The following is a 1144014-nucleotide window of genomic DNA, read 5'->3' as shown; positions in this document are numbered from 1 at the left end:
TGGGGAGCGATCCCTGCAGGCACTGGGGACAGCACACAACCCACATGGCTCACCCCAAACACCTCTGTTCTGCTGGCAGGAATGCAGAGGGCTGTTTTTCTGCTCTCCAGCAAAGCTTCAGCCCATTTGGTTTTGTTTTCTTTTGCTTACTGGCAGCAAATTGTTCCACTTCTCTTTCTCAGCAAACACTTTTCTTTATATTGGTTCAACTTTTGTTTGCCCATTTGTTGTGACAGGAGCAATGAAAGAACCTCTCTGGGTTCACCAGGTCATGCACCAAAACTGATGGAAGGGGATTTAGTAGGTCCAGGATCTGGAGGAGGAGGATCTTTCCTTTTGCTTGTGCTCATCAATGAGCACACACTCAGGAGCAGCACTCAGCCCCTCCAGTCCTTGCCCCACTGAGCTGCTGCCCTGCAGCACCTGGGCTTCTCTGCCCATCTCTCCTTCAAATATCTTGTGGAGTTGGGCAATTTCTGTGATCAGCATCATCATGCCATTTGCAACAGTCAGTGCCCTTTGGAAACTCCTGGCTGACAAAGCAGAGCTCAGCGTGTCCTGCCAGAAATGAGTTTAAATCCTCAGAGCTGGAGTTTGCTTTTCCTGCTAATTGGGTCTTTGAGCTCCAATGATGCTTTTCCTTTGATTTAATTAAGGGAAGCAGTTTCCAAGGAATCAGACATACACCTCACATCAAAGGCTTCAAGAGCAGCAATGCACCCCGAGATGCAGCGGATGTGATTCAGGCTGACTCATGGGTTGTGTCCATCTGCCAAGTGAGTCAGTATTGCAGTAACCTCATCACAGCCCATGGGCCAACATTAAGAACTTGAGACATCGCATCCACGCCAGGTGGAAGGAGATGGGCTCCAGCTGTCCCCATTGCCCCTCGGATCTCAGTCACAGCAGCATTCCATTCCCGTCCCCAGGATGAGGTCCTGCAGGCTCTCCACCATTGCAGACAATCTCCCTGGGGAGGAATTCAGCTTCTTGCCTCGGTCATGTCTCTGCTTCCCTCATATGAAGCACAGCAAAAAAAAAAAAAGCTGAATTTCTGGTGAATGTTAAGCCTGGGTGCAGAAGACCTCAAGTCTTCTCAGCTCATTAAGAGCCAGACTGGAGCCAGCTCCAAAGGAGCTTGTAGCCAAATGAAGTGCTGAAGCGAGTTATTTGTGCTACGACTTCTGCAGGAGCCACACTCCTGGCACTGCAGCCCAAAGGGAAGGTTCTCTGTGCTGGACCAGGTGCCCACTCCCCTCCAGCATCTGCCAAACAGCAGCAAATAGCAGATATTTTTCTCCCCTCTGCAGAAAGTGAAAGCCGAATTCTTGTCAAATCTCGTACAGCGGGAAAGCTGAGCACGTCTGGATTTCCCACACACCCTCAGGAGCACACACCCGTGTAATTCGTGGTGCATCCCCACAGATGCAGGGGGAAGACAGCAACCATCTGTTTTTCCAGATGGGAGAGGGAAGGAGCTGGGAGCTGAGCCGGCTCAGTGCAGGGCCGTGATTTATAGCTGCTAATACAACAAATCCCCTCCAACTGCCCTGGCGCTGCTCAGGAGCCAGCACCCAGCCAACAGCACCCAGCCAACAGAGCAAGAGGAGTTCAGGAGAGTTGAATGAGGATCAATTAGACCAGGAAAGCAAGGGAAAGGCTGGGCACCTCGCTGCTCCCAGGGATTCCACTGCCTCCCTGCTCTCAGCCCCACTGAGCAGCAGCAGCTAAGACTGGGGAGATGCAGCCCCTTCCACAGTGACAGGGACCTGTGGGCATTCGCCAGCCCCAACATCCCCACCAGAACCCCTCGCCTTCCCCAGTCCCTCTTAGCTCTGACTAAATCACTGCGGACTTTCCTCTTCTCCTTCTTTCAATTACAAGTAACAAAGAGGCTTCTTGAGAAGCATTAAGGTTTCATTTTTGGTTTCTTTTCTGATGTTTCTTTTCCATGTCCTACAGGATGGCAGTTAAGCACAAAACCATGATTTGCCATTTAAACCCCAAGGGAGCACTTTTGTGTTTCTGCTACTAATGAAAGATAGAGCAGCCACTTGAAATAAATGAACAGCATTATCACTCCTATGGAAGCCTGTAAGAATCCTGGAGATTAACGAATGAGCTGAAAAGCTCAATTTCTCTTCATTATGAGATGGAACCACATGCACACAACCAGCCCTTGTCACCTCAGCTTATCCCTGCCATGGTTCCCTCTCGTCACTGCTCAGTGATGAGCAAAAAACTCTGAAAGTCTAAACAAAAGCTTCAGCAAACACGACATAGGCTCAGAAAACATCTCAGTGTCACCAAAACTGCACTATTCAGCGGGAAAAGCTATTTGATAACCATTTGCCTGCATCTGCTGAAAGCTGATGGGAACAGACTGGGTGCTGCTGCCCCAGTGAGGCCCCCCAGGCTGGGGACACCCATGTCTGCAACACCCATCCCTGGGGGCACTGAGCAGCTGCAGTGATGCCCTGGGGAATGGGACCAGAGCACAGCACTAAATCCCTGGGAGAGGGCAGCCCCGTGCCCTGCAGATGAGCCCTGCTCTGGCATTATTTAATTCTGAGTGCCCGGCCCCATGGGGCAGACAGGCACAGGGTAATCTCAGACAGGATATCCTCCAGGGATAAGCCTCTGTGCAGCCTACAAACAATAGAGCAGGGTGGGCTGGGTCCCACATCTGTGCCTTGGGAAGCTGCAGGGTTCACATGTTATTTGGGAGCGAGCTGACGTTTAGCATCTCTCCATCAGCAATCCTTGTGCCATAGAGAAACCCATGCTGTGTTTTACAGAAAGACTTCGAGGGCGCAGGTTTTTCACAAAGCACTGTGCGAGTTGTTGGCCATGGCCTCCCTGCTTAGTTGTGTTATGCTGAGCAAATTCAATTGCCGCGCCCTGTTCTGCTCCCAGTGATGTCAGTGCAAGTTTGGAACTCCTCCACTGCCTTCATTCACCTCATTCAGCAGAGAGCAGAGCTTGGTGTGCCTTCTGGATCCACACGGTGTAACAGGGAACAGACCCATACCTCCGGCTTTTAGTGAGGGAACACTGCAGTGAAGGTGTGCTGCACACAGCCATGGCTGTTAGGAGAGATCTCAGCACAGCAGGCTCTGAAATCCCCACAACCATACAAGTAATGTGAGCATGTATTTCTCAGCCCCTGCCCAGCACCCTGGTGCTGCTGGTCCACAGCCATTCCCACCTGCAGTTTCTCTTCTGGGTGCTTTTCTTTCATTCCTCACCCCTAAGCCACTGCTGGATTTGCAAACACTTAAGAATTCCAAGAAGAGGTGCATTAATGTCTCTGAGCAAGGGGAAAGCCCTTTTCCTGCCAAGGAGGCACATAATTGTCAATACCCCATTGTTGTGCTCGAGCTCGCCACCCCTTAAAGCCATTAATGGAGAAATCAGGGGTTTTTCTTTGGCATTTCTGTGGGTGGAGTTTATTCCCATCCTTATCTGAGCGGCGGATCTTTCCCACCACTAACCTGGTGCCAGGGTGTCCCACAGCCCGGCCGCCCAGCGCCCAGCAGAACAAACAAACCCAATGGAGGGAGGATATTTACAATTGCTGACCAAACTCTCAGTTTCCTCGGCGAGCTCCTCCAGACAATATGCTCCGGGCGCTGGCCTCCAATTGTACTGTCAGAAATTGATGCGGGCCCAAGAATGAGAAAATATTGTGTTTAGATGTGTGATAGGCAAGCAAAACAAGCCCGTGACGTTACTGCAGGGCTTCCCCCCAAGCTCTGTGTGTTTGTTTGTTCTCGGAGGGCTGAGCAGGGCACACCCTGCCCTCCGTGCTGCAGCACGGCTCTGCTTCCCCCTGGGCTGCTTACAGATGCTGTGGTGCAGGTGAGCTCCTCCTGCTCAGCCTTTAGCTTTGCCCTGTGGAAGCACCCAGGCTTGCAGCTGCACATATCCAATAACAGAGGCAAACTCTGCACAGGTCGATGGTTCAATCTTTGGACTGATTCTCCTCTTCTTATTACGCCAAGAGCAAATCCTGAGTGACGACACTGGGAGTAGCATGTTCCAGATTCACACCAGTTTAATGAGAACCAGAATTTGGCTCTACATCTTAGGAGATAATGCTCTCTGTGCTCATGGCCAATATGTTAATGCCTTCCTCCTGCCTTTCCCCAAAGGCTGTGTGAGCCCTTCCTTGCAGGTTATCCAACATCCAAGGCCTGAAAACGCACAAAGCAGAGAGGCTGCACAGCTTTCACATTTAACACAGAGTTTCTTCTCACTACATTCATTTGACTGAGAACATCCATTTGTTATTGAGGGGATTAGGAACATTCGACAGGAAAAGAGAAGAGGACAGCTCTGCTAGCAGCAGGACTTCAGTCAAATAAGTCATTAAGGGGATTTCTCCAGATTTATACCACACTACCACCAAGCTCCGGGCCAGAGAATAAATATAAATTAATTAATGAGAACGGGATTCCAACCAGCTGCTCTGCTATCCCCTCATATTCATGTATTCTACTCTTCTCCCCTTGCTCCTTTAATTGACTGCAGACCACCCAGGGTAAGAAGGATGTATGACAGAAACAGAGCATGTATTTATGTTGGCTCCTCTTGCTGTAACCTCCTTCGGGGTATGACCCAGCTTTAATAACTCAGACTTACCCTATCACTTTCTGGCTTATTTCCTTGTGGGTTTATAACGTAAACTGAAAAGCACTGTATATTCTTTTGGTACATCTTAAGGGGAGGAGAGGAAGTGGAGAAGGAGAGATTCATTACAGTCAGTTTGAGGCTCATTGCTTAAGGGCTCCTCCAAATACTTCTTAGCACAGATCACCTCCTGCCATCGTTTCCCCATGGCCAGGAACAGCAGCTTCAGAGAACCGCCAGGCACTGAGAGCATCCCACCTCCATGCCCTGAGAAGCACACACATCTCTCGGGTGGGAAGCTCATCACTTTGATCATTCCAGAAGATCATACAAAGAGGCAGGAGTTGAAGTAAAATCAGGTTTATGGTGGGAGGAAATCCGATTGTAAAGGCATACAAAGATGTGTTCAAATAGATCAGCTTTCCTAATAGCTCGCACATCCAGTTCTCTGCAGCAGAGGCTGTTGAAATCAAACTATAACTGCTTATTCACAGTTGTATCTGTACTTGAAATACTATGAAGTGTGAGGTAACACTGTTACAGCCATACTGCTTGAGTAGGCTCCATATTTAATAGCAATTTCCAATTTGCCACGAGGGTTAAGGAGGAAGGAAACCTTCTGACAGAAGACACTGAGGAATTGAGGAGCAGACTGGAGCAGCTGGGTTATTGGGGTTAAAGCCCATAATCTCAGGTTTTAAGTTAAGGCCCCCAAACAGCAGCTGCCCAGTTGGTTCCTGCAGACCTCCATCCCACCCCATTAGCTCCCACAGCATTGAACCAGGCAGTTCCTGAAGAAAGACTGGAAGTGGCAGGTGTATGAAGGTAATTCAGGACTAACAGGAGGCTGATCCCGGCTAAAAGGACAAGAACTGCCAGGCAAAGAGGAAAAAGCAGCTGCAGGCAGGCTGAAGGGTGACCCATGAGCACAGTTGTACCTTTAGGATACAATGGATTCTAAGGAGGCAAACACCTTGAGGAAGGAGAACAAAATAATTGGCCTCGTGCAAACTTCAGTTTTGGCCAGAAATTCCACCCTGATTCTAAGAATTACAGTGAAAGCTTTGTGGGTAAAAACATTTTCACGCACAAAAGTTCAGCTTCAGCAAGTTGGAAACTTTTCCCCGTCGTGGAAAGCAAATTCTGTTGAACTCCTGGCCCTGCTCCAGCATAAGTTCAGCACAAAGACATACATGGAGAAAAGCCAAGCACAGGACCCCAGCACACCTGCAGAAGAAGAGAGGGAGCACTGAGCAGAAGGCACCTCCTGCATGGCCCAGCAATCCCCTGCGGTGCTGTGATCACCGGCAGCCCGCGAGCTGCAGCCCATCACCTGATGGGACCTTACAGCTCGGACATGTAACAGCTCTAAGCAAGAACCACCTGTATAGAACCGCATTTACTTTGAGGACTATGATTCTATGATAAAGCTGGAGACTTCATTATTTGGTTAGGGAGATGAGATGTGAGAGAGATTACTTTCTCCCTACAGTTTATTAGCTATTGAGATGATTTTCTTTGCAAATCCCAGTTTCCAATGGCTTGTTACTTCTAGCGTTGGAAAAGGGAAGCCCAGAAGGATGCCAGCTAGCTCTGCTGGCAGTTCTTCTCATCACTTTTCTGCTCATACCCTCAGCTGATCTGAATAGATTCAAGAAGCCATTGGAAATCCAAAGTCTTTTCTCTAAAGCTGGAATCATAACCACTTGTGTTCTCAAGGAACTGCACAGGAACTCTTCTTTACAGAAATAAACTGAAACAGATTGACAAAAATCTGCCCTTATCTTTTCATATAGGAATCCAGCTCAGGAAGGGATGTGCAGAACAGCAGTTGTGCCAATTGCCTACACACTGACAAAGCTTTATTTTAGGAAGAAACAACAAACAAACACCAGTTTCTTTCCCACACTCCTTTAACCAAAAGAAATTCTCTTTTCTGATGGAGGGAGATCTTCTAAATTTCAACCCAAGTGTATTTATGTCCAGCTTACTCTCATTTGTTCTTGTGCCAACATTGTCCTGTTTAAATAGCTCTTCTTCCTCCCTGGTGCTTACCCCTCTGATGTATTTATTACCCTCATGATATAGTTAAATGAGGACTGTTTGTATTCAGAAAGCTTTGGTATCTTTCCATTAGTTACTTATCGACAGAAGCTCCCAGTGCTTGTCTCAAGCCACACAACCAGAAATAAAAGGCCAACACCACACTTACCACACCTGGTAAGTCAACAGCACAAACAACAACTGCTGTTCAGCATTAACTGAAAGAGCCCCCAGTCAGCAACAGGCACTACTCATTCACCATCATATCTCTGCAACAGGGATATTGGAGCGTAACACAATGTAGCACAACAAGATCTGCAAGATCCCAGGCTGCAGCAAGTAAGGATCTGCTCAGAAACAACAGCAGTGGGCACGGAAATAAGACAAAGGAACTGCTTACCTCCAGAAGCCTGCAAGGTCCTCAGGTACACAGGGATCTCCAGCAGAGATGCTTCCACCTCCACAGCCAACTCTTAAACGAGGGCTGGGAAGCGGTGCATCCTGATTGCACCCCTTCTACACTGCATGCACCTGAGCTCCACTGGGCTGGCCCTGCCTTTCACCAGGTGCTCCATCACATAGCATTTCCACTACAAGGAGGCTGAATTTTAATCATAAACCTACCACAGGGTCATTGAAACCCCAACATTTGTTAAAAGCACAGGCAGTAGACATCAGTGCTTCCTTGACAACTGTACCATCTTGGAAAGAAGTCCATAGAGATGTAAGCTGTGACTGTTAATGAGGTTTGGGTAGAGATATACATTCTTACACATTCAAACTTCAACCACCACTGGAGATAGGACATGGAATCAGTATCTTCACCCACATTGTCCCTTCTGAGCGCTGTGGGCATTGGGTGCTCACAGTGCTTGAGCTCCAGCACGCCCCACAGCACTTCAGGAGAGCAGAAACACGATGTGCCATCCTTGCAGGAATTAGGGTACGGGTGTACTGAAAGCCAATAAGGATCACACCACGCAGACGTGAGCACTGATTTTGACCACCTCAATACGTGAGGATGTTGGTTCCTGAGTGTTTTTGCTCAAGCTGTGACTGGAAAGGAATCAGTCTGGCACGTTCACACTTGGTGTCTTTCTTCTGCAGTCATCCTATTGTTCCAAAACATAATAGGGCAGAACTTTCTATAGTCCCGGTGGGACTGTATCAAAAGTGACATCAGCACTGAAAAGCATGCTGTGTAATGCTGCCTTCTGCTCTTTGCACCACAGCCTCAGCCAAGAAACAGCGAGTTATTCACACTGACTTGCAGTGAAATGGAAGGCCTTTTAGTCAGGCTCCACACAACGTTTCAGCTGCCCCAAAGGCTCTCATTCTTATTCAGGTCAGCACTTTTGGCTCCAGGCTTGCAGAGTTCCCAGGGCAGCTCAGCCTGCAGCAGCTCTGAGCTCTGTTCTCTGTGCTGTTGCTACCCGATAGTGTGGTTATTTAAGGCACTGGTAATACAGAGTCCTTCAATCCACATCCAATCAAGGAGCAAGGTAAGCAAACAGTCAGATGTGTTTTCTTTTCCCAATTCTGAACACTTGTCCACATCCTTACCTCTGTAGGTCTGTACACTAAGTTAGAGCTTAGTATAAAGAGAATATAGTATATAGAGCTTGATATAAAGAGGAGTACATACCCTCACCCCAACACCAAAATACTGATGTAGGACTGAGGAAAGCCTTGCAGGAAGCTAAAGAGCTGCACAGACTGATAAAGACAACCTGCACGTTGTCAAGCATGAACCTCCTGATGGAGCCTAACCGTGCAGATTAACCTTTAGAAAAGTCACCAAAGAATTTCTTCCTGCCCCCTCTTTTGGTAACAGCTGCAGTGAGCTCCAACGGAACTGAGGCTGAGCTCAGGGGCCAGCAGGGAGGCACTGGGGGAGCAGTGGAACTGAGGCTGCGGCTCTGCAGGAGCACAAAGATGGGCTCTGGGAAGGCAGTGCAAGGCAGGGAGCAGCGGGGAGGAGGTGGGTGAATCCTTCCAGCTTGGCCAGGAAGGGCTGTCAGACCAGGGCAGACACATTTCTGTGCACCACAGAGCACATACCTGATCTCTCCACTCCCCAGGTTGGGGAGCTGCAAACCCCCCAAGATAAAGGCATAGGGGAATTTTGGGACCTGGGGACATGTCAGCACCTGTTGGTAAACGCAACGAATCCAAAATTAGCCAGGAGAAGTGGAAGAATCATTTGTCAGCTCCTGGTCTCCTCAGCCATCTTTAAAAAGATGTCACAGATACGCTGACACTTCTGCTGTTGATTTAAATAGCAGCCCCAGGCCGGGGTCGGCTGCAGGGCCAGGGGTGACGCACCTCCCATCCCAGCTCCTCCTGGATCGGGTGACTCAACAACGCGCCCGAGAAACTCCCTTCGGCCACAGCCTCCAGTAGCAACCCCACAACAAACACATGGATGGGGCTCGCGGGCATCCTGCAGGGTTTGGACGTGACCCGGCTGCACTGGGGAGTGCTGTGGGGTGCAGCGCTCCGGGGCTCACTGCTCACAGCCTCGCTGTAGGGCTGAAGTGAAAACCTCCATTTTGCCATAGTGTCCTCCCCCCCCCCCCCCCCGATAAACCTTTCAGGGTTTTGGTGCTGGCTATATGCAAGTCAGATGGCCATAGCAAAACACTCTCCATGCTTTTTTAATGGGCTCCTTGAAGGAAGGGATGAGAGGCACACATGCCGTAGAACTGAGCACGGTGCCCTATCCTGGGCAGTGTGTGCTGCTCTGGACCACAACAGTTTTTGCTGAGCGCCTCCAGAGCACCTTGATGCACAGGTGCATTCTCACAACACTCAGTTCCTTCACAAGAAGTCATACCTTCCATCAGCAATACACACTCAGAGGAGTTTCTGCTCCAGCCAACACCGCTACGCTGTCTTTTTAACATGAAAACAGAGCTCTAGAAGGAACTTGGGAAATCACTTCCCCTCCGCCTCTTCTATCAAGCCCAGGGCTGAAGCTGTGATTGCGATGCTCCCAGCCCTACCCCAGGAGAATTACAGATTGCATTTTGGAGGTAGAGCTGAGCGTATGACCGCACTGCTGCCCAGCTCTGGGAGGACACTCCTACATAAACACTGCTCTCATCTGGACCCAGAGAAGCCGCAGAGCTTCCTCTGACCTCACTGAGCCCCACTCCGGGACCCTGCACAGCTGCAGCAGACACCTTCAGCCCCAGGGCTCACATGGAGCTCCTGCAGTGCTGTGCTGGGGTCAGCAGGGCTGCACCTGAGCACAGGGAGCGCTCACCCATGGGCTCTGCAGGAACAGGCGCTCCGTTATCACAGCTCTCACAGCACACTGAGTATTTCTCCACATCTGTCAGGAGGAGCTGAGCAGCACGCAGGGATTTCTCAGCAACACTGGGAAAAAGCTGAGCTGCAGATGACGGAGTTTTCAATATGACAATGAAACCATTACACAACCGGCTCCAAAGCCAACAAAAATCAATAATGAGGTTTTCATACCTCTTCCAAATGAGATTTTGCTCTGGCCATGCTAGTATTTCTTTCACTAACTAGCTACAGCAAGAGAGTACCTGTGTTCTAATGAGAAACAAATCATTGTGATAGAAAGCCAACTGCTGGAATAAACACTGGCAATTTCTGTAGTATAACCAATAGGCCAAGTAGTTCATAATGAGAAGAGGTTATCACACATCAATAGCCTTTGTTTTGTACATCTTTCTATTCTGGATCTCCATCCCTCCTGCTCTGGCCTTCCAGTTCTCAAATACCAACAACTCAAGTTAATAAAGTTAGAATTTTACTCTGTGGAAGTTTTTAACTCTTTGAAAAAAGATGTGTTTATAGCTAAAGCTCCCTCTTCATTTGGAATGCAATTCTTTAAGCACTTAACTATGTGAATAGCCCTTGCTCTGGGAAGAGAAGCTTTCAGACCCATAAGCTGTGAGCCGAGGTGCCCAGTCTGACAGAACCCACATCCTCACTGCCATAGGTTCCAATTGGTACCACCAGCCCCATGCCATGGAGCCAACCCTGCTGCTCAGAGCATTGTTCTCACATACCAACCAGAGCCCAGGGGCTGTCCATACATTGGGATGGAACCACAACCCTTCCCCATGGCTATCTAGCACAGAGTGTTTATCAGGGCCTACAGACCACTTCCTTTTTAAAACCCTTATTGAAATTTGCACAATAAACAATTTACCCAATTTGTTGTAGGAAGCCCTCAGCCCTTTTCCTCTCAAAGGGAAAACAAAACAGATGTATTTATTATACAGAAGCGGCCTGAGAGGCAATCAAAGGCTCAGGATGAGAGCATGGATGCTCGGATGGAGGCACATACTGCCCTGTGAGTAGCACACATGGGAGGCAACAGGAGACTCCTTCTGAACAGAGGACTGTCTTCAACATTCCTACTAAAAAAGAGGGTGAGAGGAGCAAGCTGGTAGGGCCCATTCACAGTCAGGTTTCAGAAAGCCACGCAGCTGAGGGAGGGACTCAGACATGATGGTTTCAGTTGCAGGGGATCCCATGGTTCCTGGCCAAGGGAAGAGTGAATATCAGCAAGCACAGCTTCCAAAAGAGAAGCAGGGGAGCTCTGAGAGGATGAATCCCAGAGCTTCATGGGCTCAGTGCCTCTGCAGGAAGCCAGCGGGGGTGCAGGTTGGTACCAGAATTATAGGGCACAGAGGGGAAAAGCAACCATCACCCTAGAAGAATAGCTTTAATAGCAAGACAGAACCAACCTTTCTGCATACAGCAACTCATGGCAATGCCTCCAACGTGAAAAACACCACAACAGCTCAGTGAGAGATGACATGTTAACGATATACTCAACGTCAGCAATTTCTTATTAAGTTGCTCCACACATTTATTTTAAAATGAACTCCACACTTGCAGATCTTGCATGAAATGCAGCCACAGCTGGAGATGAAGGAGTTAAGCAGCCCTTACCGGACACACTGCAGACAAGGGGAGAAGCCAGGGACAGACGCAGTGGCAACAGGCATCCATCAAGCACAAACTCATTAGTGCTTTCAGAAGGAGGGCAGAGGATGGATTTTCACTGGAGTGTTTGGGGTAGGAAGCATCACAGCTGGAGCTGGGAGAGTTCAGTCTTGCAAAATGCTGTTTGTATTATCTCAAGGCAATGAATACTTGCTGGGCAAGCCAAATACAATTAATTCATGGTAGGAGTTGGCAAGTACAACTCCATCCCCAGATTTCCACCCTTCCCCTCCATCCTGACACACACATTCTGCCTCCAAAAAACATACACTCATCTGGAAAGAAAGTAAGGAGGAGTGCTGTGTGCTGGGCTGCAGCACCGCCTCCAACATTTGCACTTTCCCAGGGCCACTCATTTGTTCTCTTTGACTGTGGTTAGCTTCTCTCTGGGAAGGAGTAGCAATTAAATTCACAATTAATCAGTTTTAAAGCATCTTCATAGCATGGAGATCTTACATACAGGGACGTGTTAGAAGTGAGCAGTGGAACGCTGTGATTGAGTACCTGAAGGTCATAGCAGTCCTCTGCAGAGAGGACAAACTTCTTCCCCCCTGTCCTTCTTGATAGCACAAGTTGAAAACAAAGCCAGCTGTTCTGTCTGGAGCGCCTTCGGTCGGAGCCTTCGCCTTGCTCAATAGCCTTTTCATTATGAGCTTCCTGCTGGGAACACCGAGGAGCCAAATTGTGCTACTGGGCTCACAACACGCTGCCTGCAGGGACAGGCACACAGCAACCTTCATCCCTCCACGGCCCCATGAATTGTTACCATTTCTGTAGCTGATGGGGCAAATCAGAGGGCGTTGCTTTAAAAAAAAGTTTTTTAAAAAATTAAGAAACAAGCTATGCTCTGTGAGAAACCAGTGTATCATGTGCTGAAGGATCTCCAGAAGCTTGCAGAGGAGGCAAGAGCAGAAGGAAGCAGCTCAGCTGTTTGTGTGTGACAGGGCAGAGCCGCTCCTTCTCTGCATGGGTTGTGTCCATAGCTCAGAGTAACTGAAGGGATTTCTTCACCTCTGAACTAGCTTCCAAGTCCTGCTGGGTCTGCAGGAAATTCCCAAGATCCTAGATGGGCTTTTGCTCAAGTTCTCTGTTGCTTGCATGGAGCGAAGATACGGATATTGCCATGAACCCAGTAATTTGGGAGGACCTGGACAAGTACTTGTGGAGGATGGAGAGAAATAAAACAGTCAGAGAGCTGCTGTGGTCCCCTGGATGTGTACATCTGCTCTACGGCTCTAAGCCTGGGATGTTTAAGCCCCTTGTACCTGGCTTGTAAATTGCAAAACCCAGCAGCGTCCCATGGTGCCTCTAACTTCATGCTTCAGAGAAGGCATTTATCAGTCCCTCACTCAGGGGCTGGGTGATGTGATGTGACTTGGTGCGTGCATGGCAAACAGCGCTGTTCTGTGCTGCCTGCTCATCTCCAGAGCCTCAGAGGTGGTTGTGGGGCACAGAGCCCACACAAAGCCTTACGGGCTGTGATCAGAGGGATGTGTGCTCGAGGTGAGGCTGAAGCCCACATCACCTCCAGGCCAAGAACACAGAGCTCTGCTCCTTTCAGGCATCTCAAGCTCAGTTTTCACTTCTGCTGAACCACAATTAAGTCAGTGACCTCCAGTAAACTTCAGAGCAGTCCACGCAAGCCGTGTTTATACAGACTTGTCAGCAACTTCAGAAACCGTACTTAATTGGGCTGACTACACCCCAGTGAGAACACAGGCCTCATTCTTTTCTCTTCCAACACTCCCAACACACTGCAGGAACCAGAAAGCCCAGCCAGCCCTCCCAGCACTGAGGGTCACTGCTCCCACTGCAGCCCTGGAGCTCTCACTGCCCCCTGCACATCCCCAGGCACTGGGATCTGCTGGCAGCAGCACCCCATGGCTCAGCACAGCCTGACCTCCCAGGCACTGTGCTCTTCACCACTGATCCATCTTTCAGAGAGCAGCTGACAGGCTCTTTTTAACACAAGGGTCTGAACAAAACAGCCCTACTTCTCTCGTGCTGCAAGAACAGAGGGAAACATGAACCCAAGAGCTGTTTCAAATGATAGAAAACATAAATGTTATGATTTCAGAATTTAGCATTCAAGTGGAAGAGGATATTGCCTTCAACCTCGCTAAGATTCCATGTGCAGCTACAAAAACATGCTGGGAAGGTCTGGCTGATGCCAAGCCCTAATGACTTTCAGCAGCACAGAGCTCCCCTTCCACAGCCCTGCACAGAGGTTATCACAGCCCACACCTGAGCCTCTCTGCCTGAGCACATCGCCAGCAGCCCATGCTAGAATATAACTTTTGAGACAAATCTCACCTACAGAAATATCAGAGCAACAGAGCATTCTGCTTAATCTCACGTCCTAAGGACAAGCAGCCATTAAACCATGTGCTCATTCATAGAATATCCTTTTTCCAAAAGGCTGACAATAGAGAACAGCATGACTGAATACTACCACAAAAACAATCCAGTTGTCTCCCAGTTCAGCAGCACCCATGGTGATGCTCCTGCTGAGATGTGCTGTCCTCGTGCAGCTCACTCAGATGGAATCAGAGCTCTCACAGAGCAGCTGTGTTTTTTGGAAGTGACTTCATGTATTTGGACGTTGCCTACCACATGGAATCTAACATCTCCAGCAGCATATAAAGCTCTTCCTTTCATCCCATGCCACATTTCCTCCATGTAATAAAGGTGGTAGATGATTGTTTAACTCTACAATGACTTCTTGCTGTTTTCCCTTAGAACACAGCAGCTGTGCCCCTGTAAGTGCCCTTTTAAGTTTCTTAAGCTTCCAACTCAATTTAAGCAGAATTTTTATATAGGACTGGAAGGACTTTTTCCCTCTCACTTGCCCGTCATCTGCACAGATGTGGATCTACTGACTCATGCCAAAGCAGTCACTTTGCAAGGAAGTCCCTATCCCAAAGTGACCTGCTTCGTAATGACAGCATCTGTCTGGCATGAGGGCTGTTGGCCACCAACCCCTCAGCGCTCTGACAGCTGGCACAGCTACCTCCTCATGGTGTGGAGCATTTGGAACAGCCACCACCCACCATTCTGCCTCACCATCAGCTGCTCACCCCAGGAAGCATCCAGACCTTGAGCACCAAACACAGCCATGGAGCACAGGGCATCTTGTGGGTGGGAGCTGCCCCACCTCCCATCCCAGAAGCTGTGAGAGCCACCCTCAAACCCAGGGGCTGCAGCTCTCCAGATCTCCATTAAATGCAAAAGCGAAATTAAATTTTGCTTTCTAATTTCCGTTATACAGAAAACACAGCTCCAGACCAATGGAAACCCATCCAAGTTATGAAGTTCTGCATACAAGTAGTGCTTTTTTTTTTTTTTTTTTTTAAATATCTGGCTTTAAATCCAAGGCAGCAGAAAGAAAACTTCTTACAAGAAAGTAAAAAGGTAACATACAAGTACCTAACTGAGGTGATTTGTCTCAGATATGCTTTCCTCCTCCTGACCCTGCAGCCTGATGGGGTTCCTATTGCAGCACAGGGAACTGCCCATGTCCTCAGCAAGTTAGGCTGTGCAGCCCCAGCAATAGCTATTGCTTAAGAGATCACACTGAAAACACACTGCTATCCTTCCCATATCTATAGGATGTTTATAATATCCACAACAGAGGTTACTAGAAGCATGACTGAAGCAGTGAGGAAACTTTCTGAACAAGGTTATCCCTATTTATCTAGAAGGGTGTGTCAGATCTGTAGAGATATTTGCTCTCACTCTTCCTATTTCTTTATTACTGACCAACAAGCTGAAGAAAAGCCCAAGCAAAGAAAGTTTTTGTGATGTCCAGATGACACCTGTGAGTCAGCGGGTCCAGTCAGCAGGAACAAAGCTGCCATGGCTCCACACCTCTGAGTACAGAGGCCAATGTCAATAAGAGGATCTTTAACCTTGACCAAGCACTACATGTCCTGTGGGGAGAGCCCCAGAAGCATCATGAGAAGCTCGGACAACCAGGGACTCACCAGGTGAGCCAGCAGAAAGCTCAAAACATGGGATGCTCTTCTCCACCCAAGGACCACAACCCGTGGGACCCTGCAGACAAGGAGCAGAAATCCAAGCAGGGAAGTTCCTCCAGATGCAGCGATCCAGGACGAAGGAAGAGATACTGCTCCTGTTTGCATAAAGACTTCACTAACAGTAGGACCACAGCCCCACAGAGCACACCGTTCAGCACAGAAGAACCTCTTGTTTTGGTATGCACATTACAGTCAGGCAAAAAAAAACCCAACTCACTGTGGCCTCACACCTCTCTTGCTGATCTGCCCCCAGCCCACACACCACCAGGCAACCCTGTAGGGCAGAACACAGAGAGTGTCCTGGGGATGGACAGATGGAGGCTTCAGCCCTATCATGAATCCAACCCTGTGGTGTCTTATAGAGATACCTGAATTGTCCCATTTTCTTGGGTAGTACCTGTCTAGAATTGGACATTTGGATCCATGTTGAAATATACATGCAAGTTGCTGCTGGCAAGAGGAGTAAACAAGGAAGTAGTCAGGAATTGGGAATAGCAGGGTGCCTTTTAGTTATTTAAGGTATTAGCTGAGCCAATGGGCATGCTTTTCCTGTTTTACATAGACACAATAAGATAAAGGTCAGCAGGGGAATTGGTTACATTTCTCTTTCCCACATGTAGGTGTGCTGTTGTGGAGGATGTAATCCTGCCCAGAAAGCTTTAAAGTCACAGAAAAACTTGGAAACTTTACCCCATCCGCCCTGAGCACGTTATAGGTACTGATTCCCTGTGAAAACCAGAATTTGGGCAGTGGTACTGAAACAATAAAATGGAATCCTACACAGCTAAAGGATCCTAGAGGAAAACCTTTAGGTATCAATCCTGACTGCCCTGTGTGCTTATTATGGTGAGAGAAATTCTTACACTACAGGGAAAGCACATTTTCTAATTAACAGCCTTAAACTTCAGCAAACAAATGAAATGGAAAATAAAACACAGCCAGAGGCTCAACAGCACTGAATGTAAGAGCTGCTTAGGCCAGGCAGTGAGATACTCAGCTCTGCCAGACCTGTTAGCACACCAACTTAATACAGGCAGTGCATCACACACAGAACCCACAGTTATTTTACTGAAAATTGAAATTAAAACCACATAACCTGAGTATATTGGACAGCTACAGAAGTAGCCCTTCTAAGCAAAGGAAAAATAGGCACCAGCCTGCACATCCTACTGGGATCAGTGAGAGCCTCCAGGTTACTCAGAGCTCCAAGTGAATAGCAATAGCATTTCTAAAGCATTCTGATTCATTAGAAACCAATTAAGATCACTGACAGCTGTAAATAATTTAGTTAATCATTGCTACTTCAAGCACTTTCGTTCAATGTGCAAAGCAGGTGTTGTTCTGACTATAAAGGTACTTCCAAAGATACTGTGTTGTGTTTATATGCATGCATGTTTGTTTGTATGCAAGCTGAAGAGGTTTAAATTTATGGAGAAATATAGAAGGAGCATTACTTGAGGCATGTCCTGGCTGCAGCTTCCTTAGCCTTAAACACAAAGTCACAGTGCATGCAGCTCTGTGAGTTCCCTGTATCCGTATGCAGGCCCAGTGTTCCATTCCCATACTGCCTCCAGAAGCATTGCTCTGCTGGTTGTGCTGTTAGCTCAGCAAAAGTCAGAGCTCTGCTGTCAATATTTCAGGGAAAAGCAATTACCAGAGGCAAATCATAAGGTCAATTGATGATGTTCTTGGAATATTCCTCAATAAAGAGCTTAAAGCAATTGAGTTGTATTGCTTTTGTTTTGGAAAGAGCGTCATGAAAAGTTATTCTGAAGATCCAAGATGAACAAGAGATCCGTTCCCTCCCTTTGTTGTAAAAAACCACATCTTGCAAAATCTGTTTCATTGGCTTATTTCTGGTCCAGTGATTTCAAATGTACGTGGCTGCCCTCCAAACCTTCCTTGAAAGACGCAGAATATGCCTGTGCTATGCTTTAACTTAGAAAAAATGTTCTCATTGTATGCAAATTCCTCCCCTGGTCTATGGGAAAAAAGCATAGCAGTGTTGTACCACAGGAGTAGTGGCTGTGGGTTGTGCAGCCCTCATTGCAGAGCTGCACTGTGCACTTTGGGGCTCATCTCACCTTTCTGCCAGACTACTTGAGCGTGGAACATCAGCATCCTGGTTTAGCATTAAGCACCTCTGGTTTGTTTGCTGAGTTTGCAACGAGAGCAGAAAATCACCCAAAGTGCATCTTCCCAGCAGCTTTTAGCTGAACAAAATGTATTCAGAGTTTTCCAGAGAAAACACATAGAAAAGGGACTAGGGGACTTGATGTTGCCTTTCATTGCCGCTCTCTGGATGCATTTGATGAGAGTGGCTTTGGAGAGGCTGACAAATAATGCACTTCGAGCGACCGAAGCTCTGAGCTGTGCTGTTCTGTTGGCAGTCGCAGCAGAGGAAGTTTGTTTAGGACCCAGGCCCAAGGTTCCCTGTAAACAGGGTGGAAGTTGACTTTCCTGTTGGTGAGAGAAAGACTGACAGCTCACCGCAGCCCTTTGTGCAGCCACGACAGCCGGAATCACTTGGCAGTGTGATTAGGTTGTAATTAGGTTGTGGCTCCACTGCCTTTTTGGATTGCTTAATTGATGGCTCCAAACCAAATTACTTTCCCTATTGAAAAAAAAACCCAACACCCTGAAACTTGAATTCCATCTGCTGGATTGGTTTAACGCATTCAAGTGCAGTTTCCTTGGAGCAAAGGAACCTTCCTTCCTTGTGCGCTGCGGATGGAACCTGCAGTAAGGAGGGGAGGACCCCCAGTCAGGTGCAGGTTGGATGCTGGGCAGCTCTGCCAGAGGCTCCTGAGAACTAAAAGTTCATCAGATTTGGCTGAGAGAAAACCATTTTTCTATTTTGATTCAGGAGGTGATACGTGCATGCGTTTCTTCTGCTCCATAAACTGTCACAAAGATGAAGCTCCTTCCAAAATGAAAATGGAGATGTCAGCAGAGACACCTGTGGGCAAAACCTTGGCTTTATGAGAGTCAGAAGGCTTTGTTAATCTCCTATGTGAGATGAAGGTATCAGAGGAATAACAGAAGCACTGCAGTTTCCTTATGTCACACATTCTTATAGCTGTGCTGACCAGGGCACGTTTCTCCACTCAAAAAATGAAGGTTTTCCCGTCATCTACTTCAGTAAAAGTAGAGCATAACACGGTGAGATCTGTACACAAAAGGACAGTATACGTTTTACTGAACAGCTGTTGAACAGACAGCAAAGCATAGTATCTGAAATAAAAATAACACTGGGAAATCAAATAGGAATCATTTCCATCAATTAGGAGGGTGCCCAATGGGGAGTGCAGCTGATGAGCTGGAAACATTTTGGACATATCCAGAAACAAGAGGCAAAACTTCTATTTGGCAAACACTGTCCAAATGGTCCAACAGCAAAGGACAGCGCTGGGTGATCCAAGCACAGCCCATGCAGGAGAAAGTTCCCTATTTATTCCTCATATTTCAAACCAGAGGATGGAAACACACAATATTAAGAAAGAGTGTGTAAAAAGTAGAGACTTTTCTTTCCCACCTCCAACACAGCGATACATCTGGGGAAGGTGAGCACGGCAGCTGGGTTCTGCTCTCCAGCCCATCACCAAGGCCTCCCTTCAAAAAGCACCCGGCTGTTTGTTCCTTGTCTCGGGCAGGTGTGCTCACTGATCACACAGAAGAGGCTGCTTTGGAGATGTGTTCATTGACAAATGCTATTAAATGACACAGTGCTGCAGAAGAGGTTCTCCTCCATGAGGAGCCCTGCTGTGCCCCTGCAGTGCAGCCAGCTCTGCTCCGCCCAGCTCCCATCACTCAGCCCATCATCCAGTGGATACTGGTAGCACTGCTCAGGGCTTTGACCCAAAACTTCCCAGGGCAGCTGTCAGATGGCCATGAGGTCTGGCCGCAATATAACTCACATGTTGAGGAACACAATTTCATGCTATTGGTGTTGCTGAACTGCAAGCTTTTAGTTTTGACTTCACGGTACTTAATCCCTTCCATGCCAAAAATTGCTTCAATAGCATCTTTTATGTTCAGATGAACTGCTGCACCAGCCCAGGGGAAAACTTTGTTTCAAGGTGGATTTAATTTTTGCTGGAAAAAGCAATAATCTGATCAGAGCAGCTCATGCTGTTTTCAGCTCCTTCTGCCCACGATGTGCCGGGGCTGCAGAGCGCTCTGCCCACCTCTGCTCTCCCATGGGCTGTGCTGGGAGCCAGGATGCCTCCCCCTCCCCTCCATGTCACCGGTTCTGTGTCTCATTCACTGCCAAACTCTCCTTGTGTTGCTGTCAGCAGGGCTGGCTGCCCGAGCTCATGACGTGCAGGGCACGATGCAGGGGAGGGCTGAGCAGCTTCGCCCCTTTCAATTGGCGGATCTGTGCAAACAACTGCAAGCACTCTGCAGAGCTGATGCCAGTCACATTCGCAGAGTTCCAGTGTTGAACAAAGGCTTCACTCTGGGGACAGAGCATTGTCCAGCAGAGGAGACGGCAGAGACGTCAAATCTATATGCCAGATGTCGGTGTTGTAACTTGTCCTGAGACTCCTTTCTCTTTGTGCTTTTGGCCCCACCGCCCGCAGTGTGCATTTCCCAGCTGGAAAGGCCTAACACTGGGAAACAGAAAATTGCCCAAAGGGAAAAAGTACAAAAGCTTTGCCTCTGCTACAGGAAACCAAACCTGCCAACAGTCTGCTGCGCCGAGCTGAGTGCATCGGCAGAGCCGGCTCACAGAGAGGTATCAGCAGGGTGTGCACGGGCACGCAGACAGCAAGGATCCCCCAAGTCAGGTTGTTTTCTCTCAAAACAACAGGGAAAGCCGCACAGAGAAACAAAGCTCCGGGATTCAGAGCTCTCTGCTGCCTGGAGCCTCAGTGCAGGAGGAGTTTGTCCCTCGTTTTGTTGCCTTCTCAAACTGGGAGCACAAATGTCAGTCTCAGGAGTTTATCTGTGCTTACATTTAGGTGCACAGCCTTCATCTGCATGAAGGCTGAACAACACCTCAGCAAGATGCAGTGTTTTGTGTCATCCTTTTCCTATTGATTTTTTTAAGAACAACACGGTTGAAAACCGAATCTCTTAACGTGGCCACAACCTCCATTAAAAACGAACGAGCAATGAAACTGTGACTCTTCTATAAAATGTTTTGAGTCGATCGCGTCATCATTTCCCAGTGTGGGATGTGCCTGTTTGGGGATTTTGGAGCATTTGTAACTCCAGCCTTTGGAAATGGTTCAGCTCAGGAAATTAAAGAAAAAAAAATCAACACTAAAACCTCGGATTGTGGCAAAGTGGTGGTTGGAGCAGCGAGGGCTGCCTGCCAGCCCTGGGCACCGGTGGGATGAAGCCTCACTTTCTCATTCTTCTCAGTTTGGAATCTTTCATCCCTCTTAACAGACTAAATTTCACGTACATAATGTGTGCAAACAATTAGAAAACAGATAAAACTCCAGTAGATGGCGCTCAAAAATACCCAAAATTTGTGTCCCGGCGTGGCTCTGCCAGGAGGACCCGGGGCAGCCCTGCAGCCCTGCAGCCCTGCTGTGCCATGGGAACACGGGGCCCCACACGGCCCGGTTTCCCCCAGCCCACCGTGCACTGCCATCAGTGGGACCTACCGGGCACCGTCTCAGAGTAAAGCTAAGAGAAAGGACACAGAAAGGTGATGGATGAAGAGATCTTGGAGTCTGTTGGTGCTGTTATAATCCCTCATTTTGCAAGAGCAGTGATGTAAGCAACAGCCCAACTGCCCTTCTGATCTTTGCACAGCAATGATGTCGTTCAGCACTTTTTACCTTTGGGCAAAAAGGGAACGGGGTGACAGGTTGGTTCACTTCTAGCCTGAATTTCAGTTCATTTCAGCTGTACCCGTTTTGTTTCCAGGTCAGGAGACAATTGATCTAGTCATTGGGTTTTCCTACGAAAATGGTTTAATTATAGGGAAGTGCCTATGGGAGCAGGACTTATTTTACGAGTTGGACTGATGGGTGAAAAGCCCTTTGGTTGTGTGACAGCAGAGGTCATCCCCCGAAGCCATCAGTCAGTGGGCAAAGAACGGCACTTTCATTGTCTCAGTCTGCACAGAAAGAGGAGCAGAGCAGAAGTGGCACACAGATGGTCACACACAACATACTGCTGCAGCACCCACCCCAGTCACACTGACTGTACCCAACCCTGCAGTTGAGGGTGAGAAGCACGGTAGGATTTCAGCTCTTCCATGACATGGGAGACGTGGAAGGATGATGGTGGTTTGATTCAGAAGGCTTTGTGTGATCAGATGTTTCCCAACCACCAGGCTGCAAAGGCAGCGTGGAGGTGGTTCACAACCTGCTGTCTGCAGGACCCTCCTGGCAGTGATGTGGGCTGCGGCCATCAGTTCTGGGAAGGCACTTCCAATGGGGAGTGCATGTCTATGTGGGTGTTAGAGGTATCCCTGCCTCACGTCCCATTCTCCTGCGTGGGTCAGAGAAGCGCATGAGTGTGTGTATGTGACCTCTCCCTTCTCTCAGTTTGATGTGGGCTCCCTAAGTCACCATTTAACCCCAAGAGTCCGTCCTGCTCAAACCTTTCCCATTGACAGCAGGGCAGTACCAGGTGGAAGCTCACTGCAAACTGCGTCAGGCCAGCAGCGCGTTTTCCCTCGATGGAGCAATTCCCTAGAGGAGTGGCGACAGCCGCTCAGTGAATCTCTTGTGCTGTGTGGGGGGATCTCAGCTAACTCACAAACACCGACACTTCGTGCTTTTTGTTCAGCCACTGCTCTGCACCGCCGGCAGCACCGCGAGAGAGCGGGTGGGGGAACAAAGAGCAGCAGCAGCTGCAGGAGCGCAGCGCCGGCCCTTCCCATGTAGCACGGCCGCCTGGATGTTATTGCTGTGCACCCACCCAAGTGTTTCTGCGGGCCCAGGAGCCACGCGGCTGTGACGCCGTGTGAGCTCGGAGCTTATTCATGTTCAGGAATGGGAGGGTCAGGGCCATCGGCACACACCAGCATCCTGCTGCCTATTATTTCCTGCCCGCGTTGGCGTCGCACCAAGCCCTAACATGACAGGTGGATGGAGTTCACAAGGAAATAATGTCATGGGCCAGTTTTCCAGGAAAGCTGTTAACTCTATTCACAAAGTCGGGCCCTCAGATTGAAGGGGAATGGGGCTGAGGAGAGGCTGAGGAGGGCTTCTCCACTGCTATTTACTTCAATATGTTGTTCACCGACATCTCTTGTTGTGGTCCTAAAGTTTTCACCTCTCAGTAGGGCCCTCTGCTTTGAGAACAGACTGCGGCTGAATGCTGGGAGCAGACAGTGGGAAGAAGGGCGAGGTGACACCCAGGGCTGATGTTGGTGTGGGGACTTCAGACATGAAGGATGTATCAGCAACCAGAGCTGCACAGTTTGTAGCAGGCTGTGCCTTTCGGCAAGGAGCTCAGGGAAACTCCTGCGCTCCCTGCAGCACTGCATACACTGCACTACATTTGCTGTCATGTATTCTCCTCCTTCTGTCCTCTTTTCCTCTCCATTTTTGAAGTTTAATACTATTTTCTCTCCATCTAGAGAGCACAGAAGAGTTACGAAGTGAAAATAATTAATCCAAATGAAGCGTTTTCCAAAAATGCTGTGTTTGTCACGAATGCAAATCTTTGGATGCACAGTTGGAACAATAGGACTCCAAATGCTGCTGCGGGAGGAAGGATCAGGTCCTCCACCAACCTGAATGACAGCCAGAAGTCAGTTCTGCAGCTTGAGACCATTGTTCTCCATGTATTTTAGCCTGCAACATTTAATCTGCTGCAGAATTTAAGCAGGATCTCCATTGCATTTCACATTATTCTTTGTTTGTCAAGGTACTTTCACCTAGAAAAGCCCTTTATAACTGGCAGAGGCTAACACCCCCTGCAAAGGCATCAGAGTAATGGGCAGATGCACAGAATGGCTGGCAGCGCTGCTGTGCTCCTCTTTTGAAGCCATTGTAAGAGTGAGATGTGGTGGATCCCCATCCCCCCGGAGACTGTCAAGAAGAAATTGGGTGAAACTGATGGCTGTGTGAGCGCCTCCAGGCAGGCAGCAGCAGCCCTGGGCTCGGGCTCCAGGTGAGCAAAGCTGAGGCAGGAACATGGGGCAAACACTGAGCCTCATTACACCAAACCAACTCTTATGGTAAAACTGTGTCCCAGGCTATGAGCGGCTCTGTACAATAGCAACACAGGGTGTAGTTACAGACACAATTTCCTGTGCTTAAGTTTGGAAATTATTTTTTAAGATCCCCGTAACATTTGCCCAGCGCTCTGCTGCAATTCCCCTATTAGATAATTTTCTATCCTTGTGAGGGCAGTTTTTCTTACGCAATGCTGCCAGAGCTTTCAGGAAGGGAGCGACAAGCAATTGTGGCCATAAACTTTGCATCAGCTCCCACCCAACCTCTCCCAGAACCAAAATACCATTTGTCGCACTCAAAGCCTTTTCACACCAGAAGGGAATGCGTTTCGGAGCCGGAAAGTCATTGTGATCTCTGCAGGACTGCGTCCTCCCAGCCAACTTTTGCCTTGTGGGTTCCCACCGGGCAGCGCTCATGGAGATCCAAAGGGCTCTGCATCACTGAGCTGCACAGCCCCCGTCCACCGTGAAAGCCCCAGTCTGGGTGATGGAGCTCCAAGTCTGGAGCAGAACCTTTCTGCTTGTAGGTAAGCTGTTTGGAGGAGCTGGCCCTTGTGAAAGAATTGTTTTGTTTTTTTTTCCCTTTTGAAAATAGTTCAGATCATAGGGTATCACCACCCCCTGGTAAGAAGAAGATGCTATGCCTGACACACGGCGTTTATGGAGCACGTCCCCGACTACAAGTGGTCAGTAAGTGCTCAAAGGAACGTGCCTTGCTGTGTAGCAACCTGGACAAAGGGTGCAGGGAAAGAGATGATGAGAATGAAAAAGCCTGCAATCCATAGATACATGGGAAGAGAAGGTAGAACTTGTGGGACTCGTCTTGGATGTCACCATTGGCTGTCAAGATGTCAGTAGCTACTTCAAATTGTCCCCAGTTATCTGTGTTCCCTTTCTTTTGACCCGCACCTTGCACCACCACCTCCCTTCTACATGCTGCACATTGCAGGCAAGCTCACAGAATTGCAGCAATGGAGAAGGGAAGGGCTGCTGAAGAGGACTGCTCTGCTCCAGCCCAGCCTGGGGGCTGAGCATGTGCCACGGGTCACTGCATCCCTGAAGACCCAGCAGCTCACTGCTCTGCAGCCAGAAGAAAAAGAAATGGGGAAGGGGAAGGAGGAATCAGAAAAACTATTGTGTTCCCAGGGGAAAAAAAATCAACGGCCCCATTTAGCTTGTCCAGCTTTGCTAATGTCAATCACTTGTCTCATTTTAAACAGGAAAGACACCGCTTTAGTCCACCTGTTCCATTATTTATCACGCTGTGCATTTCCTATGAATTGTCGCTCATGCAAAACCTGTACATCGTAAGGAGACACCCTAATATTTTTAATGACCTTAAGCAAAGTGATTGACATCAGACACCGGTGTCAGATGTTCTGGTGACGCAACATGTTCTCCCAGCAGCAGGAGAGCTTCCTGCCGCGATTAAGATAGAGCTCTGGAAGTGCTAAAATGTGTTGTCAGCTTTCCTCTGATGCAAGTGATTTTATTATAGCGTCTGGTAACCACGGAGTGTGGCAACGCAAATACTGACTCCAAACATCCCCTCCAGTACTTATAGCTTGCTCTATTTAAAACACAAAGTGCACTCTGCAAACGCGGGGTTAAGTTATGGATGTAATGAGCTCAAACCAGGCTGGGCAGAGGACAAGGTGCCACCTCACCCAGCCAGCCTGGGCGGCTGCAGCATAGAGCTCAGGGCTGACCTGCAGGAGGCAATGGGATGGATGCGGCACTGCTCAGCAGCTGAGGTGGCAGAAACTGCTCCCAGCCCTTCTGAGTTGGGGGAAAATGAGAAAAAGAGGAGTCCAAGCAGCCCCTCCGCTGCCCGGCACCCCATTCACACCAGTTTGGCTCAGCGCCACTCATCCTTTGTGATACGGAAATGGAAATAATGTTCTGTTTGGCTGCAGTTTGGGGCCAGCCAAGAAACCCAAGGGTTTCCTGGGACACTGCCCAAGAAAAGTTGGAAGACCTCTGGAACACAGCATTTACAGAATGAAACACCTCATGCATATGGGGGCACCTGACAGCTGTGCTTTCTTACAGACAAGTAACCCCACGGCCCACCCAACAACACCACAGGACAGCACTGCTCCCACCACTGACTGCTGAGAGCTGGGAGTGATGTGAGCTGTGCTGGGCCTGTTCTGCAGAACAGTGCAGCTGCTCAGCGACTGTGGCTGGTCGGACTGTGGGAGAAATGGGCTCTCAGACCCAACCCTCATTCTGCAGGGAGCTCTGCAAGAGATCAGCATTCTGTACTGCCAAAGGTGCTGCTCCACAAACACAACAAGGATCGTGAAGCACTCAAAGCAGAAGACATGAGCTGTCTTGTAATAATACAAAAATCTTAATATCTAGCAGCACTGAATATTATTTTAATGAAATTTACTTTTTAATTTTATAGCAAAATAATCAAAAGTGCTAAACCCGACCACTTTAATTTACAAAAAAAGAGTTCTGTGTTTTAAGCTATAACCATACCTCGTTACTTAGGTTAGACAATATAATGACACATTTCTACCTATTTGTATTCAATAATAGGACAAAATTAATATTAGTTGGTTTAAAAAGGGGGGAAAGTACCACGGATATTGGGGGGGGAAAGAGTTACATAAAAGATACGAATCAGCTTATTGAGCAATCTGCAGTTTGCTTGGTTGCTATTGCTTTTTTTTTTTTTTTTTTTTTTTTTTGCTCTTTTTGTTGAGTATCAGTGTCAGCTGCAGAATCTGGCCGTAACCCACTGCAAATGCGACGAGTTCTCCTTTGGTCAAATGTCACAGTGTGGATTTGAGGAGACCTCCGGCATTTCCAGTCAGTTCAAATTATGGTCTTGGGTCTCAGAGTCCCCTTTCCAACACGAGCAGCACATTGGAGAATGCACTTCTGGCAACTGCAGTTATGAAAACAGTTTTCTGTGCAGGAAAATTGTTTTTTTCCTCCGTCTTGGAAAGGATCACTATTACATCTGCGGTGAGAAAAATAATAAGAGCATTTGCAGACTTGTTAAGAGCCTTTGTTAATCCATTCCGTTTCCGTGTCAGCTCATTCCCAATGTTAAATTAAAAGCTGCAGTCTGTCCTATGGCAAACAGGAGGGCTGCTGGTGAGGCTCTGCTGCTGCCCACGCCTGGCTGCTGCCTTCAGCCAAACAGGGTTCGCTGGTTTGCCACAAGCGCCGTCTGGCTCTCGCGCCTCTTTGCTTTCTTGTTTTGCTGCCTGATCTTCCAGCACACGGCACTGGAGGCCAGCAGGAGGAGTCCTGATGACAAGAGGACCAATCCGAACACGGAGATGATCGATCCATGGGAATTGAAGCTGTACGCCACAGCAGTGACCACGATGCCGGCGATGAGGATGACCACTCCGAAGGGAACGGTGCAGCGGTAGCAGGAGAGCTCTGCCCCCCCCGTGGCGGCCGTCAGCTGGCATTCGCTGACCAGGGGGATGGTGGTTATCACACAGTCATTGTTATTACTCTTCTCTGTGGTTGTGGGGTCGGTGTGCTTTGGGGTGCTCAGGATCTCTTTGATAGGTTCGGTTGTCATCTTGACTCTCTGCAGACCGTCCGCTCTCAGGCTAGAGCAGGCACTGCTCAACACTCAGCACACTGCAGAGAGAAGAGCCCGAGTCAACAACACCAACGTGGCAAATGGAGACAGAGAGGCACCCACCTGGGGCAGCAGACAAGCAGGGACCCCGAACTCACAAGCTCAGTTGTCACTGATTGCAGTGGGTCTGAATCAGCTCTCCCCTCACTTGTACACAGTGCTGACAGACCCAGAGCAACACTGACTGAAAGTGTTGCGGGATGACCTGACTGTAAGCTGCGCACTGCAGTCAGGAGTTCTGGATGCAGTGCACTGCCATAGGCTCACAGTGTGCTGAATGCGTGTAACGTAACCAGGGATGCAGACGGTACCACTTCTTGTCATCACTTGCTCCCTCTCTACAAAAGGGCTTAACCATTCCAACAGAAAGGTTTCAAGCTTCCCACGCAATGATTCTTTTTTAAAAATTAAATGATATTCAAATTACTTTCTTATTGATCTGTTGATGTCAGTATCAAGGACAGTGGGAACTACTCCCTCGAGCACAGATATTGATGCCTGTATGAAAGCTTGCATGCCCAGGGACTCATAACCATTGATCTGAGTTTTCCAAAGAGCTGAAGGAGATGGCACGTGGGAGAGCTCAGCTCTGGGGCACTGCACACTGCTGCCTGACAACAGCACAGCATGCAGCCTGGGGAGCAAGGAAGAGTGCTGTAATGCTTTTATCACTTTATCACCTTCACATCTGTGGCTAGGAAGTTAATTGCCAGACACTTGTGTTCTCCTTTTCCTTTCCCACCACTCCCACCCTTGTTGCTAAGATATATCCCTCCATAGCGGAGAGCTCTTGGTTTGGATCTCTGTACCTAGTGTGAGTGACCGTGTGTTTTGTGAGAAAGGATTCCACTATTTTTAATACACCCACACCCAGCCTGTGCCCAGACCTCATCAGAAAGTTTGTCATTGAGTTTCCTTGAACTCTAACAAGAGAAAGTTCAGCTCTGGTTGGACAAAGCTTTTGTTCTACAGCAGTAAGGGCGAGTGCTCCGCAGAATTTCTGCTGCACACGGCTGCAATGGTGCTCAGCCCCACGAGATGCTCTGCAGCTCCCAGCCGGGCAGTGCTCCCTTCCCCAGGGCACCACTCGGTGTCTCTGGGGCTAACAGGGGATCCAGGCAGCACCCAGCAATGCAAATACATTGTGCTGGCATTGTGTGTGTCCAAGGTTCTCCTGGGCACTGGGCTTTGTCCTCTGAAGCACGACACACAACTCAGCATCCCTCGTACCCATGGGGAGAGAGCCAAGCCATGGATTTGTGCTAGAATGCCACTGACGTCCCCAGATGGATCTAAGCCCAAGTTCTGCATTTTCTGTGATAACTTGCACAACAGACCCACCCTGGTGCCATTACACTGCTGCACTTCTTGTCCACAGAGGATTACAGAAGTTCAGCACAGTGGCCTCCAAGGCAGACCCCCAAATTGATTCTAAGCAAGAATCAATTTGTTCAACGACTTATTCCTAAATCTGAGGGGGACCTCCTTGCATCATCCTTGTCTGTTTGCTTCAGATACATCCTCAGTGAGCTCTGTCTTTTTTTATATCTTGTAGAAATTTATGAAGAAGAAGAGATACTCATGCAGTTAAAACTAACATGGATTTTTTAAAAAAAGAATAATCCTAAACTACCACAACTCCATCAATGGCAAAACATCTGCAGACCTCTGAGGCACACAGCTGACACTGGGAGGTAAGCTGACAGGCACTTATACAAAACAAACAAACAAACCTCTATTGAAATGCTGTGAGTTAAATAAACAACAGAACCCAGCAGAAGTAAGAGTAAAGGTATTCATCCCAGAAAGCAGCACAAGATCCTCATTGCCAGCAGAGTCACTTCTGACTTACGCCGACAGGTGACTTGGTTCGGGTTTCAGGGTAAGAGATTTCGGCAAAGATCCCCAGCAGCACAGCATCCCCTCGCTGGCCAGGCCAGAATTCTTGCTTAAGGAGCTATTTTGACTTCCAGTAAGAATGCACTGATGTGGCAATCTGTGGCTAACATTGGATGAGGGGGAGAGGAATCTGACCGCAGGGCACGCACTGCTCGCTAATAGGTATAAACTGAGATGTGGGCAAAGGCACAAAGCACAGCAGCACGCAAACCTACCGGGGCCACGAGAAATCCATCGCCGCACACTCAGCGAGCAGAGGGGGACTGCTGGAGATGTCTCCAGTGCCAGATGTCCCAGACCCAGGCAGAGCTGGGCAGTGGAAAGAGTGTGTCAGGCTTTGAGGCGTCAGATGTTGCCGTGTGATGAACCAGAGGTGACAAAGTTCTAGCATGGAGGTTTCCTATAAGAAAAGAAGTTGGATATTTATCAGCTTCCTACAAACCAACTCCTGAATGGAAAAGCTCCCGGTGCGTGCAGCGTTTGTAGCCATGGGGAGCAGAGGGGTGTTCTCCCCCCACCTCTTTCCTTGTGCCCACGGCTGTGCAACACTCAATGTGGCTGATGCAACGGGAGCTGCAGCCCAGGCAAGTTGCCCGAACAGAGCTATGGGCAGGAAAGGGGAACGCAGACAAGTTATTACAGCTACACATCTCTAAATCCATTTCTATTGCCGCTGCCATCTGAACCAAAGAACCCAATCACAGCCCAGAACATTCAGGCCTTTGTCCCTTCTGTGCTTCCCAATGCTTTGAGCAAAGCCTTCCATCTCCTCTCCTGGTGCCTCACGAGTCCCACTTGCAAGCTGGCTGTGACATCTCCTGCCAGAGCTGCCTTTTAAATCTATTCTGTTATACAGATAACTAATAGAATGCCCCAAACTCCTCTTGAATAAACACAATAAAAGGCAAACCAAGCCCAAGAACACAGTGTGATAAATGTAATTTCCTTGTGTTTAATATCCTTCATTTCTATTATGTGACCATTCAGAACAAGGCAGGGGCTGCAGCAATGCTGTGCAACAACTGCAGAAAGCAGTGATGGAAACCGTTCTCAGCTGCAGAAACTGCAGTGAATCCACCAAGCAATGGGGCAAAACTCACAGCAGCAGCAGAGTTCTGTTGCTAATCTTAGTGAGCATTCCCTTCCTACATGTGCGTGGTCATTTCAACACTGAGGGTCATCTCAACACTGAAGCAGGAGCTCCTATGTGGGGATGAGAATAAACACGAGATCGTACGGTGATTTTATTTTCTTTGCTTTTTCTCTTTTTAATTCCTGCAGACTATGGTAGCATTTCACAAACACGGGCGTTTACGGCCCATATTCTTCTCCAGAGGCTCCTAAGAAATAATCCTCCCAGCATTGCTCTGAGATGCAGCGCTGCCGGCCTTTACAGTTTTAAAATAAGCCTTTATAAAACAAAACTCCATCAGAGCGACTTTTGGAGACAAGATTTCTTCCCTTGCTCTTCTCTCCCTCTCCACAAAGCTGAGAAGCAGAAATACATGGAATGCACACCTTACAGTCCCAGTATTGGAACACTGCTCGTGGCAGTGCTGTGCTCCTAGGAGCAGATACCTGTGTGACTGCACTGCGCTGCCATTCTGCAGCCACTGCAACTCCTTCCCTTTCTGCGTTTGACTACAAGCCTATGGGACACATTCAGGTTTTCATGCATTCTGGCACAGACCTGACTCCCCATACCCAGCATATTTCAGACCCCACGATGTCCGCGTGTCACAGTGGACTTTGCATGAGAGTGACTATGGAAAACTGCAACAAAGAGTGCGTCTGTACCGAGAGGAGAGCCAGAACTGGGGTCCAACACACCAAAGTGAACCTAAACACAACCCCACAGCAACTCCTCACGGGAACGCTGCACAACGAGAACTCAGAACCAGGGGCTGCAGACTCTCAATAACAAGGCAGGAGAAAAGCGCACTGAGCCCTTACTAACTGCGTGAGGCTCGGGATGCACGCCGGCTCCTCACCAAGCCCGTCGGGAAAATCACTGCCGGATCAGAGCGTCCTTCAGGAGCGGTTGGGGCTCGGGGAGGAGCAGCCGAATCCTCTTGCACACACTTTGCGAGTCTCAGAACTTTCGTATGCATCAGTAAAACGCCACAAATGCAGCGCGAGTCCCATCTATTGCCACGGAAATCGGCCCGTCCGCTGCACGGCACGGCAGCAGCTCCGCCTGCGGAACCCCGAAGGCTTCGAGTAGCGGTGCTGTCCCCGATGTGCCCGCACACACAGCCCCGCGCAGAGCCGGGATCCGCCGCAGCCGCACCGGAGCGCGGAGAGCAACGAGAGGGGTCCGGCGCGCTGCGCTGCGAGCCGAGCTGTGCCGTACTGTGCCGTGCTGTAGCACGCCCTGCTGTGCCATGCTATAGCATGCTGTGCCGTGCCATGCTGTGTTGCAGCACGCCGTGCTGCGCCGTGTTGTGCCCTGCTCTAACATGCCGTGCCATGCCGTGCCATAGCGCCGTGCCATGCCGTACTACCCGACGCTCCACTGCACGCTCCGCTCCGCACCGCCCCGCGCCGAGCCGTGCCTTACCTCCCGACTGCCGGGCGCGACTGCGGCGGCCACGAGCCCGCAGCAGCGTAAGAAGGGGATGCAGCTCGCGGCACAAGGGACTGTAAACAAAGTTCTCGGAGAGAGCGAACCAACCAAGGGACCGGAGCAAATTCAGCTGCGGGAGCTGCCGGGGAGGGGCGGCCGCTCACACCGGGCAGGTCCGCTCGGCGCTGGGCAGGAGGAGGGCTGGCCCCGGGGGCAGGGCTGGCCTTGGGGGCCGGGCCGGCGAGCGGCGGGCGCTGCGCGGGGTGCGGGGCCGGGACGCGTGGTCGGGTGCCGGAGTCGGGTCCCAGGAAGGCTTTGGCCGGGCAGAGCCCTCCGGCCGCAGCCACGCGTGTCGGGATGCACTGCTGGCGGTCACGAAGCGCAGATTCTTGGGGCTGGAAGGGATCCGCGGAGGTTCTGGGGCTGGAGGAACTGCAGCTCCTGCACCGCGTCTGACCGCGCTGACTTTCATGGGGAGGAAGGGCACTTGGGATGACATCCGTAGAGGATGGAGTGTCAGGTGTCACCTACAAACATTTTAATAGGTTTTTTTATGCTTTAATGGCTCGTTGAAGTGGAACGTCAAACGCTACAGAGGTTTGAAGTGGAGGAGTGAGAGTGTGATGCATTTTGGGCTGTAATTTCCTTTGTTTTTAGACAAAAAACAAAGCAATTTTGTTTTTAAATCTTGTAAACGGGCATGTTTGCATTTTGTGGTTTAGTTTACCAGAAGTTTATGTTTTAAAAGCCCCATTTTATCAATGATAGATAAAAGAGCAAGGCACCAGATGTATTCAATCAGCTGCTCTGTCTCTGAAAGCACGCATGCACTTCTGACTCCCTTTCCAGTCCCAGCCCCAGTGAAGCTGGTGACAATTTTGCTATTCACTTCTGCAGGGCTAGGATTTCACCTCTGTGTGTTATGAAGGCCTTTGCAGTGATGGAGATCCCGCCAGGGCATCTGCCGAGCATTCTGGCAGAGCTCCACAGTTCTGTGCAACAAACTGGCAGCTTTTCCCCATTTGCTGCATTCCCTCCAAGTGCACATTTTGCAGAGATGAGAAGCAACCAGACCTGAGGGGAACTTTTAGTACAGAGCATCTCCTGGGCCGCCACGTTTGGTCCTTCCTACACAAAGAGCCATAGCAGGTATCAGCTTTATTAAACTTGCCGAGTTCCACCTCCAGTCAGCAGGGTTTCCTGTTTCTCCCATTGGAAGGCTATGAGCATTATTCTGCTGATACATAGGGGCCTCTATGCTGTTTGTAGCTGAATATCCTCAGTTAGGCATGGGTGAACAAGCCTTTGGCTGAAATCGATCTTCTGACTTTTGGCAATTAGCCCTCTAATGTATTAAGATTTAGAAATCACTTTCAGTCTTATTTGCAGTCATCAGTTTTCAAGATGAGCTTTCATCTGTGTTTTGCATGGAAGTGCAAGTGTTCTGTCTCTAGTAGAAACACTAACATTGCAGAATCATCCCGTGGTAGTTCAGTGTATTTGGATTTCTCTGCAGTATTGGCTCCATGTATCATCTTGTATCAGAAATTACTGCTGTTAGCACACGTGTGCATGACCTACATTTCACCCCATCCCTGTTACATCAATTTCTCTCTAGTCCTTCCAGTGTGTTACATGGTCCTCTTGTGTTGATATTAGACCTCCCTCCCATGCTTATTCCACCAACGGTTTCATTATTACATTTTCACTTTTCCATGCCAAGTTTATTGCTGAAAGTGTTACATAAAGATACTGAAAGCTTTACACAAAAGAACTCCCAGTAGTGATTTTTGAGGAACTAATCTGAAACACACATAAGCCTTAAAGCTGGCCTTAGGATCTCCACGTCTCTCTGTGAAGGACAGCAGTAAAACTAGAGCTAGAAATTCTCTCCTGTGCTCAGGGCAATTGTCTCCTTTCTGTGATGGAAAGCAGTAGGAATGATCCCCTCTGCGGATGAGGGATAGTGGGCTCTTCTTCAGAGGGGTGGCTTTGTAGCTGTGGGGTACAGAAGGGCTGCAGACAAGAGGGCAGCCACTCCTCTGGCCCTTAAAAAACAGATGACTGACTGCCTCTGCTTCTTAAGGTCCTGCTGTCCTCAGCACGTCTGTCCCTCCAAGCATACAGGGACAGAACCAAACGTGCCCTAAGCAGCTAGGTTGGCACCTGAAAGGAATTCAGTGCAAACAGCTGAGGAAGCTGCAGGACTAAGCAACAGCTGCGGCAAGGTCTCACAGGTTCACAGCTTTGGCTGGCCACATCTAACTGCTGCACAGTTCCCCTTTAGGACCTGTCCCAAATGACAAAATCTCCTCTCTGGCTTCCACACAGCTGCTTTGTAGGAGGTGCAGCTCGGACAAAAGGGAGAAGAGCGTGTGATTCTGGAACACCCGCAGCCTGTTCAGACAGCAGAGCTTTACTCCTACATTGAGCAATGCTCTGCCTACCGAGACACACTTGCAGTGCTTCATGGCTTCCTTTGAGTTTTCAGCAGTCTCCTGGGCCTTAACAGCACAGCAACAGTGACTCATTCCTCTGGCAAAGTGCACCCAGTGTGGGCTCCCTGTTCAATGTGTTTTTCTTGCCTTTTTCCTAACTCTCCACTGAGTTTTCCTTTATTTCAACCCTAAGCCCACACACGGACACAACTCACCAGTTCAGAGTGCTCCCTGGAACTTAAAGAAAGCAACCTTTCAACATGTTTAACGCATTGGAAAAAATTGTCCTTATCATGTCATGTGGTTCAAGATTGGGAAAAGAGTCCTTAACAAAGCCAGCATGGCCGGAGAACCAAACATCCAGCTCACACAGTGCTTTAGCTCTCCTCTTCCTGAAAGCTTCCAGCACCTCGGTGCGGCTCAGCACTGCTGACTGGTAGCTGTGCACAGCACGTCTCTGTGCTTGGATGTGCTATTGCTGATGGTCTCTGGTGATCAGGAATATAGAAAGGAATGCTCTCTGAATTTCATCAGATCCTACCAGTGCTTTGGTTAACATCAGTTATCCCGCAGAGCACTGGAGCTCTTTTATTGCCCTGACTTCAATCTTCCTGCAATGCTGAAGAAGGCAGACATCCGGGACTGAAAACAATTATTCTCATCTCCTGCTGATTTCATAATTACACGAAGCTCACAGCTGAAGAGCTGCAATCCTTGTATGGAAGATGTGCCTTTCATTAACCGAGGGCTGTGCCACACCACCAGAAGCCAAATCCTGAATTTGCAGTCAGTTACAGAACCTCTGGATCCTCAGCCAAGACACAGCTTTCTGGCTGAGCTGGGAGGAAGCATGATACCAAACATGAGATGATGCAGTGTCACCATAGCTGCTCTTAGAGAGCACTGCAGTGGGATCCTGCATTCAGATTCAGTTGGGATCTAAGTAGCTCCAATCTCTTCCCACAGCTCTGCAGAGGGCTTTTCTTTTTTACTTTCTCTTTTTTCTGAGCACCCCAAAGAAGTCACAGGGCACACAGACGGAAATGCAGATAAAGAGCTGAAAAAGTGCCTTGTCGTTGGTTACCTAGCAGGTAATGCTATGGAGATGTTTTCCATCTCCTGTCCCTTCTCTGCCTGTAATTATAACATAAAGAGCACACTGTTCCCTCTCCAGATGGTCAAGTGAACGGATGCAGAGCATTTCAGTGGGGGGTAATTGACTCTCCAGCAGTAGGAAGGGAATTGTGAGCTTTCAGCTGACCTAGACAGACCGTCAGTTGAATTACTTTGCTCAAAACAAGTCTGTCTGTAGGCTCCAGACAGCCTGGGGGAATCTCTGAAGAGGGAAGGAGAAAGTTATGGGGAAAGAACCACTTGCCATCTATTAGCTCCTACCAAGCTCCATCAACATCTTTCTGTCAGCAAATTCATTAACTCCCCCATCCCAATTCAGTGTGGATGAGCATGCACACAGCCACACAGGGCTGCCACAATTCACACAGGTGACATTTCTCTGTATATCAAAGGTTTACTGTCCTGGGGTCCACATCTGTCTTCAGACACAAAATGTACTGCGTACATAGCTTCCATTTTGGCACCATGCTTCCTTCCATTAAACTCCATGTAAACTATTTGAAGCCTTCTGTGCTCATGATGGAAGGCCAGACCACAGTAGGAGGAATGGGAGCAGTCTCCCCAACAGAGAGTAACAGCCTATGATTTAGCCTCTACATGGAGTCTTCATCTTTAAAAGCACTTCATACCTGTTAAGTGATTGAACAGAATCTGTTTTAGCAAAAGGTGCTTAGGGAAAGACAAAGACAATCACACACACAGATGTTTGTCCAGGTGCAGCTGGGTATAAGCAGATTATGCCTGGGCACTGCTCTGAGAGCTGCAGCCCTTCCTTGCCTCCTCCGAGCTCACCATGCTACTGCTGTGAGCCAGCAGCTGTCCTCCAAGGTTTAGAAGCAGCAATGGCTGTTGCTTGGGAAGGAAACATGTCTTTGGCCCCTCTACTGTTACATCCATGGCCACAGATTAATGCAGAAGTTCAGACCTGAATCCTGACTATTGTCACAAAAAGACATATTTCTATCTATATTATTTGACTTAGCATCTCTTGCTAAGGCAATGATTAGGAATGTTTTCTACATCCATGCAAACAGGTTAGGAGAGTGGAGGGTGTGGTAGCGGGAATCATGTGCCAAACCAAGATCTAAATTGCCTTGTTTATCTTCTGAATGAGTCATTTCAGGTCATGCAGATAACAGTGCAATCCCTTCTTTCCTTCAGCTGTATTTTAAATTTACTCCTTTTTACTCAAAGACAGACACATAGGTTGCATTTCACTATCTCCAGTTTATTTGCACTGGAAGAGCATTACTTTCTTTTCTCTGGAGGTATTTAAGATCTACTGGGACACTTTCCTGTGTACCCTTCTCCAGGGAGCTGCTTTAGCAGGGGATGCACTGGGGGATTCCACAGGTCCCTCCAACTCCCATGGTTCTGTGTCTCTCTGAAAAGCTGTGGCTAAAAATCCTAACCAAACACCACAAAATGAAAGAGATGGATTTGAACATCAGGAGTCCCTACTAAAAGAGGCAAAAATAGATTGCCTAACTCACCTATGTCTGTGGTGGAAGATGCTGCTGTTACCTTACAGCTTTTTGGGTGAGGAACTTGCTTAGCACAAGCTGCAATTTCACTGTGCAGTCAATAGAACAACAGCAGCAGAAGAATGTAATTGGTTTGGCTGTGTATAACAGGAACATGAACGTGCATACCGTACAAATGGGGTGGCAGGACGACTCAGCACCTCTGCAGAGTTTCTGAATGCACTGAATAAAATGAAATGACAAAGGTATGTAAATGTCTGCACAGCAGTCGAGTCCATCAAAATCCCACATCTTTATTCCATCTCTGAGAACGTCTCAAAGTGCACCAGTGCCACACTGAGACAGAAGCAGGAAAGCACAGTATGTATGGCTGGTAGCACTCTCTCACATATGGATACTCAGATCCAAAACAAACACTGAAATCCATCCGGGGCCTGAAAATATCAATGCAGCATTCACTGCTGCTGTCGTAGCTGGCTGTGTACGATTTCCTGGTGGAGGGAGGAGTTCCCTAATTTACTGGTGAGATTCCACACAGTCCAGTTCAATGGTGAGACTCCACACAGGTCAGCTCAATGGATTACTCAATGTTGATTTTGGTAGCAGAAAGGTTAAGTACTAGGGTGGAATTAAGACAGATTTATCTCACTGTAAAAAGCAGATGGACATTTTAGGTGCACTAATCCCACTGACAGTCCAGATTGGCAATCTTCCTTCAATATATTGTTTCCCCCTGGAAGCAGCAGCACCTACATACCTAAGGAACACTGAGCATTTGAGTCAAGTCATCTGTGCATTCTCCAAACTCCCCCTCATTGACCTAGGATAGTACCCCTCTATTTCCATTCTCTTAGCACTCAGGTCCTGGTTCCTGTATGGGCCAGGACTGTGCTGTACCCGGGCTGCCCTGGGTAGCAGTGTGCAGGTTGGCTTCGTGCTCCCACCATCAGCTGCACTGAAGCAGTCACTGTCCCACTGTCCATCGAAGCAGAGCTCTAGGAAACATCTCTGCTGTGTCAAAACTCTCCCCAGACCTCAGCCACTCTTCCTAGCACTGCAGATATCAGAGGATTTGGGATCACTTATTAGCTTCTGTCCCTAGGCTAAGGGCAAATACACGGCCACACAAGCGATAAAGAGTAAAACTTACATAAGCAGGAAAATGGAAAATAAAGTCTCTTTTCAGAACGGTTTGTGCTTTCTTAGTAAGCACCACTCCTTATTTACCAAGAAAAAAGGTCATGTATTCATTCCTTTTTCAAAACTTCAGTCCCTAGAGCAGTCCTGTGAAATAAATCCTTTTCCACAAGGACTGGGGGGGAGGCGGGAGCTCCAATGTCATGCAGTCAACCATCTCAGGCAGAACATCCAATGCATGACAACAATAACACAGAGCTGTGGTCAGTTCTGTTGCACAAAAATCCTTAAGAAATCATGCAATTTCTCACACTCATTTACAGATACTCAAAGAAATATTTCTGAAAAGTAAAGTAAATTGGTGCCATCACCCCCTGTTCCAATGCAAACATCAGAACCTCCACTGGGCGAGCTGCGCTCAGCCAACTCAGTACTCGTAGGGGTTGCTCCATAAGGAGCATATTGTCATTGTGTTTTGGAAAGCCAGCTGACAGTGCCTCACTGTAACTCACAGAGAACAACAACAAGTGAAAGTATTTTATATGTATTGTATAAATGTTTATAATAAAAGGTCATAATACATGTAACTGCTACATGTTACGGAATACTGTTATGGAAACAAAAGGACTGGAATGTTTGCATAACAGTTTCATGGAGGAGGTGAGAGCAGGTACTGAGATACAGGACTGCCAACACTAGTGCTGTTATTTCAGAAAGAAGGCTAAATTGTGGCACCCAGCCGGGGGGGGGGGGAGGGGACTCGTAGTGAGGACCATCGTGCCCTCTGCCACCAGCCCTTCTCCAGCAGCTCTCTGGAGCTCCCAGGGTCCGGCCGTGTGACGCTCAGCTCAGGCTGGCAGCCAGGAATCCCCACGCTCTGCTTGCAAACCAATTGAGCGGAACTGGAAGGGACAGCTGACAGAAGTGGACTCTTTGTCAAAAGAAGGCAGCTCTTTGGCAGGAGCTAGAAAAAGCGACACGTTGCCAGGTGCACAGCAGTTACCAGCACAGGGCTCCTGCAGCAGGCAGGCTATTCGTGGGTTTACCGAAGCCCCATAGCTCAGAACCCACTTACAGCTCCGGGGAGAAGACGTGCCTACCATCAGCACCCCCGGGGAGAGGAGCCCCGAGGCAGCAACACAGAACGCCCAGCCATCAGCCGCCGCCCCCCGCTCTATGATGGCGGCGCGGGACGGGGGGCGGGCGGCCCCGCGGGAGGGACGGCGGCGGCCATCGGCGGCCATTGGCTGGGCTCGAGCCGCCGCAGCGCCCCGCACGGGGTCGCCGCCTCCTCCTCCTCCCCCTCCTCCTCCTCCCGGTGCGGAGAATGGAGGCGCCGCCGCAGCGGGGTTTCTCCGAGGAGCAGTTTCGGGCCGCCTGCAGAGAGCTCGGCCAGACGGCGCCGGGGCCGCCCTGGCAGCTCCTGGTGGAGAGCATGGGCGTCAGCATCTACCGGCTGTACGACGAGGTGGGCGGGCAGCGCGGCTCCCCATAGCCGAACCCTGCGGGCCGGGATTGCGGTCAGGCAGAGTTCCGCCGCCCCGGCTCGGTTTCTCCCGGCTCTCAGAAAGCGGCTTGCAGCGTAATGCTATTAACTGCTGATGGAGAAAGCCGCTCTGTTGCTGCTGCTGTAAACACCGCTCTCCCGAACGGCGGCGGGGCGCACGAAGCTGTTAGCAGCACAGAGCGCACTGCCCCGGGCTGCTGCCACTGCGGCTTTGGGTCGGCATCGCCTTTCGGCTGAGAGCTCCCTGAAACGGCTGACACGTTACAGTTTTCTTACTGTAAACGACTCTCTTACTCGCTGCGGGATGTGCTGCTTTGCTTTTCAGATCATGATTCGTTATTTCATTCTCCATTAAAATGCTACTGCTAAAACCAAAAGGTTTTTAGAAAAAGTTATTTAATGATGTAGGCCGTGATTTGTCCAGCAATGGAACAAATATGTTGATAGAGAAGCACGGCATCATTTCTACAACTGTAGTTCTTCTGGAGCTGTGGTTCAAGAGCTGAAGGCAGCAAAGCGACTGTGAGCCCTTGAGCCATCCTGCAGCTGCCTTCACTTGTAAGGTGGAATCAGTCTGTGTTAATTCAGGAGGTCAGGTAGCGGAGCAGTTGTACTTTGTAGCAGCTCCTGAGCTCTGCGACAGTAAATTACATTGCTACCAGCTCTGTGCTGAACAGTTCAACATTGAAGCAAGGGATTGATGCTTCACTGGTGCTACAGCAAAGATGAATAGCTTAAGATTCTTGGGCCCGTTGTTATCTTCTGCTACATTAGAACTTCATTTTTTACAGTTGAATTGTAGAGCATGAAGAGGGGAAGAGAAGATCGATCATTCACCAACAGAATGCTGTTATAATCCGTCCTTCTCTCTCCCCAGGATTGCTTGAATTTGATTCCTACACTGTATTCTTAAAATACTCTCATTGTTTTAGTGTAGTTGTGAGCTGGTACTAACAATAGTACAACGTTGCCCTATAGGCACAGATGTCGTTCCCATATGTTAAGAGAAACATCAGTTAGTGCTGGAGATATCCTGCACCCCACCCCTTCAGTGCAGGCAGCTTTCACAAAGAAAACAGCTAACAAGTAATACTCGAGGCAAAAATGTGTAGTGTGTTATATATAAGCATGAATATTGTAAAGCCTTCTTGTGACACAGCCTCCAGTATGAGCGTAGCAAACTTGCAGGAAGGGTTCTTCCAGGTCATGTACTGCTGGGTAACCTCCTGGAAATGAATGAGATCCTTATGCTCATTTCATAGGGCCTGGAGACTGCCCTAACAATTAAATGCTCATCTTCTGATGTGCCTCAGTGTTGTCAGGAGTTAGTCTGGCTGCCCTGGCTACTGGAGATGAGAAGGGGTGAGTGTGTGAAGAAATGCCCCTTTGGAACTACTTATGAAGTAAAAGAGTACCGTGTCAGGGAAAGCACAACCATTGTGCTAGGCAGGTCAGCCTGTCTGGATTTATACTTTCATGTATAGATCAAAATGTCAAGAGGTTAAAGACTGAATCTTGCATTGTTTTTTTCAACACTTGCTTTCACAGCTCCTGAGCATTTTTGTAGTATGTGCCCCACCTAATTTCCTTCAGCTGTTCTCTCTGCTGCAGAATATTTCCCTTTCCTGTGTGACTTTTCCTCTCCCTATTCTGTTTCCACAGCAATCAGGACTTTATGAGTATAAAATCTTTGGTGGTCTTGCTGACTGTCCCCCAAAACTCTGTGCAGATGTCTATATGGATTTAGAGTTCAGAAAACAGTGGGATCAGTATGTTAAAGGTAAGCTGATTTAGGTGGTATAAAAGTCGACTTCGTGTCCACGCTGACTCTTCCCACTAAAACTTTCTTCAAAGGTATTTTGAAGTTTGGTGTAGTATTAAACGTGGAGGTTGGTGGCCCTGCATGTGGCAGGGGGGTTGGAGATTCTTGATCTTCGAGGTCCCTTCCAACCCTGGCCATTCTGTGATTCTGTAAAGCTGTATTATTGAAAGACTTCAGTACTGACACAATGTATTTTGGGATAAGATTTTATACACGAGTAAACACTGACATGAAACAGCTAACATGTCACTGCCACATAGCTTCCTTTTGGAACAAATTCTTTCCATGTTGATTAAAGCGCGTAATTAGCACTGCCTGCTATGCTGGAGCACCTACCAGCTTCGACTGCTGTGATTGTTGTGACTCCTTAGTTAAATTTTAGCAGGCGTTCAGTACCTTCTGTGCATCTTTGCACATTGTAACAGTGGCTGAAAGGGTGCAACAGAGTTGCTTCCACTTCTTTTTCCAGAAAGCACTGGTTGTTTTTGGCACCTCTTACAATCAGAAATGGGTGAATCCAGAGAATAGTAATCTGCTGCTTTTGCAGAGGAAGGAATAACTAACTTAGTTTTGTCTGTTCAATGTTTTTGAAAGAAGGGAGTTGTTGCTGGATATCTGTGCAGCGTTAAAACATGAAGTTGGTAGGGATGTGGCAATGATTGAACTGATGCAGGTCTCCAGTAACCAATTTATTTTAAAGATATCCCATTTTAATTCTGTTCCTAAAATGAGCTCATGCCAATAAAACTGCAACACGTGTCTTGCCAAACGAATAATAGTGTTATGTACCAAGTAAATGTTAATTGTTATACGTGTTAAACCTATAGCAGCTCAATTGGAATGATTACTGTAATGCCTTTGGCTGTACTTGTATAGAGAGACACTTATGTGGCACACGTCAGTACGTGGGCACAATTCAGAAGCTGCCTCTAAATTAGTAAAGGTGTTATTTGCCTAAATGGACAATAGCTTTCTTGTAGCAAAGGCTGCTTTTCCAGTAATGAAACAAAACAATATGGAGGTGGACTCCAAATATACAAATGCCATTAAACTGGATATCAGATGTGTTACCTAAAGTCACTTCAGCAGTCTTTAAATGCATTTGGTAACGCCTTCTTTGAGAAAAGAAAGGAAGCAGTAGGGGGAAGCTACACCCTTAAACTAAAAACTAGATAATGTTTGCAGAGCTGGCGTTTTTATCCTTGCTGCCCTTGATACGTTTGTCTGCAAATTCATACTTGTGTTGGTACTTCCAAGTACAACGTTGCACAGCAGTTAACTCTGTAAGGGCATAAATGTAATGTTAAAGCTTTCCTGTTAGCTTAGAATTTGACACAAGCTTACCCATTCCTTAGAACTGTGAAACAGTGCTAGTCGATATTTTCAAAGTAAATTATTTAAGATCTTTTTTTTTTTTTCTGCTTTCCCACAAAGGGTGAACAATGTGAAAGCTTCCATTCAGAGTCTCCTTGCTCTTTGTTTTACTGTTTGTATTCCTCGTTGCTCTTACAACTACACAGTGATGGCAGTCCAAGGAAGAGTTCTCTGCTCAACTACTGGCTGGCACTGAAATAAAAATGAGTCCAAAATAACAGTAGCTGACATTTTAGTTGAAAAGGTAACTGCTCCTGCACCAAGCGTGAGAGGAGCTAATCTCTATCCTCTGGTTCTGTTCAGCAAAACCTGAGCGGAGGCAGATACGAACAGGATTCCCGTGATTACTTTAGAAGCTCATACCTTGATCTCATTTTACCTAGAGTTTGCCCTTAGCCTCTGAAATGTCCCCATCAGTCTGCTACTGCTGTTGCATTGCAGTTAGCACCCTGGCTATTTCCAAAGCAGTTTCTTGGATATCACAGAGATAACCACAAGAGCAGCACCTCTGAGCTGTGATGTGGATATCTGGGCCTCTGCTGAAGCTGTTGATTCAGAAGGGAAGCTGTGACTGAACTGTAGAAAAGCAATGGAAGCACCACAGGCTCCTGTGGTATGAAACAAAATGGTTGGGCCTGAGCAGTACTGAAACTTACTGCTCCTATTGGAACACTGCGCTGACCAACAATTTAATGGTAGCAGTTGACTGCTAAAGTAGGAAATATTGATTATGAAGAAGTCAGACCTGTGATGTACTGTAGGTGGATCAGTCATTAGCTAACAGTTACATCAAGGTCTTTAAATCTGTGTTTTAGCTTCTTTGCAAAAGGAAAACTCTACAGTTAAAAATGAAAGAAAAGCTAATAAGCCAGTACTCCAGTGACCTCTGCTGGAAAGCAGAACACTGTAGCTTATTACAGCATTGGGAGTTTTAGGCAGCTGCTATTGCTCCACTCTGGAGAAGAGGAGATGCTGTTTTTGTGGATGACAGCTGACTTGCAGAGTATAATAATGGAAGTCCAGTTGGGAGCATGTTATTTAGGGGAAGAATCTGCCACTTGTGGCACTCTTCTTGCCTTAGTAATGAGGTTATTTGACTTTTCTAGCCTTATTTTGAAAAATATATGAAGTGATATGGCAGACTTGTGTTAGTCCTGAAGGATATGTAGTACCTCAAAGTAGGTCTATCCTAATGGAGAAGAGTGTTCTGTTGTTGTGAATTACCCGTTCTGGATTATACTTTTTATAGCTGAAGCTATGAAATGATCAGTCCCTGAACAGGCAAAAACTCACTCGGCTCAGGTCTGTGAATTGTCAGATCCTTACCCCGAGGATGCCAGTTAGTGCCTGAAGAGAAGATGCTGTGTAGTAGAGTTCTTTAACCTCAGTTTTATTGTTTGAACTATTTTTCTCTTCTATACCACACTACTTCTATGAGTCACTGCCATGTTTTAGGGACTATTCTTAGCTATTTTTTCCCCATTCAGCTGCCTTCTGGTTGAGTTGCAAGGCAGACTGAAGGTGATATAATGAAAGCTCATAAACTGTTCAAGTTTTGTGTTCACTGTTGTCTTCACATACCACCGTGAGCTTCCTAATAGCTTTTCTAAACTTCACTAATCTGTCAAGTAAGACCTTTTCAGGTGTTAGAAACCAGCACTTATCCTAGCTTCCTGCTAATCATTTACAAAATAATGACGTGCTTGTGAAAAAGCATGTTCTGCATGGTGGTAATACAGAATTTGCAGAGGTGAGGAGAAAACTTTGAGATGGAAAGGCTTTGAATGAGATAACTGTCTGAAAAGGAATTTGTGTCCTCCTCCCAGAATTATTGTCCTTTTTTTTTTTTCTTTTAGCATCAATGAAAACCAGGCAGAAAACCCAGGCCACCTATGTTTGTGTGTTTGGTTCCTGAACAATCCTGCTACAGATTTATTTTGTTAAGTCTTCTACAATTTTACATACATGTCAATTTTGCACTGGAAGGGGAAAATATCTAACAATCTTTTTCAACTCTAGAACTGTATGAGCAAACGTATGATGGTGAAAAGATAATCTACTGGGAAGTGAAGTACCCTTTTCCTCTATCGAACAGAGATGTATCCTTTCAAACTTCTTGCTTTTTGTGGCTTTTATCACCCTGTCATCCAGGAATCCTGTGTACTGAGTACTGCTCTCCTGCACTTGATCTAACACCATAAATGTGTCCTCACGCTATATCAGTATGTATAGCATGAAGAAGAGTGTAGGTTCTTCTTCCCACATACAACTAAATCTCACATAGTCAAATTATTACTCTGTGGGATTGAGTCATGCAGAAGGGTGAGAAATAACTGGTATTTGCAATGGAATTCACCTGTCAATTCATCAGACGTCAAACTGACACTGTTTTGACATGCCTCCTCAACTTGGAACACAGTATGTCTATATTCGTGAATGTCAAGAGATGGATGTTGATGGGCGGAAGATCTGGGTTGTGTTAGCTCAAAGTGTGTCTGTTCCTCAGTGCCCTGAAAAGCCTGGGATTATCAGAGTTAAAAGTTATAAACAAAGTCTAGCAATTGAAAGTGATGGCAAGACTGGATCTAAAGGTAAGAAGTCAAAAAAGTGTGATCATGTTGCCTAAGAATGTGTGCATTAAGAAAAAAATGCATGAAGAGGGAGAGTGGAGATTTTAAGCTAAAAGCAGTTACTAAAAATTGTATGTACTGAGCTCTCGGAGTGTTAAAATGAATGAACAAAGACATACCTATTTTCCTATCAGTCAGTTCAGCTGAGTACAGTTTGATGCTAAATGGAAATTGCTTATTTCAGCAATGATTTAAGTATCATGTTTGGTAGATCTATAGAAGACAGGGCTTTCCTAGAGAGTGGCTCCTGACTGAGATTAGTCCTTTAAAGACAAACTTAGAAAATAAAACAGGCTGCCTAAACTAGTTTGGAATATATAATATAACATAATATATAATATAACATAAATTCATATTATCGCTCTCTGAGCTCCCCAGAGATTAACTGTTATACAGCTTCACATTCCAATTCAATACAAGTTTGAGGGTTTTTTTGGCAAAGGACTTGGATCAAAACTGTTGAATGCAGTGCTTCAGTCATGTGCCTTGGCAGCCCCTATCACATGGTGTTAGAGCTAATACTCAAACTGTATCTGGATAACCTTCTGATGACTTCTCTCTCATCTCTAGTCTATATGTATTACTTTGATAATCCTGGTGGCATGATTCCCTCATGGCTGGTCAACTGGGCTGCCAAGGTAAGTAAAGCTTGATGGTGCAATTACCTTTGGCTACTCTGCTTTGAACAATCTATTTGCTGCATCCAAACCTGTCTTCTGCAAGCTGAGTAGAATATATATATGTAAATAAGTGTATGTATGATATATATGTGCATATATACATTTTTTTTCTGAAATGGGTGCATTCATATTCCTAGCTCTGAGACAATTCCTTTTAGAGACATGCTGTTGTCTGCTCTCCTCAGAGCAGCTGTCTTAATATATTTTAATTCCTATCTTATAAACTGGGCAGGTAAATTTGTACAAGAAAACAAAAAATCAATATTCCAGACCATACGTGAATAGTCTTAATGTTTGCAAACTTCAGTAATGCAGTCTAGTCATGTAGTATTAAATGAACGTCTGCTGCTTTGTACCAGATCTTAGAATTGCCCTGGATTTGTCTGAAGGTCTTGATCTATACAGTGGGAACAGTGATCTTAATAGAGGGCTTTTTTTTGTTTTTGTTTTGTTTTTTGTTTTTTTTGCATTATACAAAAGTGACTTATCTACTTCTCTCTTTACAGAGTGGTGTGCCTGCTTTCTTGAAGGATATACAAAAAGCTTGTTGTAACTATTCTAAACGAACATAGTTCACGTTTGATCTGAATTATTTAATTCCCAAAGTTCTGCACTTACAGAATGGCTATTACGTAACACACTGGATAAAATCTACCTCTAATATTGGAAAGAATTTTTGTTGTTGGTTTATGCCTTGAATCTTATTAGACCTTTGTTCCTTCTGCAACAGAAGTTAGTTGCCGACATGGTAATACCATCATCAGCTGCCTCCTTTTCATAGCACTTATATTCTGTCATGTCACCCATGCTCTGTTTGTGCTGACTGTCATAGGCCAGCTAGAGTTTATTGATTAAAGCATCACATCTTTGGGCAAGAGATAATAGCCTTTACTAGGCAAAAATGTCTGAATTTATGCTGAAAATTCTCTACATGTGTTAAGTCTGGGTCTCTCTTTGTGGCCTTGCAGGGTGACTTCTTATTGAAACTGAATAATACAACTTGCATTGCTTAGGAGGAAATGCTTCTGCTACCTGAATTTATCATACTTAAAATGATCCTCTCTACTAAAAAATAAAAATAAAAATAAAAATTAGCATATAAAGGTAAATTACCTGGAGCCCACAGTAGGGACTGGAACGCTTACTAAGCTTCCTTGTGATGGCTTTAAGTTCAGATATAAAAGGATGTGTATGTAAAGCCTTGCATTCACTTCTCAGGATGCCTATATGGAAAGCATAAAGCATTTGCTGTGTCTAGCTAGCAAAAAAAGAAGTTTGCTTCCATGGTTAATTTAATGGAAGCAGCTTGGACACCAGCTCTACACTGGAAATAATTTCAAACTGGATACTTGTAACTGCTTTAGAGATGCTTGTTTCCTTGTTTGTGAATTAACTTGGTATGAAAGTCTTGGTGGTTTTACATTTTTAATGCTGATGTAAAGAATGAACTTGTTCATTTTGGATGGCAATCCACTAGAAGCACAACCAAGCAGGAAATTACATTTGCAGCACTTTTGCAGGGGAAGGACAGAGTTCAGCAAAGTTGAGAGATAATCTCAGGGATTGAAAATATTTTGCATCTTTACTAAATCTAATCTTATTGCTGAACAAATCTTGTGATGGAGTAAGTTTATATTGTTAAAGAAGAAATGGTTGAAGTTGTTGCCTTTATACTTTGTGTGTTTCCAATAAATCATTACTGTATCTGTACTGTTTTTTCTTTTTTTCTCTTTTCAGTTTCTCCTGTTTAAGACTGGCTGTGCTGGGCAGGTCACAATGACAGGCTGATGTCCTGTGCTGTTTTATTTCTAAAGACTTCTGAAGAATAAGTTGGATTCATGAGAATTAAGTGGGATTCCATGTGTTCTGACAGCAAACTTCTTAGCAGTTCAGGTTTCTTTTTAAGAGTCTGACTTGGAGACTGGTACTGAATTGGACATTACAGTACAAGACCACTCTCAGTCTACTCTGAATTCAGCTGTCACAACCTTTTTATTTTTTTCCAGCAGACAAAGAACAGACACCAAGGGAGGATAGTAATGAAACATCATTCTCCTTAACTTTCCATTGTTTTCATACCCATACACTTACTGGAGCTCCAGAAATGAATTATTTGTCAAAAATACAGTGTTTTACTTGAGCATTATCAATTGTCAAATTTCCTTTTCTGGCAGCATTACCAAAAATTATCTTGAACTTCAGAAGGCATTTTTAACAGTCTTAAATATGTAGGAATTCAAAGCAGTAACAGCAGTACCAGAGTTGCTTTTGAACAGGATTGGGATATATCTGAAGCAAAGCAGGAGCTGGGTTGGTTGTTCAAGAAGACTGAAAAGCAAAACAAACTGTTGTGAACTTGAAGATACCTTGAAATGTAGAGTTCCAACGTTTGCAGAGAATACGTGCCTAGCGAGCTGAGTAACTGCACAGAGATGAATCATATACAGATGAGCCAATTTTCTTCATTTTCTCCAACTATTCCATACTTTGTTTCTTCTTTAATAGAAGAGGAAGTGTTTTGTATTTATAAATACCTGATTGCTTCCTTGTCATTGTTACAGCTACTTATCAGCAAGATATACATGCATTTGTCTGCATTGGGCTGCAACATTAAGACCAAGCATTCATGGGGCTGAATGGTTCCATTGTCAGTCTTGCTGAAAACTTCATTTCCTACAGACCTCACACTGAGACTGTAGAATACATGGCATTTGCTCACGTACCCTTATTAGAAGCCATTGCACAGGCAGTTTCTTGTGCTGTACACAACTTTCCAGATTAAAATTCATATTCAATTAAACTGTAGCTACTGGAAACAGCTTTTCTTTTATTCACGCTAAGCAGTGAAGTGAGATGAACATGACATCAGATTTTCTGTTAAATTTATGTCCCTGTTGTCTTTCATAGTGATATAAATATGTAGTGGCACTTCATTCATTTCATTCAAGCATTAGTTATTTCACCTATCTTGTATTGCCAGGGAAGGAAAAGCTGTTGCAGCTTTGTGTGCTGTGACTTCTTGTCCAAATGACCAGGAAAAAAAAGTGTCGGTATTGTGAAGTCTTCAGATGCAGAAGACATATTCCAAAAACATTATATAGCTTTATTCATAACTGATTAAGTTTTGATTTTGTATAAATTATACATACATTATGAAGAAAAAATAAGTTCATGTTTGACATTACTGCTCACCCACCTCCTGTTTCCATGAGGATTGATACTGGGCAACATGCAGCACTTTGTCCTGCCAAAATGTGTATGAGAAAATGGATAGCCCTCCACCCTTCAAGTTATTATTTCATGACTGTGACAGCAAATGGCTTTGTTGTAGCAGAGTGAATACAAACAATTCTTCCACATCATATTCTAGTCATTCAAATCCATTCTTTCCATATGATCTCTGTAAACTATTGTATTTGAGTTGGAAAGTTAAGTAGAGGAAAGATTCTGGGTAACCCAAAGTCAACACAGTGAATGATGTCAGATGTGCAGTCACTAGTTCTGCCTCTCAGAAGATGATGTGTAAAGGGAAACACAAGTTGTCTTTGCTCAGGAAACATCTGGTTGATATTTTATTTCTCAAGCAGGTCATTGGCTTTTTATAATTGAGTGGAACAGTAAAATGTGGGAAGACAGGGGGGTAGATGTAGACTTCTGGTATTAATGCTCACCAGTAGGCCACTTACTTACCTTCCCACCAGGAATTTTGCTTTCTGTGTTTTAGCCTTCTGTGTATAAAGAACATTTTCAAATGAGATCTAATTGTATTTAGATTTCAATTAGCTGAGAGTAATGTCATTTTCTTACGCATGGATTTGCCTTCCTCCAGACAGGAGGATAATTCATAACTACATTTACTGCCCCACTGTAGTATTCTGATAGAGGAAAGTACCAGACTTCCAGACAGTGTTTCTTCCTTTTTCACTCATTTCCTCAAGCTCAAAAGGCACTGGAAACCTCCATGCAAAAACAGAGAGGAAGACTTATAACAGGAGGTAAGTTGTTATAAATCTAGATGGACTACATTGAAGATAAACGTTGAGAAGAAATAAGAACAACAAATCTCTGATAAGTTGTGTTTAAATGATTTCATAACACTTTGGCTTGGTATTATATCCTGACCAAAATGGTAAATCAAGTTATTGTTTAAGCACTTCTAATATTTTTCTTCAGCTGCCAATTAACATACTAATTAGGACTGCATATGAACACATATGCACTAATAAGACAGAACATCATATTTCCCTATTGATTTAGTATTTCCTGTTCTTTGAGAACTTGACTGTAACCCATTATTCTCTAAAACACAAAAGTAGCCTTTAGTAAGACAGGAACATGATAAAGGGGAACAGCTCTTCACAGGAAACCTTAATTTCCAAAGTAGGGAGAACTGCATACTGTGAGTGTTTCACAGAACATACCATAATAAAAAAGGAATTCTGTTGAATGGCCTTGAGCATAGGTATTAATATTATCCATGAGAAAAACTGCCTCTGGCCCAACTGTGCAACTAGTTGAACCATAAGATGTTCCTACGGTTTAAATACAAGTAACCATAGCATAAAGATTTAAGTGATTTTGTTTCTGTCCCTTTGTCTGTCTTCCTTAGATAGACATTGTGATGCTGGAAGATCTAGTTTTTGCCCCAAATTTAATTCTCTTACAGAGTTTCTCTACAGAAAAACCTTGAGAATGAATCATTTTCATAGACTGTGTTGTTCAAGTTTTGGATTGCTGCAGTTCTTCCAAGAGATTCTATAACACATGAAGCCAAAGGTTACACCTACGTGCTGTACGTATTTCAAACAGATGCCTGCTGTTAAGTTACAAGGCTCACTGCATTTCTGTCTAAGCATACCTTGAAAGGTTTTAAGCCTTTCCCTTTTTCACCTAGAGCTGTGGGGGTTTTGATTTTTAATATCCCTAGTGCACATACATATCTTCCAAAGCATGACAGAAATTGTGTGTAATTGTTTGTAAGAGGATGTTTCATGTTCAGCTACAACTTGGAGTTATGGTTTAAGAGTGGGTTTTAAACATTTTTATTAAGACCAGACTGCTGCTGTGCATTTTAAAAGTTAAAGTATTTTCTCAGTATGGAAGTCATATAATTGAGTTGTATATTTGAATGGAGAGCATGATCCTAGAAGAAGCCAAAATTGCCCGTCCAACCCATTTATCCTGTGAAAGGCTCATATGATGTTGTTCACCTATTGAAATAAAAACAAACAGTAGGAACATTTCTTCAGTAGGAAATTACATCGACACTGAAAGGGTCTATTGTCTGAGAGTATGAGGTGGGCATGTGAGAAAGTACATTGCCTTCCAATGTTTTGTTGGGTTTCTTTGTAACACAAGGATAAACTGACCCTTGATAACACTGAAGATACAGTTCTAGGAACCATGAAGTGGAGAGCATTGTCACTGAAAAATGAGCTTGATGAATGCACTACAATGAGAGACAAACATGTCAGTAATTTAGAAAAAGGACTTTTATTCTCTACCTTGCTCCAAGTGGATTTCAGAGCTAAAAAGTTCTGGGGACCCTTAAAAATTCTTTCAGCAAAAACAAGCCTAGAAATACCTGCCAGAACACCAGATACAATTACAGGCATCATAGAATACAAATGCTTCCTCTTCATGTACATTTCACAAGTACATGTATTTAACCTATCTTTTTCAGAGTAGTAGTTTGGTCTTTTTTTAAACACTGAATTTCTTTGCTTTTGAGTTTATTTTGAAAATATGATTTGAGAACTAACACTTTCCTCTGAATCTTTTTATGGTGTCTAGATATCAGGATGTTTTACAACAAAATAAGGAAAGGTTTTTTTCAACAACAATGATAATCAGTAATGAAACAAGTTGCTCAGAGAGATACTCAAAGCTCAGCCAGTCAAGGCCCTAGGAAATTTATCTCACTTTGAAATTAGAGCTAACTTAAAATCTGGTGCTGCACTGAACTGTGGGTGGGAGCAGATGATGACACAACCCCCACGCTTCATTTCCTGTTGCATCCAGCAGCTGTAGATCATATGTGAAAGGTTAAAGCTGGGAAAAAAACCTCGACTGAGCAAAACTGTGATGTAATAAAAAAAACAAGATGAAGTGCAGTATCTAAGCATCCCAGAAGATTTTGCAGTTTTATCTCTACTACTCTGCACACAGCTTTTCAAGGGAAAATACTGAGCCCAATTGCACTCACAAAATTATAGTCTTAGGCTCTCTGGTTGTTTTTGTTTGTTTGTTTGTTTTTGTTTTTGTGTTTTTGTTTTTTCAGATGGGAGCATATACAGAATCATATTTAATTAAAATTAAACTAATTGAGGGTATATTTTTAGGGTTGGTGAGTGGAGTCTTCTTCATTAGACCTGATTCTCATTACCAGCCTAATTCAATATTTAGCAACAGAAGAAACACTGTATGGATTCCATAGTGGAGTTTCCAAGACCTGGTCAAATGGTTGATATTTCCAGTCAATATTTCTGGTGAATACGACATCTTTTATTCTTACATGCTTTTTCCTTTCCCTTCCCCCTCCAGTATTGTGTCAACGTTTGGGATGAGCCCAAATCCTAATGTGTGATCTGACCTTCTGACATCTTAACCAGTGAGCTACCAACTTAGACTTGCTTCCTGCTCTGGAAAGTAAAGCATAAACATAATACTTAAGGACCTTAGTCTGCTTACCTATTATTTTTGAGCCTGTCAGTTCTAGTACATTTTACTGTATTATAAAACTCCTGGATGCATTTTTATTCTGCACAAGTAATAAGAGTTTATTTAATAGACTTAAGAGAGCAGATACTGATTACATGAGGACACTGAGAAACAAAACCCACATGTTCTGATCCAGCAGATGATACTGCTAAATTGGCATCCTCATTGTCTTACACAACGACCTTGCATGCACAGCCTGGTCAGCTGGCAGAGGCTGCAAGCATAGGATTATAGTCTGAAATGTGGCAGAAGGGTAGGAAAACAAAAATATCTACACTCAGAAATATATGCACGTGAAGTAAATGAGAGCAAAGCAGCACCTGGAAAAGGGCAATAAATACAGCTTGGTAGTGAGGAAAGACTACAGGAAACTGAGTACCCGAACACAGTAGAACCAGGAAGGCATATCAAAGCATTAGGAAAGGGCCACAGGTACAGCATAACAAACAAGGGCACCACTGGGCACACACAGCTTACTGATCTGTGCAGACTACAATAGCAGGGATCTGGGGAAATAGAAGCAATGTGGATGCAGTATCTTTTTTTTTTTTTTCTTTTTTTTTTTTTTTGTATCTGAGAAGTCACATCAGCATTTCGTTTCCTTTTCCTGATACTTTCCTGATGTTTCACTGGAGGTTGGAAAATAACCAGAAAAAATGGAAAAAAAAGTGATTTGGTTTAAAAAGTATTTTGCTAATTCATGCTATTCAGAGGCTAACATACAGTTCTAATAAAAAGTAGCATGTAACCATTCTACTCTAGACTTGGAGACGAGGCACGTACTGAGTTGGGTGTGTTAGGAAGGACATTCCCTCAGGTCTACAAGAGGATTCGGACACTCACATACAGATGTAAATTCTTCTGTGGGTGTTATATGGAAACTTAACCAAGAGTTTCACTGAATTCAGTGAATCAAAAACCTCAATGCAATACCTTCAAAACTATCAGTAGTTTGGCCATGAGTCAGCAGAATGTTCTTGTGGCCAAGAAGGCCAATAGTATCCTAAGGTGCATTAAAAAGAGAGTGGCCAGTAGGTTGAGGGAGGTGATTATCCCTCTCTACTCTCTCTCTCAAATATATATATGTAAGTCCCTTTATATACCAGCACATAGTTCATGGTAAAAATGTTAAAAAGTTCGCTTTTAAAGAGATTTATATTGTAAGGACTCTTTTAATGAAAAAAATGAGAGAAAAAGAAGCATAAAAGTAAAGTGACTTACTCGTTCTGTTCATAAAGGATCTGTCCTGCCTGAAGGATCACGGAGTAAAAATGGGATGGAATCCTCATTGAAGCTGAAATGAAACAAGTGGATATGACTTAATATTTAGTAGTAGTCATAACTAACCCTTGATTTCATTTGTTCATCTCAAAGTTCTTTCATAAACAGTTAAATATCATTATTTGACAGAACACAAGACAAGGTGTACTCGTTCAACAGCAGAAAAAGAAGTGAAACTCAAATGTTCTCAATCAGTAGGCTTATCCACTACAAAGCCCTGCAATACCAACAGACTACTGTCGAATCTACTGCCTTCCTTCGAGTGAACATTCACGTAGGATGCTTCAACCAAGTTTTTCACATAAACCCTTATTTGACAAAATCTTTGGCACTGCAAATAAGAGAAATCTTTGTAGTCCACCACGAGGAGGTGTTTTGGTGAAAAATCCATGTTTGATGAGGGCTTATATATTCATTAAATCAATGTACCGTAAACACATCTATCATATCCATATCAGCGTGTCACTGACAAAAGCCTCTGCGTCAAAAACATGCAAGTATTTAATATTTTACTGTTTCATGTCTGTTTTGGACAATAAGAACATTGAATCATGTATGGGTATGTTAGGTTACATCTAATGAAAATCTCCATGCAATACTAACTGAAACTACAATTTATTACACTATAGCAATGACATAAATCATATTTATCTAGTTTTTAATGCAATTGCATGGTGCCAGATTTGGCTAAATGTCATATTCATAGAGCTGCTTGATTTTGCCGATGTCTGAACTAACAATACAGTTTTCTTGGCAGACACAGAAAGAGTACAATAGGCTTACCCTTGCAGGAAAGTATGCTGTATTCAGCACAAAAATGTGTTTGTGGTCATCTTTGATCAATTCAGACTGTAGACCAGAAAAGACTCAGAAAAAAAAAATCTAGTTCTATTTTGTGCTTGGTTTACATTTCTCAACAAAGATAACTAATGACACAGTGAATCGATCATTTCTCAGGGAAGTGTAATAGGTTACTGCCATCTAGTGCCATGAAGTAGACTCAGCCTCTGTCAGACAACTACAATACCTTAATATGACATGTGGGAACATTAGGTAAAAGGGTTTCTTATCAACTGATGTCTGAAGCCAAGGATACAGGTGAGTGGCATGGTGACCCTTGGTCTGCTCCTGTGTTCTATCATTGGTTTATATGGAGTAAGATTGAAACATTGCAAAAGCTCCAGAATCAGAAGCAAAGCAGGGTAGAAATTGTTTTGAGAATGTCTAAGATTATTGGTTTCAGAGACAAGATTAGAAGAGCAGTGTGGCTCAATAAGCCAGAACTCTCTAGCCAGGATGGGGCTTTCTTTCCTTTTATTGAATAAAAAATAGCAGGACTCTCAGATGGCCTACAGCTGGTTTCCTATAAAGATTTTCTTAAGACCATATGGTAAAAATTTGTCAAGGTTTGAGACTATGGCAATTTCTACATCAACATTCAGAACTCTGACTTCCAATGAAAAGAATATAATTAAAATTTTTGTGTTTGCTCAATGAGAGCAGCTTCTGGATCCTGATAAGATACTTGGGTGGAAATGATGGATTTTAAAGGAAAGGCTGCCAAAGGGAAAACATATTGAAACTGTATGGACTCTGAGCACTGTTAGGTAGTACGCAATTGAAAGCATTTCAGTTGTCAGCTCTGAGTACTTCATATTCACTGACAGCCGTAATTTTAACTTGTGCAGTAGTAGAAAAGTTGAAAGTAAGAAAAGAACATTAGCATGGAAATAGTTCAAAACTTGATCCAAAACTTGTCAAAGTTTTGGAGGCTCTTGATTTGAACTTTGGGCCAGCACTTTGAATTGTAAAAGAAGAACTTCAAGTTTGGCTTATGAGCAGCATAAAACAATGCAGAGTTAAATTATTTGCAGAAGACTGATGGTGGAGGCTTCTCTGCATTCTGTCGTTTAAAAATCACCACTATGATCTCAAATAGAGGTGCTACTCAGGAACTGGAAAAGTTGAAATAACTACTTACTAACTATGGAAATGTTTGGAAAAATTCCCTCAGCTATACCCTTCTTTTCTATAATGTATTTCATATCCTATAACGTACAAATTTAAATAAAAATCTGAAGTTTTAAAAAGGTGCAAATATTATCTTTTTTCAAATGTAGTTCAAAGTAAAAATGAAAAAAAGTATCATTTCTCAAATCTTTCTTTTGGATTAAACCTATGAATTCTTACCTATGCTTTCCTATTTACTGAAGCAACAGAAGAATATCTTCATGTTTTGTCCTACTGAGATTTAGTTTAATAAATTATATAGCATATCAAAGCTTATCTTAAAATCCCTTTCTTCCATTGACAAAGGATGAAATCTCATGCCAGGTTGTTACAAATATGACAGCTTCTTGATATAAGCAATTTTACATTTTTTACATGGCTGTCTTGATTTCTCAGTTGGGTGAATGTCTTCCATAAGAAGTCATTTGTTCCTAGTTAGTAGTACACAACTTTCAACTAGATTCTTTTGTGATAGTTCAAAGCGAATCTTTTCTATTTCTAACCACTTCTACTTGCGATGTGCAATAACCCCACAATCACAACTAGCTTGATACACTTCAGTCCAACTCCGTCCTATAGTGAATGGAATGCTAAAAACAGTAAGATCCAAGTCAAATTTGTAACATTTGTTTCTTGAGTTTAATAAAAATACCAAACAGGAGTGCTGGTGAGATCTGCAATAGCCCTCTGGCATTATAAGAAGCAGATTACAGATGAAATGTTCATTTCCTTTCACCTTGCATTGGAGAACCCTCTTATATCCTTTATAAAACAACAAAAACAGTGGAATGCTGTGGGTCATTTTGCACTGCTGACTGTGAGAACAACACAAAATGAGTTCCAAAGTGGTATGCTTTGTAAAAATGGAATTGGGCTTGCTGTTTGGGGTATCTTTTAGTCTTTCCCTACCTATGCCTTTATTATCCAGCTTGCAAATCATCATCACTGTTACTATAATTTCAGGAGCTAATCATTACCTCTTCAATTTATTATCAAAGGGCATAGCAATGATGTATCTATGAACGATCCTCTGTAAAGACAGGTCTCTTCCTCCCTTTTCTGGTCTCTCTCCCATCTTTTAGTACATTCAAGATGTCATTGATGCTCATCAAAGACAAAGCTTACCCCCTTCTAGGATCAGTATCCACTCACGTCTTCTAGCGTCTGCCAAAGATGTACAACCAACAGTGTAGGCTAAGAATGAGGTTTATTACTGGAATTCCTTGTACAGTACAAACCCACACAGTCAGAAACTCAAAGCAGGCTTACAAATCTCCTGGCACTGCACAAAATACATCTCACCCCAGGCTACCAAAGAGTGAAGAAAGTACTGAAAAACCTGCTCATTAGCTTTTTATTTTCTTTGCTATGTACACAACCACTTCCCAAATAAAGTGAAATGTAGATATTTCCCACTGAAGAGAAACTATTTATTTTTCCTAAGTTATGATCAAAATAGGCTTGATGTGCATTAATAGAAGGGTGCTGCTTTCAAGTCAAACAATTTCCTTTCACTGCAACCACAGCAACAGAATAAGAAGCTCAGTAACTAAAGCAGCAAAGTTGGGAGCTGTTAATGATGAATCTGAAACTGCCTTTGTTCTGTGACATTAATGTAATGACAGGTATGATCCCAAAAGAGAGGCTGCTGTAGCACGTAGGAAACAGCTCTCTTCACAGGTCAGACTTAGTTACTAAATCAGCTTCTAGAAGGGACTGATGGCTTCATAAGATTAAAGGAAAGGCCATTCCATCAAGGAAACAGAAAACAACTCTTTTATTCCTGAAGAAACAGCAACACTGTATGGATCCATGGCACCTTTTTCTACTTCCTTTTTGCAAAGATGAACATCCTTCTCCTAGAGTGTGAATGATGCAATATAAACAATGGTAACTGGAAAAGGCGATCCAAAAGAAGACAGCAGCATGAACAGATTAAGCTTGAGAAGACAATTAAGCAAGGATCTAACTACAGAAATGAAATTGCTGGCCTAAAGTCTGAAAAAGCAAACAGAAAATCATAACCGCTGGCTCCAAACTCTGTAAATCCTTCCAACCAAATATGAAGAAATATTCCTATCTGAGGCTGAAAAGATGGGGCACATTACAATGGTAGGGTGGTTTTCCTTCAGATTATATCAAAATAATTGATGGGAATGATTTGTGGCATGGGAAAGTTTGCTCTTGTCACAAGGGAAAGAACTACTAAAAAGGCAGCCTTGGATTGTCTCAGGGGTAAAGGTTTTCCTGATTGAGATTATTTATAGAGAATTAGTTTTTATGGTGGGCGTTTTATTTTTTTTTCTCTCGAAAATTCCATCGGTTCCTTGTTATTCATTTCAGATGTTCCATATGAATGAAGCACAAGAAGGTGTCCTTCGCAGGAAAATTCCAGCAGGATCTCAGTAAACTCACCATCACTGTAAGTAAATTCAGAATTTAGAAAATCACAGAAATTTATCAATACTATTTTGTCTTTTCCCTACCAGTCACCTAAGGCATGGGAATGAATGGCGTATGTTGAAGTGAATCCTCTGCAGCATAGAATGTATGTGTAATATGTATGGTGTAATGAATTTATCTCCAACCAGATCAGAACTCTTGAGAGCAGCCTGCAGATTTAAAATATTTCCTTGTTGCATCTGCCAGGACTGCATGGGAAGCGGATTGCTACTGAGTTTTTATTGCATTTGCAGAACTAGATTTTTGCAGCAGCTGATAAACATTGTTATATTTCACCAAGATTATTACACCACACTGTCTTCTACTCTTATTAACAGCTCTATTATGTTCAGCATGATTACAACAACAGTTTCATTCTCTGAAGTTTTCTATGCTTTTATTTTTCTCAGCGATCCTAAGGAAAATCACACTCTCCTTGTTTAATAAGACATCCTTTTTTTCATACTTTCTTGGACAGCGAAAGACGTTTTAAATCAACATTTAAAACCATATTCATGTAAGAAAGCCCATTTTATAAAAAAATAAGCTACTTTAGGATGATGACTTAAAATTCAGACACAAAAGAATACATTCACATATTAACAGCCCAGCGTGCCATTAAAACATCAAGTCTTAGAAGGCAATACTGATAGATTATGTCCTTGTCCATCTTCCAAGCTGTTGCTCAGATCACACTGGATCTCTGATGCTCTTCTCCCCAGAAAAACTGCAGGTAACTGGTAAAATGGTACACCACAACATGCTTTGTATTTCCAGTGTCATGTTGTCCTATGGCCATTTTGTGCACTCAGAGGCTTCTACATGTAACACACCCAGGCTATTAGGATACGTAAGAGCTATGGGCAGTGTTTTTTGTATGCAGATCATCTGGATGCAAGTTATGTTACAGTGGTAGTTTCCTTCAATCTCTCTCTTCCCATGGGGAAAAAAGGAGGGAATTTAAGGGTAATTTTCATTTCTGTTCTTCTTTTTTATTGAAAGACAATTTTCATTTTCCACCAAAATCCCCCCAAAACTGAAGATGGAACTCTTTCTAGAGAAAATATAATTAGAAATCAATTTTTTTTCATGAGAGTTGATTCAATAAATAACATTCATCCATATGAAGGTATGGGATCTTTTAGCATAATTAGAATGGGATCGTTTTACAGCTGAGCACTCAGTGGAGTTGAAATTAGCTTCTAGATGCAGTCTGGCTTTACATGAGTCTGATGTTTCCATATGTAAAACACACGGAATGAACACCGCTGCTATGGTCTCCGTCCCAGAGAATAATAGTGTTATAATTGATAAAGGCTGAGAATGTGTTTAGAAGTGCCTACAGGAATGAAAAATTACAAAGCATATTTATCAAACTTTATGGAAACAGAGGAAGCAGGGAATTATATTAAAGTAGCACTTTTCTTACACGAGAAACTGAACACCCATTTGGGTCTCGGTGGTGTTTTAGAGTTATATCCCTTCCTACTTCATGGCTTACTTTTTCTTCCGGAGCTGTACATGAAACAGTACATGATTTCTGTGGCAGCAGTTCCAGTTCATGTTGTCCTTGTAAAACAAATAGGGAATTTCTTGTCACAATATTCATCAAGAACATGATTCTTGGCATCAAGGTGGGCTTATGGTCTGTACATTTATGAAAATCTGTTTTCCTTCCTCTCCTTCCACTCAGTGTTCCATCTGCAACAGTCGGAACCTCTCAGTTCAGCCCATCTCATTTTTCATTATGTTTTTATTGTTTTCTGTCCATCAAACTGAATAGAAATGGCTGCCAAGGGATTTTAATCTGTTCCGGTGAAGCTTACACTTTTCAAATAGTAGCTGCTAATGCTGTATGAGCAGGAGTTCAAAGAATCCACTTGCCCCATAAAAAGACTGTTATGTTCGCTTTTCTATTTTAAAAAATGGAAACTCAGGTTATTTGGTGTCAAAAAGTCCCCTACACTGAAAGATTCCCAGACTTCACCAAGGCTACAAACAGCTAATGTGGCTCTAGCTGCTAAGTTTAATAGCTAACATATGGGGGCACTACAGTTAAGGATATCAGACTTTCAGTACTTTTCTCCTGATGTCATTTCAGACAAAAACTTTAAGATCTTGGTTCCTTGTCTGTGAAATGAAAATATTCTTTTCTTATTTCCTGGAATGGGAAATGCTACATGAGCCAATAAGTTTATACTCTATTAAAGCACTACCAGCACTAACAGTTGTGCTGCAAGAGGAACAGTCTGTCTGTTTCACAGTAAGCTGGGAAGCTACTCACCTTGTCTTTGTTCACTGTTTTAGAAGTTTCAGAAGTTTTAGAAATGGATTCTGGTCTGCTCTCTGCCCCATAAGACATAAAGGTTAGGGCTGGCACAAACAAAAGGCTGAAGACACAATGCGCTGTGAGACTGCAGGAGCCCCACATGGTTGGACATTTATCAGAGTTCACCACTGAAAGGCTTTTTTTGTACGCAGTAAGTTTAAGTGAGTAGGAAAAACTAATGGCTTTGACTTCAGGAGGCCAGAAAGTCTGTAGGCGAGCACTGTGCAGACCTTCAGACCGGCCTGCAAAGGATCCTCCGTTCTTGTCCTCAACACTCCTATTATTGCCTTGCAATTGCTGCCAGTTGGCTTGGTAACCATGGGCATATTTGAACAGCTGAATTCTTCCCTCAGTTACACTTGGCACCACTACCAACTACAGGGGAGCTACAGGGTGTAATTGAGGGCAGAACCAGCATCCACTACAAACCAGGTCAAGGCCACCAAACGAATTTTTATCCTTATGTTTTAATCCATACCATTAGCAGGAAGAACCCACAGCATTACCTGTACCATCTCGCTTGAGAAAGCCAGGCTCCTGCACAGGATTATGCTGTGCACCAAGCTCTGTCAGCACGCCAGCCGGGTGGAAGCAGGGCATTTCTTGCAGCCGAAGTGCAGCCTCAGTGTCAGTCCCACCGCCGCTGCCCATCGCACCGAGCTAAGCCAGCTAGCTGCAGCTGAAGCAGTGCTTTGTTTTTACCACATATTTTCATTTCATAAAACAGAGCTAAGTACTCTGAAACTAAAGGAGTACTTTTTCATGCTGCTATAACTTGTGAAATAATGAGACATTTTGGTCTGTTAACTCCTCTTAAGTCTCACCGCAACGTTATGATTTCTCTTCATTTGCGGTTGTGAAATATTTACTTTTCTATTTAGCAGATTACATGAAGCTGTATATTTTGTCTTGGGAGATACGTACATATCTATATATGCACATATAAATATAAAATCTTAGTGGAAGCTGTTAGTGAAGCTATTTCTGTGCTTTCCATCTCATTCTGGATCCTCCTCAAAACAATTACCACAAATATTAATAGACTAATGTGAATTTATTTGCTGATGCCACCTTTCCTCAAAAATAATAAGTTTTTATTTTTCACTGTGAAGGTGATATGCCCACAATGCAGTCTTCATTTGTATGTTGAATGTATTCCTCAAACAATTATTTAGTAAATTTAAACCATCCCTCATTAGAGGTTATTAATACAAGGTAGTTTTCCTGAAACTGCCAGAAGGAGTTAGAATCTTAAACGTCCTAAGAAGCCAGCATGAGCAGACACTGAAGCACTAAAGCAAACAGTATTGCCTGCTTATTATTTAAATAACAGGACACCAGGTCTTCCTTTCCATACTTAGCTCCCAGCACATGCAAGCTTGTGTCACCAAAAATCAGACTTTCCCCCATTTATCAAGCGAGTTGCTATCCAAGAAAGTTCAGAGAGTAAAGGTCCAATGCAAAACCAGACATCTTCTGCTCCTACATCTGAGCCAACTGCTTTACAGTGCTGCCTGTACAAAGCGATGACGAAGTAACTAAGAATTTCATTTAGTGTTTGTAAGAGGTTATGATATCCTTTAAAAAAATAAGTTGGTATCTATTCATAATTGTCTCCCCTCAGCCCTCCAGTGAGAATTCAAATATGATTCCCTTATTGTCTGAGAATGTCCCCATGTCATTTTTTTCTCCTTTAATCAGAGTCCATCTTAACTAGCACCCTTCTCTCTTCATTCCCTCTCAACTAAATACCTGATGTCTGCTCTGCTGTCAGTATCTCGGGGACCTCCCTGTTTTCCCTGAATCCAGTAGCTACTGAGACTTTTAGGGATAAGCTGGCTTCAAGGGACAAAGGAACGTACAAAGGAATTCACTGCTCTTGAAGACTCCAGCACTGCATTATTCCTACAAGCTAAAGAAGTTCAAGTAATCATTTTAACCATTCCTGTGGCAATAATGTAAGTCTGAGCAGACTCTCAGCAATTTTTAAGATGTATGGCTCTTGAACCTCGCTAAGATTTCCAGAGCCAAGTACAAAGACAATATAATCCCTCTACATTTGTTAATCATTTCCTTTTTCTTATCACAGGATTTGCATTCACTGTGTTGGCCAAGAGATTCTAGAAGAGAAAACTCATCTTTAGTTGAGCTTTCAGCAGAATTAGATGTGTTGTACAGTCCCTAAGAATATTTCTGAAGTTGGAAAATTTGCTTTTTACTTGTGCATTGTTTCCTATTATAGAAGCAGAGAAAGGACCAACAAACGAACATTAAAAACACTTTAAAAGTTTCTTTGTATTCAGGAACAGGATGAAGGGGTGGTTTGTGGTACTTCATACTTGTGGGCATGTGCTATCCTTTTTCCATGCATCCAGCTATATGCAATCTGCATCTGGGACTCTTTGTGCTAAGTGTCTATATAAAGTGTAAGATTAACACACATATTTCATAATTACTCAAACTGGCCATAACTGCATTTTTTTTCCCCATTTCAAAACTTTAAGAGAACAAATTCCTAGCTTTCATTGCTTTCATTCCTTTATGGTATTGAAGAATTTAGTGAGGGAGATAGGAGGAAAAGGGAGTGAAGGGAATTTCTCATTTTTCCATAAGACAAATCTTGGTAAAAGATGAATTAATTTAAGAAATAACAGATGCATATGGCTTCCAAATATTTCAAATCTTTCAGATTTTGTGAGGAAAAATGATGTGTTTTGCTGTTGTCTTTGATACCCAGCACAGTCCTACTTCTCACAGAATAGCCCCAGGATTTCTGAGGCTTGGGTTACACAGGAGCCACAAAAGGCTGATTGATGGAGAGAGGCTGACATTGGTCTCGGAGCCCAGAACAACAAGATTCAGTTTTCCCTAGAAATCTCAAGCTGCTGCTCCTAAAGCAAACACTAAAAGCTACACTAAAGAATTTCAAAACAAGCACTGAGGTGCTATTACAACAATCACATCTATCTTAATCTCAGAGGCACTTTTGTGTCTAGTCAGGGATGAAAGCCTTCACAGTAATATGCAGCTAGTGAGGAGAGGAGCCATCCCAAAAAAACCTTGGGCTAAGTGAAGTGAAACACTGCACTCTCATTCTCCCTTTCAAAAAGCTTAGCCAAGGCCTCTCCTTGTCCAATGCTGATTTTCGTGGATGCAAACGCTTATGAAACTTCTGTCATGTGCATGTTTTGTCACTGTACTCCAGAGGGCAGTATGGCAATACCTATGAGATTTGTCTATCAAAATGCAAGACTCCTCCAAATGTACATATTAAATAACTACTAAATTATTTATGAAGGTTTTTTTTTTTTTGCAGATGGCATAGCATATATGAAATCAACATCTGAGGAAATACTAATCAACATGCCTGCATAGACATCTATATTAAAGCAGTTTATAAGGAGATGAGATTTAAATTGAATATATCAATCTTTGCATACACTTTTATTAGTTTTATAAAATTATTTCACAGACCCAAACTAAATCCAAACAACAGAAAACAAAAGTAACTTCCATTACTTAAAATAAAAATAATAAATTTCTCACCACTCTCCTGCTAAACCTCAATTTTGAGTGACAAAAGTGTTAACATATTAACTGCAAGTGCAACATATCCTGAATTCACTGCTTTTTCCATCATCAGTTATATAGAAACGAGTTGCTTGGTACTCATTCTCATAATTTTTAATGCAAAAGTGCTAGAGAGAAGGAAAAAAGTCAAACTTCTAAATCCTTCAGAAAACATTAGCTGCTTCTCTGTAACTCTTCTCTTTGTGCAACCTAAGAAATAACTTGTACACTTAACTTGTATTTAAGACAGATCTGCATGAAACTCTAGACAACCAAAAACTTCTGGATCTAAAATGTGCAAGTTTGAGTCAGTTTTCCCTAAAGTAGTAAGCTCTTTCCTGGTTGTAAGGGCAATGCAAAACTGAATAGCAGAAAAACCTAGTGGACAGATTAGGTTATCCAGGCTTCACAATAAGGAAAACATTTGCCACCATGTAATAAAAAAATGTCTGCAAAGCGAAAAACTGAATCTTTTGTTTGAGAAGCTAATTCTGCTGAACAAATGGAGAAAGGAAATATTACATTTATTTACAAGTTTGAAATTAGAGAAATTAGCTAAAATGACAAGAATTACAGTATTTGCAACTCTGCAGCAGGTATCTAACTCTGAACTCACCTCTGCCTCTGGCACACACAAAGAAGTAATGGCAGCTCTCTGGGCAGAGGGCTGTATTTGGCTCCATACCCACACCAGCAGTTATGGTATTTCAGTGCCCCAAGAAACACTGGGTTGGACTTTCTACAGAGGCTTCAAAATTGCCTACTGGTGCCATGAGCTATGGCTTAACGTGTTTCCCAAAGGCCTGAGGTCAAAGGGTTGATGACATTATTCGACTAAATTATACTGTAGGAGTAAAATTTACTCCCATTATCAATATCTTAGTATGCTAAGCTGGCAAGTAGCCGAACCCAAATTAAAAGTGTGCATATGTAAGTATATATGCCAGAATGCCAAGCAACAGCCACCCTACAGTAACAGCAGAACACCGTTCCTCAAGTTCATTATATAAAATTACAATGGGATCATATTCCAATTGTTTTAATACAATGACTACAATATGGAGCATTGTTTACACAGGGAAGGCCATAAAATTCAGAAATTAAGCCCTAACCTGTATGTAGCCGAAGGTTTCATATAAATAATGCCAGCAAGACAAATGGGAATCCCCATATACTGCAACAATAAAAAAGCTTATGGAGTGTTGCTTTGCTTATTATGGGTTTTATCAGGGTCTTGTTGAGTGAAGCAGCAATTAAACTAAATACGCTGTCCCAGAAAACATTTATGACTCTTCTGTCTACACAGAGCAAACTATACTGAAAGAGACTATGACTTACACTCAAAACATGCTCATGCTTTCTTTTCAGTGGTTGAAAAGAACCTTGTATGGGTCTCTTCACAAGGGATCTGATGAAATCGAAAATCCATGGGGTCAAATATTTTTAATCCTCATTCCTATAGCACTTGCTTAACCCAATAGCCACCTTTTCCAAATGAACTTTAGGCTATATATGATGAAATACCAAGGCCTATACAGACCTAAACAATACTGGGGCTGTACTAACACTGTGTCCTTAAAGATGCTGAAAGCCCACCCCGCCCCTCAGAAGAAGGATTTATATAAGAAGGCATCAGCATGGGAAAGCATGGGAAAATCAGTAATTAGAATCTGTAAACAGTTAGTTTCGAGAGATTGGCTAAAAATAGTGTATTTCAAAGGAAAATGCATTTTCTCTGGTCTGAAAAGACATAGATGCTGCCACAGTATGATTTTGACAGTTCATTAACTTTATCTGACAGCACTGCCCACAGAAAAGGGGATTTTTGGCCGAGTTCTGCTTCACTGTTTATCTGTTTCTTGCAAGTCAGGCAAACCTGCTTTCATTTCCGTTTGTCCACTCACTTTTTATGAAAATAGATTTTAATAGTTCAGCTAGGAATTTTAATATATGAAACTCAAACTGTGTACAACATTTGCTGTCCAGGTTCAAACGTGCCCCAGTTTAGTTAGCAACACCATTGTTTAGTTCTGTGACAACCAAGTGTAATTTTACCATTGACATATATAATTATGGCAGTGGACTCATAGGCAAAAATGGATAGAGACAAATTGTGAAAAAATAAAAAACAAAATACAGTAAATGTTTATTTAACTGAATTCTTCAGTGAAACTAAATTATTTGTATTACACAATAAAAGTAACAATATGGATTGTCACAAAAGTGATAAGGAAAAATGCTCCTGTACCTGAAGTGTACTCTTCAGACTTGAAATTTCTATTCAGATCTTCTCCCATAGACACTTTGTTACATGAGAGAGAAATTGCTTTCTCTATGCTATATTTCTCAATGTGTAGAACTCACCCTCTGTTGCACTAAAACAGCAAGATGTTTGGGAAAGAAGCTATGTAATTATGCTTTTTGTACAATCTTGTAGCAGTACTGGCTGATCTCAGCCAGGGCTGCTAAGTGCTGTTTTTAAAACAAACATTCTTGTATATAGCTTTATTTCACTGCCAACAATTTATGTCAGCCCCTAAGCTGCTCTAATATTTAATTAAAATACATCAATATTATGCTTTGAATGCCAGTATCTTGTTGCTTCCAACCACACACTAATTATGCTGTCCTCATTCACACAGCATTTAATTGTCTGGTTGTTATCTGGAGATATTCCCTAGTATTTTTCAGAGCTGTGGGTATGCTGGCTTTTTCCAAAAGACACCTGTGCTGCGTGTAGGAAGTTTTTATGAAGGAAAATCAGACTCCGTCACCTTCTTTGTTACCTCAGTCCCCCCATGATTTCCGCATGGCAAGAGTATCAACCACTGGCCTGTAATTATCTTCAGGTCACTAGTGCTTGAACAGAACTGGCTGTGTGAGGGACTGAAACTGGTACAATGAGAAGACTGAAGCAGATACCTAAATGCATGCATCATTTAGCCACAGTACAATTATAATTCTTGCTCTACAGAAGTTATATCCAAGGCCCTGACTCTGCAAGCCTTAAGAGCTTCAGTGACTCAAAACCAGATACTGAGAATCTTAAAATGCATGACATCTGCCTAAAATCCCAGTTCTAAAAGTCATAAACCTGCAGGAGAATTCATTTTGGGGGGGAAAAAAAAAGTTTCTAGTGCTGTCATTGCACAAAAAAAAGACTGGAAAACATGACACAGATGTTTCCTCAAGGCTCGGTAAACAGAAAGCAAATTAAAAAATACCCTTTTTAAAAAAAGAAAACTTTCTCTGGTAAAGACCACATCTTTTAAGTCCTACAGGCCAGCCTGATGATGTTTTAATACCTCCGGCTGACAGAACGATCACTGCGACTATTCACAGCGCATAAAGATAAAAATGTGCAAAAGATCTTTGTCAGATCTGGGCCCGCAGCCAGCCCCACTCCCCAGGAGCATGTCATATGGCACTACTTCTAAATTTGGCTCAGACCTGTTTTGGTGAGTGCAAAACTTGCCTGGATCCAACGCTGGTTCTGCTTCTGCCATTTAAAGCTTTTCCATCACATGTATAAAGCTCTAAATAAAACTTACAAGGAAGCTTTTATCTGGATGTAGATGTGTTTGTAAGAAAGTAAGAGGGGTGAAAGAAAACCACACTGGGGATGGAATCAGAGGCTGATTTCTGAGCCATAAATTATCACTGATTACAGAAACCTCTTCCTCAGTTTCCCTGCCTGCAGCCAGATGTCCACCTGCCTTTCATTGCCCAGTGCATTTGTCCCTGTGAAGCCCCAGGAAAACAGCTTAAAAGCAACGCCAGAAAAAAACCTAAACACGGTGATTTCCTTCATCTCCAGCATCATCCCATGTGGTGTTGGCAACTAAGTCTGCAAAGCAACAGTTCAGCAAAGGAAATCTTGGGTGATGACTGCACGTCTCCCACCACAGCCCCTTTCTCCCCACTAGCGGTGCATGCTGAATCACCGATGAAGGCCCCTGTACAAAACCAGGACACGCCATGCCTGTAACTCTGTAACCTGCCTCTGTAACCCCATCCGAACTACAGAAATGTCAGAAAGACGGGTAGAGTTTGCTCTTCCCCCATTAAAAGCATAAACGGAGCGCAAAGCTTGCAGCAGCCACAGCTCAGCCAGGCTGCTCGAGGTACGGCTGCCCCGGCAGCCCTGAGAAGTGAAGGAGTCCGTTACAACCGCCCCACCTCGCCCTCAGCACAACGACAGCAGGCGCTGAGCCTGGCGCGCGCAGGGCTGCTCCTGTCCTGTCAGCACAGCGACGGCTCCTGGCTCGTCACCTGAGGGAAAGCTCCTCTCACCTGAACGAAAGCTCTTCTCCTGCCACCTGAGGGACGGCTTCTTTTTTCCTCAGCTGAGGGAAGGCTGTCCAGCCGTGCCCAAAAACTGCATTCACACTCATGCACCCCGCTGGCCCTGAAGCACCTTCTGGAAGTTTCCCGCCCGCCCGGCTCTCCTCAGCACCGCGCGGCTGCTTTCCTGGAGCCGGGCCGAGCCGAGCCCTACGGCCGGGCGGGGAAACAGCCAGTCCTCGTCCCGGCTTCTTCCCGGCCCTAAAGCAGAGGATGTGTGGCTCTCAGGCAGAGCGAATGCAGCGGGAAGAGCGCAGTCGGTTGGGTTCTGCAGGCGGTGTGGTGCACCGGGACCTTCTGGGTGGAATGTCAGAAATGAAGCGGTGTTCTGAAGGCGGAAACCTACAATGCAGGCTTGAAATTGTCATCGTGGTTGTGAGGAGGTCTGGGCTTCACCTCAGACGCTTGGGACAGGATCTGGCTTCAAGATGCAAAATGTCTGGTTTAGATTCAGTGTAGGAAGTGACTTTCTGAGCTTACAGCATACGTCCCATCCACTGAGGGCATTAAGTAATGAAGCTAAGTCTGTATCTAATCTCCATCTGATGAATTTGACTTTTCTGCGTCTTAGAGCATCGAAAACCAGCATCCCTTGGTGAGGCTTATGGTAATTAAAATGCTAGATGATGGTGAGTAATATAACAGACATCCAGACTTTGATGTGTCTGAGGTGATGCTCCGTTTAAAGCAAGCAAGCCATGACTTTTAGAGCACTTTGGTAGCACACAGGTGAATTTGCAGAAGGCTTCTGGGCAACAGCGGTCTCATGAAAATTCACAACGACCTATGAAATGAAACACTCAAAGGGAAACTAAGGGCTAATTTGGGCTGTTTCAGAAGCTGCTTTTTGCAGCCCGGTATGATACAAAGCCAGCTCCTTTTCCTGACTTTTTCTGTTTGGCTCCTTGTATATGAAATGCTGAGCTGTTTATTGTTCATTCCTAATTTTGAATCTGTTTGAAACTACTCAATAAAACCTAAAATGACCTAGCTTTGCTTTGGCCACCAGGAGTTTCATATGGTTCTAGTAGTCGCTCATGTTGAAAAATGAACCAAAAAAAAAAAGTCATGCTGCATTTATTACCAATCTTTGCTTTTCTTTTTCATTTCTTTTCTTTCTTTCCTCATCCTCCAGTGTGGCTGTGGCATTGAATACAACTGAGACAGAGTGGGTTCCAAGTTCTGGTACTTATTCTTGGCTCATTAATTTTTGGCAAAGAAGAGACATTTAAAAGGTCTGACGTTCCTAGGGTAGGTGGTGATTGATCAAAAGTCAGCACAGTCAGTGTTTCTATTTTTTCGGACTCATAGTAATGTTATCCCCTAAGAACCCACAAAAACAAAGCAATTAGGCTGGCCTTGATTGGAGGAATGGTGGTGGCTGAACCATCCTCAATACTGAAGATAGCAGATTTCCATGAGACTAACTTTTCTCTACTTATTTCTTAAGTCTGCCAAAGTCTATTTTATAAAAAGACAGGGTAATGCTGTTGTGCTTAAAGTGTGTTATCTGGATTATGCCAACTGTGCTCTTCAGGAATGTGACACTGTGAAATGAGATTTCCACACACCCACAGGAATGAGCAGACACTGTATTTATTAGCCTAGTAAGAATACAATCTTATATCAATAACATTCAGGCTCTCTCTCCATTTCTTCCTGTTTGTATTGTGTGTCTGAGTTAGACTTGTTCTAAGCCAGCGTTATCAGGTGTACTCACCAGAGTCTACTCATTGGAGCTGTAAATAGCAGCCAAAAATAGCTAGCCGTGTTTGGATGCTCCAGCAGAGGTAATAACTGAGAGCCAGTGGGAGTGTATGCAAAGGATACGTACAGATCTTGGTTGCTGGAGCTTTGAACTTGTTTGCTGAAGATGAAGGTATGACATCACAATGTGGAGGACTATTAGCGGTCTGAACAGGATGGTTTAGGAAGACACTGAGTGCTAACTTCAGGAATTTAAGTTCAGTTCATGCCTTAAGATGTGACTATTGGGTATGTTTGCTTAGCCAGTACCTTTCTTGTGACTTGGTTTCCCTGTCTCTGGAGCAGAACTGTTTTGTTAATGAAACTGAAAGATTAGAAATTTTGAAAATGGAAGACTTTATTTTGCTTAGGAATATAGTTGGATGACAAAGGCACAAAAGCCAGAAATGAAGAATTTCTGTCAGACTCTTCCTAGAAAATAAAGATTGCGGAAGAAGATTCCTTTCTTTGAATATCAGTGTTTGATTCATTCTTCTCTGAAACCCAGTAAAACTGAATTGTTGGTACTTCAGGAGAGCCAGATAGCTGCAAAGAGTCTGCTGAAGAGCCTGAAAGAAGTGAATGGCTGTCTGTGTTATTTGATCTTTAGGAAGGAATGAAGAAAATGTTATCTAACTACAGTGCTGAGTCATTTTAGCCTTAGAAGCTGCTTTGGTCAGCTGAAAGATTGGGAAAGAAAATACTGAATCAAGTATTTTATTGTGTCAGCAGAGGGTCCCTGCTGCAGTGTGGGCTGAAACTTGGAAGTGGAGATGTAAAAGGAAACATTATCAACAGCAGCTGCTTGAAAAGTAGTGTAATTCCTTTGTTTCTGAGGATTGTCTAAAGTCCTAGGAAATCCTGACTTGTTTAAAACTTCTAATATTTCAATAAGGAATGCTTGTATTTTTGTTAATTCTATTCTAGCTTGGTTATACAATCTTTCCACGTATTAGCTTCACCTTGAGCAAAATTTTCAGGTGCATCTACCTGAGTTAGAAGCCCCGTCTCCTAGAGCACCAGTCACTCCTCAAAGTGACATTTGTTATGTATGAGTGTTACAGTGTTACCAGTGCCCTATTGCCAAAAGATATAATGGAATTTTTTCCCTAACCTCTTTCAACTGAAGGTCTCAATCTCCTTGTGAACTTCTGAATGAATAATTTCATTCTATTTGCAAAATATTTATTGACTCTCTCCCCATATGATGATGCCTGTATAATTTGCCCTTGATAATTGGACCAGTTTGAGAATTTTCGGACAATGTGGTATGTTGCTGGCAAACACTTCAGCTGGGGCTCTCAGGGTTTCTTTTATTCGTAGGAATTCTACTGTAATTCCTATGAGCTCCAGTGGTCAACACCTTTACTCTGAGCTTTTGCCATTTTTGTGTGTGCCTCAAAACCTTGTTTCATTCTGCATATGAAAAGATCTCAAAATATTAGTAATAATGTCTCCAACTTTTTCCTTACTTTTTGCTCTCCTCCTGAACTAGAATTCTATTCCAAGCCATTGTTTTTTTCCTGCTATACATGTTGCAGCATCTCTAGCTGCAAGATCTGTTCTGGTAGCAGTTGTAAATAGCTCAACTGTGGGAGGGGTTTCTGTACAGAAATTGTGAAACTGTTTGTCTTCTATTAGTTCTTTACAGTAAGTAAAAGAAACAAAGCTTTTACAGCTAAATAGGTTCTCTTAAGAGTGCACGAAGAGCTGATATAATCTGTTTTACTATAATGTATCCAATTAACATGTTTAGTCCCGAGCATCTGATGAGATGGGTTAAGTAGAACAGCTCCCACTTTTCAAATCAAATGTACAAATGAATGGTACTCCTCTTGTGGATCTAATAATGTTGGTCCACTAAGTGTCTTGACTAATCAGATTTTCTGATGTTTTTTCTTCACTAGTGCTACTTCACATGACTCTAGAGTTCCATTTTCTCCTGTGATCACTGAGTTGTTTTAGTACATTAACTCTTTATGCTAAAGTATATTCTGTTGAAATAGGTGCAAAATCTGACTGAAATGCAGACATAAATTGAAGAAGGAGGTGATGACATGATTAAGATCCTCTTGCCTTCTATGTGTGTTTCCAAAAGGAACCTACAAGGCCATAGCATTCATAGATCTTTCAGGAGATAGAGTAAAAGGAAAATTCCACCAAATTCCTTTCTCCTCACTTTTTCTTCAGCTTACTATCCACCCAAAAGGGTAAGAATGCCATCTCACTGGTAGGCTTGTTCGTAGAAGGTTGTGCTTAAAATTATGTAGTCATAATTATTTTATCTTGCTCTCCAACACAGCCATATGAACGAGATCATAGTAAGAAGTGGTTGCAGTCTGGCTCCTTGATACCTTTGCTTGCAACCTTAAGGATTTCTAGTATTTGAACACAATTTTGGGGGAAGAACTTTGAAAGAATTTTTTCTTTAAAATGTAATGGTATTGTCAGATTCATATCCTGTGTTTTCAGTCTTTAAATGATTATTTCATCCCTATAATGAGTATGCTTTGAATATCAAGATTCAGCTCCTATGCATTCTGCAGAGGGGTGCAGGTAGAAATTTCAGATTATCAATTGTGATTCAAAACATCATTGCCTCTTTCTTAAAGCTGTGTTATCTGATGTATTAGTATAACATTTGGATTTGGGAAAATGGATCAAAACACTAAAACTTTTTGTTCCACCATAGTCTAACATTTTTTTCTTTTTTCACCTACTGTCAGGAAGTGGTGCTATGTTGGCAGCAGCATATACCGCCCCTGAGGAGGCTGAATGTAAGTGTTAAAAATGTTTGGGCCTGTATTAAAAAATAAATTTTACTGAACTCTAGAAAAAGACAGTGATGGAACTGCCTCTTTCAGCAGTTTTTTATTTATTAATGGATGTTGGTGAGTTGATTATTTTCTAATGGATATTTAAATCCTTACCTGAATTAATAGATATAATATCATTTTAAGGGAACATATGACTTTTGAATACCATGATATTCATGTTACTGATTGATTAAAAATCCTTTTACAGTGCAGGTATGCCCTCATGAGCTTCCTAGCAATATTTGGTAGTTTTCTGGGGGTTCAAAATGCCACTGGAGGACAGATGACATGCAATAGGATATCATTACAGTCTAATGTGTTACTTCGTGGTTTCAAGTTGCTTTTCTTTGAGTAGCTGGATACTATCAGCTGTCTGTTTCTCATCTATTGTTTCTTTTCCTCAGCAGCTGAGTAAGTGGGAGATGACAGAGCCAACGCACTGCCTGTGTTAGGAGAGCAACAAAACCCTGATAGCGATATAAATTATTGGAACAGTGCTCATCTGGGGAACTGCAGACAGACAAAGCAGCTCTGAGGAAATGCATCCCTGTCAACAAACGTTTGTTTCAGCTGAGGCTTGAATAGCAGCAGAAATGAAAAGCAGAGTAATCTGGTGAGGGGAAAATGAACTGCAGTCACTGTAAGTATTTTTTAATAATTTGTTACAAAGTTCATGGATCTGATGAGCAGATTACTATATGCATTTGTGGACATAATTTTTTGTCTTTGAAGAATGAAAATTGCTTTTCCTTTAATGTGATGCATGGGCAGATTATTTCTTTTCTGTTCTCTTAATATGTGGAATGGATATTTTATATGAAGAAAGGAATTTCAAATATTTGTAGGGGAGAAAACTCTCTTATTTTGCCTTCCAAATATATACTGACATTTTGATATAAGTATATACTGATACTTTGGCTGTGTGGTCAATGTCTTTCAATGGAACGTTCTTTTAAGCAGCTAATTGTGGTATTTAAGACTGATGATTTCATTTCAATTTATGAAATGAGTTACATTTCTACTGTTTTCTTCAAGAGTCAATCTATGGGACTATGTTGATATTAGTTGCATACCTGCATTCATGCATGAGCAAACTCAGTGCTAAAGCTGGCAGCCTGTAATGAGTATACATATATTTTTATCACAGTCTGAAACAAACTTTTTTATGAGCAGTTTTTCTTTAGTTTGATTTTCAACAAAAAGGTGTTGGTGTGTGGTTCTGATAGCTAAGAAGTAAACTTTGCCATTGACATACACTTCATGGGACCAGTTTTGAAGGGGACAAATTAACTCCAGCCTGTGGAAGATTAAGGAGCTCTGAATTGTGCAACCAAACTCAGACTGCCATGACAAATAAGTTAAGAAAGGTTCATTTGGATTTTCTGAAATTAGCCTGCCATGATTTCTCACTGTGTTTTCCAAACAATACACTTTAGCAATGAATTGAAAGCTCCCAGCCTGCTATAGCAACGGTTTTTAGAACTGTTTTCAGAATCTCTGCGGGGAACTGCAGCACTGTGCCAGCCTAGAATATTGCATGTTTCATTAACTTATTAAGAAACCTTTCTAAAGTGAAAGACAGTGGTGTAACTTAGCATGGTTGTATCTCCTCTGAGAGACTTTGATTTGACTGTATCTTGTCAGAGGCTCTAGATAAATTCTGTACATAAATGGTCTCATGGAGGCTGCGATTTCTAACAGAAGAAGCTTGCTCTGCAGATGTGCATTTCAATTTGATTGACTGTCATAGAAGTAGCATGACGTTCTAAAATGAATTCTACTGCTTCTGAGGCCTAAGGTAGTCTACAAGCAGTATATTTGTGCTGCCCTGGAGTAGGAACTTGAGTGAGAAAATTAAACTCAAAACATGGGCTGGACAAAGTGGATGTGGCATATGACTCCTACACCTGACTGCATGTTGAAGGGGCTTAATTAGCACTTTGCTTTCTCTGGCATTTTTAAAAATCTCACATTATTTAAACTTTACAAACTTACAATCAGCCTAAAATGGATGGCTAACATGAGTTGACTAAGTAATGTTATTTGAATAACAGAAGAACCAAGAGTCATTAGCCAGGATTATGACCCATGTTTAAGTTGCTATTCACTGCAGCAACTTCTGTCAGGGAAGATTTACTATACTTCAACTTATCGGTATTAGTTTAGCTAGAGCTGTAAAGAGCACAGTGCAGACTACTTTGTTTTCTGGCTCAGTATTCAATTGCAGAACCCAGCTACACAAAAACATACTTTTCTGGATTCAGCTCACTAGAGGCTGCTGGTCACTGGTTTCCCCAGCATCTTCACCCTCTCACCCATCACCTTGTCATTGCCACCTTACTGGTAAAATCACACAATACATAAACGATGTATTTTGTATATTGTGGTACAATGACAGCTAAGAATAAACGAAACAAGTATATACATTCATTGCTTTTACAGCCTCAGATATTTTGCACTTTTCATGTAAAGCTTCCAAAAACTTTAGTGAGATACTCCCAATTAGAGGGAGGACACAGTCCTGCAACTGCATGCTGCTCAAATGTTTTCTAGCACAGATGTGAAAGCAGTTGGCACTCCAGTGTCTTTCATTAAAGGTAAAGAGGTAAAATAAAAGCACAGAATTGATTGTTGAGATTCAGAGCACAGGTTCATGCCCTTTATATGTAGAAAATATGCCCTGTAAAATTCAGATCGAAATTTTCTGAAAGGATGCATGAAATTTCTCCTGCTCTTATCCTCATATGCCATTTTCAGTGACTATAAAATAAAAACTGTGGTTATTAAATATAGAATGTATATTTTGCTGTGGCATTCCTCTTCCATATATAGTTATCAAGATAGCTACAGATTATTTAAAGACAACTTTTTGATGCAATTAATGTGTCAGTAAAGCAAACCAAGTGTTTCTCTTTATAAAATGTCTTTCAACTATCCTTGAGGACACATTAAAGAAGTCATATTTAGTAAGCTAATTAGCATGATCAGAGTATGCATTCCTTCCTTATGATTAACACTGGCACTGAAAGGAAAATTCTAGGTAGAACTCGTATAGTGACACTAAATACGTAGATTCTTATATTCTGTACTGGAATGCATGACACATTGGCTACAGTTTAAGTAACTGTTTAAAGCAGCGAAGACATAATTCACCTAAAAGTCTGACTTTTTCTCAACAGAAATACACAAGGCATTAAACAGCTTGGACAAACAGTCTGGAAAGTTACATTATGGCTCATCTTGTTACACTTTGTTCTATTTATGTAATGGTGAATTTTACTGAGTTCTGCTCTGTACTGCTGGGCCTTCAGCTTTTTTTTGAAAACATAACAATTTATGGTTTCTATTTACCATAAAGTAAAGATAATCTATGCATAGATTAGAATCACTTTCATCACTTTCTTTGTTAGATATTTAAGAGAGAAAGAATATTACAAAAATACTAATAGTGGCTATTTTTGAGTATCAATAAAAACTTTGCTCTGTAGCACTGTGCTCAAGGAATAAGATCAGTACTGATGCTCAAGAATGCTATTTCATACAAACTGATGTTACTGTACAATCTCCATTTAACTGACTGAGCTATGCTTCATTTATGGGAGAAACAACAGTTTTTGGTGATATAATTGTGGACTGATGGAGTACCAAATGCTTTATTCCTTGGAGTCTGATCCTGAAACAGGTGAATGGCATGGTGTTGTGCATACACAGCTTAAACGATGAGTTCTTCAACAGAATTGTGTAACTTAAATTCTGATTTGCTTGTGCACTTAATGTGGTCTACTGTCAGCTTTCCTTGTTTACTTAAAGAAAAGTCTTATTTCAGCTATGATGTGATATGTCATTGTAGCTTCAAGAAAAGCTCTAATTTCAATTTTATTGCTGTCTATCAGTCTTTCAATTTCTCTCCATTCAGGAATCTTCTCATGCATTTGATTGTCAGAAGTCCATCCAATTACTTGATAAGTTATTTCTAGTTGAAGGCACAATATACATCTTTAGATTAAACTCTTGGTTTTAAGCCAAAAGTTTTGTTTTAAAATGAGTGGTATTTGTAACGTAACTAGCTTTAAAAGCATCAATCTTGGGAAATAAGTATTGTTCTAAACTTTGTTGGCCTTGGGAATATGTTCTCTCGTGAGTTTTATGACTGCATGCTCATACCTGGGAGATAAGTATGTCTAAATTAACAGGCTGCAGTACGTTATTGTGAAAGTGCTGAAAAGTACCATATCTTCAAAGCCGGGGAGTTCACACTGCTCTGCTTCAGGACAGAAGCAGATCTTATGATTTCAGTCACACATAGATAAGTAAGTAATGCTGATCTAGGGCCATGCTTCCAAAGTTATGTGAGACAAACTCTGAACTGAAACAAGTTTTCAGATTATCTCTCAGTTTTGAAATAAAGTAGGAATGTGCCATATAATGTAATTTGAAAATATTAACTTTCAAAAATTAGATGCCACAAGAAGATACTGTTCAAGGAACAGATTAATGATGTTTCATTATTAAAATATTTCTGATTAGTAAGTGCTTATAAGGAATAAATTACACTGCTTTCAGTAATAAATTCTAATTGATATAGTTGGGACTCTGGCAATGTGAAAAAACAAGGTCATGAAAATACAGACTTCAATCCAGCCTCCTGATTACTGCGTGTTTTCTGATTTTCCAATACAATCATCCTACAGAAGAGAGAAAGGGAGAACTAAGTCATATGTTCCATCTTTACTACTACATTCCTTAGAGGGTTCCATATGTTTACCTTTAGCTGACTTTAGGTTCTGTGTTTTTGTGGTTGCTGGCAAGAACTGTTGAATTCTTTCATTGCCTATTGCTTTAATAAGGAATGTAAAGCCACATAAAGAATAACATTAGAACACAACAGTATGAAACACAAATAATCTGCGATGAGATGCATATCTTGAGTACAGATAAGGAATGCTTTGCACCCAATTCTTTATTTGGACTGCTAGATTTCAAAGTTCCAAAAGGGGGCAATCTTACCCTCTGCCTGAAAACATACAAATATAATTAAATTGAATTAAATTGAGGAAATCCAGTATAGTACTTTTAAGGTTCTCATTTACCTTACAAAGCTGAAGGGTAGTGTGTAAACGATAAGAACAATTCTTAGCCATTTTTTATTTTTTGAATTAAATTTCAAAAGCATTACTAGACCTTAAACTTTATTATTTGCAATACTGTGAATACATGAGGTCACCCTCAGAGTTGAATGGTCAAAATTATCTGATGCGTTTATGTGATACATTTAACTGTAGAGATCAATCCTGCTGTTGAGTGAGAGAACCACACACACACACACACACAAAGCACTTAAATTGTTCTTGGACATAAAAGAAATCTGAGATTGAGATTTAGGAAAAAAATAGAATCTCTAAAAGCAGAAGCTCATCTCTTTCTCCAGCTGATTGCACCTTATGAATTTAAGAGAAGAAAAGCGTTCTTTCTTGGAGAAATGACAATTAGCTTAGGAAAGCTAAATTGGTGCAAGTGGAGTTCTACAATTTTTTATCATTCTATTGTTTAAGTGAGAGAAATAATTTTTTGAAAAAAAAACTTTCAGGAAATGTATTTGCCATTCATTTTTAGTAACTTTTTTACTGTATATATATTTTTCAATAAGAAGTGTACAAACTTCCTTTCTATATGCTTTCTAAATAGCATGCTGCAGACTCATCCTTTATAATTTGATGGCAACAATAATTCAACTATAAGAAAAGAAAATGTTTCAGGTATATGATATATATACATGTGCAAGCTGCCAAAAATATTACTTCTGTAGGTATCTGAAAGCCAATACCAAGCAGTGTGGAAATGCCTTAGGAGGAAAAAGCCATGAACATAAAGTGAGGGTAAGTTGCAGAAAGGCGTCTGCAAGAGTTTGGAAAAGTGCTGTGGTAGTGGGAAGAAGTGGAAAGCAGCACACGTAAAATGGAGAGAGCAGACATGTCCTGGTCACTGGGGGAAAGTGGATAGTTTGCAGGCAAGATGCCATCCACATTCCTTCCACTTCCAGTGTGTGCCCCTGATGTAATGCAATAAAGTCCATTGTGTAGCCAAGTCTGTATCCCTGCCTATCCCTGTAGTGCCATGTCATATGAAGGAAAAGATGGGGTGTTTGATTAGACCAACAGATACAGTTTGAGCAGAAGAAATAAGACAAATTTTCAGATATAAAAGACATTTGTTACATCTGAAACTGAAAAGGTGATTTTCAAGATGAAAAAGGATCGACAGTGTTTATTCTGAATGAAACTTAATGTTGCTGATGACATAAACAGCCCATGATAGAAGAGGGACTGGCAGCTGTGCAGTACAGGAAGATACAGGCGCTGAGAAAACTGTTACTGTTGGTAGCTCCTGTGGGGTTGATCAAGAGAGACAGGTAACTATGTAGATTGTGTAAAGTTAACTTGCAGTTAACCCATGACTTAAGGGGAAAGTTGTGAAGCGTCATAAAATCAGAGCTTCTGTGAAGTCCTTTATTTGTGGATATTAGTGTTTTAATTTCCCGAATGAAATGCTAAAGATATTTTGAAGGTTATTTTGAAGATAAATAGTAAATCTGAGATAAGTCTGGGAGGGAGAGGATATAATGCAAAGAACATTTCAGCTTCCTTTGATTGAATCAAACTGGCATTGAAAAAGAAGTCTGCAAGGAACTAATGAGAAGCATTCTTGCTCTTGACTGCATACCTCAGCGTGCTAGAATCATACCCTTTCAGTTTTCTCCAGATAACACCTTTCCGAATATCCTGCCCTGCTTTAAGACTGAATGCCTGCTACACAGTGATAATTCTGGCATCTTGCAGATAACCCCCTACCTCAGAAACCAATACCTCAACTGAAATAGTCCCAGCATGCTGAAATGAAATGTCTGGAACCTTAGATGTGCTTATTCTTATAGGGCAGATGAGAGCTGTGCTGTTTGGAAAGAAACAGGGAGATACAACTGAAAGGTCTGTTCCAATCTTGGCTCAATCTTAGATTTAGTGAGAGAACATTTCTAATGTTTAAAAGATTTTAAAGTTTTCAGATAGTTATGAATTAAAACATAATTGATCATTATTTTCTCTTTTTCTTGCCGTTCATCCCAATAACTGTGGGGCAGCATATTTTCCCATGATAAGGACAAACCCTACAATTTGTCATTACTACATGGAATCTATTTAAAGCTGATAGATTACTTGTAGTAAGAAGAGCTGCAGCTTGTGATTTTTGCAAGCCTGAGCTCCAGTCCATCCAGTATGAATAAAGAGGCACAGATTGCCCAGTTGTATATGCTGAAGTTGCTCTGACCCCTGATTCACAGCCAAGAATATGGCTGGTACAGTAACAGTTCAATAAAGCATTATGGTTAAGTATGTATTCATAAAATGTAAATGAAACTAAAATAAATTATAGTACCACTTTATTTTTGTTGTGATAAGCAGTATACCTAAGAAATTAATGATTTTTTTTTTTTTTTTTTTTTTTTTTGCCTTGCTTTACATTCATATGATGTAGACTGTTTTAAACCCAGCTGTACTTTTTCTGCTCTAGAGAAGATGACCATCCCCATTGCCTCACTATCTATTTACATTCTGGAAAGAGTCATTTGGGATTTTGTCTTTCTGAAATAAACATTTGCTTATGGATTTTTTTTTATTGTCACATCCATGGCATTTTTAAAGTAAATAGGAGTACAAGGTTTATATTATTTTAAATGTATATTGTATTTGTCTTCCCAACACTGTGGTTTCTAGTACTGTGAATAACGTAGTATGGAGCCAGCCTATTAAACAGCCTGTTTTTGTAAGGAAACTGTTAGTCCACCTACAATATTCTATTGCTTACTGTGTTCTTCCAATATGCTTAGCATTCCACAACCTAAATGATCATTTGTTGAACAAATTCATGCTTTTATTAGTCAAAATACAGAGAAAACAGAGCCCCCCTGTTTCAAGATATTTGCTAATGCACGGTTAATTATCACATATAGCTTACTATAATTCATTTTACAGGGAGACCTCCTGCAGGTAACATACTAGCAGTTTATGAAGCAAAATAACCTCACTATAGATTAGAACTGTTTCACTACTGGTCAGACAGTTGCTGCTTCTAGGCCTTCTCACTTCACATTGCTAATTTGAACAAGGCTTTATTTTTATATTTGTCAGCAGCAAGACTGTAGCATGGTTGTTAAACCTCTCCCAGGCCTAATTAGAGTAGCAATGCTAGCATTCATAATGAATCTCGTGTCCTGGGTTGGAGGAGGTAGCCGTGGTGCTACAGTAGCTTCCTGGCAGACAGTTGCTGGCAGGTTTAAGGTAGCTTGTGGCTTGCAATATTAAGTGACTGTTGAAATTCATTGACTCCACTGCGGCTTATGTGTCTAGATGACAACAAGTTTACACGGTTCTTTTATAGTTACAGCAAATGGGTCCATTTAAATATTTATTAGGTGATTATGGTGATGTGAAATGGAAAAAAATTGCAAAGTACAGTATTGCATGTATAACTGTCTTAACCGTATTTTTAACAAAATATGCCTGTGGTATCATTTGAAATTACAGCATCTTTTTTTTTTTTTTTTTCCTCATAAATATTTATAGTGTATCAGTAGCTAGGAATGCTAATTTATTTGCATTTTGTTTCTTATTTAATTTGACAGGCATTTGGGTAGCCATTAAAGGCACTCACTCTGATTTGAATGAAGGATATTTCAATCAGCAGCTGAGTGACATTTTGATGGGTGTGGATGAAGTTCAGTTTTAGGAGTTCTTGCCTTTGCGAGACACAGAAAGGAGGAGTATGTCCTGTGTGTTCTCGATGATGGGAGCACCCAAAGAAAGTTTCCTTCTCTAAAGCTTTTACATTTGAATGATCCATCATAGTTTTTGGATGAAGTGTAGTCAACTTGTTTCGTTTTATTCTTTACCTGGCTTAATGAAATTGAAGAGAATACAAAAGCCAGGTATAGATTTTCGTAAAAATGAACCAGGAGTTGTCAGAAATTATTAATATGAGTAGGATGCCAAAAAAGAGCTATCTCATATACATAGATAAAAAGATTAAGTGTGTCTGGAAGAAAATGAAATCCAATTCATTGACAGCTTTGTAACTACTGTTAACTTTCTCATAGTAACAGGAGGAATTGGAGCAAGTCAGTCTCATCCAAGGGATTAGGAGAACCTGAAAATGATATCCATAGGTGTCAGAGGAAATATGTACATTGATGGAACATAGGCATAGTGAGGAGAAATCTTGCATAATGCAGTAAATCTTCTCTGAATATAAGTTTGAGTTTATATACTTAAAGGTAGTATTAGAAACTTCCTCTTTGTAAAAGGAATAGGTAAATAATAGTACCATTTCACTCACAGTGTTATCACTGATTTTGTTGTTATTTATGCATATAAGGCTGCTACAAGTGGCTGAAGTAATTCAAGTGCATTTTCAGGCATTGCTTGATATGTATCCACAGGTCTGATCTGTGCCTTTGCAATTCAGTGTAAATAGTTTTTTTGTAGACTTTCATCAGATTCAGCAGGCTTGTAATACATTTATTCTTCTTGTATTAAAAACAAGTGGAAATTAATGTAGTTTAACTGGGCCTTCCCTACTTGGGTGTTCCTTTTGTTCTGCATTTTATGCATCTTCTTCAGTTTTGCCATAGTGTCTCCCATAAGCCACCTCTGCTTTCTAAGAAACTGCACACTATTCTGTATTAAGTATTATATCAGAACACAGTCACAATTTCCATTTATTTTTCACTTGAGCTGTCAAGCTGTCACTATAGAGGGAAAGTTACTTATTCCTTCTCAGAGTTGCAAGAATAAGTAAGATTATGCCAGAGTGTATACTCATTTCAGAACACCCAGTACCACAATAAACAGCTCAGCACTGCTGTGGGTGTTGGTCTGTGCCTTGTGAACATTAACAGAGAGGTTAGACACTGTGTGAAGTTGAAGGCTGTCATTCTTGCTCATTCCTCTGGTGATTTCATGGAGTCTCTGTTAAATTTTTCTTATGTAACCTAATATGAATGCACTTGCTGTAGCTAACATAGTCAAACTGCAAATCCAGTTCAGAACCTTACAGAAGGTTGTTATCAAACATGATTTCCTTTACTTCATTGTTTTTTCTTGGATCTATGTGCAGCTTTCTGTAGAGTCCAGGTTTTCTGGGTGATTTTTGTACAAGGAAATTAGACAGCAGCCACAGGATCCTGAAGCACCTATCACTTCTTCAGACTCCCTACAGTCTATACGATAAGCGGTTCATAATTTCTTACCTGCAGGCTTCAAAAGTCCTATTGGTAAGTTTAACTTACCAGCTACCAAGACAGTAAGTTAAACTTTCAACACAGGCTGAATATACATAAGTGTCAGGACACTGAAAATGGCTGGGTTCTTGTGCATGCACAGTAACCCTCAGTCTTTAGGGTTGTCGATCTGATTCACAAGCACTAAATTCATTTAAAAGAAGACGAAGGGGGAAAAAAGAACATTCTTTAGTTTTTTGAGTCAGAAAGTTCTGTACTACTGTTTGCTCAGATTTTCCAGCGAGATCACTTCCTGAATGGGACTTAGTATGAATAAATGTTCTGAGAAGCAGGTTCAAAAGCTAAGCATGCAGAGACTGTATAGTCTTGTGGAATCCAATCAGTGGCAAAGCTGACTTTGGTTCTAGTTTTCTAGTAAGCTCAGAAAATTTCACACTTGTGACTCAGAACAAGTTTTTTGATATCTTACTTGATAATTTTGACTAATTTTTTAATCCTAACATTTCTGTTCAGCTTTAAAAGGACCTTATTGTATTTATCCACCTTGTGATTTCAGTAAAATAACTTGATTTGAAGAGAAAAAGATCAGAATTTCATTCTAAAAGAATCTGTCACATTACATGGCTTTATCTGTTTGCAAAACATCTAAAGAAGTGTGATTATCATCAGTTATTTTAATAGAAGAATTACCTTCTCATTAAAGACTAGATTCTGTCCAAACAGTACAAAAGGTGTTCTCTTCCCCATAAATACCTCAATGCAAACCTAACTGGTAAGGAAAGGTCAGATAAAATATGAAGTTATAGACAGCTGCTGGTTTATCCTGGGGCAAAACATTGCATCGCTTGTCTGGCCTTCCCCAGGTTTAAGAATCTTGATCAATATCTGGCTGTGTTTAGGGGACTGCATAAAAGCATACAGGGATGGTATGACTGATCAGCACTTGCTGATCTAAAAAAATGGCTACTTTTACAATATCAGGACAAATAATTGTAGACAATCAGAAGCACAATAAACTGTATTCTATCTCTATCCTGTCACTGAAAATGTAGAAATACATATTTTTTTCGACTGAATAAAAAAATAGGAGGTCCAAGTGTCAAGACCTCAGTACTATAACAAGTTGGATAGTTTCCAGTGGAACATTTTTCTCTCAGCTAATGCCAGTTCACCAAAACCTAACACGTTGCGTGAAAATGTCTATTCCAATGAAATTTTTGATGGAAATGTGCTTGGTTTGCTGCCAGCTCACCCGTTTTCCCAGCTCTCAGCTCCCCGGCATCTCACCTGGAATGGTGCCAGAAAGTCAAGTTTCTTCACGTTCCTGGCCTGTTTGGCAGTCTGCCACAAAGGATGGGAGTCTGGGCTCCCGAAAGTGGACAAGAAACCTTATACATGCACATACAACCATACACATACTCTCACAGGTCATTTAAATCCATGTCAGTTCATTCAAAGTAAAGATTTTTTTTTTCTTTTACATAGAGGTTCTTTTAAATATGACTGTCCTATGGAAAATTTTTCATGTTGGAATTTTCATTCCAAGTTGTAAATGAAAAAATGAGGAATATGAAAAATTTTTCTTCCAAGGGAAATACTGGTTCCTGAGAATCTGCATGTTATGCTATTGTCACTGAGGCTATCAGCAGCTTCATCTACATCTCTTTTGCTGCATAACAAGATGCATATTTGTAACAGGTAAGGTGTCCACAAGCTTAGCAAAACAAGATGATGCTTTTAGTGTTCTGTGGATATATTTTTTTTAAATGTCCTCTTCAGCCACATTAAATGAGGAATGCAATCTTGTCTTGGTCACTAAGTTTAGTTTGTGCAATGTCTAGTCAAGCAATGAGTTTTGTAGTTGTTTGCTGAAGAATAAACTGAAATTAAGCATATATTCTGAAATTCCAACTGAGTGGCTGCTGAAGCAGGAGCACTGCAGTGTACTTTTCCATGGCCTCATTTCATGCACTGCAAACTGTTCAGTTGCTTGTTATACATAAGTACATAAATAAACTTCAGTCACACTGTGTTAGCTAATTTTTGTCTGGGGGGATGTGTTCATGTTTGAGGCAAAACACAGTTGATTCAAATAGCCATTAATGAATTCCTTTTCTGATTGTTCTTAATGCCTTGGATTAGCATAACAATGTCAGACTCTTTACAAGATCAGTACTTGAAGCAGCTAATTTTTCAATTGAGCTTTTGAGTATCTGGGATTTGTAGTAATAGATAAAGTTCTTACTACTTCATTAAAGAAAGGTCCCTGAGTGGAATTCTACTTCTGCATGAAGTGACATTGTGGTTATCAAGTCTGAGATGCACTACCAGTCCATCAAAAACTGCTGCTTCTGTAATGAAAGAAAATGTTAATTATTCTTAAAAGCAAAAAAACATATTTCCTGTATAAGATACTAAACAGGTAAAATCTATTTCTGTGCCGAAGGAAGGGGGTGTTGTATAACAGAGCTGGACTGATGCTGTCCTTGTCTCTCTCATTGCATTTTGTTGTGATATTTTTCCCAGTGCCATTTTATTCTGAAAATGGGAATGATCAGCAAAGTACTCAAGTATTAATAGTAGTATTATGTACATAAATATTTGTAAATGGCTTAGATAAAATATACTTTAGAATCACTAAGGATTAATTTGGGATACTGAAGATTTTTATTATGCTTTGAGTTAACTTCAAATGTCCAAAATGTGCACACTTTTGCCCCTGTCATTTTAATAATGCTCATAAAGGCTCTATGAGGTGCAACCAGCAGAAAAAAGTGAGCACGGAGTGTGTTGGCAGAAACTTTAGTTTAGTCCTAAAAACTGTCATCTCCCAAACTGTGGCTGCAAAGAATCTCGATACCCTTTCCTTGCATTAGGCTTGGCCTCAGCCTAGTGATAAGGAGGCGGGGAAACAGGAAATGTGTTTATACAAATAGGACTGAGCAATTCAAATTAATACTCTGAAATTTTAAGATTAATAAAATTATAAGCTTTTTACTTGGTTTCACTTTAACTGTTAGAAATTATATAACAGAAAGCTGTGTACTCCTAGGTACTTTCTGATGTCCCTAAATTGAACTCTTAGTTGCCCTCTCTAATCTCCTAATCTTTTTGCAAAAGAGGGCAGAAAGGCCCCTCTACAAAGAAATCTTGACTGCTTTATTTGACTCGTTGGGGTGAGAGGAAAAAGGGAGGGGGAAGCAACACATATCATGCTGTAAATACAATTCAACATGTGCAATGAAGTGACAGCTGAATTCTTGTGGCCTTTATGTCAAAGAATCACTGCTGGAGTGCAATGTATAAGCAAAGTCGTCTCATACTGTTATCTGACTAGTGTTCTGTAAGAGCAACAGTCTGGATGAGGGGAAAAAGCAGCTATACTCTTCTGAAAATAGGAGAACACTGGCACTGATATTCCTCAACTACCTTACATAAAGTCAAGCTCAACTCTACAGTAAAACTGAACTAGTTCTGACCTCTTTCCACTGTCACAAGCACTCACAACTGCTCTCTGGTGGAATAAGAAAAAATTGATTTCCATCCAGAAGTGCATTATTTATGATTTTGAACTTTAGTCTACTCATTCAGACACGATCTTACATTTTTTTCTGCTTGTTCTCTGAACACATTATGGGCTTAATCTATGTTTGAAATTTTGGATCTGGATTCAGGTCTTTGACCATTTCTACCCTGTAATATTAAGGTAGAAACAAGTAATTGTACAGAAAAAAAGACCATCACAGAATTTTGGGATATTGTTTTTCATGTCACCTCATATTGAGAGGGAGATATTGTTTTTTGCAGCGCATGTTTTACCATATATATTCCTACAGAAGCTGATTTTCTTATTATGTACAGAAAGTTTGAAGTTAGATTCAAGGTGTTACTGTTCCTGATGCACTAACATTCATGACAGTTTCTTAATGTTATATGACAACAAACTCACAGATAAATCACCCTTATCCAGAAGCACACATCCCAGTATATTTCTTAAAACCAGGGATGGACACAGACATGAAGTAGAGGTTCCTAACTCCACATGCTATACTGGACTGATACAAATGGGTCTGTACAGAATGTAGCTTCTCAAATATTTGGGGTTGAGGAACAATGCTATTGCAGTGCTGGTGCTGGGGAAAGTGAGGCAGCAGAAAACAGTCGCCAAGAACAGCATTAGAGATTTTGGCTTGGGGTTTTATAGGAGCCTATGGAAGTAATGGCTTAGCAGAGATGCTATAGCCTAGTCTGTACTGACTACAGGTCGAAAGCTTATATTTGTTGCTATTGAACTCTCTCCATTTGCAGTAATAAACTGGATCTGGTTTCTTGATATATCTTGCTGTAATCAGCTACTCTAATCCCTATAGCTGCTTACAATAACTAAATTAAACTGTGTGCAGTGGTGTATCATCCCATCAGATGGCACAGATGAGTTCTACAGCCTCCCTGGAGTCACCCAAATCAACTATTAATAGCTGTTTTTAATGTAAGAGTTCCTAGTATCTTCATTTTTTTCTTTGGTCATAAGATACTCTGGAGGGTTTTTTTCTTCCTGAAATTGTTGTGCTGTTTTCAGTACTTAAGAGAAAGATTCCAAACGAAGCAGCCATTCTTAACCTATGCAGACAAAGGGAGTGGTTCCCTTAGCAACAGGAACCATGTGGAGGTTCTCAGAGAGCTCTCTTTTCCCCCTACTCGTGTTTTCTTTTAACTCAACATTTTGCACAGCATCTTGCATGGAGACTCCGACAGCTGGGCTGGAGGCAAAACAGTTCTTCCGGCTCTAGCTAACCAGTGCTCGAAAGGCAATTGTTCTACACTCATCAGACAGAAAAAATGATAATCATGGGTAAGTGAACTGGCACACAATCAGAGTTCATGCTGTGGAGGGGGAAAGTTTACTGGCTGGCTACCAGAAGTGTCCAGCACTTACCAGTAGGCACGTATATTTGAAACTGGGTTGCTAATGTGATGCTTAACTTGCTTACTGTTAAGATTGTATGTCTGCATTTAGCAAATCAGGGCTTTAAAACATCAGCACAACAGAGTTCTAGTCCTTGGTATGCTACTGACTTTCTCTATAGCCCTGGACATGTCACCTAACCTATTTGTTTTCCTCCCCCATTGACTAAATGGAGATTGTATACCACGAGCATGTTGAAAAGGCTGTAAATTATTGCAGAATTATACCATATTGCTTGCCAAAATTATATCTGCTTCTGAAGTTAATGATAACATAAAGAATTTGGGATGAAATATCAATCTTTCATTGAAGATGTAACTCAACTTTTCTGTAGATTGATCAAGTTTCTTTTCTTTATGGTACAATATTACAGACTTGAAATATGTGCATATGCAGTTGAGTATGATGATGAATAAATAACAGAAATAAAGCAGTTGATTTCCCTCAAAATAGCTATAGCACTGGTAAAGTTGCAGCTGTGTTTCTGTGAAACCCAGCCTATAGTAATGTAATGGATTTTAATCTTTGTGTGTACTGAAGTAAACACTTGTTCAGCTGTACCCTAGGTGTTACATATTTCAATATATCTTGCCAACCTCAGCTGAAAACCTTAATGCATAATCTCTGTAAGTTTTATCATTTTATCTACAAAGGAAATCCAAATTTGTCCAATTTAAATCTGTTACTTTGTGGGGGAGTTGCATAAGGGATGAATTTATCTCTCCTTTCCTCCTAATTTAAGGTAAGGAGTTTCTTTGATCACAATTTTGTTTCATATTTGAATTAAAATTCAGGCACTAGAGTTCATATTTGACAAATAGTACTGCATACATTTGGATGCAGACTTCCTTTTTTTCCACAGCTACAGATGGGTTTCCTGATGTCGCAGTGAATGCATTCAGCAGTACGGGCAACTTAGTTGCTCTTATTTCAAATGTGATTACTGCAGAAAGAAACAATCATTGCAACTAAGTGTGCAGAGTAGCTGCAGAGGTGCCATACATCAGTCATGTCAATAACGTACTGCTAATCCTCTTCCTATTCCTTGGCAATGCTAATCATCAGTGTATCACTTTCTATGTGCTCTTAAGGCACCCAATATAACTGAGTTTTTCCTACATGATCACAGGTTCAAACAGCCATAATGCTCCCTTTTGCATGGTCATTTACAATTTGTGTCTTAACTCCAATTTAACGTAGGAAAAATTGCTGTATTTGTACCCTTATGAATAGTGTTAGATTTTGTGATTTATGATGAAGGCAATTATGTATTATAATTGAAACAAATTGTTCCTCTTTTCTCTCTGTGCTTTTATTTCCCTGCTTTTATGTTCCACTTCAAATAGTACTTCTGCAGGAGTCATTTAAACCAGGTAAAGTACAAAATTAAAATATTTAGCATTTGGGAAGCAGTGTCTGAATTCCAAATTACAATTCATTATACATATTGTGTAACAGATGAAGAACCTCCTTTGTATCATTCTTCTTCTATTTTCTTTTTTAAGACAAAAAATTAATTAATTATAGATTAATGTTCTCAATTGTTTCTCCTGTCTCCTTTTGATGTCTAGTTCTATGATATTCCCTCATTGGTCATTTACCCAATCTTTTTGAGCAGATGATTTTCATTCCAGTAAACAAAAATGTCAGTCCTTTTGCCAGGCCCACTATTAGTGATTTTGTATGAATAACCCACTGAGAGGCACTTTATGTTACTTAGAAGAAATGTTTGTACTGCTATTAGCAGTAGTTATACTGTGCCTTTCATCCAAGCATTTGAAGTGCACTGCAAACGTACATGAAGGCTCCCCAGAAAGCTGGAGACAAGGAAGTAATACTAAGGGATCACTTCTCCCAGAAACTAAGTAAATAACAAGAACTCTAATAATCTACAAAAGTGCTGTATATCTTACAGCAGGAAGTAAGGATTTGATGTAGAAGTGGATTACATTGCTACCAACACCTATGTCAATGTCTTGATGCTTCACACATAGGATACATATATAAAGTAAGCTGAAACTGAAGAAAAAGTGGATGTTAGTTTAAAAGATTAAATGAATGAATGATGATTGGCCCATAGGAAGAGTTAAGAGAAGCTTATTTATGCAGCTGGCAGCCAAGAAGTTGGATAAGTTTCATGCTGTTAGTAAGATGGATAATCACACACAGATTCAGTTTCAGGATTTTACCAGTTTTATATGCTGTATGATTTTTCAACACCAAGTAAAAGGCAAGGCTTACAATATAAGTACTTCCCTTTTTCAGTCTGATTTATTCATTAAAAGAGCAACAGGCATATCTTCCTTGAAGGTACCTCTGGGTAAGAAGTAAATCATACATTAGTTCATGCATGCATCATGGCTTTTTGTATTCTAGTACCAAAACAAGGATTGGTGTGATAGTCTGGTGTGATACTGCCCCTAGCAATTAATTAACATTCATCTGATCCATTGCTGAAATACGTTGCTATTGCATGAAGGTAGGCAGGGGGCATCCTGTTCTGTAAAAACTTATCAGCATCTTTCCTAGGGAAAGCTAAAAAAAAAGGTAGGAATTGTATTGTGTAAGTACTGATTCTGGGAACACCTACTTGGCAAACATTGCACCATACCTAGAGAGGTGCTTGTGAATCAAATGCAGATTAGTCTACAGAAGTAATGTACCAGCATGTATTGATAGAGGTCCCAAATCTTTCATTGCACTGCCATCCTTTTTAGTCATGTTGTATCACTGAGCCAAATACAATTATTGTTGTAGCGTATGCTTACATGCTCCTATTGGCTTAGGTTATGGCTGTTGTGAAAAGACCTAAGCAATGAGTTTAGATTGTTCCAGGTTGGTGAAGACCCACAGGAGCACTCTAGTTTTTAAGATGTGGCAAATGTAGCACCTTCATGCCCTCAGATTTGTAACGAAGCCCTTTATGTCTCAGGTTTTTTTTCAATTTCACAAATACCATGCATATGAGAAGACTTCAACAAAAGTTTCTCGTCTCTACTTCAGTGTTATCAAAAGTGGCTTAACAGATGGCCCTATGGAGAACAAGTATTAATTCCTAATGCCCTCATTTCTGATCAATTGCTTCTATTAATTTTCTAGTTTTTGGGCTTGTGTAGTTGTTTTTTTCCCTTTCTATGAAAAGTTGATTTCACTTCTTTGTTTTTGTTTGTAGATATTGCCTCCTCATATGGAACCTTCCCTTATTCTTGCACACAGTACATAGACTTCTTTTTCTTTTCCCTTCTCTCTCTAGTGTTCCAGCACAATTATGAAAAAGTACATAAATGGGTGTTTATAGAGTCTACTATATGGAAGCTGTTCTGAATTTTAATATATGTATTCATGGGCTCATCCATAAGTCTCTAGTCTATTACTTGGGAACAGTTGCAGAAAAAAATAAGTGGCATGGTCTTTAAAATAAATGTTCTATAGTTCCACTGTCCATTCTTCTCTATCTCTAAAAAAAATTCTCTTTGATCTAAAATGATAAAGCCAAGGTCTGAAAAAAGGACTGATTTTGTATCATCTAGTTTGATTCACATTGATCTCGTTCTGCAGTAGTAAACCCTGATTGTTTGGAGTGCATTTTGAAGAAATGTCTAGAAGTTCCGTATGAGCTTAAAGGTGACATCTAAACTTGCTTTCCCCAGAAACTTATCAGAAATGCATATAAAATGGCTCTGAGTCAGAAATTAGATTCCTGCCAAAATGCAGATGGTAAGCAGAGAAAGATAGAAATCTGTGGAAGGATTCTAAAACACCTTTATCTAAACCCTTTAAGGCTAATGTCTCCTTTTCCTTTTGCATCCTGACAATATCGAAATTAATGATCTTTGGATTTAAATTTCACATGGAGTCAAGCAGAGAAAATGTACCTGAATCCAAGTTTCTTCTAAATACAAAGTTGCTACAGCTTTTGTTCAGAGCTAATCCTTCCCTGAATCATATGGCAACGCTCAGCATGCCTGCTCTCCTGAAGATGTTCCTTTGAGGTCAGCAATTGTCTCAAGCAAATATTTGCCACATCATAAATCTCTACTTGTATAGGCTGGATTCTATAGCCTCTTCTTTGGGCACTGCAAGATTATACTACAGCTATCAGGCATCACCATGGAAGTAGCAAATTCTTTTGGAAAAGGGCACTAGATATTCAGACTGAAACACAATGTTTTTTGTAGCCAAACTAAGTTTTAGATCATTGTCACTTGAAATGGATAGGGATTTCAAGTCCTACACTTGGCCTAAAACAATGTTGTGGAAGCTGACATATGTAGTCAGAGCACTTTTGAAAAGCAGAGGAAAAAGTTTGAAATGCTTCACTGAATGTGTGATTATAGTGCTTAAAGAAGTTTCTGTAATAATATTTAAAATTGTAACTGTATTTCAAAAATTATTATAATGAAGCATATCAAATTTGTCCAGAAGTTAGTGTTGAGCTAGAATTGCCATTTAGCCATTTGTACCTCTTGGAAAGTATATATAACAGGAGGCATTTTATATATGGAAAATTTGATGTATGGTCATTGAAAAAAGGATGTGGAAAAGTGCTGGCCATTTTTATTGGATTCTGTCTTGTATGACATTACTTTTTGGCTCACAAGGGAAGGTAATCATTCAATTTTTTATTTAATAAGTAGCCAGAAAGTTATTCTTTAAAAATAATCAACATAGCATTTTACTTTGTTTGTGCTGGAATTTAAACCAGATGATTGGTTGTCAGGAGCTTTTTCAAACCAAATGGGCTAACATATTATAAAATAAAATATCCCATGTCTAATTAGACAATGTTGATTAATTTAAATATGACCACAATTTAATAATTCCTTATATATATATATATATATATATATATGTATAATCCTATTGCTCTTCACAGAGATACTGGGTACAAAGAAGCTCTGTAAGCAGCATCTCTGCTGGGCAGCTGAATGTCTCTGTGCAGTCTTTAAAGGATTCCTGAGTTTTCAACACAGTGTTGTAAGGCTTAGACCAATGCTATCTGAAATTGACTGCTGTGGTCAAATTTAGGATTGAAAACAAATGTCATAATAGCTATATATTCACTGCTTTCCGGGATGTTCTCATGAAAGGTATGGTTTGTATCCCATTATTTCTGCCTGTTTTGAGTATTCTTCCATGGTCACATTTTGAACAAAGTGTGCAGTTTTCATGTTTACGTGATTAAGTGTGGAGCCTCACCTTGGACTTGTTTAAGCACTACCAAAGTCCACTGAACTACTCCAGTTTACATTAGTTAAAGAAGTGTTCTTTGCAGCAGTACATTAAAAAATAACTTGGTTTAGATTTAGATAATACATAAGAGGCTGAGAGTTGCAACCTTTGACAGCTTACACTGAGCTGTAAATTTTTATATGATGTCACACTGTAGGCATGATGTTTTAGGCATTTCAAAAACTCTGTAAGATGATAGGAAAATGGTTTTGGAGAGCATACCAGATTCTGAGTAATGTAAGAGAAAAACAGGATGGAGGGAAAAAGTAGTTGTAAGAGCTGAAATTTCATTAATTTTGACACTGGTATTCCACAGTTTGGTGATAACTACTGTTCCAGACAGCTCCCATCATTATTATCATCTCCATTTAACAGCAGCAGTTCTTTTCTCTATTTAAGGGACCAAAACAGAATGGCAAAAGAGTTTGTCTAAATGATTTCTGCTGTTGTATTCATATGACTATTTACACACAAGGTATGCAAAAGTAGAGCTGTGAAAATGCCATTTACATGAGCACTGCCAATACTCACAGTCTGGTAACAGTGTCTTAAAATTAGAGTTAGGATGGTGTTTAGGTATTTCAAGAAACAAAGAAAGAATTGAGTTAGAGAGAGAGCATAATAGTATGGCTAAAGTAGAAGTATTTTAGCCTATTACCTCCTAGTCTATCTGGCTACTTGGTCACAGAAAACAGTTTACTTTTGCATTCAGAGATGGCTAAATGGGAGATAAATGTATGGGCTCTCTCCTCCATTTGTGTTTTGCATCTAAATATTATTCACTGATATTGATTTGCTCAAGCACAAGACAGCTTATTCCACTTGGTAAGGATTAGCATTATGGGGAGTGGATTAACACAGGGAATTGCTGCAAAGTAATCGATATGTTGTAAATTCATTTCCCGGTGTAATTTGCAGTTATTTTCTACATAGGCAAATGCAACTTTTATTAAAAGGAAACGGAAATAAACAAACAGACAGAAGCAGAGGAAACCCATTTGCAATCCAGACTGCAAAATGAAAAAAACCAAGTTTCCATCTGTCTATATGTAAAGGATATCCAATCCATAAAAGGGGATGCTGAGGATCTCCTACAAGTTCAAATGAGGACAGTGATGCATCCTTAGAGAAGTCATGACCAAACTTGTGTGGGTAGGAATACAAAAATAGACTGTCACCAGCTTTGTGCTTTTGTTTTCAAGGTCTGAACGAATCATTGGTGGCAGACAGACCACCCAGTTAGCATCTGACAAATCTGTATAGGAGGTTTAAAAAATGAGATTCTGTTTTTACCTATTTTTTCCTAGTCTAGAAGATGGCTTTTATGTGGCACATCTGGTCAGACATTTCAGGAAGAAGTGATAAAATTAAAGTATTTGCTAACCACCATGAAAATTAAATGATTACTATGTAGGAGAAGGTGGGAAGACTTTTTATGTCATTCCGTCTTAGTATAATGAAATATTGTCCCTCAACAAGGTGTAGTTGATACATTCGGTGATTCCTAAAGGCTACAAGAAACACATGATCTCACAAACATGCCCTGGTCACAGACATACCAGGGATTACCAGTGCTGCTTGGGTTTATATGAATTCACTACTTCAGTGAATAGAAGCAAAAGTCGTCTTATTCACCTGCATCTGCTTTTGCACCAGGCAAGCTTGTTTCAAGCAAAAGGTTATTCTAGCAAAGAGCAAAGGAAAGCTTTTCATTACCAAACTGGAAACATGGAGACAAATGTGAAGAAGGAAATAACAAAACAAATCCTTTCTAGGCAGCGTTCAAAACTACACTAGAGTGTATGCAGCGAATGCTTTATTTGCACTTTCCTTCTTAAGTGCACTTTTAAAAAACTTTTATTCTTATTCACACTGCCATACTACTAATATTATAAATTGGGCCCCTTTCTATTCCTTGTACCATGTTTTAGCTAAATATGTCTTATGCCCTAACTGTTTTTCATCTTGTATAGAACATTTTGGAGCCTATGACTGTACAGGATCAGTTGTACTTCTGCAGCTCTTGACGTTTCTATCTAGCCTGTTCTTTAATATCTTCAGTATTGCAGTGCAAAATTCACACTGTACCTGGCTGATGTGCCTTTACAAATGTACAACCTGAACCTCTCTGAATGCTACTTAAAACTCTAGTTCTTATTTGAATCACTGTGAATAAGATTAGATTGTTGTCTTTCAAGCCCTTAAGTAATTTTTCGTTCTTCCCAATCTTTATGTATAGCTTATGTTTTCTAATGCTGGCCTAGATTTTTCTTGTCTGTGCAACTTCTCCCATAATTCCAGAACTTAACTGAAGTGCAGTGCCCAAATGGGGCTCAGTATTTCAAGTGAGTCCTCTAAGTGAAGGAAAGACAAGGTGTCCATAGTAACATCTACACAGCGTATCAACCTGAGCCTCCCTGCAGTCATCCCCAGCTCCAGCTCCTTGGAATTCACTTTGCAGCACTTCATGTTGAAGAAGGGAAGCTAACTTGGAGTTAACTCCATTCACCATAGGGTAGTGCCCCTTATTTAGGTCATGCAACAAACTGCTGAAAAAATAAAAATAAATCTGATTTCATTCTTAGTTTATTCCAGACAATTTCTTTTGTATAAATGAGTATTGTGGCTCTTTTCTCAAAAATTATGTGGCTTGATGGGATGGAAGATGGTATCTATTTAGTTTACATGGAAATTGCCAAGAAAAAGACAAAAAAAGAAATTAATTTTCTTAATTTAGCTGTCACAGCAGGAGGGTGATTTCTCAAGTGCATAAACCTCTGCCACATCATTTTATTTTTGCTTTTCACAACTGATTAGAGAAAACAATGTCAGAGAAATGAAAATGAGAAAAGCTTAAAGTCATGAGCTAGACTAAGACTGAAAGCTTAACTGTCATCTGGAAATGACCTGTCTGAATAGGAGAGTGTTCCTACCAGCCTTTTGTCTTCCAGGGCAAAAAATAATTCTACATATTTGTTTTCCTAGTTTTTTCCCATGGAAAGTTGGGCTTTAAATCCAGCAATTACCAAAAGAAAACTTAAAATGATATCTCTGCTGTTGTATTCGAAGCTCTTCTGTGTTCTTGGGTAACAGTTGCCCAAGATGTTTCAGCCCATGCTTAAATATAAGCAGACCAATTAAGACTGTGGAAATTTCCACATGGAAATATGCAAACTTTTAAGTTCCTTACTTAGCTGCATCTAAAATCTTCAGATATTATCACAAAATCTGCATTTTATAAAATATATTGAAAGATAAAAACATTGTAACTGATTTGTTTTCAGATATGCCTATGAATTTATGGTTCCATCCTCTGGATTGTAATTGACTCTCAGGATGTATTTGCACCACTTAGCTTAGGTGGCAAAATGAGGGGCTCAGGCTCACCTTAGTGCAGGTAGGTGACCCCCACATTTAGCTGATCTCACTCTTTGGTGATGCTTGCTGGGCTCTCTGACAACGAAGCAAGCATTTCCTACCAATTTCGGTACCAAAGATGAAGGAAGAGTTCATCTTCTCCTCAGTCTGTGCTCTAACAGTGCTAACAGCATGGCATTTCCATTACAGGGTTATCTGCCTCTCTGATAAGTATTTGTTGCATTTTAAACTTTTTATGTTATTTTCTTTCACTTTTCACAGTTTACAAAGGGTGGAAATCTGTTGCTCTGAAACTTCTAGCTTGTTTCTCAGGTTGTCAAAGCTCAGAAGCTCAGAGAGACATTTGGCTGAGAATCCAAACTTTGAAACTTTCACCCAATTGCTAAATTAGTTGAGTTTTACTTGACTCCGTGTATCATTCTGATGCTGATGTTCACAGAAAATAACCCTTTTTCCTAGCTGGAATTTCAAAGCTTTAAAATAAGATTCTTTAGTTTTAATCTTGTGATATCTCTGAACTTCTAACAATTTCAAATAGCAAAATCATTGGTTCTCTGTGAATAAATACTACAGTGCATGCAGCACTTTAGACTTCAGAAATTTCCATCTTCCCAGTTACCATTAATGAGGAATTCTTCACTCCCACTAGATATATGCTTTTTTTACATTTTGTTCACATCAGTGGATGCTGTTTGTGAAACTGTGCTGATATAGAAGAGAAATGTACTGAAGAGCAAGGATAATTTTATGGTAACTGGGCTTGCAAATAGAGTAGTGGAGAATTTGCATGGTTACACACGTTGTAGAAGATTAAATATAAAGGCACTGTTACCTGCAGGAATGAAATCCATCTTGTCAGCTAGTTGGAAGACTCGTGAGAAGGAATTTCCTGTTGTGGCCAATTTCTTCTCTCCTTCCTCTGCCCCCATTACGTCTTTGCTGTGCTTGCTTCTTCAGCTCTACCCGAACATATTTTCACTACGGCACATTTAGTTATCAATCAACGGGAATCTCAGCTGCTGTTGTGCTTAGTGCACAAACTGTTCTTTCTTTGCACTAACAAGGAATGCCTGAAATAGCCAGACACACAGTACTGATTGATGCAGCTACAGTTTATACACCTAGCTTCAGACAGTCTGAAACTGCCAGAATTAATAGCTTATTATTAGCAAAATACTTCTGCTAGACTTATAATTTAGAACCATTTAAATGTCTGAGGCATAATCACTGAAGTTAAAGTTCTAACTTGTTGCTTGATGGTATGAATTAGATACGTCTTCCTGTCTCAGGTGCATTTTCTCTTAATTTTTTTGCTATTTTAAGGTTTTCTTGTGTGTGATGTGTTAATGTGTAAAACCAGGGATGATTAAGATTGTTGCACAACTATCTATGGATTACATTATGACCATACGTTTTTGCTTACAACCTTGAATCAGTTGTCTCGCCCAACCTGGTGAGTATCCACTGCTCAAATAAAACACCAGGAGTCTGTTCCTGGAAAGGGAATCTGCTTTTGAAGGGGTGTTGGCAAAAGAGGCAACTGCTTTTTGTCCTGGATTTATTCTATGGCATACGCCAGAGTTAAGGGCTTTGTAGAGAATATGTTCTAAAGGAAGAGAAGGTATAAAGTGAGATGTGAGAGGAGTAAAATTCTGCACAAATGGGGGCTATGGAACAAACTGCACCAACTTGCCACATGCATTCTTACTGCCTTTCAGTGTGACTCCCAACATAATGGGTAGCCTCTCTATTTGTTTATGAGGGTTTAATTTTGTGACTGACTTTCATCTTGAAAATGAATCTTGAGTTAAAAGCTCCAGCAGCAGAAAATGCAGAAAATTGAGCTATGGGAAACAGAGTGTTCAATAATAAAGCATGTGCTGACCAGTTAGGTATAATCAGAAAACATGAGAGGAACTAAAAGATTGAATTGCATCAGTGTATGCATCTGAAATTCAAAGCATAAAGGCTGGGTGTTGTCTAAGCAACGGTCTGCACTCAGAAAAAGATATCAGATGGACCCGGATGCTTGCATGATTGAGTAGGCTTTGTAACATTCAGTACACAGCACCAGGATGCCTGAGCAAGAACATCAGTTTTTTATATTTTGCTGAACTGTAAATGGCTACAGCTCTGCCACTAGCGTTAATATAATGCTCTCACTTCGCATTACTGTCTAAAATTGTATGTTTTTGCACTCAGAGGCTGCCCAGAGACATTGTGAATGCTGCATCCCTAGAGGCTCTCAAGGCCATGATGGATGGGCCTTGAGCAACCTGATCTGTGCTGGGAAGCTCTGCCCGTGGGGGGTGGATGGAACTACATGATCTTAAGGTCCCTGCTAGTCTAAGCCACTCTGTGATTCTGCGATAAAAGTTATCAATGCATTTCAGGAAGGTTTTAACTGATGGAATCCTTCTGTAAATTAACAAAAAAAAAAATTTTTCTGGCAATAGTCAGCATTTCAAAATGTTTATGAATGTTACTGCAAATGTTTTTTGTTTTTTGTTTTTTTATATATATCACTTAGTAGATGAGAACATCCAGTGCTTGAATCAGGCCAAGCTTTCTGTGATCTGATAAGCTGAAAGAGATGGTATACTGAACAACATCAGGTTTTTATAGAAAGTTAATGCTTTAGAAATCATCAGTGCTGTTTTATCAGTCTATTTTTAAAGAAAATCTTTTTCCTGGGCCACTGTCCCATTCCTGAAGTCATCAGTAAAAAAAGTTTTCAACATTGTTAATTTTTCCTTTTTGAACTCAAAGTGTTGTATCTACTGAAGAGAAACAAATGTCTTGAGACAGAGAAGCTACCGAGGGAGTCAGAAGGCTGCTGAGTAACCTCGGAGCGCTTGGGGACGTATCCGGAGCTGCCTGTGTATTGAGGTCACACAGCATCAGTCTGCCAGACTGGTTGGAAAAGAATTTTTTTTCCTTGCTCTTGCAAAGGGCATCATTTCTTTTCCAAGCTAGAATCCTCAGAGCAGAACTCGATGTGTTCATCTGCAGTGCACGGCAGCAGTCTTTGAATACTGTCTGTTTTGCCAGACCATTGTTCCTTGGATTGTTGAGCTCTGCTACCCCGTGAATATCCATGGGTGTTAAGCATGTCCATGCTCTTTCTGTGAAAGCTGCTTCTGAAAAGGTTTTTTATCTTGATCAGGGGCAGCAGAAACATGGTTAGTATTGATTTTGCAGGTTATCTGAAGCAAAGTGTTGTTTTGCTTTCTCTGGGTAATTTGAGGCATCCTTTATAACTATGACTTTCAGACATCCCTCAGAAAAGAAAGAATTTTAAAGCTTTTTTGTCCTTGTTTGTTTTTTTTTAAACCAAACCAAATATAAGTCTTTTATGTTAATCCCTTCTTACCAGTTACCATAAAGTCTCAATACAACTGCTGTATGTAAGTAAAATATGTCTTTCTTTTCTATTTATTTTCATTTCATTTGTTTCAGGAATAAATTCATAATACAATCAGTTGCAATACACAGGTTTTTGTTTTTTAACTGGCTCCGAATTCATAATATGGTTTTATACAATCTAGGGCTAAATTCGTGACATGGTTGACATTCTCACTGAGCTAGAAGTTCATTCAAGGACACATTTCTTATTTTTATTTAATATCCCAAGTTTTATTGACGTGGAGACTTAAGGTTAATAGGCGTATTTATAAATACATCCACATCAATCTATATTGTGGCTCTCAGTAAGTGCTAGAGAGGAGTTGTTTGCACAGGAAGTTAAGACAAATTAACTAAAGATATGATTTTAAAGTATATTAGTTAAAGTGCATTAAAGCTTGGTGTGAATGTTCTCATTGAGAAATAAAGTGACTGTAGTTCACTTTAGTTTAATGCACTTTAAATTCACACCTTTCAGCTAATTTAGCTTAACTTCCTGTGTGGACAAGCCTTAAGATTGTTCCCATTAAATGGCTGTGCTGAGCTTTATTTTCTACTTCTTAAATGCAAACATGTAAAATAGCCTTATGTTCTAAAGAGGCCATGTTTAAAAAGAGATTTTGTTATGGGTTTTCCAGTCACGACATTTGCTTGAATGAGGTCTTAAGTAGTAAATTTAGGATCAATTATACTATTTTTTTTTTTTTAATTTCAGGTATGAAATTAGTAAGTTCTATAATATAGTTATCCAAACAAAAACCATAAGGCACGATGGGCAGTAGTGTGAAACTATGCTGACATTTACCAATGAGTTTGCATTATTTTCACTTTGGAATTTTTTAGAGACGTATAAACAGAATTTGAACTATTTTATTTTCAGGATTTCTGAACTTTCAAAGCCCTGGAAGAAAGGTGCTGTGCATTTACAGGTTGACTCAGCAATATGTCTGTAGTGCCACTGCTGCATTGACGTTGTGTTGGACTCACTGAGAGGGGAGACCTACACACACACACACAGCTCTCCCCAGGACACCCTGCTGCAGACATGACAAAAACCCTCTATATTGTCTATTTGTAGCAGTAGTTTTAATACATTTATTCCATCTTGATGAGGAAGATGGATGGTTGATAATTATTTATTACAGTCTATGTACATAGAGACATTTAATATATAAAATCTCCTTATTACTCAGCATAGATCTGACATTCGTTTAGGTTTGTATCCTTTCATTCTCACATTTATCATCAGATAAAAGATAATTGTTCTTCTCAGTTCAGTTCAAAGCTGTACATTTTGAGAAATAGAGCTCTTCACAAAAGTATTTATTTTATAAATTAGTCTAACATAACATATTAAAATTATATTAACATTGCATAACATCAGAGATGTGGTCTAAAATTAACCTTATTTTTACCAACTCGAGTCTGTTATGTGAGTTTATCCAGTCCTCTTGCAGTGCATTTACCCCTCCCAGAACTACTCCTTTTGCGGTTCCCTGTAGCATGCTGTAGCAGGCACTGTACAGAGCTTGGTGATCTGAGTGCATTCAACTGAAAACAAGGATGTGAATTAGGGGCTGGATCTGCAAAGTGCGCTGCTCCCATCCCAGCAACCTACCTGAGTTTGCACTTAATTTTTAGTATTTAAGTAGTCTGGTTGTTTTAAATGGAACTACTTAGACTTCTGAGAGGTTAAGGAAAATCATGTGCTTAATGCTTTCCAGGGTTAAGACCAGAATGCTAAACACATTTTAGGGTTTAGCACTATGCATTTTACTCTGCTGATGACATGAACTTTAACCAGGGAGTGTGTGTTACATTTGCCAGCTGTTATCCGTGGTGTTCTACGGTTTGATCAGAGCTGGCATGTAGCTCGAAAAAGGCTGCATGGCAGCTGATACTTATGTGTTCCTGTAATAAAAGTTGTATTTTTGGTCTTCAGATAATGGTTAAAAAGCTCTTTCATATTCTTTTCTCCGTCTTTCTTATTGTGCAGAATTCGTAGGAAGTGGTAATAAAAATTTTAAGTCAGTCTTTATTCGCTTTTCTTTGAGCATAACTTCTGTTCCCTTTTGGCATTGTTAATAAACGTTACAAATTGTTTGAGAAAATTAAACACTCAATTCCTGATGGTCTTTTCAATAAAAATCAAAGCCTATGTGAAAAAAAAAAGAAAAAAAAGAAAAAAAGAGAAAGGAATAATACTTATGGTATAAGAAATTGTGCATTTCAAAATGTGTATAAAGAAGAGTACAGTTCACATTCTTTAATAAAAAAGTAAGTCAAGGTACAGTAATTAATGTTTGAAATTATCTTTGTATCACATACATCCTAGAAGCTTTAAAGGGTACAGAGGAAACAAAATGCCTTTGGAATCATTAATAGTTCACATATCTGTAAGAATGTTTTGCCTCTGGGAATTATGACTGTGATGTGTTTTGTAGGTTAGATGGTTATACATTGCCATTTCTTGAATCGTAAACATAGGCAAGAAGTCTCAATAAATACAGGCAAGAAGTATTGTACAGATATGTTTCTGTGTTACAGGATCAGCTAAAGGCCCTATTTTATTAGATACAGCAAGTAAGAAAGAAAACTTGCCGTATGCTGTGCAGACAGATGATGGATGAGGGTGGAGGGGTCAGAGAAACAGGAAGCGACTTGGTCATGGTCATATAACAAGAATAGAAACGAAGTCTCCTCACTCCGAAACCCAGCATGTTATCCAGTGTTCCACACTGCTTCTCCATCTGTATGCTTAGCTTTTTCTTAAGCACAACCATTGCTTGAAATCTGAGCCCACCTACCTGGTTATGACAATATGCACCACCAAAGTTTTAAATAAGGACATTAAATGTGCAGATACAGTGAATTATGTAGCAAGTCTAGTGTCAGCTTTCTAATTGGATCTGCAAAGAGCATTTTTCAATGTCAAAATAGTACATTAGACAAAAAGACTTCGGCACAAATAATGGGTTTATCATCTCTTTGTTTCCTGTATACATATAATAGGTTGAAAGTTGCATTCTTAGTTGCTTCACAGAGAAAAGGGAAGTGCTTGGGAGACTGATGGTCTCTGCAGCTGAGCTTTTAGATTTAGAAATAATTGTGAAAGGAAAACTCTTTTTGGGATGTTTCAGCTTAGAGATGAATAATTTGCTTCTTTTATCAGCTTTTAAGCTAAAGCTTAACAATTGTATCCAACACAGTAGCTCTGACATAATGTTTTCAAGGTGCTGAGCTGGCTGTGTGGGTGTTGCATAGCACTAGAGCAAATACTCCAATCTGGACTTCTTATAGGAATCCAGGAAGGCTATGTCTCATGTTTAGCTGATGCAGTTGCAATCACAAACAGTTGGTGTGGCAAAACACAGGGCACTGAGTGGTTACTGTCATGGATTAGGTCCCTTCCAACCTAAGCCATTCGATGATTATACTTGGATGTAGTTATTTTATATTCATTGCTTAAAACTTCATTTTCTGCTCTTCCAAGAATTCATTTGCATTAAAAATAACACATTTGTGCAAGCAGTTGGCAGATAATAATTACAGATTAAACTATCAGCCAAAATATGCCAGAACTATGGCTCCTGTAGTTGCATTCTGTATTTCTACACTGTCCACCAAAGCAAATTAATTAAACCATTATCTTTTGCAAGTCAGCAGGAGGTAAATTGGAATGGTTGAAATGAAAGGGAAGAATCTAAAAGAAAATTGTCAACCAATCGTAAAGCTTTCATTTCTCTTTGCTGCATTGTTTTGCAGTATCAAAACTGGGAAATGGAATGGCTGTCATTGCTTTGGGCACTGCCCTAGCCCTGCTGGCACAGGAACTGGTAGTAATAAGTGAAAATATCAGGGGGCAATTCAGTATTTGAATTGTAGCTAAAGGGCACAGTGATGAGGACTTTAAAAATCTGTTACCGTTCATTTCCAATGGGCTTTTGCATTCATTACTAAGAGATGTAGAATAATAGTTTACTTTCTGAGGCTTCTGGTATCTTGGCGTTGCATATGGGGAAGACTCTATCTTACTTTCTCCTAGAAAATGAAATCCTCTCTTTTGTGGTCTGTACTCCATAGAAGTAATATGGGACATCTTCCATTATATTCACTGGACTTAACAAGGCTGCAGAAAGAGCAGTGTTTGTGTATTACTTCTACCCTTTACATCTATGTTCACATCAAAGAAGCTGAAGAACCTCATTGATGAAAGGTGAGGAAGAAGTGCGTTATTCATATACTGAGTGTGATCCAGTCCCCCCCAGTTCGTAATTTATTACAGCCCTCTTTGTTTACTTAGTTATAATTTACCAGGGTGCACAAATCTGTGGTCATTCATGTTATCTGTAGTGCAATTCCTGTCCCAGCTATATTTCCTGTTAAGATCCTACCAGTGCTTCTATCTCTAGAAGTTAACTTGGAAATCAAGTTTTGTGCACCACTAACCAGTCTGACTGGGAGCTCTTGTTAATAAAATTCAAGTGACCACATTTTTTTTATTTTGAGTTACATGGTCACTAGACTCAGTGAGAAAATAAGAATAATGGCATCTCCTATTATTAGTTATACAGCAATTGCACTTGCTTCATAATTCTTGGAGTAACACAAGCAACACCTCATCTTGAATACTATAAGAATTCTTAGAGCTCAGTAATAGGTTTTCAATTGAATCTTGTTATCTAATGTAGAATGAAAACTTTCCAAACTGGAAGATCTCAGAATTTCAAGAACATATTGGTCCAAAATTGCTAAACTTGAAAGTTAGATGGAAATTTTTTTTTTTTCCCAACTCATTGAGTAACAAATAAAACAGTAAATAAATTTTATAAGAACTGTCATTGAAATTTGTGATGTTAAAGAGAAAAAAGATTAAAATCATGAGTCCAACTAAACATTTTTCTATGCTTCAAAGTGACTTCTAAAAGTAACACTGAGAACCAACTATTTGAATCTCTATAATGCTGATTTTCAATTATGTGATTTCAGTTTGCTCAGCAGATGGTGTGCAGTAACATACAGAGAGTAACATAGAGTTGAAAGGAGCTGCAAATATTAGAAAAGCTTTTTTTTTTTTTTAGGGTAAGTCTGGAGAGTTCACAAATGTCAAGCATGTTGGTTCCCTTGTATGCAATAATTCCAGTTCCTTCATTGAAGGGGTTAAAGATCTGACTCTGATCTGAACCTTCAATACAAGTGCAAATTGAGAGATGTAAATCTGGTCTCACAAGTCTAGACATAACTGTCAGCTACTTTTAGCCATTGTTCTGTGCTGGTTTTTATGCTGTTGGTTTTATTTAATGAAAGGGTTATTTTTCCTTTCCTCTGTAATTCCAATCTTATTTGGTAGAATCTCACTTGGCAACTCCACTTTAGCTTTCAAAAAATATCTTCTATAACAGGTTCAGAAAGCAGTTTCCTGTGAATTTTTATGAGGATGTTATGAAAATTAGGGTTGCATTTTTGACCCCATTTAATCTCCAAGCATCTGGCTTGCACTGCTCTGTTTGGTGATGTTTCTTTCCTCCAATCTGACTTTGATAAATACTTTTGGTAGGCTGCTTACCCTTTGCAATTCAAAGCATTAGAGTTATTTACTACACTCCTGCAAACTTTCCTATTGTCTCCACTGTCCTTTGTATCAAATGAGTTGGAGACCAGCACCAGCTTTGCAGCAGATTGATTATGTGGCTGCTGATGGCTGCTTCTTTTGGTAGTTTTGAATTTCAGTTCAGAGTAAGAAGAACTGTGCGAGTACTATAAAATTATATCTTTCTTGCTTTTATTTTCCCTTTGCACATGATGCTTTTATTAAGATGATATACTATTTTTATTTGCCATGAAATTTTAGTTCTACAAAACTAATTTAGTTCAGATGGTAATACTTGACATATGAATTTTTAAGAACTTTGATGTCGTACAGGACAAAATTCTTTTCATGCACCTTTAGTCGATGAGCTGTATTTCTGCTGTCAGTACCATTTACCCTTTTGTGTAGCAGTACTAGCAGAAGTGGTATAGTAGTACCCCAATGAGAGGAGATACCCATAGTAGTAGGCACTAAACCAACATTTATTAACACAGTTCTTACCCTAAGGAATTTACAGTCTGAACTTGGTCAAAGAGAAAAGGAAGAACTGTTTATTCTTCTTTTACAAAGGGAAAAACCTAAATGGAGGAACCTGAAGGCTCAGATCCACAAAGACATTTGAGTGCTGTTGAAATCATCTAAAAACTGATTCAAAGTCTCAGACTCCCTGTATAAGTATCAAGAGGGAAGAACCAAAGTTGGAGCTTCCAAATAAAAATACTGGAACAAAATCAAAATAATATTAACAAGCCACAAATAACTGCATATGGTAAATCAGGATGTTTCCAACTATCAGCTAGAAAGGAATCTTCCAGTAAGAGGATTGGCAGCAAGAAGCCCATATATGTTCTTAGAAATGTATTGCACATTGCTCTGATGATCAGAGAAAATGAAGAGTGGTCTCAGATATCTGGTCAAGACACTCTTGGAGTTCTGACTTTGACCTTGGAAAGAAACATTAGAGGCCTCAAAATTCATTGATCGGGACACAGGATTGTGTGGAGGTTTCATTTGTTCTACAATCAGAGTTATAAATACTGACTTATATCTATGCCTATATATCCTACAGTCATATATATATATATATATTAGAAGCTGAATGACCTGTAAGTGTGTGCAACAAATGGTCTCACTGGGCTTCTGATCTACTCAGTGGATGCTCCAAAAGTAGAAGATAACCCACAGGCATACAAAAAAATCAATTTCTGAAGTTTATCTAGGGACTTGTATGAAAAGTGACTAATCTTAGAAGAAGGCTGAAAATAGAAATAGATAGAAAATGTGAATGTTTCATAATTTGTGAGAAACTTCATTATTCTCTTGATATGAATTACGGCATAAAAATAATTTGATAATTTGAAGATTTGTCGATTTTTTTCTGAATAGCAATCCATTTAAGATGTATCTCTATAGTTACCTTTCAGATTGTGCTGTATCCAAGTTGGGGGGGGGAAATGTTTTTACACCATCTCACTGGATAGCAGAAAATCCCCATAATTAATGCCAGACTTCTAGCTTTTAGCTTCGTTGAAACCATCAGATCTACGCCAGTTTACATCAGTTGAAGATCTGAACCAGCAGGAATAAAAATGAAAATGGCAAGGTAAAAAAATATGAGCAATTTGATATCAATAGATGTGTGCATGAGGTCAGTCAGGACAGAGTTTTTCAAGTTTCCCTTTGACTTTTTACCCTTAAGAAGGACTGGTTTCGGTCATTGAGCAAGGTAAGACACAGCAAATGATACATTACAAAAGAAATCAATCTGTTGTAATAAAACCTGGGCAGAGCCCCAAGCATTTGTTCCTAAAATATTTATTTTTCCCCAGCTGTATTTGTGCCTGAATATACTGATGTTTTATTTGAAGTATTTGAAAATGTAACACATTTTGAGTAAGAAGGCAGTTTAAGTTACACACAGTTAAAAAAATGTTTTTCCTTTTTCAAATTTCAAACTTCAGTCCTCACATTCACAATTGAGAAATCCCAGCTGCTTTATTTGAAAATATTTGCAGAAAGAGAAATTTCCATTCACAATTCTGACTCTTAGCAGATTTCTGACACTGAAGGGTACTCGGCTGTCAAGAAAAGAAACTGCAATAGATGAGAGGATGATTTGGTCTCTCGATTTGGATAGCAAACAAAAACTTTAAGTATTTTTTATTTAAATAGTGAAGTTACCAGGAAAAAAGCAAGCTCAGACCTAACACCTTAATGTAGAAAACAAAAAGTTTTAATTTTATTGAGCTACAGGGAGAGAATATTGTATTTTAAGAACTGGGTGTGTAGCCCCAGATGTGATTAATTAGCTGCACCCAGGTGGTGAGATAAAAGAACAACAAGCAGCTTAGCTGGGAGAGAGTGATGGGGAATAGGAGCTACTGGAGGAGTGCTGGGTCAGGGAAAGGGGCTTGCTCTACCAGCAAGATGAAAGGCCATGCTGGGTACACCTGCTGTGTAGACAGCAGCAGAAGTCCTTGGAAACAGAGGTCTTAAGAGAGGCCAGGCAGTGGGGTTTGGTTTGTCTGTTTGGATTGTTTTGTGTTTTTTTTTTAATTTATTGATGATCTCTGCTTAAAAAGAAAATGTAGAGGAGAACACACTGATGTTAAAGAAGATTCATTAAGAATCACAGAATGGCCCTGGTTGGAAGGAACCTCAAGGATCACGAATCTCCAACCCCCAGCCACACTCAGGGCCGCCAATCTCCCCATTTAATACAAGACCAGGCTGCCCAAGGCCCCATCCAACCTGGCCTTGAACACCTCCAGGGATGGGGCATCCACAGCCTCTCTGGGCAGCCTGTGCCAGCATCTCATTGTAAAGAACTTCCCCCGACATCCAACCTAAATCTTCCCTCCCTCAACTTCAAACCATTTCCCCTTGTCCTGCAGTTATCTACCCTTTCAAAGAGTTGATTCCCCTCCTGTTTGTAGGCTCCCTTTAGGTACTGAAAGCCTGCAACGAGCTCACCCCACAGCCTTCTTTTCTCCAGGCTGAACAAGCCCAGCTCCCTCAGCCTGTCTTCATAGCAGAGGTGCTCCAGCCCCCTGAACATCTTTGTGGCTCTCCTCTGGACCCTCTCCAACAGCTCCCTGTTTAAGCAGTGTGACTGGTTTGTATCAGACTGGGGCAGCTGAGGTGTAGATGTTGAAGGTGGTGTGCCTGTGTTGCAGTGAAGTACTGTACTTCTCTTTCGCCTTTATTGAGTGTTCTCTCCAACTGTGCTTTGCTTTTGACCTGTGTTGTGGGCACAGGAGCAGCCTGGAATGTACTTTGGATCTCTCACTGAATGTGACCCATAACAATAATGTTGCTCAGCAGAGAGCACTGCACAGAGGATGTGGGAGTGAAGAGTGAAATGAGTGGATCCTATGGAAGAGAAGCAGCTTGTCTGGAGCTGTTTGTGTGCTGGGGCTGAGCCTCATTATAAGGAATGGAATAATATGGAATCAAAGTGAAATTCTATATGGGACAAGAAATGGGGTGGTCTTTATAGCAGGGTGGTCTTAAACTAAGGTTTAATGTATGTACAATATACAAACATTTTTGACAGACCATTAACACCTATAATCTTGTAAATATTTGCAATTTTCTAGATCATAAATATAGCTGCATAAGCAGTTCTTTCAGGACATCATTTATACTCCATTAAAGGTTAATTTACAAGTTAGTACCTTATAGAAAGAAGATATGTGTACTTTTATGTTAACTTTCTGTAAAGGGAGACTGGTGTCTCCAGCAGCAATTTGTAATTCTCCTGTGACACTCCCAGTGGCACTATTCAAAGCACTATTTGAATTCTTTTCATCAGCTCATGTTCACAGCAAATTTAATCTTCTGTTTTGAAGGCGGAGGGAGAAAGCAAAAGAAAAAAGAGCGAGATCTTGGGTCTTCTGTCTGTGTTTCCAAGCATCCAACTGTTTGTTTAAACAGTCTCCCCTGACACAGATTCTCGTTTGTCACAGCACTGATGATACCTGCTGCTGTATCTAAGCCTGGCTGAGCTCGAGTCTTGGCTGTGCAGGGGGGCAGGGAGGAAGGAGGTAAATAGCAGGGGATTGACTCTGTGGGGCTATGACTTTATTCACTGTAATGGCATTTGTGCTTTCTAAAGATCAAAGGCCAGAAAAGGGATGGGGGCAGGGGGGAAGAAGGAAAAGTGTTCGCTGCAGACCAAGGCAGGAGCTTTCAGAAGTGCCTGTGAGAAATTAGGTGCCTCTCCACGCATTTGGTCATCTAACTTTGAAATCCTGATGAGAGGGCTTAGCAAATGATCTGAAGAGAGGCAAGAATAACCACTCCTAAGTTAGAACTGTTGTGGGAGAATGAACGAGGAAAGTGACAAATTTAACTGTTTTCTATTTATTTTATTCTTCCAAATGACAGCTTTCCCTGCTGAACCTGATAAACAACTGAGTGGCTTAAAATGCCACGGTTAGCTGCAGGAAAACCTTTTCTAAACACATACACTTCATTTGTCCATTATAGGGATAAAAGAAAGCTTTCTCAAATGATATGGGATGAGTTCCTCTGTCTTACGAATTTATTCCCCTTCCATAGGATTTCCCAGGAAGAGAAATGAAAGGTTTATGCTTCTGGATCACTATGTAGTACATGTAGATCTTTGTTCCTCACATCTGAATAGCGTAAAAATGTCAGCAGTGTTTTTCTCTATTTCAAACTTCTTTAAATGCTGCAGTGTACTCCAAGCTTCTTTTTCATTCGAGATGCCCTCAGTGTAGCATCGTCAAATGGTGCACTCACTGCTATCACCAGTAAGAGCTGGACAGGGACAGTCACCCTTTTTCACTTTTGCACTTCTACCTTTTTCACTTTTTATAAACATGGAAGACTTTTCTCAAAGTGATCTACCAATGCTGTTTAGTTTTCTCAGACTGAGTAGTTCTACTTTGGCTTTAGGAAAAGCAAATTCCTATTTATTTGTCAAAAGGATATGACAACAGTGAGGGTGTACTATTTTCTTCAGCTGTTTACAACATACTCTGTGATTAGAATTATTAGAAGTTCCATGCATCTTTTTTTCTTTTTCAGACAGCATCACAAAGATGTGTTGATTTGCTCACTTCTTTTTAAAGTTTTTGCACTGAATGATTCAGACGCACATACTGGGACTCTCAAAAAAATACTTGCGCAAATTGTGGATAGTTTTCTTATACTTACTGAAATTGTACCAATTTAAGCTGGTGAGAGTTATCCGAACTAGAGAAGCCTGTATGACATGGGATTATTCCATCACTGAAGTGACTTTTTCAGCTATTTTAGTTTTGCTCTAATCTGTCCTTTGATGAATTATCGTCCTTCGGTGCTAAGTTGCCTTATGACATGTTCTTCTGCCTTGGGCTTTGAACAATGCTACAGATTCAGTATAAATTTCCTACTTGATTTCTGCAATTTTTAAACCGAAAGTACTTCAAAACTTAAAATTAAAATAACTTTTTAAAGTTATTTTAAGCCATTTCCAAAACAGTAATGAGTGGATGCTGCACATCTTGCTTGCCTGACAGCTGCTTACTGTTGCTAGGACGGTTCCTGTGGAAGAAAAAGAAGCTTCCAGTTTTGGTGTTACGATTCCATGAAAGATGGCAATAATAGGTGGATGAGCTGTGGATAATAGGAACAATTTGCAGAACATTCAATGTGTGGTTAAGAAAAGACTTCCATGTCTGTGCAGTCCAGCAAAAGAATTAAACCAATCAAAACACACTCTTGAAGCAATTGATCGGCTCAAATATTATTGCAGTTAATAATGATCAGCAGCTTTGGATTCCGATTTCTGATTGTGATTGGTCATCTTCATTTGTCATTAATTGAGGTTTCTAGATGATTTTTTTTTCCTTCATCATTCTATCTCAACATAGCACTTATTTCTGAAACTACACAGAGGATGGAAGTGTTTTTTTATTTTTCCTTACCTTTTAATCATGGCTTGCCAATTGTAAGATTTCTTTGTTTTGGATTCTTTTCTGTTTCCATTTGCTTGTGTATTAATAACAGCATAAAATCCTGTGCTCTTTGAAATGCAAGCTGTGTTGCTGTCTTAAAGCCTGAGGTGAAAACTAGAGAATATCTTTTTATATAGATCTGATGGAATGAAGTGCTCAAGTAGGTTAGCAGCAGCGTGCCTGTTGTCATTTAGCTGTTTTAACAGATGAATCGAAAATGGAAAGCTTGCACCTCCATTATGGAGTGAGGGGAATATTGCTTAGAGCTGGGGAACTTAGAGAAGATTCATCTCACTTTAAAGTTTCAACTCACTTTTCATGAGGGCTGTATAAATGATTCCAAGTAGAAGTAACCAGTTGGAAAAATTATCAGAAGTTCTGGTTTTAATGCTGCATAACTACATGAGTACGTTATTTTTTGAGAACATATTAGAACTATTTGGAAGTCTATAAAAACATAAGGCTTTTTTTTTTCTATTACTTTCTTGTATTAGAATTTCTCTTCTTAAATATAAATAGAGGCAAAATGAGGCAGTCTTTCTATGGGCTGGTCTGTGAAGTTTATGCCTGTCTTTCCCCCACTACTAGAACACTAGAACTACCACAGTAATTCCACCCAGGACAGAAGACCGTGCTAGTACTGACGTGAGTGTGAAAGCGTGTACAAATTCTCCCATGCATATTGTACAAGGGGTTATTTCAGTCTGGAATGCTGCTTTTAAAAATAAATAATAGTGATTTCTTTTACTTTCCATGATTGCCTATTATCTGTGATTCAAAGTTGAAGTAGTTCTTATCAGCCTGAGTTTTGTTCTCTGTAGTTCAATATTTCTTTCAAGAAAACCCACTTTATTTGCACTGAACAGTGCACAGTAACACAATCCATGCTAGCAATTCTAAGGAGGATTCTTACATGATTCTCATTTAATGCTGCCGGAATAATCAGTTCTACCTTTTGTTTTTCAGCAAAGTTCTTTTCAGAAGAGACAAATTCATCCTTCGTACCAATAGTGGATATTTTTCAGTCTGTTTTGAGTTGATCCTTAATGTAAAAATGTATGCATGTAGTTTTACTATAGGGACACTCAAATAGATCATATTCATCCAGAGTATTAGAATACAAGATTTTCTGTTAGAGGACTGAATAAAACTCTTCCTTCAAAGAATCTACTAGAAGTTCACTAATAGTGATGATCTAAGTGTCACAATTACCACTGGGTTATATGTAGTGCAGATCCATAGCTGAGAGAAGGACACTGGGAGATACCTAGCAGTGAGGTGGCTGTAGTGATTTGAAACTGGTGCTGCTGTTTGGGTTTCTTGAACCTTCTGCTTGCTCCTGACTTCCTCCTATGCAACAGCACTAGCTGTTGTATAGAGCCTGATTCATCAGAGCCTATTTGTAAATGTGAATAGAGACCCAGTGCAGGTACTGGGCCAGAATCCTATCTTCAGAGATACCAACTGTATTTTCAGCTGCAGTCGTTCTAAACATCTACATTGTATGGACTGCAGAATTCTCTTGTCTGCTATTTAATATTTCATTTGAACTTGGGCATGTGCCTGTAGGAGAGGCTGACTACATCACTATACGAGAGATTATCTGTGCGGGTTTGTATGTCTCTTGTGTACATGGTCAGTGTATGTGCATTTATTTCATAGATAACATGGTCCTGGTTTTATAAAAAATAATGCAGAGAAAAGGTACTCACTGAGTGTTCACATTGTGTGCATTCAGTTAATTTCTCCTTGTAACACCTCATAATTTTTCTGAACAGAGGTTCATTAATCATTCCAAATTGTATAGGAGTTTGTGTGATAGCTGTAAGACCACCAAACTCTGACCCTGGAGGAAATGAATTCCTAAAGGTGAAAAGCAAGTGTTTTCATAATTAAGCCAGCTAAGCTGCCTGCTTTTGCAAATATTTATTAACTCTATTCAGATGAAGTCAGATTAGCACTTCTGGCTGCAGAGAATGTTGTTTCATTGGATCACAAGTGCTTGTTTTCAAATCAATATTCAGTCCTTTAGCACAACGGTGAATTATTCTCCCCATCTGTCTCCTGTGACAACGCTAACTAATGTAATATCTGGATGGTGATGTACTTTTATAAGTGAAGTACTTCACTTATAATAAAAAAGCTGTTATTTATAGCAGCTTGTTGTTTTTTCTATACTTTCTGAAGTCAATTTCTAATGTTCTTTTCTACTTGCTCAATGTATCTGGGATGTTAGTGAACACATAGCTGACAAAACTTTCCTGGTACTGTAAATTTGTAGGATAAGTGAGGTTGGAATCACAAAGGCTTTCCAAAACTATGTCTCTGTACTCTGGGGCATCACATTTTAATGAGTTGAAGAATGAAAGTACATTGAAGTGAGATCCAGCGGGGGACTGTACCAGCTCAAAGTGGGACTTGGAGCAGGCTGTGCTGGCTCTGTTACATGGAGTGTATCCCTGCACTTGTGAGAGTTAGCAGAGCAAAATGCTTTTCTGCCCCCACGTTAGCCAGCATTGTTCTTTCTCATGGGATGATGAAGGAGAATGTGGATAATAAACCCAAGAATCTTATGGGCTGAATCAGATTTTTGTTTGCACCACTAGAAAATAGAGTAATGGCTTGCTGCAACCTGCCACAGAGGGTGAAAAGTAGGATTTTATTTCAGATTCATTTCTCCCATTTGTTGCTGATGGATGCATTCACTAGGACATGAGGAAGATGGAGGAATGGAAGGGGAAGCTGTGAACCAAATGCATCCTAATAGTATGTGGTCACTGGAAAGCGATGATCGCTTCTGTTCTGGTTTGTGATAGCAGAGGTTTGATTCATGTGGGAATGGAGTGATGGAGTGAGGACTAGTAATAATATGTATTGCTTACTGAGAGGCTGACATAAATAACTGAAAGGAAACAGATTGGTTGGTTTTAGGTCTTAAGAAAAGCGATGAGAGGATATTTTCATGAACTGCTATGCTAACTGCTACATATTCCAAAAGCCACCACTGCAATAAAAAAGTAATGATATTTGGCAGAATATGTTACAGATCTCCTAAATTCTATACAGAAAAGATTTGGTTGTGTTTCCTGTATTTTTATTTTACTTTTACTGAGCTGCTGGACTTCAGGAAAGAACAGTCACGTACTCTGAGCTCTGTCACTTATTTTGCTGTGCCTTGTACCCCACGTGAAGTAAACATAATAGCATGTCCTTGTTCTGTAAATTCTAGAAAATGTTTAACAAGTACTCTTTTATGTGCATGTAAATTGCCTCTGTAGTAAACCTTAAATCTTCATGATTTGAAAGCCAGCATAAATGCTCAGCAAAAAATGAATGTTTTAAATGTTCATTTCAACTCAATGTGAAATAGAATTGCGTGGGGAAGCTTGGAGTTACTTCACAGCAATCATTTCTATTCTGTTTAGGTTTTTGTATTGCTCCTGTGAGACGCTGGTTTGGAACTCCAGAGTTATTTTCATTTTAGCTAAAATGAACAGTCACATCAGACCAAATGATTGCGGTACGAATTCTGGCCTGTGCAAAACTATTACAGCCAGTGAGTGCAAAGTTTCTGTTGCAGAGATGACCCAAGAGGGTATTCACAAAAGCTGGCCCAGTGAGGCAGATCTGCTTGTGGTTCACTGTCTGATAGTACAGAGAAATAGGCTCTTATTTTGGATTGTTATCTGGAATAGTCTGTCACAACCGAGAAAGATTGTTCTCCCTAGGTAAATGTTCAGCTTTGAGAACAGTCCTGCTGTGCCTTTTCTTCATCCTCTGTGTCAAAGGCTTTTCTGAAATGGTACTTTATTGTTGTTTTGAAATGTCCAATTCTGTCACTATAAAATGCTTGTTAGAGATCATTGCCCCTAAACAGATTTGTGCTTTCATCAGGACAAACAAGCTGCTCTTCATCTGTTTGGGGTAATAAACAGCGTTTGGGGTTCACAGAGTAGTAGGAGGTTGTTCTGTTATCAAAGTTGCTTGTTTGCTCAGTGTGAAAAATAATGGCACTTCTATAGTGTGTGTCAGACACAACATTTAGCTTCATAATAAATGCTCTTATACATCAAGATTTGAAGAACAAGGAGACAGAGCTAATTCTGAGGGTGCATGTTAATTATTATATTGTTAATCATTGTAATCACATGAAAGTTAAAAGGAAACTTGTCTGTATATTTTAAATACCTTTTGGTCTCTCCAGTGGCAGTATCACAACCCTAAACTTGTTCTGGTCCTTGGAAGGAGTGCCTTTTCATAATTGGGGAAAAAAATTCTCAGGAACTGTGTGTGTCTGCCTCTGTTCAGCTTTGCTCTATGCTCAGTTTTGGTGAATCCTACTCTTTCTTTATCCATTCCTAATCTAGAAATTGCTGGCTATGAAAAGCTTGTTAATTTCTGTTTGTGAAGTGTTCTGCTATAACTTGAATTAAATGCAGTGCAGCTGGGAGTAGTTATGGCCAAACAATACATGGCATAAATTATCTCTATATGGAGTGATAGCATAATCAACTGGAGACTGACAAAGCATCAGTTGTGCTGTTGTTGCTGACATCTTCATTATTTCTGTGATATTCAGCTGGTAATTTATTTCCAAAGAACAGCAGTATCTTCAAAGAACAGTATCTTCAGCTATGCCTAATGGCCTGTGTGTACTTTTATAAGCTTTCTGAAGACTGAATGTTAGTTTTTTTCCTAATATGGAGAACAATTGCAGGAACCATCAGCAAAAGGAGCTCTGGTCTATACTGGTTTTGCAATAGGACAGCAGCTCCCTTAAGCCATGTTAGAGAGCAGCTCTTAGATGTGTGTGGATCCTTCAGGCAACAGCAGCTGCTCTTTGAGCCCTGGTCTCAAGTAGGTACATCTCTAAGGATCTGATGGACTCTTTATGCTAATGTATCTTTGTTTATGTTAACTTACACTCAAATGATCATGGTTGACTTAAATGCTTTGTAGCTCAAAAACCTCAAGCCTCATTCTGCAGCCAGGATGGAAGTGTTTCAGAAATTTTCCAGTTAAAGAGACCAGAGAAAAAACCAACACTGTGACATCTTTAAAGAATCCTGACCAACTGGTTCTGGTTTCTTTCTAATTCAGCTGAAAAACAAGCAATCCAGCTCCTCATTTCCAAGGTGCTGCTGCCATGCTGGCTGCCCCAAAGCTGGAGAACTCCTGGCCTCCACAGCCCTTCCTGTAGAAGCTGGAGTCTGCAGGGCTCGGCCTGTTGGATCTGCCAGGAGCAGCCCTGCAACAGAGCTCAGCTGTGCTGAAATCCAGGTTGGGTTGCAAGGGCTCTAGATCAGGAACCACGGCTGAGGCAGGAAGCCTGGAGGAGCTGGGGCTGCCAAGCTCCGCTGCTTTCAGTCGCTTACATCATGGGTGTCTCAAATATTTCAAAACGCTGGGGGAAAATTATTTCATTGGGAAATTTTCTAAGGTTAGTCCAAACACAATTATTTTTTCTTCACTCACAATTTCAGAATTTCTTGAGTTTGATCACATCTGTGACTGATGAACTGGGAAATATTTGTCTTCTTTATGAATATACTGAATACTTCTGTGTCTCTGTGGATGATGGGTTATTTGCTATGGATTTGGATCAAGAACGTTGGCTAAAGAAACTAGTGAAAAAGTAAGACTCAGATCAATGTCCTTGAGGAAACACAAGAAACCAGGGAATAGGACAGAGAATTAACAAATTGGCAAAAGAGTAAGTGTGAAAGATGATAGGTAAACATGGAGCCAGGGAGGCAGAAATTGCCAAAACCAGAGCTGGAATTTACTACAGTAGTTTATATATATATGAAAGTTTGAAGGAAAGAATAAGTGAAGAAGCAGAGCAAGATGCATTTATTGGCCTGTTTGGAGGATGGGAGGTTATCCTTCCCACTGTATTCCTTTGGTTTCATGGAGGAGGGATGCAGATATTCTCAGTATTTAATTTCAGGAGCACCTTAGCCACCTTCCTTGTCACAGATCTCTGACAGGAGAGGGCAGACAGATGCCAGGCAGAGCAGGCCTGGCTGCACTGCATGCGGAGGGAGGAGGTGATGATCCCCTTCCCAGGCAGCCGGCCTGCCCGGCTCTAATGCATGACCCCATATGGAGATGTGTGGGAGCCAGAACTGATGACGGAGGTTTATTAACAGCCTAAAATACAGTTTTGTCTTTAAAGATGATGACAGTTTTTCCATTGAGTGACTGGAACTAAAATCAAGCTTCATGCAAAGCTTTAAAATTCCAAAAGTTTGAGTGTGTTTGTCAGCTCCAAACTTCCCACATGGCTGCTGGATCTGCTGGGCGTCTCTCAGCAGCTCCGTGGAGCAGAAGCACAAGGTGACAAGAAGGGAGAGACGTTGTGTGCTGTGCAGGGAGGATGAGCTTCCGACTGAAATACCGCCTGCAGCGAAACGCTGGGCAGTGTTTGCTTGGGACAATGCGATACCGTGCGTGGCTACTGTGGACCACATCAGGCGTCGGAAGAACTGGGTGAATGCTGCCACCTATTGATTGACGCCATGCAAAGGAGCGCCTCCCAGCCGCCCTGAGCCTTTGTACACAACTGGCTGCGGTTTTATCATCTTCCACGGGAAAACATCCTCCCTCATTCCAGAAGTGTCACCTGGACCCAGAAGAAACAAACAACTCGCTAAATGGAATTATTGGCCAATAAAACGTACTGCTGCTAAAAATATCTATTGTGCGTAAAGCTGAGATTAATCCAGAGTAAATATTTTGGTAAATGTGTCAGTTAAGAAGCCACCCAAACTGGCTGATTTACACAAAACGTATTTCTAAACTCGCATCTTTGTAATAATATGCAGACTTTATGATGTAATAATAATAAAAGCTCCTGGAATCGGCTTCTGCTGTGTGCTGCAGGTAGGTGAACTTCTAGAGATCAAACATGGAATGGAAGTTGGTCACAACAGGTTGTTCAAAGAAGTAGTTTTAGTACAACAAACAAAATTTTCTGCTCAGCTGTAAATATTCAGTATTTACATATGAAATACAGATAAGTGGAATAATAGATGGCTGACATCTGAGTCATCTCACGGACTCACTGAAGGCTGTGATCACGTGGGTTTCTGTACAGGATCAGACAAACAGGTCTGCTTGCGTGTGTTTTATCACAAGCACAGCGTTTTGTTCTCTGTTAGTCTTTGAGTCTTTTCCATTTCCAGAACGAAGTGTAGGTGTGCACTGGACTTGCACACCATCATCGCTTTGGGTAATTAGATTCATGTTTCATCATTTAGTAGACTTATGTTTACCTCCCTTACCTTACTGAGTGTTTTTTGCCTTTTATCTTTTGAACAGCTTAAGAGTGAACCTAAGTTTCTATAACAAGAAGATTAGTGGTAATGTTTACTTGGTATAAACAAACTAATTATCTTTTAAAGAACTAGCTGGGGCAAGAAAACGTGTTTTTTGTCGTTTTTGTTTTGTTTTGTTTTGTTTGTTAAAAAAATGCTGTTCTATTAAACAGTATTTGAGTAGCAATTGAGAAGTACTAAGAGCCTTAAAAATAGAAAAGGCAATTGCAAAAGGTCTGCTTTCCATGAAGCTGGAAGTAGAAAGCACAGGAGAGAAAGGGAGGAGTGTTGGTATACAATGAGAAACTGCTATAAAGACTTCAAGAATATATTAGTTCTAGTAAAATAACTTCAGCTTTTTGTACTGAAAACAGCTGGAAAGTGAGAATTCCCTCATGAGAATATTCCATAAATGGGTCTATAGGGACCTAAAAACTTTATCACAGATTTTGCCACAGAAGGCAAACAGGACAGTGTTGAAAACAGAATTTTTCTGCTTGTGTTAAAGTAATTTTACTTAGTGCTCATAAATTTTGGATTTTCAGCATGGTTTTTCCTTATAGAATCCCAGTGTTAAAGAGGTATTCGGTGGTTTTCGAAAGATTTCCAATCTTTCTCCTGTTGGCAAGGAGCAGTGAGCTCAGTCAGCTGTCTGCAGCCTGCTGACTAACGATCCTCCACAACTGCAGGGTGAGAGGGAATCCTGTGCATGTACAGCTTGGGATTTCCACAGCATAGAAAAGAAATGCTGCACGATGTGTATTTTCAGAGTGCTCTATAAGTCTCAGTTGCAACAAAGCGTTCAGGTGTTTGAATTTGATATTCATGTCGGAAGTCTTTGAAGTGCATGTATGCATGTTTACATATACTTACAAAGAGAGAGAAAATATATCCCTCAAAAAAAAAAAAAAAAAAGAGGGTTGGAGCATATCCACACTAATTTTTAAAGTATAGAATAGAAAGTATATTATAGAACAGCGTAGAATAAAAAGTATATAAGTTCAAGTCTCGTGACAGATCAATGCCAGGCCGAGGGCTAGGCTTTATCTTCAGTTATTTCTGCAGAAGGATGCTGTTTGGAATGAAGTTCAGAACCTTTATCACAGAATCACTCAGAATCACAGAATCGTAGGGGTTGGAAGGGACCTGCAGAGATCATCCAGTCCAACCCCCTGCCAAAGCAGGTTCCTACAGCAGGTCGCACAGGTCAGTGTCCAGGCGGGTCTTGAATATCTCCAGAGAAGGAGACTCCACAACCCCCTGGGCAGCCTTTATCTGAGCTTTTGAAGTGTGGGAGAATGCTTCCAACATTTTCCAAAATCAAGCACCACGTCTGAATAAAATCAGTGATTTTTTTTTTAATGTAACAGTGGCTCTGGTACCCCTTTAAAAGCAATTTGAAAAAGTAACTAATAGTAACAACCACAACAAAAAAAACCCACTGACTCCTCCCCACACCTCTCCTGTAGATATAAACAATTATTTGCTATGACAGACCCAGAAATGAGTATCTCATTTTTTTCTCATGCCAGATGTTAAACAGGAATGTTCTATTAATGAGCCCAGTGCACTGTTCAGGAAGACTAATGATTTCATAAACTGTTGTTTAGTTTTGTTCGTCACTTCCATTATTATTAGATTTCTATGGCTGTTGTTATTCCTTATTCTGCGTTATGGATTTCTATGGGACCCAGTGTTAATCCTATTTGCCCTTTAGTAAAAAAAAAAAAAATAATAATAATACATGCGTATTTTGAAATATCGCTGTTCTCCTATTTTGGAAGATATTAAAGCAGATATTAACATTACAGGATCTCTTTTAGCTGAAATGAAGGCATCAGTAAAATATGTTTTTTCTTATTCATCTAGAATTCATTTTTAAACATAACCTGCTTAGGCTGGGAGCTTTCAAATGATCTTGTAGATGTCCCATAGCTATGGATATGGCTGCTGCTGTTGTTGCTATTAATGCAGACAGCTGTAATGGTAGCCTACCTGAAGACAGAAGAAACAATACATCACATGCAACATGCGTTACTGGACAGAGTGTAGGACTGGGGTTCTTTTTTTCTCCTTTTATTGTTTGAACATAAAGCTAACTGCTTTCCAATGGCTGTATTAATGCCTTTTTGGTCATATCTTATGGCAACTTAATGACAACTGCAGTTTTGTTTACTCTGGCAGTAATTACTTGTTGTCCTTGCATGCTGTGCTGCTGATCAATTTCAAGGAATTCAACAAGCTAAAAGCATAGAGAAGTCATGGCATCTTTGACTGGTAGCAAAAGCTTTAGGTGTTCATCATAGAGTCGAGGCACCAAATGTGATATTACCTGTGATACAACACTATTTGCTTTAAATCCTGTTTTAGCCTGAGATCTTACCAGTCAATTTGGATTTTAGTAATAGCTATTAATAATCTTTTCATTTCTGATCATTCATGAAGTGTAAGGAAGAGGTTTGCTCATTCTGCCCAGAGGCTGAACCAGCAAAGACAGCAAAGCCAATGTGATTCATTCAGTGAAGATAGTGGACAATTACCACCAACTTGATCACGTTTTGCCTTGAACAGCTGGTAAGTCAAGTTTAATTTTCAACATATATATTCTTAATTATTAGTTCAAGTATAAAATTGTTTAATGAACATATTTAAGAGCATGTAAAGTGCAGAATGGCATCTTAGCTTTTGCTTTCCTAAGATATGAAATTAATTCTTTTACAGCTATGCTGTGTCCTAGCTTACCTGTAGATACAGTGCAGCATGTTTGTGCCACATAAAATATGATGTATAATTTAGATTTTTTTTTTTCGCTCTGAAATATGGTTTTGAAAGGACATGGATGTTCTAAGAGGACATTATGTCAGTATTTACCAATCCCCCTCAAAATGCTTTTACAAGGACAACATTTTTATTTGACCTTTGAAGCACCCTGCTGTTAGGAAATAAAAGATTACTTCATGCTTTGATGTGAAAGCAGAAATCAGATCACAAAGAACAAACTACAGTATGTGCAGTGAGAATGTGTGTATGAAGACTTCTGCCACTGGTCTGGTTAATGCTATTCCAGAGTTGTAGTCACAAAGATGAGGTGTGTGTTAGTGGTTAGTTCCAGGGTAGTTTCCCCAGAGATTCAGGTTATTTATTATTGGAACCATTGCCATAAACTTTTTTTTTTTTTAATTCTTGGAAATGCAAAAATCACACTTAGGGTCTGCTGCTGTTTTTACCCTGGTCAATTCTGCCCTTTACCAAGAAACAGTGCAATGTGCTTGTTGTGGTTTGTGACTTGCTATAAGAATGTTAGTAAGATCACTCAGGGATGCTCAGAACCATGCTGAGATCTCCTTACTTGTTTAATTTTGACATATGCTGGCTGTGTGCAGAGGTGTCCGTACGTAAAAATCTCCAATGGCTCCATTCTGGAGATCACCTGTTTCTAAGCTTTTAGTCTGGGATATGCTGTAACAATATTAGTTGTCACAATGACATATCAGGTCTAGCATCATTCAGTGCAGAGTTTGTTACTTCAGTCTGCACAGTGTGAAATCCAAAAACACACCTGATGGGTGATGTGAGGACAGTGTCCTCATACTGGAGCAGGGGGCACAAATGACTTGAAATTAGAGCCTTAACTTACTCTTACAAAATGGCTTACATCTATAAAAATGAAATGCTGGTGTTCAGTGAATAAGCAACAGAATTATGTAAGTTGATCTTTGTTTTAGTTATTACTTATTTTTGCCTGATCCTATTTCCATTGGTCCCTTAGGAGTCATTTTAACAGCTTACTAAGATCCCCTTACAGGTTTTCTAGACTATGCAGCTTGCATTTACCTTTCATTTTTTTCATTCCATGCCTTATATGTGACTTGAAAATATGTAAAGTATGATGATCTTCAGTAGTGTCTTGCATCTCAGTGGTCAAAAATACAGATAATTTGCTTTAGATTTCCAGCAGTTGCTTTGTTTCCCTGTATTTATTCCACACACTGCTACAGTGTTCTGGTGGTGTCAGCATACAGGAAACACACATTTGTCTTTTTCGAGTCATTTCTGATGCACTGATTCTGTGTGGATAGCAAAGATACCATCTGTTGTATTGTTGAATAGCTGCATTTTTTACAGAATTTAGTTTCTCCTTAGATTTGCTGGTTCCTAATGGAAGAAAAACTTGAGATTTTACAGAGGACTGATAAAGGCATAAGTTATGTTGACTTTTATAACAGGCATTTTTTGTTTGGTTTTAGTAATACCACAGTAGGTTTGAGAAGTCCTATTAAGTGGATAAACCTAATTTATTTAATGTAAATTTTCTAACGGTCTACACAGCTTCTCAGTAAGTTTCCCATTTGGCCTACAGGCTTAACGAAGCTTGGAACCTCTCCATAATGTAATGTCATGACAGTTGGAGGTACTGAATCTGCTGCTTTTGGTATAAAAACAAAATCCCAAAGCAAACACAGTGGAATATGCTAAGCTAGGATTGAATTAAGTGTTGGTTGGATCTACTTGTGTTTTTCTTGTCCTCTTCTTTATTATATTAGGGTTTGTACAGTGAATGCAAATTGTTCTCTCTCATGAGTTTACTATTACCTGAGTGGTATTTCGAGTTAAATGGCTTTGGAATACTGAAACTTTCTTTATAAACATTAAAACTGTGCACAAAAGGGATTTTTTGCCATAGAAGTCTTGCAGTATATTCCAGTGATACAGTTCTGATCAATGATGTTAATGTAAGAAAATCTTGTTGAACAGCTGTTGTTTTTCTTCTAGAAACTACTAGGTGAAAATGACACAGCAAATGCATAATTTAAGTCTCCTCCAGAGTAAAAAGAACAGTATGCCATCTTCTCCAAATGCTGCAAAGCGATTGTATCGGAACCTGTCAGAGAAGCTGAAGGGGAGCCATACATCCTTTGATGAAGCATATTTCCGAGCGCGCTCAGACCGGCTCAGTCTCCGTAAAACCTCGATGGTAAATACTTGACATTTTTGTCAAGTTCCCTTCCTATAAATCTGTATACTTTTCATCATCACAATTCATCTGTTTCCTGACCAATATTCCCTGCTGTATATTCTTCTCAAGCTTAAACCTGTTTTTGATCCTATGTCAAAATATAGTCTGACCTTCTTGAAGGCCAAAGCAACTTAAAGTGATGTTGCTTTATTTAAGGAGTAAGATCTTAACTTAACATTAAGGTTGGTCAGAGACTGTGATGATGGTCACTAGATAAGACTGTGAAAAAGATTACATAGGAAGCAGTATAGCCTGTGTGCTCTACACTAGTACAGAACAGAGCCAGGCATTCTAGTGCTAGTACAGGAAAGCATGTTTGTCTCCACTAGACTTAATACCCACAAGTGCTCCTACTTGTGCCAGAGATGGTAAAGCTGTACAACCTACAGCATATACATTTTGAAGAATGGGATGTCTGTGAAGTAATAACAGTGTAAGCTCAGTGCATAACAGAATCTTTTATATTTGCTGGAGGAAAATAAATCTACTGTTGATATTGCCATTTTAAAAAGAAAGTAAATTCTCTTTTCCATAAGTAGGAAAACGCATTTTTCAACTTCTCTTCTGAAATATTTTGAGGGAGATCCTCTCCACTTATGAATAGTAGCGACTTAAGACAGTGTGTGCAAATGTGCCAGAAGTCACATCTTGGAGCCATTACTCTGATGTACTACAGCAGATGCTTTATCTTCTGACCAGTGCTTCTCTAAATATATATTTCTAATTACATGTTTCTTCAAATATGTATTCTTCTGTCACATTTAGGTGATGAGAAATGGCAAATGGAGATAGCCCAAAGTCTGAGGAGCAATGCACTGTTGAGGCTTCAATCCTCTGCTATCCACAGAGCTATGTACTTGTAATCCCACTTACCTCCTTTTCAGTGAAGATCTATCAGGCTGTGAATAGTTACTATTCAATCAGTTTAATGAGGAGAATCAATTTTACATTGTTATATTGGTGCTTTAATGCAACAGATGCTTCAGCTAACTTTTTCACCTCAACCACTGCACTACTGTGTGAGTGATGCAGCTTCTGTCACTGCAGACCTACAATGAGTGTAAGCATCTCTGAATATTACCAGTCTAGGGTCTGAGCTGGTGTCCACAAGAGTCAGTGAATAGATTCCCACTGAACTTAAAAGGCTCTGGGACCCTTTCTGTCTGTTATGCCTGGCTTTTTTCACAGTTTTCCCTAGAAACAAATGGCAAGCAAACCACCAGTTAAGGGCTGGAAATATTCCAGGTAGCTAGCTGATGTATTTTCTAATCATTGGATTTCTGTGGTACAGAGGTAAGTCAGTGACTAAAAGCATGTCTCCAGACAAGTGAATAACATTTGTTAGAATTTGATGATTTTTTTTTCCCCAGTTTTGGCTGGTGAAGAGTTTTCTTTCCATTCTCTCTTACTGTGCAATACTTTCCATTCAGTAAATTGTTGTCTTGCTGCAGACATAGCAATGTCCCAAAATAGCTTTATTCTTGAACTCATGTTTATCAAAACAAGTCTTTGCAGAAACTACTTTAATGTTTTTTTCCAACTCCAGTAGCACATAGTAGACTTTTTCAGGCTAACCTAGAGCAAATATCTTGAAAGGGGCACTTCATTTTAATTAAGCTACATAAGATTGCATTTCTAAACACTAACAGCCCTGAATCACTTACTGGAACATGGTTATTACTTACTGCAAAGCAATACTGTAGTTCTTTTCAGTATATATATTTGTGCACTGGTGTAACACCTAAATAAATTAATCACATAGCACAGCTGCCTAGCTAACGATTAGAGGCTGCAAGACAGCATCAAGGAAAAAGACATGTTCCTAAACTTTACCTGATCCCTTGTAAATGGGATTGAGTTTCTCTTTGAATTCAGTGACTTTGTCTAATCAGAGAGGAATAGAATTATCTAGCAAATGTAGATGAAGGCAGAAATCAGAAGGGTCTTGTTAATATTAGTGACAATACCTGCTGGATTGAAACTGAACATGTGCTTCTGAAGACAGTACATCTTACCCCATATGAATTTCTTAGCCCTGAAATCTTGAACTGCAAAGATCTGAACAATGCTGCGATTCTAGAGTCACTTATATAAGAATATAATCAGCTTTATTGCAGCAGAGAACAATATAATATTCAAGTATATTCCTATTTTCTATGTGAAAGCAAATAGTTGTGGAAAAGTTGGTCAGGAGCACAGAACATTTTCTGGGCTTGGAAGGCTGGGCTCAGTGCAGGCTTTCAAATGGGACAATTATTAGCATGGCTGAAAATGTGGTAGCTATTTCACTGTCTCACCAGGGTGTTTTTTGAGTGAAATAAGTCTATTATGGTTAGATGCACACTACTGTGTGGATGAGGGATACATATATGCCTATTTGGAAACGTCATATCATAGTTCCATGTTTTTACAATCTCTGAAGTTACGAGAAGTGCCAGCATATTTCAGACTAATGGTTGTGTCTGAATTGTTCATTTGGAAGACCTGATATTTGCAATTTGGTCTGAAAATTATTTGGATTGGAAGAAGTAGGTTATAAACTTAATGCTCTGTTTCTTGTTTAAATGAGTGCAACTTTTTCAATTAGATTTCTAATGAAATGAAGAAATAGTAATTTGGTTGTATTTTTGTGTGTTTGGTGGAATGTTTGTGCCAGTAGATTCCCTGGCCAGAGTATTTATAAGGAACTAACTTAAGCATGTGCTTATATTCTGTACGGCAAATTACTTCAGGAGAAAACTTCAGAAATACTTTAGGTATTTGGGTTGGCAAGTAAAAATCTGAGGATGCCTTTTTAAAGACATCTATGCAGGTTTAAATCTTGACAATGAATCCAAAAATAATAAGTCAAATCAAAGTTTGGAAAATAATTCTACAGGAATTGTTCAGGTAGGTAAAATCTTTTGTCGAAGTATGTATCTGTATTTGGAAAAGGGCCAAATGCTTCTGTCAGCCACATCACAGAGTTAATTTCAGCTGCAATACTGAATTCAGGCATCTTCATTATTATGTAACAGGGTTTTTTTGTTTGTTCTTATATAATGCAAGAAATTTCTGCTGTGTAGTACAGATTTATTGAGTTTCACGCAGAATTGGAATTAAAGCTAAATAATGGTCTCCAGTGCTTTCAGTGACATTCTACAGATGATAACTCACTGAACCTTTCTGCACAATCACAAGGCCAATGAAAAGAGGGTGACTGTTTTGATTTTAAAAAGAAATGGAAACAGTGCACGTACCCAGAGCTACAAAGTGAAAATCTGAATAGAGAAATACCTAGTTTCCTGTTCTGAATCCGTACCACAAGTCTGTCACTGATTAATATAACCAGCTCTACCTTTCTTTTCTGCTCCCCGAGTGATTGCCAGTGTTTCTTCAAATGAACTTAAGGAATAGAAATGAGTTCTAATGTAGTCATTCTGTTTACTTCAACTAATCGCCTTTGTAATAAGCTCTTTATGAATTAACTATTAAGTAAGTTCATTTCCTGTGATCACTTACAAGAGTAATTTGTTCTTGTTTATTTTCTGGTTGCATGAACATGGAGATGCTTCTGAAGCATAATTCCCAATTATTTCCTTAAATAACAGCACAGAGGAAGTTCCAAAGTAAGTAGGAAAAGAATTTGAAATGAGTTTAAGATGAGATGAAATTAATGTCTTTTATAAAGTAGATAAAATATATTAAACATTTCACCAAAAATATCTACTTTTCTAATCAGTCATATGAAAAACATCTTCCATTTCACAGTTACTCGATTGAAATAATGAAATTTCAAAAATTTAAAGAGCATGGCCTTTTTACTTCAATCAGTGCTCTATTTATGGTAATTTTGAGTACACAACACAGTGATGTGCAGCTGTTAAATGTAGAGAATTGACTTGAGTGGGAGTCGATGCCATTTAGCATGTGTAGAATAACACAATTAACTAAAATATTTTGTAATTAAATTAAACTAAGCCTCTTTTGATTTCTAGCTAATGCACCTCATCTCTTTGGACTGGGGGGAAAACACCAGCATAAGGCTAAGATCTGTCATCTTGATACAGGAGCAGATTTGTGGACTACTGGAATGAAAGAAAACATGGCTGCACTGCAATAAAAATTTGTCATTTTTAACTTAAAATAATAGACATCTGGCCTCCTTTCCAAACTTCACTGGAGATGTGCCCTCTGTAATGGTGGTTTACTTCCTGAAGGACAATTTTTTTTCCCTTGAACAGAGGCATAAATAGAGAATGATAAATTTAGCTGCTCACCATTTAGTTTATTCTCAGATTTTTCTCTTCCACCTGAAACTGAAGTAGGATCCTGAGTACTTGACAGTAAAGTGACATATGAGTCCCAGAATCTAGAGAAGAATCTGAAAACAAGAACTTGATAGATACTCATTTTTTATGAAACACTTGTTTAAGTATTGTCTTTTATTCTGCTTGGAAATCTACATATAAACTATTTCTCCAGAGTGATTTATCTTTTCTATTCAATAGTCTGAAAGGTTTATTTCCAAGTCAGCACTACTGTCCTGGATTTACTTTCTTGTTGCTCAGTTCATGTCATCCACAGATAATCATCAAACTGAAGTATCTCATTTCTCTGTACTGAAAATCTGGGGTAACCTTTTGGTTCTGCTGATTCCTAATATTCAGCATATTAAAACTTCAAAGGTAACATAATCTTTGCAGTTTCTTAGTGCGATATGAATACTTTACATCTAAAGCAGTAGACAAAAAGATCTCTGTCAGGTCATAGAATATCTGAAGAGATTTCTAAGTTTAAGCACAACTGAAAAAACCAAATCAAGTTCCAGCTTGTAGTTGTGTACTCAAGAACCACTTGTAAACCCTTAGTCTATATATTTTGGGAGGAAATGAAAGATGTTCCAGCAGATCAGTGCTGTCAGAAAGTGTTGTTTCACTGAAAACTTAGGCTAGAGTATTCCAAATTAAAAATGCATCCATTAAGAAAGGAAAAATAATTTTTCTTATTTGGGTGAAATGTTGATGTTAATCACAATAGACAACAGCTTCAATTCACTCTTTAATTCATACAATAACAAAAAAGTTACTGTTCAATAGTCAGTGTGTTTCTTCTATTGTGGGTTCTGGGATGCAGGAAACCAGTTTACATGTATCTGGATCACTTGATCTCTTATGTAAGCATTTTTTAGTATGTCCGTTGGCACAGTATTTTTACATAGATCTCAGTTCCATTATGAGACCACAAGCTGAGCCCTCCTTGCTTAGCTGGGCCTCTTGCTTCTACTAATTCATTCTTAAGAGGAAAAAAAAAAATAATAATTATGGCAAGAGGACACTGGGAAAGAATTTAAAGAATCCTGGCAAATCACATAATTACTGTAGGCTCTGGAAGGATGTTCTCATAACAGAAACCTTCAAACCATCCTCCTGCACCTCCTTCTCCCCAGCTCTATTAAGAAATGAAAGGTGTTTGGGTTCTTGTTTCTTTGTTTGTTTTGTATTACACAGTTCTTTTATCTCCATGACTTCGGTAAACAGAAAGTTTAGTGGCTCCTCCTGCTTGAGAGTTGGCATCATGTGTTCCTCATTTTTCTTACTTGCTTTTGAGCTTATGTTCTCTGCTGTTCAGACATGTCTTTTTCTGATCAAGCACACTGGAGGATCAGTGCATTCAGTCTTATTTCTACATCTTTATTTAAGGGCTGTATATTTCAGAGCTTCTTCTAGCTACAAGCAAAATACAAAAATGTGAGCACCTAGAAATGACTGAAATGTTGGAGTGAGCACTAGATCACACCGCACCTGTGAAAGTTTCCCCCAGAACTGTTTCATTTGACTTTTGATTAGTTGAGTTTGTACACCTTAGGTTTTTACTTTAAATTTAGAGAATGAAAAAGTAAGTAGTACAAGAACCTGTCAAAATCATAGTCTTTCATCCAGCTTCACATACATTGTTGCCCATACGGTCAATTTCAGGTCCAAAAAAGAATGATGGGTTTGAATCTTACCTGAAAGAAGCTCAAGCACACAGGTCTAGAAGTAGAGCAAGCTCAGTTTTGCTGCAAACATCTTCCATGTTTCTAGCTGAACTTAGGATGGGAACGTTCAATATTTTATAGTAATGTCACAAAAGTCATTTTCCATAATTTATTTCCTAAAGTTGAAACATTTTCAAGTTCTACTGAATTTCTGTTTTTGTTGGTACACAGAATTTCCAATGCAATGAAGCTATGTTTGAGGCCGTAGAACAGCAAGATCTGGATGCTGTTCAGATTCTTCTCTATCAATACACACCAGAGGAACTGGACCTGAATACTCCCAACAGTGAAGGACTTACTCCTTTGGATATTGCCATCTTAACTAACAACATCCCTATTGCTAGGACTCTTCTACATGTTGGGGCAAAAGAAAGCCCACACTGTAAGTATTCATTTTGAATTTGTTTAGATAATTCTGTAAAAATTAGGTTTGCTCTTGTTTGGGAAAATTAATTGTGTTACAAAATCTGACTTTTTTTTATCACGGAGTTGATTATACCTGAAATAGTAGCACGGTGCTGGAAGGATATTTGCAGAAATATCTTCTTGTTGAACGTGTGCTCAGCAAATAGTTTTTGTTCCCTATATCAGGTAGATTAACTATAAATCTGATGGAACTTCTAACCTAATAAACAGTGAGGCAGCTGAGTTAATATCAATACTGAAAATAAACCTTCAAAAATATGGAGACAGGAATGGAGTGATCATGGTCTGAAACAGAGGTTGTCATTAAAAATGAAAAGATTATGGGTTATCTTGGCTATGGTGTGTTCTGATTATTTTGATCTTGGTTATGCTGCCTTCAGAAGGCTGGTTGTGTTGAAATCTATCATTTCCATTACTTCAGACTCCTGCTCTTATCTCCTCAACCCTTCTCTTCAAATAGCCTCAATGAGAGTTTCCAAACTCTAGAGAACCAGAGGATATCTGAACACAAAACAGACCTTCACACTTCACTGGAATACTATCATTGCTTATAACTACATATTGTAGTTATAGAACTATCCTTTGTATTCCTTCACGGGCATTTAAATGCACAATTTGTGGGCTGCAGGGTGACTTACCAAACCAATTAATCAACCGTAAACCATGACACAAACTCTGACGCCTTACTTATGTCTAAAAATACACCAATGTATGTGAATTTGTTTTAAACTGTCAATGCCTATATTTAGGACATTCCCAGCAAGGCTATAATGAGACTGTGTTTGAGGGGTTCGGCCACTGCAGACTCTGCCATTAATTTGAAGTTAGTTAAATTAACAACATTTAGTGCTGGCATGTCAATCTCAGTGCTCCAGGAAATTGCACCTTGAGGCTACTAACATTGCCAGTTTTTTCACTGGAGAGCGTGTGTGCATGTGTGTGTGTGCATGTTGAGTTTTTTTGCCAGACCCTCAGTGTTGGTACACCTTTATTGCTTTTCTATGTCCACAGCACTTATATTATCATTTATTCTGGCCTCCTTTAACCTTCCCTGGAGATTTTTGCATAGTGTAGCTGCTCAGTGAAAAGATTTTTTTAGCTTTATATTTATTTGTTTATTTTTCTGTCATGGTTCATGACTGAGGCTTTAAAAAAAAGTGTGACAGCATTTAGAGTACATGATTGACTGCTGAAGCAACATTCATTAACCATGACAAATCTAGAGGAAAACACAGTCTTGAGTGTTCTAAACAGCAGTAAAAAAGACTAAACTAATTTTTCATTGACCTCATCTGTAAATAAATGCAGTCTGATGGCGAGCAGGGGCAATCATAAATTAGTATTCATTTCCTGTAATTAATGCAAACATGCCTATGAACACAGAGAATATGAATATATAACCACCTCATTTCCATTTCAAAATATACCCACCAAATTTCCACTTCACTTATCTTGATTTTTAGCTTTTCTGATTGAAATAATGGTCAAAATGTCCTCAATAAAAAGCAGAGGACTGTTTTGGTGTGTTTTATTTTTTAATTTTCAGCTTAATGGTTTACGGTTGCTACTTAGGAACAAATTGCAAAAAGTTGTTTTCAGCACTTAAAACAAAGGTCTGCAGCAGTTGCCTATGTGGCTTTAATCCTGGGGAACAGACAGCAGCCACTTTATTTTTTCCTCTCCCTTTACTGTTTCTGCTTTCTTTTCTGTACCTAACCAAGCCTTTTAGAATTAAACCCATTCTGCATGATATTAGGCCTGCAAGGATATGATTAGAACCCAGCAGGAGCATTTTCATTTCACTATGGTGATCAATTGAGCAAGACTTTGCCAGGCTAAGTGGGAGGGGTGGGATTTCAAGGTAAGATTCTGACTCATACCAATTTTGGGACAGGACACAAACATCTTTTAATCTGATTGTAAGCTGGTGCATAGCACAAATGCACACACTTAAGAGATTGAGAGGTAAATGATTTCCCCACTGCAAGTGCACACAGGAAGCTTCTCAAAGAGAGAACTGTTGTTCTTCTACTATATTAGACACAGAGATCAAGTTGAAATTTCACTATAGTGCTGTAGGAGAGAGGATCTGAAGGACAGATAGCTTGCAGCTGCCTGGAATAGGCAGAACAGCAGATAAAAGAACAGAAAGTAAAACTCTGATCTTCTTTTCCACATGGACCTCAGGCTGTATAAATCTTAACAGGAGCCCAGCATTTCTTAAACACAAAGCAGGATCAGAAAATGCAGCATCTAGAATATTAATTTAGTGGGGAGGAAGCAAGGCATTTGCTCTTGTCAAAGCCCACTGCATTATTAGTCTTTTCAGTTACTTTTGTTCGCATATTTGTGGTCTGGCTAGGTTTGTTCATGTGAACCTAAATATAAATAAGATTAAAATTTCCAACGACTGATTTGATACATTTCCAAGACCAGACAATTGTGGATCTGAATCTTAATGAAAGAGAGAGAGCCAGATCCTCAGTGAAATCTTGAACCAATGCCAATCTACAATCACCTGAAGTTCTGGCACATAAAATCTCCTTTCTCGGTCCTGTTTTGCTATCAGATGTGTTGCACGCTTATTGTAGGCATGGAGCCAGGAAACTGTCACCTTTGGCCTCTCAGTAAACAGCCAGTTGTGAGGATACCAGCAGATTCCAGTAAGCCTGGCCTCTTGATGTCCATACAAAGAATGATCAAACTGCAAGAGGGATGGCTACAGGCCAGCTTCTGAAAGCGAGGTCTTAGAAACAGCCATTCTTCAAAAGCAACCTTTGGATGTCAGAGGTGCTGGGTAATTCTTCAGTCTCCTCCTGTGGTTTTAAAGATTCCTTGTCAGTTTTCACATTATTGTGCAGCATTATACTTAGACTATGATAAATTCCAATTGTTATACGGTTACACGAGACAAATGGTAAAATTAAAATGAGATTCAAACTGGATAAAACAAACACCTTTTTCAATTGCAGGATAGAAAAGCAGTTGTACATATTGCCCGGAGAGCTTGTAAAGCTCCATCTCAAGAAGTTTTCCAGGCCAGATGGCTAATGTCCTCAGAAACTTGGCCTGAACTTGCAGCTGATCTTGTTTTCAGCAAGAAGCTTGAACATCAAATTTTGAACAAAATAATTAGAAAGGCCCTTCCAATTCAATTTATCCTGTAATCCTATGATTCCAGTTTAGGAATTATACATTCATATGTGCAGATATCGTTACTCATATGGTACTATGATGTCAAAAGCCAGTCAGCCTTGGTCCCTTACGTCAGCTTCATGTTGTCAGAAATATTGCTCCTAGCTTATGCAAGTAAATGGGTGGTGAAGCAACACTGCTGCTGTTCCTATAAAAAACACAGGAAGACTAACAGGCTGGCTGTCCCTACACAGCAACACTCCATTATTGTTAAGAGTAGCATCCTGTGCCAATTCTAAGTAAATGTGAATCCTTGTGAAGTGTTTTAAATAAATAAGGGGTTTTGTTTAGAACTGTCTCAAAGCTCTTCTGCAAAATTACCAGGCACCAAAGAAAAGCTGCTTTCTGTGACTTCAGAATTCTTTTTCTTGTGTGTTATTTCCTGCGGATTGAACATCAGATAAGTTCTTGCACTTCTCAAATTAAACAGCTTTACAAGTCCTATTTTCTAAACTGTTAATAGTTTGAACAATTTCAGGCTAAAAGCAGTTCTGAAGAATAGCATTTGATTCACTACATTTTTCTGTATCATCAAGGGGCTGGAGTAGGGCAGTCTTGTGGACTTGGGCTAAGACATTTTAGTTTATATCCAATGTGATTGTCATTTTTCACCTTCATATAGCACACAGTAGTTCATACAGGCAATTCATACTAATTAATGTTGAATTAAAATCATTCTGAGCACTTGAGAATAACAAAATCTCCACACGTCCAACAGCTCACTATCCATCAAATCTGACAGAGAACTAATTACATGGGCAACACTGAGGCACAAAGATAACCTGGAAAGAGAATCACTGTACTTCAGCTGTGGCCCTTAAACACAAAACCCTCATTCTTAACTTTGCCAATTAGATCTCTCTTCACTTGCAGAGATTTATATATTGTATATTGTTTTCAGCTATAACCAATACCAATTTCTTTCTTCCAGAGAAAACATATGATATTATGGCAAAGTAAGAGTTAGAGACCAAATTCTTTATTATTTTTCTTCTTTTAAAGTATTCTATCAACCTAAAACATGTAAGCAATTTCAGGCTAATTAAGACATTGTTAAGCATTTGAGAAACACCAGAAGATAAAATCTACTGTTTATTCATGTCATTAGTCCCATTTAAGTGGCCAGATTCTTAAGTGTGGTACAAATTGGTGTGGCTCTAATCAAGTTGATGACAAGGTATCTGTTGGAAGGCACAGTGTTCAAGGATCTGGCCTTATGTGGGTTATGTTGGAATGCGTAAGGCCAGAATTTTGTCACATGAGTCTATCAAGCAATTATTTACTTTTCCCTTTTCTTGGTAGTTGTTAACATGGAAAGCAGGTCAGTGCATCTGTGTACATTGGTCCAGGAAGCACAGCAGCGAGTTACTGAATTGTCTGCACAAGTGATGAATGAAGGCCTTGGTACAGACAACACAGAAAAAGAGAAGCAACTAAAAGCATGGGAATGGAGATACAGGCTATACAAGCGCATGAAGGCAGGCTACGAGCATGCTAGTAAGTAGAAGAAAGTAGCTGCAAAGTTTAAGACAAGAACTCTTACGGTGGCAAACGCTGCCTTTGTTGAGCAAAGATGATCCTCACAGCGCTGCTGTGAAGCAGATGAATGTTAGGGGGGTAAAAATAAGGCACTCAGTTAAATGGTCTTCCCAAAAGTGAGAAGGAAATTTGATACTAGTTCCAGAAAGGACCAAATATCTGAGGGCAACAAGAGCACTGCTCATCAGTGTAAAACTGATCAGATGAGATTCTTAGTTCAGGATCTAATGATTCTGTCTTGTCTCTTCGCATTTACTTCTGGATGTTATTTCATATGATCAGAATTTAAAATAAGACAAGTAAAATATATGAATATGGAGGAAGTAATAGAGGAACACTGGTCTTTTTCTGTTGTTGTACTCTATTTTTTAAAATAGTTCTGACTTAAAGTAATTGAGTTTTTCTTAATATTTGGTTAAAAGTGAACTTAGATTAGATTTTTCATATAAAAATCATCAATACTTATTTTTATTGTTGGCATCTACATGCAACATTTCATCAGCATAGTTACAAATTGGGCTACTTGGGGTACAGACTCAGATACAGAACTGTTTAAAGAAAATGGGAATTTGAACCCATAGAAAGGAATAAACAGGACTGAACTCTTTCATATTTGGATCTTTTAGCTGTACCCTTCCTCTTCAATAAAATACAATCATTGCCATTAACGTTTTTACAGCCACCTTTATATATGTATATACTTGGAAAAATTTTCTTAATTTTATTGTATTCTAAGATTGTTTCTTCAAGACAGAGGTAATGCTCCTTGTATTAGATATTAAATACAGCCAATACAGCAGTGAGTTAATATAATGATTTTTTTAATCGGTTCCAGCAGTAAGTCATGACATTTTAGGTTTGATTTCTGAGTTGAGTCTAATTGATACTCTGTGAATTCAGCTTCTTTTAAAAACAAACAAACAAACAAACAACAACAAAAAACTAACAAAACAAAACAATAATAGTAAAAAAAATTAGGCCTCAACTAACAAATGTGTTTTGGAACTACTGCACTGAAACATTTGTGGAATCTGCAATTTCTGGATCACAATAATGTAAAAAGGTTTTCTGTCATTTAATAAATTTGAATTTGTTAGTGAAACTATAAAGGTTTAATTAGCTCTTTGTGGTTTTGTCCTTTCTCTCCTTCCTATCCACCCCAAGAGATTTATAGGGGCTTTTCATTGACATAATTAGCATGAATCTGTTTTATTAGGTTACATATATGCAGGAAGATATTTTTAACTGAAAGGAGCCAAAAACCATGATAGAAACAAATGGTGTCTGCAGGATATTGTTAGCAGGGCACTAATTAAAATTCTCAAAAGGCAGAGAACACAAACACCTACAACCCAAAGCTCACAATTGCAGGGTGATTTTCAGGGGGTTCTTTGAAGACTCAGAAACATTGTTTGAATAGGATTTGTTGTGCTGAAGAGCTGATGTTTTCTCTTCTCTCCCAGGAGCCCCTGAGGCGCCAACCAACGTCTGTCTCATGGTAACAAGCAGTACATCACTCACTGTCACCTTCCAAGAACCTCTGAGTGTCAACTCAGCTGTGGTGACCAAGTATAAAGGTATTGGATTTAGATATCTTTCATTTGCCTTAACAATCTGTAAACATTGGATGGCCAAGTGAAAAAGGTGTTTTCACTAGAAATGTCTGAATGTAATTATTTTCATAATAAATAGCTGTACAAATTGAATATTCTTTTAAGATTCCTTAAAGACAAAGTTTTACTTAAAAAAAAAAAAAAAAAAAAAACAACCAACAAACAGAAGCTTTCTTCTTGAGGAGTTTGCTTGACTTACTGTAGTTAAGCTCAGTGACTGGGTTGACATGAGTCAGCTGTGCAACGCAGACTAACTTTTGGTGCCTGTGGGCTTCTGAAACTGTATGTATCCTTGTAAATGCCAAACCCACACCACAGTTCCTTAAAGGAATGCCTCTGGAAGCTGAAATTTCTGGCAGAGCTATCATACAGCCCAACTCTAATTAGGTATTCCAGGGCTGCCACATCATTCTTGGAAGAGCTGTACATATGGAGTGGCACCAGTTAGTTGCAAAGTGGAATGAATAGGAAAATGCTTCCATGTGAATAGCTCTGTTGAGTAGAAAATAATTTCTATTCCATAGGAAATTCCAACTTAAAAAAAAAAAAAAAAGTTTTATCAAAGATTGAAATTAAAATTTTCCAGTTTAAGGGAACTTGCTGGTTCTCTAAAATGATTGGAACAGTGAGTTCCTCAATGTTTCATGGAGCGATCTGCAACCTCCATTTTTAACTAGGAACGTGGGTCCTTCCACAGGTAAAGGGACTTAAAAGCACTGTCCTGAAGATCTGAGGACTTCTTCTTCTTTGACTACTCCAGGGAATATTTGAGAGTGGAGACATGGAAAGTCCTCTTAGAGTGGGTCTTGATACATATAGGAGGAACTATAATAGCTGGGTCTGGGGCAGTATCTTTCAGATTTCTGTGTATAGGTGCCACAGTGATTGCTTCAACAGGAAATAGAGACTGCAGAGAGCTGCAGTAGAGCAAGTGCGCAGTAGTTCATGAAGTTCCTCTAGAAGTGGGACACGCCAGTGCACAGCCTTCAGTGGCATCACAAGCACCCAAAGGACTAAATGAGATTATTTTGAAAAAGGCATGTTTTCTTGCCTCTCTACTTCTGATTTGAGATGCCGGCCATCACTGGCTATGCTCAGTACATTTTTTTTCATAGTGCACGGAAAAACACTCCCAGACATCACTAAAACAATCAAAGTGATTCCATTCCTGATAGCCTCGGTAGAAGGGTAAATGACTGTATTACACCTAGTCAGCCTTGCAGTGCTGCAGGAAGTGTTATTTGCAAAAACATCAAAGACCTTTAGGAGCCTAAATCGAATTTTAAACAATGGGTTGGGTTGCCAGGAAACTTAATTTCATTTAAAGGCTTCCTACTGCCTGATTTACTTGTGAAAATGATACTTGGGCTCCTGAAAGACTTAACTCTCTTGAAAATATTAACCTGCTCTTTTTAGTATGCAGATTTTAAACAAATCTGAAACGTTGTCCAGATTCTCATTATAACAAATGTTGATATTTTCACAGTAAAGACAATTCCCAAATAGAGCTGATTTTTAAATCAGAATACTATTCCTAGTTTCTAAAGATTGCAGTATTTTTATCTTGCTAACTCGACTGTGTTGAGTATGGTTTGCACCTATCAGTTCTGTCCCATTTTGGTAAGTACACCATTAAGAGAAATTTGATCCAACTTGACCTAACTTTCTAATCAGACGAGGTAGCATTGCTGTCATATTTTGAATTACTCTCATTGGTGATCATTTTATGCTACATCAAGTTGACAGTTCTGGCAGAAAGTTCTTTTTAAATCCTCTGTCCCATGAGAATTGAATATTTATGGTTAGATAAAAAGAAAGATAATTAATAGCTTCTTTTGGTGACTTCTGGGAATTAATTAAGCACTGGTTGTAGAACTGCTTATTACATTATGGAGTGAGATTCTTCGTGCTAGTTTTAGAGGCTGTAAAAAAGAAACAACCATTCAAATGATCACTTGTAACAATGATTCGAACCAACTAGCAATTAGCCTGAAAGATCTTGATAACATTGTCTGAGCATCTTTTCAGTTGAAGTATTAATCACCTATGCAAAAAGCCATCTAAGTATTTTACTGACTCAGGGACGAAAGCAAGCTGTTAGGCTTTATTTCCCTTAATACTTTACCATTTCTTCTTCTAATAAAAGATCAGGAGCATTTGTAGCAGTGTATAGGGAATACCTGCTCATTTACAGAAGCTAATAATGTTCTTTTATATGGATCTGAATTGCAGAGGATAAAACTGACATCACTTTTGCTCAGTCTAGTTTTGTTCCCTAAAAACACTCAGAAGCTGCCAATTCCTTTTCTTCTGTGTCATCCTTTTTTTATTTTTTTATTTTTTTATTTTTTAACATATTTTTCCAAAGCTTTACTTGCTCAAATGTCATATAGAAACTAGGCTTGGAACCTTATCTAACTGTCTGCTATTTTCCTGTGTATGACTTTTCCCTTGTTAGCTGTATAACTTACAAATAATAATACAGGAGAATAATACTTTGCACTCACTCTCTAACCACTAAAACCATCTCACTTCATTAGGAGATTTAATTTTAACCACACATGGTGAATGAGTATTGACTTTGGTGTCCCAGCTGGATGGCAGTTCAGCGACTGCATTCTGTTGAGCCATTGCTTTAAGGAGCCAGAGTATTCTCTACTTCCTCTCCTGGATTGTTGTTTAATGTTGCAGGCACCATCCTAATGGCTTCCTTCAGTTTCCCTCCAGAGAAGGCTACAACGTGGTGGTGGCTGATGTGAAATGATTCCTATGTATATTGTAACTTAGTAAAGTGTTTTGAGGCTGGAAGCAGACAGGCATGCCATAAATCAATAATAATAGTAATAATCTGCTCTGTGCTAGAGAAAGATTCAAAGCCAGAGACACCTCACCACAGCCAGTTTTAGGAAGGATGTGAAGCATCACGATAATTTGGGAAGAAAAACCCATACCCTTGGCTAATCATGCCCTAAAGCCAAACTTCACATCCCATCATGGAAGCACTTACGACCTACTTTTGTTTTACATCTCTGTAAACGCAATCAAAATGTTCTGTGCTATTATACAAAATAACACCACAGTTTGAAGCTAGAGTGAACCTTTCTATATGTTTTAGACCTACTCTACAGTCCCCATCTTGTTGCAGAAAGTCCCAGCAACAACAAAATCCACATGGGCACTACTTGACTCCTAGGAACACACAAGTGGAGCCCTGGGTCTTATAAGACCTGTTGTCTTTCGCTAATTAGCATTTCTATGTTTCACAAATTCCACACAATGCATGGACACAGAGAAATCTGCTTAAAAGAAGAAAGAGTGTTGACAAGCAATTTTATTGTACTTATTTTCCATGCACTTTAACCCTGATACTTATTTTGCTTTTGCAGTGAATAAGTACACATTAACTCTGTCTTTTTGCATATTATTTTTTCATGAACTTTCCATCAGAAGTTGACATAGTTGTGCACTTATACCCAGAAGAGGGAAGGAAAATGGACACAGTGCTGGACATCACCTACTTGGAAGGACCACTATGCAATGGAAAATCTCCATTTATATTTTACTTACAATTTTTGAACAAACATCTATATCCCTCTTTGGAGGAAAAAAAAAAAAGAAAAAAAAGAAAGAGCTTGTATAACCAAAGCTGAACTAATTTATTTAAGAGATGGGAACTATTTATATTTGAAAAGAGATGAAGAGAGAAAAAATCTGATCCATGTTTGATGTGGCAAACAGAGCTGATCTTCTCCCTGGATGTAGCTGGGGACTTGGATGCCAAGTTATTTTCCAGATAGGGATGCTAAGCTGTCTAGCCCACTTCAGCCTTTTGTTACCTCTTTATTTAGTTACTTTAACAGAATATTTCATTTTAGTCAGGATTGCCCAGCTGCCTTCTAGGATTTCTGTTGGATGGAACAATCTTTATATTTTCTATGTCAGTGTAGCTCTTTAAAAAAGCAAGAGGCGGGCAACTAGATCAGGAAAGAAGGAGTTATGCCTTACTTAAATTTTGACAAGAAATATCTCCCTGCCTCCTTTCCTGCAAGGCACTTTGTGGCTCATTTCAGATTTTTTTTTACTGGAGCAATTCATGTAAATTGCCTTTAAATCACTGGTTCAGTCCTAGAGATATGCTATAGCCTCAGTGTGTTAGGATGGCCACATGAAGCATGTTGGTTATGGGCAAGTACCTTTATCCAGGAGAAGCTGTCACAATTTACTGTTCTCACTGGAAGTCTCAACTAACAGATTTACTGAGCCACCTTTCATTACGGGTCAGCATCTGAGATCATGAGATGAAGCATTTTGCCAAGTTAGGCCCATAGGATATATGTTGTGTATTTCAAAAAAAACACCACAGCATTTGAGATTCTCTGATATCTCACTATGTCAGTGGAAGTCTTTCACCACAAACTTTTGTGTGAAAAGCCTCAAAGACTGTACAGAAAACCAGCTGTGATTTTTGTGTGATTCCGTTTGTTTTTCTTTCAAGAATAATGCCTTCACAACCAAACGATCTGATCAGTTTGTGTGGGCCTCTGCCCCTGTAAACACTTACAAACACAAACATTGTCTGTTTTGTGATTTGTCCATCTAGTTGAATTGCAGTGTTTGATCAGGTTTGGTATTGTTCCATAGCAGGCTTCCTGCATTGATCCATCCAGTACTGCTCTGTGCATTTGGCTCCAGACAGGATTGACTGGTCTAATAGATAGAGCTTATATGAAAACTGAAGTGCATATATACATACAAAATCTCCAACTTTTTCCCTCTTTGGTGGCAACTGACCATTGACATAGCAGTATCAGAGCAGAAAGCAGTAAGCTTGTGCTTTGTTTGATTTCTAGAAGAATCCTGGTTATGGAAAAGAATACCTGTAGAAGTGAATCTTAGGTATGAAAATGGTGCTTTAACATTAATGCCTATTGATCTTTGTACAGTAGATGGTACATCACTGCTTCATTCTGTTCCAGTTTAAAGTGGAATTAAGTAGTATTCTGCATTTGATTTGCTCTTGAAACCCTTTTCACTTATTATTCAAAGTTTCTTTGTATATTTTGAAACTCCTTGTTTCTTTCCCTGGAATGGTTCTTGCTCCATAAAATGGAGAGAGAGAATACTTTCCTTTGTAAGATATTTGAATTTATCCTGCTGAATAGGTGTGGTCTGATATTTTTTACAGTACTTCATTTATGGCATTTTATTAGGTCTCCTGGGCACTTTATTTGCACATTACATTTTGGTAGCTAACAGAACTGTGCAATTCAACTTCTATTTTTATGCCTTGCATGTATAGAAATGTATAAATGTTGGAACAAACCTTTCTATTTCTAGCTCCTGTTAAGGTCTGTAGTATGTGTTGGACTGGGAAAAAAAAAAAAAAAAAAAGAAGTTCTTTTATGTTAAGTTTGCTAGGCATTTAAAAGCACCTTTGAACATGAATTACATATTAAGTGATGATGTATTTAACTGATGTAGCTGATCAGACATCAATTACTCAGTTTAAGCATTCTTTCTGCTTTCTGTTTCATAAAGATTTTGAGCAACAGCCCAAGCTGAAGGGCTATGAGAAAACTCAGACATACAGGCTCTGGTTTTGTCCATCTTTGGTGTCCAAGAAAAAGACTCATATCATGATGTTGCTGACTTTTAGACATTGCTTTATTTTTTATACTTGCTTTGGTTTACTAGCATTAATAAGTAATTTTAACAATGATTTGCTCATGGCTAAGAGTTTGAGCTTCCAGTTTAGATGTTGGGCAAAGAAGAGGTGAATTTCCTGTAGCGTGACAGGACTGGAACTCCAGACCTTCAGTTTCTTTCTTGAAGGAGGTTCCCACATCTTTTGATCCAGGGGTTTGGAAATACTCCTTGCTAGAGACTTGCTGGCATCAACTACTAATAAGATAGATAATTAAAAGTAATGTATTCACAAGGTTGTGACTTTGTGCCTTTGCTCACTATTTATCTGAAATCTTCTCTGGTCCTTCATGGACTTTTTTGATTCATTTACAAGGATTGAAAACATAGTCATTTTGCCACTCCAACAAGAATTTGATAATACTCTAGTGATTAAATTGGACCCACAGAACTGATAAACAAATATAAATTTGTAATAGGGTCTTTGGATCTGCTTCAAGCTCTTATCTTGTGTGCTGAACATAAATTACAGGGTATAGAGTTTTCATGCATGAGTGCTCTGTTAGTTCACACATGAACACACAATCAATTTATGCTTGAGCACTCTATTATCTCACATCTCAGCACCCAATTAGCTCACACACGAGCGCTCACTTAGCTCCTTCCTGAGTACTGTGTTGGCATATATTGGCAGGTTACTCAGCCAGGGCCCACAGCTGGGAGGAGGCCTGGGGCTGGGAGGTTCTGGTCACAGCTGGCCCATCCAGGTCCAAAACCAACAGAGAACCTCAATGCTGAGAGTAACCCCTGCTAGAAACAAGGGAAGTTGAGACTAGGAAAGGAGAAGGGTATGTGTTAAGTGTTTAATTGTTTATGTTTTCTCTCTTCTCAATCTGAATTGGTGATTACATTAATTGGCAATAAATTAAATTAAGTAAAAACAAGACTGTTTTGCCAGTGACACCTGGCTTTAGTGCTAGGGAGAGGTGAATGATCTTTAAATTAGTGTACAGATTGTTTATAAAGAAACAAAAGCCATAAATATGAGTAATTAACATCTATCCAACAATGTCCCCCTTTAAAAATATGTTACAGGAGGACCAGAAGAAAAGCAGTGCAATCCCATTAAGCAGATTAATTGAATTAGGGGTTGTGTATTTACCTTCTTTGTTAACAGTGCTATGCAGTGTTCTAGTATGTCTTGTACATTTTGATAGATTACTTTTTTGTTTGCATTTGCCCAACCAGTCATTATTAATTAGATTTTAATGTATTATGGTTTGGGAAGAAGCTGAGCCTAAGCCATGCATGCTTCACACAAATGAGTTGTCCTTACTTTCATAAACCTCCCCACTGGCTTTGGTTACACAGATTACATGAGTGGAACGAATCCACTGGGAGTGGAAATTCATAAGATCAGAGCCAAGCCTGCTATACCTTCCTAGGACATGAAGCCTTTGCATAAGAACCCCATTTATTCTCCAGTCCCTTTTCACAGCTCTAGTGTGTGTTTTCTCTCACTTTCCACAGCCACAGTGGGCTGTGTTGTCATAGGAAGGCTCAGGCACAAATCTTGGTTGTTACCACAGTGCCAGTTTGCATTGTAGCTTTCTAACCAACACTGTCCTGCCTACATTCTAACCAAACAGAATTCTCCTTATTTCAGACGGTGTAATTGAATGTGCACAAATGAATGGCTTACACCCTTCATGCAGAAAACCAGATCCATGGGAACACAAAGTGACTCCTCAGTGCCAAACTTTTTTTTTTCCTAATGGAAGTGCTATGAGATCTCTGTGAGCACCATATACAGTTGGTATAACTCGTCTTTTTGCTCTCATTCTTTGCAGAATTTCAAAACATGAGAGACATAACGAAAGCCTGAACCCAAGTCTGCAAAAATTGGTTTCTTTTTGCAATTAAACCTGGAAAGGCTAGCTCAATGCAGCTAGGAGGAACTGACTAAACAGACAAAATGTGAAAAAAAAATCAAGAATATCGTTGTCTATTTGAGCTGGTAACACTGTGTGCACCAATAAGCTGGTGCCTTGTTGGCTCAACTTGCTAAGACATTGTAAGTGTAAATTGTTACAATTATTTCATAAAGATAGCAGGCAGCAAAAGATGGCGTGAAGGGATTTCTGGCATTAGGACTCTGCTTCAGTTTTACATTTCAAAGGAAGCTGTTGAACAATGCAGTTATTTGTTTGGAGGCCCTTGGGAACACAAGCTAAGATCACAGTGTCCTTCAGCCTGGGCCCTGGACGTGGGGATGAAGGGAAGGAAAAAGAATCCTTGCTGCGTTAAGAGTCTGGGTTAAAAGTCCTAGTGACACAATGCTTTCCCCAAAGTCACAGCAAGTTAGTAGTAAATGCAAGAGTAAAACCCAGAATTGCAGCTCAGTACATTCAGTAGATGCTATCAACTTAACAGCCTAAGTCATGTCCCTGGGTCTAATTAATCTACTCAGCAATTCAGTGAATAATTTAAGTGCAAGCAAAATAAATGCCAAGAGAAGTGACAAATTCTACAGTGGCTTGAGCTATTTACTTTAGCAGGGAGAAGGTGTTTTCCTGAATGACTCCGCAAAAGAGCTGGGAGGTGTTTTGCACCTTCACTTTTTCCCTTATCTGTCTGTCAGTCTTTGGTGAGCTGTTTAAGGTACACCCAGTAGAACAGGAATATACTGAATAGAAAAGAAACAGGTGAAAACAAACTTGCTTCTTTATTTTAAAGTGTATGAATTGAGTATTAAAAAGGAAAAAAAAAAAAGCGCACACACAACTTGGCCACAAGTAGGTTACATAACTTAAGCCAGTCTAAAATTATGTGCCAGCAATTTACATGAGTTTTATGTAACTGTTTATACTGCTGTTTATTTAAAAATTACTACTTATCTTGGCGACCGCAGCAACACATCGTGCATTCGCTAGCTCTGGAATACAGGGCACCTTCATTAAAACACATAGTCACCAATATATTAAACACACAAAAAACCCTGCTCTGACATAACGTGAAGTGTCAGATGGAAAGCCGCAACAGCGAAGACATTCAGCGTTCACGACAAAGCAGGCCTGTGGGGTGTTCAGAACAGGACTGGAACATGCTCCATCCTTAATTCACCCAACAGCTTTCAGGTCCTTTACAGCACAGTTGGTACAGTCTACAAGACCAGCTCTTGTTCCTGGGCTCTTATAAAGGACCCTCTTCATCTTCAGGTTTTTATACTTGCGTATTTTTATATTGAACTTTTAAAGTGCTGAGGGTAGCCAGCCTTTTGTTCCTCCTTAAAGTACCAAGTACTTCAGTTACGCAGATAGTTGTTGCTACTTGTTTACTTCCAGAACAGCCTCTTCCAGCACTTTCTCTCTTGGAAAGTAGGCAAGGCTTTAGCAGTGTTTCCATGCTGGGTTGCTCATGCTCAAAGTTGCATAGTTTTTAGATCCTGGTCCGTTGCAAGGGTGAATAGCTCTGCATTATTCTGCATAACCAGAAAATGCAAGAAACAGTAGCCAATATGGTGGTATCATGAGTCAGAGAATGATGTGCTGTCAAAAATAACAATGCTTCAAATGTGTCCAGAGAACTAGGTTATGTCTGAATACTCTTCAGTCCATAGAACAGCTAAAAACTTAGAAACTCCAAGGGAATTTAAAGCTGCTTATTTCACCCTTGGCTTTTGTTTTGTGCTAAAGCACAACCTTAGCCCTGCCCCTCATGCTGAGAAACACACTGTCATGCCTAGGATTTCAGTGAAGACAGGATTTGCTGGCAGAATCTGTCTTGAGTGACACTGTTTGATTTACACGACCCTTCAAAGACAAGAATGGCATCTGAAGTGACTGCACGTCTGTTAGTAACATGTTCAGCAATTCAGGAGGGGTTTCTCTCATTTATCCTTCTGGAAAATAGAGAATGCCTTAGTCTGCAGCATGTACACAATGTCCTCAATGATTTAATAGAGCAGAGTTATAAACCCTGAAAAATCATGGTTTATAATGGAAACTCTGACAGGCCATCAAGTTTAATGGCACTTATAAGCACTGCTATAATTAAATTGTCAACAAAAACCTACATCATGGTACAGTAACAGTCTCTACATTTTCATACTAATGTACAGAGATAGCTCCCATTAAGGTTGGCAGTAATTAGATATTTAAAACCCAAGGAGAGTAAGAAAAATATACACTATAAAGTGCAGGTACAGTAGACAAAATCAATATCCTTTTCATTTCAGCAAATGCAAAAACGTTGCTGAACATGCTGTGCATTCACAAATGGCAGTCGAAGGAAAGGACTGGCTTGGAAGAGAAAGGAAAAATTTGTTGTGCTATTGATACTTGGCTAATCTAGGAAGAACTTGTCAATTAATTGTTGTATGTGCTGAGCAAAACTATCTGTTCTTTTAATGTGAAAATGCCAATATGACACGGTGAGAAGATAAAGCATCCACATGCTGAAATCAAAGTACCTACACTTTCTGATCATCTTTAAATTGTTGAATCCAACTCTGATAAATATGCAAATGAAGCATCTATGAGATCGTTTTTGAATCTACCTGTTTTGAATTGGTAGATTTTCTGCTTAGTTGTAAATCCAGAAAATTGGTGGGATTTTCCCCTGTTATTATGTGTAATAAATTTCACTGTTTTTGGTAAGTTTTCCTGAAAGTTTGAGTCTGGAGATACGAAAGCCCAGAGGTGCGACTCTGGGATGAACCTTAACTCTAACCACGGTACTTGGCATTACTAACATGTAATTCAAAGGGTGGTTTTCTTATCTTCAGCCATCAGTTCCCCTTTTGCACGTATCCTTTTTCTAAAACCATGTGGTAGTTTTTCATGGTCAGCGTCCATTTTCATTTCTTGCATTGATTTTTGCAAGGAATAAGGAAGAATACAACAAGATGTTGAGTTCATACCCCTTAAGTAGGAATACGAGCAGTTGGTCCAAACTGATGGGAATGCTTTGGTGAAGGCACACTTTGTGATTCAGGCTGTAGGACAGGTTGGGAGGGATGTGCCAGCCCAGCACCACTTAATTCACTTCAAAAATGGATAAAATTTAATAGGTCCTTGTGGAGCTCTGTAATTTCAATGACCACAGCAGAACCAGGCTCGGACAAGGGAGCCAGAGCCCACTGAAATCAATAAAGAGCCTCTTGTGAGTCTGGATCTGGTCCAAGGAGGATATTTCTGTACAGAGCTGCCAGGACTATGTGATTGGAGTTTTGTGGTCCTGTGGAGCCCAAAAGACTCCCTTCCTATGCCTACATATGCAGACACAATTGCAAAACAGTGCTTTTGTTGGTTTGGATATATAAACTGCCTAATGGAATTAGCAGGTCCAAATCTTTTACCTACTCTTTTCCACTGCTTCCCTTTCTTTAAAAGGAAATTGTTTAACTGAGAGCAAATGTTGATTGAATGTAATTTGTATTGCAGGGTACTTTTAAGCATTCTTTCCTGAAAAGCTTTTGAGCAATATTTTGCTTTTCTCTCTCATACACAGAGTTATAATTTAATTACTGTGTAAAGTTTTCCTAAACATTATTGCTAAACATGACTTTTAGTATCCACGTGGAATGGTAAACTGCTAGGAGAAAAGTTAACCTGTGAAGTACTTTTATTCCTTTTGTGGGACTGTTATCTGATTCAGTTTGCTTCTGCTGTTTGTTTCCTAGTGGAATGGAGTTGTTCAGAAGACTTTTCTCCTTTGGTTGGAGAAATAATTGTGGATAATCTTCAGTCTTTGAGATGCACCATCACAGGTCTCAGAACAGTAAGTGCCAAATGATTCGTTTAGATCTTGATGCCCCCTGCTGCCCCAGTGATAAAAAGACACTGATAATTTGCATCCTTGGCTGTTGGTAACAACTGCAGAGTGCCTTTCTTCTAACAAGTTCCAGTCATTAAGCATAATATGTCTGGTATCCATGATCAGAAATTCACAAAGGAACAGACAGACAGCATGAACTGTTTTATATGTTGGCATGCTTAGGATGGAGCCAAAAAGACTGGAATGAAAGCCGCTGTTTTCTGGATCACAGGGTAATCTTAGTGCAGATCAAAGGCTCGTGAAAGTTCTAGTCCTGACTCTGATGACAGATAACTAAAATAACTGCTCTTTCTCTTCTACTTATTTCAGGAACACGTAGTTAATGGCAATCATTTTCATTTTTGTTTTATTTTCATATACATGTTTTACATTGCTAAGAACTGGGTCAGCAATTGAGAAAATTGGTAAATATTCACATGTATTCTTAAGCAGAATAGTTTTGACCATGTGTCTGAACACCTTCTTCCTACTGGCAGTTCTGCACTGTTTGTGCAAACAAATTTGGATTCACGAAGAGCCACGGTATGCATTTCCTCTGTTCTTCATTTTCCAGCAACAAAACAAAGTAACTGATCTTAAGTTAAAATTGAGCAAGCTTGCACAATCCATTTCTTAGGCACACATTAAGAGCAGTGATTAGGGTGTGTTTGTCCATAATCTCTAAAGTATATAACATCTGTAAACAAAAAGCTAAACTTTCAGAAGCACTTTTCATTGGCCTAGATTTACGCATCAAAATGCTTGCTAAAGGTCTGATTGATGTCAGTGATGGCCAAGCAGAGCTTCTTCAGTTACTGTGCTCATAGCAAGACAAATAATACAGCAGAAATGGGACTTTATTCTTAAAGTCTGATTCTAAGAGCATTGTTTAGTAGGAGAGATCACAATTTGTCAATCATAATTGATGTGTTCTGTTGACCCTCTCCAAAACATCTGCCCTGTAATCATTGTGCAATTTTTCAGTAGTTCATGGTGCATCATTTGACATCCCTGAAAGCTACGCAAGAGATTCTCAAAGAAAGTAGTTTTGAAAGGGCTACTCTCCAGTTATTACAGCCATGATTTCAAGCGAAGTTTTGATTCCAGTTGTTTCCTTTTGTAGGGCCAGAGGTATTACATTCATGTTTCAGCATACAATATGAGAGGATGGGGACCTCCACGAAGATCTACTCCTGCATATGCTTCTCCTTCAAGTAGGTTGAGCTTGTTTGCACTCCCAGTTTGATTATTCATGTTGCTTTTTCAGAATTTCTCTCTTTTCAAAGAAGAGAAGAAGACAAGTTTGCTGGAGTTCATGATTTAATTACTGTGTCATTTAGAAGGGAAATAAATAAAACTCAACTTCTTCTCCCCAACAAAAAAAGACATATAATATCATATTTGAGTATTTATTTTTCTCATCTTTTGATCTTCATTTTTTTTAATAGAGTTCTGCTATATGGAGCTTCATTTTTCAGCACATGAATGGATAAAAACTGATCTGCCAGAACCAAAATACTTACATATATCATATGTAATTTTCTATTCTGACTGTATTGTTCTAGATTACATTCACTGAACCATTCTCAAAGTTTTCAGTTCTGAAGTTGGTGGAGTTATGGGATACATGCAGTATGTAGAATACTGTAGTATGTCACAGATGTTGGTTGGATCTAGCCCACAAGCACTGAAATGTTGCAGACATATCCAAAAGCCTTTCTTCTGTTTCAGACTTACATCAGGTTTTCTCAGGCTCAGTGCAAATTTGCACTTGTGGTTATTAATCTACTATAGCCACATTCTATTGTTAGTCACTTTTCCAGACTTAGTATTTGTTGCTGAACTGGCTCAGTATATTACAGCTTCTCTTGTATTGATTAGTGCAGTAAAGTGGGACTTTTCATTTTATTGCATTAGCACTTGTTTTTATTAGACTAATGTAACAATTTAATAACCTTGAATGCTAATGTGAGAAAGTTAAGCAATGGTGGTAATAGAGAGTGTGGAATAATCAAAGCTGTTGCAGTATCACTATCCTATTTTGCTACAGTTTTGCTCTTGTTTACTATAGAATAAAGCCAGGGTCTAGTCTAGGCTAAAGAAATATTCTGTTTGCAAACAAAAATGTGCTACAATAATGGCAGAAAGTTCTACTCTTGGCTCTGTGGATAACTCACTACTATGGAGTTGCATTGAATAATTTAGTGACATGCAATTACCTTGACTGTACTCAGGGGTAAGTACACAGGATTTGGCCCCACAAAACCAGAATTTATGTAAGTTGAGAAGCAAGACTATTCTGCAGTAGCTGGCAGTTATTCAGCTCAATATCCCCTAAGAATAGGGCACTTCTGGCAACACTGGTTGTATCTCAAGCTGTAGCTGTGTGTGATACAAACATTTGTTTTGAATGCATTGCATTGTCTTCCCTGTCTATTTCTTGTCCATTGTTATTGACCTTCTGGCAGCTCCAAAGCTTTGGGCTGTGAGGAAAGTTTTGCTTCAGATTTCAGTGGCTGTGGCTATGTATGTATGTTTTCCTTGCTGGTGAACATGGAAGCATTAGACAGGCTCAGCTCACTGCATATAGATAGCCAGCAAGAGTATGACATTTCCATCGAGTACCCTTAGTGACACATGCTCAAGCTTTCCAACAAGTGAGGTGCTCACAGTCTGAGTATGAAATCTTTTTGCTAAGCAATATTAAGTCAGAATTTTAGCTTGAGAGACAAGATACTGGTTCAGGTACCAAGGGCAGAACCTTGTCCATGCAGATACCTTCACCATTAGTTTTGAAAGCTAGCAGACTTGTGCTTGGCAAGACAGCAGCAATGCGAAATTACAGCGGTGTTATATTAAGGAACATGGCCCTAAGGTAAAAATTCAATGTGAATACATTAAGTACAAAGTTGTTTGTGATGGCAGCTAGAATATGCTAGGTAAATGAAAGCTCCAGGGCTAATCTGGATCCAGTCCAATCCCAGAGCATCAAAAGTCAGTGATGTCCTCGGAGAATCATGCTTGCAGGATGAGTGAGTGCTTGCCACTGTCCTGTTTCCCTCTCACAAACAGTAACTACCTGGAAAGCTGTGGCTGGCGTTCTGCAGCTGCTCTGTAAAGCCACAGTGGATAGTAACATTTCTAGGCTTATTGACAGACATGTGATTCATGGACAGTGTGGGAAGCTGATCTGATTTCCATGTCATTTTGAAGGCAGTCAGCAGACTGGAGAGTCTAAAAGTTTGGGAACCACCTAGACAGAGAAACCACGAGGTTGTTCTAAACCTCCCTGGTCTGATGACCCAGAGCATTTTGGTATTGCTGAATTCCATTTGGTTCCTTTTGGCTGCCGAAGGAGATCTGAGAACTGACCTCCCAACATGAGTTATAAATGCAATTGGCTCTTGATCTCTGCAAAAGCATACATCATGCAGGATAGCCAGCCTGCAGCTGTTACAACTACCCACAGGCTATCAGGATAGCAATTGTCTTCTCTTCTCACCCTTTATGGGACTTACCACCAATCTAGACACTATACTAAATGGTAGCAAACATTTATTTATATCCCTGGCATAGTGAGTCCTTTGGAAGGAATGCTTAACTGAACTTGCACTAGAAAGTAGAACTGTACATTCAGTGAGTGAGCACACTGTTTGCTGGTGGCTCTGAATATGTATGTGGCTGCTGTGCCTGCAAGATGGAAGCGTGTCTCCTTTGGAGGCAGATCTCTTAATAACCTGATCCATCATTACTTTCTTTCAGGAAACTGTGGTGTAATAATTTTTTATTATAATGATGTGAGAAAGGGCCAAATCTGGAATCAAATAGCTCCTCTCTGACAGTTTCATCCTCTTTTTTTTTTTGTGAAAGGGTTGTCTGCTTTTTAAAATCAAGACTGAGATTTTAGCTAATGGCAAATAAGGTTCAGAGGATGTGGGACAGAAATCACAGCTTCTTGCCTCATGAGTGCAGTGCTGAGCAGACTGATGATGCCGGGGCAGGAATTGCCAGCCTTCCTTCAGGCCTCAGTGCTGGGAGGTTTTCAGAAGTGTTTTTACTCAGAGCGTTTCTGAGGCTACTAACAAAACCCTGCTTCTTGGAAGACATCGATTCTCTGCTTTGCGATCAGTTTCCTACATAACTGTAGGAAAGTCATTTAGCCTCATGGTGCCTTAATAAAATACGGGAGGAGCAGGGCTGTGATTTTAGTGAGGTGCAGAGGGTCAGGACGGAACAGGCTGAGTGCAGCACTGATGCTACAGCAACAGGAGCTATTTATGTACCAAAGAGAAAAAGCCATTGTCTAGTCAGTCACTAGAGGAGCTTCTGGGAGCTGATTGTGAGCTCTTTGTTAATCATCATTATGATTAATTATGCAGCTGGCACAAAGCAAAGGAAGCTTATTGTACAAGCAACAACTGCAGACTTGAAACAACTGACATTTTTCCTGCGTGCCCTGATGTAAGCCTCCGCTACAGCCAAGAAACATCAGAAGCAAGAAAATATTTTAAAACCTTCTCCTACTACTTTGTGTTTCATTTCTGTTTATTTCCTTTGTTCAATAGACTGGAAAGACTGCAGTGGAAGAGAGCCTCGACACAGGGGACATAGTGAGGCCCTGGAACGTCTCCTTCAGCAGGTCCGAGCAGCTCATCAGCATTATAATTGCAGAGGTAAGGATAAATATCTATGTGGTAGGGCACCAGCTGAAGCCTCTGTGGCGCCTGTAATTTTAGCAGTTTTCTAACTAGGTCATACCTTCTCATTCATCAGGAAAAGAAAGATATTAATATTGGCCCATCTGGAATCACTTTAGCTTACTATCTTGCTCTTAACCCTTGAAATTAGTTGGATGGAAACATCTGAAAGCTAGAATGTACACAAGCACAGACACACCCTTTCTCCCTCTGTACCCTGTGCAGTTATTGATGTGTTTTTTCCTACAAGTAAGTTTTACGCAGGATTCTGCTAAAATGTTTCAAGGATCTCTCTTTTATTTTTTTAATATAAAGAAATACTTTAGAGAGTTAACAACTGTTTTGGATCAAGAAAGGGACTTGGCTGCTTCCAAATGGAAGACACTAAGTACTCTACTGGATGTGATGCCAATCTATAATGAAAAATAGTTGCACAATGCAGTGGGAAGATAAGATTGCTACATTTTCAAATAGAATGGTTCAAAACTGGGAGAGAGTTCGAATCTCAGCCAGCTCTTTGCTCTTCATTCATGAGAAACAGACTGTGCCTTTAATAGCTCAAGAGCCAAGGCAACAGCTTGGCATTCTTTTTAAAGAATATATAAAAACTCCTGCTCTATACGGGTTGTTGAAAAGTGCTATTTATTTTCCTAAAATAAACTTCTAACTGGAATAATGCTTCATTGCAAAGGAACTTATTTTAAACTGAAAAGTCGAACTACCATGAAGTTTTCATTTTTCATCACTTACTATGACTGTTATTTCAAACTGCATCAACTGATTTAAAATCACAGAAATACTTAGGGCTCAAATCATCTGGATAAAATGGAAAGATGCAACCTTTGTTCTTTATGTGCAAATACATCACAATCATGAGGATCCACAGTTTGCCACAAGCCATTGTAACCATAGCAACTACAACTATTCCACTATGTTTCTTGGAAAGGAAAAGGAGATATTGCAAGAAAATGTTGTTTCCCTAATTAAAATTCATGCAAACATTATCACTTGCAGGTGGCCATGGTAGTAAAAATACAGACGATGTATTCCATCTCTTACGTCGCTTTTCATGATTCAAGAAGTCATTATCCATGCTACAGTTTTTTCTCTTCCAAAGTTGGTACATTTCTCAGATCTTTCAGGCCACCTTCCTACTGAACAGGGAATAAGTGATGGAACATCTGAGAATATTCTTAGAATCAATTGTTTTACTGACATACCAGCCCAGTGAATAAGCAGTTATAAACATGCAGAAAATCCCTTCTTTTAAGAATTTGACACCAGTACCTGGTTCTCATAAAATTCCACCGCTTCAGAAATTAACTCCAGTCTCAAAGCAAAGCACAGACAACTCTGGTACTGATTTCCAAGCTCCTTATGCTCAAATAATAAATAACAACAATATAGGAAATCTGTTTAGCTCAGAACATTTTCTTGTATGTCGGAAAGAGGATGTGGGAACATACATATGGCAGTGCTACACTGTGGAATCAGCAAGAGCAACGCCCTTGATCCAATTAAATCAGAATCTTAGAACTGCTTGTAATGTTAACATTACACAGAACTGTATTTTGGATAAATCAGATCTATATAACATAAGAGAAGAGTCTTTGGAACTTATCTTAAATATATGACTTAATGTCAATCCCTTGTATTTCAGGAATTTGATTATAAAAATCAAGACAACGTAATTGCAGAAAAATTAAGAATTATGACATCACTTTGACTGTTATTTGTCAATCTCAGTGACATCTGAGAAGTTTGATCAAGGATCTAAGATAAGCTATTGGTAATGACTGAAAAGCCCCAATGAACTTTTCCACTTGGTGCACATTAGACAGAAGCCTCCTTCAACCGTCATGAACAGAAATCAGAATGGACGTGCTTTTATATCTAAGCCAAGGACCTGGCCTGACATTTAAGCAGCCTTTACCATGTTTCTCTTTACCAGATTCCTTTCATTCTAAGAGCACATTATAGCTTCTGTTTTCCTCATTTGTTTTAGAGGTGTCGGTAAATAGTTTGAAACTGTTTGAAGAATACCATTGAATCTACTTGCAGCCACTAATTCACAGTGAATTAAAGTGAGGTGAAGACAGAGACAAATTCAAACCTGAAGCCTTGTCCCCTTGGCTTTCCTGGAAGTGATCCCCCTGCGGGACTGCCCAGGTGTGCTGCTCAGGCTGGCTGAAGGAGAGCAGAGGAGGAGTGCAAAGGAGATGAAAAAAGTGGAAAGGGCAATCGATCTAAAATGGCTGAGTTTATCTGGCTGATATGAGTAAAAGCTTCGGAATATAAAGGAGATATAAGAACAAGGTCCAGTGCTAGTGATCTGGAGGGTTAAATTGCCTAGATTCCACACATCTCTTGCTCATGTCTGTTCATTCAGGCTTTGCACCAAAGCCTGCGTTTTGCCCCATGCTTTGTATTTCTGGGCCTGAAGAAAACAAGCTTACAAAAATACCAGGAAGAATACATTGGAACGTACAGTGAGTTTAAGAGCTTTTGGAATTAGATCAGCTGTTGCTTTTGAACCTGCTCTGTGATATGTTGAAATCTCTTAGGGAATTACTTAGGAAGCTTTGCTTTCATATGTTTAATCTTCTGGAAAATCCTGATGATTACAAACAACAGTCATCCATTTGTCTTCATAATACCGTGCTACAGACTATCATAACCTAATTACTACAATTGTGTGTTCTGGCAACACTTCAAATGTATTTTTTAAGTATTTTTTTTTTCCTGAAGATCATTCTTCCTTTACATTTCTGAGTGGATTAAGCAATTGTGTGATGCTTCATTAAGAAAGAAACCCAACTCTTCAGTAAAATGCTTACTGGATATTTTCTTTCAAATTTGGTTGAAATGTATTTTACTAGAGATTGACTGAAATACAAATGTTCTAATCATAATTTGATTCACAACCTGGGATCACATTTTCACTGCTTTTAACAAGGAGAATGATCTCTTATTCCATGGGGTGTTTTAAAAGTTTAGATTTTATTTCAGTGAGAATACACAAAAACAGGCTGGAGAGCCTGGCCATGGGCTGAGAAGTTTGGGTAGGAAATTTAAGAAGTTACAATCTCAACTGCTGAGCCTGACTTTGTACTCCAAAATACACCACCCAATAAAAAAACGAGACTGACATGACTGTAGCTTCTCCATGAGATAGTTTTTTCTTTTGAATGACATCCCATGCTGAGTTGAGGTAATACACAGTCTGCAAAGACCTTAAGCTACTGAAGTATCTGCAGGCTATGTATGCCTTTAACTTCTGCATGGTATTCTGCCTCTGTGCATGTTATTTCAGTGTCAGTTGTTTGCACTGCTAAAATTATGGTAATTGAAAGTGAGTATGATTTGCTTCTGGAAGTTTCCAGTTATTTGATGTATTTTCATCCATTGTTAGTAAAAACTCTAAACCCCACTTTATGCCTTCTGCTAGGATTTCAATAGGATTTAGCTCCTCTTCTACTAATTTGCTTCATTATTCAGTGTTACCATTAGTGATATTTAGTTGTTCCACAGACTGTCTGATCTGTGGGGCTAAGATTTCTCCTCAGATAATTTTGCACTGAGGTAATTCCATTTACTTCACATCTGCCCCACTTGAGAAGAGGCACCCGCTTGTCTAGTGATAGGACAAAGAATTCCAGATGATCTTCCTCCTCTGAGAAATGGCATGGCATAACAGACATTCCTCTAGAGCAGAAACCCCAGATGCATGCCAGCAGTGGGAGCATGCAACTTTCTTATTTCTCACAACAACTTACGTTACTTTCAAGTATCTGTTGTATTTAAGTGAACTGCAAAGACACACATATATATCCCACCTAAGAAGAGAAAAACTGCTAATGTGGTAAATAGAGTTAATTGCCTGGTTCAGTCCAAGTGTAAATGCTTCTGAGCTAAATCCATCTACTGGAAATTCTCTGATCTTGGCCAATATATGTTTGCTCCTGAGCTATTAACAGAGCTCATAGCTCTATTGTATCGTTCCTTAGTATCCACTTATTTTGTTCTTACTGCCATTGTTGTAAAAAAGTTACTCTTGTTATTTATTAGTTAATTAAATAACAGATTGTTAAAGTTCCATTTCCTGTAGGTCCAAAGTGTCCTCTAATCTCAGTTCCATGTTTTTTGGCTTCTAGACATACTGTAACGTAAAACAAAAGCAAACAGAAACATTGGAGAATTTACAGTTTCCATCTAGTTTTACATTATGTCTTTTTCTTTGGGCTTTGAAAAATCTGTGGAGCAAACCCAAACCACTGAATAGCCCAATAATATATGTTTCCTTTGTAATGTGCCCTCTGATTGTAGTGCTGCAGTCTCTGGGTGTTCTGTACAGAATTATGTTACATCGCTTTTAGCAATTTCTGCTTCCATTTCTTCCATTGCAAGTATAGAAGAAAACAAGAATTTCATAATTAGGATGAAATTTATATTTCTAAGACAAGAGTTTTCATGTCACATTTGGTTTACATTACTGTGATATACTGAAAAAAAAAAAAAAAAAAAGCACAGAGTAAAATAAAAGTGATCTGAGGAGATGTGGGCAGGAAAACAAATGAGTTTTTCCAAATGGAAAAGAAATCAAAGATCAGTGGCATCAAAGGAGCAGCCATGGATTAAGATGAGTCTATTTAAACTAAACTGAACACTGCAATGAAGAATATGCCATGCAGAGTAAGTTAGCACTGGGAAGACAACATATTTGGTGATCTAATAAGTCTCATACTTCTACATTGCATGATTTCACCCCCAGTAGAACCTTGTTCTCTTTGTACTTGCTGTTCAGCAAAGTGGTAATTATGCTAACAATGTGTCTTCTCTTTGTAGTTTTCTATGTGCAAATTACAGTGCAAATTTATTCATCATTTAAAAATATGTTGAGTGCTTTCACAGATGGGGTTTTGACAAGAGCAAATTTAGATGTTCTTTAAATGTTCAAACTTAGAACTTGCTAGGGAGACACAGATAGACACCTATTTTGCACTGGAGGTAAGTAGAAAATATGTTACTCTGAAAACACTTAGCCAGGCAGATTAGCAGCAAATAGTTCTTTTTTAAAATCTTTCATGAGTCACATTTTTCCCCACTGGAGAGGATTGTTCCTCAAAATGTTTGGTAATTGAGTCTGGATGGGGATCCGTAGTTCATTTAAATAACGAGAAAACAGTCAGATCCTGGAAGGCTGAGATGTAATTTCACAGAGACATTTTTCTTTCTGTCTTTCTCTTCAGATCACAGTAAACACCTGAAGAATTTTTTTCCCTAAAGTTTTAAACATCCATTCCCTTAACAAGCCATATGTAAACAGCAACTTCTGACAATACCAAAATCAATACACAATCCTGCTGACCACTATGTATTAGCTTACCTTCTAAAAACTGCTTGCATTATACAAGTAGACACAGTTGCTTCCTAGAGCCTGAGAGCTTCAGTTCCTACTGGAAGGGTTTTCTCTTACTTGAAAGAAATCTCAGACCACGTACCGAGGGGGAATCATGCACTGTATAAAATGTAACCCCCCCCCCCCCTTTTTTTAAGAATTTTGGGCAAATACTTGAATTCCGAGGCAGCTCTTCTGGTGTGAGAGCTGGCCCAGAAATCCTTGTAAGCACAAAGCAGGACTCGTGGACATATGTTGAAGGATTACATCATCCTAAAATGTTGACAGGTGCTTTGATTCTCCTCTTGTGTTTTTGAGACCACGTGTAAAATTCATATCCTCCCTCAACACGTGGTTCAAGCTATACTTGTCCTAGGTGCAAAACAACAGTTCCACCAAGTCTGAGTTTGATGCACTTAAAGAAATCATTTGATGAAGAGTATTGTTAAGGGAAAGAAAATATAAGCAAATGTTGTAAATCAGCATGGTTCTGAATGTTGTTTGTTGGAAGGAGTAAGGTGGGCACTGAATTATCAGTGTGATTCAGCAAACAAAGGTTCTTCATGATTTATAATCTGAAATTGAAGTGCTGCATTTAGTTTTGTTTCTATTTTCCATTTTAGAAAGTTCCAAATTACAGAACACTGGTCGCAAGCAGTCAGTCTCTAGAAGCCTGAAGCACCTTTTTCATTCATCAAACAAGTTTGTGAAGACTCTGAAACGGTCTGTCATTCATTTTATCTCCCAAACATTCCAAGTGATTGCTTTTATGTAATAGTGAACAGCACCTTAAAAATAGATGTATGCAAATTGTACTTCCAATGAAATGGCAATGTCTGAATAAACCTGATAAAGTTATATATGTGTGAGACTGATGCATCTGATAGGAAAAAAATGCTGCAGTTCCTACTGAAATCATTAGTAATCTGTGGTTGTTACTACTGAAAATGGATTTGAGTTGTAATGGAAAAATACCATGTGCAAACACAAAGGTACAGTCACTGAGGAATTGCTAAGTGAAGCCTCCGTTGCTGCTCAATAAGGAAACTGGAATTTATTTCATTCATAATGAAAAATGCAGAGCTCAGATGACGTGTTCTATAGATACTAATATCTCATTGGCACGAAGCAGCACATCAAGAACTTTCTAATGTTTTTAGCTAGGTTTGCAGCCCAGCACAACCCAAACAACCCTTTGCCTTGATAGTTTATTATTTTTAGCAAATGAAAGTTTCTTAGGCTGGATTATTTCTTCTTCCATTGCCAGGAGCATTCAGTTTGCTTTTTCTTCTTTGTATTTTGATAAGAGTTTGATTCTTTCAGAAGAGTTCTCCAGAGTCTTTAAATTCCCTAAGGCAACTACTTAATGTATGCAACTAATTGCAAGGGTAAATATTGAAAGGAATGATCTCTATAAACAGTTTTGCAGATATGCTGGCCAAACTACACTCAATTACACTAATGTAAATCCATAATAACCCTACTGATTTCAATTGAGTTATTTCAGATTTGCTCTGAAGTAAATGAGGGCAAAACTAAGCCCATTAATGATAAAAAGTTTTGGTAGAATTTTTGATTTCTAGAGAGCATAAACCCTCCATTGTATACTATTTACTCTGGCAAAACTCTTACTAAAGTTGATGTCAGTGGCTTGCACAGATTCATAATTCCTTAAATTCTTGTAGTCTCACATCATCTGAAGAGAGAGCCTTCCCACATATTTTTCAGAATTCACTACCTGAAGTTGCATGATCTATATAACACAAAAGTTAAGATCAGTTAATTTGTTTTGCCTCCTCAGAACTGATAATCTATGATTCAGCAGCAAAAATTTGGCTTAGATATTAATAGGCATGAAAGCTGTTTGACAATGATTCTTTTTTTTTCTCTAGGGGACTCTACTTATCTGTTATATTTTTTTACAAAGACAATCTATTAGTAACCAATGAAGATCAGATCCCAATTGTGGAAATTGATGACTCTCACAGTAGTTCAATTATGCAGGATTTCCTGTGGTTCACAAAGGTAACGGGAACCTAATTTCATATATTGCTTCTAAAAATGCATTGCTAGCCATGCAGAAATCTTAGCTTCTGAGTGCATTAAAATGCTAAGTGATGAAGTGCTTCATCTTTTACTCATGTTGAAATGTAATTTTCAAACAGCATTTATATGGGTTAAATTCTGATTGAGTCGCTGACCACAATCAACTCTTTTAAATGTATGATCCTACATCAGTTGACTGCTGACTAGGAACAGAAGGGTTTTATGAACATTTAGAGGAAGAGCCTAAAAAAAGCCATTAGATGTTTTTAAGTTGGTATAATGGTTATGCCATCATTAAAGATATCTTCACACTATTTTTTATTCCCTAGGAAACAGTAAATCAGTTTTACTCAGTAGTCTAAAAAATGGTTGAAATAGGTGCACGGTGTTTACAGAATTATTTCTGTGTGATTTTATGTCTGTTTTATGCTTATCTAGGCAACTGTTGCCACCCACAGAAACTCAAGATGAACATCTACTTATTTTTCAAAGTCTGTAATGCTTTTAGTTTCATTTCTGCTTTTGTAAAAGCTGAGAACAAAAACTGACTGAACTAACATATTTTTGCAGTTGTCTTGTATGTGGGATGATATCAGATGGCTGAGGCAGAATATGTCTGTATCCATCTCCTCATCAACAACACTTCAAGCCAGGCAAAAGATGCTTTCTGCAGCAGCACAGCTACAGGTTGGTTGCACTGCCTGTTTCCAGCTATTAGCTCCATGACCTTCCAACCTCCAATAGTAATTGTACTTTATTACAGCATTTCTCTAGGAGAATGTTTTGACACTAAAACTTGTGAAGAATGTGTTCACAGTAATGTGAAATTTCTAGCAGGACGACAACTGCTTTCATTAAATATTTACTTTTGTGGAAAAGAAAGAAATTCACAAAGGTGTGGGCACGATCCTTATAGAAGAAGTATATGCAGAACTCACTCTCCTACCTTTTGTTTGAATGAAGTCACCAAAAATGCCCAAAAAACTGTGGTACAGTCACAGCATTAATGGAGATCTTCACATTGCTTGGCTCATGCATTAGCAATATGGCCATCCCTCTTCTTATTGCCAGTCCATGCAATAAGCTAGCTTTTATAGCAGCTGTGAGAGCCAGATACTTTGTGGCCATTATTAAGAATATCTGTGTGGGGTTTGTTTTACATCTTTTGGCAAAGCAAGCTGTACAGAAGAATAGCCTTCCTGGGCAACCACCTGTCTTGATTGATTTCCCCAAAGTATCCCGAAATATATGGAATGCCAGCCTGCTGCACCTTTATTGGAGACCACCTGTGTTAAGCAGCAGCTGCTTGCCAGTGCTTTGAGTTCTCACTAGAGACAGTTTTAACTGTATCTGCTGAAAGGTCCCTCTGGTGTGGTTAGCTCAGCCTAGGTAGCACATACTCCTTTGGTTAGCTCAGTTTCATTCCCTCCCTAAGAGAGCACTGTTAGTATGCACAGGCTGCAGTTTGAGATAACCAAGATTACATTGTGTTAATTGCTACCAGAGATGGTAAGAACAGAACTTGAAGCATGGAGATATGGCAAATATGCCCAGAAGGTACGTTCCTCTGTTCAATTTTTTGGCAGCTTTACTGTTCTCATCGTTTGTTCTGTTAGTTTGGTCCCCTGATGAGCACAGGAATTGTCACAGGTCTGCCAGCCTTTAACAGTGTGTGGCCTAATGGGATCCACCAATAGAAGGATCTCAATAAAGTTTATACGGTTGAATACATTTTAGTGAGGCAGTTAACAGTCTGACTCCACAGGAATTTAGGACAGAATGGAAAAGATCAGTGATAACACAGCTGCTGAGGGACTGGATCAGTGGATTCAGAGGCAACGGAGACTGTAATTTTGCCTGCTGTTACCACTAGACTAAGCAAACAAATCACAAGTGAGGGGATGCCAGGCAAAGCAGATGCAAAACTTTTTTTAGTGCATGAAATGGCCATAATTCCCGTTAGTAGGTGCCCCCATCCTCTGTGCTGGAATGTCATTCACAACATACAGCCATCAGTGACAATAATGATCTATCTGCTTCCATCTAGGCACATTCTTATATTGCACTCAGTTTAACATCACGACGAGATGGCTAAACATCTCCTTGTAATAATCTGCCCCATCTGTGGACACACAAATTCAAACAAAATGCCAGTGTTAATCAGTGATGGAGGCTAACCTCAACAGGTAGAACAGTGAAGAAAAAGGATGTGGTATACAGACGCCAACAGCATGCTCTGAGGGGGATGCTTAAAGCAAAAACTGCTAAGTTTTGTCACCAAAAGGTCAGCCACCATCTCGAGTTTACAAACAATTCAATAATAACGTTTATAAGTAAATATTGTGTGCTACATACAGATAAAAAAAAAGTCAGGACAGTCTATGTCTTTGCAATGCCATTATGTTACAGCACTTCCTTAAACATACAGTGTGCTAGATTGTGAATTTGAATTGTCGTTTTAAACAACCCCCATCCCTACCCTGCTTACTGTAGAACTCTTGAAAAGTCCTGAAGTAATGAGCATATTTTAAATGTTAGGCATTTTTCTTTAAGACATCTGGGAATCTCTTCAGTGGCTGGTGACTGGACTGAGTATGTTTGCACCTATAAGCAGATGCCTTTCTGTGTGAGGAAAGGGATTTTGACCAAAATATGTATTTTATGTGGAGTCTTTTAAAATTACTTTTCTTTAATCCTCACATATTTTCCTGGAGAGCTTTGCTTTGGTAGTTTGTTAGTTTCTGCTGGTTTGTCTAGCACATTCTTGGTATCTGAAGTAAAAGAAAAAGGGTCCGTGTCTTTTCAAATTCCTTTGTGGTCCTTCATAAACACAGCCCGCAGTTCAACTCCAGAACTATTTACATTCAGTGCAGATATGAGGGCCTCTTGCTTTTGTTGCTGAAAATAATCAGCATCATTTTGAAATGGAGAACAATAAATTGAGGTTATAGTTAATGATCTTAACAGAAAACATTTGAAGTCTCCAGTATGAATTCGGTATCACTGATACGTGCTGCATCTCTCATTTAGGTACGCATCTAGCTCTTGGGTAAGTTCTAAGCAGAAGGACTTCACTGATACCAAAGGAATCACCTCTAGACCAACACCGAGTGCTTTTGAAAACAGTATCCTTTACCTTTGCATAACTGGGTACGATCAGGATGTGGAAGTGAATTTGCAGCCTGTCCTTTTACAAAGGCATTGGTTTGTAACAACCTGACGTTCTCTGGTAAACACTAAACTGAACACTACTGGACCAAATACTAAAGTAACTTCTCTTTTTGCCACTGCATGATGTGACTGCAGGGCAAGGATGTAAGAAGGGCTGTGTGACTGGTTTTTACTGAAGTCAATAGGTCTGACATCAAGAAACATAAAGTAAACTTTCAAAAAATGCACCTTCCTGATATGCAATAAATAACTTTCATTTTATAATTTTCTTCTTTTCTAGAATTTGCTGGGAACTCACAACTTAGGCAGAGTTTTTTATGAGCCAATCAAGGATCGGCATGGCAATATATTGATTGTTACTGTAAGAGAAGTGGAGAGTCTTTATTCATTTTTTAATGGCAAATGGATGCAGGTATCCAAACTACAAAGCCAGAGGAAATCCCTTTCAACGCCAGAGGAGCCAACAGCATTAGACATTTTGCTTATAACAATCCAGGTAGTGCTTTGCTTCTCTTAACTGTATGTTATTTGCTTTTGTAAAGCCTGTGCCAGAGCCCTGATTTTGGAAGATTCTTGTAGAATTTTAGGCCTTAGTCCAATGCCCAATAAAACTAGTGGCAAGGCTCCCACTGAAAGAAAAGACTTATATTACTTCCAGTGGGGCTGGGATCAGATCCTTAATATGTAAAATATCCATGAGATTAGAAAGAAATTACTTCAAAGTCCTAGCAGAGAATGGTGCTGTTTCTATCAGTTTTGGGAAGCCATGCTATAGCATTCCTTAGCAAGGGCTATAAACATTTAAAACTCTCTAGGATGTTCTTAAGCACCCATACAGACACTTAAAATTTCTATGCCCCGTAAGATTTTTCCACATAAGACTGCATTTAAGTATATCATCTACTGTTCTACTTAATAAAGTTGTTCTTTGGGGCTCAGAGTTCCTTGGTGCCTGGTATAGTTGCTACAGAATTCTTTATTGACCATAATCCTTCTTTAATTCTTCATAGCACACTCCTAGACTTCATAGTTAGAAAAATTCCAAGGTAAGGATTGATCCCAGAAGGTGCTGGAGTTGTCAGTTCAGTTGACATAATGGACGGCCAGGGGTTTTTAGCCCTTCAAGACTCAGTAAATTCTTGTTAAGTCTCTGTAGTTAAAAGATGAATACATGTTTTCTGTAGGTAACAGCTTATTGCTGAGAAAGTGTCTGTAGCCAATCTCTCTCTTCAAATGAGTGGCAAAGTTACCTGAAATACTACACGACAAATATCTCAGTCCCTTCTTCTGTCACTTCAGCTAGACAATGATTGTCATTGTTCATTTTCACATTTGAGGAACTTTCTAGGGCAGAGACTGTGCTTTTGGTACCAGAAACTGACAGGGAATCAAAATATACGTTACCAGCTTTTAGGAACATTAAAAAATTTCCAAAAGACAATAAAACCTACCTGATCTATGTTAGATTTACAGTATTAAAATGTGTTAAAGGTGTAGAAAAATGTCAATCTGGGCAAAAGTTTTATATTAGGAAACCCAAAATACAGGCCTGATCAAATTTCCACAGAGATCCTAGTGGAAAAAATGTTCCCCTAATGGTTTACACATTCCTATCTAATGCCCACCCTTTCTTGTATTACTTGTTTAATCATCGAATGGGTATTTTGTTCATGAAGTGCTTGTGAAAATGAGGGTCTAATTGTGTTGGTCAGAGCCAAGCAAAGCACTGGAAGATAATTTGATGGTTCCAAGAGTAAAGGCGTAAGGCCAGGTGTCTTAATCCTCACCCACTGCAGAGGCACACGTTTCTCAGGATGGCAGCAGATATCCTTTTTAGAATAGCTCCTGGGGAGCTATAGGTAGCCTTAAAAACGTCTCCTAGCTTCAGTAAATATGCCATCAGTACTCATTCTTCCTGAGCTCTATTTGTTGATAAAGATATTTGCTCAGAAAACACAGTCATTAATTAATCTTTGCAAGCCACCAACTCCCATACTTAGAGAGATCTTCCTGCTGATAGCAGGGGATAACAGAAGGAGGTTTTCAAGAGATCTACATGCATTTATCTGGTGCCAGTACTGGTTTGTGCAGCCTCTCTGTCCTCCCTTCCCCAGCTGAGCTTTTTCCTCATGCCACCCGTCTCTATCTGTGTATCTACACACCAGAAATGAAACAGGGAATTTGCCTGGCTAAAAAACAGCTGCTTTTTTGCTGAGTTGTTTATCATCTGACACAGTTCTCTGCCCCAGCTTGCTGCTGAAGACATCAGACGAGTGCAGGGGTGGGTGCTATTGAAGTTAATTTAAATACAACAGTTGTAGAAGGTTGAAATCACAGTTTTTTAGTGCCAGTACATGCATGATGTGGAGAGCTCTGAGAACCTGTATATAACTTTAAGTAGGAAGTTGTCCAAGGGCATCCAAAATACCAGAGATTATTTGTATGCTTTAGCATGTGCTCAAATACTGGGAATTGGGAATACTGATGACACAGAAAGACAGCTATAAAAAGATGTGTTGCTTTTTGATCCCAAATTTGTGACTTATGTGGAAAAAAAAAATAAAAGGCTTTTTATGTAGGACTGTTTCTCTCAAAACAGGACATATTTTCCTATCACAAAAGAAGTCAGCAACGCCTCCCTCCTGGATTGTATCTGGGTTACCTTAAACTCTGCAGTTCTGTGGATCAAATCAAAGTCCTTGTGTTGCAGAAGTTGCCGAATGTTCTCTGTCATGTCAAAATCCGAGACAACAGCAATGTCTCCAGGTAAGTCAATACACATGAGTTTACATACACACATACAGAGAGAGAACTTTTCTTTTAAGTCTAATGCAATTTTGTCATTGAAGAATTGTAGCTGCCTGCAAAGTCTGGCTCAGGTGTGTACCATAGAGATCAGTGCTGAACTAAACAGGTGCACCAGTGCGATTCCAGCAACTCTGAAGTTCTATCCAAAACAAATACACATGAGCCCATGAGTTTCTACGGATAGTATTCTCTGGTCACTCACATTCACCATGGTGGGAACAGTCTTCCATGCATCTTTTGTAAAGATGACAGTCTGCAGCCCATGATTCGGCTGCCAGTAAATTCAGTGTTCTCCTTTCTATTGACCACAGGGTGTTTGTGATTTTTCAGTGTATTCTCTTGTGCATTATCTATTTTTTCACTCTAATCCATAGCAAACATACAGACATGCTATCAGCTGTTGAACTGCTGAGTACTGGAAAAGATGTTTCCCCTTTGTAAGGATTTATAACACTTTCTGACTCTTGAGGTTTAAAATCAGGCCTTTACCTGGGAGCAGATCCTTCCACATTTATTATCCATCTCTTTTTTTTTCTTTACCATTTGATGCTGGATGCTTTCAAGACTGAAAAATGGACAAAGTGAACTAAGGATTTGATCTAGAAAGATGATTTGCATGCTTACCAGGTCTAGAACAGATATATGTCAATCAAAACCAAACCAGGAAGTTCTTTAGCTCCAGTAAGTACAAGAGAGCCTGTTGCAGAAATTAAACCTTCTGTTGATTGTCACTGCTGTCATTTCCTCTGCATGCTTTTTAAAAGATTGTGGTAGATTACTGTAATACGATGGAACGTGCATCAATGGCAGCAGAGCAGCAAGATCCCAGGCTGTAGCAAGTGAGGATTTGCTCAAACACAACAGCAGTGGGTCAGAAATAAAGGCAAAAAGCTGCCTGCCTTCAGGTACACAGGGCTCTCCAGATGAGATGCTCTTGCCTCCACTGCCAACCCTTAAATGAGGTCTGGGAAGGGGAGGATCCTGGATCCACCCCTTCTGATCACTCATAGAATCATAGAATCATAGAATCATAGAATCATAGGATGGCTTGGGTTGGAAGAGACCTCAAGGATCATCAAGCTCCAACCCCCCTGCCATTGCATGCACCTGAGCTCCCCTGGGTTGGTCCTGCCTTCCTGCCAAGTGCTCAGTCACTCATTCAAGCTGTGACTTCGCATTTCCACCACAGATATGGAATTAGATATCATAGAATCACAGAATCCTTAAAGTTGGAAGGGACCTTGACAGGTCATCTTGTCCAACTCCCCTGCAAAGAACAGAGACATGCACAGCTAGATCAGGTTACCCAGAGCCTGATCCAGCCTGGCCTTGAAAGTCTCCAGGGATGAGGCATCAATCACATCTCTAGGCAACCTGTTCCAGAGCCTCACCACCCTCAATGTAAAAGATTTTTTCCTTATATCCTACCTAAATCTATACTTATAAAGCTTGAAGCCATTTCCCCTTGTTCCACAGTCCCTACTAAAGAGTCTGTCCCCTTCTTTCCTGTAGCTCCCCTTTAGATAATGACAGGCTGCTCTCAGGTTACCTCGCAGCCTTCTCTTCTCCAGGCTGCACAGCCCCAGCTCTCTCAGACTGTCCTCATAGGAGAAGTTTTTCACCCCTTGGATCATTTTTGTGGCCTTCCTCTGGACACACTTCAACAGGTCCACATCCCTCCTGTGCTGAGGACTCCACATGTGAACACAGTGCTCCAGGCGAGGCCTCACCAGCACAGAGCAGAGGGACAGGATCACCTCCCTCACCCTGCTGGCCACACTGCTTTTGATGCAGCCCAGGATACGGTTGGCTTTCTGGGCTGCCAGGGCACATTCATATATGGAAAATAAATAAATATGTGAAAAAGAAAACCTTAGTTAAATATTTCAAAGGCAGTCGGACTTTAAGACGTTAGCAAGGAATGCTCAGCCTGATGTACTCGTGCTAGAAAAATTAAGTTTTTCTATGTTAGATTTTCAACCGCAAACAATCAGAATTGCACAATTTTAGAATGTTTTGCTATATGAGGATTAAACTATCAACAGATCCTGAATGCACATACGCTGAATTCCTTCTTGTGCACTGAACTTTTGTTATATTTCTAATTTTAACTCAACTCAACATACAGAGATGAGTGGGAATGGATCCAAACACTTTCTGGCTCAGAATCTGTGGAAAGTATGGATCATACTTCAGACTGCCCTACTCAATTGTTCTTGTATGAGCTCCAGATGGCAGTGAAAGCTCTCCTTAAACAGATCAATCTACCTCTGCATCAGGTATTTTCCTTTGTGGTATTTATCACCCTTTTTAAAACTGATTCTTAAGAACACGACTAAAGCTAAAATGCAACTTTAGAGTAGGAATTAAATGTAAATGTTCTAAGGAAAGAAAAGCAGAGAACCTTTCTATTCAGTTATTCTAGCTGAGGGGGGAAACACCTTCAAGTAAGTTAGTTATTTTCCTGGATATTTGAACATAAAAGGTTTTAGAGACTAATATTCAAAGGCTTCTATTTTTGCATCTATTAGCATACAACTTTGGGCAGGTGCAAATAAGCACTTTTGCATGAAACTCAAGTAGCTGTGAGCATCTTTACCCAGCTGGCAAAGGAAAACAGGTACGTTAGCAGGGAAGAGGAGCAAATGATGATCCTTTTGGAGGTAACACTGAGGGTTACAAAAGGCTACTGAAGACTCAGCACTGTGCAGTTCTTTCACACAAATAAAGACTCCTAAAACACATAGGTTCAGACCTCTAGATTGCTGTGGGTGAGGAGAGGTATCAGCTTCTGGCTTTACATTTACAAACAGATGTGTATTTGAATAAATAAAGAAGTCAGAGAGGATAATCTGTGATGTGAAAGATGCATGGAAAAACAAGCTAAGGAGTTTGTTTCTTGTTTACACAAATTCCACTTTATTTTGGTCTACAAGGGTAAAGAGGGCTTACAGTAGAAGTAAATCATCTTTATATTCACTTCAAGATCTGTTTGTGCAGCTAAAAAGATGTGGCCTTAAAATGAATTAATCTGGGTCAACAATTCTTGTTTTTGAAAGGTTCAGGCTTTATTTTAAAGGGGAATCCATCAGTGCTGCACCTTCTAGCCTAGGAAGAGCTACATAAGGCTCAAGTAAATCCAGAATGAAGACAGGCGGTGTGCTACCTTGTGGTCAGCCTCTAATCCAACAGGGCTTTGTACAGGTCCCTGTACCAATGTATTTTCTTGGAGGTTATAGCTTTTGTGCCTTTGTTGGGGTTTTTTTGAGCAAGGGAATAAAATATTGAAAGCAATTTGCAATTTGTTCTATAGGCTGCAGCTCAGCAAAGCGTTTAAGCTCATCTGCTGTGCACAAGGGACAGACATAAACCTGACCTTGCAGTTAAGCGCAGTTATAAATGTTTCGATGACTCAGGATTGAGCTTCTGTGTTACCAAATCGAATTTTTTTTTCAACAGATGTAGTTATGTATTTTTGTTGGTTTTGGTAGGCAGAATCATGGGCAGTGACAGCGCTGCACTCCCCGAGAGAAGTGCAGCACTGCACACAGCAGCTGTGCAGCAGCCTCAGGCCAAACGCTGTGTGTGCCATTTGCTCCTGCTGCAGCACTTGTTAAAGCTTTTCAGTGCTATGTTGAGGGAGAGCTGCATATTTCTCTTAACCAACCCTAAATTGAATCTTAAAGGTTTTTAATTGAATCCATTTTCATGTTTTCACATAATTATGCAATCATAATCTTGAAAAGCACATGGCATGTGATCATTTTCTGCCTAATAAGAAACATAAATGTTGTTTTCAGGGGGGCTGTGCCTGTGTGTGTTGTTTTAGCGTGGAACATTGCAGCTTTAAATCTTTATTTTATGTAGTGACATGAACCCACATTTAGAGTCCCTCCTCCCCCCCCAAATATTTATGTTTTATAAAAATTCCAAGCTTGATGTTGTGCAAATTTTCTTTAATGTTTTATATCATTTGGGGTGTTGTTTATATAAGTGCCATGTTGTAATTCTCTCCTATTTCTTCCCCCGCGCGTGTCCCTCTACAGGCTAAGCACTTCCGTCTGTATACACAGGAGGTGTTGGAACTGGGTCACAATGTCTCCTTTCTTCTCCTGCTCCCCGCCTCAGACGACGTCTGCACTGCCCCAGGACAGAATAATCCTTACACCCCACACTCAGGATTTCTTAACCTCCCTCTTCAGATGTTTGAACTCGGTATAGTAGCTTGCTTCACCTAGAAATATTAACCCAGTCTCCTTATAATAAAATCACAAAGTTGTATCTGTTTTCCCCCTTGTCCCAGTGGAGAGTCAATAAATCACATGATGGCTTTGGCAACAACACTACCTATAACTGTGTACAAGTTACAGAGGGAGCAGAGCGGTTAAAGCATATACTGTAGCAATCGTTATTGAAATGCAAAGCATAGAGCAAAGCCCACAGTTATCCAGTATGTATCTTCACACTTCTTTGGAAGTTGATGTTCTTTAAAAATCAGCATTAAAAAAAAATACGGCATGGCAATGCTGGAGTGTCAAAGCAGATGCAATAGAAAGCACACCTCTAAATTGCCACAGGAATAACCAGTTTTGAAGAGGATGATTTTTGCAGCTCCTACCTTTACATATAGATACCTTTGTTAAAGGTCATCTTTTTCTTTCTGATTCTTGAAAGAATGTGGGATGCTCAGTCCTACTGCTGCAGCAGGAAAAGTCTGTTATCTTGAGAAATGCTGAAGTCCTTCATAGAAGGAATATGATGAGTAAGGGGACTGCTGAGCCTTACACACTAGGCTCTTCTGTTTCCTTTTGGCCTGTAAAATTGCTTGTTATTATTTCTTGCCTCTACCTTAGAGAGAGAAAGAGCCACAACTGATGGAGGCAGTACACAGGGAGCCACCTCACAATATCACTATCACCATCCTGTTTCCCATATGCCATCTCTGGGTGTTGGCAGTCACTGGTGGAGGAGAACAGTAACTGGATGTTAATGGAAGGTCTTTTAGCTGAGGTTGGGGTTCTGCAGGCACAATGAATTCGTGACTTCCCATCATCCAGCAGCACAAATCTTGTTTGAATCAGGCAGGAGCATACGATTGTGTTTATGTTACATCTGCCAGGGCACACAGCTTGGTGCCCATGACAGCTCTGGGTTTTATGCTGGCTGTGGGAGGACAGATGACAGTGGAGCTGCCATAAAATTATGGAGTGCTACAAACAGACAATACGTGAGCTGCTCTATATTCTGCCAAGGCAGAGTTACTCCTTCAACAGAGAACCAACGTAATTGAACTAGAAGTGACAGTTCAGAGCTTTGGGTCACATGGCTCTGGCATTTGATGTGACAGTAGTGCCCTCAAACCAGATTTACAGTCTTCTTGACGTGCAGCCTTGAGGTCTACAGTTAGACTCTGTGTATTCAGCATATTATTTCTCCCTATGAACGGTGACTACTGCATTCACTGTGCAAATTAATGCATGAAGTATATTCATCTCTGGTGAAATTCGTCTCTGTACTACAGGTCTTGCAAACTATTTAACTCTCATCATGTGGTACATAGACCATGGGTGAGAGCTATGCTCGCTTCTGGAATGCAGTTTGCATTGGGCTGATAAATGGATGGACAGAGTGGAATGATGTGGTGCAGATAAACATGCACCATAGCAGTCTGTGTGCAAACCTCAGCTTAGCAATGTTGCTGCAGTGGGTAGGAAGCTCATATCAGAATGGAAAGCTGAATTTTACTTTTTCTTTCTTTCTTTCTTTCTTTCTTTCTTTCTTTCTTTCTTTCTTTCTTTCTTTCTTTCTTTCTTTCTTTCTTTCTTTCTTTCTTTCTTTCTTTTTTAATTAAAGTAAGCAATCATCTAGCCATGGCAGATGACATTTTCTACATGACTTGTTATATATGTATCCCTGATGTTCTGTGAAGTGACTGTGATTCACATCTCAAATATTAGAAGCTTCCATTCCCCATTAGGTGGTGGCTACCAACTATATAATTGCATAACCACAAAAGACTACGTTGAAGTAACATTTGTTAAAGTAACATTAAAGGGTCTGACTTAAAACCACAAAGGCCAGAAACTTCAGCACTGAAGCTGAAACCGCGGCTGTAATTCACTCAAGAGTCCATCACATATGGCATATATACTGTGAGACCACACACTATTCAGACTAGATCCCTGCAGTATCTAGGCATCATTGGGAAACCAGAAGGCAGAATTCTTTTTCACTCCCCTTTTTTGGTGGGATTTCTGTTTCAAATTCAGCTTTCATTGTTATGTTAGTGATGTTTCTGGGATCGGATTTTTCATTTTGAGAAATTATTACTTTTCCTAATCATGTTGGTTGCAAGGGATAAATAGATCTATGCCAGTTTTTGTTTTTATATTTATGATAAGAAGAAATTATGCACTTTGCACACAAAACACCTACGAAACATCATGCCTCCACCCAGAAATGTGGCAGTATTAAGCCAGCTGCCATTCACTGCACTAGCAAGATCACACTGTGTGCTTGCAATGATGGGGAAGTATTTCTGAAAACTTGCTCTCCCTCAGCAACTTTCATATGTCTGTACTGCAACTTGCAGAGATCACTGGCAAGTTCTGCCTGAGCACACGAGGTTCTGGAAGAACATGGCATTAAGAGGCCAGGCAAATTAATGTCTGTGAAGCTCCATGTAGCTGTTCCATTCATTGGCAGCTCACACAGCTCTGTGCTACTGCATCCGGCTGCACAAAGATGTCAGTTTGAGCTTTCTGCATTACCTTCTGCACAACAGTTCAGAGGGGAACACATGATAACAACTAACAATGTTTTAATTGTTTCACCTGACCTGTGATGTCACTGAAATGCTTTTAATGCTGCCATTTACATCTGAGTTACTGATCTATGTGAGACTAGGCCAAAAGAAAGTTATCATCCTTCAAAATGGTACTTTTCCTCTGAAACACCCAATTAAAAAGAAGAAAGAGGGTTCAGTTCTCCAGTCATGTCACTACTTGCTTGATAAAAGAAATGATGAGCCTCAGAAAAGAGCCTTCTGATTAAAGCTATCGAGGGCAAAAGAGCCTCAGGAGTTGCATACTGAGGGCCTGATTATCCCTTACATAGATATAAATTAGAAATGACTCTTGAAATTGATGAAGTAACAGAGTAAATCCAGTGTAAATGAGAGGAGAACTAGAGCCTGTATTATTTATTTCCAGCTTTAAGTAACCCATCCAGAGAGTTAATAATTACATTTAATAAAATTTGTGTTCTGAGAGCTAAGGATTTCATATTTCATAACCAGAGTATAACAGTGTTTCCTTTGCACTTGGTCTTTTCACAGTTCATTTTTGCTGTTACAAGGAAAAATTTATAAGCCTGTATTGCCGCCTTTCTGCTGTCATAGAGCTGGACTCTCTGAAAACCCAGCAGTCCCTGAGGGAAGCAATTTCAGACAGTGAAGTCGCTGCAGCCAAACAAAGACACCAGCAAGTTATAGACTACATACAGGTAATAGTCTGTTTCTGACTATTCCAAGGAGATTTTAAGGTGGCTTTCTTAAAAACTGCATAAGGCTGTAATTTGAAATCTAAATGGAGAATTATTCACAGACGTCATAAAAAGAGAAGTTGTATCAAAAGCGCAATTCTGCTTTTATGAAATTCTAACCCAGAACATGATTTCCTTAGTTGTTGCTTTTATACAAGGATTTTTATGGGTAAAATCAAATGACGGTCATGCTAGGCTGTTACACAGAAATGTGTCAGCCTGCTTGTAAAACTCGCTCCCATCGAATGTGAGGTAAGCTATTGCCATGCATGGGCATTCTGTTCAGTAACAGTTTTTCTCTGCTCTTTTGCAAACCATTTTGGTAATTGATTACTCACAGACGAAACCCTTGACCTTTACAGAGGACATCTATGCACCTGGTTGATCTGTCTTTCTACAAGTGAAGTGCAGATCAGTTTACAGCTCCATGCTTTTAATACTGTAGACATCTTCTGCCGGAACAGGGGCCAATACAATCACTTATCTCATTAATAACATATTTGGCCCTTCATAATTAGATGATAATATTTCTGTTTTTCCTTGCTCTGAATTAGATCCCCTTTGCATGGTCTACTTCAGAGCCGTTAGAAACCCGCAGAGGAGCAGAGAGGAATATAGCACTGTGCTTTCACATCTCCACTATCTCCTTCCTCCTCACCTCCCCATTCTCACACTCAGGTTTTCTCCCAGTGTGCAGGAGCATCTGAGAAATGTTTACCTTTCACATCAAAAATGAATATAGGTATATGAATACATACACACTGTATAGACAATTCTATGTTCCTTTTCTCCAGAGTCTTTAAGTCGCATGTAAATCACAGAATCATGCTGGGAAATATAGGAGAATATTTTAAACTTCCGTGTTTTGTGCTGAGTTATTGTGACAGTATATTAGCCTTGTCAGGTTTCCTCTTAAATGAAAACCAGCTGTATTCCACCTATTGGCAAAAATATCTCAGCCCACCACATACCACAATCTTCAGCGGTGACCACAAAACCGCGAGAGCAGTTGTGTGATCCTAGATCTAAGACAGTGTTGAAGTTACTACACAAACCAAACATTGTAAAGAGCAAGGGAGTCTACATGAATGCAGTTCTGAAAAAGAGTCGGGGCAGCTAAAATGTAAAAATATTTCTCAACAACAACAACACAGCAGATAAGGTACTCAGCATCTTTCCCAGAATGTTAGACAGAAAGACAAAATATCTACAGTCACTGAAACTAAAATTGAAGTTAAGCTGTAATTTATATAGCACAGTGCTTCAAGCATTCCTAAATAATTTAAGAACTATAGTTCATTAAAATGACTGATTCACTGTCCTGTGAGATGCTGTAGAATGGCATCACAGAGAAAACTCACAAGATTTGCATTTCCACAAACTGGAAGTGTGATTTTTGTTGAGGGCTGAAGGAGGATTGCAGAAAGAAAATATCAGATCTCCAAAATCAAACAGATGAGAAGTTCACTAACTGGTCAAGTAATTGTATTCTTTTTGTGGAGCTACAATTAAGTCTTGAAATGAAGTTGGATTGTGAACAAACGCCTGAACCGTTTGTGGTTGTTATCAGAATTAACTCACTGGCAAGACACTGACGGTGTTCTGTTATCAAAAGACTCACAGGACCCACATTAAATTGTATCTTTTCTCTGCTTAAATGCTTGAAGCCATATCCTGCAATTGATTTTGGTACTTGTCTCTTATTGCCATCAACAGGCATGAATTAGAACTGTCCTGTGTGGATTTATACTGTTAAAATGCATACAGACCAGAATAGCAAGGGAGAAAAAATGCAGTTTGTCTCACAGATTTGCTGTGATACCTCGTGTGCATACACATGCACATATATTCTTCTACTGTTCAAAAACTGGGTTTGATCTGAGCACTTTGCTTTTCAGTGTCATTGTGGGTTCACAAGAATCCTTGAGACAACCTGATTTCATCCCAACGCAGAATGAAACCAACTTTCAAGCGTGCTACAAAATTGATTAAACTTTATCCTCCATCAAAAGACAGTTTTCATTTATTTCCACGTCAGAGCTTAGACCTAGATTCATCCCTCCTACCTACAGATTCTCCATTGAGATACCTAATTTAAAATTTAGGCCCTAAGCAGAAAAAAAAAAAAAAAAAAAAAAAAAAAAAGCACTTAACTAAAGGCAGTTCAGACTAAAATCTGCTTCTCTCTGATGTCAGTGGCTGCTCACCTAGTTAGGTACTCAAAAGTACACTGAGGTAGAATTATTGTGCAGACAGAATTGTAGTTTTTCACTATTTTTTTTCTCAAAAGCAAGTTGATGAGATCTGGAGGGAAATGAGATGGATCACAGAAGCACTGCAGTACGCAAGATACAAGCAGCCTGCAGCTGGCCTGCCAATAAAGAAACTTGTGAATCTTTCAGAAGAACACTCTCAAAAGAAAGTCAGTTCGACATCTTCACATCTAGATTGTCTTCCCTCACCTCCTTCCTCACCTGAGGCTAGAAGTCAGAGGAGAAAAGCTGTAAGCGGTAAGAGAACCGTTTGTTCATCATGCAAAGTCTTTCAATTCACTTTTAATTAAAACAGTTCTTGAATTTCATTTTATAAAAGGAGTAAATGTTTCCCGTTCCTGCCAAGGTACTTTAACAGTCATTTTCCCAATCATTTACCACTCAGTATCCCAAGATCCTTCTACAATCTTTACAATAATGTTTTTACTTTAAATTACTCAGAATACTTGCTTATCAGCAGCCAACTTTGTCACCTCACCGCTCCTGATCATTTAATGAACAGGTTAGAAGGGACAAGTCATACCACTGACTTCTCCATGACCTCCAGAATTACTAAAGTACAGTGATGTTCTTTCTCAGCGCCTCTCCCTCAGCTAAATTTTCCCTGCTCTACAGAGCATGCATGCAGAATAATCCTTAGCTCTGACACCACGTAACCTAGAGCATTATCTTGCCCTGCGTGGGCTGACTTCATTACTATTGCACTATACTGTAATTTACACTAGGTTAAAGTGAATAGCCAGCATGGTATAAAATCTCCACTTTTTTTCCTTCTGGTATAAACTATATATAACATATAAACTGCACAGTCAAGGAACATCAATCCATTCTATCTGTTATGGATCCTTCAAGAACCAAAAGACAGCAGTGATTTCAGTGCCATTGCGCATTTTGGTCAACGAATTTGAATCTGAATTAAGTATATTAAGTGTATCTGTTTTGGATTTGAACACAGTAATGCAGCCAATAAGGAAAAGGGTTGTTTTGCTCATCTGCCTCCATGCCTCACCTCAAGCTCTGGTATACACACACAGTTGCACCCTGCTCACAGTTACAGGGGTATCTGTTTGTAGTAACTCAGCTAACATCTTTAATAAAAAACAGAACGTGGATTAGATTTTCTCTTTCTCCCAAATCTTCATCTCTGTGAAATTTGGTGAAAGCGAAGTAAAAGAAAACAGGTACTTTCAGAACTTAATCCCAATTCCAGTTCAAATTCTTCCCTGTATTTAACTGAATAGTGAATCCTCTTTGCTTTTCCTAACTGCACCACCACCTCTTTAACACATCTGCAAATCTTCTCTGACTACTGTCTTTGCTGTCACCTAGGCCTGTGGAAAATTCCACAGAGGAAACAAAGGTATATTTTCAGAATTGCAGATATTATTCTAATTAAGACAAAAAAAAAAAAAAAAAAAAAAGGAAATAATTGTTAAGCAGTTTTTGTGTTGCACTTGTCTCTTGTCTTCTTGCTATTAATCAGTTCTCCTTGCAGATTCCCAGCCCTGCTCAGATGAAGAAGGCTGTTCGGAGGTATTCCTTCCAACTGACAGTGACTATGATTCCAGTGATGCATTAAGCCCCAGAGAATTAGACTTGATTTACTCCTCCCCACATGACATCTCCCAGCAGGCAGGCAGTGGCCTGGGCGGTAGTGCACCTGATGTTCTCCAAGTTCACGACGTGAAGCCTTGCCTAACACTGAAAGAAGGCCTGACAGAGTGTAGTGCCTTTGATACTAATGCTGAATATTGCACAGAGTATATGAGCAATCTAACAATGTCAGGGATTACATCAAAAAGCATAGACAAGTCCTCTAGCTCCAAGCAGCCATTGAGCTTTCTAGGGAAAAAGAGACTAGGGAAACATCAACATTACAGCTACTTCAGCAGGCATCATCGTTGGCTGCGCGTGCACAGTGAGACACAGTCTGCCTCTCTGTCTGAAGGTGTGTACACTCAGCATCTCATGCGATCTCCAGATTTATCTCAAGAACCTACCTCCAGTGAGCAGTTACAGATTCCCATCGATGAGTCACGGAGCACCTTCTTACCTCATGCATCCAGCCTTCCAGAAGATGGAAAAGGCAAGTATGAGGAATCAAGGCAAAACGTCCATAGGATACACATGGAACCTTATAAAACAACATTTCTGAGTGAAGAGGGCAAATCCTGGGCAATGAGCATGCAGTCTGTAGGAAATGAGGATGCGCACAATGCTATGCAACAGAAAATGCTTTCAGATGATCCTGTGGGTTCTGCTGTCTCAGAAGTATTCAGCAGCACACTGTAACTCCAGACTTCTGCATTGCTTCCCATTGCTCCACAAGGAGGTAGTGAGCATTATGCATATAGGGCCATACTTTCAAAACTACTTTTAGAAGTCCAGCTCCTGAAATGACAACTTGTGTCATTCAGAAGAATCCTAATCATTTGACTCCATCACCAGACTCCCAGTCTTATAGCAGTATCTGCCATGATGCAAGTAGTATTACTTGTATCAGCAGTTTTGCAAGTAGGCTCGCACATAACAGGACGCTTTGTGGCTGCAAATCCAGTGATCAGTCTTTGCAGTTGTCTTAATTTCCAGATATCTCTAAGCATGCAAAATTTTAAGCATGAGTGGTTCTGACTGCAATGTAGCAGAAATTGTAACATCCTTGGTGTCCTCATGTTAGGACTGTGTCCTAAACCTCTATGAACCTGTTTTCCAGCATCTCCTATGCATTTTTCTTCTCCTCGGCACTTTTGAATATCTTGAGGTTGCATGTAACTGAAGTGCTAACTGGTTTAGTAACAGTTATCCCACAGTAGCTAGCCACTATAGAGAACTGAGCATTCTTTCAGTATCTAAAAAATCCAGTCATCGTTAACACTGCATGCACAACCTCTGAATGTTGCCAGAGCCTGACAAAATTATCACAACGTTTGAAGGTTTTTTCAGAAGCTCAGATTTCAAATGACATAAGTAGCAGGTTATTTTAAAGGCTTAGACAGGAGTCAACCTTTGAGGTCACAAGCAGACAGAATGAGTCCAGTCTCTCCAGAGTGAATATACACAGGGTCTAAGTAGGAGTGAATAGAAGCTTGGTCCTCTACCCACCACACAAGTGTGCATTTCTTTATGTTGCAGAGACTCTCAAACATCCACTGGAAGGAAATGCACCTACTTTTGTTCCTGATTTTTCAGTGTATATTCAGGAGTATCTGATCACTATGTCTGAAATTGGGATATTCTGGCAATTCCCATTAGGGAAATTTGGGGTGCAGTTTAAAGCTACAATTTTTTGTTTGTTTCACCGATAAACATTGGTATCCTCAGAAGAGTGCAAAACGGCGTGTTAGCATGCTGTATTTGTCAAAGGCAGATCACAGTTTTGTCATTTGCAACCAGAATAAGACTTAGAGTACTACAGAAGATGATCTCAACAAAGAAATCTATATTAATGAGAACCATAACATCTGAGTCACTGAGAAATGAACTAATGTGAAGAGAAACCCCAGCTGTTGCACGAGCTTTAATTTTTCTTATACAGTTCTTGAAGTTTAATTTTATGGGCCACATTCCTGCTGGTTAAATTCCCTCACTCCATGTTTGCGCAGCCTTCTACCCTTCAATTTTTCAGCCTCCAGGTGGATACATTCTAAGGCCTCCAATAAAGAGATTTGAGTTAAATAGTTGAGTTTACAAGTCCTTGAGGTGAAGGTAAGGATTTGGGCCCATGATCTGTGGTCCTTATTAAAATAGCACTTCCATAACCCCAGTGCTATTAAAATCCCTGTGAACTCAATCCATAAATTCAAAAATAAATGTTATTCACTATTTCATGCTTGGTCAGTATGCAGAAGCCAAGAAGAGCCTAAGCAGTGATATAAGGGCAGAAACTTTCTATAAGGTATTTACATTTGTAATTTCTCTTTTCTGGAGGAGAGGAAAGTGAACTTTTTGTACCGATGATATTCATAATGTGATCCAATCCTCAGTGAGGATGGAAACATTTCCATTCACTTCCAAAGGCTCCAAACAAGACCCATACAGAAAATTCCTGTGGGTGAGAAGATGGGGGAGCAAAAGTCTCAGTGCCAATTTGCAGCTAGAAGGACATGCATTGTATGTTGTATGCCACATGAAATTGCATGGGGAAAACCTGACTCACACACCATAGAACCAAACAGTGATGTTTTACCATTGCTGAAGGCAGCAACAGCTTGGTACATGAGATTATGTTTGTTAGCAGAAGGCTGTTTGTCAGGGACAAATGATTTGCTAGAATACAGCATCTAGCCCGGGCTCCCCTGACCTTTTCAGCCTCTGAGCAAAGCTGCCATGTAACTGCTTACTGAAGTATAAAAACAACAGTATGCTGAGACTGAGTTGTTGTAAAATGTGATGATACAATACGAGATGATATTCCTAAAATGAAACCCACCTTGCTTTGCTTTGGCTTTTCAGGACAAACAGAACAGTGAGGGCACGAAGTAGCAAAACCTCCAGCAGAAGAACAGGTACACACTGCTGGATAGATGAGGATGTAAAATCTCTTTTATTCACTCCTTCTGATGGGCTTTTCCAGAAGTAGTCATGTATCTAATAAAGAACTGAGGAAAAGGTTGACTTTTCCCTAATTTTGCCTGCCTGTGTGTGCTAAGGCAGAATTTGATTCTGGGAGTGCAAATGCCAGCCAGAATCTACTGCACGTTGATTTTAACTTTGCTATATGGAAGTGGTGTTCACGTGACATCCTGCAGGGCATTCCTCCTTGATCCCATTGCCTCTAGGCTGAGGTTCTTTCCCAACTGTAACAGTCAAAATAGTTCTAACTTTAAATAACTTTGTTTATAAAGCACTTAGTTATCTTTTGAAAGAAATATCTGTTCTTTGTTCTAAATTGATAACCCAGAGATAAATAAATAGTAGAAAGAGATGCCTTTCAAGCATAGTGGTAACACTAATCATAAAATTCTGTGGTTCTCGTAGGAAGATCACTCACACGTTTCCCAAGCAACTACTGCAATTCGGAAGAATCCTGTGAAATACAGCACTGTTACCCTCACCTCATAGAAGCACAGAAGGATTGAGTGACTGTTCCAAGTAGACCTTAGAGTAAAGGCTCACAGTAAGAAATCAAATAAAAATTAAGAACCCAGACGGTTGCTTTAATCACTGGGAACCCTTACTCCAGCTGGAGATAGGGTCCTTCTCAGAGGATTCATACACAGACACAGGAAATACTGAGTTTCACAGCCCAGCACATACTAGAATCTCTTGAGTCATCTCATTCAAATGAGTCTGTACCCACCTACATGAGCTGAAGCTCAAATCTGAAGTGGGTACTTTGGCTCTGCAAACTTCTGGATAGCTGTCTTTCTTAGCTAACAGCTTGGCACAGAACTTCTGTGTTTATCAGGGAGTTTATTTTCACCTGGGCTGTACCCAGCTTCTTCTAATTTCTAGGCATTACTTGGACTGGCCAGAAAAAAAACATGCTACTCTAACATTATGACCCCACAAAAAAACAGTGGACCCTGTGGTCTAAAACATTCCTGTTTCTGCTAGTAGAGTGCTAGATATAGGTAAACTGCAAGGTTTACACTAATAATTCTTTGCATCTGCAAGATGGACAGTTTGCTTGAAGAAACCTGTGGCTCAAAAGCATTTATCTCCTATGCTTGCACATGTTTTGCTTTGCCTAGATATTAATAGATAAGTAGATTTTCTACACAGTAAGGGCACATGCAGAGAAATATATAATCAATAATTCACTGATGAAGCATAAATATTTTTAAATACAAACATTAAAGGGAGAGGAGGAGGATGTAATATTATGTCCTGAACATTTTATAGTGTATTGGAAAGACACGATGTATCTTTACATTTCTTACAGAACAAAGAAATGCATTAAGTTGCTGGTCAACTCTTTTAAGGTGTTTAAACTCATGGCTCATGACTGTTACGTAAAACTTCAATGGAGCCTTACTAACAACAAGGGTATAGTGTATTTGAAAATACGGTACACAACTTGGAAACTTACTCTGAATTTCTCTGAGGTGTTGAACTTTGCCATCAGCAAGAAGTATTTTTAGAAAAGAGACCGTGAATTTTCAGGCAACAGAGACTTCATCAAGGTGGGTCTCTAATTTTTCCACTACAGCAGAACATTAAATAGCGAGAATACTTTATTTGTAAGTATAATTTATCTTTTGATTCCGTGAAGGAGAATTCATAAGGCTAAATCATGTCAGAGAAGTATGAAACAGAGCTGTTGGCCAGAAAATTCTCTGCAAAAAAGGGCACCATTCCCCAAGGTGAGCTGAGAGCTGTACTCTGGAAAGGTGCTTTGGACAGTAGTCTCACCCCCTTTGTGCAGGCACAAACTACAGTTGTCTCTGCTGTAAGTGTTCGCAAAGTCAATAGGAGCTTTTTTGTTGATTTGACGAGGCTTTGGAGCAGACCCCATATGCTGCTGAAAGCTGTATAGATCCTACTAGCACAGAGATCATCTCCTCTCCATATTGATGTTTATGAGCTCTTACCCAGCTGGCTGTCTCTCACACTGTGCTTTTGGGATGAAATAAGAGCCACGCTAGAATATCTTCCTCAGCCTTTTTGTAACAAATCTTGGGCAAGATTTAGCCTTTAAAACAGTCATCCCATAGTAGGGTAAAGTGTCATTAAGCTTGTCTGTCAGTAGGCTACAGAAAGCCTCCTATTTTTGCTAGTCAAATAATAGGAAGAGATTTCTTAGGGTTGTTTTTTGTTTCTTTCTTTCTTTCTTTCTTTCCTTTTTTTTTTTTTTTTTTTTTTTTTGATAAAGTTCTATGAAATTGATTTTTTAGAAAAGGAAGTTATTGGTGTAGCACTAATTACCTTTCAAACTGTGAACTGTAGTAATTTATGTTTTAAGCTAAACGCACAGACTTTTTTTGTGTTTTACTTTACATAAAGGTCAGTCTGGGCCCAATCCTGCTTTCCTTGGCCCTCATTCCCGGGTCTTTTGCACCAATGTAAATCAGGAGTAGTTCCACTGCAGCTGAGCCAGGAACCCAGCCAGCCGTAAGGTGGGACAGCGCCCCGCGCCCTCCAAGGGCCTGGATCGTGCGGTCAGCCTGAAAGCAACACAGCTAGCTGGCGTAAAAAACAAAACGTGTAAGGAAGACAAAAGGGTTTTCATCTCATGGAATGTTCCCCTAGATGCCAAAGGGACTGCTGTCTAAGCAAGGTTCAGAGAGCGAGCCCACCCTGCTGCTGTGTGCTACTGGGAGGGAAAATACGGCAGAACGCATTGCTGCATTTTATAATAGGGACCTAATTTCTCTCCCACATTATGCAAATGAAGTCATGTTTACTGAATGCTATGGGAGTTCCAGTTATTTCACTGAAAAAATGAAGACTGTTCAGGGTTACTGGGGAGCTGAGGGAGGGCAGGAGGGGTTGTTTGCTTTTTTCCCCTCAGAGAAAAAGTAATTTAAGTGAAATGTGCAAGGCAGTGTTTAATTGCTTCCTGCCTCGTTTGTACATAGCAATTTGGCTGTTTATTGGTTGTCTTTGTTCAGATTTTTATTGTAACTTGTTGCTATATATGCGACCAAGCGTATGTTAAAGTTTAAACTTCGGTATATAATAATGCACAATTTTATGTGCTTTAAAACTTTGTAAATATATAGAGGAACAATGTATGCTGCGCTAACTGTGATCTTGGGACTTGACACAACAATATTTTCATGCATATGTACCTACAAATGGTTTGAAAATAGCAAAATATATATTGAGGATGGCAATGAGCCAAGAGTAAATGAGTGCCGTATGACTCATGCTTCTTTAATAATTCCTGAAAGAGGCATGTATAGTACATAAAATAGACAATAAAAATAATTTTCAAGACTACAAATATTTTTTATAACTTCAGATATTAAATACTATTTTAGAAAAAAAAAGATTGGTTGGTAAAAGAAGTCTTAGATTTATTCAAGTGAATCATTGTCATAAAAATGTTCTTAACAGAATTTTTTGTTTGATCTACTATCATAGAAACCTGGCTCTTTTAAACTTCAGAAGACCTGAAGTGCTCTTGTATTCTTACCGCTCCTACGATCTTCTGAAATCATGTCCTTCAAGTCTGCTCCCTCAATAACCAAAAAAGATGCTATCCTGTGCATTCACACCACCCTACCCGCCGTGAGAGCTCGTGTCCCTTTTGCAATAGGTTCCATGTGCCCATCATCAGTATCCACGTATGTCAGCTTTACAGTCAGTGGAGATCCCACTGCAGTTTGTGTTCTTCTCTCAATTCTTTTATTTTTATTGGAAAGGGAATTTTTCTAAGGCCAATCTTTCAAATACAGTCTCCAAATTTTAATTTTGGTCTGTATAGTCAGAGATCTACCAGACAGGGGCATGGTTTCCACAGTCTGTATATGAGAGTAGTCTCCCAGCAAAAACAACAACATTGAAAATCATTTTGCATAAATGTGCAAGCCTTAACACAGGCGTGATATCTGGGCAGTCAGATCTGTAGTGGCACCTTTCCCATTGGTGCGTTACACCTGCAGAAATTGCTGCCATACAAGCACACGTCTGTGCATCAGAGCAGTGTCAGCACAGCCACCCCATGGCTGCACGCCGGGCACATCTACAATGACAGCCAGGCAGAATCCGCTGTGCATTCCTTGTGTGAATCTGTGCTTTCAGACCACGTTGTAAACACGCTGCGTTGAGAGCATATATAATCTGGTTGTAGTCGAGAAACACCCCAGATATTACCTACTGAAGGAATTACCTTATAAAGAGAAACACACTCTTCTGTTATTATTCTGTTTTTCACATATCCTTATATGAGGGAAAGAAAAGCACCACAAAATTTCTCATTGAGGATAAATCTGGGTTCGTGTATTTAAGCAGGAGAAATAAGAACAAGCCTGTTTCGAATGCTGAAGGGAAATTGGAGGGATTCTGCTTTGGTAACAGTGTACCTTGTTTCAAACACGCACAGGTTGCTGAATGTATTTAGCTGCCATTCTGCCCGAGCCTCCTGACGCCTCATGCACTCTCTCCCTTCTGTACAGATAATGGCAGAATTGGAATAAGTGACATGGCCAAGGTCACAGAGAGCTTGTGACAGAGCAGGGACACCATGTTCTGCCTAGCATCCACATCATCAGTGCACAGGTACACATGGGAATGTAAGTGCGGGCGGATGTTTGCATTTCAGCCATGGCATGCCGAGTCAGTGCATCCAACTGGAATATCTGTGGGTACTTTCACACGTGGAAAATATTTTAACCAAAACGCAGCCAAAGTGGAGTTAAATAAGGGAGCAAAGTAACTCTTACAATGTTGGTCACTTCTGCTTCCTTGATTTTTAATTTCAAAACATTGTTACCACATTTGCTAAGTTAGGGAAGAACAACCAACACACAGGTGTTCAGTCACCTGCAGTAACACTGAGAAATTAAACAGGAGAAACAGCACAAGGCAAAGAAGGATTTCTTGTGTGCATGTACTCACTTTGATGCACTCTGCATGTACCACACATTTTTCAGGCCTGGTTGTTGACATGTTTTCCTTGCCCAGAGCTGAGTTGTTCTTTACATGAGATACGTAGGTGAACAGCTAATTCCTACAGAGCTTTGTAACAAGTTTGCCATGGGTTCCTGAAGGACAGTGCTGTTTTATAACTGCCTCTGCATTATACACTGCTTTACTGAAATGCTTATAAGCCGACTGGAAAGAAGGCAGCAAACTCTTGCAGGCATGTTTTTCACTTGTTCTTCTGACAACAAAAGATCACCATCTTGTTCCATTCCAGTGTATTAACTTATATGAACTGCCATCTCTCTGAACAAACTATTAATGTATTTTTAAATTCTGCCTTTAAATAAATATTTGGGGTTTGATTTGTGTTTGTTTGTTTGTTTGTTTAGCAAATACACAAAAAAACCTTTATAAATAACCTTCTCCAATCTCTTTCCCTAACTGCTGTTTTCAAACTCTCCTTTCAAACCAAATATCCTCGTTTCAAAAAGAGTTGCTTAAAATACTTATTTTGTCTTAGTTTCTATTTTATTGATAAGTATTAGTTAATTAGCTCTATTTAATCAGCAGGACTTTTGCTTCTTATCTGTGCAAATACATGTAATTATTGTGATTTTCAAGTCTGTTTTTATTATAGCAAACGTGCAGGACAAAAATCAAGTTGAATTCTCCCCTCTGCTACTCACCTGCTGCTACTTACAGGGAAAAAAGCACTGAACCGAACAGCAACTTTTGAGCTTTATAAACTAATATTAAAGTACATTTAAAGACAAGACAGCCTTTTTCTACCAGTAAATGTTAACGCTTTCTCTTGGAAATATCCAAATAAAATCTTTGAATTTGGTGAGGTGGGCATTCTTGTGACTGAAACAATGTGATATTTCCAACATGATTTATTTCAGCCAAATTTGACTTCTAAAAACAAACAAACAAACAACAAAAAAAGGCAATGCCAAAATGGTGTTTGGCAGTGCTGTCTGTAATCACGTCATGAAAATACGAGAGCACAACATCTCCAGTGTGGATGCCTTCATTAACAGACCCGCAATAGGACGGCCTGAATCCCATCTGTCAGACATGCTGACTTCTGCCACTGCTGCTGCTTCACGGGCGCCTGGAGCACTCCTGACTTCAGTGCCTGCATCAGTCAGTCACACACGTACGGCTGTGGCTCTGCTTCCCCTCAGCTGCGACCATTGCTGGTGATTTTGCCACTTACATGGAGGCTCTTCACGAGAACCTGCATGGCCTTTACCTTTTCCCATACTGCTCTAAAAATGCTTGAGAAATGAAAATGTTGCCTTTTTGCTTGCCACTTTTTTCCCTCTGAAGTGGTGACAGAAAGGAGCTAAACCAGGACCTGGGCTCGAATAGTTGAATATGTATTCTCGTGGCAATGCAGGCTTTGAACCCAGCCCCAGATCCAGGCTGTTTCCACCTTTCTGCGGGGCACTCGCTCCTTCCCTGCCGTGTGCCCTGTGGGCTCGCTCTCATCCCCCCTCTCTCTCGGCTCCATCCTGATCCCTCTCTTCCTCCGCTCTGAGTCACAAGAGCAACAGCCCTGCCTGCTTCGACCCAGTCAGTGCCTCAGCTGTTCGGGTAAAGCCCACGCTCCCGCGGGACTCACGTTTGAGTACAACCCCAGGATTGTCAGGGCTCTGGCTGGCAGTGCTGCCGAGGGGACAGTCTAAGGCTCTATTTTAATCTTCTGGAGCCCAGCCAAGCACTGGAACGGAGCTGCCAGCACGAGGGGGGCCCTCCTGCTCACTGCGCCTGACCTCCCATCAGGAGAGGTGCTGCTGTGTTCCTTCTCAAACTACTAGGGCCCTTTCATTGCGCTGACCTCCCATCACGAGTGCTACCAAGGATCCAGTTTTGACTACTGGGGCTCAACCCTGGCTCCGCTCCAGCCCACGAGCCGCACGCTGCTCGTCTCCAGACGTACGAGCACCACAGGGTTCTGCTGCTGGACCTGCACGACTCTCAGCTGTGACATGTCATTTTATTTGGGTGGAAGCGTGCGACGAGCACTCCTGTATGGGTTTGGTCCCAGCCTGAATGCACAGCGCTGGCGTCAGCTCGACAAGCGCTACGCGCTCGGGGCTTTGCGCCCACGGGCAGTAATAAGGCAAAGATGGCACTGCGGTGTGCTGGGCGTGGAGGAGGTCCGAGTACACCTCACCCTGCCCTGGCTGCTCGGCGCCGCACAGCGCTCTGCAGTCAAGCCCGCTCTGCCGCTCAGGCAGCACGCAGCGGCACCTCGCGTCGAGAGCGGCCTCAGAGAGGCTGACACGTGCAGCGCGCGCAACCAACGGCAGCACTGCGCGCGTGCACGGCTCGGCAGCGCGTGCCCGCAGCTTCGCTTCCCGCCGTTTCGCTTCCCGCCTCTTCGCTTCCCGCCTCTGAGCCTCGCGCGCGCAACATGGCCGCCCTCTGGAGTCACGCCGCGCCCCCTGCCGGGCACCGTGAGGTGATGGCGGGGCCGGGCCGTGCCCGAGACGCCCCGCGGTTGCCTTTAGGCACCGATGTGCCCCACGGGCTTCACAAGATTACTGACGCGAGTGTCCGTAAGCGAGTGCGACGGACGGAACCCGGAGGTGCTTTCCCAGCCCCGGGGCCCTCAGCTGCGGTGTCCCAGAGGGCCGCGCTGTGTGGGGCCGCACCGCAGGAGCTCGGCTGTGCGTCGCTGCCTCCCAGGTAAGCGCTGCGGAACGGCGGTGGCTGTGAGGTGCGGCGGGCCGCACGCACCGTGCCGGCACCCCGGCCTTCCTGGGAGAAGGGATGCGGGTTTCCCAATACAAAGAGGTTGAAAAACGCCACTTTGCAGCCCCACGAGCTCCAGGCGGCGTGCGATGCGGGCACGAGGCTCCGCAGCAGCGCCTGGCCTGCAGTGCCCGCACAGCCCGCCGGTGGGACGGCTGTGTGCTGGTGGCTGTGTGCTGATGGGACGGCTGTGTTTGAGGGATTGCATCACCGTGGGCTTCTGAGCGGCTCCGATCTCAAGATGCATATTTTAAATCTCCCCTGCTGTTGCCGATAATTTGTTCCATATTTACCGTGTTACTTAGTATTTGCAAATGGGTTGGGCTTTTTTAGAATGTAAATGTTAATTAAATTACGGAGCTGTGGGCACGGCAGGTCGGACTCACGGCTGACCCTTCGTGCTGCTGCAGTCTGTGCCCTCAGCATTCGGTGCTGTTGACTTCCCTCCACATCCAGCCGTTGCACCTGAAAAAAGCCGGTGCTCTCTTTGCTGTGTGAACTCAGACAGAACTGGTGCTGCGCTGTGTTTCGTGCCGCCATTGACTCCTGGAGGCTTTCAAAGGATGGGGCTATGAAACTGCATTGTTTGTTAAAATGTAAATAGCTGATATGTAGAATGTGCTGTTCTGGACTTAATCAAAGAGCACAGTCCTTATGATATCCGTGTCTGTGAGGAGAGGATTGGGTAAGAGTTTAGGTAAAATAAAGTAAGATAAAAGGTTTAATACCACGGGCTTTTAAAACCACATTTACTCAGCAGGAGTCTGAACGGTAATATTGTTCCTTAAGTAAATCTTAGCAAACTTGCACTATATCAGAAAAAGGAGCGTTTCAGAAGAAAGCTGTCTCAAGCACACATCTCCTGTGTTCTGTGGCACTTTCATCCAGTGTCCAGTATTGTATTTTTAAAATCAACTGGAGAAAGCAATAGTAGAACTAGAATAGACTGTCCTTTATGCACTCGATGATAACTTTCACTTTGGAGCGAGTATGAAACCAATGCATTTCATGCTCATGGGCCTGCTAATGAGCAAGCTGGTGAGAGCTCCATTGTTTTTATGGCAGATAGATTTATTATTTTACTTTCAACATATTATATATTATTTGTTAAATCCGTTTACAAAAAATCAGTTGAACCAATGCTGAGAAAAAATATTTTCCTTTTGGCAACTAATTTTAAAAACAAACTGAGGCTTCACTTCAGCGTCCACTGAAGCCACAAAAGTAGAGACAGGTCAGCTGTCTCGAGCGTCAGATCCCTGATTGCTGTCCACGTTGGCAGTAAGTTTTCAGCTTAACAATCTCATTTGAAGTAGCAAATTCTGCCCGTGGAAGATTCTTTTTGTACTGGGGCAGTTTTTAAATTTAAAAGTACTTTTTGAATGCTTTTTCACACTGGATGATACTGTGTAGGTGTTTCTACTTCAGTATGAAATCTGTGGGAAAAGAACCAGTTGTCCCCATTCCCTTGTAAGTTCACCACATCTGCATTTGGTATGTTCAGCATAGGTTGTTCTAGTCTTGATGACGTAACAGGTGTCTCCTCTGCTTTAATGCATTTAGAAAGTATTTCAGCAGACACTGTTACGTGGTCTTAATAGCCTGCATGTTGGCAGCCACTGAAACGAGGCATAATTCACCCTTAATAGTTATGGAGTCCACAAATTCTGCCACGTGATGCTCAACAGTTTACTACCAACATTGTATTTTCTGGACTTTCATAACACATAGTAACTGCCCTTTTGAGATAAAAATCAACAGCTGTGGGAAGACTGGTGCAGCTGGGCTGTGTGTGTTCTGTCATTTCTGTCCCAGTCTCAGTCTGCTGAGTTCTGCTGGAAAAGGCTGTGTGACCTCACCACCCCACGCTCACCTGCTGTGCCTGGAGCAAACCTCCATCCCTGGTGCTGTGCACTGCAGCCAGCAACCAGGGGACACCTGTGGGAAGGATGTGAGAAAGCTATCGGCAGTCTGAGTGATCTTGACTTAAATGGTGCAGCTTGAGCAAATACACAGCTCCGGCTCTGTCTGTACTCTCTTCCTGGTGAGAAGGCACAGGCTGAAAGTGCAAATAAGCAGAGTTTGATGATACTTTGGTGTGAAATGATGGGGGACAGGCAAAAACACTTAGAGGAGCTCTAAGGCTACAGAATAAACGGAACCTCATGTTTGGAAATGAAGTTGAGACAGCACATCACTTTCTGAAAGAAGTGAAGGGCGCTGGAATTTGGATGGCCCCGGTAAGAGCAGTGCACAGATAAGAGCTCTTCTGGGATTGCGTTTGGCAGGGCCAGATGTTGGCAGAACTCAGCTGGCGTCGAGTGCTTTAAAAATCCCACCCTGGCCCTTTTAGTTCTCTGGGAGTGCATTGCCCCAGGCTGCGTGACTTCACACAGCAGCACACTTTTAAGCACTTCCATGCTGGTTTGCAGTATTGTTTGGTGCTCTCCTCACATGCTCTTCCTTTTTCATCTGTAGGAAGGTTCATAAATTATCAGTTCGTGTTTGTTTTGCTTAGGTGATTTCTTTAAACATTCATAGACTTAGGCATTTAGTCAGTGTCTTTGTCTCTTTAAAGACATTTGCTCTTGTATACTCTCACTATTAGCCTTTGGCTAATGGTATGGCACTACTTGCCATAAGGACTGCCTGCTTGCTACGCTTGCTGGCCACGTAGGTGCCTCTTCTTCCCCATTTCAGGTTCTCCTACAGAACTTTGTTGGCCACAGTGAACAGTTAAGTAGCTAAATGCCTATTCAACGAGTGCCTTGCCAAGTTAGCAGTGCAGGCATATTTTTGTAAAGAAATATGCAGCTCGACTTGTGGTGGCCATTGAGAAGCTGAGCTGCAAAAACATCAACACCACAAGGACACAATATTTTTCTCCTGATTACAACACGCTCATTTATTTTGGAATTCTTATGCCAGCTGAGGACTACAGGGCAGTGACAGTACAAGAGTTGTCCAGATGCCAAGGAAAAGAGAGAGCTGTATATGTACTCCTGTTCTGAAATGGTGGAGGGAAGGGAGAAAGGCTGTGTGAGGATTTGAAAGAATACATTTCCATAAACGTTTTCAAGGGATCCCACAGACTGCTCCTGCAGCAGATACCTGCCGTGCTTGGAAGCTGTGTGTGAGATCTGACTGATGCTGAATTCTCAACTAGTGTTCACTTGAAGAGAATGCAGAGATCTGCAGGTTCAGAACAACTGTTCTTTTTTTTTTTTTCCCCTTTCTTTTAAAATTAAGAGAAGTGCTTACATTTCAAATGAGCTGTGAAAGCCATCGCAGAAGGTTCTTGTGGGAGCAGTCCACAGCTGGGGAGACAGTAGTTCTACTGCCCCACTGGGTTGTTTGGGAGCAATGCAAAGAATAAACAAACAGCTGGAGGCTTGGCTTTGTTTCATGTGGAAAACGCAAATCATGCCTTTCTGTGGTACATGTAAGACAGTGAGTGGTTTTGCCCCTTAATATATGATCCTCTCTGTTTGAAGGCCTCTCTATCATTCAGTGTCCTTTGAAGCCTTTCAATTCCCTGGCAGCTCTCAGCAGTGACTTTTTGAAAGAGACTGCGTCCATCGGAACGCACAGCATCAGGCGTGGGCTGGGCAGGCTGCAGGACCTCACCACAGCACCTTTATCTGCAAAACACTTGAGCCAAGCACAGGTGTGCTGCAGCAGTCCAGCACAGCATGTCTTCTGTTGTGCTCCCTCTTGGTTTTAGATCAGACTGTGCACTTTTGTAGGGGCAGGGACTGCCTTTTTTCTTATGCATTGGTACAATACCAAACATGGCTGCTCCATGTCTGAGCTCTGAGATACGACAACAAATCTTTGAGAGGATATATATGCTATCTTAATGGCATCATCATGGGTGTGATGTCACTGTTGTGGTTGGAGAAGAAAGACATAGATGGTCTACAGACAAAATTACTGAGTATCCCCTGATTGTGGGTGTGCTTATCCAAGCCACCTAAGAGCTGATATTTCATATCAGTACTTTATATGTTCAAAGCACAGTTCCAGCTGGCTTGAATTGCAGCTGTTCTGAACGCACTCCCTGCTATGAACAGAGACTCAACTGAGGCTGCATAGCTTAAGCATTGTAGAAAATGAGGCATATCCATCAAGTGGCCACCTGTGAAAAGCTTTCAGTGCTGTGCATGCTGCCACACTGGGATTCTTTGGCAGAACACGGGGAGAGAATTTGTTTTGCTGGAATGATGTTCAGTTCCTGCACTGCTTTGCTCAGAGTCTCCCTTTGCACTGTACCACTGTCAGGTGCGTGAGCAGCAAGCTCTGGGGCACAAAGCAAGTCCACCCAGTCACAAAGACATCCACAGCCTTGGCTCAGGTGTGAGAGCAGTCCTGGGAGTGTTTCTCAGACACTAAGGGACCTGGTACAGCGTGATTTATTGCCACGGGTGTGTTTGTTCCATGCTCTCACATAGGCCCTTCAGGCTCTCTGCTCTGCATAGCGCTCTCTGCCCTGCTCAGGGGGCTGCACAGGAACCGCTCCCCAGTGCTGGTGTGGAGGAACAGCAGCAATTCAGATGCAAAGTAGGAAATTCTACCAACGGTTACGTTAAATTTAGAAAGCTGCTTCTAAACTAATTTTTGTCTGTGTGGTGTTTCCTTTCTGTGAGGATTACTTTGAGTACTTGTGCAGAGAGTAATCAGTATTCCTCCCTGCACAACTGTTCCCTGTAGCTGCATTCTTAGTCCTTTGCACTCACCACCAGTCAGCAGGTCCACTGCCAGCAGCAGCACGTCTGCCACTGCCTTCTGTGTGGCTGGGATCAGCCCTTCTCACTGACAGATAACTCCACTGCAATGAAATCAGGAGATGCCGTGAGGCTCTGCAGCCTCTCTGCCAGTATTTCACTGTGATAAAAGACATGAATTGTCCTAAGTGAGGACTGCTCAGTTTTGCTGTTTTCTGACCTTGTGGTGGCCAGTTCTGTACTCTGTGTGCCTGTGTGCTTTCATCTGCCTTTTCCCTCTTTTTTATCTCTGTTGTCCACTGAGATGGTCCAGAATGTGGGGCCTGAAGTGCCTTCAGCACATACACAATGCCTGCTGCAAAGCAATCCTGCTTACAGGGCACCAGTGTTCACCGATATCTTTAGCTGAGAAAGCAAAGTGAGCGACTGAAAGAAGCTGAACTCAACAACAGTCACTGAGCACGTGTCAAGTGCACATATCACAACGCAGAAAATGAGCACCAGTTTGTATGAAATCTGTTGGATTGCCTTTCTGCAGTCTGTGATAAATCTCCATATGAAATCACAGCTATCCTTGCGTACCCCTCCACATGTTCACACAAGGTTTCGAGAGCAGCCTTTCAACAAGGAGCTGCTATTTTCCTGTGTTCTTAGTCCATAATACAAGCTGTTACCTCCTTTTACAAATGTTTGTTTGCCCACTGAATGAGCCAATCAGACCAAAGTCAGCTTCCATTATGAGCACTGTCTGGCAGTGTTCTGGGTTCTACCTAGGATCTCAGAACCGTGAATTCAGTTTTGGGGCCTGAGCAAGCACACACAGTTGCATCTAGCTCCTGCTGGTACGTGACTGTGCCAAGGTGGTGATGTGGTGACAGGGACCTGGACAGAAGCTGCTCCCTGAGCTGTTCCCCAGGGCACTGGCAGCGCTCAGCAGCAGTGCTGCTGCTCTGGGCATCCGCTGCCTTCGGGTGTGCATTCTTAGCAACTGAACATACATGGGCACGAGGGAATTGAGGCCTGCCTGCTCTTTGCCACTGTCTTTTGGGAGGCTCTGCTGCCCACTAAAGTCCATGTGGACTTTTTCTGTCCCTTCACGGGCTTCTGGAATGAAGCCCTCTCCAGTGTCAGGATCTGAGCTGCGGGATCTGGCTTTTACCTTGAGGATCTGTGCACTGAGTGCCTCCTGTCTTGTCTGCGTAGCTGCTGAACTAATCAACAGACACTTGGCTCATTACATTTATCCTCCCAAGCTGAGGGATCACGCACCAGTGGCATTGAAAAGGCTGAATGATTTGCCCTGGTTCATGCTTTTGAATAAAATTGACAGCTATGAGATGGAAATGTTCAGCTCTTTTTTTTTTTTTTTTTTTAATTTGCTGAAGGAAAGATTTATCAGACAGAGGTGACATCTTTGACCCAGTTTTGTCCTGCCGGGGTTTCTCTGAACACCTCCACGAGCTGCAGAGGGAGAGGAGTTGTCCCAGCACCAGTGTGTTCAGGTATCTCTTTCTCTTCCTGCCACAGCCACACTACCCTTCTGGCTCTGGGATGCTCACTGGCTCTGTGCTGGCAGCCGGGCCTGGGGCAGCCGGGCACCCCAAGGTGCTGCATCCCCGTGCAGAGAGCTGGAGGGACAGGGAGCCCTGGGGAGCTGGGGGCTGGCCGGGGGCTGTGTGCCTCGCAGGGTGCCGGCGGCCCGCGGGCCTGGGGGCAGGGCGGCTGTCTATTTTTAGTGAGGGTTTTATAGAGTGGATCCCTGCGGTCTGGCTCCACACTGAAATATTGTCCTAGTCTCAATGACATAAACACAGGGCCAGCCTGTGATCCTGGCGCCAGCTTCAGCTTAGGGAATGTGAATGAAAGTACCAGTGGGGTCCAGGCAAGAAGGAGAAGAAAAAAAATCCCGACTGTAATTACAAATAAATCCCAAACCCTTTCGCTCTCATGGCTCACTTAGTACAGCAAATAGCCTCTGATTCTCTACAAATAAGACCCAGCTTAGTTACTGACAGATCTACCAAGAGGCAGTTAATGGAATAATGACTAAGGGAAGCTTAGGGTAATTTACAAACGGTCCCGGTGTTGGAGGGCGATCGCCCCCACCTCACCCCCACCCTGCTCCTGCAGCCCTGAGCTGCTGGGCAGGACCAAAGCCTCGGCACACAAGGGCTGCAGAAAGGCTGTGTATTTATTTGCTTATTTAAGAGATCTAACATGGGAGGATGACAGGCAAACACCAGTATCAGGAGCTGAATTGTGCCCCTGGAGTGAGAGACTGAGGTGACAGTCTGCAGAGCAGAGTTATTCTTGCCTTCTGTTCTGATGAGAAAAGTGAGGAAATCTTAAGTGAGAGTGGGGTAGAAAGCCAGCTCTGCCATGAGACTCTACTAAAGCAGCAGTGTGGCTTGTTGTGTCACAAAGGTAGGTCTCTTTGAATCACTTGTGCAAACTGATACCTAATATTTGAGGTTAAGTGCTCAGTGTACTTAAAAAGTTGTGCTGAAGCTGACCTTCATGTTCAGAGTATGGGGAACTCTTGTGAATCTCCTACTGTGGTCATGGCAATTATGGTTTTTGTTTGGTTTTGATCTTATTCTGAATAAAAACACAATAGTATTCCAAAAACTCTTTATTCTATCAAGAATGGGAACAACAGGAACGCTGTTCCTGCATGGGAAGCAATTGCACATGTGCACACACTCATGCAGATGTGTGCAGAGAACGAATCCAAATAATGGTTAAAGGATACTCCTTTGTGTCTGGCATCTTACTGATGTGTTTATTATGAAAACAAGTACTTTAAAAGTTGATGTGACTTGAGAAGGCATGCTGAACAGCAAGGTCTTCCATTCAGTGCCATTATTTCAGTCTTGCTTGAAAGAAAATGATCTTAAGACCATGGTATAGGTGTGAAAATCTGGCTGATTGTTAGTCCTGGGATGGGTGCTTTCTTCATATGGTCCCACCTTAGACTTTACAAGTGTCTGTGCTAGAAGGAGGAAAGTATTAGTCACTTGTGAATGTTTTTGAATGAAAAGAAAGCAAAACTCCTAACTGATGGTTTCTGAAGGAAGTTGACTGTATGTAAGAGATGCTTTGCTCTGAGCTGAGCACAAGTGATTTGTGACCCCTCTTTCTTTGCTGCAGACGTGTTTGTCTCATGTTCCTACTGCAGCCTGTGTCAGTTCTCCTTTAGAGATGGTGGTGCTGTGGGATGTTGCACTATGCCCAAAAATGGCTCTAAAAGTTTTAACTCTATCCTGTAATTGATGTGTTGTGTAAACTGCAATAAAGGAAGGATATTAAAAAGGATGGTGGGGGACACATATTTAATGAGGATGAGTAAACACACCCAAGATGTAACTGTAGATATAAGAAAAATAAAAGCAGCTGGGGGGCTTCTGAGACATTGTTTGTCTTGAAAGTGATGAGAAGAGGCACCATCAAAAGACTTGTTTTACTACAGTCATGCTTCATTATGGGGAAGGAGAGCATGGGGAAGGGGAGGGGTGGGGGTTCCCTACGTGACCAGGTTGCCAGAAGAGAGAACCTAACTCGTTTGCATGGCCTAATTAATCCCTGAACCCAGTCAAAGCCCGAGTCAGAGGGAGAGAGCAAATGTCAAATCTGTGTCTGGGAAGCCTAGATTCATTACTTGACTTGCCTGGGTCCCTTTGCCCTCACAAGCAAAGACTTGAAACTCCCAAGCCAAATGAACATGTCCCAGAGGTTCATGCTGAACATTGGCAGGTTTGGAATATGTCTCTTTTGTGTCTGTTTCTGATTCTGAATTAATCAGATAACCCCATGTGTATGTCTGTCTCGTCATTTGGGAGAGAAAATGGAAAGCTTTCTGTTTGCCACTGAAGGTACAAGTTTCTTTGAAAATGACTCAGTTCAATATTGAGCTTTTCACAGCCAACCCTGTCACTGTGCATTTGGATTTCATGTCATTTTGTGGTGGCTGTGAAGATAATGTTATGCACACGACTCTGGCTGATCATGCTGATCTTTTTGAAGAGATCAGATTCCCTAAAGGGAAAAAGCGTAAGATGCAGGAAAGGAGTGATAAATACAGATGCTGAGGAAAAACACACAGTTTATTCTTTTTCAAGTTATTAAATCTCCTTCATCCTTGCAGATCTTCCAACCAGAGAAGATTTAAAGAATAGCTAATAGCGCAGAAATTCCCAGTTGGACCTTCCCCTCTTGCCTTTACTCTGGAGGCAGGGCTGTAGTCAGAAGTTGTTTTGTGTTAGGTTAAAGCATGCTCTTTAATTACTCTGTAGCCAAAATATTTCTTGTGATCACAAATGCAGCCATCTAGATTTGGCTGGGGGCTGCTTCCCCTGATAGCTCAGTGATCCGCTCCCCTGAGCAGACTTTGGAACATTTTGCCCCAGTATCTGAGGCAGCATTTACTGAGTGCAAGGGACTGTGGGCTAAGGACATCGTTGACAGAAGTACTTTTAAATTAAGTTTAATCTTCCTTCATTCATAACCAAGAGGCTAAATATGATGTAATCGGATTTATTTTTTCCTCTTCACCCCCACTGGAGCCAGGAAAATGAAGTAGTTGAGAGAAAAGGGGTTGTCATTTTCAGTCAAGCAGCCATTCATCACGGAGCATTAGACAATTAGCAATAAAACATTCCAAGGGCTCCATTGGTGCTAAAAGGGTGAGAGGGTCTTTCTAAATATCAGAGGTGGGAAATGTTATGTGTCGGGGTTGTTCGGTAGCTGGCATCAATGAATCACTCACACATGCAGGTCTCCACTGGGGGGTTGCTGTATTTCTTGTTTTGTTGAATCTCTGTCACTCAGTTGTCTGTGGTGTTCTATAAAGAAGTGAATAGGAAAAAATTGGTTTATCTCAGTAGATGTTTATCTTAATAAGCTGGCAAAAAAAAAAAAAAAAAAAAAAAGAGGATAAATACATTCCTGCTTGTCATGTGTGTATATATGTAATATATGCTGCTACAGGGAGTTTGTTTGGATAAACAGTGTTGCCTGTGTGGAAAATGAAATCCCCTTCAGGAGCCATTGCTTATAAATATAAGTGTCATTTTTTAACATAAAAAATGTCCCGGTTTCTGTTTCATCTTTGCCAGTTCTCCCACTGGCCTCTCTGTAATGAATTGGTCTGCAAACTGCGAGGCACTCTGCCTGCTCTGCTCTCTTTTCTTGACTGCAGAGATGTTAATATTTGGCACAGAAAGCAGGATGGTTAGGTGGGGCGGGGGGGAGGTGGGGAGGGTATTAGAAAAGCTCTGGCTTTCCTCTGTCGCAGACCTTTTGCAGCAATGAATAAATAAGTAAATAAAATGTTTAATTCCTGCAAGCGGGGTTGCAGCCAAGAAAACTGTTCTGAGAGATTCAGATTTATGGCACAAAACACTGCTGAGAGAAAAAGCAAGAGACAGAGACAGTGGAGTTCCACCTCCCATGATATATAGAGCCAAGGGGAGGTATAAATACCCGCCACTTCCCGGACCCTCTTTTAAAAAAAAGACAAACACCCAGGATCCTGTCTCTGGCTGGCTTGCAGCAAGGCGCCCTCATAAAAGCTAAGATAAACAGTTTATCAGCAGATGAATGCACAAGCCCTGTTCTAAAGACAAGAGTCTATAGCATAGGAAAAATGCAGGAGCGAGAGGAGAGCGGGCTGAGAATCAGGGAGGTGCAGTATTTGAAGAGCAAGAACGACGTGAAGGGAGAGAAATAGAGCAGTTCTTTAAGGACCTTGCAAGACTTTCTTCTCTTCTTTGGCAGTCTTTGCTCTCTTTTTTTAAGGATATGTTTGGCAAGTGTCAAGTCTGCTCTTTCCATATAGCTGTACTTATTGTGGACTAAAACCTTAATTTTTATTGGGGAGGGGGTGTCTTTTTTCTTTTTTCTTCTTTTTATTGCTTTAACACATCAGTCATCCTAGGATTTACTCCACCATAAAACATTCATCCCAGAGCTTAGTTTCAAAATACATTATTTATATATCATTTGTCACTGCAGATGCAGCTTCTTGGCCAAATGCATCCATCCGTTTCCATTCTCTTGGGATTTCAAGGCAGAACTTTGCTCTCTCAAAAAATTGTTTACCTTCCAAAGTATGTGATTCATAACTGTTTTCTTTCAGAGTAGCTGATCACCTACTAACATTGTGTAGTCCATTAAAACACTCTTCATTCTGTGTTTGAATTTGGAAAGGGAAATGGATGAGGTACCATGAGATGCAGCACTGTTTCTGAGATCTGGCTGGAGCTTCCCAAACCATGCCAGCCTAAAGGACGTTGTTTGCAAGCTGTGGAACATTTAAGTCCACCTGCAGTGCCTGGAGTCCCGGGTGAGCTCACACGTGGCCTATGAGAGCTAGAAGGTCAACTGGGAAGTTTGCCATGGGGCATATGAGAACTATGTAAAATGTGCATCTGCTTTAGAAATCTTTTAGGGATTCACAGTTTAAAAGAAAACAAGTTGAAAATGAATTCTAGAGTTTCTTACAGAATGTATAGGATTGTGATCAAGGAACAGGGAGTTGGTCCAGGAGCTAACTAGGAGATAAGACTGCACCTGAAGTGACTTCGGTTCACTTTTCTGCTCTTTCAGTCAGAAATTTCCTCTGTAATTTTAGCAAGACTTTGGACTTTTTCCTCTGTATTGATACAGGTTTACTCTAATTGTGCTTTGCAGTATCGGTGTGAAAGAGCAAGGACCAGCATTCCTGCTGTTTAGATAGGAAAGCACAAAACTCTGAAACGTATTGCATGAAGCCTGATGGGCACAGGACTTCTCTGGTTGTGCTGTCGGTTTTGCTTCATTTAACAAACAGTCATTGTCTAATCTGCAGGCACATTCTTGAAAATAAGAAGCAAGAGGCAATGAGTTCCTGACCTACATTAAAATAATCTGTAAGGGAAACAAGAACAGTTGTGAGGAAGCCTCCTCTGCTAAGGAGGACACAGCTTCACTGAGCACACCTGGCACGGTTTCTCCTCTCCCAGCTTTGGGTGCTTTATTCCTTTCTGTGAGATTCACTCTGCTGTAGAGGTGGCTCAGCCCCTGCACTGCATTCAGCACGAAGGCCCTGAGCCCTGGGGTGGCTCAGCAAACACGGTCAGTTTCTCTGGGCAGATTTAACAGGAAGCAAATCGCTCTGGAATTCTCTCTGTGAATCCTTTTGGGCTGCGATCAGATCCTTAACATAATGTGTTTTCAGAGCTGTGCCTCCAGAGTCCCAGCAGGGCAGCTGCATGCTTCTTCTCTCCTCATCAGCGCTGTGACCCTGCAGGAGCAGCATCTCCAGCAAGCCCACATTGGCTTCCTTGTGCCTTGAAAGTTGTATTTGCTTTGTCTACTGAAAAAACACATTTTTACTACTGTCAGCACTCCAGAACCAATAAATTTGAGGCAAAGGGAGTTGTTTCCTCCTCTGCACCAGGCACCATTGCCAGTAGAGTGACCAGCTCGGTCCTGCCTGAGCTGCTGGCCTCTGTCCCTATCCCAGGCAGGGCTGGCATCATGCACCAGCTCTGGATCAGGCCCTTTACCTCTGGGTTTCATTTATTGCTGTTTTCAGCAAACCCTGAACTAAACCAATTTGATGGGGATCCAAATCTCTTTTCCCTCTGACCCAGAGGCTTCTGGCAGAGCTGTTACTGGCAGCTCTCCCCATCCTGCTATCAGCCATTCCACCGAGAAATTCTTGGGCCGTGAGTGACTTCTGTCACTTCTGCTTTCCTCGAGCTCGTGCGGCCTCGCCAGCAGCGCGGTGCTCCTTGCAGACACCTGGCCTGGCGCAGGCACAGCACGGAGCAACCCGCTCTTCCTGCAGCCCCACAGCTGCAGTGCGGCACGGGAGGGTCAGGGCTCCCCGTGGTTTTGAGTGTAGAACCTGAAGCACACAGCTGGCATGAACAGGCAGGACACAGGCTTCGTAGGCTTTATTTTTAGACTCTGAGACTGGTCGTTAAAAAAACTGTTTTCAAGTACCAACAGAGTAAAACTGAATTTGTTATGAAAGCAGAAATACAGGATGTCAGGAAGTAACTTCAGAATTTTTGCTTTCCCTTCAAAGGAGTTATTTTAACCTGTTGTTGTTTTTGTGTCTTTGTGTTTAAACAAGGTGGCTTGAAAGCAAATTCAGAAATATTTGCAGTGACTTACAGGTTGCTTTCCCTGTCTGCTCCTTGGCAGCATTGCGGTACACAATGAGGAGGAACTGGCCCACACCAGTGGCCACTTTCCCAGCAGTTTCATTGGGGAAAAATCTGATCTAACCTAATATTTGACTGCTTTCATAAAAATCCTTTACAAAGAAGTATGGCAACGAAGACTCCCTGAAAAGAAGGAGAAGGGAGGTTGGGATCCAAGGAGGAGCGGTTTCGCTCTTCCTCATCCACTTAATACCGCACATTTCTAACTGTAGAACTCACAGCCTGAATGCAATCCCTCCCAAAAGAGCTCCACAGCGAAACGAGGCCGGCTTCAGGTGGGAAGGCAGTGAGGGCGGAGAGCACAGCACCTAGTTCACTGTCAGCCTCCTTTTCTGGCACATGGCTTGGGTCAGTTTTCCACCTTCTTCATGTCATTGTGTTGAGTTCAGCCTAGGGAGTGAAAATAGATGTTAAAATACAGTTAATTTTTAGAAAAGCAGCTGAACGTGGGTAATACAATCAACGTATTACATTCATTAAGATCCTAAATGTGAAGAGCAGCGTTTTAACAAATGCATGAATAATTTAAAAGTGGCTGAGCTTCAGTCCGTTAAACTCAGGCTCCTAAGTGTCTACACAGCCCGTAGGATTCCAGCACTGTAGGACGTTTTACTCCCGTCCTCACGGAGCGCTCACTGACCCTGCCTGCATGCCGACCGTGCCTCGCGATGCTTTTTGTGACACAGCACTTCTGCAGTAGAAACGGCGTTTGGTGTCAGTCTGTAAAACCGCTCCACGTGCGTAACGTCGAGGCAGCGTTTTGGCAACGCGACGGTGTTTCCGACGGAGCAGCCCCGAGCGCGGCCGTGGGGCCGCAGGGTGCGCTCCGGGCAGCGCTGCAGGAGGGCCGCCGCCGCGCTCCGCCGGGATGTCCGCGGGGCGGCCCCCGCTCGGCTCGGCTCGGCTCGGCTCGGCTCGGCCCGGCGCCGCCAGCAGAGGGCCCGCTATGCCCGGCCGGGGCCGGGGCGTCTGCTCTGCCGCGTCCCCGCGGGCGGGCGGGCGGCCAGCCGGGCGCGTAGTGGGAATTACATCACGGGCCCATGTGCGGAGCCGGGCAAACCTTCCGCCCGCGGCCAGGTAGCGCCGCGCGGCGCCGGGGAGCGGCGCGGATAGCGTGGGGCCGCGCTCCGCTCCCGGGCCGCGCTCCGCCGCCCCGCCGCTCCGCCGCCCCGCCGCCCCGCCGCCGCGCCCATGGGGTGAGCGCCGTGCCGAGCCGCCGCTGCCGGCGGGAGGAGCGGAACGGAGCGCTGCCCCGCGCCGAGCATCTCCCGGGGAGCGGCGGGAGGCGGGGGGAGGCGGCGGGCTGCAGCCTTCCCCAGCAGAGGGTGTGTGCGGGGTGGCAAGGGGGAAGCCGCGCTCTCCCGGACTTTTGTGGGAGTGGGGGTTGCGTTGTGCGTGTGGTTTTTTTTAAGGGGGGTGGGGTGGGTTAGAAGAGAGTCTGTGGTTTCCATGGAGATGAAGCTGAAAGTGCAGGAAATTTAAAGGCTTTGGGTCCTCGCGAAGCAGACAAACTGGTGCCAACGTGCACGGCTGCCGTTGCTGCTGAGGAGGCGGCTTTGCAAACGGCGGAGAGGAGCGGGGAGGAAGAGCCGGCGGCGACTTCTCGCACACGCACGGGCGGACGGCGAGGAGCGGCATCGGGGAGCGCGACTCGCAACAAAAAGAGGCGTCTGTCTCCTCGTCGCGGGGAGCGCGAAAAGAAGCGGCGGCTGCGGCAGAATTTTGGAGCGGCTCCACCGGGAGAGCTTTTCTCGAGCGGCTCGCGAGGAGCGGGGCCGGCTCTGCCCGCGGCCGGGGGCTGCGTGCGCCGGTGCGGGAGCGGAGCGGAGCCCCGCACGGACAGGCGGTCCGGGATATCCGCGTCCGAGTTTTCTGATGCATTTGCTCGCACCTTCTTCCCCCGCTGCTTGGTGAACCCAGCCCCCCTCCCCCCCCCCCGGCGGTCTCCCAAGGATGGATCATTCCCAGTGCCTTGTGACTATATACGCCGCGGCGGTGCTGCTGGGGCTCCGGCTGCAGCAGGGCTCCTGCCAGCACTACCTGCACATTCGCCCGGCTCCCAGCGACAACCTGCCTCTGGTGGATCTAATCGAGCACCCGGACCCTATCTTTGACCCCAAGGAGAAGGATCTTAACGAGACCTTGCTAAGGAGCCTCATGGGAGGACACTTCGACCCTAACTTTATGGCTATTTCCCTGCCCGAGGATCGGCTCGGGGTAGACGATCTGGCCGAGCTGGACTTGCTGCTGCGGCAGAGACCCTCGGGAGCGATGCCCGGCGAAATCAAGGGGCTGGAGTTCTACGACGGGCTGCAGCCGGGCAAGAAGCACAGGCTGAGCAAGAAGCTGCGCAGGAAGCTGCAGATGTGGCTCTGGTCCCAGACCTTCTGCCCGGTCCTATACACGTGGAACGATCTCGGCAGCCGCTTTTGGCCCCGGTACGTCAAAGTGGGCAGCTGCTACAGTAAAAGGTCTTGCTCGGTCCCAGAAGGCATGGTCTGCAAACCTGCCAAGTCCGTGCATTTAACGATCCTGAGGTGGCGGTGCCAGCGGCGGGGCGGGCAGCGGTGCACGTGGATCCCCATCCAGTACCCCATCATCGCGGAGTGCAAGTGCTCCTGCTAGGGCTGCGTGCCCGCCGGGCTGCCGGGGACCTTTGCTGCAACACAAACAAGAGACACTGCTTTCTGGTTAACGTTGTAATGCACTGTAATGTGTAGGAGAATGTATATTGTGTGTATATATGGCACCGTTTTAATATACTATTAAAAGGTCAGTATTATACGTGAAATAATCAGCGTCTACTGTATTTTTAAGACTATTACCCTGATCGTTGCTAATGTATCTTTTTTTTTTTTTTTTTTTTTTTGTATTTATATTCCAGAGAGGAGTTGCTTCGCTTTGGCGAAGTCGGTTTGTTGTTGTTGTTGTTGTTTTTTAATAAAAGGATTAAAAAATACAAACCAAACTTTTTGATAAGAAAACCTTTTAAAGCTATTTTCCATTATTTGGAAAGCGTGCTGGTGTGTTTGTTTGTTTTTTCTTCTTACGGACTTTAGGTTAAAAAGAAAACGCCTCGAGCACAATGTTATTGTAAATAGAACGGTTTGAATGACTTAATTCTATGTAAATGAAGAGTATCTGCTATTTATTCTTTATATCCCTGTAGTAAAAGCGCAGAGCAGAATTAAAGTCAACCACTAAAACGTGCGCCGTGCGGATGCTGTTTGCTGTTCGGTGCGGCCGCCCCGCGCTGCTCCGCTCCGCTCCGCGGGTTCCGCAGCCCGCGCAGCTCCAGCGCCGCACGCGGGGAAACCGCGGGGCTCCGGGGCGCTGCTCTGGGCTTTTGTAGCCGCTTGACATTTCATTTACAACGGGACACGTGTCTTTCACACCTACCATTGTGGTGGGACGCTGCTGAAACTTGACCCTTGGGCTTCAGGGGTTTGCAGCGCAGACGCGTTATTAGCCCGATCCTGTGACAGCGTCGCACGCCCTCCCCGACCGGCGACAATCGCCCTCACAGCCCATTAACTCTGGGCACCCGCCGGTCCCCGGGTGATCCGTCGCCGGCAGCGCCTGGGTTGGGCACGGACCCGCTCGTTTCGGCGGGCCCCGCGGTGCGGTGCGGTACGGGTGTAGCACGGCACGGCGCTGTCCGCGTCCCGCCGCCCCCCCAGCCCGGCTCCGGCCGCCCCGCGCCGCTCTCCGGCTCCGCGGACGCGGAAATACCCCGCGGCTCCGTCAGGACCCGCCGCCGGCAGCGGAGCGCTGGGCCGCGCCGTGCTGGGACGGCCGGCGGTTGTATCTCATAGGTACCGACTGCAAAAACAAACGCTCCACGTGTTCCTCAGAGGCGCCCTGACAGTGCAGAAAGCCTTTTCCTTATTTATCTTGGAATCAAAAAACTTTTTTTTTTTTTTTTTTTTTTTTTAGCTCAGGGAATCTATGCTAATCATTCTGCAGCCGCGTGTCTCTCGCTGGCAGAGCCCAGCCCTGCTTTCCTCGGCGCTCAGCTCGCCTATCTCCCACTGCATATTCATTCTCCCTCTCGCTCTCTCGGTGCGTTTTACCGTCCGTCTCTTTGCTTTTAATTTCAGTACTTTAGGAAAAAAAATCAGATCTTGGGACATTTAGGGTATTCATTAACCTAGTGAAGAGGAACAGAGGCATTATTACTCACATAGAAGGCACCCTGCCCCCATGTCTATCTAAGGGTTCATTGTAAAAGGATTAAAAGTTAAAGACCTTCATCTTATGATTCTTTCATTTAATCTTCGTGGCGCCTGAAAGACATGCTGGATGGATGATCACATTTAAAATATTCCTAATGTCGGCTACCTTAGGACTCCAGGCAGGGCAAACAAACGTAATTTATTTCTAGAAGAAAGGGGATATTGAGATGTTTAAGTTTATGAACCACCATTACCATGTATATTTGTTAGGTTCTGACAAATACCCAAATAACATTAAAATCAGCCATTCATCACATATGAATTTATGCAAAACCTTCTATGCCTGGGGCCAATATTTTTTTAGACAGAGTTTCACTTGCAAAAAAAAAAAAAGTTTATTTAAAAAAAAAAGCCAAAAGCAAGAGTTTTTCATGACTGGTAAACACGAGAATTATGTGAACAGAAACTATTTCATGCTGGGATGGCAGCCAGCGACGCGGGAATGTCAACAAAAGTTCTCCGAAGGTTGAAAATGTCACTGGATTACAATACAAGGTCCTTTGCCCCATTAGCAGACGTTACTACGGTAATATTCCCACCGGCAGTGAGGGACTCGCCCCCGATTCATCCCTCGGTGATCCCGCAGTGGGGCAAACAGAGATGTTGTCTGCAAACCGCCTCTGCCTGTCTGCAGATCTGAGTGCTGCTGTGTGCGTTGCTGTGCGTGTGTCTGCTCAGCACCACAGCTGGCTCCTGCCTCCAGCTGATGGGCACTGCAGTCAGTACAGCACGGCTCCGTGCGTCCCTCCTCAGCTAACAGTGCCCCAGTGCTGAGAAATACGGTCACAGTTTGGGTCAAAAAAATCAACTTTCACCCTCCACAAGGCACGTGATTTTTATTATTTTTCTTTAAGAACTAACTAAATTTTGTCAGCTGGTGGAGTAAAAATAAACTAGTTGTTTCCACTGTTGTTTCTGGTCAGGTTCACTTTCTGGTCCTCCTGCCCCAGTGTTGAAATGTTTGGCTTGTAGTGGAAGTGTTTCAAGCCAAACAAATAAAATAGCTTTCTGGTGAATGTTTCTATGCAAATCTTTTTAATATTAGATTTTGTAATATGTTTTTAGAACAGAATTGAATTATGGCTCTTTCAAATTGAAATCAATTCCTAACACGGCCAATTTTTGTTTGCTCATCTTTGTAGTGGCATCATAAGACCTCACAGAGACCACTGTGGGGAAGAAATAAGAAGGGAAAGGTTGAAGTTGAGCTTGTAGTTACTCTTCAGTTTCTTCTTTTGCAATTTTAGTGCCTTAAAGTGTAACGTTGGAAATTTAAATTCGTATTCACCTCTAGCACAGAATGCAACCTCAGGTGAGTCTTTTCACCGATGCACACAGCCCTTTGTGAGAAGTGCAGCTCTTTGCCTTCCCTGTTGGCACTGTTAGCTTCCACCCAGCACCGTCTGCCCTCGCTCACCACCTGTCTATTCAGAACATGGGGAGTAAGGCCCAGCGTTCAAGGTGATCCCTCGATGGCCTTGGATGCAACATCCAGAGCATGATCTCTGCCAGTGCAGAACAGTATCTTATGCAGTATTCTGTTTATCAGAAGTACGTGATGTTTAAAGAAGAGTACGGTGCTGTACTCTAATTCAGAAGAGCCGAGTGATACTGTTGATGAAGAAAATAAAGACCAGAATTAAGTTGTCCAAGAGTTTGTAATAAGTTCAAAATCGAAAGTGTGAAGAAAAAGAACCAGTGAGGAAGATGTGTTACACGTACCACCAAAGCATGCGGCCCTCACACTTCTACTTGTGTGAAAAAAATGCATTTGAGTTCTTTTATCCTTTACAAAATACCACCACAAAGATACATTCTTGAGATTGCACGAGTGCATGGTGCATCACAAAAATAACCACAGCTAGAAATTAGAGCAGTGCTGTTTGTATAAATACTGGGCAAGTTTTTCCTTGTCCATAATTTTAATAGAGAAATAATCTTAGTTTAGTAATGTCAACAGCTGTTAAAAAATTCTTTGCAGTCCACCTTACTTGTTATATAAATGTAATCTGCACCGCGTTGGTTGGATCTTGGATCCATTAAAAAGAAGATATTCCAGGTCAGAGATTTGTCAGGAAATCTTCATTGGAAGTTGAAATAAATATAATGACGTCATCACATAATGTAGCATCACTGCTTTCAAGGTGCGCCAAACCAGAGGTATGTTGGCAGGGGAGCGCTGCCACCTGGTAGAGCCATGCTAGGAATAGATACGATACTCTCATCGCGTGGGGAGGAGAATAGCCACACTCTTCCTGGAGTGCCCACAAGGATCCTGCAGTCTTTCTGTGTGTGTAACTCCTCCGGGAGTCATGCTGCACACAAGAGCTGCAAAATCCATGTCAATGCTCTCTTTTGAGGGAGCAGCTACGGCGGATTTGAAGAGACCCTTTCATTCCCTCTTCCACGCTCCCAGGCCAAGCAAGAAACTCCAATGGTTAAAAGGAAGGGGATGAATACATTCACTTGAAACAACCGTTGGAATGGTTCAGAAAGAAACAGAAACATTCAGCAATCAACATTAAAGACTGTAAATCTGTAGACGTGTTTTGAAGGATCAGCCACTTGCAGCTGTCTTTTGGGAAGGCTGAGTACCAGTGTGTTACTGTTAAGACTCTGCAGGGAAGAGCTGCTGTGTATGTGATGTGCTTTCTGAAGAGTGGGAGAGCAAAGAAACTGGAAGAGAAATCTGCACGGGTGCCATTTTACAGCGAGTTGCAGTGCTGAGAGGCAGGATGGGAGCTGCAGAGGTGGCACCATTCGCCTGCAGCTCTCGGTGGTTACTTCAGATGGAAAGCAGCTGCAAGCAGATATTCTGGGGGCTCACTGGCTTTGCCTTCTGCCTTGTCTGGGATGTATTTATGCTGCCATTATGCATGGGTCAGGATCAGACCGACCTGTGTGTGATTCAGCCCAGCCAGGCTGCAGCTATCCAGGAAAGCCTGTCAGTTGTCCCTGTAAGGGAACCCAGCATCGGATGCGCCAATGCAAGAGCCATCACTGAGCTAAAGCCAGCAGCACTGACCGAGTGCACACAGGTCTCAGCTCTGCACTGAGACAGACATTCCCCAGGACTCACATCTCTCCCTTAGAGAACCCAGGAGCAGGAGCTGCATCAGATAATCAAAACAGAGTTTGAAAATAGGTTTCACACTCCCTTCTTGGTTTTTTTTTTTTCCCCTCCTGAGAGGGGGAGTGGCAAGACTCCCATCACAAAGAACGTTACTCAGAACCAGAACAGATCTTAAGGCACAACACTAAAAACCTGTATGCAATGCAGAAGGACTGGGTGGCTCGAGGGATTGGTAATGGTATAAAGAGCTTTTCACCACTAGGCTTCTGGCTTCGGTCCAGAGGTAGTAACTGAAAGCCACAGTCATCTGATGCCTGCATCGTGGGTTGTGCAAAATGAGTTGTTGGTCTCTGCATAGATCCTACCAAGCAGGATCCAGATCACAAAGCCACCACCAGAACTGACATTCTTGCTAGGTCTCTCAATCAGTAGAGCAAAATGAAACAGGAATGGGAACATTTGATCTGTATTCATGATTTAGTAGTAATAAGGGTGTATTGTTGGGGGGGTTGTTTGTTTGCTTGGTCAGTGTGTTTAACACAGGAGAATGTAAGCAGTATAGCCCCTTGTATGGATACAACACTAATAGTATGTAGCATTTTCCCTCTGGCACAGTAGTATCTTTATACTTGACCTACACCTGGCATCCTTTTACCTGGCTTGGATGCAAAACCCAGCTCCAGAGGAAGATGCAGCTCTCAATGCAAGGGCCTGCTCTGCTGTTACACTGATCAGGAGCGGCCGCTGCATAGTGTGATACAAACAATTTTCCAGTAAATTAACCTTACTTTTAATCTGTGTGATGCATTCTGCTCACTGGGTTAGTCTGCTTTAGTCAGGGCAGTCCCAGAGCTGAGCTTAGAAGTCTCCCTTTTATGGTACCCCAGTCATGCAGCTCTTTGAACACTCCTTTCACCAAACGAAGGATGGAGCAGGCTGTGGTTCAGGACATGCTTGCCAAGCTGCTGTGTAGTACCTGTTTGTGCAGTAAAAGAATCCAGCACCTTTTCTCAGCAGTATATAAACTGATGTTAATTTTAAGTATTAGGAAAATGTACATGAAACCAACACATATTTACACAATGACTGTTGTAAACATCACTCCTCTGTTTCAAAATGAACTTTCTGGTATTCCAAGCACTTCACAATATTGTCTGTGAGTGAAAAATGCCCTGAAAATAATTTTCCTTCACTCCCACTCCTATTTTGTTTGGACCTTTAGAGATACCACATATCTAGTCAGTTTCAGTTTGCCCTTTGCATGGATTTGTTCCTCCCAGGGTGCTGATTTCTTTCATACAGCAACAGAATACTGGAAAATATTCCTTAAATTGGATTTCAAACATGCATAAAGTAGCTGAGGGACTTCACAGAGCAGTGAGGACAACTGAAATTGTATCTGTCAGAACGGAGTGGATTTCCAAGTTCATCATGTCCCTTTGGAATAAGTGGCTAACGTTTTGGATGTAGTGCTTGCACAATAAGTGAGATCACTGACTCATTGAAGCTCTTGTAAATAAGCCTTACTATGTTAGTAATAATCAAACCCTAAATTAAGTGCTTTGTTGCAAATCTTGTGCCCTTAGGAACTCGAAGGTACAGGCCTTCCGACTGTATCTGCTCGCAGGCTGTTGGCTTCAGGGAAGACGTGTCCCTTTCACTGAATAGCTTACTGGGCCCAGATCTTACACTGTATGTGGACATGGTGGAGAATTCTCCCCGTTAGCTGAACAGACAGCTGGTTCACCAGGAGCTGTGCAAAGAAGGCAGTGCTGCGAGACCACCAGGCCAGGGGCAGTTACGCTGTGCTTAAACTGTCTGCAGAAGTGCAGGGCACGTTGGTCTGAGCCAGCAAAATACTACATGTGCACTCAGGCCAGACCTCAGCAGTCCTCCAGTGACAGATCTCCTCCTGGCTGGGCAAACCTCGTTCATGTGCTCCTCTGTGGTGCAGGCTGATGCTGAGCACCCACAGCAGAGCATCCCGGGGGAGCCGAGAGCAGCCTGGGTGTTCAGGGGAGGGCTGTTCTACCTAACCAGGAACAGCTGAGTGTTGTGGTTTGTATAAACTGTTTGCCATGTATGTGTGGCATGTGGCAGTAAATGAAACACTTACTTTAAAACTTATTGAAGTTCTTTCAGCAAAAAAATTAATGTGGGGTCGGCTTTTATGCTTTGTTTCAAATGAAGCAGAGATTTATACACCTTATTATCCTAATTTTTTTCCAGACACTGCTCTGAATATCTTTCATATCTTATGGGAAATTAAATATCAGAGTTTTTAGAGAGATCATTTTTAATTTCCCATCTATGGTATGAACAAAAAAAAGGGTAAGTCTAATGAAGTGGCATGTAGTCAAATGTTCAGACTGTAATCATCCACAAAATATTTAAAGCAATCTGAATGAAACTTTTCAGACAGCCAGACTGGGTTCCTCTGACTTTGCAGCTTCTGAGAGATGCCAACAGACTTTAAGGCTAACATTCTCAGGTCCGGGCGCCTAAGATGAGGCATCGTATTCACAAACAGACACCTACAGCTATGGTTTGAGTTTTGATGCTGAAACTCACACGTTCCAGTAGGATACAATGATTATATTCCACACAGCGAGGAAGAGCAGACATAGCCTACTGCTTCGGTTTGTGCTGGATACTGTGAATGTTACAGTTGATAATAATGTTGTTTTTTTTTTTCCCAGCAAGAGCTAACGCAGATAGATGCACACTGAAAAGGTGGGATTAGGGTATATAGCTTTCCTAGGAGCTGCAGGTAATCCCATTTTTGTACCTGCTCACTCTGAAGTTATGAGAAGAAGGACTTAGATCTTCTCACAGGCAAGAGGAATCCTCAAGCAAAGTGATTAGATTCTAAGCCATGTCTTCTGAAAAGGTGGATTTATAAGGGAGAAGGGAGGATGAGACAAGCATAGTGAAGGCAGCATTCCTCTCCCTTCACTTTTTCCTCTCCTGCTGCCTTCCACTGGGGGGGATGCTGTCATGTGCTGAATGCCCTCCCTTCACTCCAGTTCTCAGCAGAGGCAGTAGATAAATGTATTGACTTCAGTACCACTATTTTATGCCAATCAAATATCTCAGTCTGCTTATAAAACAAATGAAGTATTTTCAGAAGTCTCATTTTCTATTTATTTTTGCCAAAAATCTTTCTGCCTTAAGCATGGTAAGCAGCTGTCACTGAAGTTTCTCTTTGTTAGTGCATCTTTCCTAAAGGTGGTCATAATATTGTGATGAAAATATTTTTTGACCGAATAGCAGAGATGCTATGAAATTGCAGGCTTTCCGTGGTGAGTTTAAAAGTAAAAGCAAATCGTGGCATTTTTTGTCACCCATTTTTAATTATGTAAATAAATTCTAAAGCTATACTGTCCATTCTTGAGCTGAAGAGAAACTTCCAGTATAGCCTTTGCAGTTTTGCTGGAGTTAACATAGAAGTCTGTGATTAAAAACGCTCCTTTGGTCACCTCATGGTTTAAAGCAGTGGTGTTGAGGGGCAGAACATAAAAGTAATTTCACTGCTAATTACAATCTCCGGAATATTAATCCCTGTCAGTATTTTGCAGCAGGGCATTCAGTGTCTGTGCAGAAGATGCTTCCACTTGATCTGCCATCTGCTCTTAGCTGGCAGCTGCAGGAGGCTCCCACTTTCTGCACACTTCTCATCAGAGCAGAGTACAAGATATGTACTTTACAAGTCTTCTAGATATCTTCTTCATTCAGGTTTGGGACAGCTATTGCTGTAACCTCTAGTGACCTGCTGTGCTGCTCATTGGAAACAATAATTTGAACACTGAGGGGAAATTGCAATATTTATAATATATTAAGCCATGGAACATGTGAAACCTGGTTTCCTGTGGATTTATGTCTTGAAAGTGAATTTCTGGAGCTCATTTGCCAAATCTATCTGGAGCCAAACCTGGACAGCACTACCCTGACCCTCCCATTTCTGGGGAGTGTTGTCTGGCCTGGACACTGCAAGCCAGGTGACATCAACTTTGAACAAGCCGAGCTCTGAGAGACATGTCCCGAATCCTGGACTGTCCGTCTGTCCCGCTGGGCGAGGCCCTGTCTTAGTGTCCTCATGTGTCAGAACAGCTGAGCTTATGCTTCAGCTCACATTAGTGATTGGAGCTACTAGATCTCTCTTCCCAGTATAACTATTGTTTTTTTTATTAGTCAGAAATTTAATATTCATAGCTGAGAGAGAATACACATAGGCAGCTCAGTCCCATCAATCTCATTTCCTTTCAAAATAAACAAACAAAAAAATTGCCATAGCACTGAGTAAGAGATGTGAACCTGTTGAACAGCCCCACTGCTAGCATTGAAGAGACCTATTGCAAATATCCCAAACTTCCTCCTGCCTCAGGCACTCTTGAGCATCATTCTTGCTATACTACTTGCAATTTGCAAATCCAGTATTTATGTCAAATGAATACGCTGCCTTCTACCCCTGCTGAGCACTTCTGTAGTCAGTTCTGTAACCCTTGTCCCTCTTCTTAGTATGTTGACTTCCCTGCATTGTACTGCGAGTGAAATTAGATTGAAGGTCGCTTTGAGAAAATGTCTCTGCTTCTATATCTGCTGTAAATTCTCGGAATGCTTCAGGTTAAAACAGTAAACACTTCTGGTCCTCTCTGTGCAAATTGTCTTCCTGAGCTCTGTGCATTTATCTCCCCGTACAGCTGAGAACAATATTTTAGCAGCTTTATTTTGGGCAAAAATGGTGACTCAGTGGCAACATAACATCTTACAGATTCACATAAGCTGAAAAATGTGACTGCTTTCCAGTTAGGAAAATACTAAACAATTTTTTAAAAATCCAAATATTTTTATGTTTTCAGAATAAGGTTGGTTGTGTTGGGTTTGTTAATAATTTTAAATGGTTTTCCATTTTGAAAGTTGGTATTCAGTTCTATGACCAAAAAAACCATTCCTTTTAAATGTACTTAAGTAAAAAATCCCATCCCAATCAAAATTAAACTCTGTAAGACTGAACAGAGCATTTTTTCTAGTTCTAAGCCAGCATTTCTTCCTTTACAGTTCACCAGAAATTTTGAAAATATATTATTTTTGGTGATCTCCAAGCATTTATTTAAATTATTCACCAGAGCTGTGAGGAATGGAAAAACTAGATTGTCTTAACAGCTCAAATCAGATGTCAGATCCATAGCTGCTGTAAATCAGCACAGCTTTGCTGGTGCCAGGCAAACTGCTCGGCTTTATGCACGCACCGAGCCCAGCCCCGCGGAAGTGTTTGGCCCAGTGGGACTGAGCAGAGGAGCTCTTCAGGTGGGTATGGCTTGTAGCTGAGATCCTGGAAAGCAGAGGCTTGTAAGACAGAAATATTGTCTGATTCATCTGTGGCATTAACATTTGATGCCTGTGTTTTCGGTACTAAGGATTAGTATAAATCCTGTGTGCATAGCCATGCGCTACATGAATTTACTTTTATACTCCTTCACTAGGCATATTAAAAGTTGCATGACTTCCAAATCTTTCTATGTGCTGTTGATTAGCATTCCACCAGGATCACTAACCTATTAGAGTGCCTGTCACTATTGGTGGAAAAGAGTCTTTTATTTCCTTCTCAAATGATTTTGCTTTTCTTCAATGGTGTCCATAGCAACACATACTGGTAGTGATGAGTCCCTGATTCTGTTGCAGGCTTTCCACAGCAGTGTCTTGCCAGTAACAACAGTTGACCCGACATTGAGAGGCTGCTCAGAGGCACGTAGCCACACTGGTTCTCCTGATGAATGGGAGGTATCTTTCCCTCTGTGGCAGGTCAGTTCTGGTACATGACGTGGCTGGTTTGTGATCAGACTGGCCCCTTCCGTAATTCTGGACACAGTTATGGGGATCTGACTTGGAAGGCCTTTTGTCTGAAAGTCATTTTCTAAGTGTGTGTGCATACTAGCTTTCCTGTGAGCGTGTACAAGTATTTCTAGGGGTACAAGCTGCTACTCACGGCTGAAAATGAGCCTTAAAAGCAAGTAGTCTGCAGAATGGCTCTCCCAGAATGTAGCCACAGGACAAAGAAAGTCATTTGTCCATAATCTTCAGTCCTCTCAGTCTTCTTTCCCTGTTCTTAACCTTTTTGTATAGGTAAAATACATTTCAAGGAAATGAGTAATCTGCAGTACAGAGTATCTGTGCTGGAGACTTTAAATTAGAACCAACAATCTAACCTGGAGCTCAAATAAAAATGACTTCATTACCTAGACTGAGGCTGGCAAAGAAGACAAAATGCGCTGCTGTGTGGTCTCCTGTGCCTTAACCTAATATTCAGAACTAACAGGAATGGATCTTGGACTTAGTAAGAGTTGGCTTTTTATCGCAGGGACCAGATCCAGTAACCTTGCTCCATGCAAGTAATTCTTACTCACATCTGTAATCAATGGGACAATTTGCTTAGGTAGAGATCCTCAGCATGTGTAGAAGTGGAAAGGACCTGGACAAAACCCTGCAATTTTTCTTTCTCTGACTCATACTTGTTTCTGGATTTGCTTTGTGTATGCATTGGCACTGCGGTTGCCTTCAGGCCCCAAGTACATATCTGCAGTTCTTTATGTTGTGTTTTGAATGCCAGATAGACATCCCGAGTTCTCCTGCACCCATTGAAGAATCTGCATTTTGCAAGCAAGAAGTCTTGAATAAATGCGTATAGAATCGTAAATGAGAATGATTCATGCTGACTGCAACTGCCTGACATCTTCACTTGTGCACATCCTGTGCCAGTTCTGTTTGGTGTTGTTTCTTCCAGGGACACCTTCCTCCTGCTGTCTTGGTTTCTGGGTCCCATCTGACCTGGAGCCAGACATAATGGGTGTTATGTTAACAGATGGACGTGGTTGCAGTCAGTCAAGAGACCATGCTTAAGTGTGAGTGTTGAGGGCAGAACTCGCAGGTGGGAATGGCCAAATGTCTGTCTGTGCTGTGGTCAGGGGGACATACCATTGCTAATTCTGCTGCGGGCTGACTTAACTGAAAAAAGAAATTCTTCCTTCACCACATGAGGAGAGGTTTTGGCCTGTAGGAATTGCCTGGGTGGTGCAAAGGAAGGCGGGGTGTAGAGAGACATTCTAATTAAGTCTCTATCCCCTTTTGTTCATATCTTTTTAGGAAGGCCCCCACGGAATAGACCAAAATAAGCTCCTACCCCTAGCTGAATAGGTTGTCAGGGTGCAGAACTATATTCTGCAGACTTGTGCATGTGTAAGGGGTGTGTAACATTTTTGTCTGAATGGAGCCCTATGTTCTCATAATTTATAGTAAGTAATCTTATTTGCAAAGCATGCCCTTACAGTTTTAAAAAACAAGTTAATTGACTTGCATAAAAATCAAACATGTCAAAGTTTTCCATCTCGACACAAACACCACATTGAGCAGCACAGTGCTACAATAGCCGTGATGCAGTCTGGGCTATACCTATTGAGATGTTTCATAAACCAAAATGGAATCTTAAAAAGTGTGTCAGTTTTGCATACCTCCGTGTTGCTGAATTTAGGAGTCCTTTTTTCAACTAATTATACAATGTTTTATTTTTTTCCTTGTGTAAATAAACAAACTTGTGTCTGAATTTTGGCAAGGGGCACTAGAAGCCAATTAGGAGGTGTTCCCAATGTATTACAGTATTACAAACAAGATGCCTTTTCTTAGAAAGGCGAACACACCGTGTTTCTTTTAATGAGTGTGAAAATATACCAGTTGCTTAATCACTAACAACTTATAGTTATAAGCATAAGCGAGTCCTTTCTCAGGAATGGAAAACATAGCTTAGCTTCTTTACTAACAGATGACGTTTTAATTTAAAAGTCCCCTTCTTGTCTGGAAGGGCCAAAACATCTGAATTATCCAGGTGAAAAATAAGAAACAGAGGGGAAGGAGGAGTGACTGGGAGAGATTTTCTTATCCAAGTGGACTTCATCCACTGCTGATGAGTGGTGCAAGGACAGTGTGTCCCCCTGCCTTGTGTCTGCAGTGCCATCCAACATCCCCTGTCCTTTCCAGGAGAGTTCATTCGCCCAGTCTTGCTGCACTTCAGAACATCACCCAGACTGCACCAAAACTAGAACGCAGTTAAGTCATGGATGTTAAGTCGTAGGTTATGCTTGCTGCATGTGTAGCTATGGGCCGGAGCACAGCGGTCTCTGGAGGAGCAGGACCGGGGGACCACAGTGACTCAGCTGCAGTTTCTTCCCATAGTCGTCTGCTGGGACCAAATAGGGATGTGGCACTCACTTATTTTGAAAAGATAAAGCTTCCTTCTATCTAGACAGCCTTGACAGATCGCAGTGTGCAGACTTGTTGTGGAGCAATAAAAATATTAAGCTGGAGAAGAAACTGGATGAAACTAACAGCTCCTTATAGAGATCCTTTATCCTTGTATTTCTTGAAATGTTTGTCTAGAAACGTAAAGATCACTTGATTTATGGCTTGTTCAGCAATCTCCAAATCAGATGGCATTGCATTCTGCGCAGTGAATCTGTCAGCCTGGTATTATTCCCCTGCAGCCAGTGGAGGGGTGTAAGTTAGGCACAGTGACACATCAGCGGCTGCTGGTCCCAGGCTGACAGCAGAACGTTACTTGTCAGCAGATAGAGGCCTGGAAGAATCTGGCCCATCGTGATTTTTAATCCTCCTCATAAAAATAAAGTAAGCCTTGGGAAAGCTCTCCAATGTTATTTAAAAATAGAAGAATGAGTGTTAGTGGTTTTATATGGATTACATAAATTACTGGTTTATTAGAAAAAGGGATAATTTTAAAAAGGGAGAATTTCCCTCAAAGGGAACATTTAATTTCTTCAGGTTACTTTGTGGATATTTTATTTTACATTTAAAATAATTAAATCTTTTAAAGGATAATTTTTCTTACTTTTTTTCTTTCTTTTTTGTAAAATAATGCTTTTCTTGCTTCAGAGCTACCCAGCCCCATACAAACCAGCCTCCCCCTGCTCAGCACCAGGGCATGTGTCCTACAGCCACAGCTCAGCAGGTTGTGCTGAGCTTTGGTCAAAAGGTGGAGGGAAACAGAAAATCTCCCTTTGCTTTGATTTTTAATGGAAGGTTGGTCTTCAAAAATTGCTTTTTCTTTTTTTCTTTCAGCAATACATCTGAAAATGTTCAGGTTCAGATTCAGAGAATATTGTGAGGCTCTGATTGGGTAGCATACTTTCTGCTAAAACCAGGGCAAAAATCACATTTTCTTGTAAAAATTCTTTGGTTTTTCGGTACCCAAAAGCGGAGAGGAAGAACTTCGCTCAAAACGAAAACATTTCAGCTTTCTGTCACTGAAAACCAAAAAGTTGTCATTGAATTTTTTGTGGTGAAAGTAATAGTTTCTAATCTAGTCCTGAGATTTTCCAGGACATTTAGGGAATAGCAGGCTGTGCTCTGGATGGGGACACAGGAGGCCAGAGCTCAGTCCTCTGGTTTATCAGAGGGCTTTGATGCTCTGATGGGGTACAGCCGCTGCCCTGACAGAGGTGGCCGAGGGCTCTGCTGGAGTCAGTGTTGATAGAATGGTTTGGGTTGGAAGGGACCATGAAACCCGTCTGGTTCCAAGCCCTGCCACAGCTGGGGATGCCCCTATCCGAATCCGGCTGCCCCATCCAGCCTGGGGCCATCCTTGAACACCTTCCTTGAGCTCTCCTCCTCCTGCCCACACCTGTAGGCCCCACTGGCAGTGCTGTGGGTGGCCAGCTCTACAGGCAGTTCTGCAGACACAGGGCCAGCCATGCCATGCCCAGCTGTGCTGTGCTGTGCAGGCCATCAGGCTCAGGGACACTGTTTGCACCAGTTGTTCACACGCAGTCTCCAGGCTGTCCACGAGGCGGCCGTGTGGTCAGTAGGCAGCCACATCCTTTGAGACACTCTCACAGTCATACATCAACTGCTTCTCTTCTGTAGAATGGGAACCATACCCTTGGCTTGTTTGCTGTCTGTAGGTCATCAGGTCTCTGTGACAGGCTGTGCATGTGCTCCCTTGGCAAATCAGGTCTGTTGCGGAGCTGCAGAGACACGACTGTTAAGGGCTCCCTGTTACTACCGCTAAAGAAAGAATGCATACAGCCAAATGCTCCCTTTTGTTCAGGTTTTTGTAAGCATGTTACTGGGAAAGATCCTCAACTGCTGTAGAGTTGGCAGACCTCCACCAAAATGAGAGCAGCTCTACCAGCTTACACCAACAGAGCAACTTGGAGGGGAAAAAAAAAGCTTGTGTAGGAATCCCTTTGTTAACAGTTAGCATATTTTGAAAGTTCTGTTAAAAATAAATCCCTGAAGTTCTGGATAAATAAATAGTTGTACAGAAGAGTCCTCTGTAGCCACGAAGTTGCCAAAAATTATCAGTAATCCTCAGTCAGATGGAATGTACAGTTGGCAAGGGGATGGCAGGAAAAAGTCCTCACCAGTTCTGCCTCATATTCCCATACAATGAGAGGTGATGCCAAGATTTTCCATTAGTGTCTATGATGCAGTTGAAGATGGGAGTGTTTGTCATTAAGGAGACCTTGTTTTAGTTAAATAACTAGTGAAGGGCTTAGTTCAGTTGCATCTTTTTCCATCACTAGACATTGATTTCACACAAGTTGCTTTATTTTGTTAACGAAATTTCACTCTCTGCATTTAACTAAATTTAGGTCAAAACATAGAATATGCAAATGAAGAACCACAAGTCCAGCCCACTACTGATGTGGTTTTGAAGTCCTGAATAAAAATAAAAACTATTTACAGACTAGTCTGGGGCAATCTAGGCCCTTAAAACTGACATCCAGTGTCCTGGCAGCTGACGTATGTATTTAGTTAGGCTTTGACACTGCTAGGATTGATAATCTGGGGAGTTTGGGACAGTGACTACTGATTTTAAGAGCCTTTATTCTGAGTGATGAAATTCAGACAAATGAAGCTGGTATGTGCTCCCTGCTGTCTGGAGTGCTGCTCTGTTTAAGACCTTTGTAGCAAAGCTTCATGCTCTTGGGGAACCCCCAGTCTCGTTGATTCTGTGTATCTTGGCCCTCAGGCATAGTGCATGTAAGTGGATAATGGGCCAAGAGCTGGTTTTATTTAAAACTGTGGAATTCCTGCTTGGTTAAGCAGCAATTCCACCTGTTGAGCCAAGAGCCAACTTTGGCCCAGGAGCTGAAATCCAAAGATCAGGACATCCAGAATGCTCACGCCATGAGTCGCAGTCTGGCCTCCCAGCTTAGTTTCAGAAGCACTGAAGCCATACGAGGCACACCATGAAGATGAAGTCAGAGTGGTAAGAAAAGGGAATGCTGCTGAATTGGTGGTTCTCCACTCTGTTTTACTGGATTCAGCTCTAATAAATATACCTGCTAAGTTCCACAGGTGGGTTTAGCCCTGAAGGCAGACGCCTCAGAACAGGAAAATGAAAACACTGGAAAAATTTGCCAGCATTAAGCTCTATTCATTCTCAATTTTTCAGTGCTTTCCTGGCCATCAAGACATAAAGGCAATTCTGAACTATTCAAGCAGTAATACAGCTCCAAATTAAATTAATATTTACATTATAGCAGCTACTTACTGTGGCTGTCAAAAGTTAGTTTTGCCCCAGAGAGAAGGTACAAAGAAAACAATGGAGGGTCTTCAGTGTGAAATCGGATACTAACAGTCAGGCAGAGCTGTGGAGATGAAATACAATCTAACCTTTTCATGTTTAGACTAAAACCTTTTCGTTTAACATTATACTTAACGGAACAGCTTTAAACCAGCCACAAAGAGTGACCTGACATGTTTTGACTATAATAAGCACTGATTCCATGCCTATAAATTTTATAGTTGAATCAATTATACTCTTCCTTTATAGGATTAGAGAAAACGTTTCATTTTGAATGGATTTTTTTTTTATTCTTATGACTGAAAGGAACTGAAGAGAAAAATGAGGGAGCCGTGCTAAAACTCTTAAGAAAATGCCTGAAGTATTTTCTTCTAGAAGAATAGCCATGTAGATAGAATATCTCAGCCTGTAGAAAGTTCCATGAGCACTATGAAAAGATTTTTTATTTCCCATAAACTGAGAAAGGAAAGCTATGGTCTTTCACTTTGCAGCGCAGAAAGGAGATGGCTCTTGCTACAGGCGGATGAAGGCCATCACACTCAGTGCTGGACGGAAAGTCCTTGCTTTTCTTTCAAAAAGAGTGCATCAGCCTCTTGGGGGAGCTCAGTTAAGTCTGCAGCTCTGCCTCAAGCATCCTCGGGCAACTTGCTCTTCATCTGACACCACAACATGTTCAGGTCCAGTACTGTGCTTTTCTAAAGTGCCCATCAAATGGGGTTTTTAGTCTTTGGTAAGACTGTTTGAACACAAATCCTAATTATCATCAACAGATGCAATTACGTGATGTCCACAAAATGTGATATTCTCAGTGGTTTTGTTTTCTAAATGGTTTATATCCTGAAGTTTAGAGTATATGCTACAATGCATGTTTCTGTGTATCCACACAAAATTTTGCTTCAAGGCATCCCGGCGGTTGCACGGCACGTTTGCAGTCACTGCTCTCAGAACAGCACCAGTACAGAGGAAAGCAAAATGTCCTTGCTCTGACCAGCTCGCCCCACCTGTAAGAGATCCTCTGAATCAGTGAAAAACCATCCAGAGAGAATAGAGCACAGGAGCCACTGGCTGCTCCTTTGCAGCTCCCGAAGGCCAAAGCAAAGATTGCCTGGGGCAAATGTCATCATTTTGAGTAATTGAGTGCAGTAGCTGATCAAGGTGGACTAATTTATGATGTTTGATTTTATAGGTCTCGATTAATTGTAGGTTTTTTCCCCTCCCAATTACCCAAAGTACCTGACCAGTGTCCACGAAATTTCCATAAAATGAGACAAGCAACTTGTTTAGAAGGACATGCTGGGAGTCTTACATCAGTAAGTCAGACATCCTTGAAACTTCTACAAACTGCTGATAAAGACTTTTCCACTGCATGCAGTTAGTTGGGCTATGTTTTACATTAGATGAGATTTTAAAAACTCTCTTCTGGCTTAAAATCTATAAAAAAATACTGCTCTGTCTTTGTTTCCTTTGTTGGAAACGTAGCACAGTGCAGAGTGTTGGCAGCATTGTACTGATAGCATGGAGCAGGAGAGCTGGGAGGGTGTGGGGATTTCCTGAACTCAGGCTGTTAACTGTGGTAAGGTACCTCTGTCCAGGTAAAGATGGTGACAATGGATTCCTTCTGCAAGGAGTTTTATCTGACCCACAAATAGCACACCCTGCTCTGCTATCAATAGCCCAGTATGTGGAGCGATAACGTAACGTTTCCTTGATGGCTTTGTTTTGCTTTTATTTTTAGAATAGTAGCATTTACATAACAGTCTTGGTAGAGATTTAGGGTACAAAAAAACCTATCGGAGGCTACAGCTATAAACCTCATGTGCTGTGTTTATAAAAGCTACTTTGATTCGGTGTTGTATAAAGTATGTATAAAAAGAGAAATCCATTACAACCAAGGGGATTTTCAATGAAGTATTAGCCTGGTAAGAGGGTTAACAAGATTCATACTTTTTTTTCCCTTTCTATTTTTTAAACCATGGCACAATTCAGTATAAGCAGTTAAAGCACAGTTTTGGTGACACAGATTAAATTGTGCGGGCAAAAGTACTGCAGGGTTTCTGTAAAGACACAGATGCAGTTCATTGATACATGTAAATAAGATTATACCCTTTCTCCTGTATTTGCATTAGCCAAGACAAGTATTAGACATTGTAATACAGAATGGTTATTCAGAGTTCACTAATTATGGCTTCGTATCTTTAAATGAGATTATAATATGGCCAGCTCTGGGTCCTGGTACAGCCTGACTGCGTTATGCTGTGACACTTGGAGGCAGTGGAAAAATAGTTGGAAAAAACTTCACAGAATATTTCCATATTGAGTCGGTCAGTGCTTGCGTGTGTGCCCTGGGCAGGGGTGAAAATGGCTCTCATCATCCCAGTTATAAAGGGCTGCAGCAGAGCGGGGCTTGCAGGCCGTGCCAGCTGGCCCTGCAGGTGCTGGAGGTTGCCTGTATGATGTCTGCACTTCAGTAGGCCTTCCCAGCTCTGTGCTGCCTGTGGCAGCCTTCACATGCCTGGGCAGACAAAGCTCCATCAAGGAGAGAGTGCAGGCTGGGCTGACTTTTTACTTTGTGCTTGGGTTTTGCAGGGTGATGGCTAGCTGTCATTATCCTAGGAGCCTTCCGAGCCCCTGCTGCTCTTTCTCTTCTGCACTTATGACAGGTTTTGAATGCAGTGGCATTTCTGGGTTCATGGCGGGGCAGGGGAACAGAAGGGAGGTGGTTGAGCTTTCCTTCTATTCCGTGTTGAGCTGCAGCCTGCTCAGTGACACCGCCACAGAAATCCCTTCGCTGCATTGCAGTCCAGGACAGGCACATGAGGCACTCTGCACTCCCTGCTCCAGAGCGCTGCTCGGAGCTGTTCTACCAACCAATTTCACCCCAGAGCTGGCTGCATTTCAGCCATGAATGAAGCCACCCTTGTGCCCGATGCGTCTGTTTTGTTTTAATTCTGCAGAGCTCTTCGGAATCTTCTAGGATGAAAGGCGCTGTATGAGTGCAAGATTGTTGTTTTTATTTGGATTTGGAAATAGCCTTTCTGAAAATAGTAACTAGTAGATTAAATGCCAGGCCAGGATGAGGCAATACTGCTTTGTACACAGAGAGGATTATTAGAAATATTTCTTTAGAATGATACCCAGAATGTGAATTACTCAACTTGCCAGGTTACTTATGAAACAGAAAAAGTTACAGAAGGGCTTATGTAACATTGTTTTTCCAGAAAAATAGTTGGTGGTTTTTCCCAACAGTTCCATCTGCTAAGTGGCCTAACGTCTTGCAAAACCCCCTCGGCCACTTTTCCTCCCAGAACTTCTGTAAGTGGACATGAACAAAGCCATATCCATGCGTAACAAAGAGCAATCTCAGATGTTTTAAGTAGGCAATCGGATACAAGAACAAGCTTGGACTGTTTGATGGATGAGAAAGGTCAGTTTGTTTTTAACTTCCCTGCATATAAATCATCTATGAAAAAGTTTATTTTGCAGATGTCTTGAGCAGTACAAACAAGCGATACAAAGGTTAGTGATCTTTTCAGGGGCTGGGAGGAGAGGCAAGTGTGCCGGGGAGTCCTCTAACTGCTGGTGGCCGCATCCTGCAGCAGAGCCCCACTACAGCACTCTGCTGCAAGGCAGCAAAAGGAGCCTGCATCAACATGGAGCAGCTCTTGCAGCATCTCCTGGATATGGCAGTGCTCGTAGCACAGCAAACACCACTCTGCTTTCAGAGAGACTGCCTGGCACATTTAGTATTTGGGGCTGAGTTCTTCTAAGAATGTAGTATTATTTATAACACAGAAGGGAAAAGGCTTGGTCACTTCTGCCTGTTAGCTTCTAGGCAAATAAAAGGTCTCTAGTGATACAAAGTAATGCTTGCTACTATTTAGTCTGCCTAATAGCGTGTTCAGTTTTGGATACTGAGCTGACAGACCTCTTTCAGAGAGTGTATAATTCACCCCTTCAAAACAATGCTTCTTCATGCTTTTTTTAATGGTGTTTTAAAACACACTACAGAACAACGACAACAAAGAAATTGTCCTCTCTTGGCCACCCAGCAGAGCTCTGAGTGGGTGTTTTATGTCACTCCTTTAATGGCCATTTGTATTTTATGCCTTATTTTAAAAATGCATTTACAGATTTCTTTTTAATTAAATTTTATGGGTGAATTTACTGCTCATGAAAGTGAGTGATTAATCACACTGGCTGGAGTCAGGCGTAGTGGGGTAGGCGTTACGCAAACTTCTCTGCGTGGCTCTGCCAGGGCATCGCAGTCTTGACCTCTTTTACCCCGGAGAGCAGGCTGACCAGTCTTGTGACCGTCGTGGCACATGGCATAACTTTTTTGTCACGTGCTACTGAGGAAGAAATTTCCTTTGGAGTGCGAGTGCCTGTCATGGCTCTGTTGTTTCTGTTGCTGACATACATGGTGCTGTGCTGGCACTGGGAGCCACAGGAGAACCCAGCCAGGGGCCTTGTGCTTGGCTCCCAAGAAAACAAAGAGTAGGCTAACCTTACTGTCACGTGGAGAGGGTCTCAGGCTTCAGAACCTGAGTAGCTTCAAGGCTGAAAACAAATTTACTGCCTTTAGGAGAGCCATCTTCTTGAAGTCACTTGTTGGTTGTGAAAGTCAAAAAGTTAAGAAACAGTGAGACAAGAAAGGTGACTGTGGCAAAGACTCAAATCAAGTAATTAGAAACTAGAAATCAGTATATCACTAATCTGCCTATATTAAAGTATACATTAGAATGCTAATTAATAAAAAAGATGCCCTCATCAATCTTTACCTGCTGTTCCTTGCAAATCCCATACTTCTGTGTGTTCAGAAGGATTCCTGACAAGTACTAGGCTGTTGATGACAACATGACCTGGAGCGATGATGGGAGTAGCTCCATTTCCAAAAGCCTATAATGCCATCATAGGTCCCAGTGATGCCCTTTCAGGAGGCGATGCACCTCCACTCTCACAGCTGGAACACAGTTCTGTGGCACATTCAGAATCTTGCCCCAGCCCCACACTCTGCTCCACCTTCATAGCCTTTTTCCAAGCAGGTTCCAAAACTACCAATACCACAACGATGGAATTATACTAGCTCTGAAAGATGCATGTCTGAGCTTTACCCAGTATGAGTTTTGAAACCATAAAACTGAGTGCCAATTGTTCCTCGGCATTTTCTCTCACAGGCATCCCAAACACTTTTACTCTCTGGTAAGGAATCTAATCTTTGCAGTGACTGTCATAACAGAGCATTTCTAGAAAGCAAAATGCCCAGTGACAGCTGTTCCAGTCCTTCTCTTCCTATTTTTAGACAGCGGACACATTCCTCAGCTGATATAATCTCAAGTGGCATTATTAGTTAAATTTAAATTTTTGATAGCTGGAGTTTGGCCACAGCCCTATCACCAGCATATTTCATTCCAGTGTCTGTTACATTTTTCTACACTAGGCCCTACACCTTCTATTAGCAGCTTTGTCAGCCCTCTTATATAAAGGCTTAGCTTTGGGATGAAGACATTAGAACACTTATTTTCAGTTTTTGTGCTTAAAAATATATTTATTACTACTGTTTACAGTTACAAAGTTTAGACACATTGCTTAGGAGAAGGCAAACTGAGGTCAATAAATATTTGTAAACTGTTAGAAGAGCTTGTTTTTTTCTAAAAGAAATTATAATTCTGAGTCTGCTACATCATCTCCTCAAATGTATTGCTGTAATAGATATAAATTACCATCCGAAGTCAGAAAGGTTTCTTACTGCTCTGGACAGAATGAAATGATGCTACAAGAGATGTTAACTGTGGTATATAAATAATGCCTGTGCTGCTTGTCCAGAATTAGCCAAGCCTCACCCAGTTCATCTGACAATGCTATTTGTTGTTTATTTTTTCTCCTGGAAAAAAGTCTAATGAAAAGTCTGATGAAATGTCTAATGAAAAGACTAATGAGAGTCAATGTAGATTAAACGTAATGTTGCTTAATACTCTAGGGTCAGACTAATGAATGATGGTTGCTGAGAGATGTTTAGAAAATGAAAGCTAATCCTGTAACATCAGTATAATTGATAGGTGTTCTCCAGACAGCAGAGTCCATGCTGGTACAGCAGTAGGTTGCACATGGAGTCAGCTTCTGCAGGGTGATAGTCTGTAATGGGAATTGAAGTATGGACTAGACCTGCACTTCAAACCTGAGCTGATACACTGAATAGAGTATCTTGAATTGCAATGGTACCCACTGGGATGCACTTACTACCTTGTTTTCAGCACAGATTTTAGGCCCCTGCATAGAGAAGTGGCTATTTACATGTGGAAAATGCAGCAGCATCTTTCTGACCACAAATAGGATTTCCAGTTAATGTTAGGCAGAGTAGGCATCTACAGTAAATAGCAGTGTGGTTACTGTAAGTACATATTTCATTACTATTTATGTATTGTACCCACACTTCCCTTTTAAAAATCCAGTCTTAAAACCCCTGATTACTAGACAATATCTTCATTTCTAGGGTCTTATGTAATTGGCTTTCATATATTGCTTTGAATATGTCTATCCTGCAATGGTGAAGCTATAATCCATTTCATTCCATGCATTGCCTTTATTCATATCATGTTTTGCAAAAGACAATTGCTATGAAAATTGCTTATAAAGAATGTTCCACAGGCAAATGAAATGCAGGTTTAGTATGTTAAGGAAAGCTTTGATTAAGTAAAAATAAAAGATTGATCACGTCATAGATTTTGTATGTTCTCTGCATGGAATTGCTAGGAGTTCTTACAACCATTCGTTGCAGAGCTCCGTAAAGATTCCTCCACCTTCCGCTCCTCCTCCAGGCTGTCTCTGGTGTAAGCTCAGCGTACAATCTGGGAAGTGAGGAAGAATCTTCAGGAAAAAAAATTAACATGTGCTCCTTGGGAAAGAGTAAAGATAGGAAAATATTTACCTGCAATAGCACTAATGTCAAACACAAGTGGCCCAATAGCTATTTCAAGTCAGCAGGTTTTGTTGACCCACAGACCTAATTATTTACACTCTCCAGGTATTTTGACCTATTTGAAGTAAATGGATCAGATTGAAGTAAATGGATCTGTGCCAGTATACACCAGCTGCAGAACCAGGCATTAGTTTTACACTCTGTTCTTAAGCAATGTGATTCAAAACTGAAGTACAAGGATTCATGGAATTCAAGTAATTTCTGGATCCACATCCAAGAAAGCTTGGCCTCGTCCCTTCCCTAGCTTGCCCATCCATCATTATGATCTTCAGCAGATGTCTTCAGAAAAAAATAGTTTGCGCCTTCAGAAAGGCAGTCATTGCAGTTTTGCTCTTTCCTGTCTACATAAAACATTGCTTATTGTGGCCCAGTCCTCTGCTGACTGACACTGGTGGCAACCTGCTGGAATGTCGCTCATCTGCTAAAAGGATCTTAGCTGTTGTGCAAAAAAAAATGGTCTTTAGCTTTTGCTAAGAAAGGAGAAGGAGGGAGCAAGAAACAAGCAGCAAAGGGTAGGTAGACAATACAGCTAGAAATAGTGCTTACATTTTCTGACATTCTCTTAGTACCCCATCCACTGCAGTGCACAGCTGTAATGAGGAGGCTGAGTGGAGCTGCAAGCTAAATCCATGGGAACTCAGCAGAAAGGAGCTAGCCAGACGATCAGGAACAAAACTGCTGGTGGAATCTGAAGAGCCCCGTTGCCAGGTTCTCAGTGCCTTTCTGGATTCCTTTTTTCTTTTTTTTTTTAAACTTAACTGCAAAGCTGGCTCCAACAACAGCTAGATACCATTTTTGTTTAACCCCTTGAGCAATAGTACAGCTACAGAGATTGAGTCAGGAGACATGTATCAGTATTAGTGCAAAGAACTGCAGCTATTCAACACACATCAATGGGCAACATTGCAAAGCAGAGAGCACTGGATGGCTTGTTGCAGGAAATCTATCAAGTTTTGGTCATCATGATTAGATGCATTTTCTTCCAAGTAATCACAGCAGGGCATGTCAGAGCATGAGTGATCTGCTGATTTAAAAACACATTTCTGGAGTCCACTCTTATTTTGCCCATGCATTGCTAAGCGTAAGCATAGCTGGGGACACCTGAGAACATCAGTCTGAACTGTACAGTTCAGCCCATAAGAAAAGGGCTCAGCACGAAGTGATCAACAGTCAGGGGTTCCTGACTCAGTGTGTGACATGGGTGCTTTAAAAAAAGCAACTACCACTCACTGCAACTGTCTGAAGTGTTATTTTTTTCCATAGAGAAACACCAGTTTATCAAAACAGATTCCTGAGATGGAAATACTTAATTTTAATTCAACGCTCTGATATTTAGAAAAGAATTTCAGGTCAAAAACTGAGAAACACAAAGAGTGAAAGAAATTGTTCCTTTTACCCACTTCAAAATAGTGAGTTGGTAGCTGGGATGTTGCTGGGAACGTGAGATAACTGGCTTCTAATCCCACTGATTCAGAGATTTAAAGCTTATCCAGCAGCTTTACACTAATTGTTGCTCTAGAATTGTTAGCTTTTTGTTTTCTTCTCTGATTTTCACACATAGAAATTCAGAGGGACTTAGTTTTGCTCTGCAAGCAATGCTTAAGAGTAGGTGCTAATATTTAACAGCTCCCATGAAATACAGTTCTTATTTTTCTAGCCTGAATTTGTTTCTGAAGTGCTCCACAAAACTTTCAGGAAAAGTTTCTGCAGCCTTCCATCCCAGTTAGAGCTTTCATTATGTGTAGATCCAAAGTGCACTGAGATTTCTTCCAAAAGCAGAAGTAATTTCGATATGCTATGCAGGAAGAGCTAGAAACTAAGACTAGAGACTATAAAATAATTATATTATTTCAGAGTTATACTTTTATTTGTTGGCTTTCAACTTACAGCCATGTATATGAAGAATTGGGTGTGCCAATCCCATTAGCAATAATGGGAGCAGAGTGCTTAATTCTCCACATGCTATGCTGAAAATGTGCCCCCTTAAGAACACTGTGTGTGTAATTGATTTGGGCTATTTGTTTGAACTTGCCAAATGGATTTCTTGAATATTTGTAGCTAGTTTTGAAAGCACTCCCATCCTCAACCAGACACACACATTATTAAAGGATTTGATTTGACATTTAACAATTTTGTATATTAATATTCTCCTCTTTTTCCTAAATCAACATAATCCTCCTAAATCCTGCCATCGTCATTACACCAAAAGAACAAGATGTTGCTGGTGTCGCTGTGTTCCAGCACTGAATTTTGTATGAGCGTGGCTGATTGGGACAGATTTATATCCTGCTATTTCCTGAGCTGCAAGCAGGACCTTGCAGGTTCAGTTCTTTGAAAACATTCCCACAAATAATCTCACTTCATTACTTTGAAGGAAATGAATGCGGTGGCATCTGCTAGAGTGGTGATAGTCCACAACACAGAAAGATATCTTTGGCCTCTCAGTACTGGCTAAATCAAACTCAACCCTGGTTCTCTAGTGATGGATCTCAGAGATAGTGAAGATTCATGTTGTTGTGAGCTATCCTGAATTTCAGTTGCTTCTGGTGAGAATGAGAGCAAGAAATTTAGTGTCAACTGATGCAATGATTGATTGTTCTTCCCATAGCGGGTGTGAGCTGCAAACCAGAGAGCCCAATGTTTTGGGTTTTTTTCTATTTTTTCCTAGGACTTTTTTATAAGTGTTCATTCTATCTTGCAACTCTGGAGTGCGAAGTGTTTCTCTTGTAATCTCATTCTGTGATCATAAGCTATAAACTATGTTTTGCCATCCCGCCTCAGACTGAGTATTGCATCACTCAGCAGATCATCTCATTGCAATGAATTTGACTGCTCGGAAAATTAACCCTACGGCTTCAGATCTGGGTGTGATGAAGTGAACTCATCAGCTGACTTCCTTATTCCAGTAGGCAGACTGAAGAATGAATGGTGGCTTTAATTTTAGAGTCACTAGCCAAAATGGCAAGGTCAGCATAACAGGAGGATGTTGTAATTTGCTGCTGGCATAAACTAGCGGTAAGTTTCTACCCCAGAGGAGCAAGAGGAAGTAATGAAAGAATAGTGACTCAGAGGTGCGTCTCTGAGTCATGAACGCCCTGGGGATTATCTTCAAAACAGTGAGATTAACACTCAACCCCTTGTTTGAGGCTGTGCCTAAAATGATGAAGATTGATCTAACCATTCTGAGTCGTAATTGCTGTTGTACTGACTGAGATGAATGCTAATCCCAAAGTGCAAACGTTGAATGTAAGTGGTACAACTCAGTCAGCCTTTACCAGAGACATCTTTTGAGAGCTGAGAATACCAGAAATTTTCCACAGGAGGTATATGACTCTCTCCAACTCTTGTCAGACACACTTCCAACCCAGGCTGAGGAGCTTGGAATGGGTTAATTTATGTGTTGTTCAGCATTGTTTGTAGTGTAATTCCCTGGCAAGTGAAAGAAATGCTAAACTGTATTTAGCTCCATCTGTATTTCTGAAGCATTTCATTCCAGTGTATCTACTCTTATGTTGTTAAGATAACAATGTTGTTAAGATAACTTATGTTGTTAAGACCCAATTACATCTCTGCAGGTTGCTTTCTATTGACAAATGACAGAATTATCAGGGAACCATAGAATGGCTTGGGTTGGAAATGGAATAGAATATCGGATGTTCTAGAGAAAAACCTGTCTTTTCATTTCCTTCCTTAGCCATACTGCTCTGAGCTGTGTATATCTCACCAAGCACATGGGGAGTTCTTTCTTCTTTTGCCTTAGTGTGTTCAGGCTTGAGATATCTTGCTCATCATATAAAAACAGCAGAAATGACCACCATGCATATATCTGTGTGTGTGTGTGAAATATACCATACCACTCTTCACATTTTTGTTATGATTCATGGAAAGACCTTGGGTCTATGATTCACATACTTTAAAAATCACTTCTGTTATGACCTTTATTTCCCTAATACTCTGACAGAACTTGCGGTCTCGGTAGTGTTTTGTAGTTTCCTCCTATTAAAATGTCTTTAGGGAAGTTGTGGTTGAAGTTGCTGTATAGAAAAGGACTCTCAGTTACAATGACTAACAGTGTCGCTTTTTTTACTGCACTCAGCAAGGCTGAGAAGGACCACATTAGCAGCCCAAGTGTTATTAAGGCTAGTGAGGATGAGCAGTCCAAAACTCAGTAGCATCATCTTAGCTGTCTTTGTTTCCAAAGCACATGAATTAAGAATAAGAGAAGAATGAGGTACTAGCTTAAAGTAGGTCTTTAACCGATCAAGAACATGCTGTACTTTTAATAAACAGAGATTTTTTGTGTTCTTGCTGATAGTGTCAGGCACTAGCTGTTAATGTTGGATCCTAAAAGAATGAACGTGACCATAAAATTCACTCTTGGGGTAACACAGCCTGGCTGGCCTGCCTGCTGGCCTCTATCCTCCTCCACCTTCATGCGCCTCCTGCCATATCTCAGCATAAACGTGACACTGGCAGCTTGAGGAGTGAGACAGCTAACGACACCGGTGTTGTGCTTATGTTGCTCCCTGCCCCTACTTTTATCAGCTGCTCGGTCTCTGCTAGGGGGAAAGCAGGTTTCCCTTGCAAGCTAATCCTCCCGAGCCAAAACATTTTTGTGACCCTGCTGGTATGTGAAAGAGGGACAGAAATACAAACAGGATTCAAACGTTACTGAAGAGTGTCTGGGGGTTCCTGTTCTATAACTGCTGGAGAGATGGCACTTCTTGGGAGGTGACGCTCAGTTACATTTGTCATACTCCATTCCACCCTCTCCAGGTTAAAATGCTGTATTGCAGTCTGTAAATGATTTTTGCTCTACAGTCTCACAGTTTTTTTATTAGCTTGCAAGTTTCACTTCCAAAAAGTTTGAATTAGGGAGGAAAAAAGAGAATTCAGCATGATGGAAGCACACAGAGAGAACCTCTCTCTTGTATTTGAGCCGAGCACGGTGCCTCCGGCAGCAGCAGCACTGCAGAGCTGCCCCTGCACCAGGGCAGCCCAGAGACCTCCCAGCCACCTCTGCTGGGCCGGGCTGGGCTGCTGGTTCCAGGCTGTGCAGGGAGCAGGCCTGGCTGGGCACATCAGAACAGCACATGGACAGACAGGGTCTGGTCCGCTGTGTGAGGGGCAGTGGGGCCAGCAGCAGTGGCTGTGTTGTTGTTTTAGATCAGCGTGGTCACGTTAAGATTTTAGTGTCCATAAGAAGAGTTATTATATGTCTGCAGGTCAGCTCCAGTAAGTGGCTTCTGTGCAGATCCCATAAATGTGATTCGGACAGTGCACTTATGAAAAAAATGGCTGAATTATGCTTATTTATTCTGTGCAACTACAAACATCTGTGTAGAAAATAAATACGGACGCTGAAGAAAAAGCACACTTCGTCCTTTTTCACCCCTCCCCCCTTATTTTTAAAGGCAGGCCATGTGGTCAACATCTGGAATGTCTGTGGGAAATATTCAAATGAGCCCTAGTGGTGGCTGCCTCGTGCCAGGCTCCTGAAGTGGCAAGGAGGAGTGACAGCCAGCCTCGGCCACACGCACCACATCCACATTCCGCTCGGCTTGTGCTGGGCTCGCCGCTGCTGTCCCGCAGGCCTGCGGCACGGCCTGCCCCGCTCTCACGTCAGGGATGCTCTGCATGCCTGCGGTCACGTCTGTTCAAGGATCTCCACACCCAAGACCACCCCATCTTTGGGAGTAGGGAATGGCCGTTGTTTCTGGCTTGGGCTTGGAAGCGTGACACCGAACAACCTCAGCAGGATGCCATTTGTGACGGAAAGCGAGGAGCGTCACCCCAACTAGGTGTGAGCAAACACCCGCTCCTTGGCAGGGTGAAGCCCTTCCCAGAGCACTCCCTGTGTTTCCATCACTGAGGCAAGTCAGCGCTGTTTGCAGCACGAGGACTTGGCCCACAGCAGGGCACGATTCCAGCACCTGGGAGGCCGCGGCCCTGGAGGTGAGCTGCTGGCTGACAGAGCCTGCGGCACTCAAGCTCGGGCTGCTGCTTTCTCCCTGGGCTCGGCGTGCCAGCAGCACGGAGCACAGACTCCGGTTTGCCTTTCAGCAATGCAGCCAGCTTGTAACACCCAGCCACGCTCTGCACCAAGCCAATTCAGTGGTTCCAGGCCCAAACTGATCATCACAAAAATTTGAGAATCTATATGAAAAGCTAAGAGCTAACTTGCAAATTTAAATACAAAGCCTATACACTGAGCCTGAGCTTGAGGAAAAGCAGTAGAAAAATGTTGCAAGGGAGAAGAATGTATTTATTTGCTGTTTTCTTGCCGTTAGCAGGAAGTCCTTCATTAAGAGATGCACCTCAGCTGGGTGGGGGCTGCAGTTGGTGTCAGGCAGCTTTGGTTGGTTGTTGTGCCCCATCACCGTCAGCCAACACGCAGTGTTGAACTTCTGGAAGACTTTGGCAGAATATTTCTGTCTTCTTTGCTAGACCCCAAAATGCAGTGAAACTCAACAGCCACTCCCTCCTGACCTGACAGACCTCATTTCTTTTCTTCCCAAGTAGCCAGGCATCTCGTAATTAGAGGCTGGATCGTGGCTGCCTTACTCACATTGGCGATTCATTACATCAGTCATCCCATTTGCGTTCATGCTGGGCTAATACTCTCCTATTAACTTCAATGGGAATAAGCGTGTGAGCGACTTACCATCGTGAGCTACAGCCTGGCAAGCCAGCCCTGAGCACGTAGCGGTTTGTTCTGCAAGAGCCAGAGACCGAAGCGGCTGCGCGGCCGTCAGCTGAGCTCAGCGAGGTGGGAAGAGCCGCCCAGCGCTGTGCGCCGCGCAGCCGCGAGGTGTGCGCAGGGAGCCGCGCTCCCAGCCTCTCTGGCGCTCCGGGCTTGGCTCACAAACACACGCACAGTTTTGGGGAAGGAAAAAAAAAAAAAAGGTCCCTTACAGAATGAGGTTTTTCAGCAGCTCTATTGGCTCCTCTCCTTGGAGCAGTTTGAAACTTTTTGACAGCTTAGCAGCTCAGCGGCACGACCCTCCAGGGCCGGCGAGCAGCGCGCTGCGGCTGCACGGGGACCGGGGCTCCCGGCCCACAAAGGCCCCTTGTGACTCGGGGACGCGGGCACCCCGCGCGGCCGCCGGCGCCCTCTAGCGGCCGTGCACCGCCTGCACGGAGCCGCGCTGCGCGTGGTGCGAAGCAGCGTTGCGCCCTCGGCTTTCCTGCTAATTGACTCCAGCTGAGGATCTGGCCCGGCTTGTTCAAACAAATTAAAAACGATGCAAATCAGCCGCAAGTACTTGATGATTTCACTGTGCTAAGGGGAATACAACTATTTGGCACGGGGTGTGCTGTCAATGGGAGGATTGCGAAGCATTTTGCAAGCGCAGCACTTTGGAGGCGCAAAATGGCTCGCTTATGTTTGGGCTGATCAAAAATATTTTGTCAAAAACTGTTTTTCAGTGGAAAATCGATTGTCCAAAAAAGTCCATTTTTTCACAATGGAGATCTGCCTGTCAGGGAGAAACGCATTTCCCTCAAGAGCAGTTCAGCCAAAACCTTAAGCTTCTGTTTACAAACTTGTAGTTTCTGGTGAAATGATTCTCTTCATTTTTGGTTTTTTAAATAAAAAAGTTTACATTTCTGCACCAGAGGAGGAATCATTTTCCATACAGGTCTATGAATTAACTCTCATAAAACCCCAGCCAGCAACACAAGCATAGTTTTCTTTTTATGGATGAGAAGCTGAGAAGCAAAGAGGTTAAGTGATTTGGCTTCAATCCCTACAGGCACCATTAAAAGCTCCTGGCTCCCAGTTCTGTGCTCAGAATGTTAGATCGCATGACATATCTTTGTGAGGCAGTTAAATGCTTTCAGGCTCCCTTGGATTTCAACGGGAGAATCAGTCAGTCTACCGAGAACAAAAAGAAAGATAGAGTAGCATTGCCTCGGCTCACACAGCGAGTCCTCAGCAGTCAGAGCTGGCGATTTTGGTTCTCCCTTCTTCGCAGTGCTCATCTTGCAGCCTTGCTTCACATGCAAAAGCTGGCATGTCCTTCAGGGCCATCCGGACAAATTGATGCCTTGGGATCTAGCAGCAGTGGCTGTCCCATAGACAGTGCTGTCTGCTCTGGGTTCAGAATCTTGTTGGTACTTGTAACTGACAGATGGAACAGTTCTGTCTTACTGTGTGATTAACAGGACAGCTTTACGCTATGGTGGTCAGAGGATTGTGTAGGCTGATAAGATGATGACAGTGTCAGTTGTCTCTGGGTTGAGCATGTGATTAGTAGATGAAGCTCTTTGGCCGATTCTGATACTTTCAGGCTGTCTAAAAATGGTTAAATCATAACATTTCCTTGTACCTCAGTTTTCATACATCCTTGGAAAGTGTTTCCAAACATCGTGAGAGAGCAAGTTCTTACTAATATGTATGGTATTTAGCTGGCCTTAGAAACTTAGGTTGACCACATCGTTTTTTTTTTCATGTACTCTCCAGCATTACAAAGGGAGAGATTGGGAACCTGTACTCTGTGCTTGCACCTCCAGCTTCAGAGGCCGCCACTGAAGGGTAGGAGCTCACTGTCATTGGGCATCAGAATTGGTAGCAACCTGTTTTAGTGATTGCTGGGATTTCCACAAGGATGCATGTCCTCTGAGATATTTTGGAAACTGGGTCACTTTGAATGCTTACTGAGTATCTCACTGTGAGCAGCCAAGATGGAAAATGTTACTTATGTCCTTTTGTACATCGGAAAACACAGCATTTGTTCCTGGGTGGTGCAGATCCTCCCACTCAAGCAGTTGTGAATGTTAATATTCTTACATTGAGCCATTATTGTCTCTATTCACATCAGTTTAGTTTAGGACATGTCATCCCTCCCCTTGACATTTTTCTTTCTGGACCAGAATCTGGATCTACCCGGTTGAGGAACCAGGTTAAACCAGACTGTTACTCTGTGTTACACTGAATTACCAGGTTGTATTTCTAATAAATCTTCCCACTTTGCCACTCAAGTTGTTTGCAAACTATCTAGAGCAAGGGGATTTCTCTGCAAATAGCTGGCGTAATGATGGTGCTGACCAGTTGTACTCACGTGGTTATCACATCTGGATCTGCCTGTTAGGCAGGAGCTGTGCAAGAAGCCCTGCATCCAGTTCAGAGGCCAGTGATCAGAGCACACCTTTTATCACACGAGCCAGTATAAAGGAGCCACGATTTTTTTTTTTTTCCTTTTCCACTTCAACCAAGGATTGTTTTAAAAATGCAGTTCTAAAAATGTGATTTTTTTGTAAATCTCAGAATAAAGAGTTTAAGGAGTGCTTGCATCCTGCCCCACTTGCCTCACACAGGTGCTGAGGCCAGGGTCGGGAGCCCACTGGCCTTGGTGTCACTTCCAGCCCCTCATCCCTCATGGAGCAGCTGGCCCAGTTAACTCAAATGCTTGGGAGACCAGCAAGTGTTGTTCTGGCAGCTTTTCTGTTTGCTTCCTTTTCTATGATAGTGTGAGATAAAAAGGGTAGGCCACTAATGCTAGTCTTTTCTTTCCACTGTTGTCTGAAATATAGCCATGTTGATGGCCAAGTTGCAATCTAAATAAATGGATTTATTTTTGAGAGACAAAGGGAAAGTAGCTTGACAAAAAGGCTGGAAATGGAGCTCATCTGCTGAACCACTGATCCCTCACCTACTGAGCTAGACTGAAAAATGTATAATACATATTCACCTCTCTTGGACGTGGGAGCTTCAGAGTCTTTGTATTTAATTCAAACAGATTTTATGTCTTTCTGTACTGTGTTAATGGGTAGCTAGACGAATATATGCTTCTAATTCCTGGTATTTCTTGTTATTGTAAGCAGTGGTCCTCCTGTTGGTACCACCTAGTTTGTCCCCTACATTATAGGCTCGAATGATTTATTGTACTCAAGTTACTTTGTCAAGTCAACACACATTTGGTAATTTCCAGCTGGAGCTGATCTACTTCCCAGCTTGGACAGCAAGCAAGGGAACATTTTGATCTGAATATGCTTGCAGACGAATCTGGGATTGGTATCTAACCATGCCAATAGCACAGCACAGGCAATGTAAGACATATCTTACAGGTTACAGAATAATTCTTTAAAAAGCCAATGCCATTGTTTTCATTTAGTCTTTTAAAAAGTAAAATAGTCAAGATACATTTTGTTTTTCCTGAGACGAAGGACATGCAGACACTTTGAGTTACAGCAATATGAAGTAATTAGTTGGTAGTCATTAGCAGGAAAGTAACGTAACACATAGTAGTGTCCATCACTAAAATAATCTGCAAACATCAACCCTCATAATCCCTCTTTCAAAGACACGTGGAGGCAGAATTAGTTTAAAATAGACTATGCTGTGTCTTGTCCAAGAGCCTGCAATAAGTCAGTGACAAATGCAACATGAACCCAGGCTCTCAGCCCTCTTACTGTGCACCCAGTTCCCCTCTTTGGTACAGTGGCTTTGTTCTGGGCTTCCTGTCCTGGCCAGGTGCTGCCAGGTAGCACTGGTAACCTGGACTGGGAAGAGCTGGGAATTGCTGAGACCTATGTTGTGAGCTGGTAGCCTTGATTCTTTCCATTTTTTGCCATTCTTCTGTCTCTACAAAGAGGGGCCTCACCATCTCACAATAAGACAAATGCAAGAAGAAAAAAAGAGCATTTGAAAAGAGAAGATATGAGGAACACCACCCACAAACCGCATTGCAAAAGTTTGGAGCTTTAGAGTCAGGAGCAGGAAATGCATCTACGTTTCCAGTCTCTTTTTTTTCAGTATCCTTTGTAATTGTTACTGCTTGTATCTAAAAAGAAGCTGTGTAAGTGGCCAGAGTTCTTGTGAAAAGAGTTCCCTGAGACTTGAGTGGTCTCACAGTGCTTGGCATTGCCTGAGCATGGATTCCCAGGAATTCAGTGAAGTTCACTTGCATCAAAAGCAGTTTGGGTCCCAGATGCACTCTGATTTGTTTAAGGTGCTTGGCAACATCGTAATGAGCAGCTTTATAAATAACTCAGTATTATTATCTTTATGTCTTAGTAGTAATATTGTTGTTTTTATGGTACTGTAATGTTTATTATGGCTATTTTATGGTGTAATTTGATTAGAGTGTTACCCTAATGTCACATAGAAAAGGGGAGGGCATTCCTGTCATACTTCTGAACACTAACTCTTCTGTTTTCATCTGAGGAACCCAAAGGCCTTTGGCGATCATTAATTGTCCCACACCATATAAGTAAACTCAAGCACAGAGAACTTAAATGATTCCCCCAAGCCCACACAACAAGCCAGTGGCAAAGCTGAGAGTTGGACCTGACTCCCTGACGTCTGCGTTAACCACTAGAAAACATTCCCGTCACAGCAACAGCAGGTATAATAGAAATGAAGATTGCCACTTTGGAGATTTTTAGGTCAGTTGTAATGAGAACACTCAATGTTTTATAAACCCTTTAGGTTTCCTGTTTAGGACTTGATCAAACCATAAACTGCTCGTTTAAATAAGCTCCAAAAACAAAATGTACTAGAAAGCTGAGGAGTAAGGAGACAACATCCAACAGCAAACTTATGTTTATTGCTCATTTGCTTTCCTTGCTGGGATGATGCCGTGTACTTAGATTAAATATGCAGAGCCAAATTTATCCCTGGGGTGTAATTTTTTTGGACTCTGTATGACACCAGGGTGAATTTGGCACATTTACACTCAAAATTAATATGGGTTTTACGAATATTTGGAACGGTGTCAAAATGTTGTGGGTTAAATTCTGTTCTCAGTTCCACCAGTGCTAACCCAGGCTAACTCCGTTCTGATCTCACACTGGATTTACAGCAATGTAATTCCACTGGGTCGGCGTTCAGCTGGTGTGAATTAGTTTATCTGCACTGGAATGCAGGCAGCTCAGCTGCTTTACACCAGCTAAGAATCTGACCCATATTTAAGTAGAATTACTCCTAAAATACACGATGGCAAATGCAACAGGAGTTGGGTCCACTGTGCTCTTAATTTACACTGAGGAAATGCGACTGAAACTGTTCCTGCAGCTCTGCCACGCACGCTGCTGTCACAAACCTGAACCTGACCCCGCTCAGCCTTCGGATGGGTGCTTTGTAAGTTTTCAAATAATGCTGCAGTAAGTGTTACACATGCTGTGTGTGAGTAAATCATCCCAAACTGCTGCAAATCATCGTCTGTTCTCTTGTTTCAAAGCAGAGATTGGGAAGTGCTTGGTGATATTTGGGTTCAGTTCAGATATTCCAAAGCTTGGATGGATGGATTGTTTCGATTCTTTCTTTGAACTCCTTTCCCACCCCTGCTAAAAGAAACAGATCTGCTCAGCTAAGCGACAGACAAGTTGGAGACAATGCGGCACTGCCCTCCCAGTACCACCCCCCACATGCCAAATTTGCAGACATCTGCTAGCTGGAGCACAACTCCGCGGTAATAAAGAAGTGCTGGCATTCATGTGATGTACTGCCTTTAGCATTCACAAATGACTGAAATTAACCTCTGTTCTATGGGCCTTAACTTGGTTTACGACTGGGGGTCTTTTGTTTTATACCACCATACAGAGGTGCCTTTGCCATGCTAAAGATTTAACTAAATTATAATGAATGATCCTCACCAGCACTGTGCCCCTAATTAGAACAAGTTGCACAGACATATTGTCTCCTTGATTTCCTCTGTTACATTTCTCTCACTCTCTTTCTCTGCCTGAGACACATGGGTCCCATTAAACATTTTAGCATTTAATGTGGTTCCCTTAAATGACTTCTCAAGTTTTCAAGTTCCATTTAGAATTGTATGTTACTCTCCTGACTGTGGTTTTGATTTTGTTATGTTTCATGAGTTCAGCCAAAGCTGTTGCTCTTCTTCCCCCTCTAGTGGGGAGTGCCTCAGGTCTGGGTAAGCCTGCATGGAAGTGCAGCATAACATCAGGTTACACATTTTGTAACGTTCACACAAATCTCTACACTTGTGTATGAAATAAGGGCTGGAGAAACAGCTCCTCGTGGCTGATTTCTGCATGGTGAAGTGTGGTGTTTCTTCAGTACAGTACAGTTGATCTGTTAAAGAAGACAAAGCATCTGTTGAGTTAGTTTATTAACAGTCCATTTTATCTATTATGAATGTTCCTGTAAGGCATAAAGCTTCTTATTCAGTCTTTAGGTATTTCCAACCTAAAGGGAAATGACTGACAAAAAGCCTTCATTTCATATATGTATAGTATGCATTATCCCCATTGCATGTACCTTCTGTACGGACGGAGTGCTGAAGGACAGAGACTTTGTTGTGGATCACATTGTCTGTAATGCACTTCCTCAGCAACGGCTGCAATGAGAATACCAAATTGTCCTTTGGTCTCTGCCCCAGCTTTCCAAGAGTATCAAGTCAAGTTCAAGGTCTGGACCTTAATCCTCGAGGTATTTTGTGGCCTGGGCCCAAGGTGTCTTATAAAGCTTGTCTGCCTGATTCAAAGCTTGTCTGTGCCACTGTAGTTATCCCATTTCAGATCTGTCTGGATAATTCTTTTGGAATCAGAATGCCTTGTTTCCCACTCTTTCCTACTTAGCATGTGCACTTTTGATTTGGCATATACCTATTTAACAGAAAAGGCATTTTTATACCAAAACAAGCACCTCTTCCTAATGTCATAACACTAAAAAATATGAAAATAAAATGACTTCAATAGCATTTTAAAATTTATGTTTTCTGTCTGAGGCAAGGCCTTTCCATAGTCACCAAGGAAATCTATTACAAAAGCAAGCTGTAAACTTGGATTTCCCAGCTCCTCATTACCCAAGCAGCTTCATCTCAAGGACATGCATCTTTAAAGTTATTTACTTTTTCAGTACCAGATTGATTCTGGTCACTAAAATACAGCAAGAACTGTACATCTGGAAGCTTGTTCTGTCCTGCTGGAGGAATGCATACTGTGGTCCGGATGCTACTGCCGGAGTATTTCAATGGTGGATTCTGACATGCCTTCACAGAAACACTAGGACTAATTCCACTGGCAATGCACTGGCTTCTTAGACCCTCCAGACATGAAATCAAGATTTCCTTAAGGCAGCTGACCAACATTATTTGTTCTTTAGGTAATCCTTAAAAGTTTCCGTGGTGTGTTGTCTTCCAGGTTTAACAAGAAGCTTGACATTTATCTCTGGAGCTGAGCTTTTGGTTTCATTTGTAGTTAAGCCTTCGTCTGGAGTTCTGCAGTGTCCTGCAGTGGGTAACTCCACTCGTTAGTAACATTAGCAGATTTGGGAGTCCTCAAATACGTCTGTGGATAATTGTGTTTCAACCTTGTGTTCTTTATTATAATCCGCTGTCTGATAACGGGTGACAGGGGGAAATGCGCCAGGAAGATTTCATTCCATCTTATGCAGCCTACCCGCTGCTGCTGTTTCCTCTTAGGTGCTGGCTGACTTGGCATCCTTTGCTTTAAAACAGAGAAAGCCACGATTGATGGCAGGCTGTTGTAATGCTTTCTTACCAGCCATTCACAAAGACTTTCAGATTGCTGTAAAGAGATATCACAGCTCTAGGAGCTGCTTTCTGGAATCATTCTTCTTGCAGTAGTGCAAATGGACAGCTTTTGTTTCTATCACAGCAGCAATCACTGTTTAAATTAGAGAGCTCTTTGAAATTTCTTTTGACAGAGCAGTTTTCTGCTGATAAATGCAGTTTTGCTAACATCAAAATGCTTCTCCAGGGAGGGCACCGCTTTAGCCGAATTTTCCATGAGAAAGAAAAAGAAGCATCTCAGCTTTATTGAGGAGAAATTTCATCAAGATGAGATACTGGCTCGAATTTATAATTTTTATTAATTGTTAGATTTTATTTTTTCTACAAAAGTTGGATATTTAGTTACACATAGCTGCAGTGAGCATGATGCTTCAGTGTTCCTACGTAATGGTAATGGAACTGGTTTTGTCTTGCTGAAAATGAAATGATTTGACTTGATGCCAGATATTTAGCAAATTCTGAATATTGGAAACCTCAGGAATCTTGATTCCCAGGAAAAATTCATCATTTCCACTTACAATTAAAATATTTGAAGTATTGGGAATTCCTAAAGAAGAAATTTCAGGCTTCTGACCACTTCTGTGTCAAATGGAGACATTTTTCCTTTTTCCAGTTGATGAGCCATCTGAAAAACAGCTTGTGTTGCATGGGAGCTGCTCCCTAGAAAAGATTATTGTGACAATATTGGCTTTCCTCAGCCATATGGTAGCATTTGTACATCTTCCACCACCTCACTGTCTGTTTGTCACAGTGCTGATCACCTCACTTATGTTAAGCAAAGCTTTACTATGAGTGCTGTTGCCTCCTCCACAAATAATGTCAGCACTGCTCTTGAGATAAAGATTAATTTTATGAATTAAAAAAAAAAAAAAAAGATGTCAGTAACTGAAATGCAGACTCTCATAGACTGAGACATCCTTGATGCTTTGGTTCCAGGCAATGTATCCAAGGCCATGCGAGGTCTGTGGCTGCCAAAAGTGCACCTTCCTGTCCCTGACTGCCTGGGCACGAGCTGTAGCAGCAGCTGTTCCTGCTGCTGGCTGCAGCCCATTCTGAAAAACCCTGACTTGTGACCAAAAGAGTTAAAAGCCAAGGAGACACAGCACTACCAACACCATGCCATGCCTTTGGCTTAATAAAGAGATAATCCTCTTTCTATTAGCTACGATGATAATGACTCACCAGTAGTAAATGAAGGAATATACACAGAATGACATCATGTGAACAGCACAGTGTCTGCGGGACTTAAAATGAAGAGGATTATTCCAATATATCAGTTCTGAGCCCAAAACTGGCAAGGAAGAATCTGGAATAAAATTTAACATGAGAAATGTTTATTGAAGCACTAACATGAGAGAGGAATTATATAACTGAAGTTATTAAAAACCACAGCTCCTATTTCAAAAGCTTTAATTTCGGTAGAATAATATACACCCAGATTGACGGCCGGCCGCAGTTGCGTTGAGTCACAGCAGTGCCGTCGTGCAGCGCAGGCAGGGACGTGCCATGGGTTATCAGTCTGAGAACCACACCTCAGCCCCACGTGCATCTGCACTGGTGACCAATGCTTCCTCTGTGTCCTGCTGCAGGACAGGGCCCTGAGCTCAGCGCAGGGAGGAAGGGAGGAGGAGGCACTGACCTCTCACCCTCACAGTGTGCTGCAGCAATGCGGGCCTAAGGACGCCTCTCTGGAGCCCTGGTGGCCCCATGAGAAGTGAGCACAGCCCTGTAGGATGCACAGCTGAGCTCATGCATTCCTGTCAGCACAGACAGTGTTTGTTTGTTGTATGGATAGCCAGGCTGGGTACCTGCAGTGTTTCACTCACGCTAGGTTTGGATTTAACCGTTACTGTAACAAGGAAATGCAATCTAGATCTAACAGACCAAGCCTCCTCCTATTTACTAATCTTAAGTGTAGATACTAAATCTAAACACTATTTCTGGTTAACTGGATTCCAGGGCTGCACACAAGAATAACTCAGGAGGTCACTGAGCTGTGCAGAGGTGCCACTGAGGACGGAGGCAGTGAGCATTGCTTCAGTGCAGGGCATCCACCCTGCTCTGTTCTTCACTGGGTGCTGGCAGAGTCTCTTGTGAGGAGTCTGAGGTACTCTGCCATCTGCTTCCTACTCTTGTCCAAATGGTTCTACGCTGCTGAATTGATGTCTAATGTAATCACTTTGCCTATGTTGACACACCTACCTACAGCCTGGGGGTAAAACAAGTGCTTACGCTTCCCTTGGAAAGAAGGAATTGTTTATAAAAGGACTGTCTCACAACTTCTGGGAGTCCTCAGCAGGTCTGTATTTCCCCTGTGTTGCTCTTGTCTTCTCCACACACCTCCTCTTCTCATTGAATGATAAATGTAGAAGTCTTATTCATCATTCAGTGATGTGGTCTCTTGTTTTGGATGTTGGTCCTTGACAATGTAAATTGCTAAATCCCTGATGGAATTTACTCTGATGCAGATTGTGTTAGGTGGTTGCTAGATGAAGGCACATCACTAAAAAGGTGGATGAATTTTGGATTAGAACTCTAAAACTTCTGAGCAGGGTCATTTTCCTAATTACAGGATGGTGAAGCTGAAGACTCCAATGCCCAGGGAAAGGATGAAAAAAACTATCCAACTGAATAAATAAATCTCTTAAAGAAAAAGATAGTTGTCTGCCAAGAAACTGAATATGAGATGTTGAGAGTGCAGTTCTGAAAAAGATTTAATTGGAGATATACTCCTAAGAATATGTAAATAGTCTTTCAGTTTCTTAACTAAAAGGAGAAACAGATGCCAGCTCAAGATCTGAGAGCAAATATGAAAACTACTGAGGCCTCTAAACGTAATTTTAAACATATAATATGATTCTTATCTGAAGAGGTTGGCCAGTGCTTTCTCCAGTGAAAGGTATGAACTTTGTAGATACATTATACAGCAGACAGTTCGATTGTCTACTTTAAATGCAGTAAGATTCAAACATCTGGATTTTAAATTGTAGTTTAAAATTTTAGGTGGCCTTAAGACAAAGCAGTGAGTTGCCCGTTTTGACCAGCAGGCATCTTGGCTCTCATTACTTTGGGACCTACTGATCAGGGTACAGCGCCTGTTCAGTTTTTGCATGCCCCAAGAGTAAAGGTGTCAGTGATGACAAGTGGAGTTGACTGTTACTTCAGTAATAAGACTTGTTAGATTAATTGAGACAAATAAGTAAATCCATTTTTACTCACTTAATGGCCCAGTAGTGGATGGAATCTTAATCCTTACAGATGAGGGATGACATTTCCATGGGGCTGGGGGTCAGCCATTATTTTGGCATATCTTTTGGCCCTTCTTGACTTTGTTAGGAACCATCAGGAAAGTACTGAATCATGCAGTAGAAATTCATGTTGACAGAAGGGATAGCTCAGTCACTGCCTGACACTGCAATCTTTCATTTACATGAGGACATGAGATAATTCAACAAAAATTGGTGTACTGCACTATTCCTTCATCATCTGCCAACAGACTGACTCAGGATTTTGTCTCGAGCAACAGCTTCATCTCCAGTTTTACTGAAAACCAAGACATAAATGATTGTGATGTTTCTGATCCAGTAGGAATGTGTAAGTACCAGAGAATGCAGGCAGCTTTCACTCCATGAGTCACAGGTTCAGGTAGGAGGCTCAGGCTTGGGCTGATTTTGTTCAGTTTTGGTTACAGCAGTAAATCTGAAATTAAACCAAGCTCCCCAGCACGGAGTTTCCAATGATGCCAGGCTAGATTTATGGTTCTGGGAACAAACCATACAGTTTTGCAGAGATTGTGATGTTGCCATAGAATCATAGACCCAACGAGTCCTACTTCAGTACCTCTGCCTGCTCTGAAACTGGGCTGCAGAAAGCCTTTGGACACTTGTCTGGTCTGTGCCTAGGGACCAGGAATGGTGATTCTTCCTCAGCATCCATTGAAAAGCATTAAGAAAATGAAAATAGAAAGGACAGTCTCCTTTGGTGCACCCAGAAACAGCCCAGTTGCACTCAGTGTAATGTGGTTATGGTGCCCATACAATGAAACCAGGTCTTGTACTAAATGTTTCCATTCCGCTGCAGAAAAAAATCACTTCAAAGAACAAGTCTGTACTAAACGATGGGGAAAGGATGAAATCAGTCTATTTATCTCATCTTGGGGAAAAGTCTTGGTTTAAAGCTCAGAAAAATTGTTACTTCCTTGATTTTCCAAATAAATTTTCTGATGTTATGAAATTGTAACAAAATGCCAAACTGAAGTTCTCTAAGCATCCTCACAGACATTCGGCACAGTGACAGGAACAGGGTTTTTTCCTGTTTTTCTTCAAACCCTGGGTCTGGTGTCCCCACTTAAAAGCTGCTTTAAAAAAGCATGGAAAGAGATGGCAAGAGGATGTCATTGCCCGTAAACCTAATAGGAAACCTTTCCTTTGTCTTCTGTGGACATTCTGAACAGTCCTTACCACAACACCAGGGAAGGATAAGGGCAGTCTGCTTCTCTTGGGTTCTTTTGTGTGGCCTTGTGTTGTCCCCAGACAAACTGCAACCTTTCTGAGAAGCACTCCTGCTTCCCCTCACTGACACCTGTGCCAGACCTCTGTGGTGCTGAACACCATAATCCCAGCGTGCTGCTCCATGCTGCACCGGCCATCATGCCTGGCCAGGAGGGTGCCTGGGAGGGATTTACTTTTGTGGGGACGGTAGCACTGACCCCGGTGTGGGCTGTGACTGGCCAGCACAGACGGACCGGCACCTCTATGGCAGCTGAAAGCATCGCTCTGCCTCTGCTGTCTGCCTCAGTGCTCGGATCTCCCACACGGCCCTGGAATGTGCCTCTTGTCTGCTACCCGGCCGGCTAGGGAAGTTTTGAAAAGGTTTAATTTAGCTCTCATTTGAGTCCCTTTGCGCTGCCAAAAAATCTGAACTTTGGTTCCAAGCTGAGCTCAGGAATCCTGGTTCCCAAGAGAAAAGAGGAGGGGAAGCCAGGGGAGAAAAAGTCGGGCGTTTTAAAGGAAAGCCAAAGAGATGATACCAGATAAATGTACATATTTCTCTGTTTAAAGGGCAGTTTTTGCTCTCATGTGCCCGATGCTACCAGCTCCAAAATTTGGGGTCACAGCGACACTCTGTGGCCGCCATCACCACCAGCCTTCTGCCTTCATCTCCACACGTGTAGGTGTCCCTGGGCCCAGGCTGTGCTCTAGGAGCACCAGCACAGGCCTGCAGTGGGTGCTGGGCAGAATCAAGGCCAAAGCTTCCCAGACAACCCATGGACCACCATCCTGCATGGTGTAAATCACCATCAGTCAGCTGAAATCAGTACAGCATTGGTAGATGTTGTGTTATTGGATGACATACATAGAGCTCCAAGTCCTGTCTCACATGGATGCACAAGAACCTCTGTTCTCATTTGGAAAAGCTCTTGTACTTATGGGGAAAACACCTTGACAGCCCGATCTAAGCTTCCGTTAAGAACTCAAACATCAGGAAGCAAATGGGAAGGGAATAAAATTCAGTGAATTTTCTGTTGCATGTTAAGGCTTTTAAAATAGCTTCATTATTCTGGAGCTCCTAGTGGCTGCTCTGCTAGTTGGGTTGAAATGAAATTGAACAATTTGTGGTGTCTCGGAGTTTGGTCTAAATAGCCTGAATTCAGGAGCATTGATACAGAAATAAGTTCTTTCTTTTATAAGAAGGATATATATTAAAAGCTACATATGCCATTTCCTGGTAATTTTCCCTCTTTTCAGTGGCATTGCTATATCTAGCCACCTAAGTAGAACTTGGAGAAGCTTTGATCTTCTCATTAGATCCAATCAGTAGTCCAAGTTCTTGAATTTATACCTATTAGTAGAGTTTTTGGTGCCATTCCAATAATTAGACAAAGCAAGACACTTTGTGTGTACAGGTAAGAAGCAGTTGTACGAAGCAGCAGCCACAGAGACCACACGTGCAGAAGGGTTCCATCTGGCTGTGCCATCTCTCATGGGCAGTTTGAGAGCCAGACATCACGGAGACGTCTGAGAAGATCAGCAATGGGATGTTTCCAGTGATCTTGCTGACCTCAGATGTCAAACATAGTCGGGTTAACACACCAAGCAGTGTCAGCTTTTTCCAAAACTAATACCCTAAGGGCTCAGTTCATCATTTGCTCAGCAGTCACTGGGACTGCTGGCAGAGGGAGAGTCTGCAGAAGTGGCCACTGAAAGTGTAAAAAGGGTGATTTCTCCAAAAGGATTTCTGTATGAAATATAGGATGCAGTTCAAGAATTCTAGAAATATCGTTTATAAACTTTTAATATTGCTATAATATACCAAGTTTTGAGTTTACACTTTAGCTGAGAATTATGAGCATCACAATATCCTGCCTTCCTATCCAGTGTGCTAACCATAGTGTTGCCCAACACTGAAAACCCACTGTGTGGAAATAGCATCCCACACGACTTGGAGATCTACTGCTGTTTCTGTGTATACACTGTGCATAAAGCTAATAATGAATTTAATTTTCCAAGACAAGTGTGGCAAATGATGCATAAGGAGGCTGAGGTAGCTGTATTGGTAAACTTGGCTACCGTACATTAGCAGTGCTCTACAGTATACAGTGCCTCCATATACATGACCTCAAATAATGCTTTATTAAAAGGAGACCAGGGAAAGTAATTTCCAAGAGGTGGGTTCAAAGTTATCACAGTTACAGTTCTCTATAGCCCAGATGCTACAGAAATAGCACTCACATTTCATGTTTCATTAAATTCTTTTCTAGATTAATCTATGTTTGCACAGAATGCTTTAAACATATCTGCACTAGTTCCATGTATTCACTGCATGCCTTGCAGCTGAGGGCCGCTTGGTCTCCCCCTATTTGGACTTCTCTGAGCCATGGGATACAAGCAGGTACGTGCACAAAGCACAGTGACTCCTCCCTTGCCTTACTCCCCATTGATTCATTTCTGCAAAGTCGTAAATCGCCATCATTCTGATCTGTCTCAACCTCCCATTTCATTCACACTGCCTTGCACATCTTGACTAAAAGTGCTGTCACAACTGATTAAAGCTAGGTGGGTGAGAAGAGAGTTGGGTTCAAGTGTAGCTGAACATCTGAAACACATGCAGCGGGCCAGATCCTGAGCATTTCAGCAAGGGTGTTACTCTATATCTGCTGAAGACATAGCTTCTGTGTTTTGATTAGCTTCTGAAAGGCCTGGGAATATAATATGCTGGGAATTCTTCACAGGCTGTTTTTCCATTAGAACTGGCTGCCGCCTGCTTACGAGGCTGTCTGACATCAGGTATATCTTTCCTAGGAAGTCTCCATTATCTGATACTGGTATTATTTTTGTGCCAGTGATTGAATTAAACTGTTCTGTTCTTATTTCAAAATGAAACTTTTCTAATGTAAAAGCCATGCATGGAGAATATCCCATATTTCAGGTGGCTAAAGACACTTCCTTTTGTTTTAACCAAATCAACCTAAAAATTGAAATAGTTTCCACAGTTGAGATCTATTCCAGAAGAGCTCACAACTTACCCGACAGCAAGCCAATCGGGCGGCCATCAGGGGCAGTGGCAGCAAGTACTGAACTCAGCCACACTGATCTAAACTTGGAGTTACACAGTAAGAGGTGAAGAAAGCACTTCAGTCACCTCTGGTGCAGGTCACAGCCCACAGCTGCCCAGCAGCAGCGCTGGTCGCAGGCAGATGAAATTCCCCATGTCTGTCAGCTGGCACCTCGCACAGCTCCAGCTGTGACTTCAGCAGCAAGACTGCTGGGGAGGTTTTCTGCCACTGGCTAGAGCTGGGGAGAGACTGATGAGGTGTTATGCTGAGACACCTCGAAAGAGCTGATTTTTGGAAATCCTCTAACTACCAGGCTGTTCTTAGGGCTGGCTCAAATCAGGGAGCCCAGAACAGGCACGCAACATCACCAGTCCCTTTTAAAAAACATCAGTCTTCATCTGTCTAGCAGACGTGCTGGGAAATCAGGCTAATGCAGAAATACTAGCTGTGAAAAGCCTCGAAAGTTCTACAAGCCTAAAAAATGTACTTATTGGTCTGTGAAATCTGTATGCGTTTTGCAGGATTTCTTCTTCCTCGGAGCAGTAGAACATGCTGTACTGCAGCTATCATCCCCAAGAAACTGCTAACGATGCTCTACTTACGAAGAGTTATTAGGAAAAGCCAACTATCTTTTGCAGCTGTGGTACTCAGCCAGCCTGCCTAGTCATCTCAACAGAACTGCTGCTGGCTGTGATGTGCTGCTTTTAAGGATGAGAGGGAAAATATTTTTGATAGCGGTGCAAACTTTGAAAATGGTTCTGTTCAGTTTGAAAGAACTGAGCTTCGGGTTGTTTGGGATCCAGCCCAAATCAGTTTAAGCCGCTCGCAAGAATTAGTTTCAGGCATTGCTCTCAATGTTATCTCCTAACAGGACTAATTAACATCAGTGAGATAGTTTATCAACTCTGACATCACCTTGCAGTTACAGACCGTGCAAACAGAGGCTCCTGTGGCAGCACACTGAGAGCGGCTGCGGACATTAGTAGGGCTGAGACGCACTGATAGTCCGCCGCTGGGAACTGAACACACTGTGATACATTTATTCAGGAGCTGAATTTTTTTTCATTTCTCTCACCTCCTCCCGCTGGTCCTACCCATGAATAGCAGCACGAGAGTCTGATGAGGACTGTAAAAATGAATGTCCTGGCTTTGAGAGGCAGAATCATTCTACCCATCTGTGATGATAGTAACATTCGCTCAGAACGGCGGCAATGGGCGGCATTATGATGTCAGGGGGATCCGAGCCAAGGGTGGTTTTCTGAACGGAGACTCTGCATGAATCTCCCCAGACTGCCCAGCAGTCAAGGAGATTATATTCTCAACTGTTAAAGCTGTTTACACATACCAGCCAGCACTGACTGCCTCTTTGTGGCAAGTTGTTTACATGAATTTATTTTGGGAAAATTCCATTAGACGGGACCAAGATTTCTTCATAAATCATTGAATTTAGCTTGTGTACTGATAAAATCTGGTAGTCGTTTATTCTTCTAAGCAGTGCTTAGTTTTGAGTGTTCGTTACTTGTGAGGGGCAACTTACATGGGTAATATAAAAAATAATGGATCGCCTATGGCTGTTTTCAGCGGTGGATATTTTACTCTGCTGGGAAAAAGCGTATTCCAAAAGGAGCCTCCTTCCCCATTCATCTAATAAAACAAAGGGCTCATTAACTGGAGTCACAGACCTAATGTATGCTCTGAACTTTGCTAATTTAGCCAGCAAAAATCTCCCAGTGAGACACTGAAACCACTTTGAAAATGGTCCCACAGCTCTGTTTGCAGAAGGCTGTGTTAGCCGCGTCCTCCATAGCAGCGGGGATCTGGCGTGAGATATTAGTGCTACTGCAGTGCTCAGCTCTTAATCAAAAGAGAATCGATGCTGCTGGACTGCAGCTCCCAATTTCATGCTCTACAGAGTGAGTTTGCACAATGTACCATTTACAGAACCATGGGAGGGATTCAGCTAGAGTCTGAGAGAACATGAAATCAATTCCTTAGCATGGAAGAAAAACTTATTCTTTCTTTAGATAATAATAGGTGCTCACTTTGCAGTCTCAGGTGGGTGTACAAAACATTCACCTGAAAAAATCTTACTCTTAAAATTCTGTAATTTATAAAACATCTTCTGACTGGTGACTTTTCTCTACTACCATTTGTTGCAGGGCCATTCGTATGACAATAGATGATTGCTATAAAAAACCCCACTTTATAAAAGGCCCCAAAAGACAAAGCTGTCAATTTTAGTACAAAGTTCTGACACACTCAGACTTGGAGGTTGCATTGTTTCATTACAGGCAAACGGACCAAGGTCAGATTATTTGTCAGTAGAACTTTGTTATAATTAACTGCCTGCCTCAGTTTACACGAAGATGGAATTTGACACCTTGCCATCAAATGGAAGGTGGCTTTTCATCCTCTGCATCCACACAGACATATTAATCCAACACTGAGGTTTGGCATAATCTCTGATTTTATATAGCACATTTCTTCTCCAAGTGCCTCACAAATATCACTCAAATGCAGCCGTGTCTGTCTGGGAGGGAAGTTAGAAACATTCCACAATGAGCACCAAAGAAGGCAACTCAACGCCTCCTTTTATTAAAAATAACATTAATTCAGAGAACCACAGTTTCAATTGTGTTGGAAATATTCAGTCACTCAGACCAAATGGTATGAAACTCAGTTAATGAGGTGTTTAGTTGCTCCTTCCAGAATCTCTACCTCTGCTTCAGGCAGTCTCCATGTCTCAGGGATGGTTCTGGATCTTAACCCTGAATTAATAATTTGCACAGAAGAGATAATCCTCAGAAGATTTCTTATTGCAGTGTCTTGTTCCCATGAAGACAAACTGATGATGCCTCGTGAAAAGGAGGCTCTTTCCACTGACGTTAAATGACAAACTGTTGGCAGCAGTGCTCAAGGATGGGGAATGTTTCTTTATAGAATACACTGGACGTATTTGGTGTTGCTGAATTTCTTGTTCCACCAGGTGCTGCCTTCACCGTCACCAAAAAAGTTCTTGTATATCTCTGTTGGGAAGCAGGTAACCGATGTAGATCTGAGATGTAAAGGTAAAGGAGGAAACACAAAAACCTGCCTTCTAATAATAAGAAAGGCTACGGTGACACAGGTGGTTCGTAAGTTGGTCTCTGGGTTAATTCAGTCTTCACTGCAAAAGGATGTGAAGTTAACAAGGGGAAGCAAGTTCTATTTGTGCAGGTCCTGGTGGAGGCATTCCCCTTGCCGGACTGCAAGCTGCCTCACCACTGCTGGTGTTCAGAGTGCCTCCCTGTGTGCACAGCAGCTTTATCTTCCAGCCTGAGTCCTGAAGGACTCAGCAGCGAAATGCACAGAAACAGGCTGCTTCCCAGCCAGCTCCCCCTGAGAAATGCTTGTTCATCCCAAGCAGCTTTAAGAGCTCATCAGCCACATCTAAGCTTCTGAACCTTCCCAAAAGAACAGATGCTGCTGAGGCCAAGAGCTGGGTGCAAACTGAGCCCCAAAAGAGCACACTTCCTGCTTTGCCTTCTCTTAACACGATGTGGGAAGCTCCTGAGTAGCAACAAACTTGGGCCCAAGCAGTTTCTTCATTTTTTTCTCTCCTTTTATTGATTGTTTGCTTTTGAAAAAGAAAAAAGAAAAAAAAAAAAAAGATTGGCAAATCCAGTGATCATGAAAGCCCTGGATGGATCCAGATGTAGTGTGGGCAGGATTTGCGTGAGTGCCTCCACAGAGCTCTGCCAATGCACTTTTGTCCCAGCCAATTCCTTCTTTCTGTTCCAAACCTTGGCCTCTCCCATGCAGACAGTACCAAGTCAGGAAGAACTGAGACGTATTATTAGGTGGTTTTGAGCTGTGGATTCTTGCCTACAGAAAATGCTTTGCTTGCTTTCTCCCCTGACCAGATGCAGAGCTTATGCTAGGCTTCCAGAGGCGGAAAGCGGAGCAGGACTAAATGTGACTAATATGGAAAGGAAATGGTGAAGAAGGGCCATATTCACACCACTCACCCAAATATGCCCTGTGGTGAGGGCCGTGCCGTGGGAGTTCCAGGAGGTGATGTGCTTTCTAAAACATTATGCAATGATGTGGCTCCAGTCTGTCTTGGGAATAGGATTCCCCTTGCTGGCAGAATGTGGAGACCGCTGCCTTTATTTAGGCTGCTGAGCTGCGTCCATCTCCGTGGTGCCCAGACCCTTGGCTATGGGCAGAGCGTGCCGTGTGCTCCTGCGTGCAGAGGACGATGCTGCTGGCTGTAGCCTGCCCCAGCAGGTGGGGGCTGCTCTGAGCCCAGCAGCTCCCCGTGCCCAGTGCTGGGTTGCCCCATCAGGAGCTGGGAATCCACAGAGCAGGGCACAAAGCTGGAGGTTGGACAGTCTGGGTTCTGCCCGGCTCTGCCGGGTTTTCTGTGCGACTTTGGGAAAACCTCTTGGCATGTCTGTTTCTCTTCACCTCCTTTGCTTTCTATGTGATCCTTAGGGTAACTGCATGGACGGGAGGGGGATACTGTGTTATAAATGATGAGGCACTAAAGATGCTGTCCTCCGTGGTGGGAAATCTCCCACTGAAATGAGTAAGTGCAGAGACTGGGAGGGCTTTGATGTTTAGCCCAATAGACAGCAAATTTTAACTGATCAAAATTACAAGATTAGGGAAAACTTGAGCTTCCTAAAAACAACCAAAGTAAAGATAAATAATTAGAGGAAAGCTATCCATCAAGTGAAATACAGAACTCACAGAAAACAGCTTCCCCCATGGCTAACAGCATGGGCTATAAAATAGATTTTTTTTTTCCCTTCACAAATCATTTAAACATAAGTAAGAAATCAGTAGCTCCCTCTTCAGAAGCACCCTAAGGAATAAAAATGCAGTGAATCATGGGTACTTTATTACTGGCCTGTGTGTCTATCTGATGGCAAGCATCAATGGCTTCCCTTACACAGGGTGCCCAGGGGGATAGAAGAATGCGGGGAATAGCTTACTAGGTTCTGTGTCTGTCTAGTGGCAGAAGTCCATGTTTTCTTATAGAAGACACTGCGGTAATGCATGGGCAGCATTTCAGTGTGTGCCTGGATTTCTGGTGGCAAATCATAAAGTGGGATTGAAACGTTCCCACTCCCAAGGCTTCTGCTTCGCCAGCTCGATGTGGCTCCCGAGCTCAGACCTGTGCACAGAGGCAGAAGCTGTGTCATGCAGGCCTGTAAGGGTAGCCAAGGACAAGCGCTGAAAGAGGAAGAATGTTGGGGAGGATGGGAGGAATATCCAGAGCTTATTAATGAAAATAGGTACTGCAATAGGATTCTATACTGCCTTATGGGGAAGGCACACAGGCAGTGGCTAGGGATGGAGGTTGGTAAGGCATGAAGCACAGATGCTGCCTTCCACGTGCATCTGACCCCAGCCAGGCAGTGGTATGGGCTCCCTGCATCACCCGAGGCTCTCAGCTTCAATGCTTCCTATAGGAAGAGCTACATCTGCACCACAGACCCGAGGGAGGAGTAAAGACACTCAGGTTAGCTTTAAATGCGCTGCTGAGGACTGAGCAGTCTGGAGTAACTTACCCTAGCAACAGGCTGGATAAATTGGCCTAATTAATTTGTGCTAATTCTGCCTGTCTCCTGCTGGACTCACGTCAGTGTGAGCGAGGTGGGCTGAGGATGGCTCTCATGTCTCTGCTTTGCATCGCGGCGTGACACGCAGACATGCACCAAGCCTTGATTTAAAGGCTGTCACGAGAATCTTGTTCATCCCTAGATAAGATACTGTGGTGATTAATTGCCCTCATTGTTAAAATTGTGCGTGCTATTTATTAGTAGATGCAGTCTCTAATGTTGACATTCTGTTCTTAAAGGGAAAGGGTTTCTAACGACCATGGCTGGTGCTGCTGAACCTCTTGGCTGCTTCTGAATATTGCTTTCTTCTGATAATAACAGTGCTCCGAGATCTAAGCAGGAATAGCTGTTTGCTCCTTGGTTTGGTTCACACTTCTGTTCATCATTTCCTTATAGAAAAAAACACGATTTAAAAAACAAGCCATATAAAATTTTGTTTCTCTAGTGATTTATTTTATTTTCATGGTGTCTGGAGACATGATGTACTCCCATGCTCTGAGTGCTTATTACCGTTTTGCCTGGCTGTTTCTTGTGGAAAATCATAAAAATATTTGGTGAGCAGAAAAGAGAAGCTAAGTGCTTTGGTGGTCTGATCAGGGAGGGTATTTTGAAAGACTGCAAGTTTTGTTTTGAATGAAGTGACTAGCTGTATCTTTTATTGATGGCAGAGACGCGCTGAATTGCAGCAGAGCTCTGTATTTTTCTTCTAAATCATTCTTTTCATTTAGACTGTTTGAATGTTTTGCATGAAACTCCTAACTGGTATGTTTTCAGTTTAAACTACTTCTGGTGTTTTGGTGAAGGTAAATAAGCATCCTGACAAGGCAACCCTCGGAGCAGGCCAGTAGCCAAGACCAGCTGAAATTTAATAGGACAGTTAAGGTTGAATAATTTCCACTGTCACAGAAGTCTGGGAGACATGGGCAGTGGGGCTGAGTCAGAGGGTGGAAGTCAGGGAAGTCAGCCCCAAAAGGCCTTGGCTCGGGCTGGTGGGAGAGCTGGTCAGCACAGAGAGAGCAGCTGCCCCAGGAAGCCTGTGAGTAACTGCTGGGGGATGAAAGGCTGGAGTCAAATCAGGGCAGAAGTGGTTCTCTGCATGTCATAGTGAGCATTCAGCTTATAGGAATTAAGGGTAACTCTTCAGTGAAAATGTGTTCGCTTAACTCAGGATTAACAAGTATGTCCTCTTAGAAAACCAAATTGTATTTGATTTTTAGTGCTTTCAGCCTGCACTACTACTGAAAAAAATAACAGTTCAAAGCATCAATAAGTATTTTGTGATCAATACAAGAAACTTGAGAAGAGCTTTCAGTGATATTAAGACAATTATACTGGAACAAACTGAGCTGAAAATATTCAGCTGCTCAAAATCAAATGAACACCTACAAGACTAAAAGCAGGATTCAATGGCAAAAAAATAATATTCACTATGAACACTCAGAACCATGGCTGCTTTCACACTGGATGATAGAACATTTTTAAAGATGGCAGTTTTATAGTCTGAAGTCTCTTGCAGACCAGGCATGGAATTATTTTTGTTACCAGCATTGGCACTGCTGTCATTACTGCAGGGACCTAAAATAGCTTTGTGCTGCTTCTTGAAGACCTGTAGGAGTCCTTGCACCTCAACACATCCTGATTTATTCTGCTTTTATGATTTCTGCAGAAGTATTGCCTAACTTGTAACTGAGTGCCTGGAGAGCTCAGCTGCTGCCGCCCAGGGAGTGGAGCTGGGAGTGAAATCTGCCCTTTCCCAAAGCATCAGCAATGTCATCTGCAGGGCAGCCATTACCACAGTTCTAGGGTCAGACAGCACGGTGCAGTGATGCTGTGGAACAAGTGGTCAGAATCATCATTCTCCAAGGAATTCTGCTTGGGGAATATTTTGCCCTCCTTATGTTAAAGTGAATGGGTGCAGGAAAGGTTGGTTTGGTGCCTTCCTATTGGAAATGGCAAAGGTATAATGATAGAGCAGCTAAGTGAGTCCCTTACAAAAATCCATTTTATTTCTTCTAAGGGATCTAAGTGAGTGCAGATGTAGATGAATTTTTTCTAGTAACTTTGATTTCACAGTGGGTCGTGGTATCAGGCCAGAATTTCTACTGGAAAGAATGATGGTGGCAGTCAGAACAGTATTCTTTTCCTAAGTCTTTATGCACAGGTTTGGAATTAGCCTTTGCTTCATTATAGCTCTATTATCAGCACTAATTAACGACATAGGTTTATGAGAAGAGTCATTTCTCAGTTGTAGATGCATTGGGGAGCCAATGAAGGCCTGAATTACCAGCATTAACCCCTCAGCACTTACCCTTGTGCAGCGCTGCATTCCCATGTCTTCCCATCAGCCCCACACACTTATATCAGGGCTGAATTCTGGGTCAACAGCTGTGTCTTTTTTCCTGACTTTGCTTTCAGAGCCAGTTCTGTTTGCATCAGACATTACAAATAAACACTGCTCTGAACCAATTATTTATGCATATATGTTCTTATCAGCCATGAACTAGTCACACTGGTGATATGTATAGGAATTGTTCAACCCTAGGCTTTGACCTAGTCTAGCATCAGAATGAATTTACCTGTTCTTTCCTTAGACCTTGCATTGCAGACTGTCAGCTGCTTCAGGGAAGCAGTGGTCTAAACTCTTTCCACAAAGTGATTTGAAGAGAATTGCATAAGGAAACTGAAATTCCAGGCTGGAAGCTCAAACCTTCATATATCTGCCAGCTCTAGCTCAGAAAGAAGATATCTTGGGTAAGGCAGAAAATCTGCAAAACACAGACAATATTCTGGATGGGTCAGTATTGTCCATCAGCACCTTTTTCCTGAAGTCCACACTTCGTATCTCTAATTAATGTATATGCATGCACATATACACACATGTTTTGATTTACTACTTCATTTAACTTCTCTGTGCTAAGAAAAATACTAACGTTTAATTCGGAACACCATAAAGCTTTTTTTTGCTGCAATGTCTGCCTTCTGATTCCAGGAGAACACTGTCATGTGAAAGAACCTATTCAAAATCCATTGCATTCCCGTCCTTTTAATTTATGCAGTCAGACTCACGCTGTAACTTCACATATCAGTTCTTGTCTGCTCTTGAGTTCATTTGCTTTCATAGCAGACAGAGCTGCTGAAGTGCTGCATACATGCTGGCTTCCTTACACTGGAATGATATTGTCCCTAGGTGTGTTTCCTTGTAATTGCCACAGATCCTTCCAAAAATTCTGGCAGAGCACGAAGCACATCACAGGTTTAGCAAATGTGAGACTATCAGATGATAAAAGCCTGTTTGTGCTGCTCGCTCAGCAGCAGCAATAGCCGATTCTTCACGTGCCCAAAGTGAAATTAAGGGGGCTCTCAGAGAGGCTGTGGTTACACGGCCGCTTTCATCTGGCGTAAATCTGGCTGCAGCTGGAGGGGCAGGGCTGGGCTCTCTCCTCCTTCCTCTGCACCCAGCCATCTTTCTCGCCCGCTTTTGTCCAGCACTGCTGTTTGCATGGCTGTACAATGAGCAGGACCACAGACCTGAGCCAACTGAATATCAACTAAGAAAAAAAACAACAAAAAAAGTACAAGTAATTAGTTTCTTGGAGTAATACAGCCACATGAATGCTTGTGCTGGTGTAAGAAAGTGCAGAAATGAGCATCTGTGGGAAGAGGAATGGAAGAACTGCTTTTTCAGTAGCAGCCCAAAGGGCCATTGAAGGATACTCTGATAGACCAGCAGCATCCGAGCCACACAGATGAGGCTATCCGAGCCAGGCAGCAAACTTCTCGCATTGCTGAGTAACTCCTCTGCTTCAGCTTAAGCTCCTTCGCATTCCTCAGCACCTTGTTCTGGGAATCCTCTGTGCACCTCCTCAGTGTCTGAAGTTATCTGTGCTGCCTTCTTTCTCATTAACTAATTTCTACCATCCCCCAGTAGTACTACTCCCAGCATGTCAAATTCATTCAAATCCCTTGTTTGTTCTCATTTTTTCCTCTTTACCACAATATGCATGCCATCCTAAACGTTCCAGACACCAGTCAACCAAAGAATAACAAGGTATTTTTCCAAATTACCTAAACAATGAGTATTTCAGTTCTTTAGCATAGCCCAAAGATCATTTCCCAATTCAGTGAAATATTGTCTTAGTTCTACGGGACCAACCTGGGGCAACACGCAGCGTACGGCTGAGTTATCCAGGCAGCAAAGCAGCGCTTCAGTTGTGGCTCCTGGGTTTCCTTCTTTCCAAAAGAAGCAATCCATGTTCACATTGTGCTTGGCTCCAACTGCTTTCCCCTCCTTGCCGCCTGGCTGCCTCGGTGCACAAGGGATGCCAAACCAGAATTCCTCTGCTCCCCTTCCCAGCCCACCCGATCCCCACCCGTCTGTGTGGGAACAGGGAGCGCCAGGGCCGACCTGCTGCACCAGCAGCCACGGGAAGAAGAGAAAAGTCCTGCTCCCAAACACCCCTGTGATGGGAACAATCTCCTACCCGCTAAGACTGGGCAGGTCCAAGCCCATGACAGTAACAACTTTTGTAGCATCAGTAACTTTTTCTTTAATATTATATATAACTGTAAAAATCCTTGTGTGTGGCACATTAGCACAAGACCGGAGATGTGCTGACGAAGAGGAGCTTTGAATCCAGTAACAGGACAGAAAAATGCAGACTGGTCCTGGAAAGACATCAGTCTTCCAGGCCAGTGTTTTGCACCTTTTCTCATCTTGTTTTGGTTTTAGCACAGAGCTTATGACAACAAGTGCTGCTTCAGTGCACCAGTTGTCTGGTACAAAGCAGTCCAACAAAACGCAGGTTTCAGCATCCTGGCCTAATTCCCAGAAACCTACAATCTAATGAAAAACAATCCCAAAAGGGGCATGTGAGGTATCTGTGAATTAGAATTTGGGACTGGAAGCATTACATTGATCTATCTCAAGGTCCAGTATCTCTGTTGGTAGCTGCTGGTGTGAGTGAGCTCTCACTGCCTCTAGGACAGCCTCGCATGCCTGCTTTCAGATACCATCAGCTCCCACTGCCTGAAACAAACAGAACAAACAGCTCTAAAGCTCCACAGAACACAGAGTGACCACTTTCAAACCCTTCTGTTTGAATTGTAATAGAATTGTCTGTGACACCTGCTGGCAGTCACTATGACTGAGTTCAGCGTTACACACACTGGTCATGTTTTACCTTGTCACAATGGAGACTAACAGCAATTGATATCCATGGCATCAGTGATCTATCCAGGTTTATAACAAATGAGGGTCTGGCCATTCAACCAAAAATTCCCCGGAGGAAAAAATTATCCTGAAATGAGGTTTTATCTTCAGATGCGACCTCTGAAATCAATTTGCTAGGACTTGCCTTAGGAGTAGAGAATCCTGTTACTAAAATCTGGTCTCATGCAAGATGCTTGCACTGTTAGGATAACAGTCAAGGTGACAAAAGGCGATAGGCTGGTTGTAACTATGCTCTGAGATAAATCGTACATAAAGTTTAACAAGACATTAAAAGAAACAAACTGTAGGTACTTCAGAGAATTATCTTCGTAGTTTTAATCAAAACTTGGGGAAAGATTCTTGGCTCTTTTATTTTACACAATTTTAGAAAAAAATATTCTTTTTTCCTTCTCATTTCGGTCGCTTGAAATTATTTATTGTTCTCTAAACTGCTTTATCTGAAACATTTCCTCCCTGCTTTTGGAGCTAATTTCCATTTCTTTGTCTCAAAAACGGGTTGTGTTTGTACCATCTCCAGCCAGGTCACAGGCGGTGCACTCAGTGCACACTGGCTGTGTTACACATCTGGTTTATATCCCCCTGCACTGAGCCACCTCACATCCCAGAATGCCATATTTCTGTATTGTTGCCATATATCAAAACAGAAAAAAGATGCGCAGTGGAGCTAAGCAGGCACAGCTACAAAAGCCAATTAGAACTCAGTTAATTTAAAATAGCCACTTCTATTTTAAGCTCAGCTCCTGAATCTTGAAAAAATGATACCAAACTAAAGAATTATGTAACACAATGTAGATAGAGTACATGGGGCAAAAATTGTCAACAAACTCAATATTCTGGGTTTTCCTCTGGAGGAAATTTGGAAGGACTGAAGCCAACACAGTCCCTGGGGCACTGCTGGGTGTGCCAGGAGATCCTCAGAGCACAGGAGGAGAAGATAAGGGCACGTACTTAGGCTTCTCCATCAGGCAGTCTCACTGTGAACGTCTTTTGTCCCAAGACAGGTTTGGTTTGGCCTGGTACAGCAATGGGATGTTTCTTTGGGGTCACCTGTCACTTTGCACTGGTCTTTACCCACATCTGCTCAGTGTTTCGGACAGGCGCAGTGTCACAGGCCGGGCAGCCTTACAGCATCTGTGGGCCTCACATGGCAGTGTGGCGTGATGTTGTTTGTGAGGTGGGCAGGCAATGATGACCCAGGTTTGAAAAGAAAAAGTCCCTCTGTGTGTCAGACCTGAGCCCTGGCAAGGTTGACCACCATGGAATGGGAGGTGCTGGGAAATGGGCAGCAATTGCCCTTTGTGTCTGTCTTTCCATCCAACCATCCATCCCCCACACATACGTGCACACCTGCACACACACACACACCCAGTTTCACTCTGATTTGCCCCTGGATTGAATTAAATCAAAAGAACAAAGAGCAAAGGCAGGAGGCTGATTCCACACAGGGCATGGGCCGGCACTCAGCCCACTCAGAAGCCAGCCTGTTTGTCCCTGCTGGCCTCACCTGATTCAATCACAGCACAACCAAAGGTCTTCTGTTTCCAGCCCTAACATCCTAACTCCTGCCAGAAAGCGTAATTCCTTTTTTTTCTGCCCTTGAATAGGCACTGAAGCTGGAAGCAAAGACATTTCTGTCTCGTCAGAGCAGGAAAGAATATCTGTTCCAAAATACTTTTGAAATAGGCACACATTTTGAAATGCACATCAAACTTTGTGACACTTCTTTTAGAATAGTGGACTCTATTTTTCTTACATAAACTTTGGTGGAGCAATTTTCCACGTCCGCACACACGCAGACTGCCTTCTTCCTGGGTTTGGGGAGACTGGGTGTCCATTAATTGAGTGGCACACACACTTCTTTAATGTGAGCTTGCATTTTTGGATGTATTGCATCTTCAATTTTAGCTTAAGGTCCTTTTGAAATTGTAACTCTAAATAAGAACATACTGTTTATGGAGCTTTTCAGTTAAATGCAAACTCTTAGTGCTAATTTAAGCAAAATTAAGGTACTTTATTTATGCTCAGATCACGCAGTTCCTTATTCCACCCTAAAAATTTAAGGAGATTAGAGGTGATGTATTTATAGTTCCTGAGTACCTCAGGCCAATAACAATCAAAGTGAGCAGCGGCACGCAGTGTTTGTGTGATAGCAAAGGGGATCAGAAGGAGAGGTTTGTGGGCAGTGACATCTGGTCATGATGCAAATGCAGCAGACGATGTCAGAATGCTAACGTTAGGGTAAATGCTGATCTAGATTTTCAGTAACCACGACAATAGTTTGCAACCTAACCCAGTCACAGCTGGGTGAGTACAGCCACTGCAATCTAAAATCAGTCCGTTTGCCTGCAGAATGTGTCACCACGTTGTGTGGGGAGATGTTTGAACTCTGCTTGCCATAGTAGGACTTGAGTTTTAGCAGAGTATCTTAGGCATTTCAGGAAATGAATTTAAAAAAAAAAAAAAGGGAAATTAACAGAAACAGCATAAGCTGATACACAGCTAGGATCTTTGTGGTCCTTTTCCACCGATAATGTTCTGTAACCATCCCTTTCAAAACAGAGTTAGCAGAAGAGCAAAGATGAAAATAAATGAGAGACATATGGGCTTAAATTTGAGCAACAGATGAGTAAAAAGTACCCCTGGTGTCATTTCATTTATTTCCTTGTCTTGTTTAATTTAAAGAGTCATGTTCTAGAAGAGCTGAGATAATCCAATTCAATCTTAAAGCTTCAGGTGGAAACAGGAAGGTGTTTCTGACTCTAGAGATCATTGTAAACTGTTGTACATATGAGCTGTTCTTTACTCAGAAAGCTGTATCTGTTGCAGCCACACACAATGAGTTCTGCAGGCACCCACCAACAAATAAATACATTGGCTTACTGGAGGGATTTGGGTTGTTGACTCTATTTTTGTGGCTGTTCACTTTGCTGAGAGTCATTGTATTGAAGTGCCTCTTAAGAAATACTTTTAGCCCCAAAGCCATATTAATATTTAAACTGTTTTCCTCCAGCAGTGTAACAGCTGTGCAGTATGAAATAGAAAACATTTTTCTCCCTTTCCCTGAGCAGCTCTAAAGCATCAAATGGTACATAGGGAAGAAGGAGGGGAAAAAATAAAAAAGAAAGATTTTGCTTCTGCTATGGCTCTTATCTAAACCAGCAGATATTAACCCTCTGCCAAATCCCCTCCAGAGCTATAGATTTGGTGTTAGCAAAACTTTCTGTAATGCTGAAATGGACCAAATATTCAGGGCTCAAAAACAAATTACTCCGGGCAGGAAATGTTCTCAAAAACTTCAGATTCTGCAGCTGGAGTGTTGAAATGCAGTTTAGATCCATTCACAGTTTAAGTGTAAGCTTAATTTCTATAACTTAAACTGCATAAAAAAATCTGTGTACATACGTATTTGTATAAACAAGCACAGATATAAATCTACTTCATTTATTACTTTCTTTTGCTTTTGCTTTGATATGAAGTTTGTTGTAGGTGTGTTGTCTATGAGACTGCAGTTATGGTTTTCACAACTGAAAAATGTGTGCTCAGCAGGGCTGCATGCATCCAGCCACAGCCTGCCATGCTGTCCCACTGCCTGTAGCCCAGCCCTCCTTCAAAGCGCCCAGAAATATCAGAACTGGAAAAAACAGGGAATGTCACAAGTCTTGGAAGTAGGAGATGGCTGGTAGCAGTTCAATCCATCCCAGACAGTACCCTTAATGACAGCCTGCTGGCCCCTTCCGTGTCAGCAAGGAAGTGAGTATATTTACGAGTTACCAAAACTGTATTTAGTGACAACAGAAGAAAATATTTGAGTACTATGTACCGTAGCAACTTCACTCCTGTGGAAGGTTGGAATTCACTGGATGACTTCCATGGGTGAGATGTATTCATGATTTACAGAATGAAGCCCTGAATATTTATTTTCTAATTATATCTTCAACAATTTATTTTTCAAGCTTAAGGTCTCTGATTATTTTGAATTGTGGTATTTTTGCTGTCTGAGAGTTTCCTCTGCTTTGACCTACTTGAAATGTGATTCATACAGTGTTGCAGTATGGCTGTAGTCTAAAATAGTAGTAAATAGTATAGAATAATGCAGCGATTGCAGTGTAAAGGAACACAGTACTCGACCAGAAACAAACCAAATTTACAGCTGCACAGTACTGTCATGAACAGTATTCCTTACACAGCAGTTGGCCACAGGTCTAGCTGGAATGTGAATGAGAATGAATCCTGAAACCCTTTCTTTGCTTGCAGATATCCATCCTTTTTTAACCTTGAATACCTGTCAGTTGATTTTAGGAAGATTCTGCTTTGTGAACGTAACATTTTGAAAGATATTTTTTAAGTCATGACAGTTGTAGAAAGGCAAGGATTCCAACACATCTGACTTGGAGTAGTGCTCTTTGATGGTTTGGGATGCTGCATGAATGGTAAATATATCTGCAGGCTCAGAGTAAATACTCAGTGGCATGTAACTAAGGTATAAAGGAGTAAATTTTATACAGGTTGGCCACAGATGCCTTGTCATTTCCTAGTAAAGTAAAGAGTCTTCCATTGGACCTATAAATTTATCATAATAGTATCCTTCCACGACTATGGAAATAGAGCTAATCTGCGTGTGCCATGGCACTAATAAACTGAGGATAAGACTATTTTTGCTGCTGCTCTTGTTGCTGTTGCATAGTGTTAGTTTTCCTCCTGCACAGTTGTTTTTTCCAGAACCTTTATCATATTCTCTGTGAGTAAAAAAAAAGTGCCCTGCTAATTACATATAGGTTTGTAAAGCATGTCTTGATAATGGGAGCATAGCAGTAGGATGTAAACCCTTCTTCTCCCATTGTGAGTCACCTGGTACATCACCAACATTGCTCCAAAAGCCTCATTGCTTCGCAGCACAGTCTGATATGAAGTAATGGAGTTGAAGGCCATGCTGTTGGACTGAATTTCAAAGTCTTTGTGCATCTCTGTGCATCTTTGTGCATCTCTGCCAGAAAAAGGAGGGAGAGCTCTGCTCTTCTGCCAGAAAAGGTGAGGCCAAACCATGTGCTGCAAATGTTCTGCAATATCCCATACAGGATTTATTTGTACAGGAAAGTTTTGCTAATGCTCTGTGATGAGAGCATGAAGATTTTCCCTCCCTAGAGTTCCAGGGACACCACCTGGCTCCCAAGGTATTTATGAGCAAAGATGCTGCAGAACTTCATTGGGGTTGGGTGTTCTTCACCCGTTGATGTTCACTATGAATAAGTGCCTCAGCATAAAAAATCATGCTAGTGCTACACAATTACTGCTCTAGCATAACTGTTGAAGATCATATTTTGATAAAATGCAGTTACAATTCTTTAGGCTTTAGGGCCATCCATAATCAGTGAAAAGAAATGGGCACCAGTAGAATGCCTGTTCTGAGAACCCACTTCAGGATGACGTGAATCCTGACCTAGAACAAGCAGATCAGTCCTATCCTTGCTCATTATAAATTTAAGCATGCTTTATTTGTACTTCATCCATTTCTATTACTGCTAAGACTGTTAGCTTTCATGCTTGCCTCTTTTTCTACACAGGTATGCAGCAAGCCCTGATTGAGTAAATCACCTGTGACTGATTACCCCTCAGATCCTGGTGAGATAAATGAGCTCTGTTATAGCCATCTTATGGATACTGCTTGCTGCATTTTCTTCTGAACAGGGAGGGGCAAACCCGTTGTTCTGTAGTTGAAGCTGTGCCTCATTCTACAGCTGATCAATAGAGGCTGTGAGAACCCTCAGGAATAGGGCTTTCTCTCTTAGGCTTGTTTTTGGCCAAGAGTGAAACTGTCCCACCAAAATATGAACAGTCTGCTAGCTGAATTGAATAAATCATCTGTACTAGGCCTATAGATCTCAAATAACCAGGACAGACTCTTATCCTGCAAGTAATTGTGTTTCAGTAATTCTTCTCATCTGCTTAAGGTATACTGCTGACCATGAAACTATTCCTATACAGTCTACAGGAAGCATACAGAGGCACGTCCTGATTGCACTGGGCTCTGTTGGTGTCTGGGCTGATCATCCAGGCATTCTGTGGGCTGGGTTCTGGTCTCATTTTTATCGGCAGATATTCTGAGTCCCACTGAAACAGCTCAAGGGCAAAGCTCTAAGCCAAGTATATTCTGAACATTTGGAGCATGTTGCTGAATACATTTTTTGGAGCCGCTCACTGGTTTCTCTTTATTCTGAAAAATCCAAAATTAAGCAACATTATGCCCCTCTTACTCTGTCTTTGGTCAAAGATCTCCTGTGTTTAAGGTTGGCTCACTCAGATTAATAGTTATATGTAGGATTCTCATGTTATATTATTGTGCAAAAAGATTGATGTCTAAATGAATCCTTAGATCCAAATGCCCCCAAATCTGGAAAAACTGTATTTCAGCTGACCAACAGTCATTGAAATGTCCTAGAACAAAAAAAAAAGAAAAACAAAAACAAAAGCAGGAAGTACTGAGATGAGCTTAGGATTTGAAGTAGCAGTGATGATTCAGGCTTTTGGTTTCACGTTGAGCCTGCGCTGCACTGGGTTGCCTATTTGCTAGAATAAGGGTAGTTGTATGAGCTCCAAGTTCATTAAAGCTTTTCTGCTTTTTACTGTTTTTCACTTTAGTACACATCTTTCCTCCCAGACCTGAAAAAGGATTAAAATGCCAGAAAGGAGACATATCGCTCAGCAATTCTAATCACATACCAGAAATCTCAAGACACACGGTTCTCACAAGATTTTCTACCCTTTGTAGGCCATAAAAGGCTCTGATAAGTTTCTGAAGTCCAATCTGATCTCTTTAGTCATTTAAAAATTGTTTTTTTACTGAGAAACTAAGCTAGACTCCTACTACAGTGAACACATTTGATCAGTTCAATTTCCCTCCACAGTTTCCGAATTTGTTTTTGTATTCATTCATTAAGACAGAGAAACAGAAGCCTTTATTCAAAACCAGATTCTAATATCCAAAACAAGTCTCTAGTTAGTTATAAAACAAAAAGAAAAAAAGAAAAAAAGAAGGTTTTGCAGGGAAACTTTCATACACGTGATTTGATTTGAGATTGTCATCTGCATTTGCTGTCCTTCACTCCTGCATGTTCACTTTTCAGAAATAGTGCAGGGAAGCAGTTCTGTCATTGTAGATAGAAGAGTATACTGACCTGTTTGGCTTCCGTGAGAAGCAGGCAGATACTGTATCATCTAAACTACAAATAGACAAATTGCGTTTTGCATTTTCTGTTACTTTCACCACTGTGAAAGTGGATTTCAAGTGAAGGAAATGATTGATTTGCTTTCAGTGGCATTTCTGAGAATTCCAGTCTTAGTAATTAAGTACCCCGGTGCATGTTATTCGGAAAGGTAAGGCACTCTGCTAGAAATAAACCTTTAGTTGAACTGCCAAATTGTTATTGGCAATATTATAGCTACTTCATGTAGTATTGATCAGGTTTTGAATAAGTCTTTCCATCTTGGAAATTGATGCATTCCAAACTCACAGCCTTTGTCTCTTCTCCCTGAATTGCTGCATACTTAAATTACAGTTGATATTATTTATCCACCCTGTTTCAGGCACAGACTGTAGGCACAGGCTGATTTTTCATTACTGGTTTGTACAGCACCTAACATTTCGTCTCCTAAGCTACTAAAGATAATAAATGTTGCAAGACAATATCATGCCACAAAGGGAGATGCTGTTACCATGCAGTGAGTCTGCAGCTTACAGTCTGGGGCTACTCAAGACAAATCAAATGGGATCCACTCTGTGAGGGAAGAACTGCCAATGCACAGAACCCATTCCTACTGTCTGTGTTTGAATGAGTCCCACACCTCTACATGTGCTGTGTAGAAACTTTCAACCATTTCCTTCTATGATGTAACAGGGTGCACCCACTTAAGCAGGCAGATATTGCATTAAAATCCACTTTCACTGCAATTTTGGATCCAAAGGGGAAAAATAATAGCCATTTTCTAAAGGTCTTCTTTTCTCCTATTTAGGGGTGACTTTTAATTTCAGTCATCTGAGCTGAGTATTTTGAGAAAAGGAGTTAAAAAAAAACACAAAAGGAGAGGAGAAGGAGGGATGCAAAAGTATTTTGAGACAAATGTCCATTGTGGGCTGTGGTGCAGTTTGTATGCAGAAACACTGGCATCTAGTGGACAGTTCTTCACATGAGAGGTGACAATGTTATCAGGCACAGTGAATATAAAACAGGCAGTGATTAAGCTAATGATACCTCTATATCTTTCTTAGGTGAAAGATCTTCCCAAGTCTGTTGTAGTTCTTCTCTGTAAAAGCATTTGAAAATCGGCTGTTCTGCCACCTTTCCCATCTCCAGCATACAGCTTGCAGAACACTTCTTTATTTTTCTTTATAGTAAGCCTTCTTGTGGCTTTCCTGTGTCAGTTCTAATGGCCTACTGTTCTACAGATTATCAAAAATCTTCACCCAGTGGGAAAGCTAATGGTTTGCATGCATGTATGGTTTGCATGCATGTACTGAAGTCTATCATTTTCCTATAGATTTTAGACATGGGCAAAAATAAACCCCTGACTGCTCCCAGAATGTGATTATTTTGTTCAACCTCAGATGTTTGTGAGCAGAGCGTGGCTTTAAAGGAAATATCTGTATAGAGGAAGAGAACAAAATCAAAGTGGAGCAGCCATGCTGAAGGACTTTGGAAAAAGCTTAATTACATCATTTCTGTAGATAGAACTAAATGTAATGTTTCTGCAGTGTTAACCTTTTATGCTAAAAGAAGTATGAGTTTTTTCAGGGTCTGAAAAGCCTGAAATACTCATATTCTTGCCTTCTCTCTCTTTAGACTGCAGTGTTTGCCAGTGCTGAGCAAACCTCCAATACTCTGCTGTACTCTGCTGGCCCTCCTCTTCTTTGGCACTCTCTCAGCTGGGTTGAAGGGTGCTTCTCTGTTTTACTTGCAGGGCACAAATAAGTTTGTATGAATGGAAGACTTGGCTTCTTGAATCAGTTTGCATTAGGATTAGCTTAGTGTTACTGAGGTAGACCTAGCAGCTCCCACTTAACCCCACTAATTATCTAACCTGTGACTGGATATAACTAATAGGAGTTCTGTTATTTCAGAGATGTACTTAACTTTCAGTGGGGGGAAATTGGCACAACTGTGATTGCTGTGATTTTTTTCATTAAGCAAGAGAAAACAGAGCCAAGGTTTCATCCAGTGACATTAAGAGTATTATGAATGGAGACAATAGCAACCTCATTATACTTTTTCACACTCCCAGATTTAATCTATGATTCTATCTTGACTGCTGGGGAAAGTAAGCCTTTGATGCTTTGAGATTTAAATTATTTCCATGGAGTCATCCAAGGGAGTCATCTTACTGGAAGGAAAGTATACTAGCACTGTTGTGCTATTTGAGCCTAATAAATGCTCTGATGATGCAGTAATGTTATCTTCATCAGATTACTTTTAATTTAGCCACCCGTCAGTAGGGTCGCAGTGTGACTGCAGTGAAACTAAGCTATTAGCTGAGTCTGTCCATAACTAATTCTATTGCTGGTACAAATCATAACTATTAGGTAAGAGCAATTGAGACTTTTCTCATGGTGTTCAGCAGATATCATCTGTTTACCATCTAATTGTACAAGATATTCTGTACCAAGGCATAAGTTAGAAAGGCACACAGGCAGAAGAGGGATGGCTGGAAACATGTGGCTGATCTGAGAATGAAAAGGAGTGGGAAAAGATTTGCTGTGAAACCACAAAGTGATTAGACTGCCCCTTCCCTCCCACCTGCTGAACGTAGAAAGTCCTCACTTTGAAATGCTTGCAATACAAAAAGAAATCACTTTGAAATCCTGAGCCTCACTTCCAGTAATCTTTTTTAGCATATATTGTAAAAGTATAACACAATTGTCTGAAGATGGATTTGAATTAAGCATTTATTATGAAACAATACACGAAATACTCATCAAGTGATTGAACGTAGATCAGTGTTGCATAAATGTTGTGTCTTCATATAATGTTATTTAAGCTAGAAAAGTATAATTAACATTTCCTCCAAAGTCCATTTAAGTTCCATTTACTTCAGACAGTCTAAAGCTGTCCTCTTAGCATCCTCTAGACTCATTAGTGATTTACTCTTGCCTGTAGCTCAGAACTTGGAGGAAAGCCTTTATTTATTTATTCATGCATGCAATCATTATTTCCTTTACAGGTGGAAAATGTATATTGGTCTATAATATGGCTAGCTACCTATGTTTGGAAGTTTTGCCATAGCACAAGGATTATAATTATTGCAAAGAGATTCAGCTCTGCAATGAGCGCATAGCCAATGCAGTAATAATCTTGTCCTTAGCACAGTCACAGTGTGTATCTTCTTCCACACCCATGAAGAGATCTACAGAAAAAAAAAAGGAAAATATACTTAAAACACATGGAGAAATTGGCCATACTAATAACATACAAAAGGCTTCAAATCTTTTAAGCACTCTTCTAACATTAATTCTTCACCTCACTGTGAGCAGGATAGAAGTGAGCCAGCTTTCAGCTGTGTCTCAGCTGGACAGGCTTTTTGAAATCTGCCCACTTACCTCCCAGGGCTCAGGTCTGGGAATCCTGTGGTTTTGTTTTTAAATAAGTTGCAGACCTTTGGCTTACTGTGGATTACCATAGCTCCATTGAAGTCTGCCCCAATATCCAGGTTTTCAAAGGCATTTAGATGCATACAGGTACAGATAGATGCCTAGCATAATTTTAAGCAGATGAACTTTCTAACTTTCAAATCACATCAGCCCTGACAGATATCATCTTCATATTTTAGTGCTTAAATGCTTTTGAAAGTATGCTCCTGAATCTGCAGTTTTTATGTTAAGAAGTTGACTGCGAGTGATACAGCATTGCCATTATGGTGAGAATTCAAGCTTATCCCGGCTGACAAATCTCATGTCTGTTTAAAGAATGTAAGCTGGAAGGCTTATCCTGTTATAAAGATATACAAATGTAGGTATGTCTTTTCTTTCAGTATCACAAACAGCCATTAAGAATTAGAAAAGTTTAGGGTTAATCCTTATATTTTACAAGTTTATATCTGCCTTCCCCCAAAACATCACAGTTTCTGAAGTTTGTATAACTTCAGATAAAACACAGAAGGAAAAAGAAAAGGATGACTGTATCATAAACCCAGTGTTCTATTGGGATGTGGCATATTGTTACCAATTGGTTTATGAGTAATGCCTAGTTTCTGGGCTGTGCTTTAGACTTTATTTTCCCATTGAACATTATGATGTATATGATAAGCAGAGGCAAGAAAGAAAATATTCTATTACACTGATGTTGAAAATCATAAACAGAACTAATAACCCATGAAAATGCTCTGTGTTAATGCTTACCAGCACGTGTACTAAACAGAAAGTTCCATTAAAAAAATCAGCACTTAGCAAATTGTTGCAGCTGAGATACTGCAGAACAGACTCCACTCCTAGCAGGTCAGACTGGATCTCAAATACCTCAGGGTGAAGCCTGAGGCTCATCCTGCCACATCCCTTACTGAAAGTTAAGTGAACAAATATAAGACTTTAAAAAGACGCACTGGAAACAGAGCACAAGCAGACAGGAAAGAAACAGGAGCAATATCAAGCAAAGTTGATAAGCATGTTATCCAGTTACCAACTTATATCCATACAGCAGAGAAATGTATAATCAAATGGTTTATTAACTTGAACAGAACTACAGTGACACAGTTGGTGCCATTGTCCTGTTCCACTGCCAGACACGTTTCAGTATAAGGTGCCTCTCAAGCACTAGTTTTTCTCTCCTCTTCTGGTTTGCGGCTCTACTTTTTATTTTAAAAAAGGAAATATGCACTGTAAAAGAAATAGATATATACCAATCACAGGGTAGGCAAGACCATTAGATTGGATGGACTAAATCCCGGTTGCAGTGTGGCAAGCAGTGTGGATTCAACCAGTGTTCCAGGAACTGCTCTTCCGATCTCTGCTCCAAGCGCTGGAGGTAAAGCATGTGCTCCTACTTAAAGACAAGATGTCATTTAATTATGTAACCACTCAGACCTGATGTCAGGCCAATGAACCAGGTCAATTTTACGGCTTATACAAGGACAATTAACTTACCTCTGAAAATTATCAAATGTAATAAAATGGGATTTCTCCTCAGTTCGCTGTAACATAGCAACGCTTAATGATTGATATCAGCCAGACTAGTAAAGGTGTTGGGCAAGAATTTTGTAAAAATATGCATAAATTAAGAATTCTGCATACATGTATTTTATTGGCATATCCACACAGAAGCCTCTGTTGGTCCTTGGGTTACAAAAGGAATCTCACAGACAGGTTTGTTGTAGCCTCTTTTGATAATCGATTCCTGCATTAAACTTTGATCAGATGTGTGGCAGTACTCCGATGGGTTCCAGTAAACACTTTGCATTACTGCTGACTGATGTTGTGTAAAATATAAATAGTATGAATTAGAAGGTTTTGGTGTATGCAACAAGTTGTCAAACTAAGTGAGTCATGTGCCAAAAACTTGACCTCCATCAGGAAGAAAATTTGCTTTTAAAAAGTTATGATGCTAATGCATGTGGACTAGTGAGAGAGAGAGATTTTTTCAGAAATATAGCCCATTGCTCAGCACACTGGGTAATGCAGCAACTGAAGCTGTAGCATACATAAACCCTTTGCACAAGCCAAGTATTCCTGCTGTTATCCAGCTCTCTGCTTTCTGAGCTGCCCAGAGGGCTGGTGCAGGATGGCAGCAGGAAGCAGGAGCATCCTGCCCCTCACTGTGCTCTGTGCTCCTCACAGTGCAAAGTGCCTTGGCTCCAGTCCCTCAGTGGGGCTGCGTAATGGACTTGCAGAGAACAGGACTATATGACTGAAAAGATTCTACATGATAAAAAGCAGGGCCTTGGTTAAAGTAAGATTAAAATATGTTGATAACATAAACGACATTTTAAAATAATCAGAGATGGCAGATCTTGCTGTCTGTAACTGAATGGGCTTTTTTTAGTGAAACAGCACTGTGGAAGTCAAACTGTGTCACAAAGAATTGCAAATTAAATTCCTCAACTCAGCATGAGCTGGCCTCGACAAACAGCTTTTGCTTAAAAAAGCTGAACAGAGGCAGGTTCATCTCAGCATTAATTTCATTCCGCTACAAAGAATCCATACAAAATCAATTTTTCTCTTTGAGTCTGTGGTAGAATTGTGCACAGGGATACAGCAGCCATGCCCCTTCATTCACAACTGAAAATCTCCATGTTCCACTTGGGAGGAGGGATGGATTTTTTTATTGAAGGATATTTTCTTTTCTACTGAAAACCCTGACTTTCAGTGAGAAAAGCAAATACTCATGTTTGGGTTTTCTTACAGAGAAGCATTTGCAGAGTGGCCAGGGCAGAGCAGCAGAGATCAGTAATCAAATGCTTCTCTAGCCCTAGCTCATTTAACTTCTGGTAACACAGAGTTTAACTTGATCTCTCTCTACTGTTTGATTTTATATTTAAGATATTTACTATATAACGTATGTATAATCATGGTGCTGTATTGAGCATTAGCATGGTTGGGATGTATTCCCACCAGTTGTCAACAGCTACAAAGCATATTGAACAACAGCATGGAAACCAACCCAACTCTGAAGCACAGACTATTGCTTTCTTGGTGCTGTCGTACAGTCTTAATTGTTCAAGATTGTTAACAAGCATGGTGTAGTATTTTTGTGACAGCTTTGGTTTGTTGTGGCTATCACAGTTGACAAATAAGTGTGTATGTCGGAAGTGGTGTATGGTCAGGACTGCCAGGTGGATTCTTTTTGGCTGGTATACAATAACCATTGGAAAGAGAAAACCACTAGCTGTCTCCACAAGCCTGGCACGCATTGAGCTCAGCCTTACAAGGTAGGGAGTGCTCTTTGTGCCCTATGGAGTTCAGAAGCGTTCAGCACCTTGCTAAACCGAGCCCTGAGCCCCTGTACTCCTCATACGTGCACAATCTATTGTGTCCTTTCTGGATTCTGTGGCTTTTGCCTCTTCAGAGCCATATAATTTTAGCTTGGTTTATTTACCTTGGAACAAAATAGGTACTAATTTTAAAATACCTTAAGTAATACTCAAGAAGTGCAGAATTATATGTTAGATCTTCTTGAAGCATGTAAAACAGAAGGTTCCTAAATTCTTTCATGTTCCTTTTGTTGTAATTTGGGTTAGAGATCAATAAATGTAAATTTATTTAAAAAGAATTTTAAAAGAATGCTGCTGCATTAAGCTAGCAGCTAAAAATCTCCACAATGTCATATACTGCTGTAGCAGTCATAAAAAAGCAAATGAAAGTAAGTGACTTAAAAGCTGGTGTAGAGCTACCTCAACCTCCACACTGACCACTGACACCTGCACCTCCTTTCTGCCTTGAGTGCAGAATGTACTGTAAGCAGAAGATATTTCCTGTTATTTCGTTTCTCAGAAACAACCAGATGAACTCCACATTTCTATAAATGAAAAGCCACTTTCTTCTCAATAATCTAACTGGCATTTTTTGAACTGTGATACATAATTTCTGCGCCATACATGTCCTGAGCAATGTTCAGCACTTACAGAATGCTACCTGACACTAACTGAAAGAATGCAACGGAGTTTTTTAATATTTCACAGAAGAACTCAGCTTTTTAAGTAGGTGATATTCATAACTTACTCTCTGGAATTTTACCTATACAAATCTATATTCCCCCCCCCCCCCCCCCCCGCTTTTTTTTTTAATAAGTGCAATTTAAAAGTAAATGCCAGAAATCACCCTCATTGGCTCATCGGGGAAACCAGCTTTTCTTTGTCTGTCTTCGCGACGAGTTCTCAGAATCTGTTTGGCTTCTTTCTCAGTCAGAATTGGTGAAGTGTCTACAGATGGAAAAGCAGCAGCTAGTTATGAAATTACCATGAAGTTAATGTTTTATCTGTCAGTTGTAAAACGAAATGTCTCCAAACTTTATTTTTGTCTATATACAAAGTGTTCTTTCATTACAGCCCCTTCCCAGGGGATTCTGCATTCCAGAAGATACGAGTGGAATTTTAAACCATTTTTATACTTGTGCTTTCTATAGTCTGGTCCTACCAGCATGTAACAAATCCTACATATTAATGGTACTGCCCAAATTGAAAAAATATAACAGCACCACCTAATCACTGAAGTTAGTAACTCTTCCGATTCTTTTCCCTTCTGTTTTGCTTTACTTTCAAGATTATTTTTCTAAGTAAAGCAAAGGAGAGTTTGGTGAAATAATATTAAAATTATAAGCTCATAAAATAGTGTTTTGGTTTTAGAATAAATGACCACAGTGTGCACACAGAGAGTAAAATATCTGATACAATAGCTCCCTTGTTCAAAATCAGATCATGGAACGCCTGCAATGTATGAAAAGTTAAGTATTAAAAGTGAAATATGAAGATCCTAAAATACAAAGCACTGATATTATGACAATATGTTCTGCATCTCTTGCTCCGTAATCACATCCATACACGGGTTTGTTTTCTATAGACTCCTACCTGTAAAGGCGGTCATGAGGGCCAGGAGGAAGATAAACACAAGCAACTGCTTCATTCTGATTCTGCTTTCTCTCAGCCTGTTCCAGTCTGAGCAGAGCTGACGGAGGCACGAGCCTATTTGAAGTAGCTACGTCAGTCACAAATGTTTGTTGATGCTTTAACTAATGTGACTTACAGGACGATTTTGAGGACATCTGGTGTGAAGGTTTGAATGTGGCTATTATCTGCTTGAACATTCTCAGCATAGCTCTGCTCCTGAGGGGAAGAAAACAAAAGACCATTTTTCCACTCGAGCCTTCTGAGCTTCGCAAGGTGTTTTAACTGTGTGAAAATAGGAGCCCTGCTTTCCGCCCAGCACAGTGATGGGCTCAGCTGCCTGAAAGGCAAACTGAATTGTTAAAAACTCCTGTCTCTAACACAGAGGAATGCATTAACCTGGTTTAACTCTCAGCAGGACAAACACACAGCAGAAATGTGTATCGAGTTCATGGAATCACACAGCTGAAAGCACCGAAACTCTTCTCTTCCTCGGACAGCTTGGTTGAAAACGGGATGGTAAACGACTTCATCATTTAGCAGAGTGGGAAGTGAGGACAGGACTTTAAGAAACGTGTTTCGCTCATAGGTGTCACGGGCCAAACACCCCCAGCAGCGCTGAGCCGGCCTGCAGCCGGTCCGTGTGGACGCGCTGCACAGCCTGGGCTCACAGCTGGACGTTTTGTTCTTGACTCACAAAGAACTGCGGCTTCTAATAGCGCCGACTGTCGCTGTGTTTTGAGAACTGCTACAGGGGAACCTTCACAGCACCGCACCGCCCCGCACCGCCCCGCACCGCACCAACGTTTCCGCTCCGCGCGCGGCCGCGGGGCTTCGAAGCTCCGGGCACCAATCACACCTCGGCCCCGGCGGCGGCAGCCACTTCCGGGCGGCGCCCGTTGCCCGGCAACCGCCGCTGCCACTTCCGCTTCCGCCTCGCGCCCCCCCACGGCTGCTGCGGGCCGGGCCGAACGGGCTGGCGGCACGGAGATCCTCGTCCCTGCCGGCGCCGAGGCCCCGCAGCCGGGAGGATCGGATCGGATCGGAAGCGCTTAGAGCCGGCGAGGGGTTGGAAGATGCTTCCTGAAGCCGCCCGTCGTTTTCTCGCGGCGGGCAGCCGGCCCCGGGTTCGCCGTGCCGTCTCCTCGGGCGACGTGAGGGGGTAGGCGGGAAGGCCGCGCCGGAGGGGATGGCGGGAGCAGAGAGCGGGAGCGGAGCCTTCTCCATGTCCTCGGTCGTCGCGGACCGGAGCTTGGTGTTCTGGACGCTGTGCTCGGTCATCCTGCCCGTGCTGATCACTCTGTGGTGCAGCTTCCACCGCTCCCGGCGGCAGATGCTGATACGTGACATCTTTTACAAGAGCAAGCACGACTGGCACTACACGGACCTCTTCGGGCAGCCCTCCTACTGCTGCGTGTGCGCTCAGCACGTCCTCAGAGGCACTTTCTGCAGCTGCTGCGGGCTGCGCGTCTGCGAGGGATGCCTGAAGAAGGCCGACCAGCATTTCCTCTGCAAGGAAATCGTGATGAGGAGCGAAGCTGGAGCCCGCGGCTCTATGCCGCACCATTGGATCAGGGGCAACGTCCCGCTCTGCAGCCACTGCGTGGTGTGCAAGCAGCAGTGCGGCACGCAGCCCAAGCTCTGCGATTACAGGTACTGCGGTGGAGGTTGGCTTTCTGTGAGAAATTGCGCTGCCGTTTCTGTGCTGTATTTACCCCGGTATTGCTGGAACACGTTGCCACAAAAACAGTTGTGAAAGAGTCTTATGAGAAAATGAGTTCTGGTCAGTAATTTCACTCATAGGTTAAGACATTGCCTCTCATGTCTACTTGTTCTCTTTATTGCATTTCTCCATCATGATATGCTAGCTGCTATATAATTACATCTAGAAGACTAAGCCCAAGAAAGCTTGTATTTTGAGGACAGGCATAAGTGAGTTCTGACATGCTTGTTTGTACAGTGTGATCATAGCAATGGCACAGCACGTGTTTCAGATTGCCAAAAATGCACATGTAACTTTGCAAAATTGGCATCTGATCAGTGCAGCTGGAACAAGCAACTCTACCATAACTGTTTTGTTTTTCCCGTGTAGTAACACCCAGAATAAGCTAATAGGAAGGTTTTAAAAGCTGGTGTAATATAATCCATTGTTACAGTTTGTGGTAATAATGATAAAGAAATTATAAGAAAACATTCAAGGGCTCATACTGCCATCAGTAAGGGTGCTTTTAAAGTTATCAGCATGAGATGTTGGGCACATTGGGCCAGAATAGAGAGCTGATAGTCCTCATCCTGTGAGCAGTGTGAAGTGTGACCTCTGCCTTCTCATAGGATGTCTGCTTTTCTTTACTCCTGTGTTATACTGCCAGTTTGTCAGTAAGTCAGCAGAATTCCAGTTTAAACGGGCTGTCAGAAATGAAATCTTGAGAGTGTGCCTAGCAGGGTAGGAAAGGGGTGGGATTTAGGATGCAAAAGTGGGAGAGGAAGAAAACGCAGTGAATTGATATTCACTGTCTACAGTACAGGCAAATATCACTGCTGCTCTAGTTGTGTGCTGGATTAACCAGAAAGACTCCAAAAATAGCTTTCACAGCTGCTTAAACTAAGGCTTTGGATGTGGCAAGTGAGGATTAATGTTTTGCAGAGGCTGGTAGGAGGTATTGCAGTATTCCCTCTTGTTCTACTCTGTTTTTCAGGATGGCTTTCATGATAGGCCAAAAAAGCTGAGCAGTTTTGCATAACAAAATCCAATGGGCCTTGCACAGTACTGTGCAGTGTTTTGGGTTTCAGACTTGGGAATATTACCACTGTTAAGAAGTATACTAAAAAAGGCATTTAATGTAGTAGTAACATTTTAAGTTAATGAGCTGTACTGTTGTGTATGCTCAGCAAGGATGGGTAGGAGTTCAATTTTACATATGAGCTCTGAGTGTGACTGTTTATGTTACATACACTGCAAGTGAATAGTTATAGCATCTGACTTTTGGAGTTAAAAGCATATAATTAATTTTAAAGTAATTTAGTTTACAGAATTGAAACATTTTTCTGAATGTTCAGGGACGTGATCAAGTTCTGTATTTTTCTTTGTAGCCAATAGATTGTCATTTGAAATTCTATAGACTGCACAGTGTTCTCTGTAATGTGCTTAGAATATTACATGTAGCAGTGCATGTGAGTGAGTACTTTCCAGAGTTATGTCTCTCTAAAATAAATATACAAAATCTATATGCCAGTTACTTGAGGATGAATTCTCTTGATTTTTTGGTCTTTTTCGCCAGATGCGTGTGGTGTCAGTGCACTGTCCATGATGAATGCATGTTGGATTGTTTAAAGATTGAGGAGTGCACGTTTGGAGAATTCAGAGACTTAATTATTCCACCCTACTACTTGTCTACAATCGACCAGATGCGTAAAGACAAAAGAACTGATTATGAAAAGGTAATTGTCTATTGCTTCCTTTTTAAAATATATTGTTTGGCTTCTGCTTTTCAATAAAATCTGAAAATTTGGTAAAGATGTGGGAACAAGTGTTGTTCTTACATCACAGGAATTGTTGCATACCAAAACCATGTGTGAAAAACATCGCTCTTGAACAGTTCTGTAATGTTTTGTTACTTACTAATCCTGGAGTGTTTGTTGTCCTGGACACCACAGAATGGAAATGTTCGGCCTTGGTGTGCTGAAAATAATTGTTTATTTTGATGACTTCCAGCTAATCAGCACTTAAACGGGACAGGTTTTGGAGCAAGACTTGAGACATTTTCAGACAGGCAGAATTAGTGCAAGTTACTTACTGTTGCCTTTTTGCAGGTGGTCCCTTATTGCAGAGAGCACTGGATCCCAGTAATCGTGCTGGCAAACACTCGTAGTGGGAACAACATGGGTGAAACTTTACTAGGAGAATTTAAAATTCTGCTGAACCCTGTTCAGGTAATTGCAATGAAAAGCCACTATAGTAAAATAAAAATTTAAATTAGAATCAACATCACTGTGCTTCCATAATGGCAATAAGATCTTGAGGAAGAATAAAGGAAAACGAATTCATGCAGTTTGTTCTGTTAGAAAGAACGGGTTTACAGGAAGACTAAAATGTGGAGGTCTTCCCACCTTTGTGTTTGTTCTGGTTCTTCTATTAGTTGTGCGTTTTTTGTGTATAGTAATACATGTAGTCATTCTGATAATGAGTGTCTGGCTCTCGAAGTAGTCTGCTAGTTCTTAGAAAATGAAATATTTAAATCTTCTTAATTTGAAATGTGTTTGTTAATCCCCACTTTCCTTGTGAAAATGGTGGTGTTGGCCGTTGTTGCTCTGTGCTGATACTTTCCCCTTAAAGCACAGGATGTTGACGTAACGGCAGTGAGTTGTTCCTTGGATTTCCTGGCTGCACCTTAATATTCCTCTTTTGAAGTTCAAAACAGTGCTTTAGTATACAGACTAATAGAAAAAACTAGAAAACTAATAAAACTACGCCTTTGTTTCAAATGCATCCCAGTGAGGCTTTAAAAAACAGACCTCTTAGTATCTTGAATATCTTAAAATAACTTTCAACTGAAGTCTTTCATCTTTAGAAAATTCCTTGTAGTGTTTTTGGATACAGGATTTTCTTAGGACGTGGTCAGCTTGATTTATCAATGGCATTTATTGCTAGTGAAGCATCTGGAGCTATTTTGTGACCTTGGGAGACTGAATCCAGGTCATAAAAAGTCAAAACAGCTCATTTGCTTATGTAATATGATGGAGAATGTTCATTTTGTATTAGAATGAACATCTTGAAGTTGTTTATCTGTGAGGCAAATCCTGAGTCCCATTCTGTGAACTTACAGAACTTATTTTCTTTGTTCTAGGTTTTTGATCTAAGCAAAATTACACCTGCTAAAGCACTCCAACTCTGTTCCTTGCTGCCTTGCAATGCTGTCAGGGTTCTTGTCTGTGGTGGGGATGGTACAGTAGGCTGGGTCCTGGATGCAGTCGATGAAATGAAAATAAAGGTATTGTACTTCAAATAAAAAGCTGTCTTATGGTGAAAGGAGTTTTGGAGCTGCTGAAGTGCTACAGCCTAATCTCTTACCTGCCTTTATCATGGTCATTTTCCTGAATAGGCCTATAGAGAAATATTTGCAGAACTGCTTATGAGTACTGAGGACAAAAATGCATTGTGTTATGAATCCCTGTAGCTCAAGAAACGTATATAAAACTTTGGATTTTAAAAGCTTATTTGAAAATTGCTACAGGATATTTTATACGTTGTTCTTTCCTCTTTGCCTGAAGAAATTATGATCTCTGCATCTGGTCAGGACAGTTGTGTGTGTATGTGACACTGCTGAACGTTGTCTAGTGGCTTTGTTTCTTGGGGCATGTAAATTGCTGTCCATATATGTGAAGGTTTTTAGAACTGCCATCACTTCAATCTTGTAAGTCTTTTTGTTTCATTGTGGTTGGCAGCCTTTGTATTCTTTATGTCACTCTCTGCATGCATAGCAGAGCACTTCCCCAGAGGTGCACACAGTAACAGCATTAGTGACTTACCCACGGCTGCAGCAGGTGGAAGATCAGGAAATGAGACAAGTAGTTCAGGCTTCCCTTTTTCCAGAACCAGCATCATTTCTCTGAGGGATTGTTCTGTTCACTATTAATAATGCACTGTTTCTCTACCATGTTTGCATTTTCTTTTCTCCCTGCAATGGCTTAACATTGCCTTTATTTGCATTATCCTTACTGTAAGTGCTTCAGCTGGCCATCTGCTGTGCTAATAGTGGCAGCTGTGTCACTAAGCACTGGGTAATAAGCTGCTCTGAAGGTTAATGGTGTTTGTGTAACTCAAACGTTTGGGGAGAGAAGGTGGAAAACGAATGCTGAAAAGGTAGCTAATGTGCATTGCTTCTGTATCCTAGGGGCAAGAACGCTTTATTCCGCAAGTCGCAATTTTACCTCTAGGAACAGGTAATGACCTGTCCAATACACTGGGCTGGGGTGCAGGTTATGCTGGAGAAGTCCCTGTGGAACAAATCTTACGAAATGTGATGGAGGCAGATGGAATTGTGCTGGACAGGTGAGTAACAGTGGAAAGGTAAATTCTGTAGAGCCAAATATAACTATAGGTCCACTCAATTAAAGCAGTGTATGTAAAGTTCCTAAGTGGGTTAGGAAACTGCAGAATAACTGAGGTCCAAAATTAGTCTATATTTAGTTATTCTACAATGCTTAACTCCTTCATGATGCAATTAAATTAATTAATTTTGAGTCTTTTGAGATCCTTAGCTGCCACTCTGATACTGAGAATAGTTTCTTTGTCACAAGTCTAAATAATAGCTGTTGTTTTTCAGATGGAAAGTTCAAGTGACAAGCAAAGGATACTACAACTTAAGGAAGCCAAAGGTATGGCTTGCAATTATAAGCATGGATTCTATGGAATACCTGTATGGTTATATTTTCTGGTTACCTACTTCCCATTAATTGTGGTGGCTTTTAATTCTTACTTCTTAATACCTGATAGGATCATAAATAGAAATCTTCTCTTACAGGTATTCACAATGAACAACTACTTTTCTATAGGACCTGATGCTCTTATGGCTTTAAATTTCCATGCCCATCGTGAGAAGACTCCCTCTTTGTTTTCCAGCAGAATTATTAACAAGGTGTGTTGAGTAAAATGACACTTTCCCCTTGTAGTTGCTGACTTGACTTACACGTGATTTTTCCCTCTACTGTGACATAAGTTCTTCTAATTAAATATTATATATGAATTTCTGTTTAGCTTATTTTCAGCCTTTAGAGCTCTTTTTCAGACTACATTATTCTGAAAGAAAACGTGTCTTCAGGCATTAGTGAATCATAGTGATACAGTCTCTGCACAGCTGTCCTGTTGTGCAAGTGTGTTACGTATGCATGTTAGATGATAAGGTTTGCTCCTGGCTACACATGAGCATTTACAGTAGGCTTCATATGTGTTGTCTTTTTCTAAGAGTGTTTTCTGTTTCCCCTTGTTTTTTGTAGGCCGTTTATTTTTTTTATGGAACCAAAGACTGCTTAGTACAAGAATGTAAAGATCTTAACAAGAAAGTTGAGGTAAGTTTTTTAACTTCCTTATTTACTGGACAAATAGTGGAGTATAAAAATTTACCTTATGAAAGGAAAGGGAAAAAAGTTTTGCAATTTACTCTGTAAGGATACTTGTGTAAGGATAGCTCTGGACTACGTGGAGTTTTTCTGATGTTCAGGTTCCTTTGCCATCTGCAGCTTGCATCACAGAACTCATGCCTTTGACTTTACAGAGAATTCCTGAAATTTTTTCATGTCTTGGCTCAGGTTTCAGTTTAACTACAGAGACTGAGTTAAAATCTGCACCAGAGACTTACATAAATAAGGGTTTATTTGTGTGTGTTCTCGTTTTGTTTGTTTTATATTTTGTATTAACAGAAATCGATTACAAGCTATGAAAGCACAACATATTGATCTTGTTGTAAAATCAGAAGTTTTTTTTTTTTTAAGTATGAAAAGAAAACACATTCTATTTCTACAGGGTCAGCTTAGCTCACAGGCTGGTTTTGTGTTGGTTTTTTTTCTTTCTTCAAGCATAAGTCTGTTAAATGGATAAAGAGAATAATTAGCTTTTCTTGCAGTTCTGAATTCACTATGTGATAATTAACTTCTGTTTCTCTTTTAAAGCTAGAGTTGGATGGTGAGAGAATCGAGTTACCCAGTTTGGAAGGCATCATTGTTCTGAACATTGGATACTGGGGAGGTGGCTGTAGGCTCTGGGAAGGAATGGGTGATGAACCTTATCCCTTGGCAAGGTACACATTAATACATTTCATAGTTCCCTTAAAATGCTTATGAGGCTAAGCTTCCAAAAATTATTTGGTCAAAGTTCTTTAGCAAAAAAAAGCCTTTTTTTTTTTTTTCCTCTGGATTTCCTCTGGACTAAAATGACTGAAAGACAGAAAACTTAAAAAATTCTAGAACAGAAATCCACTAAGGGCTTTAAACATGCACTGTAAGTCTCAGAATGCAATATACCTGTAATTGCCAGTAGCCAGGTAGAGAATACCAGCTGGAGTATTGCTCAGTATTAGACCTGTTTTTGTACAGTTTCCCTTGCTATTCAACGCGGCCTACTGTTCAGGAGAAATAAATAATTTTAATGTTTATCTTCTCTATGGTAACAACAATGGAAGACTGTAATGTTTGGATGCGTGCTCTAGGGCTCATAAGCCTCCCTAAAAAAGAGCCTGCTTTCTTAATTCATAGACATGATGATGGACTTCTGGAAGTTGTTGGAGTTCATGGTTCCTTCCACTGTGCTCAGATTCAGGTGAAACTAGCAAATCCTGTTCGTCTAGGGCAGGCACATACAGTGAGGGTAAGTAGTATTTATGAACGTGTTTCCCTAAGTCTTTTTCAGTACGCAGCATACAGCTTCAAGCACTCATCTGTATGGCCTAAGGTTTCAGTCTGCAGTTGAGCTGAATGTTTCTTTACTTAGTAAAAGCTGATGTGCATAATTAACAACCTCTGCTGCTGTGGTCAGTGGCCTGTGAGTACAACGAATTATGTACTGAGTTTCTCTCCTGCAAGTCTCAAACTGTGCAACATCAGTATATTGTAGTTTAAAAAGGTATCTTCAGAGCTACACTGAACTGCTGTGATTGTGTCTTCTTCTGTTTAACACTAGCTGATCTTGAAGAGTTCAAAGATGCCAATGCAGGTGGACGGAGAGCCATGGGCTCAGGGGCCATGCACTGTTACCATAACTCATAAGACACATGCACTGATGTTGTATCATTCGGGTGAACAAACAGACGACGACGCATCCAGCGTGTCTGAGCAGGAGCACGTGAGAGAACAGACAGATGAAGATGTATAAATTTTGTGGGACGCAACATAATGCAGTGAAGAACTTCAACCCATTAAAAACACTGAGAATGCTTAATCTAGCTTAAGGATTATGCTGTAAGGTTCATACTTGTGAATTAATTAGGGTTGAGGAAACCATGATTTCACATTCATGAACATTTTCTCAGCTGAATTACCACAACTGTTTTGCCTTTTAGACTGGCAGTGGTACCCAGCCTCTCCAGCTGGACAAGTTACTGTAATGGGAGGGAAGGGCCAGGTGCTGCAGTTCTTCCTTGCTCTAGAATCGCATCTTCTGCACATATGCAGCATTGCATGCAAAAGGCATATACCCTTGGAAGGGAGAACAACTGGGAGTTCAGCCTGCTTCCACCTCTTCTTTTTCCCAGGAACAGTTCCATAGCAGAAAACCAGAATAAGTAGAATATGAACTGTTTTCTGAGGACAGCCTGCCCATGGCTGCCATCTCTTGAGAGCAGGATAAATTCCTTTTGGTATACCTGCTTGTGCAGTACATATCTTACAGGTTTGACTGGGAAAGTGGAGGATGTGGGGGCTCTTGGCAAGGCACTTTGCAAGTAAGATGTTTTTGGACCAAAGGTTTCTGAGAAGGGTATGTTAGCAAATGATTCTGTTAATGGCTTTGTAAGCCCAAGTACCCAAAACTTGGGCAGCTTGAAAATAGTTGTACCATGATTTGCACTGAATGATCCTCTGACTGACTGCTTCAGTTCAGTGAGAGATTAATCCTAGTTTTTCTAACTAGCAATGCATTTTAGTTCTTAAGGAGGCTTGCTGAAGGAAAACTTGACAAAGGAGCTGTTTAAAATATATATTGGATGGTTTTAAATAATGATGGCTGGCAAACCATCATTCTTAGGGATCTTTAAGAGGCTTTTAAAGGTCTTGCTTTGCAATTACCTGAAAACAATTGGTAGCAAGTCCATCTGTTAACTGTTTCAATCTGAGGAGGAGGGCTAGGTTTGCAGAGGTTAGAGGGTTCAGTCGCATGTATTATTGGGTTGGACGGGGAATTAAACATTTGATTTCTGACTGGCCCTTAAGGAATCAGAGATCTCTCTTGACCCTCAGTCATCATTCCTCATGTGAGTATAGGGCCAGAAAACTGTAAGTGGTTTATACTCATATTAAAGGTTAAGTACACATACACTAGTGCATGGGCACTGTCAGTTTGACACATCTGAAGCTTGTCAGGTGAAAACACCTTCAGTTAACAGAAGTGAAAACCTGCTTCCTATTTTTTTTCCTCTGATAGGTAAACCTGCAGCAGATGAGAGCTATGAGTTAAGATCAGGGACCTGAACTTCCAAGTGTTGCTGCTTTTGTTAAATTTCCCCCATCATTTTTCATTTTTCTTTATGCTGACTATGAGAGATACCATTAGGTAAGGTAGGTTGTCTCTGGGTTTTGCAAGAAGAAACTGTTTTTCAACAATCTATGAAACGAAGTTTGCATTAGCAAACTATTTAAAAATTGAACTATTTATATTTTAAAATAATTTATTAAAGTCTTGGTAAAGTTAGTATTTTTAAAACCTTTAATTGTAGTTCTATCTGGAGGACGTTTTTAAATTGATAGTTTTCATTCTAGGAAGTGTACGTGCTAGATCTGAAAATACTACTGATTATCTGGAAATGTGATCAGAGTAGGGTAAACTGTAAGGCAGACACCATTTGTAAATGTTTCACTCATCAGCCTCCCACACTTCATCTTAATTGTTTTATAGTATGTAAATACAGGGAAGTCTATGTAAAAAGTATTTAAAATATGCAAACACATGCAATTTTAGATAAACCTGTTACCCTAACTTTTTAGTTTTGTTACAGAGTTTCAATTTGTAGCTTCAGAAGCCTTCTAGTGGAAAGTTGTTTTTATTTGTTAACTTGCAGACATTAGCATCCAACAAATATTTAAGTTCTGTGTTGTGGTTCTCAGGTAACTCTCATTTACAAACAAATGACTCCGGAAAAGCAGAGTATGTGCTCTGAAGGGCAGTATTTCCTCACAGGAAGTCGCACCCACTGGCTGCTTGATCTGAACTGTTCAGAGTGCAATTTAAAGAGCTCCCTGACATTGATCAGATGATTTTTCACATTATTCTGTAGCTTAAGAATCTTCAGTCGTTCAAAAACTTCCTTCTTTGAACTCCCAACACGTAGAAAAATGACTTGGAAAGCTTTGCTTTTCTTTTCCTTCCTCTTTGCCAGTAGTTAAGCTGGTTTTCCACATCTGTTCAAGTTCCAGTGATGCTGTGCTGTGTTTGTGCACACTGGGTCCTCACGCTTAGTGCACTTTGCCAGGAATCCAGTCCTGAATGTGAAATACTCTTTGGGAAATGGAAATCTATCAGTACCTTTGCAGAAAGCAAGGAGGATGAGAATTGAAAGTAACATGTAAGTGTGCGTTTGTTGGCAGAGCCCCTGGTAAATTGTCTTGTCTGTATTGAACAGATCGTTCCATTGGTGGGTGTGGGAGTGAAGAAGTTTGTTTCACAAACTGACTGTTGGTGATTGCAGGAAGCAACAGGTAGCAAGTCTAGCTGTTACAGACATGGAAAGCTTCTTGTAAATTTGCACTTATCCTGTGGAGGATATGCTGTATGTGTCCAGTTTCCAACCAGGCATGTGGTCATCCTCCTATTGCAACTGTATGTAGTTGTCATATGCATGACAACAAAAGCTTTTTAAGCAGATGTTAGCACTAGAATCTGTTGGGAAGTCTTGCTGCTTCCTACACTCCATCCTTTCATTTAAATGTGTCCTCTTTTCCGCTGTGTTGCAAATAGAGTTGGTTATTTTGAGTTTCTTTTATGGGACTGTTTAAATTTTTGTCCGACTTCTAAAAGTGAATATGAGCAATGGGCTCCCAGATTGTAATGCTGACATAAATTACTTTCTGTAGCCTGTAATATAGCTGCAGTTGTTTAATGTTGACGTGTGTTACGGCTTTAAAACTGCTACATGTTTTTGTTTTAATGTTGTTGGCACAGAAAGCACTGGTACAGATAGCTGCTGTACAGATAGCTCCCCGAAAGCACTGCAAACTTCAAAATACTGCAGTATATCATTTACCCAGAAGAGGGTATTCTGCAGCTGGGTCTCATGGCCTGCAAAGAAGGATTCTCCCTTGCCCTCTAACTGATTAATATTGAGGAAAAATAAAGACAAATAATGAGTAGTTTATTCTGGCAGTCTTCATACAGTGTAACCTTATGTAAAATGTGGAGAGTGAATACTAACAAAAATTGTCAAGCACTCAAAAGTGGTTGTTGAGAGTTGATTTTGAAGTTTGATGGCAGCACACGCTGGCGTTACAGAAGCTTGGTCAGATTCTGTAGCATCCTTTGCTGTAGGCTCCCAGTCCTGTGAAATGCAAACAGCAAACTGAAGGAGAGCCTTCCTGTGCATAGCTTCCTGCCTGGCTCCAACCTAGTTTGTCTGTGTGTGCATTGAGAGGAGGGTGTATGTGTGCATTTCCAAACGCACAGAGCTTTTTGTCTTAGGCTTTGTTTGACTTCTTTATTTATGCATTTCTCCACTTCAAGCTTTCTCTGTGATGCTTTATGCTGGCTAACTTGTCAGCAAAGCACGCTGAATGGTTTCACACAGCATCCCACCTTGTTCAGTCACCTCAGTCACTGATTTATTCAGATAATACCTGGAAAATATTAGAATGGGCACCTCATGTGTAGCATTCCTAGCCCCCAGGCCTGTTCTCACAGTGCAGTTTTTGCTCTCTGCTGCTGGGGAGAATGTCCTCATTCTTCACAGGTTCTCAGAACCAGGAGTTGAAGTTCTTGTTTCAGTTCCTTCTGCCTCTGCATTACATGCACTGATGCTCACAGCTTTTTTTTTTTTTAGTGTATATTATTGTATCTACTGGTTAAAGCAAACCAACTTAAAGCACTGTACCTTAGCTGTAAACAGCATAACAGTATGAATGTTACGATACTTAGGAACACTTTTTGGAAGAGCAGCACTGCAACATAGCTAATTATTTTGTGGGTAGGAGTAGGACATTTAGGAGCCTTCACATTTTCTAACTGAAAATCCTTTTTTGTTCTGTATCTCATACTTAGCAGTATTTGCAGTTTTCTTAAAAAAGAAGCAAGATTGTACTCAGTTAGGAGTAGATTAGGATGTTCTTAAATTTAAAAACAGTTGTAGCATCGCTAATCCTGTTGAATGTGAACCACTTACTTAAAAATGCTCTGATTTTTGCTCTGAGACACTATAGCTGCACCTGGAAAGTTGGGAAGAAACAACAGAGGGCATTTAGTAATTAGATGTACTGAGAGAATTTACAGGTTCTGTATTGCAGCGTTGTTTAGGCCACTGTTCTAAAGGCACAGCAGGATCAAAGAGTGCTGAATACTCAGTGCAGGTTTTGGGCATCTCAGGGACAGACTTCAGCTGGAGTAAAGCCACATGCCTCCATTAAACCTAGTAATGTTATGCTGTCATGCTTTAGCTGAGGATCTGGCCTTTACTGCTTGAAAGTATGAATGTATTTAAAATTTTACTTCTCATTAATTCTACCCTGTTTACTGTGCTGTAAACTCTTATTATTGTATATAATTGTTGCACTGCTTCATTTGCCACTTGTTTACAGGTTTCAGCATAAATCCTTTTCTCCTAAGGGTAAGTGGGAGCTCATATTGTGAGTTTGTTGCATTCTGAGTCCTTGAAGTTTACATCCCTCAGAAGCCATTTTGTCACCTACCAATGTTGTAATCCTTGAGTACCTACAGCCATCTTCTCTTTATAGGATTTTTATAGTTAAACAGAATGGATTTTTATTTTTGTAGCTTGTAACTTCAACTGTATAGTAGTTATTCCTATTTAGTAATGAGTGGTCAGAATACTGTACAAACGTGACTCTGAAAAGCTGTAACTGTAATAATAACTATTTGCAAGAAAATACCAGCATGTTAAAAGTTTAAAAAACAAAAGTTATTCTTTAGCTTGGAAATACTGTGATACTGTGATTTGGAATTTGTATTGGATGTGTGTGCATATTCTGAAGTTGCTTTAAATAAGGAAAGAAAAAAAAACCAACCTGAGCTTAGCATGCAAATAATAGACTAAAAGGGGAAATTGTAAACAGTTTTATCAACCAGGAAAGACACTTAGGACTGGGTGGGTTTTATGTTTCTCTTACAGAGGACTGAAACAGGAATGGTCATAAAACATTTGTTTCCTTATGGTGCAGTTTAAGTGTCCAACCTCAACAAAAGCCATCTGCACCATTCTCTCTGCATTCCCAGAAACAGATCTCAGAGCAAAACTGAATGCTCGTTGCTGTAAACTGCGTGAGATCTTACAGCATAACATTGAACCTCCGATGCAGATTCTGAAGGCAAGTGGTTATGTGGTTCTTGACATGACAATGCTCTTAAATGCCACATTCTTCTTCCTTTGGTGTTCAGGAGTGGGTAAGGAGTGGGACTGCAGCCCTCGCTGCCAGCAGCTGGGCTGTCCCCAGCGTGATTCTGGAGCTTTCCATGCAGCTCTGCTTTGTTCGCGATTCTCGCTGGCTTAATCCAGTGTTTCTGAAGCAGGTGATGCTGGCACTGACCTGTGGGCTGGTGCCAGGTTCACTGCAGTCATACATGAGGGTAATGATATGTGTTATTTGCCTGGGCGAGGCTCTGCCTATAAAAAGCTGCACCTCAGTGCAGTCACAGCACGCTGTCAGGGCTGAACCCCGCCTTAACAGCAGTGAAACCGAAACCTTTGTCTGTAGTCAGTTGTACTGCAGCCTGTTGTTGTGGCTGAGCTCCCCAAGGCTCTTGGGAGGAAGGCCAGCCCCCTGTTCCTCACAGAGCCTTGCAACTGCAGGTTTTCAAAGGACTGACTCTGCTGCCGAGTTTCCTGACGAGCCGTTTTGTTGTCCTGTTGTTTGTACTGTATTTATCTGTGGTCTAAAGTGTGTGGATTAAAGTATTTAAACTCAGTTTTTTCCTGTTTCTCACTATGCACGGAAGCAAGAGGTGAGTTCTGGGAGCTGCACGGGCCTGGTGGTGAAGATGGCCAGTGCTCAGGGCTGTCAGACGTGCAGGGCGGGATCGAGTTCCTGAGGGCACTGTGGCTGCTGCTCCTGGGCTGTGGGAGAGCCGTGTGCCTGTGCGAGGCTGAGCTGAGCATCTCCACAGCCCATCTCGCCATCACCGCGCTGCTGCTGCGCGGTTGATTTTTTCATAAGAGGTATGATTAAAATGAACCGCATCAAGGGTGGTGGAATTGCAAAGCCCTGAGCGAAAAGCTCGGCCGGCTTTAATTAGAAACGTTTTCTTGATTGAGTCTTACAGTCAACGTTTAAAAATGTTAGAAACGTGGGGTTTTACGCCCAGTTCCCAGCCCTGACCTCGCGCCTGGTTCTCTCCCCGCCCGCACTGCCTGTGAGGATCACCGCCTATTGCTGCTTCCTGGCTTAACTTTGGCTCCTGGATGCTGAAGGTCAATCTGCATTGCTTTTAAACAACCCCGCCATTCGGTTCTCCATCGACGTGGCAGTGCAGGCCCCACCTCAGCCCACGGCTTTTCTTCTCTCCCCACTTTGGTGCATCTCACCGCATCACACAGTAAGACAGCAGTCATTTGAACACAACAGCAGCTTTATTTCTGCTTTCCGTGCTGCTTCCTTCAAGTCTGAGTACAGAAGAAAACCTTTAGAGTTTGGGTTTACAATTAATATTTCTTGAATTAAAAAAATCAGTTCACTGAGATCAAAACTGAAACAGTCAACAACATCTAAAAGATGATAGGCATGACAATAAAACAGAGGGCATAAAAATCAGTGTCTGCTGCCCTGAGAAGCACACCTAGCTGAAACTGCTCCAGCACAGAGCAGCTCACTGAAGCACATGGCTCATACCAGCACAATTGGCACATTTAGACATGCACGAGCATTTACTTTTCTAATTGTAGTACTTTACAACTACTTTTCATTGAAGAAAAATTAATACAGATTAAGGCATTCAGTGGTGAGGATCTCACCAGTTACTCTCATTTGTACATCAGCGTGCAAATCATTTAACACATCATGGCTTTATTAAGACCAGGATTCATTTTCTTTCTAGACTGATTAAGTCAGCTTCTTCAGAAAAGTGTAACTGAAATCCATGTTTATATCTATGTTTTATTTAAAACCATTGTAGCTTTGATGGTACTACTGGCTGAGTAAAACCACTCTAGTTTTCCTGAGCCATTAGCTATCGTGCTGTAACTAAGTCAGTCCTGCACATAGCAGGGTGGTTGAAACTCAATGATCATTGTGGTCTTTTTCAACCCAGGCCATTCTATGATTCTATGAACTAATATTTTACTCTGTTGTATCAGCCCCAATGTTTTGATAAATCTGGAGATATCTGAAATACCACTTTTCAGAAGTGTGGCAACTCAGCTGTTACGTTTCTCTCTTTGTTCCAAATGAACAGACCTTCGTTCTACCATTCTGGTTCATTTCTGGCACAAAAACAAACCAAAAACAAGAACCTCCTATAGTACAGTGGCAGGCTTGTTTCAGTGCTCATGGTAAACCAGAACATGTATGACATGATACATGCTGATGTCACATTTAAAGAATCTACCCTTGTCCATCGTGGCAGAATAAGAGCTCTTCTATCCTTAGCTTGAGTGTCACTCCATGCTATGGCTAAAGGAAGCCCAAAGACTTAGAGGTTAATGTTGACACCCCTTTGAAACCCAAAGACCAAGAGGATAACAGAAGAGCTGGACTTTCTCCACTGCACAAGCCCCTGGAGTACCTTTTTTCCCCATAAAAAGGGGACAGGGTACTCCTCCAGCACCCCACTGGGTGAATCTGCAGCCCTATGCCATGGCTGAGCAGCTCACTGGACAGGATTTCTCAGATGAAACTGCTCGTGTCCCCACAGCTGGAAAGCTGGAAATGCAGGAAAAAGAAGTTCTGACTGCACTCCTGGTTCCTAACAGGACCCATCCTCCTTCCTCACCTTTCAAAATGTTTCAGTGCAACCGTGCATTGGAATGGTGGGACTCTTGAAATAGGACAACCATTCCAAAGACAGCAATCACACTTTTAGATCCAGCATCAATTCCGTATACCATTCTGGACCAAGGAATGGAAGTATTGGAATGATGCTATCCTTTGCAAAGTACTATGAGCTTTCAAACCAAGTAACCAAAGACAACAAAGCTGAAGTTCCTACAAGTTGCCCTCTAAAACTCTTTCACTAACATGAAATGTAGTCAGAGGTTATTTTGAGCATTCCAACAGTTCCCTTTCAAACTGTCAGCAGTAGCTTTGTGTTTTATTTCTCAGCACGTGCTAAATCCCACTAGACTCCAAGAATTCCATCATACGAGCTTCCTTGTTCTTCACAGGGTACTCCAAGACATAGAGCTAGCATAGTAAGTCCAGAGTCATCACCAAGGTACAGGCTCAATAACTAGGAAATCCAAATACCTCAATTGCCTACTGATTGTTTTAAAGTTATAATTAAGAAAAGCTGAGGTACAGATTCCTCTGCACATGATGAGGACTTCTGGAAACATACCACAACCCAAAGAAGACCAGGACAATTAAAGATCCATTTCAGAGGAGATGGAAATGTATTCCATTTTGTGCTGATTTCCTGTATGCTTCAAAGGACGTACCTCCCTGCCAGCAGGCTTCACACAAGGAGGAAACATCATTCTCTATGCACTGTGCTCCTCAAATCAGAGTCACAGTAACATATTCACCCCACGGGAAATCCAGCCTCTACCAACTAAGCAAGTGAAAATATGCCAACAGAGGGCATCCTGCCTTCCAAAGAGGAAAAGTTTTATGACAGGAGACTCTGCTTTAAGCGAACAGCACATTTATGCTCCTTATACAAACCAAACATACACTCCCTGAACTCCTCAACACACAGCAAATACTCCAGAGCCTTCACTGTGAGGATGTGAAGCATATTCCGGGTCAGAACATGACTCAGAATGCTTCAACTCACAGACAGTTGTTACAGATCCACATGCTACACAGGATATCTTCCTGAAGACTCTGTGATATATTCACTGTTATTTATTTCCTGGTGATTCTGATGCCATGTCTTATCCATCAGCTCTGAAAGTTCTAATGAGATCATAACGATTTTTACAACTGAGTGTCACAAGACCTGAATTTACCTCTTTCAACAGTTCATTCCGTTCCATCTCAGTGGCAGTCACACACTGAGAACATACACTCTAAATCCTGGCTGTAGACAACAGTCTGAATATAGAGAAAAAATTAATGCAAGACGGAGACCAACCTCAAAGCCTGAAACACTTTTTCAGGAAATCTCTTTTATTTCCTTCTCAAACAGTCATATTCTACCTGTGAAACACAGGCCTGAAAACTGGAGATCCTTTACAATGACTGCAGAATCTACAGCAGCTATTGAACAACTCATTTGTTAATGGGTTGTATCATAACTTTGCTTTTGGAAGGACAGTGAAGTCTTTGCAAATCCTTTCTCTGTGGTTTTTACTGTCATTGTTTTACTCAATCACTGTCTAAAGGCTGTAGCAACGCAGGCCATAGAATCATCCGACATCCTAAACTACCTAAAAGAGTCATTAATTTTCATCCAAAGAAAAAAACAAAACAGAAAAACACCAAAACCCACCAAAAAAAAAATCAACCCAGAATCTTTGACATTGCTTAGACTAAGACAAGCAAGTAAATATTTATGAATTCAGTGTACATTTTATAGTTACAAAGATGAGACACTGCAAAGAATGATTATCTGTATGTCAGAAGGCAAACTACATGAAGGTACCAGACCTTTCATTTCATTTGGCAGAGAGAGAGAACAGTGCCACTGGAAAATAACCAAAAGGCAGGGTACACAGCTTCAGTAAACTGGGCTTTGAATTTATAGATCAAGTTAAGCTTTTCCTCAACAGTCAAGAAAAGCACAAACCCTCCATCACAGTGAAGCAGCACACCGATCTTAGTAGCCTTTGTATTGGGTAAGCACTTTTCAATATCATTATGCCAGGCTGAAATTTTGGAATTAAACCACTCGATACACCAAGAACTGCTGTTCCTACCCAGGCGGCTGTCCGGCCCCTGCCGCTCCATGCTGCCATAGCAGACACCAATGCCACAGAAGTTGTTCTGCTGCAGTTCCACTTCCCAGTAGTGGATGCCTCTCCTGAAGCTCTGGAACCCCAGCACCTGGGGACAGTCGGTGAAACGCTGAGGGTGATGGTTGTAGTTCAGTAGGATGTCTGAAACAGACATCTTGGTGTATCTCTCAGACAGAGCCACTTTGTTGTGAGCTGTGTTTAAATCCAGTGTGACATTAGCAGCATCTACAAAGACATGAATCAACAGAAGGTAATAAAGATCAACGCACTTTTGTTTATTCACTCCCATGTAGGCAGCAGATTTCGACATCTCTATGTCTGCTCAGCATTACTCCACAGTGCAGGCAGTTCTGTAATAGCTGCTGGCTGACCTGCAGCCCTGTGTCACTGAGCAGGCAGGCAGCAGTGGGTAAGCATCCTTCCTTCCTACAGGCCCACAGGTTTCCCTCACCAACCAGACGTATGCCAGCAGCAGAGGGAGACTGCTGATCTGGCAGTGAAAGGATATCACTGCCTCTGTGGGCTCACTTAAAGCCTACATTTAATTCCAAAGAAAAATGCAGTAGGTTTCATTGCATTTCTAGACTTCCCCTAATGCAGTCATCTGGGAGAACTCAAAAGATGTTACTGATAAAATTTAATTTACTCTCTGACAAATACCAGGATGCTGGAGATTAATTTGATTCATCTGGCAAAAGAATCACTTAAAATAAGTTAAACTTCCCACATTATGCTTCAGAACTCGTAACAACTATTTTATAACCTACTAAAGGTCACCTACCTAGCCAAACCCTTCATAACTCTTTTTGTCGGGTGACCACAAAAGTCACATGGCACCAGTGCAATAAGCACAGAAAGTTCATCTTTAAATAGTGTTATGTTTTGTGTCTTACACTGCAAAAGCTCCACTCTGGGTTTTTTCAGGAAGCTGCTAATAAGTTCTTTCACCATAGCAGCAGTTGAAGCATTCGGTGCTCCCGTGATTGGTGCTCCCACGTTTGGTGCTCCCACGTTTGGTGCTGTGTTGACAGAAGAAAAGAGAATTTGGTCAGTTGGAAAGAAACTCCACATGCTTATCAGAACCAAAAAGGTTCAGGTTGAAGTAGATCTCCAGAGTTATCTGGTCTAGCTGTTAGCTGCAAGGAGGGCTCATTTCAGTATCAGCTCAGGTTGCTCACTGTCTGGTCAAGCTTTGTACTCTTTATAATATACCACCATTAGCAATCATCTGCTTACTACTTTAAGAGCAGTCAGTGAAAAATCAGAGCAAGTATCCTGAACGTCTGAACTTACCGAGTTTAAGGGGATTCTTTTTGTCCTCTGAAAAAAAAAAAAAAAAAAGTTAACTGTTAGTTTACTCTCTGCCAACTGTAATGCCATCATCATGGCTCTTCTGGAACTGCAGCAGTAGATAAAGCTGACAGTCTAGCACATTGAAGCCACCCATACTGGAACGCTACACAAGAAACACAACCTACTATTTGCCTCCCATTTCAGAGGGTCATCAACACGGAAAGAGCTTAATCTCTACTCTGGGCTGGAACACGTCAGGGGAAGTGGCAGCCTTAGAGTGTAAGCAGTCTGCCCATCAAGATGTTGGAGACTGCCTCTCATCACTACTTACGGGCATCTGTCTCCTCCAGCAGAGTGGTTCTAGTTGGGTGAGGGATTTTCTCTTTGTGGGTACGCACTTAGAGGAGGAAAAAAACAGAACATGATTAGCTCATAAGCAGAATTCATTTCATATAAGTCGATGGAAGAAGCAAGCAAGATGTTTAGTACAAGTATAAAAAAAAGAAATATTCCAATGCATTGCAAGGCAGAAGAGCAGTGGGGTACCAGAGGATGAGGAGGCTTGGCTTCACTTTGCCATCCACACTGACACTACTGCAAGCACACATGCATGCTGAAGCTGATGCACTGAATCTGTGCAGAGTGCAGCTCACACAGTATCCATCACTAAATAGCACAAAACATCCTGCCCATCCCATGCCCAAGTGCTCATTATACATAATTGCTGCATCACCACCAGAGCAGAAAGCCCTGGGGTATGTGCTTGAACTCTTCTTTAATGGTAAAGCCATGGTTAGGAGAGGATGATGTTCTTCAATACTCACAGTCTGCAGCAAGCTTTTTTTTAACAACAGGTTTGTTTGGGGAAGGCATTGAAGGTGGCTTTGTTTTCCCAGGTGGTGGTTTTGCTGCAAGAGCAATATTTCACATTATGTTCTGTATTGCCAAGAAGAGTAATGCATGAACAACCTTCTTTTTCAGGTGTGCAATTAGAACTTAAGTGACATTTGGCAGAAGTGGAACTGCACAGAAGTTACCCGTGCCCCAGACAGGAGATATTTCTGCTTAACTCGGTAAGTAGGGCTTTATTCTACAAAATGACACCATTAGTACCTTTACAATTGTTTAACCATACTCCTGTCAGTCTTAAGGCATTTTATGTCTCCCTCTTAAATCTATATCCTGACTGCATCCAACCCTACTACATAATAAAAATGTAAATTACTTCAAAAAAAATAAAGGACAGGCTGTGCCAGAGGTGCATAGTATCACAATACTCATAATTTATCCAAGTACAGATAAAAGTAAGAGTAACCAGCACGTTCTGTTCTCATATAGTTTAGCCCAGACTACACATTTCTGTTTGGAAGTTGGAAGACACAAGGTGTATTGATGGGCTCTATTTGCTGCACTAGTTTTTATATTTGTATTGGAGGGGGAATCTCTCTCATTTGAACTCAAAGCTGAGGCACAAAATGCCAGTTCCCACAGTGATACAATACCATCTGTTCTTTTATCCATGGGCACATTCACTGCAAGTTTGACAACGTCTTTAAGGTTAATGGCAGACTGATAAACAGCATGTATCATGTTGTGGTCCATTTCAATTACTGGGACAAAAGCCTCTTTTATTGATGTTCGTTGCAATGCTGCTGCTCTCTGAAATGAGAAACGGAAAATCTCATGCAGACCATCTTGTGTGAGAAACAGAACCAGGTTACTTTAAATGGGTTGGGTTTTGTCCATTTTTCTCAAATGCAAAAGAGCACAGGTGACAATCAGACAGGGCTTTGGCAAAATTTCAGCAGCAACTCAGCAGCCCATAAGCATTACTTCCTGATACCTGAAGCAATAAGAAAGCTCTGCTTCACAGCACGGAGATGTAACACCTCGCAGAGGTGAGTTCTCTTCCTCAGAGGCCTTTCTGCACACAGTACAAATAGTAGGGGCTGAACTGGGGAGAGGTAGAATTGCAGACAGCATTTTGTTCCAGTGTTCTTTCACTCGTGTTTGTGTACTTATCGGTACATCTTGTTATAGAAGGTTCTTGCATGTGACTGCATTATCATTTGACTAAAGGAATTGGAAAGCAGGACTACCAGGGCAGTTTTTTGTGATTCTGCATTCTAAAAACCTGAAGAATTAGATTTGTATCTAAAGGACACGTTACCTTTAAAAAGAGAACATCATCACTTTCGGTCAGTGCCATCTCAATCTGGTCTCTCAGAGACTGAATTTCATTCTTCTTACTTCCCAGAATTTTATATATGTAATCAAACTTATTGCAAACTCTTTTTTCTTCTTCCATAACTACTTTTAGGGTCTGGTTTTCTTTTTCTTCAATTAAAGCTTTAATTTCCAAGAACTCAGCTCTCAGCAAATCTCGCTTTCTGGCAGCTGTCTCCTGGAGCAGACAGAAACAGGCAGAAACTGGTTTCAAACCAACAGATAGGGGAAAAGTGCTGCTACTACTGCAAGAAAAAAAAAGTATTTGGGGAGCATGTAAACTCCAATTACTCGCAACTGGCAATAGAAAAGCTATGTATTTCTATATGGTTTGAAAGAAAAGTCATTTACTCCTAAGAAATTAAGACAGTTCTGTGTCAAAACATCTGTTCTGCGGGGCTGGGCCAGCCAGGCCATCTCACAGTTAGAAAAGCTGGAAGCAGACTGTGCAGTCTATCAGCAGCTCTGACAGTACTGGCACAACTGCAGTTCTTTCTGCCTCAGATGTGTGCTTGGTTGCATTTCAGATTAACACAAAGTTAATCCTGATCCTCCAGGTGTTCCAGAGGAGCACAGAAGGGCTGCTCCCCCGGTGGCTTTGCAGCCTCCACCAGGTGGTTCAGAAGGGGTGGTACAAGGGAGAAGCTCCCAGCACAGCACTCAGCACACACACCAACCCGCCGTTGGGTGAGAGCAGGGCTGGGCTGTGCTAGTTCATGGAAAAGAGCTCTCCCAGATTTCTGCTGTAGTGCAGCCATTGCTGCTCACTAATGCTTTAGCTTGGCTGCACAGATGCATGCTTTCTGGTGTAATGGGAATGGATGGGTTCATCCCAGTTACGGCTCAGGTAACTTCTGTGTGGGTGAGAACCACCCCTGTAAGGAGGTTGTGTTTGCTCCCATCTGCCACGGAGCTGCCTGGCTCTGCCAAAATGGCTCTCTTCTGATCCTTCTTGGTGAGGTTTTTTCCTGACAAGGCAATCTGAGTACAACTACTGCCACAAGAGTAGCAACAGCATTCAGGAGCCAACACACACCAAGCAAACAGTGTTGTCACTTACAGCAGCTTGACTTTGGATTGTTTTCACAGAGTTCATTGCTTGCACAGATCTTTCACTCTGATTGTGCAGCTCTGCCAGCCTCTTCTTCAGTGCTGACTGCAAGAGAAGAGATCAGAGAGCAGTTTAGAAAAGGCGTTGCTGTGCTGTTGGTCAGGTCATGGTTACTGAAGTAAGAATCACAGTTGAAAGCTCTAGATAACCACTGCAAGCAGTTAGTACTACTCATTTAAAACCCATAAGCCCGCTCCTGATGCTCTCCTGCATGCACGCAGTTTGTGGGGCCAGCACCCCCACAGCCACACCTTTTCCAAAAGCAAGATAGGTGTCCTTGAGTCATTCTTCCGATAAGGGAGAATGCTTTCATCAGCAGAGCAGCTCCCAGTACTGAAAATAAACTTTGCTTTAGCTTTTAGCCTGGACTTTGGGCACTAGGTAAATACTGCTGCTCACCTCTCATTTTAACACAGTATTTTATTTCTCAGATGTGGTTGGATCACTTCTGAGAAATGCTGCTAAGCAAAGTCAGAGAGGCTGTTTTCAGTAAAGCTCTGTACGCTGGCACTGAGCAGATAGGAGTTCGACCACCTACACTTCCCAGACGTGCTGTAGCCAACTGCTGGCTGATTTTCAGCCGTGCTGTGTGATGCACTGGCCAGCTTTCCTTCCCTGCTGCCCCACGGAGAACAGCTCCTGGCTCATTTTGCTCGTGCTACAGATCTCCCCAAGCTACTTTTATGATTCTTTGCTTTGTTAGAACACACCCTGTGCAGCGTGTGCCTGCAGCCTCTCAGGCCGCACAGCAGACCCTGTGCAGAGGGACGGGCGCTGTGCTGCAGGCCAGCAGTGCTGGGGCCTCTGAGGCACAGAGCAGGGACTGCCCTCAGCTCTGCTTTGTGCTCAGCACCATCACAGCACTGCCCTGTCCTGGGGGCAGGAGCACAGCCTTAGAGAGAAGGAAAACACGCGCGATGGAGGCATCCTCAGGCCAAGTGTAGGAGAGCAGACAGCTGTCTGCCAAAGCACGTACAGGACTGCAGCCCAGGTGTGGCTCCTAGCACTCCGCCACCCGTGGCCCCACACACAGCAGGCAGTTCTGCCATCGCCCGGGGAGCGTCTGCGCAGAGCTCTGCTCCAAGCCGCCCCGTTCTCACCTCGGTTTTGTCTTTGGCCTGCTGCAGCGGGCTGGTGTGGCACAGCTTGTGGTTCAGCAGGCAGAGCGAGCAGATGCAGCAGCTGTGCTCGCTGCAGAAGAACTCAAAGAGCTTGTTGTGCTGCGGGCACTTCCTCTGCTGCAGGTCCCGCACGGGCGGGCACAGCTGATGGTCGCGGAAGGCCGGGCTGTCGCGGTGCGGCCGCAGGTGCTCGGGGCAGAAGGAGGCCATGCAGGTGAGGCAGGTCTGCGTGGCGGCCGCCTGCAGGCAGCTGTCGCAGTAGATGGGGGCTGCCGCCTCCTGCTCTTCCTCCTCGCGCTCATCGTCCTCCTTCCCGTCCCCGGCCCCGCAGCCCTGCAGCTGCTCCACCACCCGGCACAGCACCGTGTTCTTGCGGAGCTGCGGGCGGCCCGGGAAGGTGGTGCGGCACTGCGGGCAGCTGAAGTCCCGCACCTGGTCGGCCCAGGTGAGCTCCAGGCAGGAGGCGCAGAAGTTGTGCCCGCAGGGCACCGTCACGGGGACGCTGAAGATGGAGAGGCAGATGGAGCACGTCAGCTCCTCCTCCAGCGCCAACAGGTTCGGCTCCGACTGAGCTCTGGTCAACGCCGCCATCCTCCCGCTGCTGCCTCCCGGCCTCGAAGAAACGAAACTCACGCTGCGGTTTTCCGGAGTATTGCGTGGCGTTTCCCCGCCTCCAGAGGGGCGCGGCGGATCCGCCCCGAGCTGCGCCCAGCGGGAGCGGCGGGCGGGGCGGGCGCGGGGGGCAGCGATGTCCCGGGGAGGTGCGATGCGCGCCGGGACGGAACGAGGCCGCCCCGAGCCGCGTCCCGCCGGGGGATCGCGAGTGCGGGGCGGCGGCTGCGGCGTCACCGCGGGCAGCGAAGTACCTGTTTGTTACCGTTACTGACGCTGCTGCGCGCGGGCAGAAGCCACCCAAGGTGTTTCCTCTTCTGTTTTGTTTTCCTGGGCGGCTTTGCTTTTCCTCAAGCCCACAAAGTGAGTCAGGAGCAAAGCCCGGGTTCACGGCCGAGCAGGAAGCTCAAAGGGCAGCGGCCGCAGCCCGGGCCGCCCGCTCTGCTCGGGGCTCGGGAGAAGCGGGGCGGAGGCGCAGGAGCGGCGCGGGGCTGCGCGCACAGCAGTTTTCCTCGGCACGGACGGCAGCAGAAGCACGCCGTGCGGCTGCACAGCCGGTTGTTGCAGCCGGGTCCGGTTTTCTTGCTCTGAGCAAAGGCAGCGCAGACACTTCAGCACTGAAAGGGCAGAAAGGTTCGGCTACAAAAGTTTACAGAGCCCGCTCGACTTAACGCGCTGGGACGTCGTTTTGTCTGGGATTCATTTGCATTGCACTGGTTCTAGGCACAGTTCTGTCACCAACGCTGTTTTTCTTCCTCTCTAAATTACGGAAGCTTAAAATCCTTAAGTTTTTCTTGATGTTTTCAGGTGAACCCTGTATAGAACTGTAAGGTCTGGGCATTTGTGTTATGCTCTGCAGCAAAGGAACACTCATGAATGTCCATATATATTTTTTATCAATGGTGATTTTTAATTATCCTTACAGCAAGCTCTGTACAGCAGTTACACTGCTCTAGACAAAACAGGACATAGCAGCAGAGCCACCAACACAGCACAAGGTCATATTTTATATTTTCTATCAAACCATTCCAGTTTTGCAGCTCACAGAAGTAGAATATAAAAACTAAAATTCTATTTTTAAAAAAATCAAATCTATATTAAATCTATAATAAACAAAGCATTCTCGTATTAACACAAAACCGTATCTCAAGAAAACAGTGTTTATTTTGAAACCATTTACGAAAAATAACCACCAGTGCACCTGCTGCCCTCAGACCTGGAAGGCAGCTTCTCATGAAACAAGTCCACACAAGTATTTACATGTGTTCACATCTCAGACTGCTCCGTTTTCAATGCCTGATCCATTAATTGGAGGCTCAACAATTAATCTGGGCTCAATCAGCGAATCCCAACTTTCAGTTATCTGGAAGCAAAATACAGACAATATTAGCAATACAAGGTGTACAGACAGGTGCAATTTCTTCTGCATCAAACTTTGTTTGGATGTGAGCAGCAGCACTACAGAACAAAGGCCACGGATCAGTCCTCCAATTCAGTGATCTTCTTCATCAGCCTTGACCTGCTGATGTGCAGGCAGGAAAAGCAGAACCTCATGGATAACTGAGCCAAGAAGTTACACACACTGGTGACTTTCTAAATCTAATTAATTGAAATAAAACAAGAATTTATTATCTCACGATAATTCACAGTCTTGTTAGAAAGGATTATTTTCGCTTTCATTTACTTTAATGAAATGCACCATTATACAAGGACAGAAATGAACAGTGTTGTAAAGCAGGGAAATGTGTCAGCAAAACCACGGGGCCGCCTTCAGAACAAGGCAGGCACGTACCTTTGTGTCCTGAGGAACAGCGTACTCGATCAGCTCAGCCCCATCTGCAGACTGATAAACCAGATCAAACTTCCCAGGCTCTTTAGCAACTTTTTAAAACAAAGCAAAAAAAAAACAACGTAGTTAACTATAAACAAAAAGCAAAAGGTTTACATTTTTACCATAGTTATAAAGCGAGGCAAGCACAGTTGGATGCATGGGTTTTTTTAGTTTGTTTGTTTGGTAGGATGTGGTTTTTTGTTTAAACTATTACTCCAAGCAGCTGCAATAATTGAGGCTCCATTCCTTCAGGCAATCACCGCATTTGTAAGAATGTCACTCTACTTATCCTTTATCACAGCACAGCAACAGCACCTCACCTTATCAGCCTGTGTGGGATGAGCTCTCTCAGCATCTTTTGAATTGCAAGCATATCAGCAATGTTTAGAACTCTAACAAAATCTGGTAAGAATTGAATTCTACACACCAAAAGTGAGGTGGTTATCTAATAAAACAGTGTGCCTGAGAACATTCACCAAAATATGCTGCCTAAATTTGAGGAAATGCTGTGATGATGACTCATTCCCACCAGTATAAAGGTCAGGTGCCACACACAGCCTTGCTGCCAGGTCATTGCATGGCCTCCTTCCACACTCAGTGAAAGACTTTTTAAGGAAAGAATGGGGACAGAAGGAGGAGGTTAAGAAAGAAGCTGAGGAGATTATATATGCTCCCAAGTGCCTCACACTGGCTGCTCCCCAGTGATGCACAAAAAGCAACAAGCATTCAGTGTCCCAAGGTACGTACTTTGGCTTGCTGATGAGGAAAGGATCTCAAGCTCGATCTGTTTTTTATCAGCATTCCAACTGATTATTCTCCCCTCCTTCACAAAGGAACAAGAAAAGAATCAGATAGGATATACTTCAGCACTGGGTAACTATTCCATGTTACAACCACTGTGATACTTGATTACAATTACAGGAAGTATGTGTTTGTTAATTCTCTCTCTCTCTCTCTCTCTCTCTCTCTGTATATATATATATATATATATATATATACACACACAAAATCTGCAAGCTATTAAAATTAAGCAATCTGCAGTTTCTGGCATAGATAAACTCATGATCCTGTCACTGACAGTAGTTTAAATCATGACCTTTCTAGAAACCAAGTTATTTCAAGTAGGTGTAGAATTACTTACACCAGCATTAGGAATTCGTCTTGACTTTGAAGAGCAATGTACTCAAATACAGCTACAGTTTTCTCCTTGAAGGCCTGCATTTGTCATCTCTAAAACAATGATGATCATTAATACTCTAATACTCTTTGTTTTCTTTTTTAAGTAACTGCTACACCTTTCATATTTTCAATTAGTTTCAGGTTTTAGAGTTTTGATTTTACTGCTTCACCAGGAACAGTTTGCAGAGTGACATGAGAGTTGGTATATAACCTCAAAATATTGAAATCCTACCCCACATAATAGTTTTTTCAATGAATTAAGGAGAGAGAAAAAATAATACCTTATATGATGAAACTTCAGGACTGTAGTTTTCATTTAGTTCCAAGCGCTGTTGAAAGAAACACAAATCAGTGACAGCTTCTCCTGATCCTCTCCCCAGACATGGCTCCCTCATCAATGGGAAGCACAGGAACCAAGGCACCCAGCTCCCAGCTCCCAGTGCCTATCACAGTCTGCCAGGACTCACTGCTCTGAGGGATTCTGGTTCAGGTAAGGCTGTGAAAGGAGATCATGGAGAAGGATCCAGTCTCCTCAGCAGCAATTATTTCATTTTTCTTTACTTCTTTCAAAAAAAAAATCATTTTATTTTGCAGTGAAGTGTAGCTATTTGTATGGTAAATTTTGTAATAATACTGTAGAAACACTGTAGAGAGAAAGACGAACATGGGGATGCTAACACCAAGCCGTGGTGTTTTCTATTCTGTGGAAAAGTGTTAGGTTAGAAAGACAGCAAGAGAGGAGCGAATGCCTTCAGAGCTGCCTACAAAGATTTGGACAGTTGGACATTCTGAACCACTCACTGAAGTTTAAAACAGATTTTTGACTAATGAACAAGCAAGTGAGATTAGAATAATTTATGGATTCCCAATTCTTTTACTTCCAAGGTAACAGTGCCAGAACTAAATCTAAAATACAAGCTTTTGGTTGGCAGGACTATGTATGGTTCCCTGCAGAACTTACAGGGCCCAAATGAAACAACACTGACCTACTGATGTTCAGAACTTCCAAAGATCTTTACCTTAAAGGCAATTCTTTCTCCCACTTGTGGTGGGGCAGCTAGAAGTGGTAGAACGCTGTAGTCTCTCTTGGGGATATCCACAGCATTCTGCAAAACAAACAGCTGCTGATAAATTCACCCTCTGCAAAGAACTAAGAATAATACAGCCTGGCCACATGTGTGCTAGGTTATAAACAACTCCACAGAGATTTCTGAGTTTCCCAGGGAAGCACTCAGTGTAACCAAGTGTGTGAATCTCACCTGGGGGGTGGGGGAAGGAGAGTTTTTCAAGGTGTAGGCTAAAGAATTCCAGAGCAGTGCTCAGTGAGGGGAGGTCGTGCCTTGAGGTGGGCATCTTTTGGAATGGAGGTGTGCTTTGGTATTATAACGAGTGCATAATGAGCAAAGTTCACCCAAAGGATGGCAGTTTGTCTAAAAATGACAGACTGGCAGCCCAGGGTAGCACATATACAGCTTACTATCACCAAATTCCCATCCCAGCATTGCAATTAGAGTCAGTAACATCAGTTCTCCAGATGTTGCCAACACCACTACTATGGCTGCCCAGGGAGCTGCTGTAGAACAGAACCTGGCTGTAGTCCCACCCACAGTGCCATCTGCTGGCATATCAGCACATCAGCTGCACTCTGCTTTGCAGCCCCGTGAACAACGCTGTGCCTTCATTTTCCAAGTTGCCCTTAGTAATTATTCCACCAAAAAATCACTTAAGTATTGTTTCATAAACACTTCTGCAGGATATATACTGCGAACATCAGACTTACTGTTCAGATCTATCGGCCTTTACCCTACTTACCTTTTTCAGTTTTTCTGAATTACTCTCATGCTGTACTTTATTTGTACAGTTAAAGCTGTGAGAGAGAGCTGGTCAATGACTCCATAAGTCACTCACCTGGACAGGAACAGAAGTATTTGTCACAGCTTCGTGTAACTGCCTCTGTTTCTGGCCTTCGCTGCTGTAGCTATAGAAGAACCCAGGGCTTTCTCCTCTGCCCCGGCCCCTCACCATCCCCCGGAACCCCCGGCCCCTCGGTCCTCTCCAGAAGTTCCCCTCTCCTGCTGCACGCCCTCTCCCACGCCCCGGCCCAGCAGTCGGCCCTTGGATTCCCGCTGGTGACTGTTTGGAACCATTTGTTGCTATGGAATTACTCAGTCCAGCATTGGCTGCAGGTTTTTTAATGACAAGTGTTTCTGAATCAGAACTGTCAGACTCAGAGGAGGAGCTTCTGGCTTTGGGAGCAGCAGTGGTCCCAGTCTGTGCTGCTGCTGCACTGTTGGGCAGCGCCTGCTTTGCAGTACTGCCTTGTGCTGCTGCTGCTGCTCTTTCATCTTCGGAGCTTGAGTCAGAATCAGAACTGGAGGACTGCGATTTCTTAGCGTTTTTACTAACTGCAGTCTTACTGCAATGTTCAGCATGAGACATTTGATTACGAGCAACAGCAGTCACTGCAGTGTGTGCTTTGTCTCTGGGAAGCGCTGCTGCTGCAGGTCTGTGGGAAGATTTACTGTGCTTTACATCTGATTCACTGCTGTCGCTGTCGGACGACGTGCTGGAGGACTCCGACGTTCCCACCCTCTGCTTCTGGGCCTCCGGTGTCAGATTTTTGGAGGTGCTTTTACCAGCCATCAGAGCAGCACTGCCATCCGCCCGCCCACGGGCCGCCTTTGCTGCAAGGAGAGCTGCCCGCTGCCCGTCCTTCGCTCTGGCTGCCGGCCGCTCCTCCCTCTGTGCCTTCTGGAGCTTTGGGGGTCTGTCAGCACCGCCCTTCTTCCCTTCGGAAGATCTGGGAACCATCCCACTGTTTTCTTCCCTTCTCTTTCTCTTCTTGGATTTTTTCCGAGTGTCGGAAACATCCCCAGCACTGTCCTCTCTACCAGAGGAACACTCCGGGTTACATTTACTCTTTTTCTTTTCCTTTTGATGTCCCTCTTCTCCGCTTCTGGACATCCCTTGCGCCTTCTGCCTTCGCTTGCGCCTTTTTCTATCATCTTTCGGTGCGCAGAAATCATCGCCCGCCTCTTCACACCCCTCCGCCGCGATCTCCTCCAGCGTAACTCTGCACAGACCCAAACAAACGGCGCTCAGCGGCGCTCAGCACCGCCCCCACCCACCTCCCACCTCCCACCTCCCACCGCCCATCCATCCACCTCCCACCCGCCCATCCCGCCGTACCGCAGCGCGTCGTTGTCCCGCACGAGGCGGGCGCTCTCTGTGGGCGGCAGCAGCGCTCCGTCTAAGAAGAGGCTGAGGCGGGCGCGGCGGCTGAAGCCGAAGCGGTGGCGGATGATGCTGAGCAGGTCGGTGACCAGGCGCGCCTGGCCAGGCTCCAGCAGCAACCAGCACAGCGCGCAGCCCGGGCTGCCCGGCGGCGGGAAATCGAACTGCAGTCGCAGCCGCACCGGGGCGCCGCCGGCAGCCGCCATCTTGGGGGCAGGGGGAGGGGCGGGGAGGGGCGGGGGGACGGCGCGCCGCGCGGGACAAAAAGGGCGGGCGGGGGAGGCGGAGCCGGAGCTGCGGGAGAGCTGCGGGCGGGATGGGCGCGTTGCGTGCTGCCTTGGGGCTGGCGCTGTTCGCGGCGCTGGCGGCAGGTACGGGCGGGGGGCGGATCGGTTCAGTTCGGGGCCGTGTCCCGGGCAGCCCCTGGAGTCCGCAGGCACGGCGCTTCTCGTGCCCCGCCGGGAGGAGCGGGGCGATCCCCGCGGCCTCGGCGCGGCGTTGCGGGGCGTTGCGGGGCCGTGCCGCAGCACAGCGGTGCCGGGCGCTGCCGCCCCGCGTTCTTTGTTCGCTGCCGGTAACTCAGCCGTGGGTGTAGCTGCGGTTGTGACTACAGGCGTAATTTGGGGTAATTTTTTTAATTGAAGCGCTTCTAATTATCACACCCAAGGCTGAAACGCGACGTTCCGGGGCGGCTCCGGTGGGCCGCCTGTTGCTCCCCCCGCTGACGGCCGCTCTGCCCGCAGGTGCGGCTCTGCAGCCCCCCCGGGAGCTGTGGGGCTACGTGCAGGTCCGCAGCCAGGCGCACATCTTCTGGTGGCTGTACTACGCCGACAGCCGCACCGCGGGATTCGCCGAACTGCCGCTCGTCCTCTGGCTGCAGGTGAGCGGAGCACAGCGCGGTGCCGCGCTGCCGGCTGTCCCGTGTCTCTTAAGAGAGTTATGGGCAGGAGTGCTGGTGACTGAAGGCGCATCGCGGCTCCCTGTAGCGCCTCCCGGTCACATCGCAGAAGCAGGCGCTGCTGGGAGCTGTGATGCCGTAGCGGTGCCCTGCGCCGTGCCGTGCCGCGGCTTGGCGGCTCCGCGCTGCCTGCAGCCCGAGCGCTGCTGTGAGAGGGGGGAAAAGCGGTCAGAGATCCGCGGTGAGCTCCGTAAGGAGCAACCGAGAGAGGCTGATTGTCACCGTGATTGGTTCCGTTCAGTCACAACTGATAACAGTCATCAGTGTGTGCTCTGCATTCACCTCCAGAGATGCGTTTCAGAAATGAACGTTGGATGTGGCCTCTTGGTGACTTGGACCTTTCCCTTCTGTGTTATTAAAGAGTACAATGTGTGTGCTGTATGTGACGGTTAAAAAAGTGAACACCTAATGACTGACAAACTTCTGTACTTTGGCTAATTTCTGTACTTAGGATTAAGGGAATAAGGGCAGAAGTTCTCAAACTGCACCCAGCGTGCAGCCCATCAGATGCTTTCACACGTGGGTGGTTACTTCTCTCATCAGAAGCCTTGTGTGCGTGTAGTGGAGGACAATGAGGAACAGAGCCCTCTTTGCAAGATGCTGAGGAGTGCAGAGGGACTTTGGACTTCCTGTGTGATGATGTGCTTACTGTGTTGTTTTGTTCTGCTCCTGTCTCCCACATCTGTGGCGTGCTGCCTTCTAACCCAGTTATTTGCTCTTTCCCCTCAGGGAGGTCCAGGATCTTCGGGCTGTGGATTTGGGAACTTTGAAGAGATTGGTCCGTTAGACAAGGAACTGAAACCAAGAAATACGACCTGGGTATAGCTGAGAGTTCAGCTTCTAATTGTTCACTGCAGAACTTATTGCCTGTATAAGCAAGTGCTTGCCAGGTTAAAATGCACACAGAACAGTTTTCATTTAAAATTCAATAGAGCTATGGTGCTTTATCTTAAAATAGTCAGACTAATAACAATGGCTTATATTAATAGCCTTGTTAAGAACTGAAGAGTAGACCTGTTAATTTGTTTTGATGGAATATGTAGGCCTCCATTAATGTGTGTTGGGGGGAAACAGAGTAAGTGAGGAAGTTCTAGGAAAATGTTACTTCTGATCATAGCTTTGTTGCTTACAGTCTTGAGGGCTTTTCTAGGTGGCTGGCAACATATTACCGTGGCTGGTAATTACAAGCCTCGTATGACCTTCAAGGGAAACCAGCTGTAATTACAGCTGCCTGTGGAAGTAGAGGTTTGTTCACTGAGCTGTGAGCAACTAAGAGTCTTAACTATTTGGGAGGTCCCTGGTTCACATGGGTGAGCTGCCCTTGGATGGCTAGGAGTTCTGGGTGCCTTTCCTGTTGCACACTGGGCAAATGGAAAGGCATTGCATTGTACCCCTTTTTTTAAAATAAACCTCATTGCTTTGAGCCATCCTAGCTATCTCTGTGTGGATCCCTTGATTTTTGTTTGTGCACTTGTAACTATACAGCTTAGCATCATCTGATAGTTTTTGCTGCATTCTGACAGACAGAAGGCCCACCTGTACCATTCTGTGTTGGACTTGTACCCAGTTTTTCTCCAGCTTCTTTCAGGGTTGGGGATGCAGTGGCTGTTAGATCTTTGTGCCATCAAAACTTTTTTTTGCACTGGTGCTCTGCTAGTTCTGTTAGCTGAACTAATGTTTCACAGAAACCTTTCTGCTTGTGCAGTTGCAGGCAGCCAGTATCTTGTTTGTGGACAATCCTGTGGGCACTGGATTCAGCTACGTAGATGACTGCAGCTTGTTTGCCAAAAACCTAACCACAGTAGTCTCTGATATGATGGTTTTTCTTAACGAATTCTTCACACACAGAACAGAATTTCAGGTAGGTGATTTGAATTATTGGTTATGATCCTATTTTTCTTTGCAATTGAACAGATCTCAAAAGGAATTGGTGAGCAGCCTTCTAGGTGAGGCAGTAGTGTGCAGGGGAAGCACTGCAGGTATAACCACTGTCTCATTTTCTGCTGTTCAGAGGTGGTATCATGAATTGCTGGTTTTGGCACCAGTTAGATAATGAGAAGGCCGTGTTACTGTCAGTTGTGATCTGAGAAGCACATAGGGTCTTGGCTGTTTCCAGTTCCAAAATACCGAAAGGCTCACTTCAGAGTTTGCCTTAGTAATTACCCCAGGATGTTATGGCATCTTAGAATCAAAAATCCCCAGGGTTTGGTAGTGAAGGGTGGTGAGCCTACCCCTGGGTCCTGGGGGATGTGGGAGATGGCTGGGGGTGTGCTCTGTCCTCTGTCTAACAGCTTCATTGTGTGGTTTCTCTCACCAGAGCGTCCCATTCTACATATTTTCTGAATCTTATGGAGGCAAAATGGCTGCTGGCATTGCTTTAGAGCTGCATAAGGTAAGTAGTTTGAGGATGTAGTTCACTTTAGAAGGTGATGTTCTGCATGTACTTGTGTTTCCTGGAGCATGCTGTCTCTGCTGCCTCAGTCAGACCAATAACTGATTGATTTTTGTGTCGTTCGGGTTTTTTCTGTGTAAAGAAAACTGGTTCTAAGGTCCCAGCTAAAAGCAGGCTTGTTTTTGTTCTTCCTCTTATCACCAAGGCTGTACAAAAAGGAAGCATAAAGTGCAATTTTGCTGGGGTCGCTCTTGGGGACTCATGGATTTCTCCACTGGGTATGTTTAAAATTCTCAGACTGTCTTGATTTTTACTTTTTATTTTTTTAGATTATTTAATGGATACCTACAGTCAAAAATGCCAGCCTTGCCTTAAGCAAATGCCATCTCTATTGAGTCTGGTATATCAAATCACTGAAAATGCTTCAATATGTCAAGTGGTGATTGAAGTGTCTGCCTTTGGAACGTCTCTAAATCTTGAGCAATCTGAGAGCCAGTGAGGAGCATAGCTGCATCTGAAGTGGAGTGGTGGTGAAAAGTCTGTGCAAATCTCTACAGCCATTCTGGTGATTTGCATTTAGTGATGTCACCACATGGTTCACAAGGTTGCAAGTGAAGTTTTCTTACTGTTGTCACAAGGAGACCTTGTGCTGGGGACCTGATGTCCTCGCTGACCTGAAAAAGACAGGGTGTGTGTCTGGTGAAGGACAAAAAAACTAGTTTGTTTTTTTTTTTTTTTTCCCTCAGTAATATTTGCTAATAGTTCAGGCTGTGCCTGTTCCTTTGGGAGTTCTCTCCCCATCCTGTATCAGTGTGTCACAGTTCTGGGGTGAGAGCACTTCAGCAAGAGCATGAAGTTTCTTTAAGTAAATTTCAGTGACTAATGTTTAGGAGGCTTATGGTGTTGAAGTAATTTTATTGGTTCTCAGGATTCATAAAGAACTTACTCTGTGCTGTGTAAACTTCTGGCAAAATAAGCTGGCTGTACCTTTTTACTGAACAACTCTTGTACTTCTTTTTGTCACAACTGTTTCTGCTACAGAAAATTAAAAGGAAATCCTGTGGCAAAAAACTAAATGTTTGGGATCTATTCTGTTTTTCATTTTATTATTGTTTTTAGATTCTGTGCTGTCTTGGGGACCCTACCTCTATAGCACTGTGAGTACCTTCTTAAACTCTTGGCCTTCTCCTGGGAACTTGTACTGCTATGTAGTATAAATGGAGGTTGTTTTTTTTTTTTTGACATTAACTCTTGGTATGAGATCTCTAATGCATGAAGCCTGTTACTGAGAAATGAATGTGAAACTATCATTAAAGCTGTTCTCATATGTGTTTGTCTTTCAGTCTCTCCTTGATGATCAGGGTCTAGAAGAGGTGACTGCTGTTGCTAAAGAAATAATGGATGCAATAAATAAAAATGACTATGGACTGGCCACTGAGCTCTGGAGTAAGGCTGAAGGTATCATTGAAGAGGTGAGATCTTTGAGCAGCATTAATAAGAAGTCAGTGTTTGTGGGAGCACACAGCTTCTTCTAATGAAGCTGGGCTAGTGTGCATCCTCCAGCATCCTGCCCAGTCATTTTCACCTGTTTGTGCTTCATGATGTTGATGTAAGAGAGCTGTTTGCTGTGCATCACTTGATTGCAAGAGGCCGTGGGAAGGGCAACCCATGTGAGCCTTAGTGTGGTTTAGTACAAGTAAAATTCTGGCTTCCTCAAACTGAAAGACTCATCTGGAGCTGCTTTGTTTTCTCTCTGGTAACCTCCACATCGTTGGTGTCAGTTCTTGTTCTTTGGCAGGAACTTGTGGTTCCCATTTTATCTTTCTCTTCAAGCCTGCTTGTTTTTCTATTCCAGCTGTGATATCAACATAAGGGTTCAGGTACTTCTTCCTGTAGTGTGACTCTTGTGTGCTGATTCATTACCAGTGCCTCTCATCTTCTATGACTCAACAGTTAAAGGAGAGCTAGCTCTGCAAAACTTGAGTAACTTTTCTGCTGGCAACATTAACTGCACTTGTCCTATGGATGCAGTGTGCTGTCTGCATTATCATTCAGTGATTCTTTGACTTTTCCAAATGTCATCAATTCCAGAAGAGGGGTGAGGGTGACAGCTGTCTGTCCCACTGTTTTAGAGCAGGCATCTGAGGATGTTCAAGGATTGTAGGTTGGGTGGATGTTGAGCAAGAGGCAGCATTGGGCTAGACTGGATCTAGCAGAACTGCATTTGAAAGCATCGCCTGGCATTGCAGCTGACTCTGTCATGAGTAATAACACTCTGCAGTCACACTTGCAGGCTTCCTGTAGTTTCACACCCTTTTCAGAGAAGAGCACAAACCACATGGTCTTGAGAAAGCTCTTTATAAACTGTAGAACCCAAGTTTCTCTATGAATACCTTCCTGATCTGTAGAAAGTTTAGAACTTCCTAATCTCTCTGTTTTGGAAGGGAATCTGTTTGCAGAAACTTTCAGTTATGAGGAACAGTGCTAAACATCTTATCTTTTCAGAACACAGACAATGTGAACTTCTATAACATCATGACTAAGGAAGTGCCAGAAGTGAAAGCAAATGAACAAGAAAATTTTCATCTGGGTAAGTCATATTTAAGTATTTGAACTTCTGAGGCTCTGTTTGCATTCACATACTATCAGCTCTGATCATAGGATGTGCTGACCCAAGGCTGTTCCTTAAAATGGACCTTTGGATCCAAAGGATAGTAATAGTCTCTTGAGATGAACTTGATTGCTCTTGCGTAAATGGGGATTAATAGGAATGTGGAGCAACCCCTCTATAGATTACACCTCCACCTATACGTTCTACACAATTACTCCAAGGAAGTAGTTAATGTTATAAAACTATGTCACAATGACCTAAGTTACATCCTCTTTAATTTCTTTTGCTTGTCTTCAAGCTAGGACACGAAAATGTCCCATCTATATAAATAGTCTGAGTCTAGTTCCATGGTGCTTATGCATCTAAACAAATACTTAGTTTCTTTCAAGCACTTTCTCTTTATTACCTTCCTCGGGGGGAGGGAATAGCACAACTGATTCCCAGAAGTAAAACATTACAGCTCAAAAACAATTGTTTTGAGATGTACCTGTGCCAAGTGGCTGGAGCAGAAGCTTCTCCTGGAGAAGTGCTGTGAGAGCCAGAAGTGAAAATGGGTGGTTGGGCTCTTCCCATATTATCTCTTAACTTACATGAAGGTTGGCATCAGGGATTTATAGTAAAAGTCTACAGACTGTTCTCTGTGGTGGTGCATTTTCACTAGAAGAGTTTAGCTGTGACTGTAGCACTGAAAATTGTTATTTACACAGGATGGCTGTCTTAAATGTGCAACTAATCCAAGTGTTTTGTCTCTTTCAGTTAGGCTTTACCAACGTCATGTGAAAGTTATGCATAAGAACAACCTAAGTGAATTGATGAATGGACCTATCAGAAAGAAACTAAAAGTTATTCCTGACTGTGTAAAATGGGGAGGTACTTTCCTGTCTGCTAGTGTGGATCTAATGAGTGTATTATGGTCTTCCACTATATTGCAGTCTGAAGGGAGATATTTTATTGTAGTAAGCAGTCACATTAAATTTTCATTATCCTACATCATAAAAAGAGAACTTATTTTCACAGATGAAAATGTAACAGGGCAAGCCAGTGATAGACAGTTCTGGTTCTTTTATCTGTCATTAGCCAAGCAGCTAAAAGTACAGGGGCCAAAGATCCTCAGTGTCTCAGCAACTGATTTATGTCCTTGCAGTCTTACTGAGAGAATTTGTCAGTCTTTCTCTGCCAGAGTGCTGTGTTGTGCAGGGTGGTGTGAAGGGGAAGGTATAAAACAGACAGGAAGGTTTAAAAGGACTGATGCCAGCACTGTATGTGTGTGTAATAGGAGCCAGAAGCAACAGTGCTGTGTGAGCTCTGGTGTGAGTGTGGCTGCTTTCTGGTTCTTAGCTCTTTTAACTGGCTGGCTGATATTTTGTGTGAAGCCCTGCTCTTACACAGCCATGAGCTGTATTTTGAGACCCCTGTCTGGTTGCTTCTGTCCCAGCTTAGGAGTGACATCTCCATCAGTTAAAATCTGTCTCCTTTCTGGTTCCATCAGGTCAGTCCACAAAAGTCTTTGAGAACATGGCTGAGGACTTCATGCGACCTGTCATTGACATTGTTGATCAGCTCTTAGCAGCCAATGTCAATGTCACAGTCTATAATGGGCAGCTGGATCTCATTGTTGACACCATGGGTAAGAGGCTTTTTGACTGGGTTTGGGAGCAGAACAGGTAACGAGTAGAATGTGCAGTCACTAATAACATTGGTAGCTAGATCTCTCTTCTGCAAATCTCCTTTGTAACTGGCAATACAGTTATAAGTGAGCAGCTCTTAATGTTTTGTTAACACCCTTGTGTGAGAGACAGCTTTCTCTTTGTTGGTTTATTTCTATTTGTACTAAACTATTTGCAGCTTTTCTAGGCATAGCAACATTGTTTTTAGAATCTGAGCATGTAGAAATCTAACTTCTCTTTCTAACAGGCCAGGAGGCATGGATCCGAAAACTGAAGTGGCCTGGCTTGAAGGAGTTCAGCCAGCAGAGGTGGAAGGCGCTTTATGTGTCTCCAGAATCCACTGATACAGCTGCTTTCCACAAGGCCTATGAGAACTTTGCTTTCTTCTGGATTCTTAAGGCTGGGCACATGGTAAATAATATACCTACTGGGGTAGGTAGGGTGCATCATTACCAACAAGAAAACTTGAGCATGCATATGTTCTTGCTGTCGTCTTCTCTACAGCAGCTGCTTACTGTGTACTTCATCTTCATGCTAGGTACCATCTGATCAAGGAGAGATGGCCCTGAAAATGGTCAGGATGGTGACCCAACAGAAGCACTAGGGAAAGGAAGGCCAGCTGGTATGGCCTCCTGCTGAGTGCCAGTGTTCTTGTGGAATGTGAGCTGGAGAACAAAAGCTGCAGGAGGAACAACTGGTATTTGGACACAGCCTCTCTGCTCTTCCTGATGTGTGAAAGCATTTATGAAAAGGCATATTTCTCCTTGAATAAGCTCTTGCTTTTGAATTTCTAAGATGTGATTTGCTGCCTTAATACTTTTCTTAATGACTCTTCCAAGATAATTCCTGTGTCATAAACAACAAGCTGTAAGCCTCTGCCTTTGTCTTGGAAGAATTTTGTGCTTTTGTAGAAAAGCTGTCCTCCCCATCTTGTTTGTTTGAATATCAAGACTAAAATGGACTTTTGTTCCGATAGATTAGCTGCTTGTTCCTCTCTAAGAGCAAACCTGCTTTATGAGGTTTTGGAGTATTTCCTTTCCTTGTCCTTGGGCCTTTGTCCTTGAGTTACCTGGCTGGATTAGAAGCTGCGGATTTGAAGATGTCAGGATAGAAGACCTGCACAAGAGGGTCCATCTCAGTGAGATGAGGTACCTGAATTAGGATCCACAATTCCTCAGGCTTTCTCCACAACCTCCCTCCAGGGAAGGACTTAATCTCTTATAACCTGCCTGTTTCTTCATTTTCATTCACCCAAATTTTGTCTTTAGCCTTAACACCTGAAGCACATCCAGCAGCAATTCCTGCTTCCCTTTATGCCAAAGAGGAGCCCTGCTAATACCCTCTTCTTGTGTAGAAGAGAATCTTTATGAACTGAAGTCTCCAAGCTTCTGAGCATAGGCTGGAGAGTGGAAAGCAGAATGTTACTGAAACAATAGTAGCATAATTCTGGAAGTTAATAGCAGTATCTAAAACAAGGATTAACAAAGAGACAATATTTGCACTACTTTTTCTAGATCTCTTAAGTCTTAAAGAGACTTCCTGTTTTTGGAAGCAACACTTTTCATATAGAGTACTGTCAAAAGGAGACTTGATCAGACATCATTTGACTTGTGCTATGGAGTATAAGGTGACTGTTCTTTATCACTGGTGGGAAGCATAACAGCTCATTCTAGCTGTCGGAATACCAAATGAATAGCAACCAGCCAATTCCTCCTGCAGCTGAAACTATCATAAAATGTCTGATGTCATTGGCTTAGCAAAGACTGAGGCATAATGATATGTAAACACACATGCAGTCTCCCAGCAGATGGAGTATTGGCACCTACTAATTGCTTTCCTTCTTGTTCTGTGCTTCAGCTGTGTTCATGAGAACTTTAGCAATGCAAATCCAGACTTTTCAAACATATCTTAATAAATGCAAGAGGTTCAACGTAATTTCTCTCGAGCATTGTACTGACTTTGCTGCTTGAAAATCTCTTCTGCTTTGGCTTTTCAGTGTAAAGCCTCTGCAAGTGGGAACAGATGCAGTCATACTTGAGAGGGAAGTATACGTGGCTGTGTGCACAGTGAGAACATGCTGGGTCTGCAGTCTCTCCCTCCCTTCCTCAGGATGTGTTCCATAAGAGCATGAAGATCCACCTGAAATTGCTAAGCAGGATCAAATCGGAAATTGTTTCTGCTCTCTTTCTGGGTGAATATTAGAGGAACATAAGAGGATGCTTCTAGAGGTGTGTAAATCTACACATCAGCGTTTGTGGAATACTTCAAAATAACTCCAAGCAAGCATGTTTGTGTTGGTCTGTAGTCCTGAATCCTGCTATACACAATACTTAGGGTTATGCCTAACCAGCCAGCACTACAGGCCTTGTGGTAGAGGGGAAGAACTGAGAACATGTTATCTCCACATTGCAGCATTTACTGCTGTTATCTTTTTTCTATCTAATAGGATATTCATTCATATTGCCTCCAGCTTCAGCTCTTTGAGTGCCCTGAGATACCCGTTTCCTGCCCTACCTTTCTTAGTTTCTATAGGTTTTTCCACTGTCAAAGAGATGGGGGAGGGGAGGTGGGAGGTGGTTTCAAGGTTTGTTGGTTTTAGGGGCTATGCAGACATAAACATGATGGCTGCTGGAGACAGGCTCTTAAATTTGGCCATTTAAGTGCAACCAACTAATAAGCAGCAGTCCTTTAATATCAGGGGAGTTTGGTTCCATCTACTTTGCCAAAGACTCTGTAACTGGTGTCACAGCATACACTGTGCCTTAACCAGTGTGCTCTGCTCTGCTGCACTACAGTTGCTAGCACACAGAATACTGGAAAGATGCACCTTTGGTCTGGGTTTTATTGCTCTTTGTGCAAGAGGCCAAGACTGTTATGAACAAACGAATGTGGGACGCAAGAGATGTCTCACTTGTGACCATGGCTGTGCAGGGGCAATATCTGTAATCATCTGGCATGAGAGTTTTGCTGTAGGAAGAGTGAATCACTTAGCTTCTCCTAAAGGGAATTTGGTACATAATGCTCATTGACTTCATGTCTAAAGCGTGAGGCTTAAGGGGGTGAACATGCAGATATGTGCCTGAGCTGTCTCTTTGAGAAGATGAACATTTTGAAATGTTGCAACATCTGCTTATCTCATGATTCAAAGCTGCAGCAAAAGAACATCTGTGTACCAAAACAAGATGGGAATCTTGGAGCACTTCTTCACTGTCACGTTATATCTGTTATCCTGTAAACATTCTGCTGTATGGCAGCACAATCTGTATGTGTCACTTCTGAACTCTGGGGTATGCTCATGTTTTTCCAGAAGAGATTCAGGAAAGAAATAACAATTTATCTGACTGGCAGGCAGTGGCAAAGGAATCATCATAATTTGAGTAGTGTGGTTCACCCTCGTGAGGTTTCTTTGAACACTGTTTTTTTTTTTTTGTGGGGCTTTGGTTTGCTTTTGTAGTTGCTATATAATAGATTTTGTAGTGAAAAGAGCAGCTTATCTGTACCATCCTGGTTGCTGTTAGGCGTGGGGAGATGTTCTTTATTTCTTACTGTGGCTGATGATTGAGGTAGGAGGAAGCTATGTTGGATATATCTGCAGGTGTGGAGATATGCCAGATGAATGGTTTAATGCTGTGCTTGTCAACCTATCCCACTTTACAGACTGCCCACCTAAAATACTTCCAAGAAAAGCAAATCACCCTTAAATATTCCATGTATTGGCTGTTAATTTCATTGGTGTGATAATCAGGTGAGGTAGTTCAGTAGCTAGCATTATTAGAGCATTTACAACGTTGATGTGCCAGTGCTCTAAACAAGATGGGAATATTAACAGACCCATAAGGGACCTCAGAATTTCCAGCTTTGGGTTAAAATAGTCTTAGAAATAGACATGCTGCAAAGCATGCTAGGATTCCTCCCATCTCTCCCAGCCCACTAGGAGTAACTGTAAGGCAAGGAGGCAAAAATTATACTTCAGCTGAAGCTAATTCGGATCCATGAGTTCATCTCTGTTCTCTCCCCCAGTTTTTATCCTCAGTATCAATACCAAAATTCCTACATGGCTACAAGGATAAATAGGGCTGTATTGGTTTCTTAAATGCTGTGAATCATCTAATTGTTACAAACAGCTGGAATAATTGCATCTGCAGCCTGTAGATTTGATAATGCCTGCTTCAGTCATTTTGTGAAGGCAATTAGAAAAGCTGCTAGAAGCAGCCTTGTTAAGCTGCTTTCCTAATTGTTTTGCTGTTCCTAAAAATGTATTTTTCAGGACTGTTTCTCTACAAGCAAGCTGCTGCAGCCTCTCATTGGAACGGTCAGACTGCTCACACCATTAACCCAACAGCCAATTTGGTCCAGTACTGGTCACAGCAGTAACAATGCTGTGCCTGCATTGTCTTACAGAAGTATTTTTGTTCTGTCCTTTATGTCATTAGTCAGCTGGGTTGGACTCAGCTCCCACAGTCTGTTTTGAGATGCGAGTAATCACTGTTTGGCTCTAGCATCACTATGGTATAGCATGTTCTAATTTTATTATTCTGACCCAGATCTTGTTGCTAAATGCAGCAGCGTATGGAAATTGCACTTGTTGTTCAGCTATAATAAAATCAGAGATGGAAAATGCTTTTAGGGCTGTATAGCCCTGTCGAGGATAGGGCAAGAAAGCAGGACTTCAGAAAGCTTTATTTAGAGCTGTGAGGGTCAACTTAGCGAGCAGTCCGTGCACTGTGTGCTGAGGGTGAGGCTTAGGGAAATACACGGGCTGGTGTGCCCTCAGGCATTCCAGCTGCTAGCTGATTTGCAAAGTAGCAGCCTTTGTTTTAATAAATGCAGGGTATGTGCACAAGTTCAGGTGCTTTCAAGCACCCTTAAGGCTTTCAGGAGGCTGCCAGGTGCCGCTGCATGTTATAATCGGAGGCAAACGGAAGCTCTCCCAACTGCCTGCAGCTCCGCAGTGGGAAGTCAGCAGGTGCTGTCCGTTCCCTAAAGGAAGGCAGCGCGGTGGCTCTCTCCTTACTGGTTACGGCACGGTTTTTCGCACCAGCCGCAGTAACTGCGCGCCTCGCTGCTCTGCGCGGTGCCCCCGAGGCTGCAGTGCGGGGTCTGACCGCTGGGGGGCGCGAGCGGACCTGCGGGCACGGCGGGGAGCGGCGTTTGGCGCTGGGAGCCCAGCGGGGGGCCGGTGTGGAACTGCGGGAGATGAACGGAGCGTAGTGTCGTCTTTTGGGTGCATCCCGCATTGCAATGACGCTACCGCTGTAAGCTAAAGAGGGAGAAAACTTCCTTACCTCCTGAGTAACGGTGCTAAGTTTTCAGGCGGGATAGGAGTAGGAATAAGCTGCTTTTTTGCTGCCTGTTATTTGTGGCACTTTAATGGAAGATGTAACTGATGGGAAGTAATAGTGATAAAATTTAAAAAGGAACGATTAAAAGACCGGAGTGCAGCTGTTACCTTGCTAATCCTTGCAGCAGCGAGGGGCTCTGCTGGGAAGCAGGACTTGGCTCAGGCTGCGGGTGACGCGCTGTGCTGCCGGGGCTCGAGCATCGCTGCGTGCTGGAGCACAGCCCGAGCTGCAGCCCTGCCGAATGCGATCCTTAAACGCTCGTCCTGACACCGATTTGCTAAATAAGTGGGAGCGACATCGATGGAAGGGTGGCTGAGTGGAACGAAATGCCGCACGCGACCCCCGCAGCCGGTGCGGTGCGATGCCCCGTTCGTTACCCGGAGCCGTTTCTCCCCGCGGTGCTGCTTCCCTCGCGGTCCCGCTCCGCGCGGCGCGCGCTCCCTCAGCCCCGCGCGCTCCCGACGCGCACCTGCCGCCCCGCCGCTCGTCCCGCAGCGCCCCCTGGCGGCCGCCCGCCCCTCGCCGCCCCTCCCTCTCCATCCCCGGGCTCTGCCCTATTGTTCTCCCTTCCCTCGCTCCCTCCCTCCGCCCGCAGCTCTCGTTCCTCTCCTCCTTCCTTCCCTCCCTCTCTTCTCCCGCGCTCGCCGTCCCCTCCCGCCCCGCTCCTCGGAGCTGATGTCACGCGCCCGCTGAAGGCGATGATGGCTGCTGCGGCCGCGCCGCCGGCCTCCAGCTAACGGCCGCGATGGAGCCGGCCGGCCTGCTGCGGTTCCTGCGGAAGCTCAAGGAGGTTTTCGACGTGTGCGACGAGGATGCGGACGGCTTCATCCGGGTGGAGCACTTCGTCGCCCTGGGGCTGCAGTTCGGCCAAGGCGATGAGGTGAGCGGATCGCCCCTCGACGCGGCTCGGTCCTCCCCGACCCCCGCGGAGCCCTCAGCGGGTCCCGGAGCCGCATCCCCGCGATGCAGGGCCGGGCAGAGCCCCTTCCCGAGGGTCCCGGAGCCCCTCCGAGCCCCCCGGCCCTCGTCGTATCCCGGTCCGGTTCCGGTACAGCCGCTCCGTCGGTGGCACCGCTGTAAATCCGCGCATCGCGGAGCGGGATGCGGACCCGTCGAGGTGTCGACTGCCTCGGGCTCGGCACAATTCCCAATTTGCAATAAACGGCCGTGAACGGTTTCCCTAAAAAACCTCGCGGACGTCGCGCTCAGCGGCTGCTGCTGCCGCCCCGCTCGGCCCGGCTGCGCTGCGCGGATCGGGGCGGCTGTGGGAGCGCGGCGCGGTGCGGGCGCTCTGCTGGCGGCCGCTGAGCGGGGACAGCAGCCCAAGGTTTGATTGCCTGCACGGAGCCACAGGTCCGCTAAACGGCTGCTGAATGAGAAGCCTTACTTTCTTGTTTTTATCCACCAAAACAAGGCGGGGTGGGGGGGGGGGAGTGAATAATAGCAGAGAGCCGCGATCTGTGGGTTTATTTGCCTCTCGGTAAGTTGTTTAGTTTTACACAAACTAATAGAACTATTTCTTAGACCCTTGTTGCCAGATGCGTTGTGTTAGAATTGCTCCTGCTGTGTAAATTTGGAGGCAGATCGCTGGCAGCACAGAGGAAGCTCGGTCCCAAGGCTGTCACAGAACGGCAAGGATCGTAGCAATCCATTGTGGTCTTGGAAAGAAATGTACGAGGCTGTGAGAGACAAGCAGGGTCTGCAGGGTGTGGAGGAGGATTCGGGTGGTCCCATAGGCCTGGGGTGAATTGGAGCTCATTGGGTGGGGAATATTTAAATAAAACAAAGAAAAGAGTGAAACTGATAATCTCAACAGAGGTGGCAGTAGAAAAGCATCAGTTGTCAGTGCTGACATCCTGCAGGTTTCAGGGGAGGCTGCGTAGCCTGAAGAGGCACTGCTGGAGCGCGCTTTGCTGGAGCGCATCGGGATGTATTTACTGGCACTGAAAATCAGTTATGCATTTGAGGATGTTGCACTTCTTGGGCACAATCCGCCTTGTCTCCTTTTGCATTCAAAAGAAACCTTTCATTGGTATCGCTGGAAGATCGGCTGACCCTGGGGCTGTTATTTGCTCCTTCTATAAACGTAATTCACCTGGCCACAGAAGGGCCCTGCAGCCCGAATAATTCTGACTCTTAGCAATGGTCACATTCTGTCCTTTAAGCTGTGCCAACCTGATACACACAGCTTTCCATGTCTCTACCTTCCCAAACCCTCCAAAGTTTGCAGTCTATAAATTCTCAGTGCCCGCTTCCCTGCGGCTCGTGGCTCAGGCATTCAGCCTGTCTTTTTCTTTTTCTTTTTCTTTCCATGTCCTTTTTACTTCTTACTTTTTATTCTGGATGTGTGTGCAGGCAACGTGCTGAAATTTATTATTCCTGAATGATCTACAGCTCTCTGAGAACTGCCCTAAGGCAAAACACTGCAGCAAGGCAGCAACTTTCTCTTCAAGTAAAGGGACTCATACCTGCTCGGTCAAAATAATATATTTTAGAATTTCTAATTATAATTTTTTTTTTTTTTTTACTATTTTACTTCAGAGGCCTTCACCTCTAATAGTGTGATGCTTTTCTTTTTTAACACCACACCACTGCTGCTCCCCCACACAGCAGTCCTTGTGCTTGCAGTCACTGAGCCCAGCACAGCAGAGCGGTGTTTGTGCTGAGCAGCTGCTCAGGCAAAGCGCTCCAGCTGTGGAAGCACTCCTAGCAAGTTTGCTTTTACGCTGCAATACTTTGTTGTTATTGCTGCTTTTTAGCTCTAAGGACCAGCTCTAAGTGGTTCTGGCTGTTTTCCTGCTGTTGCTGTGGTGTGCAGAGCTGTGGCCATCCCACATGTCCAGGACTCGGTGCTTGGCTGAGCCTGTATGAACATGGAATGGAAGCAAACCCCTGACCTACAGGCGCGTGTTTCAGTTGGATTAAGAAATGCCTAGGCCATGTTAATTTGGCCATGAGCAAAATCATCTCTCTGTGGTGCCTGAACTATCAGCATGTTACCAACACAGCCGTTGAGCCCTGCTTGCCCGTAGAAACAGCTGTGAAGCTTCTCACTCTTCTCAGCAATTCAGTTAGCATTCTGGTCTCCATTCTCCTTATCTGACCTCCATGGTCATTAATGAGCAATTGAACACTCTGAGGTAACAGGTCCCAGGGATGAAATTCATCCTTCAGAGGTGTTTCTTTCTCTCTCCTGACAACAGAAACTCCGAGTGTGAGACATTCTGTTCAGTGCTTAAAAATAACAGGCTTGGGCCTTGCTTTCCTGTTGAAGGATCTGTTTGTGGAAAGATCTGCAGAGGGATGTGCAGGGCTGTTTCCAAAGCAGTGTGGCTGGGTGGTGTACACACAAGTTGAAGAAACACTTCACGTAACACTGAAGGATGCCAGGAGTCTCTTGCCATCTGGTTCCCTCTCTCTGGGTCGCACTCACAGCTGAGCGTCTGGGAGCTCGGAGTGCCGCGTTCAGCAAGCCCCGGTCTGGCAGAGGATTGTGTGAATGTGTATTTCAGGGTAGTGCCAGCTGATGTTTCGTTCTGCCAGGCTCTATTTAAGCTCTACGTTCAGTTTTCTGCAACAAGTGAAACATGCTGAATACGTGGACTGTTTCTTTTTGAGAGGTGGAGTCATCTTTGGAGGTGTGCGAGCTGTGCGGATGCTGAGACAGTAACCTCGTCATGGTAAGATCAGCAAATGCTTATTGACTTGGGAGGGAAGCTGAGCAGCTAATGAAGTCTGTTAGCCACAATCAATTATTCTGGTGATTGGACAGTAACTTGAAGTCAGTGGTTTGATGAATATCACCATCCTGGGCTGACAGTAAAGGCATCAGCCTTGCGTGGTACCCAGCTAGCAGGCAGTGGCTGCTGGCTGAGTTTGCACTGACAGTCCTGGCAGACACCAGAAGCTCCATTCCGACTTGCCATGGACACGTGCAGAGCCCTGCCCTGAGCACAGCCCCCCCCATGCCCACATCCATGAGAAAAGAGGCTTTGGCTCTGAGACATTAAAATGCAAGTGTTAAAGTGTGCTACTGCCATTCTCTGAATGAAGGCAGAATGGAGTTATGACTTTTCTTCTCTGCTATTCCTGGAAATAATTACTGAAAGTGCAGATCAGCTTGCCTAGATGTCACAGGATGCAAAGAGCTCTCCTGTGTGACAGTGTTCTCTCAAGAACAGCAAAGCTGCCACACATACAGACCCCTTAAAAATCTGTTTACTAATAACCCAGATACTTCATATCATTTGGAGTTAACTTGGAAAATGTGTAGTTATGGGATGGTGCGATGGGGCATTTGGCTTGTGGATTAATCCTATTGCTGTAGTTTTATTAATTCAATGCAGACTCTCAGAGCACTATGTTTAAAATTGCCTTTTGGAGTACATTGAGCATGGATTTCCAAACAGCTGACAGAGCCAGCTTAGCACTTGCTGTTAATCAAACGTCTTCTGAGGCGCTGTTATGAAGAGGAAGCTGTAGGTTTGCTGTGCACTCAGGAGTTTAATTTGTTATGTAATATGTTTGCATTTCATAGGTATTGCTGTGTGATTTTTTCTCTCCCCTTCTGCCATCCTCCTCCCCACACCTCATTCACTCCGCGCTGCTGAGCTGTAAAATTGCCATGCTTTGTCTGCGACACGTCTGCCAGTTCTCTAGAAATTTACTCTTGCACATCCAAGGGATGGTTTGGAGTTTTTAACACACGCTGATTTTCTTCCTGTAACACGATTAAGCTTTGCAAAGTGAGTTATAAGCAATTGCTGCAAGCAGAGGTAAATCTGGGAGGGGGGACAAGCAGTGCCATGCAGCCTGGGGCTGATCCCCAGCTCGGAGCTTTTGGTGCTGATCTGTTTGTTACCTGCAATTTTGTATGATTGACTCATGCACTGCAGCAGTGCTTTTATAGCAACATAGCGGGGAAGAAATCATTTGCCTTAAAACGTTTGGATACATAAACGTGTTTTTTTATTATTATTGTGTAGTTTACAATATCATTTCCTGTTCATTTTATCTACAAACATTTTGCAGTCCCGGAGTGTGGCTTTGTAATATAGCTGAACCGAATTGGGCTGCCTGCTTGGGAGCTGGGAATGGAGTTCTGAGAGTTCCTCGGGTCTGCAGTGCTGTGTGTCAGACTGAGGAACCTGAATGGCTGCTGGTGAGCAGCCGGCCGTGTGTGGGGCTCCTTGTGGGGCTCCTTGTGGGGCAGTGATAAGAAGGTGAACGGTCAAGGAAGCATCAGGCTCCATCTGTGGTACTGAAACACGTGGTTTTACAGCAGCACTGCCAATGTAAAAAAGCAGTCTGTAATACGTCTCAGCTCCTTCTTACTAAAGCTGCAACTAAAGGGCGTCGCTTCGAGAGAAGGTGAGTGGTTCCTTCTGGCCGTGAGCATTGCCTTCACATTCTGTGAAACCAAAGTCAGCAGGGCTCTTTCCTAAGCCCTGCGTCCTGTTCAGCATCGTGGTGTGCTCTGCTCCAGCAGGACTGACCAGAATGAGCTGCGGGGGCAAAATGGATTACAGGAGGGACAATGACTGCGCAGCACATGGGCCTGGGAGAAGTGCACTGGAAGAAGTGCTGTTCAGACTGCAGAGCTGCTGCAGTATTTACTTTGGGGTTAGCATTGCAGTTTTGGATTTGTTTCTTCATTAAGTGGAAAGCTTGGAGATGTCTGAGACTTCTTCTGTCAGGTTTTCTGAAATCAGAGGTGCAGGTGGTGGGATTGCTATGGAGCACATGTGCTGTTGGCTTAGAGGAACAAGAGGTACCAACCAACCCCGTTTCTCTCTTCAGAACGGTCTCAGTTTATCTACATTGGGATGCTCAAATACATCTTCACAAGTGTAATGTTGCACTTACACCTGCATTATCACACTTCTTTTTTTGCCCTCAGCTCAGGGCTGCCCTTGGGGTTGCCCCATGGCAGGCTGTGCCACGCTGCATCCAGCAGCAAGCTCAGGGCATGGCTCAGTGCTGCAGCAGCCCTCTGTTTTAGGAGGTCTTTGGCTTGTGGCAGTGTTTGGTGATGTTCTGAATGGGAGGACGTTTTGGGGCATCTGCTCCAAGTTTGCTGACACAGCGTTCTTTGCATCTGGAGCACCTGATGGAAGGCAGGGCCAAGCCAGGGGAGCTCAGCTGCGTGCAGTGTACCTGAGTGACCAGAAGGGATGGAGCCAGGATCCACCCCTTCCCAGCCCTCATTTAAGGGTTGGCAGTGGAGGTGAGGGTATCTTTGCTTGGAGATCTCTGTCTACCTCAGGCTTTTCAAAGGCAAGTGGCTCTTTTCCTGTTACTGCATTTGGGCTCGTTCTCATTTGCTGTAGTCAGACTTTGCCCCTCTGCTATTATCGTGGTGTTTTCCATCCCATCATAGCATTACAGCATCTTTTCCTGATGCGTGGGCACTGTGGATGTTCTCACTGCCTGGTTTATTGTTTTTGCAATGGGCTGAAGACATTCTGGTGTGGTCCTGATGAACCAGTCCTCCCCCATGGGATCCAGATGGTTTCTGGAATACGGGGGTATTCTTTTCCAATGACACTTCTGTTGTTATGATTAAAAAAACAAAACAAATGAGCAGATAAAACAGCTTTATCCATATGTTTGTGTGGTATTAATAGATTTGAGAAACTGTCCCCAAATATTGGTGATTTCACTGTTTTTGTAGTAAGTGTTTATAGGATCAGTTGAACATATTTTACCTAATTGAAACATATGATGTTTATGTTAGGATGAGTAGCTAGTAGAAGTTCAGAAAGTGAAATGCAAGTGTAATCTGTCACCCTGAAGTAGTACAGAATCCTTCAGCAAAGGCAGGAGGGCTATATTTCTCACTGCTGTTAGCTATTGGGAAAAGTAGGGCTGTCATTAGGAGGCTCTTGCATGCGTGGTATTGTGTCAGAATACAATAGAGTCTGCTTGGGAAGAGAGATAAAGGCAGCAGCGTGCTCCTAAGGGAGGTGTGCTGCTAATGAAGGGAGAAGGGATGTAGGAAGAGAGATGTTACTGCTGTTATGGGGCGACAAGCAGCATCGGTGGGAGTTGGGAATCCTGATCCCATCAAAACCAGGGCTGTGACCAGTGTACATTGCAAGGAAATAAGTGCTGATCATAGGATTTGCAGCCCTGCAGTAAAACCTGCCTTTGTTGTCGTTTCCTTTGCTGCTGCTCTATTTGCTTTTGATGTCCATCGTGCCACAGGCCAGGCACAGCCTTGTGGTCAGTGGTATGGCAGAAGTCAGGATCCTGCTGTTTCTGTGCCGAGCTGTTGTGGATGCTCCCCTTGTTGAGACCTCTGCTTCAGCTGCTGGTTGCTGCTGGGGGTGGCCTCAGCGTGGCCCAGTGCTGCAGTGGGCACACGATGTGCTGCAGGCTGACCTGGCCAAGCAGGGATGGCCTCAGCTTCCCAGGCTGACCTGTCTGAGCTGTGAGGGGCATGGGAGTAGACGTGCTGGAATAGGAGCAAAGCAGTTTGGCCTCATACAAAGATGTATTTTATGGGAGCATAATTCTTGTACAGCGTGATTCCAGGCTCTGTGCAGACTCTCTCATGTAGCTTTGTGCTTTCCACTGGATCCATGCACTGCTGGTCCAGTTGTGCCTGGCAGAGTGCTGGTTTGCTGGATGCAGTCCAGAGGGGAGTTCTGCTCTGTAAAAAGAGGGACAGCCCTGAGCGGCAGCTTGGAGGCAGTGCCCTTGACTTGAGAGGCTGTTTGAAGTGCTGTGCTGAGTGAGGGCATCGATCTGGGAATTCAGGCTGAGGCGAGTGTGTAATAGCACTCAGATCCTGGACTTAACTGTTCTTCAGGTGTGTGCACAGCAGCTTAAAGTAGAGATGTTCTCGTGGTGCAGTAATGCTTCTCAGTAGAGCCAGCAGTTTGGATAGCTTTGTAGAACAGAAAGGAGTTTTGCATTTGTTGTTAGAGGGAAATCTCAGGGAAAAAGATTGCTGAAGAGTTGCTATAGGAGCCTGATTTCACTGGTGCAGATGGGAAGGCTGAAGATAATGCATTGTGAGTGACACAGCGTGGTTGCCCCAGTCTAAAGAGAACTTCCAATTTAGTTTTTTTTCCTTTCTTTTTTTGGCCTGACTTCAGGACTTTTCCATCTCTTTCATAATGAAAACTCATCAGATACTGAACCATTCCAAATGGCAAGCAAAAAGTGAAAATTCAGCACAAGCAATTCTTTTTTCCCTATGAAACAGGAAAAAGGGAAAAAAAAAAAAAAAAAAAAGCTTTTGATTTCTTTTACTTGTGTTGCAAGCTGAAAGAATCAATTATTTACCATGTTATGTATCAAGTACATACAGAGAGTCTGCAGACTGCGGGAGGGAGAGAAATAAGCCATCAGTACGTCTCTCTGCTGCCTGATTGGAGCTGCGTTCAGCACCCAGGTATCCTTGGAGTGGGGAAATAGAGCAATAGGTAAAGCCTTGGAAAATGTCAAGCAGTCGAAAAGAGACTAGAAGCATGTCATCTTTAGTGAGAAATGTCGTGGGTTTTTGCAGGAAGATGGAGCAGCTCTAAAGCAGGATGGTACAGGAGAACATAAGATCCCAGTTTTTCACTGCTGTGTTGGTCGTTGCCTGATCGTTCCCTCAGTCTCTGTTTTTGAGCATTTGAAGCCTCACTTCACTTGCTGCAGTTGGACATTGGTGAAACTCGTGTATTTTGGATTGAAGTGTGAAGGATGAATTGCATTTTTTTGTTCTTCAGTTCTCTGTAAGATTGCTTGACAGTAAAGAATGGAGGTGTGGTTTGGGACACGTGCTGAAAGGAGGTACAATAACATCTGTTTTGCTCTTCTCACTGAGCAGTTACAAGGCATGGAAGCTTGCACTGAGGAAAGCTGCATCTTGCCTTTTCCCCTGGGAATGGTTTGCCCCCAACCAAGCCCAGGCTCTTCTGCCCAGCTGGGAACATTTGCTGGGCAGTGCTGTGCTGTTGCTCCCTGTCACACAGTACAGAGTCACCTGTAGAGAATGAAAGGGGTTTGAACAGACTGCTGTTGGAAACTATTATTTGTGGAAGTCTAAATTTGCTTTTTGCCTCTTGCAGGCAGTGGAAAGCAGTGTATGTCATAAATAATGTATGTCAGGCATTAGGATACAACGTCTTCCTCTTACAGCTGAGACAATGGGAAGATGTAACCAGAAAAATAATTAATGAACGACAAAATGATATTCGTCAAGGAGGACAAATTTCAGAGGGAATTAAATATCCGTTGAAGCACAGTTTTTTAATTAGCTTTTAACAGAGCTAAGCTGTGTTGTTGCTGTTGGAGTGTGGGAATCCTGCCATCCATTGGGCACACAAAGGGAAGTTTGCATTGCTTGCCTTCAGCTCCACTGGAGTCAGCTCCTGAGCCCACCAGAGCCTTTGTTTCCCTTTCCTCACTATGTAACACTCACTGTTTTAGGAGTTTATGTCATTCACCAAGCAGTGGGTTTTATTCCCAAATACTGTGGGAGTTCTGTGTCAGCCCTGGAAGGAGAGGGGATGTAGTAGACACAATAACACATCGTTCTCATCAAAGCAGTTTTGCCCACTATGGGAAACTGCTGTTGTGTGCTCTGTGAGCAGTGAGGGAGTGCTCGTTCCCTGTAGGTGATGTTTCCATGGTGTCTGCTGCTTGGTACTGTACAGACCCTCGTTAAGGACAAGATATGATTCCTGTAAAGGTCTCCTCCAAGTGGGTCACTACATAGCAGATCAGGTGAGCATGGATCAGAGGCTGTAAGTGAGCGTGATGTCTGTGTGACTAAATCAGTTTGCTTGCTTGCGTGATGCTTTTACACTTCCAAAGCTTTTAATAGACCATGAATATTCAGGATCTGCCACGTGATAGGAGACCTAAAATGGAGGCTTGGATTCCTACAGCCAGGCATTGCTCAGGAGCGTGGTGAGGAAGGAGTGCCTTGGATGGAGCAGTGCTGCTTGATCCCTCCTTTTTCTCTTTGGTGCTGCTGGTAGGAATGCAGTGGTGCCATACACTCATTAACTAGTGGCCTAGAAGACAGGTTTTATCATGCTGTATTACTGCTTAGAGCACGTTATCCTCTTAGCACTATTTGTAGACATCAAATGGAGTTGCATGGGTATCAGAAGGGGAGCAGAAGCCTCTCTGTGGCTTTTAGAAGCGAGTAGGAGCAGCTTCTCACTGCAGCCCTGCAGGCAGAGCTGGGCTCCCCTCCTGCTTTTAAGGTAAAACACTCCGCTCTCTTGAAGCTTAGGTGTCTTCTTCAGCACACCAAAATTGCAAACGACTGCTGAGAAACTCAGTTTCCTCTTGGGTGTGGAGCTCCTTAGATGAGTCAGGTTGTGGATTTGTCGGGGTGTCAGGAGTTTTGTTGGTGATTGCAGGGTCTGGGCTGCACTCTGCAGATCCCTGGGTTCTCACGGCTGGGTCACACCAGCCTTGTTGGGCAGTAAGTGGGCAGATTTATCAGACCTTCCTGAGCACTGCTGAGTGCCTTGAAAGCCTGTATTAATTCCTAACGTGTTATTTTTTAAAGTAACAAAAGTAGCAGGGAAGGGAAATAAAGATGCTAGTGTGAAGTTGGCCAAGTGTTTAAAATTTGTTAGCTTATTTTTGCTTGCAGTAGAGATTTCTTGCCAAAACTTTCAGTGGAATTAATTTTAAAATCTGAGTTCAAGGTAGCTGGATAAGGGAAAAGGATTTGGCAGCACCATGCGAGCCTTTAATCAAATAGGGTCTGTACAGCACCCTGGCAGAGTTCTTGACAGAAAATGGAGAGCCAGAAACTTGGGATGACAGAGGATTTGAATCTGCAAAGTCTGGCATTTAAGCACATGCTTGGCTTTGAGCATCAGTGCCCTGACTTCAGAAAATTGTCCTATTGGGCAGCTGGGAGCAGAAATAAACACGCACCCTGCAGCTGTGCTGGGTTGGGATTGGACTGCTTGGCTGCCCCACAAGGTGAGCTCCAGAATTGCAAAGCAGACTGGGGAGGGGAATTAGCTTGCTAATCCAGGTGTGCTACAGTGTGCCTTCAAGGCAGATCCGAGTCAAAGACTTGAGATAATGCTGCCAGGTTAAATGATAATACAGCATATTCTAACAAGCTGCTTGGTCTGGAGGCAGACACTATCAGGAATTTCTGCCAACAAGCAGATAAATTGGGAGCTCCAGTTACAACAGCCCAGTGCCAGCCTCAAGCCACTGACTACTTGTTTGGCATAGAACATGGAAGTATGTAAATTAGGTAAATTCAAGTGAAAGTTGGGAATAACTGTGGTGTGTTCTAATGGGAGAGGTGGGGACCATAAGGAAAAATACACCACTTCCACTTATGTATCTCTGAGATTTGCCTTAGTTGCAGGCAGCAGTGAGAAAGCCTGCATGCACATGCCACAAAATAAAATATTAGAGAAGATCTCTGATATCAGTCTGCTTCATTTACAGTTCACAATTATTTCTGACCTTTTGAAATTACCCAGGTGCAGAAAAGGTTCTTGAATCGCACCCAAGATGAGCTTTGCACACACTTCCCAGTTTCCTGAGAGCTGTGCTCTTCACAGCCAGGAGCAATCAGTTTAATGAAAATAACTGAGAAAAAGGAAAATGCGTGCAGGAAATCTTTGCTGGCTTATCCAAGCACACACATTGTCTGAGTGACCTTCCATAGTGAAACCTTGCAGGCTTTAAGGGCAGACACCTAAGGCACAGAGCAGTCTTACTGATGTCTGTGCTGCTGTCATGCATGCTAATGTGTAATGAAAGCTGCTAATTAGCACTATACATGCTCATGCATAATGAAAAACGTATTCTAAACATTTTGCTTTTTCTTTTTCTTCATGTTTTGTTTTCTCTCAGGTCTATCTTCTATTCCTCTGTCAGCTTCCCTTTCTTTTGCTGCCTGCAGCACTACTTTGAGGCCCTTGGCAGGGCTGATTCAGGAACAGCAGTCTTTCCAGTTGTCATATTCCTTTCTGCTGTTAAATCTTTCATATCTAGTGTCCTAAAAATATGTGCTATTCCCTCTCTGTGCTAAAGACAAGCTGCAAGAATCTAAGTAAGAAAAGGAACATGGCAGTGGTATCGGAGCTGTATTTTATACGCCAACATTTTGGGTGGCAGAAGGATGTTCTTCCTATTAGCATAGGTTTCATTTAAAAAAAAAAAAAAAGACAAAACCAAAACAAAACTAGTGTCTGTATGCCAAAATGCTGTAGTGATGGGTGTGGTTCAGGTTAGGTAAGTTTAATCTGAGAGAAAATTGCCCCCCAGAAATTGTAATGCAGTAATTTGCCTGCTGCCCACTGATGTCAGACTTGATGAAGATGATAGTAAAATTTAGTAATTAAAAAGAATCTCATGACGAAAGAAAAACTTTGTCCTTGTCATATAATGAGTTTGTTAGACTGCAGGCAATGTGAGCAGCACTGTGATTGTCAGTAAAAGCAGCGGAGCTCAGTGTAAATGCTGTGAGGTCGTCTCCCATCTGCCTGCTCTTGTTCCTGGAGCACAGTTAAATACCACAGTTGTTCCTGGTCTGAAAGTCAGAGCTCCTCTGGGTGCCTTCAGCTAGAGAGGAACTGACAGGATTCATTCACATGATTCATCCAGGATTCTGCATCCTTGGGGAACTGCTTGGCATGTAGGGGATTTCAGAGTGCTCAGACCCTGCGATTCTAAAGTGTCAACAGCACTGTTTATCCAGACCAAATATCCAAATATCCAGACCATTTATTTATCCAAATAAACGTTGAACCATCTCCACGGTATCCTCTAAGTGAGGCCTTATCTGCACACTAGATAATCTGTGTACTGGGAGCAAAAAGACACGTGCAATTCCATCAGGTGGGATTACAGTCAGACGATAAGCAATAAAATAGGTTCCTATCACTACTTGAAGGTCTGTCAACATATTTTGACAGCGTGTTGCAGCAATGCATTAGTCAGCATGAGAGTGCATGATGTGCAGGAGCTGGATCTGTATCTGGCAGCAGTCTGGCTGAGCTACCTGGAACTCTCGGGATTCTTGTTGTGTCTTTTCCTGAGGCTGACCACCTTTTGTCTTCAGTGCTGAAAATCCCAAAGGCTTCATGCTCTTTTTTTTTATTGGCATAAGGGATAACAACAGAGTGAATGTCTGTCCTCTGTTCTTGAGAACACTGGAAGTACAAATAAAGAAAACAGGCTTCGGTGGCCCAATGGGAAACCACATGGGGAAAAAAAAAATCAGTTTCTCTGCTGGTGTTATTGGATGAACAAATTCTGCTTAGCATTTTAGCACTTAGCTTTGCCCTTCAAGGGTGTAACTGTTCTCCATTACTCTAGCATTGGTGTAACTGTCTGAGCTGTAATGAAATTCTGATTGATGTCACTCTGAGATTGGAACAGGGCCTGTAGTGCTTCTATTAGAGTAAAAGGAGCTGTACCGGTTTATGCTTAAAAACTGGGGAGCTCTGTTCCCAAAGCAGTTACGTAACGCGCTCAAGAAACAAGAGTCAATTAATAAGCACCATTTAAAATATTAGCAGGTCTCTGGCTTGCTCCAGTGACGGAGGTACGGAGAGCTGTGTGCAAATTGTGCCCAAGCTCCCTGCCAGCTGCTGCGGGCTGCAAGGAGCCGGGGTGCAGGAGAGGGCAGTGAGTGCTGGCTGTCCTTGGGAAGCCTGTAGTCACCAGCACTGGATTGGTCTCCTCCTTCCTGCATGTCCAGAGCTTTGCTTCATTCATGCTCTTGCTTTTCTGGAGAATTTGGGCTGGGAGAGGGAGGCTGATGACTGCCATATGAGCATCACCTCTGAAGGAGCTTGTTTGTGAAACTGCAGCTTACTGGCTGTGCAAAGACTGCTAGGATTAAAATCAGAGTGTATTTCCTTGGGCTGCAGTGCAGGGTGGGAGCACTCATGTGGTCAGCTTTTTCCATGTGTAGCAGGGAGCAGAGGCCTCTGGTAAAGGGTCTGTGATGGTAGGTATGGCCTGCCCTTGCTCCTGTAGTATTCACACTGCATCAGCAGCCTTAAGAATACACGGCACTTCAAGAGCTGTGTCCATTTCTTCCATTTCTGTAGCTATTTTATATCAGTTCCACAATTTTTTGTTGAGCCCTGTTTGTGCTCAGCTTCACAGTGACCCACGCTTACAGTCTTTTCCTCATTTCAAATCTGTACTGCTGAGTTATTTGCACAGGATTTGCTGGTGCTGCTGACAGGACTGGAAGGTGCTGGCTGCATGCTATGTGCTGATTCCCAGAGCATGTTTCCTTTCTTCTTGTGGCTTATCTCAAGTTTGGTCCATTCTGCTTAATCAGTGAATTAAAACAAAGCTAAGCAGAATTTGCTTCTTCTTACTTAATCAGAGCTTTATCTCAACATTGTCTAGTGTGTACGTTTTGTCCTTTTGAAGACCAGCAGTAGGTGATGTATGGTACCATTGTCACTGGGCTGTGTTGGCTGCAGATATCTGTCAGCTTAGCAGTTGGTATGAAGTGCAAGCTTATGTCTTGGGTGGGAAAAAGGAGCCTGTATTACAATATCCTAGGAGTATCTGATGGGTTGTTCTGTGCAATGGTTGTGTGAAACGTGGTGTTTTATTGTTGCCACCTGACCCTCTGAATATTCCATTCTCAGGTTTTTATGCTTCAGCCTTCATTGTTTCCTCCAAATCACCCATGGGTTTGCAGTATCTTGCTTGTCTGTGCTATTTCTAAAAGCTGTAAAGGGCAAAATTCCCATCAGGGTTGAGCCCATACACAGCACAGCTTGCACTGCACGGCCCCGGTGCTGCCTGTGAGTGCTGAGTGCCACGGACAGGCTGAGGCAAAGCCAAAAGCAGTTAGCACTATTCCTGTTTGAACAGAGAGCGCAGCATTGCTGGTGTTTGGAGGAAAGTAGAGCCCCCACTTCCTTTCACTTGTGCAATGTCCTTGCTAGAGAAGAACAAGTGATGTGTACATCAGACCCAGCAGGAGCCTTTCTGGATTGCCTATCGTATGAGGTGACAACTAGTAATTATATGAAAGAGCTTCAGTCTGCCTGTGCTCTGTTATCCCAGCACAACTCTCAGTGCATTCACTAGCAGAAAAATGGCGCAGGGAATCTGAGAAAACCTTTGATTACAGGGGAGAATTTTTTTCCTGCTTGCTTTTACCCTAACCAGCCAACTGTTAAATCTTGCATCTGCTGCAGTGCAGTGTTGAGTGTTGCAGTTGTTTCAGCTCTGGCTGGAGGAGATCCTCGCACTGAGGCACACCTCTCTGTGCTGTGCTGCTCCACCTCCATTTGGGAGTGTAGGATTTGGGATGCAGAACATCTGTGTCAGCTTTAGTGGTGTCTTGTGCCTCATTACCTGCTCTTGCCTTATCCGCCCATTTCTCAGCAATAACCTGAAGTCGATGTCAGCATTACTAAACAGAGTAGTTGAAAGCATTAGGTAAAGCCTGGGTGTTGTGTCTGCTTGCAAATCGTTTCCAGGTACTCTATAAACTGATGTGATATAATAAAATGTGCTGAGACCATTGATCTACATAGGCATAATTGCTTTCATGACCTCTCCTGGTGCTTTTCGGGAAGCCTTTTTCCACTTGTGCAACACCTGTGCAAGCATTACAGCACGCTGCAGTTACATGGCAGTGGTGTGGGAAGGAGTGAGGAGCAGCATTTCTGCTGGTGTGCCATGAGGTTGTGACAGGACCCTGTGACTCAGACCTTAACCCTGGGATAACAGACCAGCAGAGGAGGAAAGCTTGCACACAAGAATGTGATTTTGCATTGGCTTCAGCAGAAAGGCTTGCTCTGGGGAAGCACAGGGCAGTGTGCAAGTGTGGTTATTTTTATTTTTAAGTGTAGTTTTACAGCTCATAAAGAGACCTCTAGCTAAGTAGGCTGGAAACTGAATTCCTGTTACTGACTTAGCAGCTACGTATATTTATCTTAATGGCAGGGTGATGTCCTGCATCGATTCACTGACAGCTAGCTTTTGTCTTGTCTGAGCTCTGTTTTGGCTGATTTGTCTGTCCTCAGACAGACCCCAAATCCTTTCTTGCATGTCTTCTGCACATATTTAGGTCGTGTTAGGCTTCCAGAAATGATCTTCCACTGAGCCATTAGGGAGTGCAGGCATGCTAGCAGAGCAGAACTGGAACGGAGAGTTCCTTGGGAGTTGTGAGCTGCTGCCCAATCTATTGGCTGAGTGAAGAAACAATTTCTTCCCTATTCCTCTCCTCTTTTCCTGTAGGGGTTATTTTTAGAATCTCCATCTCTGAATATCACTTGTGAGAGCTGTGTTGCAGTAAATGAGGGTGCAGGCCAAACAGTTTCAAACTAGCTAGTCTTGGTGTTTCTAATGAGTTTTATATAAGATTGCATAAGGCATTTGCTCCTTTTTGTACATCTGTGATACGTGCCAGTTACCCACTGTAATACAGTACTGTAGTGTTGTTCCAGTGCATGCCCATAATCAAAACATTGGTTCTGTGACAGAGCTGCTAATTTAACACAGCTCTCCTGAGAGCTGAGCTACTCCTTCAATAACAGAGGCTTATTTTTGTATGGCAGGAGGTGCTGGGATGAGTGAGTGTGAATGTATATGTGTACAGCATCCAGACCACTTCAGCATGGAATTAGCCTTACTAATTACTTGCCCTCCTTTCTTAATAGAGAATTTACTTAACATTTGACCTCCTTTAACATACTCTAGCAGCTGAAGTTGGCTTTCCCTAGGAGATCAGGGGCAGAATTCCCTTTATGCCAGTTACACTCACGCTGAAGCAGGGTCAGCAGCTCCTACTCAGGGTAAGCCTTGGCCTTCTAGACAGGAGCAGACTTCCCATCCTTGTCATTGAGTGTTTTATATGCACTGCAAGAATTCTGCTTTAGTGAGGACAGCAGTATGTATGAGATATTGAGGGACTGTTCGTCACTGCAAAAAAAAAAAAGCATTATAAGTGGATGGAAAAGCAGCTAGGAAATGTAACACCCACCTTCAGGCATCGGATGCTGTTAAAGACAAGGCCTCCTAGACGGATAGTCAGGAGAGAGAAAGGCTCTCAAAACTGTCAAGCTTGAGAGCAGAGTCTGGTTCTGGAAGGACTTGTTTCTCTACAGCAGCAATAGTAAATAGTTGGAAGTACTGACTTCCTTCCATCCAAATACCCACAGCCCTTGCTGCTCTCTTTCCTGATCCCTGTGCTCTTAAAGCTTCAGTCTCACCTTCCCTCCAGGGCAGCTTCCTGGCATGTTGGACCCAGCAGTGCTCCATGCTGTTGTCTGTCCTGAAAGAAGTTGCTGGTGTTGCTGTGGTTTTGAAGGAGGAAGACCCTGGGGCAGTCAATGCCACAGCTATGTTTGCAAAATCCCATGAATGAGCAGTCAGTATATGCAGCGTAAGCTGTCATGAAAGGACAGCATGGTCTGTTTTTTGAGAATAGCATCACATTATGTTCTTCTTCAAGCAGGTAATTTATTCGAGCAGTGACAGATTGTCTGGTCTGTCTCAGGTGCTGGCCTGCAACTCAGACCTAGATATGGCTGCCACAGGTTCCCTTTGCTGTCAATGTGTGGAGTATCCAAGCATAAAGTGAGCTCTCAGACCACATCTTAGTGGTGCTGTGTTCGGTTTGAACGGCAGGGTGAGAAACCTTGAGAGGCAGCAGCCTGTACCTGCTGCTATACAGCTGTTCTTAAGGCTTTAGTCTGCAATTTTAGTTGTTAAATTAAAAGTCTATATAATATATGAGAGTGTAAAATAGAAAGCTTCTTAGAAAGCTTCCTTCTTTCAGACTTTCAGCATCCCACCTTGCATTTCATACACAGAGCTTTGCTGAGCCTTGTCAAAAGCAAACCACATCCCTGTTACTGAACTGTCTTAGGAGAGCTTGCAGATACCATGTGAAAGAAATGGTGTCCCAGGAGATGCACACAGGGCAGCCTGTGGTTTCCTGGGGCTGGTGTGCATTTAGGTGTTAGAGGTGGAAAGGCTCCTCAGATCCAAAACTGTGCAGTGAAATGCAGCTGGGTGAGCGCTGTAAATCTCCTGTGCTTTCTGCATGCTCTCACCTCTTGATTGTAACTCCTATAAGACATCTTTGTGTTGGAGAAAAATTGATACAGGCACTTTTTTTTTTTTTTAGCAGTTTGAGAGAAGGCAGCAGCAGCTGCTCTGAGTCTGAGAGAAAAACTGCACTGTAGAAGATCGAGCAAATGCACAGCAGTCAGCTTTTGCCTATTTAGGGATTTCACAAGGGATCAATAAATTGTCAAAAGCTTTTAAACTGATAACTGTGAAACAAAGAAGAGTCCAGGAGACGGTGTGTTTGTTGTCTTTTTTTAAAGGGATTTGGTTAGCTTAGAAATAATGATTTACTCTACCTGTTATATCTGGTTGATACTATAGGTATAAGGATGGAGAGTATAGGATGTACTGTAACATGAAGCTCCACTGTACAGCTTCTAAGGCAGAGAAGAATATGGATTTCATATGCATACAGGCTTCACATTTCGTCTACACAAGTTCTGGCTAATTATTCCTTTTAATGTCTTTCTCAGTGTACATCAAAGGACAGTGTAGATTTGTGTCATTTTATACGGTGAGAACTTGCTCCTTTGCCATTTTAATGATGCATTCCTATATGGGGGAATGGCTCGTGAGGTGGGAGAGGGAAGTATGAGGGGGCTTCTGAGCTGCTGCATTGCTCAGTGTTATCCTCTGGCCATTAGCAGTCCTAGCTCTGTGCTCCAGCACTGCCTGCTCAGCTGTGCTTCCCTCATCTTGACGTCAGCGCAGTCAGCTGCTGAGCAGACCTGTCAGCCTCATGTCATACTTAGTAATTATCCCCCATCAGGTGGTACTTGCTGCACATTCCTCCTCTGTTTTGCTGGGGAAGGATGCTTCCTCCTAGCCACGCTTTTCAGAAAGGTGAAGCATCTTTCTCTTCAGCTAAGTGGAAGATTGTTCCTTTAATCATACCTTTCAGCCTGATGTTTGTCATCTTAACTAATGTGTCTTCCTGTGCCAGATTCATCCAATACTCGGTCCTCCTGGGATTTCTGTCAAAGCATTAATTTGCTGTGAAATTTCTTTCATTCAGTTTAATTTCAGGACTGCTGCTCAGGCTTTTGCATTTGAGATCAGATCTCATGACCTAGATTTCATCTTCTCTGTCTGTGAGCATGCAAAAGGCCAAGTGACTTTGGCCTTTTGTGTTTCAAAAATGATTTTGGGAGAGTGGGCTGAGCACTGAGGATGTCCCAGTTGTGCTGTGTGGGGCAGCCCTCTGCTGGCTCTGCAATCTCTCCTGTTTGAAAGTTGGGTGTGAAACACACCAGTGTGTTCTGGCTGCATGTGTGTGGATAGTTTTATGCACCGAGGACAGAAAGCAATAATGGAAGCACGTGGTCAAGGGAAGAGACCAAGTGTAATGCCTGCTTTCTGTCTTTGAGGCTGCATATCCAACCTGTAAGGATTCTGCTGTCAAAACTGGGTGATACTGCATCTTGGGAGTCTGTGGTTGCACTTGACCACGTTCCTGATAGAGTGCCAGAATACAGCTGACAGAAAGGGGCCTTGTTCTGATCTTGCAGTTTGTCCATCCTGTTGTGATGCAGCAGCTGACACTGCGCAGGCGCTGGAGGCACAAGACCAACGTATCTACAGACTCTTCTGCCATCCATCAGCCCATATGTGAGAAGCTCTCACTTCAGATCACTCTTGCACAGCCTGGAGAGTTACCTGTGGCAGTGGCGTTAGCTTCAGATTCTGGTTTGGTCTATTTTCTGTAGCTTCGTTTTGGCTTTGGGTGCTGTTTTCTCATAAGAAAGAGGAGCTGGGGTGTGTGAGGTGTGTGCTGTGACCTGCGGGGACAGCTTAGCCTTGCTCAGTTCTCCCATCCCTCTGCAGCCCCTTCCTGCTGCTCTCCCTGGTATCATGCTGCCCTTTGCATGTGGTTGCACCTCAATTGAAGTGTGACTGCAGATGTGCCAGCAAGGAAGGCGCTGAGAAAGTGTTGGCTCAGGAGCCGATGCTGTTTGCCCCACCTCTCCCCAGTTTTACTTTAAAGTGACAATTATTCCTGGAGCAGATCCCGTTTGGCTGATGTCTCACAACTGGAGGCCATGAAAACTGTTATTTTGTGGAAGTTCCCTTTATGTTCTGATGGGAATGATCACACACACCACAAGCTGCAGGGAGGGAGAATAATTTTTTTTCTGATAATGAATCTATGCTGCATCACTTGTAGATAAGGCAGCTGCAACCCAAACATCTTCCTTCTCATTTAAAGGCAAAGCTTGCTGCACCCACATGACCAACTGCATCTCTTGAGATCAGACTGTTTTGTGCTATGTTTGACATGTGCTAATGGATGAGACAATTCGTTTCAGCTTGTCACAGCTTTTGCTAACAGCCTTATTTTTACAGGAAGACGTGATTTCAGTTCTGGTAGAAGTGGAGGAGAAGGTGTTAATGCAGCCCTGTTTATTTTAGCAAGTGAGTGAATCAGTGGTTTTAGGAGAACGGTTCAGCACATTAACTCTTTGTTTCCAGAACAACACCAGAAAATCACTGAAAAGCCAACAGATGGCTCTGGCATATTTTTAGCCTTGCTCTCTGTTCCCATGGTATTCCAGACTGTGTGGGATTCCCCATAGACTGTTGTACCATCGGTGGGCACAGCCAAACGTTTTGTTTTGCAACACAGCATCAGAGGGAAGGAGGCGAATGGCCTTCTGCTCACATTAGCTCTCTTTGAAGTAACTTTGAGTCAGAGTTTCTCACACATGGGCTGATGGATGGTGCAAGAGTCTGTAGAGATGCTGGTCTGGTGCTCCTGATGCCTGCTCACTGTCAGCTGCTGCACTGCAGTAGGATGGACAAACAACATGAGAAATAGAGTTGTAGTATTGCCTGTAGCAGCAGGTGGTGCAGTTACCTCTGCCTGCAGTTTGTATTTGGAAGAAGATACAATTCTGCGTCCTTGACCCAGGAAAGCCTGAGAATGGACTCTTGAATTTAGCCACTTTTTGCACTGTAGCCACAATAGATGGATTTGGCAAGATTAGGAATTTACTCAAAGTCAAGGCAAGACTTCAGCAAATTTGCTTACGTCATTTAGGACATTGTCCCAGGATCTTCCTTCTAGCTGGTAAATGGGGTGTTCCAGGATAAAGCAGGAACTGTAACAAGAGCTGCTGTTTGCACAAAACTTACTGACAAGTCAACTTTCAGGCTCGAAGCCCGCTGGTAAAGCACTGAGGGACTGATGCCTGAAAACAAAATTCAAAACAAACTCAAAGCCATTGTTTCCAGCAGTGATGCATGTTCCTGCATGTGTTGGGATCAGACAGCAGCTGACGGAAATTCATGATGCTGTTTGGAGTGGCATGAATAATTTATGAGACACAGTCTGCTGGTACTGATGGGCAAGGGCAGGCTGTTTGTGGGACCTGTGGTTCCTAAATGCAGGCCCTCCACAGCTCCCCTGTGTGACATGGGGACACACTTCATGGGCATGAAGGCCAGGTTCGGAGGGAGCACCAGGTTGCCTAGCATGGTGTCCTTAAATGGCAGCAGCACAGCTTTCAGCCCTCTTGCACTGAGTAAGGGAAACAGGGTTGGTGTATCTTGTTACCTTCTCAAAAAATCTCAGATAAGAGGGAATGTACTGCTTCCTTTTTGTAGTTCTCATAGGTAAACAGCCACGCTGATGGAAATGTGTGCCTAGTTTCCATTTTGAGCTTTTAGTTTGTAGTTAATGGCTCTTTGTTTTCCATCTACTGGACCAGTGTCCTTTACAACCTGCAATTTTCTGCTTGCACAAATCCCTATGCCTAGTAACAAACCAGCTCCTGCTCTCCCTTTTACAGAGAAAGCTCTCAGCCTGGCTGTACGATGCATTTCCACAGCCCTTGAATGTTATGTCTGTTCTCTAATCTTTCTAGGTTTTCGCATCTCTTATGAAAACATTAATAACACAACTGTCCTACTATGGTCTCTGTACTGCAAGGTAAAACAGTTTTACTCATCTCACCCTCCTTCCCAGAATTGCCAGAATTTAACAGAGAATCCTCATTCCTTTTGGAATCTGTAAATCCCAGATTGTCAGAACGCAGCCCTCCTCTCTGTAGATGTGAACAGTTATTTCTTTTCCTTCACTTACATATATTTTTCTGTTTGTGCCCTTGCATAGCAGTGCTTAAAACATGTTCTGTCTGTGTGGACTTCACTTACAAAGCTAACCAAAGGAGTGTGAGGCTGTCTGCATTGCTGTTATTTATCAGCCCCAGGGTAGGAACTGGCAGTGAAGATGCTGCTATTCCACAGCAGTGTGTTCCCATTGCCCAGGAGAGGTTCAGACAAGGTATTGGGGAAAAAACTTCTTTGCTGTGAGGATGGCCAAACGTGGAACAGATTTCTTAGGCAGGTGATGGGTGCCACTGCCCCACACGTCAGTTTCAAGAGGCATTTGGATAATACCTTTAATAATACGCCCTAGCTTTTGGTTAGCCCTGAAGTGGTTGTTTGGACTAGATGTTAATTGGCCCCTTCTGCCTGAACTGTTCTGCTCTGTCAGCCTGTGCAGCTCAGATATGGCAGGCTGGTTTTAGTAGCAGCCCTTTCAATGGAACTCATTCCTAGCTAGATTCATCATGCTGGGGCTTTGTATAAGCAAGAAAACAGCAAAGCCTGTAACTAACATTTCCTCTACAGATAATAGGCTGTGACTTGCTGGAGGCTGGGTGTCTGCAGCTGGCACAGGGCAGAGTAACAGAGGAATGAGAACTGCTGTGCAGAGGGGGAGCAGGCTGCATCCCTGAGCTGTGCCCCTTGGCAGTGATGGTGAAACAAACAGCCCTGTGCAGCGGTCCCTGGTGGGAGAGGACTCTGAAGTCCGTTAAAATTGGAGTGAGTGCAGTTCTGCTGCTCACTCTGTAAATTGCGTGGCAACCTCTAATTCCTCCCTGCAGCATTTACATATGTAATCTCCTTTTGCTGGAAGTGTCTGTAGGCTTTGAACAAACGCTTCTGCTTCAGGAGATGCTGCCCAAATGTCACCGCTGCAGCACGCTCTGACCTTTCCTGCAAGCCCTTGTCTTGCCAATCCTGCTGCTCCCAGGTGCTCCCTGTGCACTACAGAGTGAGACGTGCTCACAGACTCCTGCAGTATGAAGGCAGGCTGCCGAGTTATCTATTTCAAATGGCCTCTTCTAGCTGTGACTTGGATCCTGCTGGAAGGTTTTAGTGGATGAAGCCATTGTGGGGGTCCTGAGAAGTAAATTGCAGCTAAATCTAACAGATTTTCTTGGTGTGAATAAATCTCCTCTGTGCTAGCTAGTTCTTGAAGAAAATTAGGGAGGTCAGTAGAGGTCTGAGCTGCTTCTTGCCTGGAGATGGCAGCAGGATTGAGGTTCTTGTAGGAAAGCCTTTGCTGCAAAATAATGCCTCTCTGCTTTGGCAGCATAGGTAAAAGAGCTGGGCAGGAGTCCTGAGCAGGGCTCCTTGGAAGGGAGGTGCCCATACATGAGGCTCTTACCCACAAAGTGAGTGCCAAAGCACCTTGCCATTCATCCATCAAGCACCATCAAGCACCATCCATCATACCATCTGTGGCAGCCAGAGCTTTTGAACTGTTAATGTGCATCTCTGCTATGGTGTGTTCTAATTACAACACTTTTCCTTCACTTTGAGCTCTGTCCCTTTTCTTACAGATTTTTTCCTTCGTCATAGAGACTCCTTAAGTCGTTCCTAGGCTGTTCATGTGTATCAGAAGGCAACAGGGAAAACATCACATTGCAGTGCGCTCAGAATAGCTGGGAAATCTAATGGAGAGAAGGCAAATGCTTTGGCTGATTACACAGAAAGGATAATCATCCATTCATCCAAGCAAGCCAAACAATAGTGACAAAGGGTATGATTTTCCCCAATTGTTTCCCAAGGCAGAAAATGATTTATTTCTTCTCTTTGAGACTACTGGATGTCTACCGAGGAGCTCATTAGAGACCCTTGCAGCTGCCAGAAGAGCTTGGATAGGCTGTTGAGCCTTCAGCTAATTTCTGTCCCCATTCTTCTCTTTATACAATGAAGAAAGAATTTGCAATCCAGGCCTTGCTTGTGCTGACCCCCACGGTGGGGGATTGCTCTGTGTTGTGGTGCAGAGCAGAGTGTCTGTCCCCAGCCCAAAGCTTTGGCTCCAGCTCATCTCAGTGGTCTATGATGCTCAGCTCTGGAGTGCATGGCATGTTCCTTATAGGCATTGCAGCAATCACATGGTCGTTTCAGCACTGAATTTTGGCAGCAGTTGGTGTTGCAGTCCTTTGTCCTTTGCAGAGGGATCTGCACAGGAGGCAGAGCCCAGCACTGCCTGAAGGTGCAGGAGCTCAGGACTGACTGCATCCAGGGCTGGCACGTCCCGTTCCACTACCAGGGCTGAAACACTGCTGCTTCTGTTTGCTATCAGAGTGCTGTATCTGTGAGCCCACGGGGCTGTTGGCTGCAAAAAAGGTTTTAGTGTTGTGCAGCCCAGCTGTTGGACTGACAAACTCTTAACACTTCTCAGGGCAATAAATAAGTGATAGCACTTATTTATAACTTCTGATTAATTGCTAGGGGCCAACCCCTTCTGAGAAGGGTAGAACATTATTTTTCCACAAAGTGGAACAGAAGGATGGTTGGCACAATATGGACTGTAGAGATTTAAAGGTAGCTGTGATGGTGTTGCTTATTTGGCCACAGCTTGAAACTGCTTAATTTTAATGCTTTCAGTCTGAAATTAACTGGAAATTGCTGCTTAAACCAAGTAGTGGATTTTGCTTTTGTTCTGAGCCCAACAAGAAGCTCTGCCTGATGGTCCCTTTTAGGTGTTGCAGATGAGATGGTCCCTGCAGCAAAGAATCTCAGAAAACAGCTGTTAAATCTGCTTGATCAAGTGCACTAGGGTCTCAAAGCTGCACAGCTACACAGGGCTTTATGCACTGTGCACGTGTGTGCATTAGTGCTCTGACTGTATGCAACTATCTACCTAAATAGAATCCTAGCTGATGAAAATCCTCATATCCCTCGGCCTCTGCTGGGAGCTGTGTTGGTTAGTGCTGGCTGAAGATGTGAGCAGTACTGGCATTGATTCCATGGGCTGTTTTGTAAGTTCTTCATCTCCCCTGAACTGATGTCAGTTATTTGCATCACAGAATCTAATTGAAAACCTGCCAAATTGGATTTGGGGGAAACTGGAGACTGAAGCACTTTGCTTAGGTGATAATTTCATTTACTGCTAAGGCAGTGCTCAAACCTAAAAATGAATACATTCTCTGTTCCTCCATAACAAACACATCTGGGCATATAGTATCTCCTTTCATTTGATTAGAAAATGTAATTGCATGCAACTGAGAAACGAGTGGACTGACATCACTGGATCAACTCTCAGAAAAGCACTTAGCATACCAGGCTTACTGGGAACACCCAGTGACACTGCTGTGCTATGGCACAATATTAAATTGTGCAGAGGCTTCCCAGCTGCCTGTGGGGATCTATATTAAAACGTAAAACACAATTTGTTGCCTCTTAGCAAGAGACCTACAGGAAATAGGATTCTCCAGAGCAACCCTGCAAGCATCTGAAATGCTATTTACTTACATAGCAATGATGGGAGCTTGCCATTTGTCAGAGAGAGTTATGGGCTGGTCTGTAGCCCAGAGTACAGGTGTCTGATCATCTTCTGCTGCTGTGTCTGCGAGGAGATGGATGCTCAGCTGGTGGCCACTCCGAGGTCCTCATCATTGTCCCTGGGATGGGGCTGTTACAACTGACACATCTGCTGCGTGTGGTGCTCAGGAAGATTTTCAGCTCTAAAATCTTGCTGCTGCCAGCCTCAATGGCTGGTGCGATTATGCTGCTTTCAGTGCATCCAAAAATAGTCTGAAGAAAGGAAATTCTGCTGCTGCTGCTTCATCTTTCTGTAACGTTTATGCTGTCTGTGAAGGTGAGCAGGATAACAGTGACCCTGCTTTCCAGTATTGAGCCTGTATCTGTTTAATTGGATTCAGGAAGGATTTTCAGCTGGTCTTGTATGCATTAAACCCACCCTGTGGTTTCTGGTGAGGTGCCCACGTTCTGGAAGGTTTTGCTGCTGATGGGAACTGCAGGAGCCCTACGTGCGTGTTGTCTCTCGAGGGATGAGCGAGGTGTTCATTAGGACAGGTGTGTTTGTGCTTACGGGACCTGCAGCCTGAATGTCTGCATCTGCAGGGAACTGTGCCAGGTCTTTGTTATACATGGATTCTGGTTGATGTCTTGTCTGCCTGTATTGTATATTGAGCCGTATTTATGTGTACACAAAATGAGAGATCAGTGGGAAAATCCCTCTTGTCCCATCCAGAGAGGAGCCAGACCTCACAGGGCACGAGTCTGGGCTTTGTCTGAATGCCTCCAAAATGAGAGCAGACAGTCTGAATTAGCCAGGAGATTGGTGGGAAGGAAGGTCTCATGGCCCTATGAATGTAAGATGTGAATCTTTTTGACGATCCAGAATAAAACATCATGACAGAATTTATGGGTCGAGAGGATGATGTCTAAAATCTGTGTCTGAATGGAGATCAAAGTTGCTCATCTGGGATATCTTGTGGTTCAGCCCTCCTGGCTAGAATAAAATGTCTCAAGCAAAGACTTGGAGGGAATGTACTCTTTTATCTTCCACACCTGCCATCCTCTGTACAGTTAATTTACTGCCGTGTCAGTGATGGTACCAGCCTTCATCCTGAGCAAGCAAAGCCACTGGGATTGTCTCCTATTGCTCTATTTGGGTGTGTATGTTATTAATGTAAAGCAATTGTCTGATTGCTGATATTTTTGTGACATTGGTTTCTGATAGTGACCGTGTGTGCACAGTTTTTCATTGCCTGTTATCTGTGTGACAGCATCACTGTTCATTCCATGCACAGCAGCCAGCAGAGGTGTGGGGTGGATGAAGAGCACCAGGCAGCAGAGCTGGGGAGATGATCTGCAGTGCTGCTGGGACCCAAGGAGGGACAGGAAACATCCTGCAGGGAGCAGGAGCTGTTGTGTTTCAGGGAGTTGCATCTCACTGTCCCAACACCTTTGTTTGCTGTAGATTTGCTTGTCTTAAATGAGGCTTTTGGCTAATTGAAGCATATAGAGAAACAGAGAATCTGAAGGAATGAAGAGGCATTATGTGCACACATTGCTGCTTTATCTGCAGGGTTTTAAGAAGCTGCTAGGTTTCTGCTAGCGTGTTTAAAAAACAACACCACAGAACATTGAGAAATTAGGTCACCTGGATTCATTTGTTGCATATCTTTCCAGCTGGGCTTTTGTTGTGCAGGCTGACATCTCTGAGCTCATGCTGGAGTTACCAGCATGGTGCTGCACCCCACATGCCTGTTGTTCTCACCTGCTCCTCTCATCTGGGCTGCGCTCTGTGCTGCTGCAGTCCAACCAAGGTCTCAGCAGTGCTGCTGGTTGGGCAGCGAGAGGCTGCTGGTGTGAGATGTGAAGGCACAGGAATAAGAGGGACGTGTACAGTGCCATCAGCAGATTCGTGATGGGAGAGCAGCCAGCTGGGTGTCCCAGCACTGACCCACCTGTCTGGGCTGCTCTGCCTCTCCTGGTTTTCCCTCTTCAGCTCCGTTTCTGTGGAAAGCCTCGCTTCCTTTATTCTGGACAGCACAGCACAACAGCCCCTCCTGTCAGACTGCTTTTCTCCCTCTTCATCAACATCCCCAGAAGAAATCTGCCAGACCTTCTTTGGGGCAAATGCCCATTTGGTGGCTGTGTTTGAATTCAAAGAGTCTCACTTTACAGTGAGTAGTGATCTGAACTGCTAAACTGTGAAGCTGAGATGATAAGCAATAACTACATTGCTTGGCTGTATAGAGTACTGAACACATCACAACTTTTTTTTTTTTAATGTTCATGTATTTTCCTGTTCAAACTTGTGTTCTCTGCTATGGCAAGGGAATTTTGGTTTGATTCCAAACGGCCAAAGAATGTTGACTGGATTCTTCAGGGAATGAATGAGGCTCCTATGGGCTGTGCACATCCTTTCTCCTTCCACTGTAACTTTTGATGAAGATGGAGTGGAGCTAAGAAAGGTTTTAACTTGTTAACTACATAAGCAACAAGGGCCCCAAGGGGAGCAGAGCTATTAGCACCGTTCTTTACAGATGACAGGTGAGGTCACAGATCTGCCCCTGTTATACTCTCCAGGTCCGTGTGAAGGAATACTGATGTATCCCACATGTAGGAACTTTGGTCAGCGCATTCTTGACACGGATTATCCAATTGTAAGACCTGATTTCCACTTGCAGAGCAGTTTGAATGATTCAAGCAAACACTGCAGTTATTCTTCTGCCAGCAATCTTCTGTGGAAGTTACAGACCAGTTGGACAGAAGGTGGTTCACCAATATCAATGTGCGTTTTTATAATCTTTTCTTTTAGGTGGAAAAACTGGCAAAGTACTTGGATCCAAACGATTTGGGAAGAATCAATTTTAAGGACTTCTGCCATGGAGTTTTTGCTATCAAAGGTACGTGCATGTTTCTTAAAAATAACCCACTTCAGTGCTACCAATGTTTCTCTGGTTGCAGGAAGTGTAATGATCAAAGCCAGTGCATCAGCTAGGGAGCAGCAGGATGCTTTCCTGTTTAATGCAGGCATAAACAGTTATAATCCCCAGCGGTCCATCTTGGCTTTCTTTTTTCTGTCTTTTAGGACTTAAAAAATAAAAACCCAGAGCTGGGTGTGTTTCTGAGCTCTGTGTTTGTGAGGATTGCTGGGTGACCCCTTTGGTGAGAGCTGAGTGTTCCTGGCCACGTCGCTCATGGTGTAGCTGGTGCTGCTTGGTGTAGCACTGCAATTATGCCTTATCTGAGGCTGGCTGATGTTTATGCAGCATAAAGCAGGATGGCTGGACTGGCTGCTGCTTCTCTCTTGACTGTGATTATTTGTAGTGACAGTAGGGCAGCTCTGGGAACAGAGCCAGTATATTTTTGCTTCTTGAGCAATTCATGCATCACTGGTGAGCAGTGTTAGAGTTCCTGCATGCACAGATGCTTGTGTGTTGGTTTACTGTTAATTTTTCAAAGCGAATGTGATGTGGTTTAAAGCAAAGCATAGCAGGAGAAAACAGCAGAAGGAGTAGGCTTGTGGTTGGCAGGAAGCACCCAAGTCTGATGCTCTCAGGTTCTGGTTCTGCTGTTGATTTACTTAAGGAAGTTAGGAATCCCTTGAGCATTAATTTCTCTCCTAGAAAATTTAAGACTATTGTGCTTTTCTTATCTGGAAGGTACAGTTGCTTCGTGTTTTCAGACTACCGTGAATTGGAATTAAGAGTTAATTACAGGCTGGACATGTTAAGGAGCTCGGAAGGCAGAGAGCATTTAGATCAAACCATCTCACTTGCTCAGAAGGCACAGACACTACTGAGCATTTATAGCATTGCCAAAGGACAGTGGAGCAAACAGCAGAGAGACTTCAGTTGCTTCTAGCTTCCCATAGCAAAACAACTCAGCCTGTCCTTTTCCACACACCTGGTATGTGAAGTGCCAGAACGCCATCACAGCCCCCAGGCTTCGCTTCGGGGCAAAGGGAATGTCACAGCAACTGCAGCCTGACTGGGGGGGAGTCCTCTGGGCAGTCTGCTACAATGAAACTATTGTGAAGCCATAATGATGCAAGAATGCAGCACCATAGCCACGTTAATTGATGTTTATGGCAACAGAGGATAGTGTGTAATTATGTGAAGTTACAGTGAGAAATTGCTCATAGTCCATGTGCATGGAGGCCCCTTCCAAGGCGATGTGGATGTATTTGACAGAAGGCACTGGAAAGTCCTAAAGGAAAGTTAGTGCATTGATGTATAAACTCTATAGCCTGCACTTGACATTCTCCTTCTCTAAAAGCAAACCGGGTTCTAGTTTAAGGAATACACAAGCTCTGTGCATCTGTTAATCCTCTGTAATTCACAGTCTAAAGATGTGCTCAAATGCAGGAGGGGAGAAGCGTGAACCAGGAGCACATCTGTTCTGTAACAGAAGTGCTCTTGTTCACAATAAATAGGAGCCAGTGGGCATTAGTCTCAGTAAAGGAGTGGGCATCTGCATTTCCTTTACTGAGAGGTGGACAGCATGGGCACACTGTGAGTTATCAGACCTCCCCCCCTGCCCACCTTGTGGGAATGGGACTCACATTAAGGTCTAGCCCTGCAAAAATATGGCTGAATCAAACACTGTGGAATATGCTGTACTCACATGGTGAGTGCCTTAAAGCTCTCGTGTGGAATATCTTACGATATGCTTGGTGGCTATTAGTGTGTGAACAGATACAGAGAAATCTTCCAGTTCTGCAGCATCACGTGGAGCTGTCTTAGCACACCGTTAGCTTTGCAGCACTCAGTGTCAGTGCCAAGTGCATATATTGGCAGGAGCAGTTGCATCTATTTCTGATAAGACGTTGTTACGTGTGCTTTCACAGCATCTCTTAAGATGTGGCTCTATTTTCACCTCACAGTATGAGCGAGTTGTGTTGGTGTTTAGTTACCAGTTACGCTTTCCTTAATAACAAAGTGGTTGTGTTGAAGTTGGAACAAAAGGTATTTCTGCCTTTCAGGATGGGAAGCTTCCACCTCTTGCTTTTCAGTGCAGCCACATCCCAGCGATAGCAGCAGACTTGTTACTGAACAAAAGCAATTAGTCTTGGCAGCAGCAGGGTATGACTATGATTCTTCCCAGCCTATTGCAATCGCTTGGGGTAATCAGACTAATAGAACAAAATTAGATGCTACTATAAATCAGTGTTTTTTTTTTCAGTGATGGAGTATGAAGCTGTGTTATTCTTAGTGCTTGAAGCCAAATGTCTAAAATTAAACTTTACTATCCTAATGCCTTGCCATATTTCTCATTTATGAGACTTCAGATTATCTCACATATACTTGCCTTAATAGTGCACTGAAGAACCTTTTTGCAAAATAGAGTTAAGTTTTTTTGGTAGTCCAGTTTGTCTTGAATTGGTGTTTAAAACATCAGGCTTGAAGCATCTAGAATAAATTCAAATCCCATTCAGATCCAGGTCAAAAGCTAAATGTTGGAGCCTGAAAAAAGTATCCAAACATCAGATTGCTCAGTGTCTGCTCTGTAACTGAGTGGTAGCAACTCATGCAAGAAGAAACATCAAGCCCTGTGTCCAAAAACTGCAGCTCTCCTGCGTAAACCAGGGCACTGTTCTGTCTTGCGAGGTAAAAATGCCAAGTGTTGTGGTGCTTTACAAGTGGACATCTGGCCTTGCCTTCTCTTCAGTGCTCCTGAGCTGGATAAACCTCATGATGTGAGTTATGTACCTCCACAGCAGCTGCTGGGATTCTCACGTGGAAGAAACCACCTTCTTCAGCTGCTAAATAGCAGGAACCATGGGGAAGGATGTGCTGAGGAGTCCCACTAACAGCAGGCATCTCCAGAAGTGATGGAGAGAAGTGTTCCAAGTGGAGGTGTCAGTGTTAGGGGGCAGAGGTGTGCTGGAGGAGCTCACTCCTGCTGTGCCTCTGGTTGGAATACTACTCAGGCAGGAGCGTGTTCTATTTATGGAAAAGCTTTGCTTCTTTTTGCTTGTCCTTTGTGGGTTAAAGCACTTTGCCTCAGCATTTGAGTGGAGCCCCTACTGTCTAGGCTATTTTCCCCACGCGATTAGGCTCTGCCAGGGACAGGCTTGCCATCAAATTTGAAGCTTTGCAGCAGTTTCACTGGAATACCAGAATATGGCAGTTTTACTACTGCCTTTGCTACCTGCTCACTGCACGACTTTATTTCTAATAATTGCAGTAGTCTGGAGAGCAATTGCCATTAAATAACACCCATACCCTCTTACCTAGCAGCTGTGTCAAAGCCAGAACAGTGTCTGAAGTGGCACTGTGCAGGGATGTCGAGAGCAGCCAGAACATCACCCTCAGCCTGAATTTCCATTGATTTCAGCAGGGTCAGCATGGGATCCATTACAGTGTGCTCAGCAATGACTGTTTTCGCTGTACTGAATTTATTGTACCATTCCAGTAAATATTTTCAGCACTTGTAATGCTTGAAGGTTTGAGTGGAACTATTATCTCTAATATGCTTGAAAGGCTGCTAGGTTCTGCAGCCAGACGTGTTTGCAGGACCAGGTTCTTGGTCTGTGTAGCAGGATCTAATTTGGTTTGATCTGGCTTTCTATTTTAAGATTTCTGTTGTCTTTCCGGCGGTCCCTCCGCTTTGATACTTGACTTAAAAAAAAACAAAAACAAAAACAGCACTGTGACAAATGAAGGGCGAGCTCCCCCTGCTGCCCCTGGTGTTGCAGCTCAGAGATGAGAGGGTACAATGTGAATACAAATTAATGCAGAATCAGAAGAAAAAAGGCAAATATGTTCCAACTTAATAGCTTATTTTAACCATAAAGCAGCAGTGACAGCTGTGCAGGACGCTGACTTTAATAAGGGGAGAGGCTGGGCCACATGCACTGGTAATGGGCTGGCTTTGGGGAGGGCTGTCATGGGAATGGGTGAAGAGCTGAGCTCTGCTATTGTGATTAATGCCATCACTCTTTAATGAAGTGATGGTGTTTGTTCTTAAAAATATCACAGTTTTCTGAGGCTCAATCTGAAACCATAAATGAGCCTCACACACTGCTAAGGATACAGGGTAGGTGAAGTGAGAAGCTTAGGAAAAATGCCTGAAACCAACTTCATTCAATTAGGTAATCAGATTTTATTTCCTATAGTATTAAAATTGCTTAATTGCCTGTGAAAATTGCCTGACACGGGATGGGTTAATTCTCCTTCTAGCTTTTGCAGGAAATCAGTTTGCTGCAATTGCATTTATTTGTGGCCAGAATGTCTGTTTGCAAATTCCATGTTAGAGCATGAAAAACTTTTTTCTTTTCAAATGAAACTGAAGGCAAATTTGTAAAAATTATGTGGGAAGGAAAATCATGTCTGGCATCCTGAGCAAACTGAAAATGTTAAAGGTTCTTCCCCTTCAGTGACTTGGAAAACATTTGCATAATCTTTGCTTAGGGCTAAGGATGATCTTGTCCTTTCTCTGGGATGGGCAGCACTGTGTTTGAGAGTTTGCTAATCTTAGCTGGGTATTTTCAAGGAATATTTGTGATTTCACAAGAAGAAAGGATAAATGATGCAGTGGTTATGGTATGACATAGAATTCTTGTTCTGCAGCAGAATTCCCCTCACCAGAGACAAGTCATGTGTCATTTTACTTCACTTTGCCTCTGCAAAGTGCAAATAATTCCCACATCACGTGTTTCTCCCTAATCCATCGATGGCCAAAGGAGCTGTGCTTACTTCTGCATTTTTAACACTGTTGAATGGTTGGTTTTTTTTGTTTGTTTTATTTGTGTTAAACTCCAGTAATTCAGACAGAACTGGATTAGAGAGGAACTCGGTGTTCTGTTGGGTGGGAGCTGACACGCAGTGGTGGGTCAGTGCTGGCTCAGCTCGCACCTGCCTGGCCAGAGAAGGAAATTGAGCAGCCCCACCTCTGTCCTTTTGTGACCCGGTATTTGTGCTCTGCCTCCAGAGGTGAGGCTGTTCCGGATCTGTGTCACCCTTTATGCGATGTGCAGCCCTTCCGCAGGGTGCTCTCCACAGAGGGCAGCCCTTTGCAGAGCTGTGCTGATAAATACGGGAGGACTTGAAGCTATTCTTGGGTTTGCTCTGTGCTTCTTCTACTGCCTGAGTGCAGCGGAGCTAGATCTGTTTGCCAAGTGCTGCCCAGAAATGTGCACGAGGAAATTTTCCCAGCCACAGCAAGGCAGACAGAATATGAAGCATGTTAAAATCTTGTGATGTAAGTAGGCATTCAAATAGCTCCAAACAGCCATACAAGTGGCTTTCAGTTTTATTGTTTCCTGGAAAATGAAATTATAGCAATAATAGATATTTCAGTGCAGGAGATCCTTGAACTAGCCAGAAAGTATTCCTTCATTTATTTGCAGTGGGTTATTTACAGACAGATTGTAGCCTTAAGTGCATAGAGCTGCATGGCTTGAGATATCCATCGTGGCAGTTCTGCAAGCCGAGCCAAAATTTTGTTTTTCCTCAAGAGATGGTAGCAGCAGGAAGCACCCTGTGTGCCAGGCCAGAGCACTCCCTGAGCAAACTGCTGTCCAGTGCCTTCATGTTTCCACACTGAGATTTTCCATACTAAACCTTGATTTTTATTTTTTAATTTCCTTTCTGTCTCTGACACTTGAATTTAGCTCACTGCTGTATGCCAGCCTGCAAGCCAAAATATGTTCAGGTAATAAGATGACACATAGGCTGAATTTGAGACACTGCAGACTAATAGTGTCCCCTCCTTATATTATGCCCCTTTGAGTACTTGCAAAATTATCATTCAGATAAGGGAAGCAAAAACTGAGATATTTTAGCACCGTTGCAGAAAAACACCGAGTAAGAACACTGATTATTGACTGACAGTGTGCCAAAACCCACCTTCCTGGTGCTAAGGGGTGGGCCTTCCAGGGTTAAGGGATTCCAGCTTGTGTCTTGGCAGGGGGAAAGAGCAACAGAGAATTAATTCTTTAAATACAGTTCTAAACAGGAATAAAAACAGTGGCACAATCCTAAGCTTCTTGATGCCAATGGGCATCTTTCCATTGATCTGATGGTTGCTGGATCAGGTCCAGATGACTGCAAGAGCGCAGTGATGTATTTTAGTAATCCCAAAGGAAAAGGACCTCTCAGCATTTTTCTTTTCCCTTTTTTACCAGGTATAATAACATGCTGATCTTCCCAGCAGGATAAGGAGACCCAGGCTGTGATGCCAGCATGCCAACCATGCTAAGCAAACATCTCTCATGGGGGAACATCAGTTGCTGTACCCTCAAATATCTTCCTAACAAAAAGTCACCTTTACAGAGATTGTCTCAGATGAACCTACATCCTGAGCCTGTCAGTGTCAATAGAAATTCTGTCTGTGATTTCAATGCAAGCAAGATTTGTCTCCATTTGCCAAACTGAACTATGCCAAATTGGATTAAATGCCTGGTGATGTTCTGGAAATGGATCAAAAGCTTGATTGGCTTCTGTGGTCCTGGACAGGACACAAAGGCCGTGCCAGGTGGCTGTCATGAGGAAGTGCAGAGGGCAACGCCATGCTCGTTAGGTATAAAGGAGATGGTGCTTTTTGTGCTTTTTCTTCCTAGTGTTTTTACTGAGTAAATCATAGGCTTGAATTTAAATGATCCAGAACTATAAAGAAGGCATCAGCCTTAATGGACAAGGAAAATCAAAGATTGTGGTCAGGAAAAAAAAGAAGAACCAGACAGCAAAAAGTAAACACACGACCGTGCAGCTTAACTCTAGATTTGAGTCCCAGGGGATCTGGAGGCTGTTGGTTCCTGGCTCTAACAGGCCAGTCTGGCTGGTGTGCAAAAGGACACAAGGCAGAAAGCTTTTGATGCCCCTTGGTTTTGGTAGTTAAATCCCTCTTGCACCTTTAAAAACCCACAGTCTTTGTGACTTCCCCACCACAGGAGAAGGCTGAGGGAGGTGACACGTTTCTTATCTAGCAGGCTGAAGTAAAGATTGACTGATTAGAGGTCTTCAGCTAAAGCGCTGTTAGTACAATTTCATTAGGAAAATAAGGCTTAAATTCATGGCAGAAGGTATAACTGGGAATGTTTAGAATTGTGTAAACACATCTTCATTGCAGCAGTGTACATCCACTGCTATGTAGTTCTTGGCATTTATTTTATTTCTTTCCTTCTTTCCTTTTGTGGAGATGATTTGATGGGTACATGCCCTGTATCATGCAGAGGCCGCTTAGCAGAGCCAGCTGTTCATATGTGTAAAGACTGCCACAGTGAATGCTGGCACAAAGCAATTTGAGTAATAAGCTTTTGATATTAATATCAAAATGCACAAAAGAAAATCTTCTTCTGGAAAAGAAGCAGAAAGTAACCTCAGTCAAGCACATGCCGACATACAAAATACTAAAACCAGGGGAAACAAACAGCACATACGTGAGTCCGAAATGTTTCGAGACAGGCAAGGCAAGTCAGGTAGAAAGATGTCTTCTCAAGGCAAAGTGTTTCATATTGTCTCTTTTCAGAAGGTCACAGCCAAAGGTATTGCACTGCATAACTGCAGCTTCCAGGCGTGTGTGCACACTGAGGTTTCACGCAGTTTAGGCCCAAGGCTGTAAACTGGTTACTGTAAAATAACCTGGCCTGACATTACTTCCTTCTGCAGCTCAACATGCCGAGTGCAGTCACTGGTAATTAATGTGGAATGAGACATCTGGTGATTTCAGTGTTTCTATATTTGTCTCGGGTTTTCAGATGGGAGAAGGACTGAGGGAAATGCAGGCATTGATTTTTCCAGCTGTTCGTGGGGTTACCGAAAGCAAACACGAAAGCTGAAAGCCTTTGATGGCAGTGCGTAAATGTTTGCTTGCCAAACACTGTGTGCTCTGAGACAGAGCTCTTTTTGAAGGGGAAATTGTGACACGTTGCCCAGTCCATCCCTTAGGCAGGAGAGAATCAGAAGCAGCTCTGCTGACACTAACATCAGGTGGATGCCCAGCTAGCACCAGGTCTGTGAATCTTGAGCTTGGCGTTGGTCAGGGGTGGTCTTGATGCTGCAAAACAGGGCCAAATAATGTCCAGCTTTCTGTTTCCTTGTAGCTCAGAGTATTTGTGGTGAGTCAACATTAATGTGATAGCACTAATTGAGCTCTGCCTCCAGCATGAGGCACTGTCTTTCAGCTATTTATATATATTCCAGAGTTAACTTTCAAATTTCATGCATAAAGATCAGCTGCGACTCTGTTTCCTCCTTTATCATGCATGTAATCTCTAGGAAGACAAACTCTCATCCTGATCATTTGCTTTTGTTCCGATTTTCCAGGCTGTGAAGAGTTACTGAATGATGTTCTGTCACCTGAAAACTCCGGGCCTGGGCACTATGAGCTGCAGTATGATGATTACTATTACCAGGTAAGAGGAGCATTAACTTTGTCTCACTGCGCTGAGAAAGTCTCAGGAGTGCTGTGTAGCTGGGTTGTTACAAACGCTGTTGTTGTTTATGATCCGCAGAAGGTCTCTGAGGACTTGTTCACCTGTGAAGTTTGACTGATTTAATTAGATACAATCAGAGTTTTTCACTTGTGTGGTGCCAGCAAGCTCGTACGTGATGACTGCCTTCATAGCTGAGCAAACAGTGAGGCCTGTAACAGCAATGCTAATCAAATCCTAAATTCTCTTAGGCCTGCTGACAGTTACCCTGTGTGAAATGCAGCTTAAATCAGTAGGGAAGACCTTTAATAGTCATGAATCTAGGAAGTAAAAGTCAACAGGCCAAGAGCTGCCCAGCCACTGAGCTGAGAAGCTCAGCAGAGGAAGCGCCAGTCACCACTGCAGCTCTGACACAGCTGGCTGCAAATTCAGACTACAAAAAAGAGTTTCTCACTGACAAAGGTGTGGAGAGGAGATCCTCCCGTTACAGACAGACTTTGTGCGATGAAAACTTGAGTGAGTCGGTGTGGAAGAGATTAGGAACTGAGGCCAAGCAACAAGCCTGAGATCCAAATGTGTCCTGCTGGTGCCTTGGTTAGAGGCGTTAACAGTTGGACTGTGGGCAGTGCCATGGCTGTGCATGCCTTCCCACAGCATGCATAGGAGAAATCGCTCATCTCTACCAAGATCCTGATTTCCCATTTTCCTTGTACTCCTTTGTGAACAGCTGGGTTCAGCACTTAATTGCTGGAGCACGTGGTGAGAGGTGTAAATGCCGTGGACCTTGTCCTTGGTCCATCTTATCTGCACTGTTTCATGGCAATACGCAAAATAGTTTCCATTTTTTGGGCAGAAGGTAGAGAAATTGCCTCACCTCAGTGCAGATAATGTCTGTCACAGGACAGAAGGACCCTTCTGTGACTGCAAACAAAAGGGCAGAATTTGGCCATAAACTTTTTTCATGGAGACGAGTTGCCTGAGTTTGCTGTCTCTTTTCACTCAGTGAAGATGACAGGTTGGCTGTAGAACCTGCATGGTAGGAGGCTGACAACACTATCACTGCTTGTTTCTGAAACAGTATTGTTTTGTAACTGGCAACATGGATACCCGCAATGCTGTTGCTTGGTAACCTTAATAGATACCATAAACCAAATTCCCTGTTTTGCAAGAGATGATAGAGACTATAAAATGCAAAGCAGTCTCTCTGCAAACACTAGATATTTTCCTATTGCTATGCAGATGTTGCTGGCTCGTTAGAGGGCAGGTGGCATGGTTGTTGGGTCTCTATTCCTCCGGGAGTTGCTATTAACCAAGGACACACTGCAGAGAAGGTGCTTGAAGATGAGCTAAGAGATGTGGCTGCAAAGCTTCCCAGCAGCCAGAAGAGGTGGGAGCTGTGTTTGCTGCTAATGCTGAGAGCAGCTGCTGGCATTCCTTCTTGCATTCTAGATTTGTGCCTCTGGGAGAGGAACAGCTATCTGTCTGTCCACTTTGGGTCAATGCAGCGTTTGCGTGGCCTCTGAGAAGTGGTGGTGAGAGGACAGGAAATGATGCACAATGTACGCTCCACACTTATCTCACAGCTCCTCTGCACAGCCCTGCCTTCCAGGAAGAGCATCTTGGTTACCTGCACTTTCCAGGTATTTCAGGTGCAGTTCAGAAACTGTTCACTAGATGTCAGTTAAGGGCTGGGAGAAGGCTGAGAACAGGCTGCGTTAAGGAGCCTCCCCTATGGGGAGGGAAGATGAACTTTTCCATCAGATGAAATAGAGGAGGACTTCTGAGGCCTGGGTGGATTTGAGGTTATCTCTGAGTTTTGTGCTCAGCTCCCAAGGAAGCACCTGCTGAGAATGTGAGCTCGCTCTGTGTTTCCCAGACCTTACTGAGTGTGAATTCCTGGTGGTGTAGTCGAGTTTATGGGCAGCTCCCAGCGGCACAAACAGCATTTGCCTGTTAATCTGGTGTTCATCCCAGTGTACCCTTTGCACGTCTGTCTAATTCTCAGGTGCAGCCAGGAGAGGCAGCAGAAGGACCATCTGCTGTGGTGGCACAAGTAGGTACTTTAAAGGCAATGCATCTCTTTTATTGCACCCTATGGGTTGTGCTTAGACAAAGGCAGATAGATACTGTGCTGGTTTGTTGTTATGCTGTTTCTGCATTCATGATGTGATTTAGGAGTGAGAAAAGGAAGAGGAGACATATCCTCGTCTTACATTATTTCTCTCTCCTCTGCTGTCACTTTGACTTTCTCTCCCATGGGCTTATTGCCTGTCCTGTAGCTTTTTGAAGCCCAAAGTGAAGCAGAAACCTGATGAGGTGAAGGTAATGCCAAGAAGTGGGATGAGGCAGGAGCCACAGCAAGGTGCTGAACTCATCAGCCTGTTTGTGTATTTTGAGTCAGTGGGTAAAGATGAAACTTGCAAACCTCAAGCCTTTAATTGAAACCAACTGAATGCAATTAATTTAAATTGATATGCAAGATCCTCAGATACCAGGAGGCTAAGACATTTCATTTGACATTTTTTAATGATCTGTTTTTACTTATTTTTTTCTTTAGTGTAAACAAAAACTGATGAACTTTTAATGTCTAAAACCTTTGCCCAAAACAGAGGGGAAACTATATACTGTGTATGCAATTTAAACTGCAAAGGTCATTGCATGGAAGGTTTTTAATGGCCTATAATGAGAGGCTGTGTCAGGATGGTATTTCAGGCCAACACAGAACTCATCCATTGAGCTCAGGTCTGTTGGGGTGTGATGCATAAATAGCAAAGAGCAGCTCTTGGGTGTTACAGGACTCTCATATCAAAGGGAAGTGTCTCTCTGACTCAGCCCTGAGTCAGACTGCACACAATATGTGAATGCATGCAGAGAATAGGGAACTCCTGTCAGAATTGAACCAAAATGTTTGAGTCCCTGCTCTGCCGTACATCCTTGGTGGCTCTTTCACAGAGGTAGAGAAAGAGTTTGTGAGATGCTGCTGCGCTGGGAGAGGTGGGTTAGGAGGGGCTGGGAGCTTCTGCTGAGCTTTTCCTTGTGTTTCAGTGTCAGGAGATGAGGTGATCTGAGTTAGCACCTGTTTGTGCCCCTGCCAACCTTATACTTACACCACGGGGTTCTGGCACTATGCAGGAGAAGCTCATGTTACTACTGCTACTGAAAGTCCTCTAGGGTGTTAAGGAAGTGGTTATAAACACTGGGGAAGCAGGTCTCTTCTGCAACAAGCTACACAAGTTAGCAGCTGTAGAGCCTCTCAGCTCCAGGACCTGTGAAAACACACGCGTTTCTGTGTGTGAATTGAGTCTGTTGATTTGGTAGATCGGGTCTGTATCCTGGTCTGTTTGAGGTACTGCATCAGCGAAGTGCTGTCAGTATAATTTCTGTCTCTTACAGTCCTTAGAGGGAAAATAGAAATGCCCAGAATATGGCAGAAGCCAGTCTATCCACCCTGAACTCTTCCCACTGTTTGCTTTTGTAGCCAAATCCAAAAGTTGTGCAGGATTTGCTCTGTAGCAAGCTTTTGCAAGCACCTCCGAGCCCTGTACAGCCTTTGGAGATGAGAACCAACAGAAAGTCCACTGCTGAAGTATCTGAGTGAAAACCCAGACCCAGATTCAGGCAGCTCAAACAAAGCAAAGTGCCTGTGTCTCGCATTTCTGAACAGCTGGCTCCTGGCCCTGCTGGGCACCTGGCCAGCTTGGAGCAGGGAACTGGGCTGGGTACATCCGCATCTCTCTGGCCAAGGTTTGTATTGCAGGCTCAGGGAAAGAGTTGCCTGGCTTCAAGTGCTCTTCTGTCTCAGCTCCTAAGTCAGAGGAAAAGGGAATTGGCAAAAGAAGTTGGATTTCTCAGCAATTCACACGGCACGTTTTGGCTGTTCAGATTTGAGTGGCCATCCCCTGATTTGGTAACAAGAGGAGGTTGAATGAAAGATTTGAGAGCTGCCTCCCAGTGAGACCAGGTATCAGCATACCTCACCAGCTGCTTGTGAAGAGCAGGCTAGGTGTTCTCATAGATGAGAAATTCCTTCATCTGATATCCATGCCCAAATGCTGTATGTGCAAACCAGTGGAAGAGCCTTTGTAAGATGCAATGATACCAGGGTCTTCATTTTAAACAAGGCCATTTGTTTCCTAGTCACTGGTCCTGTATTGAGTTGCTGTTTCCTTTTTCTTTTTTTGCTGCTCTCATCTGTCAATAAGAGTGACTCTGCCTCTTAACAAGGTGCAGAATGATTGCTGCATGTCAAAGAATGAGCTCCCTTCTCTGTCCTGCACGTGTTTGCTGCCTGCCAAGTGATTAATTACACTGTATGAACAGCAGAAAAATTGCTGAAACATGACAAATAAATTTTGCCTTTGGGATGGATTTGGGATTACTAACTGATCCACTTCTTTGAAAATATTTTCAGTAGCAATTAGGAGTCCCCCACTGGCTTCAGAAAAGCCAGAAGTCTGTTCTGCCCGGTTTGGGTGTTATCCACCATGAAAATAGCAGTCAAGGAATTGTGCTAGCTTGACACCTCAAGTTAAACCAGATCTTTCCCAAAGAAAGCACCACACATCCTCCACAGCTTAACTGTTGATAAGGTTTTGTTTTGTCTTTGGTGCAGACTTGGCAGGGCTGAGCTCCCAAGAAAATGTCTTTCCACATGGATAACAAAGGGTCCGTGTGTGCTGGATGTACTGACCTCACTGTGCTTCCTTCTGGAAGCTGAAGCAGTTTGAGTGAAGGATATCAGATCTCCCATCTTAGCAGAAGCATGAAGCTAAGATGTTAAGTTGGAAATGTCTTCCAACTGATAGCAAATTGAAAAACACCACCTACGTGGTAAGGAGAAGCAGTGTTAAATACAGCAAATTGAAGCTTAATTTTTTTTTTTTCTGTTTCTTATCAGCCTCCAGTTCTCTCCACCACCCACATGCTCTCAGTCATTCTTGGCTCCCATTGTGCTTTTGGCATCGCAGATGCTCAGTGTCTGCCTCCTTGTGCTGGGGGTTCTTGAGCTGTTCATGCTGTGCAGCCATCAGCACAGAGCATGTTTGTAATTTGCTTCCCTTTCCAAGGTGCTGGTGGGCTCTCCTGTCCTGTTGTCACTGTGGGACCCATGCTGTGATTAGGGACAACCCATTCAAATGTCTCTCCTCCAAAAGCTGGAGGCTGCATCTTCATTCCTGCAATAATCAAAACAGTACTGCTCTGTCTCGAGCATCTCCCTTGGATGTGTACAGCTGATGTAGAAATCGAGCTTATGTTTGATGCTCCTGAATCTGCCAGATTCTCCTTCTCCTCAGTTTTTATTGCATCCCATGGGACATGAGTGCAGTCAGCATCTTCAGGGATGGCCTTTTGAGGGGCCCAGCCCAGGGACTGATCCCAGCCTCTGCTTCTCAGTTGCTGGTGAATCCAGGCCCACACCATGGCGTTCTTTCTGAGGTGTTTGTTGCCTGAATTTCCTACTGGAAGAGGTTTCTAAGCTCAGCTCTGTTTGAAATCTTCGTAAAACAGAGCCATGCGGTTACAGGCAAAAAACTCCATGTTTCTAGGTAGGCTTGTACATAAGCAATGGTGTGTCTTCGCAGATTAGAGTTTTATTATAACCTCTACGGGCAACACTCAGCAGCTCTTTTTTCTCCCGAGCATCAGAAAGCAATATTAACTACAACTGCCGAGAAACCCCCAGTGAACAATTACCAAGAGCAATGAAAAGCACAGCATGCCTCTATTTGGGACTAATTTACATGGAAATTGCCTGCTTTCACCTGGCAGTGTTCTGAATTATATTTTATATGCTTGTGCATACATACAAAGTGTCCTTGGTACAAAACACCTGCATAGAAACGTGTCTCTCTGGCTGCTCAGACTGACTACAAAGGCTGTCCTGGTGAGCTGCTGTTCAGAGGAGGAGCAGAGCTGCACTCAGGGTAAGGGAGATATCCTCCAACAAAACAAATGCTGACTCCTCCAAAAGCAGCCTTAAAGGAGATAGTTTGAGAGGTGTTTTCTGTTTCAAAAGCAGTTTGAATTCTGTGATTTGGTGGAACATCACACACTGACACTTTTAGAGGAGAAATTACTTTTCCCTGGATTTGTTTCTGCTTGGTTGTTGTATTAAAAAACAACCTTAAGGTTTGACCTTCTCATCCTGAGCTGGGACAAGAAAATATTTGGAAATCTGGGTGCTCTCAGGCTGGGAGGAATGCTTTCCAATCTGTTCTTGCTGTGCTCCTCCAGATTCAGTCCCATGGTCTGAGGCTGAAGGACATTGCCTGGGCTGGGGAGCTCAAATCAGCAAGGGAGCACAACGTCACAATGTTGTTCCTGGCCCCAACAGGGTTGTTACCTTGCACATCTGCACTTCCTGTTATCCACAGCTATCTTTTGTGTCGTCAGTTCTGTTCTTAGCCCAGGTAGGGTTTTGTATTCCAAAGCTTTACCATTTGAAAGCCTGTCACATTTCTCTCTGACAGAACCTATGTTTAAGAGACATTTTCCATCTCATCTGTTCTTTCTTTCCAAGGTATTATCTTCAAGCTTTTCCTCTGCCCATTTGCTGGCTGAGCACAGTTTTGGGGGTGTTTTTTTGTCTGGAATTGTCAGTTGCCATGGCAAAATATTCCTCCCAGCTGTGTTTCTCTATGGATAAACCAAGCTGGGCTCTTTGGGTAGAGGCTGGATAACAGCTGAGATCTGAAAGTTGGTCTCTTTCTATCGGGAAAGTTGCATCCTATTGATTTAATCCTTCAGGCAAGCATGGATTTGGTTCAGTCCTTTTCTTTTATTTTCTGTGCTGAAAATCCATTCACGTTAATTACCTGTATTGAATACACCATTATTAATAATGTAAGCAAGAGAAATACTGTGACAGCACACAGTGTGTTCTGCTCTCCTGTGAAGAAATACAGCTGCTCAAGTCAGAGTGGTGAAGCTGTCCTGATACTGAAATATGGCCTTCTGGGGAATGCCAACATGTCTATAATAAAAGTAGCCAAATGAGAAGTGGTGTACACAGTATTTGGGGTTCTTGGCACTCGTGTGACAGGATGAGGGTATCTTTGCCGTGAGCTTGAAGCTTACTCGCTCTTTATTTACTTCCCGTTCCACCTCATATCTTTTCTTTTTGCTGCTGGGGAGATTTGTGCTGTGTTTATGGAAGATACAGGACTACACAGTGTTCTTTGCATATATTTGAGTGGGAAGGCCGTGCAATGGAAATGTTAAGGTCTTCTGTGGACTAAGAATCATGATCTAAAGTAGGTTTGGATTTGTTTTATGTTTTGTCGGTAGTTAGGAGAAAAGTGTGCAGATATGTGAAAGCTGTCTGATAAAGCCAAGGTTCCAGGTGGTTATGAAAGAGCAGAGAAAGTCAACCACAAAGAAATGTTCTAGCTAAACAAAGCCAGTGGAATCCCTCCTTGCATGAGCAAACAGAGAGAATTTCCCTGCTTCTTTTCTGCTTTTTAGCCTCTCTGATCAGACTGAGAGCAGTGCGTTTTATTGGAGGAAGCTTCTCTCATTTCTTCAAAGCAAAAGTGCTTCTCCCATTTATATTTGAAGAAAAATATATATAAAAATCCTCCCAGAGTGAAATCTTACAGACAACATTTCTGTCACACAATTACTGCTATGCTGCCTGCAGTGCTTTACGGTTCAAATACTCCATTTCCATAGCTTGAAGAATTGCCACCAAAATTACCAATGAAGTTAAGGAAATTTCTCGACGCTTTCCTAGCTGTGAAAGCTTTGGGATGCCTTTCCAGGTTCCTTGTCCTCGCATTTCACACCCAGCCCTTAAAATGCCTCGGACCCCCGCAGAGCTGTGGGCTTTGGCATCCCCAGCTCCATGTCCACTGCTGGTGCTGCCCAGGGCTAAAATGGCAGCGTCTGCTTCAGGTGTGAACTGAGCTGATTAGAATTGCACTGTGGCACTCAGCTGGGCTCACAGAGCTAAAAATTAGATCTTGATTATATTCTATTTTTAGAAATTGGAGGAGGATCAAAATACTTTTTTTTTTTTTTTTTTTTTTACATGGTACGGTGGGGAATTTATTAGATGGGGTAGAGGTGTGCATTTCCAGTGCTGCCACACATCTGGGCTGTGATAAGCAATTTGTAACTGAAGAGGGACGTAAAGTAGGCCAGACTACAAGAGAGTATCCGCAACTGCTCCTGAGGGATGTGTGCTGCACTGCCTCCAGCCGCTGCAATAACAGCATGAAATTGCCATTAAAAATTAAAAAGAGATACGGGCTACTTGACCTTCTTCGAATCAGGGACACAGAGGCCATGTCTGGAACAGAGGTGCAGAGAAATGCAGCTTTGGTCAGGGATGCCATGCCAGGATGAGGCTGCTGAGGTTCGGAGGCAGAGCAGCAGATGTGGGCACTGCCTGCCCTGTGCTGCAAAGCCGAGCTGGGCGTGCTGCTAGAGTTTGGCCAAACAGAAGAAAAACGAAGAAAAAATTGTCAACTGTTACATTTCCTAAGTTTGCAGAAATCCAGGCAAGGCTAATCAGGCCCTTGAGAGGCTTTTTTAATCGGGAGCTTTGCTGTTTGGCTCGCTGTTTTGCACAGGCTGATGCTGTGATTCCCCAGCTGACTGTGGTGTCAGCTGGGGAGCGGGCTGTGAGAAACTGCAGCTGCTTTGGGTGAGTGTGAGCCCTGCAGCTCAGGCTTGTTTTGGTACGTGGCGTTATGGTAAGCTGCTGGCAAGGTTAAAGTGGAATAATAATGTAGCCATGGCAGTGTTGATACAGGGTTGATGCAAATAATGAGTGTTTGGGGCTGACAGCACGAACTTGGCAGCCTGCTCTCCAACCAGCAGGGCTGGGAAGTGTTTGGAAAGGAAATGCATCGGTAGGTACAGTAAGGTTATAAAAAGGTGCGTTGAAAAGGTTGATTGGAGCTTTTCCCAGCCTTTGTCAATAGGGCTGTGATAACAAGCAGTTCGTCTTTGCAAAGGAGTTTGTTTTGTTCTTGGTTGTCAGAGGGCAGCTAACCCATGTATTGTACAGCTTTATCCAGCTATTTGGTAGAACAGTGCTGTATTTAGGTAAAAACTTTCTTGCCCATTGTAGAAATATGTTCATAACACTGTATACAAATCCTAACCTTATTTAAAACTGGAGGAACTTTTAAATTGATACAAACTGAATGTGCTGCCATCATCTCCCAGCTGCAGAACAAGAGACAGAACCTCAAGTGTTTTTGCCTAGCCCCCACAAGAAGCTTCCTTTAACAATAACTGTTCCATATTTCTTGCTGGCACGTGCGAGTTCAAAGGCTTATTGCAATTTGTTGCTCCCATCAGTTTTTCATTACCAAGCCCTTGAAGGTTAACCTCATTGAGGAAGATTTGTTAGGCTAACTGGGGCTCGTGCCTTCTGTCTCAGGATGGACCACATGGCTGCAGTGCCCCAAGGAGTGCTCACAGGAGGCCAGGGAAGGGTTATGTTTAGGAACCACTAAGAACTGTTGGTCAGATACTTCGATGCTCCTGTATTTTTTAAATGAACTTTAGAGATGTTTTCAAAAAAAGATCTGTGAGTTGCTTTTAATCCTGTGGAAAAGGGAGGAAGGAGACTTAAATAATGAATGCAGTCAGGATTTCACTGCGTCTGTGAGGTCTGATATGAGTAATGCATGGCATTGTGTGAGACTAATAGATAAAGCTGGCTTTCATAAACATTTGTTTACCTCTGAACTCTCCAGCATGAAGATAGCAGCCTTTCTGAGTCACCTGGCAGGGTTGATCTGGCTCTGGGAGCTGCCACAGGTTTCTCATCTGTGAAGCTGTCAGTAAGTGAAAGAGTAAATTGCTGTGTTCTATTTCTGCAGTCTTTGGAAACTTCACATGAAACCTTTCTGACTGTCCTATCACAAAGCCAACAGCGAGATATTACCGAGGCATCATCAAAGGGAGTGTTGTGCAGTGAATTCAGAGCTCTCACCTGTTGTCTGATAAATCTCCTCACCTATAAAGAAATTCTGAGTAAGATTTCTCAGATTACTGCACAAAAGCAAAATGTTGCTGCCAGGAAACATCCCATGTCATGCTGTAGTATTTGAAGGGGAAAGTCTTTGGACTGAGTACCACAGGACGTGCCCTGCCAAGCAGGGAGGTGTGTGCTGGCAGCACTGATCTGGGCTTTGTGAAACAAATCTTAGGGCTGGGGAAAGTCCTGGGTCACTTTCTTTACAATTAGTAAAAATGACTGTTTTTTCCCCAAGAACAAAGTTCTCAGATGTTTCCTGACTTAAAGCAAGGGCATTGCTTGCTGTGCTGCTGGGTGGCACGCGTTTCCTCTAGCTCAGATCAAAAACCTGTACAGGAAGAGATGTGTCCTTGGATTGCATTTGTACAGTGCCATTCATATGGGAAGTTGCTTCTCATGTAGGAGAACAGGGCCACTTCATCTTAGAACGAAGAGATAAGAAAGGGGAGAAACTCTTCTTATCAATACTTACAAGATCAAAATGTTCGTGTTTGGTTTGACTCCAGCAGTCTGGGGCTGCCTTCACACTCACACCACTTCCCCAAGAGCTGGTGGTAACAAGAACCACATGAACCCACAGGCATTTCTGTTTCCTATGGTAATTTGCCATCTGTAGCTGCTTCACAGATGACGTGGGGTCCCAGAGCTTCCCCCCTGCTGATAGCTCTGCCTCACAGGAGCTCTTTTCTGATGGCATCTGAGTGCTTCCGTATTAAATGTAATTAATAAGAAGGGAGAACTGAGCACTGAGGGCAGGGATCAATGTTTAAGAGCTCTTCAGTATTTTAATTTGACTGGATTACAGAAATAGAAGTTGAAAGGTAACTAGAGGTAGTTTACTGTGTCCTGAAGTGGTAAGGAAGCCACGCTGCATACAGCACAGGAAGGGGCCTCCTGGTGGGGGTGAAATCTGTCACAGATCTGTGCAGAAATGTAGAATTGTGGTGTTGCAGGCTATGTGTCAGTGCCTGACCTATCCCACCTGCATCAGTGTAGAGCTACTGCAGAGCCCAGGCCTTCTGCCAGCACTACAATCGTAGAATCATAGAATCACCAAGGCTGGAAAAGACTTCCAAGATCATCCAGTCCAACCTCCTACCACCAGTATTGCCCGCTGAACCCTGACCCTCAGTACTGTGTCTGAACGATTCTTGAATGCCTCCAGGTACTTGGCCACCTCCCTGGGCAGCCTATTCCAGCACCTGACCACTCTTTTGAAGAACTGTTTCCTAATTTCCAATCTCAACCTCCCCTGGCACAGCTGGAGGCCATTCCCTCCAGTCCTACTGACAGGGTCTGGGTTCATTCCTATCTTTGCATGTGTGATGCTTACAAGCCCCTACAGGTGGCTAGGGCAGCTTTAATGGCAGCATGGTGTCAGTCCTTCCACAGAAGAGCACCAGGACAACATTCCCCTTGAGCAGAGCAGCATTGCTCCTCCAGCCATTTTAAATCTCCCACCTCTCTTCACTGTGCAAGCTGCTGGGACTTGAATTGCGGCTGTTCTGCATCCCAAGAGGTTCTCCCTGGGTCAGTGCAGCTCCACCTGTGTTGCAGGGGTGTTTCTGCCTACACAGCTGGTCCTGCTGCAGCTGCTGGGGGGAAATCTGGCTTTGTTTCCTTTGAATGTTGTGTATTCAAAAGTGTCTGTGCAGCACCAGAGCCACTGACAATGCCGCTGATTACTTCACATCACTGTTTAATTAGGATGAAAGATAGAGGATGAGCAGATGAGATTTTTTCACTTGGGAGAGAAATGCATGTATGGAACAATCAGGCTGTTGGCTCAGGCAAGCTTTTTTTTTTTTAAAAAAGCAATTGTTTAAAAAAGGGGGAGAAGTATTCCTGTCGCTTTAGTTGAGGTAAATCAAGGGGCTTGTGCAAAAATATTCTTCTCTACCTATGCTTGCAGAGATCTAACAATGGGGCAAAAATTGATCACTGCTAACTTCTGAGCAGCACCCTGGGTCTGAGGCAGGGGGCCTGGAGCAGCACTGAGGGCTCTGTGCCTGCTGCTCCCCGTCACTCACTCACAGGCTGCTCCTGCCATGGCAATGCACTTCTGGTGCACGTTGGAGAAGGCATCCTGCCTTCTAAGCAGATCTGCCCCTGTCATTCCCTCTCCATATCAGGCCCAGCAGCCCATATGTGATAGCTTACCTCTGTCACCTGAGGCAGAATGTGGTTCAGATCCTCCTCACAGATAGGCTGAACCAGAGGTTGTGCTTTTCCTGGTATGTCTGCACCTGTCAAGGAGATTTCTCAAGGATTGTATTTACACTCTTGTCCCCGAAAGAACTGTGAGATAAATGAAAGGCTGTTTTTTGCAACTCAGCCTGCTGCATTGTTTGTTGGCCAGGGAAGTCCAAGTTCAGCCCAGTTATACCTGTGGGTGAACTACCAGTTCTGGCTGTTGGGGTGGCAGGCAGGCTGGCAGTGCTCTCCTGCCTAGAAGTGCCAAGCAGAACAGCCCCTTCTTCTCATCCCTCCTACCCAGCTCCAGGATCAGTCTGCATTAATGCCTTGTGCCTGAGAGCCACAGACATGTCTTCAGAACGGGAGTTCTGTGAAGTTTGCTAGCCCTTCCACTCTGCTGGCATCATTCATTGTGGGTGTTCAAGTTTCCAGCCTAATGGGCATTTTTGAGACAGCATTAACTCAGGAAAAGTGTCAGCAAAACCACAGGTCAGACAAGGACATATTATTATGCACCTTTGAAAACATAGGCAGACATCACATATCAGCTTAGCATGCGGCAATCATTAGTCACTCTGCATAATCACCTCGACCTATTTCTTTTTTTTCCTTTCATAGTGGTCACATTTGAAAATACTGTCTAGAGCCAGTTGGGCCCTCACAGACTCATTAACCAGGAGCTGTCTGGCAGAGGGGTAGCACAGAGGCAAAGTTCATTGCGGGGTGCTCAGCATCAGAGCTGTAAGGCTGTGTTCCCAGGGAGGTGATGGCTGGAGGCTCTGCGTACCAACATGGACAGGGTCAGTTCCTGCTGCTTCCAAAGGTGTTGGGCAGCTGAGCACTTTGCTTCATCTGGAATTAAGGATTTGATAGGACCTGGCCCAGCAGAAGAGCCCTAATGACTTCTCCATGCAGAAGGAGGGAAACAGCCAAGAAACCCACACATCTCCATCCCAGAGATGTGGTCAGCATGGTCTTTGTCGCTGGGTGATTTTTAAGAGTGCAAAACATGTGCAAAGCAGCGGAATTTGTGGGCTCTGTGCACTGGTTTTCCATCATCTTATGGGAGGCTGCTCTCAGTAGTCCCAGAGGGACAGCTGTAGGGTGACCGTACACCAGTGGTAAGATGTGCAGGTGATCTGCAGACTTTGTACAGAGGCTTGTTACTTCTGAGGTGCTTATTCTGCATGCCATGTATCTGTTAAATTCCTGGAGGAGACAGCCACAGATATGTAGATGAAGGAATTAGCATAGAAACTATCTACAATACCTATTCTATTATTATACTATCAAAGCGCTTCATGGGCTCTAATGAATTCAACTCATGGCTTCTCTGGGAGCTGGAAAATTGTTATTCATCCCAAGTTTGCAGATCATGAATTGAGCTATGCAGTGCTAAGGCCTGGGTCAGAGGTAGGAGAGTCAGGGTGCTTTGCAGAGGAGCCAGGTGACTGCATGCCACTGAGGTCATGGGAGACACGGTCACCAAGCGGGGACCTGTACCTTTGTCTCAGCTGGTGCTTTGTCTGCTGGCCCAGCTTTTCTATCTGAGCATGTAAAATTCAGCAGTGCACTTATGCACGTAGGTGGAGCTGAATACTAAATTTCATGGGCTGATAACTTTCTAGAATGCTTTTTCTTGTTCACCAGCTCTGCAGAGCCTGCCTGAACGAAAGGCAAAGTGCAAAGCAGGACGCTGTGCCTCCACAAGGAGAAGAGCAGAGTTCTGGTGCTGCTGAAGGCTGATTCCTTTCTTGCTCACCTACACTTGTTTGTGAAGCCTAGAAAGATTTGTAGGTCTCAAATCTACCTCTACTTTATAAAAGCAGTTAAGGGAGCCATTACAAATTTTCTACACCTTTGTACAAACAGTTCTGTTCAAGTAACAAGGTCAGGCTGTATGCTGTTAGGAGCTAGCACTGTACATCTTGCCTCTCCCCCCCGTATCAGCCTTCCTGTTTTTTACTGGTGTCTAAGGAGCCAGAGGTACATGTGCTGTTATCCTCCAGTCAGGCTTCTATGCCTTATTGCAATGCTTGATGTGGAGCTGATGGTCACAACGTGCGTGCTTATGCTGCAATGCATGGGCTGCCAGAAACTGCTTCTCTCCCCCCATAAGGCTGTGAGTTCGTGGTTGAGTGGTTCCTTTGGTGTATTTGAGGACAGTGTGGGTAGGATCTCACTTGGTTCTTGCTGTTCGTGAGGCTGTTTCGTCGTCTGGTTTTGACCTGTCACCTCAGGACTGGGCTGTGTCAGTCTGCCCTGCATTTTTCTGCCTTCGTTAGATCCCTGGGCACTGAGCACTGCTGTCTGTGCTCTTTTGCTGTTCCTTTCTGTGGGGATTTGGGGCAGAAGTGCTTTATGCTGCTGTCATCATCTTGTAAGGAGCAAAGAAGAAATGCAGTGTATTCCCTAGATGCCAGGATAATCGTATCTTGACGGAATACTAATGAATCATCTTGTAATCAGGTAATTATTTCCCATGTAGCTGTCTAATCGCCATTCAGTAGCCCAGAATTCAGCCTGCAAGTAGCTAATACTTCCAAAGGAGAGCTTCAAGGAAAGAAACACTGTGGGCCATGACTCTTGGTGTAACTCCTCTGTCTTCCTTGAATTACTCCTGGGATTAATTTGGTCTGCCAGTTCTTTTAGGCTGCCGAACCACACCGCAGCCCTAATTATTGCAGGATTGGCAACAGGAAAAGAGTACGGCTCCACTGCTCAGTGTAATGGACTTAGTTGCTCTACTAGAGCTGTTAATGTGCTCCTAAGTACACCCATATGTTGGCTCCCTAGGAGCTCTTACTAACCTGGCACATTATGAGCCAACAAGCTTGGGCCATACTTGTGGAATCTTAAAAGGCAGTGTTAGATACTGGAGCATGCTGAACCTCTCCTTGGTAAGGCCAGGGAAGAATGCACAGATAAAAACTGCAATTTTTCTTCAAAGAAAGCTTACTTATTATTTGCACCTTAAGCGTGCTTTCACCTCTTTTGCCAGCTCATTTGCTTCTGTTTTAGTTAGGTATCCCAATGTCTGTGCTGTGTGCATGCACTGGATGTGTGTATGAGTCCCAGTCTACAGATTTAGACTTGTTAGAAAAGTTTGGAAGAGAGGCAAGAACCTCAACACTGCTAAACTCTTATGGTTCATAACAATAGGCTTTTGTGTGGGTATAGTTAAAGCAAGACAGGCCCTAATTTCTGTGGCTTTATTATTTATATTTATAGTGACACTATTCCCATATGTGAAAGAAAGCAGCGTAGCCTGACACAAAGCACTTTGCTGCTCGTGGGGCTGGTAATGTTATGTAGGTGTTTGGGGCTGTTGTTAACTGTGTCCCACAGGATCTGTGTTAAAGCTGTAAAACTAATCCTCAGAGCCAGGGTACATACACCTACCTCAATGCTGCCCATGGACATACAGTCAAGTTAATTCCTCCCATTTTTTAAAGCTGGGAAAGCGGTGTGACCCTAACTTCACATCTTGGGGTCAGATTTACCCCAGAATTGCAGCGATTTTCTCATGCTTTTCAGTGCTCAGCTGCACCCAGCTGCCTTGTATGTATTTACAGCCTGTCTGCACGTCAGCTTCACGTTATCTATTGAGATGTGTGCAGACCATCAGACCTTCACCCATCCCAAATAGCCCTGCAAACACTCTGAGGACCTGGAGTATGTTTGCTTTCCCTTAGCTTGTTTTCTTTCCACTGCCTATCTTAGTGGTGACAGAGGCTGCTGCTTGTGACCTCAGGGGGCTGAGATGGGCTTCCTTGTGCACTGTGCACAGCAGGAAAGGCGTGCAAGCCCTCAGCACCCAGCTGCATGGAGCTGCTCTGCAGGGGAGCCATGAGGAGGGAAGCAGAGACCACATAAATAGCAGAGGCTCTCCAATAATATGTGCCGAAAGAAAAGCAGCTAAAAATAGTCAGTAAGGGTAAATGCAAATCATCTGGAGAATAACTTGCAAAAAGTTTCTGCAAGAAAACCCTGCAAGAGGGAAGCCAGGATTGCCTCCTTCTGCTTCCCACCTTCCTTTACAACACTGCTGTTTGAGATCAGGAACAGAAGCCCTGCTGGGAAAATGCATTTAACTGGCTTACTCTAGCCACATTACACATGATGCACACATGGATTTGTATGAGGAGTTCATTTTAAATTACTTACAGGCACAGAATGGTAACTCTGGGAGGAAAGAAGATTAAAGTACATCCCTGCTGAAAACACACATCTTTGAACTGTTCAACCTCTCCCACTTTGAGAAGCGCTCGTCAACAAAATTAAGGGTCTGTGCATTTCCCTGGTGGCAGATCTGAATGTTAGAAGTTCCAGAGTTAGACAGGGTTCAGTTATTCTACGTGTCATGTCATCTGCAGCAGCTCTAGATAAAGCTGTTGCAGGACTGACCATGCTGAGGCAGTCTGATGGTACACCTCTATCATGACTGAGGATGCCCAAATGTAGGCATCCTAAGGGATGCACACTGTGATGGGAACTCACGTTGTTTGAAGATAAACTTCAGCTGGTTTATAATTAACTAAGAGAAAAGGGCAGGGAATGTTTTTAAGTCAAAAGATATTGAAAAGCACTGTCTACACTAACTTGACATGAGAAGTCATTACCAAAGTGTTTGTGATTCACAGGGGAGAAAAAAATGTGTATCTATATATATATAAAATTTGTTAAACCAGTCTGACTGCCAGAATGTAATCATTTTTATTCTCATCAATTTACCTGTAGAGACTAAGATTAGTGTTGAGTGAGAAAGGTAGAGTGTATTCAGCATCGGCTGTAACATACGAGCAATGGAAAAGGGGATCCTTAGATGCCAGCCCATTTCTTCTGGTTTGGTGCAGGATGCCACGAGCTGAGTTTTACCACCACTAAGATTTGGAATAACCATTGCCACAGTAAGAGCTTTCTGAAGGAAACAGTAAATTCAAATGAGTAGGACCCTGAGATGTCACCTGTGTGACTGGTTTGAGATGTGCAGAAAGATATTATGTTTTCAGAGTGGAGGTTTGGCTTCGGCTGTGTTTTAGGCTTGTGACTTCCTTTCTTCCAGTTATTTCTTGCTCTCCACAGAGAGGGTTTGGACTGTGAGATCTTTGGGATAGGGCCTGGGGACTTGTGTGTGGCACCTGGCACTGCACGACCTGACTGTCCAGGATCTGTTCCATAATGCAAAAGACGATTCATATGCACTGCTGCATCGCATGCAGCAGCAGGTTGTATGAATTCTCTGTATTTCTAGATGGCAGGAATTGTGCAACTGCAGGTCATGAAATTTTGGCATGACAGATTCTTTGAGTTGTTCAAAAATAACTGATTCTACTGCAGACTTGGGCAGCAAAGCTGAAGGCACACTTCAGTCCTGCCATCGCTTCTGCGATCTGCTCTGTCTGCCTAAAAGCGGGGTAGGAGGAATCTCATTTGCTTTGTTTCAAAAGTAAGACTAAAGTAGCTAGTTCCAGTTCCAGACAGAAAACGATTTGCTACATAAGCAGCATTTCAAACTGGAAGCACTGCGTGTACCTGCACCAAGGGGAGCGGTGCTGTTCCCAGCCCTGCTGTGCCCGCCGCGTTGGCTGCTCTGGCTGGAAGCTCCAGGAGGAATGCCTGAGCCCGGCGAGAGCAGAGGTTTTGCAGTCTGCCCCGGGTTTCTTGGCAACGATGCACAGTGAGAGCCTCATCGGCACCGCACACTGCAGTCCCAGCTCCAGCTTCACGTCCCTCTGAGCTAAGGCGAGGGAGAAACGTGGCTGCTGCTCACAGACTGGAGACCCTGCAGTATCCTACGGAGATTTCCACAGCCCTTCTCAGTAAGTATAACTTTAAGGAATGATTAATTGTCTTCCCCAGAGGTTGTTTTTTTTTTGTTAAGGAAGTTGTAGATCAGGGCAGTAAATCATGCTAAAAACCAAAGCTAAAATACACAGAATTCTGCTTTCAGTCAGCGTGAAACTGCTCCAACCAGCCATTAAAGGAACGGGGGGAGATCGAAGGAGATGAGTCTTAGAAAATCTTGCAGAGTGGGAAAGCTGAGCCCAGCCCTTCTCCCTTTGTCAGCTTTTTCTTTTCATTGTGTGTGTGTGCTGCCTACAGCAGAGCTGCCTGCAGAAGGGGCTGGGGCAGCCTCCCAGAGCCATCCCTGCCTTTGCTGGGCTCTGCACATCCCTTCCTGCACTGCTGATGCAACAGGGCAGCCCGGCACTGCGGTGGGCACTGAGCTGTTCCTGCCTCTTGTGCACCCAGGACAGAAATCGTAGTACAGTGGTGTTGTTTCAAACATGAGATCCCAGCTGGGCTAGGCTGTACTTCCTAATTTCTTATGCAGAACTCAAACAAGCAGTGCACTCTGTTCCCCCTGAACTTTTCTGCTTTCTGAAGCGTTTGTGCTTGCTTTTAATGGAAGTAAAGTGGCTGCAGAAACACCAGCCCTGCAGAGGTTACCTCAACCCAGAAGAAAGATGACTTCTGTGGTTGTACTGTTGATTGAGTCGCCTGCCTTTCTATGACATCAGGGAAAAAGCTGGTTTTCCTGTGCAGTGTAGCTGCAAAGGGAGTGCCCAGCCTTCAGCAGTGCCATGCTCTGCTTGTGGTTGGAGCACGGGCCTTTCTGCTTGTTGGCTCAGGCAGCTCTCACTGCAGGTATGCACGCACTCCTGGCTGAAACATTTCTTGGCGGAGACGTGCACAGACTGCAGCACATCTTCAATAGAAGCATGCTTGTAGGAGTATGTGCTCACTGCGGGGCTTGCAGGCACAGCAGAGGGCTGGGCTGGCCATTCTCCCAGCTGTGAGATGCAGATGACATCCTTACGGTATTTTGCCATAGTTTGCTGCCATACTTGTTCCCCAAAGGCTGATTAGGGTTTCCTAACCCACTTTTCCCACTTAGAGAAAAATGTTATATTTTAGTAATGGAGGAGGCTGTGCACAAGCACGGGGCAATGGGGCAAGACTCTCCTTGTCTGTGCCCTGCTGGGTGCACTTGTGTTCATTCACTGAGCATCACCTTGGGCAGCTCTTGGCTGGGCTGCCAGCTGCATGTTTGGGCTTCTGTGTCTCCTCCCCTTTATCTCCTCATCCTTCCTTTCTGTTCCTTCCTGTATTCTCCAGTAACAGTGCCACCTAATTAGGTCATGGATTGTTTCAGACTCAAAACCATTCAGGAGGTTTTCCAATGGCTGCAGGTTTTGTTACTCAAAGCCACTTGTTCTGCTCGCCTGGCTTTCCTGCTTTGTGCCTCTCTTAACTGCTCCTCACACTGAAATATTTCTTATTCATGTGGCTGCGGCCGTAAAAGACATGTTAGCTCCGTAACAAGCTGCTTCTGCCTCCTCAGGGAGCTCCAAAAGAAACCTTTTGCTCTGAGATAACTCTGCATTTCTACATTCCCTACTGTTTTATTAATAGAGATATTTTCAAGAAAAGACATCTCTCACGTGCAGCCTTCTGCAGCTTGGGCTGCTCCCCTGGCAGCGCTGTGTCTCTGAGCTCAGTGTCCTGCTGCCAGCAGGCAATGGGAGCTGCGGCTGGGGCACAGTGCCCACCTTCTGTGAGCCCAGCCAAGTGAGGCCAGCAGTGTGCTGACACCTCAGAATACTGCAGGTTGCATGAAACAAGCCTAATCTGTGGCCTGGTTGTCCCAGATTTTGCTGTTGCTAGGCTGGCGGATCTCATTGAGTTGCCATAAGGTGTTATTTTTCCCTATAAACAAGTTCAGTTAGACCCTTGGGAGTAATTCCATAAGAGGTGCTTGGTCACTGTAAGCAAGAACTGGATTTCTCATATCTGTAACCAAGACGTGGGAAATGGCAGATGTCCCGATTCCATCTGCAGGCAGAAGGCAGGGCTGGCAGGTGGGGTGGGCTGGCTCTGGGGGACACTTTGCATGGCTGTTTGTGGCAGAATCCCGGCCCATGGCAGGCATTGGAACTCAGTGATCTTTAAGGTCTCTTCCAACCAAGGCCATTCTATGATTGTATGAAAGACAACAGAAAGGCTGATGCAGAATGTCTCCTAAGTCAAAGGAAGGTCTGTTATTGATGTCAGTAGGTTTGAGCCAGGGCTTTGGCAGAAGCGCTCACTGATTTATTGCAGGGTGCTGCCTGTATCTGCTGAAGCATATTTGGATATCAAAGGATCATTGCTTTTCCTAGAAGCAGCAGATAAAAAATAAGTTTCAGCTGAGGAGTTCTGTGATGTACCTTATTATGATTTAATGATAAAAAGCTGCAATCACTCAGGAGGGAAAGACAGGCGGTTCTGGCAGAGCAGTGCTGCACTGCTGCAGATCACTGCCCACTGCTCAGTCATTTGTCTGAGCACCAGTGAGCAAAAACACAGCCGAAGAACAGAGCGCATCCTCTCTGCCACAGCAGAAAATTAATCATGTGAAATGCTCTCTCCCCATAGCGCCCATTGCCCGGGGAAGAGGAAGGAGCAAAACCAAACACACAACGACAATATTTCCTGGTTGCAAACAATTCTAGTGCTGTGCAGCATCTATCCTAGCACAGCCCCAGGGGTGGCTGACTTGGTAAATCAAAGTGCCCTATCTGAAAACAAAGAAAACCCAACGAAACCTCTCCAGAAATCCTTAACAAGCAAAATGCACCATCCAGTCTGTAACAGAATTAGTTGTTTCTCTGCTGAGACCCACTTCTTGGAGAGAATCCCGTGTCAATGTATTAGCAAAGCAAATTGTCCTATGAATAGTAATGAAGCCTGGTTTATGTTCTTTGTGACATGCAAGTGCAATAACCCAGGTCTCCCCACGTCCCTTCTGGTGCTCTCAGTCTCAAAAAAGAGCCTTTATTGGAATAAACTTGTAATATATGCAAGAACTACTGCAAAGATCGCAGAAGAAACCACAAACTGCAGGATGAAATCCTGACTGCTTCCAGTTAAGTACAAACAATAGCCCCATTTTACATCAGTTGTTATCACAGTTTATATTTACCACAGTGTTCTTTTGGGAATTGGTTAAGACTGCATTTGTAACCTAGTGAAATGGCCATGAGAATCAGATTCAAAATCCTCGTGTTTCTTGCTGCCAGGATGCACAGCGAGGTCGCTCTGGGGTGTAGATGGATTCATGTAGCGACATCTTCCCCCCTTGCTGCTGCCCACTTTGACTTTGAAAAATAACTGCAGAAGAAATGATTTTAGTAAAGACATCTCCATTCGTAATGTGTTTGTGGCTATGGAGCCAGACTTCCCTATCTCACCAAACCTTGGACTAACCCATCCATTTCAGTGCTAAGGCCCAATTCAGAGTTGAATTACACTATGAGTAATTCCAGATTAGCTAAACTGCAGTCTTTAAACTGTTCCAGTTAGAAGAATATTCGCATGTGCTGGGAGAGGAGTGGAGCAAGGCGGTAGGACAGGCACCGTGCAGGTGGTCAGGCAGGGCATGGTGCTTCTGTGCCAAAGCAGGGAGTCTGAGCGAAAGGGCTGGAGGAGCCCACGCTAATATCCCAGCAGAGACTAAAAATAAATTGCATTTGTCATTGTGAGCATTTGCACTTATTAATAGCCGTAATTAAAAAAAGCCCTCTGAGTCCATCTGTTACAGTTTCTGATTCAGGCACTGGATGTTCAGTGTACTTTGTAAGATTTAAACACCTCTGCCTTGGAAGAGGTGTTCCAGCTGATTTAAAATGGTGACAGAGTTTCTCTGGATTTTCTTAAAATAATTTCACAGCCCAGGTCAGTAACTCGGGACCAAATTCTCTTTGCTACAGCACTGTCTGAGCAACAAATATTAGCAACAAATCAGGCTGTACATCACCACGTTAGGAGTACAGCCCCCCGTTGTCTGGAGTGGGGGCACGAAGTAGAGATTGCATACGCAGTGGGTGATTGGTAACTCACAGCTCCTGGATTGCTGCTTTTGCAGGGGGCTAGCGAGCAGAGACAAGAATTATGCACTGGAGGATCTGTAAGGAAATCAGTCTTTAGGTTTTTCAGTCTGACCACAAGATACCACAGTCGTGGGACACAAATCTAAATGATCGTGTGAACATCCAGCTGCTCAGCACCTCCCCCCAAATAAGTGGCAGTTTGGACACCAGGCTGAGGGAAGCTCTCTGTGCCCCATCCGAGTGCTGGAGGAGGAGGCAGAGCACAGTGCTGCCAGGACCTGCCTTGTTGCAGACAGCAGAAGCATTCGAGGGCGAGCACCTCTTATCAGTAGTTCCCATGCTAGTGGCTGGCTTGTCCCAGTGACTGACAGCTGTGATAATGAGGTTATTGTGAGGAGGCAATCAGTGCACAGAAATGTTTTTATGTCTTGTGGTCTGGGATCTTTGTGTCCCCAGTGAGGCTCTGGCTCTAGTTAGCTGAGCCTGAGCAAAGGGCAGAGCACGGAATCCCTGTACAAGGACAACCTGGGTTGCTTTCTTGTCTCTGTATTAGATGACCTGTTTCCCACAGCACTTGTGGAGCAGCTTAATGTGGTATCCAGACTGAGTTTTCTGACTGTTCTTATGTACCTGTGCTGTGGAAATACCCCACTAGTCCCATTCACCTGGGCAATACATTCAGGAGGCTTTAGATTCCAAATCTTGGTAGAACAGGTAACGGTGTGTCTGTCTGGTAAGGTAAAGCAGCTGGAAGAATGAGGAAAACGAACTGTTCTGAGATGCTGGGTTTCCAAATAAACTCCTTTGCTGCTCACTCTCTCGGTGATCACTGACCTGCAGTGACTTAGCTCCTGGTTTCCTGCTGCTCCATGTCACAGTACTGTGCTGTGCTCTCATAGAGCCTCAGCTCTGGGCAAGGCCTTGGTTTATTTTGGAATAAAGTAGTGAGGATGGGGTCTGAGGTCTGGTGGCTGAGCAAGCATGGCACAGAGGAAGAGGACACTGCTCTAGTTGCAGCGTTTGGCACGGGAGGTTTGTCTGTGTGTTTTTGTGTTTGAAAGCACTACTTTCACCATGGCAAAAATCTTGTTTTCTTTCCCTCTTGCTACTGTTCCTCTCCTTACTCTGTGAGTTGAGAAGAACCAAACAAAAAAACAACACAGCATTGGCTCTAAGCTCCATCTCTTAGGGAAACCATGAGATCATCATCTTACTCCATCTCATCTTACTATGAGATGAAAATTCACCAGAATGAAATGCCATGGAAAGTATTGAGTTGTCACCTTCTGGTGCTGCAGAAAATTGGTTTCCTGTCTGTTCCTGCTATGGAGCAGAGCTGAGGAGAGTTGGTGCCTTGCTGGATATCAATATGAATGCCAACAGAGGTGAATGGGAACACAAATGGCAGAGATAGAGCGATGTGCTGGGGGCCCAGGCTGGAAATTGGATTGTTTTGATGTCTGTATTGAGTCGTTCAGGTTGGAATACAATTCATGTTTCAGCTGATAAGACTGTCCATGTGTGACTTTCAAATTAAAATCTGTATGTTCTTACCGAGATTGGACTTGTGTACGTAATATCCAACCGAGCCTCTGAAATGCTTAGTAGGCATTACATGGAGAAAGCAAATTTTTTCCCATCCGTTTGTTAATATGCTGGTGGTTGCTATTTTTTAGCCTTATCAGAAAATGACATTTCTGTTTCTGGATAGTGTGGCTGAGGCCATTCCTGGCTTACCCTATGAACCAAGATACTAAAACTAAGGACATGATTTAGCAGAGGGTTGTTAGAGTTGGGTAGTGTGGTTAGTTTGCAATTGGACTCGATGATCTTTAAGGTCTTTTCCAACCTGAGCAGTTCTGTGATTCTGTGAAGCAGACATATCAGGTTTGCAGCAGCCATAACTTGGAGATTTTATTAACATTAATTACTGAAGCACACTTATCCTGACAAGCCAGCTCCTCTGCTTCCAAGTGTTGCTGTACTTCTCGGACAGAGGGAACTAAAAACATCTGGTTCCTCATTTGGTGAACCAAAGAGCTGGGAATGTAGCAAGAACGGAAAGACAAGGGCTGCAGTGAGAGCCACAGCTCACAGAAGGGCCAAGTAATAGGAAATGGAGCAATTCACATCTCATACGTTGCATGGTCATGTTATCAGTCTAAACACTGTCCTGGATTTGAAAATGTCCATAAGCACAGATGTGCTCTGGGCACAGTGGGCTCATTGTCCCAAGAAAAATCGAAGGGAGGTCTTGAATGATGTCTTGTTTTATAGATGTTGCTGCTAAAAGCAAATTCTCCCAGCAAGTAAGTGCAGATTGTTTCTGTTATTGATTGCCACAGTCTTCACTTCATTGAGACCACATGGCCCACTTTGTTTTTGTAGCTGCCTTTTATTAAAACTGACAAAGAGGTATCAGCGTTTGTAAAGATGAGTCTTGAGAGTCCCCTGGGCAGTATTTTCATGGTGTAAAGTGATAGTGGCACATTTGATCCACAGATGCTTTTAAGGCACTAATAAAACAAAAGCCTCACTTCCAGGGTGGTCTCCTGCACTACAAAGCTTTCTGTCTTTGTCCATGCTTGGCCAGACCCCAAGAAATGCAGAGAACCTGCAGTTCTCTTACCTTAAGCTGTGCTCTGGGGATTCAGTCCTGCGTTACAAACTGCAGAGAAAAATCCCTGTGTGTATAGTTTTACATGAAACGTTTTGCTGCTTTCCTGAAGGCTCATAAAGTCGTCTATATTCACATGGGTTGTCTGCACTGGCTTCCAGTGTTTCTGGGAGTGACGTTTGGAAAGCTTTTGTCCTTCTTGCTGGTGGCCAGCATGTAGAGCTCCCACACATCTCCCCTCCTCGCACTGCCGGGCTTCACAAGAAGTCAGCCACAAATCCAGTTTAACATACAAACAGGAGATTTCTGTTTTGGTGTTATATTTGAAGATATCTTAAAAAGATTAGATCTGAGACATTTCATATTAGGACCGATCATGAGTGGATGTGTGTGACCTCAATCTGTCTGTGCAGCAGCTCCTGAGCTGCAAAATGGGAATACCAGCTTCTCTCATTTTGAAGAGGCTTTATGAAGATGAATTAATCTTTGCAAAGCACTCAGATGTCAGAGTGATGAACACCACAGAAAGAGCTTGGGGGGAAATAAAGAGTTCTGTCTGCAGAGCAGGCTGTTAGTAGTAGCCGTAAATAAGACATGAAGCTACACTTTGATCGAGAAGACTAAAGCAGATATTGAATAGTTGCAGATAAATTGAACGCCATCCAGGCTGTGTCCTGAATGAATCCAGACCAGTGGGAAACGGCATCACACGGTTGTGTGATTGAAGGGATGCATTACTGCAAACAAGCACTAGCACCGAAGGGCAGTTGCACCCATGAGCTCAGTCCAGGTGTTGCATGGCTTTAGGTTGCTCTGTTCTGCAGCCTTGCTGTTAGCCGTGTGCCTTGTGAGGCGTGCTAGCCACTAGCAAGCATGAATTATTCTTGTCCTGGCCACCTGATTCTTTTCTCTTAGTGGTTATATTACGCAAAGTAGGGGCCAGAAACTTAAAAGCATGTCACTAAGACCTGCTTAGAGCTGAAACTACTGAAAGCTGTGCACTTTGTCCAGCAGCCTGTGTTGCACAGGCCTTGAGGAGCAGAAGCACCACGTCCCAGGGGTGTCCGAACCCCCTGCCTTCCATGTGGCCAGGGCTCAGCCAGTGAACCTACAGTCACTCCAGCCTCAGAGGAGCAGTTGTTTTCCCACTTTAGAAACAGCTCTCTAACTGTGATTACACTTTTTTGGTGCAACGGGGCTGCTTGGCTCCACCTCGGTTTTAGCTCAGAGGTACTTACATCCTGCTCACACTTTCCTCTCTGTCTTCTGAGTGAGGTGCACAAATCCATGCCTTTGTTCTGCACACTTCTGGCTCATTTCTAAAGCACAGAGTACGTTTTTTCCCTTCAATCTTACAGCTTGTTGTTTTATTTCATTTTTTATTACTGGGCCTTTTAACAAAAGCTGAATGGAACAGATTGTGTGCCTGGCGTATTTTGTAATGCTTTTGACAAAGGTGCTTTAATGTGGATTAACAGCTGCAGACAGCAACAATCCCCATTTTGGAGGGGTTACCTCTGCAGCTCTGCTATCTGGCCTCCTCTTGACTTCTTATCCACAGGCTTTTGCAGAGAACCAGAACCTCTCCAAGCACAGCTTCATTAGGCAGCCACAGTGCAGCCTACCGATGGCAAAGAGGTTGCAAGCAGCTCATCTCTAGAGAGACCAATGGAATACCTCCGAAACATCCTTATACTATAATTACATGCAGTAGTTATGTCCAACTTTGTTACAGGCCCAAGGAATTGATGCTAATGGGCCCTCAGCCAGCCCTGTCCTGCCTCCAGTGCTCTCCCCGCTGCTGTGAGCCCTCAGCACGACCCGTGCTGTTTGATCTGCAGCCTGCCTGCCGCAGCCGGGGCGGCAGCACACCAGCAAGAACTCTGCTCTTATTAACGTTAATGGGGATCACAGGGAGAGCAGCCCCCCGTGGGCTGACCCACAGTGTACAGCCTAAAGAGCTGCTTCCTGACTTGCCGGAGCAAGGCTGTGCAGGCACTTAGGGCTTTGTTTTTGGGAGCGGGAGCAGGGCTGGAGCTGAGCCTGCTGTGTGCAGCATCCGTGCTGGAGCTGTGCACCGACCTCACCGTGCCAGGTGTGCAGCATGGGGAGGGCAGGGAGCTGTGCCTGCAGCCTGCACCCAGCTGCTTCTCCTCTGTGTCCCAACTGCATTACCCCTGTGACCTCCCCACACACCATGGGAACAGCCTGCCCGCAGGACAGCATTCCTGCTGCACTTGCACTGTCACCTCTTCTCTTTCTCGGAGCCTTCGCCCGTTCTGACCGAGATCTCTGGGACAGGGACTGTGCATTCCTGCAGCGATTGGCCTAATGAGGGCTTGTTTTTGGTCGGTGCTGCATTAGTAGATGTGATTCATCATAACGCCGCAGTAATTCACACCGCTCTGGTTGCGTTCGCTTCAAGGGAAGCACTGCAAAATCAGATGAGAGGAGATGAGGTGAAGATCAGAGCAAGTGTGATGTGCAGGAGGGTCTGTGCGAAATACCGACACAGAGAGCGGGGCGGGCGGCCCCGAGGCTGCAGATGCCGGTTCTCAGGAGATAATTGAGGCGTGGGTTTCAGTCCGCGCATCCCGGCGATGCCATTATCTTCATTATTAATCAGCCTCACTTCTGCACGTTTCAGCTCCAGCTTCTTGCGGCAGGGCGCTGGGGAACAAATTCGAGACCGATTCGTCACGGGAGAAGTCAACCGCGGAAATGGAAAGGAAAAAAAAAAAAAAAAACCAGAAAAGGAAAAAAAAAAAAGAGTGAAAAAAGGCGAGAACGGCGCGGCCCCCGCTGTGACGTCACGCAGCCCGGTGCCGCGCGGTGACGCCGGACCCCCCGCGTCGCTTAGCAACCGCGGGGCGGGGCGCCCGCCGCCAACTGTTGCCGCGGAGCGGAGCGGGGCCGCCCTGCGCGGGGTGGGCGGCGCTACGGCGCCTCACCTCGGTACCTCCGTGCGGCACGGACAGATGCGGGCGGCGGCGGCGGCTCGGATCGGGCGGGTGAGGAGACGGCGGTGCCGCGGGGCCGCCTCAAGCCCCGTGTCGGCTCCGTGGGGGGCAGGGGGGAGGCCGTCCTCGGGAGAGGCGTTGCGGGAGGGGAGCGCCCGCGCGGGGCTCGTGGTTATTTATCTGCCGTGTCCTTGGTGCGGTGGTGCTGAGCGCGAGCGGAGCGTTCGTAACGCCGGGCTGCCGGCGGTACGGCCGGGAAAACAGCCGCCCGCGGTTGGTAGGCTGCCGGCAGCCCGCGCGGTCCGGAGCCGCAGCCCTCGTGTGCGAACCCCGCGGCCGCCTTCCCGGCGCTGCTGGGCGGAGCCGCGCGGTGCCGCGCCGCGGGGTCCCCGCGATGGGCGGCCCTGCGGGTGCCGGCGGTGTCAGCGGTGCCGGCGCTGGGCTCGGGGTGGCGGCTCTGCGGTGCCGATAGCGATCGTTCCTCCGGCAGGTGTACGAGGTTAGAGGCTCTGCGGGCACCGGCAGCTTTATCGGGGAGAAGCCTCGCGCTGCGGGCTTTGTGCTGCCTGTGTTCGAGCCGCTGTGCCAGCACAACGTGGGTCTTGCAGTCCCATTTGGTGTATCGCTGTTGTTGCTCCCGTTAAGTATGGTCCTCCTCCTGCCGGGTGTGGGGTTGCTCTGCCAGTGGGGCCGGGTTGCCTTTCCCTAACGATTTCTTGGCTGTCAACGAGAAGAAGTGAAGTGTGGTCTCATCAGCAACGCGAAGGACTTCCTGCCAACGGTCCTTCAGGTTCCTGGGCTGGGGGGAGCAGTGTGGTGTTGCCACCAGACGTTTGGTACCGTGAAATGTTATTCATGCAATGGGAGGAGATACTGGAATTTCTCATAGCTGTTTGGTAGCGCCTGCCCCGACGAAGAGGAGCCTGAGCTGTTCCCATTGCTGGATGTGGTAGGCTTTAAGCAGCCTTATAACCCCTTTCAGTTGGTGTCCTTTAACTTTGCCACTGGAAGGGTTGCAGCGGATGGCAGCTGCCCCTGGGAAGCCGTGCAGATGGCCCTGCTTGTGGGGGGATCTCAGCCGTATGCGGAAGCTGCAGAGCAGCACACTTCCAACACAGGAGAGGAACAGAATAGCTTTGCGTTAGTTATTCATTAACCAGCACGGTTCCCTCTGGGAGCACACCTTTATCCAGTGTTTTGGATGTAGTGTTCCAGTGAAATGTTCTAAGTTGACAGTAAGACTCACGGGGGGCTGCTGTGCTGTTAGCTGGGCTTCAGGGTCCAAGTGCTCACTCGCTGTGTTTGGGTAGCTGACCCCCTAAATTCTGAAGTGTAGCATAACAATTGAATTGCTGCTGGTCTTCCTACAGTCTTTCAGGTTTAAGACTGCACCGAACATGAGATGCACTCTGTAAGCACTTCCTGCCAGCATAACCATGCCTGGGGCACAGTGCTGCAGCTGTAGGGCTGTGTAGTAGCAGGGCGTCTTTGGATGCGACTTTGGAATCTCAGTTTTGGTGTGCAGATGAATGTTGTTAAAAACATTTTCTGCTCATTCCCTGTTTGTTTTGTCTGTGCGGATTCAAGGATCGAAATATCTCCTGCTTGTGCGTGGCTGCAAACTCCACAGTAAACCATGGTGGGTTGTTTTTTATTTTATCATACAAGTGAAAAAGCAGCCTGCAGAATGTGCCCAAGTTCACTGGGATCTTAACTTGTCTTTGTCATGTTTTGAGCACTGTGATGTGCTTGGCAGACATAAAGAACTTCAAAAGGGAAGCCTATCTACAAATACAGTTTATTCACTTTGAAAGACTCAAATTCTTACAACAATAACAATACAACAAACCAGTCCTTTTAGACACAGATGGGGAGGCTGAAAACTTTCCAAGTTCAGTACTCGCGAGCTCTGCTGTGTGAAGGCTGCAATTCCTGTTCTTCCTGCAGCTCCTCAGCCTTTGGTTTGCTCAGCCGCCTGCTGAAGGGCTGCTGGAGCCCTTCCTGCTCACAAAGATGTGCACTTCAGCACTACTCAGTGTTTCCTAAGCATAAAGAGAACTCGTTTTTTAGGTTTGTCTGTTTCCAGACTGACCAATGAGCTCTGGGAAATGCTTCCTTATAAACTAGAGCAAAGCCACATCCTTTAATGCTTTCCCTCTGTTTGCCAGCATAAACTACTTATTATCAAGTGTGGCTGGATTTCTCTGTGCTATGGAAGCTTGGGATGTTTCTCCACCCCTTGGGATCTGAAATCGCTCCTGTTCCTCATCTTTATAGTCTGTAGTGTAATCTATCCCTCTTGGGTAGGAAGGCAAAAATACATGGTATGAGGCAGAAATCTTGTTTCCTTTATTTATCTTTAGATGCTTTTATTTCCTGGAGGTCACACTTACAGTAATATAGGAGTACCTACTAAAGTTCCCCAACTCCCTGTGGAAAAGGAGCTTGACCAGAGCTGCTGTTAAGAGCTTAGACGTGGGCAGAATTGTCACTGTGTGACAGCATGCTTCGTGCTGCTCCTCACTCTGCCTGCTGCTGCTCCTGGACAACTTTTCCCTCCCCACTGTGTGCAGAGCTCTGTGCCCGCAGCACCTTGCAGGCATGATGCAAGGTTTTGCTGCTTATCCAGCACCCAGTAGGTGACCTTGAGGCTTGTCAAGGAAAACAAGCTATGACATAGGCTCACCTGCCTCCTCAGCTGCAAACAGTGGCTGGGAAGGGTATCCTGTAACTCACGGCCGTGGGTAATTAAACTGAAGTACAAAGTGAATGCTTGGGCTGTGCTTGTATTGAGAGGCTTAAAATAAGGACGCTTCTTTGTGAGCAGCCTCCTGCTCTCTTTGACACAGTACAAGTGTTCACTTGCAGAGCTGTTTCAAAACAACACAGGCAGAACTCTGCTCACAGCCCTGGTCTGCAGGCTGGTCTGTACTGTGCGTCCAGGCTGGGAGCTGCAGCTCTGTGCTTCCTGCATGTCAGGGAGGGCTGTTGTGACACTGGCCTGTGGTTGGCCATGTGGTGCTCAGGGCACAGCAGCCTCTGTAATTTTGTCACTGGCTGTCCCTGCTAATGTGCTGGTAAATGCTGCTGTTGGCTGTGTCCTGCTGGTAGCTGCACTGGCACTAAAACAGCATGTGGAACGGGGCAGACCCAAGTGTCAGTCCCAGGACACGGTCCCACATCAAAGCGTGACATTCTCTGTCTTCTCATCATTGCTTTGTGATGAGATCATCTTGTCTCAAGGCTGTCACACCTTACCTGCTATGCAGAGCTTTTGGGGCAGGTACCACAAAGCACCCATGTTTGCTGTGTACCCGTGCCCTTCAAACCAAGGGCTGGCGCAGCTTTGTGCAGAGCTGAGTGTGTTGCAGCTCCTGCTGCCTCTCTCGGGCACCCTGCCCCAGGTGGGTGGGTGCAGGAGCACTGCTGCAGGCTGTGCTGGGTGGCTTTGGCAGCAGGGGGCTGGCAGCTTGCACAGCCAACAGCATTTTGTGCCCGAGATGTTACAGATGCTTCTTCAGGTGATTAGGTTTAGTTCCTGTACTTGGAGGAGTGATTACCTTAGGAGTTTTTAATTGATACTTGTGACATCCTTAACAGCAAGTCAGCATGAGGCCACTTGGCACTTCTTTTGATGCATATGTGAAAGGGAATGGAAGCTGTCCCACAGTCCAGGCTAGGAGTGGCCCTGATGAGTACTGGAACAGGGTGCCAAATGGCTGGGTGGGTTTTATCCTGAACTCTGGCTGATGTGCTGACCCCATCCTAACGCTGCAGGCTGGGACGTTTTCTTCTGGTGCTTTGAGCCTGCAGTGACAACTGGTGAGCATACAATAGCTCAGCAATGGGAAGCAGCCCGGGGAGTGATGAGATGCAGCTTCAAAGTGCTGGGAAAGAGCCTTTCTTTTTATTGGTTTCTTTAGAGGATCAAATTAGCTGTCTGCTAAAGTCTTTTAATGTTAAAGCTTCCAGAGCATAAGCGATGACCTGTGAAAAGGAGTGTTTGAATCTAGCCCCTGTGCGTGATGAGGTCTGGCATGTCCATTACGGCCAATTACAGTGACAGGTAGCGGACTGTAAACATTCCTGCTCCTGCTGCTCCCTGGCTGGCTCCAGCCTGAGATTCCTCCTTGGAAAAGGCACATCAGCTCCCTGCCAGCACACAGAGCAGCCTTTCAGAACCTCTGCTCGAGTGGTTCAGCAGCAGCAGCCCAGAGGCTGAGACTTGGGCACTTTATCCGAACCTGCTGTCCTTGAATCTTACATTTGTGTGAGGTGCAAACATTATGTATGGAGCATCTGCTTGCAGCATGCTGCAGCGCATCCAGAATTTGTCCCTGCCTTGGGGCTCTCCAGCACGCTGCCCTGGTGGCAACATTTGGATCTCAGGGATAAACTTGCCCCCAAAGTGGCTGCAGCAGGGCTGTGCGAGGCTTTGCCTTAAATGGAGCTTCAAGAGTTAGACTTGAGTAACTGCACAATCGGAGGAAGCTATTGCACTGAGCAACCTAATTTGTGGCCCTGAAATAGCTTCTTATTTGAATAGCTTAGTAAAAACACTCAGCACAGTCATCTTGAACCCTTGGAGATTTTAAATTCTCAGCTATTTGGAGAAACATGGTGCCCTTCCCGTGCTGCAGCAGGAGATGGAAGCAGTTTGCACCGCTTCTCCCCTACATGCTGCCCTGGGAAGCTGTCTGAAGGCTGCAAAGCATGGCAGGAGCTGCAGCCGTGTGTTCCTTCCTCTGACAGCTTCCTCCTGTTCGGTCAGATCAAAGGATTGGTGGACATCTCCATATCTGTCTGATAACTGGAAAAGAAATATGTTGAGGGAAGAATGTGTGCTTTAAAAAGTTTATAGCTCACATGGTGTAAACGTATGGGTGTTTATATGGGAGTGGTGTTTCTAGAACGCATCGGTTAGAAATGCTTCACGCCCTTCTTCATCACCCAGTAATTAGGAGACAGCTTGAGTGCAGTGGCTGCTTGAAGAAAGGTGGGTGCCTGCATTTCCTCCATGGTGGCTGCACAACAGTAAGTACTATTTTATCTGAGACCCCCCAGGCCTGGCATGCTGCCGTGTGCACCTCTTCCCTTCCCACTTCTGCTGGGAAGGAATGGAAGGGCAGGGTGCAGGGACCCCAGGCTTGCATCTCTCCTGCTGCTGATGGGTTCAGATTTCTAATGGCACAGGTCAGGGGCAGGATCCTTCTGAGGGACCTTGTTCAGATGACATATGTGGTGGTGCTGGCTCCTGCTGATTGTTGTGTGATGGTGAGACTCAGATCATCTTGCCTTCCTTGCTCCCTCTGGAATAGTTTGAAGCTGTGGAAGAGCAGGAGATTAGGCTGTGGTGGGAGTGAATTTTAAGTTGGACTGCTCTTCAGCATGAACGTATTGATGTGAGTGTGTCACACAGCCTGTCAGCCGAGTTACAGCTCCCAGCTGCGCTGTGTGCCTGCTTTATGGATTGCTTCCAACCTGGGAAAGCCCAGCCGGGTTGCTGCAGGCAAAGCTGAGCTGCCTCGCCGTGCCCACTGGGCACTGGTGCCTCCTCCTGCCCCACAGATCAGAAGCAGTGCATGGGAATCGCTGGCTCCTGCTTCTGTTTGGGGTGGCTGTGGAGGCAGGCCGTGCCTGCTCATCTGTCTGCAATGCAGCCGCACAGTTGCCTCTCTCAAGGAAGGGAATTCATTAGTTCCCGTGAAGTGGCCTCGGATCTCCGGGCAGCAGGTGCTCCTATAGAGCAAACTGTTGCTGAATATTCAACAGTTGCTACACAAGCCTGGCCCGCTGCCTGTGAAGCACTTGAAGATCTCTTAAGCAGCCGGTTAGGTAAAGTGCAAAGTGCTCAGTGCTTCCTGCTAACTACATTGTGTCGCTATGGTTTAAACTCAGTATATTTTGAATGTGAATATTCGAGGACCGTGAGCAGCAGTTCCACCTCTCTCAACTCAGCCCGCACAGAAGGAGCAGCGGCGATTCGCAGTCAGGGCATCAGGACCCTTTTCTTTCTATTCTGGTTTTGGGTCATGCATGTGCACTGAGAACGAGTGACTCAGGACAGCAGTGTCTCCTAGTCTATAACATAATGCTTGGGGTTCAGCTTGCTCTTTTAAGACTGCCTGAATAATGCTTGTTCTTGCCAAGCTCTAAATTGGTACAGTAGGTACCTAATTGTGGAGGAGTAAATGCAGAGCAGTGCACTCAGCCTTTTTTCTTTTTTTTCCTTCTGGAGTTCAGTTCCCTTAGGTGTGGCCTATAAAGCAGCACTGAAACCGGGGTGCTGTGAGAAGCTGTGATCACTGAACAATTACACAGATATAAATATCTCCCAGCATTACTCAGCAACACGCGGGTGCTATTGCTGAGAAGCAACGTGCTCCAGTCCCCACTTCTTGTTGTGGCAGCTGTCTGAACTCGTGCTCTTTGCTTTCAAGGTGTTTCATCTCTGTTCTTCTAAAGGTTATCGAGGAAAGCTTCCCATATCAGCAGTGTGGTGGTGGCTGCATTGAAGGGCAGTGTGATGGAGGGAGCTGGAGAGGCCGTGCTGGAGTTACTGCAGCACATGGCACAGTCTGTGCTGCAGCTGGGGGCCTGAACACCAATACAAGTACATCGGGTTGCCAGGAAGTAATAGGGAGGAGAAGTGAGCCCTTAGTCTTTATAGACAACACTGCACATTTAATTGCTTATGGACTTTTTTTTTTTTTTTGAAGAGCATCTAGGATGCTGTTATTAGAAAAAAGCGTGTTGTTATCTACACAGAACTCTCCTTGGCCTTTACTCCTTTACTTCCTTGTGAGAGCTTCTTTAATACCGGTGAGATTTGTCTGCTGCAAAGACTTCCTTAAGCAGAGACCTCTCAAAAGAGATGCTAATTGGGAGGTAGGGCTGTGCAGAGCTCTTTTCTTCTTTCCTGCCCTGATTTGCAAGCTCATGCTTCACAGATCCACTGCGTGCTGGGTGTCTCTTTTCCCAGCTTGGATCCGGCTTTTGCCAGCTGGTGCAATTCTATAATGGCAGTCAGAGCCTAATTGCATTAAATGTTTTAAGAGAAATGGGAGCTCTACGCCTGTGGGGCACAAAGAAGAAATGTTAGAGTAAACAAACACTCCTGGATACTGCTGAAATATTGTAAACGTGAGTTTACAACGGGATTTTCAGGCATGTGAATATTTCAGGAGAAAGTGGAAAGCGAGGCCTGCATTTCTAATAGCAGTTGGTGCAAATCTGAGAGAGCTGCAGCTTCTGGCTGACTCCTATATTGAGATGGGAAAGCCACTAAGGAGGAATTGCTCTCATTGGCACATGGTTCTGAAAAAGGAGATTTAGTCCTCCGTGGCAGTAGCAGAGGAGCGTCCTGGGCAGCAGAAGATGCCTGGAAGGCAGGTGAGTGCTGAAGGAGCAGCTGGGGCACACAGCAGTGCGGGGCTCTGGGCAGGAGGGCTGAGTGTTCCTGGATGAAATGTTTTGTTTTGTGTGCCAGTAAACTGTGCTTTAAGGGTGTGCTTGTGTTGGCTTGCTGGCAGCAGTTCAGAGGTGAAGCTGCCTGCGTGGCTTGCAGGTGAGCGTGAAAGCAGAGCTCTGGATCAGAGCAGTGCTTTGGGAGCTCAGGTAGCTTTAGTCTCACTGGATGGGAGCTGCCAAGGCAATATTGTGTTCCTGCGTGGCAACAAAAGGACAGTGAAATCTTAGGCTTTATTTTTTCATCAAAGAATCTTTTTGTTTGTTTGTCTCTCAAGGATAAGAAAACAGAAAGCAGCTTGCCTTGATTATTGTGAATGTTCATGGGGCAAGAATGAGAGGGAGGGGATGAGCAACAACAGGGAAGTGTTGCAGAGATGAGAATGACGCCTTAGTTTAGTTGATACTTGATGAGGATGTGGTTCCAGGAAGCAGGAACAGATGGCTTTGAAGCTTTTTGTTTTCTCTCTGGCTCTCTGAAATCTCTGATTGCCACCAGGGCTTACCATAATTTTTTTTTTAACACCTGTCATATAAATTTTTGCCTAGCCACAAAGACAGAGTAAGCTGTTGTGCTTACCTGGTTTGCTCCTGTTCATTGATCATATTAATACATGGAGTGGCTGGCAGTCAGTCCTGTGATAATCTTCTTACAAAGGATACCTCTTTCTAGATTAAAAAACATTTGAGGATATTTACTACTCTGATTGCGTTTTGGCAGTAAATTGGGGCAAAACTGACTGCATTTTATAACATTCTTGTAATAACTCTCCTATAGAATAGAGACAGTAGGTCAGGGATGATATTCAAGCTGTATGGGAGGAGCAAGCTACCCTGCAGGTTTGTAGGACCTGGTCTTTTGTTTTATAGCTTTAATTCAGTACCATTCTTGCTTACCAGGCTCTCTGAAGAGTGGGTTATTGCTTCCTCTGAATCCTCTTAGCTGCCTTGGAGGATGATACGAATTGACTTCTCATTCTTCTTTTGCTAGGGTGGTGAAATCCAGGACTGCGCCTACCTGGACAGCGAAGGCATCTACAGCGAGTCGGAGCTCTTCCCTGATGAGGACGCAATGACTCTAGCACAGCAGGAGCTTCACCATGAGTCTGACATGGACAGTGCTATTGAGAGTGCCCAGAGCTCAGAGGCCTCCGACGTGTGTCGGAGCGAGGAGAAGGATGGCATGCTTGGTGTCCTGTTTCTGCCCGGTGACAAGTGAGTGGTGGCTTTGCCCTGTGGCAGCCCTGTTTTCTGAGTTGCATATAAAAGCACCAAGGAGGAAGGAGCTCTTATTTGGCTGATTCCTGCTTGGAGAAGCTGGGGATGCCTGAAGGATTTAGAAATTGGATATCAATTTAAAATATAGGGGAGGCCCAGGTCCTCTAAGTGCTCAGACAGTCTCATGGCTTCTGACATGTTCTGTGGACACCTGTGGGAATTATGTTTTGTGTGTTGAAATGAAAATTTTGAGTTGTCCCTTTTCAGAAAGGATCCCTTTATTGGCTTCTCCCAAAACTTAGAACCTTCTGTGTTCCTGTGCCCTTTGTATGCTGGAGTTAAAATACTTTCCACAGGGCAGCACAATATGGGGGAATATTGCTTTAGCTTTCTGAATGTGTAATTATCTGAAGATCTGGGCACTGCTGATTTGCTTTGCAGCTCCATGTACCAAGTTAATTCTGCGTGTTTCTAATTTTATGTGACCATTAGTGTGCAGCAGTAATTTGTGTTTAACATACAGGGTGTCCTGGCATGTGTGTCTATAACCATAGTTTGCTATTAACACAGGAGTGTCTCAGTAACCCTAACTTGACTCTTTACAGGTGCGTATCTGGAGAATGCTGGTAAAAGCTGAGCTGTAGGGGAAGGGACTCAATCTGATTTAATCTTGCTTTGCTGTGTTAATGCAGTAGAGCAGGACAGAGCACAGCTGGGCCTGCTTTGTAAGCCTCTGCGCTTTCTTCCTTACTTTTGGCTTGTCATCTTGGTTTGCTCCTCTTGAGTTTTCCTCACTTGTCTTCTTTTCTGGTCACTTCAGGTGCTCTCTGTGCAGCCTCATTCCTGCTCTCCTGAGTTTTTCAGCTAGCTGAGATCTGGCCTTCTCCCACTTGCCTTAGCAGTTTCAGATACTTTATCAAGCTAATTCCAGTTTTTTGTCAGTTCTTCATCAAGCTTTTCTCCTTGCCTTGTGACTCCTGGCTCTTCTAAACACCTGTCCTCATAGTGACAGACTTTAGCTGTATTACTTTTGAAATAAGTGTATTGCCTTCAAACTGTATAATTCAGGCTCTTATGAATGGGGATGGGATGTTGTGCATCCTGACCCCTTCATCTAGGGGGTTTGGGAGCTCCTGAAAGTTATTATGTGGCTACTAAAATCTTAGTTTATCCTCTGAGGTTGTCACAGATAAGGTTATGTGTCACCATAAGAGAGAAGAAGCAAAACTTACATGACTTAGGATTTGTGATGGCAAAGTCACAGATAATAGAGAACAGGGTCAGACAAAACTGTTAAGAAGACTTTCCCATTGAGTCATGAGGTTTAGAATGGACCTGCTGGCTGACAGTTTGTCTGAAATATTTTATGTACAATTAGTCCTTTATATCACTCAAATCATATAGCAAGTTAGCAAGCCATTAGCAGATAAAAAGTCTCTTAGTCTTGCAGAAGTTTTGTGAGGCTGGCTAGTGGTCACTGAGTATCTGCTGCAGGTAAGGAATTTCATCCTTGAGGAGTAAGCCTGACAGGCAGCCCTGCTCCAGGGGCAGATCCTGTTGTGCAGCCTGCTGCTGTGCAAGGAGGCTCCAGGCTGTTTGTTTATGGACCAAAATGACTGACTGCTGGTCATGTTTGTATCAGCCATGTTTGGTGCATGCTATCTCCCTCAAATCCACCTGGAGCCTGGCTCAGCTACCACAGGCAGTTGCATGCATCAGGGCTGCCATGTGCCTGGCTCTGCTGAGCTGTGTACCTTCATTTGCTCCTGCTCTCAGGTTGTAGGACTGTTCCCTGCCTGTTTGGCACAATATTAGATACCAGTGGTCATAAAGTAGCTTTCTCTTGTGGTCCATATCTCCTTTGAAAGACACGTTTTGTCATGATGGGAGGAAGGGCTGGGAAATATCCTCAGATCACATCTGTGGTCTTAGAGACTGTCATATCCCAGCTCATCTGGCACGTGGTGAGCTGAAGTTTGGCTCTTGACAAAAGAGGGGTGGCTGGAGCTCATGGGCTGTGGGAGAGGGCTTGTGGGGGTATCTGGGAAACTGGTTAGGGAATGCAGTGACTGCCTCAGTCTTGTACACATCCCTATTGCTAGCCTGTGCATTTTGGAGATGTTTGCATAGTTCCTGCCTTCAGCTAAAGTCCTATAAGCAGAGTCTTCACCACCACATGGAAGTAATGGCTGAGAATTGCTGAGCTGTGCTAGTCAAAGTGCAGTGGTTGGTGTTGATCCAAACCCATCTCACTGGTGGCTTGTTTGTAGATTCTCAGTGCATATCAGATGTGTTTGTCATTTGAATTTATAAACCGTTTGAAAACTGGAGTGAGAGGACGAGCTGAAAAGGTGCAACGTTCCATGTGAGGTGAGATGCTGTCAAAGATGGCCTTCCAGATGTATCGACCTCTTGTTTCAGGGCAAGTCCTCACAACCCTTCTGCAGCATCTGACCTCTCCACTTATTCCACCGCCTCTCTGATCAGTAATGAAGAGCAGTTTGAAGACTATGGGGAAGGAGATGATGTGGATTTTACTCCCAGTAGCCCCTGTCCTGATGATGAGACCAGAACCAACGCCTACTCTGACCTTGGCTCATCTGTGTCTTCCAGGTTGCTCCTTGTTCCTTAACAAACATTTCTTAAATTTTTCTATTCTCCTTTTGAGCCTGAGTGACCATACTAGAATTTCCAGTGGTTACGTAGACTTGGCTCAAAAGGAAAATATTATCAGCTCCTTTTCTGCCCTCCAGATAACAGATTACACTTGATAATCAGAGCTGTGGCAAATAAATTTGTATCTGATAGTTACTATTGGGTTCTTCTAAAAAAAACCTGTGCTTTTCTGCTTGTGTAGTTTTCTTTCTATTGCAGGCAGGAGGTATCACAGTTAAGGGTTAGTATTGGAAGTTACTTGCTGTAAGTCAGAAACAAGCTTAATGCTTTGAACTAGCCCTGCTGCAGTGGAGAAATCTGCATGAGAGCTGTTTCTTGTTAGAGTTCTAATACTGCAAATCTTTCATGTTATCCTGTAAGATGAAGTTCCACATACAGACAGGTTGATTTTGAAACAAGACTTTAAAAGACTTAAAAATCCTTCTCCATGCAACGAATTGGGTGAACAGAGTTGGTGAAGAACCAAGCACGAAGACTTTCCAGGATTTGTCTGCTTGAATCAAAAACATATCAAGATCTCGTGCTTCATTGCTGACACAGAACAAGCTCACTCCATCCCTCTGTTCCACATGCAACCCTTGCATGCTACCCTCTGTTTCAAGGAATTCTGCAACCCAACCTCACTACCTTGGTCATGCATGCAGAGCCAGCACCCCCTCTGCTGCACTTTCATGGTGATGACTTACATCCTTCATCTCTCAGGTTTATGCAGTCCTTTCCATTCTCATTCCTGAGGCTCTATGCATTTTATGTCATGATTGCTTGCTTTTAATTTGAGTTTATTTTCCTCTTTTTATCTATGTCTGCTTCTCCCTTCTTCCTTTGTGTCACTTCTTCCTGACCAACTGCTGTTTTTCATCTTCCTGCCTTTCTCTTGGAGAAAGGACTCTTCAGGTTGCATGCCAGACAGGGGGAAAATGGGCAGGATGAGAGAGGGGATATTGCTGAGGTGGAACATAAATGTAGCTGCTTTTGCTATGTGCATTGCATGGACTCTGTGCGTCTTGTGCTATTCTTCCCATTGCCCAAACTGATTCTCTGCACTGATGCCCAGAACATGAACTATGTAGAGACTCAGCTCAGGCAGGTAGGCTTACCCTTAAACTAGCATTCCTCACTGTTACCTCTAAGGTAAACGAGCTGTAGTGAGAGGTGGCTCCCCACGTCCCTTGTCTGTGATTCTGACACACAGTCAGGAGAAAAACCTGTTGTGAGTTGGTTACTATAGCCAGTAATCTCTCTCCTTTCCTGCAAACAGTGCTGGCCAAACACCCCGAAAAATGAGGCATGTTTATAACAGCGAGTTACTGGATGTTTACTGCTCACAGTGCTGCAAAAAGATAAATCTACTCAACGATTTGGAAGCCAGGCTGAAAAACTTGAAAGCAAACAGGTAAGCAGCCTACTGCAGTGCTTCTAGCAGTGCTCCCTTGAAACAGAACTAGTTAGTGGCAGGAAGAAAGGAAGAAAGAGCCCCTTCTTTCCTTGTGTTCCATTCTTACATGTTTTCTTGTTCTTACAAAGCAGTGAGAAATTCAGACCTTGACATCTAGCCTCAACTTAAGTGCAGCTCCTCATTATCAATAAGTGTTTTTCTGATTTGAGTTTATTAAAGCTGTCTACATGTTAAATACATAAACTAATGGGCTGTTTGATCTCAGAGTAAGAGTGATATGTCTGGGATTTTTTCTCTGGAAGTGGGGTCTGTGTGCTTCTTAGTGCAGATCTGCAGTTAGCTGCCTGTTTCTCCAGGTGGGAAGGGGTGATGTGATACTGTTAGCTAATGTGCATAACTTCACATACAGCTCTCACAAAGCTATTGGTCAATGGAGGTACTTCATTCCTGTGCACGTTTTTCTTTTTTTTTTTTCCTAGTGAGAACTTGGGGGAAAAAAAGATGAATCATAGGGCAGAAGTGACTTCTGGGGTTCCTTGTAAATTCAGCTATCCTTACATTTCTATCCCTGTCACTCCAACCAACTCTCAGCTGTGCTGAGCACACAGAACTACCATCAGTTAGGCTTTTTGAAGGAAATCGTTTGATGGGCTTCTAGCTCCCCCTAGAAACTAAATGTAAATCCTGCCTGTCTGTGTGGCACAGTGCACTGCTGCTTCTCTTGACACAGCAGCACAGTACTTGATCAGAACAGTGTTCCTGCCCTAACAAGTGCTCTGCTCAAACACACACCGTGCCTGGCTAGATCTGTGGTAGTTTTATGAGCAGAGCTGCATGCACGTGGCTGGAAGAGAGTGGTGCTCTGATACAGCTGTGTGCCTGAGTGTGCCCTGCCATCTTGTCGAGAGGCAGCTAGATATTTGCCTCTCCCAACTGGATTCATGTGGTCTGGAGTGCAGTCCCTCCTTTGGATAATAACTGATCTTTGGTTGTAAAAGGAAACTGCAAAAATTGGAAGCATCTCTGTCCCAGTGCTGAACTGGGAAGTATTACAGTGAAGGATAAGCTATCTGTTTATAAAATCAGCTGAAATGTGGGAATCCTGAATAAATGTCCACCACTAACTAACTCAGTGTCCCTGTTTTGATATTTCTAATGTTCATTTCATTCTGATTTGCACTCACAAATCTCTGCTAAATATAACAGTACTCGCAAATTGACTTATTAACGATTGCAGTAACTTGTGGCTCCACTCATCTTCATGTTGTTAGTAACTTAATTAAGGTGCTTGAGGATATTGTTCACAGAATCTTTTTTTTTTTTTTTTTATTTCACAAAAATAGTCAATGTTATGTTTCATTGTGCCATTTGGTTAGAGGTTAAACTGAGATTTATTTGATGGCTGTTGAATTCAGTGTTTAATTCCTGTATCATTGCTTCTGTATCTTTGTAGCCCTAACAGGAAAATATCAAGCACAGCTTTTGGAAGGTAAGCATCTTCAACTTTTTTCTGAGTACTTCTGGGATCAACTTAACAATTCCATAAGTAGCAGTGGAGGGAGAGAGGAGAAATAAATTTAGGAAAACAAAAATATGCCAAGATGGATTTTCAAGAAAAGAGGCTTGTAGTGATATTACGGAATGCAGAAGTCTCTGTTAGTTCTGGAGCAGGCCCCTGAACTGGGAAGAGCTCTATTAAGAACACTGATGGTCTCTTCCTTTAAACTGCTGTTCCATCAGTCCAGCTATTGCTTCTGTCCCCCATCGTAGGGTGGGCATTTTCACTGGTATCATTGCTAAAATGCAAAGGATAGCAAGGGCGTGCTTTTGAAAAGGAACTGTGGAATGTCTTTGGCTGAATAAATCAGCCCTGGACTGAGGAGAGCTCTAAGTTTCAAGAAATACTGCAGATAATCTGTAATATATGTATTATGATGTGGTTCTATGGTGGGAACTGAGATTGAGATTTCTTTTGTTCCTGTTTATAAAGAAGCTCTTACTTATGAAATTTATTCTAGATTAGCCACACCAACCAGCATACAGTGGCAACCTTTGAATTTCTAACAAAGCAAATACACCTTGGTATGTAGTATGAATAAACCTAAGTAATTTTAAAACCATGCTAATGCTGCTGATGGATCCTATTGAAATCAGTAGAGACCTCACACCCTGGCACTAATGTGCTCTGTATGACTTTGTTTAGTTACCAGTCCTTTGTAAGGCTTAAGCAGAGGTAATTGTCACTGAGATGACTGAACATCTGGTGCTAAAATCTGTGCAAAGTTCAAAACCAGGCTGTAAGGCAGCACCTGGACTCTTTTCCTTGTCTCCTCACCAAGTAAAATAATTATCCTTGTGGTCTTTCAGGCAGCTCTTCCACAATAGCAACTTCAGCAGCAGTAATGGCAGCACAGAAGACCTGTTCAGAGATAGTATAGACTCCTGTGATAATGATATAACTGAAAAGGTAAGAAGCTGTGTGCACTGCAATTAGATATACCTAAAGCAAATCCTGCTCAAGACACACATCAACTGATGCAGCTCTGCTCACAGGTCTGAAGTCGTTCATTTGAAGTGTCTAAGATATTCCATTAATAGTAAAACTCTGCTTCACAAAAATGCAAGAACTGTGAAAGTAGAGATCTGGAGTCATTGTATTTGTACTTCTTTACTGTGTCGTTGCATTGATTCAGGCTTAATTTTGCCACCATCTTTGCAGGAAAATATGGTCTCTTCCAAGAGGCTACCATAGCAAAATGTTCATTAGAAACAGTGAAGGGATGTGTGAAGAGAGATTCAGGCTCTCAGTTCTTCTTTTCTACTTCCTCCTTTTCCAGGTAACATACCTAGAAAAAAAGGTTACAGAATTGGAAAATGATAACCTGACTAATGGTGACCTAAAGAGCAAACTGAAACAAGAGAACACGCAGTTAGTTCACAGGTAATGAATCATGGAACCAGTTCTGTTCGTGTCACAGCAGAGCCAGAACAAAGTTGAGGGTAAAGAACATCTCTGTGAAATATGACCAAGTTTTCTGCCTTAGAACTGACAGAACAAAACAAGATAAGGCTTCATGTGAGAAGTCCAAGTGGAACAGGACTGCCTTGCTAAATTTTCAGCGAGCAGATACCTTCTAAGCAAATTTCTTAGTACTGTAACTGTACTGAGAACTTAGAATTTTTGTTATAAAAGGGATTACTGTGCTTGCTTTTGTTTTTTTGTTTGTTTGTTTTGTTTTGTTTTTTAACCCACTTAGAATGGAAGTCTGGTTATTGCTTCAGGTTTCTTGAGAATGAGGGGATGGGTGAGTTCTGCTATAAACTCTGCATGTGTTGGGAAGATTGAATACCAAGAGAACTTTTGGGAGAGGTCAAGTGGAGAGAGAGAGAGAGAAAGATAGGAATAAAATGGAACAAAAGAGTGAGAAGGAAAGCAGGCAATGAAGTTGCACACATTATTTTATTAAAAAAATGTGTGAAACTTACTGAAATGAGATCTGGCTTCCTTAGAGTTCATGAGCTGGAAGAGCTATTGAAAGACCAAGAGACATCAGCAGAACAAACCCTGGAAGAAGAGATAAAGAGACATCGAGAAGCTTATAGCAAGTATGAAAAAGAGAAAGGCACCGAAATTGAACTGCTAAATACAAGGTAAAAAAAAAGTCTTGATGCCTCCCAGGACAATGTACAAATTTTTGTTCTCTTCTGCTGCATGTGAATGTAGGCTGTTCACGCTCAGACAGTGCACAGATGGTTACAGGTTCAAAGTTCCACAGAGTAGCTGTGCAGTTGCATGTCTAATGCCCAAAAGCATGGAGGATGTTTTACATTAATGCTTTAATCCACATGGCCCATGTAGACAGCTTAGCTGGTTATTTGGCGTGGATTCAAGGAGAGAATTGTGGCCAGCTGTACCAGGCACTTGTCACTGTATTCATTTCTTCATACTTGATTTTTTTTTTTTTTTTTTAGACAACAGTTGTGATTGAATATAAGAATCTGAGAATCAGTGTATTGTTCTTGGCTTTAAAAACAAACAAAAAAGCACACAACAATGATTGAAAATGCTAAGATTAGGCAGAATTTCTCTGTAATCACAGAATCACAGAATCACAGAATTGCCAGGGTTGGAAGGGACCTCAAGGATCATGAATCTCCAACCCCCCTGCCACATGCAGGGCCACCACCATTCCACCTAATGCTAGACCAGACTGCCCAGGGCCCCATCCAATCTGGCTTTGAACACCTCCAGGGACGGGGCATCCACAACCTCCCTGGGCAGCCTGTTCCAGTACCTCACCACTCTCTCCGTAAAGAATTTCCCCCTGACATCCAACCTATATCTCCCTTCCCTCAGCTTAAAACCATTTCCCCTTGTCCTGCTGTCACTCACCCTTTCAAAGAGTTGATTCCCCTCCTCTTTGTAGGCTCCCTTTAGGTACTGAAAGGCTGCAATGAGGTCACCCCGCAGCCTTCTTTTCTCCAGGCTGAACAAGCCCAGCTCCCTCAGCCTGTCCTCATAGGGGAGGTGCTCCAGTCCCCTGATCATCTTTGTGGCCCTCCTCTGGACCCTCTCCAACAGCTCCCTGTCTTTCTTGTACTGGGGGCTCCAGACCTGGACGCAGTATTCCAGATGGGGCCTCACAAGAGCAGAGTAGAGGGGAACAATCACCTCTCTGTCCCTGCTGGCCACCCCTCTTCTGATGGAGCCCAGGATCCCATTTGCCTTCCGAGCCGCAAGGGCACACTGCTGGCTCATGTTAAGTTTTTCGTCTACCAAGACCCCCAGGTCCTTCTCCACAGGGCTGCTCTCAAGGACTGCTCCTTCCAGTCTGTAGGGATGCCTGGGATTCCTCCGGCCCAAGTGCAAAACTCTGCACTTTGCAGTGTTGAACCTCATCAGGTTCACCCGGGCCCACCTTTCTAGCCTCTCGAGGTCCCTCTGAATGGCATCCCGTCCTTCAACTGTGTCAACCACACCACTCAGCTTGGTGTCGTCAGCAAACTTGCTGAGGGTGCACTCAATTCCGTCGTCAATGTCATTGATAAAGATGTTAAAGAGCACCGGTCCCAAGACAGATCCCTGGGGGACGCCGCTCGTTACCAGCCTCCACCTGGACATAGAGCCATTGATGATCACCCTCTGTCTGCGGCCTTTCAACCAGTTTCTTATCCATCGAGTGGTCCACCCATCAAATCCACATCCCTCCAGTTTGGAGAGAAGGATGTGGTGGGGGACCATGTCAAAGGCCTTGCTCAAGTCCAGGTAAATGACATCGGTCGCCTTTCCCTTGTCCACCGATGCCGTCACTCCATCATAAAAGGCCACCAGATTGGTCAAGCATGACCTTCCTCTGGTGAAGCCGTGCTGGCTTTCTATCAAGTGCAAGTGAAATGGCTTTTTAGAGCACGCTGCTTTGCATGTCTGCATTCTTGAAAAGACATTTTTCTCTAAGACTTTTGTTATTGACACAGGGTTCAGCAACTGGAAGAAGAAAATGGTGAGCTGAAAACCACTGTCATGCGACTGAAATCACAAACGGAGAGATTAGATGAGGTAACAAAAATCCTGAGTGTTGATCTTGTCTTGGGTGTCAAGTGCAATTTGACAGCAGCTTGATTTGTGTAAAGGCAAACTCATACAGTGGGTGGCTCAGGTTTTATAACTGGCCTTTCCTGAGCAAGAATGTAATTGGAATTAGAGCACTGGTCACCTTTAGTATTAGAGGTGCTCCGAGATGCATGGCAGTTTATCTAGGTGTGGCAGAGATGTGTTTGTAGACTTAAGTTGAAAAGCTGAGGATGGCTCGTGCACTTGCAAACTAGGTGTAAAATACCCAATTTATTCCAGGAAAGGCAACGCATGTCAGATAGGTTGGAGGACACCAGTCTGCGACTGAAGGATGAGATGGATTTGTACAAGAGAATGATGGACAAACTGCGACAGAACAGGCTGGAATTTAACAAAGAGAGGGAAGCCACACAGGAGGTAGGTATGAGGAAGGTTGTAAGACCAGGCAATCACGTCTTATCTCATGAAAACTCATCTGAAAAAGTATAGGTGTACAGGATGAACACTGAAAATACAACATCTGGTGAATGTATTGTAGGATTGTGTATCTCTGACAGGGATATCCACAGGGCGATGAGTGTTGCAAGAATACCTAATAAATGATGATCTCAAAGGGTTTACTACTCTTTGAGATCTGGAAGCCTTGAATGCATGCCATGAGATTTGCTGTACTAAGCTTGAAAGGAGAATTATGCCTCTCAGACACCAAACTTGGACATCAAAGCTTTTTCCACCTCTGGAGCAGGGGAGGTGTCTTGCCCTTCCACAGAAGGCAAGAGGCTCTGTTGTATGAGGGTCTGTCCTTTGTCACAGTGCAAAGGTGCAGCACAGAGATGGCTGCTGCCAGGGAGGGCTGGTTATGCTGAGGCCGGAGAGACACGTTTCCTTGCCTGTCTGCAGCTTATTGAGGACTTACGAAAGGAACTGGAGCACTTGCAGCTCTACAAGCTGGAATGCGAGCGTCCTGGACGTGGGAGAAGTTCCTCATCCAGTGTGAGTGAATTCAATGCTAAAACCAGAGAGGTGGAAATGGAGCATGAAATAAAACGTCTGAAGCAGGTGAGCAGGGAGGGGCCTCACAGTCTGTGGGTGAGTCCAAATGAACTGTGCAGGACTGCTCGGAAAAATCCTTATGGCTGCATGTGCCAGTGTGCTGTCTTAAAGTTTCTGCACCCCCACTCACTTCCACTTTAATTTAAGATGTGCATTACATTTGTCTAGAACTTATAAGTAAGTTGTAAATTGTGTACCTAGGAAACACCTGCAGTTCAGGTGGGGATGACTCCCATTGGTAAAAGAGTTGTTTGCTAACTTGTAGCCTTACTGTATTTCATCCACGCTAGCTAATTTTTTATTTTTTTCTAATGAATCCATGTAGAAAGAACTTAAAAGCAGTTTTTTCATCCTTAAACAGGAGAACCAGAAACTTCGTGACCAAAACGATGATCTTAATGGACAGATTCTTAGTCTGAGTATCTATGAAGCTAAAAATCTCTTTGCAACACAAACAAAAGCCCAGTCACTGGCTGCTGAGATTGACTCTGCATCAAGAGATGAGGTAATATGCTTTCTTCATCAAGCACTGCATCCAAAAATCTGGATTTTTTCAATGTAATTAATTGTCAAGGTTGATTTAACTGAAGCTGACAAATGAAAATCTGCTTTGCTAAGAGTTCAAGAATATTAGAAAATTAATTTAAATGTAACAGTGGTTCTGGGTATTCCTTTTAACCTAACTTTCCCACTTTTATCTCAAAACTGGAAATAGAATCTCAGTGAACTATTTTACAGTGGATTTATTTTAACATCTATCTTGCAGGGTATTGTGCTAATACAGCATTAATTCCATATAGAAATTGCCATAGCTATTTAATTAAATTTTTACTTTCTGTTCTGGGTTTAGTTCTAAGATACTTCAGTAACAGGCTTTCACTCAAATCTAAATTTGCCCTGTAGCAGAGCTGGATTCTTGCAGAAGGCAATGTGCAAGTGATAATCTGGTAATGCTTTGAAAGGTGTTGTAGGGAACCATTTGCATGTGGGCTGCATCAAGCTGGTACGACTTCCTTTAAGCTGCAGGTCATGAGATCAGATATGTGATAGTTCCCAAAGACAGACAAGGGATGAAAGATTTTTAAAAAAAAATAAAAAAAAATTGTTTACTTCTATGCATTGCTGCTTCTGGACAGAACTTTCTCTTATCTTCTTCAAGAGGAGTTTTGAGACAAACCTTTTTATTCACTGTGTATTTGAATGGCCCTGTTAGTCTCTGACAGTCTCTTGAAGTGAATTACATACTCAAATTTCTTGCTGAACAAGGGCAGTGTGATGAAAGGCTGTTTAATTGTAGAGCTCTACTTGAATGAAAGCACATTGGGGTTTTTGCTGTCGTTGAGATGGATCTTTGTTTTTCCTTTGAAATTTCCTGTTTTTGGCTCGTGCAGAGAATCCCAGCACCACCCTCTAGAGGAGCAGTGTGCCTTGCAGCTGTGACCCAGGCTTAGTAAACCTCACAGACCAGTGTAAATCTTTCTAATTTTTCTCTTTTTCCTATATAGCTGAAATGAAGGTAAGAGGAGGTTGCAGGTTGAGGGTGAGACTTCTCTGAAGGCTTATGGAAATAGCACTCAAATCACATCAGCTTTAGGAGGATCTGGGGCTTTGACACTTCTGGGCAACAGAGCAATCTGCCTTCATCTTTGGAGGGATTAAAGGGTTTTTCACAGCTCAGAAGTTTAGTGGACAACAGTACGTTTTGAATGCAGAATATAGAACATCCCATGGATTTTTCTTGAGTCTACACAGCTAGGGTGTTTGTTGTTTTGTTTTTTTTTTTAAGAGAATTGCCATATGATACAGAGGGAATATCTGTATTGTTTTCAGTATGTAACACGTGTTCTGTTCAGCAAGCTTGCGTGCAAATCTACTGAAATCTAAAGAGTTTTGTAGGAATTGAGCACCATGAAGTTCTTTCACTGAGATGAGGAGGTTCCACCATGGTGTGGGTGCAGGATGGATCTCTGTGTTAGGTGTGGAATTTCTATTTGAAACGACCTGCCAAAAGATTCCTGATGGTGACCATTCACCATCTTCCTAAATAATAAAGATCTTTAACGTGCAGATCATTTCTAACAGAGATAAAGAGAGGAGGCTGGGGTAGAAAACTGCGTGAGGTAATTGGTGATCTTGGCAGGTGATTGTCTCTTACCTCAGTCTGAATTCGTGCTGTTTGGTTAAATGTTCTGCAAGAGTAAATCTGAAATGTTGTGTTTCAGCTCATGGAAGCCCTTAAAGAACAGGAAGAGATCAATTACAGATTGCGGCAGTATATGGACAAGATCATTCTGGCAATCCTAGACCACAACCCATCTATCTTGGAAATAAAGAATTGAATACAAAAAAGAAAAGCAGCAACTGCCCTATATTTCTGCACACGCCACTGGATCTAAACAACACTCTGATACTGTAAATTAGTCTATAAATATATATATATACACTACATGTGAGTGTGGGTGCGCGGGTGTGTTTATATGACCTTTGGTACACTGTTATTTGTCACTGAATTGGCTTGGTTAGACTTCCTTGCACTTTCAATACCTGTGTCAAGATAGATACTGTATATTAATGTAATAACAATATAACTGGATTATGCTGTTTTAGATACTGGACAAAATGACTCTACCTCTAGTTGTAAAGGTGGAAGAAAGACAATGGAAACATATGGATGTGACCCTAACTTTAGGAGCGAGATTTGTTCTTCTGTTCTTCCTGGAATTTGGGTACCACAAAACAAACATTATACCCAGGTTCAGTCCCTAACTGGTGCTGACTCTGTAACTTCCTGTTCAATTGAGCTTTATTACGTAAGCAACATCCAGGAAAATAAAATTTGTGGGGAAGGAAGGAAAGAGACAAAGTAAAAAGAAAAGTGGAAGACGTGGCTGAATTGTTGCTGTCTGTAAAATCACCATCCATCTGTTTGCCATTGTCAGCACCAAGTGCTTTCTATAGAAGATCACTCTGCTTTGGGATGCTTTGAGCCAACCCACTCTTCAGTGTGTGCGTGCACATGTGTATATTTTATGCCAGGGTTCCTGTAGCACTGAGGCTAGGAATCTCTTCAACTCTATTCCCCTATTTTCAGGGGTTCATTGTAGAATGGCATGGGTTGGAAGGGACCTTAAAGCTTGTACAGATCACACCACCTGCTCTAGGCAGGATTGCCAGCCTGGCCTTGAATGCCTCCAGGGATGGGGCAGCCAGGGATGGGGCCTGTTCTACTGCCTCTCCACCCTCTAGGTAAAGAATTTCCTCTGAACTGATAACTTGAATCTCCCTCCCCTGCTTTCAAAACCATTTCCCCTTGTCCTCTTACTATCAGATTGTGTAAAAATTGATCTCTCTCTTGCTTATAAGCTCCTTTTCAATACTGAAAGGCTGATGTGAGGTTTCCCTGGAACCTTCTCTTCTCCAAGCTGCACAAGCTCAGCTCCTTTAGTGCTCCTTCACAGGAGAGGAAATTCGGCCCTCTCATCTTCGTGGCCTTCTCTGGACCCACTCTTAACATCTTGTGCTGGTCACCATATGCCAGGTTGGGCCTCAAGAGCAGAGGGGGACAATCACCTCCCTCACCTTGCTGGCCACCCCTCTTTGCATTGGCCTACCCACAGTTTTTGTCCATCAGGACCCCTCCCAAGTTCTTCTCCACAGAGCTGCTGTCAATGAGTTGTTCTCACAGTCTGTGCTCATGTCTGGTATTGCTCTGGCTGAGGTGCAGCACCTTGAGCTTGGCCTTACTCCACCTCATTTGGTTCATGGGAGCCCACTTCCTGAGCCTGTCCTTCTCAAGTCCTCCTGCAGCATGTGGGCCACTCAAATGAATTCTGCAATCCTGTATCTTCGTAATTTTAAATATTTCACAGAAGGAGCATATTTCAGTTCTAAAAAATAATCATAAAATGTGTTGAGTTGCTTTCCCACCATCAGACACTGCATTCTTTGGAGAGTGGCATTTTGTGGATGAGCTGTGGGAAGGGCCACCTGGGTCCTAACGTGGTGATAGGGGAGGCCTCATGTGAAGTGGCTTTTACTTATAGGGCAGTAAAAGATAGAAGAGCTTGGTCTTGTGTAAGTTGTCAACCCAGGCTGAGTACACACGTGCTTGTCTGAAGCTCTGAACAGGGAATGCATTCTGGCTTACGTGAGCAGTTGTGTGAGTGCTTAACTTTAAATGCATGCTATGGCTGCTCATAGAAGTCAGTGGGACAGGACATAAAGCTTTAAAACTGAGCGTGTGCTTAATTGCTGCCTTAAGTAGAGATGGACTTCAGCATGTGCCTGTGTTTTCCTGGGCTGGATCTCTGTGCTGTAGTGCTAGGACCTTTTTAATTAATAATGTAGCTCATGGAATTGTCTGATAATTGAATGCTTAAACAATTTTTATTCCATGCACTTTTTTTTTTTTTAACTAAAAATTTTACACTTCAAAATTCCTTTTGATTGATGCCAACTGGCACTGAAAAATAGGCCCTTCCTAACGGTGATGTGGCTCTTCCCAATGCCCAGAGCTGTTCCCTCTATTGAATGCACTCCCCAGGAGGATGTTACATAGCCGTGACTGTGCTTTTCTGTGTATATCTTGCTGTTGGCAGCCTTGCCCCTAGTATTCTCTTGATGTATCTTGGTGTGTATGTGTGATACATTCTTCCTCGATTTGAATACATATCTGTATTCAGTTATGGGTGTAAATATATATATATATTTTTCTGCAGTTTTTGTGCTCTTGCCTTCAGTGACATGTTACTGGAGTGTTGGGAAGGGGAGGGGGAGAGAGACTGAAATTAGGCTTTCTTGAAGGCAAGAAAATAAAAACAATTTGTTTCTATGTATCTGCAATAGGCAGGTGTAAAGTAACTGGAAAGCCAGCGGGACCAGAGGAATAATGATGGGATGCAACATCCTAGAAGCAAAGAAGTCAGTGGGACTTCAGTGCACTGGGAGAAACGTTACAGTCTCGATCAAACAGTGATGTCTCAGGGCTGGATTCCTGAGGCTACAGGGTAATCTGAAGGAAGGGATTTAAAGACTGTCCCTCTACCAGCTGGGAATGGTGTAAAATGTTCTGTGCTAAATTGCAGCAGCTTCTGTTTGTGGAGAAACAGGTGGATCAGCCCACAGTACGCCCTGTTCCCACCACTGCTGCTTCTGGATGTGCCACCCAGCAGGTAGGAGAGAAACAGTTAAACCAGCTTGGTGCTACCTGCAGATACCTGCCAGGAGGACTCCTCACCTGTGATTCAGTGATGATGTCTCCATCTGCGTGGTGCTGTTAGTGAATTGTGCCAAGGACTTTGCTCTTCTTGCAGGCCACGGAGAACTGTTTCAATTGTTGGGTGGCTGTTGCTAACGTCCTGTGTCGTGCAGGGCTGGGTGAGCCAGCAGCCCTGCTAATGGGGCTTCCTGCTCGGTGAGTTACACTTCTGTCCCACTCTCCTGCTCTGGATTTACGTGTAAGTGAAGCTGTTGCAGGTCAGACTGGTGACTGAATGTTTTTCCCCTGAATATTTTGAAGTAAACTGGACTCAATTTTAACATTTTAATAACCTAAAACCCGTTCTTGTTAGGGTAGAACATCAGCAAATATTGAGGACTAGGACTAGTTTGCAGAAAACTGTGCTGAGCACTTGGGAAGCAATGCGCACAGCTGGCTTCACTGAACCTGCAGAGCTGAAGGACACGAGTGGAAGAAATGAATGTGGTAATATCCAAGCTTCCGTGCAGGTAAACATGTAAAAAGTTAATGGTTACTGATAGCGACTCACTGCTGAGTGGCTGAAATCCTGGAAATGGCACGTTAGCTGAGAGTGCACAGCAGTGAATTTCCTACAGATCTGCAGGACTTCTTGTTTAGCTCTGCACCCAGCAGCTTCAGCATTTAAAAGGTGTTCATTGCTTGCTCCACGGTGTTGGCATTTGAAGAGTTTTCTTACCACCACGTTGGTGCTGTTTGTAGCTTTGTTGTACTGCATAAAGAAGTTTCAATTCCATAGCTGTGGGGCTGTTGGCATGGTACTGCTTTCCATTAGTTCTCAAATAGGGATCCAGACACTTCCTGTGTTTTACAAGTAATGTGAGTTGGAGGTGGGAGATCCATTTCTATGGCAGATCTGCTTTCCTCTACAATGTCCACCTCTAAAAATAATTAGTTGGCAATTGCATTTTTAAGCTGTCTGATAGCAGCTTCCCAGTGACTACAGGCACTAGAACAAACCTGGGAGAACCCTTCTATCCTGCAAAATCAGTCATCACATTTTATGACATAAAGGTAACTTGGCAGTAAGGGAGATCATCTTTGGTGGGTCACTGGGGCAGTGGGAAGAGTAATTGGGTACCAGTTTTCCAGAGAATGTATATTTCAGTCAATATTTCAAACAGAAATATGGTATAATCTCAGTCTAGCAATACTCAAATGCAGTAAACGTTCTTGCGTTAAAATCATGATTCTTGTTTAACCCTCAGGGATGCAAACACAACCCATGGTACTGTCTCTTGATCTGCTCTTTAGCTCTTTATACTGTAGGATCCGAAAAGCGAAGCGATATTCTGGTCAAACTAATTGCAAACCACTGCAGGTATTTTTGTATGGTGGAAAAAAGAAAACGAGTTGCTCCTGGCTAGAAGCAGTCCTTCGCCAGGCTGATGGCACACACAGGCTGCTGTGGAAAAATACCTCTTCCAAAAGTTGCACTTAGAGTTTCTGAAATGTAGTCTTTCAAGATTTGCTGATATTGGCTGCTTCACTCCAAATACCAGCCTTCAGCTTCTGGTTTCAGAGCACGGTGCTGATTCAAAACAAGACTGACAGAAGAGCATTTTTCAGCCTTTTTAGTAACTTGTAATAAAGACTCAAGTTGTTTGCTGCGTTTTGAAGTGTGACAGTGACAAACTATCACCACCCAATCTATTTCTAAAGGAGTCTTCAATACATGCATTTGGAGCAAGTCTCAAAAAAAAAATCCATACAGTTTTGCTGCTAAAACTTTCCTTTTATGGTCTTGGGTGAAATTCAGATGTTTCTCAGCCAGCTCTGTAGGCATTTGAGTGCAGTGTCATTAATTAATGGGTGTATCAGCAAACACCTTGCTGTCTGACTGCAGCAAGACTCTGTTCTACTCTCCAGAAGGGATTTTGGCCTACTGTATTTAGACTGCCTAATCTGTTTGGTAATGGAGTGCTTGGAAGGTGTATGTAAACCTTGATCATGGCCTGCATCAGTCATTGTGCAGCAGTCTCCAGGTCACAGTGCTAATGCATGGGATGGCTCTAAGAACCAGAATTTACAAGTAAATACTTCTTTTTAGTGGCAGTGAATATACAGTGTTCTTTTCTTAAGTACTGCATGGTGTGTTCTGCAGGATGTTTCCCAAGGAAGGAAGGAGGCAGCAGCTGATGTGACACTTGCCAGATCAGTGGCTGATGCTGATTTCAGTGAAAACCAACTCCAACTTTAACTAAGCAACTGCATTGGTTCTGGCATAAGCAGTAATATTCATGCTCTCGTTAGGTCGTTTGTTACTTAAGGAACATATTTAAGAAAGCAGGACTGCTTATGTAGCCAGCAGCTGATCTTAAAGGAAAGGAACTGTTCAGCAGCTGCTGGCACGTTGTTCCTTGGCAGCACCTTGGGATTGTTTTCTCAGTATTTCTCAATCCAAATTATTGATCCCAGGGCAGTTTGCCATTGAAGTGTGTAGCGTGTGTCAGTTTCTTCTCATTTATTGAAGCTTTGCACACACGTTGATTGGAATCCTATAATCCTTGCGAGGCTTCTGTTCTGCACAGAGGGAGGCTTCGCTGGGGCTTCTGTGGTTATTCTCTGTTTTAGGAGACAGTGTTGGTTCAGCTGAGCACTACAAACAAAATCTTTCAGTAATTTAACCAAAGGCTTGTGTGTTAGCACACAATAATGCGGAACTTGAGCTGTGGATTATATTTATTAGGGTTTTTTATTATATAGTGAGTAGAAGAGGTGTGAAGTCCCCATTGTGAGTAGTTTGTTGTCCTTTTAAAAAGATTTAGAGAAAATTCTCACCTACTGCCTCTCACCCTTTGTTTTCTACAACCACTACAGAAAGAAGAAAGAGAGAAGGGAAGAGTTGTGTTATGCTTGGGGAAAAAAATAAAAAGAAATTAAAAAGGAAGAACTGATGGCTCCACAGAGGAACCTCTCGTGGCTGCCCTTAGCACTGAGAAATGTTTCACGTGCTATTTTTTTTTTTTCTTTCACCTGAGATCTCATTTGTGGTCATTCAGTCTTCTGTATCAAAAAACAGCAGTTGCTGGTTGAACACTGAAGGACAAAGTTGAGGTTTACTGAGGGTTAAAATATGGGTGAGTCCTTTGCACAGACTGCTCAGTTATCCATGATTTGTGCACGTCAGTGGTGATCTGTCTGGGGGGGACCTAATGCTGAAGTGATGCTCTCAGAAAAGACTCTGAGGCTGGCTGGAAGCTCCTTGAGGCTGGGCTTTGTTCATGTACTCCTTGTGCTTGCATCCCCTCGGTGTGACAGGTTGTCTGCAGAGCCAAGGGCCGTGCCCTTATTTGCAGGGGAGGACGAAGCAAACTGTTCCTGCTCCTGCTTTGTCTGCAGCATGCCAAGGAGCAGCCACTGCTGAGGTTCAGAGGGAAAAACCACCTCAGTCTCACTGTTAGGTTGAAGTCCATCCCTGTCAGGGATGCTGGGGCATCCCTGTAAGCTTTACCTCGATTCTGAATAGCTATCCAATGGCATGCTGTAATTGTACCCTCAGTTTGCAAGGCACAAACCTACTGGCTTAGCCTAGCAAGCGTAACTTACAGATGATGGCAGCTGCCCATTCAGACTGAAACATCAGCAGGTTGGGTGAGTGCAGGCAGTTTGTTACATTGCCTTCCTTATGCATTTTTCTTTTTCTTTTTTTTCCTTTGGTTTACTGGCTTCAGTCTTGAATTTTTTTTCAACTGTGAGAGCAGTACACATTGAAGCATATAATTAGGGAGAGAATATTTTTAACTTAAACTTTAGCCTAGTGAAGAAAGCATTAATAACCATGGACTTCCTTGGTATATTTTGGCTACCTACCCCTAGGATCTGTGTTTGTTTCTTATTGTTAGTGGTGCAACTGTGACATTGGAGCTGTCAGCTTTCACATCACTGCTCTCAGCAGAGTGAAATTCACCCTGGCAAACCCCTGCAAAGCCCACTGTGCCCTGGCCAGGGGCAGGGATTGTTCTGGTAGATGCACATTCCATGCACAGTAAGTAATGGATGCAGAAGGGCTGCAGTTACTCTTCCACCTTACACCCCCTTACATCAGCTCCATTTGATTTAACACTTTATCCTTAGCTAAATTATTCTGGCTTTGGAGAAAGGAAATTGGAAGGGAGAATTTGGTATGGTGTGAACACTTCACTGTGCTACGGGACAGTAAATGTTGCACTTACAGTATGTTTCAATACTGTGATACTCTGAGAATTACTGTAAAACCACTTGTGGGAGCCGTTCGTTTTGCTTTGTTGCACAGGTTGTACTTACATTTTTTGCATGGTTATACATTTTAGTATTTGTGCCTTTTACTTCTCTGTTGTGAGAATGCATTGTATTTTCACATTTCGTCTGCTGTTTTGGGTACTTTTTATAAAAGCTTTTTTTTTTTCCATTTGATCTTCATCTCAGATTTTCATGTGATGTAAATGTCTGTATATATAAAATAGCTCAGATTTGTATTCATGTGCCTGAGATGTAAAAAATACTCATTTTATACAGGTTTTTTTAGAAGCACTAGGTCATGTTGGAAATTCCTTAGCAAATGAAATGTAATTTGATCAGCAGTTCTTTGTCTTGTTTTAGCAATGTGCTGTCAGGTGGCTGGTCTCTTTATGGCAGTATCTCACACACTCCCTGGATCTGTTCTGGTGTCACTATGAGACCAATTTTATCTGCTTGTTAGTTTTGGTTAATTGGAAATAAAACACCCAGCTGTGCGTTAAGGTCCTGCCTCAATGGTTGTAGTTTTTATTCACGTCAGAAACTGTTTGCTTCCATCTGTACTTGAAATGGACTTCAGACAAAAACCTCCTTTGAACGCGTTGCCCGTTTTAGGTTTATTTCAGTCCTGGAGTTATTTTTGTGGAAGTGGGTGAGTGATTTACTTTGACTATTGGAATCAAAAAGGAAACAGCAGTGCCCATTCATAGATCCTCCTCCTTAGGGTAAACCCCATTGGATTTCTGCTTCTCTTCCCTTCCTGCCTTCTGTGACCTCTTTTCCTAAGGAAGAATCCTGGCTCTGCACAGCTGAAAGTGCATGAAGAGCACGAAGGTAACGGGAGCAGAATTTCTTACCTAGATGCAAACTGTTCCTTACGCCCTTCTTGCAGAGCTGGGAAATGGAGCGCCTTGCTTTTCACATTTAGCAGCTGCAGGGAAAACTCCTGGGTTTGTAGCACAGCAAAACGTCGCTGCGTTCATTGAGTGCTGACCCCCTCGCCTGGTCAGATGCTTGAATTGTTCCCTCTTGTGTCTCACGGAGCACCGATAGGCACCGCAGATACGGTGAGATAAGAAATGGTGAGGCGTACAAAAAGTAGCACCTACTAAAAGCTCCAAAGCCCAAAGTTTTGATCTATAAAATGCAACGTTCCCTCCTCAGAGAGCTGAAATCTCTAAATTGAATCTGGCATCCGCTTCTCAGCCCATGAAGCTGCCTTGGAAGCAAGGAGGTGGTTTTATTTTTGACTTCAAGGGCGGCTTGGTTGGAAACTGAGCAAAGTCCATTCGCTTCATTGCTACAGAAAAAAAAGCAGCCAGCAAAAGCAGCATACAATTATTTGCAACTTCATTCTGTAATTTCCACCACCCGTGAAGCCACCTTGTCAGTCCTGTCACACCTTGCCGTTACAGTTTTCTCTGTACGGGGACAATAAAGCTATCTTTGCTCACGTGAATCCTCTCACCTCTCTGTGACGTACAACGCACGGCAACTGTTTGCAGTGCGAGTCCCTCCGTTCCCGCACGGTTTGAAGGCAGCGCGCGGCGATGCGGTGCCGGCACGCGGCTGTGCGAGCTCCTCGTGCAGCGCTGCGAGCAAATCGAGCTCCAGCTGCGAGCTGTCGGCAGCCCCGCGGCCAGCTGCAATTAACTAATTGCTGAGCGGCACCTGCGGTTCTGCCGGGGATCCGTTTGAGCTCCGCGGGGCCGCACTCGCACTTGCGGAGCGGCGTTTCCAGCAGCCCCGGGAGCTGCGGGAGGCGGGACCTCGGTTGGGACCTGGACCCTCCGTTGGGACCCGGACCCTCCGTAGAACCTCGCCCATCCTTCCCCGTGGATGCCCGCACCCTCCGGACCAGAACGCTGAGGTAAATTTTTTATCTTTATTTTGTAACTTTCTCCTTTCTTGAGCCTCTTCTCCGGGTTTTGCTTTAATGGCTGGAGTAAAGCAAAAAGAAACGTGGTTCCGGCTGTGGAAATGCCAGGAGGAGTTCTGGAAGGTTCTGTGCGGAGCCTCGGTGCCCCTCAGTGCCGCCCCGCGTGCCCGCACTGTGCGCTCATAGCGGCGCTTCCACGGGGTTACGGTTCTCCTCACGAGGAGCCGCCCACCCCCGCTGGGGGCTCAGCTGTGCCCGTGGGAGGGGGACCCGCAGCCCCCCGGCACCCCTGGGGCCGGTGCTGTGCGGAGATCCGTGCTCGTGGTGCGTTATTCAACGTGGAGGCTGTGGTGAGCTCTTTAAGGGAGAGGGGAGGAGGGGGACGCTCATTAGTGATGCATATTCTCTTTTCTGAATCTGAGCTTATTTATTGTAGCAGTGGATTCCAGAGGCTGGTTTTGTGTTACTGTATAAAAGGAGCGCAGTGATTAGCCTTCCTTTACCGTGCGGTTTGGTCCTCCTCAGCAATCGCAGCACTTGGCTTTGCAGCTGATGGTTCCTGCAGCCGCTGTCTGTGCTGCCCATGTCTGCACTGCCCGCTGTTGGCTGGAGCTGCTCCTGGCAGTACAGCACTGAACAGAGGGCACCCACAGTGCCTGACCTCTCAGCCTTCCCCTTTTCCACATTCCTTATGGCAGTGAGGTGTTGGATATTCAGATTTGTAACAGCAGGCCTTACCAATGCCCCTCTGTGTCTGTTAAACGGCTGCACCGAGGAAATGCAAAGCAGTTATGCCCCAAAATCTCAATAGCAGCTCTGGCTGATGCGCTGCACTACTGACCTGTTTCAGTCCGCTACACGCTGGCTCACAAGGGAGGTGCACTGGGGAGATGGACCAGCTGGTGCTGGGGGAGAGGTGCATGTCAGCACTGTGTGTCACACAGGTGGAACAGCTGTAACAATGGTGCCATTCTGTGCTCAGAGCCCCGCATCATTGTGCAAACAGCACTGAGATGTCTGAGCTCCCCATGGTGATGGTTACCCTGCTCTTATCTTTTGGGGGAAAGGGAGAAAGGAAAGGAGTCTTGAAACGAGGAAGAGGTTCAGTGGGGCAGTAGCAGAGCAGGAATTAGATTGCAGGAGTTCTGACTCCTGGAACTTTGGCTGGGGGCAAGGAGAGCCTTTGTAGACAGAAAATCCATCCTGTGCACACCAAGGGAGCGCACCGGCCTGGCATCAAGCACTGCTCTCATCCTGGCAGATAAGCGTTCAATGTGTGAGTCTCAAAGCCGTGGCTGGAGGATGGTTCTGGGATGTGTTGCTCCCTTCTGAATCTCTCTTGACCCACACACTGCAGCAGGGACTCTGCTTGCAGTTCTGCTCTTGGAGCTGGCTGCTTTCTGGAGGCAGGAAAGGGGCCGGAGCACATGAGCAGAGCATTGAACGTTGTCCCAGGTGCACGATGATTAAGAATTTGGGTTAACGGTAACTTTGTAGCATTGATGTGTAAGTACTGTGACAGGAGACGTGCTTACACCCTTACTCCGTCACACTCAGACCTGTGTGCCTTAGCTAACAGACCTGTATGAAGCAGGTGATTAATGGTGCCATAACACAAGGCTTATAAATCACAGCGCAGACTTCCAAACAGAAGGAAGGGCAGGTAGCAGGGATGTGGCACCGCACGACGGCCGACTTCAGCACCAGCTGAAAGAGTGCCTCTCTCCCCGTAGTGCTGTAACACAGGCTGCCAAAACGCGGCCGGAATTGCGTTCAGCGCTTCGGCGGGGGGCGGAGCGGATCGGGGCCGCAGAGCGGGGAGCGGCTCCGTCCGTGCGCTGTGCCGGCGGGGCGCTGCGGGGCTGAGCGCTGAGCGCTGGCGTTGCCCGGCTGCAGCCAGCCTCAGCCAGAAGTCCTGGCGTGTGGAGGCTGGGAGCCCCGAGGAGGAAACACGAATAGCTGCTGAAATCATAAACGCTGCGCTGTGGTGTGACAGCGAAAGCAGAGGGTGGTGGGATAGGCGTAAAATGTGAAAATTCAGGCGGAGCAGCGGGAGACGCTTCCAGACCGGAGCCGAGAGGGGAGCGGGCTGCGTCCCGCGCGCGGGGAGCCGAGGAAGGCGGAGGTCCGGGGAAGCTCCGAGCGAGGGCCGTTCCCGCCGCGCCGGGCGCGTTCCCGCGGTCGCCGCCCGTTTCCGTGGCGCCGCCTCGCGCCGGGACCGCCCGGCTCGGCCGCCCCTCCCTTCCCCCCCGCCCCGCCGCCGCCCGGGTCGCTCCGCGCGGGGCGGGAGGCCGCCGCCTTCCACTGGCTGCGCGCGGCTGCTGCTAGCCCGTCAGGCGCGGTGGCCAAGTGGTAAGGCGTCGGTCTCGTAAACCGAAGATCGCGGGTTCGAACCCCGTCCGTGCCTGCTCGAGGGAGCGCGGCTCGCGGTGAGCCCCGCGGCGTGGAAGCCGCCTGAGGCCGGGTTTGCGGCCGCTTTTTGTTCCCGGCCGCGGGGCTTCGGAGCGGAACGGCCGCCGCGTGCCGTGGGGCGGGCTGGCTGCGGCGGCGGAGCAGCGGCGAGGTGGGCCCGGCTGTGTGTCCGTGTCAGATCCACCTCCGGGCTGTGGGAGAGGCAGCAGCGAGCGGAGTCCGAGGTTTTGCTGGAGGACAGCGGTGCGGTGCAGTAAATCACGGCTAGGCTACAAGCGACGTTCGGTGAGCTCGGAAGCACTGAGTCCTCCTCGCCGTTACTCTGCAGGCGCGGGTTTTGGTGTCCCGGGATGGTGGAAGGAGGCTGAATCCAGGAATAAAGCGATGCAGCCACGGAAGGGTCCATGCAGTTGTACCATTTACACCAACCTGAGCTCAATTCTTGGTGCATAAAGCTGTGCAGAACTTTGCACGCATCCAAGAGGCATTTCTGCCAGCTCTGTATGGCAGCGCTTCAATTACTGCTGCTTTCAGGCGGCTCCCAGGATGTAAAGAGCCGCTTTGTTGCAGGATCGCCGCAGCCAGGTGTTTGGGAAGAGCTGGGCAGCCTCTTCCAGGGGAGCTGCTCAGCCCCACGCCGACTGCTGGAGGCTGCTGTCCTCCACAGGTACAGCGGGTGTGGGTGCATGGGGGGTGCGGGGTGTTATTAACGAGCCATAAAACACGCCGGGGTACATTTGATAGGAAAAACAGGAAATGCAGTTTAGAACTTAGAAAAATACAGGCAGCGTTTTAGCAGGAAAATGCGGTGCTGTCAAAACTTTGCTGCGGGCTTCTGAGGATGAAAGCTTCAGCTTTGAAACACTTTTTATCTTTTAAATTCTGTAGCGTCTCGCATCAGAATGTCAAACCAGAATGTTTGTAAGGACTCAAAACCCGTCTCACGGCTTCTGCAGAGAATTTCAGAGCTCTGTGGGTTTGCTTCCAGTTGCAAGCAGTTGCGAAAACGAGGTGCTCCTTGAAGGACGTTTGCCATCAGTAAATCCGAGCAGCTGAGTCCTGCCCAAAAGTGCCGTGAGCACAGGGCAGGGAGCTGGGTGTGTCAGTGAGGCTGTGGCACTGCTGCTCTCTGTGGCTGTAACACAGGTGGTTCACCAGCTGCTCCACTTCAGTCTCTGCAGAACAGGAATATTTGCTTGTAACTCACAGGTGAGTGCAGCTCTTTGCTGTGGGAAGGGCTGGCTGGATTTGCTGCTGTGCATCTCTGCTGCTGCACAGATTCACCTGCCTGGATCCCTTCTGTTCAGTGATGCTGGGTTCTCTGTGCATCCTGCTCGCTTTGTCACCTTCAAGGCTCCCCAGCTCCTCACAGACAGCAGCTGTAGTGCACGGGGATCATAATCTGTACAGAAAGGAACAGGTGGAGGCTTCACAATAAGCACACATCCCAACAGGTAGAGCTTCTAGGGCAGAGTGTGTCGCCCCTGGGAAGTTCTGCCTGGCTTATTGGCAGGGCTGGGCTGGTGTGTTACATCAGGGCAGATGCTGTGCTGAGCCTCCTGGCGGGGGCTGCCAGCAGCCCTGGCTGAGCAGCAGAGGCTGCAGGTTCCCAGAGAGCTGAGTGACTTCTTGCAGCAGCAGCTCAGGCTGTGAGCAGCTGGCTCCATACGTGTCCCTGTCACCTGTACATGCGTTGTGCTTGGCCTGCCTTGGACAGGAGCACTGTCCAGTGTGTTAGCACAGCTGGAAAACAACAGACACCAGTGGATGAAAAGTAGCAGAGATCTGTTCAAGCTAGCAAGTTTGCATCAGCTTGTATGGGAGCAAAGTCCAGCCTAAATGTTGAATAAGAGTAGCTGCTCATCGCATCTCGCTGTGCCCTCAGCCCCAACTCGCCAGCACTGCTGGGGCTCTGCTCAGTGCTGCCTCTGCACTGCTGTGTTCTGTGGGAGCTCCTGGCACTGCAGGGCTGTGTTGAGGCAGATCTCTGCCTTCCCACCTCCCAAATGCCCATTCCTTCCTTCTTACGTGGGAAAGAAATTTGAGTTGGGCTTTAATGTATTATTTAATGTCCTGAAGGTCGGTGAACTTTAATGAAGACGATTACGCACTGATGGTAGCTGTGCTGAGTGGGCAGGAGAGCCTTGTTTGTTTTGGACACAAAGCCTGACCAAATACAAACCAAAATGTTTGGATCTCATTTGAGTTGCTCTTTGATTTTGTTCAAAAAATACACTGAGGAGTCTCCTTCTGAATGTGGCACTAAATGAGGATTAAAATGAGGCTCCTTTTAATTACATTAATCGTAATGTGTTTTTATTAAGTACTTAAATTGTGTATTGCTGCTGGAAATCTTTAGCTGTGTTCAGGTATGGAACTTCCTGACCTTCTGTGCTGATGGGCTCCTTCACAGCCCAGGCGTCTTCATGACCCCTTTACAACTCCTCTTAAAAATAAGTATTAAAACAAATCACTCATAGCAGCAGTCTTTTCTGACTCTGTATTACGTGTGCTTTTGAGAGGCTGACAGAAAATGCTGGCTTTAGGAAAGCAAGATGTGAATGGGAACTAAAAGCATTGCGTTCTTTGGATTATAATAACATTTACAGCACTTTGCAACTCTCCTGAGCATCTGTCGCGTCCTCCCTGGGGTCAGACTTCAGCAACTGAAAAGCAGTGTTAGCAATGCAGGGGAAGCTGTGTGTTGGATTCAGGAATAGTGGTGAGATCACTCCTGAGCTGTGTGAGCACCTCGTGGTGCACGGCCAGGGCTGTCACAGGGGCTGCAGTTGGGGATGTATGGAGCTGTCGTCTTGATGCTTGTGCTTTTTGGGTATCCTTCCACAGGACAGCTGGCATCTCTCAGGTTGTTGTCGTTTTTGTTTGTTTGTTTTTAATTTAAAAAGTGGGGAAAGAAAAAGCACCCAATCCCTGAAGCCCTGAGCTTGGAGAGAAAACCCAGATGCCAGCTGTGTGCCAGGGTGAGCAGCTGGGTGCTGCGTGCTGCTGGGAGCAAAGGGGAACTGCTCACTGTGTGCTGCGTGGGGCTGTGCAGGGGTTCCCTGCAGGTTAGGCAAGGAGGGCTGGGAGCATGTTATAAAGGTACAGCTGGCTGCTGGGGCTGCCAGCAAACAACGGGGGGACGGCGGTGGGTTTGGGTGAGGCAGGAGAACAGCACAGCACTGTTGTCTGAATGGCAAACATGTGGTTGAGTAAATGAACTCCTGAGTAAATAAACCCCAAACTGTGGAAATCTTCACATGGCCACAGCAATGCGAGTCCCGTTTCCATTATGCCTGGAATTTAATGGACTGCTGAAGTTTGACCAAAAGGCATTTCTTGTGTCAGAATGAAAAATTACAGATCAGAAGGGTGACTCTGCAGACAAACATATCGATCTGAAGCCTGGGTGACACAGACTTCCTGGAAGAGAGCCCAGAAGCATGTCTGTGTTTAAAGTCAAATGGCTGCAGCCTTTTATCACTGATGAATAAAAAATGTTTTTGTCTGCATGCCGAAGGCTGAAGCAGAAATGACTTGATTTGTTCTGCGGGAGGAGCAGGAAGGTGTTTGCAAATAGAAATCCATTGAGTGCTGCAGTATTCAGTAAAATAAAGAAGTAATGAACAGCATGTAGGAAATAATGAATTGTTCAGCTTTTTTTTTTTTTTTTTTTTTTCCTTTGAAAACTGTTTTATGGCAGCTGTGGGAAAGGCAAACTGAGTCTCCTCGTTCTGTTTTGGAGGTTCTGGGTTACAGTGTTCCCTTCCATGGTGATGTGGGCAGAGGTTTAGTTGTGATGTTTCTTCATTGGGAACCAGGACATTGCATTTCTGCTGTGACAGAGGCTTGGTGCTGAGGATGCTGCTGCTGCCTGCAGTTAGATGCTAACAGTGAGGTGTGGGTTTGCCCAGACCAGCGTGCAGCCCCTGGGTGAGGCATAGCGTGGTGCTGGTGGCAGCTCAGGTTTGTGAATGAGCTGTGTGGCACCTGGAGTCCTTTCTCCCATGGTGGGGAATTCAGTGGCTGCCATCGCAGCGCTTGGTGCCTCAGTTCCACCAGGGAACGTGTGAAAGCAGAATGAAGTGGAAGAAGTGGTGCTGAATGGCAGTGACTGCCAGCAGGTGCCAGCTGACGTTCCGGGCAGCGTGCCTCAGCCAAGCTGCAGTCGTGCAGGGGAAGGAGGAGCAGGGAGGGGGAGTGGATGGGAGATTTACAATCTCATCATCTCCTCCCCTATCACAGCAGCGAGGGATCTGCTGGTCTCAGAAACCCGTGCCTCTCCCTCATTCTCTCCCAGGTGCTTACTCATGCTCCTGGCTGTAAAGTGCATGAAAGAAACAGAGGCCCAGAGCCCAGCCCTGTAAGGTTTGTGCACCAGGATTCTGTCTCTGCGAGCACTGATGTGTACCACTGAGAGGTTACTGCAGGATGAAGGCCAGTGACATGAGTGCAGTTTTTGCTGCTGGGTGTAGGCTGGAAAAAATTATACTGGAGCTGATGAAATTGTCTGTTTGCAACGGCAGTGCCATGGGAGCAGTCAGACCTCGGATTAATGTAGCTTCCAAACTATTAGTCCTCCTATTTGAACGGCGAATTACTTCTTTTGCGTTCAGCACAATAGGGTTCCATGGGCCTGGAGGTGATGTGGGACATAGCCTGCCCTGTTGTGCCTTCTTGTGGGCGATGCTCAGCGTGGCTATGGCCTGCTGGATTGGTTGTAGCAGTGATAACTGAAACAGGAGTGCTGGGTTCAAACAATCAGCTAAACTAAAGAATTCAAACTGTATATGGAGGCAAGGAGGCCAAAGATAAGGTTTAGTGTTTGCTGTCTTTGAAGTGACTGTAATGAACTTACTTGGGAAGCTCAAGAATGAGACCGAATGATCAGCTAGTGCTGCAGATCTGTCAGAGGGCTCCTGGGACCCCAGCCTGCTGCTTCTGTACGTCATCGTTGGGGTGCCACAAATGGGCACAAAAGCATGGTGTGACTGTGCAGAGCATTACTCTGTGAGGACTGTGAACTGGTTGAATCCTTGTCACTCACTTCATGGCTGTTGCACCCAGGTTCAAACATGTATCGCATCACAGGAGAAGGAAAGCAGAAGGCAAGTGAGGCTTTACTGGCAGAACTGGGTTCAAACACCTCATTTTGTACCCTCAGGGTATATAGATGGTGGGAGGATTAGTACCATGGCAACATCTTCCATTTTGGAAGTGTCTTGTATAGCCCCGCCAGCACTGTCCCCTCTCCGCAGTCGCTGCAATGCTTGGTGCCCCTGGAGAGCCCTGCAGAGAGAAGTGAGCTCCCACGCTGAGCCTCTGCTGCGGCTGAATTCCTGACTCCTGTCCTTTCATCACTCTGGGCCCAACTTAAAGAGTACTTGCAAAGCTACCAAATATAGAACGCTCGCAGCATATTTCACAACTGAAACTTGCAAATGCTGGAGTGGATTTCATGGACTGAAGCCCCCCATGGAGGGAGCGTTACAGTAAATAACGTTAGTGCATTTGTTTAATCCCTGGGGATTGTGGAATGAAGGATTAAAGCAGGCTAAGGGGATTTCCCAATTGACAGCTGCTCCTCTGTGCACAAACACAATTTTTTTTTATAAGTAACGTGTTCAGCCACAAAGAATTCAAACTGCATATGGCACTGTGTGTAACATAACCGTTGTTTCCACATCTGGCTGCACAGATCTGTCTCCCGTGGTAATTGTCTTTAATAGACACAATTGGGGATGAGGTAGTTGTACTAAAAGACATAGTTCTGTGTTTGAACAGGAAACCATTATTTCTGAGCTTAATCATTGCTTGTTAGTGCTTTGATTTTTCTCCTCTCTCCTGCAGACACACGTGCTTTAAATATGAAGGCCCTGTTTCTGGTGGGACATTCATCACATATTGACAACTGGCCTGGGGTTCTCAGGCTGGGCCTTGGCCAGCAAGCAGAGTGTGAGCTGTGCTGGTCTGTGAGCTCAGGCTGCAGCTCTGCAGTGACACAGGGCTGCCCAGAGCTGGGCAGAGCTCATGGAAAGCAGCTCAGCTGGGCTGTGCTTCCATTCGTCCTGAAGGGCTGCTGGTGCTGTGCAGAGGTGCGTGGGTCAGGCCTGATCCTTGCAGTGCACCATGTTGGAATGGTTCAGGAGTTTTCAATCACGAGCTTGCTATTTATTTTATTAATTTATTTATTTTAAAGGGCTGGCTCTGGGTCTCTAGCATGGATTTCGGGTGAAGGTCTGCAAGTTTCATCCTGTGCCAGCAGTGGACTTTCGGTTATTTCTCTTGCTAATCATTGTGTTCAACTTCTTTGATGATCCAGTTTCTTTGTCACCAAGGGGTGATGCTGAAATACCAAGCTGTTGGCTGCGAGCCGTGCTTGCTCACATGCTGCTTCGTACCACATGCTGGAGAGTTAACAAATCGATGGCTGTGCTTGCAGAGAAAGGCATTGCATGAGAGTAGGCAGAATTGTGAAAGAAGAACTCAGATTAATGCATGCGTTCAGCAGGACCAAACTGCATCCCCAGGGTCCGGGTCCCAGTCAGTGATGTGCAGCCCAGCCTCCCACCCACTGTGTACATTGCAGCAGTTCTCTCTGGACCTCAGAGGTGGCACATCAGCCTTCCGCGTGCTGAAGCCTTTGTGAAGACCCATAAAGAAGCTACTGCTGGGTTATGGGTCTTGTGGAAATGTTTTCTTTTTTCCAAACAGGGCTATTTTCAGAAGCAATAGGATCTGTTGTTCCATAGTTATTGTTCTGGGCTGCTGTTGGTCTCGTGTTATTAATATGTTAGCCCTTCGGCTGCCAAAACGCTTCAACCAAACTGCTGCTGTTTATTTTTAGAATTGTGGAAGTTGTGATGCTTTACAACGTGATATGCTTGTGATGACATCTGAAGTGAATGCGGGGCTAATCCTGCTCCCACCTCTCGGCCAGGCAGGGGCTGCAGTCACGTTCCCAGCACACGGGTTCTGCACGCCACGGAGAGCAGCCAGCAGGTGTTTGTGGGAGGAGCTGCAGTCCAGAGACCTGACCTCAGGTACAGATGTATCCCCTCGTGTATCCCCTGCTGAGGGGGGGCTTGTTTGCCACGTGCCTGATCCGGTTACCACCAAAGCACCGCCGGTGCCCCCAGTGGAAGCAGAGCAGGCTGTCGGCAGCTGAGCAGCGACTCACAGGACAAGGCTCCCTGCAGAAGGCCTCCTGCTGGGCCAAAGCTCTGTGTGAAAGTCTTTCCCTGATCTCATAGGATGTGTTTGACATCCTGTACTGCTGGTGACAAGAGGAAGACAAGAGGCAACATTGTATGAGGCTACTGAAAATAGCAAATCAAACAGTTGGTCAGGAAACCAGCTGAGGACTGTGCCATCCACTGAACTGGGAAGAGTCTCCATTCCCTGGCTCTCACTCGTCCTTCCATACATGGAGGTAAGACACTTGCTGTGATTTTTGTGCTGGGTGTCGGTCTGTGCTGTTGCCAGTGGTTCTTCGTTACAGCTGAAGAGCAAGAGTAGCAAAAGTGAGAATCAGTAGTTGGTGGATGTGACTTGCACTCCCTGCAACAGTATCAATCTCTTCATTTCTAAAGGCTGTTGAGGGCTTTCCTTTTCAAACCTAAGGGTTTTTACAGCACCCTGTGCCCTTCTTAGGAGGAGAGGTCAGTGTCCTGCACACAGCTTTTGAAGTCTTTATTTCTACCAGTACTTACTGAGCACTGCTCAGAACAAATTCCTGAGCATCATTTTTCCAGATGACAACAAATTATCACTTCCGTACCTTCCTTTGCTAAATCTTGTTCACAAAGTCCTCATACAACTTCTCTCTTTCAAACCTTTTTTTTTCCATGATTCTACTATTGCTTTTAAGCAACATGTTCCTTGGCTCTAAATGTTCATCAGGCTTCCGGCCAAGGAACGTTTCCTTCTGTGCAAAGGATGACTTTGCAGCATTGCTCAAGCATCGCAGTTACAGTACAGACCAGTTCAAGTTCTCTTCATCCCATTCTGCTCACACAAACCTGGTGGTCACTTGCTACAGCCATAATAATGCTGGTGCCAAAGCTCTGAGCACGCAAAGGTTTCTGGTGCAGCCTGCATGCACATGGCTGTGGTACGTGGTGTCTGTAGATGCAGGAAGAAGTCCTGTACAGACACCAGGGATGCACGTTTGTGTTCTACTGAACCCAAATGCTTGGAAGATGAGTGCTGTGGGCGCTGGCTGTGATTTTTGTTAGCTTTAGCACCTGGAGCCTAGTTTGGAGCTTCTTACTCAGCTGATGTTTTCCCACCAGGTACAGAAGAGATGATGAAAGCATTCTTGTGCGCTGGGATTCCTATTCTCCTATGGGAGCTCATTCTAGTCTGCATTCTTGTGGCTGTGCTGCTCAACTTGATGTAGCTGTTCCTGCTGTGATCTTCAGTGAACATCACTGTGATTGCTGACAGCTTGCAGAAATAGTAAGTGTTGTCCTCTATCTTTGCATCTCGCTGCTTTTCTATCATAAAGTGTCCGTGGGTGCGGTCATGCGAAGGAACCGGAGTGCTCTGCAGTGTGTGTGGGCTTTGTCCCCTGTTCCTCACAGCTTGTCACTGGGAGGATCTGCAGCATTAGATTAACAGGGGGTGCGGAAACCAGCAGCCCCTGTGAGCTGCAGGCAGGACTCACGTGTGGCCTCACACCTGAAGTGTATGAAGGTATCTTTCCAAAATGTCTCTGAGCTCAACCACACAAAGCAGGTGAGGTTGTGCCGAGGAATAACTTCAAGACTAATAAGCAGGAAGGAAGGATGTTCTCTTTTCTTGTGGTGTTTCAGTTGACCCTTCTGACTTAACCTTACATTACAGCAGGCCTGGCAGTACTTTCTCATAGTACTTTTTAAAATGTGTGTGCATGTGTGTCTGTGGCTTTACGGAGGCCTTACAGCTATAGGTTGTACACGTGGTCCAGCTGTGCTTCGTGCGCAGGTTTTCCCAGCAGTGCAGACGCACCACCCAGCTGTACCGCATGGAAGCGAAAAGGTGCTGGACGTACTGGAGGGCAGAGTATGTCCTCTGACATCGCTGCAGCACACAGCACATTTACATAGGGGAGGACATGTGAGGGAAGGAGGGGGAAGGCTGAGCACGTAGGGACACGTACGGGACGCACAGAGCGAGCAGCTGTGTGCAGGCACTGCGCTCGGGACGTGTAACGAGGAGGTGCTGCCGGTAGCGATCCTCCGTGGGGTTCCTCCCGGGGCGACCTCCGCGACGGGGCGCGGAGCCGAGGGGCTTCCAGGAGCGGCTCGGAGCGGCAGCGCTGCGGGCACCGAGCGGCCGCCAGGGGGCGCCCTCCGCCCTCCGTGGGCCGCGGGGCGCGCAGGTCGGAGCGGCGCGGCTCGGCACGGCGCGGCTGCCCCGGCGGAGCGACACCGGGAGGAGCGCGGGGCGGCCGCGGGACGGCCGCGGACAGCGACGGCCGCTTCCTGCCGCGTGCGGGGCCGGATGGACCGGCGGAGCTGCGGGGAGGGCAGGGGGTGGAGAGGGCAGCCTGGGAGAGCCTCCAAATCCGCCGAGCCGGGTTGCAGCGGGAGCTGCCCGGCGCAGGGGTGGGGACTGCCCGCTTCCTTAAACGGAGCGGGAGCGGCGGAGCGGCCCCGTGTGCCGCCCCGGTGTGCCGGGCCGCTCCGACCCTACCGGGACGCGGCCGCAACACGTGGAGCAAACTTTCGAGGGATGTGACTGCAGCCGGACGGAAACTCCGCCGCATCGGGATTGCGCCGTCACGTTGCACGGAGCAGCTCGCCTCTTTCTGGTTTGATGTTTTTGGGTGTTTCGTCGTTGTTGTTATTTTTTTCCCCTTCTTTTTAAATGGCTGCTTTGGGCTGTTTTTTCTTTTTCTTTTTTTTTTCTTTTTTCTTTTTTTTCTTTTTTTTCCCCTCTTCTTTGCCCTACTTCTCCTCCGTGTTGGGTCGGGACTTTGAAAGCACGCCGGGGCAAACGCAGCACTTGAGAAGCCGACAGAAATGTTGCAACGTCCCTGGTGGCAACGAATTTATTATTTGTTTCTTTTGCCTTTTGCGAGGGCAAAGAGGAAGGGTGGAAAAAAATCTCGATGTGATCAATACCGGCTTAAATATCCGCCTGCGAGCGGCCGGGGAGGCGCGGTTGGGGGCCCGCAGTCGCCCGCCGCTTCTCCGCACGGACTTCAGCCGAGCCCGAGCCCTTCCCGGGCGTAACCCCGCGGACCGGCGGCCCTGGGGAAGGGAGGAGGCCGCGGGGGTCCCCTTCAGCCCGTTCCCCCGCTCCGTCTCCCACGGCTGGCGGAGGGCTCGGGCTCTTTGGGCGTTGGAAGCTCTCGGCGTTTTCGCTCTCCGCGCACGGAGTTCCCCCGCGCCGTGCGGTGCCGAGTCACGGCGCGCTGCGGGCCCGGCCCGGGCTGCGGGGAGCCGACAACGGGGGCGGCGCGGGGCTCTGCTGCGGGCCGGGGCGGCGGCTGCTGCCGGCGGGGTCCCCCGTGGCCGCGGGGCGGGGACCGGGGCTCGGCGATAGGCGCCGGCCGGGGAAGGGAATTAAATCAAAAGAATAGTTTAATTAGAAAAATCGCGATCCCCGCCCGATCGGGCGAGCTGAGGGCTGGGTCTTTGCGGGCGAGATGAGAGGTTCGTGTCTTCAACTGGCCTACAAAGTCCCAGTTCTCGGCTCCCAGGACCTGCCGGGCTCGCAGCGGGCGAAGACGGAGCGGTTGGGGCCGCCGCCCCCGGGACACGGCGCGGCCCGGCCCGGCTCGGGGCGCCTCAGCCGCTGCGCTGCCCTTCCCGGCTCCCCGCGGGCCGTAGCGATGGGACGGAGTTCGTTCTCCGCGCACCGTAAGTGCGTCGCGTTCCTTCCAGCGCCGGGAGGGCCGCGGCCGGGCGCGTCGGGTCGGTGCCGTCGGTGGTTGTGCAGGATGCCGCGCCGTGCGGGCGGCCTTCCTCACCGCTTTCACTTTCAGAAAACACAGCTCTTCTTTATTTTCTCTCTCGTTTTCCTTTTTTTTACCCCTTTTTCCCCCTTTTAATAGAAGTAGTCACACAAGCACGGAGCAGCCTGGTTCTGCTGCTCCTCGTGTTTATGTCACTGCTTTCTCCCCTCGCCCTTCGGGTGCTCCTTATTATTTGCCTTTGGTTTTGATTCTGCATGCTGCGCTTCTGTGGATGATAGTTTGTGCTCCTTTTTGGGTGTCATCCCCATGTAATGCCATGGGGATGGCTGTTTGCTCATCTAGCATGTATTTATTGCTTCCACGTCCTTCTGTATTATGTTACATTTTAGGTTCTTAGATTAGAATTATTTTGCGGCTCCTCGTGATTGCTTGTTTGTCATAGATGTCTTTCCTTCTCTCTTGTCAAGTCGAGAACAGTGATCTAGAATTAGGAGCAAGGCCAACTGGCAGCAGTGTTCCTGTGGCCACGTTCTATGAAAGCAAATGGAAGTTGGGGTGGCTCAGAAAACACACAGGAAGGTTTTAACCAGAATTATTTCTTTGCTGTCGTGCTGCCCTCAGCGTGCACACAGACACCTACACAACTTTTACCCTCAGCTCCTAGGAGAGTTTTGGAAACAAAACCCATTTTCAGTGCCGCATTCCGTACGCTTTACCCATGGAAAACATTCGCTTTGTGTTTTGCAATTAGTAACAGTTTGTAAATGGCATTTGAGATCACTGCTCAGTTTTTTTCACTTTTGCTCAGCCCTGTGTATCCAGCACAGCACACACAAGGTGTATTAATAGCCGCCCTGACGCGTGTCTGTGCACACAGATGGGTGTACAGCACTGATCTGTGCGCAGTGTTACAGCTGCTGTGGGCACAGTTGGGCTGCTTTGGGCCCGTTCTCCTCTTGGTGCTGATTGGGAGCTTTCTTTGAAACCAGAACTTGAAGGAATTTATTTTTGCACATTTCTTTTCCCTGTACGCCCCTTTTCCCAGAGAACTCAGCCTAGCAGCCACAAAAAGGAAAAGTATGCGAAAGTAGGGAGGAAAGGCAGAAATACTGCTCCCCTTTTTGGAGAGAACGCTGCCAGGGAGGGTCTGCAGGTCTGCCCGTAGCCCTTCCTCCCCGCGGATCTTCAGCTCTTAACAAAATTAATCTGCAGTGAAATCACAGAAATCTGATTCTAATCATCCGCCCTGGAAGGAGAGAGCTACAGGACGGCAAGCATGGTGTAAAAATACTTAAAGCATGCGGAGCCATATCATTAACATTAAAACCTGCTGGTGTGAAAGGGGGGAGCAGGGGGGAAGGTTTCTGTGCCTCCTTAGCACTCTCCTTGCAACTTCTTGTGCAGCTTCTCAGGTATCACTGCCCAGCAGTGATTGCTGCTGCAGCTGTTCGTGTTGCTGCTCAGTCTGTGTACTGTTGGGCTGAACTGGAGTTTTCTCTTTCATAGGAGACTTTCTTAATTGTGGTTTGTTCTGGAAAGCCGGGTAAACTGCTGGGTTTAGCTTTTGCCAGATTTAGCATAATCTGGATTTTTTTTTTTTTTTTTTTCCAGCAGTAATTGTTTTCTTCCTGCATTTAAGCAACTCTGTTGAGTTCGGCCCCCAGAGCCCTGTGCTGCAGCGCGGCGTTGCTGAGGTGCTGCCTTTGGGTTTGCTCCTTCATTCAAGGTCCAGTCAAAGCGTGGTGCTCATAGAGCTCAGTGCCAACATCAGGATGTGTTAAATCTGTTTGTTTGAGCTTCTGCCTCCTCAGTTGCCTCTGGGAATCTTTTTTTTTTCTCGTGATGGTATTTGTCAAGGTGAAAGGACACGTTTTTGTCCCAGCAATATTCATCCATTTGAGCTGACATGGATGCGGTTGTCCGTGGCTGCCAGAACTCTGCTGGTGGACTTTCTGATGTGAAGGATGTAATTTTTCTCCATTCATTTGCAGCTATTGTAGCCATACGTGCTACACTGATAAGTGCTCCTCAACTTCTGTTTGTGCCCCAAAGAACACGCAGTGCCAATGTATTTCTCAGCATCTGTTTCACACTGTTCAGTTCAAACATTCCCTCTGAATTAAAGCTCGGGCTGGAGTAGAGCATTCCCTCATGCCCCAAATGATTTTTTGTGGGTCAGATTACAAAGCAAAACTATTTTATTTTATTTTTGCATAGTATTGCTCCGAAGGCTGGACTGGGGGTAGGCCACACTTCAGCACTTTCCAAATGCTAAATAAGATGGTTTGAGCTTCTGCTGCAAGTTGTGGACAAGCTCTTAAATTACTGCTTTTTGCTCAGGAGCTTTCAGTAACGTGCCTTGCTCACTGGGATGCAGGCTCTATTATTTCCCCCCCCACACCCCAGTTAATAATAATGGGGCTTTGTTTTATTTTTTCTTCTAAACTTTATGCCTCTCTTACTAATGTTTCTGTGTGTACAAATGTGCTTTCTTCATCCGTCAGACTTGGCAATTCTTAAGCCACAATAAGCTAGTTCTGGCCAGTACAGCAAGGCTCTCTATTTATCAGGGCCTTTCTGGGGAAGTTTATTACACTGCAAGAGTGACATTTTCAGCCTGCTGAAAGAGTTGGTAAATATTTGGCAAGTCCTACTCCTTCAACAAAAAAGGGGCCATATTTTATCTGTGATAAGGCCTGAAAGAAAACTGTCTAGGCATTAAGGGCCTGAGTTGTTGTGCAGAGGGGTGGGGTTCGTGCAGGATATTCTTTGAATTGGACCAAGAGAAGTCAAATGTTTGCCTGCAATTTAGGAACCGCTGGTCCTCTGTGTTTGCAAATAGAGACCTTCAGGCCAGGGTTGTATTTGGAGTTGCAGAAGGGCACTGAGCATGGCAAGTGCAGTATCTGCATTACAGGTTTATGTGATCAAGGAGGGAAGGTTAGATGGAGGCTGTGCCTGCTATCAGCCCTGTTGTTTGGTCTGACCTTTCGCAGAGGCCTGGCTGTGTGTTGCAGCCTTGCACTCTGGGTGTGCAGACTTCTGTAGGCCTGAAGCACCCACCTCATAGGTCTCTCCTTTCTCCTCGTTCTTGGCACTGTCCTCACATGGCAAAGCCTCGTGCTCCGTGCCAGCCCTATTGCAGGCTGGTCCTTCCTCACGCTGGGGCAAGCCAGCTGAACAGATTGCACTTTTCCCTTCCCACTGCTGGCCTGATTGAGAAAAGCCTTCCAGCGCCTGCTGGCTTCATCGCTTCCCTTCCTGGGGATCCAAAAGTGATGTCCCACAGGGGAGAGGAGAGACAGGAGTGCCTCCAGGGGCTGCAGGCACAGCATTCCGAGGCCTCAGCCACTTCCTGCAGTCTGTGGGCCTTCCCTGTAAGGGACAGAGATGGGTGGCATCTCCCTTTGCCAGGTGTTATTTTTGCTTGGTAGAGAGATTTCACCTTTCCGCCTGGGTTCAGTTGCTTTAAGGAGAGGGAGTGAAAAGTGTGTGTGCACATGGTGGTACTGACGGGGGGATCACAGCTGCTCAGATCCCAGAGAGGGGGGTATCAATGTGGGACTGGAAACCCATCCTTGCTGGGGGCACAGCAGGGCTCTGAAATCCCATCACCAGTCTGTATGTTTGCATGAAGCTTACCGTGAGCCAGCAACAGTGTGGAAAAGGAATAATGAGGCTTGAAACTGTAGGAAATGACCCAGGGGTGATGCTGGTCCAGCAACAGCTTCTGCTTCCCTGCCTACCCAATGGACTAAAGGTTAATGGTGTATTGCTTTAGCACTAAATAATCAAAGTATTTCTGAGGCATTGCTCAGTAGCTACGATTTTGTGTTGATTGCGTGGATCCTGGTGGCCTGTCAGCTCAGGAGGATTAAGTTGTTGTTTTTTTTCCCATCTGTAGCAGCAGTGGACCTTTGTTCTTCCTCTCTTCAGACAGAAAGTTTTTCCCAGCGTCCTGCAAGTCCATGCAGCTGCGTGGTGTGCTCACATTGCATGGCATCGTGCAGGACTGGAATATTTTTCCAGTGTAGATTAGTGACACCGCTTACAGATCTGGGATTGGGGTCTTGACCATGCCTGCTAGTGTTGCCATTCATTAACATTACCTTAACCGTATGACATCCCATCTGACCGAGGTTCTGCAGTCTTGGTCTGGCAGCCCATGGCACGCTGCTGTCTGCCCTCACTTAGTTGCACAAATGCTCCCATCACACTGGAATCTCCGTGCAGTGAAGTGGTGTCACTGCTTTTTACTGCTGTTTCCAGTATCTCAATGTGCACTTTGCGCTTTTTTTTTTTTTTTTTTTTTTTTTTTTTTGCAATTGTAGGCATAGAATTTCCTCAAACTGTAAAATTAGAAAGCAGATTTCATTCGGCAATCTCTCTTTGCGTGGTAACTCATAAAATACTGTGAAAAATGTGGTTCGAAGCGCTAAAATTAAATTCAACCAGCAGCTTGCAGAAGCTGATAGACGCTGGCCTGGTGCTGTGCTGAAGTTAGCTGTGCTTTTGTGCTCCTGAGAAGAAATGTAGAGGTCTTTAGGAGCGCCTCTGTGCGGTGCAGGGCTTGGTGTGCCCTGCTGCCAGGGGGGTTACGTTCCCATACAGCAGCACAAGAGTTGAAGAAATAAAACCCAGAAGCTGTTTGATGCTGAGCTTTGTGACAGAGCACTGACCAGGCTGGGTTCTGTAGAGCAGCTGTAGCTGAAACATCTGGAATAATATCACATTTCCCCAAAAAGGAGTTCTCTTTAAGAGCAGCAGCAATTGCTGATATTTGAGAGGGTGGAGCGAGCAGCAACCTACCAGTGCTGGAAAATGAATTAAGAGCTTATAGAGTGAAATGCTGAGAGTTGGTCAGGAATTCATTCTGATTAAAAGATGAACAAACTGGGGGCAGTGGGAGCAAGAGGGCAGTCAGCACTGCGGGACGGGTTGTAGCAAACTGATCTGTGAGTCTGGAGCCAGAATCTGCATGAAAAGCCTTGCATGAAAAGAGAGATTGTTTCATAAGGAAGAACTTGAATGTAATTCAGTTAAAATGTGCTAGATTTTAAACTATTCGTGCTGTTTTGTTATTTTGTGAAAGATAGAGATGGCTGTGGGTGTGTTTTACACTTGAAGGATACTTATAAAAGTAGATTCAAAGTATTGGTTGCATTTAAAATGCTTTGCATCAAAGCAGATTTTGCGATTTAGTGATATTTTGTATAATTGTGACTTCATTTGTTAATTTTGAAAGAAATGTTTCTGGAGGAGGAGAATATTCCTATGCAAATAAAGCCGTTCTGCAGAGCAAGAAGCAGCGAGGAAGGAACTTAATCACGAGTGAGCTTGCCCGGTTCAGTTTAATTTGCCTTTGACCATCGAGCCAAACAAATAATGCCATGACTGGAAAAATGTAATCAGATATTTATGATATACAGGGTGGGTTTTTTTCGGTGTCGTGGATTATTCAGCAATACAGTTAAAGGTATTTTAATGTATTAGGAGTGTCTGTTTCACAGGAGTTACATGGGCCCCAAACCAGTTTGAGTCTGCATTTTAAAAGCAACTTAGATTGACTTGGCTTTGAAACAATGGCACTGAAAACAAAATTCAGCTGAATAAATCAAAGTGAAATTCTTAAATCTGAGTTAGTGGGGAGCTTCAGAAACACCATCCAGAACAGTGTACCAAAGGAGAGAACTCCAGCACAGCTCTGCCCGTGTGAGTGCAGCATTAGCTGCAATGCTGAGCTCTGTTGAGATGAGAGCTGTGTTAAATTTAGCTCCAGGATTCACATACTGCACTCACTTCATTGGAAGGGTTTGGTTTGCATGTAGCATATTTCAGCTAGCTGTGCATCCCCTTGGGGAGTAAATCACAGCCTGAATGAGAACATTCACACACATTTATGATATTAATGCTGTGTGCCATTGGAGGCTCTGCATGCATTCAGACTTTAAAGCTAGCACTATCTCTGCCCTGCTTCCCGGGCTCCTAGTTTCTGTAACTGACCACTAAGAGCAGTGAGACACAATGAGAGAATGCTTTTTCTGTGTCTTGCAAACTTCTTTATGCAGTAAGAAGCTTCTCCTTTTAAGATTTCCATGCAGTGAGCTCTTCTCCCTCGCTCCCTCCAAACACGGCCCGTGTGAGTAACTGCACTTGTATAACTCGTTGTCTCACATGCCCCAAATAAAAGTGTATGAACTCCAAAGAGTAAGGAAAATGCTTAAGAGCCAGTTTGAGGTGTTATGTAATGGTCGTTACATAAAGTTTTGGATGTCTTTATGGTTTAAGGCATTACTGCCTTAAAAAAAAAAAAAAAAAAAAAAAAAAAAAACAACCCACAAACTGCGGTTTTGTTTCAAAACATCTGATAGGAATTTAAACTTATAATATAAATTGGGATTGGGGGTTGTTTGCGTCGCAGAATGAGTGAACAGATCTCCAAAGGCACAGCAGGTATGCCCTGAAACACCTCCTGGGAGCTGTGGGTACCAGCAGGGTTTGCCCCGTGCTGGGTCAGTTCGGTGGCTGGCAGTGATTGCGGATGAGCAGCCGTCAGTGCTTTCATCATTTTACAGCAGTGCCTTCAGAAATGAGCCTTTGCGAAGTCTGCAACTTTTTGAACTTCACCCCTTTTTGAACTTCAAAGTGCATTTTCCGAATAGAAATACGTTGTAAGTAGCTACCACCCTTGTTAGACATCAGTGCTGAGTTATGGGCAATTGCATGCAGGCAGCAGGCACACGTTTGAGTGCTTAAAAATACGTATAGGGAGGCTGCTGTGAGCACAGTGGGCTGTGCAGGATGGAGGTTGGCTGCAGCCATAGTTGGTGTTGCACTGCAGGGCAGTGATAAGTTCTTCCTCTCCTCCATCATCTCCTCCTTGAGTAAACCTACATGTGGAAGGAAGCACTTCAGTTTGGATGAAAGAAATGGAATATATCCCAATTCAGCTTCCAGAAATGATCTCCCACCAGAATGACTTCTGGTCAATGAAGGTATGGCCAAATACTTGGTGTTTTGGTTTTTTTTTTAAGGTGAAATTCCCCTCAACTTCACTATTCTAGGCACAGCTTTGAGTGTAAGCAGCACTGCTGAGCTGATGGCCAGGAAGGAAAAGAGCTGAAAATAAAAATGAGTGCACTGATAAGGTGTCTGACCTGGCAGCTAACGAAGAGCAGCAGGGAGCAGTCAGAGGGAGGCACAGGGTTTCTACACTCAGCACTTTGCTGCCAGCCAGTTCTGGTGCCCCTACTTGCAAATATGCAATGTCCCCCAGTCTGTGGGGCCTAAGGGAAAATACCAACCTCAGGCTGTCCATGGAAAGGACCCTAAAACTGGTGTTTGTGAAGCTGCTCCTCCAATAAGGCAGCACTCAGCAGGCACCAAACGGTGCAGTTCTGCTCTTCTGGATGTTGCTGTGACTTTCAAGTCTGTGGCGAGTGAATTTGGGTTTCTTTAACCTGTTCTTATGGCTCTAAAGCATCAGTGATGTTAAGAACACGAGCTCAGCTTCATGTTGCCAAGTCCTGTCTGGCTGAATTACTGGAATGTAGCAAATGAGGAGGAAGGTCCTGTTATTGCTCTGAGGAGGCTTCTGCAAACACAGGGCTGGACTCAAAACCAGACGGTATTCCCAATGTATCTAGCAATCTGTAGGGAAGCATTTTGAAGTTTGCCATTGTGAAGTAAAGCTGAAATGAAAGAACAGATTGTGCCAATTCTCCCAGAGCAGCATTACAGCTTAGCTGGGGGGTCCCTAATGATGCACTTTTTCCCCCACATGGAAGATGTTGCTGCGTGTTGTCCAACGACCAGCATGGTGAGCAGAGAGCTGCACAGCTCAGTAAGCGAGGTCAGTGTATTGGTGCTGTGAGAAGAGCAACTGGGCTCAGTGAGCTGCTCTCTCTGGGGAATGGTTTTCTTTGCTCTGCATGCCCTGGCAGCCAAAACGAGCACTTTTTTGTGAATGTACTGGCAGCAAACAAGGTGAGATGAGATTAGTTATGAGGAGGGGCCAAAATGTGCATCCACTGTTGTATCTGTTCTCTTTCTCAAAGGAGAGCTCCGTTGCTGGTCGGAAATCGATTTGCATGTGCTGTGCTTTAATTGGAATCTCCTGGCTGGTCAGTGTTAAATGGTTTTATGGGGTGAATGTGGGCGTAGTGCTCCCTGCTGTGGGGCTGTGGCACTCACACGCCTGCCTTGGGATGCTGCTCTTGTCCATCCCTCCATGTCCCTGTGCAGTGGTTTCCTCGCTCACTGAGGAGGCTCTCAGCTGTGCCTTAGGAAAGGGAGCTGCCTGCTCCCCTGCTCCTCTGCTTGCACCTCCCTGGGGACTGGAGACAGTATGACCTCCCTGAAATTGTTATGAGCTAGGAATAAGTCTTTGCTAGGTGGACAAGTGCAGTGAGAAAAATGGCCGGGGTGGTGTACACTGCAGCTAATGAAACATGAATTTACATGGCCACCCATAGCTGATGTGTGTTTTATGGTTGAGTTCTTCCATGAGGTGAGTGCTGCTAGCAGTGCAGCAGCTCTAATAATGTGCTTCATATTTCTTTTGAGGACTTTGTACACTCCTCAGACGTAAAATATTATAGAATCATTATGGTTAGAAAAGATGACCAAGATCATCTAGTCCAACTGAGTGAAGATGTTTGTGATAATTGCCTCATGTTTTAACGCTGATAAATAATATCCATACTGCTGTAATACCCATAATTGGTACTGGGGAGGGTGTGGGGAGCATTGCAACAAAAATTGCAATTAAAAAAAAAAAGTCTGAAACCAGAGTTTGGATGAATTCTTAGGAGTGCACAACCACGGGGATATTCTTACAACCTTTCCACTTATTGAGCCTCAAAGAACTGGAAAATGGGGAGCAGTACAATACCAGTTAGATCCAATTCAACCTCCAGCTCGGTAGCATGCTTAAGCACATGCTTAACTTCAAGCATATCATTAATCACATCCCTGGTCCACGGTGTAATTAAATGTGTGCTTAAGTGCTTTGTACAGCACAGTACCAGCCTGCAGGCGTACTCTGCATACTGGTGTGCCTGAGAAAGTGGTGAATCAGAAAGTGATTTTTGGCTGGAGTTTGGAAACCAGCTTGAAAGAGCTGGTTAGGCACCCAGGTCTCATATTTGAATAGCTATGGAAAAGCTAGTCTTGTTGGCAGAACAGTGTAAGTAGCAAGGTGTGGCCATTTATTTTATGGTAATTCCCTAGTTTTGTTTAAAATGAAGTTATTTAAAAATCCCTTTTGCTTAGCAATTTCCTGCTGTTCTCCTGTAACGCTTTGCTTTCCTTAATGCCAGCCAGACTTGATTCTGTTCCAGCAAAGCTTGCCTGGCTGCTTCTCTCCTAACTTACTGGTCCAAGTGCAGGTAGATTCCGAATTGGAGGCAGCGCTAGTGGGTCGATGACAACAGCACACCTGCCTCTCCTTAGATGATCAGTGCAGATGCAGATCTGCAGTAATGCAGCTGGGACCCAGCAGGTAGGTGTGCAGTGCTGCAGTGAGACGCCTGCACTGCTGTGCTGCATGGCTGCACCCGTGGGCAACTGCAGAGCTGATGGCTGCGTGCTTGGCGTGGTGCTGGGCAGAGCTTTGGCCTGGGACTTTTCCAGCCAGCCATGGATATGATGTGAAAGTCTGTGTGGGCCAGGGACCATTATTAACAGGCTGTTTGGATGTGGCTGCCCGGTGTTGGTGGCTAGCTGATTTCAGACTGGACTGGCTGGCCCCTGCACTGTTTAATTTACTAGCAGTCATGTAGCCTCTTTTAGCCAGAGCTCCTCCCCTGGCGTTTTTTCCTAGCGTTCTCCCTTCCTGTCCCTTCCCTTGTGCCAGCCACTTTAATGCATTCGCCTTCTCACCAGCAGCTCCTTCCCCGTTGCTCTGGGATTGTTTTGCCAACAGGTCTGTTTGACCATGCAATTTGACCGGGCATTGCTGTCATCCTCTTCTGTGCCAGGCTGAGCTGGATAATGGTCTTTTGCTGCTTGAGGTGGGTATAATGTGGAGATTCTGGAAGACGTTTTGGTGACTAATTGTTCTATTTTATATACTTAAAGCCAGTTAGGTGCCATAATTTCCGTGTTCTGGGAGGTCTCTGCATATAAATGCTAGTGAGGTCATGGCAATGAGGCAAGTCAGTGCAGTATTAAATGCTATTATCTGAACTATTGGCTCCTCCATTGCTGAAAGGTGGGAGGATAGTTTTCCAAGTCGGCTCCACGGAAACTCTGTGTAATGTGTTTGATTACCCAACGTTGTCATTTTCAAAGGGACCAGTCAAGATTAACAGGGCCTAAATGTACCATCCCCTAAAAATAACTCTGGCTTTCCAGCTCCTGCTGATGGTGGCAGAGGTGTGAGAGCAGAGAGATGATGCTCCAAATGAAAGAATTCAAAGGAAGTGAATTGTAAAATCTTGTGGCCAAAGTCACCCCTTGTCAGCCCTGGGAGATGGGTGCTCCTCTACCAGTACAAGGTGTGTGTTAATTTGAGTGTCTCAGCACAGCGAAGACAGAGAGCTTGATGTTCTGCATGGAAGCTGGGCTGCCACTGAAGACAGCAGCAGTCAGTCTGTTTTCTGATGATGGGCAAAGTGAGAAACTTCCTGAATTTAACTAACGTGTGTGCTTTTGTTTTCTTTTGGATGAGAGAACTGATGAGCCCAGTTAGTGTGGTGACTTGTAGAGCACGCTTGGGCTTGGACGAAGGGCTGCCCAATCAGAGCCAGATTGTGGTGGCAGGACCCAAAGCTAATTAATGTCCTATTAGTAACTCATTTGTGGCTGAAGGGAAATCCCAAATGCCAGGCATGGTTATGCTGTGCCAGTCTCTCTTCAGGCAGGTCTTGTTTGGCATAGATTGGCCCGCATTCAGGCATGCGTTCGTCCTCTTGCGCCGCAGTTAATATTTTCTTGGGGACCTCTTTTAATTTTCAAGATGACGATCAGCTCAGTGTTGGTTTTGAAAGAAAAATCCGAGAAGTGCTTCTTTTCAGAGAGCAGATCCCATAAATAACTGGATTCTGGAAGCCTGCTTTGCCAGTATTTCTCCACAGCAGCTCATTACTTTCAGGGCCTTGTTGGTATCGCCTGTTTTCTCGGTGCTGCGTCCTCTGGCTCTCACCTGGAGCCAGCCCCTCTTTTGGAAAGCACAGTGCACGCAGGGTCCCTGAAGCACTGTGCTCAGCATTGCTCAGCAGCTCTGAAGGCTGCTCTTTGTCTCCTTCAGGCTACCTGGAGTCAGCTCTGCGGCCAGCTGAAACCAGAGGCTGAGCTGTTGGCTGGGCAGAGCAGGATGGCAGCAGGCAGCCGCTGTCACAAGGGCCAGAGCCTCTGCTGTGAGCGGGTGTTACTCATTTGGTAATACCAGTCTATTCCAGCTGAGGATCTGCCCCTTTGTTTTGTCTATAGGACAATTTGTTTTCAATTTTTGTTTCTGAAATGAAACTGTCAAGATGAAATTCACACTTAAAAAATTGAGGGAAACGGCCCTTTGTGCGTTTCTAACAATCCTCTCCAATGACTAAAGCCAGAAGAATTTTAGAAACTGCATTCGCTTCCTACCTTTGGTTTCTTTCTGTGCTGTTCTCGTGCTTTATGAATTTCAAATCTAACAGGCCAAAAAGCCATCAATCCCAAATCTTCCTCCTGACCTCAGTGTAACCTAGGGACATGTGCTCTGATACTGGAGTCTGGCTGTGCCTTCTGCAGCAGCAGGAGCAGCACGTCCCTGTGTGGCACACACAGCCGTGGGCTGCCTTTCCAGCTCAAGAAGGAACACATAGACCCTCCATGAAGGGGGTTTCCCCAGGGCAGGATGCATCCATCCTCCGGGATGCCAGCTATCCTGTGCAAGTAAAACAAAATCAAGGTGAGAGAGCCTACCCAGGCTGAAATCTGCAGTGAGTCCAGCTGCCTGCTGTGCTCTGCCCTGGTGAGCTCCATCTGCTTGTGCTGCTGGGGAGGCTCCCTGCAGGGTCTCACGGGGTTGTCTTCTGAGCAGTGCTGCAGGGACCTGGTCCTTACCTGGGGCTCCTTCCAAATACAAAGAGCTATTTATTGTCATTCCAAGAGGAAAAAAGAAAAGAAGAACTTTTTGAAAATAATAACAGTATGCATCTCGTTTTAATTCTAGTCCTAGAAACTACTTGGTGCTCATTACAAAGGAATTGATTCCTTAAACGAATGAAGCAGCAGTGCTGCTTGCAGTGTGGGACTGCTGACGCTCTGACTCATGCTTTGCATCTCACAGGATCTGGCTTTTATGCTTCATTTAGGACACCAACGTCATTAGCATTCAGAGGGCTCCTGCTTTTTTTTTTTTTTTTTTTAAATTACGATACTGCTGTTACATTTTTATTTTTTTTTAAAGATGCAAATAATATTTGGATCAGAATCACAGCTCATGTTTTATTACCAAATCAAGGCATAATGGTTGCTTTCATTTAACTTTCAAGCGTTAGAAGAAATTCTAAATGAAAATAAGGTGTGGCTTTGTACAGCATTGAGAGGAGCTGAGGCATTTGCCGGGTGCCAGGCTGGCTGCTGCCACGGAGCATCATTTGCTGGTGAGAGAGGTGAGGATATTCATCTTGTGCTGCATGTGGCTGGGACCTTGGGCTGCCCGAACCTCAGCATTCCCATTGCATGCAGAACAGCTGTGCCAGCCCTGCCCGTGTCTCTGGAGATGGCATGTTTGAATGGCAGCAACTCCAAACACGGCACAGCTCTGCAGCTCAGCCCCGTTGTTCTCAGGCTGGATGTGACACAGCAGCGTGCAAGTGAGCCCTGCAGAGCGCCTGGGCCTGCCCAGGATGGCACCCAAGCTGTGTGAGATTGCTGCTTGTAGGGGGTTATGGAGACAGTGTTGTGTCTGTCCTAACCTGTAACTGCTGGGACTGGGGAAAGAGTGTCCTTTGCAGAGGGGTGGGGCATTTTTAATGCAATAGGGGGAGAAAAAAATAGCGCTGCGAGTCCTCAGTGCTTCCCTGCTCTGCTCCAAAGGCCCTGGGAGTCCTGGAGTAGCTCCCAGAGCTCTGTCCTCATAGGCAAGCAGTGCTTGCCCGGCTCACAGGGCTTCCCACAGCGTGCATGGGATGGTGTGCTCATCCAGCACCCTGCAGTGAGCTCAGGGAAACAGCAGGGTGGGGGCATGCATGGGAATCTGCCTATGGATTCTGTTGAGTCCACTGCCATCAAGATTCAAATTAGCAATGAGTTAAAAGAAAAGTGCTACTCCTTGCCCTACGAATATGCAGGGTTGGGCTGGGAATTCCAAGAGGATTTGTAAATGAGGGTTGAAAATTCCCAGCCAACCACTTGGCACCTTTTTTAGTAGGAAAAGTATAGCTCTTAAAAATCACATAAACTGAAAGCGGTTGAGAAATCAGTGGCAATTACCTAATTGAACTCCCAGCTTTATTAATAAATCAAGAAGAGCTGCTCGTGCAGCTGGGCGGAGCTGCAGGCACAGCGCACACAGCAGGTGCCCACCGGCGCTGGGATCTCTGTGTTTGATGGACAAAGTGCGGTGCTTCCAGTGCTTGCAGGGCTGGCCATTGCTTCGTTTTGCCCCGGTGATTTGGGGGGCACGTGAGGGTTGCTTACAGTGAGGTGTGCTTTGTCTGATGGCATTTCTGCTGAGCGACAGACGAGCCATCTGGCGTGATGCTGAAGCGCAGCGTTTGCTTAGGAGGGAGCCTGCAGCGATGACACAGCAGTTCCACACCTCCGCTGCCTGTGTCACGGCTGGTCAGCACGGCTGGGCTGCTGCTGGCAGATCAGCAAAGCCAGCATGAGATGGCAGAGCCGTGCTGGAGCGGAAGGAGTCCATCAGACCTCTGCCCTCCTAGGGACGTGGAGGGGACTGAGCGGCAGCAAGAAAAATGAGGGACTTTCAGGGGCAGCTGTGTTTTACTAACCCAGTCATAATGCCCCTAAAAATCCTTATTGTTCTTGCAATGGTCAACTGTGACCTCCGGCACGGGGAGGCCTGGAAGGTAAGCACGAGTGCTGGGTGCAGAGCGAGCACGGTAGGGCAGGTCTGCCTTTGGGAAGGATTGCTTGCAAGGAGTGGTGTTACAGGCTGGGGAAAGAGTTTCCATCAGAGTGGATTGGAAAAGCTTCACTGTTAATTGTGGTATGGAGAGTGCATTGTTGTATGAATCTCAGGGCATGAGAGCACAAAGTGGGAGAAATGAAAGAAACCAAGCACTTTCCCTCCCTGTTTTATCTGTCTCTCATTTCTGGCTATCAGACCAAAACGCTGCCAGGGATGTTCTCAAACCAACCCCAGAGACACACAGCCCTGACCACAGCACTCCAGCAGGAGCGTGGCTGGTTAACAGCAAGGCACTGGGGAGCAGGGGGTGCACCCTGAGCCACAGAGATTTCCTGGTCCTTTACTGAGCATTATCAATTACTCCACTGGTTGCAGGACAGTCACAGGACGTGGGAAGGTGGCCATGCAGCATCACCAGCGTGCCTGGGCAGCAGGGAGCACCGACTGCTCCACTGATGGGCTGGGCAGTGCCTGCCTGTGTCACTGTGCCCCTATTCTGCACAGCTGTTTGCTTGCTGATGGAAGGACTCCGTCCTGCAACGTTCCTGCTCATGTCCTTCCTGTAACATCACAGGGCTGTGCTGCCATAAATGATTGCAGTCGGAAGTATTTCAAAAAACTGTTTTTTCAGATTCCAGGACAGTGATGTGTGTTAGCTTATTGCATTATTACAGCTGCATTTCTTCCTTTTTTTTTTTTTTTTTTTTCTTTCGGTATTCAATTTATTCTTTTCATGTTTGGGAAAGTGTTGGTGGTTTTAGACTTAATGCCTTTCATTACTTTGGGAACTGCCCTCTCCTTGCTAACTCCTGCTTTCCTCCTTTTTCTACTGAATTGCTCTCAGCCATGGCAGATCTCTGCTCATTCTCATCATCTTATTCTGAGCTTCACTCCTGCTTAGGGCAGAGATGCAGTAATTGTACAAAGAGAAGCAATTTGTTAAACAGAACTGTAATATTCAATTATTCTCCATCATTCTAACACCTTGTTTGCATTTCTGAGAGCTTGTATGTGTTAAGTTTTTGTTTTCATTGAACTCTACAACAATGTTCAAAGCTTTTCTCCTTTAATAACTTTAGGGAGATGGATAGTCAAATTAATCTGGCTCCACAACAATACCTGTCCCTTTTCCAGCGTCTGGTTGTTTTAGTCATTACCTTTTTGGAAAGGCTTTCTTTATCAATTAATTGATATTTTTACCAATGAATTCCGCTTCATATGACTGTGACAATAGATAGAAATGCATGCTTGTTTTTATTTTTTTCCCTTCTCTCTACACGGACTGCACAGACTTGCCTTTACACATCACTTACCTATTTTTAATTGGGCTGTGTGGCTCCACAGCAAGCATTACTCATTTGTTATTTGTCATTCTCAGGAACATTTCAACTGCTTTTCTTAAAGCTGAACTCTATGTAAAGGAGAAGTGACTAGAAACCCCAAACTGGGTCTTGCTTAACTTTGTAAAGCACACTGACTTGCTGACACGACTCCAGTTAAGGTATGGTATGAATCAGGAACTCCAGCAGCCGCTGTGGAATGAGTGCGTTCACATGAAGTCATCCTGCAGCAGCTATTGCAGAATAGTCAACTGCTCTGTGTAAGCAAGCCCTAAAAGACAATCCTGGTCCCAGCAGTTGTGTGACTAGGTAAGAGAGGTAATGGGCACGAGAAAGGCACACTCCTGTCTGCTAAGGATGGGCTGGGAGCAAAGGAACCTGTGCTGCTCAGGGCTGCCTTGCAGGTCGCTGCCTTTGGAGTTGTTTGCTTCAGGACTTTCTGCTTTGATGCCTTTGATTTCTGAGACTGGTCCAGCATACGAAGCCACAGACTGTTTCCTCATGTAGCTGATGCAGTGTCTTCACCTGATACCAAAACAAGATGGAAGGAATTGAACGTTTCCCCTGGTGAGATGTGTGGATGAAATTGAGCTGCTTTTAATCCAGTATCTACTGATCAAATAAACAGAAGCACCTCCACTACTAACAAGATGGAGCACAACAACCAACGCTTAGTACTGGAAACAGGAAGATCCAGAAGGGGTTTCTCTTCCTATGTTACAATTTTTATCTTTAGTATTCACATCTTACTCAAAGTAAGAATATTTATATGTTAAAATAACCCCCTTTTTGCTTTGTAATACCGGATTGAGCCTGCCCAGCTTCTTCCCATCACAGCTCTGCCCCATGGAGAGAACCCAGTGGTGGATGTGGAGGTCAGAAGAGCCCCTCCAAACGCAGTGGATGCACACAGGGCAGTCCTGCAGCTTCTCCTGAAGCTGGTGCATGGATGAATGGATCATTTTCTCATGTGCTATGGGAACTCTGCCTATATAAATGTCTGACAAACTCTTCCAGTGCTTTATAACCGTGTTTCTTCTACCTTCTGGTAAGCCACAATTTCCTGCTTATGCATCTCTGTGGAAGAAACCCTTCCTATATGTGACTGCATGTGGTGAATAGGAGAGCAAGAAGAGTTGGTGTTATTTTTATCCTATCTCTTCTCAAAACAGCTCTCCCAGTCATACACCCCTCCAATAGCCTCTCGCAGTGGAGGGCAGGTGCAGAGCCCTGTGGGGACACTTGGTATTTGGCCAGGGGCTGGCAGGCAGGAGGGCTCCTGCATGCCCTGCAGGTGGGAACCTGCTCTGTTTCACTGCAGGACATTCTGAGCAAACCTGTGAGTCCACTTCTCTGTGCCCAGCCAAAGCACTAAGATTTCAAGGACAGATTTGGCTGGTCTTTTTGAAACTTCACTGTCATTTAGCATCTCCAGCCTGACTTGGAAAATGCAGAAATTCCTAAAATAAATGTGTTTTGGAAAGTATACACAGGTAATCATGATTTGTTCAGTCAGTCTCGATGATGCCATCCACTTCTACTCTCCTTAAGTGCTGCCCTAGACTTCTTGAAGTTACCATCCCTAGAGCATGCTAAGTAGTATGAACATTAAAATAGACCCTGCCAAAATAAAGCATTCCCTACTTGCATGCAAATAATTCTGCATGGATAGCAGAAGATGTACAAAGCTTGAGCCACCATTCATATTTCTTTGCACATCAAAGCAATTGCACCAGCATCTTTCAAGCACCAGTGTTCCAGGCTGCAGGCAGTCTCTGGCTGCACAGGATCTTTCTGAACTGCCCTGTGATGTTATCAACTGCTTTCAGTGCACAACATCTGCCTGGAATTTAATCTGGTACATTCAGTCAAATAGAAATTGTATGTCAGCCACATGATCTGAATTAGACCAGTGCAGGAAATAACATTTTGCAGGCAAATTCGGTGCTTTCTGTCACTGGAGCCCTTTGGTACTTTGCTGTAGTTTTTGATGAATAGCTGTTTCATGGAGGAAATATGGTTATTAAGGCAAACTTTCTCCATGATTTAAACTACTTTCAGCAAAACTGAAGAAATCCAAGCTGCCAAGCAACCTTTAGTTTTAGCAGATTACTGCTGGGCTTTGTCTTTTTAATTAGGCCAGTGTTGATCAAGTTTAATTAAGTGAACTGGTAAGACAGCCAGGACAGCCTTCCTAAGATCTGGACTCTGTTCTGGGGCCCAGCTGATATTGGTTGAGATTTGCTTCTCTATAAAGAGAAAAAAAAATAAACCCTTAACAAAATGAATAGATGCCTTGAGTCTCAAGCACACAAACTCATCAGCTGGTGCAGGATAGTGGGACTTCTCTACCTACCTTTCTGTGCAGCATCAAGTTTTAAAGCTGGTAACAGATGTGACTTCTGAACCTGACAGCCATGCAGACAGAAATTCCTCATTACTAAGGATGACACTGCCTGATATGCAACTTAAAAAAAAAGAAAAGAACATACTTTTACTTGTCTTTTAAAGATACAAGAGAAAGATCCATGGTTTTCTATATAAATAACGCTGTCAGAAGAGATGAGTTAAATTCCACATTTGAATTCTTGACAGTCCCCTATTTGTCATTGTGCCTTTGAGCTGACATGCTGTAATTATCCCTGGAGGGCTCCCTCATGACCAGTGCACCTGCTAACATTACCTCTTAGGCTTTTACACCTATAAACTTCACCTGCTCCCTCCCTCTATGCAAAACCAGACTGGTGCTTTCTATGAGCTCAAAAGGAACCTGTTCACATATGAAGAGTAAAAGCAGAGAATTCAGAGTTGTAGCAATCGAGTTTATAAATCAGGTACGCCCAGGGAGAGGGGAACAATGCATTTATTAGTCTGCAATTAAGGGAGGGCAGGGAAGTTTTCTCTGGACAGCTTAGACTCCTCAGGCTGCTCATCTGCCTTGTGAGAGAAGCAATGCACACAGTTTTACTGTGATCCTGAGTCTGAGGCTGAGCAGTTTGTTTTGCCCTTCAGCTTCCTGTGACTTCAGTGCAGCATTTTTAAAGCGAAAACTGAACAAAGATTTATGGGTTGCCACAGCCTGCAGTTTTCAAACATACTGCTAGTTCATCCACTTCTCCCACAGTGGACTAACATGCCCTAATTATTGCCAGCATATACAAAAAGCATTTTTAATCATTATATCATAAAGCGGAACAGAACTGGACTAATGATACAGAAGGGACCAAATTTTCAGAGCTCCAGTACACAGGACAGGGTTTGACCATCAGTCTGTAGGCAGGGCTGTCACAGGCAGCCAGTCACAATACGTTCTGCTCTTTTGGTGAGCACAGATATTACCTGCAGTTCCAAGCTTTGGCTCCATGACAGATGAGAAGCAAACCTATGGATTCCAGTGCTTGCACTTCCAAGTTGTTATGGCTTGCTATTAAATGGGGAAAGGAAGCCAAAGGAAATCATGTGCATTGGAGTCAAATACCATTTTTAGGAGTGGGAACTGCATGAGTATTTCACCAGTGATTAAAATAGCCAGGGACCATGGCACACTAATGATTAATGATCTCTTTCTGCAAGCTGAGGACATGGCCTGCAGGATCTGGCCCTCCTGAGAGATAGTCATGAAGTACAGTTTGGCGGAGCGTATTTTAAAAGCATGAGCAAAAATTGGTAAGTTAGTTTTGTTTCTTTCATGCTGTGGATCTGCTATGTCATTCGGCTTCAATTAATGGCCAGTACTTTCAGAAGCACACAGTACATGGAAGAAGCCCTTACCCAGCCTGGTGCAGCCACGCTGCCGTCCCACTCCCAGCACAGGAGTGCAGACTGAGAAGTTACACTAAGCTCACTGCTGCAGGTAGAACAAGTCCATCTACACAGTTATTCTAAAGCCACTTTTTTTTTTTTTTTTCCCTCTTACCTTGTTCACCTTCTGTGAAGGCAGCTCTCCTTAGCAGGACCACAATACTCTCCTGAGGGTGCATCCTGCATGCTGCATTATGGGGAACTCGGAGGCCTGGACTGCACTGTGTCCCCATGGCAGCACAGAGCTGGGCAGCTCAGGGCCCAGCCCCACTCGTGGGGCCCCACCAGCCATCCTCCATCCTTGCACTGTGTGGCAAAGAGCACTGCAGGAAGGAGGTCAAGCAAGAAGCTGTGTGATCCCTATTAACATACCTGCCCTCTTCCAGCATCATGCAGACACCTGATTTGTCCATTAGAGATGTCATTTTCCTGCACAGTACAAGGCATTACTACAAGAAAACTTTGGTTTCAAGTAAGGAGCTTCTTGGAGTTCCTCTTTTTTTTTTTTTCCAGCTGCAGGGAAGGGTGAAAACTATCAGCTATAAAAATATTACAGTTTATGCTGTTAAACAAATCATAATTTGTCAACAGGTAGTTGAATTATGTCCAACTCCACTGAGAGCCAAAACTGATCTTTTTTCCCAATGCTGCTGTATAGTAACAGCTGGCAGAACACTGTCAAGCAGAGCTGTGCTGGGCTGATAAATAAACCAATGAGTCTCAGTGCAGGAGACAAACCATCTCATGGAGAGACTGCAGCTCATGCTGGGATGTGTTGGACAAATGCTTGTTAACAATCTGCACACAGGCAGAGAGTTGCTTTATGAAAAGGTGCTTGAAAAATGTTATTTGAATAAAACACAGCATTCCTAGGGTTATCAAAAGAACCACCCAAGTTTTAGGACTCAGAGTACTAAAGCACAGCAGCAAAACAGCCAACATTAGCATTTCTTGTTCATTCAAGTGGAGACTCTGGTAACTGGATTCTGGATGAGTGAAAAGACCCAACAAGTTCTAAGACACAGCAAGGCAAGCCAGAAAACCAACAGAGTGAAATCTGTTTCTGTTTCACAGCTCCCAAATTCTGCTGGAGAATTTTCCACTCTTCAGTTGTTTCTGAGGCAGGAGAATTCCTCTGATTGCAGAGGCTGTGTTGCCTCTAAGCCAATCAGACCATACAGTCCCATGTGGGAGAAGGAAGGGTGACAAGTGAAAATGCCCCATCAGGAGATACAGCTTCATGCTGGAGCTCAGATCCTCGTGCAGCCAGCATATTATGCTCTGTGTTTTGTACTTAACACCTCTCTGGTTTTGTCCTTGCTTTGCAGGCATTTTATTTTTATCATGGGTAAGAACAGGAATGTGTGCATTTCTGTGAAAGAACGAGCACAGGGCTGCGAGCTCCATCTCAGTGCAAATAATATTTTGGCAGGAAACCTGCAGGAGATTAAATTAGGGACCTAAAGACTGAATGTTAAAACATTTCAAACTTTTGAGTTCTTTTAAATAAGCAGCAACAAAGTGAAGCAGTCTGACAAAATTAACAGGCCCAAAGTGCTAAAGGAATCCGCTAAGGTTCATTTATTTATTGATGCAGATTTAAGATAACTTTTTAAGTTATTTGTATTAGTAGCTGTATATGTCAACATGCTATTTCCTCAATGCATTTTGAGTCCAGATTAGCTAAAGTTTTAGGTGTTGGCAGACTTGCTACAATAGAAGGGAAATGCCACTGGAATAACTTTAAACATGATCCAATCCCTGATGATTCACTGGATGTGTTAAAATTTCCTTTGAGACCATGTAAGTAATGCAGGGACTGGAGTGCAGAGTGCCTGTGACTCAGCTCTCTGCGAGGCAAAGGGAGGATGTCAGAATTACTCACTGGGACAGGAGGAATCTCATTTATCTATTTATAGGCAAGGCTGAGATGAGCTCGTGCCATTGAAGAGCTGAATTTGCCAGTTCTCCTGGGGGGGAGAGGGGGAAAAGGAAGGCCCTACCTTTAGCCAGTGGAGCTGCTTCCAAACCCAAGGACTCTGGCCAGCTGCATTTTCTTGCCTTCGGATGAGCAGCATGGGGCACCTGGTGCAGAGCTGTTGGAGAGCAGAGCAGCCCCAGCCCCTGGCACCAGCTGCTGCTCAGCCCCTGCTCCAGAGGGGCTGCAGGACAGAGAGGTCCCGTGCCCTGAGGTCAGGGGACTCTTCCCACTGCAGGAGCATCACTGCAGCATGTGTGTATGTCAGCCAGCTTCATTTAAGAGGTGCCAGTTAGATGCCAGTACCCACTTTGCCAAAAGTGTTTACTGCTTCTCTTCAAAGAGGTACAACATTATTCCCCGTGCGGGCATTTTGCCTAACAGAGCATCAGAAAAGGAGAGCTCCAAGGGACAGAGCAGGGAGCTGAGCACACTGCCTGCTTCCAGCCTCTGCACAGCCTGCAAGGCACTGACAGTGTTGAGACAGCAATTCCTGAAGGTGTGCTTTCAGCAACGTATATTTTGGTTTGGGAGGTGAAAGACGGTCACATTTTGGGTAAAAAGCAAGAGCTCAAACCCAGAGCAGAATGTTTTAGTGACACTGCTTTTCTGATACAGCCAGCACTTAGCAACACAAACTGCAGCCTTGTTTTCTTACTAAGAAAGAAGCCACTCCATGGTACGCACCGCACACCGCACTGCTCATCACTGGAACACCTCTGTGGTGCTGGTCTGGGCTGTTCTTTCCATTCCCTTCATTTAGCTGCTGTGGCTAATTCCCTTCCCAAAAAAGAAGTTATCTAGGAACACAGGGCTCTGGTTTACTGATCCTACAGCCTCCTAGTGTTACATTCAATTACATCATATTGTGCTTTTTGGCAGGCTGTCCCAGCACTTCATTTAAAATTTTCAGCTTTAATATCATTTGTTCTTGTGCCAGCATCATAATTCAGTTTAAACAATTCTCTTTTTTCTCTGATCTTTACCTATCAGATATATTTACTGAAAACAATCCTATCTCCTCTAGCCTTTGTTTTGAAAAACTAAACAAATGAAACTCTTCTAGTCTCCTCTTGTTCTAAACCCTCTGATCATCCTTAGTGCCCTTCTCTGTACCTGCTAATCTTCCTCAAACATGAGTGAACCTGTACCTTCTAGCATTGTGTTTGCCTCTCCATATCAGATTGGTGGCTCACAGTTATTCCTGGGAGCAAGTAATTCTCTGCGGTTTTTTTTCCACCCCCCTGCCTTTGTCATCTTCAAGTGAGTAATATGATATTCTAGTTATTAATTTCTAAATGCACGTCTTAATACTTTGTCTATTCTATTCCAGATGAATTCTGTCATTCACTCATTGCTGATTGATGTTCCGATCATCCTCTGTATTAAGAAAGCCCGTGTCCTCAGCAGATTTCTTTACTGCATTCCTACTGCTGTGCCAGACTCGTTAATGAAACAAGCAGGACTGAGCTCAACACTGACTCCTGAGGAGTTCCACTTACTGACTGCCTCTGTCTGGCATTTCTTCTCTTCTCACAGCTCCCCTTTCCTCTGCACTTTAACAGTTTTGCATTCACCATCCACACTAATCCCCATCGTCTCAACTTCAACTAGTAATTTCCCCTGTGGTATAATATCAGATTCTTCACTCAAGTCTGGATAGAGTAAATCACCTGTATTTCATTTGCCTAAAAAAAAAAAAATCAGTCATCAAAGAGAAATATCAGGTTAAGCTGAACTCATTTAATGTGCCAAATCCTGGGATGGAAATCTGCCAGTGCACCTTTACCTGAGCACACTGAATTCTTCATGCTTTTCTTTCCACCTTACATGCGATAATTTTCATTCCCTTACGTATATTCCCACTAGAAATCCTGTCTTTGTCCCACTGCTCAATATGATCATCTTTACTGAAATGTGGACAAGGTGTTTCTAATTCATTTTCAGACTATATGTAGATGGGTCTAATCTCAACCCCATTCTCACTCCATAATGACCATATTTCTCCTCTTTATTTCTCTTGTTGAAACCCTCTGCTATCTGTTCTAATTTCCTTTTCAAGTCCAATTCACAAGCTCACTTTTGTCATATCTCATTCTGTATCTACCTTTCCCATCCCAGCAACTTCAAATTGGATGACTGAGGCAAATGCTGCCCCCAGTCTTCTGCTCCGCCACTTTTCTCCAATGCCACCCTTGTGGCAGTATCTCACAAGGCAGGTCCAGAACTGCTGTCCTGAACGCATCACTGGAGTGGTGGCTGTGCAGGACCTGCAGGGTAAGCTGCTTTGTCAGCCCTGTGTTAAGAGTGATGGACTCCATCAAAGAGCAGAGCAGAGCATCGTACCCTTAGCAGTTCCTCTCCAGACATCTGATTTCAATCCCTAGCTGCATGCCAGCAGAATACCCTCGTGCCAATCAGAACTTCTGCATGTCAGTTAATGCTCCCCATGTGTTTGGGGCTGGTTATTTATCCCACTGGGGTTGGAGCATTTCCTGTCAGGGTTAATTTTCCTGCATGCTTCAACTAGTTTTGGAATCCAAGTTCCATCACATTCAATTCCTCAACTCTGCAGTGCAGCTGATTCCACTAATTAGCTCCCTTGATTTCTCAACATTTGCCCTCTTTGAGATGAGTATGTTTTGGTGTCTCACTACAGACAGTGCTGAAGATTCAGTCCTAACGAGGTGCCTTTAAAAGCTCATGTTTCTTACCCAGAGTCCTCAGAGGCTTTGGCTGACTCAGAGACAGTGAAAGAACTGCACTTCCCTTTGTGCATGAGACAGACTCTGTATAATCTCATCATTGCTCAGTATTACTCAGCATTTTCATTCTGTCTCCAACTGAGACAATAAAGAGCCTAAAAGGCCACATTTCAAAAGACACTGCACTGGATGGAGAATCAGTTAAGTCCCTAAAGTGAAGAACAAAGCTTCCTACCCCCACTGAGATCACTGCAGCACTCTGCTAACCAACTTTGCTTACCAGAACGCAAGATGCCCAAACCTAGCTATCTGCTTTGAATTCTGCCTATTTCCTGCAGAAGCAAAGCCCATCCAAACTGCAGCTGACCAGTCTGATACATGCAGACAGGTAGCAGAGGCCCAGCTTAGACTGCCCGTACAGCACCAGCACAAGAAAAGAGAGCTGCGTCCACAAGGGACTTTTGAAAAATGCAAAGCAGCTTTAAAAATCCAGGCCTTACTGCTGTTACTGTGCATGTGACACATACCCTCTCTTTACCTGCTTCCTCAGCTGCAGAATGGCAGCAGCACGGCCCTCTTCCCAAGCCAGCATGCAGGTGATACAGCCACAGTGCTGGGGCCACGTTCTGACATAGATGGAAGCTGTCTTCTGCTATCAAACTGGTGCATGTTCAAACCCTGTGGAAAGAGCTGAAATGGCAGAGCAAAGTAAATTTCTCTCCTCCTCTCTCCTCTCTTTCAAGGGGAGCAAATATTCCCCTTTCCCAAAACATGTCTGCCTTGAATGCTCCCTGCTCTGCTGGGCACCTACTGACCTTGGCAGTGTCACAGGACTCGTGTTTTTCTGAAAGAGTAACCTCCTTGTGAAGAGGCTTATTGCTTTGGGAAACACAAAGCAGTCTTGTCCTCCAAGTGTCCAAGCCTTCTTTTCACGTCTGTTTATTCCTTCACTAGCATTTATTTTTGGCCCTGAAAAAAAAAATAAAAAAACACAACTCCACATTAAAGGGATGGCGTCCAGTTAAAACCCACATGCTGCACCACCCCTTCACACCCCTTTGCAGGGGAAGGCAGCAGAGACCAACAAAAAAACTCAAGAAAAACTGTCTCCTCTCGGGCACAAAACTGCCTTTGCTTTCTAGTGAAAAAGCAGCAGAGCATCCTCAGAAGCTCAGAGCACGTTGGTCAAATAGGCCAAATCCTGCATGCCTGAGGCTTGTTTGTATATATAATCACAAATTTAAGGGCCAGATTTCCATTTGTCCTGGAAAATCTTTTTAGTTGGTATTATAAAAGGAGCCCAGGAGAGCAAGATACCAATGTTCCACAATGTCATACTGAGTTTGTGGTGTGTGTAACTCTTGGGTAATCCAGCTTTTGCAACACAGCTTATCAAAGATATGAAATCAGAAGGGCAGTTTCATGTTGCTCCTGTGCTGACTCCACAGCTGTTTGGGCTACTAGAGCAAGAGCATGGCTTCTTATGCAGTATAGAAAAGCTTAAGAGGAGCAGCAGGTGATTGTTGCCTCCTGAGGCCAGTGCCAGCTGTGCTTAACTGCTGCTCAAGGCCAGTGTTAAGGCAAACAAAAGCACTTAGGCCACCAGCAGAGTATGCTCACCTGTTTGACTTTGCAGAGAAATAATCACAGAGCCAGTGCCAGCTTTGTGCCTGTCACCTCCCAGCTGAGAGCTGTAACTGTGTGTGGCCTGATGCAGCTGCAGAAGGGCTGTCTAAGGGCTCACAAAGCTGAAGTCCGAGGCATAAAGTTCAAGTCCGAGGTCCTGTATTGACAGTGTGTGTGGTCAAGACCTGCGTTCCTGTTGGAAGATGGAGAGAAGGAAAGCAGGACTGCATCTTGAGCTCTTTGTACTGGCTCTGCAAGAGCAATTGCGCTCACTGGCATTATCTATATCTTGGACCACCCAGCAGCATCCAGCATCCCAGGTCATGTAGCTGTACTCCATTCCTGTAGCACCATGACTGAGTTGGGCACCTGAGGACAAAATTAAAGCAGTCTGCTCTCAGACCTATGTGACAGCAACTGCATCGCTGTCTGCTTTCACTGAAGTCAATGGGACTCTGGCCACAGGCCTGATTCATTAATCTCCTACATCAATAGATTATCTTTCAAGTCCATTGGTTCCTATGAAATTAGAGCTGTCAATCCCTGGATGTACACTATGGCATGGTTCAGCCAAAAGAAATGGGAGACATGATGGAATTGAAACCTCTGGAAAGACTTGGCCTATCTTGTATGCTTATCAAGTCAGTAGATTATTAATGCTGATCCATCACTCAGAGTTAAGTGCTTCTGGATGCTTGGCTGACTTTGGTAAGGGGCACTTTGAGAAGGATAAAACTGCATTTTCATTGCTGAGAATCTTTCTACAACATACAATGTGGCCCAGGGGATGCTGACAACCTACTGGTATTGTCTTCAGAGACTACACAGGGGCTAACACTGCTAAACTGTATAAACAATTGCTTACCCCAGAATGTCATTTTACTCCAGACAGGATTTACAAAAGCAAAGACGGCCAGAGGTGGGCTGTCCTTCCATCAGTCTGTGAATCTACAAAGAAAAAAGAAGATGATTTTGTATTCTTTCAGTTACATATAGAACATAATTAAAGTAATCACAAAAACAGATGCATTATATCAGTAACTGGCAAATTAAGAATTCGGTCACGGCTGTCCAGGAACTTGTAGCCTCCGTGCAATACCAATAATAATTATTTATAGCCTACTATGCAAGGAAATTAGTCCAGGAAAACTGACTGATTATAATATAAAAGAGTCACCCCAAGGGAGAAGTTTAGCGCAATGTGAAGGGAGCAAGACATCACACCATTTTCTTGTCTTGTATTATAAACTTTACTGCAAGTAGCGTTTGTGTATTTTGTACAGAATGTCTCAGTTCCCCTTGTAACAAAAACCTATTGTATTCCTGCTGAATTTCATTGAATTTACTCCTGATTTATCCTTAAGATCAGAGGCAGATCCACACTGCTGCTTTCTATATAAATCCCTGAGCTGCCTATTCACAAGGATGTGCAACTTTGCAAAAGAACGAGTTGAGAGAATGAGCTGGGTGGCAGACTGACTATTAGTTGTGATGGCAGTACCATAGCATCTGGAGAAGCTAAATGCAGTGCTAACTCAAGGTACAAGAAAGCTTCAGCCCTTGAAAAGAGCTAACAAAGACGATGCACAGAAAGTGGGAGGTAGCAAAGAGGTAGGAGAAGAGAAGCGCCGTGCAGTGTCACACAGCAGGGAGCCTGGAGGGGCAGGAGCAGGGCTCTGTCTCTCAGCACCCTCCAGCTTCACACTGCCTTTTGGTCCTTTCTGCATGTGCACCTCATGCATCTTTAATTAAAAGCACAATCCAAAAATAGAAAATCTTTTCTTGTCAAGAGAACTCCTGCTCTGCGAGTTGTGAAAACACATTATTTCCTGTGATTAATACCTGCCTCCTCTGCTGAAGACGTCCATCTCTGTGTGGATCAGGTTCTAGTAAAGCAAAGCTCACTTCTTAGGAAAGAAAGCTTTCCATTCTGTTTCTGCTAACATTCCTCCTCACCATTGCCCCTGCTTGGCCCAACATAACTCATGGTACTTCCATTACTGTGTGCCACCAGTGTTAGCAGAGCCCTTTTTGTGGTAGAGAGCAGCCTTCAGACACCCCACGTTTCCTGCTCAACTGGAGCCAATCATACACTGTTTGTATGAAACAGTGGTATTAAGTCCCTAATTAATTTATACACAACGAGGCCATTGTAACGATAACGTAATAGAGATCAGTCCATTAGCAAGAAGTGTGGATAAATTATTTTCTTTTAATGCTTCTATCAATATTAAGACCCATTAATCATATTTTAAAAAACAACTTCAAATATACACACTATTTGTAGGCATTTCTGATGGGATACTTGGCCAGCCCTGCTGTTCAGCAAGGAAATCTCTGCCATGCACTGAGCAGAACTGGATTTTTACCACACAGAAGATTGCACAACTGGTCCAACTCCTCTGATATTCTCTTTATAAAGTGAGAATATAACAGTTTTAACGAAAAGGAAATCAACATTAAATTCTGAAGAAGGGAAAAATTCCTAGCAGCTGCTGAAAGTGAAATTCATAAATGCCTCTTTCATCTTTATCAAATTACTATTCAGTACAGTTACATTTATTAATAACAACATCCCTTAAACCACATTGTGAAAATCCATTAGCAAGAAATGCTTTAAAATGTACAACAGGCTGCAACAGATGGTTTATCAAAGGCTGAAACAATTCAGCAGTATAAGCAGAGTGGGCATTTTTATGGGCTGCTGAGTGTGCCAGAGTATCATTGTGACACATTCACAAGTGGGCTGTTTGTGTTGTGTAACTAAAACTTTCTCTTGGATTCAGTAATCCACGTAACCAAGAGGTAATGCAGACTCACACTGTGCTTTGGATTTCCCCATACGTACCTGTGTCTGGAAATGCTGCTGGCAGTTTCAGAGCTGAGTGCAGCACTGAGCAGAGGGAACGCACACTGACTTCTCCATCACAAACCCTAATGAGAAGAACCCACAGAGAGGTCATAACTATTCCCATGAGAGTCAATCCTTGCAGGACCAGCCTGGAGCCAACCACTGTATCACTCTCTAATTTTTCAACACAATTTGCCCTGGAAGTTTACATATTTCCTTCTCCTTTCTTTACTTGATCTTTTAAAAGCCAACAATGTCAATCACTGCGAAATCCAGAGGAGGGATTTTGTCATCATCCTCGTGGCAGAAGCTGCCAGCCATGCCCATTGTGCACATCCTGCACCACTGGAGATGTGTGTGCATCCCGGGGGGGCTGTTACAGAAGGGCTGCTGCCTTGCCCTGCTCTCAGTCGCTTCCAGTTTGCAGCAGAGAACAATAATGGCACAGACAGCGCAGCACTGCTGTGCGCTCATTCCCCAGCAGTGACTGAATCTGTCACAGCCTCCTACTGTATCAGGGCAACGATGCTTCTGAAGGCATTTTCTTTGTTGCTGAACAAGGCGAAGTCTGAGTCGGGGAACACAGGAGGAGAAGGGACAGAGCAAGGGATGTGACTGCAGCTGGCTACACGTGGACGGCAGCGCTGGCAGATCAGCCCATGCACATTCTCCTTCCATATCTGATAATTCCCTACTTCTGTAAAAACACACCCAAGGCAGGGGTCACAAGGTGCCTAAGGCAAATCTGCAGACTGCAGCTAAATGCATCCCAGTTCCCTGGAGGGAAAAGTCCCTTCACATCCATAAGCTGTACACGTACCTCACCCCAGCAGGACGGGCAGGCTGTGCCACCACCAACTGCTCACTGGCTTCATCCGTCCCCACGGTGTGTTCTACTTAGGAGGGCAAAAGGGTGGCAGAACAAATCAGTGGCAGAATGTATCTTCTGTAATCGCACACGAGTCAACTTGTTAAACTGATTGATTTCTGTCCCAACTGAGGTTGTAACTCCATGATTACTTTTGACCGAGCACAGCTAGAAAACACATAATTACACGGGCAAAGCACAGAGAATGGTGCCCACTGCTTTGCTGGTAAAGTGCAGCACACGAGGGGAAAAGAACCACTTGGAAATGAAGTGTACATTCACACCTCACCACATCCTCACTACAGAGTTTATGGCTTTCAGGCTTGGGCAGCATAAAAGGCGAAAATTTCTCAGGAGCAACGATGGATTGCGTGGCATGAAACATTGCAAATGGTGTCAGTGCTGGGGATGGGGGTTCCACCATCCAGCCAGATGAAAGCAGTCCAGGCGAACGCTGGTGAGACAACACTTGGCATCTTGCAGGAATGATCTTTCCTGGCTGTAATCTCCCCATCCTGGGGCATTTTCTGTTTTCTCTGTTGTTGACCTGCAGTGGTGGAGGAAAGGGGTTGGACATACATGGTGTTCTGAGCAGGAGTGGGGTCTGCCGGAGTGAGAACAGCTGTAGGGCTGGAGGGAAACAGAGATGGGAATGAGACAGATACACTTCCCCTCTGGGAGGATGGGCTCAGGCAGCCTGAGGAAAATAAGTTTAAAATGAAAGGGAGGAAACCAGGGAAGAGAAGATGGAACAAGGGAGAACACAGAGAACAACAGGAAGCAGTGCTGAGATGTCGGGCATGAAGGCTGGGCTTGTAGGAGAAAAGCAAACAGAGAGTAAAAAAAAATCAGGAATAGTGTGCAAAAGACAGAAAAAAATTTTTAAAAGTCCTATGAAAGTGCCAACTACCCAGCTGCTGTAAGTAAAACTCCAGTACACTTACGTCAACACCACACCACAGATCAGCACCAGGGGAGGAGGTCTGGGGTTGTTTTTTAATTGCTTGGAAAGGCTTTCAGTGATGCAGAACGTGAACTCCGTCTTCCACTGATGTCAAAGGGATTTAAAGGTGCTCACAGTCTCTCAAAACCAAGACCCAACTTGTCAAAGTGCATGAGACAAGATGCTGCGTTAATCCCTTGAGAAAAGCCAGCTTTGCACGTTGCCAGATCTGCACCTCGGCGCCGACACACCTCGATGGCACACATGTGGCAGGGACACAGGGACACAGCCCAGCTCTGCCAGGCTTTTACTTTGCTCTCCCTGATGAGCAACGAGGTCCTTGGTTTGCACAGCCGGGCCTGAGTAGGGATAAGAGGCATCCGCTTTGCTGGTTGAAGTGAAATGTTTGGCTTATTGGCACAGCTTGTTTAGATTGGCTCCTTGCACTCAGTCGATGTTATTAGAGAAAGCAATAAAAATGCATTAAATACTAGGAACTACATTAAAACAACATGGAGCATGCAACACAAACCAAGAAAAGCAAGAAGCAAGGGGCTGAGTGTGGAGACTGCCATTCCATCAGTCATGAGTATGAATATGGTGGAGCCATGTCACAACGACATTTGAAGAGGTAGAGCTGGTGAGTTCCTGCATGCTGCAACATGGAAGATTTCATCCCCTTTTCCTCTCCAAACCACAGCTTCTAGAAAGACTTTGAAATGCTGCAGTCAGCTCCTATGCCTCCCTGCTGAGCTCCTTCCAGACTGAGCTCTTAAATTTGCTATGTTTTTGCCAAGACCTAATTTTCTTTTGACCACATATTAAAGGGCAGATTCCCATACCACAGGGAGGGACTGTGAGATGTCATAATGGACACATCTGTCACCTGTCTGGCTGGAGCTCACTGCTCTACCCCACTTCTGCAGCTCCATCAGACTTCTTAGTTTCTTCTTTGGCCTTGAGGTAGGACTGCAGGGGCTCTGGGATCCCTAACTTATCTGTTTTGTTAACTGACTTCAGCCACAGCCAGATCCTCACTTTTCTACTGTGCTATGAAAATCACAACTGCACGTTATACCTGGTTGAACAGCAAGGTGATTACTGTAAAGCCTGGATTTCCCAAGGGAATAAAGGTTTACATGGAGCACTGTGTGAGCCCAATGTGTGCAAGTAGTTCTTGATCATGTCAGACTATTTCAAGACATAGAGGAGACTATTAGAGGACTATTTCGAGACAGAGAGGAGGATTTCTCAGAGCCCTGGAGGTCCCAGACAGGCGCTGCAGATGACAGATGAAGGACACAGACACCATTAGTATCCCCTGAGGAAAGGACAGCAGTGGATGCTCCCCCTACACCAGATAGCAGCGATGCCACAAAGGTGAGCAGTGTTCACTCAACTCGCTGATCATGAAATTACTCATTAACAACCTCTTTGTATGATCACCTTCTAATGCCACTCACCTGCCCCATCTGCCTAGGGCTGCACCCTGCACAGCTGTCCAGTAACCACCTTCCTCACCCATCATCTCCAAGGCCTCCAGCAGTGAACCATCCACGTGTTGCTGCAGCAGCACAGCAGAGAAACCAGAGAGAGGATCAACGCACAAGGCAACGGGAGCTGCAGCAGGGCAACAGCTGTCCCTCAGCACATCCATTGTTCTTGTGCAGAGAAGCAGCTTTAAGAAAGTGGTGTAAATTACAGGAACTGGATCACTGGCTTGAACAATGTCAGCACGTCCCTTCGAGGGCATTCACTCCCCCCACGCCATGAAATGACAAGTTATTATTTAACAGCAGACCTCACACAGAGGAATGTTTTTCTGTATTCATGACCTCTAACAAGTATAGCAATTGTTTACTATACTCTGAGTGATCCAGAAGGAGCTATAATGTGATAATTATAGAGAAACCTTCCTAAAAATATATTTCTGATGCATCAGCAAAAACTCAGCAGGCCCCTCCAGCTGGCACTGTACATATGAGTTAAGCCCAATTTGAGAATCAGATCATACACTACGTTTTGTGCAGCTGTGCAAAGACTCCAACCAGAAGCTCCGGAGCAGATGTCTCGTAGCAATGGAGGGAAGGCATGAAGAAGAGAAACAGAAGAGGCCAAAGCCACGTTTCTCGACTGAGTGGTCAGTGACATAGGAAAGCATCAGTTCAATTTTCAAGTCGGATAAACTGAGGCTCTGAAAATCAGAACGCCATTTTCTAATCTGCTCACTTACTGGTTGGTATCTGATGTTAGAGGTCCAGCTTGACTCCAGGCTGTGCCTGCTTCCTCACAACTACTGAGCCTCTGCATTGTTCGTGCAGGGATACGATTCATTACGATGACTTTCTATATTTGTACACCTGCTCTGTGCTCAGTGTTTCCAAACCCCAGCTTGCGCTCTTTGAAGAAACACGTCGAAAGGCTTCAGGACGTTCCTGCCTCGTAGCCAAAGCCACTGAAAAGCCAATCTGATGCTGCTGCTGCCCAGAGCCCTGAGGCTGACCTAACCCCTCTGCTGCTGTTTCCGCTGATCAGACTGTGAAGGGAAGCCAGGGCACAGGTGTTTGTTTGCTTTGCCCAGCACAGCACTTCCCTGGAGACAAGCTGCTCCTTGGCAGCATCTACGTTCTTCTGTGCCTCAGTTTCCTCACCTACAGAAAAGCCCAGATGACAAACCCTGAACCTAGGGCTGTGTTAAAGTTTGGAAAACACGCAGCACCTTGAAAGAGGGCTTCTGTGGAAGCACAAACAGTCATTTATTGCTTCAATTAAAAAGCTGTGTTTTACAATCCACGGTCTGTTTATACTTGCACTTCTCGCAGATATCTCTCCGAAAAGAACCCAGCCTCAGTAGCTCTTGCATTTGGCACAGCACACCAAATAATAAGCAGGCTCACCAACCCTTCTACAACACACAGTGCTTCTGTGTAACTTTGCAGGCTGTGTTTGACTTGTCTGAACTTGAACAGTCACCACTGATTGATTGGCTTCTAAAAATACACGTATGCCATGGTTCGGAGTCCAGAGAGCTCCTGTCGGTTTAGATGGAGACCTTGCTGGGAAGAGGCTAAGACAGACACCTGACACCAGGGCGCTGCCATCCCGGCCACTTGCTGCCTCCTGCGCAGGGTGCTCTGAACGCGGAGCTCCACCGTGTTCAACAGCCCTCCAGACCTCTGAGTGGAGAAAAAAGCAGGAAGAAAGCAGCCCTACGGATCCCTTCCCTTCCCGCGACTCCATTTCCAGGCTGCCCTGCAGCTGTTGGTGATAAGCGGGGTGAACCTGCACGTATCCTGCTGAGCACCTGCGGTTCCCAGGGGTCGAGGCGGTGCTCAGTGCCCTGCTGAGCTGGGATGGCTCCCAGAGGCAGGGATGCTGCAAGGGAGATGCATTGCACTGTACCCTGGAAGAGGTTGCAAGCACATGATTATTGCAACAGAAGCCGCTCGGAGAAAAACCAGATTACCATTTCCATTGGAGGTAATAGGTGCCTTGTTGATTTATAACCCTGTCACTGTTGGCCATTAAGCAAACGGTGTTGCAGCTCCTAGATCCCATTCCGCAGCACACTGAGTAAGCTGCAGTCTCTGGCGCAATGTCTTGGAGAGCTCTGCTGTAGGGCATAGGGCCACAGCTTTCCCCTTTAGCCACCATAACGTTAGCACTCCCACTTACACGCACCCAGATCACCACAGCTGAAGCTTCAAAATGCATTTTGGAAAGGGAAGGAGGTTTGGGGCTGCAGGGAGCCACAGCACGGAGCCCAGGAGCTCAAGCCCAGCAGCTTGCCACAAGAAAACCACAAAAAGGCAGGAGCAAAGCAGTGTCTGTGCATTTTGGGTGTGATGCATTGACAGCAGTGTCCTGAGCACTGGTGAAGAACACAACAGCACCAGGTTTGTTAAAGATGTGTGAAACTGAGACAGTTTCCAACACTTTGCCCCACACTGGCAGGTCTCAGGGCCACTCTGCTCACTTACCTGCTGACATCGGAGCTAACAAAAGACAAACCAGAGTGCAGTCAAATATATACACTGGATGTTGCCATGCTACTGAATGCAGCTTAGCACAGCAGGACTTTTTCTAAATGATGTATTGTAGCTGAGCTAAAACCTAAATAATAAAGCTTACTTTGGCTCTCCGGAAGATCACAGCTAGACAGCTGCCTGTGGAATAGCAAGGCCAGTGGAAGAAATTATTGGTATTCTAGGAGCACATGGGACTGGAGATGATCACTGCAGCCAGAGTCCGCTTTCACAGCATCACATGCCAACCTGTTCGTGTGTGGGTTATGCAACAGGACCTGGCTCTGCTCTCCTGATGCAAAATCTTGCAGAACCTGGTTGCTCCAAAGCCCAGAACCCTCATTTCCAGCGTCAGTGTATTCCGTGCCAGTTTACAGTCACTCTGTTGTCCAGAGATTTATTGTCATTTATGTAATGTTCTTCCTCTGCTGTATCTACAGAAACCAGTGCCCTCTCTTCAGCTCTGTCACACCGAACATCCCACACGGTCGCTTCTGTGTCCCTCACTGTCCCAGTCGTCTTCTGAGTCCTGCTTTGGATTTCTCCTTCCCAAAGACAGATGATGGGAACTGGCTGTGACTTTCCAGACGGAGGCTGAGCAGTTCCTTGTATGGTGGCAGGAGTGCTTCCCCATCTTTACTGGAAATATCTTGCCTAATAAACCCGATGATCTCACTTGGCTTTTGTGTTCGGTTTTAAAAGGGGTATAAAGCAGGCTCTCCAATATTTCACTTCATTTTATTTTAGTGTTTGTTATCTGGAAAAAAGAGGGTAGTTAAACTGCCTTTTTAATTAAATTCCTTTAAATCTCTGAAAACAAGAAAGAAAGAAAGATAGTAAACAAAGTAAGACAGAAGAATTACCATGTGTATGAGCAGAGGTATTTTTTCCCGTAACACATTTATACATAAATCTCTTTTTCAAAAACTTGCAGAATGTCTCAGTTGCTCAGTCTGTCTCCTGGGCAACGTGACACCTCACAAGAGGAGCCTTGTGGGACATCAGTCCTGGGAATTCTATTGAAATTCTCGTCCAAATAAAAAGTATTCCTAATTTCTTGAAGGTGAGAAGAGCTTGCAGCTCTGCATCCTTCTGTCTTTGCTCGTCTTCACTGTCACACAGCTTACGAAAATAAAAGGCCATGAGCAGCAATAGCTTCATTAAACCAGCGGTGTTCCATCGAGTCCCTTTAGGCACACAGCCTCTTTCTAAAGGTCTGCAAAACGCACCAAAGAATTTACATGAGCAGCAAGACAGTAAATAAGCATAGTTTCTTGTAAAAAGACTTCAGGCCCCCAGTGTGAAACATTCAGATCTCCGTAACAAGAAGAAAAAAAGTCTGGAAATCACTGGTTTAGCTAAAATAACCTGAGGAAGGCCTGCCTTCACCTCTGCCACCAGCACAGCCTCTACAGGATGAGACCTCACTATGAATGCTGGGTGTGGGAGAAAGTGGAGAAAGCGTGTTTGAAGGCTCAAAGCTGCTGTTCATGTACAAGAGAACTGACCTTACCAAAGGCACTTGAGTTCAGAGCTGGCTCCTATTAAACCCCAAATGTCAGCACGGCAGAAAGTCAGGGCAGCTGGAAGCATCAGCATGGCAAAGCTGGCAACTGACGTCTGCCTCAGCTACTGCTGGCGACAAGAAGCATGGAGTGGATGTCAAACACTACAGGTTGTTGCCATTTGAGCTCAGAGGGCGTTTAGAAAATCACAGTGCAGTTGCTGTATTCATTGGAAGCTGGTGTGCAAGTTGCTCCAAGGGAGCTGCGCAGCCCCAGGCACTGCTGCAGCCAGCTCTGATCTGCAGGAAGCCTGCACAGCTCCCTCCGGAGCTGCAGCTCTGTGGTGGTTGGGGCTGTGTGAGCACCGAGCTCCACCAGTGCTCCTCCAGCCTGTTCAATGCACACATTTCAGAACTAAGACCACAGGGTATCAAGGGCCACTTCACTGCCTATCAGATGGCTCTGAAACGTTGCCCGGTGCTTGCTTTTAGTCATATTTACTCTATCTTCTCTACAACTTGCCAAATATATATATATTTTTTGTCTCCTGCTGCTTTACTCCATTTTTTAAATAAGGAGACAATGCTTTCTGTGTCTCCCTCCTCAGATACCAGCACTCTCCCAGGGACTCTCAAACACTGAGGCCAGAAACCAACTCCAGGAATTGTAGGTTGCAATTAATCTAAAATTGGTGACTTGTCAATTTTAGTAGTTTTAATTTCCCAGCTGTCCGCTTGGGTTACACACATAAAACTTCTCAATAATACGCCTTCTCTCTCTCTGCACACAGAAGAACAGTTTCCCTGTCCTCCTTGCAGTATGTGACCTTCAGCTGCTCTCCCCTGCTTCCCAACTCAAGGAATTCGTTCGGCAGCCCCACTCACTCACCACCTTCCACTCGCATCCCTCTGAGGGCTCCAGCAGCTCCTTGCTCAGCTCAGAAAGATTTATACTTCTGTGCCCCTTCGTATCCTTCCTCTTTAGGCTTTGATTTACCATTCCAGCTTCCTTATCGCTCCGTAGCACTTCCTACATGTTTGTCTTTATCGCTCCTCGTTTTCCCTCTTTGGAGTCACCAATGAGTTTTGTTTCCTTAATTGCAGTGGGAAAAATTCACCCAGCAAAGAGATCTTTAGAGGGAACTGTGCAAGCCCAGGCTCCGGTGGAACATAAATGGCATTTTGCTTCGGAGGCAGTCTCTCAGCACAGGAAGAACTTTCAACCCATATCAAACTTCCTCGCGCAGTTCTCAGACCCTTCCCTGCTTTACATTTCCTGTGCATTCATTAAAGGAAAGCTCTGTGCCCTCCACAAGGAAACACGACCTTGTTCACCTATTTTCTTAGTGCCTCTCTCTGCAGAGAGCTGCTCCAACTCACTGCCAACTCCTCCAGCAGCCATTGCTACAGCTGAACGTCCTGCTCTTCATTTTTTTCCTGTCCTTCAGTTTGTGATCAGTGGGCTGCCCGGGGTCATCAGCACCCTAAGGACCTCTCATGGGGACACACTGACCTGGAGCACCATGCTGGATCAAAGGAACCACGGAGCCCTCTCTGCCCTCACTGCTTCATGGTGGGACCTGAGGTTTGTGTTCCTCATCTTCTAACTCAGCCTTTGAAGTTACTTTCACATTTGTTCTCCTACCCCTCAATATTCCTCTCTGCAGGGATTAAAGCTGGTGGTAAAATATCCTGTGAATGTTTACGATCACAGTTACACCTGTTCCTAGAAGGATTTCACAGTCGATTGAGTCTCATTATTCTTTTCATATTGGTCTTTCCCACCCTGGTATCCAGATTTCCCAAACACACAAACCAAGTTGAGAGCCATACAGGTTATGATTTCAGAGCATTTTTAACACAGATCCTGCCCAAATACAGATGTGCAAGTCTGGCAGGTAATGAAATACATTTAGCTGGGGGAAAAAAGAAAAAGAAGGAAAAGGAAAAGGAAAAGGAAAAGGAAAAGGAAAAGGAAAAGGAAAAGGAAAAGGAAAAGGAAAAGGAAAAGGAAAAGGAAAAGGAAAAGGAAAAGGAAAAGGAAAAGGAAAAGGAAAAGGAAAAGGAAAAGGAAAAGGAAAAGGAAAAGGAAAAGGAAAAGGAAAAGGAAAAGGAAAAGGAAAAGGAAGGCAGAGGGGAATGTTTTCTATAAAAATTGCTTCTATAAAGGACTGGGATGTGCATGACCAAGTAGCCCAGCCAGCTGCTATAAATGCTGCAGAATTCCAAGTGAGATCAATTCTACACAAACTAAGGCATTCCTGCTTCAGATCACACAACTCTGATCCCTTGAGGGGAAATTTCAGTTACCAGCATTAGTTAATGCTGATCTGGGTATGACCAGTACTCGAGCATGCAAGATGCTGGGCAAAAAAACAGGGGAAATTTTTAAGCTTGCTTTGGCATTAATTCAGGCTGAATTTCCCAATAGAAAAACAAAAGATCGGCACTTATGGGTGCAGTTCCCCCACAGCACAATAAGGCTTGCCTCTTAAATGGGAGTTAAGGCACGCACAGCCAGGCCGCTTGGAAATAAACTCTAAAAAGTCACATCAGAAGCAGGAATGGGAACCAGAGCTGCACTCCTTCACAGGAGGCTGTCAAGAATCCACTGCTCCCACCAAAATCACCTGGAAATCCCAGGTGTGTAAGGAGAGGAAAGACCTGACTCGTAAAATATTCCTCCTGGACGGAGTTCAACTTTACAAAAGATCACTGCCTTTCAGCTCCTCTTCCCTCATAACCTCCTTTAGCTGTTAGTGCCAAGCAGCAATAAAACGACATTCATGTCCATTCAGAAATCATCTTGAAATGTCTTTGTGCAAAGGGAAACAGTTTCATATTCTGCACTTCTTCAGATTTCACATGGCAATTTCTTTCAATTTCCAGCCTAGAACAATTTTTCCAACAGGAAAAACCAAGTCCTACAGCAAAGGCAAATCTAATTCAATGTCTGTATTCACAGGGACTGTCCCCACCTGTGAATGACCATGAAATAGATGAGGCTGGTAAAAGACTGTGGTTCAACTGCATGAAAGAGCTAACAGACAGCAGTGGCACTGAAACTCCAACATCTGCCACAGAGATGGGGACAGCACAATTACATTGCCCTGCAGTTAAAAGGAGAACATTGCTCCTCTCTTCCATCGTGATATGGTAACTTTCAGCAAAACGTTCAGTAGTCACAGCTCTGTCCTTAAACTAATTGCACAGCATGGTAAAAAATAGGTGCTACACTTTAAAAAAATGCACTACAATGTCAAACACCACTACCAGAAAACACAGTGGCAGGCCTCAGCCCTGCAAAGCCTCACATCTAGGAATTCTGCTTTTTCACACATTTGGAATAACTTTTCTAAAATCAGTGAAACTATTCAGAAAACAGGCAAGGGCTTTGGCAGGACCAGGGGACTCCTTTACCTGCATTGCCAGTGGAAAATTAGATCTGTTCGCTCCTATATAACCTATTTCAAACCATACTGAATTACCTACAAGTTACTAAAATTAGACTAACAAATACATTACTCTGTAGCTGAGCTGATAAAACGTGACTGTTTACATATGAGTTAATACTGGAGCTAAGATTAAAGACTACTTCAAACACAGCCTTTGCCCAACGTGTAGCCCAATATAAAATTCTGTTTGGTTTTGGCAGAGCTAAGAACAACTTTAACAACCTTGTTAATCACAGATTAAGAATGGAAAAGATCCTATTTGGCACCAGGCGTGCCATTAATAACATGGGGGGATGCAGAAGTGACCTCGCTTAGTGCCAAGGAGAGGAGCTGCACCAGGTCTGGGTGCAGCCAGCAGCAGCCAGGCACAGCACTGGGAGGTCTGCTTCGAGCCCTTCACATCTCCTTTGTGTTCTGATGCTCCTCAGTCTGTACTGGATCTGTTTAAAAAGCCAGCAAATATCCCTAGGAATCCAAAACTGCCTAGTAGATGTTTTCTAGTCCTAATGAAGCCCACTCTCTTTCTGAAGGTTTCCGTCCTTGATGAAACAAGGCATGAGGCTGATGTTCTTCACACCAGCTTTCTCTCTGCAATGCACAACGTGCATTTCTTTAACACAAAGCTTGGTCCCTGTCCATCCCCAGGCTGTGCACACAGTGGAGCTCTGTGTGCTCACTGCCACCAACACCCAGCCCTGTGCTCCCCATGGCCAGGCTCTGGGCCCAGCACCTGGGCACGTCCCACACGCAGCATCTCACTTGGACTTCTCTGCACCTTCTGTACACTTTTTCTGCACTCCCAGCACATGCACAGCCTCTTGCTGTCCTCTGGCTCTCCTTCCCTAAAAGGCTTTTCTGCTAGGGTGGGAAATCAGCTCTTCTTGGTATATGCAGCATCTGTTTCTCAGACACTTGCAGGCACTGTCACCAAATTCAACGTGATGAAGGTTTAATATTGCTCCAGGATTGCATGACCCAGTGCTAATGATTTAAACCCTGCATGGTCTTTCCTGCTCTCTCAAGGCCAACACACTGCATGGGGCAGAAAAGAAAATGTGTTCCATGTTAAATCTAGCAGTCATTTTTATGCATAACCCTAAAGACTTTACCCAAGCAGCATTCATCCTTGCTTCCCATTCAACCCCAAGGTTCCCCAGAACAGTTAAGAAGGACTTTGCACATCAGAACAGTCCAGTTGTGACAAACACCCCAAGGATAAGCACTGGACATGACAAGCTTTCCCACCACATTTCTCCAGAGTAACCTTACAAGCCCATCTTTCACTTTCTAGTCCTTGCTCTGCACAAACAAGGTCCAAGCAACCACTTGGCACCACCAGCCACAGCCCATTTCCAGCATGCACACATCCCAGAAGGCAGCACAGCCAACCTGACCACAAACCACTCCCAGTTCTTGAAGGAAAGGCCGAAAAGATAAGGAGGGATCGACCTTTCTTTCCCTGTGATCATTTTAGAAGTTTTTTACTGTGAATCTCTTAAAAGGTAAAAAGAAGATCTGGTATCCTCCTTTGTACTTTGCAGAAGATAAGCTGTGATTAAGCATGGAAGTCCTTCTGAGTTTTGCCTAGTTCCCATTACCACAGTGCCCAAATATCCCATTGTGAAACGAAATCCCCCCCTCCTTCCATGCACAAGAAACATCAGGGGGTTTTCAAAAGAGAAGAGCAATCCTGGCGCCACATATTCTGAAAATGCTGTGTAGCCGACCTTTGAAAAGCAATTCTGAAATTCTTCTCATCAAAACAGAGACTCCTAAAATCACTTCTTCTATTTACTAATGTCGGTCACATCTCTGCCCTGATGGTTTTGCAATGGAATTCAAGTTTATGGTCTGTACTCTATAGCCTTTAGTTGCTGCAATTTAATGCATACTTAAGACCCAAACAATTGCAAAGATCATGCACAGAATCCTCTTGCTGCTTAGACTACACGTGTTTTACATTGCTCGGTTTTTATGGTATATTCCATGCTATTCATGCCTTGTGTTTCTATAGCATCTCCCACGTGAAGGGCTCAATACACTTCAGAAATGTAAATGGAACTGAAGCATCCCAGCAGGACTGGCAGAACCCCCTGCTCTTTAACTACCGAGTGGTGCCTTTCTGCTCCCCTGTGAAGCCCATGATCTTCCATGGAAAGCTGCCAAACCGGTGCAGGACCAGACTAGTTCATCCCTGCAGTTCCTTTGGCAGGCACTGGTAAGTGACTGAGGTCTGTGTCCCTCCCAAAGCACAGAGCCTGCATGCACCCAGTTCTGTGCAGCTCTGGAAAAGGGCAGAGCTGAAAACTCCGCTGCTGTGCAGCCAGCCCCAATCCAGCCCTTCTTCCCCTGAAGCCCACAGCACTTCAATGACAGACACCCTCCTTCCCCACCCAGGGGGCTCTACCAGCACTTCACTGCTGTCACTACCAGAAAAGCAGGACATTCTGCTGAAACTGCTCAGAAAGAGTCAGGGAACAAGGAATGAATGTACTAACAGTGGTATTTCTTTTGCACAGAGCTGCCATGTGTTCAGGCTTTCCTGGATACGGTTTTTTTTCTCCTACCAGTTTTGCCTGGCAGATGTAGAGGGCTCTGAACACCCTGGATGTCCAGCAGCCAGCCTGCAAGCAGCAACTGTTGGACTTTGGAAATACTTGCTTTACATACACAGGGATCGATCCTACACTGTGTGTGTGACCCTGGGAGACCTGAGCCTGCTCTGTGCTACAATAAACCCAACTGACTGCACACACACGTTGGGTGCTTCCTGCAAACGCCACGCTCACCTCCCCAATAAACAGATTTCTGCAAGTCTCACCACCTCAACCTGACTTTTAGCAAGTTGTCTTGTGCCACGGTGTATCTGTGGGATGCTGTCGTAAATCTGCAAAGTTCAGCAAAAGCCCAAAAGGAAAGGTATGGTTTCAGCTGAATGAAAAAGGTCAGCCAAGAGCAGCACAGTAACACAACCACGCCGATCACACGAGGCATTCGTCAGATCTTGTTCCTGTGTGCTGCTCCCAGGTCTCTCTCTCTGGGCTCCCACTGGGCCATCATGCCTCTAACCATGCCCACATACAGAGACATATGCTCTGCTTTAGTTAAAATTGACTTCTTGTCATGTTATGCAACTGAGCTCTCCTCAGTGTTATCTTTTGATTGACTCCTCCACTATTCCCCTCCCAATGCATTTATCTGAGGCCACTGACAGCCAGCAAATACTGACTACATCTCTGCTCTTTGGCAGCTCATTCTGGCAGTGTTTTCAGACAGTTTGAGAAGTGGGTGTCACTTACATTAGCTCACTCTAAAATGCATATAATCCCTCCTGCAAATTCTAGGCCATGGATTTTAACACAGTTTCCAAAGTAGGTGTGAGGACTGCTCTAGCTGTGCTAATTTAGTTCCTATTGATTTATCTCGTCTCCTTTCACGGCAGCAAATTGTAAATACTTCCTTTGCTTCACTCAGTGTTTGCTCCCCACGTGACAACTCTCTAGCATTGACAGAATGTGTTAGTGAAAAGCACCTTGATGTCTGTTTTCAATATCACAGAGATGGAGCCATCATCTACTGCCAGTCCTGCTCCAGGAGAGCTGCCTCATCCAACCCATCCCTGCTTAGGAGAGCTGGGCCACGGATGCAAAGGCTCCATAGTGAGACACAAGCCAATCCCCACAAGAGGTGAAACAGACCTGTCTTTGGGACGAGATGCAGAACTAAACTACTGACCCACTGTGGCCTTTTTTATTCCCTATGGCAGATGCTAAACCAGTTACAACCATGAATTTATTTCCCTGAAGTCAGAATCAGTTGGTGCTGTCTTCTTCGGTCAGCAGCAGACTGCACCCTGCAGCCAGTCTCCTGCTGCACTTAGTTCTTTATGGGTCCTACTTTAATGTCTGAAATCTAATTTTGTTCTCATTTAGATGTGGCTAAAAACTCTAGCAGCTCTTGTTTTCTCTCTAGATGAGCCCCTGTTTCTATAAATGGAACAGACGTTCTTTTGAAGTTGTTTCAGTTTAGAGATGTAAAAGGAAAGCCTGATGCTCAGCCTCACCTTCTCCCACCACCTTCCTCCAGGGCTTTGCACAAGGCTTTCCAGGTAACACTCCTGATTAGTCAGTGCTAGTACCTGCAGCCTTATTTCCTGTACAACTCTGTGGCACCTGGAAGCAACTCTGAGACTGTGCACAAAGGAAGAAGTGGTATCAGGAAAGCACGTGCTGCACTGTGCTCAGCAGCCAAGGTGTCCATGCAGAAGCTGAAGGCTTTACATCAGAACCCGCACAGCTGGGAGCTGGGAGGCAGATGGAAGAACACGATCTTCCTCTTCCAGCAGCAGAAAACGATAATGCAAGTCAAACCACATCAAGAAATCATGCCTGAATTCCTATTCTCAGGAGTCATTTAGTCACCAACCCCCAAAGCTGCTTAGGGAAGCAGAGAAAACCAGGTCTGTAACTTGCTCTCAGTATTGAGGCAAAGAAGTGGAAGTCTGTGGTGTACCAGCGTGATTCAGAAAGACTGACACTTCATTAGTGAGAGTAAAGGCACCACCACCTAGTCTTTACTATGCATGTTTAGCTAGGTCCTGATCCAGTCATGAGATCCCTGCCCATGAGAAAGGCCTGTGTTCCAGCTGCTTTTAGTCCTCACTCATGATACTTTTTGCAAGCATAACATGAAGCTCCCTTTAGGGAGGGGAAAGTTTAGATGTACCCTATAAAAATCATACGTTTTCTCTTCAGTTGTAACTACACGTTGCACTAGTCTTGTTTCTTAATTAACAGAACAAGCAACTTAATCTTTATAATTACACACCTTGGGAAAAAAGATTGCTATAGAAGCATTTTGCAGCGAGGTTCCTCGCCACCTCCACTGGGAATTCCAGCATTTGCCTCTGAAACAGAGAGATGTTGGGACTGGCATTTACCACACTCCAATCCACAAACCTCTGGTTGTGTCAGTTCCTGAATTACAGACCTGATGTCTGCAAATGATTGGTTTTCAAAGCGAGGGCAGCCATCCTTCCGAAGGCTGAGAAATAAATATATCATAAATCTGCATATGTGGCTTTCATTTATAAAGATCTAATTAAATTTTGTTCTGTAATTTCTCTATGGGGTATATACACGCAGTATATATTTTTTGCCTTTTCTTTTGGCCATAAATACAAGCAATACGTCATATAATTTTCTTCCTCTGTAACGTGCCTGGTTTTTGTGCTGGTAAAGTGACATCTTATCCTTTTGCAGTCTGTTACAGTGCACTATAGAATTTTTATTGTATGTTACAGTCTGGTTTGGAGATCATCCAGCAGAGCTATCTGCTTCCTTTTAAAAATAAAATAAAATACTGTATTTTTCATAAAGTGTGTAAAGCCATGCAGAAATCCAAGCATGGAAAATAAACACAGTATTGCCAATACCAAGCATTTACCAGGCCTGTTCTGGGCCACAAAATCATGAGTTTGCCTTACAAATCTTTAGAATTCAAAGACAAGTAATTTCAGGTTTCCTCAACTTGCCTCTTTTTCTTTCAAAACTTCTTGGTTGTTTTCAGGCTATTCTATACAATCAAAGAGTTGACAATTTACCTTCAATTTTAAAGAACGCTGAAACTTGCACATAATTACAGGATTTGGAGAACCAGAGCTTTCAAAAACAACTGTAACAAAATCTGTGGTAAAGCTGCCAAAGCTGGTGCTGCTGTAGGCTGAAATCTGGTACCTGGCATAGGGCTGACACATCCTCATCCCCATTAACCCTCAGCACTGAGATGCAGACAAATAAGTGGTGCTGTGACCGACTCCAACGCGTACAGCTGCTTCTCTATACTGCCTGTTAGAAACTCCAACTTTCTGCCTTACTGTGCCTGAGGTCAGTGCACACCCACCCACTGCTTTCAGAGCCCTCTGCAAAGCGCCCTTACCTTGCAAGTGTCTCCTAACAGAGTCCCAAAGAGCCCTTCCAGCCCAAGTTCCCAGGGCTCAGCACGCCCTGCAGTGCAGTTACTGCTGTGCGAGGATCAGGACTCCAGCATCCTCTCACAGACCCTCATCCCAGGGGCAAGGTGTGACAACAGACCACCAGGATGGGATTTACAGCGTTGGCTCTGGTTTAAAAAAAAAAAAGGGGGGGGGGGGAATTATCAAGACGTTGAGCTATTTTGCTCTGACATTTGCAAAACAAAACATTTCGATTTTCTGTGTCAAAATGAAACTTTGTTTTGACTTTTCAAATAAAAAAGGCTGAAAACTAAAAGAGCATTCCAAAATAACATGAAATTTTGCTTCAAACTAAAATATGATTTCCTTTAGCAGGGTCTGAGGTTTTTTTGGCTTTTTTTTCCTCTTCCAGAAAACACTGAAATAAAAGATGGTTCTGATCAATCTCAAACAAACACTGCTTTCCCCCAGTTTTTCTGCAGAATTCTTATACTGAAATTACCTGTTCTCTCTGTGTTGTGGTACTTCCAGTCCCCAATGGCAACTCACAGCCTATGGATCCATGTGCTGGTCCAGTTCTCATGGGCATGGTCACACCTGTACCTGCTGAAAGGAACGGCAATGACAGCAGTGAGTGCTGAGTGAGGCATTCTACTGGGCTCACCATGGGATAGGAGCTGCACAAGGGGATTTGGGGCTGCTTTATGCACGGGAGTCATATGGAGTTATCACACGTGTACAGCAGAGCTCTCAGTTATGATGTTTGTCAAAGAACAGAAAGGGGCAACGTACCCTCTGAGGTGCACAGGGAGTGCTCCTGTGGGGACTGCAGCTGGGGATCCTGCAATGCATTCCCATCAGTGCCGACATCCTCAGGGGTCGTGGGATTGGCCTGTGCATGAAACACTCCGGCTTCCCTGGCAAAACAAAAGCATTTCACTGCAGTCAGCAGAGCTGGACAAACAAGCAGGAGATGATGGATCATCTGTTTTCTACAGCCCAGCCCCAGGCAGGACTCAGGGTAACAGCACTGACAAACACGGGTGCCAAGTACTGTGCCTTGGCTCTGCCCGAGGCGCATGCAGCCAGATTTCACTGGTGCTAAGAGAAGCACTAAATCCTGTGCAGAGCAAGGCACGTCGCTCACCACTCCAGGCAAGGCTGTTTTCAGTTTCCTGAGACAGTCGTGAATTCATTTTAACCCCAGATCTGAGCACAAGATCATTTTTCCCTTCTCTCATGATGGGAAAGGAGCTCAAGTTCACCTCACCCGCTCATCGCTGTCAGTGCAGTTCTTGCACACTTCCATGCTGGGATCATGGGAATCATGCAGCAGTGTGTCAGCTCACATCCAAGCCCAGCCAGCATCATTCTGCAGCTCAGATATTCTCAGAAACATCTTTGGTGTGCAAGGCACCAGTTCCTTCACATCTGATACACGATCTGAGACTGCATATCCAGAAACCAACTTTTGTCATCCCGACACAAATGCTCAGGATCCAACCCAGCAAATGATGCACAAAAGGAGCCTCGCTCACACAGGCAGCCCCACAGCACATACAGGAGTGCCTGGCCCCAAATACAAATCCATCTTCAGATGATTTGTTATGGAGTGCATTAATTAAAGGGCATCTTTCACTGTGGCATTTGTTGCCAGTAAATGGGCTGTGTGTGGCAGTGATACGTTTCAGTGTTGACGTGTAAGGGTAGCATCGTTTCAGCAGTGATAGGGAGGTGTTGCTGGGATAAAGCCCACCCTCCGGTACCTCCATTTCTGCAGCTGCAGCCATGCCAGCCAGTTGAGTTTCTCTGTTCCACAGTCCCAGGGTTAATGCTTAGCAAGTGCCTAATGATTCCAGTGAGAGTGCAGAGACCCCACTTTGTGCTGGGTGCTGAATGAAATAAAAGGCAAACCTTGTATAAAAGCAAAACAGAAAAAGGCAGGTGGGAAAAGGGAGATGCAGGGTCAGATCCAGTTTAGATGCCCCATTCCTAGCAATAAATCACCCAGATTTTGAAGGGTGAGGCATGGGGGCAAGTGAGGAGTGCTCCAGCAGCTACTGGCACAGCTTCCACAGCCATCATGAGGGTCCCCGTGTGCCCTGCAGGGCACTGTGCCCCGTTCCATCAGCTGCCAAGGGCCCTTTGCTCCAAGAAAAGAAAAGTAACACCATTCTCTGTAAATTTCAGTTGTTAAATACACCCTTACATTTACATCGGGTCACACTGTGAGTCAGTGTGACACATAAAAGAGCCATTTTGCAGCACGGTGCTATGTGCCATAAAGATGTGATCAATCACACAAAGCAAATAACCAGCTCCTACAGCTCCCAGCTCCAGCAAGGGCAAATGTCAGCCCCATGCCAGGAACGAGCCCATGAGCTTTCCCACCCACATGGGGCAGAGGCTTCAAAGCAGCCCACGGGATCTTGAGGGAGATGGGCCCTAGGAAAGAGATGGGTTCAGCAGCTTCCAGTGCCTTGAAAAAGCAAAGCAAGTCCTGCCCAACCTTCAGGCCAAGGCAGGTCAGCCAGGCTGCAGGACTTCGGAAGCTGTCCTAATATTCCCCTGTGCTCAGGGCACTCACAGAGTCACCGTGTTCAGTCACACATGGTGGCTAATGAGCCTGGGATGCTGCGAGTCTGGCAGCCCAGCCCAGGCTCACACCGTAGCATAAAGAGTGGTGAGGAATCACGGAGAGCCAATATGCAGTGGAGAACCGTTTGGGAATGACTTGCTGAAAACAGCCCCTGAACTCCATGAAGATTTTGTAAGCAGCACCGTAAACAGTTTTTTTCTAGGCTTTAGCTCTCGCCTGGTAAAGGAAAACTCACAGCTTAAACAGACTGCAAAAACAGGGAAAACAGCAACACAAAGTGCCGCAACCCCCGAGAGGAAAAAAAATCTTTATCCTGTGTCCAGGCAAAGACTGAACTCGGATTTAATAGCAGAAGCCTCTGCAGCTGCTCGGGCAAGGTTTGCTCCCGGGTCCTCGGGGGAAGGAGGCAATGCGTGGAAGCCGCCTGCAGGGAGCGCAGCGTCGGGCAGCGGGGCCGGCACGGATGACTCGCAGGCAGCAGTGCGGGCTGCGCTCGGGCCCCGCTGGCTGCTGCCTGCCCGGACCGGGCTGAGCGCCGCTGGGTTGGCACACAGACCGCCCGGGGTTCGCCGGGGTTACGACAGGCCGCAGCCACCCCGCTTCCCAGCGTGCGAGAGGTTCGACTTGTATCCTCATAACCTCTGCTCTAAACAAAGCGGCAGCGCCATTAAGCAAGACAAAAGCCAATAAAAAATCTGGATGGTGAAAGAGCCCATGTGTGGGGAAAACGCGCTATTGACCCAACAGGGCAGGGAGCAAAATTGCAGTTAAGATCTTATCCTGAGACAGTATGGATTGCCCCGATTTGTGGCAACACACTTAAACCTCTCTGCCGCAAAAGCTGCTTTTCTGCAAGACACCGCAGCGCAATATTGCAGCAGGAGACGGCAATACCCAGCTCGAGGATTGCAGGGGTAAACCCTCTCTGGGGAGAAGCCAGCGCTCCAGGAGCACTTAGCGATGCCAAGACAGAGCTACAGAGCTCTACAAAGAGCTTTCCTGCTAATTGAGCAAGTGAAGGCTTTTTGGAAGAAAAACAAATATATTTGCAGACAGGCTAAAACAATAAAGGGAAATTTTAAAAGCTGAAGAAAGGGACCGGAAAATCAACAATAGGAATTAAAATCTCAGAAGCTGTTGCCTGCAAACAGGCTGCAGAGGGTTTGCTGCCAGAGGGAACTCACAGCCTCCGACCCTTCCTCTGTGCTGCTGTGCGTTACCTGCATGGGAGAGGAGGTGGCTCTGCGAGAGCCTGCAGGAATCAACGTGGTGCTTCAGAGAGCAATAAATCAGCAAGCATCAAAGCCAGAATCTATATTGAGGATTTAAAGATCAGAAGTGTTGAAATTAAGAACTTTCCTTGGGGAGGAGCCAAACGCCAGGGAAAGGCAGAGCTGGTGGGGTCTGAGCTGTGGGGAGGCACAGGGCTTGAACAGGAGGTGGCTGTGCAGCACAGCATGCAGCTGGAGCCCCACTGCCCCTGGGAACACTACAGGTTATGGAGCTACAGCAGAAGCTCTTCCTAACAGGAGAATGCCAAATTCATTCAATGATTCAACCATCTCAATCAGCCACAATTCCACCGAGCTACAGGGTTGGGATGTGAAGGCCCAGGTTTTGTTGTGCTGCTGGGGATGGGAGCACTGCTCACAGCCACGCCAGCACGAAAAACCCCACGCTCCATTGTGCACTGACATCCAAACTCACACAATGTAGGAATCAGTCCTCAAGAACAGAGCAGAGAAAATCACATTCTTACAGAAGAGATCCATCTAGCAGTTGGCCATTTTCTCCAGCACAAACCACAGACTTTTGAGGGATTTCCAAGGAGGATTAAACCGTTTCTCAGTTTTGAGAAAAAATTAGGGTATGCCTAAAGTCATTTGCAATGCCCACGTTTAAGCAAGATGCCTGAGTGTATGCTCATATCCCTGCATTTCCTTTAATGTCAGAAGAAGACACGAGCTCCCCGTGCCACTCACAGCACCCAGTCCTCAGCTGCCCCTGGGATGGAGCCTGCATTGCCCAGCCACAAAGAAGCTCAAGGAGCTGGGTGCCAACCTCGTGGAAGACAGTGAGCAGCACCAACCTTCCCAGCCTCCAGAAGCAATTCCTTAATGCAAGAACACATCTAGATCCTGCTCCAGCTGCTAAATTAGATGCTAATCATTGCTGTGATGCTCAGTTCTTCCTGACACTGCAGTGAGAGCTGCTGCTCACTGCAATGCTGCCAAAGATGCTGCAGTTGAGGGGTGATTCAGTCTGCTTAACTCAGACCTCCTCACACACTGTGGGCCAGGTTCACACGATAAAATCCAGAGCCATTCCTTTGAAATGACTCTAGTTTTAGCTATTGCTGAAAACTACTGGCTTATTTCATCAGTGTTATTCTGGATTTACAGCAATGAAAATGAAAGAAAAAACTGAAATTGCCTATCATTGTCAGTTAACTGGGGTTAACACAGGGTGTGAATTTAAAGCAGAACTGTCACTGAATTCCTTCCCAGATTACAGCAGAACTGGAACAAAGACACGATTGGTTCTGGATTAAAATAGCAGGATTTGGGAATGTGCACTGCAGAGCAGCATCCTCTTCTGATTTTGTAACTCTGGAACAGCAAGAGAACTGTGCAGGCTCAGCAGGATGGCCCTTCTGCTCTGACCTTCTGGGCATCAGGGAAACTGCTTCCCACCTCCTTTCTTTTCCAAACCCAACTGACTCTCCTGAAAAGGTTTTCTGTTCACGCATACAGTGTGAAATTTTATAGGGCCCCCCTGCACCATTTCCTTTCAGCATTAGCTTTTATCGCTAAACTCTTAATTTAATTAAAATGGAAAAAAAAAATAAATCTCACAGAAAAGCAGAACAAGGATTTGTAGGAGAACAGCAGCGTTTTCCAAACATGCTTTCCCCATGAGTCAGGGTCCATCCTGTGCACTGACACATCCTGCAGACTTGCACTAACCTGTGGGCAAAGCTGGAGGGGAGCACAGCCCAGACACATGAAAGACACCAAGAGAAACCAGAGGGAAAACTTTGCATCGCAGGAACAGCCCTACAGGACACGTTTTCCCAACAATTTGTATTCCCAGGATATCAGCACACTGCTAATTCTGCTCCACGCTATGACAGCTGCGTCCCTGCTGCTGGACTCACAGGGTTTTGGAGGAGCTCTGATGTCTCTGCAGAATTATAATAATCACAATCACCACTGCCCTGTGCTGCCCTCACTGCACTCCTGCTGATGCTGGGAAGCACAGACATGTCCAAGCCTGAGGGGTGATTCCTACAGACAGGTTGTGCACTCACGCACAACAGTCACTCCTGTAAAATGCCACACCTGGACATACTTATTCTGAAATAAAATGTGACTTGATATTATTATTCCTTTGAACAGTTTGGTTGCTTTCTTTTAAGGTGGATTAGGTTAACACAAACCAATGCCATTCATCCCAAGAACTGTACTGTTGTTACACCAACAACTTACACAGGAGTGATGTTATTCCTTAGTTTTAAACACAGCAAAGCACACATTTAATTGCGTATGTTAATAACCAGTATATATCCCTTCAAAATCCCAAGGACCAAAGAGCCTTCCTGATGAGGACAGCTTGGGTGAGTCCCTGTGAGTAAGGCTCCCTCCCCCAAAGCATCACCATCTGATCTGGAAGGCAGGCAGTGATTTTCCAACATCTTGGGCTGTGATTATAGGACGGCGTATCAGCCCAAACATCCTGAATGCTCTTAATTAAACTCTGAGGGTGAAAAATTAATCACCACAGGTATTTTATTATGCATGACCAGTAAAAAAAAAAAAAAAATCACTTAAAATTTACATAATGTTGAACTGAAAATTATTTAGCAGTCACACTGAGACTTAGATAATTATTAATTATTTAACCTGCCTTTCTATCACCAGGGAGGAGCAGGCGGTGCTTTGCCATCACTTTGCTGCATGGGGGATCTCAGGAAGAGGCTGCACTGCTGCATTCCTGCCCTCCTGCAGCAGCCGTGCTGCACACCCTGCAACAGCCCTGAGCTCATGGGACTGCTTCTACTGCCCTCCCCACAAACAGCTCTTTATCTGACTCCAAAAATATTTTTGCTGGTAATATATATCACATGCTATATGCTACTAATTAATTTCCAAGACAGACTTGTGTGGAAAACACTGTTCAGAGTGCTGGGCAGGATTATGGGCAGGTTTCTCAAGCAGGCAGAGAACGTGATGGGACAGGAGCTGCCATGCAGTTACTTGCCCTGCAGTGCTCCCAGGACAGCCCCGCTCAGCAGCACTGCCATTGCTCTGGGGTATCCCCAACACTTGTCTTGTTTCTGTGGGGACACACCAGACCTGTGCTGCTGGGAATGGGCCCCTGCCTTGCTGCTAGACTAAAATAACCCCTCTCAGCTCTGCATGTATTGTCCTGAATTCTCCCAAAGGGAAACTTATCCAGGATGCCCACATGGACCTCTGCAGCATCACCCAGTTGCTCTCCCTCATAGGAGCTCCCACCAGTGCCTGTGAGGAGGCAGGGGATGCTGCCACCAAGGGGCTTCTCAGAAGCCTTCCCAACCTTTCCCCCTGCCCCAGCCTTTTCCCAGGACACTCCCTGGAGGCCCCTGCCAAGCACACACAAGGTGCTGGGGCTGGCAGGCTGTGCACAAGGTGGGCACCCATCCACTGCGGCATGGGATGTGCTGCAGCACTCACTGACAGCAGCAGTGTATCCACTGCTCTGTCCACAACGCCAATAAATCAGCCCAGGAGAGATCCCTCAAGGTAAAGACAATAACCCCTCTTATCAAATCACCACTTTAATGAGCCAAGATTGCAAATAAGAGACAATCGTGTGCGATAACGCCTCGGTACGAAACCAGATAAAACAGAATACGGACTGCCATGATCTCTGCAAAACACAGGAGGCGATTTATACAGATTTTCCTTAACGGTAATTATAGCAAACATCAAAATTCACCTCAACATTTTGAAACTAGGCCCCAAAATTAGCCTGCTAAGAAAGTCCAAGAGCATCCAGTACTGAGTAAATGATTCCCCACTGCACTGCATTTCAAAGATAACAATAGCGACCGTGGCAAATTAGTGCACTATGAGAAATTCTGCTACACATTTCATCAACTGCAAGAAAATCTTGGCCCATGATAACATCAGCAGAGATCAGCCTGGATGCTCCTTCCTCATCCTAAGCAGCTGCCAGCCACACACTGCATGAGTGACTCCGCTCTCCTTTCCTACTGACACCACACTAAGAAGCCAGTCATAGATTCTGAGCTACTGTGCTGCTCAGAGCCCTTAAGAACTTGAGCAGACAACCTAAGGAACGTGAAAGGCTTTACCATTAGTGGCATCTACCTGCTTGGGTGATTCAACACACAGGAAGTTTCACTTCTAAGTAATTCTCGTTTCTGGTCTGTAAGTCCAATTTTGTCCAATATTGCACCAAAGCAATAGCATGCACAGGGACTGCATTCTGACACAGCTGGAACCTCCCCTGCTGCGGGATGAGCATCTCTGAGCTCTTCCAAGTAGAACCAAAAATGGCAAGGTAACACCATGAGGTGACTTACACATAATTAAATCTCCTCATCTGATAGCCCAAAAGATAATCTAATTCATAACTCGCTGTGTGCCCGTGCAAAAATGTGACTGGGCCAAGGCTCAAACGGGAGGAAAAAAGAAAAAAAAAGATGTGAAAGCTAAGACTTCATTGGACCTGAGACAGGGAAGAGATGGCATTAGTCTGTCCAGTATGTATTTATATATCAGCCTTCAGAGAACAGCAATGCTCAGTTGTCCTCATATGTTTGTCTGCCTGGGGAGAGGTTTCCAGTTACACAAATTTATGGCGGGGTGATATTAACAGATCTGATTTCTTGAGAAAGATAATGAAGTCCAGGCAAGGAGCAGAAATGTCAGTACGACAAGCTGATCGCTTACTACACCATAACTTAATACATCCTGTGCATGTTTGGGAGGATGTTTTTGATGAACTAGCAACCTAAATTAGCAAGGAATTTTTAGCATTTGCCTGGTCTTCTCATACGTCAGGTATCAGGATTCACCTTCAGAGGGGAGATCATTCCCTAAGCATGACTCCATTTGCTCCAGCATTGTGATTTATGACTACAAGGTGCTTGGAGGGATGAGTGGAGAAGTGGAAACATCCACAATTATTCAGGGAAAGCAGATGCTATTGGACAAGAGTGCACCATCAGTTTCCAGATAACACAGCTCTCTTCTGAACAGGACAGGAGAAACCACAGCCAGAGCTGTCTGCCTCTCAATGACCAGAATAACAAAACACAGACAGAAATGTCCTGTTCTCCAAAATGCAGAGGACAGGTGTGGAGTGATTTGTAACACTCCTGATCCCAGACAACTAAGTCCTCCTTTTGTACATCCCTGCAATAACAAGGAGTGAGACTGGTGACTTTCCTCCTCCAGCAAAGCAAAAGACTGTGCAGGGCAATGGAAACATTGCAATGGTGGATCACAGTAGGATGAAACAGAATGGCTGACATGAGCCTATTGGCAGTTTGTAACAAAACTGTGATAGAAGACAGGTTTAGGCCTCCTGCTTTGTTACCTTACTGTAGTCAGATCCTATTTACAAGACCAGTGAATACAACAGCTAGAGAAGTGAAACTGTTTACTTGTAGTAAACTGCTGATGCTCATAGCTTTTGCTCCATGTGCCTCTCGTGTTGCTTTCCCATCCTTCCAAATATAGTCTCCTGTGATAGCCAAGATCTGGAAGGCTTTTAAGCAGGAGTCTGTTCCCAAAGGGCAGCGCTATGCAATTTGGCCTTTGCATATCACTGGCACTCAGGATAGAGAAAGAAATAATCTTCCTGGAGATTAGACAGAAATCTGTACAAACTCAGAAACAGGGAGATTAATTGCTGGAATTATTACCAAACCTGTGTACCATGTGAGGGACATGCTCGTGCAGGGTGTTACGTGTGTGTGTATCTTTATATAGCAGCATGGTGGGCGTATGTACATACAGTCTGCCCAGAATTTCACAACTTAACTGGGTGGAGGGCAAAGAAAGCTGTTGTGTGGAGGGAACAGAAGGATCCTTCCATTTCTTCTGTTAGCTGTATAATTTGTTAATTCTCAGTGACCTGCTAGCTCAGAACGAGTGCTGGCCTATAGCTTTCAACTCTGACCCAATCTATGAATTCAAATCCCAGTCCTCTTTTGTAGCCATGGGAAAGTCCACAGACATCCTTCAGATCCAGAGCTAGAAGGAAGCAAAATAATGTCCAAGAGCCATAGAGAAGGCAGAGGCCTGAAGATGGAAAATAGTGACAGAAGTGACAAAGACTGAACTGCACTTTATCAGCACAGGAAAAGTACCTCAGGTATTGCCAGAGCCACAAAGCTGCCCATGCAACAGTGTGCTTTGAGCTCCTTGTATAAAGCACTGAGTAAAATGCTGGTCCACTGAAGTCTGTGGGAGCTTTGCCATTGACTTTAATGGTAGTTAATCCTGCTCTTTTATTTCTTCTGCTGATAACACTGTAAAGAGCCTCAACAAGTCAGGAAGTGGAAACACACCCAAGGCACTGTGAGTGATGAGCTGCATGTCTGTAGATGGTCACTAAACTGTAAATAAAGCTGTAAGTCTTTGGACTTTGCCCACAGAAATGTGTTGTTTTTTTTTCCCCAACTGAAAATTCAGGCTTGATAGAGAGCAGGGAGAGCACACTGACTCCAAAAACCTCCCGGGGCAGACTGACATGGAAGACCAAGCTGATGCCAGGAACACAAGTAACTGACCTCTCTGTCTTAGAAAGTCATTTGTGCTAGCAAAAATACAGGGTATGAAATGTGAATTAGCAAATGATTACAACTTCTGAAAGCAGCTGACAGAAGGACATGCCAGAGAACAGCTCTGTGGCCCTCAGCTTTTTGCTCCTTTCCATACATATTTTTGCTTGGTTTTGGAGTTAGCTCCTGAGCCCACACCTCCCAAATCACTGAGCTCTCCAGGAACCTTCCAAATTCCCATCAGTTTTACAGAGAAGGCATCACATCTCTTAATTTTCAAGGGGGAGCTGGAGCTCATCAGACTGATAACTATAAAACATTCCTCACAGTCTGGGCTTTCTGGTGGCTGACTCTGCCTTCCCTTCCAGGCAGCAGTGGCAGAGCAGTGCAGCAGCTGAGCAAACACAGGCCGGTGTGCTGAGCTGGGAGAGCTGGTGAAAAGCACAGCTACAGCCCAAAGCCATGGAGCACAGGGAGAGAGGAGGGAGTACTGCACACCTGTATAAGAAGTTTGGTTTCGAGTTTTAAACAAGGCATCAGTAATCACAGGATTTTGATAATTTCTAAGAGCTAGCAGAAAAATGCAGAATAACGAGGTTTGACATAACTCCTAAAATGAGTCTTCCTTCTCTGGTCCATACTGCGAATGCATCCGTTACTAGGCTGTCACTCAGAAAAGCAAGCAGTGTGGCTTCATGAGACAGCTCACGCTGACCACAAACACCCCCAGAGCTCTCTGAGAGAACCCTTCAGTATAATGCTACTGTACGCAAACCTGCAAGACACACAGGTGTTTAGATCTCCTAATCTGAGCTCCAAATCTCACTCAGAGCCATCTTTTGGTTCTTAGCGCATCTTTTGATCTAATCCTTGTCCTGACTTGTATGGGTGATAATGCCACTGGCAACAGGTGAAGTCAGGAATGTGAGAACAAAGAAACGTAGAACAGAGACCATCCAGGCCATAAAGCCCAGCTTCCTGAAAAACACAGGAGCCTGGAAACTCTTCTAGTTCTACCCACTTCTATTTCATCAAATAAAAGGTTTTAAATCACCCTATAAACAGACATGTATCGACATTTTCCATCCAACGAATGAACGGCTGTTCATTTAAGACCAAAAATCATTTTCACATAAATGAGCCTAAAATTAATGTTCATCTTCTAGATTAACAAAAACTAAGATGTCGTTAAAAAGTTAGCAAGTGTCAGAGTAGCTGACACCTCACTACCATGCCTGGAACAAATGCAGAGCTCCTCTGACCCCCAGCCTTGCACAGCAGCCCTGCTCCTGCCCCTCAGTCACCCCTTGCAGAGAGCACCCAACTCCCTGCACGCATCTGCTCAACAAACAGCAGAGATGCACACTGAGCTGTACAATGGAAGGTGAAATAAGAAAGGACGCGCTCTGTCGATACCGTGAGACTCAAGACACGAGAGCAATAGGTGCCAGAAAAGCAGACAGAAAGAGCAGCATCTATTACCATTTACTGGGTACGCTGTTTTTTGCACATAAAACACTTGTTCCTGTTCCCACCAAAGTTAAAAGCAGAATTCCCACTGGCTGGCCTAAGAATCGGGCCCACTACGTATTTTAAAAAGTTAGATCAGCAGCTTTCAAAGTCTCTGGAAGGTTTTCATAACACTGCCTAATTAATTCACAGGCAAATAGATTATTTCTCAGGAGGTGAAAAGCAAGAATTATTTAAAAGCAGCCTTTAGGCAAACTACCAGGGAATAAGAAAAATATAACTACTGGTTATGTCAGATTTCATTTTCCAGATCAAAAATTATTCTATCAGCTCCTGTCTGTGAGTCTTAAAAGGCGTAATGAGAACCTGCAGGAGCAGGAAAAGAAGCTCCATGCAGCTCCAGATACCCATGATCCACGTTGTAATGCACTTCTGCTAACAAACATCTCCTAAATGGGACCACACCAAGGCATGGCAAGGAGACACAAAGGTGGAAGTGCTTTCCCCTCATCTCCAAGTCTCTTCTGCATGGGGCAGAAAGGCTTTTTTCATATCAAATTATGCAATGCAAGTGACATTACAGGTCGCAGCTTGACATAAGTAGCACAACTGTAACCCCTTAGCCTAATATCTGCATAAAATAATAATAAAAGACCTTATCCACAGGTCTTATTTTCTAAGAGCCACGAGTTGGTGTTGGTGGAAAAGCACAGCTGCTGGTAGAGTCCCACAGAGGGTTGGTGACAGTGCTGGGATGAGTCAAGGTCTTCTCACTGCCCTGCTGACAGAAGCCGCCTCCAGATTTGCAATCGCTGTAGTTTGGCACAGATCTGCTGAAGCAACTGAAACTACACCTGCTTACACCAGCACTGGTTTTGGATTGAAAGGGTGGTAAATGTTTTTCGAAATTATGCGTGGAACATCAGAAGACCAAAAAGGCATTAAAGTCTCAGGTCCTAGTGGAAGTCAATACAACCAAATTCTATATCTCTTCAAAGAAGCCAGCTCAGATGAGACTGATAGGAGAGCTCTCATGTTAATACATCACTTAGCCGACAATTTAGAAAAGCTTACTTAGTATCAGCTCTATGCATAAGAGGTTTGTGCTTCTTAATCCCACCTAAGCCTTTTAAGACACTGCGATTTTTAATTCAAGGTTTTACGAAGGAGAGGGCGTTAAACTCTGTCCTACACAAAGAAGAAAATGGTGAGCAAAGGACCCTGTGAAAAGCACAGCAAGTCAAAGATGTAGCAAACCCTTTGGGCCAGCTTTGTGGCACCCCCATGGCCTGTGTGGGCAGTGGGAAGGAGGGGAGGGCACAGCACGGGCTGGTCGGACCCTGCCAGGGTGAGCAGAGATGCTGCAGCCAGCATGAAGGGAGGCTGCTGTCAGGGCAGAACTCCAAGTGGGGGAAAGGCCAGGATATTCCCCCAGAAAGTTCTGTGAGATAACTGCAAGAGCAAATCGAGCAGATATTAGATGACCAATAGCCAGATGATTGGCCAGAAAAGCATCTCGCTAAAACTCTTCTATAAGTAGCAATATTATTTCTAATTTGGTGCAGTACTGCTGCAGTGGCTCTTCAAAGCTGATTCTCTCTGCTTTGCCTTCAGGATGTGGGAATCATTCCTATGCAACAGGAGTGGTAAAGGGCTCTGCATTATTCAGCCCTGCTATCCCATCAGCCTTACTCCTTTTCCCCACACACAGAACAAATTTCCCCCACAGCAAAACCAGCTTCTGGAAACTCCCATGTTGGGATAACAGCGTGTCTTTGCTCTTGGCACAGCGGAGGTGATGGCTGCTGCTCCCCTGCCAAAGTCTTGGTTTGGGGGAACTCTGCTGCTGAGCTGTTTTTCTTTTCGGGGTGTTAAACAGCAGTTTTGAAAATCTTTAAATATTCGAACTTGGGCTTAGCCAGTCAGATCCAGAAAGCACTCAGAAAACACCAGCATCTGAGCAGGCTGGCGCAACCTCCTGTTTTTCTGGGATGCCCTCCAGGTACCTGAGGTCCGTAAAGCAGAGAAGAGGGGAGAGTCAATAATTCACGCTTTTACGGGACAAGATTCAGATAAGCCTGAGCAAACCATGTGCTCTGCTGGGGCTTAGCTGCTCCAGTCCTTACATATTTTTGGCTGACAGCTCCTTTGAATTCTAAAGGAAAATTAAGAAGCTTGCTGTTTTAAGAGGTTTTGCAAATCTCCTTCCTTTAATTCTCCTCATGTACTCTATATGGGTGTGTTCTCATTACAGCTAGGAAAGACCTGAAGATCTTGTTTCCAGGCTCTTCAGAATGGGGCAGATTTGAATTCAAGTCACGGGAACGTGAAAACAAAAAAGGTAACACTGAAGGATTTCCTTACTCACCATCCTTCCCCAGACTTGACTTAGATCTTGGGGTTTCACTGATTTCTATATCTTTTCACAGCTGCAGTGCCAAAATTGTATTTGATGTTAATGTACTACAGACAAGATATTTACATTTCTTCATGGAGTCATCTCCATTTGAATGCATTTGCTACCTTAGGTGGCCCAAAAAAAACCTAGGATCTGCCTTACCATCACGGCTGGTCTATACAATAAGGCAGGTATTGTGGCAGTCAGTCAGAACTGTGCGGAGCAGTCTAAGGGAGAGTCTGATGAGGACACTTACTTACGATTATTTTATAGTTTTCACAATGTGCACAGCAAACATAATGCAAGCAAGGACTCATTTCTGTTGCATTCAAGAAAATGTTTACGTTGGCAGAAAATATATCTCTTCAAAGCCTATTAATGCAGCATTACAAAAGGCAGAACAGTCAGTTCCTCAAAGTGGAGCTCAAACCTGTTTACTTTGATGAAATAAATGGTTAAGGGCAACGAGGGGTGCAGCACCGTTGGGCAGTCCAGTACGCCGAGCCCAATCCTACAAATGCTTCCTCTTACGAGGAGGCCAAAACTCAAACTTAAATGATACTAATCAAACTTAAATCAAACTTAAATGACACTAATACACATAGCAGCTCTGTTCTTGCCAGCAGTAGCTAGAAATAAAATTTATCAGGCCGTTTGTCAAGGTGCAGTCTTGCAAAACACAATGGCATAAGCCTAAATAACACATAAATAAATAACATTTCTATTAAGTTTCTCAGCTGCTTTAGCCACAGACTGGCAGTCACGCTCACCAGGCAGAAAATGGTTGTTTTTTAATAGGCTGCTCTGAGAGCGGCAGGAAAAAGGGACACTTCCAAACCATATCTTACAATTTTATCAATCCCAGCCATGCCAGGACAGACGATTGGGCTGCCTCCAGGCAGGACAGCTCTGTGTGACCGTGCTGCTCCCAGCAGGCAGCCACAGCGTCTCCGTCCTGCATTCCTGACACCAGGACACCACTCCCATGCTGGGACGAGCACAGTGCAGACATCCAAGCATGTTGCATGGAGCCAGCCCGAATAGGAATTGGTGGTGCTGAGCCAGAGCTAATAAGGCTGGCGAGACCTGAGCTGACTCCTGCAGTCATGAGCGCAGGGAGCCAGGTCAGGTCCAGCACTGTACCAAGGCATTACCCTTCCCAGAATCAGGAGCACTGGGAAACACAGCACAGAGAGCAGCTCAGCTCCCTCAATGTTTACTTAGCATCAGCTAGCCTTGTATCACACAGAGCTGTCTGCGTATTTCACACTGCTCTTTCCAGAACTCACATTAGTTCCCTTCCTTACCTGAACCATGCTAACATGCAGTGGTGAGCTGGCAGTGTGAAATTAATTTATAACAAAATTAAAACATTCTGACGTGTTGCAGCTGATCTGTAGTGCAACAGTTTGCAATCAGATGGTCAAATTATCACGACCATTTAGTCTGATCTGCTGATTGATGTGGGTCACAGAAGTTCCTTCCAGTTGGTAGATTACCTCTGAGAGCTATTAGCCAGCACAGCACTGGGCCAGCATTGTTCTCCATCACCTATCTGATGACTTAAGCAGGGCAGCTGAGCAGAATGGCTCTTTTTCCAGCATCACAAGATTCAGAGAGGTGCAGTGGGCCTCAGTATGCTGGGATTCAGTAGAAGCTGTGGAGGGCCATCACCAGGAGCTCGTACTACCAGCTCCCACTGGCAAGGGGCTGTCACAAAGCCCTGCCTCCCCTGGCAATGAAGTCAAGTGGAATTTTGCTTAAGTAAGGGCTGAGTCAATCATGAGTCAGGACTCGTGGACTTGGCCCAAAGCATACATACATTTTAAAATAATTGCCTTGAGTGCTTGGATAAGTTTTCAGCAACAGTGGGGAGATGTGAATAATTTTGGTCCAGCATGAAGATCAAAGAATGGTGAACACATCCATGCTACCCAGCCTTGTGGGCACTGTCCAGCCCAACCACAGGAGCTGTTTGCTTCCCAGGGTGAGAACCTCAACCCATGAGTGTCAAAGAGTGAAATCATAGCTACTCTTTGATGTATTTATATGGGTGGAGATTCCAGGTCATGCAGTGAAATGGGATTACTCACACCCTTTTGTTCCCAGGGATTAAAGCCTTTATCTTCACATTCTCAGCAGGAATATCATAATGTTTTGGGAGAGAAACCTTAAGATCTATACCAGTTACACACTGCTGTTCTTTTAAATATATATGATATGTGGTTAGCCTTCAGGACAGAATACAGAAGCGTAAGAACAAACAAATGAACTAACAGTAAAGGATGGAGTACAACTGAACAACTGAGCACAGTCTATCAGTATGGGCCCAATCTTTTTTTTTCCCTCACTCCCACAGAGCACTCATCACTTGTAATCATATGGGAAAACCGCACCAGCAAAATAACATATTGTTAATATTCCTACGTTGATTCTTTTCTGCCTGTGATATCTTGCCCTAGCTTGAACTGCCCCAGGCACGTCTATTACATTCATCCAATGGATACGGCTCCTTCAGGTTTGAAGGTAATGAAGAGATCCATTAAAGCATTTACCTGCTTGGTACCAAGTTCGTATCTCAAAGGATGAGCATGACCCCAACATACAAAGTAGATTTAGGAGCCAGAAGAATAACTCAATTTAACAGGTATCAGCTACTCCGTAATAAGTATCTTAGTGCTTGTTCTGACCTCTTGGCAAATGCAAAGTAAGCTAAAGTAGTTTTTCCCTTCCACAAAAAAGGGGATAGCCACATTGCTTTTAGTGGGGGTATGAGCATGAGCAAGGCAATTATGGTGAAGAAGCTGGCATGCAGGAGCTTGCTATGCTCAGGTAATTTGCCTGCACATCAGAGCCCGCAGCCCAAGCAAGGCTCAGCACCAGCACAGATTGTAAAGCAGGGTCAGAAATACACAACCTGGGCAGGCACAGCTACAGAACCTCAGCACTGCTGTCGTGGGTTACATAGAAACCTTTGTGCTACACATTGAATTCATGCTATGTCATCTGGCATCACAGTAACTGACATAACATACATGTGACTAACACACACACAGGTTCATTAGCAGCTCAGAAGTTCTCCTGTGCTAAGAGGAAGAAGAGATGAGTATCACAGCACAGATGTAAGAGTGGAAATAGAGCTTCGGTTCAGGACCAGATGAACAGATATCTCTGTGGCAGCCCATGAGAATCCCAACAAGATTTCCCTCCAGCCCAACTGTTTTTATTTGTATTTGTTTAGGTGACGTCCCCTTGTGATCTGTCTTAGCTAGCCAGAAGAGGCATGCCATAGGGCAGCTATTAGCACTAATTAGCATTACTGGTCTTCAGCAGATGCTGTGAACCAACTGCAGAGTGCTAGGTGCTGTACAGGTCAAAGCAAGGAACAGCCATGCCCCAGAGAACATGAAGCTAAGTGAGCAAGCAGTACGTGTCAATTCCCAGGTTTAAAACATGCCTTACAGTGCTTCTCAACCAAATTGCAACGACAGACTTCAAAAATCTATTTTAATTCCTCATGTCAAACCATGAGGTGAGCATCCTGTCTCCACTGCAGAACACAGCGTCTTGTGCTCACAGTCACAAGGCAAAGCGTAAGCAAGAATCTCAAGCACACCCTGAAGCAGAGAAGACAAAATCCAATTAAAGACTATTCGATTAAAAAAACTTATCACATGTCTTTCTGACACCGTTTTTAAAAAATGTTCAAGCATAATAGCACCTTGGTGAAGTGCAGAACAGGTTAGAGAAAACAGATGGAGAGAGAGAGAGAGCAGGAACTACACGGGATGAAACAGCACATCATGCAGCAGCCACACCAAGGGCACTTCAATCACTGCTCAGGATTTTGCAGACATATCTAAGAGAACCTTAATAAGGGATTTCATGCTCTGTTCCTTAAAAGGACAACCAAAATTGCACTTATCTGCCATCACAGCAGACCACTGACCATAGGCTCAGAAAAATGCTTTCACAGAGATCCCAATGAGAGCCTCTCCCTCATGCTGCCATAACTTGGTAATCAGTGTGACCCAGTTGGGACTGAGAGGGCCAAGGACTTGCAAAAGACTTATGCACATGCCTAAGACCGAGCACAAGAATAGCTCCAGTGAAGTAAAGCTTGAAAGTGATTTCGTAGAATAAGCTGAACTCTGCAACTGCTCGGCATTTCTGCTGATTGCGTCTGCATCAATAAAAGGATTGTTTTGCTAACAAGTATCAGCTGGGCGTTACATGGAAGGGAAAGGTGAAGGGATGAGAAATCAGGATGGAAAGTCGGTTGCTGAAGGAAAATCAGAGACTGAAGAAAGAGTGCGTGGCTCTTCCAGCAATTACAAAACCTGCCCAGATCCCAGAAGGGAGAGCTCAAGTGAGCTGCCTGCCATAGCTGTGCTGCTGGTGCTCACAAAGGTCAGCCTGGCCACAGCCGAATGCCAAGACTTGTGGGTTATTCCTGCAGAACAACCACAGAGAAAAGTTCCATTCCTCAGTTTCCCCCTCAGTAAAATGATCTTTAGTGAAGTACTACGTGAGATATTCTCATATTTCAGAACAGTGGTAACAATGCTCTGCCTGACGGATATATAAGTGCTGTAGGGCACGAATGGTGGCATCACAGGGCTGCTGCCTCCACCGGGCTCTGCAGAACACTGCTGCAGTAGGAACCACAGTTAAATGAATAAGCACTGTGTGCAAGGATCTGAACTACTGCATTTGGTCAGTTATTGGAAGGGTGACCAGAGCAAGAGAAATTTCTTCTCCAAAGGCAAGGAGCCAAAAGACCAGCAATTACCAAACAGTGTGCAGACAGAGCATCGCAAGCATTCCTCATGGGAAACGTAAGCCTCTGCTCCAGTCCACGTGTGATGGGGAGCATTGTGGGCAGGCCAGGACCACGCAGAGCCATGGGGATCGCATTTGAATCCTTAAGCCTCAAATTGGGCCCTGTTCCCCACAGGAGTGTCCAGGGCACGTGGGAAAGGAAAGCTCTGAGCACAGCCTGAGCTCAGCCTTTGTCTTGCAGAGCCCCCTGCCTAGCCCTCCGTTCTGTACCAACATACCAAGTGGTTTCTTCTCTCTAGATATTTTTTAAAATGCATTAATCTGGCAACCCTAGAACCTGGCCCAAGACCTCAGAAACCATTCCTGAACATGGCCTGGAAGCCCAGAACCCCAGCTGGACCCTATTCAACCCCAGTTGCAGCCCCTGTTCAACTCCAGCCCTAAACCGTGGCCCCTCATCACTCCTCCATAAGGCCAGCACTCAACACAACAGCAGCCAATGCAATTCCTACTCAAAGAAAGTAGCACAAAAATATATACCAGGTGTAGGAATGAGCATGAAACCAATCAAGCAGTGAGAGCACAGCAGCATCACCAGATTGCACAACCACATGTGTGTACACACACACACACACACGTATCTACATACAATTTTCCCTTTTCCCGTAAGGCATTTTATTGTTTTGTTAATTCCCAGGATATAATCTGTTTTGCATTAAGTGGGATGTTAAGCATCTAATTGTCAAGTGCTGATAAGCCATGGGAAATTTTATGACAAGATAAACATCAGCTGAATGGAGATAAAACACTTCAGATACTAAGGTGAGATTCCAGGTGAGATCAGCCTGCACGCTTGTGAATACCAGCATGGAAGGCATGCCAGGAGGAGCTGCAGAAATGCTACAGGTGGAAATGGACTAACTGAAGTGCTGAAGATCAGAATCAGCTGTTACCAACCGTTCTACATTCCCAGCTGTGTGGGGCACTGACACTTTGCACCTGGACTGATGTCATCATCTGGGAATGGCCTCAGGTTTCACGTGTTTGATGTAAAACCTGTCATTTACTCCTAAAGTACCACAACACCTACCAATACCGTCAAGTACCCAGAAGTACCATAACACAGACTGTAAACATGTTTTTTTACCCTCTTTTATCTCTTCAAATCAGACTTTGCAGCATGGTCTCAGCCCAACAGCTAGAGCCAGTCCCTCGCCATCCGGCCCTGCCACGAGCAATTCATGCCCTCGTAGGTGAAGATGTGACATTTCTGCAATTCAAACTGAGCTGGTCAGCCCAAGTAACCGCTTGATCTTATGAATGCCAGCATTACTTTCCACTTCCTCCTGTCCATATATGTCACGCTATCCTAATATAGTCAGAGAGCTCTAAGCAGAGACTTCTCACGGCTGTGGCAACGGCCCCAAGGCTGTGTGAGTCAGCACACTACCACACACCTACTACCAAGACCCAATATTTGGGTGTCACTCTCTTATTCTGGGTACTGGTCCATTGGTTTTATGATTACACCTCTTCAGTTGTCAGTAAGCTGCTGTCTAGGGCAGCATAAGCACACGGGAAGGAAAACACATCCACTGTGCGCTGGCTCTAGAGAAACAGCTCCTCCATCAGCCTCAGTGTTGCATCAGCTGGCTCCTGCTTATCTCCATGACCTCCTGCTACTTGCCACTCTCTGTCACGATTCTGGAACAGCAAACGCAGAGATTGGGTTTTGTGATCCTAGCAGACTTTGAGCTTCTTAACCTCAAGCACTATTTGTTTTGCTTGGCATGTTCTCTGTGACCAAACAAGAACTGGACTGGCTCTCCAGAGCAGCCTCGTGGTAAGCTGCTTCCAAGAGCCTGGAAGTGACAGTGATCCTGCCTCTAGCCCACCCCACAGACCTCTGACAGTCTTGTCTGGAGAAGCTGCACAGTAAAGGAAAGATCTTACATGTGAAGTTTACGAGTTTACTGGGAGCCAGAAGAGAGGAGAAACGTACTCCATCTCCCCTGGCACTCTGCTTTGCTCTTCAACCATAGCACCTGCTATCAATGCACACAGATAGACTTTTTGCAGGACACCCAGCTGCTCCAAAACAACCACCTAGCACCCCCTTCCTGTACCTTCAATCCACCAGCACAGCTGGCTCATACTCCAGCTTAGCAGGCTCCTGCACTGCTGAAACCAAGGTCTTCTCCTTGCAGCTCTTCCTCCCTCGAGGTTTTGCATCATACAGCTCCGTGTTGAGCGAACAGCTCAGCTGGAATTCTCCTTTCCTACTCTCTGGACTGCCCTGACAATTTTCTCATGCTCTGAGACTGGTGGGGATTTCTTTCCTATTAACAATTCCTTTCTATTTTGTTTAAAAGACGACTATTTTCAGTTACCTGAAATTTCCTGCTAATTCAGTGTTAAAAAGCAACTGGCAATCAGCTCACTTCCGGTACTGAAGAAACTGCTTTTTTTACCCCTTTTACTTTCTTTTCTTTTCCCATTTTTGTTACACAAAGTGGGAAAGGAAGCCAGGAAGGAAGGACTGTAAAATTTCTACGTATTTTAGAATGTTGTCATTTTAAGGGGTATTTTTACACTTCATCATATCTCAGGTGACTCTATTATGCACAGTGCCACTGCAAGCCAGGTAACAACAAAAACGGTCTTACACTGCATGTAAAATGAAGCTCACATTCCCAGCAGAATCAGAGCTGCAAGCCCTGCCTGGGGCTGGGCACTGGTGAGTCAGCACTGACCATCACTGGAAATGCCTCCAGCAGCTCTCACCAGAGCTGAATCAGGCCTAATTACATTTTAGCCTGGTAAGTGAAACACATTTCTGACAACTGCATTTTGTAGCTTCGAGTTATTTTTTGTCTCTGCTCTAAACTAGCTTCACCTGTCTTTTTGTCAAAGACAACATCTCCCCACTGGCTTCTTGACCTGAAATGGATTGAATTTCAACACTGAAGCTCTTTGAGCTCAGATTTTGTGAGTGTTGCTTGCAATTACTGTAAGGATCTGAGAGAATTTGACATGAAATCCTTTGGCTCCAAATCAGTGTTTTACAAACACAATATTTTTTCTTCCCCTCCTTTTTTGGCCTGAAGGTGGAATGTACATTCTTTGGGTAAAAAAGAAAAAAACAAACAAAAAACCCCACCACTATCTACTACGAGCACTTCTAGTACATTGCTATTAAATCATTTAATGTAGGATCAAGCACTGCCACAGCAAGCTTAGCATGACTTGTTTACTGATTTGAAGTTACCTCTACATAAACTGATGGATCACTCCAAGTGCTGTTCCTTAACAAGCTGTGGCTACCGAAAAGCACTGTTGCTACATTTACTAATGCGTTAGAAGACTTAATTCAGATAACAAGGGAATTTCTTGCTGGCCTTTCTTTCACAGTAACATCTCTCCTTGCTCCTTCCTCAGGGCAACAGAGGTGCATTCTGCCTCTCAGACCTTTGCCAGCTTTCTCTAGGATGAAATTCCTAGTGGTAAAAGAATCTTGTTAAAAAATGTGAGGGGGAGGGATGAAAAAAATTCAGTTGCTTTGTAACTAATTTTGCTCTGCTTTGTTGCCCCTGATATTTCTAGCTGCCTGACTACAGCCCAGCTCTGTCTCCCCATGTACAGCCTGCAGGAATACCATAAGGAATGACCCAACACTGAATGACCCAGATGTGGACTCCCTGCAGCTTAAGTTTGAAGCCTTACTACAGGACAGGCATCTGAAAGCCATGTATGATATCTGAAGTCATGCTGAAGAAACATCCTCCTCAGTCACTGACCACCTTTTGGTCTGCATGGAGATCACTGCACAGCTAGCATCAGTTTTTGCATTTCCAGGGAGGGCTAGCAGCATCCAGGCAGTGGGGATGTTGCATTCTGGCATTTAATTCAGCAAGGCCTAGGCTGTGCATGCTGGGCAGCCCCTCATGCTGATGCCAGCCTGGCTGCACTATGCCCCTCAGCACGCATAGGGAAAACACAGCACACCCACACTAAAAGTCACAGGCTCCAGTCCCAGCTGAGTCAACTCAGCCCCATGTTTTTGCAGAGAAGATACGTGGAATCCGATTGGGCTTATCACGTGTGTACAGGGCAGGGAGTGGCTCTGACTTCAAAGAACAGATAAGGCCATCAAAGTAATTGCCATCTTTAAACACTGTCTACTTACTCACCAGATCCCCACTGAATTCAGACTCCAAGCCTCTCTCTCCAGTAACCAAGTGGATGCATTTACTGCTTGCTGCTCCTGTTTTAGCTTACGGAATCAGCGCCGCCCTGGGGAGAAGAGTCATCAGGAATGACTTTCTGCTTACAGATCAAGAGCTCCCTGGTTAGAAGCTCTGCCTGAGATACAACATGATATAATGCCCACTGCCTGGGGACTGTGAGCCCCCCGTGGGGCTGCAAGCATCAGGCTGCCCACACTGGGAGCAGGGACTGCCTCTCCTTTGTTCCCTGTATAGCACTCCTGTGTTTGGGAAGTAAATGTGCTGTGTTAGGTTATCGTGTGGGTCTGAACTGAGAAGACAGTCACTTGGAAAGAGGGGAGTCTTGTTTAACCCCAGGGGCCTGTTCCTACAGAGCAAGTGCAAGAGAGCACAGCAAGCAGGCAAGATGACAGGTTCCCCACCCTGAGAACAGGAGATGGGAGTCACCACCCTTGGAGGAGCTGGGATGCCAGAGGAGAGGCAGAGGTGGATGAAAACAAAGTGAACTTTGTGGCTGACTCAGGGCAAGAGACAGCCTCCTGTCAAGGGCTCTGCTTCACCCAGCACCACCTTGTTAGGACTCAGATGGAAAGAATTTCACTTGCGGGCAGCAGAGCAAGGCAGATACACTATCTCAGCACCCCACCCCATCCCTCACTAGGCTCGTCTCAGGTTTTGATATGCAGCGTGCAAATTTGGAATGCATTCATAAATAAATGTCAAATTCTCAGATGTATTGTCAGCCTTAAAGAAAATGAGCAGACTTAATTAAAAATCCCACTGTTTCTTTTACTCATGACCTGAGTCACATCTACAGCCTTACTGCTATTTAAATGTGTAACACATGCATAGAAATGCAACCAGTACTTAGGGACTCTGAGAAGCCAGCAAGATGACTATGCCAGTATTTGAGAAAATCATCCAGAAGCTGTAGCAACGAGAGGTTCCACAACTCTGAGGATTCCCAGTGCAGTATACTTCTAAGTGATACGTAGATTGCAATTTCTTTAAATTACAAGATGCCAAGAAGTCTTTTCCCATGTTTCTCATCCAATACATTTTGCTGTATTTCAAACACTCTGCTGCATCAGGTGACAGCACAGACCCATACAGATCCAGATGTCCAGTAATAAAAACCGACTCATAGTAGGCTGACACATATAACCCCTAAAAACAAATTCCATTTGTCCAAGTTGACATTCTGGATGCCTGTTTGGTTTCTGTGCTGCAGCTCCTGTATTTCTGACCCCCGAAACGCAGCACTCCCGCCTGGTGCTCAGTGGTGGGAATGTCAGCTCTGAGCACTAAGGCTGCAGGGCACCCTGGGGCTGGAAAATTCCTATTTCTTTCTGGGCCCAAGGGGCTGAGGGAAGGGCACTGCTCCCTGTGGGCTGTATGTAACATGGTCACTGCTGTCCCCTGGCTCATCCTGCCCCGAGCATCACCCTCACCGCTCATGTGCTTTCAATGGGATAAAAGAGGAGCCAGTATCAAAAGCTGACCACAACACCACAACTGACATTACACCAGCAGAAGGCACTCACTTTGTGCACACAGGATATACCTACCCGTGTTATCCCATGAGAAGGCTTCACCCAAACCACAACAAAGGCTTCCACGGGCTTTGGATGAGATCTGCTTCAAAGTTCTCCCTTTTCCAGAACAACCTCCTTCTGGATCTATTTTGGCTTGTCTCAAAGCCAGTGGCAAACACCCAATGGCTTCAGCAGTAGGTATGTTTTAGCAAAACTCATTACAAATGGGGTTAACTCTCTACTAAAGAAGATAGCAAGCATTGCTTTCCCTTAGAACACACAGGGGGCCCCTGGCTGGCACATCTTGCTGGGCAGCCAGCAGCAAACCCCTGGAGCACTGGGGAGGTGGCTTTTTCCTGGCCTGAGCACACACAGCCTCTTGGCTTCCCTTCATTCATTCCTTCAGACACGCAGACCAGCTGACCTGCTTTCCAGCTCTTTTCTACAGAGTTCCACCATGTTACTGTATCTTGTTTGCTGCTAGTAACAGGCATTTACACCTGATGTGAACAGGCACTTACAGCCAATGACTTGCACACAGCAAACAAAGACAATGGGCCAACTCTTGTCCTCTTGACACTTAGCATTTTTTAGCTCTAGCAGCATGCATGTAAGAGCAGGCAGAACACAGCTCAGTAATTTTGCAACCTGGGCTGTCAACCTTCAGTGCCAAGAAATCTACCTGTTGCAATATGAACACCACAGCATTATAATATCTGCACTGCCTGCTCATGTGGTTAATGAAAGGTAGCCATCTCCTTTTTTAGTGAAGCAGCATGGCTTGTATTTAGGATTTTCCACTTTTAACTCTTTTTTTCCAAGAGATTAGAATTTGGTCATAAAAAACACATTCTGGAAAGATGTTTAGCAGAGACATTGCCTTGGCTCAATTGCAAAAACCTTTTGATAGCAAACTTACAACAAATCCTCCATTCAAGCTGTGAGGTGGCAGGACTGTGACACCGATGCAAGCATTTTCACAGAGGTTTTTCACATTCCCATCTGTTCCACCACACCCTGGCCCATACAGTAACTATGCTCTCATTTAAGACTCACAGAGAGCAGTGGGAATTTTCCCATCACATTGCAGGGCTCTACCAAAATATAACTCACTGCCCAATGTTCATTCCTTTGCCTTTTTGCTAAGCATGATCTTACCTAAATCTAGGCTAAGCTCAGCAGGCCAGCTCTGCTCGGTACAACATCTGAGCACGAGCCTTGGTGCCAGGATTCAAGAATGCACTTAAAAGCTTTGCTGATATCAGAATTGAGGGGCCTTTAGGTTCAGTTTTCATTCCCACAGCACTGATAGAGCTGCTTTCAGGGACTGCTTGCTCCTCTTTCCTGCTCGTGAAGTGCTGAATCTCCAGCCCTGCTGGCAACGACAGAAATCCCTCTCCACTCTGGGAATGCATCGTTAATTGTGGAATTTGGATAATAGTGGACGTCCTTGCAGTTTTCAGACTCTCACTGTTGAGAAAGTAGATCCCGTAAGAGGACTCTGTGGGACTATTTCCTGCTTAGAAAATAAAGAACGTACAAATCCAGGAATTTAGTCCACTGTGGATGTACTGAAGACTGAAGGTCAGGCTCTAACCTCAGCCACTCCACTGCCAGTCCAGAACACATGCTGAAAAGTTAATGGAATGACTTCAGACTTTCCCCAGCAGAGCTGAGCGCAGACACGGGCCCACACTGTCTGGAGATGGAGATATTCTGAGCCAGACTCTTCACCCTCAGTCTTGGGAACGTTTTCATAATGGAACATGATGTTTGCAGAAACTAGTCCAGAGGTGGCTTCTCCATCTGTAAATATGTCAAGAGCAAATTGGCAAGCTGACTTCTCCATCCCTGGAATGTGCAGGAAATAGCTGTAACTATACTTATCCATAAAAGAAATAGCTTCATTCCCATCACCAAAATGGTTTCTAACATGCCATGCTCATAGCAGCTTTGATAAAAGGCCGTAACACACTGTTTGCCCCTTAAATGGCTTTTAAATCTCAGCCCAAGCGTTTCATTGTGAGCTCATTAAAAGATGACTGTTCCCTCAGACTGCTGTGGTCACACAGCAGAACGCGAGGTAATTGGTGGAACCACTTCCCCCGTCCTGCATCAACGTGTAATATAGCAGTCAATGTAAACGCTCGCTTCGCTTGCCAATGTTGCCATACAAATCAGCACACCAGACTTGGCAGCACTTCAACCAAATCTGGCACCAGCTCCAAGCCCTTTCGTTTCACTGTTGTTAAGAAAAACAAATCTGTATCATGAACGTGCTTCAGAACCCTCGCATTTCTGTTTTGTTCTTGCACAAAATATGGGTGAGATTCTGCTCTGTTTTACTTTGGTGCAAATCCAGAGTAACTGCACTGACTTTAATTCTTCCAGGTTCACACCGGTCTGCATGTGATCTCAATGCAGCTCTGGATCTGACATAAGGGATGATTCATCAGCCAGAATACATCCTTTACTGTGTCATTAGCATCACAAATTCATTCACACAAAGCAATTCACATCAGAACTAATACAGGAAGCAATATCAAAGCTGGTATGGACACCAGAATTGCTGATGTAGCTGAGTCACTGATCTTGCTAAAAGTCCGTGTCAGAGACTTTATTTTACAATCTTGACTTTAAAGTTCATTAACTGCAGGCAATAATCCAGTCTGCATCAGGATAAGCAAAAAAGAACATAGCTTGTTTTACACCTAATTTACATCCACAAGGGACAAGAGTTTTTTGACTGGTTGTTTGTTGGTTGCTTTTTTTTTTTCCCCCAAAAAATATTACTAGATATCTGTGAAAAGCTATCACTGTCTTAAATTTGGATTCCTTTTTGTAAGGGCAGAGATACTGTGCGTCTGCTATTGCGCTGTGAAGGGACTGTGGCTTTGCTCCCACCATGCAGCGCTGCGCACAGCCCACGCTCACCCTACAGCCACCTGCACAACATTTCACGGCACAGGGTGGACACAGCTCACTTCAGAAAGCAAAGTAAAACACAGCAGGGAAGTAGAAACTCAGCAGAACGAGAAGGGCATCCGGGGAAGTGGCGAGGATGGCGGTGCGGCCCAACCAGAGCCTTTAACACCTTCATGAATGCCCACAAACCCCAAATCTCCAAGTCCAACGTGCAGGAATTTGTGCCACAGAAGCTTTTCAGATACATGGTAGGGGCAGAATGAGAGTTCAGCTGAATTGCAAGGGCCTTAAGAGAGAGGGACCTGAAGCCACGTGTTCTGTAACAAAGAGAATAACACAACTGGAACTCCTCCCCCTTCAGTACGACAAAACAACACGTGATGTTTGCGCAGAATATCAGCAATATTTGTCATGAAGTATTCCTAAATACTCAGTAATTTGGATACACATCGTATCTTTGAAATGAAGCTATGCCAGAAGCATAAAATAGCAACTGCCAAAAATAGGCGTTTTTTGCACAGCAATTACAGGAAAGAGAAGGAACGGGGCACGATCTTACTCTGCCACGTGGGACCCTGGGTGGGAAAGGATCAGAGACCTTCCTTCTGCTCCCACCACATTCCGTAGTGTCTATTTTAGCTCAGTGAAGCCTCATCTTAATTCCATAGGCACTCTGGCCACCTCTTTCTACTGCAGGTGGCTTCAGACCCTTCCTGCTCTGCACGGATTTCCCTCAGCTTCCAGCTTAAATTTACCCATGGACAGCTCATAAACACTTGTTCTCTGGCCAGAACTGGGGTTCAAACTGATTCAAACCCATTGAAATTAATGAGTTTTTTTTCCCCATTGACTTCAACGAGCCTTGAACTAAGGCTCTGTGTGTGGACGAAAATGCTTTGGGCAGTTTTTGTAAAAGGAGAGTTTTATCCTGTTGATCTTGGCCTCTCTCTTCAGCCTGCTGTGAACTGTCTGCCTTATTTTAATGCTGTATTCTTATCCTGTTCTAGTGCAAAACTCCTGTTGAAATCCAGGACGGTCTTGCCAAGTTGTTATTAATTACCGTGGTTCTCGAGGCTCAATCCTGCAAACTGATCTGCATGAGCTCACAGGTCTCTCTTAAAGGATCTCCTTTCAGGATTTCAACTCTAGGTCTACAAAGCAAGGCCCAGGGGGAAAATGTGATTGGCAGTGCACGCTCTCAGGTCTGCCTGCCCTACCAGTGCCACTGCAACCTTGAGCACATAAGCCCAGCACTGCTGAGTATTAAAGGAAGGGCTGGAGGACAGCAGGGACATGGGCACAAGGAGCCTCGCCTCCAAACTTTGCAGTCCAAAACAACTAGCCTTTTGCTTGTCAGAGGTCATTTAAGTACAGTTCAGCTGTGCTGGAGGAGGGCACAGCTCAGGTGCAGCTCTGGAACAAAGGGAAGAAGGCCATGCAGGGCTGAAGGGGAACAATTTGATTTTACTTTGGGGGCTGCAGCACAAGATGCTTCTCATCCTAACAAACAGCAAGATTTTGCACAGGATGCACAGGAGCTCAAAGTGTTGATATGGGGCATTTAACTGTATCCCCAGTACTAGGAAATCCTTCTTTGATTAAAATAGGGCTCTGGATTAGTCTGCTCTGCCTTTATTACTGAACTCAGTACTTGCTAGTGCCAGGATCACAGTAAAAGCAAGTTTAAGACATCCTTGTGTTGTTCATTGTAGCTGAATGGTTTTAAAAAAAAAAAAAAGATGGAAAATGCTGTTTACCAGTGGAAGTAGAAAAAGCTCAACTAGTTATTAGAAAAAGTTATGAGCTCTTCAATTAGACCACAGGCGCTTTATAAAGCAAGCAGGTCAAGACGTACTTTGCTCCTTGAATCTGAAATGTTAAAATAATCATGTTAGGTATTTGCACAGAATTATTCCGGATGAGTTCAGATCTCAGTAATCTAGCTAGTCAGATGCCTGTAAAAATAAATAAGACCCTAAAAAAGAATGACATCAGCCATAACTACTTATTCTGCTCCAGATTTGGCAGGTAAAAAATCAGCAAGAAACCAACTGCATTATGCTGACTGGGCTCTGCGCCTATTTCCCATCATGTAGGGAGCCATGCCAAATCCTTGACACAATAGCAATTTTTGCTCAATGCCAAGTATTCTCAGCCTGGCAGTGTGAATGCACAGCCGTCTCCTGAGGTCATGGAACTGTAATGGCATCCAAACTGCAGCGAGCATCGCTGCTTTAGGAGGTGAAATGGTTGTTGCATGAGACCATCTCCACTCAGCCAAGCTGCCAGAAGGTGCGTTACAGTGACACCAAACCAGGGCACCCTTAACGAAGCCACAGTGCATGCCAAGCAGCCAGCAGCTCATGGAGCAGCGGCCTGCAGGGAGCCTGGAAAACAACTGGGTCAGGAGAGCTGCTAACCGCCCCAGTATCAGGTATCTGTGAAAGCTATGACATAGCAACTGCCAGTCACGTTAGGTGACAAGTGGCTTCTATTTAGACATGCTCTACTCAGTCAGTACAGAGATAACAAAAGCACTTTACTGCACATCCTTCCATAGGGATGGGGACACCTGACAACAGCACAGCAGAGAGCTTAGCTGCTAGGCTGCAGTGCAGGCACAGACACTTACAGCTGATCATCATGTCCTCCGTAACAAACACTGAGTAGAATCATGCTGGGTTAATAGTATACTTCTACAGAGATGGACATGCTAAAAAGATGCAATTAGATGTTGTCAGTCACTAAGCAACATACCCTGCACATCTTTGGTCTGTATGGCAGACCCTTGTTTTCGTGCTGGAGGGTCAAAGCACTACACTGAACCTGCCCAGCTGACAAGGTGCCAAGCCCTTCATAAGCCCCTCAGAAAAGTCAAAGTGTCCTTAAAGCTCCTCACAGGGGCATGAGTTATGAATGCTGGAGTACTCAAGAAAGACAAAATGCAACACTGCTGAGCTTCTGCATCCACAGAGCACACAGGCACACACTGCTAGTAGTAACTCTACAGGTACTTTCACCACAAATCATGGGACACCCCCAGCTGTGATGAGTTCAGCTCATGCAAAAGCCATATGCCTACTCCTATCAGGTCCCTCATTTACCTGCTGCTGTCCTCGTGTTTTCCACTGTAACACAACATGATAATACGTGGGAGCAGCCTAAGGCATCTCAATTGAGTAACTACCAACAAACCATACAGCCAGCAGCACAAAGCAATCTGATCCAGACCCCTCTCAATGGCAATATCTGGACAGAGAGGACTCAGGCTCTTCTCTCCACATCTTGGCCCTGGCTGCAGCAGTTTGGATAATTACTGAAATCTCACGGCCCTTACAGCAGGATGGCAAGAAAAGAAATATCCCTACCACTTTCCCTTGCTAAGTGATCCAATCTATATTCTACAATCAGGAAGGAGATGAAAGACATGTAACACCATAAAGAGCTGATTCACACAGCTGTAACTGGCTTCTGCATAGGACTCACCATGGTTCTTTCCCAAGACTAAGCGAGAGTCCTGTGCTGTATGCCAAACCCATCTCACGGAGGCACTGCAGTGTGCAAAGCCATCACCTGAGCAGACATGGGCACAGCAGGCACAAAGGAGGCTCACACACACACACACCAGCAGCAGCAGAGGCAGCCACATCACAGGTACCTGGTGCTTGCAGGACAGATTTCCCACCACCCCACACTGCTCCCCTTCTGCTCAGCCAAGTCAGGTGGGGAAGGATTCCCAGCGCCAGAGCAGCCCCAGGCAGGTGGCAGGCAGCTGGGAAGACCACGCTGCCGCCTTCTTAAGGCTCTGTGATCTCACACTTGCAAGGCTTCTTAAGACTTTTTCTTCCCACCGCACATTAGCAATTCATTGGGTGGTTTCTACAAGTCTGAAAGGGAACAGACAGACAAATTTCTAACATATGGAGAGCTGGGGTAGAAAAACTGCAAAAACTTCCCCGTGAGACCAGCAGCAAACCCCAGCAATAGGGCCACTATTCCTCCAGCAGCACAGGGCTGCTGTTCCCCCAGCAGTAGGGCCACTAGCCTGCAGCAGTGCCCCAGAGGAGGCACAGCCATGGGCACTGGGGAGGTCAGCAGGCACCAGGCTGGCAGCAGGAGCTGCACATCTCCAGCCACCTTGTGTCCTCGGGTAACTCATTGCTCTTCCCCAGTTTCCCTCTCCGTAAAGTGGTGATCAAACTCAATTCAGACTCAATTCACGGATGCCAAAAATATTCAAATACAACAGCAAAGATTCTCTAAGCATGTAAATCTGCAAATAAAACAGCATTTGTTGGGGAGGAAAAACCACAGGTGGGGCTGCGAACATCCAGGTTCGGAGGTCTCCCTGCAGCAATGTCCTCCTCCTGGAGCTTCCTGGAAGAGGCTGTTCTGAACACAAACTGCTTCTGTAACGTGAGTTTTGTCCAGCAGTTTAGTAGTAGTATTTTTAAATTTACTAACACTACATAGAGAACCATCTGCAAGTTTACAAGCTCTCACACAATCGAGAAATTCCAAACACCGTGCAGCATTTAAAAAATTGCTTTGAAAAATCTGGTTTCGTATCACCTTTGGTTGCTAAATAAGCTTGTCTGGAGATTAACCACAGCCCACACAGAAATAGTTACAAAACAGTTTTATGACTAGAAATGGTTTTATGAGTAGAAATGGGCGTTGGTAAAGCAGCCTGGTTTTTATTTTTATTTTTTTAACTGAAGTTGAAATGTAAAAAAGAAAAACAATATGGGCTCTGTAAGCAGATTCTTCATGGTAAATAAATATGCAGTGATTTGGAGAATGCTAAGTGATCATTTTTAGGACATTTATTTTTGGCAGGGTAAACACTTTCAGACCCCAAGCAACTTCTCTGTGTGTACAGAATCTCCAACTGTGAAAACAAAACAAATAGCTGAGTTTCATTTGTTGCAATCAGAATTTTTTTCATGACTGTTTAGAATAAAGTTGGATGGTGTTTGGAAATGCATTGTTGAAGCATTAATCTCCACGGTTAAACATCCTACAATATGTACATAATACAGAAACTATTCTTATACTTCAAAGTCTTCCCTCTTAATTTGGGAGAGTGGAGGATACAAACAAGCTTTTTTTCCCCTTCCTTGCTTCCTTCGCCTAGCAGAAATCCCTCACTGTACTGCTGCAGACTCCACACACTCGCACAGAAAAATTAGACAAACATCAGACAGCAAATTGCACTTGAGAAAAATAACTCTCTTGAGAAATAGGATATAATGGGAGGACTGTACAGTCTGGGAGCCTTAATATTTCCCCACTTGTCTGGGCAAAGGCTTTATTTTTTTTTTGTACAGGAACTCACTGTTGACTCTTCAGGATTGAATATCCTGCTGATGAGGAAATGTGGGACACGAAGGGCAGATGCTCAGCTGGGTATGCGAGACCCCAGCCCCGCCAGCCCTGCCTGCCTTTCTTCCCTACCACCATGGAGGAGCACAAAGCACAGGAGCAGAGCTGAAAAACACACCTCCTTATTTTGAGTGATCTAATTGAAGTCTGGCTGCTCACCGCTCCTGAAAACATCCATCCAACCTGTCCCACGCTGCGTGTCCAAGGAGTGAGCAGCCAGCATTAGTCAACAATCTGGGAAACGTCGGCTTGCCAAGGTCACGTAAGTCTGTGGCAGGAGAAGGAGCAGTAACAGCAATCTGGCTCTTCTCCTGCTTTGCAGCCACAAACTTTCTTCCTCCCCTAACAATTACATATGTGGGTTTCCTTAACAGTTTCTTTTTACATTCCTGTTTAAACAGCATGGGGAAAAGGAAGAGGAGACTTGATGTGGAAAATTAGTTTTGGAAATGCTGAGTGCTGTGGATTTGCCAACTTCTGCTCCTCCAGTCAGTTCATTTCAGACGCTCACAGCTCTCACCGAAATGCTATTTTTAGGTTACATGTCAGATTTCACAACTGAGACTGACAGGATTTTTCTGAAGGCTTTTCCCTGAGAATTGAAAAAGGAAAACAAGGTGGAAATTCTGCTTCACTCTGCTGGTGCTCCACCACAGCTTCTCCAAGGCAAAGCTGCAAAAGACCCCAGCCTGGCAGAAAGAGCTTGCTCGGCGTGTGCCAGGAGATCACCAGCACGAGGGAGATGTGCAGGCCTCTTACGTGCAGTGAAGCCACACAGTGCCTGAAAACGTGCCAGAAATGCTCTGCAGCAAAGCAAGGTGCAGTTGTGGAGCTGCTTAGCACAGCTCCTAAATAAAGCCATCCGCTGCTGCAGGCGGTGCCAGGCTTCTCCCCAGGGCTCCTTGGCTTCACCACTACATTGGCACAGTGCTCCGTGGGACCCACTGAGCTGCAGTGCTGCTCCTCGGTATGGAAAGGCCAGAAATGCAGAGTGGCACCTTTTAGTAGAGCTAGCAAGGCCTCCAGCAGAGACAGCAGTCTCGGTCGTATTACTTGTCGAGTGCTTGTCACGCTGTTGGACATGCACATTAAGAAATCATTGTTTCTACACAGTTATTTCCTGAAGCTAACAGGTGTTTGAAGCCAGCTTCCAACTCTGCCGTGTCATCCCACAGACAGAAACTGAAGCACTGCGGGATTTTCTTTGTTGTTTGTCTTTTTAGGGGCAGACCCTGCGCTTACAGTCCTTGCTGGGGCTGTTCTGGCCAGCCCTCATGCACACTGACAACCCTTGGTGACAGAACAGGGATGCAGTGAGAGGGTATCACCTGCACATAAAGCAACGGCTCGACCAAAAAAAAGCACTGCTGCCACTGCAGCATCACAGGGCATTTTTGTTCGATATCCACGTGGATGTTTGAAACTGCCTGATGATAAAGCAGGAAGTGTTTCAAATATTCCAGGGCCACTTCTGCGTAAGTTGCTCAGAACAAGTCATCCAGTTATATTTCAGTTTGCACATCAGTGTGTGCAGATATTTGATTACACAGCTCTATCAGAGAAAACGTAAAGTCACTGCGTGAGCCGAGGGCGGTGAGTTCACACAGGTGGAATTGAGCACAGCATCGGTTTCCCAAGGGTTTTCTGGTGCTTCCTGAAGCTGACAAGATTAATTTAGCAATTTGGAAATCTGTTGCCAAGTCCAAGTCCCCAGAAGACTGCATAGCAATAGGAAGATTAAAAGCAGATGGCTCAGCAACCAAGGTTTTATAGTTACACTTTTAACAGACTTAACATTCTTGGGCTTCATATCAGCATCTTCATTCTTTCCTTCAATTCAGAGCGTTAGTATCTTCTGAGAACCTCCATAGGAAGTAAAGCCAAGCACACATCATGCTAACAATACGACCTCAATTAAAATATATATACCTGTATGATGGGCTTAATAATACGTTAAGGAAATGTTGATTCTAGCTCAAACAAAGCACTGTGCAATTAGACCATCCCTACGTTGCATTGCTAATTTCCACAAGAGAACGCAGGAATTTAAAACACGAAGAGAACATTTCAGGGAAGTGCTTTTGCAGCTGAGCTTGTTAAACAAACCTTAATGCTGCTCCAGCTCACAAGAGCCTCCCCCACGAAGGTGAGCTACCTGCAGCAGGCTGGGGCTGGCTCCAGGTCCCATCACACCTCCCAGACCACGCTGCCAGCTCAGTTGCCAAGTTCACATACACAGAAAATCTCTACCAGGGGTCTGTCCCTCTCCAATGTCTTAGAAAACACCTTCACAACACGAGCTCACAGTCACAGCTGACATTATAGCCACCTATGGAGGAGCTGCACACCCACACAGAGCTGGCAGGGACACGATGGTCCTTCCCTCACACCACCCACACCGAGCAACCTCAGGATTTGTTTCCTAGAAGTCATTTCAGCAAGCTCTCTCAAAGGCACTGTGAGGGGCCCAAGCAGCAAATCTCTCTCCCTTATGAATGGCAAAACGCTGATACGCATTAATAAATGCAAATGGATATTCCTGCCCAGAGCACCTTGTGATACAGAGCAGCCTTCACACCGCCAGCCTCAGGGGCCGCGGGGCGCAGGGTTGAGGCAGTGTTCAGGTTTCCAGCTCTCTGGCCAGGCCCGTGTCAGCACGCACTGCTGTGCTTCAGAGAAGCAAACCGCGAAGTTTGATACCAAACCCTGCAGCCAGAGGACACAGCCGCACTGATTTCCCATTGCTGCAAAGAGACCCGTGGGAGTGGTTCGCATCTGGGGCTGCCCATGGTTCATTTCTGCTTTCCCCTCTCCAAATTGCAATGTACTCTGCCTTCAAATTGACATGACAAAAAAATGGCACCTGCAAAAACTGAGAAGGCCTGCTTTGAAAAACCAATCCCCAAAATATATTTGGACACATGAATGTAGCGGCCAAACCTCAACTTAAATCTTCCATATGAAGTGTAAGGAATCAAATAACCTTCCAAAAGAGATGTCTGCAAAACAACTTGGCTCATAACATTTTCATTTGGATTAAATTAAAGTAATTGTAAATCTTCAGCGCGCAGCACGAGAGCTTCATTCTATGTAACACTGTACGTAACCCATTAAGCTTTATACTACAAAAATGCTTTGAGAACCAGACTAGGTTGCCATTCCTTGGGAAAGTGAGTCTACGCTAATAAGAAAACTACAAGAAAGCAGAATAAGCTCTGTGAGTAAACCTCCTCCGCTGCAGTTAACCAGAGCTAAAAGAGGCAAGGGAAAAGGAGGGGCAGAAGAAACATTCCTTGGAATGAAGTGGAAAAGCATCATCATTGCACACTGATCTCATTGAGCAGTGTTAAGCCTCAGCTGTGCATGAATTAGAAGCTAGTGCCAAGCTGACTATCTCACACATAAACATGGTTTATCTAATGATCCATTCTTAATTACTTCCAAGTTATGACTTCCTGGGCATCTCAAAGGTTTCGAGAAAGAAGATATCCAGCCTCCAAATCCTCATACACATACAGCTGAGCCCTGCTTGCTGCAACTGAGCTCTGTGGGGAGCAAGAAACCTTAGCCATCATCTGTCAGGCTTTTCTCTAAATCTAGAGGATCAAGAAAAGCAAAGGAGGTGAAAATCACCTCCATTCATAACCCTGTTAAATCACTGCTCATCACCACGGATCATATTTTGATAATGTGATGAGAAAGCTCAATCCACATGTCAGAATGTGAACTTACAGCACTGCATATACGCAGTTGCCTGTGAAAGCCATGCTAACCTCTGCTGCTCCCCCCTTCCTTTTGGATCATCTCATCTCCACCATCCTGCCTTGCCAAGGATGAGGGTATCCATAGAATTCGTATGCACAGAACACAGGAAGGAGCAGCATGCTTGCAGATCCTGCCCTCACTCTCCAAGCCCCAGGATGGTCCTGGAGGGGGAAATACATTCTGGTGCACGAGAGGACCGCTCAGCTTCTTCCCAACTGAACAGTTGCATCTGGCCTTGTAAGATGATTCCATAATGCAGATGCTACTGCAAAAGCATTGTCTGCATCCTGGACCGTCTCTAACCTGAAGACCTGAGCTCTCTTCATTAGCTCAGCGAGCTGCCATGAAGGCCAGCATACCTCTACCCTGCAAATACAGAAATTCCTGCAGGCCCACCACCGTGTGCTCTCACTGCACGGGGAGCTGCACCTAGCCATGGCAGTGAAACACACTGATACAAACACACTGATATTCCCTGCTTCACTCCTGAACATCAGCCTGGGTTCTCCTGGAATCCCTCAATTCCAGCTTTCCTCCACATCACATCATGTAGGCACTCGGTCCCAGCCATGCAGGAAAGCACAGGAGTCACTGAGGTCTGTGTCTTACCAGAGCTCTCATTTGAGAGGCTCGGAATTAATCACTCCATTTCTCCAGCCCAGCAGTAAACGGAGTATTAAAATCCCCACCCTACAGTTGTACTGGCACCATATGCCAACCTAAGGGAGCGTTCAGCAAAGAGTCTTAAAGGAGGCACAGAAGGGGAAAGATTAATGAATAATTGGCACAATTCTGCTCATTAGATCTTGCTGAAGAAGAGTTCAGAATAAGTTAAACCCCAACATATGAATTTATTTCCAGAGCTCTTTCTAAAATTGCTTCTTCATCTTGGTGCCAATAAATCTAACATTCCAGCCATGCTTTTCTAATAGATGCAAGCATAATTTCTTATTTCTTGTTGGCCAGATCCACAATGAAAAAAAAAAAACAAGGAAAGAATTAAGCAAAAGCAGTGTCTAGTATTTATCTGTCTCTATCCTGCATCCTTCTTTCTCATTACTCCTGCAGCTCTCATATTTAAAGGCAGCAGCTCTGAAACAAGAGTTATCCAAGGATTACAAAGTGCTCTGCAGACATTCATAATTTAAGATAACCCACATCCTGCTGAAGGGAATACTGGATCCTCACTTTGCAGATGAAGAGCAGACGTATTAAAACATTAAGGGGCTGAGGGGCACAAAGAGGTAAGGCAGCACAGAACACTGTCCTCACCTATTTAACTGCCTTTATCTCAACCCAGGTGTTCTCACACACTCTCCCAGTTCTCCCTGCACACCACACCTGTGGAGAGCAAGTGAGCAGCTGCATGGTGCTGAGCTGCATGGCCTTGCACCACTGCTCACAAGCCCACACATCACAATCTCCAGACCTTGTGATGTTCAGGCACTGCAATCATTGCCATTTGCTTCTGAAGTTTGTTTCTATAAACCATTTCTCTACTTTATCTCCTAAATTACGCTCTTAAATACTGTTATCCCATCTCTATTCATTCTTCCTCCTTGATCCATTGCTGTTTCACACCCATGTGATCACGCAGTCTGTATTACACTGTTAACAGTCAGTGATGACAGTGGAACCCCAGGGCATCTGACAATCCACATCACTCAGATATGATCTGCATTGCTAAAGCAGCTACAATGGTTCAGTTCTTTTCCATATATCAGACTAGAATTTTACTAATAACTCGTTAAATGTACCCTACTTTTACTGACTTCTCTGCCCACACCGTATACTTTCTGACATCTATGTCAGCTATGGATTTTATGGAATGAGCTATCATTTTCAGGAGGAATTTGAGAACTAGTTGTGTTAAGCAGCCTCTCTTTTAGTGTGGGGTTTTTATTCAGCATAGATTCTGCTTAGAGAATATCTGTCAAAGTCCCAGAGCCAAGCTGAAAACTTCTAATTGAAACACAGAAGAAGTTTGATAAGACATCTCCTGATGAACCCCTCCCCACAAACCACAAGATCAGGTAACTTAAAAGCAAAGATTTTGCTCTTCTACTTCACTGTCATAGAACACGTCTTCTCACTCTATAATTAATCCCAGTGAAAAGAAACACAGCAGTCTAACAGATCGACCTGTTGTGGTGCACAGTGCAGGAAGGTCACTGAGCACACAGCTTCAGAGACACAGTTCAGATTTTCTGAAGTACCTCTTTAATGAGCACCACGCACACTGATAGAACACAGCGCAGGACAGAGAGACAGTGACAACAAAAGGATTCTACAGCACTAGACAGAAGTGAAGCAGAGTTGCAGCATGCTAAATTATAGATGAGAAAGGCAGAACATATAGACAGTCTGTCTCACAAAAAGCCAAAACCAAATAAAAGGCACGCTCCAGCCAAAGTACAAGCTGATAACAGAAAATCTGCTTTGCTTCTGAGCTGGCCTGAAACAAAGGGCTGAGCCCACAGCTAAGGAAGAACAATGAAAAAGAGACCAAGCCCAGAAAAGCAGCAGGAAAGCACATCTTCAGGCACCTCCTGTGAGCCGCCCCAAGGAGCTTTACCTTCCACACGAACGACCTGCAGGCCTCCCTGCTCCCCCCAAAATGCATCCTCTAGATTATAATTCCTTCAACAGCCATCAGTACTCTAAGACCAAAGAGAAATGACAACTTTGTGGAGCTTGAGAGCATGGAGATCCCTAAAGACAGAACTCCAGAACTCAACCAGATCTTCTCCAAGGTGATGCGAGCACTGTGCTGAGAGCTAGCTGACAGGTAAGCCACAGCCTGACAGCTCCAATCCAGTTGCTATACTTCAGACTCAGTTCTTGATGAACATACTAAGAGACTGCAGAGGCTGCTAAGTAACGGCGCAGGAGGATCGAGCACAGACCAAAGATGAACAATATTATGGAAATGAAACAATGATACTTTAAAAGAATGGGATACAAAGCTGACGTTTTGCTGCTGGACTTAAGGAATCAGTCATCGTTACTTAATAGCAATTGGAATATCTAGCAAAGGATGTATCGCACGAAAAAAATCACTCCGATCTCAGCTGAATTTTAACTGCATCAGATAAAGTCGTACAACACAGTCCGACAACAGATAACAAAGCTTATTTCAGGCAAGTATTTTTACAATGTTATTAAACGACAAGGACTTGGTCAGTAAATGGAGCTGGAGGTTGCTAAAGTAGTCTCTAGCAACCAAGATGATCTCTGGGGCACAACAGGTTGTTTTACTCTGTTTAGTGTGTCTGCATTTTAAATCTTCCAGACATTATAGTAAATGTAATAATAATATGGTATAATGAAGATTGGTTGAAGTAATGAGTTTGGGGTGAGAGGGTGAAACAGTGACTTGTGCAGCAATATTTCACCAGGCAGGAAGAGAGAAGCTGATGGAGTTTCTGCCTGGAAAGGGGTGGGGAACGGTGGGTCACCACAATGAACAAAATGGATATGTTTCAGAAACAAGGTAATCTAGTAGGGATGGCTTTGCACTTTACTGAAGTGCTGCAGTAGCAAGAAAGCTTAGTGGTACTGCAGGCAAGAGGCAGAGATCTAGGAAATGATTTAAAGAGGCTTGGAAAGCAGAGGCAGACAAATCCAAATTCCTTATAGCCTTTCATGCAACACTCATTCAAATAGACAAGGCATTGCAGCACCATTCCTTCCAAGAAACAAGATCAAGAGGCTGCACTGGCCACCAGAACAGCCTCACAAATACCAAACAGTTCCCTCAGCATCTCTTTACTCTTCCACATCTCCAAAAGAAGATGTAAATATCAGCAGATGCAAATACATATGGAGCCATGGGTCAGGATAATTTGCAACAGCTGGAAATTTGAGCCACCTACTTAATGCAAGAGAAGAGTCATGAGTTCTTTCCTGTTCTATTGACTCAGATCTCCCCAGCCCTACTCTGAGAACTCTTTGGGCATTGGGTTATCTACCACAAAAAAGCTGAGTGAAAATCCCCAGCCAGGAGAAAAACAACCAACCAAAAAACAACCAACAATGTAAGTTTAATAAGCTGTTCTTCAGAAGAAAAGAGATGGGAGAGGGAAAAGAAAGGAAAAGGTTTGTAGTTGTGAGATCGTAAGAGTCCAGCCATGTAAGTGATGACTCAGTGTAATCTTGTGTTTCAACAAGATGAAGAAAAACATGTTTTTGAAATTGTTGAGTCTGGTGTTCCCAGCCAACATATATTCTTTTATTGGCCTGCAAGTGACCCTTTAAACTTGGGCTTGCTTCCAGCCCGTGGGTCCATGGCAATGATTAGAGAGTAGAAAATCCCTGCTACTGGCCAGCTGTGCTCCAAATTACCTTACTCAGCTGTGCCTATAAATGTAATTGCTTGTTTCCATGGAATTGCATCAGAATGACCTGCTCACCCCTCACATAATTCATATATCTGCGATTTCTCCCCCTGTAGATAAAAATCTCTTTCTTCTGCACATGTATGAAAGAACTATGAGGACACAGTCTATCCTTCATTAATCAGGGAAACAGAAGGAGCCAATAACCCAGAAAGACACACAGAGTTGAAAGCGTAGGTAAGTGACATCCTGAAATACACACTAAAAATATGGAAGCAGAGAAGATCTGGGTGCTGCTGGCTGTACACACCACACACCAGCACACGTGGGCAGCAAGCACAGGTGGACACGGCACACTGAGCCCAGCCAACACCACCATTATGGGGTTGCTATGGGGAGGGAGTGAAGGAGAAGACTTCGGAAGGCATTGGTGAAAGCCTGGGTAAACAACGTGGTTATAAGGCAAATGAAATCTACAGTTCATTTTCAGGTCAGCCATGAAGACAGTTGCAGATAGAGGTAAGAATTTGCCTCCTTTGCCTTTAAGAGAAAAGCCAGAGAAAAATCAACTAAATGATTCAGATGGAGACACGAGCAAAAGGTCCAGGAGGCGATTTTCCTAGAAGCAACCTAACTTTAGATCTGTGTTTTAGGGTATAAATGCAACTTCCATAAGGACATAATTGAGCTCCCTCCATCCAGAGGCTGCTGCAGGATGCACTGCACTCCCTGCCCCACCATCGTTCCCTGCCAGGCCCTCACGTGGCAGCACAGGCCTCTCCCTAACACTGACTGAGGCTCAGGACTATTGTAACCAAAAATTAAAATATGTTCCATTAAAAAATGAGGATGATGGCAATTAATTCCACATTTTCATGAATAAATATCGTGTGTGTTATGCCAGAGCAATTTGGCTTGTTCACAGAAGCTAACAGTGACACATAAATCCATTTTCCCTGTTGCTCAATAGACCATCTCACTCTGCAGACCAGATTTTGCACTGGAAAAGGCTTCTTTTGTTTCTGTTTTTCACTTTGCTCCTTGCCATCCACCTTCCTGTCAACCTATGGGTTCCATCATTCATTCAAAGCAACCGAAATCAAGGTAGTCTTGGGACTGCTTGGTTGTTCAACAACCACTGACCCAGGTGACTTTATGTCCAGAATCTGCCCACTATTTCCCAGAAGTGACGTTACTTGACTGGAGCCAATGACCTGGATCTGTCCCCTCTCCTGGAGCCAGTCCCAGCAGCAGAGATGTGCCAGGAGCATCCCTGCCAGCACGACCAGTCTGCTTGTCCTGTGCACGATGAGGAAAGAGCCCTCTTCCAGCATGTGTGGTCCTGAGCTACTGAGCCACAAGGATGGACCTGAATAACATCTGAATAAACAGGTGAAGCCATGCAGAAGAAAAGCTGATGTGCTCCTACCTTTTCTCAACTGTATTATTCGACTCCAATGATTCCATCATATCAAAAATCATTGGCATTTTAAAAGTGTAAAAGGAAAAGCTGTATGGATTTTGACTGTTTTGAAGTTTTACAGATGCTTGCTGGCCTAACATGGGAGGAGTATCGTTATTTTATTGACCAAACTTTTTTTGTTTTGTTTTAATATGGAAAATCTCAGTGGCACTTCACTCCATTTGTCTTTTTTTTCTTCTTTAGTCATATGATAATGTACACTTATAACCAGTGAATCATCCCCCCAAAAAGTCATAAAGAGAAAAATAGCTCATATGTATGCCTCAGCGGCCAATGAATCATTGACGACAGGTATAATGGGAATAATTATATACTGTTGAGAAACTTTACTCAAAGCCCAGCTCAGAAGGCTAGTTTCAAAACTTCTGAGTTATGCAGTTGGATCCAAGGTTGAGAGTGCCAGGTTAGGAAACAGCCAGGAGAATTTCAGATTTGTGTTACTGCAAGGAATTATCCTCTCCAAGTGTCTGTTATGTGTTGACAAATTGTTTATACTTAATGAAGCAGTAATAATGAATAGTCTAAATAGACATTGATTTCTATGTTTTTAATTCACTTTTAGTGGGAAAAATATCCTGGCAACAGAAATATAGATGTCAAACTTTGAATGCCAGCCACAGTTAGAACTGTGCTATTTTAAGCAGTAGTATGTATTATTGGGCATAAAAATTTATATTTTTAGGGTCTAATCCTGGAAGTTTCTACTCTGAAGAGCTCCAGGCTTCCAATGAGGTTACACAGATGAATGTGAATTTGTAGCAGTGTCCTGACAAGGAGAGGTTCCAGTCTCAGTGGCATTTCCACACCTCCCAGAAATATTATTCAAAATATGAATGAGAGGCAAGTGCTCCAGAATGCAAATGTAAACCCTTCCTAATCCAGCTCAAAGAACACAGAAACAAGAAGGCATGGCTATTGCATTGAGTCTAGCTACAAAAGGAGGCTCTCATAACACATGCAGTACAGTGACACGGCATGTTTTGAACAGCATATATTATAGCCTTCAGCTTTTCCCCATCATTAATCAACACGGAACCAGGTCCCACAGCCACACCTTGCAGACAAGGCCAGGAATATTTTGTCCTCACATCTGTAGAAGCCTGCTAGAGAGAAAAGATGCACAAGTGTGCCCTCTCACAGAGAACATACCTGCGTTCACACCTTTCAGCGCGCAACGTGAATTCCTTTAAAGCACAGAATTCCTCAAAGAAGGCAAACTAATGATACAGCTAAGGGCTGAATCACGTCGGCTGAGTGCAGCATGAGCCCAGCCATCTGCCAATGGCAAACTGAAGTCTGCAAGCACCAAATCTGCTGTCCCTCCCAATAGTGCAAGGGGATGGTGATTAGCACCATGCTGCTTCGGACTCAGCATGGAGCTGTACAAACTCCAGCACCCAAGGCAGAGAAACGAGAAAGGTCCTTACTTGGAGGAGAGGGTAGTGGCACAAACTCCTTCAGTGGAGTGAAACAGGCACCTTCAGAGAGCAATTAATCCCAGATGGCTGTTTTAAGACAAGCTGAATCGCCCTCTGAAGGTTTTCATTTCTCCTTGTCAGCTGCAGGAGGAGCGTGGCTCCAGCTCTGACCAGTTGAAATGTAAATATCTGATTTCTGCACGCCCTGAATTTGTGCAAAAATATCTCATCCTTCGTTGGGAAAGTAGTTGAAAAGAGATGAGTAGCTGCTGTTACATTTCTGGGAAATGTGAGATTTTATATGACCTGTTAATTTATTCCAGAGTTTCCCTTTATGCTTTAACAATAGTGTTCAGTATTCAATTCAAGTCATAATACTTAATGGCTTGTGGTCAGCTAAGCTTATCCTCCATTTCTGTGCCAGCTTAAAAAATAAACAAAACTGTATCTACTGAATGGCACAATTAGTGGGATTTACCCTGTTTCTACCCCAAAACCCACATTAGAACATAAAAATACTGTTTCTGCTCAATTCAGAGAAGATGGGAAGAGTCTCACATCCTCCTATAGAAGACCATGAGAGCTGAACAGTTTTCTCAGATGAGAACATCAGTCTTTAGGGGAAACAAACACTGGGGATAGCTTCAAATTAAAGCTACTTTCACTTCAAAAACATCCAGTGGCCTCAGAGTAGACTGGAAATGTAACGTTAGGGGCTGCACATTTACTTAGGACTTGTAAGTTAACTTAGAGGGCTGTCCTCACCCCAAGTACCATTCACACAGTGAAGCGTGGAGTCAGGATGCTTTTAACAAGGTCTATTACTCTGCACAGAAGCAAACAACATAACATCACTATATACAAACCACCCCTCTGTCACCTCAGCTCTACAGCTCACTTGAAAGGAGCTAACTCCACTGCAGAGTTAATTCTGTGCTGCAGATAATCACCCAGCAAGAGATAATCCTTGTCCTGAAGAATCTACAACCAAAACCACCATGCAAAGCAGGGCAGGAAGCACAGAGGCAGAAGGAGGCACAGCAACTCTTACACAAGCCTATCAGTGGTGCAGCTGGGAACACAGCATTTAATACTCAGCTGTCCTAGTGTGGTGCAAAAGAAATAAATGCCATCTTGCCAAAGACACTGCACATCTCAGGCCATGGGAACAAAAACAGCTCCTTCAGCTTGGAGATCATTTTCTCTCTCAAAGTCACCAGATCTTAAGCAAGGAAGGATCACAAAATTGTTTGAAAGTAAGAGCCAGGATTTGCTCTTAACTCCTGTTATGTGCTTCTGATCCCCTCGGGTTTCCTGCAGCCCTCTTCTCCTCCCTCCAAGATTGAGTAGCACAAAAACCCACCCGATACACTTCTGTATTCACTGTTAACTGCAGTCAGCCCCTAGAGCTGCAGTCTGAGTACCAGCAAGCATCATGCAATGAGACAGGATGTTTTATCCTATCCTACACAGAACTTCAAGTGGTTTCTTAAATTTATCATAATAAAAGCACAGAATCAAACCACGAGGCTCTTCCTAAAAATTCAAGCTATTTCCCAATCAAAAACCACGTTTCTGCTACTGAGAATGCAGATGGCTGATTTGAGAGCACATGTGAGGAAGAGAGGGAATATCTTACAAAATATTTCCAATGAACTTCCCTGTAATACACAGCACAGATTTCACACAAATTTGGACTTTTCCAATTGCACACTTTTCTCTTCCCTCCTGTCCTGTGATAAGCAGTATCTAACTTCTGAGCCTTCTGTTTTGTTCTTTGTCTTCAACACCTATAGTTCCCACAGCTACATCACTGTAATCTACAGATTCCTACCTGATAATGCTGAAGTTATTCTGTAGCATCTTCTGAAGTGATATTTCCAAACTGTGAAGCGAATGCACGTTAATCTGCAGATCAAAGCTTCCATTTTCACTACATTAAAACTGACCTGGTCAACGTTATGCAACACAGATTCAGCAGAACCTTTGGAGCCAGCTTTATCAAGATCACCTGGTGAATATCTTCATTTAACAGAGAAGGCTCTGAGAAGCCCCAGCGACTCCCAACAACCTACCTATCAGCACTGCTGCCTTGATAAGAGGACTGGGAGACAGGCAGTGGCACTCTCCAATCATGGAAGACGAAGGGCACATCATAAGCAGCCGACCCCAGACACCTGCTGCTGTGAGCACAGCTGCTGGCCAAGTATAAGATTGAACACACCTGCTTCACACCACTTTTCTCTAAAATGGAAGAGGGGGAAAGGGCAAGAGGGCTAAGGGGGACATTAGTAAATTCCAAATCCTGCTTGCTCACTGTGTTGTTGCCTTTTCTTTTAGCCAAATATAGGGTGCTCCACTTGCTGTTTTGTTTTAGATCTCAATGGTGGGAAGTGCCACTCATTTTGGCTAAGCCCCCTCCAAGTTGTGCCACTGCAAAAATTCTTCAGTAACTTGCCTGTGCTTCTTCAGGTATTTTCTATTCTGAACACAAAGAAACCAGTCAGCCTACTGCATAGTGAGGACTTGATTCAAAGGCAATGGAGGCTGATGGCTTTTCAGTGGGGCTTGGATGCAGCAGGAGATGCATGCAAACACACAGCAGGCTTCCATGCAGCACCAACACTGCCATCCCAGAAGCCACAGAAGCTGCCAAGCTGGGCACAGACACAGTGAGCATAGGGAAGAGTCGGGGCAGAATGAAAAGCATTGGTCACTGGGAGCCAAATGATTCATGCTGAAAGCCTGGTCCCGTGCAGGACTGAAACACAGCCTCAGCTTTCCACTGACCAGTGTGCAGCTGCAGGGCAAGCAAACCTTCATGCCTCAGTTTCCAAATCTGTCAAGGTGAGATTACAAACATTCCCCCTGCTTCGGATGGGCTTGTTGAGACTTGGAGGTTTGTGGTGCAAGATCAAAGGATCAAAATAATATTACACATCCAATACAGGCCCATGCACTATTTGCAATGTCTGGAGGCGTGACAGACTGCTTAGCTTGCAAAGGAAAGCGTAAAATCTCAATTTTCCTAAGTCTGTACATTGCAATTACTTGGGCTTGAACTTGAACTCGTCCTCTATGAGATGGTCAGTCAAAGCTGTTATCTCCCAATAAGCACCCAGCTCACAGAAGTGTTAAGATTTGCTCTAACATTACACCAGAAAGGAAGATATTGAGCTGATTCCTCTCTGTGAAAGCAGTCTTTTAAGTTTATGAGTTCTCTCTCAACCATTTGTCCCACACAAACTCTGTTCTTTCTTTTTATGGCCCTTCAGTTTGTTGTGAAACAGAATACAGACCTTAGCATTCACATTACTGCTTCAGCTTATGGCACCCAAAGAGGTCTCGCACTTCTGAAGCAATGGCTCTTACTCTTGTCACAGTAAGCCAAGGTCCTTCTTGCAGCAGCCACATACACAGAAGAAAATTAATGTATTCCAGGAAAGCAAAAAGATGAGATCACAGTTTCAAAATGAGACTGCTTTTATAAACAAATACAGACAAATCCATATGTTGTGGATCTCTTGTTCCAGCTATCAGGAAAGGTCACCAAAGTTAGCTTGTCTGGGGATCTCCCCAGAGTGAAAAGTTTTCTGTTTCTGTAGCTGATGGAATCAGTTCTGCCACTCTCAACACCAGCACAAAGCAAGGGCTCTGTTTCCCTGAGCTGCTGCCCTCAGCCAAACAGCAGTTTGCTCCCAGTGACAGCTTCAGGATTTCCTCTCCAATCTCACAAGTGTTCACACTGATCATCCAAATGAACTGAGAATGGAACACAGGGAGCCCTTCTGCATCCCTTCCACTGTGCTGCCACTAACGTGCAGCTCTACCATGGAATGAATCAGGCCATCACCTCTAACCAGAGCACATCCTTACTCCTGCCCATCAAAGAAAACAAGCTGTGCTGGTTTCCTTTGCAGAAGTATTGTTCTGATCTTGGAAAATAATCTCTACTCAAAAAAGTCCACAGAAGCACGCTAGAAATTACACCATGCTTACACACCACCCCAAATAAAAGTCTTTACCAAGCACCCAAGAGCTTATGATGGCTATCTGGAAGCACACTGACAAGTCAAGGAGAAAAGGAACGTGCTTGTCTTCCTGCCAAGTCTCTTAAGGAAGACAGAAATAAAAACAAATGGACAAAAGGACACCATTGCACAGTAACATTATAGTGATATAGTGAGCATAAATAAAAAAAAATACAGTAATAGAAGACTGGGGTGGGAAAGTCTACAAAGCCGTATGCTGAGATAAGGGACAAAAAGGATATTGCAGAGTGCAATGAGTTGGAATGGAACACTTTCCATCTGTTTGATGAGAATGTTTCTCACCCTAATATTCACTGAGAAACTGCTGTTCTCATATCCCAGAGAAACTGAAGCAAAGGAAGTTTCCACAACTTGCAGAACATCCTCTCAGACCCAAGAAGCAGCCCGTGGGGCTCCTCACTGACTGCACTGTCAGCAGCAAGAGGGACCCTCCCAGCACACAGCAAAGCTGAGCAGAAACCAGAGCCACCACTGTTTGCTGTGCTCATGATTCACAAGGCAAAGTCCTGCAGATACCTGTTTTAGCACAGAGGTTGTCTCTTTCTGATAAAAAAGTTTAGAGTACAGTACAGCAAGCCCACACATCTTACAGATCCCAGAGTCTCATCTGGAATGAATCAGTATCAATTCAGGCTTTATTTAAACATATTGTTTAAATACAGTTTATCCCTCTTGATGCTGGGTTGAGAAGTTCAGTCTTTTAAGTATTCTCTTTCTTACACTGAAATTTTCTTCCATTTAGGAACAACTTGGAAACACATGAACACGGAATTAAACGCTCAGATACCTTAATCCTATTATCAATAATCTGTAATGCTTTTCACAGGCCGTTAGACTGACATGTCTGTGTGAGACTGCACATACATAGCAGAGCAGTACACTTCTGGCTGGGAGTAACTGCAATGGGGACCATATGAGCCTACAGCCACATGCACGACACACACAGCTTCAGTATCTGGAAGGGAAGCTCCCAGGCCAAGAGACTCTAAGGCGAAACATATAGCTTAGCAGCTATAATATCGTTTCATTTATAGCATTTTCTTTCTCTCCATCAAACGGTATTTTCCTAGGGATTCACAATTCAACTTAAGTCTGCCCTCAAATGTTATTTGCTGTTTCTCCCCCAGATCATCTCCCGTTGTTCCCTATATTAATTCCCTCTTGGTGAAATACCTAGTATGGTCAAATGAAGGATGGATGGCAAACTTTCCAAGTTTGAGCATGAACTTGTCCAGGAGTAAACCTTTTAAGGACACTTTAAAGAGACAGAAGCTTAAATCCCATTTTCAACAGGAATCAAGGGCCAGACTGTAAGGCTAAGCTGGCATCTAAAGATTTAGAGCAGTTCCTATTTTTATCCTAAATGGCTATATACCCTTAAAAAAACCAGGCTGCTACAAACCAAAGACAGTGTTTACACAGACTAAGGAAGGAGGGCACAGACAGCTCAAAACAGCCGTGCAGACCAATCCCCTCCACAAACTGAAGGAGAGAACCAGGTGGGAATACAGACCTGGGCCCTGAAACCACCGAGCTGCGCTGGCAGGGCTTCAGCAGCCCAGGGAACCACCTGCTGCCACAGCTCTGCTCGGGCTGCTTTGCTTCCCTGGCTCCAGAGTCCTTCTGAAACGGTCTGCCAAAATCTCACCCAAACCTGCCTTTCTCTCCTTAAGGCAACTGAGGGTCATATCAGTAATAAAAGATATCCAATAAACAGCCACTAGGGATTATTAACATTGACAGGTGAGCTGTACCTTGCAGAACTTCATGACCAACAGGTGCTGCCCATCCCACATGCCCCAGCTGTGAGCACTCAGCAGCAATCTCCAAACCCTCATTAGTCAGTAACATTTACCAAGCTGTTTTTCGAATGCTGATGAACAAAACTTACTTTTTAAAGAAATGACTGAGCAAACTGGGAGCGCTACCAGTTTCAGCAGTGCAATGGACCCCAGAGGGGAAGTACAATTGACAGTATTTCCCATGAGAGCATATTCTGTCCTACCAGGGTTGGAGATATTTTTGTCTTCTGCAGAAGGCAGCACAGGGCAGAGCAGGCTGCACACACGTGGGCAGTCATACCACCCCCTGCTTCCTTGAGCGAGTTCCTTGGTTGCACCGATGGCACAAGATGCCCAGCCTGAGGCAAAAAAACCCTCTCATCCTATGCAATTATCCAGAGAATACGTTATGAGTTAAAGAGCTGTCCCCCCCAGCTCTGGGTCAGCAGACCATGCCCTTCAGTTTGTCCCCATTCAGCAAAGCAAGGAGTAAGGCCATGCCTCAAATGAACCATGTGTTGAAGTGTTTTCCTGGCTGACTCTAGCCTGAGCTTTGGGACCATCAGAGCACTTTGCGCCATCCTGCAGCACAAGAGAGGAGTAACTCCACTGATTTTCACACTTTCCCAGTTGGGTAAGCATTGGCAAAATCCAGCTCAAGAGTACCACCTAGCCTTCCTACAGCATTCTACAAACACTAACCAGTGATCCTGACATCACCATATTAGGCAGCTATCAACTCTTGTACCTGTCCTATAAAACACAGATTTAAAAGACTGATGACGAACTCTATGGGGTGTTAAGGACAGCAAAACGGACAGAGCTTTGTGCAGACCTTGTGAGCTGAAGCAAAACAACACGTAACAGCAAACAGCAGTATTTTATGACAGATCAGCCTAGGAAACGGAGGATGTGAACCCACTAGAGGACATGGCTCATGGTCAGTACCTACAGCCACAGTCTTCCTAAACAGCCAGCCAGTGGGAAGCATGAGATGTGCTGTGCTGCAGTAGCTGCAGTTTGCTGCTCAGGGATGAACCAGCCTGAGCCTGGAAGCAGCTCAGTTACCCTCCTAGCAGCATGGCTGCAAAGCCAGGGCAGCCAGACAGCTTGTGGGCATGTGTGGAGGCCATGCAGGGCTGCTTCATGCCCTGGGCACTGACTGGTTCAGACCTCTGATCGCTCAGGAAACCTACTGCAACACACAGTGTAAACATACCCAGTTATCCAAGCTGGAAGCATGCCACACCGCTGGCATGAAATCTCCTTTACTTGGGGAGAAAAAAAAAAAGAAAAAAAAAAAAGATGATCTGAGCAAGCAAGAAGGGACATGTTGCAAAGGCAACATAGGAGATTCACATTTGTTCTTAGCTCCACCCAACCCTGGTGATGATAATCCTTTGTTTGCCTTTTTTCTCTATTTAGATTGTGAGTTCTTGAAGATAGAGACAGTCTCTTGGCATTTGTTTATATAGAGTTTATATATCAGTCCCCAGGATTACTACAATGATTAGAATAATCTTTAATGACCACAAATCATTGCAACCCATGTTTTATGAATCCTCTGAGCATATGCATGTCAAATAGGTGTACAAAATGAGGCTCTGAGCAAATTACGAGATCTAAGATAAACACAACTTTCTTCACAACAATTTCTGTCCATTACATCCCTGCATTCTGACTTGACAGTGCTATAACCTACTTGCTAGAGCTACAGAGAGCAGCAATTGAGCCTTAATGTGCCTGGGAACTCAGCGCCTTTCCTCCAGCAGGCCCTGCAGTCAATGGAAAGGTACTTTTCTATTCCATCAAGAGAGACCAACAAAGACTGGGAGAAACTCAACAACACTTCAAAGCAACTAAGACAGAACCCTCTGGAAACTGGAAGCTTTAAAACAGAAGTGGGAAGTCCAAAACAGGTTACTGACTCTAAATGCATACATAGGCACATGCAGGAGGAAAACAAGAAAGATGCCAAGAGTGGGAGGGATTCACTGATTGGCATCTGTTAAACTCAGACAGGCATCTTGACTTTGCTTTTCATTTCTGAGCAGCAGTATCAAGAATGGGAGAGGAGAGGAAACAAGCAGCACAACAGTCACAGCCCAGGCAAACCCAGGTCCCTGCAGGAGCCTCACTGCCAGCCTTGTTTCCCCAGGATTGAGTGGCTTTTTCCAACAGCTGACCACAGCTCCTCCAATTTTATTCATCTGCTACAGATGATGTTAGCACAGCTCTGCAGCTAAAACATGTCAATAACTGTATTCAATATATCAATAACTGCAGTGACAAGTTTTTCAAACAAACAAAACCCTTTGGTCAGATAACTTTGCATCCTGCATATTGTCCAGAGTAAGTGGCATCATGAACACTGTAAGCCCAAAGCTTAAGCGAAGTTGGGGCATTGCTCTGCAGCCACTGATGCCCTTCAGTGACTGTCCCCTGGTGATGAGTGTCAAATCCTTCAGCACATCCATCCCACAGCTGCTCATCCGAAGGCCAAAAGAAGTCACCAGGAAGGTTTCTGTTAACTTACTGCAGGTTTGGGCTTCTCAGCAAAGCAGCTCTCTGCCCCAGTGATTAGTGCTGCCTATTTCAGCTGCTACCCTTCATTACCCTTCCCTTCACACCACGCAGACCTGCGTGCTGCACTGACTCATAGGGAAGCAGCAGCAAATCCAAACAGAGCTGTTCTGAGATTAGCACAGATGAAATACAGGTTTGCCTGTGTGTGCATTGTGAAGCCAGGGTTTGTTTAGAAAAATGGCTCTGGTTTACTTCATATGTCCATCCCTATATGCTCTTCTTCCAATTGAGATAATGAACCTTCTCGAGGAAGCATTGATTGGTCTGTAATATTTGTTCAGTTGTGTAGAATGAAACTCATTTTGGTTGACTGAAGTCAGTCCTATTCAAGAAAAGTGTTTGTTTGCAGTTAAGATCTTACTGGCAGTTAAGATGAATCAAGGTGCTTGGGGCTGTCGAGTTGAAAGCTTAATATCTTCAAATTGCTGCCCAGGTTACTTTGAAATATTTATGTAATGTACCTTTCTTTTCTGGCAAATTACCATTAATGGGAAAGGAGCTTAGTATTAGCTAATAGAAATAGCCAAGTTCCTTTAATGGAAATAATTATTCATTCTGACCTTTTCTTATTATTTTTTCTTATTGTAGTATCTTAAAAATACCTGCATTCCAGCAAAATGTTTCATGTTAATCTCAACCCTGATTCCATCTCACTCATTCTTCTCAAAGCCGCTGCCTTGAGGAATCAGGCAAAGCAATAGATAAGCACTGATTTCACTGTTCTAACAACGCTTTTGATGTGAAAAATCCTTTTGCTAATGTAGGCTGTTTTTAAACAGGCTAAAACCACTTCAGTTGGAAAGTGTACTATCATGGTATCAATCAAGTCCCATTGAAGCCAAATGGAAAAATTCCAAAAACTGCTCCTCAAACGGGTTAAAAAGTCAACAGCAGATATTTTCACAAAGAATTACTCAATTCTAACCAATTATCATAGTCAGAAAGGTCACAGACTTGCTCTTAGCTATCTAAAATATTCAGTAACATGTTTATCAAAATTCTTTAAAAATAAATCCAGAGGAACCCATTTGAAAGAAAACTATGAGTTTTCAGCCAGATAACAAAGTACTTCCATAATGCAATGCTTATACAATGCCTCATCCCCTCCTCCAGGGGCAAAGTCTCCTATTGAAAATCATTTAAGGGAACTGCAGGAAACTTGGGAATCTAAATTGTACCAAAGAGGAAGAGCGGTTTGTGGCCGCGCCAGGAGGCAGGGCATTCATGGGATCTGGGTTAATTTCCCAATTTTGCTGCAGACTTCCTGCAAGACGCTGGGCAAGCTGCCTGCTCCCTGCTCAGTACCACCTGCAATACAGAAATACCAGGACCTCTCGCCTGCCCCTGCCCTCTTTAGATACCTGCTTCTTTGGAGCAGCTCCTGACTCTGAATTGCCTGTGTAACGTGTATCAGCCCAAAGTGATCCAGCTGATGTCTCCCAGGCAATTTCTGACTTGTAGGGTTCTTTTGGGTTTGCTGCCATGTGTTGTACTTTCTGCTGTTCTATTGTTATTCTGTCAGAACATTACATTGCAATGTCTGATTCTTTTTAATTTGCTCCAATGCAAAAAAAAAAAAAGAGGAAAAGGTTGCTTGTGAATTACTTGCTGTTGCTGATCTAGGGGAGGTTTCCAGGGACGTGAGGCAGTAGGAGAACAAACTCTTTCACTGAGGGACTGCATGAAAGACAGGATGCTCAGCTGTGTGCTAACAAGTTGCAGGGACAAAGCAAGGTCTCGAATATATCAGTATGAAAGTTAATATTATTGCTCTCTAGGAGAGTCGAAGAAACGTAAAAACAGAAAACTGAATACAGTTTTTAGGAAAAAAAAAAAACCTGGGAACTGCTCCTCTTACAGGCACATTGTAAATAATCAGGCAAACAGCCAAGTTCATACATGCTCTACTCTCTTCCTTCAGCGGAGCGCTGTGAATAGGAGGATGATGATATTTTCTTGTGAGAACAAAACAAGCTAACACCAACAAAAAAATGGCACCCCTCCCAGGAACAGCTGCCTGTTTAAAAAAAAAAAACAAATCCATTAAGGCACTTGGGGAAATGGAATACTCCAGTTCCGTCAATAGTGAACAGGTAAGCAGCAGCAAGATCTAAAAGCTATGCAGGACTCTGCAGTTGAGCTGCAGCTCTCAGGGTCCAGTACAAGTACTTATCTTCGACATTATTGGTTCCAAATCAATCTCACATGCCCTGTATTTACCCATCTGAATTTGCGCTCTGGTCTTTCAGACTGCAGGATGGAGAGACTTTTTTTCTTTTTTTTTTTAAATAGATGTCTAGACAGTTATCTGCATGTCAGACAAAGTGATCACACAGGAAATTCAAAGAAAAGATTGAATCGAACTGCTACAACTCAGTTATTGAGGATGCAGACAGCAGCTCCATGCCCTGACAAGGCTCCCAAAGGTGGGATGGGGTCCCACAAACCCTGAGGAACTCCCCGAGCCCTCGCTCGGTTCTCCTCTGAGCCATACTGAGCACACTGAGGTGCCCTATGCAGACCCCCATTACTTAGGTGGGGGTGACACCAGGATCAACCTCCCCCACTTGGGTCTCAAGTCAGTTCTAAAACAGAATCTAATGGAGGAAGTGTAATTCACATCAATCTGGAGCCACTGAGCGGAAAATAGACATCAAATTGAGCTCCTGTTCCTTCCTCTTTTAAACACAGTGTGCTAAAAACACAGATCTTTGAATCATCTTCTGATTCATCACAGCATAATACGATGTATTACATTACCTATCTGGTTACAGAGGTAGGTGACACATGAGCCAAGTTTCAAAAGCAAAACAGAATCATAGAATCTGGCTACACAAACAGAACAGGTGTGAGCTTGATTCCTTTATTTTCATAGTTACCATATCTCTATAGGAACTTACTGAATTCTTCAAAGAATTCTTTAAATGAAAAATTAAACTACAGTCAAAACAATATAAAACATCCCATTCTGAAGAAAAATGCATTGTCACGAATGTTTTGTTTTAGATAAAAACCCGCATCTCAATTAAGGTCTTTCCCACTGTGTCCATTTTGTACATGTGTGTACATCTTACACTTTCAACATTCTGAAAACCACAGATGAAACGAGAGTGGAAGGAAAAAAGACAGCAGATGCAGATGGGGAACGCATGCCCTCCTCCTTAGGACCTCTACCCATTCATCCCAAATTCTCAAGTCAATCTAATTTATAATGATGGTCTTAAAGAAACAAAACATAAGTGAACTATGACGGCTTAAATTCTTAAATAAAGGCTCCTATTTTAATAGGACAACCAAACTAATATGAGCGTTTTAAGGCAAAACTGACTACTCAGTTACTGTTGTCACCCAAATGACATTATCTGAAGAAACTCAAGGAATAACACTCCAGAAGCAATTACTTCAGCTTCCATAAAAAGTACTGCAAAGCATCAAGTAAGGCAGTATTCATGTCAGACCAGCTGGAACTCCCAAAGCAAACAAGAAATGAGGATTCCTTGTGGACTCTTAACAGTCCCATAACATTTTTCTTGCCTTTTTTGGTTTTCAAATAATATACAACATTTTTTAACGGCAATAAAGTTTACTGGAATTTTCATGGCTAACGGTCACTCGTGGTGGAAGTGGGAGCCAGGGATTAAAGCAGACAGGATGCTGTTTTCATGCTGCTTCTGGAAGGAATGGCTTCCCTTCCAGCAGAGGAAGGAGCTGCAGCTGCACGGTGCCATGCAACAGGTAGGCCTGGCTGTGCAGGGGAGAAGCTGGAGGGAGGGATTGGGTTTGGGGTTGGGTTTTATTAACCACTGCATCCATTCTTTTAACGTGAAAACAGAAAAAAAAGGGGGGGGGAAGGGGGCACATATCATTTATTCCCTATCAGAAAAGCTCAAAAAGGAGATGGGCAGCAGACTGGCTTCCATGTCAAGCCAACCTGAGTCAAATCGAGCCAGCAAAGGAATTGCTGACAGTTCAGGGGCAGCAAAGGCTCAGCTCTATGCTGTGACCCCACGGGGTGCACAGGACAGCAGTGGCACTGCTGCTGGGCACACAGGTGCTGTGCTTGGCAGAGGTGTCATCTCTTCATTTGTTCAAAAACGAGAAGTGAAAAATACTGGTGTTGGAAACGATTCTGCTTGGAAGTGTCTCAGCAGTGATGCGATCACACCTGTGGTCCCCTGCAGCTTTGGCATTATTCTTTCCTTTTCTTTGCCATGTATTTGCTAAACCTCCTAAGTCCTTTGTAGCTGCCACCATTACTAATGCCTCAAACAACAGAATCCTGCTTATGGCATTGCCTCTGCAGCAGCAACAACAGATGACAAAAAACCATCCAGCATCTCAGGAGTATTAAGCTATCAGGTGTTTAAAGCATCTGAAATCTAAAGATAGGAAATTCAAAACTTATAAGAATGATGCAGAGACCAAGAAATCATGACAGCAAGGCATCAAAGCAAGAAGCCATAACTCGCTCCCAGCGTGTAACCAGCTGAGGGACACGGCCACCCGGGTGCTGCTGGCTGCTCAGGGCAAAGGCCTTGCCTGTGTGTGCCTCAGTTTCCTTCGCTGGAGCAGCAGTTAGTGCTGGCCATGTGGGCAGATGCAGGGAGTGTCTGGAGCCAGGCAGGAGCTGGGGTAGGAAATAGGTGGAATTCCTGAGCCCCGCTGGAAAGGCTGGCAGCAGCAATCCCACAGACGGCGCAGAAGCTAGCCTGTTGCTTTGTTTACCTCAAGCTTTATTTTTTAAAGCACCGTGACAGCTCTGAGACTCGCTCTGTCTCAGACTAATCTATTTTCCCCTCAACACCTTGCAGCGAGCTGCTGCCAGCTTCCTGTCCAGACCAGGGGTCAGCAGCTCCCTGAAGGACGTGCCCGGCTGCTGAGCTGCAGCGGCCATATGAGAGCAGCACAGTCCTGCTCCACCAGCCTGGGTGCACAGGAGCTCCTTGACCCCAGGCCTGGCACACAGCAGGCTCCCAAAGTCAGCACGCGTGACTCTGAAAGCAACTCTGACGCCCCGGCCAGAGTGAGGCAGCAAAGCTTCCAGAAGCCAAAGCAGCTGCAATGAAAAATCATTGTTTTCCACCACTTCAGCTTTGTACAGGTTCATAGCAGGTGACTCCCATTTCATCACAGTTCTGTACTTAATAAACTGTAAGGCTGAACAAGGAAAATCCTATTATGCACCAAGGATTCATGAGCCTTGTGTTAGGCTGGATTTATCTCATAAGCATTTTACTGGTATTTCTAACACTAGCCATTTAAATGCACCTGAAAATCAACAACTGGTGTTTTCTCAATGTCTCATGTTACCAAGCTCCTCCTGAACACACACAAAAAACTTGTTGCTTAGGATTCAGCATTTCAATCAAAACCCAGCATCTTAACTCTAGCTGCTGAGACTTCCCAAATAGCACTAGTTAGCATAGCACCCACGATAAGATCCTGAGAACTGATGCCATAGCTTTTGTAGACTAAACAATAATGAAATCAATCATTACTATGTACATACCTATATGTGTTACTATACCTCACATAAAAATTGCTCACAAATGGGAATCCTTAAGTTTTCTATTTTGTTTGTTTTCTGTTTTGTTTGTAAACTTGTTTGGGCCAAACCTTTCACAGTATAAAATGAGAAGAAGAAAAAAAAACAGTGATATAAAAAACCAGGGCTGGCAGTTCATGGCATCGCCGCTGCTCTCTTGTAGCAGCCCAGGAAGGATCAGAGCACAAAGGAGAAAGTCAGTCATGTTTAGAAGATAGCAAACCCTATGAATGAAGTAATGAACACACCAGGTGCTCCCTGTTCTCTCAGCCCCTGAAATAAGAGGATCCCTACCAGTGACACCTCATCTGGCTCCTCTCAAAGCCTGGATTTCAGCTGGGAGAATTCAGAGCATTTCCATCCCTCTCCAAAACCCATCTGTGTTTATTATTTTTTTGCCTGCAAGGCTGACAATGACCAACCCTGTTCACATATTTTCTAAAAGAGCACGGTTTGTTTATCTGTCAGCTGTAGGTGCCAATGCTTACTATGTGTGGGGTGACAAAAAAATAAATGGACTTACCAGGCTGGATGATGATCCCTTCCCCATCCCCATGCATCCCCCAGCACTTTTATCTCTGTTCTGTTCTCCATCCAGCCTGCAGCACAGTGCTGTGCCCCTGCTCTGCGTGCTTTGATACTCAGAGGGCATGTTTTTAGTGGGATTTTTCTCCAGGACTTGACAATTTATCATCCCAAAGGAAAAAGTTGTCACCGATTTCTTGAGGATGGGTCCTTTCTAAATGACTGACCCAGCTTTTACACACAGTACAGCTTCTGCCACTTCAACCACTTTCTCACACAGAAGCAACGGAAGAATTTCATCAGATTTAAGGCCAGCAACAATTTTTTTTCCCAGCTTAGGAACTGGCCTGAAGGGAGGAGAAAGTGCCTGCCATGTATTTATGGAACAGCTCAGTTTCTTTTGAGCATTTAATTCTTAAACCCAGAGTTGGACAGAAGTGTTTTTCCTCTAATGAATTTTTACACATAAAATATGAAGAACCCCCAAAATGAAAATTAATGTCAGAAATCATAGTGTAAAAAAAATTGGTTGAAAACTGTAAAATTTGAATTTTTGGCTGAAACACTTTAAGTTTTGTCGTTGCTGCTGAAAACCAAATGCCAAGGAAAACAGACAAATTGGGAATGTTTCTGTTTAGTTCAAAACTTAACTTTCTGCCTTAGAGCCTTTGCATTCTGCACACAGGATATTCAAATACAAATGCTGCTCAAACTGATTTGCTTCATCTCCTGTCACTGAACGACTGGGCATCAAAGTGCTCCCAAATTAATGGTAAGGGCAGCCCTGAGCTCCAAGCATGGCACGGGCCACCTGGAGACACTTAGTGGGCAGTGGCAGCCTGGCACTGGCAGCACCCAGGGCCTGAATGCTGAGGTTTAGCTCAGCAAAATCAAGAGGGTCCAAGGCAGAACTGGGCAGAAAGCAGCAGGCTCTAACCAGCAAGAATAACTTTGCTCCCTGTACGTAGGAAACCATTTATCTTAGGCCTGTCTACATGATAAACATATGAAAAAGCAGCCAGACTTACAGTCCTGAGCAAGTCCATGCTGTTGGTAGGCTTCTGCAGACTTGGTGCTTGGCTGGCTTTTGGCACAGCAACCTGGATCAATGGGAGTACAAACAGCACCCTGTGCCATGCTGTCTGCAAAATTATTTGCTAATCCAGGGGCACGCAAATGAAAACTCCTGATAGCAGGAAAAGGGAAAGCAAGAACTAGGACATGAGATCATCCATCAATAAAAGCAAACCAAAGCACCTCAGATAAGTAAAACTGCTCTGTCTGGCTAAAATGGCAGAGATTCAATTTTACACATGGGGGGCTGAAACAGCTCCCAGGTATGGCTCAGATCACAGCAGCATGAATAGCTGAGCCTACCTCAGCCCATGCTTACCCACCTGAAGGTTTGCTCTGCATGCTGCCCCTACAATGGGGCTCTTACACTTTGTGTTTTGTAGGGCCCAGCCATCCTGTGGCAGGGAGGGATTTCTGGGAGCTCTGTCCCAAACATTTACTGCGTGGATGTTCAGCTAAAGGAAGATTAAACCTGTCAGAGACTCAATTTTCCCATACTCAAGGATGTATCGGGCCTGTCAGTCACATCCTGCTAGATTAAACCAAAGTTAGGTGTTTGTTCTCCCTTTGTATTAATATAGAGAACCATACAGGTAAACACTAATGAGAGCAAGATAAGGAAGAAGCGCCCAGCATTTTCAAAAGTTACAAGAGTTAGGGTCCAGGGGGAAGGAAATTCAGCAAGCAAAGTTAAGAAAAATGTCCCCAAACTGCCAGCTGAATTAGCTTCAGCACATTATTTACTGTAATTGAACAGCACGGAATGGTTTGGGAGGCTTAGCATCAACTGCAGCAGGCATGCAGTGCCTCAGTGAGAAACGGACAAACTCTCTTTCTAGTACACAGCAAACTTGCTGAGAAAGATTTTGTTTGCTGGGAAACAATATCTGGCTGCAGGAGGAATCTGCTGCCCAGTTTTGGCCAGCGGAGGGGACTAGCAAGCCTAAGGCCAACATTCATTCTTGGCTGGGCTTCACACAAGGCTGCCACAGCCTTTCTCATCAAATCTCAGGGTACTACACAAAAGGGAACACTGAAGAGACAGGGCAAGCCTCACCTTGAAGGGACTTCCAGTCTGGTAGGGTGAGATTAGGACATTTTTCAAACATAAGGGGATCAAACCTGGGGCTCCCAGATTACAGCTGAGCATCTTAACCAGTTAGTCACATCACTGTGTGAGTGCCAGCACTGCCTCTGCCAGCTCTGCAAATCTTTCTGTTTTCTTCCCCATAAGTACAACAGCCCAAAACATCCTATGTGGAGTTGAGTGGCAGATGGACTGTTTTGTTGGGCACAGCAGGGATTCTGTTTCTTTTCCCTTAACTTTTTGGTTGCCATGTATGTATATAGGTCATCTGTGAAATATGCAAGTTATGGAGAAAAAAAAACCCAAGTATTCAGCCTAACAAACTGGCACTATTATCTCCATCTTTCCAAATAGCATCAAGATATCTTAAAATGATGAAAATCCTGCTCTTATAAATGTAAGAACATAAAGCCATCGAACCAAGAGTATAACCCCAAATTGCCCCCCATCTCCCCACATTCCTAAGGAGATTTATGAGGATCAGCTCTAAAGATCACCACAAGACTAAAACACTTATCTCATCAACTGGCCCCCATTTCCTCAAGTCATCCAGAAATGCTAAGCTCAAGCAATTTGTCATCTCTACAGTCATTTGAAAAATATGTACAGAGAACCATTATATTAAAACCAAGATTAAAATGGCTGAAAACTTCCATTGCAAGCATCTTCTGGTAGGGGTGAGAAATATCACTGAAAAGAAAGACCACAGCTCTGCTGGGGTAAATCTACATCCACAAATTCGCACCATCTGAGGATCCTGGCCTCAGAGTTGTTTCAGAAAAACTCAAAGAACAAACCAGAGAAGCTGTGTGCCAGTTTCCTAATAAGAGTGCCTTGTCTCACATTTCTGCTGATTTCTGTCATACCTTCAAAGTTGTTACAGCGGCTCATAAAGAGAAAATAAAGATTAGGCAAGCCTTTGCCCTTGAGACCATCCCTGACCTCTGGTTTGCCATTTACATTTATTACAGAAGAGCCTGAAATGTTTCTGAGGCATGGAAAGGCATCTGATGGTTACAGAGGGTTTTGCACCAATAATGTTGTGCTCTCCGAGTTTCCTCAGACAGAACTTTGCAAGAATATTGAAACTCCCTCAGTCATAGGCAATAAACACAACTGTGCCAAAGGCAGGAGGAGGGAGCAGAGGGGGATGCTTCCTTGCACACCACCGTTCTCTTATCCATCTGGAATTAGGAAAGCACGTCTGGAAAGAAAAAGCCAACAGCTTTGGATCAATCAGCTCAATTCCTCTGCCATGACATATTCATCGTATGCACGCGTGTGAGAGAAAACAAGCAAACTCACTTCAGCCATTTAAAGTAGAATAAGTTAAAAGACTGAGCACAGTAGTAGCAAAGAACCTCTTTAACAGATCTGCAAGCCAACAGCATCTCTGCTAAGCCCTTCCCTGCAAGAAGTGAAGCAGTCTAGAGTTCAGCATCAGATCTGAAAGCATTCCCATCTGGTAAAATCTGACCCGAGATCAATGCTTCCCTGCAGGCAGCAGAGAGCATCCTCCCCTGCCTCCATTCTTTATAGGTTCAGTTTTTCTTTATTAAGCCAGATAGGATTTGTCCATGACTCTGCAGAATAGCTACAGCTTCCTTTTTATCCAGCACTCATGAACTGCCCATTGCTACCACATGCTGCACTACAGCCTAGAGGAGAAAGGCAAACTGTTTCTAATGAGCATTCACATATTCATTTCAATTCAATTTAAATGTGAGCTTCATTATGACCTTGTTAGCACTCCCTCTCCTGTTTACTTTCCATTAACATCCAGGCTGTCAAACTTTATTAACACAAATGACCATAGAAAGTTGGAGCTGCTTGAATTCTCACTGTTTGAAAGATATTTAGTGGGTGAAATTCAATCTGTCCAGCCAGCTCGGGGAGCTCCCTGCCATGCACCAGCCTGCTGCTAACTTGCACATTTTCAAAGCATCCATAACCAAAATATGACGACAAGAAAGAGTCTCTCTGAGTTAGGGAAGATAAACGACACACTCCCATGTGGCCAGCCACAGGTACATTAATTTTGGATATCTCAATATCACACACTGAAGAAAATGTATATGGGAAGGAACGATTTGTATTTGTTGTTTTTTTTTTTTTAATTATAAAATATATTAGAGAAAAAACCCAAGCGTACCATGCAAAAAGATAAAAAAAAAAAAACAAAAAAAAACAGGAAAAAAAAGTCAAATAAATTGTGTGATTCATGGAACTCAGCAAACCACACAAGTATTTTGTATGCAGCCCATACCATAACCTCTGTCTCAGGAGAAGATGACTTCTTTACCAAACTCACCCTTCCCTGTAGTCTCAGTTAGATTTCTTGTCCCCAGAAGAATATTATAACATATGGTTGACTTTTTCACATAATACCTAGTTCACAATCTTACACAAAAACTTCCACAATATATGTCATTTTGACACGGGTTTAAACATGATAAACAATGTAATACAATCTCCAGCTGTTTGAGCAGTTCTGCTCATAAAGTGCCTTGCTGCATTGTCATCACGTTCCTGCACCAGCCTTTGTTCTCTTTTATTCCCTACATTATTTCCACTTCCACTCGGAGACATTTGGAAAGAAAAATGTGTAAGATGTTCAAAACAGCATTCCCGTGGATCTCCCATCTCTGTGCAGATGAGGACCTTCACTTCTTTGTTGTTGTTGTTTAAATGAGGGATGGACAAAAATACAGTCGTCATTTTGTTGTTGTTATGGGAGAAAGTATATGAAAAGAAAATCAAGAAAAATCAAACCATTCTAATCTTCCAGCTCACAATATCCATTTCAGTATTTAGTTCTCTTTTGCTAAAAAGAGAAAAGCTTTTAAAGGTCAAAAAGCTGCAAACAAAACATTTTGTCTATTTATGTAGTTGCCACCAAAAAAAAGTTTTTTCAATTGGTTACAATGCCTTTTTTCTCTACTTTATTTAGGGTGGCCTAAAAGATCACAAAGAAGTTCCTCTTTTTTGTATAGCTCTAACAAGAATAAACTTAACATCTAACAGCAGCATATGTCAATCAGCAGAGGTTAATACCCACTGGCACATCGTTTTCTCACCCCCATTTCTGGAGGTTCCTTGTGCTGGTTATGAAATCCTATCTGCCTCGCTGCTAACAACACACAGTCCTGGCAGAAATCTCAGCTTTGAATGCTTTTGTAACACTCTAAAAACCAAAAGAATACGGGTTTTCCAGTTGTTTCAGTCAGGTGGTACAGGATACGCTGGAACACTGAAGGATGAGAAATGAGACAGCAAAGATGCCCTTGCCCCAACCTACAGCTGGCTTCCTTCAGTGTTTCAGCATGGCTGCATATTAAATATCTCCCTGCCAACCCAAGTGTGGAAGAAAGAATATATTTTAATATTGTGTGAAACACTGAAAGAACGGATAGGAGTATTTCACTTCATTAGTGGGCTTTAAGAATGGAAGATGTAAGATAAAGACGAAGGGGAATTTAGGGTAGTTCCCCAGGGAAACAGTAGATGCCCCATCAACTGAGATGCTTAAACTCAATAAGCGTGAGAAAGTACATGGTGCTAAACAGCCCCACATCAGCAGAAGGCTCAGCCACATCAAGTGTCTTTTTCACAGAACAACTTAAGTTGGATGGGACCTTAAAGATCATCCAGTTCCAGCCCTACTCCTGGTCATTTTTCTTTCTGTTCCCAATTTCTTTGTCTCTCCTCAATCATGCCCAGGCATCCTGGGAGATGCACTCAGCATCACTGTCACTCCCCTAATAACTAAGTGCAACCTTAAGTACTGTAGTTGGTTTGGCGTTATGTCACATTCCTGTCCACAGATGTAGATGAACACATTTCTATATGCTTATTTGTGCTGAATAACAACTTCTTCAGGCCTCATTTGTAGCTTCACACTTAGCTCCAAGAGAGTGAGGTCACTGTACCACCACCCAGGGAGCAAAGAAGGAACTGGGGGACTTTGCACTCATTCTTACCCTCTTGATTTCACCTGATCACAAGGCACCACGCAAGGGACAGCCAGCAGGTCCCAGGGCCATGCTTACAGTGCTGGAAGGCAGCTGAGACTTTGTGCAGACACTGATGGCAAAGCAGCAGTAAAGAGTAAGACAGGTGCCTGTGCAGATAACTTTCTGTTCACTGTGCAAATCTGGGTAAGGCTGGGATAGTTTTGGCTTGCAGATATGATGGGGTTATTCCTAGTGTAAGAGGACAAAGTACCAAAATCAAATAGATTAAAATCCATGTTGGCTCATGCCAGCAAAGCCATTAATATAACTAAATACTGTTGACAGGGAAAAAGATAAAAATCGCATGTTAAAGCTGGGGAGGGGAGGATTTGATTAAAGATGGCCTAACTGATTCAGCAGCAATTAAGGTAGCTCTTCAAGTGGTGTGGTCTGCTCCTGCCAGGAAGGAGGCAGTGGGCCCAATCCCTCCTCACTCACAGCAGCATTTACACCAGCGGAATCCAGCCACCTCTGCTCAGACTGCTGCTGACACAGCTCCATGCAGAGCGGGGCAGAATCAGGCCCCCCAAACGCCTGTGGCAACTGTACAGAATCAGATAAGATACCTCAGGAATGCAGCACTGAGCAGAGCACTTCTCTAATGCTTTAATTTCCATCCTTGGCTTACTCCATCCCAGCTTTCGTTAAGAGACGGAACGGTGGTTGGAGGAAAAGTTTTTGCATGAATTAGTTTAAAGGGCAGGAATTACATTTGTGTTTTAATGGTGTGGAAATGAATAATCTGAACAGGGAGAAACAAATGTGGGAGGGGCTGCTCCATGTTTTCCATTTACCAAATGAATGTAACACTTGGTTTCTTACTCAACTCCCAGTTAACTGGCAGCAGCCTGCCTGACACGAGGCTGCGGCCCTGCAGAGCACACAGATGCCCTCTGATGCTCATAATTCAGCACTCGTACAGGGACACAGGACCAGCACAGCACATAGCACCTAGGGACTAAAAGCAAAGACACGACAGCCGTGATTGCAGCCACAGGTTGGTAGGATGAGGAGCTTTAAAAAATTAGAACTAAGAAGAGTTTCATACGAGTGTTGTGGCAGAATCTCATCCTGAGCCAAGAGCCCCACTGCAGTCAGTGGGAGGCACTCACAGGCATCAGCTGAAATCCCTGGTGTGCTTGGATGTATTTTAGAGCAAATACAGTCCAACAGCTAGTGCGTGTTACAAGGAGTTATTACATTTGCACTGTGCAGAAGTGGCAAAAAGCCAGATGGCTTCATGCACAATTCTTTTCAAGCAGAAAAAAACAAGACTCCAAACAAAGCCCTCAGCTCATCCAACACTTCCAATAAAAGGAACCAGCTACAGATATAAAAGAAGCTATAGAAGCCATCAGACCTTCCTTCTCTTTGGATGCTTATGCATAAAGACAGCACTGATTCAATTTAGGCTAAGGTTACATCATATTCTTGTATTTTTAAGCAACTGTGTGATATCCCGTCCTGCATTTCCCCAAAACAGAAAAGGTTCTTATTGTGTTATTATCAGGTTGCTATTGATCTCACACAAGCGCTGTACTTGTAAAGTATCAGCACTGCAGGGTTTTGTACATTTGTCTCATACTGATGAGTCTAAAAACGCTTTACAAGTTATTAATTCCAAATGCACCTGTTAGGGAGTCAATACTTCTATCTTCATTTTATCAATATGTAAACTGAGATCCAATGTGCTGAGACGTTGCAGCGAGTCAGTGGCAGTCAGGGACAGAAGCCAGATGTCCTATTCCAGTGGGAGTTTGTTCATCAGATAAATATGCCTGGCATATTTATTTATTGCATAAACTAAGGGAGACAACACGCCTGCCTGAACTTTCACAATGAGTCACTGCAAAAGCCTGGAAAGGACCCCTGGAATACCCTTCAAAAAGTAATAATAAAGAACGGCTTTGCCCTTAAACATTTTTACAGTATGTGCTTCACTACCTCACTGACACTTGTAGTGCAGGGTTCATCCAAAAGAGGAGCAATAATGAGGCCCTGCCATGGGCACAGCCAAGGCTTTTTATTTTTACAAGGAGAATCCCACAGACTAAAAGGCATGCTTACATGTCACTGATCCGTCAGAACTCCCTACAGCTAAAAGAGGTCAGGCAAACGTGGATGTCAGCTTTCCCAAAGGACCTGGCAGGAGCAGGCAACCAAGGGAGGGGAAGCTCAAACTGACTGCGATGCTGCAAAACGGAGCACCAGGCTCTCTTTGCTGTGTGCTCTCAGCCAGCAGCACATCAGCTCTCCCCTAGGCCTAAGAGGGCTGGAGAGCACAGTGAGAGCTGAGCTGTTACCTTCTCACCTGCTTTGGAAACGCAGCAATAGGCCTGCATGGAATGCCTGACTCTGTTGTTTCTGGAGGGAAACATCCTGGGAGGAGATGCTCTATTACTTCTTTACTGAAGACTCAGACTGCTGAAATTGCACCACTTTTAAGCCCAGGACAAGAAGCAGCTGCTGCATCTCACTTGCGCCCCATTTCCAATCAGGCTCTTGCCTGAAACCTCAAAATCACAAGACAACCACCTGAAAGTACTAACAGCAACCAACAGGGCAGTCCTGCTGGTTTAATACCAGTAAAACATGAAGTTGGTCATACATCACGAACAGAGCCCGTTTCTTCAACCTCATCTATACAGAAACACACCTACTGACTTCCATGGGAACTTACACATGTACTGGTAGTTCTAGGAAATCAGAAGTAAAACCTTGCATCCAGCATCAGGAATTCAGTTTTCTGGATGTGCAGGTAACATCTGCAGGTACACAAACCTGTGTGAGTAAGCAGACAAACACACTGATCCACAGATCAGGTTCAGAGGAAGTTGTGCCATCATGTCTGGGAAAGGTTCCTTGGTTGCTTTTTCAGTACAACAATTTTGGTTGCACTACAAATCTTCGAAGAGAAACGATCACAAAGAGCCTGCAAATAATGTCAGGCACGACCGCCCCTTCCCCAGGGAGCTCTCTGTCACAAGAGCAGAATCCAGTTAGGGAAATTAAGGGAACAGCAACTCTTGTTTGCTAGCTCCCTCAAAAGAGCATCCCACAGTACAGTAACAACAAAAATGATGAAAGAGCAGGTGTGTATGTAATAGTGCCATCTGGTGATTGTATCCAGAGCCAGAGCCATGTATTTTGCATATATGCAATTGGATGTGTTCTTACATGACATATTCAGTACATATTTGCCATAGTATTGCAAATAGGATTTTTATTTATTTCTGTGCACTGGCATCGAAGCGTGCCACTGATAAAAATATTTACTAATTCTACCACCAACTCTTTGCTGTTGACAGAGCTTCATGATGAAAAAAAAGTGCTGGGTTGAGTTACTTCAGGAGTGTTGGTTCTTTTTATAAATCAGGATTCCTTAGGGGGATGAGGCCTCGCCAGCAAAATGTCAGTCTTGTGATTAAAAGAAGCAATTTTCAGCCAGAACACAGGCACACACATTACCTGAGAAAGACCCAAGGACATAAGAGGAAAGAAGCAGGTACAACTTAGTTTATTTACTAAAGTTGTTTTCTGTAAAGAGAGCTATGAACAGTGAGCTCTAAAGAAATAAAGAAACCTGGGGAGAACAGTGGAGTGATCTGGAACAGGCAAAGGGAATCTGATGTTTATGAAGGGTAAGGACAGAAAAATGTGAGCTGGGAGAATATTCTAGGATGGCACAGACCCATAGAACTGATGGTCATTAATCTTTGCAAGAATAGGAGCTCTTCTGTTCCCTCTACTTCGGATTACAATCCTGCTCAGCTCTGGGCCCAAGTTGAGCAATTGAAACTCAACTCCAAACCATCCAAAGTGCAGAAGATTTTGGAAGGCACAGAAATTGAAATATCAGGCTGAAATTGCAAGGCCCGTGGCATTCATGCATGAACACGTAGTTAGTTCATGCATGGGTGCCAAAACAACACACAAGCACAACCATTATGTCATGCACGAGTGCCAAACTATTTCATCCATGCACATCTGATCAGTTTATGCAGAAGCAGTAGTTGATGCACAAGCACCCAATAAGAGTGACTAATCAGGCTGTTATTCATGAGTGCACAACCAACTCATGCATGAGCTCACGATTAGTTTATGCATGGGTGCTCAACTGGTGCTGCACCAATGAGCACCTAATTGGGATATGCTTGAACACCCCATTAGGTCGTGCCTGAGTGCTCAAGTGCTTCATGCATGAGCGCCCAAATAATCTGTGCTTGGCAGCCATATTTTATGCATGAGTACCCAATCACTACGCACATGAATGCTCTATGAATTTAAGCTTGAGGACCCAGATTCCATGCAGGACCCCCCAGGCACCATGCACAGGAGCACCTACTTGGTTCCCACCTGCGCATCGTGTTGGGTGTCCGTGGCACATTCCAGCAGCCATGGATGAAGCGGTGCCAGTGCCCAGAGAACTCATGTAATATTTCTTCATGTGTTGAAATCCCCCGTTGTTAATGCTGAAATTTAACCTATCAGTGCTTGCATTCAAGGAGACCATGAGCAGTCTGTGGTTAAATCCTCAAGGGGAGATAAGGCACCTGAACACCCGTGAATGCCTGGATTTATAGGCTCTCAGCAGAATTTCTTTCTGCCCATAGTACTTAACATAAACATGAGCTGCATGAGGAGCCACTGACCAGCCACCCCTTGCCTTTTCTAAACACAGCTTTCTCCTTTTGTCCTGCCTGCCTACATGGGAGTTTCCCCAATAATACTGTGAGCTGTCAGCACTGTCCTACAAACAGCAATGTTAGCAAGGAAAGAGAAGGAAATAAAAAATTGAAATAATTAGGATAGGATGTGATGTCATCAGCGAGGTGAGGTATCACGAAACGTATTGGCCCAGTTCACAAACTGTAGTTTATAGTTTTAAAGGCATGGATAATCTTTATGTAACTAAATGGTTTATAAATCACTGACATTTTAGATTCAAGGATCAGTGAGTTTCCAGATGCAATAGAGAAGGGATGTTGCAAGAAAATCAGCAGGATGATCTAGCAGCCTGCTGTCCTGACTGCTTTTAAACTGAGTTTTGCAACTAGGTGAGAAGATGCCCTGTTACATGTCGACTTAGTGTACAGACTCAGCAGTTGAGAAATAGTACAGCCTAGAAACAGAGATTCAATCTAATGCATACAGATAAGAAAGCCCACGCTCTGCTCCCACTGAAGATGAAACACGAAAATTCAGACCTCGCATGTGCAGAGCTGCTCCTGTGTTCCTGCAGCCTTAACTACATGCCTGCCCCTGAATACCACGGCATCTAATCAATACCTAGCAGTGCACTGATCCTCAGCACTGCTGTGGAAAATGCCTTAACAGCAATTTTACAGATATTAAGAGGAGACAACAAGAGATGAATTGACTTGCCAGAAGTTACAGAAGAAACCTGCAGAACACCGAAAAACAGAAGTTTTTCAGACTTTGGGTCAATGTCAGAAGCCTGGATTTCTGTTCAGAGCTCCCTCTTTGTGAAAGATGTCTTGGCTGCAGCACTTTCTCTCCACATCTTCACAACTGATTTGTTTGTAGAAAGATTACGCGTGTGTGAAAGATTTGCCCGTGAACCATGCTGGGGTTATTTCCTTTTCAACTATGAGCTCCAAACATTCATGAGTTTAAAGTAACAGCTAGCCCGGCCCTGCGTGTTTTCTGTTTCATACTCTTGTTTTTAGGAACTAACAGTGTTTTTGCTTCTATCATTCCTATATCACTTGTTGGCCCCACAGCAGCTCTGGGTTTGGCAGTGGCACAACATATCCTCACTAGGAAAGGAGCGAACACTCACTGAGCCACAGGCCTTAACAAAACAGAGGTCTGCTTTCATGCCAACGCCCGGACTCTTCTCCAATTCCATTACAAGGCTGATTAACAAGCAGAGTCATTGAAGTAGTACAGAAGAAAATGTTGTATGGAGCTGGAATACATCAAGCTTTACAGTCAGACACAACCGTCAGGATTTCTACTTCCAATGCAGTTGCACCTTTCTAGAGGTATCAACCAGGGGACGAAGGCATCAAGGAAAAAGTTCAGGAACTGCCTCCATGCTGCATTAGGGTGATGGAAATCCATACCCATTTCAGGAAAAAAATATATGAATCTGCTTTCCACTGACATACCTTTTTATTAAAAGTAGCTGAAGCACACTGGATGCATTTTTTAGTATTTTCCATAATAATTATCTGACCTTTCTTTTCCACCATTCATATTTTCAGCACTATTGCTTTTCAAGGCACGTAGCAGATATTATATCAAATACCTTCATAAGTTATTGTGAAGGACTCTTTGCTTTTCACATCTGAAATTCCCTACACATAAAAGTTCTTTAGAAAAGAAAACATCAGTGAGAGACTAAATACTTGCCGAAGAGAAGAGAATCTCATACTCTATTAAATCTGCTTTTATCAGAGCAAACTTTCATCCACAAAGAAAGGAAGCACACTTATCCGATCAGCACTGTTTGCAAAGGAAATGACAAATGGTGAATGTTTATAACTTTAAGTGTTTTTAATGAGCTTAAGTGCTGTATTCTAGACTTGGAGGAAAAGTACTTAGAAAAACAAGCAATATAACAGAGGTTGTGAGATTTGTTAATTCCCCTCAAGCCACTCTGTACTAGTGTATATTCTTTCACCATCTTTGCCAGTCTTGTTTTCTGGCCTGTGGGATAATTGCAGCCTGGCATAGAAAGAACGTGTCTTTTGCCAAACGTGAAAGTGAGCTCCTGTGTCATCTCCCTACTGGATTCAGTAGGGCCCATGACTGCATCACCAGCCATTTGCAGCCAGCCTGCTCACTACATGCAACTTTCCAGAGCGATTTTTGCATGACAGCCTCTGAGTGAAGCAAAGCACGTTCCAATTTTCCTGCTTCTGGGTAAAACACAAGGACTGTGTTGCAGGTAACAGTGCAGACAAATCCAAGTCTGAAACCAGTTAAACACCAGCTAAAGACAGCAAGTCAGAACAAGAATCTGGGAGTGTAATAATTTCATTAATCATCTTTGCTATCTTGGCATACATCAGGAACTCATTAGCAAAACTTAGCAGCTAAGCAGAGGAGTGTGAGTACTCAAAAAAATTGCAATTAAAAGAGGACAACAAACACCCAAGGGAAGATCAAATGAACACTAATCTGTTAAAGAAGGAACAATATAGAACCGTGGAGAACAGTTCCCTATGGCCAGGATGCACCATGCAGCCATATCCTGCCTCCAGTGAGCCCAAAGAAGTTTCACTGCTCACTCCCTGGTACAAAAGCAGGACCAAAGCATGAGGGCTGTAAGTATTACGTATGTGAGTAGGCAAAGACTGACCATACAGTAGAGTAACCCTAAGCAAATCAAAGATAGAGGTAACAGCTGGGTCAACTTGTTGTAATGGGCTTACTGTTAAGTCCTGGACCTCTGTGTATTACCAGGTTGCTCATACCTCCTTTAACACATGGTGGTCTCTACAATAAAATCATTTAATAGGCCAAAGGGAAAATGCAGCTCCCTGCTGCTGCGCAATACGATGACAAGTGGAGACAGCTTAAAGAAATCTCAGGATTTCTGGGAGAGAGGTTCACAGACAAGCATTAGAGAAAAATCTTTTGCACGGTATGTAAAATCTTGCAAGTTTGGACCAAGTTGAAAGCCAGCTGCTTGGAGATTATTTTGTTTGTTTGTTTCAAGATGTAGGCTGAGGCAGTGTTCTTGCTTAAATTTCACAAATGGAAAGTCACAGTACCAACCTGGCTTTAGCACAGGAAAACCAAAGGCTGTCTGGGTTTACATGGAAAAACTGAGACTTGAAGGAACACTGAGCCACCAGTACTCCCAAGGTATTATGATGGCAGACACTGAACTCTGGACAGGCCATTTTGTTGTGGAAACAAGAGGCAATATAATTCTAGCTGAGCTATGTTGGCACATGCTCCTAAGCATTGCAAAAATTCCCTTTGAATTCCAAGTGACTGGTCTTGCAAGGATTTTTGAAAGCCCATAGCACATGGAGCCTCATTACCATCAGTGCAACTGGAAAATAGAGAATTGTCTCCCAATGGCTTTGGTATTGAAGTTAAGGTGGAAGGGGGACATTCATAGCAACACAAGCTGAAAGGCAAGGCAGTCTTCTGTACTGGGATTTCTAGAGAAGGACATCTGTCCTTCAGGAAATAACAGAGTTCTCAGTAACTTCAGAATGAAGTAAGTATGCCTCAAAATATGTTCCTTAACCACAACTACTGAAAACATCACTTTCTAGGAACAGACTGAAAGAACCACTTGGTTTACACCTGCTCAGGACAGTATCGGACCTCCGAATAGAAAATAAAATAGCAGGTGATACATAAATCAATTTACACATAAAGACAATTAAGAAAAGGCAACTCCCATTCTGCCTCCTCCTCCAAGCACCCAACAACTCGCTGAAACGCTTTAACACTTCAGATCTAACCTCATATTTAATACTCATACCAGCTTACACCACCTTGAGGGTATATAAAATAGCCTAAATGCGAGTATAACTAATTACGGATAATCAAGAACTCAGGCTCACATTGCTTGAGGTGGAAAAAATATTCATTCCAAATCCAACTTCATTTTGGAAATGAATTTTCATGACTGATCAGCATATCTGCTAATCGACACATCTACAGTCTAGTCCTCCACGAATGCCAAGAACAGACAGTACTGACGACAAAGATGATACAGCCTGCACGTTCACCAAATTATTGGTGCTTGATGGATACTCTGTGCCCTTGGCAGAAAATTAAATGTGATTGACTGGAGTTGGAATGGATGAAGATGAAGCCCATTTCAAAAATGTGTTTTTTCTCCAAACCCATAGCCAAGAGCAATATCCCCAGCACACAATCTTATCATTCACTGCAGAATTTAATTTCAAAGTAGCTCTGCTTAGCATGCCACTCAAACACACCAGGAGGATCTGGTGTGCCAGTGCTACCATAGGTTGTGACTGTGGACATGAACTGCAAACTGAAGATGGAGCTGCAGAACACCTTGCAGTGCAGAAAACTGTGCCTCTCATCCACACTGACCTTGACAGACACTGCCACAGCAAATCTGCCTGGGATACCATGACTCAGATCCAGGAACCTGCTTGCCTTAATATGTTGGCATAAAAACTGTGGTAGTTTCAGAACATGCAGTATAGAACCTGGCTCACAGCTGGAACCTGCTTGCTAGCTCATCCTTAATAAATCTCACTTTGAGGTTTACCATTTTCTAGCTAATGAGAAAAATCTGGAGAGATAAAACTCAGTTGTTTTCTGCCTCTTAACTCAACCCTTACGTTCTGCTGCCTCACCAAAGGAAAAAAAAAAAAGCAAAAGCCCAAACACGTGATGGCATTTCAAGACTGACCCAGTTACTGTAGGTTTGGATCCTTCGCATTCTTGGCGCCCAACATTTGCAATTGCATACATGAAAACCAGCATACAAAAACAGGGATTATTTTTCCCATGGCACTTCAAAATAAAGTAAAGGTTGAAAACTGCCTGGAAATCCACACTGAATGAACACATCTGTCTGCAATCTTCAGGCTGTAAACAGTGCTGCTGGCAACCGGGAGAATGATTATTTGAAGGGAAGAAATATCCCAAGCATGGTGTTTTGCTGCACCATGCCTGTGTTTTCATCCACTACCAGAGGACTGCAAAAGTAAATGCACACCAACTAATTAATAAGTCTAAAAACTGAAAGGCCACATCCAATGGTCTGATTCCCACATTGAGACACTCCTTGGAAATACTGTACTGTGAACTTTGACAGCAGTAACTCACCAGCAACTGAGTGCTCTGGTACATGTTCTGTAATGGGGCTCAAATTTGGCTCCTGCTACTTGGCTTATTATGGGAAGTACAGAGACGTGATAAACCTTCTTTCTGGCTCTTCATTCCCATCCAGTGACCTCACATCTTGTAACATATTTGCAATGTAAGGTTACCCATTATTCAGTAGCAAGGATTAGCTGCTACAGCTAAAACCTGGGACCTGGTTTCAGACCTCAGCGAAGAGTCACTAAATTGGGAAAGCAGAAGTCTGTACTTCAGTCTGTAATAGTGAAAATTTAAACAATCACTCTGGATTTGAAAATCCCAAGCAGACAAGTGGACCAGGCTCAGCACATCCAGCTGGCTCATACAGGATACCAGCATCACATCTGTACCAGTACTGCAAGGTAACTCTGTGCGTGCAATTTAAACAGGTTCTTTCAAGAAAGAAAAGCTCTTTGAGACAGTCCTGGTACTACATGTAATCTGCAGCTAGGTTTATTTAGCTGAGCACACTGCTGCGTATCCATTTGGCACAGCCAAAGGAAAGTGCACTTTATCCTGCATTCGTCAGCGTTCGTGACGAGCAGATTCCACATAAGGGCATGAAACAGCACAAATTGGCAACAAGGTATTCATAGAAAATAAGTGAGATTTAAACAAGAATTTCTTCCTTTGTACTTCCGCCCTGAAAGGATGACTTGAGAGGACGTAAGGAAGAAAGATTTTTCCAGAAATTGCTAAGAAGCTTCTACTGAATGACAGTAAGTTTTCCTCTCCCTGCAGTTTCTGACACGCTTACAACAGCTGGGAGCAGTGCTGAGCTCCGTGCAGCTCATCCGAGTCCTCACTCCAATCTGAAATCTCTGCAAAGGAATGCAAGCTCCTCCTCTCCAGAAAGAAGAAAATCAAATAAAGAGCAGCACCTCCAGCTGAAGTGGAACTTTTCAGAGGCCAAGGTCACAGATGGAGTGAGGAAATCAGGTAGCAGACACCCAGGCTCTGTTCTCCTGAGCTCTGCAACCAAACAAGCCCAGCACCTGGAGTAGCACATTCAATTGGATGGCTCCTCAGCAGGGAAAACCATCTCACAGTGCTGTCCTGTAGATCACAGCCACGTCTTATTCTGAATACGGTCACACAGAAACCTATTCTTTTTTTAACCAGCAGATAATTACCAGTGTAGTACTGAAGTCAATGGTTACTATTCTGGGGATCACTTCTCACTGCATATACAAGATAGGAAAAAAAAATAGAGTTACGCATTAAGTACAAAACTAAACATGTTTGTAAATGCACAAACCTGTGTGGACGTGGTTGCCATATTTTCCTTTCAGTTGTAGGAAAATCTAAAAATCCATTTTGGCTAATCAGTTCAGGCTATATAGAGGCAGCCCGTTTCTGGAATAACAGATGCTCCTAATTTATCCTTCAACATCATGCCTAACATTGTCACAATTGGATGCCAAAGTCCCTAATCTGAAGCCTGTCAGAACAGAAATGGCCATGCAGAGAGCTCTGAGCCACTCTGCCATTCAAAATAAAGGGATCTATTAAAAAGGAAAAACAAAAATCAAGCCAGAAATCGCTGACACACGCTGAAAGGAGAGGGCAAAGCCACATGGACACTTAGTAAGAGTTGAAATTGAGGCAGAGGAACAGAACCAGAAATAGTTTGTTGGTGAATCAGAGGCATGGAAGGAGGCAGTGAGCAACGGAACGGCACGCGGAGTTTAAGTTTCTGTTGGAAAACAAATGCACACATTGTCATGTATGGAGAACAGAAGAAGCAAGATTGAAACAGAGCTATTCCAGGACAAGTACTTCTGTGAAAATCAAACATTTTAAAGTAATTTTCTTCATGCTGAATCTACATAATTGTTGTTTTGTTTGCATTTGTTCGATGCAACTCTTTCATCAAATAGATTGTGAATAGGAATGTTGTAAACAAGAGCACTGTAATCATATGTTGGCATATACTCAAGGAATTCATGTGCAAAAGCATTTTCACTGAAATTCTGAAAGTTACGTTCACCCAATCCAAAAAGTAAAACAAAATCACATGTGGAAAGTGAAACAGCATGTTATCTGAAGTTAAAATACACTCTTGCCAATTCCAGCTGTTCAAACATAATCAGTGAAAATCTTTGCTTTCCATTTTTCTCACAGAAACTGGGATTAATGATTAAAAGAAGTCATCAGAATGGTACGACACAAACAAACGTAGCACTGACAGAAGTCTCACACATCTTTCCCCACTCATTGTACCTACTGGTCTAATAGGGGGGATCACCACTCCTAACAACACCGCGTAGGTAGGAGAAAGGCAGAACGAATTAGGCTGATCGACCTGTTAGAAAGCTGATCATTTACAAGAGTTTAGCAACAGCTGGAGTCCAGTGACTGGAAAATAAATGAAGATCTTAGATGAGATCCCCCCCTAAAAGTCACTTTCCCAGAAGTATACATCTGAGTGGTCTTCAGAGCACATGGCAACACAAGGAGCTGACAGCACACTGTCTTTAAATGTCAGTGGCACACAGGCAATAAAAACTGGAAAGCCACTGCAGGCACTTATTACATATAATGAACGTAAAGAAAACTTGTTGTTGCAATTTACAGGTTCTTTTATGTGGAACTTGAAATGGAAATATTGATTGGCTTTATGAGGAATCACTGAATTATGTACCAGTCTTTGGATATCAAGATGCAGTAATTAAGCAAAGACTTTTAAACCTGCAGCAATTTCATCTTGGAAAGGTTTCTATCAGATTAATTGACAGCAGGTGCATTTCTCAGCCTATTCCAAGGCCAAGAGCTGACACAAAGGTACAGCAAATGCAGGTCTTTTTGTGGGAGATGGTCTATTTAACAGGCATGAAAAAGAGTGAACTTGGGTCTCAGCTGTGGTTCCTCTTGGAGCTCGCCTGCACTCCATCCTCCGTGGGCAACCCAGAGCAACATGGGCTGAATGCAGCCACAGCCCTTCTCTGCACATTGCCAGTAGAATCCCTTGAAAAGGAGCAGAGGTTTACCCCCCGCCTTCAGATCATTTGGTTCCACATTTAACAGAAGCAGTGGAGACTTCAAAATAAGAAGTTAGTCACAGAAGTCACACGCCACTTTGCTTCTGCACTTTTATATATAAATAGTAAAAAAAAAAAAAAGGCAATTTTTTTTTGTATTTATTTTTCAACACAGATAAGGAAGTTACCATGGCTACCAATCTCCAGTAGCATGGTTTAAAAGGACAAGAAAAAAAAAAAGAAACCAGACTGAAGCTTGAAACAGCCAGATAGGTCACTCTGCCCAATAGCACGGGGTGTGTAATGATGAATTGTGGCAGGAGCAAGGGATGGACTAGAAAGGTTCAAGACTGAAAACAAAAACAAGGAATTGGAGCCACAGAGATGTGCAAGCCATGTGTGCATCTTCAGACTTTTTGAGTAGATAGAACATCTCAGTAGGATCTCAAGGGCCCTACATTTAAAGAAAGTGCAATACAGGCCCTGAGGTTGGCAAAGGCGTAGTCTTACATTTCAGAAACTGAGCAAAGGAGATGTTAAATAAAAGCCTCAAAAGAATACGTGAATGCGATTCATTTTATACTGCTACACACGTTGCTCACAAGAATTTAGTATCATTTAAACAGTGTCACACATTTGGAGGAGGAAAAAAATACCTGGCTGCACAGGACAGTGCAATTCACTGTCATATCAGTGAGCCAGGCATAGCAATAATTTATTGAGAAATCAATCATTTGTGCTCATACAGCGGGGACTTTAATACTTAAATGATGAATACAAATGCAGGCCTCACTTTTTGACAAGTGACCTCTGTTCCACCTCCCAGCTCCTCCAGCATCACCCTTTATTCCCTTACTACTGATACCAAGTATTTAGAAAACATTTCCTCCCACTGCGTATACATCTGCATACCACTCAGCCCCATAGCAATGGGGAAGACCCAGTCCTTTCACATGATCTGCCTCCTCTCAATTTGTCTCATTCTAAGTTTTCGCATTACTTTAAATCATATGAGCAAACAACAACAAGATGCCCCCCTTGGCATTGGCAGCAGCATCAGCAAATTCTAACAATAGTTTGTTTGTGCGCTTTTCAACCTCATGATGGCCTCTGCGTGTCTGACTCGAGAGTGTGAGATTTGTTGAAAACCCCATAGTGCCAGAAGGACAGTCTTTGTGAAGGAGTTCTAAATATGAATCGTTTTGAAAAGCATCAGGAAAACCTCCCTCTGAAAGATGAGTGGACAAACAATTTCGTTATATATTTAAATTTTAAACAGCCCTAATTACACAAGCAAGAGTTATCTTTCTGCCAGTAAATTATCCCCACATGCCATTCAGCCACAGACCAATGAATTGCACAACTATTGCATCCCTTGTAATGAAGCAATTTTTCCCCTAGTTACTAAAGCTCTGCCTCGTACAGAAATGTGACAGTTCAAAGCATGGATGCCATTTTAATGAAATGTCATGATAACTCATTAAAGATGGTAACTATCATTAAATTGTGGATTCCCTCCTGTTCCCACGTTATGTATACAAATGAATGCTCACTTTCTTCCAAGGGGTACAGAGCTGAGCTGAGGCAGCATTCTGCTGCAGGGACTGTTCCAACAACCACCTCTGACAGCAGTCTCTCATATGAGCTCTGATTACCACAGTTAGATCCACTTTACGGGTCACTTGGAAATTAAGATTACACCAGACACGTCTTCTTAGAATGCAGGAAAATAGGATTGGAGGAATAAGTTTTAGTGCAGAGGTGTTTTTTTTTTTTTCCTCCCCCTCAGGATGGAGATGCTTATGTTCCTAATGAATACTAATTTGTAAATGGATGAACACAAATGGAAGAAGTAGAGAGGGAAAGAAAAACAGTAAGGAAGAAAAGCAAATAATTGTTACGTGTGGACTAGACATGCCTTCTGGAAAACAGCATGGGGAATGACTTTAGCAGGATGAGATGCAAAGGGGAAGCACCTGAACCACTGACACCTCCATCAGAAAGGATGCAGAGATGTGCAAACATTCCATGCTCAGAACACCATACGAGTTTTGAGGACACAAGTCCTGGTAGTCAGCAGCCCTTGTCTCCCAGTTCCCTTGATAAGCTTCTCCAGCATCCTTGCAGGAAGATCTTAGATCTCCAGAGCTGGAACACTGTGCATTTACAGGGAACCATCCTCCAACTTTGTTGCAATCCTTTATGGCACTCTTCTGCCTACAAAGGTCTTTGAAATTTCTCTTAATTGAAAAAAACTGCAACATTCAGTTATCTATCGCAGGAACTGGCAAGGACAAACATGCATTAGCTTTATTCCTTGCCACACAATCAATACTGTGTGTGACCGTAGCAAGTCTTCAGCCTCCCTGGGTATTATTTTCCAATCCAGTTTTAAAAAGTCTGTGTTTTCTACATAGACGGGTCAGATCTAATGATCCAGATCTTTGCCATTAAAAAGTTCCTCAACTCTGTTTTGTATCTGCAAGGAATTTGGCTCAGCAGTTCTGCTGGAACTGTTCATTGCTATTGCAAACAAAACAGTGGAAAAATTGAGAGAGAGGCTGAGAGTAAGAGGGCCCTTAATTTAAATACTAGATATTTAAATGCTAGCAGCTTGGCATGCCTGATAGAGTTAAATCCTTCAGCCAAGGAGATGCTCAGGAAAAGTCTCCATAACAATAAGAAAATGATTTGACAGAAAAAGATACCAGCAAAAGTGCTTGGGCAAGCCGTGCCTTTTAGCAGTCAGTTTTCTGTGTTCTCATACTGAACAGAACAAAGGAAAAGGTTGAAGGGGAAGTAAGATCACACTTATTCACCAGTTGTACCATAAGAGACATTACTGAAAAGAAAATACATCGTCACCACTACTGACAGATCAAGAAAGGCACTGAGCAGTCTCCAGCGGGTTCACTATGGAATACCTCAAAGTGTTCCTCCATGTCAAGAAAAATTACTGACATCCTCCAGGCTTCCTATCGGGATGTAGCACCGGTGGTTCCACAAACACAGCTTGGAGCACCTGGGTGAGGTGACCTCATGCCATCCTGGCGCCATCTCAGGACTTCCTGAGGAGGGAGGGCAGAGCTGAACGCTACGCTTACACCACACACCCCCATACTGCTACATGGGGGAGAGAGTTCAGCAGAGATGAAGTCCTCCAGCAGGGCTCATTTAAAGCATCACCTGTCTCCTGTCACACCTCTGTGTTTTCAGGGCTCTGTGAGCTCCTGCCTTGCAAGGAGCAAACCTTCCCACACGACCATTTGTTCCTTACGAGTGGATCTCTCTAGCTTTTTCCTACCTATAATACACTGAAATAACTTCCGAAAGACTGCACTGAATACCAGAACGTCTTTGTTGTCCCACTAGGACAACAAAGTGGGACTTTACAAAGCCAGTTAACAGACTTCACTGTTACAATCCGTACTTTAATACAGCCACCAGCATAATCAGAAGGGATGCCACAAACCCAACAGTCCTCTCCAAGCCGCTCATTTCCACTTCTGTGAGGTGAGATTCCTCACGGCATCCCTCTGGATTAAGGTATACAGTTCCCTGATTTATGCATAAAGTCATTTCAAAGAAACTGGATCTACCCACATAAACAAAAGTTACAGAATAACCTACTCCAAAAAATTCTTTATTCTGTTGATCCAACAATGCATTTCCCTCTTTTTTCCTTTTTTTTTTTCTGCCTTTTTTTTTTCCACCCATATCTTAAGGCAATTTCATGACAAGTAAATCCCAGGTAATAAATACTTGTGTTGAGTCCGATCTGCGAATTATCAAATCTAATGACATACTGACACAGCACGTTCTTCCCATCATCCAAAATTTATCACACACAACTCGAGTACCCCTAAGAAGGAAGAGTTCACCATGTTTTATTTCTGTGGTTTGAAAGGAAATGCAATTATAGCTTCGTAACTTTAAAACATGTCCATTTTGTCTTCTGCTAGGCGCGTTTGATCAGAGCAGAGCCTGCGAAACCAGGCTCCCTACTGCGGTCTCCTTTTGAGAGGGGAGAGAGTTGTTTTTGTGGCAATGATCTAGCTGGGGAAAAATGCCGAGGCTAGCACACCCTTGTGTAAAACACATTGCCAGCATTACTTGGCACCGCTGCCAGCAGGTCAAGCTTCTGCTCATGTCAGCAATCTTGGCTCTTTCGGAGGAAGCTTAGCAGGATGATGAAAAAAATCCTACATCCCCCTTGGATGAATCCTCCTCCCTTTCCTCTTCTCCCCCTCTGGACATCAGCAGCAATGTAGGTGGATGGTGCTGCTCACCTGGCCTAGAACATCATCTAACACTATTTTTAGCCACTGTTTTCCTCCTGGGAAAAGATTTACTCAGTTTCCCTGGCACCTCCCAGAAAGTTGTAAGAGGTGGGAGAAAAGTAAGGAAGCAGCACTACTAATCACGAGGAAAGCAGAGGCAGGCTGAGACAGGCTAAAGTGACTTGGTTAAACGACTGATCAGAACTCAAAATAAATCATATTAATACTCTGTCATCAGAAACAAGTACACTTGGATAGATTAATACACATTACTTCACGCCCAGTGCACCTGAACACTGCTGCATATTGACATGTTGCAACATACCTCTGTCAGGATGCTAAGTATCCCCTGGGTGCTGCACTGCCCTGAGAAAGTGCTTTACAGAAGGTGAGAATGGGCAAGGTGTGACTGCCTCAAAGATGGGGAAAGAGAAAAAAATGAAAATAGGAGGAAGATTCAAGAGAGGAAACTACTCCGTAAACCACAGGGCTGATTTGATACTTCATGCTACAGTGAACTATTTCACACTGGGAAAAGCCAGGATTCTGATCCCCACACCCCATAAACAGGGCTCTTGACTGAAAACATTTGGTGCATCAGCAGTGCCAGGACTGGGCATGCAGCTGATCCTGCTGTGTCCACAGGAGGGCAGAACCGCTCACACATTAGGCACTATGACACATCTTACATCATCTTATAAAGTCTGTGACTTCAGCATCGAATATCCCTTATACAGTTACAAACGACTTTGGTTGGAGGAAACAAAGCTTGCTATGACTAGATGTCAGGCAGCTGTAGGAGGAAGTGCACAACTCCACTCTTAAGAAAAACCTGTAAAAGATGACAATGAAATTCGCCTCTGCAAACTGCAGCTGTGGCCTCACAGTCAGGATAAGGAAATTCCAAGAGCAAATAACTGAGGAGGCAATGAGATTGACAGGAAGAGTATTTACAGAGGAGGATTTCACACAGCAACAACGTGTAATGGAAACCTGGGAGGAAGGTCCAACCTCTGCTGCCATACCACCATAATAAAACAGGAGGCATTATTTCTGGAGCAGCCTTTGTACATTAAAAGGTTGTGACAGTAATTCCAGTCTTAGAGATAGGATGCCTTATACAGAGACAGAAGGTCTAGCATTATGGGCATCATTTAAGACTAATTTCACAGACTGGTGTTAACCAAGAGCAAACGTTTTGAAGTCAGTGGGCTTAAGGCAGGTTAACTGAGAGAAAAGGCAGAGTCAACATTCAATGGAGACAGAGGCAGGGATTTTGAGAACTGCCCGTGGAAAAGCGTTCACACATGCTTTGCACATATTGCTGTATGATTAATGTCTTGCGCATGCACAAAGTACTCAAAACGTGGGCTTGAACTTGCTAACTCCAGCACTATGAGAATAAACTCGCAGAGCAGATCCTCAGCTGGAGTAAATCAGTGTAACCCTACTGAAGCCAAAGGATCTACATCAATTTATAGCACCAAAAGATCTGGTCTGGAAACATTCCAAAACCACGTCAGGAAAACAAACCCACAGGAAAAGAAAAAAAGAAAACGAACAAACAAAAGAACAAGAGGAAACGTTGCAGGGGACGTGTCTAGGGACTGCCTTGCTGGTCAAGAGACTTACAGTAGGTAACTCAGCCCCAGTGCTACACACTGCCTCTCTAGGTAGCTACTTGAGGCCTTTTAGTTAAGCCTCCATCATCCTGGAAAATCCAGTGTTTGAGACCTAATTCACTGTGCTCCTGAAATCGCTGAAAGCAGCAGGTGGGCTATAAGGAAGCTATCTGTTAGCAGCACAACACTGCCAACCTAACAGAACTGTTTAATCCCATCAGCGGGCAACGGTCAGCAGGCTGCAGAAGGGCACTGATCAATTCATGAATTCCAAGTATTGATACTTTTCCTCGCAGAACTCTGGCGTAATGAGATGTATGGAGCCAACTACTCTCATTAAGCCACCACCATCCTCATGGAGCCTGAAGGTTTCTGGCTGTACACAGCCTAGGGTGGCTCTCGGTCTGATCTGTACTGAAAATACATCACTGAAGATCAACACTGCATACAGGACAGCAGAGGCTTTATTTGAGAATCTCTGGTTCAGGACCAAGCTATTATCTTCTCATGTGCACTGCAAAACACTGAAATACACCACAGAGGAAACATATCCACAAGGAGAGCAAAAGAAAGCTTGGAAGTGATGTCCTTTCTAAATGAACTGGAAAGCAAATGCTCTTAGTGCTTTGATAGCAAATCACAAGGTAATTGTTTCTTCTCACAGATATTATTGTAACACAGACAAAACTTGGTCACCATTAAACCAAGTTTACTCAGTGGCACTTTTACTGTTCTGCTGATGTGCCAGTTAAGAAAACACTGAATAAATTATGAAACAATAAAAGGAAGATGACTCCTTATAAGCGGCATTCAATATAACAATTTTAAAAGGCCATAACACAAGTTTATTGCATTTGGCAGGACTTATAAATCCTAACTCCCATTACTGCATTGCAACTTAAAAAGAAGTACTCCTCAATTTGTCACTGGAAATTTCAAGTGTAAGTGGTCCCAGTGCAAAATGGCAACTTACATGCTCAAATGTTTCATATGCACATCACAGGTCAAACATTTGGCTAAATGCATCACTCCATACTGCTGCCTGCCCCGTGGATGTAAGCATCCTTGAGACGTTGCTATTTACTTATCCTTTTGACCAATTATTTATCTTTTTACTTAATCAGCAGTGGTTGCTGGTCTTCGGTTTTGTTGTTTTTAAGAATTCAGGCCCTCTTTAATAGCCATCATCTGCTGCTAGATCACCGTCAGCTGCAAATGCTTTACTGTTCTCCTCTATTCCCATCACCAGACCTCATTCCAACTGAAGGTTAGTGTAGCTCACTCCAACAGAGGAAAGCTGGATTTCAAGTAGCATTTCACAAGCTCATCAAAAAAGCCTAATAGGCAAGCTACAGAGAAATGTTTTTCCTGGAGTAGGTGGTCCTTTCAATCTGTTTGCAGGAAAGATAAACTGCATTTTTAATGTGACAGAATGATGGGTAAACAGACTTTTAGAGTGACTTGGCTGTGAAATCTATTTTTAAGTCCAAAAAATGCTTTTTAGAGTTATGTACTCCAGATCTGCCTTGAATGAAATGAAGCATCATTTAAAAACAGAATGAGAATATCCATAAAACAGAGACAAATTTGATCTTCCAGGATCATAAGTAGTTAAATTAGAAGCTTTACGTTCCTATCTTGTGTTTCTGTGAAAGCCCAGCAAGTAACTGACAAGCTCCATGTTTCCAGCAGATCCGTGATGATGTGATGACTCTCCAGCTCTACTGGCTTCTGAACACCAGCCTTCATTTAAGAGCTTTCTTTCAATACAAGCAATAATATTTGGACAGCTCCAATGGAGCAGGATTTACTGCTCTGCTTCTACAGCCCCTCTCACTAGAATGAGTGCTTTTGAAATACTAATGATTTTTTTAGGCCTCCTTTTCTTGATGAGGCACAGAGAGACTAACAGCTTCGCCCAAAGCCAAGCTGAGCAAATGGAAAGTGCTGTTCCTTAAGGTCACACTGCAAACCCAAAGCAGTGCTGAGAGTTGCTGCATTCAGAGCGTGATTCTCAGCTCTCAACCAGGAGCTGCTGAAGTTGATACAAGTCTGTCTACTGACTTAAATGGGCAACACACCAAGACCTTTTGGCCTTGACCCATGGTTAATCATTGTCACAAACCTGAAGGTAAGTATCTGCAGAGCAACTGTAGCTCTTCCAAGGCAGCACATCCCCAAAACAGCCAAATTTGCTTAGTGTGAACTAAGAACATGCACAGCACTAACAGCATAACCCACACTTACCACATTGCTGAAACCCTCAGAAATTTTTCAGTGCGATCTGCCTCTTCGAAAACAACCTGCCTGTGCACATTTCATGTCAATCCCTTTGTTATTACTGAGTCACATATTGCCCAGGATCCAAACTTCTATTGTTGTTCACGTTTGCTAGATATCAACAAATTAAGGACATTGGATCCCAGTCATTTTCATACCCTACTGACACTTCCCCCCCAAAAAATATATATATATCCAATGAGGACTGAGAGGTTTAAACTTGCAATCAAACAAGTATGAAACCAGATAAAGTCATGGAATAAGCTATGAAAAGGGAGACTTTGCCATAAACTTTCATTTATTTAAATCAAGTATTCTGTGAAGCCACTGAACTCCTACACAACTGAGAACCCAGCTATATTTTGATCCAAAGTAATCACTGTTAGCCCAGACAGTGCCTGTATGCTAATAAAGAATTTTTTGAAGTTCAATCTAATACATTCCAAGACATCCTTAGATTCAAAGCAAATAGAACATGAGCACTGATGCACTTTACAACAAACCAAAGACAACTGTATTCTTAGAAGTTGCATTTTATGGGACATTTCACACACTGTTGAAGCCCTTGGACTTTTTGCCAGAGCCAAGATTAACAGCCCATTTTAAAGCCTGAAAACATTTACGAACCAAAATGCTAGTGCCAATGGCTGAGCTCCTCGTGTTCCACTGAGATCAATGAATTTGAAAGCATTTGGCATCTCACACGATGGGCAAGTTTTGCTCTAGCTACCAAATCTTGATTAGTTCAAAATAGGAGAACTTTGAACACAAACTTGGAAGAGCATAGAGGAAAATGTGAGCTGTCATGGAAGTGAAGTAAATTTTCTCTCTGCCAACCACAGTAAATCTCTCTCTCATCAGCTTCCCTTCCCCACACAACCCCAAAGGAAAAAGAAAATGGAGTTTAATGAAGAAGACTGGACCACCTGATGGTGTGTTTCTGACCAGTTTTGTACAATCTCTTGGGAATTTCAAGAAACATCATAAACAAAACCAGGTGGGAAAGTGGTTTCATTTATTTTCATTTTACAGAGAAGTTCAGACTGAAATTGAGTTGTTTACAAAGCTACAGGACCTTCAGGGGCCAGAAGAGAAGCCTATATGTCAATCTAAAATCCACAGAGCCCACATATCACTAAAAGCAACAGTATATTTATGTTATGGGCCCTGAATTAGCAATAAATAAAGAAACTCTGTTAGGATGCACAGGCAAAAATCTTTGTTTACACAGCTGCACCAACCCAAAGCATTTTATAAAACTATGCGGTACCTAAAAAAGGTTGAATCACAGTCTCTCCTATGAAAGAGTTTCACAGCAGCTCACAAAATGTGAGGGTCACCAATACACAGTTTTAACTACAAATTAATTTTCAAATAGGTAGAAGGTGCTGAAGTTTAGCCCAGATAGAGGAGTAACTTACAACGCTATTCCCACAAAGCTGACAAGTCATTTGAAATTAGTACTTCATCTCACTGAGAAAATAAAGAATACCTGTTTGCACTACATAGAAAGACTCAGCTAACTACTGCTCATCACAGGTATTCACAGAAAGTGAGCCACTACGTCCAAGGCTGTTGATGGATTAAAGTCATATTAAGTTCCAAATTGCCTCACACAGGTACAAAAGTGAGGACATCACCTGCTCAGATAGAAGTTGTAGGACCTGTTATACAGGTAAAAATAGAAATGGATGAAAGATCAGAATATGAATAAAGAAGAAAACACAGGGAATTGATCAGTACATAACAGATATACCCCAGTGAGCCGAGTCCTTCCTCCTGCATTGCTGAGTTCTACCTATTTACTTGTGTCAACCCCAGCCTCCCAGAACAGAGGAATTTCCTCTTCTATATGCTGCATTAAGAAGTGATCACGACTGCCTTCCACGACCCTGGCTTTGCCAGAAGCTGCCTTTTCCAATCACACAGCAACACCCAGCCAGATTACCTACACACGTCTGTGATTTTATCTTCCCTAAAGCTGAAAATGGATGTAAAACACAGGAAGTTGACAGAATTTTTTTTTTAAATCTGATTTAAAAAAAAAAAAATCTTTCCTAATATGAGGACTATTTTTAGCTGATCTCTGCTATGGTCTGAGGGTTCTCAGATGAGCCATAAAACAAACTTCAGGAAGATCATCTGTTTTCCCTGTGCCTACAGTTCCCTAACTAGCAGAGTATGATGAGCATGCTGACAGATGTCTCAAACATCTAACTGGAACAGCTTATGTTGGTATTCCATTGACACATTAAGACTAGTGCCAGCACAATGCCAGATTGGGATCATAAGAGGAGTAGGCAAAAATATGCAAAGGCATCTTAAACTCAGGCAGACAAGATCTTCCTGTTAGATTCTGACCATTAATTATTTCACCTTCATTGACAGCTATTTGCATTAGAGAGATGTTTGTGGCCAATGATTCAAGCTACATCTGCTGGAATAAGGCATGAATCCAGGTGACGTGGAAATAACCATCGTTCTCAGGGCTCTGGTTAGAAAGCTATTTTTCATCCCAGTCCAACGTGCATTTTTGAGAACTGAACATTTGTTTCATTCGTAACATGCCTGCTTTTATGGCACAGAGAGAAACTAGTAAACCAAGACCAAAGACTATACAATAAATAGATGCAAAATTAAATGCAGTGAGGGATCTCAAGGCAAGTGCTTGTTCAGGAAGTGGAGTCACAGAGTAGAGGCAAAGCATGCACTGAAAACTCACACTTAATACAGGGATATACATCTCTGAAAAGCTTCATTAATCACTTGTCTAAAACTCTTACTTCAAAGAGCCTCATTCTTTACCCAGAAGCCAATATAACCTTGAAAATCTCATGTGATTAGTCTTCACAGCATCTCTAAAATTAGCCATTTTCCCTTCTCTTCATACTGCCTTGAAAAGGTTACAAGATTATCACCAAAGCAGTAGTAAAGAGCAACCAAGAACTTAGTGCTTGGACAGGAGGTCTCCTAGAAGCACTCAAAGACTGGCAGGACAATCCAACTTGCATGCACCATCCCAGCTACGTGTTTAAAGGCTCAGTTTGTGGATTTTCAATAGCTCAGACCTCAAACTTTGGCAGCAAGTCCGCTCATACCAAAGGTGTTGTGACTGAAGCAGCATAGCTCCAAAAAATAAATCATTAATGAGCTCGGATACATTGTTATGCAACTCAAGAGCATGCTGTGTACTCAGTATCAATGACATCTTGGAAGAAGATGAAAGACATTTTTGTCAACACGCAATTCCAAAGACTTATTAAAGAGAGCTTCCTTCTGCTATCTCCTTCCCTTGCAGGAAGAACAATTTCTCTCTCTCTTAAAGCAACGTGAAGTACTAACAGTGATCTGTCCTGTTCTCTATGCTGCTGACGCACAGCAATGGTTTATGTCAACAGCAGTTATTTGACAACTTGCCCAAAGGTTTAAACCCACCAATACTGTATATGCAAACTGAATAGATGTATCCTTGCTTCTTCAGTCATGCACACACCAGAAGGAGCAGTGAATACTGTTAAGGAGATCAGCCTAATCCTGGGATTTTTCAGGAAGACTGGTGTGCTCACTCAGACTCTGCTTCCATAAAGCCTCCCTATGGACACAGTACAGTAACTATGTGAACACATACCTACCTATTTCCTCCAGCCAAGTTGGCTATTTCTGTACTAGAGTCTGATGCAGAACAGAACAGCTCAGGAGTCTATCCCTAACAGAATAAGCTATGGTTAATACAAATATGCTTACACTCTTCTCCCCTTTTAACCCTATTAACAAAGAAAAGAATGGTTCAAATGGTCTGTTTCACTCAATGATAGAGAGGAAGGATGCTACTGTGCTGGGATGAATGGAAATGAACTGTCACCTTCACTGCATGCATCACTGAGGAAGTTATTCCCTTCTCTATACCTCAGCTGCCAATCTGTAAAACAGAGTAACACTTACTGGACTGTAGTTCTTTAGAATGAACTTTATCAACCCACACATAAAAAAACCCACAACTTCCTCCATTTCAGGCCTGTATGTGCCTTGAATAAGGCATTCCCACTGCACAGTCCATACTGCACCCTTTGCACGGGTTACATCTTTGCCTAAGGTTTGCTAGCTAGAAAGAAAGCACCATCCCCACCCACAGACAGAAAGATGGCAGGAAGATGCACCAATGGCTAACACCTGAGCAGTAAAATTCCACAAGGAGTGAAGCTCCACTGTTGCTTTGTTGCAGCGCCTGACAGCTCTTCTCAGCCTGTTTTCTGCCCTTGGTTCTCTGACTTCTGCTAGGCCAAAGAAGAAAGGATGCTATCTTCTCCATGACAATCATTATTCAGATATCACAACAGCCAGGCTGAAGGTGACTGATTTCCATGGATATTCACTTCAACAACAAACTTTTATCTTAGAAACAGAAACTATGGCAGTTGTCATGCAATTGAGTTACCATAAGACCAAAGCATCCCTTTTTTTCACTGCAGACACAGGGCACACACCTCTTCAAAATGGAAAGTCATTTCACAAAAGCAGTTTCAAAACTACAGATAAATAAGTCCAGTATGCTGCTTACCTGCCTGCAACTTTGCCAGTGATTTGAAGACCAAGTTGAACAATATCATCAATGAGAATACTTCTTTAAGATCCAAGGGTCTCAAGGTACTTTAACAGGAAATAGTCCACAACATCCATGGGAGATAAGTGTCATTATTACAGCATATTCCACAGTGAGGTAAGAATTAACATACAGTAAAATTAATTATCAGTAACATTACTACAGCAAGTCAGAAATATAATGAAAATCTGATTCTCAGTTCCCAGCACTACCTGAGCTGGGCTGCTTCCCCAGTTGCACAACTAGCACAGAATCCTGCTTGTTTCACTGCTGCAGGATCTGAGAAGAGTTGCTCAGAAACAGCTCTTCACAGTTCAAAAGAGATAATTTTTTTTTTTTCTTGACAAAAATTCAAAATGCCAACAAAAGAAATCCCCTTTGGCAGGAGAGATATTTACATTTGGAAATGCTGCCAGGGTTATCTTGTGGGAGTTGTAGCTTAGGCCCATAAAAGCTGACAATTTGCTACTGAATGGCTGCATTTTTACCTTGCCACAGTTCTACTTTCTTAAGCAGCAGCTCTCACCAACATTTGATCATGGGAGACTATGAAAATATTCATACCAGGTAGCCCAATCTAAGAGAATATAACGTGAAATGCCTTGCAAGAAATTTGACATTTCCTAAAAGAAGCATACTTCATCATCTCAGGAAGTAGTAGTTCAGTTCTCAGAAATTAAGTATTTCAAAGGAAACAAACAACAGCAACAAAAATATTTTATTTATTTCCTTCCTCAAATGGCTACAATTGAAAGAAATTCCCAAAGTGTGTGTTTTTGTTTTTTTAAACCTACTATTACACCTGAGCATTTAAGCTGATGTTTGAGAAAAAAAACATCACTGGATGCTCCACAGCTTAAAAAGGACCACCATTTTTAAGTAATATTCAGAGGATACCATGATGCACTGTTCTCCCTCAGCCTCCCAGCGCCTTGGATCCTTTTGCCTGTTGCGTCCACATCCTACACTCTGTTTCATATCAAAACTAAAGCCTGGGCACAATGACAGCAAAATGAAGCCTTGATCAAGCGCTCAGAGCTCTACTGTAAATACATCAGATAGGAGAAGATCTTCCCATTTGCCCTCTAAGCTCTGGATCAAGTCCAGGACAAAGAGAAGTTTATTAATGCGCACACATTCCTACTGGCCTTTGAGCTCTTGGACAAAAATTGCTTTAAACAGGCCCCTGTAGAGATTGAACGAGCAGAATTCAAATATTTACATCGAACAACAGAGTTAATTACACTTCAAGACATTAGTAAGATTCACTCTGCTGCAACCTCAGCAACATACTACAGCAAACCAGCAACATAAACCATTTTCCACCATCTGAGGTGGGCAGCTTTCCATCTGGGTTTCAGCGAAGGCAGGAATGTCTCTCTGTCTCTGTCTACATACAATAGAACCTCACTAATCAGCACTTCACTAATCCACACATTTTATTAACTTCGCCAAAAAACTCGCAGCCTCTCCCTGCCCCTCAGCAAAGGTTTAATAGCAGAGACCTCAAGCAAGGTCTTTCATTACCTAAACACATTTTTGGGCAAACGTTGCATGCATTCAGTCAGACATTACAAAGCACCTGGATAAATAATTTGAGCAAAACTAGAGTTGGAAAAGAAAGAGATGGATCCTGTGTACATGTGGAGAAGAAAACCCAAGGCAACCTAGAGCTGCTCCTACAAAGCAATATTTTACCAAAAAACAATCCCTTAGCATCTCTCAAGATTTGTCTTTCTGTGAACAAAATAACACAGACTAATGAAATTTACTTCCTTTTAAGTTAACATTATTTTGACCACTTACTTACTGGCTCACAAATTCAGTGACTTTCAAATAAGTCTGCCTCCAGCCACTTCTGAACACTTCATTCTTCCTTTCTCACAGTAGTCTACATCCTTTCAGTGGAAGCCAACAAAAACACAACTACATTTTGGAATGAAAAGTTTTGTCCAACCCAATTTCTTAGTTGTGTTTAGTGGCTCCTCGTACCTCTCTGAGTTGAGTCATGTAATTCAGCCCATTAGCTCTTAAAGTTTGTGGCTCTGGAAGATTCAGTTTTCAAGTCTAGTAGATATTACCCAAATGCTATCCTTGAAAACAAAACTAAATGATAGCACATCATTAATTACATTTCAAAAGACACTTTTAAACAAGTGAGAAGATAACCAAGTATACCAAGTTGATGGCTTTTTCCTATCAGCTATGCTTGCTATAGGCACGGAGCATGAATTACACAATTTATAAATTATGTACAGGCATTTATAGAGCATCGTAAAGGAAATTCACATACAGAAAACCAATACGTTGGATGATATTCACATTGATCCATTTCTACATTTTTGTATGAAATATTTATCCATTTAATTACACACAGAAAACATCCATACTGAGAGTTGTATATCCAGGAAAAAACATCATTTGCTAATGCCTGTTTCCCAGCAAATAGGAATTCAAAAGCCCAGGATTTACACCTTTGTACAGTTCCTCAGCAGACTGGCCAAGCACTGAATATTTGCACGAAGACAACAGACAGAATGAAATAATACACGTTATTTAGCTTGTTCTCTCACCTAAATTAAACAAACCAATGGGTTAGAAGCCAGATTTATGCAAAATACAGTTAGGCAACCTTGGAAAAATTCACCTGTTCAAGACATTTTGGCTCCCAGGCAATGCTCTGACCTTTCTGTCACTCAGAAGGAGTGAACACCTGAGGACTCTGCCAACTCCACTTCGCTTATGACCACATTCACACCTCACCAAAACCACCTCTGTTCCAACTTCTGTGGTGTGTAGTGCAGTGCAAGCACTCACAAGTTCTGGAGTGCCAGATCACAGTTACAGGCAAAGATACAATACAGACCCTGCATATTCCCCTTGAGATTCAAGGAACAACAGAAGGAAAGCCTCTACAAGTAGATGGAGAACACGTAGGAGGGGACAAAGCTGTCATTTCATACGTTTGCTCAAAAGCTACATACATCCCTGCTTCATATAACATCTTCCATACCACCGTGCTCCAAAAGAGCACTCACTGTAGATGCTCTTGCACAGCACTCATTTAGAGTCCATTTTTATAAACTATCACCTGGTGGACAAAGAATAGATGCAGACAGATAAAGCCAGTTTGTCTCATCCCCATTTGACTCTGGGCTCCTCACAAAATCCTACTTCCCTAGTTTGGCAAATCTCAGATGAAATACTTAATTCTGCAAAGCTCTTGGCCCTGGCAGCATCCCTAGTTGTAGATGCATTGTGCTGGATTCACAGTGAGCAGTGCCACATCCGTTAGTGTTCTATCTCAGTTTATTACATAGACTTTGATATTTTAGATTAATTTGTGCTGTTAAAATAAAGAGGCATAGAAGAAGCCCTGATGAACTGTAACTTTAAGTGAGACCAATGAAAGGAAGAAATCTATCAAGCAGTGGAACTGCCACGTGACTGCATGCTCAATATTACTGACATTATTCTCTTACTCAGTAATTCTGTAAACCTTTGCAATTCGGTCAAAATTGGAAAAGATCACACTGCATTTAAATATTGACTGCTGCTTCTGCCCGTGGGAGCTGAAACAATGTTGAGACATTCCGGCTCTCTAATCCAAGATTCCTCTTGCCTCTCGTTGAATGGCATGAGACTGGAAGGACGGACAGCATGGCTACGCTTCCGAGGAGACAAAATTCATCAGGTCTTTGTCTCCACCTACTGTTAGAAAGAATAATACCTGCAGCTCCTTGAACGACACAGGTATACAGGATTAGCCCTTCTCTAGACGACCCAGAAGCTAAAATAAAGCTTCTCTTTGAAAGGGAAGAGAAGCACCAGGATCTGCCTGAGCACAAACCAGGGAAGCCCCGAAGTCCATTAAAACCTCACTGAAATTGTCATGCTGATGACACAGAAGCAGCCAGGCTGCACAGTGCACAGATGCAGGCGATTTGATGCTTTTATTTATCCAAACCACACGATGCTTGCAATCCTCAGAATGTTTTCAGGTAGCAGATTCAAGTGAAAGAAATTGAATTTCAAAAAAACCCTCTACATTATTGGTGAATAAGCTTTTCCAGAAACATGCACTGGCTGGGCCATGCACGTGTGAAGGTGCATGCTGGAATCACTTCATTTTTCCAGTGAACCATCCTGACTGTTGCAGATTTGTGAGGACTTCCAGTTGTTTTCAAAACTGCCTACAGGATTTAAATAACCAGTTCCTATCAACCTAGTATAAAAAAAAGAGGATATGAACACCAACATGACATAAACATTTCATATTTTAATCCTTTTCTCACTGTGGAGAATTATATTGACTGTTTTTACTCCACCTTGAGAACATGCACAGAAAATAAAGGCTCTTACAGAGGAGAAGGACTTAAAAGAAACAACTTCCAGTCAGCTGCTCACAGCCCTCAGGAAAGTCAGTACAGCAACTACATCTATATTTCATCTAGAATAAACAGTTTTATAGAAGAAATAATAGGTTTTATGTATGCATCCAACCTGTAACGGAACTCGCAGTTGACATGACTTCACTGGCTGTTTTTCATTTTCACTTAAGGAAGCTTTCAAGAACTCTCTCACAAGAAGGATGGGAGCCTGCACAGATCAGTGCCACAAGCAGAACGTTGGGGTCCCACATCCTCCTCCTGCGTGCTTGCAGCTGGCAGAAAGGAATCACAGCATGCCTTCCCAGCTGCACCAGCCAAACCCAGACAGGCAGGGCTGCAAGGAAGGGAGTGGGGAATCGAATCCCCAGGAACGCCATGGCTTGGCCAGATATGCACGCTCACAACTGACTGAAAGCTATCACGTATCCTGACATTGTTTTCTTGAAGGAGAAAGCTTTGCAGCTGTAAAGCATATAAACTTAATTCAGCAAACATTTTCCCCTTCAATTCTTATTATACGAACACAAATGAAAAAGTCAGAAAAGGTATGGCCCAGTTTGCATAATAACCTCAGAGGACATGTCAGGAAACACCTAAGTGCACACTTCTGTTCTCAATATAAATGGAACAATCCCTGTCAGAAGCAAGCTGTGTCAGAAGCACTCGATCTCTGGCCTTTGCTGGGCAGAGGCACTGCTCCTGGAAGCCAGATGACAGAGGAAAAGGCTTTGGTTTTATTTCCTCTGCTTCACGTGGTTCTGTTTTTATAACCTTGCTAATATTGTTGTTTGTTGAGCTCGAGAAGGAAAGCTGCACAGGAATTGTCAAACAGGATCTCACCAGCAGGCTTATGTCCACTCCTTCACGTTAAAAATAACAGGTTTTGTTTTCCAACAATTCGTGAACATTCTGCAGCAACTGGCCATCACAATACTGTGGCAGTACCTGTAGCTGCAGAGGAAACAAGGCCCAGCAGAATAATAATGGCATTTCTGCACCATAACAGTCATTCCTTCTCAACTTTTTCACTTGCTAGACAACAAGTACAAGGGCACATAAGCCAACTGGCCAATAAACACAAACATGCATACTCTTAGTAACACACAAAGAGACTCACAGTAGTTACAGTTCAAAGTTAACACACACAGGGTGGGCTGCACGAGTTGTACGTTTCTTCCCAGCCAACTGTTGGTCAACTCTGCCCTACAGCATAGATCTGTTAGATCGACTGAGATTTAATTCACAGGTGTTGTAAAACACAAGCATATGTCTTGGGAACAGCTGTATTTCTGGCTTTTCAGATTCCTCGTGGCAACGAAGTTCTACCAAGTCATGCGAATTAAAACCATTTTTTAAAGTTCTATTTGATTACAGTGAAAGGAGAGGAAAAACAAATATTCTTTTTTGAAATGAGATGCACTGCCATTCTGGAACTAGAGAAGCTTTGGTAACCATAGCAACATACATTTCACTGTAAATTTTAATAGATAGTAAATTTGGTAAATCACAGACCAGCATTCAAGGCATTTTTCCAACAGATCCAGGCTTTTCAGTACATGAAGCTATTCATGTTTACTGGCAGCGGCCTCTAAAGCACCCTTCAACAGCTACCTTTCAAACATCATTTTCACATCAGCCTTGACAAAGAAAATTCGCCAAGTGGTTTTAACTTCTGCTATTATTGCCCTTGACAACTTTTTTCTTCTTAAAAAGAGCGTTCACAGTTATTTATTTTACAGGCAGCGTTCTGCAGTGACTAACTCAAATACTGCTACGAGTACTTGAAATATTTTGTCTTCCAAATCCGGTTCAATATCCCCATTACCTTAAAACTATTTGCTGCATGGGCAGAATATTAGTGAATAAAACCAGCAATGAGCCACAGCAGAATATCTTCATCAGAACACCTGCAAAAGACTTTCTCAAATTCACTGTAGAAGATAAGGCTGCTGAGCAATAAGAAACATGCTGTTTATTATTAGTGAGCTGGATTAAGCATTCAGGCATGGAGACATGCTCCATCACTGAAAAATAAACTGCGTTTCCTCCCATAAATAAAGCACTCTGCAAAAAGCTTGAAAATAAACATCAATTTCAAAAATCCTGAAATCTCTCAGTAACAACAAATCTTAAACATGATAGAGAGTCCTGTTAATAACAAATCTGTCAGATCTTGAATGTTTTAATACCTGCAGTCAAGAACTAACCAAACTAGAAGGTAAAAAGTGATTCAGACCAGGGAAGCAGCCTGTTAGAAGAATACAGAACGCATCGTACTGTTAAACACAGCATTGAGGGCAAAGGGAATTACTGTACTAACAAATCCAGTACTGACACCACACCAGACAGCAGCAATAACTTCTGAATTAGCACTGCAGTATTCACAGGCTCCACCACTGTGCATTCATTTCAGATTACTGTTTGTCCAGCTTCAGACTGTGACATAATGAGCTAACTGCAATTGAAACCTGCAATCTTCATTTATATGTTCTTCTCTACTAGCACAATGCTTCCCTGATTTATTGACTCGTCTTTGGAAGTAGCAGAGTACAAAAACACCTCCGAGAATCAACCATCATCTCACTGTCTCCCTTCTCCAGCCCAGCAGAAAGTTGCACCTGGGATAAACGCTCACATCCGCTTCCTTAAGGACCCAAACCCTGTACGACTGATTCATTGGCTACGGTTTGAAATCCAGCACCAGGCTATTCTCCCCATCCACTGAGTTTCTTCAAGCTGGGGGGCACTCCAGGTACTACTTTGCATCGCATTTTCACATTTATATTTTTAATTCTGTATTTATAGCTTTAATTTGCATGTGAAGCTTGTAAGATCTACAAAGCCATCAAGGAAGATTTTGTTTTGCCACAAGAACTGCTTGGCTGTATCCTGAAGGACTGAGGTTTAGGCCACATGACCAAAGGGATCCCTATGACAAGTAGCCATTACAAGTTTAAAATAGAAGCTATATTAGTTTCATCCCTACACCCTCCTCCCTTTCCCTAGGCAAGTTTTAAAACACGTTCTACACTGCAATGCAAAAAATCAGATAGCTTTTTATATGAGGCCCAGCACAATTTAGTAAGATGCAACAAATACAGCAACTGGAACCATAGAAAATTCTCTGGCTGTAAGCAGAACAAAGTAACAGGTCTGCAGAGCATAAACTCCAGGCATTCCTTGTTACCCTTCTGCCTTCACGAAAGGTGCCATTTTGGAACACATATGGTTCTCAAGTCTTCTGATGTTATCCTTTTAGTGGTATGTGATATCTGGACCAAAAAACTTAGCATGCTTCTCTTCTGACAAAAAAGAATAAGAAAAAAAGATTTCTGGAGTTCAGTCCCTGACTTGTTGCAAAGAATTCACCCTGAGGCACCACCAGTTCAGTATTAAGTCATGCCAAATGCCTCAATATGAACTGGCTTCCAACTGCACTGGCTTTCAGTGGCTGCCCATCCAGGCTAGGAATTACTTCAGCTAAAGTACTGTGCAAAGTTCCAGTCTACCACCATTATCCCTAAAAGTTACTTAAAAATATATGCACATTCAACTGAGAAATCTTTGACATCTGATTTTCAAGTAATTTTCAAATAGATCTACGTACTGGCAATATGTTCCTTGTATGCCCTGCAATGGAATGTTTTTACTTCAAATAGCATGAGCAGACTGAAGGGTCAATGCTGTTAGTTTGAACTGTTGGTTCATTTTACGCTGGTTTTAATTTAATTCTTGTATAGCACAACATGCTTGTGTCAACACAGAACAGACTCAGTGCAAGATGCACAACGGCAGCTGAAACACTGCAGTGCAGAAACACTGGAATCCATGAGCTTGGTTTCAGTCCTTCCAAGGAGATGCTTTCTAAGAAGTCTGCATCTGGTTTTCTAATCCCACTGAAGTCTGACAGTGTTCAGATCAAACCTTACATTCAGCCCCTTCCCTAACAAGCATCGCCAAGATGAATAAAACTAGGTTTGTCAACATATCCCTAGAGAGTACAGTGCTCCTCTGCTGTACAACCCAAATGTCATTTTTTGCAAGGCTGATAGAAGTGATGTCAGTTTTAACCTAAAAGATCTGTTTTCAGTTTTCCTTTCAAGTTTACAATCATTTAAAATACAGCTTAGCAGGGCAGCCATTCAGGACAACTAATTTCTTCTCAAATAATGACAGTCCAGAAAGATGAGGCTGATTCCAATTAAAGGTAAATCATATAGGAATTAAAACCAACCTAATCTATGTTAATAACAACTTCTTGGTTATCCTTTTAAGCCAGCTCTGAGGAAGGATGCTTTGCTTCCACAGAATTCTGTTGGCCTCATCTTGATTAATTCTGATGGGATTCACAAGTATAGCAAATACAAAGCCAGTCAAGCGATGTTGTTTTCTCAGCCATGGGAGAAATTTTTCATCTACTAAGTATAACTTCAGAGCAAAACAGAAAATGAGAAGCTAATTAGGGCCATTAATCGGTCTCACGGTGGGATAACGGGACTTAGACATCCAGCCTAAGGACCTGACACTCGCTGGTGAAACTTCATACCAGATAAAAACTCCGAACAGAAAAAATCGTTTCTTGCTGCCCTCTGCAGGGTAGCATTAACATCTACAGCTGAGGCCTGGGAAACTGATCAAAAAGGTAACAAAATAAACTTTTACAATTCACTGGTATATTCTTACCTTACTAATCTGTGCTTGATTCATATTTATTAATATTGAATTGAATGAGTCGCGGCCACACTTAGAGTTTTATTCTTCTTGTCTAGGTTAGAAAAAAATCACTACGTATCCAAACGTAGGCAAGTCTCACTCCTGTTCCACAGAGGCAAGCATTTGTTCTAGCTAACGCAGAACTCCTCTCAAAGACAAGCTGATCACACTGCAGCACACAAAAGAAAAATACCACCAATGCCATAGCACAGCTAGGGCTTTCCTTCTGTTCAAGGGAAGAGCAAACTGTCAGACTGTGTCTTCTGTGTATGTATGTGTTCTGGAGGCATGCTGAATTAAGTCTTGACAGAAATAGGACTACCTGGAGGACTCCATCATACTGGAATTAAGCTACAGAATCACCAGCCAGCTTCTGCTCTTTACTTTGGTTCTTTGCTACATACTCAGATTTAACTGGGGACTCCCATGTACCAGAAAAAAAGACTCACCTGAGCTCTTGTTTTCCTCTGCTCTCAAAGAAAAGATTAAACAAAAGTTACTCTCACTCATTTCCTCCTCCCATGCTAATACATAAGTTAGTCTCATACAATGGATAGTTTAAACAAAGTCTTCCAACTGTGTTAACTCCTTGCCTGAGAATAAACAAGGTACTGTGCTTCAGTATGGGGCAGTGGCAAAAAAGTCATCAAAACGTTCTTGAGAAGTGATTAAAGAAATATGAGCAACAAGAAATTGTTTTTGTAAGTAGTCAGTCATTCAATCCACTTCCATTCTTCATTTGAGAACATTTCCTTTAATTCCAAAGCACAGGCAAAAAGAATATAGTTTCAGTTCCAGCTATTCTCTTGGAAACTTTATGGAAGTATTTTGTGTTCCCACTTCCTCATTTGTCAACACAGAAATAACAAAGTAGCAGCAATATCAATTCACTACTGTTTGCAGGACACACTGAGATCACATAAGCTTATTTTCTTTGTCATTACATGTCTTTAAAACATCCTCACGCAACATCAGACTACTGCGAGACTAGAGGACAATACAGTACACCTGAGTACAAGGTCTGATGTGCAGAAACCTTTCCTGGGAGGCTGACAAACACCCAACATTTCTGTAGGAAAGAAAATCCCAAATATATGCCTACAGGTGCATTACATACATCACAGACATTTTGCAAATTCCTTTGTATTGAAACATATCAAACCAAAAGAATCATTTTGTAATGTCACATCTAATTTGTCATGACTGATGTGGAGTCACAAACTGCAACACAGAAGTACAACAGAGAAGTTGGAAGAGCTTTTAAGACCAATTCCATAACAAACGAAATAAAATTACAGGTTCAGTGTCCAGACATGCAAGTACCAGGCATGCCAAAATTGGCAACACTTTGCAATCAAGGTAAGATTAGAAATTACATACTTCCTCCCAAACAATGACTTAGCAACACAGATCTATGTAACACAAACAGAAAATAGTCCAGAAGTGCACTAGCAGCTTACAGCACCTGCAACTCAGTCAGTGAAGAACAACCCAACTCAGAAACCAAACTTACTTCTGACCTCATTCATCAGCATCATCAAACTGGCCAACCTCAGTCATTCTAACTGGCAGTGTAAAAGTAAGGCAAGCTGCATGGTGACAGCACGGGTTGTACAACGAATCCTCTCGAAATGAGTATGAGGCCAAAAGATTATTTTCCTGAAAGCTTCCGCAGCAGAGATCGCCAGCATCTAAAGAAGATCAAAGAAAATATCACAAAAGATATTCAGAAAGCCAGTGGCATAACTTGGCAGATCATTTTGCAGTTCTGCAGCATCTTCCAGTCAAGAGTCTCAGTCTGACCTACCAGCACTCCTAAATTAGATCTACCAATAAAGCGAACAGCTAAGATTGGCAAAATCTTCATTTAGAGTAAAGTTCCTGATACAGAGACAAAACAGTTGTCTGAAAAATGCAGTGATGTACTTGAATCCAGTACATCTGACACCAGCATACATATGCACGCAATCTCCTCAGGCATAAAAGGCTCATAAAGCTATTATGCTCATTTTCCCTAACTTTCTCCTGTTCTGTACATAACCACATTGCAAATTAAAGAGCACTGATGTCTCCTAAAGGCTGGGTCACTGGATAAGGACAAAGGGTGGAGTTCTGTAAAAACCAGCTCAGAACAGTACCTCCACTAGTCTAGAATTAAGTGTAATAAACCAGTTAATTTACCCTATTTTTATGCCAAGTTGATTAGCTTCTTTCACAGAAGCAAAATATTTCTAGTCAGCAAACACTGGAAGGACAGCGTATGCCCTTCCAGACTTTATCTTGGGTTACCCAGTATAAAAAGCCACTACTCTATTTTCACTTTAAAATCAGAACAATCTCACAAGAAGGCTGCAGCTCCTCCTGTTATCAGCTTACAGAACTGGAGTACAAAAATAAAACAGCCACTCATGGAATTAAACCAAACAAGCAAGCAAGCAAACAAACAAAAAAACACTCTGCCACATAACAAAGAAAACCTCTACAGCAAAAGTAACAACAAATCATATTTAGAGCAGAGACCGAGTGCTTGCATCACTCAGAAAGTGCACACTCTTGAGAGACACTACAGCTGAATTCGTGGAGAAAAGAAACATTTTCCAAATCTCCCTTCTGTTTCAGATTAACATAGATGCATTATAGTAGAGTATTAATTTCTGAGGTGAAGCTCACAGACAATCCTTGGAATAGTGAGAAGGATTGTCTGTACGTATTGAGCTTTGCTGCAGAAGTGAACTACTCCACTTCTCAAGAATTGCTCAAGCAAGAGTTACACACAAACTTCACACTGCTGCCTGTAAGCCCTCCATCTGGCAACAAAAATTGTACATTACAAACCTGTGAGGTAAACAAACAAAAAAATCCCAAAAACAGAACACGGAAACGTTTAGATGCATTCTACAGAGCATCTACCTCCACACCTAACCAAAACTCAAACGAAGCACAAATAAATCTGTACTTACCATAAGGACTACATTCAGACTCCTCCAACTCTTTATCCCAGTCCTCCACCTCGTATGTCAAAGCAGCTGGCTGCTGAGGGAAAGCTGCATCCTCAGGCATACGAGAGAGTTCATCACACAATTCTTCTATGTCAGCGTTTATAGGCAGACTGACATCATCCTCACACGCAGAGATATCAGAGAATTCACTTCCTTCAGAGTCACTCTCAAGAACACACAGGATGTTCTTCAGCAAACATTCTACAAATAACAAAAAGAGCCAAGAGATAATTAGAAATTAAACAGGAACGATTAAACGCTTACAACTGAATAAAGCAGATAAGTGTGTTAACACCGTTTGTAACTGCTAATGTAATTAGATGCTACTCCATGCACTGCTTCAGGTTTCAGGTGCTTGGGGAGGCCAGATGCAGCCCTACATCACAGCACTAGCCCAAGTAAGGATTGTTTGTAGCCTCTTGTTGGAATATTGCTCTTTAAATCAGAGCACAGGAGCTAGCAGACCTTCTCCGCATTTGTACCTTGTTTATCTTGGGTTTTTTCCTGCTTTTATTTTAAGTATGCTGAAAAACTACAGCTCTGACTTTCTGTAGTGTTGATTAAATACTCTCCGTTCTGCTTATGAAGAAGCAAAACTTCTTCCAACAAGTTCTTGATGATACCAGGCAACGCATTCACAGGAAGGCCAACAGAAACACAGGCCGTTTGCAGAAAGAACAGAACTCACCCAAGCGGTGAAAGGGCCCTCTGGTCACACAGCACAGCCCCACAGCAAGCAGCCAAGGTGCAAAAGAAGCTCTCCTGTTGGAGGCTGGCCTTCATAAGAGCCCATGGGGGGCTGCACCTTGGGTCCACCCCTTGTGGTCACACAGGTGCAAGCAATGTGCCTGTGCTCCCTGGGCCGGATACACCCCTTCACAGGTGCTCAATCACCAGTGCAAGGACCCAGCAGTTCCCCTACGCTCCTGTACGTAGGCATACACAAATATCTAATAGAAATAAGCTAGCACAATCACAAAAATTTCCCCTGCAGCTTTTAAGAACATTTCCCTGAACAGGAGTTCTGTTACTTACCATCTGCTTTAGTTTGCCCTAATATTTGAGGCTTAACGTCTCTTGGTTTCCAGATCATAGCTTCCTTCTTGTCAGGAGGCTGATCCTCCTCAGAGCCCGTGTGCTGCAGAGCAGCAGCCATCACCTACAAAGCAGTTTTAAGGAACTCAGTTACTCCTCTCACGGACTCCTCCAGCGAGACTCCTGCAGTGGTGTTGGTGCTGTGGAGCCCTCGGGTTCGATCCGTTTGTTCTCTTAATGAATCAGCCAGCCTTTAATTTCAGAAAACAAACCTGCCCAGGGAGGATCTTTCTGCTGCTGCCATTGCTCGCACCTGGCAGCACAGGGCAGCTCAGGCATGCCAAATTTGGGGAAAAACTCCCAGAACGCACCCGTGTGGTACAACAGCAACCAGAAAAGGCAGCAAAGGTAAGGAAGGCACAAGTGGCAGCTCTGCGTGTAACAAGACCGACGGTTACGGGCTGTCCACCTCGTGTGAGGTGCTGTGCCAAGGAAACAGGAGGACCAGCGCTCCCAGCAGCCCTAAGATGGAGGACGCACAGCAGGAGGTAACACCTCAACGGCTCTGATGGTCCCGAAAGGGAGAGCAAAGAAAACAGAAGTTATCCTCAGCGCTTATACTACGGCACAGCTAACTTCTCAGCAGGACAGGCCGCACGCAGGGCGGTGCGCGCTGCCAGCTGCTCGCACAGCCCCGGGCACGCGCCTGCCGCACGGGGCTGCGCGGAGCCGGAACGCGCAACGCGGGCAGAACGCGGCGTACGTGGGGCAGCTCCGCGCCGGCGCCCCCCCAGCTTCTCCTCCTTTTCCTCTTCCTCCTCTCCCCGCACGGTAGAAACGTGCCAGCCCTTCCCCGCTTCCCCACCCAGTTCTGTCCTCGCGCTTCAGGCGCGTGCCCGCCCCGCTCGGCCCCTCGCAGCTGCGCCCGCTGATGAAGGCGGATCGGCGGCTGCCACGGAGCGCCGGACGCGCACGGAGCGGCGGCTGTAAACCACGCTGTGCGGCTGCCACGTGAAGCAACCGGTTACGTGCCTTATCCGCGCATAGACACCGCGCTCACTGTTAACTTCCTTTGAATGCATGATACGTAGCTTCTTCCACTGCTACTGGAAAACTTCAGGCGAGAGAGGGAAAAAAAGAAGAAAAAAAAAGCAGAAACAAGCAGACAAATCAGTGTGAAGAGGATGCACACAGCTGTAAAAAGTATCGAGACCTGCCCCTGCTCTCTGGGGTTCTGTGCAATCGGCCGCTAACCCTGCAGCTTCAGGACACACGGTGGAAGAAAGCAGCAAGGCAGAGCACAGCAAAAGCGCATGCATGCAGGTGGGATGGAGCTGCAGGTGCTCTGAGAGCAGGGATCCATCAAAAGGTTGAAGCACAGATCAGAGCTTACCTGTCACAGCAGGAACATCTGTGACAGAGCTCTGCTCGTCTGCACCATGCAGTCACTCAGAATTACTGAGGAGGAAACAAAGTGGTTGTAGAAGTTGTTTGGCTTTTGTAAAGAGGATGATAGATGACTTCAAGGTTAAGAAACAAATAAATACCATCATTTTACAGATTGTTTATCCAGTGTTCCATTTTTTCCTTACTGAACTTGACGTTAAAAACTCCCCCCCAGGGTACAATGGTTTATTTTGTTGGTTTTTTGTATATGTGTGCTGCAGTATTAGCTTGCCAGTGTAAAAAGCTGATACATTGCAACTTCCATCTCAATGTACAGGCATCTCTGAGCTTTCCTCCAGCCTCTGCCATCTGCAGCTGTGCACACGAACCTGACACTGACAGAGAAACACCAGTAACAGCTGTGCTGGGACAGAATTCTTTTCACACGTGCAGTAAAGAAAGTGCACTTTAATATGACAAAGAACATATTTACCTTTCTACACAAGTTTTTTTTTTTTTAAATCCACAATGTTGTGCTGTAATTATTTTTAGTTTTTCATAAGTGTCCAGTTTGCAATAAAGTGTATTTGGAAATGAAGTCTTCCACCTGATCTCCCTGTAACATCTTCATAGCTCGCCAGTGAATACTCCCAGAGTTTTCTGGTTTGCCCTGGGGATGACTTAGCTCCTCCTTGATATATTCCAGCCAGAGATCTTTAAAGGAAAAACATTCTAGTTAGATTTTAATTGAATATTTAGTAAACATACTAAACCTAACCTAGAAACCCTCTTTTTCTAAGTGTTCTTGATCTTAATGCAGTGTGATTTAGTTGGTCACACCTCTTCCTCCTGCTCCCTTGAGGTTCAAAAGCCTGGGTTCTGCTCCCAGCTGGAATACCGATATCTTAAGAAACAATGCAGCTCTTCAGCAGTAGCTTCCCATACCATCAGAGAAATTGAGCTATTTATTTTCTATTATAAAAACATGGCTCCATACTGTTCATAGATGTAAGTTAAAGGTGACAGGTATCTCCTATGCCTGCTAGTGTCAAAACTACTATTTGCTGGTAGTTCTGCTGAAGCTATCCTACTGTGAACAAAGGCCCCGGACCGAAAGCATGGGGTCACTGCAGAATGTCACGCACCAAAGATATCAGGTCCACTCTGCATGACAGCAATCATAACAGCAGAGCAAACAGCTACTTCCCTCCTCCCCCCCCCCAATGGAAATAAAAGAGGTAGCACCAAACTGGGGAGGGAGACGAAAATCTCCTTACCAGAATCCGCTGAACCAAACTCTCTCAAAGCACGTTCATAGTATTCTCTCAGATGAAGCATTTTGCACGATTCCTAACACAAGAAGGTATTTGTACAGAAGTGAGTCTGCAGCTTGATTACATTCTGACTAACTGAAAGTCACGGTAATACATACACACACACACGCATTGCCAAAGGTTACCATGAAACTTGCTTTTGTATTGTATACTATGAATCAACATCAGAAGGTAAATATTGATTACAAAAGACACTGCTCACAAGCCTTTAATTTCATATCAAAGTTAGAAGTGTATTTTACAAATACAAGGCAGTAATTTGATATTCAGCAACTTACTTGCTCCTTTTCTATCTCAATCATCTTCCTGAAGAAGTCAAGCGAAAGCGGACGACTTTCATGCAGGCTGAAGTAAAAAGAGAAATACCTTCAAACTTCATGCCATTTTTTCTTTACTATTTGCCCTAGAATAATAAGATTTGAAGTGGTTTTCTTGTTACCTGGTAAAGACTCTTCTTACTTTCTTATAACCACCATTCCTATAAGCCCAGTCAAGATACTTTTCTTTCATAGTCACAGATTCAGCAGGAGCTATGGCATGTAAGGACCTCTGCAAGTTTAAAACAAACCAAAAACTGCATAAGCTACAATTAAAAGGTTACAAGGATGAAGCAGCATCTTCTCTCTCATCAGACACTTGACACACATGGGATCTTGTGTGAGAAAGTAATAATAAAAGCATTCTAAATAATGTCTGAAAAACAGCTTTATGTAATAAAATCAATGTTAGTTGTAATCTAAAACATGTCTCCTTCAAAATTCCATGGCATTTCTGTACAGCTGACTTTTGAAAACAGCTTTACTTGGAATGCTTTGATATCAACACATCCATGAAGTATGCAGCAAAAGCTTTGTACTCCATCCTCACACATAGCTCCTGTTTACTTAAACATCACCATATGAAGATTTTTATTAGCCAAGCACCTGGTAGAGAGCTTCTGTGTCTTCCTTGCTATTTGCGACTTCACTCCATTCCACCCAGAGGGTCCATAACGGTAAAGTGCCCTACAAGATAAACACAGAAGTCAAATGATTGAAATACAGCAACTCACGAATGATTTCAACGTAACTACCAAGTTCTACATTATTGTTTCTGTGAAAACTATCCTTAAGACACAGCTCTTAGAAAGAACTTTAGACTGCAGACTTCTTGTCTCCTTTCTAATTCATACAACAAATGCTACTTAGATGGACTGCTGCTAGATACGCTGCCAGGAATGAGAGAAAAATTCTTGTTCATCAGAGCACTGAAATACAGAGATAACTTCAAAGTACAGGAAGGAAAAGGAACAAATCAGCTTCTTGCTTCCTCTCATCACTCCTTGTAGCCCAGTTTGAAATGGAACAGCAAAAAAGCACATAAATAATTTAAAGCTTGAAATAAAATACCCCACGCACAACTTGTAATTCCTCAGTGCTCCTGAAAGCAATATGCAAGTGAAATAGACCTAAAAAGCAGCCAGGGAATATAAGAGCACTATGAAGGAAAAAAATCCTTTAAGTAGCAGAGGTTTTCCACCTGATGCATACATGTGAGTCCATAAAACCAGAACAAACCTTAGATTTCACATGCTTAAAGGCTTCTTCAAAACACTGGGTCACGTTGTCACTCTTCAACTGGATCAGCACCTGCAGCCTCATCTGCCACATTTCTACTGACAGGCTGAAACACTTAGTTGCAGCTTCTGCCACCTCTGCAGCCTTCTGAGAAAGGCTGGACTCCAATAACAGTTGAAGCTAAAAAACGGCAAAGAGCACAAGAAATGTGCAGTATTTTGTTAAAAACAACACCTTGAATACAGTAATGCCCACTTCGTTAATTACATAAAATGATAAAGGCAGGCATGCATCAATGCAGGACAGTCCACCAATCTATTTTTCTGTACCAACTCTTACCCACTGCTTATAGAGAGCTTCTGGCAGCAAACTGGACTCATGGGCTTTGCTGAATACACTCAGTGTCCTCTCCAGCCTCTAGACCAAAAAATGAGGAAAATAAGTATTATTCCTTCAAAAACAAGATCCTAGCATTACCAGAAACCCGGTGGAGTTGTATATCAAAATATTACTGAAATCTAATAAAATTTATAAACCTGATATTTTACATATTCCTATTATTTACAAGATAAAGGTGGAATTTGAGCATTTGAATTACACCTCTTCTTTGAGGAGCAAAAGAACAACATAGCAATGTATTAAAAGGGAACCAAGCCATACAGAACAACTACAAGTTTGCACTCAACTTCCATTCAAGGAGCACATAGCACTTTACTGACAAGCCTGATTTGTGCCTGAGGTATTCATGTTCAGGCAGCCCACATGTGTCTAGTGGTAACATGCCTTCCCTCAGACAGAGACTGTATGATTTTTAAGAGTTACTTGTCACTATTTCTGATAAAACATTCGAAGATTTTGTGATCTGAAAGATTACAAAAGCCTGTAAAAATAGGGTTGTTTTGGTACTATGATATCCTAACGACCTTTTACCTTTTGCTTTAATTCTTCACTGTTGGTTTTCCTCTTACATCTCTCTAAGCAGAAAGTGACGTAGCATTTCCACATGTCCTCTGCAGAATCAAAGACATTCTGTTATGCTTCGTAGAATCACAACAGTAAGCACAAATGTTTGTCTTTACGGTAAGGAATAAAGCAATCCAAGCACCAAGTGTTAATGCCAACTTTTTCTTTTTAAATATACTAGAAAGGGGACCCTGCTTTAAAACATTAACGTTAAAAACTGCTTCCCAGTACAAGCTGCAATCAGTAATTCTTTCTAAAGAGCATTAAGCTCTTAGTTAAGCTGAGGCTTCAGAGCACACTGTCACAATTAATTTTCAGTGCACCCTTTTGCCCATATTTCCAATGGGTCTGCAGAAGTGAGAACATTCACAAGCAATTGAGAAAATCTTCCATCTGCCAAACATGAAAGACTACGTAAGCAGCAGATTTGCATCCACTCCACAGTCTCTGTACAGACTCCTTTGAGAATAAAGGTAATACCAGATACTAGATACCCATCCATTGGCAATTCAAAAGCAATGCTTACTCACAGCTAACCAACAATATACTTCAGTTCAACACGTTTCCTTCATTTAGGAAATTTCATTTACAATTCCCAAGCCTCAGTCCTCCTGTATGCACACTTCTACTGTTAAATCACATTAATAGAAGTAAGCAACAAAAAATACTTTGAGTTAAGCAACTCTTTCAAGACCAAAAGTGCATTTGAAAATAACTTCAGTAACACACAAAGGAGATCCCCTAAATGGATCCAAAACCCAAAGCTTGCATCCTCCTTCAAAACTCTTACAGTACATAGTATGCTAAGATAGCAGGAAAAACTGATGTTAAAACGCAGACAGAATATTTCACCTGTGGGGACTGCTGTCACAGCCTCTTCAAAGACTGCACAGCAACGCTCCTCTCTCTGGGTCATTTCAGACACTTTCATCTGCTTTGTGGTGGGTTCTGTGGACTTCAAGGATCCCAGCTCCAGCTCTCGACGGGCCATGTAGTCCCACATCAGAGGATTATCAGCATATTCAGCCTGCAAACTAACATACTATATCTGTAATATCCATTTACTGCTTTTTGACAAATGTTTAAAAGGGTTGTCATACTGGTATAGAAATGTATGTAATTTCTAAGTAATCAGATACATGAGACACTTTACTTCACCACAAGAGAAAATACCAGGGTTTTTTGTTTTTGTTTGCTATTAGTATATTCTCCAATAATAGAGTGAACTAGAATGGCACATTTCCAGAGATCTTTCTTTTGAAAGAAGAAGAATTGGGGAAACTAAAGAAACAGAAGAACCACTGAGTAAAATAGTTCCTGCACTCAAGAAAACTAAACTTGGAATAATTCAGCAACAACTATATTTTACCTAAGTTAAGTGTTTCTTAGCAGGTTTTCAAAGCTAATAATGAAGTTCTTTCATGCATCCTTTTCGTAAGAATATACTTGCTTCAAATACATTTTCTTAGAAGTATTTCCCATACATCTTAACATTTTATTTCCATAGAGGAACAGACTTTAGTCATTAACCTCTCAACTCAGTACAAATTAGGAAAGTTAAGAGAGCACTTACTGAAAAAAGCTCTCACCTTTCAAGAATTTCTTTTTGCAAATCATGTGTAAAATCAAAAAGCTTTGCAATAGAAAGCAGAGCCAGACGGAACTCAACACCTACAGATCAAGAAGAAAAAAAATGTATCAAGTAGAATATCACATCCCATCACACACTTTGCATTTCTATATCCTTGACAGTCTTTTTCAAGACACAGATATTATTTAAGTGTCCAGACAGACACACTCTCCTGTAAGCCTCAGCATTCAACCCATATGGTAAGCCATATGTTAGGATGTTAACTGCCTGGCTACATGCTTCAAGATTTCATGCTAGACAGTGACAAAAAAAAAAAAAAAAGTCCTAAGGCAGGCGCATTGCAGGCTAAGAAATGGTAAACTAGTCCTGTCTACTGACATGCTTACACATCCTTCAAACTTGGTTCCACCCCCACCACTCACTCATTTAATTCTTTCACAAAAACACAGAATGGCTCTACACGAGTCAGGCCTATTGAAAACTGTACACACTAACTATCAATGAATTATAATCCATCTATCTTGTATCTTCCTAATTTATCCTTGAGAAAGCCAGGTGTCACACCTAAATGTGACAGTTTTCCCACCAAGTAAAAGAAATGTTAAATCACCTTTAATTTTCTGAACAGCATCCCTGTAGATTATGTGAGCCATTTCCCCATTAAGAATCTTCTCAGAGTAATTGAATTCCTCCTGTAATATCAACATAGCATTGTTGCAAGTTTTCCTTTTTCAGCTATCGTTTTTGCAAACACAGAAAAATACCAGAAAATGATAGTTATTCTTCATCTAAATTTATCTTAACCTAGTTTTCACAAGCTAACTATAGTGAAATAATATTTCAATATTACTTTCCAGAAATGGCAACTAACTTCCAAACTGAGACATTAACAAAAGATTTTAGAAATGTCAAGAAAAATTGAAGTATTTAAATTCAGCATCAGCCAACACTTGGGAAGTTTAGCATAGCTACAGAGCATGAAAAACTCTCTAAGCAGTCCTCAACCGAATCATTAATAGAAACCCCTTGAAGTTCAACTTTAAAATGTGTGATACACAAGCAGATAGTATTTCAGAATAAATCTACACAACTTACCAAGTTCATCTTTGCTCGTTCAAGTTCTTTCTTTTCCTTTCTCTGTTTTTCTGCATTCATCAGTTCCATTCTGAAATACTGCAAGAAAGAAAATATAATTAAGTGATGGGAAGGGAGGGTGGATAAAGCATGAACATGTTAAGTTCACAAACACGAGGAAAAGCAAGCTCCGCCTGAGGAGCTACAGGACTTAGCCAACACATCACACACGTCTATGAGCCTCGGCTTTTAAAGATCTGTGCTTATAGGCACAAACGTCACACATTCAGAAATATCCACCTTCTAGTCATTCTTTAAACCAGATCGATCTGAGTTCTTGCCAGACTGATCTCAGAAATCTGTTGGACAGGTTTGCTCTGACTGCTCAAATAACTTCTCATGAGTAAACCACAAAGTTACCTCTTGGTAAAGTTTTGGACACTCTGGATGGAAGCGCAAAGCACGCAGGAACAAGTGCCTAGCACTTTCTGAGGAGAGGCGTGTTTCCATTTCCCACTTTGCTGCCATAATCCACAGTGCTGTAACAGAAGATATCAATTCATTTTAAGGCTAAGTAAGTGTCTGCTCATGAGAATCCATTCTGAAACTGTTCTCCAGGATGTTTCTGTTCACTGTACTTACCCCACATGCATGAGCTATGAAATACAACTGATGATCCCCAGAGTAAGACCAAGTTAAATAAGACTAAAAGCTAAGCAGATCCAGGAAGTTTAATCTGGCACTGCTACAGATCCAACAATGTAAAATTATGTCTTCAATTCCCAAAATCAGCCACTAGTATTTAATATCTGCCTCTGAAATGTTTATCTAGTCCCTAGTCTACCTGGGGAATGGTCATTCAAAGCAGTAGACTCCCACTTCACATCATCTTTTGATTGTTCAGCACAACCTGTCAGAGGCATCCTTTCTGATGAAGCAGCAAGGCAATAGCTTGAATTGGATTCTATAAGAACTCAAACCACCACTCTTCAACCTATACTGAGTTATATACACAGTGCTCAGCTTTGTTTTGTTTACCTGGTTTATTGGGATGAATGGCCAACATGGTAGAAAACACCTTACTAAGCTGATGTTTTGCATTCTGTAAAAGAAACAGCTTTGTTTTACCATCTGTAGTACCAAACTAAACCAAAGCACTGAAATTTCACTAAGAACACTTATTAGTTGCAATGCAATCATACTGGAAAAGATGTTTCTCTTCTACTTTAACTTTAGACCAAAGTTTTTGGCACTTATTCAGTATCAACCAGCTTTCAATTGTTACCAGACTGTACTAGCACAGTTAATTCTTCTGCACCTAGACAGCTAACACAGATGTTGCCTACATTACAAATTTCACTGACCACTTTTAAGGTAGACTGCATTTTTCTTCAGTCACTTTTATTACTGTGCTAAGATCATCTCCTTCAGTACAAGAAAGATAACAACTGGATGCTGGGAACAACATGAAGACTTGCACAGAGAACTTCAGAGAATACTAGACTGCCAGAATTACACTTTTCAGCACTATAAGAAACGTTTGAAATAAAAATCACAGTTCACAGGCAGGTGACTCATTCATTCCACAAAATGAATGAATACTCTCAAGCCAAAAGGTTATGTTATGATACTCATGTTGCAGTATAATCTGTTCCCCACCTTACAATACAAGTTTCAGATGCCTGCCTGACCAGCAACCCAGTATCTTCAATCAGTAAGAACAGGATTTTGAAAACTCACCCACTGCTTGCAAAATGCAACATGTGACAGCCAAAGCTGGACATCTTCCTAGTGGAAATGCAAGTGGGAGAGAATGAAACTTAGAACAAGTACTAAAGCATGCTTGTACATTGACAGACAAACAGTATGCACTTGGTATGTTCCCTTGACATGAAAAAAGGAGGAATTTTGATTCCCAAATTCACTTTTTTCAGATATCCACACTCCTACAAAACATCTGAAGAAAACCAACTCTCCATCCTAATATATACGCTCTTGCTGCCTCTGCAGTGAAATCTGTATTATGCTTGACTCAGTAGAGAACTCACTAAAACGATTTTTTATGTACCTCACATAGGTTTTACCACAAGAGCCATCAAGACAATCTCTGCCCAAAGTAAAGGAGAGTTCTTTTCATTTCTAGTCCTTGCAAGCAGATGCACAAAACTCACATGGCAACACATGGCTCAGGATAGATGACAAGTAATGATTCAGAAGATAAAATATTGTTTCTCTAAAAATAATAATAAAATCTGACATGAATGACCTACTTCTGTGACACTGCTAACTGTAAGACCAAATTTCTGCTTAGATTTTCTGTTACATTTCTCTGTATAACTAAAAATATTTGGTAGCAGGGATATCTAGGTTAATTTTTACATCACAACACACAAAAGATTATTTTCCAAGCTGCCACTACAAACAAAAGAAACAAAACTTACTTTCCATTTTCCAGTGGCACGTTTGAAGAGGCTGTGGACCCTATGCATAATAGAGCTTTCAATTTCCTCCTTCTTAAATGAGTACCCGGTGCGCTGGGAGAAAAAAAGTATTACTTTCATTAAGAAAATCTAGTGCATACTGATTGCACTTGCAGAAACTGACAAACGTACCGCTCTTCTTTTCTTGATCAGTTCCAGCAGATTAATTTCATACTAGAGCGAAGAGAAAAAACACATTTAAAGGCAAATGAAAAGATGTGTAATAGTAAAGAAAAAAATAACAACAACAAAGATGAAGTGTTTTACAGCTAGTCACACAGATAATAGAAGTTACATCCAGGAAACCACAAGCAACAATTCTGCAAGCAGATCACTACTTTTCTAAGGGTGACTAAAATTAAATTTTAGCATTTTTACTGCATGTGGCGTTTAAGCCTTAACCCACATATTCCTAGAATTTTAATGCATGTTCCAGATTCTTTACACCACAAAAAGTAATTTGCATGGAAAGACAACTTGCACAGCACGTCAGAAAACTGAAGTCTCTATATCCCCAGAGAGGAAAAGAACTACAGAAAAGAGTCCTTATGAGAATGAAGTTTCTCTTGCCCCCAAAAGCTCCACACTGCTCTCTAAGCTTCATGCCTAACCTGTGCTTGTAGAATCTTCCCAGCATGGTTTGGGTTAGAAGGGCCCTTAAGCTCCCCTAATACCACAGCCACCGTGGTGCCTCCCCCAGCTCAGGGCCCCGCCATGGCCTCGGGTACCTCTGGGCAGCGCCAGAGCCTCATCAACACCCGAATAAGCAATGTCTTTCAGATATTCGACCTAAACATAACCTCTTTTAGTTTAAAACCATTGCCTCGTATCCTAACAGATCACTCACAAGTAAACACTATCAGCAAAGCAAGGACACCCTCAAGCAGCAGGTTTCTTACACAGACAACTACGGAACTCCTAACAGAGAGGGATGTACGCGGTTAGTACCGCTAATCAGCACAGCCTACCTGAATATAATTGATAAAATCCTCCTTCCGAAGGGCTCTCCGCTGTATTTTGTACTCCAGAGCCGTGGCCTTCTTCAGGACAGCCCTGCAAGAAAGAAGACACGGAGACATCAGCACCGGGACCTCAGCACAGGGCCGCCCCCACCGGCCCGGGGGCCGCCCCACCTGATCTCCTCGTGCGTGAAGAGGCCGACCCGCTCCAGCTGCTCCAGCTCCGGCACGCGGTCCTCCAGCCGCTGCTCGACGCGCTCCGCCATGGCTGCGGCACCGCCAGACCCACGCGCACATCCACCTCCCCCCCACTTCCGCCCGCCGCCGCTGCCACTTCCGCCCGCCCCGCCCCGCCCCGCCGGAAAGCCCGCAGAGGCGGCACCGAGCGGCAGTAGGGCCGGCAACGGGAAAGGGACGCGACGCTGGAAGCGGTGCGCGGGTGGGGAGAGGCACGTGGGTATGGACGTGCTGAGGGCAGGAAGAAGAGACGAGCTTTCCCATTTCAGGAGCGGCAGAAGCGCTCGGTGCCGTGCCGGGCCCGTGCCTCCCGAAGGCTGAGCGGTGCGTGCCCGGCGGGGTTGTGCCAAGCACGGGGTTCCCCCCTCCTGCAGCCATCGTTCTTCTGAGTATGTCAGCATAATAAAACCAGGCACGGCGTGTTTGTTTCTTAGATGTTGGACATCCCAGGAAAACAACAAAATGAAGACAGAAGGGTGTTTTTTTATAAGCGAGTTGTTTTAAATACCTGCCATCAGTAGCGCTGCCCTTACGCTATGAGTTGTCACCTTCACAGCTGCGTTCTGCCTTGTTGCAGAGATTATTTCTCAAATGGATGAAAAAGCAGGAGGTGTTTGTCTGAAAAGGCAAGCAGAAGGGGAAGACACGATGGGCAAAGGGACCTAAGGGACAGAAGGGTTTCTGCCACAACAGTTTTCACATATTATAGCCAAAAAAAGGTGTAGGTTATCTTTAGTTAAAGTAGGATGTCTTAAGAAGTGTTACTGACTGCAGAGCTTGACTTGTGTTAAAAATGCAAATGAAACGTTACAGAAACTATCACATTCAGTAGTAATTTTTTTTACCTTTTCATGTTTGTTTAATATTGGGTGCTAATTTGAAAGGAAAAAACACGAGTTCTTTGTGGGAGAAGCTCAATAACTTCCAAATAACAGGAAATAGTGACACTGTTTTCCACGAAGCAGTCAGACAGGAAAGCTACCAGGAAATGCAGAGGCAGCATCCAGTCACAAGGCCAAGACCTGCAAACTACTGAGGTCAGGTCGTCGTGGCTGGGGCAGCTCTGAATCACAGCATTGCTTTCCCTGTAGCAACAATGGCAGTTCCAGATGCAAGCTGTCAGCACTGGAGATCCCCATGTCTTACACAGAGCTGTCACTAGCTATGGTTCTGTATGTTACAAAGCTCTCAGTTTGCCTTTTCAAATCACAAGAGTCTGCAAAATTCAGCAGCTGCCAGCTCTGTAGTAGGAGGAGGAACTTCCCACTGTGAGGACAGCAGGAGGGGCGATCCTGTGTGAGCAATCCTGGCTCATAAGGCAAAGCCATCAAGCTCTCTGGAGCTAAATTTCAATGAGTACCTGCAAGTCCCACTGAGTTCAGCATTCACTAAAACAGCACAACAGGTTAATCATTCTCAAAGCAGTGCTGTAAGAATATGATTCATGATCATCAATAACACTTTTTAATTACCTGGGTTTTGATTTTTTTTTGAGATGCATCAGCTCAAAGTGACCTTCATGTGAGTCCACAGATTTACTAAAATAGCCTTTACGGAGGTTTGGGCATGAATGACTAAGCCAGAATATGATTGGAATCACTGTGCTGGATTGTATACCTTCATTTATTTTGATATTTCTGCAAGTGATTGCATGATTTTACTTTATTGAAGCCTTCTGTGTTTAGAGCTTAAATTTGGCGGTGCACTTAGTTCACAACACGTACGTAAGAACACTATATGCAGTGTAGCAGCTCAAATCTTAGAATTAGATGTCTGTCGTTACCTGGAAACTTGTGGGACATTGTCCTCTTCCTCTCTCCATCCTTTAAGGTTCTCATTTGGCTGAAAAACAGCACTGTCTGCAAACAGACACAAACAGAAACAACACGGTCTTCTCCTGAAACTTCATAGCTGATCGTTTTATTAGTTTGAGAACATTTTTGTGATCAACATACAGTGCTTTGCCAAGACAGTTAGGAACTTCGAAATTGAAAAAACATCACTGATCAATGCACAGCTGTTTTAATATAGATGTTACACTTTTATACCAACAGTCTCCACCTCTGATTCTGTCTCCTGGAAAATTCAGTCACATGCTCTTATCTACCAACAGGTCTTTGACATACTTGGGAGCTATTCACATGCCATCCACACACCAGTAACAATGTGTGTCCACCAGTGCTTCTTAGGGCATTAAATTCCTTCTTAGCACTTGTCAAAGCACCACAATATCATCTGATAGAAGCACATAGGCATAGTACAAACCGCTCTGCAGGACCCATCTCTGTGGGACTTAAAGGAAGAAAGAATGGTGTGCACCAAAACAATAGACTCCCCAGGTTACTAGTTTAGGGGCCTAGTATTTCTCTCTCAAAACACACACACACAATAACATTTAAAGTATTGAACTTACTGATGAACTCATGGGATTACTTGTAAACAGATCAAAGCCAGATTGAAAACATTTTCTGCTTCCTCAGATATCCCTCCTTTCCTGTACATGGAAAAAGTAGAACAAGAACCCAAATCCTTTCCTTTTCTTCTTCCAGCAAAACAATCCTTAGAACAATTAACATTACAGACTGTCAAAAGTGTTCAAACCAAAGTGACAAATGCAGTGAGTGGCAGGCAAGCCCAGCCCAGCCATCCCGAATGCTGCATGCTGGATTTGTCATGCAAATCAAAATGGAACCTGACATGCTCTTTGTTCATTTTCCTTTCAAAAAATCTGCTTTAGATGCCTCCCATGTGCCTTGTTTTAGAAGCTGACATTCCAAATGCATCACAGCAAATTAAGGGAAGGATCCATTACCAATAAAGATGTTGAGGTACAGAGTCTCACAAATCCTGTTGGGAAGACTAAAGGGAGAATTGCTGCAGCGTGCACCTGTAGGGTGACTCCATCTTCTGCTGCTTCTGCTTTTGTGAAGCTTCTTTAGAAAAACTCCAATCAGTAGGTGCTGCAAGAGAAGTTCTGGCAGACTGTCAGAGCCTAACATTTATAGATCACAGTCTGCAAAAATAGATACATTATGAATTAGCAATAGAAAGAGTGCTTTAGCTTATCTGTAGTAAAGTGCATGATCGTTAATGTGCAGTAGGCAAATATTTAAATGATAAATTGGTGTAGATATATCACCTATTTCTGCTGTTTCACTAAATGAGTGCAAAGGCAATTACAGTTAAAAGATGTCACTAGATACTTATTATTTTACAGTTAACTAATAGTACATGAAGACAACTTTCAAACACGTGTCCTGACATCATGAAAGTAACTGGGAAGTTTACACTGATTTCGATTGAGTCGGCAGTTCATCCTGAACACATCTGTTAATGAGACAGCATGGAATTCACTCTAAAAAATAGGCTATCACAAACTTTGAACTACATTAATTTTACTAGTATTGTAATTAAAAAAGTTTAGATGATTATTTGGCTTGCATCTGCCAAAACTGGAATCAAAAACTGTATCAATGCACAGCTTTATTCTTGCAGCTTACTGACTCTTACCCTGCAGCATTAGATTTGAATGTTTCCTAGAATTTGTTCACTCATCTCTTCAACTATTTTTAGTAACGATAAACATTTTCATTCAGTGTCTAAGCAGAACTATTTTCTGACAATTTACTCTTACATACAGTCTCTTCAAAAAAAGGCAAAACCTTTCTTTTCTGTGTTAGCTGTGAGCTAATTTTTATGAGTCCGTTTTCTCCCTGCTCATTTTCAGGCATCCTGTTTCTCCTCAGTTACCCCAATATCCAAACTTGTATAGAGGGACTTGTCAGTGAAGGGGAACTATGCCTCTGGAATTGCTTCCCTGCCAGTTCACATCTGATACTTAGATCCAAGATCCATCTGTTTATTCGTAATCTCTAGGGGCTTGGTACGGTAGTGGCTGTAAGTCCACCTTTTAATTTGATGTTGTCATTTGGCTGCTTAGTAAGTAGGTGACAGTCTGTCTAAATGCAGCAGGGCAGTTAGAACGAGTCAGTCATGGTATTCTAGCTGATACTTCATAATCAAGTCGAATGCCAGTCATATTTTAACAATTTAAAACTATATCAATCATCTCCTACATACTCCCAAACTGTCAACACTGTGACACGTATTGCTTAATGAGCTCTCATTTAATATTATTTCTTGCACACACGTTTTTTTTTAGTAGTTTTGCCAGAGCTCTAAAGAGTGGAGTCTTGCTAATCTTCATCTCCCAGGTCTGTTTAGGTTCAAAAAGGTAAAATTGTGCCATAGTTTTGGGTGACCTATACACATTAAAAAACAACAAACAAAAAGACAAGGCAAATAAATACAGAATTTCCTTAGAGAAAAGTCTTGATCTTTTACATTCAAAGATGTAGTACCAGTGTCAATGAAGATAACATACCAAAGAGCATAAATTATGCCAGATAAAGATTTGTTTCTCCATCCAAAAAGTGGGATTAGGATTGGCGGTTTATCATTCTTGGTCACAATTTGCCTCCTGCTGTGTTTCTCATCTCCTCATGTGGAGCTTTATTTAGCATGGTGAAAGTGCTTCGACCACAGTCATAGCAACAGCCAGTAGAACTATTTCTGCAAGTATAGTTAATTCACATTATAGACTACAGTATAAGCAATCTTAAGCAGCATTCAAAAAACAAAGTAAATTCTTATAGATGCCATCTGAAGCAAGCCCTACACATAAAAGCTCTGATAACACACTCACTTTTCCATGAAAAGTTTAGATAAGCTATTGCATGTGTGAACTTTTTGGTAATGAAGGTTTCTACTATCATTGGATTTGTGGGCTTACAGTTAAATAATTAAATTATCCTAAGAGGTCTCCTATCTTTCTAGAGCAGAATAATAAACTGGAGCTGTGCTTTTCGCAATGCTTTTGTAAGAATTCTTGTAGCTTTTGTAGTCCAGTATCTAAACTCTAAAGAAAAATACAGTTAAAAAAAATACAGTTAAAAGCTCATCAAGCAAAACCAAATAATTATCTGAGAATCAAGAAATAAATTTCTCTGTAGATGAATCATTAAAACTGTATTAAAATATCACTAAGAGATCTCCAAGAAACAAGTCCTGAGCATTTCTACTCAGCAATAAGGAATCATAATTATCACTCGTTTTTCATAGTAGGAATTCAGAAGTTAAGAGACCAAGTGTGTGATACATGGTGTGCATTCACTTCTCATTCTCTTCAATAACTTGAGACAAGTAAGCAACCTGCTGATTGCAAGCTGGGCATTATGGGTGAGTTCAGATTCCCTGAGGGCCCGGCTGCCTGAGCACTGTGCTCCTGGAATACATTTGAACAGCTCTGTACAAAAGCAGACCCCAGCTGAACACGTGAATGAGAATCACAAGTGGCTGCTCTGCCAATCTTCCCGCATACTGCATTCATAGCTATACATTAGAATACTAGGATTGCTATGTAAGATCTTAGTTCTTTTTGCCACGCTTCAGTAAAGATTTTCCCTTATAGTAGAGTTCATTTTCTCTTTTCTTAGTTCTCTGCTTATAAAAACAGGGCAGCACTAGACATTAACATGCAGGAAAGCAAACAAACTCAGAGCTACCACCCCAACTGCAATATGATCCTGCCATCCTAAATATACTCAGCACCCCGCCTACCCACTCTCACACCATTGCCCAGAGGGCTGGAGGAACTCTCTTCTTCAAGTTGAAATATCACGTACCCTTTCCACTGTCCACAGGACAGGGAAAGCACTGTGTGGGAGTTGAGTTCTGCTTTCCAAATATATAGGGAAGATTAGTTTATCTAATTATATCTGTGGCCTGTAACTGCTAATCAAATGTGAATCAGACTGAAGATAAAGAATATGAACTGAAGAATGAATACTCCAGGTGAAACTTCTGCATCTAGCAAAACTCACTTGAGGGACTTAAGGGAAAGAAAGAGAAAGAAAGAAATGCCAGTGAAACAGATCTGTGTTTTGGAGCACAGCAAATCATCAGCAGGACCTACACCTTCCAAATATACTAGTTTTAATTTTGATGCTCACTTCTGGTGGGTCATGGTGGGCTGAACAGAGAGAGCAGTAAGTAGAACCTGAAAGCACAAAGAATGCAGCTACAGAAGAGGAGCTGAATGCCCTTGAATTGCAGTCAACGTGATCATGATTACATGGGATTCAAACACAGCTGCCCAGAACACTCACTCTGGATTTGTTATTCTCAGCAACACCCCGCGTGGCAAATTTCAGTTCCGTACCAATGAGACATCGTAGCACTCCTAATAAATACTGGCAGTGGCTTACATGATGGCCTGAATCAGTAAGCAAATGTTTAATGCTTGACAGTATGTTTATATTCAGCCAGTATGCACTATTCTTTTGTTCCAAATTTACATGTAAGATTATCAGGAAACTACTAGATACGTGGTAGTAACTTTGAACATGTGTATTTGCTTTAATGACACTTCTGCAGGGCTCACAGCCACCTATGTGACTATATCTGTTCATTATAACCATTTCTAGATGGACAGGTTTAAAGATGTAGGGAAAACAGTAGAATTATTACAGACAACCAAGAAAAGCATGTAACTATGAAATAAATAAAAAAATCCTAAAGTGGAATAGCCTATGTGTGTGGTTATTTTCCTACACATCTGAAGAGGTATTCTATTGGTATAAAACTGGTGCACTTCAGCCTTTCGGAATGACAGGAATGCTAAGTACATGGCAGTAAACTTATGAAAAAGATTTAGAAGTAGCATATGCATTCAATCAACCGGAAACAAATGTGATCTTTCAGATATAAAATACAAATTCCAGTATTGGTACAGGAAAATAAGACAGAATTGGCCATCCTGAGCCATGAAATCTGACATATCATGAAAACACTCTGCCAACTATTTCTGCTTTCACTACCAGGAATTTACTCCCAGAACAAACTTTGTTTGCAAATGACTGTTGCTTTAATTTATCATATTAGACTTCTGAAACTGGTCTTTTTTTTTCTTTTGCATCATATTGGGATATTTTCTTATTTATAACAAATACTTTTGCTGACTTTGCAGACACCCTGTCATTTGCTAAATATGGCCTTCTGAAAAGGATTATTTTACAAACCAAGAAAAAGAAGCTCACATGACTGGAGCTTTTCCATCTGGCAATCACTGCTATGACTCCAAAGGGCTCAACACATACACAACTTTGTTGCACTGTCCCACCACACTCAAGGCTAAAGTTTCTCTTTTCGCAGGCAAGTCTCAGTCCAGCATCAGAGATTAATTACCTAATTATCTTTCTTACTCCCGTCTGGAAAGTTGCCCTCTGGCTCCTCCTCCTGGTTCTGAAATTTAGAAGGATGCACCACCAGAAGCAGCAGAGGCACATAAACAGCAGGCAGGAAACAGGGACAGATGACAGGCAGTGAACAACTTCCAAGAACAGCTGTAGATACACAACATTCAGGAGTCTTTCTCTCACCAAGCTGATTGGCACAGCCAGTCTACAGCCTCAAGATCAGCCTTTGATCGCCTGAAGATGCTCTGTCGCTATTTACGCTGTCAGAAGACCGGCAAACATCCAATGCAACACCAGCATTGGCAACAAGTCCCCTGGTGTTGAGAGAAGCTACATGTACGTTTCTGAGGACCTTACTGCTGCCAGAAGGTGACTGAGGGTATATTCAGCAGCAGCAATGAGCTGGCTGGGGAGTGCAGGGAAGCTTAGGAAACACACTGTGGTTGGGATGGACCATCTTAGTGGTCTTTTCCAACCTTAATGACTGCATGACAAAGAAACTGCGATACTAAGCAAAGACTATGATGATGAACAGGATAAGGTGTGTAACGTCATCTTTAATACATATAACTTTTTTGGAGGTACAAAAAAAAAAAGAGAATGTAGGTGAAAAGGTGGCAAAGATGAACTTAAAGAAGAGCACAGAAATTAACGCAGGTATATATACATATATATATATATAATTCAAAATGTAAATGGGGCAGCAGACAAAAAACCAAACGAGAGGTAATTAGAGACGTATACAATAAATATTCAAGTCCAGCAAACAAAACTATGCAAGACAGAGCATAAACGGAACATAAATAGCCAATAACGACGGCTACCCACGTGTGCGTGCGGGCACACGTACTGACATTTCATTAAAGCACAGACGAACGACAAACATCAGCTGAGAGCCCCGCCGATAACGTGAGGCAGTTACAGCACGACCGGCCCCGGCCGGGCTTCGCTTCCCGCCCGTCACCGCCTCAGAGCGCCGCGCTTCGCACGTGCGCGGGAAAGTTCTGTGGGGAGAGCGAAGGGAGCGGCGGGAACAGCCGGGTCGGCGGGACGGGACGGCCGTGACCCGGGACAGACGCTCCGCTCTCCGTGCGCCGCTGAGCGGCTTGGAGGGCGACTGGCAGAAGTTTTGCCTCAGCCTCGTTCACCCGCGCCTCCTCCCCTCTAAGGGAACCCCAGGGCTGAGGGTGAAGGTTCCGCAGCAGCCACACCTTTACCACATGAAGCGATGCCGGCTGTCACCAGACAGGGGGCTCAGACCGAGCCGGCTCCTCAGGGCTGCGGCAGGTCGCCTCATGTGAACGGGGCAGCGGCACCCTAGGCGACCGCGGGGGCACAGCGAGGACAGAGCGCCCAGCCGAGCGCCGGAGCCGCGGCGCAGCGCTGAGGGCCGGGCGGCGGGGCGGGCGCCAGGCGGAGGGCCCGCTTTACCCAGCGTGCCCCGCGCCGGAGGGCGAGCGGCCCTTTCCCGCGAATTCAGTTCAAAGGAGGGGGAGGGGAGAAGCGCCAAGCGGCGAACCGCACCGACCAACCAAACTCTTCCAGAACCATCCGTGCGTCACGCGGGGGCGGGCCTGGCGCCGGCCAATCGGGCGCTGCGGCGCCATCTTCGGAGCCAATGGGAGAGTGGCGGAGGCGGGCGCGTCGTGGTCGTCGGGTTCGGCTGGTCGTAGCGCTGAGGAGAGCGGAGCGGAGGAGACTTAGAGGAGTTGGAGCTCGGCGCTTCCCCTCCCCCCTCCTCGCCCACCCGCCCCGGCCGCCCCCTCCCTCCCTCCCCGCTCGGTCTCCGTCCCGCCGGGGCGCTCTCGGGGCCGGGCCCATGGCTCCTCAGAAGCACGGTGGAGGCGCGGGGCCCAGCTCGGGCTCCGCCGGCGGCGCGGCCGGAGGAGGAGGTGGAGGTGGCGGCGGCGGAGGAGGAGGAGGAGGAGGAGGAGGAGGAGGAGGTGGCGGCGGCGGCGGCAGCGGCAGCAGCAGCAGCGGAGGCGGAGGGTTCGTGGGCTCCGCCGCGGCGGCGGCCCCGGCCGGTAAATCCGGTGGGGCGGCGGGAGGAGGCGGCGGCGGCGGCGGAGGAAGCGGTTACTCGGGCGGTTCCTCGGCCTCCTCGGCGGCGGCGGCGACGACGGCCGCGCTGCCCCCCGTGAAGAAGCCGAAGATGGAGCAGATCCAGGCCGACCACGAGCTCTTTCTTCAGGCCTTCGAGAGTGAGCACCGGGCCGGGGGCGGGAGCGGGGCCGGGGCCGCGGCAGAAAGGGCGGGAGGAGGAGGAGGAGGGGAGGGCTGAGGGGCTTCCGGGGGTAAACACGCTCGGGGGAGGGAGGGGGGCTCTGCCGGGGGAGGCGGGGGGCCCGGCGGGGCTCGGGCGGAAGCGCGGGGCCGGGAGCCGAGCGGCGGGGCCGGGAACTTGGGGCCGGTGCGGCTGCCGGGCTTCCTCCGCTCGGGGCGGCGGGGGCTGAGCGGGGCCGGCGCCCCCCGGGGCTGCGCGGGACGCTGAACGGGCGCGGGGCGACGGATGGTGCGCCGTGCCGCTGAACGGGGCGTCCCTTTGTCTGGTAACCGCTGTCCCCCGATTGGGATCGCGTGTTGGAAATCGACCTTCGGGAGCCGGGCATCACCCTGCGGCAGCGGTGGGAGAGAGGAGGTGGTAGAAGAGGAGGAGGATTCCCCTTGGAGGCACCGGAAAGTTATTTACGGCGATCTGATTGAAAAGCATAGAGCGGCAATAAGCGTGCGGTGTGCTGCGTGATTCCCGGGGCAGGAGCGGAAGGAAGTTTTCAGTGTCCCACTAAATGTGTGATGAGGTTCTGGGATCGGTGCTGTCACCACCCGCACTCGCTTACTACAGACGGTGACAGCGTTTGGTAAAGCGCTAGAGATTCTGGTGTTGTCTCAAAGGCTTCCTCACGCCGCGTCCTTTCACCCTCACTCTTGGTAAAGGAGCTGTATGATCGATGAGTGCTGTGCTGCAAATAGGTCGGGTTGCAGACGGGAGGTGTGAGCTCAGTGTCAGAGGTTTGGGGGAAGATGTCACTTTTCTCCCCCATCTGTCAGCAGAGAAAGGAGTGGTGCAGGTGGGGTTGGGATGTGTTGCAGTGGGTTAATGCTGTGCTGTGGATGTCGTGGAGAACTTGGAGGAAGTAAATTGTAGGTTAAGAAATCCTGACAGACGTAGCACTGAATCACATTCTGGTTGAGTGTTTTTGTCCCTTCGTGAGGTCACGTGCTGGAAAAAGATAAAGATTTATTTTAGGCTTTTGCTGAGAAGTATGGACTTCTGAAACGTGTCTGCTGGCATGCTGAGGAGCGTGGCATGGGCTTTTTCTTGTTGGAAGGCTGAAGTTGAAGCAGCAGCACGCTGTCTTTTAAGTTACATGCGTTATCATGAATGCAATTTGATGTTTTCATACCTTTCTAAATGATATCACAGATTTTTTTTTTAAGACTAAGAACTAAACTAAGGTGTTTCTTTCAAAGCTGTGGCTGCTCAGTATTTTCACTTTCAGCTGAAGTGGTGGTTCTTTTCTGTTCTTTCCATTTAATGTCCTCTTTTACTATCTTGCAAAATATGGATGTCATGATGATATTAGTTTCTACTTTGCATTAAACCAAATTTTATTGGTTTTCATCGGGCTTCTAAAATATTGAGATTGTTGTAGGATTTCCTTCTCTTTAATAATAATACACCTCTCTAATGATCGGTTGTTTGGGATCTTACATTCACATATGTAGAAATGAGACTCAATCATATCTTAAAATGGATGAGGATCAGATAATGCTCTCCTTTTTCACTTCAAATATCAAAATTCTGTAAATCAAAACCAGGTTTTCAGCGATTAAAAATAAGACCTTGGCAGTTGTTGTTGAAGAGTGAAATACTGTGTTTCTTTATGTATGTATCTATATTTGTCTGGTTCTGTTACATGGGAAGCAGTTGCAGTGCTAGCAGCCTTAGCACAGGCACGCAGGCATTTGCTGCTCTCTGCCTCTTGCTCTCCATTTGTTTTACCAAGTCGCTTCCACGTTTCCTGCTGACATTACCTAATGAAGGTGACTTCCATTTCATTCTAAAATGAGTACTTTTCAATTTAGTTTTAATGTTTAAGATATAACCTGGTCCAAACCTTTTCATCCTGATCTAACTTAATTGGTTAAAACTTAACTGTAGGTCTCCTTTTCTGTAAGCAAGTGTTGCTCTTCTGAACTTCGGTTGTTACGTCTGTTTCAGACGGTGCTGCACTTTCACGTCAGCATGGAGTACAGCTCTGTTACCCATCAGTCACTTTGGAACAGTAACTGCTTTACCAGAACCGAGATTTTTCTGCCCTAATTCGTATTTAAGGTTTTTGAAGATAATTTCTTTGTTTAAATGATCTGTAATGCATCATTGTCAGTGGTCACTCCCTACTCTTGTTTTGGTACCTTGTGCAAGTGACCTCAGTGCATTGGCCAGGATGAAAAATCAGATAGGATCATTAACTCGGCAAAGAAAACTTACCTTGTCAGCAACAAATTGTTCTATATTTGGGTCCTTCTTTCTGTCTTCCTATGATGTAAGGTCTGTAAGAAGAGAGTTCTGCAGAAAAGGAGCAGTCTTAGTTGTGTGAGTCGTTGCTAAGGGTTTCTGGTAGCTTAAACAAGAAGGCACTTTGTGTTTTACAGGAGGTAGAATAATGACTTGTTTACTTGGAGTTATTTAGACATCATGATGCAGTGCTTAAACTGCCACTTCTGTGATCATCGTTAAAAACAAATAATGTGTTAAGTGGGATGATGTCGCATCATTAAAGGCTGTTGCTGTAGTGGAGGTTTAAGGCACGGTGGGTAATGCATGTTTCTTTTTCTCAGAACCAACACAGATATACAGATTTCTACGGACGCGGAATCTCATAGCAGTGAGTAATCGCGTTTTTATCACTCTTTTACTTTGGACTTGTGGCAAGCTAATAAAGCATGTTAACCTTCTCATTTCTTTTTCTGCAGCCAATATTTTTGCACAGAACTCTTACTTACATGTCCCACAGAAACTCCCGAACAAATATCAAAAGGTAAAACAATTATTTTGAAAAGTAATCCTAAATGTTAACTTCAAAAAATTCAATCATTGATTTACAGTTATTTCTAAAACCAAAGAACTTTCCTGCTATGTGAAGCACGTGTGATTTTTATAGCTGTGATTTCTGGTGTGGGGAGGACTGCATTGTGGTGACTGCAGAATCCTCATCGAATTACCCATGTCTGCTTTGTTTGGGAACTGAATTTCTTAAAAGTAAATAAATTAAAAGTTGTTTAGCATCTGGGCTTAAGAAATCAGTGATGCTTAGTCATGAATATTTAAACTGTGACCTGAACGCTTTTTAAAAAAGAAAATACAAAAAAAAAATCGAAAGAACTAAAAAGGCAAAGCCCCTTTTTGTTATTTAGGATTAGAAGAAACCACTGTTCTTCCTGTAACTGTTTTAACCAGGTGAAAAACGAATGAGGTTAATTTGTAGCATTTCACAAAAGATCCAGCAAGAACTTTAAAAAGGTTGCTTTGAACTGCACCTATCTGAGAAATGGGCTTTGGTTTTGGCATTGCCAAATCGTTGTTCATATCATATGAGGTGTTAGAGATGCATGTCAGTAGTCTAAAATACATAAATATTGCAGTATGAGAAGTACGTGTGTTGGTGTTTGTTGTTTGCAGAACTGCAGAGTCCCTTCATTTTTTTCCTCTCACAGAAACTCCTTTGCTACATTTTGGATTTTTTTTTTGTAGCTTGAAGGGGTCATGTTTTAACAGGGAAGTTCTCACTGTGTAGCAGTTGCTGTGGGACAGAAGTAGTTGATAATGAACACAAGAAATTGCAGCAGTCAGATTTTGCAGACAGTTATGCTTTATGCTGTATTTATGTCTAAGCAAAATAACTTTTGAATGATCTGTTGAGCAATAGAATTTGTGACATTTAAATCAACTTAAAGAGGCTATACTTAGCATCCTCAGGTCACTTGGGCTTAATTTAATGTTCTTGCTGTTTTATTACAGTGGCATCAATAACGTACAGCTTCAGGATTGATACTGCTTGCACGTATCTTATCTTTTGATCAGATTTGTTTCTTGAAGTTGCTGCTTTTTCTTACAGAAGTTACCAAAGTGGATTGTTTGCATCTTTTAAAGTAGGGCAGAGCCAAATTGGAAGGAGAAAGTGTTCAGGTGGTTCTTGTGTTTATTTTTTTTCTTAAACTAGAATTGTGCAACAGGAAGTTGTTCTTGCTTAGTACTTATTTTAATTTATAGTTGATTGAAATGCATATGATCTTTTACCTGAATCTTACTCTGTTTCTGTGAATGTTTGCTGTCGTTGCTGGGAAACAAGTGATATTGTGCATGTACATTGAATTCCAGTTCAATTTCAGCAGCACAAACAGCTTAGTTTGTCTCTGAAACATACTGAGTTATTTTAGTGTCCATGGTACTCTGTTCCTGAACTGTGATTTTAGGTTGGGTTTTGATTCATAACTGACAAATTAGCAGCCATTTCAATCATTAAGAGGTTTTAGAAGATGGAAAACTAGAGTGGAAGATCTTACTGGGGCTTGTTTGGAAAGATTTATGTACCTTGCTTCAGTATGGTAAAAACATTGGGAGAGTTCTGGTTGCAAAGAAGTATCTTCTGGAGCTCATCATTCTTGGTCTGTTTACGTTAACCTTTACAATAGATACCCATTTATTTATTTTCCCTCTAAGACAGTAATTTTGCCATTCTTAAATTCCTGGTCATTGTTTGATGGCCATTTTGATCAACAGTGTCGTGCGTAAAACACAACAAAGTTATCCCCAAACTTGATGCAAATTAACTGTTACAATAATGATTGTCACTCCACATCTCTTATACCAGCCCTACAGTAATGTGAGAAAAATGCCAAAGTTTATCAATGGGAAGTAAGGAGCTACAACTGTATTTTTACCAAGGAATTTTCCATTGCTGTTGGTCGATGTTTAATATGGAGACTGGTATTTGTAATGGCCAGGATGCTTCAAGTATAGAAAGATGCTGATAGGCAGTAGCTAATGAGCACATATGAGCTTGGGCTGTGTGCTTTGGTAAAGTGAGGCTTAATAGAAGATTGAAATGGGCTGTGGGTCAGAATTGCTTTCATATTCTGCCAAACGATGTAGTTGGAACAAATGCTTTCCATACAGCATTTTGATAATGGAGTATTTTTATTTATTGGCAGGGCAGCAGCATGCTACTATGGATGTGACTTTTAATACTTTGTTAATTATTACTGCACTGGATAGGAGTAAGAGTAGGTGGTGAGAGGAATGTGTAAAATGAACACATTCTTACCACAAGTAAATGCTGCCTTACAAACCCAAGGTGTTAAGGGCTGCTGTAAGATCAGTTTTGTCACTGAAGCAACTGCGTTATTTATTCATGCATGAAAACAGTTATGCAGTACTTCCTTCTGCTCTTAGAAGTTAACTTCGAATGCAGCAAATTTGATTTAAAGGGTTTTGTTGTGTTTCTTTGCCATTTTTCCTTTTTTTCTGAAAGATTTTATGGTGTCTTTTATTTTGCCTACGCTGACTTTGACATTTGGAAACGTGTCATTCTTCTTTTTGAGTTGTTAATGCTTGCAAGTATTACATGCAGGCTGCAGCAGTTCTTGGTGTAAGACATGAAGGAAGGATGCCCTCATTGGCTTTTTGCTTTCTGTTGGCCCCTAGCTCCAAACATCAATTTTCCTATAAAGAGAAATTGAAAGATTATTCCAGAAACCATTGAGTAACTAATGTTCATGTGTGAACTTCATTTTACAATGGCTATTAAATGGTGCATATATAATAAACAGGCTGAATATGGAAGCACAGACAGACTGATGTTGTTGAAATGATTTAAGGTGATTATTCTCTACAACATTCTATCATGATTTTTCCTTGCATTTCCTATGAGTGAGTTCCATAAGTAGGTTCAGAATTCAGTGTGCTTTGTGTGTGTCTACTTAATGCAATTTTGTGGAGGAAAAATCTTCTTTTATCATTAGGTTTCTATTTTGTTCAGATAGGATTTTAAATGGTTTTCATGATTTGGTCAAGATGAAAATAGCAATGACTGGAGAGTTTACTTGAATGCTTCTGATTGTCTTAAGTGTCACTAAAGCAGGAGGATTTTCTTTGAGCTAAGCTGGGATACCATTAGACACATTCATAGCAAGGTTTTAACATGCAGTTCAAAGGCACTTCCTATGAGCAGCCACATTACTTGTGAAAGGTCTGATTAATTATTTGTGCTATGTTTCCACTGCTTGAAAAGCTGTATTATGGTTGTATTCCTATAACATATGTGCAACTACAGCTAAAAATGTTCAAAAATGGGTTCTTTGTAAATGGAACGCTAAAATTACATGTATAGTTCTTGATAAATAATCAAGTCAAAGTTCAGACTGAATGCAGCTTGTTAAATATTGTGGGGAGAGTGACTATACTCAAATTCTTCTCTTCCTGTTTCTTTACAGGAAAACGTTCAAAGTAGATGATATGTTATCAAAAGTAGAGAAAATGAAGGGAGAACAAGAATCTCACAGGTAATGTTGTGCATATATATATGTATGTTTGTGTTTGTGGGGATGAGCATGTGCATATTCTAAGTTGAAGGCTTGTTGATTGACAAAATTAAGGTGATAGACTAGTTGGTAGAACAAAGATACTCTGCTGCTGAAACATAGATTCCAAAATGTTAAAATGAGTGGTGTGTGCTGGTTGTAATATTGAGGATTTATACAACTGTATACATGCCCTTCTTAAGCCTGTGTTTGTAGTTGTGTAGGGAAAAAAAAAAAAAATTGGTTCTAGGCAGTTTCCATTAAACTGACCTGTGCTGACAGATGCCTGGGGAACACCCACGTGCCTGTGATGGCAGCATCTCATGTCTTCAGACAGCATCCTTTTAAAGCCCTGCCTTTTTCCCATTTTACTCACTGTCAAGTCATAAAATAGAGTTAGTCTGTAAAGAGAAGACTGGTCTATAGCTTTGCATCCATTGCAACTTAATGTGTGCTGTTTCCAAGCAGTTTCAAAGCAGTTAAAGGAAAGGACTCCTCCGTTATTACGGTTAGAGCTGAAACAGTGAGTGGGGGCTGCTGTGTGGAAAAATTCTTCTTGTTCTAACATATTCTTTCTCTTTCTCTTAGCTTGTCTGCTCATTTGCAACTTACGTTTACTGGTTTCTTCCATAAAAATGGTATGTTTGCTTCACTTATTACACCATTAATGTGTACAAGTTTGAAATTAATGTAGGTCTCTGAAGGGAATATTTGAATGATGTGTTACAATCTCTGCTGCTTAGATGCAGATTTTAACTTATTTATTCTCTATCTGTCCCGTTAGTTACAGGACTTCAGTGTGAGCTGTGAATATGTTTTAGTGTGTTTGTTATGTTAAGCAGATAAGCCCTCCAGATTTTTAGACAAAACAGTGACTTCGCCATCATCCATTCAACCTTGAAATAGACCTTGAGGAAAGAGTTCCTAAAGAAAATGATTTTATGGAACTGTGTCTTTGAAGTATCATTAAAAAAACACAGCCTACCACCAAGAAAGCTCCAAAACTGGAATTAGTTAGCAGATTCAGTGCTCTGGTTTTGTTCGTCTCTTTTTTTTCCCCCAAGGCACAAATGTGGGAGCAAATTGTATCAGGTAGAGCCTAGAAATCAGGCAAAGTCATGTCAGAGACTGAGAGTGACTGCAATCATTTACCAGTGACTTACAATCATTTTATTGTCTTTTATGCACGTAAGGCATTACCTCTCAAAATCAGAATATTGGACTTCCCTGACCAGAATGAAGGGTTCCGTTCCCATAACGAAAGCAGAAGTTACATGCTTTATGCTCTGTAGGCATTGGTAAATTCCCTGTCTTTTTACTTCCCTGAAAAATATTACCTGTTTATACATGAAAATTAAGTGGTGTTTCTGGTTTGTTTGTTTTTTTTTTTTCATTTATAAGTATTCTGAATTGCATATTACTCCTTGGGTGTAAAAGCTGCTTCCAATCTTTCATTCCAGAAAGATCACGTTTAGTAACTCCATGGTATTAAACCTGACATAGGGAACTGCCTCTGGGTCAGTAGCTGTTCCATAGTTTGTGCTGACAGGCCTTGCCTTTCTCACTGTTCTTCTTATACTGGATAGTCCTATAGACGTGTGGGCTATAGGAAAATTTTTAATACATTACTGTATTTGTTGGCTTCTGTTTTGTTAACTATAAAAACTTTCATTTCAAGAGAGTACTGCATGTAGCAGGAGCGTGTCCAGTGCTTGTTCCATGCAAATGACCATTACTAATACACACAATGTGCACTACAGCAAATAGGAAATATAGAAATTATTTAAATTAAGAAGCTGGCACAACTGATATGCTGATTTATCTGGATAGAAAAATATTTTGGAAATTCTTTCAAGAGAGAACAGTAGTTTTTTTATTCTGAATTTGTGTTTTCTAAGAAAAGCTTTCTAATATATCTTGTGTTTAAAATTGGAAAAAAATCCATTTTTTCATAAAACTGCTGGTATCTCCAGATCAGCTACCAGAATTCTCAACTGAAGCGCATGAAACTTGTTCAAGTTTTCTCCTTTAGCACCTGTTTGTTCACATGTAGTGTGCTGTTTCAGCACATGGGCTGTCTTCACAATCATCTCCATGACTCTGGTTCCAGAAATGAAGCTTGTATTTTTTTTTTCTGGTTCTGTTTTTGTGACAAAAGTTAGAATTATTTTCAAAGGAAACCAAGAGTAAGTGTACTGTTAGATGTTAAAGATCAACTTCACTGATGTTTTTAATCTGCAAATAGTTATTAGGTAGGGTATGTTCTAAAGTGGGAATCTGGAATAAATATAGGGAGAATTGACACTTAGAATCAACTGGAATCTTTGTTTCTGAATGTAGCTATGGCTCAAAAATATGTTGATTTACTTCGCTGAACAGCTCTCTTCTTCAGAACTTAAAATATGTTCTTCTCTTTAGATAAGCCATCACAAAACTCAGAGAATGAACAAAATTCTGTAACCCTGGAAGTACTGCTTGTGAAAGTTTGCCACAAGAAACGAAAGGTAGGGGTGGCTTGGCAAACTATTAACATGCAGTAGAGCAAAGCGTGGATGTGATTCTGGAACGTCTCATTACCACTGCCACACAAGAAGCTAATGGTGAAATTATGTTTCTGTTGAGATTGATTTAGTGTTTATGTACTCATCAATAGAAATTGTTTTCTGTTGACTGAATAGAGGATTCTTCAGAAGCAAATACATAAATCTTTTTTTTCTCTGCTTCCTGAGAAATAACTGGAAGTTTTACAAAGGCATCCCACCTTATTTTCATTGAATTTCACTTATTGTAAGTCATATTCACTCATTATGGATTTCGGCCCCACCTCTGTTTTCACTTTTTGTATCACACCATTAAACCATTAATTCTGTTGGCAATCAAATCTTTTAAAATAGTCTATGCTTCTTAGAGTTAACAGATGAAATGGAAGTTGTAATTGTTCTGAAGTCCTAAGTCAGCTGCCAAGTCTTGTCTCTTTCATTGCTTTTTCTGTACCTGCATTTATGCATTGACCATCTCAGTAATTGGAGATTTTAGCTACTCTGAATCATACAGAATTTTCATCTCTTCTTTGTCTGCTTTAGCTATGTTTCACACCAGCTGACAGATCATCTTCACAGCTATGGGTGGCTCAGTAATGCACACCATCATTTTTAACCAAAAAGGGAAAAGTCAGAGTGAGAACTCTGTATGTTTTCCTTAAGAATATTGAACTGTTTTGGTGTGGTTTTAAGAGTTAACATTTTGAAGTATGTTTTGTTGCAAATTTTATGCTTAGGCCATCTTGCCTTGTTTTGCCAATATTTCACAGTGTTCCATGATCTATCTGAGAGATACTGAATATAATAAATCCTAGGGAAGTGGGTCTTTATCTCCCTGATAGCACATAAGTGCACTTTGTAATATTGGAAGGAGAAGATAGGAAGCCCTTAGAATGTATATATAACCAAAACATTTCATTTCTCTAAGTAAACAGAATTAAATTAGCATTAATGACTGTTCTACAGTTTTTTCAGAATGTCTCATGCTAGCATTAATTTAATCACTGAGAGAAAGATGGCTGTTGCTAAAAGTTGCCAGTTTTATGCACACTTAGAAGTGTATTTTTCATTTAAAACCTGGCATTCTCCTTCTGTTCTTGTTTACCCCTGTTACAAGGCTTATTTTCAAAAAGATGACAGTACAATCCATAAATTATAATTTGTAACAATTAATGTCAATTAATTTTGTATTCTAAAAACCTAAACCTTAGCTTTCTTGTTTTCCTACAGGATGTCAGTTGTCCAATAAGACAGGTTCCTACAGGTAAAAAGCAGGTGCCTTTAAACCCAGACCTCAGTCAAATCAAACCAGGCAACTTCCCATCACTTGCAGTTTCCAGCAATGAGTTTGAACCAAGCAACAGCCATATGGTGAAGTCTTACTCATTGTTATTCAGAGTAACTCGCCCAGGAAGAAGAGATTTTAATGGACTGATTAATGGCGAGACTAATGAAAACATTGGTAAATTCAGTCTTTAAATATTATTTTATGAGGTTTATCTTGTAGTTGTTGTGATCAGATGTAGGTTAATGTAGGTCCTACCTGGGGGAGGCAGTAATAGATGAGTGACTGAATTGACTTGCACTTGTTTTCAGTCTCTTCCACATAGGGCTGAACTATAGTTTTTAGCTAGAAACTGTCTGTGTAAATTTAACAACAGTTTGCATTAATGTGTGCTGGTGAAGTTGTTAGACAATGCTAATAGGGGACTAAGGTAACTGTGGTCTCTGGAACTGAGTTTAGACCTACATTAACACTGGTCACTACTGATTCAGCTGTGGGTGCTCTCATCAAAATGAAATGATTATTTTTTTATATATAATATAAATATATTTTTTAAATGTGTTACTTTTTAAATCTTAGCAAGGTGTTATATCACACCTGTTGCAGCTTTGAAAATTGTATATGGGATACAAACCTTCTTGTCTTACTGTTTTTTAACTAAAAGAAACTTGGATTTTGCCTTCCTCCTTTTATACTAACAGAGTAATGTGACTGGGCTGTAAATACACACAAATGTATCTAAAATATGATTGCTGTGCTGCTAAGTGCTCTTCCCATTGACATTTAGCTGTTCATTAAATACTGTGTCATTCTGTTGTATGCAGCAGCCAGTATAACTGTATAGAAGCTGTTCTGTTATTCAACTTTGTGCCTTCATAATAATTGAGTGCCGTGTTTGTTATGTGCAGATGTCAATGAGGAGCTTCCAGCTAGAAGAAAAAGGAATTCTTCAAATCGTGAAGATGGAGAAAAGACATTTGTAGCACAAATGACTGTATTTGATAAAAACAGGTAATAATTCCAAGTAAATATTGCTTCTGTTAATTATTAGAGATTTTTTAAATACTAAACTTAAACTTGTTTTTTAATTTGTTTGCTGTCTCTTACTGCATTTCTATTTAGAAGATAGAATCAGATCTTAGTCTTACTATCTGTAGATTTCGAAGCACATTTAAATTTGCCTGAAAAAATGTATTTAGTTTCATGGAAAATTAGTTACTGTGATATATATTTTACATTTTCATAAGCAAACAACACAATTAAAAATTAGTTTTATTACTCACAAGACATACTTCTCACTGACAGACGATTGCAGCTTCTGGATGGAGAATATGAAGTGGCCATGCAGGAAATGGAAGAGTGTCCCATCAGTAAGAAAAGAGCAACATGGGAAACAATACTTGATGGGAAGGTATGGGTTGTTTTAGTAGCTGAAGGACTTGTCCTCACTTTAAATGTTCTGGATAAAGCTGAAAAATAATTCAAAGTGCAGTGGCTGTTGTTCTGAAAATGAAATAGGCTGAGCATGCAACGGTACCTCTGTTTCAGGATGTGTGGGAACAAGTTTAAATTGAACTCTTGGCTTAGGAAAGCTAGATCATTAGACAAGCAGATGTTAGCAACTATTTTTTTCCATGATTTATACATTTGTCTTAGAAAAACACATATTGTCTGGTTTTAAGAACACTAATTCTAAGGGAGTTCTGTTTTTGCTGCTTTTTTTTTTTTCCATCAGAGGTTGCCTCCATTTGAAACATTTTCTCAGGGACCTACACTTCAGTTTACTCTTCGTTGGACAGGAGACACAAATGATAAGTCTACAGCTCCTATAGCCAAGCCTCTTGCAACACGAAATTCTGAAAGCCTGCCTCAAGAGAACAAACCCAATTCTGTTAAACCTACTCAGACTATAGGTAAGCAAACTTTAGTCCTGGTGCTTAATAATTATCTGCTTAGCATTTCTGTGTTTCGAGGTTTCTTTGTACAAGAATATTAAAGGCTGATTTACTCAGTCTTCCGAACTGAGTATTTTATCTGAGCTAGGGGTGGCAGAGACTTAAACTTTTTCATAAGTCCATATAGATAAATGGCTGACAGTTAAAACGTGATTGTGAAGTATTTTCTAATAGGAGAAAGGCAGCAGAAGCAGGAAAGTACTTGAACTTTAACTGTCAGAGTTGTTCTGTTGCTCTGTTTTCTATTTCCTTGTACCATCTTCCCTTATATTTTAGAGTTTCTACTGTGTAATCTGTTAGGCAGGTTTGTGGCTCAGACTTGAGAAAGGAAGTGACTGCTGACTAACAATAGAAAGTGTGTACTAGTTTACAGTGTGATAATTAGGAGCAATAGGGATGTGGCAAGGCTGCATTATTCGTGTACTGTTAGAACCTGCATTTTGAGCATCAGAGAAGTTGAGTATTCCATTAAGTTGGTAAAGTCAGTATCACCTTCCAAAATAGTACAGCAGACTATTACTGTGGGAATATACAGTAGTGCAAAGCACAGCATTGGAGGGTACTTGTGCTGCTTTCAGTCATTGCCAAGAAAGGAGTGGAGATGGTAGGAAATTTGTGTCAATTAGAGGTTCTGATAAGTAGAAGAGAAGATCCCAGTGCATCTTTCCCAAGGGTGTATGAATCCAGTGCTGTCACCATACTTCAGCATGTTTCCCAAGGCAGACCAATGGAGAAAAAAAAAAATCAAAGGCATCTACAGCTAAAGAATTCTGTCTAACAGCAGAAAATGTTTACCCAGCTGTTTTTAAGATCTCTGAAGATAGTTTGGAAGTGGTGCCTGTAGATTTGTAAAAGAAACTAAGCACCAAGGCTTTTTGCTGATGTGAGCTACTTGCATCAAAGTTCTCCAGCGTAGCTCATTTCCTTCCAAGCAGGGTACCCTGCATAGAACTTCCATCTTTTCCTCTTTACCCTAAACTGAAATGCACATTTATACACGTGGATTTTGGTTTTTTTCAGCTGTGAAAGAATCCTTGCCAGCAGACCTTCAAACAAGAAAAGAGAGAGATGTTTTAAATGAACCTCGACAAAAGTTGCGAATATTTTACCAGGTATTGAATAAGAGGGATGGTGGGGAAGAATGTAAATATTGTGAGGGATTGTAATGTTCACATCTGAGTTGGGTGAAAGGTTCCATTGTGGCTGTATAACTCTCTATTTTGCTGCCTTAATGGATGCCCTATAAGGTTCCAAATTCACATAGGAGGACCCAGTCCACATGTTTCTATACAGGAAGTATTTTAGAAAAATCAATCTTCTTGGGGCCATGTCTTACATGTTCCAAATTGGACACCTGGAGAGGGAGTGGTGGTCTCCATATGGAGGGAAGGAATCCTCAAAATATCATTTTTTCAGTAAAGTGAACTGATTTGGTGTTCCCAAAAACTTACTATAGAGGTTCCCTGAAATTAAGTCCAGCTTTGTTTTCAGATTGGAAGGTTGATGAATGAAATTCATTTGATGCTAACACTGTTTTTTCTTTTTTTGCATCAGTTCCTTTATAACAACAACACAAGACAGCAGACTGAAGCCCGAGACGACTTGCATTGCCCATGGTGCACACTGAACTGCCGGAAACTGTATAGTTTACTCAAACACCTTAAACTTTGTCACAGCAGATTTATCTTTAATTATGTTGTAAGTAGCACTGTGGTAGTTTAATGGTATGAAACATTGTATAGTTTGTCACAGATTATATAATGCAGTAACTTCATTGCTAGCTAATTAAGTTGGAGGACAGTATCTACAGATTTACTGCAACTTCCTTTGACTTTACTTAACATGAAATTACGTGAATGTTGACCTTTCACATGAGGAACAAAAAGCTGTGGGCTGCGTTCTTACAACAGGTGCCTCTTTTGCATTAGCATATTCTTTTTCTGTTGTAAAAAGCAATGTCTTCTACATTTAGTCTCTTGAAGCTTTAAGAAGGCATTTTAAGTATAAAATTTAGTCATGCTGGTGAAGTCCTACCAATGTGATCCTGAAGATAAATTCTGTTTTCTTTTTGTTATGTATGTATGTAGTAGTTTCATGGGCCCATTCCCCTGCTCAGAAAATTATTCCAAATCTTAGCTACTTAGCTAGTTAAGAATGTTCTAATTTCTTGGTTTTTTGTTAAGCAAGCTTTTAGTACTGTTGTCCTTAATTTAGTACTTTGAGGTATTCTGAGTGTATTCATGTGAAACAGTAAGATAGTGTAGAGCAAGGAAGCTTTAATGTAATTTGTTTCTAGAAGTTAAAAACTATGTGGGTGGTGTAAAAGGCATCTAGAGCATGTCAGCTTATTGATAGGATGTTGTTTAAGGTATTTGGAACTGGGAAGGTCACTTGTTTAAACCTCCTGGTGTGCTGCTAAATGGGTTTGTGATGATCTGTTTCAGTATCATCCGAAAGGTGCTAGGATAGATGTGTCCATCAACGAGTGCTACGACGGCTCGTATGCAGGGAACCCACAGGACATCCATCGTCAGCCTGGGTTTGCCTTCAGTCGCAATGGACCAGTCAAAAGAACTCCTATCACACACATACTCGTATGCAGGTAGGGAGATTGAAAAGCATATCTGTTCATACTTGTGTAATATAACACATGGCTAAGTTCTGTAAATCCAAAGCTATGTGTGAGCAGTGATAAATTTCACTAGCATTAAAGTACAGCTGTTCCTGATTAAATAAAATGTTGCTGAGGAATTGTATCTTTATCTGTGATTTTACATCTGTTGAGGCATTTATGTCATCATGAAGTTTTTTTTTTTACCAGCCTTGTCCTAAAACAGTCCAGAAGTTAGTGTAGTTTTGTGGGATGAGAGCTTATGGGTTGGCTTGTTTTTTCTTTTAATGGGGGGTATTACACTGTTAGTTTTGCAAACTGGGGCTCAGAAGAAGAATTTGTATTAATCAGCTGCCATAAACAGTATCTGCATGTTTGATTGAATGGTTAAAAGCAGTGAATGTTTCTCATTCTGCTAGGCCAAAGCGTACGAAAGCAAGTATGTCTGAATTTCTGGAATCTGAAGATGGAGAAGTAGAACAGCAGCGAACGTACAGCAGTGGGCACAATCGGTTGTATTTCCACAGTGACACATGTTTACCTCTCCGTCCACAAGAAATGGAAGTAGATAGTGAGGATGAAAAGGACCCTGAATGGCTACGAGAGAAAACCATTACTGTAATTATTTCAAAGCTGTTTTTGGTGGATTGTGGTTTTTAAGTGATGCACTGCGGTTGTTTTAGGGAACATTGGGCATCCATTGTGAAAATTATGCATTCACTTGGAGAGTAAACAAAATTGTGTTGCTCTGCCAGTAGTGATGTAAAAAAGTATGTATTTTCTTGTCTTTGGTTGCAGTGCTAGCTCAGTTCATGTCAGTCCTAGCAAGTTTTGTGCAGTTTGTGGCTGTGTCTCCTTCAGAAATGCTGCTGTCACTGGAATACAGCAGTGTGTATGTAATCTGGAAATAACTGATTGCAGACTCTGTGATCCAACATTGTTCTGACCTTTTTGACTGCAGTGCTCAAATTTTCAGCAGTAGTTACTTCTCTGATGTGTAGTGACGTGCATTAATTGTAGGTGTGCTTTCACAGCTTGTAGCTTACATGCAGTTCTCACATTTTCCTTCTGTCCTTTTTCTCACTCCTTTATCTTTTCAGCAAATTGAAGAATTCTCTGATGTTAATGAAGGAGAGAAAGAAGTGATGAAATTATGGAATCTTCATGTTATGAAGCACGGGTATGTTACTGTAAGCTTAATTTTGATACAAAAAGGTTACGTATTTGGTTGACTGTTTTGTTAAGCACTTTAAATTCCATGCATAGAAAGGGATTTTTAAAGGCCAGTTTGGTGGGAAGCTGCCTGTTCAGTTTAAAAGTAGGTTCTTGTGCCTTGTGGTGCTACAGCTTTGAAAACAATGAAGTTGCAAATAATGATACTATGTCCTAGTCTCAGCAGTTATCTTACAGCACGGTTCCTCCGTGTATCTTCTTGGTTTTGAAAATATTCTACTTGCATAACGGTTGATTTCTAATTTGGCAGGTTTATTGCTGACAATCAAATGAATCATGCCTGTATGCTGTTTGTTGAAAATTACGGACAGAAAATAATTAAGAAGAACTTGTGTCGAAACTTTATGCTACACCTGGTCAGCATGCATGACTTTAACCTCATCAGCATAATGTCAATAGACAAAGCTGTTGCCAGGCTCCGAGAGATGCAGCAGAAGTTAGAGAAAGGAGAATCGACCTCCCCAATGGATGAGGAATCTTCTGAGGAGCAGAGTGGGACAGCAAACGGATACAGTGAAAATAACATGAGAGAGAGAATTTCAGAAATGGATAGCATCTCAGGTGTCACAAAACAGAGCAAGAAACAAAAGCTCTGAAGTCAGAAGTGAAATTCCATTCAACGGACAAGCATTGAAGTGACATTCTAGGGTGCATGAGCTCTATAAAGAATTACACACACAAAAATACAGATTCCAAACAGGCACTGCTGGATGGAAATAAATGATTTCAACAAGGATATTGTTTTAACAGGGTTTCTATTCAGTTACTTATGCAAGTACTACATGTATATCGGTTTTGGTGATGTAATGACAATATTCTAAGAGTTTGAGCATGAAGAGCAATATGAAAATCTTTTTGTAATTTTAGTAATTAGTGTCTTAAGAACTTTATGGAATTTACATAATTTAAATATATGTAAAACAGTTTTTATATTAAGATTTTTGCATCTGTATCTGGCTGTTTTTCCTACCATGAAGTTGTGAAACGTTGGGGAAAGGGGTTTGGGATACAGTTTCTGCTTCTCTTATTTAGAAATTCTCCAGTTAGCTTTTTGTGAAAATAACGTCTCACTATTTAAAGTTTAACCTTGATCCTTGCATTTGAAATCATTTATGAATTGATGGTAATGACAAATTTATGTTACACTAAAATTTAGAAGTTGGCAAACTTAGCACTTCCTTTGTCGTGTGCCTGTTTGGAAAGATGTTGGCTTTTCATGTTGCAGACACAGTGAAGTTCCACCTTGGCTTTTTGAGGTTACCGGCAGTTTGGTTTTCATGGATAATTCAGATGTATTGATCACACAGTGTACCATTTAAAACTTGAACATTAGCTCCTTTTCTAGTTTTAGTATGCATTTACACAGCTACACAAACGATTGGATGCAGAGCTCTGTGGGGCTGTGCATTGCAGTGTGCCATGCTAACGCCCAGCCTGTGCTCCATCTGTGGGCACGACGCCAAGGGCTTCCTCGGAAGTTCATGCCTGCTGTTCTGCCCGAGCACAGACTGCAGGGCCAGGCCAATGGTTTAGCTTTGGCTTTTGAGATGCCACTCTTGAGGGAAAAATGCACTGTAAAATTGGACCAGAAAATGTGTTGCACTTCTTATGCAAGTATTCTGTGATGTATTGTATTCAATACAGATACTAAGATGCTGACTAAACTATATTTGAGCAGTTTTGCACTGCTGTTAACACATTTTATGCATACGTTTACAGATTTTTTCCAATGGAAAGTGGTTTCACTACTGGTACAGTATCAGCACCGAAGGGTTTATTCCAGCAAGCACTGTGGTTGAGTGACATCACCTCAATTTTTTATTATCCTTAAAATATTGCATTTTTCATATTCTTTATTTATAAAGGAACAATGCTGCTGTAAATACAGGTATTTTTAATTTTTTATTTCATTCCATCACCATGAGATGCAGTTCCCTATTTGTTTAAGGGGTATATAAGCTTTCTAATGGTGTCTTCAGAAATTTATAAAATGTAAATACTGATTTTGATGGTCCTTTAAGATGTGTTTAACTGTGAGACTATTTAACTAATGGTGTGGATGTGATTTGTCATCCAGTATTAAGTTCTTAGTCACTGATTTTGTGTACAAAATAGGAAAGAGGGAAACTGCAGCTATCATTACAAACTTCTTGAATTTGCCAGCACTCTGGGTTTTAGCGAGCTCTAATTATGCCTCTGGATAAGTACATCAAGCATTTCTCTCTGGCTTTAATTTGCTAAAGCTGTGCACATATGTAAAAAAAGAATAGATTATTTTAGGGGAGATGTAGTTTAGAATTATTGCTTATGTCATTTCTTAAGCAGTTATGCTCTTAATGCTTAAAAGAAGGCTAGCATTGTTTGCACAAAAAGTTGGTGATCCCCCAAAAAACAGTAATGAAATTACTTCTGTCCAGTAAACTTTGTATGTCATGTCAATTTATAATAAAAGCTGAAAAAATCCCTTTGTTTTCTATTTATAAAGATGCCTTTTCTATATGTACCTTTGAGAGATTTTGAAGATACCGTGTAAGCTGGTTTAAACAATTTGAATGGTACAATAGATGTTTAAAAAAAAAAAAAGCAAAAACAAACCAAGTTCAGTTGTTTAAATGAACCATTGTTTTTACATTAAATGTTTTATTTGAAATCGGCTTTTGTACATAAAGTTCAGTAATATAAAATGTGCCACGATGGTTGTCTGCTCCTTTTGTGTGCATGCAGAAAGGCCCCAGCAGTGCCCTGTGACATCTCTGCCTCTGCGTCCACCTTTAACTCATCTTCCTGTGCTACGTCACGGCTGCTGAGTATCTGCTGCTCTCTGTATGTAAGGTGTCTCCAGAAATTACTACATTGCAGCTCTTGTGAGCACTTTAATTGCACGTGTGAAGCTGTTGCTCAGTGTTTCTGTTAGAAAAATAAGAGCAGTCGGGTTTTGTTTCTTTACGTGCAAGTAGTTGTTTCAAGCAGATCTTGATTTGCAGTGTAATCATTAGCAATTTCAAACAGTCCATCTCCTATTGGAGAGGCTCTGTTCTGTCCATGCTGTAGCATTAAGCAGTGAGTTGCAGTTACTGCAGCAGCTGCTAATAGCAGATGCTAAAACCCTGTTTCTGTGTTAAAAGTGAATGGGATTTTCAGATTCAGGCTGTCACTGCTGGATTCTGTGATGTCAGTTGTGCAGTCCTGAAACTTATTCTAATCAAGCCTTCGTTGTGCTGATGGCAGATTTCTGGTATATTTTTTGGTGCTTATTTTAACACAGCTGGTCTCTGAACCCCAAGTTGCAACCAATCACTTTACTTTCATATTGAATTCAGTGCATTAGATACTCTAGCCAATATTGTTAGGTGAATGTATACTGTGAAGCTTAAGCACTGTAAGCATAGTTTCCATATCAGCCCTTGAAAAGCAGTGGGTTGTGATGGAAGAGATTTGCTTTCTGGGATGAAGCAGTCACAATTTGAGCTGTATCGATTACAACCTCAGAGAATCACTTAAAACTATTAACACATAAGCTGCTCCAAATCAGCAATCTGATGTTACCTCTGCCAATGTAGGAGCTGATCTGTGAGGACAATTTGATCTTGTTCAGTGTTCCATTCACAGAGCGGTTTGGTGCCATCACTGAGTGCTGGAATGAAGGCGTTCCTGCTGGCCCAGCTCTCCTCGTAGATCTGCTCTCCCATGCCTGCACAGCCAGGAAAAGAGCTTTGGATGAAGGTAAGCCCCTCCTTCCAAGACTGTGGTATCTGCTGTGCTAAGTTTGTTGATAAAAGCCTGAAGCTGTGCTCTTCAGGCAAAACACATCAAGTAGGTTCCTTCATATCAATAGTGTATTTAGGAGAGCTCTCTCTGCTGTCAGCTTCCCTGCTTACTGGCTTCATGAGTTAGGTGCGTTGCCTTTAAAAGCCACCAAAGAAATGGGGCAAGCTGCAGGTAAAGCAGAACTAAGGGAATAAGAATTCCTAGTTCAGCAGGGAGTTCTCTTGATGTGCTGCTTCTTGCTTAGTAACAGGAGCCAAAATCTATGTATTAATGAATCTGACAATAGATGCAAACAGTAAAACAGACAAATAAGCTGTGATAGAATATTGAGAATGTAACTGACAAATGCTTTGGTAACCAAAAAAAAATAAGGAAGACGCTTTTTTTTTAGCAAGAGCTGTTGCTTAGGTGTAAGTTTTACATGGAAGTAAACAAACTGCACAACTTGTGTGGGACTTTAGAGGAACTGAAGATGAAAGTGAGAGAAATGGAGAAGCTCTTTAAGGGAGCTGCAGTGCTCCAGAATGCATTTGTGCTCATTAGAGGAGCTCAGACATGCCCAGCTTTATGCCCCAATCACAACTTACAAACACAGCTGTGGGATAAAACTTTATTTAAAAAAATTCAAATTTCACTTGACACAAACATCTTAGTTGAGGTAAGTGAACGTACGAGCTTCAAAAAACGCTTCCAGGACTTCCCAAGCAGTTCACACTCTTGCTTGCAAGGCTCCAATAGCTGGAGGTGACAAAGCTGTGAAGGAAGGGCCCAGTCCTCCATCTAGCTGAACTCTGCTGAGGAAGAACGGAATTTCAACCTTTTTAATCCAAGCCTCTTCTGGTTCTTGGGATGCCTTGTTACGTAATTACTCAGCTCTCTTGTCCTGGGATTCTTCACCCTTCCCAGGTTGAAGTGTACAGCTTCTCTGAGGTGGCTGAGCAGTACCTAATACTCATTTGGGCAGCTAGTCTTATTCTCAGTTAAAAGTTCACAACTGAGATGCTGCCCCTGGTCACGAGGAGCTAAAATCTGAGGTCAGAACAAATATTTTGTTTTCCCATCCTCAGCTCTCAAGGGGAGCCGTAGGGATGTCCTGGGACAGCCCTTCACAGTTATCTTAAGCTGCTTGCTAATTTTATTCTGAACAAACGAAGCATTCCCATCTCTGGAAGTACCTGAACTCAAGCTTTATGTCCTGCAGTGCTGGTAAACAGCAGCAGCATCAGGTCTGACTAGATCCTCAAAAAGCAGGTGGAAGGTACCTGAGCTGCTGGTTCCTCACAAATGCAGGTATCTGCTATTTTAGTTTTCAAACAGTAACAGTACTGGCTGAGAACTTGTACCTGACCCCTGAACTCTTACAGCTAAAGTTACCAAATCGTCCCACTGGAGCACGACTGAATGCCACTGCAGCACTGCCAGCCCTCTGAGCAGCACTGACACAGCTGGAACATCTGCTCAACTTTTGTGGCTACAATATTTGAGATGCCAGACGGGATGCAGCACTGTTAGCAACATTCTTCACACTAGTTAAAAGGAATACTGGAAGTACAGCATATGCAAGTATCTTTCTACTCCCTAACACTGAAATAGTTTTGCTTGAGAAGTGGAGAACACAGCAGGCTTTTCCTTGCTTGCACAGATTAGTCTTACCTGCAGGTGTCCACACTTCCATGCTTAATAGAAAAATCCAATCCACTTTCACTTTCCATCGATCTGAATCAACCCACAGTTTTTTCTAAGCTGTATTACCAGCCACCATTCTCCTTTTCTGCAGTTCCCTATCACAGATGCTAGCAGAAAAATGCAGGCAGGACAGCTGATCTTTTGGAACTGATGGTGCAAATAGGGGGGATGCCAGTCCAATCCGTTTATACTAGCATTAGGGGTAATATGGCATGTTGAAACTGAAGAAAAAGGGCAGAATGATTGTCTAGGTGTTACTAAAAATATATGTATTACTAATCTTACATACTTGAGGTAAGAAAGTCTGCTTTAAGGTCCTCGATGAGCATTATTTAAAAATACTCTTTGAATCCAGTAGTATCACAATTCCATCTTTTGACCAAAGAATAAACTGTTTGACAAGCTCATCATTATAAATCTTATTTGATACTTATGGGGAATACTGGTAATTTTACGTACAGTTTAAATTAATCCTGTATTTCCACCACAGAGAGAGCCAAATTGACACCATCTGCTCTGCTCTGACTGCCCCAGGTTCAGTCTGTGCCATGGGCTCTGCCTGCAGCCTGGAGGAGCTGAGCACACAGTATGTGCGGGTCATCAACGGGCACTTGTGGGAATCCCACACGTGGGAACAGCTGCTCAGTCCAATAGAAAGGAAGTGGCCTCTGCACTGTGCAGGGCTCTGTGAAGAATCACAGCTTCTTTCCATCTACCTGTCATACAAAAGTACCAAATCCCCAAGATTTGCTCGGATTAGGCTACAAAGTATAACTAGGAAAGACATTCAGACCAGATAAGGTATGTCCTACTGCAGGTGTTGGTGCACGTGACAAGTATCAGCGTGAAGCTGGGGATGTAAGCATCACTGTGGAACTACTCTAGAAACCATGTTCCAAGTGACAATGCAGAAATACCTGGAAATAAGGCACGAGTGAGACATTGAACAGATCAGCTCCAAATCTGAACAAACACCATGGCTCAGACATCCTTGTTCTGGAGGAATGAACAGTACCGTGCATAGAAGAAACTGCTGTGGCATGCAGGACCTGCTGTCTGTCCTTATTATGATGGCAGCACTGCATACAAGGAAGCATAGCAGAGCATCGCTGCTCTAAATACTCTGCTCTTTTTAGGAGTGGCATAAATACAACTTTGGTCCATTACCTCCAACTCCCTAAAAGTTTATAGGCTTATTTCACAGAACAGCAGCATTAAGCAAAGTTAGTTTCATACAATAAGCGTACCCTGAGCCTAGAGTACAATGAAATACTGATTTAAAAAAAAAAAGTCAAGTCTGGAGGAAAAAAAAAAAAAGTCTTATGGACTTGCTTTAAATTGTCTATGTAACTGCCTGTTCAACCTTTTCCAGAGTAACAAATCCACTGTTTCACAATTATTTTTTGAAATGAATCCAGCAGGAGTACAATATAGTGGAGTTCAAGTAGTAGAAAGATTGATATAAAACAGCTGGAAGCCCAGGTTGTGATACCACGCATTACAGCGAGAATCTTCACTCTCCTGAGCTGTTAAAACACCAGCACTTTCCAGCCTGGGTAAGAAAAGGAACATCCAAAATACAGAGAGACGCAGCACTGATCCAGCACCCAGTCAAAGACCACTTCCCTGTTGTTAGAGCTAATGGTTACTCTCAGCTTGAAGTTTCCCCCCTCGGTGCTGGGAGGCCCCAGCTGCACAACTTCCATGTCAAACGTCACAGTCGATCCAGAAGTGACAGCAGGCAGTTGGTTTGTCATCTCTTTTCCATTTACAAATACTGCCCCTGAAACAATCAAGGGATCAAACATTATTTCTCATTTTTGCAGGCAAATAAAAACGAAAGGCTATCCTGCCACGTTGCTTTCTGCCACATCAAACACACTGCAGTGAGTGCATGCAGAAGACACAAGAAAACCTAAGATTTCAGAAAGGATTTTAACTGCGAGCAGAACAGACACGTGAAATGTGTGTGAAGGTGCTCCCGTGTTCTGCAGGGGCACGCAGGACGAGGTGCTGAGGTTTCTGGGGAGAAAAATGGATCGCGTTCTTCAGCCCTGTGACTCAGACTCACCATTTGTGCTAATGCACACAGCTTTATCTCGCTGCAGAGAATCGTAGCCATTCTGCTGTTCCACGCACACTCCCAGGCTGTCCCGTCTGTCGGGCTGTCCCACGGTTTCAATTCTAGCAGGCAAAAAGTCAAGTCAGACCCCAAAGCTTTACATCAGAACATACAATGAAATGCACACAGCAGTGCCCTGCCACGTCAGCCCTCTGCCCTTTGCTCCAGGGCTCTCTCTAAATTCATCCAACCTTCAGCAGAGATCACTACAGCGTGACCAGCAGTCCTGTCAGCCTTCCCCACAGCTCTGCTATTCCATACAAATTTCCTCTGCTGTTTTCCCCGCTGTCGCACCTTGGGGTCTTTTGAAATGATTTTCAGTTGTCTGAAACATGTCTTAAGAATTGGACAGCACGTGCAAAACCAGTCGCTGGTATCCTGGTCGACGTCATCTTATGGAAAAGTGAGATTTCAGCAAGTATTTGATGAGCTTTAATTAAAACAGCTTTGTTGAGCTCTGCTACATCCTGTTCTGAATAGGTTGTGGGGAAGGCTGACGTTTTGGTGGTGGTGTTTCTGGTGTTTTGTTTAAGAATTAAATCAGCTTGGTACAAACTGATATCAAGAGTAATGCCTGGGAGAGCACTGACAATCTGGCTTCTGCTCAGCTGGATTTTGGTCTTGGGAAAGTCTCCAAAGAAAAAGCAAACAAGTGGTGCAAAGGGCCTGGGCTGCAGCTGCCCGGGGCTCCAGCAGCTGAGTGAGGCACCAAACAGTGCTTTTCTACCTGGGTCCTCTGCTCTGCACTGCCATTTCTGAGAGGTACTAAATCGTACTTCTGGGACCCAAAGAGGCTCTGAGAACTCAGAAACTCAGCTGGTCTTTTCTAGGAAGTAAAACTATGGGGTTTTTTGTTTCTTTCCAGTTGTCTTTTTGTTTGTTTTACAGTTTAAAAGAAAGTAGTAGTGATTCGTGATGGTTGTCATCAAAAAATATAAAACCTTAAGCAGAAGCTTTTAAGCACTGAAAATTAAGCTGGGCAATAGAGTGGCACACAATGGGTTAACTTGTGACCAACAGGGAAGATAACATTGGAAGCATGTTTCACTTTTGCACACATAGGTTATTCAGTCCCCTGGGAATGTCACTAAGATAGCAAGAGCCTTGTACTGCAAAGCAAAGCAAAACAGACGAGTTCAACTATCCGGGGAGCTTTTAATATGGAAGTGACCCACAATGTTTTCCTAAAATGAAACTTTTGAGTTCATTTTGGTACCCCACTCTCTATTTCAAGCTCTAAGTGAAGTTCTACATACAGCTATTAGAAAGGCAGTGCTTTTGTGCACAAGGTGATGTTAATTAATTCCATCCCCAGGTAAGGAAGAGTTTCTTGAGTTGTCTGTCTGCACATTTATTTCCAACCCAAGAATGACCCCAAAAAAACGAAAAGCATAAATACAGATCCATTTAAAAGTAAGAGTTGTATCCTATCAATCTGCACCCCTACTTCCTCATGTATATACACCCTTTTCTGCACAGCACTGTAAAAGTAACCAGGATCAGCAGCACAAGGACAAAGCATCACAGAAGCAGCAGGACACAGCCTGCTCTGAGGCAGAATCCAGGCTGCGGCCACATTGAGCATCACAGCCAGCCTCCCTGCAGCAGGGCTGCCCTCCCTGCCCACTCCTGACTTCGTGGAGCTAACACAAAGCAGCAAGGAGAAACATGAGGGACAAAGCAGAGCCGGTTCCTGTGCAGAAATGCTATCTTCCCCAAGGGCAGCTCCTGAAGGCTGCCAAGGGACAGGATGAATCTTCACTTAAAGCAATGATGTTTTCCTCCAGCCTGTTCAGATGCCTCACCTCAGAGGATAACTCAAGCAGTCGACCTTTTCAAAAACACTGCATTTATCACAGCTTCACTTTTCACTGATGAGATATTGCTATGCACAGGATGAATACAAAGCTGCTTCACAAACATCTGTAACATGAACCTTGCTTACTTGGTTTGCTCTGCAAGCTGCCTATCCCCCTGGGAATAAATTTCATTTCAGCAGATGGAGGAAGCCAAGCACCAAATACTGCATTTCACTGCCTGGCAAAATCTCACACACTTGGAAACCAGAAGCTGCCCTGGAACTTTGGAAGAGGAACACAACTGAGTTTTGAGGCTGTCTTCAGTCTTAGCATCTGTGTCATTACAGTACACAAGGACATGTGCTTGTTAGTGCTCTGCCATCCTGAAACAATCTCATCTTGGAGAGGAGTCCACATAGCCAAACTGTAAAGTAAAAACTGCTCATGTGCTACCAATAAAAAAAGATAAAAGACATTGGTCTGAAACAGAACCAGACACTGGCCTGAAACCTCAACGTTCTGCCTTTAATTTCACAGGCACTTCTTAGCCAAGAGATGTTAAAACTAGCAACAGATTTCAAATGAAAGCTTTTGGTCTTTTTATCCTACATCAGACAGGGCAGCCAAATACATCCTCATACCACCTACCACCTCAAGGTAATTCATTACCAGGAAGGGAGAAACGAAACACTGCTCCATATATCATGAACTTAAATTGCCTCTGGGGGCTGCCTACTGTACAGCAAGTAGTTTTATTTAACCAAGGGAAAGCTGGAATAAAGCTTCAGTCTGTGAGGTCTATGATTACAACCAACATTTCCAAAAGGAAGATACTGGTACCCCATTAAATGGCACCATCTCGGTGATGCAACAGAGCTGCCAGGGATTTTGATCTCTTTCTATAGGAAATGAAAAGTTTGAGGCTCCAAAGCCTCAAGAGGCTCTGCACTCAAGAGTTTCCCAGCTGTGAACAAGAATTTGATCAACACCCATTATGTCAGAGATTAAAGACATCAGTGCAACTGTAATTCTTACCTGACCTGGTAAACATATAACATTTTCCCAGCCAAAGTCATCAAAATACACAGTCTGCAAAAAAAGAACCCATGGGCCCAAAGCTAAAAGGACTCAGTGAGAGTCTCTGCTGCTGTCTGATCTCAAAAGCTCAGAAGCCACGTTCTACCATCCCTCAGGAGTTCACTCCAGCCTCTGTTCCAGATGGGCGCAGGCCCTACAAAAACATTTGGTGTTTTCCTATGGCCTGGGAGCAGAAGTAAAAAGCAGCTCAGACATAGACACGTCGCTTCGATTAGGGCTGAGCTTATGTCAGAACTCAAACATGGACCATAACTCAGGTTTAGATGCAATTCAAATATAACAGAGTACAGAAGGAATACTGGTTCACAGCAGAATCATCCAACAACAGCTGATCAGAAAGTACTTGCCTGAATGTTAACGTTTGCCCACAGAAATAAGTAGGAGCTTTGGAGTAGAGCACCCCACATGACTGAGAATCATTGCGAAGTGCTATGTTTCTTCGGCTGCTCAGGCTGTACCCCTCCAAGCCAGCTGTCCATTCTTCAAAGAAAAAACAAAAACAACAAAAACAGAAGCATGAACTCAACCAGACCAGCTGCTGCCCGTGCAAAACACTCACAACATCCACTCAGTTCAGCCGTAGGAAACTTAAGCTATGTAAAGCACAGGGGCTGGTTTTGCCTACTTCTGACGGAAAAATTTCTTATTGAAATCCCTTACAATCACAGAAAATATTCTCCAGGGTTCACCAGAACTTCACTCTTTACAGCAATCTTGTAGGTAAACCTTTATGAACCACTGTATTTAGAAATTTGAAAATGAAATCTGAGGGCTTTTCTCTCCAGACAAGAGAAGAACTTCATCACAGAAAGTTGGGTAGGAATGAGAGATGAGGAAAGAAACCATCACTTCTGGTCTGCAAACACTGACTGGCTGCTGCTTGCTGAGGCTCAGCTTGAACTGCTCAGCAACTCTTACACTACAGAGCTGGAATCCAAGTTAACTACAGAATAACTTCCAGGATGAAAGGACAGACAGCTCACCACACGTTACAGACATAAACTGTAGGAAAGGAAACCCCGAAACCATACAAAAAGTAGACCCATAAACCAGTTATAGACCTCCAGGAGTGCTGTACCAATGACACAGGCAGAAGATGAACAGCAGGGAAAGAATACCATGGGGAACCAGCGTGGTGCGGCCGATCTGAGGAACGCTCCATGGGCTCCACTCCTGCCGTCCATCTCCTCGGGCACAGACTCTGAACTGGTAATCAACGTTAGGATCAATGTGCAGCACTATGAACTCTGTCTCTGAGCCGACATACACGTCTTCAAAGTGACTGGCAGTGCTCTTACGATATTGCAGTCTGTAATCTTGTGGTACGAAGTCATCATCCACCTAGAGAAACATTTCCTACATTACTAAGAGCTGCTCTTGTTTTCCTTCCAGCTCTGAAGCGCAGCGACAGCACTGCAGGCAGTCAGCAAAGGCAGTTCAGAGTCACTACGGAATAAGGAGCAGAAAGCATTCCTCATTGAAAACAAAATCAGAGTCCAAACCAGCTGAAAGAAGAATGCTGTGAACACAGTTTAGAAGGAGCTACAGAAGAAACATGTAACACAACGCTTTGCAGCCTAGCAGAGCAAAAGCTGAAACCAAACACAAATTTGGATGGCAAATTCAGTGACAGCTTATAACAGTGAGGAGAGTTCACACCTATCCTTTGTGAACAGTTCCAGGGAATGGCTTCCAATTCTTTGCTATCTCTAAGTCAAAAGGCTTTTTTCACGAAGGCTCCATGACCACTCAAGCACGGCCAAATTCAGGGCACTCCTTTTGGCAAAGATCAGATGTGTGTGACAGCAGCACCGATGGTTTTACACTCAGAACCCACCTCCCTGCCAAGGCACAGTGCCTGACAGCTGGCTGCTGCTGGAACAAAGCATGTTCAGTAATGCCACAGAACTGTCCAGCAACAACTGAACCACACCAATGCACAGCAATGATTTACCAAAAAACCTTTTTGTATATGAGAGACTACCTGAGCAGCTAATGCCAGTATTATTATTTTTTCTCTTTCTATTCAGTTTCCCTAAGAACACCAACATGTTTAGGTATAAAAGCCCAACAACAGGTTAGGTGAGGTGTGTGGCTGATAATCCTTGGTCTGCTGAAGTGTCTTCAGAAGAGGAAAGACAGCACCACCCAGCAACCAAGGCCGGCCTCAATGACAGCACTTAGCTTTGCTGCCCTTCAAGAGAACCACTGTGCTGCAGCAGGAATGGTCTCTGTGTGAATCACATCTCTTAAAAACACACACACCATGATTCCTAAGTCCTGTTTGTACGACATCACCACAGCCACATTACTACTGGCTTGTTTACTGGGAAGAGTATACAAAGGAAGCCCTTCCAGTGCTGGTTTAAGCACAAGGAGAAAAGGCAGGCAGCATTTCCAGCTGTTCCTCCAGACTCTTCCATAGACAGGGAAGGGGAGTGCACAGCCCAGGAGCATTAGTGCACTACCTGGCAGAGGTGACTGTCAGGCAGACACGAACCTCAGCACCAACCACAACATCACTACACAACTTCGCTTTTAAACGTGGCCATATGGGATAAAAATCTCTTCTGAAGTTTTTAATTACACACTGGAGCGCAGTATTCCTTTGAAGGCACAAGGAAATCCAGAGAAAAGTGGCTCTGTCAAGTTTCTTTCAAGAAAGCTGAAGTCTGAATGATTTCCCCCCCGGTATTTTACCTACCTTACACCATCGGACTAAAATGCCTCCAGGCTTCTCAACAAATTCCTCTAATTGTACAGGTGGGCGAGAGGCTACAGTCCCATGTCTGAATATCTGATTTCTCAGTATAGTAAGAAGACAGTCATCCAGCTGGGCAGATAAACAAGGCACATCGACCAAGGAGGGCACTTCTGGTAAGCTGAGAAAGGAAAGTTTGCTGTAATGAAAAGAGCCAAACTTCTACAAATGTATGTTTTGTCCACACACTTTAATCTGTACAGACTTTGCAAAGAGAGAACAGCTGCAGGAATTGGCATGTGCATTTCAAACTTAGAGACTCGGAAATCACCCAGCCCTAACCAGACCGTCTGTTTCTCAGTAAACACTGAAACACAGGCTGCTCCTCAGGGAGCAGTTCCACCACTGACAGGCAAACAGCCTGTATTGCTGCAGAGCACACGTGGGTTGAAAACTACTTCATTTGGTGACTGCCAACCCCAGGGAAACACTGTGAAGTAAGGAGGACAGTAACAGCTTGGGTAAATCTCTCAGGGGAGCGGAGGGGGTTTGTTTCAAAGGATAAGAGAACTCCTATTCAGGACCAGCACATGTGCCACTGCCTCAGACCAGCTCAGGATGACAGTATCTTACCTATCTAGCTGAATATGTAAAGCTTTTTTTGTAAAGCTGCAAAGTTTTTCATTATGTTGTTCCACATCTCCACAGATTGCACTCTCTCCTGGAATCAAATGGTAAAAATATTCCTAATGAGAAAAATGTCCAAGAAAGGCATTCTTTGCTTCAAAGAATAACTAGCTCTGACACAAACAGCCAATTAAACATGAAGCATTCTCAGCATTTTTGCTAGACGCTCAGCTAGAAAGCACAATTATAGCTAACATCATAAAGCCTACGTAGCAACTTCTGAAGCTCTCAAGCTTCCTGCAGACGCATCTGTAGCATGTCATAATTTGCCTCGGGTCTCAGACAGAAGCAAAACTGGAGTCAGATGCCAGAAACCAGAATTCTTAATCCTTTTCTCCTTCCATTTTAAAACAAGAGGAAGAATTCTCAAAAAATTATTTCAACCATTGTTCTTTTTGCTACAAAGTAAGGTCAGCATTGTCATAATGAGTGAAGTAATCCATGAATCGAAGTGTGGAGATGAACAGAAACCTCACCATGGGCTTTCCATATAAAGTAGTGTCCCACACTTCAGCTTGCAGAGATGCATGATCCATCTGATGACTTTATGGTAATTTACAACACAAGCAACTCACTTCTATTCCAAATGGAGGATTACAAACATTGCAAATCTCTAAAGAAACACAAATGTCATAATTGGCAGCAAGAGATTTAATCAACGTGCAGGCTGAACTCTTTTCTGACTCACAGGCAATCTCTGCTCATTTTAACGACATGCCTTAGCAGTGCTCATATTGCTACACAGAGCCACAGCATGGGAAAGGCACAGCTCATCAGGCTCCTGTGAGATCTGACAAACCGATATAAAACACCCATCTTTGTCACCACCCTCCATCCAATAACCTGAGATGCAGAACACAAGCAAGGTGGTTACCAGCTGTGCCAGAAATAAACCAGTACATTCACTCTTCAAGTTTGTCACTATTCTTGTGAACAGGGATCATAGGGCTACCAAACCAGCATATTTTTTAAGCATTAAACTCACATCTCAGTGCAAGTTGGTGGATTTCCTACCCATGGGAGACTGCACGATACATGTCAGTTCACGAAACTGAGATCATGTTGAAAGAAAACTTAAGCTGAGACATGAGAACAATGCAAGGAAACTGCCAACACAGTCATGGCTCAGCCATGCTCCCAGTAGGTTCTACAATGTAGGCAGAATTGGTCAAGAGTGGCATTCTTTTCTGGCTTGGTGTTCAGCATCAGCATGGTACAAACTTGGAACAAAGAGTTCAGCTGAGAGGACCTTCAAAGCCCATCCAGATCGACTGGCCCTTACACTGATATTCCACGTGTCTCATTCTGTCATAATACTGGAGAAACCTTTCCCACACAGTGGCCAGTCCACTCCTCACAATTCTCCACACTGTTGGTAACATAATCACATTTATCAGGGAAAAACCAACTTTTACTTCAGTTGCTGTTCCAATAAGCTACAGGTGACTCTCTGTCAGTTACAGACATTCACTCACTCAGCTGAGCATTAAGTCATTTCCATTTCATTCTGCAGAAAGAACTATTGGTCCACCACAGATGAAGTTTATTCTCACACAGGACTGACATTTTTTCTCAACTGAAATTCTACTGGAGTCAGTTGTTAATTTAATAAGACCAGAAACAATTTGTCATTTTGATTTCAAAGCAGTGTGATGTGTTCATTCCAGAGTGGCAGGCTGCAGGATGCTCTGCAAACAAGGCCTGTGCCCAAAAGCAGATGCTCTCAGTCCTTAAGAGAGGGCAACAGCCCAGGAGAGGAGTGAAATTAAAACAGAAGGTAACTTCTCATGAGCCTACCCAGGTTTAATCTCTTTTTAACATTTCATTTGAGAGGAATGCAGAACAAGCTAAACATGCTGACTGCAACAGGAACGCTCCTGACTTTGAGGAGAAGACATGCTGGAAGGCAGAACTAAGACTTAGCACAGGTCCTGCCTTACCTTCCCGGAGCAGATCATCAGCTGTGCTGACTCCATGCTCTATTAGCTTCTGGCATTCGTCCAGTGGTTTGATGCTGTCTTGTTCTATAGCATCCACTTCCTGCAGCAGTGACATCAGTCGCTCATCCAAAAGCTTCTTTAGGGTCCCTTTTAAATCATTAAAATGTTGCTCAAGTACATCTCTGGTCAATGTTGCACTTTCTCTGATCTAAATTCGGGTAAAAAGAAGGATTCAGGACAAAGGCAAAGAGCATTCACATCTCGTATTTCTCTGAGCCACCTCATCTGTGCATGAAAACTTCTGCATCAAGTCAGCTTTAAAAAAAGGGCCACAAGCAGTCAGTAAGAGTGTCATTATGTACAGTGCAGGCACACAGGGGAGGAGGCGAGGAAACGGGTCTGGACAAGGGGAAGGGCACACGAGCTGAGCACATCAAGATTAACTGCTGAGCCTTGAGCTACGTGCAAATTGGGTTATTCCTACTGCAGCCAAGGAATTCTTCTGGTCAGAAAAGTCTGATGGTCGCTCCTCACAACTGCATGAAGCACCACACAGACGGGCTCTCCCGGATCCCATCCCTTCACTGGATTCTTGAAGTCCCACTGAAGCTCTTCCCTTTTCAACCACTCTGAACAGCGCCCGACCCGCGCGTCGCTGCGGGGCGATGCTGCCAGCAGGTCGGGCTGGGTTTGGGGAGAGGCGGAGCGCAGAAGTTCCTACACGCATTTATCGCGACGCTGGCAAACGGATCTGATTTGTAGGGAACCAAATGCATTTGTGCAGCCCTGAACTAAGGTACAAAATCAGAAGTATTTTCCTCTGGGCGTTTCTACCCGGTGCAGATGAGGAAGCGCTGCGCCGTGCACATCGCCATACGTAACAGCCCCGCAACTACCGGCAGCCAGCGCAGGAAGCCTCTGGTTAAGCGAAGCGCATTTCCTCTTCAGCTCGCTCTCCGAACCACCGCACAGCTCGGCTTCCCGGCGCCTCACAGAAAAGGAAGCGCGGCGCTCGGGGGGCACGGAGCGATGCCCGCTCGCGGAGCCGCCGCCCGCCCACAGCGCCGCCTGCAGGCGGACCCGCGCGGCGCGGGAGGGCGCGGAGCTCGGAGCCGGCCCGGCGGTACGGCCGCACGGCGGGGGTCGGGGTGAAGCCCGTTCGTTTCAGAATTCCGCAGCACCGGCGGCGCCGAGGCGGACCCCACGTGCACCGCACCGCGCCGGCGGGGATCGCCGCGGACAGCCCGGTGCGGGAACGTCACCCGGCCGCGCCGCAGCCCCGAGGCCGCCCCACGCGACCGCCGCCCCCCGGCCCGCCGCGCAACGCCCCCGCCCCCTCGCGGCCCCTCGCGGCGCTCCTCCTGACGGAAGGAGCCCGGCCGCCCGCCCACCTGTTGCCGCGCCTGGTGCAGCCCCCGCAGCCGCTGCTGCAGTTCCCGCCGGTAGCTCCGCGCCGCCTCGATGCTCTCCCGAGCCTCCTGCAGCAGGAGCCGCGCCTCGGCCTCGGCCTCCATGGGCAGCCGCGGCGGCGGGCGGGCCCCCGGAAGGGCCCCACATCCGCGGGGCGGGGCGGGAAGCGCGGCGGGGCGGGGCGGGGCGGGGCGGCGGCCGTTGCGGCGGCCCGGCGCGGGGGGCGGCGCCTCGCGGGGTCTGTCGGTGCCGTGACGTCACGCGGCCGCCGCTCCGCGCACCGCGGCGCCAAAACCCGCCCGCCGGCGGCGGACCGCGGCGGCGGGGCGTGGCTCCCCGCGGCACGTGACCGGAGCCGCGAGGGCGGGGCGGGAGCGGCCCGCCTCGAGCCGGGCTCACGTGACGGCAAAACGCGGACGGCGATTGGCGGAGCGGGCGGGTCACGCGGGCCGCCGTAGCACCGCCCCCTTCCGCGCGGAGGTCCGAATTCCGTCCCGCGCGCGCTTTTCTGCCCGCGTCTGTCAGGCGGCGGCCATCGGGCGCGCGGGCCGCGGCGGGGCCGCTCCATGGCAGCCTGAGCGCTCCGCGCCCCGCCGCGCCCGGGGCATGGTGGGCAGGCTGGCCGTGGCCGCGGCGGCCGCCTCTCTCCCCGAAAGGGACGGCGACGTGCAGGTGTGCGGCGGCGCCCGGGGTCGGGCTGCGCCGGAACGGGCGGGGCGCCGGGGGCCGGGAGCGCTCCTGGTGGCGGTGGCCGAGCGCGGCGGGGCCGCGGGTTGAGCCCCTGCACGGAGCCGGCGGTGCGATGCGCCGCGCCTCGTTCCGCGCTTCGTTCCGCGCCGCTTCGTGCGGCCTGCTCGGCGGAGCCGGCTCCCTGCCGCGGTTCTGTGTGCCCTCGCCGTCCCGGCGGCGCCCCGCTGTGGGGCCGGGGGAGCCGGGCCGCTGCCGGCCCCTCGCGCGCTGGACGCCGCGGGGTCGGAACGGGGACGTTCCGCTGGTGTGAATCGGCGGCTCCGTCGCGTCGAGCTGAGAGTTGGGAGGATGGGGGCGAGCGGTGCGCGCGGGGACCCGCGTGAGTTCGTGAGTTCGTTGTCTTCCACGAGAGCACAAACGTCACCGCACAAACGCGGTTCCGTGCCTGCTATAACCGCACCGCATCTCGGCGAGGTCTTAATAGCCGAGGTTAACGTGGAGCTTTTTTTTCTTATAGCCACGCAAGAAACGGCGAGAGGAAGATGTGAAAACAATCACGAGGTATTTCTCACCACTGGCAAAAGCAGGGGGTAAAGCATCGTCACCTCCAAAAGCCAGCAATATACTGGATTACTTTAAAAAGACGCCTGCGGCTGAGAAAGCTCCAGCAGTAGCTGGGGAAATTACAGCGGAGGTGAGCGATGACCAGGATTGTTACATAGCACCTTCAAAGCTGAAGAGGAAAAGGAAGAGAGCTCATTTAAATAATAAGCGAAGAGAGATGAAAGAATCAGAGGATGAATGCCTAATAGAAATTAATTGTGATGGCAGCATAGGAGCAACGAGGCTAAAAGAAGATAGTGATGATTTCATAGCTGCCTGTGCTTTAGGTGACCAGAAAAGTGGAGGAGAATTAGCTGAAGGTAATAAGCAAGGTGAGAATTTCTCAGATGCTGACATCTTTGTTAAAAGTGATAAAGTTGGTCCTGAAATAAATGCCACAAAAAAGAGGACAAGAAAAACAAGGAAAAGGAAGAACAAAGTAAATGTGGATTCATCTGGAAGCTTTTCGTTTGAGAACCAGCTGAATGAAAAGTGTAGAAAAGAAACTAAAGATAAGAGAAAGAAGGTATCTCCTGAAGTGGCAGAATGTGTTGCTATTAGTGACTCAAGTTTTGAAGTACATACAGATGATAAGACATCTCAGGCAAATGACAGTATAGTAACAGTGTCGTTTGAAGACTTCTTGAAAAGCCAAGGAGAAAATTATGTAGAGGATGTTGAAGAAGACACAAAGCCAATGCTGGACAATTCTGGTACAGTAAATGAAATGGACCAAAGTTGTAGTACTAGTGACCCTGAGAAGTGTGAGGAGTCTCAGCAGCTACCACTGAGAACAGTAACTGTTCTTGCACAAGTTCATTCCATTCCCCCTAAATCAACTTCTTTACGTAATGAGCAAAAAGGTTCTACGAAAATAGCTTCCATTTTTTTGAAGCAGAAAGTATATGTAGAAGAAGAAAGCAGCCCACCTTTTCTGGAGAGTGAACAAACTGAACAGGTTACTCAGAAAAGAAAATCTAATGTAGTCATTGAGGAAGAGGAATTGGAGTTAGCTATACTAGAGACTGCAGGATCAGATTCTTTGAAGATGAAATCTACTCTGGAAGAAAGGCATCAGTTCATGAAAGCATTTAGGCAACCAACGTCAGATGTAAGAAAAAGTGGAGTTAAAAGGACACCTGGGAAAGCAAAGCAAGTAATTGGAAAGTCTTCAAAAGACAAAAAAGGACCCAAGGGTGACAATGTTTTAAATGTGGTATTAGAAGGTGGGCTACCAGAAGATGATGTGGACAAATGCATGCATTCTAGTCCTGAAAACACTAGAAGTAAAAACAAAAGACCTAAGAAGTTTCAGAAAAAGGGAAGCAAAAGAAACAAGGATTTGGGAGCTAAGGAAAAATGTGTTTCAAGTACTAGCAAATATAACGAAGATAAAGAATCAGTAGGTAATGATCAGATGAAGGAAAGTAATTTAGATGTAAGAATTTCATCTAGTCCAAAAGTGAATGAGTTGAGGAGGAGCCTAAGGAAAAAGAAAACTGACACATCCAAAACTATTACACCCCAAAAAAACAGAATTAGAAGTACCTATTCTGAGGATGACAGTGTGTGGCCTGTACAGACCTCCACACCAAAGGCAAGCAGGCAGTGTTTGAAGAAAAGCAATGTGTACAAGGCTGAGGTGATTACAGTGCCCTCTGATGAGAACAGCCCAATAAGGTAAGTGTTTTGGAATATATTCTGGCTTTCTGCACTTTGTTTTGTTTTCCTGCAAGTATTTTAAGAGTAAGTTGTAGTTATAATTCCTTTCTTTAAAAAGTAATGATTTCATAACACTTTTCCCTAATTAGAATGAGGTTTACACGGATCAATGCAACTATAAAATCAAATAAAGGTGAAGCAATGAATAATGAAGAGCTTAACTCCAAAAATATAAAGGTAATTCACATAACAGCTTGTGTTTCAGTATGTTGTCATTTACTATATGCATATAATTGTTAACATTCAAATGGTCTAATGTAATAAAGCTTGGACACAGATGTCCAATTGAAAGAGAGCATTACTGGAATCTACTATAGAATTTGAACTAGCTTCTTGTACAGTTACTGCACCTTTGACTTTAAAATGCTATGAAAAGCAGCTTTTATGAATATAGCATAACAAATCTGATAGGATAGCATGCTCATCTTTGGCAAGTTCTCAAGGTGGGATGTAGCATTTGGGCACAGCAGAACACATTATGCTTAAGAACATCATTGCCCAGATCTCCTGCAGATTCCTGTGGAATCCTCCCAGATTGTCCTGTGGATGACCAGGAGAATCCCCTGTAGGGTTCCCATTTTCCCCTTAGTTTGCTTCTCCTGATTGTTTCACTTTCTTCTGATGCAATCAAAGTTGATTAGAAATCATACGTTAGAAATAATACAATGTGAAACACTTAATGGAGGTATTGCTATTAATTGTTGGATATCTTGGTTATTTTGTACTTTGTTATCTTGTCAATAGATAAGCTCTACTTCTAAAAACATTTCCAAAGCCAAACAGCTGGTTGAAAAAGCAAAAGCTATAAGGCATAACAGATCAAAGGTCAATGAGGACTCACCAGCTCCTGTGAGGCGCTCGTCTCGGCAGCAAGCTCTTGCTGAAAGGAAAACATTACAAGAAAATGAAGTAAGCCTGTATACTTCATAAGGGGAAACATTCTCAAGTTCTTGTGACTTTGTTAAGCAGCAGAAATGTTTCTTAGAAGCATTTTTTCTTTAAGTGTAAAATAAGGTAGATAAAGATAAAATAGCACTGTGAATGTCAGCTACAAAACTGCCACACTGGAAAGCACAAGCTGATGCAGAGCTGTGAAATGCAGCAGGAGGTCATGCTTTAGAAGTGGCTGTTTCTCTGACCTGATGGACAGCAAGGTGTCTGTTCCAGGTGTGTGTGCTGTAGGCATCTACATTGAGAGGGGAGTAATTTGGGGCTTTGTTTATACATTGGATATCTTATTCTGTGTACTGCTTCTGTGTAGGTAACACTACTCCATAATTTTATTCATCTTCAAATGATGTTTGGTAACTTCTAGGCTCTGTAGCAGTTCCCTCAGTACCTGTCACTAAATTGTATTGCTAATGAAGGAGGAAAAATTGTTTCCTTTCTAAATTTGTTTCCTTTTTCTCCAGAAGTCAGTAATAATTTTAGGTTCAAGCCAGAGTAATGACAGTTCTACAATGCAGGATGTGAAGCAAAAGAATCTTCGAAGCTTAAATGATGTTTTGGGGAAGTCTAAAAATCTGAAGGTTTCTAAGAACTCAAAAGGTAATAGAGTTTTACTAAAATAGTTATTTAACAAGAAAGTTTATTCATCAATTTATTTTATAAAACTTCTACTGTAGTACACTTATCTTTTCCCTCGATTTATATGATATTCCACTGTGCACCTTTAATTTCTATGATATGAGTGAATGCTGCAGAAGTTATGTATGGGTGCTGCTTTGTTTTTCTGTCTCCATTCAGGGAAAACTATAGCTTACTAGATTTCTAAATAACTCCCAAAGCATACTGTGTTCTGTTGTCTCGTACTTTTTTTAAGGATTTTTTAATGTAGTAATGGAATAACTAGAAATGTAGCTGCAGTGGATCTTATTAAAATATTTGTTTGCTTTAAGAAATAGAGCTTCCCTTATGATATTAAATGATATGTATAGGTAGTGAACGTGGAAGCAAAGTTACAGTGCACATATGATGAGAGAGAGGGACCCCTGCATGTCAGTGCTGACCTAATCACCATTTTATTGCTGTTCCTCTAAAGGAAAACTGGGATATGTGTCTTCATTCCTGGGCAGAAATGCTCGAAAGTCTACAGATGAACCAGTTGTGATTTTTGATGATAGCAGGTCAGTATTCAAAATTGCAGTTGGGTAAGAATCAAAATACACACATATGACAAATTTAAAATACTTATTGAAATGTGGTATAAATGTTCATGCTGTTTATCCTGACTGATGTGTTAATCTGCTTGCAAAATCTGGGGGGTTTTGTGAGAGTTGAAAACTGTTCTTGAGCCATTTTAGGTGGCTGAAAGTCTAGACTGGTATAAAACATCTCAAATAGCACATAAAATACAAAAAAAATCAAGAGAATGGGACTTTAATAACAAAATTCAAAATTTTAAACCAAATAGAAATTTATTGCATTTAAATTAATTTAAACAGTTCTTTCAGACTGCATAAATTCATAAGCCTTATACCTGGTAGTCTTAATAATGTTTTTTCATTTCTGTTGTTAAAGCCAAGATGCATCTGAAAATTCTCAAGATGATGATCAGTTCAGAGCAAAACGTGAATTCTTGATGAGTGGTTTGCCAGAATTACTGAAAAGACAGATTGCAAAGAAGGCAGCAGCAATGGAAGCATACTTTCTAGCCAGTTCATATTTCAAGACTGTTGTTCATGTACAGCAGAAGGATGACTGTAAGCTCTTGTTCTGTTATTTATAAATGTATATGATTTGAAGTAGACTTTTAGGCAATCTATTCAGAAAAAAGGGAAGCTGAAAAACAGCATATTAACTGGAATAACTGACAGTTTGTTCTTGTTTCTTATTACAATAAGAAAACAAAAGAAGCTTTCAGGGAGATACTTTTTGAACACAATTCTCACATTAAATTGGTGCGAGAGTAATGTATACACTGGAAGGGAAAGAATATTCAGAAGGTAGTCTTTCAAGTTCTAATTTGGACAATATTAATCTTGTTGCACTTTATTGGGCATAAGACATTTCCTTCTGACAAAAGCAAGAGAGAAAAGGCCGACCCTTCTTTTTTTCCTTTCCCCACTAAGTTAGGGAGTGTGCTCCAGTGTTCTATGGAAGGGCACAACAGAAAGCCAGAAGGCAGAGTAACACTGAACAGTTAATATTCGCAATTCAACTAGCAAACCAGCAAAATCTTTTGAAATGCATCAGTGCTACTGAGAGTGAAGGTGTGGGTGTTCGTTTGGAGGTAGCAGAACCTGGGGTTGGCTTCCTGGAGAAACACTGTGTGCCAAGTTGTGCCAATTTGTTCTGCTTGTGGGAAGTGGAATTAGTGAAGATCAAGTTGATGCAGTGTAAATTGAGTAGACTTGACTTTGATGTGAGTAAATGCTCTTCCACCTACAGCTTTCTTACTATAGGGTGTTTTTGTCTGGTTTTGTATCTCTTTATCAGATTTATGGGGTTTTTTGTTCCTCTTCTTTTTTTTTTTTCAGTTTGTCCGATGTGGAAATTGAAGTCACCACTGTGTCCTCTACTAACTAAGCTAAGGAAACTGAGTACTGACGTCACTAATGTCACAAAAATTGCCATCTCACTTGGTGAATTTTCCACTGTGAAGTCAGAACTGACTGGAAGCTGTTCTGCACCTGTGGTTAGTACATCAAAATGGAAGGTTTTATTACAAGAAAAATGATTTTTTTGTGTGTGTGTGAACGTGGGGGAGGGGAGGGATGACAACACAAAAGCAACACCAGAAAACCCTGTGGTTCAATCCTTCATTGTTAGAGAGGTTTTTGTTTGCTTATTTTCTTTTGTGGCTGTGTGTAACACCAGACAATTCTCAAGTCAGGAAGATTTGTCACTAGACAAATCTCAGGTCTTAACTGGGCAACTACTGTTTTTATCTTAAATTATGCAAAATTGTAATTGTTATTCTTTATATTTTTAAGTGACCTTTTATTTTGTATTGCAGTTCTCTGGCCACCGACCAGTTTTCTCTGAGGTATTCAGGAAGGGTTTGCTAGAGGAGATTGTGTCTTCTAACTCTCAGTTTCCTGTGAGAAAATACTTCTACAAGTTCCTGAAAAAGCAAACAGAGCGGTTGCTTTTAGAAAATAGTATGCAAGGTTAGTAATCTACATAGGAAAAATAACATGCAGACCCATGTGAGAAGGCAAGTTGACACTTCAGGAATGTTTCAGTGAAAGAATGTTGTTATTTTATGTCATTTTGACCAATTTCTTCAAATGTAGCTTGAACTACAGTTGTAATACCAAAGCTTGAATTCTTTTTTTCTTAACATTTTCAAAGTACGGGAGTTTTTTCTTTTTCTTTTTTTCTATAGGAAGCAGAGATGCCTCTTCAAATTCCGAGGTAAATGAAAAACCTGCTGACAACTGGAAGGAAACCAAGAGGAAAAGGAAAGAAAAAGACCAAAAATCAAAGAGGAGAAAACAAACTGAGAATAGAGAGACTGAATTAGAATCCAGAGTTTCCAGGAGTGTTATCACTCCTGTACCTGGAGGAAAACAAGCAGATGCAGAACAAGCAACACACTTGGAGAGAAACAAAAACCGGACAGCAGATGTTAGGACAGAAGACACTGAATATTTATCAGAGACAAATGCACTTTCAGGTACATGTGTACTTCCTGTCTGATTTTTAGTTCTTTGTATTGAGGAAATTGAGATTTCCACTGGAAGCCCTGTACAAGTCTTACAAGTAGTTAGACATGAGTAATGCATAGTGCTCAATTAAAGAGAAAATTGACTTTTTTTTTTCCTGTAGGTGTTGAAGATGTGCTTTGGACAGAAAAGTATCAGCCTCAGGACTCCAGTGAACTTGTAGGGAACAAGAAAGAAATTGAAAGGCTACATAGGTTAGAACCATTCTTAAAATAACTCGGAACATTTAGCTTAATTAACACAATTTAAGTGTAATTATTTTACGCTGTAGGGTGTGTCTCGCTTCTGCTTTGCATTATTCCCAAAAAATTAGCAGTTGATATAATTCTAGTTGTGGTTTCTTGGCTAGTAATACCCTTGGTATGTAATACAGCAATCCATCTTGCAGACAGCACTATATGTGACAAAGTGTTTTCCACAATTTAAATAGTTTACAGAGTGATCTGATTTTATACAAATCAACTAATACAATAGAGAATGAAGGAGTTGTCCTTCACAAAATAATCAAACCTGAAGATCTTTTTTAATTGTAAGAAATTTAATATCTTTCTAAGAAAGATACTAAGTGGCTGATCTCAAGTTTTATATTCTTCCATCTTTTTAATTTACTTAATTCAGCAGTAATTTTTTGTTTGTTATTGTTCTGTTCCTTTTATAGCTGGTTAAAAGAATGGAAAAAAAGAGCTGATTGGGAAGAAAAGAGAAATCAAAAAGGGGAAAAGGAGGACAAAGAGCATCAAGGTGCTGATAGAGTTAATATGTAGTTTCTCCTTAAAGTTGACATTGAAACGATATGAATTGATAATAATTTGAACAGTCCTTTCTCCTTTTAAATTATTCTACAGATTCTTTGGATAGCCTTGATTTTAAAGATGATAAATCTGATATTGAGGAAGAGAATAACCTTTGCAATACAGTTCTGATAACTGGCCCACCAGGAGTGGGGAAAACTGCTGCAGTATATGCTTGTGCTCAAGAGCTTGGTTTTAAGGTTGGTGGAGTTTTTGTTAGTACTATTTTTCTTAGTGATATGTAGTGATATGAAGAGACTTGTAATTAATAATAAAGACATCTTGTATTACTTAAATACACTTGCAGATATTTGAAGTCAACGCCTCTTGCCAGCGCAGTGGCAGACAAATACTGTCTCAGCTAAAAGAAGCTACTCAATCTCATCAAGTGGACAAAAAAGGCATTAATGCACATAAGCCTTGTTTTTTTAACAGCTGTAGCAGCACAAAGTCACCAAGTAAGTTTCATAGTTATGTTGGTATTCTTTAGGAACTGAGTTCCCAAAACAATTTTTAAACGTGAATTATTTAAGAAAGATAGCAAAGTTTATCTGGCCCCTGCAATAACAAGAAACGCTCCATAGGTTAACACAACTATGAACCAAATTAAATAATGACTTTATCAAAATGACTGATTCTTGATTCTCTTCCTAAATTATTTCTGTAGTGTTGGAATAAGTGCTGTGGCACTTTGAATAGAGTGTTGAACACACAGAATCCCCTGAACAGGAGAAAAGCAAAATAAGCAGAAATCAGTACAATAAAGCTGTCCTGTACTATAAACAAAACTTGACTTTGCTCTACATTTGCATTGAGAAATGCCATCTTGAGATTACATTTCAAACTTAATGTAAACATGTCGTGCAGAAAAAATGTACTCTCCAAAGAAAGTTATTTCACCAAGAAAACCTCCACTGTCACCAAAAGGAGCAGGATTGAAACGAAGCCTACCCCCTAAAACACTTGCAAACTATTTCAAAATGCCTTCCAGATGTAAAGGTAATGATGGAACAGTTACAGCTCAAGAAAAAAACAAAGGTAGGTGTCACTAATTAATAGCTAATTATCTTTAGCAATGGAAAAGCTACACTGTACTATTGTATACCTACACAGGAAGTAGTTATTACTCTGTATTTTTTTTCAGAGACAATGAGGAGGAATGCATGAACAAAGTGCTGGGTAGATTTGGAGCAACAGTGTAGTCCAGAAATTTCCAGGCAACCATACTGCATTGTCTTGAAGGGCTTACAGAGCATCTATGCCATGTCCCTGAGATATCATAGATTACAAACAGACTTGGTGTAGAATTAGTTCTACAGTAGTCAGCCCTTTGCCAATTGTTGCTGAATTCCCAGCAAGTTTCTTCTTTTTTTTTTTTTTAAACAAGAGACATCAAAAAAGGCGCTGTGCTTATAAATTTGTGTCAGTGCAGACTTTCTTAAGCAGACTGTGTATGGGGTGTTCTGTAAAGTATAGTTTAGAGTGTGTGTTTAACCAGTTTCAGTCTTTCTTTCTACTCAATTCTTCACCTATCTGCAGGAAATGCTCAGAACTTGTGTGAAGAAAAAAACGTTCAAATTAAGTCAATAAGCAAAGAAGTAGAAGATGGAGAACATAACAGAAAAAGTGCAACATCTCTCATACTTTTTGAAGAGGTAAAATTCAAGTGAAACATCCTGATGTGAGCAATACATCCTGTCTGCTTAGGGAACTTAACTTTTTTTTTCCTTCTTCTATGGGACTTCTAGGTGGATTCAAAGGCAGGGATCATCAGTTATTTAAAAAACTAAATTCTGTATTTAATGGTTTCATCCTCCTGAATACTCTTCTTTTTAAGTAGACCCAAGTAATTTTTTTCCTTATTATCTTTTAAAGTTAGTTTTTAAAATAATGGAGCTACCTACAGTCTGTCTGTCAGCTGTTGTTTGCTGTTGGAACAACTTGCAGAATTCTACTAATGCAGTTTATTTGATTGTCAACTATTTTAAAACTGTATTCTACTCTACATGTCTGCTCTAGATACGTTAAAACAGTTACCATTAACACCCCAGTCAATAAAACATCTAAGTCTATATTAAATAATTCTTTTCTTCATGCTTTTACCTAAAAATATAGTTGAGTCTTAAACAAACATTGCAGAGATGCAACTGAGAATATCATTTTAAGGAAATAACTGAAGTATAGCAATGTTGCTAACTGTGGGCTGATCTATAAATCACTGGTACAATTCTATTTAAAACAAACAAAACAAGGAAAAAACTTCACAGAGCACCTGGACACAGTCCTGAGCAACCTGCATGGTGTGACCAGTTAGAGGGGAAGGAGGGAGTTGGACATGGTGATTGCCAAAGGTCCCTTGTAACCTCAACCAGCCACTTGGTTGTCCTGTGAGCTACAGCATAGAATAGCACGATGCTGTGTGCTGACAGGTGTAGTTTCTGATGCATTATACTATCATTACCTATGCCTCTTTAATAAATTTATGTTCATGTTAAGTTTTGCTCTGCAGTTAACAGACTGCAGATGCAGTAGCTGTTGTTATTCTGTATTTCATTTGTGTTTTCTATAGGTAGATATAATATTTGATGAAGATGCAGGATTTCTAAGTGCAATAAAGACATTCATGGCAACTGCAAAGAGACCTGTAATTCTTACTACCAGTGGTGAGTAGGGCTTTTTCCTGTAATTAGACTCTGCAGACAGAAAAGCCTATTTGAATAATAGTAATTTAAATGGGAATGGTTGAATACAGCTCATAAATGTAAAACTTAAGGTGTAGAAACTACAAAGAGACCCTTTGAGTACTTAAGTAAAGAAAACAATCTGTTTTGAGCAGAATGGCACTGCAGTTCACCAATATCTCTTTATATAGATCCAACGTTTAGCTTAATGTTCGATGGCTATTTTGAAGAAATCAACTTCAGAACTCCTTCCTTGGTAAGTCTATGCTTGGAAATGCAGATTATGTCCTAAGCAAGTATTTTTCAGCTGATTTAAAGGTTACTGTAAGTTTATAACTGTCTGATGGAATGTATCTATATTAACAGACAACTCCTATTTTAGTTTTATGCAAGAGTGTGTAGGATGTCTTTATCTTTACATGTAGAACTTAATATTAGCCTGGAGGAATTATTTTCATAACTATTTAGTATTTGAGATCACTTGATCACTTTAGTCCTTAAGGCATAGTAAATAATTCTGTAGGAGACATATCTAATAGTCCTGACCTGAAGACTGACCATGCTAGTATTTGATCATTCACAAAAGATAAAGCAACTCCTCTAGAAATTGTATGGGTTATTCCTTTAATCTTTGGTGTTCTGTATAGCAAATAGTTTTACTTGCAGTTGTGTATCATATTATTAAAAAAAAAAAGGGAGACTTTCTTAATGTAAAAATGAAAATCCTTTAGGATATCAGAAAACGCAGATTAGAAAGAACAACTTCTAACTAAGACCTCTAATAAGAAACAAGGTGTACATATCTTTAGGAATGTAGGCAGAACACGTGTGCTTACTTTAAGTTGAATTTCTACACTAAACTTAATTATCTGATGTGGACTGTTTGGATTTGGTACAGAACTCTGCTGAGGTTTTGATGCAACTTAATGAAAGTATTCTATATTAAATAGAAAAAATGTATTGCAAGGTTTTTTTGCTTCTGTGTGACGTTGCAGTCTTAACTGGCAGAGTTGTTCTCAGTGGTTTTTGTTTAACTTACAGATGAATGCTGCTAGCTATCTGCAAGTGCTGTGTTTGGCTGAGAACCTACGAACAGATGTAAAAGACTTAGCTGCTTTGTTAACCACAAATAACTGTGATATCAGACAAAGTGTTCTCTACTTACAATTCTGGGTTAAAAGTGGAGGTGGATACTTGAAAGACAAACATTTGGTGCTTCATGGTAGGTTGATTTTTAATTTAAAAAAAAATTGTTCTATCTTAAGATGACTGATTAGATAAAACCATTCATAACAATGGATGAATACAAGCTAACATTCTGTAAGATTTGTAAAGATTTGGTGGGTATTTTGTGGTTTTGGGGTTTTTTCTCATTGTTGTTAATGTGTTCTCTTGTACTTCAAAACCTGATATTAAAAAAAACTATACATTTATATATGAATAAGGGATATTTATCTTTGGAATAGCAAAACTGCACAGAGCAGAGAGCCAGTAGTTGTCTCCATTCAGCTCAGAGTTTGCAGTTCTTTATCCATTAGTGGAGTTAGAGGTAACTCACCTAGAAGACAGAGAACTGAAAAAGGAGAAAAATTGGATAACTAGCAAGGGAGCAGCCAAAGGATACAGGAGGAGTATCCTCAGTGTGAGTGTTACACAGATGCATATAATAATTTCTAATGGCGACTTGCAAAGAAGGGAGAGTTTTGAGAATTAAGGAAAGGAAATGGGCAAGATTGATGGGGCAATTTCAGTTTCTGTATGCATTCAGAACTGCAGCAGTAACTGCAGTATTCTTGGTAAAAGGAATTAAGGCAAACTGGAAGGGGGAAAAAAAACAGTTTATGATGTAGCTTTTTTCAAGTGATGTACCTTGTCTTTGTGCAGGAGAAGATGAAACAAATCCAGCTGATCAAGCAATTAATTCTGAAAAGACTACAGATCCCAAGTTTGATTTTTCTCATGATGCCCCACCTCAGGAATTTCCAAAATGTGATACAGGCTGTGTAGAGACATTGCTTGGCCTTAAGAATATCCTGTTGCCATCAGAAGATTTGTTCACATTTCTTAAGGTATTTTTCTAGTTGACTAGCTAATACCTTGATAATTGCTAGATGTTTCAGTGTAATTGTCACTATGAATATTATCTTAGAAGGAAATCTTTTTCAAAAGGTTTGTTGTCCAAGTTAATATTCTCTAGTAATTAAGCAAAATGCAAACTGAAGCAGTTGGCAGAAAACCTAGTCCTTTGCCTCATAACTAAAGCTGGGAATGAGGTTTTCTGTAATATTTTTTGCATTAAAATACTTTTTAATATATGTATTAAAATACTTTTCCACAACTATTATTTTACAGCAGAAGATCACAACCAAGGAGAACTGGGATAAATTGATACAGCTTCTCACAGAATTCCAGCTGAAGAAAGTGGATTTTATATATAGTAATCTTGAACTACTTCTCCCTTTACCAGTGAATTACCTTTCAAATCAGACTGAAGCATCTAACCCTATACCTGAAAGGACTACCATCATTTCTTCAAAAAACAGTTCCATTAACAGTTACTGTTATGGGATAAGTAACTCTGGGAAAAAATCTAAAAAGACAAAGAACAAGAAAAGACTTGAAGAATTGGATGATAGTGACTTATTTGATACTGGACTGAACTATTCAGCTGAATTCATAACTTTGCCATCAGATAGTCCTCCACGATGTGCTGAAGTGAATGAAGAGGAATCAAAATTGAATAACAAAAAAGGAAAAGAAACAAAAAGCAAAACCCCATCAAATGACAGAAAGTCTGCTGTTGTTGTTCAGTGTCTGAATTCTCTGACTGAATTTGTGGAGGACATGTCTTTTTTGGATTGCTGTGTAAACAGTACTGCAAAGGAGCCACTAGAGTTCTCTAAAGATGAAGGATTCAGCTGGATGAATGGCAAAATCAAAAATGGTCTGTGTGATGAATTCAGTATTGAAAATACTGATTGGTGGAGCTCTCAGAGCTGCAGTGAAATAAAAGCAGCTATTGAAGCGCTTAGTTTTAACAAATGTTCTGTTAGTATTTCTCAAAACTTGGAAGCCTCCTTGATCACAAGTAATACACCTGAAAGTGATCAACTTGAGGGACTGACTTTGCATATGTCAGACACAAGAAATTCTGTATCTTTCAATCAGTCAGCTGATATAAGGTAAGGCTTTGCTAATATTTCCAGAGTTATTTGTCCAGAAGGGCATTTCTCAGTGTGTAGGACTGCAGATAGCCAATATGAATGTTTTCAGTAGGCCTGAGAACACTGGAATAAGTCGTTAACTTTGCTTAAATAAACTCAAATTAACTGCTTAGCAGCTGCTGCCAAAAAATAATGCTTGAATACCCTGACCATAAAATTCAGGAATGGTAGCCTTAATCTGGTTTATATACTTTAAGTCAATTCATATGCTGTTAATCCAATAAGAAAAACAAGAAGTTAAAGGAATTTAAAGGCTTTTTTCAAGACAGTCAGTTGGACTGAAAAGGTACCAGAAATGCAATTTTTTTCATCTAGTGCCTGGTTATATTGAGTCTGTATTAGGTGCTACAGTGTAGGTGCTAGCTGGTGAAGATAAATGTAATTCAGAGCAGAGGTACTGCATTTCTGTAAATCAAAATTAGACGTATCTAACCTGTGACCATGTGTGGCCAATGTATATCCAGAATGGCAGTTACCTGATTCTTCTATTTTTTGAAGACCACAGATGCTTTTGGTTGTCTGATGGATGTACTCAACCTCACATACTTGACTAGATTGTGAAGACCTCCCCAGACTAGATTCTGTATTTCAGCTAAGAAAAATGGGAAAACAATCTTCAGCCCCTCATGTTTTTAAAGGGTATCTCTGTGATGCTGTGTAAGTAGTGTATGATCAGAAGTTGCAGGTGTCCATTGAAAGCAGTTATGGCAATCAGTATCTCCTTAGCAGTTTTAAGCAAGTAGGTTTGATCTTAAAGTAGCAAATACATTCTTGAACAAGAAACTATAAAGCTTTATTCTTTATTTTAGCATCCACAAAAAAGCACAGAAGAGGCTGGCAGTCATCAGAACTGTATTTTCCAGAACTCCTTTGAACCTTGGAAATAAGCAAGCCAGCATACTTGAGTATCTCCCAACTCTTCGCAGCATTTGTAGGTCTGAGAAGCTTAAAGAGCAAGGAAAGACAAAAAGAAGGTAAGCTTTGGTTTTACTAAATCTTGCTACATTTCAGTATGCAAGGTAGTTCAAGAGTTTTAGCAAAATATTTTCTCAAATCTTTCTAGACCAAAAGGGTGGATATTGTTTTCCTAAATGTAAGTTGTATCTACATTTGGAAGTAATTTTGTCATCTTGTAGTCACTCTTCCTTTTTTCTCTTTTTAGGTTTTTGCATTATCTTGAAGGAATTCATCTTGAAATACCCAGACAAGCGATAAACAGCCTGTCTCTAGACTTCCCTTAGAATCACTAACACCAGAAATGCTTTGTGCCTAATGGTGGTATTTTCACCATAATTGCAGGGTTTTTTTTACCATGTTATTTTATTGTATATTCAGAGCCATTTGTATATTAAATTTCTATAATTATTTAAAATACTGTAAATATCTATTGTCATAAAATTGCTCTCCACATCTGAAATGTGGGTTTGTTTGGTGCTTGTCCAGTACGTGCATTTAGAATATTAAATGCACCAACTGATCAATTGGTACTACTTTGGTTTCAAACACGGAACTGTCTCCAGCTTCAACAGCTTGCTTTCTTTTTCTCCTCCTCTTTGAGGAGATGGTTGACTAAAATAGGCCTGATTCATTCCGAATTTGCATGTGTGTTAAATAACCCAGAGTGAGAAGGGAATAGGGAGGGAAAGCAATTGCTTTTCTGAAATGTTATTGAGGAGGGATTTGTTTTTAGTCGTTTACATGCAGATAACCAACTAAGTCATTACAAAGCACTGTGCTTCCATGTACATATATTTGTATACATTGGTTTCACTTCATTCATATTTACAGCTGCTCTGCATGTTAATCTCCTTAAAAGACTAGAGAAATGAATCCTGTAGTTCAAGATGAACTCAGACAGACATTAGGCATGATTTTGTAAATAACAATTATTCAAGTATTACTTCAAGTTCAGTAATATTTAATTACTTCCACTTTTGTATATGGTGTTCTATTTTTATACTTCATTTTGTATTTGATGACTTCAGCCTCATTGTTTGTGATAGCATCTGTTTTTATACAACAATATATCTGATAAAAGTCTTACTGTTCATATCAGAAGCATCCAAAACTGTAGCAAAGTCTGAACATAATGTTTTCCATCTGTGAAAATGTATTTGAGGATGTTCTTAACTGGAACTACTTCATCCATGTTCTTTTCTGACTTTGTATTGCAGTTTCACTGTTTTTTTTCTTCTCAAACAGGGATTGTTAGAGCACCACTGTGCTGCGTTTACCTCCATGTTTCTGTAATAAGGCCATTTTCTGGTACCTTCTGTTGTCATTTCTCATGAATTAAAATAATTATGGAAACAGTAAATTATTTGAAATAACGGTGCTGTAGATAACCTTTACACTTTACTCTTTCAGTAGCAGAGAACTATCAATGAGTGAAATAAAGTGGTGGCTGTTAAAATTTTAATGGCTTGTGCTGCTGAATCAGTGGTTGCAGTCACTTCTGTATTTATTTTTTACAAAAAAAAAAAAGGATCACTTCTCTACCTAGGACAGTGATCCTTTATAGTTAGTGTGGACCTACAGCTATCAGAAAAAGGCTCTATAAACTATTGTTTACTTCTGGAAGTAGATGGGAAAGATAAATGAGGAGTGGGAGACAACTCCTCCTGAACTTGGCTGTCTGCTTCTAATAATTGCCTTAAGAATTTTCGTTCAGGAATCTCCAAGCTGGTGCTGAGTGCAGAAGGTAAGGTGGAATTCAAGTATTTCTACTCCTTGATCCTCTGCTCTGTGACCTGTGTGCAATTACCCCATGAAAACAGCTGCAGCCCTTTTGAGTGAAGGATACTCTACGTGAGGTGGTTTATTTGAAGTACTTACTCTTACACTGCAGTAGTCAGGAACTTAAGTAGTGTCAATTCAGGACTAAGGACAAGTGTCAGTTCAGAGGCTGAAGCAAGGGCTCCTACCGCTGTTGTGCAGGAAAAAAACGCTGTCCAGAAAGGAGGGGGCTGGTGCTGAGGGGAAAATGAGCTGCGCCCCATCTGGGCTCCCTGAAAGCAGGAGCCTTAGCAATACTTCTTCAGACCGGAAAGAGGGAAGTTCGTTGCGGGCAGCTTTTGCGCTCGGTTCGGGGCTGTGCGATGATAGAAACTTCAGTCTCAGCGCGTTGTAAGCAGCGCGGCTGGAAGCGTTGCAGCAGGGCTGCTCGCAGCTCGCTGCGGTTCCCGACCGGTACTCGCAGTCCCGCCGGTTACCGACTCCCGGGGCGGCCCCTCCGCGTGAGGCGGCCCCCGAGGAGTTCCTCCTTTCGCCTGCCGGGGCCGAGCCTCCCGCCGGGCTCCACCCGCAGAGCTCCGCGCCGGGCGGCGGTGATGGACCGCGACCGCAACAAGACGCTGCTGCAGGAGCTGCTGAAGTTCGCCGGGAACGGCCGCTGCGCCGACTGCGGGGAGCCGGGTAAGGACGGCGCGCTCCTCCCGCAGCCGCCGCCCCTCGGCGCGGTGCGGACGGGGGCAGCGGGGGCTGCCGGGCCGTGCCCGCCGTCCGGGCGCCCGCCCATCCCGTCGCAGGTTCGAGGCGCGGCCGTTCTCCGTTTCGGCCGCTTCCTCTCTTTCATCGCCTTTCGCTTCGCGTACCGCAGGGGCGGGAGGACGGAGCGGGCGGTGTCCCGAGGAGGGCAGCCCCGCCGTACCGACGCCGGCGGAGGTCGCTCGGCTGGGCTTCGGGAGCGGCGGTGGGAAACGGGCAGGAAATGGCCTCCGGCCGCTTCTCCGGGGCCGCGTGGAGCTGCCGCCGAGCCGGCGGGGGGCTGCGGAGCTCGGGGGACCCGGTAGTCGGTCGGTAACCCGCAGCGGCTGCGAAGAAGCGCCAAGCGGCGTTTGTTCGGTGCGATAAGGGACAGGCGGCCGGAGGAAATGAAGTTGCTGGTGCGTTTGCAGCGCCGCTCAGCATCGGCTGGACGCGGCCGCGGCGGGCGGGAGCTTCCCCCCCTGCGGTCCCGGGCGCTGCGCTCCGTGTGATCTGAGTTGCGCTCGCTGTCCGAAATAGCCTTCCAAATTCAGCAACAAGACCTTTCCACGATGAACTAATAATTAGCTTAGCTTCCACATCACCGCTCGTCTGCCTGAACGGTCACATTAATTTTTAAACAAATGCTCTGTGAAAAAGAATTTCAGGGTTGCGTTCGTCAGTGGGAAAGGCAGGTGCTGTTCCTCTTAATGTGCGCAAATAGCAGCCGTAAAACAGTGGGGTGGGATTTGATGCATTAGGTGTGAAACCTGCGCTGTGCATCAGTGGCTGTGCCTTTTCCCAGTTATTTATACCAGTATTATAAAGTACATTCTTCTTGTTTGTGTCTAGATCCAGAGTGGGCTTCTTACAAACTTGGAATATTCATTTGTTTGATGTGCTCCGGAATCCATCGCAATCTTCCTCAAGTCAGCAGGGTCAAATCCCTTTGGCTTGACTTCTGGGAGAACGATCTTATAGAGGTACGGGAGGAAAAGGAATAATTCACTTACTTTCTCCGTATTTCAGCATAACCTGTGACTCAGAATTTGTGTCATCCACCGTGGGTAGAGGAACAAAGCTACACAGAGCAGAGTTAACTGCATGGGTAACTTCAGGGATTTTCTGTGACCTACTCCATCAAACTACACTGATAGGTGGTTGTATTTCTAACAGGCTGCAGTGCTCTGCGTATCAAAGCTTAGATGCCACTGATATGTCCAGATAGTATGTTCCCTTTAGTAATGAAAAAAACCTTAAATATTGCTTCAACCTGACATCTTTCTGTGGAAATGTGTTAATAACATAACCACAGCTTATTTCTAGGGATAGGTGAAGAAAAGGAGTTCATTAATATATTTTTTTCCTTACTCTCATCTGTCATTTTAATTAACAACCACAACTTTGTGTTCCCTCCCGTCTGGTTCAGAACTGGAAGTACTGAAAAGGGCCAGCTATCAAAAAAGTGCAAACTATAGTTCCAAAGGAAATCTATAAACTGCAGAGATGCTGAAAGGTGGGGTGAGACTGAGCAAAATGTGCAGTGTTCCCTTTGATCCGAGTTTCATTTTGTGATATTGGTTTTGTATTTGCAGACTTAACTGGATCTTCTTTTGTATTTCAGTTTATGAAGAAGCACGGGAATCTCTGTGCCAAAGCTAAATATGAAGCAAAAGTCCCTCCCTATTATTACATCCCCCAGTCCTGTGATTGCTTGTAAGTTGATTGTTTATTCAGTGCAGCAGGCCTTTACAGCTATCAAACTACTGCTTCCCTCTGCAAGTCCTTTGGGGTGGTCGGTGAAATTAGGGTAGGGGCAGATCAGCTTTATCCATGTTTTCCTCTTTCAGGGTTTTAAGAGAACAATGGATTAGAGCTAAATATGAGCGTGAGGAATTTGTTGCCACCCGAGTCTGCCAAGATCCTTGTTCTGCAGGTAAAAGTTAGGATTGTCAGAGAAAAGGTATTCGTTTCAAGGCCAACAGCGCAGTACTTTGCCTGCACCTTTGAGGGTCTTTAGGGATGGCTTGCATCGAATGAGATGTTGGATATGCAGTTCTTCCTTTCAAGCCTGTAACTTTGAGAAGAAGCTCCCAACAAGTACAGAGTATATTCAGCTCATATATGCTCATAAGTTCTGTAGTTCTCCACTGGTTTGTTCTATTTGAGGTGAAAATTCTCAGATGGAAAAGAAACTTGAAACTCTGTGGCACATCAGATAAAAATGCTGCTGCTGTGCTGCCTTTGTCTGACACCTGTCTCCACCCAATATGCAGGTAGCCGTGAAGGATTCCTCTGGAAGCGTGGACGGGAAAGCAAGCAGTTCAAGCAGAGGCGGTTTCTCCTGTCAGCAAGGGAAGGGGTGATGAAGTACTACACTAAAGAAGTGAGTTCCCAGTGAGAGTCAGTTGTAGGTAGCTGGTCCACATCCAGCCTCAGGCACTGCTTCTTACCAGCTGGAAACAGCACAAATAGCTTTGTCTCTAGCAGCCTGTATTAGGAGCAACCCAGATGTTTCCACACTAACATCTGTGGTACCTTAGACAATTCCTCTTTTGGAATTAAGCCTTTTCCTCCTCCCTCATCTCCTCCCCGCAGCCTTCTTTTCCGTAGTGAACAAAGGAAATGGATAGTGAATAGCAAGATGAAGAGGAGATCTGTTAGCAGCTGCTACCTCTTACATTACCAAAATATTCTCTCATCAGCTGTTGCAGCACATCCTCAACATGTTCCCCTTCCATGGGAGAGTGTAGCTAATTGATTTCCAACTATGAAGTTGGAGAGAGAATGTTTGCAGTGCAGACACATCACTCCAGAGCCAAACATTTGTCAGGAAAAGGGAGTCATGCAGGTGATTTACTGTAACACAGAACTTGGGCTTTTATACTCCAGATATATCAAATTATCAGGCACTTTTTGATCAGTGAAGATTTAGTTCTCAGCTAATCTGTCCTCCATTGCCTTCCTTTTGACCATTTTAATACAGTGATGCTTTTCACTTTCACAGCCCAAAGGTCCAAAAGCCGTTATCAGCATTGAGAAACTGAATGTGATGTTCCAGGCAGAGAAAATCCATCATGCTCATGGGCTGCAAATCACATACAAGACAGATGGTCAAACAAGGAACCTTTTTGTCTATCATGAAAGCGGAAAGGTGAATGTCAGAGATTTTGGAATGAGCAGTATTCTCAGATGTTGGGTCTGTATTTTGGAAGAGCTATCTTGTTTTTGCAGGGTCTGATTCAAAGTCACTATGACTTGCATAATTTAGAATGTTGCAGAGTTTTACACTAGGAACTACAACATCTTGATCCTGTTCTGTTGGAATATTCAGCTTCACACACTAAATATTCTCAAAGATTCTTTGTGGCACATACGTAAGTGTCTAAGATAATTGTCTGATGGTTTTATATAATTCAGGGATTGTATTCTTTGAAGTCTATTGACACACATGAAGAATATAGTTGTTCTGCATTATTTCCAAACAAACAATGGTCTACAGGTTTTGTTAGATTTCTGTTTCTTCCCTTGATATAGTTCTGAAGTCTTTCCAGGTGTAAGGGTTTCTAAAGAATCCATAACTGAAGCAACTGAAAAAGCCTGTGTACACAGACTTGGATGATTCTCCATGCTGAGGATGTCCAGAATCTACTTGGAGAGGCACTTAAAACTTATTTTGGAAGCTGGGTATTTTTCAGATATCTGGGACAAGTCACTGACTCTCTCTGGCCCTTGGAGAGAAATTCTATATGTGCAAAGAGATTTCAAGGAAGGAGAAAGGCCTTTTTGGAAAGGCATCATTCTTACCCCTTCATGTTATTTTTGTCTTTTTGTTTGTATTGCTCTTTTCCCTAGGAGATTGTTGACTGGTTCAATGCCATTCGGGCTGCACGTTACCATTATTTCAGAACAACCTTCCCAGCTCTCTCTGAGCACGAGGTGAGAACTTAACAAGGAACGAAGCAGTCTGTGCAAACACATTATGGGAAAGCATTTTCCTACTTGTGCCAGACCAGGTGCTCAAACAGCAGTATGCAGGCTTGGAAATGCCAGCTGCCATCATGCTTTCTCTGGAGAAAGAGAGGCAGGCCCCTGGTGTGCCTCAGCCTGCTTCTAATGCTGTGATTTGGAGGCAGCAGCTTTAAAATACATAAAGCTAGTATAGATGTCAGTGGAACTTTTGACAGACTCTATGTGATGGCACTGGGGAAAAATGAATCTGCAAAGCAGATGCAGTTGTGTACTAAAAAGATAGAGACCCTAGTTGAGAGACCATAACGCTTACTTACATAATATGTCAGGAGATGGTGCTTTTGTTTCCCCTCTTATTTGATACATTTGAAGCTTGTGTATCTGCACAGTGCTGACAATTACACTTCTTTTTTTTTTTTTTCTCCTTCTGGTTGACATCAGATATGAAAGCTAAATCTTTGTTTGCTTTTCAAAACATATCTGTGTTTAGCTATACCAACCGAGTGTAATCACTCTAATCACTCGCACTCACTGTCTCTGTTGGTGCCAACAAAAATTCCTTAGTATTCAGTTGTCTTAGAGATGGAAATGAAGGTAAGTCTTTTAATGGCAAACACAAACAAAAACTCATTTGGGCATCTCTTACACTGACCATCTCCTTGCCAGGCAGGAATGTCAGGTTCTCAAGTAAACACAAAGATGCTCTGTCCTACTTTTCCCATTCTTTTCTTTGCAGTGAGCATCACTGAATTTGCTTCTTTTTCTGCTATATTCCTTCACATTCCTTAAAACAGTCACTTTTCTTATCGTAGATAGGTAAAATTAACATCTCTTTGAAAGTAACCAGACAACAGCCAGCCTATATACCGTGCCAAATTAGGAGTAAGCCTTGACATGGACAGAAGATGAAGAGAAAAAAAGGGTCACACTGTGGCTAACATGCAGAAAGGAAGTAAATGTTTCAGGCCAGAAAGACTCCCTGTTTCCTTTTATACTGAAATCTTTCAAAAATCCTATGTTCCTTCTTAATTCAGACTTCCCTTTGCTGAGCAGCCAAAAAAAAAACCAAAACCCAAGCCCTAAAAGCCAAAATTGTCAGTGATTTGCTCTGACAGAAGAAGAACAGAAAAATGAGCCTGAATGAGATGGCAGATATTTATGTGTGTGTGTGTTCTAGATCATACCCCGGATCACAAGAAACTATATCAAAGAAGGGTATATGGAGAAAACCGGACCAAAGGTAGGTTCAGATTACCTACTTGACAGTACAGAAGCAAGATTCTTCCAGAAGGAGATTATTTGATAATGCTATGGTGCTTACTCATAACAGATTTATTAAGGGAGCTGGGTCAGTAATGACATTGTATACAAGCCTGTTGTGTTATTTGGGATTGTGTTTTACTTTATACGGAGAAGAAAACTGTGAAGAAGGATCCTTCTTGAAGAATAAGCAAGCTGGATTAGTAGGCAGTGGAAATGCAAACTAAACGAGTTACTGTATCAGTTGCCTACTAATTACAGCTCTTGAACTGCAGCTACCTCTAGAACAGAAAATCGCATGCCAGCTCCCCTATTTCCCTATTTTTCTAAGTTAGTAGCACAGAAGTCGCATCTCTTTACTGCGGCAAATTCTTCAGTGTCACACCTATGGATTGGGTTGTTCATTTATTTTTGTGGGAAAGTACGTGGGCTGCTACTTATTGAAATATTGAGAGAGAGATTTCAGGCTCGCTCTGCTAAAGGAGCACAGGAAGACCCAAGATCTTACTTGAATGCTGCTACTTCTTGCCTTGCTCCTCTGGATGAACTGTGAGTCAAAGTCCTATTGAAAAATTTAGTGATTAAATACTGAATATTGATGGTGGTTTTTTTTTTTGCCTACCTTGGTGCTAGCCTCCCAGTACATCTTCCTGCAGGTACTTGTACAGAGAATACTCACAGCTACAAGCATGTTTTGGCTTGCTTTTTTTCCTGAGGCCTAAACTCAGCTCAAACTGGAGTGAGCCCTGGAAGAGGACTCTTCAGCACAGAGCAATGAATATCTCAGGGAATGGTTCCATGAGTGCAGTTGATGGAATTAGCACTTTTAAAAAATAAATGCCCACGCTGCAATGACAGGGACAGCACCCCAAACCAAAATCCTGAATTGTTTGCACGCTCTCCTCGTGATAGCCACTGGCTCACGGATCATTTTCTGCAGTGATTTTGATTAATCCATGTACTGTAGGTTTTCTTAACCTGATTAGATTGTTAGTAAAATGAATTTCTGTGCTTTATCCCAAGGATTGCCACTAAATGCAAATCTCCAGTTGCACACAGCAGTGACTCACTAGTTGCCAGTTAAGAGGATGGGTTAAACTGAATTCAAGCTCAGAGTAATTTAAGCAATCTGCTCTGAATGGGAAAAATTTGTCTTTGGGACTTGGTCTTTAAAGAACTTCTATCATCTACTTGCAGCAGAAGGAGACCTTTAAGATGCGCTGGTTCAGCCTAGACTCTGAAGAGAGGAACCTGCTGTACTTTAAAAACCCACTGGTAAACAGGGTGTTCTTCACTGTTCCACAAGTTCCTTCGTGGAGACGGGTGGGGAGAAAGGGTCTGTTGTAATCCAGCTCTCCCAGTAGTTGCCTAAAACAAACAAGGTAATCTCTAGATCTGATCTCCTTTGCTGGGGGTATCTTTGAAGCTGAGCTGTTTGGGAACTCTGGCCCTCAGAGTGTCTGTAAGGGAGATCTAAGTCTTTTTAAAAAGTAGCTGCTACTGCTGTTAAGGCTTGTAGCCTGTTTTTTTCCCAGCCAAGTTGTAGTCACACATGGAACCTTAGGCAAGATGTGTGATATTCCAGAGGACAATATCCTGTTTCCTACAATTGCTCTTACAAGAATATCCTACTATGCTCCTTCTGAACACTCAATCAGCTCTGCAAGCATAGGCTCTTATTGCTTCTGAGAATGCTCAAGAGTGTGAAAAGGCTCCAGTATGTTTTCTGCCTGCCACCAGTTCAGTGACCCTTCCACTCATCTCCAGCTCCTCCTGCTCCATGTCAAGGGATAGAATAATGTCTGCTAGAGCTGCATTGTCCTCTGGCTAATGAATGTCTTCTGTTTCCTTCCTTCTAGGATGCATTTCCACAAGGCCAAGTTTTTATTGGAAGGAGAGTCGAGGGCTATGAAGTACGAGCTGGCTTGCCCCAGGGAATATCTGTAAAGAAGAGGAAATCAGGGATCACCATGGTCACGCCAATGAGAGAGTTTTTGTTTCTGTGTGAGAACGATAGGGAGCAGAGGGAGTGGATAGATGCCTTGAATGGAGTAATTGCCCAGCCCTTGTCTGGTTGAGACTAACACTGAGTTCCAGTGAACTGCACTTCTTGGGCTCTGTTTGGCACTGGTCTGCATCCTCTTTTTGTCAGCAGGGATAGTGCTCAAGCCCATTCAGTGACTGTGCTACAAAGGGCTTCTTCCTTCAACAGCTACAGGCACAGGAAGGCTGGCAAAATAAAGGAGTGAGGGGAATGCAGGTATTCAGAAATTATGTGTCCCTTCTTTTGAAGTGCATTCACTCTTCCTTACATTCTCTGCTTTTGAGTAGATGAGGCCTTCCCAGGCTGATGAAGGGATAAAGTAGCTATTGATATACAGAAACAGAAACAAAGTCAGTGTAGAAAGTTTGTCCACAGAGGACTGGCATGAATTTCCTTGAGGATTCCTGAAGAATGTACTTGACAATGCAGCCATGACGTATATTCACAGTAAATGTGACCAGCGTGCACAGAACAAGTGACCAAGAGGCAAAGACATCACCACCTGCCAGGACAATGCAGCATGTCCTGCTGGATAGATGAAAGATAAAAATACATGCTGGAATGACTGGATGTCTTTCTTGGGGGGGGGGGAAACAGAGGCAGGCAACTACTATACCTGCTTGCATTTTCTGTCCAGCTAGGGACATGTTGTGTCCATGTAATGGTTTTTATGTCATTTACAGTGTTACGTTTTCATTACTGAAACTGTAAAAAAAAATCACAAAAATCGTAGGGGGTAGAAGGGACTTCTGGAGATCACATGCTCCAACCCCTGATAAAGTTCGTTTGTATCATTTATCCCACGCTTCCTAAGCTTATCTTGTAAGGATGTTCTAGCAGACAGTGTCAAAAGCCTTGCTGAAGTCAAGGCAGGCAACATTCACTGCTTTCCCCTCCTCTACCCAACCAGTAATGACATCACAGAAGGCTACCAGATCAGTCAAGTATGATTTTCTTTTGCTGCACCCGTGTTGACTACTCCAGTAACCTTTTCTTTCTTCCACTTGCGTGGGCTTGGACATGACATCCAGAATTAGTTGGATGGAGGTGAGGCTGACTGGCCTCTAGACTCTTATTTGAGGATCTGAGAACCAAGTCCTCAAGATTAAAAGTCAAGAATTGTGAAGAATGTTGTTGTGGATGCATTCTAATGACATACTCTTAGATCTTTGCTTTCAACAGTTGCTGCTATTTGATTATTTTGGGAGTGGCAAATGCAATATGTAGAAAACTTTTTTTTCCTCCAAAGCAGCCCCACCTACTACTCCAGTCAAGACATGAGTTCAGGATGAAGATACACTGGTCTGTGTCAGCTTCTAAAAACAGGGGAATGGGTGAGGATTTATATTCATTCATGCAGTGCACTGAGTATTTTCGTGCCTTGCAGCCAAGGCTGAGATTTGGTTCTACTGAACAGTTATTCAGATATTTAATTAGTTTTTTTCAGATTCCCTTAGTTGGAAAATCAAGAGGAAGTCTTGCAAACTTAAGTTTCTGATCAAGCTTCCACCTTTTGCTGACGCTTGCCAGCCAGTATGAGTTACCCCAAATAGTTCTCTTCTACAGGAATGAGGAAGTACCAATATGTGCATGGATTACTAAGATTAACTCTTTCTACAGCAGTAAAGGAAAAAAAAAAAAGAAAAAAGAATTAGATCATCATTCTGCCTGTCTCTTATCATACAACCTTGAGCAATCTGTGTCAGTAGTTTTGTTTCCTGATACATTTCCATTAACTTAATCTCCCAGCTCATGTGCTGGTTCAGATCTAACAGCCTATGCCTGTATCCTCTGAAATCAATAGCAAAGCACTTTTGAGATGAGCTGAATAATTCAGGATGATCTCACAAGAGCGCAGTCCATCCAGTAACCTCAGCTTCATGGATGGTGCTGCTTCTGTGATGGTGCTTGCTCTCCCACTGGGTCAGCAACACTGATGTGACTTTTGTTACAAAATCAGGAAGTTCCTTGACAAAATGAAACCCTGGAGCAACACAACAGCATCTTTTTTGTAGACTCAATAAAAGTCAAGGCCAGGTCACAGGGAGCTAGCTCCACGTGACAGTTCATTTCTACAGTTGAGCCAAACTTGGACCAGTATTAAGCTCTCTGACAGACCTGGGGCCCCGTGGGAGCTCCTCGCCTCTGCCCTGGAGAGCTCAGTGCTGCAGGCTGGCTTGCAGGGCACAGCACCTCAGGACTGTACAACAGCTCCACCCAGGCTGTGGCTCCCTGCACCCCACACATGGCAGCAGCACAGGGCCTGTGGGAAATGAAACCGCACTATGGCTGCTGCTGTCGACTTCATGCGGCTGCAGGCAGATGTGGAACTAAGCAGCAGCTGCTGCCTGAGCTGTTTCATGGGCCCCATGTGGATCATGGGATGTGCCCACAGCTTCTGCCAGTCCTTCATTACCAAGTACAGCCAACCGGGAGCTAGCCACTCTGGTGAACTTAATTCCCAGAGAGGTGGAGGAAGAAGACTTAGAGGCCTAGAATGAACCCACATCCTCTGGAGATGTTGTCCATGGCAGCTAGAGCTCTGTGGGGCAGGGCCCTGGGGAGAAGGTATGGGCAGAAGCAGACAGTGCTTCTCCCCACTGCACCTCAGCTACTATTCTAAATGCTCTTCAGTGGGGCCATGGGACCATGGCCATGGCTGGGACTGAGTTAACTTCACTTTCCATCCTGCCCTTTTTTTTCTTTCTTTCTTTCTTTTTTTTTTTTTTCCCCTGGATACTTTGTATTTCATATGTTAATATTAGCATTGTTGTAATAGTGTTGTGTCTTGTTCATTTGGGCAGATAGGTTTAATGTGTGGAGTTCACTGGTGGTGTCTGCAAGTTGAGGATTACATTTTTTGAAAGAACTAATAGCAGAATGTGCTCAGCTGGTCTAAGATATAATAACTAGTTGATTTTAGTGCTGGACAGGTGGGCCATCTGAACTCTAGGAAGTGACTAAATCAGCAAGCTCTCAGGTCAGTTTAGAACGGGGAAGGGTGTGAATACTCAGAGAAGAGATGGGGCTGCCATGAGAGGATACTTAGAGGGCTCTAAACCTAAAACATCTGTAAATCTTTCCTTACTTGTTTCCTTCCTTCTCATCTCTCTGCTGTTCTCTTTCCATTGCTGTTCCTTTGCTCTTCTCATTTTATTCTTCCAGTTAAAATCTGTAATGAGCAAATGATGTAATCTCAATGCATTTCATCCTTTGCAGGAGTCTCATCACATAGCCTTGAGCACTGAGCATCCTGGAGGGCAGTTGTTTGGTATTTCAGTCACCATCAGCTCTTTCCCTCTTCTTTTCACAAATCATTTCTGTGTTGTTATTTACTGTGTGAACGTTGCACAGGAGACTCCTGAAATGAAACATAACACCATTGTACAGTGCTACAGCTCCACCCAGCTGAATGACACAAAATGGGACTGGTTCACTGTCTCTTTTTACCATAACTCTCAGACCTTGTTGGAAATGAGCAAAACCTGACTACTGACTTTCATTAACACTCTGCACACATGTATCTAAAAAGTCTTAAGTCTCTGCAGTCATGCAAAGAGCTCAAACTCATAAATATATTTGAATATATAACTTAGGACTGTTGAATGCTATCTTTACTGTGATTATTCACCCATTTGGTTGTGTTTACCAGCCCAGTGTTTAACTGTCAATAATGTAAGGGTTTTTATTATCCTTCTGTTTAACCTAGTCATGTTTTCTCTGAGGATTAGACAGATAAGTGATTAAATGTGTCACTTTAAAGAAGGAACAGATACAAAACATCTCCAAGCAACTGGAAACAACTGAAGAGGACATCAACATCTCGAGAAAGGATCTCAGTGAAACAAAGGTACCTCTTGTACTTCATTATCTGCAATTAGTTTGTTCCCCTGTGATTCTACAGCCACCTGGAATCCCCCGACTGCCCAAAATCTCACTGCAGGCAATGCAGGACAGTATCAAATGCATTTTATTCCTTTGAATACATCTGGGTGTCAAATGGTCAGTCAAAGAGCATGTGAGATGGGACAGTAAACTCTTGTACTTCACTTGTCTTCTTTTCTAACAAAAAAACAGATCTCTGTGTTTTGTGCCTTTCAGGAATGTACTTCTCAGATCAAAAGCCATATTACTGAAGATTTCAGTTGTATGAAAGATGAGAGAAATACACTGGTCTTCATTGAACGGCAGGCCAAAGCAGCTCAACAGAAGACTGAGGAGAGTGTACGGGAAGTGAACAACCTCACAGATATCAAAGCCCAAATGGAGAGAGGACTGGGAAGTGATGAAGTGGCAGAATGCGAGTAGAAACACGGCACCTCTGATTTCCCAACAGTAACTCGTGCTGGAGGGCGCAGGAGCAGCGTTTTACTACATTTTGTTCAGGAATTACTACACAATTTGGCTCCAGGGAAGCCCAGCACGCGGCTTCTCCTCAGCGCGGGCGCGCGCAGCACCGCCGGCGCGAATCGCCTCAGGGTGGCGCGCAGCGGTCGGGCGCGGGAGGCGCTCGCGCAGGCGCGCTGCCGCCCCTCAGCGGCTCTCCCTGCCCGGCCGCCGTAGGCCGCCCGCTGCGCGGTGGGGGGGGTGCGGTGCGGAGGGGGTCGCGGCGTGAGGGGCGCGCAGGCCGCGGCGGCTCCGCTACCCCCGGCGAGCCCGATGTGAGCGCCCCGCGGCGGGGCCAGGCAGCGGGGCCATGAAGAAGGACGTGAGGATCCTGCTGGTGGGAGAACGTGAGTGCGGGAGGGGCCGGGCCGGGAGCAGGGCGGGGTGAGGCCGAGCGGCCGTCAGAGATCGGCGCGGTGCTTTAGCGCCCTGCGGGTCGCCCCGCCTCGGAGCGCCGGGCCCGGCCATGCGCGCTCGGAGCGCCGCGGCCTCACCTCGCCCCGGGCCGGAGCGCGGGAGGACTCTGCTCTACGGGGCGCCGGGGGCGCAGAAGTTTGCTTGGAGTTGGCGCCTCCTCGGGCGGCCGCGGAGAGGGAACGGGGCTGAGGCGTTCGCCCCGCGCGTGGCCGCGTCCCGCCCGAGCGCCGGGCTTCGCTCCCTCCATCGAGGAGTCTGGGAGCCGGCAGCGCCGCTGGGGCAGATGCGCTGCGGGCAGCGGGACGGGCGCTGCGGGCCGGGGCTGGCAGAGGAGCCCGGCGTCTGCCGCCGCCTGGGGTGACCTTGGGTGCGCGCCGCAGTCACGGCTGGGCTCCGCTGCTCGGCGAGCCCCTGAAACTCCGGCCCTGCGCTCGCATGTAGGCGTCCAAATAAACGGCCGGGCTGCCGGAAGTGCAGCTCCGCGCTGAGGGAAGCGGTACCGCCGCGGCTGCCTCCTGTCAGCTTGTAGAGCGCTCTGAAGTTCCTCGCAAGAAAAGAGAACCACGTAATTACCAAGTGCCATTAATAAAATTGCCTAATTACACTGAGGATACGGTGTGACTAGCAAAGCCTTCCTTACAACGTGGTGTACATACGTAGCGCAGCTCCTGCAGTGCCCGGTGTGTGGGCTGGGCTGACTGCCTACACTGCCCAGGGTGCGTCCAGCACGTCTTCGGGATGGAGTCCTTGTGGAGATAACTGTAGAAGTTAGCTCGTGAAGTTTGTCTGCTTTTACAAAGCTTGGTTTATTCCAGAGCGTTCAGAACACACGGCTGAATTCCTCCTCAGGATGCACACGTGAAATCTACCTTTACTTTCTTTGGCAATGAGCTGAGGGTGCAAATTTTAGATTTATATTGGATGAACTGCAAGCTGACCCTCAGAGCGTGCTGTTTAAAGTCAGGCTGAGCCTTTGCTTGACTTAAAATTAGTTGAGTTCTGTTTGTAGCAGATGTGTATCGGTTTTGTGTGTAGAAAGATAATTTAGTGAAAAATAGGGAGAAAAATGTGCAAAATCATTTGAATTAAGAATCTGTGGAATGTGTCAGTTTTTCTACTAATATTGCTAGTAATGTTACTGGTGCTGTTTTGTATGCGTGTCTTTTATGTGTACTTATTTGCCTGAAACAAGTCAATCCAGGCTATGCTGTACCTACCAGATGATGGTTGCAGTCTGGCAGATTCAGTCTCTGAAATATCATGGCAAGACCTTCTATTGTAAGCCTTATTCCAAATCAGTTTTTTCACTCCTACTGGTGGTCTTTTCAGATTTAAGGTTGTTTTGCTCCTAGTGCCCTAGTGTGAGCATCAATTTTTAATAGCCCGTGATTTTCAGAATGTATCCAACGTTTTATTTCTGTACAGCATGCATTAAAAGCCTTCCATATGTGAGGGAAAAGAAGACCAGTTAATCATTACAAAGTGCTGTTTTCCTCAGCCGATGTTGTTTAGGCTGATACTTCTAAGACATAAACAGAATGGGAAAGATGGGTGGCTGACCCAGATTCGAGCAAAATAAACCAAATCTCTACTCTTGAACCTGTGGATCTTCACAGAAACAACGCTAGAATGCTTCACATCTATCAGAAGTTTGTACTCAGTGTGTCTTTCCTAACACGTGGTCCATAGCATTCTATTTTCAGTCGCATTAAATTACGAAAATGAATCTGATTTTTGCAAAGCTGAGATGCTTTACTCCATTGCAAATAGCAGCTGGCTTGGTTGGATGCAGAACATGCTCCAGTATGTTCTGTTATTATCTCATAACTTCATTTGCTTATCAGGAATGTATTTATCTGAGGAAACGTGGGAGCTTTTAAAGCCCTTCTGATTCTATCAGGATGAAGCTTAAGGTGTGGCTTGTGCAGGAGGACACCTGGTAGTGTAAGTTCTTGTTTTAGCTTGTATGGGTATCTGTGATGAAAACACAGCCATCGTACTGTTCAGAACTCTTCATCTTAGTGCTCTCCAGTTAATATCATAGAGGGAGATTTGTCTGTTCTCATGAAGGGAAACAAAAGTCTCCCTACAAACAGTAACCTTTTCTTTGCTTTTCATACTTTTGCAATATCTTTAACATACCATGAAGAAGAGAAGCTTTTATTTCTCTGTGTCAGAAGGCCCTTTGTTGTTACTGTAGCACAAATAGGTTTGGATAAGTTGATTTTAGTTCTGCAGTACTACTTTCTGCATGGAAACAAATTACTCTTAGAATTTAATTTCTTCTTCTTTGTCTCATACTGAGAATTATATACAATTAAATAGGCAAGTGGAAATGCAGCAATGAAAGCAAAATAACTTGTGTCACTAGGTGAGATTTTTTGATAGGAACTTTTTTTGTTTGTTTTCTCTTTAAATATTCTATCTTAAGGTTAAAACCTGCTAATTCTGTTGAGAAAGATGGAACAGGATTTAATTCCCTCCTGGATGAAATGTAGAATTGTGACATAAAATCAAATGTTTTACCACTGAAGAATTCTGAGAAATCTGCCGCTATCAACTTTAAATATGGTCAAATAGCAGATGAAGAGCCGTTAACGTGGTCGGTTAGAAAGTATTTTTAAAATAACTCTTTTTCAGGTGGGATGGAACTATTATGTGTAACATAACCAAATTATCTAATCTCTGTTTTTAATTCTTTTGTAGCCAGAGTTGGGAAGACATCGCTAATTATGTCTCTTGTCAGTGAAGAGTTTCCAGAAGAGGTAGAGTGTCCTTCTTTGTTTTCTTCATATTATTTCTACCTTTTTCAGAGAGCAAGATAATGGCTCTGCTTTAAAACAATGCTCTCTGTACAACAAAAAAGTCTGAAACTTCAGTAGTGACTTCTGAGAAGTGATCTAGGTTGGTTTAAATGCATCTCTTTGTGATAATTAGGAAAGTAAATTTGATCTAAGTTGCTTTCTTGTTTTTCAAATACCCAATTAAGGTTTTTTAATACCCAAGAAACTGTCATCAGCAGTTGAATTTGGCCATAACTTGTGGCATTTACTAGTTTGGTTTGTTGTATTTAAGGAGAAGAATAAGTGAATAGAAGAATGAATGAGGAAGTAAAAAGTTGGTGTATCACTTACATTTAGCCTTTTTTTTTTTGTAACTACACAATATGTTGCATTTACTTCCATTTTTGAAGAATGCTTTCCCAGCTTTGATAGAGTGCAAAAAACAAAAAACAAACAAACAAAAAAAACCAACAGAAAACTTCCTTCCAAAATGAAAGTAAAACTCCTTCTAGATTTTATTACTTTAAAAAAATCAGCACGTAATTCTCTTTATACCACAAAGAGAACTGCAACTGCTATGAATAGTTGAGCTTTTTACATATAAACTTGAATGTTTATTTCTTCTGATCACAAGTCTTAAAATAGACATCATGTGCTGTTCTTTGAAACTATGCAGTGTGTGTAATGCAAATTATTACATTACCACAGTTCATGAGTCAAGATCAGATTGTTTACATAGTTGAATGTAGTTCCCAAGCTTGCAGGTAAAAAAAGAGCTCTAGTTTCTGTTTGTTCTTAAAATGTTCAGGGAGCCATTCTTTGAGAGGCTGTTTGTGTTATAGCCCTCCATTCTCTTCTCAACTTTCTTTTGTATAATTTAGTTATGTTTTTCTGTTGAGAGAAAAGTATCACTTACATAAAACACAACATCTGCCTTATCCAGTAAGCAGACCATAAAGGGGCAAGGAAGTAGCACTGAGTTTCAAACATCACAAAAATTCATGTCCTTGAACTACAAATAGACTCTTAAAGATGACTAATTGTCAGGAGTATGGTTGTATTCCACTGTCTTAACAATCTTAAGTTTTCAGTGATTATTTTTTAAAAGCTTTTTCTTTCTGTTTCTTTACAACCCAAGGTTCCACCACGTGCTGAAGAAATCACCATTCCAGCTGATGTCACCCCTGAAAGAGTGCCAACCCACATAGTGGATTATTCGGGTAAAAACCATGCAATACAGTTAGAGTTGGTATGGAATTGTTTCTTGACCTCAGTGGCCTGTCAGCAGTCATACTGCTATGAGACCAGATTTAAGTGTAGGAAAAGACTAGATTAAAATAGCAACTCATGAGGTAAAACTACATCAGATGATGATGGCTTGCTCTGCTTGCTCTCAGTGAAAGTATTCATTGTCTCCACAATAAATTGTGTTGTATGTTGTGGTAGAAATAGCACAGATGATGCTGTTGATGAACGTAGAGGATGCAAACTGACTCATTCCAGAGAGAACCTGTCTTCAAATGTCAGGATTCCTCTTTAAAGTACCTGCTGAGAAGCCTCTTGTGCAACAGGCCATTTCTGCCTCATGAGTTAGTGGATCTTTTTCATTATTGGTATGGTAGAATCAATTCTTAGTGCATTTTATAAAAAGCCATTTAAATAACAGGACTGTCTTATGAGCATTGTGAAATATTTTAGTTTCTTAATGATTTCAGTTTTCTTGGCAAAACTTATTAGTATTAATGATCATCTTGTTCTGTTGAATTGCAGAAGCAGAACAAAACGATGAACAACTTTATCATGAAATCTCACAGGTGAGTGTGTTTTAATGTTAGTAGAAAGTCTGCTTTCAAAGAAATGTTTTTCATTTAATTTTTCTACTGTTAGAAAAATTTTCTTGCTATTTCTTGGCATTTCATTTATTAGTGTTGGGAGCCCCTAGCTGTAGTACCCTTTGCTCCAAGTGAGAAGAGTGGGTACAACCGCTGTTTCGGTGAACTGAGCTTAAGCTTTGTACTTCCAAGTGACAGGACAGAACTGAAATAGCTCTTAATCAGAAGTCCAAGGAATTCACAAGTTGTCTTTTTTTTTTCTTTTGTTTCCTTTACTTTAAAAGCCTTCAACTATTGTTTGGACATTTGGGCCAAATTCCTTAAGCGAGTCAGAGATACAGTTTTTGACTAATGTTGGAAGTGCTCTTTGTCATGTTCTTAATCTTTGTTTCTCCAAAAATTCTTAACAGTGAATTTCCATATGTTTTCTTTTCTTCATTTTAGGCGAATGTGATTTGTATAGTATATGCTGTTAACAACAAGAATTCCATTGATAAGGTATGCTTACACATTTGATCTAATTATTGGTTGATATGAGTGTTAATTTTTAGGCATGGTGAAAATTGTGTTAGGCATTTAAAATGCATAAGATGTTTTTTGAGGTCAGGTTGTTAATAAAATACGCTTGTGCATTTGTTTGCTTCTGGCCCATTTCAGTATGTGGGTTTTCAGTCCTTTCAGTCATCTTAAAAGTTGCTTGTTAAGCAACTCCAGTTTTTTTTTTTTTTTTTGTGGGTAAACGTGACTTCTTGGAAGGAAGTAGCATTTATAGTCAAGTTTGTGCACAGCTCAGTGATGAAATTTTAAAAAAAATTAAAACTGTATTTTTTGTGTTTTTCTTTTTTTAATCCCACTTCAGGTAACAAGTCGATGGATTCCTCTCATCAATGAAAGGACAGATAAAGATAGCAGGTGCATAAATAAAGATAAGAAGTGTGAATTAGGCTTCACATCGATGGGTATCTGTGGACAGTGTTGAGGATGTTAATTAAGAAAATCAAATTCTAAACTTAAAAGTTGATGTAAGAAGTTCAAGCAACAAGGGATTTAAAGTATGTAGGTCTGTTGTACATTTCAGCAAAGCTATTTATTTTGAATTGCATTGGCAGCTTTTACCAGGTGTGTCTATGTTTGCAGTGGTGTAACTTGTTATGACTGCATGGTCTGTAAATGTTTTCTACTGATGCTGTTTTTTATAATAGTAATATGGCTTGTGTTTAACAGTGTGGGTTTTTTTTGAAGTAACAACAATCGGTACATTTCTGTTTGATTGTATTTCAGATTAATTTACTGCTGTCATCTCACTTTGCCTTCTGGCTATCAGTGCTACTTAGTTGCATCATGAAAGTAATATAATGGCTTCTGGTGGGAGGTAGAATGTTAAATGAAGATAAATATTTCTATCTCTCTGTTTTTAAAGCTCTTAATCCTTTTTTTTTTTTTCAGGCTGCCTCTTATATTAGTTGGAAACAAGTCTGATCTAGTGGAGTATAGCAGTATGGAAACTATTCTTCCCATTATGAATCAATATACAGAAATAGAAACATGTGTAGAGGTATGTTATCCTATATGATGTTAGAATGAGTACCAAAAAATACCTCCTTGCCAAACATACATGGCAGCATTTTAATAGAAATAGTGATTTTTTTTTTTTTTGTGGTTGTTCAAAATAAATACTTATTTCAAACAGAATAATTATTCTCACAGTGAGTTTGTATGCTCTTTTTTTTTTTGAGAAAAAAATTATGCTTTTGAGTAATTAAATGTTTTTGGCAAAATGGTCTAATATTTAGAGCCTCTTCAATTTTTTTCCTTATGAAAGTGTTTTAAAAATAGCGTTAAGCCAGCAACATATTTGCAAAGTATTAAAATGGAATGGAGATCTTAGGATGTGTTTGGGGTTTTTTTTATACTAAGTGGATACAACTTTTTTTTTTTTTTTTTTTTACTGATATGTCATGTTCATTATTAATTACTGAACATATTCAGGGGCTTGGTGATGGTTTTTGAAAACTGCAATGTACCTACAAGAGGAGGCCAGAACTTTAAAAGCTTGATTCTTATGTAGGCTTCAACATAGATCACATAGTCAAAAACTATCAAATAAATCTTAAGAATTTCTCTTTCAGTGTTCAGCTAAAAACTTGAAGAATATATCTGAACTATTCTATTATGCACAGAAAGCTGTTCTGCATCCTACAGGTCCTCTTTATTGCCCAGAGGAGAAAGAGGTATTTATACATAATTTTAAAAATAAGTAGTGGAGGGGAAAAAAGTTTTCAGTGAATTTTGAGGTTTGTGTTTTTTCTTCCCTTTCTCTTGCTTGTCCTCCCCCAAATGTCAGATGTTGCGTTCCAGAACCTGGTTACTGCTTTGTGTTGTATTTATTCCATCTTTCTTCTTTAAAACAAAGAGGATGGGTTTTTGTTTTCCATCTGAGCTGATCAGTAAAATGGTTGGTAGGATAAGTTTTTGGCTGTAAGTCAAACGTAATGGTGAAAAAAATCATGCAATCAGTTCATTTCTCCTTTAGACCTTTGTTACACAGTAATTCCATTTGTTTCAGGGAATGTGCTCCAGTCTTACCCTGATTTAAGGGAAGGAAGGTTTCTGAGCATCTTGTGAGGTTTTGGCAAAAGGGATCAAAAACAAGTGATGTGGCTGTTTGAAAATACTGTAGGTAGTTAGCATATTATGGGGGAGTATGGTTGTTGTTTTTTTTTTTTTAACACATTAATTTCATGATCAATTATAAATAAACTACAAACTTAATCCCCACCCTCTTGCATTACTAGGTAGTAGGAAAGTTGTCTCAATCATAAATACTTTGTTGAGAATGAGAGAATAACTCTTCTGATTTCTTCCATCAGAATCATCTGTATGTGTTAGTAATGTGATAAAATTGTTGTGCTGAAATATTTTTGGTTTTTGAAAACCAATCTCTATGCAATATCTGTGACCTCTATGAAGAGAAGAGTCCATCATCACACTAGTTGCTGGGAGAGAATTACCACTGTCTGTTTTCCTTCACATAGAAGGTATCCCAGCAGTATTTTTGTCATAGTTAGTGGTAGTCCATATGATCAGTGCTTTGCCTGGTAGATTAATAAACTCTGAAGATCTACAGTGTTTATTGTCTGAAGCTTTCTGAAGTCTTAGTTGAAATGATGAATATAGATATTTTGCTTAATTAGAAAGTGTAGGCTGTAGTTCTAGAGCTATTTGTATTTGCAGGGCACTGGGATAGCCAGGCCTTTCTACACACACACAAAAAAAGTGGATTTTTTTTTTCTTTTTGGGGAAAAAAAAAAGAAAATCCACCATTGTTAAAGCTTTCTGTAGCAGTATAACTGAACTTAAAGAACTGATATGTATTTTTAAATTAACTGTTGCCACCTTCAGCTTGAATAATTGAATATAAAGACATTTATTGTGCAAGGACAGCTTTAAATTTTTGCATATTAATTTTTTAGGTCACAGTTTTGTTTCCTCTTATTTTTGTGCCTGTGTGTGTGAATGTGTAATTGAAAAAAAAAAAAAAGTAGAATGAAGGCTAGTATTTATTTTAATGTATTTGAGCTGCCTGGTGTCATTCAGTGTACTTTTTATATACTGAACTTTGTTTTATTCCTTAGATGAAACCTGCCTGTATTAAAGCACTCACTCGCATTTTTAGAATTTCTGATCAGGATAACGATGGTACTCTCAATGATGCAGAGCTCAACTTCTTTCAGGTGACTGTCTTGCTTCTCTTTTCATGTTTTATGTTTAATGATTGAACTCCGATAATGCTAGGAAAGGAAATATTTACTTTTCAGGAAACAGTAGTAAAGTAAATCACAAGGAAATCAAACCTGAAAATTAGGAGTCTCAGGTCTCACATAAAAGAGCATATTTATGAAAATTGAAATAGTCTTGATTTTATTTCTAACCATAGTTCAAGCTTTAGTTCTATAGCAAAATGCAAAAAAAAAAACCCCAAACCAACCCACAACTATTTAAATGTGCTTGTATTTGAAAACGAAATGTAAAGTGCTTCTTTTCCTTTATTTTCACTAATTGGGTTGCCCTATGCTAGCTTATCAGAACTTTGAAGGCTGCATTTTACACTGAACATGATGTTTGACTGGCTTAGTAACTACAGTCCTAACATGTTCTTTTGGTTTTTGTTAGAGAATTTGTTTTAATACACCATTGGCTCCTCAAGCTTTGGAAGATGTAAAGAATGTAGTTAGGAAAAACGTAAGCGATGGAGTTGCTGATAATGGATTAACCTTAAAAGGTAAGCCTTAGTTAGCTCTGGGCAAGTGTCTTCTGGTGAAGTTGACAGTCATCTAATGTAAAAATAAAAACAAAAAGCAAACAAACAAAACAAAACGAAAAAATCAAGCAAGTCTTTGGGAATATGAGCTTTACTTTGATTCTTTTAGAAAAGAGCTGAGAGTAGTCTCAGTATGATATTGAAAAGTGATTAAACTCTGGAATTACGGGCATGAATGGAAATATGGTTTCTTGTTACAGAAGTTCAGAATCCAAACTCCAAAATAACTACAGTGATTCAAAGGAGATGTTCTAGATAATTTTGCAGCTTTTCTTCAAACTTACTGGTTGCAATGCTTGTCAGCAAGGTGTGGTTTCTGTCAGAATTTTAAACACTCTGTTTTACAGATTTGCTCAGAGCATATGGCAGAAATGAAAGGAGAAAAAATGTTTTCTGAGCATCGTTTTGTCCCCTTTGCTTGTGGAGCTTACGTGTGATAGAACAAGTGAGAAATTGTAAACACAGGGAATCCTAAGGCATAGCCTTACTAAGCAGTGAAATCTCAGTGTTGGTTAAGCTCTGCAAAGTGCAAAGCCAAAATCCTACTCATTTTTTTTTTGTGTAGGAAAATTAAAGACACTCTTCCACAAGGCTGCTCTCCAAGCTTCCTGCTAAGTGTGTTACTGTTTTGAACTACTGAAAATGGCATTGCTTTTATTTTTATACAGCTAAGTTATTCTAAAATACTGGTACTGGAAGGGCAAACAGCAACAGGAAACTAAGTGTATTATTTTAAGTAAAAAGTTGTTTGAAAAAATACTTTTACAAATAACGTGATTTGAGCCCACAATCTGTAACAGATCATTACATAATATTACACGTTTGGTTTAAGGTCAAATGTGTATTCCTTGTTTTCAGTCTGTTACTATAAAACTACCTAGAGCAGATGAAGTGCCTTAAGATTTTTGTCGTTTGATTTTAGGTTTTCTTTTTCTACACACACTTTTCATTCAGCGAGGAAGACATGAAACAACGTGGACTGTTCTGCGTCGCTTTGGGTATGATGATGACTTGGAGCTTACACCAGAATACTTGTTTCCTCTGTAAGTATTGCCTATTTGAGCTTTCTTTAGCTTATGCACATTTAATTTATGCTGCTTTGTGGGTTGTAGTGTGTTTATTTCAAGTTTATTGTTACATTAATGATCTTTCTTACTTTATGACCTATCAGCTAAAATCTTTGTATGAAAGTTACAGAGGAAGAGCTCCTGTCTTAGAATGCCAAGTCATGTACTGCCATCTCTGTTTTCTTAACAGTAATCTCCTCCCCATCCAACACTGATTGAATATAGTGTAATATAAATACAGCCACTTGTACTTACAGCATTCCTAAAAAAAAGTATGGACCTTTGATCTCTTTGGAGATTATGAAAACTGAACACAAAGGACAAATGCCAAATGCTGCATTTGTGAAATTTGTTGCTTTGAATTACAGCATTCTGTATTTTGCAGACTTACTTAACACTTCTTGTTTTTCTTTTTGATAAATAGGCTAAAGATTCCTCCAGACTGCACAACAGAATTAAATCATCATGCATACTTGTTTCTTCAAAGCATTTTTGATAAGCATGATTTGGTAAGCTTCTAATTTGAGTGCGTATATACTTACTTTGCTAGCAATTTTGCTAACAGAAAACATGTTTTTGTCACTTAATTCAGAAGCTTCTATGGGTTAAGCCATGTAGTAAAAACTGGTGGTATAACCATTACCCTCAACTCAAATAACAGACTAAAGTTGTGCTTTGTTTTGTTTTTTAACTTCCTCATATATTTAGTCTTGTTTGAAATAAAAAATAACAGACATTGAGAGAGAAAAAGCTCTGTTGTTTTTGAGGTTTTTTTGGTCGACCATTTATTGAACTTTGCAACTGTAGAGCAAAAATGTGTCACTTCAGAATAGGTGTGAGTTAAGTATTTATTTCTGATATCATGTTCTTGTTTTCAGGATAGAGATTGCGCTTTGTCTACTGATGAACTGAAAGATTTGTTCAAGGTCTTTCCTTATATGCCATGGGGGCCTGATGTTAACAACACTGTTTGTACAAATGAAAGGGGATGGATTACCTACCAGGGGTTTCTCTCTCAGTGGACGTAAGTGTGCTCCATTGCATTTTGGTGGTTGAGAACTTTGATAAGATTGTTTCATTACTTGATAGAATTGGTTTCGTGGAATCTAACGATTTTTAAACTCCTTTCTGTCCCCTCTGCTAGACTGACCACATACTTAGATGTACAGCGTTGCCTGGAGTACCTGGGCTATTTAGGTTACTCGATACTTGCAGAACAAGAATCTCAAGCATCAGCAATTACAGGTAATTAAAAATAAATAGATTCATTTCAATTTAGGAATTTAAACTTAAGAAATCTTAAGAATAAATTTCTTAAATAAGTATTTGTCTTCTTCCACTCTTTTAATTTCTGCTAAAGTCAAACTCTTAATCTGATATTTTTGAGAAATAATATTTTGTGTTCATTGTGATGTAAATGGACAATTAGTTCATGTGTTTATACATACATTAATATGCATCTTTTGAAAAATATATATTTTTTTTTTTTCCAAAAGTAACAAGAGATAAAAAGATAGATCTCCAGAAAAAACAGACTCAGAGAAATGTTTTCCGATGCAATGTTGTGGGAATGAAAGGCTGTGGGAAAAGTGGGGTTCTTCAGGCTCTTCTTGGAAGAAATCTAATGGTAAGAAAGCTCTTGCTTATGGTCATATGCAAATGTTTTTGAGTTTATTTTAGACATCGAAACTCAGTCAACATTAGAATTGTACTCATTGCTACTGAATTTGGAGATTGAATTTTTATTTTTGTTAAGAGTAGCAAATAGACAAATGGATATTGCATATTTACTTGTATATCTTGGATTACAGCTATGCATGTACTTGCAAAAATAAACCATAGGTGACCATAATTTTTATTCATTAATAAATGGAGTAAAACAGCTGTTCAAAACGACTTGGAAGGTGAAAGTTGCTGTGATCTAACATGAAATTCTGCATTTTTAGAGACAAAGGCAAATACGTGCAGAACATAAATCTTACTACGCCATAAACACAGTCTATGTGTATGGACAAGAAAAATACTTGCTGGTAAGATTGCTTCATTATTGCACACACGAGACTAGTTAACCTTAAAATTCAGTGAACTATTAAAAAGCCTTCTGCAGACAAATAGAAGCAATTTCTGTCTTAATGTCTCTTCTTCCTAAGTGTCAACGCTTCCTTAAGCCATCCTACCTGTTTAGAAAGTACAGATCTGTCAGGTGGGTTGATTAGAACGGCCATAGTTGATCTTCAGTGGCTGAAATACATTCTTTAAAGGCTTACTCCACTGGAATTTTCCTTTCTGATATAATCCGTTGGTTTCCAAGTTCCTAGTCCTCTGCTCCGTGATTTTCCCCTGTAGAATGAATACCTTTTTTGTGTGTGTGTTTAGAGGTAAATGTATCTTTTCCCGTTGAGACTGTGATCACCTGCAGATGTTAATAGTTCACGTATGTTGGCTGTGTTGGTTAATTTCTCTTAATTGTTTTTTGTTAATTCTGCCTATTGTCAGTCCATTAGTTCTAAGGATGCATAACAATGAGTTGTAACAAGAGAAATAAAGTTATAAAATTCCTTTAAGTACGTAATAACAAAGCTTTTCTCCCTTTCCCATGGTCTCTTTTTCCAGCTACATGATGTCAGTGACTCTGACTTTTTGACTGATGCTGAGACCATATGTGATGTTGTCTGCCTGGTATATGATGTCAGTAACCCTAAGTCCTTTGAGTACTGTGTCAGGATCTTTAAGGTTTGTGTCTTTTTTTTATGTATATGTAAAAGAAAAAAATATATGTATGCATGCATGTATATATACATATATATGCACTTTGTCAGTGTGTGTGCCACATACACACACACACACACACACACACACACACACACACACACACACACAAATATATAAACTATCAATAACTAGCCCATACATCAAGTTCCAATATTTAAAATTCCTTTTATTTATGAGTACTGGTTATATATGGCTGATGCACTAAAAGTGCCATTTTGCAATTCATATAAAAATAAGACCTATATAAAATATTCTGCTTCTAGAAGTGCCTGATTTCAGTGAAGTGCATATATATTAATATGTTACAACCAGTAACACTTAGGCTTTTCCAAATTGTATCTATCATATAGTGTCTCTTTCACTTTTTCTTTAAATTTACAGCAACACTTCATGGATAGCAGAATACCGTGCTTAGTGGTAGCTGCAAAGTCTGACTTGCATGAAGTTAGACAGGAATATAGTATTTCTCCTGCTGAATTCTGCAAAAAACACAAAATGCCTCCACCTCAAGCCTTTACCTGTAATACTGTTGATATGCCGAGTAAGGATATCTTTGTTAAACTGACAACCATGGCAATGTATCCGTAAGTACTCGAACCATTGTGTTTTTCATACTGCATGAATCACGCACTGTAGCACTGCATGCCACTGTTAACCATGAGGATGGAACTGCCTCACTGAGGTTTAGCAACAGAGAGAGACAGAAGTGACTTGTGTTTACCTTCCAATGATATCAGATGGAGAAAGTTGGTTCCAATCCAACAGATGAAACAGTGTCAGCTGTTGTGTAAGCTATTTTTTAAAGACTGGACTAATTTATTCAGCTCGTGTTACTTTTTATGTGCATCTGTTCAATTAATGTGTAGAGTTCTGTTGTGAAGGCATCACTTCGTATCTCACTATTCATATCTTGATATTTTTAAGATAATTGTATACAAGCTATACTGTCATTTTTGCAAAGAGTTCAACTTCACAGTTGATTACAATTAATGACACTCTAAACAATAACAGTTTCCCCCAAAGCAGTGCTTGAAGCTTTTTGTTTTGAGGGTGCTTATTGTTTGCTTCATGAATCTGACAGATCTTAGGTATTACTTTTTTAATAAAACTTCTGTATAAATACCTTTTAGGTTTCAGATACTATATTTTTAAGCTTGCATTCCTTTTCATGGCATATCTCACTGTTGCTAAGCTTAGTTTGCATCTCTTTTTTTTGGTGGGTGGAACTTTTAATACAGTGATGAGCTAAATAAATATTACAGCAGATGGAGTCTAGTATGACAGCTGACATTTGCTTTAAAGTAAATAGAACTAATGTCACTTTCACCCAAAATCTAGGACTTCTTAAAGTTATATATTTGAAACGGAATCTAATTAGATTTGCAAAGTTTTTATTTAGTTTTTGTTCTCTTATTTTGTTATGCTGGAGTACTGGAAACCACAAAAAGCGTAGCACTGACCAAATGTTGTATCAATATTCCTGCTTCTCCCTTAGTTCTCAAGCATGTGTGTTTGTTAGGGTGGGAAAAGTAGAGGATACTGTCAGTCTGTAAAGTGTGCATTCAAACCGATAGAAAATGTGGCTTACTTTCCTTTGAAAAAGGGGTGTTATCTATTGCTGTGCAGAGGTACTCAGCCTTTAGATGTTTTCCTTACAAACGTAAATAAATTCAGCAAATGTTTTCATTCATATTTCTGCTTTCTACTAAGAGCTATGTATGGTGGCAATGCTAAAATGTACAAGATGTAGAACATCTAGCCCTAAAATTCTGCACAGCTGTAGTGTTACCCTTGCTTCCCCAGTGTATTTTTTTTTCTCCTCTCCTTACTCATTCAAATGTACCTTTTATTCCTAAATCTCCCTTGGTTGTGGCACAGTCCTAATGTGCACCTGATTATGTGAGCAAGATTTCAACTCCTGTCCTTCTGTGTGTTTTCGCAGCCATGCCCGGTTACGCTGTTTGTGCGCCTGCAACAGGTGTACATTTTGCATCTGTCAGAACTTCCTCAACTCAGACTTGCTGCAATCTGTAAAGAACAAACTCTTCACTGCAGTTCTTAACAGGTCCTTAACTTTATTTATTAGGTACCAGGTGTGCTCTTAAAATAACAGGTTTTTCTTTCTTTTCTTTTTTTTTTTTTAAAAAAAAAAAGTACTACAGATTTCTCACTCCATATCCACTGAATAGGCAGGTACTATTTTAGTAACTGTCATAAAATTGTCAAGCTTTGATCTATTTAACTTAAGGGTGCTTTTGGTTCTTTTGAGCTCAGTCCATTGATTTCTATGAAACATTACCAACTTGGTCAACTCAGACACTCTGATTACAAAAATGCAGTGGAGGAATTGGAACTGTTTTTCAGGCAGCTAGTAATGGACAAGTAATGCTAATACATCTATGTAATGTGTCTCACTGAGGCTTTATAGGTTTGTTTAGTATTAATCTGAGTTAGTGTCTCTTACCAATTATAAAATTACTTTCATTTAAATAGCAGTGTAGGAAAAGGCACGGCTTGACTATAGCAACACTGTATAACATATGACATGTTTATAATTGCCAGTTTGCTGTTTTGGGAGCTGATAGAATTTCTGTGTGTATGTTGTGTCTGGTTTACATAGAGTGGGTAAGTTATCTAAAAATCTGGAGCTTTGAACATCCAATTCCTCTGAATAAAATGCAATATGTAAGAAATGGCAAACAGTTAACCATTTCCATTTGCAGATATTTTGGAAAAAGCAATGGGTAAAAAGAACTGGTTTTCAGCATTGAAAACAGTGCTATATCTTGTCTTGCGTGTACTGCACACTTTTAAAACACCTTGCTTTTGACATGTGATTTACTAACAGCTCAGCACTTGTCACCTTGACCCAGCAAATGGGAGTTCAAACCAAACAATTTTTGTGTTAGCTGGAGTCACAGATTGTGATAAACGATGTGAAGGCCTTGCTTAAAACATGCTGATGTATTCTCAGTCCATATTACTTCTCATTACTGGTTTTAGATGTAGATGCTCCAAAAAATAAAAGTGGGTGTTTCCTTTTGAATGCAAATTACATCTACATAGTAGGCCTAACAGTGTGCCCATTTCCAGTACTGAGTACCTTTGTGAGATACTGCTTTATTTTGAGATACATGTTGTAACCACAGAGGGAGAATTTAGGGAAGAGGGAAAATTTCATTAGCTCAGGAAAATACAATGAATATAAGTGAAACTCTTCTTACTGCATCTCTACAGCTTAGGGTACAGCTCTACCCTTAGAACAAAAATCCCTTGCAAAATAAATCTCTTGGCAAATTATCGGTCTAAAACTTCATTCAGCAGTTATTACTAGGAAATCCTAAGTCCTCATAATGGAGGCTGAAGCTACCTTTGTAATTCCTTGTTTTTCTGAATGGTTATGGATTGCTACATTAACTATTGTGGCATGTTTCTCTCTTGTGTGGGCCTGTGCTTGTTTGTGTTGTTTTGTTTTTTTGAGCTCTACATTATACTTTGTTCCTCTGAGGCCAGGAGACACTGAAACTTTTGAGAAGCCCTGGGATGCTGTTTTTCCTCACTTTGTCACTAAATAGTATGAAATAAATATATGAATCTACTACCAGCTAGAAGTCTGTAATTCAAGGTGGAGAGAATTCCTCACTGCTTTCTGCACTGGTCCTACAAAAAGGGGTATTATTTCCCAGAATCTTTGTCTACAGTCATTGTGTTAATTGCTGAGGTTTGTTTTCCACCAGGCTAATGTCTTTTGTCTTTTCTACTTGCTTCCTAGTTACCTGATCAGGATTTCTCTCTTATGGAGGACACTGTGGCAGGTTATTCACCATTCACTATGTGAACAACTGTATCTATAGGAAAGAATGCAGGAGCTGAGATAGGTGTAAACAGCAAGGACTGACCTCTAACTGTAAACCTGGGAGGGTTAAGGTAGTTTTCTTCTTTAGAAACGTTAGCTTTTTAGAAGCATTTTAATGATTTTTCACTAGAGAAAGCATTTGAATCAAGCAGGATTATCTGATGTAGCTAATTTATGAGACTTTTTAAACTTTGCTCTTACAGATGCTTACCATTAGGTCAGGAAATTCAGCAAAGGTTAGGTGAAAAATGGGCAAAAGAGGCTCCTCAAAAGTTATTCTGACCTCCTCCTATTCTGAGGCTCTAGATAGTAGAGTAGGTAATGTGAAATCTTTACAATTAGACTCCTTCCTGTATTGTTGCTAAGAAGTGCTTAAACACTGTTCCCAAGGCAAAAATATAACAGTACATTAGAACATTCTCAATTAGAGGAAGAATGAATGCAGCTAAAAAAAGCTATTCGTGCCCACCTTTAGTTTCTCTTCTATAGACAAACTTCCAAGATTGTCCTGAGGCTTTATTGGTGAGAGTTGAACAAATGTGGATGTTCAGTTTGCAGATGCTTGCTCTGCTGAAACAGGATTGTTGGTTTGAACTACCCAGGATCACACTTCATTGGTTCTTTGAGGAAGAAAGCACTGCGTTCAAAGTGCTGTACATGTGTGCATGAGACTTGTGACTGCTGTAGTATTTTTGTATTTTTAATTTGTTCTTTTCTCTAGGTGTTCATTTGTATTTGGCTGGCTGGCACTTAATCTCTTCTTCCTACCTTGTTTTACCTCTTTTTAAAAGCAAGGCTTCTGTGTATGTCATTCTGACCCCTTCTTTAATTATCAGCTTTTTTTTTTTTTTGCTTCTTTTTTCCATTCTCTAAGTCCAGAGCATGGATTTTGTGTGGGTTTTTTTTTTTTTTTTGCTTTCTTGGTTTGAAGTCCTTACGTGCTGCATTTTGCTTGTATATCAGTGATGCTTTTCTGCTGACTGCATTTCAAAATAATTGTTACACATGATAATTGTGTTGTTCAGTGAGGGAGACTTCTCAGACCATTTTATTTTCTTCTTTTAAAGTTTTTAAATACTATGAAATGAAAGCAATGTTCTACTTCCATATAAAAGCATAATTGATTTGGGAATTATAAGATTTCTTTTCTATAAAAACCTTCCTTCTGTGAAATTAAACGCAAGGCAATAGTCCCATTTCCTTATAATAGTGGGAAAGCTGTAAGAATATAATCCAGGTTTTATTTTTCAGTATGTATACTATAAGCAGATAATTGGTTCAAAATGGTAGGAACATATCACCATTCAACCTGATTGCAGACATCTATCCCTTCACTTGGGTGTCCCTAAAATTAGGAGAACATAACAATATTTTCTCACCTCTACTCTTCCTTCTCTCAGCTGTTTAGTATACCATACTCAGACTTTTGCAAAGCTGTGTCCTCTGCTTCTTTCCAAATAGGACATATTAAATTGGCATTTTATGTTCTTTTTAGGTTTTGTATATGATAAGATGTGCGTGGCACTTCTCAGATTTTACATAACTAATGCATGGGGAAAACTAACTGCTGGCATTTGTTTGTAGCCTAGGAAAATAAATGCCTGAAGGGAAGCTGCAACAGCTTGTATATGTTGTGTAATGTTTTTGGAGTTTAGTTGCTTCTATTTTATACTTAAAACCTATATTCTGTCAGAGCAGGCTGCTGCTACTTGCTGGCTGCATTAACTTGCTTATAATTGTGGTGTGACTAGCCATGTGACTTGTATGTTGGCCTCACCACTGTGCTTTTAAAATGCATTTGTAGTTCATATGGAAATGTTTTTGAATTTAAATAGTTAAGATTAGACCTCCCCAGACTTGGGATTCTTCTGCTGACGTGGGGAAAAGTGTTGGTATTGGCCCAGAACTCGCTGGTTTTCTGTGTGTAACCATGATAAGCATGCTCAGTTAACTGCTTGGTAAGTGCATGCTGCAGACTTCTTGTGAGTTATTAAAGAAGGACTGTATGGATCTCCAAGATACCATTCAACAAGTGACAACTTACTTAACCCCTTCCAAAGGGCTGAGTGAAAATGTCATCTTTTTCCAAAATGTGCATTAAAATCTGAATTTTAAGACAGAGGCATAGGCTCCACATTTAGACTCCCTTTATATATAGAAATATTTATGTGATGAAGTACATACACCAGTCTGCTTTAAAAGTTTGAAAGCTAATTTATATCTAATAATCAAGAATTTTGAATACAACGTAGATTATGGAGTCCTAACTACTACACATTCACGTGTATTTATTTTTTCCCCTGGGGAGGATAATTTTTCTAGTTTTGAGTTAGTAAAAGTATCAGATGTCTCTTATTAGCAAGGCAACAATAATTTCTACCACTGGTGAAAATTATTTCCACAAACAAAACTACTGAAATAAAATGTGAATAGTATTTACTGAAGAGGTAGGATTTTCATGAATTGAGCAACGTTTATGCATTACAGATACCTGCAAACCAAAGAACCTGTGCCCGAAACAAACATCAGTCTTCTTTTTTAATTATTTCAGATTTCTTTTCTTAATGTAAGTTGATCAGTATTAGGGATTTAGGTTGCAAAAATGGAGTTCATTCTCAGGAACACTTAAGTAAGAAAATTGGATTTCTTTTTGAAGGGATAAAGCACTGAATTTTCGTATATTTGGACCTTCACATTTGGACTGAGATACTTAGAGGGCTCTAACTGTTGTTTTCTAGGAGGTTATAAAGCAAATCCCTGCACTGATGTAGTTTCTTTAAATGAAAGAATCTGTAATTTGGAGAAGGGATCAGGGTCAATTTACTCTCTCTTTAGAAGAGGATTTTATAATGACTGATAATACATTAATTGTTTCTGAAAGGATAAAATATACTCAGCAAGTTTCTTGCATACCGTTAAATGTGGACATGTGCAAAAGTCAAAACAAATCAAAGATAGGAATCAGAAAATCTGGATGTGAGAGTACTTTGCAGGGCAATGCAAAAGCATTCACATGCAATTTAAACAGATGTGTACTTTCAAGGGGATGTTTTTATAAAACAGTTGGGCATTTGAATTAACCAAATTGATCTTGGGGGTTGTTACACAAATATTCTAAGCTTGTCATGTAACCTATTAACATCCTGTAACATGCAAATGACTTATTTTACATAAGTTTTTATAAATTACAAATTGAGTTTTATAGACTTCCCCTTTAAAAAAAAAAAAAAAAAAAAAAGCAAAGCACAGATGCCAAAGCTGTTGGTAGTGACAAAATATGGTCTTGATTTGAATTAACAACAATAATGAGACCATGTCAGTCGTAGGGCTGATGTGTTAAGAGTCGTTCCATAGAGCACAGGAGCTCTAGTTCATGCATGTCTTGTGGGTACATGGAAGTGATGCTTTGGGGATGGAGTAGGAAGAGATTTGGTCTCTTAAACAGTTTTCCTTGTCCTTAAAGCAGTAGCATTTTGTTACAGAAAGTCATATGTTTTACTTTGCTCCTCAAAAATACGAACTCCATTTATTTATTTCTGTTTTCTCCCAAGCAGTAAGTTTCTAACAGCTGCACAAGAATCAGAAGTTAGATGGGTAAAAATGATAAATTCTTTGGGCTTTGACATTTGCTCTTATTTGAGATACTTACTAACGTTGAGCCATACTGTGAACTGCAAACTGTGCATGTGTGTAAAAAGGTTAAGACCCCACATAGATGAGTTGGGTGCCATGCTGTTAGCAGACGAGGAGAGCAGTATTATGCATCAGGTGCACGCCGTCAGCTTTGTAGAAGATTCCATCTTCATGGAGTCATCTCTTGGTCCACGTTTGCTTGAAGACAGGTAACAGCAGCCAAACTGAGGTGACCTTGCCATTGCCTTTTCCCTTTCTTTCCCTCAGCAATCTACTTGACATACAGTTTGCAGAGAGTTTGTCAAAAGCAGCTGTAGAACTAATGCTTGTAGGAATTCATGAATCTGATCTGTTCCATAACCCAGCAAGATGTTCTTAACTAAGATTAGTAACTTTTAGCCAACAACTGTTTTGCTGTTAATGCACCAGAGAATTTGTGCCTGTTCTTTAGCTTGTGTTATTACAGTACATGGATTATCTGTATGGCTTATATTGCTTCTGCAAATGTCTACTAAATAATATCCTGAACTGTTTTTGTGTATTGTGATAGTAAGTACAAATCCTGCTTTACTAAACAGCTCTGCAGTTCACACTACATCAACTTCCTTGTGCACTGGTGTGCTTAGGATCCCTGCACAATCCTGTATGCTCCTTGGACTTAATATTCCTGCAGTTTTCACTGAGTAACCTGTGATAATAAAAGCAGGCTAAAACACATAGACTAGTGAAGTTATTTTCTATCTTAAAAACAAACAAACTTCTTTACTATTATTTAGGAACTTCTTGTGCTTTGAATTATGATAACTTTATGATAACTTAAATGGTAGTTCCTGCTTTATGGTAAGCTGTCATACTTGAGACTACTTTGAGGATGCCTAGCAGTGTTTAACTGAGCATGCTCACAAACTCCACAGCATTTGGAGACTTGGGCCATTGGCTGTTTGCTGTCATGCAAAGTGTGGCTTTTTGTGTCATCTGGTCACTTCATACTGCTGTTGGATTTTGCCTTTTTTTGTTGACTCCATCGTCACTGCCTGTTTCACCAGCACAATCTCTTAGCTTCCAGCTTGGTATTGGATGACTGTTTCTATTGCCATTCTTGTGACTGTTTGGGAAGAAAGGGATTTACAAACTGTCAGTTTTTTTGGTTCGAGCTTTTGGAAAAATATTACTTGCTACTTGTCAGTAAACTTCTTTTGGGGGGGAGTAATATAAGTAGATAAAGAACAGGACTGGAAAGTTTTGCAAGGAGAAGCAGAAAATCTGCAAACTCAAACTTGAGTAAAGTTCTGTTTTGCAGCGATGGACTTTGTTCTCATTATGGATCATTATTTATTTGCTGGCTATTTTTATTTGCTGACTGTTAGTTTGTACTCTAAGACGGCTGCCTTCCCCATACTCACTGCTGATTAATGGTCTCCTGAATCCACCCTCAGCTGTGTGAGCCCTGACTTTAGTGAGTTTACTGGTGTGATCATGGCTGCACATCAAACCCTAAGCTTTAAAAGAGAAACAAAATGACTGCTAAAGTATACATAGGGCAGAAGTGTCAGCTCCTTGCCTGTGACAAGTGTAGTGATGAATTTCCAAAAGCAGAGTTGCTTAGCACAACTTGTCTGATATTCTTGTCCTGCAAATAATTCCTGTGTTTTTTTTGTGTTAAATTTCAGGCACGTGACGCAAGCGGACCTCAAGAGCTCCACGTTTTGGCTCCGAGCAAGTTTTGGTGCTACTGTCTTTGCATTTCTGGGTTTCGCTATGTACAAAGCATTAATAAAGCAGCGATGATCTGAGAAGAGAAGCACATCTGGCCCTACCAAATGGAAATAAACTTTTATGTACATTCTGAATGCTTTAAATTCCGCTAGAAATATTTATATATGCAGAGTTACTTTATTAATATTTGTAATTCATGCATAAGATTATTTTAAATTATAGTTCTAACTGCAGTATTGCAAAATGCGGGGGGGGGGGGGGAGGGAATCACTTCTAAGCAGCCAGCTCCAGTGGCTTGACGGGTGAAGCCAAAAGGGAATTTGTTGTAAATAACCTGTACATAGGAGAGCAGTACAGCATTGCTTCCCAAGAAGTTACTCAGAATGCTGTTCCGAGGTCTCCCACCACGGAGACATGCTGCTGTATAGCTGAACTTCATTTTCCATAGAGTAGGTTCAACTCGAGGATCGTACTTCCTGAAGGATTGCTTATTTATTTCACTCTCATTTGAAGTGACTGCATCGTTTTGGACTCCAAACTCAACCAGAAATTGTGAATTTCTTTCTAACAGCCAACCTTCCCCCCTGTAATGTATTTCCAGAACGAGTCCCAGCCTCTGGTTTTGTATGTTGTCTGACCAGCGCCATGCTTAGCACTCAAGTATTTCTTTTAAAAGGAAAAAAGTAAACTTCAATGACTGCCAGACCAACTTCACACGCTGTGTGCAGCTGTTACTCATTTTCCACTACGCTCTGTTTTATATCCCTTATCAATCAGATGACAACATTTGTACATGATAAATGTTAATAACTCGAGAAGTGCTGCTGTTGAGTTTCTCACGGGTGTCGGTTGTACCTGACGGCAGCTGTGCATAAGATAGAACTGAAATAGTACACAGTGCCTATCTGCTGTAGTCTCTTAGTTGCATGGTTCACAGTGCATTCTGTACCTGGCTAGAGTTACCTGTAGACACGGCTTTTCTAACAATCAAGTAAATATTAATTCCGCCCTCATGACAAACTTATTTTTCCATTGCTGGCCTTTTCAACTATTTCAATAAAATAACTGTGTACTGTGTTGGTCTTTATCCTTTTTTCTTTTTCCCCTCTGCCCTGAAAAGTGACGCCCAGAAAACCTCGCGCCTCGAGGCGTTTGTTCGGAGCGGCGGCAGTGCTGCACCGCGGCCGCCAGGGGGCGCCATCGCCCCGCGCCGCTCCCGCACGGCTCTGCCGGCTGAGGAGCCCCGCGGAGCAGCGGTGGGTGCGGATCGCGGCGGGATCTCAGCCGCTCCTGAGGAAAAGCGCTGAGGCGAGCCGTGCCACAGCGGCGGCGTCCGCAGCTGTTTTACGTCACGCTGTGATTCCCGAAATCCTCCAAGAAGGAGGCTGATGGTCTCAGAACAGAAGCTCACAAACACGTCTGTAATGCGCTATCCTGAGGTAACTGTAAAAAATCCCGTTATTTGAAGCGAGTCCCCGAGCGTTGGTGCCGCCGGCACCGCCGAGCAGCGAACGGCTCGGAGCTGAGCTCAGCCCCGCTCAGGTGCGCCCTGGCTCACGCGGGAGGTGCGGGCGCTGCAAGGAGCCTTGGCACAGCTTCGGGAACGTTCTGAGCAAAGAGGGACCGGAGCCAGAGCTGCGTGCGCCTTTGGATCTTTCCGAGCACGCTTTGTTTGCAGCCGGACAGCGGAGCAACGAGGACGTGGCATTGCGAGGCTGGAGGTGTCCTGTGGCTGCTAAATCCTTCGGTCAGCGCTGGAGAACCTCATGAGGATCTGTGGGTGTCGTGAGCTGCACGAGAGGCTCACTGTGGCAGCCAGCAGGTGCATTACATGCATCACGCACGTTGTACCATCCGCTCCCATCAGTTCTGTGTTCAGGTCCTGGAGCCTCTGCCCTGCTCCGTACGCTGATGCATTTCTGCTCACGGGACTGAATTCCCCTCACGCCTCTTGCAGCCATTTCCTGAAGCCCACAAGGGCTGTGCTGCCGTAGCAGACGCTGAGCGGCTCGTATTCCCTCTGAATGCTGTGTAATTATAGCACCTAGTTAAGAATTACAATGTTCACAAGCCAAGACCTCCTGCAGCCCTTGAGAATTACAGTCACTGATGTGAAAGTGTTGCACTCACTGAGTACGCAGAGAAAGTCTTAAAAGTCCAACTGCTGCTGTTCAGTGCTGGTTGGCAGGAAGAGCAGCGGCCCATTTGCTCCTCTTTTCACTCACACTCTCTTAGCAGTGTTTTTTCCTTATCCGTTTTCTTTCCTCTCATCCTGTCAACGTTTTCTAGTGTTTTTTTATTATTTTTTCCCCTTGAAACAAACTCCATCTCCGCTTCCTGTTCAACCTGCTATGCGAGTCGCCTGGCCTTGGTGCAAAAGCACTGTGAGAACAACGATCTTGGTTCATCATCCTTGGAGACCATCCTTCACCTCCCAGCTTCGGCCTCCTGCCAGAAAGCTTGCCAGTTCTGGATGAATTGTAAGCATGGCTTGATTTTTATGGTGAAAATTAACCCTGAGTTACGGATTGGTCTCATTTCAAACAGTTGTTTTAATTTGGAATGAACCATCCATGTGTGTTGTGATCCCATCAGGTAACGGTTGAAAAGGTGCAAAGACATCTTAAACACTGTGGGGCTGATCTGATAGAAGGGACTGGAGCTTGGTTTTGCTCGCTTTTCTTCAGGAGGGAAAGCATTCATGAATGAGGCAGATGCTGTAAGTCAGGTCATATGGTCTGATTCACATTAACCCTAAAATGTGAGGCTTGTCCTCGCTCAAAGCACCCTTTGTCCCTGTTACCTTTTGGACACAGCAACCATCGGCTCATACAGCCTGTGGTCCTTACAGATCTTCATGAGTCTGAATGGGTTAATCTGCCTGGCTTGATCCAGTTATAACTTTGTTTGTGCTATCTAGCTTCTTGCTAGGGTGCAGTGCTTTTGGCTTCTGATCCCAAATAGTGCATTTTGCTTCAGCAGTAGCCTTCCACGTTCAGATCTCTGAGCTCCAATGCAGTCATCAAGCTGCATAGATTCCTCCATTTGGTTTCAACCGTGAGAGCTGTGCAGTTTTGTAAAAGCCTTTGGGGCTTCTTTGGGTGGAAAAAGGGCCCATGAACCAACTGTTTTGATTTGTTTTGGGAGGCTTGGCTGACAGATGTTGGCTGGTCCCTTTGAGGGATTTCACATTGCATATTCATTAGTTGACCTTTTTAGCCACTTCCCATGCAGGAAGGACCTGTGTCTACATTTTGTTTGCAGTATTAGGCATATCAAGGATTGCCTATATGACTGAATGTGATAATGTACTGGGGTTTATTATCTCAAGCTTCGTCTCTCTGAATTCCTTCTGTAACCCTTCTGTGTTGTTTGCATCTGCTCTGTGTTGGCCCACAGCTCCCTGGTGTCTCTAGCAATTACTGTTTTCCAAGGTAGAATCACCAGGGTATGCAGTGGGGAGAAATGACAGACTAAATTAAGAGGCTCTCACAGACTTGGAAGACGATCATTTGTCTGTAACAAAACTCCTCATTAGAATACTGTTAATTTCCTTTCTGTGACAATTATAGCGCAGCACTAGCTCATATGTGCAATGTGCAGAGATATTTCCCTGGGGAAGGAAAAAAAAAAAAAAAAAACCAACAAAAAAAAACCCCAAAGCATTCATTGGCACTAGTGGAAACATTCCTTACAGAAGAAAAATGAACTTATAATTTTGAAGCAGTTTTCCAGTTTAATGGGGATTTGGTGTTAAGGTAAGGCTTTTGCAGCTCTCCCTGTTGTTTACTGCATTTATGTTAGATCTCATGGTTAGTGTTTTCCTGCCAGCTCCTGGAATACAGAGCTCTTGACATGGCAGTCCCCAGCTGTGTGGAACCTGTTACCCCTGAAATACATCTCATTTATTCTTCTAAAACTCTCCTCCTTCCTCCATAAAGACATCTTTAAATGATTGCTGCTTCTTTCTGCTGGCATAGTATATTTTTTTTCCCATCCATCTGTTTTGAAGTTTTGATGAGGTTTAGGTTTTTAATCAAAAAGAGATTGTCTTTATAATAGCTGTTCATGGCCTGGAATATTTTAGCAGGGATGGTGTTTTACAAGTAAAGCGGGCTAGTGCTTCTCAAGTGCTGGGTTTGGTGGCCTGCCCTTACATTTTGGAGGAGCAGATTGGAGGGGCTCTGGGCAGCTGCCCAGCAGCATCAGCCCAGCTGGGTGTTTGCCTTCAACAGGGTTGTGCTCCTCCCTGCTGTGTGGTTTGGGTGCTCACAGCTAAGCACCCAGGCCTGCTGGGTTTGCCATCACAGTGTGGGACTAATTTGACCTAGATCAAAAGTGATACCCAGCATGGAGCTTTTGGCAGCTGTGGATGGAAGAGGGAATTTCTGCTGTGTGCTACTGCTGGATGGAAGATCCTATTGCAGCTCCAGAGGTATTCTATCTGCGTTCATCTGTTATTATTATTTAGCTTTTCTTCTTGCTGGCTGCCTTTTAAACAACTCTGTAAGGAAAAGAAGGAATTCTTGCTTGGTTCTGTCCTTGTGGTTGAAGTCTATGTGACCTGGTATTACAACTCCTGTGTCACACAGCGTTGGCCTGAGGCTCTGGATCCTCTCCCCCCGGCTCCGTGCTCCTCTGCCAGCCAGCACAGCGCAAAGCAGCGGCAGCATCAGCCCGGCCCTGCCCCCGCCAACCTGCTATTCCCGTACTTGATTGGAAGAAGCTAAAACTGCTGTATTTCTGCCTTCCGTCAGGGCATTCCTCAAGTTCCTAATCCAGGCTCCAGATGATTAAGACGCCCATCTTAATGTATAGGGACAAATAATTACGGTGAAGGATTAAAAAAGCCGCACCGAGCCCGAATCGCGAGCATCCCCGGGCAGCAGAAGTTAGGTTTAAAAAGCCGCGGTAACCCCGCGCTCCCGCATTTGCTCAGCGAAACCGAGGGCGCACGGAGCCGCCCGGCCGGCATCTGGAAACGGGACCGGCAGGGGCTCCCCGCGGTGCTCCCCCTACCTCTCCTCGCCGCCGCCCCGCCCGCGTCCTCCGCCGCGCTCCGCGCTCCTGGGCTCTGCCTCCCAAAGCCCCCGGGGCCGCGCAGCTCCCCCCGGTCCCCCTCGGGGCCGTGCCCGGGGCTGGGGACGGCGCCCGGCCGCGGGGGCGGGAGGAGGAGAGCCGGCCAAGTCGGCGCGGGGAGGGGTCACCACCTGCCCCGTCCGGAGCCGGCCGCCGGGATGCCGCCTGCCCGCGCTAATTGGATGTTCCCTGGATGGAGGATTTCCTCCCCTCCCGGCTGTGGGAGTCATGAAGGCAGGCTCGGCTGCGCTTGAAAGTTTGCCAAGCGGCAGCTAGGTTTAATTTCTTTAAGGATCTGGGGAGAAGGGGGGAGGCGGGGGCTGGAGGGGGACCGTTTCCAAGCATGGGAGACAGGCTGCCGGAACCTCACGCCAGCTCTTCCCCTGCTGTGGCTGCCGGCTCAGAAGCGGAAGAAATCGAGGTGCTCGACTCCGAGGATGTCCTACCTATGGCCGCAGAGGATGTAAGTTTCCTTAGCTCAATGCCTTCACCCCTTTCCTCCGGGCCTGGCTAATCGGCTCAAGCTATTTATAAGTGAAGTCCGGGCCGGGGGGAGGAATAGGGCCGGTGACCCTCTAGGACGAGGTAAAGACGCCGGCTCCATCCCCGCCGCTCCCCGCCCCGCTCTCCCCTCGCCGCCGGGCGAATGCGGACTCCGGCAGTCTTCCCCGTCCTGGAAAGCCGTCCCGCCTCCTCCCCGTCCGGCCCCGGCTGCGGTGTCCTGGCCGGACCCCCTGCCCGCCCGGAGCCGCGCCGGTGGGAGACGCAGCCCCGAGTGAGCTGCGGCTGCCGGGCTGCGGGCAGGGGGAGCGGGGCTGTGCGCGAAGGCGTCTCTGGAGGCAGGAGAGGGGCTGCTGCCTTGGCTTGAGGGGCTTCCTGGGGACAGAGGGCTTTTCCAGAGTCCCAGCCTCTCGGAGGTGACTGATGTGAGCACTCCCCGTTTCCTCTTCCAGCTCCCGAGCAACAGAGAAGGAAGTTTTTCCCCCAATTTGACAACCTCCCTTCACCCTCAGGGCTCCGGTTGCATCTGAGGATGGGTTAATTTGGTACCATTCTGTCTCTGCTCATCCAGCCTAGAAGGACACCGAGTGGTCCTGCGTGCTTTGAATCAGCTCCTGCCGGGCTGAGCAGCAGAGCCTGCAGAGCTGAGCTGGTCGTACTGCATCTGCCAGGGGCAGGAGCTCGCTCTGCACCTGTCTGGAGGGGGGTGGGGTGGGGAATGAATGTGAACAGATCCTGCATTCCTGGTGCATCTTAGGACTGTTTGCAGCTCTCCTTCCCAGCAAACTCTGGCAAGTGTCTGCTCAGCCTGCAGAGAGAAGCTCAGACTGTGTGCCTGCCTACGGGAGGATGAAGCAGTGATACTGCATGTCTTTCTGGTGGGCTGTCTCTAGGAGCTTGCATTGGGTGAAAGCAACGCTTGTAATTTAAGCTTCCAGCAATGGCACATCTTCTTTTCCCTCTACTTTTTTATGATGTTGCTAGTGGAACCCGCATGGAGCTGTTAGGGGCAGTGCTGACTCCTGATCCCCCAGCCCCTTCCGAGTCCCCTAGAATTTGGTTGCCGAATTTTCCTCCCAGAGGACAGCAGAGGAAGTGCACTTGCCTGCTGGAGCTGCTTTCCCCAGGCTGTATTTCTTAGTGCTGAACGTTCAGAAGGAAACGTACTGCAGTTTGTCCTCTGCTACAAAACTGCCGGACAGCTGGCAGTGGAGCATGCCTGATCAAGGGAATATACAGTTTTCATAGGGAAGGATGGCTTTCAAGGAACATTCAATGAACATGTTTCCAAATCCTAATTCTTGTGACCTTTTATTCTATGAGAACTGTTGTGCTTTTGTGTCCAGGAGAAGTGAAGTGCTGAGTGCCTGGCAGGATTGGGCTCCTGGCTCGGTAGGCAGACTGTGAGCTTTCCTCAGTGAAATCTAGATTATCATCCTAGTTCTGCTACTGACATGCTGCTTGACCTTGAGGTAGGACAGCTTGGGTCTGATCCAGCTCGCAGTGTTACTTACTTTGGGATCTGCATTGTTATTTGACTCTTGTACCTTATTTTGTTGACTGCAGGAAACATAGCTAGAGCCTGCAGTTGCATTTCTTATGGGAAGCTGCTGAGACCTGGCAATAGATGATATGGCAGAAGCTTGAGGTATCGTGTATCATCTGCAAGTCAGAAGAGCAGGAAGCGGTGTAAATGCCCTCCTTCTCCACAGCCAAGGATTTCCTGCTGAAACAAGCAGGCTGCAGAGCATCATCCCTGAACATTCAGACTGCTCTGTGCTGGGAGCGTGCTCCCCTGAGACCTGACTTGGGGCTGATTTTCTGTTATTACATCTGAGATTTTGACGTGAGCTCTTCTGCTTGGCCTTGCTGACACAAGGTTAGCTCTTTGTCTGTTGTTAGCCACAAAAATATTACACAGAGGATGTTTGGCTGTTACAGCCTTGACAGCATGTGAGAGCTCAGCTGTGATGTCATTACAGCTCTCAGAGCAGCATTTCACAAGGCCAGGATTCAAGCAGTCCCAAAATGTTCTCTTTAAAGTGCTGGGCTGATTTATGATGATGAATGGGAGTTTATAAATGGATGGGGATATGGGGAAGGTGGGAGCCAACAGCTGAACTGATTAAGTGTCCTGATACCCCACTGTCTCCCCAGTCAGTTCTGCTTTAGATCAGCCTACCAAGGGAAAGAAAATATTCTTAAGAGAACTGGATATCACTCTCACCAGAGCTTTGTGTTGCATGTATCCTAGTGAGGAGATTTGCTTATGTGAGTCTTATGTTTGTTAATTTTCTCATTTTGGTTTTCTGGGAAGCTGAATGAGGCAGCAACAAAGTGTTGTGCTGAACAGCACTTCAGGCAAGGAGAACCGAGAACATGCAGGTTTGTGGGGAATACAAACCAGCAGTTACCCAGGTCACTTGCTCCATGGAATGTTTTCTCTTCTGACCCCAAATCATAGAATCATAGAATGAAAATCCAGGAGATAAGAGAGTTAAGCACTTCATTAGGAATTTCCTATATTCTGGTGCTGTGAGGCAGCAGTGATGGGTAGGAGGTGGTGTGGCACCGGTCTTTGTACAGTGCATAAAGTGGAGCCAGTCATCAGCTTGTTCTTTCTGTTCCCTAGTGAAGAGAAGAACTTGTGGAGTTTTCACATGATAGTCTGCATTGAAATGGATCCTCTTTCTATGCACAGCTTTTAAGGCAGATCTGGAACAGAAGCTGTGGGATAAATCTGTGTAATAGATTCTCTCCATCCTTCTCCCCTTCCACCTTGTACAAGAAGTATTACCTATTTCTTACATGTGGACAGATGTGATTCTGAGACCTGATGGGGGTTATCAAAGGCCTTGCAACAAATCCTTGCCACAGTTAGCAGCAGGCAGAGGACAAGGTTCAGAACCAGATGGGGCAGTCTGTGGGTCGGTGCTGGGCCACAGTGATCTGTAAAAGCATTGCTGACTCCTCCCTCCCCTCAACATACACCAAGCTGTCTTGATCCTGGTGAATAAAAAGCCTTTTATTCCTTACTTGCTTGCAAGTAGACAAAGCAGAAGAAAACAGAATTAACACATGAATGTTCTGAGTTCCTCTTAATTTGGATTTGTAAATGGAAAGTCTATTCCCTGTGGTTGGTAGATTCCCTGCCTCCTCCCCCCGGAAGGGTAGGTGGTTCTGGGATGAAGAAGGATATTGGAAATGGCACTAAATCATTTGGTTATTTCTCTGTAGAATATATTTCTATAGTTTACTGCATATTAATGTCGTTGCTCTTATACCTTTTTGTTCTTTTTCCTCCCTTTATGCTTTGCCTCTCAGCACTGGAAAGCTCTGTTTGATCAGGTATGTGAACAACGGATGTATTGTCTCTGTCTTGTGAGCAAAGAGTGTAACCCTCACTTAATTTCCTCTGTACTAGATTTTGTGTGCTTTTAACATACCATCTAGGAGCTCCGTGTTCCCAGTTCCCAGCATGCAAGTCATTATCATCATTACTGCTTTGGGCCTTCCTCTCTGTTCCTTATCAGAGCTGCCAGGTGCAGAAGTGGGCCCAGCCTGACCACCCTGCAGCACAGCTCTGAGCAGAGCTGCTGCAGTAGGTGCTCTGAGCACTGCACTGTCATTACTCATTGGGTGAAAGGATCTCTTCTCTTTGAGACTGGCAAACAAGGACCAGTGCTGTAAAATCAATGCTTTATTATTTAAAAAGGTTCCCTAGTTTCTAAATTGACTCGCGCAGGATTACGCCTATTTGTTCCAGTGGAAGACCTGCTGCTTTTAACTTCTACAGGATAAGCAAAATATCTGCTTTTCTACCAAAGGCTGTGGTCATATCAGATAAGTACTGGGGGTCCGATCTGGAGCCAGGTGAAATGCACACAGCTCTGCAGAGCTCTGAGTTAGAGCTGCTGAGAATTTGGGCTGCAGATTCCAGTTTGTAAATTATGCTTTTAGCTGCTTTAACTGACGTTTGCTTTCTGGTGTTCCTTCCATCTGCCAAGCTGAAATGTGAAGCAGCTATAAACTGAAGGATTTTTCTAGGGTTGACTTGCTTCTAAACTGCAGCACACTCTGGGTGTCAAAAACTTCTGTGCTCTTGCATGTCTGTATAAATGTCATCTTCTGTAAGTGAACTTACTGTGATGCTGGCATTGTCCTGGCATTGCTAAAGTTCTGATGGGTTTTTGTCCCTGCATTGCAAGGCAGCAATCTTCCTTCTGTACGGCTGACCTACAAAGCTGAAGGCTGCCGTGCAGTCTCCGCAAAAGAATGTTCTTGGTTCCTTGGGGGTCTTGTTATCATCCAGCCAGAAACCAGTTCTGGTGAGTGCACGTTTATATCTGCTTAGCCATGACCAGCTGCTAAGCCACACGTCTGGACTGCAGCACATTTGATGTTGCTCAGTCAAGCAACTGGCAGTGAGGAATTAGGTTACTATAACTGTTGTTCACACCTAAGTTGTGTGGTGTATTTGAATTTGCTGGGGCTCGTAGGAAATGCTGCTACTCCAAACTTGGGTTCGAGACAAGCTGTTTGTGTTCTGAGCTGAGTGTTTGCTGCTGCCGTTTGGAATTCTCTCCCGTCTCTAGAGTTGGACCTAATTTGGAGTCTGATTCTACAAGCATCCTTTGAAGTCATTGAGTCCTTGTGGAATGGGGATCTTGGCTGGTAGCTACCTCAGGCTCAAAGGAAGGAATGGGTAATTTCCCCCTGGACTTGTCTGAATAGTAGATGTCTTTTTTTTTGGGTTGCAAAGACAGGACTCTGATAATTAGCTATGTTTCAATTAGGACTGCAGTGGAATTCTAAGCCTTGTCTGTAAGGCTTTGTTATCAAAGAGAATGCAACCTGTGACTGCTGGTTGTGAGTCCTGAATGCATCAATAAGGTCCTTGTTGCCCATGGGCAAAGCCGAGGAGCTGACGTCTTCCTGGAGAGCAATATCAGCTCTGCAATGCAATTAGCCCTGCAGTGAATTACAGGATGCTGTTTGTCGTGGAACAAGGTTGCTATCTCAGCAGCTCTGTGATGGTAGGAGAGGAGAATGTTTTGTTTAACTGGCATCTGTGTGGAACATGAGGACAGTCTTGTTGCAGCTCTGCTGGGAGATACAGCCTGGCCTTACATGTGTTTAATGTGGAAAGGAGTGGCCAAAGATTTATGTGCCCTGTGCAAGTGTGACTTATGGTCTGGGACCAAAGTTTAAGTCACCTGTTCAGGTGGGGCATGTGGGCTTCTGCATTCAGCATCTCCCAGCAGGCAGCAGAACAAAAGAAGAACCTGGGGAAAGTGTTGGAGCAGTTGGGAATGTTCAGGCTGGGAGTCTGCAAGTCTCTTGTTTCCAGGGTGATTTCATGTGATGGTAAATGGTGCAAAGGAGAGGTCAGCAATCCCCTCTACTTGCTCTTGACAGTGGTGAGAATGAAATTACTATTAAAGCTTTTCACTTTTTTTGGGGGGGGGACGGGGACGGGGGGGGCAGGGATGAAGTTTGCAAAACTTTTCTTTGGGCTTACTGACAAAAAAGTAGTTTTCTGTTTAGACATATAAAATGTAAGGATTTTGGGGTGGTTTTGACCCTCCCCTCTCACTGTCTTAAATGAAAAACTCAGAACTTCTGGGTGAATATTGCTGCTCAGCCTTAAAGCTGTGCTTTTCCTTATTTGTTTTGGAGGGGAAGCAAAAAACACTGATTTCTGGAAGAATTTTTCTATTTGTTTTGATCCAGCTCTGTTCTGTCACACTGGGAGCTGTCAGTGACTGAAGCCACAATCTCCTGCATCTTTTAAGAAGTAAAAACTAAGATTTAGCAAACCGACAGGTCCAGCACTGCTTCCTGGGCTTTGATGTTCAAAGAAGCCCTCCCCAGAACAACATCCAGAGCGTTTGGGGGGGTCAAGACTTCACCCAGGAGTCTGGGAGCTAGCAGACAGGCAGCTTTCCAGTGCTGCAGCCGGAAAGTTACAGTACAGCTGCTGTTTCATGCCATGCTGAAGAGAAGCATTTTTTTTAATATGAGGCCATGGCCCTCGAGCAGCTCTAACTCACTTTTATATGGGGACTTTTATAGGGTTTCATACATTTATTTATTGTGCTCATAAACACCCTCCACCCCCACACACACATTAACTCTGCATCTGCTGCCTTCTACAGAGCCTGCACTGTCACTGAGCACACCACAGGCTGTGTGGAATCCAGGCTCTGAGCAGAGCAAGGCATTGCCTTTCTCTGTTCTCCACAGCCATTTGCATTGTATTCACTTATTCTTCAGTGGCCAAAAATGTTCTCTTTTGCTCATCTTCAGATAATCTTAAAAGTGAGACAATCCCAGTAGCTGGTCCTGGCAGTTTCATGCTTCTGTGTGCTACTAAGATCCCTCGTTAATTCCCTTGCACGCACGTCCTATTTGAATCCAAGCTGGATGATTGTTCCTGCTTTGCTACGTCCTTTCTAAGGCCTCGGGTACCCTTCTTTGCCTCTGTGTCCCCAGTGTCCCTGCTTTAGAGAAGACTGTAGCTAATCGGTATTATGCAGCCCTCGGCCATACTGGGTAAAAGGAACTATCTAAGATGATGGTGTTCCTTATTAGGACCAAACTGCCTTCCAGAGGTGGCTTTTAGCTGCTTTAGATGCCAAGAGCTCATCTCTGTCTCATCCCCATGGTTGTCGTGATTTCAAGGGTGAATTTATATTATCAGCCCTCATCTTGGAGTTCTCACTTCTTCTCACCCGTACCTTGGTGTGTAGTCATGACAACAAACTTGTTTTAAATAGCCCCACACGCAGCTCTCCCAAAAGACCCTCCTCTCTGGCACAGCACCTTGATTCTATTGCTTGTCAATCCAGGCTGTGTTTTTGTTGCAGCTGCTTTAGGAATCCTGGATTATTTCCTGAGACTTGCACGTGGGTGTGATGGCAACAGATGAACAGAGTTTATGGGGAATGCAGAGAGATGCCAAGTTACCCGGTCTGTGTGGGCAGCTAATGGAAAAGTTGAGCTCAGAAATGAGACTGCATGATTCTGGACCAGGCGTGTGCTTGTCAGGAAGGGTTCAGTTGCTGACACTACCAGCAGTGGGTGCAGCTGAACCTGCTCTGTCACAGTCTCTAAAGCATTAAAATGTTCTTGAAAATATGCTGCCTTTGCAGCCTCCTTCAATCCAGGGCTGGTTCCTGCATGACTGAAATTGCAAAAAGCAATCCATAAAACCAGGCCAGCTGTGATCGTGGTTGGTGGTAACTAAGAAAGGGAATTATGTTGAACTTGATGATCTTTTATTTTAACCATGCCCCTTTTCTCAGGATAGATTTTAACGCAGCTGAGTTATTTCCCATGCTATAAAAGAAATTCCAGTTTGTTTACTGGGACACTGTTGAGCTCAACACCACACTTCCCTTTGAGAAGTTTCCCTGGCTGCTGTTAGTGGCAGAGGGCTGTGGCTGAGGCTGGAAGCTCTCTGTAGGTTTGTGCCTGGGTGATTTTACCACTTTCTGTTGCTTTGCTGGTTGGTGTGGCTCACTGGGAGCAGGCAGAGGAGAACTGAAAGGTGGGGAATAGGAAACGATGTCTGTGTGAGCAGCAGTGTGGGTGGGAGTCGTGTGCTACCTTCAAGTCATTACCTGGATTTTGGACTTCTGCTCTCTCTTTAGATTCGAGCCCATCAGAGCATTATGTCTGCATGTGAGCAGCGTGGCACTGCAAAGAGGAGGTTACAGGAGCTAGAAATAGGAAGTGAGACAAAGCAATAAACTTTGACTCTAATATGGATGGGAGAATCAGAGGTGCTGATGGAAAGACTGCTCAGTATGACAACAGATTAGCACCAGGGTCTGCCTTGTCTGCTTATTGGACATGTCTATGAACATGACTAGAAGCTTTCTCCCTTTTCCCCCATCCATCAAGCTGTGCATTGTAAAGGGGAAAGACACTTTACAAGGGTCTCTTGGCAATGCACAGAGGGAGTTCTGCATCTGCCCCACGCCTTGAAGTCTAATCTCATTTACAGTTGTCAGCGTGGGCTGCTGGAGGAGATGAAAGGCAGAGGACAAGGAGGGAGAATAGATTAGTCTCGAGCAGAGGGCACTGGGGGTGCACCTGCCTCTGCCCCGCTACCTTGAGGAGGGGCTGCAATGGCAGCTGGGCATGTGTCATCTGCTGCTCTTTGAGGGGCCGGCCATGGAGCACACGATTAATGACTCAAGGGGCTGGGCTTTATGAATGATAAAGCCCTGGGATTTAGGCAGGGGCTCTCAGGCCTTTTTTTCTGAGCAACGCCATCACTTTACATTTCTCAAGTGGCATTTTGGGTGCCGGGAGCTGCTGTCTGTGACCACAATGCTTGCCTTTCTCCTCCCTCCCCAAACTGTGCTGACCTTTGTCATGCAGCATTAACCCTTTGACTCCTTCATTTTGGGTTATGGGGTTAGAGAAAAAAAAAAAAATCCCTTCAAATTCATTGCCCTGTGAACAGACTTGAAGGGTAGAATGGGCTGGTAATAGAGGATCTGGTTTTGCTGAAGGAAATTGGTTTGCTGATGTTGTCTGGATTGTCAGCCTCTTGCTGCCTTCTGCCAGGGGTTCTTCTGAATGCAGCAGTCCCCAGGAAAGGGGAGATGGGAATTTTTCTTCTCTTCAGTCAAGGAGAGAAAGTGAGGCACTGAGCAGCAAATACTTCTGCTGGGTAATGCTTTGTATTTTATCCTGTCTGGATCAGCCTGTTTCTGTCCCCAGTGTTGTTACGATGGATGGCAATCTCCCAACACTTCAGGGCTTGTGCCAAGATTTGGCTTTTAGCCATGATAGCCTGGAGTGATTGCTCAGCATGAGAAAGCTACCTGGAGATCATTAATCTTCCCACTTCTTGCAGGGTGAGCAGCAAAAATTCCCCAAGTTCCTGCTTCGTATTCTGATACCACTGCACACTGAACACCAGCCAGTCCCTGAGCTTGGTATTAATCCTGCAGCATGAATAGTTTGTGATCAGCCACACCACCTCCCCTTTCCCTGGCTGTTGGGATACTCCTCTCTGCAGTCCCCACCAGCCTGTATGCTGACAGTTGGCTTTGCTTGATAGCCTTGAGCATGAAGCTGGAAGTAAAAGCCATCAGTGTGATCCAGACATCAGCAGTGTAAGAGATGCAGCACAGTGAAGCTTGTGCTGGTAGAATGAGGCATCTCCTGAAATGTTTTAAGGAGTCTTAAGAAACACAGTGAAAAGCACATGGAGGCTGAGTCAGTCTTACGCAGCTCGTGAGTTACTGGCAGCTTGATGTCTCTAGATTTGTAAAAGCCTCAGGAGGCTTCCTACTCATTACACATTTGTGTACCTTTGCTGTCTGAGCTTCCTGAAAACCTGTGTGTTGGAGAGTAGCATCTGAGGGGCACAGCAAGCTGCATTCAGGCTGCTGTATCCCTGATCCCAGCTGCAGTGAGAGGCTGCAGTAGCTGCATTTTGCCATTCCAGCTGAATGTGCTGGGTGGGTTTTAGGCACATAGATCTTTGCTAATGCATTGTTCTCAAATCCTGTCTTGCACACAGAAAATCACTGAAGCAAACAGAACATTTAAGCCTTCGTGTTTAAAAAGAAAGGAGGGGGAAAAAGCTGTAAACACAGACTGGATTGATGCCATTCTGCAAATCAGCTGGTGCATTGTGCTCTAGCTATGTGCTCTGTTATGATGGAAGGGAGAGAGGAGGAAGAGATCATCCTGTCTCCTGAGGAACAAACCCAGCTGCCTAGCAAGTTGAAACAGTTTGGAGGTGCTTTTCCAAGCCATCAGCATTTATGCCTCAGCATTTACAGGCCTTTTAAACTTACTTCTGCCAGACATGGAAAGTGTGTAGTAGGAAGTATGATGTTCTTGTTGCCTTCATTTATTTGCAGTGAACACAAATGTACCTGGGCACACACTTGCAAATTAAATGCAGCATTGGGCATGTTTGAGTTTGGCAGCAACCGAGGAAGCTGTGATCTCTCTCTGCCTCCCTATTAAGTATCCTACAGTGTGTTGGCCTGAAATCATCCTGGTGCCAACACACCTTGAAACAAAATAGTGGAAATCCAGTGATGGGCTGAGCTCTTCCAAAGCTCTCCCTAGAATGTGGCTGCTCAGCTCCCTGAAGCCCCTTTGGATACCCTTATCTCCCACACGTGTGCCCTGCATACTGCATCCTTCCAGCAGCTACCTGGTAATTCTGAGTCTGTAAAGTGTGTGTGTGTGTTTTAGTGGGTTTGATCTTATTTATTTACTTATGGAGTGTTCTGTTGGAGTAGAGCTGCCTTGAGACTGACATTTTGCCTTGGGCTGTCTTATGCAAAGGCTGCTGCTGCTGTCTCATCAGCTGCTGTGGGACCAACACAGAACTTCCTGATAGCAACTTCTGTGTTTGAAAAACACAAACCAGTGAAGAGTTGTAGATCTCTGGACATGACCCTGTTTAGCAGGTACTAATTAACAGAGCCAGTAGGTTGTTCTCAGCGCCATGGAATTATGAATAGAATGCACAGAAATCTCACATGGACTTTGAGTTTGTTCAGCTCTAAATACTAAATTCCCAGCACTAGCAAGATGCAGAGGATGTATGTATTCTTAGTATATGTTCTTGTTGCTTAGGAACAGCTGTCTGCAGTGACCCTGTGTTACTGGTGAGAAGAGTAATGATGTATGAAACTGATGTTAAACAAGCAAGATCAATCTTCCCCCTAGGAGCTGTTCTTCATGTTCTTTGATACTTGACATCCTCTGTAAGCAGTGCGTACCCTGGAGTTTCCTGAGTTGCATGAGGGGAAAAGTAAGCGAGGTGGCTGGAGGCAAAGCTGTTTGTGACTGCCATAGCACCTCACACAACTTCTTCAAGGAGCCGTTCTCCAAGGAAGAACCTTCTGTGATCCTTCACAATTACGTACCATTGATGATGAAGGCCTTGTTTTGTGTAGCGTGCTTGTTTGTGATGTATAATTGTGGTGGAACTGCTTGCTGATGGCAGCCTGCAGCCAGTGAGCCATGTTCTCCATGCTTACTGCTTGATAGAGAAAGGATCAATGTGCTCTAAGGCAGAAAATGGGAACTTTAACAAAAACTACTGGAAAACTTCATTCTGAATTGGTCTAGTGAAGTACTTGGAAACAAGTGTGAGAAGGGTCCCAGGGCTCTGGAGGAATTGTTGTGTATCCTGCCTTGAGGGTGACTACTGCAATGCTGTTCAGTCAACCTGGATCCCAGAGGCTGTGCTGTGCTGACTGGTTTGTGTGTTCTTCATCTGACTGGAACCTTCTGCTGCAGTAACTGCCTTCCACAGCACGGGGTGGCTTCTCCCAAGGTGATCATAGCTGCAGTATCTCTCAAAGGATAGTAATGTTTTTGAAACAGATCTTCCAACCTTATTCCCTCTGTGGCCCCGGAGTTGAGAGTTGCCCTTGCTGCATTGATTTATGGGATCATTTAGGATTGGTGCTGGTGGCCAAGAAGAGCTGGAGCAAAAAGTCATTTGCTAGCTGCTGATTTATGGTTATAGTAAACAGTCCTGAAAAGCACAGTAAGAATTTTCTGGACCTTATGCAGTTCCAGCTGACTGGTAGCTCCAGGCTGTTATTTGACCATGTGGAGTAATAAAACTGAGAAAACTAATTAAATTTTGGGCCTACCACAAAACAAGCTAGTTCATGCAAAAAATTACTCTGCACTTGCAAGCAACAGTGACTTTATAGGCTTACAAACCTGTATTTAATGACCAAGCATGTAGTATGGTGTGTGAAATACTGCATCTCTCTGCTGCACCACTACACAGCTGTGGATGAGGGAGTCTGCTGCACCTACTGGGTGAAGGTGGTTTCTCCCTTCCTAGGGGAAGGGGCTGTGTGCTGGCCAGTTCTGTGTCTGGATCTCATACTGACAGAACATCTTTTTTTCATGTTTTGGCAAGATAATTGTCACGATTGCCAATCGCAGAGCAGATACATGGAATTTGAAGGAATCCATCTCAAAGAAAAAAACTGTAAGGTGATGAGATTTTAAAAAATATTTATTTGCAAGTTTTCCCTTCTTTTTCTGATGGATGCATTTGAATTGTCATGGCACTCAGTGCCAGATAGTGTGCATCTATCCCAACCTTTGGTTTTCTCCTCCAAGCTGAGTGTTATTGCAGAGCTATTATTTGACCTAAAAGAAGTGTGTGCATACTCACTGCTATAGAATACTGCTTCTTCACACATCAAATCAAGTCCCTGTAGATTTTCACCTCCCTCCCAGATCTGGCAGACAGCGAAAAAGGGAGCTATTTTTACTCAGAAATGTTCTGTTTCAAACCCAGAGTATTAAATGTAGTTTTTCTCCTGACAGGCTTCTTGGCTGATTGCTGTAAAACTTCATACCTTTAAAGGAAGGAGAAAACTTCCTATAGGAAGGGAAAATGTTGGGATTTTGGGGCTCACTAGATTAAGTGGGTGTTTCTGCCTGACCTTCATCTTCATCTCAGTGGTGTTGCATGCCAGATATGTCACTCAGAAATGACAGAAAGAGACCTAATGTCTCAGATCTGATTAACCTCTGACTTTATTGTGTGTCTTGATTGGATTACATGTGGAGTTTTTTTGCTGTTTTCTTAAACAGGTGCTTATTGCTGTGACATCTGAGGCAGGCAACAAGCTAGAGTAGGAAGGCCTATGAGTAAATGAGTAGTGTTTACTTCTTCCCCACTGCTCACCTAATTCTACCCTTCCTTTCTGCAGATTTTCTGTAGCTGATGCCTGTGAGATGTGCCTGAGTGAACAAGATGTGGGTCTCACCCAGCAGCCTGGGTGCTGGACCAAAGAGCACCTGATTGCTGGCTGCAGTTCTGTCACTTTTGGGAAAGACTTCTGATGAAACTCTGTGTTAACCTTCCATATTCGGTTTTCTTCATTTTTTTTTTCTCTGAATACTTTAGTTACAAATCAGGGCTTGATTATTCTGCACTGTACATTTTTTGATTTTGCTTTTGTTTTTGCTTGTATCATAGCAGTGGCTGTGGGCTGTTGGGAATTGTCCTTATTCAGCACTGCAGTGGGCCTCCTTCAAGGACTTCAAAGCTCATTCTCCAGTGTCAGTTCATTTAGTTTCGCAAGTTGGAGCAGAGAATAAGATCACTGATCATATCCTGTTACAGTGGAGGACAGGCTGCTACAGACCTAAAAAGAGGCTGGATTTGTGATTGCCCCTCACTCCCCCAGGTGCTGCCTAACTGCATGGTGCCCAGTTAAGAAAAAGGAGAATGTTTTCACGTGACATTTATCCCATGTCCATCCTCTGCTGACTTTTATTTCAACAGACTTGAAATAGAAATTTTTCTTCTTGCTGTAGCTGTAATTGCCTTGGGTTGGATACTGGAGAGGCTCATTCACCTATGTAGGATGATAGAAGGTGCGCTGCTGCTCTTTCATCTGTTTCCAGATAGCTGTGCACAAAAAAAAAGTGAATTGTAGGTGTGATATCAGATCAATGCTCTGTACCATGACAAAGAATAGATGTACCAGCACTACTTTAGCTGTTACAGGATCAAAAGAGCTGTTACGTTAAGGATGATAATACTGAATGTCTGGTTTGGCAAAAGGGCTGAGAAGTTGTCTAGGATTGTAAAATATGTCCAGGTAAACTGTCTTCTGTAGTATGCAGTAGCATAGGATTTAGTGACCTGGTGGATGTAGGATGCATGGAACTTGAATGCATTTCAGTTGTGAGCACTGCACGTATTGCATTTACAAACTCTGGAGTGTTCAGTCTCCCATTGCATCTGGGGTGCCTTCATGGGCTGTGTGTTTGTAAGACATGGACTTGGTGGTGCTTCATGTAAAGAAAATGTGACCATTAAGTTGAATTATGGTGGGCTTTAGTTTCCTTTTTTCAGATTTAATGTATTAATGTATTTCACACCCAGTGGCCCCTCAGCAGCTTGCAGGCTGGATATGTAAATTAGGAGCTGCAAAGGATGGCTGATCCATTAATAGGTGGAATTTGATGCTCATAGAAATGAATGCATTTAATGTTGCATGGTAATAGCTTGCTTGAATTTTTAAGTCGCCTAAATATCTCTTGTTTGAATTCAGTGGCTCAGGATATATTTGCTACAAAAGCAATGCAGATAGAGAGGCCATATGGTTATAGAGGAGTGCCTGTTGTGTCTGTGAGTATCACTTACACCGTTTGTGTATCAAATGTTATTCCAAAGAAGCTGTGAAAATGTGAAACTCGATATTTGAAAACAGAGCATCGCAGTTCAGATTCATGGTGTCCATAGGAATAAGTCCTTGGAGATGTGTTCATGTATTCATAAACTGTTCTTCAGGAAAAGACAAGTTTTATGCTTCCATGGTGGGATGTCTGTGACTGAAAGGATTCTGTTGGTCTTTACAGATCTGCCACTCTGGGGTTTTAAACACAAGACAAAATCATGGCCCTTCTGAAGGGCCACCCCTTTGCTTCCTTTTGGCCCCATGCTGATTTCATTACTAATTTCAGAAGGGTAAGGACTTTTCCTAATTATTATTATTATTTTTTTTTAGTGTTTCTTTAAGCGTGAAGGCATGGAAATATTTGTTTTCTCTTGAGGATTTTATTAAAGCAAACACAGCATACACCCATCCTGGGAAAGTGTTTATGTGATAAATTTCAGTTTTCAAGCACGTGAGGTGGTGGTGATGTTAAGAGGTGCACTCTGAAATCATTGCTGCTTCTCGCTTTTCCCTTGGGCTCTGAGACACAAACACTTCAGCACTTCATCACTTAATGCCAACCTGGGATGAGGAAAGGAAGCAGCAAATATGCAGAGAATGTTGTGATACACACTGCAGAGTTGTGGCAAGGGGAAAGATCATTCAAGTCTGGATATTCCTTTTTCCCCATGGATTCTATGATTGTTTTAATTAGCGAAGCACCAAGCTTTGGGTGGAGGCAGCAGGGATTTGCAGTCTGCTATGGGTTGGTAGCTGTGGTAGTTTACATGGTAACTGTGCTGAAGTTCTGCTATTGCCTGAGTAACCCTATTTTTGAAGATGGCTTCTGCTGAAATATCTGTACATAGAAAGAGCTGAATGAAAAGCACACTTCTTCCCTCTCTGATGGGGAAATACTCAGACTCACAGTTCACATCTCGTACTGGTGGCAGGTTTGTGTTTATCCTGTGTGGAACAGAAGTAATGCAGATCCCAGAGCAGTTTTACAGCTGAGCTATAGCTACTTCCTTTCAAATGAGAAGAAATAGTGAGACTGACTGTCACTGCTTCACATCTGTTTCTGTAGGTGCAGTGTATTTACTGTCCTGTGCATGTCTATATGTAGTGGTTACTGTGGGGCTAAACACTAAACATCTTACCTGTACGTCTCCTGTCCAGCTCCTCCAAGACTTTCACCGTGATGAGCAGAACCTGGTTGTATTCGTTTTCCATCTATCCTCTCATTCCTCATCTTTGCTATCGTTAATTGTTAGCATCTGGCTTGAAAGATTGCCTCTTAGCATGGTGCTGATGGGATGCTTCCACAGAGGATTAAGGCTGGAGTGGATTGACGAGGGGCGGTCTCCTTGCAGAGGGCAGTTTGCCAGTTGTGTGCAGGCTCATTGCTGCTGCTCTTCCAGTTACTCCAGTTCACGTCAGGTCACAGGCAAGAGCTGGTTGCAGCTCCACTCCCCTCACTGCAGCCAGCTGCTGAGATGTGGCCTTGTGCACCCAGCAGCTGTGTGGCTCTACAAGACTCGCTCTCTTTACTTCAGCTGCATCACCCCATGGAAATGTTGTCATACCTGCATCACTGCGTGGTTTTCTACTGTGCAATTGCAGTGCTTTGATCAAGGATGTGGGTAATGATAACAGCACTGTGGGGCATGGGCAGTAGTTGAGATGTCATTTCTTACTGTAACGTGCTCCCTAGGGGGCAATATGCCTGTAAATCACACAAGTGCTTTCCTGCAGCTTTGCTTGCTTTCCATTACCACTTTGGCTGCCAGGATCTCAGAAAGCATAGGCTCCTGCACTTCTAAAAGTACTTAGCCAGTATTTCCAGTGCCCTGAAGCACAGCTGAAGGTCCCACTAAGCTCACTTGAGAGATTATATTTCTTTTTGCTTTATTTGGTTTGCTTTCATGTGGAGTCTGCCTTTTCCTTTACACACACAAGATGCTGGGGAGAATCCGCTGACGTTTCAGAAGATGGGAGCTTTCCTCTTGCTCTGTTGGTTTTCTGATCTGCCCCTAACAAGGCCTCAGAATCTCTTACCCTTTCCCAAAGGGGATGTTTGTCCTACCAGTAAGCAAACTGAACCTGTTTCCTTGCAAGGACACTGTGGGGCCTGCAGGCACCTTACGTCGAATACATCTGTAAATTTAAATCTCAAAGACAAATGAGTAAAGCCAGCAGAGTTTGCAACAAGGGGCTCAATTTTTAGGGCTTCTTGGAGGGTAATGTTAAAAGTTACACACAGAGTTTAGAAATATTGTTGAATTATTATTATTATTATATGAAAATCCCACTGACTTGTATTCCTCTGTCATTTTAAGCTCTCTGAGACAGCATCTCTTTTATTTCTTTCATTAAAGGAGTTCTTATGGAACTGCGGAAGTAGGAATTGTAACACTGCTTGTTATTTCATTGCCCATCCCAGGTGTTCTTCATCCCCATGTCCTTTCGGCTTTCCCCAGCTCTCCCTCCTTTCCCTCCTCAGCTCGCCTTGAAGGGCTGGGAAAGCCGGCGCTGCCACATTATGTTGCCTGTCTGATTGTTGTGGGGTTGTGTTTGTGCAGGGGAAGGTCACGGAACAAAAAGACCACCGGGCAGGGATGGGAAGGGGGGGTTCAGTCCCTCTCCTTTCAGTCCCTGTGGCAATGAGTGGGAAGAGTCTTGTTTGTATGACAGGATTTCAGGGGCTGATGACTTTTTGTTTAGGTTTCTCTGTGGCTACTACATAGGCTCTGGAAGGCTACAACAACAATAGAGCGCTTGTATGAGATTCATGGGGCTGAAAAGTGCTGAGATAACCCAGAGCAATCATTGCAGGGCTGGGTGTGTGGATGCTCTGGGTGAGGTTTTTGTGTTATGTCCAGGTTTGGCTCTGCAGAAGCTCTTCTTGGATGCTTGAACTCTGTGGACTGAGATCCTTAGCTGGATAAATGCTAAGAAAGTTTCTCTTTTTGTAGAATGAAGGTTGTAAGGTGGGGAGACAGCTCCATGGATCTGTTGTAGTGGCTACGCTTCCCTGAGTATTTTTCAGACTTCCAGTCAATGATTTTTATTTGCAGTATCTTCCTCCTTCCTTGCCCATCAGCTCCATGCTTCCAAGAGCATCACTGCTTTTAGACAAGGACTTACTTCCCTATCATCACTGTCCTCTCAGCTCTCTCTTGCTTTCCACCCTTACAAAACATCTCAGTCTGTATTTACTGTTGACTTATACAAAGACCAACATTGTCAGGGAGTCATTTCGACTGTCCTGAGTTAATTTGTGTAAAAAGATTGACTAGCCTGTGGTAGTGGTTTTGCCTTGGCCGTCTGATATGGAACACTTAGATCTGGGGAGCAGGAAAGAGCTAGAATTCCATCTGGATGTGGATTGGGGGGGAGAGGGCAGTTTGGTTTCTTCCTTCATGGATGCTGCAGCAGCCCTTTCTGGAAAGGGATGACTTGTCAGTCACTAGCTTCTGACAGCAAAGTCTGTCTGATTCAGAGGTAACAGCTGCAGCTTCCCAGAGATGTAGATTCCAGCAACCTCCAGCATGCCTGAGCTCCTGGATGTCCCAGCTAAGAAATCTGTCTTCTGCATAGTATTTATATATGTAAGCATTTGTTTTTAGTAGATGCTGACCCTGTTTGAATGCTTCTAGACTAAGTAGTGAACTGCCTTGTGTTGTCATTCTCCACAGTACTTGTAACCTCTCCTGCCTGTGTTTGGATTTCTTCCAGAGAGCTAGCCGTTCCTGCAGGCATGCACTAAAGGGAGAGGAAGGCAGCTGGGATGGAGTGCAAATCAGGAAGCAGGCTGAAATGGTATGATCTTTTGACCCAAAGCAATGGCTGGTGCTGTTAAAGCTTGCTTGAACTGCAGCAGCTGCGCAGCTCACATTCCTTTCATTAAATTGAGAATTATTCATATTCTCTCACCCTCCTGCCTAGTGCTGTATGTAATGTGATGTGCTAGTACCCAGGCTAGTAGATAGAAAACTAAGACACACTTCTGTTCGCCATTACGTTTCTTCATGGTCTCAACTGTCCTGTGAAGAAGCTGCAATGTTCAAGCTTGCCAGCTTGCTAGAGCATCCTTTCTACAGATTCTTGCTGTCCCTCTAGCACTGCTGTATGCTTGTGTATTCCTGTGCAAACACAGATCAGCCTCACGTCTCTGCTGTTTCCAACAGAGACTCACTTGGACATCTCATCTGTAGATATCATCAACCTCAGTGTACTTCCTGGGAGTGCTTTGACCTTTTGTCTGCTTTAAACCTACTTAAAAATCCCCCCATGAGTATTTGGCAATTTCCAATTTTTACTAGTCTGTTTCTAGGTGACAGTGTAGGAGTGCTACATGGAGGTGGCTGGAGCACAGGCAAGTCATTTCATCTACAGTCATATTTTAAGTCTCCTGCATCCTTGGGTGAATTAGGCCACTGTCCTGGGTTCACATTTCCTAAACACAAATGACAATTTTCTAATGAAAAATTTAAAAAATGTTATTGCCCACTATATTGGCTTTGTGGAATTTGAGGGAATTTCCTTTAAATGATCAGTGTTGAAAGCTAAGGCAGATTCACGGGAAAGTCTTGGCATGTCTGAAATCTCCAAGTGTTACCTGGAAAAGTTTTGTTTTGAAAAAACTGTCCCGGTGTTAGAAATTGGTGGGAAGGTCTGCAGACAACACAGATGATAAGCAGTGTTTCTGTGTTGCACATGCAAACTGTGTGTAGTTGGATAGTGTTACACTTGCATCTGTTGGGTTGATCCTTGTAATTATCTTGCTGCTTTATCCCACCAGCTATTTCCATGTCAGTGACTCAGTTTTGCTACAACTCCTTTTGACGGGGGCTGTTTGGCCTTTGGTGGCTGCTGTTTGAGTTGTGCTGGGTTCATGAGAATCTGCTGACTGGGGGCAAAGAAGGTGTCTGATGGTGGAGGGATTATACAGGGGTAGACGATGGTAATGCTGTCTGCTCCAGGCAGCTTTTCTGCTCCTGGATTAAAGTTCATGCTGTGTTACTTGTCTCCCTCTCTTTAAGGCCTTGTCAAGTCTGTGTGGGAAGCTATTCTGTTTGCAGTGTTTAACTGTGTGCCGCTCTGCTCTCTCTCTGCCTCATTTCTCCTCCCTCTTCCCCCTTCCATTCAAGCAGCATCTTTCACTCTTTCCATTCAGGCCTGTCTTTGCTCTCTGCCCTGTGTAAAGCTTCTGTGCCTTCCTTACCATTCATCACCTTTTTGCTCATTCACATCCCTGCCTGCCTTTCTCCATTCATCTGGGCTTCCTCTCAGCCTGCCTGGGCTGCCCTCTCCTCCTGCCCCTACCCCAGTCCTCCTTTTGTGTCTGTGCTCTCCTTTTTCTGTGACCGTCCAATCTGCAGCAGTCTGCAGCAAGCTCCATGAGGATGCTCTGCTAGAAGTTGATCTCTCTTGGTGGGCTAATTAATCCCCAGTGGGACTGTGTGAGGAAGATTTCTCTCTTGCAGGTGAGAAGACTCTTCCCACCTCCCAGAGTTGCAAGAATGATGCATGAATAAGAGAAGTATTGCTGTGTCCTAAACGTCATTTTCAGTCTGGTCTTCCTGTCTCTCCATCCTGCCTTGTTTTCTCCTTTGTTTTCAGCTGTTGCAGTTCTGGGGTTGGGAGGTTGAGTCACTTTAAATTTTCTGTTGCTGAGGAACGTGACTTCCATTCTCTCAATTACACTAGCTCTCTAATTATGGTTGTTAACCTGTATCTTTGCTTACTTCTTCTAAATGTCTGTATTTGGGCTGTTTATTGCTGTTGGAAATGTTAGAACCTAGACCACCAAAGCATGCAAAGAGACAAAGCTATGTGGAGATTTGGCCTGTGGTTGTCCAGTTAGTCAGCAGGGCTGAACTGGTGATGTAAGATTTATGACTTTCAAGACTGAGCTGTAAGCTGCCCTGCTTGCCTGGCCTGTTGCATTGGTTGAGGATGTCTATCCAGCAAAACGTGCAATATGACCAGCCCAGGGTCAAGATTAAAAATCATATTTCCATCTAAAAATAAATAAATAAATAAAATTGTTTTAGAGTGCCTCAGCTTCTTTCCATTAGTCTTAATGCAGTTACATAAATAATAGAAGAGGAAGAAGCAGAACTGGAGAAGGCTGAGTCTATAAACACATCTTTCTGCATGAAGTCTTGTGGCAGAATGGAGGGCATCTCCTGCCATCCATGCCATCTCATTAATTGTGTAATTATCTCCTTCACTTTCAGTGCTACGTCTTCTTCCTCGTCAGTGTTGCTGATAATGGAGCTTCTGTTTACCCTGGCTTCTTTTTAGGGTGTGGCTTTGGTTTCAAAGCCAGCATAGTGGCATATTTTGAATAATTTAGTTCTGGGTGGCTTGAAGGCTTTGTAATTTCCCAGCTCAGGCTGGAGGCTGATTCCTGTGAGTGTTCTGCCAGGAGGCTGATCTGGAGCCCGGCAATGGGATTGCTCAGAGTGATGGGTCATTGAGGCAGCAGGGGACTGAAAGCTGATTCAGCAGGCCCTGTGAGTGCATCGTGGCTCTCTCCTCTCTGTGTCTCTGGAGGACTTGCATTCAGAATCCCACAGACACAGGAAGGAGAAGGAAGAGAGCTGCATTTAAAGATGTTCTTGGTGGTGGAATCCTGGATTTTTGGGTACTTGCCTGAGCATGGTAGGCTTTCCCAGCAGGGAAAGAATTTCCTGGGGTCTCTGAATGCAGGTTTTGCTTAGTCTGTTGTATATCAGTAGTTGTTTGGACGAGGATCTAAAATTCTAGAGAGTCAGGGAAGTAAGGGCAGGAGTTCTTTGTGGTGTCTGGCTGATGGGCCCTTGTCCCAGTCGTCATTGGCTTTGGTTTTGGAAAGGCTGATTAGTTTCTCTATGTGAAACCTTGGCAGAAGGCCATCTGTGTTCATGTTCTCCCTGTACTGCTTGGCCTTGTGGCTTGCTAATTGCGCTTTGTTGTTGTAGTTATCACCCTGTCATGCTCTGTAACTACTACCCAGCACTCGCTGTGCAGGGTCACGAAGGTGCAGCTACATCGCTTTTGCCTTGTAGACAGGGAAGTCAAGGCACTCTGAGAAACTTGTTGGCTCACTCCAGAAGTCTGCAATACCAAGGATCAAACCTTCCCAAAACCTTCTTTCCTGTTTGTTTAATAACTTTTACAGTGGTGCATTCCCGAATCTCCAAAGAAAAAGGCATCTTAGACCAGCTCCCTCCATCTGCACTTTGCCATGTGCTGCACGCAGAGAAACAGTTACACAAATCCAGGTGATGAGCCGTGTGTTCTGCAGACACTGCAAATGCTGAGCTGGAAAGTATTTTGCTCTCTTACAGCACCTTTTCTATGGAGTGGGTGATGTCTAGGAGCCCTGTCTGGTGAGTTAGTGAGGTTATTTCTTTTGTGCTTAAATATAATCTGGCTTTTGAGAGCTGGGTGATGTTTCCAGCCCTCAAGTTCACCTCAGGTCAAAGCAATCTAGCATGTGTTGAAAGTACAGCTGGACAGCCCATAATCACTTCATATTGACTGAGCAGTGGTGGTTGAATTCATTATTAACAAGGGAATAGAGTGTATGTCACTGAAGCCAGCACTAATGTTTTGCCACACGTGTTCATGAGACTCAGATTTGGTGACTTAATGGTGAAAAGATGAATTTTGAGGTGAAAAGGTATACACCAGCCTTCATCTCTTCTGGATTAGGGTTCCATCTCTCATGTGCACTTCATCCTTTAGAAGAGACAGCAGGCTCATTAAGTTGTTGGGAAAGTCACTGCCACCAGACAGTGATGAAACTGTTAAAGCAGACCTTCTTCCTGCCCTCCCCTAGATATTAGGCAGTTTTTCACCTTCTGCCCTGTCATTCCTTTAATTTTCATCAAAGTATGAAATGCTACCCATCCTTGCATGTTTTAAAAAAAAAAGAAAAAAGAAAAAAGTGAGCTCCCAGCATGATTCCAGAGACTGTGGAAAGATAGAGAATGAGCTGCTCTGGTAAGATATCTGACTTATCTTCAGGAGATCTTCAATGCCAATCCTACATATCTTTTCACAGCCTGGACGTGGAGTCTGTCAAATTCACGTGTTGACTTGGGGACTGTTGCTTTTACTACAGCATGGCCCTTGAGGCTGGAGATGGTCTGAATTCCCAGTGCACGTTAGCATCTGTAGATTGCAGAGACTGTGCTGTATAATGGTCTTAAGTTCAAAGCCAGCAAACTCGGAGTTCTTTCTGAACCCATCAGAGATGAAGAAATTTAACACAGAGTTTTAAAGTTTTAAATTAAAGGCTCTCCTTTCTAGTGCCAGTCATGGGAAGAAGACTACATGTGAGCAAGAAGCAGGCCTTCTATTGACAGCTCCTTTGTGGTGTAAGATAAAGCAGCAGTTGCCATTTCTGTGTCTCAAGAGGAGCAGCTAAAACTCGGGGTAATTTATTTTCAGAACCTGCCTCCTAGTGCAGAGCAGAGCTGGGGTCAGTGCCAGGAGTCCTGACAGCCAGGCTGGTCTCTTCCACAAGTGAAGGCATTGCTGAACCATGGAACAATACTATTTTGAAGGGAGTAATTCAATCCCCAGCTAACATCCAAATTAGATAAATTTCTTGGAGCCTTGCCCATTATGAAGAGAACTTATGATTGGAGTGATATATTCTCTCCATGCCAAGACAGAGCCCCTCAATGTGAGAAACCATGGTTGGTAGGAAATTCTCTGCTCCTGGGTCAGATCTGCAACTCCAAACCCAGCCAAGGACCCTCTCATTGTGCCCAGTTCAGCTGTTGACTCTCCAGCTGCACTGATGCCCCAGAGGGCTGTTTGCCATGGAGCAGAGAAGCAGCTGGCCGTGCTGTGTGAAGTGCCTGCCTTTTCCCAAGACGCCCATTGTCTGTCTGCAGCATCAGCCTCCACCCTACTTGCTCACTCAGCCGTGGCTGATGTGTCTTTAATTAAAGAGGAGGAACAATGTGGGATTATTTTCTTTCCTAATCTGGTTTTCTACTTCTATCAGGCTTTGAGCCCCCTCCTCTTATTTTTGTCTTGCAGTGGTGTCCTTACTTTTATGGACTATTTGCTCTAAAATAAGAAATAGGAAAACAAACAAAAAAACCCAGCTTGTTTGGGCTAGGGAATTAAGATCTTGAGTCAGATGGCTGCTACAGTCATTAACATATTTACATTTTTCCTTAAGAGCCTGGTTGAGGATCAAGGGAGTTAAGAGTGATTGTCATTGAAATGTGGAGGAAACCTTGCATGAAATTGCCGTTAGTATCCCATTGTTTGGGGGTGGAGGGGGGCAGTCGGCCTTCCTTAGCCCTGCAGTGCTTGGGTTGCATTTGTCTGTCCAAGTACATGGGCAGAGGCAGAAGTAACCAAGCTTAAGGAAGCCGCTGGGCTGCCTTGGTGCTGGGAGGCTCAGCCCTGTGGGGCTGGGGCTCAGTGCAGCCTCTCTGTGAGACAAAGGTGCTTGACTGAGCTCGTGGGAGAAGTGGATCATCATGGATAAATACATGAAGCGCCTAGCAAAGGTCAGTTGCCTCTTTTTTTAATTGATGGAGCCAAGTGTTGTGAGTGTGCTGTCACAGCTTGCTTTTACTGTGCATGGAGAGGCTTGTTCTGCAGGACTGGCTCAACTCCTCAATTTCTGTGTTTAGCTGCAATATCAGAAGCAGAGTTTGAGGTGGTTTGCAGTGTTGGGATGGATTTTGAGCGTTGTGGTGACAGATGAGTTTAAAGTGCCTCTATTTTATTTGATAAAAAAAATACTTAAAAAAAAAAAAATTCCCTTACAGCTGGGGTTTACAGTAAAACATTCTGTTCCAGGTTGTCAATGGAAGCTGTATTCCAGTCCTGTTCTGAGGCAGACATTTTCAGTTCAGATGCCACTTATTTACTGTTCACACATTGCTCTTTCACGCTGCTCAGATCCAAAGTTTTACTTCAAACTTATTTCTAATTGTTATCAATAACTTAGTCAACATGAAAATTATACATAGTAATGTGACAGAGGGAAACATGCTGCCTAAGGCAGTGACAGTGCTTTCCGACACTGTGTTGGTGAGAGAAGCAGCAGAACCTTGTGTCCTTTGGTTTGAAGTTTGGAACAGCTTATGTAATCTCTGTTCCTGGTCACAAAATGTCTCTTTTCAGCATGCTTTAAAGCAGAACAAAGTCCAGGGAAAGTGTTTTGTGATCTGAGTAGCTTTGTGTGCTTTGGGAGCCTGCATGCTTCAGCACTTGTATCTCTTTTGACCTTTGAAGGAATATCGATGTTTCCCACTGCTGTGGCCATTGGTCTTTCTACCAAGTCAAAAAGTGAGCACACAGCATGGGGGAGATTCCCACTCTTCTCTTACTGACCCTGGCCCTCAAGCTGGGAGGCATTTAAGCATTCAAAGAGCAAAAGGTTTTGTCCTAGACAAGATACGTTCTAAATGTCCAGATGTACTTAAGTAGAGCTCTGGTTGGGCCGAACGTTTTCAGGAAACAAGGATGAAAACAGTACCGTCTGTGGGAAAGCAGGTGTTAGTTCCATTCACTGCATGAGCTGATTCCCCTTGAGAAAGGTCATCTCAGGTATTATGCTAAGAATACTTATTTCCTTTATTTGTTTCCAGGATTAGGAATCGCAAAAGTCAGCTGTCTGGGACTTCCCAGCAAAAGCCAGAAAGTATCAGAGCTGAGCCTTGTGGAGGAGCCCTAATATTTGAGTTAGTTTTAAGATTCAGTTTAATTCAAAGCATTAAATTGGGGTAACGGGAGTAGGGGAGCCAAACTTGTCAGGGATTAATACTAAGCCCTTGTTTAACAGTAAACAGCTGATGAAATCCACCTTTGGCTCTGGGTGCCAGCTGTCAGGAGGCATACATCCAGGCCACCTCACAAGGACAGAACAACCCTTTGCAGGTGGCGAGTACCCAGCTCTGACTGCCCGCTGCTCACTTGGTTTGTCTTGTTTTGTGTAATCCACTTCCCCCAGCAGCTTCTGCTGCACTGACAAAATATCTTGTTTCAGCAAGGGCCTGTGATCTTCCCTGCTCCATTTAGGCAGCTTCTTTTCTACAAAGCAGCCAGTGGTAGCAGTCACCAGTGGCAGAAAAGTACTTGGCTTAGGCCAGAAGGAGCAGGCGCCAGGTCCTTCAAGTCCTCACACGCGGTGCTGCAGCCTCTAAACAAGCTGCCTGTGCTCGAGGACACTGCTTTAGCTGTTCTGCTGATGGCAGAGCAGTGCCAGCCCTGCTGCTGGCAGGCTGCATCCTCTGCCACATCTCTCTGCTCACCCGCTCCCTTGCCAAGGCAGCCTTTACTCTGCTGTGTCTGACTGAAGGCCTGGCGCCTGCTCAGCTTTTGTTCTGTTAGGAAAGAGTGAGGATTGTCAGGAACTTTTGGGCTCTGCCAAGGCTCTTTATGTCCCAAATGTTACCATGAAAAGACTCTCTCCTGACCACCCTGCCCCTGACAGCCATTCAGTCCAGCCAACAAGCTCGATATCATTATCTACAAAAGGAGGCCAGTGAGCACCAAGCTGCTCTGAGCCAAGTTTGGGAAATCAAAGGCAAATCTCCCAGCAACGAAGAGCTGGCAGAGATCAGACTGCACCACAGCCAGTGCTGGATCGTCTGTCCGCTTGCATGCGCTCAGTTTCAAAGCACAAAAGAAACAAACATGCTCAGCATGGTGCCAGTGCAGGCTTTGCTGGGGCAGTGCGCCTGGCGGAGCGCTGGCAGGCCCTGGCTGAGTGCCCTGGGGAGCTCCATGCCAGTTAGGGGCTGGAAGCAGTTCTAAGTTCAGACAACCTTGCGAAGCTGTCTCCTTTTGTTCAGTGTCACTTTTAGGAGATGAACCATTTGGACTGACGGAAAACAGTGACTTTTTTAGTCAGGATGGGATTCCCTCCAAATCTCACCTGGGACTTTCCTTCTAATGAGTCTCATTTATATTCTGAAATAGGCTATTTTTAGTTTGACTTAATGCTTTGCTTTCTGTCCAAAGTCTCTTTCCAATTCATCTCTAAAGAGCTCTTCAGCATTGAAAGCACTTAAATGTTGAAGTTAGAGATGATCTGGAAAGTTGTTGTGAAGACTGAACAGAAAGTATGTGAGCAGGGATGATGTTCCTGTGTTGAAATTGTGTTAGGAAATATAGGTGTAAAACTCATTCCAGTATGCTTTGTCTCACAGGCTTCATCTCCCATCTGCTTGATAGTCCAGATAGAGTAGGGTATAAAAAATAGCCAACAGAATCAATAGGGAGGGAGGGAAGGTGAGGAGAGACAGCTTATCTGCAGCTTGTGTAGAAGTAGGATGATGACACATGGATTGGTGTCTGTGCAGCAGGGTAGTCTGTAGTTTTCTGGGCAATAAAAAGAAGCTGAAGGTCACTGGAGCGTCCAGCAGCCGTCAGGATCCCTGTAGGTTTGCAGCACATAAAGAATACATAGGAGGTCAGAGTTTTATGTAACATGGAATGGTTAATCCTGATGCTTTCCCTTACTATTCCAGTTTGATCCTGACAACACCGGCTACATCAGCACAGAGAAGTTTCGTTCCCTTCTCCAGAGACACGGCTCAGAGCTGGACCCCCACAAGCTGGAGGTCCTCTTGGCCCTGGCAGACAGCAACTCGGAGGGGAGGATCTGCTACCAGGACTTCGTCAACCTGGTGAGTGCTCTGGCTGGCAGGGCACAGCTGTCATGGATCCAGGTTACAGACTAAATCAAGCAGTGGTCAGTATGAGGATGAAATTATGGTGATATAATGATGTAAAATAAATCCACTGGATCTAACTAAAGTGTCTTAGCCCCTGCATGTGTTTATGTATACAGGAAAATAAATGAAGAAATTATCAAATAGATGGCAGTGAGTTTGAGGTTTCCCTCAGCTCCAGCTTAATAACGTGTGGTCAGTTGTGTATTTATAGTAACAGCTGCTTGTTCTACTGTTTGGTATATTCAAAATACCACGTAAGCATTAGCAGCACAGCACTTAGGTGGTGGGAAGAGGTATCTTCTGAGTTATTTTACAGAAATGATGGCCCAAGGCCAGCCAGTGTGTTGGCAGCAGGCTCACGAGTAAAGCTGGGCTTTTTTCTCTCTCCTTACTCCACAGAGCTCAGGGCTGTGCAAGCTAATGAGAGGTAGGTGGGAGGTGAAAGACATGGGCAGCAGCATTCTCCTTCTTTGGGAAATGGGAGACAGTAACAGTCCACATCCACCTGAAGTGATTTCTGCAGAATGGCAAATTTCCTTCACTCTATTGAATGTCTCCTGTAAAGAAGCCATTGATTTTCTATCATCAGCTTCTCTATCCTCTTCATCTGCATTTTTTGCCCTTGCTAATCAATAGGTAAAGCAAATGCCAGAACGTTACTTACAAGTGGCATCTCTTTTCTCTCTCTTCCTTCAGTTGCTATTGATTTCCAACATCTAAAACTTTTAGGGCTGCTTCTTTCCCCAGTTTTCTGGTGCAAAACCTTCCTTGTGAACTTCCCAATGGAAAGCAACACCACAGCTGAAGCAGACAGAAATGATACTGCGAAATTGGTGGAGCAGCCCTGATTCCCTTTATAGCTGTCAGTCTTGGTACAGGCAATGATGTGTAGTGGGGTTAAGTACACGCTTTGTGCTTGATAATGATCAGCCATCTTTGTTCCTTGCTGAGGATCAAATCTCTAAGATGTCATTAATGATATCAGATAGGGTTCATTTTGGCCTAGTGACTGTAATAGGAAGTAGAGGTTGAGTTGTTGTTTCTTTCCAATAAGTAACCAATAGACTTTAATGAGATTTTAAACTGACCTAAGAAACTCAGAACTAGTAGCTGTGTCATCATTAAAATATATGTTGTCTTAGAGTTTTGCAGCTACTTCTGTCTGAGAATGTGATGTTTTGTTGTTGCTTCTGTGTGTATGTTTTTGGCCGTTGCTCTGTAGACCTTCTGCTGGCCAAGTGTGCTGCTAAAAGAGGACTTTAAGGCAACTTCTCTGACTGAAGAGTTTTCCTTTTGCAGATAACTTGGAGCGCACCCTTACTGTCAGTTGTTGCCAAATGAAAAGTTCACATAATTTGTGTCGGTAAAAGAACTTTTCTGCAAACTCTCAACATGCTGTTTTATCTTAACAGAGTGAAGGTGGGGCAATATCCCCAGCTGGACACAGAATTTAATAGGCAGTAGCCAGTCATATCAGAAGGATCTGTTCTGCAAGGTGCTGGATCCCTCCTGCTGTTCCCTCAGCTCTCTTTACCCTCTTGCTCAAGCTGCTGTCTACTTTTCCATTGCTTTTTAAGTCTTCAATTGTGGCTGCTTATAGCTGAAGACATTTGTCAGTATTGTATGGCTGAAGCCACTTACTCATTTCAGGCACTTTGGTGATAAAAGCAGAGCTTGGTCTGTCCCTTGTGAGGATTCTGTGTGTGCCTTTAGGTTTTTGTGGCTATCCTTTCTGCTTTGAAAGGAAAGTAACTCTAGCTCCTTGCAGTTCCAGTGCTTGTAATGGTAGCAGTTTTACTTGGGGGTACTTCCTCCAACTTGGCTTGAGCTGAAATGAGAAGAAAGAGGGGAAAAAGAATTGTTGCTAGGAAAAGAAAAACTTTTAACATTGAATTTTCTCTTCTGGCTTTGTTAGTGTGTATGTGATAGCATCAGGAGGGCTTTCTTATCTTCGTGGAGGTGAGCTTTTAAGAAGTTATATATTGTATTATTTCCCCCAGATAATAGGAAGTCGAGAGAGGTCCTTTAAATTTTTTTTTTCGAATGGTGCTTAGAATTACTTCATAGTACAGTCATAGAACAGCTATAAATTCCACTTCTAGTGTCTTTCCTTGTCCTTTACTGAATCAGCTGACAACTTGCACTGAAGGCTTAGCTGAACAATGCTTTGCAGAAACTGCATATAATTATTACCTGAGTCACTGGGAAAATGAGCAATAAACCCTAAATCTCTGATTCTCAGGGGAATCTTCAGTAAGACAAAAGTCTGCCTAAATGAGTATCTCCTCTTCCTGCTAAGTTCTTGTTCACTTTCTAGTGAGTTTTTAAGCTCTCTATTGCAAAATAATTCCAGTCTTCAATTCTAGTGGCCTTGTCTGATGAGAATATAACTATAAACACTAAACACTGTTGCTAACCTGAAAAGTCCTGTTACAGGAAAAACTGCAGGTTTTGTATCTCCTTCTCAGCTTCTTTGTGCTTCCCATTAGCTGCACAATTGAAGCAGAGCAAATACTGTGACAAACATCAAGATGACTACCTCTGACCTCAGGTTTTCCTTCAGTGTCCAGTGGGGCATCCATTTAAGTGATTTCTCTGCTCTTGATTCACACTGTCCTGACTGAAACTATAGGGTTCTTGAGTTCTTATCCTGGCCTTAGTTCAGAGATATAATAAATATTTAATTTTAAAAAGGTTTGAAAATCTCTTACTTCTCTATTTGATCTAATATTACGCTATGCTAAGTAAGAAGGATGTTTTCTTAATAGACAGATGGTTCTGCAAATTAATGGTCATCTGATTGTGTCCCTGTCCATCTCTTACCTCCCAGTGTGTCAAAGCCCTTACTGAGGTGCAAGTACTCCATGGAGTACATCCAGGAACCAGATACCTTCCTCACAAATGTACCTCATGCTACCTTTGTGGTATTTTCCTTCCCATTTTGGAGGAAAGTGAGTGTTGTATCACTTGTAGCACTCCAAGAGCCACATGCATCTCCTGAGGGGAGAAAAGATATCAGATGGTCAGGTGAGTATCTTGAAACTGAATAACTGGCATGGAAGAGCTGCTTTTGGAATCTGTTCTGCTTATGCATTGATCTGAGTCCATTAGGTACTGGCTGCATGTAGCAGCAGAAGAGAGCACTTTCTTCCAAGTGAACTCGTATGGCAAATAATTACTATGCCAGTTGAAGTGAAACTTAGCACAGAAATTTCCATCATCCTTAGCCATATTCCTCAGCTGTTTCCAATCACATGTGTTTGAAACTTGAGAAACACGATGTCAACTTAAATGGTGATTTTAATTGTGTATATATCTAACGTACGTAAGTGAATGGGAAATATTATAAAGGTATTTTAAAATAAAAATGCTTCAGAAAATAAAACCTGGATTCACTTCAGATGCAGAATCCTTCCTAGGACCAGTGAAAAAAATGGAATGTGTGTCAGGGTTTTGAGGTTTCAAAGCTTGCTGCATTTTTACAAAACACAACACTTTTTGAAAGAGTAAGTTAGTCTTCTGCAAGTTCTCCTGTGCTTAACCTGGAAATACAAACATAGTTTATCTTTTCTAATGGAAGAGCTGGAAGCCTGGGATGGGCAAAACGTTGAGCAGGGAATACTCCTGCAGTAACAGTGATAATTTATTTGGCTTCCCCTGCCTCTGACTTTCCATGAATCCTCAGAGGAAACCACTGCTTGGTCAGAGAAAATCAGGATGTTGTTTCCTCTAGTTTCCATTTGATACTTTTTGGGAAGGGAGAGTGCTACCAGGTTGATGCAGAGGATATGAACATCTGTGACAGATGAACTTAACGCTGAGCTATGTGTTTTGGGCAAAGCAGTCTTTAACCACATTAGCATTTTAGAGAACTGAGTAGTGGGGAAAGGAAATAAATGTGAATCTTGAAAGCAGAATTGATTGGAAAAGCTGCATTTGTAAGTAAAGTGGGTTATAAAACTAGAGCTGACAGAGGCTTTTAAAAAGCATGTGCTCATTTCTGATTTTACTCTTCTGTCACTTGGAGGATCAGAGCTGGAGTGCTGAATGCCTTGCCTTGTCATGGTCTTGGATGTGTTTAAAAATAGCTGTAGACCAACCTCAAAGATACCAATACCTGGTGGGCAGAAGTCCATGGTTTTCTAAGCCTCATGAATAGGACTGAATAAAACCCATAAAGAGGGTATGGTGCCCCACACAAACTGTGTAACTGAGGGTGGGGAAATACTGTATGATTTGGCTATTAATTATCATACTCTTGTGCTGCAGCAGCAACAGCGGTACAGATAGCCAAGAAACCCAGAGAAATTGATCTGCTAGTGGGAACAACCAGATTCTGTTGCACATTGTAGATTATCTGAGATTGATTCTAGGCTAATATGTCCTGAACAGAAGCAAGACTTTGTACTCCTATGAAGTTTCCACTGTCCCACACCAGGCTCTAGGGACTCATCCTAATTTTTAACAGTTTAAATATGGAAAACAGATTCATGTCTAAGTGGGCAAAAAATTATCCTTCCTATCAGCTGCATCAAAGACACCCTTTGAGCAGAGCTAAGCCTTCTTTTGTTTTGGTATGTTAATACCAAGGGCAGAGATGGCAGAGTATGGTTACAGGTCATGTCAAACTGGCTGTTTTGCAAGAGAAATTTTTCTTTGCATAATAACTATTTGCAGGCATGAAAGACAAAGGGAATGTGCTGTTTCCTCTCTCCTGATTCCCTATATACTATTTTCTCTACCCATCTGCCTGCAACTTTAATATCATGCTCATTAAAGAAATCCCACATCAATTGTATGAAGAGAAGTGGGGTGGGCTACCCTGAGCTTCTGGGCTTGTAATAACATGCAGACCAACAATGGGCTAGTGTTCTTACAGCTGATGATTAAATACTTGGCTCATAAATACCAATATTATGTAATTCCAAAATTAAGTCAGCAAATTGTGACCATATGGGAGACTCTGGGAAGATGTGGATATTTTAAAGTCAGTCTGTGGAACAGAATAGGCTTCTTATCAAGAGTTGGTGAGAGCAGCGGTAGTGAGATAATCCTCTGTCTTTTCCTTGTGCCTTGGTTTCTCATCACCTAGCTTGAGATTAAAAGCATGATCCTAAGGCCTATGGAGTTAGATGAGTAGGGCCAAGACTGTTGTGTTTGCTTGAGGCCCAGCACTCAGCTGTGCTGCCTCTTGGGAGCTCCTTTCCCTGTTGGCATGGTGGTCAATGGGTGCAAGTGGAGGCCGGCAGGATGTGCTTTTACTGAGAGGCCTAATTTTAACAAGTCACTCATATCTTAAGGATTGTGGCGCTTTTGAGCATGTGTTTCTGATACTCTGTGTCCCTGCCTAATTTGGGTGTAAAACCATGCCAAGGGAACCTGGCCTTCTTCCCATAGCCTTTGCTCAGAAGGAGATCTGACAATTTTTTTTTGTATGTGTTTCTGCCTGAGGTGGCAGGAGGTTTAGCTAGATCTCTTAAGGGCTCTGAAGAGTTAGTTGCAATTACCAAAGGCTTTTAATTTTCTAGATAAATTGAAACCTGGCTCCTACTGACACAGCACCTGCTGTTGTTGGTAGACACAGGGAATCTCTTTCTTACTCACTGCCAGTTATGTTCCCTCTGAGGAGCATGGTGTGAGTTGTAATCTGGGAAGAATACACTTGGTGCTGGATTTTTTCATACGCTTTGCAAGACTGCAACAATTCAAGACTTGCTCCATTTCATTTGCAGGCAGTTTTGTCATTGCCTGTTTGCTAAGAGCTGGTGAATTGAATTCCCAGCACACCCCCTGTCTAGCCACCTAAGAAGTTGGTTTCAAATGTCTTCTTCATCTCTAAACACTCTGATCCTATTGCCTCATGTCTAAATTAGCCATGAGTGTCGTTGATGTGATGCATCTGTTCTGTTGTTTGGACAGGATACCAGTTGGACAATACCTTATGATGCACAGAAGTAACCTTGTTTGTGTTTGAGGCATGCAAGGTCTTTCTTCAGCAGTCACGTTTGTTCCCCACAGAGCTGCCAGCATGTTGCCCAAGGATTTCCCTTTCTGTTGTAATATCAACATCTACTGTTCTCCCATCATTACCAGTTAAAATAACTCTTAGTGTTTTATCATCCAGATGTGACCAGAAACAACCGAGATGGAACACCTTGTAAAAATGATCGAGTGTGAGAACAGGTAGTTGAAAGAACAAAGCTACAGCTGTTTTTCATCATTCTGTAGAGGAAATCATTGTCATAAGCTTCCATTTTATCATGTAGACAGTCCTGTGTTTTATTTCCCTGTCTTGGAAGAGAAAGGTAAAACTACTGTACAGAAGGGCTTGAAGTCAGTGCAGCCTACTAATCAGAGAAGCTTTGCAACCTGGATTCTTCCACTGACTCTAATCTATGGCCTTGGACAGGTCACTTAGCAATGTGAGGTCCAGCTGCTCACCTCCTCTGAAGAGCCAGACTTCATTTGTCTGAGATGTGACATCCACAGTGATCCTGCAATATCCTTCTCTTGTCTAAAGCACAAAGGCCTTTCTCTTCTGCATGGTTATTACATTGAGGAATGCCTTCAAGATCACCCAGATGAATTCTCACTGCTCTGACTAGTGTTGGTGTTCTTTGGGCAACATTAGCAGTAATACAGAACAGGAAGCATAGTTAGAAGTTTTATCTTGTTAAGCCTTCTCTACCAAATGTTCAGCCAGTCCAGACAGTGACTGTGGTGCAGTAGGTTTGTTTGACATCAGGGCTAATTAGCAATTAAGCGAATTTTGGAGCAAGCACTTTCAGACCAGATTTTTTTTTTTCCTCCCAGGCAGGCTAGCATAAAATTCCATCTGCCTCATTTGCAAATTCAATTGCTTTAATTATGCATCCAAACTGGGAAAGTGTATACTCAAAAGATCGTTAATTCTGTGCACTTCTCGTGATAATGCAGTACAAATTGGCCATATCCTCTGAAGTCTGCACCTTCTCAAAATCTGCCTGCTCTAACTTATTAGAAAATGGATCCTTTCTTCCTGCAAGTTTACGAGCAGCTAAGACAGCCTGCTCACCACTTTAGTGTATGTTCTGTTGGTATTGCTCATTGTAGTTGTTTTGGTTTTAGATGAGGGGACAGTTTTCCTTGAGCAGAGCTAAACTTTGCCAACAAGGATCAGAACATAAAGGTTCGATGCTGTGAATGTACCTTCTGCTGAATTCAATAAATTTCCTGCCCCTGTTGATGAAAGGTACAGGGAAGTTCAGGACATCAGGGGAAGCCAAGGGAAGGAGGCTGGTGAATGGGCTGGAGAGGTCAGCTGGGTACATCAGCAGCCTCAGCTCTGCTTTGCCAGTGTTCTACCCGACCTCATTTATTGGCCCCAAAATAGTAAGTTCTGTAACTGTTTTTTCTTGCACCCTGTGTAGGTCACCTTGTGATCAGACTGAGGCTTGGTTCCTACAGCTCAAGCCTGATGGTGATTCACCATGGGTCTGGTGCTGCCAAATTGGTACTAATCTCCCCGAAGGCTGAGCCAGGCCTTCCGTTGTCCTCATGGTTTCCTGTTTTTCTATTTACACAGATGAGCAACAAAAGGTCGAATAGTTTCCGCCAAGCCATCCTTCAGGGCAACAGGAGGCTGTGCAGCAAGGCACTGCTGGAGGAAACGGGGCTGAGCCTGTCACAGAGGCTGATCCGACACGTTGCATATGAGACCCTGCCACGAGAGATAGACCGCAAGTGGTACTATGACAGCTATACCTGCTGCCCTCCACCCTGGTTCATGATTACAATCACCATCGTAGAGGCAAGTACCTTATTTAATGCCCTGATTTGAGGAACTCACCTCACACTGCCAAGATTGTGCTGTGGGCTGAACAAAGGCTGGAGGACGGGTCTGGATCCAGAACAAAAATCGTGGGACTGGTGTGGATCCAGACAAGGACAAGCATGAGGCTGAAATGGCTCTTCTAACTTACCTATGTGTATATGTAAATAGAGGCTGTGTTCTGTCTGTCTTCAGGTGTGGTTATTAGTCATTGAAGCAACTTGTATATGAAACTACGAATTTGGGAAAGTAAAACTAAATTTTTTGAAAAGTGAAAATCTGGATAAGGGATAATTCAAACTATAGAATTAGACTCTTATATGGTTACCTCTGCTCTTTGAATGGGGTGAAAATGGAGGGAACAGAACTGGATTAGAAATTCTGACCTGCTCATTTCTTGCTCACAGAAGAGCTTTGTACAGTGGTTAAGTAAGGCATTGGAATAAACAGAGAAGGATATCCTATGGCACTCTGAGAGTGCTGAGCTCCTCTAACTTGGTGACTGACCTGTAATAGAAAGCCACATAGAAAGTTAGGCTGATGTGTTTCAGTTCCTCAGAACAGGGAACTTTCATGCTGTATGGCTGTCAGGTGGTAGAAAAAATTGTTTTTCAGTTGATTTCCTTTCATGATTTCGAGTTGCAAAGTGCTTTTCAGTGAGAGAAGGCATTTGCTAACCAAGGAATCTTCCTGCTCTTCTAGGTTGCCTTTTTTCTTTACAATGGAGTGGTGCTAGACAGATTTGTGCTGCAAGTCACCCATCCCTTATACCTGAAAAATGCATTACTTTACCATCCTCAACTCCGTGCTCAGGCTTGGAGGTACCTAACCTACATATTCATGCATGCAGGGTGAGTACTTACAAACCGCAGAGATTTTCCAGAGGCAGTTCAGGTTCCTCAGAGAGTGGGAGGAGAAAAGTGACTGAATCAACTCAGAAATCACTTGGAAAAAAAATGGAAAACACACAAACAAAATCAACCCTAAATTATGTATTAAAATCTGAAGCTGTTGTGGAGTGTTGGGCAATGAGAGGCAAACCTTCACAGCTGTTTAAAGGGAGGAAACAATGCAAGGAACCTAATAGATGCTGCTCCTGTCCTTGTAGTTTTGGGATCGCACCAACCTCTTAGTATGCACTTTCCTGTACGTGCTTCCTAAAACTGACCTAAAGCTGAAGCCCATTGTCTGTCTAGAGGAGCTGTGCAAGTGAGGTATTGAGTCTGAAAAGATGCTAGACTGGTATTTAAGAACTACGTATTACATTTTTGCTAGACTTTCTTGTTAAGGTTGGAGAATTCAATGAAATTTCCCATGCCTATTCAATGTCATCGCTTAGTAATGCTGTCTCTTCTGTAGGGACTGAGATAATGCCTAGAAATCTGAGACAAAGCTGAACTCCCATTTTGTACGAACTGTACTAACAGCAGTGTGTTCCTTAAGAGCTGACAGTCTCATCTGGACAGATGGACAGAGACTAGTCCATCTAATGCAAAATAAAGGCGCACAGTAAGATATATTGTCCTTCATCCCATGGGAAGTATGTAGCAGAATGAAGAGAATGCAAGGTATGGGGATTCTAATTCTGTGCTTGTGGGCTGTGCTGGTCCTCTCAGGATTCAGAGAGACTTAATTATGTGATGTTTGTGATGCCATGGTGATGAGTGAGTGTCACAGAAAAGTTCACCTCTGTACAATGCACTCTACCCCCCACAATGTGCTTTCTCAGATCATTATCCTTACACGTTCCTGGCAGATAATTGCAATTTTCTTTAATTCTGTCATTGAAGAATCAGAGCAACAAGCTTTTTAACAGTGGTTCATAATTTGAAACTGAATAAAGATCCTTTGTTCTTAAATAGAAAGCTTATATTCCCATCAATCAATGCTCTCCTTTAAAAGGCCAAAAAGATCAAGCAGATCTTTTCCTTTTTCCACCAGGAAGCTGATGTCCCTTCTCTGCCATGGAATTCCAACCTGTGTGTAACTGCCCATGAGCTTAAGATGTGCCCCAGATTTCTGAATAAAAATCATGGTTGGAACAGAGCAGACTCAACCCAGGGAGAGTAGAAAAAAAATTTATAAAGGAAACTTCTAAATGTTGTGACATCTATACTCTGCATTCTAAATTCCTCCAGTAAATTTGTGTACAGAGGCATCAGTCTACAAGTGCAGACTGTTGCGCTTAAATGTGGGGCTGGTTATGTAAAATGAGAATTAGAAAAGTGAGGAAAACTGGGCTTGTAGAAAAGAAGGAACACAATTTTAACTCACACAAACTAATTTGTATCTGATTTTCATTCTGTTTCTGTTGCAGTTCTACTGTTTCACTTTTATAACCACAGATTGCTCTGGAATTCGTTTAAGAGGAGCACCTGCACAATTATAATTTTGCAGCACTTAAATATTTCCCTGTGTCCCCTGTGGCATTCTTTCCTATCTGTGCAAAGTTGCCCTAACCTGTAGCAGGCAATGCCCTGGCATTCTCCACACTTACTGTCTGAAAAATACATTAGCTTTACTTCACACCTGTGGCTGGCTTTGCCACGAGCAGTGGTGAAATTGTTGTGCAAAAGTCTCATTGCTTTTGTGATGGATTCCAAATTCTATAGCTGTTGTAGCCTTCAAAACAGTGATGAGTCCTCCTGGAATAATAAACCCCGTGACTTATTTGCAGTATCTGGAGTTAGGCTAAAACTGCTCATTTATTGCTAACACATACATGTAAATCTCCTTTCATATCAAGAGGGTGGATAAATCTTAGAAAGGTAATAATGTTTGTACTGGAAGTCCATCACTCTCTTGTTTTTCAAAGGGGAGGTTAAGACAATGTCATGGGGTTTATTGTTGTCCTGTTTCCAGCTGAGTCTTTAAGATGGTAATATGGACTGTTGCTTAATTTAGTGCACTTGGTCTGTGCACTACAGTCAGAAGGTGTCCAAAAAGCCAGCAGTTGCTAAGGCTTGGCTGGCTGTTTCTCTAGGAAGATCCCAAAAATGCATAGACTTTGTGATGGTCCTGGTGCAGGGAGCTTTGTCGAGAGCTGAAAAGCCAGGCAAAGTTGTAAATTCTGCCCTTTGCTTTCATGGAAAGCTGACGTTGATTATCTGAGACCCACACATTTGTAACACTGCCATAACTAATGACTTGCATTGATTCTCAGTCCCGTTTGTTTGGTCCCAGGGAAGGAGAAAGTCTTTAATAAATCAGTGAAATTGTCATTTCAAGAATGACGCATTCAGCACCAGCAAAGGCTAATTATATTTTATGGGTGCTTATTGACTATGGAGCCTTCAATGCCATTAGCATGATGGGGAGGAAGAGTGAATGGGATCGCTCCTGCAAAGTCTTTTAAGAACAGCTGTGATTCGGGGCAGTCACTTTCGAGTTGAGGATAAACTTTGCTGAGCCCATACAAAAGCTGCCTTTGAAAAATAAGACCCAGTGCTTTGTGTGAAAATGTCAGGCACCGCCTCGTGACACTGGCTGCCAGCTGAAGCTTCTTTCCTCCCCATGTAAAAGGGCATTTGGGTGCTTTGACTCCTTTCTGTGATCTCTGTTTGACCTTTACTCATTGTTCCTAATTTAATTCCCAAGTTCTGTGAACAACCAGGATCAGAATGAGCGCCAGAATACACCCATGCCCAATGGCTTCGAGAGCAGCATGATCAACATACTTGGTTACTTTCCATAATTCCCAGTGATGGTGAATTATGGTGCTGAGCATCCCGTGTACAGAGAGAAATTAAGTGATAACAAACCCATTAAGATATCTGGAAAGGTCATTTTTCTGCGGTGTCATTTCTAGCAGCTTTTTCTGGTCCAACTTCAAATTCTCCTTCATGAGACAGTTCTATCATTAGTGCATTTTATCATCAGCATTTTTTTTCTGATGTGTATGGGAAATTGCTATGGTAACATGAAGAAAGTCCAAAACAGTGAAAATTCATAGAACTTAAATGAAGTATTGCTGGGTCTGGCTGCGAGCAATCCGTTTCTTGTATAAAATATGACATAAATTCACAGTGCATTAGCTACTTTGTACTTTTTCCCACAGAAGGTGCTAGTATTGTGAATTGTGTGTTGAGGGTGTGCCGTGGTGTCATTTAAATCTACCTGCTTTGTAAGCAGTCAGTCCTGGTGTTACAATCTCCCTTCACGAAACAGCTATCTGATGCTGCTATCTGGTCTCCTTCTGAGATATCTCTGTCACAAGGGAGAAGGGAGACAGAGTTAGAAAAGAATACAACTGTTGTTTTTCTTCACTGCAGGATAGAACACCTTGGACTCAATGTTGTCCTTCAGCTCTTGGTTGGGGTTCCCCTGGAAATGGTGCATGGAGCAGCGAGGATCAGCTTTGTGTACGTTGCTGGAGTTGTGGCAGGTAGGTTACACCTCTGCGTGTTCTAGACAGAGAGGCATCTGGAAGTAGTCTGGGATGACTTTTGCAAAGAAGAAATGGTTTGTGACATTTGTATGTAGGAGAAGAGCAGTCTGATCGCGTTTGAAATTGATTTGGAGGCTGAAATAGGAAACACGCTGCTTGATATGTTCCTAACTATCCATAGGCTCTGTGTTTAGGACACTTGTGGCCCCACTGTACATTCCTTGCAACCTATAAAAGGCTAACAGAAAGGTAGCATCACAGGCTTCCATGATTCTCCTGCATGAAGAACCTTTGTTCCATCCCACCCTGCCCCCAGGTCCTGCGCCAGCTCTTCCATTTGTCCTGCACTGACTGGTTTCTACAGCCTAAGAAAGAAGTATTTGGTTGTATGTTGTGATCAGTGCAAAGGAATCTGGAAATTAACTTGATCGTGAAGCTATAGGTTTTGATTGATGTTTAGTTTGTGCTGTACTGCTTTTATTTATGTTTGGAATTTCCAGCACTTTGGAGGTGATGAAAGTGAGCTGACAATAGATCAACATCTAATTAAAACAGGAGGAGAGCATGAGAACAACAGAGAGCTTCACAGTGGAACTCGGAACAAAGAATTGACTGCCTTAGTTCAAGATTTATGTAATGGGGAAAAAAATCACCATAATTTTATTTTTTCAATAATGAGCAGATAAAATCATTGTAAGATAGACTGCATTCCTGGAAGAGGCTGTGAAAAGAATAATTGGAGTAGGGCACAGGACAAGGCATGGTACAAATAGCATGCTCATTAATGCAGAGAGAGAATTGAGCAGACCAACTCTGGTGTTCCTTGCCTATTATTTTAATAAGCATTATAGCAGTTCCCAGTCTGCAATTTTCCAGGCATGAACTTTTCTACATACATCAGTCTACAAAGTCATGGGGCTTAATTTGTGTACGTACACACTGCACATCTGTGCCAGGTAAGCAAAGCAAACAAGCACTGAACCTGCTACGATTGAGCCCAGGTAAGCACTGCAAGTTGATGGCAGGCAAAATTCTCAGTGCAGGTTGGAACTATAAATGTGGTTGGACAACCCCAGACAAAGAAGCATTCCATAATACCTTTATCTCTTTTTGTTGGTAGTCAGTTATTAAATGTGCTTTGTTCTTTGACGTATGTCAGGAGATGGAGGAAGGAGAGTGCATTTGCTGAGGATGTGGCAATATAAAGATAATGCAGCTCCTAGACAATCAGGAATAAATTGTAAAATGTGGACACATGCTGCAGTAGCCACTCCCTACTTTTATGTTTTTCTCAATTGTCTGGCTTTGATAAAAGGATATGTGAAAATGCAGATGGAGAGATGCAGTTAAGTGCTTGGGTCCTGCACTGAGTGCATGGATTCTGATTACTCCTTTCTTAACTTCTGATTAACATGTCCCTTAATGGCACTGTTTAAGAGCTGAGAAGTTTCAGGTCCCTATGGTGAAGAAGGGAGCTATAAGCTAGTGGAACCTCAGCTCTTTTTTGACCAGAATCACCTAGACAATTAGCCAAGAAGTCTATTGGAAGATTCTGCGCTACTGATGACTCTCTCCAGAATAGTCATTGTGATTTTTTCCCCATTTCTGCTCATCACAAACGTCTTCATTATCCCTGCTTTGTGGCACAAGGTCTGCCATTGTCTCTCTTCATCTTTTCAGTTACCTCTAAAGTTTGCTATATAGGAGCTTTGAGCAGATCCAGGTCTCTAATTGGGATAAAGAGAAGCAGTGTCTATGTTTGAAAGTATTTCTATTAGCAGTACCTTTATGTGATCAAACTGACATTTTGCCATCTCATGATGACTGCTTTCATTCAGGTTATTTTTAGGAGGCTTTACTCTGCAGTTTTATAAGTAACAGGCTGAGCATTGATCAAAGTCCTGGGTTTAAGCGATCAGTCCCCAGTCCTTTTCAGTTTGCAAATATTTATCTTGTCAGTACAAGAACAACTTCTGTTTTATCCTTTGGTGAGCAACAGGATGAAGACACTTGTCCATCTTCCTTGTTTTTTTTTTTTTAAGCAGAGTGTATATATACTTTTTGCAGCATAGGTTCAAAGATGCATTGCTCCTTCGTGCTGGCTTGTAGTCTTTTTAAGTAGGTACAAAAGAATTGGATTCATTTCTCTTTTTCCCCCTTCCTTTTATTTATCTCTATATTGTTGACCTGTAGCAGATTATGTAGAAATAGTGGTTATAGTAGAAAAGTGATTTTATTTGGCTGGTAATTTTGACAAACCCTTGTTCTAATTCCCAGGGTCCCTGGCAGTGTCAGTAGCTGATATGACTGCACCTGTGGTTGGCTCCTCTGGAGGTGTGTATGCGCTTGTCTCGGCTCACTTGGCCAATATAGTCATGGTGAGTACCAGAATGACTTTCTAACCCCTTTGAAAGTAAGTGAATCCACCTAGATCTGGGATTGGAAAGAGGGCCTGACCAACCTGTTGGTCATTCAGACTTGCTCAATAGTGTCACCCCAGTAGCCTGGTCCTAGAATGGAAATATTACACTATAGTAGGTGGTGCATCAATGACTAACAGTTTGTAAGGTGAATCCAAAGATGCTGTTAATTCAATACTTATTGGTATATTTGAAGCTATCAGTTCTTTTTGAATGGATTGAAAACTGTTTGGAAGAAGGAGCTGACTATATCTAAAAAATTGCAGAGCTGTTTTTGTCTGCAGTGTGTCATATCATGTTAGGAAGTACCTAAAGAAATTTTTTATTTGTTGGATTCTTTGTAGAAGAATCCCCTTTCATAAAACTCAAACTGACACTGAATTCTGGTCATAATAACGTTGCTATCTTTTAGCTATTTCATCTCATGAAGTACTTCATAAAGGTCAGTGAATATAAGCACTGTAATTTCTGGAAGATCTAGAAACAACAGCTCCTCCAGAGTCCTTAGAAGGGCTGTGGCAAAGCCCAGCATGTCTGCCTGTGCAACCTCTGAGCTTACCACTGGACAGCAATGGTTTTGCTGAGAATGCTGTTTTTTGAATGGCTCAGATTTCTGTGTGGTGGTACAGGAATGTGCATCTATCCTTTGCTAGCAGTGTCAGAGCAGAACAACCATAAGAATAATGGTAATTTAGCTCCCAGTGGGATCTGTGTGAGCTGTGATAATGTGAGCTGGATGCAGCAAAGACAGAGGGTTTGATATATGTGCTCTGGAAAACACGTGCATATGTTATGGTACTTTTATCAAGCCTAAAAGATGCTCTTCCAGTACAGATTTGAATGTAAAATCCCCTCAGGTCTCCATGCAGCATCACTTTGTTTTCCTTGTCTCTTTTCCAGAATTGGTCTGGAATGAAGTGCCAATTCAAACTGTTGCGTATGGCTGTTGCCTTGATCTGTAGTAAGTATCCTGCAGTACCTGGTATACATGCAATCCTATCTCATTTGTCTTTGTCCTAAGGGTTTGTGCTGATACAGGGAGTTCTGACTTTGCAGCAGTTTTGGTAAGAACTTGCAGCTGGAACTTCCGCATGCAGAAGTCACATCACTCTCAAATGCCGATTTTGGTTTTCAGCATAAGCAGTTTTAAATGAGGATTTGAGCATCTGTAGCATGTGGAACTGTGAAGATCTGGGATTTAAGCATCTCCTCTTTGAATTCACAAACAAACAATACTTTCATAATGCTCGTGTTTAGGCTTCCTGGAGCACTTGCTGTGTGGGGTGCCAACACCACTGTACATACATCAGTGAATTATCTTCCAGATACATCCCCAGGGTGCCCTGATGGGAGAAACTGGGTTGTGTATTATCAACAGAAAATAGTCTTCAAAGTCTAATACTTTTTTTCCTTATTTTTGATATGAACTTTGAAAGGGAAATGCTCCCTTGCCTGTCTACTCTCACAAGCCCAGACCACTGGGGAGATCTCATCTCCATATGCCTTACATAACCATGGCTTCCTAGCCTCCCTGTGCTCACTATAGCTCACAAGGCAGTTTCTTTTTCACTCTTTCTGCCTCTTCAGAGGAGTAGGTAGTGCTGCCTTGCAAGGTGCACTTGAGAAGGGATAGACTTAAGCTATTAATTTCTTTTTTTCCTTTTTGTTCCAGTGAGTTTTGAATTTGGAAGAGCTGTGTGGCTGCGATTCCACCCCTCTGCCTACCCTCCATGCCCACACCCCAGCTTCATGGCTCACCTGGGAGGGGTGATGGTTGGAATCACCCTCGGTGTCATTATCTTGAGGAACTATGAGCAGAGACTCCAAGATCAGACTTTATGGTGGATCTTCCTTTCTATTTATCTAATCTTTGTGTTGTTTGCCATCTTCTGGAACATTTTTGCCTACAGCCTGTTGGATTTGAAGCTACCTCCCCCTCCTTGAATGCACAGGACAGGAGACTCTGGAGAGCAGAAGCAGTCTGCCAGCTGCATTATACGAGTCAGGATGGAGGATCTATTTTTATATTTAACTTAGGGGAGGATGATTATTTTGAATGCAACTGTTTGTGGAAGAAGATGCTTAAAGATCTCACAAGTGAATGGACTGATCAGTTTGTTATTAAATCTAGCAGGTACTGTAATGCTGGCTGGCCTGGGCCCTGCAGTTTCTTCACTGCTAGGGGCTCCATTGGGCACCTTGAACCTGGACATTTATCACGTGGTTTGTTAGCACACATCAGTATTCTGTATGGGATATTTGCATTTTCCTGGTCAGTGCTGGAATTACAGCCAGTTGTTGAATGAATCTCCTCAATATTACTAGACACAAGATGGGAAAAAGAGCAGTCAGTTACTAACTAGAGACTTGCATGACACTCCCAAGGCAGACTTGGTTTGGTTTCTACAGATATATTTGACTGTTCAGCCATACCAGTGCCACTGTCTAATTACTTGAATGGTTCCTTAAAAATTTAAGCCTTTGGTAGAACTTGTTTTATGCACCTTTCAAAGGGATCAGCAGAACTTTATCACCCAAAGTGATGGAGACTGGTCTTTCAACTACAGGTCAAATGAAATTGCACTATAAACCTTGGAAACTCTTTAGCGTGATGTGGATACCTGGCTAGAGGTGAACTTACCATGCATGTTTTACTTGATTTATACTTTTTTCCCCAGCCTGTTGTGACTGCAGCTTGTGGCTGGGGTTTCTTTTTGAGGGATGGAGGAAAGGAAGGCAAATGTTCAGTTTTGATTTTGTCAGTTGACAATGGGGTTTTCTTCTCACTTTATTTGGGGCTGTGTTGATTTAACATCTGGCCTGCAGTGATGTCCAAGCAGGATCTCAACTCTTCCAACAGGCTCCAGCTTTAGAGCCATCCAGTCTGTTTGAAGCCAACTTTGTCCACTGAAAGTAGTGGAGTTAAATCAGGGTGTATGTCTGGCTTCCTCCTGAAGTGGAAAGGAGTGTTACAGTGAACACTGTGAAGTTCATAAAACTGGTTTTCAACTGGCTGCTAAAATCTGAGGATGGCAAGTCTTTCTGAGGCAATGGAAGTTCAGAGAAAGCAACAGTCAGTTGCAGTGGTGTCTTTTTGCTTGTCGTAGGTCAAACCCAGATTTTAGTAATCTGGTTTGAAACACGATGTGTGCTGCCTGTGTGAACCTGGGGGACCAGACTGCAGGGTGTGTGTCTATGTAAGGTGCATATTCAGTTTTGCTTCTCACTTTGGAGTGCTGCCAAACTATAGCTGAGGAACTTTGATGCCTTCCTTTTCTCTCCCCTTTGCCCACCTAATTTGGTACCTTGGATAAAGCAGAAATGGGAGCCTTTGTAGACTAGCTCCTTTTTTCCTTTTTCTTTGCAACTTGGTGCCCAGTCACCACCAGCCCTCTGTGGCACATCTTGTGGGCAGTGCAGCAGCTGGATTTTCTCTGTGGCAAAGTGTTTTTGTATCATAGGCTTTATTCTCTCAGTTGTGTAATTGGTGCTGCCAGATGAAACTGCAGACTGGTGGGAGCCTGTATTTCTAGAGGGGACGTTCCCAAGAAATCATCTACTGTAGTTCTCTTATCTGCCTTTATAGGAGAAATCTCTCCAGAAGGTAGAAGTTCTGCTCCTCTGGTATCTGCTAGTAAAAATCCTGTTGCCTCAGGGAAAGAGAAGGAGGAGAAGGAAAAGTGTCTCTGCAGCTGGGAATAAGCCTTATCTGCAAAAGAACCAAGTTTTGCTATGTTTGTGCACAGAAATGCAATCTCAGAGGGCACCTTTCTGCATGACTGGCATGTTTGTGGGCCCTCAGATTGAGGGACAAGGGTCAGAGCTCTATTCTGTCTGAAGAAACGGGCTCATTCCCTTTGCTATTTCATCTCAGCAGATTGGGTCCAGGTCAGAGCAGTCACAAAACTTTACGTGCATTGCTTCAGGTCAGGAGCTGGTCAGTGAGTTCCACGCTGATGGAGATTGTCTCCCTGGAGAGCCATAGACAAGCAGGAGGGGGGAACTAGAATGCAGAGAAAAGCATAGCTAATGCCATTCTTTCTTCACCTATTGTTAAGCCTTTCTGAATACAGATGCCTTTAAACCAGAGGTGAGCAGGAAATGGAAACTGCCAGATGGGAGCTGCACAGAACAGTCCAGGTGCCCTTCTTTGGTCCTTCATCCATAAATGAACATAGTGAACACGAAGTAATTTTTTTAAAAAACCTCTCACTGAACTTGTGACTTGTTCATCTTTCTGACTTCCATTCCTGTGTTCCCATCTGCTGTCTGAGCAAATCTGAAGCAGCCCTGGGGATCAGAAAGGTCAGACTTGAGCAGTACTAGAGTTTTGTGGGCGAGGAAATGAAAGCCTTTTTCATTCCTGCTCTGCAGAGCTGAAATATCTCCCCATGTGTAGAGCAGATCATATGCAGAGCCTGTTCTCTATTAAGAATATCAGCTTATGGAGTCAGGAGCATTGTGAAGTGCTAAAGTTTTTATAATTATGTTTATATCACTAAAATTATATTGTGAAAACTTGTTATATTTTTACAGAGTATCAGGAAAGCCAGTTATGATGTTTTTTAATGCACCCAGAAGTGCCACCGTGCTGCAGTGCCAGAGAGCCAACAGCAAACAGGCTTTGCTTTTACCTCCAGATGTCCTTGATGCTGCTGGCTTATGGCAGAGCTCTAATGTTCTCCATCCTGCTCACTTGTGGTTCCAGCTGATCGCAGTGGCAGTGTGTTCCTGAAGGAGCCATCTGCCGACGACTGGTTTTGGTGATCGCTTCGGTTTTATTCCGGATGCTGCCAAGGTTTTGCATTGGTCGGATAAAAAGATTAAAAAGTGAGTCTTTTATATGAATGTGCAGCGCCAGAACGGCAGACGAGGACTGTTAGCAGTGCGCAGATTCGAGATAACGCGTGTTGGAGGAGTTCATTTTATGCCCGCGTCCTTGAGCGAGGACACAGCACAGGCAGAGCAGCCGTTCTGTGCGGGACTTCGCGGACAGGCAGCACCGCAGGGCGGTTGTGCAGCTCCTTCAGGGACACCTGCCGGCCGCACCGACACAGCGCAGAGCCGAGCTGAGCCCTGGGCTCGGCACATCCGAGCTGGGAGCAGCAGCTCGGACAGCTGCGGCAATGGTGGAAGACAACCTGGTAGAGCAAAGCCCATGCGGCTTGCAGACTGCGCCTGTTATTCCTCCATGCTTGGATGCAGCTGGAGATTAATTTTGCACACATCAGTAATAACAGGAGGAGGAAGGAGAGGATGGGTGGGAGCAGCGCTTACCAGAAACCATCACTGAATGAGGTTGAGAGGAGTAAAAATGCTGATGGATTCACTTTTGCTAAGTTTCTAAGCCAACACCTTGTCTTTTTTTCCCCCCATCAGTCAGTGGGGCAGCTTGGCACTGCTGTGGCACATCGCGTTTCTACACTCCTTGCTCTTTTAGCAGAAGGAAGTATCTTATCAGCAGGGACAGGGGAGGGTGGAGAAGTTATTGTCTGAAGCTGCTGGACTAGACATAAAGCTTAAGGATTCCGTGTCCCAAGACCTTGCTTCTGCTGAGTTACACCGCCCTTGTTTTTTAAATCAATTATATAGCTTCAGTTTGAACTGGGTGTGAAGGATGGAATCTGACACATTTAGAGCTGATACAAAAATAACAGTTATCTGCTGACCTTATGTGGCAGCTGCTGTTTCGTGCCAACATTTAGTCTTACAGGATCACAGATAGGGTCTTCACACATCAGTGAGTAAAAAAAAACTTGAGTCTGTGTAACTGCAGACTTTAAGTTCAGCTCAACTGCTTTGGAAACCCCACTGGCTTTACCTGAAGTGGAACTGGAAAACACGAATGCAGTTCAACACCAGCAACCTCTGGAGGCAAACCAGGATCCAGAGAACAAAAACACCTCTGGGATTTTAGCCTCTCTGAGTATCACTGCTGTTCTGTTTCCTTTATAGTAGGGGCTGCTTCCCACTGCTCTGTAATGTGACTCAAACACCCCTCCTGCGGTCACTGATGCTGAGAGCTGGTTGTAAAGGAAAGCAGTGCATTTTGCAGCTCTGTAAAGGAAGAACTGCACTAAAGCCAGAAACCAAGTTCGTTCAAAGGTAAATGTACTTTTAATGTCATCATTAATCAACAGCACTTAATTGGAAAAAGTTTTCTAATGAGATATTCCTGAAATGCCAGTAGTAGTAGTTCAGAAAATTTATGTTTTGGGGCACTTGACAATAGAGAGCACAAAATATTCCCCGGGCCTGATTTAAGTAGCAACAACTTTAATTTCTAATGAGCTTAATAGATATGTTAGTCACTGTCTCCTGACTCCCCCAGTGTCTCATTAGTTGGCAAATAAAGCTAGTTACTCAGCTTTTCTTTTGCTTACACTACTAATCCTAACACCATATCCAAACGTTAAACACAAAGCACTAAACAATGTAATTTTCTGCCTTAAAATACTGAACAAATGATACTTTCCCGTTAAGGGCTAGTAAAACAAAATGATATTTGCAAGGTAATACACTATGGTATGTTTCCAAATATTTTTGTATTGTGTACATTCTGTATATTTTTGTTGTAACAATATTATTTGAGCGCAGAATCCATTAAATTTTTGTTGGTGGATTTTTTTCCCCCCTATTAAATAGAGCTGTCTTCCATCACATGCCAAAAATCTTCCACAGGTAGTTTTGTAAGTTTGTCTACAATTACAGTATTTAACCAAAGGGCAGTTGGTTGTGAGATCTGAGATGTCATCTTCTAATAATGACATCAATAATTCATCTTTATGTTTCTAAAGCTGTCTGATAAAGGGGAAAGTGAATTGCTGCTTTATTTCTCCATGAGTTAAACAATGACACAGACATAGCTTCTGACTGGCATTTGAAGACACATCTTGTCCCACATGTAACAGCTGAGGCTCTATAGCAGCAGTGACCTCAGAACTGAGGGGAATAAAGACCAATTACATCAGACTGCTTAAAACTTTTCATTGGGATGGAAGGTTTGCAGATTAACTGCACATTTCAGCATCTTCTAAACATGTGTGCTTCTTCCTCAGCTTTTCATAGTTGATTGCTGGAGACAGTTGTGTGTCATACCTTCCAGGCATGTATCCAACTAAACTAGCTGCTTCTGTGTAGTTATTAGGCTTTTTGTTTCTTCTTTTCTATTTAAAACATATTTTTTACTAGGATTATGCCAGCAACACCTGCAAACTCATGACTTAGCACTACCAGGTGTTATTTCAATGTGTGTATTTCTGGCCATCTTGAGTTTAGTAGTCTGGTGACTGGAACGGCAAAGCCACCATAATGCTGATAGAAGCAGAATGATGTTAAAGGCTGCAGAAAGCAGGGTATTATGTTTTTCATAATGCCAGCACCTTCAATACTAGCAAAATTCAGCAACTATCAACAGAAAAAGCTGTAACTGCAATTGTCCACATATAATAGAGTACAAATTCACTGAAACTGATACTGAGCACCACATTGCCTTGGAGAGAAGCCCAAACAAGTAAGCTAAGTTTTACAGATGAAAGATAAAAAAAAATTCCTGGGTTTTAAAGTAGTATGTGATCATTGATCAAGTTAGGCATTCAAATGCCCTCTGCTGCAACTGAAAGTAGTAGGGAGTTTCGCTTATATCAGATTGCAGAAATAATCCTCACTACAGGCTCACCCAGAGACCTGGTTAGTTTTAATTTCAACTGTCAACAAAGATATTCTTCAAGTACTCTGCTGTCTAAATGTCCTATGATGTGAACAAGAATTAATTGCTAAAATACAAGGAAGTGTTTTCAATTCTGAATAATTAATTTGGACAGTTAGTTTATTTCAATTTAAGAAGAAGCTTTTATGAAGTTAATACTGAATCTAGAAAATCTTCACGATTCATTTTTCACTACATACAATTATTTTTAATTTTACAAAAGGGATACTAGGAATGTACAAAGATCCTGGTCACAAAAATATAAACAAATAAATTGGATTCATAATTTAGTCTGGGAATTTAACATGCCTGACCAGCATATATATGGACAGAAGCACATACAAATTGAGTCCTAGAACCCTGCTCAGGCTTCCTATCTCCTGTCGATAAATAAGTTGTTTCTTCAATAACAGAAGAGCAAAGTGCTGCTTTGAAAGTAGAATGTAGAAACTAGCTACAGACTTTTTATATTCCCTCACATGAACAAATATGAACTCATTTACTATCTATTTTATCTAAATGTTTGTGCTTCTTTTTCTACTAAAACAAGTAAATGGATCTAAATTATTATACATGGTAATTTTAAATATACTTAAAATATTTAAAATCTTCTCTTTTTCATACCAACACTGTACAAAAAAAAAAAAAACAAACAAAAAAGCAACCCATAAATGTAATGATTTTTTCACAAGATGAACACATCAGTTGCAGAACGTTGAGCATTGAAAATAGTGTTTTTTAAGATCTGATATTTACACATTAAAAAAAGCTGTTTTTCTCTCTATAGGGAGAAAAGGAGCTGAAATTGCAACTTAGGTTTGACTCAGGTAATGCTTTTAAAAGTAAAATTTCTGCAATAGTGAAACTAAGCTGCACAGAAGAAATTAATGATTTATACAATACTCTCCAACAACTGTAGAATAATTAAGATAATTTTAAGCCACTGCTGTTTCTCTCATGAATTCCTCAAGGACAGTCACTACGTTTCTGGCTTCTGGCATTTCTGCATGTTCTACTTTAACAATCTTCAAAAGGATGTCTCCACTGCCACAGTTCTTTAAGAACATGTAACACTTGAACAAGGCGTAGTGGTTCATTTCAGCCTGTCGAATAAACCTCTTCAGGTTGTTAATGTCCTGTATTGCCTGGAAAGACAGTTATAGAACATTTTCTTATCTTTGTACATGGAAAGGAAATATAATGTGGAAAACTGAAGGAAGAATAGAGACAAATGAATTGATGTAAAATTAAGTGAGTAATGTGTCTTTACCACACATTAACCATTACCTTCAATTTAAAGTTTTCCAAAATTTGCCGGAACAGAAATGGATTTCCACCTTCAGCACCATTTACAAAAGCATGCATCCAGTCCTCACAGAATCTGTTGCTTCCTGTTAAATGTTCAGGAACACAGAGAAGACATGAGCAAAAAGTAAACCAGATAAACAGCTGCATTCACCTTGTTTCATACAACTGATAATATCTGAGCCGGGAATTAAGTCTAAAGGAAAAAAATACACATGGAAAAGCAAACACAGCTACAGTGATTGCATGAAATTCTGCTGATTGTTGAATTCACAACTGTCAAAAATCCAATTGGGGGAAAAAAAAAAAAAAATCAGCTTCCCAGAAGTGTATACGTTATAGTTTCATAGTCTGCAAACTAGAACTGCTAAAACAAATTACTACCTGATAGGAAAAGCAGCATTTTAGTTTCCAACCAGAATTCAGACTACATGGGCATAAACCTACGAGCTGCCGAATATCCTCAAATATCTCTATCACCAAGGAGTCTCAGCAGCCCTGAGGAATACAAGGGTATTAACAGCTGTAATCTCACCTGCATTGTGCAGCTGAGGCTGGGCTCCAATACAGTCTACAACCATTGACTTGTGCTGTTCCTCAGTCATGGCAATGCACAAGGAGGTCATTGTGCCTTCCTGAACAAGGCCTTGGAGGCTGGCAGCTGCCAGAAACCTAACACAGAAACTACTGTGAGCTGCTGTTTCTCCATAGTTTCTGAATGAGCAGAAGAGGAAAGTATCACACACAAAAGCAGTTACTCACGGGTTCCTCTGTCTCAAAGCATCTTTACCTGCTAATGTCTTTTTCTGTTCTTTCATCTGCATTTTTCACTTCCACAGGAGTATAACTCAGTGCCTTAAAACAAACAAAGCTTAAAAGTTAGACACAATTTGTATATTACTTCTGTTGCTGTACTGTAGTTACTAGCAAGAAATACAAAGCATATTAATTTTGTTCTTTTCAGAGTAAGAGAAGAAGCCAAGGGAATATTCCACATTATAGACATTGCAGCTGACTTTGCATTCAGAATACACTGGTTATACTTAACTAGCTATTCCATCCAAAGTAAAAACGAACAACAATAAACAAATAACCAAAAATAACGCAGAAGATGTTTCTAATTTATACCTGTTTGAGAAAGAAAACATAGGAAACATTTTAAACATATTAGAGTCATGGAGATAGCTGCTGAACCTCTTTTAGTTAGTTAAGAATGCACATACAGCGTGTAACAAGAAGGCCAGTTTCTCCTGGAAGAGCTGTACTACTCTCTGAATTGGGCATATGGAATTCTCAAACCAGCTTCTTAAGTAGGGGTTAACACAAGTCTCCAACGTTTTCTGCTGTAAAACAATAAAACATGAAACCTTTTAGTCACAGACCTGATTTCTACACAATAATGTTAATAATCTATTCAACCTAAAATATTTAATGTCAAGTAGTTTTTCACTTCAAACCACGCTACATCAAAATAATGAGTTTGACATTTAAAGCTATGAAGGGAAAGAACTGTAATATATGATACAAAACATTGTATCACATTATGATGCATACTGAGCAAAGAGCATGCACCAGCAGACAAGATGAAACAGAAACATAAAACATACTGGTGACATGACCATCAGTAAAAATGCCTCCTTGCTGTTCAGAACTGGCAGGACTCTAGGTAGACACAGAGACCCTTCCTGTAGATTATTACATTTTCTTAGTCATTTTTCTCTTTGAAGCTAACTGCAAGTAACCTCTAAGAGATTTATGACGATTTATGACTGGCACAAAGAAATCCCTCTTTTTTTCCTCTTGACTTCTGTGGTTAACAGTACTCTAGACATTCACCGTGAAGCCAGTATCCATCTCTGAGTGTTTTCTATACACTAAATCTTCTGGTTTGCTTGAGTAATACATTTGTTTAATATGTCATTTTTACCACTTAACAAATATGAAAAGTTAGATCTTACCTCCAAGTCAAGGCTTAGCTTCAGACTTTGAACGTATTTGTCCAATTCAAGTCTGAAAGTATCTTCTTAAGGAAAATAAGAAGCATCAATTAAGATCCACATTTTGTGCTTTGAGTATGTGCTTGTTTTTGACATTTTCAGTTACATACATACTGGAACATATGCATAAGTGGGCTGATTTCAAGGTGAACATGGACAAAAAGAGAATATCATTTTTCCATCATCTCCCTCTCCATACAGATATGGAAAGATAAAGGTAAGGATATAGTTCCAGGCCTTTCTCTGAGCCACCTAGAAAACAGACTACATATTCTGGAGCACTGATTTCCGATTCCAGTGTTGCTGTTTCTAGAAGACTTTCTTGTTGGAAAAGACAGTAATAACACCCAACTTTGCATTCTGGTATACTGTGCAAGAAAGAAAAAAGTTGTTAAAGATATTACTATAAATTGATGTGGAAAGTTGTTCACACACAGCTGTTATTAACAGCAGCAATGGACGGGGAGCATGCAATCACAGTAAGTTTAAAGCTAGGTGATAGCAAGGTGTGCACTGCTACCAATGTTTCTTAGATCTTCTCATTCACAAGTAATTTTTAAAAGCATATCTTACCTCAAATCCACAGTTGCTACATTCCCCATCCCTTCAAAAACGGCTCCTTTGGCCAGGCGTTTAGCAATAAAACCACGCAGTTCGGTTTCTGCTTCAGCTGTTAAGTTTGTATCCAGCAAAGAGAGGCTTTAAAAAAGCAAGATGAAAGCATTAACAAATAACAAACGTTCTGTTTCTTCTGAAGAAGAGCAGAAGCGCCCGCATGCCGTCTCATGCTCTGGAAGGAGGAGCACTGTGGTTTCTCTCTGTGCTTTCGGGCCCATCAGTGCAGTCAGCAGTTTGCCCACCACAGCACAGCCTGTTGTGCTGCAGCAGGGCGTCCTGAGGGGACGGGGCGGAGCGGGGCGCGGACGCGCCGTACCTGAAGTCCCGGCCGGGAGGGCTGCCAGGCGCCGCGCCGCCATCCGCTCCTCGCCGCGAGGACCTGAGGGCAAGGAACTCTTAGCACACCTTTGTTTGCAGGCAGAACGGCCGCTAGGAAAAGGTACGGCCCGAGGGTGATATAGAGCAGGAAATCAGAATATTACAGGAGAAAAAAAAAAAACACCAAACACAACGTCTTTACGGAAAGGTGAAAATAAAAGCAGAATCGAGCGGCTGGCAGCGCGCAGGGCCCGGGAACGTCCGCCCGCGAGGCCGCTCACCTGCGGCTCCGGTAGCCGTACAGGCTGTGGTAGGTGCTGCCGTGCCGCTCCGGCCGCCGCTCGTCTCCCGCACCGCCGCCGCCCTCCTCGCTGCTCTCCAGCTCCCGCTCATCGCCGTCCGGCAGCGCCGTCAGCATCCCGCCGCCCGGCCGCGCCGCGACACCCCGCAGCCCCGCTCCCCGCCCCGAGGGCCGGGCAGGCTGCGCCTCAGCGCCTCCCGCGGCCGTGCGGTGCGCGCCGTGAGGGCGATGATGCGGAGCCCGCAGCTCAGGGGCGGACCGGATCTGGCAGCGCGCGGTACCCGAGCGTAGAACTGAAAGAGCGTGTGAGCAAAGCGAGACGGCTTGCGCAGCTGCAGCCGCTGCTCATGTGATTTATTGAAAGACGCAATGGATGTTACGGAATCCGCGCCGCCTCGCAAACCCGCAGCCCGGCCCCAAGGCTGACACAAAATGGCGGCTCCCGCCCACAGGCATGCCGGGACGGAGCCGGTCACGTGGGCGGCCCCCCTTCCCGCCGCCGCGCGGTGCGCGCTGGGAGCTCGGGGGCGGCCGTGCCAGGAGGTGCGTGGCGGCCATTTTGTGCCTGCCTCGGTCTGCGCGGCGGCGGTTGCGGGCGCTGCGGCTCGGTGGGGAAGAAGGTCGTCGTTTTTTTTTTTAAATTATTATTATTATTTTTTTTTCTGCGTAGGTCGCGTGTTCCGTCGTCATGGGCCGTAAGAAGAAGAAGCAGCTGAAGCCTTGGTGCTGGTATCCTTCAGTGTGCGCTGTGTGGGGCGGGGTGGGGGAGGGGCGCAGGGCGCGATCTCCTCCGGTGTGCGCGGAGCTCCGCGCTGCCCCGTGGACGCCGGTCTTTTTGTTGTTTCTTTTGTGTTGTTGTTTTGTTTTCTTTTCTTTTCTTTTTTCCCGTTCGCTTCGTGCTCACTCCCTGTCTGTGCCCTGATCCCGGCCTGGGGCCTTCCCCGTGTCCTTCCTCTCTAATCCTTCCCCGCCCCCCGCGCGGCCCGGCCCGCCCGCTCGCCCTGCGCTGGGCCCGGAGCGGCCGTTGTTCCTCACGAAGGCACCGCATCTCCGTGAGCAGCGCCGTGCTGGGTGTTAATCAGAGAGGCACGAGTGGTTGTGGGAGAGAGAGCTGTTGGAAAGCTCATTTTAGAATATATAACTTATATTTGCTGCGTCAAAATGTCTCAGCGTGAAAAAATACCAATGGGTTTTTCACGAGTTAGCGCTTTTATAATCTGCTTTTTGTTGAAGAGTAATTACAAGCATACTTCTCTCCCCCCTTTTTTTTTAATTAATCTTTAATAAAGGAATTTATAATCCGCTTGGATTTTATTTATCAGGTTTTGTTGAAAGTGAAGGACACACTGTTAATGAGGAGCAGGTAGTACCCAGTGTAGCTCTCCTGCTTAGCAGGATGGCTGCAGTGCCTGCTGAAGCCTTCGTGCTGAGCTGCACAAAAGAAACGGCCATTTGCTTCTCATTACGCAACAGCTCGAAAAGTTCTTCAAACGTTTCAGTTTAGAAACATAAAGTTCTGTTATGAATGCAGTGAATCTTGTGATGTCTTAAGATTTTGGTCAGTTGAGTGGCTGAAAAGGGAGTTCTCAACTAAAACTGTATTTTCTTCTTCCATAAGCGTTAGCTGCCAGTATGTGTTATTAATTGGGTGTTTCAGAGTATTCGGTGTTGCTTCCCATTTGTGGATCTCTCATCTTTCTCCTTTGCTGCTCTAGCAACATTTTAATGTAAAAATATGTAAAAGATGAAGAGGAGTCCACTTAGAAAAAACTGTGACTTAAAAAAGCATCTGTCAGAACGTTATGATTATGGTTGCTTGGGCACATCTTGCTGTTCTCTGATGTTACTGGGTGGTGTAAGGAGAGAGGTTTGGTTTCAGACGTGGATGAAATACTGGTGCTCTGAAAGCTCAGGGTTGCTTTTTGTGCTTTCAGTTTCCACTAGAAAAAAAACCAACAACACTAATTAGCTCACTTTTAGTGTCAGATATTTCCTTAACAATCTTCAATAGGTATTGTAACAGGGATTTTGATGATGAAAAAATCCTTATACAGCATCAAAAAGCAAAGCACTTTAAATGCCATATATGTCATAAGAAATTGTATACAGGACCTGGTTTAGCTATACATTGCATGCAGGTAAGAAGTTTTAGTCTTGCAGAAAACTTTTTTGACAGTGTTTAAAATTGGAATAATCAGCTTAAAAAAATGTGTTCTCTTGGGGTTTCCACAATCCTGGAAAATGATGAGAGAAAGTAGTGTTAAGCTTCAAGAGCAGGTCTCCTGAGTGTCAGCAGTTTGTGTGGTGGGTATGCAGCAGAGATATTTGTGGTCAGTTTTTGAATGTAGGAGTGGGTGAATTGCATTGTCTTAGTGAATCAGAGTTTATAAACTAGTTTTAGAAGTTAATAGTAGTTACAGCGACTAGAGGAGTATCCAGAAAATGGCTCCCATTAAGGATGTTTTGTTTGTCTTTTGAAATTAAACTAGTGAAGAAAAACCTAAATCTAACCTGAGTTTTGATCAGGAGGTTTTTTTCTTTTTAGGTACATAAAGAAACAATAGACGCTGTTCCAAATGCTATTCCTGGAAGAACAGACATTGAACTGGAAATCTATGGCATGGAGGGCATTCCAGAAAAAGATATGGAGGAACGGAGGAGGTTACTTGAACAAAAAACTCAGGGTAAAGTGTGATCTAGCTGATTATCTGTCATCTGCATGGCGCTTTGCTTAAGTTTTGATCTGTATTCTTTGAGTGCACTATCCACGTTGAGTAGTGCAACTTCAGCGTACAGTAGGCAGTATTGCTTTGTCTTGAAATTGTAGGTCGATATTTTTATTGTTCTGATGTGTTTTGCCTGCCTCTCGATACGTTATTTATAGGTTTTGGGAAGAAAACTGTTATTGATGTTTTGGGATGAGTGCTTTTTTGAGGGGTAGGGGAGCCTCCCTCGTCTGTTTTTAGATATGAAAATTGATTTGTCGTATTTTGGCCCTGTGTGATATAGGTATAAGTCTTTAGGAGAATAAGAACTGTATTAATACATTTCCCTAACTGCAACCCTTGACATGGCCAATCATGTAGAAAGACAAGTGATGATACTGATACTTTTTTTTTTTTTTTCCCTGTTTAGAAAGAAAGCATTCAGCTTACGGGGATGATGAATTTTAGGGTTTTTTGTTTATTTGTTTGTTTTGTATAGACCAGGAATTATGTTAGTCTGACAGCGTAGGAATACTTAGTCTTCTTTGTTCTGTAATTATGCCTTTGAGTTGTTCTGGCTTATTCTCTCCAGCCAGAAACTGGAAGGTAGACCCCATTTACACTGAGAGTTCCTATAGTGTGAGTCACTTCCCTTTATTTTTTGTACATATAATAGTAGACTCGCATGGTTTCTCTTCTCTAATCATGTGAATTTTTGACCATCCTGATAACACTTGAAAGTATTGTCATTCCAACTAGAATACTCCAGATAAAAATTAATTTCATAGGATATTGTTTACTTTCCTTTGACCATGTGCATTGTACAATTCAGCAGAGAGCCAGAAGAAGAAGCAACAGGATGATTCTGATGAATACGAAGATGATGAATCTGCAGCTTCCACTTCATTTCAGCCCCAACAAGTTCAGCCGCAGCAGGGGTACATTCCCCCAATGGCACAACCAGGTTTGCCTCCTGTGCCAGGTGCGCCAGGGATGCCTCCTGGTAAGGGTGCTATTTTTGACCTAGGTATTGAAAGGCTGAGTAGGAATACAGATCTCTACTTGGAATTATAATCTGCTAATTAGTATTCTCCAGTGCAGAGGGTTTGTGGTCTGAAAATAGTTTAGTGTGGTGCATGTGAGCAGTTCCTTCAGGTTCTTCCTGCCCCTGGTGCAGGGGCGTGCACATCTTCCTCAGTAATGCAGATTAAAATAGCTAACGTTTGCTTCTAGATTGAAAAACTGTCAGTGTGGTACTAAAACAGATTAGCAGTTTAAACATAGATCTACTTTGTGATACTTCATAACAAGATTTTAGAAATAGAAGGCTGAAGGGGTACCTTGGATTTATGCTAACATAGGATGGAGATTTCATGCACAGAATACAACTAAACTTGCAAAAAGCATTTCAATTAGTGACTGTGAAAACTGACCTTTCTGATGTTTTCTGCAGTGTTGAGGCATGCTCTTTAGTGATTCTGCTAAGGAAGGTTACATTGGGTGTCTTGTAGAGTTGGGAACCATGGATCAAAATCAGATTTGTAGATAATCTTTTATAACTTGTTATTTGTAAGTGACATTATTTCAAAAACAAGTATTTTACAGTTTCCTGTATTAAATAGATTTGGTGATGAATATATGTTGTTGGTGTTTAAAGTTTATTTTCCTTTTTTTAAGGTATACCACCATTAATGGCAGGTGTCCCACCTATGATGCCTGGAATGCCTCCAGTTATGCCTGGAATGCCACCTGGGTGAGTAGCTAGAAAGATTTAGAGTGATGTTTCCATGCTTTGTGTTTTAAACTGTCACAGAAAGAGTAAAGCTAAATAGAAATTACGTGCAGGAACCTGTGAACTCTGTAACCTTAATGTTAAGATACACCAAAAATCTGGATGGCTATAAACCAACATTAAAAATACAGCCCAACTGTGAATTTATGTGTAAAGTATATTGCCTTTGTCTTGATTTTATTTTGTAATTTCATAACGGTTTTAAAATGTGTTGTGTTGGTTTAAAGCCTTATGTGAAGCTCTGGTTTGTGTATGGCACATTTTGTACCATCTGGCTGTCAGTCATCCAATCTATCCAGAAAAAATACTGGATAGTTTAAATTTCTTTAAATATGAGAATAAAATTCTTGTATTTTGGGCAAGAGTAAGTTGTTGGTATTGATGTTTGTTTGGGATTTACACCGTACCCTATCATAATGTGTTTGGAAAAATCACAGTTAGATTTTTGATTTTGTCATAAATTTTCACAGATTACATCAACAAAGAAAATACATGCAGTCATTTTGTGGTGGAAACATGTAAGCATCTCATTAATGTAATTATAGGTACATTCATTATGCCATTTTATGTTGTATATTTGATAAGATTGAAAGTTGTCTTACTTGAAAACATCTGAATTTTGCTGGAGCATCTGGGGAAAATGTCTAGCTATGTTTTGTTGTATAATGAAGTTTTTATTCTTTATCTAAACGCTTGTTACAAAACTACACGTTGCAGGGAACACATCCTGCAGAATATTAATTAAATAGGTACTTTGGGATTTATATCCTTCCTTGCATCAGAGTACAAACAGCTCCATGTGCTTAGTCCTTTACCTGTAGGACTTAATGCAGGAGATTTGTTTTTGTTTAAAGTTCACCGAGGTGATAGGCTGTTCTCTTCTGAAGCACTGATACTCTTTTAACAGTCTTTAAGTGTAAAAATAATGTCTTAATCAGACGTCTTTGTGGATGTTCATGATTGCAGCTTTTCTGGGTGGAAACTGAACAGAATTTTATCAAGCTTGCTGGTGTGTAGTTCTCCTTAAGGTCTTTGTTAATTTCAGATGAATGTAATGTGTCTTCTAGTAAAAGAAGCAAATCAATTTGCTAACAACTTGCTATCTGCAGTTTTTCAGGCAGTTACATTTCTGGTGGCAGCAGCAGCAACTTTTTGGTTTGACAGTTGTCCAAACAGATAGCAAGACTGACTGCCTTGTCCAGACTTTAATCCAGAAAAGGAGTGGTAGTTGTGTGTTCCCAGCTGTGCTTCTGCACTGGTTGTTCCCTTAGTAGGCAGGTTGAGAAGATAGTATGGCTGGGTTACAAGCTGCTACAGAGAATGAATACTCACCTCCTCATGATTCATTTTGATTTTGAAACGGGAACAGTAATGTTTCTTGATTTTGCTATGTAAAATAGAAATTGCTTCATAGTAATGATTTGGCACACATTGGCTGCTACAAAACTGTTCAGTTGCTAAAATAAGATACTAGATATTCCTTCATTCTGCTTCCTGTAACCCAGCTTCAAGTGTCTGGAAGTATTCTGAAGTGTATATCATGAGAAGCACTAGTTCTGGAATCTGATAAAAGAGGAAGTGAATGCTTGGGGAATGAAAGTTCAAATGAGAAGCATTTGGAACTTATGTTTTTATTTCCTTGTTTAAAAACACATAGCTGCAGTCAGCTGTTTACTGATTGCTTCCTGAAATTATTTGCTGTGTTATTTATCTAATACAGGTAATGTGCCAATATTTTAGTGGTTTATCGTGTGTGTTTGTTCTAATGATCACTTTACTCAATAGGATGATGCCAATGGGTGGAATGATGCCTCCTGGGCCAGGAATACCACCTCTTATGCCTGGTATGCCACCAGGTAAGTCAGGGTTGTCAGACAGATATTGTGGTGAGAGCTAAATGATGTTTACTTACACTGAGATTTAGGGTTTATGTAAAGAGTGTACAGATGTATGCTGCCAGCTTTTTGCAGTTCAGTTGCTGCAGAAGCCACTCTTGTGCAGAGGTGAAGTGGTTATTTATGGCTTTTGATTACAGGTAAGTAATTGTGTTTGATACTTCTGTGCAGGTAAAAAAAAAAAAAATTGAATGCAAATTTATTCTTCCTATTATCATTCATCTGGCTTTTTTATTACCTTGTCCATCTCCATTTGCTTATTCTAATGTCTGTTTTATAACGTAAATATATATATAATGCATATAATACAAAAATAGAAAAATATTGTGGAGAATGAGAAACAGTCTTGATGACACTCAGATAAAGATGTCTTGACTTCTGATTTCTTATGTAGCTAGAACAGAGCTATTTCTTGAGCTTCTCAAGTTGTTGAGCAGCCTTATGTTTTGGTAATGATGACTTGAGTCACTGGTTTGCCCAATTTTCTAACTGGAGAAGATGAGCCAGTGGGACAGTCATGCTGGTTCTGCTGCAGTGTGTGATGGAACCTTTGTGAGCTGTTAAGTTCTGTCTCTGGACCTCTCCTAGAACCCCTCACATACAAAGTAAATGTTTTGCTCTGGTAGGCTGCGCTAAGATTTTAACTTATTTTCAGCTAACTTGCATACTAGCTTGAAGGCCTTTTAGTCAAAGGAATGAGGAATGTTAATTCCTGTGTCACTGTCTGCTGTGCCAAACGTCCCCAGCAGAGTGTTTCAAAGTATTGATATCATTCATGATAGCATAGAGACAGTGTTCTGGGAGCAGATACAGTGTTGATTGCATTGATTTATTTGAGAGTGTAAGCTTCTCTTATCATTGAAGCTGTAATGGAAATATACAACCTGATTCAGTATTGCTCTGAAGTGTTTAAGGTAACTGCCTACATATGGACCTTTGTTGGTGATCAGCAGTAAATTAAGGTAGTAAAACTTTGTTTAAATGTTCTAGAGAGGGACATGGAGAATTAACAGTCTTGACATGAGCTTGTGACCTCTGATCTAGTTGCTGTGTATGGTGACTGCTGGCTATACCTATTGCCTTAAAAGTATATCTCCCATAGGGAAGGCTTTGAATACTTGGAACAGAATCCTCTAACGGAATATTCCTGTTCTTGAGCCTGAGACATTACAGGTTATTTGTGGTTTGTAGGTATGCCACCACCTGTTGGTCCTCGTCCTGGGATGCCTCCTATGACACAAGCACAGCCTGCTACAGCACCGGGCATTCTTAACAGACCTCCAGCTCCTGCTGCATCAGCACCTACCCCTCAGCCTCCAGTTACTAAACCACTCTTCCCAAGTGCAGGGCAGGTAAGGTATCTCAGCCTGGAATCTATGGGTATAGTTTTCAGATTACCGTGTATCAGCTTCCTCTGTTATTAGGAGACAAGAAATGACTGGTTACACTTCTTGCTTGTGCTGATTTTTAAGTTTAATTCATTGTAGTGTTTGAATGAATTTTAAAAGATTGTTTTGTTTATCTTACAACAGCCATGAAACCAGACAGAAGTTCTGTAAGCAGTGGGGAAGAAAGTAGCAGGCAAAACAGTTCTTTCATTAATCCCTTTAGTTTGCATTTTCTATGGGCTCTTTGGGTGGGTGAAGGGAGGCATCAGTCAGCGGTAGGAATCTGATTGCTTAGAACTTAACCTAAAACTGCCGAAGTGTAAATCTTGAGAAGACTTATTCTCTTTTGTTCTCTTAATAAGGGGTTATTTGCCAGCAGAAGGCCTAATTAATTCTATCATTCTGTTCAGACTGGATTAAACGTTGTCTGAATGATTTAACTAAGGCAGTAACGCTGTTTAAATATTTTGGGAAGGGAAGTGGGAATTGATAGAATGGCTTGTGACCTCTGTATTTTGATTTCTCTTGCTATGTGTAAGTCCTTAAGTATTTAACCTTCATGGTGTCCTATTTGCATTTTGGACTTCTACAGGGAAGGTACTCATTTACAAAAACACAGCCCTTAGCATGAGAAACCCTTTCATCTGGATACTTTCCACCCATTTGTTTGGAGACTTTTCACTGTTTCCTTTCTTTTATGCTACAGATGGGGACACCTGTCACAAGCTCAAGTACAGCTTCCTCCAATTCAGAAAGTCTGTCAGCGTCTTCTAACGCTCTGTTTCCTAGCACAGCACAAGTACGCAGGAAGTCACAGTTAAAAACAAATTGCTTTGCAACTTAACCCTTTGGACCGTTCTGTAAAATTAAAATTGACTAAACATCTTCAGATAATTTGTTATATTCCTGATTATGTTTAGCTGGTAAAATTGCAGAGTCCTTAACTGTGAGTTGCATCTTAGTAGAAATAAGCATGTTGAAGTGCCCAATTTTTCTTAGACAGAGTGCAAGTATGAAATGCTATGTCCTGGTTCTAAAGGGTTAAATAAGCATGAAAGCAGTTAAATGCATTTTAGTGGCAGTGGTTAGCTTGATGCATGGTGAAGGCTTTTTAGTTCGGTGTTTAATACAGTATGTCAGAACGTAGGGGATTTTGTGAGATGCATTATGTGCAAAAAATGGATTTATTTTTATTAGAAAGTTCAGCAAAGTATTGTAAGCATACAGTGACCAGAAACAAAAGCATTCTCTCATAACTAAGGCTTGTTTTGAAGATTGTTGCATCTTCAGTCTGATAAAGCCAACTTTTCTTCTAAAACTTTCAATTAAGAGCAATGTAGGAAAGCGTAGATACTGTCATCTTAGTGGACTTCATGTGCCTTGAGTTGATTCTTTACTTAGAAATGATATTGAAGATCTGTAGAGAGACATAGTTCTTTAAAGAACACTGCAATACTTTCAGAGAGAATGCTTACAACGAAAGACCTGACACAGTAGTTTTCTTAATGTTCAATAACAACGTTTTTAAATACCTAATTTTAATGAATGCTAACACTTTGAGCTGTATTCTAAACTAATGGTTGCTAAAGTGTGCTAGTTTATTGAGAAAATTGTGATTTTATGCTTATAGCTGTTAATAAAACTGTAATTTAGGAAGGATTTAGGCATTTACCAACCTCAGTACTTGAGGTGAAAACTTTGATAGGATTTTTTTGTTGTTGTTCCTTTTTTCTAGTTGTGGCTTTTGACCTGCGAATTCTAGACTTTCCTGTGTGTGTATGTTTGTATGTATGTATATACTGGATTTTATTTTGTCTTGTTTTCAGTTGCTTTAGTATGTGATAAGGCTGAACTTTACTTTTGTCGAGCTTATTTTAAATATGTATTTCACTGGAAGGTTTCAAAGGTCTAACAGATATAATTTAAGTTTTCTTACGCTTTAGGAAATAAATATTGATCTATCTCTGTGCTTCACAGGCTGCAGCAGCTGTTCAAGGTCCGGTTGGTACTGATTTCAAACCTTTGAATTCTACAGCAGCAACAACAACAGAGCCCCCCAAACCTACATTCCCTGCTTACACACAGTCTACAACCTCAACCACTAGCACCACAAACAGTACTGCGGCTAAACCAGCTGCATCTATAACAAGTAAGCCTGCTACCCTTACCACAACCAGTGCAACCAGTAAGTTGATCCATCCAGATGAGGATATATCACTGGTAAGTTAACGTATTTTCATTATCTTGCTGAAAATGCTATTTATGCTGATATGGCTGACTTAATTAGAATATATTCTGTGTTCTGTGTAATGGTTTTAGTAAAGGTGAGACAACAAAACACGCAGAAGTCTTACCTTCTGGTGATAAGGAGTTATTTAACCCAAAATATAACTTGGAATTCATTTCTTCATGTGGCTTAAGCTTGAATTTAGCTAAGTACAGCTAGTGAGTGTCAAACAAAAGGCTTAACGTTTTGAAGTTATCTTGATGCTGTTACAGCAGTCAGAAATCAAGACTGTGGGTAAAACAAGCAAACCTTCAGTTCAGTTCATGTATCTCTAGATTTGCTTTTGTCTCATGTTTTGAAGAAAAGACAGTCTTCAGAGAATCTGTGTTATGTACTAGAGTGATCAGTGTTAGTACAGTAACTTTGAAGGAAGGGAGAAAAAATCCTGATGTTACTGTGGAGTGTTCACTAGTAGCAATCTTAAATTTCTAAAATAATGATAATTCAGTGCCTTTAATCTACTTTATTACATTTTTATTCGCTTTGTTTTTGCAGAGTTTTAGTCTTAGAGTATGTTATGGTTGTCTGTTCCTCATTTTAGGAAGAGAGAAGGGCTCAGTTGCCCAAGTATCAGCGTAATCTTCCTCGTCCGGGACAAGCTTCCCTGGGTAATCCACCTGTTGGACCAATTGGAGGTATGATGCCACCACAGCCTGGAATTCCTCCGCAGCAACAAGGAATGAGACCTCCAATGCCACCACATGGTAATTATACATCTCTGTATTTTCTTCTCATTTGCTGTCTTTCTTTTTTTTTTAAATCTGAAATGTCAGGTACTATGAAAAACAGCTTTTCACAAATGCAGCTGTGCCCATTTAAAAAAAAAAATAAATAAATGAATTCTTTGCATCTTAAATATTTTGTTTATAGGTCAGTATGGTGCTCATCACCAGGGCATGCCAGGCTACCTTCCTGGAGCAATGCCTCCTTATGGTCAGGGACCTCCGATGGTGCCCCCGTACCAAAGTGGACCTCCTCGACCTCCAATGGGAATGAGACCTCCTGTCATGTCGCAAGGTGGCCGCTACTGATGCTACTACACACGCTCTAATAGGTTTGGAGATTAAACCTTTTCTCATCTTGTGCTGTTAATATAGCCAAGCTTCCATCAATTAAGGCTTCATTGTGACTTAAAAAAAAAAAAAAAAAAGTATCTTCCCCACATGCAAGGCAACTAGGAACTATTGGACATTCTTATTTTACATGGGAAAATTTATTTGGAATATTAACAGGAACTTTTCCTGATGTTGCAATTTATACTGTATGGCTTCTTTTTCATGTTTCATCTAGGTTTTTAGAAGTGAAGTATAGTAAATATGGTTCGTTAAATTGTGAAGGCGCTGGAATTACATGAACATACCACCTTAAAGGCAAGTTCTGTAACATTATGTTGCTATTTGTGAAATGATGCCTTCACAGCACTTCAGGTGCTGTTGGACTTCGTGTCCCCAACATAGTTTGGTGAGGGCTGTAACTGTTCCCAACTACTTGTACATTTAAGTCTGAACATGTAACGATATTTAATGTATTTAGAATTCCTCCTGTTTCAGGGTTTAAGTAAACTGACCCACTAAGGTCGTGTGACTTTTCTGTACTGTTATAAACTTCATTGTAATAAAAGAAGATAAAAATTTATATGCCTTTTTATTCACGACCAGCTGCGGACAACTGCCTGAAAGGTTTGTACAGATGCATGCCATGGTAGCTGTTGGTGTACTGAACACACTTACTGGTGCTGTTTTGATAAAAGCTGAATTTGTTGTTACCAAAAACTTAAGTTGTTTAGGTGCACGTCTGAGTAGGCAAGACCTGTACACTTATTAACTGACTCTTGAAAAATGAGAGTGCAGGAGGCACATCTTAGCTCTTGCTTGTAATTTCTCCCAATGGCATATGTCTCTTTAGTTGTGCTTTCTTGTCCTCAGTAAATTTTAAATGATTTCTAGTCCTGGCATTTACTTGTAGGATGTAAAAGCTGCAAGGTGCATCCTAGTGCCAGACGTGCCCTGTTAGGTCATTCTTCATCTGATTCTTTTTAATGTGCAAAAGGATACCTATTTCAAGAGCCTTTTAGATGGAGATTTCTAGAAGCTTAGGTGCATGTCACATGGGTGAGTGACTTCCAGTTTTTGTATTGAAGTTGACCTGCAAAAGAGAAAAAAGAACTTCATCTCAGGGTGTGTGAAGGAGACAGAGGGGCCTAGAATAATGTTGTGTGCTGTATTTTCACTTCCACAATATTCAGAACTTCATTCAGTATTCAGAACTGTCCATTTTGTGCTCTGATCTGATACAAGTTTCTTGAGGCAATTAATGAAAGAAGCCTCCTCATCAGTGCTCCTAATGACAGTTATAAAAGAGAAGTCTTATCCATAAAGATTAATTTTACTCTAAGCAGATAAATATGGAAGACCACCCAGATTGTAGTTCTCTGCATGTCTGACGTGGCTGTGTTAGCGTTTTGTGTTTCTGATGAGAAGGAGAAGGCAGGGAGAGATGTTTTGGAGGGAAGAGAAGTGAGAAGAGTGTTCCTGGTCTCTTCACAGCAGGTAGAAAGAGAGTAGTGAATTTTTCATTTGCAGGTCAACTTTAAATACATGTTCCAGCCTCAAGCCTTATCTGTGCAATTTAATGTGTGGGATTGTCTCTGTTAGGGTGTGCTAGAAAGAGTGTCAGCATTTTTGTGTCTGTGTAAGTTCCACAGTGTTTTTGTTGTTGATAGATATTTTTTTTCCCCACTCAGTACTGAGCGTTGTGGCTCTTCTACTTGAAGGACTTGAGGGATTTTTATCTCAACTTAAGTCCGCATGACTTTAATGAGTGCTTCCTGTAGTCATTCAGAAGAACAGTGTGGTTAAAATACTACATTGTCACAGCATCCAATTGTTTGGGTCGCAGAATACATCATAAAGGCACTGACACATCCAGTACGTTCTGATGCCAGCTAATGGCCTTTGTATAACCATGAAGAATTGTCACGCTTTTTCTGAAGTGTTGTTTTCAGCCCATAACTCCAAGCCTCTGTTGAGAAGCAGTTCTCTCCGATCACTGCTGCCTGCCGCTCACCTGTCAGATGTGCAGCATTTGGCTTGCAGATGTGCTGAGTGGGCCTTGATGTCTGATCTTCTGTTAGCTTTTCATCTTGCTTTATACATAAGTCTAACAGAACTTACGCTTAGGCAGTACTTTTATATTCTTGTTTACTTTATTTTACTACTTGGTTTTCTTCTGTTTATCTAATAAGGATAACTGGAGCAAAGCACTAGAGAGATCTTTAATGTCTTTTATTTATCCCTTTTTGTAATGTTATACGTAGAGTTCTTACATTATACGTTGATCTTAACTTCTGCTTTTAGAACTTTGCAAATTCTTGCTTTTTCTGAAGGTCGTATTGCTGTTGTAAGAATGCTTAGCTTTCCTGCCCCTAGTAAAGCAAATGCCTTCTCCCTTTGGTGTCTTTCTGTAACTCATTGGTATGTTATTTTCAGATTCCTACTTTTCCTGGGAATGTAGTTGAGAGGAGTACTGCATGTACTGTGAACTTAGCCTATTCTGCAAGTTGTCTTCACCAGGAGTTCCCCCCATCAAATAACAAATGTGTGATTTTTCCAATAATAGCATTGTTTTGTAGCTAATAGCACCTAGGCTTAGAGTGTGGACACATCTTAAAATGGAGCTTTCCTTAGTAGTAATGTTGTTACAAACCCTCAGCTAAGCTCTGCCACGTATTACTCATGTTGTACCCTAATAATACGTTACAAGCAGTTGAAAGGTTTTTTTTGTTTGTGATCTTTCCCTTGGATACTCCCTTTGCTGCTCCTGTCGTTTCTGTGCTGTAAGAGCTGCAATGTAACTGTCTGTAGTTACTGTTGTGTCTCTCGTGTACTCTTTGAAAACAGGCAGGTACTTCTGTGCATATGTTGTCTGTTGGTCCCTGCCTTCATTTCTGTGGATACTGCTTCTTAACGTTCAGAGAGTTGGATTTATGGTGCCCTTCCCAAAAAGGGTAAAACAACTTGGAATAATTGCTTATATAAAAACTCATTACAGTACAAAGTTAGGACATAGCTGTGCTTGCAAAATTGCTTATGCAGTGCAGGCATGCAGTTTTTTGCTTTAGTTCATCTTTCCCTGGAAGGAGATTGCAGCAGTGTTCAGGACTATGTATTTTGTGTTACGGAACCGTAATGATAGAATAATAGGCAGCAGCTTTGTTTTTTCATTGTTGTCTGAACTTGTCACAGCTCTCATAGTAAAACAAGATGTTGCAGTTGGCTTTTGGTCGAAATCTTCATTTAAATTTGAACTCAATGCCAGTGTTTAAAAAAAAAAAAAAAAAAAAGCTCTGACCAAAGTGGGGAAAAGATGTAAAAGATGTTAAAGCAAGATATGAATATCTTGAAGATCTGAACTGTTTATGCATGGTCTCTCAATACCATTATGAGAGAGAGGCTTATCTTGTTATATTTGCTGAATTTTAAAGCTGGATGTCTGATACTCACATGAAGAAATCTTAGAGGAGTTCAGACTAGTTCATCAGAAGGCATGCTGGGATTGTTTTCTTCTATCCTTAGGATATCTTTCTACTTTGGCAAAGTCTGCTTTAAATAAATTCTTGAAAATTTATCTTGTATGGACCAGAAAATCTTTATTTTGTAAAATGTTTGGAGTTTGTTTTTTTTTTCTTCTAGAGATGAGATTTTTAGGTGCTGATAGTACATTTGAGGCTGGGATGTATATGTAATTTCAGTGGATTACTGTTCCTTGCTCTGTGCATGCATAAGAGAACAAAAGCAAGCTTCTAGAAAGACATTCAGCTGCATCTGCCTTCTATGGTTTCTGCTATTGTTTTCCACATGGACTTATTGAACAATACCTAAATACAGCTATGTCTCTTGCTTTCTTAAAGCTTGGCTAAAATTGAATCTGTAACCTGGAGTTATTCTACAGAATCAAAGCATTCAGAATACGAGATGAAAAATTAAATAGTTTTCTAAGCAGTAAGAAGGGCATTATGGCTCTTCAGTTAAGCTGAGACTGGTATCCAGTCTGTGAGCTGGGGCTGCAATTTAAAAATTAATACTATTTAAAAATAATAGTAAATGTCTTAATAATTGTACTGGTCTAGCTTCTACATAAAAATTAAGGTGAGTGTGAGCACATTCAGTGGCTGATGGAATCTTTCCCTCTTCTTTTGGTGATAGCACTAAGTACTGTCATTTAGGGGAGAACGGGCCCCAAAACAATTGACTTTTGTTCCACTGATCAAGTTACAAAACAAACTGTCCAAGTGAGAAATAGCTGCAAACAGCGTGGGCCTACCAAAATAGGTGATATAGCAGTCATTTCCTTTGGTTTGCTTGATCACTGGAATTTTGTTAACTTTGAATGCATGTCTTTCACTTAATTGGGTCATGTTTTTTCTAAAACTCCAATTTTTCTTCTTCCTATAGCCCTGCCATAGGACAGGCTGAGGCAGAGTCTCAGTGTTGCCCTGTTCAGTCTGAGGCAAGTGGGATTTATTTTATTCGTTCTGGGGGCTTTCACAGCTTTATGGCTGTTGGATATTTATGTCCCCAAACTTGCAGCAAGTTTGGTGAAGGCCCCTACTTTTATTTTAATTTAGGTTTTTAATTCTCTTTTGGTAGATGGGCTCTATATTAATATTTATCTTTTTATTACCACTGTTTTTTTTTTTTAAGAGTCTCAGGGGGAGGGAACATGTTTTGAGAGGTTTGGGTGCTGTTTCACTTAAGGAGCATTTCCTTCGTGACTGGTCAGGGAGTCCTTCAGCCACACTGTACCCCTGCCCCCTTCCCTTGTGTTTTATTTGTGCTGTATTTGTTCTGCTTTTGGTAATGTGACTTTTTATACATACTGTTGGTTCAAAAACTACAGATTAATTATTAGTTTTTCTTCTGGAAAGATATATTTAACAAAGTGCTTGAAATACTGAGGTTTTAACTAAGAAGTGACATCCCTTGTCACAAAGACTTGCAGCCTAAATTACAGTTGCTATGGAGGAGGACAGCTGCTGTATTTGTAAGCTGCACCACAACAAATGTTAATGTAGAGCCCTGTGAAGAAATAGAGATTCCAGTTGATAGAAGAATGAGAAAAGAAAGCTGAAGTTCTTTCCGTTTGTCACTTTCAGGAAAACCTTTTCATTGATCACTTAAATACACTGAACTTCACAGTAATCTGTTGCGTCAGTGTACTGGAAAAAAAAAATCATCTTACTTTCTTGAGGCTATGTGGGCTTGTTGCATATCCAAAATTTGCTGAAGGTTATGGCTGTCTGAATGTACTACTTTTGCAGAATAGCTGGCAAAAACTTCCACCTTTTGTGAAAAAAAAGGAGCTTTACTGTTGCTGCTTATTCATAGTACGCTGATTTTGAATGCTTGAGGTGGCTTAAAGAAAGCTTCAGAAAAGCAGGTTTTGTCCAAGGAAGTTCTTAATTTTTTGTGGAGCACAATATGCATCTCATTTCTTCAAGAGTGTGATCAGTAATGACGCACTTGGAGATGTCAGTAAGTTGAATTGAAAGATAAGCAGTGGATTTCTCATGGGGGGCCTGAGTAGTCTCTGACTGGAAAGTTGACATGTCCTCTGCTCCATGTTTCAGAGTGACTACTGGTTTCCTTACTATGGTGCTACTCTTAGGAACAGTGCTTTAAGATACACTAGCACAACTGGTCGTTATTTCACTTAGTCTCCAGGAGCATTTGGCTTAGTTCTTATTCCCCCAGAGTATCTAAAGAAGCCATTTAACTAAGTATTCAGCATGGCTTGTACTTCTTTCAGCAGCTGAATCTCTGAAAGACTCAAGATGGAAAAAAAGCCAAATTTTGGATGCATTGTGTTCAATTTTGTCATCAGTTTTCATTTAAGAATGATGCAGCATGGGGTAGTTTTTATGCAGCTACTTGTATTTAGCTTGTATCACAAACATGTAGCTGAAGTTCACACAAATGCTTCATTGTCTGTAATGAAGTGCCCTACTTAGATCCACACTTGGGCTACCTCAATACATTGATATTCTAGTGAGAGCTAAACATTCTCAAAGCAAACTTCTGTTTTTATTGGAGCTAAGTAGGTTTACATGTTCGTGGAAAGTATGTGTCAGGGATGCAGTTCCTGTCTCCCTTGTCGTTGATCAAGCTGTGTGTACTGATACTTCAGAGCAGATGAGACATTTCTGTATATTTTTGTATGGTTTGACACAACACTTCATAGCATCACAAAACTATTTAATTTTTTTTTCTTAAAGCTTTTGGAAAATTTCAAGAAAGTGAATTTCACACTGCTTCTGAAAGATGCATTTGACTCCAGGATAATTCCATGTACTGCTATTCTGTGACAATACCATATGAATTACGGCTTTTTGCTCTAGGTTTTTCCTGTTGTTCAAACATTCTTTGCTTCTACCCTTTACATCACTGTCCTTTTCTGTAAGTCTGTATGGATTGGACAGGACCTTTTCTGTTCCCTGTTTGGGTGTTGGTGGTTTTAGCAGGCTATATCCGTGTTACTCTGACCTGTTACCACAGACTAATGTTTGTGCTTAAATTTACAGCAGCTAATGATGTGCATTTTCCGTTTGCTTTGTGCCTCGTCCTAAAAGGTATGTGTGCAGAGTACTGCTGTCTTTCTAGTCCAAAGGATGGCATGATGGCTCTATGCTGAAAAGGTGCAAGTATCTGCTCAGCTGTCAGAATAGCTGCCCTGTCGTCCCTTTAAAACAACCTGAAAAGTTCCCATTGATTGCAAAGGGTTCACATCTTGATCTTTTGATGAATCTCTGTTGGTGACCTCCTTCCTGCCTCATGGATCTAAGGAGGGTAGTACCAAAAGAAACTTACTCTGTAAATTGAATTTATTGATTTGGAATGTTGGTAGTGTTTTTACAGGCACTCCAGTGCGTGCTGTCAGTATTGCAGCAGTGTCACAAAGCTGTATAATGCACTGTGGAATTTCATTTCTAATATCTGTCATATTTTAGTGAATTGATTTTCATAGGCAGAAGTGGAAGCAGGTTTTGAAGAGGTTGGTTTTTAAGATTGTGGAGAGCTACGTGGCTCTTCTTAAACATTAGGAATGACTGAAATTCTGCTAAACTGAGTGAATTTCAACATGCTGGTGCTGAGGAGTGAAGGAGAGATGTAGAAAAGTACATAGCACAGCAGGAGTTCTGGCTGGCTTTAGGACTGTTCTGTGCCATGCCTGATAACTGCTATGACCCTTAGTACTCTGAGGGCAGGCTATCTCCAAACTTACATTTTAATATACCTGCAGTCAAGACAGCGTTACCAGTGAAATGCTGGCAGTTGCTTCAGAAATGCAGTGATGGTGACTGCTGTGATTTTTAATCAGAACTAAGTGAGGTAAACAGGAGTTTGGGAGTGAGAAGTCTCGGAGGCAGCCCTGAAGGGGATGGAGTGTTCATTGGGTGGCTGAAGTGCTATGTATAGAACTGATTTGTTTGGGAAGTTCTGAAAAATTTTGATAATTTTCTTGTATTCTCCTTTAAACAGCAGCTTTATGCAATCTTTTGATTATCAGAGCATGCAGATTTTTATTCAGGCTCTATTGGAAGAAAATACAATTCCAGTACAGAATACAGAGATTCTGTTGTATAGTGAATGCTCTTTTGCTCCGTGGAAGTTCTTGGGAGGTGTGAGGGAGCCAGGCGCCTCGGCGTGCCACCTCTGCAGCCAGCCACATCCGTCCTGAGCTGGGTGCTCCTGGGTGCTATCCTTCAGTCCTTTGTTCTCAGCGTCCTGATGAGTCTGTGCTGGCTGTCGGTGAGGACTTACATTTATACATCGGACCTCTGTTGTGAGTAAAAACACACCTTGTCCCTTCTGAACAAGTTTACGCTGACTTGTTCTATTGTTTTAGGCTCACCTGCAGTAGTAGCAGTCAGCAGCACTGCCACTTCCATAATGATGAATTAAACTTCCCTGCAGATAAGTCCTGAACATACCTTAATGCTCATGTTTCTCAGAAAAGTTGAAACGTTCTGAGAAAACAGTAGAGATTGAGTGCAAGTAACGTTAACCACAAGCAAGTGATCCACATTTTGGCATTACAGTGTATGTGTTAGGTAACTACCTTACACCAGATCCAGGTTTCTCATGTCTCAAATTTTATCTTAAATCTTCCCTACATCTTAACCACATTCCCAGGTTCTTTTTAAAGAGGGTAGGTGCCGAATTTCAGCTTCTGCTGCCCTATAAATGGTTTTGGCTGGTGGCAACTTAGAATTACCCAAAAATTATGCCATACAACCATGGAAACTGTTTCAGTGTCCAACTTAGGGAAGTATATAATGCTTTGAAATAAAGATGTCATGCAAAGCTGCTTTCTTTCTCTTTGTCCCCCCATTGTGTTGTAGAAGTGTGTGATACGTGCAAGCACTGACTTCTTTAGCTTCTAGTCGAAGAAAATACATTTTGCTCTTTCATTTGTAAAGTCTAGAATAAGAAAACACTTTATGAGAGTATTTAATGAAGGACCCTGGCAATGTAAGTATTGTGATTTCCTTTCTATTTGTGTTAGGCAATGGGGTTACCTTGTTAAACTTCTGGCTTGTGTATCAAAATAACAGAAACGTAAAGGCAAATTGAAAGTAATTTTATAGTTGCCTTCACTTCATATGCTTTTCTTAAGTGACAAATTATAGTAATTGAAGTTTGGCAGCTTTTTTAATTGAAAAACTAAATTATGGGTTAAACTCCTTGGTTTAATACAATTTGTGTTTTTGTCAACTAGCAGCAGAATTTCAGCATTTGCTACTTACTGGTAGAGAAGAAATATCCTACAGCACTGCCAGTACAGGTTAGTTTAATCTGTAAGTACCTGATGTTCCTATTTGAAATAATATGTTCAAATGATACCATTTAAATACAGAGGGAATTTTGATCTCTGAAATGTCACTCTATCTTTGTTACCTACTGCTGTGCTCAGTAGTGAGTGAATATCTAGATAATCTTTTGAAGGTCTCTTAATGATTTTAACTATGCTCGTGGACTAGGTAATATGTGAAAGCACTTCTAAGGGAAGTTTAATATAGAACCCTACCAGGCTGCCTTTGGTGTTTTAAAGTCAGCCATTTCTTCGTTAATGTGCCTATTACAGAAGGCAGTTTATCAGTGAGCCAATTATGGGATACTTGATCTTGTGCTGGGAAATAAGCAGTTCGGTTTGTAAGAATTTGTAGCTGTACTGTAACCTTTCTGTAGCTGTTAATTACTATTGCTACCAATAGGATTTCTGCTTTGTATAGCTGGTATGCCAGGAGCTGCTTGTTCTCTGGCTTATAGCCCACTTCTAGTTAAGCCTCATATGCTTCATCTCCACATATCAGTGTGGGAGATGAAAGTTTTCTGTGCTGTGGCACATAGGATAGATTCACTGCTGGATAAGCAGTGAAACTGTGCCTTAACTTACACTTGGTAAGTGAATTATCACACAGTGAATTTGAAGGGCTTTTGGAAACCATTGGTGGATAATTACACAAGGATGTAGCAGTGTAGTAGCCAGACAGAAACGTTTTACTGGCTCACATAATGCTTTTCAACAGGTATGAGTGAAGTGACACTTCAGCAGTATCGCTTGTTTGGGGGTTCTGAACTTGTATGTAATGTTGCAGATCTCATCAAAGAAAGATGAGGTTTCAAGGAGATTCCCAGTGCTTATAATAGTTGGACACAGAGCCCATCTCCCAGCATCTTCTCTATATTGGTTTTCAGGCGTTTGCACTGAATTGCTTTGCAAAAGTAGTGATGTGTAAATTGTAATAATTTTGCTTGGGTGTTTCTCCCTAGACGAAAAACAGAAGTTGCGTAATAAATTTTATAGCTTATCTTTGCCTCTCAATCTCCTACAACTTCATGGCATGTTTAATAGGAATTCCTTGCTGTGAGGCTGTTACCTTAACAGACTGTGCCTCTTCCTTCTGACTTGTGTAGTTGATGCTCATTTATTGAGCACTGTAATAATTATTGTAAGAATAAGTAATGGATTGCTTTTGGCTGCTGGATTACTATTTGAAATCTCAGTTCTGCCAGTGGATGAATGCTGACCTGCACTACTTGTACCCCCACAGTTCTTTACTGTGTCATCAACAAACTGTGTTTCTTTGGGTAGATCCTAGTGTGAACTGCGGTAGGATGTTCTCTTTTTGTGAAACTTTATGGCAATTGAAGTATTCTTTGGTAGAATTAAGTTTATTTTCTTTTGAGATGGGACAAAACAGGAGGAATCTGAGCTTTCATATTCAAGTGGGCAGTCTTAAGACGTAGCAGTTACAGCAGCTGTCCAGTCTAATGCAGTTCTGAAGGAGTAAGTGGGGAACAGGGAGCCAGTTCACACTTTTATTCAGACTTCTGCTTAATGACTTCAGATTCAGAGACTTTAGTTACTGTGCAGCAAACTTAGACTCCTGTTTACTTTCCTCAGGTAAAGCACATCATTGAAATATGTCCCTCTCTGTAGAAGTACAGCTACAGATGTTAGTATGTCAGGAACGTTCTTGTAACTTGATGCAGCTCTTGTGTAAGTGATATGAAGGGGATAGGATCAGTGATCTTTGATCAAGGGCAAAATATTGATGCTGAATTTGATTTCAGAAGGACTGGTAAGTATGTGCATTGCTTTAGTGCATGCAAGTACCAATAATTGTAGCTTAATTTTTATAGCATTCAGTTTACAAAGAAGATTCAAAGAAAATGTGGAGCAAACTTCATTGGCATCCCTTGGGAACCTTCTATGAACTGTGTATTTCAGGAATAGATAACTGCACATACGTATGTATGTATATATACTGCTTTGTAACAGTCTCTGATTAAATATAAGTAAAACACTGCTTCTGTGTATTTTTTTTCTCATCTTGAGACCTATTTAAATTAATGCAACAAATGTTAGCTGTTTCACAGTGTTTATGAAACCCAGTTTCCCTCATGGTATTTAAACCATAACTTTTGTCTAGCTCTCTGGCTATAAACCATTCAAGAACTTAGCGGTCTGCACCTGGAGATGAGAAGTAAGTGAATCTTTCTTAATATTTAACTTTTGGTGTTAATCCACTGTCCTTTTTCTCAACTGATTGTACAGAGAAACTAGACTAAGTTGGAGAGGTAGGGGAATGCTGGGGGGAAAGTATCTAATAGCATTTTTATGAAACCTGATAGAGGGGACATAAAGTGGTCTGTCTGTTCTAAGCCCCTCAGAGCAAAGCACTGGAGAAATGAGTATCTTTGAAGATGTTTGTCCTTGCAAAATGAGCATGGATAACTGCTAGGCAGCTTGGTCTCATTTAATTGTACTCATTGTACTCACAGGTTAATTTCTTAAGAGATACTGAAATATTAAATCCTTGATTTTCAGTACTATGTGACATGATACAGTGTTTGTCCTCAGGCCCTTTCAGCAGTGTCTGAGACTGTATTTGAAAAAGTGTGCTCTGATGGCTTAACAGGGTGCCCAGAGACAAGAGCTTTGTCACATGGCTTGTTAAAGTTCTCCCAGGTTTGATTCATTAATCAGATTGTTGGGGTATTTGACTGTGACCATGTAAAGGATGAGCTTGGGTTCAATCTGCCATGACTCCTACCTGTTTTGTAAAGCAGGGCCACCCTGAGTTGAGTGCAGGTTTATGCTTTTTTTCTCTTATGTTGGCTTTTCTGTTTGTTAGTTTGGAGGAGGACAGATAGAGTAATTATCTTTGTAATACAGTGAAGTAGAGTTTGAATCTTGGTTTCTGAGAGGTAAGAATGGGTGCCTTTGGAAAGAAAGACTCCTTCCTGTGTCTCAGAAGGAAGACTTCTCAAGCCTGCAGTAGTGTGGACATTATTTATTTTTATATATGTTTATATACGCTTATATTTATTTATTGTAGCTTCTCCCTTTCTTCCTGTCCTGCCCCACAGCTATAGCTTTAAATAGCAGGAAGAGGGGGTTTTATGCTAAAATACAAACCTGAGGTTGGTGTGGCTGTGCTGTTCCCTTTCCCTTTCACCTTCTCCAGCCCTGGTTCTGAAACCTGCATTAATCCATGTGTGCTAGCAGTGTAGCTTATTTCCACAGGCACGCATCATCACTAAAGTCATGAGAGTACAAGTCTTTATTTAGTAGAATTATAAAAGATCTTTACATGAGAAATACAAAAATAGGAATAGGCTTTGAATCTCCTTAGTTAAAAGTACTTTTTTTCTTAAGCTGTAGAAATACATAATTTGCACACTCAGTCTCTTAATTGCTCTCATACACTGTAAAACTAGGAAAAACCTTACAGTGTTCCAGTAAAGTCACTGTAAGTGCCCAATTGCTCATACATAGAACAGTCCATAACTTATTAGTTGGAGACACAGTGACACAATCAGATTAATGTCCACTTTTCCTTGAGCTAATGAATTTTTTGAAAGATGCAGTATAACTTTTCCAGTTATTATAATATGATTAAATATAAATACAAAAATGATTAAGAAAGATTTGGCATGCTTTGTACTTGTACCACTTTTTACTAGGAAGTGGTATCAAAACAGTTATTAAATAAATATAAATATGTTAAATAAATACATTGTAGAAGAACACACCCACCTCTGTCAACTCAGAATTCAGCATTTCTTCATCCTTCGCACACACTTGATGCTTTGTGTCACAGCTTTAGGGCCAAAGAAAAGAAATACTGCATCTTTAAAAACACAGGTTTCCATGGACATGAAGCAGAAAATGAGGTAACTTTGTAGCTTTCTTCCTCCTATCAACTTCACTGTTCAATATGTCTCAGTTCCTCTTTGGCTTCTTTTACCCAGGACTCATTTCTTACCTCTGGCTCTGCAGCTGACACTCCTTTTCTTTAGAAGAAAGGAAGGAATGCTTGCAGTGGGTGAATCATTACCATTTCAGGAGCAGCTCATTGCTGACATCAGCGTATCTTCCTGAAGTTACTTGTGCAGACACTGGTTTTTAAGACAAGTACTGCTGTAGCTCTCCTGTGAATACTGGCTGACATTAAAACAATGAGGTTTTCGATGTAGTTACGTAAAGCCTTTAACTTTTTTCAAGTCAGTATTTGTTTTATAACTTCATTGCTCAAATAGGAGGGTCTGTTTTTCCAGGGTAATGCTGATTTAACAAGGGTAAGTCTTTTTAGAGGTTTTGCCTTATTAAAAACAATTCCCTCTACAATCACTGCAGTGTGGCAGTAGTGCAATGGCAGGCTCTGATTTGCTGCAACTAAAAGGTTCCTTTTGCAGGTCCCCCCCTAATAATTCTACAATTTCAATTACTGTATTTTGATTCTCTGCAGAAAAACACAAGTTACAAAATCAAGTACAGTATAGGGATAGTGGATAATGGTTATATCCAGCTTTTGCTCTCCCTCATCACTTTCCTGAGACCTTCCTTGGGATAACTCCATCTCCAGGGTTCACTGCTTTTGCAGCTTGCTCCTTGGTCTCCTATCTCCTGATGCAGTGCAAGCACAGTACAAGGCACTTCTTGGAAGCTTGGTTTCCTCAAAGAGGCAATTCAGCTCTTTGATCCCACTTTTCCCTGCAAAAGGCAGGCCTGTTTCACAGCCCTGTGCTTGGAATGTTGGTTCCAGAGATGAAAGCTCTCTCTCCTCTCAAACAGCATCTCCTGCACTGCTTTTCGCTGCAGAGTCCTGATCATAGTAGTGCTGAAACAGTCTTTCCTGGCAGCAGATATGCATTGCATGGTAGGTATGGAGGAGCAGGTGAGGGAAACGAGCTGTAAAGTAATGTACAAAATCATCTGGGATGGAGCCCAGGGTTTCCTGCACCTCAGGAGGCAGTTCTCTGTAATGGTGCTTCTGTAAAATAAATAAAAAGTAGGGGAAAGCTCAGGTGGAGTCTTACAGGTCTGCCTGTACAAGGTGCATTTTCATGCACAAGTAACCTGTTAGTCTGTTAGGTTTACATATGCAGAAACTGTTTACCTTATTTCTCATCGCCCTCAGAAGGTCCCGTACTGAGCCTCCTTTATATGATCTGAATTTTCGAAGATCTGCCAAAGAAATTAACTGGTTTGTGTTTGTTTTGATGCTGGCCTCAAAAGAAATGTATATTTATTAGGTGTGTCTCACTGAATATATGAACATATCATATAATTTGAATAAATGCTTTGGTGACAAGGAAACACTGTGCCAGAACTGAGACCCTGTCCTTACTTTCTTGTCCATGCAAATTGGGGATAACAGAGACTCCCTGCCATTCTGACGACGCTATTATTTGTTACCTGTCTGCAGAGGAACAGTGATGTGCTCTCTCCAGTCCATTTTCACCACCTCTCTTCCTCCTCTTTCTAACTGCTTGACTATTGGACCATCTAAAGCTTCTTTCTCTATCCGGTCACTGACGTCCTGGAAGAGACGGTCCAGTTAAAATAAAATTTTCAGTTGTATTCCCAAGCATTTCCCAGTTATTTTAAATTACAGATTCTGGCCTCCTGATAATGAAGGCGACCTCTTTCCTTTGGGAAGAGACTGGAAAGAACCTCAAGTCCTCACCCAATTCCCACCCCACACTTAATACACACATTCACCACAGCAGTCTACTCTGTTCTTAAAAACTGTCTTGGCAACATGTTACCCTGCATTGTGTCATCTCAAACATGCATAAAGTAGGGATGAAAATAATAAATTCAAGATCTGGTGGTCAAGACAAACCTGAAAAAACTGGAGCTGCTTTTCTAAACTCCAAAAGAATGGATGTTTTAGCACACAGCTGGCAGATGGACGTTTCTGAGGGTCCATGTTTATCATTTGCTCTATTAAATCACGAGCCACTATGTCTTCTGCAAGGAAAAGGGTGAGCATTCAGAAACTGCAGGGAAAGCTAATATTCTGTATGAAAATGGTGAAATTTCCTGTTTCCTCCTATGCAATCCCAAGCAATAGCTCAAATGCAACCCTCACAGATATTGTAGGCAACCAACAGAAGGTTGCATTGCATCAGTGCAATTAGGAAGATCTTTCTAACTGAGATGCTTTTGGAGATTAATACTAAGAACTTCAGAAGTTTCAGTGCAGGAATACAGCTTTCATCACTGCCAAGTGGGTTTCACTGTGGTTTTGCCTTTTCTATGATAATTTTAGCACCCACTGGATATTCACTGAATTCAGCCGTGATCTTTGTTGATGTGCTTTTCTTACCGTGCCTCCCTGCATCCAAAAATTCCAGGCTGTATGCACCCAGCAGAATGTTGGCTTGTCGCTGTAGAGATTTGCCAAAGGGGTGGCTGCCCTCAGATACCACATAGTAAAAGACACAGCCTGCTGAAAAGATGTCCACGGTGTATGTCTGCAAATAAATAATTTATTATTTAATTAATAGCAACAAGATTTTTCCTGAATGTGAGTCTCATCATCAGGTGGTTATTTGCATCTGAGCACAGAATACAACTCAGAATCACATTATTTAAGACTTGTAACTAATTGTAAAAAATGGCTACATATAAAGAAATACTTATAGACATACGGTGAGAGAGAAGTAGCATTTAAAAAAGGCACTGCTAATGTGCATCAACATGAATGCTGAGGCATCCAGCACTGCACATCTTAACGTCTGTCTGCAGCTGTGCAACCTGCTGGTAGTGCTGCCTTCTCCCGGGGAGGGCTGAAGGAAGGACAAACACTTACAGGGTTCTCTTTGCAGTCTTCACTCAGCATCTCTGGCGCAATCCACCCTTCAGTTCCCGGCACACCCGACCGCCTGCTAAAGCTGTGTCTGCCCACTGCCAGCTTCTTGCACAGGCCAAAGTCTGAGATCATAGCTTTGACTTTCCCGTGGGCGTTAGGCATTGAGATGAGGATGTTATGGGGCTTCAGGTCCCTGTGGACTATAACAAACACCTGTTTATGCACTCCAGGCAATCCCAACAGTATCTGTAAATTTGCATTGTAGATTTTTCACAAGGCTGAACCACTGTTACATCAAACTATTGTCAGTGGCATATTTTTTAATTCCATCATGAGTAGCTGTTCTGCAGACACATTTTACATGTCTTCTGCCCAAAAAACATGCAGTGCTCTGAACAAATGGTAATGGCTACCCTAAATGGAGCAGAATTTTGAAGGCAGAATCAGTCTAGTGCTAGGACAGACCGTATTGCTTGCTGCCAGCACTAGGGGAAGCCAGTCACTTCACTGGTCAGCATCAGATCAGTTCCTTCTTCATGGTTAAGAAAATGTATCAGTCTGTATCCAGTACTGAAAATAAATAGTCATTCTTACCAATACTGAGGGAGTGCAGGTAAGCGAGACCAGATGTCGTCTGTTGCAGGAGGGTGATAGGTTGTAAGCCATGGTGACTGAAGGCCTTTTGTTCAACGTACTATACATGACAACAGAAAAATAGAAGATAGAGCCATAAAATCACTTATCAATAAATTTCTGCATAGATAATATGCAAAAAAAAAAAAAGTTAAACAGGAAACTGTGGGCAGTCTAATGTTAGCTGGGAACACACACACACCAGCCTTTCTGTCAGAAGGTGATGAGCTCTGTAAAATCATTCAGTTAGATTTCTGTACAGCACTGTTTTTCCAGGAGCAAGTTTTGAGGGTCCAGATGGTAGGAGAGGGATGCCTAAAATGGAGTTATTTGCAGGAATATCAAAGGACAACAGCTTCTTCCCTTAGGTCAGTACAGGGTTGGAGGATACTCCTGAAGATCTAAGAATGTTCCTGTTTTAGGAATGTTTAACTTTCACAAAAGCGATGGCAAGAATAACTGGGACACCTGCTGCAGAACCTCAGCAACTTATGAAGCTAAGGGAAACTGAAGGCCTGAAACTGAAGTAAGAAGACTCAAAATCATTAGGTTTGAAGAGACTCGATACCTCCTGTAAGGTGGCAGCACACAGCTCAATAGCTATGTACTGGAACTGCCGGTCCTTCTCTGTGCAGAAATAGCGGATCACATTTGGGTGCTCATCTGACTCTCGCAGTAGCTGCACTTCACGGTCTGCAAAGCTGAAGCACTCGGGAAGAATTCTCTTCACTGCAACATCACGGTTATCAAACGTCCCCCTGCAGACAGGAAAGCCACATCGACCAATTATTAGAAAAAGGCTAACGTGGACAAGGTACAAAACAAATGACAACACAGGGCATTTCACAGGGGCATACTGAAGTAGTTTTCAAGCTGGAAACAGATACATTTGGTCATTTAAACATGTCTGAGAGAGGTAGCTTTTGCTAGAGCAGAAACAGCATGAAAATACACCCTACAAAATATTTTGAAGTATTTTTGTTCATCTTAGGTGTTGGGTTTGTTTGCTTTTTAAAAAATAATGCAATAAAAAATTAATTGTTCTGTTAAATACTGAATGCAAGTCATTTACCTGTAAACAATTGTTCCTTCAGCTCCATGCCCCAGTACATCTTTTGGGTTAAATGAAATCTTGCCAACCATCACTCTGTTGGTATTGTCATCTGAACAAAAACAAGAAGCAGAAAGACTGCTTTAGGATGGATCAAGCTAGCCTTGTACTACTGTGCATTCTGCTGGAACAGAAAAACATTTTACCCATGCTTAAATTCACAACACAGATGATTAAAATTAACAGCTGCATTTTGGTACTCGTGCTGAGTAGGCAAATCCTGATGTGTGTGATTCAACTCACAGTTTCAAACATACTCAGTACAAAACATTTGACATAAGTCTGAAAAGATCATGTCTTGGACAGCAGATAAAAATCTTTATAGAAAGTTCTGTTGAATTTGCAGAGTGACAATTAAAGGAAGTAGATTTAGCAGTTGTTTCCCTGCATAGCCCTCTAAAGGGACTAAAGACTGCATAGAAAGATGAGGCAGGGTGGCAGACCACACTGCAGAAGTCATTCCTTGACTCTATTCATACATGATTTTTATTCATATGAAATGGTTACAGCTTATAAGAATATATCCTCATGCACAACAAAAATCCCTCCAGTGACAACTCTGAATGGGATGTTTTTCTAAAGCGAATATTTCTGCTCCAAGTCAGAGCACGGGACACCTGCCTGATGTTTTGCCACAGCCAGACTAAATGAGGATGATGGTCTGTTTCAGCTGTTTTATATATGAAGTACATCAGTAAGGATTTATTTGTGCCGTGGCATCATACAGAGTTGGGAAATACAGACATTCACAATCAAATGCACTAGATTTACGTTACCTCCCTCTTCTTGCTCTGTAGAAAGGCAGCTCCCAACATCAGATGTGGAGATGCTGGAATATGCAGAATGGTTTGATGCTTTGGGTGACATATTTGGTGTGCTGGTAGCAGAGCTGTCTGTCTGTCCATAGGAGGTGTCCAAGAAATCTTCTGGTGGTAGATCACTGGGAGCACGAAAGGGCAGCTTCTGTTGTTGCAAGAGCTGTATCTTCTCTTCCAGCTGATGCTGTCTTTGCTGTTGCTGATGTACACTCTGAAAGAGGATCTCAGTTCATAAGTGAAAGAGTGAAATTTCTTACTTAAAAGGAACACTTCAGCTATTAGCATAGATACATCCAAAAGATAGGGGAAAACTTTCTTATAATACTGCCAGCTAAGTAAGCTGGAGAACTAAAGGAGCTTTTCCTCATGTTCTCATTTTCATTGTCAGCTTTCACAGCAAAGCTGCACAGTCACAACAGATTGGTTAATATGGCAAAAGCTGACTTAGGCTAACTAGGTGCCTTTTAACACCTTTATCCTGCTGCAGGTGCAAGTCAGAAAACGTGACAGAAGTTCAGGTGAGCAAATGGGGAATAAAGCCCCTGATGTTAAGATGATGTCTGTGAAAAAGAGTTAACGGATGTAAAAAACAGAATTTGTAGAATGAAAAAAAAAACCTCCAGCATTGGCACATATGTCAGTGGAAAGACTGTTCTATCAGATATATAGCCTTTGTAGCCCCCAGCACAGCTGGGAGTTAAAGTCAGGAGGGGAAAAAAAAAATTACAGTATTTCCTAACTCCTGCATCTCTTCTTGGGGTTAGCTCACAAATACAACTGATCCTCCCAAAGCAGAAAACCCCATCAAGACAAGTCAGCTTTACCATTGGATAGGCGATGATAAATGCCACCCAGCCCACAAGTAGAAAAGTGCTGAGAATGATCGTGGCCATGTCTTTCAACATAGAGTCCACAGGAGCTTCTGGCCGAGCAATAGGCTGAGCAAGTTTCTCCTCAATATCCTTTGGAACAGCAGGAGGCACTTCTGTTGCAGAACTTTCAACTATGTCAATAACCTATGAGGCAGAGAATGGTCTTTTAGTTCAGTGATTCTGTGATTCAGTGTCTTCATGGGTACTGGGACACTGATATGCTTTTTTTTCTAAGTCCCTTCACAGCTTCTATTCCTCTACATTCTTTAATCATAAAATCTTACGATTATCCTCACCACAAACCTTTTCAATAGTGACTTTATCAGAGTCAGCTGGAATCACATTTTCAGGCCTCCTAGGTAAGTTGCTTGGGAATTTCTCCAGGATCTTTGTAGGGGCAGATAACGGAGTTTCATGGTGCCCTTAAAATAAAACACACATGTTCAAATTTTGATGGAGAACGTAGATGAAAGATGATACACAAAGTCTATCAAAGTACAAGATGAGCTTAAAACGTTTTTTTTTCCCTCTGTTCTGCCACTGCAGTCACTAAGAGGTCTCTACTGAAGCACTGACTGTGAATTTGGTTGATGAGCTTCTCTGTGACCATAACAGGAATACACATTACAATGCCTCACAGCTGGCTCCTTCCCAAGTTAGTTTTGCTTTGTGATTTGGCCTTGGAGCAAAGATCACATTTGAGATTTAAAATGGTTCCAAGGATCACACTGCAGAAAAAGGAAAGAAGAATTGATCCTGCACTCAACTGCAATTGCTCTTCACACTCCTTTGGCTTGTATTAGCCAAGTAAGTGCAAAGAGGAAGAACCTACTGAGCTAACATCTGCAATTAGAGGAAGATTCCTCATAATGTATAGAGCAGGAAAGAGGGGAAAGATGGAGGGCACCAATCATTCACTGCAGAGCGTGGTGGAAGAATGAGAGCTGTTCAACAAGAACTGCTTCACATACTCTGAGAAGTGGACAGCATCACAGAAAGAAAAGGCAGCAGGTACAGCAGATGGAAGTTGCATTCCTGTCCCTGTCATAGATGTCAGTTATGGCTTTTACAAATTATAAACTTGTATCACTTCAAGAACTCTCTGCCATTCAGTTCGGGTTTTTTTGAAGCAAAATTCTTAAGTGTTCTGAAAAGTCAATTCTGAGATTTTGGAACCTGGGACACGCAGAATAGGCTGACACTTCATTATTGTGATTGTCAATGTCTTACTCCTCCATTTGTGAAATGGGGAATAAACAACTCTCTGATCACTACAATGAGAATTAAAGTAATACTATGCACAATAAAACAGAAATCTGAAGGAACCAGAATACAGTACTTATAGCAATGGGTACAATAAACTACCTTATACCCCCCTCTGGATGAGGGGGCAAAATAAGCAATAAACAACTTTCTGATCACTCCTCATTCTCTGTCATGAATGAAGCAGATCAGATGCCTTGTAAAAAACAACCACCAGACATCTACTTAAAAACATTAATGCATATTCTAAAGGGGACAAAGCGCCAAGTATTACTAGAATTCAGTAATTGTCTCAGGTTAGGCAGTCATGACTGATGTGCAGAAGCTGAGAACAGCTCTGAGGTTTGGAGCAGGACAGCCACCAGCAGTTGGCAGTGGAATCCTGCCTGAAAGGCAGACGGGCTGAGAAAGAGACCTCACGTACCTATTAACAGCAAGTCGTTCCAATAGCTGAGTTTGTTCTTTCCTTTCAGTCTGCCTGAGAACTTTAAGTCCGTACTGGGGGTGATAACACATTCGCCATTGTCTTCGATTGTGACTCCTTCTGTTTTTGGACCCTCTAGTAAAGGTATGGCACTGCCACGGGGCTAGAAAGAGAGATTATCATTATAATTAATGATGCAGTGTATCTCCAGAATATTTCAGCAGGCAAACAAATTAAAAAATGGAGGGTCAGAATTGGTGGCAAAGCAAAAACTGGCCACAAAGTCACCATAAGTAAACACTGCCCCTTATGCCCTCAGCAAATGCTTCTGCAGCCTTGGACATTAGACCTTCTAAGCTACACGTTGCCTAGGAGATACGATTACTCTCTCTTTTTAGAAAAGTGAAACAGGAGCCTTATCTGCTGTTTGGATAGCCATTGTGAGCAGTTTCCTATCAAGAGGGAGTAATTTTGATGAAGAAAAAATGAAAGATTTAACAGTAACCAAGATGCACCAGTACTGCACAGCAACCCCTGGTTCACTCCTGCCCAACTCTCCTGGCACACGACCTAATGAGTACAGCCACATCTCTGCAGCATCTGAAATTATTTTGGAAAGATGGCCATGCCTTCTAACACTTACTACCATTTTTTTCATTAAATATTCAATTTGCCACATGCTTACTGATTCCAATTTGCAATTTAAAACCTAATTTCTGCAAACATACAACCATCAGTATTATTTTTTATTTTAATAAGGAGCCCTTTTCAATATTGGAACAAACTTCATCAGTTCAGATGATCTTCACTTACAGGACAGAATGGGACTTACAGAACCATTTTATGTAGGAATGTGCATCGTGCTTTAATGGAAGAAATCTCAGAATTCCAGATGCATTCAAAATATCTGTTTTAGATACATGGAGGCTATTTCTCATTTGAAATGAGAAAAATGCACTTTAAAATACTTCTGTGCATTTTGTTGAAATTATGTCTTTCTACTCAAAGCATTTAATTTCAACTTTAATTGTTTTTTTTTAATCCTAGAGCAATGCTAATTCTGTCAAGGCAATTTTCAGCAGGTGCCATGCATCTCTTGCAGCTCTCAACTTACCACAACCGTTACTCCTTCGTGCACCATTGATGGCGATGCATACAAACTCGTGGAGTATTTCCCTACATAAAGAGTTGGTCTGGAAAGGAAGCAGTATGTAAAAATGAAATAGATAAATGGATGTTTTACCATGTTAGCTAAAGCCTAATTCACAACCAATGCATCCATGTCCAAAATCATCAATATTTACTTCTTGAAAACCCCGGATTCATAAACTGAAGTGCTGTGATCAACCCATTCCTTTTACTTACGAAAGCACAGCTATTTGTCATAATTAGTCATTTCTTATTTGTTATTTGTTACTGAAATCGATATTTGCCAAAATGCTAGGCATCTGAATGAAAGGCTCCACATTAAAAAATATTAAGCCAACATAAAACATCTGATAAAAACAAGGAACACATTTGCTAAGTAGAAGATTTTTTGTGTGTCTCTGCCTTTAGACAGTAGGAGATCAAATAAGAAATACAATCACTGCTGGAGAGCAAGGGCCGCTGTCAAAACCTGACTAATAGATAATGAGAACAACAGGAATACTCATGCTCACGTTAATTTGCTCTTGGTCTCTGTTTCCTTTGGAAAAGGATATTTCCACTTGGTAATGTGTCCGACCTCCCCAGACATGAATGTCAAGTACCGCAGAGTTTCTATCCCCACATTTGTGTGCATAACTTTCCGTAATCCTTCACGTTGCCAGATGTAAAAAGCTACCACAGGAGAAGCGTAATTCTGAATCCACAGCACGTCCCCAGACTCACTGTCTACAGTCACCACCAGTCCATCTCCATTAGACACAAAGTGGGACATTTCTACAACATACAAATGTATAGGAGATTATCTGGATTGCTGCTTACATGCAATTTCAGTAATACACATTAACAAGCCCCATGTAACTGTGGAGTTCACTGTATCTTACGTTGGAAATGAAAAGCAGTCTAAGTTAAACTGATAAAAGCTTGGTTCAGTCAGACAGCAGGAAAACCACATTTAGCTCTCACCTCTTCAGCAAGTACAACAGCAAGTCTTGTAGAGCACTAAACCTACAGATTAACTAACACACAGATCATGTCTTCAGCATACGCTGAAAGGGGAGCTTTCATGGGTGAGAAGTGACTGAGAAGTCTTTTGCTGAATAACTGAAAGCTCTGCCATCTTCTGTTCTGCATCAGGATTGAGAAGACAGCCCTGCAGAGCTGCTCTGCGACTCTGAGTGCAAAACAGGCAGTCCTTGCAGACTCCATTTTGATTAACCTCAATGTAAACTCAACCGTGGAAGATAAACTAACTGTAAGTGTCCCACGCTCTGGGTAAAAACAACAGAGTTGTTCCAGTGTTTGTGCACTGCAGTTCAGGTTTCCTCTCCTGCCATTTTTCACTTTTAAGAGTCATATCTGCAAAGCCTGTACCTTCTAGGTTGCGTTGACCTGAAACTAACAGGCTTGAGACATTAAGCCAAAGGCTAAAAACTTGATTTTGATAATTTTTGATATCAATTTCAAAATTTAGTCAACTTATTCATTATAGAAAAAAAAGAATATATTTAGACTGCAATTAAATTCTTACTATATTTTACGTCTTCATCAGGCAGAGTAGCTGCATAATCAAAATAGGTGGCATTCCATCTCAGCTCCTTCTTCTTGGTGTCATACATTGTGATTGTGTACTCTGTTAAAAAATACATAGTTTGTGAAGCAAAAAAGCCTATGGAGTACAGAAGCAGTCACTGCAAATGTGAGACACAGCTCAGAACACCACACCCTGCTTACTGTGCTCTGCATTTCATTTTCCCCACACTCCTAATAAAGAACCATTTAGTGGTTAAAGACAACACATTAGTAAAAAAAAGTAAAATTATAAATGATAATATAGTCTAAAATTATAATTTACAGACATTATTCCAAGACATAAACTTGAAAACATCATCACAAGGTCATTTCTTATCATTCTAATCTTCAAAAACTGCAACAAAAACAACAAGGAAAAATTCTAAGCTGCAGAAAAAAGTAGCATCTGACCTGTTCTCCCAAGATACAGCAGGGATGTTGATGGACAAAGACTTTCTGCAAATGAAGAAGTCAAGGTTTGTTGCTTCTCCCCAGTCATGAGATCAATCACATACCAAATATCTTGCTTTTTGCCTGAAATCATAGTTGAAGCATTCAGTTGGAAAATTGCACTTCCGTTAAGTTTTTCATTCTTTTTTCTTTAGGAGGCTCACGAGCTCAGCATGAATGAGCATTTTAAATAAAATGGTGTCTTTCAGTCAGGCTTAAGTTCTGCTGTTAGCGCTGATGGCCAATTCCAAATACTGACATCAACAACTAAATCCAGTATTCAGAAAGGTAAGTACAACTGGCTGTATAACTCCTAAGATAATTCTCAGTGCAAAAAACCCTCTGAGCTACGGTGGAAGGCCAGTAGATGAAAGAAATGATGAGGGATCACACGTTCCAAATCGATCAAGGACTGTAATCCTATTAAGACTACACAAGAGCCACGACCATGAGTTGTTCTTCAACTTTAACATAGACATGTCTAGCTTAGAAGCTCATCTGGACATTTTTCACCCTTTTAATGGAGCAACATGAAGTGGAGATCCAGAAGTAGGCACTGGATCTTCAAATTAAAAAACAATACTAAGTTCATCCTGATCCTTCACACATCTACTGCTGTCATAAACAAACTGTCCTTCCTCCTCCCTTCCTCAACCCAAATCCACCTGCAATTAGAATGACACAGGCCAAGTCAGACACAAAATTGTTATTATACATAAGTGACACGACTGTATCTCAGATAGGGGAATGTGTCCAACCCTGCTGCAGTAAGATTTCTAATGCAATCACTGTACTATAAACAATAACATTTATTACTGATTCTAAGCAGAAATCACTTCTTGTTGTGAGAGCACCTATAGAAGTGAGAAAAACATACAAAAAACCCAACCATACAGGCTGCTCACTGCTCAGAACAACTATTCTCTCCTTCAGAAAAAGTTGTTTTTTCAATTTTCAGCAATTCAATTTATATTAAATCAATTTTCTGTCATCAGAAACATTGGTGAAAAACTACTATTAATACCCAAAGTAAAACATTTCCATGTAGTCTGCCTGGGACTTTATGGTTGCTGAATATGTGACAATTTTAAAAAAGCTTTAACTTGAGCTCACCCATGTAAAGGATCCCATCTGAACTGCGGCAGGGAGATGCCTGCACTAACTCTGGGATGGTAAATGGAAGTTTCTGGGGAAAAGAAAAACAATAAAAGCTTATTAACATTACTGTGGTAAGTCTTTGCTCCTGTTCATAGAAAAGAGTAGCCAGAAAACTTTGAAAATCTCAAATGACAATTTTTAATTATTTGCTTGTATTATTGCAGTGCCTGATAATCCAAAAGCTCAGATCAAGGCCCTCCTCTGAAAACTCAGAACAGCCAGAGGCCTGGCTCAGCAAGCTTACAGCAGGAGAAATGCAGGAAGAGACCTGCAGCAGAGGGATTTGGAGGCAAAGACTCTTTTTAAGGCCTACCATCAACACTTAGCAGCTGTCCAGCTTTCAGCATACTATGCTTAACTGCCTCACTTGTAAGGGATGTAAGATGTTTCTCTTACAGTAACAATTAAAAGGCCAGATAACTTCATACAGGTGAAACTGTTGTCAGGGTGAAGCAGTAATCTCTGACCAGACAGCTCCTGAGATACTGCCAAGGCTGTACTGCAGTTAGAAGATGGGCAAAGATTCTTATTAAGTGTTAACAGACTTTTATAAGGATGAGGTTACAAGAGTAATGGACAAGCTACACTAATAACAAAGATCAGTCCTTTTTTACTCGTGGAACTTACACTGCTTGTAACAGTGATTCCAAACAGAAATTTGATTACTTCAGTTCAAGAAGGGAGATTAACAGAACAAAGAAAACTTTGTTAAGATGCTTCCTGGATTCGCCCAGGAAAAGAATCAGGGCTCATTCTGCAAGTTATGATTTGGCTGTGCTATGGGGAACATGAGTGGTGAGTAAATACTGAAATATTTAAGAATATTAAAATTCTTAAAGGAAATTGTAACAGCTTCCAGAGAAAGGAAAACTCTGGGAAGCCAATCATTTTATGAGTTTCATCACAAGATTTAAAAATAAAGCCCAAGGTTTGCTGACATCTGTGGGTTACACAGATTGGTGAGTGTTCTGAAAGGGTCAGCATTTTTGTCTGCTTACTAAAACTAAGACATCTTCTACAGGTGTCAGCAAAGAACATACATTAATCCTATCTGCTGGATGGTTCTAGAAAACTAAGTATTGAGGTGAAAGAATTGTATCTAGTCTGTATTATTGTGGGCACACCTTTCCCATCTGGTTGTACAGAGATGGAATGTTATTTGGATAATACCACAGAAATATAAATTGTCACCATCATTATTTTAGCAAGTTTCAATACAACAGGACGAGTGGACAAAACAAACTGTCTGCTGCTGGTATTTTCAAGTGACAGTGATTTCCTGATGGTCACAAGGAAGGTGGGAACATTCCACTCTTAGAAAGTATGTTACTGCTCTGCAAAAGCAATAGCAAAAGAACACGAGAGTACGATCAGTCTAAAAACTTGCACATATGACAGATGTCTGGTTTTGCTGTGATCAAGGTTTTCCAAAAAACTGGTACAAGTCCACTGAACAATACAAAACCAGTACTGTTGAGAAAGCAGAAAGTTGCTTCGGAGACTGATTGTTTGTGTGAGTCTGACTGGGGCACTCGCCTGAAACCTGTGAGACAATCTCCAAAGGACACTTACAGTCAGGCCTTCGTTATTCTTGCCACCAAGCGTATACAGACTGCCATCGTTTGGGTCTGGAAGAAATGCTGGCCTAGGATTTAAACAGCAATTAAAAATGATTAAAAAAAGAAGTACTGTGCTTCTCAGACAACAGGAAAGCAACTATGGTCAGTACCAGCTTTCCAGAGAAGTTCATCTAAGTCCTTCTAACACTGTATGTTTTGACTTTGTATTACCTAACCAAACAAAATCAGGGAGCATAATGGATAAGGAACAGCTGTCAGAACTCAGTAACTTTAAGAGGGAAATGAAAGTCCTCACCCAAATAGCAAAAACAAACAAACAAAAAAAACCAACACACCAAACAAAACAACGAAAACCAACCCAAAAGAGCCAAACTCAAAAACAAAACCACACACACATAAAAAGGATTTTACCACACACTACAGAGATATAAAATTAAAGCCCCAAATTTTCTAGCGAAAGCTGATGGCTGTGCTGGAGGAATGACTGAAGCAGCAATGTGAGGGTTTCAACTGAAGATTCTGATAGCAGCTGTGGTTTGGGTTTCCAATGCTTCACTATTTTTAGTCTTTTATTTAGAGAGATTAAGTACAAAACCCAGAGATCACTCGCTGTCTGTCTCTATCACTTTCAAAGCTGCTCAATTAAGACTCTGGCAGTGATCACACGTAATCGCTAAACCTGATCAAAGACTTGAGAAAGAACAATCTGCAGACAGGAGGTTTCATCTTAGTGTCATGAGAACTGTATGTTGCTGATTACATTCTTTCATATCAGCTCTCCAAACAACTTAAAGTTCACATGCACAAGGTATGACACCTTCCAAGAACACACATGATTTTGTTTCAAAATAAACCCAATTTCAACATGCCACTGAAAAGCAAACAGGCAATAAATGGCAGAAAAGAAACAGACTTACTCTTCCACATGTATTGGCACCTGCAGTACAGGATCTGCATAAACAGAAGAAAGAAAAGTCGTAATACTGGCTATTTGGTTCCTTCAACTCTGCTCCTTTTCGAATGGCTGATGCACTGAGTTTGCAAGGAGCCACCCCAGCAGCCTCAGTGAGCCCTGTCTGATTGTAGCCACATTTGTAACATGAAAAAGTGCACAGCATCTGAGAAGTGCTTACAGCTTTTGAAGTTCTTTGCTTACTTTTATCCACACCATTCCCCAGCTACTGATGGAAGGAAACTTAGATGAGACAGCAGTTCTCTACTGTACCTTGAGTTTTCTTATTTCACTCTTGGACAGAGCATACAGTCTGTTAGAACTGCTTGTATACATGCTAATGAGAGTCTTGCTGTCAGCAACATGTGATTTCTGAGCACTGGTTGCCCAGGAGGCAACTCACCATAATATGCAGCAACTGCTGTCATTACACAGCCTTCAGCAACCTATTTTCCTTAAACACAAGCTACAGTTAGCAGGGAGGCTGTGCATACTGTGCAGTCCCTCCCCACATCCCAACCAATCCCCTCTGATGCTGTGTGCCAGTGGAGGGCACACCCCTCAGCAGTACATGTGGACTTTGGGCCATTTCCCCACTCCTACAGTGGGCCCCAAAAGAGGCAGAAGAACAGCCTACTCACATCAGCTGGTACCCAAGCCTCAATCATAGGGCAGCAAAAAGCTGAAACAATCCAGCTGGTACTGTCACCTATCCCTGGCCCTCATATCTATTCACACAACCTACCTTGAACAATTTTTCTTTCAGTAATGAATTATTACTGCTATCGGTATTTATTGATGTAAGATGGGAATGATATGCAAGTGTACAGCTCCAAATCACATCCAGAAATCCACTTAATTTATTGAAAACAGAAGCAAACATCAGAAGTCCTTACAAACAACTAACAACATTCAGACAGACAAGCTGAGGGGTTTATCATCCTGTATCTACTCCTACAGATCACACTACTCCACTGATCTGCATCAAGCAATTCATTACTAGCCCTTGCAGGAAGAAACTGGTTTCAGGGAATGCTGGAGGACCCAAACTTACAGCAGATCTTATGCCAATTATTTCTGTGTTTACTTCATGTATTCCACAAGCTTTAGGACATCTAATGCAGTGCAAATGGTGACTTGCATCATCTCTCATCTACCAAAGAAATGCAAGAAAGGAAAAGCATTAGATGACCATTACACAAAGGGACTCAGCTCTGGAGATGAGCCCAGGTCGAAGTACCCAAAGCAAGTAGCCATGAGTCCAGCTGAAATGAGCTGAAGTGAGAAAGACACGTTAACGACCACAGGGTAGGGGTTTCGTAACCATAAGTGCTTCATGGGAAGTTAAATCCTCTGCTTCCTGAAAGAAACAGCACCATACATCAGCAGAAAATGGCACCTGCCTCGGTTAGGGTAAGATTTAATGCCAGTGCTGCAGATGCTGCAAAAGGTAAAAAGCCAAATAAACTTTGCAAGTCTCTCGATGAACTGATTACACGCAGAATAGCTCACTTGGAAAAAATAAACCACCGCCTGTGGTGAGGATGGCAACAACAGTCGTCACCAACTGTGCCTCTGCAACTTGGTCCTATCTGTGAGCACCTCCTCCAGTGATCTCTCATGATAACAAAGCTGCACAACTTGTTTTTGAGGTGATAACTGACTATGTATGCATTCTGCAAGTACAGTAATGCAGACTGCTTTATACACTGCCCTCTAGTCAGCCTAGGCGAAGCAAAAGATAGCTGATTGTCCAAAACTCTCCTGGAAACTTGTATTTTTAATAAAAAGCACAGCCTATTCTCTGAATATGTCAAGTTGTTAGGTGAAATATTGGTACAAAACATGGTAGCAGAATGAGGCTCCACACTGTCTAACTGTTATTGCTGATACAACACAACACGCACTGTACAGCAGAAGAGGACAGACTGCCACCTCCCCAAGCAGCTTTTCAGCTTTTTCAGATAAGGTTCAGGGAATCCCCAACAAGCACAGGAAATACCAGAAGGCAGATCAGCCTGCTCACAGCCGAGCCTGGTTAACATTTGCACGAGAACCTGGTTACTCACGCTTTCCTGTAATTCTCTCCTTGCACTCAAAATACAGAGAATGAAAAGCACAGCATCTTTGGACTTAAATCGCATCACTTCCTAGGAGTGGGCAATCCATTGCACTGGAGCACTGACCCAGCCTGCTCCAACCGCCTCAAAGGAGTTCTGCAACTTTACTGATTCTCTTGAACATGTAGAGAATCAGCAAAAGAATGCACACACACACATGCAAAACTGCACTGAGCTTTTTACTTCAACTTTCTATTTCTGGAAGCTGTTGGAAAGTTGTCAGTCATAACAATTTCACCAACAAATTCACTCTGCGCTTTCAGTGATCATAAAAGAAATCCACAAATGTCTTCTCAGCTTATGCACTGAGCTTTCCCAAAACACTCCTGTGTATCAAGAGTATATGAAATAAAGGCTTCCAAGCTGCTCAATGAGTGCCCATACAGAAGCATGAAGCTCACTTTAGTCTTCAGACTTTTCTTCTCTAGTATCATGTCTTCAATATCAAGAATGGTGCTTCATCAGAAGTGGAAAAAAATTGAAATCTTCCTTTTTGTGTTCTCAGTAACTGAATTGGAAGTAGTAACAATGATAAAGTGGTAGATAGAACAGATTACGTCGTTGCTACGAAGCAGCAGAACAATTCTGCAGTATTAATGGCACAGAAGCCAGAACACTGGTAACTCTTGTGGCTTCCTGCAACATTTAAGTGATGTATATAAACTGCTGGAAAGCATTTTGTATCCAAGCACGCAGTCCTGATTCATTTCCACTGAAGGGACAATTTGCAATGAATGAACACAGATGGAGGAAGTTTTTTTTTTTTCCTAAAGTTACAGAAATGTTCACTATTGGCACTTTCCACCTGGAAAGCTCACTAGAAAGACACCTCCCTACAACCCCAGCTACGGGGGTGATGTACATTTTCTCACTTTCTTCACACTTACATTATCTTGAACTCGGGGTGCGGGCCTACAGAGTTCATGTCTGTCCTCCTGTTCACCTTCACGTGGTCTGGGACATAGTCCACTTTTATTGCAAAGTTTGTTTTGAAATAAGAATTCACTCAGAGATAAAAGAAACTTGAGAATTTAATTTACTTTTTGTCAGGTCCTGCAATAGCTTTCATCCACCTGAATACCAACCAGTGAAAAGCCACAGTGAATCATCTTGGAACTGAGGTCACCTTCTGCTCCACGCTGAGTCAAATGGAAGACACTCTTGCAGAACTCAGAGGCCTTCTTTTCTCTTCAGCAGCTCAGCAATTGAGAGTTAACATGCTGAGACTGGAATCACATACCCTGCTTTCCAAATCTCCCTCAACAACTGCTCCCTGTAATTAGGTAAGTCTTTCTAATAGGCCTGATCTGTTCCAATGCCAACAAACGATAACAACCACTGAACAAGGCGGCAAGTATTCAACATCAGAACAAAAACTTCACAGAGAAAATGTGATAAACCTGATTAAATCCATCTGCCCCTCCCTACAGTTCCACTCCCTGTCCAAGAGGAAAACCAAATTTCTTGCAATATCCTACACAAACCATTTGGCACAACTTGCCCAAAAGCTTTCTGTTTCCCAACAAAAAGTCATCAAAATCAAAATGAAGTATGGAACCATGAGTTAGCAAGGAAGACACCGTCCTGCACATACCTCCAGTTCTCAATGAAAGACTGACATTTCTATAGACACTTCCACGGTTTTCCAATTGTTTTTTCCTGCAGACTCCACTAAGGCAGAGCATGTGAACCACTCTGCTATTAACATCCTACCAACACACACCAGGTTTGGCATTTAGCCCTGGTAATGCACATATGTGTAAATAGACACATGCATTTGTGAAATTACTGCCACTCCTCGGCAAATTAATTTAGCAGATTTGCACCCCCCAAGCACAGGAAGTTCGAGGGCACGTGAAGAATAAAAGCACTGTTAAGATGGCTGGTACCTTTTTCTGTGTCATTATGAAATTACAAAGTCATTATTCGTTAAGAATTGAAAAGCTTTGATTTTAACTTGTTAATAACTTAGACTGAAAAAACAAATTAAAAGGACTGATTCTAAATTGTAAAGATTTAGCCTAGAGCTCTAAGACTGTGCTCAAAAGCAAAGCCGTCACTGGAAACTTGTTAGTGTCATTTATGTCCAGACATTTTGGCAATTACTGGGCTCAGCTATACTCCACTGAACCGAGCATTCTGACCTGTGCAAGTAGATGTCCCTATAAAATCGTGGTTGCATTATGACCAGAAATTATTTGTGCCTATATTACTCACCATATTTTGCATACATATATGGAAAAGAGCCATAGATAAAATTTTTGAAACCGCAACACGAAACAATGGCCCTTTGACTTTGTTCCATGTTTCACAAACGTGATTAAGCCAAAATCTGCCCCTCAACCAAGTCAAGAACAAGCCTTTTTTAATGCACAAGACAGAGCTGCACATTTTCATCGCCGTAATGTGCCTCTAGATAGAACAAAACCAATAACTGAAAAAGGAGAAGTGGAAGATTCTGAAATAGCAAGTGAGTAAACTCCTGCCTCACTGGAATGAGCTGCAGGAAACCATTTCCTGACCTGAGGCCCTTTCATAGCATTTGGGCTAATGGGCCAATTTAAAACCGTGTCATCTCTGCTTGCTGTTGCAATTACAGAAAATGAGGTTAGAGATAGTAACCCACCATCCTCTGAAATGTGATAGAAAGAGAACTGTTCTACAATCGTTTTGACAGTCATTATTAGTCAGCAGTCACGCACCAAGTATTTCTTCCCAGCTGGGAATAACCACTTTTAATAGAGAGGACCTACAGATCTCAGAGCAGTCCTTTAAAATTTACATGTTGGATATCAGTGATAGATAAAGTTTTTATATCTCTGTCTTACTGTGACCAGTCCACGTTGTCAGTAAGTCGTACGTGAGGTATCACCAATCAAAACCTTTTAAATCAACTTTTGTTGCCCACGGATTTTTTTGATTGCTAAAGATAACTGCAATTCATAATAAGATTTCTGCAGGCTCTAAATCTAGACCCAAATCTGTATGTACTTTATGCTCTTCCTTGAATCAGCTCCTAGAGAAAAACCTTTTATGAAGCAGGTAACTGAAGAGTTCAGAAAGACACGTGTTTGTGATTGACAGAAAAACAGAGAAATATTTGGTCTGAGAGCACAGTTTGAAATATACTTTGAACATCACAGTTCAATGTTCTGCTCATTAACTTAAACTTTGGAGTTAAAGAACTACAAAGAGTAGCACAGGGTGATTTTTAAAAAGACACAAAAGAAAAGTACAGACTTAAAATCACATTCTTCAAACTCCCACTGATACCAGAATTGTAAATATGAAATCTGACATGAAGAAGGAAAACATTCTCCAGCTCCATTCCACAGCTCAGGGAATGAGTTGGTTACTCAGCCACCAAAGCCCTGACAGCTGACAGGCTGCACGACCCACAGAAGCCAACAGGAATGAAGGCATTAATACCTGTACCCTCAGCAAACAAGTCCACAACCTACCTATATATCACTGCAAGGAATACAGCTGTATTTCTGAACTACTAACTGAATCCATTTTTGCCTGCATAATGGGGAGCACAAGCATTCAGACTGCCCTTCTTGGCAGCACTACACAAAGGCAGGAAACCCAAACACATTATTGTGCTGATAACCAGTGGTTCATTTGCTCTGCATACCTAAGATAAGTTCCAGCCTTACATTAAAACAAACCATACATGGCAAGATCGTCATGTTTGTTTAAGCACTGTCTGATAAAGAGCACCACCTTGGTTTTTCTCCCAATCAAAACAAAATGCATATGAATTGCCCTTTGTTAAATACCGCTGCTAAGTGTGCTGATAAAAACCTCTTCCTGACAAATGCCTCCACAGCACCGCAGGTGACCTCCAACAACTTCTGTGCACACGTGAAATGCACAGCACATGGCTCACCGACAGCCCGGGTACAGCAGCACCTGCAAAACACAGCCTGCACTGCAGCCACTTCCCATCTGTTAATTCCATACAAATACACTCCCACTGCTGGCAAAGAGAGTACACAAAAGCTGTGTGCGTACATTAATACTGTGTGCATACATTAATATGGAATCTGCACTGTTACATTTCTCTGGGACTTAACACCACAAGATGGCATGGACTGTGATGAAGCATCCTAACACACCTTATGTAGGCAGCACATAGAACTTAACACAGTGACAGAGACAAGAGGCAGTCCTATAAAACTAGATTATCCAGTCTTGCCATTCTACTGAACAATAGTCTTGCAACACTTTAAAGAAAAAATTTCCTTGAGCAACACACTTTGATCGAGGTGCTTCTCATTACAAAAGTGCCTTTATTTCTTCCTCAAAAAATCTCCTGCCACTTCCTAAGCCTGTCTGCCAAAAAAAAAAAAAAAAAAAAAAAGCTGCTTACAACATCCTTCTGATTTAAGACAATGCACTGTACATCCAATCCAGAAGTAAGAGCCAGCTAATGCTTCTGTTAAAACCACAACAGCCTATAAGAGCAACATATAAAGGAGGAGGAAAGGTCTAAATTTAAAAGGGGAGATAGCAGGGAGAAAATATAATCACATCCAGCAACAAAGATCCTTTAAGAAAGAACGTGCTTACAAAACCACTTTTTGCTCCTTAGTGAAGTTAACTTTTTATCTAGCCACATTGTATCTAGATACCAATGGTCTCAGAATGAAGAATAATTGGTTTGTATTGCATACATCCGATAGCACCACTCATTTCACACCATTTCAGCTCACCTACTAAACTGACATGAGGTTCCATCAGGGCAGAACTATGCAATCACTGTGATTCCTTTCCACCTGACCTGCTTTCTCATTTATTTCCAGACATGAAGAGAAATTTTAGTTCTTTATTTCTACTAAATGTAATCAGATTCCCACTAGAACAAGTTTGTATTAAATACTGAATTTGTCACAGAGACAAAAAGAGCTCTCTACAAAATAACTGAAATTACAGAATCACCTCCAGTCTCAGAGCAATGTTAAATTTCTGTACCCGAGTGCAGCTCTTTTATGTGAAAACCTGTGCTGTTTCTAGACAAAAAGATATGTGTGTGCACCCCATCCACTGCATGCTGGAGATGTCAGGGATAAAAATCAAGCTTCCTCTGCCAACAGTCCCACCAGATGACACCCCCATTCGGCATTTGCTCTCTTCTATGCATTCTCACATGGCATTCACTCTCATATAACGTGATACCTACTTAGATATAGCACTACAACTGAAATGTTCTGGGGAAAAAAACAACAACAAAACCCAAAAATGTCGAAAAAGACCTGCAAGTGAAAATATGAAGCTCAACGTGACTTCAGAAACACCAGCTTGACTCAGAGTCTGGAGAAAGAGCAAAAGCAAAAAAAAAAAAAAGGAAAGAAAAAACAAACAAACAAAAAGTATTTACCAGGCTCTACAACAGTTTGAGTTGTCAATTGCTAGTATTGAAAAGAGAGAGCACCAGCACATCTCCTCACCTTCTTTTAAAGTCCACTTGATCGCTCCCGTCCGCTTGCTGACAGCATGCAAACTTCCATCAAGAGTTGAAACAAACAAGAGTGTTTCAGGCACAGTTACTGAGCTGGTGTTCTAGAAAAGAAAAACCCATACACTGAATGTCACTGCTTACCAGTTTTTTTTACTACTGCTTTGTCAGACAGTAAATTATGTAGAACATCATCTTTATTTTTCATCACACAGACTAGACAATCACGTCCTTCTGAATTCAGTCATTTATTTTTTTTCTGTGATCACCAAGGACTGCTAACTGCACTCAGCTCCCCCAGACAAGCGTGCAGTGAGTAATCTATCCCCGACTCCATATTCAATACTACACCAAAGTCTTCTTGCACTAGGCTGTGGAGAAAACAGAGATAGGGCCAACTTAGGAAACAAACAGAAGCAAAGCCCATGTGAGAAGAGACCCAGCGTAAGGAACTCCAAAGCAGCACAGAGAATGCAAGTGTTAGAGTCACAACCACACTACCACGAAGCTAACAGAACATACTTTTAACAAGATTTAGTCCCCAGAAGATAAGAAAAACGTGGGCTGAGTACAAGGTGGATAGGAAACAACGGCACTGCTCTGCAGGGCTGGCAGCAGCCGAGGGACGAGCTGGAGCTGCGTGACCAGCTCTGAGCAAGGACTGAGCAGTTAGGATTGAAGCAGCATAAAGGTAGGAGGAGTGAGGTCTCTTCAATGTGTTACTGTATCTCAGGTCTCCAATTAATGCATTTCTGCCCCAAACAGCATTAAGCAAATCCACATCTACGATCACATCCATAGGCCCTAGAAAGTAATTCACGCTATAGGACTCAAGCCTTAACTCGGCGTTCTGGTTACTCTGCCACTGGGGAAATGCCCCTCCATTCCTCACACTGAGGCACGGTGCTGTTAGGTGCCTGCTGTTATTTCTACAACACAAGCAGCTTTTGAGCCTGGACATTGCATGTAATTTTATTGAAAGGACATCACCCCAACACTAAGGACTCAGAACTACGAAGCAGTTGCAGGATCAGTGAGGATAACTCCAAGGTGTTACAGTACACAAAGCAGGAAAAAAACCCACATTAATCGCATGTTTACTTTTCCTGCCTAAAGATGATCTTACACACCCTAAGGCCGACCCATTCCCATTTATGAGTCCCAGGTTACAGCTCAAATAAGCAGTAATTTGTGCACTGCTCATCTGTGTGCCACCTGCCACCACTAGAAAGTTTCGCTGTTAAATATAACTCTTAACCCACCGTAGCTCATGAAACGAAAGCGTATGCATTTTACATAACCAGCAATGTCTTAAATGACTTAAATTTTTAAAAATAATTACCAGTCATGTTAGAATTATTGCAAGGAAAATGCAAATTAAGATTCCTGGGTGTTGGAGTAACAGCCTCTTTGGAAAACTGTAGCTAGAGCATCAGAATGAGGGACAGCACAGAACCAGAAGAATCACTTACAAACACCACACACAATTCTTCCCAGCCACAACGAAAGGACTGGAGTGACAACTGTAAAACACACAGGGCAGAAAGAAAGAAGGCTCAAATGCTGAATGCCTTCCTAGAAACATTCACATTCATTGCTAATCATCCTGGTTTCAAGCAATTAATGAAGAGCAGAATTTCCAACACGTGCTGATAACAGCATCATGATGAAAATCAGAAGGAATGGACTGTATTCAAAATTAATATACGAAATCAGCCTTTGTGCAGCAACATTCTGTACTTATGTATTAATTTGCAGCTGAGGATCACAACACATTTTACTAAAAACAACCCCAAACACTCCTAGTGAGCAGTGACTGACGACAGACAAGGAATTCTTTCATCCTATCCCCAAGAATGTTGAAAAGCTGGCTTACTTTTAAGCTCACACACAGTTTAGATAAGATGCAACACACGTTTAATTTCTTCTGTTGACCGAGAGGCCAAAAGCAAGAAATGGAACAACAGCCACAGTTGTGCAAAGCTGCCTGCTTACAAAACGGGAACTGAACAAGATGAACCAAAGCCACTGAATGAATATTCCAGCTCTGCTTTAACAACTTGCACAAATTGGCCCATCAGGTTAATTGCAGCTAATTAACCATCATCCACAACAGCCAGATGTTGCCCAATGCCAGACAGAAGGCAGCTGGTTACAATGCTCACTACATATCTGCACGAGTGCAAGCAAGAAATCACAATGAAATGTAAAATTTGGGAGAAAAAATGCATGCAGCTTTTTACTCAGGCCACTGACAAAGCACAGAATCACAGAATTGCACACTACACCTTCCTCATTCCAAACAAATGTCTATTTTCAGTGCAGAGATACTTGCAAAACATGTATTCTCTGCACAAGAATCTTTATCTTACAGAATCAGTATATTCTCAGCATTTTCACTTCCTTTCTTCTATTGAGAACTGAATACAAGTGTGCATCATCTTCACATCTGTAGAACGAAGATCCCAATGAATGCAGTTAGGCAAACCAAACGTAGTTCATACGCAGTGTATGGCATGCCCCTGGCTGCAGCTCCACAGACCTAATACCTAACATGGGAGCATCTGAACTGCTGCTTGTGCTGAAATCAAGGTTATAAAGATGATGGAGCTAAACGTGAGCTCTGAAACTCCCATCAAAACACCAGTAATCAATACTGTCATCCAGATGACTGATGTTTGAAAAGACTGCTGGTACTGGGGATTGAGGGCAATGCACCTGACATGCAGGGTACACTGCAGGCACAGGAATCCCCTCCAGCACATCAACACACTGAACGATGCAGCCAAGCATCCCTTTCAGGGATACAGCCAGGAGCTCTCCCTTTCAGTTTCAACAGAAAGCAAGATGAACACCTGAGTGCTGCCCACATACAGACCACACAGCAACCTTCCAGGTATGACTGAGATCTGAGATCATGGCTTTTTTTTGGTCTTTTCAGTGCAATATTGCTGATCTGTTCTGTCAAATATCTCCAGTAGGCAGCTGAGAAAGACTTATGGAACCAGTATAATAGAATGGAAACAAGGCTTTATTCACCTGATGGCACAAAACAAAACTCAAAAATGAACAAGCAATTACCTGTCCTTGACTTGGGAATAAAAGCAGGCTTTTCTTTTATCAGACTGCAGTACCAAGGTTGCAAATATGGAATGGATTTTATTTTTAGCACAAAGCTTTGCAATTGATTGATTAACGGGTTAAATGAAGTCTGGACTTAGCACCATTATGAAAAACAACAAAAATTACAAAAATGTGTATGTAAAAAGCCAAACCAACTGTCATTTTTGTGTGAACCATTTCAAACCCAAACCAAAAAACCCATAATAATCTCAGTCCTGGGACAGAGTCCTTACAAATACTGCTGTGCAGACGCTGTGACGCGGTGCTGCCTGCGGATGGGGTCTAACTTGGGATGCAATGCATATCCTTGAGAGCAATGACTTTACACTGCTGTTTTACACTGAGGAGATACAGTTCAACACAAGAACGTGGCAGGCTGTGAGTGTGCTGAGCAAAAAGAGCTCAACTTCATGGGCACAGAACACAAAGCAGAAGGAAAACCTCTTTTGGCTCTTCTGTTATTTTGTGTGAAACCGTCCTGAGGAGTCTCTCTGGCATTCAATGGGTTCCAGTGCTCTGACATTCTGTATTCAGAAAAATCTTCCACCACAGCAGCGACATCAGGAGAAGGACTTACAGGATTTTCAGACTATTTGCAGACCGCTTTTGAATGATTTTTTAAAAATAAATTAATTCAGAACACATTTCTAATCACAGTCATGCGCTGAGTTAAACTTTGACGAATGTTCTAAAGCACTGTTTGCTAAGAATCTGTAAGAGCCTGAAGCACGGGGCTGACGAGGGCATTTATCTACAGATACCAGCTGACTACAGTAAGAATCTTCCCCTCTCTCCAAACATCTTCAGATCAAATGGTGGTTCAGAAATCAAAGTAACAAAATGACTCCAAACAAGTCGGAATGACCCAAGAGTGAAACGAAGGACGGCGAAAGCTGCAGAACAAGTTTGGCTGTTTGTAGGCCTGTGGTACAGTTCAGTGTCAGAGATGGTATCTGAGCTCACCGCAGCACTTCATGTGTTTTCAAGGCTCAGCACAGAGGTGCCCTAATTTGCTTTATTGTGCGAGAAGAAAACAGATCCCCACAGGAGTCATTTCTTCCATTAATTTATCTTCTTAAAAACAGCCCTTCTGAAACGCAGGTCACTGAGTTTGCACAACCTCCCCTGAAGTCTGTGGGCAGGAGCTGACAGAAAAGCAGGCTGCTGGGCTCCTGGAGGGGATCGCTGTGTAACCCAGAAATACGTCTGCTCAGGGGATGACACCACAGGAGGTTGGTTCTCATGTACAAACACAGAACAGAAAAACACTCTGTATCAACAGTGGATGTGATGCTCTACTTCTAACTCTGAGAACTGCCACTGATTTCACAGAAACAGCTCGGTGCTTGCCAGTAAACAAAGCAGGGTGCTAGATGTTACCAGCTAGTATTGTTCTCTTCTGAGTCTAAAGGGAGTACATACACAGCACGTGTAATTTGTCCGGCCTGATGGAGGATTAAGGATGAATTACCTGCTACCCACCAGCTCAATTCTACTAACTTCCTCATTAATGCCTGGCTTACCAAACAAAAGAGCTGACAAGATGTATACTCTCTCAAGAAAAAAATGCCTACATTCCTCAATACATAATTAGTTTAATATATATCAGTCAGTGCATTTGCATTTTACTAAAAAAAATTACTAAGGAGCAGCTTCAGCACGAACAGCACCAGATGCTTTCCTCTCCAAGACGAGGTCCAGACCAGATGCTGCTGGAAGCACAGCAGACAAACCAGCATGGAGGCACAGTAAGTCCCTTTTAAAGCCCAGCACAGCACACACAGTGGCCCAAGATCCATCGGCCCTGGACAGCCATCCTGTGACAGCACTGCCAGCCTATGGGCTGCAGCTCACCAGGCATAACAAACCATGCCAGGGAGAAGCCATCCCCTCCAGTGAACTGTCAGGAGAAGTTTTTCAGTAAAAGTAATAGTTAATGTATGAAAGATAACTGCTAAAAAAGGAACTACAAGAGGAAATAGAGAACTATGGGATGTCCTTCCCAACTGTCCTCCGACTTGATGGAACCTTGAGCAGCGCCCTGCGCTGTAAGCTCCCAGCTCACACCAGGATCACTCTGTAAAAGCAAAGCTTTGTTCAGTTTCACAAGATGCTACCAAATCAGAATAAGTAGAATAGGGTTATAAATATATGAATCTGTTACTTCAGGACAGAGCTGGCCATTGTAGTTTTAGGTGTGCAAGGTGAGTTTGTATTCCTCAACAACCTACCACCTGACCCTAGCACGCGAGTGGTTTTATTGAGCAACCACGGGGACCTGCAATTCAGAACATATTCACGTTAATTAATTAGCTCTTGAAAATGTCCTCCATGAAATCTGTAGTCCTGCATAGATTTTCACACCTTTCAGCTAACTGGCCAAACGTCTGCTGAGGTAAGGAACACATTAGAAGAAACGACACCTGGGGAAGGCTGGGGTTATTCCATGTTGAGCACAGCCCCACGTGCTGCCTGTCTGCCCCATGTAACGGCACTGACACCAGCCCAGAGGCAGCAAGGCAGAGCAGCTCTGTGCCCTAAGTGACAGATTCATTCCAGAGAGTCCAATAGTTCTGACTGGCAGCAAGTCCACGTTGGAAAATGGGAAAAGTTTGGGATGTCCAGCTGCAAGACAACCCATGAGGGAAGAGGGAACATTTCTATTACGATTGTTCCATGGCTCAGAAATAAAAGGTTGTTGGTTTATTGGTTGTTTTTTTTTCCCCCCAAATTACAGAGAGCAGTAAATCAGCAGTATATAATATTTATACTGACTGCTTATTTACTAATGGCTCTACTGCACTTCTCATTGCTGCATCTGAGATGTCACCCTTTTATAACATGTTCCCACATATTGCCAGGGCAATTCCAAGAGCTGCTCAGTTTGTCATTTAAATAACAAGGGATGGGATTTCATACTGCAAGGAAAAGACAAAAAGAAAGCCTTTTAAGGAGCATGCAAGTTAAAAGAAAGCACTATTAAAGCCAGGATAAAAAGTACATTTATCAAAGAAAATACGCAGCAGCAAACCGTCATCTGTAGCCTTGCAAGAAATTAATAGAAAGCCCGATCTGCACAGATCTTTAGGCAACCTCATGTTTTTTACGCTCCCTCAATACCAAGAATTGTATGTCAGCCTATTTAATGGGCATTTCTCTCTCATGTGACATGAGCAGATCTTCTCAGTGAAATGTGTTAATTGTGAGCAACTGAGACTAGAATCAAAGAAATGAAAATGTATGAAGACAGAAATGATCTCAGCCAGGGATGAAGGCGAGGACTCGTGCTGGCCAGGCTCTGGGCTGAGAAAGGAAACAGAAAAGGAGAACCCCAGATCAGATACCAGATTGAGGGACACCGAGAGGAGGGAAACCCAGAGAACCGGAGTGGGGAGCTCTGCCTGAGCCCAAACCCAGGCTTTTGTAACTCTGCAAATAAAAACTACACAGAACCTGGTTTTAATCTGTTGATTTTTAAATTATTTTTAGTTTTAAAATACTTTTTAGTACTCTTATTGAGTATGATTTTTAAAACTTTGTGGATTGCACAAGTGTTCCCCTTGCAAAACATTGTAATCTAGAACCATTAGCACTCTCCACTAACAATTTTAATGTCATTTTTGTTGACACTTTTTTTTTCTTCCCAGTTTCTTGCTCAAGTAACAGCTCTGTCACAGAGCTCCATTATCCACGTGTGTTTACTTCTAAAGAATGGGAGTGGAGCTATTTTATCCTAGATGAAAAACAAAGCCTGCAGCTTTGCTTAACCAGAACTGTAACCCCATGCATTACACCTGTACCTTCACGTAACAATAAGCAAGGAACACAGTGGAAGGAACACAGTGTAAAACTTGGCTGCACTCAGAAACAATGGAAGCAGTAAATGCCAGCTGGCCTTCCATACTGTCACCCAATCCTAAGAACTTACAAAGGAAAACATCTTTCAGACCAGTACTTTGGGACACCACCTGATTTCATATGCAACAGACAGCACCCATTTTAAGGTACACTGCTTAAAACCATTGCCTCCAGTAAGCGACCTGCTCAGCGTTCCATTTACTTTGGCATGGCTTCACTATGGCTCCTTTTCTTTCTGCTCCATGCAATACCTTATAACTAAACTGGTTATTTCTTAAAACCTTCTGCATTGCAGCAACTTGCACACTTTGCCTTTCACCTCTGAATTCTGAGCTGCAGCCTCCGTTGGATACCAACCAAGCATCTGCAAATTCAGCACACGTTGCTACCTTTGTTCTGGAAGAAGAACGATCACAGAGTCCCAAGCTGGGATTGGGCCACATTGCCAGGCGTCTGCATTTGAACACGAGCGCAGGTGGGCTCTGCTCATAAAGCAAACAAGGCCCTCCACCTGTGCGGTTACAGCCGTATCAATCAGAGCAACGAAGTGAACCCTCACAAGTTCCACTGTCCACCCACAGAGCTTCAGCAGGCAAAAGTTTACTCACCCTGCTGTCAGCAGTAACTTTAAAGAAAACGAACCGCGTTTGGATACTTCGAGGGATGTCAGGCGCGAGGCGCTCAGGTCCGCGCACAGAGCGCACAGTCGGCACGGAGCGCTGACGGCCACCGCGGGCGAGGCGGGCACGCGGCGCCGAGCGCAGTCCCTCCCGAAGGCGGCCGAGCTCGGACCCACTCGAACTTTCGTCGCAGCCCGGCGGGTCACTCCGCCTCCCGCACGGGACAGGGCCCGGTCCGCCCGAACGAGGCCTCCCCCGGCCGTCCCCGCAGCGGGCCGAGCCGCGCCCGCCCTCCCAAGCCCGGCATCAGCCCCAGCCGCGCCGCGCTTACCCCGGGGCTCGGCGAGAGCAGCAGCAGCACCGCGGCCAGGCCGAGCAGCGGGCGGCAGAGCGGCTCCATGGCTGCCACCGCGGCCGCTCCCCCAGCGCGGCGCTGCCTGCCGGCCGCGGCGTGTCCGGCGCTCCCCGCGCGGCGGGGCGGGGCCGCCCGCTTCGGGCCAACGACGTCAGCGCCGGCCGCGCGCAGGTGGTGCCGGCTTTGGCGCGGGGCTCGTGCCGCCGTGCCGGTGCGCCCGGTGGGGCTGTGCGGCTGCCGGCGTCTCAGCCCGGCGTTCCTCCCCCCATGGAGCGGATCGAGCCCCGGCTGTCGGCACGGCTCCGGCAGTCGCTGCTGCGTAGCGTAACGCCTGAGGTCGATACAACAGCGCGCCTCTCCCGGCCATTAACGCTGCCGTGAGCTGCACCGAACCCAATGGGAGAACCGCACAGCGCTGCGTTAGAGGACGAGGGCTCTGTTTTTCTCGTGATGCTCACACCACCACGAAGCAGCTATTTACATCGGACGCCCCGGGACCGCGGCGGGGCGGGGTACGGCCGGGGGATCCCGGGACGGGGGAACCGCCGCCGGGGCTCCGAGCGGGGCCTACATCGGTAAGCGCTGCTGCTTAGCTGCAGCGAAGCGTTCGAGCAACAGAACTCCAAGCAATTCTATGCGGTAGAAGCGTTCTGCTCCTCCGGAACGTCCCCAAGCGGCGGTCAGAGCACGAACACAGGCTCGCTCAGAGCCTTACCTTCTCGCGGCGCCTCCCTCTCCGGCCGCCATGTGGCGCAGCGCCGCTCCGCCCGCCGCCGTCTCAGCGCCAACGGCTCCGCACGTGACCCCGGGTTTGAATCCTATTGGGCGCTCACCTCCTCCGGCCCGGCACGTGCCCTGAGCTCTGAATCCTATTGGCCGAGACGAGCAAGGGCGGGGCGAAATGGGAGCGCTATAAAGAGGCGCGAGGCGGCAGCTCGGCCTTTCCGTCGGCGCAGCGAGCGGAGGTTAGTGCTGCCAGCTGTGAGCGCCGGTTGGGGGATGGGGGGCGGCGACCGGGGCTGGGCGGCGCTGATGTCTCTAGACGCGTGTTAGACTTCTGATACGGATGAAGGAAACCGATATCTGAGCGCCCGGCTGCCGCGCATCCCGCGGGGCGGCTGCACCGCACGGCCCGTGTAACCTCTCCTTCTCGCTTTGTGTCTTACAGGGGCCGAACGACGAGCGGCGCGGTCAATAAAGCTGTGCGATCCCACGGACGTGTCCGCCTGCTTCTTTGTGCGCGGTCCTTTCCTCGCACTGCCTTTGACCCGGCGGAGTGCCCTCGCGCGGCGCCGCCGGCCAAGCAGCAGTGCCAGAGCGAAGCCCTTGTTCCATAACTGGTGCTGCGCGGCGCTCCCCGCCCGGCGCTTTTAAAAGCAATGCACAGCGCGCATGCGCGGAAGGGGGGGGAGGAGGGTGAGAATGGGGGGGTGGGAACGGAGCTCACGGCGTCCTGATCGCTGATGGGAGCAGGGAGCCCCGGCCCCTGTCGCAGCAGGAATAGTGCTCGAGTTGGAGAGATGCAGTGCCGTGTGCTCCAGCCGATTGTTGGGAATCTTTTTTTTTTTTTTTAAGCATACAGCAAAAGGGAAGCTTGAATCCTTTGATCCAAGCTGTGGCTGTTCTCAGGGCCTGCATCTTACCCTGCGTTATAGCTGGGGGTTGGTGTCCTGCAGGCAGCAGGGCTGGAGAGCTATCTGTGCAGCCACGCTGCGGGCAGCACGGGATGCTGAGGTGCTGCTGAGGTACAGAAGGCTACAATGTGATGCTTAAGGTCACACACCAAGATTACTACAATAGGCACCACCTACCCCTGCTGTTCTGTGACTGGTAATCAGGCTTTTCCGTGCAGAATAAAATTGGAAAGGCACGGTCTCAGTGCAAATGCTGACAGCAGGGAGGAGAGTGGAGGAGGAGGGGGGAAGGAGGCTGTCGAGACGTGCTGAACTTCTCTTCAAGAGGATAACACAAAAGTTTCTACTTCTAAAGCTAGAACAGGCTCAGGGTAGGTCAGCCTCCAATCATAAGCTGTAGTTATCCTGTTGGGAAACCCAAGTTGGGTGTATAAAAACAATTAATTGTGGTGAATTGCATTCTAATGACTTGAAAGCCTTCAGCAGGAGGGGGCAAGCACTGTGGGGAAATTAACTGAATAATTGACGAGATAAATTTATTTAGTAAAACAAAGCAAGCAGACTGTAGTTACCCACAGTTTATGAAGTGCAATATGACAGTCTCATATAATAATCTAAATCTGTTTACACATTAGTGCATCTAGTCCTTTGACTTTAGTTATTGCACATAAAAATTAAATCATATAAAAGACCTGCGTACAAGACATGCAGACTTCATGAGAGGCAGATAGTGCCTACATAATCAGAGCAGAACCCAGAATATACACAGCCTGGAATGGTCAAGGAGGAGTTCAGGTAACAAATATAACCTACTAATATTTTAATTAAAGGTAACCAAAATAGGTGTTCAAATATAGAATTAATTTTAAATATATTAAATGCTAGTTTTCTTTTATGTTTCAGGCAAGGTGCTGTTTAAAAAACCTTCAATATAATAGCTTCATTTAAAGATGGTAAATCATCAAGTTACACATGGAAATTCTGATTTACATCAAATGTGACAACACAAAGTACAAAAAAGTTCTTAAAAAATTACTTCTTAAAAAAAAAAACAACAGAAATCATGTTATAAAAGGAGAGCCGGAACTCACCCTCTGTAAACTAAAATGTTTTCTGACATCCATGAACTGTTGGCAACAATGAGCATCAGAAAAATATTGTGTGTGTTAAGGAGTGGATATGTAGTGTTCAAATACCGAATTCACTGCATACATTTACTCGAGTCATCATACTAGATAGAAATAAGAGGCAGTTTCCCATACTCCCACTTAATTTTGGCCAGTAAGTAGCAGAAACAGTCTTTTAGATCACGATCAGCTTGAATTCCTATTTCAGAGTCAAAAAGAACAATGCAGAGGGGTCAAATATTTCCATTACAGCTGTTTCACAAACATCAAGAGACTGATATCTGCATTTGCACAGCTGTAATGTGAAAATTTGGTCCCGTGCTTTGCATGTAAACACAGTGCAATGGAAGAGTCACAGCAACAAATTCTCCTATAAGAAAAAACTGTTTCATCATAGCAAGAGGCTCTATACACAGTAGGGTAACTAAGTACTTCTGGTAATGTGCAATATTAAACATTTCATGTGTGCTCACGTCTTTATAAACATTCAGAATTAATCATGAATCAAGGTGATTGTACCTCACTATAAGGCTGCTTGCTATAGTTTGGTCTCATGGCTTTACCAACTTTTTTCTCCTCATTTACAAAAATATGACAGTCCCACTTTCACTGATAACTGTGTGTTTTATGGCTAGTTGCTTCCCCAAAAAAAAGCACAAGTCCTATATGAAAAAAGTAACATGTATATACCACACTGAATCACAATATTACCTATACACCCAATTTACATTCTTTAATCCTGAAAGCATTTCATATTTTGATTGCTTGACACAAGCTATTGACTGCAGAAGTGAAAGAACATAAAACAGTTCATTCTACACCTCCAACTGCCTGAGAAAGAAAAATATTCTTCCAGTTTTTATAAATTCATTCCTTATTTAGGATTTTTTTTTTCATTTGGCACGCAGTTTCTTTGCTGCCAAACAACCTTTCAATGTGTTAACGCACACCAACGTAGCGTGAAAGCATAAGCTGTGTCAACAAGCTCCTTGATCTATTTTAGTTAGGTTCTCCCTCCCTCCCCCGAAGAACAGGTCGTCTCAGCCTCCACGTTAAAATCCTGATGGTAGCCAGTACAAAAACAAATCAGCTGCTTAATGGAATGAAACCATGTCGCTGAAGTACACAGAACAATAACCAGGCAAGTGAGCACAAAGGTATGGTTATAGGCAGACCTTGGGGAGGGGGAAAGTGGCACAAATTGATGATAACTACAGCACAGTTTATAAAACCATGAGAATAACCTTTATAATACTGTAAACTGCAAGTCTTCACATCATGGCTGATCAGGGGCCTCCGTGACCAGATCTTTAGGAGGGCATGTAGAGGAGCGGGGATCCATGGCTGAGTGCATTAAAGGAATATAAACATCATCCATGTTTGGCATGACAAAGATTTTCTGTGAAAGAGATGCAGTTAAATCAAGTTACATTTCATATGCCACTTGAAACGCATTGTTTTGTTTTCAAGAAAGTAGTAAAGACAGCCCTTACTGCCTCAGGTGTTCTTAATTTTAAACAGTTTGACCCTCCATCAGCTAAGAACTAGCACCATGCTTCTGTTTAAACATTACAAATTCTGACACGCCATCTATTTCACAGAAATGTCATATACAGATTAAAATAATTCTGACAAGTGCTAACCAGATTTCCATCCAGGCCCATATATGATCTTAGGACTATCCCAGAAGTCAGACAAATTTTTAAAGTGCATTCCTCTGAACAGAGGCAGTAGAGAATGCCTGCTAGTCATGAACAAAATAGGGAACATGGGAAAAATTAAGAACCCACCAGAACTATAATTAATGAAGTGAAAATGTTAAGGAAACACACCTGAAACTCTTGTTCCAGTTTCCTCTCTATCCATTCAGTTACATGAACCAGAGTGACTTCTCTCTCACCAAGTTTTGGCCGAGCTTTTAACTCCAAGTAGGGAGGTCTTCGAAAGCCATACCTTGAGACAGTACACAGGACAGTTTTATTACCAACACTCCAACAAAAACACACTTGAGTGTGTTAAATACACAGTGATCTCCTAATAGCAATTCATACTAGCTTGTACTGTACATCTTCCAGAACCCATTTCAGCTGCATTTTACCTTTAGGTAGCACACACCTGAAACACTGCACAGACCTGGCAGTTAAGTTCCTCTTACCATATTCTGTCAGTAGGTGGAGGTGGAATGTTAATTACTAGTGTTCCTCTGCACTCTTGTACTTCAACTGTTAGCAGCAATGGAGTATTTGAGACCTCTTCAATTTTCTTCTTTATAAACTCAGTCTCTGTTGCTTTTTGAAAGTATTTTGACTTGGTTATTTTATCCACAATTCTCATGATCTTACTTGTCCGATGTCCTCCAACATACCTTTAGATAGAAAACAAAAAATTATACCAAGGTAGTTTGGCAAACTATTGTTTGCTAGAGTCCAAAGGATTTCCTATGAAATCACTAGAGTATAAAGGTGCTGGAAAAAAGGGAGGGCAATTTTGGCAGTCTGGAGAATGATATTCCAAAAATGGTTAACCATGCCTGCTACTTTTCCTGGCAATGCCACACAGCAACCTAGTTTTTTTTTTAGAACAGATGCTTTAAGGACTGAGTGTCTTTTTTCACACCTATCACATTTCAGAAACACATCCTAGTAAGATGTAGTATTTTCCCATATTATATTATACCTGACTGTGGCTCTTGCATAGCAGAGAGAGCCTTGCTAAAGCCTTGCCCTGCAAAAAAAAAAAAAATTTAAAAAAAAAAATCACACTCCTCCAGCTAACTGGAGAGTGGTTACACCCTCACCAGATTCTAAAGCAGACATAATACAGATTTCTGAAAGGTGTAAAGAAATTCCTTCAACATCATACTTTAAGTTTTTCTGTTGTTCTCCTTTGTCTTTTTGATAAAGATTTCTTCATATGATCTATATATATTTTTAAAAGCCATGAAATGGATCACAGAAATTATCCCAGTAATTCATTATGCAGTTTTTATGAGCAAAACTCAGGGAAAACCGCTTGGAACATTCTGAATGCATCATGGAATCTCTTGGAATATTCACTGTAAAGATCAGTGAGATGTGTTCAGACGTAGGCAGTGTGGTTATCTGAGACATTCCAGGCATACTGCTGATTTCTCACTGCAGCACTATTTCAATCAGATGTAAAAAGGAAAAAAAAAAAATCAAAACAGCAACCAAATCAAGGGATGACGTGGCAAAACTGACTTGAGGAAATTTTCTGTAGAACTCCTGTGTAGCATTAGAGGGCAGCATTGCATAGCTGAAGATACTCAAGGCTATTCAACAAGGGAAGGGGGGAGGGAACAAGAAAGCCTGGCTTGAACAACAATTGTTTGATATCTTCTTAAAGAAAAGACACTGGAAACAAGGCATCAACAGGATTGGTATGGATATGACACTGTATACAGTGTTTCAAGTTAATAAACAAAATTCTGTTCCAGACTCTGCTTCCAAGCAGGACAGGCTGGGGAAGTTTCCAGTAGGATCTCTGAACCAAAGACTTGGCTCTGTCTGTAATCAAATCAGGAATCAGGAGGTGCCAGAGCAGCACGCAGCTTATGCTGCAGAAGTGCTGAAATGAGAACAATGCTCCCATCAGAGTAAAGCACATGGCAAGAGTAGCTTTTATCTGTGATGTGGTACCTGGCTTGATTGCTGCTCTTTATTCTAGAAATGGCTGAGTTTTGTTTGTTTCATTGCTTGGATACACTCACTCTGACATCCTCTGTCACAAGGAATGTTATGGGACTGGACCACGACAGTAGTTACAGTATAACATCTGGAAACAGAGCAGGGGGAATAAAAGGATTAACAAGAAACACTATGAAGACAGCTCACCCTTCTGCTCCGGGAGTCACCTGCTTCTCTCCTGCCAATTCAGGAGCATCATCCTCTTCTGATGACCCAGCACTGGAGGATTCCTCATCACTGTCTGCAAGACAATACGCCCTTGGCCTGGAACTAAAAGAATGCAATTTCCAGGTCAAATCCAATATTCTTAAATAGCTATTCATCATGCACAGCTTGATTGCCATACTCTGAGATTCTGAAATACCTTTTCTTCTTTCTACGAACTCTATCTAAAAATGTAAAATGATCTGGAAGAGGAGTGCCTTAACTAGCTTCAAAACACAAAAAATTGGTTTTTTCCAGCAGAATATAATCCTGCATTAAAAAAAAAAAAAAAGATGGCAGGGGAACATCTACTTTACATATTCAAATTAAATGTTTTGAAATTATTTAAATACATTTGAAAACATTTCTGCTGCTGCTTGTGCCTTTCCACGAAAGGGGAGCAGTATGTAGGTCAGACAGGCTGTGGCTTTTTGGTGGTTGTTTTTAAACTGACAGATGTTTATAAACTGAAAGGTGAGAACACATAAGTCTGTCTCTTACAAAAAGCAAACCTAGGGTTCCAGCTTCCCACGCCAATGTCTACCAAATGAATCCCAGAATCTCTCAGATGTTACCTGAGGTCCTCACACACACGTACCTCATCATCACAGCACTTTCAACCCAAGCTCATCAGTTCCATTTTCACACACACCCAGCTCCTGCAGTATAGACACACTTCTAGCAACAGTATCACATGCACAGCACAACCCAATCGTATCTTTTTTTATTCGTTATTATTCATTTAAGGTGGGATTAAAAATTATTTCTTTTCCATTCTTGAATAGAATCCAAGAGTGAATAAAGCCATCAACATCACATTGAAGGAAGTAGTAAAGTAAGAGTAATAAAGAAGTTCTGCTCTTAGGGTACAAAACAGAGCACAGTAGCAACTAATTCCTGGGCTTCAGCTACGGAAGAATTTATGCACACAATCACACAAATTCAAATCTTTTAAACGGATTAATATCCAGGAAGGCTGCAGTAAATGCAGTATTCACAGATCTCCACCTAATGCAAGAGCTTGTAACTGTTACACAAGCTTCAAAAGCACATGTTTTTGGCCCTAGGGACGATACTCAGCATTCAAATTCTCTACAACCTGTTCAGAATACAAGGTACTGCTGTGTTTTGTTGTTTTTCAGTTTTGGGGGATTTTTTGGTGCGTATTTGGTTTGTTTCTTTTTTTTTTTTTTTTGCATGCTCTAGCAGGCTTACTTGAAACATTTAATAACCTCACACAGGACATGCATGGACCAAGGCTGCTGTCTGCTATTCTTTGCACAGAACAAACCGTTAGTTACTGCATGAAGTCCTAATGTAAAAGGACAGATCAAATGCAGCTCACCAGTGCACAGCATCCCTTTCTAACTGCTTTACTTAAGAACGAGAGCAGCAATCCCATGACCTCTCTACAGTGCAGAATGTGCTACCTAGGCTACTGGTATGGAATAAACCTCTTCTACCCTGAGATGCATTTGGATCTGCAAAAGAAAAACAGCACAGCGAACTGAACCACCTCCCTGAGGGCTTGGGAAGGAGAAAGGGGAGTCCTGTCAGTGGCTCACATAGCAACACTGAAGCTGTTCCTCATGTTTTTAGTTCAGATTCAAACTTTGTATGTTCTATCTGGGTGTGAACCAACTTCCCTTTCCTGTCCATTTGATACCATTCTTACAAGAAGGCATCTTATTTGCCTGGGTATAGGATCCTCTGAAGTGACTCCAGAAGCACAAGCACCTGCTGGCTGAGACCAGATCTCCTCGCATTAAACAAAGCAACAACAAATATGCTTCAGTAAGATTTCAAGGCATCTATCCATACAATGGACTGTCCATACAAGACGGACGCTAGCAGAAAACCACTGTGAAGCTGCAATAATTTTCCTGAGCAGACTGCCCAATATTTTATGAATTACCATTTGCCAGCTCTTTTTCCACATGGTACACTAAAGCAAGAAAGGACTTACAATGAATGAAACTGCAGTATGAAACTGCAGTAACTCTGGGTTAGCCTGCCTCTGCTTGCCTACTCTCTGGTTTGTTAGAACCTGCTACCATTTTTATCCAGTTTATAAAGTTAGCAATTAAATCTCCTCTCTTGTGTTTCTTTGTGAGAGCTGCATTTGCCTGAGAGCACACACACGACAGAATTATTAAACTGTATTGCAGCACACTTTATTTCAAACAAAAATGCACCAGCAATGCTAGAATGGACTATAATACAGAACCATTGGTCTCATTTCATACTGACAATGTGAAAGGACAGTTAAAACTCAGTGCCAAGTCTCCCCTACTCCTCTCTTTCTGGAGAAATAGATGCCTTTCTTACTGAGTTTTGTTTGTTCCAGGCTCTTGAGTAACAGAATTGAGCAAAAGCAAGCAACATGTGGGATTCACAGACAGTGTACAACACAAACCCACCTAAAACAGTTTGGTTTACCAAAACAATTGTCAACTGATAATTAAAAAGCCAGTAAAAAAGAACTAACACAGTGGAAAGCAAAGATGAGAAATTCTTCTGTGCCTCAGTCGTTGAGGGTATTTTTTGTTGGTTTTGTTATTGTTTCTGTTTTCAAATAATATCCATTGTAGCCAAGAGGAAAAAAAAAAATCTCATTCAAACACAACCTCATTTCTGGTAAAGCTGACATGATATTTGGCCTTGGGCATTTGAATCAGAAGAGGGAGCATGAAACGTGCAATGCAGCATTAGTGAATGGTTCCACCTTAACGTAATTGGTTGCTTAGCTACAGACATTTACATTTGCTTTGCTGTAGGCCTACTGCTCGCTTAGAAATTATGGTCATTTTTAAATATGAAATCCACGTGTTCACTATTAGGGACAGATATATAAAAAAATACACAAAGAAAATCCTGTAGAGATGAGAACAAAAACAAGAATTCCACTTGAAAAGACATCTCCATCTTTAAATCCAATGTTTTGGTGACATAATTAAGGGGATCTTTTGAAAAATCGTAACAGGTAAATAGGAAGTGGAAAGTTGAGAAAAATAGTGACTAAAGAATGGGTGTGATTGTTTCTCATGATACAATAAAGGCATTGAGCAGGTCTTCACATAATATTTACTGTTATTCACTGTTACATGCTTTACAGTGGTAGTTTAAAGTAGTATCAGCACGTATATATATCCTGCATTCTTACTGGCTAGGACCCCAAATTAAGTGTAAGGCAAAGGTCAATTTTTAAGATCCTATAGATATATACAAAACTATGATTCCGCTACAGAAGCTGTTTATTAAGACAATTACCAATACTGTAATCCAACATTGAAGTTACACAGAAAGACAAGAAGCTCTACACTCATACATACACACCTCCCTCCAGCTCCTTTCAATCTACTGCAGAGCCCGAGTTGCATATGCACAAAGAAATTTCAACTTGTTCCACCAGGAAAAGTCAAGTTGCACCATCACTGCAATATCTTACCCTTCCTTGCCAATCTCTCCAGCCTTCAGTGCTTCGCCAAGAGGCTCTTTACCAAGTTTGGTCAAGTTCATCTTGGTCTCCAGGGTCATTAGAAAAGATCCGTTGTAAGACATCTCCAAATCAATCCAAAGCCCTGAAACATTAACAACAGGCTGTAATTTTCAGTCATAACAATTTTATTTTGATGTCAAAACAAAACTTTTAAAAAAAAACAAGTCTATTCATCACACTTTACCCAAAGAGAAAAAATACCTTTTTGCCAACTGATTACATCATTAATTCAGAATGAATTACAAGCTTATGAAAGCAAGTTGTTTGATAAGCTTAATGTGAATAGAGGAAGTTAAAGGTTAAAATATGCATCAAAGGCAAGGAGAAAGACAGATCAGTCTGGCACAGCTAATGACCTATAAAAGGAGCGTGATGTGATTTGCACACACCTAAACCGCTTAAGAGATCTGAATCAAGATAAAGAACATGGAATACAATCAGGGATTCACTTCAAATACTGTCTGTAGTACTGCTCCAAGACAAACTGCAATCAGGACCCCTCTGTATTACACCCTCCAAACGAAGCTGCAATCCCAGAACAACATCTTTTGTTACACAACATGCTGTTTGGCCTTGCTTTTAACAATGGCTTATTGAAGCAGTACAAAAACCTTCTCCAGTAACTCAACTGTTGGACTTCTTATGACTCACAGGTCATTACTGAGAACAATCCTGGATGTGTAGGGTTAAGGTAAATCCTATTGTCTGGGCAAACCTCACTCACAATATCACCCAAAAAATCGTCTTAAGGAACAACTGCAACATTACATCCCACCTCTTCAGTGACACCTGCAGTCCTACTGAGTGAAGAAGCTGTTGGGTATTTGCCAGCCAGAGATGAGAATTCAGATGCCACTGAGCACAGATGACAATTTTTTCTTTTCTAGACATCACAGCTGCACACGATGTGCCTTATCAGTATCTAGCATATCAGACGTGCCTCCCACTTTTATTTGGAAACAATTAAAGGCAAATACTGTTTAGTGTTGACTGATGTAGAAGAAATACCCTTAATTAATTAATGACTGTTTTCTGTGAAAGCACACCAGAAGAATGCCACTGTCCCCAGGTTCCACCTGTTTCTATCAACAGAAACACACACAGCTCCCAGGGCACTGACACACAATGAGCTTTACACGAGAAGGAGCACCGACCCAAAGTACTCTTTTCCATCAATTTTCTAATGCTGTATAAGAACAAAACACAAGAACTCAAATAGAAGCATATATACAGTTTTCCTCTTTACAGTAATGAAGTAAGAGTGAGATCATCAGAAATAGGAAAACAGCTAAAGAGACCTTTTAGATAATTGGAGAGTTGTCTTTAGAGCTAAAACTGTTTTAAGAGTAGATCAAAATAAGGATGCCAACACTGAGGGGGGATCATCTTTCTGATCAGAAAATGTTCACACGCATTTTCCAAAGGGAAAAGGGAGGCAAAAGAGGGAGAAGGGTTGAAGGACTGGACAGATGGCACCATTTATTCAGATAGCCTTGATAGAAGTGTCACTGAAATAGAACTGTATTAACAGAAACAAGAGTTTCTTCCCCAACAATGTATGTTAATATGTTTAGTTACTTTCCAATCTTTCCTTTGTTATCAAGCACTGATAGAAAAGTATGGATGAAAAAAAAAAAAAGCACCTCTGTCTGAGATTTAAAGCCTTGTGAAAGGTAACCAAAAATGACTGATTGTCTCAAGTTAGTTAAAAGTCTTCAAAGTGTTTATGTACAAAAGCAAAGCAGGTTATTCCTGTAATTGCTCAATGCAAGCTCTTAGAAACTCAGCAACTACGAGTTCACACGTCATTCAGCAACGTGAAAAATGACACAGGATTACAAATTCTACAATAAATGTTTGCTTGTCACAGTTTAACTGAACAAGAAACTGAAGGAGTTCTTGCTGCCGTTGTCAGTATTTGATAGAGCCAGAAATATTCGGTCTCCTAAACCCAATCTCATGACTGAGAACGGCAGTCCCTGGTCATAACTGGAGTTATTAGAACAGAGAGAAAGGAATTCAAAAAATGTTTAAATCTGTTTCACTCAGATAACCTCTTAAAGAACAGAACAAAACAATCGCGTTAACCCAAACAAAGCCTGGTACACTAAGGAATTTAATACAGCTTTGTTGATTTTCAATTTATTTCAATCAAGATTTACAATTTTCCTTTGTACAAAGTACTGAACGTACATCTTTGATCTACCTCTAGAGCCCCCTGCATCTCTGGCAGAGGAGAATTAGCTTATTCCATCTATTAAGTTTTTATTTTTTCCCCCCCAAAACAGTCAGTTTCTCATGCCAATAAAACAATTTGCTCTTTTCAAACAGGTTCTTTTATAAGGCTCAGCTCTAAGAAGCTGTGAGAGCAACGTACCCCGTGCTGCAGAGATAAGGCTTTCCCCAGAGCTGCAAGTCTCAGGCAAGAAGCCAACAAACAAAAGCATTTGGATACGATACGTACAATCCGCAGTGTTTGCTCTCGTGCAGCTTTGGGTTGTTTGGTTTTGTTCTTTTTAATTTATTTTTGTTTAAATGTTCAAGAGAGTTTTAACAATTCCCCAGTGTCTGTTCTGTTCTCGCTTTAACAAGCAAAAGGTTACAGCTTGCTGACCTCCTCAGCCTTTAAGCAGTGCTTTGAACAGCATGTCTTTTACACTACTGACAGAGTTTTATTTATTTTCTCCTAAATCTTCCCATAACATCAGACTTTTGCAAGAATAGAAGATAGCTGTTCATCAGAACTAGTGAAAAGCACTGTAGGAAGAGTGCCAGAAATCAAAGCTACAGTTCAATATATCTTAAAAGAGACCACATCCAATCCATGTGATTGTGTGATCCTAATTCTGACCCTTAAGAGCAGTCAGAGGAACAGAGGTTTTGAAGGAGCAGAATGACACTGCAAAGCACTTAAACTCATCCCAGGCATACCCGTGAAATTTAACAAGTGTTACTTCATTGAATCAGTAACATATACAAGAAAAATCTTAAATATCAAGAATATTTACAATATTAAAATATTGTAAAATTGAAGCAGAGTAAATTTGCAAATTTAAACATTCACAATCAAATCGGTAAGAAGGGCAATAACAAATAACCCAGTTATCTGTTCCAACTTTGCTCTATGTTTGTTGTTATTCTAAATATACTACTGAGATTTGCTGAAGTTTTGGCTTGTTCTTGGCCCATAATTAACAACCTCTCCAGAGGTCTCTGATATTCTTAAGTAGCATTATCAGTTTACTAAATTCCTACCATCTCACTACTGGCTCACTGGTTTAGCACCATCTAGAAATGATTTAGTCTTTCTATCTTCATATGAAAGTTGGAAGAGCAGTTCAGAAGTAAGTTGTTTGTCATGTACTCCATAGCTGTACCACATCAGGTCCTCCAAGGAAATCTTTCCCTTTAGATCAATTAGAAACTGCTCCACCTCAAGTCAGGTAATTCTCTTACACATCATCCGTCCAGTGTAACAACACAGTAAGTAAAGGAGTGAATGGACTGAGAGCAGACAAGTTATGAAACCCTTAATAAACTCAAAAACAATTTCAAATGAAAGACTGCTCTGATTACACACCTTAGAAGAAAGATAATGACTAACTCTTCTCAGCACACAGGAGAACAAATACAGAAGAAGCTAAAATGCATTCACCATATTTTTTTTCTTTCTGTGAAAGTACTTAGGAGACAAGAGTATCCTCCAATATACTCCTGCAACTAAATTCAAGCCAGGAAGAGGAAAGGAGAAAAAAACAAAACTTCTAAAAAGCAGTAAAGTAGCAGTATGAAAATCATTCAGCTTAAAGAAAATTCATCTTTAACAGTAGGCACACAGACACTGTAAAATAGAGTTGTTTGCTGTTTTTTTTTTTCCCAAAGCAACACTACAATTTTTGTTTTCCAATTTATTACTGTTGCGTTTTCTGAATCACTGCTTTCAAAGCAGAGCAACTTCTAGAGAGCCAAATCTATTTTCTGCTGCAGTACAGAATCAGTTCTTTCCTGATGAGATGTGCATTGTTCTCTGTAGTCCACAACAGAGAGAGATACATCTGCCACTTGTATGCTAATTTTGGTTTAGTTCTGTAATGAAATTGAATCTATAGTTTTTCCCAATGGAAAGACATGCTCACATTTCATTAATTTCTGTATCTGTAGAATTATGTTTATATCAAGCCTGATGCTACAGAGATCTCTCAGTACCTTGGTAGAATAAATTCTTATTAGGTGTGCCTTCCTTAAATTGAAACACCTGCAAGAGCAAGAGATCAAAACTCAGTTCTACAAAGATACAAAGGCACAAACCTGGCGAAGATAGAAAAAGAAACATGTATTTACCTCTGTAATCAATAGAAGGTTTGAAGGCTTGAAGGATCTTCGGCACTGCTATCCCCATGTCAAGCTCAGTCAGTGTTAGCTCATTCATGAAGTATGGCAGCTATATGAACAGAACATAAAAATCAAGTTCACATTGTGAAACTATTGACCATCCTTTCCTGAGAGTAGGAAGGTCATTAAATTTAGGAAATAGATTGAGCCATCAGTGAAAGAAAACAAACATGATTACACAAACTTCCTCAAATTCTAAGATTTCACATTTGTTAGTTTCAAAATATTTTAGGGAGAGATTTAGCATGTGAATTTAGAGAATGCTTTTAACTTTTATGTTTAGGTTCAGGTGTTGACTTCAAGTTTCCAGGATGCTTTGCAGTCAAAGCATGAAAGCAGCTCAAGAGCAGTCTAATTCCTACTTCACTAGGAATATAAACCAAAGATTTTTTCAGATTTTAAGTTCAGACAGATATTTTAAAGTTGAAGTTACATCAATGCCTTAGCTATTTTTATTAAAGGCAAATTATTTCATAACACTTTAAATACATCTCAAAATTTTAAAATTACAATACTAGGAGTATTTCAGTTATTTGAACATCTGTTTACTTGTAAGCATTGTTAGAATTTCTGTCTCTTAAGATTTAAAGCTTTAGCCTATCAAAATACAACCATCCCCCATACTTAGTCTTTCCACTCAACTGTTTCCAATTAGATGTTTGAATATCCTGCTGTCACAAATGTGGAAACAGCCAGGGCAGAATTAGGTTACTGCTTATTTCCCAAAGCACAAACAACACTATCTCACAGCTGGTGCTGGCAGCTAAATTCCAGAGCTCGTCAACAAGCCTACATCTTCCCTGGCCTTCAGGAACAGGCAAACTCCTCCCCCAGCATCAGGAGCTCAACAAGCCAATGATTAACTGCTGCTGTACAGAAGTTACAGAATGCAAAGGAAAGACCCAGAAGTCACTCAAAAGCAACACTTCTCCCTTCACCTTTTAAACTTATGCAGTCAAACAATTATATCCCATCACCTTGAAGCTTAACTACTACCCCCCACCAACCTCTCCTGCAAGTGCTGCATGCCTGAAGGTGGTTCTCTGACCTCCTCTTTCTCTATAGGAATCTACTGTTTCCCATAACAGATTTCATTTAAAACTCTATCTTGACAATTCAGTGGGAAAAAAATCATCTAAAACATTAGTACAGTAACCTTGGCAATAGAGACCTGAGTCAGTAAGCTTAATAACTTATAGCCAGCTCTACTTACTCTTAAAGTAAATACAGTAATATTTCTACTTTTCAACACAGAAACGTTACAGACATGAATAGTTGATCAGAAACTGAAGTAACAAAGTCAACTTGTCACAATCCCACTGTGAAATGGATAGTGAAACTCGCTTGAAACTCTGCATCACATTTATCCACCCCAATTATTTTTCTAGATATCCAGACCTCTGTTAAAAGAGTTTCTTCTACTGATTCTGAACTCAAAGAAACACGTAAAGTACATGTTTCCAGATTAGTTACCTTTATTTTACTAAGTTTCATTTGGATCTTCTTTGACACTAGATCAGACCAGTATTTTTCTCCTAAAAAATCCCAAAATATTCTTCCAAGCAAAGCATTCACCCAGACCTCCTGTTCTTCTTCCTCAGCTTCCACGTGGGCATCAGGTAACTGAAAACACAAAGCAGGTTATCAGCTGTGGAAATTCTATTCAAAGGTCAGAAAAGGTCTCATTTATACCAGGAAGTTCTGTGTTACAGCCTAGGTAAGAGCTCTAATGTTCAACACACACGACAGCTTTACAGCCATGTCAACTGGTCTGACCTAAGCTTGCCTGTCATCATCCTGACATGCAACAGAGCAAATGAGACTATGCTGCTACGACTTCACCTCTGGCAACGAAATGAGAGGGCTGTATGTGTTTTAACCTCTGGCAGAAAAAGCAGATCATCTCAGAGTGGGCAGACGTGTCTGTGGCAGAGACACTCTCCCTTCCCAACAGATCTTACAACAGCTATGCTACTCTTTTTATTTAGAAAAAGAGAAAAGGAAAGCCCCAAATTACATACAGTTCTGAGAAGTCACAAACTAAAGATAAATACAGTACAAGGAAACATACTCTTCCTTCCAATGGTTGCATATAGGTTTCAGGAAACGATATTGTTCCTTTGGCTGCATAAAAGGTTTTGTTTACAGTCCAAGAGAGTTACATGTTGGTTTACTGGAGAAACCATCTCAGAACATATGAAGATACTGCATGTTCAGATGTTGCACCTCTGACTACAAACAGGAAAGCAAAAATAACTGAAATTATCTGGGAGGTGTGCATAACACCATCTATTTCATTAGAACCAGCAGGCTGGTACTTTACGAAGGCAAGACAAGGTATTTAATTGTCTTTGAACTACTTGCAACAAAAGGAGAGTTTATCATTATTACAGGTAGAAAGTCTGAAGCCAGCAGAAAAGCAGTGCTTTCTAAGAGCAATCATGTAGATGCTACAGTTCTGAATATCATTTCTTGGCAATGATTGCTCTCAGTGGCTGCAATCTCACACAGTAGCTTCTGCTGTGACTCACTGTGTCCAAGTTTCCCACCTGTTGATCTATTTATAGAAGCATTTTGATCCCTGCTCAATTCAGCAGTGAATTCGTCACTGTTTCTGGGGCTGTCAGGAGCCAGACTGGCTTTTTTCCTGGGGGAGCTGAAGACATTTTTTTTCATATGCTATACTGTGGCTTCCAGTGCCTTTCTGAACATTTATGAATGTCTGTCAAAGATGCAGAACACAAATCACACCTTTGAAAAGAAAGGTGATCATACTTTTTGTTAAGATTCCATCTATTACGTGTTGTGTTTTATACTAGAGTCTTACAGAGTGATTCTTAAATGTGCTAGTTGTCCCCCCCCCCACTTATTTCTAAATGAAGTAGTTAACAAGATAAAATACAACACCATCTTTGAAGCATCTCTGGGGAAAAAGTATTACCTTTTTCACAGCTGTAGGGCTGCTATCTGCACTGAGGACTGGACTACCCGATGGGCTCTTCTTTTCCTGTGGAACACACTTTGCCATATAAATATTGTAGTCCAGGAGCATTTTCTGCCTCAGATTGCCAGCCAAGTCCTTGTGTTTAGGCTGGGATGCAATTTCTTCCACGCTTCCCTTGCTGCTGCTACGACTGTGTGTAAGAACTCCTGACTGACTCTCTGTTCTACCATGTGCTGGCAAGATCCCTAAATCAAAAGGAATAGTAGTTGTTAAACAAAAAGGGATTTGACAGTCCAACAGCAGAACCTATAATCAAACATTTCAAGGAACAAAATAAGCTAGCAGATTTAATTTATTCTGAAAAAGACCCACATAGTGCTTTCTCATTCCAAAGGACAGACATTCCACAACTCTGTATTCAACTGGTCACAAACTTAAGATTTCCAATAACCTCGACATGACTCAGCACTCAGGAGGAAAACTCAGCTGATCAATCCCACATTTAAATACAGACACTCACACATGTACAACATATGGCAGAACTCCCAACAGTTCTGCTGGGTACTGCCTAAAATAAAAGTCAGGCGATTAAAACGTACCTATACCTCATTTATTTTTTAAGTTTAATTATAGACTGTTACAATTCAGAAGACTGTCAAAAGTACATAACTAATAGAATTCTAATTATCCATTAATTCTGCATTTGTACTTCAAGAAATTGTAGGCCAGAAATAATGACATTAACCTTTAAAAAGCCTCTCAGAGAGATGAAGAAAAGCATGAGTCATTCTGATTAAAAATCAGAGGATGGCTTAAAATTAACATCTCAAATATTTGTTCATTACCAGATTTGTTTGATACGTTTATTGTTTGGTATACATTAGGTCTTTGTATTTAAAAATTGAAAATGTGTTTTGCTGTTAGGTTAACCCAATAATAGGGACTGTATTCTTTACAGCAGACTAGAGTGAAAGAACAGGTAACAATAGGACTAAATGCAAGTGTTGTCATCTGTTTCAGCAGATGAGAAGCAAAACAGATGGAACAAGTAATCTCTACAAAAGTTACAGTCATTGAAAAACAGTGTACTTACATAAAATAGTCTAAAAATATTAAGAAAATTTGAGGATATACTGCCAAATACACATCCAAGAGAGAAAAAGCTGGTGTACAACAAGAGGAATCAAGAGGCCAAGACAAGGAGCGTAAGGGTGCCTTTGGTGTTACTTGTTGAGACCACAAAAGCTCCAAGCTGCTAATAACTATCACTGTGAAAACATAACTTTGATTTGCTCCTTTTAATAGATAGTTTTTGGGGAAAAAAAATACATATATGATACACATATGAATACCTGGCTTGCTGGAAGGCTTCTTGGCTTCAGACTTGAGCTTGGATGCTAGAAGGAACCTTCTGAACCACTCCTCCTTCTCTCTACCTGTCCTTCCAAAGAGATAAAGCACTTGATCCTTTTGGCTAGTGTACTTGGCTCCATCCTGAGCTTTCTTGGATTCCTCATTGTTCAAGTCTACTTTCTCAGAAGACACCTTTTCCTCTGCATTCTCTTTATCAGTCTGGGCTTTAGCCATGAAGTCATCCTGCCTAGCAAGTTCAATGCAAATAGGGTACTTCTTATTCCAAATTCGTTTTCGTGCCAGACTTTTGGGAACCAGTGAAATCTGAAGGACAAATGAGAGAATTAAATTCACTTATTTTGCAGTTTTATCTTTTATGTTTCAAAAAGTCACGTGTAAAACATTAGAACATGAGACTGACAGATCCTACACCAGACCTCCTGGGTTTAACTGACACTTAATTTGTAGCTGCTTGTCATCCAATTCACCAGGTCTGTGGTGAGTCATAGCATTTACAATCAGAAGTTGTGACTTTTAGAATGGGAGGCAGGGAATAAAAGAAGGTTTTCCTCAGTGTCTTCTTCATCCTTCTCTCCCTCCAATTACAGTCCTCTGAAGCATAGTTTCCTCCTAATCTCTACTGCCAAGGTCCAATACTAGTGTAGCATCTTCTTAAAAAAATCAATTACTTCAATAATGAGGTATTGATACATTACTTAATATAATGTTCATGGAATCAACTTCACATAGCAGCTTCTCACTTACTTGAGGAAGGCAAACAACTTGTAGGAAAACTATTCAAGCATTATCCTTGACACACATTCACAGCTGCAAAATCCTAATTCAGTGAAAGTGAAATGCAAATGCTGTCTGAACTGCCTTGAGGCAGAGACAACCAAGGATCATGCATTCCACTGTAAGCTTCAAAACAGTCAACAAGAAATCTAACACATAGTGAACAATCCTATAACCACCCAGGTGTTCTCTTTTTCAAACTGACAAAGGAAAAATCATGCTTTTCATTTACATGTAATACGGATGCGTTTTCCAAATCCTGCTCAGTCTTTTACAAGTTTGTGCAAACAAAACTGTTTTTGTAACTGTGATAGTATATGTAACTAGAGTAATGAAAAAAATGAAGTTTCAAAGTACTCTGTTAAAAATCAGATATAAGGAAAGCACACTCACCTTGCTCTCCGTAAGTTCATAAATTTTCTGGCTGACATACGTGACTTCAGGCTTTGGCTCATTGTACACAGCTCTTCTAGAAATATTTTTATTAGGTTTTGAAAGCCTTAAGGTGCTTCCTTCGAGTCGCACGTAGACAGAATGAGTCAACGTTGCATGGTATGTTTCTGGATCATAATTATAAATTTCATTCATCCACCCCTAGAGAGGAAAATAATCGTTAACAGGCTTTTAAGCTGCCAGAAAGCCAAATACAGTATGCACATAGAAGTTTAAAGGTTTTAAATAATTATCCAAGCTTTTGTCAAGCTTGTGTCACAACACGAATACAAAGCAGTAAACACACAAAGTGAGGTAGCACTCAGCTGACAGGGCATGAGATGAGGACTACATCCCAAGCACACAATCTGGTTCTCCATATAAGTCATTTTGTGTGAGCAGCACCTCACCTCCAGGAGCAGCTCTCACCCCATCCCACTGCACTGCAGGCACGGGCTGCCTGGGAAGGCCATGGGCCAGCTGGGAAGGACACGTGCAGAGCAGCCTGTCTGCTTCCACAAAGCTCTGACACGTTAATCGCCAACAATGAGGGCAGAGCAAGCAGCCTGCTTACAGACAGCACCAATGCTGTAATCAGCCACAATCCAGAACCACGATGGAGTTTGTTTTAATGCAGCGCTGCTGCTTTACATCACTGAACGTGCTGTGCAACCATGCAGTTGCAACACAAGTCAGACGTGGGGATTAAGTTTCAGCTATTCCTCTGCAGTGAGGAAAAAAGAAAGCTACAGAAAACAGAAGAACAGTTGTGGCTGTAACCAGGCTGCAGGTATTGATTCCAACCACGGAGGTGATGTCACTCTGCACTAACATCTGCTTACACAAAGCACAGGATGACAAGCGAGGCAGGACCAGCCAGAACGCTCATTCACAGCAGACAAATTTTCCTTCTCTTAGCCTGCCAGACAGCATGCTTGGATAACGACCTGTACCTGCTCATCAACACCTTAATTTTGCACATATTCATTAGTGTCAATAGACAGAGGAAGGAAGGCTTCCAGGGAGGTTCCCTGGAGCACAAAGAGAAGTGGCAGCTTTATGGGTACCCGGGGAGCTGAACCACATTCTTCAAAACCACCCAGAAGTTCTCACTACGTGTAAAACATCCCAGATCTTACTGCCACATTTTAACTTCTTGAATAATTTTCCACCCACACACTGAAATGCAATGTTTATTTTAATGCTCACTTGCTCCAGCTCCATACAGACAGCACACCCTTTCTGAGATGCCATAGTAACAGTGGCATCTATTTTTTGCTTACTCTGACACCTAGTCCTATTTTCACCATAAATCCTAAAAAAAAAGAAAGCCACCTGGATCAATTAGCATCCTTTTTATGTTCAGGAAAGATTAAGTCATTCATCTCCACTCAGCTCCAAGGCTGATGTCCTCATTATTAACCGAAATACCAATGCATGCTCTCTGAAGCAGCTTTGTTTGCTGTTTGCTTACACAGGGTTATATACAACTGCTACATAAGGAATACAGTGCACAAGAAGGAGCTCTCCATAAACCATCAGGGTTCTGCACAGCAGGGCTGGTGTTTGTTTGAGCATATCTTATTTGCTGTTGTATCTCGACTATTAAGCCAAGAGATCTTCGAGCAGACAGCAATTAATTTGCAGCCAGGAACTCCAGCTGGACTTACTGAAGCACGAGGACATAAGTGACTTGCCTTGAGCCACTGCGCACCATCCGTCCTCTCAGTGCAGAACCAAGATATCCATATGGCTCACAGAAATCTGGACAGGCTCCCACCTGCCCCCAGATCAGGTCTCCGGGCTATTTCTAGCTCAGACAACAAGGTCTGGAGGCCTGCAGCCAGGCAAACATGCAGACAAAAGTTCCCTGTCTTAAAAGCTTATCCTGTCCTGCAGTGAAGCTCCACTGAAGAGCAAGCAAACCTGCACCAACAGGAAGGAACGCACGGAAAGGAGCTCATGTCACAAAGCTAAGCCACAAGGGCTGGTTTTATAACCACCACAACTAGAGCTTGGCAGGAAGAGGGCTGGAAACCCCTGAGAATGCAGGGTTCCCAATAAGCAAGGAGGGAGTACAAGTTTCTCTAAATCTCACATGAGACAGAAGCAGCTGCAGCGTTCTGACAGCAGCACTCAGCTCAGTGGAGGAGGTGCAGCAACGAACAACATCTGATTTATGCACTGCTCTCAACACCACAGTACCACACTTAAAAGCAAAAACCCACAAGCATAGAGATAAGACCAACACCTCTGTACACACACCACATGCATAAGCCTTGTGGCACTTTCTCAGCAGCTACACAACCATTATCCAAGAGCCTAATGGTCACGTTTGAATGGCTGGTAGTAAAGGGGACTGCATTAAGCCACTGTGTCACCCACTGCACCAGCACCTGTCCTACCCAGCTTCTCCCCTTTTGAGTTTCCTTATTTCTAAGGATGCGTTCTTGCCTTTTTCCACTCACATTTCAAGTTATTTTGCAGCACAAAGACCATGCAGCTCAGAGTGGAACACTAATAATTGCCCAAATGATGACTCTTTACTCTGTTAATGAATCTGAAAACATCTGCCCAGTGCAGAAATACTTTTCCCCTCTATCCAACAGTGTTAAGAGATAGGATGATACCATCTGCCCCCTCATTTTCAGCATTTTGCACTGTTATATGGTAAACCACAAACAGTTTTTAGTTACTCCAAGTAGCCCCAATTCACTCCAACTCTCCACATTCTAAGGACAATTCCTTAACGTTTCTCTTTGCAAAAAGAAATTGAAACAAAAGATTCACAACCAAAGGAAACTATTTCTCAATGCATCTAAACAGAGAAGTTCCATTCCTGTAAAGTACCAGCAACAGATAAGTTCTGCCAAATTACAGAAGCAACAATGGATTTCCTTGTAGAGGAGAGACTGTAGGATGGGGTTTTTTCATATCAGTGAAGTTGTTAAAATGAGAAATCTAGTCATGCAGGGAGGACAATGCCCCCAGTCATACATTGCTCTGCAGCTGCTTGCCATTTGCACCGATCCTGTGATCTCCAGTTCTGAAGGTCAGCAGCTGCTTGGAACTCACAGCTGAAAATGGGAGAAAGTGCCACCCGAGCAGCACAGTACCAAACCTGAAAAAAGCATCTGGTCAGAGCAGTGGGAGGCACTGCTTTTATAGCAAAGGCCACAGGTGCTGTTTCAAACACAGACACCACCAGGATCTGGCCCTGTTGTAGCAACACCAACCCTGGCTTCCCCAGCACACACCTCACCTGGCACAGCAGCACCACTGCTACACCAGCCCACAGGGGGGAAGAATTACATACAGAACACTATTTCTGCAGTTCCAAAGACATAAGTAAAAGCATCAGCAAGCCAACTTCACAATACAAGCCCACCCCTGGATCACAGCAGCCCCCAAGTTTGGTGAAATTAGCAGGTTGATCAGAAGTCATTATCATTAAGCAGTACTGCTAAATGCTCCAGCACTCAACTTGTAACATTTCTGCACAGCTGATCACTCACTGCATTACTATCTGTCTCTGACCACTATTTTGAGATACTACTGCAGGATTCTGTTTGATAAATGAGAAAAATACAGGGCAGATTTTTGAGTTTTTATTGACATGGAATCTACGGGGAACAAACCAACCAAAGCAAGGCCCAAGAAGGGCAGAAGTAACCATCACCTGCACTGAAAACATGTGTGCCATCAGAGGCCACAGCCCAACACAAAATCCCCAGAGTGCTGCACAGGAGCAGCATGCAGCCAAAAGCTCCTCCTTCTGTACTGCTTCATTCTCCTGCACTGCCTGCCCAAAAGGTCTTCCTGATGGAAAGGGTGCATTTATCTGCATTTTAGCTGTTACTTAAAACCTTTCGTATCAGCCAGCACAACACAAGGGAACACACATTTGAAAACACCAGCAGTGAGCTTAGAAGAGCCAAATGCATTAGAAAGTAAAAAAAAAAAAAAAAAAAAAAAGCAAAACCAAAAAACAATCTGTGGATGGGGCAAAGAAAGAAAGGAAAAGGAAGCCAGAAAAGTGAATCTGTGGGAATAAGAGGGCAAGGAAGCGTGCTCTGAAGTCGCAGGGGGACTGTGTGTGCTCAGGTATTTTGGCACCTGCTGGTGGGGAACTCCCATTTTCCACTAGATGTTGAAACTCAAGGAACCATAACCGCTGTCTGAGAAGTTTGCATGGCAGAGAACATGCACATGCTCATGCAAAAATAGCATGACAGTGGTTTGGCAGAATCCCAACTTCCAGAGCCCCATAAAGGGGCCTTACTTCTAGCTCTTAGCATATCAGCATGAAATCAGGTCAGGCTGGAACAGAAGTTCTGAAGACATCATCCTCATGCAAGTTTCCTGCATTCAGATGAGTTTTGTTACAGGTCAAACCTTTCTCCCATTTGGCAGAAGATCAGAACTGCCCAGTATTGTTTTGACAGAGGCAAATATAAAATATTTGTACAAGGAAGGAATAATTTGCAACCTGCTAAATCGTATTGTAATGCTCCAGTACGAGCTGCAATTTCAACTCATGAAGGATTAAAAAGTGCTTTTATAGGTTTTTACATATTAAAGACAATTACCATGTATGTTAACAAGCATAAGTAGTACTCATTAGGTCATACACAACATTAATCTACATTCGTACAAATCCCTCTGCACAGTGCATTTCTTGCCTACAGCTACTCTCTTAAAACAGACCTCCTGAATAGAAGCATTAAAATGTACTTAAGGTTCCTGACTAACAACTAACACCTCCAAGAGCCACATTAACAGCAGCCAACAACGATTACCAGGATCTTTATTGACTTTCACGTATCAAGGCAAACTGACACGCAAGATCTCAGCATCCAATTAACAAAGGACAAAACTGAAAGTCTGTCAAGATTTGTACATGTAAGCAGTGTGTATATCCAATGGGTAGGCAGGTGCATTCAGTCTGCATTCACAACAACCAAAGACTTCAACTCACATCATTCAAGAAAAATGAGGAACATCAAGATAGGTGGGCATGCAATTTCTGTGTGCAGCCAGCAAAAACTGGCTTTTATACTCCATCCCTAACTGTTTAATTAGCTAATCCTTAAAGATATTGAAGCCACATATATTCTAGAATACTAAACCATTACAGAATCCACCCCTCAAAGCCAACTAACCCTATGGAAACACTAGAAATACAAAAGGTGATAATTCAGATCACTTACAACTTCAGAATATCAAGTTTACTGCTCTGACTCAAAATACCATGAGCTCACCTTCAGTATTTCAGGTTCTTTGATGTCTAGAGCTCCTGTATTCCACTGCCTTTTCATACTTTCACGAAATTTGAGATATTCATGAGTACGTGGAGTAAGCAGCCAAATCACACAGATAGCTGTCATAAATCCAAGGGCCATTCCAAAGAGGAGTCCACTTAAGTAGCCAGGGAGAGGAATAATAAAGTAAGCATAGACTAACAGTGTTAAGAAGTATAAAGTTTTTACTGGTATTTTAGGCTGTTGCACATACAGATTATTTTCCTCTTCACTACTGAGCATAATATCATTTTCATCAGTCATCTCGAGATCAAGCAAAGTTTCAGAACGCTTATCAGTTTTGCTTTCATCCTCTATCAAGGAAAAGTCTTCAGAATAAAGTTCACAAAACTCCTCATCCTCTCTGCTTGCTAGTGCAGACAATGAACATTTTTCAAGTACGAGTGAAGTTTTCGAACTCACATCCTTTGTGCTTGCAGACTGAGAGCTTTTGGACTCTGTCTCTTTTGCATGTTCCTCAGCAGTTTTTGGCTGACCGTTCTTACTCACGTTAGAGTCACTTCCATACAAATCCCCTTCAGAATCACATTCCTCTTCCTTAATGCTGTAGTTGTTATTGCTTTCCAAATGGCCATTCAAACTGGAAAGGTTTGAGAGTTCTGAAGCACTTGAAGATAAGGCTTTGGGCCTGTGGCTACTACTTTCATCACCCATTATTTTACTGAGCAGCTGAAAAGGCTCATAGATTACTTCAGAAAGGCGTCTTTTAGTATCTTCAATTTTAGCTTCCATTTCAGGTACTTTAAAAAAGGAACGAGTGTCAGAGGGAGATGTTAATGGAGATGAGGGAGCAGTTTTGGAATCACCACCTGTAGCTCGAGGCTGAGTGAACTGTTTGAACAGATGCAAGTTCAGTTTTGAGTCCGGTGGTCTGTATGACACAGCTTCAGATTCTTGTTTAGAAGTGTCTGTAGACAGAGATTTCACTAAGGTTTTCATTAACTGTCTATGTCTCATCGGTGGGGTTGGCTCTTTTGGTTCCACATCTGTTGAAAGGGATTTGACTAAACCCTTAAAAGGCTTGGAACTAGAAACGGTGGATGACGCAGTAGAGCAGACAACTGATCTGGAAGGAGATGAGGATGGGGAAGACGAGAAGTTGGCCTTCTGTTCCGCAGGTGGTGATGCGCCCAACAAGCTAAACGTATGATACGAGTGTGATGAGGGAGACAGGACTAGTGGCACTGCACTGAGTATTTGGGATGTGGAAGGAGAATCCAACAGCTTTACGGTGTCTGCAGCTGGCAGAACTGCAGGTGATGAGGACAGCAGTGATGCAGAATTGGCCACGTTAAGCGAGGTAGCTGGACCAGAAAAATCATGGCCGGTATGCTCAAAGCAGAGGTCTTCCTTGGCTTCAAGTGCTGTTACAATGCTTTGGTCATCTAGTTCCTCATCAAGAAATTCCTTAAACTCCTCTTCCTCCTCTTCTTCCTCCTTCCCAAATGCAGAGAAATGAATAGTGATGGTTTCTCGGGAGACAGATCGTTGGACCTGCACTTTTGGTGCTGGCTGCTTTGAGGACATTTCACCAGTTTTCTCTGCATGGCTACTGTTCTGACTTGTCATTGCAGGTTCCAGAGATGCGTCAGAGTCTGTGAAAAAAACATAAAACCATGTAAAATGAAGGTTTTTTACGTCTTAAGTAAAGCAAAGCTTGAAACTCAAAGCAAAGACAGAAACATGTACAACTGTTCAGATGGTCTTTTCCCATTTTTTGTTTTTCAGCTATAAGTATAACTGGATGGAACACAAAATTAAGTTGTCTACTTAAAATATTAAGAATTCTAGGAGTAAACATCCTTCGCAAATGTATTTAAGCAGAAATTTAGTACAGCAAAATGAATTAGATCCAAACATCTCAACAGCAGACAGCATCAGCCCTTCCTCACGGAGCACAGCTGCGTTGCAGTGCAGTAGCTGAGGATGTGTTTTGCACCTGGATGACAACACATTGTCACCACACCACGATTCACCTTCTGACAAACAGGAACACCCAGAGAGAGAGCAGGTGTTGGGCAGCACGTGGTCAACTCAGGCCATGACACCTTTTAGCAGTGTTGCTACACTAACGTGTGCTCTTACTACACAGAGGATGACTAATTGGGATGCCTATTAGTGAGGGAAGGTTTCTGTATTCGTATCATATCTCCTGCTCTCACAGCACGTGTCACAGAAAGGACTCATGAGAATCAGCTTGGACAATTCCCATTCAAAGACAGGAGGAGGAAAAAGTCAGATTTTACTCTGAGACCTTGGGAGTGGAAGGGTGGGGAGAATACTATAGAGATATCCAAGCAGTCACACTTGTTCACCTTAAATACTTGAATATTCACCACTGTGCACAACATCCAGAATGTGTTGCCTATGTCCATTCTGCTCTCTAACAAAGATATCAACTACTTGTAAAGCAAAAGCAATTCAGCCAAAGACAAACAGATAGAAGCTACAGCTTTTCCAGTAAACTACGGAAAAGCTCAACCCACAGCGCAGGGAGACCTCAAAAGGAGTTAAGTTATTGCAATAATTTTGCTAGTATGTGACTTCTGGCTATGGTAGCAGAAATTTATTTTACAATTCTTTTGAGTAATCTTAACTCTGTATGACTAGTGGGCAATGCTAAGTTTTGACCTATGATACACATCTCTGGTTGCAATCACAGCTGTGGCGAGCAGACAGCCCATACTTGCACGAGAAGTGGGATAAGGTTCACAAAGCAGATTACTTTCAAGAGATAACTAAAGCTTTGGACCTCCATTGCTGATTAGAAGGATATTGGCAATCAGGAACTCACAAAATATACATACATACACAAAGAACAGAGATACTGTACAATGAGGTTCAGAGTAAGCCTACTTCTGTTCTGTCTGCAAAGTAGAGAGCAATCGGGTGCACCTAGACTGTTTAACTGAGCAATTACTCCCTCTCCCATCATTCACAAAGCACAGCTGAATGTGTTTCACAATGTAAACCAAACTTTGATGCACTTCCAAGCTAGCAATAACACCACTTTAAACAATTCATGTGTACAAACATCTTCTGCTCATCATACACTTGGCCTTCAATTGCTCAGTGACGATTCTGCAAGCTACACCGAGCTCCTCAACTAACAAGGACACTCACCTGCTTGCTGTATCCACTTGGAAAGAAACAAGCAGAGCACAGAAGTCATGCAAGGCTACGCAAGGAAGGTAGGAATGATTCAGAACCCACATTCTTACCTTAGAGAAGCAGCACATGTCAGCAACCAAGTCTAAGGGAAAAGTCTGGCATGGGGGAAGAGCAATGTGACCTCAGCCCCAGCCACCAGACGAAACACAGCTCTGATTTGGGCCACTTTCAGCACTGCACATTTAGATCTAGCTTGAGGGTGGGAGCATATTATTGTACATCTACTCTTAGCAACCCCCTGTAAACACAGAAACAAACAACCAATGCTTTCATACACTCTTTGGAAGGCGACTGGGCCTTTCTGCCTTTCAAGCACCCTCCAAATCACTGGGGGTCCTTTCAGAAACTGAACAATGGCATTACTGGTAACCAAATTTCTTCTTAACTCAATTAAACTTGACAATTTCACATCTAAGACAGAGCCAATTTAAATATACATCTATATTTTAGAAAAGAAAATCAAATTAACCCAAACAAAACCTTTTGAAAGGATTCGCCCCCACTCAAACCCTTTATATTACAAGAAGTATCAGGATTGTTTCACAATTGCACCAAAATTCCTCTCAGTTTCACTCAAACTGAGAACCCTTAGCCTAGAATTTTGAAGTTTTATCATCTTAAAGTCCACAGGTAAAAAAAAAAAATATATCTATTTCCAGTTCTCTTCCAGGCCTTGAGAATAGGTTGAGATTGTCTCCTGTTTGTATAACCTCTCAGCACTCATGAATTCAAGTCAGTCATATATTTACACTAGCGAAAGGAAACCTTCTGTTATGAGCATTGATACTTAAAAGGCACTGCACTGCCTACTTGAGACAGCTCCACTGTCAACTTTATAGGCAAAACAAAGCACTTTCACACTAACAATTTAGAAAGAGATTAAACCAATGCACAAAGCAACAAAGCTGGAACCAACTTAAAGGAATAGATCAAAGTTGCGTGCACCATGCTTACTTTATCCACCTCATACAGCTCAATTGAGCCACATTTATTAACTAAGGAAGGAAAATTCAGTAGAGCAATTCAGAGCTTTTCGTAATCATTCATTTGGATGATGATTGCAAATTGGGTAATTGAGTTCACACATTGCAACAGGCCAACGATGCAGTCACACTGCTATGACTTAACGCAACATCTGCGCCAAGGGAAAGGGCATCTCCCCTCAGAAATACCCTTGGAAAAATCTGTAGCAATGTTCATAAACTTGGCAGGGTATTTCCAGGCCTGTTTAACTGATGTTAAACATAGATCAGAAAAAAGTGTTTTACATAAAACATGAATTTCTTCCTTGCTGAGCAAAGAAAAGGCCCTACAGGTTATTAAAAAGCATTTTAATCTTTTTCCCCCTTTATCTATCAATTGCATCAGAAGAGCAAGCCCTAACTGCTATCGAGGAAGCCACCAATTTGATTACTTACAATGCCACACTTTGACTTCATGCAGATTGCCATCACTATTCAAATGGAAACTGTCTGATTACATCTCTGCTCACACCTACATCCCTCTGTGCCACTGCTCTTTAAAGACACAAACCTCTTGGCAAGCTTCTGTCTCTCAGGCTGGGGAAGAAGCAGCAGTTCTTTAGGGGATCTATTTTTTTTCTCTTGCGTTATTCAATAGTCATCTCTAAGTGTCAAACTGAAGACAGATAAATGATTCATACCGTAAATCTATCCTCCATTTGGGTAGGAAGGAGAAGTAATGTGTTGGAGACAGCTATTCCACGAGGCAGAATTGCTACAGAAGATTTTTCTTACATTAACATAGACAGGACAATTCTAATGCCAATATCTTTTTTCCAACGCTGAGATATGGGAGGACTGTTGCTATTTTTCAATACTCATTTAAAGTAAGTAACAGAAAACTCACAGCATCACATAAAATTCCTTCTGTTAAGAACTAGAAGTCTCATTTCAAGTACTTCAAAACACAGCATGAGTATTAGCGATCCCGTCGGTTACAGACATGATTCAGGCCACAGTTGCAGCCTAGGAAGCCAATTCCAGTGTATTTAGTCCAGAATGATCTCAGTGAAGCAGAGATCACAGCTCACGGAACATTATCTGCCATATGAATTTCACCTCATTGAACACATTTATACTGTAAGAGACAAAAGAAGATACAAAACCCAGTTTCAACATCCTTTCTTATCACTCACCATTCAAATCTCCTCTAGAATCTCCACGAGTTAATGTATTCCATGGCTAACACCTACCACTCTTTTAACATCCTCCACTCATTACTTTTAAATGAAGTACATAAAAGCTGTTGGTAATTAGCATCACATGACTGCCCTGTGAAACGCGCGTGCCGGAGATCCAGTTACCTGAAGTTAATACTTTGCAGCTTGCTTTCCAACACAACTAAGAAGAATGTTTTGCTTCACCTTTCAAGTCAAGTGCAACTGAATTTGAGATGGAAACGAAACAATGATAAAACTTTCACATAGGAAATTTGGAGTTACAAACAGGGAAAGACAGGCTTGAAAGAAACACAGAAATATTTTATATCATTCAAGAACTATTGGAAGAATGCAGTCCAATGTGTGCAACAGGAGTCAACATCAGGATTACAACAAACAGCCCACACAGCCAAAAGAGGTGGAGTCACCCTCCATATGCCATACATACAAATCTTCCATAGAGCATACCTCTAACAAAAGTCAACCAGGTTATCACAACTAAACTAGTCAGAATACCTGTAAGAGGAATTCTTTCTGAGCCTCATAAAGGAAGGATTATCTTCTGTGCAAATGCATTTAAGGTTAGGAAAATCCAAGTTAAATAATGAGCATTCAGATATATCACGGAAAACTTGAAATCTTGCTTAGGACTTCTCATATAAATGTACCACCAATGAGAACGCTTATAATGAGAACTATAAATCAGAGATGCAAGAGGAGTTATTTACCAAAATCTAGAACAGAAAGGCCAGATACAAATTGCAGTGGCAAATAAGTAGCCTGATAGAAGTCCCAGTAATTTTGAATACAGACAATGCTAATAAGGCCCTTCTTACAAGCTCCTATCTATAACGTTTCAAAAAAGAACAGAGAAAAACTGTTTAATGTTAGCTAAGTGGGTCTATTCTATCTTAACATTTTTCCCAAAGACTTCAGAAAGGTCAGCCACCACCTCAGCATCTCTGCCTCCTCCAATAAAAGATTACTTACTATTCTTTCCCACTCTCCTTCCATGACACATCGCTTGCATCAAGAACTTCATAAATCTGCAGCAGAGTTTAACTTTGACAAACAGAAGAGGAAGCAGTTAGAAGCTGCCCAAAAGCCCAGAAAACATTAACTTGCTCAATGCCATTCTGAAGTCTGAAGTGACACAGCATTTATAAGAAACAGAACGTTTGAAATGAGAGAGAAAAAAAGTTAATCCAAAGCACAAACCAAAACATGCAATAACACACAGAACAGTAACCAATGGGAGGAGAAGGGTCACTGCCTTGCCATTTTTTGCAATATTTATTCTTTTAACAAGGACGTGCAAAGCACAGAAGGCTGCTGCCAACTGCCCGCAGTGCAGCTGCAGGACAGTGGGGGCTCCCAGCCCCTTCCAGCACACAGCCTTGGGTTCCACTCACAGGGTGCTGCTGGACAACAGAAGCAAGCCTCAGCACCAGCAGCCAAAGCAACTCACACTGGCACTAGATGAAGCACAAGGCCACCAGCAAGTCTGCCACAGCACGAGACTAAGCTAGCTGGGAAAACACAGCAGCACAGTGTGTGCACGTCCCCAGAGCTGGAAGCAGAGGGCTGCAGGTAGCAAGGAGAAAGGACTTCAGCAGTGCAACAAACCTGATGGCGTGCCTGGACAGCAGCTGTGTAATGTCACTAATGGCACTGGATTCCCAGTTTGCACAAGGAGAACACATTCAACTTCCAGCATGCTTTCCTCCTATTAACTATTTTATTCTTGTTTCCTCATCATCCACAACTGCTAGCAATGTGTAGCATCTTTTCCATCCCAAACTCTCCTATTTAGTACTCCCGTGGAATAGGATTTAGAAATAAAGGCACTACAAACAGAGCAGTGGGACAGATGGAGGATGAGCCTGTGGCACAGCTCTCCCTGCCCAGCACAGCAGCTGGGTTAAGCCCATCTCCCAGAGCTGCTGCACCAGCCACCAACACACCCTTCCATCACATGGTAGCATAGTGAGCAAAAGAGCCCACTGGTTCCCATGCAATCCAGAGCACTAAACACAGAACTGCTGCATTTGCTCTCTTCTAAAAGGGAAGAGAGGACAAATCTAAATTACTGGTACTGCAGAAGCTGCATATCTTTAGAATCATAGAATCACCAAGGTCAGAAAAAAGCTACGAGATCATCCAGTCCAACCATCTGCCCATTACCAGTAGCTCTCACTAAACCATGTTCCTCAAAGACACAAAAACTGAAAAATATTTACACCTCAAAAAATTACATCTTATTGAGAGGGCAAATGCTGAGGGATAGCACCAGTGGACACAGCAATAACTCTCTCCTTATCTCACTGGGGAGAAAAAAATAAAAGAATCCACTCCTCATTAATCTGATGAAAGATTACCTAAAACCCCTTTGGATTAGTCCACATTGAGAATGCTGCCCACATCACTGATTAAATTAAAGGTCACTATAAAAAACTTTGGGGGAATGTCACTAAGTGACCTACAGAAAAACAGGCTGCTCTGAATCCTCAATCAAGAAGGGTTTACCAGAATGGTGTTACCCTCATTCACTCAACCATCCAAATGAGTCTTCTCTTTCCTCACTGCTTCTCTCCTCAAAAGAGGCGCAGATGCCTTCGGGTGCCCAGGACCTGCATGCCCCAGGCACGTTGTTACCTGAGGATTAGCTGCTCTCTGACCTTTCATCCTCCAGTTCTGGTGGTACTTTTTCAACTGCTGGACAGCAAATCCCCAGGCAGTTGGCAGAAAAAGTAAAGAAAAACAAGTAAGCAATGCCAGGCTTCGTGCAGGAAGTTCCCACTTTGCACGGGAAGGAGGATGGCATCTACCTTAGATACACACAAATAAAGAAGCATTCATATGCACAAAGGTAGCTGCACTCTAATGGGAAAGCTCATTAACCTAAGGCACTCTGGTTACACAGGCCTCCTTCCTTCCAGCTCACCTACCCACAGGAAGCAAGAAGAGTCTTTGATGAATGCAAAAAAAATGCCTTCCAGATAGGGCAGACCAGAATTTCTCAGAAGTCTGAAGATGTAATCCCCAGAGGGCTCCAAAGGAAAGGTCACTAACAGCACATCTTCACATCCAGCCTTCTCAGAGCTGTGAATTTTCAGACTTTGAGAGGTGGTGGAACAAAAGGAATTCAACAGTAATTCAAAGCAAAAGTCAGCGTGTTCTGCAAGATTTGTTTTAGTTCTTAAACAGTTCTTCCTGCTTCAGGTACTTCAGCCAGAAGGCAGCCTTGCAAACAGCTCTGCTCTGCCACCCCAGGCAGCCCTGCCTGCCGCTGGGTGTGAGGAAAAGCCAATGAGGGTATTTGCTGCAACTCATCTGCCTGGAAACTGCCAAGGCAAGCAGCACACATCAGTACCATGCCACCAAACAAAGCTCCACATGATCTGATTTGGGAAGGAAATGGTTTGCTGACTACATTTCCAGACTTCTTTGAAGAATCTGTGCAGGTAATCACATTATTTGGAGTTTTATAATTGTAAGGGGAGTGAGAAAAAATGCTGTTACCTCACTGACAATCAGTGCTCATACAGTGCCTCAAACTAATAAGATCGTATAGAATCTACTAACTTACCAAAAGGGCAGCAGCAAAGACTAAAAACCTGCTGAAGGTGACACAGCCCATCTCATTCTGGCAACCAGTATGCAGAAATCATAAGCTACCAGTAACAGCTTAATATATTAAGCTTTCCTCCCCAAAGCATGATTGGGGTAATTTGTGTTTCCAAAAGCTGAGATACATTTTAATTGCAGTATATTATAGGTCAATTACAGACTGCCTGAGTGCAACAGCTGCTTTACAGGCTTGATTCTTATTGAAATCAACTGAGTCAGAAAATGATGAGCACCTCCCACAAAATATTTTTTTAAATCTTAATTGCTAAGAAACTACAGCAGATAGATAAATCAAAGAAAAACAACTTGGCAAGTTATCTGAATTAACAGCATCCTATTATAGAAAAGAAGATATAAAGACAGTGCATCTGTCCTAAGAAAAAAAAAATCAGCATGCTGTGAGGACAGACTGGTGCCTTCACGTACCTCAGAGCCCTTTTGCTCACACCCTGACACAACAAAACCATGAGAAAATCCTTCCTACTCCATTTTTCTCTCTCAAAACGTAAGCACTGGTGGCACCCTTAGAAAGATGCTTCATCACGTGAAGTCTCAGGAGAAGTAAACAAAATAAGACTGGGAGGAATATGAACTGCATTCACCTTCAGCACCACGTGGCTACCACGGCACCTACCTGCTTCTGAACTTAGGATAAAAATCAAAGGTTTGAGTTAATCACTTTCTCAAGTTTTCAGCACTCTGCAAAGTGTTCTCACTCCCCCTGGTGAAAAATAGTTTCCAAAGATCAATAATGCAGGATGCAACGCAGCCATCACTCATCCCTTTCAGCAATTATTTGTCCCTACAGGGTTTAATTCACTCATCGAGCACGCACGCAGACGTAGGCCCTTCTCACAGGGGACAGAAGACCTCAGGCAGATTAGGGTTAACAGGACAACATGTGTACACAAAACCACTCCTCCAGGCCTCTGTATGGCAGACACAGGCAGCAGCCCCGACACACAGAGCTGCAGGTCCCACTTCCCTACGTGGGAACAACGGGAGTTGCTTCCAAGACCCCATCTGACAAACCCAGCAGCTGAAAACAAGAGCAGACAGTCAGTGCCTCAGGGCCACATGTACCCAGATTCCATTGCTTCCTGCTGTATTAATACTGCAAGAATAAGAAAATAGCTTCTTTTTTGCCTAATAATTTTTAAGAATTCCAGCTCTACTTCAGATTCAACTAGTATTCATGCAGGCTTGCTGCTTTTACTCTTCTTTGTACTTTCTTCAGTTAAAAAAAGGACCACAGTCATCCTTTTCTCAGCCTGTATTTGCTATCCAATAAGCAGATAAATCTTAGTTATGTTTATCTAACAAAAGCTGCCAATGACTTCAACAACATAAAAGTTTCCACCATTGCAAAGATAATATCTGTATTCTCAACTACTTGATAAAACAACCGAGAACCAATTCTCTCCCCTGTACATAGGTTACATTTTGTGTTCACATTCACAGAAAAAGCGTCATTCAAGTAGCTGCAAGGAAATTAATTGTAGGTCATCAACGTTAAGGTCTCAAATTGCTGGGAGATAAAAGAACAGAAAGCCACCAGATAGACTCAAAAGGGTAAAGGGAAATATCTGTCTTTGAGCCACATCCTGCTTTCTTCGATTACAGTGTTATGCAGGCAGTTCTCATCTCAGACACAGGGTAACGGTTTTGTATACATATTTAACACATCTACCCCACACTCTTTAGTTGGAGTCAATCAGCTATAACAAACTCTAAATTACCTACATTAATAATTCAGTAAGTGCATACATACTTCCTCACACATCACAGTACAGCAGGGGTGCAGTCATTTAAGAGAGGCTTTTAATTAGTGAGCAGTCCTGTCAGGAAAGCCGAGCACAGGTGTCAGCTCTGCCAGTCTTCCAGGATGAGGTGGCAAGCAGCTGATGACTGGAGTAACCAGTGCTGCCTCTGTTATGCTATATATAGTTAAGACTTCACAGACGGGCCTGGGTGCTCTTTTGGGGAAACTGAAGAGCAGTGCCAGTGGAAACCCAGAAGTGCAATGGAAATCTTTTCACCTTGCATTTACCACCATGCAGTGAGACAAGTTCTTCTCCATTCAACAGCCTCACTGCTAAATACACTGCTTGTGGCACCTGGAAGCAAGAAGCAGACTTTAAATATATATATTTTATATATATATATACATACATACACACACACACCCCATGAGAGTGAAGTAGTAAAACAACACCCACAGTGCTGTACAGCCATTTACTCTTCTTTACCATCTTAATTTTGAACTTTTTGGTTGGTAGAAAGAATAAAAAATATCTAGCTAGAATTTTAAAAAATCTGGCTACTAGATATGACACTGAAAAGTGATCCCAACAGAAATCACACACTTATAACATCTATCCAACACTCAAGAACCAACCCTTAAAGCTTCACAGTGAAAGGTCAATGCAAGCAGAATTTATGCTTTTAAATCTAACCCAATCTTTTCTTACACTCTCAGACTCCATGTGTTTTTCTAGCAGTGTTAGGCATGAAACTTCAGCTTGCCTGTAACACCAGTTAGGCAATGTTACAGCACCCTGGAAAAGGAGGTTTGTTATTGTAATGGGAACAGTAACAGGAATTACAGAACAGGAGATGGCTGTCATGTACAACTGCTCCTTTCTCCATTTACATCTCTTGCAATTCACACAAGTAATAAAATGAATAGTGTTATCATTTTCCTAAAAGTGCAAGAGTTGCCATGCGTTTGCTCAGAAGAATTATTAAAGCCCTGGCAAAACCTTCATTAACCAGCACACTTTTGAGCTGACAGATCACCTCCTCTTCTTTCTTATCCCCTTCTCCCAGTTCACTTAACACTTCAAGCCAAGTTCAAGAAAGACGTGTGAAAGCAATTTGATAACCAGTGCCACTGAGGTGGTCTCGGAATGATAAGCCTTATCAAACTTCACAGCATTTACAAACCAGGACAGAAATACACTTCATTTACCACCAAATCACATCTACGTATGCATTCAGCCCCAAACGTTACACAAAAGTATTGGGACAGAATGTAAAATGGGTTGCATGATTTCCAGGCTCAACCAGAGGATACTGTGAGCCAAACCCAGGCAGCAGCTCCCACTGCCTGCTGTCACATGTCAGGCACTATTTCCCAACCAAACCACCGCAGCAATGAGCAGGACTATCTCCCTTCCTCCCACAGAAACCTTACTGTTTGGGCTCATAAAACATTATTATTCCTCTATCTTAAACTTGACTTCCAATGACACAAAATGATTTTTGCAGCTATTTAATTTCAGACTATAACTTCATTTCAGCTCACAACAGGATGCAGTTGAATGTTTCAGCCTGCCATGATCTGCTTTGAAATTTCCAGTGTCAAAGGTAGACAGTAGCCTGCTTTGTGCCTGTATTTTTGCAGTCCTGTTCTAGAACTGAAACTAAACATAACACTCAGAATGCAGAATAAGATCTAGAGTCTCAGAGCTCTGTCCTCTGCATAAGCTACTTAAACCCAATATAGCAATTTTTAGGATTTGGACTTCTTAGAAGGATTTTGATACTGTTTTCTGAGACCCTCTTTTAAACTTGACCATCCCATCTTCTCACAGCTCCAGGATAACAATCCACCATCAACAGGATAAGTGGTCCAAGACACCCAATACTTACACCAGCACTGAGGGATGCTCTTTTGCCATGTTCTTGTCATCCAACACCAGCAGGGTCAAAGGGCAGAACAGTTTATAAACCACAGAGCCGCTGGGTAATGAATATTAAAGCCCAGTTCATACAACAATTCATTTGTGCTACCCTCCTGGCCCTTAAGGGAGAACACCACTGTTTACTACATTTAATTGATCTTGCCATCCCGTGTCCCTCAGTCACCTTCTCTTCTAGAATGCCAACTTATGCAGAGCTTGGTCCAAACCCAGGCGACTCCATTCATTTCCAGGTCTTCTGAGGAACAACACACCCAAATGCTGACTCTTCAATTGGTTTAAGTATCAATCCTCAAAGACCCCAGGTGAACAGGCACACAAAGGCATGGCCATGTAGCGCAAACTCTTCTTTGTTGCCTCAAGTCATCACGGGATCTTGACTGATAATTATTAACTTCCTGCCGTCAAAACTCTGAGCCTGTTAACAGAAGCCTGCGGTACCTCTGATGGACAGACAACACTGTGCTTAGCAGTCCTGCCTTTGCTCCCTTAATGTCAAATACTCCTCCAGCTGTTAGCCTGGAGGCACTGTCACAGGGCAGCAGAAAAGAGATTGCTCCCTGGGAGGCAGCCTTCGCTCAGTCAAACTCTGGAAGAGGTTGAAGTAGTTAGAAAGCACTAATAGTCAAAAAGGCACCTGGAAAATAAGCTATTTTCTGCACACAAAAGGCAGTGAGTAGGAGAATTAGACTAAAGGAACCAAATCTAATAAAAAAAAAAAAAAAATCAATAGAGCTACTAAATTGCTCTCCATCAAATTCTTTTTTAAGTCTCTCCTTTCTCATAATGCCTTAGAAAAGCTTAATAGTTGTACCATTAATACACTAAAAATCACTGCCTGCCCATATTTTCTCACTATTGCCTTCATTTAGTCATTGCTGCCTCCTGAAATACAAAGCACTTTAGAGAAGAAAGTATCTTTTTCAATCATTGTAGAGCACCTTGGAAAAATGAAGTGTTTTATGAATCGGGCTCCCTGATGCTATGTGACACTGCAAGCAGGTTGATGTTTTCTCCAGAAACGTAACTGAAAGTTTAAAATACAGTGATCTTCCTTATAACCTGAAATATCAAGATCTGACAGAGATGATGCCCTACACCGAGTGTGGAAGTTACATTTATGCTTGTCATTTCTTTTCTACAGCACTTTTATAATAATCATAACAAAATAATTTACGCCGAAAGAGAACTCTGGAGTCAGTTTGGTCCAGCTCTCACTCAGCAGGGCCAACGTTGAGCCTTTTATCAAGGGGAGGACCCCAGGATTAAGGTTAGTCACACGGAATGTTGCAGGGCTGGCTCTGACCTTCAGAGTTCTCAGGTGTCAATGTGAGAGGGAGTACATGAAAGTTCAGACAACTCTGTATAGAGGCTTTTCTTTGAACAGCTCTTTCACCGTGTCCCAGCACAAAGCCAGTGCTGCCTTACTTAACTCTCTCATTTGCCATTAAGTGCTACATTCTTCTTCAGCCCTGACATGTAGCAGCACTCTCTCCATATTTCACTATTTCAACATCTGTCCCCTTGAAATCACAAGGCATTCTTTCTAGCATCCATTTCACATTACCTAGAGTAAGAAAAGTCATTGTTCATTCCCTTTATTGGCCACACATGGCATGCATTTCCAGAGTACGTTTCTACTCTGAATATATTATGGCTCTTCCAATACCAGCTATGTGCTCATGAAGGCTCCCAGCATTAACTCTTATCTTTATTTCGCTCATCTCTCAGCCTACATTACACTCTCCTTTTCCAACATACATTGTCATCTAATTGATTCACCTTGGGCAGTAAGGATTTCCAGGACATAATGCCTTTATTCAAGGATAAATGTTTCAGAGCACACTGAATTAACATTACCACTTACTGCAGATATCTGATAGCAACATTTCTAGCCTGCCAACAGAAAAGAAGAAAAAAACAGAGATTTTAAGCTCCAAGAACATACATAAAACCAAAATTTACTCAACTTATTTCTCATTCCCTTGAACTAACAATTTATCCTAACTGAGAAGCTCTTTCCTTCAGCTCCTGGGCAGGTATAGCCTGCCCCACACCACAAGTTACATATCTCCTGGGCCACAACAGGCTAAGGCTTGGTCCTCAGCACTGCACAGAGAACAGGACTGGGGAACACCACCACAGGAACGTGCCTTTACATACGTTCAGTGCTGAGCTCACAACTGGTCACCTGTCCATCCCACACAAGACAAGGTCAGTAACCTCTCAGGCTTGCTGGAAGTGATTTCTTTACTCTGATTTCACCTAACAGATCAGGTTCATGTAGCATAGAAAGGTGAGGCTACAGCAGCACAATCTCAACATCTATCAGCATGATTTTAAGCTTATTCCTGTTACTTTACCCTTTTTTACTAATAACTTTCACTATCACCCATTGCTTTATTTACACTTAAAGCATAAAAGGGAAATTACTCGCACTGAACATTCGGCTTATGTTTCCAGCTTCACATTCCTTAGTTTGTAATTCAGTTGTCTTAGACTTCATTTGCTTACAAATGACTGCCATCAATACTCAAAGCTACTAAATAGTATTATCACCCAAACTAAAAGCAGTAAGCCACTGACAAACATACTTCATGGGGCTGTGAACTTCAACTTTTCACTTTGGATTTCATTAATGGATTTTCTTTTCTAAAATAAAAGCAAAACGGGTCATTTAAAGAAACTCTTTGCGCAGACCGAAAGTTTCCCAGAGGCGTGCTGAGCTCACCAGCACAATACACAGGGGATATCAAGCAGCAGAGTCTGATCAAAGACGCCGTTGAGCACAGGATTATCTTTTTGTTCTTTTGCTCAAAAGACAAAGCTCCTTACTCACCCTGCTCAGAAACACCGTCTCAGACCTCAGCACCTACATGGAGAGTTAATAATGTGCCACCTGCAGCAGGGCACTGCACTGGATCAGCTTTAAAGGCCATCACAATGGTAACCTCTTATATATTACAAATGAACCTCTGTCTTTAAAGCCAATTCTAACACTAAAAGCGTTACTTTCTTTTGCTTAAGTTAAATTCTTTTTATCTTAATTTAACACCAGTTCAGAGACAGCTGAAAGCTGTATTTACACTGCCTGAATTTTATTCAGATTAGGAATATAGTTATTATAAATTCCAAATAAAGCCCTGAGATTGTGAAACTGCCTTGTTTCCCTGAGTTCTGCAGGCAAGAACATCTTGAAAGAGGAGTTATGTCAAGACAGAGGAGTATGACAAAGCATCTTAACAGCATTCCAGGCTCGCTGCGATTTACCTCGCAATTACAACGGGGGAGTTAGAAAAGTTTCATTTCTGAACTGCCCGAGATGACAGCTGCTGCTGCAGCTCCTTCAGACATTTGCTGACAAATACAGCCACCAAAAAGTTGAGCACAGACATTCAGAAGAAACTTCAGACATGATGAAACGACACTGAGCTGCAGGTAAACAGACAGGTAAAATATAATTACATCAACAATTAAAAGAGGCTCGGGAGCCGAAACGCTGACACCCGGGACAAGAAAAAGGAAACACTTCGAGGTGACGGACAGATACGCTCTCTGCCCCCGAGCTCCACCAGGAACACGCGTTACAGCCCGCTCTGCCGCCTGCTTTTAAGCCATCGCTTCCACTCCAGCGCTGCCCCCGGCACAGCGCAGCTCCCGCCCCAGCCAACAGCCGACAGCCACCTGCGCCCCGCCGACCCGCGCCCAACAACGGCACCGATAACAGCGGGGCGGCCCGCAGCCCCGCGCGGCTCACCACAGGCACCGGCCGCAGCCCGGGGGCCCAGCGGTTCGGCCCCCCCCGCCGCTTCGGCCCCGGCCCGGCTCCGCCCCGCGCCCGGCCTTCCTCCGCCGCCGGACGCCCCTTCCCCTCCTCGCTCGGCGCCCGCACCCCGCCGTGTTCTCAACCGAGCGCTGCGGCGCCGCTTCCCGGTGCGGCGGAGAGGAGCGCGGCGCCGCGCGGGGCGGCCGAGGCGGCGCGGCCCTGCGCTGCCCTGCGCCGCCCGCTCCCCTTACCCGCGGCTCATGGCACTGCCCGGCGCGGCCCCGGCGTTCCGCGGCCCGCGCCTCCAGCGCCGCGCCGGGCGGCAGCGAAGGGAGGAGAGGCGGCGGAGCTGCCCGGCGCCGCCAATCCGCGCCCCGCGGTGGGCCGGGCCTGCCGGAGCCGCCGCAGCGCCGGCCGGAGGGGCGGGGCGGGGCGCGGGGCCGCCGCGAGCGGGGGGAGGCGGGGCGGGCCGCGGCCTGGCGGCGGGGACGGGCGGGGGGCTGAATCGGCCCGAGCCGAAGTTTCGGTGCGGAGGGAGCGGCGACACGAGGAACGGCTCCGCCAAACGAGAGCGGCGGCTGGCCAGCGCGGGGTTAATCGGGATTAACTCAGCCGCTCGCTCGGAAAGCGTCCGAGAACAACGAGCGCCGTGCCCGGCGAAGCGCGGGGCCGAGGCCGCGCCGTCCCCCGTTCCCGCCCCCCCCGCCGGGAGCTGCACCGCGTGCCGCCGCTCCTGCGGAAGGCCGAGTTTAGTTGGGGTGTTTCTCGCTGTGGGTTCTGTGGGTACATTTTTAGCGCCGTAATCACCGACTGCATCATTGCGTGGCAGCAGCTGCTGCCGGCGGGAAGCGTGTGTGCGAGCAGACAAAATAGAAGTTGTTTGGTATCAAAACAGTACGCGAATGTTCAAAATGTGTTACCCAAACAGCCGGCCTTTGCTCTGGGAAACGCGCTGTGTAAGAGCACGTTTTATGCCCTCCTGGTATTTCCCAGTTTGCAGCAGACTGAGAAAAAGGTTAACTCCCTTTTTCAAAGGGGTTTCGTTCTCATAACAGTCTCGTGCAATAAAAGACTGCAGCCCAACCGCTGCTCTTCCCTGTACAGTGTTGCTCTTCCTGTAGGAAACCGTTCATTGCAACATCTTTCACTGGGTTGGACTGTCCTGGCCTCAGCTACCCAGGTTCCTGTAGCTGCTCTGTGGATTAATGGGGCTGCGACAGCTCTCCTCGCTCCTTTTCTCTTAAACAACTCAGGTTTGAATAAAAACATGAAAAATCCTACAAGGCCTTGTGGTGACGAAACCAACGTTAATCTGTTCACTAGCCAACATGCAATGGAACACAAGGGCAGAACTCCGAATGCTCCGGACTAGCCAATGCAAAAAGCTAAACATACAATATTACTTTAAAAATAATTGACCATTCTATCCACAGCTGTATCTCAGTCAAGGTTGGCTTCTGTTATGCCAGGCATTAAACATACAGTGGTCTTAATTTTGCAGCCTGACTCAGGAGTGGGTGCAGATAACACTCCTGTTGCTTTTGCTCTTTACGTTTCAAGGACAGTTCAATGCCTGTGGAAATTAATTCTCACTAACCATCTTTGGGCTCTTTAGGGCTCCTAGAAGCTCTCTTTAAACCTGCAATTCCTGCATAGAGTCCTAAAAGCAGAGGTGTCAGCACCCAGCAAAGCGTGGTGAGGGCCGAGCTCACCAAATGGAGGGCAGATCTTCGAGCTGTGGCTGTCCCAGCCGTGCACTCATTGTCTCACCTCTGCCTGAGCTGAAGGAACCCAACAGAGACTGCACTGTGTGATCATCATTCCATCCGTTATTATGCAGTCATTTTTAAAGTTAAAAATATAGCGTTATGTTTAAATATATGTAAAAACGTATTCTGTCATCTAAGATAGGTTTCTTTTTATAGCTCTCATAGTAAATAGGCAGAACTTTGAATCATTATACAGAGCTGGTATTAGTGTTTCCAAAGTCTGAAGATAAGATAATGGTTGTTTTCTTTATAGGAGGTTATCCCTGCAGGAATAGAAGCTATGGCTGAAACAGAGCAATGGCTTGTTTTCAGCTGTGTTAAACTGTGACCAATTCACAAGAAGCTTTTTGTAACCTCTGTAGCTCCTGACTTAGGAATCATGTGTCCTGAAAGGCCTGACCTCAAGAAAAAAGAATATGTTTGAAGTTGAGTGCTCGGCAGAGGCTTCTTCCGGAAAGGGACAGAGCCCGAGCAAAGGGTGAGCCATGTGGCAGGGAGCTGAGACGTGAGCTCTTACCTGCCTTGGAGCTCCGTGGAGCATCTCGGCTGGGAATCCTCCTCTGTCACACGGCAAAAGGAAGAGTCTCTGAGTTTGAGTCATTCCATGTTGTGAGAATAAATCCTTTTGTTGGATAATTCATTTTCCATCCAACCTATAAAAAGACGAGAGAATAAAGCCATGTCTATGTATTTTTAATATTTCCGTATCCCATATGTAAATATGCAGTCACATTGAGAAACAACAGGCCTGCAGGCACTAGAAATAGGCATCTCCAGTCAGGAGCTGCGTTTGAAAATAATGACTTTAATCTTTCAGAATATGTGAGGGAGACATTTAAATGCCTTCTAAAAGCAGCGCTTGAGCGGGACTGTAAAGCAAGAAGTAATATTTCTTTCCCAGAGCTACCGTGAGATTCAGTACATTTCTCTGTAACATCCCCATCAGAATTTCACAGCTCAGGACAGTTTGAAGTTGGTACTTTTGTGAGAAGAGAACATTAGAGGTTGTGCCTTGGCTTTGCAGAAGGTTTTGAGGAGGGTCAGTGCGGGCACTGTGCTCCCCTGGGAAGGCCAGCAGCCGCAGGGCAGGCCTGCTCACCATCTTGTGCTGCAGAACTTTAAAACAAATGAGGCAGCAGCTGTGTCTGCACACATGAATCGTGACAGTTTTGTATGCATGAGAACAGCTTTACTGTTGTTTTGTTGGCTTCTCTGCACAGCATCAAATGCAATGCAGAGAAGTTTCACACAGAAAAACAAGCAGTGCCTCTGCTGGCTTGGTGCAAGGCCAAGGCTTCCTGCCGGCCCTCACCTGGTTCTGACTGTGGCTATGGAGCAGTATCAGCTCCCCAAACAAACACTCTTCTTCCACACTGCTTGTGTGCCAATACATTGGTAGGAGAGCAACAGCCTCTCATGGCTGCCAGGTTATAGCAATGCACAGAACAGGCTGCAGCCATCTAAGCAGGGAGTGCAGAGCCAGAACTCTGGCCAAGCACTGCCAAGGTGACACCTGGAGCTCCCAGGACAGTGGAGCAGCTGGATTGCTGCAAATTTGCATTGGTGCTGCTCAGGCCTGCAAAACCCTCCTGATGCTTCTCAGGCTGGTGCCATGCCTGACACTGCATCCCAGCAGGGAAGATACACAGGCTGCTGCACACCCCTCTGTGGTGCTGCCCATCTCTGGGGAAGAGGCGAGTCCATGAGCTACAACAAACAGCCGTGTGCACTCAAAAAGCCACGTGCATGCTGCCAAAGTCGCATGAAGGTTGCAGGAGCTGGTATCTGGATTTCAGAGTACCTGGCAATTGCACAAAACTCTAAAAGGCTGAAATGTGATCTGCACACGATGGAGAAGTCAATACTTCTCCCTCTGCAGAGACCTTTGTGGGTTAGGGTATGCTGGCTGAATGCTGGAGCACGTCAGGGTACAACTGTAATAAAACACAAAGCTGGGAGGAGGCACAGGAGATATAGTGACAGTTCTGTACATTTTTCCTGCACAGGCATGAGCCAAAAGTCCTTGACAGCAACGGCAGATGATACAGACAATTTTCTCTTAATCAGAAAAAGCAAAGCACAGAATTAACAGCAAGCATCCTGACCTTTTAGCTGACAAATTGTTCACCTATTTTAAATCTACAACTAAATTTAGTGCTCCTGATACAGAACAGCTGAAGTCACAGGTTTAAACCAGGCAAATACACAGCAACTTTTCCACAAGCACGGCTTTAACACCAGTCAGCAGTGCCTTTCTGCTCTTGCCTGGACAGATGCTCCGGTTCTACACTGGTGTGCTTAATAGAAATGGTTACTAGAGAGGAAAGAACATTGGCTATAAAATAAAAATGAGCATCAGGCTGAAGATCCAGAGCTCCAAATCAACTTGTCCAGTATTCAAGAGAAGTTAGATGCATAACATTTAGAGAATATGGCAGAACATGTGGTCAGGTCATCCATAACAACTTTATTGTCCCTTGTCTTCACAGGAAAAGACAAAAAATTAATACAAATTAATCACAAGTGTGATTTAAATGTGTTTACTAAAGTTAAATAAGAGCCCTGCATGAATGCTGTTACTCAGTATTAAACTGAGTATCAAACTTCATTTGATTTAGTTTCCTTCCATTTCAAAGTGAAGTATCCTAAATCAAATTAATGTTCACTTAATTCTCAAAAAGAATATCTGCATAAGGACTTAATAGAATTTAAATAATCTACTTTAAAAGTGATTCAGGTAAGGCTTCCTGAGCGTCCCCTCTGAAGACTCATATCAGTAGGCTTAATGGGAAGTGTTCCTGAATCATGGTTGTGTGAGGTCAAAACATCTGTCAGCACTCACCAAGAAAGTACTGATGTGTCACTCTGAGAGCATGAGCATCTGATCCACAGCTGAATGTCTGCCTGACCACGTGGAACCAGAAACTGTAGGATGGGGTGAATTCCTTGTTTAAAAAAAAGAAGAATTAAATTCTGAAGAAATTTTGGTTTCTTCAGCTGAGATGGAGAACTGGTGCAGGTGTAGCCTTGCACAGGACATCCCCTGTGTTCTGAAGATGTAAACAAAATGTGCACTGTTTTTGCGAGGCTGATATAATTTAGGCTGCTGCTATCTAATGCAAACAATTTCACGTTGTACGTATGATTTCATATTTCATATGATCTTGGTTTTTTTTCACATTTAAGAGCTGCTCCCTGCTGTTCAAGAGTGAGTCATGTCTTGTTCAGAGTATCATTAAGTCTTTCAATTAAACATTGCTCAGTAGTCTATCCAGCCAGTATCCCTGAGTCAGTTTCAAGTGCTCACAGACAAGATGTTTTCCACATTAATCCACTGAGACATACTAAAGAGTCTAATAAATATATACACAGTCTGCTCAGAAAAAGAAGGAAACTAAACACAGCCATACGTTAACTCTTCAGAGCATCAAATCACATCTCAGAATATGAAAAAATTCTGAATTTGAGCAAGATGCCCTGACTGCTCAGTGTTGCCTTACATTGCATTTAGAAAGGCATGCTCAATAATCAAAGCCTTCCAAAACTCTCATGTTTTAAAAATAGTCAAATGTATTTCTTTTGAAGTATGGGCTTGTTACAGCTATTTAGGAATCCCTTACTGAACTCAGATGGATCTTGAACCTCCCCTGAGGATGATTTAGATGTCAGTGTTCATTCATTAACAGATTGGAAGCTGTCCAGGACAATACAGCAAGAAAGCACATGATCTCCAGGCTTGCTTTCTGCTTCTTCCTGTCTTAGAGAGGATTTTCTGTGCAGTTCTTTATAAATAAATTCAAGGTTAAATATGAGTAAGGTAAGAAATGCAGAGAAAACCAGCCCAGTATTAGCAATGCATCTTACTTATTGATCAACAGGCTACTTCTCTCTAGTGGAAAGGAGAGCATTTAGCAAAACTTCACTCGAGCAGTGACAATCTTACCTCTCCCAGTGCCAACTCATCTCTGACCACGTGTGCAAACATCTTTCTCCTCATTAACACGGAGACACGTGCGCATCAGCCCTAATGCCACAGGGCTCAAGCAAAGGCTCACAGACCCCAACAGGTTTAATGTTGACTTTCATGAAATACTCTTTTGAATAAGAAGCAAACGAGCTCTCTTACAGAAGCAATCAGCTGATGTGGAAGCAGTCACCTTAAGAAAGAACATAGATGCCAGACATGAGGAGAAGCCAATACATTCAAGGGTCCTCCTGGATGAAATGTTGGGCTTTACAGATGTGGGGAGGGCAGAGCTTGGAGCAGCTATGCTCCTATGGTGTGACAGAAGCAGCCTTCTCTCAAAACAAGGCAGAACGAGATAAACTCTACTAGAACGACCTTGAGAAAAAAAGGCTGGTGGAGTGCTTCAGGACAAAGTGCTGGCTGAAAGGATTGAAATTGCATGCAGAAAAAGTGTCTCCTATTGTCTGATTCCTCCCTGTTCGAGGAAACGGAATTTTGTACTTTCATTGTAAATAAAAAGGCTGCATCAAAGTACTCGAGCGATCAATTTTGCCTGCTATTAGAAACAATCTGCTGAGCCTAAAACCATCTAAGTGCTTTGGTCAAAGAGGGGAATAAAATCTCTACTCACTTCCTCATGGAAAAGCGGCAGTTTTATCCTCTGACTGCATCTACACAGAGCTGGAAAGTCGAGAGTGCATGAAGAGTGGTTGCTGTGATTTATGGAGTGCAGAACAGGGTACATGTGGCTGTGGACATAATGGCTCCTGACACTCCTTTGCTTTTCACTACCTTAAGTGTAGGTGTAAAGCAGCTACCAGTCAAACTGGTGGCATGCACTGGTAGAAATGGTTCCAGAAGCACAGCAATTAGGAGAATCAGTTGGTGTGAATACATGGCCTCATTCGTGTCTGTACGCAATGAAGAAAACACAGATGTGACCTTTGTCAGCAAGTCAGTGCACTAATTAGTGTGTCAGAGTTAATAACCACTAAACTTGAAAATCTGACCTATATCTAGTACAAAAAGGAAAAGGCAGCAATTTGTTTAAGCATCTATTATACTGCTAATGATTATGAGTTGAAAAACTAGACCATAATGCAGGAAACTTGTAATTAAAAAGCATCAATTATCATTTTCTCCTGGTAGGGGACATTAATCAGGTCTGCCTGTCGCAGTCCCAATCAATATACAGACAGACGTAGAGCTGCATGATTCGTTCTGGACCAGTCAGAAAGGAATCAAATCAGTAGGAAAATAGCAACTTCAGCAAGAAAGAGGAAAAAAGAAGGAAAAGGAGATGAAGATAGTTCAAGAAAAACCTATCCATGTTTTTTGTTTGGCAAAGCACAGGCTTATTTTCTAGCAGGGCAGCCTTGCCTCCCTCTAGCAATGACTAAACTGGATTTAAGCAGCATACACAACGTTCTGAGGTTTCGGGGCTGAGCCAGCTAATACTTTCTGTCATGCTGAACATACCATCCTTCTATAGAGATCAACCAGTCCCAGAGTTTGCCAGGAGGAACGTGAATCTCTCCTCTTAAGCCCGCATATTTCCCCTCTGCTCCTTTAAGGTGTCAGACCTTCAGCCGAGGGAGCAGATTGTCTAAAGACTGCAACGCGCTCAGCACCCACAGGCAGAACCAGTTTATCGAGTACCTGGCCATGCTGTGAGTACATACAGATTTGTTCTTCTAAGAAGCTCCAGCCCTGAGGAATACACTGAGTCAGGGTTGTGTTACAGAGTTTGTTTGAAATTTGCAGCCAGGGAGGTGGTTCACTCCTGCTCTATTTGTCTGTGTGCACAGACACTTCCAGGAGCGCCAGCACTTGGCCTGTGGCCACGTGTGCTAAGGGCTAGGGGACTCAGGCATGGCTGGTCCAGCTCACTTATGGGACGTATTGTCATTAATGGCCCAAGTAATGGAGGCAATGCAAGCTGTCTAGTTCTGAACACCCAGCTGGGTAACCTGGGCACCATCACTGGCCTGAAGATTTGATCTATCATTTTGCACACAAGGACTGCATTTAGACACTTGGCTTTACCTGATTTCAGCTGTGCCATGGATAATATTGCAGCATCACAGCTCATCTCCAGACACCTCTGAGCTTCTCCCTCTTAGCAGCTTTTGCAGCTCCCAGTCTTTAAAGCTCCTGCTTCTTTAATGATCACAGAGTGGAAATGAAAATGTAAAAAACAACCCAGTAACAAAATCAGAACTATGTTTTGCATTATGGAGACTTTGTGAGATTTTCATTATTAACATGCTTTAAATAATTTAAAATTATTCCGAAGCAATCTGTATCTTCTATTGTCAGCCTCATGCTAATTTAATAACTTGGATGGCTGTAATTTTCATTAATTACCTTACACTCTGAACACATTTTTAATAGAAATGACTATTTTTTCTTCCCTTATACTCTTACATCTATTACCAAGCAGGAATGTCAAGTTCACCCCTTGCAATACTATCAGGATTCAGCCCACTTAAGATAAAGCCCTCACCTTTTCCCTATTGACATCAGCCTCCCTGTCCCCTCCACTCTGAGGACAAGCCAGCAGCTCTCGTTTTTAATGCCATGGAAGCACTTTTATCTCCAGCCAGAGCTGCCCCCTAGGGAAAGGCTGGGGCTGGAAAGTGGTCGTTCCAAACAAGGGACGATGTATTTCTGTGACTTACTTCTGTCTGGAGACTGCACTAGCTCAGAAGCTCCTGCTGGGGTACAGCCTGGTGGGTGAGGAGTGCCACAGGGGAGTTCAGACGCTTGTCACTGATTAGTTCCATCACGACAGAAGTCAGTCAGGGCTGTCAATTCAGCAGCTCTGAACAATATGAAGTTCCTAGGCAAGACGTTTCTGCCCTCATAGCACTGTCTCATTGATCTTCAAAGTGAAACTGTGTCAGTTGCAGTGGAGACTTGGTTCTGTGCATAGTTAAAAAATGAATAATCACAAAACCAGTGCAGAGGATTTAAAGCCAAGCTCTCCCCATGAAAGTGGATAAGTGCTTTGTGGAAACGGACTACTTCAGCAGTCATGCTGCAAGCACTGGTTGGATTGTGCCAGATAAATAAGAGCATAACAGGATTTTTTCTTCAGAAGACACACATTCCCTGTGGCAACATCATAGTCTGTTACAGCAGCTGAGAACCAGCTTCCTCAGTGCTTCATGACTACGTGTCCTCACAGAGTGCTAACATACAGCAGAACTGAAATGAACCTATAGTCTTCCTGAAGCAATGCTTCTGCTACCTGCACAAGTGCCTGCCTTCAACAGGTGTATTTTCTGCTTCTAGGAGACACCGGACTTCTGAAAAAACATGAACATGCCAGCCAAGCATGAAAAAACATGGAAGAAGCCAACCAAGCAGCACTCATTTTGCCACAGCACGTTCCCCATGCATCACCAAAGCCATGAGGTGTTCTCTCCCCTCTGCCATTTGTTTCTGGTCACTTTGCAGGGGCTGTTCAGACATTTGCTGATTTGTGCCAAGTCTTTCAGCTTCATGCTGCTCTGTTTGTCTGTCAACAGACTTTTCAGCTGACTCTCCCTGAGAAAAACGTGATTTCTTTTGGTATTTGGTATTAAATTTAAATCATAACAACAGTGATTACTTCCTGGAACACTGAGAATTCTCACAGCCTTCCCACTCAACATGTCTGTAACTGGTGAGAAAACAAATTACCTGAGGAATATAAAGGCTGGCATTTAATTGAGGCTGCCCATGCAAACCACATTCTCACAATTGCTAGATTCTTTTTTTGTTTTTTGTTTCTTTTTAATGGGAACACCTGTGATTTAGAGAGGAGCATTTCAAAGGATGAAGACAAGAAGCCCTATTTTTCTGTGTGATTATTTAGACACGACAACATGCTTATTACTTCCCAAATAACTGTAAAAGTGATGTTTAAGTGTATTCTGAAAGGCCTTGAAACTCTGAACAACAAAATGTGCTAGCATTTTAAATTCATCTTGATACTTTGTTATCCATCAGTTTGATTTCTAGTTTAATTGCTGTGATTTTTTCCAGCTGTTGTTCTCACTCTTTTTCCTTTCCTTCTATGCATCCATTCCTTCTCAGGAGAGCAGCCATGCCCAGTCTGACAGCACTACTGCCGTCCCCCCAGAGCTGAGGGCTTATGATGCCAGAGAGCTTACCAGTGATTTCACAAAGAAGCAATCAGAACAAGCACATAACATGCCCAGAAAAGTAAATAAGCTGCGGGTTTCATTCACCCGCTGACGAACAGGATATTTACTCTTCCAGAAGTGCTGCCCAGCGTTTTACAAACAATTCATTAACCTTCGCAAGAGAGAAAGGAGGCTTGGTTGGTACGCTCACACCGGGCTTTGAAAACTCTTCGTGAAGAGCGGCCGAGATCCAGACCGAGAATCCGTACGGCGGTGGGAATCGAACTCGCGAAGCTCGCTTGACCTTACGGCCGCAGCTGCACGGGTTCCCCCAGCAGGGGTCAGCCCCGGCCGGCTCAGCACAGCGCGGCCCTCGGCCCGGCCCTGCGGCTCCCAGCACGAATCAGAGCTCGTTTTTTCCACGCGAGGTCACGCAGGAATGCACTTACATCAGACGAGAAAATAAGTAGCTGTTAGTTTGCTGGAAGTGGAAAAATTAACAGTGGCAAAGATTGAGTGCTTTTCTGTATCAAAGACTCTGCTCTGCAAAAGTAGAAATACTACAAAATTCATCGAGCAGAGCAGTAGGATGGGCAGGTCTCTTTCTAAATGTGCTCAGTTCCATCAGGACGTGGCCCTGCTGCTCCAAAAGGTGTGCTGCAAAGGCCTGAGAACCTTCTTCAGTTCTTCTGGCAAGAGGATTTTTAACGTGAATTCTCGCTGAAAGCACTCGCTACCAAAAAAACGATATAAAAATGATAACGAGTTGGAAAAATCCCAACTAGACTGGGCTTTCAGATTTAAAAACAAGTGTTGAGAAAGTCTCATATCTGTACCCTTGGTTCTGGTAACCAGGAAACATTAACAAACTGCAAAAAGTATCAATAAAGGAAGATAACACCATCATTACAATTTCAGTCTTAGGAACAAAAGTATAAAAAGCAGTACCCAAATATTCAAAGCAAAAAGCAGTTGTCCTTGTTCTTCATGAATCAGAACAAACCCTCCTAAGATGGAGGGAGAGTCTGAAACAAAAGCCTCTTTCTCCTCTCACAAACAACACCCATGGGCCCTGTTCTGCAAGGTTCTTTCTCTTGCAGTCTCACATGAATCGCCATTGTGCATCCGGATTGGTGCCTGCAGGTGCACAACAGTTTGAATGCCACCACACAAGCACAGCCTCCATCTAAGTGGAGTGGACACAAGGTTGCACGTTGTTGTGTGCACCTAGGAAAAACAAGAGAACCACCTGGTGCTCACAGCAGAGCAAACACCGTCACCGCACCTCTACTCTACCTTGTAAACCCATGCCTGTTCCTGCCTCAAACTGATGTAAATATTTAACAACACACCTCATTGTATGTTTGTTAAGCTCAACTTGATTACAAGGCAGAAATGTGGAGGGTTTTCTGGTTGCTTTTCAATAACGTAATATTTGAACTCTAATCTGGGCTTTAATCTGTTTCAATAGCAGATTCAAGACTTATTTCCCAGATGTTTCTAATGAGACAATTTGGCATCCAGAAGACATGCTCATAACAGGACATTTGGATGCCTTGTGTGGTCATTTACCTCGTGGGCTGACTGACCTTGTCTTCACTGGAGATGTCTGCTGATCTAATGTCTCACACTTTAAATTATTTTGGTGTATCTGTAAAACAAAACAAAAGTGCTCAAAGCAATGCACGGCACTCTGAGAAGTTGATATAACAGTTATGTTTCAGGAGAGCTAATAAGGAAGTTTCGTTACAGGCTAAATCCAAAATAGTTTAGGCTTAAGTTATGATTAGCCAGGGGACAATCTGAAATCAATAAATTGTCCCACTGCTGCTCCACCATGCACAGATGGTGTTCTGAAACTTCCTCAAAAGCAGTGCTTTTCTGTGCCAGCTGTGTCAGGGACTTTTTTACCTTTGTAATTTAACACATGACTTACACAAATGTGAACACTCCCATGCTCATTCTTAACTCCATTTAAGGTATTTGCCTGCTGCTAAACTAATTCAAGACTAAGACTAAGATCTAAGTGCCTCAAATTGCTTATTGCAGAGATGACATCTTCTGTGTGTAAATTTATGAAGTCTATGGGATTCATCACTAAGAAAAAGCTTTACAGACATTCAAGTGGTCAATAATACGAATGTGGAAGATTCAGTGCAAAGTTCAATTCAGAATTTTCTTTATTAAAATACTTTTCACATTCCCTTTAGTAGTAGATTTGTATGGACACTTGCTAGAATGAACATTTGTCAACAGAAGAGCGTTATAAGGTCAGATGATTGTGAAAGGTTTATGATACCAACAAGCATTTGCATAGGGAACAATAAATTAGAGATTTTAGCCAGTAGTTGGAGCTTGAAAATTTAAATTTGGAATGAGATTATGAAACTTTTTTTTTTTTTTTTTTTTTTTTGTATTTCTTGTTGGTTTTGCACCACTGGTGCAAGTAACTATATATGTATGTACAAATCCATGCCCTCGCTTTCACTATTTTCTAAGTGAGAACTTTCTTACCTGTGGCCCAGATCTTACAGTAATTTAATCTTCACTAGGAAAAGGAGAGCAATTGCAGTGTCAGAGACCAGCTAGTTAAAGGGTGAGGGATTGTACTTTTTGCTTTGCTTTTAAACTAATGCAACTGATATAAATAAAGACTTGAGAGATTAGATCTAGGTCCAGAACTGGACATGTGACAGTGGCTTATCATACCATAGAGAGAAGGAATAGGTATGAAGCTCCATACTGGACAAACTGGGCACAAATATAACTTCAGATCTCTCTTAAAATCAAAGGAATAAACATTATACATACGGAACTTTCAGGTACAAACTCACTGACCTGTGTACAGCATGTCCACTGACTCAAGATCTATATTTTGCATCTTCCAAAATAACTGTGATTGGCAATAATTCCTTGAAGAATCATCAGAATGAACTAAACAACAAGCATCAGAACTTTCAGAAGGAAAAAGCAGTTTAGCAAAGAATAAAGAATATTTGTGCCTCTTCTGGCAGAAGCACTTGGTAAAGTATTGAATCTCTTGACAATTATTCAAGTTTTAAAGAGCCCAGGTCTTGCTCTTTCGTTAGGCTCTCATTGTAGTGTAGCATCCAAGTGGGCCATAAATTAGCTGGCTCCAAGACTGGTAGCAGTCCAGCTGCTGCAGCACAGGGAGTTCAGCACAAGGTGCAAGATCATTTCAAAGAACATGCATGCCTGGCCTGGCTGTGCTGAGCTATGTTCTGCCATGGTACAATGTTACTGATAACCAAGTCAGCTAGTTTAAAGCAAGCTTAGGTATTTCTATATCCTACTAGCATCACAGTAGTTACTGCACTGTAGAAATGTATTTCCTCAGGTGTAGTTTTTCCCTTTATTTCCTCAGAGTATGGCAAATTAGGGGCTAGAAAAGCAAAATTGCATTAGCAGAAGAAATTACAGATGGGAACCTAGGTCAGTGGTTTCCAGAGCCACTTTCCTATGAGAATTTTTATTTGTAATTTTTTCCATTATACATGTTAGGAACATCTCTATTGTTCCCTGAGGAAATAAACTTTGAAAAGAGCCTGGCAAACTGATAAGTGCTGCAGAGCTTTTGAAACAGTTGCAACATCTTCCATCTTGGCTTGTTTTCTTCTCCCAGCTGATTTTTGAGATGGCTGTTCTAAGTAGCATCAGGATGCCCTTGTATTCTCTGTTGGCAACAAGACCAAAAAAAAGAAAAAAACGGGTATGAGTATAATGTAACAGCATATTCCTTAGAGCACGGTACAATGAAATAATAAATACAGTTCCCCGATAATATTAGCATTATCTTCATCAGATAAAAAATGGAGATAAGACAGCAGGAGATTTTGGTTAGCAATTACAGACTAGACTACAATACTGTTGAGGAGCAATATCTGTAACGGTGCATTTATGAATAAAACCTGGATTCTTATGGTCTGAAAGTCCTTTATACTAGCAGATGTCCACTTACCACAATTAGGCCCCCCTCCAAAGCCTCACAAGAGAAAAAGCTTTCCCAAAAAGTGTTTGACCATATCAACAGTGAGCAAAGCACTGGTAAGCTTTTTGACAACGTTCCTACTGCTTCAAGCTATTCAGAACACAGAAACCAGAACCACAAGAGGCAGGGTGCAGATGAGGAGTCCTCACCACAGGGAAAGGTCAAGGAGATCCCAAATTTCGTAGTTTTTACACTGCATGACAGAAATAATTCTGTCCACTGGGGCTTCACAACCATCAGGTCTTTCCTGACATCTGTTGCCAAAGCAAGTCTTCCTCCTACAAATATCTGCTAAGAGAGTACGTGGTGGCCTCTAAATTAATGATTTATTCTGTCAGCACTGAGGCGCCTAACTCCTTTTGTGGACTTACCCCCAAAGGATTTGCCCCATGAGTCAGAGGCAGGAATTCCTGGTTTATAATGCAGTGTTTATTTCAGAGTATCACCTTGTTTTTCATATCCTGACTGCCTGAAATGCCCCCCTAATTTTAAATGGACACATCCTTCATCCTCATTTCCCGTCTGGAGCTATTGTGCCATGTTACCATGCACACTTAAACATATGCCAGGTCCCCCTTCAGAGCTGCTTATATTGTGCTGGCACTGTGAAGCAGTTTCTTTACAAAATGCATTGGGAATAGCTTGAGTGAGATGAGAAAGTAGCTGAAAACAATTTACTGCAAATAGATCTAAATTTTACAGGTTTCCATCTCAGGGTACGTTCCCAGGCTGCACAAATAGGTGGCTAAAAGTACGTTATGTTCTGACTGGGGCTGCCAGTCCTCATATACTCCTAGGACAGAAGCAAACAAACAAACAAACACACAAACATCTAAGACACAATAGGGGAGGAGGAGATATGAAGTCAGAATGTACCAGTGAGGTAAATCTGACACAATACCAATTAGTATTTGGCGAAGTGGCTATCTCATTGTTAAGATATTTCCTTCAATATGTTTTCAGAAACTGGGACCGTTAAATAACTCAGAAAGATTGCCAGCTCTGATTTCAGGAAGGAAACCTCCTCCCAGTTCCTCTTTAAGTAATTCATTTCTTTTGCAAATACTTCCTATGGATGGCATTTAAGATACAAATTCTTGAAACAGAGGAGAAAGAGGGAAGTAACCCCCGCCCCAAAAACTTTGGTCTCATTTCTAAATGTCCTAGAAGTCCAAGACATTCAGGTTCAAGTTACCCTGGGCTTCAAAACCAGTGAGAACCTGTACTGCAATTCAGCTGTTACACAGTTCAAATAAAGCAGACTTGGACTGATTGCTTCTATCCTGCATCATCTTTCCTGACATAATACAGACACTTGCAATGACTCTGTAACGCAACACATAGTAAGCAGTGCTGACTGAGGTGTGAGCTCAAAGCAAGTTCCTAGAGTTCTATGATAGATTATATTTATTTTGACAGAAACTACATAGGGACAAAGGGATGGGGACAAGACTAGCACTTATTAAAATGATTTTCTTCATCCTCTTTTTTCCACAGTATTGCCTGTGACTACTGGAAGATCAGTACAGAACTGAGTAAGCTAAGAGAGTTTATCAGAGGAGTGGAACCCACATTGTTGACTTTAGAGTGAGAAGGACAGCAGGATCTGATGTTGAGTCTGCACTGTAATTACTGAAGAAAAACACAGCATGTCCTCCTGTCTCTGAAAGCACAGCTTGTAGCAAAACACTGCTGTCTGTTGTGCCTTTTGTGACCCTTCTGGAAAACCTATTACTGCTTAGAGAGAGTCAAATTCTGCAATTTTTTGACACGTCACTGTAGTTAAGCAATTCATCTGACATTTCATGTGATGAAGATGCCAGCTGACCAGGCTAGTGCCTGAAGGCCTCCCTTCTCTCACAAATGAGAGCAAAGCAAAAGCAACTTCACCTCATCCAAATACTTCGTTTGGCTGTGAAGAGGTAGAACAGCTGGGGAGGAAGTTTAAGCCACTTGATCTCTTTATGAGGAGCATTTTCCTTTTCATGAGTAGGACCAACGATTCCTCATTTGGACCAAACCTCAGAATTATGTATTAAGTTAAAATGAGCTACAAAGGAGAGCAGTCGCAACCAAATAATGCTATAAAGGCCCTTAGTAGCTTCCTGCCTCTTCTCTACTCATCTGTGCTGCCTGGAAATTCTATAAAGAAACATGTCTATCCAATCCTACTGCAGGTGATTCAGCTGGAGAATTAAAAGGCTGGTGGATCTGTTTTTGCCATGTCTTCTAAAGCACTATTACATCAAAAAAGGAGTTACCACATTAAGTATATGAGCAGTATCTAAAAAAGGGACATTTTCAAGGCTTGAATTGAGGAAGGCTGTTTCTGGGAAAACTTGCATAAGATGTAGAAGCATTCTAAGCTGAATTTTCTCGGGGGTGTTTCTGAAAAGGAGATTGATTTTACAGAGAATTTGAGTTTATTGCTCTCCTGCTGTTAAAAGGAATTTGTGCAGACAACACAAAGAAAACACTGCCCTCAGCTGACACTTTTTCCCTTGAATCTAATGTTATTTCACAGATTGCCCAGTTTAGCAAGTTTTAATAGCCCAATTAAAATTAAAGCGATAAATGTGGGTAGTCAGCATATTTTCTCTGAAGCTGACTCATACTTTTGTGGAGGGATTTTTTTTCACTCAGATTTGTCCACAGGAACAGAAAACACAAAATATTCATCAAACTTTAGCCTTTTCTCCAACATTCTTTATAAATGCTCCTCCCTGAGCTGACACCAGATATCTGTCACAGCCACTTGACTATTTTTCCTGCTGTGTAGGACTGGAACAAACTTTCTTCTGTGTAACTCTCCAAGGAATGTGTGGTATAACCCAGAGAAGTGTTCAGCTTGATCTATTTTTAGAAAATTGAGAGCAAAGAATAAAAACAAACCTTTAAACTAAGAGAGACAATGATACTATAAACCCAACTGACCTGTTCATATACGTCTGTTTACTGTAACACAACCTGTGACCTCCAGCACTCTGCCAGCATCTGTAAATAATACAATGGGTTGCTCTTATATCCCACGGGGATGTGAGCACTGATGGAGCCTTTCAAAACTCAAATGGATGCCGTAAGCTGACGTAGACTGTGCTATTGTGATTCTTATTTATGAGTTTCTCTCTCTTTCTTTTTTCTTTTTAAGTTCCAAAGCCACAAAGTGGATGGCAGAATAAAAACGTGCCTGCCTGGTTGGAGGTTGGATTAAATAGCTTATCTAACATTCATGAAAGTACTCCTGAAATGTATGTCTCTGCATCAGATTTCTTGAAAGCTGAGGAACAGCTCATTCAAGGCATTTAGTCTTTTTTTTTGTTTTTAATATATTGTTTTCCACTGGTTTCCACATACAGCCTGACCAGTATGAGTATTTCTGAAGGGTTTGCTGTCCTGTAGAGGTCCTGACCAACAAATAAACAAAACACAGAAATGCTTGAATACTATCTCTCCAGATACACAATAATTTCATTCCATTCCCTGTTTGTACTGTCTTACATAAAAATGCATACTTACAGAATGCCTGTTTTCCACAGAATCTACAAAATAAAACACAGTGTACAAATTACAAAGTGGTACATTGTGACCAGTTCTGTGTTTCAGCAAATAGGCTGCTCTGTTTAACAACTTCTTTTGTTGGTCTTGCAACGATGCAGAACTGTTACCTTCAACTAAGGTTCAAACTCTGGCCCTAGAAAGTATTTGAGCTCTAGCTCAGCTCAAGTGCATGGATAGGACCAGACATCTCAAAGCCATGTCTATCAGTATGTCTGACAGCTTTCCTGACAGTGGCTTACAGCAGAAGTTTCTTCTGAGAGCACAAGCTGTTACTGAACAAAAAAGAGTTTTCCTTTCAGAGGCAAGTTCTCATGAGCATTGTATTTCCTCTTCCAGCTCCTTGCCAGGAAAATAATACATTGCAGAAACCTGATATAGGAAACTATTTTCAGAGCCAAATAAGATCACACAAAGATACCTGAAATTTGGTTAATAAAAAGCTGCTTATTTCCAATGAAAACGTGGGAGCCAGAAGGCTCTGCATTTAGGATCAGTAAACTTTAAAATTAGATTTTACATTTACTTTTAGAGCAGATTTAGCTATTCAGAAGCTTCAGACAATGCCTTCATATACTAAAACAAACATTTTCCTGTCCTCTGGAAGTAAAGCAATTGAGAGACACGAGGAAAATAAGTCCTCTTTCAGAGAAGGAATTTGAGTCTTGTTGAAAGTGCTCTTTTGTATGGTTTGTTAAAATATCACTCGTCTTACAAAAGCAGATGCTCAGTCTTGAAGACTGTTTTTTTTGAAAGTGTGTAAAATTCAGCAGGGAGAAGTTGTGATAAGAAAAGTCATCTGATGTTCAAAGTAAAGGGTTTGAGCTAGGGCTCTGTGTTAATCTTTTCAGTACTTTTTCTATTGACATGGAATAGTCTTTTAATCTATGCTTTTGAGTAAGCATTTTTTAAATAGCAAATAATATAATCAATCCTCCTACAGGCAGAACACTTGTTTAAAGTTTGAGAATTGTTCTGAAATGATTAAATAAGGGCTGCAAGTAGGCCTTTGTAAAGGTCTTCTGGAAACTGCTTTGGCAGCCAGCATAAGGAATGAAGTAACTGAATAAAGGCGAATCTAACTTTGCAAATTATAATACCTCAGGTTTCTCTTTCTGTCTCCTTTACATTTACATTCACATAAATCTGTGTGCAGTTAGGCTCACACTGTTTCTACAATCAGCATTTTTATTTCATTAGGAATGTGATTCGTCTTCACTGAAAACAGCACTGTGAACACAGTGTACAGTTGGGCTGCAATTTCTGAAATGCAGAGAAACACAGATCCAAATATTGCTTTACTGTACACTGTCAATTTTCTTCAAAACAATTCTATCCACAATGTTCAGACTAACAAAATTCCTAGAAGCTCAGGTGACTACAGCACATGAAATTTAGTTTCAGTATAAAACCAATCCCTCCATTTTCAGTTGGTGTAATCAGAAACAAAAACTTACGTGAGAAACACATAGAAGTTTTTTGTGCCCTGACAGCAGCCAGAGGTGAACAAAAATGCTAATGATTTATGAAGTGAGGTATTAACAAGTTGCAGTTTAGGCCTCTGTGACAATGCATTGTGCCTGCAGGAAGGAGGAAATGGGGAATTTTGTGTAAATTCCAAACATCAAACAACGGGATGTTTGCTACTCCAGGTCACAATAACAGATACCTCGCCTTGTAACCTGTCACCTAGATTCAAAATAGTGTTTTCTAGCTAAAATAGTTTTCTAGCTAAGGACCATATCTCTACCAGGAGAACATCACACACGTCCTTTGGAAGTGCTGCTAAAGTGCCATGTGATTTCTACAAGGTGCTGATCAGGTATGTCAGTGTACATTCTCTAAAAGGGATATAGTGTTCATGTTGGTTCTTTTCTACAGCAATCCTTTCACAATGTTATTTTTTCATTCCTGTTAAAAATACAAAGAGCATTTTACTTAAACCAATCTGATCTTATTGTGATGAAAGAACAAAGGTTTTCAAATGATACCTGTCTTCCCCTACTGCCAAAAACAGGAAAATAGAGATCAGCTGTATCCCATGTAGACAAACCGGTCAATTTTCCATAACAGGGCAAACAAGGAGTTGTATATTTGTTAACTGAACCAGAAATAAATGAGCTGAAGATCCAGTTCTGGTGACATCCAAAACATTCCCAAGTACAGGTGCTTTTAGGATTTCTGATGGATTTAAGTTCTTGTTACTTTCAGTTTATGGATTTTAAAATTCAAATAACACACTTTCAGAAAGGGCACTTTAATGGCAGATCTTTAAGACACTGTCATCCCCCATCTGCTCCCCTTTATTGCTAAATTCTATGGAAAAGAGATGATAGCCCTAAGTAGTTGCAATTTACAGACTATCTCAAGCCCACCTCCAACACCGTTGAGAGGCTAAGATGCTAGAATATAAACAGAAGAAGCTGAATAGCAACCACATGCTACATTCTGCCAAGTCTTTCACTGGAGCACTAACTTCTAACGCAGAACCTTGGCAGGCAGTTTGGGAATAGATCTTACACAGAAGCATGTACACAACTGTGCTTTGCTTTTTAGGTTCAAGTAAGGTCAGAGAAGCTCCCTGCAAATTTTTGTCTTACTGAATCCATCTGGCTTTGCCTAATTTTTGGCTGAAGGTGTAGCTAGCACTTGGCTCTGAAATCAATGTCTCAGATGGAGGCTTTGCTCTAGAACATGTCTTGAAACCTAAAGAAACACAGTTTTATTTTGGAGAAAGGAAAGACCACTTGCACAATCTCAGGCTGAATGCAACCAGCAGATGCTCATAATGTCTGTCGTTTGAATAACCATCATGAATCCTCTCAGCCATGGACTTTTCTCTATGCTGGAAAAGGCATTCAGTGGGAACCTCTAGCTGAACAGAGAGGTATTATGCTTGAGCCTCAGAAGCAGGAAAGAATTTTAGCAGATTTCCTGATTGCTGGAACTGATTTCTAATAGTTTGTTCCAAAGCACTCTGTGCAGTGGAAATTTCTCATATCTCTTTCCACTGGGATATAGTTATTTTTTCATAGTACTTTGTTGGTGGCAATAGGATTCTTAGAATTTCCTGTCTTGACGCTGCTGTTGCATATAAGTGATCAGTTCTTTCTTCCAGACTTAACAGCACAAAGTCAAGGTCTGCATTCTGTTCACTAGATTTCCACGTTCCTGATGAGAAGCTATGAACAGAGATCAGCTATCTTGCAATAAGCCACTGAGAGTTCTGTGACCCATGTACACGAAAATCAGTGTGCAGACTATCACTGGCTTTTGTGAGCTTTGGATCTGATGCAGAGCAAAGGCAGAGTTCACTAACAGAGCAAGAACATTATTAATTCAGAAGAGATCTGTGAAAAAGGGTGGGCCCATCTTCTCAGCAACGTGCTGAAAACTGCTGCCCCAAGAACTGGGATCAATGCTGAGGGAAGGGGAAAATGGAGAGAAAGAACCAGTAGAGAAATGCATGGACTTCATGCCCCTACTGTCTCTTGGGAAGATGAAAGGTGTAATGAATGTAAATCATGCATCTAAAGAGCCTCCACCCTCCCAGCCGAGCTGAGCGTCTGACACATCCTGTCCCCTCCTTCAGGAACAGCATCAGCTGCCAGCCTAGTCCGCTGGGACTCAAGTACAGGCAAAGCAGGCAGCAGGGCCACAGTCATTTTATCACTCTCGGCAGTCTGTTGACTTAGACAACTGTCTGTTTTGCTTATGTCTCAGACAATCTCTGTTCTGAACAAAAGGCAACGGCTCCAGGACTGGGTTGGATATTCCCCAGACTCCCAATATGCTTTGACCTCCTCACAGGGCAACCAGAGAAAGCGGCATTTTAAGGAAATTGGCTTATCCTGATAGACACAAAGGACTCGTAGGCCAAAGTGCTGCTGACCTGACTAGAACTAATTGTGAGCATTCCCCACATTGCCATTTGGATATAGGATTTGATTTAGAGCTGAGGCTTGAAGCTTTTGGCATTTACTGTAAAATACTAAATATGCAGCCTATTGCTCTAGAAAAAGTTCACTTAAACCAACCTTTCACCAACAGTTCCAAGACAACTTCATCTGTCTGAGTTGCTTCCAAAGACAAAACTACTATGAGAAGCATCCTCCCTACACCTCTCGTTATTTCAAAGGAAACCTAGCATCCATTTAAGGAAACTGACATTCTTTTACCTACAGCACAGCTCTTTTACTTTTGGTCAAAATACACCTGACTAGACTTTAATGTTACAAAAAATTTGCTTTTCTTACTGTTATTGGGGTTAAGTACAGTTAACCCTACACAGATCTTTGATTTTGAATGTGCATTTGATAGTTTGTTTCTAAGACTCCTGTCCATTTTTCAAGTAGCATCACCTCATGCCTGGCACACAGAATGAGGAAAGCAGAGCAGCAGATAGGATAGGAAGTATTACCATTGTATGATTCAGACATTGAAATGATAGTAACAGGAGATAACAATTGATACTGGAAAAACAAAAAGAAAAAGAATAATGGCAAATGCTCAACACATCCCAAAAGGCTTGGTGCTTGGGAAAGGTCAGACGGTGTGCACTATGGATTTAGGATAGGGACAGGCAATAGCTGTGGAACTCAAAATAAAAGAGAAGCTGGTTACTGACATGGCATCTGCCTTACAGGGGACAGCAGAGAGCACAGCCAGACAAAAGAAGTGAAAAAATATTTTGGCTCAGTCGCAGAAAACTGAATCAGACATAACAACTACTGATACTTCTTCAGCTTCCTCTCTAGTGGACACGATATCTGAAATGCACAGGCAACTCCTTGAAAAGACTAAATTGCTTTTGAAACACTCCATTCTATTTTAATGACCTGAAACTACAAAAGTAACCTACAAACAATAATAAAAATATATTTGTAGGTCTTAGATGTTATGCTGTCAAACAGTGTAGCTGACAGCAACTCCCCAGTTCATGTCATTTCCCCAGAGGTCAAGTTTGTCTGAACCATTAACTTCCTGAAGCAGACTGCATTGTCAGGCATTTGCCCAGAAACCTCAAAAAATAACCAGACTAGTGAAGGTTATAAAGGCAAGCCATCTTCTGCAACCATTAGTAATATTTAGTATCTTTCAAAATTAGCCACTAATATCCTTGTATTAACACATTAAAGTACTTATGAAAATTCATTTCCTCCACAGCATTTTTACTTTGCTACCTTGCAATCAAATTTGATCAAAAATCAACATAAATGTTACCTTTCAGCAGACTGTAACAAAGCTACTGCACAGCCATGTGATGTACTGCTTATCTATTTCAAACACTTTTCCTGTGCATCAGTCAGGAAAAACAGACGTGATTAAAACAATAAACTGTTACTACGTTTCCAAGAATAACTGAAACTGTAGAACGTTGTGCATAAAGAGCAGGTGGAGAGCAAAATTAAGGGGTGTTTGCTTGATATTTGGCTAGTTTAGACCAGTCTTCCAATCAGATCTCATTTTATTGCAGTTCCCACCTTACAGCAGATACAGTTGTTATTAAGTGCTTTGAATTACAGCTCTGCTGTACCATCTGTTAACACAGCAACTCATAAAACATCCTTTCAGTATAAAACATCTTGTTTTATCAAAAATAGGAATGGTGGAAGACACGATACTCAGCTTCATACTTGAGCAGAAAGCAAGGGAGAGGTGATGCAGTCAGCTTCTGCAGCTCATTGCAAGTCCAACCTACACTCATTAGAAAACTCTCCAGACCATTAGTGAACCTGGGCCTGAAATCAGCTGTTTTCTCCTCATGATGCTGCCAGGCAAACCTGCATTAAGTGTCTAAGCCTGTTCTTTGGTGTAAAGGATTATCTGCTTTCCATTAGAAAAAAATAAATTACTACAGCTTCAAGGCTCAGCACCAAGCCAGGAGTTTGGGAATCTGAAATTCAGTTCCCAGTGTTGTCACTATCTGAGTGCATTGCCTTAAACAAGTGAACTAATCTCACTGTTTATTCAGCTGTAAAATGAAGATAAAATTGACTTAAAAGGATCACAAGGAAAAACCCAGTAGTGTTTTGTAAAGTACTTGGAGACCCTCAAATGAAAAGTTCCCTAGAAACATAATACTGTGTTGGAGGAGGGTGGTAAATGCCTTATAAAATAGAGACATAGCAAACAAAACCACAAAGATCAACATTTAAACAAGCCACACAACAAACCAGTCAATAATATGGATGGGAAGAAAAAGTGAACAGTTCATAGCCCTAAAACATGTAAATCTTGACGAAAAGAAAAAAAAATCTTTTCTGATTTACTTTTGGACAAACTATTAAGAATCAGATTTCACTAATTGCCTCTGAACTCATTGCTGCCAGAACATTTATAGATAATAATTGATAGGATGCTGCTAATGCCCATCTGTAATACAATGCCTGAAATCTTTGCCACAGTAAGAGATGGGCAGAGGGGCAGATACTATCTGAGACATTTTTATTCATGCTTAAAGCATTTCTATGATTTGCTGTTGGAGATGCATTTGAATCACAACACAAGATCCTAATTCCTCGCAGGGTAAGTTCAGCCCCAGATCCACACCTGACATGAGCCAAATCACTCAGTTAACACAGTGTTAGTGGGCTGATGAAGCAGATGTTACAAATATTAATCTTACTGCATTGAATATAATTGGTTTATATGAAAATATGAATGTGTCACACAGTTTATCAACACCTGCAATTCCTTAGTTGCTATTTGGGGTGTTCCAGTGTGACTTGGATCAGGCTTTACAGCATTTCTCTCAAAACTACTCAGTCACAAATTTAACCCTAATCTCTATACAAACACTTCCTTTATGTGTTTAATTTTTCACTAGCTTACTTACCATTATTAGCTTTTCTGATTTCACTATAAACTGTTTCAGTCCCCTTCTGTACAGGAGCTGGAAAATGTATTGGCACAGAATCAATTTCTTTTCTTTTCTTTTTTGTGTTTGCTTTATGAAAAGCTCCTTAAACAAACAGAACACACTGTTTTACCTTCAGAGGAAGTAGTTACATAAGCAGAAATTAACCTTGTGGATTCTGTACAAAAACCCCCTCCCCCAAACCCAGTCTATAAAGTTCTGAGAAGGAAATGTATTTCCCTCTATATATAAAATAATAAATATGACCTTACCTTTTAAAATTTAACACTCTAATAATCTTCTCAAATGAGACATTATTTAAATGTTACAGAAACATCTAACATCAGAGAAGAGTTTCTCTAGATCATTTAGAAGGCTGCTTCTTCAATTTGTTAGAAGGATTTAGGGATTCTAGACCTGAAGAGATCTTTAATTTGAAGACTAACTGCAGCCCCAATTTGTAAGTGACTTGATTACATCTTACAGTCACAATAACAATTTAAATTGCTGCTCTTTGTGAAATATCTCAGAAGAATATCAGCAGATTTCACAGTGCACAGCCTCTATTTGGGTACTAACCAGAAAGTGTCTCCTTTCAGTTCCTCAATGAGGCAAAACTCTCCCATTACTGAACTGAGATCAGGAGGAGTGAAGGCTGAGAAAGCCTGGGAAATGACAGAATATAACAAATGCAAACAGAAGTTGAATGCCCCTAAGGACATCACTGGGATTTAAATGTAACGTTAGCCTTGGCCATCCATTTTTCAGGCTGCTGGGTTTACAAAAAGCTAATCTTCTACTTTTGTACAAGCTGGAAAGCAAAAAGCTCTTCCTTTTTCTCCTACTCAACAAATCAAATGTGATACCAAACAGCATAACTATGGACAGTTACCCCAGTGAGGAAAGACCTTGGCCAAAGGCTTAAAAGCTGAAGAAGTCAGTTTCTCTACAGCCAGTATAAACACTGTTCTGGCAACTAGGAAATTAGAACAATTTCCTTGATTTCTTGCATGGTTCTAACTGTGAATAATAAAGCAAAATGCACTCGAACGATGAATACAGAAAATGACTTTCATTAGTTGACATAAAGTCCCATGCAGGTAGGGCCTATGAGCTTGCTGTTTGAGGATCTCAAGGCACTTTATGAACACTGATTAATTTTGGTTGAACTAAGTCTCTTAGTAAGCCTCTGAATTTCACCAATATCACTTCCAATGTCTTTGCATCATCACTAAAACAAAAAGTTAGGTTTTTCTATTTGAAATAAATAGATTCAATGGCCGATCCTTGTTTTTAGGAAACTGGAAGAAATATGCTCTCTGGATACCAAATTCTGTCCACTAGCTATAGAAACATTTAAAGAATTCAGACATGTTGATCTGCAGACAGACTAAGAATCAGAACAGCCACTGTTCTGCATTGTTCTGAAGAATCTCAGTGTTTCTGGCACCACATTCTAATTTTCTAAAGCTAAACTAATTTTTGTTAATTCTATTAAGTGTCCTTTAAATGCTGGGACCTACTGCAACAGAATTGAGCTGGAAAACAACTATTAATTTCAACAATAGTAGGAGCAGGCACTTTACCAAGTGCAAAATCACAGCTTCCATACTTGCTGCTTTGGCATGAACTTCCTTTGCAAAATAGTCTGGAGATCGTGAAGTGCATATCAGATGCTTCTGGACAATTGTTAAATTATCAATACAACTTCCAGTATAGCAAGAAGAAATCTTTTCAGAATTTTAATGCAAGTTAGCTCCTTTTGTTTGGAACGTACTTTTTTTCAGCAGACTACAATCCTAAACCTTCTCCTGTTGTCTCTGTGGAAGACATGGCAGGAGGTATTTCCTCAGCTTGCTTCTTTTCTTTTTTTTTAATCCATTTCATTAAATTTTTATATAATGCCACTGCCCATTTTGTTTTCTTTGCTAATCTTCCAGAAGTTGTCTCAACACTGAAATTATGAGCTGGGAGAAATGACTTGCATCATTTGACATTTTGTTCCCACCCTACAGATGACTAACCAGCTACAAAAGAAAAAAAAAGGAGGAACATGTTGTTACCCATGGTTAGTAGTTTCCCCCTTCTTACTTTATGGATATTTCCTGTCCATGTTTTAGCATTGGCTTTGTGTTTGCTCATGTTAATAACAAAAGATCTGAATCATTTTGCCTATTTTTATATATTGTTTTTAAATACAACAATGCTTTGGTCCATCCCATAGTCTCCAAAAGCATTCATTTTCAATTTAATCATTCTCAAGAATGTCCACCTTTTTAAATACCAAATTAACAATCAGCTCCAACTGCCCCAAAGAACAGCTGGCCTGTGTAACTCCAGCTACATGTTCCATACCTGAGGAAGCCTCTTCACCTCTACTTTAGAAAGTAGGCACTAGGTTATTCCCACATGGAAATTTCAAAGCAAAGCAGTGAAACTGCAGCTAGCAAGTTTACCTCCATTTACCTCCATCATTACCATCATAATAAGTCCTGCTTTTTGTTCATGGCAGAACCACTGTACATACCAAGCTCTTGATTGGTTAAAAATTATTTCATAAATGATCAGCTACTGTAGACAAGGCTGGAAAAACAGGGTGGAACCACCGCCTTAATATGCTGTATTCCTTTACTGTCAAAGATAAAAAGTACATCCTTCTACAATTCTGTAAACTTGTTCTGAGATGGTGTTCAATTATCCCAAGTGACCCAAAAGCTATGGCTATGGCTGACATACTGCTGTATTTACTGCAGTATTCTTCTCAACAAACAAAATGTGATTCTCCTGCTCCTATGATTAGTATTGCTATTTGCAACAGTGGCAGGAAGAACAAATACATAGGAATTTTCATTTCAACTGTCATGTGGAAGCACATCTTTACCATTCTACACCACTATACTGTGCAATATGCATCAAACGTTTGAAGCAATTAAGTGTTTTAGCAGAAGTGGATTAACACCATACTCAGAATACAGGGAAACTCTGTGATGAATGACACCAGCATGTCAGAAAACAGAAAATGAACAGGAAAATGGGCTGCTCCAGGAGAGACTTGCTGCCAAGCTCAAACAGTGAGCACTTTGCCCAAATGTCTGTATTCCTAATTAAACAAGTATGCTTTTGGTCTCTGAAATAAGAGATTGTTCCTTCCTACCAGGGAAAAGCAAATTTGTCATTTCTTCCTCAGTCTGCTGTCTGCTTCTCATCAAGTTAAAGCAAAGTGTAAATGCCTCTTCATTAACCTATCCTGTGGCTAAGCTCAAACAGCCTTCAATAAATTTTGGACTCTTTAACATGAGGGCTCACAGTAGGCTGCACTGTTCTCAGAGCCACAGCTCCAGCTGGAAGCCCAGTTCTGCACAGACCTCATGTGAATGGGATGGGCAACTAAATGAGAGAATCCTTGAGGAAGAAGGGTTGCAATGAACAAGAACATGGTTGTTACAGCATCATCTAGATTAAGGAACACTATTGGCACAAAGCTGTCATGCACACAGAACACAACCTGCTCTTACTTTTACAGATGTCAATGTCAGACCAGTGCCTCAGGGAGTAGCAACAAACACAGAGTTACTCCCAAAACATAACAGTAGAGGCCAGACAGCTTATTTACCTCTATGGGGATCAAGCGTTGACACTTCAACTTCAGTGTACTCCACCTCAGCACTCTCAAGGTCAGGTCCTGCCCCAAAAATATCAAGAAGATGTTTCTTTGTAGCACTGCATGCTTCACTTGAGCTGTGGGCCTGATCCTGCTGCCACTGAAATGAACGGACATAGGTGCAGGATCAGGCCCTACTTACAGCAGATGTGAGTGTAAAGAACTGCAAGTCTTACTCATCCCTAAGGCTGATTTCTATCTGAAAGGCAGTAGACCAAATCAAACCAGATTACTGAAACTGTGATGTAAGAATTGCAGCTAACCTCTTACTTTCCACTTAACACTTTCAAAAGCATCACAACACAAATGGAGCAGGAAATTGTCTGAGATTTTCTCCTATCCCTGCTGCAGCTAGATGTCTTCTCTCTTCTCTTTCTCTCCCTGCCATTACAATTTCCTCCTTTTTCATGGCTGCCCCAGAGTGACGTTTCCTATTCTCTGTTTTCCTCATGTTTAACTGTTACTTAGGTCTTTCACGGCCTTCCTCATCACCACTCATACTCTCAATTTCTGCCTTGCCAATAAGCAATTTCGGCACTTCCTCCGTGCTGCTGTTTAAGTTCTTCATAGACATCTACAATGGCCACACATCCACCATCTCAAAACGCACCTCTGCCACAATGCCTACAAAAGGTCTGACAATGATTAGACAGTTGATTTGTTAAATCCACTGGCTGAGCAGTACTGGCTTGCTGGATACAAAAGAGACAAGAAATAACTAGTTTTTTCTGCTCTCGTTTCCTTGAAGTATAGAAGGATTTCTACTGGATTTCTGCAAAAACTGGGAAGGCCCATTGCAGTAATCCAGACTGGAGTCATATGGAAATGAAAATTTTTTGGAACAGAAAAATGGCAAAATTTCAGAGCCTTCCAATAGCATGGTGATAGAAGAAGGGGGGAAAAAAAGCCAAACAAATTAAAAAAAAAAGTGTTTAGGATGGAATGTTTGAATGATATGACAACAGCAATGGTTCTGGTGGATCAATACTGCCCTATGTTCCCACATTTCAGGTGTCTGTTTTGTTTTTTTCTTTTTCTTTCTTTTTTTTTTTTTTTTGCTTGTGAATGTCTCTAGCTCTAATTTGACTTACAATGGGTTAAGTTCCACACAATGACCACAAGCTCCTTTCTCTCATTTGATGAACAAAAAGCTATTGCCACACAAATACAGTATAGACAGTGTTATTTTTAGAAGCATATGAATAAAAGGCTTCTACATCTGGTGGAGAGATCTGCAATAGCCTGGTTGGTCATTGTCATTTTGTGCGTAAGGAAAAACAATTATATTTGGCAAAGAAAAGAGTCTTCTCCACTATCAGAGAAAAAGAGGAGAGACTAGATTTAACAAATCCCAATTGCTGCCATAAGGAAACACTACAACTTTCAATTATAAAATATTTTTTAAATCTATTCTTCAAGTATGAAATTACCTTTATTTTCATCTGCTGATTTCATGTGATTTTCACCATCTTCAATGTAACCTGATCCTAAAATATTCAAGCAAAATTTGAGCCAACAAATATTTGTTCTATCCAATCAAATGAATGAGTTACACAACTGCAATTCCTCTTGTCATTATGTTTATTTACATGAGAAATTTTACTTCTACATTCACATGTAAAAGACAGTCATGTAACACATGTGGAAAGAGTATGGCTTTTTAAATGATCAGCTGAACAATCTCAAGGGCTAACTTTGTTCATAACAGGTGCTCTAATTCACCCTGACATCCTGGAAAGTGACCAGCAATGACAAATTAACATTGCTATATTGTGGTCAGACTATGGAACCACACTCAAATTTCCTCACTGAACTCATTTTCTTGCAGCTATGCAAAACTTATCAAAAAGAGAAAATAATTCTTTTTTTGCCATAGCTTTCCATCTGTAGTTGTTGCCTGGTAGATGTGCCTGAGCAGATTTGTAAACCAGTCTTTGTATAAGATTTACTCATAAAAAGCCATGCAGGACAAAATGATAGCAGACACTTAGCAGAATATTATTGGCAATCTTCTGGATTCTCAGGAAACAGGGCCCTGTCCAAACCACAGCCATGCAAGTCCAAAACTTTAAATAAAATTTATTTAGGCCCACTCACTCCCAGTCTTACAACAAAATATCCTACCAGAATAGTAGTCTCCATCATTATGCTGTCTTGAGAGTTTCTCACTTGTTGAGTTTGTAGCCAAGGCAGATCTGAAAAGCAAATGAATAACAGCTGATGTAATTATCCAAACCAGTCAATAAAAACAACATGATGACATGTGAAGATCAGTAATTGTCTGTGCTGACTACCACACTTTCCTAACTATTGAAACTAATGGAAAATTTACTTCTGTCTTTAGGAAAAGCACACGCAGACTTTAAGGTCAAAAGTGGACACCTTTGCATTACTCTTTTTTAAGACTTCAAAATTTTTAATTCCATATCTACACATATATGTATGACTCCTAGCTGGCGTTTTTCTATTTCTAGACTATTTCCAGACTATTTCCTCATCCTGTTGTTGTGTTAGCAGGTGGTACACAAAGCACAACCATCCATTGTTTGCAGGTGTGTGCTGTAATAAGCCATATACGTATGGTGGAAGGCCTCCAGCCTTTAAAACAGAAATACTTCACCGTGACCAAAAAGCAAGTTATCTTACCGAGACATCTCCATGGATGGTACTTTAGCTTGACAAAAAGAAAGAATAAAAGCATCTATTAATACATACCACAAGTAAAACAATTTAAAAATAAAAATAAAAACAAAAATATAGTTATTATCTGCCGAAGTCAGAGCAACTTCTCTCAGCGATCACAGAATGAATTACCTAGTGTCCTACATCCTGTTTATAATACAGCTCACTTAAATGTCTCTTTTGCAGCGAAGCTAAGCTCTCAAAATCCAACATTTCAGTCTGGCCAATTTAAGCTGTCTGGGAGATCCAGATACTCCATTTTTCCCTAAAAATTTTGCAAAGTATTGCATATCATAGGATGTTCATTTAAAACTACATTTCTTTACTTTCTGAAAGAACAAGATCTGAAAGATTATCTTAACGATAAAAGACAAATGCCTAAGTGAAATTATATTCATGTGTGGGGAAAAGAAATTTAATTATCTTAACTTGGCCTTATGAGGACTAGAGAAGTATGTCAACTACCCCAGAGCTGGGAGCCCAAATCATATCATCATAGCCCCATAATAGAGCAAAAAGCTTCTCAGTCCCCATTTGCCTTTACACTGCAAGAGTCTCAATTCCAGGTCTGGAACTGCATCAGAACTGTGTGATTCTGGTCAATCTCCACAAATGTTTGCTCCACTGGTGTCTTTCCAGAACCTTTGGTGAGATGTTCTCCCATTCTGCCTGAAATATCTGGAAAACTCAGCACACCTGCAGATTAATTTGGGCCACCCACATTTTAAAGTGAATTTTTAGTTTTTAAAATCGTATTTAGACATCTCCTGAAGCCTCATCCCTACAGATTCTTTGCTCCTGAAACAAAGGCAATGTTTTAGCTGCCATACAGTAATCAACAAAGAAATAGAAGGGAATAATTACCATTTTTCTTCTTACACCAAAACCACCACACGGCAAGAATCACCACTCCTGCGATAGGTATCAGGACAAATGCAGTAATTACTCCTTTCTGCCAAGATGCTAATATGACTGGAAATAAGAAAGACATGTTTAAGAGAGTAGGTACAGTGACTGGTGACCATTACCAATTTCTGCAGTAAAGGGAGCTCTCATTTTACTATGAATTGGCCATCTCACATACTAGTGAAGATCTTTAGGGAGAATTGCATGCAAAGTTCACAAGTGAGTCTTTCTCTTGTGGCAAACAAGTCTACAACAGCAGGTTGATTTTGCTTGCATAGAACACCTCTGGCTTTTGTTAAACTTTTGGATGCAGGTAAGACAATCTTTGTTTATAAATGGTCCTTCTGTTTAACTTCTATCAATGGTAGATCAAGAAAGACAGTAACACTTGGTAACCTCCATACACCTAGTAACTTTTTAGATAACACAAGCTTTGCCTGCCATGATGGCAGAAAACACAGCTTATCACAAAGTTTAACTTACCATTGATGGCTATTGGATGGCTTTTCGCACTCACATTAGCTCGATTAGAAGCAATGCAGTAATACGTCCCCGTGTCCTGCCTGCTCATCTCTTTCTTCTGCCACATGACCCTGTCTGCATATTCATTTCTTTCAAATAAAAGAACATCACGATCAGTTTTTCTAAAAATCCTGAAGAGGATTGGCCAAGATCCTTCTGTCACAGAGCAGAGAAAAGCAGTCTCACTGCCATCTTCCACTTCCCCATAAGGAATACTGCCCAAGCTGATGTTCCTGATCGGCACTACGAAGGAAGGCACAGATGAAACAAATATCAGTGCTATTAGAAGTAACTTTGACTATAAAATATTCTTAATGTCATTTTACTTAGCTAAAACAGAGATTGAAAGCACAGTATTAATCTTTCTGAAATATCTCTGCCAGACCACATCCTCTAGAAAATACTTCTATACAGCCAGAAATAGAGAGGCCATCATAAAGAAATGAAGCAGACACAGGAGGAAACTACATCCATTCCCACAGAAGTCAATCAGCCTTTTTTCTTAAACTCCAGATTCCCATCAGGCCCCAAACTAGAAATGATTTAATTTGCAGAAATTACACAGCAGTTTGATGCTGTAAAAAATTATAGCTCCATTTATGTAGCTGTGCTTTCATATTTATATCGAATTACACTGTTTTATACTAATAATATTAGATATTTCTCATAACTTTTAGTATACAAAAGTGAACACTAGCAGATAATCAATCAAGTTCTTCAAAAGCATCTTTAGAATTTTAACCTTCCTGGACAAATATCTTCACCATTTTATATTTAATCTTCTCCCTAGTGTTAGCAAAGCATACCCTAGCAGATTTGATGAACGTGAGATGGATTCCTAGCTCTTTAGTCTAAGCAAACATAAATACTAGAATTGGAGATTTTATTGCAGAACAGAGAGCATGCCCTTCAACTGTGCAGTGATCCAATTGACATGGAAGAGATGCAACAATGCAGGATGCATCTGTTCTACAGACCAACATCAAAAACCACATTTCTTCAGTAAACTCAGAGAGAATCCACCTGTTAACTACCAGTTTTTCCTCTTCAAAACCAAAACAGTTTGCATTACAGCTGTAACACAAAACTGAAAACTTATTTATATCACCAGGATCTGAATCAGGAACTATCATGTGAAATCTTACTACCATCTGCTTTGACAGCACCAAAAAAATACATAGAAAGAGTATAATGGTTAAAATTCTACTAAAACAAGACACTCTACCCTCTTAATGATAGGAAAAAACTATCACTATCACACACACTTGTGCTTTAAGAGTTATAATATCAGTCTCCTGTAGCCCACTGCAGAACTGTTTTCTGCATAAAGCTTTTTCAAATTTATCTTTTTTTCCCCCATATTTCAAATATCCTACTGCCCCATTCAGCAGTGCAGTTCTGCTCTCTCGCTCTTAAGTGCTGCAAGTCAGTGAAGTCACTCTACAGTAAGCTGAGCACAAAGGTAACTCACTGGTAGATCAGTCTTTGCTAATACACTGCACCTCTTATTTGCAGATATGGCATAATCACAGGCTGACTTTCAGACCTATTAAGCAACTGCAGCTTCTGGTGCAAGATTAATAAATCATTTATGCTTTACCAATAAGACTAGTTGTATAATAAGATTTCAAGTCAGATTCATTCATTTATTTAAAGTAAACTCAGCTGTAGTTAAATCAATTCAGAATACTATCAGGATTTTTATATTAGTGATGAGTAGCCTGTGATACAGATCTCCAACTAGTTTCAATTCAATTGATTTATAAACATTTTGCATCCATTTTGCTTAGTCTGTAATATGCTGCTTCAAAGAATCAAAAATGGCATTAGACAAGAAAAACTGAACAGACTTACCTATTACTGTGATGTTGAGAATCTTGCTAGTTTTCATACCACTGGAGTGATGATTTCTAGCACTACATTTGTATTGTCCTTTATCATTTTGTTTAATATCTTCGTCCAAGAAAACAGCATGTGTGTTATTAGTTACTATTTCTTTCTTAGCTTTATTTCCTTTGTAGAATGTGAATGTTATTGGTGGTGTTCCCATTATTAAACAACAGGTTAACTTCAGAGGCCTCCCCAGAACCACTTCTGGTAAACCACTGGGAACAGAAATATTTGGCATGGAAACTGGAGCTAAAATGGGAAAGAAAGAAAAAAAAATATTGCCAATTACATTGCATAAGGTCAGATCTCCACAGATCCCTTCCAAACTCTATACTTCTGCAACTCTGTGATTATTTTCTATAAAACAGACAAATACACAATATTTAGCACATTTCTCTTCCACAAACAACCTATGTGGGAAGCTTGCTAATTGACAGAAGCAGGGGTGATTTGAACAAAGCGATGACATAGATAATAAAACATATATGACTTATACTAAAATACCAGGCTAACAGAATGCAAAGGAAATGAAAAACAGGTCAATAAAGTAGCTATGGATCATTCAAACTCCAGAGCTAGATCTCTGCTAAGGAGCAAGTCTGTAAGGCAAAAATACCTGGAAGTAAAGTAACATCACAGGCATTACAGGAGATGGATGTTGCAGCACCACCTAATTGTGCAACTCCCTGCAATACAGTGAGTCACAACCCAATGAATCCCCCTTTTATGGATTTGAGAAGTGATTGTACTTGTTCCACGAGGGAGAAGGAAACTACGATGTTTGTTAGTGTGCTGGTCATGGGGTTGGACTGACAGAAAAACTTCCCAGCCACCCAGATGACCTCTGGCTCTTGTCTGTCTGTCTGGAGGGCCGTGGGAGGGTCAATCAAGGTGGATGCTGACAGAGTTTCAGATCAAACAGGTGAGTGAAAGGTTTGCAGAATATTTTAAGCTCCAGCAAATGGTAACAAGTGAGATTTTGTTTGACATCTAGCAGAATCAAGAGAACAGGATAAAAGGGAAGAGATCTTAGCCCACCCTGTGAAAGTCTGACTTGACTAGGTCACCACAGGTCAAACCCCTCTACAGCTAAAGAGTGCAAGCATATCTCACAGAAATGAGTATTCAAAAACTGACAAATACCCTCTTAGTTCATGAATTAGAAACTGATTTGTAAACAGATGAGCTTACAAATAAGTTTATGAGTGATTTTCTTCCCCTGGCACTGGGTTCTTATGTTTGTATAACTCACCATAAACTTGTATCATTACAGGCTTGCTCTCCTTGACTATTCTGTTTACTTCAGCTTTGCAGATATACGATCCAGTATCATTCACATTAGCTCTCATTGTGAAGTTCCTAGACTTTCTCAGCAAGATGTCCCCATTTGAATTTCTCCGTAAAATAGAGAAGCTAGCATTTTGAAAATCTTTAATGCTGCAACTCAAAGTTAATTCTTTATTTTCATCCAGCTTATTCATAGAAGCAGTCAATATTGGCTTGGGGAATAACTCTGAAAATTAAAAAGAGAATCAGGTCATTCAAATATAACGTAAAAGAACATGACTGCATATCCCAAAATACACAGAATGAAGGATAAAGTAGAAGTTTACAATCAGGTAAAAAACAAACAAAACAAAACATCATGCTATTGTAATGTAATAGTATTGTCAAGGAAAACAGAAATGTAGCAATTACCTGAAGTCCACATCTCCTATGTGTTATTTGAAATTATTAGTGGCAGACAAAAATCAGAAGCCCAAATGTAAACAGCCTTTAAATTAGGAAAATTTACTTTTGAATCTGGACATTACTTTTGCAATCTACCAAATTTAAATACTGTTCCACTGAGTAGAATCTAAGATGAACAGAAGAGTTACCTGCCACAACAACATTCTGTTTGGCGATTTTAGATGCTTTCCTTTCCTCCACCTTACAGATGTATTCACCGCTGTCCTCTAGAGTAGCTACTGCAGAATATTTCAAAGTTGTCTGATCTCGTACACTGCTCAGTATTGTTTTATTCCTCAGAAGTATGATTTCAATGTCATGCATTTTGGCTACTACAGTCGAGCACTCAAATTGTATTTCTTTTCCTTCTGTAATGTTACTTGAGGGCTTGATGCGCAGAGTTGGCTTTATAAATGGTTCTGCAAGAGAGTGTGTATACATAAAATCACAATCCAACTTTTTAATTATGGCAAGCAAAGCTATTTAAAAAGAAAAACTAAGAAACTTACCCTTAACTGTTATAAGTGTTTTGTTGCTGTGTTCTGAGGTTTCAAATTCAAATTTTACATTTCTCTTACCAAAACAGTCAAATTGCAAAATGTTATCCCCTTCTTCAACGGGAAATTCTATAACAGAAAAATTCCTCTGTGATTCAAATTTAAGTTTTTCTTTAGGTGTTGAATTCATATTCATCTTCATCTTCCGGAAAATGAAATGTAATGGAGGCACTTCTTCTGGCAGCTCACAACGTAATGTCACGACTTCACCCTCAAATACTTCTGTTTTCTCAGCGATCAGAATTGGTTTGGTCATTCCTTAGAGAAGAAAACAAGGCAAGAAATAGATCAGTGCATAATCCTAAATCAAACTCTGATGACTGGGGTAGCAGTTTATGTTAGCGGGCAGAAAGAAATGGTTTGAAAGAACTAGGTTGGGGAAATTTTTTAAGCTGCACACCTGTGAACACTGGTGGTCTGGTGGTCCCTGTATGCATAAAAGATAAAGAAACAAGATAGATATAACATTGTCTATAGAAATAGCCCCCATCTGACTCCAGATTTGGTGATGGTTATCACAAGGTGAGAATCTCTATTTCCAGCTTTTCCAGTAAGCTAGTCTCCCCTGTTAATGTATTTATGATCTGTAGGAACAAGCATTCACAAATAACACTTTATAATCTAGGAGGTAGAGCAAGGGATGGTGATTCTGGAGGCATAGATTCCACTCCTGACTAATGCTGATCTGTCAGGAAACCTTGGGATAGTGATTTCATTTCTGTGCCTTAACATGGGGACCAAGTATGAAACTCTTGTAAAGCACCATGACGACTACAGATTACAAGTACTTTGCAAGATATCCTATGTAGCACTATTATTATTTACTCTCGGAGGCTGTTATCATTTTGTACCTTAGAGAACTGCCATGTTTGAAGGAATATTCACCTGTTACCCAAACATGTAAGGAATCACTGTATCTTATCCTTCCATCTGCTTCCACAGCACAGTGGTAGTCTCCCGTATGTGAAGATCTAGCCATGGGTACTTCATACCGTGCTTCTCCTTTGCCTGATACACTCATGAATACAAGCTTGCCATCCTTAAAAATTGTAATATTATGCCGCAAGTTGAAATTGGTACTTTTGCTAATATCAGCACGGCATATAATTGACATAGGAGCTCCATTCTTCACTTTGTTAGATGGCTGAACCTTGATGTGAACTGCATTGAAGGTAAAAACTTGATGGAAAAAAATAAAAAGAGTTATAGTTATTTTCAAATCATCCAACATAATACTGTCATCTCAAGCTGCTACATTTCAATCAGTAAAATTAATTCAATGTATCCCAGCAGTATATGCTATAAATTTTGTAATCAGGTCTACAGATGTTGACAGTGGTAGCAGCATTACCTTCCACTGCACAGACGTACATAAAGCCTCTACTGACCATCACAGTTCACAGTGTTCATCTCCTCAGTCTTTTCCTTGTGGGACTGAAAGAATTAATGATTTGGCCAGACCTGCTAAATTCTTTAAAAGACACTGAGGATATTGGGATAGACTTGCAGCCATTTCTTGGCTTTCCTTATTTCTCATGGTTTGTTGTCTCCAATTGCAATTGCTAGGAGATCTGAACAAAATTTTGCATGCATCCTTGTTTGAGTAAATGAAATAATACAGTGTAAGCCAGCTTAGAGTTGTATGAAACTGCAAGACAACCCATCCCTAAGCATATAACTGGAATCCTTGGATTTATTGCAGTATTTTTTTAATCTGAAAGTAAGGTTACGTTATTCAACAAATTCCATTTAAACACGTACTGCACAGACTTGGGATAATCTTAAACCTCCAATTTAGGATAACTGGAGTATAGAAGAAGATATCTGGATTCAAGGTCTGCAAGCAAACATGTACGTGCCTGACTTGACACTGTGGGCTGTCCTTAACATCACAGTCATTAAGCAATCTCAACAGAGAATCACAGGCAGAAGTAATGTCTCCATTTAATTTGGAATTTAAACTTGTCAGTCTTTGAAAAAAAATATACTGAATATGACATATTTTGATTACAAACAAACATCAAAACAAAACAACAACCCCCCACCTCCCTACCACAAAAATCCACTATAGCTAATTTGCTTAAGAAACTATAAATATGTCACAACAAAATTTTATGGTTATTAGAATCATAGTATAATTAATATTTTTACTCACACAGCTAGATCAGCAAATACAGAGAAAAAATTAAGAGTTACTTTATTTTCCCTTCCCTTAGAACTTACTGTTTATATATCTACTTTGTCCACGATTTGCTTTAGAAATTAACTACTTCCTGCAGCTGAACAAGTCCCTATCATGCCCAGTTATCAGGTATTTATAAACTTCTATGGAGAATTTGGGGTATAAAACCAGTGCATCATTTGCATATGAATGGACTACATGACAACCAGGAGCAAAGATTTCTCTACAGCAATGGGAAAAGGGAAGGATGCAGAGTGTACGTGCTGCATTTCTTTCAGGATACATGTTCTATACTCTGCTCAGATATGCTCATGGGATATTTTGTAAGAAGAAGAGCAAAAGAGAGTGACCATAATTCATATTCTTTTTTTTTTTTTTTTAATCCTACCTCCTTCCTTTTCATAGGAACAAAAGAGTTTAAAAAATCAATTAAAATGCTAGTAATTAATTCTATTCTATGTCTTGGTCAAACAAATTGCTCTAGGAAAATTTCAACATATTTATTAAATATAAGCAGCCTACGTGTCTTCTAAACACTTTGCTAAGAAGCACCAGCAAGTGATATCTTTTACATGGGCAAACTTTTTAGAGCTGTAGAACAGCAAACCACACAAACTCTCATGTGTGCAAACTAATAACTGAGAAATTAGTTAAATTACTTTGTTTAAATATGTATATGAGAAAACTATATTTACCTACCTCTTTCCTGAGTGCAAATTTCTGAACCTGGAAAAAAAGTAGAAAGAAATGTTCTTTTTAGTTTACGGATTGAGAAACAGCAACAGGAAACTACAACAAATCACACCACCACAACACCACCACAAACAAGTCAGAAGAACAGGTACACATCCAGATACTCAGTTATCAAACTTACACTGCAAAAAAATCACCAGAAGAGCAAGATACATCTCGTTCCTGGAGAACAGACACTTATTTCCAAAATAAAGCAATATTCATCATCTGAGGTGATGCCACCAGATTCCCAATCAGATTTGCTTTATTTTGCTTTATGGTAATAGATAAAAATTTGCCATTAAAAATTGTAAGTTTTTGTAAGTCTTCAGCAGAAACTGGCCAGGTCAAGTGATCGTTCCCATTACTGGAAATGGCAAACAATGAGAATCTATCTGCTGCTCACAGGCAGATTACGGCTCAGGAAGTGACTGGACTTTTCCTGAGGGCGCTACCAAATGCATTTGCTTTGTTTAATTTCTTAAGGTGTATTAAAAAAAAAAAAAATAACAAGAAGTTCCAGGGACATTTATCCTGTAGTTCCTGTCCATATGGGTATTTTTAAGTCACAATTAACCATTTAGGAATACAAATTATATTCACTATTTGACTTTAGCAGATGTTTAGCAAACATTTCGCTTCACCCTGACTCTTGCAGAGAATACATGCACAGTTATTCATTTTTCTCCTTTCTCTGCACACCTGAGTCTGTCACCTTTGCTGTTTTAATGTGGAGTTCGCAATAAATTCAAATCAGTTCATAATCCACAGCTGATGTTAGATTAGATTAGAATACTGACAGATGAACCTCTTCTACTACCATCACATCACAGAAACACAAACATGCACAAGCTGTTACTTTGTGCTGTTAGAACAGTGCAAAACACAGTTAGAAACGTTTAACCCCAGAAAAAAAGAACGGGTTGAACTTTCATTCTTTCATTTCCCTGCAGAGATGTGAGCAGCACTGGCACGAAAAAGAATAAGAAAAAAAAAAGCAGAAATTGAACTGTGACCTCAGGAAAATATTCTACTTCTGCACTTTGCTCTCAATTTCTGTTGGTGTCGATGTCTGCCTGAGATACAGCAAGGAACTGATGCAAAATTCAGAACACCTGAATTACTGACCTTCCTTTAACAAAATGGAAGAGTCTTTTTCTGATTACAGATGTAAGCCTAAGGAAAGTAAAAAGTTTGAAGACAAGTACATCAAGAGGCCGACTTGTGCCATGGAAGACTACTTGTGAAGACAACTGAAATTTAATAAGTATCCATAAACTCACAACCATGGCCAGTTTGTTGATGTTCAGATGGTGAAGGGGTGAGTGAACTGGGCAGAACGAGGAGAGCAAGAAGAGTGCAGAAACACTGTCCTGTCCTTATCTCTGCTCTACCTACCCTTCTTACTTTGGTACTATGAATGTGCTTTTAATCTTAAATAATCTGGCACTGCAGAAATGGCAGATTTAAGCACCAATTTAATTTTTCCAAATAATATTTACTTTATAACTTTAAAGAAATTTGTTGTTCAGCATCTTTCAGTTGGTCATCAGCCAATACACAGCAATTACAGGGCTATTTTGCAAGGAGGGAGGAATGCAGAGTAGCACAGTGTTAATAGCAATTAATGACTAAGAAGTAAGCTGGATAACTAGCAATAGTATTTGTTCTTACTCCAGGCTGTTTGAGATACACTGCCAACAAAGACTAGTGATTTGGCTACTTCCCAAAAATGGTCTCCAGAGCCAGGTAAAGGAAAGGAGGAGGAGGACACACAGCAGATGGAGAACAAAAGTTTGATAAATTCTGCTATTAATAAAATAAAATAAAATAGGAAGGAAGAAAATTTCCCCCCTTGCTCTGTAAAAGAATTCAGCATCACACAGAGACACAGAAAGCTCAGTAAAGCCATAGCACTCTTTCCCACCAGGGGACAAAGCCACAAAGAGGGAAAGAGAAATGGCTGGGAGCCAATATGTGTCAGAGTGATCCAACATGACTGAGCTCAGAAGCAGGCCAGTTTCAGACTGAAGCCGAAAGATCAGCTTTTAGGATGAGCTGGGTCAGCAGTACAGCTTAACAATGCACAAATCCAAGGCTGTTCTGACACCACAAATCAAGGATGTTCAGAAGACCTCTCAGTATAATTAGACTGTCATATTCTTAATAAAACCTCAGCATTACCCTGGAGAGAAAAATCTAACAGGTATTGGCCAAAATCTAGGAGTTAAGCTCAACTGCAGAAATTTAACACAAAATATTATGAAACTTGAGAGAAAACCATTCCAAAGGGGTAAGAATGGCTTGAGACCATCTTCCATTGTTAAACTGAAGATCAGGTGGACGTAAAGAATATAAACTTACATAAAGCTGTGCCAGTGACCTTATTGTAATCTCCCAGGACGTGTCCTTCTGAAATAAGTAAGAATAGAAAATTATTCAAGTATACACAACTTAGAGAACTCTTTTCAGTCCCTTATTGTATCTGTGGGAAAAGAGGAACTGATAAAAAAAAATGCAACATGCTTTCTGAATCAGACCGAAGAATTGGACACAAAGCCCTTTGACACCTAGTGAATTTTTTAAATTTAATCTAAAGACCAATAAATCAAGCCCTTAAATATTAAAGCTGTGCTCATCTGAGAATTGCTAATTGCTGTTTCTGCTGACTGGGTCCTTTGCTATTTGGTTAAATATATCAATTCCTGAAAAGCTCTGACACCTGAGCAGAGCTTTGCCTAAAATCCAAGTCAAAACCTATTTCCATAAGGATGAAATGCTGAATAAAAGCACAAAACTGTGGGGCCATCGAAGCTTGTTCCACATAATTTCAGCACACTGAATCTACTTTAAAAGCAATTAATTGCTACACAAGTGCATCACCAAATATCTGAGATCCAAATCTTTCCTGATGTCAATACAAATTTCCAGTAATCAAATCAATAGTAGAAAAAGTAGCTCTGATTTTTAATTGCTGTTCCTGACACCGTGGTTCCGTACAGCTGTGAACTATTTTGCTCTATTAACACTTCCTGTTTCAACGTGCTCAGAGTTGATGGAATTACAACGAACGTCGTTGTTTTCACACATCTAGTCAGCTCCTTGGGGAACTGGGAACAAATTGATTGTTCTGCATATATTTTTAGGGTGTATTGTCTTCTCTTGAACGTGAGATATTTGTATTATTTGTCTTTACTTTAAAAGTGTCCTTACATCTCCCCAGAGAAGGATAAATAATTTAAAAAATCGTGGATGTGAATATTTACAAAGAATGTTGCAGCAAGTGACTTATTTTCAGAAATCTACAAATTCTATAATTTATTTTAAAAACTGTGTAGCTGTAAATCTGTGCTTCTCAGACCATTACATTTCATAACAGTGCCATCTACTGGGTGAGGCCCACAAACTAAATCAAAGTACATTTTTCCTCCTATTTTTTTTTCAATTGAACCACTGTTTCCCTCTGAAGCTTTTCTTTTAATTACTGATATCCAACACCTCCTCTAAAGGGCAATATAAACAGATATGGAAAAGTAACTGCAGAAAGCTGGTAGTGAGTGAAAACTGCTGAAGATTTCACATTGCAATGTTTCTTTTAAATACAACAGTAGCCTATTATTACTATTTGGATCAATTCTTCCTAACCAATCTGGTGTCATATTGAAAAGAAAACTAGAAATCCAAGTCTTGACTGCATTTCATGTCATGTACACTGCCACGTACTTTGGAAATTCATTCAGACAAAAAAAAAACAAAACAAAAAACGGAAAGGAAAGAAATTCCTTCTTTCAGAGATGTTAGCTTCACTTGTTTATTTACATGATGAACACAGTCCCTGGTTCACGTCTCCAAGGTTCATTTTCCAGCAGCATGCATATGGTATATGTATGTGTGCATATGGTGATTCCTAGCAAAGCCCTCTGCAGACATCTACGGTACCAGAAGCTCTTCCAGAACAGAGAACCTCTCAGGATAAGAAACTACAACTGAGAATAACATTTATAATCCCACTGAAAGATGCAGATTTCCCTGGAGACTTACAATAATACTGATACAGTGTGAAGAGTGCAGTCTTCATACATAATGTTATCTCATATTATTTTCGTTCTCAAGTAAAAGAAGTCCCATTATTTTATTTTTTACTGAAAGCCTCTTTTTATCAACATAACTTAATCATTTCCATATAGAACTTCATCTGAAGTCTCCTTTTCATTACTGCCCCTAGTGTTATCCTAGGGATTGCAGTCTGGCTTTTACACAAACCTCATCAGTAAGGCCCAGCTACCGAGTCCTGTCACAATGCTTCATAGATCTTATGTAAAAAGTGACTGCATTTGCACTTGGCAAGGTGATTACAGGAGCTGAAAAGGAAACGTGTATTTAAGGAGATGAAACAGGTAAGCACAAGGATCAGGTAGTTTCCCATCCTCTACATGTATAGTTGCAATGATCAGCATATGCCAAAAGAAATATGTTTGCTCCCATTTCAAGTCCAAAACCCAAATTTTAAGAGAAAATAAAACTTGTGAGGACATAGATGCACTGAACTACGGGATAGATGCCAGATGCCCTGACTGCACACGGTGAGGGAGGCAACTGAGCTCTCAGATGAAGGCTGTACATGGAACGCCCTGAAGACAACTAAACTTCTTTCTTTGGAAAGGCAAGGAAAGATTCTCAGTAACTGCTTCCCACCACAGACACACACCATATGAAATTCCTTCTTTGGAAAAAAAAAAAAGAGCAAAACCAAATGATTTGAGTCTGGGAAACACATCCCAAGTGTTGGGAGCTGTGCAAGGCAGCTGCCCACTGCTTCACCCACACACCTACTGCCCCCCAAGAGAGAAGTATGCAACACCACGCTGCCTCCTGCACACCTCTCCTTCTCCACCACCCTCCTGTGAGCGTCTTAAGGGCTGTGCTGCTGTTCTGGGACGAGGAACAGCTTGCCACAACAGGAAAACGCACAAATGCTTCCAGTTCCTCTCTCAACATCTGCATTTCTACACATGCTTCCTGCCAGCTGCAAAATAAATATTTGTCTTGTGGTTAATTGTCATCATTTCCATATAAGAAATGCAGGCAGAGATGAAGATTGACTTAAAGGAAATCAAATTTTCTTTTTTTTTTAAAGAAGAAGAAGAAAGAAGTTGTGAGGAAATTTTTCAGTGTTGCAGCACACCAGGCTTGTTGCCTCCAGAGATGGGAGAATTGATGAGAAATAAGACAAGATGCACAAGAGCACTTTAAGACATTAGCTGCATTTCTAGTCTCTTTTTCACATGGGCAGGGCCTGGAGCTCTTCCAAAGGCACTGCCTTTACATATATATACATGAACAACATTACTGTTGTATACTTAAGGAACACAGAGAACAGCAGAGCAACTGAGACACTGCTCTGCTGAATGTAAGCTCTGACCTGGAGATTTTAACAATTCAGGGCTGCCTATGAATTTGCAACTAATATTTCCCAATGTCCAGATTCTCAGTTCTGACCATTGGGTCTCAAGCCCAAAAGGATATCAAAGAAAGAAGAATCAAAGGACAGACTCATGGAGAGGTAAAAGCAATGGCTTTTTTACCTATACTAATAGAACTGAATAAAGCAAAATACTAGTTCACGCCATGAGACATTAGCTAAAGATTTCCTGTGTCCAGAGGCACAGGATGATGAATTGTGAACACCTACTTGCTGAAAGTTTAAAGTAGCAGCTTTGCATTAGTGATTAGATGATCAAATTAGTCATCAATCTGTTGTGCAGTGATATTGACCTCAAGTTTGTGATGAGATCTGTACCTTTTAGTGCGAGATCTTACTTCCTCATAGCTTAATATTTCAAATTTGGTCAAAATGTTTTCTTAATGGGCTAGTTCTCCAGGAATATTTCTTATCATCTTAAAAGTCCCATGAATTAAGTACTATTTTTTTGTCATTTTTTTTTAATATGGGAGCACTGATAAAAAATAGAAACCACATCCTCCCTTAGTCTCAGTCACATGCTACCAGAAGATCTCTTGCATTCTCTCTAGCAAATGTGTGACTGTGAGATATGAATTGGTGATCTCATTCTTTTGTAAGAACAATACTAAAAAAAAAAATATAATAATATATTCTTGTATACTACATGGAAGCACAGCTCTATTACACAGCTCTCAAACATGAAAAAGTTGATTACATTAGTTACATCTAAGAACAACTCTACGTTAACAACCAGTTATATTCCAAACTGCTCTTCCTTTCTCTTTTCTTCTTTTTCTTCTGTGCACAACTCTAAGATGACCATCATAGGCTGAACATAAATCTTTATGCAAATATCAACAGCAAAGATCAGTGCTATTTCCATATTTAGGACTTCCTCAACTGCTAGAGCCACTCCTCTAAGATCCCTTTAGTGCAACTCCAACAGCTACCTCGCACCAGCTTCATTTTGGAAAAAAAAAAAATGTTTTTTTTCACACTTCTGCTGTTTTCTTACCGTAAGCCAAGGACATTCTTTACACATATTACAAATATTTCTAAATAAGAACCACCATTTCCTGTCTTCAAGTTTTGTTCTCTTCTTCCAGCTCAAACCTCTCAACAGATTCAGAATGCAACTGCAGACTGCAGAGGTAGGCTCTTTCTTTTCAGTTTTGGGACATGGGCTGGAATCAATAAAAAATGGGGAAGGTATTTAAAGTGACAAGAGCCTTCATGTAAGACTAAATCTTTTGCCCCTGGCTGAACTGAGATGCTTTGCAAGCTTCTATACGAAGCTAACTTCATCTTTACTAACGTATACACTTCTATGTACATTCAAAACTGCTTGAAGATATCAAGATGTTTTTCTCCCTGTAGAAGAGTTGGAATTTATCTTAGTCTGATTTATTACCAATTTATATGAAAAGACAAGGCAAGTTTTTCTTAGATACGCATTAGTGTTATCTCATAAAAGCAAAACAATTTGATACAAAATCAAAGTTCCAATTGCTTCTATTTGAAAGTCAAAGATAAAAGTTCAGACATCTTATGTGAGATTAACTCTGCCTGTTTATGCATGGACACAGACAAAATACTGTTCTCACTTTTAGGTGCACCTCTTTACTAGCTTATAAAGTTACTTTCTCCTACAATCAATACCCCGTAATATTTCTCTTTTATTCTTCAATTATTTTAAATGTTGCTGTAGTTCAGAAGTTTTTCTTTGTTTCATTGAGATACATCTGTTGGCTTTGTGTGCATGTATTCTCTTGTATATGAAGGCATGCATTCTTCATCAAATGTCTGAAGTTCCACATTGATAATGAAAAACACAAAGTTGTGGTGCCTGTTATTGGAAGTAGGAAATGTAGGAAAAAAATAAACATCTATTTCAATAGAATTAAGTATAGCCTAAACATCAGCATGCTTTGGGAATAACCTGGGGGATTCGTGGATGACAGATGAACTCACACATAAGTTTCTTCTTTCCAGAGATCCTTTCCAACCCCAAGCTCACACCTCTTCATGGTACTTTGGAAGTAGTGATGAACCAGAATGTAAGCCTCTCTTGTCACTCAGACTCTGGATCTCCTCCTGTCAGATATACGCTATTTAAACACAATCAGAAGGTATCTGCTTTAAATAGGACAGACTTGACTCCAGTTTTGTTTAACTTAACCATCAATTCTGCCAGCGATGTGGGTGAATACAAGTGCAAAGCTGAGAATGAAATCTCCAATGGTGAAAAATACAGCAGAAGTCTCAACTTCACACTTAAAGGTACATCTTGCTGTATTAATTTTCAGCACATTTTATTTTACTGGATACAAGGAAGAAATCTTTCACAAGAAAGGTGGTGAGGCATTGGAACAGGTTGCCCAGAGAATGCCCCATCATTGGAAATATAAAAATTAAGGTCGGATGGGGCTTTGGCAAACCTGATCCAGTAAAAATATCCCTCCTTGATGATGGAGCTGAACTTAACTACTGTGAACTGCTATCATTCCCTCAGGAGTCAGCAGTGCTGTTCTGGTATGCCCCACTGAATACTTCATCCTTTACAGGCATCTCTTTCTCTAATGTTGCTGCTTAATTCAGAGTCTTGCTTTGGAGTTTGTCCTGTAGTCAGCGCTGAAATCTTTTCAGGTTCTTTTTGTTGCTGTTGTTTTTTACAGAGCCAGTTTCCAAACCAGTGCTGAGCTCACCCAATTCTCAAGCAAAGACAGGTCAAAACGTGACCTTGTCTTGTCTCTCAGAGAAAGGCTCTCTCCCTATCACATACACATTCTTCAAAGACAAACAGAGCATCCAAACCCCAGTGAAGATGCAGAAGAGGGAAGCAGCAGTGATTTCAGTACTTATCAAATCCTCGAGTGACTTTGGAATGTATAAATGCAAAGCTGAAAATCGCCTTCGCAATAAAACAAAATACAGCAACAGTTTCAATTTCACATTAGCAGGTATGCATGTATCACACAGTATACCACTGCCAATAAACAACCAAGGACAGAACATAGTATGAATGCAATTATTTAGCCAGAAACGTTATTCCTGCAATGTAATGCTCAAAGTATCATTATTTCAATAGTAATTCTAAAAACTGAGTTACTTTTAAATTAATGCAAAAAGACAATAACATGCAGCCCAGACAGTAATAGTAGAAGTGACTCTGAGGATGAGTGTAAAAGACTCACTTTTAGAAGAGATCCCTCGTCCACTCCGCTCTGCCTTGGGGCGATCCTAGTTTCCCTTTTTTCTCTGACCTCTATGAAGGAGAGGGTCATTGACAGCAGCATCCTCCCCTCCTTCAGCTGTGGTGGTTGTGTGCAATTTGCACTCTGAGTAGTTCTGCGAACCACAGCTAAACCAAAAGCTGAAAGAAATGCAAGGTTGTGATTTTAGCTGGCAGAAAATACTTCAAATACAAAATAACATTTCCTTACATAATCACTTTTTTTTCTTTTCTTTATTCTTTCTTTTTCTTTTCTTTTTTTTTTTTTTTCTTTTCCAGAGGAGAGAAGCAGTTCTCAACCCCTGATCATTTCCCTTGGACTGATCTTACTACTGTTAGCAATAGGACTTGCTCTGGCAATTCCATTTTTCATAATTCCTTCATATAAAGCAAGTGAGTTATTTGAATGTCTGATTCATTTTCTGGAGGGGCTGGTTTATGTCTTCAGTATATTCTAACGTGCAAATGTTACAAGTTATGGTCTTGGCATTTTAGGAGGTTGTTAACTCTCCTTTTAACCAGTCTGGTGTAAAGACATTAGTGTAAGACTTCTACCAACATTTTCAATGGCAGACATAAAATGAGGGAAGCAAAGAAATAGCTAAAATAAGACAAATACTGAAAGGAAATGGGTGGTCTTTGTTTCTAGTAAAGAAAGTCTATTAAAAAATGCCTCTGTTAAGGAAAGATGTTGTTTTCATGATCAATATTAAAATATTAAAAAATAATATGGAACTGCTAAACCATCTCTAAGATCAATTGATGCATGCATGTGGTTGGCTTTTGTTTTGTTTTTGCAGAAAAATTTACACCTCCTAGATCCTCAACTGGCCATACTTCAACAGAGAAAGTTGAAGAGTCAGAAGACTACATCACATACGCAGAGATTGGCAAGTTCACACCACTCTCCACATAGCCACAAAACTTAAACATGCAGGAGTTTGTACAAAGTACAAGAATGTTTTTGTACTGTGCACAGCTGGTATGAACCAATTCCTTACATACTGCAGAAACAGCAGAAGGGAGCACCTGCTAAGAGAGCTATTAGTACTCCTACTGTCCATGCCATGGCAGACACAACTCAGCATCCACCTATTGGGCACTGTCTGCCATGCAGCCAAAACCACAACTGGTTAAAATTTCTAAACCAATTTCACACCAAAATCTACCATGAAATGGAGAACTGCATTTGGTAACTTACAGTGAGGATAGGAACAGCCATTACAGAGGAAAAGAAAACTAGAGGAAAACAAGTAAACCAGAGGTGCAGTGGCCATTAATTAAGAACTAAAAACAGGCTACAAACAAGCTGCAGCAAAACAAAACATAGCTTCTGCATTCTGTTCAATCATTTGTAACCACTGTTCATCTTTAATCTAGAGCCAATTCAACCAGAAGAAGAATATGTCAACCTCTCCGTTATACAAAGAGATGAACAAGGTGAAAATCTTATTTTGTAGCAGTGAAATATCCAATGTGCACAAATGTATTCAGGGTGGGGGGGAAGATTAGGGTTGGAACAGCAGAGAGTAGAGGTGAATAGCAGCAGTTACATACTGAAACTGCTAACTTACCATGGGAAGTATATGAATATAACTTTATCTAAGCTAGAGGGGGGAAAGATTCCACAGCTTAATTTTGGAACCATGCAGGAGATGTCACTAGCAACCAAGTTGCTGATAGTGTATTAATTCTTCTGCTGTGTCTTTACTAAAAACCCCAAACCCATGAATTATTTTACTCTTTTCACAGAGAACAGAGCATCTACTACAATCTATTCAAAGGTCCTCATCAGAGATGGAGCACAAGGTAACATGGCCTGTGTGATTAACTCTATTACATATTTATAAAGAATCTTCTAGTTCTCACATATTTATAAGTGAGACCATGCTTAGATACTGACTGCCTGGCCTAAATTTACTTCACAGATCACACAGTTAGTTGTCTACTACTAAGAAAAATCCTTCAGTAATACTATGGTTATAAAACAAAATGCCTAACAGGTAGACTGGAATTACAAAGGAACAAATAGCAATCCTGTTAAATAAACAACAGTTTCTTGTCCTTTTTTATTTTTAATGGCCAAAAGCACAGTGAATCACTGTCAGGATAAGAGTGAATCTCCTGTGCATTTAACCATTGTTCCTGAAATAAAAATTGGATTGTATAAGAGCACAAATTAATCAAAAGTCTTTAGTCATTACAAGAAGTTATTTCAGCTTTGTTGTCCTCCAAGATACATGCTAGAAGATCCATATCTGACTTTTCTATCTGCTTTTACCCAGTGGTAACCATAGCAGTTTCTCAGTTCTCAGAGTGAAGTAAAACCAAAGAGAGAGTAAAATTGAAGACAAGGGAGACAATATGGTTAGCCCTGCTGCAGAGAGACAAATCTGTCTCTCTCTCCTTTTCCAGGTAACTTGGAAGACATAGATTTGACAGAAAAGGGATACATTATTAAGTTTTAGCAGAACTCTCTGCAAAATTGCTAAATCTGTGACCATTGAAATCATTTCAGGCACAGACACTTACAAAAGTTACTTTTATTAGATATATTTAAGTTTATACATTTTTAGCTGATGCTATATACTTAGTTATAAAGTCTTTCAACCTAGAAATGTGCATCATTTCCTTCATGGTAGTGTCTCTGCTTCTCAGCTGGACCACTCCATTCTCCAGAGTAGAATCACTTATCAAGACCATGAAGAGAACACTCATCTCATCGTACCTGCAAAGAAAAGATCACATCCATTACTGTTTTTGATGTATGAAATTTCATATAAGTTATGTATCATAACCTGAATGTATTTATTTTGGCTACAACGCACTAAGCTCAGTGCCAAGACACTCATTTTCTTATGAACATTCCTTGCTCTCCTGACTACATTTCTTTAAATTATTACATTACTTTAGTGCATTAATTGCTATTTAATGACCTATTGTAAGAGTATTTTTATAGAAGTGATTATTCTGTTATTTAATAGCCAGACTTTGAAGACTACTGTACATGAACCAACCATTATATCTGTTTTTCACACACATTTTCTCTGTGGAAAAGAAATCATTCATCAATATGCTCATGATTGATGGACATGAGCCCAAAAAGTACTGCTGATCCACAAATCATGTAGGAAGAGAATACTGGAATACTGGTTTTTATTTGCTTAAATAATTCCTGCACGTACATCATTTAGACTTAAGGAACTTTTAAGTTCAGAACTAGGAACAGTGTGCCAGCTGAAGCAGCATTTAAGAATAGAACACAGAACTGGTGCAGATGCAAAAAAAAAGAGGAAGACAGGACAGTTTTGCAAGTTTATGACTCATCTTAAGAAATTTACTTTCTTAGGAGAGTCACTAAAAGAGATCTCACAATTCAAACAACCCTGGAAAAAGTGTGAAAGGCTAGTAGTAGGCATTGCTCCTTCTAATGAAAATCAATAAATCTGAGTTTATAGTTCAGACCATATGCCTTTATTCATGTAGTTACTGCACTCAGTAACTTCTAACTGAAAAAAGCACATTTTTGCTAGTTCACAGAAAATCACCCTTCATCTTTGTACATTAACTAACTAAAAAATGCTTCTCCTTACTTTGTGTAAAGCTGCTCCAGAGATACCTGTGTGGTTTCAAGATAACCCGGCCACACAGCAATTCTATTTTCTGACAGTTCATTGAACAATCCTTGACAAACCTGTGTTTAAGAAAAAAAGTAAAAAGAACGATTTTGAGAATCTAGAAACAAATTGAACTCTATTACTTGCAATATTAGCATTCCTAGTTGGTGTTAATTTACTGGCTGAAATGATCTCATAGTGGAAAGCTGTTTAGCAATTAAATCTCAACTTTTATTTAAAAAACACATTGGCTTAAGTTTCTTCCCTTCCGTGGTGATTGGCTTAATGGCTGACTTAAGTTAAAAAAAAAAAAACCACCTTAAAATCTGAAGGTGAAATCCATGAGTTAAGATAACCATAAAAGGTTAAGAACCTGAGAAGGATTTTGTTATTTATTTTACTTATTTTTTTCATGAAACAAATCCAAAGTTACTAACAGTACTAAGTAGTGTGCTAAAGCAAAGACAGCATCTGCTTCCTCACTGTACTCCTTCAGCCATGACTCACAAGCTCACTGTGAAGGAAGCATTATGAAATATGTGCAAACATGAATCTCAGAATTGAAATAGCAGCATGACTTTCACCAACATAAACAGTGCCTGACTTTCAGTTGAAAGTCACATGGGAAGTTAACACTATACATTAACATGTGTTCTCACAACATACCTGTCGCAGCTCTGCTGTCGGACCCTTCCCTACATCCAAAGCCACTTTGATAGGTGTTAAACAAGGATGAAGTTTAAGTACCTAATGATTTCACAAAAAGCAAGAGATTACTGAATATGGTTAGTATGAACACTGAAACAGAACTACAGAATATTATACAGTCATTTGAAAATTTTTCACTGAAATGAAGCAGCTTTGCTACTAAACGTTCTAAACACACTGAATTTTTCTTACAGCTCAAAATCCTGAACTAGAAAAAAGCAAGCCATACTGTAGATACTCAATACATATGCCAGCTAGGGAAACACAATGTAAGTTACTTTTCTGTCTGAGTCCCAGAAGAGGAGAGATGAAGATTTGTTAGCAGAGCTTTAGTTGGACTGAGGAGATCAAAGAGACAGCCCACTAGACAGTTACTATCCAGCCTACTGCTTATTCTTAAAGACAAACACCTGTTTGATTGGCAAGCATTGTGCGAATGCTAGCACAGTAACTCCGGAAAACCTCAGTGAAAGTAGGATTAATGATGGTCATTGAGGGAAAATGCCTCACTGCTACCTGTAACCCAGCTTTTCTGCTCTTGGAAACCCCCAAACTCTGTTTGAAGAGACAATTTCCCCCAGCATTTTCTCTCCCTCTCAAAGCAACTATGTTCCAATTCCTCCCAACAACACCACTTACACAGCAAAAGCTTACTAATCATTGGAGAGAAGCTATGAAAGGAAAAGTGATCTCTGAACGAGAGAAAAATTGTTTATGTGGGTAAAAAGGACTATAGAAGTAGTCCCATGGGCCAAGTCTATTGCTAGTACTGAAAACTGTTCTGCCTACACCCCTCGGGAAAGGGAACAGGGGACAGAGACACAGAAGAAAGAAATGATTGAATTTATCACCTTCTCTACAGATTATTAGGTTTGCACTCAACACAATGCTCTCAGACAACAACAAAAGCTCTTTGCTGCTTGCTTTCACAGGCTGACCTCTGCTGACCTAAGATGTGATTTTTGGCATTCAGGCCCAGCACTTAAGCACATCCCTTCCCTCCATCATCCATTCTCCCTTTTACTAGTTACCTTTCTCTGCGAATTTTTCTTTGTTGTCAGTGGATTCTCAGCCAGCTGGAGAGAATCAAAGAGGTAAGCTAATGCTCCTTGGTCCAGATTTCCACTCACAGACAGAACATGAGGAAGAACATTCTTCCTTCCATCCCGGCCCTGATGAGGAAAAAAATTAAACAAACTATAAAAGCCACCAACCAATCAACCATGATGGGGTGGATACCTGAAGGACTGCCTCAGAAGGCCTTCTATTTACTTTAAATGTATAAGGAGGCACTGAGCTCAAGCACCCTTCTTATATTCAGAGGTATCTTACAATGAGCTGCATTTTAGTTACTAGCATCCTTAACATGTAACAGTAACTCAATTAGTTTGTAACAAAGAGAAGAACAATATAGCTCACTGCTACCTTCAAAGAATTAACTCCATGCACAAACAACATAGCATCACTATTTTATCTCCTTTTGAAAATAACAAATGCCAATGAAGGTCTGATAACAGCGTTATCAATTATACTGATTTTACCAGAAAAGAAAAAGAAATAGTCACGCAATAAACAATTGCACCAGCAAATAAAACATTCCTCGCATCTTTACCATAAAAGATTCTCCATACAGTAAAGTAATGCTTACCAGTAATTTTGATTTATCCCCTGGATGTATCTGTAACAGTTCAGTGTCACCAAGGTTTTTCAATGTTTCTATTGTTTCCCTCCCCCAAGGAAAGTCATAATGCAAATTAAATCCCCGTCTTCCTTCTTCATCCTGAAAGTCACTGCTGCCGAAGTTGGATGGGCCCACTGCAAACTGAAAATCAAAGATATAAGAAGTGTTCTACTGTTGTGAATGCTATATTAACTACAAAAAACACATCCTTGATGTCAAAAGAAGCTTATAGCAATTTTATCATCTTTTTTTTTCTTCATAAATTTAAACCCAATTCACTTCAATTGTTTCACAATACTTTGATCTCTAAACCTTTGCCTTTCTGCAAGTGTATCACAAACCACTTCATGGCTTCGTCATGATCGTAAGTAGTTTTTCAGTTTCTTGCAAGAAATGTATGTATTTCAGTTACAAGAATTGGCAACGTATCAAAAAATCTATCAGGTTGCCTATTTTCCCTCTCCATGAAAAAACAAAGGAACAGGTCAAGATTGCCCATATTACACCACTGTTACCTTTCTCCACCATTGCAGTCTCTGACGTAACCAATAATCGAGCCACTGTCCTGCAGTTCTGGGAGAGCTAAACCATGTAAGTAACGATGTAGTCCTTTCGCCTATTCTTTAAACAATAGCAAGGTCAGCAAGTTAACTCCTTCAAAGACAACAGGAAAGAAGCAAGAAATGGTTTTCAAGAGTAATCCAAGTTGAAACAACTATGCATACTTGTTGGTACGAAAGGGGATTTATCACTCTTTATTAGCGTACCTTCTAAGCTTTTCATTGTGTTGTTCACTTCCTGGAATGGAGTGAAAACATACTCCAACTTCAGCAAGGCCACAGGGCAGTCTCTTGTTCACAAATTCTAAGCAGCTAACATACTGTGCCAAAGCACCTGCCGAAAGACAGACAAGGAATTGCAGCAGCCACAAGCTATTTTAACCATAGTAGAAACAAATACAGTGCATTAGTTTATCCACAAGAGGAAATGAAGGCAGTAACGATGATGTAAGACCCCACTGCTACATACTGCTTATACTTATAGCATCATTTTGTGTTCTGTGGACACGAGCTCAGCAGCTCACAGCCTGTACCTGTGGGCACTGTGATTTCAGCAGCGCACCCAGGGCAAAATGTAAAGTGCAAACCGACACTCTGCTGCTCAGCTTCCCGAGTACAGATGGCAGCAATGAGACCCTCCCAGCGCGCCGCCACAACCGGAGAACGAAGTTCCCCTGAAGGCAGCTGCGAACGGCCCGGGCTGCCCGAGCTCTGCGGAGCGCCGCCGTGCCGCCGTTCGTACCGGGCAGGAGGCTCTCACGAAGCGCTCCCGCGCTGCCCAGCGCTTCTTGCAGAGCCGCACCGCCGGGCTGCCGGCCGCAGCCCCCGCTCTGGAGAACTTCGCGCAGGGTTTCCGAGTGCAGCAGCCGCGGAGCGCCCTGAGCCAGCGGGGAGCCGGCGGAGGGGCGGCCGTACAGCGGGGAATCCACCGCCAACACCTGCTCCCGGCGGGCCAGCACCGCGTCCCACCACTGCGCCGCCAGGTTGCCCCGCAGCGCCACGCCCAGCGGCCCGAAGCGGAGCTGCGCGCTCCGGGCCCAAAGCTCCGGGCCGCCCCGCAAGAAGTGCCGCCTCCGGCACACCTCCAGCAGCAGCTCCTCCTGCCCGCTCGCCGCCTCGCCGCCGGCCGCCGCGTAATGCCGTGCCGGAGACCCAGCCTCCGGCTCCCAGGCGGCGAGCGGCCGCCGCCTGAGGCGAGCCGGGCTGCACAGACGGCGCCCTGGGCGGCAGCCCAGCGCCATCTTCCCACCGCCCTCACGGCTGAGGAGGGGGGCGCCGCGAGCACCGCGCACGCGCCACCTGCCGCGCGCGCAGGAAGCGGGGCCGGCGCGCGGCCCTGCACGAGGCCGAGGGAACATGGCGGGCGCGCATGCGCGCTGCCTCGCGGCCTTCGCCCGCTCCGACTGTGTCGGGCCGCGCCCTGCGGCTGCGCTCCGCCTTCACAGAATTACGGATACAAGTCACAGTACGGAACGGCCCGGGTTGGGAGGGACCTCAAGGATCACGAATCTCCAACCCCCTGCCACACACAGGGCCACCAACCTCCACATTTAACACCAGGCCGGGCCGCATCCAACACGGCCTCGAACACCGCCAGTTGGACGGGGCGCCCCCAGCTCTGCGCAGCTGCTCAGCGCCTCACCGCTCCCATAGCGAAGAACTCCCTGCTGCCCCTCACCTCACGGTGAGGCGGGGAGCCGTGCGCTCGGCAGTCGTGTCCACAGAACTCCCCAGAGCAAAGGCTTTGTCGAGGCAAAAAGCCCAGCGCTTAACGCAGGTCTCCTCAGAGCGGCTGTACCGCGCTGCGCAGCGACGCGCGGCTTCCCGCCGAGGGTGAACAGGGTTGGCCCTGCCCGCCGTAAACGCGGCGTTCCGCAGGGCAGCAGCTCCCCGGGAGCAGCCGGCAGCCTGGCCGCGCTGCAGCAGTGGAAAATTCCACACGCCCTTAATCACGGCTTTGTACCGCTGCCAGAGGGCGGAGCCGAACGAGGAGATGCCGCTGCGAGGCGGCGGCAGCGAAGGGCGCGCGGATGTTCCGCTCGGCGGGGCGGGGCGGCAGCAGCGCGACTGGAAGCGCAGCCGGGCCCGCGGGGCTGAGCGGAGACGGGCGTTTGTGGGGCAGTGGGGCAGAGGAGGAAAACGCCATTTAGAGCCTGCTAGCCTGAGCCAGGGCTGCTTTCGCTCATTGCAAAGCCCCAAGTCCGTTTCTATTAGTGAGAACTACGAAAGCTTTAAGTGCGAACACTGAGGGCACTGCGCCTTTAACAGGAAAAATAAACCCCCTCAGAAATGCAGGCTTAGTAACTCACAGCCAGAAGCGAAATAGAAGTTAGGAAGCGTTACTTCACTTCTGTCAGAGTACAAAGAGATGCACCAGGAATCTCTATCCTTAAAAATCTGTACTCAACACACCTACTACAAGACTCCATTTTAACAAAGGTTTGGTGCTACTTCCTCTCAAAAGGGCAGGGGGCAAGAAAATTGACAGCACAGTTCAGAGTACTACAAAGCAAGAGAATTTCACAGAAAAAAAATATATAAATGTTAAGAAAATAATGGATTACACTTGTAATAGTAAAAGCTGAGGCTCAGAGGGAACAAATTACAACAGCAAAGCAAGCTGAGGAAAATGGAACTGAAGTCCAAGGGGCTTGAAATCAGTGACTCAGATTCAAAATAACCTGGACAAAATCTTACCCAGATCCTTAAATCAGTATAGTTAAGCATTTTTGCATTTAAAAAATGATTCTTGTTAAGAGTGGGAACTGAAGATTAGCGTTCAGTTGAATTTTAAGCTACTGTTCTCGACAGCATTTAGTAACAACCCCAGAATTGTGTCTTTGCTTGACACCAGCTATGCTCCCACTGAAGGAAGTGCTTCAGAACATTCCTTTGCTGAGCAGAGGTGTTGGCTGCGTGTAGTGAATGTACAAACACTGACAAAAATCCATACATGCGGTCATTGAACAGCCCACTTCCCTCCTCCCACTTCCGCAAAGAAATCACTGCTCAATACCAGTTTAAGTATAATTTGAAGTTTTAATACTAAAGATCTTCCCATTTCTCTGAAGCTCATAGTAAGCCTGCATGCTAACTCACAAGGCCTGACAGCTGTAGACACATTACACTCAAGCCTAGTCTGCACATATGCAACAGTTATGGTGCTGCAAAAAAGCTTCCTACACTTGTAGCAGAAGCTCATTAACAACACCACTTCAGCAGAGCTTTGGTTAGCAAGATTTTCAGCTATACCATTACTCCAATGAATCTTTTCCAAAATAAAAAAAACAAACTGGCCCTATGCTAACCAGACAAGGAAGAAGACCATTTCCAACTGCTACTTAGAAGCCAGCTTTTGTTTTCTTCCCCACCAAATAGAGCCTGCCATGCTAAGCAATCTAGCCCAATCAAGGCAAGCCTGTTGTTGTTTTTTTTTTTATATAAGCTTAAATGTTTAATCAGACACAGTTGAGAAATCTTTCTAGAATATAAAAACATTTGACATTCCATTAGTGTAAAGTTGTGCACATGTTGAGAAAATTGCCATCTGAAAGAAAATTCGGTCTTCAAATATCTTTATTGGAAGGCCATGCACTGCCTTCTGTTACTGTATTTCAAATCACTGTACATTTACTTTGAAAACACTGTCTGCATTTTCTAGTACAAAAAACTAAAAATTGTTTCAGGAATGTAGAGAAATATTCAACTTAAATAGCGAAAAAGTGCACCATAATTACTGCTGCACTGCAGTCATTTCTGCGTTTCCCATTTCTTAAATTACTATCCTGTTCTGAGATAACACACAATATAAAGAGCAATTATGAAAAACTGAGACATTTAAATACACTAAGTTATTGAGAATAACTCGCTGGCATTGGGTAACCTATCATAGGAGCAGCACCAGTGGCAGGATACGCATACTGCTGTTGGTTCATGCCATTGTGCATATTTGCAATGTTACTTCCATACTGCTGATCATAGCCATTCTGGTAAGCTCCTGCAGGGTTACCAGCCCTGAAGCCAGCTTGCATGCCTGCAGCTGCAAAGCCATTTCCAAAAGGAGTTCCATTACTGAAACTCTGGGTACTGTAGGCCCCATTTTGAGCTTTGGCTCCAAAGTCTCTCTTTCCTAGTGCACCATAAGTTCTCTCAAAGTTCTCCCTCTCTCTAAAGCTACTAAATCCACCCCTTTTGCCCGCAGAGTATCTGTCACGTCGGTCACCTCGGGAACGACCTATTAAAGAGACAAGACAGTTAGATATAAGAGTGGTAAAGTGCATTTTATATACCACCTGGTGAACATTCTTTTCCTTTGTGCCCCAGCAAGTCAAATCTACTGAAGGGCTTTCCAGTTTCTAACTGGACTCAATGGGCATGCAGAATTACATCAAGGCAGGCTGGACTCCTTTCTTTAACTCATGCAGGGTCATACGCTCTCCCCTATAACATGAGCAGTAGCATGAAGGAAAGTTGCTTTAGTCTCACCAATAGGACAGTTACATCCAATATCTCTTAACTGTAAGAGGAAGCCAAACAGCTGAGCCCTGTGAAGTCTTTTAATACAGAAAAAATGAGCCTGAAGCCCGTTTTCAATCAGCAGCTACAGCTCACAAGATGCTCTACAGCACAACAGTGCGGGGGCAGGTTTTGCTCACATTACTACTCTTAACACCTTTTGAGGTCAGCATAACCAGCAAATAAGCTACCATTCATATCCATTTTTGAGAGGCTAGAGATTCCCAGTTCGTTCTGAGAGCAGAGCTATGCACTGTTAACAGTAGCACTCACCTGAACCTCTGTCTTCAATCAACTGAAGCAATTTAGGGTTGATGGCTTGATTAGCCTCCCGAAGCACAGAGATGAGGTCATTTACTTGCTTAATATTGTTAGGAGTAAAGAATGTATATGCTGTGCCTGTTTTGGTACTGCGGGCAGTTCGTCCAATTCGGTGGATATAGTCCTCTGAGGAGTTAGGGTAGTCATAATTGATGACAAATTTCACATCTTCCACATCTGTAAAGTGTTGCAGTGTGGCAAAAAGCGAGGTACAAAGTTTTGCACACCACAACAGCCAAATCGAAGATAAACGTTAGACAATAGTACTTTCAATGAAATAATGGCTGCAAAGAACAGTGTTAGAATTATCCATTTCTGCACGAATATTGTGGAAGAGGAAGATATGCACACTCCATCTGTTCCCATCTTATCACCCACCCTGTGATCCAAAACCTTACCATAAAGGAGTATGCATTTGCTTGTCAATCACAACTCAAGAGTCCCCTTTACAAATCATCAAGTGACATCTGAATGCTTCTTGCAGTAGGGCCACTAAAGCTCACAGCAGCCTCTTCATGTGCTCATTTGAGGACCTTAGAGTAAAAACATACAAGGTCCTTCACATACACACTCATTAGAAGCTCAAAAAAAAAGGGCCACACTGCTCGTCTTGCCAAGACCTTTGAACTGCAGCTGCAAGAAAAACATACCTGTCCCCCAAAAGTCACCAAGTTGTTTTTATGCACTGTCTCGTCTAGGCAAGCACTTCCAAGAAGCCAGCGTTCACTTGAGAATGTGTCTCTCTCTGGCAGGTCTCGACATGACGACTACATATAGGTGGAGGAACTTCGACTTTCAAAGGCATTTAGAAAAGCCAATGCTTTCCTGCCCCACTTGCTAAAGTGAGAGGTGGACTTTTTCTCAGATTTCATGTGCCAGTACTCACCAATTTGTACAAGGCTTAGTACATTTTAAAGCTGCTCTCTCCATTTCATGGTTGGAAAAAAAATTTCATTGAACATTGAAGTTTGTAATTATTTTCCTCAACATTTCAAACTCACCGAAATTCAAAGACCCACAGATCACAGCAGACAGTATGCACAAAACTAACAGTACTGCACCATGGCAAATCATGCAAAGCATGGAGAGAAGAGAAATACCAGGGCAAAGTGAACTGTGAATGAGGCTGCTTATTTCATGAGAGAACAGTTTATGGGGGAGTAGTTTAAAGGATGATCTTTGCCTTTTGAAGATTACTGGCACACAATGCTCTCAGTTTTCACCTCTCTATTTGACTGGAAGCAGCCAGCCGATCACTTCCACTAGTCCTCCATCCCCCTCGAGTCCTCCGATTGTCATGCCTAGGCCTTGCCACAAAGACTGCACCTTTATGTGAAGAAAACTTAGAAAAATGCAGAGGTTAAAGAAAGCAATAGACTTTCTTTAAAATAACTTTGGGCAACTGGCATTACGAGTTGTACTAACCTAGACCTCTGGATGCAACATCTGTAGCAATCAGGATTGGTGCTTTTCCATGTTTGAATTCTGTAACACAAGCGACTCTCATCAGTCTCTTCATGTGTCAAATCCAGATAGTTTGCTTACCAAACTGCTGAAATACTCACCATTTAGAACCCAGTCACGCTCCTGCTGGCTTTTATCACCATGAATACCCATTGCTGGCCACCTGAAAATATAGATGTTAAATTGATTGACCTCAAATAGTTGAGTATTTTCATTATTATGACAGCTATTGGGAAATTCTAAACAGCTTCTGGATTTAGCCTTTCAGCTGACACCTTGTCAGACAGCTAGGACACTGATCACACGTTGTCACTAATGAGAATCAAGAGCACCTTTGGTCTATTGGGGTGGTTCACTTAAGTTCATAGTACTATTTAGACTTACCCATCTCTCCTCATTTTCCTGGTAAGATCATCACACCGTCTTTTGGTTTCTACAAAAACAATTGTCTTATTTTCCTTCTCACTCATGATTTCTTCCATCAAACGAATAAGCCTGTCACAAAGAGAAAACAAAGCATTCATTACTTGCACTGTGCAGTTTTCTCCTTTCAACACTGAGGGCTTTTAACAGTATTAGATTAGCATCTAATACCCATTAATCTCTGTTGATATAGAGGTTAAAAATCAACCATTAGAAACATACTGAGTGTTTTACCCCCCCTTAAACTACTCACTTGTCATCCTTCTCTACATCATGACACACATCAACGATCTGAAGGATGTTGTGATTTGCACTCAGTTCTAATGCACCAATGTTGATGTGTACATATTCTTTTAAAAAGTCTTCAGCCAGCTGCCTAACTTCCTTCGGCCATGTGGCACTCCACATCAGAGTTTGCCTGTCAGGCTAAAGAAAGATTTTATCAGTACAAAATTAATATATAATTAGGTAAACAAACATAAAAGTCTACCCAAAGAAGTCTGAGTTAACTGCGCTGTCCTTGTTTTAACAAACACTGGCACTTCTGAAATACCATTAAATGCAGCTACCATTTATACTCACTCTTATCTGATCCACAATTTTTCTGATTTGAGGTTCAAATCCCATGTCAAGCATCCTGTCAGCTTCATCAAGGACAAGGTAAGTGCACCTCCTGAGATTGGTCTTTCCAGCTTCTAAGAAGTCTATAAGTCTTCCAGGTGTTGCAATGCAAATTTCCACACCTAAAAAAAAATTAAAAGAAAATCAACCAGTAAGACACACAAGTAGTTTTCACACTGCCTTACTAAGATGCATCCGAATGTATCCTTACCTCTTTCTAAATCACGAATTTGTGGTCCCTTTGGAGCACCTCCATAAATACATGTAGACTTCAAGCGACACGCTCTGCTATATTCAGCAGCTACCTGCTGCACTTGCTGAGCCAGTTCACGAGTTGGTGCCAGCACAAGACACTAGAGGTAAGATGCCCAGCTTTTAGTTCCATACATGAAGTTTCTAGTCTTATGTTTTAAATCACAAAGTCATTATACACTACTTCAATGTCAGACTGTCTGCAAGAGAATTGAGTATCTCAAACCAAGTAAACGGAGTTCAGTAACATCTTAATTACTAAATACTAGCTAGGATGTGTGATAAGGTACTCAAAATTCACTCTGGCTTCTAGTGGATGGCAAGTTCCAAAATGGCAGATAAGCTCTGATAGAATTCTATAAAGATTTACAGAACAGAGCTGATGGATTGTTACTGGGAGACTACAAAAAAAAAAAAAACAAACACCACGGAGCCACTTTAAAGGTTTCCATGATTAAGAGCGGTGCACTCCTATTAACACAGACAATTAGACTGCAAGAAATCCACCTTCTCCAGCAGCTAAGATCCTCTTTCACTTAGGAATACTTACAATAGGTCCATCTCCTCTCTCCAGGAATGGCTGATGATTTATATGCACGATAGCAGGCAACAAGTACTGTTCAGAAGAAAAAAAGGCCACATTATAGTTTCTTCCCAGAAGTGCTCAGCCTACCTTACACTAGGCTGTAGTTCACTGCTGAAATCCAGCAATATGCCACATAATAATCACAACTTACAGACAGTGTTTTCCCTGATCCAGTCTGTGCAACTCCAACCATATCCAATCCACTCAAGGCAACAGGCCATCCTTGTGCTTGAATTGCAGTAGGCTCGGTGAAGTTCTGCCTCTGAATCACTTCCATAACATTTGCTTAAAGAGAAAATTAGAACTTAACTCACGTGTACTTAATCAAAACAAAAAAAACCCACCAAACTATATGCTACCCACCACTTACCAGGAAAGTTAGCTTCATAGAAGTTTATTATTGGTTTTGGACAGTTATGGCCCCTAACTGTGACTTCTTTGCTTGACCTGTACTGCTCAACCTCTTGCTGCAAAAGAAAGATCTTATTACTGGAAACAGTTTTGGCACAGAAGTTACTTGAATTACTCCATCCTTGCATGCTGGATCCCATGACCCTAAGCATGTTTGTGCTTGTTTACTTTTGCATGAGTTGGATGAGTACATACCGCAGTACGTCTAACTACATCAGGATGTTCTTGATAGAAGTTCTTTTCAAATTTGGGCAGTTCATCTAAATTCCATTTCTTTTTGGTAAGTTTTTCCCCAGGGTTTCCAAATTTTTTCCCCGAAAGCGGACCAGCTCTACTTCCTCCAAAACGAGGGGCTCCAAACCTAAAGAAGAATATATTACAATTTAGGATCCAAGAGAAAATTTGTTCTCTTCCTGTTACGTAACCGCTATCTTTGTGGTATGCCCTGCAACTCCACAATTCAGAGTTATCAACCCCACCTATGAGATACTAAACTTTCAAAGCATACTGAAGTCACAGATGCAAAACCCACCTATCTCCACATTCAGCAGGTGAAGTAACGCATTACCTTGCAGTTTCCATAAAACAGAATGGCCTATTGACAAGTTACAACACGGATAATGTAACAACACGAACACCACGATCAAAATGGTTTCCTACCCAACTGACACTCCCATTTTGTCAGCCTACAGAAAGCGGGCAGGAGCTGTTACAAAACCTCGGGACAACTTCCCTGTATATATTTTTACCACGTATCCCAAAAGAAACTTCTCTCAGTAACCGTGCTTTGTGAGGACACGCGTTTTCTGTTAATGTTTTATTAACCTTTATGCCCCTCTGTTCTGAAAAGCGACTCGGCGCAGCCTATCCTATCCCATCCCATCCCAGCAGCCCTAAAGCGCAGCTCGGCGCAGCTCAGTGCCCGCACCGAGTGCCGCTAAGCCGGAGCCGAACGCGGGGCTTCTCCCCGCCCCCCCCCCCCGCCTGCTGCCCGGCACCGGGTGCGCAGGGAGCGATCCTTCACCACCACACAGCGCTCCCAGAGGGGACCGAGCCGAGCGGCCGCTGCTTCCTGCCAGCGCTGTTTCCTTTGTCTCTCATTTCTGTCTACGCCACATTTTCCAGCCGCTGCCATTTTAGAGTCTGAGCTGGGCGGGGGGAGAGGGGGGGAGGAGAAGGAGGGGGAAGGAGGAGGAACAAAGGCAGCAGCAGCCGGCATTTTGATTTCCCCTCAGTCACCGCATGGCGGGGCCGGCCATTAACATCCGCTGACACAACACAAAGCGGGAGCCGGCCGGCTCCTGCCAGCAACAGCCCGAGCCGCCGTGAGCCGCGAGGGGAGGAAAGGAGGAAGAGGGAACCGCCCTACCGAGAGCCGCTCGAGGCTCCGCCATCGCCAATCGCCCGGCCAACCCACTGACCCACAAACCTCGTCCCGCCCGCCGCCCCTCGAGGCGGGGATGTCGCGGAGCTCCCCGCGGACCGCCCGCAGCCGCGCGTTCCCTCGGAGCTCCTCCGCAAACCCCCAGGGCCGCTCCCCTCCCCCCCCCCCCCCGGGGCCGCGCCGAGGAGCAGAGCCGAGCCGCGACCCGCGGCCACCCACGCACCGCGGCCGCCCTCACGCGGCTCAGATCCCCCCGCCGCCCTTCGCGAAGCTCCGCAGACTGCGAGAGCGGAGACGGGCTCCCAGGCCCAGCCCGCGGGCCCGGCCGCCATTTTGAACAGCTTTCAAAGCAGCACGCGGAGCCCCGCGGTCGGTCTGAGAGTCCGGACGCTGGCGGCGACTGGCGCCAGCCGGGCCCCCGGACTCACCCTCTATCCCTGTCGCTGGAATACCCGGGCATGGCGATGGTGGCGGTGGGCGAGACGGTCCCGATCGCTAAAGAAGGTGACGAAGGGTACGACGCGATCCGGCGCCGTTGGTGGGGGCCACTGAATGTAGAGCGCCCCACCGCCCCGGTGCCGGTTATATAGCGCGCCGCGCGGGCTGCTGGGAGCCGGCCGATGACGCAGGCGCAGAGCTCTCCCCTCCTGTTATGCAAGCGGCCCGAGCTGCCGGAATCCCCGCCCCCTCCCGCGTGGGCGGGCCCGGCTCGGCCGACTGACCGGCTTCTGAGCGGAGGCCGGAAGTCCCCCCTCCCCCTCGGGGCGGGGCCTCCGCCGCCGTCACCGCCCGTCCTCTCCTCCCCCGCCCCCGCACGGCTCTGCGCGAGCGGCTGCGCCTGCGCAGAGCGGTTGGCAGGCGGCCTGGCGGCGCCGGGCTGTGCGCGGCTCGGGGCGGCCTGGCGGGAGCGGCCCGCTCAGAGCAGGGGAGCGGCTCTGGCTCTCGGCCGGGGCTGCGGTGGCAGTTCTGCGATCTGAAGGGACCGCAGCTTTTTTGCGGTGATGTCACAGTTAGGAGCCGTTTGGGGAAGGTCTCAAGGACTCCAAGCGATAAACAGCCGGGCTGCTTTATCCAGCAGTCGTTAGTTGAAGCCACGCCCTCGCTTTGCAGGCGATTAAAGGGGTTAGAGGTGCAAATCCTTGTGGCGTTAACAGGTTGGCCACAAATAATCGGGAGAGCAGACAGATTAAATGCGGCTGGAGCACTTGGAGACCACGCAGTTACCCGCTGCCCACTTTTCCAAGCGGCACGTACCTGTGATTGGATACAGTTACTATTTTTACTTTCCCCAGGGGCTGGTAAAGCAATTCAAAGGTCACAAGAAGTGCAGCAGTGCACGCAGGGACAGGCCTGGCAGAACGAACGGGCGTAGCAAAACATCGACCGGCTGACGACGTGGCTGCTGTGCTGCTTATCTTCCCTCCTTTGCCAAGCACGAGGAGAAACGGGAATGGCTCACACCTGTGGCTCTGGGCACAGCAAGGAGAAGGTGAAGCCTGGTACACAAACACCAGAGCTGTATTGCCAGACCAGCAGTGCAAACAAACGCGCCATAAGGAAGGAGAAATGCCTTCACACTCGCTGTTTATATCCTCCCACCTTCTCACAGTCCTCGCAGTTTGGGGCTTTTCTGAAACAAAAATAACATAACTGCATTCGACAGCTACGCACGTTGCTTCCCGTTATATTCCGCTCCCAGCTTCTAACATGCCACTGCAGTGCATTTCAGTTGAATTGTACACTACCTGAAAAGCATTTCCTTTTCAATACATTGCCTGATAAGATAACAAAGCGAGTTGTTAAAAATGGTGAACCGTTTCCTATTTATTTATACCCTTTGTCTGTATTACCATCATCTGAATCACCTCACTTATCAGCCAAAGCTGCAGTCTATCTCATTTTTTCTCCTTTAAAAGCAATTGTAACAATCCTTGCCACCACATTGACAGTACACAATATTTGAGATCTGGGCCCCCAAATCTATGTGATTTACAAACTGGAAGCATAAAGATAGTTTTGATTTGGCACATATTATTTCCTAATGATTTTTCAGACAGTGGATCCTACTTGGTGTTTTTTTTTTTTCAATAGGAGTCACTGACGCAAAGAAGCAAGCTATGGAGTTCCCCCCCCAAATACTCCTTTTAACTTTACACTTACTGACCCTCCTGATGAATCTGACAATAGGCTGTGTAAAGGCTTCAAAAGTTAGCAGCAAATTATCAGACCTTTTCTTATTCCATGCAGCTTAACACAGTTCACTCAAATCTTTTTGGTTTATTTATAACTTTATCTCTTCCATCACTGTGTTGTTCAACCTTGTTAAGGTTTTGAAGAACTGAAGGGACCAAAGAAAAAAAAAAACCTGGGCCTCTGATCAGGTCTGTCTGTGTGCACTTAGCCTGCACCTCGCTCCTGTTAATTTCCTCTCTGAAAGAAAACTTCCTCATTTCTGTGTTCCACCCCTTTAAGTTAAACATCATTGTTGATTTTCCTGTTCTCTTACTTTAAGCCAACACATGCAAAGCAAATCAAAAGAGCTTGGCAAAGCTGTGTATATCGAACTGAAAACCATGCTTTAGTGCTGATTTCAGAAGTGCTGGTGAGCATTTGCTCACTCACACATATGAAAGTTCTTTTAAACGAAATATGCATTTGATTATACATTTCTAAAAACCAGTCCTCAGACCGTTACAGCTGTCATTGTCACTGATGTTTACTTGCTGGCAGCCATTATTTTTAGTCATAATTAGGATCTCAGCTGCCTCTGTCACGCTGCAGGAGCTGAAGGATGAGAGGCACCATTAGTTCTGCTTCTGCATGACTTACTGCCAGGAAATCCCGGTGTTCCTGGGCAGCACAGGATGCTGCTGCTTTGAGAGGAGGGTTACACACCCACCCCAGCCAACGTCTTAAAGAAACTGCACGCTACCAGCTAGCAGCACACAAGGCTTCACTAAGCAAAAATTCTAAATCTCACACCTAATACACCTTCCAACCTCATTGCCCTTGGAAATTATCTCGTCGTTTTGCAGCTCCCTAACAAGCCACGTCACCCGCCTGCTTACAGCCAACTCCCCCCACAACAACACCTCGCTGTACGCCCAGCTCTCCCTGCTGGTGAACGGCACAGGCCTGTCGTCAGAGCCTGCCGTCAGAGCCAGCCCTCTCCCCTCCTGATTTTCTTCGTGAAAACACAAAACGACCGCCTCCCCTTCGGGGCGATGAGGGCAGAACCGCAGCAGCAGCGCCCGCACTGCTTGGAGCGGGGCCACCCTGAGGGACCGCGCCGCCATTTCGCGGCCCGAGCTCTGCCCGGAAGGCGAGGAAAGGCAGGAGGGGAGGCCCGGGCCGTGCCGCGCCGCTGAGCCGGGCCCGTCACGGGACAAAAGCGCGCGGCTCGCGTCGGGAAACGAGGCCCGGCCCTGAGGCACAAACTCTCCCCACCCCCGTTTCCATGACGACCGGCCCCGCGCCAACGCGCGCCACAGCACCGCGGCCGCGAGCAGAACGCGGCGGGGGGCGGGAAAGCGCCTCCAGGCCCCGCCCCTTCCGGCGCAGCCCCGCAGCGCCGCGCGGCCGTTAGAGCTGAGGGCGGCTGTTGGCGGCGGGCTGCGCCATGGGCAGCGCTGAGGGCACAGGTAGGCGCGGGCTGCGGCTCCGAGGGTTCCGCCCGTCTCCGCTGCCCTGTGGGGCCTCGCGGTGGAGCTGACGCCTTCCGTTTTACGCAGACGTGGTGTTGCTTCAAGGTTCCTGCTCTCCTCTTTGTGTTGTGGATCCTTAAGCTTTTTATGCGCCCTCCCTTTTCCCCAGCCGCGCTTTTCAGTCTGGAGGCGCTGGTTTCGAGGCTGAGCTGGAGGAGGTGCTGCTCCACCCCGCATCGCAGCTACGGCCATTAAAGCGGTCTGTGGAACTGAACGAAGAGGAGGAACGGAAAAGCGTTTCTCCCCGTGTACAGAAAAGCAAAAGCAGTACCCAGGAGGCCGTGTGTAGGAACCACACAGCCCTCTTTCTTCCCTTTTCTTCCTTCAAACGATGTCATCACTCTTCCAGCTGTAGTCCATGGTAACGCTCACTGCCGTTTCTGTGAAGGACTGTCAGCTCTCAGCCGTGCTTTGGCTGATGCTGCCTGTGCTCCTCACTCTGCTCACGTTTCTCTCCGAAGGAAATCCCACAGGGTGCAGAGCATTGCTGCCCTGATCGCACCAAGCACTGAGCCCTCATAGCAAAGGCACCCGAAGTGGTTCCATCTCTCACTGTAACCATCCATGTGTGCACCTCTGTGTCTCTCAGTTCTGTTGTTAATATACTCTACTTCCTTATAGATTGGGTCGAAGTTGCCAATGATCTTTTAAGGAGCTGTCACGTCAACCAGCACGTAAAGCGTCTCTCAGAGTGCGGAGCTGATGTATTTGTTTGCCTTTATGAATCGATCTTAGGAGAAAAGGTACCAGGTGGGAACCTTAATTCCTAAGGATGCTTTTGTGTGCCTCTGCATATTTTACAATGGACAAGTTCAAGTCTGCAAATTTTGCAACTGGGTATTGTTTGTGCTGGGAGTGAAGGATGAAAACTGTTTAAATAGTCGGTGTTCTTGGATTCAGTACTTCAGCTGATAGGACCCCCACATCTTCTAGGGGATATAAGCCTATGTTTAGGCTTATTTTTCATTAAAGGTTTCATACAACCATATAATCACCAAGTCATTTGCTACTTACAAATTAGTATTTTTAAACTAAAAGTAGTTCAAGTAAACAACAGCAATAAACTGTCAATTCAGATAGCATACAATGTACATATTTGTTTTAAATAGATTTCATAGCTACTCCTAGAAGCCAAGAGGACGATGCACATAATGTACAAGCTGTAATAGATTCTCTGGCATTGGACTACCTGCAGGTCAGCTTGTCACACATCACTGGTAAGTGGTCGTAATGTGCACAAGCACTATATACATTTGGTTTAATTTGAACACTTCATAAGAACCATATGCCCTGAATATTATATAAATATATATGTAATGTTTATATATGTGTGTAGTGGAATTAGATACAGCATCTGTAAGCTTTCAGTTATTAAACTGCAAATATGCAACTTTAGGAAGCTTTTAAGATATATTAAATATAGGGGTGCAGCTGTACATGAGTGACCAGCTGTGCTCTGAGCTGACACCTCCACAAGGATTTCCAGTCATATTCAGAAAACTCCTATTCTTTGAAGACTTTCAAACTAATTATTAACAAATAATAAATTAGTAATTATTGATATGACCATACCTTCTCTTAAGGTGAGAACATTGTGAAAGGAGAAAAGGAATCTATCAGAAACCTCCTTGAAATATTTGATGGTTTGTTGGAATATCTTACAGAAGAAGCCAGTGAATCCTCTTCTCAAAATGGAGGTGAGAAGACAGATTTCCATGTTTAAGGTATTGTGTTCTGATGATACATTATTATGGATTCTCCAATCCATGCCATTCTATAATTTTAAATATAATCTTTATAATTTAATATATTTTAAATATAATTTTAAATATAATCTTTATAATTTAATATATAAAATAATATAAAAATGCTTCTTTTAAAAGCATTTATAATGTTATATATATATTAAAAGTCTTAAACTATTTTGATAGTAATTAAGATAAAACCTTTTACTTAATATATAAAATATTTTTTCCTGAAAATTAATGCCTCTTCATTATTAACAGATGAGACTGTACTGCCCAATAGCAACATTCAAATTGTATCTCCAGATCAGCTGGAAAGCAATGCTGGTCAACTTATACCACCTTTGAAACTTTCATCAGTTGACAGGTAAGAATAACTTTGAATACATGCACTGGCACAGTAAGTTACTGTTACTTTTGCACATCTGTAGAACAGCTAATTCTCAGTAATATGCAGGGAGGAAACATACTTGGTACATCCCTCAAATGGAACACGAGCTAACTCTCTCCTCTATCTGGGCAGAAAAACATCTCTAGATCTCTTTTTGCTTTGAAGAATTCTGATGCCGTTATTTCCCTTAAGCTTATTTTCCCTGTGAAACAAAATTCATTAAGAACTTTGTCCCGCTTTTAAATGATTGCATTTTGGTTGAATAGCAGTAGATCCATCTTCCTGACTTCTACATTGGTTTGTTTTGTGGAAGCTGGCTTCCTATGTTCTGCACTGCAGTTGCCAGCTGACTGAAGTAGAGCTGGGACTCTTCTGCATCTCCACCTTGTGGACTGAAGAGGCAAAGACTTTTAGAGTAAATATTTTATCATTTCATATTCCTCTTAGGTCCCAGTCAGAATGCTTTGTCCCACTGTGTGATGTAGATGGTTCGGAATCTACCAGTGAATTAATTCGACTTGGAGATACTGCTCATTTGTTCTCAGAGAGAGGGGAAGGTGAGCTTGGATAAATATATATTTTTAAGACTAATCTGTAGTAGCATTTCTACAGATAGCAAAATTGTTATCTGTTTTGCTGATACTAAAACAGTTCAGCACTTTAAATGTGTCAATGAACAAAAGTAAATAAGTAATGAAATTCAAATTCTGCTTCTTTTGAAACTCCTCTCAAATTTAAGTATCTGTGCTGTTAAGTCATACCTATGCATATACAGAAATACAGATTTATTAAAACAACTGATATGTAGGCTCAAGGTAGCCTACCTTTAAAATTTAACAGTTCTGTGCAATCAAACAAATATGGTAATTAACATTGGATACTTAATCTTCCCTCTAATATGCATGGATGATATACAGAAATAAAATGCCACTTCTATAGATAACACTTTTAATTTCAAGTTCTTTATATTGGTCTCTTAAGGATCCTTGGAGTCCATTCACAGCACTGAACTGCCAAAAGAGCATTTCAGTTCCAGTGCTCAAGGACTCAGGGAGCCAATATGCCAGGCTGTTCCTTTGCTGCCGCCATTTCAGCCTGCTGAAGCCAGGTCCTGTGATCCTGTACAGAGAGATCACCAGAGCTTGAACAGCCAGTCAGCAGCTTTGGTTAACAGTCAAGAACTGGAATCTCCTACTGTAAGTAAAAACCCATCCTTTGTTTTTTATTAATGAATACTCCTTTCACTTTAAAACCATCTAATTGAGAGGGGTGTTTATATTGCACACATGGAGACGCATATTATGCACATAATCAACATTCCTGCACAGTTTGCAGTACAGTTGACAATATAATCGTGGTTGTGTTCTTGTACAGCTAGCAATAAAATCAGCACTGATTGCCATACACAGGTAAACTTAATGTATTACCTTTCTGTCTCATTTTTCTTGTGTTTTCTTCCAGCTTGAAATGTCACTTACACAAAAATCTGAAGATGTTTCTGGGGCTCTTCTGTCAAGAAAGATCCCTGGTGAGAGAGAATTTTGCTTCCTACAGAACAACTCCATGTGTCAAATGTTGTCTTAATCTTATATGTAGTACAGGAAACATGGTTTTAAAACTACCAGTGCATCTATTTAAAATGCTCTTGGTGTTTTTTTTTTGTTTTTTGTATATAAATAGGTTACTTCCAAGCTGTTCACTGTGCTTGAGAAAATAGCCTATCCCCAGTTCAACTCCTTTCTTACTTAATCCAGTTCAGATGTGCTTGTACTACAGAAATCACTTCTCTGGATGAGCTTATTCTGAGCAGGGGGATGTGGCCCAAACACACCATTTTCAGATTGAGGAAAAGGTTCTTAATTGCTATTGTAGAAAAGGTTTAGAAAGTAGTCTTCATGCTTATTTTCTCTGTTGCCTGGGAGACACTTATTACCTTTCTAGTTTCCATAGCATTCCTATGACACTGAAAATGTAAAACCTGAAAAATCCATGAAATGAATGTTATAACTGTGTAAACACAGCTCCCTTGTCATTATGTTCTCTTTGGATGATTAAGTTCAAAAGGCCACAGATTTTTTTTTTGTAGCTATTCCTACAATAATAGGCACATTGCAGTCTACATGAGTGACTAACACTAACCTGTCATCTGCTTCTGCAGCAGCAGACAAGATGGTCTCGAATTATGCTGAGGACAGTGTGAAGGTAAATGTTGCAACTTCACCATCTTTGTGGAAGCTCAGTCAGCGCTGTTGGATTTCCAATTACTTTTCTTGTTATTTTGTGGCACCTCTGGGTTTTTGGGCTTTTCACTTCAGTGCAGGAGTACACTTAGTAACACAGCGTTGTTAGACAAGGGCTGCATGCAGTTGACAAGGGGAAATGGTTTTAAGTTGAGGGAGGGGAGATTTAGGTTGGATGTCAGGGGGAAATTCTTTACAGAGCGAATGGTGAGGTGCTGGAACAGCTGCCCAAAGAGGCTGTGGATGCCCCGTCCCTGGAGGTGTTCAAAGCCAGGTTGGATGGGGCCCTGGGCAGCCTGGGCTGCTATTAAATGGGGAGGTTGGTGGCCCTGCATGTAGCAGGGGGGTTGGAGATTCATGATCCTTGAGGTCCCTTCCAACCCTGGCCATTCTGTGATTCAGTGTGACAAGTCACATCAGTTCTTCCAGGAAGTATAAGCACCAGTACACACAGAGTTCTGATTAATCACAAGTAGTTACTAGTTCTCTTTGTCTTATTCAGAGAGGACATTCACTTCCTTGTGTATCAGTATTCTAAATTAGTAAGAATTTGGTTTTATGAGGTTGTTTTGATGTCAATAAAACTAAAATGTTCCTCCTTTCCTAAAGATAGCTGAATTGCCTGATTGTATATTTGCATTTTATTTTCTTGCATTGCCCTTTGCTTTTCAAAACCTACAAACCGTTCAGCAGATGCCATTCTGTGACTATACTGGAAAACACTTTTTTTTTTTTTTTTTTTTTTTTTGCCCTCTGCAGCCACAAGAGGTACTCACAGACATGTCTGCTTAAAGCACTATCTTTCTTTAAAACTCATTTTCAATTGGTACATTTGCATGTGTGTGCATGCTAACCCTGAATTACTCTGGTTTGAATAGATAAACTACCAACCAACACTAAAGCACTGGCATAAGGACAGAAGTGATTTATTTTAGTATGTTTGCTTTGAATTGCTGCTTAGTCCATGCTCAGTACTAAGTTCAGCTTACTTAGTGCATTACTTGGCACAAGTCCCCCAGGCTAGTGAGGCAGTATATAGGGACTCTGATATGTAGAATTTGTTATTCTGATTTGGTGGCTTAACTGTAGATGATTCTTAAACTGATCTATATTTTTGCTAGCTTATTTTTTTAAACATCTACTGTATGTGTGTGATCATATGGTTTGAGATGGTTCTTCTATAAATGCTGTTGTAGATCTCTCCTACTATAATCTGTGGTCTTTCTGAGCATTACTGTGTAAACCTTAATTTTTGCTCTTAATCATTTTTCAAGGTTCCTTGGGTATATGAGACTTCGACATCTGCTTCACACTTAGATCAAAAATTCTCCTTACACACTGAACAAATAACACAACATCCAAGCCCTGAATCAAGACATCTACCTAGAAAGAAGAGGCAAGTTCAGTTTTCTTGGAGCTGAGCCATTTTCCTGTACAATCCCTCCTGTCTCCAGCTTTTTTTTTTTTTAAATGAGGCATCTTCCTCAGCTGTATGACTGCGTAACTTCAGCAGAAGCCTTTCCTACTTCCATCATGTGTGCATTTTCTTAAATACAGTTGTAGGCCCTTACACAATGAGCTTTACTTCATCCTATAAGAATGCAGTTATGCAAAAAGTGAGCTGGAATTGTATGAGGTAATATTTATCTCTAAGTTTTTAGAATAGAAATGAAATCTAGTTGTTTTTGTTTTTTTTTCAGATATGAAAATTCTACCATAGATTCACTTGAAGATCCTCTTTCCCACAGAACAACAAAGGAAAACCTGTCTAAGCAAGAGCTGCATCAAGTATCACAAAAACTTTCTCGCAGGTTAAATGAACTAGATTCAGTAAGTAAAATCTTTGTTGTATCCAGACAAGCTAGCCTTAGAAATAACAGCGGGAAACAATAATATAAATCTAATGTTAATGAAAAAGAAATCTGCAATTAACAGTGAATATGGCACTTCTAAATTTGAATGAACAATTGAACCTGACCCCCTTCCCAAAAACCTGTCCAACAGATGTTAAAGAGAGCTTTGGGTGGACGTACCAGGGAAGAGGTGACAGATGAAGACAACCTGTCTCAGCACAGTGACAGTGTCATGGATTACCGCCGAAGGAAAGCTGAGCGAGGTAATCACAGAATCACCAAGTAATGATTCTTAGGACATATAAGTTTTAGAATGGGAAAAAAAATGCTTCTGTAAAGCTGATGCACTGACCTATACACAGCTTTACTAAGTTCTGTGCTCTGTGTCAGTGCCAATTTGATTTTATAACGACCCCACATGAACACTTAGATATAAAACTACCATATAACCTGATCTAATCCACATGGACTCCTATATTGCAAGACAGAGCTGTTTATGAATCTTGTAAAACAGTCTCTGTTGTTAACTTTAAATGGTTTTGCTGCTTTATCCTTTCCCATCTTAAATATCTCTTAGCACTTCTGCTATCATAGAAGTCCCCACACATTGGATTCAGAGCAGGGATAAAACAAAAAGAAAGGCTTTGGCTTTCTGTCATTTTATTTGTGCTAAATATTTCAATTTTGCTGTGGATGGTTTTTAACTTGGCTGGAGCATTTTTTTTTTTTTTTGCTTGAAGCTGGGTTGTTATTGAAACACCTCTCCTTACAGACATACCACACCTGAAGTACCCAAACAGGACACGATCCCTTTCTCCATTATCACCCTCATCTCAGCATCAACTTTTTTTTGAGTCAGAAAACATACCCTGCAGTAATGGAAAAGGCCAAATGAAAAAAATACGCAACAAGTTGCAAAAAGAAAAGGATGAAAGAAAACAAGAAGCAAAGGTAACTTCAGGATTAGACCTGTTAGTCATTCTTAGTACAGTTATGCTAAGAGAGTATTGGAACTAAATGTCCTTATTTACTGGAGGCATTTGGCCCAGTTTTATGATTTTGCACTGTTTTTGTAGACTCCAAATACACACACAAAAAAGATGTAGACTCCAAATACTGCAGAAGAAAAGTTTTAAGTGGAAGGAACAATTTTAACCCATATTCTGAAAAAGTTAATGAGGCATCTATCCGTCTGGACTGGTTATTTTCTTTGCAAGTTCTTATTTTTGCTTTATAGATGGTTGCTAAAGCTTATGAAAATGAACTAAGAATTTATGAAGCTCGGGAGAGGCTTAGACTTTCCAAACTCAGAGAAGAGGTCAAGGAACTGGTATGTAAAGCATAATTTTGCTAGTTATTTTAAAATTTGTCTCAATACTCTATCCAGGCACTATGCACGTATTCTGGGTACAAAAACACCTTGACTCTTAGTGTTGTAGTTACAGAAGAGCTGTATACTGAAATAGTGAACAGGGAGACAGCTTTTCCAGAGACAAAAATAATTGTCCCTTGGTTTTATCTAAAGTTGTCAGCTCTTGTAGGTAATATTAGCAGCAGCAGAATAACCATCACACTGTTTACATGATGTGATTTCAAGAGACTGTGATTTAAATAACAAATGCTAAGTCAGAAGACAGCTTCTGTAGACTGGTCTGAACCTCTCATGTTGCTAGTTATCTTTCTAAGAACAAGTCTGACTAGCTGCAGGCTCTCTCAGCTACTTCCTACTTGCCTCCCCCATTCCCCAGGCTGAGAGCTGGATGCCCTACACAGTGTATATAATTTGCTTTATGTTGTCATATTTATGTTTTTTTCCAACTACTCTAGAAGTCATTTTTTTGTGCAAGGATGATTTTCTACTATTATGAATCTGGCAGAAGGGTTCTTACATACTTTCTAGTACTGCTACTTTCTTACATAGTACTGGACCACTAAGGAACTCAGGTTGAAAGCTGTGTCATTCTGCTGTGAGATGCACTGGCTGTTTTCACAGCTTCTGCAGAAGCAGTGATCAGGCTGCTGCAGTACTGTTAAGTGCTGCAAAAGAGCTAAGGTTATGCAACAGAGAGATGTAACCTTTATTTGAACCATGGACTGCATTTGGTAAATTTTCAACTTCTCAAGAATTCAATTCAGTATCTCCAATTTCTCATTCTACAATTTTTAATGCCATTTAAGTTCTGATATCCAAACTATGCAATCTATCAGTCCTGCCCTTCTCATACCTGTTCTCCATCTGTTTTACATCTGCTCCAAAGGAACAAGAATACAAGGAAAACATCTTTAAAGAATCTCCAAAAATCCCTCAGCCAGTGAGAGTTTATTCTAGAAAAACCACACCTTGGAATCCCAGATACAGCCAGTGGATTCCAAAACGAGGGACTGTGAAGCCAAAGAAAGCAGCTCCAAGTAAGAAACGCAAAACTATACTTGGTGGAAAACTGGCATCCTTTGAAAGCATGTGTTGGAACTCCAAGCATAAAGGCATTGGTCCAATATATACCAGTCAGCTGTAGCATTTTCCCCTTCTTATGACCTCCATACGTCTGGATTTTTGTTACAGAAGATAATGCTCTAAGTAAATGTGAACCACCCATGCACAGTTCAAAACTCGGGCCCACTTCCTACCTCCTTAAACTCTCCTGGATTGTTTTCAAAGCTTGTTTCCATTCCTGCTACTCCTGTGTTTTCTCCACTATACTCTGAGCTGAGTCTTTCTTCCCACTTTTTTCTTTTCCTGAACATGTATAATTTAAAACTGGCCCTCTAGCTTTAGTGGGATGGTGCTAAACCATATGCAGGTGGATGAGCAGAACGTTTGGTAGGAAAAGACCCTGCTGTTGTAACAGTAATTATGCCATGGGTTTTGCTGAGTCAGAGATGTTCCAAGAACAGTGAACACAAATCACACACTCAGTTCTGCCAAACATCATTATATATGTTTTTATGTAAGGCCATGGTACAATCTCCTAACGTGCCTGAATGTTGGTCAGGGACACTTGGGATTTTTTCGTTTCTTTTTGATAAGTGTTTGAAGTGCATTTACTTGCTTAATACTCACTTGTTTCATCTGCCTGTAGTTCAGTTTATTTCATGCCACCATAATCAAAGATGTAACGAGAATGTGCAGGTTGCAAACCGGTTTGTTTTCCACTTCTTTGTTTTCCACCTATTTATTTGACCTGTATCTGCCACTGCTACCGCTGTATTAGCATTATTTTAAGTTGCAGGAGCCAATGAAACAGACAAAGAAAGTTGTGACTTATTAGTGACAATCTGAACCATCTGAAGAAGGGGTTGCCTCCCTAAATAGGATTAAACGTGGTAAAGGGGGAGAAATGAGGCCTGAGCTATAAAAGCTGTTCTTCAGCAGAAAAGAAAAAAAAGTCACTTACTTGGGATTAGTTTCTCAGCTGTTGCATTGAGAGAGATCCTGTGTGCTGCTGAGTTGAGCTTGACATCATAATAACAGCATGGTAGTTGATACACTGTTCTATCTGAATGACTTCCTAACTTAGGCTGATACTGTCTGGAAGAATTCAGCATTAAATGTAGTTTCCAGGAGTTTATTGCTTACATCTTTCTTTACCTTGTAGTGAAAGTCAGGGATGATGACCTCCTGGTTAAGCTACTGGAAGAGTTTCCCCACCTGCATATTTCCCAGCACACTATGAACAAAATGTGGCGGCAGCAGCTCGCACAGACTGAACAGCTTAAAGCAGCTTCTGGCAGGGCTAGACTCAAACTCCAAAATGAAGTGAGTGTTCACATTCTTACCTTTTAAGCATCAGCTGACAGAAGGGCAGCATTCATCAGTTTGTATTTCATAGTAAAATCATGCTGACTATGCACCATGGATAAGGACACGAACATCCTGAACACATCCTTTCACACTGTATGTCTCAACTGTGAGATAGAGCATGGATACTGCTTATTTACACTTGCATTTCTATTTAACAGAACTTATGTCATATTTGTAAGAACTGCATTATCAGCATCATTAGTAGTGTTTACTACAGTGATTACCTTATGCACATTAACTCTCAATATAAACAGCATAGTAAAAAGGTAGTATTTCTGGGACAACTCCTACATACAAATGCCTGTCCTGCAGAATGACAGAAGTAACTTTTTTTTTTTTCTTTTCCAGGTTCAACAAGCCCTGAAGAAGCATGAGCTTCTTGTTGCAATTATTAAAAAAGATCGAGACCATAACAAGAGACTGGTATGTTCTTTGAAGGGTATTTGTTACATAGAATTCTCCCTGTTCATGAAAGGAGCTTCTTATTTTATGACAACTTCATGCCTTTTGAGTAACTGTGGCCTCAAATGCCATGTAAGCTCTTTGCAGTGTGGCCATTTGGGATGAAATACTGCTACTTCACTTAGCTGCTGCTTTAAAATACAAACAAGCTGAGAACACACGAGGAAGAGAGACTTCATGCTGCTGGTTTTAATGTTAAAAACACCAGCAACTGTGGCAATGCTGACTCCTTAATTATATAGCACTGTTGATGGCAACACTGTGCTAAGTCAGCAGTGATTACACTGCATTTATAACTTAAAGCTTTGAAATTGGAATAAGGAGTTTCATAGTTAAGGACCCTATTAGAAATGATCAACAAAACTTGGCTTGCAGCAAATCTACTGAGAGAATGGCGGTCTTACAGCAACTTTTTTTCCATTTAGCAAGAATTAAAGCAACGTATCTACCGCCAGAAATGGACTCAGAGTAAGGTGAGAGAGAAACGCCAGCAAGTTGTTAGAGCCAGGAAATACTATGAAGATTACCGTGTCCAGCTGCGTGCCAAGATGATGCGGGCTAGGACAAGGGAAGAAAGGGTAAGCCCAAGATGTTTTGCTTTGCAAGCGTGGAATTCTTCTGTACTGTTTGGATGCGATTACTAAGGACCTGAAGTATCGTAGTACAAATAATGGTAGAAGTAGACAGAGGCAACTTAAGTGAACAGAATGAAGGAGCCAGGATTAAGTGGCTGGGCAGTCAAAGCTGTGATGAAAAGGTTCCTTCTTTGGAAATACTGAGAGAGTTGAAGGCAGGCCACTGTAAAACAGGAAGGATGCTTGATAGTGTTAAGGAAAGGAGAAAAAGGCTCACCATCAGCATGAAAAAACAAGGCTAACATCAAGACAAACTGAGGAAGCAAGTTTTCAGAAACAGGAGAATTAAAAGGTTGTTCCTAGAGCTACTATCCAAAGAAAATAACCTGAATTTTCAGTTATGGAAACTGACAAAAAAAACCCTGTTTTCACTCATCTTTGTTAAATAAAGTGGACTTCTTGACAGATGAATTCTATTGAGGGCTGCACATCACAGCTAAGTTAAGCCAACAGTGCTATTTTATTTTACAAGAGTAGCTGCACAGTTCTCACCTTTTAAAGTCTAGGAAGTTGTGTGTATTAATTCACTGTTACTGACCTGAGCGCTGTTTGTGTCGGAAGCTGTGCAGCAGTGTTCTTTTGTATGAATGGGAAGTGTGAGTGCAGGCTGGATTTCCTGTTATTGGAAATCTGGGTGAACATCCTGAATTAGACAGAGTGCTGTGGGCTGCAGCTCCACACATTCAGAGTTTAGTTCATATAGGAAAAAGAAGCCTTGATCAGTATATCCTTGCTGTTCTAGCCACTCTTATTCATCCTGACTTAACAAATCTGAAAAACGTACTTTTTGTAAGAATTCCAGCTAAATGAATATTACAAAGGTAGCTCAGCTGTGTCTGTACCACTGGTACTAGATGTATAACTGTACTTTTTCAAGAGCAGTGACCCTTTTTTGTGACTGCCCTTTCATCAGGAGATAAAGCATCTGAAATATGTTAACCTATACTTACAAAGCAACATACTCAAATTAAATTGGTTGGTCTAAGCCTTATATTCAAAAAGGCTTAGTACTCCCAAAAACAACAAACATTTTTTAAGTTTCTAGGAAAATGTTGTTTGCATTTTTAATTGTTGGCAGATATTTAAAAACTTATTTGAAGAAGGCTTAGAAATTCAGAAGCAAAGACTGAAGGACCTGAGAGCATATGCTCAAGAGAGGCGTGCTGAGCAAAGAAGAGAGCATCAAAATGAGCTGGAGTCCATGGAGAACTACTACAGAGATCAGGTAAGTTTAATCTGCAGCTAAAATAGCCAGTTAATGTTTTTAATAATAGAAGCCTTTCATTTCTTTAACTGGTTCAACTCAAACATGTATTGTGCTTAGTTCTCCATGCTAGCAGAAGCTTTATCTCAAGAACGCCAAGAAATCCAAACCAGAGAGAAAGCACAAGCACAAGTAAGGATTTTTGATTTTGTATAGATGTTTTCTTTCTTAATGCAATATGCTAATACCTGTGTTCTGTTTAGATGCTGCAGAAAACAAAAAGAGAACTGAGGTCAAGGATGGAAAAAGAAATACAACAACTGCAAACAGCAATAATGCAAAATGATGATGAAACTTTTTTTCAAGAACTAGAGGCAGACAGACTCAGATCTAGACTTCAGATGGCTTCCTTTCAGTACAACAAAAGTGGTTTCTCTTAAGACATGGTAAATAGCACTGCAGCTGACTGGCTGAGCTGGCGGGAGTCTCTGAGAACTGCTGTGACAGGAAGGTGGGGTGTAGCTGTTCTGTAAGATCAGATCTGTCATCTCGATGTGCCAGAGGCGTAGTTGTTGGTACCTGGAACTTTGAGCACTTTTATGATTAATAAAGTTTTAAACTACTTTCTACTGTGTAGCAAAGCTGAAATGATGTTAGAATTTTAACATGTATTTATAAAACTTATTTACTTTTTTCTTCTCATAAGGAAAGCAGTTCAATTTTTGCTGAAATTAGAGAGGAGACATCCATTCAGTAACAGATATGAACCCCTTTCCAGGAAACAATTAACATAAAAGCCAAAAGTAAGACCTTTGTTGTTCAATTAAGACAATTAGCACAACCCTTATTTTTAGGTAGCAGTCTGTAGAAAGACTCTTGAGAGTGTAAGCACTTTCCCCTGAAACAAGGTCAGATTACTTAATGCTATTTGTTACATTTTAAAGTAAACAATTAAGAAAAACTGAAAACTTTTTAAACCATTGATGCTGTGACAGTGCAAACAGCATACAATTTATTGCTCAACTTCTGCATGGGTACATACATTAAGTACTTAAAAACCATTTTATACAGATTTTTTTGTTAAAGCTCATGTAACAGCTGGGTGAAAATACAATGATATCAATGCTAAAACACTCTGTAATAAATACAATGGAAATGATAAACTAAGAACTGTCAGGTTGTGGAGGAGTAATTACACTTGTATAAACTAATTACAGCTACAGACGAAGCTCTGAGGATGTGGTAGAGCCAGAAAACTACTACATAGTGTAAAATACAACAAATGGCACCTGGTAACTATATGGTGCAGTTTAAAATCTGAAGCACTTGGAGCATGCTACATTAAGCTGTATGATGCATTCTTATGATATAGAAGCAAAGCTTTTACTTCCATCAATGCAGCTAGTTTAAACGCACCAGAAGTTCTATACAGATGTAGTGTTGTAGGACAAGAATTTAAAAACAGCTTGTGTGCTCTGGACTTTAGTACAACACAACAATTTGGTAAAAATAAATCAGTTTAGGGAAACTGAAACTATGTGCAAAAAAATTAGAATACATACTGTACAAAGCACCATTACAAAACTCTTTACACCGAGAAATTAAATCCTCTGAAATTCAACTGTGTACTGTATATTTGAAATCTACAAAAGTTCTGTTCATAATTAAACATTCATATGAAAAGCAACAGCATAAAACCATGATGTGACATTTCTCTAAAACAACTAAAGACTGGATAAAGTAAAACCCAGTAAGAGGGACACACTGAAATAAATATTCACATTAATCATGGGGTGAAAGTCCAAGGTTAAAATGCAATATTAGGCTTAGCACCTTTTTGAGGGGAAAAGTAGCTGACATGATCTCGAAATACAATTTTGCAAAGGCATCAACTCTTAAAGGTTTCTGATAAACGTGAGTAGGTGATGAGGTGCTTTAGTTAAAGCTCTCGGTCATTATAAAGGTAGAAAGGCACTCAAAATACTTGGTATATTCAACCTCATCTGTCAGCTGTGGAAAGTCAGATGTAAATTTATCTAGTTTTGCTTATAATATATTAAATTTACAATATTTATCTGTGACAATTTAAAAAAAAATTCTCTATGCCATATCAAAATGGTTGGTAGAACAAACAGATGCACTGCTAAGGCTGCTGTGAAAATGAATGGTATTTATCAGCTGATCTACTCTCTAAATTCTGCAGAGCTCATTTCCTCCCTCCTCAGAAATGCTTTTATGTTTAAGGGTGGCCACAACCAGGTGTTCAATACGTGAACCAGCCTAAGGAGGTGGGCAGGGAGAGGTTCCTAGGAGGATACAGACGCTGTGGTCAGGAGACACTACAGAAACAGTCTTTAAATAGTGCTGAGGTTGACTGCCTGGGGAAAAGAGAACAGCGTACCTTTCCCCTGGAGTCACCAGCTGAGCCCTGACTTCTCCCAAAAGCTGGATCAAGCTGGATTTTACATCTGGCATGCTTCCATGATCAGGGCAGCTGCAGCCACAGCCTGAGCAAGAGCAGAATTAAATCCCTTACTCAACAATGATGTTTTGATTCTGTGTCAGGAGAGCTTCATGTCAGACCTCCAAACTTGAAGGGGCAAGAAGAGGACTTTGGGAGTTACGTAATGCAGTGGTCCCCAACCTCAGGAAGCAGTAACAAATAAGAAATGCAGTGGGCAACATCCTACTTTGCTTTCCCAGAAAAACTGGAGAAATGCAGTGGTAGCTTCTCTAGTAAGGGCTCCCTAACATAACAAAGGTACCAGCCATTTTAAGAGTGCAACAGTCCCTTGAAATGAAGAAAGAATGGCCTGATATATTTCAAACCTGGCTGTTACAGCAAGTTTCTTGGCTTTATGTTTACATCCCTAAGTAGCCTCACCTCTGCAGCCAGCCCAGAACAAGGAAGCAAGTCTTTCAGAACAAACCTTCCAGCAACAGCTGTACAAAAATATATATATAATCAAATGAACATGTGGATTTGGCTCACCAGGTTCTTACCACAATTCTAGAAAGTAGTCCATTGCCCACTATTCTAATACACAACATCCAGTAGTAGTTTACTCACTGCGGCAGTCAGATTTGGCAGAACAAAATGAAGTTCAAGCTCCAAGGAACAAATAGAAAATGAGCCAGTTCACTGTGTGACTCACACTGCTGTTTACATCCCGGTGTTTAAGCATTTCCAATACCCTTGACTTTCTTCTTATTGGCAGTGTAAAAATAGTGCAGACTTGATGATTGATTGTAACCTACATTAAAAAACAACACTGATTGGAAAAAAAAAAAATGCTGCCTATTCCAAAGCTTCTCACTGAGAGGAGAATGCCACTGTCTGCTAAGTGGAGCCATTCATCTACACACCATGAACAGATCATATGGATCTTCACTGAGACTTCCCAAACTTACTTCAAAATTCAGTTCCCTCTACTGGTAGTGCATTTTATTCCCCTTTGCAGAGATCAACCCATGCTATAATTCATATATATACTTACTTCCATCCCTACAATCAATAAATTATGTGCTTTGAAAACCTCATTTGTGAAGCACATCGCATATTTCAGTTAATACAACATTTTTACTTTTACTGCCATTCTTCCTTAGTTGTAACTCAAACCCACATGTCACGAGCAGCTAGACAAAGATTAAATTATGTTTTACCTGATAGATCTTTAGCATCCACAATATATTATGTGATTTGGCTGCATTCAAACAAGCTTTGGTCGGCTGGGTAGGATGGGTTCTGTAATGAACTGCAAACAGGTTGCTGCTGTCAAATATTACCTCATCAACATGCACACGAAGTTGAAAAATGCAGTGTTTGAAGTCAAAAGTCACAAAAAATACTCTTGACAGACTCGTTAGAAAAATGCTGCGTAAAAAAATCAAAACGTCTGCTCTTCATTAAAAAAGGTCTATTCCACATTTAACACAAATACTGTACCAAAGGCAGTATGTGTCACTCACACTAGAAATTTTGTTTAAGGAATCTGACGAGCGATATAAATAGGCCCCAAAACATCATATTCGTAATTCATGCTTGAAAAATATAAAAAAAGTTCCCTGTGGTAACATTAGTTGAATGTACATTGCAGAATATAATGTTTTACTATAAGAAAATGCAGTAACATGTAAGTGGCTTTAATTAAAAAGATTAATGATCCTTTCAGCCAATTTTATGCAAAAAGTTAGAATAATCCAAAATATTTTTTCCAAAAATAGCAGGTATAGATGCTGGTCAGTATCATACATTTAAAAGAGGCTGAAACGTGACTTGTACCGACTGCTGAAGTTGTTTCTTGGTATCTGAGAATAGAAATCAGGTAGGCAAATATAATAGATTACCTTTTACAAAAATAGTAGTAGTCTTTAAGTATAGAATACTGCTTAACTGTTGAAATGTAGGAAAAGTCAGCATTCTGTATGTTCAAGGTATTAGTTTTTAATAGCAGCTGAATGATCCTATGGCAGGAACCACAGAACCTATTTTCTTGAAAGAAAAAAATTGCAAAGTTGTCCTTTCCCTCACAGTGTCCTAGTGTAGAAAAGGGAAAGTTTCCTGTATTTCAAGCATTTCTCGAGTCTTGATGAGGGAAGGGCATTCCGGCTGACAGGAGTATAAATAGAGTCTCAGGTAAGCCTGTGAAGGGTCATTCCACAGCAAACCCACATGTTTCTTCAATGGCAGTTAGCAGCTTCTCATATAGCTTGTCATAGCTTTCGTAAGGAGGAATGTCTATTCGGTTAAAGCTGCAAAGACAAAGGGAAAGCTTCAATTATTTGGATCTTACAGCCTTCCCTAGCAAATCTCTGCTGCACTTCATTTAACATATTTGAAACAACATCTGATGAGGCCAATGGCACTTCATATAAACAAAATCAATTTGTAGTTTTCACACCTTTACTACTCTGTAATGGACAGCATCTACGATGCCATAAAAGAAAGAAACAGTGCTAAAACAGTCAACAAATCTACATATCACAAGAGACCTGAGACTTACCAGGTGTGAGCTTTCGGCAAATTATTAGTGCTGGCATCAATCTGGTGTATTGTAAATAGTCGTGGGCCTGCAGCACCTGAAAATCCAGAAAAGATCTCTAGTACTAGTTGGGAATTGCTTTGTTGAACTGCAACAAGAAAAGACAGTAACAAAATGCAAAAAAAAAGAAAAAGAAAAAAGAAAAAAAGAGATGGGAGAGGAGCTACACAAAGAAGCTGAGGCCATAAGCAGCTGGCAAAAAGCCAGAGGAAGCCCAAGCTCCTGACAGTCAGAGTCTGCCCTTCCACCCACACAAAGTAACCATGCTGTTATTTCTCTTCCAGCAATTTAAACAAGAACAAAGCGCTGACAAGGAAAAACATAAGTGTGTTTTAACTGCACACTACACAACTGCAACACTTCTGAACGTCACTCTTCCCACTCCTCCTAGGAAACTTCTGCAGCTCTATCTGTCCTCATATTGTAACAGCCAGTCAAACTGGATAGAATTTTCATAGATACTTTAAAAAATAATAATTTTATGACATTACCAACTGTACAGAGTCACACAGTCTCTTAAGTACAGTCTCTGCTAAAGGAAGAGTAGCACAGCAGTCTTTAGATTCAGTCAGAATATGCTAAGATTCCACCAGGCCAGAAGAGGTCACAAATGCCCTCTGTACAGCTGGCATATTTGCCTGAGTCAGCTGGCATTTAAGGATATAATCCACACCACCAATCTTTCTTAGGGGGCTCTCTGCTGTCAAATAGAAGTATTAGTAAATGAGACTGCATTACTGTATTACCACAACTCTAATCTAGAGCCTGGCAAGGTCCATCTTCAAATCTAGGAAAACAGGACTTGTTTGTTCACAGAAACTTTTTTTCTTTCACTAGTATAGTCATACTAAAAGTAACTAGCACTACTTTCAAGTATTCTCAGGCCACGACCAGTTACAGTTTGTCAGGACTGTACAGTCCTCCCCAGTACTATTTAAACACTTACAGTAACCAGGGCCTTCAAAACCTCAGTATTTCTGAACTTCTAATGTTCCTGAATACTTTAGAGCTCAAGAACAGAGGAAAAGGACAATGAGGTCTTCTACCTGATGAAGAGATGATGAATGAACAGATTTCTGTAGCAACTGGCTTTTGTACATGGCAGCTATTACCACAGAATGTGTGTTCTCCTGAGATCTTCCATCTATTAAAACAGGTTGTGCTCCACGTTTCCCTGGGCTGTTTCCTCTCATCTCGTGAAAGGACAAAGCATGGTAACTGTGGTGTTAACAGAGCAGTGTGGGTTACAGCCAGAGCTGCTGCAGCTGAGATCCAGAGCTCTGAATGAAGCTCATAAAACGGGTCAGTAATTAAGTAATTGTTTCCTTTGCCAGGGCTGCCTGTGATTATGTTGCTTTTACAGTAAAAACAGCCCAGATTTCTGAGCTCTTCTGCTGTTAGAATCACAGGCACATTCGCTCCTTGCTGGTGTTTGCTGGTCACAGAGCTGTGCAGATGATGAAGGCTTGCAAGAGAGAGAAATGAAACAACAGACTTCCAGGAAAAACATGCAGAGAACCCTGCTAGGATTTCTACTGATCAGAATGTATTGCTAGAAAGGGAAGGAAGCGTGCAACTGAAACAAAAGAACTGGGTACAGCTGAATCAGAAGGTAATGAGCAAACTCACAAAAAGACTATTTCTGTGACTGTTATTCATCAGACCATTAAATATTCCTCTGGGAAAAGTCACGTAGCAGCCAGCCAGCCTCATTTTTAGCTAATGCTTCTGTGCCATGTCTTACTGCTTCCACCAAGCACAGGCATTTGCAGTTACTTTGGGCAAAATGTTACCTTGCAATGCCTTGAAGCCCTGCAGAGGCACTCTGGATGAGCCAGTCACAAACTGGAGAAGTCGTGCTCTCCTCTCTTCATCAAAAAACTCCACAGCTTTCCAGAACCATTTCACAATGTTGCTGTCTGGTGTACAGTGTTTTAACCTAGTATTTGCCTTCCAGTCATTAACATCAATTTTTCCAAGTCCACAAATGATGAGCTGTAAATTTAAAATACAATTAATGATGAATTGTTAATTTAAAAAATCGTTTCAGAACTACCCAAATAATGAATAACTGATCCTGAAAAATTGACAGATTTTATTCCAAACTTCCACAGTTGCTACAAAATGCTGCGTTGAGAATCACTTTCCTAGTTCTCCAGAAGATGCATGCCATCCATGTCAGAGACTGCATGACCTGGTAACCTCTTATACTAACTGTATTTTTTGTAACAGTGCACCTGCAAGACCCCTGGAGCACTGGGGATGCAACCTCACATGTTCCTTAGTCTCAGAAGACTGCCTTAGGCTTTTATTATTACACTTGACAACGTAACATAACATTAGTGTACTGACCTCTAACTCTTTCTCATCAAATGTCTTCAGCAGATGTTGTGGGATTACTTCATTAAATCCCTTCTGTAGAGCCAGAAACTGAGCTTCAATTCCTCGTAAAAATCGCCAGTTTACATAAAGTCTGCAAGCACGTTCAAATTGGATTTATGAAAGGTGTATTCAAACACAATAAACCTGCATTTATCCAGCCCCCCAGAAATGGCCTTAATGACAGGAAAACATAACAACAGAGCTATTGCACTACCACCTAGAAAGAAGAAAAAAAAAAGCCACAAAAGCCATAACGCTTAATTACTTAATGTGCATAAAAGTTCCTCCCGTGGGAAATAGCAGAAACACTGAACAATGTATTGCTGTACCTGACATATTCCTTTTTGTTTTCTTCTGTAACTGGGATGCTTTTGCCATTAGGTTTCAGCTCATGTTGAATAATTTCCCCGTATGCGTTGTGTTCTACACAAAACGTATGGTCTAAGACTCCTGTAATATCATTCTCACTGGTGGAAAGAAATAAGCAAGTGACTCAATGAAACATTCTGCAAATACATTACATCCATAACTCTTTTGACAGATGTCACAGTTTAGTTTTTGAATACCATTTAGAAGTACTGCTTGGAAATTTTATATATATATATATATATTTAATAACATGCTAACTGTCATTAACAAGTAAAAATCAATAAACAAATTTATGAATAACTGAGCACTTTACAGCTCAGTAATCTCTTGGCCCCCCCCCCCCCCCCCGATTTGAAAACCTTGAGTGTGTTAAGCCTTTAAAGAAGCTGAATTGTGCATATAAGATGTTTCTTAAATCTGCCTGAGCAGGAGATCAAAACATGCTTCAGCTCTTGTCAACAAGCATTAGGAACACGTATCACATGAACTGAGACACAATTCTAACACTAAGATATAATGCACAGTACATACAGTATCCAAACCAAGCTGTTATGAAGATCAGGGTCAACTAATTCCATATCATCCAACGTAATTGGCTTCCCTAGCAACTGCTTATAGAAAGGCAATGTGAAGCCACCATCAATATAGTGTCCATGAAACACAGCCATCCCCATTATCCGTCCAACAAAATGGAAATATGATAAGTGTTCCTGGAATTGAAGGAAAAGACTCAGTGATCCACCTAAATACAACTCCTAGATTGTATCTGCTGAACATTTAATTAAATTTCAATACAACTTAACAACAACACCACCACCACCACCCAACAAACAGCCAGAGCTGTTTGGTTTCTTTTTTTATTTTGTTTTTATATCCAGCACACTGAGTTTGTTGTTTCAAGTCTAGAAGTCTTACTGTTAAGAATTAAAACAAACTCCATTTCTCCCAAAGGAAACATAAACCAACATCTTCCAGGATATTAAGAACATTTGAAACGTTTCTTTGATCCACACTAAAAAGAAATTATGTTATTTCATAAATTCAGTCTCTAGCAATACTAACGCGAGAACTAGATTATTAAATCTAGAGCATTATTCTCCACGTGTACCTAATTTCTGGGTCACAAAAGCATCATTTTTCTTAACTCATATAATCAGTCATACCGGGTTAACTGCAGAATCTGGGTTGATTTGCAGTGTGTAGATATCATCTCGGGAATATTGGAAGAGACCATAATATGGATTCAACATTTCGTGTGACAACAGGTAGAGCCACTCCCTGAAGAAAAAAAATAATAATAAAAAAAATAAAAAAATTTACTGGTAACCTTAGATAAACTAATTTGCATACTGAGAATCTTTTCAATCTTTTCAAAGGACACTTAGCTATGCACATGCAGAAATCAGAATTATTTTTACTGGTTCAATAACTGCACAGCATGTGTCAGCTTGGCATATTTCCCAGTCTGCCAAGATTTTCCTTCAAGTTACCACTTTCTAAGGGTTACTGATTATGATTCTGCCACCAAGTTGAGTGTTTAGTGGTGTACATACATTCCCAAATACCCAAGCTTTACCAATCAATACCAAAGATGTCTCTGATGCCATCTGTGATTTTTATTTATTTACAAGAAATTCTCTTTTTTTAGATGTTTTTTTCCTTGAAAACACTATCTGAAAAATATATACTCTTCTGACATATAACATTACTGGAATGCACAGAAACAAGAATAATTTTAAAAGAAAAAGACTGCTGTCAGTCTGGTTTAGGAATCAAAGCAGTGCAGCTGGTGGGGCTGGGGAAAGGGATGGAGGATGCACTGTTTACCTGGCAACACCTCCATAATCAAGGCCTTCCTCCCCACGGAACTTTATCATTAATCGTTTCCAAAGATCTTTTGGCCTCATCTTCATGACTTGCCTGTAGGATTCCTGTAAATGCACAAGAGATTCTTTTATTAACTGCTGTTTACAGAGAAGCAGCTACTACTGCTTAATAGAAATGGAGTCTCAGAATCTAAGTCCCAAGGGGATATTATTTTTCTGCATACTAACAAGCTGTTGCATAGTTTTCTATAAATGTGATAATGCTTGTCAAGTAAAAGATATGCAAGAACAATTGCCTCTAAGCTTTAGGGGTGCAGAGTGATTGTAATATTTCCTTTTCTCATTTTCACATAACTCACCCTCACACACAAAAAAACCCTTGTCAGTAAACTTCTGTTTTTGTTCTCATTTCTGTTGTGTGAAAAGCCAACAGTGGAACTTCTACTGACTAGAAGATGTGCAAACCTCCACAAAGCATCTTAAGATGCTTAAGCAACTTAAGCACCAATGCCATCCCAGTAAATCTATGGAATTATTCCTCTATCAGTAAGACTTCACCAAAACAACAGAAAAAGAATGCTAAAGAGAGGCAACCCAAATGCTGATTTTAAAAAAGAATTAAATCAAAGGTTTTATTTATGTCCAGTAATGATGCCCCCAGTCTTTGGTTTTGGGGAAGAGAAGAGGCAGGCATGCCTGGGACACTTCAGAAGAAGAATATAATAATTTCCACTGCTTTACAGCAGCCTTTCTTTTTCAGTTTATTATGAAGTGATCTGAACTGTCTCCAAAGGGAATACCAACACAAATATTTCTTGGCTGGATAAACAGTGACAACACAGTGGGGCTATCATGTTTGCGGGTGGAGTAAAAACACAACAGGGATGGGTGGGATGGGTGATAAAGTTCTTGAGACAGACTGTTCTCTAGAAAAGCCAATGAATTATAACTGTGTTTCATCAATTATTCTGCTGAACAATCTCAAAGATGTAAGTATCCCAACAAGGGAACTTCCAGTCACTCAGATGCCTACAGAATTCATACAACTGATCTGTTTTGGAAAAATACTGCACCTCTCTCAGTTCTGGCTGATAAGTAATTCTGACCCAAAGATAAATGCTATTCAATAACAGTCTCTTTACTGAAGTTACAAATACATCAAAGGTCATTTTTGATGGTTTGGTTTTCAATGTGCACCATTCTCTCTGTTAAGAGAGGCTTTCCTACAAGAAAGAAGTGAAACAGCATCTTCAAATAGATGAAGTGCTTGGACTCTTTCCTCAGTCCCTGAGACAGTCTGCACATCTCTAACCACAGGGAAACTTTTCTCCTTTTTCTTCTTCTCCATGTGGTAAACACATCTATTTTACATACACAATTGTTCTGAATATCCCCCTAAAATGCTTCCTCTCCCCATTCACCACTGGCAAAATCTCTGCTTTAACTTCAACATTTTGTCGAACCGAATGAATTCTTCAGACCGTCACGGATAACCCTCCTCCCCTTCCCTCAATATTAACAAATGCGTCAAGTTCTCAAATTACCTCAAAAATCTCTTCCCTGGAGACCTCAATACGACAATGGCCAGCTTGAGGTTGCTGCTGTGACAGCTCTTGCCTCAGGATCTTGAGTTTCTGCACCAGGTCTCGTTTGTACCTTGGCACAGTCAGACACTCTGCCTCATCTGGAAGCTGACACAGGGACACTACCTGCTGCTGCTGCTGGTGCTGCTGATCTTTAAGTTGATTCTGGCGGCTAGAAACAAACACAGCTGTTTGCAGATGTTCAAGTCATACGTCTCCTGTTTTCTTTGTGTGTTTCTTAAAGGTTCAGTCTTAGTAACTAACGTACTTTCGATTTACTGTGATCACTGTGATTACACTAACAACATTCAGGCCTAGAAAGAAGTAAATTCAGAGAGCTTTTATCCTGACTAAAGACATATGCTTCTGTCTTTCTTGGCAACTATCGGTTGTTTTTAGAGTTTGTTATTTCTATTAGTACTACTCTACAAAGTATGTAAAAGGTTACAGCACGATATAATAAGGTATTAACCGTACAGTTTTACTACTAAGCTGCTGACACTGAATTTCTCAGGTACCATTTCCATATTTCCTTTGCGTGTTTTGCCTTCCTTCAATTTAAAATTCAGGGATCAGCCAAACACTATGCCTCTAATCTACACTCAATACCATAGTCTGTTTTAAATGGCTTGTATGAAAACGAGTAAGCTTACAAAAAGATGTTTGTACTGGCAGCTTGGCAAGGACCTTGTCCCTTGTACCTGGCCTAGTCTGGACCACAGGAATGTGGGGAGCTCACATGTAACTAACTGGCACAGATAAGCAAGTATTTTTACTAGCAATTCTAAGAGATTTTGTGAATCTATCTTCTTATTGGACAAAGTCAATTTTGAGCAGAGATGTCCTTCCTCGTGTCACTTCTCAAGTAGGTGTTTTTGTATGACCAAGCTTTTTAGTATGGCATTTCCAAACAAGAGGACAAAAGCTGTATTTTCCCTAAAACTTGAAAAGCCTCTGTGCAGGACATGTGATAATACCCTAAATTTATTGGATAAATAGGAAAGGTCACAATTCAAATTTTTTTTTTCCAATGGAATGTTAATAGTTTTTTTTCAACATCAAAGACCAAACATATGAGATAGAACCACCACACAACTTCAATATATTTTAAAATTTCAGTCTATTGCCTGTTTTGAAACAAAGTCTACTGAGAAAGCTCCCTTGACCAACAAAATTTCATTTCCAGCAGGCTTTCACCACCACAACATTCATTTTTGGCAATTAAAAAAAGAAGTGGGAGTGTTCCCAGTTTGCCCCGTGGTTCTGACAGCTATTCTGTTATTTTCAAACCTTTTATTTAAAGTTAATTTGCATGAACCATGTTCAGGGGAAACTGACACCAGTTTACTGGGATCATGGAGATCAGTAGTCTTACAAACCTGCCATTCAGAAACCCCTGCAATGACACACATTCAGACCAGCTCAGCAAGAGCTGAAAGCTATTTTATTATTAATAATATTATCTTTTTACATCTGGGCTATAGAAGAGAATAATGCACAGCAATCCAATTCTGTCACAATGCCCTAAGATGCAATACTTTGGAAATCAGCTTAACTGAGCTTGTGAGATTCAGTGTTGTCTTGACCGTCCTTAAATTAAGGCAACCTTAGCTTTATTCCTAAGCTAATCACATTATTACAGTATAAACAACAGTTATTTTAAAAGTCAATCCCAAGAAATCAAGTCATTACAACAACTTACAAAGACACTCGATGTGGCTCCAGAATACAGTTGTGTCATTTGTGCTACATGCATGATATTTTTGTACTCATTATTAGTTCTAAATATGAATCTCAAATTGTATTTAATTGATAAACAAATCAAAGCAAAACTATTCTATCTTATGCTTTTTCAAATTCTGGAAGAACAATCTTATGAAAATATTCCTTGTATAGACCTACCAGAAGGGGCAACAATAAATACTAAAGTGAGGGTACAGTGGTACTACATTTCATAGAATAAAAGCACAGACATGGAACTAGTTAAAGAAAATGCAATCTCTGAAATAAGCACGAGTTCAAGATGTATGCAACAAATTAAACCAATCTAAAATAAAGCAGAACGTTGAAGAAAAAATAAAGTGCCATTCTCTGTATAAGGCTAAAAATAATCAGTGTAGCATTAGCTAAATAATCCGCAGTGCTTGAAGTAATTAAATGTAATTTCTTTGTTTGTTTTCACAGCTGAATGAGTATGCTTGATTGTGTGCAGTACTTTGTGGATACAGCTAAGTACTTTTCAGGTACCATAACTATCAAAACCTATCACGAACTCTTGGTTAACATTTTAAAAACAGAACTGGATAACAAGTTTGATTATTTTCATAACTTGTAATGCCATCACTGGAAGAATAAACTCCTTTACTCAGCTTGACAGAAAACTCAGTATTACTAAAAGCATATTTTTTATTACAGCTTTGAACATAAAACTATTCCACCCATCCCACCCAAATACTAAACTTATTTTCAGATAATTAAAAATGTCAGGCCAAAGACATATTGCTTTTTTTTTTTTTTTTTTTTTTAAAATAACAAATGAGGTGGGCTTAACAATTAAATAAAACAATTTTAAAAGCTTTCACATATCCTGTTTGGTGCAATAAAAGAATAAACACCAGAAAAGATTTATCAGGCATCAGGCTTTGCTGATGACACTACTGGCTGGATTTCTGAAATCCTTTCCTAATGAAAGACAGATGTACAAATGAGAAAGAACTACTACAGTGTACTTAAGTTTAAAGAAATGTAATGCAGTTTTTGAACTTAAAAGACAAAGTGGATTTTCTAGATGAAAAGCTATACATTGTCCTTCACAACACATTAACCCAGCCACGTGTCCCTGCTACCATTGGAAATAAATCTACCTGTGAAGGACCATGCTTTAAATCAAGTCCAGTTAACTAACATTCTGTGCTTTAGGAATGACACTGTTATAGTTAAGAGGGTCAGAAGTTATCTTTGGGTAAAATATCTACATCTGAATTCAATGTCTGGATGATGGGAACTTCTACTTAAGCTCTGTAATATGCAGATGTATACCAATGACTTTCTACCCAAAGAAATACTTAATATTTAGGCACCTCTCCCTTTTTGGCTATTAAGTTCAAATGGATATTGGGCAAGACAGATTGTCCAATTTTTGTATATTACACAGAAGATATGTGCACTTCATAGACATTTCTTTCCTTCATTCTCTTTGCTTGCTCCCATTATTGTTTCCTTCAACTTCTCTTCCTAAGGATTCTCTTCCTTAAAAGACTATTCCTCACACTTTTCCTTGCCTAGGGCTGCACATGACTTTCTATCTAACTAACTCTTTATTATTCCCTCTGTTCAACAGCTACTTAATATGTTACAGGTGTTTCCCAAAAAAGGTGTTAATAAGAGTCAAATTCCTGGAGAGCTTGGACAAACTGACAGCCACGCAGAGGCAAAACAGAAATGTTTGTTTGCTTTTTTGTTTCCATTTTCAGTAGAGTTCCCCAGTGTCAAACAAGTGCCTGGGAATAAAAAAAACAAAATCCAGAATCTCATTCAGTTTCCTCCTCTTTCTAAAACTGTGATATGAATACATAATGTCTGCACTAAGGCAGAAAAAATATTTATTTTTGTTTTTTTTCTTTTTTGTTTTTGTGGTAAAAAATCCAATTTAAATTCTTTGGGTCTTTTACTTGGAGAACATCTGAACTACTCTTACCTTAAAGCAGAAGCTGAATTATTTCTTTTTCTCTGAGCGGAGTAGCTGGGCACTTCTATACCCTTGCCTACCTGAATTGGGTATTGAATGCAATCTGATATTCTTAAAAAACAAGTACTCCATCACTGAAAGTAGTACTAAGCAAAAAGAAAAGGAAAGAAAGTGTCTCTCACCATTGGAAAAGAATTCCACAGGCCAGCCTTTCCATGGGAAGGCACTTGCTTCTTCCCTCCCTCCTGGCCCCCACTCTTGGCACCATGATAGCCACGTTCCTGTCTATATGCTGCCAGAGGGATTTGTTTGTTTTGCTTTTTGGTTTGTTTTGCTTTTTGGTTTGTTCTGCAGTGTTGTTTGTTTCTTTTTCTTCTTTTCAGTTTCGTTTTAAATACAAGAACAATCAAACCATCTTTGCTACGTAACAGAGCAGGCTGGCAGTGTGTTACAGAATGTCACTATTATGCCTCCAGTACTACTTAACAGCAATACAAAATCCAGTACACCTCAAGAGTCACTTTCTTTCCTCTATCATATTCAACACGTGCTGGAGACTTCAGACTTACTTTAAGACTAAATGCAAGTTAGCAGATAGCCGTGGGTCTGTAAACTGCGTTGTCCTGTTGTTATGGTCAACAAAATAAACTCTGCCTGTTGCTGTATTTCGGATCTCCCATCCAGGAGGCAGTGGACCAAGCTCTTCACAATTGATGTTGCTAAGATCCCTGTGAAAACAAATATAAAATGAAAAATACCTCAGCATTTGGCCTCTGAGCCAAACAAGTGTAAATGTAACAGAACAATTCCATGAAGTCTGAGAAAATGTATTGTTTCAGAAACTTGATCTGTTCAGCTGGAATCTCTACTCCCAAGATGCAAGCCCACCAAAGAAAAAACACACACCCCAGAACACTTGCTGTAAGGAAAAAAAATCTTATCAAATAGCCTTCCTTTGTACAAACCAACTTCAGATGTTAAATTAATAATGGCTTAAAATAAAAATAAAGGTCACTGCCACATTTGCTAAAATGGGATTGCAATTCTACACCAACTCTGACAGAAAAAGTTTTCAAAACATCATTAGTCATGTAAGGAGCTCTGAATCACACATCAAAAACCCCTACAAAACAGATCTGCATTTGGGAAGAGTTGCACATTCCATGGAGCATTACACATGGGATGTGTGTATGCCACAGGTGATTTTTGCCCCCAGGCCCTCAATGCTACTGGGAAGAAAACAGTTTTCTAACAAAATCTTTCAAACATTTTAAAAAAACGTAAGCATAATGAGCAATGCAGAGAAACCCACACTGGGCTTAAGAAAATTCTGCTGAAAACAGCATGACTACATTGTCTTCAGTGAATCTCTGAAACAAAACTATTAGTTTTTAAAAAAATCAACAATACACATTTTGATGCATATAAGTCACACTTCAGATTCCACATACTGCCAGGAACGGTACTTTCTGAAGGTACAAGTCCTCAGATCCCCCAGTATCCTTCAGGCTGATGGGAGGAAAGAGCTCAGGGATGGAAGGGCTGAAAAGATGCAGCCTGTAGGGATTCAGAGAGCTGAGAAGCTACAAAAGGAAATAGGAGGCCCTGGGCCTGAGCTTCTGCTGATACTGCTCATACACAGCGCTGAACACAGCATGAACCACAAGGCTTTTTTTTTTTTTTTTTTTTAGCAACTGTGGTATATTAACATAAAAATACAGTATTTCTTAGAAATGACATAAGCTGTCTCCCTTGTCACTGCGGCTGGTACATGCAAACAGCCAAATTTTGTTCTCAGAGACACACAGTTTCTGCTGCCACACCTAAGAGCAGCATTTTGGATTTGGTACATAATTATTACACCACAAGATTTAGGAAACTTAATTTTCTTCATCTCTTAATATACCTTGTAGAGAAATCTAGTCTCTACTTTTATATGCTACGCAAATCATGTGAACAAAACCTTCCTAATGCACAACTGTCAGCTCTGTTGCACTCTCAAGGCTGAAGATGATGCATCATAATGAAGAATAATTTTATAAAGCAAAAGTAGTACTAAAAACAATTAGAAGAATCATTTGAAAATGCAGTGAAGTTATAACTATGAGGCACTTTAATCCTTCCCAGGAAATCCAAAATCCATTTCCATGAGAATGAGCACCAGCAGCAACTGACGGAGCTGCTACAATTCTCATCAAGGCCAAGAGTGGCTGCCAACTTCAAACAGCACATATTTAAAAAAAAAAAGCCACTGAAAATTATTGCCTCTTAAAATCCATGGCCGGTATTTGTAAAGAACAACCAGAAACTAACAATGTTTTCTGTTATCCTTCCTTCCCTCAAACACATCAGAAATAAAAATGGGTACAATCACATACAATGAGTACGTATGCAATTGCATACATAAATAAAAGATACTAAAGTAAAAGAACTCTTCAGATTTATTTTCTATCAAGTGTAATATATCTGCATGAGAAATAGCAGTTGAATATTTAATCATAGGTTAGCCTCTTTCAGATTCTCTACTTCTTTTCTTCTCAAAACTCCCAATTTACAAGTTTCTCATTATCAGTGTGAAAGAATACACAACTGCTCTAAGAATATCCACGCTAAACAACTACAAAACAAACATTCATTTCTACTCTGTGAAAGGAAACCTGCCATAAAAAAGGAGCTTTTGTATTTTGACATGGTTGCTATTACACCCAAATGGAAAAAAACTCAGTTTTGTTTTTTTAAACATCCTAGCTCACCATTTCAGCCTCCAGGCTACTTGTACCTCAGCATCTCCAATTAGTTTCTTGAAAATGTAGTACATTTCCCATTCCTTCAGTAAATTATACATGGTAGGCTGAATATTGGACAGTAATTCTCACAGCCAAGTCAATTTAAGGTAATTTGATTGTAGGTATAGTTCACTACAAATACTGCATCTTAAACATCCAAGGCATCTACCAGATTTTCCAGGTTTCCCATTTGTCTGCTCCCCTATCAAAAAATATCACATTTGTCTAGCACATTTGACACAGTTTGTTCTCCATAAACAAACACTGCCAATCTCTCAGGTCTCATTCACTTCAAACATGGAATTAAAATACAAAACAACCTAGTTTTATCTGAAGGACCTAGATAAATCTACATTTTTGGAAGCACTCAGGTTCTACTTTTTGTTTAATTACTTTGCATAATATTAAAATCTGGATTTGGCTGAATTTCATACAATTAACTGATTCCAGGTGTTGCATATCATTTTAAAACATCATTGTTCAAATAATTTTTTTAGGGGCCAACAGGCAAAAAATAAAATACTGCACAGAGGGCTCCAAGGACAGCATTGGGAACTGTTTTGATTCGATAACTTGAAGATACTTTCAGCATTTTCTTACCTTGGTACTCTTGGATCATGCCACGTACTAACACCAGTTTGAGTATGCAGAAAATATACCTGACCTTGCTGAGTCGTCCTTTGCTCTGTGAAATCAAGCCAAATTAATAAATATGAGAATATGTAATACAAAAAAAATCACACAGACTGATTACCCCAAAGTGATTTAACACACAGAAGACACAGCCCATTTTCCCAGTTACCTGAAATATCTAAAATTAACTAATTTACATACCATAGCCTTCAGGTAAATCAGGAGGTGTGTGCAAGTGTGTCCTGCTCATGTAATTCCTGTGCCTCTGTGACCTGACCCTCCTCTCTGCCAGCCGGGGATCTGATGACTGCCCACACGTGGCACCATTTGTTCCCGTAATTGGAGTGTTCTCATCCACAAAACAGCTCAGTGGTCTGCCTGGACTGGAGTATTCAGATGCTGGCCTGTTGGGAAAAACATGAAAATTACTTGCTTTCCGTACCAGAATTAATCAACATTTTTGTCACCATTAGTTCAGATAATATGAATTAAAAGCTGGTGTAGAGACATTTATGTATGACAAGCAACTAGAGTGCTTGCTGAAACCCGTCCTGCAGAAATCTGAGAGGAGTCGTGGCACTTCCAGGCAAGATGGCCTCCCCACTGTCCTTTATATGCTTTTGTCTGTCAGTGTTACTAAAAGCTTCATCTAAAGGCTCTCAGAAAACTTTGTGGGCTGCAGAACAGAGCAGTCGAGCCCTGGACCAGGGTGCCTTGATGATGGGCAGACAGCTGTCCTGTGCTTGCTGAGTTCATCCCAGAGTAATCAGTAAACCTCTTCACCTACCCTACGGTCTGACCTAACACTTCTCTGTATGACGTTACAGGATCAAGGTCACATCAAACGCTCACAATGAGCAGTTCCCATCCTAAAAAAAGAGAATGCTGAGAGTAAAATCATTATTATTTTATGAGCAGCACATAGCCCAAGCTTCCTCACCTTGCCTTGATAAGCCTCAGAAATCTATAATATCTCATCCCTTTCAAGGAAGTGCATTAGACAGGGATGGTGGAAATGGGCTACGTGTTTGCTACGTGTTTGCAGAGGGACTGAAATGCAGAATACCTCCTGGTAGACACTTAGACTTCCTTGTGGCCAGTGTTCCACGTCAGCAGACAAACATTACCATATGCATGGTCTCCTAAACAACTTCTTACCGTGTTGGTCGTTCCCACTGAGTTGTTCTTGTAATATGATTTAAATACTGGATCCTTCCAGAAGCAGTTCTCCGTTCCTCCCACCTACAATTCAGACATGAAGAGATAAGGCAATGAGTAGTATTTAACCAGGAAACCAGGGCACAGAATGTTTCCATCATAAATGCCAACTCAGGAAGACTTACTATAATGAATCATGTTAGCTGAACAAGGTAACAGGAAACAAAAGAAAGTTCAACCCTGAATTACTTTTACATGCTTTTCCCTTAGAACCAGGCATATTATTAACAATATCACACCTTCTTGTTCAATAAATATTTGAGTCTTAATTACATTCAAATAGCCACTGAAAAAAACTTCTTTTATTTTTCTAAACTTAATAGGATCAGCCGTCAAAAGTCCTCTCATAGCACCTTCATGCAATGCTTAATTTCATTTAAAAAGTCACCTTCAATTAAGAAGGCTTTTTCATTATTAGTATTTTTGCACTCCAAAATACATGAGGCTGTAAAGCTAACTTTGCATTCACATAATTAAATATGTGATATTTATACAGTGAGCATTTTTAAGTGATAGTTTAAAAGCATTTTCAAAAACACTCTTGACTTCCTCAGATTCTAAATTAATAAAGCACTGCTGCTTAGAACCTAGATGACGATTTACATTTTAAAGCTCATCACCTGATGAGTTTGTCCTGTCTTTATCTGCCAAGAATCACACTCAGAGGTTCTGTGCTTGCTCTGAAAAAGTTGATGACAACACCAGAACCTAAAACAGAGCATATTTTTGTATTTGCAAAACTGTTTTAGGTGTTAATGATGTTATTAACTCTCCCAGGGAAGAATCAAAATCCCAAGCCCAGTGTTTGGGAGGTAAGGACAGCAAGAACTCAGGCTCCATTATCTTTTCCAATCATGTTTTCTTCACCATGATTTACATGAAAGAAGAAAAAGCACAATTTTCTACCACAGTCTATACAGCTGCACAGCTCTGTAGAAGACAGCCAGGTCTGTGTGCTCACTGCACTGCTACAGCTAACATATGGATGAAGTCAATTTGTTGACAGTGATTTAACATAATATTAGTTTATCAATTCTATAATTTAGAAGGTATGTTTTCATAAGCATATTTAAAAAATGCATTTATGCATATATGCCACCTCTTCCTGTTTTCCAAAAAAGAGAGGGGTCAAACCATAAACTATTCTGTGTAACCTTGCTGGCTAATTTACTGCTCCTAAATTTGAACCTGTAGAACTCTTGAGTGTGAAAACAAAAATGAATTAGCCCATTTATACTTTGACTTCCCATTACTGCAAAAGTCCGTGGTGTGAATTGTATTTGGTTGATGGTAGAGTCAGCTTACCCATCTGGTAAATCATTATCAAACAAACGACTGCAGTCCACGACTTGTCCTCCTGTGCCTATTCGGTCTCTGGACTGAAGACTTACTATTGAGATAATAAAGGAATCATTAAAGATATGACATCTGCATGTGAATTACAGGTACACTTAAAAAGAGAAACAGCACAATTCAGAGGACTAAGCTGAACCATGACTTGTATATTTTTTTTATTTTCCACAGGTTTTCACGCATGTTAATAATCTACATATTATTTAAATAGATATAGTTTAAAGCATATGAATGCAAGTTAAGGCAGGAAAAGAAGTTCACTCTGAAGCTGTCATAAGCTTTTCCCTGTAGGAAGGAAACTAACATACCAAGTTGTCCTGATGGACAGAATGGCCCTGGCAGCAAGTGGGCTGTACTGTGTACTGCTAGGGCCAGGACCTACTGCTAACATGGTTTTGACTCCTTACCACGCATTTTATGTGCACATGATAGTCTACACACACATACAAAACCAAGCAGAACTGAACTGCTGGAAGTGCTGTGTGGGTTAGTTACTTTCAGACATTAGTGGTAGGAAGTCAAACCGACACTCACGCAAAGCAATGCTCAGCACCCTGCAAAGTTCTGTCCTCAGCAGAACCAAACTGCATCACTACTGGCTTTCTTTTAAAAATGTTTCCTTGCAATGAATATTTATGTCCAAAAATTTTGTGCATAGTACAGTTATGAAAACAGATTTCTAGGGGCAGTCTTTGTTCCCAGTATCATAATTAGCAAGTGTCTAATCTGACACCTTATGACACGCATTGCTGTGGATTACTTTTTAAGACATTTTGTTTTGCTTTTAACAATAAAATGACTACTTAAAAACTAAATCCGTGCTGTGACACATCTCTTGAGGTGGCATTACTGTGCCTTTGGACAGCTGTTCAGACTCTGTCTACGTGCAAAGTGGAATAAACTTCCAGACCTTAATCTATACTCACCCAGATCACAGAGCTAAGCAAAGATGGAACACCACCACGTAACTTTTGCCAGAGATGCTGAACTGTCAACGACAGCATGCTTTGAAGCTTAAGATTTTGGGCCTTCACCAGACCAACCCGGGAACCCTGCAGCACCTGCTTGCCTTACTCCTGATCAGTATTAACTCCTTGTCTTCCACATTCACCAACTCCACACAGTAACTTCTTAGAGCAAAACGTACCTTACATTTAATTTCAAACAGTATGAAAACTTACATTACGTATTTATTCTGCAACAAACCCACACATCACAAGTTCACGTTGTTGCATGTAGGCAAGGTTTGGCAAGCAATACACACAGACAAAAATGAAACTAAACAAAGGCAATTACCTCCTCTTTGCCTACGTGAGGACCAAAATTTGTGCACGGCTTCATTTTGTAATGAGTAAGGACTCATTTTTTCTGCACCGCCACATCAGAAATAAAATGGTGGCACAGAAGACAGCTGCAAGATTAAGACACAGTTCAGGTGCCCTTTGCATCCACTACTCAAAAGTGTCCCCCTCTTATTCCCCCCTTTGAAGACAATCCCAAATATTTAAAATAAAGTTTTTCTTGCTCCGTGACCCAAATTATAAAGCCATATCCATTGTGTACTTGATTTGTAGGGTTATTATCACCTGAAGATATCAATGACATTTTAATATTGTTTTCTCATTTGTCATAGCCTCCTCATTTAAGACAATTTATCATTAAAAGGGCTGGGAGTACACTGACATCTTATTCTACTTTGTTACTTAACGTTAAAAGAGTTTTCCGCCGTGTAACAACTGCAGTGGAACCACCTGACTTACTCAGGCTCATTCACTTATCCATCAAAATTATATTAGTGAAGAAAGATTAAAATGTAAGAAGAGTAATAATGACATTTCCAACAAAAGAGACAGGAGTCCCCGCATTTTGCTGAGCGTGCACTAAATTAAAACACAGCCACGACTGAGGAAACCTTTCTGATGATAACAGCATAAAGCACAACATACAGGGGTGCTCTAACAGTCTCTGCAGTAACCTAACAAGCTGTGTTGGTTTTTTTTTGTAGGTTTAATGCATGACCCAGCAGCTCCTACTAATTAAGGACAGCCCCAGCAGCATGCCATATGAACAAATGCTTCTTTGGCTGTACCACTTCTCACAACCACATCAGCTTAAGCCGACTGGTCAGTCTGGTTTCTGGCCACCTGGCTGACAGCTGCTTATCTGTGCCACGTCTCTGAAGCATATGCGCCATGCCCACACATGGCATTTGAGCCAGGTTTGCTTTGTGGCATCCCAGCAGCCTTGAGATCTCTCTGCTTTGTATTTTGTTTCCTGTTTGAAGCACCCACATTAATACTGCTGTTCTCATGACAACGAGGATGCATGCTGTGTACCTCTGGAGGGCAGCATGAGAGCATGTGACAGTGTGAGGGCACAGACCCTGCTAGTATCATCATGCCTGAAGGATGGCTGCAGGCAGGGGACATCTCTGCTGCTTGGAGCAGGCCCTGAACAAGCCCTCTCCTTGGCTGTGCTCAGATTCTTCTGAAAAAGCACCTCAGAAAAACAGAACAAAACAAGCCACACAGATGCACACAGCCTGGGTGATCAGGGGACCAGCATACTGGAGCAAAAACTAAAAAGCAAGCTGAACTGCCTAGAAAAATGTCTGGTTTATCTTCTATTCTTTTGTGCAAGCTCACATGGAAAATGTAATGCTCAGGAATGGTCTGAAGCATCAGCAGTGCACCTACAATTCCACACTTCTACCACCACTTGACCCTACTGTGCCACCTTACTCTTATCTGAATACCATGCAAACACTTACAGATCAGATGCTAGACTGATTAAAGGAACATGATGAGATAAAGCCATAGGTATTATTCAACAGGACCTAGAGGAAAGCTGATTGTTTTCTCTGGCTGACAATACAGAACGCTGTTTGGATATTACTTGAAGCAGGAATTGAACATAAAAGTGAACATGCAAACTCACTTTTTTCACCCCTACCTCCAAAAACTCTCATTAACACTTTGCCAGAAAGACTTTTTCTCCTGATCTACTTTTGACTTATGGAATTACCTATTCAAAACACTGTTCTCTGAAACAACTCACAGTCCACCAAAAGGTTAATGAAGTCATTTGTGGATGCTTTATTTTTTCCAATTTGTCAGGTTTAAGAAATTATTTTTTCATTCTTAAGTTATTTATGGCTGACAAGCAATGGAATGATGAAGCACAGTTACCAAGACTGGTGACAGGCCTGTTAATATCCCAAATGAATTGACCAAATAGCCCCAAACATAAACCCACTGTTGCAACAGCAAGATGTTCTAATCTTGCCCAAAACATACAGGAAGCACGACTTTGCTGGAGCTCTCAATGGACAAGAAGTCTGTAGTTCAAGGATTAAACTGCTACTTTTGCTTACTGAGAAATTCAAATAGTTCCTAAAACTTCCTAAATAGTTTTCATATGATCTCTGTAGCATCTTAACTCTCCCAACACTTATTAGAGTATGTATTTTATTTTTACATTTGGTAATTCTCTCCATACACACTTTTATCTTTAGGTCCAAATGTCTCTGGCACTAGATGCTGAATTTAAAAAATAAATTCAGAAACCTGATGTCTAGGAAGGGTATTTCTACAGCTACTGTTCAGCTCCAAGCAAACTAAAAGATTAAAAGCCTCACTTACCTACTATCTGTCCTCTAACAGTGTCATTGTCATTTGGCCCAAGCTTGCACAGATCCAATCTCTGATCTACAAAACAAGGACATACAATAGGTCATGCAATATTTTTATGTCTTTCAAAAGCACTCTGAAGTATCATCAGAACAAAATTGACCTGAGCATAAGACAGTTAGGACTTCCAGAAGCAAAATTCAAGAAGGGAGACAAAATTAAAGATCTTGAGACCCAATTTTCCATAATTCTAAAATAGAAAACAAGTTTCTGAAACATCTGCCCTACTTCACAAAGCTCTGTTAACAGAAGCTTATTTCACATTTTAGTCCCTTGACCAGCAGCTGTCATGAGGAGCTCTCAGTATGCCTTCTCACAGCAGAGAGCCAGCTTGCAGAATCAACTCATTTGTTACACACTGTCTCAGTAGAACTTCATAAAACAGAGCAAAATGTAATGTACTGAAATGCTGATGTAGTGAGAGAGATTTGAAAACAAAAATTTCAGTTGTCACTTTATCAGCAGGGAACCTGTTTGAAGTAAACTCAGAATGCTCCTCTGCCAGCAAGTCGCCTTTTTTTAAAAACAAAATGACCTTTATTGGCAACCACTAATTTTCCATCACAAACGACATGCCAAATTTTGTTCACAAGTTAGAATGCATCATGACTGATCGGTGCAAACGATTATTAGGATATTGATGAAACAGGATCTTACCTGCTGATTAACTTTTTCAGAAGTAAATGCAAAGCTGTGTTATAAAACAACATTTTATGACTGAATTTACTAAGCTAATTTTGAAGAGCCAGACATTTTAAACTACAGCTTTTCTTCAAGAGAGGATTATCTTTCCATTTATCCTGTGCATTTTTGAAGGTAATAAAAAGGAAACTTGAAAGTAATAAGAATCTGTCTTTCTTCAAAATTCCAACACAGTAAGTTCAGTCTTGACAATGCACAACCAGGCTGCTGCACTGAACCTCCCACTGCTTTCATGAATTGGGCAAAAGAACTGGAAAGCCAACAGTAAGTTATGTTCTCTAACCTACCCATCCTCAGCAACAAAGCACAGTTACAAACTACCTTGGAATGTACGAGCTTCATAAAAACCAACACAAACTCAATCAAGTGTCACTCTTTAACATTTCTGCACACAAGACATTTGAAAGAAAAGAAACACTAGCATTTAGCTTACTTACAACCAGTGTCTTTAAGGCGGTTAATTGCATTTGAAAGAAGTCTCACACAGCCCAGAAAACCAGCTCCCTGCTTTTTATGAATTTTCTTGTGATTCCACACACTGATCGTTATTGAATCCGATTTCCCAATATACCTGAAAAATGTGAACAACAGTACTGTGAATGACATTTACTGAATACTTTGAAGATGCTCCAGAAATGACCTCAGGGGAAAAAAAATTATCAGCCATTACATGAAAAACTGAACACACGCTTTACTAGCAAGAACAACTCATCTTCAGATGTGCACATAACACCGCAATGAAAGCGCGTCTCATGAAGGAATTTACTTGAACACAAATTGATCTAAAATCCTGATTCTGAACAAAGGTACTCATAAGAATCCAAAGTCTACTGAAAACTGTTTAAAACAGCATCCCTGACAGACTGGCCTGGCCTCTGAGACTCCATCTCCTCAGGGTGATGAACATGCTTTGATTCATGCCTACATTCAGCCTAATGGAGAACCACGGCAATGCTTGTGGAGGATGCATCTGTTAGCAGTGCTAGCACATTCCAGATGCCAGGACAGAAACAGTTCAGCATCCTTCTGCAGCATTTCATCTACTGCTTTTCTCAGGCCACTCTTCCAGCCCCTGGGAGTGCAAGTCACCCTACCGCTCTTATGAACTCAGCACTCAGGAAAACAGAAAGTAAACCCAGCTACAAACCTGCACTCAATGAACCTTCAGGAAGCTATCGACTATTACTAAGAAAACTCCAGAAATGCCCAGTTTGAAGCACATATCACTTCACAAGTACGACCCATTTCATGAAGTTTATAACCATATCTTAGTCAATAGATGCCAGGCTCCCCTCCCATCTCGACCTGTGTCCTGCCAGCACTTCTACTCAAATGCTCTGAGAAACCCAGATCTGTGCCTCACCAACTTGAGGAAACCTGCACACTGTAGGCTATGCATCTTTGCTTCTTGTTTGTTTGCTTGAATCTTTGCTCCTCTGAAGCAACTGCTTTGTGAGCTAGTCTTGGTTTACAGAGGACAACTTTAAAACACCGATGATATACCAGTTATTGACAATACTGAATAATATTAGTAATTTTAAGTCAAAGAAAATTAATTTGTATCTATGCTTAGAAAATGAGAACTGCTCCCAGATCACAGATTCTGGCCTTCTGTAGTTGAGTTCCAAGTGGGACCTCTGTCTGTTTTTGAAGGAAAGCTAATCAAATAATTCAGCCAGTTCCTACATACCTCTCCCTCAATGACAAAAGACTTTACTGGCTTCAACACATCTGAGTAATTTCATAAAGATACAAATGATACTGTCAAGGTTGGCAAACCAAATAATTGATCTAGCTTTCACGGTTAAAAATTATAGCTCTGATCATGTAAGCTCTCAATTAACACTTCTTCCTTTTTCTTTTATGGTATAAAACTCAAAGCAGAACTTTGAATTTATTTTTTTTTTAAAACCACCTGCAGACAGGGACTCATTCAAGAAACAGAAGACAGACAAGCCCAGCGTAGACACATACACATGAATCTGTTTTAAGATGACAACAAGTGCACAATTAAAAAATAAATAAAAAAATATAAAAAATCCACAACTGACACAAACAAAATCCAAGTTTTTTGGAAGAGTAAACAGATTACATAGTACAGGTTAGATTTTTGGCCTTACAACCTTGACAATGCCAGTTTTGCATAGAGAAACGAGATGAAGATGGGTATGCACGTGCACAGTTGCAGTCTACAATGTTTCATGTACTTAAAATAAATTCTTATGAGAACAAGCTAAGCGCACTTAAAAATAAAGACTTATCATGACCTGTCTTGAATTTTCCAGTTTTCCTTGTTGCTTTAAAAAAGTCAAAGGTATATGGTTAAACACAATTTCACAATAGAACAGTTTGAATAATATGCAGAACAGCTGAACATACAACACCGTTTCCAAGAATTACTGAAACATTTCAGGGTGAGGTTCTCATGGCTGAGATGCAGACAGTAAACCATCTGTACCAAACAGGTGAGGACTTACTACACAATTACTTTACCTACTGTGATTTTTAACCTAAAAACCTGGCTGATTCACTCGTTTAAAGGAAATAAGCAAGGCAAGCTGCATTCACCAAATGAAAAGAAGAAAAAGAAACAAGGAGAAGAAATAGCTCAGTAACTGCTGGTTGGCTTTATAGGGAAATGCTGCATCTATGTTTCTGCATAATTTCAGGCATGAAAATATATGGCTGCATTTAGAGAATGGTGGTAGGACAAGCTGACGTTCCCAATTCATTTGGTGGGTAGGTTACATTTGTTTTACATCATCTGGCAATAAAGTTCCAACATAAGCCTTAGTTAGCAATTTTATTTGTTATTAAAATAGAATGTTCCAAAAATTAAAGTGAGCAAGTTAAATGAAACAACTTCATTTTATTGGATGCTTCTCTTTTTCTCCTTATATTACTTGTTCAAGTTTTTAGAGGCTTTATTTATTTATTTTTGAAACCCCACTTCATCAGCAATATCAATTTCACTGCTTAAATCCTTCAACAAAGATAACAAAGATAACCATATTAGTATTAATGAAGTGGAAATGTGGAAACTCAATTTCTATGCATGTTTTGTTAACTACGGAGCATCTGGTGCATATCCCTGCATTTCCCTGATCTGTAAAGTTAGGGCTTCGGATAAGAATCACATGTTTGGAAACGTTATGACAACTACCTATTCTTAGCACTTCCACTTCTAGACAAAAATCATGTAAATGCCAGGAAGGTGCAAAATATTTTAATCAAATGTACCACATAGGGACAATTGTTACTTTGTCTAAATAAATTTATCTGTGCCAGGACAGTACTCCTCCTGTGCCAAGACACCACGCTCAGGAAGGTTTGGTACCACCAGCCTTTCAGCCCCATGGCACTGTACACATTTTCCCCGAAGAGTTCAGCTTGGTAGAGAAGCAGAATGAAGAAAGTGGAAAAAAACTATTCCTGAAAAAACACATCTCTTCCTGATCACAAGCCAGATGTATTCCCTCCAGAAAGAGAGAAAAATGCAACATCAAGAGGAATGAATTCAGGCTTGGAAGCCAGGAATTCCCTGCTTCTAATCCATGCTGTCACTTAGGCTTTGTTTCCTTTTATGAGCTGGACAAATTATTTAGTTTGTTTCTCTGTTTTCCAATTTCTGCTGTTATTTTTTTTTCCACATTTGTTTTTCTGCTTGTTTTAAATATAACAGTAGTGTCATGCTTTGAGTTATCAACTGTTTTCATGCCGAAGGAGAAAAGGGAGAAGAGAAATAACAAAAAATGTCATCCCAGATTTTTCCTCTTCTCCCCACCCTGACATTGCTCTCATCCCTGGGAGTAACTGAGGGGTATTCTGAGCCTGCAGCACCAAGCCAGAGGCTGGGGCAGGAACACAGCATGTACACATGGCACTGGCTGCCTGCCCTCCCCCTCTTCGGTATGACCCAACCCAACATTGAATTAAGCCTAAAAACACATTAAAGCAGCTGCACCAAGCAAACAGCAGGCCAAAGAGCTTCTACTGCACAACAGACACACCTCAAAGGTTCAGCAAAGACACACAGATCTGCCGTGCTTGAGCTGGAACAGCCAGATCTGCCAGAGCCAGCAACACTTCCACCTGAATGCAGAGGGCAAAAGCTTCACCACATCAGTCTAAACAGCCACATCAAGGAGACCAGACTGTTACACGGTGATGGCAAGGGAGAGAGGTGATTCTGCTTGGGGCAGTGCTGCAGCTTGACGAGGCAGAGGCACAGAACAGCACTTGAAGCTGCAGCAAGGAGATGCTGGGGAGTGGAGTAGTCACAGGAGCTGAGAGAAGCTACAGTGAATTGGAGAGGTGCAACAAGGAGGAAAAGCCATGAATCCCTGCTAGAATCTTGGGGTGCAGACTGGAAGGCCACAGAGCAAGGAGGGGCCAAGGAGCAGACTATGGCACAAATATCTTTTAGAGGTTTGCTGTGCTATAAGGGTAGAGGCTGACAAAGAAGGCTGGAACAGGCTAGGGAGAATAGGTGAGAGTGGGAAAGCTGTGGGAGAGACTGCAACTGTGGAACAAGGGTGAGGAAGGGAACAAAAGCAATTGGGTATGGTTTAAATAGCATTTTAATGCTTTTAGTGCAAGAAGATGTGTAGACACAAAGTCTGGTTATTCGAAGCCTTGAGAAGAGCCCTTAACAATAGGGAAAGCACAAACAAGCCTGAAAATAAGGAAGGGAATACATCCAGGGCAAGTGTGGTATTCTGCTAACGTTGAACTGCATTCAGATAGCAACTATTTGGTAATTTCTTTCTGGAAGGCATCCCACATTTCCCCCTCTACACACACCCATCTAGACTTAAGAATCACAGCATCTAACTAATTCAGCTGCTTTCTTTCACAATAAGAAATTAAGGACCATGTAAGGCAAAAACAAAACTTTTTTTGTTCTTTATAACACTAAAGAATTCTTTAAAAAAAACTTATACAACAGAGTATCTATTATGCTGAATCAGGTTAACAAAACAAAATTCCCTTGGACTTAGCCAGCTAATTCAGACATTATTCCATAAACACACTGCAATAGATCCATCTTAGTGGGCCATTTTCATATGCTATTATGTGATACACAAGATTAGCAGCAGTGTTAACCTGTTACACAAATCCCATACAGGGGACTTCAATGAATGCAATTACAAAGAGACAACTTTACTGCATGTAAACCTACTGCAGTCATTCAAAAATGGTAGGAAGAAAAGCAGGACTTAAGAAAAAAAAATAATCTACATAACTCCACCTTCCTCTGGTGGATTTCCTATGCTTTGTGGTGGCAGAAGCAAGCAGGCATTCTGCCACCAAGACTCTATGGGTTATGCTTGGTGTGCAAAGTATTTCCTGTAACAGTGGAAGTGTTGTAAGTCAGACCAGCGTTCCCATGCAGTGGTGTGTAGTTAGGGTAAACATTAGAGAGTTTTAAAAATCTAATATAATATTGCTTTCAAAGAATGAGAAAATTAATTCCTGCAGCCTACAAGGTCTTCCATCAGGTGCTTGGCAGTAGACTGGTTACTATTTTTAGTAATTTTTTTTTTTCCTCCCCAAAAGGAAAAGTTCATTACCTAATTCAGACAAAGAGCTGAGACCTGAAACTAAGTATATTAAAAAGTTATCTTTTATTTTAAGACAGACAGTGAGCTGTTGTAGCTCAAACAATTGATCCTTTATTGCTTTTTCAAAGAGGAACTGAAGACTAGATTACTGGTATTTATAAATGAAAAAAGTTTCCAAAGAGTAAAGGATGACCAGCAAGACAAATAACAATAAAATGGGATAAATGATTATGAAAATTTTGAGAGAGAGAGGATTACTTTCAAATTACAAGGCTTGCCACAACAATGAATTGTACTTTGGATTAGAAAGGCTCTGTATACTTCTGTTCATTAAAGAATTGAACTGCTGGAATCAAGGACAGCAGTTATCCCTAGAGAACATGTAATTTATATTGAAAATAATATCCCAACTAAGCAAAATCTAGTCATGTTCAAAAAAAAAGTGTAAATTCCTTACAACACTCTAGCAGGAGCTCTTCCCCAAATCTCATAAACATACAAGTTAAGCATGGAGACAGATACCTGTATCTGATTAAGAGCAATTTGTCACCAGTCACCAACAGAAACAGAAATGAGGTGGAAGAATGAAATGAAGATCTCGGAACCTTTAAGGAAAACTGTGCATTTTAAGTAACATGCACAATTAATTTTAAGTACTGCAACACAGGGATGGCCCAAATCTGCCTCAACAAAATGTTCTGCTAGGAGCCCCTTTTCTATCTCTGTTTTGTATAAAAGAACGTAGACTGTGATCACAGTCTTGATTCAAAGCTAAGAATGCAAAAATACCTTCTCTTCATCCTTCCTTGAAAACTGCAACCAAAAAGGAGTTTTTTTCAAAAGGTTTTACTGTTTGTTTTTTTTTTTTCCATTACTCTTACAGCATATTAACTTCTTTCCTCATTTCCTATGTCTTCTGCTCCTTCTCCAAAATTCAACCAACTCTCCAAATCATGAAAACATGGAGCACCTACAGTCCCTTCTAACCCACACCTGTCAATGGCTTACTTGCATTGTCACCACTTCAAAGTAACAGCTTTGGCAGATATGTGGGGGCCGTGGTGAAGACAGTTTCAACACAGAACACAGATATGAAATAGTCATGGGAGAGAAAAAAAAAGACCTAACAATGCATTGGAAAGAAAGAAGGACATGATGAGGCAAAACTTTTCACTTCTCTTCCTCATTTTCAAGAAAGAGAAAATACACAGATAAAAAGGACAGAAAATATATAATGCATCAATATATGCATGAGCACAAAAAAAATCTATGTAGAAGTTTTAATAAACCACATTACACCAAATATTCCATGCTTTAGAAAAACAGAAAAAAACACAACATATACATGCCATACTGATTATACTGCTCAACTACACAGAAGGATGCTCAAGCAATGATAACAACATAAGAATTTGTAATAAAAGAGCATCTGAGACAGAAAATGGAAAAATGAACAAGAAACAGAACAGGAAGACAGTATAGTACTACAAAAAAAATACGACGAGCAGTTCGAGGGAAATACTATTACTGACTTCACTGTACAGGTGTCAATATACAATATTACTATAAGATCATACTACAGTACATACAAAGCACGTTGCAGACATCATCACTAGAAAATCAAGCACAGCATTTAGATTTTGAGGGAAATGAGAATGTGATTTTGACAGATGTATTTTTCACCCAAACTAATAAACTCTGTGATATTAGCAAGGCTGTCAGTAGGACAATATTATGAACATCAGATAATTTCTGTGTACTTTAGAGGACTGCACTTCAAACCTTTGGTTATCACTGTTACCACCTACAGGTCATAATGCTGATTCCATTTTGGATCAAGTGTATTCTTCACAGTATCTGTAGAATGGCATTGGCCAGATCCGTCCACCACAACCTTAGCAAATGGATCAGGAAGTCCTAAGAGAAAGGAAAAAATTAGCAAATGAATCAAGATGCTTCAGAATCCTAAATCACTGCTTTTATTTTTAAACATACATACATTAATAAAAGCCATCTGCAAATTTAAAAGTAAGTCATATTTCTTGACTATGATATAAAAGAATTGCACGATGTGTTAAGAGCTGGATATGGCTAGATTTATAAGTTATTCCACACAAGTTTCTCTCAGACTCTATCACTATCAAACACCCGGGGGAGGATGGAGGGAGTCTTTCTGTGAAGCCTCTGAACATCTTAATTTCCTTAATTCAGGACTGGGTAAGTTTTTGGTATATGAAACATTCAACAAAAGATAGGGAAAACAGAACTGCACTCTTCCTATTTTAAAGGCCAATTGTAATCATTTTTTTAGTTGATATTTGTATTAAAGGAAATCATCTATAGCAGATTATACATGCTATGTATACCATTTGAGATCATCTTTGTTTTTCTGCTCGTTTCCTGCTGCATTTTCTCCTATCTTAGTACCTCAGAAATTCATAGCACAGGTTCAGCTGCTAACAAAACTCCATGCAAAGACAGTTACTGGACTACACAGCCGAGGGTGGGAAAGAAGCAGGACCAGAGCAGTCTACAATTAGCTCTACTGCAACTGCTGTCCTGAGCTATTAGCTGACCCCAGAAGGGATGGTCCCACCACTAACACTGTTTTTCCCTCACGCTAATTCCTGCCCTCATCTGCATGCCCAGTGACTCAGCTGCAGGAATTGCAGAGGTGAAACATTATTTGCTTTTTCTGTAGTGTAAGGTTTGCACCAGCTCTGCTTCCTCAGGTGACTCAGACAGAGTCAGTCTGGCACCAGTGGCCCAGAGCTGGTGCCAGACATGGCAGATGGGGATAAAGGCAATGCAGGCAGGCAGGGAGGGGCCTCTTGGGATCCATGGTGCCGAGTGGCTTAGCTGCAGTATGGAACTGTTCTTTTCAAAGCTCAGGTCTGATCTCTTGAATTCTTCCTACCCCCAACAAGAAGGCAGCAGGCAGGTGATGTGTGTGTGCATGCCTACAGAGCCAATAACATTCCTGTCTGCCTTCTTCATCCTCTTTATTAATTAAAATATAATTTCAGAGTACGTAAGTATTATGACACAATTAATAATTGAGATGCACTTATATGTCTGCTGGACAAAAAGTTCTTATATATTTTAAGTACATGACACCAATGCTGAAAAACGTCATTTGCTTGAGAGAGTAAATTTGTTTCCCAATCCCATAAAAAAACAGACAGAAGAGGAGAAGGAAAGCGTTAATGTATTTTGGTTTTAATTATTATTATGAATGTTGTGTCATCCAAGAAAAATAAAGTAATCAAAAGCCCTGAAATAAAATAGAACAAAAACATTAAAGACCCCTTACTGCAACCATCCAAATACAGCAATCACATGCAAACAGGGATTTACAGAACTTGCATAATACTTATCCCAACTATAAATGTTTAAAACTTGAACAGCTACTTACGGAAAAAGTCCTTTTTCACCAAGTTTTTTGCACACAGTACTGTAGAAAAACAAGAAATGTAAAATTAAGTTTCTGGTTATTAATACCAACTGCATTAATTTACTTGCCCAGCATACCAGAAAATCCTGCTCAAAACAACAGGAACGAACATAAAAGAATTGTGAACCTACACCATTTCTATTATCATGTAAAATAATTCCGGAAAGCTGAGCCAGAAGTGTCATCTTTTGGCAGTTCACCTGTGGGTAGATTGCAGGGAAGCCACACAGCTGTGCTTTCCCCAGGCAGCAGCCTTGCACCTCGCATGCATTTTTCTCCCTGGTGCCAACTGGAGCTGTTCCTACCTTTACCTATTGAGTGAACCAGATCAGTCCTAATGAGCTCAGCACACGGGGGCACAAACAACACAAGCTCTTCTGCTCTGTTCTGCAGAACACTCACAGCTTTCTGACCACAGAGGAGTGCACGAGGTGGCCTTGGCTTTTTTCTTATCTTACATGTAGAGTAAATACGTTTTTGTTTTTTTTTTTTTACCTGAAAAAACATCAGGGTGGAGCAGACTGAATTCTAACAGTAGAGTTTCAATAGCTCCAAAAATATGTATTATTGTAGGAGCTGAACATTTTGGGGAGCTTTTCTGATTATGTAAATAGGAAGGAACATCTGCACTTCTCCACCAAAAATACCAAGGGGAAAATAAGAATGGAGTATATAAAAATGGAGGTGAAAAAATACATCTATGAAAGGAGACAACTTTCATATAACAGTGCCAAAGTACACACAAAAGACTTCTCACAAATTGCACTGCTGTTCAACTACACACACTTATTCATTATGGCAGGTTTAGCAAGCAGGAACTATTAGATTCCCCTGCAAAACACTAAAACATTTAATGGGTAACACAGAAAGATTCCAGAGTATTGAGTGATAAAAGAAAACATGGAAGTATGTGGATGGAATCAATGCTGTAGAAGACTCCTCAGCATAGGATTCCTTTTGATATATTTTTTTAATGAGACCTCCAATATTTGTCACTACCAGGAAACACAAGAGAGAAAGGAGCACCCAGTCAGAGCACCACACAGCCACCAACCCCAAGCACTTCAGGCTACAGAAGATCCCCCACAGATCCCCCACATTCTCTCACACGTCACGGATACTTCCACAGTGGGGCAGAGAAGCACCATTCTGAATAGCTTTGATGCTATTCAGTCCAAGATACATATTATTTTATATCAATGGAATGAAGGCATTCCCAATTTTTATGTGGCCATGTTCATAGAGATAATGATTTAGTGAAAGCACTTTCCAAAGGAATTCAGCACTGTAAAATCTCACTAAAACTCTGCTCAGGTCTAACAAATGTCTGTGTTCCACAGAACAGAAGGGGATATTCATTAATGACTGCAGGTAGTCATAAAACAATCTTCTGTGCATTGGCATACACTATAGGAAAGGCATATGTAAGTTCCCAGGAAAGCTTCAGCAAATTAGTTTAATGCAACGGGATGCTAACAACAATAGTGTTAATCTGAAGTAAAAGGACTGGTGCCAGGTTGTTATCAGTTGTTCCTTCTAAAGATGAAAAGGGTCAAGAAATAGTTTTTCAGCTCAAAGACGCAATGGGCCTCCTAAAACATTCCTGTATTTAAGGGATTTTCACCCAGTAAGTCTCACTATAAACAGCCAACAAATGGTACCACACTGATAACGTGCCAAACACGTTCGGTACTGCTGATACCTGGAGTTCAACATGTGCAACAAGAAGACTGTAACACCACAGCCTGCTCCACGAATCCATCAAATACAGTCCGCAGGATGATGCAGTAAAACCCCGCAGGCCTCCAGATGCCCAGAAATTTAACCACTGCTCCATTTATAAGCAGCTGATAACTTAAAAGACATTGAAGGAAATAGATAATAACAGAAACTTAGAAAAATGCACCTGCAATTCCTTAAGATTTTATTAAAACAGGAATATCCTCAGCCCGACAGCTGTCAACAAACACCGCTCACCCAAGGCATCTTTCATCCAGTGGTATAAAAATCTTCATATAAAGCAGATGCTTATCTAGATGGTCACTTTCTTAAATATATCAGAAAATTACTACTTGCACAATTTCATCCACTGCAAAAAATGGGATCTGTCAAGTGAAGCCAAAGATTTTAAATGACAGCTCAGGCAAAATTCATCTACAGCCCAGTGGGCAGACCATATGCTCCAGAAATTGCAAAATGCCCCAAATAAAAGAGATTTGACGAGTCTTTTCAAATAGAAATCAGAAGGTTAATGGATTATGAAAACTTGCTTTCAAAATATTAATCAATTCTGTCAGTGCAATCCACCCAGTGCCTCATGTTGCACAATATACAAACTAATAACTGTTTCCCCAACAATTAGCCATTAGTGAAGAGACTCATAGCATGGCCCAAGTTTTCTCCTTCTAGTAACCGCACTGATTCTGACTAATCAGACTTTATTCTGCCTTTGTCAGCTTAGCAAACAGGAGACACACTAAGAAACTGTCTCTTAGGTCCACCCTGTCTGCCAGGTATTTCTACGTAAAAAAAATCCCAGCAGCATCAGCTCAGTTCTAAATGAAACAATCTTCTTCCATGTTTGGAGTTCCAATCTGCCTGCATAAGTTTCCCACCGACAGAAAACGTTCTGTGGTTTATGCTCCATTTTTCTAACCATTTCAACACTGCATTAGACCTGTTCTGAATATTCTGATAACCAACTGATTAATAGCTCCCTGAGAATAAAAACGAAGGAAGTTCGGTTTCCTATGGATTGATGTTTTACTGTTGTCTGAAAGCTGCAGCTGAAGCTTTTCCCAGTGGCAGGGCACTCACATGGCTGCTCTCCCACGCAGGCTCTGCAGTGGTCTACCAACACCTCATCTCTTGCTGCAGCTTTTTCCTCTCGGCTCATGTCACTGCGACAGGTCTCAGCAATTCTCATGAAACTCACAGGGCTTACTTATCTTTAAGACCTCTATCCTATGTAAAATTTCAGCCAAAGATTCCAAAAACAGAAAGAACCAAAGAAAGGTTCTTTATTCCTTTCACTTTATTCCTCAAAGAGCCAAGTGCAAATGCTGATTTGAGCCCCACGCAATGAATGAAACGCCCACCATTACCAGATCTATGCAGCTGTACCACTAACAGACCTTCTACAGGCACACGTGGCCACAAAAGGACATTATTTGTTTTAGAACTAATATGTACAAGTAACATTCTTATTAAAATTATTTATAATCTGAAAAAAGTACGAAGCTATTTAAACTTGCACTGAACTTTTTCAGAAACTAGAATACAAACCAGCACCCATATCTATCAACACTGGTTTGAAAAGGAAGGAGGAGCACTGTACCAGCAGTGCATCATCAAAAGACATTAATGGCTTCCAGTACACATAAGTAGATAAAGCATTCATTACAAAATATCAGTGAGTCAGTGGATACCTATGTTTTGTATTTATTACAGACTTCCTGGGAAGTCTACAGAAAAGAGAACACCACTATCCCAACATGAAGGAACAACGTTCACGTGCCAAGACAAACACACACATACATGCTGTATGTTCAATGCACATCTCCTTATCATGCCTTATAATCTCATTCTACATATGCTGTGGACAACAGAGATTGTCAACATTACAAATTATATTAATTCTTATGCTATCTTAATGAGTAATTTTTAAACGTGTACTGGAGAGATTGATATTTTGGAGGAAAGGTACAAGAAGAAAGGTAAGAAAATAAGAAGAAATCACAAATGTCCATGGAAGCAAGCAGAAGGAAACACATGATCAATGCATTTAACATTCAGTACGTGACTTAGTAGGAGAACAATGCCCACCTCCCATCAGGCACTGCTGAGTGAGCACTGCTGTGCCAGTGGCAGCCCAGAGCTCGGCGGAGGAAGAAAAGGAGTAGGTCCATAGCTAAGGCTGTGTTTACTGATGTTCTGTCTTTTCAGCATCATCACCATTGTGGAATTAATTCATTCCTCTCCTGAGCTCAAGTTTTAGCACTGTAATTTCTGGGTGTATTTTTTTTGTTGTTGTTTTTTAACCCAAGGGCTTTTCTCCCAGAAAAAGTGCTTATTGCAGAACATACGGAACACAAGGGATAGAGGGGAGAAGGACAAGCTGCCTATCAATTTCTACCACAATAGTTCATTTTGAAGACAAGTCTTTCTTCCCCCTACAGAAACGGCATCTTTTAATGAAATCCATTAACATTGCTTTTTGTGATCAGATCCCAGTTGTTTGCATGTAATACGCAGTGCAATACAATCACTAAAATAAGTCCCAGCTGTAGAAACACAATGCTATGCTGTTGCTAATGCGTGTTTTACTGATAATGAATGGTCGTCTATGCTTTAATCTGAATAAAGCTCCCAACTGCTCTGTCTCTTCTTGCCAAAAATTCCCCTTCCTCCTCCAGACTGTGGTTGCATTCCAATTACACTGCTGATTGGAATGAGCCTGCTCTGGGGGGAGGGAAAGGGAGGGACACACCACCAGCACACCCCTCCTGGCTTTCACATTGCTGTCCCTGAGACACAGAAATCAGTGGGGTGTTCTGAACCTGTGGCTGACATTACACTTTTCCTCAGATTGCATAAAACTTTGCAATGCTGTTTTCTTAGAAAAACATCTGAGGGGCAAACCGTACACTGTGCACAGGTTCCAGCAGCATAGCTCAAAACTTAAACATTTCAAACAAATTCCTACTGTTTGCAGCCATTGCTGGCACGCTGCTGAGCAACTTTTATTTTCCTGCTCTCACTCCCTCCTTGGACCTGCTATAATTCCCACATGGGAAGATATAAAACAGGAGGTCCTCAATACAAAGAGGGCTGTAAATAATGCCATGCAGATTTGTAACTGCAACTATTGAGGTAATTGCTTTCTCAGTTAAGGTTTTAAAATGAAACTGTTTATCCAACTACTCACATTAAGTTTTATTTTACAATTATCTCTGGGGATTCTTTTTAAGTTTCATTTCAATTTTCATTTCCTTTGAAATGTTTTAGTTGTTTTTTTTTTTCTCCTGCAGATGAACAAACTAAATGACCACGATCGTAAGGTAAGAATTTCCTTTTAAGTTAATGAAATTTGTGCATTTTAAGAAGATTACAACTGATTATCATCAAGAAGGGACACACAAATACAAGTAAACCTAACAAACATTTTACAGGTGCATAGGAGTTCTGAGTTCAGAAGGTATTGAAGCATGAAATGCCTAAAACAGCAGCAGCTGACTATTATGACTATTATTCCAACCCTGATCACTAATCAACACGAGCTGGAAGGTTTCAGGTTGCACCTAGCAATCAAGAAAGCTGCAGCTGTTCCTCTCTCAAATCAGGTCTAGCAAGCCTATGGATGCAAGGTAGATCAGGAAGCTGAACTGGCTTAACAGAAAGCTAACCTTCTGGGGAGATGGATTAGTTTTCCACTGGCTCCAAGAGCTGCACTGACTTACCCTGCAGCCACGCCATCAGTGGAGCTTAATGCAAGGAAGCAGCAGAGGAGGCGAGGAGAGGCTGGACAACAATTCTGACAGTAACCTGCAGCTGTGCTGTAAAAACACTCCAGACCAGTGAGTTTTGCAGTTCTAAAACCCAGATTTTCATTTTTATGCAGACTGATTGTTTAACTTCTGACTCTGCTGTGCAGTTTCAGACATTTATTAAATACAGATAGATATATAAAGGAAGCATATTTTGCCATTAGGATATCAAAATAAGTACCTATCAGCTCCATGTTTTGACAGAGGCAATCTTAAAAACCTCAGGCTACTATTTTTTATTTCCTGAAGCACACAGGAGCACAGAACCAAAGCACTGAGCAAAGCACCTCTCTTGCAAGCACACACACACAACTGCTTTAAGAGTGCTCTGTGGTAACATCTTCTCTTTTGGAGTCTCAGCATACAGCAGGAATTCAAGATAACCCATTGAGCACTAAAGAAGAATCGGCACTAAAATACGAATAAACTCAGATGCTGGCCAGAGGCAGCACGTGCTGAGACAGAGGTCCCAAACAACAAGCAGAGGGATGCCCATCTCCCCCAGGGCTGGACAACAAACCGGTGGCGACTGCCATTAAACCAGGTGTGAATTCTGGAGGACCAGCTGAGCACCGCTGTCTTCCTGAAGGGAAGCAGCCAGGTAGGCCTGGAATCACCATCACTAACTGTTTCATCTGCATGTCTTTTCTGCCCTGAATTAGGAAATGCATACCGTGCTCCCTTCTGCCCCAGGACAAGTTGGAAGGGCTGGCAGCTTCTTAACAGGCACAACTGTCTGGAGCTGACATCTCCCTCTACGCTCACAGCACGCACACGGCTCACACTGGTAGACAACTATTTTACAATTCACTTTCAGAATTGTAAACATAAATTTAGAATCACATCCCTATTCCAGTTGCCTTTTCTTACTTGGAACACACATTAGAACAATTCAGAACAACCAACGCTTTTGTGAAGTGGTATTAAGATACTGATAAATCAGATTGACAAACAAATGTCCTCAGTGACATTAATCCATTACTGTTAGGCTGATATACAAACATGAGGTATACAGCTTTGAAATACACTTCTTAAATACATACTAGGGTATTCTTAGCATAAGAAAAGCTCTTGTAAAAAGAATTTTCTTTAATAATTGTTAAAATTCTAAATTATCCCATAAACGCATTCCTGCAAGTTCAAATTCAACATAAGCCAGATGCTAAACCCTTGATACACTGCATGTAAAACGAAACCCATTTCAAAGGATCACAGGCACCTGCTTATGAGCACTGTCACTCTGAATTCTGTCTCAACAAACTGCAATTATACCTTTGGGACTAAGCAAACAGAAGCACCATAATCTACACTCAAACACCTAACGCCAATATGGATTGCTGAGAGGTGAAAAAAGTCCTAAGCAATACAATTTAGTGCAAAACGTGACAGAAACCAACAGTAACTTTTTTTTGCTGCAGATTCACTGTATGAAATTTCGCTTGCAGCAGAAGGTTGCATTCAACTCATTTTAGAATTCCTGACCCGCATTTTCCTTGAACGCAACTCATGGAGATTAAAGACGGGGATGGCAAACACCATGTATTTATCATGGAGGAAGCGATAATAAATACGTATTGTATGACGGAATAGAAACAGGACAACGAATCATTCGCCTCGTGCAATGACAAAACGCTGCTGTAAATCCCCATAGGAGGAGCAGCAGCAGGACGAGAGCTGGGGCAGCCTGTGCCTGCCATGGCTGCGGCCACACGGAGCCTGCCGAGATTGGCCATGTTTAGACTCCTGTTTTAACATCACGATGTCTACCTCACAGTATTGTTTTACTGTAAACAAAAGGCTTCCTTTTCCACTTCTCCTCCCCTATTCCACTCTAAGCCAGAAGTAAAACAAAACACAAAAAAAACCGACACCATCGCATTCTTGGTTGGAGCAAGTAATGCATTCACATTTATTCACATTTCCTAGCTTCATTCAGTGATGGGCCGACTGCCACGCACATCATTAAGCCTATTCATGTGTCCAGTTCATTTGATACACCCGTCAGGAGGTGAAGGAAAGAAATGATGCTGCCACTTTTGCTGTGAAGGTGGCAGTCCTCCCCCAGCACCGTCAGTGTCACCAGAAGGCTTATGAGCCTTACACAGAGGTTCACGTTTAAACCAGCAGAGCTGAATATGTAGAGGCAAAACCTGAAGATATACGTATTTTTTTAAAGTTATATACCAAATAGGCAAATTAATCTGAATGATATAGTACTACACCATCCCCACTGGGGGGATGTGGAAGATAGGGCTTCAATCACAGCCCCAAGCAGAAGAAACACGTGGGAAACTTTAAGAAAACAAAGGCTATTGCGAATATTTGCATTTCCTGGTTTAGTGTGCATGGAGCCTCTCAGACCAGCCAGGATGTTTCTAACACATAACTTTCATACACTAGGAATTCCACTTAACTTCTCCACCCTACTACAAAAAATGACCTAATCCTCACATCTCGCCCATTTTTCACAATTTGAAACAACACTATTGTATCAACAAGTCATCCCAAATAGACCACTTACAAGCACTAAATACTATGCTGGTTCAGTATTGGGCACAAAAGTCTACAGCTTGAAATCACAAACTGGTAAATACTTGCAAAAAAAAAAAAACAAAAAGCTATCAGCAGTCAGCGATGTGTTTCAAAAGTCATCCCTTCTGTTTCTCACATTTGTAGTCTGCATAAAATTGTGCACCAGTAAACGCAGGGTGGGAAACAAATCCTTACAAGCTGCGCCCATCAGCTTTACTGCATGATCTTTTCAATTGCAATCAAATGTAATTCACCTTCCTGCAGTATCAAAAACATAATTCCTCAAAAAAAAAAAAAGTCACCAAGATTAAGTAGTCTAAAACCTGCAGATGTGGATATTATCCAGATGTGAGAGAAGTATGCTCTTTTATGAGCATTAATTCTATTATCCTAGAAATGCAGAAATAAAACAGTAGGAAAAGGGGATATTTTACCTCAATCTTTTAAGAATTATTATGCTGAATTCTTACCTCAGTCCTTAAAAACTTGTTACAAATCTCAGCAGTTAATTTTTAAGCAAGGCCCAGGATAGACTGCAATCATTAGTCCCAAATTATCAGGTCGCATGCCCCCAAATATTTGGCAAACACGGGATTCTTCCTCTGAAGATGAGTAAATAAATTTAACATGGAAAATTAGCCACAGATTTCTCAGGCTCCTTTGATAAGAACAGGAGTGAGGAAAATTCTAATCGAGGAAACAAATCATAGCTCTGTTCTGATCTATTCCATGTACCTATGGAAATGTGCTGGGGGGGAAAAAACCACGCTAATAAGAAGCAGAGCCCTCAGATTTTCTCACTGCGGTGAAACTGTCCACCCTCCGAATGAGCTACAGTGGAGGCAACAACAAAAGAAATTCATGATCTAATTACAAACCAGACAAAAATACCCTGAATTTTAAAAAGGCCCTCAGACAAGAGGCACCTGCAGCTAACCCTGGTTCCTGGCTAGCAGGAGCTGCAGGCTCCAGAAGCTTTTCAGACTTCAGGACCACTCTGTCTGTCAGGACAGTCACACACTTGATTTAAACAGGAAGTCTCAAAATTCTCACTGCTACAAACATGGGCCTGGTGGGACGCTGCTGCTGCTGGGGCTTGCCTGGGAAGAGGCAAAAGAAAAAAACAAAACAAAACCAGCCCCAAAGCACGCACATTATTTACCCTTCATACTCACAGTAACTCTCAGGCTGCTCTTCAGCAAAATGCTGTACTGACTCAGTCGGTACCAACAAAAGGATTGCCAGCTGCTTTAGAAGAAACAAGTGCTAAACATGACAGCAGCTAAGGCAGAAACTTGAAATATTTGAGTGAATTTTTAAATGATCCCTTGGAAAATAGAACAACACAAAGTTCACAAAGATCATGATCTCAACACTTATCATTGGTGGAAAAAAACACACTAATTAAGGACATACCTGAGTATTTCACAATAAATAATGCATAATTTTGTTTTACTACAACCTGATGTACTGAAACCATATTATATTGGGGGAATACAGATGACTGATGCACTCTTTACATACATCGTCCTTCAGTACTAGCATCATCCACAGCTTCAGACACGGATTGTGATCTGTCTCCCTGATAAAGCAGGAATCCTGCCTCCTCATTTGATGTAGTTGAAACATTTATGTGCGAGTTCTCTGTATATAATTTTCTAGGAAAAAAGTGAACTGCCTCTCTCTTCAGCTTGGCAGTTCAGTGAAGCCTAATCTTGCCTTATGTATTTCTTAAGGGCCTACACAAAAGAATAGGGTCAGCAGAAAGATCTGTGGAGTATATATACCTTTACCTGGTTATCTTATTAAACTTATGTTTCTGATTACTTGCATCTCTACCTATAGAAATCTAATACCATACATAAGTGGGGAAAACATTAACAGCTCACAGAAAGTACAGATAGAAAAGCAAGGTCACAATCACATACCTTGTTAAAGATCTGGGTACCTCAGTCCAGCCCTATCCTGCCAAATATATTTATATATTTAGTAAGGAACATATGGCAGAAAATTTGTACCATTTCTTATAAGGCTGCACATGTAAGGAAGGAGCCAAGGCTGACAAGCCCAGTTTTCCAGAGGAATCCTTACATTCGTTTCCTGGGCACATTGCTGCTTGGATATCTCAAGAGCTAACAGAGTGCTGTTCCAGGCCTGAGAAATATATAAATATTTTCTAAACAATCCAGTAACTTACCAAGCAAAACCATTTTCCCCTCTCACAACTGTCTTCTTACATGCCAGTTATTTAATAATGAACACCTTCAAATGATATAATTCCTTTTGTTTCTCTGTCATCTTCAGATCTTACAGATGATACAACCAAAGACTATTTCCTGTTCTGAACATCTGACACACCTGGCCTATTCTTCATGTACTGTACAATAGTAATGGCATTGTCAGTATTATGTAGATACAAGATTCTCAACTATTAAAAATTAAATTGCAATGGCTGCCCTGGAACTGGCACACTACATTCAACTACATCTCCAGCTAATCATTTATTTTCACTAAACATTAAGAGCAAAAATGCACTACACCAAGGTTTACCAAGCTCTGCCAGCATCCCTCACGTCATACTTGCATTCCAGATGTATAACAGTCCTCACTAGGAAGAAATATTGCTGAAGGGTCATAAGAATGGAGCACATCTAGGATTCATGAAAACAGCTTATGATTTTGTTAAAAATCCCATGTAAGCTCCAACTTACAAAAGAGAAATTAGAACCAACAGTGAGCCTAGTGGTTTGATCCTAAATATAGATTGCTGCCCAGGAGACAATAAAAAACACAGGATTGGAGAAGATAAAGTGTTAATCGCATATTTGGTGGTTTATGAGCCAAAGCAGTCTGAGGTTTAAACTGCTTCTGCTCAGTGCTCATCCCATTCAGAGACGATGAATCATTTCCCATTTGGCAACACTTCTGCCTACAAGGCTGTCTTCTGTGAGATTTCTCCTGTATCCTTGTAATAGATTTGCTAATTTAGTACACCTGACTTTGAGCAAAAACTATTGTTGCCAGCTGTCAGACTAGACCTCGTCCTGTTTATCAGACACATCTAAACCATCCTGTTCTGCCCCAATCACAGAAACAGAACACTCTTTACTAATCCCACTGCAGTAAATTACTTTCTAATATCCTTGTTTTTCTTACTCTGCCAAAATACCAACACGTAGATTTAAAGCAACAGCAAAATCAATTTATCCACAGCAGCTGGGCTCAAACCAGTTTATCCAGTAACTGCTTCTTTTTTTAAGTAGTATTTGCTGTTCTGGTCATTCTGGCTGTGAATTCGTGAGTCTCAGCAGTGGAAGTCTGACTAGTTTAAATGAAGGTAATATAAGCTCATGGGGAATGTGTTCAAGTTTTTAGGCAGACTTCCACATCTCTTCGAAAGATAAATCTGAGCAGAACAAAGTATTAAATGCCTCACACACACTAAAACATTTCATTTTCCCAAGGGCTTTGCGCATGCAGAAGAAAACTGCATTACTTTCTGTTTATAAATATTTGTCTGGACAGCAGCTTAAAAGGGCAGGGTAGGGGCTACAGAAAAATATGTTCTGTTTTCAAAGAAAAAAAGCTCAACAACCAAAACAACCTGCCTACATGGAATGTGGGAAATGGATGAATTTGTGTATGACCCTTCTAATCCTAAACAAAATCTACCAGAATTTATCTTTACGTTCTACATTACACAGTTATGCAGATGCAACAAGTGGAGTCACTCCTTTTAGGCATCCAGAATTCCTATGCACTTTAAAAAGCTTGAGAGTTCACCTAATGCCCATGTTGGATGCTATTTTGATACTTCTACTCTTCCAAATATTGTAAAACTGAGTATAATCAACAAAAACACAAGAACACATCTATTCTCCCCCACCCAAAGGGGAAAAAAAATTAAAAAGTATTTACATTCCTCTTTTTTTTTTTCCCACTTTGAGAGGGCCACGGAACTGCTTACTCATTTCCAGCATTCAGATCTGGCTCCAGGAATTCCTGCTGATCCGAGGCGCTGCACCGGAGCTCTCTCTTGGGACTGGCTCTGAACAGCCATGTCCTACCAGCAGGTTCCGTACTGCCCTTCCAATGGCTTCTGCTCTATTTGCCACCAGAACTAAACTAAACTATATCTGCTTATATGTAGAACAGCTGAGGGCATCCACTGATGTTTTTGTTCAAGAAAACATCCATATAAATGCAAACCAGAACCGACAGATTTCAGGCAGGAAAAGAAAATTAAAATAGTAAAATAAATGTGGAAAATCAAGTGCACAAACTCCAGAACAGCTGCCCATACAGGTAGCATTGCTTTTGGAATACAAATACAGGGAGGAAGGCACCAAGGGGCACAAACAACATTTCTATCACACGGTATGAATGAAAAGAGTTATAGGAAGTTCCTAAAATAAGAGGTGGTGGAGCACAGGGGATTCGTGGATGCAGGAAAAAGCCAATTCAGAGCAGTTGACAGTGATTTAGCAAACCTATAGGTGAAAAGTACACCTCTGTGGTTAGCTTGGGGCAAACAAAGGAGCTGCTGGTGATGGGCAGGACGTCCTGCTGCTCACCTGGCAAAACGTGTCCAGTTCCTTTAAGGTACTGTTCGTACAAATAGAAGGAAAAAGTTGTGTATATATATATATTTTACAAGGTTCTTCATTGTAGCTTTTGCAATGATGAATCAGATACTGTATTTCAAGTATTATTCATCTGCACAGTTTAAGCTAGCCCTGAGTAATCATTAAAGAAAAATATCTGCCAGGAAAAAATAACCCAGAATACATGATTCATTCACTTCTGAAACAATAAATGGTTCACCATAACAAAAATAGCTATATTGTAAATATTTTAATTAAGAAGTTTAAAAAACAACTTCCTTAGAATGAAGGAACAATGACCTTTAAGAAAAAAAAATAATATTTAGGTGTTCAAATAACAAAAAAATCCGATTAGAAAAAGGTAATTCCACGAAATATTGTTAACACTGTTCTAATAAAACGGTGCTCTATTCTTTAGCTATTTAAGTTCATGTCTGTAACAGACAGAGCTCACCTCTCAAAGTCTCACTATGGAACCACGTTCATTTCAGCACAAAGATGATGCACGCAGTGCATCTGAGAACGACCTCTAGCTCTGGAAAGTTCAAGCCAGCAACATCCCTGGGATTGCTAAACAACTGCCTAGGAAGGAGTTAGGGCTTCCACAGGGGAAAAGGGGATCAGCTGAAAAAATAAAGTGTTTAATAGCTTTATAATTGCCCAGAGCTCAAGAAGGTGTGAGAAGGAGCAGCTTTTGGGGACAGATGTCTTCATATGAGCAGATTTTGTTTTGACTTTTTTATCAGTTACACTGGAAGAAAACAGTAGCACAGTAATCATCAGCAAGTTACACTGCACAAATATAAACCTTTTTTTAATTGCTTTTCTTCATAGTTAAGTGCAAGTTTCCTTAAAGTGAAACCAAGCAGCCTCACATTCTATCAGTTCATTTATTTTTAGTTAACTAACGAAAAAAACCACATCTGACATCATTCTTAAAATTTTTCCTCACTTTGTCTATATATAGCCATTTTCTGAGGACACCTCTACAGGAATTAACAAAAGTCAGTGCCTCTCTCTTGTTGGAGATGCAATTGCCCTACATTTCATTTCTGATTCCTTTCTTCACAGTTTTAGTGCTTTTGCAGATCTGTGCACGTATGTGTTTAGCAGACAGCAGGACAGCAACCATCAGCCCTCCTCACAGCACAGTCTGCTGGGCACAAGCAAAGCACAGTGCATTTGTTAGCAATCAATTAATGCAATAAGCTGTTCCTGTACAAATCTGGTGGTGACATGTCATGCAAATCTAGAGGCCCTCCTCTTCTATAAAGATATCTTCACATAAAATGCAAAATTGGAATATATTGGTGATTACCACTGAAGTAGATACAAATAAATTATCAAATGAAGAAAAATAACTAAAATCTTTGACACAACTAATTCAGCAAGAGCAGGTCATTCTTTACTGAAAAAAAGGTCTCAACTCCAAAACCTTTGCAAATATACAGCACATAGATTACTCAAGGAAATATTAAAATCTATAGAACCCATTTGTTATCATCTATTAATTGAAAGAAGTGATCAAGGCATCATTTCATGGAATCAAGTATTTTTATTAAAAACTGCTTCAGCTAAAAGCTCAAAACCTTGCTAAAAACCTTGGAAACGTGAGAATTAGTGCTGCCCCTGCAAGCCTGAGTCTTGTTCACTGCTGCAACCTTAAGAGTCCGGGCATCAAAATATTCCCAGCATCTCATCCTGCCAAAATCAGTCTCCACCTCCCGTCTGTTTGTCCCAGGCGTTCCTTGTTCCAGTTTACGCCCTTTTTCTCCACCCTCATCCAACTTTTGAACCCTCAGTACTCTGGTTAATGCCCTTCTTCACGCCCCCAAGTTGAGCATTAACAGGACCAGCAGTCTGGGTGTGCTCAGCTCCTGTCCCGGCCGTCCCTGAATCTGGCAGCACTCCTCTGCTGACTCAGAGACATCTGCCTGGTGCCGGCCCCTGTCTGATAACGTCCTGCCCAGCAATTCAAGATGTGCGACATAAAATGTTAATCTCCCTGAAATCACTTTAACAGACTCTTCTCCAAATAAATTCTGCCCAAATTAGGCACTGAGCATGAAAAGTATCTGTTAAGAGGCAGCATAACTTAGCCAGCGCTTCCATTTGTTTTCATTGGCTGTTATAGCTGGTGTAAAAACTTCAGCTTGGTATTACAGGCTCAAGTATAGTTCTAAATCCACTGACAGCAAAGAAAAATCTAAGATGCTCACACACAAACTGTGTTCGAGCTACATGGGAACAGGCACTCCTACTCACCACACTGCTGAGTGCAGAGGGAACAAATGCTCTCAAGGTCCGACTGCCCAGGGCCAACTCTCCATTTACTGCTACTCTGTCACAGCGATGCAGGTGCAGAGCAAGGAAACCTCCTGTCTGGGCCACACTGCTAAAACCTGCTCAAACGTGTTTCTGAATTTCAACAAACCTACTCAAAATATAAGGCTTCTGAAGGGGTCCAAAGCGCTGTCCTGCATAGATTAAGTAGCATGACGCTGATGCACAGGAAATAGCTGACTTATTCTACAGGATGGACAATACACCAGAGGAAAGAAACTTGCAGGAAAAATGATAAATAGTGTAATGAGGAAATCTGAGGCACATATATACAGTGCCACATTCAGATCTCGCCAGTGACATTTCTTCACAGTCTCATGGCCACAGAAGCAAGTGAGATAAATGGGAACATATAGCAGCTCCCCAGGCAGAATGACCACGTGCTGCAAGGAAGGGCCACCAAAAACATCCCTGTCTCTGATAGGACGATGGGAATGTTAAGCTCCCCTCAGCAGCTCCTTCCAAGGCAGGCAGTGAAGGAACAGACAGCGTAAGGAAGGAGGGGAAACTGCACGGCTACTTTATGGCAAGCCAGGTATGGTGCTTATATGACTGAAAATGACTGTAAGTCACTTTTTCCTAAAAGGCCCTCTCTATCCTTCCTGCAGAACAAAGCAGAAACCAACATCATTTAAAAATCATCCCTTGACCCAGTTCTTAAGTAGAGATCTGAGATGTGAGAGATTCTCACAGAAGGGCTACAATGGAACATGACATCATAACATAGCCACTCCTGCATTACTGCCATCACAAACATTTAAAGCCTTTAACTTCTGGACAAATATCCAGCTCTTTATGCCAAGCCCAAGTTACTGCATAGCATCTTGAATTTACAGATGCCCTTTGCTTCTTGAAGAACACATGGGCATTTTGCATGTGCAGCAGCATTAATTAGCTTAAATGGAGGTCAACAGCAATATTCTCAACCTACACATGTACCTGACCAACATCACAAGGACATGTGATACATACATCCAAAGGTTCTGTTCACCAGGATTCCTGATTTTGTCTCTTCTGCCACCACAGCCCCTGTAGTTGAATTTTTATGCCATTTCTTAGGCCACAACTGATATCAACTCTTATAAATTAAGACAGAAGTACTTATTTAGCCATTAAACAAAAAAAAGGGATACCTTAATATTACTACAGCTAGGCACAAAGTTACTAACCATGTAGTCCTGCATACAGTATCCTATTCAGACCCATAAAACTTTGTTTTAGTAAAGCCATTGGGGGAAATAGCGGGTAAGATCTGTTTTTCTGGAAAGCAAGATTTACACACAACATAAAATTAATTGCTTCAGAACAATAAAAAGGCAAAAATTTGTTGTTAAGAGTTGAATTGAAGAACTATTTGCCATAAGGACACCTAAATATTTGGCATAATTGACACAATAAATTCTAATCCCAGGCAGTTATGCATGAATGTAATCCTATGCATTTTACCTGGACACGTTTAGTTCTTTTAAACACACATTTTATGACATAGTTATCTATAAAACAAGCAGCTTTCATAGGTACTTTAACCCAGATTCAGCTTCCTTCCCCACCAAGAAAAAAAAAATGATTCATTTTAGTACGTTTACATGTTCCTGACATAATCCTTGCATGCAGCATACTACCTCTTACTCAAATGAATCAGCAAACTTACTGAGTACACTGCACAGACACTCTTCAAGTCCTATGTTTTGCACAAAGTAGCAGTTTCATCACATGCAGATATAGAAGCACACAGTCTGATCTTTTCTCATACTGAAGTCACCACACTGGCTCAAGTTTTCAGGAAATCTCTCTGTTACCAATGCAGATTCTCACCTCCAATTAAATATGAGCACAACTGCATCTATGATTGTATTTATTAGCTTAGCTATACGCCAAACTCCAAATCAAGTAGCTAGGTATGACTAAAAAAAATATACAATTAGGTATGATTGCATTTAACTCCATTGGTAATAGTAAAATCTGGGTCAAGGCAGAACAAAAATGAACGTATGTCACTGGTTTAAAAGCTTTTCCTGCCATGGGCAGGGTAACCCCCAGCAATTTGGTTCTCTGTGAGCACCTGGCTGGCTGAAGTCACTGCTCACACACAGGCCTAGACAATTCCAGTTAAAAAGAAAAACAGGGATAAAAGGAAGAGGTTGGGTTTAACTTGGATGTATTGCTCAGCCCACCCTGCCCGACAGCACAGCACGGAGCAGAGGGATGCCTGTACCATGGCACTGTCACCTGCTGCAGTATGGCACTGCACATGCTGATTTAAGCAGTAATGGCAGAATCTGGTAACGTATTTTTACTGTGACCTGTAAATTACAGTCTGTACGTGCTCTGCATATTTGAAACAACTTAAATGAATTCATTTGGAATAGCAGATACTGAACAGCAGCGAGTGACACCACCAAAGCCACGGTCAGAGCAACTCTCCCTTCTGCAAGGAAACAATCCTTCTCAGTCATGTCAAATACGTACCAGCCAAGAGTCTTTCCAGAAAATTAACAACAGGATACAGCCATTTAAACTCAGATACTGCTTTTTCTTTCACTTTCAGAACTTTGAATGAGTGAATAACTTCTCCACACTTTGGGGGATATCAGCCCTTTTAGTTTTATTTGCTTGAGCAACAACCAAAATAAATCTCTTAAGTAGTCTGAAGTAGAAAAAAGTAATTTCCAAGAACCTGCAGCATGCTGAAACAGAGCACAGCACAACCACAGCATTTAGTTAGAACTGACCCTGAATCGCCCCAAATGCGGGCTCAGAAGGCCCAAACAGAACCATCTTTTTTCTGTGGATTGATATTCAAGAGGAACCAAGTTCACTGGCAGAAAGTCAATGGCTCTAAATCCCAGCTTTACCTGGTTTATCCTTTTTACGATCTTCACGTCTGTTCTCCATTCTGGGTCAGTTTCCCCACTTAAACTTACACGATAACACTTAGGCTATTTGGTCCCGAGCTTTGTTATCTACAGAAGATGACTTGTTTAAAGTTACAAGCATTCTTATCTTTGCTTTCATTGAGCACATTTAAAGTTTAAGTAGCCAGAAAAAGCCAACAGTTTGTTTTCTTGAGCATTCTATCACCAAATATCCCACAAGATTTTGATCCTCTTTCCCAAGGAGGAAACACACTCTGCTGATAGCAGAAACACGCAGGAGCTACTTCTGCATGCATTATCTAATGTTACTGACATTACTCTTTACTTTCCCCTCAGAAGTGATCAAAATAATCTCAGGCATTGCACATGATGAGCATTTACATTTGATGTAATAAAGCAGGCAGTAACAGCTGCCGTACCAACACACTCATGCCATTAAGTCAAGTCAGAAGTCAGGTCATCTCATTATTGTGATGACAGGAGGGAAGACACCCACAGAAATCACCCACCTCTTCAAACACACGCAAGAAAGATGCGGCCCAATGATGAGATGTCATTTTAAGTAAGTTGGCAAAGCAAGGAGACACTTCAAAGGCCACGAGATAAAACAGAACAAAACACTGAAAGCTGTCTCCTTTTAGGAATCAACCCATTCATTCACCTTAAGGACACAAAGACACAACATCTTCATCTGGGGCCTGGTCAGATTTCTACCGATTAACAAAAAAGAAAATAGAGAAGAATCTGTCACCACTAATTGAGTTACTCAGCTACGCAGACAGACATTATGTTATAGCTGAAACTCTTCAAATGCAACCAAAAAGTACAGTTCTAAAATTACTCAGTAATTGGGTTTCTCTACCCAAGGATTTCTATTTTATTTCCCAACCCTGACAGATTTATTTTTTAAACACTGGGACTGTCTGCAAACTTCGTGTCTGTCCCCTACACATGTCCCATACGTTACCTACAAACACAAATTCTCTACATCTTTTACACAGAGTTTTCCTAATTCTACAACCAAAGACAAACATTGAGTCTTTTTACTCCTTTAATTGGCACTGTATGCCACTGCATATCCCTGAACACAAATTTTATAACCAGATGAATAAAACTTTGTCATATAAACGGATCCCATTGAAACAAGTTGTTGAGTCTGCTCTGTTGTTTATTACAATCCTGTGTAGTCTGTGTGATCCACAACTGATTTATATGTACAGAAATATCCACAGCTATAAATGCTATACATTTCTAAAGTGTATATATATATATACACGCAAAAAAACCACACTCAACACTTATGAAAACACAGAGGGCCAAGAATCCATCAGTCCCTATTCAATCTTATTACATATATGACCATTGACTTTGTCATTACTGGAGCCATTTAATCATGCTACTATGTAATTTATCAATTCCAATTTCTTAAGTACTAGTTTTCAGTAAGTCTTGTCATTAAGTCAAGTACACCTTTCTTGAAGGAACCCTATTGTTTTACTGTTGACTAAAGACCATTTAAGTACAGGCTGCTGGTCAAAACAGCAGTTCTGCCCTCTCTTCAGTTTCTCATTCTACAACCCTTCAACACAAGGCAGCATTTTTTCTTGCTAAGATTAGCTTTTCACTCATCACAGAGCTAGCTACATAGTTGGAGTCAACACCAGGTAGGGCCAAGTGAATCCAGTGACTACAAGGGCAGAAGAAACAAGTCTGGTTATCATTTCAGTAAACTACAAAACCATGGCCTTGATACTTCAGAATACAGGTAGGAAATTTTATCCATCAGGATACAATAAATTCAACAAAAAAATGGCAGGAGATGAGATGATGCCCATTTTCTACAGTACAAAGATCCAATGCTTTTACTTCCCTAATTAACAAACTGCCAGGGAACCTGAAAGCCTTACAGTCAGAGGAAAAAGCCAGACCTACCTCCAACTCCTTACCAACAAACACAGCCCACCTCATTCCCATATTATCTGTGGGATATTTATTACCACCTTGTACAGTACAGTGTAACTCCATTTTGTGGCTATCAAGCATCTTGACTTGTTAACTATTCTGACAACAAACACTAGTTACAAGACCAGAAATAAATTCAATTAAGCATCAACCCTTATTCAACTCGTATTTTAGCAGCCATGCAATTTTGAAGATTTCAAAATGACTTAAAAATATCTTTCTGTTTGATAAAGACAGCCTTACAGACTTCACTCAGACAACCATCACTGTAAGTCAAAGCAGTCAGAAGTAGCTGCTCCAACACCAGGTAATTCACAGGTTGAGACAAAATATTTACTGTGCAGCTGAAAGCAAGGTTAATTCCTCAATCTGAAGAATACAGGATCAATGTAGTCTTCAACACTCAGGGTGGGGCTGGAAAGGAGAACAGCGTATCTACAAATCCATAAATAAATACAACCACAGAAAAAAACTCACAATAAGAATGGAAGAGGATGACTGGATGACTGCACTATAAGTTTTAAACAGAATTCAGGAACACACAGAACCAATCTAGATAAAACAATGATAAAAATTCCAGAGTTGAAGGGAAATTCCCTTGCATTACAGCTTCCTTGGATAATGTTACTATAAGCTGCTAACATAAATTTTGGAGACCACTGCAATTCTAGACTCTAGCTAACTTAAATTACACTTATTTTAATCATAAGCAATAACTTTATACCCCCACACTACAATCAAAGGCGGCCTTTTGTTTTTATATTTTAACAATTAACTCGAAATTTTCTAGCTCAAGACTGTGCAAAATGCACCACCACACATCACTGAAGCCCAGAGTGATATTTACAGCAGACAGCTACAACTGCAAGAAGAACCTCTGAAGAAACATTTAACACAGATGCACTGCAAACTAAATAAAAACTTACTAGAAGTATGCCATTGCTGTGGTTTTTCTCTGTTATGGAACCCAGACCTAAATAAACTGTTAAACACTTAGTGTAAAGGTATGCCAAACATTTCTCAGAACTTTCTTAAGGTCCCAACAAAGAATCAACCTTTTTTTGCAAAATGAGGCCTAGGTTAAATATTTTATTTGGCTCCTCAGGATCAACTGAGAAGTTGGGCACCAGCTACAGATCAGCTCTTGGCCTCACATCAAACATTACCCTGTCATTTATCCAGTCAGTCAAAACAATGTTTTCCATCTAAACCTTTAATGTTTATGTCCTGAAAAACTGCTAATTGAATCCAGTTCTTGAATCCATTTTTTCAGTCTATAGTATCTAATTTAGAGATAACGAATAGAAAAGATAAGTATTACACAATGTTTACAGAATTAATCCTATAAATATTCAAGCCAGAACAGAAGACTGCTAGCATCGTAAAGCCAAAGAAAATTAAGATTATATAGCATTTGCAAGTTTGAAAATAAACTTTTTAAAACATTGGAATATACAGATTCTTTTAATTCCAAACAGTTTTAGAATTCAAGAGCTCTCAAACTGCTTTTCCAATCAAAAAGGGTAATCAAAACCACGAAGTACACTTAAAGCTATTCCTAGGCAAGAACTGACAACATGTCAGCTCAATTAATAAAGTTAAATGTTTGCAACAGCTTTTCTTAAACATATCAAACTTCCCTACAACAAATGACCTTATAAAAAACAACACGCAGTGTTCGCTAAAGCATAAAATACCTCAAGTCTTTCTAACTTGAGAAATAGGTCAATATTTCATGTAAGCTTCCAAATAACAGAACTGGTTCTCAGCAACTGCACAGAGATGCTAAAAGTGGAACAGTCTCTCTAAAGGCAACTCTGCTCGCATCCAGTGCTCAGCATACACCCCTCCTAAAAAACAAGATAATGAAAAACTCAGAAACATTCCTCAAGAACGTACCTGCTTCTTTTGGGAAGCGATTGCACAACCTCTCAGTCTCCTCAGCACGTAAAACCACTGCCTATTGCTCACAACTACACTCCCCATGACATATTTATGTTGTCAAAGACAGGATTAGAAGACGTACTTAATCCTTAATCAAAATAAAACAAAACAATACAAAATCCAAAGGTGAAGGAGACAACTGCCTGAACAGTATTTTCCATGCTTCTACAAAAGGCTCCAGACAATTCATAATGTTTCAAAGATAAGCAAGTTTGAGCACTCGCAGCAGAGGGAAAAAAGCATTAAAGTACAGCATCAATAAAGCAATAACCTGATGAGAAAGCTTCAAAACACTGTAAAAACATGGCAGCACTGCTCCAGGCTTCAGTCCCAGCCACACACGCAAGTTTTATTTCTGAGTGTACTATATAGGCACTCACACAACTCAATGAAAACTAGATTATAAATTTAGTCTAAGGCACTTCCAAAGCAAAGCATACATTGTTTTTCTCTATAAAAATAGCATGCTTGCAAAAGTAAGTATGAAAACATCTGTATTTATTAGACATCAAACTGGAAATATTTCAGATGTGCCTAAAGTAAATATTCCAATTCCTTCAGGTTTCTTTAAAACAAATTTGCTTTGCAAGTTGGTTAAATCCGCTATCTGCAAATAAGAATATTTGAAGCAATACTCATTGCTTTCCAATGGCTTACCATCAAGCACTCACACTTTGGAACACAAGGTATGATTTATCTGCTGGGGGAGGGCCTTACATCGGTTTTGAACAACTCTGTCACATTAAGTTCTCTGGGTTTTTCTGTTTTTTTAAAGAGAGTCCAGCGTTTCTTCTCCAAATCAATTTACCTGGGTTCTTACATGTAAAAAGAGCACACTTCAAGTATTTGGAAATAGCTTATTCTCCTTCCCTGAATGCAGGTGAGCAGTTTTTTATGCTATTTAACAACATTTGAGGTCAAGCGGTCTTCTGAAAGAAAGCTGGCCACGTAAGGCACTATGTCAAACCAACTGCATACAACCTTCACTAAGGAAGTTAACTTGGGGAAAAAAAAATAAAGAAACAAACAAAGAGATCAAAACAAAGCGTGTGTCACTTTCTTTCAAGTTCACGCTGAGAAGGAGAAGGAAAAAAAAAAAAGAGAGAGAAAAAACCAGCGTTGGGGGCGGCGGGCTGAGGTGCCCGGTGCTGCAGCTCCTGCTGGCGTTTTGTTCCCGAGCCGAGCGGCCCGCGGGGAGAGGATGGGAGGAGAGGGAAGAGTTCACTTTTCCTATTTTCCCCCTTCTCCTCCCGAGGCCTGAGAGACGCCTCCAAGCCCAGGTTCAACCTCAAATACACATGGAGGAGCTCCCGCTCGCTCGCTCGCTCGCTCCCTCCAGCTGGGCTCTCGGGGCTCCCCGCCGCCCCACCAACTCGCTCCCCCGGGGCCGCGGGCTTCCCCTCCCCGCCGCGCCGCGCCCCGTCCCGCCGAGCCCCGCCGCTCCTCGCCCCTCCGCCCCGGCTCGCCCCGTGCCCGCCCGGCGGCGGGAGGCAGCGGCAGGCCCGGCCGGGGCTCCCCGCCGCCGCGCTCAGCCTCACCTGTCAGCCGCAGCTTGACGGGCCCGTTCCTCCGAGCCCCTTGGTTGGACATGTCCCCGGCCGCGGCTCGGGCCCGGCGCTGCCTTGCCCGGGGCTCCCCCTGCCTCTGGGTCCGGGAAGGGAGACGGGGGGGGAGGGGGAGGGGACGCGCTAATGGAGTCGGGATGGGCGCTCAGGGCAGCGGCGGCCGCCGGAGGAGGAGGAGAAGCCCGGATGTGCCCAGCGTCGCCATGAGCGGGGCCGGGGAGGAGGCGGAGGAGGAGACGCGGCCGCCTTCCTTTCCTTTCCCTTCCCTTCCCTTCCCTTCGCTTCCCCGCCCCCTAGCCCGCAGCCCGGGCGACGAGCACAACAAAGCCGGGGACGGAGCAGCGCGGCGGCGCACGGCCGCCTCCCCTCCCCTGGGCGGCCCGGCTCTGCCCTCCGCACGAGGAGGCCGCTGCCCCGGGTGCCGGTGCCCACCCCGAGTCCCGCTGCTTCCCGGGCTCGGGGCTGCTCCGAGCGGGACGCCGAACGGGGGCCGCATCAGGTGGCGGCGAGCCTGGGGAGGTCGGGGGTGGTTGAGAGGAATTACCGCGGAGTGGAAGGAGGGAAGCCAAAGAAATGATGGGGGGCAAAGGTACAAATGAGAAAAAATAGTGTGGGAATAAATCCAAAGCCAGACTAAATTGAAACGGGTACGCCATGCAGGAGTGCTTGCAGTCTGGGGCAGTGTTTTGTGTGGATGGAGCATGGCAGGCTGGCCATGGGAACAACGAACTTTGAGCTGATGCGCTGCTTATCTGTGCTTCTAAAAATTAGCAGCCCCGTTGTCTTAATTGCCGTGCTTAAAACTGGAAGGACAAAAAAAAAAAAAAAAAAAAAAAAAGGCCTTGCATTCCTATGGTGAGGCCTAATTTAGCTCCATCCTGCACGAAAGGTGACTCCTTCCACAGTCTATCCAGCTCCTGCACATCTCCCACGGGAGGAACACTGCAGTGCAGCAGGAGCTGTGCAGGGCCCAGCATCACTGCCAGAAGGGGCTCTGAAGGCCGGGAAAAGCTCCCAGAAAAGCTGTAAGGTTGCCACAGTAAAGTTTACTTTAGAAGGCTGAGCTAATAAACCACACACCTATTCGTACTAACAACCTTACTAATACTCTGTATGTTCACATGCAACTCACTCAGTTGTGTCATTGCACTGGCTTCTTCCTGTTGAGCCAACCTGTTAAGTATTATTATAAGGGTAGTCACAGATTAGGATCCAGCCTGTGTACCAAGATCCAAACACAGGACGAAAAGATGACCTATGCTTTGCAGAGCTTGTAATGAAGCTTCTGCATAGCCCAGCATTTACTTTCTGAAGCTGCATACAGCATAGAACTGAACTAGCATGTCCAGAGCTGTCTCATCTTGGCTGAGTTTGGGGCTTGGACCTCATTAAATCAAATCTAGGAGCAGGAATTGATTTTGTCCCATTGAAGGCCTCACAAGTAGGATATGGTTCTCAAAGTTTTCTCCTTTAAAATGAGAAAGGGGAAATCCCTGGAGGCATTCAAGGCCTGGCTGGATGTGGCTCTGGGCAGCCTGGTCTGGTGGTTGGCGACCCTGCACACAGCAGGGGGGTTGAAACTAGATGGTCATTGTGGTCCTTTTCAACCCAGGCTATTCTATGATTCTATGACAGGGTCTCCTCCTGTATGCACAGACTCACATCTCCATTGTTCCAAAGCATGTCTCAAGCACCAGATTCTTCCAGGTGGAATTTTTCCATACTTCCTGTAGCAGGGACACTGCTGTTCCAATGTCACTTCACCTGGGAATGAAGGAGTCCTGGAATCGAGCCCCTTCCTCAGACAGGGTTGTTCCTGTTTCCTACAAAGTTGCCTGTTAAATACAGAGATAGCAAATGTTAGTAAAGAAGCTTCCTTTGAACAGACTGCTCAACTTCCAATGAAAATGCTGTGATACGTTGCAAGTGTTGGAGCATCAGTTGAGAGCTCACACATTTGTGTCACTGTATAAAATGCACTGGCTGCAATATTTATTACTGCCATGCACACAGAAGATGTGTTTATTTATTTATGTTTAAAATGCAACTATGTTATTTTAGAGTTTTTACTGGTACATCCAAAATCTATCAGTGACACATAAGATAGTTCTATTCAGTATGTATGTATCTTATAGGGTAAGAGAAGAGGGGCTTTAGCTCTCATTAGCATCTTGCAGGCATGATACTTGCCCCATTTAGGTCAGGACTACATCCTTGAATAATATGAGTACAAATGATCTCAATCAGGTTGCACTTGAATAGACAAATGCACCAGATGCAAAATACTATTTTCTTCCTTTCTGGCTTTGTATAAGCATTACAATGTCTGTAGCCTGGATGTTCTACAGATGCTTCTGTCCCATGGTATCTCACAATTTTCTGTAGGGAAATTAGAGTTTTTATTCATTGCTCCCCTTTGCTGAGTAAAATTGCCAAGCGGAATTTAAGACAAGCAGCTCAGTGAAGGATCTGTGCAAGATCTGCAATGAGCAGAGGTCAGGAAGTTTCGCAAAGAGCCAAGAACTGCAGGGAATGCGGGATACCAAAAATACTGACAGCACCTGATGATTGAAAGTGCTACTTTTCCAACAAAAGAATTCCACATTACTGTTATGATCCAGAGAGTTTCTTGTGCCAGTGCTATCCCCCAAGTTCTGAAAATATTCTCAGAATAATGGAACAGATATCTCACTGATTCTGCTTCAGGTTGTATAAGCCAACAGCTTACAGTAAATTTTGAGTTTTGTGTAGTTCATTTTCAAGGGTGAGCAGAGGTTTCACACTTTACAGTGCTGATCTTGTGAGGTAAGCAAGTAAATATTATCATTAACTGCTGACAAGTGATCTGTATTTCACTCTAAGCTGATATCATTGAGCCACAAATCCTTTCAAGATGAGGTAGCTAGCTCAGATCCGGAGGGAAGGGAGTGTCTTGCATCACCCCACAGCTCACTTTTTGGATGACAGCTTGCTGCTGGACTCAGAAGGGAGTCCCATCCAGTCTTCTTCAGCCAGAAGTTAGCAGCTGAGACACAGTCTCCAGGGTTATATAGAAAGGGAGTGAGCTCAGGCATCTGAAGAGGACTCTGGAAGGACAAAATAGTTTAACAGTTGATAATATATTAATGAAACTTTTGAAGAAATATGTAGAAATACAAAAACTTCTTTTGTTCTATGGCTTCACAGAAAAGGGCTTTGACACTTGAATTTCCCAATAGGAAGAAAAAGAAGGCTTTGCATTCACAGATAGTTCTCAAAGGATTTGGTGGTTTTGGATACTGGAAAATATGAACAAATGTCTTTAACCAAATGCTCCTCATTTTCAGAAAAGGATAGTTAATTTTTTGGAGGTGAGGTCCTCTGCATCTTTAAAAATTGAAGAATACACTGGAAACTCATTCCTCAGCATGTGGCATGCATTCAAAGCAAATCAACATGTAAGAATTACATTCCATTTTTTTCCGTATAGAGGTTTAATCACACCACATTCCTTTAGCAGTAATGAGAGCTGGCTGGTGTTATACCACATTCTTCCCCAGCTTCTGTGATGATATCAAGAAAGCAAGACAGTTCTGCCACTATTGTCAAGCTTTTCTGAGTAAATTAAAAGGTCAGAACAGCATTTTCCTGAGGTAATTAAAAAAAAAAAAAAAAGCTATTTAAAATTATCTGGATTGTATTTCTTCCTACTGGTCTTCCCTTAGTCAATTTCCTAATGTTGTGTTTGAATTAGAGATGACACCACTAGAGATCATGAAGTTAAAGACAGAGTTAATTAGAAGAGGATTTTATTCCCATTTCCTTTTTCTCTATGTTGTATTTGCATCGTAAGTGCAACTGTTGATGCTGAATGTGTACTTTTGCCACCTAACGGTGTAGTTCTAAGAAGAAAAGTGTTATGGTAGTATTATACACCTTGGCAACCTCATTCAGATTCATCAGGTCCAATTTCATCTGAAAATGAACAAATGAAGGAACTGTAGATTGTTAGCCTGACATTATACAGCAGATTTCCCTGGCACGCTCCATTTGTCCCAAACCAATTTCCACAATTAATAGCAAGCATCTTCAAAGATGCTTAACACATTTGCCTGCAACAGGTACCATTCTCCTAACCTGCCTCTTTGGCACAGGTTTTTCTTTTAATCCTTCTCTAATGCATTCATTACTTCTCACTGTAGCAAAGGTACTTCCCAACTTCATCATGGATCAATCACAATTCCATTCCTGCAAGGAATTCCATCCTTTGTGTGGCTTTTTGTTAATTTCCCTACTACTGTCCTGAATGAAAGGACCCAAATCTACTGAAGTCACAGATGAAGCACTTCTGCATTTCAGGAAAATTAGTAACTGATAGTTTATTTTTGTACAGAAGTACTTATTAACCCGTGCAGCTTATAGTAATTATCAGACCGTTGTTTTAATTGCTGATGAACTGAATATACTGCATAAAAGTATACAAGTGTATTTAAATACCTGGTTTAACTCTGATATCGTTACTAGTAAGAGGTAAAGATAGTTAACACAGCAATGGAGGGCAGACCTATCACAGTTATATGAAGAAACATGTCTAGACAGAGACTCTGGTTCTCACTAAGACTCCTTTTGGCATGCAGAGACACTGTTTATGCAAGAGGTCAAGATTCAATCCATTTCTCAAGCTGGAGCTTGAGATGAAGCTTTTCAGGAGAAGAAACTAGGAAGGAAATCTCCACCCATACACTGGCTCCTGAAAAAGGGGACAGAAGCTTGGAGCAGCAGACAGCATAGCCCTCTGAGACAGGATGTGTCTTGGGGAAATGATGTGTCTCTGAAGGGAAATGACTGCAGCTGTGGCTACAAAAAAATGCATGAGCTCCCATATCACAGGATTTTCCAGTGGTTAGTCACTAAGATAACTTCTGAATCCATCCATCCAAAGCAGACTGGTAACTGATGCACAGATATTCCATGCACTGCTTTAGCCATGTTGTTTCCTTATTATGGTCCTGCAGGACAGCACCATCCAAATGCAACTTCATAAGAAGAAAAGCAGATTTCAAAGAGGTGACAGGTATTGATACAGCATAAATAGATATATTGCATCATCACCAGCCAGAACCTAAAATTCACTTTCAGAAAGAGGTGTCTATTATTCATTTAAAGTGAGAAACCGTGCTGTGGTGCTTGGACAAAAGACTGTTCTCATTTACACCAACGTTCTAGCCACAGCACTGCTGTCTAGCTCAAGTCAATACCATTCCCTGCTGTTAAGTGTGCAGTGTCTCAAAAACCATGACATAATGACTGGCTTTGCACATTTTGAACAGCCCAACAAAAAGGGAGGAACCTAGGTTCAGTCTTTGAGTATAGTGAAGTATCTTAAACCTAAAAGATTTTGTCTAATTTGCTTTACCTTCAGTATCAGTGTGTCAATTCAATATAAAAATTAGGTCTTCAAAAGTCCTGGGCAAAAAGGAAGGTCTATTTCTGAAAATAAATAAATTAGCCTTTTTTCTTGATTGATTTCTCATTATATATCCACTAAATAGATAATATAATTTCTATACCAGCCTCTTTGAAGAATGGCTTTGTCAAGTGCTTTGAAAGCTATGTGCTAAATATTCCAACTGAAATGCTAAGGGTTCCTGAAGAATCGCATGTTCCATCATGCATCTACTCTGCAGGACTTTCTCCTGTTTCTTTGTGAATGAAACAACTGTAAAATCTTATCCATGGATTTATTTGGCTAATAAAAATAGGTTCATAAAAGACCTCACTGAATAAGACAGAAACAATCTCCTCTGAGCGACATGTATCAAGAATTTACTTTACTACTGTACTACAACATCTGTCTCCAGATATAGTCTGATTCAACTCGACACAGTGTGTATTTGTCCCAGTGGTATGCAGCTTAGACAAATGATGTGTTATTAAGAAGACTGTCAGCTCAAACAACTATTTAAAACAGTTGACATAAAGCACTGTTTTTGACTGAGGCATATTATGTAGCCACTAAAGGAATACCAAGACTTGTCTAATCTTTCCTATCCCCTGTGGTCCAGCATCAATTTGAAACAATAATTCTGTTGTCTGCAAAAGATGAGCTGTAAAATCTCCTGTATTGTGTGTCTCTCCAAGTCTTAATTATGCTGATGCTGGGAGCAGGGTGCCACTGACAGTGATGCCAAAATCTGACTCACTCTTGCTGCTATAAATTCATCCCTTAGACACCATTGATCAAGAGTGAGACACTGGAAGGTAGCTGCCATACTAATTCAATCTCTCAGCTTGCCTAGGTAATATAAGGTTTGGTCCAGGGCCAGTATGTAATGCTTTGGAGAAGTAAAAAATATTCTGTGATGCACCTTCCATCCATGTAGCCAATGAAAGTGGAGATGCCTTCCTCACTCCTGGAAAACCCCAGAACATTATCTGACAAGCTGTAATACCTTGGCATAATTAGCTAGTTCTCATTGGCCATTGTTACCTATCTAGATATTCAGGGATTAAAACCTCATGTTTCTGGCTTTACAGTATTATGTACATGTCAGGGGTTAAGATGAGGTTTCAAGAGGACTAATTTATCCCATTCCCATCTATTGTTGAGACTGTGGCTATTAAAGACAAATAGGCAATGAGGCAGGCAACATACTCCTCTATCTAATGCTAGCAGAGAAATCAAGCCTCTTGGGTGAGTGTAAATAATTTAAATAAAACAGCCATCACGTTGTAGTTCTGATTTTCTGTGTTTTTCTAGCAAATTTTTCCATGTGTCTCATACAAGTTATTTCCAAACACTCTGTCAAGAGATGAGTTTCATTCCTGTAACAACTGTAACAATATTGCATACTTCTACAGGTAATTGAATCTGCAAGGTTTGAAGACAAAAACAGCTAACAAAGCCTTAACCCCACAAGGTTATCATTTTCTGCTGTGGGGAAGTTATCAGCAGTGTAAGTAATGCATATGTTCACAGTGTTGTGAAGTACTGCAAAGAACTCAGATTAACCAGCTTTTGAAGGACTAAAAGCAATTTCGTTTCTCTTACATTAACAAGTTTGTAGACATTTATAAACAACAAGATTTGCTCCTAAAAATGATGAAGTAAAGTTGCAAGCCAGGTAAGAACAGCTCAATTGTTTAAGTAGGTTAGTGGGTCTAGTGAAGTGCTAAAAGTAACCAAAAGCAAAATCTGTTACCATTTGTCTTGAAATAGTCTTTTATTCCACTCTTGAAATCCCTTAAAATAGAAGTGAAGGAGAGGCATATTGAGTTTGAGTTCTTTTTTTTCTTCCTTTTTTAGTACTAGAGCTCAGGGGCAACGTGTCTAACCAGGTAACATGTCTAAGGAATGATGTGAGGTCCTAGTTCTGCAGTCATACATAAACACCCTGCCAGATGCATCTAGTCCCTATATGAGCACTGCACAGTTTGATTACTACAAATCTAACACATATATTTGGAATATAATGCTAGGAAGATATTATGTTCCAATTTGAATCTAATCCACAGTGGGTTGGCTATAAGGAAGTAAACTTTCTGTTCAGCTACAATGGTGGTTTGGTTTCTTTTTTTCATTTGTTTTTGCCATGTTTATTTCTGAGGGTTATTTGTTTGTAACTATGGCACACTGAATTCCACTGACAGTTGCAGTTCAACTGTGCAATAGATCAAATGCTGTATTTTGCAGCAGTTTAAGGTAACTACATGTGCTCTTGGTTATAAAGAACAGAAAAGTTTTTAAAGGTAGTCTGGACAAAAGTTGGTTGCAGGAATGTGCTAATTTAATTTTTCGTAAGCAATTTTCAGGATTATTTGCTACTAAAAAAAGGTTTGGTTTGGTTCCTTTTTTTTTTTTTTTTTTTTTTGGACATGATTAGATCTCCAACTGTGTTCCCAAAACAACTCTGTTCTCCTTAAATTTAAAGCTTGCATATTTGCTGCCATCCCTACTCTGCTTTCATTTTTGTTTCTTAATCCATGCCTGGCTGCAGTCTGCAGGTGCTGATACACACAGATGGGGTAATAGCTTCAGTTTTAGGAACTATATGAAACAGTTTTTCTACACAGAGAAAAGAGATTTCTGCTTAAGTCAAATTTTGCAGAGCAGTTTTGGAGAAAAGGAATGTGAACATCCAGTCACACATGTTCCCCCCATTTATTTTTCTATATTGGTAATGTGCTCTCTATTGCAAGTTATATGGATGGCAACAGCATTATTTTGTTAGCCATTAGGGGAAAGGAAATGACATATGGAGAGAATTCAAGTCCCTCCTCATTCCTAGAGAGTCTGTCCAGAAAGTCAGTATTCTGAGCTGCGTCCAAGTGTCATTTCCTGCTCAGAAATGGGAAGGGGAGCTGGGGGTGGGAAGAGGGATGGATACGTAACATTAAATTGCTGCTTCTGATTAACGGTAACATTCTGCAAATGATTTCACAGTCTTGCTTTGAACAGTATTAAACCTCTGCAGCCCAAATATGTGTAGCAATCCACTGATGAAAGAGCTATTTTTACATCTGTTTCATATAGTGGATAAAAATGAAGTGATTTAGATGATGGAAATGTGCCTTGGAGATTATTCAAGATTTTGTGATAACTTTGTACATCCATTCTTCCACATGCCCACAGAGCAGAGTTACATACTTCTGGTATTAAAACTATTCTAGCACTGTGAACCTGTACACAATCCAATCTGTTCTACATAACAAATGAAGCAGTTTTTCACTTTTTATATGTGTGCATAGATAAATAATATGTATACACATGTATGTAAATCACACATTCAAAAGCTGATCTCATAATTTTAATTTAGCATTTCAGTGCAAACTGAGAAACATATGAAATAACATAGAAAACTTCTTCATTATACTGCTTCTTTCAGTAAGCCTAGGGATGTAACCCAACCTCTTCCCCAGAGAAGTCAGAGTGCCATTGATTTTGCCATTTGTACATCAGTCAACTGAAACTCCCTTCCTGACAGATGATGTATACATAATTTCTGGATTTTGCCCATGGTTTTGTTTAAATAAGCACAACATTTTAATGCGGTCACATTCTGCTTAGTAAGAATTAATGGGATTTTTCTCCACTCTGCTTTAATTTTTCTCCCCTTACCTCATCATTTCAAATCCCAACTTTACTTCCCTCCCATTAATGACACTCCCTAGGGTAGTGGGTGAACTACAGCCTGGAAACAGGCCACAGCTCTTCCACGAAATCTTTTGGTTTCAGTGGAAGTGTCCATTTCCTGGAGCCAGTCTGAGACAGACAGTGCTCTGCAGTCAGAAACCAGACTGGAATCCAGTGACCCTTATTCCATATGAAGTGCTGTGAAGCTCCTGGTTCTTTCTTTGCTGTCTACAGGCTGAGTTTCTGCCTGACTTATCAAGTGTCATGTTATAGATCAGTAAAAGCAAAGTGTTTTCCAACACACTGAACACCTTTACAGGCTTGCAGCTTGAATGTTTTTCTGAATGTATTATTTCTAAAACCTGCAATAAGTGAGGTACACCTTTTCCAGCCTTAGGAGGGCTCACCTAAATTCCCTCTCAGGCCTTTGTCCTGACACATCCCTCTGAAGGTGAATCAAACTTAAGGTTTTTACTCAGGCCAAAGGGTTAACGTGTTTCCTATTAGGTTTTAAGTGTAAATGCCAATGTTTTCCTCTCCACACCAAATATGACTAGTCACGATTAATTTTCATTCATTACTTCTGCTTTGAAATAACAGTACTTTTTCCAGAAATTGCACACACTCCCATGGTTTAATCCTTTAGTCAACCATTTTTTCATACCTTATCACAGAAGAGATTCAATACTGCTGGGATAACCTTACATTCATGCAAAAGGATAATTACAACTGGGGGGCCCATGAGTTCACTAGAGGAATGGACATCAGGATTCCCAGGCTCCAGGTTAATTCTACCCAGTACTTTCTAGACATTTGTGGATAACTTACTTATATCTCAGTTTGCCCTTCTGCAAAGCAGATTTAGAAACAGAAGAGACCTATGAAATGCTGTTGGTTAGCGAAATCCTTTTCTAGTCAACTTGCAGCTGTTTCTTTTTGCTGGTACATCATCAGATAGTTCTATACAACTTAAATTATTTCCTGTAGAGCAGCAGGAACTAGCTTCATTTAAGACAGTATCTCACAGTTTAAATCATGCAAAAACAAGAACAGATTTCTGCTAAATTGACCAGATCTAGCTTTTCTACAACTTCAAACACTTCTTTTAGTGGAAAATATGTGGACACCCTACTGAAGAACAAGACTGCAAAGCTTCTGCTCTTCCTTCACATCTTAGGAAGTAGCAAGTGGAAGCAATCACACCAACAGCATTTCCCAGCATCAGAATTTCAGAAGCTGTTATGTTTGTTGGGATCTTGCCACAAATAAAGAAGAATTAGCAACAAATCCATTCCAAGCCAGTTGATGTCAGCAGGAGTCTGTTGTTGTTGCTTTCAGCACAGACAAGTCGGCAGACTGACACAGGCCATCAGACATTTATTTCAGCCTTTGCCCTGAATTAAGTATCTGCCAAATAATACGGTTAGCTCTTAAGTCAAGCTGGTTAACACCAAAACAATATACAGCAAAACAAAGCTACTAACAAATCTAACCAAGAGAGTTAACAACTCTCCTCTCCCCTTTTGCTCCTGTTATTTTCTAAACCTAAAAACACAACCTAACGGGTGACTAGGTTTTAATCTCACAAATAGTTTGCATTTTCTTGAAATAAGAGAGTGACTCACCCCTGTCACTTACTCATAATCACTGTAGATTATTGCTTGTGGAAGTGCATTCTGCCAAGAGCAGGGCTTATTGGTGGATAGGTTGAATACACTTTTTGTGGATAAAAACAAAGCATTGGTTTATCAGGCATCTAAAGATGACAATATTCTATTAACTCAGTATATTAGATAACTCTGAGACCAGTACCTTGTGACAGAAAAGTAGAGGTAATATTATTCAATAAGCATTTTCAATTCTCATCCCAGAGAAAGTCATATAACTGTATATATGCTAAAAAGCAACGGAAGTGAGCTGTGCATTTTAAAACAGCAGTACCTGAAAAAACATGCTTAGAAGACTACACCTTACATAAAATATTTAGTCTTGTTAAATACTCAGGAATTAGAACATAACGGCTTCCTGTAATTACAGGACAATTCTTGATGGGTTTTATATTTCTCTTTAAGGAAAAACTAAAGCATGTCATCCCTGAGTCCTTCACATTAGAAGAAACTCCATGCCCATCTCTTAAAAGCAGAGAAGAAAGAACTGTGGTGCTGCCTGTAGCACCCCCTGCCGGGAGATGAATTATTTTACAGAATTAGACGCCTAAAATTACTCAAGAATTCTAAATTATGTTTCACAACCCACAGACATAATTATGTGGCACCAGTAGCTTTATGAAAGCTGGTTTTGCATAACTACTTTTATATAGGCTAGCTCCTTAGTTCTCTATAGACATTTACACAACTCTGTAACTGCAAGTATTTGTAGGTCAAAGTTGCAGATTTGACAGCACAGCAAAGGAGACAGAAGTCTTGACTGCAGAGGCATAAAAGACCTTCCCCATTGTCTTTCATTGCTGCTCTTAACGTTTCTTAGAATATTTAAAGCTTCAGCATTACAAGGCAAATGATTCCTTCTACTTTACGTGGGTACCACAATGGGAATAGCGTAATCACATCCTACAAGTGCTGCAGTATCTGTGTTGCTAGACTTATGTTCTACCCATCAGTCTAGCATTGTGCCACCTCTTTGTCCCTGCCAAGAGTTTATTGTGCAGTTGTCACCAAAGCATATTTAATCATCACCTACTTAGCAGCACCATTATCTCTAGAGGACAGATAGAGACAGAGTTAGTCACACTGAAATATGAACTTAACCAAAACATAATAGCATTACTATACATACTAGGTGCAATAAATGATTGCAAAGCTTACTTGCTGTAGCTTTGTTCTGGGCCAGGATAAAACAGTGCAGTCAAAAGCAAGAAATCATCATTAGTCAGTTCAGAAACATCTCCTACAGCAGGAGAAGTTTACAACTCCCTGTTGATGTGATGTACCAGCAATTTAAGAGCCATGGGCTTAGCTCCATGGATGAACTCCATACTTGGAGATCAGCAGAAATAAGCTTATGCTAGCTCAGTTGATCCAGTATAGCCAGTAATTTTTCTCTACAAGGAAGTGTATTGCTGTTAACCATAAAAATAGAAGCAGACACACAAAGGATTGATAGCTCTCGTAACATTACCATGATCCAGTAGTACATAACATCTGAGCTTAATCAACACTTTTATCATAAATTAAAGCTATTTGAAAATCTGAGAAATTTGTGTAAGTATAAGCTTGGCCCCATTTGCTGTAGCACAGCAGATTTCTACTCCTATTATCACATTTATTCTTTAGCTGGAACTCCTGCTGAAGCATACATAGATCAGCCACTTTTACTTTTGTGTAACAGACCATAGTAGCCTTGCATACAGTAACCAAAGTGAGAATGGTATCCACTACTTCAAATGAGTCCTTGCTGAAGTAGTAACAACACATAAGAATAACAGTAATTTATTTAGGAAAAGCTACCACTTAAAGATCAGATATCTTTTGTGAAGAACTGAGTTGCATCCAAATCTGACTCATATAAGCATTTTAAGATAGACATGAGGGTACATAACACAAGACCAGATATTATTATAAAGTTCCCTTTTTAAGCAGGTAACTAAGGTAACTTCTTTAAGCTCTAAGGACCTATGCTAAGACTATCTGAATGTACTTACCATTGATTAACCAACTTTGGAGTCAAGTTTCATGATTTGTAATGGCATTCTTACCATTATGTATGTTTTGATTCATGGCATTTACCATACCAGTCCCCATTCAGGAAAGCAATTGACACAATTAATTTGATGTACTGTTAACACTTTATTGAACTTGAAATGAATCCTCCTTAAAAGCTTACTCAGTGTTTTGATTCTAATATATTACACAGAGCAAGGGGTTACATTTAAAAAGAAGCTTATATTACCTACTTGCATTTTTTTGTAAGACAGAGACAGTAAAAGGCTAGAAGACAGAAGTGAGAAGATGTATTTACAAGAATGTCAGAATGAATTTAACAGTTAAAAATTCACATATGTACAGTTTTGAACTGTTCAAGTATGTTTCAGTTGGACAAAGTGCTAGAGGTCACAAAAAAAAAAAAAGAGGGGCTATTAAGACACAGAAGTGGCAGCATTTGTACACCAAATGGCTTGTAGGTGGTTGCAGTGTATCCAGCATCTAGAAGTTGAAAGTATCAGGAGCACTGCCCTGAATTTGGAAAGTATAACTAGCAGCAGTAGATTCTGGTACAACATTCTGGTCCTCCTCCTCCTAGAAGGAAACAAAGTTGGAAAGATCAGTAACATTTTAATCAATTAATCAGTGCTAGAATACAAAAGCAGAGTGAAGTTACATAGCAGCCACTTACTTCTGCTGAGAAATATTTTTCAATCAGGGTGGCTGAGGCCTTGTACACCTGTTCATTTTCATGTGACTGAAGAGCTTCAATTTTGTCTAGACCTCCACACTCTTCAATCATGAGGCAAAGTTTCTCAGTCTCATTTATCTTCTCAGCAGCCTGGAAAAGACAATTATGAAGTAACAAAGGTGTATGGTACTAACTCTACTGAAAAACCATCTGGCAGCAACCTGGACAGCAACTGAGTATACTGCATCCACATACCAGGAAGATATTAGAAACAGCATCCAAAATTACTAGCACAGTTTTGCTGTCTTTAGCAGTGAGGAGATTCAGTAGAGGCTCAACAACACCAGCCTGAACAAGATACACAATCTGGTCAATTGTTCCACCACTTGTGTAGTTAGTCACAGCCCACACAGCTTCTTTTTGAGATTTGAAATCTCCCTGTGAAAGTTAAAAAAAAAAAAAAAGTATTAGAATACAGACAACAATAATGGCCAAAGCCATAGCACAGCAGATGCAACTTTTGTTTACCTTCCTCAGAACACCAATGAGATATGGCACAAGGCCATGATCTACAACTTGCTGAATCTGGTTCTGACGTCCAGCTGTGATGTTGGACATTGTCCATGCAGCTTCTTTTTGAATGTTGTTTTTATGATGAGATAGGAGACTCGGAAAGACAGATAGGGCTCCTGAATCAATAACAATCTGTGTCTGCTCATCAGTACCAGTAACAATATTTCCTATGGCTCTCAGTGAAGGAGTCTGGAACAGATGTGAAAGCAGTACTTAGGAAAAAAACAGTGTCATCTAAACCATGCTTGAAGAAACAGCCATCATTTATGACTCTCTGCTCCAGTCTTCTAGTTAACAGCTTGATAAGACAAGCTTAAAGCTCATAATGAGCATTATATAGACAGACATTAAACACACTAAGACTACATACCTTCGAGACTCATCTGCAAACTACTCAAGACAGAAAGTTTAAGTATTGATATAGTAATTATACCAGTGATGCAATGTAGTTACATTATGCAAAGAGCCCAATTCTAAACACTGTTCTTGGAGGGAGTATTTCCAACTATAGTGTAGAATTGAAGCCAAGCTTTAAGGAACGTTGATCGTCATCCTGGCCCTGTGTGTAAAAGCCATTCATCATGTGTCAAGGTCACTCTTCAACAGTAGTTTATGCCTCATCTGGGATAGTTTTCAGTCAAGATAGAAGCTCAAGGCTTATGTACACAAAATCTGGAACAAGCTTCAGATTTCTGTATGAAAAGACCCTTCAGTTTAAATGAATGCTATTATAACCTCAGTTTTATCCACAACTCAAGTCAAGCAATGGCAACTTTCATGCCCGATAGCTTACCACTATTGGCAGTTCACCACATCCCAGCAGTTTGACGAGCTGTGGCACCAATCCAGTTTTCACAACAACTTCTATCCTGTCATTGGAACCATCTGTTAGGTAGGAGAGTGCCCAGCACGTGTCTGCTAACACCTCATGATCATCATGATGCAAGAGTCGGACGAGAGTTGGAAGAATCTGCTCAATAGCTTCTATGGGTGGTGCAGGATTCTTGTTACGACACAAGTTTGAGAGGGTCCAGGTAACATTCCGTAAATATCCAGACTGCAAGAGTTGAAACAAACCATTAACATCTGTTACTTTAACTCTTGGCTCACTCATCGGCAATTGTACTTTGAGTAACACTGTAAACTTACAGCCAGCGAAGAGAGATCAGGAACAGCTAGTAGAGTCAGCAGTGGTTCAATTGCACCAAATTTAATAACTAGATCCCTGTAGATAGAACCATCCCCTATAAAGATAATGAAAAAACACCTGTTAAGGAATAGAAGTATGCATGAATACAATCATTCATAATGGAACATGATACTACACTTAAGGGCTAGATAAGAAATAAGGAAAATTGGAAGAAGGAATATTTTGATTGTTAAGTCTTATGCCAATAAAAACACAAGTGTAAGAAAACAACAATGCAGTTATAATACTATATTCTGGAGAATGGGATTCAACATTGGCAGATCAAGTAATCCTGAAAGGTGCATGAGAAACTTCAGTACACTCATTGATATGAAACTACTAGTAACTGTTACAAAGCAAAGAGCACTGGCCATCACATATACAATTACATGAGCCACTTGCTTCCTCCTTCAAGTCAGCATACACAGAAGAGCTCACTGATAGAAGTCAAAAGCCTCTAGGGGAAAAGTTCTGTGTCACAGCATGGTTATATAGCTTTTTGAAACTTGAATTTTAATGTGTGACCCATTTAATACAACTTACAGGTTGCCAGGTTATACATGACATAAGCCAAAACTGAAGGTAAAGACTTGTCCATAGCATACTCTACATTGTAGATCATGTATGTACTTGAACATCACCAAGGTAGTTTCCAAGTTCAGCATGCTATACACAGCAAATCACTAATAGTGTTCTCTTATTTCAAGAGAAGGGAATAGGTTTGAAAGTTATGTAGCATATTGACATACCTGCAATATTTCCTAATGCCCACACAGCTTGTTCACTGATGTGAATGTGAGGGGAGGCCAGAAGTGAAATAAAGGCTGGAATAGCCCCACCATCTACTACTGCCTTGGTTTGCTCTGATGTGCCAGAAGCGATGTTGGTAAGCGCCCAGGCAGATTCAAACTGAATAGGACTACAGTCTGCTCTACTCAAGAAGGAGACAAATTTTGGAATCAAACCAGCCTGAATTATGTTGTCTATGGGGGGTTGCTTCTCTCTTGAAAGGAGTTTCCTAAGGAGGGATACAAACAGGAAGTGTTATTTATGTCTGCAGAGATCTGAACAACAGATTCCACTAAGTCAGTATAAAATAATCCACAACAAAAAGTGAGAGCAAAAAAAACAAGTGAGAGAGAAAGATTAAGGTAGGCAAAGTGAAAATACAAGAAGAGAAAATTCAGACAAGCTACAGACAGCTTAAATACTAGCTTCCTAAACTGGTGAGCATTGTTTAGGTATGTCTTTACTTCACAAGAGGTTCTGTTACAACTCCAGAAGCAAAGCAGACCTGCAAGTTATAATACATCCAAGTCGATAGACATGGCTCAATAGACAAAAGGGTAGAGACTGTCAGAAGCAGCACTGAAGTTATATAAAAGCTTACTAGAGTTTAGCAACTTAGACTTTAGATCTGATAAGGTGAGAGGAAGTTTGGCATACTTGCACTCTGAACATTCAGAAGCCACATGGTCTCTATAATATTGTGACTAAAATAATTATTCCTAAACATTGTATGTAAAGCCAATTTATGTGTCTGTTGAAGTGCTGTCTGATGAGAAGAGCCACAGTTGTTGCCCTTCAGTGTTTAGGCTCACAAGCCAAACCTTTGACCACGCCTAGTTACTGACTTGCGCACAGAGCTGGTTACCTCTGATGTCCTTACCTGGCAGCTTGAGTAGCCTGCAATTGAAGCTCCATATTATTGCTATTAACTCCTTTGACTATTTCTTCAACAGACCAGTGTGCAGAAACCTGTACAAAAAAGTTCCATGAGCACTTTGGTGGGAGACACACATCTGCAGAAGCCTTTACACAATGCTAGGAAGAGGCCACAGTTCAGTCACGTCCTTCCATAGAAGTTAGGCCCTTATGTGACACTCCAAAAAATTCAGCTAGTTTAATCTACTTTTATTTGAACGATTGAAAACATTGTTTCACGTGACTGATACTGATACATGGAGACAGCAAGTTTACACAACTGCCCAAGCTCTTTACAAGATACCTCATCAGCAGCACAGAGAAGAGTATAAATATTGCACATGCTCACAAAGTACTTAAGGATCTAAGTTGTAGTCTATTAAAGTAATCATCACAGCCTTCAGTTGATAATGTGAATGTAACTGTGCAATGTCCCACAAGAGAAGAAATTTGTATTTGTGTGGCCAGTGAAGTGTGCTTGTTCTGGGTACCTACTTACCTGATTGCTCCTATTTTCCTGAAGGGGAGAAGTGGCATCATCTGGAAAAGTGCTAACATTTCTTCTTTTAAGCATCTGGTCATCTTTTTTAGCTTTCCTCAGTTCTACATTGACTTCAATACGCCGCCTTCTCATTTCCTGGAGAAAATACATTCATATTAAGTTCTTTACTTTTATTACTCTATTTATAAAGTATTGATAGCTAGCTATAATATTTACTTGCATCTGAGTACTTACTGTAGTATCTTTTCCTTTGTTTTTGAATCTGTTCAAGCGAGCTGCTGTATTGGTATTCTCATTGGAGGACATCTTGCTTAGAGTTCAAAAGAGAAACGAGGAGAGAAAAAAGCCTGAAAAATCAGAGTAAATGGTAAACACTAGAAGCTTAGGTCACAGGAACACAAATTAAGAAGGTAGACTCAAGAATTGAATCCAAGAGAATAGCAATTACATTAACACCCTCTGACTTGATTAAAGATACTAGTAACATAACAAGCTGCCTTTTTAAGAAGCTTAGCTGTTATAGCAGCCTCTAACATTAACAGAACGCATTTTAACACCCTCTGAGTCACAAACATAGTTTTCATTCCCATAGACAGCGTTTTAGCACATATAAGCTATTACCGTTACATCGTTATATCTATGGCACAGGCTCACCACCCACACCCACCCCAGCCCTTCTCGAGAAGAGCAGAGCCCTAGCACCAGGAACGCCCTCTGAGCGAGCTCACCACGTCGGTACAGCCAGTAGCAGCTACGCCAGCAACGAAGCAGGCCTCCACAACAAGGCCAGCTCCGATGTGAACCACTACAGAAAAGCTACGTTCATCTCAGACACAGCCCCACCAAAACAAGAAAACCCCTCCGGGAGGCGCCAACCCCATCAGATTCATTTTCAGCAGCAGCACGAGACCGCAGAGACCCAGAAAGCTCCGGAGCAGGAGCCGAGAGCGCCGGCATGCCCCACCGCCAACAGAGCACAGTCCCTTCAGACACAGCAGCACACGCTCTACACCCCCACTGCACCGCACCCTGCTCCTCACTGCACCTCTACAATACCCCCTTCCTTTCCGGCTCCGCACCTCGGCTGCAGGCACCGCACACAAGCCGCCCTCCTACCTCCCCAGCCAAAGACCACGCTACCACTAACCTCAGCGGCTCCAGGCGGGATTTAAATTTCCCGCTCCCTCCCTCTGCCATTGGCCAGTTCGAGCCATAGCAACGTTCTGATTGGCCAGTTTGAAATGCAGCTCATCTCGCGATGAAAAGGAGAAAATCTCCGCCGTTCTTCCGGAAGAGCTCAGCGAACGTCACGCACTCAAACGGCCGCCCCCCTCCCGGCACTACAACTCCCAGCATCCAACGCGCCGCACGTGGGGCCGGAACCCTGGGGACTGACGGCCGTGGCATGCTGGGATTTGTAGTTTCATGGCGCCCGGGCAACGAGCGGGGTGGCCACGGGTTTACTGTACCCGGAGCGGGCTGAGAGCATGCAGGTTTTTCTCACTCGTGCTGCCCGTCCTGAGCGATTTGCGTCAGTAACACCTCATTTCCTCACGTACAGCCTCATTTCTGCACCACTAACCATCAGCCATCGAGGGCTTCTACTGAGATCCCCCGCGTGATCCCAATGTGGCATACAGGAATTTAAGGCAATCCAGCAGCAATTAGTGCGAATCAAAATAAAATCATACAATCGTTACTGTGGATCCCAACCAAGGAACCACGGCTGCCAGAACCCCAGCACTACAATGCCTCTAAAGGACAAGTCGGGGTAAACATGCACACTGATCCCTGCCAATTAAACCACTGCATCACACAGACCGCACCGATCTGGAGAGGCACAGAGCAAAGATAAACGGAGCGAAGAAGGAATTACCAGCCACGTTTTACACAGCTGGTTTTGTGCCTTCCTGTGCTGCTCTTTATAATAACATCCCTCACCGCTCAAGCAAGGGTAAGGAAGCCAAGAGGAGAGAAAGCACATCAGTCAACCGAAATGGCAGATGGGGAAAATAACATAAAAAAAAAAGCAGTTTCGAAGTAGAAATTGAGCTAAAACACCCGGGGGGCCAAAGAAGAGGCACAGAGGTGTGCAGAGATGGTCATCACCGGTTGGAGGGCGCCGTGTGGAGCAGGGCAGGGCAGGGCAGGGCAGGGCAGGGCAGGGCAGGGAGGGCCGCAGGGAGCCGAGCTGCGCGCTGCCCGCTTGAAGGCCTCTTCCACACACGGGACGGCGGCCTAAAGGGCGGTGAGGGCGGGCAGCTGAGGGAAGCCAACACGTTACTGCAGAACGGGCCGCGCGGCCCGGGTGGGATGGGCGGCCCTGCAGAGACTGAACTGCGGCTGAGGTAATCGGGACAGCGCGGGGAGAACAGAAGGGAAAAACGCCGCGACCGCTCACGGGTGAACGCTGCGAGCGGAGGAGATGCGGCGGGGCGGGGCGGGGCTGCTGCCGGCGCAGCACCGCAGCCGAGGGGCGGGAAACGGCGGTTCGGGAGGCCGTGAGGGGGAGTTTTTAAAGGAGAGGACCTCGGGAAAGGCGGATCTCCTCAGGCAGCCACCCGTGCTGAGGGAACGGCGCTCACGTCCTCGCGCCGCGCTGAGGGAACCAACGGCCACCGCGCGTGACAGAGGCGCGCGGGACAGGGGAGGGAGGGGCCGAGGCGCGAGCCCGCCTCTGAGGGCCGCACGGGCCCGCGCGAAGCTCAGGGGGCGGAGCCTCGGGGAGGAGCTGACGGGGGCGGGGCCTCCCGCTCACGAGCAGGGAGGACATTGAAGCGCTGCAGGGGCGGAGCGAGCGCCGCCGGGCGGGGCTCTTACGGCACGGCGCTCGCAGCTTTTGCTGGGTGACCCAGTGGCCTAATGGATAAGGCATCAGCCTCCGGAGCTGGGGATTGTGGGTTCGAGTCCCATCTGGGTCGTGCCGCCGATGTTTTGTGGCAGCTCAGTATATTTATTCAGCGCGGGGATCTCCCGCCGAGTAGCTCGGAGCGCAGCGCGTGCGATCCCGCACTCCACACTTTTGGCCGCAACCCTACGCGGCTCCGAGTCCCTCAGCCGCTGCCCTGCCGGCGGGGTGCCGAGCGCGGTGCCGGTACCGCCGCCCCGTCCTTCCCCTCGGAGCAGCCGTGAGGTGCGCGGAGCGGAGCGGTCGCCGCTTCGCCGTGCGGCTGAGCGAGCGGTGAGGGGCTCCGCAGAGCCGCCGGGCGGTGCCGGTACTTCAGACACCCGCTCCGCAGCGCGGAGAGCCGGGCCGTGGCTGCGCTGCCCGAGGCGGCTCTCAGCGCCGGGAGCTGCGACGCGGCCGTTCCGGTGGCCACAACGGGGCTTCGGTCCGGTAACGAGGCCGCCTGTTTCAGTGGGATAAACCCGCTTAAACGCATCGGGGTTGGCTTGGGGTGTAACATTGAGACATAAAGCGGGGTCTGCGGTCCGCAGGGCTTCCCCTCGCGCCGGGCGATCACCGCTGCACAGGAGCGGCCCCCGGGCGGGCGATGCTCCGGCCGCGCGGTTGGAGCCCTCGGGTTCCTCCCGTAGCGCTCAGCCTTGGCTGCCGAAGCGCCCATCCGCCGCCCGCACGGCGGCTCCGCGCCCAGCAGAGCCTCGCGCTCCCCGGCTCTCCTCGGAGCAATTCCACGGGCAGAGCGAGGCGCTGCCCCGGCCCAAAGCTCGCTCTGACCCTCCCGTCCACCCGTCGCGCACTGCGGGCTGTGGGTGCGGGCTTGGTGCTGCTCCAGGGGGCTGTCCGGCAGCGGTTCCCGTTTCCCCTAAGGCTGCCTCTCATTAGCATGAATCGGGGGAAGGGCGTAAAAGACTCCGCTTCATTTTGAGGCTGGAAAAAAAAAAAAAAAGAAAGAAAGAAAGAAAAAAAAGAAAAACAAAACTTTGACTTCAAAATGACAACCGAAGCGCTCTGGCTCCTCTGCTTTGTCATTAGATCGTCTTGCAGCTCGGCGGCCGGTAAGTTCCACACGCGCAGCGGGGCTGGGCACACATCTGTCTGCGGTGATACGGGAGGTTACAGGCATTTCCACAAATTCTCACCAAAGCAGCCCGCACTCCAGCAAGTTGTAGCGCTGATCACGGAAAGGCTCAGGAAAGAAACGGGTTGGGAATGTAAACTGTAGCAGCTGCTTTGTTGGGGTCAGAAAGAACGAGGAGCACCTGCCCGAAGCAGGAGGCAGCTGGTGCTCTGCATCCATCCTGCCTGCACTGGTCTGCAGGTGAAGTTTGCCTTCCTTCTGCATGTGGGATTTCTCCATTTGCGTGTGGTTGTGCCCTTTTACTCTCTTTCTCTGCACTGATAAATTCTAGGTCTAGAATTTATCCCCCGGAGCAAGCTGTCGTGAACAAATGTGTATCTTATTTCTGCAACTAAAGATGATGTTTTCCATAAGGAAGGAGAAGTCCGGGAACTGATGATGGTGCAGTTGTATTTCTTAGGTTGCAAGAGGTGCACAGGAACGCACTGGTGTAGCAGAATGAGGCTCAGCATCTTGAACAGATGGAGTAGGGAAAATGAACCATTTCTCGTTACAGCCCATGACTGAGAGGGCTCAATAAACTGACAGAAAAGTGCATTTATAAAAGCCAAATCTAAAACACCTGTTCAGAGCACACAGCTTCATATGGGAACAGCTCCATAACACCCTTGCCTATTACTTTCCTTGCTTGGACTTCTTCCACCCTTTTCTTCATGGGCATTCTTTTGACTTTACATGTGGCCAGCCCAAATATCAGGGAATCTTTCCCATGACAGCAGCTGGTGAGAGCAGAGGGGGAGAAATGGCAAGGTCAGCAGCTGAAAGTCGGTTATGGAAGATAAACCAGGATGTTGTTCATCTGTGTAAGTCAAATATCTCTTTTCACATAAGCAGTCGGGATCAGCCTCCTACACAGTGCTGACCACAGAGAGCGAACACCCAGACAGCGGCTGTGTGTGGGTGAACTGCTCTAAAACTCTACACTGGCCAACTAAAGGAGGGCTCGAGCACAAGGAGAGAGAACTGCAAGAGGCAATTTCTCTCTTCCCAGCATAAAAGAAAAGTCTTTTGCTTTGTGAGCTCTGAGCAATCAAGGTGAAATATAAACTAAGCTCTAGGTAACTGCCCGGCTTGCACAAGCAGTGCCATTAAGCCTGTCCCTTTGTCGCTGCAGTCCCAGACGCTTCCTGTCTTTTTCAGCTCGTCCTCTCAGCTTAAGAAAAGGCTTGAAATAATTGTTACTCAGCAGCAATAGCCTAGCTACCAGACTAGGTCTTCTTGGACTCCCATACAACTCTGCAGTGCAAAAGTCAGAGATCCAAAACTGCGGATAAAGATCTTTTCAGTAGCGTTCAAAGCCGAAAGCCGCTGAAAAGTCCAGATGACATTGTCAATAAGGCATCCTATGGATGGGAAAACCAAATAGTTCTGTTGTCATGGTCTTTTAAATAAGCAGCCCAAACGGCAATGTGAATTTTGTTTCCTCAGATGCTCCCTGGAGATTCAGGCTTTTGAGAAAAGGGTTTGTTTAGAAGTCATGTTTTTAATTTACAACAATAATAAAGTAAAAATGCAAATCTCCTGTGTTTTGCTCACAGCTGCATTCTCTGTATCAGGCCTTCTGTGGCTGAATACAGACAAATGAAGAGCTCTGTTTTATCAGTTGAGCTGTGAGTTATACCATCATGCACTTGAAGGCCTCATTTATGGAGCAGACACTCCAATCTGCCAGGTACTTCCCATTCACATGGGCACGGAATAAGAACCAATTCTGACTTGCTCTCTCTCTCTTTCTTTTTTTTTTAATGTAGGATCCCTGCCCTGTCCTGAGAAAGCCAGCCAGTCTCTCAGCAAATATGGGTGTAACTCAGCAGATGCTACACCTGGCCAAGCCAAACTGCCAGCCTGGGCCACCTCTAGAGAGGATCCCACCGAACACCAATTTCTGTCTCTCACCAACCTGCAGCACCCAAAACCTCCTGAAATCACCTCCTTCTCTTCAGACAAAAAGAAACGAACCAAGCCTTCTACAGAAAACAGCACAGGGCTGAGGAAACACCTCCAGCAGTATGGAGGGACCCTGCCTCTGGAACCTGCAAGCGAGGGGCCTTTTCCCACCTCCTTTGACTTGAATCAGGCAAACAGAAAGCAGGCGGACAGGCGGCTGGCTGAGGCTGCTAACAGTGTGTCTGCTCATTTCCAGCACACAGCAACTTCCTATCATAAGATCACATCCTTACTGGGGACTCATCCTTTTCTAGACTCTGGAACAGCAGAGTCAGCTGATCCTAACGTGCTGGATCATTTCAACCGACCAGGCAAGATAAACCCCTACAAAAGCACTGAACTGTGGAAAATGATCAGCAAACCCTCCTGGGTCACCAACCGCCAGCCACCCAGCTTGCCAGACCATTTCAGCATGCTGAAGAAAGGTAAGGGAGGAGACTGCTCCAGTAAGGAACACTGTGAGCTTTCCAAAGGTTGGGTGCCATAATTTGAAGAAAATATCCCAGAAGGGCACATTGCTGTCCCTCAGTCTCTGTGCCTGTTCTAGGTGCTGATATGGAGAAGGCATGTCTGACTGAGTGCAGGAAAGAGAGAGATGAAGTGGAGGCCTATTGCACAAGTGAATTTGGTAAGCTGTTTTCCATAAGGCATACAAAGCCAAGGCCATCTTTGTTGATGTACTCTTTGACACTTCACTTCTGCTTTTAGGGTACTATTTCACTACATAATCATTAAGTGCATTAAAGGGAGCCATCACAGCTATTTATAAGAGAACTGTGACAATAGTACCAAGTCTTACATTACTCCTTCTCTGCCTTGGACCAGTGCTCTTTTTCCCCATTTCCTCTACTTTCCACTCTGGTGCAGAAAACAGTGCTCTTGTTGCTGATCTACAGAATTGAAGACCAACAGTGTTCAATACTCTGACGTTAAACATTGTAGCTGTATAACAGCCCACACTACTTAGAACAAGTTTATGATCTGGGGGGTAAAGATGCAAACAAAAATAAATAGTAACCCAAACAGCATGCGTTCGGTATGGAGGATTCTTCATGACGTTCCTTAGGACTCATGCCTTCAGTCCTTGTTTAGCTGACATAGCTAAAGATGTTAGAAAATAACTGGGTAATTTTGTACTGAAGAGCATTTTCTGACTGAAATCTTTCCTTACACTTATGACGTCAAATAGCAACTTTTTCCCACAGTATTTTAAGAGATGAGCAAAATACATGCCTACTGGTAGCAGATGTTTCCATTTGCAGAATATAAACACATTACAAGACATCTGTTTTCTCTAAATAGAGAAGTCAGGAAGTGCTTTCTACAAATGTTATGTATTTTTATTATTATTTGTTTTACAACTCTCATGCATTCCTGTCAAACATAGGCCTTACAGTGACAAACCTTTGGACCTTTCAGCCTTTCTTAATAGCAGCCTCCTCCAAGTCTTACACCGAAGAAGCCAGGTACAAAAAAAGACATCAGCCAAGTTCCACTGCTGTGATCATAGAGAGCATTTCTCAGTTCTCTATGTTTACAGCCACAGACTCAAAGTTCTCAGTGGTGTGGGTAGAATGCCAGTTACAGAAGTTCTTAACACCTAACACGGTTGTTTTCCATTTCCACTACTTATTAAAACCAGGAATTGAGTAGATAGCATGAAGAAATTGTCTGACAGCATGACATTGCCTTCTTGGTGCCCTTGCTGCTTGATGTGATGAGGGCCTTTCCTTTCAAAGCCAAAGTGGTTTATTAGTAGGTTAGCTTTGGACTACACTGTAGTGTCTAAATCTTGTAAGTTTGACTTTGTCACGTAAGTATTTTGAATATCGAGGTGAGGAACAGTTCTAAAACCATCGCTTTATTTTGAACCTCTTTATAAACTTCACTTAGATCTCAGAGCTGTAAAGAACAGAAATGTTAGTAAGTCATCCGATGTCATCATTCAAAGCAACTTCTACTCTCAGTCCTGCCCATTACTGCACCAAATTTTTGTGCTGGTATTTACAGTATTTTAAATGTGTCTTCACATTTACCGTGAGTTACCACTACGATATGTAATCTGATGCTTCTTTTTTTTTTGCACTTAAAACAGCAGTGAATGGAATTGTTTATAACATGGAAAGACTGGGGAGTGGAGTCCACTTGATTACACTTTTGGTAAATAGTGATGGACTGTACAAGATGAGTCGCCTGTATATTACTCCTGATGGCTTCTTCTTCCGAGTTCACATTCTAGTTGTGGATTCTTTCAACTGCAACAAACCATGTCCAGACTTCAAACTTGGTAAACAATTCCAGCTAAATCCACTCTACTGTTCCTCCTGCATGCAGTGCAATTTTAGTTTGCCTCTGTTCAAAAGGCTCATCCTGGGTTGTGTTATTTTGAAAGAAAAAGTGCTTAAACTGGAGGGTTTTTTCTACCCCACTTCTGCAACTTGGTAAGAGACCCACCTGCATGAAGAAACCAGGTAGCAGTACAGCCCTTCAACTTTACCCAGTTCTGAGATGACTGCAAGGGTTTCCAGGATTGCTTAAATAAAATTAAGCAGGAGCATAAGCTCTTTGTAAATAGGCTAGTTTCCATTCTAATTGCAGATTTATCAAATACCAGCATTTCCCCACTAAACCTTCTAGTTGCAGTACAGCTGAATAATTAATTCACATGCAAGTACAACCCCTAAGTCCCAGGATGTATTTTGCTAGGGTCTAACTTTTTATCTATTCATAGATCTATTGTCTTTAATGTGAGTGCAGTGAATGAATCAATGTTTTCTTCGTAACACAGAAATCTCATTTCCCTTGCAGGCAGCAGATACATTGTGATGGGTCAGATCTACCAGAAGAGAAGACAGATCCCTGCAAACCTAGTGCAATTCCTGCGTGGGCACCTGAGACCAGGGGATGGCTTGCTTGCAAGCAGCAGCAACTATGTGAAGAGATTCAACAGAAAAAGGAACCGCAAAGTGCAAGGGGCTCGCATTAAATGTAGATAAGGCTTCAGTAAGCTCCTCCTGTAATGCAGGCAGCAGTAGAATTCACCTACCAGAATACATATAATGAATGAGCAACAGTGGGAGGTAGTTCTAGTGATGCCTGAAACTGATTGTGATAACACTCGCATTTGTGCTGTAGCAAACACTCGCTGAATGTTCTGACTAGCTACCTGTAACAGAGCACAAAAGTCCATCTACAGTAACTGGTCATAAACGTGCTCTAGCTGTTTTCAGAGCCACAGGCTATTGCCTCCTCTGCTATAACGTACCACTAATAATCTGTAGTGATTGTAAAGTGAAATTCTGAAGACATGGTTCTTAGGTACACAAGAAGTAACCGTATTTCCAACCCCTTCACCTCAAACAAACCTTAGAGGATGTCAAATCTATAGAGAATGTCAGTTGTGTTTTCACTCAGCTCTAAGTATTATATACATTTAATGCAAAAGAAACCAACAAAACTAAGTATCTTTCATATTATGTTGGTCTCCTCAAATACACTTCTTTAGACAGAATTGAGTTTTCATATAAAGCTTATAAAGTAGTGTATTCATATTCTTGAATAATTAACAACTAACTGAAAGCAAATCAAGTAACTACACAACACAAATGCCCAATTAGGCTTACAAATTATGGCAGAAGTTCATGCCAAGGAATGCAAAATGAGTGTGCAATTGCAAGCACATTTTGTATGCCTGGCTACCTTGTCAGTTCCTTAAAAGTTCAGCTTTAGAACTCTGTTCTGAATGTTATCTTCCCATGAGAATTATCAAATTTGCACTTGCACATCAGAAGAGTTATTCTGAATCAAAGACAACCTTTTAGTACCATTAAGTGGTGGAGATTTAAGAATTTAATTATATAAACATTCTGCAAAGGGGATCTCTTAACGTTTACTGCTCCAACAGTCAGTATTCACAAATTCTAAGTCTTTACAATAAATTAATAAAGTGTTCACAGGGTTCTCAGTTCACTGTTTTTCTGTGTTTCAAAAGATCAAGAAAGATTATGTAAAGAGTATTAAATGGGAGCATCTCCTTGCTGGAAGGATCACCTGCTGATTTTAAGACACAGTTCAAGTCTGCCTACTTCATACAATGGAGTAGAAAAATATCTGCTAATTACTATTATTAGTAAGACAAAAGTAAATAAGCCACTAGAATCTTAATGGCAACAAAAGGTTTAATTTTTTTTTTTCTTTTTAGCAATTCTACCTCAGATAAACCTGCAGCTTGGTTTAGAGTCACTGAGAAGCTATGGAGCAGAGGATGTGGGATAAGTCGCATGTATGAGATAATTCTTGATCTGGAATAGGAGACAAAATGTCATAGTGAACATCCTACATTTTAGGACCTAAACTGTTACCATAGAACATAAACTCACCAGTAGTTCGTGTTCATCTAAAATATACCATCTCACTTCTGCAGTGTGAAAGAGGTCATATAGAGCATAGCTACATAGGTGGAATTTTCCCAAGACTTAATTAAGAGGGCTCCTGATCTGGCAAAACCATTCCTGGCAATGATTCTAAGGGTGGGGCAGGGGAAGGAAGGAGGAAGGGTTACATGTGCATCTCAAGTTTCTTTGTTTCTATTTTCAAATGCAGTGCAGGGACTAATGAGCAAGTCCCAGATCAATCATCTGCCCAGAATAGCAACTGTGCACCCATCCCCACCTCCTAGACATCATCGTAATCTAAAGCAGGCAAAGCACGGGTGCAAAACTACAACCAAAATGGGATATGGCCATAGATGTTATCTCAGAAGAGATAACAATATACCAGTGCCAATGACATCCAAATCCAAAGTAAAAGGCCAGCAACCAACACAGCCTCTGCTGCTACCTCAGGTACAAGTGTTGCTCTAGAAGCGAGCCTGAAGAGCAGTGTATTCTGTTCCCCCTGTTTGCATTACATCTTCTCTTCCCTCTCCTTCTTGGAAGACATTCCTTAAAATATTATCACAACAGCCAAGCATCAAACCACTGCATTTCACAGCCCAACTGAAATACAGCTGGAGGGAAGCGTAACTACTGTTTCCTCTTCTTACCAGACCTATCACATGCTACAGCATTGAAGAAAAACATTCTGAGTCATGTGGAATTCCAAAATGTAGCACTTACCATTAAAAAACCTGCAGCATTAACCACACTGAAAAGATGTTACGTAGATGCAATAGTTGCTATGCTAAGTTAAGTATCCCACAGAAAATCATTTTGTTCCCCCCCCCCCCCCAAGAACACACATGAACATTCTGCAGCCAATACACAGAAATCCAGGTGTAGAGCAGTGCTGTCTTCCAGCCCTCCTAGGAGGCTATTCATAGCTTTTGGGTAAGCTTGACTTTTTAACCAACTTTAAATCCACATTAACCGTTTGATGAACTGAATTTAGGTCATAGGAAATTGATTGAAAGTTGTCTGAGAAACAAAAATCAAGCCGGAATGGTTCACATTATCAAAATCTATGTTACAATACATGACTACTTTGAAACACGCTATTATTTATAAAAAATTAAAAGATGACTGAACAGAGATCACAGATCTTAGGAACTTACCATACTTTTAGGAAGGTGGGAATTAATTACTTTTACAAGACTGCTTTTATTTAGAAACACCATTTAACTATAACTATCACCTCTAATAAATCAAGAAAAATGCCTCACCACACTCATTGGCAACTGAAAAACAAGACGACTTTCAGCAAGATGAAATCATGTGGATTATTTCCCTGATTAAACTGATTCACTAGCAATTAGACCTAATCTAGAAAAGCCAAGACCTATATACCACAACATTACCAATGGTTTCATTAGAAACACCACCAAATCAAAGTCAAGCACGTTATTTTATTTGTCTAGGATGATGTGTCCTTTAAGGTACAAAAAAAGTACTCTTCAGTTTGCCACAAGTTTTTAAAAACATAGCAATCTATTGCCTACAGGTAGGAAAGTTTTAAACGTCATATAGTACAGAAATATTACGAAGTTTTGATGAAATGCAAGGTATGTTAAAACACTGTTAGAAGCTGTGATTTTTTCCTTTCTGCATTAAAAACACAATGCATACAATATGCAGCATTTTTATCTTAAATGTCAAGGACAACAGAACCTAAATGCAACTACTCTTCTTTAACTTCAAGAAGCGTAAATGGATAACTGTTTTCACACTGAGCAATTATTTTTAATTTTCACATATAGGTTAAATGACAACATTTGCATGTACAAAAAACATGGGTTTTATTAGATAAAATTATCCCAGAAGTATCTGTACACCTGAGCCTGTGAGTATAAGAAAGTGTGGTCAGTAGCAACATCTTTAAGAAAAAACAACAAAGAAGGTTCTTGCATAGCAAGGTGTGAGGTTAAACCCAGAAGGAGCTTATTCATACATCAGGGAAATCCCAGCTCACTGAACAGAAGTTAACTGTGAATTAGTGCAAAAGCTTAAGTCAAATGGTTGGAGAGCTGCATATAAATCATGGCTCAGTAACTAGACAACAGAGAAAGTCATTTATGCAGTATGCAAGTGAGAAAGAAAAAGAAACATCTGCAAATTGCATCTTCTTTTGACTACAGCTTATCCTTCTTGCCAGCAACTCCTTATACAGGAAACAACAAAGCCATCTAGAATGCCTCTCATAGATACACTTACACTTGGTACTTTACATTTCTAGGGTACTTGGCAAAATATCACTTAATTCAGCAGTGGGCAGTGACATTTCACCAAATGCTTCCTACCACGTTATCTGTTACAGTAATTTTGGCACCACTGTAGGAATTTTATAACGGGATAACAGCTGCTTAAAAAAAGAGAAGTTCTAAATGCTCCCTTTGGAGCCAAGTCAAGTCAGATCTCCTTTTCCACTTCCCTCCCCACTTACTTGAAATATACCTTTGCTTTCCACCAGATCCCCAAAGCGTTACAAACATATTAGCGCACACTCAAGGACACCTACATGTGTGGGGAGAACAATTATCTCCATTTATTTTGTTTCATATACATCCATATTTTGAATTTTAATACAAAAGAAAAAAATTAGAATCTGACAAATGTTTACAAACAAGATACCTTCAAATAGATTTTACTCGTTTCAGTCTGGTGTAGAGTAAATGACAAATTGTACTGTTATATTCAAGGCAACAGAGTCTGTAGTCCATGACCACTTAGCCCAACCTTTATGCAAGCTTAATTGTTCTGGCTTGTTTTTAATCTACCATGAATGACAAACTCATCGTTGATTCCCAGTTCTGTGTGTGTGCACATGTGTACATAGCAGCTCCTTTCATAGAAAGAAAAGACATCTAGAGGTCTTCTTGTACTTTTACCTACAGGAATCATGTTAAGATACAGAATGGATTACATGTGACCGGGGCTGGATTTTATAAGAAAAAATAATTAGCTGACAAATGAGGGCAGCAATAAAAAAGCGTCTTTTTTGCAACAATAAATAAATACAGTCAAAGTTTTCTGTGTGGACTTTAAACCAGCTTCTTCACTGAAGAACAGACGTGGCATTTCCATGGAGTTAAACTTGACCCCATTTACTGTATCTTTTTATTTTCTTGCTCTTTCTCTCTCTCCTTCAACAAAACAAAGTTTTCCTGCTTCTGCCACAATAGTACAACAATTTGATCTTGACAAGAAAGTGGTGCTGCTGATTTTTATTTCTTTGTCCTTTGGACAAAATAAGCCAAGGATATAATTTGACTGTTGTGACCAATAAAAACGCAGTTTACATCGAGTCTTGTCAGGATAACCTGACTAAAAACATCTGGCTTCTTAATTAAAAACTTTCAGACAACCAGATTCTTGCTCGTTTGTTAGGTTTACACGCAGAACTCTAAGAAGCTGTAGACTGCAGTTTGTTGTTATGGGACCTGCAGAGTACAGAAGAAAGTGAAGAATTAAGCACCCTTCATTTTGGGAAACACAGTTGCTGCAAGGTGTTGCCACAGGTAAATCACTAGGAACCATCGTGTTGCTTCTTTTTTTTTTTTCTGTCTTAACTCTTCCAAAACAACCACTTAATTTTCCCTGAATTTTATTCTTATTTTCATGTCCTGTATACAAATATTTCACTAGTTGCCAATTGCAGTGTCACAGGAATATTTCAAAATGCCTGAAGTCAGTTTTATTCTCATGTTTACATAACAGTAGTACATCAAAAGGAAAGGAAAAAGATAATTTATACAGGTGAATATTTATAATAAGGTGTATTCAGCTTAAATTTATTCAAGAAATCCTTGGATTAACTTAATAGAAAAAACTGAACCAGGCATATTAAAAAATCACATCTTTGCTTATCACCATTCAGCAAAAGTCTTCTTTGACATTCACAATTTCATTAGTGACTGAAAATAAAACAATGAAATACATGGCTTTTGAGATGAAGTTTTCATTTCTCTCATTATAGCTTTCCAGGAATGGGACTTTTTTTTCCTGTTAATACATTTGTGTTTAACCAGCAGGATTGCTGGTAATAATAAAAATACTCATTGTTTACTTTTTAGACAAATGATCTGGATTTTTTAGGGCTATTTAATGTTATTGAATTGTACATTAAAAGAAATTTCTGATTCCAGTTAAAACAGTTCAGACTAAAGATATCACAATCTGCAAGAGAAGAAAGGACACAGATGGTATAAATGAAAAACAATAACAAATAAAATGCAGCAATGAAATTAATGTGTAAGCACTGGACGCTGGATAATCAGCAAATGCATGATGAAAGAAACATGAGTTGAGAACTACCTAATAAAAATTATTACTACAGTATTATATTGGGAAGGAAAAATGCTGGTCTAATCCATCTGGTCTCACATCCTCTCTCAACAATATTACTCCCATTGGATTAGAGCTTCCACAGCAGTAGGTATAAAGCAAAGTGTTCAATTTACTTGATTACAAATGAATTTAATCCTGCATTAATATCTTAGACTAGGAACCTTAGTTTTGACTGTTACAGTCAGATGGACAAATTTAACTACCACACACATACAGATTTCTGTATAATGCTGAAAAGCATTCAAGATTTGTAATTCAGTTACAGTTGGCTCATGTTGGAGTACAACAAGGATACAGATAGACAATAGAAAAATCCATAGTACAGTGGCCTATTCGTTTTCAGAAGTGTCTATGTTAGGGAAATACTCTTCAGTCTTTCTACAGAAAAACATTAGAAAAGAAAATTTGATTTTAAATACTCAAATTTGAATTGTATTTAGTTTTTCATCTATTTTTAAAGCATATTTATCTCTCTAATTGAAATAAGGTAAGTTATAAAATGATTAGAGAAGCAAACTATTTTAAGTTCTTTCCTTGAATTATAAGCTTCACAGAAGAACAGTCTCTTTTCAGCCACTAAAAAGGATTTGATGCACAGCAGAACATAATTAAAACTCAGAACAGCACAGAGTATGTCCTGCCTGAGAAATGATTCCCTTTAAGTTTTCTGCAGCTATGACTTAGGGTCATTCAAGTTCTCTATGGGTATTACACTGAACTTGTATACAACATCTCATTTTGAATGAGTATTACAAAGTAATCTGAAAAAAAAGAAAACCAAATAATATTTAAGCCTTAACATTGATTGAAAATGACAGTTGGCTGTTATAGAACTGTTTTTTTTTCCCTTCAAAGAAAAGCAGTTGTGCAAGTAAGCGCATGGACAAGCAAATCTTTGTACGAATGTAAGGTAAGCTTCTAAAAGCATTAAGGAGACTTCAGGGGACCCACAGAACAACTATGATTAGGAACACTTCAGCTTACCTGCTTGCCTTAAATCCTTTTAGTTTCTGTACAAAGAATGATTCAAGAACTTCTGCACATTGGTAAAAAGGAGAGTCACTTGGATTGTAGTAACGACAGTTATCAAAAATTTTGGTCATATCTGCCACAAACTCTGTGACCTTTTTGTAGTAACGCTTCAGTATTCTTTCTTCCATGGTGGCAAGGTCTTTAAAAGAAAGCATAGATTATTAAAGTGAGGCATTTTCATCTTCAACAGAAGTTAACGTTATCAGAGAGCAGGAAGCAAAGCCTACAGAAGTTCAGTTGTATTTCCAGGAACTCAAGTTGTGACATGTTAACACCAGTAAACCTCCTTTAGAATAAGCACTTATGCATGAATGTGTCATGTGCAGCTGAATTAAAAAGCACAAGGTGATCTTGCAGATGTTGGTTTCTTGCAGGAAGCTACTTACTATTCCTGAAGAAAGTAAGGAAAAAACCAGAAGCGTGAAAAAATCTGGATTCTTGAACTTCACTTTCCTTATAGCCCTTACTGGGACCGAGCCAGGTGTGTACATTTAATCCTCTAATCACCTGGATTCATGAGTTGCTTTAAACAAATTTTCTATTTCCACAGGAATATGCATATTTATCACATGGGACAGATGAAAAATTTCAAGTGCACAACCACACAAAATACTAGTGCTTCCACTCCTACCAACTAGATACATTAATGAGACAGGAATGACAAAGCAGTAATTGTTCTATTTTAATGCAGATGTAAATTAAAACAATGTTTAACTGGAGAAACAATGACTTACCTTTGGAAAATGCCCTTGAAGTGCTTATTTTCAAACACCAGTTATGGAGAATGTATGAACACATAGGTGGGCAGGATTACCTCGTGTATTTTAAAATATGCATATTTACTTGCAGTACTTACAAGCACAATAGGTAACGAACTTGATATTCCTAATCCCAAAACTACTTGCTCATCATGAGATTATTCTAAAACACTTACCCATTGGTTCTTTAATAACACCATAATAATCTGGTGCGTCATTGGGGTCTACTGGTTCTAAGAATGGCCAGGCCATCTTGTGAGCCTGTCAGGAAAACAACAGGTAATTAGCAACAAAAAAATAGCACTATTTAGTAGATACTTTCACTAAGTAGTAGTGATATGCTTAACATAAGTATTCCACAGTACAATAATGCCAGTTAAGTCACAGCTGAGATGGTGGCACTTTGCACAAAATAAGGTCTTGCTCTAGATTATTTTTTTAAAAAAGGAAACAGCAACTGGAAGAGAAATCAGAATTCCAAGACTCATCAGATAGCTCTTACACAGTAAAGCATCCCACCCTGCTGCAGTTTGTGTTCTCACCTGTAGAGAGCGTAGTACTCTTCTTAACCCTTCGTAATCTTTATCGGTCAGTGGACTGAGCACAGTCATGGCATCTTCTGTGGACTGACATTGTGGGCACACATACTCATCAATGAGATCAGCCTCACTTTGCAAAATGCCAACACACCGACCATGATACCAGTTCTGACACCGGTCGCAGCCAATGTAAAATCTGCAAGATCCAAAAATACGTTAGTGACTACATTTATTTAAATTAAAGATTACATTTAAAAACATAAACCTGCAATCCCTTGCACACAAGATACCCGACACAAATACAACAGTATAGCACGTGACATTTTGGACTGACAAATTCTAATTACATTATTCAAACTGCTTTTGTATTTACAGACTAAATTACAGAACATTTCACAATTAGTTACTGAATTTTCTGCTAGACACTATCAAGCATTCAAGGTTTCAAAATCAGCCATCTGCTTTAGAGCTGAAAGGAACAGTGTAATGCCAGCAATATCTCCCAAGCATTCCCAAACAATTCAAGGTACATTTTCTGCAAACTGGACTACAACTGGGCTCCTATTTCACTCTATACAAACATTTTTCATATGAAAGCATCAGTGTTGTAGTTGAATACTGAAGAGGGTATTTACGACTCAAAACCTTACAAAAAGATGCCAATCACATATCCCCATACTGAAATTATGCTTTCTATCCAGATCAGACTATAGCACAAAAAATCCACCGAATACCACATTTGACAATTACTGAAAATGAATTTGTATTACAAATGAATACAATATATGCAGAATAACTTTTTTCTTTGTAAGGAACAGGTAACCAAAGTCAGAGCAGTTTGCTACCTAGACATTAAATAAGAGGTTCTTATCAGAACTCACTGTGACTCATCATAAGGTGTTCTGCAGATACAGTACAATTCCTCACTGCTGCCCTCTTGTGCCCGTTTACAATCATTACAGATGTACACATCCATTTTCTTAGCCTCCTTTTCTGTGATGCCAACACATTCTCCATGATACCAGTTAGTACAAAGATCACAGCCAATATAGAACCTAAAAGTATTCACAATGAAAATGACAATGTAATTGTCATTTCAAATGGCATGGCACTTTTCCCTGCATTTCTCTCTGATGCACTTTCTTGCTGGCCTACTTTCTTCAACTTTCTCTTGTTTTCCCTGCTTCCTAGCATTCTATCCTTACAAGCTAACATCTCATGCTGCAGCTATGCTGTTGATAAGGTCACTTGGGTCAATTTTAAATTGACAGTTCATTGAAATGCACATCAATATGTAACCAGACCTTGACAAAACCGGTCTAAAAACACATCTCCAATGTGCGTGCGAAAATTTGTAAAAGGCACAAAAAGACAAGGCCAAAGGAAAAGATATACATTTTCAAAATTGTAGCTCAAAAGCTACTTAAACATTACTTTAAGGTTTGAAAATGTAGGTCTCAGTTAATTTAAAAAACAAAAGCAAAGCGCAAACACCAGCTAGGAGTTACAAGTATACTACAAGGAACATGCATACCAGCCATGTCTACCATACAAATTGGTATAACATGATACAAAAAAACTGAGTCAGGACATGGCTGTCATAATTTTAATTTAGGGCGTGGGGGAGGCAGGCTGAAAAACAGAGATTCAGCTACTCGATACTGCAGTAAACTGGTACGTTGATCATTTTTCAGAGAACAGTGTCTACTCTCAGACAGCTACGTGACAGAACCAGATGTGATATGACACAACGTGAAGGGAACCAGATACAGAATCATGTGAATGGGACCTTGCACAGAATGATGTGACAAAACTCTAAAATATTATGCAAGGATGTTTGACATTTTGTGTATGGATACCTCAGAACATACCTGTGACTCATGGAAACCGACCAGATGGGCGAAGTTACACATTCATTCTCTGCCTAAGCAAAAGCAAGCTGACCCTGGGGATCTTCCTAAATCTTACAGACCACCAACCACCTGCACTATGTTGCTTTATCAGTTTCTGGAGCCCTACCTAATTCATCAGTGTTCAGCCAACCACCTCTCAGCACACACCAGCAGCAGGACAGCAGCTAGCCAATGCTCCACGAAATGAACACCCCGCCTTCCTGGGTGTTTGCTCCATTTACTCCAAACCTACCTTTCCATTTTCAGTCAGACAAATCCTAAAAATGGCACAAACCAACCTTCCATCAACAACAGATCAACGCAGCTCCCTCTAATAGCTGTCAGCAACAACTCAGTCGTGGTCTTTTTCCCAAAGGGGATCAGACCTAGCTGCTCCTATCTGGAGCCAGAAGCTAAAGTGAAACTCACCACCAGGATGTTAAACAGGCTTCACATTATGCTTTAACAAATTAGCTGGAATATAAGTAGGAATCTTAGAATGATGCCCTTGTTGACAACCCTCCCTACAATATACATAGAACCTACAACCCTGGTGTGAAACCAGTGAGAACTAAATGTAAGAGCCTAGCAGTAGAATAAGTAATACACAGAATTTCCTTTGTGGACTTACTAAATCCTAATGAGTATAGGGCATTTGAAACACATCTCAAGTAATCTTTTCAGATTCACATCTATCCTCTTTAATAAAGCAGAAAAGAGACACCAGCACAAAGAGGAGTATCTGATGTGTATATGCACATATATAAAAACAATGTTTATCAGGAAGCTCTTTTAAAATTTGCCTAATTGCTTTCCAAATAGTGAGATCATAATATAGCTCAATAGTACAGTCATTGTTTTTAGGAACATAACATTCAGAATTGACAAGAAGCAAGCAGAACAGCAGAACTGAATCATATTGCTCAGGGCACTGATCAGTTAGTAACATCTCATTACCTTAATTCTATGTATTTAAGCACAGTTATTGATTCAGGACACCAAAATTCACACTATGACCATATTTTTATCAACTTACACAAATGCCCAGTGAAATCAAATGAAAACCAAATCCTTTTGCTCACAGAATTTGTTCATCCCATCTCACTTTTGTGACAATTCTACTGCTGACTAACAACAGCAATGCTCATACAGAGCAGCACTCAGTTTCACAAGAGGAGAGCAGATATCCTCCTCCTAGATTTCCTGTCATTCAGTGAACTTAATACAGTTTTCTTATTGAGACAGACAAGATACATATGCCTTAGAAATAGTAGTGAATTACATCCAGGACACTGGGAGTCCACAGTTTAGAAAGAGATGCTAGCACAGATAGCCTACAATTTCCCACACTGATGTAATACTGCAGTGGTTAGAACTACTGAGCACCTAAGATTAATAAAAAAACCAACCCAAAGACCTCAACTGAATTTAGTAATATTAATTAAAAAAAAAAGAGGCTAGAAGGAACTGCAGGAGATCCTCTAGTCTTGATCCCAAGTTTGAAATAAGAAACATTCCCAGAATGAAAACACTGCTCCATCTCTATGGTTCACCTCTGTTATCAGTATTGAAAGGACCACCAAATGGCATCAATTAATACTTTTTGGCATCACTACTCATTAAGCAGATAACATACTCACATGGAACTGGTCTGAAGTCGAATTTCTTCTACACACACATCTAGACAGCTATCAGATAGTAACTATTACTAAGCATGTTAATCACTTCTAGCTTCAGCAGAAATGCTTAATGCTGTCCCCTGCCATCCACAAAGTCTTCCACTCCAGCATTTAATAATGTTCTTTGCAAGGTTTGTATATAGCATTTCCTCTTTCACAGAAATATTTTTCCTCGTCCACGGCAAGAAACAAACCATAGGGAACTGCAGTTTTCACTTTGTCAAATGCTCACACGCTTAATTTTTGATCAAGCTTGGAACATATGTTAATATATAAAAATGATTTCAACCCAAAACATTCTCCAAAGTGAAGTGCAGTCAAGTAACATGGAAGCTCCTTTACCGGCTAGCAATTAAAAAAAAATAATGATTTATTGGAAGACGGTACCAAAGCTAGTTCTAAAGAGCATCAGCCACCTGTCCAGTTCACAAGAAACTGCTCACACCAAACTGTCACTTGCTTCCGAGGCAGAGGCAAACGGCAAAAAGAAAGAATAACAGAGCGGAGGAAAAAAAAAAAAAGAAATGTGCATGTGAGACAGAAAGATCATACAATGGAAACATGCAAACAAGTAGAAATATAAGTTACGTACATTAAAAGATAAATCAAGTATGTTAATAGTTTTGTAACTGCTAGTGAAAAAGAGACTTCATTCTCTACACCTTATTGATCACTGCAATAACACCTGATACTTCAGTTCTAGAACTGCCTTACCACTGCTAGCTAACTACTAAACCTACATCTAACAATACACATCAAAAACCAATGGCGTTCACTACTCACTTAGACTCATCATAAGGCGTTTTACAGATGCAGTAAAGCTTTGTGTCCTTCTTTGTTTCCTTTGAGGTAGTAGAAATCATTTTCTTTTTCTTGGACTTGGAAGCTGACAAGTCTCTCTCCTCATCTCGCTTTCTCTTCTGGGAGGATATTGGCATTGGGACTGTGGTGGAGGAGGAGGAGGTGACGCTGGCTGTGTGGTGCTGTGGCGGCGATGGCAGTGCTGGCGGTGGTGGTGGTGGGGTGGCAGTGGCAGCAGCTGCTGCTGCGGCAGCGGCTGCAGCTGCAGCAGCAGCAGCTGCCTGGGCTTTTTCTTTTTCTTTCTTAATTTTAGTCAAGTCTCTCTTTAGCTCCTCCTGAAGTATATTAAATAGAGAGGGAGGCACTTCACATGGTTATTCCAGAACAGGTTTAAAACGTAGACATATATCCCCATGAGTAATTGAAAGAAAAATAATTCAAGTCTTCCCAAGGTGCAAACTGTTAAAGTGCACAACCTACAATGTTAAAGGATAGCACTCTTGGCACACCATGAAACAAGAAGCTTGAAAAGGACATACATTGGCTTTGCAGAGAACCATGCATACAAAACCAGACCTTCTTTCTGTGTGTTTCTTTAAAAGCTCACTGAGAAAATAGATCAATTAAAAGTTAATGCTGAAACATTGCCCCCAACTTAAAATCAAGTAAATCTGAGAATAACTGTCCTTACCTGCACTTCAATTTGTAGTTCTTTGTCCAGAAGTGCTCTTTTTTTCAAGATTTCAGCTTTGAGCTGTTCTTTGTGCTTGAAAAGTAGAGCTGACAGCTTGGTAGCATTCTGTTTACTACGCTTCTGCTCCACACTCTCTTCTCGCTTTCGTTTCTTAGCTGCCTGCTTCTCTTCTTTATCTATCTTATCCAGAATATATTTCATCACTTGGTTGCATACAATCATTCTGGCGAAGAAATAAAGAAAAAGTATATTGTGCTGAGCTGCCTATCTATCCCCAGTTGAGAGAGCAGAATCATGTAGTTCTCCAGTTTCTGGAAGCTTCAGGCTAAATTATTATGTTTATTAAAATTAAATGGTAGATTTAGTAATGTATAGCTCCCACTCATTCTTTACTAGATCACCACTGGGAAATATCAAGTCATGAATTTAAAGAGGGCTGATATAAACGTCATTCAACCGATTCCTGCTTTTCCCCTGTAAAACTCCTAACAAAGTTTAGGCTTCACTACGATCAGAGACATTTTTACTCAGCTCAGTTTCTACTAACCTGTTGAAAAGAGCTGGATTTTGTTTATTTTGATGCAGGATGAAAGCCATGCAAGCTGGAAACCTACAACTTGCTAAAAACTAGTTCTTACCCTTTCTAAGCACCAAATATTACTAAGATTTTGTGCTTTGGCATAGGGATGACAAATATTTTTCAATGTAAAGGACCGAATATAAATAAAACAGTTTTAAATTTCCTCACTGCTGGCAACAAATGACTATTCTTCCATGTTTGCTGTACATCCAACTACAGTCCTCTTTCCCTGCTTACTTGTTCTGTCTATTTCACTTATTTTGCTTTATTTTTCCAGAAGATAATAAATATACTTTGATTTCCTTTCCCATTCTATTTTAAACTTCCTAGAAAACTAAATGCTTCTTGTTGCCAGAGTGACCATGAAAAATAACTCACTGACATTTGATCCGAAATCAGACAAAAAAGCTCTGGCTGGAAAAAGTAGCTGCTGCTACAGAAATCCAATTCAAAATACCAACTTGACTATCTGACAGCATTCAGTGAGGTGTATATGACAACATTTCTTTACTTTTTAATCAAATTGTGAAACAAGTAACATCTAGCTGTACCACTGTAATCAACAAAGCTTTTTCTCTAACTTAATGATAAAAAGCTTATAAAAAACACTGTTTTCTTACTAGGTGACAACACACAACTGTAGTTATCCAACTATAGCAACTATCTGAGATGATGTCAAGATAAACTCAAGATAACTGACAAGCACTCCAACTTTGTGCTTAGCAGCTCCAAGTTCCAATCTAAAGATACACCATGATGCATATTCACCTCTGATTTTCTTCCCTCTCAGTTGGAGTCAGTGTCTTCTTTTGTTTCAAGTGTTCTATGACAGCATTCTGTTTCATAACCACCTGCAGAACAACAGAGAACCCAAAAGAAAATATGAAAGCTTAAGCTGGTATTTCACAATACTGCTGGGAGAACCAGGACATTTCCTAAGTTACAAGAAAAAAAGTAGCATTTACTTCAGTAAGTGAAAAAATGGAATTGATTTTATCAGGGCAGCACTTGTTTAAAGTAATTATTTAAAATCTGAAATATTTTAAAATGAAATTCAAAATTGACACCTCCTCCACTTCCCAAACAGAGTAGGATATTTTGTTTATGCACAGTTTAAACCTAGGGACTAAACATATGTTGACAGTATTTCTTCAGTGATGGTACTTTTATTTAAGAAAAAAAAGTAAGAAAGAAGGTAAGATTCTATTATATAAATGTTGGTTTTGTTTGTTTGTTTTTAAAGCCCCGCAGCCATCCAACAGCATTACATTTCAGATACCTCTTTGAAACCTCAGTTCCTTATAGCAGGCAACAAAAGTACTGTACACGTGTTCTGAACATCAGCTCTCCTCTCTATAACCTATCTTTCCTGAACTGAGAATAACGATATACTGTCCCAGCAGCTAGTGGTAAGCTGAATCAATGTGCCAAAAGACTGCAAAGATGGTACAACTGACTTAATGTGCTGAATTAATGTAGAATATTCAATTAAATTGCCAAAACCAATTGTATGCTAGCTTCGAAAGAATCAAATTAACTGCCTATCAAATGTATTAACATTATTAACAAGAACAGGCATTTATAATGAAATTTCTTTCATTCATTAAATTTTTATTTTCTTCTGTTAACTTTACCTGTTTCTGGATAATGTCACTCTGATTAGAAGCCTGAAGGGTGTGCTCACGTTTAATTTCTATCTGTTGCTGCTTTTTCTTCTGTTGCTGCTCTCTGAGCTGCTGAACTCTCTGCAGCTGCTCCTGAACACTAGCTGCTTGAACTGTTACCACATTCTGAATCTGGTGAGCCTGTACTGGGCTACTTTGTTGAATCTGAATAGGTAACTGAAGCTTGATCTGCTGGGGTACACTGCCTTGTTGGGCTTGTATCTGAGCCACAACATGTGACTGAAGCTGAGAGAGAACTTGGACTTGTTGCTGAAGCTGAGGCACTGTAATAACTTTAGTTGGAGGCTGCTGAAGTTGCAGCTGAGGACGAGTTGGGGATTGCACAGGAACCTGATTTAAACTTTGAGTAGTTGGAAGGGTTGAGACCGAAGTCTGAACCTGAGGTTGTAATTGCTGCAGCTGAGGTTGAATTTGTATGGGAGCATGGGGCTGCATCTGAATCTGTTGTTGGGTTGTAGTCTGCACCTGAGCTGGTTGCTGAGGCTGGACTTGGGACTGGCCTTGTGGAAGGACTGCACTCTGCGGCTGACTCTGGACTTGCGTTGGAGATTGTCCTTGAGCCTGGGTCTGCACTGGAGACTGCACCGGAGATTTAGATGACTGTGCTTCAGGTGTGACAGGAGAATCAAGAGATGTTGGAGTTTGAGATTCAGGCTGGGTCTGAGTTTCAGGCTGAAGTGGTGGCTGTGGTGCCTGTGGCTGGGTGGGGGACACAGGTTGAGCGCTCTGATTCTGTGCTTGAGGCTGGGCTTGCTGCTGACTCTGAGGCTGTGGCTGAACTGGTGGCAGCACTGATGCTGGCTGTGCCTGTAGAGCTTGCTTCTGATCTGTAGCTGTGCAGTATTAAAATAAATTTTACTCACTTCAAATGACAAGTCTACGAGCTTTACTCAATTGAGCTCTCTAGAACTACTGTAAAAGTCTATGACGAAATTCAAAGCATTTCCAGGCTTATAATACATTTCCTATAAATTTACTTTTAAAATATACTTTCTTCAGTTGCACAAGAATTCTATGCAAACTAAATTGAAGCCTTTTTTTCTCTTGAATAGAATTAATGCTTACCTGAGGTTGAAGTGGAAGCTGTTGTTGTAGTTGTGCTAGCTGTAGTAGCAGCTGCTGGCAGTGGGGTGAAAAGGAATCTCTGAATTGTACCATTTGGCATAGCTGCTTGCATAAGTTGTTGTCCTGGACCAGGTATTACAGTCACTCCCTGAGGGATTAATTGTAGTTGACCTGTAGTTTGACCTTGTCCCTGAATTACCACTGTTAATCCTTGATTGCCACCCTGAAAAATATTAATATTGGTGTATTAGTGATACAATTCTTAGACAGACCTTGCTCAAAATCAGAATAACTGTAGTTTCGGATTTCAGAATTTAATACTTATATCATTTATTTTCTACATACCATTTTCCTAAAATACAAAAGCAGCTCTGAGTTAATGAAATAGTATAAAACTCCTTCAACAATGCTATCAACAGATAACTAAGCTGGAGTTAACAACAAATATTTTCATCCAAATACTGGCAAGAACCCTACCCAGAAAGGTATTAAAATGGAACATCTCTGTTCCTAGAATTTTCAAGCAACACCAGAGAATGGATGCTTCCTCAAGAATTCTAACCATTTTACATCAAAGTTCTCTGCAGTGCAAAGGTTTCCTTAATGATTGGGAGATCCAACTTAACTCTGAGCTCCTATGACTGACTGATCAGTTTGTAACCTGTTGTAAATTTCTGTTGCTTAAGATGACACTTTGGACATTAGAGTTCCAGCTATCAGTAGTGTTATAGAAACACTTCAGTTCCGTAAATCAGATAAAATTCCCACTCATGACATCACTCTATGCTGAGAAACAGAGAAAGCAGGGTATCATCACAATACCTAGATGTCTAACTCCATATGCTAGGAATTCACAGAACAGAATGGGGGTCTCAAAATAAATAAATAAATAAAATCTTGAGCCTTTTTCTACATAGCAAAAAATCTTACTTGGCCACAGGCAGCCTGTACGTTACACATTGAAAATAATACTTATTGTGGAAACTGGCAGAAGCCTATTTTTACACTATGCATAATTCTAAGTTTCTGTTTTTCCCAACAGATCCTAAGGATTTGAAAAGCTCTAAGAATTTTTTCCTCTCCCAGATCGAGAGACAGTTTTTCCTCTGAAATTCAGGACAGTATGAATCAAAACTAAGTTTTCATACAACATCAGAAAATAAGGAAAAAACAATATGTTCCAAAGGTCTAAAAAACTGTCCATAAAAATAATAACTATGTCCCTTAATGCTGTTAATGCAAAGATATTTTTCTATACTGCTAAATTTTCCTGATGCTAGTTATACTACTGGGGAATACTGTTGGAAGACATATTTAAAACTTTACATATGCTATTTAAGCTTCTTTCAGTCAGGTCATTCCAAATGAAGGCTGAAACATAACCAAGAACATAAGTTTACAAGAAGATGAACTACAAGTTTGAAATTAAAATATTTGAGAAAGTGTATCATAAGCACAAGCGTATTTTCACACTCAGAGGCTATTTTTACCTGTCCTTGTGTTAGCTGTGTAAGTTGGGCCATGGTAAGTTTCACTTGCCCCTGCTGAGGACGAGGGGGCTGCGATGTGGTTTGTGGCTGTATTTGCTGAGGTGGTGCTCCAGGACTTGTTACAGTCTTCTGTCCAGAACTAGTAGAAGCAGTGCTGGTACTAGAAACTGCTGTTGAGACAGGCTGACCTCTGATTATCTGAGTCACTACCTGCTGTGACTGACCTGTAAGAGAATAATTTGTGATAAGGAAAAAGAAAAAGTTTCTAATATTTTAGTCATTAACACTATAAACCTTTGAATCATAACTTCTTGTAGAAATGTATTATCAAACAAGAGAAGCAAATATTGCAATTTGCACAGGAATTTCCATTATAAACCATTTTCCTATATGGTTGATTGAAAAAGGTCTGTGAAATGATTTTTATTTTCATTCAGTTCACATCTCTACAAGGAACTTCAAACAGTTTGTTTTTTTTTTTTAATATAGAAAGACCCTCACAATATGAAGTTACTCTGAACCTTTTTCTTAAAAAAAGACAGTTTTAACTATTAGATTTCTACCAGCATGTTCAAAAGTCAAAAAAGGCACTTGTTACAGGTCAAGCACTAAAATGAGGTATTTTTGCATTGGAATGTATGATACAGATAGTATTTATCTAGAAACAAACCACAGATTTCACATTGGAAATTTAAATATTAAAAATGAACCTACTGGCTGGAAGAATACCTTGTTGCACCACTAGAGGTGTTCGAATGATGGTCTTCCCAAGTGTTGACTGCTGTAGTGGTGTTCGTATTACTGTCATACCAGGACGGAGTGGTGTCCCTTGCATCACCTACACAGACCAGAATAAAAAGTGTATGTGAACTTACAAGCAAATGCACACATCAAAACAACAACACAAAAACACTGAGGTTGGTTTGTTTTGGGGTTTTTTTCTTTTCAGTATAGCAAGAAATAGAAGGATTGTAGAAGGATCATATCCTTCTACCAAAGATGCAAGTATGCAAGTAGATCCACTATTTTTTCACTTGTGCTCCCACTGAGGCTTACCAGCATCTAAGCTATTAATTTTTCCAGACTGGAGAGAAGCGATATAACCGCTGGGAACAAAGGATCCACTGACACTATTACTGAGATGAAACAAAAACGTTGAAAAGTGGCTAGCCCAAAACATATTTACCAAATAACTGACAATATATGCACACCAAATTTTTGCTCTAAGCAATAAGAAAAACATCTTACTTGTGAAGTACTTGTAGTTCCTAAAGTCCCTGTGGTATTTGGCCTAATTGTTACAGTGGCTGTTCTTGGCTGGAATGAAGTAAATGTTTGACTTGCACCTGTTGTTGATGGAATGATGCCCAATACCTTTTGCTGAACTTGAACAACACCTAATTAAAGAAAAATTGAGAATTCATTAGTGATATAATTGCTAGTAGAAGAACAAAATGCAACTCCAGGATAGCTCTCAAAACAAGTCTTCAGATTTCTAAAACACCTTTGCATCTTTTAATGCTTCTTGGGATAATCTTTGTCATACTGTCAAAAGCCAGCATTATACTTTGTCAACAGTCCAACTACATTTGAAGTTATGAGACAGGTATTTCAGAAAAGATTAAGGAAAGAGTGATTCTTCATAAAGATCAGTATGATGGTAACTGCTAATCAGGCCTTGCATGACATGGTGCCACAAAATTAGTATTATGCAACCATTAATTATAAGTTAATCTGACTCATTTAAAATGGAGGAGACCAGTTTAAACCTTTCACCTACAAGCTCATGGTGCTAAAGAAAATGAGTAATGCTTTTCTTGTCACCTAAGAAACTTCTACACAAGACTGGTAACTTTCACGACTTCCTAAGACACTAAGTAAAATGAAGATTGAGAATCAAGTTTTTCCATTTAACATACATTCATGTATCTCCAAGTACTGAACTCTCTTCTTGAGGCAAGAAGGAAAATGCTAACCTTAGTTTGGAGACAAACTCTTGCTCATCAGTGAAGAGCAGATGCAGGCATAAATGTCTACAAACAACAGTGGATTTTTTTTTTTTAGTTTTAAAGAAAATTATTTTGTTGATGTTTAATGTAGATAACGAGAAAAAGCATGCTTCATTCCACACAGTTTAAAGTAGAATAATTTACAGGCAAAACACTTGCATTTTTCCCCCAGACACAAATACTCAATATAGGGAGAAAATGGTATACATTTTTTTTCCCCCTTCAAGTCACAGTTTACTTCACTGGAAAAATAGTGTCAATGGAGAATTAAACAGCAAGTTGGAATACATTTTTTAATTCGGCTGCCTTTCCCCTACCTCCTTGAGTTGATGGCACATTGACGGCAACAATCTTGCTGTTTGCAGGGAGTGGCAGCTTAGTTATCACTTTCCCTGCCATCGTTACTGGACTGCCTGAGATCTGGAAGGTCTGCCCTGTGCTGGCAATGGTTGTGGCTGAAGTGGCAGCTGTGCTAGTGGCTATTGAGGTACACAGAACAGTCAATTTTAGAGCAGAATAATTAGTCAAGAATATGACTATTTTCAAGTATGAAACAGCAAACTACAGGATTATTTTTACAATGTGTCATTCTTTCTTTGGTAAAGACATTTTTGGAAACAGCAAGTTACAGCACAGAATGCATTAATCATCCATGATCACTGGTACAACAACTGTCAGTAACAAATGAGACAGGTCAGAAATAAAAACATCTAGGAAGTCTGAGCAAAGAAAGATTAGACAGGTATTATTTTAGAAGCACCCTGTTGACATGGCAGAGAGTTAAGAGCAATTATATGAAATGCAGCTATGCTACATTTTGGAGAAGATGGAAGTGTTGGATGTAGGTAGGATGCGTCCATAAATTCCTCCTAGTTAGATTTTCTTTCCAAGATAAACAATTACCTGTTGAAGATTGGCCTTGTTTAACCCAAGTAGCAAAAGTCTGATGGAAATTCTTGTTCTGCTGGAATGTTACTGTAGCTGGAGAACCCACTTTTGTAGTAAGTACTACTTTGGTTCCAGTGGGAACGGGGCCCGCTAAAGGGCCTACCACAACTTTCTGTGGAGTTGAGACTGTACTTGTAGTGCTGCTGGCTGTAGTGACTGTGGCAGCCACACCTGCTACAGGTATCTGCTTCTGCTGTTCCAGCCGTTTCTACAAAATTCAGAAAAAAATAAAGAATTTTCAGATTTTGTAAAATAAATGCAGTATTGAAAAATAACCTTGGTAAGATTTCAGTTCAAGTCGTAAATGACTGAAGTATAAACTGTTTGCATATTTTAGAGCACTGCAAGCACAAGCATCCTTCACTCTGCTTACAGTACTCAACCAGTAATTTTCATCTCTAAAACCTTCAGTTTATGTTAATTTCACTACACATTTTAAAGAAAACATATTAATTAACCTCAGATTAGAAGATTAAAAAAACACTTTGAAAAGTACTCATCTATATTTGGCTTTGACTGTGTATATACAGTCACCATGTACTTCAGTGATACACCGTAAGGGTTCATTACTGGCATTCCGAAGTCTAGAGCTGCCTGCACTGAAATCCTGCTACAGTTACAGAAGACAATCCTCCTACTTCATCAAATTAACCATTAAAAATATTCTTCTATCTAAAGCAGTCTGCAGCCTGCTTAAATAAATCAGGTTCAATATCCTTTATCACACTCAGCAACTTTCTGAGCGGCGACCGTCAAAGAAGAACCTTTAATTTAGAGAGGCATCTTGTAAAAGGGCAGCATCAGTATGCTCTTTAACAACACCAAAGAAATTAACATTCTTCCCTATCTTAGTGGAATCACCTTGACACTTATTAATTTAAATTTCAGTAATTGGTTATCATTAACACTGAGGTAGTTAGAAGTGAATGAGTTTTTCTGATTCACAGCAATTCATTTGGGTCAGGGAAGACGACACAAAAAAAACGGACTGTAAAAAAACCCACTTCTTAATACTGCATGTCAAATACCATCATGGCATTAGGTTTCTTAGTTATATGTGTATACATATTTACTACATATATACAAAATACACCTGCACATACATATTTTTTTATGTATATATATATAAAAAACAATTCTGTGGGCTTCATTCATCCAACTTCGGATAGGTCAATCTTTTGATTTTATGTGATTAAAGCATGGGAAAAAAATGGAGTAATATTCCAAAGTTGGTCATACACCATGGCAGCTTTCCATTACAGCATAAAACACTGTTGATCTTAACTGGAGACTGGTGCTTCTCAGAGTTGAAAATAAAGAAAAAAAAAAGCAGGGGCAGCCAACCCTTGCTGTTTTAGTTGAGCCTTCTTCAGTTCACTAACCTTAGCCTGTTGTTCAACTGCCTGTGCCTTTTCCTTTTCCACCCTGTCAAAGACACACAACCAGAAAGAAAATTAGCACATAAATTCCAAACATCAAACTGGATTTCAACTCATCCAATTGAATTGCTCTTAATAAGAACAAACATCAAAATCTGAAGATAACTAAGAAATGGGTTATGGTTTTAAAAGTATTTTGAAATAAACTATTGAAAGTGCATGCAACATTCCTGAAATACTCAGATGCTAAACTCATGTGACACCGTAAAAGAAACTATTAATCAAAACTGGAATTTATAAATACATCTGAGACTGCAAATATGATGTATGTAACATTCTATAATATTATTTTCAAGGGACTCAAAATGTTCCAACATTCTGTACAAAATATTGAAAATGCTTTCTTTTTAATTACTTGAATATTCTAAGACTGAATTTACCTTTACTTAAAAACAGATATATACAATAATTTTGTGTTACAGAAGTATTTAAAAATACTATTTGAAGTCAAGCAAAAAGCATTACCGTCATAGCCTTTTAGTAATACAACACTGATGACTTCATAAAAATGGAATCATTTTAACAAATCTGTTAGATCTGCATAAATTAAGTTTTAGTATTAGCAAATAATTTAGTTTTACAATTTTGTGCTTTAGTATTACTAACAAAAGGCACAGAAATAAAAAGCAATGCAGATCAGCCTTAACTGACTGTAGCTCAAGTTTGTCCTTCTCTAGAGGGAACTTTTATTCAACATACACTCAAAAATCAAAACTTTCAAAGAAAGCTTATTTGAGTTAGTTTACCTTTCAGCAAATGCCCTGATCTCCCATAACTCCAATTCCTCCTCTGCTACCCAACTTTCAATTATAACAGGGCCTGTTTGCTTGGGTGTTTCTGGCCTTTTTGGCCTTAGTGCACTTGATCGAAGTCCCTTCCTCTGGGGTGTTGGAGTTTCTTTAGAAAACAGTCAAAACATACACATTAAGCTCAATCATGAAAGAGAATTGAAGTGTAAACCAAAATTCAGTACCTTTGTTAGTCTTATTTTAGAAACCGGAATGCCTTTCAGCTTTACAGAAGACAAGTCAGTTTTTTTAAATGCATTATCTGTTTCACACAGGAGAATGAATAGTTCATGTCGAGCTACGTTTGCTCCTTTGATGGTCTGAATTCATATAAATGTCTAGTTACCTTAATTTCTGTAGAAGCTTACAGGGAAGGGGAAAAATGTATAAACAAACATACCTTTTGGAGCCTCTGGTACACCAATGGGACAAATAATTTTTCTTATACAGTACTCTGACCGGATTCCATACGGACCAACATCTCTTCGCTTTATTATTTCTGTTGTTGTAATTTCAGTTTCAGTAGTTTCTAAAACAAATTAGTCCCGACATGTTAAGAGCAGGAAAAAAAGGTTAAATCTCCAATCAACCCAATATACTCAAGGTAAAGTAAGAGCAACTACAGTGCAAACTGTTGGCTATTAAAAAAATACGTGTAAAACCAAATCAATATCAAGCCTTTAGAGAAAAAATTGGAATTAAAGTAACAGTCAAAATTAACAGCAAGAACAGTTGCATTCAGAAACCCCAAAATGTAAAGGAATACCTGTACGTGTAGTTCCTCCCCCAGGTGGAGCTTTTGCAGCCATGTCATCCCATTTGAGACATGCCCACAGTAATCGCAACATAAGGCTCACTCCAGCCAGCGATTTTACTGTTTGAAGTCGGTACCTACCAAGAAAGTATTAAAGTAGATTTTAAAATCAAAATGTATTTATATTACCTAACTAAACCAATGACACGTTTCCCATTCTATCTGTACTGAACAATATATTTGTTCTTAATAACAGCAAAATTTATAATAGCTCCCATCTAGCCAACTCTAAAGAGGTTTTGATTTTGCAGCTCAAAGCGCTCTTTGAAATTCCAAGAAGGAAGTTCAAAATTAAAAAGGTAGGAGAAAATCAGGTTTGAACAACAGAGACAGTACAGTTATCCAATCTTGTAAGTAAAATTACTGTCATTTCAAAAACCCTAAATTCATTGTGAACAAGAGGAAAAATTTTCCACTTGGACTCAAGTTAGTGAAAAATTCACTTCTGGGCATGAACACGTGCATCACCTTTATTTTTAAATCCAGTTAATTTTGTTCTATCCTAAACTTTACCTCTAAAACATAACATATATACCTCCAAGTGATCCCAAAAGTTGGCCTCGGGGATGGATATGGCCAGATATCCAACGCAGGCTTTGCATTATAATTGAAATAGGGAACTTCTCTAATCCCTCCTCTTCTGGCTAGCTTTTTTAAGTCATCATTGGGTAAAACAAATATGCTTTTTTTACTGCTTTTGGTTACAAATTTCCTGTATGATGGCAAGGCAGTTCCAGAACGTGTTTTTTTGGGTTTTGTAAATTTCATTAACTTCACTTTGTCTTTCGTAGAATACTCTTTACTGACAGTCATGGAAGTAACCAATGTGCCTTCTGGGGTGGACAGAGAATCAGTCACTGTTGTTGTAACCACTGTTTTACGATGTTCTTGTACAGAAATGACATCAACATTACTGTGTGTAGCTGGAGTGGTAAGCTTAGTCACAGTGGTGGTGGTAGTTACGGTGGATATGGCACAGTTTTCTGTAGATGACACCACTGTTGTTTTCTCATCATTAGAAGCTAGAGTCTCTGCAACTTTAAACACAGTTTTGGATTCTGTAGAAACAGTTGATGTTGTGGTGGTCACTTCAGTAATAACAGTTTTTATTTTACTTTCTCCATTAACGTCTTCTACTTTGTATGTCTGTAGACCATTCTGATCAGCAAAGTCACTACTCAGGCTAGATTCCTCACATGACATTACAGGAGATGAAGCAACTTTCTTATCCTCAGTATGTTCGGTTTCCATAGATTCTGTTTCACTGCTAAGGTTATTTTCCTTACAGAAATCATGTGCTGGTGTGGAAGAAGGATCAAGAAAGGAAGATCTTTGAGGAGAAAGATGTTTTTCTTCAGATTTCTGCACAAACTTTGGGACTTCCTCTGATGGCTGAAGAGTCTTTTCAGCTTCAAATTCAGGTGAACTCTGCAGAGATGACTTAGGGTCCATAGCATTTTTGTCAACACTGTCCTCAGTTGTGATGTCACCATTCATGAATGGTTTTACTGAAGATTCCTTAGAAGTCAATGGTTTCATTTCATGCTCTGCAAAGGATTTATTAATATTATTAACTCTTGGTTCAATATCATCTCCTGCTGTCGCTTCATAGTTGACTTTAACTAAACTTTCATCATTTGATAGTACTTTAATGTCATTGTCTTTTCCATTCATTTGAAATGTTGACTTATCTTTTTCTAAGTCCATTTCAGTTTCTTCATCTTTACTATTCTTTTTGTCAGTAACACTATTTAGATTTGTCTGATCAAGGTATTTGTTTATGTTATTTGCTTCTACCTTCAGTTCCTGACCTTTCTTTTGACCATTAGCCTCGGTTAGTTGAGAGCTCAGTAGTTGCTCATCAACTTTCACTCCATCCTCTCGTTCCAAAGTTTGACTTCCAAGGTTTCTTTCAGAAATTAGCTCGGTTTTAAGTGGTTCTATATCTTCACTAACTAATTTCTGGTGAAATACAATCTTGTCTGCAGATTTACTTTCAGTTTTTCTTGGAGTAATGTCTTTCTCCAGTTCACTTTCTTGAAAGGACAGTGGTTCAAAATGGCTTTTCATTATACAATTCTTTTCTGAATCTCTGCTCTGTTGTTCAGAATTCCCTTCTGTATTTGTTTTTTCAGAAATAGCCAGACCATCTTTTCTACAGCTGCTTTTACTTATCACTGGCTCTGAGTTTTCACATTCTCTCTGAGATACTCTGGTAATAGGTAGTATTTGTTTCAAAGGCTTTTCATTTGTTTCCAAAACATCCCATTTGACTTTACCATCTGTATTTGTTTGTTTCAAGTCGTCAACAAAGGAACTCTCACACACTCCAACATCTTCTCGTACTTGACTCTTAGCAGCAGCCACAGGTTCAGAGTTGTTCTCTTTGCTATCATTCTGAATAGATCTTTCACCTTCAGAGGACTGAGGTGAGTCTTCATCTAAAAGCTGGCCTTCTCTTTTTGACAGCCTATTTGTTGAAGATAAAGAGAACTCATCTAGCTCACCAGTTTTCATAGAAGAAATGTTGCTGATTGGCAAGCAATCCCGACCTGTATCTTCACTTTGGATTTTATCTGAAATATAGGTTTGATTTTGGGAAGATGTGTCCGATTGACTTCCTTCCTTTACTTTTTTCATTTGTAGCTCATCTGAATTTTTCTGGGAGCTTAATGATTGAATGCCTCCATTTTTAGCACTAGCCTCCAGTTTCATCCTTTCTAGACGTTGTTTTTCTTCCAGTGTAAATTGTTTTATTCGTCTCTCAAGTAGTCCATCTAATTTTGATGATTTTACTTTCCTCTTGTAGCAAGTCCTTAAATGAAATCCCTCACTGACGTTGATTATATCAAGTTTACAGTGACTATCCTCATCTTTTATTGAGGATTCAGTTTTCATATCTATATCCATAGGTTCTTCCTTGATGATTTTAAAATTTTCAGCATCGATTTCTTTTTCCTCTGTGAAGAAATAATTCTGAATCAATAAGTTCCTTTAATAATGAATACCAAAAGTGTGTTTTTGCATTAAAAACTAAAAAATAAATGCACCTTATAACATATTAATAAATTTTGAGAAAAAGAAAATGAGAACTTTAGACATTTCTACAAAGATAATTTAAAAAAATACTTAACTGAGACATTATAGATGTCTCAACACAACTCACTACGCAGTTTTTTAGTAGTTACTCACAAGGTCATACACTTCTACACAGAGTACTGCAATGAATAGCTAGTTTTATAATGATTTATGTATATCACCTTTGTCTTTTGCATGACCTAAGTTTTCAGAATTTGTATCAACTTTTTCTTCATGTGACTTTTCTTCCTTCACTTGTACTTTCTCTGCTACTTCTGATGCGTTGCCTTTGTCCTTTGCTTGAAGATCATGAGGATCCTTCATTCTATCTTTCTCTGTTTTTACCTTTATTGGACCTTTTCTTTTATCCAAATTGCATTTTTCATCTTCGTTCTTTGCTGTTAACAGATTAAATGATTTCAATTATTCAAAGGGCTTATTTTTTTTAAACAATCTGCTACATTTTAATGCCTATTCACATATCTGTCAATGCAGAAAAAGAGAGATACATATATGCACCTATGTATTAGATGTCACTTTTTGCTTGTGATTATCTACATATTTTCCTCAGCTTTAATTTACATAATCTACCAATACCATTGAACTTCATACTTGTAAAAATTTAACGTAGCTAAAAAATATCCACGAGAACAGAGTATATTAACAATGATTATAAGCTATCAATTTTATAATTAACACAAATTATATGGATAAGTAACAAAAGGGAGTAAGTAAAAAATTAAAAAAAAAAAAAGATTCTATTTAATGCGGACACTTACTTGGCAGCAACTTCCTGTAATTTGCATTGGTATTTCCAGGCAATTTGGGCATAAACCTATGGACGTGTGTTTTACTGATCCAGCTCCAGCCACCATATCCTGTTACTCTATACTCCTCTCCTTTTTGTTTCCAAACCTGATGAATATTTTAAATATATTAATTTTAATCATGCTTTTTGCTGCACTGTTAATGTATGCATTCATTTAAAAACCTAAGATGTCTTAAGTTTAAATTTTTAACTTTCTAATTTACAGAATTTTTGAAGCAAACTGAAGTGTAATTGTGAAATAACATACAAGCTAAATTTCAAGATGTGTCTGCTGGAAATTGAATCAATTAATCAATTAATATTTTAAGAGTTCAAAGAAAATAGAAAAAGAGTTATACATTGATAGTTTCTGTATTTTGCATGTTCTTCATGCAAAATAAAACCTTACCTGATGTTTAACAGGGAATGTATATTTCACCCATGTTGCTTGCTGCATTGTTTCTTCTTCTTCTTGTTTTCTCTCTTTTTTTTTCACTTTCTCCTTTTCTTCCCTTTCTATTGCAGTCATTCTGCGTAATCTAGTACGTATAGGTTTAGGCAAATTTAAATATACTTAAAGTACAGAATTTTACAAACAAATATAATAAATCAAACAGCTGTCTATACCACCCATTTCAATAATTTAAACTATCTGAAGTTAAGAGGAAAGGCTAATATCAGGTTATATGCATTAATTGCAACAGGAACACTTCTTTTTTGCTTATTCCAATAATGCAGACATAGTTGCCTGCAGCTGTGTCTACTCCTAGCCACAGCTGCAGTAATTAATAATTACTAGTTCCTCTAGAAATATAAAGTTTGAAAGCGTATGTATATTTTTTGTTTATTTTTTACCTAGTATGCCCCAAAGATTCCCGCCAGATTGGCAACATCACAACAGGTTTAATTGCGCATTCCAATATAGCCAGAGCTAGTGCAAATTCTCTAGGTTTGCTGCACATTTGAACAGCCTTAATCCAGTTAGACCTAAATTGGAGACAAGATAAAAACATGAAACATATACAAGTACTAATACAGCATGATAAGTCGATGAACATAATAGGATAAAGCCTCCTATATTTGAATATTTAACTCGAATGTGCAATCTTTAGTCATTCATCACAAGACTCAAACTTATTATATTTCAATATACTGAAGCTTGGTCCTTGAAAACCACCAACTTGATAAAACAAAGGCTATTGCCCATTCATACTATTAGCAAAAACACAAGGCAATATATCTTTACCTGTGGGAAGCCCAGTTAGGGTGAAGGAACGATGCCGGGATATTGTTTTCTAGCTGAATAATAGTTAGCCTTAAAGTGGATATGGTAAGAACCTTGGACCCATGTACAGACCCATTCCATTTGAACTCTCCAGCAGTAGTCAGACAGAATTTATGTGAGAGATGTCGTCTCTTGTCATGGTCTTCCCTATGCTGGTGCTTGTTCAATGCAAAGGAATTAGTGGCATACTGATTATGATAAACACGGTATTTCCCCTCTTGACCTAATTTGAAATAATTGTTGATATTTCCTTTCATCACAATTTCTCTCTTTGTGTTCATTCGGGAGACTTCACCTTGAGAGTTGACCACCAGAACCTAGTTCAAGAAAGAATGATTTTAAAAGTTTAAAATTTAATTGTTATAAGGCTTCAACTGCCTATCTATAAATTAGTAAAGATACCTAGCATTAGTTTGTAGAAGCAAGTAACTGTTTATCATGTATTCGCACTCACTGCACAGAGAACTACAATATTTTCAAGAGCAACACTCGGAAAGCAAAAAAAAAGCCTCTTCAGCAAGTCAAACAGGAACCTGTTTTGCTGCTCTGAATTATGTCTACTGATGGCTTTGGGAGAATAGCTTAACTAAACTGAAATAAGCTTTCCGTGAAACACCTTCAGAGTAAATCACAGAACTCATATAAGTACCCAAGCAAATATCTTTGACTTGAAAACATGACATGGATAACTCCTCATAATGGAGTTCCAAATCTGAGAGCTTTCACTTCAGTCTGCACCAAGGAGTGCTATGATTTTGCAATGATTATTTTTACGTGAACATAATCTGCCAGTACAGATTTTTTTTTATGAACTGGAAACCTGGTTATTACCTAGCTACTCAAACAACAACCAAACACAAACCACTATTAAGTTACAGTTTTGGCATAGCAGTTCTGAGAAATTTGAAGACAGAAGTGAGAGAAAATGTATTTAACTTGCTACTGGCCATATAATAAACAATTCCATAGCTTGTGACCAGCACTTTAAAATCAAGTACATGCATTGGGTCACTGTTATACCACAGTATAGATAGCAACTTCTACTGCAAGAGCAAACGAAAAGCAGAAAAAAAGCTTCTTGTGACACAATGCATGACTTTTAGAAAGAAAGTTCTAATAACATCTTCAAAATCACTTTTTTTTTTAATTAAAAAACACAAAGCACATCAGTTTTTTAAAAGTTTTCTTTCTCCCCTGAATTTTCCAAGAATGCACAAACCTCTCTGTTTTCTTTATGTATCTTATTTGCTTCATGTGCTGCAGCAGCAACCTGCTGGCTTTTCATCTGGCACAACTTGCTATCTGGATTTCGTAATCTTGTGAGCATTCGTGTTGAACCTGGCGTCCCTTTCCCAGCGCCTGGAGAATCACTTCTTTCACCATTTGCTTTCTCTCCTGTCCAAGAAAAAAAGGCTTTTAAAATAAACTTAAAAGCTAAAAGTTTTCTGTTGATGTATGGAAGTAAAAATAAAAGACAAATAGCATGAAAATACATAGAAAGTTTTCCTTTTTTTTTTTTTTTTTTTACCTATGTCCTCTGAAGTCTGTGATCCCCCATCTGCATTTTCAGCATCATCAGGCATCTTAATGGAGTCATTCTGCCCAGAGCTGATCTCACTACTGTTGCTGTTTTCAACATCTGTCTGTGGAGCTGCAGCAGACGCACTGCTGTTGCTAGGAATCATCTGACCAGTTTCTTCTACAAAAGAAGAACTTGATTTTTAGTTTTCCTCTTAAATTGAATCAATGCAATTTTTCTAGGTTTTTTTTTTCTTTTTCTTTTTTTTAATGAAAATTCAAAGTCAAATGAACATCTTTTGCTGGACTGCAAAGAAACAACCATAAGATATTAATTTCCTCCAGAGCACCGAATCCACGCAAGTTTTTGTTGTTGTTGTTGTTCTGATCCAAGTGGTTTCTATAGCTCTGAATTAAACCTTAAACTTTCTGAAACTGAAATGTAAAAGACATTATTCTATGTATGTATTATTTGAAATAAAAATTGCTTTTTTCCCCCCTTTCTCTATATGCACATACAGTGAGCCCTTTACTGAGATTTTTGTTTGCCTTTAGAATGTAGATTTAAAGAAATTTGGTCCTCAGAAGCTTCTACCAGTCTCTCTTTCAATTGTATCACGCTTTAACAAAGCATGCTATTCTCACTTTCCCTTCCCATTTTCAATCCTTTCTTTGATCATCTCTTGATCAGTGCATTGTTTCTGAGGAGTCCCACCAATTCCACTGGTACCACTTTATCAGATCTTCTCTACTTCAAACTTAAAATATCAGCTTCTCTCTTACAATCTGGTGCATCTAGACATTGCTTCAAGCTCTGCAAGACTAAATAGTTCTCAGGTGTCAGTTGTCCTCGCTACCATCTCTCTGGATGGCTGCAGACATAACTGCCACCTCTCTTGTCTCTACAACGCTGGGTCCAAATATGGTCTTTCAACTTAAGTGTCACTGAACTGCAATGGCCTAGAAAGAAATTGCTCCCTCTTCCCAGGAAGAAGGCATCAACCCTTACAAAAGCAATGTTAACGTTGTGCAGAAACATAGCTTAATTAAAAAAAAGATTTGCCTATTTCTGGAACTCTTTCAAAAGATCAGGGATCCTATTAAGAAGACAACAGACCAAAACCTTCCTTCTGTGAAACATTCACAGCTAGCAAAAAGATCTTAAGGTAAATATTCTTAGATTCTTGGAAGAGCTCTAATGCAAACACATCTTGATTTCTGGCACTGCCAAATGGGTGACCGACATTATTCGATCCATTTCCCTTCAGTATGGGAAGAATGGAATCATTTTGTGCCTGCTGCTTGCAACAGAGAAGAAACATCCAAACTAGACTCAAAAGACCCACATTATATTTAGCAAGGATTGTGACATACTTTTGTTTAGGTTTTTCATTTGAATCTTATTTTCCTGTCTCTAAGGCTGGCTGCTTTTTTACTCTGGCTGCTTTTTTACTGACAACAGTTCAGTATCCCTCCTCTCTCTGAAATAATGGTCTCAAACTGAAACTTCCTAATAGGAACACAAGCATCACTATAAGTATAGTAAATAGACTGCAGGAAATACTCTTCATCCACACTTTCCTAAAGACAAAGCTCACTAATTTAGAAATAGCAGCGAGCAGCTCTGGAAGAAGAAATGTACCTGTATGAAAGTATCTCAATATAAATTTTTTAAAAGGAAGCATGAACCTACATATATATTCCAGATTATGAATTAATTTTAACTTTCATTTTCTCCTTCTATTGACAAAATTTATTACAAAGTTGAGATGTATTCATATGAAGAAGTTCAAGAGTTATTCACTTGGGTACAGATTGCAATTATTTCAGCTGGAGAGAAAATGTTTACTACTACACTATTTCAAACAAACTGTCTACATTACACATTTGAGTATTTCTTTATTTATAGCAACTGAAAATACATTAAAGTTGCTTAGAGTAACTTCAGTTACACCGTAAGCTTAAGAGAATATCACTCTAAAAGAAGACTCTGATAACTCACATCACAATGGATCAAATTGTGTTTGTTACTAAATCTAAAGCTCTTTTCTAAATACATTGTTATCACTTTATGACCATTGACATACATTGACACATCTAAAATACAAAAGCTTTTGTGCACATAAGTCTTAAATCTGTTTAAAATTCCTGTCAATCATGACAATTTTTATCCTGAAGTCTCAGTGCAACAGTTTACTCATGTGAATGAAATTATTTTATTAGTAATTGATATAGTAAATGAGAGGTTAAAATAATAAGAGCCATTAGCAAATTAGAACTTGAAATAAACTTTGATAGGATGCTAACAACCATTATGGATCACTGTGCAAAAACAAAATATAAAGAAAATAGAACATAAAAAGCTTAGCCATAGTCATCTTGGAAGGCATGGAAACAAATGCTAATGTCATGGAGGACCACAAATTTCCAGCACTGATTGCAAGAAAATTAACTTTGAAATGTTAATGACAACGTAGCAGTAAAGGATGGCACTGCAAGCAAACAGCATGAGTGATATACGCTGTGAATGGTTTTAGTGGACAAACCAGATAGAAAAACTGAACAGATTACCCAAATTACAGAGGCATCAGTAACAGTGCCTTCTGTACCTGAGAGTTCCTGATGGAGCTCTGATGCCACCTTCTTCTCTGCCACGTTGTTGCTATCAGGGGTTTCTGACTGACACCCCATTGCGTTCTTCCCTTCAGAGCAACTATTCTCTCCTGCAGAAGGATTTGTGTTGTTGTCGTCAGTGCTCGATGTCAGAGAGTTACTTTTATCCCCAATGACTGTTGCCTCTATAGTAAAATGCACAACAAAACTTTAGGGATATTCTTTAATATGTCTTAGGTTGTCATTTGGGGTCACTCATAGAAAGCAGCTTTATGAATTTTGTCCAACTATTTCATGTGGTTGAGATTTTTTATTCCTGCCCTCCCCCCTTTTGTCTCCTACTATTGGAAAGTCTTGTCTGAAACTATTTAATTCAGATGAGGAAAACAATGTTAAAAAAATGCTGAAATACTGCTTACTACAGATGTTGATCACAGTCTTTAAACATCATCTGTACCTCAAGCTAAAGTATCATGAAATTACTTAACAAAAGAAATAATTATAATATACAGCCACAAATAAACCAACAAATATTGCTTCAAAATAAAGAATCAGACAACACGCTAGCTTGGGAAATGTGAGGACCTTAACTAAACCATTTCTTTCATAAAAGTAGTTGTTAAAGCACAATCACAGTTCCTTTACCTTCATTTTTCACTTTTTCCATAGCTTGCTCAGTGGATATGTCCTCATTTTTATCTTGGTCTCCAGATTCTTTCTTGCCTTTCTCACCATCTGTCTGGTCATTCTCAGCATCACTTTTGACTTTTTCTCCCTCGTCTGCTGGCGTGTTTCTGTCTTCCTCTACCTCTCCTCTTCTTGCTCTGATAGCATCCAAAATTTCATCTACAATAAAATGCATGTCATCAATACACACCAAGCAGCACCTGCAGAGCTTATAAGCAGAAAAGAGCATGGCATAGATACTGTTTCCTTTCATTTATGGACAAAAAGTAACATCCAACTTTTATCACTGTTTCTTTCTCAGAAGAAACAATTCCGAAGGTCTAATAATGATCGATTTCTCAAATTATGCATTTATATAGTGATGACAAATCCATTTTTAAAGCAGAATATCAAACTTCCATGTCCTCCCCCAAAGCCTCCACAGGTTTACACAGGCGTTCATTGTTTCAAGGCACATTAACTAACCTCTAGCAGGCAACTGCAAGGGAGACAGCATTCCTTCATACTTTATATAATATTGGAGCAAATATTTGCGGTTGAAGATTTTTACTACTCCAACTCCTGTTGAGTTGGTAAATGTTTATGAAGATAGAGATTGAGTGAGCAAGAGAAAATAACAGTAAATTAATAAATAATTGACAGCCCAGCTCCAACACATGAAGTGATCACAATCTAGCACGCCTTAAGCAAATCAGAAATTTGAATCATTCAGGACATCCTGGAACACACGATACAAAGGCCTAAGTCATCACTGCACAGCCATGCTGGTAAACCTGCACGATGGTTCACCAAAGCTCTCTACTCACAATCCAACTGTGGCTAGCAGGAACATTATTAATGCAAATACTGACCTAGCTTCAAGCATTAATGATACATTCATAGAGTAGGATGTAAAATAATTTCCTGCCATATATTCATCCATTTAGTTGTACACTTCCCAAACAAATCCAGTTAGGAAAACACTTAACATTTTGCTACAGAGCACTTCCTTTAGGTCAGTCACTTTCACTGTAAAATGAATATTCAATCAAAATCCATGCTAAATCAGAATGAAGCAAATGCAGTTTGATGCAAACAAGCTATCAGATAAAAACAGCAGTTAAACTGTTTAAAAAAAATAAAGAACATTGAACATCAAAAAAGTTCTGGCAAGTTGATGTAAAAATCTTTTTCTCCCTGTAAATTCAAAAATGGACTGTTTTTTTGAATACAAGAATTCTAATAACACACTGGAAAGAATGGGTATTAGCAGTTTGGCTCAATAAACATTTTACAATAAAATAAATATAAGTTAGAATTTGATTCAAAGTGCAATACTTATTTCCATTAGACAGAATATGCTTACCATTTGCTGCAGAAAGGAAAGACTTGTTGGTGCCCCTGGCTTTGTTAGTAAGGTCTTCTGTTACATCCATGTGCCGATGAACTTCTTCACGCATTTCTTCCAGAGTTTTGCATAGGTCAGCTTCCCAGTAATCTTTGTCTAGGCATTCAGTTAACTCTGCCAGCTGAATCTTTGTGCTATAGTACCAGACTTTCTTATCTTTCTCACTTTCTGAATCTTCCTCTCTACAAGAGTGTTTTAAAAATGATAATATTAAAATATCTGGAGAGATGACAAAAATGATTATCACCCTACTTTTTTTTTGTAGAGAAATATTAAATGTCAGTACCTGAATGCAAATAAACCAATATTAATCACTTGTTTCATTCTCATTATATTTAATATCATTGTAACTAACCATCTACTAAGTCCCAAAGAATGTGCAATGAAAGAATGTACGTCTCCAGAATCCATAACAAGTTGTGCTTCTGACTACAAATTCAGGAAATCTGAAGGGTAGAGTTCTACATTCATAAAATATTTTATATTAACATTTGTACAGCTTTCAAACGTGCTTTAAGAGTCCCTTCTTCCTAGTCTAGTGTTACAAAGTTCCATTAGACTGAAACAGTATTAGCTGTTATCTCCAGTTTCACTATGTATTTCAAGAACAAGCTTTCAGTACCAGTAAAAATATGTTGTATTGCAAACCAATGAAACCCAGAGGCACCAGACCACAAAGAGAAAGCATTCTACAGAAAAGACCCACCATTCATTTTTCCACACATCACATCCATTAAAGAAATGCTCAAATTAACATTCTAGAAATGATCCATGAGGTCATGCATGAGTATTTTATTTCCCTTCCTCATTTGTAGAGGGCTTTGAGCACAGAAATTCTCTTGAATTAAAGGCTACCATCACTTTAGAAACAAGCTTAAGAATTAGAGCTGTCTCTTGACAATGCACAGACAGAACATCCAAGGGCACAAGCTGGCTGTTCTGTACAAAGATGAAACTTGTCTTTGGTCAGATCTCATATTCAAGGCTCAGGTATGACCTAGTGGAAGCCCCCAGGTGCTCATACTGACTCACTAACAGTCAGAGCAATAACACAGAAAACATTCAATGCAATTTGTTTAGGTAAAATTAGTTGATTTAAAATAACTAATAAAAGACTCAAGCTTTCTTTGAATGCCTTCTTGAGTTGGTTAAAGGAACACTACTATGATCTGGAGAAACCCGAGAGATAGGCTATGAATAAGAAGATGGAAGGATGGACACTGTGCCAGGACTGACTCTTTAGCAAGCAGGGAAAACGGCGATATGACGGATTGGTAACACTTAGAACTATCAGAAAAGGGAGAAGAGTAGGAAGTAACACATCCTTACAAAATCTTCTGGGGAAGAAAAAAAAAAAATAAAGGCAAGAGTTAGTTCTCCAACTCCCAGGCAAGGTTTCATACCACTATTTACACAAATTGTTTTTAGAACTGTTAGCTTCCTTTGATATATTGGATCACATGGCCCTGCTAAAAAAATGCTTTTTTAGAAATTGATACAATAATATCATTTCATGGATCTCAAGTTTTAACATTTGGCAGTTATCCTTGAAATCCTCTTTCAGTTTTCCAAAGCATAAAGCATGCTTCCACATGCAAAATGGTTGCTTTTGCTATGCAGCATGGTTATTAAATCCACAGGACATAAAACTGACAGATTAATATCTACGTGAACTAATGCTACAATTTTGTTGTATAGTTAATGCTTCTGTTTCATTATGAAGTGGCTTTATCTTAAAGTTACAGGGCACGTTACAAATAACTTAAATTACACTTCAGTATTATGAACAGTGTAGTAGTCAGCTTTGTACATCCCACATCATGCTGAAAGGCACCACAGCTGCAGGGCTACCAGGATGTCTCTGTGTCTGTTACTTTGATTCCATCAGCAGGATTTGAGAAGTTTTTAATCCAAGCTGCATACTTCTGAAACAATTTGTTTTGGAAGCATGCACAGGTACAATTACAATAGCAGAAGGCATCTAATTGCAACAGGGAGGATAGAAAACCTCAACTTAGGTAACCTGCATGAGGATATAAAAGAAAGTTAGGAAGTAACAGACAAACTGCATTTACTCTGGTCTTCGTAAACATCACAAATTTTTCATTGATGTTTTGAAACATTTTATTACTAACTGAAAGTCAGGAAAATGGAAATTCCAATAGCAGTTTTCCTCTTGCTGTAGTTTCCATTCTTTTTGATATCCAATGAATTAGTGATGTGTTTTCTTGTTAAATAAACACCAGTTAAGATACAAAACTTCCATTAATAAAACCTGACTTATCACTACTTCTGTTAGTTCTCAAATCTATAATGGTGAGCAGATTAAAATCATTTTGCAGTGCAGTAGAGCATTAATAGAAACCCATCTCTACAGCAAGGTTTTCTTGCAATTTTGAAAGGAAATTACAAAAACCATGGGTAGAGAAGAGAGATTGTCCTTCATCTGTCATCTTCCCCCTATTTCACTTTACTCTTTTGTGGTTACCAAAAAAGACCCCTTCTTCCTTGCCCTTTGGAAGAGAAAAATACTTTCATTATACTTGCAAAATCTCACTAAGGTTTTACACTTGAAATATTTAGTTTCTACTAGATTTTCACCTCAAAACACCAAAAAACCCGAAAAGGATTGTTTTGGGTTTAGAAAATTCAACTAACAGGACACAAGTAGTGTTTAATCAAGACAAGACAAGAGTCTAAATAAATTTCCATGTAATGAAAGCAACTGCCCAACTACATGGAACAAAAGGAGATGCAGCACTCCCTTGCAGATCAATCAGTTACATTACTGCTTCCAGGCCCACACTGACTCACAGAAACCATCCAAGAATGAGACATAAAAACAAACCTCAGTTCAGTAGCAGCACAGCTACATACATTAGTTTAGTTACAGTTCTATAAAAGTTTTCCCAGAAACACAGCAAAATGCAAACAAACCCTAATGGCTTCTCAGAAAGACAACTCAAGTGCATTTGCATCAGTGGTATGATTTAGCCCAAAACTGGAAGAGCTACCCACATACGAAGGAAACTGCAGTAAATCTGTGATACTTGTTTCTGTAGCTATGCAAATCCACAACATGTTCACATTCTCAATGCATATTCAAATTCTGTATCCTATTTAGTACTGGTGCCTCCTAAAATTTTGACTCAAGAAAGGTTATGTTAATACTGCATAAACTCTGTATCAAAGCAAGCAAAAATTAACATTAATTGGGAAAATTGCTTGGAATATGAATTCTTCACAACATTTTCCAACACTCCTTTACCTCCAGCCCTTTCTCAAAGGAAAGATGCCTGAAAACTGGAGAGACAACGCATGGGCAAACTACCAGGGATAAAACTTATGTCAATTTTGTACTATTTGCTGTACTGAAACAGAAAACAGAAAGAAAAAAAAATTAAAAGGAATGATCTGCTCATTTTTCATAGGTTAATTACCTCACTCTGAAATCACAGCAGAAGCTGACATCATCAGAATGAAAGACTACAAGACATTTCACTGCAGGGGAATCCTAAGGGAAAAGTAGGATTTTTGCAGAACTGTAAAGGTACAAGTGGGACAGCACTATTTAAAGAAACCATTTTCTGAAACACTACAGTTTGGCTATAGGGTTTCTCATGGCTATCTTTGGCATCAATTTGAAAGCAACAGATGAACTACAAGAAAATCCTCACACAGGATCTAATCAGGTTTCAAAATTTTATCTATTTAAACTAAGGGGTACTATGATGTTTATTTTAGTATGAAAACTTCTTAGATCTCAATCACAAACATGGGAAAATAGAATAAAAATAATCACTGCCGAGGAGCACAGTTCAGCATATTGAAATATTCTCCAGGCAGGTGACAGTACACCAAAACCAGTCTCCTATACATCATGTGATCACAAAGGCATTTAAGCACTACTTCATCAAGTTAATGGGAACTCCATTTTTCTCTAAAAGTTTGCATTCTCTTCCTCACATTTATGCATTTTAGGTATGTTAAAATTAAGCCTTAGTCCCTGCTTTCCTCCCCTTTTTAAACATAATTTGAGAATATTTGTTTTGGAGAAATATTATGGAATAATTATATTCTCTTTAGAGAGATCAAGTTAAAAAGTAAGTAAAGCTCTAACAAAAAAATAACTATAAGATGGCAATAGCACCTTACAGGATAGCCTTGTAAATACACATTCAATTCAATATTATTCTTTAGAATGCACTAAATGATTACTTTACTTACATAATGATTCTTCTGTTCAGGAACCAATATTTTCGCCTGTGCCTGTCATACCCAATAGGTTCATGTCGGATGTATGGTTTATTTTTTTGGATTTCAGCGACGCAGTCAGTTACTCCAGGCACCTTATGTGCCACGCAGACTTCACACTGCCACTCATCTTCTGGTACCTCTTCGAGAGGTGGTTTCACACACTCTAAATGGTACACAGCCGAACAAGTTTCACAGCAAAGCAAATCCCCAAGTTTGTGACAAACCCTACAGTGATCGTCATATTGAATAACACCTTCTGACATTAACTCTTCACGTGCAATGTTTGTTGTAAGAAACTGATCCACTAAGAACTGCAGAACCTTGATTTTATTCTCTACTGGTCCATAAGGATAGTCCTCTGTCTCTTGATAAGGAAGAACATGATGGTATTCCTTGTCACTCTCACAATATACTCGCAGAACCTCAGGCCACGTCATTCCATCTATGAAATACAAAGTGGAATTAACGCTATCTTTGAGGTCAGCAGGTCCAAAGGTAGTATTTGAAGTGTCTTCTTCACGTAAAACTGCTTTTAAAAGCACTATATGCATCTCTGCCATAAGCGTGCACTGCTCTTGACTTACCAGAGCAGCACAGAAGTCCTCAAAACGAAAAGGAGAAAGGCGTAAAACAGTGCCAAAGTTCCTTAGTACCTCATAGATGGCAATCACATTCATGATGTGCTCACTAGGCACCATTAAGTCCTCTGAGGATTTAGGAAACTCCAAAGGTGGGATATCCTTTTCTTCCAATATTGGAGAACGAGGACGATGCACTCTTTGTCGTCTCCTACCTGGAAATAAAAACAACAGTAAGAACTTTGCCATTTCCAGATCAGCATGTTAAAGTATCTGTCAACAATGACTGTGCTAAAATTTCTTTCCAAACTATTGCAAGTTAAGGACTCATGTCTTCACAGCTCCTTAAGTGATGTTCACCTAATAATCTTATTTAATGACAAATATAAAGCAGAATTTCAGATATGTATATTTTATCTTTAATCAGAGCTGTTGTATTTCCCACGCAAGATATGTCTATTAATCTTTAAGATGACATATAGAATTTCAATAATTCAAGTTACTTAAAAAGACAAACATTCCCCTCAAACAAAATACTAAATTCCAAATTCTCATTTTTATTCAGTAAAACTGGCTAATCGTTCCTCCTAGGAACATTTGCTTTCATCTTGAAGAATCAAGCTTCAGGTACTTTGTATTAAAGCACTGCAAACTGTTTTCCTATTGTAGCATATAGGAAACATTATTTCAAGCAGATGTCTCGGGACATCAATTTCAACTGAATTAAAACACAAAAGAGAACCAAAATCCCTTTATCTACTGTTGTCCTACTAGAACTTTCCTACTGAGAACCAACAAGCCAGAAATAAGTCAAATGAGACATGTATGAATATACTGTATTAGATGAGATGCCACACTTTCCTGTCTTTACTTCCACTATCCTAAATGCCCAGCAGAAGGAAAAACACAAGAGGAAAGTATTTGTATATGGTGTTAAAAGAAATATGAAATATTCAATCAAAATAACGAAGTATCCAAATACACACAACTTTTTCACAGCTATCAGCTGAAGTATTAGGATGAACACATTTTTATTTTTTATACTTAATGATGTTTGGACAGTCTCAAACTAACTATTAAATCACCATCTTGGGTTAAAAATCAAGAATGGAGATTAAAAATGTTTTTAGGCCCTCTGGTAAATATACAGTAACCTAGGTAAACAACTACATATCTAATTTGTCAATAAGTTATAGTAATAGTGCTCCCTGGCATTTGTTCAACCCACTAGAGTTCCTCCCACACTTCCTTTGTAATGATAGGAAATGAGTCTAACGAGGTAGGGTAACAGACAATGAGAAGGTAAACTATAGCACATAGATACTGAAATACAGATCTCAGTGATTTTGAAAATACTATTATGAAAAATCCAATGGATTGGGGGAAAAAACCACAGAAAAGCTGCCTTTAAGAAACAGTGTGTACATATTTTATAAATAAAAAGATGTACAAAAGAATTTGTGAAATGATTCCAGAAGAAAATCAGTAATTGAGCAAGTATAGGCAGACAACAACAACACAGCTTTCCCTTTCCAACTTTAAAGATGGGAATGGAATCTTAGCTACAAGCTAGACACTGCAAAACAATGTTTCAGAAAATGAGAGGCCAGGTTTCCACTATAGAAGCAATGGGTCAACAACACCTGCCTATAAAAATACATTTCCAGGTTTAGTACAGTTTGAGTTCTGCAGAAAATGAAAGCACGCTTGTGTGACTGCCCTTCAGTTTGCTGCTGCACGTATTGATGGAAAGTGTTTGACCATAGCAAACACACAAAAACATAAGAGTTTCACAAGCAGGCAAAAAGCAATCATTCCTATAACAAGAAATGTACATATACAGCCAAGAGAACTTGGGCTTAACCTGGACAAAACAAAGCTGTCTTAATTAAAAGCCTCCAAAACACAACACACATTGACAGATGACATTATATTAAGGTCCTGGAACTTCCTTCAGTATTGCAGGACGGTGTAAGACCATACCCAGTAAGAGGTCATGTAAGGCACCACAGACATTCCAGAATCACTGATGATCACCTTAAAGCCCACATGCCACAAAAAGCTGGCAGAGCTTTACACTAGGATTCTTTAAGTGCCCACAATTTTAGCAGAAAAAATACTTGGTCTCTCACACAGTAAAGGTATAAATGAGTCAGCCCTTGAAGAAAGCAAGCAGAAAGAACGATGGCCTTGATTTGCCTAAATGAATCAGAATCAACAACAAAAGACCCAAAAGCCCACCCAGAACAACAGTTTCAGGCAAAGATAAACTACAACAAATAAATGTTGCTGAAAGAAGCTACTGTTTGTCCTCTCATTCTTTGAGATCTTCTACTCCAAGAACAAAATTACAATTCCTTCTTACACATTTTCATCATTCACTGAAAAAGCAGACTAACCAGTCCTTTTGGTGTCTCTTTCACCAGGGGTAAAAACCTGATATAGTTATGTTACATCAAACAAAAGAAACAGCAAAAAAGGAACCTTAAAGTAAGGCATTCCTAATGTTTTATGAAAACATTCTTAAAACGTATTCTAACACTTCCTTTTGAAAAGGAAGCATAGTGGTTCAGGTAGAGCTATGGAACAAATGTTATCAGGACTTAAAGTACATCACTAAATACCATAATAAAGCATTGTACTTTTGTGCAAGCACAGTGTAGTCAGCCGACTATATTATTCACACCAATCTCCATCTCCTATATGAAACATCCTACACACTACCATGTTTGCATTGGCACACAGCACAGACATTTCAGAAGTCATTATAGTATCTAATAGGTTAAACAATAAGGAAAAAGAGAGTGCATTAGAAAATGCATACCTCATTTGTAAATTTGGCATTATGCCCCATGGCATACAGTTGCTACACCATATCACTCAACATTCCCACTCCACACTGTAAAATCACACACCCTACCACATTCAAGTTTGAGACAGAACAAAGACAGAATACGTCCGCTTCTGTTCCATTCAAATTCCACAGCTTTATTGTGAAGGATAAACTGATCTGCCAATGGCCTCCTGCTGCCACGACTGGACTATTTACAGCATCCAGAGCACCTTGAGTGTCCCAGCATTAAACATTTATCTAACATATACTTCTTTTAAATCACATTCCTTCTCTAGTCGTCTCCAAAAGTGATGAAGCAGTCTGCAGAAGTTGCCTCTCCCTATCTGGAATTCTCTAGTTGAGGAGCTGCCTGTAATTAAGATTAAAGAGTAAACAATTTTACTCACATGGCACATTTAATTATAGATACTGATAATTATAGTCTACACTTACCATAATCTATTAAAATAATTTATATTACAAAAATTCAATTTTTGTATTGTATTTGTATTTGCAAAATTCAGGATATTTGAAACAAACTGATGTTGCTGAACTGGTGAAATCTATTCAGTCTGTTCAACTTCATTGGTTTAAATGTTGACTTTTTGAAATTTAGAAACAAATAGGAGTTGAAAAGGGAAAAAAAACTTGTCTCCATTTACAGACTGAAAGCCTGCACCCCTCAGGCCTACTGTACTTTAACAGTGGAGAATATGGAACTTAAAAAAAAAAGCTTTCCCCATCTTCAACAAATCTTCTTTATGTAGCCAGTTTTAAAACAGTATTTGAATGAATCATATGCATCAAGGTCCAAAACATAAAGGTTATGCTGTGACTAAATATGACATTTTTTGCACTTCAGTTGTATGCTGATTGCCACATACACATAGGCTAATGAAAATCAGACAAAAAAATCCAGTTTTGCCTCATCTCACTTATGTTACCTACCCCTTCACTCCAGATGCACAGTGCAAGGAAACAGCTTTCAGTCCAATGGTTTTTCAAGTAATGGACTTGGGGATGAAGGTCCTATATGGGAAATATTCTGCCAGAATCACTGTCTTGTTTAAACAGTGAGAGCAGTAGCTACACTGCTATGACCATACAAATAAATACTGGCTCCAGTATTTCTTGGTTAGAAAGATCACAACTGCTCTAATTCCTCTTAAAATTTTCCCTTCCTCACAACTTCTCAGCACTTGGGCACCAAGGCTCCTGCACAGAGCTTCTGTTGGTGCCTAAGATAGGGAGAATAAACTGAGTAGGATATAGGGGAAAGAACAGAGACTGCAGTTCCACATATTCCAGAAATCTGTCACAGAAGGAGAAAAAAAAAGATAGAACAAAAAACCTCACAGGCACACAGCATAGAATTTATGCCAGCAAGTGAAAGGGTTTTCAGTTTATCCTCAGAAAGAAGGAAGATTGAATTTTGGCTTCAAATTCCACAGTTTAAGTCAAACCATGCTACTCCTATATAAAAAGTCCATCTTTAGTAAAATAGAACTGAGTTAGACTTGTGTCTCAGAGCATGAGTCACTACAGAAACTTCCCAACATAAAGACCAATTGGCAATTACATGATGTCCTGGAAGCATGAGCAGTCTTTAGAGAAGACACCCTCTGCTATGTTTTACTTCATCCTAGAAAGTTTGGCTTTTGACCACTTTCTAAACCTACAGCCTTATTTCTGTTCAATTTTAAGAAGAATACAAAATCAGACATCTCCCACCCATATACTACTCTGCATCATTCAGATTTCAAATGGGAATGCACAGCAACAAAAGTTCTTGCTGGATATCATTGAGAAAACTTACAACGTTTGATAAAAATACTAAGAAAACATTTTGAGTGGGTTTTTATTTTTGCTCCCTTTCTCCCAGCAGCATGCAAACTGGATACAGCTACATGTTTGTCACAGCAAGATCCAAACCGGTTCCTTAATTAAAAGTCAACCTCTTGGGAAAGTATTTGCTCAGCTTACACCAGAGTGGAAAAAACTGTACAGTGAAAGTGAATTGGTTTAACATAAAATAAGAATTGTTTAAGAAAAGCAGTAACAAAAATCAAAATTATTTTCTTAGGATGGGTGACATTTTTCCATTTTCTTTTGACATGACAACCAGAACGTTTCTAAAATTCAGGAATCAAATGATCTCTTTCAGAACAAGATGCATGTGTAATTCTATCATAAGCAGAGCTCCAATATGAACACTGCTTTGCAGCAGTCACACCTAACTGAAAGTCATTTGGTTGGAAAAAGGAAAAGCCAACAAGGTAAACTCAAATCTAAGGCAACATAAAAAATGAGACACCACCATGAGCAGCACCAATGCTTTGGGAGCATTTTTCAACATTAGGATTGGCACTACAATGTCAGTAGGAGCCAAGAACAAACAATCTCTATACTCTAAAGCATCATTTTAGCACTTGAAGAAACAGTGCAAGACTAGAAGCCAATGGAATTCCACATTGTCATTCTGAGAAGTACTCAGTCACACTTCATTTGTGCCTGGAACCCAGGCAAATCAAACAAAAAAAGCAGCACTACCACATCAGTTTTACATTCTGACCATTTCTTAGCTGGGACACACTCAAGATAAGCTATAACTAATTTCACAAGTTAGTAAGCTCTAGCAGCTCCCCCTCTAATTGACTAAAGCTACCCACCTCACACCAGTTCTATGCAGCACAAAGGTTGACCAAGAAATTTTACTGCATATCTATAAAAAAGACTGAACTCCATATTCATCTGCAGTACATCAAATGATTCCGCTATCTTTTAAAATGTACGTTCCTTGAGTATAGTATTTGCGGCACAGAATTGCTTAGAGGAATGACAAAGTGCAGATCTGCATATCAATACGGCAGTATCGGCCACTAATTTGACCCATGCTCTTTCTCTGCTAGGACTTGAACTTGCCTTCTGTATTTTTCATCACTTGCTGGCTGAACTAGCGACAGTCCTCCAGTTAGAAATCAAAGTGTAAATCCCTAAATTGTAAAATAAGAGCATGCTAGATGTAGAGAGCAGGTGAGTTGTTTGGGAGGCTGACAAATCCTCTCACACGGTAAACAAGAGGCTGCATATCTTACAATTGTATCTCCATGCCTCCACTTAACTCTTCATGAGCAAGAAAGTCTGTTAAAGTGTAAAATTACTACCGACAGAATACGTAGCAACTGGTTTCCAGTTAAATTCTTTCACCCTGAAGATCAAAGCTCTCTGGTGAAATAACTAATTAACAAAAGCGACAGTCAATCACTGTGATGCTCACAGACATCAATATTCATCTAAAGAAATTAATATATCTTAATTGACAGATCTTTTGACTTGCATCTTCAGCGTTGAGCATTAGCTCATTAGACAGCCTGATGATTTTCTTAGCCAAAATCTAGATTCCAAGCTTTAGATAATGAAATAAAAGCAAACAAAGCCTCCAGGAAAAAAAAAAAAGGGGGGGGGGGGGTTAGGGGATTTCTAAGCATCCTGATTAAGATTTTCTTTAAAATCCCACTATGCATGGAAAACAACCCAATTGTGATGAGCCTAAAGGTTTGTTACAGCAAACAGGTAACGGTAAAAATGCTTAGTGAGAAAATATATGGGACACCTGTCCATAAAGTACAGCTGCCTTCTGGGGATAAAGGAAAACATGAACATAGAAAAACAGAACATAAAATCCCCCCACCAAAGGCCAGTCCAGCAAAAGACAGCAATCAAACATATCCAGCCACACAAACTTGAAGTATTCCATTAATAAGCATGATATTGAAGGCATTTTTACTATTCCAAATATTGTGATTCTCTAAATACTTTTATAATAATATAGTAATAATTGTTCGAGACACACCATAATACCACAGTGGAGCACAAAAATCATGCTTTACTTGGCTAGAGACATTGTACTGTGTTCTTTTAAAGTAACTGTTAAGAATATAAATAAGGAAAAAATGTAGAAAGTCTGCCACCCATTTAAGTGGAATGTCATTTAAATGCAAATCTTGGTTAGTAGGACAGTTTGGTTGTTACTACAATTTTTCAACACTCTGCTCTACAAAATGAACTCCTCAGCCCTGAATACTACATCCTGGTTGTTAGTAATTCAGGCTGCATGTGATCCAGAGAAGATAAGCAGAGAACAATTGTACATCACTTCATCTAAGAGAATGGTGGGCACTGCATGATTCCATGGTGCTGACTAAAACAAAGGAGATACTCCACCAAGTTCCACTGTTAACCACAGGGACTTTGTCACTGTTACAGTTTGTATTACTTGAAGATAAATATATGAAAGGTAAAAAAGTCTGAAGAGCTAGAGACTAATTCTCAGCATGCACCTGGGTCAAAGAGCACCGTTGTCTGAAGGCATATTACTGTGTGCCTGCCCTACTCTTTGGGTTTTGATGGATCTTTTTCTTGACCATTAAAACTGTTCTAATATTTAGGGTCTCTTCCTGGATTCCGATAAGATGAAGATTTCAATTAGTACCACCACTGTGTAGCACATTCACAATGCAGGTATTTGTCCAAGAGAAACAAGACACAGACCGAGCTGATGAAATGAAAAGTTTGTACCTTCCTCTTTGCAAAGGAGGGGGGAGAGGAATTAGGCCAACGCTGAACTAACAAGAACCACCAGTAAAAGCTTAAACAGCATCAACATTATAACCATCAACCACACAGCGTAAAGAAAGCTGAATAAATAAAGATGTAAGTAATACATCTACAGTAATAAAGTAAATAAAGATGAAAATGCTTACACAACCTTTTTAGAAATAAATTACCTTGACCAGGTGACAAATACACACGTGAATAAAAGAAGAGTTTTCTGATACACTTAAATACCACCTACAACCTGTCTCTGCTTGCACACAGTAAAACACACTGAGGCATCTTGATATTTGCCAAAATTCTTAAGTATATTTCAAAAACAATACACCCATACTTCTTAGAACTCATGTTAAACCTGGATGTTCACATCAAAAACACCTTCCTGACCTAGACAATTAACATCACCAAAGATTCCTTCCCTGACAAAAACACTCCCCAGACAGGTTAATGAGCCACCAAACTGAACAGAAAATTAAGAACTAAAAGTGAGGAAAGTAATTCAAATTTCAGTAACATATTAAAAAAAAAAATCCATTTCACTGTAGGACAACTACAACAAATAAACTAGTATTAACACCTTAAAAATGCCTCTTAAGTTTAACTAATTTAGTAATATATGTATTTATTTGAATTCATTTACATTCTTAAGTATATGGATATAGATTTTTAATAGATAGGTGTCCTCACAGTTTTTTAAAGGACTGTAATAAAGTCATATAAAGGGCTGATACCACTGACTCCCTAAAATAAAACTAAATTAGACACATGATGGTACTTCATGTTTGAAAAAAAATAAAAATCAGCTAACTGCTCAAAACTACATTTAAAACAAACTAAAAAAAAAAACCAACATAAAAAAAAACAATTTGTTCCTGCCCCCTTCCAAATTGGCCACTGTTTGTCATCCTGTAGCCCAATTCAGAAACACTCCCAGGTTACGCCTAAGTTTAACTACTCTCCTGGTTCAGAGACTTTAAAGAAAAATTTCTAAGCTTGAACTCAGTTCTGAAACGAATTCAAATGAATTTAAAGTGCTTAAGTTTAGATAAAGAATTTTTGAAGCTTGAAACCTACGTACCTAGGGAACTAATTAAGGACAACCAGAAGTATAGGCCTTAAAAGAAAAACTGAGCCCAGATCTGTCACTAGAGGTTCAAAAAAACTAAATGTAATCACAAAGACATTTAAAAAGCTTTAACTCAAATGCAAGTTTTAACTGTTGCCACATCTTGAAGTAACTGTGGGATTTAAAACCCAGACATTTGGCTCAACCTCCACCTTTTCATCTCTGTGCCCTATTAAGTAAAACTAGGTTTACACCCTTGCAATGAGGCCCTGTGCACTTTTCCCCAAACTATAACAATGCAATCTCCATTTTGAAAAATGCTCCTCATTTCCCTCCTTGGAAAGCTCATTTTGTCTTAAAGACACTAAATGCTGATTTCAGTTGTATTCTGATTTTGAGAACTTACAAATTTCCAATGTTTATGGCTTTTTTAGGCCACTTGAAGTTGCATGTGCTCCTTTTCAACATCAAGTTACATTTGCAAGCACAAGCCATCCTTTGCTGCATATATTCAAAATGACCCCTTTGCAAGGCACGCATCTCATTTCCCTTGTTTCTATATAGTAAGTGAACGCTCCATACACTCCTGACGTTGTTTGCAACACGTTCTGGTGTACCATGCAGTTCTGCAGCAGTCAGAATCTCCATGCATATTTGCAAAGCGCCCCTGGTTCCAGCATGTACTTCCTTCCTTCCCTCCCCTCACTGCGTTTGTAAGCACATTCTAATGCCCCCCGCACCTGTGGGGCTGCCAGGAGTTAAGCTGCATACCCCTCACCCCTGTGAGTGCTTGAGGGCATCCCTTACGTACAAGGATGGGAGGAAGAATGCATGCGGATTGGACTTGCAAACCTAGAGGGAGTGTGTGTGCTGCCCTGGGCTGGTGCGATTTATCCCGCTGGCTCTCTACCTGGGGTGCTGCTGTAGGTGCTGTGGCTCCTGAAGCTGCTCTCAGTGCAATAACTGGCATCGTCTTCATCCTCCATCTCTTCGGGGTAGTCAGAGTCGTCGTCGTCCTCCTCCTCCATGATCTCCTCCTCCTCTTCCTCCTCAGAGTCCTGGTTATCCTCGGGGTCTGCCTCCTCTTCCTCGTCGGACACCATGCTCTCCTCCTCCTCTTCGCTCTCATGATCATCGTACACCACTTTGCTGATGCTCCTCCTGGACGAGGCAGCCCTGCCTTGGCTGTTGCAGCTGCCTCCTCCGCCTCCTCCCCCTGCTCCTCCAGCCCCGGCCCTGCCCCTACCCTTACCGCCGCTGCCTCCCCCACCAGGGGTGCTGCTGCTGCCGCTGCCTCCCTTCCTCTTGCTGCCCCCCCTGGGGGAGACGGCGGCGGAGGAAGAGGCCTGGGCAGCCCCGGCCCCCTTCTGCTTGGGCCCCGCCGCCGTCTCCGCCTGGGCCGAGCTCGCCCACCTGCCGCGGCTGCTGCCCCGCTGCCGGGACCTCAGCCCCCCGATGGGGCCCGCCGCGGAGGGCGGAGCCGGGGAGCTCGCCTGAGCGGTGCCCGCCGCCGGCTGCTGCTGCTTGGGCGGCCTGCCTCGCCGGCCCCGCATCTCTGGGCGCTGGCCGAGAGGGGGAAGGGAGGGGAAAGGAAGGCTCGGGAGGGCGCTCGGAGTCCGGACAGGCGGCTACGGGGAAGCTCCCCCCCCTGCGAGGGATCCGGGCCGGGGAGGGGGGCCGCCGAGCTGTGAGGGCCGAGGGCTCAATCCGAATTGCCGGCGTCCCGCTCCGGATCGCCACCGGCCGCCATCTTGTTTCTTCGTCTCTGCCTCGGCTCGCTCCGCTCTGACTGGGGGAAGCGGCGGCGGCAGCAGGCCCCGAGCGCCTCACGTGACCGGCCGCGCCCGCCAGCCGCCGCCAGGGGGCGCAGCAGCCGCCGGCCGCGAGAGCCATGTTGGAGCCGGCGCTCGGGGGCGGCCCCGCGCTCGGACGAGGGGTATCCCCGCTGCACGCGCTGCCCCCCGCCGCTCCCTCGGCGCCCCGTTTGCCGCCGTCCCCTCACGCCGGGACGGAGCCCTCCGACCCGCAGCCGCCTTCACGCGGCGCTGTCACGGCACGCCGCCCACCGCGAAGTTGCCCTCAGCCCCGGTGCCGGGCGCTCCGAGGGCTCTCCGCCCCTCTCCCCGACCCCCAGCTGAAGTTGCCCCGAAGCCGCTGCCCCGCTTGGAGGCGGCTGCGAGCCCACCTCAGACTCACCGTCTCCCTGCGCCTGGATAAAGACGCCCGTTACCGGTCCTCGATCCCAGGGCTCGCCTCGCGCCCTCAGGGGAGTCCCCTCGCTCCGCGTCCCACAGCTTCAGCCCGGCTGCGCGTCCCGCCCGAGTCAGCTGCGAGCGCAGGTAGGCAACGGGCTGCGACCGCCGCTGCGGCCTGAGGGGCTCAGCCGCTCCCGCCGCCGTCCTCAGGGCGGGCTGCCCCCCGGCGGGCTCCCCTCAGGCGGGCTCCCCCCCCGCACCGCGCCGGCAGCCTTCCTCAGCCCAAACACCCATGTCCCATATTAGGATCCGGACTTTAAATCTTCCCCCTTCACGCAGAAATGAATACGCTTTTACAGCTCACCACATTACCTTGCTGGGATCACTGTAAAGAAAAATAAGGCTGTAAAGACCTCATGGGGACCCGCTCTTTGAATTTTAGTCAGTGGCTGAACTGCTGTGTGTGTTCACTTGGCTCTACAAAATGGAGCCGGGCTTCATTTAGTTTGTATTCCCTCATTTTCACATTTGCCTGAGCCTCCAGGGTTTTAAAAATCCAGAGACCAACTGTTCTGTTAGGCTTCTAATGCCACCACTTCAGTTGAAAGTATCAGTTCCCTTACCAAAAGCAGGATAAAACAAAAAACAAAAAAGCAGCCCAAGGCCTGTCAGCATCTCTCAATACCTACAATTGGCCTTTTTGCTAAATCTACAGAAGCTTGTTATCCCAGAAAGTCTAGTCTTCTCTTCAGCAAATAAGCACGTTCAGATTGTCATTTTCTCTTGGTATTTTGCTTGTGTTTTTGTGTAATACAAACAACTCAATACTGATCAATCATACTGTAAGCATACCAGTTTTATATCCAATGTGTAATTTGAATTGCATTCTTCTACACTAATACATGAGGCATCTTTTCTTCATTAACTTGTTGCTCAGGCTGAGAACCTCATTAAACCCACAAATATGCTACAGCATAAGGACTGTAACAACTGCACCAGACAGTGGGGCTAAACAATTTGCACTCTTGCATCCAGCTTTCTACCTTCATCTCTTATATTAAGTTGTACTCATATATTCAGTAATGCAGCTGCAGAGTATAGAGCCATGTTTTAGACAGTACCCTTCAGCCACAGTAAAAGCAGCAGAGAACACTGCCTAACCTCATTCATACCTTTATACTCAATTTTTATTTTGAATAATCCAACTTTACTCCTGAGATTGGTTCAACTGGGTCAGTTTTTAAGATCTTATGCTCGCAAAAGACTATAGCAATTCTACAAACATAAGAATACATTGATACACAGAAGGGGGGAAGTTGTTTTACTGTCTCCCATTGTGAAACACATCTGTGAGTTCTGCCACCTATACAGGGTGAGTCAAGAAATACTTTGTTGCGTATGTACTGCACAAATCCACCTACAGCCTATAGCACTACAAGCATTAACATCTATAAAACGGTGAGGATTCTGTGTATCTGTAGTAGACCAAAGGGACCAAGTAACATTTACTGTAAACCAGAACACTGTGTCTCTTAATGATGTCTTATTTATTAGTTGTGATCTAGAAGTGCTTAATATTCTGTTTAGTAAAGAATTCTAGAGCTGGAGAAACGGTTGGATGAAGAGGTATGCTAAATTTCAGAGTCAGGACTATAAAAAAATCCTTTTCGAGTCTGTTGGTATAATTAAAAAAGCATATTTCTCAGTGAGTAGAAACATCAAAGGAAGAGGAATTTTACAAATGATACTCTATACTGCATCTATTCTTGAGACAGATGAGGAGAAACAGGTTCTCTCAAAAGGTACATAGGAGATGTACAGCCTAGTTGTTCCAGGCTGGTAGTTAGGTGAGTTCCTTTCTCCAAGGGTAAAGGAAAGAACTTAAGAATTTACAGCTAGAAGGCATGGCTTCAACCAACTCAGCAAATTCTCTTGTTTAAATTATTGAGCTGCTTTTCTCCATTCTTCTTCCTCCAAATCACTCTGTAAAAGGTGCTGAATTTAAGTATTCTGTTCTAGAGTCAGTTACACGTGCATTTATCAGACACCAAGTTGTTGCTATGTGAGGTAAAGACTAGAGCTCACTGCAGACTAAAGTCAGCGTGAGGAAGCAAGGGCTTATGACTTCTGCTGATGTAATTCAAATTATCAACTACCATTTTATTTATTATGATGAAAAATATAAAGCATATCAATATGCTGAAACATTAATATTCACTTAATATTATTTTAAAAGGTCATTAAGATTTTACCTGTTATTCTGAACAGTTATTGATGTACTCATTTTTCTCTGGAGGCTTTTGCTTCTTACATTCATTTTATATTAAATCTTAAGAGATCTAGCATTGTGCTTATCTGCCATATCTCCCTTGCATCTCTGATCAGCTTTCATTTAGATAGACCTTTTGTCCAACAAGTAGCTTATAACAAATCAGTTTCAAGGGAGTGCAGAAGACACTGCTTATATCTGCAATACCTTCAGCCATCCTTGCATTCAGAAAGCTACGACATTTTGGAATGCTAGAATTTAAGCTGTACAGAACAAGCAGCATGAATGAGGTTAACTTGAGATGTTCACTCTGAAAAAGTACTTAAAAGAAATGGACAAGAACGTAGGAAAAATGTTCTTAGTTTGGTGGTAAGTGTTCTTGTTCAGAAAATAACAAATGTGAATGTGTATGTATGTATATAGAATAAAATCAACTTAAAAATAGAAAACAAAAGAAACAAACTCAAATGAGCATCTATAGTTCCTAACCAGAGCAAAGATTAGAGAGCTCTGAAGAATCTGAGAATTCAACTGCCTGTAAGTGAAAAAGAAGCAAGTGGAACAGAAGTGACAATTAATTTGATGAAACATTTCTTGAAACCTTTTTACAGATATCCTATCACTTCTTGGCCAAGAATCAGATAGAATTTTAGAATATTCTTGCAACTGCATAACAAAATTACAACGAAAATATAAGAAAGTCATCCAGTCAGAAAAGAGCTTTTAATGCACAACCCCCCACGTAGATACTGAGTAACTGCATTCTCCCTGTGCAGAAAACTCAACTTTTCACATCCCCAATATGGAGTGCTAATACATCCTTGTCATAAAAGGAATTAATAACAAGTTTGTTAATAATTCATTTCGTATTCAAATAAGTTCCAGCACTTCAATAGAATATGCCTGAGAGTCTTTCTGGCATTTAATTCTTTGCAGTTCTTGCAAACTTCCTTCGATTTTGTTAAGTTCAGAGTAGAATCGTACCTAAAAACAAAGACCATACATTTATGACAAAACAAATTTTAAATCTTCTACACAATTTATACCATGTAGCTGTTTGCTGTCTTACACAGTTTAATACATTCAAACAAAACCAATGCAGCACCTTTAGGGATCAAGGTGATGAAAACAAGCAAATACTATGTAGTGTTCAGGAATAGGCTTATGGCACTGAATATATTTTAATATACGCTGTATATTTACATGTGTTGTTCTTCTCCAGCCCTGCCCTGAGTAACCTTAATGGCCATACTTTAACTCAATACTACAATGAAATAATTATGCAAAACTTACTTGGGCTCTCACAAACTTATGCATGCTTGAAAGCAATCTTTTTGCTTCTGGTAGCATCACCATAACTGTGAAGTGAGCATCAAGTAATAGGCACATCCAATCCATAATCTGAACAAAAAAACAAAACAGAAGTGACGTGGGTTTTGTTTCAAAAACACTGAAATATTATCTCCTAATAAAAAAGAATGGCTTCATAGTTTAATGCAGGATATTTATTTTCAGATAGAAAAGAAAGCATCATGATACATCTGACTCAATATAGGTCCACTAATAAACAGTACCTTACAGAACTAACATAAGTTTCAGTTGATTTTAAAGAAACTGAAGGAGGCCCAACTTTTTAGCACTAGTTGCTTACCTGACTTATAGTTGGAGAGAGTACTCCGGGAAGAGTTGTATTTATTTTTTCACTGCATTTCACATACAGGTAGTGTAAATACCTGAGAAACAGCTGAGAGAAGAAAAGACTGAATGTTTTGTAAGAAGAAACATTTAAGACCTAGGAGATTTGCCCTGCACAAGGCAGTAACACACAATGATAATCTTTTATTTTTTTCTTTAATTAGGAAATTCAAGCATTAAAAATAAGTATCATGGCTCTCTTCCACCATCTATAGCCATGAATTTGAAAATTCAGGAATACTCAGTGTAAAGTGACATTCTGTGGTAGGCATTGTTCCAGTGTTAGTGCCACGTGCACTTTCAGCACAAATCCTACATTTTTTTTGTCTCCAGAATAAGACTTGAGGAGATCAGTCAGTGTTGACTGTGTGGTGTTTCATGTTGGGTTGTTGTTTTTTTTTTTTTTGTCCTGGTTTTAATTGCATTTTCTAAATTTCTGTTTTTAACACATCTGACTAAGTTAATATCTCAGTAGTTTAAAAGCATTTAAAAATCAGGAATAGGTACTACACCATTAAAATATTTTTTGTCTAGTCATAATCAAGTTTTCTTTCTTTACATTTATGCAGACCATAAGAAATAGTACGTGTTCATTTGGAATATACGGAACACTTAACAGCATTAGATCTTATTAGTCATGTTATTTTCATACACTAGTGGCAAGTTTCTGATAGATTAAACACCTTTTTCTTTTCTTTCCCCAAATAATGAGGACATTTCAGCTTTTTTTGTTTCAAAATACTTACAACAGCTTGCTGAGCTGGAAGGTCTTTCAGATGAGGCAAAAGAAATGTTTCACTATAAGCTGAATGAAGAACAGCATTTCTGTGCAATGTTATTGAGGAAATGTTACTGCAGGAAAAATGCTAGTTACTACAAACTAAAACCAACCTTAATTAAAATATTTCTGTAAGTTGAGAGGTCTTTTTGAATCTCCTATTTCTATTATGAAATATATACAGCAACTGAAACATAATAGTCAGTTTGAACACAGTTCCATTTACTGCAAGAAAGGAACCATCTAACATTTCAATGGACAAACATCAAAAGCATTGAGACTAAATTGTCTTGAACAAAGTTCCAGTCTACACTTCTATAAATTTAAATAAGTATAAAGAAATTTTCAGCAATAGCAGAAGATCATTTTCAGCAATGCTAAACAGACATTCAAATCATAAATACCACACTGACTTTCCTTCATTTAAGCACACAGAGGATACAATAATGCTGCCTTTTGAGGTCCAACAGGGCAGAATTCAACACTGTCCATCATATGGGTTTCCTTCATGCCTGTAACATCACAGCCATCTTCTTCCAGTTCAGTACTGAAACCATTTTCTACAACTTCAGTCTTAACTTCTTTATTGTTTGGTTCAATATCAATGTAAGAGATTACAGATTCTAGATCCACGTCTGTTCTTTCCAGATAATCATCACTAATGCTATAGAAGAAAAATTCCACACACATTTAGTGTTTTTAGTGTTAGCTTGAAAACAAACAAACAAAAAATGCCCAGCAATGTCATCAACCCCACAACAACACACACTGACTCTTTGAAGCTTATGAGTATGAAAACGCACCAAAATATGAGAGTTTCAGAATGGATAGAGGCCATGAGAAAACAGCTAGCATTTACTATTAACTTGAACAACATATGTTTTTGCTCAAGTATTTCAACAATGTAAATTGCTGTTTTACTAGATCAGAGTAATATTATCATATTGTCATATCAATATCGTCATAGGCTTATTTAAAGGTTATACACACACTCTGTTCAAGTCTGTCATTGTATTCTGACATTGCTGGGACTACCTCAACCTATAAGACAGCTACGGTTTTCCTACTGCTCAGTAATAAATATTTGGTATTTCTAATGCAGGAGACGAACAAGTCTGTTGAACAGTAAACAGGCACTATGTAAAAGGATGTAAAAGCCAGCAAGTTTACCAAAAGGCATTTTTCTTTAATTATTGCTTATACAAGTTTTAGAATACGTGCACGCAATGGGCATCTTGTAAAAAAGCATGTCAGTCTGCAGGACTGCAATACACACTGTACTCAGAATTAATAATTTCATGCACTTAATTACTCATCTAAAAACTTACTTTAAGTAAAAGTCTTGGTTTGGTGAAGAATAAATAAGTAATTAAACAAAAATAATGTATAAAGACTGACTCCAACTTACCTTAAAAATACTTTCAAGCAAGCGTAAGTAATTTCTTCAGGAATATCTGGAAACCGTTGTAAGCAGATTTGTAAGAGATGTACATCTTTTTTCTCTAAAGCAACAGCCATTAAGTCTGGACACAAACTGTTAGAATATGAAAAGAATAGGCTGCAGAGTTCACACTCACTGAAAACTCCATTAACAAAGAATGCAGAAGGATTAATCTTGTTTTACACAAAAATCCATCTGAGAATTGTCAGCTTCATCAGAAAATAAGCAATAGACTTCAAAGGAAACCAAATATAAGCACCTGATAAATCAAGGAGATTTATTTTTTTTTTTAATGAAGAACTGAATTTCTACTTTTTAGAAACTTTTGCTTACAATTTTAAACAAAAAAAAAAGAAAAAAATCAGAATTATCACCTGTAGGATAACTCTCGTTTTTGGATCATCTGTACCAGGAAGTTTCGAGGGTAGAACATTGGATCTGCTTTACACCTGTTTATTAGAGCGCTTATTACACATCCAATGGCAGCCTGAAAATCTGGTCTCTGTGCTTTTGACAACAATTGTCTCAATTCATCTTCAACTGCAGCTGTGGAAGCATCCTGAAAATGAGAAATACCATGCAGTTCAGATGTACAAGGCATAGGTTTGAGAACTGTTCACAGAGGAAGGCAGTAGATCAAAGTATTACAACACTTGCAACAAGATTTCAAAAGGAACTATATCAGAATACAGATACAGTTACCATATCTTTTGTATCACCATGATGTTTATTTTCAAGGTCGGGTTGGATGCAACATTGAGCAACCTCATCAAGTGAGGAGTGCCTCTGCCCAGGGCAGGAGGTTGAATTAGGTGGTCTTTTGAGGTCCTGTCCAACACAAACCATTCTATGGTATCCTGGGATTCACTTCAATGCTGACTCATCAAATAATATACTGAGCTAAGTGACCAAATGGGTAGGCAAGTACATTCTCTGACTTGTTTTGGAAATAAGTTAAATGTTATCTTCTGAAAACATTAAAGATGCGTAATTAAGTGACAAATAATCTACAAATAGCAACTCACGGCACCTTTTTTCTAGCACTGTGATTTACTAGATCCAAAATATTGTCGAAGTTAAAACTAAAGAAAAGACTAAAAGACTAAAAAAAAAGTAAAAAGATTAAAAAAAAAATCAGATGAAACATCTTCTCACCTTTTTTACTGCATGAAAATGCATTTGTGCAAGTTCTCAGAATTCAGACAGCTGTTATAAACCCCATTATTGAACAGCTATATTACATCTTCCTATGACAAAACTTCACCATGCCCAAAACCTATTTTTACACAGTAAAACAGAATCCTCAACAAACCTGTTTAAGGCAGCTTCTTCAGCTTGATCTACACAAGAGGAAATGTGAGAAGATAACAGCTTAGGAGGTGCCTGGAATATTCTCAAGTGTGACTGAAAATTCAGTAAGGCTACTTGGCGTACTTACTTTTATACTTAGTAAGAACTGCCCAATTGTGGAGGCATCTGGCTGTATGTCCTCAACTGCGCTCTTTTTTGATCTTAACTATAATAAAGAAAAACAAGTTATTATTCAGCTCCAAAAAGGCAATTCAAGGATTTCAAGCAAGATAACTAGGAACATTGTGTGTTGTTTGCTACAAATTACGTTTAAAAGTAGCAGCATTGGGAAGAGACAAATACAAAACAAAAGAGCTCAACATTCGTTGTGTTAACTTACCATCATTTTGGATTCAGACTTTAGAGCTACAGACTGCTGTGACTGACAGGAAACCAACAGCTCTTCATCTCCAAGAGTATTCCAGTTTACAAATGAAGAAAGATCTGCGAAGACAAAAATAAAACTACATGAAGTTAGCACTTAATGCCACTTATTAGAAACTTCTGATACCAAGATGCATCTTCTGAAGTGTAATACATTTTTTGCAAAGAAACTTCCCTGTTTTCTTTCATCGGCAAGTGGTTTGGATACATTTTGCGTGTTTTCCCTTTTTAGTCTCTGGTAGGAGGAGAAAAGTTATTCCACAACTTATAGCAAACATCATTTGCCATTTTCCCACTACAGTGCTAAGCATACATGCTCGCTTGTATTTTCTTTAACCTAAAGTTTACAAACTTAGGTTTGGTACTGCCCATTTAGTAATAAGTGCTTTGAAAACACAACATAAAAGACTGTGCTTTAGTTGTTTCAGTGTTTATACCAGCATCTCAGTCTTTTCAATAATTGCAGCATTTGAATGACACTTCAATGAAGACCATAAATACAAACATTTGTACGCTTCAAATTCTCTGATGTTTTCACTGAGAACACTAACATTTAACAGTGGAATACACTAACTTACTTCAAGCTGTTTAGGCTTAACTGATTTTATACAACAATATTAAAACAATTTTAATGCAATTTCAGAAGTTTTCCTGCTAGATCTCACTGCAATCAGAAAACTTCTTACCAGAGGTCTGACTGTCCTTCAGCTTCCCCACAGCAGCTGCCAAGGATGAAGTTTCACACTTGTATATAACTACTGTTAGCACTTTTCCATGAGTGAAGAAAAATTTTTCCCCATAACACCACAACTACAAAATATTAAACACATCATTAATAAGGAGTGAAGCAGAGAGACATTTCTGCACATGCTAATCTTTAATTTCCGACTACAAAATTCAACTGGAAGTCAGCAATCAGATGATTTTAGCAGTTATTTTCGGTAGTTTTTCACACATTAGCAGACCTTCATTGACTGTTGATTTTATCTATGGAAATGATTGCACTGTTGAATATTTTCCAAGGATGCATTAAACTGAAGTGACTGCTTTGAGGCACTTAAGTTCACTTGATTTTTTTTATTATTATTATTTTTAAAATTCCTTCCCGCATAATTTTATGACAAAAATGAGTCAACCGTTCTATTTAACTAGGGTATTTATTAATTAGGTTCCAGTTCACTTATTATTGACAGCTGAATATTCTGAACCATGGTCACTTGCAAGCTTTCAGAATGTAATAAATACCAACTGAGGATTTCATTCTCACCAAACAAGGCTAACAAAAGTCAGAAGTGCTGAATTACTAAGGATTTTGCTAAAGGCTACCGTGCTCCTGTTTAGAGATGATGACAAAAATAGGTCATCAGCTGGCCGGTATTAGTTTTGTTTCAGAAGTTGACATTTACTGCTCTTCCACACAGAACCATGATTGCAGTTTGCTTGTCTCCTTTCTATTGTGCCATATGCACTAAATGAAGGTTTATAAGCTACAAAGTAAAGACTGAACTCACTTGTCCACTGGTACCCAGGGGCAGTTCCTTTGAAGCTTGTAACGTTTGAAATTTTGTATTCCATATTGTTAGGCACTCTAGGAAAAATAAAGAGATAAATGTGACAAACCCAAAAGCAACAAAAAATACTATATTTTCATTTGTTATTTTCAGTTAAAAACACTTCAGGAAATACAAGTAACTTTCAAAATAACTCCGCTTAATAAGGTGCTCAGCATTGGGCAATGTGTCTTTTTGGTCAGGTCTCTCAATAAACAAGTCTGAAAATCAGCTCTCTTGGAAGAACACTGAAGAAAAAGCTGCAATGAGATCAACCAAAATCTCTGTAACTTTCAGTCATAAAATGCTATGTTCAGTGGCTTAACCTTCAGCAATCCCACATCTCAGAAGTTTAGTCATGAAACAAGTATTTAAGATACTATTTTCTTATAGTAGATGAGGTCCATTACCCTGCATACACCAGTTTTAAGAGCCAACCATTTCATTTAATATGCAGTATTTATGATATTCACTGAAGAAGAAACAGCAGTGTTCTTTATTCATCTGCTCTGTTAATCAAAAACAACCAAGAACAAAAAGCAAGACACAAAACATCTGCTGCTTTAAGAGTGTTGTAGAACTTCAGACACATTCATCTGATTTTTCCAGTTACCTTTGGATTCTTCACCAGATGCTGCTAGACTTCCTAGTACTGCAACATGGTCTTTATCAAGAACAACAAAAGAAGTTCCTTTTAGAACACTTCCAGATATTGAAAGGTTTAGTAGTAGTGATTTGGATAGAGTTTGCTCTTCCTCTTCACTATTTTGCTGTAGAGGTATCAGAACTTTATATACAGAGTTACTGGAGTCTGTCAAAGCAAACAAATGATGTCTTTATGTCTGACATTAAGAAAAACTATTTAATACAATATGGCAAGATGAGCACTGAGAAAAGAAGTAAAATAGGACACTTAAAGGGCACATTATCATGCAAAGCAGAAAAATAAAAAGCACAGCTTTCAGGAACTTTTAAAAATACAAGTTATAATGTTGAAGAACAGTAAGCCTTTTCAACCATTAAAATATCAGGAAAATTTAACTGTTTAGTCTATCATTTGCTGTTATAGAACATTCAACAAAGAGCAAAAACATTAAACAGTAATTCACAGACATCAGTATTTTATGTCCTTCTATGTAATTTATTGTTTTAATATTAAAAAAACATTAGAAAATTCAACTCACATAAACATAGAAGTGTGATAATTTGCTTTTTTATATATGCTGTGAAACACAGTGGATTAGATAATTCCTGTTGTTCAAGCTTATATTTGCACAGACTCCTCATCTTAAGTTTCTGTATGTAGACAAAAAAATCCCCATCCTAAAACAAAAAGAAGATTGTCTTTAACTGACAGAAAGAAGGGTTAACAAGTTCAGATATTTCTACCAAATTATATTGAATGCTTAACAAGATTAGGAATTTGTATTTACTATATATAGTTGTCTTCAGCTGCAAGTTGTAAAGAAAATTTTAATTTGATGCAACAAATAGATTCACAGGAAGTAACATCTGCATGAAGAGAGAAATGAAGTCAATTGATTGTATATTGTATTTAATCTTGTTCTGAACTTCAAGAGCCAGGCTATCCAGCCCTGAGAACAGTGTAAGTGTTGTGCCACAGACAACACACACACAGAATAATTATTTCACTAAACGCTCTTAGAATCCAGTTAAACAAGCGATGGATTTTAGAAGAAGGATTTAGATTTGCAGTTGTGGAAGTTAAACATTTGTTAAACTTACTTTCTCTGTAACGAAAATTAAGACAGGTTGTTGACCTTCCAGAAATGCTTCACTCCATCTAAAAACAGAAAAATGTACAAACATTTTCTAAATTCTGGGACTACATTTAAAAATCATATCATAATTATTCAGGCAGCCTCTTACTTTTAGATCTGTACTAAAAGTCTAAGGTTTTAAAAATCAATGCATTAAAAAAATAAAATAATCATCATCATCAAGATCTTGATCTTGTGATGTTAGTCTTAAGATTTCCTCTCTCCTCACAAAGAAGGGTGCACCAACGTGAGTTCCTCTGATCAAGGATCAGGATTCATAACTTTGTATCACTTACTTGATAACTTCATCTGAGATAACATTTTCAATTTCTTGTTGTGGAGCTTCCAAAAGAACATCTAAAGTTCGAACACCCCCTCCTCTAAATAACACCAATGGCTCCGCATGGGGCAGTGAATGTATTCTGTACACCTCAGCTGAAAGCTAAGAAGAAAAGAAATTGTTTAAGTTCTATGTTCATTAGCATTACCTTGAAAGCCAACTGTTTTGCGTAACATTTTTAAAAAGTTATCTCAGTAAATGAGTAACGTAAGGATGATGGACCTGCAAGATACCAAAAATATGCTTATTTTCTGAAGTGCTACTAGTAATGCAAATCACTACCCAACAGAAAGCCAGGAAAGCATCCTAAATGAGCATCCTAAATGAGCATGACATCAGAAAAAAAGTGTAATTGAGGTAAAGGAGCTCAAACAACTGTTATACACCATTACACACAAAGTGCTGTTTATCGTGTTCACCAGCAGAACAGAAAATAATTGTCCTTCACCATGGTTCACAATCATAAAAGTCCTTTCAAATGTTGGACAGCCATCACTTTATGTGTGGTGCTTTGATGATTAAGCCTATCAACTGAAGTGGATTCCTTGCAATGCTCCATAACATCACAAACCACAAATCAAGACAACTATCAGCTACACTGTAATGCTATCAGTATTATAAACATCAGCATCTCTTCAACCCCATGAGATTCAAAGTGTTAAAAGTGAACATACGTAAGAGACTTACTGTTGCTTTAAATACTTTGTCCAGGTTAACATCTTTATCCTTCCATATTCGTAAAACCTTAAAGAGAAACATCATTTTTTAAGCAGCAAACCAGCAGCATGTAGACTTCTTATCACATAACAGCAATTGCACCTTACTGAAAAATTGAGGAACACATACAGTTAAGTATTCAAGCAGCCTTACTGAAAAAAGACAGGAAGTTTGCATGGGAAGAAGCTGAAACAGAAACCACAAGAATACAAATAAAGCTTAACATTTTGATCTTGAAAGAAGGGATAAGTAAGAGTACGGCTAAGAAAAAAGAGACAGCAAAACTCTAAATGAAAGTTGATCAAAGCAATGGAGGCAGATTAAGATACAGATGGTCTGATCTGGAGGGAACATTTCAAGGTCAAGAAGAATATTTCATTAACAATAAAAAAGCCAAGTGATCAGTATGTGCTGAGCAAACATTGCCATATATACACAAGCAGGAAATGTTTAACCATAAGACAAGAGTAGATAGACAAGGATGCAGTTCTGAACCATTTCAACATAATAATCATGCAGTTCTAAATCTCTACCACTCTGTAACAAGAAAAGTAGCTTATCTTAGTGAACGTCTGCATGAGGCATTCGTCATTGAGAATGCTTCAGTTTTTAAAACAGCCACTGCGTAACTGATGCTCAGCATAGATGGTTTTCATGTCACTAACAAACGGACTGTGCAGCCTTGAAACTGCACAGCCCAGCATTAAAGCACCATCACCAGCTTTGAAAGCTTGCCATGAGGTGTTGAGAGCTCCACACATTCCCATTAGCTAACAATCTAGCACTCCCAATCTCTTCCCCACCTATATTCACCCAGATGGCTCACATCATCATTTTTCCCCTTAAGAAAAGAACCTCACCTTGTTATCATGAACAGCTATATATTCATGAGTTTCAAAGTTGCATACAACTGGACACGTGATAATCTGCCCATGTTTAACTGACCAACAGCCCAGTGGCTTCTGATCTGAGACCTAGAAAAATCAGGACAAAGTCATGTAATTAATATGCAACAGTACATGCTGGGATTGCTCCCATGACCAAATGAGAACATAAAAACAAGGAAAGTGCCACCCTAACAGGACTCATAACTCCTGTGTTAGCATTCTTAACTGCAATACTAGTGATTTCAGAGCACAGCTAAGCTCTGTGTTAATTAAAAGCTTTTTTTTTTTTTTCTTTTCACACGAGGAAGTGGCACTACATACATGACAGGAGCTTACACCATGGGCTCGTTAAGATACAACCCCTAGCCCCACGACTGCAAACATAGAGACAAACGTTTTCAGAAAGTTTCATTTAATGCTCAGTGCAGTAACGTATACATTAAAAGAAACAACAACAACCCGCAGGTCACGTATTGCCAGCACACTTCAATCTCTGTTCTCCACCCAACAGGAAGGCAGCAGACACCAAACTGACAACTGGGCGCAACTGCTGTCACCCGAACGCGATACGGAGACGTGACAACAGCGGGCTGTGAGTACTGCGTGACACGGGAACGGCGAGGAAAAGAACCAGCACAGGAACTACTCGGGGGATTGCCTACGGCCGCCACCACGGGTGCAGAGAGGGCGGGGGGGGGGGAAGCACAGGGGAGCGGGGAGGGAAGCACACAGCGGCCGCTCCCAGCAGCACGGCCCGAAGCGGGGCCGCTGCCCGAGGCCGCTCCCACCACGTTCCGCCGCGGCAGCCCCGGTGCTTCCCCGCGAGGCGCTGCGCGGGTGCTCCGACACGGGCCGGCCCGAGCGGCCGGGGCTGGGCTGTTACCTTAAAAAGCGTGGCCGTCCTGCCGCGGTCGGTTAGCAGGACGTGGTCGGGATCAGCGCCCGGCTCCAGCGCCAGAAGGCCGCTACCGAGGCCGACGCCGCCGGTGGGCCCCAAACCGCACAGCGTGAAGGCCTCGCACAGGGCCGCCATCTTAGCGAGCGCTCGGTTCTCGCGAGACCAGCGGCGGCGCCACACCGCGCCTGCGCGCTACGCCGGCTGGGCGAGGCGGCAGCGCCCCCCTGCGACACGGCGGCGGAAATGGACGAGGCCGCTCGGGAAGTTCCGCTCCGCGGCGATGGGAGCGGACCGGAGCTGCGCCGCTACCGCGGAGGTGCGGGCGAGGCGGCGTTCAGCGTGTATAGAAACAAAGCCGCGGGTTTTAAGTATCATAAAAAAACGAAGAGCTGATAATTTTTCACTGTGCCATTTCAAAGTGGACAATTAAGAACACGTAGGATTTTATTTATTCGGCTGTTTCCAATGTATTTCATGTGTGATATTAATCCCAAATATCCCAGTGTGATGCATGAGGCTTCATGGTGCTGGAGAGATGTACACAGGAGTTCAACAAAAGGCTTCCATGGTTTTGCATCTACACAGCAAAGTGCTGCTGGTTTAATTAAAGGTACTTCTGCCGTAGGAAATGTCACATTATAGAAGGGTTTCGTAATGAATGCATTCCTTCTGCAGGAGTACAAACTAACACAACCTGAGGAAGGATCAGCTCCAGGTTTTGGCTGATCTATGATGTATATGTGCACATTAGTCTTTTTTTGTTTGTGTGCAAATTGTGAAAGCCCTAGCAACACAAACCCAACATGCAAAACCCAACCAAAGAAAAGGCAAGACAACAAACACCCACCTCAGGCCCCAGCTGCTGCCTGCTATCAGAGGCCACATGCTGTGAGCACCGCTTTTTGAGGCTGTGCTGCAGACAGACCTCTGTCATGAAGTCCAGCTCTGCCTTCGTCTAGTGGAGAATGGTCACGAGCAACTCGGGGGACAAAAGCAGAGCTGTGTGCAGGCACGGCCCCAGCCTGCTGTTACCAAACCATTCAGTGTTGGACTGTACCTGGATGTTTCCATCCCATCCTGCTGCACAGCCACTGCTGCACCTGTGCATGACAGTCCTGTTTCCATGCCAGGTGTGTTTCATTTATTCCCTTCTGGCAGGACTTTATGGGTCATTACTGACGTCATTACTGCATTCCTGTGTCTGCATTTCTTCAGCTGGTCATGGGAGTCAGAGAACTGCTTCAGGCAGTCCTTCAGCTTGGCTCTCAGTGGTTCCCCAGCTGCAGTGTGGGGCTGGTGGGAGCTCCCAGGATGCCAGCTCCTCGTGGCACCCTGTGCTGTGTGCTAAGCCACTGTGGTGACTCCCAAAGCAGCTGTGGCAACCTGACAGGTTGAAGGGTACGCTCTGTGATTTCTACCTTACATGCTTTTTACACAGATTTTCCTTATTTCCACTTCTATACTACTGTGAAACATTTCTATACGAATAAACAAATAAGTCACTTCCCTTGGGGCAGAGAAAACTTGATGTGTATTGAGTAAGCCTTTAGTTGAAAACTTAAAGAATCATTTGACACGTGAAATTTATGTCGACAAAGGAAATGGCTTGTAGGTAAGTGATGGAGAACTTCTGTCTTTTGAAAGGTTTCCTGTTCTCTTTCCCTGTATTCACCACAACACTGGGCTGCAAAACACACCAATGAGAATTAGCAATTACTCCCCAGTGAAAGCTTATCAACCAAGCGGCCTTTTAGAAATGAATGGGCTAAGGTGAGACTGACAGGGTGCTCACCCTGAAAGTGGAGGAGCAACAAAATCTAGGTGATGCAGGAAAGTGGTTTAAATTTCCCTTACAATGCCAATTCCTTGTGCTATTTACTTTGAGGAACTGACCTGTAGAGCTGGTGGTAGAGATATCCATGTTCCTTGCCAGAGAATACTGTGTAAAAAACAACAGCCACACTTGTAAAGAATAGTTGTTGGCAGTTTATTTACAACAAAACACGAGGAAAAATACAATATTAAAAATAATAAATAACTTGGAAAAGTCAGAAACTAAGTGAAATGGATGAAAAATATGACAATCAAATTCTCCTGCTTAGCCTTGCATTATTTAACATGCAGAGCAATTCGAGACTTGGTCCTTCTCTGATGTAGCAATGTATTGCCTAATGTAGCTATCATAGTTCTAAATAAAAGAAATGAATTACGAGACATTCAAAGTCACAGGGAATTACCACAGAAATGAAATAAAACAATGAAACTTCTTAAAGTGACACCATAAGACTACAGGAGATTGTAATTCAATGATCATGCTGTTCATTTTTAAAGCAAAACATTGTTAGACTTACTTAGCAATTTTAACTTACACATATAAAACCAAGTCCAAACAATGGAAACTGAAAAGCTCCTATCGATAAAATCATGAATTCTCTCTTACTGTGCTCACTATTGAAAAGCACACTCGTTTGGCATATTTCAAATGCTAACACATTGTTCTGAAGTTACAGTGCAGCAAGCTTCAAAGCAGATTTAACAAATTTAGCAGTCTTGTTACAAAATAAAAGTCAAGGAACAAACATTTCTGTTTCCAATTCTCTACAGCAGCAATTAATGCAAATTGGCTACTAGATGTGACAAAATTACCTTCCAGAATAATCAAAAAAGCCAAAGAATAAGGTCAAATATTTTCTTTCCACAGGATTTATCCAGTCATTTACAACTACATTCATAAGAAATCCCATTCAGCATGTTTCAGGAATGTGCTGCTCCTCATCGTCTTTACGGGTATCTCCTTTTTGAATTTATTAGGAGACCTACTGTTCTAAAGACCACAATGAACTGTTATTTTAATTGCTCTCTGTGAAATATGAGCAAAGCTGGGAGAAGGCTTTAATAGAAACCCAAACAAACTAATCACATTATTTGCTCTGGACTGTATTGTCCTTACTAAAAACTTCCTTCCTAGCAGAGCTGTATCGTGTAATTCTTTGCCCTGGCAGAGAATAGGAACACAGCTACTGTGCCTCTTCAGCTTTGCTGGGTGCCAACACACTCTTAAGAACGTATTCACCAACCACGTGATTTATTGTTGCGAAAGAAGTGGTAACACCTGCAAAATACCTTTTTTCTCCTCATATAAAATGTTTGAAAATACAAGAGAAAGCACTGCGACAAAATCAGTAATGGAAACAACCTCTTTGCCAAATGATGTTACTGAAATATTCTGACCTTCCTTTCCATTTAATTTTTTTGTGATTTTGTGTTTGCTGGGAATATTTGCAGGGAAAACGTTATCCTATATAAAAACGTAAAAAAACAACAACAACCACACACAGGAAAAGAGATGATATTTAAAATTCTTCTGGGCAAACTGGTTAATTGCTGGCTGATGGGGAAAACAAAGCGGAACACAGCAGAGGTTACAAGCACAGGCAATGGGAAGCCTGGGATATTTCTTACCCAAAGCGATGAGACACTACATCTTTTTATTTGCCTTCATTAGCGAGCAAAAAGGAGGCAATGTGGATAATCATGAACCTCATTCTGGCCAGCAGTGAACTCAGGCTGTTTGGTCAGTAAATCTGGCACTCCTCTAGAGCAGTACTGCGTGGTAGTAGAGCTATGGCAGCAGCGCATGCAGGTGGAGGCACAGCATTAAGCGGTCTGGCATTTTGTCCATAACATGATCAGCATCTTTCTCCTACAGTATTTATCATGCAGCTAGTAAGTTGTGTCCTATTCAGGCATGTTAGTAATCATCATACATGTCTCATCTCCAAATCTTATATGACATGATAATCTCCATATCCACACGGCATGAGAAACGAATCAGTTAAATACAAGTAAAGATATGACTGCTTTGGTCTAATAATCTGCGTCAAACCCAGACACCAAAACTCATATAGAAACAGTAACACATAAGCACAAGGAAGTGATGACTAGAGCTGGGCAATTTCTTCTTGGGCAAACAACAAATTCTTTAAAAAATAAGACTATCAATAGGCAGAGGTGACCTAAACTATTTTGATATCTTAAATTTAGGAAATCAAAACCAATAATCAATGCTTTATCTTTTCAAGAGTTTCCCTTCTCAGGCAATGTTTCAATCATGCTACTAAATTTAAAAAAAAAAAAAAAAAAAAAAAAAATTAGACCAGTTATAGTCATTATTATTATTTTTCACAATTTTAAGATGAAATCATTTACTAACGAAGGAAAGTTTTGTTTGCAGCATCACAGTAGCTTTTTTCAAACAAAAAATTATCACCTGTTAGTTTACTAACTACACAGAATTACAACCTCTGGGAAACACAACGTAAAACATGGACAGTAAGTGGGAAAATACATGAAGTCAGATCATAGCTAACCTACAAAGAGCTTCTAGATTTTGCTAGCTACAGGGTTTAAACTATCAAACAAATATACACTTGTTTTCAGTGCAGGTTGACAGCAGAATCACCTTCCCTGCTCTACAACTACTCTAGAAATACCACACATTCAACATAACTTCTATTGGATCTACAGCCATTGAGAAGTTCAGTGCATTTAAGCCAGTCAAATCATAGCATTGTGCAGAGAAGATGGCACAAACTTCCTGTAGAGGTAAAAGGCCATCCCCAAACTGATTGTTCAATATTCAGTGATAGTTCAGCTCTGGAGGACTTTTTTGCATCCATGTACATCACCACCAGTGGTACAAAACACTACTCACTTTAATCATATGATTCAGGTAATAGCTATCATTACTGGGAATAGAACACCAGCCTATTTAATGCCTACTACAGCTACCAATTGAAATAGATACTGACAACATTAATTAAATAGCAATTAGTCTGAAAGAGAACAAAGTACCCCAAACGGGGGGCCGGAAGGAAGGTTTCTCACTGAGTTTACTTTTTGATAAAAAATGAAGGAAGAGAACACTTCTGAAATTCATTTCTCTTCCCCCTACAATCTACACTTCCATTCTGGGAAGTATCCTTTCTGTATTTTAATTCCTGAGATTGAAGAGTGATTTCATGTGCAGACCAGGAGGAGCACTGCTGTTTCCTTAATGCCATCCTATGTGGGACTGAGAAGCCCCAAGATTCATTTGCTTTTTCAAGTGACTGATTTTATTCACCCCTTCCCTAGAGACAGTGGTAAAGCCTAGAGCCAGCTTACTGACAGTAGAGATTGTGCTGTTTAGGAAAGATGAGAGGCAGGAAAGAAAAAAGAGTCTCATATTTTCTTTCCTTTACATTCAAGGTCTCACAGGGTAACTACCACTCTTCTTCCAGAGCAGACAAGACAGAATTCATTGGTTTTCTTTCTCAACTGGCTCGATTTAGCTGCTTTTTTCCCCCAATCTTGTACATAGAACACCATTGACGAACACCAATATGAACTTAAGTTTTATCACAAAAGGACAGGGGAGAGCTATTAAAATACATTATCTACAAGAAATAGGTGGTTTCTTTTACAAATTCTGTGCAAGATAGAAATACTTAAATGGCCTCAAAGTCAGTATAATTAATTACAGTTGGGGCTTCATACAGTGATATTTTAGATTTGAAAAGTTTCATTTTTTTAGCTACGCCCCAAATCCTGAGTCATATTAAGCACGATATGATTCTGAGTGATTGTTGTTGGTGTTCAAGTACAATGAGTGTAGGTCAAGGTTTATGAGTACACACAGGAAGCCTGAGAACAGGAAGGATTTTAAAATCAGTTAAAAAAAGAAGAAAAAGGGAGCTTTTTTCCTGTTAACCCTGCATTCTGGTTGGCACAGATTTGCCTCAGAAGTCCTTGGCAGCTTTACTAAATACCTATTCCTAAATATAAATGCTATGACCTAGATGTGGATTTGTACATAGAGATACTGCTAGAGAAAGATTTTCTTTTATAGAGTTCCCCTCAGACGACTTCATCGTATGTCAGTAAGATGTACCATATGGCTTGGAACACTACTTTAGATATATAAACTATGTTCTCTTGCATGCACTTCTCTGAAGATTATGAGGATCAAGTCTGAGGAAAGAAACAGTCTTTCCACAACAGTAAAATTATTTTAAGCAAAAATATCCAAACATCAACAACCAACCAACCACCATGATCTTCCTAGAAACTACAATATGTTACTCTTGCTGTGGTAGCCATGGCTTATCAGGAGGAATCATGCTGGGTTAATTTAATTTTTCTTTTTCTCTGGATCTGGAAGAGTGAGGGTTTCTGGTGCAGACTTTTTCCGAGGCCGGTCTTTGGGTACTGTTAGGAAGTCAGGAGCATCTGTAGAGAGAGGAGTTGATGGAGCACTAGATGGAGCACTGCGGGTTGAAGAAGGCATGGAAATGTTAGAGATAGATATTTCAGGTGGGAAAATGCCAATTTTCTTGTTGGTAGCTTCCTGAGTTGCTCGTTCAAACTCTCGGACTTCATCCATCGTCATGTCTTCAACAAGAAGGAAAACAAGATAAAGGGCATGTTAGAATCATTTTGAATGATGATTTCATTAACTCAGTTAAACCACCTCAATCCAAATTTTACATCAGAGAATGTCTGCTTATCAGTCATATCACGAAACGTCTTGTAAGAATTCCTTCCTATTTTAATGCATTGATTGGAGTACAATAAATGGACACTGTAAAATAAAAGAAGCTAAGCACATTAAGCACATATTAATAGGTCTGTCTGCATCTGGGTCTAAACTGAACTAAGAGAACTACCTCTTTAATTGCTGGAAAAATCAAGATATTTCACAGGCAATTAAAAATACATTTGGATGCAGACTCAGCAGGTAGAATTCTTCAGAACTACAAACAAAACTGATGATATTTTTCTTTTTTTTTTTCATCTAGATTATGAGCATGAACTGATAAAAGGGTTTGCTTCCTCCCTGTCATTATCAAGGGATGAAAAATTCTCTCTCCCCATGCACAGCTTCCATTGACTTCTAGTTACAGTGGCACACAAATAACTGAGGCCATCATACTTTTCTACTACAAATTCCTAAAGAATTCTCTCTGACTTGGTACAGTCACAACATGCTTTCCAACAACCCAATGCTTAATACCTTGGAAAACAGAGGCAAAATGAGATGAGAGGTCAAGGACACTTTGTACAGAAAAGGTCCATGGGATGTTTTAAAAGGAGTGAAAGTCTTCTGTCCGGTGACAAATGTGTCACAGTGCTGTAGAAACCCACAAGAGGGCAGAGTGAACCCAGCATAAACGTCCGATGATCCTAAAGGTCTTTTCCAAGCTAAATTACTCTATGATTCCATGATTTTACGTTTTCTAAACTGAGCTGTGCAAAAGTTTTTCTGATAAAATCCTAAATGAATGGCAAATAATTTGAGCAAAAACATCAGTAAGGCACTTTTGAAACCTGCTGCTCCATGCCTGTACCACCTGCAAGATGTCCACTAAGCCAAGTGAAATAAATTTTAAGGTTTTCAGTGAACGCGACAGTAAATGTGTGTTTGAAGGATTCACAGAATGAAATTCAGCATATTCAAATCCACCCCAAATCGAATGGAGCAAAACCCAATATCTGATAAATACCAACTGAAATAGTTGACTACTACCAAAGAGGAAAAAAACAACATTTGAGAGGATGTCCAGAAAGTCTCTTCTGAATTCTCTCTGTGCAATTATTCTATAAATCCCAATAAATCTTTGGGAGACGTGATTAAAAAAACAGTCAGCTGATAATTCTGTTTATTTTTTTGAATATATATCAGATAGTTCTGCTGCTCCCTGGCCCCACTGTCACTACAACAGCAGAGTCAGGTGATGTTCAGGGTAAGAAAGAAACTTATGATCTAAATCATGTGGGACTTTGGTAGGATACAGATAACTCCTACTTCATATTCAAATAACAAAAGTCATTTCTGCTTCCACTTTCTCTTCTTTCTTCTCCATTGTTATCAACTTTATGACTATATAAATCTCCTGGTATATGGCATTCTTTTTCAAGACTGCACTTTGGCAGTTCCATTCAGGTTTCAATAAACCATTTTACAGATTCTTTGCTTTCTGTGAAGTAAAACAAACAAACCCAAATATAAATAACGGCTTCTTAATCAACTTAAGATTCTGGCACATTTGGATGTCTGAGACACGGGACTGGCAATAGTGCTTACCATATGTATGACAAAATCCTATCTTTTCAGTACATATTATCCAGCTGCAGGCATCTGTAGCCTTAGCTGTAAATGTTATATAGAAGAATCTTTATGTTGTATTCCAGCATATGAAATGCACAAAACACACAAGTTGCCAGCTGCCCTCTCACTTCGATGCAGACTACACTTCAAGGACCCTTTCAGCCTACAGAGCTGTGCCACTTATGAGGGGTGAGGACTAAGCAATTTTCAAATCTGAGATAAGTGCTGGAAATAAACAGATGGTCTCAGAGGAACTGTACCTACTTGTCTTTGAGACAGATTTGAACCTGTTTTGCTGATTTTCATTGCATTTTGTTCTCTAACACAGTGTAGTCTTTCTGAACCCAAACTGTTTGAAAATACTCTGACATCAAAGGAAGACCATGCATTTATCTCAATTCTTTTTGATTGAGGTGTTCTCTACAGAATAAAATAAAGCTTATCTTGAATGAATCAGAGTGAAACAGGACAGGAAGACTTATCAGTTTACTGTCCATTTAAGTGAAGACTGATGGAAGTCTTAATACAAAATATTCTCCAAGACTGTCAATTTTAAATTCAGATATGAAATACTCTTTGTCCCTTCAGCTAAATTTCACTTTTCAGCTCACACTTGCTTTAAAATCACCTCTGTTCTGATTTACACTCAAGCAAAACAAGTACTTACCCCGAGCTAAAAAGGTTCAGACTGTGGGAAATGCACCTTCTGTCTCTTTTTTCTTTAATGACTAATTCTGTCCTGACCTCCATGGTAATTTGGCTACATGTGAACTCAGAATGGCAGATTTCCTTCAAACCCAAATGCTGCAGCATAGAGCCAAAGTCAAATCTGACTCTCAGTCTATGCTGTAGGTAACCTCATATAGGCTGGTGAGACTTCTTACTAAGAACAAAGGATTTAGGACAAAAGGCATTGCCCCACACTTGTTACCCGAGTAAAACCATTGCTGTGTTCTACAGTCAGTAGAAACAAAAGAATAATATTTTTAGAAGCAAATATTATCACATCTTTTCTATTTGCAGATACTAATGTTTTTCAATTTTAAGCATCTGCTTGAAGTGCCTAAATTAAGAACCCAGCTTCTTACAGTTTCCATAATCTGAATCAGAGCACCTACACAGAAATCTGCACTTCTCCACAGACTGCTGGTATACACTTCTGAAAGCACTTCCTCTATAACCTCGTTGGTAGCTGGTTAGTGATGACATTAAAATCAGTAAGTCAATTAGTCATTCACTTTCTTTCCCGGTCAACCAAAAAATTTTACCAGTCTCACAGACCCTTTCCACTCCCCACGTTCCTGGCTTTTTGACTGAAGCACTCTGAACTTTTGAATTTTTAACTATTCAAATAGTAGAATGCAAAATGGATATTTAACAACCTCGTATGTATCCAGCTGAGATTGGATAATTTTGTTTTCTCTGAAGATAAGGAGGTGCACATGAGCCCAAACCCACCCTTTCTTCAGTGGCCATTTACAGTGCAAACAAAAGGTATGATTGCACTCCAGGGAGTAAAATATTATTTTTATTGAGGCAAAATCTCCCAGAAATTCCACTGACTGATAAGCAAGATCAGCTGGCTGCTATTCTCTGATCTCTGTGCATCTATCAGTTGAGGATGGGCAATATGTTTTAAAAATTGACATACTCTTGCTTTGGCATGGCTCTCTATTTCATCCACAGTAGATGAATGTTGGTTGCAAACTTTAATGTTGGTTTTTTCATGCATATTTTTCTCGTATTCTCGAACATCATCCATAGTCATATCTGTAAAAAGTTCAAAATTGTTGGCATTTTCCACCGATTCAAATGCAAACTTAATCTTTTAAGGAGAAGGTGCAAGGAATACAGTATTTCAGCAGAAACCAAAAGTGATCTAAAAAATAAAAGCATGGAGCAACTAGCTTTATGAAATTTGACTCATAAAGGTAGTTAGAGCAGCCAAGGAAGGTATAAGAAGGTTTAGTCAAAGGGAGCCAGAGAACAGGAAGGAGTGGAAATTGTTTGGGAGAATCTGTGTAATGTAAGGTAGGCAAAAAGTATTCAGGTGCAGGCCTTGGTAAAAGCCAAGATCTTCTAAAATCTTTTTAGAAGATCCCTTGCAGTAAAGGATAGAAGAATTATAAAGATTTACTTACCTTTGTAGGAACTTTCTAAAATATGTTATCTTTGCACAGTATATCTTAAAACCAGCAAATACTTACACTGTTAGAACACAAATCAGCTAAGATTTTAGGAGCTAATACTTAATCACACTAATAAGTGGATTAATAATGAATACATTAATAGTTTTGTAGTCTCAAGGCATTTAGCGCATTCTAAAAGTTACAGGTACTTTACAAATAGCCCTAATTCTAGGATCATCTGCCTCTGTCTAGGCATGCCTGGTGTTGTCTAACTAGTGAACAGTGCCTTGAATGCTTGCTATGTAACTCAGCTTGTTAAGTCATAAATCACACTGTTAGGAAAAACACAGGATCCAGTTAGCTGACTTCTGGCCTCACTCTTCTCAGTATTCTACTTCTGAGTAAGGTGTAAATGAACACAATGGCTGGCAGAGTATTGATCCATTCTTTACTATTATTTGATAATTTCAGAGCTTCAAGAAACGAGCCATCAATCTTTTATAAATCACATTAAAATACCACTTTATTAGCATAGCCTACTCAGAATTGCATACCACTGTTGGGAATGTACACCATGCTTTTCTTCTCAAGGCTATCATTTTTCTCAAGTTTATTATGTGTCACCTGGATCTGTGAATTTTTATATCACACCACTTCTTGTTATGTGATATCAAGGTCTTGGTGTATTTTATGAGATAGCTTTTAAAGAAAGATACAGCTTCAGCTGCTATATCCATGGCATGCTGTAATACATTTATCATTGAAAATGAAATCTACAATTTTGAACAAAATAAAACAAGAAATACCCTTAACTAACACTTTTTTAACCTATTGGTTTTACTATTGCCTGTAACAAAAGACAAGCTTATGAGCCACGAAAATAACATACTAAAGTGCATTTTGCCAAGCAGAGAACATGCTTTTTAGTAGTAAGCAGCATTCTGAAAATAGATTTTCTTAATAATAAAGCTAAAAGCAAGTTAGTAAATTTAATGACAGAACACATTCATGCTTAGGGCAGCAGTAAGAGTAATCAATCAGTAATATCAGTAACATACTATGTTTGATAACTGAATTTAATACACTGGTTTCTTGATTTAGCAGACTTTCATCATCTCAGTCTTCCTCAAACTTTAATTTAAAAAATATAATAACAGACACATTGAAGGCACACAGACTCTTTAAAAACAATATATTTGAAAATTTCTCTCCACACAAATAAACATATCAAGAACAGTATCATAAAAATTTCACACATCATATGTATTAAATTGCACTGGTCGCATTTAAATTGGACCTCACTTATTTTGGGTAAAGAAATACCAGGTTTCTAGTCAGCAATTCTTACCACCTATTATTCTTAATGTGAAGAGGTGTAAGGGCAGAGTTATGCCTTTGACAATGCAGTGTATAAAGGCTGCAGACAGCACAGAATTACCTAAACTAAATTCATATCTATTTTAGTTAGTCCAGATTTTTTAATGTTTTGTACATAACCTGAGAAGTAAGCACTAAAATCATAAGCAATTAATTCTATAATTTCAAAAAATGTGTTTCTGCAGGTTTATAAAGTCACTGGAGATGTCTGTGCTTACACCAACTGGGGTAATTGGTTGTACTTCTGAGCAATACAGAAAGGCACTGCTCTGACTTCCATCTGAACTCAGAAACATTCTTCCACATGAATGGCTCAAAATCATTTCCAGAAGGTTATGGAGGACTTAAATAAGCTTTCTAAACATATTTCCAAATAACTATCATGTACTAAGAGGGATGTTTTAAGTTATAGAAATATGTATGATTATGGCTACATCTTACTGAAAATACATGTACAAAGGACAAGTCCCATCAACTTATATAACAGAGTTTTCTGTTTTGATATCTGGAATTACTCTACTACAGAAAGCATCCATTCCTACAGCTGTGCATGGATTCAGTTTTCACAAACAGCTGCTGTTGAACCAATCCTTATGGTTTTTACATTCAGATTTATTTTTCACAAAGGATGTTAGAGTTCTATATTCTCTTTATTGCAGTATATATTAATTTAAAACTTCCCTAAAAAGCTGAAATTGTGTTGGATAAGGCCCTAGGAGTTTGCAGTAAGGAAATAATCAAATAAAATCTGCAAGCAGCTCTCCATGTAGATGAATCCTGCCAGAAGCAAAAGATTCTACCTGCCTACAGTGCAGGATGACTGGATTGATGTCTTCATTCTGAGTTGCCTGGGCTATAACAGCATCCTGTATGATGCCTACTGGCTGTCATAACATACAACCTACTCCTGTTAACAAAGAACCTGCTGCCAATGAGCCCTGTATGTTCCAGCGAAACTGAAATTACTTCAGATTCCTACATGAACAACTTATGATGGGACCTGATGGCCTATGAAAACAAATGGAAATCTGCTTTTAATTGTGATAAGATTCTCACTCACCCTTTCAAGTGGATTTAATTTGCAAAATACTTACCATACCACTCATCAACCCAGGCAAAAGCCTGTCGGTGACCAATCAGGAGTATATCTCTGACCACCTGTGAAACAAGGAAAAGGTTAAATACCTTTGCAAAAATAGGAAAGCAAAAATCAGCAAGATTTAATGTGAAAAATATACTGTCAGTTTTATCCAAAAAAGACATACTGTAGAGAGTCAGGTACATTGGCTCTAAAATCTTGCAGTACAATCTCCCACTTCAAGTGGAACTACTGCCAACACTGAATCACATCAGCATGGATATCAATAGCATGGGAAGCTACTTGCTATGTACAGAATACCATAATTTTTGGGCAAATAAATGGGAACCTTTTCCTTGTTAATTCTTTAAACGCGTGGAAGGAAAAATATTACAATCTGGCTGCCATGCTATTAATGAATTCTTTATTTTTTTTTTACTAGACTGACTGGAAAACTTTCCCACCACCTGTTTGTAAGACAAACACTGTCCATCATTGCTACTTGAATATTACTCGATCATACTTACAAATACCTGAGCTCAAATTGATCACAGCACTAAAAGCATTACTGATAGTTTTTCTCAGCCTTAGACCTGAGCAACTGCTGGCTTTGTTAAGTTTCTACCCAGAGATGAACACTTCGGCTCTACTTTCAGGCCTTGAAAAAAATCCAGCTGAGCTTGCTGCTTCCAGCAGAGACACAGATATATTCCTGTGCAGGACAGTACTCGAGTTCTGCTTATGTGAAGGATAAGAAACAGCTCCTGTTTCGCTCACCTTGTGTACAAATTGTTCTACCCTGGTTTGAAGTCCCCAAACTTCAAATTTCACAGTCACAAGTTTGTAGGAACACATAATGGGCTGATGGGTCTCTCTCCAGCCTTCTTTTAACTGGCCTCTCCCAGTCTTCTGTGACTTGAAATATTTAGGATCCTGCACAACAAAGAAAACACGTTCAGAGATCTTGGAGAGTGAGCCCTGTTTGTCAGGTTGCAGAAGTAAGTGTTTTGATAAGATAACATATGAAAACACACTAATAAACATAATGAAAAAGTAATGTAAAATTGACTTAAATAAGCACAAGGATATAATAAAATCAAATCCTTTCTTTAATCCAACAGCCAGTAAGTTGATGGCACTCCTGGAAGATATCTTGAAGCTCATTTGATGTAGGACATCTTCTGCTGTAGGAAAACATGTTCTTGCAAGTCATTCCAAAGCAATGCACTCCGAGTGTTATTTATGGCCTTTGGAAACAATGCTACTTCTTTAGAACTTGTTTCTACACTGCTCCCCCAGTGTGACTCGCTTGTCTTCATGAAAGCACGTCTAGTTTAAGCTCTGACATGTCCAGAAGACAGGACCATGGCTGATAAGACCCGTTTGCAGTTTTAAGTGACTGGTCAAGCACAAAACTCCTCCAATTTAGCCATTTCCATTTACAACTGAGATACAGTATGTTTGGGCAAAACACTGTAGAGCTAATTTAAACACTGTCTCTTTAACTAACTGCAAAATCAAACAAATTGGTGCTGAAATTACAATACCAAGACAAGAATCAAACAAGCAATCAGTAAGGATAGCAGTTCAGTAAGGCTTGCTTTTATTCAGACAGGACAAAGTTTTTACTATGAAAATGTTTTCCATATCTGTATGATTCCACTGCACCTCACCTTATGTCCATTCCTGCTACCTAAATTTTGAAAATGGAAATAATGTACACATAAATATTGATTTTCAGAAGAACTTGAAGATAATGAAGTTTCTGTAAATTTATATTGCAGCTTCTGAAATGTGTCATTGAGAATAAGCACCAGTCCTCAAAGCTGAGACCTGAGAAAACCTCTTACATTCATCCTCTGTTAAAAAGCAGTTATCTAAGTGTGTACGTAAATGATGTGCTCAATGGAAGATAAATAGGAGAGAAACAAAAAGAATTGGTAAGACTACTCTGATTTTATTTTTTCCATGCAGTTTGATCTTACATATCAACCAGCACCACTCCTGTTTAATAGGTGCACAGTTAGCTTCTGTTCTATTCCATAAACTGCAGCTCAGTCATTAAAGCTCCTCTCCAAAGTTCTAATGAGGTGACAGGCTTCTTTCTCTGTGAAAGACATTGGTTTTATTGCTGACACGTTCTTTTCTAAATAGAAACTTTAAACTTGAACCCTAATAAGGCTTCAGTGTTAAATTACCATAAAAAACAATTCAGCGTCATCATATATCATAGCAACATACCTCTGTATATCACAACTCATAGTCACATGCTGTTGCCATTCTTCTCACTCAATAAAGCTTGACCTCAGATTGATCTAGATATTTTCTGGTTGAAAGGGCTGTTTTATAGCTCATTACTGCCTGAAGCAAGCAATATAGTAATAATAATAGAAAGAAAAAATAAAAAAGGAAGAACTAAGATGCAAAATCCTTTCTTAATGGTTCCATGAATAAAGAAACAGATTACAGAAAGTGTCATTTTAAAGATTTCTGCTAAATACTACAGAGTAAAATAGGCATTTCTTTATAAAAAGGAAAATCAAAAGGCAATAGTACGGAGGGATCTGCTGTTTCTTACACGCACACAGCACTGCAGTGACGATGCCATTTTACTGATGAAGCACTTTGGATGCACCTTGTAATAACACTGAGTGTTACGCAGGGATGCTCTGTAACCCTTCTATCACAACCAGAGCCATAATGGAATAACTTCAGTACAGTCCAAAGGGATTAAAGTAATGAATTTGAGTCAATACCAATTTTTCAAAATTTATAAATAAAAGTTCAGTGATGAACAGCTACCCTACGTGACTGCTAAGCTGTGCACAAGAGCTGTGTCTTGTTCAACTGCAAGCACCCTCTGCGTGGGTACAAAAAAAGGAATTTTTGTTTTTCTTTATTTCTTTCTTATAAAGCTAACACAGCTGACAAGTGGATTCATAATGGAAATCCTTCTTAGGTTGGTGATCTCCAAACAATCCAATTACTGCAATGCAGTCCATCCACGATATCACTTCTAGTTCCAAATCCTTTTAAGAGTGTGCAGAGATGGCACCTTTACTTCCCTTAATGATGTCCATTTTTCTAGAAGGACATGATGTACAGTCACAAATTGGCTGGACAGTTTCAGGCAAAGAGGCAGGCAACGATGGGTGTCTGGACAACTTGTATCTAATAGCTTTAATGGAAATTCCTGTCTTTCAGAAAACATTAAGATATTGCTACTAAAAAAACTGCAAACAGATGAACAGAAGTCAGGAAAAAAAAAAGAATTCACAGAAATAAATTTCCAGACTGTTGTATGAAAGTCTAAGATGTCAAAGCTTTCACTGAGTGCTTGCTCAGGTGAGCTACAACTCGATTCAGTGGGAGCTGCACGTAAGGATGGTACAGGCTGAGCAGTACAGCGTGAGATACGTGGCCACATTAAGCAGAGGGAACTTGAGAGTTTGACCTCTTGGCCATTTGTTCAAAGGACACGATTGTTTTACAGAGGAGACTCATCCTAAGTAAAACCAACACAATTGGCCTTTTAACCCAGATGCTAAAAAATTAAGTGCTTAAAAGAAGTCTCAGAGTACTTCAGAAAGACACAAATTCTGGCCCAGAAATTTCTCACACTCATACAAGAAAGTATTTAGGGGAAGAATTTCTGCATGTTTACTTATATTTATACCTTTCCTAGACCTCTGCTATTGGACACTAGGCACATCCCAAGCCACAAAGACCTTTGATGTGACCAGGACTGCTAACCTTATGATGTCCAGTATCTGATCTCATTGAAATCAGTGAGAACTTGGACCCAGAATGATTTTATGTGCCTAACTCATTGCTTTGAAGTGTTAGATTAAGATTTACAGCAAAGAAATCTTTCTTCTAAAAAAAAAAAATGAAGCATCCAAATAATACAGCCTCAATTCACTATTTTTCTCTCATTTTGTCTACTAGTAAAATCCTCAATCTGTTTTAAATACAATGGCATAGCAAAAATCTTTTTGTTTAAATAACCTTCCTGTGCTTTTATCAGACCCAATTTATTAGGAAAGCCCATCTGGCAAATCCTTTTGCTGAAGAGGGGCAAAACCTACTCTGTATTTGCAATGCATTATTGCCAGGTGCAGAGAGATTTAAAAATAGCACTTTTGATAACACAGCAAAAACATCATTACCTGTGAGCTGGGCTTATTTAAGAATAAAACATACAACTACAGTGAAATAAAATAAAAGCCACAGTGTGCTGGGCATGGTTTCAAACACAGCACCTTCCCAGTGCTTCTTACTTAGGCCTCGTCTGGCAGTTTGTGACAGCACACTTACTGCTGGGGATTCCATTATTTTGTATTTAGCATTTATTTACTCAGTGCACCTTGGGAACTGCAGATGTTATGGGCAGCAGATGTGGAACTGTGACCTGTTTTCCAGGAGGCAAACACCAACGTGGAAATATGGCACTGGTTTGTAGTCATGCCTTTTCAGCTTTACTGCTGAAATCTTATTTTTTTCTTAAGGTTATATAATTAAATTTGTTGCTTATAGGAATATAACTCCAAAGTCTTAATGAGTATACTTGTCATTAATGACATCAGCATCATGATTTGAAGACCCCACATATAGATTCATTTTTTTCAGAGTCCTATCACAAAATATTCCACCAACATGCTTTCAAAATTCAGTCCCTCTTTATTTCCCCACTTTAAGCTGAAGATGATTTTGTTTGAGCTTGAATTTCAGAACCACTCCTTCATGGTTTTAATATATATGTGATCCGGCACTTCACCACCCAGCTACAGAGGTTAGGTTTTGGATTTCAGCTTACACAGCTTAGTGCTCCAGAAAGATTTGTTGATGTAAAGGCACTGCTGCAGAGATTTATGAGGAGTCACTTGTTAAATACATTTTCTTTTCTTAATTTCCATAAAAAGATGTTTTCTGCAAGAGCCAGCAAATTCTTCAGAACTGTGAATACCAGGACTGTTGTGAGGTTAAAATATGATAATCCAGTCAGCCTTCATGTGAGCTCACAACTGACGTTAGTCAGTAAAAGAGCATTTTCATTTGTTTTGTCTGTGCCCTGTGCTGAACTACAGTACTGAGATGTTACTCACAGTGGGGACTGCAGCATCTGTATTATATCAGCTACCACAATTTCCTGGATCAGCAACATGACAAACCTTGTTATCCACAAAGCACTGGACAGGAGTAAGCAGGACCCACTACAGTGCAGTTAAAGTCAAAAAAGTCAGCAATTGAGGAAGAAAACTGCAGCAGCTGTATGAAATCTTTTTATTTGCAGGTAACTAAAGAAGTTTATTGCGAGTGTCCAATGCTCAACTGCTTTGTTATAAACAGGAAATGAAACACTGCTCCTATATTCAAGTTCTCAGAATTGGCAAAGAACATGTTGCTCAGTATCTTATGTCTACAGTAGAAGTTTCATTTCAGTGAATGATTCACTTGAGGCCCTCTCTCACCCCTCAGCAAAACTCAGTTTTGTTCTTTTCTATAATTCAGATAAATACATAGGCATATATGGGGAATATGTGATAGCTGGTGATACTTATTCACTGACGTTGAAATAAGACAGATCCTCCTACCTGTAAGCTTGTTCATTCTTTATGAAGAAATACATAATTCTGTATTCGATGTGATTATGTACATGCAGATTTGGAAACATGACTTCTAAACACCTTAAAACTTTCAGGGGTTTTAGGTCCATGGTCACCAAAAAATGCTATATTTAAGATGTGGGAGAAGTGGTAAAGACTTTGGTGGTAACTTAATGACAAAGTTTATAGATAGCCATTAAGTCATCTGCTTTGGGATATCTAGATTTGTTGCAGTCATACCTCCTCCAGTCTTCCAAAAGGACAACACTTCTGGCACCTGAAGTCAGTCTGCCTCCATAGATGACAGAATGGGACTCTGTGCCTGTTTGTAACAGCTAATAAACTGCCCTCCAAATCATCATTCACCTGTCGACTGCAGCCCTTTGGTGCAGGCACTGATGGATGAGCCCTCCTTTTCTAAGGGAATCAAATCACTCAGATGATTCTGGTCAAGATGTTACTCAGAATTAGCAGCGGAGGTTCCTTTAAAGTATTCCTTAATGCAACAGCAACCCCTATTCAGCTTACATTAACTCTATCTTTGAGTATTCGGTGTGATGCTAGGTGTACCTTGGATATCTCATGAACTTCCTGCAGTAACTGTAACAGGACATAAAGTAAATTTAGAGCTTATTTCTAGAAGGTGCTAAGGATGCTGACCCTGATACAGAATTGCTTAATTTTAAGCATCTGAAAGAGCCACTGAAATGAAGAGATTACTACCATGCCTGAAGTTAAAACCATTCTCACTGGTCTTTCTGGATTAGAATCAGAACATTTATCCAGTGGGATAAATCCTGAGGATTGTACTCCACATTTAATCTTTAACGTATCAATTCAGATTAAATGATGCAAAACCAGCCAAATTATTGTTATTAGTGTAATTTAAATACCTTTTAGTTATCTCTGAAGCTCTTATTTGGAAAACACAGAGCATTTCTCATTTACATAGAGTTACTTTTTTAATGCTGCTCTGATTAAAAACAGACAGAAATGACATTTAAAATAATTAAATACCTTCTTACAGACCCTAAATTATGTAAACGACCTCAGCAGAAAGGGGAATTTGGCTTCATATTCATCATATGCAATATAAAGTACAGTTAGTAAACTTCGGAAGATTTGGAATTCAGCTACCATTAATTGAATACAGAATTAAAGGCTGAGGTGATTTCATTCCTTTGTATGAATTCTGAAACAGAATTTGGAAGCCATGGGTACAGAGAAAACAACAGATGCTGGTCTATTTTTGTTGTTTAAAATCATACAAAAAATTCCATTTTGCTTGGAATAAGGTCTCTAGATTTGTCTCTGAAGTACAACACACAGACTAAAATTCTTTTCTCCCACTGAGGCTGTTTTTCTATATAGTTAGATTCATCATATGAAAATAAGGTTTAATACTTGGCTACTAAAGAGAGGAAAGCTGAAAAGCTAGATGTTACCTTCCTGTTTGCAACTTGTAAAAGCACACACACTGCAGTGAAAAATCTTACATGATTTCTTTAAAACAGAGTCAAATGCTGATGTGTTCAGTGGCAGGCAGTCATTCCTAAACAGAACCATCAGACCAGGGAGTTCAGATGAGATGATGGGACCAATAAGTTGGTTCATGAGGTGTTATATAATTTTTGGTACGTAACAGTTGGGTTTTGTTATTCAAGAAAACAAATAAAATTACTCCTCGTTCTGCTGTAGACCCAATTTTCCTTTATGACCAGGACTTAAAATCTGAAGTAGGACCTATAAATAGAAGATAACAAGTATCCAACTCTTTTTGTCTGAAAAGCATGCCTCCTATGGCATAGAAACATACTCTTTGTCAAGTCTTCATTTTCTAACCTAAAAATGACTGTGTAATCTCATATTGTAGAGTCAAACAGCTGCCATACTCATTGCCAGTTATGAATATATACTTGGCTTCAGAGGCAAATCGTATCTCCAAAATGAAATGCAAGCAGAGATCTGATCATCTCTCTCCAGTTACTTGTTCTGAACCACCATTTTCCAACACTGATATTAAAACATTGAGACCTCATCTCCATTGGCATGGTTGTTACTGATTTCAGAACAGTTAATTGCATTGACCTAAAAGAAACAGTCTGTCAAATGTACACAGGAGCAATTTCCAGGGGAATTTTAAGTGAGTGAACGTGCTGGTTTGCCACTGCTGCTTTTTAGCAGGCTTCCTACATTATGTAGTGTGCTTCAGTCCCTCTTGGTCTCATGTCACAGTTGCCTCTGAGCAACGTGCATCAACCCGACTCTCCCTGCAGCATGTCTGTCCTTTGCTTTGGGCTCAGACACTTCACATGGCATTACTTTGGGGTGGAATGCAAATTAGGAAACCAGTAATGTTTAAAACCTCTCAGAGCTGCAAAGACTTAAGTGAGCTTTATGATTTAAAGAAAAATCCTATTCTACTGTGCATGAAAAGATCTGGTGCTGGTCACAAATTGACAAGGATACAAAAGCATTTCAAGGGGTTGGAGAAGTCACCTGCAAAAGAAAGAGCCAAGCAGCCTAGACTGAGATGTTGCTACCAGTTTCCCATCTAATCAAAAGCTTCTAAAATACCGACCATGGAAATTTCACATCAAAATAAGATTGTTTTGACTCTAATCAAGGCTTTACTGCAGCTTTGGACATTCCCTTCACTTTTCCACCATCTCTTTGTCTCTTACCTCTGATTCCTTGTAATAGCGCTCAGGAATTTCATCACTGGCAATATCAATGAAGCAGACTTCTCGTTCCAGATCTTTAGCTTCATTGTCAAAAATCTGCAAGAGTTAAAGAAACGTAACACTAACAGAGCACACTCAGAAAATCCACCTGGAATAATGGATAATTACCTTCAGTAATTTATGCAACAGAACACTTTCAGATTTCCACTTGCACAGATGCCAGAATAAAGCATTACAATGCTTGTGTGGACACAGTTACTTTCTGCAGCCATCACAGGCACCACAGCATGTGCAAGCAGGCAAAGGGAAAAAAATGGACGTTATCAAAATCATGCATAAGTAATGTGCTTCTAGACACAATCAACACCATATATTTTGGAAATACTAGGCGCTTGCATCTGCAGCACAGAATAGTTCTGTGCCTCTGTCCATAATTTAATTATTTAGGTACACTGGTGACCCATGAGACGTATGCTTTGTACGCAGTACATTTCCACTCATGATTCTGGGACTTGGAAATACTGACTAGTTAAAAGACCATCAAGAAGCAGTGCCACAGAATTCAGGGAAGTTGCGCACACTGTCAGTACCAAGCTAATAATGTGTTTTTCCCTTTGGGGCACAATGTTCTTTAACTTGTGTTTCTGGAAGCATAAATATTATATTCTTCCTTTCTTTTTCAAATAAATGTAGTGAATGCTTCATTTCATCCTAGAGGAACAGTTAAAAATACAAAATGCCAACACCCATGCAATAACCAGAACACTTCTTTGGTATTTCTGAAAGAAACGGAGTCTCCCATACAAAGCATTCAAAGCAAACTAGTATACGAGTGCTAAGAAGAATATTGCTCAGGAAATCACTGTTCAAATAAATGAACAGCTGAAGTTTGATTCTACAATTCTAATTGGTAGTTAAAGCGATTTCATCTTTCACTACTGAAGTGTAACAACCACTGAATGCTTACTGAACTGGATACAAAATGTTAAAATATTTGAAACCGCAGAACAGAACAAAGGGAAACTCTGGACTGCTTCTGTATGCTTATTTTACACCCCCAATCCCTACTTTGTTTTGCAAAAACTTAAGTTATTTGAACAAAGTTTGAGCTGAAATGTTTTCCCTTCATAGTGCTCTTTCATAGTACCGAGGTATTATTTTAAATAAGCATTATGTTTTATGTATGTAAGCTGCTTTGTGCTGTTTTTTCCTTAGTGAACTCAGAAACATGGAGCAGTATCCTGCAGAAGTCAGCTCAGCTATTTCTGAACCAAGATGTACTCCATCATATGCTCTGAGCTTCAAATAATGGAAATCTTTCTTAAACGGGCATAAGCCCTGAATCAGGATAGAGCTGAAATATAACTCTAAAACTTGTAAGCAGATGCATAACTTTGTACGTTTGCAAGTCCTAAATTGGAACTGTTACCCAGCATCTCACCTGAGGACACACGCCCTGCTCCATTGCAGGCCTGATCCACACACTGCACCTCTAAGTAATACAGTTTTACAGTGTTTTTCTCTTTTTAAGACACTTTGACAGAAGTGGAGATGACAGATGCCTTTGCCAATCTGTCAAAATTGGGAGGAATTTTCCAGCTATTTCAGCTACGCCTTATTTGCTGCTTAGGCCATCCCTGACCAAGTCCTCCATTCCAAAAGTCTGCTGAATGACATTCTCACTTCTCTTTGCTGGCAGAAGCTGTTGTCTAATCGTCTGTGCTTCTTCCCTTCTTAGATTGTCCTCACAAGATTTGCAGACAGAGATTTAATCTTTTCATTCTATCAGCAGTAGAAAATAAGAAGTAATTAGAGAACACGACTGATTTCTTTCTTAGCTGTAATTCTCTTATTGCATCTCCTAGCCACATAATCTGGGATTCTCTTGAAACCTGCAGGGAAGATGGGTTTATTGCGTTGGTGATCAAAGCAAGTAGAGAAATTTAAAAGTTTTAAGGGAAAAGATTAAAAGCCATGAAAAGAAGCATAAGGCTCCCAATCTGTGCAACTGTATTTGCAAATGTGCAGAAAATGAATGGTGAGAACAGTCTGTGTCCCTAACATGATGATGAAGAAAGACAGAATATTAAATATTGTATGGGCAAAAATTGGACAGGCTTTGTATTTGGGAGCCAGATAATTAATTGAGATTGAAATACACAATCAAATGAAAAACAGAGTAACAGTCAGGCTGAAGTCCTTTTGGCTGTTGTGGATTGGTTTGTGACAGCTTCTTTAAAACAGAAAAACATTTATATGCTTCCACTTCCTACGAGGAATGAAAACTCATGAAGAGCACTGCTTGGATTAAATCACCTACAGAACAATGAAAAGTGTAAGAGAGGCCTTAAACAGTCATCTTAACAACTGCCAAGTTGTTCCTTTTGGGGAAAATTTGAAAAAAACAAACACCAACCCCCCCACCCCTCCCCCAAAAAACCTAGCAGATGATCCTAAGAAGGATCACTCAAGGACACTGCAACAAATAAGAGCTGCTGCATTTAAATTTATTTTTTTTTTTTCTTTGTGACCTACAACGACGTCCTACCACGTACTTTGCTGTAACTTCTTGCCTTGTAGCCAAAGCCAGAACAGAAAGTCAGGTTGTGAGATGATGGTAAATCAACAGCAAATCCAATATGTTTTCCTGCGAGCTCCATTGCTATTTTTTTATTTTCATCTTCAGGCTAAATTGCTGGCTCCAACCTATTCACATGTAGCTGATCCAAGAGTTAACTCTCATGGACAATCACTGCAGCTAGCTTGGCTTGACTATAAATAGTGAAGGCCAGACTCAGCTGTATCCTACAGTCACTCTGGCAAACTCCTCATCTTCACTGTTAGGACTCCCAGGGTCAAATCTGTGCTTGTTTGGCTTGGCTTTGTTCCATAATATATGATTCTCTCTTGTTCTGGGTTTTGTTTTTTCTTATTGAGTAGAGAAGGTACCAGCTGGAATGCTGTGCACTGCACATTTTTTATTTTTGCTTATAATTCAGACACAAGGAGGCTGTGGTCAGAAGACTGTAATAAGGCAGAGAATTTGCATTTTAAACACTTCTGAAAAGGACAGAAAATTTCCTATGGAAACAGTTAAAAAGGTCAACATTGAAGTAAGACAAATTGTCAGAGATGAAATTGATAGAGCAGCCTGTATAGAAAATCCAGTATTCTAAGGCTGTAAGATTGAAAACTGGTGTGCCTTTATCTGGAAGATACTTCTTCCAACTCTTGTGAGGTTTCTATGTTCTCTTGCTTGTTATGTTAGTCCCAGACAGTTGGCCACTGCTGAGAAATGCAGTAAAGGCAGATAAATCAAATGGGTAATGGCTAGAAGGTTTCCTTCTAAAAAAGCAGAGCACTTCTAAAAGAATTACAGGCAGATAACATGGTAGCAAACATTATCATCATCCCAGGTCCTATGTCATCAGACACCCATACCTATCTACACACAAACTTAAGCCAAAATGATGACATTGTTCAATATACAGCATGTAAATACAATTTCCTGAGATGTGAATTTCAATTCTAAATCAAATTCCCTCTCAGAAAACATTCTTCTCTCCCTACCTCTGTATCTCTGTTGCATCGCTAACAAAGCCAACAGCCATCCCAGCAACACTATAACTCAGCTTGCCTACATTTGTACAACAGAAGATGACATCCTAGCAGGACACAGCAGACTATGACATGAGAAGCACAATGATACCTTTATACTTTGAAATTTAAAATTATATTAGATTCGTCTCTTGACTTTCTTACTATTGTATTAATTGTAATGTCATCTGTCATCAAACAAACAAAGGAATAAACACAGCATGTGGCTGGGAGAATCCCCCAACTTAGGTGCATATAAGCATTTGCATTAAATATTTACACATGAAATATTTTTTCATGCAAATATTGGTATTTCTCAGAAAGTTCCAAACATTCTCTCTATTTTAGCCCACCCCAGAAATGGAGTCTAACTACACAGCTTGTCATCTCACAAATTCCTCAATACTTGCAAGTGCCTTCTGTGAGCAGAATACATATCTATTCCTCATTAACAGGATGGTTTAAATCTAGCTTTTACGGTTTATGAATAGTTATAAGTTTAATTGCAGTAAGAACTGCAAAAGCAAGCTTCTATATTTTCCTCTTTAAAAGGGGAAAATCTGGCACAGAGCTCCTCTCCCACTTGAAATTCTAATCTCTTTAAATTGCCATCACCAGAACTACTGGCAAGGATCCATTTGTCACTGCAACGCCCTTGAGCAGGTGTTGTCACCTGGTCCGCTTGCCTCTAATTCTTTAAGCAAAATTCAGCCTAAAATAGTTATAACAATAAACAATCTAATTAGAACTTGATGTATAGTTTTACCCAGTGTGTAACTTTCCTGTAAATCCTGTTCAAAACCGAGTACCAAAATCCATTAATTTGTTTCTGAGATTTACTTTGGCAAGGATTACAGAAATTGACCAATTTCAACCTCATCACTGCCTAAAATCATGCGGGCACACAGAACTGAGAGCAATTCTTCTATGGGAAAAGACTGAACCTCTCCCTGACAGCAGTAAATTTGGCTGATGGAACAGCATGGGAATATCACTGCCTGCTGGTCAGGAACTCACAAAGGCAGTTCTGTATTTATAAGCAGCCGTGCTCCCTGCTTGTTTTTATCTCCATGTCACGACTCCTCTATTATTTCATCTTTTATAAAATATCTAATTTAGATTTGTACTTTTTGAACGGAGAAATGCAGTTTTACATCATTACACCATAGTAGCCATAGCTACTTTGTGTTTTGTTTTCATTGCAAACTACATAGGAGATAAACACATTCACAATACCATAATGGAGAACGAGCCCAGACACAAATAAAATTACCCCCCCAAATGACCCCAGCTTTGACTGCAACTTATTCTGCACTGATATCTAAAAGGTCTCTGTGAAATTTCCAGATGATGACCTGCAGTTCAGTGAACCTAAGCCAGGGCACAGCAGAATCCATTTCAGCTGCAGTCAGTGCTTCATGGCAGATTCCTTAAACAGTGAATCTGCATTTAACTCACATGTGCTATATTGAAGTTTGTTATAACCTAGTTCTGTGGTACTGAGATAGGAAACAAATGGGGAAAAAACTGCAGAACCAAACTGGATACAGCTTTTCTTCTTTGGCAGAGAAAATTATTTAGAATAGACAAAATACACTGATTGAGTGAAATGTTTCAAAACATTCAGAAACAAGCACTAAAGATGAAGCACGCTAACACTGAATATCGCTCACTTCTAGGACAGCAGAATTAGAACTCACTGTCAAGAAGTGACTTTCTAACAGTGAATGATGGCACTGCAGTGCACAGGGGTGGCACGTCAGGAGACCCCAGCTGTAAGCTAGCTGCTTGCAGCATGCTCAGCTATTCATGTGTCAGGTGATGTTGGTGTTCATTTACAACTACATGGAGTGCAGAACTGCCCCTTGTTTTCATCTGGCACACAGTCACTTAGACACACATTTCCAATACTCATCTTTGTAAGGCAAAAACCAAATGGATAATCTATTTTTCTCTTGATCAACACAGAATTATTGCTGTAACTCTGATGACTTTTTCAGCATTACTGAGACACTTCCAGGAATGCAGCCCACTGATACTCATACATTGTTATTCTGAAGAACAACTCTACCTCAAAGTATTTACTCCACCAAATTACTACCCCTAAGAAAGTTATTCTTGCTAATACATGCCACATCCTTTTTAGCAACAGGAGGATGATATTTTTTAAGACACTGTGTGCTGATTTTTTTATTTTAAATAATAGAGCCAGCACTCCATTTTTCAGAGCAAAATTTCATGCTACAAAGAGCAAGGCTCTTTAAGTTTCTCCCTTATTGACAACAACAGGATCATTCTTACAAACTGTACTTTCTCGCTTCCCTGAGGCACTGTCAGATGGTAAAATCCATTGCCCAAGTATCAGCAGAGATACCTGTTACTAAAGAAGCACAAACTATGAAGCATAATGAACCTTCTGCAACAAGCAGGGAACAGGAATGTCCCTGTGCTTCAGTGATCTGCTTGGAGAGCAACGCCTTCATTGCACCATCCTTGAAAACTACAGGCTGGTCATGCAGTCACTGATGTTTCATCAAAGTAAAGGTTTTATTGTCCACTGCTCTTCTTAGCAACGTTCACGTTTGTGCAGAACGTAACAGATCAAAATGATGGAGCTTACAGAGCACAGAGAATAGCTTAAAATGATGTCAAAATTTAAGACAGAAAAATCAAGTTACAAAGCAGGCATCGTCTTCCCTGAGTTTCTTCTCTCAAGACAGCTGGGAAGAAAAATCAGGAGGGTATTTGCATCAAGATATATTGCGGTAATTAGGTAGAATCTTACCAGACAATGCAGCATATTAAATAAAATAATAATAATATCATAGCCTCCCAAAGGACAACAGGAAACTGAGAACATTTGTATTACTTTCTTCTACTAATCAATGTAATTAGCTTTAGTATCCTTATACCTAATTATTGTTTTCTACAATCAATATCTACTTTATTAGATACCTTGGAAATGAAGAAAAATCAGAATTCAAGATTTAAAAAAACCTGTATGATCAGAAACCCCCCAGAAAATGTTAAAGTCAGACACACATTACCCTCATTAAGTTCATTTGTCACATTTTGCATTGGAACTGCAAAATTCACAGACGTACTGTTTTGATTCTTTGTTTACCAGCCAAGATTGATAGTTGCAATAAAAAAACTCAGTGTATCTACAGAAATGGATGCTGCATTTCCCTGTAGCTTTCTGACAGGTCAGATATAGTGAAATCTAATCTAAACTTGTCTGATATGAAAGAAAGGTACACACTGCATCTTCTTAAGCCCACAGGCTCCAAGGGGCTCAGCTAGGTCTCTGTATTTACAGACCTTCCAGCATCTCAACACTGTACCAACCACATCTGCACCAGCAGATAAATGTCACTGGATCAATAGAAAAATATGTAGATCTTTTGTAGATTGGTTTGTTGTGCTCACATCAGTGCATAACATAACTATGGGCATTAAAGTCATGGAAATGAGGGTTAGAATACAATCCTCATACTTCTTCCACCACCTCACTTCAAGCAAAGGTCAATTAAAGCAGCTCATCTTAGCAGGTATTCGCCTAGGCTGTGACTCAGGTCGTAAATGTGATTTAACATTACTCCACTGGTACTCCAGTACAGATTACATTTTGAAGAGCTGAATTCAAAGAACAGATATTCTTTCATTTACATGATCTGAGCATCCTATTTCTGTGCAACTTTCATCTTAAATTCACTGGCTGGGACTATTCAGGACTTGAATCATAGTATTTTAGTTACAAAACTGACACGCTAAAAAAAATCTGAAACTTCACTGGTTAAACAGCTCCAGTTCTTCCTGTCAGGCATCAGTACAGAATGTGTCTTCTCACTGCTGATATTATAGTGTACCAGAACAGTAATCTAAACCCTCCTGAAACTAAAGGTGTGGGCTTGCTTTGAATTAAAAAGGGCTGCCAAAAAGTAGAAGTGAAGATTACAAAGTGCATAAATTACATAATGTAAAGCTCACATAGTTTGCAATATAACACATTTTTTTTCTCTCTCCCTCTCACTGATCTCAACCTGGCCTACACTAGCAGTGACTGCAAGTTGTTGGTATTTGGTGGCTTGTCTGTGATCTGTGTTATCATTGGGAAAGCTTCTGTATGCCAAAACGTTATTCAGACTGCAATTCAAAGTAGGTACAGTTCAGATACTCATTAAAAAAATATTTATTGTGAGGTTGCTCAAAGACTTCCTCGCCATGAGGTCTATTCCCCAGTGCCTGACAGTATGCCAGAGGCATTTGGATTACACTCTTCATAACAACTTCTGGTTACACCTGAAGTGGTTGGATAGTTGGACTTGATGGCCTTTGTAGGTCCCTTCCAACTGAACAATTCTATTCTAAAAATCATATCTTGTTCTTTTACACATAATCGTGCTGCCATAAGCAGTGCAAGAGCTGTCAGCTTTGCCAACAGGGGCCCAAGGCATTTGGGAGAACACACCTCCCAGCTGGAAAGCACAACGCTTGTCCCTTGAGCAGCTTTACTAAGGTTCATCTCTGGAAACAGAAAGCATCTGTGCCTCAGATCCCTTTAAAATCTGCTCTACTGACTTTGAAGCACTCCTTCGTCAGCCCCTGTGTTACAGACCAATTTTCCAGATATTTTGAACAGTATTTCACACTTACAAGCTTCTTCCCACAAATCTGCAACAAATGGTTGTTTAAAGCATGCCAAAATCAAACACACAAGAATGTATTTGTCTATTCATCCAGCTGTATCTAACTTTATTCTTTTCTTGCAAGTTGACCCTGCTTTGCTCCCTGTCAGAGAACCAAAATCTGAGTGCCCTCTTCTATTCCCACTCTGCATTCCTGCCCAGCAGCTGCTGGCTACTCATTCCCTTCTCTTACAGTTCTGTAGTTAATTATCCTTCCCATTTCTAAGCTCATTCTGAGAACTTCCTAACTTGCATCACCTCAATGGCCCAGCTGTTGGTCCCTAGTGTTGTTTTGTTGAGATCTTTCCTCTCTGGCCATTGTTAAGTTTCCTGCTTGCTCCTCCTACCAGCTCTTGTGAAGTCAACCCCCTTTGCTCAGATAGACAGAACATACCGTGAAATGGATGAACTAGAACACAACTAAAAACATGAACAAAATAAAGAGATATTTCCTTCCTTCACCATTAATGTTCACAGGAGCTGAAGTGACATACATAAATTACATTGTATTTAGAAAAATAACAGGTAGAGCGTGAGATACAGAAAGGCAGTTGTGTGCATGAATCTTCCATCTCGTGGTGCTGTAGGCAACCACCTCCCGAGCTGACAAGTTGCTCACCAACAGCATATCCAGCTAGGAGTGAAGATACAAACCTGAGAAGGCCTCTTTCTCCGACTGAAATACCCAGAGATGGATCGTGATTACCTAAAAGAATTACATTTAATTTTGCAAAAGTCATCCTACTTACGCTGTCATTGCTTCCTTTGTTGTCCTCATACTTTGTCTCTATGTGAATGGAGAATTTAGGCAAAAATGAACACTGTAACAAAAGAGAAATGTGTTTGACATGATAAAAATATGCTGTGTTCCATCAACTGACACATTCAGTACATCCTGGTTGGTAACAGCTTTCTTGTTATTTTTTTTTTTCCATGTTACTTCAAGAAAAATTGTCAAATTCACACAAAACATGAAAGCATTTCATGATTCTGGAAGGACACAGAGACTATATCTGTAAGCAGAGCACTGAAATGAGTGTATAAATAAATTAGTATGACTTCTCTGGAGTAACTAGCTACTGTAGTTTTCATGCTCATTACACACAGGAGCACTGAATGCCCTCTGAGCAGAACTCTGTCATCTCAAGAGCAACTCAATACTCTTCACTATAGACAAGGCTGTCCCCCACACAAGAAATCCCAAGGACTTTTCATTGCCTGCAGGTTCTGCACAAACAGTCCCAGTGCTTTGACATGCAAGGGTTTGGTCTATTTTCATTTTTAGTGGGAAATGAATTTTAGCACAATTTCTTATTAATTAGATTAAGATAGATTATGAGCTGCCATGGAAAATCTTCTACACTAAAACTCAAAATAAGCTCTAGAGAATAATGCAATAAAATTAAGGATACTTTTTTTTTTCCTCACAAATAAAATACAGAAATATTATCTACGGGAATAAATTTTTCTGTGGATTGCTGAATTTAGTTGGATTATCAAGACTAGATTTCGTAATAGCAGGCAACATAATTTGCAATATTTTCTCCACTGGAATATCTTTTCTGTAGCACTTCACAGCTCTTCTTTCAAACCAACTTTTCAGAGAGGCAGATAGAGTCAACATCTAAAAGACTCCAAAGAATGTCAGTTTAACAGCATCTTTACTGTTAGTCATCAAGTTTTGCAATAACTGCCAGCAAAACTGAGGTATGATGCACCAGTAATACCCTATGGCAAAATGTCTCTGCAAAGACAATGACTACTTCATATATTGTACATACAGCTCACACAACGAGGACATTGTGATGCCTTAGCATTAACACCGCTGTTGGTCCAAGTTTGGACTTGATAAAGTTTGGATAATTCTTCTAAGGGATGGGCTGATGAGTAAGAAAGGAGGTGATTTAGAAGACAATTTGCCGTGCAACAAAATTTAAATGAGAAGCCTGTTCCTTTGAGACTACAGAAAATATATTCCCCCTTCCGTGAATCTCATCTCAAAAATAATGCTTCAATTTTCTTTTGACCGCAGAAATATTCATAAGCACATCCAGCCTTGGTGCAAAAAAGAATGAGTTTTGCCAGAACAGAGTTCTGGTGCCAGGGGCTGTACAGATAGCAGACTCATTCTGGAGGAAGGAAGAAGGCTGCTGCTCAGCCTGCCACTCCATAACATAACGAGATATTGCTATGGCACACACTGCTGCTGTGGATGACAGACCACACCGGCTTCCCTTCAAATCATATAAATATTTCCCCTTTTAGTAAAGATTTCTGGGGACCTGCACCTTATGAGCCTCAATCCACCCTAAACTGCAACCAGCTCTCAGCTATGCAGCTTGTGCACCGAGTGACAAAAATAAAACATTAAAAAATCACCAGCATATAGAGTGCAAGATGGGGGAAGTTCAGTGCCAGGTGAGCTGGTTCCTTATTATCCACATCTTGTGGGCAATTAAAGATTGATAACATCTGAATCTCAGAAAATACCAGCTGAAGATATACAGTATTTATAAGCACTCTAACAGACCTGTGGATCTCACAATGCAAACACAGAGAAATTCCAGATATTCTCCGAACTGAGGTTGTATCACCTATCTCAGTATTTTGCTCCTGTGCTGACAGACAGCTGAAAACATCTGCAAACAAATGCCTCAGCAAAGAACAGGCACTTTGTGGAAAGAAGTTCATTAGCAAACCAACCAACCAAGAAAAACTACAACAAAAAAGGGGAATGAAGAACCTTGAGTTATATTAATGTTAGTTGGAAGGTAGTTGGAAGGAGAGGTGAATAAAAGCGACTGATGACAAGAACTCTACAAATAAATGTTCTAAAAGTAAGCCAAAAGCTATAAATGTCTTGCTACAGAGACAAGGAATGACCCAACAGATGGAGATGCCATCACGACTGAAAACAACGTTCAGTATCACTCAGATGATTCACATTCTAAAAGTAAAGAACATTCCAGTTGTTTTCCATGCATGCACGAGAATGGGAAAGGTTGCAGATGTAAATTACTACTGGAGGTGGGTTACAGAACACAGATTAAAAATAACAAAGCCACTGACATCTATTGCACAGTTTTCAGAGCATTTGGAAGGGAACTTCTTCAGAGCTTGGATGGTAAAAACAGGGGTCATGAATTTCAAAACCTCACAAATGGCAGCTCTGTATTCTACAAAGACACATAAGTGCTGGGATCACAGCCCAGGCATACAGAGCTGCTGCTGACAACAACCCACAGCTCTGCGAATGGGCATCCCCAGGGAAAGCATCCTTGAGGAAATGAGCAGAGCCTGCCAATTAATTCATCATTTTGTTTTTATCAGTACCTCCCAGAGCTGTGCACTGAATGCAGTACCTGGTACTGCACTACTATGGACTCAGGGCTTAGATCTGAGTACCAGCTTCAAGGAAGGTTTTCACTAAAAGCTGCAGAGATGTACGCCCTAGTAGCACAACATACCAACCATTTACTGGCACTGTGTCTGCATGTTTCAAGGTTAGTGCTGCAGCCCAGGCTTTAGTTACCTGTTAAGAATCTGCCCTTTTGATTTGATGACCAAAATTTAGTTGTCTTTGCTAAACAGTTAAAATGGACACTTCCAAAATAGATACAAATGGAAGCAGTGGATGATGTAAGTGATCAAACACAGTTTCAGGTACAGTGGGGGGATGTAACACAAAACACGAGAAACATTTGTGCTGTTGACCTGAAGCACTGCTAGGAAATATGGAATAATGCCAAATGACAGATTTCTCACTTCCCCTGCAATTAAATAAATACCTGCTACTTTCTACCACCATCTACAGTTTACCAGCAATGATTCAGACCATGAGACTCAGAAACGCAGCCATTCTATAGACTGAACTTCAGGTGCCATTAGGTTGCCTTTAGCAGTTCAGCGAAGCACAGAACTGAAGTGTTGTTCCCTGCAACTCCAAATCTAGACAGTTTAAAAACAACCTTCTGTTCTGGCATTTCAAACAAGAGATGTTAGGAAATGCCTGAGGATCTCCAGATTTCTGCACAAGAACTACTATGTGCCACTCACCTCATGGCACCTCATTAAAAAGCAGAAAATCATTTTAGCATAAAGCTATCAAAAGTCAACCTCACTGTTGCTTTGCAGATGGTAACACAAATTTACCTCCAAATGAAAGCTACAGTTCAACAAAAAGAACTCAACTGCCAACACAGCTCCGTGGAGCTGGCCGCCAACCACTGCTCCAGCAGCTGCGGGGGGCTCGGTGGCTTTCAGGAACATTTAGCAGGGTCCAAATTTTTGAACATTTCACAGACTGCGTCTCATGATTCATCAGCTGCACTCTGACTAATTGGCAGAGGGCTCCGGCAGAACCAGAAAATTGTTTATGCATCGTTCAAAAGACTTTTATTACTCATGCAAGAAGTACATTTTTTTTTTCTACTTGAGTGGCTGTGTATATACCCAGCCAGGGATTCAGTGTTATGCAACAGTTGGAATCAAACTTGGGAATGAACAGAGGTAAGAAACCTTTCAGCAGATTTCTCCTCCAAAGCACCGCTCCCTCCGTGCTGCCATCCACGCAGAGCAGCGCGCAGGGCTCTGCTTCCACGCCTCCGTTCCATTGTCTCTACAGCTTACAGGGATTCTCTTTGGACAAAGAAATAGTGGCACATTTAATCTTAAATTTAAACCTATACCTGATTTCTATAGAACAGCCCTAGTGCCTTCAGGGTCACAGGGTAAGGATTCTTTCATTAACACTTGCTAAGGAGGCATCTCATGTTGTCACCTCCACATTTCTTCAGAGGTGCCTGGGAGGGACATGAAAAACAAAACAAGAGAAACCCAACCACAATGGAAGAGTATTTCAGGTGTTTTTGTTCTCTGTGCTGTTGTTTGTTTGCTCCCTGCACTCAGCATCCTTTTTGGGAGGGCCAGGAGAGGATTAAAGCTCAAGAGAGCAACCAGCAAAACGCCCATGGGTCTGTAACCAAGTACTGCACACAAGCACGGGTATTTCCAGATTAAAATAAAGTGAAATGAAAGCAGCATACGGAAAAAGCACACACTGCAGTTGGATTTTCAACTCACCACAGATAGCCTCTTGGAAAACGAAAGGCCTATTTTTAGCACGGTGATTGATTAGTGTTGCCATAGCAATAAGAGACACTTAGAACAGGGTAGAACCTAAGTATGCCAAAACACTTGCCAAAGTCTTAAAGAAACAGTCAAGCACATATGGTGTTTCACAATCTTTTTAAGTAGAAGCTTGTAAAAATAACCTTTGCATAGTAACTACATCCGAGGTGGCTGAAGGAATTACTGCAATGCCAGTGGATACGTTGGACAGAAGTAACTCAGAGCACTTTCTTTTCCTTCTCTAACCCATTCTGCACAGGTAAGTGTTATTTCATCAACCCCTTTTTTAGCTTTAGTTTCATTTTCCAGAGTTTCTTGCTGACAAACATTCAAAGAACTGCCAGATCTCTCACTGCTGCACTTAATTCTGCTCCTGGTGAACATGAAGCCACAATCCCGAGAAGCTATTTTTGTGCAGCAAAAGTTAATGCCGCTTTTTTTTTTAAGCAGAAGTATATCTAAATGCTGACATACCAACCTGGGGAGGCCAACATTTCACCTCAATGCCCTCTGATCTCCCACCACATTTCAGGCTAATGAATTATTATTTTTTTTAATATGGTCACGTGTTCCAAGGTAATGTACACAATGGGACCCCTTGAGGCAGTCTGAAGTTCAGAGCTCGAGAAAACAGTAACTGCTATAACGAGGTGAGACCAGCCAGGCAATGTTATTTTTCATTCTTTAAATAGAGATCTCACTGCTTTGAATTCAAAAATTTAGGGCACTGTTTTGGGAGTCAGTTGGTAACAGCATCTTCTCACTGAAAATCAAAGTAGCGTGAAAAACAAATGGAGCCTGCAATATTGACTACCTTCAAAATAGTCTGGAGAGCACAGCATGCAAGCACAGAGCTGCTCTGTGGTGCAGATTACCTATTGCACAAGCTAGCATCAGCAGGGATGGCAAAGATGGTGCAGAAAAGATTGGAAAGGACAAGCTAAGAAAATCACTCTTTGTTTGCATTACATAAAAAAACCTGAAGAACCAGTTAAATAACAGTTGCCTCCAACCTCTGAAATTCAGCTCCTATCTCTGTTCTTGCCTTCCCCTAGGACCTCATTCTCTGACACAGGGTAACAGGAACCTGTTTATTGAGGGAGACTGCAAGTGAGAAACTGTGTGCAAGTGAAAATGGCAGTGCCATGAATCAGAGAGCAGTCTGAATTGCTTTATGGTAAGCAAAGAGGAAAAAGAATTGCCCTAAGCAGCTGGATTTAGTCTGCAAGGAATGGGATGACTGAACGGGATGAAGCTATTAAGTAAGAGCACAGGTTTGATGTTTTCTATTATTTGATTCTTAAAAATATTGCAGCAGTCCTCTTTGCTACAACCTCACAAGGAGCCAAACCTGTGTTTTACCAGAATAACAGCATCAGTTCAGAGCCTCTCCTCCAAGCTTAAGGGGAGCTGGGAAAGGAACTCGGGGAGAAACTTTGTATTCGTTCATACAGCTCTTTTTGCATCTTTAATGCAGACCCTTTTTGCACTCAGCTGGAGAAAAGTTTGTGCACTAAAGGCAAGACTGATGTATTCCTTTCAGATTTCAAGCACTGGTAATCAGATAAAGAGAAGGCAGAGAATAAAACCCTACAAATTCATTGCAGTGAGCACTGCAAACTTTTTTTTTCTTCTCAGGACTATAAACCTAACAATTACAAAAACATCCCTTCCAGCTAATTTACTTCATGGATAAACTGGCAGCTAAGTGAAGCACATAACATGCCTGTTCTCAAAGTAATCAGAAAACAGCAGGTCAATAATGGAACATTTAGCAACTATCACTCTGGGGCCCTGACACATAGCAGATGAAATGATTGTATTTGCCTCAGTCATTTGCTGTAGAAGAATTAATGTCACTTTGATAAATCAAAGGAATTATTGTCTCCTGTTTTCTGTTCCATAACTGTTTTTCATAAATATTCTGAATGTATGTCGTATTCTTAACTCAATTTGAACCGCTGGCTGGTTGAAATAAGTCTCCTCCTCCATGCAGAGAGTAAAACATGCTATCTGAAGTCTCCATCCTGCTTTATACACTTACAAATGTGATACCAATAGCTGTCAGAGATTATGCTTTTTTTCCTCTCTTTTCTGCTTCCACTCTTTCTCCAAAATCTCAACTGTCACTTGAAGAGGTGAAATAGATATGTGCTGCTTATTGCTGAACAATGTCCTGATGCAGGTTCAGAAACGTGGCTCTATGCATTCCTTTTTCATTTGGTTTGCAGTACAGACAAGTTTTCTTTCTAGGTAATTATTTCTAATCTAGCTGGACAACCTCAGAGAGGAGTAAGCTTCCCTTCAATCATTCTTCGAAAGTCTAAAAACAGAATATTTCACACACTTCCAAAAAAGATACATATGTAAATGCTACAACAAATTTGCACATAAGGGTTTGTTGAGAGATCCAGGACATCTTTTCTCCAACTTCCAAGTGAAAAAGGTTCCATCCTGAAACTTGCAAAGGAATTCTTCCTAAAAGCCAGCAGCAGGAATCACCTATTCCCCAAAGCAAGTATTGCTTGACTGAAGGCACTCAGCAGTACCCAGGGAAACTCCCTTGGAGTTACTTCTATAGGGCTTCCTTCCAGCTGTACCTCAAATACAGCATCCCAAATTTATAAACTTACCATCAGCTTAATTACAACATTAAACGAACTCGTAAGTAAAAATTGTTTTAGCAAGCTGTCTCACCAGGTTTCTAATTACAAGATCAAAATCAGAGCAATTTAAATGGAAGTTTAAGCGCCAGAAAAAAGCAGATTTTCTCACTTACAGTCCTTAAGCAATGCCCCACCGCTGTAACAACCATTTGAACATGAAGGCACTATCTCGTTCGCTAAGTTCATTCAAACCTGGATGAATTCCTTTGGCTTCATCTTCAAAAGCGTTTTTTCCTACTTCCTCCTCTTTCAATAGCAGCAGGAAGCTTGCAAAGATTAGCTCAAGGTTTGATGCAGCATTTCTTGGGACATAACCCGTGTCACACCTTCCTGATAACAAGTCTTTTGTACTGCAGTTTTAATGAGATCCTCCTCCACAAACAGCGTGGTATACATTTTAAAATGCTTTCCTGGCATTACAATATTTCACATATTGCACAACAGATAGCATCACTTGTACAGTCATTCTGTAAAGCTCATTATCTTTAGTATGTCATCTGCATTACATGTTATTAATACAGCTGTCAAGACCCAATTGTCGACCAGGCAGCCGCATCTTGCTGTTTGCTGTCAGATGTAGAGATCTGCTGTGGAACAGACACCATTCTTCAAAGTGGATGCCCTTAAAACTAGACCCAGACTTTAGATACAAACACAACAAACACCAACTCTGTTGCCATGCATCCAATCACTCCCGAAACTCACTCCAGAAATTATTTTCAGTGCTAGCTGAACTTTTTTTCCCTATGCAATCTTGCAATTTCAGGTCCTTGAGAAAGTCATATTTATGAAATCTGTACTGTTTCACAGGCAAAACAGATTAGTCTGTACTGAACCACTGAATTCTAGTGTATGTGTTTGATGTTACCCAATTCCTGAACAGCCTTTGTGTTTTACAGTTGATAGAGCTAAGCCTTTCAGCAAGCTTCAGTCTGCCATTCACACCCTCTTCTAAAGCTCTAATGCACACAGAAATAACATTACGAAGCCTTTAAGATCCTTGCTCTTCATTTAGAGTGGAGATTCAGATAAAAAGGTAGGATTTTTCCTTTCTAGTAGCACCACACCTTGGTAAGGTTCTGCTTCATTTGTGCAATTTTTGGTTGATTTGTCAATGACATGTCACTTCTTAATTTCAGAATCAGTTTTCCTCGAACTGAGGCTCAGTTTAATTCCCCTGGTGTCCCACAGACCCTCTAGAGGGAATTTTCCATTTTTTAGAAAAAAGTGTTTCCAAGCTGTCTTACACATTCTGGGGAATATCTGTGCTGGTTAATGCTTTCTTTAAGAACTCTAATAAATACAGATAAATATTTAGATAAGTATTCTAGGCAAGTATTGGAATTATTCCCAGTGGTATATTTAACATTTCTGTTCTAGAATCAATAGTTTGAGGCAAAGAACTTTCTCTATTTTCCCTTGAATACCATTTCACAGTCAACTGGCTTTAGATTTCTGACTGAAATGCAGTTTCCTTAATCTCATCCCAATATTTTTAGCTTTAGTTCCTTGCACCACTGTGAGCAATTATGGGAACTGGGGAATTCCCAGAGGCAATTCACTGTCACTAAGGAACTGTTTTGCCTACCTTCTGCATTTGTAGACCCATTTGATTTTTCTTTAGAACGCTATTCAACTCTGCTCTTGAAACGCCCCTTCAGCTGTATCTGCTCTGCACACTCTCCCTGAAATGTGCTCCAGGTGTTGTCTTATCAGATTAGGAAAAGATCACTTCCCAATTCAAATTCTTGGAGAATGACATTGCTCTTTGGTTTCAACAATGCGCTGCATTTCAAATTCAGACATAAGTTTGTTTGCTTCAATCATTTCTACCTGTCTCTTTCAGTTAAAGAAAAAAGTACTCAGAGTCACAGGTATCTGTGTGACATAGCCTGTCATCGTCACACTGCAAGATTAAGCTGCTATCAGGGGTTTAATCACTTAATTACTGTAAACTGCAACAGGCCTCACTGAAGATGCCTTCAGACAAAAATAGCTGAGAGTCTGTCCCTTTTTTGCTATTATCCACTATGGCACACGTGAGTTTCTTACATTAAACAGATGTTACATGTGAAACAAAGCAGAATACATAATAAATGCAAGTGCTGCTCCAAAAGTAATGCCTCCTATTCTACTACACTGGCCCACAGCATCAGGGGTGGATGTCAGTGGGATGGCCAAACCTTTCCATCAGTATTCCATTACGTGCTGTTGCTTTGTGACAGATGGCAGCAAAGGGGCAGTCTGACACAACTGTGTGTGACACAGGAGTGTGTACAAAGCAAAGGGCTGGAACTGAATTCCTCCATGTGGAAAAAATGGCACCCCTGACATTCATCAACACTTGCTGAATGTTGATGGAGACCAAGCAGTGGATGTGAGCACAGTGAGGGGTGGGTGGTGCTTTTCAGTTGTGGTGACAATGTTATGAACAAGCCACATTCTGGATGGCCATACACAGCTGTCACACCACAAGATGAAGAGCATCTTGATTAGCTTGTGTGCGAATCAGCTAATGGTGGTGACTCTTGGGAAAAACAGTGTTTTATGGCTGAGAATTTGCTCTATCAAACAGAGTTATTGTACTCTTTGTTTCATGGAAACAAATAGGAGGCATTACTTTTGGAGCAACCTACGTATATAAAGTAGATGTTGAAAAGTACAGTTCATCTACACAAGTTTTCAAACCTAGCTTACCACATTTATAACTCTAAGCCTGCAGCTTTCAGAGCTAAGCCTCCAAATCCCTTTATTTTGACTCTTTCACATTCATCACATCAAAATCTTTCTCCTCTCCTTATTCTTCACAGGTTTTAAAACATTGCACGAGCACTTTGAACACTGCAGAGTTAAAAACAAATGGATTATATTTTAACTGTAACCAGAAACTCAATCTAAATCAAGGCAGCTGTTTCTGAAGTGTCCTTTCACCTGGAATTTCCTCACCATCTCCCCCTCATCTTCCAAAGGCTGTTGAAAACTCACTGTACATTATTGAGGTCAACACATTTAGAACAATTTTTCTCATGATTTACATGCCATATTTTGCCTCAGCTCTGCTAGAGAGAATAGCTGATTTTTTTTTTTCTGGGCACCAGGCCCAGTTTATTCTTAATTTTGTCTACAGATCATACAGTTTCCCAGATACCATACCAGAGATGAGCATTTTATAAGTTAATAAAACAATAAATAAAACAAAGTATGTTCTCATATCTCCAAGTAATAACTAGAACTTTAAAAGCCTTGCCTTGTTTTATAGAAGATTTTCTATGTTATAGTTACTGCATAAAAATATACCATATTTCAAATGCTAAAAAAAGTCAACAATTTATAGGGAACAGTTCAAATGTAACATTTCATTTCTTAAACAAACAGTCCCACTATTGAAGGTATTACATATTAGTTGTATTAAGAAGGAATCTGTTTGGCTTCCTGTACTGCAGTTCACATAGTTACACTGTATTTTTAGAATAAAAAGAAGAAAAACTTACTGTGTATTCTGATTTCCAATCGTCCATTTGTAAAAAAAGAATCATGAGGGAAAAGAAAAAAAAAAGTGAAATAAAACACTGAAGCAAGATCCTTGCAGCAAACACACATTAATCATTAAAGGAATTTTGTCTGACAATCTGCTGATTTATGTGTTATTAAAGCGTATGGGACAATAGGGGGTACAAGTCAGCACAGTCTAAGTACACGATGTTTTATCTGCAAGGAAGGTATCACATAGATTACAGCTTTTACTTAGCCATAGTCTATAATCTCTATGTCTATCACTTAGCATGTGATCTGAAGCTTCTGAAGGTAAGATGAACTACTCAAAAACAAGTTAGTAATCATTTTACTCCTTACCTGTGATTGTATAAGGATAATAATTCCAAGCCTTCTCTGTAACATAAAATATTTTGGGAACAACTGCTCTAGCCCAGCTAGGTAGTTTGCTGAAAATAAGAAAATACATAATTAGAATATATTATGATCTGTAGGTATGTATATAGTACAGATGCTTGCAAACATGCTTGTACTTTGACAAGTGTTTCACAGGATGCAGTAATACTCAGACTTCACAATATTTTTATCTCACAAACATGCGTTGTTTCAGATTTCTCCACAGATGTATTTGAAACCAAGACAGCTCCCCTCCAAAGCAAGCAATATTGCATGAGTGTAATGATCTCTGATCAGACACAAGCTGAGGTTTCAGTGCAGTTTCAAGAACTGAGCCTCAAAGCTCAGGGCATGGAGGACGCAGCAGGTGAGCCCTGCAAGGTGTCTGTGCCACAGAATCCTCAGCCACAGGGAGGCACCCTCTTATAAGAGCTCATGAGCAAATCTGTGGTGTTGGTCCACTTCCATCTTGACTCTGTCCTTTGTTCTTAGAGCCTGTTTCTTATTCCCCATTTCCATTACTGGCACACAGCTCTTACCATCAGAGTACCAAATGAGTGAGGAACAACCACACATTCTAAAAAGCAGCAAAGTTTAAGCAAATCCACCATCCAAGCCCTTCCTAACAACATCAATTACAGCCACTGGAGCTGTCAGTAACAGAGATGCAGTGCTGGCCACCCAGACAAACATGAACTTTCTGTGAGCACAAACTGCACCGTACTTCAGGGACTCAGTTAAATTGTGTTGGTCTGCCAACGTGTCAAGAAGATCATTCAGGCTATGGCTGAATCTTTACTGAAGTTTTATTTCCCGACTATAAATGTTTGAAACAGTTATTTAAGCATAGCTACATGTGCTGAAAATAAAAGACTTTCTGTATTAGCAAACTTCGAGGGAAAATAAGTTTGGATCATTAAGGTTTATTTAACCATGATTTAACTATGCATAAATATTGAATTTGCCCAGAGGCAAAATGCAGACATTGGCACGTTATCTGAAGATTCAAATTCAAGTGCATTGACTTTTGCTCTTTGATGACAGTGCTCAAAAACAGGTTTTCTTTACACAAATCACAGAATCACAGAATTGCCAGGGTTGGAAGGGACCTCAAGGATCATGAATCTCCAACCCCCCTGCCACATGCAGGGCCACCACCATTCCACCTAATGCTAGACCAGACTGCCCAGGGCCCCATCCAATCTGGCCTTGAACACCTCCAGGGACGGGGCATCCACAACCTCCCTGGGCAGCCTGTTCCAGTACCTCACCACTCTCTCCGTAAAGAATTTCCCCCTGACATCCAACCTATATCACCCTTCCCTCAGCTTAAAACCATTTCCCCTTGTCCTGCCGTCAAATCTTTGTGCACAGTCTTTCATGCACCTTTTTACGTATATAAGAATTCAAATATTAGCAGGCAAGAAAATACAAATGAAAATAATGCATAAATCTTTCCAAGAAATCATCACTGAAAATATCAGGTTTAGGACTATTATGGCAACTATCACCACTATGGCAACAGAAGCTTCTGTCTGTGAAATAATGACATTTTAAGCAAAGCTGCAGCGTGCTGCTTGCTTGAGCAACAGTGGAGACATAAACACACAAAATATTTCTAATCTATGTAGATACTGATGATAGTATCTCACTAATTGCTCATGAGCATTTGGCAATGCACAGAGGATAACTGCTCACGACTGTGTGAAGCTGTCCAAACCTATCTATTGCTGGAGCCTTTATAGTGATACTCCTTCACAATTCACTGCACATTGGTGCAAAAAGGTGTCCTGTGATGAATGGTTGCAAAAGCAAATCAGATCACCTGAAATAGACTGGAGGAAACTTTGAAGACCATCTGCTTGAAAACCATGTGTGCAGCAGCATAAGAATGGAATATCTGGGCCAAAATCAGCTGTGCAAGCAGGAAAGGACAACTGTTCCCACCAATTCAATGCCCAAACCAGGCCAATAAACAATTCCTTCACCTTTCTACTCCTGAATTTAACCATGACAAGAAAGTAATTTGACTTAGACCGATGACAAGAAAAAAGAAGAATGAAATGAAGGAAATCAAAGGTTATTAATACAATAAAGCAAGCTGGAAGAAAAATTATGCCTAACAATACCTAATATATGTGCTTCTTTCCTCAAGTGGACAGGAGACAGATCTGGCAAAGTGTTATAGAACTACTGGTTCTCCATGAGATCTGCACTGTCCAAGTACTCAACTCACAAAGGTTTCATACAGTTTTCAATATCCAGTTCAATGTAGCAGCAGGAAAGGTACGACAGCTTGTGTTTTCCATTGGCCTTGTTTCCCAGGAAGTACATCTGGTTGGATTTCTGAAGCATGAGAGCAACTTGTACCGGGAAGCGCAGTAATACCTTATCTCTGAGTGCACTGTGTTGCTCTTGTAGGAAGTGAAACTTTCTGCAGTTGGAGATTCCAAAAGTGGCTATTTAAATAGCACAGCTTCCTGCAGTAACCACGATGGATGTTGCTGCAGAAGCAGCAGTGTGGCTATTTTTAGTCATACAAGTAGTTCTTGTCTACAGAGGCGTTATAGAAATAGGAATACACTAAAAGTACTCGATGTAAAGCTCCTATATTGTGTTACAGGAGGTGACTGAATTTGAGTAGCATAAACTCAAGCTAAACAAAGGTTCTTTGTAAAGTAGACCCTTAAACCTGACTTCAAACATCCACTGTAACCATAGCTCAACTTCAATTTCCTGAAGGCACGTGAATCTTCTTTGTCACTGCTCATACCCATCTTTGGGCAGGAGATCCTCTGGTCCACTGCCTATGCTAACAGAAGAAATATGCTTCCAAAGTATGTCTTACACATGCTTTCTAGGACAGATGTACTTATTATGAATTACAATAAAGTGATGATTCTGAACATGCCCTTCATTGCATAATGCCTTATCTCTTCTTAATATGGAGGAAAGAAATAACCAGAAACAAACAAAGAAAATATGGGAGCTCTACAATAGGAACAAATGTATTGATTTTTACCAAGTCTTATATCCAGCCTGCGAGGAAAAAGAATTACAGTCACAATAATATTGAATGTTGGCAAAATATATTGTTTGATTGCATGTGCATGAGCATGCAACATTACTGCTGATTCAATTTAGCCTGAGTGAAGGTTAGATATGTCAGGATTGCAAAGGAGGAATAACCTGTAACATAAAAACAATAGCTATGCTATTTCTGTGCTTGCTATGAAAGGGCATAGAAGTATAATAAAAATGAGGCAGGCCAAGGGGAATAGAAGAACGACAGAAAAACAGCAATATTCAATTAAATCAGAGGTAATAGGAAGATTGAACGATATATTTCATAGGTCACAAACATATATATATTTAAATAAATATAAAAACATCTCTAGCCTTTGAGTTTGAAGGTACCAACCTTCAGCAGTGTCATTTCACCATAGGAAGAGACATATTTCACTTTTCTGTCTGACAAGGACATTCACAGCTAATTGTTATTGCTGCCCATGCTGAACGAAGCAGTTCTATTGCACTTGCCTGTTGAGATAGACACGTTTCTCTGTTAGCTGACCATTGCCATGGTTTGGATCCTCATAAGGTTCATTCTGCACCACTTCGACACCTTCACCTCGGTCACTCTGCTCATGGCTGTGCTTGCTTATCATATACAATTGCCCAATTCTGTACTGCAAAGCAAAAAATCAAGAACAACATATTCACTTTATGTAATATGAGTATTCATAAGTCAATGTCATACAATTCTGTATCATTATGTACAAATTTAAGGTCATCTAAGGGATGAAAAACAGTATTTCGAAGCTTTATTCAGGCCTATGAGCAGAGTTCCTCCCATTATCTTATCAAATCCAGGGCTTCACTTACAGAAAAAAACAAAAGCCACGTGCATACAATAATCAAGAGAGAATTTTGTTTTTAAACTATATTTGTAAGTATTTAAGTTAAGAATAAAAGAACAACTAATATACTGCATTCAAGGTGGTTTTAACTGGCAGGTGAACTCTATGGGACCAGACTTCTCCTGCCATACCAACATGATGCCAAGCAGTGAAGCCACACACATGGATTCAGGATAGTTTGCCAATTCACGGAAACAGCAATTTCAGCTCTTACTGCAGAAAGAAGCAGACTAAGTACTTAGAAAAAGAAGTTTGAGAAGAGTGATTTGGTGATATCATTAAAATAAACTTGAGCACTTTTTTTTTTTTTTTTTTTTTTTTTAATATAGACTCAAGTTATTTAGGAAGCCAAAACCCAGGGGCTGCAATCACAGAGAAATAAGTTATTGCACTGGCAATTGACTTTTTTTCCCTGCAGTATGCCTGCATCTACTCTAGGGCTTTTTCCTCCAGAGAAATGTAACGAAAAATACATTCCTAAACTTTCATTAGCAAAGATTTTTAGAGTAAGATTGTACTTTCCCATGCATTCTCTGTCCTGAGATTTCACTCTTATTTAAGTCCCCTCCATATTCTTGAACACACCACCGTTCTCACAAGAAACTCACAAGAAAGGTCTTTGGACCTGTCCAGTTTTATCCACTGGCTCCATCACTCCTCCAAAGTAATTTATTTAAGGACATCCACTCTAATCACACCAACCACATCAATCACTTCCAACACAATGGACAATCCCTTAATGGCTGAGCTACCACACACACAAAGCTGCCAGGTACACAAAGCTGCAGCGTAGGCAAAAGGTAACAGTCTGACCTCAGGAATCTCTCTGAAATTCTCATGGTTATTACAGTTATAAAACAGCAATCCTATGCACTTTACAAGCTCCAAAATCCCAAACCCAAAAGAGTAAAATTAGAAAAAACAGTCGAAACATATGGAACAAGTTATCAATGAGATGGTCTTGCTAAAGAAGACAATACGGAATGGGGCAGGGGTGTTCCCTCACATGCACACTACAGCAACAAAGCAAACTGCTGTACAGAAACATTCCTAAGACATTCACTAGAACAGCGATGCAGAATAATACTACTTGAACTATTGGATGCTGAGTTCTATTCTCTCCCCATATCTCCAGCTTCCTGATCTCTGGTGCCTCTTTCAGAGGAAATGTCCCCATTTAATAGATGAGCCCTAAAAATCATTTTTTCTTGCTAATCTTGTTATCATCATCTTTGGTCTCTACTGAATCTTCTTCTTCTCTATCTCATCACATTTAAACACTTTGTCCTAATCTTCAAGGCTCTGAAGAGCTATCGACTTCAAACATACACTTCAACAAGTTCATGAAAAATTGCCTTCTCTGCTTCACTAATAATAAATGAATGCCCTGGTACACAGCCAAGGCAAAGCCTGTAGATGGAGCAAACTCTTCTACTGGACAAGGTAGTAGTGTTGGAAAAATGAGAACTTTCAGACATATGAAGCTATTCTTCAGCTCTGATATCAAAGCAGCGTTCTTCAAAGCTGAACACAAAGAGGAAAAAATGAACTGCTTTTAATTAGATATGTATGAATTAGACCACCTGTGAGCAAAGGCACTGCCTGCGGAGTGATAAGGATGGTAGAAAAGAGGAGAGGTGATAAGGTGCTTATCTCCTAATGGAAAGAAAGAGATCAGTAATTTGTAGCCTGTGGAACATGAAAAGGTTAGTTGAGGAAAGGGGGAGAGCAATTACAGTTTGCCATAAAACCAGAATCACTACTGAGATCTCTGATCAGATTTCTGCTATTTTTGACTTTTGTTTGCCATGGACATCTCTGGAAAGTGTTCCACAATTGCACATGACATTGCATGCTAAGATTTCCAACTTCCACGCAATCTTGGCAATTTTGCTCTCAGCAAATATCTCCATTTCTGTGGGAAACATTGGCTCTGAAACATCAAGACAAAAGCGTGTTCATGCTGACAATGAATAAGAGTGCTGTACTAAGGCATTTGCTAGCTCCAGTATCACAGATCAGATATACTCCCATATAACAACATGTTTAGCTAATGGAGATTGATATTATTTCATGGACACACGCTACCACAAACTGCAAGCAGAACAGACATCACCAAGGCTATAAAAGCACCCTGCTTAGCACGTGGGTAAGGATGGCTGAGCTGCACTGTTCAGCAGATAATCTGCAGCACAGAGAAATTACTTCACAGACACCGCAGTCAATGCTTACAGAAAGTTCTGCTTCTCTGACGACACTCAGAGTCACGGACATTCCAGTGTTAACTTAAAGATTTCTGAGATTGAACAGAACAGAATTTTGCCTCATCTGAGCGCTTCCCAGCTCAGTGCTTTTACCACAGGACACACCTGTAAAGGTGTTCAATTCCCAACAGTAATTACTTAAGTCAAAGTGGTTTCTCTTATCACACTCACTGACTATAAATCCTTCAATCCTTCATATTAATATTACTATTAGACATCACTCTGCCTTTTGAAACGGGCACTGCCTACTGCACTCTCAGGTTAATGCAGAGCCCTCACACGCAGGCAATTATAACACTGTGCCTTCTGATCCCCGTGCTTGTGTAGATGATGATTCACAGCTATTAAGAATAATTTAAGAAAGTCTTTTCCACGGCACGAGCTGCAGGTTCTGACAGGGTGATTTGTCTTCCTTGCTATTAACATTCCTTGGTTGGTTTTAACTAGCACAGAGGAACACACACTGTAAGCATTTGAGTTCCACGTACCAGCATACCTGTGCTGCTCCTACCAGATCTACTTTTTAAATTTTTTTCTTTTCAGTGTCTCCCACACAGCATAACTCACCAGTGTGAAAGAACAGCTGATATTTCTAAAATAGTGGTTTTCCTGCAAAAATAACTACATTGTAGACTAGGGTCATGTGAAAAGAGTCCCACTGGTTTTGACTCCTGGGAAAATCTGGAAAGAAAGCACGAATAGTAAACAGAGCACAGAAGGGGAGAGTTTTTATAGGCCAGTGCAGTACCTTGCAGAGAGAGCCTGGCTGCTGCTGGGATGGTACCAAATCTCACTGAGGCTGCCTCTGCAGAGCACACACTAGATGTGCACCTTATTTGACTGCTAATCTCTACACCACAGCACTCAGAGCAAACCAGGCCTTGCACCGCATTCGCTTTGCCATGTAGAAATATCCTACGTGCAAAGAAGTTTCTACCAGCTGTTGTTTTAAAATGGCTGTCCTGAGGCACTAGCACAAGACTGTAGTTTCAGAAGCAACAGGAGCTTTCTAAAATATGATTGTCAAGAGCAAATCCGTTTTAGCTATGCAAAAGAATTGATCTTCTGGAACAGCAGCAGAATTGATTTGTTACAAGGAACAGCACCCAAACTCTACATGACCAGCTTCATCTAGCAGCAGACACAGAGGTGCACCAGTTAATGAGTGCCGTGGTCAAAAGCATCTTTTGACTGAAACACAGCAGAGGTGCACTGTGTCCTGAGCATCAGGTAAAGCCAGTGCCTGAAATAAACAGTGTGGAACCACAGAAAAATCCAGCAGTGAGAAAAATATGTATCTAAGAAAATGAAACCACATGAGAAACCAAGATACTAATCATTAACCATCAGTGGCAGAAATGAGATACAAGAGAACTAACATTACATATGTCAAAGGGTTATTCTGTCTATAGATGTGATGTGATGCAACGTACAGCTTGCTAGAGCCTCCAATCAAGGCAGGTCAGTCAGTGGGGTAAGTGTCCCTCATGCTAGTAATAAATAAACTGACTAGTTCAAGTTTAATGTTGAGCTTTAAATCTCCCCTTCAGTTAATTCCTGCATGCATCTATGACTCGTGATGCATTGCACATCTGCTGATTTGCATCATCAGCATTTTTTATTATTGCCCAAATTCATGGGAACATGTTTTTGTAGCCTCACAAATAAACAGTTGCAGCAGGAACTGTTGACTCTTGCATGCTGTAAAGTGCAATTCTTATTGCTTTCATGTTTGCATTGCCTTTCTCAAGGAAGAAATTTGCCTGCAAATCACTTCATCTGCTAAAATTCCTCTGAATGACATTCAGTAGCAACTGGAATAGGATGTTCAGCAGAACAGTACCCCTCCTCCAGAATTTTCATCTAAAGAAACCTGATCTACATAACATTTGAAGTGTCTTGGCACATTAATGGCTTACATCCTATGTGAGTGATGCCACAATTAATAGAAGCAGATTAATAGTAATCCACAATTAATACACATACAACACTGCTCATTTCAATTTTCACTGAAATGGAAATTAAATTGCAAATTTTCAGCTTACGTGCAAATATGTTTTGCTAAATATAGCTCCTGTCCTTTTCAGATGCTAGCAATTTTGTGTTTCTACACCAGCTGTGCTATTGGAAAAAAAAAACAGCTGTTTTCACCCTGAATGTACAAGCTCATATATTTAAGAAACAGTTCTTATTAACGATATTTTGCAGCGACTCAGCTGGTTAAATCTTGCAACTGTTTACACGATGTGCTTCTTACATAATTGCCAATACCACCTCATTATCTGGGTCTACGAATGGATATATATTTTCTGAAAGAGATGCACATGATTTTCTTGAGCCTGTTCCCAAAAGCAGACACGTGTGCTGGAAGGGACTTCTCATGGCCGCTCACAGCCCATCTGCCAGTGATGCACACTGAAACACTGCTCCCATCTATGGGTCCCTATTCCTGAGCACACACCTCTAAGTCAACGTAGGTTATGCCTTTACTTGCAGCTTGTTGCTTTTCAGGCACAATTCACTTTGCAAAACAGGTTCGATGACTATCAAATACTATTGATGTATTTTCTAAGCAAATACGACAGCATATTGTAGTTGTTAACTACAATTCATCCATGAAGTTGCAGTTAACCTGAAGGCTGAAGTTCAAAGAGCTGTTTGTTAACCCTCTTTAAATTTTAACTCAGAACGTGGTAAAATGAACTCAAACTTGCAACATAATTTTTGCAGAGTTTCTTTTGGTAAGCAAAGCCTATTTCCTGCTATTCCACGAGAAAACTTCCTATTTCAGATGCTCCAGGGAAAAATCATAGTGAAAAGCAGAATTCCTTCTCCATCCATCCATCCCTCGCTGCCATCCAGCAGTGCACACCAGCCTTGCACATGCACTAACACCACCACCTTTCTCTCACTGTGTAAAGAAACGTTCTCTGTGAATTAGTGGCAGTGACCAAGCAACTTGCTTTATTAACGAGAACTCAGTGGTATGTCACTGAACTAAATAAGATATAGGGGAAAAAAAAGAATCTAAACTTACGTGCCATACATATTAAATGCATTTTTGTTGTTTATAGGAAGGCCAAGAGCAGCCAAGCAGTGCAGTGCCTCAAAAAGCTGCAGCCGCAAAGCTGAGTCTGCACAGAAAGAGCAGCTCCTCCAAACTGCAGAGGGATGTGTGTTCATTTTTTTTGATTCAACTCAGTTTGAGTCAGGATGTATTTGGCCCCTCCTGAATGCAATGCTGCAGTCAGGTCTGGCTGTGATACAGATGGATTGAACACATGTGCAACTCTTCCCATGCAATGGAAATTGTTTTTCACTTTCTGCATGGCTAATGGCACTCAACTGCTGTTTAAGTAGAACTTCTTTCCCCTCAGGTTACTTTTCTCTAATTACTCTTCAGTAATTACTCTTTTTTTTTTTTGTCTCTTACAAAATCTCTCATACTGAAAACATCAACTTTCAAGTACAGAGAACATGATGCTTTCAGGAAAAAAAAATTCATGTACATTTTGCATTTAGGAGCACTGAAGAAACTACAAAGGATTCAATAAACTTTGTCACAATCAGAGGGGAGCAATTCTGTAATTGGTAAGCAAATTCCTTAGGAGGCAATTGGGGCAATATAATTCTGCCTGTAAGGATAAAAAAGGGAGAACTTTCTTAGGAGACACAATATAAAACAAAAAAAGGCCGTCAGTATCAGAACTAAGACTTACCATTTACAAGCTAAAGGATCAGACAAATTCAACCTGCTTTCTGATATCTTACTCAAATGAAAATGAAGCAGATAACTTTTCTTTGCTACTTCCAATGAAACAAAAGTAGATTCACAGTCAAAAGGAACAAATACTTCAGTGTATGTTCTGATCTTATGAGAGGAAATCAACTTCAATTTGATTTTTGAAATGCGCAGTTTGATGTCTGCCTTCCCATGATAAAATAACAGTAGAATGGAGTGTCTTCAGGCAGCCCAAGCTCCTGCACAGAACAGTCCTCACCTGCCTTACAGGTTAGGGTGATGAGGATATTAAGGCCAGTGAAGAGGACACACATAAGCAAGACTCGAACTATTTAAGAAGGAAAAGAAGACATACTTAACTCTCCATTCCTAGACTTACAAGATATACTGAAATCTCAAAATCAGTACCAAAAGAAGACAAAACACTGTCATGTTAGTTCATCAGGACAGGCATTTGGTAAATAAACCTGCAAGTGACAAAAACATCCCTTGTTGGAATAAGGCTCTACAGAAGCTGCCCACCGTCAGACAGCACTGAGTCCTGGAGGGAAAGTCTGGAACAGAGCAGCCACAGCTGCACCTCCTTAGAGGCCAGAGCCTGGAAAAGTACAGTGCCAGTACACCAAGTTACCATGAGATTGCAGATTTTAGCCAATATAGAAGAATTAAACCACCTCATCCTACTTCTGAAGATTAGAGAAATAAAAGCTTGTAAACGTTTTACTCCAATCTTTAAAACTCTGCTCCAAACTGCCACCTTTTTTTGTATCATTTTTTTCACATGCACTTCTAACTTCATCTGCAGAATATCCATGACAATTTTAACTGGTATCAAAGTATGTCTACTGTCACATTGTGAACAATACATATTGTATTAACCACTTAATCAAGTAAAATAAAGACTGCAGATGAACTTACACTTATTTAACTAAAAAAACCTTGTTGGTGGAATATCATCCCCCAAAACACTGCATGGCTCAAATAAAGTATACAGATACACAGAGAATTATAAACATCTTTTTCTATGGAATTCACTCTCACTGGCAGAAGTGATAATGCTTATGCTAAAATGTGATATAACTTCTGGAGCCACAGAGCAAATCAGTGCACCTATGGCCCAAGAGATCCTTGCTCTCCTGTTAGGCAGCAGCAGTCCCTGTGCTGAGCCGGGCTGCATGGCCTTCTGCAGCAGAGCACAAGTAACAGAGAAGGCCATTTCTCAATAGCTGTAAACGGGAATGGCTTTCTGTCATACAAAAAAAGCAGTGTTTGAACTTGTTACAGAGAAATTTCCAAAAACACCACTTAAGCTGGAAATGGTCCTCTCGAACAGAGCAGAAAGACCCTCCTGTTGGCTGCAGAGGCTTTGGACCAAAGTGAGCAAGCAGCTCCCTGCACTCATACACCAAAGTTAACCACTTCCTCAGCAGCCAGAGCCAGTGGCGTCATTCAGAACGTGTCCTTTGGGTGTAATAGCTCATGTGTATGGCAGCACCAGGGAATAAAGCTGAAAACTACAACAACAAGACAAGTAACTAGATAAGATCTCTTTGTAAAGGGCCTGGTTCTCTTCCTGCAGTACTTCAGACCACAAGGCCACATGACTGCTGCTTATGCAAGTTCTCCAGGCTGTAAACCTGCTAACAAAGACGGAGTTCAAAACAGCAAACACAGAGCTCAAAGCCTTCATGCATACATGGCAGAAAGTGCTGGTTTTACATAGAAGTCAGAACATTAACCTGGAGCATTTTGTGCAGACTTCAATCTTTAATTAAAAAAAAAAAAAACACCAAAGCCCCACATTAACAAGCAAACAAAGACCCGTGCGGGTTTAAAAGATACTTGAAAGATACTTGTTTGCTTCTTCCCCTGCTACTCCACAACAAAGTCTCAGCAAGCCACTAATTCAAAGTCTCTGGGAGGAGCTGGTGACTGTAGCAATGGCAATGCAAACAACGCTCTGCATTCTGAGTTTGCACATCCCATAGCACCCAGGAAGAGTCAGCAGCAAGAACAAAATCTAGTCGTAGGCCGACACAGCTCCATCTTCTGCTGGTGCCTGGAGTTTGCCTAAGATGACTGTGCAGGCAGCCCGGGCACAGCAGGGCCATGGCACACTGCAGCACCCCCATGGTCACCTCCTGGCCACTCTCTGTAACGCCCCCTTCTCCCCTCCTGCACATTCACCTTGTAGAATGAACACACTTAAGGAATGCTAACAGTTAATTACCAAACTTTGAAACCTATATTCTCCATTCCATTCCTCCTCCCCCCCCCTTTTTTTTTTTTTTTTTTTTTCGAATTCTTCTTTCCCCTGCTCCTTGTGCTTTCTGTGGACTGCACGATTCTCTTGAGAATCAGATAACCATTAGGGCAGGCAGCACACTGAATTCCTTGCTGCCATGGCTGAACTGCTACCCAGCACCTCAGAAAGAGGAATTAATGCTACCCAGCACACAGCAGGTGGGCACAGTCTATTCTGCAGCTGCACCTTCCTCAATGATCAGCACCTGATATACCTGCTTCCCCATCTCAGATTATCACAGCTGGTCCCTGCCACTGCAGACAGTCAGGCCAACTCCACCTCTGGAATCTTTTCTTCCATCTAGGCTGCAGTTAAAAATAAATAAGCATGTACAAGAACTCCTACTTTCTGATGGAAAGGATAGCAACAAGACATTTGCTGGCTTAACTGGTCACAGCTCTCACTGAGAGGCAGTGATCAGCTTGGCTCTGTGGGAAGCTTTGCAGTGTTACTTCTGTTGGAGCCAAATGGTTGTCTTGCTGTGAGCACAACTGCTGACAATAGGGTAATACGTGGCAAGAAGTCTGGCCTTGCCAGTGGGACACATGCATACATGAAAGCAGTTATGAGTTTATATACTGACTTGTCATGCATCCATTCTCTTACTGTGATACTGAAACAGGCACAGAAAACTTACTGTTATAAAACAAAGTTCATCTAAGGAAAGGAAAGATGCAAGACTGAATTCAAGGCTGCTGTATGACAACACAGTGTCATCTTGTCATTCACCCATGGCGCTTGGTGATGTTAAAACCACAGTCTGGGAAGCTTGATTGATCTGTTGCTTTATTGTCTTATTCTTTCAATAATTTCTGACACACAAGCACACCATGAATCAACGCTGAGTACAAAACCTTGGATGTGACAACCAGATAAGCCAAGAAGAGCAAGGTGTACTTAATTCAATTGAACTCAGAACTTTGAGTATTTTCTTTCTTAATGAAGCTTTTACAACTCAGAGGATTGCCATTGCTGTGTTTTTTCCAAGCTACTGAGAATGATTTGTTGTACAGAACCCAAATTAAAATTGGTGGAAGAGAGGAACTGAAGTCAGTTTCAGCTCTAGATTTTTCTCTGCCAGCTTTTCCTCAGTTCTGCCCATGCTGCCTCAAACAGCAGAGCTTCCACAGATGCCAACCACAAGCATTCCATGGCTCGCTCCGATTGGTACAAAGCCAGCAGATTCAGTATCACGTCACACATATCACACCTTCCTCAAATTCTTTTTCATCTACAAAAAACGTTACAGAGAAAAGGGAAGATTATACAGCATTATAGATCTGATGGCCTCTTGGAGGCTTCCCAGACGTGATTTCTCAGACAGTTCCCTGAGCCATACTGACAAGAGGACAGGGATCAGAATCAGGTCCCTGCAGCCGGCTCCCAAAGGCTCACACAAACCAGCCAACTGAGCTTTCTGTACGCTGCCTTAATTTCATAAGGCTGTTTTCTTAAGAAGATCTCATGTTTTATTCGATAGGTCATAACGTATGCTACAGAATCACAACTTACATAAAAGTTCCACTTCTATAGAGGCAGGCATGAATCAGAGGCATGCTACTTATCCTCTCACTGCAGCACTTTGGGCCTCCACAGAGCCCTGACAACCAACCTCAGCTACTCCACCAGCCTTTTCTCTATCACCAAGTGAGCCAAACTACCAAAGATCAGACTTCCTTGTTTTCTTGTTTTGACCTGTGGGAATGAAAGGCTAACACAGCATTTCATTACATCAGGGAGATAAAACTCACGTTGGTTTTCCACTTACTACTACAGCCAATTGTGCACACTACTCTTTGCCATTCTGTTTTAGATTTTATTTCCCTTTATATCTATTGATGAGATCTTTATTATGAATTTATTAGTCTTTACAAAAAGGATCTTTTTAACTTTGCAGCTGGAGGTGACTGTGAAGTCAGTCTGATGTGCTGTAACATGGCAAATGGTTTCACATTTGCTGTATGATTAACTGGAAGATGCCATCAGGGCATCACCACTTCATCTTCATGAAGACACGCATTCAGGGCAGCAGCAGAGCCCAGTGTGCACTCTCATGTGTAGCACTGCAAGTAGTCTCAGTGGAAGATTCAGAGATGCCTGCTTCTCCACTCAACCATAAAGCAAATGTTTCATTTAAGCCACCTGACTGACTTTTCTCCATCAGAAGGAAGAAGTGCCATTAAATGAATTCTCATGTGCCGGTTTTGATTTACATTACAATGGATATTGGATCCCAAATTCTTTTTCTACACACCAGAACTACCTTGTGGACACTGCTAAAATTGTAATTGCCCTCACAAGAATACAAAGGCATGAACAAAAAAGTTCTGTTTTATCATTTCAGAAATCTACTCAAACATAAGTGAAATTCATCTCACAGCCTTGGAGAGAACACTGTCAACATAAAGATCTGTGTGACTAACTACTAAGTGAGAAGCTCAAGGAAGAGGAACAGCTTACATTTTCTTGAAATGAGAAGTTAGACATGTTTTTAGAAGGTTATATGAAGATGGGCCTAAAAGAAGATTAAATTTAAGGGCTAGCAAGTAATTTATTTATGAGAGAACTTGAAAACTATAAGAAAGTAATCCACACAACATTTACTGCAGGGCAAGGTCAGCAGGGCTGACGCGTTTGTCTGAAACTCTGTGCTACCACAGCTACAGTTCCCAACAACCAAACCAGTGTTTGCAGATAATCCACATGCAGATAACTGAAATGCTATACTGCAATCAGAAGTGCACTTGTACTCAGGTCCTTCCTGACTTTTGTTTTATTACTGTTAGTAACAAAAGATAAGGCAGCTTACGACTGCAGCTCAGTAGACATTCTCTGCTCCTACCAATCAGTATTTGACTGAAAGATGCTCACAGTCGTAAAGAATCTGCCCCAAAATACCATAAGCAGCTGTCAGTTTCACTGCTCTGACAATAACCCCAAGGAAGCTGGTTTAGTGAAAGTGTTGTGTATTAACTGGCTGCACTGTTTATACTGCTAGCAGCAATGTTGATACTGTAACAGGTCATTGCCAGTTAAGTAAAACACAAGTTCATGTTACCACCAGCTACTTATTTTAACATTGACATTGGTAGTATGTTGGGTAAATAGCAGTATCTTCCTGTTAGGAGAACTGTACTTTTAAATTGATCACCAATGGAAATATGAAAGCAAACCACTTACATTGAATGGATACCTGGGCAAAGCATCAGCATAGAAAGTAGCACACCAGCTATCATTAAGCTTGCTGACAGCTTCAGTTAGAAGAGATCATTCTCCTGCTGGTGACAGCTGCTAAATTTTAGTTGCATTCTGTTCTATTGTGCCTACTTCATGCTCAGAAAACCACAGCCAAAATGGCCCAGGAATGTTTCAATTGCTTGAATAATGAGACCAAAAAACCACAAAAATCACCAAAATCAATCAAACAAACAAAAAAAAACCCAACAACAAAATCAAACCAAGCTACAAACAAACAAAAGCAGTGAATTAGAAATAAATGTGTCAGCTCTTGCTCCCCTCCCCACCTGACATTTGGAAGACACTTCGTCCTTGCAGAATCTATCTTATGCTGTTCATGTGAAAAAAGGGCTAAGTATGAATGGATTAAGCTTAAGCCTTTGCAAATACAGCTCCACATTCTCAACAGAAGCTCTTCAGAGCTTTCCAGGTGAATTATTAAATATTACGTTTTCACTGCACACTCACAAGCCTCTCACACACACTACTACACACAGGTCATGTTTTCCTTGCATGTTTCATGCTTCTTTCTGCTGCTTATTTTCCTCTATCACATGTCACCATGTATATATTAAGTGATTATTTTACCTATTACCCTCTCCATTGCAATCTCAAGTAAGAAGCTTGCACACTGCCTGCATCTCAGCCTTCCAACACTGATGACACGGGCAGGGGCTCATAGGGCTACACTGATGTGCTTTCTAAGAAGGGCTTAAAGCCACCCAAAATATTTACAAATAAAATCTATACTTAAGGAAATCTTTCCAAGATTGTAAAGCCAGGTGCCCAGCTGTGAGGGAAGAAATGATGGATGACATTGAACACTAACACACACGCACGCACAAACACTATCGCACTGTTAAGTAATCTTTTATTTAATTCTCTCTTCTCAAGGCAGTCACGTATTGCTGCGTATGAATTTACATTGGGCATCTGCTCCTTTTGCTGAAGAGCAGAAAAACACACTGGGAAAGGAAAACTGTGCCAGCTCAAGGTCATAAGAACCAAAGAATCCACATGAGTGCACATCCTCTGGGCATCACCAGCACACAGCACCCAGCTGTGCTGAATAAGGATGGGGAAGGGTGGAGATCAAGAGCTCCACATAACATCAGCTTCAGTTCTTCACAAGCACTTTTCAGATGCTTGTTCCTCATCATCCTCAGATCACCTCTGGCACAAGAGGTCTGATTCAAAGAAATATAAAGCTGTAGTAACTAGATTCAGTGAAAACTGTTTGAAACAGGCCACGTAAATCCACTTTGAGAAATCAGGTTCCAAATGTTAAAAATAAAAAAAAAACAATTATTTTTTACTTTAATATCTCAATAAAGATGATCTTCATCTCTAAAATATATTTTTCATTGTAATATGTATAATGAAAGTAAATTGATTAATGTTTTGTAAAACATACAGAGACTTCAATAATGACTCAAAGCCATGACAGACCATGGTTCTAACTTCAGATACGGACAATAAATTACTGGCAAAAACCCAAAATAATCATATAATGAAAAAGTGACGTTCACTTCAGCACCACCCAGCCTTTCCAGGAACTGCTTTTATGAAGAACATATTCAGAAAGCGAGCAAACTGAAATTTTACAGGCGCCATTCAGTGGGGCACATCTGAATTCTAAGTGCTTGTCCTTGGCCCTTGATTATTCTTAAACTAGAATATGTTGATAAAAACCCAAACTGTAACTTCATTGCAGTGCTGCTGTCTGAGAAGGTGGCCACAGGCTCTCTCTGCAGTCAGGCTGCAAATGCAGGCAGCTCTGAGCAGCAGCTGGCTAATGTAACTCGCCTGCTTGTGCTACCTTTTCTTTTTGATTAAATAAAAGCTTTTGGCTTACAGTTCTTACATTCTGAATGCGTAATGTTCACAATCCAGGAAATAAATATCAGTATTTTGACTTTTTTTTTTTCTCCCCAGACAGCAATTCACTAACACAGGGCTGGGTAAGCAATTGCAAAACTTCCCTTTTTCTTTTTTTTTTTCTTTTTTTTTTTTTAATTGTATAAACAGCAAAATTAATTCTGAAAGCTTCTTCTGTCGAGGCTGAAAGTCTTTGTACCAAACTTCATCCTGGAGTGATATTTTCAGCTGTAATATAGGGGTTTGTAATGGAAATGCTGACAGGCCCATAATTACAGCAGCACTCGCGGGCACCACTATAATGGTCAATCAGATAGGCATACCACTTAAATTCAATACAAGGTACCTGAAAAGTTTGTGTCTGTCCTCATTAAGGCAGCACTTAACATTCCTTTAAACCTCTGTGGCTCAGACTATTAATTTGATGTTCAGAAGGACACACACACACTGGTACCAATACTCACAATGACTGCATCCCCTCAGTACTTCAAACTGAATTGGAGGATCATCCTAAATGTTGAAGGTAATAGAAACTGCTAAAAATAAGTTCTAAGAATGATGAACACTATTTTACAGGACAAACTGAAGTCATGCGAGATAATATACAAGTGACACATTCATTCCTGTGTTCTGTAGTGTTTTAAAGCTTTTTATATCCAAATCTGCACTGATATACCTGTGATGTGATTACACCTAGCATACCGAGGGGACTCTCTTCCCTGGACCTTCCTTGATAGTCATGGATATTAGTATGACATCTCAACACCTATACATGCTCCGTGAGCGCAGAGAAAAGATGTTAAAGCCTGGAGTTCCAGAAGGTTATGTGGTTGAATTATATATTTATAGCTTATATGGATTTTAATTTTCTTAATCCCAAGAAAATCATTCAATAAATTGGTGGCATGATTCCAACATGCACAGTAATATTTTGAAGGTTTCAATAATATAGAAATCCACAAGTTTCACCTGAGAGAGTATTCCATAATAAAACCCTGTTTTCCTACAGAGGCAGAAATACCAGCAGAATTACTTCCAACCATGTAAACTATTTCTTGATTCCAACAGACTCAACTCCTATTTTTCCTCCCTGCAATGAAGCACTCAAAAATAACAGAAAGGGTGAATTTACCAGGAGTATTTTGTTGGAGCAATGGTTTCCTGAAACAAGTCCTTTTTCAAGCATAAAAAGTTTTAATAAACCAAAGTAACAGCAATAAAAAAGCACGCATCATATTCAGCACAAATCTAGGCATACAGCGCTTATCAGGTAAAGGAGAAAACAAACGTCACGTTCCACAGAAGCCTGCCTCACTGGAAATGGGACTGACGGTGTTTTTGATGACTAGGTAGAGAAGGAAAACATCTCCCTGAACAGAAAGTACTTTCCCATGGAAAGCTGGAATGGTACTATTTTGAGTATTGCCCTATTTAAACACAGGGACACCCTCACTCTGTCACTCGCGCAGACGTGATCCGCATGTTTTTGATGGCTTGCAATTCTGCCTCAGACTGCAGAAATTCCTTACAAAAGATGATTCAGAAGATTATTATATTTGCATATTTTCCCGTTACTGACAGTGAAGGCTTCCAGGGGCCATCAGTTCAAGACTACAGCCTTTACAGAGAGCAGGAGCCCAACATCCATTGATGTCACGCTTATTTGAATGCAGAGCATAACTGACACTGCCAGAACGTCTGCATTTGTTGCCATGGGATGCTTCAGTTCTCTCATGAGAGACATTTCTCTTTTGAAGAGGACAGGTTTTAAAGATTTATTTTTTTTTTTTTAAATCAATAGAAGGCAACAAAATTGCCTGTGCTCCAGAATGCAGATCCACATGAAGAATTATTTTCCATTAACTCGCTAAAGAAAACAGAGCAGTAAAGTAGCAAGTGACAGAAAGGAAAAATTTATCAGTGCTCACCAGGCTAGGCTGATCTCTCACAGAAATCTACTGACCAGAGGAAGCATGGCTTCATCCTGGCCCTTTTTGTCCATATCAATGTCATTTTCTCAAATCACCTATTCCACAATCATAGTAAATGCCTCTAAGAAACAGCTTGAGTTTTCCAGCATAATTTGTTCCTTTAACAGAACAGATTTGAAGAGCACAAGTGTGATAATCGCATGCAAAAATGACTTGTAGTACTTTGTGGGAGAGTGAGACAAAGAGCATTTGCTGGAATCACGAAACCAGATGAAACCTATGGAAGTGTGACAGATGGAAACAGGCCAGAAACTTCCACAGTGCTGTATTACAAACTGAAGGTACCACTATTGTTAAAGTTAAAGATTTAATTCAAAATTCACAAGCTTCCTCATTTCTCACTTCCAGATAAACTACTGAACTGCCTTCTGCTGGACTTCAAGGCAATGGGGCTGTTTGGAGTGTAGTTCAGTACAGAATCTGTGCTTCATTTCAGACACAGATCTTAACTCAGTTTTCTCTTAGGAACATATTTTTGCATTTTTAATTGAATAAAAACTCCCACTGACTTTACTGTGAATAGAAGCAGGCCTGAGAAGGGCACTACTCTTGCTTATCAGCACACTATAGGAATGCTGTCAATTAATTACACCATATCAGCTGCTTGGCTGTAGATAGTGTACATGGTGTGCTTTTCACTTACTGATTTACAGTCAGTAGGAGGAGGTCACAGCAACAGAATAGGAACAAATCAAAGTTAAACATGGACATGGAAATTTCTCTCCATTTTCAAGACTGTCAATTCTGTGTGCACTGGGCATGAACTGGGACTGTGCTGATGGAATGCGAGAGCAATGCTTGCTACTGGCAATGACAAAGCCTAGATAAACAAAAGAATCATGCCTTATAACACAGCATCCTATTCAGTGTAAATGATAGGCATCCTACAAGAGCTAGTATCGAAAATAGAGCAAATGTTGTCAATTCATTTCAGAGATTAAACGGATGGAAGAGTACCCAACTCCAAATGGAAACTAAGGAACATGACATGCTGCCAGCCAGTACTTGGCAAAACAAGTTGTTATAATATGGAAATACTGTTGCACATCACTAATAAAGGTTGCTCACAGAAATACTAATAAAAACTCTGTGATTCTAATTGTTATCATTATTAATATCTGATTCTCTTTAAGAAGCAGTCCACAAATAGTTTATGATTTCAATGAATAAGCATTAAGAAGCCATCAGGCCCTCTATAAAGACTACTGCTTAAACGCAGTAGAAAGATTACTGCTTAAATGCTGAAAGAACCTATCTGCTGGGTACTCTAATTGGAACTGTCTCTCTGCACCAACAATTAATTCAAAACATTGTGTAGGCATTAAATTCAGATTCTATACTTTCACCATGTAGGACAGGAGCTGTATTACGTAATTCGCTTTTCATTCACTACCATTAATTCAATGATTCAACGTACTGAACAGAAAACAGACAGTATGGGGGTGATTTGGACTGCAGAAGCAAACAAGAAAATTATTTAGTAAATAGCACAGTATGGGTGCATAAACACTGTGGGCTAAGTTCACTCTTCAGTGAAGTGCTGATAGCTGATGAGAGCACTAATTTGATTTCAGAAGCTTATTTTCCCAAGGCCACTCCCCAGATTTTCTGAAGGAAACTGACCTGTCATGAGACAAGAAAGTTCCTTATCTCGATAAATTGTTGCTTAAATGATACAATGCAAAATAAATAGACAAATAATTTCCAATCACCGGAGAGACGACACTGGTGAAGACCCAGAGGGATTTGTGCTGGGTTTCAAAGCACTCAGTGTGCTTATTAACAATGGCAGCATGCTCATCCACAACTTATTAAAAATCCCCAATGAACAATATATAAAAAGAACAAGCAATAACTTGAACCCAACAAGCATGGAAAGCCACATTTTTGTAATTAACCTCCTACAACAAGGATTTAAAAGATGGAGTGGGAGGCATATTATAGAGAGTACAAAGTGGAAAAAAGGAGAGAACAGAGCAGAGAGGATACAGAGTTACTGTGATCACTTGCAGCCTCTTAATGCTTAGAGAGAAACTGCCATTACATGAAAAGCAGAGTGACAGTGTCTCTATGACCCCAGTGGCAATGGACACCCAGAACAACCAACTTAAGGCCTGCCACTACAAATCCACCACTGGGTCACCTCCACTGCATGAGTGATGGAAGAACTTGGGGACAAAAATGTAGACTTCACCATGGTCTTCTACAGAGAGAGGAATCAATCAAACCCGTTTGCTACTGGTTAGCCAGTATCATGCTGTTTCCACTTAAGAAAACATCTGGATGTATAACTTGGAACACAAGACTTAACACAAAAATTAAAGAAACATCCCGGAAGATCTGCAGAGAGGAACAGCACCCATGCATATAACCAGCATTATCCTATAGCCCTATCAAAACCCAAATGACTCAGTCAGCCTTTATTGGATACAAAATCAAACAGAATAAGGGCGGAAGTCAGACCACTGCTTCTAAAAAAAGGCCACAGAAACCTCAACAGGAGACAGCAATGCAGAGCTCACACGAGAACCTGCTCTGCACTTCACAGCTCTCACAGTCACACCTATTCGTTATCTTGCACATGGTTTCATTAAAACGTGTTTTTTTTTTTAAATGCTTTCCATAATAACCATCTGATCTTGACTAAAGTGTTCTTGATTAACACCCTAAAGTACACAACATCTGCAGCAAATAGAGTGAAACAATGCTGCTGTTTTGAATTATTTAGTTTTCCTACTCTGGATTACTTCTGACAGAAAAACCTACAATCACTTTTGCTTTCCTACATTAACATTTTCAGCAAAATTCAAGGTGTTGTCCTTGCGTTTCTATCCTTTTACTCCAGACTATTCTCAGTGCCCGAAGTCCTGATGAGATCTGCTTTCTGATCTCCTCCCACACAGCCTCATCACACACAGCAGGGTAAGGCACTCACTGACAGCCCCCAAGTTTTCCAACAGCTGCTGTCCTCATAGAGACAAACAGTTGATAAACAAAATAGAATTATATGGTTTTAAATCATCATGAAAGATCGATTATCTGATTTACATTAAGTCATACAGCTCAAACATTTCATACTTGTGATGCCAAGAACACACAGATCACAGTTGATTTATTACCGCAGCTCCAAAATATTCAGCTGAAAATTGGCAGGTACACATTCACACCAATTGCTTGCATTTTTGGACAGTACTGAAATTAGCAATTCTATGCTTAATTTGATAAAAGTACCATAGTATTTGTAGCCACAAAATAGAGCTACGTGGAATGACAAATGCTTTCTTTTTAGTTTGGTCATGACAGCATGAACAGAGCACAAGGCTTTTGGCACTCTCAACTTCTACATTCCATGGTTGTGACTGAGGAGAAGCAATCTATGTTGAACAAGAAGAACTAGAGCATCAAAGCCAACCAAACATAGCAGAAATCATTAGAATAGCCTCAAACGCTCTTATCTGCAAAGTATTTTAAAGATGTGACAGCAAAAGTTAGCTGATTATCTTCCCCCTGATTGAAATATCAAGTGATTATATAAATACTAAAAATAAGGGCTGAACTGTACATATATACTGAACTTCCACACATCCCAAGTGTATTAGCATACAGATAAACCACGTCAAAATACATCCTGGGATATGTGGTCTCTAAGTCAAGCCAGGATTTGATCAAGTTGAGTCACTGAGGTAAAACTACAAAACAACAGAACTACGGGTGAGGACAAACAATGACAAGAGGAAGCTGGGAGGGATTCCCATGCACAGAAAGAAAAATCTCAAAAGAGGAGTCTGTTCTGAGAAGTTGTGAAATATCTCCAGTGATTAAAAAATTGCTCCATAAAAACGCACAGTACAAAAATTCAGAAAACATCTTTCATCTGCAGAGCAATCTGCATGTGGGGGTGCATATTTTGGGGTCTGAAATAGGTGAGGAAAAAGGATTTGTTGGGGGGCTTAACCCCACGCAGATGCAAAACTGAATGGGAATCTCCCCATGCAGACTTGCTCTGACCAGATTCTAGTTTGATGAAACTAAAATCAAGGTGCTGAGGTTTTGATTCCTTTAGAACACATCTTCACAAACAATGACTGAGAATCAAAGGAAATGAAGGAAAAGAAAAAAAAGCATTAAGGCCCTCTTGTGCCTCAGCTCTCACGTTTGTTGTTTTAGGATACTGAAGCTTATTGTGAGCTAAACCATGTTTATCTATTCAAAGCACCTCATATAATCGTACCCTTCAGCTCCTTAGGTAAAAGACTCCTGTTACTTTGCTGATTTCATGGAGAAGCCATTCTTACAGCTTTCGCCTGTGAGAGGGAGAATCGTTCTGCCCTGGCAGGATGTGCGTTACCAGCGCCAGGAAGGTGGGTGTAAGCTTACGTCAAACTAAGCCATGTTATATTAAGACAGGGTGGACCTCAAAACAGAACTATGATTTGTTATGGTTGACAACTGAGGGAAAATAAGGGATGGGATAAGGTCAGAAGGCTGATACGAGGAAATCAGATGGAACCAGCAGCCACTTTTCCTCAAATGCTCTTAATGAACTCAAGCTTTATTCAGACTGCAGTCCCCAGAAGAAGGTTAAGACACTCTGATGTGGAGGGTGGCTGTATTTGCTTTCCATGCCCACAGGGACATTTGTTTTCTGGAGTCTGAAGTAGAGGACAACCACTGATTGCCACTGACATTCCTCTGATTGCTGCAGTGCAAACCACTGATGTTGTTTACTCCGGTTCTGACCTCCCCCCCCAAAGACAAACTGACATGCCTGAAAACATCTTGGTGAAGAGGCAGGATTAGAGGTATCCACATTTAACCTGTATTATGCTTGCTGCACGATTAAATAAACACATAACCACCTGTTACACTTATTTCTGTGGGAGTATCTATTTTCAATTATAGCATTTACTATCCGCCCTCAAGAATGGCAAGTAACACCATGGCAACATAAACACAGTCGTGGCTGCTTGAGAAACCTAAATTATAAATAGCTTATAAATAGTAATGTATAGCCCATGCAGCCCTAGAAATAAACTAACTAATCCATGGGCATTTGTTCCTATGACATAACATTTCCACTAAAATGTTTGCCTCATCTCAAGCCCACTCAGAATTGATTTAGAAGTTCAGCATCACTTGACTGAGTTCATGTTTAGCCAAAAAATGAAGGAAAAAAAAGCAGAGAATAGGGAAAATAAGCTATAGCAAAACAGTAGGAAAAATGGCCTTTATTCCAGTTCCACTGAAGTTAATGGAAAAAACTTGATATCCCAAACGTATAAGAGTCTCCTTAATAAGAAAACATGTTTTCATATTGAATCATCCATGAAAAAAACCTAGGCGCTTACGTGAGAAGCAAATAGTTTACAAATGCAAATAAACTGAGCAACCCTCTGAAGTATGTGAGAGATTTCTGAACTCCATACTCTCTTCAGCTTCTGCCTGGGTGCAAAGATCCATGGAAACTGACACAACAATGAGATTCAAGCCCGGGCTTAGGACTCAGAGGAGAGCTGAATTACCAATTGTTTTATTCTGCTGTACAGTTCCTTCTGCTGTGCAGCAGGCAGTAGTGGGGAGCAGCACTCGCTGCCAGCTGGCCGGCCGCCGCATGGCCTTGGCTGGGCTTCCACATTTGGAGTGTGACCGAGGACACGGAAATGGGAGAAAGAAAAGAATCGGAGTTTCTGCAAAGTTAGGACTGAGAACTGAGAGATTACTGCTCAGTTTTGCAGCGTGGGGACATCAGTTACTGTATTCTCCATCAGCTAAGCCCAAAGATATTATCACTGGATTTACACAAATCCAGGGCCTTAATCTGCCTGTTTGAAATGTCCCTTAGGTAGGCAAGAATCCTAATGAATTAGAGATGCCTGTTTGAGTTTTTTCTTGTTGGAATTCACAGATTTGAGAAATTTACAAAATTTTATTTTGATTTACAGCTGTTACTTCAAGTCTGCTTTCAATCACTCTGGTATAAATCCAGAATAAACCTATTGCAGCCAGCGGAATTCAGATTTACACCATGCAACTGAAATGGAATTTGAATTCCCAACATTTCTATTCTAAAAACGTGCTGTGTGTTTTGTCATACGTACTTGGTGAGATATCGGCCTCTCTGACATCAGCGAGGGATCTCTCAGTGGTATCATGAGCCCTGAATTCCACTGAATGATTTTCCTTTCACACAGAGAAGCAAAACAAAAGCTCATCCCCTGAGCTACGAACTAAAGAAGTTTTAGATCAGGTCTATACTATTAAAAAGAAGCAGCCTGGTTACTCAAGACTGCGATTATGCACACATTTCATGCCCTTCAGTTGGCTTATGTCAAGTCCCAGTACAATTACTTTATTGAATAAATTATTTAAATGTCAGCATACTTCCACATCTAAAGGCAACCTGATAAAATCAGATAAATAGCTGCATTAATTTGCCAAGTATCTTTCAGGTGATCAGATGATACCCCCTAGGACCAGTATATACACAACAGGCCTTGCAAAATGAGACTACTTCCAAAACCCTGCTAAATAAAACCAAGAAAAATAGCTGCTAGCTTAACAATAAAGTTATTATTGCCTTTTTCTTTTTGATAACTATGACTTTTTGTGGCTCACAGCATATATGGTAGCCTATCAAGAAGCCTAGTGATACCAGCACTAAAAGTTATCCTTATATTTTAAATAACTTTTAGATAAACTGAGAGAAGCTGAAAACACACCTAACAATTAATCGTGTTTCTGCCTGTCATCAGTGAACAATTGTTAATCAAGCAATTCAGCAGCAGTGTGTTACACTGGAGTGTCATTATCACATAATTATTTTGTTATGAATTGTAATAATATTTTTACTGAAAAAAAAAAGTTAAACAGTCATTAATTGGGCAGCACAGTCAACCTAATATGACATTTAATCTGATGAAACGGAAAATAAAGCACACAGCACGCTCACAGAAAACAATTCCCACAGAGCCTAACTATTCCTAAATCACTTAGGCACAACTCATCTTAGAACAGACGTGCTGCTGAGGAGCTCCTAAACTGCAACCACGAATTCTCTGCGGAGCTTATGAACAAAGTTTTTTACAAACCGAATCTAGAAATATTTCTGCATGTGACTCAGGACACGACCACTTCTGCTTTAAATTAAGTACACGCACAAACATACGCAAACGTTCAGAGCGTGCACAGTAAAACCAGCATCAGAGCCATGAAAATGCAACACTAATAGAATGCAAAACTGCTTTGGCATTTTCTGACCACAAACAGGAATCATAAAAAAAAGGAAGATAGAGAAATTTTTCCAAGAAGAACCATCAAGATGTCACTCCTCCATTTCAGCACTCCACATTACAAAAACAAAAATAGTATTTTAATACATATCCAAGGATTCAAAATTGGCTTCTCACCTATAACCAAAATTGGGAATAGAAGATGAACTGAGAAGGAGATAAACAAGACCAAGACCAGATTACCTCCAGCTCATCCATCAGATGATTCAACCTGAAATCTAAATTGCCTTTTCCTCACTGTTATTGGAATCTGGTCAGCAATCCTGGGGCACCTTTCTCTTTGTTTTCAGACATATGCAGATATTGGCAACTTCAGGTAGATACACACACAGTATCCCTATGCAATGTTCTTAGGACTTCATGTCAAAGCAGTGCAAAATGCCAGTTCACTTCATTTTGGGATTGAGGCATTGAGTGTCACAAAAGACAGTGCTGGTCATCACTGACATTGTATGAACCAAAGAAGTCAAGGATGAAATATGTGGAAAAATATTTTTAAAATAGCAATTGTAGATGATAAAGAAGTTTTCTATGTTAGAAAGAATGTCTACCACACCCACAGTTATTGAGTACATCTGCATGGTTCACATGTGCACATCACCTAACTCCAACTCCAGTATTTAATGGCTGCTTGTGTGTTACACAGTGAGGATGGAAAGCCAGTCCGCATTTCAGCAAGCACACCAACTCAGTTCTGTGAGCACAGCCCAGGGAACATACTTGTCTGCAAGTCACAAAGCAGAACGCTGTGAATGAATCATCCTTACATGCTATGGGTTTTTCACCACTTGACTAGGCAGCCTCTTGCTCAGAACACAATCTCTAACAGACTTTAACCACACAAATCAAACTGAATGCTCACAGAGGAAGACAATTTTTAACCTTTCTTAGTTATTACAGAATTTCCTCTCTTCCTGTAACCTAAAGGGCTTTATACACATTAAAGGACATAAATCACCTGGCACATTTAACACAAGTAGTGTAATGCTATAACAGGATGATAATAGCAATAGGGTGGCAAAGTCTTTGGCAAATGAGAATGAACCCAAATGTAGAAATTGGGTTGCACTCATAGATACAGAACTGAAAGAAAAGAGCTGCTTACCTTTAGAAGGCCTCAGGCATACAAGGACCTCCAGAAAAAGATGCCCTCACATCCACTGACAACAAGTGGGGGACGTTAAATGAGGGCTGGGGTGGATCCTAACCCTTCTGGTCACTCAGATTCATTGCATGCACCTGAGCTCTCCTGGGTTGGCCCTGCCTTCCCACCAGGTGCTCCATCACTGCTTCAGGCCGTGACTCAGCATTTCCATTAGAAGCAGTCAGTCAAAAAACAGATGAAAACATATATAAATCTGATTTCGAAACTTATAATTAGACAGATGAGAAAGATGAACAGATGGACTCCAGGAAAATGCACTTGGCATACCAGAGTTACATAACACCAAGGTGTCAGTGTATTCGTTATTAGGCACATAAATGAAAGGGGCCTCAATTTCCAAAGCATTGATCCTTTAGAGTTCACATCCATTTTTACAAGACCTTCATGCTCTCAGAAGCCTGAAGCTCATCCCAGAAGATAAATAATAAAAGTACCAACAAAGCACCATGTTGTAAAAGGCATTATTGACATTTTGTGCCCTTCTGTCTGTTCCCTAGTTTCCAAATCTGCATTATGGTTCAAAGATAAACACTTCATGGGAATTCTTGACAGCATCAGAACTCCATACAGTTCTTTAGCTAGAAACTGGCCTAAAGCACCATCAAGCTGCATTGTCTTTTAAGAGAAATGCAAAACTTGCCCCTATGTTTTGCTACCAAATCAAATGTGCAGTATTATTTGCTGTATGTATATGCCCCTTGGAGAACAGAAGTGTTGACAAGAAGAGACAAGAGAGTTGCAGAGATGAAGAGAGATGCATGACAGAATTTGGAGTTTCTCAAGTAATACCTAATCCTCTGCACTGAAAGATTCTTTAATGATTTACACCAAAACTAAGAACAAAGATTTTCTTGTTTCCCCTCAAAGAAATGTATTGCAACATGCAAACGAGAGCAGGGGAGAAAATCAATTATTTTTGGTCTCCTGATGTGCAGCAGAGTTCAGTGCAGGTCTGTCAGCTGCCCTCACTGCTGTGTAGGAGGCCATGGCTGCAATGGGAAGGTCAGGTTAAGGCAAGGCATTCACTTCCTTCCCACACCAAAATACAGTTCTCACTTCCAACTCTTCATTCCTATGACTGTCCTGTGTCAAAAGAAGTGAAAAAGCCGTACTTAGTACCAGAAGTTAAGTGCTGATGCTTTCACTCACTTATTTTATCTGCTGTGTTGTTGTAAAGATTCCTCCCAGCCCCTGAGCTTTGGGTCAATGTAAGGGCACAGAGCAGCCAAGGCCCAGTGATGCAGCAGACAGGAGCGTGCACAAAAGACCAGATCAGCTGTTTGTGGAGAGCTGTACAGGGATTTCTTTTGAAGGGTAAAAAAGATGTTCATAACGGAGTAAAGACCTTTTTGAGATCAATCATTGAGTCTGTTCCTCTGACAAACGTAGCAGTGCCTCCACACTATTAATTGCAGAAAGAAGGTAAAAATTCTTCTGTTCCTGTGAGGCATTTCCAGAAAGAATGACCAAGTGCAGAAAGAAGTGGCACTTCTTATATCGCTCTAACTTCTAAAGGGATCAGTGTAAGAGTAGAGCTATCTTATAGCTGCTTCCAGTTCAGACTCCAGTGAAATCACACAACAAGCCTTCATTTCTGCTGGACAGCATTAGCTCAAAACTGTCACAGTAACTATTTCTGTAGAGGTCATGTTCCTAACACGGCCTGATTTATTTGATTTACAACATTAAAAGTGAACTGAAAAGCTGAACTTCACCTCCTGCTTGCCTGTAGTGCCCTTGCTTACAAACAACACATTGCTTTTTTAGATGTTCCACACATCTACATTTTGGTGAGAACACATTCTTTGGTTGTAGCTGGAAAGAAAATGCTCAGGCGACCTCATCTGTCTGTATTAACTGCAGAGTGAATATCAGTAGCTTAGAGAAAATGTGTCACACACTTCACACCCCACTCAGGGTTTTTCTGGTACACAGACTTATGGGTTTGTCCACCTGCAGCTCTCAGAGCATAAAAACACTTCAAATGCTTTCATTGAGCTCAGGCATAAAACATGCTTTAACAAGTTCTTTGTACACAAAACAGCCAACCATGAAATCTTTCAAAGGAGAAGTGCACACAACATTCAGAGAATACAAATACTGCTTACAAGCACATTGCTGAAATAATTTTATGTAAACAATCCACAGTGGGAGAATTTATAATGCTGAGAATTCTGAAATGAGCTAAAAGCTGGGGTACTTCTGGTAAAAAAGGAATCACAGCACCCCTCAGGCCATCATTTCTGAGTGCTACAACGATCTTTGGTGTAAATCACAATCTCCATTGAACAACACTTTGCAGGTCTCTGCTTGTTTGCACTCCGGCAGCACAGCTGCTCCTGCACAGCTCATTCAGGCAGCACTGCCCACAGAACTCACTGAGCTTGTATTTACAGCATCCAATGGGCACAGTTCCACCAACTTCGGCAGAGATAATCTTGCTTGAGATAAAGAACAAAAGAAAGAAATTCTGTTTTTGTTTGTTTGGTTTTCATTTGTTTAGATACTACCTACGCATACATGGATCAGAACAAACCCATCCCTCTTTCAAGAAAAATAAAAAGATGATTACTGTAATTTACATTCAGCTTTAAAATGTACGCGACCCAGCATCACATCTTTATTAGCATTTTACAGCACTAACTACTCCACTTTCAACATGATCCAGCAGAAATGTCTTTCCACCTACTCCCCCTAAAAAATATCACTTTCCACACAAATCAACTTCACCAACTTCACCACGCATCACCTCTTCCAAAGTGGAAGCTCACAAACATGCTCACCTGGCAGATTTCAATAAAGGCATCTCTATGGCACAAGACCATATGATCCTTCCTATGACAAATTATGCAATTCTGATTTGCAGTGAGAAAGAGTTGGATAATTTTTAAAGCATCTTTGCTACTCTCGATGACTTGGTGCTCCTTTCACTTGCTGCAGAACATGTTTTCAACAGACCATGCTTAGTAAAGTCAACACAATGCACCCTCTTATGATATTCTCTTATATGATGCAACTAACTGTAAGAATGAACTAATAAATGAAAACGCAAGAGGAGAAAAAAATCAAGAAGCAAGCTTATTCATTAATTGCAGCTGGCCTGAAGTTTGGCAACACATCCCAAGCAATTACTGCAATAGATTTCACTTGCTTTATGTATTACTGGAAAGAAATGGCTTTTTGTAATTTGTAAGGTCTCAGTTTTAACAAAAGGAGTGAATTTGCATACATGCAATCCAGTAGTACCACAAATGAAGTACAAAGTGACTTCCAATTGGCAATGTTGTTGGCTTATTCAACCAACAGTCTTGTTCTGACCTAACCTGCATAGTTCTTCCAGTAGTTGTCATTTTGCTTGGAAGTTCACATGATATTTCCTTTCACAAAATTATTTCAAGGCTAAGCTGGGAGCTTACAACAGTATATGTGTAACAGTCCTTAAAAACCTTTATTAAAAGTTCCCACTAATGGATAAGCCTCAGTATTGAATAGGAACTACAGCATAGTGCCACAGCATCTCAGCATTGCCCCTTTAGGTTCTCCCCATGGCTGCCTAATGAATCTCCTACACAGACCCAAAGAAATGCATCATTGGTGCTTCATGTAGAACTAAGGGCAAAATATAATGCCATCTTCAGAGACTGCAGGAGGCATCACAAAGATGACCACCATGAGAAATATAGTGCAAGACTTTTTTAGTAAGCAAACAGTACCAAAAAAAAGGTATGAAAGTTTCAAAGTTTTGTCATGGTTTGTTTGTTTAATTAATAATGAAGTTCTTGCCATGTATCAGAAACATGGACCATAGGTCCATTGTGAAGCCACCTCACCTGCAGTTTCCTGGATTAAGTACCTGGAAGATTCCAGGTCGAAGAAACTAGAAGGTGTACCTTTGCTAACTGAGAACATTCTTTAGAGTGAGAGGCTTCCAGCACCTCCCGCCACACCACACATCAGCCATTCCTGCACAGGGAGCGTTCTGAACTTTTCTCTCCCCAGAAAGCTTGTTTAACAAGACTTAGATCCGCTTAACATGAATTAGATCCGCTTCCTTCTGATGACATTATGAGGTGATGTTCACAGGTAGCCTGAAGACATCAGGAATTGGCTTGGATAAAATGTGGTCTATTTTATGATAATACAATAACCAAATAAAGTTGTCTATTGAATACAACATACAACAGCACAGCAGGTTTTATAACTCCGTCGAAAAATCACCAGAAACAAAACCGATGCCTACCGACGAACCCCCAGGTACGTGGCGGTTTGGGGTCCCGCTCCCAGCACAAGGCACGAGCAGCCTGAAGGCAACACGCGGCGGCTTCAAGGCGCAACAACACGAACCGCACGGCAGCGCAACGCACAGCCCCCAGCACCTGCGGGCAGAGCGCCCCCTGGCGGCCAAGCGGCAACGGGCGCGCCGAGGGCTGCCCCGGCTGCTGCCCCGCGTCCGGGCTGCGGAACCGCGCTCGGCTGCGGGCACCGGCATCGCTGCGCAGGAACACACAGTGCGCGTGCTGTACGTAAGTAGTGCTATCGCACCTGGAGCTGAAAGCAGGTAGAGTGCGGGGCGTCAGCGGATAAATAAAGCGTAACGTTCCGAACGTGAATTCAGAACGCGGAGAAAAAGCAGTTTGTGACTTCCAAGTGTTTCGTTACACGACAAAAAAAAAATAAAGTTTTGCCAATAAAGTACCGCCTGCGTACCCCACCTGTGCTAGTTCTATCTGCAAGGTTATTTTAAGCAAAGGTGAGGATATGTTTAGAACGTAGGCTTCGGGTAAACCTCCCCCAGGTTCGGGATCTGACCGCACAGCCCTCGAAGCGCGCATCAGATTCCTCTCCTACACGTCTTGTTGCCCGAGCTCTGAACTGACTGCCGGCCTTCCGACACGCTCCGGTCACCTCCGCTCCCAGGACCCCTCTATCCCGCACGGCAGACATGCCTCCCCGGGCAGCCACGAGCCCAAGTTTGTCACACGAAGGACAAACGCCCGCAGCGAAACCGACCTCAAGTTCCTCGGCAGAAAAGAGCCGGGAGCAGCCGAGCGCAGCTTACCTCCTCCACGGTGAGCGGCATGCAGATCCGGTACTCCTTCATCAGCATATTCCCGTGCGTCGGTGCGGAGCGGCCAGCCGAGAAGCGCTCGATGCCGCGCAGTGCTCGCGCCCGCAGCCGCGCGCGGGGCAGCGGGTCGCCTTCGTGCCTTCGTGTCTCCGTGCGCGTTCGGCGCTGCGTCCGCCGCGCAGCCCCGCGACCGGCCGGGCGGGCGGACCCGGCGGAGAACGGCAGCACAACCGCTCCTTTCTTCCCGTTCTTCCTCCTTCAGCCCGCGATCATGTGAATTTCGCACACGCACGGACCTCTACAAAGAAGTCTCAAAGCCGAAGCGCCGTCGCACGCTCAAAGACATCCGTCGGAAGTGCACGAAAGCGGCGGCCTCTCGCTGCTATGTCAAGACATGCCCGGGGCGGCGAAAAGACCAAACGAGCCGAGAAGGCGGCTGTCGCCCCGCCGGCAGGAGAGCCGCGACGTCGATTTCCGAGACAAAGGCTTTTTCTGCCGCTTCCTCCCCCGGCTGCCGAGCGCGGCTCCCGCCTCCTCCCCGACCGCCGCGGCTCCCGCTGGGCTCGGGTCAGCGCTCGGCGGCCGCGGGGCCCCGCGGTGCGGCTGGGGGCGGGCGGGCTGCGGCCGGCCTGGATGGAGCCGCGGAGCGGCGGCCCCGGCGGGGGCGCGGCTGACATCACGGCGCGGCAGGAAGGAGGGCGGGCGGCAGCCGCCGCCAATGGGGCGGATTTAAGCGTCCCGGCACGGGGAGCCGCGGGTTGGGGGAGGGGGCTCTGGGACGGGGGCACCGCGGGATGAAGGAGCTGAGC

At 42.1% G+C, this 1144014-nt stretch overlaps 35 protein-coding genes, 6 long non-coding RNA genes and 4 other non-coding genes across 167 annotated transcripts; 24 read left to right on the top strand and 21 right to left on the bottom strand.

The window, feature by feature from the left end:
- Positions 1 to 4039: 4039 nt before the first annotated feature.
- LOC149915378 (uncharacterized) lies at positions 4040 to 7164 on the bottom strand. The gene is made up of 2 exons (XR_016459059.1): positions 7076 to 7164; positions 4040 to 5859 (listed from the first exon to the last, which is right to left on the bottom strand). It is a non-coding gene; the product is annotated as an uncharacterized LOC149915378 (long non-coding RNA).
- Positions 7165 to 26218: 19054 nt separating this feature from the next.
- On the bottom strand, positions 26219 to 68878 carry TMEM100 (transmembrane protein 100). Of its 4 annotated transcripts, XM_090121776.1 has the most exons (4): positions 68789 to 68878; positions 54085 to 54157; positions 29587 to 29771; positions 26219 to 27471 (listed from the first exon to the last, which is right to left on the bottom strand). In XM_090121776.1, the coding sequence occupies exon 4, from the start codon at positions 27407 to 27409 to the stop codon at positions 27005 to 27007; it is 405 nt and encodes a 134-aa protein (XP_089977902.1). In that variant the 5' UTR covers positions 27410 to 27471; positions 29587 to 29771; positions 54085 to 54157; positions 68789 to 68878; the 3' UTR covers positions 26219 to 27004. The 4 variants fall into 4 exon arrangements, with proteins under 4 accessions (XP_089977902.1, XP_031454582.1, XP_089977904.1 ...); XM_031598722.2 differs by lacking the exons at positions 54085 to 54157; positions 68789 to 68878 and adding an exon at positions 31932 to 32129; XM_090121778.1 differs by lacking the exons at positions 54085 to 54157; positions 68789 to 68878 and adding an exon at positions 31363 to 31923.
- PCTP (phosphatidylcholine transfer protein) lies at positions 39353 to 48951 on the top strand. The gene is made up of 6 exons (XM_031598723.2): positions 39353 to 39598; positions 41300 to 41417; positions 44853 to 44932; positions 45253 to 45424; positions 46034 to 46101; positions 46650 to 48951. Exons 1-6 carry the CDS (start codon positions 39458 to 39460, stop codon positions 46713 to 46715), a joined length of 645 nt encoding a protein of 214 aa, XP_031454583.1. The 5' UTR covers positions 39353 to 39457; the 3' UTR covers positions 46716 to 48951.
- Positions 68879 to 69345: 467 nt separating the features above from the next.
- Positions 69346 to 183499, top strand: ANKFN1 (ankyrin repeat and fibronectin type III domain containing 1). Of its 13 annotated transcripts, XM_090121775.1 has the most exons (24): positions 70747 to 70834; positions 73312 to 73362; positions 73806 to 74041; positions 121994 to 122122; positions 124322 to 124523; positions 128156 to 128173; positions 130756 to 130966; positions 135508 to 135702; positions 137208 to 137321; positions 148684 to 148781; positions 149941 to 150031; positions 153383 to 153490; positions 159536 to 159635; positions 160805 to 160937; positions 161529 to 161645; positions 164410 to 164625; positions 166729 to 166895; positions 169066 to 169216; positions 170984 to 171152; positions 174274 to 174440; positions 176770 to 176989; positions 178248 to 178838; positions 181205 to 181257; positions 181730 to 181817. In XM_090121775.1, the coding sequence occupies exons 5-23, from the start codon at positions 124338 to 124340 to the stop codon at positions 181219 to 181221; spliced, it is 3069 nt and encodes a 1022-aa protein (XP_089977901.1). In that variant the 5' UTR covers positions 70747 to 70834; positions 73312 to 73362; positions 73806 to 74041; positions 121994 to 122122; positions 124322 to 124337; the 3' UTR covers positions 181222 to 181257; positions 181730 to 181817. The 13 variants fall into 13 exon arrangements, with proteins under 13 accessions (XP_031454588.2, XP_031454589.2, XP_031454586.2 ...); XM_031598728.2 differs by lacking the exons at positions 70747 to 70834; positions 181730 to 181817 and adding an exon at positions 69346 to 69434 and having other exon boundaries at positions 178248 to 180457; XM_031598729.2 differs by lacking the exons at positions 70747 to 70834; positions 181730 to 181817 and adding an exon at positions 69384 to 69468 and having other exon boundaries at positions 73809 to 74041; positions 178248 to 180457.
- Positions 183500 to 188713: 5214 nt separating this feature from the next.
- Positions 188714 to 217923, top strand: LOC116232419 (uncharacterized). Of its 6 annotated transcripts, none has more exons than XM_090121979.1 (3): positions 188714 to 188980; positions 195156 to 195272; positions 214974 to 217923. In XM_090121979.1, the coding sequence occupies exons 1-3, from the start codon at positions 188757 to 188759 to the stop codon at positions 214999 to 215001; spliced, it is 369 nt and encodes a 122-aa protein (XP_089978105.1). In that variant the 5' UTR covers positions 188714 to 188756; the 3' UTR covers positions 215002 to 217923. The 6 variants fall into 6 exon arrangements, 4 of the variants coding, with proteins under 4 accessions (XP_089978105.1, XP_089978103.1, XP_089978106.1 ...); XM_090121977.1 differs by lacking the exon at positions 214974 to 217923 and adding an exon at positions 200987 to 201069; XM_090121980.1 differs by lacking the exon at positions 214974 to 217923 and adding an exon at positions 199978 to 200971.
- Positions 203286 to 205199, top strand: NOG (noggin). The gene has a single exon (XM_031598597.2). The coding sequence runs from the start codon at positions 203937 to 203939 to the stop codon at positions 204606 to 204608; it is 672 nt and encodes a 223-aa protein (XP_031454457.1). The 5' UTR covers positions 203286 to 203936; the 3' UTR covers positions 204609 to 205199.
- Positions 217924 to 242556: 24633 nt separating the features above from the next.
- On the bottom strand, positions 242557 to 251435 carry LOC149915377 (uncharacterized). The gene is made up of 3 exons (XR_016459104.1): positions 250995 to 251435; positions 243547 to 243670; positions 242557 to 243024 (listed from the first exon to the last, which is right to left on the bottom strand). It is a non-coding gene; the product is annotated as an uncharacterized LOC149915377 (long non-coding RNA).
- A 19239-nt stretch (positions 251436 to 270674) lies between these two features.
- On the bottom strand, positions 270675 to 277232 carry C20H17orf67 (chromosome 20 C17orf67 homolog). 5 transcript variants are annotated; one of them, XR_016459129.1, is made up of 6 exons: positions 276734 to 277185; positions 276299 to 276553; positions 275553 to 275653; positions 272639 to 272778; positions 272142 to 272298; positions 270675 to 271150 (listed from the first exon to the last, which is right to left on the bottom strand). XR_016459129.1 is itself a non-coding variant. In XM_090122108.1 (5 exons), exons 2-4 carry the CDS (start codon positions 276351 to 276353, stop codon positions 272662 to 272664), a joined length of 273 nt encoding a protein of 90 aa, XP_089978234.1. In that variant the 5' UTR covers positions 276354 to 276553; positions 277194 to 277232; the 3' UTR covers positions 270675 to 271150; positions 272639 to 272661. The 5 variants fall into 5 exon arrangements, 4 of the variants coding, with proteins under 4 accessions (XP_089978234.1, XP_089978233.1, XP_031454601.1 ...); XM_090122108.1 differs by lacking the exons at positions 272142 to 272298; positions 276734 to 277185 and adding an exon at positions 277194 to 277232; XM_090122107.1 differs by lacking the exon at positions 272142 to 272298 and having other exon boundaries at positions 277136 to 277214.
- A 61-nt stretch (positions 277233 to 277293) lies between these two features.
- Positions 277294 to 307646, top strand: DGKE (diacylglycerol kinase epsilon). Of its 2 annotated transcripts, XR_004167688.2 has the most exons (13): positions 277294 to 277987; positions 279613 to 279772; positions 280145 to 280264; positions 281179 to 281322; positions 282226 to 282383; positions 282658 to 282709; positions 282856 to 282969; positions 283328 to 283399; positions 284000 to 284127; positions 284582 to 284693; positions 297583 to 297674; positions 305062 to 305171; positions 306543 to 307646. XR_004167688.2 is itself a non-coding variant. In XM_031598739.2 (11 exons), exons 1-11 carry the CDS (start codon positions 277524 to 277526, stop codon positions 285195 to 285197), a joined length of 1716 nt encoding a protein of 571 aa, XP_031454599.1. In that variant the 5' UTR covers positions 277294 to 277523; the 3' UTR covers positions 285198 to 291715. The 2 variants fall into 2 exon arrangements, 1 of the variants encoding a protein (XP_031454599.1); XM_031598739.2 differs by lacking the exons at positions 297583 to 297674; positions 305062 to 305171; positions 306543 to 307646 and adding an exon at positions 285006 to 291715.
- Positions 291805 to 302175, bottom strand: LOC116232420 (E3 ubiquitin/ISG15 ligase TRIM25). Its single transcript, XM_031598737.2, has 9 exons — positions 301039 to 302175; positions 299888 to 299983; positions 298772 to 299005; positions 298104 to 298260; positions 297426 to 297509; positions 296933 to 296998; positions 296602 to 296628; positions 296202 to 296327; positions 291805 to 295533 (listed from the first exon to the last, which is right to left on the bottom strand). The coding sequence occupies exons 1-9, from the start codon at positions 301648 to 301650 to the stop codon at positions 295004 to 295006; spliced, it is 1932 nt and encodes a 643-aa protein (XP_031454597.1). The 5' UTR covers positions 301651 to 302175; the 3' UTR covers positions 291805 to 295003.
- On the bottom strand, positions 302818 to 308140 carry COIL (coilin). Its single transcript, XM_031598738.2, has 7 exons — positions 307871 to 308140; positions 306590 to 307754; positions 305701 to 305787; positions 304963 to 305010; positions 304250 to 304325; positions 303464 to 303552; positions 302818 to 303034 (listed from the first exon to the last, which is right to left on the bottom strand). Exons 1-7 carry the CDS (start codon positions 308119 to 308121, stop codon positions 302945 to 302947), a joined length of 1806 nt encoding a protein of 601 aa, XP_031454598.2. The 5' UTR covers positions 308122 to 308140; the 3' UTR covers positions 302818 to 302944.
- A 25-nt stretch (positions 308141 to 308165) lies between these two features.
- Positions 308166 to 317478, top strand: SCPEP1 (serine carboxypeptidase 1). Its single transcript, XM_031598747.2, has 13 exons — positions 308166 to 308286; positions 308659 to 308795; positions 309603 to 309692; positions 310579 to 310734; positions 311191 to 311265; positions 311471 to 311543; positions 312385 to 312422; positions 312609 to 312737; positions 313771 to 313855; positions 314633 to 314746; positions 315366 to 315503; positions 315791 to 315954; positions 316082 to 317478. Exons 1-13 carry the CDS (start codon positions 308232 to 308234, stop codon positions 316145 to 316147), a joined length of 1320 nt encoding a protein of 439 aa, XP_031454607.2. The 5' UTR covers positions 308166 to 308231; the 3' UTR covers positions 316148 to 317478.
- A 3935-nt stretch (positions 317479 to 321413) lies between these two features.
- Positions 321414 to 414872, top strand: RAB11FIP4 (RAB11 family interacting protein 4). 6 transcript variants are annotated; one of them, XM_031598742.2, is made up of 15 exons: positions 321414 to 321765; positions 349309 to 349396; positions 357764 to 357852; positions 393971 to 394194; positions 396619 to 396810; positions 398132 to 398266; positions 399723 to 399758; positions 400637 to 400736; positions 401107 to 401210; positions 401780 to 401920; positions 403745 to 403826; positions 404121 to 404258; positions 404742 to 404900; positions 405256 to 405399; positions 407117 to 414872. In XM_031598742.2, exons 1-15 carry the CDS (start codon positions 321631 to 321633, stop codon positions 407231 to 407233), a joined length of 1884 nt encoding a protein of 627 aa, XP_031454602.1. In that variant the 5' UTR covers positions 321414 to 321630; the 3' UTR covers positions 407234 to 414872. The 6 variants fall into 6 exon arrangements, with proteins under 6 accessions (XP_031454602.1, XP_089978224.1, XP_089978225.1 ...); XM_090122098.1 differs by lacking the exons at positions 321414 to 321765; positions 349309 to 349396 and adding an exon at positions 354680 to 354698; XM_090122099.1 differs by lacking the exons at positions 321414 to 321765; positions 349309 to 349396; positions 357764 to 357852 and adding an exon at positions 375748 to 375882.
- A 1117-nt stretch (positions 414873 to 415989) lies between these two features.
- On the top strand, positions 415990 to 447307 carry LOC116232428 (uncharacterized). Of its 7 annotated transcripts, XR_016459131.1 has the most exons (6): positions 416507 to 416598; positions 425508 to 425703; positions 425914 to 426092; positions 426955 to 427120; positions 445028 to 445744; positions 445827 to 447307. It is a non-coding gene; the product is annotated as an uncharacterized LOC116232428 (long non-coding RNA). The 7 variants fall into 7 exon arrangements; XR_016459130.1 differs by lacking the exon at positions 416507 to 416598 and adding an exon at positions 415990 to 416239 and having other exon boundaries at positions 445028 to 447307; XR_004167690.2 differs by having other exon boundaries at positions 416488 to 416572; positions 445028 to 447307.
- TRNAT-CGU (transfer RNA threonine (anticodon CGU)) lies at positions 418584 to 418655 on the top strand. Its single transcript has one exon. It is a non-coding gene; the product is annotated as a tRNA-Thr (tRNA).
- COPRS (coordinator of PRMT5 and differentiation stimulator) lies at positions 445384 to 578977 on the bottom strand. Of its 6 annotated transcripts, none has more exons than XM_090122102.1 (11): positions 578221 to 578977; positions 577147 to 577386; positions 475491 to 475615; positions 475201 to 475304; positions 474683 to 474865; positions 455965 to 456047; positions 455094 to 455468; positions 454289 to 454442; positions 454001 to 454163; positions 447346 to 447456; positions 445384 to 445514 (listed from the first exon to the last, which is right to left on the bottom strand). In XM_090122102.1, exons 1-4 carry the CDS (start codon positions 578339 to 578341, stop codon positions 475290 to 475292), a joined length of 501 nt encoding a protein of 166 aa, XP_089978228.1. In that variant the 5' UTR covers positions 578342 to 578977; the 3' UTR covers positions 445384 to 445514; positions 447346 to 447456; positions 454001 to 454163; positions 454289 to 454442; positions 455094 to 455468; positions 455965 to 456047; positions 474683 to 474865; positions 475201 to 475289. The 6 variants fall into 6 exon arrangements, with proteins under 6 accessions (XP_089978228.1, XP_089978229.1, XP_089978226.1 ...); XM_090122103.1 differs by having other exon boundaries at positions 475201 to 475301; XM_090122100.1 differs by lacking the exons at positions 445384 to 445514; positions 447346 to 447456; positions 454001 to 454163; ... (4 more) ...; positions 475201 to 475304; positions 475491 to 475615 and adding an exon at positions 498772 to 501357.
- On the top strand, positions 466574 to 472567 carry LOC149915376 (uncharacterized). Its single transcript, XR_016459134.1, has 3 exons — positions 466574 to 466875; positions 470760 to 470963; positions 471265 to 472567. It is a non-coding gene; the product is annotated as an uncharacterized LOC149915376 (long non-coding RNA).
- UTP6 (UTP6 small subunit processome component) lies at positions 578239 to 598485 on the bottom strand. 3 transcript variants are annotated; one of them, XM_090122094.1, is made up of 24 exons: positions 597046 to 598485; positions 594185 to 594372; positions 592214 to 592813; positions 591584 to 591659; positions 590309 to 590418; positions 589573 to 589657; positions 588737 to 588778; positions 588566 to 588658; positions 587865 to 587912; positions 587163 to 587226; positions 586545 to 586663; positions 586146 to 586223; positions 585661 to 585742; positions 585049 to 585130; positions 584312 to 584493; positions 583427 to 583506; positions 582836 to 582913; positions 582497 to 582676; positions 581864 to 581944; positions 581380 to 581489; positions 581219 to 581285; positions 580884 to 580956; positions 579086 to 580320; positions 578239 to 578344 (listed from the first exon to the last, which is right to left on the bottom strand). In XM_090122094.1, exons 8-23 carry the CDS (start codon positions 588611 to 588613, stop codon positions 580163 to 580165), a joined length of 1530 nt encoding a protein of 509 aa, XP_089978220.1. In that variant the 5' UTR covers positions 588614 to 588658; positions 588737 to 588778; positions 589573 to 589657; positions 590309 to 590418; positions 591584 to 591659; positions 592214 to 592813; positions 594185 to 594372; positions 597046 to 598485; the 3' UTR covers positions 578239 to 578344; positions 579086 to 580162. The 3 variants fall into 3 exon arrangements, with proteins under 3 accessions (XP_089978220.1, XP_089978221.1, XP_089978219.1); XM_090122095.1 differs by lacking the exons at positions 591584 to 591659; positions 592214 to 592813; positions 594185 to 594372; positions 597046 to 598485 and having other exon boundaries at positions 590309 to 590433; XM_090122093.1 differs by lacking the exons at positions 590309 to 590418; positions 591584 to 591659; positions 592214 to 592813; positions 594185 to 594372; positions 597046 to 598485 and adding an exon at positions 589738 to 589895.
- A 375-nt stretch (positions 598486 to 598860) lies between these two features.
- Positions 598861 to 617913, top strand: SUZ12 (SUZ12 polycomb repressive complex 2 subunit). Its single transcript, XM_031598748.2, has 16 exons — positions 598861 to 599257; positions 601899 to 601945; positions 602034 to 602098; positions 605553 to 605621; positions 606228 to 606277; positions 608058 to 608143; positions 609410 to 609641; positions 610373 to 610475; positions 610770 to 610875; positions 611200 to 611377; positions 612440 to 612531; positions 612974 to 613117; positions 613864 to 614021; positions 614450 to 614648; positions 615131 to 615210; positions 615514 to 617913. The coding sequence occupies exons 1-16, from the start codon at positions 598876 to 598878 to the stop codon at positions 615857 to 615859; spliced, it is 2337 nt and encodes a 778-aa protein (XP_031454608.2). The 5' UTR covers positions 598861 to 598875; the 3' UTR covers positions 615860 to 617913.
- A 1714-nt stretch (positions 617914 to 619627) lies between these two features.
- CRLF3 (cytokine receptor like factor 3) lies at positions 619628 to 632637 on the bottom strand. Its single transcript, XM_031598750.2, has 8 exons — positions 632456 to 632637; positions 631065 to 631272; positions 629071 to 629158; positions 628441 to 628618; positions 626855 to 627077; positions 626084 to 626216; positions 622789 to 622901; positions 619628 to 622500 (listed from the first exon to the last, which is right to left on the bottom strand). The coding sequence occupies exons 1-8, from the start codon at positions 632576 to 632578 to the stop codon at positions 622247 to 622249; spliced, it is 1320 nt and encodes a 439-aa protein (XP_031454610.1). The 5' UTR covers positions 632579 to 632637; the 3' UTR covers positions 619628 to 622246.
- Positions 632638 to 632999: 362 nt separating this feature from the next.
- ATAD5 (ATPase family AAA domain containing 5) lies at positions 633000 to 649405 on the top strand. Of its 3 annotated transcripts, none has more exons than XM_090122192.1 (23): positions 633000 to 633146; positions 633682 to 635447; positions 635579 to 635666; positions 636234 to 636398; positions 636902 to 637037; positions 637531 to 637615; positions 638010 to 638191; positions 638969 to 639126; positions 639448 to 639601; positions 639820 to 640110; positions 640263 to 640353; positions 640818 to 640900; positions 641005 to 641150; positions 641258 to 641408; positions 641818 to 641988; positions 642490 to 642605; positions 643520 to 643613; positions 643823 to 643887; positions 644673 to 644853; positions 645516 to 645700; positions 645987 to 646813; positions 647665 to 647829; positions 648018 to 649405. In XM_090122192.1, exons 1-23 carry the CDS (start codon positions 633081 to 633083, stop codon positions 648094 to 648096), a joined length of 5445 nt encoding a protein of 1814 aa, XP_089978318.1. In that variant the 5' UTR covers positions 633000 to 633080; the 3' UTR covers positions 648097 to 649405. The 3 variants fall into 3 exon arrangements, with proteins under 3 accessions (XP_089978318.1, XP_089978317.1, XP_031454611.2); XM_090122191.1 differs by having other exon boundaries at positions 633001 to 633146; positions 636905 to 637037; positions 645984 to 646813; XM_031598751.2 differs by having other exon boundaries at positions 633001 to 633146; positions 645984 to 646813.
- LOC116232437 (uncharacterized) lies at positions 647640 to 649966 on the bottom strand. Its single transcript, XR_004167695.2, has 2 exons — positions 649691 to 649966; positions 647640 to 647800 (listed from the first exon to the last, which is right to left on the bottom strand). It is a non-coding gene; the product is annotated as an uncharacterized LOC116232437 (long non-coding RNA).
- On the top strand, positions 649948 to 657823 carry ADAP2 (ArfGAP with dual PH domains 2). 3 transcript variants are annotated; one of them, XM_031598753.2, is made up of 10 exons: positions 649948 to 650269; positions 651173 to 651303; positions 651945 to 652036; positions 652171 to 652256; positions 652597 to 652706; positions 653328 to 653474; positions 654176 to 654259; positions 655470 to 655532; positions 656750 to 656827; positions 657412 to 657823. In XM_031598753.2, the coding sequence occupies exons 1-10, from the start codon at positions 649954 to 649956 to the stop codon at positions 657628 to 657630; spliced, it is 1326 nt and encodes a 441-aa protein (XP_031454613.2). In that variant the 5' UTR covers positions 649948 to 649953; the 3' UTR covers positions 657631 to 657823. The 3 variants fall into 3 exon arrangements, with proteins under 3 accessions (XP_031454613.2, XP_031454614.2, XP_031454615.2); XM_031598754.2 differs by lacking the exon at positions 654176 to 654259; XM_031598755.2 differs by lacking the exons at positions 654176 to 654259; positions 655470 to 655532; positions 656750 to 656827.
- A 4317-nt stretch (positions 657824 to 662140) lies between these two features.
- On the top strand, positions 662141 to 685466 carry RHOT1 (ras homolog family member T1). 5 transcript variants are annotated; one of them, XM_090122193.1, is made up of 21 exons: positions 662141 to 662329; positions 665110 to 665164; positions 666321 to 666402; positions 666953 to 666996; positions 667459 to 667512; positions 667874 to 667926; positions 668461 to 668569; positions 669144 to 669245; positions 670650 to 670748; positions 671188 to 671296; positions 672258 to 672378; positions 672827 to 672911; positions 673281 to 673426; positions 673547 to 673647; positions 673899 to 674029; positions 674349 to 674432; positions 675016 to 675135; positions 675556 to 675758; positions 677117 to 677239; positions 682729 to 682872; positions 684334 to 685466. In XM_090122193.1, the coding sequence occupies exons 2-21, from the start codon at positions 665132 to 665134 to the stop codon at positions 684449 to 684451; spliced, it is 2061 nt and encodes a 686-aa protein (XP_089978319.1). In that variant the 5' UTR covers positions 662141 to 662329; positions 665110 to 665131; the 3' UTR covers positions 684452 to 685466. The 5 variants fall into 5 exon arrangements, with proteins under 5 accessions (XP_089978319.1, XP_031454621.1, XP_031454618.1 ...); XM_031598761.2 differs by having other exon boundaries at positions 665106 to 665164; XM_090122194.1 differs by lacking the exon at positions 662141 to 662329 and adding an exon at positions 662353 to 664343 and having other exon boundaries at positions 665106 to 665164.
- Positions 685467 to 686794: 1328 nt separating this feature from the next.
- On the top strand, positions 686795 to 737489 carry RHBDL3 (rhomboid like 3). 8 transcript variants are annotated; one of them, XM_090121941.1, is made up of 10 exons: positions 689513 to 689921; positions 693284 to 693307; positions 707890 to 707973; positions 716655 to 716813; positions 724426 to 724650; positions 725374 to 725522; positions 728943 to 729055; positions 731336 to 731436; positions 732379 to 732439; positions 733151 to 737489. In XM_090121941.1, exons 1-10 carry the CDS (start codon positions 689802 to 689804, stop codon positions 733420 to 733422), a joined length of 1308 nt encoding a protein of 435 aa, XP_089978067.1. In that variant the 5' UTR covers positions 689513 to 689801; the 3' UTR covers positions 733423 to 737489. The 8 variants fall into 8 exon arrangements, with proteins under 8 accessions (XP_089978073.1, XP_089978067.1, XP_089978069.1 ...); XM_090121943.1 differs by lacking the exon at positions 693284 to 693307; XM_090121944.1 differs by lacking the exon at positions 707890 to 707973 and having other exon boundaries at positions 689514 to 689921.
- An 87-nt stretch (positions 737490 to 737576) lies between these two features.
- On the bottom strand, positions 737577 to 744174 carry C20H17orf75 (chromosome 20 C17orf75 homolog). Of its 2 annotated transcripts, none has more exons than XM_031598776.2 (10): positions 743706 to 744174; positions 743423 to 743485; positions 743062 to 743187; positions 742716 to 742856; positions 742450 to 742507; positions 741715 to 741834; positions 741282 to 741346; positions 741027 to 741163; positions 740474 to 740577; positions 737577 to 740331 (listed from the first exon to the last, which is right to left on the bottom strand). In XM_031598776.2, exons 1-10 carry the CDS (start codon positions 743840 to 743842, stop codon positions 740122 to 740124), a joined length of 1161 nt encoding a protein of 386 aa, XP_031454636.2. In that variant the 5' UTR covers positions 743843 to 744174; the 3' UTR covers positions 737577 to 740121. The 2 variants fall into 2 exon arrangements, with proteins under 2 accessions (XP_031454636.2, XP_031454637.2); XM_031598777.2 differs by having other exon boundaries at positions 741715 to 741831.
- Positions 744175 to 744199: 25 nt separating this feature from the next.
- ZNF207 (zinc finger protein 207) lies at positions 744200 to 765664 on the top strand. Of its 10 annotated transcripts, none has more exons than XR_016459088.1 (15): positions 744200 to 744268; positions 744396 to 744454; positions 745737 to 745863; positions 746271 to 746409; positions 747263 to 747433; positions 748108 to 748183; positions 748693 to 748740; positions 750008 to 750078; positions 751309 to 751469; positions 752212 to 752304; positions 753483 to 753725; positions 754334 to 754496; positions 754663 to 754846; positions 755083 to 755162; positions 759246 to 765664. XR_016459088.1 is itself a non-coding variant. In XM_031598768.2 (14 exons), the coding sequence occupies exons 2-13, from the start codon at positions 744414 to 744416 to the stop codon at positions 754821 to 754823; spliced, it is 1494 nt and encodes a 497-aa protein (XP_031454628.1). In that variant the 5' UTR covers positions 744200 to 744268; positions 744396 to 744413; the 3' UTR covers positions 754824 to 754846; positions 755083 to 755427. The 10 variants fall into 10 exon arrangements, 7 of the variants coding, with proteins under 7 accessions (XP_031454628.1, XP_031454629.1, XP_031454627.1 ...); XR_016459087.1 differs by having other exon boundaries at positions 754663 to 755162; positions 759246 to 759300; positions 761372 to 765664; XR_016459086.1 differs by having other exon boundaries at positions 754663 to 755162.
- A 1064-nt stretch (positions 765665 to 766728) lies between these two features.
- ERN1 (endoplasmic reticulum to nucleus signaling 1) lies at positions 766729 to 798776 on the bottom strand. Of its 5 annotated transcripts, XR_016459085.1 has the most exons (23): positions 797954 to 798084; positions 790014 to 790125; positions 782406 to 782439; positions 781481 to 781553; positions 779864 to 779936; positions 778712 to 778834; positions 778260 to 778361; positions 777244 to 777505; positions 776697 to 776775; positions 775583 to 775745; positions 774199 to 774317; positions 773848 to 774039; positions 772982 to 773234; positions 772167 to 772257; positions 771663 to 771852; positions 771056 to 771155; positions 770462 to 770661; positions 769976 to 770123; positions 769490 to 769617; positions 769060 to 769183; positions 768761 to 768828; positions 767398 to 768634; positions 766729 to 766897 (listed from the first exon to the last, which is right to left on the bottom strand). XR_016459085.1 is itself a non-coding variant. In XM_031598764.2 (22 exons), exons 1-22 carry the CDS (start codon positions 798020 to 798022, stop codon positions 768428 to 768430), a joined length of 2910 nt encoding a protein of 969 aa, XP_031454624.1. In that variant the 5' UTR covers positions 798023 to 798084; the 3' UTR covers positions 766729 to 768427. The 5 variants fall into 5 exon arrangements, 4 of the variants coding, with proteins under 4 accessions (XP_031454624.1, XP_089978066.1, XP_031454626.1 ...); XM_031598764.2 differs by having other exon boundaries at positions 766729 to 768634; XM_090121940.1 differs by having other exon boundaries at positions 766729 to 768552.
- A 30-nt stretch (positions 798777 to 798806) lies between these two features.
- Positions 798807 to 799548, top strand: LOC116232445 (uncharacterized). The gene is made up of 2 exons (XR_004167696.2): positions 798807 to 798942; positions 799146 to 799548. It is a non-coding gene; the product is annotated as an uncharacterized LOC116232445 (long non-coding RNA).
- On the top strand, positions 799004 to 799066 carry LOC116232683 (small nucleolar RNA SNORD104). Its single transcript, XR_004167740.1, has one exon. It is a non-coding gene; the product is annotated as a small nucleolar RNA SNORD104 (small nucleolar RNA).
- On the top strand, positions 799232 to 799366 carry LOC116232685 (small nucleolar RNA SNORA76). Its single transcript, XR_004167742.1, has one exon. It is a non-coding gene; the product is annotated as a small nucleolar RNA SNORA76 (small nucleolar RNA).
- A 424-nt stretch (positions 799549 to 799972) lies between the features above and the next one.
- TEX2 (testis expressed 2) lies at positions 799973 to 842215 on the bottom strand. 6 transcript variants are annotated; one of them, XM_031598762.2, is made up of 13 exons: positions 834840 to 835957; positions 834408 to 834485; positions 823326 to 824980; positions 818026 to 818226; positions 816837 to 817161; positions 815482 to 815729; positions 814014 to 814163; positions 812490 to 812589; positions 808098 to 808230; positions 804593 to 804715; positions 802894 to 803103; positions 802571 to 802691; positions 799973 to 802137 (listed from the first exon to the last, which is right to left on the bottom strand). In XM_031598762.2, exons 2-13 carry the CDS (start codon positions 834412 to 834414, stop codon positions 802015 to 802017), a joined length of 3396 nt encoding a protein of 1131 aa, XP_031454622.2. In that variant the 5' UTR covers positions 834415 to 834485; positions 834840 to 835957; the 3' UTR covers positions 799973 to 802014. The 6 variants fall into 6 exon arrangements, with proteins under 6 accessions (XP_031454622.2, XP_089978062.1, XP_089978064.1 ...); XM_090121936.1 differs by lacking the exons at positions 834408 to 834485; positions 834840 to 835957 and adding an exon at positions 842125 to 842215; XM_090121938.1 differs by lacking the exons at positions 834408 to 834485; positions 834840 to 835957 and adding an exon at positions 841551 to 841571.
- An 8943-nt stretch (positions 842216 to 851158) lies between these two features.
- Positions 851159 to 887789, bottom strand: PECAM1 (platelet and endothelial cell adhesion molecule 1). 23 transcript variants are annotated; one of them, XM_090121859.1, is made up of 17 exons: positions 887652 to 887789; positions 881358 to 881405; positions 878961 to 878987; positions 876965 to 877258; positions 876032 to 876337; positions 875672 to 875941; positions 875044 to 875304; positions 873756 to 874040; positions 871863 to 872144; positions 871338 to 871445; positions 870438 to 870465; positions 869916 to 869986; positions 869222 to 869278; positions 867744 to 867812; positions 864110 to 864235; positions 857233 to 857255; positions 856355 to 856710 (listed from the first exon to the last, which is right to left on the bottom strand). In XM_090121859.1, the coding sequence occupies exons 4-17, from the start codon at positions 877191 to 877193 to the stop codon at positions 856669 to 856671; spliced, it is 2157 nt and encodes a 718-aa protein (XP_089977985.1). In that variant the 5' UTR covers positions 877194 to 877258; positions 878961 to 878987; positions 881358 to 881405; positions 887652 to 887789; the 3' UTR covers positions 856355 to 856668. The 23 variants fall into 23 exon arrangements, with proteins under 23 accessions (XP_089977981.1, XP_031454646.2, XP_089977982.1 ...); XM_090121860.1 differs by lacking the exon at positions 887652 to 887789 and adding an exon at positions 886429 to 886564; XM_090121855.1 differs by lacking the exons at positions 856355 to 856710; positions 881358 to 881405; positions 887652 to 887789 and adding exons at positions 851159 to 853401; positions 879136 to 879438.
- On the top strand, positions 884009 to 890435 carry MILR1 (mast cell immunoglobulin like receptor 1). Of its 2 annotated transcripts, none has more exons than XM_031598801.2 (9): positions 884009 to 884556; positions 885564 to 885608; positions 886450 to 886737; positions 887133 to 887417; positions 887969 to 888082; positions 888490 to 888579; positions 889070 to 889129; positions 889442 to 889498; positions 890348 to 890435. In XM_031598801.2, the coding sequence occupies exons 1-9, from the start codon at positions 884445 to 884447 to the stop codon at positions 890371 to 890373; spliced, it is 1077 nt and encodes a 358-aa protein (XP_031454661.1). In that variant the 5' UTR covers positions 884009 to 884444; the 3' UTR covers positions 890374 to 890435. The 2 variants fall into 2 exon arrangements, with proteins under 2 accessions (XP_031454661.1, XP_089977999.1); XM_090121873.1 differs by having other exon boundaries at positions 884473 to 885473.
- Positions 889515 to 895576, bottom strand: POLG2 (DNA polymerase gamma 2, accessory subunit). Its single transcript, XM_031598800.2, has 8 exons — positions 894998 to 895576; positions 894463 to 894589; positions 894211 to 894316; positions 893663 to 893836; positions 893046 to 893186; positions 891973 to 892053; positions 891283 to 891383; positions 889515 to 890417 (listed from the first exon to the last, which is right to left on the bottom strand). Exons 1-8 carry the CDS (start codon positions 895494 to 895496, stop codon positions 890252 to 890254), a joined length of 1395 nt encoding a protein of 464 aa, XP_031454660.2. The 5' UTR covers positions 895497 to 895576; the 3' UTR covers positions 889515 to 890251.
- Positions 895577 to 897274: 1698 nt separating this feature from the next.
- DDX5 (DEAD-box helicase 5) lies at positions 897275 to 904832 on the bottom strand. 2 transcript variants are annotated; one of them, XM_031598796.2, is made up of 13 exons: positions 904685 to 904832; positions 903044 to 903209; positions 902808 to 902904; positions 902589 to 902722; positions 902402 to 902467; positions 901811 to 901952; positions 901561 to 901721; positions 901232 to 901404; positions 900940 to 901050; positions 900657 to 900718; positions 900517 to 900576; positions 899044 to 899268; positions 897275 to 898489 (listed from the first exon to the last, which is right to left on the bottom strand). In XM_031598796.2, the coding sequence occupies exons 1-13, from the start codon at positions 904690 to 904692 to the stop codon at positions 898107 to 898109; spliced, it is 1788 nt and encodes a 595-aa protein (XP_031454656.1). In that variant the 5' UTR covers positions 904693 to 904832; the 3' UTR covers positions 897275 to 898106. The 2 variants fall into 2 exon arrangements, with proteins under 2 accessions (XP_031454656.1, XP_031454655.1); XM_031598795.2 differs by having other exon boundaries at positions 904661 to 904817.
- A 2952-nt stretch (positions 904833 to 907784) lies between these two features.
- CEP95 (centrosomal protein 95) lies at positions 907785 to 935322 on the top strand. 3 transcript variants are annotated; one of them, XM_031598782.2, is made up of 21 exons: positions 907785 to 907873; positions 908558 to 908686; positions 909046 to 909153; positions 909520 to 909633; positions 909943 to 910048; positions 910520 to 910629; positions 911054 to 911268; positions 911534 to 911600; positions 912231 to 912274; positions 913587 to 913708; positions 914013 to 914142; positions 914317 to 914428; positions 914938 to 915116; positions 915403 to 915495; positions 916424 to 916574; positions 917762 to 917922; positions 918316 to 918390; positions 918855 to 919007; positions 920143 to 920289; positions 933655 to 933713; positions 934829 to 935318. In XM_031598782.2, exons 1-20 carry the CDS (start codon positions 907852 to 907854, stop codon positions 933670 to 933672), a joined length of 2256 nt encoding a protein of 751 aa, XP_031454642.1. In that variant the 5' UTR covers positions 907785 to 907851; the 3' UTR covers positions 933673 to 933713; positions 934829 to 935318. The 3 variants fall into 3 exon arrangements, with proteins under 3 accessions (XP_031454642.1, XP_031454640.1, XP_031454641.1); XM_031598780.2 differs by lacking the exons at positions 933655 to 933713; positions 934829 to 935318 and adding exons at positions 920389 to 920460; positions 920532 to 920891; XM_031598781.2 differs by having other exon boundaries at positions 933655 to 935322.
- On the bottom strand, positions 921238 to 980987 carry SMURF2 (SMAD specific E3 ubiquitin protein ligase 2). Of its 5 annotated transcripts, XR_016459065.1 has the most exons (21): positions 980883 to 980987; positions 979592 to 979764; positions 954519 to 954557; positions 952912 to 953020; positions 945977 to 946110; positions 944790 to 944855; positions 941101 to 941185; positions 939736 to 939819; positions 938779 to 938981; positions 938545 to 938629; positions 935728 to 935886; positions 931432 to 931642; positions 929889 to 929992; positions 929225 to 929339; positions 928593 to 928771; positions 928022 to 928159; positions 927663 to 927783; positions 927104 to 927305; positions 925272 to 925347; positions 923932 to 925020; positions 921238 to 923522 (listed from the first exon to the last, which is right to left on the bottom strand). XR_016459065.1 is itself a non-coding variant. In XM_090121851.1 (20 exons), exons 1-20 carry the CDS (start codon positions 980924 to 980926, stop codon positions 924921 to 924923), a joined length of 2427 nt encoding a protein of 808 aa, XP_089977977.1. In that variant the 5' UTR covers positions 980927 to 980987; the 3' UTR covers positions 921238 to 924920. The 5 variants fall into 5 exon arrangements, 4 of the variants coding, with proteins under 4 accessions (XP_089977977.1, XP_031454643.1, XP_089977978.1 ...); XM_090121851.1 differs by having other exon boundaries at positions 921238 to 925020; XM_031598783.2 differs by lacking the exons at positions 979592 to 979764; positions 980883 to 980987 and adding an exon at positions 977903 to 978379 and having other exon boundaries at positions 921238 to 925020.
- A 9840-nt stretch (positions 980988 to 990827) lies between these two features.
- KPNA2 (karyopherin subunit alpha 2) lies at positions 990828 to 997979 on the bottom strand. 5 transcript variants are annotated; one of them, XM_031598803.2, is made up of 11 exons: positions 997892 to 997979; positions 995597 to 995709; positions 995360 to 995497; positions 994826 to 994914; positions 993906 to 994174; positions 993117 to 993211; positions 992761 to 993024; positions 991923 to 992156; positions 991650 to 991832; positions 991395 to 991544; positions 990828 to 991297 (listed from the first exon to the last, which is right to left on the bottom strand). In XM_031598803.2, the coding sequence occupies exons 2-11, from the start codon at positions 995666 to 995668 to the stop codon at positions 991205 to 991207; spliced, it is 1587 nt and encodes a 528-aa protein (XP_031454663.2). In that variant the 5' UTR covers positions 995669 to 995709; positions 997892 to 997979; the 3' UTR covers positions 990828 to 991204. The 5 variants fall into 5 exon arrangements, with proteins under 5 accessions (XP_031454663.2, XP_089977948.1, XP_031454662.2 ...); XM_090121822.1 differs by lacking the exon at positions 997892 to 997979 and adding an exon at positions 996510 to 996528; XM_031598802.2 differs by lacking the exon at positions 997892 to 997979 and adding an exon at positions 996442 to 996507.
- Positions 997980 to 998210: 231 nt separating this feature from the next.
- On the top strand, positions 998211 to 998283 carry TRNAR-CCG (transfer RNA arginine (anticodon CCG)). Its single transcript has one exon. It is a non-coding gene; the product is annotated as a tRNA-Arg (tRNA).
- Positions 998284 to 999035: 752 nt separating this feature from the next.
- Positions 999036 to 1006549, top strand: C20H17orf58 (chromosome 20 C17orf58 homolog). 2 transcript variants are annotated; one of them, XM_031598804.2, is made up of 5 exons: positions 999036 to 999322; positions 1001157 to 1001777; positions 1001900 to 1001980; positions 1003448 to 1003639; positions 1004161 to 1006547. In XM_031598804.2, exons 1-5 carry the CDS (start codon positions 999259 to 999261, stop codon positions 1004346 to 1004348), a joined length of 1146 nt encoding a protein of 381 aa, XP_031454664.1. In that variant the 5' UTR covers positions 999036 to 999258; the 3' UTR covers positions 1004349 to 1006547. The 2 variants fall into 2 exon arrangements, with proteins under 2 accessions (XP_031454664.1, XP_089977951.1); XM_090121825.1 differs by lacking the exon at positions 1003448 to 1003639 and having other exon boundaries at positions 1004161 to 1006549.
- A 436-nt stretch (positions 1006550 to 1006985) lies between these two features.
- Positions 1006986 to 1054842, bottom strand: BPTF (bromodomain PHD finger transcription factor). Of its 11 annotated transcripts, none has more exons than XM_090121752.1 (32): positions 1044563 to 1044651; positions 1043949 to 1044420; positions 1039680 to 1039903; positions 1038293 to 1038493; positions 1037644 to 1037832; positions 1035045 to 1035215; positions 1034736 to 1034911; positions 1033478 to 1033833; positions 1033087 to 1033218; positions 1032641 to 1032770; positions 1032203 to 1032338; positions 1031606 to 1031821; positions 1028881 to 1031305; positions 1028298 to 1028422; positions 1027932 to 1028060; positions 1027490 to 1027640; positions 1026687 to 1026729; positions 1025260 to 1025512; positions 1024674 to 1024835; positions 1023596 to 1023744; positions 1023062 to 1023185; positions 1022348 to 1022571; positions 1020858 to 1021080; positions 1019742 to 1020625; positions 1018876 to 1018958; positions 1017525 to 1017750; positions 1016816 to 1017168; positions 1013343 to 1013516; positions 1012465 to 1012657; positions 1012099 to 1012183; positions 1011117 to 1011303; positions 1006986 to 1009225 (listed from the first exon to the last, which is right to left on the bottom strand). In XM_090121752.1, exons 2-32 carry the CDS (start codon positions 1044413 to 1044415, stop codon positions 1009189 to 1009191), a joined length of 8628 nt encoding a protein of 2875 aa, XP_089977878.1. In that variant the 5' UTR covers positions 1044416 to 1044420; positions 1044563 to 1044651; the 3' UTR covers positions 1006986 to 1009188. The 11 variants fall into 11 exon arrangements, with proteins under 11 accessions (XP_089977878.1, XP_089977873.1, XP_089977875.1 ...); XM_031598805.2 differs by adding an exon at positions 1053980 to 1054841 and having other exon boundaries at positions 1006988 to 1009225; positions 1043949 to 1044771; XM_090121745.1 differs by adding an exon at positions 1053980 to 1054841 and having other exon boundaries at positions 1006988 to 1009225; positions 1023077 to 1023185; positions 1043949 to 1044771.
- Positions 1054843 to 1054879: 37 nt separating this feature from the next.
- Positions 1054880 to 1069130, top strand: LOC149915375 (uncharacterized). The gene is made up of 2 exons (XM_090121765.1): positions 1054880 to 1055408; positions 1068968 to 1069130. The coding sequence occupies exons 1-2, from the start codon at positions 1054961 to 1054963 to the stop codon at positions 1068988 to 1068990; spliced, it is 471 nt and encodes a 156-aa protein (XP_089977891.1). The 5' UTR covers positions 1054880 to 1054960; the 3' UTR covers positions 1068991 to 1069130.
- NOL11 (nucleolar protein 11) lies at positions 1055355 to 1069529 on the bottom strand. Its single transcript, XM_031598816.2, has 18 exons — positions 1069340 to 1069529; positions 1068430 to 1068543; positions 1067540 to 1067596; positions 1066809 to 1066954; positions 1066478 to 1066535; positions 1065916 to 1066054; positions 1065345 to 1065542; positions 1064693 to 1064769; positions 1063868 to 1063991; positions 1063138 to 1063241; positions 1062886 to 1062963; positions 1061822 to 1062006; positions 1061415 to 1061540; positions 1060449 to 1060670; positions 1059975 to 1060053; positions 1059185 to 1059277; positions 1058827 to 1058934; positions 1055355 to 1058517 (listed from the first exon to the last, which is right to left on the bottom strand). Exons 1-18 carry the CDS (start codon positions 1069487 to 1069489, stop codon positions 1058404 to 1058406), a joined length of 2172 nt encoding a protein of 723 aa, XP_031454676.1. The 5' UTR covers positions 1069490 to 1069529; the 3' UTR covers positions 1055355 to 1058403.
- Positions 1069530 to 1071317: 1788 nt separating this feature from the next.
- Positions 1071318 to 1143719, bottom strand: PITPNC1 (phosphatidylinositol transfer protein cytoplasmic 1). The gene is made up of 9 exons (XM_031598817.2): positions 1143197 to 1143719; positions 1113887 to 1114035; positions 1110311 to 1110399; positions 1109950 to 1109957; positions 1099412 to 1099483; positions 1090378 to 1090473; positions 1082865 to 1083020; positions 1082104 to 1082167; positions 1071318 to 1075786 (listed from the first exon to the last, which is right to left on the bottom strand). The coding sequence occupies exons 1-9, from the start codon at positions 1143242 to 1143244 to the stop codon at positions 1075527 to 1075529; spliced, it is 942 nt and encodes a 313-aa protein (XP_031454677.1). The 5' UTR covers positions 1143245 to 1143719; the 3' UTR covers positions 1071318 to 1075526.
- Between the last annotated feature and the right edge of the window lie 295 nt (positions 1143720 to 1144014).

Source organism: Phasianus colchicus, chromosome 20, assembly GCF_987193195.1.
Source record: "Phasianus colchicus chromosome 20, bPhaCol1.hap1.1, whole genome shotgun sequence".
Lineage (NCBI taxonomy): Eukaryota > Metazoa > Chordata > Aves > Galliformes > Phasianidae > Phasianus > Phasianus colchicus.
Note: the sequence above shows the minus strand (reverse complement) of the source record. Positions and strands in the feature narration are given on the sequence as shown.

Bases quoted from the DNA above. Each gene is read 5' to 3' on its own strand.
- TMEM100 (XM_090121776.1), bottom strand. From the start codon at position 27,409: ATGACAACCGAACCTATCAAAGAGATCCTGAGCACCCCAAAGCACACC.
- PCTP (XM_031598723.2), top strand. From the start codon at position 39,458: ATGGAGGCGCCGCCGCAGCGGGGTTTCTCCGAGGAGCAGTTTCGGGCC. The intron at 39,599-41,299 runs GTGGGCGGGCAG...CTGTTTCCACAG, and splicing joins TCTACCGGCTGTACGACGAG to CAATCAGGACTTTATGAGTA. The intron at 46,102-46,649 runs GTAAGTAAAGCT...CTCTCTTTACAG, and splicing joins TGGTCAACTGGGCTGCCAAG to AGTGGTGTGCCTGCTTTCTT.
- ANKFN1 (XM_031598728.2), top strand. From the start codon at position 124,338: ATGACACAGCAAATGCATAATTTAAGTCTCCTCCAGAGTAAAAAGAAC. The intron at 130,967-135,507 runs GTAAGTATTCAT...TTTTCTTGGTAG, and splicing joins GGCAAAAGAAAGCCCACACT to TTGTTAACATGGAAAGCAGG. The intron at 137,322-148,683 runs GTATTGGATTTA...TTTGTTTCCTAG, and splicing joins TGTGGTGACCAAGTATAAAG to TGGAATGGAGTTGTTCAGAA.
- LOC116232419 (XM_090121977.1), top strand. From the start codon at position 188,757: ATGGCGGGGCCGGGCCGTGCCCGAGACGCCCCGCGGTTGCCTTTAGGC. The intron at 188,981-195,155 runs GTAAGCGCTGCG...AATTTGCTGAAG, and splicing joins TGTGCGTCGCTGCCTCCCAG to GAAAGATTTATCAGACAGAG. The intron at 195,273-200,986 runs GTATCTCTTTCT...ATGTGTTTTCAG, and splicing joins CCCAGCACCAGTGTGTTCAG to AGCTGTGCCTCCAGAGTCCC.
- NOG (XM_031598597.2), top strand. From the start codon at position 203,937: ATGGATCATTCCCAGTGCCTTGTGACTATATACGCCGCGGCGGTGCTG.
- C20H17orf67 (XM_090122108.1), bottom strand. From the start codon at position 276,353: ATGAAGCAGTTGCTTGTGTTTATCTTCCTCCTGGCCCTCATGACCGCC. The intron at 275,654-276,298 runs GTAGGAGTCTAT...TTCCATCTGTAG, and splicing joins CCTCATGACCGCCTTTACAG to ACACTTCACCAATTCTGACT. The intron at 272,779-275,552 runs GTGATTTCTGGC...GTCTTTAAGTAG, and splicing joins TCCCCGATGAGCCAATGAGG to GAGCACATGCTTTACCTCCA.
- DGKE (XM_031598739.2), top strand. From the start codon at position 277,524: ATGGCGGGAGCAGAGAGCGGGAGCGGAGCCTTCTCCATGTCCTCGGTC. The intron at 277,988-279,612 runs GTACTGCGGTGG...CTTTTTCGCCAG, and splicing joins CCCAAGCTCTGCGATTACAG to ATGCGTGTGGTGTCAGTGCA. The intron at 279,773-280,144 runs GTAATTGTCTAT...GCCTTTTTGCAG, and splicing joins AAAGAACTGATTATGAAAAG to GTGGTCCCTTATTGCAGAGA.
- LOC116232420 (XM_031598737.2), bottom strand. From the start codon at position 301,650: ATGGCGGCGTTGACCAGAGCTCAGTCGGAGCCGAACCTGTTGGCGCTG. The intron at 296,999-297,425 runs GTGAGTATTGAA...TCCTCCTCTAAG, and splicing joins AAAAAAGCTTGCTGCAGACT to TGCGTACCCACAAAGAGAAA. The intron at 296,328-296,601 runs GTAAGTTCAGAC...CTGTCAACACAG, and splicing joins AAAGAATCCCCTTAAACTCG to CACCAAACGTGGGAGCACCA.
- COIL (XM_031598738.2), bottom strand. From the start codon at position 308,121: ATGGCGGCTGCCGGCGGCGCCCCGGTGCGGCTGCGACTGCAGTTCGAT. The intron at 304,326-304,962 runs GTATTATTTTTT...TCCTTTGTGAAG, and splicing joins CTGAAGTTTCATCATATAAG to GAGGGGAGAATAATCAGTTG. The intron at 303,553-304,249 runs GTACGTACCTTG...TGTTTTAAAAAG, and splicing joins TTCCTCATCAGCAAGCCAAA to TTGCTAAAGAGCCTGGGAAG.
- SCPEP1 (XM_031598747.2), top strand. From the start codon at position 308,232: ATGGGCGCGTTGCGTGCTGCCTTGGGGCTGGCGCTGTTCGCGGCGCTG. The intron at 314,747-315,365 runs GTACTTTCCTGT...TGGTTCCATCAG, and splicing joins TGACTGTGTAAAATGGGGAG to GTCAGTCCACAAAAGTCTTT. The intron at 315,955-316,081 runs GTAAATAATATA...TCTTCATGCTAG, and splicing joins TTCTTAAGGCTGGGCACATG to GTACCATCTGATCAAGGAGA.
- RAB11FIP4 (XM_031598742.2), top strand. From the start codon at position 321,631: ATGGAGCCGGCCGGCCTGCTGCGGTTCCTGCGGAAGCTCAAGGAGGTT. The intron at 321,766-349,308 runs GTGAGCGGATCG...CTTTTCTTTTAG, and splicing joins AGTTCGGCCAAGGCGATGAG to GTGGAAAAACTGGCAAAGTA. The intron at 404,259-404,741 runs GTAGGTATGAGG...GCCTGTCTGCAG, and splicing joins AGAGGGAAGCCACACAGGAG to CTTATTGAGGACTTACGAAA.
- COPRS (XM_090122100.1), bottom strand. From the start codon at position 578,341: ATGGCTGCTGCTCTGCAGCACACGGGCTCTGAGGAGGATCAGCCTCCT. The intron at 577,387-578,220 runs GTAAGTAACAGA...TGTTATTTGTAG, and splicing joins AGGGCAAACTAAAGCAGATG to AATGTTTGCTGAAGAACATC. The intron at 501,358-577,146 runs GTAAGTACAGAT...TGCACATTCCAG, and splicing joins GTCTGAATGTAGTCCTTATG to GGATGGAGAAGTCAGCTTGC.
- UTP6 (XM_090122093.1), bottom strand. From the start codon at position 589,829: ATGGCGGAGCGCGTCGAGCAGCGGCTGGAGGACCGCGTGCCGGAGCTG. The intron at 581,490-581,863 runs GTGCTTGGCTAA...TTAAACTTGCAG, and splicing joins ACACAGAAGCTCTCTACCAG to AGGTCCTTACATGCCATAGC. The intron at 581,286-581,379 runs GTAACAAGAAAA...TTTTTACTTCAG, and splicing joins GTAAGAAGAGTCTTTACCAG to CCTGCATGAAAGTCGTCCGC.
- SUZ12 (XM_031598748.2), top strand. From the start codon at position 598,876: ATGGCTCCTCAGAAGCACGGTGGAGGCGCGGGGCCCAGCTCGGGCTCC. The intron at 602,099-605,552 runs GTAAAACAATTA...GTTTCTTTACAG, and splicing joins TCCCGAACAAATATCAAAAG to GAAAACGTTCAAAGTAGATG. The intron at 611,378-612,439 runs GTAAGCAAACTT...GGTTTTTTTCAG, and splicing joins TAAACCTACTCAGACTATAG to CTGTGAAAGAATCCTTGCCA.
- CRLF3 (XM_031598750.2), bottom strand. From the start codon at position 632,578: ATGGAGGCCGAGGCCGAGGCGCGGCTCCTGCTGCAGGAGGCTCGGGAG. The intron at 631,273-632,455 runs GTGGGCGGGCGG...ACCCGAATTTAG, and splicing joins TGCACCAGGCGCGGCAACAG to ATCAGAGAAAGTGCAACATT. The intron at 622,902-626,083 runs GCAAGTACTTTC...TTTGCCTGCTAG, and splicing joins GGGCAAACGTTAACATTCAG to AATTGAAACCGTGGGACAGC.
- ATAD5 (XM_031598751.2), top strand. From the start codon at position 633,081: ATGGTGGGCAGGCTGGCCGTGGCCGCGGCGGCCGCCTCTCTCCCCGAA. The intron at 641,151-641,257 runs GTTGGTGGAGTT...ATACACTTGCAG, and splicing joins CTCAAGAGCTTGGTTTTAAG to ATATTTGAAGTCAACGCCTC. The intron at 645,701-645,983 runs GTATTTTTCTAG...ATTATTTTACAG, and splicing joins ATTTGTTCACATTTCTTAAG to CAGAAGATCACAACCAAGGA.
- ADAP2 (XM_031598753.2), top strand. From the start codon at position 649,954: ATGATAGAAACTTCAGTCTCAGCGCGTTGTAAGCAGCGCGGCTGGAAG. The intron at 652,257-652,596 runs GTAAAAGTTAGG...CCCAATATGCAG, and splicing joins CCAAGATCCTTGTTCTGCAG to GTAGCCGTGAAGGATTCCTC. The intron at 654,260-655,469 runs GTGAGAACTTAA...TGTGTGTTCTAG, and splicing joins CAGCTCTCTCTGAGCACGAG to ATCATACCCCGGATCACAAG.
- RHOT1 (XM_031598761.2), top strand. From the start codon at position 662,293: ATGAAGAAGGACGTGAGGATCCTGCTGGTGGGAGAAC. The intron at 668,570-669,143 runs GTATGTTATCCT...TTTCTCTTTCAG, and splicing joins AAATAGAAACATGTGTAGAG to TGTTCAGCTAAAAACTTGAA. The intron at 672,379-672,826 runs GTAAGTATTGCC...TTTGATAAATAG, and splicing joins CCAGAATACTTGTTTCCTCT to GCTAAAGATTCCTCCAGACT.
- RHBDL3 (XM_090121941.1), top strand. From the start codon at position 689,802: ATGGGAGACAGGCTGCCGGAACCTCACGCCAGCTCTTCCCCTGCTGTG. The intron at 689,922-693,283 runs GTAAGTTTCCTT...TTTGCCTCTCAG, and splicing joins TACCTATGGCCGCAGAGGAT to CACTGGAAAGCTCTGTTTGA. The intron at 731,437-732,378 runs GTGAGTACCAGA...TCTCTTTTCCAG, and splicing joins ACTTGGCCAATATAGTCATG to AATTGGTCTGGAATGAAGTG.
- C20H17orf75 (XM_031598776.2), bottom strand. From the start codon at position 743,842: ATGCTGACGGCGCTGCCGGACGGCGATGAGCGGGAGCTGGAGAGCAGC. The intron at 742,857-743,061 runs GTAAGATATGCT...TTTCTTGCACAG, and splicing joins GTAGCAACTGTGGATTTGAG to TATACCAGAATGCAAAGTTG. The intron at 741,164-741,281 runs GTAAAGATGCTT...TTTCTGTGTTAG, and splicing joins ACAGAAAAAGACATTAGCAG to GTTTCTGGCAGCTGCCAGCC.
- ZNF207 (XM_031598768.2), top strand. From the start codon at position 744,414: ATGGGCCGTAAGAAGAAGAAGCAGCTGAAGCCTTGGTGCTG. The intron at 744,455-745,736 runs GTATCCTTCAGT...AATCTTCAATAG, and splicing joins CAGCTGAAGCCTTGGTGCTG to GTATTGTAACAGGGATTTTG. The intron at 752,305-753,482 runs GTACGCAGGAAG...TGTGCTTCACAG, and splicing joins TGTTTCCTAGCACAGCACAA to GCTGCAGCAGCTGTTCAAGG.
- ERN1 (XM_090121940.1), bottom strand. From the start codon at position 798,022: ATGGAGCCGCTCTGCCGCCCGCTGCTCGGCCTGGCCGCGGTGCTGCTG. The intron at 790,126-797,953 runs GTAAGCGCGGCG...TTTCTTTTCTAG, and splicing joins TGCTCTCGCCGAGCCCCGGG to AACACCAGCTCAGTAACTGT. The intron at 772,258-772,981 runs GTAACGTAAATC...GTTTTTGTTCAG, and splicing joins TACAGAGCAAGAAGAGGGAG to ATGACAATACCAACAGAGTG.
- TEX2 (XM_031598762.2), bottom strand. The intron at 818,227-823,325 runs GTGAGCTCATGG...TTTCCTCTCTAG, and splicing joins AAGAACCTGAAATACTGAAG to GGGTGGATGAATGAAATTTA. The intron at 802,138-802,570 runs GTGTGTTTCCTT...TCTCTTTCACAG, and splicing joins AACTGGAACAAGAGTTTCAG to AAAATCTTTGTCATGCCAAA.
- PECAM1 (XM_090121855.1), bottom strand. From the start codon at position 879,169: ATGTATCTTGCTCTTCTGGTGATTTTTTTGCAGT. The intron at 877,259-878,960 runs GTAGGTAAATAT...TTTTCCATCAAG, and splicing joins AATTTGCACTCAGGAAAGAG to TTTTTACCTTCAATGCAGTT. The intron at 864,236-867,743 runs GTAAATAAGCTG...TGTTTGTTTAAG, and splicing joins AACGCTTGATCCCCATAGAG to GAGCTTTTCATAAAGCAAAC.
- MILR1 (XM_031598801.2), top strand. From the start codon at position 884,445: ATGAATTTGCAACTAATATTTCCCAATGTCCAGATTCTCAGTTCTGAC. The intron at 887,418-887,968 runs GTATGCATGTAT...TTTCTTTTCCAG, and splicing joins TTTCAATTTCACATTAGCAG to AGGAGAGAAGCAGTTCTCAA. The intron at 889,130-889,441 runs GTGAAAATCTTA...CTCTTTTCACAG, and splicing joins TATACAAAGAGATGAACAAG to AGAACAGAGCATCTACTACA.
- POLG2 (XM_031598800.2), bottom strand. From the start codon at position 895,496: ATGGCGCTGGGCTGCCGCCCAGGGCGCCGTCTGTGCAGCCCGGCTCGC. The intron at 894,590-894,997 runs GTACGAACGGCG...GTCTTTCGGCAG, and splicing joins TCGTGAGAGCCTCCTGCCCG to GTGCTTTGGCACAGTATGTT. The intron at 894,317-894,462 runs GTACGCTAATAA...TATTGTTTAAAG, and splicing joins CACAATGAAAAGCTTAGAAG to AATAGGCGAAAGGACTACAT.
- DDX5 (XM_031598795.2), bottom strand. From the start codon at position 904,692: ATGCCCGGGTATTCCAGCGACAGGGATAGAGG. The intron at 901,405-901,560 runs GTGAGTATAAAT...ATCTTTCTTTAG, and splicing joins AAATTGTGGATCAGATAAGA to CCTGACAGGCAAACTCTGAT. The intron at 900,719-900,939 runs GTAAGTCTAAAT...CTATATTTTCAG, and splicing joins AGGAAAATGAGGAGAGATGG to GTGGCCAGCAATGGGTATTC.
- CEP95 (XM_031598780.2), top strand. From the start codon at position 907,852: ATGGGCAGCGCTGAGGGCACAG. The intron at 907,874-908,557 runs GTAGGCGCGGGC...ACTTCCTTATAG, and splicing joins GGGCAGCGCTGAGGGCACAG to ATTGGGTCGAAGTTGCCAAT. The intron at 917,923-918,315 runs GTGAGTGTTCAC...TTTCTTTTCCAG, and splicing joins GACTCAAACTCCAAAATGAA to GTTCAACAAGCCCTGAAGAA.
- SMURF2 (XM_090121851.1), bottom strand. From the start codon at position 980,926: ATGGGACTCCCTTCTGAGTCCAGCAGCAAGCTGTCATCCAAAAA. The intron at 944,856-945,976 runs GTAAGTAAGCTA...CTTGTTTTGTAG, and splicing joins CCGCCTTAAAGACACTGGTT to ATCAGAGATTGGATCTGTGC. The intron at 928,772-929,224 runs GTATGACTGATT...CTTCAATTCCAG, and splicing joins CAGATTCTGCAGTTAACCCG to GAACACTTATCATATTTCCA.
- KPNA2 (XM_031598803.2), bottom strand. From the start codon at position 995,668: ATGTCCTCCAATGAGAATACCAATACAGCAGCTCGCTTGAACAGATTC. The intron at 991,545-991,649 runs GTATGTGGATGC...TGTCTTTTCCAG, and splicing joins CTGTTTCTAATATCTTCCTG to GCTGCTGAGAAGATAAATGA. The intron at 991,298-991,394 runs GTAAGTGGCTGC...GTTTCCTTCTAG, and splicing joins AAAAATATTTCTCAGCAGAA to GAGGAGGAGGACCAGAATGT.
- C20H17orf58 (XM_031598804.2), top strand. From the start codon at position 999,259: ATGACAACCGAAGCGCTCTGGCTCCTCTGCTTTGTCATTAGATCGTCT. The intron at 1,001,981-1,003,447 runs GTAAGCTGTTTT...CACTTAAAACAG, and splicing joins CTATTGCACAAGTGAATTTG to CAGTGAATGGAATTGTTTAT. The intron at 1,003,640-1,004,160 runs GTAAACAATTCC...TTTCCCTTGCAG, and splicing joins ATGTCCAGACTTCAAACTTG to GCAGCAGATACATTGTGATG.
- BPTF (XM_031598805.2), bottom strand. From the start codon at position 1,054,622: ATGCGGGGCCGGCGAGGCAGGCCGCCCAAGCAGCAGCAGCCGGCGGCG. The intron at 1,034,912-1,035,044 runs GTAAAAAAAAAA...TTTCTTGGACAG, and splicing joins ACAGACTTCAGAGGACATAG to GAGAGAAAGCAAATGGTGAA. The intron at 1,017,169-1,017,524 runs GTAAGGACAGTT...AATATACTTCAG, and splicing joins AACTACAAATTGAAGTGCAG to GAGGAGCTAAAGAGAGACTT.
- LOC149915375 (XM_090121765.1), top strand. From the start codon at position 1,054,961: ATGTTGGAGCCGGCGCTCGGGGGCGGCCCCGCGCTCGGACGAGGGGTA. The intron at 1,055,409-1,068,967 runs GTAGGCAACGGG...TCCACCCAACAG, and splicing joins CGAGTCAGCTGCGAGCGCAG to GAAGGCAGCAGACACCAAAC.
- NOL11 (XM_031598816.2), bottom strand. From the start codon at position 1,069,489: ATGGCGGCCCTGTGCGAGGCCTTCACGCTGTGCGGTTTGGGGCCCACC. The intron at 1,063,242-1,063,867 runs GTAAGAAGTTTT...TTGTCTTCGCAG, and splicing joins GAAGGACAGTCAGACCTCTG to ATCTTTCTTCATTTGTAAAC. The intron at 1,061,541-1,061,821 runs GTGATAATTCTG...ATATTCTAACAG, and splicing joins AAACGAGAGTTATCCTACAG to TTTGTGTCCAGACTTAATGG.
- PITPNC1 (XM_031598817.2), bottom strand. From the start codon at position 1,143,244: ATGCTGATGAAGGAGTACCGGATCTGCATGCCGCTCACCGTGGAGGAG. The intron at 1,090,474-1,099,411 runs GTAAGTAGGATG...TAACTCTTGCAG, and splicing joins ACAAAGGAAGCAATGACAGC to ATTTTTGACAATGAAGCTAA. The intron at 1,083,021-1,090,377 runs GTAAGAGACAAA...TTTGTTGTGCAG, and splicing joins GCTATTACAAGGAATCAGAG to GATCCTAAATATTTCAAGTC.